Source organism: Pseudophryne corroboree, chromosome 4 (assembly GCF_028390025.1).
Source record: "Pseudophryne corroboree isolate aPseCor3 chromosome 4, aPseCor3.hap2, whole genome shotgun sequence".
NCBI classification, from domain to species: domain Eukaryota; kingdom Metazoa; phylum Chordata; class Amphibia; order Anura; family Myobatrachidae; genus Pseudophryne; species Pseudophryne corroboree.
This window is the reverse complement of record NC_086447.1, coordinates 613,462,009-614,615,441: the sequence shown is the minus strand read 5'-3', so window position 1 is coordinate 614,615,441 and position 1,153,433 is coordinate 613,462,009. Positions and strand designations below refer to the sequence as shown.

The following is a 1,153,433-nucleotide window of genomic DNA, read 5'->3' as shown; positions in this document are numbered from 1 at the left end:
CACAGGATTTGGTAGGGTGGGGGGCGTGTGTGTGTGTCATATATAAATAAAATGCCCCCGCACACACACTGGGACTGCAGACTGTACATACACACGCACACTGGGACTGCAGTCTGCCCCACCACACCATGACTGCAAATTACAAACACACACTGGGACCGCAGACTGTCCCCCCCCCCCACACACTCACAGACACTTAAACCATACTTGCCTACCTGACCCTCTCCATGAGGGAGAAAATGCTCTGTTCCTGGACTTTCCTGGTAATGTATGATTGCCATCACCTGTGGTGAAACACCTTTCTTATCAATTAACTAGCTCACCACAGGTGATGGCAATCATACATTACCAGGAAAGTTCAGGAACAGAGCATTTTCTCCCTCATGGAGAGGGTCAGGTAGGCAAGTATGACTTAAACTGCCGAATACATTACACACATGCTCATTCCCCCCCCTCCCACACACATACACAAAAGGACTGCAAATTACACACACACACATATGCTGGGACTGCAGATAGTACACACACACTCCCCCTTCTCCCTCCTTCCCCAGGGACAGCAGCAGCTCACATCTGACCTGTGTAAGTGTAATTATGGGAGGCACTGGCAGCTGTGGACTGGAGCCGAGGAAGACGGGAGTTCCTGCCGATGAGTAGTGCAGTGAGTGTCCCCTGCACTGCTTGGGAAATGAAAGGGCTGCACGGAGCTGTGCCGCGGCAGCACAGATCACAGTTCAAGCTTGAGGCTTCTCTCACAAATAAATAAACAATAATCGGTGCACTGCGATGGGTCTGCCTGGCAGTCCTCCTGCATCGCAGTGCAATGATTATTGTTTATTTATTTGTGAGAGAAGCCTCAAGCTTGAACTGTGAAATGTGCTGTCCACCGGCATCATAGAGATGGGGACAGCCGGTGGCACTGCACTTGAGGGAGGCGGCTATCCGGGGACTGCTAGACGCGGGAGAGAGGAGGGAGTACACCTCTGTCAGTGGGACGGAGGAGTAGCAGGGTGCGTCAGTAGGTCCCAGCTGTAGTGAGGTTTGACGTTGTCTGCAGCCGTCAGCCATTCCTGCGGACCGGCTGCTGATCAAAAGAAGAGGCCGCTCTTTGAATCTGATTATGGCGCCGATTGTGCACCAATCACGGCTAGCGGACCGCCAGCCAATGAGAAGGTGCCACGAGGCAGCTTCTCATTGGCTGGCGGTGCGCGAGCCATGATTGGCTCACATGCTCACCCACTTTTTTTAAAAAAAAAGCCTTGCTTTCTTTTTATTGGCAGCCGGTCCGCCCATGAGCCAGGATTGGCTGGCGGCTGCTGCAAGTTTCCAAGTACACTGATCAGACGCTAGTGGCCGGACGGAGGCGGAACTGGTTCCGCCTTCAATTTGAAGTGACGGAACGCAGTTCCGCCCCGTTCCGGCCCACTTTAAGCACTGGCTACAGGGGCGTGCTATGGGTTGAAAGCACGCCCCTGCCAGTCCCCTGTCAAAGCGGCACTTCCACTAAGTGCCGCTTCAGCTGCATTTTTGAATTGTCTTTTACAGCCCAATTCTTGGTGCCGCCTCCCCGCTTCCTGACCTCTGCACTGACAGCGGGAGGCACTGACAGCGGTGCCTCCTAAACTCAATTAAAAAGAATATTTACACACAAAGAAGCATTAAAATAATATAAAGCCTAATGCATATACTTATGACACAGAATATGTGTCATAAGTATTTTCTTTATATTATTTTAATGATTATGACAGGGGAGGCACTGCCTCCCCTGCCTCCCCTGACTGCACGTCCCTGCTGTACAGTACTGTATCTCTGGAATTCTCCAGGTCTAAAGTACTGTACAGTACTGTACAGTTATTAAACTTGCTTGTAAGACAGGCTCTCAATGCCCACTTCTTCATCACACCCAGCCATCTTTCATCCTACCCCTGTCTTCCATACTGATAGTCTATCCATTTCTGTCTTTCTGCTCATTGCAGTTAAATGCCGGCTGTTGGGTTAACAGTGACAATGCCGATAGGCGTAATCCCTACGCTACATATGTTCCCACTTGTGGGTGTCCACGACACCCATAGAGTGAGAATAGATCCTGTGTGGAGTTATGCTGCGTGGCGAGAGCAACAAGGCTGCAAGGAGACTTGGAGCACTCATCCCTCTGCTGGCGTTCTGGCAGGAGGGATGCAGCTGTTGGTACAGTATATACTGTAAACAGCCAGTATCCCGTCCGGTGGGATTGTGTATGTAATCCAAATGCACAGTGGGGGTGATTCAGACCTGATGGCTGCTGGGCATACCGCAATGCTCACACACGCCGCCAAACAACAATAGGCATTGGCGACAGTCTGGCTCAAAAATTACGATCGCACGGGCATATCCAAGGCGGTTGACAGGAAGAGGCCTTTTGTGGGTGAAAACTGACCATTTACTGGGAGTGTCTGGAAAAACGCATTTGGACACGAGTTATTAGGGAGGGTGTTTGATGTCAGCTCGGTCCCCACTCAGCCTGATCTCATCGCACAGTAGGAGAAAGCCCTGGGCTGTGCACAGACTGCACATACTGGATTTTCACAGCTCTGCATACACATGCATTTGCACGCTTGCAAGGGTGAATATGTGAATGCAGCAGTACAATCAGGTCTGAATTAGCTCCAATGTACTGTACTGTACTGTACAGTACTATAAGAACTTTTGAGCAGGGCCCTCCTATCTGTTGTGCTTTTCCATCTGTTACTTACAGTACAGTCTGAGCCTGCCCTAGGCATAGGCATACTTGGCAAATGCCTAGGGGCACAAGCAGCTTCTGCTGATGAACATGATATGCAGCATGCCTACAGTGCATTCTGTGTGTGACTGTGTTTCTATCTGCATGCAAAAAGCATTACTAATGTGCAGCATTATGTGTATAAGGGGTACTACAGTACTCTGTTACGTAACATATACTGTAGCAAGGGCACTACTGTGTGGTCTAATGTGAACAAAGAGCAATATGATGTGATGCAATGTGAATAAGTGGGAATACTTTAAGGAGTAATGTGGTACTATCATATGATGTAACGAGAATAAGAGACACTATTGCATGATATAATGTGAATAAAGTTGCAGTGCTGTGTGGCGTAATTTCAACTTGGGGAATTACTGTGTGGCCATGCCCCTTCCCAGCAAGAACAGGCACCGTTTTGGGATGCACACCGAATGTGCACACTGTTCCTATTTTAAACATACAGTAGGTTGTAGGAGCACCAAAATGAGGACTGATGGTTGAGGTGTGATGGGGCTGGGAAAGGGGTACAGGGTAAGAGGCGGAAATAGCGTCTGTGCAAGGGGGCACCATCCAAAAACTTGTCTATGGAATCATATTGGTTATGGCTGGCTCTGAGTACAGTCCACTATTATTGATAGTACTCCCTACAACACCACCTACAGTACTGTAACCCTCTTTTTTTGCCACACTGAAGCTGTCATGAAATGTCATGACTGCTAATGCATAAATGTCTACAGTATTTGTACTGTGGTGTTTTATTCCTTTGACAATTTGTTTATGACCTGTTGAAGCTAAACTCTTGTACAGTACTTTATATTTTGAATGCCAGCAAATGCAATACAGTATAATACTGTACCTACAGTATACAGTAATAATTGTATAGTATTGGAATGTAACTTTTTTTCCCTCTCCAATACAGAGCCAATGATTTATGGGGGCCCAAGACAGGGCCATGAAAGGTGGGCTGGCCCAGAAGCGGGCAGGCAGCAGCCCACTTATACAAGAGGTAAACTATAGCAATGCTTAAATTACCTCAACAGCATACAGTAGTGTTCTATTTACTAGAGATGAGCGGGTTCGGTTTCTCTGAATCCGAACCCGCCAGAACTTCATGTTTTTTTTCACGGGTCCGAGCGACTCGGATCTTCCCGCCTTGCTCGGTTAACCCGAGCGCGCCCGAACGTCATCATGACGCTGTCGGATTCTCGCGAGGCTCGGATTCTATCGCGAGACTCGGATTCTATATAAGGAGCCGCGCGTCGCCGCCATTTTCACACGTGCATTGAGATTGATAGGGAGAGGACGTGGCTGGCGTCCTCTCCATTTAGATTATAAGAGACTGAGAGAGATTTACTGGAGCTGACTAGGAGGAGTACTGTTACTGTAGAAGTGTAGAGACTGAGTGGAGAGAGTTTACTAGTGAGGACAGTGCAGTTTACTTTATAATCCGTTCTCTGCCTGAAAAAAGCGATACACAGCACACAGTGACTCAGTCACATACCATATCTGTGTGCACTGCTCAGGCTCAGGCCAGTGTGCTGCATCATCTATTATCTATATATAATATTATATATATCTGTCTGACTGCTCAGCTCACACAGCTTATAATTGAGGGGGAGACTGGGGAGCACTACTGCAGTGCCAGTTATAGGTTATAGCAGGAGCCAGGAGTACATAATATATTATATAGTGAGTGACCACCAGACACACAGTGCAGTTTATTTAATATATCCGTTCTCTGCCTGAAAAAAGCGATACACACAGTGACTCAGTCAGTCACATACCATATCTGTGTGCACTGCTCAGGCTCAGGCCAGTGTGCTGCATCATCTATTATCTATATATAATATTATATATATCTGTCTGACTGCTCAGCTCACACAGCTTATAATTGTGGGGGAGACTGGGGAGCACTACTGCAGTGCCAGTTATAGGTTATAGCAGGAGCCAGGAGTACATAATATATTATATAGTGAGTGACCACCAGACACACAGTGCAGTTTATTTAATATATCCGTTCTCTGCCTGAAAAAAGCGATACACACAGTGACTCAGTCAGTCACATACCATATCTGTGTGCACTGCTCAGGCTCAGGCCAGTGTGCTGCATCATCTATATATATTATATATCTGTCTGACTGCTCAGCTCACACAGCTTATAATTGTGGGGGAGACTGGGGAGCACTACTGCAGTGCCAGTTATAGGTTATAGCAGGAGCCAGGAGTACATATTATATTAAAATTAAACAGTGCACACTTTTGCTGCAGGAGTGCCACTGCCAGTGTGACTGACCAGTGACCTGACCACACTGACCACCAGTATAGTTAGTAGTATACTTATATTGTGATTGCCTGAAAAAGTTAAACACTCGTCGTGTGACTTCACTTGTGTGTTTTTTTTTTTTATTCTATAAAAATAAAACTCATTCTGCTGACAGACAGTGTCCAGCAGGTCCGTCATTATATAATATATAATATATACCTGTCCGGCTGCAGTAGTGATATATATATATTTTTTATATCATTTATCATCCAGTCGCAGCAGACACAGTACGGTAGTTCACGGCTGTGGCTACCTCTGTGTCTCTGCACTCGGCAGGCAGTCCGTCCATAATTGTAATACCACCTAACCGTGGATTTTTTTCATTCTTCTTTATACATACATAGTTACATAGACATCTTCTCTTTATCAACCAGTCTATATTAGCTGCAGACACAGTACAGTACGGTAGTTCACGGCTGTGGCTACCTCTGTGTCTGCACTCGGCAGGCAGTCCGTCCATAATTGTATACCACCTAACCGTGGTTTTTTTTCATTCTTCTTTATACATACATAGTTACATAGACATCTTCTCTTTATCAACCAGTCTATATTAGCTGCAGACACAGTACAGTACGGTAGTTCACGGCTGTGGCTACCTCTGTGTCTGCACTCGGCAGGCAGTCCGTCCATAATTGTATACCACCTAACCGTGGATTTTTTTCAGTCTTCTTTATACATACATAGTTACATAGACATCTTCTCTTAATCAACCAGTCTATATTAGCTGCAGACACAGTACAGTACGGTAGTTCACGGCTGTGGCTACCTCTGTGTCTGCAGTCGGCAGGCAGTCCATAATTGTATACTAGTATCCATCTCCATTGTTTACCTGAGGTGCCTTTTAGTTGTGCCTATTAAAATATGGAGAACAAAAATGTTGAGGTTCCAAAATTAGGGAAAGATCAAGATCCACTTCCACCTCGTGCTGAAGCTGCTGCCACTAGTCATGGCCGAGACGATGAAATGCCAGCAACGTCGTCTGCCAAGGCCGATGCCCAATGTCATAGTACAGAGCATGTCAAATCCAAAACACCAAATATCAGAAAAAAAAGGACTCCAAAACCTAAAATAAAATTGTCGGAGGAGAAGCGTAAACTTGCCAATATGCCATTTACCACACGGAGTGGCAAGGAACGGCTGAGGCCCTGGCCTATGTTCATGGCTAGTGGTTCAGCTTCACATGAGGATGGAAGCACTCAGCCTCTCGCTAGAAAAATGAAAAGACTCAAGCTGGCAAAAGCAGCACAGCAAAGAACTGTGCATTCTTCGAAATCCCAAATCCACAAGGAGAGTCCAATTGTGTCGGTTGCGATGCCTGACCTTCCCAACACTGGACGTGAAGAGCATGCGCCTTCCACCATTTGCACGCCCCCTGCAAGTGCTGGAAGGAGCACCCGCAGTCCAGTTCCTGATAGTCAGATTGAAGATGTCAGTGTTGAAGTACACCAGGATGAGGAGGATATGGGTGTTGCTGGCGCTGGGGAGGAAATTGACCAGGAGGATTCTGATGGTGAGGTGGTTTGTTTAAGTCAGGCACCCGGGGAGACACCTGTTGTCCGTGGGAGGAATATGGCCGTTGACATGCCAGGTGAAAATACCAAAAAAATCAGCTCTTCGGTGTGGAGGTATTTCACCAGAAATGCGGACAACAGGTGTCAAGCCGTGTGTTCCCTTTGTCAAGCTGTAATAAGTAGGGGTAAGGACGTTAACCACCTCGGAACATCCTCCCTTATACGTCACCTGCAGCGCATTCATAATAAGTCAGTGACAAGTTCAAAAACTTTGGGTGACAGCGGAAGCAGTCCACTGACCAGTAAATCCCTTCCTCTTGTAACCAAGCTCACGCAAACCACCCCACCAACTCCCTCAGTGACAATTTCCTCCTTCCCCAGGAATGCCAATAGTCCTGCAGGCCATGTCACTGGCAATTCTGACGAGTCCTCTCCTGCCTGGGATTCCTCCGATGCATCCTTGCGTGTAACGCCTACTGCTGCTGGCGCTGCTGTTGTTGCCGCTGGGAGTCGATGGTCATCCCAGAGGGGAAGTCGTAAGCCCACTTGTACTACTTCCAGTAAGCAATTGACTGTTCAACAGTCCTTTGCGAGGAAGATGAAATATCACAGCAGTCATCCTACTGCAAAGCGGATAACTGAGGCCTTGGCATCCTGGGTGGTGAGAAACGTGGTTCCGGTATCCATCATTACTGCAGAGCCAACTAGAGACTTGTTGGAGGTACTGTGTCCCCGGTACCAAATACCATCTAGGTTCCATTTCTCTAGGCAGGCGATACCGAAAATGTACACAGACCTCAGAAAAAGAGTCACCAGTGTCCTAAAAAATGCAGCTGTACCCAATGTCCACTTAACCACGGACATGTGGACAAGTGGAGCAGGGCAGGGTCAGGACTATATGACTGTGACAGCCCACTGGGTAGATGTATGGACTCCCGCCGCAAGAACAGCAGCGGCGGCACCAGTAGCAGCATCTCGCAAACGCCAACTCTTTCCTAGGCAGGCTACGCTTTGTATCACCGGTTTCCAGAATACGCACACAGCTGAAAACCTCTTACGGCAACTGAGGAAGATCATCGCGGAATGGCTTACCCCAATTGGACTCTCCTGTGGATTTGTGGCATCGGACAACGCCAGCAATATTGTGTGTGCATTAAATATGGGCAAATTCCAGCACGTCCCATGTTTTGCACATACCTTGAATTTGGTGGTGCAGAATTTTTTAAAAAACGACAGGGGCGTGCAAGAGATGCTGTCGGTGGCCAGAAAAATTGCGGGACACTTTCGGCGTACAGGCACCACGTACAGAAGACTGGAGCACCACCAAAAACTACTGAACCTGCCCTGCCATCATCTGAAGCAAGAAGTGGTAACGAGGTGGAATTCAACCCTCTATATGCTTCAGAGGTTGGAGGAGCAGCAAAAGGCCATTCAAGCCTATACAATTGAGCACGATATAGGAGGTGGAATGCACCTGTCTCAAGTGCAGTGGAGAATGATTTCAACGTTGTGCAAGGTTCTGATGCCCTTTGAACTTGCCACACGTGAAGTCAGTTCAGACACTGCCAGCCTGAGTCAGGTCATTCCCCTCATCAGGCTTTTGCAGAAGAAGCTGGAGACATTGAAGGAGGAGCTAACACGGAGCGATTCCGCTAGGCATGTGGGACTTGTGGATGCAGCCCTTAATTCGCTTAACAAGGATTCACGGGTGGTCAATCTGTTGAAATCAGAGCACTACATTTTGGCCACCGTGCTCGATCCTAGATTTAAAGCCTACCTTGGATCTCTCTTTCCGGCAGACACAAGTCTGCTGGGGTTGAAAGACCTGCTGGTGAGAAAATTGTCAAGTCAAGCGGAACGCGACCTGTCAACATCTCCTCCTTCACATTCTCCCGCAACTGGGGGTGCGAGGAAAAGGCTCAGAATTCCGAGCCCACCCGCTGGCGGTGATGCAGGGCAGTCTGGAGCGACTGCTGATGCTGACATCTGGTCCGGACTGAAGGACCTGACAACGATTACGGACATGTCGTCTACTGTCACTGCATATGATTCTCTCAACATTGATAGAATGGTGGAGGATTATATGAGTGACCGCATCCAAGTAGGCACGTCACACAGTCCGTACTTATACTGGCAGGAAAAAGAGGCAATTTGGAGGCCCTTGCACAAACTGGCTTTATTCTACCTAAGTTGCCCTCCCACAAGTGTGTACTCCGAAAGAGTGTTTAGTGCCGCCGCTCACCTTGTCAGCAATCGGCGTACGAGGTTACATCCAGAAAATGTGGAGAAGATGATGTTCATTAAAATGAATTATAATCAATTCCTCCGCGGAGACATTGACCAGCAGCAATTGCCTCCACAAAGTACACAGGGAGCTGAGATGGTGGATTCCAGTGGGGACGAATTGATAATCTGTGAGGAGGGGGATGTACACGGTGATATATCGGAGGGTGAAGATGAGGTGGACATCTTGCCTCTGTAGAGCCAGTTTGTGCAAGGAGAGATTAATTGCTTCTTTTTTGGGGGGGGGGGGTCCAAACCAACCCGTCATATCAGTCACAGTCGTGTGGCAGACCCTGTCACTGAAATGATGGGTTGGTTAAAGTGTGCATGTCCTGTTTTGTTTATACAACATAAGGGTGGGTGGGAGGGCCCAAGGACAATTCCATCTTGCACCTCTTTTTTCTTTTCTTTTTCTTTGCATCATGTGCTGATTGGGGAGGGTTTTTTGGAAGGGACATCCTGCGTGACACTGCAGTGCCACTCCTAGATGGGCCCGGTGTTTGTGTCGGCCACTAGGGTCGCTAATCTTACTCACACAGTCAGCTACCTCATTGCGCCTCTTTTTTTCTTTGCGTCATGTGCTGTTTGGGGAGGGTTTTTTGGAAGGGCCATCCTGCGTGACACTGCAGTGCCACTCCTAGATGGGCCCGGTGTTTGTGTCGGCCACTAGGGTCGCTAATCTTACTCACACAGCTACCTCATTGCGCCTCTTTTTTTCTTTGCGTCATGTGCTGTTTGGGGAGGGTTTTTTGGAAGGGACATCCTGCGTGACACTGCAGTGCCACTCCTAGATGGGCCCGGTGTTTGTGTCGGCCACTAGGGTCGCTTATCTTACTCACACAGCGACCTTGGTGCAAATTTTAGGACTAAAAATAATATTGTGAGGTGTGAGGTATTCAGAATAGACTGAAAATGAGTGTAAATTATGGTTTTTGAGGTTAATAATACTTTGGGATCAAAATGACCCCCAAATTCTATGATTTAAGCTGTTTTTTAGTGTTTTTTGAAAAAAACACCCGAATCCAAAAAACACCCGAATCCGACAAAAAAAATTCGGTGAGGTTTTGCCAAAACGCGTTCGAACCCAAAACACGGCCGCGGAACCGAACCCAAAACCAAAACACAAAACCCGAAAAATTTCAGGCGCTCATCTCTACTATTTACTGTACTGACAATACAGTACTGTACATTGTAAATAACAAGATTTTCTAATATAGAGTACAGTACTGTATTGCCATTACTACACTGTAAAGTATTCAGTATTTGTGTTGTAATACTATCCTTTTTCCCCACAGAACAGTTGCAGCGTGCCATCCAGCTCCTGCGGGTGGTGGTCCACCTGTTAGTGGATCACTTTTTTAATTTTTTATTAAGATCCCTTTAATTTTATTTTTGTTTAATAATTTTTTTTGTTATATTGTACTCCATTGTATAGTATCTTTTTCTAGTGTATAAGCTAGGCATACTGTACACCATACAATTATCTGGCAGATCATCTGCCAGATCTGGCTGTTTGGAATGAAATTCTGGTAATGGATGAGAGCAAATGACAATCATCCATTACCAGAATTTCATTCCAAACAGCCAATCAATCAATGTACAGGTAGCAGTTGATTGATACTGTATGCATATGCACACTTCTCTGTCTTCTCACTGTTTCATACTGTACATCTACCCCATGTGTGCTTTACATAGAATGCAGAAAGCTGCATCAAGGGACATGGCAGCAGTACAACGCAAGGGACTAGGACACTATCTCACAGTAGATTGAGCATAGTGTACATTGTAGCAATATCATACAGTAAGTGTGACATGTACAGTATAATACAGTGGGTGGCATGTACTGTATCACTGGGAAACTGATTAGGATCAACTGGTAATGTACAGTACCAATGGTGACCTACTGTACTGTACTGTATATACAAAGTTGTATGTACTTCAAAGTGCTAGTACAGTAACAGTATGACCCTGCCTGGATGAAGCCATCAGAAGCCATAGATTCATGCCCAGTAACAGGAGGATAAAATGGGGGACACTTCTACCATGCCCTGAAATGCCCAAGGATTCTGCCCCTCAGCAAGCTTGTACAGTGCATACAGTACAACCCCTTCTCTTGAGTCACAGTGCTCCCCAGGCCGCCACAGACACCAGTGAAACAAGATGCCTAACCAAGTTGTTTTACATACAGTATACCACTCTTAAATGAATTCCCATCATACAGTAGTACTAATTTATACAGTACAGTATATGAGGAAGTTGGGAATACAAAAATTGGAAACCACGTCATGTTTATTTTAAGAAACACTTTATTTATGGACAAAATCAGTAGGAACATGTAACCTCACACATATTGTAATAAGAAAGCCAACATCACACATACTGTACGGTACTTTAATCAAAAGGTAACAGCACAAATACAGTAACAATATCAACTTTAACATTTTTTTTATATTTTTTTGTGGTGGGGGGTGCGGGGTAATGGTGTTTGTACTTTTTTTTGTATTATTTTTAGGTTTTGCTTTTTTGTATTATTTTTAGTTTTTGTCTTTTGATTTTTAACACGGTCGCATACGGACACCAGAACGGAGAACGGAAACAGACAACAGCAGCCCCTGGATGGACACAGCACAATGGACTCAGACACTTGGGGATTGAAACACCTTATTTACAGCATGGACGTGGGACAAAATCAGTAGGAACATGTAACATCACACATATTGTAATAAGAAAGCCAACATCACACATACTGTACGGTACTTTAATCAAAAGATAATAGCACAAATACAGTAACAATATCAACTTTAACATTTTTTTATATTTATTTTGTGGTGGGGGGGGTGCGGGGTAATGGTTTTTGTACTTTTTTTGTATTATTTTTAGGTTTTGCTTTTTTGTATTATTTTTAGTTTTTGTCTTTTGATTTTTAACACGGTCGCATACGGACACCAGAACGGAGAACGGAAACAGACAACAGCAGCCCCTGGATGGACACAGCACAATGGACTCAGACGCTTGGGGATTGAAACACTTTATTTACAGCATGGACGTGGGACAAAATCAGTAGGAACATGTAACATCACACATATTGTAATAAGAAAGCCAACATCACACATACTGTACGGTACTTTAATCAAAAGGTAACAGCACAAATACAGTAACAATATCAACTTTAACATTTTGTATATATATTTTTTGTGGTAGGGGGGTGCGGGGTAATGGTTTTTGTACTTTATTTTTTTTGTATTATTTTTAGGTTTTGCTTTTTTGTATTATTTTCAGTTTTTGTCTTTTGATTTTTAACACGGTCGCATACGGACACCAGAACAGAGGACGGACAACAGCAGCCCCTGGATGAAAACACAGCACAAGGCCCCAGGTGGACACAGCACAATGGACTCGGCTGCTACTGGATAGATACAGCAGCACCAAAAAAATCAACTGGTGCCAGGGGAATAAAAGGGGCAACTTGTACCAGGCACTTACATTACCAGGGCCAGACACTCCCATCAGGAATGTTGTGAGCCAAGTTCATGCACTCCCCTTTGAGTAACCGTGCTGCTCCAAGTGGATTCAGCACAGTGCATGCAGCCCAGAAAATGTACAGGTCATACAGGTACAGTGCCACAATATTTTAGCTCCAGCTGTGTCAAGCTGATGTGCTGAAGCTAGGAGGATCGGTAGGTAATGATCTGGTTTCATCAAAGTTGATCTTCCAAGGCATTTTCCTCTTCATTCTCAGCACAGCGTTTATGGTATCCCTTATCTTCCTCTTTTCTGGAGCACCAATCCTCATGCGGCGTTCACACCTAGCCATGATGTCATTTACCAGATTTTAGGTCATCGGAATTTTGTCCTTGGCACCATCAAAGTTCACACGATTGGCCCACGTCAAGTATTTGTCGTATTTCACATGGTACTGGAACAGAGAATGTGCATATTTGTGAATATGTCCATTTGAAGCTCTGTACAGATGGTCGTCCAGGGCAGTGGAGATGACAGCCAGGGGAATAATGGTCAGAGAGCCTCCGAATGTATTGGCGAGTGGCCTGTGAGCAGGTGTGCTGGTCATCATTGGTGTTCCTGGCAACAGCACACTTGAATCCAGGCCGCTGCGGTCGTCTAGGCCTCTGCGGTCGTCCAGGCCTCTGCGGTCGTCCAGTCCTCTGCGGTCGTCCAGGCCTCTGCGGTCGTCCAGGCCGCTGCGGTCGTCCAGCCCTCTGCGGTCGTCCAGGCCTCTGCGGTCGTCCAGGCCGCTGCGGTCGTCCAGGCCTCTGCGGTCGTCCAGGCCGCTGACTTCATCCAGGCTGCTGACTTCGTCCAGGCCGCTGACTTGAACCGCTTGGTGGTGTGTTGTAATTATGGTACGGCCAACTCCAACTTGCCATTCTTCCCTTGTTTGTTCGATGACTTTCTTCATGGCTTCTACCATCTGTTCCTTTATGCCTTCTTTAAGGCCAGCCACATCTGTCTGCAGCTGATTGACCTGTCCCCCAAGGTTACTTACCTGACCACCAAGTTCTGCCTCCATATTGGTCACCTTGCTGAGTAGCTCCTTTACTAAAACAGCACAGGTACACTGGCAGTCCTGCACTTTGGTATTCACATCTGTGAAATCCAACCTTCTTCGTGGTGAATGTGCCATATCTTCTTGTCCAGGGGTGGCTACATGGTCCAAAAAGGAAGCTTCCTGATGCAGCGTGTTTGTCACGTCCTCTAGCACCGGTATTTCCAGATTCATTGGCTGAACACCGTGATCTGCAAGAGATGGAACAATGACATCATTTGGCAAACCACATATCAGCCCCAAACTATTATTCTTTGCCTTGGCATTTTTTCGTGCTTTCGCGACATTTTCTTTCTGAGCCGCCTTGCCAGTTTTCTTCTCCTTTTGTGGGACTAATGCAGTAAGTTTCTGTGCCACTGATGGGTGGGTTTTGGCACTCCCGTAAAATCTGGTAGTCTGCATTCTTAGTCTTTTGTCTAAAAAAATAAAAACCACAATAAGAAAACATGTAAAGCACAATATGATAAAAATAGCAAACAACTGTACATTTTCAAATAAAGTGCACAACAGTAAAGTGCAGATACAGTATTATACTTTTTTCCCTGTGCCTCCCAACATGATCCTCTCCAGGAGGGACAGAATGCTCTGTTACTGGACTTCAGTTTAAATGTACAGTATGATTGCCATCACCTGTGCGAACAACTATACTGTACAGTAGTTACTGTATTTGATAAGATAGGTGTTTCACCACAAGTGATAGCAATCATACAGTACTGCACATTGATATAAGGAGTGTCACAATCCCCTAGCTAAAATACACAGGGGCGATAGGGATAAACGAGGTCTATGCACATTACGTTACACCGAGCTCGATCACATAGCAAACTGACAAAATGGCCGCCGACCGTGAACCCCCACCACGTGGCAGCGCTCGGATATGGAGTAAGAGATGGCATAAGTTTTACAGGCCAAGGGGCAATGCTGAAGGTGCGTCACAATCCCCTAGCTAAAATACACAGGGATAAGCGAGGTCTATGCACATTACGTTACACCGAGCTCGATCGCTTAGCAAACTGACAAAATGGCCGCCGACCGTGAACCCCCACCACGTGGCAGCGCTCGGATATGGAGTAAGAGATGGCATAAGTTTTACAGGCCAAGGGGCAATGCTGAAGGAGCGTCACAATCCCCTAGCTAAAATACACAGGGATAAGCGAGGTCTATGCACATTACGTTACACCGAGCTCGATCGCTTAGCAAACTGACAAAATGGCAGCCGACCGTGAACTCCCACCACGTGGCAGTGCTCGGATATGGAGTGAGAGATGGCATACGTTTTACAGGCCAAGGGGCAATGCACAGGGACATTACAGTAAGGATATTCATGTAAGTATATAAATAATTGTAAACAGTAAATGAAAGAATTACCGATCAAATACTGTATGAAGAAACTGTGTCAATGAGCTGGAACACGTGAGGCTAGCAGAAGTTTTCAACTGCAGAAACAGAGAGCAATTTATCAGGAGATTTCTCAAAGGTCGGAGACGATCCACACAGCAAGTCTGATTACGAGGAAACAGCTTTGCAAAGTGGGTAGCGGGCAGTGACTGAGACGCTCTTTTATTCAGATTCAAACAAAGGGAATTCTTCCTGCTGAAAGCATGCTCTGTGATTGGTGTAAGGATGAATGCGCCTATACTGGCACCAATCACAGAGCATACTTTCAGTGGGAAGAATTCCCTTTGTTTAAATCTGAATAAAAGAGCGTCTCAGTCACTGCCCGCTACCCACTTTGCAAAGCTGTTTCCTCGTAATCAGATTTGCTGTGTGGAAAACTGTTTAATCATAACTAAATGCACCTAGTATAACATAATGTTGAATGAATTTTACCGCAAATTGGAATATGTAATGCATTCATTTAACCCCTTAGGGGACAAGACATTTAAACGGTGTATCCATCTCGCCTCTAAACGCAACAGCTTGATTGATCTATTGCCTCCCCGTATACAAGGTAAAACCGTATCAATCATACGGTATCTCAAGCTTGTCAATGAATGATGTTTCTCCGCAAAATGACGCGCTACAGGTTGTTCACTAGAGCCTGAAGCAATCGCTGCCCGGATTGCTGCTCTGTGATTACCCATGCGCTCCTTGAATTTAGATTCTGTCTTGCCAATATAGCTGAGACCACAAGGGCAGATAATTTGATAAATAACAAAGCTTGAATTGCATGTAAAGTGATATCGAATTTTATATGGTGTGCCAGTGTGGGGATGACAAAATACATCACTTGCCAATAAAAACTGGCAGGTTACGCAGGTGCATTTAAAGCAGCCATTCCTTTTATAACCAAAAATTCCTGGTCGACTGATTGAACCTGTCAGATCCGTTTTAACTAATATTTCTTTCAAGCTACGGCCTCGATTGTAACACGGCATCAATCTATGCTCCTGTAAGCCAAGACTGGAATCACTCTGTATGATCTGCCAGTTCTTCTTGGCTGATTTTTTAATTTTCTCAGAAGAAGTGTTAAACGTGCTAACCCAAGGTATACTTTTAGATTGAAGATTTTGTGTAGTGACTTTATTAAGCAAAGATGTCCTGTCCATTGCCAATACCCGTTGTTTATCTTTCAATAAAGATTTTTTGCTATAACCTCGTTGTAGGAATTTCTGTATTAACAGATCTATTTCTTGTTCTGCAACCTCATGAACACCATTGATCCTATAAATGCGGATCATCTGAAAATATGGCAAGCTGTTGATCATACCACGAGGATGACAACTCTGTGCTTTTAAAAAAGTGTTCCTGTCCGTTGGTTTTACATAAAGGCTCGTTTGAATGCAATTATCTATTAATGTTATTTTAACATCTAAGAAATTAACTGTACTTTGGGATATTGTATGTGTAAATTTAATCGGACTAGAAGATTGATTATGTGTCTCGATCAATGATAATAGAGTTGTTACATCCCCATGCCAAATGAGAAATTGATCATCTATAAATCTTGAATACTGTACAATATGCTGACTGATGCTACTGTCAGAAAAAAATAATGCATTCTCTACCATAAACATAACGATATTGGCATACGCTGGAGCCATCGAGCTACCCATAGCGCAGCCTTTAACCTGCAAATAAAATTCATTATTATATAAGAAAAAATTGTTATGCAAAATCAAATCAAACAATTGCAGAATAATCGTCACTTCACCAGCAGAAAAATCACTTTTGGCAGTCAAAAATTTACCAACTGCTTCTAACCCTAAAGAATGTGGTATTGATGTATACAGATTTACCACATCCAAACACACCAACCCATATTCAGTATCGTTAATTTCCACATTATTCAATTTATTCAAGAACCCTGTTGTATCCAATATAAAGGAATTCTCTCTTTGAATCAGTGGTTGTAAAAGTGCATCTAACAATGTAGCCACCGGTTGGAACAACGAGTCTTGTGCCGATACTATCGGACGTCCCGGGGGCGGGTTTAACCCCTTATGGACTTGCGTTTAGAGGCGAGATGGATACACCGTTTAAATGTCTTGTCCCCTAAGGGGTTAAATTAATGCATTACATATTCCAATTTGCGGTAAAATTCATTTAACATTATGTTATACTAGGTGCATTTAGTTATGATTAAACAGTTTTCTATGTGTGATAAGTGTTTTATTATTTTTCTGCCTTTAGTGTAGTTGGAAACACGGCTTACAACCAATGACCAAGTAAGGGTTAACTTGATGCTTCATGATTAGATACAATTGAGTAACAGTGGTTAAACCTCAGCTTCATGTTTAGTGCAACATATGCATAAGAAATAAGTTTCTCATATGTAACGATACTTTTGTGACAACTATAGCAAAGTATTGCATCTGATTGTTTCATTGTACTAGCCTTGTAATAGATGATATCCTGTGTTTATTGATTCATATCATTAATTACCTCTTCGATAAGTACGGCTTCCGACAGAGGTCCAGTATCCGCACATTTTGTTTTTAATGTGGTACTCGGTCGGTATGTTTTTATTGTTGTGGTTGTTTTATATTAACATTTTTGGTGATATGGATTTTTGTATGGTCACTATGACAACTATAATCACACTGAGGTCATGGAGATCGACGGCGGTCCATGTCTAATGACGTCAGTGAGATTCACACACCGGCAGTGGGGGTGATTTTTCCGCCTGACGGGTTCCTGATTCTTACATGGTATGTCTATATAAAGGTGTTTTATTTGTACATGTATTATTTCCTGATGACAATTTGATTAATAAATTGAAACGTCGAAGAAGACATTTGGACGGTTGTCCATTTCTTTATGAGACTAGCATGAGTGCCGCACCCTCGTATTGATATATATATATATATGCTAGAAACAAGACAAGGAGAGCGCACTGGTAAACGTAAAATCATTTACTTGGTATAAAAAAGAGTAATATCCACATACATAGCAGTAAGAGTATCCAAACTCAGCGAGGTCCACACGATCTCTGGAACAGCGCTCACCGAGCTGAAAACTGTCTCGTCGGCTCCGGACCCGGCGGGTGACGTCACAACGTCCTCAGCAGTTAGCCACGCCTAACTGCTGAGGACGTTGTGACGTCACCCGCCGGGTCCGGAGCCGACGAGACAGTTTTCAGCTCGGTGAGCGCTGTTCCAGAGATCGTGTGGACCTCGCTGAGTTTGGATACTCTTACTGCTATGTATGTGGATATTACTCTTTTTTATACCAAGTAAATGATTTTACGTTTACCAGTGCGCTCTCCTTGTCTTGTTTCTAGCACCAATACCTTTGCTCCCTGGCTGGGAGTGGGATTGAGCAGCACAGAATTAACGTTTAATAAAGACTCTGGATACATGGACTTGCAGCGCAGGAATTGAATCCTGTTTCCATATATATATATATATACATATATATAATCTATCCCAAAAGAGATACCTACTGTATAGGCACTCAGAGACAGCAATGAAGCATTGCTGGCTTATTGTGATAATTACATAGTGTATACTGTGTGTGTGTGTGTGTGTGTGTGTGTGTATGTATGTATGTGTGTATATATATATATATATATATATATATATATATAATACTCTGTATATACTGTAATGTATGTACAGTTTAATGTATACAGTAGGTATATAATACAGTATACTGCACATACAGTCTACTGTATATACAGTAATCTCTTTCATTACTGTATATGATTCATTATTGTTGGCTCTTCACAGGATATCTCCCGTGATAAGAGATGTGAATAAAGAAAAGAGAGTTGAACAGGCACGACGATGGATTGAGAGTGGTGAAACATTTCATGATGTCATTTTCACAGATGAATCGTCTGTTGCCCTTGAGCGGTTCTCCAGAATGTAATTCCGGAAACGTAACCATATCTCATTAAAACCACACCCAAAGCATCCATTGAAAGTCCATGTATGGGGAGGCATATCATGATTAGGAGCTGGTCCCCTATTATTTTTCGAAGGTACTATACTTTATTCTGTGCCTTTGTTCTGTAAAAATACATGCTGTACTCTAGAGTGCATGTAACTGCACAATTAAATGAGTTGCTTATTAATGAACAACATTTTTTTTATTTCTATAGGGATCATGGATAAGAAATGTTTCCAAGAAACAATAGTAGAGGGATGTATGGTGTCATTTGTGAATAAATATTACCCAACTCACCATAGGATATTCCAAGACAATGAACCTAAACTCTCCGCCTCAGCCAAATTTATGGAAGAGAAAGGTATGAATTGGGAACGCACACCACCAGAGTGAGTATTCTTTCAACAGTGTACAAGTGAAATTTTGGATAGCACTCTAGTAATGTAAATGTATTTTTTGGTTTAATAAACAGTACAATACCGCATGTTTAATTTTCTCTATTTAATGTCATTAATTGACTAACTTTTTTTTCTATACTCTTTTTTTTTTTTTTAGATCACCAGACATGAATCAATTGAATTAGTGTGGGCTCAATTGAAGAGGTACATTAGGAGTGTTGCGAAGCCAACAACAAAACAGCAGCTGTTGGATGGGATAAAGAAATTTTGGCTAGAAGTACTCCGGGTTGGACTGGCCCACAGGGGTACAGGGGAAACCACCGGTGGGCCCCACTGTCTGGGGGCCCCTTCCCCTCCACTATGGATCAGGTTCCAGACTGTGCACTTGAAGTGTACATTATACTTGTTACCTTATACTGCACAGGACTATGGTGTATTACTCTGGTACATTATCATGCATGTATTAGCAGTAATTACTATATATATATATATTTACCAAGGGGTCCAGATCATGCACTCTCTAATAGTTAGGAAAACCAATGTGGTGGCTGGCCACACCCCTTTAGGAGACTGGCCACACCTGTAAATATGGGCCCCTACCACTGCATTCCCCGGTGGGACCTTTATGCCTCAGTCCGACACTGGAAGTACTCACACCTGAACATTGTAATAATTATATAAATCACCTGTATAAAGTATTACCTGTTATAGTCGAAAGAAATGGTCAAGCCACAAATATGTAGTTCTGTACTGTATTTTCTGTTTAAAATGTTAAATTGGTGCATTATTAAAAATGTTTATAAAATTGCCTTTGTCTGATTATTGCATAAACTAAAGTAGAATATTATACAGTAGTAATGTTATTGATGTGTATGAACAGTTATTTTCTGTTTTATAAGTCCTGAATAAGAGTACTGTACATTTTGATCAGTACAGTACATGGAATTGGATGTTGTAATAAAAACTTTTTTTTACATTAATATGTAATATTAGACGCCACCGGTCTGAGTGTATTACAGATTAATCACTGCAGTGTATATCACTTCCAAACCTACTAAACAGTAATATTTCTGTTACTGCTTTCCTCCCCTTGAACACTGCAGAAACTGTTTTTCTTTCCCCCCCCTCCTTTTTTTCTTTTACACTTTGCATTATATTCCTATATGCATGCATCAGGTGAATTTTAATACACCACTTTTCTGATTAAAAATACGTTCTAATTCCCAAAAGAATACATTGTGTAGGTCATCATTTCAATTGTTATTTATACTAATAATTTATCATTGACAATATTCATGACAATTATTTGTGTACGCATTCATTAAGATAATTGACTCAGGCACGGTTGTATATCTCCATTTTGTATACTTCTAGAGGGTTGGGTTTTACCTCCTTCACAACCTTGCTGCCATAACAGATATCCAGACAAGCAGGGCGCTAGATACGAACCTTATCATTATACAGTATGGTACGGTACAGTACATGGGGGTAACTGTACAGTATGATGTGCCGTTATGGGGGAGAAATACTGTATCCACTAAATGTACAGTAAAAATTTTATTCTTATTACAAACACACAAATGGACCGCAAATGGAAATCTGCTATACACAGCAGACAGCTTATGGTGACAGAACTTACCTACTGTATCCCCACCCATAGTCGTGGTATATTTTAGATAGCCTAATGAGACACTCCTGCAGCATTGCCAATGATTCATGTAAAACCTGTGTGCAAACAGTATCTCTATTGAATGCAAAGTACAGTAAGATTACAGTATACAGTATTATCAGAGCCATAGCTGACCAACATGATGCCCTAGGCTAGATTTTGGCTGATGCCCTCTTGCACAGATGCTAGTTCCGCCTCTAACCCTGCACCCCTTTCCCAGCACAATCACCCATTTTGGCGCTCCTACCCCCTATATTTTAAATAGGAACAATGTGCACATTTAGTGCCAGCCCAAAACAGTGCATGTTCTTGCTGGGAAGGGGCATGGTAACACAATAATACCCCCAGATGAAATGACACAACACAGTACTGCAACTTTATTCACATTATATCATGCAATAGTGTCTCTTATTCTCGTTACATCATATGATAGTACCACATTACTCCTAACAGTATTGCCCCTTATTCACATTACACCCCACCACATTGATCTTTATTTACATTAGACCACAGGTTCTCAAACTCAGTCCTCAGGACCCCACACAGTGCATGTTTTGCAGGTATCACAGAATCACAAGTGAAATAATTAGCTCCACCTACTGTATGGACCTTTTAAAATGTGTCAGTGAGTAATTAATACACCTGTGCACTTGCTGGTTTACCTGCAAAACATGCACTGTGTGGGGTCCTGAGGACCGAGTTTGAGAACCACTGCATTAGACCATGCAGTAGTGCCCTTTCTTTATGTTACGCCAGAAAATATTGTAGTACACCTTATACACATAATGCCCGCACATTAGTAATGCATTTCATATTTAAATTTTCAGATTTCATTTCATAGAGCCGCAGTCACACACAGAATATAGGCATGTACTGTAGCATCTCATTTTATTCAGCAGAAGCTGATTATTCCCGTTTGGCTAGTTTGCCGCCTGAGTATATTACAATAGAAAAAAATAATAGTGTCAGTGAAAAAAACACCTCATGACAGATACTGTACACAAGCTCATGTCTAAATATACTGTAAGCGGTGATATTAAGCCTTAATGGCTAGGGGACTTGGTCGCTGACTTACTGTACTGTACCACATCCCTGACTTTAATGAACCACACTGTTGCTTAAACTCCTTGTTTTGGGTCTGTATACTGTACATTATACAGCATTTATTATTTGATCATTCTACGGGACCTCATTGCCTCTGTGTACTGTTATTTTAGCGAGGGGATTGTGACGCTCGTTCAGCATTGTCCTGTAGCCTTCAAAATGTCTGCTATCTCTCACTCCATCTCCGAGCGCTGCCTGACACGTGGTGGGGTTCAGGGGCGGTGGCCATTTTGCCAGTGTGCTATGCGATCGAGTCCGGTGTACCGTAATGTGCATATACCTCGCTTATCCCTATCACCCCTGTGTATTTTAGCTAGGGGATTGTGACGCTCCTTCAGCATTGCCCCGTAGCCTTCAAGACGTCTACTATCTCTCACTCCATCTCCGAGCGCTGCCTGCCACGTGGTGGGGGTTCAGGGGCGGCGGCCATTTTGCCAGTGTGCTATGCGATCGAGTCCTGTGTACCGTAATGTGCATAGACCTCGCTTATCCCTATCGCCCCTGTGTATTTTAGCTAGGGGATTGTGACGCTCCTTCAGCATTGCCCCTTGGCCTGTAAAACGTATGCCATCGGGGGGCATGGCTAAGCAGCCATTAGGACAGGACGTGCTTCTGGACAGCTCTGACCACAAAAGCCCTAATACACGTCCCTATAGTGCCTCTCCTTCTCATACCTCCTCCTAACATACTTCCCCGGCTCCTGAGCACCTTCCCTCCCACTACTAGACAGGTTTGCAGAGCCGGGAGGGGTCTCCTACCCCTCTAAAGGTTGCGGCCTATCTTGCCTTCCCAAGCCGGGGACTGGATTTTTTGGATGCCTCCAAGTGACTGGCGACACCCTCACCCACAACCCGATCTGAAGCCTCTTCCGCTGTGGATCCCCTGTGTGGCTACCCCAGCTCATTCTCTCACCTCTGGTCCACGGCGGTTGCTGCCCGGCCTGCCGCCTGACTGCTCCCGGCGCCCGCAGATTGACGCGTCCCCGGCCTGCGCGGCTACAGCCGCTGAGCTGGGCAGCTTCTGCGGCATCTGCACGGGCCGCGGCAGTCTCTGCTCCCGCCTTCCCGCTGCCCAGTGTTTGCCCCAAATGTTAAGATAGCGGAGGTGCCCGCTTGCTGCGGCCTCCCTCTCCCCTGTTACCTCAGTGCCGGCCATCACCTGTTGGAGCTGGGATCTGGGGAGCACACAGATTGCTGGGCAGAGGTGTTGTATTTTCTATCCCTTCTTGCTGTTGGCCCTCAGAGGTTGGAACCGGCTGGGAGATTGCTGGTGTCCTTGGGAGTCCTTTGCGAAGCTGTGGTCCCCCTCAAGATCTCAGTACAAGTACACAGTATAATATTCAAATTAATAATCTCCTTGATTTTACAATAGATTCTCACTGAGGAGCACTTAATGGGCTGGAGCTCCCCCTGGTGTCTCTTCTGCATACATAGGAGGATGGCTAGTCTCGTAGCCCTGTCAGCCCTGTCCATGCCAATGTAATACGAGTGTTATCTCCTACCCTTGTCATTATCTACGAGATGTCTTACTAGTCCTTGGGACAGTGGAGCCTTCAGATTTTTCTATCTGCTGTTTTCCTCTCTGCCTTATTATGCCTTCGCAACGCAGCAAATCTTCAAAACCTGTCTCGCAGCTTTAATTTTTCAAGTCATCTCCGCAAACGTCCCGTCCTAAAACCACTGGGACCTCCACTACGGACGCAGTTCTTCAGACTCCTCCCCCTATGGCGGCGCCCTCTTCTGCATCTACAGCCGCTTCGACTCTGGACAAAGTCGGGGATGGAGATGCCCTCACTGTGGGCACTATGAAGCTACTTTTGTCTCGTTTTAAGGAAGAGGTAGCAGCCGAATTCCGTACCACCTTAACGGCATGTCAACAATCTATAGATGACCTGGGTGGCCGCACTGATCATTTGGAAACTAAAATGGAGGAAGTCATCAGGTCACATAATGGCCTACTGGACTCTCTTGATGCGTTAGAGGTGGAGGTGAAACTTTTACGGGACAAGGTCACGGATTTAGAGGATAGATCGCGACGTGGCAACCTTAAACTGCGTGGTGTTCCAGAGTCTGTGTCACACAGCAGTTTACATGATTATGCAGTGGCCTTATTTAAAGCTCTATTGCCTCAGTCCCCCTCTGCGGATTTCCTTATTGATCGGATACATCGGTTGCCAAAGGCCAGAGCGGCTCCAGACGACGCCCCTAGAGATGTCCTAATGAAGATGCACTATTTCCACGTCAAAGAGGCCTTATTGAAAGCATCTAGACCGACGTCTGACACATCTTCTGCCCTTCGAGGACTTCAACTCTTTGGGGATTTGTCTGCAGCCACCCTCTATAAACGACGATCGTTTCATCCCATCACTGCTGCCCTCAGAAAGGCTAATATCCCTTATCGTTGGGGTTTTCCTACTAAGTTGTTGATTTCTCGAGACGGCTCCACTGTCTGTATTTCTACTGCTGATGATGGGGTGAAATTGCTTAAATCATGAAACATTGCGGGACCCTCTACGGACTCCTCCCCCGTCGACTTCAGCAGGACTGGTCCTCGGTGGAGTGAGAGTACCATCTCTGGGTTGTGCAGTATACATGGTTGCTGTATTTCTGTTGTTATGACTCCAGTGACTCTCCGGATATAGTTATTTTGCTGTTTCAATATTGTTTATGCCCTTCTCAGAATTTTTGGAGGTCGTGGTGTGTTTGGGGAGGCGCTGGATAGAATGTGCGGTTATGATGCTTATATAGTTTTGTTAAATTGTACTGTATGGTTTTACCCCTTTTATCAGCAATCTCCAGACTTATCCATGTTTCAGGTGTGATTTACTGTTTGCACAATTTGTTTTATTAATGGCTCTGTTTTTCAAAAGTTTTGCCTGACGCCTCCTCAGACATAGCAGTTTATTATTAATGTCGACCTGCTGGGAATTCTGATATGTAGTGACAGTCGCTGGGTTGATTTTAGTGTTTTGGTTACTATGTTGTGTTACCATGCTGGAGCGCTTTCTCCGCCTTATCTGCTCTCAATGTTTTGCTCAAATATCTGTGTGTTCATCTGTTTTCGTATTATTAAGATGTTCTCGTGTTCGCTATTTTAAAGTGCAAGTGTAGGGTGGCGGGTAGGAGATATGCCACTACCCCCCCCCTTTAGCCTACACAGCCGCCACACTATGGCGACTGGTTATGATCTCAAGAGAGATCAATTTAGTTTTGTCTCTTCTATTTTCCCTATGTTTTCCCACCTGTTTTTTTGTTGTGTTATCCCCTCCTTATCAGGTATGTCGGTTTATGCATGGAAGTTGGTCTGCAGAGTCGACAGCTCTACTTGTAGTAGAATATGGTGCACATAGGGGGTCATTCCGAGTTGTTCGCTGGTTGCCGATTTTCGCTATATTGCGATTAGTCGCTTACTGCGCATGCACAAGGTTCGCAGAGCGCATGCGCTTAGTTATTTTACACAAAAGTTAGGTATTTTACTCACGGCATAACAAGGATTTTTTATCGTTCCGGTGATCGTACTGTGATTGACAGGAAGTGGGTGTTTCTGGGCGGAAACTGGACGTTTTCTGGGAGTGTGTGAAAAAACGCTGGCGTTTCTGGGAAAAACGTGGGAGTGTCTGAAGAAACGGGGGAGTGTCTGGGCGAACGCTGGGTGTGTTTGTGACGTCAAACCAGGAACGAAACTGACTGAACTGATCGCAATGTAGGAGTAAGTCTGGAGCTACTCAGAAACTGACAAGAAATTTCTATTCGCAATTCTGCTAATCTTTCGTTCGCAATTCTGCTATGCTAAGATACACTCCCAGAGGGCGGCGGCTTAGCGTGTGCAATGCTGCTAAAAGCAGCTAGCGAGCGAACAACTCGGAATGAAGGCCATAGTCTCTATTAATGCTAAAGGGCTTAACTCCCCCCAAAAGCGGAGATTGGCCTTAAATTATTTTCATAAGCTTAGGGTGCATGTGGTCGCGGTGCAGGAAACACACTTTCAGAGTCATAATCCCCCCCTCTTTACTAATTCACGTTACCCTCATTGTTATACTGCTAATGGACCCGCCAAGAAAGCTGGCGTGGCTCTTCTTATAGCGCAGCACTGCCCGTTTGTTTTATCTTCTAAATATGAAGACCCTGACGGGAGATATTTAATTTTAGTAGGTCAGTTAGATAATGTAGAGACCACTCTGGTTTCTTGCTATGCCCCAAATACCAAACAAATCTAATTTTTTAGAACCTTTTGTAGGACTCTCCAGGATCATTCCAGAGGTGCGCTTTTGATTCTTGGAGACTTTAATATGGTGTTAGATCCTAATATTGACCGCTCCCGTCCAACCCGAAACCTTCGTAGGAGTCTAACCCAGGATCCCTCAGGCAAATTTGGTCAACTGCTAGCTGAGTATGCGTTGTATGATGTATGGAGGTCCAAGCATCCTACAGTACGAGACTACACTTTCTATTCCCATGTCCATATCTCGTACTCTAGAATAGACTTGGCATTGGTGGATAAGTGGACGTTAGCATCTATAAGTAAGGTTGATATATTACCAATGTCTTGGTCGAATCACTCGCCACTTGTCGTAGTTTGGGATATCAGTAAATGGGTAGTCCCCCATGGTCCCTGGAGACTGGTTTCACACCTTCTTGCTCGCCCGGAGGCTCACCAGGCCATCCTGCAATCTCTGGATCTATATCTTGCTACTAATCACCCCGAGGATACATCCGTTTTCACCCATTGGTGTTCTCTGAAAGCCGTGGTTAGAGGTTCTGCAATCCAAATAGCGGCTAGACTTAAACGTGATTATAGAGATAGATACGCTTCAGCTGAAAGAGAGGTCTTCCGACTGGAATCTGCACATAAAATTACCCCTGCTAACAAATCCCTCTCTAAGCAACTCCTTGCTGCCCGTGAAAAGGTAAACACGTTTGCCTTGGCAGAAGTTCACCGCAAACTGCAGCGGCTTAATCAAAAATATTATATTCTTGGTAATAGAGTGGGGCGTTTGCTGGCGCGTAAACTGAGGGGGCGTAGAGCTAAAGAACGTATACATGCTATCCATACATCTACTGGAGTTAAAGTTACGGACCCGGTTGAGATAGCTAATACATTTGCCGAATATTATTCGCGACTATATAACCTCAAAGATGACCCTGGTACCCCTCAGCCTACTCTGGCGGATATTAATGGGTTTTTGGATGGGTTATTATCTCTCCCCGCTATTGATCCTAAGACTTGTGAGTCCCTTAGCTCTTCCTGGTTACTCTGAGAAGTTGAGGCAGCGATAGATTCCTGTCCCATGGATAAGGCTCCTGGCCCTGATGGGTACCCCTCCAACTTTTATAAAACGTTTAAAATCGACCCTTGCCCCCCTTTTAACATCAGTCTTTAAAGAAGCCTCTGGCTCCACTTGTTTCCCGAAGGAGATGTTAGAGGCCCGGATAGTTACTATCCCTAAACCAGGCAAATCACCCACAGTAGTTCAGAATTACCTTCCAATAGCATTGCTGATAGTGATGAGCGGGTTCGGTTTCCGAGAAACCGAACCCACCCGAGCTTTACCTTTTTTTACACGGGTCCGAGCAGACTCGGATCCTCCCGCCTTGCTCGGCTAACCCGAGCGCGCCCGAACGTCATCATCCCGCTGTCGGATTCTCGCTAGATTCGGATTCTATATAAGCAGCCGCGCGTCGCCGCCATTTTCACACGTGCATTGAGATTGATAGGGAGAGGACGTGGCTGGCGTCCTCTCCGTTTATAATTGTAGAAGAGACAGTTGATTGCTTGTTTTATTACTAATTGTGGGGAGGATTGGGGAGCAGCTGTTAGGACTCGGAGTAGAGTGCAGAGTTTTGCTGATAGTGACCACCAGTTTTTTTTTATCCATTCTCTGCCTGAAAAAAACGCTCCATACCATATCTGTGCTCAGTGTGCTGCATGATATATCTGTGCTGAGTGCTCAAACTGCTTAATTGTGGGGACTGGGGAGCAGCTATAGCAGGAGTACAGTGCACAGTTTTGCTGACAGTGACCACCAGTATACGTTTGTCTGCCTGAAAAACACTCCTGTGGTGGCTTTTTTTTATACTAGTTTAACAGTCTGCTGACAGTGTCCACCAGGTCCATTATACTGTATATAGCAGTACGGTAGGCCACTGCTGTACCTACCTCTGTGTCATCAGTCACTCGTCATCCATTAATAATAATAAGTATACTATCCATCCATCTACATTGTATACCTGTGGTGGCTTTTTTTCTTTATACTAGTTTAGCAGTTTGCTGACAGTGTCCACCAGGTCCATTTATTATACTGTATATAGCAGTACGGTAGTGTCAAAGTCAGAAAAATATCTCTACACACACTGCCATATTTGCACCTCATACTGGTCCGCGCTGCGCATGCGTACGCTCTCCCATACGTGCACATACTCACAGTCGCGGGCACCCGCAGGCGCACGGTATGCGTATTTACGGTAGAGTTTATGTAATCGTAGCGTGCGACTCATTCGTTACATATTTTCACTAATAATGTATTTTGTAGATCATGGTCCCTTTGATAGATACTGAAAGTTTAGTTAACATAGCATGTTCCTGAACAGAGAGATCCCTCTTTGTATTGTACGAAGGGTCTAACAGGGGTCATACAGTAGTGTTTGGTACCCATCGGAAGAGTATTTAAATAGCAATATTCCGGTGTTGGTTTGGAGCGGATTAATCGCTCGTGCGAATAGTTATGGACATAAGAAGTTTATGTCCATTTACTATTATTTGTTCTTACTTAGTCATGCGGCGGGAAACCCAGTATCCCACCCACCTGGACAGTTGGAAACAGTCACAGCCCACCTGTATGAATCAACCTATGACCTTTTGTTATAATGCGAAGCCGAATTCCTGTGTCCAATGAACAATGAGATTGTAGGGACCATTGAATTGTATTGTGTGTGGGGCATAAATAGGCAGGCCGACCGTATCCAGCTCTCTCTCTTCAACGGTTCTCATTGCTGATCATCGGGAGCTGGATATCGAGGCGCATGCGATCGTTTCCCCTTGTGCGTAAGTGTTTCTCCGCAATCATATTGTCTTGATGTTATTGTGAGCCATTTCTCTCTCTCTCTCTCTCTCTCTCTCTCTTCTATTTCTCCCGTATTTTTCCCTTAATTGTATTGTATTGTATTTCCTGTGTAGTTATCTGGTTAGTTAGTCTATGTTATATTGTAGTGTATGCTTTGTACTGTGATTCTTTTGCAAGTATAATAGTCATAATACATATAATAGGTTTTGGACCCTAAGCCCAGGTATCTGTGTATTTCTTATAGTGTTAAGTATTCCCTGAGCGTCGGTGACGCTCAAGCAGCTTTGTAGTTAACCAGGTTACACCAGGTTGCACTTACACTCTGTCACCACACTAAGGTTTACTGTATATTTCGTTGTCAAAGGTATAGATATAAAGGTTTAACGTTATAAGCGTCTGCACCGCTGGTGATCTCCTCGTGGTCCCGAGCGTCCGCTACGCTATAGCGAATCATTACGTTAGTCGGCAGCCAATAGCGTGCCTGCCTGTGATCTCTGGGCCGTAAGCGAACGTGACGCTTGAGCGTCTCGACTACGGTTGAACGATCGTTACGCAACTTGCGTACCCTTACGGTACTTCTTACGTAGATAGCGTACAGTGTTCTTAGACCTCTTAAAGTGTTTTATATACGATAAATATTTAGCTTTATCAATTGCGGGCTCGTCCAGTCCTTCACATATCTGCACTAGGTAGATCAGCAGACATTATCCCTCAGCAAAGGGCGGGAGGTTGTATCCCTCGTAGTGCTGACGGGATAAGCGTCTGCTTCGCTTAGGTAAAGGGTGCTGAAGGAATCCGGGAACCGGAGGTAAGAGCAAAACGCTAGTGTCTTTTAAAACTGTTTATTTTTCTATCTTGCGTACACACGCACACATATATATCTGCATTCCTTTTTCATTTGTGTATTTTCGTATATCACTCTCCTGTCTGCCAGTTTTATAGTTGATAAAAGTGCTAAAAGAGATTTGCTGTTATTTCATAATTTAAGAATAGAGGTAATAAAGTTAAAATATAGACAAACACACAGTTTTGCCTGGGAGATAAGGCGAAGTCAGTGTGGTGTGTGGTAGATGATCAAGGATCATCTACATTGATAAAAGTATAAATTGTGTTACGGTGGATCTTTGCTTTGCGTGCACGTGTCCCTAACAAAGACTTGCGTACGCAATCCAAAGGCCGACGCACGCAGCGTATATTACGCAACGGAGCGTCCGGTTACGCCCACGTAGCTCAAGTCACGATAAGTTGATTTTTAACGCAAAGCGATAAATAACGCAAAGCGATAAATAACGCAAAGCGGTAAATAACGCGAGGCGAGAAATAACGCAAGTCTATTTTTGGGTGTCCGAAATTTAAATTAACAGATCCTGCTCCTAATTGGTAACACATCTGGTCTAAAGAAAAATTTCTGCGCAGAAATAGAAATAGAAACAAAAGTGTACATGTGATGAGTGAGTGTTTTTGTATTACATAAGTTTATATAACTTGGAGGTTGAACCAAAAGAAATCACCGAGTACTCGTGAGGAACATACGTGTAAGTGACATGCACGGTGGCTAGGGAGGCATCCTTAGTTAAACATACAATTTGAGCATTAGAGTATAGCGGACCAGGAGGTCGTATAAAACAAGACCAGGAGGTCAGACCAGGAGGTCGTATAGAACAAGACCAGGAGGTCATAGTAGACCAGCAGGTCCAGGTACAGTAAACAAGGAAGTCCGCTATACAGTCCACAGGCACAACACCGAAAAGGGTTGGTGCAACACCCATATAGGCCATACAAGCTCTCGCTGAAGGAATTCGCAGCCGCAATTTTCGATTCCATTGGTCTTTCCGTACATAAGCTTAGTTGCTTGTGTGCTGAACGATTGGACCGCACGTAATTGTGTACAGTAGTTAGTAATCTGACCTAGTACCATTAGAGTAAAGGGGTCACAAACGCTATTTGTACATTCTAACGTGATTTGTGTAATTTTTTATTTTTTCAAAAAGGGAAGTTCGCTGGTCACTCAGGAACTATCTGACAACCCCACCTTTACTGGAAAGGGTAGTGCTCTTCGGATCACACTCGCATTTTTCAAGTAAACAAAGGTTAATAGGTGCCCTGGGTCGAGTGCGCCAGCACCATATCGGTGTGATCAGGTCGCATTGGTCGGCATGGGCGAGCGAGTGGGGTGCTCGGTAAACTTCACCGTCTGCCTATCGTGAATATTTTGGTTTTCTGTAAGGGTTCGCTGAAGACCCTGATATAGAGATCAGAGGTAGAGCAAGCAACACCTGCAGATTATGGGGGCCAGTTGTTCAGGAAGGGGGCGATCAACCTCGGTTCGGGTTGACTCTGTAAACCGACCAGTAGGATCGGCCAGATACGTAATGTGTGAGAAATATGGAAGTCACACAGAGGTTTTATGTGATGAATGGGAGAGAATGACGGTACATGACGGGGAGAAATTCCCAAGAATAGGTAGCTTCAGCCCAGAAGTGTTACAAAATTTAAGGAGGAGGATATGTCTCATAAAATCAGCAAAGAGACGAATCAAGCATTATGATTATTTGCAGTTGTGGCAACAGGAAGGTGAGATACAGAGAGGTTTGGCTCAGGCGGCGGGATCTGGGTCGGTCAGGAAACTGATAGCCACGGCCCCGCTGCCACCATATATAGCGGGAGAGAAGTTGATTGCGGAGAAAGACGCACTAAGGTGTAACACACAATCACTTAGTAACCATGTAAATGTTAAAAATAATGTTGAACCATTAACCCATGCAAGTATTAACCCGTGCAAGTTGTACCCTGTTTTGAACTTTCCTCAGGAGTGTGATCAAGAAGACGATTCGGCAACAATTTCAGCGCTCTCTCTAGCAGCCACCATATCGGAAACCACAGTAGGAACTGCTCCACCCCCGAGATTAGTAACAAAGGCCCCTAGCGGAGGGATAGGTGAGGTCGTGTCAACGGGTAAGTACGGCACCATACATTATGCTGAAACAATTTCACCACAGGCTGTAGAATCTACACAGAATGAGGTTGTTAGAGTAAATCCTGTTAAGGTAATAGTAGTTCCCAATGGGAAAACAGACACGTCAGGAGCCACACCCGTTAGGAACATTGCCATGTATTGCCCGTTTACCCGAATGGAATTGAGGACCATAGTGTCTGAATTCCCTGACCCTAGAAAAGATTTAGTTGCTAGCCAAAAATACATCAGGGACCTAGGAAACACTTTAGAGCCCAATAATAAAGATTGGCAGATATTGCTAAGAGCTTGTTTACCCTCCAATGTCGACCCAGCTCAATTCTTAGTTGACTGTGGATTAGATCAGGATGTACCTCTTACAGATGTGTACAACAAAGATAACGTAAAAAGGATAAATTTACAGTTAAAGGAGTATTTCCCAGCCGTTGTTAAATGGAACAAAATATTCTCCATTAAACAAAAGGAGTCAGAAACGGCAGCAGAATATTTTCACCGGGCACTATTAGAAATGGCAAAGTACACTGGTATAGAGGACATTAAGACCAATGCAAACCATCAAGAAGTAGCAGTATCTGTACTAATGGATGGTTTAAAGGAAGCATTAAAGGCAAGGGTACAGACCACGCAACCATGTTGGCGAGGTCTGTCAGTGGCCACTTTGAGAGAGGCTGCTATTGATCACGACCGGAACATCACCAGACACAGGGAGTCACAAGGTGATAAGTTAATGTCAGTAAGTATACAGGCCCTGACCACAAAGCAGCCTGTGGTAATATCACCAAACCCTGTGGGTAAGTCAACTGTGGTAACATGTTATTTTTGTCACAAACAGGGACACTTTGCACGAGACTGTAGATCAAGAAATCGACAAAAGTCTTACCAACCCCCTAGACAACGACACGACACACGACATTGGGATCAGGGTCCACAGAGACGGAGTTATGAGCCACATACAGGGGAAACAAAAAGATATCCCCCGAACAGAGACTGGCATGCCTCTGGTAGTTCCCAGCTATCTCCCTCACAAGTAGTTGCTGCCAGCGGGATTCAGGGAGGTCACCATACCCAATAGGGGTGTGGCCATACCTGTAATCTGCAGCCAGTAAAATTGATTGCAAGCCTTGGAAGTGAACCCGAAATTGCAATTAATGTAGCTGGTAAATCATTAAACTTTCTTGTAGACACAGGGGCGGCCAAGTCAGTGATAAATTCGACAGTGGGCATGAGAACCACTGGTAGGACAATTCCAGCCATGGGAGTAACAGGAGTAGTCCAGCACTACCCTGTTAGCAAACCAGCCGAGATTACAATAGGGCCTTTGCATACCAAGCATTCCTTTTTGCTGGCTGCATCGGCACCAACTAATCTCCTGGGAAGAGACTTACTGTGTAAAATGGGGTGCGTCATTTATTGTACTCCTGAAGGTGTATTCTTGGACATACCTGAGAATCACGCTCAGGAAGTGCGAGACATGTTAGACTCCCCATCAAAATTAATGTCGCATACCATTATGACAAATAGGAATCCATCCCAAGTAGAAGAGATGACATCTCAGATACCAGTCACTTTGGACAAAAGACGGACAGGACACTGGATTAATGGCAAACGTAGCTCCAGTAGTTGTACAAGTAAAAGATGGTAGGATAGCTCCAAAAATCCCACAGTACCCTCTGAAGCCAGAGGTGGAGTTAGGAGTTTACCCAGTAATAGAGCGCTTGCTACAACAGGGCATTCTGGTAAGAACGTCCAGCACTGCCAATAGTCCCATCTTCCCTGTTAAAAAGAGTGGGGGGAGGGGTTACAGACTAGTGCAGGATCTAAGGGGGATTAACAAAATAGTTGAGAGTCAGTTCCCCGTAGTGCCAAATCCAGCTGTCATCCTAATGCGAATCCCTCCCACTGCCAAATTTTTCACTGTCATTGACCTCTGCTCCGCTTTCTTTTCGGTACCTCTGCACCCTGACAGCCAATATTTATTCGCATTCACATACAGAGGAGTCCAATACACGTGGACTCGATTACCCCAAGGTTTCATAGATAGTCCAAGTATATTTTCTCAGGCTTTGCATGATTGTTTACAGTCTTTCCAACCAGAGAGTGGATCAGTATTGATACAGTATGTGGACGATTTACTGCTGTGTTCAGATTCACTGGAAGCATCCCTGAAGGATACGAAACAGCTCCTGTTTCATCTTTCAGACACAGGACACAAGGTTTCCAAAGACAAGTTACAATTATGCCAAACTAAGGTAAAATATTTGGGACACTGTCTAACACAAGGACTGAGACACCTGACCGCTGATAGAATCCAAGCAATTAGAGACATGACTCTGCCACAAACCCAGCAACAGATCAGAACGTTTTTAGGAATGTGTGGGTATTGCCGTAATTGGATCCCAGGGTTTTCCATTTTAGCGTTACCTTTGCAGGAAATGGTCTCCTCAAACAAACCTGATAGGATTTCGCATACAGACGAGTCCGAAACAGCATTTGAGAGACTTAAACAGTGCCTAACGCAGGCACCAGCACTAGGTATGCCAGACTATGGGAAACCCTTTGAACTATACGGAACAGAAAGTGCTGGTTGCGCAGCAGGCGTACTAACCCAAAAGCACGGTGATGCCAGCAGGCCAGTTGCATACTACAGCGCTCAGCTAGACACGGTAGCGCGATCCCTCCCCACATGCTTGCGAAGCGTTGCTGCGATAGCATTGCTAGTGACAAAAAGCGAAGATGTCGTGCTAGGCCACAACCTCACAATCCATACGCCACATGCAGTGTCAGCCTTATTGAATTCTGCCCAAACCAGACACGTATCATCAGCGAGGTTTACAAGATGGGAATTGGCCCTAATGGCCCCCGTAAACATCACCATAAGGAGATGCAGTGCATTAAATCCTGCAACATATCTCCCAGGTGTGCCTGGTCAGGCACAAAGGGTGGAAGGTGAGAGTGATGGGGAAGGAGGATTTAATACAAAGGAAGATACACATGATTGTATGGAATATTTGACCCAAAATTTTACCGCAAGGCCTGACATCAGTGACAACCCACTGGAAGATGCAGAACTCACGTTCTACACGGACGGTAGTTGTCATAGACAGTCAGACTCGGGAGACTTGTGTACTGGATACGCAGTCGTAGATGACCAAGACACCATAGAAGCGGAACCGCTAGGCCCACCTCACTCAGCCCAGGTTGCTGAACTGGTCGCCCTAACCAGAGCATGTGAATTGGCTAAGGGTAAGTCAGCCAATATCTACACCGATTCTAGATACGCCTTCGGGGTAGTTCATGATTTCGGAGCCCTATGGCGCCTCAGAAATTTCATGACGGCAGCTGGTACACCGGTAGCGCATGCAGCTCACATAAAAAGGCTTCTAACAGCGATACAGGAACCCGACAGAGTGGCTGTTATCAAATGTAAAGCACATACATATAGCCAGGACCCAGTATCACTTGGTAACAGCCGAGCAGACGAAGCTGCTAAGTTAGCAGCTGCTACCCCCAGACAGACAGACACAACACAACTGATGGTATTTAATACCATCAACACACAAAAGTTGTGTGAAATGCAGAATTTGTGTTCCACACAGGAAAAGGCAGTCTGGAAGGCAAAGGGATATGACCAGGAGTCCTCAGGACTCTGGACGGATGGACATGGTAAACCAGTGGCCCCCAGAGCATATCTTCCATGTCTGGCTGAAGCAGCTCACGGGCTGACTCATCTAGGCAAGGAAGGGATGTGCAAATTGGTAAGAGCATATTGGTGCGCCCCAGGATTCTCCTCTCATGCGAGTAAAAGAGCAATGTCATGCCTTACCTGTTTGAGAAATAATATTGGAAAGGCAATACCTACAGAACCATCCCATATCCCACCTGCCGGCGGCCCTTTCCAGGTAATACAAATTGACTTTATACAATTACCCCCTTGTCGGAATTTGAAATATGTACTTGTCTGTATAGATGTTTTCTCAAATTGGGTCGAAGCATTTCCTGCGGCTACAAATACCGCTATGTTTACTGCTAAGAAAATTGTGCAGGAATTTGTATGTAGATATGGTATCCCTAGAATAATCGAAAGTGATAGGGGTACCCATTTTACAGGTGATGTCTTTCAAGGAATGTGTAAGTTGATGGGAATTGATAGCAAGCTGCACACTCCGTACCGTCCACAGGCGAGTGCGAAGGTCGAAAGAGTGAACAGCACTATTAAAAATAAATTGAGTAAAGTGATGGCAGAGACAGGATTGACATGGCCAGAAGCTTTACCCATTGTATTGTACAGTATCAGAACCACTCCCAGGTCCCCTCTTAATCTGTCCCCTTTTGAAATCTTGTTTGGTCGACAACCGCATGTCATGATTAACCCTCAGGATGATTTGAAATGTAACAATGAAGTGACTGTAAAGTACTTGATTAACATGAGTAAACAGTTAAGGAATCAAAATGATAATCTGAAGTTGGTGATTCCTGATTTACCAGATAGTAATTGTCATGACATTGAACCTGGGGATTATGTGATGATACGGAATTTTCTACGCTCAGGTTGCCTTATTGACAGATGGGAAGGACCATACCAGGTCTTATTGACTAGCACTACAGCATTGAAGGTTGCTGAGAGAGAGACTTGGGTTCATTCATCCCACTGCAAGAAGGTTGCTGATCCAGAGAAGTCCCGTGATAAGGAACAGACGGTAGAGGTTGTATCACTGGAGTGTCTGTTCCAGGAGGACTGAGGCGGCACCTGAGCCGTGAAAATCTCAAGACCAAGAGCTGTTGTCGACTCCCCACTCCCTTTTATTGTTTTTCTCCACTTCCCATCCCCTCTCCCTAAAATTTCTTTTTCCCCCTTCTCATTCTTCTCCGTTTCCTCCTATAAGATGGACTTGCCCCAAGAGACTGTGATCCGGATTTTCCTGTTAACCATGATGTTGACCAGAGCAGTCTGTTCCGGCGAGAGTACCATGGAGGTCGAGAGAGGTTCTGGAATGGGTTCTGATGATAAAGATGGAGGCGTAGTTTTCCAAGATCAACCTAACCAACAAGCAAAGGCGAGTATCAGAAAACGATCCGATAGCATTGACCATAGAAGAAATTGCGACGGATTGTTAGCTGAAGAAAACTGTATCTGTAGGCTCTGTAACAATGTCATTGAGGATGGGTGCATTAAGAAATGCCAATCCAGTTTTAATATCCATATGGACCGGCATCCATTGAGTGACTATCACTCCTTAGTGGGTAGTGTGTTAAATAAAACAGATTGTTGGGTATGCTCTCAAGTACCTCAGGGTCATAGCAAATCAGGGCTAGTACCATTTCCTTTAACGATAGGGGAGGTACTTGAGTTAAATGGTGGGAGACCGGTGGACCGGAGGTTTAATATCTCCAGTCCTCCTAGTTTAAAGCTCCACCAATACCACGTGGATAGGTCCCTATTATGTTTCAACATCTCCAATCCCCGAAAGCCAGGAAATTGGGAAGTGTCATGGAGCAACCAAACCATGACCTTTTCGCACAGAGCAGATAGAATGCCTACAGATACAGAGCTTGTACGCCACATAGCCAGTAGAGGAAAATCTTTCCGGTATAGGTATACCTTAGGAAATAGGATTACTAAAGTTGGAGAGGTATCACCAGGATACTGTGCACATATCGTACAACCTGATACGTGTACTAAACAGATGGAAGAATTAGGGTTAGGAGATTTCACATGGAAGGTGTGTAATATGGTTATGTCCTACTCCGTCCCATATGTTCTCCCCGATGATGCATATTTCATATGCGGGAGAAAGGCGTACAAGTGGCTTGCCCCAAACTCTGAAGGATTGTGTTATATTGGAAAAGTATTGCCTGAAGTAATGACTGTGTCACATGACAAAATGAAAGACATACACCGTGGTGCCCAAGCTCCTTATACTCACACCCATTACGAGCACGTTGTTAAAAGGCACCTGATAGAGAAGACAGAGCATCCGGCCTCTGATCTGATAAGTGAATCCACCGGGATTCAATTCTTAATCGCGTTAGATTTCACCCGCACCGCTAGAGGAGTGCTGAATTATAAATACATATCGGCGCTCGCAAATTTGTTAGATAATATCACTGAAATGTATGATGACACGTTTAGATATACTGGAAGGGAACTTCAAGCTTATAAAACAGAACTGGTGCAGCATAGAATGGTTCTTAATTACCTCACAGCAGTGACAGGCGGATATTGTGTTACATTGGCAACACAGTATGGCGTGAAGTGTTGCACGTATATCACGAATAGCACCGAGGATCCGGTCGAGGTCATAGACCAAAAGATGGACGATATTCTCCAATTGAAGTGGGAATTTCGCCGAAAACACAATCTCACTCTTGCTGCTGTAGGTAATGAGCTGACTGGTTGGGTGTCATGGTTGAACCCGCGAAATTGGTTCTCCGGTTTAGGAGACTGGGCTCAAGGAGTCATAATGGATGTTGGGAAGTTTCTCCTATGTATCTTAGGTGTTGTCATATCAATTGGCTTGATATTTAGATGCGGTCAGGCTTTAATGAAGTGCAAACAAAGTACAAGAGTAATGAGTTTGAGGAGTGAGGAAACTGTAATTAACCTGGATTTGATTTATGACCCAACAATAGAAACAATGATGTAATGAAAATGCGATTATACGGTCCGTTTCTTTCACCTGTTTTTCTGGTTTTTTTCTCCAAGATAAAAAGACCCACTTGGACAAGGAAGTTGACGAGACGCTATACAGACAACGGATTGACCAAAGAAGAAGTTTTGACCACTGTAGATACGGACATTTGATGAACTTTGCCATGGATCCCCAGTTTCCCTAGAATTCTTAAACTTACGCTAGCCCAACATTTTTTTTTGTAAATCTAATGGCATTGACAAAGTTTTTTGTTCGCACCTAATGGGCAAAACAGCGCAAAGAAGACGACTTTCAACTGATACCGAACAAAACTTCAACCGACAGATGTACATTAACCTGACATAGAATACCACTGCATTTTCCATAAGTGTTCTTTATCTTCATCTCTACAACCCTCAGGTAATAACACACATAGTCGATAGGGAATACAGGCACAGATATCAGCAACCACATACCTCCCCTATTTATGTATCATCAACTAAAATGTGCTTCCCCATTTTGTTACAACCAAAGCCGAAAAGAGCTCGGTAAAGTTTGACAGCCCATCCACAGACCCGTACCACGGGATAAGAAGGAATTCAAATGTATACTTCGCAATACCTCGAAGCTTGATTTACAACACGTACGGCACGATGATACATGACCCCCCAAACATGGACTCATACACACATGCTTCTGCTATCTCACTAGGTCATACCCTCTTCCCACCTACTCCTCCCTCCTCCCTTACCCAACCATGGAAATGAATTAACCCCTGACATATATTTTTCTCCTTTTGAAATGTTTTAGAAGGTGGCAGTTATTATTGACTGCCAAAGGGTGGACTGTCAAAGTCAGAAAAATATCTCTACACACACTGCCATATTTGCACCTCATACTGGTCCGCGCTGCGCATGCGTACGCTCTCCCGTACATGCACATACTCACAGTCGCGGGCACCCGCAGGCGCACGGTATGCATATTTACGGTAGAGTTTATGTAATCGTAGCGTGCGACTCATTCGTTACATATTTTCACTAATAATGTATTTTGTAGATCATGGTCCCTTTGATAGATACTGAAAGTTTAGTTAACATAGCATGTTCCTGAACAGAGAGATCCCTCTTTGTATTGTACGAAGGGTCTAACAGGGGTCATACAGTAGTGTTTGGTACCCATCGGAAGAGTATTTAAATAGCAATATTCCGGTGTTGGTTTGGAGCGGATTAATCGCTCGTGCGAATAGTTATGGACATAAGAAGTTTATGTCCATTTACTATTATTTGTTCTTACTTAGTCATGCGGCGGGAAACCCAGTATCCCACCCACCTGGACAGTTGGAAACAGTCACAGCCCACCTGTATGAATCAACCTATGACCTTTTGTTATAATGCGAAGCCGAATTCCTGTGTCCAATGAACAATGAGATTGTAGGGACCATTGAATTGTATTGTGTGTGGGGCATAAATAGGCAGGCCGACCGTATCCAGCTCTCTCTCTTCAACGGTTCTCATTGCTGATAATCGGGAGCTGGATATCGAGGCGCATGCGATCGTTTCCCCTTGTGCGTAAGTGTTTCTCCGCAATCATATTGTCTTGATGTTAATGTGAGCCATTTCTCTCTCTCTCTCTCTCTCTCTCTCTCTCTCTCTCTCTCTCTCCCGTATTTTTCCCTTAATTGTATTGTATTGTATTTCCTGTGTAGTTATCTGGTTAGTTAGTCTATGTTATATTGTAGTGTATGCTTTGTACTGTGATTCTTTTGCAAGTATAATAGTCATAATACATATAATAGGTTTTGGACCCTAAGCCCAGGTATCTGTGTATTTCTTATAGTGTTAAGTATTCCCTGAGCGTCGGTGACGCTCAAGCAGCTTTGTAGTTAACCAGGTTACACCAGGTTGCACTTACACTCTGTCACCACACTAAGGTTTACTGTATATTTCGTTGTCAAAGGTATAGATATAAAGGTTTAACGTTATAAGCGTCTGCACCGCTGGTGATCTCCTCGTGGTCCCGAGCGTCCGCTACGCTATAGCGAATCATTACGTTAGTCGGCAGCCAATAGCGTGCCTGCCTGTGATCTCTGGGCCGTAAGCGAACGTGACGCTTGAGCGTCTCGACTACGGTTGAGCGATCGTTACGCAACTTGCGTACCCTTACGGTACTTCTTACGTAGATAGCGTACAGTGTTCTTAGACCTCTTAAAGTGTTTTATATACGATAAATATTTAGCTTTATCAGTAGGTCACTGCTGTACCTACCTCTGTGTCGTCACTCGTCGTCCATAAGTATACTATCCATCCATCTACATTGTATACCTGTGGTGGCTTTTTTTTTATACTAGTAGTACTAGTTTTGCAGTCTGCTGACAGTGTCCACCAGGTCCATTATACTGTATATAGCAGTACGGTAGGCCACTGCTGTACCTACCTCTGTGTCGTCACTCGTCGTCCATAAGTATACTATCCATCCATCTACATTGTATACCTGTGGTGGCTTTTTTTCTTTATACTAGTAGTACTAGTTTAGCAGTCTGCTGACAGTGTCCACCAGGTCCATTATACTGTATATAGCAGTACGGTAGGCCACTGCTGTACCTACCTCTCTGTCGTCACTCGTCCATAAGTATACTATCCATCCATCTACATTGTATACCTGTGGTGGCTTTTTTTTATACTAGTAGTACTAGTTTAGCAGTCTGCTGACAGTGTCCACCAGGTCCATTATACTGTATATAGCAGTACGGTAGGCCACTGCTGTACCTACCTCTGTGTCGTCACTCGTCGTCGATAAGTATACTATCCATCCATCTACATTGTATACCTGTGGTGGCTTTTTTTTATACTAGTAGTACTAGTTTAGCAGTCTGCCGACAGTGTCCACCAGGTCCATTATACTGTATATAGCAGTACGGTAGGCCACTGCTGTACCTACCTCTGTGTCGTCACTCGTCGTCCATAAGTATACTATCCATCCATCTACATTGTATACCTGTGGTGGCTTTTTTTATACTAGTAGTACTAGTTTAGCAGTCTGCTGACAGTGTCCACCAGGTCCATTATACTGTATATAGCAGTACGGTAGGCCACTGCTGTACCTACCTCTGTGTCGTCAGTCACTCGTCATCCATTAATAATAATAAGTATACTATCCATTCATCTACATTGTATACCTGTGGTGGCTTTTTTTCTTTATACTAGTTTAGCAGTTTGCTGACAGTGTCCACCAGGTCCATTTATTATACTGTATATAGCAGTACGGTAGGCCACTGCTGTACCTACCTCTGTGTCGTCACTCGTCGTCCATAAGTATACTATCCATCCATCTACATTGTATACCTGTGGTGGCTTTTTTTCTTTATACTAGTTTAGCAGTTTGCTGACAGTATCCACCAGGTCCATTTATTATACTGTATATAGCAGTACGGTAGGCCACTGCTGTACCTACCTCTGTGTCGTCACTCGTCGTCCATAAGTATACTATCCATCCATCTACATTGTATACCTGTGGTGCCTTTTAGTTGTGCGCATTAAAATGTGGAGAACAAAAATGTGGAGGTTAAAAAAATAGGGAAAGATCAAGATCCACTTCCACCTCGTGCTGAAGCTGCTGCCACTAGTCATGGCCGAGACGATGAAATGCCATCAATGTCGTCTGCCAAGGCCGATGCCCAATGTCATAGTACAGAGCATGTAAAATCCAAAACACAAAAGATCAGTAAAATGACCCAAAAATCAAAATTAAAAGCGTCTGAGGAGAAGCGTAAACTTGCCAATATGCCATTTACGACACGGAGTGGCAAGGAACGGCTGAGGCCCTGGCCTATGTTCATGGCTAGTGGTTCAGCTTCACATGAGGATGGAAGCACTCATCCTCTCGCTAGAAAAAAGAAAAGACTTAAGCTGGCAAAAGCACAGCAAAGAACTGTGCGTTCTTCGAAATCACAAATCCCCAAGGAGAGTCCAATTGTGTCGGTTGCGATGCCTGACCTTCCTCTTTTTTCTTTCATTTTTCTTTGCATCATGTGCTGTTTGGGGAGTATTTTTTTGAAGGGCCATCCTGCGTGACACTGCAGTGCCACTCCTAGATGGGCCAGGTGTTTGTGTCGGCCACTAGGGTTGCTTAGCTTAGTCACACAGCTACCTCATTGCGCCTCTTTTTTTCTTTGCGTCATGTGCTGTTTGGGGAGTATTTTTTTGAAGGGCCATCCTGCGTGACACTGCAGTGCCACTCCTAGATGGGCCAGATGTTTGTGTCGGCCACTTGGGTCGCTTATCTTAGTCACACAGCTACCTCATTGCGCCTCTTTTTTTCTTTGCATCATGTGCTGTTTGGGGAGTATTTTTTTGAAGGGCCATCCTGCGTGACACTGCAGTGCCACTCCTAGATGGGCCAGGTGTTTGTGTCGGCCACTAGGGTCGCTTAGCTTAGTCACACAGCTACCTCATTGCGCCTCTTTTTTTCTTTGCGTCATGTGCTGTTTGGGGAGTATTTTTTTGAAGGGCCATCCTGCGTGACACTGCAGTGCCACTCCTAGATGGGCCAGATGTTTGTGTCGGCCACTTGGGTCGCTTTTCTTAGTCACACAGCTACCTCATTGCGCCTCTTTTTTTCTTTGCATCATGTGCTGTTTGGGGAGTATTTTTTTGAAGGGCCATCCTGCGTGACACTGCAGTGCCACTCTTAGATGGGCCAGGTGTTTGTGTCGGCCACTAGGGTCGCTTAGCTTAGTCACACAGCTACCTCATTGCGCCTCTTTTTTTCTTTGCGTCATGTGCTGTTTGGGGAGTATTTTTTTGAAGGGCCATCCTGCGTGACACTGCAGTGCCACTCCTAGATGGGCCAGATGTTTGTGTCGGCCACTTGGGTCGCTTATCTTAGTCACACAGCTACCTCATTGCGCCTCTTTTTTTCTTTGCATCATGTGCTGTTTGGGGACAATTTTTTTGAAGGGCCATCCTGTCTGACACTGCAGTGCCACTCCTAGATGGGCCAGGTGTTTGTGTCGGCCACTTGGGTCGCTTAGCTTAGCCATCCAGCGACCTCGGTGCAAATTTTAGGACTAAAAATAATATTGCGAGATGTGAGGTGTTCAGAATAGACTGAAAATTAGTGGAAATTATTTAAGCTGTTTTTTAGGGTTTTTTGAAAAAAACACCTGAATCCAAAACACACCCGAATCCGACAAAAAAATTTCGGTGAGGTTTTGCCAAAACGCGTCTGAACCCAAAACACGGCCGCGGAACCGAACCCAAAACCAAAACACAAAACCCGAAAAATTTCCGGTGCACATCACTAATTGCTGAACACTGACCTTAAATTGTTTGCTAAAATGGTTGCGAATAGGGTATCCCCTCTTTTGCCTAGTCTGATTAATCCTGACCAGGTGGGCTTTGTTCTGGGCAGGTAAGCGTCGGACAACACACGCAGGGTTATTAATTTGATTGAACACTGCCAGGTCCAGGGCGAACCTCTCTTAGTACTTTCTTTAGATGCAGAAAAAGCATTCGATAGACTTCATTGGGACTACTTATGGGCTACCCTACGCCGTTTTGGGTTTGCGGGCAGGATACTCGACTCAATTTTGGCTTTGTACTCCTCGCCGTCGGCTTCAGTTTTCACCAATGGTTGCAATTCCTCTACATTTAATATTACTAATGGTACTCGTCAGGGTTGTCCCTTATCACCTCTGATTTTTGTTTTGGCTGTTGAGCCTCTGGCTGAGCGGATTAGGATATTAGACTCAATTGTGGGCCCAGTTGTGGGGGGGATGCCGCATAAAGTCTGTCTTTTTGCTGACGACATTTTAGTATGCCTTAGAGAACCTGAATCGTCTCTACCACATTTGCATTCTCTCCTGGATTCCTATGCGGCAGTCTCCTACTATAAGCTGAATACTACTAAGACTGAGGCCCTCCCTCTGAATATTTCTGATAGCGCGCTTAGACGTCTAAAGAATGATTATAAATACGCGTGTCAACTTAGATCGCTTAAATATTTGGGTGTACATATATCCAGGGATAGGGATCTATTGGGGTGTAACTACGATCCACTCTTTCGGGCATTTGAACTGTTTATTAAAGATTGGATGATGCAAGAGGTCTCCTGGGTTGGGCGGGTGGCAGCTGCAAAAATGGTTCTCTTACCAAAATTGATGTACTTTTTCCGTACTATCCCCAGGCCCTTCCCTAAAGTTATTTGTAAGAAGTTTAATCGTTTATTATCTAAATATATATGGGGGGGTTCAAAGCCGAGGATAGCGAAATCCACTTTAATTGCTCCGAAGTGTGCAGGTGGAGTGGCGTATCCGGATTTGGAGAGGTACCATACTGCTTGTTTACTCGCTCAGACCAGGGATTGGCTCACCCAGAGTACTTTTAAACCATGGGTATACTTAGAACAGAATGCTGTATTTCCCTTTACTCTGCCGGACTTGCTCTGGTTGCCCACCATTTTAGTTCCTCCTAGAGTTGCTGATTGTTCTGCGGTCCAAGCAACATTGTCTGCATGGCGAACTGTGACTAGATCTCTCCCAGCTGGCGCTCTGCCCTCCCCTAAGTTGTCTCTCCATGCTATAGCCCTATTGATCCCTGATTTACACCTACATCATTGGCAGGACATAGGCCTCCCCACTCTACAAGATGTCCTCCAAGAATGTGTTTTAGTCCCCTTTTCCCTACTCCAGGAACAATTTCACATACCTAAACAAGATTTTTACAAGTATCTGCAACTGCGGCACTGGCTTCAATGTTGCCTTCCCAATCGAGTCCACCACACTGGTCTTCCTAAAGTATTGATGTCTCTTCTAGTGCCCAAAGGTAATAGAGGTGGCATCTCTAGATGGTACCAACATTTTGTAACTGAATCCCGCCATGGGGTATTCCCCTTACAGACTAAATGGGAAAAAGACCTCCCTAAGGTTTTCACCGAACGTATATGGAAAGATATATTTCAATCTTGTTTCAAAATTTCTAAATGTGTGAATCATTCTGAAATGTATAATAAATTGGTTCATAGAGTATATTTTACACCGGAGCGACTGCATAAGATTTGGTCTGATGTCTCCTCTAGCTGCTGGAGGCATTGTGGGATGGTAGGAGATATCCTTCATATTTTTTGGTTATGCCCGGCAATCCAGTCACTTTGGAGTGAGGTGTTTGGAGTGAGGTGGTTATTATAGCTGACCCCCTCTTGGCACTTTTCCATTATTACTCTGGTGAGTTGTCTAGTTGTGATAGATACCTTTTGGGCCATATTCTTATAGCCTCTAAGGCCGCTATTGCTCACAAGTGGAAGTCTGCGGTTGTCCCCAATATATTGATGATAGAAAATACAGTTCATCAACATTGTCTTTGAAACAGCCGAGGGTATTTGCTCCTCGAGGGCTTCCTCTATTAGTAAGAAATGGTATAAATGGTCCCTATATAAGGAGAGATCAGGCCAAGTTGGTGTATCTGGTGCCTCGGCTGACTTATCTGACCTATCTGTACTGCGATCTCCTGGCTCACACAAGACCTTAAATTGCTAAATGATGCAGACTTCCTTTCCTTCATTGTATTCTACTTCCATTGTTGTATTATGATTTTCCTGATATGTACCCTTCCTCCCCCTTGTCTTTATTAGTTCTGTTCTGTTATTGTCCTTTCTCTGACGTCCTAGTGGATGCTGGGACTCCGTAAGGACCATGGGGAATAGCGGCTCCGCAGGAGACAGGGCACAAGAATAAAAGCTTTAGGATCAGGTGGTGTGCACTGGCTCCTCCCCCTATGACCCTCCTCCAAGCCTCAGTTAGATTTTTGTGCCCGAACGAGAAGGGTGCAGGCTAGATGGCTCTCCTGAGCTGCTTAGAATAAAAGTATATTTTAGGTTTTTTATTTTCAGTGAGTCCTGCTGGCAACAGGCTCACTGCATCGTGGGACTAAGGGGAGAAGAAACGGACTCACCTGCGTGCAGAGTGGATCGGGTTTCTTAGGCTACTGGACATTAGCTCCAGAGGGACGATCACAGGTTCAGACTGGATGGGTCCCGGAGCCGCGCCGCCGGCCCCCTTACAGAGCCAGAAGAGCGAAGAGGTCCGGTGAAATCGGCGGCAGAAGACGATCCTGTCTTCAGACTAAGGTAGCGCACAGCACCGCAGCTGTGCGCCATTGCTCTCAGCACACTTCACACTCCGGTCACTGAGGGTGCAGGGCGCTGGGGGGGAGCGCCCTGAGACGCAATATAACATGATATACCTTAGATTGGCTAAAGAATACATCACATATAGCTCTGGGGCTATATGGATGTATTTTAACCCCTGCCATTTTTTACAGAAAAAGCGGGAGATAAGGACGTCGTGAAGGGGCGGAGCCTATCTCCTCAGCACACAAGCGCCATTTTCCTCACAGCTCCGCTGGAAGGACGGCTCCCTGACTCTCCCCTGCAGACTTGCTACTGAATCAGGGTAAAAAAGAGAAGGGGGGGGCACTATTGGCAGCTAAAAACTATATAAACAGCAGCTATAAGGGAATAACACTTATATAAGGTTATCCCTGTATATATATATAGCGCTTGGTGTGTGCTGGCAGACTCTCCCTCTGTCTCTCCAAAGGGCTTGTGGGGTCCTGTCCTCTATCAGAGCATTCCCAGTGTGTGTGCTGTGTGTCGGTACGTGTGTGTCGACATGTATGAGGAGGAAAATGATGTGGAGGCGGAGCAATTGCCTGAGTTAGTGATGTCACCCCCTAGGGAGTCGACACCTGACTGGATGATCGTATTTAAAGAATTAAGTGATAATGTCAGCACTTTGCAAGGAACGGTTGATGACATGAGACAGCCGGCAAATCAATTAGTGCCTGTCCAGGCGTCTCAGACACCGTCAGGGGCCCTAAAACGCCGTTACCTCAGTGGGTCGACACAGATCCAGACACAGATACTGAGTCTAGTGTCGACGGTGAGGAGACAAACGTAATGTCCAGTAGGGCCACACGTTACATGATCACGGCAATGAAGGAAGCATTGAACATTTCTGACACTACAAGTACCACAAAGAAGGGTATTATGTGGGGTGTGAAAAAACTACCAATAGTTTTCCCTGAGTCAGATGAGTTAAATGAGTTGTGTGATAAAGCGTGGGTTTCCCCCGACAAAAAACTGCTAATTTCTAAAAAAATATTGGCACTATATCCTTTCCCGTTAGAGGTTAGGACACGTTGGGAAACACCCCCTAGGGTAGATAAGGCGCTCACACGTTTATCTAAACAAGTAGCGTTACCGTCTCCTGATACGGCCACCCTCAAAGAACCAGCAGATAGAAGGCTGGAAAATATTCTTAAAAGTATATACACACATACTGGTGTTATACTGCGACCAGCAATCGCTTCAGCCTGGATGTGCAGTGCTGGCGTCGCGTGGTCGGATTCCCTGACTGAAAATATTGATACCCTGGATAGGGACAATATACTGTTAACTATAGAGCATTTGAAGGATGCATTACTATATATGCGTGATGCACAGAGGGATATTTGCACCCTGGCATCAAGAGTAAGTGCTATGTCCATTTCTGCCAGAAGAGCGTTATGGACGCGACAGTGGTCAGGCGATGCGGATTCCAAACAACATATGGAAGTAGTGCCGTATAAAGGGGAGGAGTTATTTGGGGCTGGTCTATCGGACCTGGTGGCCACGGCAAGTATCGCAGGGGTACAAACTGGAATTCGAGGCGTTTCCCCCTCGCCGGTTCCTGAAGTCTGCTCTACCGAAGTCTCCCTCCGACAGGGAAGCAGTTTTGGAAGCCATTCACAAGCTGTATTCCCAGCAGGTGATAATCAAGGTACCCCTCCTACAACAGGGAAAGGGGTATCATTCCACGCTGTTTGTGGTACCGAAGCCGGACGGCTCGGTGAGACCAATTTTAAATCTAAAATCCCTGAACACTTACATAAAGAGGTTCAAATTCAAGATGGAATCACTCAGAGCGGTGATAGCAAACCTGGAAGAAGGGGACTATATGGTGTCTCTGGACATCAAGGATGCTTATCTCCACGTCCCAATCTACCCGTCTCACCAAGGGTACCTCAGGTTTGTAGTACAGAACTGTCATTATCAGTTTCAGACGCTGCCGTTTGGGTTGTCCACGGCACCTCGGGTCTTTACCAAGGTAATGGCCGAAATGATGATTCTTCTTCGAAGAAAAGGCATCTTAATTATCCCTTACTTGGACGATCTCCTGATAAGGGCAAGGTCCAGGGAACAGTTAGAAGTCGGAGTAGCACTATCTCAGGTAGTGTTACGTCAGCACGGGTGGATCCTAAATATTCCAAAATCGCAGCTGATTCCAACGACACGTCTACTGTTCCTAGGAATGATTCTGGACACAGTCCAGAAAAAGGTGTTTCTCCCGGAGGAGAAGGCCAGGGAGTTATCCGAGCTAGTCAGGAACCTCCTAAAACCAGGCCAGGTGTCAGTGCATCAGTGCACGAGGGTCCTGGGAAAAATGGTGGCTTCTTACGAAGCGATTCCATTCGGAAGATTCCATGCAAGAACGTTTCAGTGGGATCTACTGGACAAATGGTCCGGATCGCATCTTCAGATGCATCAGCGGATAACCCTGTCGACAAGGACAAGGGTGTCTCTTCTGTGGTGGCTGCAGAGTGCTCATCTACTAGAGGGCCGCAGATTTGGCATTCAGGATTGGGTCCTGGTGACCACGGACGCCAGCCTGAGAGGCTGGGGGGCAGTCACACAGGGAAAAAATTTCCAGGGCTTGTGGTCAAGCATGGAAACATCTCTTCATATAAACATTCTGGAACTAAGGGCCATTTACAATGCCCTAAGTCAAGCGAAACCCCTGCTTCAGGGTCAGGCGGTATTGATCCAATCGGACAACATCACGTCAGTCGCCCACGTAAACAGACAGGGCGGCACGAGAAGCAGGAGGGCAATGGCAGAAGCTGCAAGGATTCTTCGCTGGGCGGAAAATCATGTGATAGCTCTGTCAGCAGTGTTCATTCCGGGAGTGGACAACTGGGAAGCAGACTTCCTCAGCAGACACGACCTTCACCCGGGAGAGTGGGGACTTCACCCAGAAGTCTTCCACCTGATTGTAAACCGTTGGGAAAAACCAAGGGTGGACATGATGGCGTCACGACTAAACAAAAAACTAGACAGATATTGCGCCAGGTCAAGGGACCCTCAGGCAATAGCGGTGGACGCTCTGGTGACACCGTGGGTGTACCAGTCAGTGTATGTGTTCCCTCCTCTGCCTCTCATACCAAAAGTACTGAGAATCATAAGAAGGAGAGGAGTAAGAACGATACTCGTGGTTCCGGATTGGCCAAGAAGGACTTGGTACCCGGAACTTCAAGAGATGCTCACGGAAGACCCGTGGCCTCTACCTCTAAGAAAGGACCTGCTCCAACAGGGGCCTTGTCTGTTCCAAGACTTACCGCGGCTGCGTTTGACAACATGGCGGTTGAACGCCGGATCCTGAAGGAAAAAGGCATTCCAGATGAAGTCATCCCTACCCTGGTCAAAGCCAGGAAGGATGTAACCGCAAAACATTATCACCGCATTTGGCGAAAATATGTTGCGTGGTGTGAGGCCAAGAAGGCCCCTACAGAGGAATTTCAACTGGGTCGTTTCCTCCATTTCCTGCAAACAGGACTGTCTATGGGCCTAAAATTAGGGTCCATTAAGGTTCAAATTTCGGCCCTGTCGATTTTCTTCCAGAAAGAACTGGCTTCAGTACCTGAAGTTCAGACATTTGTAAAAGGGGTACTGCATATACAACCTCCTTTTGTGCCTCCAGTGGCACCTTGGGATCTCAATGTTGTTTTGAGGTTCCTTAAGTCACATTGGTTTGAACCACTCACCACTGTGGACTTAAAATATCTCACATGGAAGGTGACGATGCTGTTAGCCCTGGCTTCAGCCAGGCGTGTGTCAGAATTGGCGGCTTTATCATATAAAAGCCCTTACTTAATTTTTCATTCTGACAGGGCAGAATTGAGGACTCGTCCTCAATTTCTTCCTAAGGTGGTTTCTGCTTTTCACATGAACCAACCTATTGTGGTGCCTGCGGCTACTAGGGACTTGGAGGACTCCAAGTTACTTGACGTTGTCAGGGCCCTGAAAATATATGTTTCCAGGACGGCGGGAGTCAGAAAGTCTGACTCGCTGTTTATCCTGTATGCACCCAACAAGCTGGGTGCTCCTGCTTCTAAGCAGACTATTGCTCGTTGGATTTGTAGTACAATTCAGCTTGCACATTCTGTGGCAGGCCTGCCACAGCCAAAATCTGTGAAAGCCCATTCCACAAGGAAAGTGGGCTCATCTTGGGCGGCTGCCCGAGGGGTCTCGGCTTTACAACTTTGCCGAGCAGCTACTTGGTCAGGGGCAAACACGTTTGCTAAATTCTACAAATTTGATACCCTGGCTGAGGAGGACCTGGAGTTCTCTCATTCGGTGCTGCAGAGTCATCCGCACTCTCCCGCCCGTTTGGGAGCTTTGGTATAATCCCCATGGTCCTTACGGAGTCCCAGCATCCACTAGGACGTCAGAGAAAATAAGATTTTACTTACCGATAAATCTATTTCTCGTAGTCCGTAGTGGATGCTGGGCGCCCATCCCAAGTGCGGATTGTCTGCAATACTTGTACATAGTTATTGTTAACTAAATCGGGTTATTGTTGTTGTGAGCCATCTTTTCAGAGGCTCCTTCGTTGTTATCATACTGTTAACTGGGTTCAGATCACAAGTTGTACGGTGTGATTGGTGTGGCTGGTATGAGTCTTACCCGGGATTCAATATCCTTCCTTATTATGTACGCTCGTCCGGGCACAGTATCCTAACTGAGGCTTGGAGGAGGGTCATAGGGGGAGGAGCCAGTGCACACCACCTGATCCTAAAGCTTTTATTCTTGTGCCCTGTCTCCTGCGGAGCCGCTATTCCCCATGGTCCTTACGGAGTCCCAGCATCCACTACGGACTACGAGAAATAGATTTATCGGTAAGTAAAATCTTATTTTTTTTTTATTCTCTATCTCAATATTTGTGTGTAACTAATAAAAATTTAATACAAATTTAATATAAAAAAACAAAAAAACATATGCCATCTCTTACTCCATATCCGAGCGCTGCCACGTGGTGGGGGTTCACGGTCGGCGGCCATTTTGTCAGTTTGCTATGCGATCGAGCTCGGTGTAACGTAATGTGCATAGACCTCACTTATCCCTATCGCCCCTGTGTGTTAGCGAGGGGATTGTGACGCACCTTCAGCACTGCCCCGTTGTCCGCAAAATCTATGTCGTCACTCGCTCCATAGCTGAGGGCCTCCATGGGGCAAGGAGTCACAGGCGGTAGCCATTTCGATTGAGTCTGCCCTGCTACAGAATTGTATGTGTACCGTATGGTGCATAGAACCTTAACAGTACATCCGCTCCTGCAGCTTTGCCCTGGTTTATGTGAATAAAAAAAATTGTCTGGAAGTGTCTGGAAAAAACTAACATGCATTCGTACTGTACAGTACTTTAGGAATCGAACACGGGACTCTGAGTATAGGAAGCGGAACACTTCACCACTTCGCCGCAGACAGATGAATAAATCCATTTGTTTTGATTATGCCATAATGGCTACGGGATTAGGATGCTAACATACTGTACAATATTCCTAATATCATTAGGCAATAATGAACTTCTAACACGTCCATTTGCGACAGTGTACACTACTGGTTTTATGTTGCTTTGTCTGCGGGACTTGGACGCTTACATATTCCTAAAGTACTGTAAATGGACCATATACTGTATGCTGTACTATTTGCGTCTGTACTGTATATACTGTATTAAATAATGCAGTGTAATGAGACGCTGTACATACTGTATGCAGTGTAACGAGACGCACTAGTAAAGTAGTCCTTACTATACAGTATATTTCAGTATTGTATTTTACGGGAAAGCACACGCATGCGCAGTGGTGATTGTAAAAAGCGACATCTGGTGGATGATCGCAGGTATTACACGTAAAGGTAACGCCAAACGCTCTGTCTGCCTCCGTGCGATTAGATACGCCTCTCTGTGACTAGGCGCGCCTCCCTATGCTCCAGTACGCTGTGTATGCTCGATCGGGACAAACGCCTCAGCCACTCAAGATAAAGGTGGCTACATCTGTAGATCTCCCTATTCAAGAACTCAGTTGCAGAAATACAAGTAGTTAAGCACAGCTCTGGACAAACATGTCTGATAAAACTTACTTGTGTCGCAATTGCTTCTTCAAGTGGGATAATAAACCAAGTAGGTAGAAGCTTTAAGAACTCAGAGAGCCGCTGTCTATGGGTCTGATTCAGAGTTGTACACAGGGCCGACCCAGCTTGTATGGTGCTGCCCAGCATTGCGATCACATTTACATTGCGATCGCATCACAGCAGCTCAAATAGAGGATGACGCTCTGCATATGCAGCAGACCGCATATGCAGGAGCAACAGCGCCATATTTCTGATAGCAGGAGATACCAGCTACATACTCAGTCTACCCCGAAAATGGCCATGACATGTCTGCGTTTCCTGCTCCACTCCCACCAATGCAGCATCGCTGCTCCCGAACAGTAACACCCGTCGCCTGTCAATCAAATTGCATTCGCATCCTTCCGGGAAGGCAGCGCATGCGCCGATGGACAAAATCGGCCTATTCTCCATCTCTAAATAAGGCCCAATAGAATTTTGCGACTGCATCTGAATTAAGCCCAGTGTGTGGTGTATAAACTGAGCGGTTTCTTAAAGGACAAACTTCAAAGGAAATCTGTGAATTTAAACCACTGGGGTTAACTCTCCATCCCAATTTGCATACATGGGAGATATAAAAACCATTCCCTGTATTGGGCAGTGATTTGCTGACCTACACGGCAACCAGGCATGAACTAGTGTAAAGAACGATGTGCCTCTAACAGGCCAAATAGTTCAATCCACATGAATTGTGGAGCCTGGACATCAAGTTGCAACCTTAAATATTTTGACCAAAATATAATGTATTGCCCCATGCGGTCATCTTGCTATAGTCACGCAGACCTGCACGGGTAAGGACAAGCACTGACTATTGTCTTCTGCCTCTCTGAATTGAAATAATGAAGAAAAAAATGTCCTTCCCTTCCACTTTCTATAAGCCCAGAGTTACTCGGCCTCAGGCAAAGTCAATTGAAAAAATGATGAGGCCAACGCACCTAGGATGACCTGCCCAGTGAGCAGCCTTATTTTTGTCCAGTCACTAAACTTATGCGAATAGCTTTTTCGGTGATATCGCCTACTGGTGGTGAGCTGTGTGTTTATTTATTTATTACCAGTTATTTGTATAGCGCACACATATTCTGCAGCGCTTTACAGAGAATCTTTGGCCATTCACATCAGTCCCTGCCCCAGTGGAGCTTACAATCTAGATTCCCTACAACATGTACCACGCACACACATTCACACCAGGGTTATTATTGTTTGGAGCCAATTAACCTAACAGTATATTTTTGGAGTATGGGAGCAAACACATGCAAGTACGGGGAGAATATACAAACTCCACACATTTAGGGCAATGGTGGGAATTGAACTCATGACCTCAGAACTTTGAGGCAGTATTGCTAACCATTACACCATCCGTACTGCCCCAGGGCTCCATTTGCCAGGGCTCTGCAGGACTATGAGACAGGGTAGCAGCAGCAAAGTCCTGGTATAGGCAGTTTTTACCATTATGACATCACAGCATGACCTCACAGGCAGAGCACACAGACAGACACACAAACAGACCAATGCATTTTCTATATGCAATTTTGTGGTTGGGGCCCTGGATTTTTTCACTTGATTCCGCACCAGTATCACATCTGCCCCATTATCATATAAATAATATGTGGCAGCATTCATGTCAATGACTATGGGGGTAATTCAGACCTGATCGTTTGCTAGCAGTTTTTTGCAGCACTGCGATCAGATAGTCGCCGCCTACAGGGGAGTGTATTTAGGTTTGCAAGTGTGCGAACACATGTGCAGCAGAGCGGTACAACTAAACTTTGTGCAGTTTCTGAGTCGCCCAGTACTTACTCAGCCACTGCGATCACTTCAGCCTGTCCTGGACCGGAATTGACGTCAGACACCCGCCCTGCAAACGCTTGGATATGCCTGTGTTTTTCCAAACACTCCCAGAAAATGGTTGGTTGCCACCCACAAACGCCTTTTTCCTGTCAATCCCTTTGCAATCGGCTGTGCGAATGGATTCTCCGTAAAACCCATCGCACAGCAACGATCTGCTTTGTACCTGTGCGACACATCTGCGCATTGCGGTGCATACACATGCGCAGTTCTGACCTGATCACAGCGCTTCAAAAAATGCTAGTGAGCGATCAGGTCTGAATTTCTCCCCTATATTCTGATGTATTACATGGCTGAAATAAAGACCTCATATAACTCAGTTCTGGTGCTAGGTTTTCAGGTAAAGTCCAATTTTGGACCGCCCTCTATTTCAATTGCTCTGCATGTAGCATCTATTTATCTGGATAGGAGAGAGCGCAGTGGGAGGAGCCTTCATTTGCTGTAAGGACACAGACAAATCAGCTTCCCAGGGATCACAGATTTATATAAATGAGGGGCCATAAAAAAAGATTTCAAGACAGTGTAAAATAGGAGAATCTTAAATTGATATTTCACTGTATTTAAGGATGAATATATATATTGTATCCATATAGTTTTTTTGTGTCTTATTCTGGAACTATGAAAATAAGAAGGTCTACCTGATTATGGGCCAAATATGATAACCACTGAGGTTTTGAAAGTGCAGATATTTTGAATATTTAGCCACAAGTTTTAAAGTGAGAATTTAATTTAACCAAGTTGGATTTGCCTTTAAAATACTGTAATTGCTACTTTAAATTTTGAAGCTGAATCATGAAACATTTGTCTCTTTCTGCCGGGCGGGATCTATTACATTTGGTATGATATAAAGATATGGTGAGATCGCAGCCAATCAGAATAAAGGATAAGTAACACCAGAGTGTGGAGATTGTGTACATACGGTTACAAGCGATGGTCTCAGAAATTCAAAAGTATGCACTTTCCAAGAGGTCACTGTCTCGCTGCTTAGCTAGGAGTGTGCATGCAGTCACAGTATCCTCAGCTATCATCCAGGAGGGCAAAGACTCCTTTATGACATCACAAGGCCATATGATGACATCAGAGCATTACGGTATAACGCAAGAGTAACTCATTATAAGTAATGGTTAATGCAGCTAACTAATTATATTGCTTTGGCACCGAAGGAGTGGTTTTATTTAGTTGAATCCCTGCCAGTATTTTCAGTTGGATAATGAAGGGTATGTGTAACTGTCAATAATTTCTATTTTCTTCTGACTCTCGGTAATTGCGCTCCAAGTCTGCCACTGCCACATTACACTAAGCTGCCCTTATATTTGGCCAGTCACTAACCTTATGTGTGAAGGTCGACACATGAAAAGGTCGATATGAGTTTTTTTACCTTTTTTGGTGTCGTTTTCTGCGTAAAGTGACGGGAACCCCAATTAGTACACCGTGTCCGCTCGCATGGCTCGCTTCACTCGCCATACTTCGGGCAAGATCGTAGTCCACGTGGATAGTAAAGAATGAAAAAGTTCCAAAAAAAGAAATAAAATGTTTAAAAACTCATGTCGACCTTTTCATGTGTTGACCTTTCATGGTTCGACCATTTTCATGTGTCGACCATTTGTCCTTGTTGACCATTTATATATATATATAAATGTATTCATACAGTTTTTTTTATATCTTATTCCGGAACTATGAAAATAAGAAGGTCTACCAGATGATGGGCCAAATATAATAGCCACTGAGGTTTTGAAAGTGCAGATATTTTGGATATTTAGCCACAAGGTTTAAAGTGACAATTAAATTTAAAGGCAAAACCAAGTTGGTTTTGCCTTTACAATAATTGCTACTTTACATTTCAAAGCTGAATCATGAAACGTGTCTCTTTCTGCTGGGCGAAGGCTATTACATTTGGCATGATATAAAGATATGGTGAGATCGCAGCCAATCAGAATAAAGATAAGTAGCATCAAAATGTGGAGATTGGGTACTTACAGTTACTTACAGTGATGGTCTCAGAAATTCAAAAGTATGCACCTTCCAAGAGGTCACTGTCTCGCTGCATAGCTAGGAGTGTGCGTGCAGTCACAGTATCCTCAGCTATCATCTAGGAGGGCAAAGACTCCTTTCTGACATCACAAGGCAATGACATGACATCACAGAATTATGCAGTTGAAGTAACTCATTAAAAGTAATGGTTAATGCAGCTCACTAATGAAATCTACATATCTAAAAATGATCATGTATTCTATACAGCACCATATAACTGAGCTAGTATGGGAGAGAAATTGTTACTGTTTGGCCAGTTGTTGAAGTCGCTGCAATTCTTCCAGTAAAATCACCATTTTCAATCATAACTCCTCAACAAAAACATAAGGAGCAACCACCTCAAATCCCCCAAAATAGAGGTGGTTGTGATAACTTATATTGGTGCAATGTTGCTTGTCATCCGGTAAAAATGAAAATAAAGAGAACCCTGCCCTGCACATCCTTTCTCAATGATCAATGGTTCTGGTCCTATGGGGGGAGAAGGTGGTGGGCCGGGGGCGCATACATTCATCCCTGCAAACTCAGGTATGTCTGCGGCCAATGCTAAGTAACATAAGGGTCTATGTATTTAGCTTTGGATAGAGACAAAGTGGACGTAGATAAAGTACCAACCAAACATCTCGTTACTGTCATTTTTCAAACACAGCCTGTAACATGGCTGTTAGGAGCTGGTTGGCTGGAACGTTATTTCTGTCCACTTTATCTTTCTATCCAAGTCATAGGGCCCGATTCAGCATGGAACACAGGTACGATTGCGTGCGCATGCTGAGGCCTCTGTAAATGCCTCTGCCTGATTGACAGGCAGAGGCATTCGCGGGGTGGGAGGGGGGTGTCGCAGGGGTGTTGAGGGGGTGCGGTCTGGACAATGCTAGGCTGCGTAGGCAGAGGGCTACCCTAAACATGCAAAAGCATTGCCTGATGGCTTTGCATGTGTACTGGGCGTCCCTCAGCATGTTAGTGTAATGGATTGTAGATGTGTGATTTTTCAGACATCTAGGATCCATGCTGAAGTGGGCCCTTAGTACAGAGACCCTTTTGTCCCACTCCTGGTATCCCCGACAGGCAGGTTTAAGGGTGACCCTATAGTTTAATAAACTAATGTATGCCCCATTACTATATTAATATACTGTATGTATATGTGCCTCCTCTCTTATACTAATTAATATATGTGTCTCTTCCTTATAATAATAAAATAGGATTTTGATAACCTACCGGTAAATCCTTTTCTCCTAGTCCGTAGAGGATGCTGGGGTCCACTTCATGACCATGGGGTATAGACGGGATCTGCATGAGACATGGGCACTCTAAAGACTTTTCCTTGGGTGTGAACTGGCTCCTCCCTCTATGCCCCTCCCCCAGACCTCAGTTGTAGGAACTGTGCCCAGGGAGACTGACATTTCGAGGAAAGGAATTACTTAACTAGTGGTGAGAATTCTTAATTACTTAACTAGTGGTGAGATATCTACCAACTCACACCCTCGACCATGCCGCACACATGGCATTCAACATTACACACGCCAACAGGCATGAACTAATTACAGCAACATGCTGAACCAAGATAACACAACTTGTGTAACTGTAATAACTAAACTGCAGGTAAAGTACGTACTGGGACGGGCGCCCAGCATCCTCTACGGACTAGGAGAAAAGGATTTACCGGTAGGTTATCAAAATCCTATTTTCTCATACGTCCTAGAGGATGCTGGGGTCCACTTCATGACCATGGGGTTTATACCAAAGCTCCAGTACGGACGGGAGAGTGCGAATGACTCTGCAGCACCGATTGACCGAACTTGAGGTCCTCATCGGCCAAGGTGTCAAACTTGTAGAATTTTGCAAATGTGTTTGACCCTGACCAAGTAGCTGCTCAGCAAAGTTGTAATGCCGAGACCCCCCCGGGCAGCCGCCCAGGAGGAGCCCACCTTCCTAATAGAATATGCCTTCCCCGACATCGGTAACGGCAATCCAATCGTAGAATGAACTTGCTGAATCGTACCTCTGATCCAGCGCGCAATAGTCTGCTTGGAAGCAGGACACCCAATCTTGTTGGGAGCATACAGGACAAACAAAACCTCTGTTTTCCGTATTCGAGCTGTTCTAGTGACATAAATCTTCAAAGCTCTAACCACATCTAGAGACTTTGACTCAGCGAACGTATCAGTAGCAACTGGCACCACAATAGGTTGGTTTATGTGGAAAGAGGAAACCACCTTTGGAAGAAAATGTTGACGAGTTCTCAACTCTGCCCTATCTTCATGGAAGATCAGGTAAGGGCTCTTGTGGGACAAGGCCCCCAATTCAGACACCCGCCTTGCGGATGCCAATGCCAAAACCATCACCACTTTCCAAGTGAGAAACTTCAACTCTATTTCTTGTAGAGGCTCAAACCAACCCGATTGAAGGAACTGCAACACCACATTAAGGTCCCATGGTGCCACTGGAGGCACAAATGGAGGCTGGATGTGCAGAACCCCTTTCACGAACGTCTGAACTTCTGAAAAGGAGGCCAATTGTTTTTGAAAGAAAACTTATAAGGCTGAAATCTGGACCTTGATTGACCCCAATCTAAGGCCCGCATCCACACCAGCCTGCAGAAAATGGAGAAAACGTCCCAACTCAAACTCTTCCGTAGGAGCCTTCTTGGATTCACACTAAGACACATATTTTCTCCAAATACGGTGGTAATGTTTAGACGTTACTCCTTTCCTGGCCTGAATAAGAGTGGGGATGACTTCCTTGGGAATACCCTTTTGGGCTAGGATCCGACGCTCAACAGCCAATGCCGTCAAACGTAGCCGCGGTAAGTCTTGATACACACATGGCCCCTGCTGTAGTAGGTCCTCTCGAGGAGGAAGAGGCCGATGATCTTCTATGAGCAACTCCTGAAGATCTGGATACCAAGCCCTCCTTGGCCAGTCTGGGGCAATGAAGATTGCTCAAACTCTTGTTCTTATTATTATTTTGAGAACTTTTGGAATCAGTGGAAGTGGAGGGAAAACATATACCGACCGAAACACCCACTGGGTCACCAGTGTATCCACTGCTATTGCTTGAGGGTCTCTCGACCAGGAACAATATCTCTGAAGCTTCTTGTTTAGACAAGATGCCATCATGTCTACTTGAGGAACTCCCCAAAGACTCGTCACCTCTGCGAAGACTTCTTGGTGGAGGCCCCACTCTCCTGGATGGAGATCGTGTCTGCTGAGGAAGTCTTCTTCCCAGTTGTCCACTCCCAGAATGAAAATTGCTGACAGAGCTCTAACATGTCTTTCTGCCCAGAGAAGAATCCTTGTCACCTCTGCCATTGCTGCTCTGCTTTTCGTTCCGCCTTGCATGTTTATGCACGCGACTGCTGTTGCATTGTCCGACTGGATCTGCACGGAAACTTGAAGAAGATGTACCGCTTGTAGAAGGCCGTTGTAAATGGCTCTCAATTCCAGAACGTTTATTTGAAGGCAGGCTTCCTGACTTGACCATTTTCCTTGGAAGCTTTCCCCCTGTGTGACAGCTCTCCAGCCTCGGAGACTTGCATCCGTGGTTATTAGGACCCAGTCGTGAATCCCAAACCTGCGTCCCTCTAGTAGGTGAGAACTGTGTAGCCACCACAGGAGCGAAATCCTGGCTTTGGGGGACAGGATTATTTTTCGGTGTATGTGTAGGTGGCATCTGGACCACTTGTCCAACAGGTCCCACTGGAATACTCTGGTATGAAATCAGCCAAACTGTATGGCCTCGTAGGCCGCTACCATTTTCCCCAACAATCAAATGCATTGATGGATCAACACGCTTGTTGGTTTCAATATTTGTTTGACCATTTTCTGGATTTCCAGAGCCTTTTCCACTGGAAGAAATACTCTCCGTACTTCTGTGTCCAGAATCATCCCTAAAAAGGACAATCTTGTCGTCGGTTCCAGCTGCGACTTTGGAAAATTCATGATCCAACCGTGTTGTTGGAGTATTGACAGGGAGAGTGCGATGTTCTGCATCAACTGTTCCCTGGATCTTGCTTTTATCTGGAGATCATCCAGATAAGGTATTATATTGACTCCTTTTTAACGAAGGAGGACCATCATCTCCGCCATCACCTTGGTGAATACCCTCGGTGCTGTGGAGAGTCCGAACGGCAACGTCTGAAACTGGTAATGGCAATCCTGTACTGCAAATCTCAGATAAGCTTGGTGAGGAGGATAAATGGGAACATGCAAGTAAGCATCTTTTTTGTCTACTGACACCATGAAGTCCCCCTCTTCCAGACTGGTTATCACTACCCTCAGGGATTCCATCTTGAACTTGAACCTTTTCAGGTAGAGATTCAGATTTTTCAGGTTTAGAATCGGTCTGACCTAGCCGTCCGGCTTCGGAACTATGAAGAGGCTTGAATAAAAAAAACCTTCTCCTTACTGTGCCAAGGGTATCAGGATAATGACCTGATCCTGACATAATTTTTGAAATGCCGTTGTTACTGACTCTCTTCCCGGAAGGTCGATTTGAAAAATCGGCATGTGGGACGTCTTGAAACTCTAGTTTGTACCAATGGGACGCTATTTGTAAGACCCATTGGTCCAGGCCAGATTATTATTATTACATTTTATTTATAAGGCGCCACATGTGTTTCGCAGCGCCGTACAAAGGACAGTACAGGGAGACAAAACATAGCATTACAGTAAATAAATAACAGAAATAGAGTACAGGTAACAGAGCACCACACGTTCTCAAGACATAATACAGCTAAGATGTAAGTATTGATGGAGTGATCATCGTACTACTAGAGGCTGGTGGCCATAGATGGAGATGAGCCTTTACTAGCAGGATAAAGATGGTCATTGACTAGGGGAGAGCTGCGAGTGAAATGTGTCGAGACGAGGACTTAGATAACAAGAGGAAAAAGGGCCCTGCTCTGAAGAGCTAACAATCTAGTGGGGAGGGGCGACAGATGACAAGAGGTGCAGGCAAGTGGGAGGTAGCCAGATGGCAGTATGCAAGCAAAGCTGAGGTGTTCACGGCATGAGGCAGGGGGGTGGACGCGCGGCTTCAGCACTGGGTTATGCATCAGGAGGGTATGCTTTGATGAATAGGTGGGTTTTTAGTGCCCGTTTGAAGCTTTGCTAGGTCGGGGAGAGTCTAATGGAGCGGGGGAGTGCATTCCACTGAAGGGGTGCAGCACGGGCAAAATCCTGAACTCGTGCATGGGAAGCAGTGACCAGGGCGGTGGAGAGGCGATGGTCATAAGTCGACCGTAGGGGGCGGGAGGGAGTATGAAGGGAAAGGAGGTTGGAGATGTAGGGAGCAGTGGAATTAGAGATGTGAGGGTGAGGAGTTTGAAGAGGATTCTGTAGGGGAATGGGAGCCAGTGTAGATTTTGTCGAAAGGGAGTGGCAGATGTGGTGCGGCGGGAGAGGAAGATAAGCCTAGCTGCGGAGTTCAGGACAGATTGTAGGGGAGCAAGATGGGAGCAAGCGAGGCCAGAGAGGAGAACATTGCAGTAGTCAAGTCGTGAGATGACCAGTGAGTGGATGATGAGTTTAGTTGCACTCTGGGAGAGATATGGCCTGATACGAGCAATTTTGCGTAGCTGGAAACGACAGGATTGTGCCAGAGCTTGGATGTGGGGTGCAAAGGAGAGGGAGGAGTCAAGAGTGACGCCCAAGCAGCGGAGTTGGGGAATGGGGCAGATGGTGGTGTTGTCAACAATGATGTAGATATTGGTCGGGGGTGTTGCTCTGGATGGGGGGAAGATGATGAGTTCAGTTTTGTCCATGTTGAGCTTTAGAGAGCGTTCAGACATCCAAGAGGAGATTGCGGAGAGGCAGCTGGAAACCTGACAGAGGACAGAGGAGGACAGATCAGGAGATGAGAGGTAGAGTTGTGTGTCATCGGCATAGAGGTGGTATTGAAGGCCAAATGAGTTAATGAGCGCACCCAGGGAAGAGGTGTACAGGGAGAACAGAAGGGGTCCAAGGACAGAACCCTGAGGGACACCAACAGGAAGGATGGAAGGGTGTGAGGTGGTGCTGGAGGCAGACACAGAGAAGGAGCGGTTAGTTAGGTAAGAAGAAAACCAGTCAAGGACAGTGCTAGAGAGGCCAGCGTTTTGGAGTGTGCGGAGGAGGAGAGGATGATCTACGGTGTCAAAGGCAGCAGAGAGGTCCAGAAGGATGAGCAGAGAGAAGTGGCCCCTGGATTTGGCTGAAAGCAGGTCATTGGTGACTTTCACCAAGGCAGTCTCAGTTGAGTGGAGTGGGCGAAAGCCAGATTGTAGTGGATCGAGGATGGAATTCTCAGAGAGGTAGCTTGTGAGACAGCTGTAGACTAGTCGTTCAAGTAATTTGGAGGCGAAAGGGAGAAGAGAGATGGGGCGGTAGTTAGTGGCTGATGAGGGGTCGAGGTTGGGTTTTTTGAGAATAGGTGAGACCAGAGCATGTTTGAATGGCGAGGGGAAGATGCCAGTAGAGAGGGACAGGTTAAAGAGGTGAGCAATGTGGGAGCAGGCAGTGGGGGAGAGGGAGCGGAGAAGACGGGAGGGAAGGGGGTCCAGGGGGCAGGTGGAGGGGGGGAGGATAAGATGAGGGAGTGGACTTCCTTTTCTGAAGTGGAAGTGGGACGGAAGGAGGACAGGTTGGGATTGATGGAGTGGAGGGATAAAGGGGGCAGGGGGGTAGCAGAGGGGTGACGGCGGGAGATGTCGTGTTGGATGTCCTCAATTTTGGAGATGAAGAAGGAGGCAAAGTCAATGGCAGTGAGGGAGGATGGGAGGGGAGGAGGAGGGGGCGAAAGAGAGTGTTGAAAGTTTCAAAGAGACGGCGTGGACAGGAGGACTGAGAAGAGATGAGTGCTTGGAAAAAGGATTGCTTGGCGAGGGAAAGAGCAGAGCTGTAGGAGGAGAGAATAAACTTGAAATGGAGGAAGTCCGGCAGAGAGTGAGATTTCCTCCAGGAGCTTGTATCCAGATTTGACTGAAAAGTTTCAGACGTGCTCCCACCCGAGCGGACTCCCGCACCGTTATGCTGCAGATTTGGCAGAAGCAGGGGTGGACTTCTGCTCCTGCGATCCGGGAGACGCTGCGGATTTCTTTCCTTTTCCCCTTCCCCTACCTGCAAAAAAAGGGGAGACCTTTGGCCTTTTTGTATTTGTTGGGCCGAAAGGACTGTATGTGAGAGTGATGTGTCTTTTTCGCCGGTGTAGGAGCATAAGGCAAGAATGTCGACTTACCTGCGGTAGCCGCCGAGACTAACGCATCCAGCCCATCACCAAACAAGGCCTCACCTTTATACGGGAGAGCCTCCATATTTTATTTTGGAATCTACATCAGCATTCCACTGGCGAATCCACAACGCCCTCCGAGCCGATACTGCCATGGTAGCGGTTCTTGATCCCAAGAAACCAATATATTTCATGGATTCTAGTACATACGCAGCAGCGTCTTTGATATGACCTAACGTTAGGAGTATCTCATCTCCATCTATTGTGTCAATGTCTAATGACAAGTTTTCTGACCACTTTTCAATAGCACTACTCACCCACTCACAGACAATGGTAGGCCTGAGTAGTGTCCCATTGGCCACATCAATAAATCACCTCACTCACTTGCGGTCTGTCAGCTCCTTAAGTGAAGCTATTCCTGGTGCAGGGAGAAACACCTTTTCTCTTTTATGACAGGGTCCTGTCTAAAATGCGGGGTGACTCACACCTTTTTTGGAAAAAGGTAAGGTGCCTGAATTCCTTCTAGGAATCTGAAATTTCTTTTCAGGTTAAATCAGACCTTAGGTGGAGGGAAAATTACATTACTTCTTTACTAAAGTAAACCCTCTCCTTGTGGTAAAAGAGGGGGCTTCGTAACTTCTAACACCTCCTTTATAGCTAACACATGTTTTGAATGCTTTTTTGCTAACTTAGAACCTATTCCCATGGAATCACTAGTGTCGACACAGGAATCAGAGTCCGTGTCAGTAACAGTTTGTACTACTTGTGCAAATTTGTATGTGACTCAGAAAGGTCCCTGTGAATGAAAGGCAGAACTATTAAAAATCACATCTTCAACAGATTATTTTCATTTTGTGTATGAGATTCAGTCCAACCTCTTACTGATATGATTCACACTATCATGTAACCTTTCACCCAGTCAGGCTCTTGGTGTCATATTACACCTCTGTGTCCCTAACATGTTTCCACAGAGTTCCCTGCCACAGACATGTCACACACGTGCAGAACCACACAACAGACACTCCGGGATTTATAGGGGACAGACCCAGAGTAAAATCTGTCAGAGGGACACAGTTGGGATTTGCCAGTTCACAACCCAGTGCCAGTAACACAATGTCTGTGAATGCAAAATGCCCACTGACATTCAGCGCTTTCATAATGTTAATCGCACAATTATATAGCACCAAATTCACTGTGGCCCCCCTGTCAGTAGTGGAGGAGGACCAGTGTTGTCTCTGCAGCCTTAGGAGAGAGAGAAAATGGCACTGAGCAGTGTGCTGGCTGACTGAGGAGGAAGCTCCACTCTTCAATGGTGTGTTTCTCCTCAGCTTTTATGAGGTAAATTTTTATACTGGCGGGGGTAGGACTGTGCCTCAGCAACTTATGCCCCTTATTTATGCCAGTTTCCATAGGTTTCATGCTGCCCAGGGCACCCACGCCCTGCACCCTGCAGTGCCTGTGTATGTGTGGGCAACATGGCACGCTGCGCTCCCGCCAGCCGCGCGGTACCTTTAGCTGTCACTTTCTTGATTGAAGAGCTGTCTTCTAACACTCACCTGTCTTCTGACTTCTGGCTCTGTGAGGGGGGTGACGGCGTGCTGTGGGAGTGAGCATCTAGGCATGGCTAGCATTCAGTTCCCTTCAGGAGCTAATGGTGTCCTGTCAGCCAGAAGCAGAGCCATGAAACTCTTTAGGAAGTTGGTTCCTACTTCTGCACCCTCAGTCCCACGAAGCAGGGAGTCTGATCCAGCAGATCTCCCTGAAAATAAAAAAACTAACATAAGTCTTTTCACAGAAACTCAGTAGAGCTCCTCAGAGTGCATCCAGTCAACCTGGGCACATTTCTACAACTGAGGTCTGGAGGAGGGGCATAGAGGGAGGAGCCAGTTCACACCCAATGAAAAGTCTTTAGAGTGCCCATGTCTCCTGCGGATCCCGTCTATACCCCATGGTCATGAAGTGGACCCCAGCATCCTCTAGGATGTATGAGAAATGTGCTTCTGTTAAAATAAGAAATTAACACTGTGCTCACTTTCTTATAATAAAGCTTTATGATCTCCTTTCAAAGAATAAATACTCTCTATTCCCTTTTATTTTTAAATACTTGGTTTTTTTTGTATTATATATAATACAGCACAGAGTGCCAGTCTTCAGTGGCAGAGGGCCCACAGCAGGGATGCGGCACTGAGAATAGGCATGTACTAGGTGCATGTGTACTCGTGTAGGAGACATGTCTGCTGTTGATATTTTACACATGGTTTAGGGGATTTTCTTTGCTGTTTGTTAACTACTGTACTACTATTACTTTTGAGCAATGATGGTCCACACACTATTTTTAGTAAATTTCTGTGTTGGATTTTTTTTTTTTGTGCCGCTGCTCTGTTGCTTAGTTTAGCCAGCCAGCCTTTGGCTTATGTTGGTGTACAATATATGCAAAAAAAACCCCCAAAACGCATGAAACCCCTAGCAATGCGTAGGTAAAATAAAATTAAAAACCTGCCCTGGGAGGTGTGACCAAATTCAAAAAAAGTCACCACTGAAGGGGTTAAAGCATCTGCCATATTCACATTCAAGTCATGTAACAGGTTATAAATAGAGATGTGCACCGGAAATTTTTCGGGTTTTGGTTTTGGATTCGGTTCCGCGGCCGTGTTTTGGATTCGGACGCGTTTTTGCAAAACCTCCCTGAAAATTTTTTGTCGGATTCGGGTGTGTTTTGGATTCGTTTTTTTTTTACAAAAAACCCTCAAAAACAGCTTAAATCATAAAATTTGGGGGTCATTTTGATCCCATAGTATTATTAACCTCAATAACCATAATTTCCACTCATTTTAAGTCTATTCTGAACACCTCACACCTCACAATATTATTTTTAGTCCTAAAATTTGCACCGAGGTCGCTGGATGGCTAAGCTAAGTGACACAAGTGGCCGACACAAACACCTGGCCCATCTAGGAGTGGCACTGCAGTGTCAGGCAGGATATCACTTCAAAAACATAGTCCCCAAACAGCACATGATGCAAAGAAAAAAAGAGGCGCACCAAGGTCGCTGTGTGACTAAGCTAAGCGACACAAGTGGCCGACACAAACACCTGGCACATCTAGGAGTGGCACTGCAGTGTCAGACAGGATGGCACTTAAAAAAATAGTCCCCAAACAGCACATGATGCAAAGAAAAATGAAAGAAAAAAGAGGTGCAAGATGGAATTGTCCTTGGGCCCTCCCACCCACCCTTATGTTGTATAAACAGGACATGCACACTTTAAAGAACCCATCATTTCAGCGACAGGGTCTGCCACACGACTGTGACTGAAATGACTGGTTGGTTTGGGCCCCCAACAAAAAAGAAGCAATCAATCTCTCCTTGCACAAACTGGCTCTACAGAGGCAAGATGTCCACCTCATCATCATCCTCCGATTCCTCACCCCTTTCACTGTGTACATCCCCCTCCTCACAGATTATTAATTCGTCCCCACTGGAATCCACCATCTCAGATCCCTGTGTACTTTCTGGAGGCAATTGCTGGTGAATGTCTCCACGGAGGAATTGATTATAATTCATTTTGATGAACATCATCTTCTCCACATTTTCTGGAAGTAACCTCGTACGTCGATTGCTGACAAGGTGAGCGGCTGCACTAAACACTCTTTCGGAGTACACACTGGAGGGAGGGCAACTTAGGTAGAATAAAGCCAGTTTGTGCAAGGGCTTCCAAATTGCCTCTTTTTCCTGCCAGTATACGTACGGACAGTCTGACGTGCCTACTTGGATGCGGTCACTCATATAATCCTCCACCATTCTTTCAATGGTGACAGAATCATATGCAGTGACAGTAGACGACATGTCAGTAATCGTTGGCAGGTCCTTCAGTCCGGACAAGATGTCAGCACTCGCTCCAGACTGCTCTGCATCACCGCGAGCGGGTGGGCTCGGAATTCTTAGCCTTTTCCTCGCACCCCCAGTTGCGGAAGAATGTGAAGGAGGAGCTGTTGACGGGTCACGTTCCGCTTGACCTGACAATTTTCTCACCAGCAGGTCTTTGAACCTCTGCAGACTTGTGTCTGCTGGAAAGAGAGATACAACGTAGGTTTTAAATCTCGGATCGAGCACGGTGGCCAAAATGTAGTGCTCTGATTTCAACAGATTGACAACCCGTGAATCCTGGTTAAGCGAACTAAGGGCTCCATCCACAAGTCCCACATGCCTAGCGGAATCGCTCTGTTTTAGCTCCTCCTTCAATGTCTCCAGCTTCTTCTGCAAAAGCCTGATGAGGGGAATGACCTGACTCAGGCTGGCAGTGTCTGAACTGACTTTGCGTGTGGCAAGTTCAAAGGGTTGCAGAACATTGCACAATGTTGAAATCATTCTCCACTGCGCTTGAGTCAGGTGCATTCCCCCTCCTTTGCCTATATCGTGGGCAGATGTATAGGCTTGAATGGCCTTTTGCTGCTCCTCCATCCTCTGAAGCATATAGAGGGTTGAATTCCACCTCGTTACCACCTCTTGCTTCAGATGATGGCAGGGCAGGTTCAGGACTGTTTGCTGGTGCTCCAGTCTTCGGCACGCAGTGGCTGAATGCCGAAAGTGGCCCGCAATTCTTCGGGCCACCGACAGCATCTCTTGCACGCCCCTGTCGTTTTTTAAATAATTCTGCACCACCAAATTCAATGTATGTGCAAAACATGGGACGATGTACCTACGTCTTTGTACACTGATGTTTGGATTCGATTGAGGTTCTGCTGGGTAGATGAAGCAGACACAAACAAATTGTGACAGTGACATATAAAATTTTCATGATCTACATATTCCTATCATTTTCTGAACATTGTTTCCATTTCTGGAACGTATGCTAGGTCTGTTTAATCATTGAACAAGGGTTATAAGTAGTGTCCTTCCTAAATAACATAAACCTTCGGAGTTCGGGGAGAGCCACTCATAAACCTTTCTTCCACATATATTAATGAGCTCTTTATCTGCAATGTGTGAATAGCCATTGTCTGATTGTTCCTGATTACCTCCGAACTCCATAACTACTAGAACTTTAAGTTTTCTCTGATTTTAACAAACTGATCGGCTAATCCTGGGATCCTATAAGGAAATCACTCCTTCCTCCAGAACCAGTTCCAGTCCCACACTCGACTCCTCATAAAAAAAACCTTGCAAAAATAGAATATCCTGAAAGAAAATGTTTGTCAGCGGGAAAGAGAGAAAAGAGAAATAGAACAAAACAACTCTTGTTCATAACAAATCAATTACAATGACTGGTCTTTCTGCAATCCTTTAGTACGCTCAGGTAGTGTTCAACAGTGCCGCCTCTCAGTCTTCACGGAACAGAGTCTCTAGTGATATGAGGTTCTCTTTGCCTTGCTCTTTGAACACACAGTTCACTTGGAACACACAGTTCACTTTGCTCTCCACCTTGCTCTTTGAACACACAGTTTACTTGGAACACACAGTTACCAAACTACACAAACTCGATGAATGTGAGCAATAAACTACTTTGTCACGAGTTCTCTCCGGGTCAGCGACCTTCTTGCAGTGGGACGAGTGGACCCAAGTCTCTCTTTCGGCGACCTTTAGTGCTGTCAACAAAACTTGGTATGGTCCTTCCCACCTGTCTCTTGGTTCACAATCAAGACAATTAGTATTTGGCATACCAGCAATCAACAGTTTCAAGTTCTTTTGTCAAGTTCTCAAATGCTGGCTCATCTCAATAAGGTACTGTACTGTCACCTCATTGGTGTATTTCTGATCATTGTGCGGATCAATCATGACATGAGGTTGTCTTCCAAAAACAACCCAAAAAGACACAAATAAAAAAACCCAAAACAAAAACAAATTTCGAAGAGGGTGATTCGTTGAGTGAAGATCTGGGAGTGGTTCCGAAGCTACATAATACTAGTGGCAGTATCTATGATCACAATAGTACAATTTCAAGCTTTGCTCCTACTTCTAGGGGTACCATTATCTACACACAAATTTCTGCGCAATTTTTCTTTGCGGTAAACAGTAATTATAAAAGCAACGTATATCGACCCCCTAGACCAGAACATGACTCACAGCATAACACACGTAATTGGGATCAGGGACCGCATAGGAGGAATTATGAGCCACATGCAGGGGAAACAAGGAGGTACCCACCTAGGAAGGACTGGCAGACCTCTGGAAATTCTCAGCTACCCCCCTCACATATTGTAGCTGCTAGCGCGCTGCGGGAGGGTCACAACATACAATAGGGGTTGGGCCACACCTGTAGTTTGCAGCCAGTGAAGTTGATTGCTAGCCTTGGAAATGAACCCGAGGTTACAGTTGACGTAGCTGGTAGATCACTACCTTTCCTTGTAGATACAGGGGCGGCCAAGTCAGTGTTAAATTCAACGGTAGGTATGAAAACAACGGGTAAAACAATTTCAGCAATGGGGGTAACAGGAGTAGTGCAACACTATCCTTTAAGTAGACCAGCAGAGATTACGATAGGGCCTTTGCAGACCAAGCACTCCTTTTTGCTAGCTGCATCGGCTCCGACTAATCTACTTGGGAGAGATTTATTGTGCAAAATGAGGTGTGTCATATATTGTACTCCTGAGGGTGTCTTCTTAGATATACCCGAGAATCACGTTCAGGAAGTGCAGGATATGTTAGACACCCCACAAAGGTTAATGTCACACTCTGCTGTTATAGACAGGTGTCCATCCAAGGTAGAGGAAATGATCTCCCAGATACCGGAATCCCTCTGGACCAAAGATGGAAAAGACACTGGATTGATGGCAAATGTAGCTCCTGTAGTGGTGCAAGTAAAAGATGGTAGGATAGCTCCAAAAATCCCACAGTATCCTCTGAAGCCAGAGGTGGAATTAGGAGTGTACCCAGTCATAGAGCGCTTGCTACAACAGGGCATCCTAGTTAGGACGTCCAGCGCTGCCAATAGTCCCATCTTCCCTGTGAAAAATAGTGGGGGGAGGGGTTACAGGCTAGTGCAGGATCTAAGGGGGATAAACAAGATAGTTGAGAGCCAATTCCCCGTAGTGCCAAATCCAGCTGTCATCCTCATGCAAATTCCCCCTACTGCGAAATTTTTCACTGTCATTGACCTCTGTTCCTCTTTCTTTTAGGTCCCTCTGCACCCTGACAGCCAATATTTGTTTGCATTTACATACAGGGGAGTACAGTACACCTGGACTCGCTTACCCCAAGGTTTCATTGACAGCCCAAGTATTTTCTCCCAGGCTTTGCATGACTGTTTACAATCCTTTCAACCTGAGAGCGGATCAGTATTAATACAGTATGTAGATGACTTACTGCTGTGTTCTGATTCACTCGAAGCATCCTTGAAAGACACGAGACAGCTTCTGTTTCACCTTTCTAATACGGGACACAAGGTTTCAAAGGATAAGTTACAGTTGTGCCAGACCAAGGTGAAATATTTGGGACATTGCTTGACACAAGGACTGAGACACCTCATAGCTGATAGAATACAGGCGATTCGCGACATGACTCTGCCACAAACCCAGCAGCAGATCCGCACTTTCCTTGGAATGTGTGGGTACTGCCGAAACTGGATCCCAGGGTTCTCCATACTGGCTTTACCTTTGCAGGAAATGGTCTCCTCGAACAAACCAGATCGGATCTCTCACACAAATGAGTTCGAACTGGCATTTGAGAGACTTAAACAATGCCTATCACAGGCACCTGCATTAGGCATGCCAGATTATGGGAAACCTTTTGAGTTGTACGATACGGAAAGTGCTGGGTGTGCGGCAGGTGTCCTAACCCAGAAACATGGTGATGCCAGCAGGCCGGTAGCTTACTACAGTGCACAGTTGGACACCATAGCACGATCTCTCCCCACATGCTTGCGAAGTGTTGCAGTGATAGCATTGCTAGTGAGTAAAAGTGAAGATGTAGTGTTGGGACACAACCTGACCATCCATACACCTCATGCAGTATCAGCCTTACTGAACTCTGCCCAAACCAGACATGTCTCATCTGCACGGTTTACAAGGTGGGAATTAGCACTAATGGCACCTGTAAACATCACCATAAAGAGATGCAGCACACTAAATCCTGCAAATTACCTCCCGGGTATGCCTGGACAGGCACAAAGGGTGGAGGATGAGAGTGATGGTGAAGGAGGATTTAGTACAGACACTGACACACATGATTGTATGGAATATCTGAACCAAACTTTCACTGCAAGACCCGACATTAGTAACAACCCACTGGAAGGCGTAGATTTTACTTTTTACACTGACGGTAGTTGCCACAGACAGACGGACTCAGGAGACTTGTGTACTGGATACGCAGTCGTAGATGACAGAGGTATCATAGAAGCTGAACCCCTGGGCCCACCGCACTCAGCACAAGTTGCTGAGCTGGTCGCCCTAACCAGAGTGTGTGAATTGGCTAAGGGTAAGTCAGCCAATATTTATACAGATTCTAGGTATGCCTTTGGAGTAGTGCATGATATCGGGCCCTATGGCGCCTCAGAAATTTCATGACGGCAGCTGGCACACCTGTAGCGCATGCATCCCATATAAAAAGGCTTCTAACAGCGATACAGGAACCTGACAGAGTGGCTGTTATCAAGACCCAGTGTCACTTGATAACAGCCGGGCAGACGAAGCTGCTAAATCAGCAGCCAGTACCCCCACACAGACAGATATCACACAACTGATGGTATTCAATACCGTCAACACACAAAAATTAAGTGAAATGCAAAATTTGTGTTCTCCACAGGAAAAGGCAGTCTGGAGGTCAAAAGGATATGGCCAGGAGTCCTCAGGACTCTGGACAGATGGACAGGGTAAGCCAGTAGCCCCCAGAGCATATCTTCAAAGCTTAGCTGAGGCGGCACATGGTCTGACTCATCTGGGCAAAGAGGGTATGTGTAAGCTGGTGAGAGCCTACTGGTGTGCGCCAGGATTCTCTTCTCATGCGGGTAAGAGAGCAATAACATGTCTTACCTGCTTGAGGAAGAATATTGGAAAGTCAATACCAACAGAACCATCCCATATCCCGCCAACAGACGGCCCTTTTCAGGTAATACAAATTGATTTCATACAGTTGCCACCCTGCAGAAATTTAAAGTATGTGTTAGTTTGTATTGACTTGTTTTCAAATTGGGTAGAAGCGTTCCCCGCTGCCACAAATACTGCTACATTCACTGCAAAGAAAATCGTGCAGGAATTTGTGTGCAGATATGGTATCCCTAGGATAATTGAAAGCGATAGGGGTACCCATTTTACAGGTGAAGTCTTTCAGGTTATGTGCAAACTAATGGGAATTAATAGTAAGCTGCATACTCCGTACCGCCTACAGGCGAGTGCGAAAGTGGAAAGAGTAAACAGCACTATTAAGAACAAGCTGAGCAAAGTGATGGCTGAAACTGGATTGTTATGGGCAGAAGCTTTGCCTCTTGTATTGTACAGCATCAGAACCACTCCCAGGTCCCCCCTTGCAATAATGAGGTGACTGTAAAATATACGGTTAAGATGAGCCAGCAGTTGAGGAATCAAAACAGAAATCTAAAGCTGGTGATTCCTGACCTACCAAACAGTAATTGTCATGACATTGAACCTGGGGATTATGTAATGATTCGAAATTTTCTACGCTCAGGTTGCCTTATTGACCGGTGGGAAGGACCGTACCAAGTCTTACTAACCAGCACGACAGCATTGATGGTTGCCGAGAGAGAGACTTGGGTCCACTCGTCCCACTGTAAGAAGGTCGCTGACCCAGAAAAAGCCCGTGACAAAGAGCAGAGTGTAGAGGAAATCGTATCACTGGAGTGCCCTTTGCGGGAAGGTTGAGAGGCAGGACTGTTGTCACGGCACCTGAGCACAGAGAACTACAAGACCAGAGGCGGTTGTCACACCAAATTTCTTTTTCCTTTTTATTCTCCATCTCCCATTACCCTCCTTTCCCCCCCTTCCTTGCTCCTTTTTCTCTTCCCTTAGCGAGATGGACTTACCCCAAGAGACTGCATTCCGGGTTTTCCTGTTGACCCTGTTGTTGACCAGAGCAGTCTATTTCGGTGAGAGTACCAGAGAGGTCGAGAAAGGATCTGGAATGGGTTCTGATGGCAAGGATGGATTTGTAGAATTCCAAGAGCAACACATCCATCGAGCAAAGCAAAAATACATCCATCCATAAAAGACTTTGATGAACACTCTAAAGACTTTGATTAACACTCACGGCAAAGATACACCCATCTGGACAAAACTTCAACCAACACCCAAGAACGATTGCACAAATGTTATGTGATTGTATTTGTGATACATGTCTTATCTTCATCTCTACAACCTTCAGGTAGTGACACACATAGTCGACAGGTGATATATATACATATATTAGCATTCACATGTGTTTCCCCCTCCATGTATCATCAACTAAATGTGCACCCCATTTGTTGGAACAAGAAGCCGAAGAGAGCTCGGTAGTGTTTGTTGGCCCACTTACAGACCCTTAATACGGGATGAGAAGGATTTAATGTATACTTCGCAATACCTCGAAGCTTATCTAGAACATGTACGGCACGATGATACATGCCCCTCAGACATGGATTTCATACATACATGCTTTTACTATCCCACTAGGTCATATATTTCCCACCTACTTCTCTCATCTTACCATCCAATTATTTTATAGATATTGTATTGTAGATTTTTCTGTTTAATGTTTAGATAGTGGCAGTTATTGTTGACTGCCAAAGGGTGGACTGTCAAAGTCGAACAATATTGTAATGCATATGCCTTGTACTAACCCCATGCACATGCCCGATGCGCGTGCACTCAGTCTGCCGTGCGTGCACATATCCGCAATTTGCGTAATGGAGCTTTTCACGGCCATGCGCCTTAGCGCGTGGTATGCGCATTTACGGTAGAGTTTGTGAACGCATAGAGGGTTATTAGAACATTACATATTTAACCCAAATAGTGTACATTTTAGATATAGTTCCCCTAGACCATGTCAGCGAGTATTAATAGTTTAAACAGTTCCTGGACAGAGAGATTTGCCTTTGCATGATAGGAAGGGTCAGATAAAGGTTGGAAGGTGATGTCTAGTATTTTGAGGGTAACATTCCGGTGTTAGTTAGAGGGTAACATTCCGGTGTTAGTTAGAGAAAGATCTCATGTTCCTGCATATAGTTATGTGCAAAAGTAGAATATGAACATTAACTGTATTTACAGTATATTATGTATGCAGCGGGAATCCAGAGGATACCACCCACAAGAGCAGTTGGGGAAAGACATCGCCCACCTATTCAAATCCACCTATGACCTCTTCTGTAATGTAAAGACACATCCCTGTGTCCAATGAACAATGAGATTACAGTGACCATTGTATTGTGTATGCATGTTGTGTATAAAAAGCCCATTGTTGCCTGGCCGGTCAGAAGACTCTGAACGCTATCTGTATGACCAGCGGATGATCGGCCGGGTTGCGCTTGCGAACATTCTCATGTATGTACATCTCTGTAGCCATTATTCTGTTTAGATTTACTTGTTAGCCTATAGTGTATGATTTGTATTGTTTTACCTTTTGGAATTAATCCACTGTGGCCTTAGAACCCTGTGGTTGCAACTACAAATCAGTGTTGTGTTTTCACTTTCCTGCATGGGCTTTATAGTGTATTAATCTGTATAAGGTGTATAAGCATTGATAAGGTGTACGCACTGCGGGTACTTTGTATCGCCAGCGCTACTTAAGGTTTAAAGGTATTACATCATTGCAGTACTTTGCTGTTAAGGGTTTAAAGTGTAAGTATATCATTACATTGTATCATTAACAAGGTTTAAAGGTTACCCATTGTGTGTGCGCACGCTGAGCGTACTCTGTACACTCAGCGCGGCGTGTGTACGCCAAGTACGTACCACGTGCGGGACTCTGTACGCAAATAGCGTACAAAGTGCGTAGCACGTGTATTCAGTCTAGCGGCCATAGCGGCTCCACGGTAATAGTGTATCTAGAGGTATAGCTTTGCGGTCTAAGGTAATATCGACATTATCAGAGTATTCACCAAAATAGGGTAGTGTTGGCATCTTATCTCTGTTAGCAGGAGATAAGTATTTTTATAAAAATCCATACCTCGACGACTTAATAATCCTGGCACATTCTCAGGAATTGTTCACTGTTATCTGTAACAGACAATAGCTGGTTACAGAGATATGGTTGGCTCATAAACTGGGCAAGGTCATTCTGGTTCTGTCACATCAGAGGACTCAATTGGGGGGTTGTGTTAGAATTGGGTACTCAGAGAGTAATCTACCTCTGAACAAAATATCCACAATTCATTTAAGGATTCAGGAGTTGCTACACATTCAAACGGTATCCATTTACACGGTAGTGCGTGTGATGGGTTTGACGGTGTAGACAATAGACATGATGGAATACAGATGGGACCACGGTTATCTTGACTTGTTTTCTGCGCCTAGGCACAACATGACTTATTAGCATAAACCCTTCATCTATTGTTCTCAACTGCAATACAATACAGAGAACAACACAGCAGGGGATTAAGCAGGGGATTAAGTCCGAATGGCCAGTCACAGTTAATCCTATTAAATGTCAAGATAAATGTGGACCCATCTGTATACTTAGTTCCATTAGATGCATCTGCAATGTCTGATCATTTCTTGGTAGAAAGGTTTTTCATCAGACAATAAAAGTGCAGATTATGGTCTTCCCCTGGAAGTTAGGAGATCAGTAGCTTGATGGTTATTGGACATCCTATCCTGGACAAAGGAAGGCTTCTTTGTGTATCAGATGGCAATTCTGACAATGGATGTCAGCCTGTGGGGCTGGGGTGAAGTGTCAGGAAGGAGTTGCTTCCAGGGGCAGTGGACAAAGGAAGAAATGTTGCCTGCCAACAAATATATTGGAACCTCGGGCCATGTACAGTATATGGCATTTATTCAGGCAAAGAATATCCTTTTGATGAATCCAGATCGAATCTGCACGGACATGCAATGGCAGTGGCGTACCTCAACCATCAGGGAGGATCTCGCAGCTAAAACATAATGAAGAAGGTAAGTCACACTTTAAGGTGGACAGAACTTCGTTATCCAGCCTTGTCCGCAGTACTCATTCTGGCAGTCTTAAACTGGGCAGCAGATTTTCTCAGTCAGCTCACCATTCAGGTAAATATATGGACTTTTACCCCTAGGTCTCAAAAACTCTGGTAGATAATGGGGGTTACCAGAGATACATCTCATGCTGTCCGGTCAGAACAACAAAGGTTTTGAATACGGGTCAAGAACAAATCCCACAGCGATCTTCTGGAGGACTTGTCAACTTTCATCTGATTCATGTGTTTCCATCAATCACCTGGTGATACAGGGTGATACGAAAGGTAAGACAAGGTAAGGGTGCTGTGATACTAACAGCTCCAGCGTGGTCCAGAAGACATTGATACACACATCTATAGAGGAGGTCAATGGATGCTTCAACGGCCAGATCTACCGTCTCAGGGTCATGGTTATCACAAACACCCGGATGGACTGTTTTTGACTCTCGAGACTTCCATCCTGAAGGCAAGAGGACTCTCACAACAGGTAATTCTAAATATGCTCAGAGCAAGGAAAATTCCTTAGTTTGCATTTATCAACAAATATGGCAAGACTATATTCAATGGTGTAGGGATCAAATATTTGACTCTTGGTTTTCAGAATTTCCAGAATCTTAGCATTCTTTCAGGTATGAATGCATAAAGGTTATGACCGACTTCCTTGAGAGTACAAGTGTCAGCATTGACTGTATGGTTCAAAAAGAAAATTGTTAACCTACAGGATGTGCGCATTTTTTTCCAAGGTATGCAACACATTAAACCTCCTTTTGTTCTTCCTACAGTGCCTTGGGATTTAAGTTAGTCCTAAAGGCCCTTTAAGCTGTCCTAATTGAACCACTTTAAATATTGGGTCTTAGATGATTGACAGCTAAAGTTCTTTTTCTACTGACCTTGCTTCAGCTAGAAGAATTTCAGATTTAGGGGCATTGTTATGTAATCCTCCATTTCTGAATTATTTATCCAGTTAGAGCAGTTCTTTGAACCAAATCTGGGTATCTTCCTAAGGTGGTATCTAAATTCTATCTTAACAAAGAAATTGTAGTCTCGGTCTTAAGGGCCGGACCTTACTGCGGGAGATGCATCGCTGGACGTAGTCCATGACGTGGATCATACCAGTGCCATCAGAAAGACAGATACTCTCTTCATTCTCTATGAATGTCACAAGAGAGGATGGCTTGCGGATAAGCAGACACTGGCAGGGTGGCTTTGGATGACGAGTTCAGCATATTCTCAAGCTGATCTCCCTGTTCTGGCTATTGTCTCTGTTCACTCTACTCATAAGGTATGTTCATCATGGGCAGCACAACGTGGTGCTTCAGCAGAACAGACATGTTCTTCCATTAACACATTCATTAGACATTATGCCATGGATACCTTTGCTTCTCATGACGCTGAATTCGGGCGAAGGATTCTCCTGTCCAATCAGGAGCGTCACCACCACTAAAATGCTTTGGGAAATCCCAATATTATCCTGTGGATAACCTGTGGACCCTGCCGGAGAAATATACATTATGGTAAGAACTTACCGTTGATAACGGTATTTCTCCTAAGTCCACAGGATCCACAGGGATCCCACCCTGATGCACCTGATTTGAGGATCCTTTTACTCACTGACCTCTTCCTTCTTGTACGGTGTGCATGTGTTTTCTTCTTGCCTGATTAGGGCTCTCTATGATGCTCCTGCCTTGAGCTTTGGGAATACAACTGATTTGCCTGAGCCAGGAGACGGGGTTATATGGACCGCCCCATTGCATGCTGGAAGGCCGAAAAGCTTTGACCGATTGGTGAAAATCCGCTGTCGCTTCATCATATCCCAATGTTATCCTGTGGATACTGTGGCCTTAGGAGAAATACCGTTATCAATGGTAAGTTCTTACCATAACGTATATTTTTTATTGTAGATTTACTAATTTGCTCATTTATATCATATAAACATTGACAACAAATCCAACTGGATCCAACTGGATCTCTCTATGGGCAGCTGTTTTGTGTGGCTCATTAACAAGTGGCTGACCCCAGGGCAGGGACTAGCCACCAGGAAGAAGGGCAGACCAATGACTGGGCCACCCTCTAACAGCATACTTGCCTGCTTTTGAAAAAAGCATTTCAGGAAGATTGTGAAAGTAACACCTATCAGCGCTGACATATACTTCTACATCTGAGTGGCGTGTCATAAAAATGACATGCAGTACATCAAAATGTAAAAGAGCCTTAAAGTTAGTAAGATCTACTTGTTGAAGAAAATACACTGATATTATGCAGGATTTTTTAGTATATTTTGTTTTACAAGAGGGTCCATATACTGTAAGTGGCCACGAGAAACCTTATTTAAAATGCATGTAGCCATAGGGATCACTGTGCTTTATAACCAATGAAGGGAAATGGCGCTGATGATCCCATTTCAGTGTATGTATCTCCGATTTCTTTTTCCCCCCAAGAATATAACAGCTACATAATGGGTATAAGTCGTAATCAAGGAGATGGCTACTATTTCAGGGAGTCTCCTGCAGAATGCGAGAGGGTAGGCAACTATGTCTAACAGGCCTATAGAACATATATTTAAAATACAAATATAAAACCTTAAGCAGTGCACTTTAAGCTGTCCTATCATGTTTTTGATGAGCAGCTATCCTTTCCCCCTAAGGTAGAGGAAGCAGCAGTCTGTGGCGGTGCCCAGGCTCCACCCTCCTCAAGTAGAGGGTGGGGCACTGAGTCAGTGGGGTCTGCCATTCATCAGAGATACCCCGGATTCCCATCTGGCCAGTCCAACCCTTCCTGGTACATGTGCGGTGCACATACTAGGAAACTACTACAATAGAATTTGTCTCATCATTGTTTTTCTCAATGTATTAGCTCAGCTTCATGTGGGCCACATCACTGCTGGATGTTTCAAAAAAAAGAATTACAGGACTTCTGGTTCTGGTGCTGCATGGAGTAACACAGCTGCTCTGTAACTCCGGTGCCTCCCGCCACTGAACCTTGCATATCGCCCGCTCTGGGTGTCCACTGAGCGGTCCACTCCCCCCCTCACCCTCTGTGTCCCAGAGGACAGGTTTCTGGCCCCCGCTATGCAGGGCAAAGCACCCCTGCACCAAGCCCGATGTTCCCCATGGCTCCACTTCCAAGATGGCCACTGCGGCTTCCCTGGACCCTGGAGCTCAAGCAGCAGATGCTTCAGCTGGCGGTCAGGCTCCTTTGCCTCCCATGTCTAATGCCTCTGCTGGATCTGGATCTACTGGTGGCTCACTGTCCTCTAACCCACCTGCTCACTCCTTATCCTATGGAGACATTGGTGGTCATTCCGAGTTGTTCGCTCATTGCCGTTTTTCACAACGGAGCGATTAGGTGGAAAATGTGCATGCGCATGGTACGCAGCACGCATGCGTTCACTAATTTAACACAAAACTTTGGTGATTTGCACAAGCTCGAGCAACGTTTTTTCATCACTCGAGTGATCATAGTGTGATTGACAAGAAGTGGGTGTTTCTGGGCGGAAACTGTCCGTTTTCAGGGAGTGTGCTAAAAAACGTGTTTGTGACGTCAAACCAGGAACTAAACGGACCGAGGTGATCGCAATCTAGGAGTAGGTCTGGAGCTACTCAGAAACTGCAAGGAATTATTTTGAAGCAGTTTTGCTAATCTTTCGTTCACTATTCTGCTAAGCTAAGATACACTCCCAGAGGGCGGCGGCCTAGCATTTGCAATGCTGCTAAAAGCAGCTAAAGAGCGAACAACTCGGAATGACCACCAATGTTAGGGCTGTGAAGGAAACTGTGCACCCTATGTTCCTGGAACAAGCACAGTTACATGCTGCAGCTCTGTAACAGGCTGTCCTGGATATCAAGAGTCAATATAAGCAGTTGGCTAAACATGTGTTACATGGTGAAAATTTTCAGAAAATCGCTGAACTTTCTGATATCTCTGCTAAACTGCAAGAATCTGAAAACATTGGTAATTCGAAGTTGATCGCAGCAGGAAATTTTTTAGCACTTGGGCAAAACCATGTGCATTACACGGGGGGCAGATATAACATTTGCAGAGAGAGTTAGATTTGGGTGGGTTATTTTGTTTCTGTGCAGGGTAAATACTGGCTGCTTTATTTTTACACTGCAATTTAAATTGCAGATTGAACTCACCACACCCAAATCTATCTCTCTCTGCACATGTTATATCTGCCTCCCCTGCAGTGCACATGGTTTTGCCCAACTGTTACCAAAATTCCTGCTGCGATCAACTCAGAATTACCCCCATGGTGTGGTCAAAGCTTGACGACCTAGAAAACAGATTGCGCCGCAACAACATTATGCTCATTGGGCTGCCAGAGTCAGTAAATAGACCGTCTCTCTATCACTTTCTCTGCCATATATTTCCTGATATCCTTGGAGTACAAGATGTTTCCTCAGACCTTGTGCTGGAATGTGCCCACAGAATGAGTCGCACCCGTCCCTCTTCAACATCTCCTCAACCATGAGCTGTGTTGTTTCGCTGTCTCAACTTCCTCCATAAAGAAACACTATGGTCTGCTTCTCGCTGCATATGGGATCTTGCTTGGGTAGATGCCAAGCTGTTACTATTTCAAGATTTCTCTCCGGAGCTCACCAGGCTCAGAAAGGCATTCTCCCCTGTCTGCTCCAAGTTGGCACACGAGGGCCGCAAGTTTGCACTGAATTACCCCAAACACTTGAGGATCTTTAACGGCTCATCTTTCAAAGATTTTACCACCCCTGAAGATGCCGCTGCTTTCATTTCGGAACTCACAGCTCCTGACCCTGTGTCGGACTGAATGTGCTACATGGCCTTCTTATTGGAACTGTCCTGATCCATTGTTGCTCTCTCCAGTTGCCATTTATAATACCTCTTTTTCTTACCCTCACCTCATGATCCGCAGGTCCCTACATTGGTTTATATGGACTCTTTCCTTACACTCCTACTGGTCCGCTGGGTGATGTATATCTATATCAGCTTATTACTTTTCCTTATGCTATAGTTATGTTTTCATATTTTCTATTCACTGCTGCTTCTCTGTAGATCTCGGTGATCTCCATGTATTTCCCCCCAGTGTGTTTAGACAGCGAATTTCATTGTTTTGGACGCTCCTCTATACCCCCCTCCCCCCTCATCTCCCCCCCTCCCTATGCCACTCGATATAGTGGTAGTTGGCTAGGGGATTGTACTCCTTACTGCGTATTGTTAATATTTCTTCTATTTTCCCGTGAAGTTAGTCTACAATTGTTATTGTGGGACCCCCCTGCGGGTCTCTTTTTCTTCTTGTTTTCTATATTTCCACTGTTTTTCTTCCTTCTCCCTTCCTCCCCTCCTCTTGTGTCTCACCCTGCCCTCAAGTATCTTTGGGTATGCAAGATGTTTTTACGTATAACTGTTCAGTGTATGTTGCCATATGTCTTTCATTAAAGTAGGTACATGGAATGTTGCGGGAATCCATTCCCCTGTTAAATTGAAGAAGCAGGGCTGGTGCAAGGTTTCTCGGCACCCTAGGCAAAACTTCTGCCTACTGCCCCTTCCCCCTACCCACCCTTCAGATGAAAGGCATGCTGCTCTCACCCCCTCCCCCTTACTCTGATAAATGTCTGCTGTTCTATCCCGCCCCACCATCTGTGTGCATGGTGCTGCTCATCCCCCTAGACCAGTGATTTTCAACCTTTTTTAACTTGTGGCACACCGAACAATATTTTAAAATTGCCAAGGCACACCATCAGTTCCCCACAGAAAAAAACAAAACACACTCATTGGCCCTCACAGTAAAAAAAAAAAAAAAAATCCACACATACATTGGCCTACACAGAAAAAGCAATCACATTGCTCCACACATAAATCAATCACATTTTTCTCCACATGAATTATTCACATTGTTCTCCCCATAAATCCATAAATTCTTATTCTCCCCACATAAATCCTATTGTTCCCCACAGGAGAAATAAAATAACAAATATTATTATCATCTGTCCTCCTTCCTGTCCCTTAGTGGCGGGTGTTGATCATAGTGGAGTTCTACGAATAATGGGGGTCATTCCGAGTTGTTCGCTCGTTATATTTTTCTCGCAACGGAGCGATTAGTCGCTAATGCACATGCACCAAGTAAATTTGCTATGCAGTTAGGTATTTTACTCACGGCATTACGAGGTTTTTTCTTCGTTCTGGTGATCGTAATGTGATTGACAGGAAGTGGGTGTTTCTGGGCGGAAACTGGCCGTTTTATGGGTGTGTGCGAAAAAACACTACCGTTTCTGGGAAAAACGCGGGAGTGGCTGGAGAAATGGAGGAGTGTCTGCCCGAACGCTGGGTGTGTTTGTGACGTCAAACCAGGAACGACAAGCACTGAACTGATCGCAGATGCCGAGTCAGTGTGGAGCTACTCAGAAACTGCTAAGAAATGTCTATTCGCAATTTTGCTAATCTTTCGTTCGCAATTTTGATAAGCTAAGATTCACTCCCAGTAGGCGGCGGGTTAGTGTGTGCAATGCTGCTAAAAGCAGCTTGCGAGCGAACAACTCGGAATGAGGGCCAATGAGCAGCGGACGGTCGGGCAGGTGTGGATGTGGGTGGGCAAGGAAAGCTGTGTATGCAGGCAGGAACTGGAAGATGTCCTCTAAGAAAAGCCTGGGCCAACAGTTCACTCTGAAGAAGCAGGAAGCTGCTCTGGCTCCACGGCACACCTTGCAACTGGTTGTGGCCATGGCACACTGGTTGAAAAAGCCTGCCCTAGACTGTGTGCATGTCTGCTCCTCATCCCCCCCCCCCCCCCCACACTGCTGCTCTCGCCCTCTTTCCTTATCAATGCAGAGAATGCACTGTGCAGCCACCATACCTGCATGCTGCAGTGCAGAGTTGGGACTGTGGGTGAAGTGATAAAGTGGAAGGTGATAAAGGACCGGCCATTCAGCTCCTAACTGTCATTTTTCAAACCAAGCCTGTGACATGGAAGTTAAAATCTGATTGGCTGGTCCTTTATCACCTTCCAGTTTATCACTTCACCGAGATTAATAAATCTTCCCCTGAGTAATCTGTGAAAGAGCCTGGAATGAAGAGCAGTGCTGCATGTCACCCCCAGCCAGGACTCCAGGAGCTGTCAAAGTTACTGCCTGTGTCGGGTGGAGGTGGAGCTGGAGGCTGCAATACGGGAGCTTAGCAGTCGCGGCTACTGTAAGATAAGAGTTCTGGGGGATTGCGGTTGGTGTGAGAGGTAGGACCGTGCAACCTTTTTCAGGCAGCTGTAGCAGGCCGCCCCCTCTGGTCCCGGCGCCCCTAGACAGCTGCCTAAAGCTGCCTAGTGGAAGCTCCGGCCCTGTGAAGAAGATCCTGCTTCATTTAAATAGATTGCATATGGACTTGGTGCTCTTACAGGAGACACACCTTCTCTCCCCAGAGGCCCAAAAGTTGGGTGCTCTGGGTTGGTAGGTGCTCTCTGATGCCCCCTATTCTTCTAAAGCTAGAGGTGTCCTAATCCTTGCTAAATGTAACTTGCATATCAAGGTTTTGACCTCCATATGTGACCCTGATGGTAGATTTCTTATTTTATGTACTGTATGCCCTGAACTCATATTCTAAGGTATTTTTTAACACTCTTCTAACCAAACTATGGTGGTCATTCCGAGTTGTTCGCTAGCTGTTTTCGGTCACTGCGCAGCGATTAGGCAAAAAAAATCGGCATTTCTGCACATGCGTATGCGGCGCAATGCGCATGCGCGACGTACTGTCACAACATCCGAAGTAGTTTCACACAAGGTCTAGCGACGCTTTTCAGTCGCACTGCTCGCCGCAGAGTGATTGACAGGAAGTGTGTGTGTCTGGGAGGTAACTGACCGTTTTCGGAGAGTGTGTGGAAAAACGCAGGCGTGTCAGATACAAATGCAGGCATGCCTGGGGAAACGCAGGCGTGGCTGGCCGAACGCAGGGCGTGTTTGTGACTTCAAAACAGGAACTAAACAGTCTGGAGTGATCCCAAGCTAGGAGTAGGTCTCGAGCTGCTCAGAAACTGCACAATTTTTTTTGTAGCAGCGCTGTGATCCTTTCATTCGCACTTCTGCTAAGCTAAGATACATTCCCAGAGGGCGGCGGCTTAGCGTTTGCACGGCTGCTAAAAGCAGCTAGCGAGCGAACAACTCGGAATGAGTGCCTATATCTGTTTGTCTTCTGCCCTATGATTGTGGGCGGGGACTTCAATGTTGTTGTCTCTGCTTATATGGACACAAACTCCTCTGCCCGTGCATGCTCCCCCCTGCCCTGTGTGTCCCCTTCTTGGCACAACAATTGCAATTAACTGATGTCTGGAGATTCTTCCACCCTACGGAAAGGGAGTACTCGTGTCTCTCGGCTGCTCATGGCACTTTATCTAGGATTGACTTCCTATTATTGTCAGATTGCTTAGTCCCCCAGACTACCGAGGCGCAACTGGAAACTATCTCTCTTTCAGACCATGCATTAGTATGGATGTCCCTTACTACTTCACTAGATTGTGGTTCCGTTAAATGCTGGCGTTTCCCAACTGCTTTTATCTCTTCCCTGCAGTTTCGGAATAAATTAGAGGTGTTCTGAGAAGAGTTCAGACTGGATAATGAAACTACTTCTGCTACTGATCCTTTAATGTTCTGGCAGGCCTCAAAAGTGGTCATCCATGGCAGACTCATATAATATGTCTCCTCAAGGAAGAAACGTTTCCATTTTGAGTTTCAAATTTCTTAACGTAGTTTAACTGAAGCCTATCAGTGTTTCAAACAGCACCCCTCTTCGAAAAAATTATACCTGGATTGTAAATCCCAGGTTAATGCTGTATTAGCGATGATGGGTGACCGTCATACTTTCCACAAAAATCATCGCTTTTATAGGTTTGGCAATAAGACGGACCACCTCCTTTCCAATCTTCAAAAGGGTTCTGTGCCTTCTTCAGTGATTCAGACACTTAAACGCGCTGATGGTTCATTAGCTACTAAATCTGTTGATATGGCACAGCTCCTCTCAGATTTTTACACTGACATATATTCCCATCCCCCTATTGATGAACAGGCTAAACATTATTTTCGGGAATCTGTTTCTCTGCCTCGGATACCGTTACCATTGGCTGATAGCCTATGTTCCCCCGATCACCGCACAAGAAGTGGAAAAAGCCTTAAACCATTAAAGGCCCCAGGGCCCGATGGATTCTCTGGAGAATTCTATAAGATGCTTTTGCCTAAATTGGTGGACCCTCTGACCTTGGTGTTTAATAAAATGTTGGCCTCTCACTCTCTCCCTTTATATTTAAATGATACTCTGGTCTGTCTTCTTCCCAAACCTATCTCCCTCCTCAATGTTGACTATAAATTATATACAAAAATCATTGCTGATAAATTAAAAGGTTTACTTCTTTCTATTATCCACCCTGATCAAACAAGCTTCATTTCAGGCCAACACTCCACTAATAACATTCGTAAAGTTATTGCGGCGGCTACTTGGTTGCACTCCAGCGGAGACCTTGACACACAATATGTGCTTTCTTTAGACGCTGAGAAGGCCTTTGACCTTGTTAGCTGGGACCACCTGTATACCACGCTGGATAAGTTCGGGTTTCCGCTGGATTTGATCAACATGCTACGCACTCTATATTTCCCCTCAGCATCTCGCATCATGTGTAATGGATACTTATCTAATTCCATTCCCCTTGACAGGGGTACTAGTCAGGGCTGACCCCTTTCCCCATTGCTATTTGCCTTTGCCATAGAACCCCATAACCATCAAATTGTGCCATCTCTATGGTTACTCTGGAGTGTTGGTCTGGGACCATGAGCTCTGTGTCAGCTTATTCGCGGATGACATGCTCCTTTTCATTTCGAATCCTGAGACCTCTGAGACCTTTCTAATTTTGGCTCTTTTGCGGGATATCGCATAAATCCTTCCAAGTCTGAACTCTTCCCACTCACTCTGACTGCTTGTGTACGTCCCTCCTCGCCCACCCTTACTCAATTCCAGCTACAGTAAATACCTCTAGACTAAAATACTTGGTAATTTATATGCCAGTTAATATTTCTGATTTATACTCGGTTAATTATGCACCTGTCTTTAACAAAGTATCCCAACTACTAACTACTTGGTACTCCCTCCCTGTATCCCTATTAGGGAGAGTAGCCATTTTAAAGAGTATTGTGTTTGCCAAAATCTCCTATCTTCTTCATATGTTACCTGTCCAACCCCCCTCAAAAAGATCTACTGTTCTGTGACCGAATGTTCTCTAGATTTTTGTGGAATAGCAAGAGATCTAGGATTTCCCTTCCTAAACTCAAACTCCCTCGTAAAGATGGTGGTTTGGCCGTCCTTGACCTCTTAGCATTTTTTAGAGCTGTGAACTTTCGATATATTTCGGATTGGTTATTGGGTACTTCTTCATATGTAAATCATGCTATTGAGCAGACCCTTATGCATCCTTATGATCTCAGGGCACTTCTTCACACCCCCAAAACCCTACTCCCACCTAAAATGCGTTCAAACATTCTTTTTTGGGATGCCTACCTCTCATGGTGGGTCATCAATAAAGCGTTACATAGAAACCCGGAATATTCCCCCCTTTATTCCCTTCTGTGGGAACCCTTGTTTTACCCCACTTTTTGACAATAACAAATTTCTCGTGTGGAAGTCTAAGGGTATTGACCATATTCGTGATGTGTTTGACCCTGTTGGGAATATGTTATCATTTGTGGACCTAGCTGAGAGACACGGTGTACTCCCATCTGATTAATATATGTTTCTTCAAGTTTGTCACTATGGTGGTCATTCCGAGTTGTTCGCTCTGTAATTTTCCTTGCATCGCAGCGATTTTCCGCTAATTGCGCATGCGTAATGTTCGCACTGCGATTGCGCCAAGTAAATTTGCTAAGAAGTTTGGTATTTTACTCACGGCATTACGAGGTTTTTTCTTCGTTCTGGTGATCATAATGTGATTGACAGGAAGTGGGTGTTTCTGGGCGGAAACTGGCCGTTTTATGGGAGTGTGTGAAAAAACGCTACCGTTTCTGGGAAAAACGCGGGAGTGGCTGGAGAAACGGAGGAGTGTCTGGGCGAACGCTGGGTGTGTTTGTGACGTCAAACCAGGAACGACAAGCACTGAACTGATCGCACTAGAAGAGTAAGTCTCAAGCTACTCAGAAACTGCACAGAGAAGTCTTTTCGCAATATTGATAAGCTAAGATTCACTCCCAGTAGGCGGCGGCTTAGCGTGTGCAATGCTGCTAAAAGCAGCTTGCGAGCGAACAACTCGGAATGACCACCTATGTGCAATCTCTCCCTATTCCTCCTATGCATGAGCGGAGGAGTGACTCTTTAGCTCCTCTGTTATTAACACTGCAAAACTTCTCTTATAAGGTCAGTTGGTTATACAGGTTGAGTATCCCTTATCCAAAATGCTTGGGACCAGAGCAATTTTGGATATCGGATTTTTCCGTATTTTGGAATAATTGCATACCATAATGAGATATCATGGTGATGGGACCTAAATCTAAGCACAGAATGCATTTATGTTACATATACACCTTATACACACAGCCTGAAGGTAATTTTAGCCAATATTTTTTATAACTTTGTGTATTAAACAAAGTGTGTGTACATTCACACAATTCATTTATGTTTCATATACACCTTATACATACAGCCTGAAGGTCATTTAATACAATATTTTTAATAACTTTGAGTATTAAACAAAGTTTGTGTACATTGAACCATCAAAAAACAAAGGTTTCACTATCTCAGTCTCACTCAAAAAAGTCCGTATTTCGGAATATTCCGTATTTCGGAATATTTGGATATGGGATACTCAACCTGTACCATGATTTGCTGTCTAGCAAGCCTGATGTTCTTTGGCCCCCTATGATTTCTAAATGGTCATGTGATTGGTTCTGGGCTCCACCTGTGGATTGCTTCCTTTCCCCCCTTTCTTCTATTCTGAAAGCCCTACACTCCGCCCAACTCCAGGAGATCCATTTTAAATTTCTCCACCCTGCTTATATTGCCCCCGGGCAGCGTAAACATATGGATGGTCATTCCGAGTTGTTCGCACGCTAGCTGTTTTTAGCAGCCGTGCAAACGCTATGCCGCCTCCCACTGGGAGTGTATTTTAGCTTAGCAGAAGTGCGAACAAAAGGATTGCAGAGCGGCTGTAACGTTTTTTTGTGCAGTTTTAGAGTAGCTCAATACCTACTCAGTGCTTGCGATGACTTCAGACTGCTCAGTTACTGTTTTGACGTCACAAACACGCCCTGCGTTCGTCCAGCCACGCCTGGGTTCCGAACACTCCCTGAAAATGGTCAGTTGACACCCAGAAAAGCCCACTTCATGTCAATCACTCTGCGGCCAGCAGTGCGACTGAAAAACTTTGCTAGACCCTGTGCGAAACGACATCGTTCGTTGTAATAGTACGTCGTGCGTGCGCATTGCACCGCATATGCATGTGCAGAAGTGCCGTTTTTTTGCCTCATCGCTGCACAGTGAACGAATGCAGCTAGCGATCAACTCGGAATGACCACCTTCAGAAACCGGACATTGTCCCAAATGGAAAGTGCCTAATGCTCTTTTTATGCACAACTTTTGGCAATGGGGGTAATTCTGAGTTGATCGCAGCAGGAACTTTGTTAGCAGTTGGGCAAAACCATGTGCCCAAATCTAACTCTCTCTGCACATGTTATATCTGCCTCCCCTGCAGTGCACATGGTTTTGCCCAATTGCTAACAAACTTGAGGCTGCGATCAACTCAGAATTACCCCCAATGTCCGAAAGTGAAACGATTTTGGCACAAAGTGTTGTGGTATTTAAAATCTACTTTTCAGATTTCTCTCCCTCTGGACCCAGCAGCAATCCTTGGCCTTAATGCTACCGCCTTTTTTATTGACTTTGGGGAAAATATTGATTTTAAATCACTGGATATTTCGAACCTCCCACTCCCTTGAAAACCTTAAGTCCATTCTCACTATTACATTATACCTTGAATGTCAGTCCACTCTTCCTGATCTTGACCATAACGCTCTACGTTTTTACAGGAAATGGAGCCCTTATATTGAATCTCTCCCTCCCTCACAACAACACCATATACTACAATTATTTGACTCCCTTAGTTGGGAATCCTACCGCAGACTCTGTATTCCCATTAATTGATCGTTTCTATTTACATTCTAGGTGTTACTCGTCTCCTTTAAATATATCAGTCGATATGGCCCTTCCATCATCTATGTAATTATGTATATGTTCTGGAGCTCCTACTTTTCTTGAGATGGTTCTTTTTTATGATATCTGTAGCCCCTTCCCCCATCCCATCCCTCTTACCTCATATCCTTGTCTTTGTCGTTCTTCTTTCTTTTCTCTCTATAATATTGTGATATACTTTCTTTGAATAATTGTGTACATTTTATTTTTTGTAATTATCCTGGGCTTGGCATTTGCAATATTATATACCGCTATTTTGAAATGTCCTGGAATCTTTCCCCCAAATGTACTGCTGGTACTGTTCTGTTGTTCTGCCTTACCCACTTTTGCTTATTTTGTACTTTATATACAATTACTCTGTATTGTATTGTTTTCTTTTTCTACTCTTATATATGAAAAATCAATAAAGATATTTAAAATAAATAAATAAAAGAATTACGGATGGAGCCACGCTAATCGTGTCCCCATGTGCGACTGAGTGTGCCTGGCAAGGCGGACTCCCAAACCCGGGCACCGCCACCAACTGCTACTTCCGCTACCTTAGGGGGAAAGGATAGCTGCTCATCAATAGCATGATAGGGCAGCTTAAAGTGCACTGCTTAAGATTTTATATTTGTTTTTTAAATATATGCTTTATAGGTTTGGGACTTGTTCTGGTCTGTTAGACATAGTTGCCTACCCTCTCGCATTCTGCAGGAGACTCCCTGAAATAGTAGCCATCTCCTTGATTACGACTTATACCCATTATGTAGCTGTTATATTCTTGGGGGGAAAAAGAAATCGAAGATACATACACTGAAATGGGATCATCAGCGCCATTTCCCTTCATTGGTTATAAAGCACAGTGATCCCTATGGCTACATGCATTTTAAATAAAGTTTCTCGTGGCCACTTACAGTACATGGAATGAGCGTGGCTCCATCTGTAGGGGCATATTTATCACATCCTGGATTTTAGATGCGGATGGAATGTGATAAATTTGTCCCTTCTGCACAGTGATAATTGAATACATAGCAGGGATATGTCAATTATCACATACAGGGACAGAGCTTGCAAGAAAGCTCTGTTCTTACAAATCAGTTTTTTTGTGAAATACCTTGAGTGTATGTCCGCGCATGCGCTGCCGCCAAGTATTACCGCAACACCCCCACATCCAGTTATGCTTATCAGCACCCAGGAACCACTAATCGTGATCCGGGAGGGTGGCTGGTCATCGGATCCTGTGTTCCTGTTGTGATTCCCGGTGCTGTAAAATGAGCTGCCGCTCTGCAGCATCACTTTACTGCACCGGGGGTCACAGCAGGAATCAGCCTGTGTGTCCTGTACTGTATTAGTCCGATGGACACACAGGCTGATCACAGTGTAAAAAAATATATAAAAATTATACTTACGAGCACCCAAGGACCGGCGATCCGGTGAGGTATCACCAGTCCTTGGGTGGTGGTAATTATAATTATTAATTACATTTTTTTTTTACACTGTGATCAGCGATGGACACACACAGCTGGCCACACTGGCTGGATCCAAGCACAGCTTTCTCTGCTACGGGCAGAGAAAGCCGTGCAATAGGCAGGGAACCTGTGATTATTCTGTCTCAAACAGTGTTATTATCACAAGGCCCCCTCCAGTGTTTTTTTTTTCCTTTTCTTTTTTTTAGTACATTCGACCAGATTGTATTTCCCATTCAAAGTATGGGATATGCGATCTGATTACTAAAACAATGTGAATTAAAGGGTTTGGACTAGTTTTTCACAAAAACTACTCCAAAAGCCCTTTAATACATTTCATTGAAATTAAAATAATGTGAAAAGGGTGTTTCTGCAATGTTACAGTCAATTATCAGGTTTACCAGAGAGTTACAACATGGGTCATTCTGATTTGATTGCTCGCTAGCTACTTTTTGCAGCTGTGCAAACGCATAGTCGCCGCCCACGGGGGAGTGTATTTTCACTTTGCAAGTGTGCGAACGCGTGTGCAGCCGAGCGGGACGAAAAAGTTTTCTGCAGTTTCTGAGTAGCTCTGGACTTACTCAGCCCTTGCTATCACTTCAGTCTTTTTGGTCCCGGAATAGACGTCAGACACCCGCCCTGCAAACGCCTGAACACGCCTGCGTTTTTCCAAACACACCCAGAAAATGGTCAGTTGCCACCCACAAACGCCCTCTTCCTGTCAATCTCCTTGCAATCGGCTGTGCGAATGGATTCTTGGTTAAATCCGACACCCAACTACAATCCGCTTTGTATCCGAACAATGCGCGTGTGCATTGTGGTGCATATGCATGCGCAGTAGTAACCTGACTGCTGCGATGCGAAAAATGGCAACTCGGAATGACCCCCATAGTTGGACACTGATTGTAGTCTTATACCCCTTTCACACCGCACAAATAGCCCAGTATTGACCCGGTATATATATGTGATATGGGTCAGTCCCAAATTCCCAGGTCGCCTATCCCAGTGCTTCAACCCGGGAATAAAGAAGGGTTATTTCCGAGTTATTACTGGGTCAGGTGCAGTGTGAACGGTTGCCGTGTCAATGCAAGCCAGGACCCGTTGACAGTATAGGCAGAGGTGGTGTGGAGATGATCTCATCTCCCAGCGCCTCCACACCCATCCCCGATTCCGCCTCCCCCCCCCCGATGGCAACCCGACCCGGCATATTGCCAGGTCGGGAAGCCAGTGTGAAAGGGTCCAATGCCGGGAAGGACCCGTTTCCAAATCCCAGGTGCGACCCGGCATTGCAATCTGAAAGCGGTCTTAGCTGCCTGTCAAGTTTTGCTATAGCATACCTCCCAACTGTCCCAATTTTCACGGGACAGTCCCTTTTGTTGGGATTGTCCCACCTGCGGGCCGCAGTGTCCTGCTGTGAGGGGGAGCAGTTGGGAGGCTCTGTCAGTCACTGCCCTGCTTAGCTACGCCACGCAGGAGTCCCTCTTTCTGTCTCCCAAAAGTTTGGAGGTATGCTATAGTTAACAGGAAAGTGTGAGGTGGCATTGATTACTTTGACTACTACAGTATCTTTTGAAACAAAATTAATACCTGCCAGTTGAAATCTTCAGCTCACAGGTAAGCAGAAGCAACTTACCTACTTGTTTAATGTTACAGTACACTGTTATTGCAAACCCACTGCATGTTATGAGAAAATAGTTCCCTTGTCCTGGCTGCTGAAGAACCTACAAATTATCTTTCTACACACACATACCTTAGTTTTACCGCATGCATTCCAATATCATCTGAGGAGATTCCCAACAGAATATGGCTTCCACATCCAAGGCATGGTGCGTGAGCTTTCAGCATGACTTATCTAAAGTTTATTTCACTTCCTGTTATAGAGAGTGTATGCATTAGACACTGTGGGAGATCAGTCTTTTGGATCAGGTTTTTCTCCTCTTCCCACTACTCTTTATACATATACCTTTGTTACTGTCTTGTTTTGTGATAGTTGAAGTTGAGGCTTGATCAAAAGGCGCCTGCAGAGACTGAGCTGGGATGTCATTATATTAATATGCCTGCTTCATTACTGGTGTTTTGAGAATTTAATATTCATGTAGTCATCAAAGAAACAATATAAGTGGCTGTGAAAACATGGGAGTTGAATAATAAAATGCAAAATTTCATGATGTCAAAAAGTCATTTCATTTCCATTTTTTCACACCAAGCCCAGAAATGTTATTCAGGAAAAAAGTACATTAGTTTTATGTAGAGATGTGCGTCGGGCACTTTTCGTGTTTTATGTTTTGGTTTTGGTTCTAATTCCCAGCTCGTGTTTTGGTTTTGGGTTGGTTTTGCCAAAACCACCCTTTCATGTTTTGGTTTTGGATCTGAATGATTTAAAAAAAAAAAACATAAAAGCAGCTAAAATCACAGAATTTGGGGGTCATTTTGATCCTACGGTATTATTAACATCAATAACATTCATTTCCACTCATTTCCAGTCTATTCTGAACACCTCACACCTCACAATATTGTTTTTAGGCCTAAAAGTTGCACCGAGGTAGCTGTATTACTAAGCGAAGCGAAACAAGTGTGTGGCACAAACACCTGGCCCATCTAGGAGTGGCACTGCAGCGGCAGACAGGATGGCAGATTTAAAAACTAGGCCCCAAACAGCACATGATGCAAAGAAGAAAAAGAGGTGCAATGAGGTAGCTGTATGACTAAGTTAAGTGACACAAGTGTGCGGCACAAACATCTGGCCCATCTAGGAGTGGCACTGCAGTTGCAGACAGGATGGCACTTAAAAAAACTAGTTCCCAAACAGCGCATCATGCAAAGAAGTAAAAGAGGTGCAATGAGGTAGCTGTATGGCTAAGCTAAGCTAAGCAACACAAGTGTGCAGAACAAACACCTGGCCCATCTAGGGGTGGCACTGTAGTGGCAGACAGGATGGCACTTAAAAAAACTAGTTCCCAAACAGCACATCATGCAAAGAAGTAAAAGAGGTGCAATGAGGTAGCTGTATGGCTAAGCTAAGCGACACAAGTGTGCAGAACAAACACCTGGCCCATCTAGGGGTGGCACTGCAGTGGCAGACAGGATGGCACTTAAAAAAACTAGGCCCCAAACAGCACATCATGCAAAGAAGAAAAAGAGGTGGCTGAGGTGGGATGTGCTGGAATTTGCCCAGATGTAATACACGCACAATATTGGTGGCACAGAAGAGCGTACCCCTAAACCAAACACACACGGCAAAGCCTGTAAAATTAATTTGGATAATAATAACAACCCTTTTATTTGGAGCTATTATAATAAAATGCAGCACAAGCTAGCGTACCCCTACACCACACAGGGCAAACCCTGTAAAAATGATTTGGATAATAATATAAGTAATGTATATAACCCTTTTATTTGGAGTAAATAATATACAGCACAGGACACCACCACTGGACTTATGGCAGCACAAGACACCACCACTGGACTGATGCAGCACAAGACAGCACCACTGGACTGGACTTATACAGAATTATATGGACTTATATGTAATTATACTGCAGGATCACTGGACTTATACACCAGTACCACTGTAATTATACAGCAGGATCATTTGATTTATACGGCAGGATCACTGTAATTATACGGCAGGATCACTGGAATTATACGGCAGGATCACTGGATTTATACGGAAGTACCGCTGGACATATACGGCAGTACAGCTGGACATATACGGCAGTATCAATGGACATTTATGGCAGGATCACTGGAATTATACGGCAGGATCACTAGATTTATACGCCAGTACCACTGGACATATACGGCAGTACCGCTGGACATATACGGCAGTGATATTTATCAGGGTCCCTGAGGAAGACCTAAGCAGTCGAAACGCGTTGGTGGAGTTTTTTATCTTTGGATACACCCAGGCCTTCACCCAGGATATCCGGCAGGAACGTTGTCACACTGATTTTATTTTGGATAGTGGCTGTCTTGAGTGGAGAGGAAAAGAAAACGCTATATGATTGCGTCCACTGGTTTCAAGTAAGCTTAAATGTAAGCCTAATGGAAATATCCACGTTTGGCTATTAGAAAATTTATGGTATTATTGTTATTATTTAACTATAACAGTAAATATCACTATCTTAACACATTTGTGGTGATCCCAAAGAAATTTATTCTCACACTGTGGGAGAGGGCATAGAAAATCTCACCCTCATGTGAAAATCTATAGAGAAGGACTGTCGACACATTGGTGTTTTTGTTATCTCTCTATTTCACCATTGAACATCCATGGATGGGAATATGTGAGAACGTTATTCCTGCTGTGTGGAAATGATAAAAGAAACTGCTACATGAATATATCTACTTGTAACAAGTAAGATACGTGTAAGCTGAAATTTCTATTGACCATTTAGGAGATACAGGTGTATCTGCTGTGAGAAGTAAAACTTAAAGAAAAAGATACCTTTATATGTATGAGAATATTTGCTTAATGTAAGCTTATAAAGTGAGCATCCTTTTCGATACACCATCACGTTGAATTGGGTGGTCCCCTAACATAGACCAAACACGGAGTGGGAATTTGTTTTTGAGGAACCTGTATTCCCCGAATTGATTCATACTTTTGACTGTGTGAGAAACTATATTACACATTGGACTTTCCCTGTTTATTTTTTCCTTTCCCCACGCTACCCACGGTATTCGTTTGGAGGGAACAACTGGGGTTTGCCAGCGGAAAGAAGTGATAAAGGAGATTTTTTCGGACTTACCATACGAGAGCACTCTCACATATAAGTATTTGTTGTATCCATCTAAATGTTGGGCGCATAAGATATCCATTTTTTCTTTGTCTTTGTGTTCCATTCCAGTCTTGATAACACTGGTAGATATCTATTTGCTGCCTACATTTTCCAGCGCAGGGGTTTACCCATTTGTTTGTTGATATACGGAAGGATCACTGGACTTATATGGCAGGATCACTGTAATTATATGGCAGGATCACTGGAATTATACAGCAGGATCACTGGACTTATATGGCAGGATCAACTGGATTTATACGGCAGTACTGCTGGACATATACGGCAGTACCGCTGGACGTATATGGCAGTATCAATGGACATATACGGCAGGATCACTGGAATTATACGGCAGGATCGCTGGATTTATACGGCAGTACCGCTGGACATATACGGCAGTACCACTGGACATATACAGCAGTATCAATGGACATATACGGCAGGATCACTGGAATTATACAGCAGGATCACTGGATTTATACTGCAGTACCGCTAGACATATACGGCAGTACTGCTGGACATATACGGCAGTATCAATGGACATATACGGCAGGATCACTGGACATATACGGCAGGATCACTGGAATTATACGGCAGGATCACTGGAATTATACGTCAGGATCACTGGAATTATACAGCATTACCACTGAACATATACGGCAGTATCAATGTACATATACGGCAGGATCACTGGACATATACGGCAGGATCACTGGACATATACGGCAGTACCACTGGACATATACGGCAGCACAGGGACACCACCACTGGACTGATGCAGGACAACACAGCACCACTGCAATGGACTGGACTTATACAGCAGCACTGGACATATGGCAGCAGAGGACACCACCACTGTGACAGGACTGATGCAGCACAATACACCACCACTGAATTGATGCAGCACAACACAGCACCACTGGACTGGACTTATACAGCAGCACTGGACATATGGCAGCTTAGGACACCACCACTGTGACTGGACTGATGCAGCACAACACACCACCACTGGACTGATGCAGCACAACACACCACCACTGGACTTATACAGCAGCACTGGACATATGGCAGCAGAGGACACAACCACTGTGATCGGACAGATGCAGCACAAGACACGGACACTGAGCACACTGAGACGACACGTCCTCTCTCTACACTCTCCAATGCCGGAGTGAAAATGGCGGCGACGCGCAGCTCCTTATATGGAGTCCAGACCCCGCGAGAATCCAGCAGCGGGATGATGACGTTTTTCGCCTCGTTCTGTCTGTAACCGACTTTTGTATCTTTTTTTTTATTTAACATACACAAGCACAGACTAGCACCACAAGTTTGGGTCGATAGCAAGAAATATTGGCTAGAGATTGGCACCAACCATTGAAGATTTTGCAACCATGGGCGGTCTATGACCGATGAGAAAGATTTTTCCATCATTGAGAAAACATCGGCAGGCCCAAACCGATGGCCGAGATCTCTACATGCGCAGCACTCAGTAATCAATGGCTACACCAGCAATAGTTCTCTACTGATTGTTTTTAACCATCGACCATCTATGTGCCTAATCGCACATCTACAATCCATTACACTGACATGTGGGGGAATGCCCAGCACAGGGCAAGTCCGTCCTGCATGCCGGTCCCTGCCCCCTGCAATCATGCGAAAGCATTGCACGACCGTGATGCTTTCGCATGTTAAGGGTTTCCCTCTGCCTACGCAGCCTAGCTGCTAAGGCAGACAGCAAGCCGTCATTTTGGGGGGCCTCGCCCCACAAATGGTCCAGACATGCCTGCGTTGTCCGGACCGCACCCCTGCTGCGACGCCCCTTAAACGCCACTGCTACACACCGTCTCGCCTCGCGAACACCTCTGCCTGTCAATCAGTCAGAGGCATTCGCACAAGTGAGATGTGGTCGCATTTCAGTGCGGCTTCTGCACCTGCGCACACTTCACAGGGCTTCAGCATGCGAACGCAATGGTACCTGTGTTCCATGCTGAATTGGGACCAATGTTACAGCATTTGATGGACATAACTAATATTGGCTGCTTATGACAGGTGGCCAGACTTCAGAGGATCTACACATCACATGTAGAATGCAGCTTTTGCTTAACTGGACAGTTTATTTAATGAGGCTCTAGAGCAGGGGTGGGAAATTATTTTAGTTGGGGTCGAGTTAACAAGTTTTAGTATGTTGTCAATGATCACACACAAAATATTTTGTATTTATAATAGCTATTAATAAGATTATAGTGGTATATATTGTACTGTAGGCTCTGTGTATTTTCCACACAAATGTACATGCTACTGTACAATAACTGATGTACACATATATACTGTACACTTACAGTAGTTTAGTATGCATTTGTTAAAAGATTTGCGGTCTCTTGCCATATTTGAGTGTGGCATTTCCAAGCTTTCTATGGACATAGCAACTGTGGGCCTGATTCAGAGATGTATGCAACGCCGATGATTACGCAGTTATTGGCTAATCACAATGCACGCACCAAGGTACTTTTTGCGATGTAAATTGTAGTGAGGATTTATACACAAAGTGATTGACAGTCAGAGACTGTTTTGGGGGCAGTTACGAGGAGTGGTAGCAAAAACACAAGGCGCGTCGCAGTCATATTTTGCCTGTGTCTCTGCATACAACTGCAATCCCATATGAAGAGAACATGGCGCCAACATCTCAGTTCCTGCGGCCATTCTGCATGACCATTGGGTTCTGAGATGGTCGATTATGCATGCAGTTGTTGGGATTTGCAAAGCCACCATTGGGTGTCTTAATACATTTTCAGGAAGCTACAGTATTAGCATATGTTTGCAGATCCACTACGTACAGGATCACAGCTGCAAATGTATTAGCATGCACCTATGTAACAGGTCCCTTGGCTGAACTAGACACAGCAATTACTCCTGCTGTTGTTGAAATAGAATAACAGCAAAAAACAACATTTTAAAAGTCGCACCTTGTAAATAGAACATTTTATGTAGAATTACACTTTAAATAACTCCTTCACTGTATTCTGCACCAAGCACTGGAGAAAAAAATCAGGATTTTGGTACTTACCGATAAATCCCTTTCGCCGATTCCACAGGGGCCACTGGAGCGTAGTTACAATGGGGAAATAGTAGCAGTAATTGGGAGCTGGCACTTTAAAATTCTAACACTGTGGCTAGCTCCTCCCCTACTATGTCCCCTCCAAGCCAGTCTACGTAAAACTGTGCCCGAGGAGAGCTGTAATAAACAAACCTTAAGGTAGAGGAGGTTAATGACGCCCTGTAAACCAGGATAACACAAACTAAACCTGGAACAGAACCTAACAAAAAGCAGGTTAACCTGAACTGAACAAGCAGGCACCTAGTGATCTGCAAACCTTTAAGCAAAAAACAAGGAGGAAACAGTGCTGGGCGGGCGTCCAGTGGCCCCTGTGGAATCGGAGAAAGGGATTTATCGGTAAGTACCAAAATCCTGATTTCTCCTTCATCCACTAGGGGCCACTGGAGCGTAGTTACAATGGGGACGTCCCAGAGCTCCCAAAACGGGTGGGAGAGCGCTGAGAGTCCTGTAAAACCGCTCGGCCAAACTGTGATGCAGAGGCCGCAAAAGTGTCAAACTTATAGAATTTGACAAACGTATGTCGGCCCCACCAAGTAGCGGTCCGACATAAAGTAGTCATGGAGACCCCACGGGCAGCCGCCCACGAAGGTCCCACAATGCGCGTAGAGTGCGCTGAAATGGAAAACGGAGGTTCCCGAGCAACCGCCAATAAGACTGTCTGATGGTCAGATGTATCCAACGGCCCAGCGTATGCTGGGACCCCGGCTATTTAGTATGGGAGCATCGTACAGAACCAAGAAGAAAACACTTCGTCGAATAGCCGAAGACCTCTGTAGAGAGAGTCAGCGAGCCCTGACAACATTCAGAGAGGACCGAAAACACCAGTGTCAGATTTATATGAAAAACGGACATCCCCCCTGGAAGAAACGACCGCTGAGTCTGAAGCTCAGCCGTAACCCCCGTCGAAAAGGGGGAGTTGCCAATAGAGTACTCCCTGAAAGAGAGCCCGAACTTACGGCCGCCAGGCTAATTTCTTTTGGAAGAAAATCGAAAAGGCAGAGACCTAAAATTCAGGTCAACATAGTTTGAAGCGCAGCCGAGCAAACCACCCAGAGAAAACCAAAGATTACGGCTGAATGGTAAATCAAAACGGGAAAAGCCCTGTTATCCACACTATGCCCCTTAAAGTTTCCCAAAGTGGCAAAAGCGAGAAGAGGTAACCGACTTCCGAAATCGGGGCCCAGTAGGCACAACCGAACTAGGGAACTTCTCCCTTCTGAGGTCTCGTGAACAGTCCCGCCGTAAAATGACACCAGTGTAAGAGTGAACAAAGAAAAAGGACCCTGTTGAAGTAGACAGTCCTGCAGAGGTAGGAGCCTAGGCTCCTCTACTGACAACAGGTGCAGACTGGATCTTTAAGTCATGCACGGCCAAACCGGATCCACCGGGAGGACTAGCGCGCATTCTCCCCTCCTGTGTTACCGAAAGTGAGGTAGAAATAGAAAAGGAGGCAATATAGACTAACCAGAAACTCCAAGGAGCCCTGATGGCATCCTCGGTTATTGCCGCCAGAGCTCACGTCCGAGAGTAGTAAAGGGTTTAAGAGTCAGTCAGAACGCCCTGAGGTCGATCCGGAATCTCCGTCAACAGCGGCCCAGCTGACAAAACTCCGGGGAATGTCCCCTCACCCGGGAGTCTGAACTGGCGGCTTGACCTGGAAAGAAGACTGTTGTCCTCCGCTCAGAGGGGAATGTAGGTGACCACTCATCGCATCTTGACTGAAGAAAGAGAGTACCTGGTCCAGAGGAAGGAAAAATCCTCTGACGGACCGAGTTGAGAACCCTCTACGAGGAGCATAAATTGGACCCGTGTCGAACCAGAAGCTCCTGGATCCTCTGGATATTCAGAAGCAACCTAATCTGCTGAGTGGGATTCCAGCAGTAGATTGTCCAATTAGGGAACAAACGTCACTCCCTGCCTTTGAAAAAGAGCTATTCTGTGATTTTCCTGAACCCTGTGGGAGCGGAAGAGAGACCGAATAGAAAGGACTGACCCTGAAAATGAGTATCCTGTAATGCGAATCTGAGAAAAAACCGATGTGGAAACCCAAAAGAGTTCAGTAAACAGGCATCCTTGAAGACAAGGGACGCGTAAAACCCCCTTTCTTCTTCAAACTATCAATCACAGACTGAAAGGATTCTAAGACCAGAATAGGCCTGGCCGAGCCCTCTGGCTTCGGCACGGGAAAAGAAAACAAAGGGCTGAGAAATGCCCCGATTCAAATGATATGCGAAAACAGGGATCAATACCCTTTGCGGTTAGAAGCATCTGGAGCTCTTGTCATCGTAAACCGGCCGACCCATGCCGAAGGACCCCTGAGACGGTTGGACTCCAAAATCGAGTTTGTAACCGCCCAAGCCTTCCCAGTCCTCCCAGTAGGACCACCGACAGGCGCCTACCCTGGGACCCCCCAGGTGGTAGGAAGGTCTGACCTGCGGTGGGTGTGTTGGATGACCTAAAATCAGACTGAACCGAGGATGCTTCAGCCTGCTACCATGAGATCCCTTGGCGACGGAGATACCGCCCCTGACTTGTAGTCGAAAACCTGAAAGGGCACGGAAAGATCTAAAGGAAAGACCGGTAAAGGTCCGTCTTGGAGCTGGGGCAGCCGTAGGGGAAAGAAAAGTGGACTTACCCCCAATGGTTTTGAGAAATCATGCAGGAAGTTCCTTCCCCTGAACCAGTTGCCCTTAGAAATCCATGTTCACCTGTCACTGTCGCAGCCCCAGAGGTCGTCGGGTTAAGACAGCCCAAGCGAAACTGCAGGTTCCGAGTATATAGACGTGGAGACCTCAAAAGAATATAAAGCAGCATCGTGATTCTGATCTGTCCCAAAGCATCAGTTGATCCTGATGCGAATTATCCTGTAAGCTAGAGGACAATTGTTCCACAACCTACCTGCTCCGGACAAGGTTGAACCCCTGCTGTCGGATATGTCTCTCAGATGGATCCCTCAGCAAGGTTGCCCCAGGAAAAACGACAGCCTGTTGGACCGGCGATACATTGAGGGGTATACCCTGGAGAGTCCTGATATCGTTTCCTGTTATCTGCGGGAAAAAGATAGGCAAACAAACATTGTTTGATACCTGAGATTGTGAATTCGGATGTTTCCCGGCCGCCTACCGGAGCATGCCCAGCTCATTCGAAACTGAACAAGTCGCTGTCATTTCTTCCTTGGCGTCAAAACCCCAAGGGACCTGAAGCGTCCATCCTCTTTACTTGCAGCATCAGACGAACTGCTGTACAATACACCTTAATATCCTGAGATACTGGTTCAGACTCCACCGAAACATAATCAGTATCTCGTGTAACATGGAGGTTAGCAAGATCCGTTTTGAATCCTGGGGAGAAGAAATGACGGACGGGGTCTCTGGTAACGGTGACCTTACCTGCATAAGCTGAGCTGTTCAAACAGGAACGTCCTGCAGCTGCATTGGGGGCTAATCAGATGGCTCCACCGCACAATCTACACATAACAGGGAATTCTCTGTCCTGGGTGTTACGTTTAGTTAAACGAAAAGAGAAAAGACAGGTTAAAGAAGTGTAACCCTCTATAAACTCTGCACTATAACGTGCAGTGACAGGGACATTTCCCTTAAAGTTGGTGTTTGATGGAATTCAATCTGTGTTCAGATGTCCCCGCTATAAGCGTACTGAGCCACAGGGGCTATTTGGCTGACACCACACACATTCCCCAAATTACACACAGTATTATTACCAAGTGAAACAAAGGAGTAATAATAAGATTTTACTCACCGGTAAATCCATTTCTCGCAGTCCGTAGTGGACGCTGGGGACTCCGCAAGGACCACGGGGAACAGACGTTAGAGAAAAAGGGGTGACATTATTATAATATATGTCGGTGGAGCTTGTAGTTCTATCTTATTATAAATATTCAGTGAGCCTAACTGTGCCCTGATATAGAGCATTAGTGAGCTGACTCCATATTCCCTAAACAGGGGACTCCGTGTTGAATTAACAGCCACAGGCCCCCTGACAAAGGGGCACTGACCTGAGAGTTAGGTTTAAGCCCCCTCACTATGGCGCCTAACTGTAAAATCCACGGCGCTAATTGATTATATATGCATATATAGATATAATACAATATAATATTATATATAAAAACAAACTATATAAAATATAATATACATATAACAAAATATGTATACATATATATATATATATATATATATATATATACATACACACCTCTACACACACAGTACAACAATATCCATTTATATATATATATATATATATATATATGTGTGTGCCACAGGAGGAACACATTGAGAAAAACTACTCACTGCAGTGATGAGAAGACCCTGTCAATCACAGCCAGCAGTGGAGTCCGGGTAGAGGTTTCCCCTTCAGAGAGGAAATGGCCGCCAGCACCAACCGAGCCACAAGTGGCCGCCGGGAGCCGAGGTCCAAGATGGGAGGAAGCCCCGCCCCCCTTTATGGCGCCCAAATGTAAAAACTTTTTCTCTTCTAGTACTAAGTCAGTGGGGAGCGTCCTGCCTCCCCGCCGATCACACAAGCCGCGGCCGGGGAAATGAGCCCGCCGAGCAGAGCAGGAGAAAGCTCCACCCCCTATGCTCCGTCCAAAGTACTAAGCTCCCGCGCAAACTTAGCGGGGAGCGCCCTGCATCCCCTGACAGCCCTGCGAGACGCGGCCGGGGAGCTGAGCCCGCCGAGCAGAGCGGGAGAAAGCTCCGCCCCCTATCCAAAGTACCAAGCTCCCGCGCAAACTTAGCGGGGAGCGTTCTGCATCCCCTGACGGCCCTGCGAGCCGCGTCCGGGGAGCGGGGGCGCTTAGCCTGCCGGGTCTAAATAGAAATCATCTAGGTGGCACTGGGCTTGAACCCAGGTCCCTCTATACCACAGATCTCTGCATTAGTCTGTTGAGCTCCACTGCGGGATTAAGCTCCGCCCCCAAGTAATGGCGCCTAATATAAAATCATAAAGGTGCCTCCAAAATAAAATTCTTCTTTTTTTTTTTTTTTTTTTTTTTTTTTAATGCAAACTGTTACACAGCCCATACTGTATGAGTGGAGGGGGGGGGGGGGAGAATTAGACCAGGGACCCTGAGCGTGGCCCCCATGTATGGGAGCAGGAAGCGGGGAGTGAGGTGTATGTCTGTACTCACCGCTGCTTGCAGGATCCTGATGGAGTGGTCCCGACACGCGCCGCACGCAGCGGTATCCGACCGCTTATACTCACCGCTGCCATGCTGCCGGAATCTTCTGCTGGATGGAGTGGCCCCGACACGCGCCGCACGCAGCGGTGTCCGGCCAACTCAGGAGAGCTCAGTGTCTCCCTCAGCCGGGGCCCATCCCGAGCCGCACGCAGCTGCGATGGGACCCCGCCGGCAGCTCCCGCGGTGCAGACTGGCAGTGGCAGAGCTGCCAGTCTGTGTGTGTAAGTAATAAAAATAAAAATAATAAAGTAAAAAGAAAAAATTCTTCAGCTAAACCCAAGTGAACCAGCTCCCTCGGGCACTAAACTAAGACTGGCTTGGAGGGGACATAGTAGGGGAGGAGCTAGCCACAGTGTTAGAATTTTAAAGTGCCAGCTCCCAATTACTGCCTACTATTTCCCCATTGTAACTATGCTCCAGTGGCCCCTAGTGGATGAAGGAGAAAAGTTGTTCATTTTGAGCTGCCGTCCTTGTCCCCGGTCTGTGTGGAAATACGCAGCACAAAGAATACTGCCAGTTAGCTGGTATTTGGCTCCATACTCTGCACATGTGCAGTGATCATATACATTGCTTCATCTAGTCACAAATGTCACAGACTTAACATAGGGATGGATGTCATCATCGATGGTATCATTGGTGGTTAACTTCAATGCATGAAACCAGCAACTGGGAAACATCAATGGTTTTGGTCACTAATGGTCATCTCTGCTCTATTACTCACCAGACAGTGGGCCAATCAGAGATGTTGCCTTGATGGGGCACATCAGGGGGCAGAGCTTGGCTACATGTACTGGCACCAGGGAGAAAGGAAAAAAACAAACATTGCAGGGCTGAAAACCATCAATGACTGAGAACCATTGGATCATCGCCATCGATGGCAAAACTATTCACCATCAGTGGTTAACCAACAATGGTTGATGGTCATCTTAATTTTACATCCTAGAGTAGACCCTTAAATCTGAGCTGTGCTGAGATGCAAGGAAGTTCGGAGCAGTGTAGCTGGGAGCAGGCTGTATGCAGCTTGTGAGGAGTGGGAAGAGGCAAGCTGGACGAACTGGTAGATGAAAATAATTTTTGCCCACACCTGTTCTAAGGGCTATCTTTGGAGTAGGAATTAATGTACCAGCACCAACATGTTTACCGTCTCAATTTTGATAATGCCGTTTTATATGCAGGAATGAAAAGCTATACCTTATACACACTTCAAATACACTTTACCATGAAGCCGCTGCGGCCGCTAAACTTAATACACACCCTACGTACATTGTACACTGTTTGCGTACAGAGTCCCGTACAGTGTACGGACTTTGCGTACACACGCCGCGCTGACGGTACAAAGTACATGCAGCGCGTACACACCCAGAGATACATTTTAAACCTTTTACAGCAATGCAATGCGATAGTAATACACTTTAAACCTGAGCAGGGAAAGGAAGACACGACACCAGTTTGTAGTTAAACCACTGGGTTCCGACACCACAGCGTATTATTGCTGAAAAGGGGTTACAATATAAACAATACAATACATCAGAATAATGGCTACAATCAATGGTACATACGTGAGTGGATTCGCTGCGCTACCCAGTCTGGTCCTCTGTCATCTGATAGATAACGTTGTGAGTCTTGTGTCTGACCAGGCCTGCAGCAGGCTCTCTTTATACAATTCATCCAAAACTTAACGCAATGGATACTGTAATCTCTTTGTCCATTGGACACAGGGATGGTCATTTACAGTACAGGAGAGGTCATAGGTCGGTTTGAATAGGTGGGCGATGTCTGTTCCAACTGCTCTTGTGGGTGGTCTCCTCTGGATTCCCGCCGCATACATAATGTACAGTAAATACAGTTTATATCTATATTCTGCTCCTGCACATAACTATCCGCAGGAACATGCGATCTTTCTCAAACCAACACCGGAATGTTACCCTTAAAATACCCTACAGCTGGATACCAAACACCACCTTATAACCTTGTTCTGTCCCCTCCTATCCTGCAAAGGTGAATCTCTTTGTTCTGTTACCATTTAAACTGCTGTTACTTTCTGATGTGGTGCAGGGAGACTATGTGTACATTGTGCACTATTTGGATTAAATATGTAATGTGTTTTGATAGCTTTCCATGCGTTCACAAGCTCTACCGTAAATACCCATATCACGCGCTAATGCGCAGGACCGCTGGAGCAACCATACGCAAATTGCGGATATGTGCACGCACGGCAGAACTAGTACACGCGTGGAGGCCATCTTTGTGTAGTTTGTACGTGATGTGTGTACTGCAATATTTTTTCGACTTTGGCAGTCACCAATAACTGCCACTATCTAATCACTAAACAGAAAAATATCTATACAATATCTACAGATGATCGGGGAGAGTTGTAGGTGGGAAATGTATGACCTAGTGGGATAGTAAAAAGCATGTATGTATGAATCCATGTTTGAGGGGCATGTATCATCGTGCCGTATATGTTCTAAATAAGCTTCGAGGTATTGCGAAGTATACATTAAATCCTTCTTATCCCGTATTAAGGGTCTGTAAATGGGCCAACAAACACTACCGAGCTCTTTTCGGCTTCTTGTTCTAACAAATGGGGTGCACATTTAGTTGATGATACATGGAGGGGGAAACATATGTGAGTGCTAGTATATGTGGATATCACCTGTCGACTATGTGTGTTATTAACTGGAGGTTGCAGAGATGAAGATAAGACACATATCTAAAATACATTCACATAAACATTTTGGGTAGGGCTGATGTCTTTTCCTGATGGATGTATCTGGGCAGAGGGGGAAACAAAAGAAAAACGGGTGAACGAAACAGGCCATGAAATTCATTTGCAATCCTTATCATATCACAGTCTCTATGGATGGGTCGTAAATTAAATCTGCTGCTGTAACAGTACCCTTGCTCCTTAGACTCATCAATTTTGTGCCGTGCTTGCGCCGCGTCAGAATTCGAACACACCTAAATATCAAACCAATAATTATGACAACTCCCAGGATACAAAGGAGAAACTTCCCTACACTCATGATGACATTTTGAGCCCACTCTCCTAAACCTGAGAACCAATTGCGTGGGTTCAACCATGAGACCCAGCCGGTCAGTTCATTACTCACAGTCGCCAAGGTAAGGTTGTGCTTCCTCCTGAACTCCCACTTCAACTGCAAGATATCGTCCATCTTTTGATCGATGATCTCCGTGGGGTCGTCAGTGCTGTTCATAATATACGTACAGCACTTCACACCATATTGAGTTGCCAGAGTAACACAGTACCCACCTATCACGGCTGTGATATAATTAAGGACCATCCTGTGCTGAATCAGTTCCTTCTTGTAGGCTTGTAACTCCCTCCCCGTATACCTGAAGGTGTCGTCATACATCTCAGTGATATTATCTATCAAGTTCGCTAGCGCATGGATATACCTATACTTTATAGTACCTCTGGCTGTACCGGTGATGTCTAATGCGAGAAGGAACTGAATCCCGGTGGATTCGTGGATTAAATCAGAGGCTGCATGCTCTGTCCTATCTATGAGGTGTCTCTTGATGATGTGTTCATAGTGAGTATGAGTATAAGGAGCCTGAGCACTGCAGTGAACGTCTTTCATCTTATCATGGGTTACGGTCAGTACTCTCCCAATATAACACAATCCCTCTGAGCTCGGGGCAAGCCACTTGTACGCCTTCCTCCCACATATGAAATAGGCATCATCTGGGAGAACATAGGGGACAAAATGTAACATCACCATATTACAAACTTTCCAAGTGAAGAAACCAATCCCTAGTTCTCCCATCTGCTCAGTACAAGTATTGGGCTGGATGATATGAGCACAATACCCTGGCAATACTTTTCCAACCCACATGGTCTTGCTTCCACGAGTATACCTATACTGAAAATACCTCCCACTGTTGGCTATTTGGCGTACAAGTTCAGAGTCTATGGGTATCCTATCAGCTCTGTGCGAAAAGGTCATTGTCTGGTTATTCCACGTCACCTCCCAATCTCCTGGTTTTCGGCAATTGGAAATATTAAAACACAATAAGGACCTGTCTACATGATACTGGTGGAGCTTCAAACTAGGGGGCCTAGAGATATTGAATTTCTTGTCCACCGGTCTCCCACCCCGTAATTCGAGTACCTCATCTATTGCTAAAGGGTATGGTACTAATCCTGACTTGCTCTGACCTTGAGGTACCTGTGAGCACACCCAGCATTCTGTCTGGTTTAAGACCTTACACACTAGTGAGTGTTAATCACTCAACGGATGACGGTCCATGTCGATATTAAGGTTGGACTGACATCTCTGGATGCCCCCGTCCTCGACTATATTCTCACAATTCCTACTAATACAATATTCATCAGACAATAACCCCTCACGGTGCCTCCGAGCTCCCTGACTACCAGAGCGCTTACTGATGCTAGCCTTTACTTGAGTGATGTGCCACTCCTGAGATTCTACAAATTCATACTCGTCATCAGAACCCATTCCAGATCCCTGCTCGACCTCTCTGGGACCCTCACCAAAACAAACTGTCTTGATCAAAACCAGAATTACTAATAGAACCCTAAACGCAGTCTCTTGTGGTCGATCCATTTCGTTTAGGGAAAGGATGAAAATAAGAAGGTGAAAAGACAGGAAAATGCAGGGGGAGGTGAAAAAAAAAGAATTATACTACAACAGTTCTAGATCTGTGCTCGGATGCCCTTCAACAGTCCTGCCTCTCAACCTACCCGGAACAGACACTCCAGTGATACGAGGTTCTCTACACTCTGCTCTTTGTCACGAGTTCTCTCCGGGTCAGCGACCTTTCTGTAGGGAACATAAATCTTGTATTTCAATATATGGCTCGTGACTCCTTACTATATGTCCCTTGATCCCGTCTATGTGTTTAATAACGTGGCTTGTTTTCTCTGTCTAGGGGTCTATATTGGCTATGTGCTCTACTACTTTTGCAATCTCTAGCAAAATGTCCTTTATTTTTTTACAAATGTAACAATTTCTCGTTCTTTTCTTACCACCAGGGTTTTGGGGTTTAGGCTGATGAGACTCTGGTGTAAGAGCCTGTATACTTTCAATCCTCAGCCTCTCCTCCTGCAGTTCTCTACGCCTAGCAATATTCTTATGGTGTTCAATTGTGCACTGTCTAAGACAAGCTACTGTGACCCCTCTCCAATTAGGCAAAGATGTTTGTACCCTGTCCCTTACTGTCTTATTGAGTCCGTCCAGAGCCGGCCATAGGCATAGGCAAACTAGGCAATTGCCTAGGGCATCTGATATGCCTAGGGGCATCAGCAGCTTCTGCTGATTAAAATGATATGCGGCATGCCTATATTCTGTGTGTAGCATTTCATATGCAGATACAGCCACAGTATCACACTGTATATAGGCATGCTGCATATAATTTTAATCAGCAGAAGCTGCTTGTGCATCCTAGCCACACAGCAATGCAAATAAGATGCATTTTCATAAAAAAAATGTACCTGACGTTAGCATTGAGGCAAGATTTATGAGGACACATCTGTATCCAAGCAGAGGCAGAGGTCACAGTGTTAGTGGCATGACTGTGTGCATGTGAGTGGGTTGGTTGTGCAGTAGTGTTCTGAATATGTGTAAGGAGCATTATGTGTGTCATGTAAAAATGCATTAATAATGTGCAACATATGTGTAAGGGGTACTGTGCGGCATATGTGTAACACAGGGTACTACTGTATGTGTGTCATTATGTGTATAGGGGACTAATAATGTGCAGCAAATGTGTAGGGGGCACTATGTGTGTCATTATGTGTATAAGGGCATTATGAATGTGCAGCATATGTGTAGGGGACATTATGTGTAAAAGGGCATTAATAAAGGTTGTCATAATGTGTAAGGCGCATTATGTTTATAAGGACATTAATAATGTGTCTCATATGTGTAAGGGGCATTACTGTGTGGCATTATGTGTATAAGGTGCTCTACTATGTGGCATTGCGTATAGAAAGGTCACTACTGTGTCGTCTAATGTGAATAAGGAGCAATAGGGTGTGGTATAATGTGAATAAGGAGCAATTCAGTGTGATGTAATGTGAATAAGGGGCTCTAATGTGAGGAGTAATGTTTATAAGGTAAAGTGATACTACTGTGGGATGTAATATAAATTATGGACACTATCGCATGATCAAATGTGAATAAAGTTGCAGTACTGTGTGGCATAATTGGAATTGGGGTTACTATTGTGTGGCCATGCCCCTTGCCAGCAAAAACACACCCCTTTTTGGGCTGTGCGCCAAATGTGCGAACTGTTCCTATTTAAAATATAGGGGGTACAAACACCAAAATAAGGACTGCTATGGATGAGGGGTGCTGGTGCTGGGAAAGAGGTGCAAGGTCAGAGGCGGAACCAGCAGTGGGGCTAGGGGGCACCAGCCAAAATCTTGCCTAGGGCATCGTATTGGTTAGGGCCGGCTCTGAGTCCGTCCATTATTATAGAAACAGCTACCTCCCTGTAATTCGCATCGTTCCCTGTATCTGATACCCCAATGTATCTATCCATTATTTGCAGGGCCCAATGGAAATATTCAGATGTCATTTCATTTTCCCTCTGTTTTATGGAGAAAATTCTTCTCCACTTAACAGTTGTGGGGAAATACAACTCTAGTTGCATGTTAATTTGCTCTAAGTTCTCCTGATTGTGTTTTGTCAGTCATAAGACTATCCGACTCTAATCGACAATCAGTGATACATTTTTGGGTGTCAATATTAGGAGGTAGGCACGCTTTAAAAATATCCACTAGTGTTTGTTTGTCGGTTCATACGCATTACCCAGATCTCTGAAAAATTTCTGACATCTGGCTAAATGCTTCAGAGGGTCGGGGAATTCTGAAATGATTGAACGCAGCTCATCTCTGGGCCACGGTCAATACATTGCATTATTCCTGGTGAGGATTATTCCCTGACTATCGGTTCCCCCATTGGGGGTTACTATTTCCAAGACAGGGTGTTCCATTCCGTTCCTAATCTGTTTACTGTGAGGTGTTGTTGTCTCTGTGCAATGAACTGTCTCACACTTACCGGTAGCTGTGACCTCACCCGTTCTTTCATTGGGGAATATTGTTACTGCTCTACCTGGTTGGACAGGCCCCACCTGAGTTTCCTGCAACAAGGTGACTGCTTGGAGGAGAGCTGCGATTAGGCTGGATATATTTGTTATTAAATAAAGATATATATTCAATATATATATATTCAATATATATATTACAAAGTACAGTATACCTATAGTTACAACTCATACAGTAAGCAGTTAAAACATACAGTTACATACAATTACAGTTACAGGCCAGCGATACAATTACCATTCCCTCCAATGCATCTTATGTGTCTCTCTCTCTCTCTGTGTAAATAAATACAGGAACTGATCTGCCAGCAAGTCCATCATCCTCTTGTGACCTACAACCTTGAAAATACTTCAAAAACAGGATACATCTTGCAAAAAATAATTAGGGTTAATACATTGTTTTTACATACTACTATATTTTACGGATATACCATTGACTGTAGCCATCTTCTCCCCCGCAATATACGGTGGTGGTGGTGGTGGTGGTGCGGTCGCCATTATTTTCCCGCTAGGTTTGGAACCTGCTGCGCGAGCTAATTCTCTTTGTATATCCCCCTCCTGTTGCCATAAATTTAAACAATCTGTATGTCTAATCCTTTGTTTTCTGGATTTAAGAAGACATATTTTACTGCCTACATTCTGCAGTGCCTCTGGTTCAAAGCTGCCCACTTTAGGGAATGGCACCCTATCTTTGCCAGTCATACATACCCATTCATTGCAAAAAGCCTCCGTGTGTGAACCATATTTCTCACACATAACAATCCTCGCTGACCCCCTGGGCCGCGGCTATTCAACCTGAACCCTGGTTACAAAACGTCCACCGCTTGTGCAATTGGATCCCATCGCTGACTTTTTGCCAATAAACGCAATCCCCAATGCACACCGAATAGACTGTGAAAGTTCTCAGAGCGCTTCCGCCCACTCACGCCCACGTTGGCCAGTACTACCATACACTGTTGATAGTGAAGGCAATGTACCCAACCTAGGGCCCTATAGCAACCTATATTTACTGGAAGATTTAGGAATAACTTGCCCTTTCCAGTAAAGTATCGGTTGTTGGAGATTTTCCTGAGAGAGACCAGCGAAAACTCCCTATGCACTTCATAATACACAAATCACGCTTGCGTATGCTCTATACAGCGCTAATGATACCGCGATTTTATGCAAAAGCTCGTAAAACGGATATCACGTTGCACTATGTATCGCACCCACAAACGCGCGGTCCAATCGCACAGCATATAGGTACTTGTTACTTATCTGCCATACGACCACGGGTCGTTGTACAAACTGGGATCCTCAGTCCGGAGCGTAATACCAAAAAAATCCTTTTTACTTCAATAATTCGCAATACAATACACTATCACGCTCCTCTACAAATCACCTCACGATTTGCGTATTTCAATCCATGTTAACGTGAACCAGCCACTTCACGCCACCAAGCCTCAGCTTACTTGGTGTACCAAACGACGGGATCCCGAATTCCGGGGTTCGAATTTCACTCACTCCTATGTTCGCTCACTCAAATATACTTTTGGTTTTTCTGTACAGAAAATTAAGATTCATTCAGATAAGCAGCTGGGTGTGGTATTGAAAGTCGACAGTAACTAGGTCGACAATGTCTAGGTCGACCACTATTGGTCGACAGTAACTAGGTCGACAGGGTGTCTAGGACGACAGGGTCTTTAGGTCGACATGTTCTAGGTCGACAAGTCAAAAGGTCGACATGAGTTTTTAATGTTATTTTGGTGTCGTTTTCTTCGTAGAGTGACCGGGAACCCCAATTAGTGCACCGCGTCCCCTCGCATGGCTCGCTTCGCTCGCCATGCTTCGGGCATGGTGCCTTCGCTCCGCTACCGCTTCGCTCGGCACAGATTACCGTTCCAATCGTAGTCCACGTGGATCGTTAAGTATGAAAAGGTTGAAAAAAACAAAAAAATTGTGAAAAACTCATGTCGACCTTTTGACCTGTCGACCTAGAACATGTCGACCTAAAGACCCTGTCGACCTAGACACCCTGTCGACCTAGTTACTGTCGACCAATAGTGGTCGACCTAGACATTGTCGACCTAGTTACTGTCGACTTTCAGTCCGGATCCCAAGCAGCTTTTCCCCCAGAGGCAATACAGTTTTATACTAATCTTTGGAAACCAAGCAGTTTTGTGCTATTGTAGCGTGGCTACTGTCCCACCTTTAAACTAAACAACACTATTGTGTAATTTGTACCTAGCGCCCGTATTCTTACGCACTTTGTGTAAACACGCGATCGTGCGTGTCTCTTACGCTGCGTGCGCAGTCCTGTACTTTGTCTGAAACACGTGTACAATACCGTACGTCCGCAATTAAACAAATCCCACAACTTCTATAAATGTGAGCAATACCAACTATAATTGCTCACTTAACACAACACACATTCTTTCTGTATAAATCCTATTACGACTGGGCCAGACCTGCATTTTGTGTCTTTTACATTTACATCCTTAAACAATTTTTTTTTGTCTTAACTATATAGCAACAAATGTATTCAGTTTCACACAGATCTATATGAATCTAGCAATGATCAATAATTTAAATGATATGATTCAGATTGGATAGCCATCTTGCAGAACATACATTGATATAAACACACACATAATTATAATATTATATATATGTACCATTCACTGGTCTCCGATGAGACTCATTTGCCCATTCAGTGCTTCTAATTTGCATATCAATGCTATGTGCTTTTGGCTGCCTGTAAAAGTGGTTTTTCACTGCTAAGAAAAAGCAGTTACACAGGTTAATTTGCATTTCAATGGCTATCTTATAGCAAGCAGAGTTAACTAAATCCTAGAGGTTAAAGAAAAAAAACTTTGTTTATATCTGTGTGTAATTCTTACATCAAGTATTCATCTCACTATTAACTTTCACTAGGCCCAATTGAAACTATTTGTAATTGACTATGGCATGGGTTAAATAAATGCATTGGTAACTCATAAATGGTGTTTCATGTTACCAAGGAAAGCTGATTATTCTGAGCAGACTGAAAATCAGCCATTTAGAAAAATGACCCTCCCAAAATGGCCACTGCTCCTCCCCCTTCCACATCCATGAGGATTACACAAAATGGTGGACAGGCCATGTGGCTAGTCCAAAATGGAGGACAGACCATGCGGCTTCCTTTGTCACAAAAAAATCACACATCATACAAGCACCAGAAGTTATTTCAGACCTGAGTTAATAAAAAAAACTATGGGGGTAATTCCAAGTTGATCGCAGCAGGACATTTTTTAGCAGTTGGGCAAAACCATGTGCACTGCAGGAGAGGCAGATATAACATGTGCAGAGAGAGTTAGATTTGGGTGGGTTATTTTGTTTCTGTGCAGGGTAAATACTGGCTGCTTTATTTTTACACTGCAATTTAGATTGCAGATTGAACACACCCCACCCAAATCTAACTCTCTCTGCACATGTTATATATGCCTCCCCTGCAGTGCACATGGTTTTGCCCAACTGCTAAAAAATTTCCTGCTGCGATCAACTTGGAATTACCCCCTATATCAAGGCTATGCAGCAACTTTTAAATATACTTAACAGATAAAAATACAATCTGAATCAAACACAATATGACTTATTTGAACCTTGTTTTGCAACAATAAAAATACATTTTAGCATCTTAAATATTATGAGAAACGCATTGTCCCTTGAATTTCATATCAGCGGCTTACTGATAACACAACAATACATTAACGTGGATGTTATTTTCATCAGCTTCTCAATGAGTCCATTGGAGCCGGTCAATTACAGCCGCGTTTGTAGTGTACAGTGCATCATTAAGAACGTGATATCCCGTGAGAGCCCCCAATTGATAATGCCATTTTATATGCAGGAATGAAAAGCTATACCATATACACACTTCAAATACACTTTACCATGAAGCCGCTGCGGCCGCTAAACTTAATACACACCCTACGTACATTGTACACTGTTTGCGTACAGAGTTCCGTACAGTGTACGGACTTTGCGTACACACGCCGCGCTGACGGTACAAAGTACACGCAGCGCGTACACACCCAGAGATACATTTTAAACCTTTTACAGCAATGCAATGCGATAGTAATACACTTTAAACCTTAGCAGGGAAAGGAAGACACGACACCAGTTTGTAGTTAAACCACTGGGTTCCGACACCACAGCGTATTATTGCTGAAAGGGGGTTACAATATAAACAATACAATACAACAGAATAATGGCTACAATCAATGGTACATACATGAGTGGATTCGCCGCGCTACCCAGTCTGGTCCTCCGTCATCTGATAGATAACGTTGTGAGTCTTGTGTCTGACCAGGCCTGCAGCATGCTCTCTTTATACAATTCATCCAAAACTTAACACAATGGATACTGTAATCTCTTTGTCCATTGGACACAGCGATGGTCATTTACAGTACAGGAGAGGTCATAGGTCGGTTTGAATAGGTGGGCGATGTCTGTTCCAACTGCTCTTGTGGGTGGTCTCCTCTGGATTCCCACCGCATACATAATGTACAGTAAATACAGTTTATATCTATATTCTGCTCCTGCACATAACTATCCGCAGGAACATGCGATCATTGTGCACTATTTGGATTAAATATGTAATGTGTTTTGATAGCTTTCCATGCGTTCACAAACTCTACCGTAAATACCCACACCACGCGCTAATGCGCAGGACCGCGGGAGCGACCATACGCAAATTGCGGATATGTGCACGCACGGCAGAACTAGTACACGCGCGGAGGCCATCTGTGTGTAGTTTGTACGTGATGTGTGTACTGCAATATTTTTTCGACTTTGACAGTTTATTAGCCCACTGAGCAATATAATGATTTATACATGTCAACAAACATCTTGTTGTAATTCCAAGATGCTAAACAGGAAAATTGACTGATAATTTGAAGGTTTAACACTACCCTACTTTAAAAAAAAGATGATGACTTGAACCATCACCAACATGCTTACTGCCTATAGAGTACCAGGTTAGTAGCCCACTGATGTTAGTATCTGTAGGCCACATTTAGAGCTTTACAATGAATTGATAGTCACGCAGACGTCAGGTAAGTGATAGCTGCAGCAGTTTGGGGGCATGGAGCTGGACCATTCCAGGAAACAAAGGCACCATGAGGGTTACACAGATGTCCAATGTTCACACAGGGTATCTGATGCTGATCTTCAGATGCAGCCATTGGATTACAGTGGGCTTTTTTTTTTTTTTTTTAAATAAGACCTATGGCCTATGCATATTTTCACACAACAGCAGTGGCAAAATGAATGTCCATCTCTGAATCAAGCCCTGAATCTGGATATGAGTACATTTAACAGCAAATTCATTGATATTTAAAGCATATATGATAGTAAGGGAACCTGTAGAAAATGAAGGATCCTTGACAGATGCAGTGCAGATCCACATGATGCTTATACAAGTGGGAGTCTTGCCATCATATCATCTAACATCCAGATTACTAAAATAAAGGAATGGGAACACTAACCATAAACCTAATGTTACAAAGTAAAGGGGATTTGAACTGAGTCTATATGTATCCTGGCCATAGAGCACAAGTTTATTTTAGCTAATTAATACAAAGAAGCTTTACACAAGCCTTTCCTCCATGTCACCAATCAATGTATAAACTGTAGATGGAATAGTCTCTTGCAAGTTGAAATGTAGCTGCATTCCGAGTACAAATGTGCACAATGCGGTCGATGTACAGTGAGTACTGTATTTACGACAGTTTGCGTAGTGTATCTGAAACTGCTCTGCGCTCCAAGAAGCACACACATATGTAACTAAGCGCATTTGCTGGATGAGAGACTGGGCGAGGAGGGAAGAATTCAAACATTGGCATGTTTGTGTAATTTCAATCATATGCTGAGTGGGACACAGGTGCTGACAAGTCGAAAAGCTGTGTTATTTGCACAGCAAGTGCGAATGCACTGATGATATAACTAAAATGCCTGCTATTGGCTGATTGTGAATGCACTGCTGCAGCTTATAGGTTCCTTTTCATTGCACTGACATGTATTATACTTTAATGTGTGTATTTCACATAAACAATTATTCATACACTGGAGCTGTATCTGCTGTATTACAGAGGTTTTTGAAGCTTTATTGATGCCCGATAGTGAATATGCACTTTTTATAGCAAAACATGTTAAAAATATGGGCAGAAGTGAACATCACATATGCCTGGTGGAAACCAGGTGCATATCCTACACAGTTACCATATTTTCACTGAACTCATTTTATGTCTGTATTAAGTGGTACAATTGTGGGCACCTCTGCATTACCCCCAATGAGTTGACCCAGGTTTTGTTCATAGGTTTCATTGGTTTATTCAGCAGAATCATTAAGGCATTACAAGGTATCAGGATGTCAGTCATTTGTTCAATGAAATCTAGTTTATTGGAAAGTGGAAATCCTTGGACACCTATCAGTAACATTCTAGAACACAAAGGTGTGAAGTCTAGGGCTGTTGCTGGTCCATAGCGCAACCCTGTGCTTGACTCACCCTCCGAACGTGTAACGTCATGATGTCACAATGAGGGGCCAGGGCTGCTGACACCATGAACAGAAGCTGGGCTCACAGAGTGTCTTGGTGCCAAGACTATGGGGGAAATGAGTTCACTTAGCACCTAAATGACACTCCGGTTGGTGTGTTTTAGGCTGCACCCTGCTTGACAAATGCCCTGCACCCTGGGTGATGGCACGGCTCGCCCGCCCCTAGTTATGGCCAGGGTGAAGTCCTCCTCTAAAATTATTTGTTGCCTTTTTATGCTTAACTAAAGCAATGTGAGCAAATCCATAAAACTATGTTATATTTTACTACTTGATTAACTGTTTACTTTCTGCAATGCAAACTGATTTCAAAACATTTAGAAATGTAGGAAATCTAATGTGGCATGAGAACAGCAGAGCCAAGCTTCTTTGTATATTAATGTTTATAATAATGGCATGTTCCTCTTACAATACCTCAGCAAGTTGTCTTATACTTCAGGGAAGTTTTGTTTTGCAATGTAGACTATGGGATAAAATGGTGTAACATTAAGACGTACTTGCTACATGAAAATAATTTTCTTTCTATTGCCTGATCTGGCGAAGAATGAAATGTGTTATATATCCAATCTGCTTCCTTGGAGTGCAATAAAATGTCAGTTCAATTTTAACCAGCAATATTACCTTCAGGTGACAGATGAGGTATAATCTCCTCTGACTAATCATCCATTTAATGCTGGTTCCACATTTATGTGTTTACATTTTTATATCGCCATTACTGCCTCCTTTCAGCTTTCTTTTAAAAACTCACAAAAACCCCTATAAATGACTTTCATTTCTGTAACTTTGTACATAAGGCAAAATCTTTCACAGTGCTTTCCAAAAAAAAGAATACAGACATTGATATTCAGTTATTTATAGTTCTTACTTGTGAATGATAAATTAAATATTTCTATGGGGCCTATTTATCATCAAATATTTGCGGGATATTCCCCGAAGTCTGCATTGAACAGCAATTTCATCCATTCACTACCAACTTGTAGGCACCTGCCAATAAAATGTACTAAATTTACCTCTTTTTCTTTTAGAATTACTTCAATATTTTGCACCATGGCTGTTACACCAAGAAAAGTGTTTAATGCTTTTATCATAATGTTAATTATGATGGATAAATAGAGCAACTAATTCTGACTTCATATTTTCTCTGGAGAGCTACTGTTGCTACATCTTATTTAAGGGAGCTTTACTAATAACATCTTAAATGGTTGTGGATGCATTTCCTAATAAGGGATTTTTCTAAATTTGATTTTCGTATACTCAATGGAATTTCAGATATTTTCATTTTTTAATATATTTTTCGACAAAAGTTATTTTAACTCAATATAACAGTATAAAGCGCTTGTTAAAGTTATATACAGAATGACTAACAAGGTTTAAGTTTTAATCCTAAACTCTTTGTGAAGCAGTTTATAGCCTATTTTGCCAGAAAAAAAGGGCCCTTTACTGCTTCAAGCCATTTATCAAAGGATTAACACTGGAGATATACAGTTTAGCACCACTTCCCATGTCCTAAGTCTTGATAAAATGGGGACCAGCATGCACATTTCCAATGAACCATTAGCCAGCAATGAAAGGAAGAGGAGACAGGCATTCAGGAAAACAGACCATTGCACATGGCTGGAGAGGTAAGAATTGATTAATACTGAAAGTACCAGAATATGTATTGCTGTAGGAGGCAGTAATACAAAATGGAAGGGACACTGGTTGTGGCCCACACTGATAAATATACCCTTATCAAGATATGGGGTCACTAGTAAATGTATGCCTTAGGTAGTCCTATAAATTTCCATAACTAGAGAATTAACATACACACATTTTGTATACAATACTATTTATTGTGTTGTAGTTACACTGTGAAAGGTTAAATAACAATAAAATAAGCACATGTAGTCACATTTTTTCATCCCCTCACATGAAATCTAATGTTGCATTTGACCACAGCAGGCTACAGGTTTATTTTGGTTTTAACCCACATTGAGCATAACTTGGATCTGCTTAGGTCCTCTCATCATAGGGATCATATTGCAGTCATCCCCATGATAAGGTATAATTCTATTACTGTTTTATTTTAATTTTATATGATTATATATAATGTACATTGTTCTATGAGTGAATGACTGAGTCATTTGTTCTTATTATTTACATGTTAGCATATCAGTCAAGAGTGGGGAATTATCCAAAAGAGAATAAACAATGTAAAATAGGCTTACAATAAACCAAATTTTGTATTACACTGAAAAAACCATACATCCAAAAGTTACAAATGTCAGGAAACTGTACTCCCTCCATTATAGCCAAGGGGACATCAATGCATTCATCATCTACTTTTAACAAACATTTATTAGCCCCACTTCTTTGTCCAAGAAGTGGGGCTAATAAATGTTTTTCCCCCCAAGGAGTGGGGAAAAGCTCTACTGCTATCAGCACAAGAATGGTTGTACCTACTGCAAGAGGGACATTTTTTTTGCATACCCTACTTCCCTAGGGATTTCAACACTGTGGTAAGCATCCTATAGTTGGTTTCCATTACGGCAATGGGACCCTACGCCGTATGTCCTTCTGCTGTAGTGGCAATAATCCTGACTGGTAAAACCTAGTGCTGGTTAGTGGGAAATTGGGGAATCCACAATCTTTGTCCCCCATTTTTTCCACAAATGTATAACATATAAATATTTTCTGTTTTTAACTTATAAACATGTAGAATGCTGTTAGGGATCCTGGGGATCCAGGCAGCGCATCTGCGATACTCCGCCATAGTGGTATCACCCAGAGAGATCCCATGTTAAAAGGCTGCAGAAGCGGAGAAGTTGCAGCTACTTAGGTGCTGCGGTTACAGTAAAGGCAGTGGTTGTCCGGAGGTAAAATAGAAGGTGGTGACCCTCCCCCCCGCCCCCAGTGGTTCCACCATGCACATGTACTGACATCTCAGCGACTTGCTGGTAGAATAAAGATTCCTTACTGCAGCTAATTGTGGTGATAAGGAATCTTTATTTTCAGGTGCTGGCTGCAAGGGATCATAAATAGAGCATTCAGAGGTTTTAGCAAAGCTCAGAGAGAGATAAAATTGTGAGAGATAAAGTACCGGGCAGTCAGTTTCGCCTTACATTTTACAGGCTGTGTTTGAAAAATGACAGGAGTGGATTGGTTGGTACTTTATCTCTCACAATTTTATCTCTCTCCAAGCTCTGAGAAATACCCCCCTCAAAAGTTTTATTATAATAGTTAGTGCATTTTCTTAAAACCACCTTCTACTTTCCTTTCTTTCCTCATATATTTGTACACACTTGTACATACTTGTACACACTTTGATCTGTTATCAGACACATTCCAGACTCTTTAGCTTAAGGGATCTTCGAAGGAGGTTTCTGAGCTTGGACAGCAGTCAGCAGTGACTGCAGCAAGTCACTATGAAATAAGTGGAGAGAGACATTTTCTAGTTTAGAAGCCCCCTCTGTTTTTTTTTCTTGGGGCCTCTCTGATAGCTGGAGCCCGAGGTAAATGTCTCAGTTGTCTCTGGGAGTTACACCACTGGCTCAAGTAAAAAAAAAAACTGTGCTCAGGGGTTGTATGCCCATGGTGGGAAGGAGAGGGCATGGAGGTGGCTGGATAAAATGAAATGGCAGCTGAGGTACCTGGCATGAGAGAAAGATCATGCTTCCTGCTCCCAGAGAGGCATTGCCATCACTCTAATAGGGGCAAGAGGAAGCTATATAGAGGCAGAGCTTGGAGAAAGATCAACATCTGTGTCCCATCCAGTCCCATCCAGTGTCCCATCCAGAGAGGTACAGAGGAAACTAGTACTGCGATAGTAATAGAACAGTCAGTGTGCTGCTAGCATAAGTCAGACAGTTCAAGCAGATTAATGAAGCCTGTGGAAACAACCTTTACTACTTAGTTGAGAATTGAAGAATGATAAACTGTGCAGTACTTCCCATGTGCCTCATATTAATTGATAATACAAAAATAGTAATTGAATATAACAGAATATCCATTTACTGGCCTGTTACCCTGTGAAGTACATTAAATACTTAATTATGATGTGTCTATTGTGTGGCAGCTGAACCACTTCCAATGTGAGAGTTATTGACCTTATTAAACAGCAATACAACCACCTAAAATCCAGTAATGGTTCGTCTTTATGCACCATGTCTGGTAAAAGGGCCCCAACTGTGCACACAGAGTTTCTGTAAAGTGAACTGAGTTGCCTACATTGAAGCATTCTGAAGAGGGTTCTAGATTTATACAGTGTCCACAACATTTTAATTAGATCATTTAAGTTAGGAAATTTAAGTTAGTATAGAAGTAGTATAATTTTTTAAATTGGCCTAAAAGTTATTTATTTAGAATGATAACAGTATTTTGCTTTTTAGTACTGTAAGTGTTATAGAAGTCTAGTTAGTTTACACAGTAACTACTGAGTAATGTGTATTATTACAATAATATTTGGAAATTGTATGTGATATTGTTGCATAACAAACTGAGGCTAACTCAGTTGCGGTCGCAAAGCAGGTATTGTATGTACATCGGCCAATGTTTTCTTACTGCACATGTGTCTGAGAGTGTCTGAGTCAAAGTGTGCATGCCTGCGAGTGAGTTGCAAAAGTGGTCACACTGATGAATGAGTCGCAAAGTGAATGACAGGAAGACAGAGCGTGGGGGTGGGAATGGGGAGTGGTAGGATAAATGCATGTGTCGTTGACATTCACATGCCGTTTTGTGGGCGTGTTTAAATTAGCAGTTGCGATCTTACTTGTTATTAGAGAGTCCTCTGCATCCCAGTAGAGCAGCTCGGCCTGACTCTCTGACATGATGGTACCAATGTATTAGCCAAAAAAGAAAAAAAGGCAACCTGGCGCTATACCAACAATAACCTGTCAAAGTCAGAAAAATATCACGGTGCACATTGCCATATATGAGCCTCATGCGTGTGCCCGCTGCACGTGCATGAGCCCTCCCGTGCGTGCATATACTCGCAGTCGCGTGCACTCGCAGGCGCACGGTATGTGCATTTACGGTAGAGTTTGTGTGCGTCTAGCGGGCGACTCAATCGTTACATATTTTAGTCATATAATGTATCTTGTAGATTATGGTCCCGTTGATAGAATCTGAAAGTTTAGTTAATGTAGCATGTTCAGAGACAAGGAGATCCCTCTTTGTTTGATACGAAGGGTCAGACAGGGGTTACACAGTGGTGTTTAGTATCCATCGGAAGGGTATATAATTAGCAATATTCCGGTGTTGGTTAGAAACGGATTAATCGCTCGTGCGTATAGTTATGACTATAAGAAGTTTATGGACATTTACTATATTTGCAGTTTATTACCCATGCGGCGGGAAACCTGAGTTTCCCTCCCACTTGAGCAGTTTGAAATAGTCACAGCCCACCTGTATGAACCAACCTATGACCTTTTGTTATAATGCGGAGACGGATTCCCGTGTCCAATGAACAATAAGAATGTAGGGACCATTGTACTGTACTGTGTGTAAGTGTATATAAAGACAAGCCGACCTGGGCCAGCTCCACTCTACTCTTCTCAACGGTTCTCATCACTGATAATCGGGAGCTGGATATCCAGGAAGGCGCTTGCGATTGTTTCCCCTTGTGCGTAAGTTCTCTGCAGCCATTTTACCTCCTATTAATGTTGTAAGCCCCTCTCTCTCTCTCTTTCCCCTTAAATGTAATTGTGTCACTATTGTATTTTAACGTGTAGTAATTCTGTTAGGTGTTTATGTTAGTTTGGTAGTGTATAAATTGTACTGTGTATTCTTTTGCAATTGAACGTTCATTCTCTCCCTTAAAAGGTGTTAGAACCTTAGACCGGTATTTGAGTGTTTATTATATTGCTAAGTGTTCTCAGAGCGTCACGGACGCTCATACAGCTTTTAAACTAACAAGGTTACACTGCGTTACATTTACACATTATCACTGCATAAAGGTTTACAGTATAAGTACATTACTTATGGTATAGTTATTAAGGTTTTATTCTGTGAGCGTCAGCGCCGCTTGTGATCTCCTCGTGGTCTCGAGCGTCCGCTACGCTGGTAGCGTATCATTACGGTAGTCGGCAGCCTATAGCGTGCTTGCCTCTACGCATTAAGCCGTGAGCGAACGTGCCGCTCGTGCGTCTCGTCCAAGGTTAAGCGTCCGCTACGCTAAGTGCGTACCCTTACGGTACCACATACTCCAATAGCGTACTGAGTCTCTTAACCTTTTAGAGTGTTTAATATAGGATAAATCGGTAGGCTTTATCAATTGGGGGCTCCTCCGCTCTTCACATATCTGCACTAGGTAACTTTAGCAGACATTATCGGTCAGCAAAGGGCGGGAAGGTGGTATCCCTCGCAGTGCTGACCAGATAAGCGTCTGCTTCGCTTAGTAAGGAGTGCTGAGGGAATCCGGAACCGGAAGGTAAGAACAGTACGTTATTGTCTTTTAAAACTGTTTAGTTTCTGTTTTGCGTACGTACGCATAAGCACACACACCTGTATTTCTTGTTTAGTAGTATTTGTCCGTATATCATTCTCCTGATTGCCACATACCAGTGATAACGTGCTGAGAGATTTGTTGTTATTAATAGTTAAAAGATAAAAAGTAATATTTAAGGGAATAATTGTAAAAGGCACGCACACAGTCTCGCCTAGAAATACAAGGGAGATTTGGGTGGTGTCCAGTGAATGATTACAGTTAAAGATCATTTACATTGATAAACGTGTAGTGTGTTACTGTGGACGTACTTGGTCTGTGTACACGTGTCCTTACAAGGGCAGGGCGTACGCAACGCAAGGGTCGACGCACGGAGCGTATATTACGCAACGGAGCGTACGGATACGCCCACATAATACAAACCGCACGATAGTATTGTTTTTAGTAGGCGATAAGGAAGTAACGCGATAATAACGCAAATCTATCTCAAATCCAAAAAAAGTTAAAGTTAAAAGAAAAACCTTCTCTGTTGCAATTCTTCTGGGTTAGGCTAATACCGAATGAAAGGAATTCTGTACAGAAATAAGAGTGTTCGAATGTAAGAGTGTGTATATATAAGATTTCTCTTTTTTTACGGACGTGGGAACCATAGGCCATTAGAAAGAGGTACACCAGCGAGAGTGATAGCGTGGGGTGGCTTGGGAGGCGTCCCTTGTTAGTCTCGACATATTATGAGCAGTAGAGTCTGCTGTACATAACAGACCAGGAGGTCTAGGACCAGGAGGTTCAGGTACAGCAGACTAGAAGTAGAGAGCACAACCGAAGAGGGTTGGTGCGAGACCCATATAGGCCAACAAAGCTCAATGCTGAAGGAATTCGCAGCCGAAATTTTCGATTCCACTGATCGTTCCGCACATAAGATTAGTTGCTTGTGTGCAGATACGATTGTACCGCATGTGATTGTGTGCATTAGCGTGTCTTGAATATTCATAAGAACGCTACTTGCACATTGTTAACGTGATTTGTGTAATTTTTTTATTTTAAGGGAAGTAGCCTGATCACTCAGGGACATTCCAACGACTGATACTTGCTGGGGAGGGTAACATACTCCCACACGCCCGAGCAAGTAGACGTTCATAGGTGCCCTAGGTTGGGTACGGAACCTCTGGGAACTTTGGTCACCGTATTGGCCAGCGTGGGCGGAGTTAAGTGGGCGGACCTCGAGGCAAAACCCCCACCGCAACCTTACCCCGGGCATCTTAATTTTTGTAAGGGTTGCCGAAGACCCTGATTTGAAGTCAGAGGTAGTGAAAGCAGCACCTGCAAAGATGGGGGCCAGTTGTTCAGGTAAGTGGCGATCAACCAAGGTTCAGGTTGATTTGGTAAACCGACCAATCGGGTCGGCAAGGTATATCATGTGTGAGAAATATGGTCATCACACAGAAATGTTGTGCAATGAATGGGAAAGGATGACTGTGCATGACGGGGAGAAGTTTCCCCGGGTAGGTACTTTTAACCCAGAAGTGTTACAGAATGTAAGGAGAAGAGTTTGCCTGATTAAATCTTCAAAAAGGCGTATTAGACATTATGACTATTTAAAATTGTGGCAACAGGAAAGTGAAATGCAAAGAAATTTAACTTACATATCTGACTCTCATCTTGGGAAGAGAGACATGGCAATGGAGAGGATTATGGCTGCAGAGAATGGCACGATGGTGTACGATAAAAATGCACTTAGTAACTGTATTAAAACTGAAAGTAACAAATGTAATAATGTTTATAAAAATGAAAGTGTCAAAATTACAAATGTTAACCTGTGCAAGTTGCACCCCATGTTAAACTCCCCTCAGGATTACCAGTGAGAAAGTGAAACCAGCACGATGTCGGCACCGTTTCCAGTAGCCATCCTACAAGACATCCAGGTGGACGCGACCAAATCGGTAAAGGCAATAATCAAACCCCCTAACGGAGGGTCAGGTGAGGTCGTGTCCACAGGTACGTACTGTGTTATATATCACGCACAAACAAATGTACCTCATAAAGAAGAACCAACACAAGATGATGTAATTGAACTTAGCCCTGTCAGGGTGATCACAGTCCCCAATGGGGAGACTGACGATCAGGGAGTCATTCCCGTCAAAGACAGTGCAATGCGCCGTCCCTGGTCCCGGACAGAATTGAGATCAATCATGTCTGAATTCCCTGATCCTAGGGAAGATCTAGCTTCATGTCAGAGATTTATTAAAGAACTAGGAAACTCCACAGAACCCACCAACAAAGATTGGCGGACAGTGCTGAGGGCATGTTTGCCCTCCAGTGTTGACTCTGCGAAATTTATTGCTGATTGTAAATTAGACACAGAGGTACCTTGTACGGAGGAACACAATCAGGAATGTATTAAGCAGATCAACCGACAGTTGGAAGTATATTTCCCATCCATTGTGGAATGGGAAGAAATCTTCTCCATAAGACAAAGAGAGGGGGAAATCACTTCTAATTACTTTCATCGGGCACTGCAGGAAATGGCTAGATACACTGGTATAGAAGATATTAAGACAAATGTACACTACAGGAAAGTAGCAGTTTATGTGTTAATAAATGGTTTAAAGAAAGTATTAAGAACGAATATACAAGCCTCTCTACCTAACTGGAGAGATATCTCAGTGGCCGATTTGAAAGAGTCCGCTATTAATCATGACCGGAACATCAAAAGCAAGCCACAAACCCCTGTGAATAGGTCAAAAGTAAGAAGGTGTTACAACTGCTTAAGGGAAGGTCATGTTACACGAGATTGTAGGTCTAAAAACACACACAAGGTATATACACCCCCTAGACAACGACATGACCATAATAGTCAAAGAACCAGGGAAGCACAGGGAGAGCGGTTGATGATGATGAGCATCCAAGCAGTAGAGGAGGCATCAAATCAACCAAAACCCCAGGCCGCTGGCACATGGAGGAAGCCAAGGGTTTGTTATCTTTGTAAAAGAGAAGGGCATTATGCCAACAACTGTAACAACCCACATAAAATCAGACCCCCTAGACAGAAACACGAACAGAGTAATGACACACCAAATTATAATCAGGGATCATATAGGAAGAATTTTGGGCCACACCCATGATATGTAGTCAGGAAAGGTGATCATTAGGACTGATGGTAAGCCTGAGGTTATTGTTAATAAATTGGGAGGTCATTCCTTGAAGACACAGGAATGACCGGGTAAAATTTGTAATGTATCTGTAAAATGTTTTTTTTCCCCATCTCTGACGGTCATCGGCAGGACTCAAACATTACATAGCTACTTGGTCTTTGCAGAAGTCTACCAAACCCCAGCATGACCTACCCGCATCAATGTATCCTGGCCAGATACAAAGGGTGGAGTATGGAAATGCTGGTGGGAGGGACTGCGCAAGGATACCATAGGACATGTAGATGTGACAGCCTGATGATGAACGGAAGATCTGACAATGTTTTTTTTTTCTCTCCTGAAAAATTTTTTTTTCCTGTTGTTGTTTATTGTTGATTTACGTGACGCATATATATATATATATATATATATATATATATATGAACGATTCTCTCTCTCTTGTTGTTTTTTTTTTCTCTCTCCCTTCTTTCTCATGTTCTCATAACGTTATAGATGGTATGTCACACATCAGTTGGATAAATGGTAATGCAAGATTTATTCTCCTTACAGAAAGAGCACTGAGCTAGAAGGAATATTGTATCACCAGAATGATTAGAAGACTGAGAGACAGCATCTTTGAGATGACAGCAGAACAAGAAGAACAACAAGACTAGAGAACTAATTATCGTAACAAGTTTCTCTCCCCCTCAAACTGTTTTTCTGTACCCCCATTACAAATTTCTCCTTTTCTCCTCCTGTAAGATGGACTTGCCCCAAGAGACTGTGATATGGATTTTCCTGTTGACCATGATGTTGACCAGAGCAGTCTGTTTCGGTGAGAGTACCAGTGAGGTCGAGAAAGGATCCAGAATGGGTTTCTGATGACTGAGACGGAGGTGTAAATTTCCAATAACAACACAATCACCGAGCAAAGGCGAGTACCGGAAAACGATCTAGCAGCCATGTTATTCGTAAACATTGTAAAGGATTGTTAGCTAAAGAGAATTGCATCTGTAGGCATTGTGATAACTTAGTGGAGGATGGGTGCATCAAGAAATGTCAGTCCAGTTTTAACATTAACATGGACCGGCATCCATTGGGTGACTATCACTCATTAGTGGGTAAGGTGTTAAACCAAACAGACTGCTGGGTATGCTCTCAAGTACCTCAAGGTCACAGCAAGTCAGGACTAGTACCATTTCCTTTAACGATAGGGGAGGTACTTGAGTTAAGTGGTGGGAGGCCGGTGGACAAGAGGTTTAACATCTCTAGTCTTCCTAGTTTGAAGCTCCACCAATACCATGTGGATAGGTCCTTAGTGTGTTTTAACATTTCCAATCCCCGAAAGCCGGGAAATTGGGAAGTGTCATGGAATAACAAAACCATGACATTCTCACATAGAGCCGACAGATTGCCCATAGACACAGAACTTATACGCCAGATAGCCGACCATAGTAAATTCTTTCGGTATAGGTACACCTTAGGAAGTAGGATCATGCGAGTTGGAGAAGTATCACCAGGATACTGTGCACAGATCGTACAAACTGATAAGTGTACTAAACAGATGGAAGAATTAGGGTTAGGAGAGTTCACATGGAAAATCTGTAATATGGTTATGTCACACTCCGTCCCATATGTTCTCCCCGATGATGCATACTTCATATGCGGGAGGAAGGCGTATAAGTGGCTTGCCCCAAACTCAGAAGGGTTATGTTATATTGGAAAAGTTCTGCCTGAGGTAATGACTGTATCCCACACTAAAATGAAAGATATTCACCGCAGTGCCCAAGCTCCTTATACTCACACTCATTACGAGCACATCGTTAAAAGGCACCTGATAGAAAGAACAGAGCATCCGGCCTCTGACCTGATCCATGAATCCACCGGGATTCAATTCCTAATCGCGTTAGATATCACTCGTACCGCCAGAGGAGTGATAAATTATAAATATATATCTGCGCTTGCAAATTTATTAGACAATATCACTGAAATGTATGATGACACATTCAGGTATACTGGGAGAGAGTTACAAGCCTACAAAACAGAACTGGTTCAGCATAGGATGATTCTCAATTATCTCACGGCTGTGACAGGTGGGTATTGTGTTACCCTAGCGACTCAGTATGGAATAAAGTGCTGCACGTATATCACAAACAGCACTGAGGACCCAGCCGAGGTCATAGACCAAAAGATGGATGACATTTTGCAATTAAAATGGGAGTTCCGAAGGAAACACAATCTCACCCTTACTGCTGTGGGTAATGAGCTGACCGGTTGGGTGTCATGGTTGAACCCACGAAATTGGTTCTCTAGTTTAGGAGAATGGGCTCAAGGAATTATAATGGATGTAGGTAAATTTCTTTTGTGTATTCTGGGTGTCATCATATTGGTCGGTCTGATATTTAGATGCGTTCGGGTTTTAACAAAGTGTAAACGTAGCGCCCGAGTGATGAGTTTAAGAAGTGAAGATACTGTAATAACAACGACTGATTTGATTTACGACCCAACCATTGAGACAATGTTGTGATGAAAATGTGATTCCACGGTCCGTTTCTTTCACCCGTTTCTCCTTTGTTTTCCTCCAAGGTAAAAAGACATCCGCTTGGAAGAAGAATTTGACAACCTTTTACACAGACCATTGATGGACAATGCCATAGACCCCCAATATCCCTAGCGATTTTAAAATTTTACGATAGCCCAACACTTTTGTAAGTCTATGGACATTGAGAAAGCTTTTTGCTCAAGCAATTTTAGCAAAAGCATCGGGAGACTACAGTCAACATGTACATCAAGACAAGACACCAGACAAGACACCAGACAAGACTTCAATCAACAAATGTATATTAAACTCACATAGTTTATGACTGCATTTACCATAATTGCTCCTTATCTTCATCTCTACAACCTTCAGGTAATGACACACATAGTCGATAGGGAATATAGGCACAGATATCAGCACTCACATATCCCCCCCATTCATGTATCATCAACTAAAATGTGCTCCCCCATTTTGTTGCAACCAAAAGCCGAAAAGAGCTCGGTAAAGTTTGACAGCCCATCCACAGACCCGTACCACGGGATAAGAAGGAATTCAAATGTATACTTCGCAATACCTCGAAGCTTGATTTAAAACACGTACGGCACGATGATACATGACCCCTCAAACATGGACTCATACATACATGCTTCTACTATCTCACTAGGTCATACCTTTTTCCCACCTTCTTCTCTTCTCCCTTACCCAATCATAGAAATGTATTATACATGACATATATTTTTCTCTTTTTGAACTGTTTTAGGAAGTGGCAGTTATTGGTGACTGCCAAAGGGTGGACTGTCAAAGTCAGAAAAATATCACGCTGCACATTGCCATATATGAGCCTCATGCGTGTGCCCGCTGCACGTGCATGAGCCCTCCCGTGCGTGCATATACTCACAGTCGCGTGCACTCGCAGGCGCACGGTATGTGCATTTACGGTAGAGTTTGTGTGCGTCTAGCGGGCGACTCAATCGTTACATATTTTAGTCATATAATGTATCTTGTAGATTATGGTCCCGTTGATAGAATCTGAAAGTTTAGTTAATGTAGCATGTTCAGAGACAAGGAGATCCCTCTTTGTTTGATACGAAGGGTCAGACAGGGGTTACACAGTGGTGTTTAGTATCCATCGGAAGGGTATATAATTAGCAATATTCCGGTGTTGGTTAGAAACGGATTAATCGCTCGTGCGTATAGTTATGACTATAAGAAGTTTATGGACATTTACTATATTTGCAGTTTATTATCCATGCGGCGGGAAACCTGAGTTTCCCTCCCACTTGAGCAGTTTGAAATAGTCACAGCCCACCTGTATGAACCAACCTATGACCTTTTGTTATAATGCGGAGACGGATTCCCGTGTCCAATGAACAATAAGAATTTAGGGACCATTGTACTGTACTGTGTGTAAGTGTATATAAAGACAAGCCGACCTGGGCCAGCTCCACTCTACTCTTCTCAACGGTTCTCATCACTGATAACCGGGAGCTGGATATCCAGGAAGGCGCTTGCGATTGTTTCCCCTTGTGCGTAAGTTCTCTGCAGCCATTTTACCTCCTATTAATGTTGTAAGCCACTCTCTCTCTCTTTCCCCTTAAATGTAATTGTGTCACTATTGTATTTTAACGTGTAGTAATTCTGTTAGGTGTTTATGTTAGTTTGGTAGTGTATAAATTGTACTGTGTATTCTTTTGCAATTGAACGTTCATTCTCTCCCTTAAAAGGTGTTAGAACCTTAGACCGGTATTTGAGTGTTTATTATATTGCTAAGTGTTCTCAGAGCATCACGGACGCTCATACAGCTTTTAAACTAACAAGGTTACACTGCGTTACATTTACACATTATCACTGCATAAAGGTTTACAGTATAAGTACATTACTTATGGTATAGTTATTAAGGTTTTATTCTGTGAGCGTCAGCGCTGCTTGTGATCTCCTCGTGGTCTCGAGCGTCCGCTACGCTGGTAGCGTATCATTACGGTAGTCGGCAGCCTATAGCGTGCTTGCCTCTACGCATTAAGCCGTGAGCGAACGTGCCGCTCGTGCGTCTCGTCCACGGCTAAGCGTCCGCTACGCTAAGTGCGTACCCTTACTTACTTAATTGGGAGCTGGCACTTTAAAAATTCTAACCCTGTGGCTAGCTTCTCCCCTACTATCTCCCCTTCAAGCCAGTCTTAGTTTAGTGCCCAAGGGAGCTGGTTCACTTGGGTTTAGCTGAAGACATTTTTTCTTTTTTCTTTATTATTTTATTTTTCTTCACACACACGCACAGACTGGCAGCTCTGCCACTGCCAGTCTGCACCGTGGGAGCTGCCGGCGGGGTCCCATTGCAGCTGCGTGCGGCTCAGGATGGCCCCCGGCCCCGGCTGAGGGAGACACTGAGCTCTCCTGAGTTGGCGGACACCGCTGCGTGCGGCGCGTGTCGGGACCACTCCATCCAGCAGAAGATTCCGGCAGCACGGCAGCGGTGAGTATCTGACGGCCGGACACCGCTGCGTGCGGCGTGTGTCGGGGCCACCCTCCACCACTGAAAGGTGTGTATATCCCCCCCACCCAGAGTGTTGGGATGAAGGGGTGACAGGGGGGTTCTGAAGAATTAATTTTATTATTGGTGACTACAGGGGGACAGTGACAGAACACCCCTACAGCACCCTAACAACCCCCCCCCTCGGATTATTATTAAACATTTTTATTTATTTAAAAAAAAAAGTAACAGCGCTGTGCCGCGCTCCCGCTCGCCCGCCCGCCAGCCGCCCGCTCTCCTCACTGCTCGGATCCCCGCCAGCGCGGCTCACAGAGCCGCTACAGGGATCCGACATAAGGACACAGTGCAGTTTTAAATTTGGCGCCGTCAAGGAGGGGGGCGGGGCTTAATCCTGCTCTGCGCGCCCGGAAGTAGCGCACGCTGGGGACCCGTTCTTTTCCTGTCAGCAGCAGCGCGGGACGGAGGCCACGCGACCACACAAGAGCAGTTACAGTGGGGAAGGGGGGCACTCGGGAGCACTACAGGTACACTATTTGTTTATTGCAGCCTGTCACTGCACACAGTATCGTGCAGGACAGATCGGCTGCTGTGGCTGCACTCTTTTCCCTGCTTCCCTCCCCTCCCTCCCATTCTCCCTATAGCTGTTTTCCTGTGGGGGAAGGGTATCAAGTTTAGGTGCTGCCATGACCACCAAAGGCTCCAAGGCAGCACAAAAGCAGGGTCAGGTTTTAGGTGAGGAGTCACAGCCATCAGCTCAGCCCTCCTCAGAACCCCAGAGCGCCCCGACATGGTCGACACAGCTCACAGAGGTGATGTCCCTGCTGACTGGGGAACTTAAAGCCTCTCGGGAAGATAGAGAGGCGGCCCGGTTCCGACAGCTGGTCCCGGTACCGGCGCCAGAACCTGCATGGGCAGTCTCATTGGCAAAGTCAGTGGAAGGGCTTTCCAGGGCTGTAATACCTTCCCAAGCCCCGTCCTTTAGCCCCCCCAACAGGCTGCAAAAAAGAGATTGCTAGCCTCTGTGTTACAGGACTTTGATGATGATATGCCTCAATTAGATGAGGCGGGGTTAGATGTACAGGATATACAGGATGTGGATATCTAGGATACTGACGATCAGGTATATGAGGACTCTGAACCAGTAGCTCAGGGTATAGAGGCTCTTATTACTGCTATTCGCTCAGTCTTACAGGTGGAGGAGACGGAAGACACCTTACGCCCTTCAAGGTTTGGCACCGACCAATACCTGCCGGTGACTTTTACAGTTTCGGAGGAGCTGGATGCGCTTATAACAACAGCCTGGAAGCATCCAGACGCGAAATTTCAGGTATCAAGAAAAATGTTGTCTTCCTATCCTTTTCCCGCAGGTAGCAGAACGCGCTATGAGACCTCTCCGATCGTGGATCCTTCGGTGTCTCATCTGTCCAAAAAGACGGTCCTGCCTGTTCCGGGGGCAACTTCACTTAAGGAGGCGTCAGATAGGAAGTTGGAGTCTACCTTAAAGAATATTTACTCTGCGGCAGGGGTTTTGCAGCGCCCAGCGCAGGTAGGTTGTTGGGTCAACAAGGCGATCGAAGCTTGGGCGGAACAATTGTCCTCTGGAATTCGTGACGAATTACCGGCGGATCAATTGATAGACTTGGCAGAACACATCCGTGAATCAGCCCTTTATCTTTGCGAAGCGTCCAAGGACATAGGTGTTCTCGGAGCTAGAATTTCCGCTTTAACAATTGCGGCCCGCAGAGCGCTATGGCTCCGGCATTGGCATGCGGATACGGAATCCAAAAGGGCGGCAGAGGCGTTACCCTTTACGGGGGAGTTTCTGTTTGGTAAGGATCTGGATGCCTGGATCTCTACGGCCACGGGGGGTAGGTCGGCTTATCTTCCTTCTGCTGCTCCAGCCGCTCGCAGACCATATAGGGGTCCCTCTTTTCGATCCTTTCGTGCCCCTTCCAGGTTTCGAGGACAGGCCAGGGGTGGAGCTTCTACCTTCCGTGGCCATAGAGGTAGAGGCGGCGGCAGGGGTAGAGGTTCCGCAGCCTCAGCCCAGTCAGACGTTAAGTCTTCTGGCACTGCCACCGCATGACGGGCCTCCCTCCCACCTGGGAGATCACAGGGTGGGAGCTCGTTTGTGGGATTTCAAGGAGGTCTGGATACAGTCCTGCCCAGATGCTTGGGTCCGGGATCTCATCAGCTCGTTTTTCAGGAACAACCACCCCAGCGGTTCTTTACCACGGGTTTGCCAGTTTCCGACAACCGGGGAGTTGCCTTACAAACCGCGGTCCAGAAGCTTCTGTCTGCAAGGGTTGTGATCCCTGTTCCCTCGCATCATCGAAAACAGGGCTATTACTCAAGCCTGTTTCTAGTACCGAAGCCGGACGGCTCAGTCAGACCAATCCTGAACTTGAAAGATCTCAATCCGTATTTGAAGGTGTTCAAGTTCAAGATGGAGTCCCTCCAGTCTGTTATTGCGGGGTTGGAAAAAGACGAGTTTCTGGCATCCTTAGACATCAAGGACGCATACTTACATGTTCCCATTTGGCCTCCTCACCAGGCTTTTCTCCGGTTCGCAATACAGGACGCTCATTTACAGTTCCAGGCCCTTCCTTTCGGTCTCTCTTCTGCTCCCAGAGTGTTCACAAAGATCATGGCGGTCATGATGGCCCTGCTTCGGAAGCAGGGTGTGACAATTGTTCCCTATCTGGACAATCTGCTAATAAAAGCAAGCTCAGCAGAACGGTTACTTCAGAATATCCGGATGACACAGGACCTTCTGATCCGACACGGGTGGGTCCTGAATTTTCCGAAGTCTCACTTATGCCCCTCACAACGGCTGTTGTTTCTGGGAATGATTCTCGACACAGTCCATCAGAGGGTTTTCCTTCCGCGGGACAAGATACTTTCTCTGCAGACACTGGTAAGATTGGTCCTTCAACACCGTCGGGTGTCAGTATATCTGTGCATTCGCCTGCTGGGAAAGATGGTAGCAGCGTTCGAGGCTCTTCCGTACGGTCGCTTCCACTCTCGACCGTTTCAGCATTGTCTTCTAAATCAATGGTCAGGATCTCATCTGTTCCTTCATCAGCGAGTGACGCTATCTCCAAAGGCACGGTCATCGCTGCTCTGGTGGCTCCAGTCGACCCATCTGTTGGAAGGAAGACGGTTCGGCATATGGGATTGGACTCTCCTCACCACGGACGCCAGTCTGCGAGGCTGGGGGGCAGTGACCCTGGGACATCAGTTTCAGGGGCGCTGGTCAATCCACGAATCCGCTCTCCCCATAAACATCCTCGAACTAAGGGCGGTGTACAACGCCCTGCTGCAGGCACATCACCTCCTGCGAGGTCGAGCGGTCAGAGTTCAGTCCGACAACGCCACGACGGTAGCATACATCAACCGTCAGGGCGGCACTCGCAGCCGTGCAGCGATGAGGGAAGTCACCAACATCCTTCTCTGGGCGGAGAAGTATGCTCTGTCCTTCTCGGCAATATTCATTCCGGGAGTGGACAATTGGGAAGCCGACTATCTAAGCCGGCAGGACATGCACCCAGGAGAATGGTCACTACATCCCCAGGTGTTTTGGCAACTGGTCCGCCGGTGGGGAAAACCACAGATCGACCTCATGGCGTCCCGCCTGAACCATCAGTTGCCTCTTTACTACTCTCGGACGAGGGACCCGGCGGCGGCGGGCGTGGATGCTCTCACGGCTCCTTGGAATTTCCAGTTCGTTTACCTCTTTCCTCCTTTCCCGCTGTTGCCGAAGGTTCTGCAACGCATCAAGAGAGAAGACGCTCTGGTTCTCCTAGTGGCTCCGGATTGGCCACGCAGGGTTTGGTACTCCACTCTACATCTGTTGTCGGTGGCCGAGCCTTGGACCCTACCACTACGAGACGACCTTCTACAACAGGGTCCTTTTTGTTATCCAGACTTACGCAGGCTACGTTTGACGGCGTGGCTGTTGAGAAAGCCATCTTGACAAGGAAGGGGATTCCTCGTACAGTTATACCTGCTATGCTTCGGGCTAGAAAGTCGGTTACATCTTCTCACTACTACCGCATTTGGAAGGCTTATGTAGCATGGTGTGAACGTCGAGAATTTTCTCCTTCCGTGTATAGCTTAGCCCGTCTTCTCCGTTTTTTGCAGGCGGGTTTTTCAGCAGGCCTAAGACTGGGCTCACTAAAAGTGCAGGTCTCTGCTCTTTCGGTTTACTTCCAGAAAAGGTTAGCCTTGCTGCCTGAGGTTCAGACCTTCTTTCAAGGGGTTCTTCGAATACAGCCTCCCTTCCGTCCTCCGACAGCGCCATGGGACCTCAGTCTTGTCCTGTCCTTTCTGCAGTCTTCATTGTTTGAGCCCCTGAAATCAGTAGAGATAAAATATCTCACCTGGAAGGTGGTTCTTCTCCTGGTGCTGGCTTCAGCTAGACGGGTGTCGGAACTGGGGGCTCTCTCTTGCAGGTCTCCTTACCTGGTGTTTCATGCGGATAGGGCCGAGCTTCGTACTCGTATGTCCTTTCTACCTAAAGTGGTGTCTGATTTTCACATCAATCAGCCGCTTGTCGTCCCGGCCCTCTCGGGGGACTCTCCAGATGCGAGATCATTGGACGTTGTAAGAGCGCTCAAGATCTATGTGGATAGGACTTCGGCTATTCGGAAGTCTGATTCCTTATTTGTGCTGTACGACGCTGCCCGCCGTGGTTGGCCGGCCGGCCGGCCTCTAAGCAGACCTTGTCTCGATGGATTCGACTGACCATCAGACAAGCTTATTTGGCGACTTCTCGGGAACCTCCATCTTCCATTTCAGCACACTCCACACGCTCTGTGGGACCTTCTTGGGCGGCTGCCCGGGGGGTCTCTATGACTACTTTATGTCGGGCGGCTACTTGGTCCGGCCGTCATACGTTTGTCAAATTCTACAAGTTTGACACTTTTGCGGCCTCTGCATCTCACTTTGGCCGAGCAGTTTTACAGGACTCTCAGCGCTCTCCCACCCGTTCTGGAAACTCTGGGACGTCCCCATTGTAACTACGCTCCAGTGGCCCCTAGTGGATGAAGGAGAAATTAGGATTTTGGTACTTACCGATAAATCCCTTTCTCCGATTCCACAGGGGCCACTGGACGCCCGCCCAGCGCTGTTCCTCCTTGTTGTTTTTTGCTTAACGGTTTGCGGTTCAATTAATGACCGCTTGTTGAGTTCAGGTTAACCTGTTTATTATTAGGTTCGATTCCAGGGTTAGTTTGGGTTATCCTGGTTGAGTAGACGTCAATAACCTCCTCTACCTTATGGTTTTCTTTATTACAGCTCTCCTTGGGCACAGTTTTACGTAGACTGACTTGGAGGGGAGATAGTAGGGGAGGAGCTAGCCACAGGGTTAGAATTTTTTAAAGTGCCAGCTCCCAATTACTGCCTACTATTCCCCATTGTAACTACGCTCCAGTGGCCCCTGTGGAATCAGAGAAAGGGATTTATCGGTAAGTACCAAAATCCTGATTGTAGCGCATGGGGATAGTTTTGTTCTAGTGTACCAATGTATTAGCAATTTTATACCATCAAAGACTCTTGGACTCGATCTACCCTAAAAGCTGAAAAGCTTTCATGATCTACCAAGTAGGCACTACAGCACACGCTTGAATAGGGGGAGGTCGCGTGCCAAAAGGGGCCATGACCTCACTTCAAGGGGCATGTGGACTGTCCTGCCGAAACCCTACAGAAAAGAAACAACCATATTATCCTCCACAAAACAAAAATGCATTAAATTGCCCCAGTATTCCACATAAAACTGACCTGAGCTCCACTAGCTCACTTCTCCACACTTTTCACTGTTTCATGAATAGACCACTTAGGTGGAAATTTACTAAGCTCCCGAATCCATTCTAGTTTGCTTTTTTTTCTAAGTGTCATCTCGGGAATTTACTAAACACAAATCTTGGCAGTGTTGGGGCTATTCGTATTGAGATACACAGCCGTCCACAAAAATACAAATTAATAGACCATCGGTCAAACACAGCTGTTATTTTATACAACATGGGAATTTACTAAGAATTTGTATTCTCAATTACTGCCGACAATAGCCAAACACTGCAGAGAAAGCATAGAATTCGTATAGAAATTGAGCTTTCAAATAGACCTGCTTCTGGCTGGCGTGTTTTGATAGATCAGTGAGATCCGGGCATGCTTCTCTGTGTAAAAGTGTCAGAAAGAGTTAAAAATAAAAATAAAAATTGTGTGGGGTCCCCCCCTTCTAAGCATAACCAGCCTCAGGCTCTTTGAGCCGGTCCTGGTGGTTTAACTACTGGGGAAAAATTGTGTAGGGTCCCACAGTATTTAGACAGCCAGCACCAGACTCTTGGGCTGGTCCTGGTTCCAAAAATATGGGCGACAAAAGACACATGGGTCCCCCGTATTTTTAAAACCAGCACTCCACTAGCCAGGGACAAAATGCCACAGCAGGGGGACACATTTATATAGGTCCCTGCGGCCGTGGTATTATCCCCCCAACTAATCACCCCTGGCCGGGGTTCCTTGGGGGAGTTGGGACCCCTTAAATCGAGGGGTCCCCCCTCCAGGCACCCAAATGCCAGGGGTGAAGCCCAAGGCTGTCCCCCCATCCCTGTTCGGTGGATGAGGGCTGATAGCCTTTAGAAATAAGTTAAAAAGAAGAATATTGTCTTTTGCTGTGAGAACCACAAGTACAAGCATGCAGGGAAATAATAGGCCTGCTGGTACCTGTAGTTCCACAACAAAAGAAATTCCCCCCAAAAAACACAAGACACAGTGAAAGTAAAAGTTTATTAAAAAACACTTACACACTCATACATACTTACCTACATCCCACGCCACCATTCATGTCCCCTTCTCCAGTAGAATCCAATAGGGTACCTGTAAAAAAAAATTTACTTACATAAAAACCAATGTCGGTCGGTTCTCTTCTTTCCCTATAGGCATCCCAGGGGTTAAAAACAAACAAACCAAACAAACAAACAAACCGAAACACCTGAACCAACGAACTAAAGGGGATCCATTTTTACACATGGATTCCCTTTCCCCGAATACCGGGACCCCCCGTGACTTCTGTTACTAGAGGACCCGGCAGCCAATCAGGAAGTGCCACGTCATAGCGCTCTCCTGATTGGCTGTGCGCTCCTGGCCTGTCAATCAGGCGGAGCGCACTGGCTATAATGGAGGATCGCGGTCCTCCATTATAGTCAATGGTGGGAAAATTGCGGTCTGCGGCTATCCGCAAGGTTAATTGAGGTCACTCTTGTGGTGACCTCAATTAACCCTAGCAGTTAGCTGCAGACCGCAATTTTCCCACAATTCAATATAATGGAGGACCGCGATCCTCCATTATAGCCAGTAAAGTTGACACATATGCCCTAACTATTATGTTATGAGTACAAAGTGCTTCGGTACACTAAGTACATTCATCTGTCACTTTGTACCTGTATGGCTTAAAGTCACAGCTTAACGTCTCTAGCTCACTTTGAGTTGTGCTTCGTTGCATCAGGCTCTAGCAGCTAACTTGGACCTCTCTACAGTGATGGGGGCCTGTGAAGATCAGTGTTCCCTAGTCCGTTATTATAACAGGGATGTGACAGCTGCAATGGATACTATCGCCCCTGAGTGATGGATGAGTACCTGAAACTCAGGGGAGTATGCGGCAACTGGGAAGTTCCAGTACTCACAGGTAAAGCTGCAGCTAGAAATGTCTGCAGCAACTCGTGCTCTACCCCTGACTCCGTTACCCCTCTTAGTGGTCGGATGGTGCCTGCGGTGCTAGTGTTCTTCTGCCCGTGGCAGCCGTGTTTGAATGGGCAAATTAGGTCTGCCCAAACTCCAATTCCCCCCGGTCTTATTAAGTGACAAGGCACCACTCGAGACTGCGAGTGAGTAAGGGGGAACCTAACTAACCCTGCAACACCAATGCAAGAGTGATAATGAGAACAACAATGGTCTTAGATGTTATAAGCAAATAAACAGTGAGAGCAACAATGCTCAGGGATGTTAAAGATATAAATATAAATAAAGAACTGTTAGCGTGGATACTCCACGAAAACCTGAATACCGGCTGGCAAGATCTGGTCAAGAATCGATCAGTCAAAGTCTCAGGTCACAGCACAACACAGGCAGGATCTCCAACGAGCTGACAGGTTCACACAGAAGTAAGAACTATCACCAGTGTCTTTGGAGTGACCAGGAAGAGAATATACTGTAAATGGTGCTGCACCAATCACAGAAGAAACTCCTTAATTGCAAATATCGTGCAGCTGTCCTGCTGCACGTCCTTGTACACAGCTGGGTACTTAGTTACCCAGCAATGGGGAATGCCATCTGCCTCCGACGTCCCCACTGCTAGGGATACGGTGGCTCACAGCGCCCGGTGTCTGCCTGTTGCTAGGCACTGGGCGGGGACCAAGAGACTTTGTGCCGGGCAGCTGCCTGTTGCCAGGCGTCGGGCGGGGACCATAAAACCTTGCACCCGGCATCTGCCTGTTGCTAGGCTCCGGGTGGGGGTCAGCAGGAGGTGTGGCGTCCCGGCTCCACGGCAACGGCCGGGACACGCGCCTCCCGGTGCTAACAGTTCCCCCCCCTTGAAGAGGGGTTAAGAAACCCCTAGATCCAGGCTTCTGGGGATATTTCTTGAAAAATCCTTTCTTTAATTCAGGAGCATGAAGGAACTTCCCAGGCACCCAAGTTCTCTCTTCTGGGTAATTGCAGATGAAAAGCAACAGGATTGATTTTCTGGATGATTTGAAATGGTCCAATGTAACTGTACCCAATTTTTGAGATTTCTGGCGGAGCTTGATGTTACGAGCAGATAACCATACCATGTCTCCTACTTTAAAAGAACAAGGTTTCCTAAATCTGTTAGCAAATCTCTTAGACCGGACTGCCGCATCCTCCAAGGCTTGATGTACTTTCCTCCAAATCCTCCAAAGGCGAGACACGCGAGAAAAAGAAGAAGAACTCGACAGTCGTGATGGAATGAAAGTATTGAATTTAAGAGGAATACCGGAAACACAGAAGAAAGGAAACATGGAAGTTGAAGAATGTTCAGAATTATTATATGCAACTCTGCAAAGGTGAGTCAACCTAATCGTCCTGGCATTTAGAGATGTAACATCATAGATATTGCTCCAAAAATTGATTAACCCGTTCTGTCTGGCCATTGGACTGTGGGTGATATCCTGACGAGAGACTGATATTGATTCCTAGTTCCGCACAGAAAGATCTCCAGAAACGGGCTATGAATTGTGAGCCTCTCTCCGAGACAATGTCTTGTGGTAGGCCATGAATACAGAATATGTGCTGAATGAATAAAAAAACAAGATCCTTAGCATTAGGCAATTTAGACAGAGGAATGAAATGAGCCATTTTACTGAAATGGTCAACCACCACCCAGATGACCGAACATTTGGAAGATATTGGTAAATCTTCAATAAAATCCATTGACAAATGGGTCCATGGCTTGGAGGGTACAGACAGAGGAAGTAATTGTCCAGAAGGAAGAACATGAGGAGACCTGATTTTGGCACAGACATGACAGGCCCTAACAATCTCTTGAATGTCTGCCTTAATAGTTGGCCACCATACAGAGCGTGAGAGAATATGTAAAGTCTTATTAACCCCTGGATGTCCTAAAGTCTTGTTGTCATGGAACTCAGATAACACAGCTAATCTGAGTTTCTCTGGAACAAACAGGAGTCCTGAAGGAGTCTCAGATGGGGCCTGCATCAGTGCTGACTGGACTTGAGAGACAAGATTCATGGTTAGGCCAGCAAGGATACACCCTGGGGAAAGAATCAGCTCCGGACACTTATAGACTTCATGACAAGACAGAAAACTTTGAGATAAAGCGTCAGCTTTGATGTTTTTAAAGCCGGACCTATAGGTAATAATTCAATTGAACCTGGCACAAAACAGTGCCCATCTGGCTTGTCGAGAATTTAATCTTTTAGCAGATTCAAGATAGACTAAATTTTTGTGGTCTGTGAAATCGGTTATTGTATGTCTTGCTCCCTCCAGCCAGTGTCTCCATTCTTCCAAAGCACAGTTGACTGCTAGAAGCTCTCGATTCCCTACGTCATAGTTGACTTCAGCAGGAGAACATTTTTGAGAGAAAAAGGCACAGGGATGGAGTTTATGACTGAGTAGATCCTCTTGCGAAAGGATAGCGCCAACGCCTACTTCGAAGGCATCCACTTCTACAATGAAAGGTAGATTTGGATCGGGATGCCGAAGAACAGGAGCAGAGATAAACGGTTTCTTGAGGTCCTAAAAAAACCTCTACCTCCTGTGGTGGCCAATGAGCAGGATCTGCACCTCTCTTGGTCAGGCTCACAATTGGAGAAACAATTGAGGAAAAAGAATCAATTAATCTTCACATTTGTGAGGGTGTGGTTTGGCAACTGTTCCAGACAGACGTGTGGAGTTGGGGCTCCTACCTTTAATGCCTCAATATCCCTCTCCTGTTGCCTCTATTTGGTCCTGGGGTGCTATACCTACCTATTGGGGTCTCTCTGCACTGGGTGGTGGGGTTTGCAGAGCCAGCAGATGCCTCCTGCGTCTGTGCGGGTTACGGCCTACTAGCCCAGGAGAAGCCGGGACCTCGATTTCCTCCTGGATGCGGCCTTCACTGATCGAGACCCGGACCCGCGGACATCCCTCCCTCCTTCCCCACATTGACACCGTTGCAGGAGTCTCCTACCCTGCTGCTGCTGGATGAGGTGAGTGCAGCTCACAATCCTGTCCCTCTGTGAGGCTCCCGCCGCTGATCGCGAGTCCCGCGGCTGTACCCCTGGGAGGAGAGACCCGCTGACAGCCTCCGCCGCTGACCGGCACCCGGGCGGGAGATCCCTCTGCAGCATCTCTCTGCGTGCCAAGACTTGCCTGTCAGTGTGGCTTGCGGGTCCCCGCGGCGCCTTGCACTTCCACTGGATCCGGGGCTCTCTATATCTGCTGCCAGGAGTGCATTGGCTCGTGGAGTGTGACAGCCCATATTATCTCTGTCCCTGGCTGTGCTTTGTTTAGTGCTGCCTCTAGGCTGGTTGGAGCCGGGCTGGCTGCCATCAGGGGAGTTAGGGGATATAGTACTGGACTGCCTGTAATCACTGTCAGGGATTCTTTATATTTTTAACCTGGGGTACGCATCCCACACACGTGATCTATTATAGCAGCGGTGGCCAACCCGCGGCTCTCGAGCCGCATGTGGCTCTTTCATCCTCCGCATGCGGCTCTATCCACACCTGGCCACCGCTGCCCGACACACACTGCCCAGCACAGCAGGTCTCCGGCGTGTGAGGGGAGGGGAGGGGAGGCGAGGAGAGCGCAGCGTGCGCGTCTCCTGCCCCTCTGACTCCAGCAGTGGTATTTTCAATTCGGCGCCGGCCCATGAGCCAATCAGAGCTCGTGGTCCGGCAGCTAAGGCTCCTGATTGGCTGCTGGACCACGAGCTCTGATTGGCTCACAGGCCGGCGCCGAATTGAAGATAAACACCGCCGTCGAGGTCAGCGGGGCAGGAGAGGCGTATGCTGCGATCTCCTCCCCTCCAGCAGAGCATAACGGTGAGCAGCACTTGGGGGGACATGTCTGGCACTGGGGCATATCTGACACTGGGGGCATGTCTGGCACTGGGGCATATCTGGCACTGGTGGCATTTCTGGCTTGGGGGCATGACTTGCACTGGGGGCATATCTGGGGCATGTGGGGCATGTCTGGCACTGGGGCATATCTGACACTGGGGGCATGTCTGGCACTGGGGCATATGTGGGGCATGTCTGACACTGGGGCATATCTGGCACTGGGGGCATGTCTGGCACTGGGGCATATCTGGCACTGGGGTCATGTCTGGCACTGGGGCATATGTGGGGCATGTCTGGCACTGGGGCATATCTGCCACTGGGGGCATGTCTGACTCTGGGGCATGTCTGGCACTGGGGGCATGTCTGGCACTGGGGCATATCTGGCACTGGGGGCATGTCTGGCACTGGGGGCATATGGGGGCATGTCTGGCACTGGGGCATATCTGACACTGGGGGCATGTCTGGCACTGGGGCATGTCTGGCACTGGGGGCATGTCTGGCGCTGAGGGCATGTCTGGCACTGGGGCATATGTGGGGCACATCTGACACTGGGGGCATATCTGGCACTGGGGCATGTCTTGCACTGGGGCATATCTGGCACTGGGGCATGTCTGGCACTGGGGGCATATCTGGCACTGGGGGCATATCGGGCACTGTGGGGACATGTGTATCTAACACTGGGGGCATATCTTGCACTGTGGGAACATGTGTATCTGGCACTGGGGGCATGTCTGGCACTGTGGGGGCATGTGTATCTGGCACTGGGGGCATGTCTGGCACTGTGGGGGCATGTGTATCTGGCACTGGGGCCATAGCTGGCATTGTGGGGACATGTGTATCTGGCACTGGGGGCATAGCTGGCACTGTGGGGACATGTGTATCTGGCACTGGAGGCATAGCTGGCACTGGGGGCATAACTGGCACAGTGGGGGCATGTGTATCTGGCACTGTAAGGACATGTGTATCTGGCACTGTGGGGCATATATGTATTTGGCACTGTAGGGCATATATGTATTTGGCACTGTGGGGGCATACATGTATTTGGCACTGTGCGGAATATATGTATTTGGCACTGTGGGGCATGTACCTGGCACTGTGGGAGCATGTATATCTGCTACTGTGGGGACATGTGTATCTGGCACTGGGGGCATATATTTATCTGGCACTGTGGGGACATATGTGTATCTGGCACTGTGGAGGCACCCATTTTTTGGCATTTTTATATGTATGTGGCACTGTACTGGGGCATTATATGTATGTGGCACTGTACAACATGACTAAAAACGGGGTTATGACACAAGGTCATACTCCTACAAATGTGATACCGAAAAGTGTGCGCACAAAAATGGGGTGTGGCTTTGTGACAACTAGGCCACGCCCCCATTTTTGCACGCGCGCCCACGGCGCGTGTATGATAGTAGCTCTTCACATTTACTGTGGATCTTTTCTGGCTCTTTGCCTCTGACTGGTTGGCCACCCCTGTATTATAGTATGCTCTGACCTGGCTCACATTATAATCCTGCTTGATCCCCTGCTCATACTGCTTGCTCCTGAAGGTAACTGTGGGGCACCCTTGTCACTGGCTGGTCCATGACCAGGGCCCACCACCTCCTGGCCCTTACTGGGTGATTCCTAGGGGTCCCTGATGCACTGTGCGATGGGGGGTGTCGTAAAGTAAACGCCACAGCTCCATCTCTGTATCATAGCTGCCTATAAATCCCCACTCCCTCTCGCCACTGTTGGATGACCCTCCACTTTAAGTTCCAGTGACCGAACCCTGGGAAGACGCCTTGGGCTGTGCTTTGAATACGCTGTTGTGGCTGCTCCTCTGATTGGCGGCGATACCTGTTTCACACAACTGCGATATATTCTCTTCGTCTTCACCACCTTCACGGTCTGGCCCTGGTGCTCCTCGTGGCCGCGATGGTATCTGGATGAATAACACCCCATGGCCGGCCTGACCGCCTCATAACTCACCTGTGTCAATTACCACTCTCTAACGCCCTATTCCCCTCCCCTTTAAATTGCATCTTTACCAGAGAAGATAGACCTCTCCCCTGCCTGCTTTCATTATGTCACAAAGGAGCAAGAAGGCTCCCACAAACTTTTTTTGCGGCAAGACTAAGGGTTCCCAGAGCCTGGCACACTCTCCGGAGCATCCTTCCTCCCTGTGATCTTCAGAGATGGGTATTGACCCTCAGATACAGGCAGTAATGTCTTGCCTCTTGGAGGGCGTGCAAACAGCCTTCAAATAGGAACTGTCCAAAGCGGTCCTGGATTTCAAATTAGACATTGCCTCGCTTGGAAATCGTACAGATGCTTTGGAGACTAAGACCGACGACTTATGTCGCTCGCAACTGCATCTAGACCACGAGCTCTCAAGGCTCCACGCTGAAGTTGAGACCCTGAAGGAGAGCCAAGAAGACCAAGATAACCGGTCCCGACGCAATAACTTGCGAATACGTAATGTGGCGGAGTCAGTCCAGAGCTCTACGCTGCCCTCCTTCTTGAAAGACCTTTTCCAGCATTTGGTCCTGGATTTGTCTGATGAAGATTGCCTCTTTGACAGGGCACACAGGGCCTTGCGAGCCAAACCGTCAACATCACAGCCTCCTTGGGACATTATAGCCCGTCTCCATTATTACCGCTCGAAGGAAAAAAGAATTGCTTTCGTCCGGGATTCCTCTGACATAGTCTTCCGAGGCATGCAATTGCAGATTTACCAGGACTTGGCGCCCTCGACCGTTCAGAAACGGCGGGACCTCCAACCGTTTACTAAGCTTCTACGCCAACACCAAATTCGATATCGCTGGGGATTCCCCTTCCAGTTGAAGCTCTCTTTTAAAGGCATCAATTATGCAATTAAAACCCTGACACAAGGGCAGGAACTGCTTCACAAGCTTGATCTTCTCCCAGAATCATCGTCCTCTTCTGTCGACCCATCTGCTTCTCCGAAATCACAACGACTCCGTCCGCCCCAGCCGGACTGGACGAGAGTGTCTCGTCATGGGGACGAAGATGGAGCTCTCCCTTGATCTCCTACCCTCTTTTCTCCCATCGTTTTCATTGTGCAGGAGGCTCCCCCTGGACTAGACTGTTCGTCCTTTGTTCTCCGGACCTCCTTCGTTTCTTTTTTTTATGTTGACTTGATACAATGCTGGTAATGTTATATATCTAATGACAATAGATTCTTTGAAGGCTGAGGGCCCTCCATGGAGCAGGTTGACCTGGTCCTTGCTCCATGGACCCCCTTGGTTTATTTCAGACACTCTGTATGATAGTTCTTCAGATGCTCCACCCATTACGTCTATCATTGTACAATTTGCCTTTATGTTTCTGGTCAAACGATGACTGGTCGTTTTGCTGTTTGGTCCTATGATACTTAACCTACTATACGGACCACATATTGTTGCTCCACTACTCCCTTTGATGTCCCTCTTCCCTCTGCTTCCTTCCCAACTCTCCCCCCCCCCCCTTTTTTCCCCTCTCCCACCCCCTACCTTCCCTTCGTGACACAAGTTTTGTTTCCGTGATGTATACTTTTTTGGCCTCGGCCATTTTGTTCCCGGTCAGGCCGCCAACCTGATATGTTGGTACGTGCCACTAACCCCATGCTCCCTTATTTGAATACTCTATTGATTGTATTTTTCCTTTGTTTGGCGGTCCTGTTACGGGCCCCATTGTTACAGGGTTTCTGCCCAAGTGGGCTTTTTCTCCTCTCTTCTTGTTCTTCCTTGCTTTCCTTCCCTCAATTCCTTTTTCTCCCATTGTCCTTGTGGTGGGTTCTGGGTATCCATTTTACTTGCCCTCAATCTTTTATGGGTAGTTTGGCCCCGGGAGGCCTTTATTTTTGTACCCTCTTTTTTATGATTTTTTTTATGAGATGTTGTTACTCAGGCCATCATGCCCCTAAAGATATTATCCGTTAATGTAAATGGCCTCGATTCCCCCAAAAAACGGACGGTGCTCCTGGGTGCCTGTAGACGTGAGAAAGCTGATGTAGTTTTTCTTCAAGAAACTCACCTTACGGGCACCCATACTCAACTCCGTGGTAAGCAATTTACACACGCTTTCTTCGCTTCAGCGGATTGTAAATGTGGGGTTGCAATTTTAATTAATCGTCACATTCCATTTAAACATAGCAAAACTGTGGTGGATCCAGACGGTCGATACTTGATGGTTATTGGTACACTCCGTTCTGAAATCCTGACACTTATCTCTGTATATGCTCCTAACCAAGATCAACCTCAGTTTTTCCATTCCCTTTTCCGTCACATTGGCAAAGTTGCACGAGCCACATTGTATTGGGTGGGGATTTTAACACCATTCTTGACCCCCTATTAGATAGGACTGGTCCCCCCCCCTTTGCCTCGAGACCTTCACGCACGCTCGCAGCCTCCCTCAAATTTCACGACCTACGGGACTCGTGGCGTCTCTGCCACTCTGTTGCCAGAGACTATACCCATTATTCAGCCCCGCATCAGCATTACACCCGGATTGATATGTTACACATCTCGTCCTCCATTGCCTCTAGAATTACTGATGCAGGAATAACCCCTTTCACTTGGACTGACCATTCCGGTGTTTATATTCTCATAGATCTATATCATTCCGCACACACTGTTCGCAAATGGCGATTTTATGAATCCCTTTTGCTTAACCCGTCAGTTTCTGCAGAAATACAACTGGCGATAGAACAATATTTTACTGAGAATATCACACCTGACATCTCTTCTGGTATTATTTGGGAGGCTCATAAGGCCACCTTGAGGGGTTTTCTTATGGCACGGACCTCCGCGCTTCACAAAAAAGCAATGCAGGAGATACACTTGCTAGAATCGCAAATTGCTACCCTAGCCACCCAACATAAACTTAATTCCTGCCCTGCTTTACTTGTGCAACTGACTAACTTACAAGGCCAACTGAACGCGCTTTTGTCTCGTCGTGCGGCTCTCATTCTCCGAAAATTAAATCAGAAGTTCTATGACAAAGCGGACAAATTAGATTCCCTACTGGTGAATAAACTGCGACGTAAGCAAGCGAGTGGTGCAATTGACAAATTGTATTCCCAAATCTTGGGTGACTTCACTTACGACCCTAAACAAATGTTCGAAGAGTTTAAGGACTACTATAGCTCTCTTTATAACTTGCCGACACCAACACATTCCCCTTCCCTCAACCCAGGGAGACTATGCTCCTACCTGTCCTCGACCCCTCTCCCAAGCATTTCCACAGCAAAATTAGACAAACTGAATCAGGATATCTCAGTAGAGGAGACGTTAACAGCCATGAAATCCATGCGGCCCTCAACTGCCCCCGGCCCTGACAGTTTCACGGCGCACTATTACAAACACTTTTCTAAAGTATTAGCCCCTCACCTTACAGCCCTCTTTAACCAGATCTTGGGGGGTGCATCCTTTGCTCTGGCAACTACTCAAGCTGATATTGTTGTGATCCCAAAACCTGACAGAGACCCCACCCAGTACGGCAATTATAGGCCTATCTCATTGCTCAATGTCGATTTGAAAATGTATGCAAAAATCCTAGCTTTGAGATCGGTCCCCCATCTTTCTGTACTGGTACATCCCGATCAGGTTGGATTTATTCCAGGCCGACAGGCCTCTGATAACACCAGAAGGGCCATTGATATTATCCACTCTATCCATCGGCAAAAGTCCTCTTCCCTGCTATTAGCCTTGGACGCATAGAAGGCGTTTGATCACAATTCGTGGCCTTTCGCCTTCTCTGTTCTTCAACGCATGGGCTTTTCTGGTAAGTTTTATGATGGTGTCTCGGCATTGTATCGCAACTCCTCAGCGCGGGTCTCTGTCAATGGGGTCACTTCTTCAAGTTTTGAGATATCTAATGGGACCAGGCAAGGTTGCCCGCTCTTGCCCTTGATTTTTGCCCTCATCATGGAGCCTTTAGCGGCCAGGGTTCGTCACAACCCGAATATCAAAGGGATTCAAATCGGCCATGCGGAACACAAAATTGCACTTTATGCTGACGATGTATTGGTTTCTCTTACAAACCCAACATCGTCACTCTCTCCTCTCCTCTCTGAGATAGACCCATATTCACAATTCCCATTTTCCTGGCATAACCGTAAAATCAAATACCTAGGAATTTACCTAACCCACAGACACCATCAACTTTTTCAAGCGTACTTCCCACGACTTTTGGACCAAATTAGTTCGGATCTCCAAACCTGGTCCTCCTATTTCATTTCATGGATTGGACGTGCCAATTCTGTAAAGATGAATGTTCTTCCTAGGATTATATACCTTTTCCAAACGCTCCCGATCTATATTCCCTCCTACGTTTTTAAATTCTTGCAACATCAAACTTCCCATTTTGTTTGGGCCAATAAACACCCTAGAATTAAACTCTCATTGTTACAATGGCCTTCTTGGTGCGGAGGCATACCCAATTTTAAATACTATTACTACACAGCTCAGATGGCTTCCTGTGTTCAGTGGTGCAGTTCTGGCGCGGACAAGGTTTGGATAACTATCGAAGCCGGTGAGATAGGACTCTCCACACTTTCTTCCCTCTTATGGCTTCCGAGATCTGCCCGTCTTTGTGCCACCTCATTTCACCCAGTGGTGGCCCGCTTTCTGTGTATTTGGGATCTTGTGCTGAGGAAACTACAATTAGCTCCTAACCCATCCCCCCTTATACCTCTGTTCCATAACCCTGCCTTCCCTCCAGGAATGGTTAAATCTGCTTTCTCACTCTGGAAACAGGGGAACGTTTACTTCCTCAATGACATCACCTCTAGTACACCTTTTCCTTTGTTTACCCAGATTCATACACAATACTCTCTCCCTCATAGTGAATATTTTCAATACCTCCAACTTAGACACTTTTACTCCAGGGTTCATACCAGTCTCTCTTCTAGGCCTCTCACCACTCTTGAAAATATATGTATGAGATGCTCTTCTATGAAAGGTCTAATCTCTGACCTCTATGCTTTGCTATTGCAGGGCTCTGCCGCTCCCAGAGGCAACAGAGAATTGGCCTGGGAGAGAGATCTGGGTGTCACTTTGGATGAGGAGGAATGGGGAGAAATATGGAGTAATGCGTCCTCCAGTTCTATCTTTGTTCGGATAAAGGAAAATGTGTATAAATTGTTATACCGTTGGTATTATGTACCTTCTCGTTTAAAGGCGATGTACCCCGATGTTACAGACAGCTGTTAAGGGGGTTGCGCTGCTGAAGGGACATACATGCATATTTGGTGGACTTGTCCGAAATTAGTATCTTTATGGAAAGACGTTGTTCGACTTCTTTCGCGCCTATTCACTATCCCAATCCCCCTGGACCCTAAATACTTCCTACTGCCTCTAGACCTCCCGACCTTAACTAAACATCAGAACAAGCTATTGTGTCATGTGGCCACTGCTACGACATGCCACATAGCAAAAGCCTGGAGATTGCCCTCTCCACCATCCCTGCAATCCGTCATCACTTACATTTGGTACGTTTATAAGATGGAATAAATGACCAGTATCATTAGGCAATCTGCTGGAGCATTTGATAAAGTCTGGACACCTTGGCTAGCTTCTCAAAATGCCCCCCTCCCCATTCTGTAGCTAAATAAGTTACCTACCCTTCTTTTCGTGTGGACTGCCCGGACCCCGCCACTCGGACCCCACCTCCTCTTCTCTCTATTTCTCTTTTTGTTCTCAACCTCATTCTTTTTTCTTCCTGCCTCTTTTCTTTCCGTTCTCTCATTCCCCTAGGCTGGTTGGCCACACCATAGACCTAGAGGACTCTCTCTTCTCTTGCACTATCTCTGTCATCTTACTTTAAAAAAAAAAAAAAAGATTTACTCACTTGTTTACTAGATTGTCTCTTTTTTGGGTATATATCGTACTGTAATTTTTACTGTTCTTGTACAACAATCCGATTTTGTGTATTACTGTATATCGACTAATAAAACTTTTTTAAAAAAAAGAATCAATTAATCTTCTGTAGTTTGCAAAACCAAGGAAACGTTGAGTAGCTTTTAGATTGGAAGGACGTACCCATTCCAGAATTGCCTGAAGTTTCTTAGGATCCATAGAAAACCCCTTGGAGGTGATGATGTATCCTAGGAAGGCTACCTTCTCAACCTCAAATTCACATTTTTCCAATTTTGCATACAGATTATTCTCCCTTAGTTTGGTGAGGACCGCTTTTACATAAGCTCGATGTTCTTTAAGTGAGGCAGAGTAGATCAGAATATCATCAAGATAGATGACCACAAATTTTCCAAGGAAATCCCGAAGAACATCATTTATGAGATCCTGGAAGACGGCAGGAGTGTTGGAGAGTCCAAAAGGCATAACCAATCATAAGGACAGTGAGGAGGCAGAGATTCAGATTGTTGTTTGGAGAAAACGTCCGTAAAAGATATGTACTGGGTTGGCAACCCTTCAGGGACAGGTAGTGCTGAGCGAACCAGCATGGTCAGGCATTTGATTGCACATTGCGTGCCCCAAGAAACCAGATCCCTAGTACTTCAGTTGAATACTGGATTATGAATCTTAAACCAAGGCAGGCCCAGAACAATTGGAGTTAGGGGACAATGTACCAGAAAAAAATATAACTTCACAATGGAACATTCCGACAAAAAACTGGAGGACTGGAGTCCAGGTACTGACCCGACCATTTTGGAGAGGACTACCATCCAATCCACAAAAGGAAATTGGGAATTCATCTGACAAGAGCAAATTCCAAGTCCATAAAATTTCCGTCAGCCCCGGAATCAACAAAAGCATTAACCTCACTAGGACCAGAAGGGGTTGTTATCCTAATGGGTAACAACAACAAATTATTTGGGGAGATTGAACAGAGACCCGAAAAGACTCTCCCAAAATTTCTCGGGTCTACTAGTTTTCCACCTTCTGTGGACAAATGTTCGCCAGATGTCCCTTGGTCCCACAATAGAGACACAGTCCAAGAGTGCGATGTATCGCCTTCTTTTGAGGCATTAAACGGAAAGCCCCGATTTGCATGGCCTCCCCCATATCCCCTACAACCTCTGGCACTGTTCAATGAGACATAGGTGAGGGGACCTCCTTCTCCATTCTTCGTTCCCGAATCCGCCTATCTACTTTGATGGCTAACTCCATGAGTGCATCCAGGGTGGCCAGAGAAGGATATTGGATGAGAAAATCTTTGATTTGTTCTGTTAATCCTAACCGGAACTGACTCCGAAGTGCTGGGTCATTCCAGCCACAATCATTGGCCCATCGGCGAAATTCGGTACCATACACCTCGGCAGAGTTTCTCCCTTGTTTAAGAGAACAAAGATGGGCCTCTGCGGACGCTGCCTGATCTGGATCATCATAGAGAACACCTAAGGCTTTAAAGAAGGAATCCACGGACAGCAGACTAGGGTAATCTGCTGAAAGGCCAAAGGCCCAAAACTGTGGGTCACCTTGTAACAGGGAAATTATGATCCCTACTCGCTGGGTCTCAGTGCCCAAAGAAAAAGGCCTGAGCTTGAAAAAAAGCTTGCTACTTTCCTGGAAGTTCACAAACTGTTTACGGTCTCCAGAAAACCTATCTGGGAGGTGTGGCTTAGGCTCCCTGGGAGCAGATAATGAGACAGTCTGGGTCCTACGAGTTTCCTCCTTAGTGTCCACTCGAAGAGTAAGATCCTGTAGCTGCTGGGTCAAATCCTGGATCTGGCCCGCCAGAATCTGAGCCGGATTTTGTGTTGGTTCCATCCGGAGACAAACGACCCACGGAGCTACGGTTTTTTGGCTGGTGATACTGTTATGGATAAGTACCTGGAACTCAGGGGAGTATGCGACAACTGGAAAGTTCCAGTACTCACAGGTAAAGCTGCAGCTAGAATTGATGTCTGCAGCAACTCGTGCTCTACCCCTGACTCCGTTACCCCTCTTAGAGGTCAGATGGTGCCTGCAGTGCTAGTGTTCTTCTGCCCATGACAGCCGCGTTTGAATGGGCGAATTAGGTCCGCCCAAACTCTGATGCCCCCCAAGACTACGAGTGAATAAGAGGGAACCTAACTAACCCTGCAACACCGATGCACGAGTGATAATGAGAACAACAATGGTCTTAGATGTTATAAGCAAATAAACAGTGAGAGCAACAATGCTCAGGGATGTTAAATATATAAATATAAACAAAGAACTGTTAGCGTGGATACTTCATGAAAACCTGAACACGCAAGATCTGGTAAAGAATCGATCAGTCAAAGTCTCCAGGTCACAGCACAACACAGGCAGGATCTCTAACGAGCTGACAGGTTCGCACAGAAGTAAGAACTATCACCAGCATCTTTGGAGTGACCAGGAAGAGAATATAAATGGTGCTGCACCAATCACAGAAGAAACTCCTTAATTGCAAATATCGTGCAGCTGCCTGCTGCACGTCCTTGTACACAGCTGGGTATTTAGTTACCCAGCAATGGGGAACGCCATCTGTCTCTGTTGCTAGGCGCCGGTCAGGGACCAGGAAACTTTGCACCTGGCGTCTGCCTGTTACTATGCGACAGGGGGGGGGGGGGGCAGAAAACCTTGCGCCCAGCATCTGCCTATTGCTAGGTGCCAGGTAGGGGTCAGCAAGAGGTGTGGCGTCCTGGCTCCACAGCAATGGCCGGGACACGCGCCTCACGGTGCTAGCACCCTGTGCGTATATGACCCTGCAAACTACTCCGTAAAGCACCTTGATTTTACAACAGTATTCGAGATCTTAATAAAAGGGGGCATAAACTTGAAAGACGAAGGAGGAAGACAAACCTAGTAGAGAATAAATTAAATCTAATCAAACACATTGGAAAATATCAATCATCAATCACCCGCAAGAAAACAGAGTTCCTTTCATATGAGATCATGGCAGCAAAAAATAGGCCAGTACAGCTTTTCCGTACAGTGGAGATGCTTTGCAAACCAGCATGCCTGCAGCCTGAAGAAGCCCTCTCCCAGTCAAGATGCAATGAGTTTGCAAAATTCTTTGCAGATAAAGTATCCACCATTGGGGCTGGAATCCCCACAGTGACACCAGCGGAGTACCAATCTAGCAAGCCTGCCAATGAAAGCCAACTGCCTGCATGGAACAGCTTTGACCTAGTATAAGTACGAAACATTGTTGAAATTACCCAAATGTTGCATCCCTCCACCTGTGATCTGGACCCTGCCTCAACCAAGCTTCTATTATGCCATTGGTGGGGGCGGTCCAGACAACGCAGGGATGTCTGGACCGTTGCGGGCGTGGGCCACATCGGCTGCATGATGTCACACACAGCCACTATGACTCAAAACACTGCGGGTAGGCTGCGCAGGCAGGGAACTACTCGGCTCGGTGCAAAAGCATCGCTGCCGTGCAATGCTTTGGCACCTGTGTGGGGAGGGGAGGGGGGGGGGGTTCTGCAGGGCCTGACATGTGGGGCAGACTAGCCCTGTGCTGAGCATCCCCCCGCAGTCTGAGAATCTGATCGTAGATGTGCTAAATTTAGCACATCTACGATCAGCTCTGAATTACCCCCATAGGTCTGAAACAGCCCTGGTATAAAGGCTAAATGATCTAATGACAAGCGACAGAGGTGACTGTTCAATCTTAATCCTTCTGGATCTCTCTGCTGCATTTGATACTGTGGACCATGGGATTCTTATTGAGCGCCTGAAGAATTCCTGTGGTCTGGATGGCATAATTCTTATAAAGTTCAAATCATTTTGCGCTGGTAGGTCAGAGTGTTTCATCTGGAGTATACTCTTCGCCACCAGTGCCATTGACTTGTGGTGTCCCACAGGGTTCTATACTATCTCCCATGCTTTTTACAGTATACATGCTACCACTCAGTGAATGGCTAAATGGCTGTCTAGCTGAGCTCCAGGACTGGATGAGTGCCAGTTGACTGAGACTGAACCCTGATAAAACAGAAGTCCTGATGATAGGTCAGAGGACAAGACTGCAGCATAGCCAACTGACAGGACTTATGCTTGGGGGATCAGAACTTCAAAACACTGAACATGTGAGGAATCTTGGTTTTGTCCTGGATAGTGGACTGACACTTAAGGGATACAGTCGTTAGGTCAACACAACATAGGTCGACAGTCATTAGGTCGACCACTGAAGGTCAACTTGCATTAGGTTGACATGGTCAAAAGGTCAATATAGTCATTAGGTCAACTGGTCAAAAGGTCGACATGAGTTTTTTTTATTTATTTTTTGGACTCTTTCATACTTTATGATCCACGTGGACTACAATTGGGAATGGTAACCTGTGCCGAGTGCAGCGAGGCACCTTGCCCGAAACATGGCGAGCAAAATAAGCCAAGTGAGGGGACACGATGCACTAATTGGGGTTCCCCGTCACTTTACGAAGAAAACGACACCAAAAAAGTCCAAAAACCCATGTCGAACTTTTGACCTGTCGACCTAGTACATGTCAACCTAATGGCCATGTTGACCTATTGCCCCTGTCGACCTAATGCATGTCGCCCTTCAGTGGTCAACCTAATGAGTGTCGACCTAAGTTTAGTCGACCCAACGACCCATACCCACACTTAAACATCAGGTGTCAGCCACAATCAAATCCTCATTCTTTCATCTGAGGAACATAGCCAGAATCAAGCATTTAATTTCCTCAGAAGATCTATCTAAAGTCATCCATGCATTTCTATCTTCACGCGTAGACTATTGCAATACCCTCTACCTTGGTCTCCCAGCAAAACAATTGCACCACTAGCAGATGGTACAAAATGAAGCTGCCAGACCAACCAGCCCTGTTCCAGCCACATAATACCCAATCACTCCCTACACTGGCTACCTGTAAAATGAAAAATGTAAAATGGGGAATCATTTTCAAGATTAGCTTGCTGACTTTCAAAGCCCTACATGACCAGGGCCCAATCTGTAGATGAAGGCAGGGGCGTAACTAGAACTTTCAGGCCCCTATAGCAAAATCATAAAAGGGGCCCCCTCCCCCATGCCATTGTCACTAGGGGGCAGGAGATAGAGAGTGAGGGGAGAGAGAGAGAGACAAAAAGGATGTCAGGGGGAGAGAGAGAGAGAGTGAAAGAAAGACGGGAGCAAGAAAGAGAGGGACAGAGAGGGGTCAGAGAGAGAGAGAGAGAGAGAGAGAGACAGAGAGAGAGAGAGAGAGAGAGAGAGAGAGAGAAAGGGGTGAGAGGAGGAGAAGAGAGAGTGAGGGCATCAGGTAGAAAGAGAGAGTGTCAGAGGGAGAGAGAGAGAGGAGCAAGAAAGAGACAGAGGGGTCAGGGAGAGAGAAAAAGGGATGAGAAGGGAAGAGAGAGAGGGCATTGGAGAGAGAGAGGGTGTCAGAGGGAGAGAGAGTGTCAGGGAGGGAGAGCAAATGATTAGGAAGGAAGAGACAGACAGGTCGAGACAGAACGAAAGAGACAGAGGAAGTGTCAGGGAGCGAGTCAGGGAGAGACACACACACTATCAGGGAGGGAGAGAGATGGTGCCAGGCTGAGAGAGAGGGAGGGAGAGACAGTGCCAGGGAGAGAGAGACAGTGCCAGGGAGAGAGAGATGGGTAGACAGTGTCAGTGGGAGAGAGAGAGACCGTGTCAGTGGTAGAGAGATAGTGTCAGAGAGAGTGGGAGAGAGTGTCAGTGGAGAGAGGGAGAGAGAAATAGTGCCAGGGAGAGAGACAGTGTAAGGGCATGAGCATAGCCGGCTCCAGGCCTACTAGCACCCTGAGTGAGAATTTTTAGGAGTGCCCCACCCCCCTCCACCACAATGACATGGGAAGAGGAGGGTGTTACTTGTGCGCTCACTACCTGGAAAAGTAGGCATTGCCTCGCAACAAGGTTGCAGCCTGAAAGGGAATGCGGTATCCATATGACAGGAAGAGTGATGTCTTGGAGAAGCCACCCTGCAAATGATACATTTGCACCCTCCCTTCTTTAAGTTAAAATAGGTCACAGGGAAAAGGTGTAACCACACAATAATGCCACCAAATGAAATTACACAGTAGCACAATCTTATTCACATTACACCGCATGTAGTGCCCCTGATTTATATTACACCACATGTTGTAGTAGTGTACCTTTTTCATGCTATGTTACACAGTACGTTACACAGTAGTGCTCCTTGGTCACGTTAGGCTACCCAGTTCGAACCCCAAGACAAACATTTTTTCCACTGTTTTGTATGCTGGTTTGTGTCTTTGAACTATGTTACATAGGGCCTAATTCAGACCTGATTGTAGCAGCAAATTTGTTAGCAGATGTGAAAAACCATGGCCCTCATTCTGAGTTTTTCGCAGCAGTTCATCGCATCGCAAACGGCGAAAAATCACAAACTGCGCATGCGTGAATACTGAAGTGCGCAAAGGGAGCGATACGACGCTTGTGCAAACTTACTAACTGAAAATCTGCTCGTACTACACCACCGAAAACAGGGAGTGACGGAGGCGTGACAGAGGCTCGGCTTCGCTATCTAACGAAATGGGCGTGAAAGTGGGCGGCTAGTGTGGGAGTATGCAACCAGCAGTAGGCGTGTTTTTAGCAGAAATGCGTATCCGATGGTAAAATGTACACAACAAATGTTCGCTATCTTGTCGCAGCCGAGGAGTAAGTCTGCAGCTACTCTGCACTTGCGAAGTACTGTTACAAGTGTGTCTGCCCTAATTAGCAATTAATTTGCAAATGAATTCACCTGTTGACCAATTACTTGGCAAACACTGCTCTGACAAAATACTACAAACAGCAATTGTCTGGCCACATATCATTTTTATTGTTAGCACCTATAAATGTGACACGCTACCAAATAATGCCTTTTTTTTTTTAAAATTCAAAATGTATTTATTTATTTATTTATTAACAGTTTCTTATATAGCGCAGCATATTCCGTTGCGCTTTACAATTAGAACAACAGTAATAGAACAAAACTGGGTAAAAACAGACAGACATAGAGGTAGGAAGGCGCTTCTGGACGCGTTGAAAGGGATATCCACACCCTTCTCCTGGCACACCATCTCCAGATCATCCTTGGACATTCCGCTGAACTCCGCCATCTTGTGCGTTCTCCTGCGCTGCAGTTACTCCTCCCCTGAGTAACTCGGCTTCTCCAATTGGGTGATGAAAAGCCGCCTGGGATTATCCCACCGCTATGCCACCAATTTCTGTGACAGGACGGTCCCGTACGAAAGCACTCGCCGCTTTCGCGTCCCGTCTCCTGCACACAGAATGGAGGGTCAGGTCACACGAGGCCTGACCACATAGGGGATTCCCGCTTACCGTCAGTAACCGCCTGTTACTGACTCCACCCACTGCGTTGTGGGCGGGTTTATGCTGCCACCACCAAACTCCTAACCTGCCGTGGCGTTTGGAACCACGGTTCTGCTCTGTATGTGCCGACGCACTGCCTTACCACACCTGTGTGGTGTTGACGAATCCCCACTAGCCTCTTGCTAGGCCTCTACTGGTAGCTGGCGGAAGGCGGAACTTGGAGATGCTAGGTGCTTTCCTGGACAGCCGGAGGACAGGGCTATGTTTGGAGTAACCCTGTAGGTCACAAGATAAAGCAATCTTCTTGAGGCAGATGTTTATTTGCTCAATAATAGCCTTAAAAAAGACTCATACACAAAAAGAAAACCAATAATAGCAGCGCTGATTTCAATTAATACTAAAAATTAAAAAATGAGATGGATTGAATGAAAACAGATTAAAAAATTTATTAATAACTCTGATTAATAACCAATTAAAAGTCAATGTGACCACCGGCAGAATAAGTGAACCAGAAATGTCCGTTCCTTTTAAATAACTGGACACCAGTTTAGGCAGAATATACAGGCTTAGGAGCTGATTGCACAGTCCCGAAAAGGGTTATTACCGCTTCTTAGGCCGCTGGAGGGAGAAATATCCCATGGATGATCCTTCAATTGGGAGTTGATAGCATATTCTCAATCCTCACCAGTATGCGGAGCTTGACTTGCGGGATGGTCCTAAGTACGCCTGTTAAAATCCACCAAATAGCAAACTCTGGGCATCCAGTATGGTCCGGGCACTGGTTCAGCAACAAAGCAACGGTGATCAGGGTGGCACCTGACGCGTTTCGCTGCAGGTCCTGCAGCTTTTTCAAAGAAGACTCATCCCTATTGCTAGGGGCAACAGCATACAGCAAGATGTTCCAGCAGAATGAAGATGGTACAATACAATACAATACAATACAATTTTTATGGGGCAACTGCGCTCCTTTAATCTTACTCCAATACACATTACCACAGGGGGTAAGCCTGCCCTGTGGTTTACAACCAATCAATGTTTACCCATGGGCTGTGCATGCCTTGGTCACATGCACAGCTACATTGTTCCCTATGGACAGTGGGGAGTGGTCGTTCTCCTTTGACTGTCCCATCCTGGAGGATCAGGATACACCCCGGTGCCGTTCAGTCTAGGCTAGGGGAAGTTTTCCCGCCTAAACTGACTTCCAGAAACCTGCCCGGGACCAAAATAAACTTTGATGTTAAATGCATATTGTAATTATTTATTTAATACTATCAAATGTAATCAAGTGTGAATAAACCAACTTCTAAACTACATCAGCTAAATCTTCTCGACATAGACATATTCCTTTGTACATACCAAATAACATGAACAACATAATGCAGCCTACACTTAATGTTACTTAATACAATTTTTTTTAAATTTGGTGGGAATATGTGTCCATATCTAATATTATGCCATGTTGCCCCTAGTAACCCAAGGTCCTATTTTTTTTATTTTTATTTATATACCCAGTTAAGTGTTGTGCAAGGCATACATGTTTTAAATTATAATATGCAATGTTTGTATGAATATTCTTATTGTTCCCTTGTTCCACAAATGTCTATATGCCATGTTAAAGTTTACAGGGCTCAGTTTTCCATAGTGCATAACCTTTAATAAAACACACAAACAATTTTGTAATCATTATTTTTTTACTTCAAAAAATATATTAAATCAGAAACACAACATGGCTACAGATGAGCATCACATACAAAGATGGACATAGCAACAAGCAGATGCCAGTGGCAAAATTCACATAGCAGAACCCAGTACTATGGTAACACCATCTTCTGACAAAATATGATGTTTAATATTTACTAAGTATATGTTGTGAACCCCCAGCCAGACGAAACTTTTAGGGGAACTGAGGTCGATTCTGGATCCAACACACAAACACAACCATACACAGCACGCTAGGAAGAGGAAGATGGCTCAGGTATAGACGAAAATAACTCACAGGCTACAATTTAAATAAACACAAATATACCCTTTCACTTTGAGGGAGTTGTACATTCTGGCCACACAAGCCAAAATAAAAAAAAACATTGAGGCAACATGTAAAACATGGGTGCTGCCCATCTGGAGAGACATCACTTTCTCTTCTTTTTACCCGCCTGATGTAGTATTTCACGGCTCGGTCTGCGAAGCGACCTTCGAGGGCCCTGCCCAGTGGGATGTTCTTCCTGGGCAGAGGGAGGGGAGGGAGCAGATGTGGCTGGCTCTCTGCCACTGTGGGTAAAGGAGACAGCGATGTCCTGGAGCCCTTGCAGACTGGAATTTGCAATTTGTTGGAAGGAGGAGGTGAGTTGCTCTTGGCCCTGCCTGATCACTGCCAGACCTTGGCAGAGTTGACCTACACCTTGCTCCACACTGGTTCTGTGCTCAGTGAGCCGGACAGGTATCTGGCTTACCTCCCGGATCATCCTGTCTTGAAAAGCATTCAGGCTCTCACCATACCTTGCAATTTCAGACAGGATGTCCAGGATAGCAGAGGGTTGGGTGGGGGGCTAGTTGGAATCTGGATGGATGGAATTTGTGGTCCCACAGTGCCAGAGAACTAGGTCCCCCCACCTCAGCCTCAGCCACATAACCCGCCTCTGACTCTACCTGCTCACCCACCTGTGCTGTGTTATGTTCAAATCAAATATAAGAATGAGTGGAAAAAGAGTAGAAAAAAACAACATGAGACTTTTTGAACCACTAAATTAGTTGTTTAGGAATATGTGTGTAAACTTACCTGGCAAGTCATGTGCATTCAGTATTTCAGGCAGGTCCGTGTCCATATGAGACACCCAAACCCCCTCCTCGTAACTCACACAGTCCATCGCCATCTCCTCAAGATCTGTGTACTCCACAGTGGCAGCTGGACCTCCCCCTGTTGCCCTCGAGGCATTCCACTCCGCAGACCTCTTGCCCTTCAGGCGGGATTTGAATTCGGCCCAACTACATATGTGATGAAAAATAGGGGCAAGGTACAGAAAAGTTATGAATACCTGCTTTAATTGATAGTACACATGTTATGTATTTGGTTGCTATAGCCAACATCACATCTAGCTAAGTTTTTAATAATACTTGGGTCAGAAAATGGTGTGTCAATATACACTTACCGTCTTCTAACTTCCTGTGATGTGCAGACTATTGAGCCGACTTCATTAACAGAATCAGTGATGTCCCTCCAGATTCGCTCTTTGGATGCAGCACCCATGTTTTTGGGGCCTCGATTAATTTTTTCCATGGCCTGTGTGACCAAAACACGTAACTCCCTCTTAGTGAAGGCGGGCTGTCTTTTTTTTTTTGTTGGGATGTAGCCTGTGAGCTATCGTCCTGGCCCTCCACACCATCTTCCTCTTCAGTAGCTGCTTGTGTACTTTGTGTTTGAGATGGTATTCCGGAATCTCCCTCAGTTTCCACAGTTTCTATGTCTGGCAGGGGATTCACTCCTAGCTCCTGGGTATCAGAAGATGGAGTTTGTACAGTACTGGGTCCTGCTATTTAAAAATCCGAATTTGCAGCTTCCAGCACCTGCCTTCACAGCGCTAGGCGCCTATGTGTCAAAGCGGACATCTGCTGCTGCACCTGGTCCATCTCTGCTGCCATCTGCTCACGAGTAGCCATGTTGCTGGTGGCATGTGTGTTTGCACAGGTGTCTAGCGATTTATAGCTGCGTGTGGTTTCCAGTGCGGGAATTCGCCCAGGTGTCAATTATGCTAATACTTCCATTAATTGTACAGCCTATTTAAAAGCCTGGAGTGTAGCCTGTGTGAGTGGGTGTATGATGCCAAATGCTGTTTGGACGTGTTTCATGCAAGGTGGTCATGTTTGCTCACACATTTCTGAGTGAGTTTTTTTTGCAGTATATTGCAGAAAAATGTGCGTTTGTTTGCTTGCAAATGTTTTACTGTTGTGTTGTGGAGTGCTTATTTTATGCTAATTTTTTGTTTTTAAAAATAAATAAATTTGGGTATTAACAAACCAAGTATGTATGGGTGTGCAATGGTCCTTTGTAGTGTTTTAAACAGGGTATTAGTAGTTTGGTGGTTAATGTTTTTGCCTATAAATTTAATATAATGTACTATCTAATACAGGCCAGGCCAACCTGTGGCTCTCCAGCTGTTGTAAAACTACAAGTCCCATCATGCTTTGCCACAGTTTTGCTATTACGGAAGGCTCAAACTGTGGCAGGGCATGCTGGGATGTGTAGTTTCACAACATCTGGAGAGCCACAGGTTGGCCAGGCCTGAAATAGTTTTGTTAACTGTAATTCACAGTGTGTCCGTTCTATTGTTGAGAGTGTATATTTGTTTTCTTATAGTCCATTTCTCTCTCTTGTAGGTGTCTCTTTTCTGCTTTTTTTTAGGAATTTATTTTGTGCCAAAGTAGGCCTCATTTGCTTTGTTTTTACTACAAAAGTTGATTGTTTATTTATTGAGCAGGTAAGTTGCCTGTCCCTGGGTGTCATGGTGTGTGTTTGTTGCAAGTGTGTATCTGATTTCTTATAGTCCATTTCTCTCTCAAGTATGGGTCTCTTTTCTGCTTTATTTTCAGAAATTTATTTTGTGCCAAAGTAGGCCTCATTTGCTTTGTTTTTACTACAAAAGTTGATTGTTTATTTATTGAGCAGGAAAGTTGCCTGTCCCTGGGTGTCATGGTGTGTGTTTGTTGCAAGTGTGTATCTGATTTCTTATAGTCCATTTCTCTCTCTTGTAGGTGTCTCTTTTCTGCTTTATTTTCAGAAATTTATTTTGTGTAAAAGTAGGCCTCATTTGCTTTGTTTTTACTACAAAAGTTGATTGTTTATTTATTGAGCAGGTAAGTTGCCTGTCCCTGTGTGTCATGGTGTGTGTTTGTTGCAAGTGTGTATCTGATTTCTTATAGTCCATTTCTCTCTCTTGTAGGGGTCTTTTCTGCTTTATTTTCAGAAATTTATTTTGTGCCAAAGTAGGCCTCATTTGCTTTGTTTTTACCACAAAAGTTGATTGTTTATTTATTGAGCAGATAAGTTGCCTGTCCCTGTGTGTCATGGTGTGTGTTTGTTGCAAGTGTGTATCTGATTTCTTATAGTCCATTTCTCTCTCTTGTATGGGTCTCTTTTCTGCTTTATTTTCAGAAATTTATTTTGTGCCAAAGTAGGCCTCATTTGCTTTGTTTTTACTACGAAAGTTGATTGTTTATTTATTGAGCAGGTAAGTTGCCTGTCCCTGGGTGTCATGGTGTGTGTTTGTTGCAAGTGTGTATCTGATTTCTTATAGTCCATTTCTCTCTCTTGTAGGTGTGTCTTTTCTGCTTTATATTCAGAAATTTATTTTGTGCCAAAGCAGGCCTCATTTGCTTTGTTTTTACTACAAAAGTTGATTGTTTATTTATTGAGCAGGTAAGTTGCCTGTCCCTGGGTGTCATGGTGTGTGTTTGTTGCAAGTGTGTATCTGATTTCTTATAGTCCATTTACTTTTGACAAAGTTGGCCAGATTTTTGCTCTATTTGATACAAAAGGAGCACCTTTCTTTTCGGATCTGTGTTTTTGTAGGATATTGTTGTTGTTGTTGTTTTTTGTTGGGTTTATTTTTTGATAAAATAATACATACTTAGTATTTTAAAAATTTATTGTTGCAGTAATTATATGGGTATTTTTTAAATCTCAAAAAGTTTGTGATTTGTGATGTTAACCTATGTTGGAGGTAATTAGCTAATTTTTTATTAATTGTTTAATTTCATTTATGTGTTTGGGACCTGTATTCTCATCTTGAAGAAATGGAGTACGCTCCTGCAGTAAGTGAACACCCATACACTTTGAATTTGATTTTGGTTGCCAATGTGTGTTGTTAATTGTTTGGGGTTTTTAATAATTATTACCTTCATTTTAAGTTGGTAATGTCCATTCATGTGGCAGCTGAAGCCCTCCCACCACAACCCACGGAACCACTCCCACCCCAACTGCCGCAAGCCCTCCAACCCCAACCGGCTCCTCATCCTCCAAGGCAACGTAGGCGTGCTAGGCCACCAATTTTCCGTACCCGTGTCCTCCTTTTTGGGATGCCTGATGATGTAGTGTTGCGCAGATACAGACTGCCACCTCATCTAATCCTAGACGCTCTCTCCATAATAGAGAGTGATCTAGAATAATCTATTAGGTATCCTACAGCAATACCAGCATTGACACAATTCCTTGCTGTGTTACATTTTGTGGCCACTGGTTCGTATCAGCATGTGGTAGGAGATCTGGTTGGCATGTCGCAGGGCCAGTTCAGTAAGGTCCTGCGGCGTGTCAGCCATGCTTTCATAAAGAGAGCCAAACAATTTATAGCAATACCTTTGGATGTTGGTGCCCTGGATGTGGTGAAGCGGCAATTTCAGGAAGGTGGTAGTCGCTTACCACACGTTATTGGGTTTGTGGATGGAACACATGTAGCTATTGTTGCCCAAGACATAATGAAGAAATTTATAGAAACAGGAAACTGTTTCATTCTCTGAATGTAATGGTTGTTTGTGGGCCATCCCTCCAGATCCTGTCCCTGAATGCTAAGTTCCCTGGGAACTCCCATGATGCACATGTCATTAGACAATCAGGGATATGGCAGAGATTAAGAATGATGGAAGGCCAAGACATGTGGTTATTTGGTGAGTTTCCTACTTTTTATGATTTGAACAGTCATATTTTTGGTATTATATTATGTTTTTTACAATTTAACTTTTGCTATTTTCATCTTATCAAACAGGAGACCGTGGATATCCTTGCACCCCCTGGCTCATGACTCCTTACAGTAAGCCCAGGCCAGGACCACAGACGGCATTTAACTCCGCGCTTACTGCTACTAGACAGCTGGTGGAGCGCACGATTGGTGTTCTTAAAGGGCTTTTTCGTGTGCTCCACCGCACTGGTGGCGACATCATGTATTCGCCGGAGATGGTAAGTAAAATTGTGTTCCTGTGCGCTATCCTACATAACATCACTGTAAGGAGTCGCGTAGAGCTTCCCCAAACGGAGGAATTGCCAGAGGAGGAGCCAGGGGTTGGCCGGACATTCGGTGGGGGGAGTGTGTCCCGGCGGGGGAATGAAGTAAGGGCAAGAATTGTCCGTGATTATTTCAGGTATTTTGTTTTTTCATTATTTATTTTCGTTTTCCCAATGTCTCTGTATTTGTATTGAAATTTTGTACTGATATCATTTAGGTATCTTGGTAAAGTTCATAGTGTGTTGGTTTTGTTTTGTGAGTCTATATTATTGTTTGTTTAATAAATTAATCTGTTTTGTTCTCCTTATCATGTATTTTGTTCGAATATTGTTGTTGTTAATGGGTTTTTTTTAAATTTAGAAATAATTATATTTTGGTTAATTGTGTTAATAACCATATTTCATTTTTTATTTTTTATTTTTTTGGCTTGTGCAACTGTTTACATTACAAATGACACAACATATGATCCTAAATGTCGATAACTTTGTGACTTTGTGCAGCTGATTGTTCATGCAAAATGTGGTGAGTACACAGATTCTAACAATTACTTTTCAATAAGTGTGTGTGTATGTGAGTGTGTGTGTGTGTGTGTGTGTGAGTGTGATTGTGAGTGAGTGTTTGTGTGTGTGTATATGTATGTGAGTGTGTGTGAGTGTAATTGTGAGTGAGTGTGATTGTGAGTGTTTGTGTGTGTATGTGAGTGTGTGTGTGATTGTGAGTGAGTGTGATTGTGAGTGAGTGTGTGTGTGTTTTTTATTATTTCTTCCGCGGGTGCGAATTTCCGCTAATGCGAACTGTACCCACTGTATTTCACATTAATGCACACATATCAATAAAGTTTATTTCAGATGACACCATCAATTTACAACCAATCAAATGGCACCACACACTATAAATATATACCCATGTATGGAAAACACCATTGGCACCATGCGCGCAGCTGCTTTCACACGACAGGAGCTGCGCGTGCTGGTCGCGGTAATGGACCGCCGCGTAGGCCGCGCAGGGCCCTTTATCCCAAATAGGGTAAAGCGCAAGGCCTACGCGGAGGTCCACCGCTTACTGCGAACACGCACCCGGAGCAGGAGGACCATCATACAGTTGGAGAGGCGCTGGAGCGACCGCCGCCGACGCACGCCGGACCTGTTGGCGGAATTGTGCCAACAAATCCGCGCAAGACGTATACGCAGTAAGTTTAACATATTACATTAAATATGTGTATTACACTGAGAATATTACCATACACTTTAAATGTAGACTGCACATTTTCACTAAGATGTTATATAGTGAGAAAATTAGCAGACTGTTAGACTATTGTAGAACAAACATGCCAAGTTTACACAGTTTGTGTGGTTATGGAAGCAGTACTGACTGCAGCAAAGTGCTTTGGAAATAGTTAATGTTGTTGTACTGAATTGCTACACAGGCTGTCGCCTGAACCCAATAACTTGCTCTGTGTCTTTAACATGGGACAGAACAATGTAATTTTAAAATCCTGATGTTTTTTTTTAAGCCACTACCTAATTATTACATATCTCATTCTAGGGCAAGCACAACGTCGAGCAGCGTCTGCAAGGCGGAGAATTACACACCCAGGCCCAGCACATTCTCCACACCCCTCCTCTTCTGTGGACCACTCCCCCTCCCCCTCTCTTTCCCAAGCCCCCTCTCTGGCCCACTCCCACTCTCCGGCCCACTCCCCCTCTCTTTCCCAATCCCCTTCTCCACCCCCCCTCCCCTTCTGTGGCCCAATCCCCCTCTCCGGCCCACTCCCCCTCTCTTTCCCAATCCCCTTCTCCGCCCCCCTCCCCTTCTGTGGCCCAATCCCCCTCTCCGGCCCACTCCCCTTCTCCGGCCCACTCTCCCTCTCCGGCCCACTCTCCCTCTCCGGCCACCTCCCCCTCTCCGGCCCACTCCCCCTCTCCTGCCCACTCCCCCTCTCCAGCACAATCCACCTCTCCGGCCACCTCCCCCTCTCCGGCCCACTCCTCCTCTCCGGCACAATCCACCTCTCCGGCCCACTCCCCCTCTCCGGCCCAATTCCACTCTATTTCCCAATTCCCCTCTCCAGCCCAATCCCCCTCTCTTTCCCAATCCCACTCTCTTTCCCAATTCCACTCTCTTTCCCTATCCCCCTCTCCGGCCCAATCCCACTCTCTTCCCCAATCCCCCTCTCCGGCCCAATCCCCCTCTCCAGCCCAATACCCCTCTCTTTCTCAATTCCCCTCTCTGCCCCCCCTCCCCCTCTATTTCCCAAACCACCTCTCCACCACCCTCACCCTATAAATCTCAACCACCCTCTGTAAGGTCCTCACCCTTCCATCCTCTTTCCCAAATCGACCCTCCTTCCCCCATCCTGCCTCCTTCCCCCATCCAGCCCCCCATCCCCCATACAGCCAACCTCACCAATCCAGTCTACATCCCCCAGCCAGCCACCTTCACCGCCATCCGAATGGGCAGCAGAGGCCCTGGAGCCACTTGAGGGAGGTGGGCAAGTGACAGAGGAGAGTAAGTTCACACACATTGTTTTTATTTTTTAAAAAGTATTTTACGACACATTCAAATAAATGCAGTGTTGTACTGTGGCCAATCTTTTGCCAAGGTTAAATGCTTGTCTTCTTCATCATGGTATGGATGATGCATTTACATTTGTGTGAGGAACATTATATGTACAGTGTCTACATCTGCAATGTTGAGGATGGCCACTCTGGGTCACCAATCACCAGTGACGTGCGGTGAGGTAAATGGCTGGGGAGGCACTGGCTTGTATCAGAGCCAGATTTACACACGCATATATGAGCCCAATAGAGGAGTACTGTACCCTAACCCTAAACCCTCTTCTGACGGCTAAACCTAACCCCCCTTTTCCCCCCTCCCACGTGATTGCATCCCGCTGAAAGAAGGATCAGGATTACGGGCATCGGTATTTAGATGCCGGGATCCCGAGTCCTGTCTGGATGTCAACGCCGGTGTTCTAGCTGCGGACGGGATTCCGTCGTCAGTTTTTCCAGTGCCGGGATCCCGTCAGTCGGTATCCTCACTGCATCCCTTTTACCAAGCATGTTGTGTATGTATTACAGTCAATGTAACATTTTGGAGGGTTAGTCTGTCACTTAACTTGCAAGCTGGTATCGCTGTATGGTCAGAACCGAAACCTCAGGATGATTTACAGAATTAAAAAGTCTGGCTAGCAATAAATATGTAAAGTCTGTCCTGCCTCTGACGTTTACTATAAATCATTACTGTATTTATCCGGTTACCAGTCTGACACACATACAACTTTTTCACATAAAATAACTGCAGCATACCTAAATGAACACACAAAACTAGAATGATGTGACCTTTTTGCAGGCTTTGTAAGAGAAGAGTATAGAGGAACCTACACACACTTTGGAATCTGGAGAAGTAATCATTAGACAGCAATATTAATGACCCCTGAAACACCCAGTGAGTGTACAGCCCATCAGCAGCTGATCATCTCACAGCCAGCATGCAGTGATACCTACGCTAATATAATACCAGACAGAAAATTAAATTACCGGATGAAGCAGTTCCACCCGGTAATTTCATGAAACACCAGGGTCCTTTTTCTGTCTGAAAGGGTCGACCCGTGTAGTAATTCCCGAGACTTCGACCCTGGAATCTACCAGGGTCGAAGACACTGGAATTTCGACACGGGTTGACCGTTTCACACAGACAAAATACCCGTGTTGATCTACAAATTACCGGGTCGAAATTCTCGAACCGGTAATTTGCACGTCTATGTGAAAGGGGGGTCAGGCAGGTCCCGGCAAAATGACCCGGCACTGAAGAGAGGAGGAGGGAAGAGGGAGCATACAAAGTAAAGTTACAGTACTTTTTATTCCAGTACTGCTGTGTGGATTAAAAAAAAAGTACATGTTGGCAATTATGTGATAAAACCACACACAAAACTAAAAATAATACCAAAAATTGCAGTTAATGTTATTCCAGTTTCAGAGGGCAACACTACAAAACAACAACTTAAAGTGTTCTATACACACATTAACTGCATTCTATATTAAATACACATACTGTAGCTAAAGGTCCCACCTGGGCAATTCAGATTGGTCACTGCCACTAATCACATACAGTATAAATGTGCAGAGTATGCTACATGTAGTACTGTATATACCAGATTACAGTCAGGGCAGCTCCTGATGTGCAGATTTTTATCAAAATAACAAGATGGGTGAGTATGATATTGCAGAGCCAAAGTCCTGTGGTTCCCCTGTGAAGAGCTCTCAGCCAGCAGCATCACACAGAGACTGCTGCATGCTGTGCACAGGGGTGGGCTGTCAGTGCCCATGAGCCTTGACCTCTGCACCAGTGTAGGGCAGCAGGCAGGCTCATGTCACAGAGGAGAGAATGATTGATCAGCTGTGTGCTAACAGTGCACAGCATACTCACTCACTTTGGGGAACTGTGAGTACACAGAGCTGAGGCACACAAAATGTGTTACAGGACCTTACCTAGCCAGGGCACAGGAGGCTTAGGAGCATGGTTGGTTCTATATCGGAGGGGCTGAAGGGACCTTGTGATGTATTGAGGGGAGGAGCTACGTCACCAGGGGGAGGAGCTACGGGCGAACAGGGTACCCGAAAAGTACCCTCGCGGGCTCGCTTCGCTCGCCACGCTTCGGGCACGGTGGCTCGCTCCGCTCTGCTTCGCTCACCACCTAATTACTAAAGGTAATAGTTGGTGGCGTGGATAGTAGAGGAACTATCCCGCTGACCTAGCTCCTCCCCCTTGCGTCGTAACTCCTCCCCCTTACGGAAAAGGTCCCTTAGCCCACTTGATTCTAGCATCTACCTTAGGAGCATCACCGCAGCAGCAGTGCTCTGTCTCTGAAGTGAGCTGTCTGAAGTCTGAACTTCCTGGTTACGTCCTGGACAGGTCACCTGATCATCATTGAGGCAGATGTAGTAGCTGCCTCTAGTGGTCCGTTTTCTCTGCGGGATTATTGGCTGCTGTGGAGCCCCGCCCCCCCTGCACCAGGCAGTTCTTATTATCACAGTGGAGGCTCCGCTGGATGTTGCCTCACGACTCTCTGTGTCTTCCTGGAGCAGTGCAGCATTTGTGAGTTTACACTATAAAAATGATTTGAAGACTACAAAGATTATATATGATTATATTTATAAGTTAGAAATAATTACTTTGTATTTTCCAGATTATTTTTATAATAAAAACTGTGTAGTATGACAGGTGAGGCACTGCCTCCCCTGCCTCCCCTGACTGCACGTCCCTGCCAATCACTATGTCGACAGGTTTGCCTGCACAACAGGGTTTGTATGTGAAACATTATATGGCAAACATTTAGACCTGAGTGGTACTTTTTGTGTGGTTTTACTTTTACAATTGTGCCTGGGTATTGCAATATTTGCACATTAAAGTCGCAGGAGTCACTTTGTTAGGCAGGCTAAGGACACAGTGATTTGTGTTGTAAAAGGTACACTCCTACTATTTAGGCATTTTACTTTTTGAAAGCTGTTAGACCTTATGTTGTAAGGCAGGCTTTCATGGAGGGTGGGCATGCTAGGATATGTGGTCCTTCTGAAGATGTGGATATGCAGTGTGATGATGCAGGACCAAAAACAACAAAGAAAAGACTGCTTCACTCCAGATGTGAATGAATCCCTGCATGAGGCTACATTTACTAAGATGGTATTACTATTTAAGTTGGGATGTTGCCCAAAGCAACCAAGCAGATAATACTTTTCATTTATTTTGCACCTTCTACAAGATAATATGTTGAATCTGATTGGTTGCTATGGGTAACGTCCCATCTAAAATGTAACTCCCATATTACTGTATGTACCCCATGGTGTCGTACATTTTGTTTAAATTAAAAAAAAAAGCTTGCTGAGCAGGCTTGTGTGTTGTTCTGCTAATGTTTTCTCATTAAAACATCCATGATGTAGTTACTTGGCCATTAAAGCAGGCCTGGCCAAACTGCGGCCCTCCAGCTGTTGAGAAACTACACATCCCAGCATGGCCAGACACAGCTTTTGCATTCTCGGACAGCAAAACTGGGTCAAGGCATGCTGGTATATGTATTTTCCAGACAGCTGGAGGGCCGCAGTTTGGACATGCCTGCATTAAAGTGTGCTTTGTGCCTTGTTTGTATAATAGGTAATGTGAGGAAGTTAGTAATGTTTATTTTGCATCTTAATTTCAGATGTTGCGGTTGGAGATCCCACAAGTTTGGCTGGAATTCTGGCAAACATGCGCCAGCAACTTATAAATTTGCTTGAAAGTGTGGATTTCCTGCAAAAATTTGTTTAAAAAAAATAGTTATATTATTAAAAAGGAAAAAAAAAATTGAGAAAAAATGTACTAATAAATATTTTTGTTTCACGTTAATAGGGTGTTGTGTTTATTTATGCAATAAAGGAACTGCAGATCGGCAAGCAGAAATTGGTTAGCTTAAACATTTCAGACATGTAACTTAAGAATGTGAATTTAAAATTAAAACCGAAAATAAAAAAACAAACTAGTTAGGAGCTTATTGATGAAAAAAACATGTTAACACATTTATTCACACACTACACCTCTACACAAAAAAAAAAAAAACATTTACCACATCTATATTTTAAATTACTTATTTTTAATGTGGATGGCCAATTATGCATACAAAGTGTTCTTCAGGTATTATTTGAAGACTTAATTGGTCATGACCATTAACAATCATTACACTAATTGGATTCGTAATTGAGGAAGGCTTGTGGAGCCTTATTTAACTTAAAAGAAAAAAAAAAACCATTGCTGTGCGGATTTTATCAAAAGCATGTGCAATTTTAAGAGGAATGTGTAAATCTACGAGAAGTTAGGATTTTTACGATGAGGTTTGTGGTAATGCGATGGGTTCGCATTAGTGCGATGTCATTTGGCATACGCCTACTTGGTGTACTACTGCGTACGAAATAGCAAAAATACGTTGGGGGCGGTAATTCGCTATTGTGCAACGTGTTCGCAATATTGCGAATATGTTGTGCGAACGAAAAAAATAGCGAACAACTCGGAATGACCCCCCATGTGCACTGCCTGGGGGTTGGGGGCAGATATAACATGTGCAGAGAGAGTTAGATTTGGGTGGGTTATAATGTTTCTGTGCAGGGTAAATATTGGCTGCTTTATTTTTACACTGCATTTTAGATTTCAGTTTGAACACACCCCACCCAAATCTAACTCTCTCTGCAAATGTTAATCTGCCCCTCCACCCTGCAGTGCACATGGGGGGTCATTCCGAGTTGATCGTAGCTGTGCAAAATTTTGCACAGCTACGATCAACTTTCCTGACATGCGGGGGGATGCTCAGCACGAGGCTAGACCGCCCCGCATGTCAGTCCGGCCCCCCCTCGCAGAAGTGCAAAGGCATCGCACGGCGGCGATGCCTTTGCACTTCAGGAGTAACTCCTGGCCAGCGCAGCTTTTGCAAGCTGGCCGGGAGCTACTCCTCACTCTCCGGCCCGCAGCGGCTGCGTGTGACGTCACGCAGCTGCTGCGGCCCGCCCCCCATTCGGTCCGGCCATGCCTGCGTTGGCCGGACCGCGCCTACAAAACGGCGGCTAAATGCCGCCATTTTGCCCCCTCCCGCCCATCGATCACCTCTGCATGTCAATTAGGCAGAGGCGATCGCTGTCCTGCCACGGCCGTCGGCCATGCCGCATGCGCAGGCGCACAAAGGCACCGGCTCATGCGCAGTAGGGACCCATTCGCTCTGCTGCATGAAAACGCAGCGAGCGAACGGGTCGGAATGACCCCCATGGTTTTGCCCATCTGCTAACTAATTTGCTGCTATGATCAGGACTGAATTAGGCCCATAGTTACATAGTTGTCGAGATAGAAAAAAGACAATTGTCCATCGAGTTCAGCCTATAGTGCTATATGTAATTTTAGATCTTTAACTATGCATACTGGATGGCTCAGATAGTAGAGTACATGTCATACACCATCAGCATAGGTCTGTCATGGGTTTGAACCCCAAAACAAGCATGGCTTTTTTTCACTACTCTGTACCGTGGGTTGAGTCTTTACACTATGTAATACATATGTCTTTTAAAAGTAGTAATCAAGTGTACAATGGACTTGTTAGTGAAATCCAAAGAACAGCTTCCTTTTCTTATTTCCTCACATATTTAATGCATACAGATGGAGCCTCCATTATCTTTGCTCCTTCTGTGAATAGGCGCACCTGCCTGGGCACACCTAGTCACTGTGAGCGTCTCTGTCTGGATGTACGTGCACTCGCGCCCAGACAGAGACACTTAAATGGGAGGCGGCTCTGTGCACTCCCGACATGACTAGGTGGACGGATTGCTCTTTAGAAGTACAGGATGGATGGCTCAGTTGGCAGAGTTCATGTCATATACCATCAGCATACTGTAGTTCTGTCATGGGTTTGAACCCCAGGACAAGCATGTTTTTCCCCCAGTACTCTGTATGTTGGTTTGTGGCTCTACACCAGTGATGGCTAACCTTGACACTCCAGCTGTTGTTGAACTACACATCCTAGCATGCCCTGCATCAGTTTTGTTATTTGGCCATGCTAAAACTGATGCAGGGCATGCTGGGATGTGTAGTTCAACAACAGCTGGAGTGTCAAGGTTAGCCATCACTGCTCTACACTATGTAATGCATATGTCTTTTTAGGTTTTTAAATGTGCAGACTGGATGGCTCAGTTGGCAGATTTTATATCTTAAAGCATCAGCATAGGTCTGTCATGGGTTTGAAACCCAAGACTAGCTTTTTTCCCCCCCACTACTCTGTATGGTGGTTTGTGTCTTTACAATATGTAATGCATATGTCTTTTAACAGTAGTAGTCAAGTGTACAATAGACTAAATAGTGAAAGTCAAAGAACAGCTTCCTTTTCTTATTTCTTTACATATTTAATCCATATGTCTTATAAAAAATAGTAGTCAACTATTGTAATCACTTGCTAGTGAAACCCCATGGAATATTTTCTCATCAGTACCCTGGACATTGTAGCTTAATTGTTTACATCTATGATAAAAAATGCTCTTTAAAAATGAATTGATGGCTCAGTTTGTAGATTTCATGTCATACACCATCAGCATATCTCTGTCATAGGCTTGAACCCCCAAGACAAACATGTCCTTTTTTTCACTACTCTGTATGGTCGTTTGTGTCTTTACACTTTTTTTTCCTCATATGAAATGTTATTGAATTTTAACAGATAATGTGGGAAAAGGGGGTGGGGGGGTACAGAAATAAAGAAGGGAAGGATTGGGGGGATTCGGAAGTACACTGAATAGTAGTAGACATGGTCACACAGTAGATAACAAATACCACGGTAAGGTTCAGATACACATAATTATATACCCACATTACAATAGTTTGTCAAGGTACCGGCTTGAGGTGGAGGGAAACAGGACAAAACTGTCACATCAGGTTATCATAGACAATGCTAGTAATCAGAATGAAGGGCCCCTATGGGTTCAAGACATCAGAGGGACATCAAACTGTTGTCACCTGGTATTTTAAGTACCTATAGTTGCTCCAGGGGAACCAACATAGCCATGGGCAGGATGCCAAGGAATTATATACAGCACCTGCTGTTTTGAATTCATAATGAGAGTGGACCATATTTTCAATGGCATCAATAGTTGGGAGCCCTGGTGTGAGCCACTGGCGGGCTAATAGAATTTTGGTTGAAATAAGTATATGACCCAGTATACAGCGGTCATTAGGTGAAAGGTCACCAAAATAAATGTGTAGAATAGCTAATCTTGGATGTGGATTCACAGAGAGACCAAGGACTCTTGAAATAAGTGCGAATACCGAAGTACAATATATTAGTAATAGAGGAACAGGATCAGAAAATGTGGATCAGTGTTCCCACATTGCCACAATTCCGTCAGCATAAATTAGATGTAGTGGGATTCATGACGTGCAAGTGAGTCGGTGTCAAACATAGATGGTGAAGGAGTTTGTAGAATAGCTCAGTATGGGATACACATCTGGGGAGGCGAAAACCGGATTGGAAAATAGCTCTCCATTCCTCTTCTGATAGCAAGCATTCCAAGTCAACTTCCCATTTGGCTTGGGACCTGAGTTTGAAGTGGGACTGGAATTCAATGACGAGGTTTTACCATTTCGTTATTCCTCCCCTGTTGTCTTTTTTAGAAATTAATTGAAATATGTATTTAGAGATTGGCGATATTCCACGGGGCGGCTGTGTAAATCCCTGCAGCAAGTGCCTTAATTGAAGGAATTTGTAAAATTTCTAATGAGACAGGGAAAATTGAGATTGAATGAGGTTAATTAGTAAGAGGGAGCCAGCCAACGTTTCTTCCCTAAGAGAGGTAATCCCACTTGACATCCAGGTACCAAACCGTATATCTGGGATAAGGGCAGACAAACCCTTCAGGGAGAGGTCAACCAAGGGGAGGGAAATATCACTTCGTTTGGACACTAGTTCCAACCAAGCTTTCCGTGTATGCACAAGATTTATTGACTGCCGGTGTCCCTTCACTTGGAGGAAGCCACAACACATCGATCAGGGGGAGAGGTGATACCAAACATTGTTCTAGTAGAACCCAAGTTCTAGTATCATCTTGAGTGAACCACACTCCTGCCTGGGCAAGGATACATGCTAATTGGTAAGAGTGCAAGTCGGGGAAGGCAAGAACTCCTTCTGCCTTTGGCATAGACATCGTTTTATGTGCTAGCCTCGGTATCTTGTCCCGCCAAACATATTTAATACAGACAGAATTACATTTGGTCAAAAGGTAGTTAGGAAGTAATAGAGGAACAGTTCTAAACAGATAAAGTAACTTGGGGAGAATTGACATTTGCAATGCTACAATATGCCCCAACCAAGATACATGATGCAACATCCAGTCTGAGGTTAGTTGTGATATGTTTCATAGTAGGGGTAGATAATTAGCCGCTATAAGATCATTTACTTTTGATGTTAACTGGACTTCTAAGTATTTGAGGCTCCTATTCTTCCAGGCGTAAATGTAACGGGATTTCAATAAATGCAGTAAATCAGGGGGAAAATTTACCAGAAGCGCCTCTATCTTAGAGTTATTTAATTTATAAAAGGAGACTCTGGAGTAATCTTCCAGAACATCATGCAAAACCATTAACGATTCGGTCAGCTCAATTAGTGTGAGGAGGACATCGTCTGCGAATAGACAAACCTTGTATTGTTTGCCAAAAAGAGCCGGGCCCTTAATAAATTCCGTAAATCTGATTTTTTTCCACCAAAGTTTCTATGGCGAGGGCAAAATCTAGGGGGGATAGGGGGCAACCTTGGTGAGTTCCATTAGTGATCCGAAAGGTTGAATATAACATCCCATTCACAAACACTCCAGCCGACAGATTAGAATAGAGAGTACAAATGGAAGAGAGAGCCCCTCCAGTGATTCCGAATTTCCGGAGGACTGCGTATAGGTAGTCCCAGTGTAGTCTATCGAATTCCTTCTCCACGTCTAGAGTGAACAATAAGAGTGTAGCGTCTGAAATGGAGAAGGCATCCAAGACATTGCTAACTCTCCTTGTGCTGACAGGGGATTGTTTTCCTGGCACAAAACCTACCTGGTCCTGATGGATAAGAGTAGGTAGGAACGGGTTAAGCCTATTCATGATGTTTTGCATAAATTTTAACATCCGTATTGAGTAATGCTATTGGGCGGTAGTTAGGCATGAGGGAGGGATTTTTCCCCAGCTTCGGGAAGGTGACTATTCGAACTTCCAGCACTTCTGCCAGAAAAGATCCTCAAGATGAGGCAATATCAAAATCCTCCGCCAGGGCTGGTATTATGGAATCTTTGTAGTATATATAGAATTTATTTGTAAATCCATCAGGACCAGGTGCTTTATCCAGAGGTAAAGCATCTATGACACCCTTAATTTCCTCATGAGACCAGGGACTTTCATGAGAACTAAGGGTTTCTGAGTTAATTGAGGGAATATTGATATCTTTCAGTGATTGCAGAAGGATAATAGATCTTAATACCTTGTGAGACAGAGATTGCCTTCACTGGTTCTCCAGCCAATTTAACTCTGAGTTTCCTTGCCAACATTCTCCCCGCTCTATCTCCATGAACCTTTTCAAGGCCAAGAGATTCCATTCATCCCGGACTTTAACTAAGTCACAATAGATTTTCTTGTTGGAGGGGGAGGCCTTGAGCCAGGTTTCTAAGGTGACAAGGCATTCCTCAATGTCCGCTTGATGCTTAAGAGATGCTCTACGTATCCGGGAAGCCGCTTGTATAACAACTGCTTTGAGGGCACACCAGTGAGTAAAATGAGAAGTGTCAGCCGGGACATTTGTATCCAAATACATAGAGAGTATTCATGATATGGTCTGCTGAGCCTCGAGATCAAATAGTAAGTGTTCTCCAAGAAGCCAGGGTCTAAGGGATATTATGTTGGACTGAATGTTCCAACGGAGCAAGAGAGCAGAGTGGTAAGACCTAGAAACTGGCAGGATAGAAGCCCCCTTCACATGTTGGAGAGACTATTTATCAGAGATCGCTAGATCAATTCTTGAAAATGAGCCATGGACTGGGGAGAAGAAGGTATAGTCCCTACTACTTGGGTTCTTGGCCCTCCAAATGTCATATAGATCATATTCATGAAGAATACGCCTGAAGGCCAGAAAGTTATTGTGAGATGGCAGTGCTCGGGAGGTGCGTTTGGATGAGGATCTATCAAGGCATGGGTCTAAAACCATATTGAAGTCTCCTAAGACCATAACCGAACCCGCACTGTACTTATGTAATACGTTACAAAACTTCCTAATAAAGGGAATTTGTTTAACATTAGGTGCATAGACCACCACCAGGGTGACAGGTTTATTGTCTAATTTACCAATTAATTTTAGGTACCTACCCTCCTGATCAGAGATCTGTTTATGAAATAAGAAGTTGCACGAGGCGGAAAAAACCAATGCAACACCAACTTTCTTACTAGTGCAGTTGGCCATGTAGCAAAGTGGAAACCTGCGATGGGATAAAGATGGCGGGGAGGTGGAGTGAAAGTGAGTCTCTTGAAGAGCAACTATGTCTACCTTGCACTTAGCAAAATGGGCCATAGCATGTCTCCTCTTGTTGGGTGAATTCAAGTCTTTCTCATTCAATGATAGTACCTTAACCCTTAGGGATTACTGGAAATAGAACATACCATAATGTGAGCCACGTGGTTTGGAATAAAGATATAACTGTAAATATGAGTACTTGGACAGAAAAAAAATTAATTGGAAAAAAAGCTGAACAATGGAAAAAGGAAAAGAATCAGAAAGAAGAAACAAACAGAAGAGGAGCAAACAGAGCACCACACGAGTGCCACTTTGGGCCACTGAAATGGGTGGCACATGGGGGTTGTGGCGGAGAAGAGCACCATTCAACATTCCTAAAAATAAAAATAAAATAACTTGTGGAAACCAATAAAGAATCTCTAAACATCTATATATTTCCTTCCCCAAATCTACGGGAGGCAACAGTGCTGACTGGAGTTCATGGGCTAAGAGAAAATGGTGAAAGTTAGAATAAACAACTAGTATATAATTGGGGTCACTACATAGGTATCGACAAGAGGACACGTCATCACCTTAGTGGGGGCTATTACTAACAGTAGGCGGTAGGGACTGATGGCCCAGTATTGGAACCAGGTATCTCCACCTTAGAAAATGAAAACGAAATACGTAAAAGGCCTCACAGAAACAGACCCCTCAACCACATCTACCAACTAGCAAAAGTCGGTGTATTATCAAAGGTCCACGGTCATCACATACTAGTACCAATATATGATGCCCCACTTAAAATTTTTCTCCCAATTATTAACTAACTGGAGAGAGAGGGTTCCATATGACAGTAGCAATACAAAGTATCACTTCCCACGTGCATGTTGTACAAATACAGAGGCAAAACCAATACTAAAAGGAGAAATCCAAAATTGCTGTGTCTAAGGTAAAACAGGTGAGAAGTGGGAAGGAGAAAAGAGGTAATAATACAACAAAATACAAGTGGGATAAGAGACATCTTGGGAAAAAACCATATACAGTAACAATATATATGACCTGTGGGCGACCATCGAACTTAGGTTGAGCCACTTGCAGAGGTCCAGTCATGCGTCAGTTTAAGATTATGAGGAATTTTTGCAGGTGTTCTCAAGGTCCCAGGAAACCAGGATCTTAACTACCACTTCAGGTGTAGTGACTACAGTCGTGGTGCCATTCCTACGGATGAGGATTTTTGTAGGGAAAGCCCAGCAGTAGGGTATATCAGCTTTGCGGAGTACTTTGGTGACTGGATAACTGCGTAATGTCAATGTTGCTGCAGATAGATCGTCAAACACTTGAAGATTTCCCAGGATGGAGGTAGAAATGTCCAAGGGCACAGTCGCACATAGGATCCTTTCCTTCACGTGAAAGTAATGTAGGCGCATTAAGGTGTCCCTTGGAGCATCCGTTGGGGCAGCCTTAGCCTTTGGGATATGATGAATGCTGTCTAGAAGAAAATTCGATATAGACATAGTGGGTAGTAACTTCATAAACAGATCCGTAACAAAATCTGCGAGCTCAGAATTGGAAACTGATTCCGGTATGCCACAGATCTTAATATTGTTACGTCATGACCTGTCCTCTAGGTCACAGGTTTTCCTCCTCAGTTCGGTGACCTCTGACTGAAGTTCCTCGTAGTAAGAAATCAAATCATTATGGGACTTCACCACTTCCTCCAGTTTATTTTCAAGGTGATCTGTACGCTGGCCTAGTGCATTAACCAATTATTGACAGGTATGCTGTCTTAAAGTCTGCTGAGATATCAGCCTTAAATGATGCCAGTAGTTGATTCATGGTACCCAAGGAAAGTGGGGCATCATCACCCGGATCAGATTTTGATGACAGAATCATGGATGCTGGTTCCTGGCGGGCATCACAGCCTTGCTGTTGTTTTGGCCGGGCATCAGACTTTGTAGGGGTATTTGAGAACTGAGGGGAGGGAGATTGTTTGTAAAAGTTCACAGGGGAGACCACCACTGGGTCTTTCTGATGTTTGGGTGGCATATCCACATAAAATAGGAGCCGTTATCGGAGGCCACAGAAAGAGTGTTCGGGTACAGGAAACAATGAGAGACTCTGTACTAGGTTTCCAATCAAAAGCTATAAGATCACAGCATATAGGAATGTTGGAAGGAGATGGGCAGTATTACAGGGGATGCATCACTGAGCCCAGTGGAGAAATTATTGCCCCTGGACTGCGGTACGGCAGGTGGAGCACTGGAACACAGGGGACCAGCATAAATTGGGAGTGGGGGAGAGTGTGGGAACACAGTGCATTCCACAGAGCACTTTGGGTGTTTCCGCTCTTTCTCAGGTTTACACTGCCACACTGTAATATGCTGTTCAACATTAATATTACAGAGACATTAGGGACTCTGGAGCAGGATGCTGGGCCAGACAGACAGGCGAAAGGTGAGCTCCCTGGAAATGCAAGTCCTGTGCTGCAAGAGAGGGGTCCAGGCAAGGTCCAGCCAGTGACCAAACCCTCCTCAGACAGCCAGGCATACAGCTCTGTTCAGACCCAGCACAGGGCAAGGGAAGTCAAGGTAACTGCTGCGGCTCCCAGCTTCTGTTCCCGCTGCTCACCCCCTCTTCTTAATACCTTCCAAGTCCACGCTGGGTGGTCTGAAGCAGCCCGCAGGTGGTGGGGACACGCAGGGTAAGTCCTGTGATCACGTATTTCCTGTTCAAAATCTGACGCGCTCCGGAGCTCCACGATCCCGGGTAAAGGAAACACTGGATGCCCTTGCTTTGGAAGCAGCATAAGCCGCAACCTGCAGGGATGGTCAGGGCCATCACCTGGCTCCGTGACACTCGGCTCCCGTCTTGGGGGGGCCACAGGAAGGGTAGAGGGGTCCCGGAGGTGAGCGCACTGTGGGGTTTGGTGAAATAAAAAGGAGTGTTTAGAAGTGTAGAAGCAGGAGGTCTTCTGATCGATGTCTACACTCCTCTCCAACTAGGCCACGCCCACACCAATACATATGTCTTTTATTAGTAGTAGTCATGTGTACAATGGACTTGTTAGTGAAAATCCAAAAACAGCTTCCTTTTCTTATTTCTTCACATATTTAATCCATATGCCTTATAAAAATAGTTGTCAAGTATTGTAATCACTTACTAGTGAAACCACATAGAATATTTTCTATTCAGTACCCTGGACATTGTAGCTTAATTGTTTAAATCTATGAAACATTTTGCTCTAAAAACGTGCAAACTGGATGGTTCAGTTGGTAGAGTTTAAGTCCCACAACATCATCATAGGTCTGTCATGGAATTGAATCCTAAGACACGCATGTTTTTTTTCACTACTCTGTATGGTGGTTTGTGTCTTTACAATAGTGTCTACATTACTAATATGCATTACATAGGTAATGCATATGTCTTTTAACAGCATTAGTGAAGTACACAGTGGACTTGTTAGTGAAATCCAAAGAACAGCTTCTTTTTCTTATTTCCTCACATATTTAATGAATATGTCTTTTAAAAATAGTAGTCAAGTATTGTAATCACTTACTCATTGTGAGAGCTTGCATTCTAATGTGAGAGCTTGGCTTTTTAAGTGAATTGTGAGTCTGAAACAGCACCAGGTGAGTTAAAATACAGATAAAGGTGAGTTTTATAGTACGCAAACAGGAACACACATATTTGCAATCCCATTAACATCTGATACAATGTTTGGGCTAGTGCAGCGCAATGGATGTAATGCATTTGTTTTGAAAGAGGAATTTTGGAGACTCAGCTGCTGTCCAATCTGTGAGCAATTTTATCTGCTGAAGGAGGAGATAGCTAAACTGCATGCTGAAATGGAGAGAGATAAAAGCTCCTCCCTAAGTTCCTGGATGACAAATCACCGTCCTTAGTATACATGTACAGTATGCTCTACTAGTGTACTAATTAGCACGAACAGCTTGTAACGTACAGTGGCAAGTTTAATCTTTCTATGTATAATGGAGAGAGATAATAACTCTTCCCTAAGTGGATGCCAAACCACCGTCCTTAATATCTCTGTACAGTATGTTCTATTAGGGTACTAATTAGCTGTTCATGCTAATTAGCTGTTCACTAAAAACCCTGATTTATGTGAAACCTGTGTGCACCCTTCCACTGAATGTTTTACAATGGATTACACAGAAAATGTTTTTAATAATGTGAATGTCAGGGGAAAAAAAATTATAGATTGGCACTTTGGGAATCAAACCCAGGACCCTCAGTGTGGGAGGTGGGAGACTTCACCACTAGCCTATGTCACTGCATGGAAGATATACACGTTCATGTGTAAAAGTAATGCAAGCAGCGATTCCTTCCCATTGGTGTTCATTTATGCCGTTAGGGGACTCAGACGCTCATTTAGTGCACTGTACATACTGTAAAGTCAATGAGCTACATTATTCCTTTCACACATTAGTTGCGTCTGCGTACACAAGTGTTCACACATTAGGTGCGTCTGCATACACAAGTGTTTTAACACATTCGTTTGCATCTGAATAAACAATTTTTTTTTTTACTCTCTCCGTCTGACCATTGGTCACCATCTGTGTGTACACTATGCAGTACAGGACTGTATATTAACATTACAGTCGTCACTGACCATTTGCCAGAGCTTGTACTGTAGATCAATCCGCCGCTATTCAAACTAAAGTACTGGATTAGTGGAGCATTAGACACCCAGTGGTGGAGATGTGTATTGCAGGCTGAGTATCTAGTCGAGCCTCAACGCGCCTGTCCGTGATTAAATTCAGCAACCTAAGTTATCACCTAGGCGTGACTAAACCTCCGACTAGGCGCAGAAACAGTCAAGATAAAGGAGGACCCATCTGTATTTCCCATTTTGAAAGTGCAGTTTAAGTGGCTCAGTTGGTAGAGTTTTTGTCATGCACCATCAGCATAGATCTGTCATGGGTTTGAATCCCCAGACAAGCATGTTTTTTTCAATACTCTGTATGGGGTTTTTTGTCTTTTCACTATGTAATGCATATGTCTTTTCCGTCTTTTAAACATGCAGACTGGATAGATCAGTTGGTAGAGTTCATGTGTTACACCATTCGCATAGGGCTTTCATGGGTTTGAAACCCAAGACGTACAATTTTTTTTTTCACTACTCTTTATGATGGTTTGTGTCTCTACACTGTGTAATAAGTATGTCTTTGTAGATCTTTAAAAGTGCAGACTGGATGGCTCAGTTGGTTGAGTTCATGTCTTACACCATTAGCATACATCTGTCATGGTTTTGAAACCCAGGACAAGCATGTTTTTTTTTCACTACTTTTTATGGTCGTATGTGCCTTGACACTATGTAATGCATATGTCTTTTAACAGTAGTAGTCTAGTGTAAAATGGACTTCTTAGTGAAATCCAAAGAACAGCTTCCTTTTCTTATTTCCTCATATATTTAATCCATATGTCTTTAAAAAATTGTAGTCAAGTATTGTAATCACTTGCTAGTGAAACCTCATGGAATATTTTCTATTAAGTACCCTGGACATTGTAGCTTAATTGTTTAAATCTATGATAAATTTTGGTATTTGAAAGTGCAGACTAGTTGGCTCAGTTGGTAGAGTTCATGTCACTCAGGTCTGTCATGGGCTTAAGCCCTAAGACAAGCATATGTCTTTTAACAGTAATAGTCAAGTGTACAATGGACTTCTAAGTGAAATCTAAACAGGCATGATTTTTTTTTAACTACTCTGTACGGGGGATTGTGTCTCTACACTATGTAATGCATATGTCTTTTTAAATTTTAAATGTGCAGACTGAATGGCTCAATTAGTGGAGTTCATGTCTTACACCATCAGCATAGGTCTGTTATTGGTTCGAAATTCAAGACAAGCATGTTTTTTTTCACTACTCTGTATGGTAGTTTGTGTCTTGACACTATGTAATGCATGTGTCTTTTAACAGTAGTAGTCATGTGCACAATGGACTTGTTAGTGAAATCCAAAGAACAGCTTCCTTTTCTTATTTCCTCACATATTTAATCTATTTGTCTTATAAAAATAGTAGTCAAGTATTGTAATCACTTGCTAGTGAAACCCCATGGAATATTTTCTATTAAGTACCCTTGACATTGTAGCTTAATTGTTTAAATCTATGATAAATTTTGCTCTATTATTGTGCAGACTGTATGGTTCGGTTAGAAAAGTTCATGTCCTACAACCTCAGCATAGTTCTAGCAATGGGTTTAAACCATAATACAAGCTTTTTTTTTCACTACTCTGTATGGTGGTTTGTATCTTCACACTATGTAATGCATATGTCTTTAACAGTACTAGTCAAGTGTAAAATGGACATGTTAGTGAAATCTAAAGAACTGCTTCCTTTTCTAATTTACTCACTTATTTAATCCATTTGGCTCATAAAATTAGTAGTCAAGTATTGTAATCACGTCCTAATGAAACCCCATAGAATATACTCTCTTAAGTACCATTGACATTAAAGCTTAATTGTGTAAATCTATGATAAAACTGCTCATAAGAAGTGCAGACTGGGTGGCTCAGTTGGTAAATTTCTTGTTGATAAACCACCGAGTAGGTCTGTAATGGGATTAAACCCTAAAACAAGCATGTTTTTTTTTTTTTTGCTACTCTGTATGGTGGTTTGTATCTTTACGCTATGTAATGCACATGTCTTTTAACAGTAGTAGTCATGTGTACAATGGACTTGTTAGTAAAATCCAAAGAACAGCTTCCTTTTCTTATTTTCTCACATATTTAATGCATATGTCTTATAAAAACAGTAGTCAAGTATTGTAATAACTTGCTAATGAAACCCCATGGAATATTTTCTTAATCAGTAACCGGGAAATTATAGCTTAATTGTTTAAATATATGATAAATTTGCTCTTTGAAAGTGTAGGCTGGATGGCTCAGTTGGTCGAGTTCATGTCTTACACCATCAGCATAGGTCTGTAATTGGTTAAAACTCCAAGACAAGCATGTTTTTTTTTCACTACTCTGTATAGTGTTTTTTTTAATCTTTACACTATGTAATGCACATGTCTTTTAACAGTAGTAGTCATGTGTACAATGGACTTGTTAGTGAAATACAAAGAACAGCTCCCTTTTCTTATTTCCTCACATATTTAATGCATATGTCTTTTAAAAATAGTAGTCAAGCATTGTAATCACTTGCTGGTGAAACCCATGCAATATTTCCTATTCAGTACCCTGGACATTGCGAATAAACAATAAACAGTTAAGGACTTGCGTCGCAGACTGTTATGACCCGGCGCTTTAAATATGCTTAATAAACAAACTGTGTTTGTTAGCTGCTGAGTAAAAACAGCTTGCTAGGCTGCAATAATAGTAAAGGACTAACAAAAGAAAGGTTACTCTGCACTCTAAACACTTTGTATAACAAAATGTGCGATCTGTCATGTAAAGTAATTGACTCAGTGGGACTTAATAAAAATAAAATATTTTACCAAAAATTCTAAACATCACATATAACATGTAAAAAGAGAAACAATTAATATCTGTTTGGAAATTTTTAAGCATAAGATGTTAATATGCAAATGATTGAAGAACATGCAATAAAAACGGATTAGTTTAAAACTCTCTCAGGTGGTTCAAATAATCATATCACTGGCGTCCCAGTGTGCAGATAAAAATGATTGTCCCGCAAGAAAAAGAGTACAAGCGGTCAGAGCTCACCATTCATCACGGAGACGTGCAGTGTCTCCCAGCGGGGCTGACAGCACTTGGTGTTACACAGGCTGCAACATTACAGCGCACTACCTACACTACATGTGATCTATTGATAAAGGGACCCTGACTGCAATTAACTCAGGAACCAGCACGTGGGTAATTATAACAGACTGCATGCCACTACTAATGCACTAACGTTACTGTGATCTTTTTCTTGTGGGACAATAATATTTACCATTACACTGGGATGCCAGTGATATGATTATATGAACCACCTGAGAGAGATTTAAACTAATCAGTTTTTATTGCATGTTCTTTAATCATTTGCATATGAACATCTTATGCTTAAAAAATTCCAAACAGATATCAATTGTTTCTCTTTTTACATGTTATATGTGATGTTTATAATTTTTATTAAGTCCCACTGAGTCAATTACTTTACATGACAGATCGCACATTTTGTTGTACAAAGTGTTTAGAGCGCAGAGTAACCTTTCTTTTATTAACCCTGGACATTTCAGTTTAATTGTTTAAATTTACGATAAATTTTCTTTTTAAAAGTGAATAATGGATGGCTCATTTGTGAGAGTTCATGTCTTACACCATCAGCATATGTCTGTCATGGGTTTGAACCCAAATACAAGCATGTTTGTTTCTTTCACTACGCCTTATGGTGGTTTGTGTCTTTACACTATGTAATACATATGTTTTTTTAACAGTAGTAGTCATGTTGTTAGTTAAATCACAATGAACATCTTCCTTTTCTTATTTCCTCACATATTTAATGCATATGTCTTATAAAAATAGTTGTCAAGTATTGTAATCACTTGCTAATGAAACGCAATGACATTTTTTTCTTATCAGTACAGTGGACATTGTTGGACATTGTTGCTTAATTGTTTAAATCTATAATACATTTCTCCTTTGAAACCGATGTATGAATGGCTCAGTTGGTAGAGTTCATGTCCTACGCCATCCGCATAGGACTGTCATGGGTTTGAACACCAAGACAAGCATGTTTTTTTACTATAATAATAATACTAATAATAATAATAATAATAATAATAATTTTATTTATATAGTGCTCTTTCTCCAATAGGACTCAACAGATAGGCTTAACAGATACATAGCATAATATAGTACAGAAAATAATGAAGTACAGAACAGCTTTTCATAAAATGCAGAAGCATGGAGATACTAAAGGTACAATTATGGGAATGCTTGAGTAAAAAGAAAAGTCTTGAGTCTACTTTTGAAGGATTCTATAGTTGGGGCCTCTCGCACTGTGCGGGGAAGTGAATTCCATAGAGTCGGAGCCGCTCGACCCCCAGATGATTTACGGGAGATTCTAGGTACTGCTAAAAGTCCTTCATCTACAGATCGCAGTAATCGAGTGGGGTAGTATGTGGTCAGTAGCTGCTTCAGGTACCTTGGGCCCTGGTCATGTAGTGCTTTGAAATTCAGTAAGCCAATCTTGAAGATGATTCGCCATCTTACAGGCAGCCAGTGAAGGGAGTAGAGTATGGGTGTTATGTGGCTAGAACGGGGCTGGTCGGTTAACAGCCTGGCAGCTGAGTTTTGCACCAGCTGTAAGCGGTGCAATTCTTTTGCTGGGAGACCAAGGTAGAGGGCATTACAGTAGTCTAATCGAGATGATACAAATGCATGGATGACTTTTGGCAGATCATCTGAGGGAATTAAGTGCTTGATTCTGGCTATGTTCCTCAGCTGAAAGAATGAGGATTTGATTGTGGCTGATATCTGATGTTTAAGTGTCAAGCCACCATCCAGGACAACGCCAAGATTCCGCACATGATCAGTGGTTTGTAATTCTGAATCCCCGAGTGTAAGTCCAGTTGGTTGGCTATGCTGCAGTCTTGCCCTTTTATGTTGCGGTCCTATCATAAGGACCTCTGTTTTACTCTGTATGGTGGTTTTTGTCTTTACACTATATAATGCATATGTCTTTTATCAGTAGTATTGACTTGTTAGTCCAATGGACTTGTTAGTGATATCCAAAGAACAGCTCCCTTTTTTTATTTCCTCACACATTTAATGCATATGTCTTTTAAAAATTGTAGTCAAGTATTGTAATCACTTGCTATTGAATTCCCATGCACTATTTTCTAATCAGTACCCTGGACATTGTAGCTTTATTTTTGAAATATATTATAAATTTGCCCTTTGCAGGTTGCAGAATGGATGGCACAGTTGGTAGAGGTAAGGCCATATACCATCAACATAGGTCTGTCATGAGTTCAAACCCTAAGATAAGTGTATTCTTTTCACTACTCTGTATGGTAGTTTGTGTCTCTACAATATGTAATACATATGTCTTTTTAGATATTTAAATGCGCAGACTGAATAGCTCAGTTGGTAGAGTTCATGTCTTACACTATCAGCATAGATATGTCATGTGTTTGAAACTTAACACAAGCATGTTTTTGTTTTACTACTCTGTATGGTGGTTTGTGTCTTTACACTATGTAATGCATATGTCTTTTAACAGCATTAGTGAAGTATACAGTGGACTTGTTAGTGAAATCCAAAGAACAGCTTCTTTTTCTTATTTTCTCACATATTTAATGAATATGTCTTTTAAAAATAGTAGTCAAGTATTGTAATCACTTGCTATTGAAACCCCATGGCATATTCTCTATTAAGTACCCTGGACATTGTAGCTTAATTGTTTAATTATATGATAAATTTGCGCTTTAAAAGTGTAGGTTGGATGGTTCAGTTGGTAGAATTCATGTCATATACAGTCAGTATAGGTCTATCATGGGTTCGAACCACAAAACAAGCATGTTTTTTTTCACTACTCTGTATAGTGGTTTTTGTCTTTACACTATGTAATGCAGATGTCTTTTATAAGCAGTATTCAAATGTACAATGGACTTGTTAGTCAAATCCATAGAACAGCTCCTATTTCTTATTTCCTCACATATTTAATGCATATGTCTTATTAAAATAGTAGTCGGGGGGGGCATGGTCTAGCTTGGGAAAAGTGAGGACGTATACTCTGTGTGCTCCGACTATCACCCTCCTTAATACCCCGAATCCGCTGCATACACCCCTCCAATTGCGGGCTCAGGGCTCTCCCTGCCTCCCTGGGACCTCCCGGAGCAGGCCGCTAACGGCCACGGAGCCGGGAGACAGTTTACTCTGTCCCTGCCGATTGTGGCCTAGGCGAGCAGGGGATCCGGGGCCTGGAGTTTCGTGCCAACCCGCGATTTGAGCTCCGTGGCGCGGGTACCCGGCGCTCGCACCGGACGGCATCACAGGACCCCTCCTGGCCTCCCCATTTGGTTTACCTGACCAGCCCAGAGCCTGCTGTCCTCTGAGGCTGCAGGGGGGAGCTCCACCACTGCTGTACAGAGGGCTGCCAGAGGGAAGAAGCAGCCCAGTGTGTAACACGGTGGCCATCTTGGATTTTAGGGACAAACACTGGAAAAGGCTGGCTACTTATGTGTGAAGCCCTGGATGTCCCACTATATACAAATATCTATTCCTGTGCAGCAAATAGCCTACTAATGGATGCCACACTGGGCCCAAACCTTCAAGGTAAGGTACTCCCTCTGCCCACATACACCAATTACAGAGCTCCACTGTGTCGTCCCTTACACCCACTATATAGCGGCGTCCCCCTGTCCCTTGGTTGGTCCGGGATCAGTGGTGACCTGCTTGACACTAAACTATTGTAGTCCTTTCTGAGGAGTGCCTTATACGGGGGACGTACATGTATGGGGCTCTGATCATCCGTTCGCAGCACCACTGGGGCATATGGAACGTCCTTATACATTTCATTTCATCTATGAGTTCTGCTTCTACAATAAAGTGGTGATAATGCCCATGTTCTCCCCATTGCTCTCTATACATCTTATAACACGCTGAGTTATTGTCTTATTATAACCGACTCGGTTACACTGTAACTTCATTTGTGACTGTAGAATATTGGGACCTGCCTACATTTCTCTCCCCACCATGCCTAAACCAAAGAAGGATAACCATGGGACCCCTAAAGTGAATTTCTTCAAGGCGAATCCCTCACCCACTTCAGCTTCATCCCCGTCGACGGGATCGGACCCGCCTTCTCAACTCTCGGCTCTGTCTAAACCATTCGATCCACTGCGATCTCCTCCGACTCAAAGTCTGACTCAAGGAGACGATGCCCCCCTGACGGTGGGCCTGATGAAACAGCTATTGTCGTCATTTAAAACTGACATTTCCACTGAATTTAATAATGCCTTGCAGACCTACCAACAAAGTATTGATGACATTGGTCAGAGGACTGACCATTTGGAAAATAAATTTGAGGAAATGATTCAGTCACATAACGATCTGATCACCTCACATGATGCAATGCAGGTCGAAGTGGACTTCCTGAAAGCTAAAGTCGGGGATCTTGGGATCGTTCCATACGTAACAATGTTAAATTTCATCTTTTTATTGAAGCACAAGCATCAATTACAGATATTACATATAATAGGTACAGTATTACACTTGTAACATTTTGATATAAGTATATTAATCTCAGAGACAATGTTGTTACTGTTACAAGCTGATCAGAAGTATGGTAAGAAAAAAGCTGAACAATGAAAAACAAAATCTACTTAAGAAATATATCAGATACCCAATATATTGGCATCGCCGGATGCTCAGCTTCACCACTACTATTTCTACATTTTCCAAACCAAACAAACTGGGAAGCAGCTGCTGGTCTGCAGTCTACTTCCCTGAAAAACAAATGGGAATTTAACCTAAACTTTGTGTTAAATACAGCCAGCCAATTGCTAACGCCTATGAATCAAACAGGAAGGAGGTCAGTACGGTGGTATACAAGAACCATGGAGCAAAGGCGGTGGAGCTTAAAAGAGCCCACCAGGCCCTTTCAAGCAGGCTATATTTCGCTGCAATGCAACCCAATAATGGAAAGACATAGAGTGTGTGTGTGTGTGTGTGTGTGTGTGTGTGTGTGTGTGTGTGTGTGTGTGTGTGTGGAGGGGAGGAGATACTAAACCAGCCTACGTGAACTGTATTACCTCGGAATTAAACAGGAATGGAAGGGACAGGGACGGGGAGGGTGAACTAATAAAAGACTAGCCGCACTAATCTAGACAAGTTCAAATGATTAGTTTGAGGGAAATCTATTATTGATCATAAATCAGTATATGTGACTCACAGAACCTAGTGGGTGCTCAAATGACTATAACAAAGATAGTTTGTACATGAAAGAATAACACCGTAATCAAGACACTAATGTTTTGCAGAGAAATACGAGCAAACGTGTCAATTGCTTAACAGTGTCCAGAGGTAATCATAACCATAAAAACATATATATTTATATAAAAGTAGAATAGTGTTCATGTTACAGGACCCACAAGGCCCTGGTATAGTGATAAGACATATAATGTAACACGGAACTGAGGCAGGAATATAGAAAACTGATGCAGGTAAACAATGAGGTAAATATGAAAAAATACAGTGTGAACCGTGTCACTAACAATACTAAATGGCTGGTGCAATCCAAATAAAGTAACTGCTGAAGACGATTGAGAGTCACAACTTAGGTATCAAGTATCATGGTCTATATCATATAAATGTGTCTGACTTTGGTAAAACAAAAGAGCAGAGAAAAATTAAGTGATTAATCATGTAACTGCCCCTGAGAGATCCTGAAGGAGAGGTAGAACATACACAATGGGGGGGAAACAAGTTGCCTGGAAAGCAATGGCTGTATTCCATAAACTGGGGAACCCAACCAAAAACTGCAGGGGACAAAATAATACTTGCAGATGGCAATCAATGATCTCGGCGTGAGATCAATATCACGGGTTGAGGAGTTTGTAACATGCATTGGGAAAGCCTCCAGCTCACTAGGTAAACCCTGTGCTGCAAAAAAGAGAATAGCAGGGCTAATCTGCAATACAGAAGCAGCAAAGTGGCTGGAAGATGTCGATGTGAAATTATCACTAGCCTCTCCAAAGGGAGGCATGGGCACGATGGCAACAGACAAAAAACTGGGACCAGACAGGGCTGAATCAGTATTCTCAAATTTGTTCTGTAGTTGGGTTAGTGCAGCTGGATAAGGGGCTTGGGTGTATACATAAACAGGATCTGTGTCAAAAAGGGACAGGAGGCGGTCAAACCTGTCGTCCAAGTATGGTATGAAAATCTTCGATAACTCTGCTGCCAGACGAGTGGCCATATCTGTGGCAATGGGTATTAAATCAAGAGCTTCCACAGGTGGAGTGGTAGGGAAAATAGGGGGCAAGGGGGAACACTATTCTGATGGGTAGGTCTCCTGGGTAGTCACAACAGGCTCCCAACATATAAACAAGGGATGCAATTCCAATTACATAAAACTTAAAGCCACTAGATGGTGATGTTGTGCTAGCTGTGAGCGTCAGCAGAACACATTCAACTAAATGCTAGCTATAGAACTTAGGGCCACTAGGTGGTAGTGCTAACAGCCCACAACCAGCCCAGCCGATTATTAAGCATGGAGGTTGGGGTCACTGAACAGCATCCCTGAGCTTGCTATGAGCATCCACACCTTACACAGTTATGACACCCATACACCTAAGACTCCTGTACTGAAGAAACGTGAATTCCAGCCAGTAAGAGCGGCGACAGTAGCGTATGTCTGTGACACAAAGCACAATATAAGCTTAAAGTCTCCTGCAATAAAACGAAACTATCGTATTGTGCCCACACGTGTATGTCAGGTGGATAGCAGCAGAACAGTGGCCAACAGTATTTGAGTGCAGGCTAGGGAAGATACCATCTGATGACAGAGCCTCCCAACAAATTAGAAAGGACAGTCTCCAAAAGTTTATGAGTCCCCTTAACAATGGTGGATTCAGTTGCTACCTGTATGGGGAAGGAGAGAAAGGGGCAAAGGAAGGGAAAGGAAAAGTGCGGGTTGGGGGGTGTAGGATCACACAAGAGGTAGAAAGGGAATGGATATTAGTGGGGGGATGACAAATACCGGGTTAGAGTGGAGAGATCTGTGATGCCTCTCAGGACGTGGTTCTCATCCAGAAGAAGGCTAGATGGGTGGCAATGAGTGGGGTCCGAACACCCCTTGCTTGTCTCTGCAGACACCGTCGACCCGGGTCCTCTATCGCCGGATCCCAGCAATGAAGCCAACACCTGCCCGATGCGCCATCCACCTCAGTCAGGATTGGCGATGTCTCATCAGGGCTCCCCCCTCCGCGCTTCAGACCGGGTGGCACGGCAGCGGTCCGCTCCGGAAAGCCTCCCAGGAGCTGTTAGTGAGGAGGGCCCGCCAGCCGTTCTATCAGTCCTGGGACAGCGAGATCAATCCCTCTGTGCCTTATTGCTGGTGCTACGGCAGGTCCGGGCCGAAGAGAGCAGCTCCTCCGTGTCCCGGCCATTTCTTTGCAGGAGAGGGGGGATTTCCTCAAGCCGCAGTGGGTCCGCGCGGAAGTGCGCCCACAACGAGCAGCACCACAATCACGATGGGGATCACAAGGGTCCGTAAGGTATCAGGGCTCCATGTCCGCCGCGGCAGTCTCCCGCCTCACCGCACAGCAAGATAGCGATGGGGAGCTCGGTGTCACTGGACACAGGCCGGGACTCCGTTTCTTCTGTCCCGCGAGCCCTCCTCTCCGCCTCTCTCACCGGGCTTTCACCAGATTTAGGTAAAGGTGCTAGGGTGGCCAGCGGGGATAACGCTGCTGATGCCTGATAATGACAGCTCGTCCGAGGCAGGGAGCCGACAAACAGACTCACAGTGAGTGCTCCCAGCGTCTCAGGCCGCCATGAGGGCCATCAGTGTCGGTGGCCGTACTCCGGTGGAATATAAGCGCTCCCTAACAAAAGTGACCTCAAAGTGTTCCTCTCAGTTTGATTTCTGCAGGTGGTCGATTATATTGTCGAATTAAGCAGGATTTAAGCAGGATGGGCACTTATTATGTAGGTCTTTGTAGGGAGCTCAGTTAAAATGCGGCCATGCTGGATGCCCCGCCCACCGGAAGTCCAGACGTAACAATGTTAAAATACGAGGGATACCGGAGTTCGTTGCTATCTCGGATCTGGAGGAACATGCCTTGAATATTTTTAAGAGTTTGGCCCCAGATATCCCTTCTACTGATTTGCTGCTTGATCAAATTCACCGCCTACCAAAACCCTGCACCGCCCCGGCAGATGCCCCTAGAGACACTATTATGCGTTTCCACTATTTTCATATTAAAGAGAAGATTTTACGCTTATCCAGATCCAAAGAGAAGGAACTGTCGGCCATGGGAAATCTCCAAATTTTTGGTGATTTGTCAGTTGCTACTATAGCCAAACGCCGAACTTTTCTTCCGGTAACCAAGGCGCTCCAGAAGGCGGACATACCATACCGATGGGGCTTCCCGACCAAACTCATCATCCGCCGCAACGGATCGACGATGGTTGTCTCCTCACCAGAGGATGGAGTTAAACTTTTGGTTAAATGGAACTTAGACACCATTTCTGTTCTGGGTCCCAGATGCTCCCCGGTATCTAGGGCTGGTTGAAGGCCTCATAAATGCCTGTATCCTTTATAGCTCACTGTTGATATATCATTTCTTGTTTACCACAGTTTTGAATTTTTAATTATATGTTCTGTTTCTATGTTTCAATTTGTCTGGAGAGGTGTCCGAGTCTCCATGTCTGTTGCGATTCCCAGTGACTTGATACCCTGGGGTCTAGACGGAGTTGGAGTTGCAGGACTACCCTGGTATAGTTTGAGGTATCACATGCTGCTTTGTTTTCTCACTTCTTGGTCACTGATGTTGGACATGTGCACCATTCTCCACCTGCCCATTCTCTTTTCTATTTGTGACGGGCTGACCACTTAGAGTTTACAATATGTCTACCTCTTTACTGTTACCGATAACCAGCTGTTTGCTCGCTATGTGGTTTGGTTCTTATAGAGAACGATGGGGGACATGTTCTGTCTCCACGCGTACCAATGTGTCACCTACAGAGGTGGCCTCAGGTTAGAGTGCCGTATAGCACTTACTACTTTTTTGTTTTTGTTTATCTTTGTTTTTTTCCCCCCGTTGTTCTGACCCGACCCCATCCATTTCCTTCCTCCACGAAAGTACATATCCTACCTGGCATCCATATGGCTATATGAGCCCGACTGCACTCAGAGTGCCATGCCTATACTCCTGATTGTCTCGGCCTACTCTTTGTATATTGCCTATCGTTATGCTCCCTTAGATAATGGTTAATGTGATCTCTGTTAATGTAAAGGGTCTCAATTCACCGAATACAAAGAAACTCGCATTGAGGCATTTTGCAAAGTTGAAAGCGCATGTCGTGGCAATTCAAGAGACACATTTCATGTCCTACTCCCCTCCCCAGTTCTCTGATTATAAATTCCCTTTATGTTACACCTCAAATGGCCCATAGAAGAAATCGGGAGTTGCCCTTCTGTTCTCCTCTACATGCCAGTTTACATTAGAGAAGAGGACATCTGACACAGAGGGTCGTTATTTGATTCTTAATGGTACATTAGACGATAAGCGAGTTACTCTAGCGGTGGTTTATGTACCTAACTCTAAACAAATCTCGTTCCTTCGTAAATTCTGCAATACCCTACAAACCGTATGTTCAGGAGCGTTATTGATTTTAGGCGATTTTAATTTAGTTTTGGATCCTCATATGGACAGATCCTCCGCCCCAGACGTAAACCTACCGCTAGGGATCAATCTTCTCAATTTAGGCTACTATTAGATGAATGTATGGAGTGCAAAAAATCATTTGAACAGGGATTATACCTTCTATTCCCCAGTGCATAGCTCACACTCTCGGATAGATTTGGCCCTGTCAGATAAATGGTCCCTACAATCGATACAGAGATCCAATATTATCCCCGTCTCTTGGTCAGACCATTCCGCCCTGTCCCTCCGCTGGTGCTTACGGGCACCCACTCCCTCCCATAGACAGTGGCGCCTTGGCAGATATCTTTTAAATTACACCTCTGTTAAGGAATCTGCATTACACGCGATACAATTGTATTTAGACACGAACGCTCCTGGTGAAACAAATGTTTTTAATTATTGGTGTGCCCTGAAAGCGGTTGTCAGGGGTTCCTTTATACAGGCTGCCGCTAGATGGCGAGCTACTCACGAGAAACGGTTGAAAACAGTAGAATCCCGCATAGTAGATTTAGAAGTCAAACTTAAATTGGCCCCCTCAGATAAAAAAATATATAAGGAATTGCTTAAAACCCGAGAGGAATGGCATACTTTGACGCTTCAAGACATCCATAAAACCATGTTCAGACTGAAACAAAAATTTTATATACAGGGGGACAGGGCCGGCCGGATGTTAGCCAGGAAGCTTAGTGGTAAAACGGCGCATGAACGCATTAAAGGGGTTGCGAATCTGAAGGGTACCAAAGTTACAGACCCTTCGGACATAGCAAATGCTTTTGCTTCATTCTACTCCTCCTTATACAATCTAGGTGACAACCCTATGACTCCCCAACCGACTCCAGAGGGAATTGAGTCCTTTTTAGAGAAGCTGTCCCTTCCCTTCATAGATGCGACCACGCTTCGCGACTTGGAGAAACCGTGGTCTACAGATCAGATCGCTCGGGTTATCCGAGAACTACCCTCGGCTAAAGCGCCAGGGCCAGACGAGTATTCTAACGATTTTTATAAATGCTTTAGTGCGCAACTGGTTGGACCTTTACAATTAATGTTTGAAGAGGCCTCCTCTAGGGGGACATTCCCGGCTGAGATGCTGGAAGCAAAAATAATAAGCTTTCCAAAACCAGGGAAGAAACCTGCGTTCTTGGCCAATTATCGCCCTATCGCCCTACTAAATTCTGATGTGAAAATGTATGACAAGCTTATCGCTAATAGATTGGCACCACTCCTCCCGGCCTTGATCCACCCAGATCAGGTAGGATTTATTAGCGGGCGACAAGCCCCGGACAACACTAGGAGGGTGATTGATGTGCTGGATGCCTTCTCTGCGTCCTCTGAACCGTTGATATTGCTTTCGTTGGATGCAAGGCATTTGACAGGCTGCACTGGGGCTATCTACGGGCGGTGTTATGTAAAGTCGGTATAACTGGCAGGGCCCTGTCCTCCATTACGGCTCTTTATTCCCGCCCGTCAGCTAGAGTCCTGGTTAATGGGCTGCTTTCTGCCTCCTTCCATATTACGAACGGTACTAGGCAGGGCTGCCCATTGTCCCCATTGGTGTTCGCTTTGGCAATCGAACTCTTAGCAGAAGCTATTAGAAGTGACCCCATGATAACTGGCCCGGATTTGTATGACGTCTTAGTGACCCTCACCAATCCACCTAAGTCCCTGCCTCAACTCCATGTGATTCTTCAAGAATATTCATCCATATCCTTCTACAAGCTGAACTGCTCCAAAATGGAGGCCCTGCCTATTTCTTTTACTCCCGCCCTTTTGACACATATGAAATGAACCTACTCATATGCATGGCAAACCACTAGTATTAAATACTTAGGCATAAAAGTACCTACCAATATGAGGGACATTGTTTCTTGCAACTACCCCCCGCTCTTAATTAAATTCACGCTACTAACACAAAATTGGATGATGCAACAGGTGTCATTGCTGGGACGCATTGCTGCTCTCAAGATGGTCTTGCTCCCCAAGCTACTTTACTTATTTAGGACGATTCCCATTTTAATCCCAGATGCTCTCCTGGCTAAATTTAATAAAATATTTGTGACTTATGATTGGAAGGGGAAAAGGCCGAGATTAGCACGAGCAACTATGGCTCTTCTTAAATCTGTAGGAGGATTAGCCTTCCCGGACCTCCATGCTTATCACCTTGCCTCCCTTCTATCCCTGTTGGGAGCTTGGAACATGGAGGTTGATCCAAAACCATGGGTGGTGTTGGAACGAGGCCTCTTGTCCCAATTCCCGCTTCCAGATCTACTCAGGTTGCCCCTGAAAGAGGGGAAACATCTATCTCTCCCATCCATCACCGTTTCCTCACTATGCAAGGCATGGCACCTGTTCATATCTAAAACTTCCATGCTAACTCTGCCTACCCTAGACTTATCACTGAAATGTTTAATGTACTTAATACCTAATCTGTCCTTCACCTCCTGGTCACTGAGGAACATCCATACACTACATGATATAACTGAAGCTGGTATACTGCTATCATTCTCTCAGATCCGAGCTCAATATTCTATATCTTGGAATGACTTCTATAAATACCTCCAACTGAGGCATTGGTTGCATGATGCCAACCCGACCCGACCACCCCTCCGACCATTTCCTAAACAGGTCCTAGCCCTTCTTAGTAAATCTAATAAAAAGGGAGCTATTCCTAGATGGTATTTTGCCTTTGTGACCCCTGACCGCAGCCCTCAATGTCCCTCCTTGTTGAAATGGGAAAAGGACTTAGGTTGTGCAATATCAGATGATGATTGGCATGGCATGTTCCGAACCTGTTTTGGAATGTCTAAATGTAATTCTCATATCGAGCAACACTTTAAGCTTATTCATAGATTATATATGACATCAGCCCTGCTTCATAAGATATGGCCAGATACTTCTAGAGCGTGTTGGCTCAATTGTCAAGGTATTGGGTCAATATACCATATATTTTGGACGTGTCCCATGATCACTGAGCTGTGGAAGTGTATATTCCATCTCATATCTGTCATTGTGCATGACGATATTCATCCACATCCAAAGTTGGCACTACTGCACATACTTCCAGAAAGTATTCCTACCCCCGAGGCCTATGTTGTCTGTCATATTCTATCCACCACTAAACGATGTTTGGCACGCAATTGGCGCACCACTTCAATCCCCCACTGGACCCAGGTGGTGCAGATAACTTAATCCAATTATGAATTTGAAATGGCAGAAACCCTCTTGGGCCCATCCTCCGCATCTCTCCCTGCTAAAGAATGGGCCCTATGGCTCAACTATAAATTCTCTCACTGATAGGGAGACGCCCCCCGTGGTCACCTGGAGCCGCTATGTTCTTTTTTTTTTTTTATTATCTCTCCACCTTCCTCTCTTTCTCTTATTGCCATTTTTTACTGAATTGATGTTAGGGGTAGCAGAGCACTGGTGTGTTTGATCAGACCCCTGGGTCAGAGACCAGGAGACATGGTAAAATTGTACTACTGGTTCGATTAACACTGTTTATGTACTTTCTAAATGTTTTTGTTTTTGTTTTTTGTTTGTACCCCTTCCTGTGTTTCCCTCCCCCTCCCTTTTTTGTTCTGTACCCATTCCCCTATTATTGCTAATACTTGTTCAAACTCAATAAAAATGTATTATGAAAAAAAAATAGTAGTCGAGTATTGTTATCACTTGCTAGTGAAACCCCATGGCATATTCTCTATAAAGTACCCTGGACATTGTAGCTTAATTGTTTAATTATATGATAAATTTGCGCTTTAAAAGTGTAGGTTGGATGGTTTAGTTGGTAGAATTCATGTCATATACAGTCAGTATAGGTCTATCATGGATTCGAACCACAAAACAAGCATGTTTTTTTTCACTACTCTGTTTAGTGGTTTTTGTCTTTACACTATGTAATGCAGATGTCTTTTATAAGTAGTATTCAAATGTACAATGGACTTTTTAGTCAAATCCATAGAACAGCTCCTATTTCTTATTTCCTCACATATTTAATGCATGTCTTTTAAAAATAGTAGTCAAGTATTGTAATCACTTGCGAGTGAAAACAAATGGAATATTTTCTATTCTGTACCATGGACATTGTAGCTTAATTGTTTAAATCTATGATCATTTCTATTCTTTAAAAGTGCAAAATGGATGGCTCAGTTGGTACAGTTTATGTCATACACCATCAGCATAGGTCTGTCATGGGTTTGACCTTCCGGACAAGCATGTTTTTTCACTAATCTGTATGGTGGTTTGTGTCTCCACACTGTGTAATGCATATATCCTTTTAGATCTTTGTACGTTAACAGAAATTTGGTTTGGTTCCGCACAGGAAAAATGTGGTAATGATGAACATAGATTAATACACAGATTGTAGAAAACTGTTCAGGGAATGACCAACGATACTAAGTTTAAATTTAAAGATTCTTAATGAAGACATCTAAATAATTATTTGAGTTGGTGGTGCTCCCAGAGTCAGTAATGGTTAAGCAAAGAGAATAAAAAAGAAGATCTTTGTACGTGCCAACTGGATGTCTTGGTGGGTAGTGTTCATGTTATACAACAGCAGCATAGGTCTGTAATGGGTTTGAACCCTAAGACAAGCAAGTGTTTTTTTTTAGTACTCTATGGTGGTTTGTTTCTTTATACTATGTAATGCATACTGATGGAGCCTCCCCCATATTTTTCCATTTCTCCACCTACGGAGCTTTAGTCACACTGAGGCGATAGCTTAGGTTGTTGAGTTTATTCATTGAGGCACGACTAAATGCGCAGCATGCAATAAACATCTTCACCCTCTCTTATATTCTATTAACTTGCAAGTGAAACCCCATTTAATATTTTCTAATCTGTACCCTGGACATTATAGCTTAATTGTTTAAATCTATGATACATTTTAGTCTTTAAAAGTGCAGACCGGGTGCCTCAGTTGGTAGAGTTCATGCCATACATTCCTCATCTTAAGTTTGTCATGGGTTTGACCATCAAGACAAGCATGTTTTTTTTCTCTACTCTGTATGGTGGTTTGTGTCTTTACACTATGTAATGCATGTGTCTTTTAACAGTAGGGGTGGAATTCAAATGTCTGAAAAGTCGGTTGGGTATCTGTATTTTCCTGTCTATTAGATAGGAAAAAACAGACCCCAACTGACTTTTCAAACATTTGAATCTCCACCCTGGAGTCAAGTGTACAATGGACTTGTTAGTGAAATCAAAAGAACAGCTTCCTTTTCTTATTTCCTCACATATTTAATCTATATGCCTTATAAAACTAGTAGTCAAGTATTGTAATCACTTGGTAGTGAAACCCATGGAAAGTTTTCTATTAAATACCTGGACATTGTAGCTTATTTTGTTTAAATCTATAATAAAATTCCTCTTTTGGAAGTGTGGACTGGATGGCTTAGAAGGTAATGCTTATGTCATACACCATCAGCATTGGTCTGTCATGGGTTTGAACACCAAGACTAGCATGTGTTTTTCACTATTCTGTATGGTTGTGTTTGTCTCTACATTATGCAATGCATATGTCTTTTTAGCTCTGTGCAGACTGGATGGTACAGTTGATAGAGTTCATGTCATACATTATCAGCATGGTTCTGTCATGGGTTTGAACCCCTAGACAAGTAAAAATGGAGCCTCCATTATCTTTGCTGGATGAGGCGTTTGTCGCGATTAGGCATATGCAGCATTCCTGGGTGCAAGGAGGCTTGCCTAGTTCTAGGGAGGCGTACAGAGTGTTTGGCGTTACCTTTGAGTTTAATACCTGAGATCATCCACCAGATGTCGCTTCTTCAACTCACCATTGCACATGCGTGTGGTCTACATTAAAATACATTACTGAACTACAGTGTAAGAACTACTTTACTGGTGCAACTCATTACGCTACAATATGCTACAGAATGTCATACAGTATATTACAGTATATAAAGTACAGACACAAAAAGTACAGTATACAGATGCAAATGAACATGATAATGCCACAGTATAGTGCATTGATATTAGGAATATGTGAGCATCCACGTCCCGCAGACAAATCAACAAATAAAAATAGTAGTGTATACAGATGCAAACAAAAGTTTTACAGGTATGGTCTATTGATGTTAGTGATATGTGAGCATCCAAATCCCATAGTATTAAGTATAATGGAGAGAGATAAAAGCTCCTCCCTACGTTACTGGATGCAAAATCACCATGCTTAAGATGTCTGTACAATATTTTTTATTTGAGTACTAAATAGCACGAACAGCTTGTAACGTACTCTGCTGTAAAGGCTACAGCAGCAAGTGTTATCTTTCTAAGTATAATGGGGAGAGATTAAAGCACCTCCCTAAATTCCTGGATGCCAAATCACCATGCTTAAAATCTCTGTACAATAGTTTTTATTTGAGTTCTAAATAGCACGAACAGCTTGTAACGTACTCTGCTGTAAAGGCTACAGTGGCAAGTGTTATCTTTCTAAGTATAATGGGGAGAGATAAAAGCTCCTCCCTAAATTCCTGGAGGCCAAATTACAGTGCTTATCATCTCTGTACAGTATTTTCTATCTAGCCAGAAACCCCGAAACCCTGTGTAAGCTGGGCGGACAACTGGAGGGGACCCGACACACGGTTGCTTGCCATTTTCCTTTGCGGTGTCACATAAACTAGTGGTTGGTCTGCCCCGAAAGCCAAGAGTCTCCTCTTTTGTATAGTACCAGTCTCGAGTCTCTGGGAGACCCAGAATCGGAGATATAGGGATGCAAAGAGGACCCATTTTCCCATAGACTATAATAGGCCCGTTAATTCAGACCCACCATGGGTTCCGATGCTTGCCGTTAGCCTTGTTTGGGTCACAGAAACATGGGGTAGGTATCCTCTGGTAGCTAATTGTCTCCCCTTTCATAACTACACAGTTCTGAGATGATTGGACCCCAGGACCAGATATATTTAGCTTTAAGCCCATTTTAATTGAATATAATAGCTCACATAAACCGAACGTCAATGGATCATTGCTTTAACACATTCATTTGTGTCTGTATACACTATTTTTATTTATTGATTTATTGGTTTCTTTTTTCGGGTCCTGACAGAGAATTAACATTTTTGACAGCGTCTCTGTACTCTGCTCGTTAGTCCCCACCTCCCCCCTCACCCTTCCCCCTCCCATGAGAGACTGATGTTTTCAGACAAAGAGGCTAGTTTACAGTCAATAAATTGCCAACACAGTACTATATGTAAATGAAAGGCTACTATGTAAATGAAAATACTAAAGTTGTTTGGTTGGGGGAAAGGACTAGAGAGGGCCATAGTGAATGTACATTAAACAGTACACTATGCTATGGATTTGCATGCCAGACACCCGGACAGTTAATTATGGAAACAGATATTTTCCTGTGTGCATAAATCTATTGAATGTAAGGTTCTTAAATATATGAATGTTATGAATGAAATATATGAATGCCATGATGGGACATGGATGCTCATATTGCAGAACACAGTATTTAGCCACCACCTCCCCCTATCCCACTTGCCCCCTGGGAGCCTGCTCATTTCATAGACAGGGAGGGAGGTCAGGTTACAATAAATGTACAACACAGTACTGTATGTTAATGAAGATCAGATAGAGAACTGCAGTCGCTTTGATAGAGACACGATCTATTGTGTAAATGGTAGCTGTGATCCCTTCTCATACAGTACAACACAGATTCTCTAATGTCGATGAACTACAGTGCAGTGCTGTGTTGCTCAAACAGCTAGTTGCGTCAGGATACACTATTTATATTTATTATGTCTACGGGACCTATTGCCACTGTGTAATTTAGCTAGGGTATTGAGACGCTCCTTCAGCATTGCAAAACTAATGCCATCACTGGCTCCATAGCTGCGGGCCTCCAAGAAGCGCAGTATCACGGGCGGCAGCCACTTTGCCAACTTGCTATGCGATTGAGTTTGGTTTATCATAATGTGCATAGAGCTCGCTTATCCCTTTTATTCCTGTGTAATATAACTAGGATATTAAGATGCTTCTTCAGTATTGCCCTGACTCTTGCAAAACTGATGCTGTCACTGGCTCCATACCTGAGGGCTTGCATAACAGAAAATTTATAAAGTGTCATGAAAAAGCAAACATGCACTCGCACTGTGGGAATCAAACCCAGGACTCCCAGCATGGGAACTGGCACACTTCACCACTCGGGCATGACTCATGTGCAAATGTAAGCTCATGTGTAAATGAACTGTAAGTAGGGATCCCTCCCCATTGGTGTTTGTGTATGCCATTACAGGACTTGGACACTCATATTGCAGAACACGTTACATACTTTTACGTCAATGAACTACATTATTGCTTTTACACATTATTTGCGTCTGTATACAATTGCTTTGTCTACGGGACTTAGATGCTCACACACAGTAACACAGCAATGGATAAGTGTTTTAACATGTTCGTTTGCATCTATATAAACTATTTTTTATTTTTTGACTCTCCATCTGGCCATTGGTCTGTGTGTACAGTATACAGTACATTAACATTACAGTCATCACTGACCATTTGCCAGAGCCTGTAGATCAATCCACTGCTATTCGCTCTAGCCAAACAGTGGTGGAGATGTGTATTGCATGCTGAGTATGTAGTAGTGCCTCAACGTGCCTGTCCATGCATAAACTCAGCAACCTAAGCTATCGCCTAAGTGCGACTAAACCTCTGTTTAGGCAGAGAACCACAAAGATAAGGGAGGCTCCATCTGTATGTCTTTTTTTCACTACTTTGTATGGTGGTTTGTGTCTTTACACTATGTAATGCATATGTCTTTTTATAGCAGTAGTCAAGTGTACAATGACTTGTTAGTGAAATCCAAAGAACTGCTTTTTTTCTTAATTCCACACAAATTTAATGCATATGTCTTTTAAAAATAGTAGGCAAGTATTGCAATCACTTGTTAGTGAAGGCCCATGAAATATTTTCTAATAAGTACCTTGGACTTTCTAGCCTAATTGTTTAATTCTATGATAAAAGCACTCTTTAAAAGTGTGGACTGGATGGCTCAGTATGTAAAATTCATGTTATACACCATCAGCATAGTTCAGTCATGGGTTTGAACACTAACACTAGCATGTTTTATTTCACTACTCTCTCTGTACGGTTGTTTTTGTCTCTACAGAATGTAATGCATATGTCTTTTTAGCACTTTAAATGTACAAACTGGATAGTTCAGTTGGTAGAGTTTATGTCATACATCATCAGCATCAGTCTGCCATGGGCTCAGACCCAAAGGGAAGCATGTTTTTTTCCATTACTCTGTATGGTGGTTTGTGTCTTTACACTATGTAACGCATGTGTCTGTTAACAGTAGTAGTCAAGTGTACAATGTACTAGTTAGTAAAATCCAAAGAACAGCTTCCATTTCTTATTTCCTCACACATTTAATGCATATGTCTTATAAAACTAGTAGTCAAGTATTCTAATCACTTGCGACTGAAACCCCATGGAATATATTCTATTAAGTACCCTTGACATTGTAGCGTAATTGCTTAAATCTATGATAAATTTTGCTTTTGGACAGTACATCCTGGATGGCTCTGTTGGTAGAGTTCATGTCATACCCTAACAGCCTAGGTCTGTCATGGGTTTGAATCTGAAGAGAAGCATTTTTTTCACTACTCTGTATCATACTTACCTACTTTCACCTGGGAGAAGCCATGAGAGGAGACTGAGAAGTTCAAATTATTTCTAATAAATATTTATAATGCCAGCGATAATATATGTTGCAGACGCAAGGCGCATCTTATTGCCATATATACGATAAAAGTGCGCTGTACGTCGCAAACACTACATCCCTTAAGAGAAAACAAGTACACGCACACATTGTCTGAGTTCCAACACTTATTGATGTATATATTTGATATTAAAAGGATATGTATACAATATATCACATGTACAGTATATACCATTCAGTTATAATGTTACAATTACACAAGAAGCAGATAGTTACAAAAGAATCCATTACAGTTACAACCAGCATACAATTACCATTTCCCTCAATGCACATTTTTCTCCATCTTTGGATCTGCCTCAACAACAGCTACACAGAACAGCAAAAAACAGTATCTCGAACAGCAACCAGCAAACAGAGCTTCTTGTGTGACTGCAATCACCTATATACTATATATTTTTGGGGGAGTACATGTCTTCTGTTATTGGTCCAGGGGAGGGAACTTTCTCATTCATGATGTGTCATTGGTCAGTTCATATGCAAGCCTTGAAGAAGACATCATAGGGGTTGGCCACTGGTTTCTGCCCACATATGCTTTCTTTGGAATGTTCTTTGTTCCAATAAGAGTGACTTCATATTCCTACATTTAATCATAACTACTCATTGCAATGTGCTACAATCTAACCACAGGTATCAAATTAATCCACACATTCCTCTGATTATTTTAACACCAAGCATGACATGTTTATCTTGTTCTGTTCCAATAATACATGTACATGATGTCATACTCCATTATATAATTTAAAGCATTATAATGTCTAGTGCTTGACATGTTTAATTTATGTGTGGTATGAAATATGTGTTGCATATATCTTTGTGGCGTGTTTGTGTGAGTGCGTATGCTACCATATATCGCTGTGCACGCTGCATATATCTGCACACACAGCGATTCATCCGTGTGGAGTTTGTATGTTTTCTGTATGTAATATTTTTGACTTCGACAGTCCACCCTTTAGCAGTAAACAATAACTGCCATAAATTATTAACAGAAGAAAAATATTTCAAACACATAATCGGTGAGCTAGACACACGTATGTTTTAATTTCGCAAATCAGACATTGACCATATTTGGGGAAGACAGGGAGGAGGACGAGACATCCTCTATATGCACTCGGTGGCCACGGGACCACTGATTGGGTGTGGGATGACATTCAACCTATAGAGTATGCTGGAACAGTGCTATGGCCTATGATGTCTGATTTGAACGAACGTTTCACACATACATGTACCTACGTCTTTGCACACTGATGTTCGGATTCGATAGAGGTTCTGCTGGGTAGAGGGAGAAAACACAAACAAATCGTGAAAGAGACATAAAATTTTCATGGTATATATTCCTATCACTCTCTGAACATTGTTTCCATTTCTGGCACGTATGCTAGGACTGTTTCATCATTGAACAAGGGTTATTAGTAGTGTCCTTCCTAGATAACATAAACCTTCGGAGTCCGGAGAGAGCCATTCATAAACCTTTCTTCCACATATATTAATGAGCTCTTTTATCTGCTATGTGTGAATAGCCATTATCTGATTGTTCCTGATTACCTCCCAATTTCCTGATTTCCTGAAATTGGTGAGATTTAAATATACCAGGGAGTTATCTATGGTACTGGTGGATCTTAAGACTAGGGGGTCTAGTTATATTATATTCCTTGTCCACCGATCCCCCCCTCCCCTCCGTGTAATTCAAGTAACTCAGCTAACTCTAAAGAATATGGCACTAATCCTGCATCATTTTGTCTGTGAGCACGTCCAACATTCCGTTTTGTTTAAGACCTTACCCACTAGTGAGTGGTAATCACTCAATGGATGTCTGCCAAATGCTGCCTTATTGCTAGACTGACATATCTGGATGCACTCATCTTCAATTATGGGGTCACAATAACTACAAAATACAGTATTCCTCAGACAATAGCCTATCATGTTACCTCCGAACTCCGTAACTACTAGACCTTTGATTTTCTCTGGCTTTAACACAGTGATAGGCTGATCCTGGGATCCTATAAAGACATCACTTCTTCCTCCAGAACCAGTTCCAGTCAAACACTCGACTCCTCATGAAAAACCTCACAAAAATAGAATGTCCTGAAAAAAAAAAATGTTTGTCAACGGGAAAAAAAGAAAGAAAGAACAAAACAAATCTTGTCCATAGCAAATCAATTACAACGACTGGTCTTTCTGTAATCCTTTAGTACACTCAGGTAGTGTTCAACAGTGCCGCTTCTCAGTCTTCACAGAACAGACTCTCGGGTGATACTTCTGCAATCTCACTCCATTTACGAGTTCCTTCCGGACTACCGACTTTCCTGCAATGGGAATCGTGGACCCAAGTCTTTCTCTCGGCTACTTTCACTGGGATCGTGCTGTCAACAAAACTTGGGGGGTAATTCCAAGTTGACCGCAGCAGGAATTCTGTTAGCAACTGGGCAAAACCATGTGCACTGCAGGGGAGGCAGATATAACATGTGCAGAGAGAGTTAGATTTGGGTGTGGTGTGTTCAATCTGCAATCTAATTTGCAGTGTAAAAATAAAGCAGCCAGTATTTACCCTGCACAGAAATAAAATAACCCACCCAAATCTAACTCTCTCTGCACATGTTATATCTGCCTCCCCTGCAATGCACATGGTTTTGCCCAACTGCTAAAAAAATCCTGCTGCGATCAACTTGGAATTACCCCCTTGGTACGGTCCTTCCCACCTGTCTATTAGGCAACCTGAGTGTAAGAACAATCACACAGTCTCTAGGTTCACAATCAAGACAGTTAGTAGTTGGCATATCAGGAATCAACAGTTTCAAGTTCTTTTGTCAAGTTCCCAAATGCTGGCTCATTTCGATAAGGTACTGTACTGTCACTTCACTGGTGAATTTCTGATCATGGTGCAAATCAATCATGACATGAGGTTGTCTTCCAAAAAAAACAAAAACAAAATTCAAAGAGGGTGATTTGTTAAGTGGTGATCTGGGAGTGGTTCCGATGCTACAAAACACTAGTGGCAGTGTCTATGACCACAATAGTCCAGTTTCAAGCTATCACTTTGCTCCTACTCCTAAGGATACCATATCTACACACAAATTTCTGCACAATTTTCTTTGCGGTAAACACAGCAGTATTTGTGGTGGCAGGAAATGCCTCTACCCAGTTTGAGAAAACATCAGTGCACACCAATACATTTTTAAGGGTGTTAACTGTACGAAGTCGATTTGTATTACCTGAAAAGGTCCGTCTACAGGAGGAGTATGGGATGGTTCTGTTGGTACTACCTTACCAAATGTTCTTCCTCATGCAAGTGACACAGGTCATTGCTTTCCTGCTTGCCTGAGAAGAGAACCCTGGTGCATGCCAGTAAGCTCTTACGAATTTGCACATACCTTCCTTACCCTAGGTGAGTCAGACCATGTGCCGCCTCAGCTAGGCTTGGGAGATACGTCCTGGGGGCCACTGGGTTACCTTGTCCATCTCTCCAGAGTCCTGAGGACTCCTGACCATACCCCTACCCTTCGCCTTCCAGACCTCCTTTTCCTGTAGGGAACACAAATTTGGATCTTAATTTACCTGTTGTGTGTTTGCAAATGTAGAGTACCATGAGCATCACTCAAAAAAAATACAATAAAAACATCTCTAGAGGAGAAAAAGGAAAAGGAAAATATCAGGTCTGCGTTCACCAACGGGCTGTCACTTATGTCTGGTTTCGTAGTAAAGGTCTGATTCAGATATTCTATACCATCATGCATATCAGTGTCTATACAAAATTTCCCTTCACCGGTATTCTCATCCTCCACCCTTTGTGCATGACAAGGCACACTGCAGTAATACTGGTGCCATTGTGCTGATGAGACATACCGGGTTCGGGCAGAACTTTGAAGGACCAATACGGCATGTGGTGTATGAACTGTCAAATCATGTACCAGTACTACGTCCCAGGTATTTGACCCTTGTCACAAAATAACTGTAGTTTATCCCTTGAGACCTGGTGTCCTGTTTGGAAGAGACGAAACAGAAACTGCTTTGTATCTGCCCGGGACGACTCAAATGAATCAGCGCACAACAACAAGTCATCAACATATTGCATCAGCACCGACCCATTCTCAGGCCGAAAGGACTGTAAACAGTCATATAGGGCTTGGGAGACAATACTCGGGCTGTCACTTGAAACCTTGGGAGAATCGGGTCCATGTATTGTACCCCCTTTGTGAATGCAAAGGTGAAGAGGAAACTGTGAAGAAACAGAATAGAGGATGGTGACAGACAAGTTTGTAGAGGTGGAGAGGAGTTTATTAAAATGACAACTGGATTGGGTACTACGGGGAATTGATTAACTACTTGGTCTACCCCCCTTAAAGCTTGTGCTTGCTGTGTCACTACTGGGACTACCTCAGCCATCAATCCAGTGTCATGTCCATCCAAAGTTCATAGGGAACCCGGTATCTGTGAGATAATTTCCTCTACCTGTGATGGACATGAATCTAAAACAGTGGAATGCAACATTAGTCTTTGAGAATATCTAACATACCTTGTACTTCCTGAGTGGGAGTACAATATATGTATTTCAAATTTCAATTTACATAACAAAATCGATTAAGTTAGTCAGGGGCCACTGCTGCTAGGAAAAAAAAAGAAAAGGGTTTAGCCTCATAGAGGCCCAATCATAACTTCAGCAGGTTTTGTCAAGGGTAATGTTGCACTTCTCTCGTTCCTCCCATTTGCCGAATTAGTGTTTACCAGTGATCTTATCCAGATGGAGAATTTTCTAGTACTGCAAAAAAAAAAAAAAAAAACAACAACAAGCTTCTAGGTCATGCAAAGTATTCATTCAATCCTTCTCATCCCGTATTAAGGGTCTGTACATGGTTCAACAAACATTTCCGAGCTTATCTAGACAAGGGCATTCCTAGAAATGAGTACTTCTTATGTGGTAACTAAAAGAAATACCTGGGGGTTACCCTATCTCTGTCCGCTTTCCTACTGGGAAATACTAATGTGCGGACAGGATATTCTCCATTTATGACGTTACTTTCTTGTTTTTTTATTTTATTTTTATTTTATTGTACTTGAATTACTCCATACTTACCAGTTCCACTGATCTCAGCCACTTCCCCTGCAGGCTACAGCTCCTCTTTTACCGGCTGGATACTCCTCTGAGTGCATGAGAAATGGCTGAAACCAGAGTTGGGTCACCATCTCCTCCTAAATAAAAATTCGACATTCATTAGTACATATATAGGTTACATTCATATTTTTCATATTTTTATTTTTTATTATTTTCTATGGTTTGTATGCTGGCTGTAACTGCTTCCACATCCACATATGGCGGTGTACCTGCTTTCTCTTTTTTGTACTTATTTATTGCTGCTACAAGATCAAACGGTTCTTATGTTTTCGTTCTTGTCTTATATGACTTGGGTTAAACATACTACCTGCAATACCTCAGAATCAAACCCACCAACTCTAGGAAATGATGCCCTATCATCCACTGTCATTTGCACCCATTCGTCACAAAAAGCCTCTCCGTGTGGACCATACTTTCGACACATTATCAACCGAGCGGACTCACTTGGCCTCAGCTCTCCAGCCTGAACCTTGGCTGCCGAACGTTTCTTGCTTGTGCATTTGGCTCCCATCGTGGGCTTTCTTTACATGATCCCCAAATGGACAATACGAGCAAATGGTGAAAGTCCTCCGAGTTCTCTCACTAACTCCTTCTCCGCTGGCAGTACCATGACTCACTCCAATAGTGATTCCCCGCGTACTCAGTGAGGATCCCTACCAGGCCCCTCTTCACTGTAAGTATTGACGTATTAACAGAAATAAATCAATACGCCACCTTTTTCAATGGAGGTTAAAAGTCTGTTGGAATGTTTTCCTATGAGAGAGTCAGCGAAAAATTCCTTTTCGGTATCTATCCGCTGGAATTTTTCTTGGGTGAGAAAAAACTTATCGATCTCCCTTTCCAGTGAATGTCCACCAGGGAGATCTCCTGAGGAACTCAGCGAAAAACCCCTTTATTTACACAAATCACATCTGCGTATGCTCTACACAGTGCGTATGATGACACAATTGCGCAAAATAACACAAATGGTATCACGTTGTGCCACGTATCACACACACAGACGTGCAGTCCAATCATACAGCTTATAGATACTTGTTATCTATATGCTCTACGATCACAGGAGTCTAATTTTACTAGCTGCACTCCACAGCTGGAGCGTAACACCAAAAACCTTAACTTCAATACTTCAATATTTCACAATCTATTACGCTCCTCTGCAAGTTTCCTCACTACTTGCATATTTCTCTATAACGTAAGGTCGCTAGCCTTCACGCCACCAAGCCTCTGCCAACTCAGTGTCTTCTACGGGAACCCGAATTGGTCATGGAGTGCAATGCATTCACGCTTACTTTCAACCCACACTAATACACAATGTTTTCTGTGCATAAAAATATCACTCCCTTTGATTGATAGCTTGCTCCAGAGGTAGTGCACTTTAAACAAAATATTATAGTAATCTGCTTTTAAAATCAGATAGTTACTTGCTATTGTATGACTATGTCTTCTATTCCGCCTTTACATTTATTTCTATTGTGTGGTTAAACTTGTGCTCGCTACTTCACGCAACCTTGTGCAAGCACGCAACCATGCGCGTTCCCATACGGTTACCTCACATACTTTTGTACACCGTGCGTTCGCACCTAAATATTCCACACTTATCACGATCAACGTAAGCAACATTCTACTGCTCACTACACAATACACTTTTGTTCCTCACACCCACTGGAAGTCGCCCACACGGGTAATCCTCCTTTGAGTGCTACCTAAAATTTTAGGCTGGAACTGCATTTTGTGTTTTATAATTTACCCACTTAAACAAATACACCAAATGTATGACAAATAAACGTATCCGATTCTATGCAGATCTATAAGGACTATTGACTATAATTTAAATGCTATGATTCCGATTGGATAGCTATCTTGCAGAACATACACTGATATAAATACCCATTTTATATAATAATATATATATATATATATATATATATATATATATATATATTCAAAACAAATACTCTCCTTCTGCGCTAGTTTGTTAAAACTATCACCCTAAAATGAAACGTATACTTTTTGGTACAGGCAGCCTATTCGACTAAGTCCCCTGTTAGAAGGGACTAAAGATAGAGAATATGCAACAATAGAAGAATTGGCATCAAGGAGTCACATCAACTCCCACTATTCCAACCCTAAATTGGTTGTCACTTTTTAACATAAAATAATAACATGTTCCATCATAAAACATTTATTAAAACATATTCAAATCAATACAGAGGAGATGTATCATTATTCCACACTTTAAGATGTATGACTCTTAGCGCTGAATACAAAATGTTGAAGGTTCACAACAATCTCCTCCTTCTCCTTACAGTTGGTTCGGAGATAGCTTCACAACACAGACAACCCAACGCGTTTCGTCTTATACAAAAGACTTAATCAGGGGTTTCTCTATAATTGTAAAAGATCTTATCAGAGCTAAACATAAACATTCCTTAATAGAGAAAACATAATACATTCCATTAAAACATATGAGGAACATATCATTACAGAGAAACAAGGATATATCCGAGCAGACAGGATGAAAGAGAAGAAAAGGATATTACAATTACATCTTAGGTCATACCTCAAGTGGCTGAGAAGTATAGTTGTTTATACAAAAAGTATAATGCGACAAAACTTGTTCATACACGCATGATGGAAACTCCTATATAACACCGAGGCTTTCTGATGAACAATCAGTGTAGCCTAATTGGAAAAATATTGATCTCATCATATATACTGAATGTTCAGTTGTCTGTGTTGTGAAGCTATCTCTGAACCAACTGTAAGGAGAAGGAGGAGATTGTTGTGAACCTTCAACATTTTGTATTCAGCGCTAAAAGTCATACATCTTAAAGTGTGGAATAATAATACATCTCCTCTGTATTGATTTGAAAATGTTTTTAATAAATGTTTTATGATGGAACATGTTATTATTTTATGTTAAAAAGTGACAACCAATTTAGGGTTGGAATAGTGGGAATTGATGAGACTCCTTGGCGCCAATTCTTCTATTGTTGCATATATATATATATATATATATATACATACACACACCATTTACTACACTTCTATGAAACCCTTCACCCATTCAGTGCCTCTAATTTGCATATCAACAGATTGTTTGCCTGCGTGTTCCAGTGGTTGAACAAGTTAATTAACATTTCAATGCCTATCTTGTAGCAAACAGTGAGTTAACACATCCTGGGAAAGAAGAAAAAAGCAAAAAACTTTTTATATCTGTGTGTAATTCAATCATCAAATATTCATCTCACTATTAATTCTCACAAGGCCCTATTGAAACTATTTGTAATTGACTATGGCATGGGTTAAATAAATTCATCGGTAGCTTTTAAATGGTGTTGGATTTGTGCATATATATTGTAACACTGTAGGGGTGCAAGGCGCCTTTTCCTGGGGAATATGGCCGCATGCAGCAGCTGAGGAACAACACAAGTCCAGTTTCTGGTACAACTGACCCCGGCCAGTTTTATTGAAACAGAAAATAAAACAAACCCCAAAATAAAAATACCTTGCCTGTCCGGCACTAACTAAACATAAGATATTCCTAACTGTCACTAAACAAAACACAGAGTTCTTCAGTACATACTGTATAGCTTACTTGCATCAGAAAACGTGTCTCTCACACACAGATCCTGCAGCCTTCCCAGGCAGTCTGCCTATACTAATCAGGTTAGAAGCACTATAACACTCTTACACAGCTGAAACCCTGATTAGCCCTCTGTGAGGCCAAAGACCCGAACTGGGCCCAATGTCTAGAACTCGCCTTATCTCTTGTAGCCCCCAAACAGAAGATGCGAGACAATGCATCTGCGTTGGCCAATTGTGTTCCCGGTCTATGTTCAACAGTAAACTTAAAATCCTGCAATGCTAGAAACCATCTAGTTACCCGAGCATTCTTGCCTCTATTTACATACATCCATTTTAAAGGGGCATGATCCGTCACTAGTCTGAATTGTCTACCCAAGAGGTAATATCTCAAGGTATCTAGTGCCCACTTAATGGCCAAAGCCTCCTTTTCCACAATGGCATACCTTTTTTCATGCTCATTGAGTTTCCTACTCAAATAAATGATAGGGTGTTCGTCCCCATCTCTGGTTTGGGACAGCACAGCACCTATCCCTACCTCTGAGGCATCTGTCTGTACCACAAATTCTTTTGAAAAATCTGGTGTTATCAACACCGGTTGTGAACACAAAGCCACTTTTAACGCTTGGAACGCCTTTTCTGCATCAGGGTTCCATTTCACCACATTTGACTGCTTCCCTTTGGTAAGGTCTGACAACGGCACCGCTGTGGTCGCAAAATTGGGAATAAACCGTCTATAGTACCCAGTAATTCCCAAAAAAGCCCTTACCTGTTTTTTATTCACTGGACGAGGCCAGTTTTGAATAGCATCAACTTTATTCAATTGGGGCCTAATCAGACCTCTGCCTATGGTGAAGCCCAAGTATTTGACCTCCTCCATTGCGAGGCAGCACTTCTTTGGGTTAGCAGTTAACCCTGCCTCTCTGATTGAGTCCAGTACTGCTTGTACTTTAACCAAATGGGACCCCCAGTCTTTACTGTGAATTACCACATCATCCAAATAGGCAGCTGCATATTTTCTATGGGGCCTCAAAATTTTATCCATCGCCCGTTGAAAGGTTGCTGGAGCCCCATGCAACCCAAAGGGTAACATTTTATACTGGTACAGCCCCTCCGGAACCGAAAAGGCTGTTTTTTCTTTGGCGCTATCAGATAAAGGTATTTGCCAGTAACCTTTGGTCAGGTCCAATGTGGTGAGAAACCTGGCTGTTCCCAGCCTTTCTACAAGCTCATCCACACGGGGCATGGGGTATGCGTCAAACTTGGACACCTCATTTAACTTACGAAAGTCATTACAGAAGCGTATGCTACCGTCGGGCTTCGGGATGAGCACTATGGGACTGGACCACTCACTGTTAGACTCCTCTATGACTCCAAGTTCTAACATGGTTTTAACTTCTTTAGAAATAGCTTCTCGCTGAGCTTCAGGAATCCTATATGGCTTTAAATGAACCCTGACCCCTGGTTCTGTGACAATGTCATGTTTTATTATGGTCGTTCGGCCAGGCAGCTCTGAAAATACCTCCCTATTTTGGATGAGAAATTCTTTAACCTGATTGTTCTGATCAGCTGATAATGTCTCTGACACCTTCACTGCGGGAAGCAACCGGGGTGAAGACACCGAAGGGCAAGGCTCCGCTGACAGAGACAACCTATCTTTCCAGGGTTTGATTAAGTTAACATGGTAGATCTGTTCGGGTTTTCTCTTTCCCGGCTGGTATACTTTGTAATTAACCTCATTCACTTTTTCCCTAATCTCAAATGGACCCTGCCATTTAGCTAGGAATTTGCTTTCCACAGTGGGTACCAAAACAAGAACTCTATCTCCAGGAGCAAATTCCCGTATCTTGGCACTCCGGTTATAGACCCTCTGTTGAGCACTTTGGGCCTGTTCCATGTGCTCTCTGACAACAGGTACCACGGCTGCAATCCTATCCTGCATTTGTGTTACATGCTCAATAACGCTTCTATAAGGAGTGGGCTGTCCTTCCCACGTCTCTTTGGCAATATCCAACAGCCCTCTGGGGTGTCTACCATACAACAAATCAAATGGAGAAAACCCCGTAGAGGACTGAGGAACTTCTCTGATGGCCATTAACAAGTAGGGCAACAAACAATCCCAGTTTTTCCCATCTCTCTCAACAACCTTTTTTAACATACTTTTTAATGTTTTATTAAACCTTTCCACCAACCCGTCAGTTTGGGGATGGTAGATGGACGTCCTGAGGTGAGTGACCTTAAATAACTTGCACAATTCTTTCATGATCCTTGACATAAATGGAGTACCTTGGTCAGTCAAAATTTCTTTTGGTATTCCCACTCTACTAAATACCTGCACCAGCTCCCTAGCTATCGCCTTGGTTGTGATAGTGCGTAAAGGGACAGCCTCAGGATATCGAGTGGCATAGTCCATAATTACCAGGATATACTGATGGCCCCGAGCAGACTTTAACAAGGGCCCCACGAGATCCATGGCTATTCTGTCAAACGGGACCTCTATAATAGGCATGGGAACTAGTGGGCTCCTGAAATGGGGTCTAGGGGCATGATACTGGCATTCAGGACAGGAAGAACAATATTCAGACACTTCTTTATAAACCCCTGGCCAAAAGAACCTTTGTAAAACTCTTTCAGTGGTTTTTTCTGCCCCTAAATGTCCTGCGGTAACGTGACTATGAGCTAAATCTAGTACCGTTCTCCGATAAGGCTGGGGAACTACCAACTGTTCCACCACATCCTCACCCCTTTTGACAATGTGGTACAAGAGCTCATTACAGATGGCCATGTGGGGATACGTAACCCTGTCACCTGGTACCACAGGTTCCCCATTAACAATCTTAACATTCTCTCTAGCCTTTATTAAGGTAGGATCCTTTAACTGTTCAGACGCAAACAGATCCTTCTTTACCTCCAGGTCAGGCACGCTTTCCGTTCTAACTACTATGTCTCTGTTCCCAGCAAGAGGGTCCTCACTGGACTCCCCATCTGTCACTTCCCCAGCCAAACTAGCAAAAGGCAAAGGGCCAGAAAGTTCCGAAGACCCACGTACATCCATAAAATCACCGGTATTATCAACTGGCTTTTTACTTCTCACATCTGTAGATAACCGTGATTCCCACAGTTTCCAAAAATGAGGAAAATCCCTCCCTATTATGGCCTCATGCACCAAGGTAGGGACCAGTCCCACTTTAACTATTGCTGACCCACAACAAGTTTCTATATTCACCTCAGCAGTGGCATAATGTTGGGTATCCCCATGTATGCAAGTTACCCCAATAGGTATTTGCTGGACCTTTAAGGGGTTCACTAACCCAGCTTTCACGAGGGTAACTAAACTTCCTGAATCTAGCAAGGCCTCTACCCGGTTACCCTCTAAGAACACATCACACATTTGTTTTTCCAGCTCAGGTGAAGGTACCACAGTACAGGCTAACCTAGCAAAGAAAGACATTCTGCGACATTCAAAGGCAGCATCACATTGCATGGGTTCTTGCGTGACTGGGCAATTGGCAATAACATGACCTGGCATACCACACCTAAAACATTTAATCACACGATTATCAACCCGTTTGGGCAGCATAGACAGTTCTAGCCCCATTGGCCTGTTTCCAGGGCCAGTGTTTACAGTCTCTCCAGCCTTGCGTTCTCTTAACCGCCCAGCAACGTTTTCCCACGGAACAGTCTTACCAGTCTTTACTGAAGGGCGCTGTCGAGGATCTATGGGTTGCTGGGTGGTCATCAGTAGTTCCTCTGCTGCCAAATACCTCTCTACCATGTCCACTAATTGGTCAGCAGTACCCGGGTTTCCATGGCTCACCCACTTGCGCAGGACCATGGGCAAAGATCTCAAGTAGCGGTCCATGACGACTCTTTCCACCATCTGGGGACCAGTTAATGTCTCTGGCTGTAGCCATTTTTTTGTTAGCTGAATAAGGTCGTGCATCTGGGAGCGCGGAGGCTTCTCCATGGCGTACAGCCAACGGTGCACCCGTTGTGCTCGTACTGACAGCGTGACTCCCAGGCGGGTCAGGATCTCAGTCTTTAGTTTATCATAGTCCCGAGCCTCAGCAGGGCTTAAATCAAAGTAAGCTTTTTGGGGCTCACCTGACAGGAAAGGTGCCAGCAGACTGGCCCACTGTGCTTTCGGCCAGTTCTCACGCTCGGCAGTCCTTTCAAACGTGGTCAGATAGGCCTCCACATCATCAGCCTCTGTCATTTTCTGCAGGAAGTGACTGGCCCGTATAGAACTAGAGCTGGTTGGAGCACTGACGGCCACATCTCCAACCCGAGCTGCAAGTCTCTGCACCACTTCTGCTAAGGCCTCTCTATCCTGACGCTGTTGCCTGTAAAGTTCATCAACAACTGCCTGCTGTTGTCTCTTATTTTCCTCCATTGCCACCTGCTGCTGTCTGTTGGCCTCCTGCTGTAGTCTCCAATTTTCCTCCATTGCCACCTGCTGTTGTCTCCTATTTTCCTCCATTGCCACCTGCTGTTGTCTCCTATTTTCCTCCATTGCCACCTGCTGCTGTCGGTTGGCCTCCTGCTGAGCCGCTGTAGCTTGCAGCAAGGCTTTAAGCAGATCCTCCATGTCGACAGATTTTTCAGGCGGCTTTGTAGCTGCTTTCACCCAGGACATATTTCAAACCCTCAGGGGTGAGTCTCAGTAACTTCACACTGGGCTGTATCTGCATAAACCACCGTTTTCTGCAGGCCTCACAAAGCTGCTGCTTTCACTTATGCGCAGAACGGTGTGCTCGCATTCTCCACCAAGTTGTAACACTGTAGGGGTGCAAGGCGCCTTTTCCTGGGGAATATGGCCGCATGCAGCAGCTGAGGAACAACACAAGTCCAGTTTCTGGTACAACTGACCCCGGCCAGTTTTATTGAAACAGAAAATAAAACAAACCCCAAAATAAAAATACCTTGCCTGTCCGGCACTAACTAAACATAAGATATTCCTAACTGTCACTAAACAAAACACAGAGTTCTTCAGTACATACTGTATAGCTTACTTGCATCAGAAAACGTGTCTCTCACACACAGATCCTGCAGCCTTCCCAGGCAGTCTGCCTATACTAATCAGGTTAGAAGCACTATAACACTCTTACACAGCTGAAACCCTGATTAGCCCTCTGTGAGGCCAAAGACCCGAACTGGGCCCAATGTCTAGAACTCGCCTTATCTCTCTCTCAGAGCCTTTACCCAGCTTTTACAGCAAACTGAAAAGGTTCAGACAAAACAAAAAGCATTTTTCCTAGAAGTTAACATTTTCTAAAACATGTAAGACAAGAACCTGGGACAAATATACCTGCCCTCAAACACTATCCCAGTGTTCTTGTCACAATATATTGTTTATTTGTGACAAAGGAAACTGATTGTTTTAAACACACTGAAAGTCAGCCATTAGCTAGGTGGATTGCAAGGAAAATTTATCAAGAAGATAAAAGATCGGGCGCTGATGGATAGTGACCTTCCTAAAATGGCCACTGCTCCTCCCCCTTATTCACAAGCCATGTGCTTGAACAAAATGGCGGACACCATATGGCTGGCTCTTTTGTCACAAATAAATCACAAATTTTACAAGCACCGGACGTTGTTACTTTTAGGCCTGCGTTAGCAGTATGCGAATTGGACGCAGCATGCTAACACAGCTATATCATACCTATGCACCAACTTTTAAATGCTCTTTAAATTTACTTAACAGATAAACAATCCAATCTGAATCTAACACAATATGTCTTATTTGAACTTTGTTTTGCAACAATAAAAATATGCTGTAGCATTTTAAATAGTGCATTTCTTTGTCATACTCACACAACAAAGAGATATATATTGTCCCTTGAATTTCATATCAGCGCCTTACTGATAACACAAAAAAAACAAGCGGCATGTGGTTCGGCAGCATGTCAATGCGTCCATCGTTAGCTGGTAGACCACAGCGGCGTCTTTACAGTGCATCATTAAGTACGTGATATCCCCGACCTAGACCCCAACTGAGAAGTTAAAACTATTTCTAATAACTATCTATAATGCCAGCGATAATATATGTTGCGGACGCAAGGCGCATCTTATTGCCATAAATGATAAAAGTGCGCTGTACATCGCAAACACTACAACCCTTAAGAGAAAACAAGTACACGCACACATTGTCTGAGTTCCAACGCTTATTGATGTATATATTTGATATTAAAAGGTTATTGATACAATTTATCACATGTACAGTATATATCATTCAGTTATAATGTTACAATTACACAAGAAGCAGATAGTTACAAAAGAATCCATTACAGTTACAATCAGCATACAATTACCATTTCCCTCAATGCACACTTTTCTCCATCTTTGGATCTGCCTCAACAACAGCTACACAGAACAGCAAAAAACTGTATCTCGAACAGCAACCAGCAAACAGAGCTTCTTGTGTGACTGCAATCACCTATATACTATATATTATTTGGGGAGTACATGTCTTCTGTTATTGGTCCAGGGAGGGAACTTTCTCATTCATGATGTGTCATTGGTCAGTTCATATGCAAGCCTTGAAGAAGACATCATAGGGGTTGGCCACTGGTTTCTGCCCACACATGCTTTCTTTGGAATGTTCTTTGTTCCAATAAGAGTGACTTCATATTCCTACATTTAATCATAACTACTCATTGCAATGTGCTAAAATCTAACCACAGGTATCAAATTAATAAACACATTCATCTGATTATTGTAACACCAAGCATGACATGTTTATCTTGTTCTGTTCCAATAATACATATGCATGATGTCATACTCCATTATATAATTTAAAGCATTATAATGTCTAGTGCTTAACATGTTTAATTTATGTGTGGTATGAAATATATGTTGAATATATCTTTGTGGCATGTCTTTTTGAGTGCGTATGCTACCATATATCGCTGTGCCCGCTGTGTATATTCGCACGCAGAGCGACTCATCCATGTGGAGTTTGTATGTTTTCTGTATGTAATATTTTTGACTTTGACAAGACGATGCAGGAGACTTGGGGGGCTGTGACATCATCAAGCCCCACCCCCACATTGGGAAAATGCTGCGATTTGCGGGTCCACGGGAAGGGGGCGAGGCTAAAATTATGCAATTCACGTCATTTGAACCCCTTTCCCTCCCCATGGACCTGCGATTATGGGAGAGTATGTCTCCATCCTGCCCGCATCACTAGGATGCGAGCAGGATGCGGGAGACCTGCCTACTCTTCTGGTGGTGCGGGGGGCTACCCCAAAAAATTAGAGCCTCTCACAACTTCCGGGAGAGTAGGCAAGTATGCTCTGTATGTTGGTTTGTGTCTTTACACTATGTAATGCTTTTCTCTTTTAACAGTAGTAGTAAAGTATACAATGGTCTTCTTTTTTTAGTTCCTTACATATTTAATACATATGTCTTGTAAAAATAGTAGTCAAGTACTGTTATCACTTGCTAGTGAAACACCATGGAATATTATCTAATCAGTACCCTGGACATTGTAGCTTAATTGTTTAAATCTATGATACATTTTGTACTTTAAAAGAGGAGACTGAATGGCTCAGAAGGTAAAGTTCATGACATACACCATCAGCATAGTTATGTGATATGTTTGAACACCAATAGTATTGTGTTTTTTTTTCCCACTACTCTGTATGGTTGTTTTTGTCTTTACACTATGTAATGCATATGTCTGTTTAGTTCTTTAAAGTGCATACTGGATTGCTCAGTTAGTAGAGTTCATGTCATACACTATCAGCATATGTCTGTCATGGGTTTAAACCCCTGAACAGCATGTTTTTTTCCCCAGTACTATGTATGGTGGTTTGTGTCTTTACACTATGTAATGCATATGTCTTTTAACAACAGTAGTCAAGTGTACAATAAAATAGTGAAATCCAAAGAACAGCTTCCTCTTTTTAGTTCCTCACATATTTAATGCATATTTTTTATAAAAATAGTAGTCAAGTATTCTAATGATTTGCTAGTGAAACACCATAGAATATTTTGAAATCAGTGCCCTGGACATTGTAGCTTAATTGTTTAAATCTGTGATAAATTTTGCTCTTTAAAAGTGCAGACTGGATGGTTCAGTTGGTAGAGTTAATGTCATACATCCTCATCTTAAGTCTGTCATTGGTTTGAACCCAAAGACGAGCATGTTTTATTTCCATTACTCTGTACGGTGGTTTGTGTCTTTACACTATGTAATGTATATGTCTTTTAACAGTAGTAGTCAAGTGTACAATGGACCTGTTAGTGAAATCCAAAGAACAGCTTCCTTTTTTTTATTTCCTTATATATTTAATGCATATGTCTTATAAAAATAGTAGTCAAGTATTGTAGTCACTTGCTAGTGATATCACATGGAATATTTTCTAATTAGTACCCTGGACATTGTAGCTTAATTATTTAAATCTATGATAAATATGCTCTTTGAAAGTGCAGCCTGTAATTGCTCAGTTCTTAGAGTTCATGTGATACATCATCAGCTTAAGTCTGTCTTGGTCTTCAAACCCTACACCAACATGTTTTTTTTCACTACTCTGTATGTTGGTTTGTGTCTTTACACTATGTAATTTGTGTGTCTTTTAACAGTAGTAGTAGTAGAGTGTACAATGGACTTGTTAGTGAAATCCAAAGAACAGCTTCCTTTTCTTATTTCCTTACATATTTAATGCATATGTCTTATAAAAATAGTAGTCAAGTATTGTAATCACTTGCTAGTGAAACCCCATGGAATAATTTATTTTACTGTAAGTACCCTGGACATTGTAGCTTAATTGTTTAAACCTATGATAAAATTTAGCTTTAGAAGTGTGGACTGGATGGCTCAGTAGGTAAAGTTCATGTCGTACACTGTCAGCATAGGTCTATCATGGGTTTGAACACCAAGACTAGCATGTTTTCTTTCAACTACTCTGTATGGTTGTTTTTGTCTCTACTCTATGTAATGCATATGTCTATTAACAGTAGTAGTCAAGTGTACAATGGACTTGTTAGTGTAATACAAAAAACAGATTCCTTTTTTATTTCCTCACATATTTAATACATTTTTTTAAATAAAAATAGTAGTCAAGAATTTTAATGACTTGCTAGTGAAACGCCATGGAATATTTTCTAATCAGTGCCCTGGACATTGTAGCTTAATTGTTTAAATCTATGAAAAATGTTGATCTTTAAAAGTGCAGACTGGATGCTCAGTTTGTAGAGTTCATGTCATACATCCTCATCTTAAGTTTGTCATGGGTTTGAACCTCAATACAAGAAAGTTTTTTTCCACTACTCTGTATGTTGGTTTGTGTCTTTACACCATGTAATGCATGTGTCTTTTAACAGTCATAATAGAGTGTACAATGGACTTGTAAGTTAAATCCAAAGAATAGCTTTCTTTTCTTATGTCCTCACATATTTAATCCATATGTCTTATTAAATCAGTAGTCAAGTACTGTAATAACTTGCTAGTGAAACCCCATGAAATATTTTCTATTAAGTACCCTGGACATTGTAGCTAACTTGTTTAAATCTATGATTAAAATGTTCTATAACAGTGTAAACTAGATTTCTCAGTCGGTAGCATTCAAGTCATACACCAAGAGCATTGGTCTGTTTTGGGTTCGAACCCCTAGACAAACATGTTTTTTTTCACTACTAGATAAGGTGATTTGTGTCTTTACACTATGTAATGCATGTGTCTTTTAACAGTAGTAGTCAAGTGTATGACGAACCTGTTAGCGAAATCCAAAGAACAGCTTACTTTTCTTATTTCCTCACGCATATATATGTATATATATATATATATATATATATGTGTATATATATACATATATAGTGGCAGGAGAGTTACTTTGCTACCTGGAAACAACCATAGGGAAGTGTGGATGGACCGGGTTCCCATCCATTGGGCCCAGACCAGGTCTTATAGGCAGTTAGTGTCCAGGTGATAGGTCTGCTAGGGACAGTGGGATCCAGAGGGCTGGGCCACTAGTGTCAGGATGCCGGTACCTGAAGGGTTCCTTATTAAGTAAGAGGGAGTGAGGCAGGGCCTAACCTCCCTGGTAGTTTATACTAAAGACAGTGATCTTTGGTTTATGTATAGCTTTGTTTTAGAGCTATCTGAATAAAAGGTATTTGTTGTTTTTGCACAAGCCTGGAGTCGGTCGCTGGAAGAATTTTTATAGCAGAGCACATTCTAGAAAGACTCCTGTTACAAATGGCGCCTAAACAGGGACCCTTCTGCTAGTCGTGTCACACGTGGCAGAGGACCCAACAGCCGCAAGGTAGCGGCACACATACCAGCGAACTCCAGGCCAAGCTGGGCTCATGGGCATCAGTACCAGACCAAGGCTGTTGTGAGTAATGGTTAAAACGAACCCCACGGGGTAAAAAATAATGATCTGTTTTATTTAAACTGAATGTGTTTGACTTTGGTGCAAAGGTTTGCATTGGCAGCAAAAAGGTTAAACAGAGTGCTTGGATTGTTCAGTCTTTCCTGATTCGCACCATTCATTGAAAGTAGCTGTGTTGATTTGCTCTAAGGGGTTGCAAGCATCTGATAATTTATGACTGAATTTCTTTTCAAAGCTTATTTTTACCTGTGCCTGCAAAATCTAGTAAAGGGAGTCTGGTGTCCCTGTTAATTAGCTCATTAAGACCAATCAAGCAAAGTTGAAACCTTTTATATAGGTGGATCTGTTTAAGTAGAGAAACTTTGTGGCACTATGTGTCCCAGCAATCCCTGAGTTCTAGTGTTTTAAGAGCCTGAAGGGTGAAGTTGTTTATTTGCACTACCAGTGTAAGGTATTGTGACCACTATGTACATGCTACCTTTCAGTGCTTTGCTAGAAGCTTAATCTGTGCTTAAAAAAAAGGAGTTTTTATTTTCCCTTTCACTTACAGTTTACAAAGGGAACAGGGTGAATAAAGATTTTCAGATATACAGCATATTCTGAAGTGTCTCTTCAAATGGGTAGCAAAAAGAGGATTCATGCTAAAAAAACAAAAGGGGTGACAGCTCTAACACCTCAGGTCAGGAATTTATGTGACCCTATTAAAGCCCCACAGTTGGAGAGTGAAGTGGAGAGCTTATTAGGGAGTAATCCAGATCTTGGGGAAGATTTTAGCATGGAACCTTTTTTTTGGTGTCTTATGATAAGTGACCTTGAAAGGAATGTACAATTAAAAGATTAGGAGCTTAAGGAAAAATGTGATTTTCTTCAAGAGCAGGTGAACACCTTAACGCAAAAGCTGGAGGAGAAGGAATCTCTTTTGTCTGACTCTCTGACCAAATTGGGAAGGAGTAGAGAAGAGATTGCCAAGCTCTCAGGCCAGGTGTCAGAGTTGCAGAAAACCTTGGCAAAGGCTAAACCCAGATCTGAAAAATTTGTATTACATATCCAAGGACTATTAGAGGAAATCTCCTGTGACCAGACACGATATGGGAGTTTGGTGCTGGCCAATAAGGCTCTGTCGCAAGACTTGGCAGGGCTTCAGGAGGAGGTTTCTAAGCTAAAGCTAAGCTAAAACCATTGGCTATGCCTAGTTTCAATTCAGAGACAGGCGTAGCTATACCAGTTGCTGAAGACGTTATGAGGAAGGTTGAGTCAGAGACATTATCAGCCGAAGTGGAGATGCCATCTTCGGGGGAAATGATGCCAACGGTGGTGCAGGCTGCGGAAGAATGGTACCATACTGTATTGGAACCAGGCTATACTGGATTCTCTGTTCCAGCCAGAAGGAACAGGAAAGTTGAGCCAGAGCTGCCAGTGCCTAAGGCCCGGAAGGTTCCCTGCTATGCCACTAGTAAGGCCATCTGCCTGGAAAGTGGAAAGGAGGGCCCTTCCTCAGAGGTAGAGTACTTACAGGCACTAATGTCCATTCAGTTGGTATTGCCATTCCAGAGCATGGAGGAAGCTGTAGCCATTATTGCGCAGCACACAGAAAATCCACTGGAATTTTTCAAGCAGCAAGAGAAAGCCACATCAGATGGCAGTGTTTTATTGTTAACCCCTGGGACGGCAGTGAGAAGTTCCTCCGAAGCACGACCACCTCATTCTCCGGAAAAAGAACGTCGTAGTAGCTTGGGTGAAGAGTGGAACAAAGCGCTGAGTTCAGAGGAACCTATTTAAGATGGAGCATTGCAGCCACAGGGGCTCACAGAAGATGTGTTTATGGAGACAAGAGATGAGGATGTGGGATTCCTGGCTGCTCCTCAGTTGTCAGGGAGTGAAGAGGAAGCAGTAATGGAGCTAGGAGAGGTTGACTTGATGTCAAGTGATCATCCACCTCCAAAACAAGAATCCTTTAATCTGCTGGATCTGTGGCAGAATGATGAACCCAAGGAATCTACCTGGATTTATGGCAATTTGATGACTACTCAAGAGCCCATCCTAGAACAGGAAGTCTTATCTGAGCTGGAGATTGCTTCTGTTGAGGTCTTGGAAACCAAGGATCCTTCTCCTGTTGACGCGATATACGTTCAGAAGTTAATCCCTGATGGGACATCTCAGGTTCAGAAGCCCCCACTTCTGGACATCCAGTACACATGTGAGACTTTCTCTGATGAATCACAGACAAAGACCGTACCTTTGGAGGTGTCTCACCTACGTGAGCTAGTCATGGCTAAGCTAGTTGCAATACAGGAGTCCACTTCCGAAGTCATCCAGAAACCCGTTTCTGAAGGTGTTTCCCTCGTGTATGACCCATGCATGATCCACCAGGAGAGGCTCAAGATCCAATTGCTGAACTGGGACAGTTCATAAAGGAGCAAGAGCCTGTCTCAGAGGAATCAGTGCAGAGTCCCATTTCTGAGGCTGCTCTACCCAGGGAGCATTTTCTATATGAGACACAAGAACTGGAAAATTTGAGGGGAGAGATCCAAAAGCTGGCCCTAAGTAATAGCCAGCTAAAAGAAACAGTGAAGAAGATTCCTAAACTATGGAGTCAAATAAGAAACCTGTACAAGAGACTCAAAATGGGTTATATGCCGGTCATAGAACAGCAGGAGACAGTGACTAGGGTCAAAGATAGGAGATCGGAGGATGAAGCAGTCACATTAATTAAGAAAAGGTTACCAAAGCTGGAAAGACTGAAGGAAGCACTGAAAGTTCAACAAATGAAAGGACTTTCTGAGACTCGGGACCAATGCCTCACTCTGAGGGAAAGGGTGGGGGCAAAGTTGGACCATGACCTCAGAACAATTAAAGTAAGGGCAGAGACTAGGTGTTACCAGTGCCAAGAGCTCCATAAAAGGTGGAATTGTCCATATAGGCCAAAACCAGTGAGGGCCGGGGTGACTACTAAACCCAGAGTGAACTTAAAAACCTTCCCCAGTCCAGAGTTGGTTAAGGTCAGGTGTCACAAACACCCAGACAAGAATGAAGCGACTTCCTCAGTAGCCAGTAAATCCGAGCCAGATAAGGGAAACATGCCTAAAGGTGAAGAGGAGGGGAAGTTTAGAGGGCAACAGCAAGTTGTCCATTAAAACGACCACTTCAGCCACTATGCCAAAGTGGAGGGAAAGGGAAGGTTGCAAAGTGGAGTCGGTGCCATCAACCTTTAATGGAAATAGATTCCAAGGCCAGTTAAAAGGGCCTCGGACGTGTACTTGGGAGAGGAACTTAGGACCCAGGTGTATGGGCCCAAGTTATGTCCCAAAGATTTGTCAGCCCAAAATATTTGGCAAATGTGAAACCTTGCCAATGTCACATGCCGTTTTTCTGAGCCAGGAAAAGCTGAGGGAAAGGGTATGTGGCAGGAGAGGTACTTTGCCACCTGGAAACAACCATAGGGAAGTGTGGATGGACCGGGTTCCCATCCATTGGGCCCAGACCAGGTCTTATAGGCTCCTTAGCCCAAGACGCTGCTTCATCAGCCAGCACCTGGCTGCTGGGTTTAAAGCAGAGTCTCTACCATTAGTTAGGGCTCCTGAAGGCAGTTAGTGTCCAGGTGATAGGTCTGCTAGGGACAGTGGGATCCGGAGGGCTGGGCCACTAGTGTCAGGATGCCGGGACCTGAAGGGTTCCTTATTAAGTAAGAGGGAGTGAGGCAGGGCCTAACCTCCCTGGTAGTTTATACTAAAGACAGTGATCTTTGTTTTATGTATATCTTTTTTTTTTAGCTACCTGAATAAAAGGTATTTGTTGTTTCTGAACAAGCCTGGAGTCGGTCGCTGGTGGAATTTTTGTAGCATAGCACATTCTAGAAAGACTCCTGTTACAATATATATATAGATAGATATTAGGGCCACCCTCCTACTGTGCCCAGGCTCATTGCTTTGATACCATCTCACAGGCCTGGTGCTTGGCTGCCCTGGTGGTCTAAGGAGGCTTTTACAAAGAGAAGGTGGTGGCCCAAGGCTGTCTACCCGTTCCGCTGGGAGAGGCTGCAGTGGGGAGCTTTGTCAGCTCTTTTACTCCCACATACTACAGCACTCTCTGGTCCTCAGCTTCTTTCTTGACCCACCAGACTCTGTCGCCTCTGCCTGTCCTTCTGCCACTGCTGGGTCGTCGTCCATTGCTGCTTGGCCTTCCACTGCTACTCTGTCTTCTGCCACTGTCGCCGCCGCACCTTTTCCTGTAAGGTCTTCTCTTCAGGAGCTCTTCTCTGCTCCCGAGTCCCTCTCAGTCAGCTGATTGAGCTCTCACGCTCTGCAGCGTCTAATATAAGACGCTGGGATGGGGCAGAACTATGACGCAAACCCTGATTGGCTCGCCACAGCCACTTCCCATTGGCTGCCGCTCTGGGAGCCATGATTGATTCATAGAGGGCACCAGATTTAAATAATTGCTTCCCAATTGGATGAGCTTGAATCCTTTCTGATGCTAGCTTACAAGCGTCGGCTTTACGATGCCGGTATGCTACCAAGATGACATCCCGCTCTGAGCCAGCAGACCCGGGATCCAGGTGAGGGTTCCTGTCTACTCTTCTCCAGCTGAGCACCCCCTCACAATGTGCCAACTATTTGCATTATTTCATTATCATTTCCATACAGATAGCTGCATGAAAGATGATTGTCTGGAATGGCACCCCACGGCCAGTAATTCATCTTCAGTGCTGCTCAGAGCATACAAAGGTGCCTATGCACTTCTATGGAATTTGAAATAACATCTATAATGTTGGTGGTTGCAAGGTACTGAAGAAAGGGTTGTAATGGTGACACTTTACAGCAGGGGAGCAAGTTCATGCCTGGCGTCTGGAGGCAAAATTGAAGGTGGTACCCTCCAGGTGGCTCCGGCTTGCACATGTGCTAATGTCTAAGCAACTTGCCAATGGTACACCTGGGAGAATAAAGATTCCTTATAGCAGCTGATTGGGGTGATAAGGAATCTTTATTTTTGGGTGCTGGCAGCAAATGATAATAAATAGAAATATCAAAACTTGGAGAGAGATAAAATTGCGAGAGATTAAGTACCAGCCAGTCTGCTTCTGACTTACATTTTACAGGCTTTGTTTGAAAAATGACAGTTAGGTGCAGATTGGTTGGTGCATTAACTCTCATAATTTATCTCTCTCCAAGCTTTGAATAACACCCCACTAAAAAGCTTTATTATAATAATTAGTGCATTTAAAAAAAAATAAAACTGCTTTCTTTTCTTTCAGCTGAGCAGTAGCTCATTAGGCCTAATTCAGAGTTGATTGCAGCAGCAAATTTCTTAGCAGTTGGGCAAAACTATGGTGGTCATTCCGAGTTGTTCGCTCGCTAGCAGTTTTTAGAAGCCGTGCAAACGCTATGCCGCCTTCCACTGGGAGTGTATTTTAGCTTAGCAGAAGTGCGAACGAAAGGATCGCAGAGCGGCTACAAAAAAAAATTGTGCAGTTTCAGAGTAGCTTCAGACCTACTCAGCGCTTGCGACCACTTCAGACTGTTCAGTTCCTGTTTTGACGTCATGAACACGCCCTGCGTTCGCCCAGGCACGCCTGCATTTTTCCTGGCATGCCTGCATTTTTTCGTACACTCCCTGAAAACGGTCAGTTGACACCCAGAAACCCCCTCTTCCTGTCAATCACTGCAGCCAGCAGTGCGACTGAAAAGCTTCGCTAGACCTTGTGTGAAACTACATCGTTCTTTGTAATAGTACAACGCGCGTGCGCATTGCGCCGCATACGCATGTGCAGAAGTGCTGTTTTTTCGCCTCATCGCTGCGCAGCGACCGAAAGCAGCTAGCGATCAACTCGGAATGACCCCCCATGTGCACTGCAGATGTGGCAGATATAACATTTGCAGAGAGAGTTAGATTTGGGTGGGTTATATTGTTTCTGTGCAGGGTAAATATTGACTGCTTTATTTTTACACTGCAATTTAGATTTCAGTTTGAACACACCCCACCCAAATCTAACTCTCTCTTAACATTTTATATACTTGCCCCTCTGCAGTGCACATGGTTTTGGCCAACTGCTAACAAATTTGCTGCTGCGATCAACTGAAGGGGTCTTCAAAGGGGTTCTCTGAGCATGGACAGCAGTGACTGCAACAAATCACTATATAAGGTAATGTTATACTACAAATCACATTTTGGATGCGGTACATCCCACCACTTACCACATGCATAGTAGCTTCATAACGCTGGTATATATGTACAAATGTGATTAAAATCACAAAGAAAAGCTCTTCCAAAAGAAATAATAATAATGATGGGCCAGATGTAATCGAGGGCCTGATTCAGACCTGATCGCTGTTGTGCAATTTCGCAAGGCTGCCAATTATCGATCGAATGCGAATGCGTACAAATTGTAATGTGCATGCGCGAGGCCAAACTGCATAAAAATCTAGCATCTTTTTTGATCGCTAGGCGAACACAAGTTGATTGACAGGAAGCCGGTGTTTGGGGGTGGTAACTGGTCGTTTTCTTGGAGTGTCAGAAAAACGCAGGTGTGCCCAAGCATTTTCAGCAAGGGTGTGTGACGTCAACTCCGGTCCCGATCAGCCTGTTTATATTGCAGTGTAGGAGTAGGTCCTGGGCTACTCACATACTGCACTGACTGGAAAAATCATTAGACGGTGAGTGAGTTGTGAACGGATTTGCTGCTGACTGCCGTTCGCAGAGATTTTCGCAAGGCATACTCAGACTTGCACGGGGCAAATTTCACTCAGTCTGGGCGTCGAATATCTGATCGCAAACCTCTGCAAATTCGCAAAGGTACGATCAGGTCTGAAGGTGCGGGTTCCGGCCACACTCTGAAGGTTCTTTTAATGCGGCATTCATGTACAATCAAAACCATGCCTTGTAAATGATGGACGCTTTTAAAAAAAGTCAGAGTTTGGCTGGGAATTCGCAACTTCGGCCAATTCAGACTTCATTACATCCGGCCCAATAATTTTATTTATATAGCACTCTTTAGCCAATATGACTAATTTATTATTTTTTAATTTACAGTTTTTTATATTGCACAGCATATTCTGTGGCGCTTTACAATTGGAAACAACAGTGATAAGAAAACTCGGTAACAATAAACAGCCATAGAGGTATGAAGGCCCTACTTGCTAGCTTACAATGTATAGGAAGGATACACTAGGAGCTATGACTGTCCGCTGTATGTCAGGCTTCTATTAGGCAATGCCATCTACAGATGGGATGCAGTCAGTTTACGACTGTCGGGATCCCGGTGTTCAGGAGACAGACGCCGGAATCTTGACACCCGCCGATAAACCGTCAGACGGCATCCTCATTCCCGCCCTTACTTCTAACTCGGTTGGTGGGTCCATGCCACCAACCTATTGGGAATAGATCCTGTGGCGAACAAAGCTTGCAATGAGCCTGTGAGGGGACTCACTGCCTCGCTGACGGTTTTCTGGCAAATGGGATGCCGCTGTTGGTATACTGACAGCCAGTATCCCATCTGCCAGGATATCATATGTGTTCCCTACAGATATATCTAGGCTGTGAAAGCACATACTGCAGACTCTATTGGCAATAACCCACCTGCGACTTTATGCAAATGGAGCTACAATCACCTTTGTGTACATCCATACAACTAAATGTGCAAGAACTGAGATGTCCATGCAATAAACTGAATGGTGCATCTTTAGTTGACACTATCAGTCACACCATCGAAACTTGAACCAGCCCTTTGTTAGGTGCAGTTTCTTTGTCTGACTATTGCCTCTTATGTCTAAGAGTGTGCGTCTATGTATTCAGCGGCTTTCATTGACATGCCATTTTTGTGTGCATTTTTAGCCACTTCCCAGTCACTGCCCAGAAATGTCCATTACTTTTCCACAAAATTACTAATACCATATGTCTCCTTTGCAATAGCGCCATTGTTGTGTATACAATGGGCCTTATTCAAATGCATTCACAACTTTGATGGTGACCCAATTAACAGATTTCTGCAGACTACATGTGCATTGAAGCCATAGTACGCATGCGCCAAAGTACCTTTCTGATGTCAATGGCAGTGAGGAATCAGTCACAGAGTGATTGACAGGAAGAGGCCATTTGGGGGAGGTAACGAGTACAACAAAATGGAGGCTGCGCTCAAGATGAGATAAAACAGTGATAACTAGTTTCCAAATATGTAAATTAAAAAGACAGTTTAATAAAAAGCCACAATGGTATACATTCAACAACATACAACATGAATTCATGTGATTTAAAAAGGAATATAGTACCCTGGATACTGGGACAGGATGTATATTTTAAATGCAGAAAAGGAGTCCGTTCCAAAGAATGCCCTTTGTTGCAAAAGGAATCCAGTGAGCAAGGTCTCTTGTGTATGTAGAGAGTCCAGTAGATAAAGACGTGCACCATTAGATGAGGTGGCAGTGAAAGTAGTTTGTTTTGTTGGTGGGTACCTCATGCAGTACGGTGTTTGGAGTATATGAAGCCTCTCTGAAACTCTTCTGGTTGGCTGGCAAATAGCAAGGGCTGGTTTGGATCCAAATAGAAAAGTCGTCCTGGTCCAATAGGTAACACCTGATGTGTTTCGCTGCACGTAGCTTGCAGCTTTTTCAAAGGTATGGTGTGTTGTCTATTTTTTGGGTTTATATACCCCAACAAAATGGTGGCTTAATTAGCACCTGGGTGTATGATTCCATTAATCAAATACAATATGAATAAAAACAATGAAAACATATATAGGAGACAGATCAATCCCTGCAGAGGGAAAACCTATGCGAACAGATTGATGTTTCATAGTTTTATTAATATTTTACTTATAAAGAGAATACAGTTCACCCAATCATTGATTTTGTTTATCCCAGTAGCCTGGGCAACAGTTCCTGGAACTCCACAATAGGCTAAGAGAAGGATCATGTGGTAATTCTGTATCTTGTGATAGCCGGTCCAGTATTTTAATTCAGCACATAGAGATCAAAGATAGAGACTACAATAAAGTGGGCATCCAAAGCAGAACAATGTGATAACACCCACATTTTCTGGTCAGACATTCTCTGCTGCGCAGCTATCACCCCGGCTGGTTGTCATGGTAATGCAGCACAGCGGTAATGCCCCCGGAGCCTCTGGCTATAGGGAGTGCTGTAGGTCCATGGGTGGGGCAGTTTGCGTCATCGCGCCCATGATGGGAACATCCCCATGACTAAGCGGTGACGTGGCTAATCTTTTAACAATGTAGACTCCGCCACATCTATCTGGAGCCAGTAACCACGGTAACTTGGTACATCGGCAGTGTTCTAGCTCCTGGGTACAACGTCAATCTAGGGGCGGGATAGCCAGAGCCGAAGTGTTCACCACAATTAGGTTGTCATGGCGACGCGGGCCATGTGTCTATTTCCATAGAGGGGTGCTTATAATAAAGCTGGTGTACACAGTGTCAGTTAACATTTCATTAACATAGTAGGCGTGAGAGGACTGTTGTCATGAAAATATTTGGACAAAAACACATGCTTTAATGTCAAACATAGATGGCTTGAGAGAGGAGGAATTAATAAAGATACACTTATATAATAAAAAATTATAAGTATATATTGACCAGAATTTGGTCATTAAATACAAACTCATTAGCAAAATAGTCAATAGTGAGGAATGAGGTATAGATTCAAATGAATTCTTCTTATAAGTAATTTATTCCTAGGCTTATACATAACATATTGGTCTAAGATAAGGACAAAGACTAAGAGAAGAATAGACAATGTATTGGGAAGGGGGAATTTTTTAAGGTACCAATAAAGTATAAAAGATCATGAGTACCACATACAAGTAGTGGAGCAACCAAGAGTGTAAGTATTTCTGTAGGTATACATGGGCGTGGAGGTTGTATTATGATCATATTTGATTCTAAATGTCAAATGATCATGTTTAACTCCACTGCTTCATTGAAGCCCTCTGGATAGATGGACCCCATTCTAAACATCCAATATACTTCTTGTTGGCATAGTCTTTTAAAACGATCACCCCTCTATTTGTAAGTGGGATATATTCTATCCCTACCAGTTTAAGACTGTTGGGATCACCATTATGAAAATCACTAAAGTGCTATGAAATACTATGTGAGGCCAGTCTTTCCAGAATATTCCTACTGTGTTCAAGGAATCTGGTTCTAAGCTTCCTCGTGGTGCGACCTACATATTTGAGTCCACAGCCACATGATAGGATGTGGACAGTTAATGTGACTTTTAATTTCATACTGTTTTTCTCCTCTATCAGTTTTAACATATTGTGTTTTATTATCTATATAATTGCAGGTAATTTGTTGCCCCCACATTTGAAAAACACTTTTATGGGCACAGGCCAAGAATCTCTATTGGTTATTTATTTTCAGGTCTCAAATAGCTGGGTGCAAGTGAATTCCTCAAGGATCGACCCTTTTGGAAAATAAACACCGGTTCTGCCGGGAGTGTGTAATTTAATAAATTGTCCTGTTTCAATATATTGTAATTTTTCCTAATGATATATTTTATTTTTGGCCAATAATCATTATATGTAGTGATAAATGCTAGTTGTTGTTCATTATGTATTTCCAGGTTCTTATACAGCTCCCTTTTTTGTGGACATTAACAAGTTTCTGTCTATCAGCTTGACTTCTTCAAATGCCTTCTGTAATAGAAGCATAGGATAGCCTCTCTGCTTGAAGGCATTTATCATCTCGTTAGCTTGCAATTCAAAAGATTGTAAATTGGAGCAATTTCTCCTGAGGTGTATTAATTGGCCCCTTGGAATGCTTTTTTTCCAAGGGGATACTGTGCGCTGGAGTAAAGAAGATAAGCATTTGAGCCCACCTATTTAACATAGTTTGTAGTGTGGATTCTCCCACTCTGTGCCTCTAAATTTAGATCCAGGAAGTTCATACTATGGGAGTGATGCGAGTGAGTGAATTTTAAATTAAACGTGTTGGAGTTCAATGAATCAACAAGTGATTGTGCTGAAAGTGAATCCCCATCCCAAATAATAAAAAGATCATCAATAGACCTGCCATAGAGGAACAGGCTCGCGCCATGTCTGCCACCCCAAATGAGTTGGTCCTCCACTTCCCGATGTAGAGGTGGTCGCAACTAGGCACAAACCTAGTCCCCATGGCAGTACCTAGAATTTGTAAATAATGTGAATCTAGAAACAATAATTGTGACGTAGAATGAATAAGATGGAGTCTAGGATAAATAGTTTGTGACTTTCCATAAGATCCCCATCCCAAGAGAGTCTGTTGGATATAGCCAATAAATCTTGTTGGTGGGGTATATTAGAGTATAAACTCTGTACATCTAGAGTGAGGAATGCGTATGTGTCCATCCATTTAACATCTCTAATAAGTGACAAAAAATGTGTGGTATCTTTAATATGAGACCGGAGACCCATGGCTGTAAATGTGAATCTACAAAAAAAAAAAAAAAACCTAAGAAAAAATAATGTTGAAGCAATGCCAATATGGGCCCTCATTCCGAGTTGATCGCAGCGGATCATCGCATCGCAAACGGCCAGAAAACGAGTAAACGCGCATGCGCAAAAGTGGAAATACGCATGTGCAAGTATAGCGATAAGACACTTGTGCAGAAATACTACAAAGAAAACTGCTCGTTACACAGAAACGAAAACGGGGAGTGCCGATGGAGTGACAGAGGCGCGGCTTCGCAATCTGACAACATGGGCGTGAAAGTGGGCGTCTAGTGTGGGAGTATGCAACTAGCAGTAGGCGTGTTTTTAGCAGAAATGCGTTTTCGATGTTAAACTTAACATAGCAAATCTTCGCAATCTTGACGCAGCATCCGAGTAGGTCTGCAGTTATCTGCATTTACGAAGTAGTGTTACAAGTGTGTGTGCAATAATTAGCAGTTAATTGGAGAGCCCATTCATCTGTTACCCAATTACTTCCTAAACACTGCTCTGCTGAAGTACTGCAAACAGCAATTCTGTGGACACATTACATGTTTATTGTAAGCACCTATAAATCTGTCACGCTGCCAAATAAGGTTTTTTTTGGGGGGCCAAGTTTTAAACTAAACATTGATGTAAAGTGCATGTTTTAATGTTTTAAATACTACCAAATGCAAACAAGTTGAATTAACTAAACTTAAAAACTACATCAGCAACATCTAAACTACATAAAATGTTCCCTTTGTATATCACAAATATCAGGACCAACATAATGCAGCATACACTTAATTTTTTCCATAAATAAATCTTTTAACTTTTGTTTGAATATCTGACAATGTTTAATATTATGTCATGTTGCCCATAGTAACCCAAAAACCTAGTTGTGAATACTATTTTAATATGGCCATTAAAGTGTTGTGCAAGGCATACCTGTTGCATTTTGAAAGATGCAATGCTTGTATGATTATTCGGGTTGTTCCCTTGTTCCCAAAGTGTCTATATGCCTTGCTAAACTTTACTGGGCTAAGATTAACATAATGTACTTTAAGTACAGAAACAAAAATTTTTTTTTTTTTTTATTACTGCAAAAAAATATTCATTGGTCCAAACAACATGGCTACAGGTGAGTATCACAGGCAAAGATGGACCAAGCAGCAAGCAGATGCCACTGACACAAATCACATAGCAGAACTCAGTACTAGGGAAACTCCATCTTCTGACAAAATAATAATTTTAATGTAAATAAATAATATGGTGTAAACACCCAGCCAGACATATATTTTTGGGGAACTGAGTTAGATTCAGGAGCCAGCACACAAACACAACAATACACAGCACGCTAGGAAGAGGAAGATGGCTCTGGTGTACAGGAAAAAAAGCTCACAGGCTACAATATATAAAAACTGAAATGTATATTTTCACTAAGAGGGAGTTAGCCATTCTGGCCACACAAGGCAACACAAAAAATACATAGAGCCAACATGAAAAACATGGGTGCTGCCCATCTGGAGAGACATCACTTTCTCTTTTTTCCCCCCGCCTGATGATGTTCTTCTTGGCTTGGTCTGCGGCGCAACCTTCGTGGGCCCTGCCCAGTGGGATGTTCTTCCTGGGCAAGGGGAGGGGAGGGAGCCGATGTGGCTGGCTCTCTGCCACTGTGGGCAAGGGAGACAGCGATGGCCTGGAGCCCTTGCAAGATGGAATTTGCAAGGTCTTTGAAGGAGGAGGCAAGTTGATCTTGTCCCTGCCTGATCTCTGCCAGACCTTGGCAGAGTTGAGCTACACCTTGCTCCACACTGGTTCTGTGCTCAGTGAGCCGGACAGCTATCTGGCTTACCTCCCGGAGCATCCTGTCCTGAAAAGCATTTAGGCTCTCACCATACCTAGCTATTTCAGTCAGGATTTCCGGGATAGCAGAGGGTTGGGTGGGGGGGCCAGTTGGAATCTGGATAGGTGGGATTTGTGGTCCCACACTACCAGACACACTAGGTCCCTCCACCTCAGCCTCAGCCACATAACCCTCCTGTGACTCTACCTGATCACCCCCCTGTGCTGTGTTATGTGCAAAGCAAATAGAAGAATGTGTGGAAAAAGAGTAGAAAAAAAAATATGAGACTTTTGTAACAAAAACAATCAAACAATACAAATATGTGTGTAAACTTACCTGGCAAGTCATGTGCCGTCAATATTTCAGGCAGGTCCGTGTCCATATAAGACACCCCTACCCCCTCCTCATAACTGACACAGTCCATCGCCATCTCCTCCAGATCTGTGTACTCCACAGTGGCAGCTGGTCCTCCCCCTGTAGCCCTTGAGGCATTCCACTCCGCAGACCTCTTGCCCTTCAGGCGGGATTTGAAGTCGGCCCAACTACATATGTTTGGAAAAATAGGGGCAAGGTATAGAAAATAAATAAATACCTGCTTTAATATCTAGGACACATGTTATGCATTTGGTTGCTAGAGGCTACATCACATCTAATATCTAGGACACATGTTATGCATTTGGTTGCTATAGGCAACATCACATCTAATATCTAGGACACATGTTATGCATTTGGTTTTTTAAGAATACTTTGCACAGATAATGGACTGCCAATATACACTTACCGTCTTCTAACTTCCTGTGATGTTCGGACTATAGAGCCGACTTCATTCACAGAGTGAGTGATGTCCCTCCAGATTCTATCTTTGGTAGCAGCACCCATGTTTTTTGGTCCTCTATGTATTTTTGACATGGCCTGTGTGACCAAAACACGCAACTCCCTCTTAGTGAATGCGGGCTGCCTTTTTTTTCTCCTTGAAGTAGCCTGTGAGCTTTGTTCCTGTTCCTCCTCACCATCTTCCTCTTCACTAGCTGCTTGTGTATTTTGTGTTTGTGCGGCTAATGCTGAATCTCCCTCAGTTACCCCAGTATGTCTGTCTGGCAGGGTATCCTCTCTTAACTGCTGGGTATCAGAAGCTGGAATGTCTCTAGTACTGAGTCCTGCTTCTTCAGAATCCGCGGAGGCGGATTGCAGCATCTGCCGACGCAATGCTATGCGTCTTTGTGTCAATGCGGACACCTGCTGCTGCACGCAGTCCAGCTCTGCTGCCAACTCCTCACGAGTAGCCATGTTACTAGTGGCATGTCTGTACGCACAGGTGTGTAGCTATTTATAGCTGCGTGCGTAGCGGAAATTTACACAGGTGTAAATTATGCTAATTATGTGACTGATTGTACTGCTTATTTAAGAGCCTGGATTGCAGCCTGTGTGAGTGGGTGTATGATGCATGAAGCTGCTTTGTGGTCTCATAGAAGGTGGTCGTCTTTGGAACAAATTTGCAGAGTGAGTTATTTTTGCATTGTCTTGCAGACAGATGGCCGTTTATTCGCTTTTAACATTTTGTGTTGCGTAGTGCGTTTTTTTGGCTAAGTTTCTTTTGTTAGTATTACTACATTAGTCAATTATCAAGCCAAGTATGTATGGTTGTGCAATGGAACTGGGTTTATGTATTTTGGAGGATATCTGTTTGATATATAAATGGTTTATTATGGCATATGTGGTTTTTTTTTATCTGTACTTTACAGTGTGTATGTTATATTGTTTACACAGATTATTTTTTTTATTAGACTCCTTCTCTGTCTCTTGTAGGTGTCTCTTTAAAATTTAATTTTGGAAGCCAAGTGTGCTATTTTTTTCCCTTTTCCTGTAGCCAATTGGCTTAATCTACATATTGAGCAGGTAAGTAGCCTATCTCAGTGTGTCCTGTTGTTTGTTGTAAGTGTCTATATGATCTCTTAGACTCCTTCTCTGTCTCTTGTAGGTGTCTCTTTATAATTTAATTTTGGAAGCCAAGTGTGCTATTTTTTTTACTTTTCCTGTAGCCAATTTGCTTAATCTACATATTGAGCAGGTAAGTAGCCTATCTCAGTGTGTCCTGCTGTTTGTTGTAAGTGTCTATATGATCTCTTAGACTCCTTCTCTGTCTCTTTTAGGTGTCTCTTTATAATTTAATTTTGGAAGCCAAGTGTGCTATTTTTTTTACTTTTCCTGTAGCCAATTGGCTTAATCTACATATTGAGCAGGTAAGTAGCCTATCTCAGTGTGTCCTGCTGTTTGTTGTAAGTGTCTATATGATCTCTTAGACTCCTTCTCTGTCTCTTGTAGGTGTCTCTTTAAAATTTAATTTGGGAAGCCAAGTCTCTTTTTTTTTTTTTCAAAGCTTTTTTTTTTACAAGGTATGTCTGATTTTTGATGTATTTGAAAATGAAGTCCGCCCGTTTTAATGTAGCATATGTGTTGTTGTTTTTTTTTTTTTTTTTTGATTTGTATTTGTTTTAACAAAAATACTCAGATTTTTTAAAAAAAAATCTAGATTGTTGCATTCATTAAATGGGTAGTGTTGTTTTGCATTTTTGTGTATTACTTTGTGATGTGAACCTATGTTGGGGAGAATTAGCTAATTTGAGTTTTTTAATTTGTTTTTCGATCCTATTGTTTTATTTTAGAAATGGAGTACGCACAAGCAGTAAGTTAACACCCATACACTTTTTTTTTAAACTATGGTTGACAATGTTTATGGTTTTATGAATATTATGGTGTCATGATTCTTACCTTCTTTTTAAGTTGGTGATGTCTATCCATATTGGGGCGGAAGTAATACCACCTCAACCCACAGAACCACTCCCACCCCAACCGCCGCAAGCCCTCCAACAACAACCGGCTCCTCATCATCCAAGGCAACGGAGGCGTGCTAGGCCTCCAATTTTCCGTACCCGTGTCCTTCTTTTTGGGATGCCTGATGATGTTGTTTTGCGCAGATACAGGCTGCCACCTCATCTAATCCTAGACACTCTCTCCATAATAGAGAGTGATCTAGAACAATCCATTAGGTATCCTACAGCAATACCAGCATTGACACAATTCCTTGCTGTGTTACATTTTGTTGCCACTGGTTCATACCAGCATGTGGTGGGCGATCTGGTTGGCATGTTGCAGGGCCAGTTCAGTAAGGTCCTGCGGCGTGTCAGCCAGGCTTTCATTAAGCGAGTTAAGCAATTTATTGCTATGCCTTTGGATGTTGGTGCCCTAGATGTGGTGAAGCGGCAATTTGAGGAAGGTGGTAGTCGCTTCCCACATGTTATTGTGGTTGTGGATGGCACACATGTAGCTATTGTACCACCAAGACATAATGAAGAAATTTATAGAAACAGGAAACTGTTTCATTCTCTGAATGTAATGGTTGTTTGTGGGCCATCCCTCCAGGTCCTGTCCCTGAATGCTAAGTTCCCGGGGAACTCCCATGATACCCATGTCATTAGACAATCAGGGATATGGCAGAGATTAAGATCGATGGAAGGACAAGACATGTGGTTATTGGGTGAGTGTTTTTTTTTTTTTTCTTACAATAATATTTAAAAATGTAATATTCTAATTAATTTATTTTCTTCTCATCAAACAGGAGACCGTGGATATCCTTGCACCCCCTGGCTCATGACTCCTTACAGTAAGCCCAGGCCAGGACCACAGACGGCATTTAACTCCGCGCTTACTGCCACTAGACAGCTGGTGGAGCGCACGATTGGTGTCCTTAAAGGCCGCTTTCGTGTGCTCCACCGCACTGGTGGCGACATCATGTATTCGCCGGAGATGGTAAGTAAAATTGTGGTCCTGTGCGCTATCCTCCATAACATCGCTGTAAGGAGTCGCGTGGAGCTTCCTCAAACAGAGGAATTGCCTGATCAGGAGCCAAGGGTTGGTTTGCGAGTAGGTGGGGGGAGTGTTTCCCGGAGGGGAAATCAAGTAAGGACACGCATTGTTCGTGATTCTTTCAGGTAAAGTATTTTTAATAATAATTAATAAATTTATAACAAAGTCACAGTATGTTTATGTTCAGTTTGCTCTGATGTCATTTAGGTAGCTATTGAAAGCTCATAGTGTAATTGTTTTGGTGTGTGTGAATATATTATTAGTTGTTTCTGTAAATATTCTAACATGTTAACCTTACAATGTATTTTAATACATTTTTTAAATTTATTAAAATATATTTACGTTGCTAAATTGGTGTAATTACTGTTTTTTTTTTCTTTTTTTCCTGTTTTCAAATCAAAATACACAACATATGATAATAAATGTTGTAAACTTTGTGACTGTGCAGCTGATTGTTCATGCCAAATGTGGTGAGTACACAGATTGTATCAAGTATTTTAATAAAAATGTGTGTGTGTGTGTGTGTGTGTGTGTGTGTGTGTGTGTGTGTGTGTGTGTGTGTGTGTGTGTGTGTGTGTGTTGAATTGTGAGGGTAGGAATTTTCTTTTTCATGTTCTTCCGCGACTGCGATTTCTGCTTTAGCGAACTAACCCCTCTGCCCTTCACAGCACTGCCGAAAGCAATAAAGTTTTTACAATGCACACATCAATAAAGTTTATTTAGATGACAGCATAGATTTTACACCAATCACATGCTAACACACACTATAAATATAAGCCCATATATGGAAAACGCCATTGCCATGATGCGCGCAGCAGCATTCACGCGCCGCGAGCTGCGCATCTTAGTGGCAGTTATGGACCGCCGCGTAGGCCGCGCAGGGCCCTTTGTCCCAAACAGGGTAAAGCGCGAGGCCTACGCGGAGGTCCACCGCTTATTAAGGACCCGCGTCCGCAGCCGGAGGTCCGTGATCCAGCTCGAAAGACGCTGGAGCGACCTGCGCAGGTGTACGCCGGACTTGTTGGCGGAGCTGCGACAACAAATCCGGACCCTACGTGGGTGCAGTAAGTAACATTTCATTACATGACGGATTTTAAGCGTAACCTTTGCATACTTTCACTAAGTGAGAGTGTGAAAATTAGCACACTTACAATAAACATGAGTGTGTGTGGGTAGGGCAAGCACTACTGCATACCTCCCAACATGACCCTCTCCAGGAGGGACAGAATACTCTGCTTCTGGACTTTTCACTTAATTTATGGAATAAAGGTGTTTCAGCACAGGTGATGGCAATCATAAATTAAGAGGGAAGTGCAGGAGCAGAGCATTCTGTCCCTCCTGGAGAGGGGCATGTTGGGAGGTATGGTACTGACTGTATGTTGTTGTACATAATTGCTACACAGGCTGACAACTGAACCCAATAACCTGCTCAGTGGGTTTTTAATTAAAATGTGGATGGTTTTGAGAACTGGTGATGTTGGCTATATCAAACATTCAGATTCTATATATTATCTGATAGAAGCTGCTTAAGAAAGTTTATGTATAATATGATTGGTTGCTATGGGCAACATCACCAGTATAAACATTTTACTAACTTAGTAATGTTACCCCTGTCTCTTTAACATGGTTCAGAACAGAGTAATAGGAATATGGTGATGTTATAAATGTATAATTATTACATATGTCATTCTAGGGCGAGCACAACGGCAAGGTGCTGCTGCTGGTGCTGGGAGGCCACAACAGGCCCTTTCTCAAGCCCCATCCCCTTCTGTCTCCCCCTCCCCCTCTCAAGCCCACTCCCCTTTCTCCAGCCCAATCCCCCTCTCAAGCCCAATCCCCCTCTCCAGCACAATCCCCCTCTCAAGCCCAATCCCCCTCTCCAGCCCAATCCCCCTCTCAAGCCCAATCCCCCTCTCCAGCCCAATCTCCCTCTCAAGCCCAATCCCCCTCTCCAGCCACCTCACCCTCTCCAGCCACCTCACCCTCTTTTGCCCACACCCCCTCTCCAGCCCAAACCCCCTCTCCAGCCACCTCACACTCTTTTTCCCACTCCCCCTCTCCAGCCCAATCCCACTCTCTTTCCCACACCCCCTCTCCAGCCCAATCCCACTCTCTTTCCCAATCCCCCTCTCCAGCCCACTCCCCCTCTCCAGCCCACTCCCCCTCTCCAGCCCAAACCCCCTCTCCAGCCCAATCCCACTCTCTTTCCCAATTCCCCTCTCTGCCCCCCTCCCCCTCTGTGTCCCAAAAAACCACTCCACCACCATCACCCTATCATTCCCAAACCCCCTCTGTAAGGACCTCCCCCTTCCATCCTCTCACAGATTTAGACCCTCCTTCCCCCATCCTGCCTCCTTCCCCCATCCAGCACCCATCCCCCATCCAGCCAACCTCGCCCATCCAGCCTCCATCCCCCAGCCAGACACCTTCGCCCCCAACAGAATGGGCAGCAGAGGCACCAGAGCAAGTTGAGGGAGGTGGCCAAGTGGCAGACGAGAGTAAGTTCACACACATTCATTATTTTTAAAAGTTAACAAACAAAAAAAACAGTCAAATAAATGCAGTGTTGTACTGTGGACAATCTTTTGTCAAGGTTAAATGCTTGTCTTCTTCATCATGGTATGGATGATGCCTTCACATTTGTGTGCGGAACATTATATGTACAGTGTCTACATCTGGTTGATAATCACTATGTCGACAGGTTTTGCTGCACAACAGGGTTTGTATGTGATACATTATATGCAAAACATTTACACCTGAGTGGTCATTTTTTGTGTGGTTTTACTTTTACAATTGTGCTTGGGTATTGCAATATTTTCACCAAAAAGTCGCAGGAGTCACTTTGTTAGCCAGCCTAACGACACAATGATTTGTGTTGTGAAAGTTACACTCACAAAATGCTTATTTGCTTTTTCAAAACCTGTTTGACCTTATTTAGTAAGGCAGGCTTTCAGGGAGTGTGGGCATGCTAGGATATGTTGTCCTTCTGAAGATGTTGATATGCAGTGTGATGATGCAGGGCCAAACAGCACAAAAGACAAGTCGGCTTCACTCCAGATGTGAATGAAGGCCAGTATGGGGTTACATGTACTAATTTGGGGGTGTGATTCAAGGTTGGATGTTGCCCATAGCAACCAAACACTAACAACTTTTCAGTTATTTACCACCTTCTAGAAGATAAGTTGAATGTGATTGGTTGCTATGGGCAACATCTCATCTTAAATACAACTCCCATCCTAGGAAATGTACATCATGGTGTGGTAGACTTTTACACATTGTAATTTAGCAATGACAAACATTGCTGAGTATGCTTGTGTGTTGGTATGCTACTGTTTTGACATTTATACATCCATGATGTATATCATTTTATATGAAAGTGTGCTTTGTGGAATTATGATGTAATAGGTAATGTGAGTTATGTTTTAAATTTCATTTTTACTCTGCATTTCAGATGGTGCCGTTGGAGATCCCACAAGCCTGGCAGGCATCGTTGGCCGGATGAAGGAGCATTTGGAGGCCATGTTGGCCGAACTTGACAATTTGTCAAATTTACTTTAAAAAAAAAAAATCAGTTTATAAAAAACTTAAAAACAAAAAAAAATGTTTACAAAATAAAATATTTTTTTGAACCGTTATGCGCTTGTGATGTTTTTACTGCTAAAAAATTAAAGCATATTGCAAAGCATAAATTGGTTACCTAACAAAAAAAACACAAACAAATTACGAGTATTAGTCTTATTTATTACATACAAATTAGGTTAGTTAGTAGCTTATTTTTAAAATAAACATGTAAACACATACATTCACACACTAAACATCCACTCAAAATTATGCTATTAACATTTATGTCAGGCACAGTTTACACATCTCTTGCACTTCTTTAAAAACAAACATGGTAATGTCCAATTATGCCTACAAAGTGTTCTTGAGGTATTCTTTGCAGACTTAATTGGTCATGCACACAATCAATCATTACACTAATTGGAATTTTAATTGAGGGACGCTTGCTGAGTTTGAATTGCAAGGTGTCATCTAAATTATGTGAAAAAAACCATTGCTGTGCGTTTGTTTGCAAAAACCTTAGCATATTTATGAAAAATGCGTAAATCTACGATGAGATCGTTTTTTTACGACGAGGTGTGTGCGTATGCGATGGATTCGCATTAATGCGTTGTGATTTGGCATACGCCTACTTTGTGTAGTACTGCGTACGAAATAGCAAATGTACGTTGGGGCGGATGTTCGCAATTTTACAACATAATCGCAACTTTGCGAATATGTTGTGCGAACGAAAAACATAGCGAACAACACGGAATGACCCCCATTATTAGGCCAAGGTGACAAATTGGCCTTGGAAATCTTAGAAGAATTGGATACCAACCTACCAGAAAGTATTCAATGTATCTATGTATCTAGGAGCAGCTTTAGACAGTGATCAGAATTCTTTCCAATAAAGGCTAAAGGCTCCAGTGTGAATATGTTTTACAAAACCACACTGGAAGACTTTAAGAAACTATGGGGCAGATGCATTAACCTGGAGAAGGCATAAGGCAGTGATAAACCAGTGATATGTGCAGTGATATGTGCAAGGTGATAAACACACCAGCCAATCAGCTCCAATATGTAAATTAACAGTTAGGAGCAGATTGGCTGGTGCATTTATCACCTTGCACATATCACTGGTTTATCACTTCCTTATGCCTTCTCCAGGTTAATACATCTGCCCCTATGTATGGAAGTAGGTTCCAATCCGCTAAAGAGCAAATCAAATCTAAGAACATAAATAAGAAACAAGCAAAGAATCAGCAAGTAACCATACATGTGGTGCAAGAGTCATGGCAAGTGAAAAGGCCAGGTGAGAGAAGGCAAGCCCCAACACAAGGAGAAGATATGACAGGCAAATGCTTTTGGTGCAAGACACCTGGCCATATGAAGAGAGATTGTCACAAGTATAAGAAATGGTAGAAGGATCAGCAAGGTGGACAGGCAGCATTTAAAGTACAGGAAGATAAACCCCATCAAGCATGAAAAACAGACTCCCTGCTGTCACCCCAGATAATGGCCACTTCTGTAGACATTCAGCTACATGGTAGTACATTGACTGTAATACTACCAAAGAAAAAAATTGATGCTACAGGACTTACAGGATGCTCAGTAACACTCTAGAAAAGCAAGAAAACTACATTGCAGATTCAAGATAAATGCACCCCAGTACCAGTGTAATTCCTGGTATTAGCAACTTGCCCTGTAAATTTATTGGGTGCTGACATCCTAAGCCTCATGCAAGCTTCAATCAAATATACACCTCAAGGTGTACTTTATTATAATAACCTCTCAGATCGGACGAGGGAGCAAATGTAAGCAGCTATTCAAGTCTATCATGTCCAGAAGGAAGAAAAAGCAGAAAATATACATTCCTTGCCTTCATGACTACATGTGGTACCTCAGAAGTTATGGTCCAAAGGGAAGACAGATGTGGGATTGCTTAAGGTACAACCAGTCCAGCTTGTGCTCAAACAAGGAACCATATCTGTCTCCATAAAACAGTATCCACTCACACCCTCGCAAAATGAAGCCATTACAAAAAACTTCAGGAGTATATCCACAAGGGAATAATCACAAGGTGTTGCTCGCCTTTTAACACTCCCTCGTTTCCTGTAAAGCAGAAGGAAGTTGGAAGTGATGGGATCCCTCAATATCGGCTTGTTCATCATCTAAGATGAATAAACGAGAGATTGGTGGTATATATACCCATTGTCCATAATCCCACACCTTGCTAAACCAAATACCACCTCAAGCCAAATGGTTTACAGTTATCGATCTAGCAAATGCATTTTTCTCTGTACCAATCACTAAAGACTCCCAGCAGATGCTGGCATTCACACATGCTGGTACACAATATTGTTGGATAAGACTACCACAAGGAGGAGCTACAAGCCCTTCAGAATTTACAGAAGCTATGTCTACCGTGTTACAAGCATGGGGACCAGTATATCCAGATGACACTCAACTTTTGCAGTATGTTGATGACCTACTCATTGCCACTATAGATAAAGACAAATGCAAAGATGAGACTGTTTCTCTACTTACATTTCTGGCTCAACAAGACTATAGGGTGTCTCCTACTAAAATACAGCTGGTACAAGAGAAGGTGATCTTCCTGGGACATTGTATATCACAGAGAACTAGACACCTCACAGACCAAAGGAAGAAGCTCATAGTCAAAGCTCCATTCCCAACTACTACAAAACAGATGAGATAATTTCTGGGACTTATAGGATACTGTAGAGAATGGATTCCTTCAGCTTCAGTGCACATGCAGACTTTATATGACAGCACAAAGAAGGAAGGACCTCATCCCACTCTACAAGAAACAACAGAAGCTGTAGAGAAGCTCAAACAAGCTATACTATCTGCACCAACATTGGGACTCCCAGATTACACCAAGCCCTTTAATCTCTTCTGCCATGAAGAAAAAGGCCATGCAACAGGAGTCCTTCATGGAACAAAGCAAAGACCAGTAGCATACTACTCTGCAAATTTGGATCCAATCATTAAAGGAGCTCCATCATGTGTCAGAGCAGTAGCAGCAGCTACCATTTTAAAAGACAAAAGCACAGACATTGTTTTGGACCATCAGCTTACTATACAAGGACCACATGCAGTAACAGAAATATTGCAACATTCAAGAACCAAACATCTGTCTGCAGCAAGACTTACCAAATATGAAATAGCATTTCTCAGTGCCTCCACTCTCATCATTAAAAGATGTACTACCCTCAAGATTCAAGAGGAGGGATAGTAACAAATAATGAAGAAGAAGATGAAGAAGAGGAGTTATATGAAGGAGAAACAGAAGAAGATAAAGAGAATGAAACCTGTTCTCAAAATTTTCATTATTGCCTCTCCCTTATGGAACAAGAGACTCAAGGTCTTCCAAATGTCACTGATGTCCCTTTGTCCGATCCAGCATCCACACTCTTTGTGGATGGTTCCAGATATTATGACAATGGAACTCCCTATACAGGGTATGCAGTCACTTCATCTACAGAAGTAATTGACTCTGGCTCCTTACCTTCCAGCTTATCAGCACAATCAGCAGAGCTAATAGCCCTTACAAAAGCTCTGTAACATGCAGAAGCACCACAGCCAACATCTACACAGATTCCCGCTATGCATGGGGAGTAACGCAAGATTTATGGAAAAGCAGAGACTTCAATACAGCAATTGGCAAAGAAGTACAACATACTTCACTAATCAGGCACCTGTTCATAGCTCTTCAAGGGCCACACAAAGTGGCAGTAATTAAGATCCAGACACACACAAGAAACAATACTCCTGAAACAAGAGGCAATAATCTGGCAGAAGTTTCAGAATCAAGCAGGAGAGAATAAGAAAGAAGCCTATAAAAAGAAAAGGGACAGAACAACAGGAAGATGAAGTATGGAGAAGTCAAGACAGACTTACCAAGACATGAAAAAACTCATACAGGAGAAGAACAAATGACTGCACTAGTTTCCAAGGTTTGGATAGCACCTGGATTTGGACAAAGAGCAGCAGAACATTGCAGGAACACTGTATGATTTGTTGAATACATAATCCAGACCAGAAGACACGTACAGCCTTGGGAACTAACCCAAGACCCCAATTCCCATTCCAGAGACTACAAATTGACTATATACACATGCCCAGGACCCGCCCCTATGAATATGTCCTTGTATGTACCAATCTTTTTAGCAAGTGATTTGAGGTGTGGCCAGTGGCCCAAGCAACTGCTAAAATCACAGCAAAGAAGCTAATAAGTGTAGTGGTATGTAGGTTTGGGTTACCCGAAGTTATAGAGTCAGATAGGGGTACATACTTCACAAGGGAAATAATGGGAAGCATCATGGCGGACTTGGGGCTTCAGCAGGCTTTCCGTGTGCCCTATAGAAGATTGCAGGCCTCAGGCAGGGTGGGACACTTAAATTATACCCTAAAACTTAAGATACAGAAGGTTATGGCAGAAACCAAGAAACCGTGGCCAGAATGTCTACTAATAGCTTTGTTCAGTATCAGGACCATGCCAGACAGATATACAGGCCTATCTCCATATGAAATACTTTTTGGAAGTATACCTAGGACAGTATGTTATTATCCACAACAACTTCAGCATAAAAATGAATATTTGGCAGGATATATTAAAGCTTTAACTGATCAGTTAAGTAATGTACATGTTTTCGTTTTCTCTCCCCTTCCAGAACCAGATTCTGAAGAGCGCTTGAACCTAGATTCATAAGGACCTTATCAGGTGTTACTAACCACACCCACATCAGTGAAGCTCCAAGGAAGAGACTCCTAGGTATACGCATCTCACTGCAAATAGACAAGTATGACTCTTGAAACACCCCCATCATGAAACTGTGTGTCCGTTTTGTTGTTGTAAGTGTGGTAACAAGTATATTGGCATGGTCTCCAGCAGTACATTTACAGTTGCTGGCAGAAAGGGGGACAGATTGCAGGTAGGGATGGAAGAATGACACTAAACCTCGCCAGAAAGGTCACCTCACTTGCCCCGCCCATCAGCCATGTGTAATAGTTAATTTTACCATTTCCGGGGGCGTTATTATAGAGATTTTAATATCCCCAGAAGGACCGCAAATATGATTATAATAAAATCTCCCAATGCCACACTCACATTCTCAGGTAGTGTGGCAAATATTAGTTGCTGTAAAGTCCTTAGAAATTATTCTGAAAATTGGAAGAACATTTAAAGGAAGTTAATTACTCCAATAATCAGGCTCTTATGCAGACTGTAGTGGAAGGTAATCAAATAATAAAGATAGCACACAAACTGATGGAGAACTTGGAACACCATTGGTGGGATATATTTACTGGATATTTTCCTTCAGTTAAAAAGTTTGTTTCATATATTCAACACCCGCTTTTGGGAATTATAGCTGTTATAGTAATACTTGTTTTTATAAATTGCTATATGTCCTGTCCCCTTAAAAATAAACTCACACGCTTGTGCAATGCATATCAAGGGTTTGCACAAGTGTATGAATGCATATGCATAGGGTAGGAAGGGTGGAATCTCAGCCATCATTGGTATTGAATGGTTAATGCCCTTGCTACTATGGGATTGTCTGGGTAGTTCAAAAGTAGGTACCATGGGGTGGTGAGGAAAACCCCCTCTCTATATCTGGCAACGTTGGTATATTTTTATATCATGAAAAGGAGGGAAATGTAAGGTTTAAATTGTCAAGTGCCAGAGGCGGCGTTCACCGCGCTTACCCATGCGTGCCTGCTGGTCGGTGTTGCGGCCTCCACCTTCGGTGGTCCACGAGCTCCGGCGTCTGGCTGGCGCGGCTCCCGGCGGTTCCCCGGGGCAAGGGCGCCGCCATGACACCCGGCATCACGTGGGCGGGGAACAGGTGACGTCATCAGACTGCTCCGCCAATCCTGCGGAGGCGGGAGATTCAAAGTCAGATGCCGGACAGAGCCTCGGCGCCTGAGTATCGTCTTTTCCCCTGAAGTGGATGCCAGTGCTCTCGTTCCCGGCGAAATCTCTCTGCAGTAATACCCCAGTGTCTCCGGCATTTCCAGGTGTCTGTTGCTGCACAGCTTCCAGCGTTCTCAGCTGCTGCTGGGTTCCTATGCGCTACAGTCACTAGTGCTTCTTGGAGTCAGCGTGGGCTGCAGGTTAAACGCCACTCTCAAGTGTTACAAGTTACCAGTGTCTTTAAACACCGCTCCCAAGTTATACCAATCCTCAGTGTCTGTAATCATCGCTCTCAAGTTATACAGATCCTCAGTGTCTGTAATCATCGCTCTCAAGTTATACCAATCCGCAGTGACTGTAATCATCACTCTCAAGTTATACAAATCCTCAGTGTCTGTAACCATCGCTCTCAAATTCTACAAATCGTCAGTGTCTTTAACCACCGCTCTCAAGTTCTTCAAATCATCAGTGTCTTTAACCACCGCTCTCTAGTTCTTCAAATCATCAGTGTCTTTGATCACCACTCTCAAGTTCTTCAAATCATCAGTGTCTTTAACCACCGCTCTCAAGTTCTTCAAATCATCAGTGTCTTTGATCACCGCTCTCAAGTTCTTCAAATCATCAGTGTCTTTAACCACTGCTCTCAAGTTCTTCAAATCATCAGTGTCTTTAACCACCGCTCTCAAGTTCTTCAAATCATCAGTGTCTTCAATCACCGCTCTCAAGTTCTTCAAATCACTAGTATCTTTTACTATCACTCACAAGCACTTCCTGGACATTTCCCCGTACGTTCCTTCTCTGTTATGTGACATTGTGTTGTCCTCTTCCCGCAATAAAGTTCTGCAATAATTTCATCAAACCTTACTGTCAGAGTCCTGTATGAGGAAGACCTATATCAGGCCATCCCTGTTCCGACCCAACTGTGGTTCCTCTTCCCTACCATCGGAAGAACCCCCGAGTTCACAACACCCCCAACCTAGGTCAGTGACAGTATACTCAGGCCTCATGGACCCGGGGGATCGGAGCCCAGAGGCAAGTACCATCCAGGACTTGGTTTCCTGAGATCAAAGTCAGGAAGCAGCACAGGGCCAGGTGATGCATTCTAAAAAGGAAAAAATAAATGAAGCGCCTGTGTCTATGACTGACCAATGAAATAAACTATAAAGTATCCATCAGAACCACGCTCGCTGTACTCAAGGGGCTGTATAGACCCCTAGATTATGCAAGAATAACGGAAAAAGGAGAGAGAAGCGCTCATGTGTTCAAAATGGATACTCAATTAATCTATACAGAGCCGGTATAATAATATAGAAATTTATTAAATAACAAGTACACCAATTATAATGTGATTGGTTAACATAATAAAATCGAATAAAATAAATAAAATGATATAGATATCGTGCTGGCCAGCAGTTTTCAGTTAGCACATATGATTCTAAAAAGTCCTTGTTACCGGACCTGAAAAGTGTCAGCGTATAATGAGCTGTGATAAATGTTCCTTAAGTATCAATAATTCCACTAGATATAATTGTCCTGGAGAGACATCAGCGTATTGTTACTTTGTAACAGTCAAACAGTATATGCAGTACGCTAGAATGATAAAGGTGAAATGGCAGAAAGCAGCATAAACAATTTGAGTCCGATTACCTCCCTGTTGGAAAAGGCGGTGTGGTCCTACCCCCGGTAACCGAGCGTCCTCGGTATAAGATGTTGCACGGGGGGTGCCTTTTTAGTGTCACCGACTATAGCTTCCTTCACACTTATAGGAGGAAATGGTACAACGGACTTCTGTGGCTGGAGCCTGCTTCGGCAATGGTGCTGCTGTTGCTGGTAGCTGACCACGGTTGAATCGTTTTGTGTTCCCGTGTCTGCTCTCGCTATAGTGAACAATTCACCTGTGGCTTAATGATGAACACTGCTGCAGCAGTGTTCATCATTAAGCCACAGGTGAATTGTTCACTATAGCGAGAGCAGACACGGGAACACAAAACGATTCAACCGTGGTCAGCTACCAGCAACAGCAGCACCATTGCCGAAGCAGGCTCCAGCCACAGAAGTCCGTTGTACCATTTCCTCCTATAAGTGTGAAGGAAGCTATAGTCGGTGACACTAAAAAGGCACCCCCCGTGCAACATCTTATACCGAGGACGCTCGGTTACCGGGGGTAGGACCACACCGCCTTTTCCAACAGGGAGGTAATCGGACTCAAATTGTTTATGCTGCTTTCTGCCATTTCACCTTTATCATTCTAGCGTACTGCATATACTGTTTGACTGTTACAAAGTAACAATACGCTGATGTCTCTCCAGGACAATTATATCTAGTGGAATTATTGATACTTAAGGAACATTTATCACAGCTCATTATACGCTGACACTTTTCAGGTCCGGTAACAAGGACTTTTAGAATCATATGTGCTAACTGAAAACTGCTGGCCAGCACGATATCTATATCATTTTATTTATTTTATTCGATTTTATTATGTTAACCAATCACATTATAATTGGTGTACTTGTTATTTAATAAATTTCTATATTATTATACCGGCTCTGTATAGATTAATTGAGTATCCATTTTGAACACATGAGCGCTTCTCTCTCCTTTTTCCAGGTGATGCATTATCTCCAGGTATTATCTGGCCGGCTGGATCAAATTCAGACTTCTCTGGCTTCAGTAGTGCCGGTCCCAGTTCCAGTACCCGCTCCAGTGGTTGGCGCTAGTAATGTTCCATCCCTCTCCGGAACCAGATCACGCCTTCCAGCTCCCCACTCCTTCTCGTTATAATGGGAATCCAAAGAGTTGCCGTGGTTTTCTCAATCAGTGCGAGGTACATTTTGAACTCCTTTCACATAACTTCCCTACGGATCGGTCCAAGGTGGCATACATTATTTCTTTGCTTGAGGGTTCAGCATTGGATTGGGTGACTCCGTTATAGGAGCAATCTGATCCACTGGTTTCCAGTTACACCAATTTTATTACGTCATTCCGGAGGATCTTTGATGAGCCCGGTAGGACGACCGCTGCCTCTGCAGATTTGCTCCGCGTCCGACAAGGCTCTCGGTCAGTGGGACAGTATGTGATTAACTTTCAGACCATAGCATCAGAACTGCGCTGGAATAATGATGCTCTCAGGGCTGCCTTTTGGAACGGACTTTCCGATCGTCTTAAGGACGAGTTGGTCACTAGAGATTTGCCTGATTCCCTAGAACAGTTGATCTCGCTCTGTGTAAAGGTGGATCTTCGCATGCAGGAATGAGGTGGCGAACGGTTATTCCGAGTCCAGACGAGCCCATGCAGATTAATCGATCTCGGCTGTCTCCAGAAGAACGTCAGCGTCGACGTGAGGGTAGACTCTGCCTCTACTGTGGTGCCGCGGATCATTTTCTCAAGTTTTGCAAGTCTCGCCCGGGAAATGGGCAGTCCTAGCTTGTTCTGGAGGAGTCGACCTAGGGGTTTCTTCTAAATCTTCTCCGCCAGTGGACTGTTTACTCTTCGTGTCTCTGTTTTCTGGGTCAATAGCCAAGCTCGTTAAGGCTCTGCTGGACTCAGGGGCTGCAGGGAATTTTATTTCCCTTTCTTGTGCCCAGGATCTGGGTTTTCAGTTACGGTCGGTCGAACGACCTATTACATTGACTGCTATTAATAGTACCCAAATTTCTAACGGTCTGATTTCAAGTTGTACAGTACCAATCAAGCTGCAAGTGGGGGCTCTGCATCAAGAACACCTGGAGTTCTTAGTGATTCGGGAGATGCCCCACGATCTAATTCTTGGCCTTCCTTGGCTTAAACTTCACAACCCTCATGTCGATTGGACTTCGACGCAAATAACATCTTGGAGTCCATTTTGTCATTCAAATTGTCTCACTCCTGTCTACCCGCTCCATGTATCTTCCAAGTCAGATGAAGAGCTCATTCCGGAGGCCTATCAGGAGTTTTCAGACGTATTCTTGTAACAGGTGGCTGACCAGTTACCACCGCATAGACCCTGGGACTGCCCCATTGAGCTCATTCCGGGGAAAATGCCACCTCGGGGTCGCACTTATCCTCTATCATTACCCGAGACCCAAGCTATGTCGGACTATATCAAGTCTAACCTGCAGAAAGGATTCATCCATCCCTCTACCTCCCCGGCGGGGGCAGGTTTCTTTTTTGTGAAGAAGAAGGTCGGAGGGCTGAGACCGTTTATTGACTATCGTGGTCTAAATGATGTCACCATTAAGAATAAGTATCCTTTGCCGCTCATCACGGAGCTTTTTGATAGAGTTCGAGGAGCCCGAGTTTTCACCAAGCTCGATCTAAGGGGAGCTTATAATTTGATACGTATCCGACAGGGGGACGAATGGAAGACGGCCTTCAATAACAGGGACGGGCATTACGAGTATCTGGTAATGCCGTTTGGCCTCAGCAAGGCCCCAGCCGTCTTCCAGGGATTCATCAATGAAGTCTTTCGGGATATGTTACACCTATGTGTAGTGGTATATTTGGATGACATTTTGATATTTTCTAAGAACCTCACAGAACACAGATTGCATGTCAAGGAGGTACTTCTTCGATTGCGAAAGAATCATCTTTATGGTAAGCTTTCCAAATGCACCTTTGAGGTCCCTTCCATTCCATTTCTTGGTTACATCATTTCGGGCACGGAACTTCGTATGGATCCAGAGAAACTCACTGCCATTCGGGACTGGACTCAGCCTCTTTCCTTGAAAGCGGTACAGCAATTTCTGGGTTTCGCAAACTACCGGAAGTTCATAAAGGGATTCTCTACCATTGTGGCACCTATCACTGCCCTAACCAAGAAGGGTTCTGACCCAAGTCATTGGTCCTCTGAAGCTGTAGCAGCGTTCGTTCAGTTGAAGGCAGCCTTTATGTCCGCTCCAGTACTTCAACAACCAAATTTTTCTAAACCATTCTTTTTGGAGGTTGATGCTTCCACGGTAGGCATAGGTGCCGTGCTTTCACAGTACGCTCCAGACGGGAAGTTACATCCATGTGGTTTCCATTCTCGCAAGTTCTCTCCTGCTGAACGGAATGACACCATTGGAGACAAGGAGCTTTTGGCAATAAAATCTGCCTTAGAGGAATGGAGATATCTTTTGGAAGGTGCTAAACATCTAATTACAATTTTTTCTGATCACAAGAATTTGCTGTACCTCAAGACGGCCCAGTGCTTGAATCCCCGTCAAGCTAGATGGGCGCTCTTCTTTACTCGGTTCTCGTTTGTTATTAAGTACCGGGCTGGGACTTTTAACACCAAGGCTGATGCTTTATCCCGTTACTTAACAGCTTCGGATGAGGAGAATTCCGTTGAGAAGGCTTTGATTCTCAATCCAGTTTCTATGCCAGCGGCTCCCACTGCTCTGGGCCCTCCTCCTGGGAGAATGTCTGTGCCAGCTAAATTTCGACCAAGGTTGTTGCAGTGGGCTCATATTTCCAAGTTTTCCGGTCACCCTGGAGTTCAAAAGATGTGGGAGTTTCTGCGAAGATCTTACTGGTGGGACACTATGAAGAAGGATATTCAGGATTATGTCAGCTCATGTCCTCAGTGTGCTCAGCACAAAATTCTTTGTCTGCCGCCTGCAGGGTTGTTGCATCCACTGTCCATTCCTAGGAGGCCTTGGACTCATATCTCTATGGACTTCGTCACCGAATTGCCTCTCTCCAAGGTTCATAATACTGTCTGGGTAATTATTGACCGTTTCTCTAAAATGGCGTATTTTGTACCTCTGACCGGGTTACTATCAGCTCCCAAGTTGGCCTTGTTATTTATCCGAGAACATTTCCACCTGCACGGGTTACCTCAGGAGATTGTCTCTGATCGGGGGGTACAATTCACTGCAAGGTTCTGGAGAGCTCTCTGTACAGGCTTACAAATAAAGCTCAAGTTTTCATCCGCTTACCATCCACAAACCAATGGGCAAACTGAACGCGTCAATCAAGATTTAGAGACTTTTCTCCGAGTTTATCTCTCTCCCTCGCGAGATGACTGGGTGGAACTGTTGCCATGGGCCGAGTTTGCCCATAATCATCTGTACCACTCTTCGACTGGTGAATTCCCATTTTTCATTAATTATGGATTCCATCCTCAAGTTCCAGAATTACCCATTTGTCCTCCGGAGGATGTTCCTGTTGCAGCCTCCACTCTCCGGCACTTCAATCAAATTTGGAGTCAAGTTCATGCTAACCTCAAGAGAGTCTCCAACCGCTATAAGTTCTTTGCGGATAGGAAGCGACGAGCAGCCCCCCAGTACAAGGTTGGTGACAGGGTATGGCTCTCTACCCGCAATCTTCGGATAAGAGTGCCTACTATGAAGTTTGCTCTGAGGTTTATTGGTCCTTACCCCGTGTTACAAGTCCTGAACCCGGTTGTCTGCAAATTGGGATTGCCTTCCCACCTCCGGATACCAAATTCCTTCCATGTCTCTCGCCTTCGCCCCCTTATTTTAAACCGGTTCCATTCAAAATCCCCGAGGCCAACCTCTGCAGAGACTGAAGCTGGAACAGACTTTGAAATTAAAGCTATTCTTGACTCTCATTACCTCCACAAGAATCTACAGTATTTGGTGGAGTGGAAAGGTTTTGGCCCCGAGGAAAGGAGCTGGGTTAAGGCTTCTGAAGTTATGGCTCCCCGACTGGTGTGGATTTTCCATTCCAGACATCCAACAAAACCTGGAAAGTGTCCGGGGGCCACTCCTGGAGGAGGGGGTACTGTCACGCGCCAGAGGCGGCGTTCACCGCGCTTACCCTTGCATGCCTGCTGGTCGGTGTTGCGGCCTCCACCTTCGGTGGTCCACGGGCTCCGGCGTCTGGCTGGCGCGGCTCCCGGCAGTTCCCCGGGGCAGTGGCGCCGCCATGACACCCGGCATCACGTGGGCGGGGAACAGGTGACATCATCAGACTGCTCCGCCAATCCTGCGGAGGCGGGAGATTCAAAGTCAGACGCCGGACAGAGCCTCGGCGCCTGAGTATCGTCTTTTCCCCTGAAGTGGATGCCAGTGCTCTCGTTCCCGGCGAAATCTCTCTGCAGTAATACCCCAGTGCCTCTGGCATTTCCAGGTGTCTGTTGCTGCACAGCTTCCAGCGTTCTCAGCTGCTGCTGGGTTCCTCTGCGCTCCGGTCACTAGTGCTTCTTGGAGTCAGCGTGGGCTGCAGGTTAAACGCCGCTCTCAAGTGTTACAAGTTACCAGTGTCTTTAAACACCGCTCCCAAGTTATACAAATCCTCAGTGTCTATAATCATCGCTCTCAAGTTATACCAATCCTCAGTGTCTGTAATCATCGCTCTCAAGTTATACAGATCCTCAGTGTCTGTAATCATCGCTCTAAAATTCTACAAATTGTCAGTGTCTTTAACCACCGCTCTCAAGTTCTTCAAATCATCAGTGTCTTTAACCACCGCTCTCAAGTTCTTCAAATCATCAGTGTCTTTGATCACCGCTCTCAAGTTCTTCAAATCATCAGTGTCTTTAACCACCGCTCTCAAGTTCTTCAAATCATCAGTGTCTTCAATCACCGCTCTCAAGTTCTTCAAATCACTAGTATCTTTTACTATCACTCACAAGCACTTCCTGGACATTTCCCCGTACGCTCCTTCTCTGTTATGTGACATTGTGTTGTCCTCTTCCCGCAATAAAGTTCTGCAATAATTTCATCAAACCTTACTGTCAGAGTCCTGTATGAGGAAGACCTATATCAGGCCATCCCTGTTCCGACCCAACTGTGGTTCCTCTTCCCTACCATCGGAAGAACCCCCGAGTTCACAACACCCCCAACCTAGGTCAGTGACATAAATTAGATGCTTGCGAATCAAATATAAGAAATATGTGTGTTTTGAACCTTAATCACCTTATAGCAGATATGGGGAAGATGAGTATCAATGCCAACAAGTTTTAGTAACTAGAAGGTGGGATGTTCCAGCCGCACAGCCTTGAAGAAACCTTGAAAGAACACTGATAACAACTACAAGGTAAAACTCTCTGGACTTGGAGACTCATGAGAACTCGCTGAAATGCAGAAATGTATAATGTTGCTAATATGTTCTGTAGAAATTTGTAGTTATTACCAAACTCCTTTGTGACGTATTCTTTATATATTCATTATGTGAAAACTTTGCCATAAAAACCCCTGGAAAGTAAAGGAGCGTAGCTCAGAATCAGTTTTGACATAGATACTGCGTTTGTGTCTTGATTACTGACTCCCAGCAGCTGGTACAAGAATCATCAGACAACTGAAGGATATTACAAAAACAAATAGAATATCCCTAACACCTCCATTTTGTTGTATTTTTCTGTTTTAGTGGGAGTGACTTCCCTCTAAATTTGGCTGCAGCTTAGCAAGGCATCTCATCTACTCAGCGCCCAAATACATCTGGGTATACCCTTTCTTTGCAGGTAACGAAGAGTGTCTGCAAAAAACACAGGGGTGTCGTGACCATTTTCGGGTGAATGTCTCGGTGCATGTCTGCGATCATAAAGCATGACACCAGCATCGTAGCTCCCGTGGCTATTCTGCACGGCCATGGAGGCTTTTGGGGAGTTGATGTTCTTCGCATTTGCATTGCAATTGCAACAGAGTACACAATTGCAGTGGCTTTGGGGGCATCTCTGTTCACTTGAGGGTGGCTGCTACACTTGCGATGCTTCGCAGCACCCTCACTAAAAAAAGATAGCTGCTGCATTGGCTTTGTGACCGCCAATAAATCAGACCAACTATGTGTAACGCATGTGCCGTAGTATGTGCAGTTACAAAAAATTGTATGTGCAGTTACAAAAAATCTCTCAACTATATGAACATCAGCATTGCCTGCAGTTTCCGTGCAGGTCTAAATCAGGACCTAAAAGTGAAAAGGGCTTTTAATCTAAACAAGTCGCATGTTAAACTCATAATCATTATATATATTTTTCAGTGCAAATATTTTTAATTAAAGTGCAAAAAATATGAGAGTAGAACAGAGTAAAACAATATTCATATACGACCACCCCTGCTGGTCCAACACGCTGTACTGTAGATTGTTGGCATAGTGTTGCGGGTGTTATATAGGGATGTTAGTCCACACAACAGCACTTAACCAGGATGATTGGTTTATTCATATAACAGAGATAATAGCTTGTAGGATATAGAAGATGTTTTTCAGCAGCAGGAAGTCACAGTATACATGTGAAACAGTACAGCGGTGACACAGCGATTTAGTACACACAGGGTGCGCTGCGGGGTAGACAAGGTCACACACTCAGGAGAGCAGAAGCTGCACATCAGTGCAGTTGTCTCTCCCAGGAAGAACTCTCTCGGACTGTGCACTAAGCTCCTCCTCCTGCACTGAGCTGACACTAGGAGGGAAAACACTAGAGAAGGGAAGCGGCCTGTAGTGCTGGGAACAGAGACAGACCACAGAGTGATCCGCTGTCTAACATAGTTCTTATTCCACGTCGCTTTATCCTAATCACACAGCTGAAGAAGCCTGAGATGAGCACTATTATTTCTCCAAGTTATTAGTTAATTTGAATGTTTTTCAGACAAACCCTTTAACTTGTAATGTCACTAGAGTGCCTTATATTATTCTATGCTTCCGACCTAAAATTGCTGTGAAAGTACAAATAGCAATGAGTCAGACTTTACTGTCACTATCTAACCTGCACTTGTTGTAAAACCTGATAAGGTGGTATGCGAAGCTGCACATAATGGGCCTGATTCTGAGTTGTACAGGTATGTATTGGCAGATCCTTCAGTAGTGGCTGGTGGCAATGGTGTGCGATGGAGGTCACGCCACATGGCAGATAACTTTAACCAGGGAATTATTAATCAGTAAAAACAGGTGCACAGTATGCAACAGGAACAGGATGAAATAATATCCAGTTGCAGCCAGGATAAGGGTATGTTGGTGCTTGTAGTGCCCCTAAGTTTACACAGTGCTGCCAATTTTTTTAAATCTGCGCGTTGGTCCTGATGGTTAACATTCTAAGGGGCATATTAAAATTGCACGCAGAGAGACATTCGTGGGAGGTAACTGTGTGTGTGTGTGTGTGTGTGTGTGTGTGTGTGTGTGTGTGTGTGTGTGTATGTATGTGTGTGGGGGGGCTACACAGATGTGGCTGTGTTGTGGTCAGCGACTTTGTTCAAAGTTGCAGTTACTGTTAAGATATGGCTCAGCCAAGTTCGGGATTGGCAGAGATCTATTAGGTTAATTTCATCTGGGGTATAGCAACTGGCAAGGCAAGGGTCGATTGCAGGCAGACTGGATGCAAGATGACTTGGCAAGACTGGGGTTAATTGTAAACTTTGTCTAGGTGATAATGGCAAGGCTGATGCAAGTGAAGACAGCAAGACTTGATTAAACCAGATAGCAAAGCTTGGGTTAATTGCAGGTCAGGTTAGCAGGATACTGGAATGGTTATTGCAGATTAGCTTGACAAGGTATGATAACTGGAAGCCACAGGATTGAATATGCACTGGTAACTGAACAATGGGAACTGAATGAATGAGGTGATAACTGCTGGGAGTAACTAGGTGAGTGTGTGCGTGAGTTGATTAAAAGCAAGTTCTGTCAGCTTGAGCAGAGAGACTTGCTTAATGAATAGTGACTCACTAGGCTGTAATAACACTCAGAGGCAGAGTTGTAGCTTTGAGTACTGATACAGATATTCAGAAATTGCTGCAGACCTGTGAATACAGGCACGGCTGGAGTGAATATGAATAAAGTTTGCTAGCGACAACCAAGGACACACAGGCTGGATGGTCACAAGACCTGAGGTGGCAGGATAAACTCATGAAGACTTGGCAGGAGTTAGGGTGTGTACACACGGTGAGATCCTTGCTATGTTCGATTTTTACTTGCGATTTCCCTTGAACTCCCCGGAGCCCAGATAGGACAGATTTTGACTAACTTTTCTTGAGATATGGACTATGTGTGCTTACGATTTTGGCTTATGTGAGATTTTGGCTTATGTGAGATGTCATTGACATGTGAGATGAACTAGATAGTACACCGATCTAGCAAGGATTGACTTGCCTGCACAGTCTATCTTTTCTTGCGATGCTGACCTGGCGGGGCCGCGCATCGGGATCGCAAGGTGACTTTCACCTTGCGATTTGCACTCACTTTTCTTGCGATTTTGACTATATAGTCAAAATCTCAAGAAAAAATCTCACCGTGTGTACACACCTTTAGACAAGTATCAGGACCATGCATGAGAATAACTGGAGGGCTATGGCTGGATGTTGACACGGAGCAGAAACAGACACAGGATGGCAGTTACTGGGCAGGATCCAATAAGGCATAGGTCTTAGGACTGACAAGGAACTAGGACTCAGGAATAACTGTGGGGTTCAGACAGACAAACCATGGTTACAAGAACTGGAAACTGCATAGTATGCAGTGAGGCAGGCTCACTAGGTGCAGAAACTTAGTAATATCACCGACTCCAGGATCAGGGAAGGGAAAGAGACCAATCACAGGAGGAGTCAGGTAACAAAAGCATTTCAAACAGGTGTGCTACATACGTAGCAGCCGTCTTCCAGGTTGTTAGGAGACAGTCAGAAGACAAATGAGTGATGTCACAGTGGTGGCTCATAACAGTTATATTGACTCAGATGGCCATCTTCTGACTGCAAAACTGCACCTGTCATAGGTCAGTCCGGCCGCTGTTGCAATGATGTTTCATCACAGTACATCTGGTGATGGAATACCACCTCTGCTAGTGGGAGTCTCAGTAGGCTGAGAATTGGACACTTGTGTAAAAAATGATGCAGTCGCTGCTGCAACTGTGTCCACCTCTGAATCACTTATATGCTGTGGTGTCAACACAATGTGTGTATGTGTATATATATATATATATATATATATATATATAGTATAGCAGTAGTGAAACAGTGGAGTTTGGAGTCTCTGCAGGGCCTCCATTAGTTGGAGTCACTCACGGGCACATACTATACACAGGAAGCCATGAGGTGTAAGACGTGCGAGGGCCGTACATGCACAGTAGTGCACTCGGCAAGTAGAAGGTCATCCCTTCGGGTCGGTTAGAGAGGAGGAAGTGTGCTGAGCATTTTCTGCCAACAGTATATAGCAGTGGTTCTCGAACTGTGTGCCGTGGCTCCCTGGGGTGCCTCAGGACACTTGCAGGGGTGCACTGGGTTGGTGGTCCAGGACCAATTCAAATTATTTATGGTCAATGTAATAAGCAAAACCAGTGCTGGTGGCTGCCAAACATAACATGTGGACAAACAGAAGCGAATCTTATCCCTCACCACATAACTGAACCTTAGGATGACCTATAAACACAATTTACTTAATTTAATATTTCTTTCTAAATTTCTCAATAAGAATCTTTTGGCCTACGGGTGCCATGAAAAAATTTCTGATAATCTATGACGCTGTGATTCAAAAAAGGTGTGCAGGTCCAAATGCTGCAGCATCTAGTGAGTGTTTAGCAAACTGCGCATGTGCTGTAGAGAATATAGGCATTTGCATATCTTTGAGCGATTGGACGTTTCTCTCCATACAGTAAATGTTCTCAGTGTCAGCTGGGTGTATGCATGGAAGAGAACCATCTTCCAGGAGTGTTGGTGGAGGGTTGCCAGAGTTGTGTGTATGCCAAGGGGATGCCTGTTTCAGTCATATCTTTTGCACCTAGCATACGTAATTGCCTATGATGATGATGATTATGGCTGCTCTCATGAGTAGAAAAAGTGGGGAGGTGCAATGCGTACGCAGTAAGTTGTACATTAAGATGTATGTATAGGCCAGGTCCGTGCAGGTAGGGGAGGCAGTGCCTCCCCTGTCATTAATGATTGAAATAATACAAAGAAGATACTTATGACACATATTCTGTGTCATAAGTATATGCTTTAGACTTTACATTATTTTAATCATTTTTTTCTTGTTAAAAAACTGTTTTAAATGTGTTTCAGAGGCACTGCACTCGGTGCCTCCCGCTGCCAATGTGAAAGGGCTGGAAGTGGGGGGCAGGGCAGAGCAGCAGACAGTAAAAGCCCAATAAAAAAGGTCTATAAGCGTCACCTAATAGAAGTACCTCTGTGAAAGGGGTGTGCTTTCAGTCCATATGAAAGAAAGCCCCTGTCACAGACAGATGCGATTGGGTAGTGGTGGATTCTGGGGGAGCACCGAGGCATGTGCCCCAACGTTGGCTAGGAATTTGTTTCAATTATTATTATTATTTACATACAGTATGTGGCCGCCTTACACCCCTTATTTTACTGAACAGGTACGGCGGCGATGGCTGCTATAAGCTGCGGCCTGGCCGTGACTGCAGAGCAGACATGTCACAGCCTGACATGTTTGCTCCAGCACAGCGAGTAGCAGCAGCAGTGCCCGATGCCTGCCTCTTTCCTGTCTGCATGGTGGCTGCTCCCTCCCCCAGGACCAGTCACCAATCTACTGAAGTTATATGTCCCTTCTCCTTCCCCTCCGGGGGCTTCACCCATTCCTGCTGTTGTTGGTAAGATCTGAAATGGGGGTTGAGGTATAATATTATCTACGGGTGTTGTATCAGTATCACCATCATGGGGTTGTATACAGGGAGGCCAATCCCGGGATCGGCGGGATCCCGGGATTCTGGCCCAAAAATGCCGGTATTTGAATCTCGGGATTGGAGCCTCCAATCCCGGGATTCACGGGATTGCATTGCGCATGTGCAGTGAGGGTGGGTTGGTGTAAGTAACACTTACTATTAGGCGGTCGGCAGGACTAGGCGGGCGGCAGCCATGAACACAGACCGCGGCGTTGGCATTTCAAATGTAGTGCCAGCCGCCAGCCTATCACAGCTGGTGGACCGGCGGCCAATCAGGGAAGCGGCCGCAGCGGCTCCTGATTGGCTGCCGGACTGCCCGTTCTGACTGGCTGACGGCCAGCGCTATAATTTGAAAGGCCTCCGGCGCGTTCAGCGTGTCTTGTCCGTGTCATGCCGCCGCCGCGGCCACCATACTAACCCCTCCGGGCGCGCTGGCTCTCCGTGCGGCCGTCCTCGCTGGCGGTTCCCGGCTCCCGGCGCTCCGTCCGGCCAGCATGAGTGTGGACGTCGCGGGTACGCCCGGCGTCCACGGAAGGTGCGGGTGACGTCATCAGTACTTCCCTCCAATCAGGCACTGGTGGGAAGTTCAAATTCAGACGCCGGGCAGAGCTCCGGCGCCTGAGTATCATCTATTCTCCCAAGAGTTGTGATCTCCAGTGCCCCCGTATCCCTGTAGTCTCCAGCCTTCTCAGCATCTCCAAGTGCCTCAGCGTCTCCGAGCACCTCAGTGCTTCCAAGCACCTCAGCGTCTCCGAGCACCTCAGTGCCTCCAAGCGCCTCAGCGCCTCCAAGCACCTCAGAGTCTCCAAGCGCCTCAGCGCTTCCAAGCGCCTCCAAGCACCTCAGCGCCTCCAAGCACCTCAGCGCCTCCAAGCGCCTCAGCGCCGCCAAGTATCTCAGTGCCTCCAAGCACCTCAGTGCCTCCAGCACCTCAGTATCGCTCTCAGTGAGCTTAGGGTACTCTTCACCAATTCATCAGCTCCTTTTCAAGTCTTGTCTTTCAGGAGACCTCCAGCGTCCACACGTGCCTCCTGCCTGCCGTCCAAATCCTGCATGAGGAAAACCTACATTCGGCCATCTCTGCTGCGACCCAGTTGCGGTTCCTCTTACGGGTCACCGGAAGAAACCCCGAGTCCACAACACTCCCAAACCAAGTCAGTGATAGTCCGCCTAATGGTAAGTGTAGTATTACTGACACCCACCCCCCCTCACTGCAGTGCTCACTGCAGCCTCCCTCCCACTCCGCTTCCTACACCCTCCAGTGCTGCTCCCTAGTCCCTACACTACACTACACCAGTGCTGCTCCCTACAATACACTCACTATCCAGCGCTGCTCCCTACACTACACCCACTATCCAGCGCTGCTCCCTACACTACACCCACTATTCAGCGCTGCTCCCTACACTACACTCACTATTCAGCGCTGCTCCCTACATTACACCCACTATCCAGCGCTGCTCCCTACACTACACTCACTATCCAGCGCTGCTCCCTACACTACACTCACTATCCAGTGTTGCTCCCTACACTACACCCACTATCCAGCGCTGCTCCCTACACTACACCCACCCTCCAGCGCTACTCCCTACAGCCTACCGGTAAATCCTTTTCTCCTAGTCCGTAGAGGATGCTGGGGTCCACTTTAGTACCATGGGGTATAGACGGTTCCGCAGGAGCCATGGGCACTTTAAGACTTTTCAAGGGTGTGAACTGGCTTCTCCCTCTATGCCCCTCCTCCAGACCTCAGTTATAGGAACTGTGCCCAGGGAGACGGACATTTCGAGGAAAGGACTCACTTTAATGGTGAGATTCATCCCAGCTCACACCTCAACCATGCCGCACACATGGCATTCAACATAACACATGCCAACGGGCATGAAGAATTGCAGCAACATGCTGAAAATAACCGTAACACAACATCTGTGTAACTACAAACGTAATAACTGCAGGAAAAGTACGCACTGGGTCGGGCGCCCAGCATCCTCTACAGACTAGGAGTAAAGGATTTACCGGTAGGTATTAAAAACCTGTTTTCTCATACGTCCTAGAGGATGCTGGGGTCCACTTTAGTACAATAAGGTTATACCAAAGCTCCAGTATGGGCGGGAGAGTGCGGATGACTCTGAAGCACCGATTGACCAAACTTGAGGTCCTCATTGGCCAAGGTGTCAAACTTGTAAAACTTTGGAAACGTGTTTGCCCCTGACCAAGTAGCTGCCCAAGTAGCTGCTCGTAGTTGTAATGCCGAGACCCCCCGGGCAGCCGCCCAGGATGCGCCCACCTTTCTAGTAGAATGGTCATTTACCGACTTCGGTATCGGCAATCCTGCCGTGGAATGAGCGTGCTGAATCGTCCCTCTGATCCAGCGTGCAATGGTCTGCTTAGAAGCAGGACACCCAATCTTGTTGGGAGCATACAGGACAAACAGAGCCTCTGTTTTCCGTACCCAAGCTGTTCTTGCGACATAAATTTTCAAAGCTCTAACTACATCAAGAGACTTTGATGCAGTGAAGGTGTCAGTAGCCACTGGCACCACAATAGGTTGGTTGATATGGAAAGACGAAACAACCTTTGGAAGAAATTGTTGGCGAGTTCTCAACTCTGCTCTATCTTCATGGAAGATCAGGTAAGGGCTCTTGTGGGACAAAGCCCCCAACTCAGACACCCGCCTTGCGGATGCCAAGGCCAATAACATGACCACTTTCCAAGTGAGAAACTTCAATTCTATCTACTTCAGTTGTTCAAACCAATCTGATTGCAGGAACTGCAAGACCACATTAAGGTCCCATGGAGCCACCGGGGGCACAAATGGAGGTAGGATGTGCAGCACTCCTTTCATGAACTTCTGAACTTCTGGAAGGGAGGCCAATTGTCTTTGAAAGAAAATTGATAAGGCCGAAATCTGGACCTTGATTGAACCCAATCGTAGGCCCGCATCCACACCAGACTGTAGAAAATGGAGAAAACGTCCTAACTGAAACGCTTCCGTTGAAGCCTTCTTGGATTCACACCAAGACACATATTTTCTCCAAATACGGTGGTAATGCTTAGACGTTACTCCTTTCCTGGCCTGAATAAGTGTGACTACTTTTGGAATACCCTTTCGGGCTAGGATCCGGCGCTCAAAAGCCATGGCGTCAAACGTAGCCGTGGTAAGTCTTGATATACGCATGGCCCCTGCTGCAGCAGGTCCTCGCGAGGAGGAAGAGGCCGAGGATCTTCCATGAGCAACTCCTGAAGATCTGGATACCAAGTCCTCCTTGGCCAGTCTGGGGCAATGAGGATCGCTCAAACCCTTGTTCTCCGTATGATTTTGAGAACGTTTGGTATTAGTGGAAGTGGAGGGAAGACATATACCGACTGAAACACCCACTGGGTCACCAGTGCATCCACTGCTATTGTTTGAGGGTCTCTCGACCTGGAACAATATCTCTGAAGCTTCTTGTTGAGACGAGATGCCATCATGTCTACTTGAGGAGCTCCCCAAAGACCTGTCACCTCTGCGAAGACTTCTTGGTGGAGGCCCCACTCTTCTGGATCGAGATCATGTCTGCTGAGGAAGTCTGCTTCCCAGTTGTCCACTCCAGGAATGAAAATTGCCGACAGAGCTCTTGCATGTCTTTCTGCCCAGAGGAGGATCTTTGTCACCTCTGCCATTGCTGCTCTGCTTTTCATTCCGCCCTGGCGGTTTATGTAGGCGACTGCTGTTACATTGTCCGACTGGATCTGCACGGGTTGATCTTGAAGAAGATGCACCGCTTGTAGAAGGCCGTTGTAAATGCCTCTCAATTCCAGCACGTTTATGTAAAGACAGGTTTCCTGACTTGAACATCTTCCTTTTCCCCTGTGTGACTGCTCCCCAGCCTCGGAGACTTGCCTCTGTGGTTACTAGGACCCAGTCCTGAATCCCGAACCTGCGTCCCTCTAATAGGTGAGAACTGTGTAGCCACCACAGGAGCGAAATCCTGGCTTTGGAGGACAGCATTATCTTCTGGTGCATGTGCAGGTGGGATCCGGACCACTTGTCCAACAGGTCCCACTGGAAAGCTCTGGCATGGATTCAGCCAAACTGTATGGCCTCGTAGGCCGCTACCATCTTTCCAAACAACCGAATACATTGATGGATCGACACTCTTGTTGGTTTCAAAATTTGCTTGACCAGTCTCTGGATTTCCAGAGCCTTTTCCACTGGAAGGAATACCCTCTGTACTTCTGTGTCCAGTATCATCCCCAGAAAGGACAATCTTGTCGTCGGTTCCAATTGTGACTTTGGAAAATTCATGATCCAATCGTGTCGTTGGAGTACTGACAGGGAGAGTGCAATGTTCTGCACCAACCGTTCCTTGGATCTCGCCTTTATCAGGAGATCGCCCAGGTAAGGAATTATATTGACTCCTTGTTGTTGAAGGTGGACCATCATCTCCGCCATCACCTTGGTGAATACCCTCGGTGCCGTGTAGAGTCCGAACGGCAACGTCTGGAACTGGTAATGGCAATCCTGTACTGCGAATCTCAGATAAGCTTGGTGAGGAGGATAAATGGGAACATGCAAATAAGCATCTTTTATGTCTACTGACACCATGAGATTCCATCTTGAACTTGAACCTTTTGAGGTAGAGATTCAGATATTTCAGGTTTAAAATTGGTCTGACCGAGCCATCTGGCTTCGGCACTACGAAAAGGCTTAAATAAAAACCTTCTCCTTGCTGTGACAAGAGTACCAGGACAATGACTTGATCCTGACATAATTTTTGAATTGCAGCTGTTACTACTTCTCTTTCTGGAAGAAAAGCTGGCAAGGTCGATTTGAAAAATCGGGATGGGGTGACGTGTTGAAACTCCAGTTTGTATCCATGGGACACTATTTGTACATGCTAGAAGGCATGAAAGATATTTGTAAGACCCAGGGGTCCAGGCCAGACTGAAGCCAGATCTGACTGAAAAGTTTCAGACGTGCTCCCACGCGAGCGGACTCCCGCAAGGGAGCCCCAGCGTCATGCTGCAGATTTGGCAGAAGCAGGGGTTGATTTCTGCTCCTGCGATCCTGGAGACGCTGCGGATTTTTTTCACTTTCCTCTTCCTCTACCTGCAAAGAAGGGGGAACCTTTGGCCTTTTTGTATTTGTTGGGCCGAAAGGACTGCATCTGAGAGTGATGTGTCTTTTACGCCGCTGCAGGAGCATAAGGCAAGAATGTAGACTTACCTGCGGTAGCCGCAGAGACTAATGCATCCAGCCCATCTCCAAACAAGGCCTCACCTTTATACGGCAGAGCATCCATATTTCTTTTGGAATCTGCATCAGCATTCCACTGGCGAATCCACAACGCCCTCCGAGCTGATACTGCCATGGTAGTGGTTTTTGAACCCAAGAGTCCAATATCTTTCATGCCTTCTAGCATGTATGCAGCAGCGTATTTGATATGATCTAACGTTAGGAGTATCTCGTCTCTATAGTGTCAATTTCCGATGACAGGTTATCTGACCATTTTTTGATAGCCCTACTCACCCATGCGCAAGCATGGTGGGCCTGAGCAATGCACCATTGGCCACATAAATAGATTTTAACGTAGTCTCCAACTTGCGGTCTGCCGGCTCCTTCAGTGAAGCCGTCCCAGGTGCAGGAAGAATCACCTTTTTAGTTAACCTTGACAGGGCACTGTCTAATACTAGGGTGACTCCCACCTTTTCCTGTCCTCTGCCAGGAAAGGATAAGCAACCTGAATCCTTTTGGGAACCTGAAATTTCTTTTCAGGGTTTACCCAAACTCCCTCAAATAAGGTATTTAGCTCATGAGAAGGAGGGAAAGTTACATTAATTTTCCTCTCTTTATAAAAATAAGCCTTCTCCTGAGGTACAGGAGGGGCTTCCGTAACTTCCTTTATAGCAACAATCATGTATTGAATGCTTTTTGCCAATTTAGGATCTATTCCCCTGGAATCACTATCGTCGACACAGGAATCAGAGTCCGTGTCGGTATCAGTATGTATTATTTGTGCAAATGGTCTCTTATGTGACCCAGAGGGGTCGCCTATGGATGAAAAAGCAGGACTATGAAAATTCACATCTTCCACTGATTTTCTCCAGCTTTCTGCATGAGACTCAGACTTATCCAATCTCTTACTATGATTCACACTATCACGTAATTCTTTCACCCATTCAGGCTCTTGGTGTGCCGGCAACGCCACCACATTACAACTCTGTGTCCCTAAAATTGCTCCCTCAGGGGAAGAGCTCCCTGCCTCAGACATGTCACACATGTGCACAACCACACCACAGACACTGGAGGATGACCAGCGTTCTTCTCTGCAGCCTGGAAGGAGAGAAAATGGCGTTGAGCAGTGTGCTGGCTGACTGAGGAGGAAGCCCCGCCCCCTCAATGGCGGGTTTCTTCTCAGCATTTATGAGGTAATTTTTTATACTGGACTGTGCCTCAGCAACTTATGCCCCTTATTTATGCCAGTTTCAATAGGTTTCATGCTGCCCAGGGTGCCCCCCGCGCCCTGCAGTGCCTGTGTATATGTGGGCAACATGGCGCGCTGCGCTCCCGCCAGTCGCGCGGTACCTTTAGCCGTCACTTTGATTGAAGTTCTTCTTCTAACACTCACCTGTCTTCTGACTTCTGGCTCTGCAAGGGGAGTGACGGCGTGCTGTGGAAGTGAGCACATAGCCGCAGCTAGCGTTCAGTACCCTTCAGGAGCTAATGGTGTCCTGTCAGCCAGAAGCAGAGCCATGAAACTCTTCAGGAAGTTGGTTCCTACTTCTGCCCCCTAAGTCCCACGAAGCAGGGAGACTGTTGCCAGCAGTTCTCCCTGAAAATAAAAAAACTAACATAAGTCTTTTCAGAGAAACTCAGTAGAGCTCCCCTGGAGTGCATCCAGTTTGCCTGGGCAGATTTTCTAAACTGAGGTCTGGAGGAGGGGCATAGAGGGAGGAGCCAGTTCACACCCTTGAAAAGTCTTAAAGTGCCCATGGCTCCTGCGGAACCGTCTATACCCCATGGTACTAAAGTGGACCCCAGCATCCTCTAGGACGTATGAGAAATTAAAAATACAAAACAAAACCCACAATTTTATTTTTCTGTGCCGACCTTTTGACTGACCCTGCTGACCTTTTGACCCTGCTGACCTTTTGACTGTCGACATTTTGACCCTGTCGACCTTTTGACTGTCGACCTTTTACTGTAGATCTAGTGACTGTCTATCTTCTGTATCAGAACCTCTGAAGAGCAGGATGTTCCACTTCCTGACTGTCCAAAAGCTCCCATGTGGCAGAGGTGTGCCAGTGAGGAGCAGGCTGAATCAATGTGTCGTGTGTGCATAAATAGCAAGGTAATGGCTTTTGGGCAGAGGGGCTGATATATGATTTCCTCTCTCTGTATCTTTCTTCTGTCTGACTGTCCCTTGCTTCTGTTTGTCTCTTCCCTCTGTCTCTTTCCTGTCCATCTATTTCTCTGTTACTCTCTAGCCCTTACATTCTGCATGTCTCTTTCCTCTGTGTGTCTCTTTCCACCATCCTCTCACATCCGTTGTTTGCCTGTCTCTTTTCTCTGTCCTCTCACACCCTCTGCTTGCTGGTCTGACTCTTTTATCTGTGTCTTTCTTCCCACCATCCATTCACAGCCTCTGTCTGTCTCTTCCCACCATCCTCTCACATGTCACATCCACTGTCTGTCTGTTTCTTTCCTCTTTGTGTCTGTTTCAACCATCCTCTTGTGACACCCAGGAGTTGGTATCACAGATGTTAACAATTTACATGTAGGTATTAGGAAGGTTGATCCCCTGATTAAATGTGTTACTTCTTTCTTCTGATATTCCTCACCTGGACCTTATGTCTGTAGCTCCTAACAGGAATATGTTTCGCCAGCAACTCACAATACAATTCCAAATATATTACATACAGACATTAATTACACAATATCTCTATATGAATTTTATTCAACTGAAGCATTTCTGTAAGCTTTTCTCTGCTGTAAGGACTTGAGGAGATTATAACATATAATGGCAATATGTATGTTATTCACATACCCTTTTCATGCAGAGAACAAAGCACAAGAAATAATATCAACATTTGACAATCACATTTAAAATACTCTTATAATTGGGGCCCCACATAGCCAGATTAAGAGGGGGATGCAGGGCATACTGTACCCCGGGCCCCCTTTGTCAGGGCCCCCCCGGCCAAAGCACACTGATATCACTAGCTTTCCCTCTTAATGTGAGAGCCAGAATGCAAGCAGGGCAGTATGCAGTGCAGGCAGAGACACAGGAATATTATGTTTTATGAGCTACCAACTGAGCTTTCTGACCAGAATAGAGATAGGAGGGTGGAGAGAGCTGTGACACAGGGATACTAGCTTCTCCTCCTCCCTGCCTGGGTGTCTGAGTACTGTGTAAACTTTTATTCAACTAAACCATTTGGGTCTAGAGATAGAGACACACACACAGAAAGTGCTCCTGGGTCCTGTCCCAGTGTGTAAGTAATACAGAGGCTGATGCTATTCTTGCATGTGACAAGATACATTTTATTTTTCTATGTGTATTTTAAGGTTGTTTAAGTTGTCTTTTTTTCTCTACAAAAACATTTGATAAAATAGTTGTCTTTCAATTAGGTGGAGCTACTCTATTAACAGTACCCAGGTATTATTAAACTATTGCTTTAAAACTAATATACACCATTGGTTTAAATGTAATATACACAATCTATACCTCCTACCATGACCCATTCCAGGAGGGACAAAATGCTTTCTACCTGTACTTCCTTCTTAATTTATGATTGCAAACACCTGCGTTGAAATACCTTTCTTAACAATTAAATAGTTAAACACAGGTTACATCAATCATATATTAAGTGGGAAGTCCAGGCAGAGAGCATTTTGTCCCTCCTGGAATGGGACATGTTGAGAGGTATGCACAATCTAATATACATCCCCTACCTTCCACCGGGGCCCCTCTGTCTTAAGTGCCCCGGGCACCCCCAAGGCTTAATCCGGCCCTGGGGCCCCATAAAACCTTTGTAATTTTGTAGCTAGCTACATTGAGTTTAGTGCACTTCTCTAAGAAAGTTATCTCCTGAGATCAGTTAAAAGTCTGGGATGAATGTAGCAATGGATAGATCACAGGGGGTAATTCTGAGTTGATCGCAGCAGCAAATATGTTAGCAAGTGGGCAAAACCATGGGGGTAATTCCAAGTTGATCGCAGCAGGATTTTTGATAGCAATTGGGCAAAACCATGGGGGTCATTCCGAGTTGTTCGCTCGTTATATTTTTCTCGCAACAGAGCGATTAGTCGCTAATGCGCATGCGCAATGTCCGCAGTGCGACTGCGCCAAGTAAATTTTCTATGCAGTTAGGTATTTTACTCACGGCATTACGAGGTTTTTTCTTCGTTCTGGTGATCGTAATGTGATTGACAGGAAGTGGGTGTTTCTGGGAGGAAACTGGCCGTTTTATGGGTGTGTGCGAAAAAACGCTGCCGTTTCTGGGAAAAACGCGGGAGTGGCTGGAGAAACGGAGGAGTGTCTGTCCGAACGCTGGGAGTGTTTGTGACGTCAAACCAGGAACGAAACTGACTGAACTGATCGCAGTTGCCGAGTAAGTGTGGAGCTACTCAGAAACTGCTAAGAAGTGTCTATTCGCAATTTTGCTAATCTTTCGTTCGCAATTTTGATAAGCTAAGATTCACTCCCAGTAGGCGGCGGCTTAGCGTGTGCAAAGCTGCTAAAATTAGCTTGCGAGCGAACAACTCGGAATGAGGGCCCATGTGCACTGCAGGGGAGGCAGATATAACATGTGCAGAAAGAGTTAGATTTGGGTGGGTTATTTTATTTCTGTGCAGGGTAAATACTGGCTGCTTTATTTTTACACTACTAATTAGATTGCAGACTGAACACACCACACCCAAATCTAACTCTCTCTGCACATGTTATATCTGCCTCCCCTGCTGTGCACATGGTTTTGCCCAATTGCTAACAAACTTGCTGCTGCGATCAACTTGGAATTACCCCCACAGTACATAAAGTATAGCTGGTCCTGTCCAACCAGGCGGTTTTGCAACTCTTTCCTGTCTGTAGGCAATTGCTTTCCACCGTAACAATCTCTCCTGTTGCAGTGCAGCACAATATCTTTTGGCAAATATGGGTCTATCTTGATAGTCTGTGAATAATCTTATTACCAGGCACTGTAACTGTAGCAATGTTTAGCTGGATGTTATACTAGGCAATTTTAGGTACTATTCCCATAATGGAAACTCCACGCTGCTGTGTCAGGCAATAACTGCTTACAACTGTGGCATTTGGTCCTGACTCATCATTAAACACAAAGGTGGTCATTCCGAGTTGATCGCTAGCTGCTTTTGTTCGCTGCGCAGCAATCAGGCAAAAAATCGGCACTTCTGCGTATGCGTATGCGGCGCAATGCGCACGCGCGTCGTACTATTACAACAAACGATGTCGTTTCACACAAGGTCTAGCGAAGCTTTTCAGTCGCACTGCTGGCCGCAGAGTGATTGACAGGAAGAGGGCGTTTCTGGGTGTCAATGACCGTTTTAAGGGAGTGTTCGGAAAAACGCAGGCATGCCAGGAAAAACGCAGGCGTGGCTGGGCGAACGCAGGGCGTGTTCGTGACGTCAAAACAGGAACTAAATAGTCTGAAGTGATCGCAAGCGCTGAGTAGATCTGAAGCTACTCTGAAACTGCACAAAATATTTTGTAGCCGCTCTGCGATCCTTTCGTTCACACTTCTGCTAAGCTAAAATACACTCCCAGTGGGAGGCGGCTTAGCGTTTGCACGGCTGCTAAAAACTGCTAGCGATCGAACAACTCGGAATGACCACCAATATACAGTAAGCAGCTAAGGTGCCTCTGTCCCTGTTATGAGCATTCTCTCTCTGTCAATCACTGGAAGGGCTTGTGATGTGTAGCTAGTGAAACAGGACTACTGACATGTGCTCCAAAAAGGTTGCTGTGCTCAATGGTTACATTTACTCTCTGACTGAGAGCAGTACAACATCCGTTGCAAGGCCCTGTGATATGGAGGCCTGAATCCTTTTAAGCTTTCTATGTATCTCTATTAGAGATGAGCGGGTTCGGTTTCTCTGAATCCGAACCCGCCAGAACTTCATGTTTTTTTTCACGGGTCCGAGCGACTCGGATCTTCCCGCCTTGCTCGGTTAACCCGAGCGCGCCCGAACGTCATCATGACGCTGTCGGATTCTCGCGAGGCTCGGATTCTATCGCGAGACTCGGATTCTATATAAGGAGCCGCGCGTCGCCGCCATTTTCACACGTGCATTGAGATTGATAGGGAGAGGACGTGGCTGGCGTCCTCTCCGTTTAGAATAGATTAGAGAGACACTTGATTTACTAATTTTGGGGAGCATTAGGAGTACTCAGTACAGTGCAGAGTTTTGCTGATAGTGACCAGTGACCACCAGTTTTATTTATAATCCGTTCTCTGCCTGAAAAAAGCGATACACAGCACACAGTGACTCAGTCACATACCATATCTGTGTGCACTGCTCAGGCTCAGGCCAGTGTGCTGCATCATCTATTATCTATATATAATATTATATATATCTGTCTGACTGCTCAGCTCACACAGCTTATAATTGTGGGGGAGACTGGGGAGCACTACTGCAGTGCCAGTTATAGGTTATAGCAGGAGCCAGGAGTACATAATATATTATATAGTGAGTGACCACCAGACACACAGTGCAGTTTATTTAATATATCCGTTCTCTGCCTGAAAAAAGCGATACACACAGTGACTCAGTCAGTCACATACCATATCTGTGTGCACTGCTCAGGCTCAGGCCAGTGTGCTGCATCATCTATATATATTATATATCTGTCTGACTGCTCAGCTCACACAGCTTATAATTGTGGGGGAGACTGGGGAGCACTACTGCAGTGCCAGTTATAGGTTATAGCAGGAGCCAGGAGTACATAATATTATATTAAAATTAAACAGTGCACACTTTTGCTGCAGGAGTGCCACTGCCAGTGTGACTAGTGACCAGTGACCTGACCACCAGTATATATAATATTAGTAGTATACTATCTCTTTATCAACCAGTCTATATTAGCAGCAGACACAGTACAGTGCGGTAGTTCACGGCTGTGGCTACCTCTGTGTCGGCACTCGGCAGCCCGTCCATAATTGTATATACCACCTAACCGTGGTTTTTTTTTCTTTCTTTATACATACATACTAGTTACGAGTATACTATCTCTTTATCAACCAGTCTATATATTAGCAGCAGACACAGTACAGTGCGGTAGTTCACGGCTGTGGCTACCTCTGTGTCGGCACTCGGCAGCCCGTCCATAATTGTATATACCACCTAACCGTGGTTTTTTTTTCTTTCTTTATACATACATACTAGTTACGAGTATACTATCTCTTTATCAACCAGTCTATATATTAGCAGCAGACACAGTACAGTGCGGTAGTTCACGGCTGTGGCTACCTCTGTGTCGGCACTCGGCAGCCCGTCCATAATTGTATATACCACCTAACCGTGGTTTTTTTTTCTTTCTTTATACATACATACTAGTTACGAGTATACTATCTCTTTATCAACCAGTCTATATATTAGCAGCAGACACAGTACAGTGCGGTAGTTCACGGCTGTGGCTACCTCTGTGTCGGCACTCGGCAGCCCGCCCATAATTGTATACTAGTATCCAATCCATCCATCTCCATTGTTTACCTGAGGTGCCTTTTAGTTGTGCCTATTAAAATATGGAGAACAAAAATGTTGAGGTTCCAAAATTAGGGAAAGATCAAGATCCACTTCCACCTCGTGCTGAAGCTGCTGCCACTAGTCATGGCCGAGACGATGAAATGCCAGCAACGTCGTCTGCCAAGGCCGATGCCCAATGTCATAGTACAGAGCATGTCAAATCCAAAACACCAAATATCAGTAAAAAAAGGACTCCAAAACCTAAAATAAAATTGTCGGAGGAGAAGCGTAAACTTGCCAATATGCCATTTACCACACGGAGTGGCAAGGAACGGCTGAGGCCCTGGCCTATGTTCATGGCTAGTGGTTCAGCTTCACATGAGGATGGAAGCACTCAGCCTCTCGCTAGAAAAATGAAAAGACTCAAGCTGGCAAAAGCAGCACAGCAAAGAACTGTGCATTTTTCGAAATCCCAAATCCACAAGGAGAGTCCAATTGTGTCGGTTGCGATGCCTGACCTTCCCAACACTGGACGTGAAGAGCATGCGCCTTCCACCATTTGCACGCCCCCTGCAAGTGCTGGAAGGAGCACCCGCAGTCCAGTTCCTGATAGTCAGATTGAAGATGTCAGTGTTGAAGTACACCAGGATGAGGAGGATATGGGTGTTGCTGGCGCTGGGGAGGAAATTGACCAGGAGGATTCTGATGGTGAGGTGGTTTGTTTAAGTCAGGCACCCGGGGAGACACCTGTTGTCCGTGGGAGGAATATGGCCGTTGACATGCCAGGTGAAAATACCAAAAAAATCAGCTCTTCGGTGTGGAGGTATTTCACCAGAAATGCGGACAACAGGTGTCAAGCCGTGTGTTCCCTTTGTCAAGCTGTAATAAGTAGGGGTAAGGACGTTAACCACCTCGGAACATCCTCCCTTATACGTCACCTGCAGCGCATTCATAATAAGTCAGTGACAAGTTCAAAAACTTTGGGTGACAGCGGAAGCAGTCCACTGACCAGTAAATCCCTTCCTCTTGTAACCAAGCTCACGCAAACCACCCCACCAACTCCCTCAGTGTCAATTTCCTCCTTCCCCAGGAATGCCAATAGTCCTGCAGGCCATGTCACTGGCAATTCTGACGAGTCCTCTCCTGCCTGGGATTCCTCTGATGCATCCTTGCGTGTAACGCCTACTGCTGCTGGCGCTGCTGTTGCTGCCGCTGGGAGTCGATGGTCATCCCAGAGGGGAAGTCGTAAGCCCACTTGTACTACTTCCAGTAAGCAATTGACTGTTCAACAGTCCTTTGCGAGGAAGATGAAATATCACAGCAGTCATCCTACTGCAAAGCGGATAACTGAGTCCTTGACAACTATGTTGGTGTTAGACGTGCGTCCGGTATCCGCCGTTAGTTCACAGGGAACTAGACAATTTATTGAGGCAGTGTGCCCCCGTTACCAAATACCATCTAGGTTCCACTTCTCTAGGCAGGCGATACCGAGAATGTACACGGACGTCAGAAAAAGACTCACCAGTGTCCTAAAAAATGCAGTTGTACCCAATGTCCACTTAACCACGGACATGTGGACAAGTGGAGCAGGGCAGGGTCAGGACTATATGACTGTGACAGCCCACTGGGTAGATGTATGGACTCCCGCCGCAAGAACAGCAGCGGCGGCACCAGTAGCAGCATCTCGCAAACGCCAACTCTTTCCTAGGCAGGCTACGCTTTGTATCACCGCTTTCCAGAATACGCACACAGCTGAAAACCTCTTACGGCAACTGAGGAAGATCATCGCGGAATGGCTTACCCCAATTGGACTCTCCTGTGGATTTGTGGCATCGGACAACGCCAGCAATATTGTGTGTGCATTAAATATGGGCAAATTCCAGCACGTCCCATGTTTTGCACATACCTTGAATTTGGTGGTGCAGAATTTTTTTAAAAACGACAGGGGCGTGCAAGAGATGCTGTCGGTGGCCAGAAAAATTGCGGGACACTTTCGGCGTACAGGCACCACGTACAGAAGACTGGAGCACCACCAAAAACTACTGAACCTGCCCTGCCATCATCTGAAGCAAGAAGTGGTAACGAGGTGGAATTCAACCCTCTATATGCTTCAGAGGTTGGAGGAGCAGCAAAAGGCCATTCAAGCCTATACAATTGAGCACGATATAGTAGGTGGAATGCACCTGTCTCAAGTGCAGTGGAGAATGATTTCAACGTTGTGCAAGGTTCTGATGCCCTTTGAACTTGCCACACGTGAAGTCAGTTCAGACACTGCTAGCCTGAGTCAGGTCATTCCCCTCATCAGGCTTTTGCAGAAGAAGCTGGAGGCATTGAAGAAGGAGCTAAAAGGGAGCGATTCCGCTAGGCATGTGGGACTTGTGGATGCAGCCCTTAATTCGCTTAACAAGGATTCACGGGTGGTCAATCTGTTGAAATCAGAGCACTACATTTTGGCCACCATGCTCGATCCTAGATTTAAAGCCTACCTTGGATCTCTCTTTCCGGCAGACACAGGTCTGCTGGGGTTGAAAGACCTGCTGGTGACAAAATTGTCAAGTCAAGCGGAACGCGACCTGTCAACATCTCCTCCTTCACATTCTCCCGCAACTGGGGGTGCGAGGAAAAGGCTCAGAATTCCGAGCCCACCCGCTGGCGGTGATGCAGGGCAGTCTGGAGCGACTGCTGATGCTGACATCTGGTCCGGACTGAAGGACCTGACAACGATTACGGACATGTCGTCTACTGTCACTGCATATGATTCTCTCAACATTGATAGAATGGTGGAGGATTATATGAGTGACCGCATCCAAGTAGGCACGTCACACAGTCCGTACTTATACTGGCAGGAAAAAGAGGCAATTTGGAGGCCCTTGCACAAACTGGCTTTATTCTACCTAAGTTGCCCTCCCACAAGTGTGTACTCCGAAAGAGTGTTTAGTGCCGCCGCTCACCTTGTCAGCAATCGGCGTACGAGGTTACATCCAGAAAATGTGGAGAAGATGATGTTCATTAAAATGAATTATAATCAATTCCTCCGCGGAGACATTGACCAGCAGCAATTGCCTCCACAAAGTACACAGGGAGCTGAGATGGTGGATTCCAGTGGGGACGAATTGATAATCTGTGAGGAGGGGGATGTACACGGTGATATATCGGAGGGTGAAGATGAGGTGGACATCTTGCCTCTGTAGAGCCAGTTTGTGCAAGGAGAGATTAATTGCTTCTTTTTTGGGGGGGGTCCAAACCAACCCGTCATATCAGTCACAGTCGTGTGGCAGACCCTGTCACTGAAATGATGGGTTGGTTAAAGTGTGCATGTCCTGTTTTGTTTATACAACATAAGGGTGGGTGGGAGGGCCCAAGGACAATTCCATCTTGCACCTCTTTTTTCTTTTCTTTTTCTTTGCATCATGTGCTGATTGGGGAGGGTTTTGGAAGGGACATCCTGCGTGACACTGCAGTGCCACTCCTAGATGGGCCCGGTGTTTGTGTCGGCCACTAGGGTCGCTAATCTTACTCACACAGTCAGCTACCTCATTGCGCCTCTTTTTTTCTTTGCGTCATGTGCTGTTTGGGGAGGGTTTTTTGGAAGGGACATCCTGCGTGACACTGCAGTGCCACTCCTAGATGGGCCCGGTGTTTGTGTCGGCCACTAGGGTCGCTAATCTTACTCACACAGTCAGCTACCTCATTGCGCCTCTTTTTTTCTTTGCGTCATGTGCTGTTTGGGGAGGGTTTTTTGGAAGGGACATCCTGCGTGACACTGCAGTGCCACTCCTAGATGGGCCCGGTGTTTGTGTCGGCCACTAGGGTCGCTAATCTTACTCACACAGCTACCTCATTGCGCCTCTTTTTTTCTTTGCGTCATGTGCTGTTTGGGGAGGGTTTTTTGGAAGGGCCATCCTGCGTGACACTGCAGTGCCACTCCTAGATGGGCCCGGTGTTTGTGTCGGCCACTAGGGTCGCTAATCTTACTCACACAGCTACCTCATTGCGCCTCTTTTTTTCTTTGCGTCATGTGCTGTTTGGGGAGGGTTTTTTGGAAGGGACATCCTGCGTGACACTGCAGTGCCACTCCTAGATGGGCCCGGTGTTTGTGTCGGCCACTAGGGTCGCTTATCTTACTCACACAGCGACCTCGGTGCAAATTTTAGGACTAAAAATAATATTGTGAGGTGTGAGGTATTCAGAGTAGACTGAAAATGAGTGTAAATTATGGTTTTTGAGGTTAATAATACTTTGGGATCAAAATGACCCCCAAATTCTATGATTTAAGCTGTTTTTTAGTGTTTTTTGAAAAAAACACCCGAATCCAAAACACACCCGAATCCGACAAAAAAAATTCGGTGAGGTTTTGCCAAAACGCGTTCGAACCCAAAACACGGCCGCGGAACCGAACCCAAAACCAAAACACAAAACCCGAAAAATTTCAGGCGCTCATCTCTAATCTCTATGACAGTATTGTTCGTTACTGCACTACAAAGTTCTGGCTGTGTGTTGAGAAAACTGCAGCACGTGATAGCGGACTGTCTGTTTCTGGACAGAGGTGCCTATTGCTAATTGACGTCTCCTAAAGGGTGCTTGATAACAGAATCTGGCCAAATTAATGTGTAAAACTGTGTTGTCTCATATACCCGGGTATTTCAGGAGAGAGTATGTGAGTCAACAGGATGATTCAACAATTACTGAGACTTCTACTATTTGACGTGTGAGAATGTATCGTCTGCAATGGGACTCCCCGATATCACTAGAAATGGCTGTTTTGCCTTAGGGCTGACGTAATCTGCTCACCGCTCCTTAGGCACTTTCTATCGGCTGCTGGACTCTGATAAGGTGCCTCCATTCCTCCTCATCGCTCACTGGCTGCCTTGCTAGAGAAGGGACCACCTTTATGCCTGTCAGATTAGGAGCCTCCTCCGGTCCCCGGGGACACCACCAAATCAGGTTAGGTGCACCTCAGCCCCTTCTGCTCCAAGGTGCTGTTTCACTTTCTCCATCCTCTAAGATGGCCGCCGCCCAACAGCCCCGGCACCCAGCTGTTACCTGTCACAGTGCATACCAGCTACAGCACAGAAAATGTTCTTAACCCTTTCCCTGCTGAAGTCTCAAAGTGCTTAGCCAGGCAGCATTTTTTTAGGGGGGAAAAAGGAGATATGAAAGTGTGACACCCCATCAGGGTTGCCACGGACATTTAACTTTTTTCTGTGCCTGTCTGTCTGCCTGACTCTTTCCTCTGTGTCTCTCTTTCCGACAGCCTCTCACATCCCCTGCCTGCCTTTCTGTCTCTTTCCTCTGTCCTCTCACACCATCTGCCTGTTGGTCTGTCTCTTTCCTCTGTGTCTCTCTTCCCACCATCATTTATATCCACTTTCTCTCTCTTCCCACCATCCTCACACATCCACTGTCTGTCTCTTTCCTCTGTGTGTCTCTTTTTCTGCCATCCTCTCACACTCTCTGCCTGCTGGTCTGTCTCTTTCCTCTGTGCCTCTCTTCCCACCATCTTCTTACACCCTCTGGGGTCTATTCATGAAGTAGTGAAAAGTGTGGAGAAGTGAGTCAGTGGAGAAGTGCCCATGGCAACAAATCAGCATTCAAGTAACATTTATAATTTGCATACTATACAATTTTACGGAACAGCTGATCGGTTGCCATGGGCAATTTCTCCACAGCCTCACGTCTCCACACTTTTCACTGCTTCATGAATAGACGCCTCTGTCTGTCTCTCTCTTCCCACCATCCTCTCATATCCTCTGTCTTTCTACCTGTCTGTCTCTTTCCTCAGTGTCTCTCTTTCAGCCATCCTTCTACAACATCTGTCTGCTGGTCTGTCGCTTTCCTCCATCCTCTCATATCCCCTGTCTGTCTGCCTGTCTGTCTCTTTCCTCTGTGTCTTTCTTCCCACCATCCTCTCACATCTTCTGTCTGCTGGTCTGTCTCTTTCCAAAGCTTTGACTGTTCCCAGAATGCACAGCGCCGCCTCCTCTTTAACCCCGCCTCCCAGCACAGGAGCTCAGTTTAGTTAACCAGCCCAATGCAGTAGCAGGAAAAGAGACGACAACGGTTAGTAGCCACATACACCACACTCTCACGACAAGAGAAGTGTCAGCGGCTAATGCCATATCAACCCAAAGAAGCTAAGTGCGTCAGGGTGGGCGCCTTGTGGAGCCCAGTGTACCTCGCAGAAAGAGTTTTAACAAGGGTAAGTTCTTACCATAAAACTCGTTTTCTGCTGCAGGGTACACTGGGCTTCACAAGTCTGGACAATGGGGATGTCCTAAAGCAGTTACTTATGGGAGGTGACGCACTGTAGCGGGCACAAGAACCCGGCGTCCAAAGGAAGCATCCTGGGAAGCGGCAGTATCGAAGGCATAGAACCTTATGAACATGTTCCCGAGGACCACGTAGCCACCTTGCACAATTGGTCAAGGGTCGCACCACGTTGGGGGCGCCCAAGAAGGTCCAACAGACCGAGTAGAATGGGCCATAATGTGAACAGGAGCTGACAGACCAGCCTTCACATAAGCATGCGCAATCACCATTCTAATCCACCTGGCTAGGGTCTGCTTGTGATTAGGCCAGCCACGTTTGTGAAATCCAAACAAAATAAAATAGAATATCAGACTTTCGAATAGAAGCAGTTCTCTTCACATAGATACGGAGAGCCCGTACCACATCCGAAGACCGCTCTTTGGGAGACAAATCAGTAGAGACAAAAGCTGGAACCACAATCTCCTGATTAAGGTGGAACGGAGAAACCACCTTAGGTAAATATCCGGGACGAGTCCTAAGAACCGCCCGGTCACGGTGAAAAATTAGATATGGGGAACTACAAGACAAGGCACCCAAATCCGACACTCTTCTAGCAGAGGCAATAGCCAGCAAGAACACCACCTTAAGGGAAAGCAACTTAAGGTCAGCTTGAACCAAGAGGTTCAAATGGAGGCTCCTGCAATGCCTCCAAAACCACCGACAAGTCCCAAGGAGCCACAGGCGGGACATAGGGAGGTTGGATACGCAACATACCCTGAGTGAAAGTATGAACATCAGGTAAAGTCGCAATTTTTCTTTAAAACCACACCGACAAGGCCGAAATATGAACCTTGAGGGAGGTCAGACGCAGGCCTAAATCTAGGCCCTGCTGCAGAAAAGCCAAAAGTTTGGCTGTACTAAACTTGGAAGCGTGATAATTATTAGATGCGCACCAAACAAAGTAGGAATGCCAGACTCTATAGTAAATCCGAGCAGAATCCGGTTTCCGGGCCCGCAACATAGTTTTAATGACCTCTTCAGAAAAACCCTTAGCTCTGAAGACGGAAGCTTCAAGTGCCACGCCGTCAAAGATAGCCGGGCTATGTCCTGGTAGACACAGGGGCCCTGAACGAGGAGGTCTGGGCGTTGTGAAAGTAGAAGTGGACGCTCTGACGATAGGCCTTGCAGGTCTGAGAACCAGTGCTGTCTGGGCCACGCCGGAGCTATGAGAAGCAGATTTCCTTTTTCTTGCTTGAACTTCCGAATTACCCTGGGCAGGAGTGACACCGGAGGGAACACGTACGGCAGCCGAAACCTCCACGGCACTGCCAGCGCATCCACGAATGCTGCTTGAGGATCCCTTGTCCTTGCTCCGATGACCGGAACCTTGTGATTGTGTCGAGACGCCATCAGATCCACATCTGGAAGACCCCACCTTTCCACGAGGAGTTGAAACACTTCTGAATGGAGGCCCCACTTGCCGGCATGCACGTCCTGACGACTGAGAAAGTCCGCTTCCCAATTCAAGACTCCCGGAATGAATATTGCCGATATTGCCGGTAGATGGCGTTCTGCCCAATGTAGAATCCGTGAGGCTTCCTTCATTGCCAAACGGCTTTGAGTGCCGCCTTGATGATTTATGTAAGCCACTGTGGTGGCGTTGTCCGACTGTACTTGAACAGGACGGTTCTGAATCAAATGCTGGGCTAGGTTCAACGCATTGAAGACCGCCCGCAATTCCAGAATGTTGATCGAGAGGAGAGATTCCTCCTTGGTCCACCGACCCTCCAAGGAATGCTGCTCCAGCACCGCGCCCCATCCTCTTAGACTGGCATCTGTCGTCAACAGGACCCAGTTGGATATCCAGAAGGGACGGCCTCTGCACAAGTGTCGGTCCAGGAGCCACCAGAGCAGCGACAGACGGACCTCCGGAGTCAAAGAGATCATGTGAGACCTGATCCGGTGAGGCAGGCCGTCCCACTTGGCTAGAATCAGCTTCTGGAGGGGGCGAGAATGGAATTGAGCATACTCCACCATGTCGAATGCTGACACCATGAGGCCCAGCACCTGCATTGCCGAATGTATCGACACTTGCGGACGAGAAAGGAAGCAACGAATCCTGTCCTGAAGCTTCAGGACTTTCTCCTGAGACAAGAACAACCTCTGGTTGTGAGTGTCCAACAGCGCTCCCAGATGCACCATGCTCTGAGCAGGGACCAGGGAGGATTTCTTCCAGTTGATGAGCCACCCGTGGGCTTGTAGAAACCGGACCGTCATATCCAGATGACGCAGGAGAAGATCTGGGGAATTTGCCAGGATTAACAAGTCGTCCAGATACGGCAGTATCCTGACCCCTTGACGGCGGAGTACCACCGTCATCACCGCCATAACTTTGGTGAAGATTTGCGGAGCCGTTGTTAAACCAAAAAGTAACGCCCGAAACTGGTAATGGAGGTTGCCAATAGCGAACCTCAGGTGTTGTTGATGTGACACTGCTATAGGAATATGCAGGTAAGCATCCTGTATGTCCAGGGAGACCATGTAGTCCCCAGGTTCCAAGGCCAGAACTATAGAGCGAAGGGTTTCCATACGGAACTTGGAAACCTTCACAAATTTGTTCAGTGCCTTGAGGTTGAGAATGGGCCGGGAGGACCCATTCGGTTTCGGGACTAGAAACAACGGAGAATAGTACCCCCGGCCCCTCTGAGCAAGAGGCACCTGTACTACGACTCCTGTATCCAGGAGGGTCTGTACCACCGAATGCAGAGTGTTTGCCTTTGTCTGGTCCGACGGGATGTCTGTCTGGCAAAATCGATGAGGGGGTCGGTTTTTGAAGGCTATGGCGTAACCTCGAGTGACGACTTCCCGTACCCAGGCATCTGAAGTGGTCTTCAACCATTCCTGGGTATACCCTAGAAGCCGGCCCCTAACCCTGGGATCCCCCAGGGGGAGGCCCGCCCCGTCATGTGGCAGGCTTATCGGTCTTGGCTGCTGGCTGATGGGCAGCCCAGGCTCTTTTGGGCTTCGGCTTACCAGGTTTGGAAGTGCGGGCCTGCTTATGGTACGCCTGACCTTTTGCTTTACCTGAAGGACAAAAGGGGCGAAAGGAAGTGCCTTTGGCCTTCGACACAGAAGGAGCTGTATTAGGCAGACAGGCAGTTTTGGCAGTAGCCAAGTCCGCCACTATCTTATTTAAGTCCTCCCCAAACAGAATATCCCCCTTGAAAGGGAGTACCTCCAGGGTTTTTCTAGAGTCCAGATCCACAGACCAGGATCTCAGCCACAATATCCTGCGAGCCAGGACTGACGTAGTAGAGGCCTTGGCTGCTAGGATACCGGCATCAGAAGCCGCCTCTTTAATATAGCGAGAAGCTGTGACAATATATGACAAGCATTGTCTAGCATGGTCAGAGGAGATTTCAGCCTCTAACTCCAAGGCCCATGCTTCAATAGCCTCTGCTGCCCATGTAGCTGCAATAGTGGGCCTTTGTGCAGCACCCGTGAGGGTGTAAATCGCTTTTAGACAACCCTCCACACGTTTATCCGTAGGCTCTTTTAGAGACGTGACGGTAGTGACAGGTAGAGCTGAGGAAACCACCATCCTAGCCACATGTGAGTCTACTGGAGGAGGCGTTTCCCAATTCTTAGACAGCTCTGGCACGAGGGAGTAGCGAGACAGCATCTTCTTTTGAGGCACAAACTTCGTACCCGGGCTTTGCCAGGGTTCCTGACGTATATCCACTAGGTGGTCAGAGTGAGGTAAAACTTGTTTAATCACTTTCTGACGCTTGAACCTATCTGGTTTCTTAGGAGGAACGGATGGCTCGGGATCATCCGTATTCTGTAGAATTAACTTAATAGCCTCCAAAAGATCAGGAACATCCACATGTGAACTACCCTCCCCATCAGCCGTATCTGAGTCAGAACCTGTGGGGTCAGTGTAAGTGCCGTCCTCATCAGACGAGGGGTCAGTGACAGCAGTGAATTGTGAGGAGACGAGCGCTCGCTTAGAGGACCTCTTGGACTTAGGCGAGCGTTGGTCAGACTTTTTAGTAGTCAGGGACTGGTTCAACTTCTTTAATTGAGCAGATAAATCGTCCGCCCATGGCGGGTTAGCTGCAGGGACCAAATACGGTTGTACCGGCATTGGGGGTCCCATAGGGGGTGTTAGTTTATGAACTAGCGTATGCAGAAGCGTGGAAAAAGCGGCCCATGGAGGGTCAGTATGTGCCTCCGTTGCCACAGTCCCACTGGGGGGCAAGGAGCCCCCAGAACCAGAGCCCACAGCTGCTATATTCTCCCCATATGTGCCTGTGGCTTCAGCAACACCAGCAGTGTGTTCCGCCCCAGAACCGTTACCCTCAGAAGCAGACATGATATAACTTGCAGTATGAGGTAACACAGTACAATTATTAGCAGCACTATATCCCTAAACACAAACCCCTGCGCAGTGTAGTCAGCACCAGCAGGGATAAAGGAGAGATATGGTGACTAAATCACAGAGAAAAATACGTAATACAGTATATCTTTGTGAAAATCCTATATTAAATAACACCTGACGCACCAAGCCGCCTCAGGTTATAGAATATAGGGATAGCAAGTTGAGTGAAAGACACGAGATGGACAACACTCAGCTATCAAATGCACACACAGAAGGTCACAGTTTGTACAATGCAGAGGTTATTACTGGCAATAAGACTGCACTGGACTAGCTTACACAGCTATATAACAATAGATATAACAGTACACAGTAAGAATTGGATGTATATCACAGGGTAATTGTACTATAAAACCCTGACTAAATGCACTCTTTCTTACTAACACTGACTAAAAAGGCAGGTAGAATACTTAAGTGTCATGTAAAGGCACAGCGCTGACAACCAGGCGGCTTTACATAGGAGGATTTGCCCAAGCAGTCCCAGGAACAGTGAACTGAGGAGTAATGGCGCCGCAGACACTGACAGGGAGTGAGGAAAGACAGAGATGCAGCTCCAGGGCGGGAACACTTGCTGGAAATGGCGCCCTGGGGCTGGGGGAGGGGCTTCAGGTCTAAGCCTTATCCCCCTTGCTGGCAAAACCGCCGGGTACTGTGGGCGATATTAAAATCGGTTTTAAGAGAAAACCTGACCTGCGCCCATGCCCTGGTGATCTAGTGGGATCGCCTGTATCCACAGTATCCACCGCCAGCGCGCGCGGCCCGCCTCCCACTGACCGCGCCGAATCGCAATAAAGACCGGGTCCCACGAGCGGGACCCACTTACCACCTCCCGAAGCGCGGCCATGCGATCCTGGAGAGGCCCAGCCGTGTGTGCCTAACGTGAAGTAAACAGGAGCCTCCGCTGTAGGTACCCGGCAACCAGGGCTCGGGAGTGTACAGCGCCGCTGGGGAGAGCTGGAGCTGCAGCAGAGAATGTCAGAAGACATTTACCCCTGCTGCTGCCCTTGAATTCTTCACTTTTTACCTCATAAAAAGCTTTTCTTAGGGCTGCTTGGAGCAGCCCCTGTTAAGTGCCTGCTTACTGCAGCACCAACTTACAAAACTGAGCTCCTGTGCTGGGAGGTGGGGTGATATAGGAGGCGGCGCTGTGCATTCTGGGAACAGTCAAAGCTTTGAGCATGTTGGTGCCTCGGATCAAGATCCTACTCTACACCCCATTGTCCAGACTTGTGGAGCCCAGTGTACCCCGCAGCAGAAAGAATTTCTGATACACTTTCTCGTGCTGTGGACAAAAGTGAAGGTTCTAAAAGTCTGATGGATGAAGAGATAGAAGCCTATGTTAATTTGATCGTAGCTTCTCTACCAGTGTCTCTTGCAAGACAAGAACAGATTAGGAAAGAAACTGAGACAGATGACACAATGAAAGTGTTGAAAGATATCATTCTGAAAGGTTGGCCAGCAGAAAAACATGCGTGCCCGCTGTCTATCCATGATTATTGGATGTACCGCAGTGACCTTACAGTTGTCGATGGTATAATTTACAAAGGCAATAGGTTTGTCATACCTGCACGACTAAGAAAAACTATGCTGTGCAAGATACATGAAGGCCACATAGGAGAACAAAAAATGTAAGCGGAGAGCGCGTAAAGTTATGTATTGGCCAAGAATGAACCAAGACATAGCACAGACTACAGCTACATGTGAATTATGTCTTACGTATAGACCGAAACAAGTCGAGCCACTGAGTCCTCACGCAGTGCCAGAGAGACCGTACCAGAAAGTTGGCACAGATTTGTTTGATTGTAATGGGAAAACGTACATTGTCATGACTGATTATTACTCTAACTACCCTGAAGTGAAGGTACTACATACAACTACTAGTAAAGCCGTAATCAATTGCATGAAGTCAATCTTTGCAAGGCATGGTGTTCCTATGGAAGTGTTCACTGACAATGGTCCTCAGTTTTCCAGTGCTGAATTTAGACAATTTGCTGATGAGTGGGAATTTGTCCATACTACGTCAAGTCCCTACTATCCACGCTCAAATGGGTTGGTGGAAAGTTCAGTAAAAACTGTAAAGAGTATCATGAAAAAAGCTCAAGAAGGTAAAGAAGATTTCTACAAAAGTCTTTTAATCTACCGCAGTACACCTTTACAGAATGGACTTTCTCCTGCATAAATGCTGATGGGAAGGAGGATTAGAGCAAATCTCCCAATACATGATGAACTGCTTAATACACATAACTCAGCATTGGTCAGACTGACTAAGGAACGTCAACAGGCGAAACAGAAACTGTTCCATGACAGGCGAGCAAAAAGCTTATCTGATCTAAAATCGGGTGACCAAGTCCGTCTCAGAGATAACGAGAAAGGTATTTGGGTGCAGAAAGGTTTTGTGCAAGCACAAGTAGCACCAAGATCTTTTACTATACGTACAGAGCATGGAACGGAAGAAGAAATCGGGTGGATTTAAGATCTCAACCTAACCATAATGAAGACAACATAACTGAAGAATACCCTTCATCTGACATGTATGATGATCCTCATAATGGTGAACAAACCACGATTCTAGCAGGGACGTGCAGTCAGGGGAGGCAGGGGAGGCAGTGCCTCCCCTGTCATTAATGATTAAGATAATACAAAGAAGATGCATATGACACATATGCTGTGATAAAGCTAAATATTTATCTTATTTAAAACCCTTTAAGAGGTCTAAGAACACTGTACGCTATTGACGTATAGAGTACCGTAAGGGTACGCACGTTGTGTAACAATCGCTTAGCCGTGGTCGAGACGCTCAAGCGTCACGTTCGCTCACGGCCAAGAGATCACAGGCAGGCACGCTATTGGCTGCCGACTAACGTAATGGTTCGCTATAGCGTAGCGGACGCTCGGGACCACGAGGAGATCACCAGCGGCGCAGACGCTCACAATGTTAAACCTTTATATCTAAACCATAAACAATGTAATATGCAGTAAAATCTTAGTGTAGAGATAGGGTGTAGATGCAACACAGTGTAACCTTATTAACTTAAAAGCTGTTCGAGCGTCACCGACGCTCTGAGAATACTTAACACTATAAGAAATACACAACTACCGGGCTTAGGGTCTAACGCCTTATATGAATGTTATACTTGCAAAAAGAATAATACAGTACAAGTCATACACTACAATATAACATAGACTAACTAACCAGATAACTACACAGGAAATACAATACAATACTATTACGTTTAAGGGAATACGAGAGAGAAAGAGGAGGAGAGAGAGAGAGAGAGAGAGAGAGAGATAGAGAGATATGGCTCAGAATAACAAGAAAAACAATATGATTGCGGAGAAAAACTTACGCACAAGGGGAACGATCGCATGCGCCTCGATATCCAGCTCCCGATTATCAGCAATGAGAACCGTTGAAGAGAGTGAGCTGGATATGATCGGCTTGTCTATTTATGCCCCCCACACAATACAGTTCAATGGTCCCTACAATCTCATTGTTCATTGGACACAGGAATTCGTCTTCGCATTATAACAAAAGGTCATAGGTTGATTCATACAGGTGGGCTGTGACAATTTCCAACTGCTCAGGTGGGTGGGAAACTAGGTTTCCCGCCGCATGGATAAGTAAGTGCAAATAATAGTAAATGGACATAAACTTCTTATGTCCATAACTATTCGCACGAGCGATTAATTCGCTTCAAACCAACACCGGAATATTGCTAATTAAATACTCTTCCGATGGATACTAAACACCACTGTATAATCCTTGTCTGACCCTTTGTATCAGACAAAGAGGGATCTCTCTGTCCATGAACATGCTACATTAACTAAACTTTCAGAATCTATCAAAGGGACCATGATCTACAAAATACATTATATGGTTAAAATATGTAACGATTGAGTCGCACGCTACGCACACATAAACTCTACCGTAAATGCACATCCCGTGCGCCTGCGGGTGCACGTAACAGCGGGTATGCGCACGCACGGGAGAGCGTACGCATGCGCAGAGCGGACATGTATGAGGTGCAAATATGGCAGTGTGCATCGTGATATTTTTCTGACTTTGACAGTCCACCCTTTGGCAGTCAACAATAACTGCCACTTCCTAAAACATTTCAAAACGAGAAAAATATATGTCAAGTGTAAATACATTTCCATGATTGGGTAAGGGAGGAGAGGAGAAGGTAGGAAAAAGGGTATGACCTAGTGAGATAGCAGAAGCATGTGTGTATGAATCCATGTTTGGGGGGTCATGTATCATCGTGCCGTACGTGTTTTAAATCAAGCTTCGAGGTATTGCGAAGTATACATTAGAATTCCTTCTTATCCCGTGGTACGGGTCTGTGGATGGGCTGTCAAACTTTACCGAGTTCTTTTCGGCTGTGGTTGTAACAAAATGGGGAAGCACATTTTAGTTGATGATACATGAATGGGGGAATATGTGATTGCTGATATCTGTGCCTGTATTCCCTATCGACTATGTGTGTCATTACCTGAAGGTTGTAGAGATGAAGATAAGACACAATTATGGTAAATGCAGTGGTATTCTATGTCAGGTTAATGAACATTTGTCGGTTGAAGTCTTGTTCGGTGTCTGTTGAATGCAGTCTTCTTTGGGCTTTTGCCAATAGGTGTGAGCAAAAGCTTTGTCAATGTCCATAGACTTACAAAAGTGTTGGGCTAGCGTAATTTTAAATTTTCTAGGGAAACTGGGGGTCTATGGCATAGTTCATCAAATATCTGTGTATAAGGTTGTCAAAACTTCTTCTTCTTTAATCCATCAGTTGTCTGTATACAGGATCATCAAATTCCTCGTCCTGGTGGGTCTTTTTACCTTGGAGAAAACGGAAAAACAGGTGAAAGAAACGGACCGTATAATCGCATTTTCATCACATCATTGTTTCTACCGTTGGGTCATAAATCAAATCCATTGGAATTATAATTTCCTCACTCCTTAGACTCATTACCCTGGTACGACGTTTGCACTTCATTAAAGCCTGACCGCATCTAAATACCAAGCCAATCGACATGACAACACCTAAGATACATAGGAGAAACTTCCCAACATCCATTATGACTCCTTGAGCCCATTCTCCTAAACCAGAGAACCAATTTCGCGGGTTCAACCATGACACCCAACCAGTCAGCTCATTACCCACAGCAGCAAGAGTGAGATTGTGTCTCCTGCGAAATTCCCACTTTAATTGGAGAATATCGTCCATCTTTTGGTCTATGACCTCGACCGGGTCCTCGGTACTATTCGTTATATATGTGCAGCATTTCACGCCGTACTGCGTTGCCAGTGTGACACAATATCCACCTGTCACTGCTGTGAGATAATTAAGAACCATTCTATGCTGAACCAGTTCTGTTTTGTAAGCTTGAAGTTCTCTTCCAGTATACCTAAACGTGTCATCATACATTTCTGTGATATTGTCTAACAAATTTGCGAGCGCAGATATGTATTTATAATTCAACACTCCTCTGGCGGTGCGAGTGATGTCTAACGCAAGTAGAAACTGAATCCCGGTGTATTCATGGATCATGTCAGAGGCCGGATGCTCTGTTCTTTCTATCAGGTGCCGTTTAACTACGTGCTCGTAATGAGTATGAGTATAAGGAGCTTGGGCAACACGGTGTATATCTTTCATTTTGGCATGTGATATAGTCATTACCTCAGGCAGTACTTTTCGAATATAACACAATCCTTCAGAGTTTGGGGCAAGCCACTTATACGCCTTCCTCCCGCATATGAAATATGCATCATCGGGGAGAACATATGGGACGGAGTAGGACATAACCATATTACACATCCTCCATGTGAAATCTCCTACCCCTAATTCTCCCATCTGTCTAGTACACGTATCAGTTTGTACGATATGTGCACAGTATCCTGGTGATACCTCTCCAACTCTCGTAATCCTACTTCCTAGGGTATACCTATATCGGAAAGATTTTTCTCTACTGGCTATGTGGCGTATAAGTTCTGTATCTGTAGGCATTCTATCTGCCCTATATGAAAAGGTCATGGTTTGGTTACTCCATGACACTTCCCAATTTCCCGGCTTTCGGGGATTGGAAATGTTAAAACATATTAGGGATCTATCCACATGATATTGGTGGAGCTTCAAACTAGGAGGACTGGAGATATTAAACCTCCTGTCCACCGGCCTCCCACCCTTTAGCTCAAGTACCTCCCCTACCGTTAAAGGAAATGGTACTAGTCCTGATTTGCTATGACCTTGAGGTACTTGAGAGCATACCCAACAATCTGTTTGATTTAACACACTACCCACTAAGGAGTGATAGTCACTCAATGGATGCCGGTCCATGTGGATATTAAAACTGGATTGGCATTTCTTAATGCACCCATCCTCAACTACGTTGTCACAGAGCCTACAGATACAGTTTTCTTCAGCTAACAATCCTTCACAATTCCTTCTATTGTCAATACTATCGGATCGTTTTCTGATACTCGCCTTTACTTGTTGATTAAGTTGTTCTTGGAAAACTACGCCTCCATCTTTGTCATCAGAACCCATTCCAGAACCTCTCTCGACCTCCATGGTACTCTCGCCGGAACAGACTGCTCTGGTCAACATCATGGTCAACAGGAAAATCCGGATCACAGTCTCTTGGGCCAAGTCCATCTTATAGGAGGAAACGGAGAAGAATGAGAAGGGGGAAAAAAATAGTTGAGGGAGAGGGGATGGGAAGTGGAGAAAAACAATAAAAGGGAACAGGAAATCGACAACTGCTTTTGATCTTGTGATCTTCAATGCTCAGGTGCCGCCTCAGTCCTCCTGGAACAGACACTCCAGTGATACAACTTCCTCTACCGTCTGTTCCTTATCACGGGACCTCTCTGGATCAGCAACCTTCTTACAGTGGGACGAATGAACCCAAGTCTCTCTCTCGGCAACCTTCAATGCTGTAGTGCTAGTCAATAAGACTTGGTATGGTCCTTCCCATCTGTCAATAAGGCAACCTGAGCGTAGAAAATTCCGTATCATTACATAATCCCCAGGTTCAATGTCATGACAATTACTATCTGGTAAATCAGGAATCACCAACTTCAAATTATCATTTTGATTCCTTAGCTGTTTACTCATGTTAACCAGGTACTTTACAGTCACTTCATTGTTACACTTCAAATCATCCTGAGGGTTAATCATAACATGCGGTTGTCGACCAAACAAAATTTCAAAGGGAGACAGATTAAGAGGGCACCTGGGAGTGGTTCTGATGCTGTATAATACAATGGGTAAAGCTTCTGGCCATGTCAATCCTGTTTCTGCCATAACTTTGCTCAGTTTATTTTTAATAGTGCTGTTCACTCTTTCCACCTTCGCACTCGCCTGTGGACGGTATGGAGTGTGCAGCTTGCTATCAATTCCCATCAACTTACACATTCCTTGAAAGACATCACCTGTAAAATGGGTACCCCTATCACTTTCGATTATTCTAGGGATACCATATCTACATACAAATTCCTGCACAATTTTCTTAGCAGTAAACATAGCGGTATTTGTGGCCGCCGGAAATGCTTCGACCCAATTTGAGAACACATCTATACAAACAAGTACATATTTCAAATTTCGACAAGGGGGTAATTGAATAAAGTCAATCTGTATTACCTGAAAAGGGCCGCCTGTAGGTGGGATATGAGATGGTTCTGTTGGTATTGCCTTTCCGATATTCTTTCTCAAACAGGTAAGGCATGACATTGCTCTCTTACTCGCATGAGATGAAAATCCTGGGGCGCACCAATATGCTCTTACCAACTTGCACATTCCCTCCTTGCCCAGATGAGTCAGCCCGTGTGCTGCCTCAGCTAAACATGGAAGATATGCTCTGGGGGCCACTGGTTTACCTTGTCCATCCGTCCAGAGTCCTGAGGACTCCTGGCCATATCCCTTTGCCTTCCAGACTGCCTTTTCCTGTGTGGAACACAAATTTTGCATTTCACACAGCTTCTGTGTGTTGATGGTATTAAATACCATCAATTGTGTGGTGTCTGTCTGTCTGGGGGTACCAGCTGCTAACTTAGCAGCTTCATCTGCTCGGCTGTTACCAAGTGATACTGGGTCCTGGCTATATGTGTGTGCTTTACACTTGATAACAGCCACTCTGTCGGGTTCCTGTATCGCTGTTAGAAGCCTTTTGATGTGAGCTGCATGCGCTACCGGTGTACCAGCTGCCGTCATGAAGTTTCTGAGGCGCCATAGGGCTCCGAAATCATGGACTACCCCGAATGCGTATCTAGAGTCGGTGTAGATATTGGCTGATTTGCCCTTAGCCAATTCACATGCTCTGGTTAGGGCGACCAGTTCAGCAACCTGGGCTGAGTGAGGTGGGCCTAGTGGTTCTGCTTCTATGGTGCCTTGGTCATCTACGACTGCGTATCCAGTACACAAGTCTCCCGAGTCTGACTGTCTGTGACAACTACCGTCCGTGTAGAAAGTTAGATCTACATCTTCCAGTGGGTTGTCACTGATGTCAGGCCTTGCGGTAAAATTTTGGGTCAAATATTCCATACAATCATGTGTGTCCTCCTTTGTATTAAATCCTCCTTCCCCACCACTCTCATCCTCCACCCTTTGTGCCTGTCCAGGCACACCTGGGAGATATGTTGCAGGATTTAATGCACTGCATCTCCTTATGGTGATGTTTACGGGGGCCATTAGTGCCAATTCCCATCTTGTAAACCGCGCTGATGAGACGTGCCTGGTTTGGGCAGAATTTAGCAAGGCTGACACTGCATGTGGTGTATGAATTGTGAGGTTGTGACCTAGCACTACATCTTCGCTTTTCGTTACTAGCAATGCTATCGCAGCAACGCTTCGCAAGCATGTGGGGAGGGATCGCGCTACCGTATCTAGCTGAGCGCTGTAGTATGCTACTGGCCTGCTGGCATCACCGTGCTTTTGGGGTAGGACGCCTGCCGCGCAACCAGCACTTTCTGTTCCGTACAGCTCAAAGGGTTTCCCATAGTCTGGCATACCTAATGCTGGAGCCTGCGTTAGGCACTGTTTAAGTCTCTCAAATGCCATCTTGGACTCGTCTGTGTGCGAAATCCGATCAGGTTTGTTTGAGGAGACCATCTCCTGCAAAGGTAATGCCAGAATGGAAAATCCTGGGATCCAGTTACGGCAATACCCACACATTCCTAAAAACGTTCTGATCTGTTGCTGGGTTTGAGGCAGAGTCATGTCTCTAATTGCTTGAATTCTATCAGCGGTCAGGTGTCTCAGTCCTTGTGTTAGACAGTGTCCCAAATATTTTACTTTAGTTTGGCATAATTGCAACTTGTCTTTGGAAACCTTGTGTCCTGTGTCTGAAAGATGAAACAGGAGCTGTTTCGTATCCCTAAGGGAGGCTTCCAATGAATCTGAACACAGTAGTAAATCATCCACGTACTGTATCAATACTGATCCACTCCCTGGTTGGAAAGACTGTAAACAATCATGCAAAGCCTGAGAAAATATACTTGGACTGTCTATGAAACCTTGTGGTAATCGAGTCCATGTGTATTGGACTCCTCTGTATGTAAATGCAAACAAATATTGGCTGTCAGGGTGCAGAGGTACCGAAAAGAAAGCGGAGCAGAGGTCATTAACAGTGCAAAATTTCGCAGTGGGAGGGATTTGCATAAGGATGACAGCTGGATTTGGCACTACGGGGAACTGACTCTCAACTATTTTGTTAATCCCCCTTAGATCCTGCACTAGCCGGTAACCCCTCCCCCCACTCTTTTTCACAGGGAAGATGGGACTATTGGCAGTGCTGGATGTTCTTACCAGAATGCCCTGTTGTAGCAAGCGCTCTATCACTGGGTAAACTCCTAACTCCACCTCTGGCTTCAGAGGGTACTGTGGGATTTTTGGAGCTATCCTACCATCTTTTACTTGTACGACTACCGGAGCTACGTTTGCCATTAATCCAGTGTCCTGTCCATCTTTAGTCCAAAGTGACTCTGGTATCTGGGATGTCATTTCTTCTATTTGGGATGGAATCTTATTTGTCATAATGGTATGTGTCATTAATTTTGATGGGGAGTCTAACATGTCTCGCACTTCCTGAGCGTGATTCTCAGGTATGTCCAAGAATACACCTTCAGGAGTACAATAAATGACGCACCCCATTTCACACAATAAGTCTCTTCCCAGGAGATTAGTCGGTGCCGATGCAGCCAGCAAAAAGGAATGCTTGGTATGTAAAGGCCCTATTGTAATCTCGGCTGGTTTGCTAACAGGGTAGTGCTGGACTACTCCCGTTACTCCTATGGCTGGAATTGTCTTACCAGTGGTTCTCATGCCCACTGTCGAATTTATCACTGATTTGGCCGCCCCCGTATCTACAAGAAAGTTTAATGATTTACCAGCTACATTAATTGCAATTTCAGGTTCACTTCCAAGACTTGCAATCAATTTTACTGGCTGCAGATTACAGGTATGGCCACACCCCTATTGGGTATGGTGACCTCCCTGAATCCCGCTGGCAGCAACTACTTGTGAAGGGGTTAAATGGGAACTACCAGAGGCTTGCCAGTCTCTGTTCGGGGGGTATCTTTTTGTTTCCCCTGCATGTGGCTCATAACTCCGTTTCTGCGGACCCTGCTCCCAATGTCGTGTGTCGTGTCGTTGTCTAGGGGGTTGATATGAGTTTTGTGAATATTTTTCACTCTACAATCTCGTGCCATGTGTCCCTGTCTATGACAAGAAAAACAAGTTACCACATTTGACTTACCCACTGGGTTTGGTGATTTATACAAAGGCTGCCTTGTGGTCAGGGCCTGTATACTTATGGCCATTAATTTATCACCTTGTGATTCCCTGTGTCTGGTGATATTCCGATCGTGATCAACAGCTGCCTCTCTCAAAGTAGCCACCGACAGACCTCGCCAACATGGTTGCGTGGTCTGCACCCTTGTCTTTAATGCCTCTTTTAAACCATCCATTAGTACAGATACTGCTACTTCTCGATGGTTTATGTTTGTTTTAATGTCCTCTATGCCTGTGTATTTTGCCATTTCTAGTAATGCCCTGTGAAAATATTCGGCAGCAGTTTCTGACTCCTTTTGTTTAATGGAGAAAATCTTGTTCCATTTAACTACAGCTGGAAAATACTCTTTTAACTGTAAACTTATCCTTTTTACATTATCTTTGTTGTACACATCTGTAAGAGGTACATCCTGATCCAATCCACAGTCAGCTAAAAATTGAGCTGCGTCGACATTGGAGGGTAAACATGCCCTCAGCAATATCTGCCAGTCTTTGTTATTTGGCTCTAAAGTGTTCCCTAGGTCTCTGATGTATTTCTGGCTAGCAACTAAGTCTTTCCTAGGGTCAGGGAATTCAGACACTATGGTTCTTAATTCCATTCGGGAAAATGGGCTATACATGGCAATGTTCCTAATGGGAGTGACTCCTGTGGTGTCTGTTTTCCCATTTGGAACAGCTATCACCCTAACAGGATTAAGTCTAGCAACATCATTCTGTGTATATTCTACAGCCTGTGGTGAAATGGTTTCAGCATAGTGTATGGTGCCGTACTTACCCGTAGATACGACCTCACCTGTCCCTCCGCTAGGGGCCTTTGTTACTAATCTTAAGGGTTGGGCCGTGCCTACTGTAGTTTCTGATATGGTGGCTGCTAGAGAGAGCGCTGATATTGTTGCCGATTCGTCCTCTTGATCACACTCCTGGGGAAAGTTCAAAACAGGGTACAACTTGCACGGGTTAATACTTGCATTGGTTAACTTTTTAACATTTACACAGTTGCTAAGTGTTTGTTTGTTACACCCTAGTGCGTCATTCTCCGCAACCAATTTCTCTCCTGATATGTATGGTGGCGGCGGGGCCGTGGCTATCAATTTCTTGATAGGATTAGATCCCGCCGCCAGAGCCAATCCTCTCTGTATTTCACCCTCCTGTTGCCATAACTGCAAATAATCATAATGTTGGATTCGTCTCTTTGTTGATTTAATGAGACATATCCTACTCCTTAAATTTTGTAACACTTCTGGGCTAAAGCTACCTACTCTTGGGAATTTCTCCCCGTCATGCACTGTCATTCTCTCCCATTCATCACATAAAACCTCTGTGTGTGAACCATATTTTTCACACATTACGTACCTTGCCGACCCGACTGGTCGGTTCACCGAATCAACCCGAACCGAGGTTGATCGCCCCCTTCCTGAACAATTGGCCCCCATAACTTGCAGGTGTTGCTTTCACCACCTCTGACCTTCAATCAGGGTCTTCAGCGAACCCTTACAAAAACCAAAATGTTCACGATAGGCTGACGGTGGCGGTTTACCGAGTACCCCACTCACTCGCCCACGCCGACCAATACGACCTACACACTGCCTTAGCGCTGGCGTACTCGACCCAGGGCCCCTATGAACCTTCGTTTACTGGAACATGTGAGTGTGATCCGCAGAGCATTAACCCTTTCCAGTAACTGTTGGTTGTTGGATAATTCCTGAGTGACCAGCGAACTTCCCTTCAGAAAATAAAAAATTACACAAATCACGTCAGAATGTACAAATAGTGTTTATGACCGGTTTCGTACACAAATGGTACTGGTCAGACTAACTAATGCACACAATTACGTGCGGTACAATCATTCAGCACATAAGCAACTAATCTTATGTGCAGAGCGACCAGTGGAATCGAAAATTTCGGCTGCGAATTCCTTCAGCCAGAGCTTTATTGGCCTATATGGGTTCTGCACCAACCCCCTGGGTTGTGCTACTTATCTCTATCTATAGCGGACTTCTTTGTCTGCTGTACCTGGACCTCCTGGTCTGTTCTGGACCTCCTGGTCTGTGCTACAGTATGACCTCCTGGTCTGCTATACTCTACTGCTCAAATTTTATATTTAACAAGGGATGCCTCCCTAGCCACCATGTACGACACTTACATGCATGTACCTCTGCGAGAACTCGACTTCTTGTGGTTCAACCTTGAAAATTGTATAAACTTATATATACAAAACACTCACTCATCACATGTACACTTTTGTTTCTATTTCTATTTCTGCGCAGAAATTTTCTTTAAACCAGATGTGTTGTAAATTTGGAGAAGGATCTGTTAGTCTAAATTTCGGACACTAAAATAAACTTGCGCTATTTATCGCGTTGCCACCTTTTCGCCTGCTAAAATATAACACTAGCGTGTGATTTGAGTTACGTGGGCGTACCCGGACGCTCCGTTGCGTAATTTACGCTGCGTGCGTCGGCCTTTGCGTACGCGAGTCTCAGCCCTTTGTTAGAGACACGTGTACACAAAGCCAATGTCCACCGTAACACAACTAACACGTTTATCAATGTAGATGATCCTCGATCATCTACCGAGCACCACACCAATCTCTCCTTGTACCTTTAGGTAGAGCTGCGTGTGTGCTTTACACTTTATCCCTTAATATATTACTTTTACACTTTAACTATGAAATAGCGACAAATCTCTCTTAGCACGTTTTATCAATTATAAAATGGCAAACAGGAGAGTGATATGAAAATACACGAATGAAAAAGAAATGCAGATATGTGCGTGCGTACGCAAGACAGAAATAAACAATTTTAAAAGACACTAGCGTGTTGTTCTTACCTCCCGGTTCCGGATTCCCTCAGCACCCTTTACTAAGCGAAGCAGACGCTTATCCAGACAGCACTACGAGGAATATGATCTCCCGCCCTTTGCTGATGGATAATGTCTGCTGAAATTACCTAGCAGAGATATGTGAAGGACGGACGAGCCGCCAATTGATAAAGCTAAATATTTATCTTATTTAAAACCCTTTAAGAGGTCTAAGAACACTGTACGCTATTGACGTATAGAGTACCGTAAGGGTACGCACGTTGCGTAACAATCGCTTAGCCGTGGTTGAGACGCTCAAGCGTCACGTTCGCTCACGGCCAAGAGATCACAGGCAGGCACGCTATTGGCTGCCGACTAACGTAATGGTTCGCTATAGCGTAGCGGACGCTCGGGACCACGAGGAGATCACCAGCGGCGCAGACGCTCACAATGTTAAACCTTTATATCTAAACCATAAACAATGTAATATGCAGTAAAATCTTAGTGTAGAGATAGGGTGTAGATGCAACACAGTGTAACCTTATTAACTTAAAAGCTGTTCGAGCGTCACCGACGCTCTGAGAATACTTAACACTATAAGAAATACACAACTACCGGGCTTAGGGTCTAACGCCTTATATGAATGTTATACTTGCAAAAAGAATAATACAGTACAAGTCATACACTACAATATAACATAGACTAACTAACCAGATAACTACACAGGAAATACAATACAATACTATTACGTTTAAGGGAATACGAGAGAGAAAGAGGAGGAGAGAGAGAGAGAGAGAGAGAGAGAGAGAGAGAGAGAGAGAGAGAGAGATAGAGAGATATGGCTCAGAATAACAAGAAAAACAATATGATTGCGGAGAAAAACTTACGCACAAGGGGAACGATCGCATGCGCCTCGATATCCAGCTCCCGATTATCAGCAATGAGAACCGTTGAAGAGAGTGAGCTGGATATGATCGGCTTGTCTATTTATGCCCCACACACAATACAGTTCAATGGTCCCTACAATCTCATTGTTCATTGGACACAGGAATTCGTCTTCGCATTATAACAAAAGGTCATAGGTTGATTCATACAGGTGGGTTTCCCGCCGCATGGATAAGTAAGTGCAAATAATAGTAAATGGACATAAACTTCTTATGTCCATAACTATTCGCACGAGCGATTAATTCGCTTCAAACCAACACCGGAATATTGCTAATTAAATACTCTTCCGATGGATACTAAACACCACTGTATAATCCTTGTCTGACCCTTTGTATCAGACAAAGAGGGATCTCTCTGTCCATGAACATGCTACATTAACTAAACTTTCAGAATCTATCAAAGGGACCATGATCTACAAAATACATTATATGGTTAAAATATGTAACGATTGAGTCGCACGCTACGCACACATAAACTCTACCGTAAATGCACATCCCGTGCGCCTGCGGGTGCACGTAACAGCGGGTATGCGCACGCACGGGAGAGCGTACGCATGCGCAGAGCGGACATGTATGAGGTGCAAATATGGCAGTGTGCATCGTGATATTTTTCTGACTTTGACAGCTGTGTCATATGTATCTTCTTAATGTTATTCTTTACATTGCTCCTCTCTTTATGTGCTTGGGAGGCACCGATCGTGGTGCCTCCCGTTGTCACTGGGGAAAGTATGGGGAGCGGGGGGCGGGCACGGGCGGGGACTAGCCATGGGCTGTAAAAGCCCATTGAAAATATATGGGAAAGCGGCACCTTTAGTGGTGCCGCTTTCCTACAGGGACGTGCTTTCAACCTATGAAAGCACGTCCCTGTCAGTGAGGCCACAGTGATTGGCCAGCGGATCCGTCACTGGATCCGCTGTCAATCACTGTGTGGGCGACGCTGGCGGAGGAGGTGCGGGCGGCTGGCTGCGGCGATGGTCCAGGCGGCGGGATGCGGCGGTGGTTCGGACGGCGGTGGAGCAGGCGGCGGGTTGCGGCGGCGGAAAATTACCTTGATCCTGCAGAGTTTGGCAGCGGAGCGGTTTCAGTTTCAAAAATGGCGCCTCAGCGTCATTTTTGAAATTCAAGATGGCCGCCGCGAGCCAATCACGGCTCGCCGCGTCATCGCCCCGCCCCCCGGCTGACTTATATAAGTCAGCGCGAGGTGGAGGAGAGTCAGTCCGACGGCGGAGGAGGAGCAGTGAAGAGCTCCTGAAGAAAGAAGACGGCCGGAAGTCCTGGCTGGGCGGCAGCTATGCAAAAGAGCTTAGCAGCCGCCGCCCACCAGGTGAAGACGCTGGAAGCCCTGGGGGGGTGGCGCCCCCCAGGTGAAGACGCCGGAAGCCCTGGGAAGGCGGCGGCCACGCAAAAGAGCTTAAAGGCCACCGCCCCCAGGTGAAGACCCAGATTAATAAAGCTTCTTTTCAAGACGTGTGGAGTTTTATTTTAATATTTTCTTTACAGGTGGACTACAGGTGCCAGCGGGCCCTTTATGTCCGGGCATGCTGGCACTTGTGGTTCTCCAAGTGCCAGCATGCTGGGGCAGGCTTGCTGGGACCTGTAGGCTACCTGTAAAGAACAATATTACTATTCTTTGCAGGTGGACTACAGGTGCCAGCAGGCCCTTTATGTCCGGGCATGCTGGCACTTGTGGTTCTCCAAGTGCCAGCATGCTGGGGCAGGCTTGCTGGGACCTGTAGGCCACCTGTAAAGAACAATATTAACACACAATGAACCCCGCACCCACCGCCACCAGGGGTGCGGGGCATAGCACTGGGCTATCAGCCCAGTGCTGGTTATTGCTCGGGAGGGGGGACCCCATTTTTATTTTTTTGGGTTCCCACTTTCCGAGGAATTCCAACCCTGGGCTGACTGGCTGGGGGGGCAGATTAATGTTATGGCAGGGGGACCCCATACTGAGTGTCTCCCCTGCTATGGCATTACTCCCCCTGGCTGGTTCTGCCTAGTGCTGGTTTTCCTGATGTGTTGGGGGACCACACTTTTTTTTTTTTCCGGGGGGGGGGGGGGGGGGGGGGCTTGTTAGCTGTCAGTGCCTCCCCAACCAGTGACCTCACCGCATGTCACTGGATTCTAGAAAGGTCCAACATGGTAGATGAAACACAGACTGTGTATGAAAGACCCAAAAGGGAGATACGCAGACCTGAGAGACTCATTGAAACGTGTTGGATGATGTTCTTAATATGATGTTGTTAATTGTTGTATTGAAGCGTACAGAGCTTATCTTTAAAGAAAAGAGGATGTGATGTTAGTGTATTAGAATGCTTAATATTTGTAGACACTCCCTTACTAATCTGTGTAAGCCTGAATCTTCAGTGATGGTCCCTGGGACCAGGGGGATGCTGGGAAGTGGGTGGTCCAGTGTGCAGTGTGTCTGGAGTTGGTGATGGAATAAACGGCACAGCAGTGAACTCACATGTCTCTGTGTCCTTATGACTGGATTTACAAACATATGAACAAAACATGCCCCTTGATGTGAGGCCACACCCTCATCCCAAGACCACACCCAATTTTCTGAAAGAATGTGGGTACAGTGGCAGTAGTGGGCATCGGCTCGGCAGCTGTAGGAGTCATGGGCGGGACGGTTCCGGTATGAAAGATAGATAGTGTCTAGTTAGACAGTCAATAGATAGACACCATATGTTAGATGGACATTAGGGACTTGGTGGATTATGGCTGCATTGCCTCACCAGCCACTGACCTCACCGCACACCACTGGTATCAGTGCATTAGCTTTCCATTTGCAATCCATTCACAGTCAATACGGCTGCATTTAGATCTGTGTCACACAAATCAGGCCCACAGTATGTTAATAAGCGTAATCCACAACAACTACAAAAAAAAAAAAAAAAAAAACCCCAAAGATTTTATTCTCTCTGTGCGTTTAACTATGCGCAAGTCATCGGAAAGGATTTCATTGATTTTATTCATTTTCTGCAGCACATCTGCCGAGCATCTTGTATAGGGAAAATAACTATGATTCTGTGCAGATTGCAGCCACACAATCACAGGCAATCCTGGTAGTGTATTAAGGGTGGCACAGCAGCCTTGTTATCATGTCTCCTCTATTCCAGTCACACACCACAAGGAGCGATGTGAGAGGAGGAGACACAGGGAAGTGACAGACATCAGCCTGGAGCAGAAGGAGGCAGGCAACTTGGGAAGCGGTCATGTGACAGCAGAGATCACGTGCTCTGGGAGATGGAGGAGGGGGCACGGCAGAGAGATAGGCCCTGCATAGAAGAGACAAGATAGGCAGCGGAGACTGGGGAGTTGGGTCTGCACAGAGGTGAGTTGCTGACATGTATGTGTATTGCTGTAAGTAATCTTTATCCGTGTCTTGTAACCCGCCATGTTTGTTTCGGTTATTCCGGTGCCTGTAACTGTGTGTTATTGCGTGCAGTAGTAATCTGCTGCTGCCAGTGGTGTCTAGCCATGCATTTGTGTGTGCGTGTATTGATGCAGTTATGTGTGGTATTCTTCCTGCCACTGCTTTGTGTTTCTGTAATGCAGTTTTGCAGGCATGATAGGTGAACTAGTTTCCCTTGGAGCAGTGCAGGCTATTGCTATACAGCAATGAGCAGGTAGTCCCTTGCAGTGTACATTTATCTTATTTCTGTATGATGAGCATCCATATACGTTTTTCTCTTAATGCAGTCAGATTTATTTCTGGCTTGGGTAGCTGTGTTGCTCAGTGCTATGCATAACATTTATGTGTACAGTCTATTTTTGGAGATCTGTGGTGGGAGCCCTTGGAAGATAACAGGGAATACAATATGTGATGCTGTCATGATAGGAGGCTTCTGTTACCTCTAATGCCCTAGTGGAACAGGTTACGGAAAACTGTCTGTCACATTTCACAGTATCAGACACAGAACCATATTTATTCTCCTGTATATACTGGGGGAATACGAAAGGGATGGCTAGGCTGGACGCTATGGTGTGTTTAGACTTTTGCATAGCTGGCTTTAAATAGAATATTGGTGAGATACACTCGCTGTAATTTGTGCCCTACCTATAGGTCCATTTATACTACAATTACCAGTATTATGTAGGTCACCTATTATGGTTATCAATTCAACCACTTTAGTTACCTGTTTATTATTCTTACGAGTACTTTTGTCACTACTACTATATTATTCCAGTATCTTTTCCCTCAATCTTAATGTAAAAACCCCCCAAAAACATGTTTCTAAAGATCACACTATTGTGATACTATTGTGTATGCTATATGTGAGAGTTGTTTCAGTTTAATACCCTATTGCAACTATTTGAGATATATTATATTATATATTGGGGGTATTTATCAAAGCTTATCAAGAGAAAAATTGTGAGATAAAGTACTGACCAATCAGCTTCAAACTGTCATGTTTCAAACACAGCCTCTAAAATGTAAATTAAAAGCTGGTTGGTTAGTATTTTATCTCTCACAATTTCTCCCTCCCCAAGCTTTGATAAATTCCCCTAAAGAGAAAAAAATGAAGTTGTTACTATTTGATTCTTAAACTACTGTCAGTAGTAATACATTCACTCTCTACTAAGATTGTAGTTTGAATCAGCTTATTTTTTAATGTTTTTATTTTTGTCTGCCACCGCCTTGTTGCTTTTAAGTAAATCCCTAACATGAAAAAGTGGATTTCCGCATAAGCTATACTCCCCAGCTATACTAGATTGTTAAAACCAGGTTTTTTTTTCTCAAGTAACCTACACCATACAAGTTCAAAATCCCTAGATTTAAGTGTTGTTATTATGTTCGGACTGGTTACTAATAATAATAGCAGGCGTTAGATAATACAGTATACTGCAAATGCATTCTTTCTTGTCTATTTGTTTTAACATTTATCTACAACAATGTGTTAATTTTTATCGTCATGTCCTGAATAATCCAGAATTATGTTATCTATTGTTTCTGCATCTTGTGTTAGAATGGAAAAGGAGTATTTAGTATAGAACATAGGAAGTCTATCACAGTTATGTGCTTGTCAGTGTCTAATTTGTTTGTGGAGTGTGGTTGGTTCAACTGTGTTTTTTTTTTTTTATATGGTGGGTGTCTGGGTTTTTTTTTTTTTCACATTACTGAATTGTGCTTGGGTTCATCACGTTGCATATTTTTATACAAATCAGGGAAATAAGGAGTCATCAGTGGAACATTAAAGCATTTCCTGGCTGTGCACTGTGATCTGTATCAAACAGGGCATGGAATTAAAAAAAACATTTTTTTTGGGTGACTTCCCAGTTATGTCCAGCAGGTTTACTTTTAAGCCTCCCAAACCTTTTTTGGGTCTGTCAAAATGTAAACTTTTATTTCTTCCATTGAATTGCAAGTCTTCTATGGTGTGTGATATGGGAGATGACATCACCTCCTACCTGCTGCTATTATATATTATATGAAGTAAGAATCCATGGGAAGGGGGTGGCATCAATTGCAGGACAAGACAACAACTGAGGACAGTATATTTATCTAGATATTCCTGGGAGACCCTAAAATGTGTGCCCCCCCCCCCCCCCCCCCCCAGCATTGTAAAATAAGAGCACTGCCGTAGGGTGGTTGAAGAACATACACCATTGTTTACTGTTGCTAAAAGCACTTACCTATCTGTAAGCATTGAAATCATCCATATTCTATCTAGTTAAGGTACAAATTACGGTTGCTTAAAGTTTACACTTGTTGTTTTTTATGCTATTATTTGTTTATTCTTTTGTTTAGCTTTGTATTGTAGTACTAAAGCTATTCGTGCATAAGAAGTGTCATATACTAGCCATAAATATGTAAAAAATTAAATTCCTACATTCTGTGCTTCCACCGTCTGAACCATCACGAATATATAGCCCTTGCTCACTTTTACTTCCTATTTGAATATTTTCCCCTGTCTCCTGTATCTCTCCATTTCAGTCCATCTTCAATTTTCTTTTCCCATTTCCACCTCCCTACACTGGCTACCCATTCCTTATATGAGTGGTTTGCAAACTAGGTGCTCTGGCACCCTGGGGTGCCTTGGGGGACTTGCAAGGATGCCCTGGGTTGTTGGTTCAGGACCAATTCAAATTATTTATGGTGAATTAAATAGCGCCGGGGAAGGATGTTTTGGTGCTATTCAATTCAGCGCGCTTTTTAGTGTGACTAGTGGATTTCTGCTCGTAGAACTCTGACAAAACTAGTGCCACCATCGGTTTTGTGCCCTAGCGTTGCACAAACAGCATCTCGGTGGTGCACTTATGTAGAAGAATGCCCGTTCTTGCGCCTAAACACCCTATGTAGGGTGCAAGTATGGGCAGTCTCCAACAAAGCAGAGCGTTGAATTGATTTGAAGGTTCAGTTGAATCGACCCCAATGTAATTGGCAAAACCAGTAATGCAGAGAACGGGTGTCGGGTCGCCTTGGCCCGGCTTACCCATTCACACTGCACGCATCCCAGGTTGATTCCAGCTTCAACCCAGGTTGCGACCTGGGACCAGAATATTGCTTTAGGACCTTTCAGACTAAATAAAATCCCGGGTTGATGCGTGTTCACGTGCAATAACCCGGGAAATATTTACTAGTCTGGAAGGGGTTTACTGAACCTAAGGATGTCCAATTATAAATACAATTTACTTAATTTAATATTTATTTTTGAATATCTAAATAGGAAACTTGTGGCCTAGGGGTGCCATGAAAATAATTCTGATACTCGAAGACAGTGTTTCCCAACCACGGTCCTCAAGGCACACTAACAGTCCTGGTTTTAGTGATATCCAGGCTTGAACACAGGTGACTTAATTAGTACCTCAGTTATTTTGATTTAACCATCTGTGCTGAAGCCTGGATATCACTAAAACCTGCACTGTTGGTGTGCCTTGAGGACCGCGGTTGGGAATGCCTGTTCTAAGATGCTGTGATTCAAAAAAGTTTGGGAACCACTGCCTTATATTGTCCAGTTCAAACTCTTTACTTTAGCCTAAAACCCATCAGACATATCTTCTGCTCCGCATCTGTAGTCTAATTTCACTTCACACACCCTCCTTCTACATTATGCCATTGACCGTCAGCTAGACTCCCCTTTTATTACCAAAATACACACTCGCCTCAAAGACTTCTCCCATGCTGCTCCTCAGCAATGGAATACATTTACATTCCCCATATGACTCTTTACCAGCCTGCAAAGATTATAACTGTTCCTAAACCCACTTCTTGATGAAAGCCTACTAGTTCATTGACTCCTTTTACATTTACTGGCCCAAACTGTTGCTGCCTACATTTTCATAGTGTATCATTCCTCCCCTGACACCCCCATAACCTCCATCCTAGTCTAGGTCTTGCAAATCTCCATCATCTCTCATGAGCAAGGCCTCTCTAACGTCTTATTGCTTTCGCCTTATCTGCCTTTGATTATGTTTCTTGCATGTTCTGTACTATGCTGTGATTGTTCTGTACCTTTCATGGGCTCATATTTTTTATCATTACATGATTTGTATTTGCTCGTTGAACCTCTTAATTCCATGCACCATGCTCTGTTTCCCTACTGTATGGTGCTGCTGTATTTTTAAACACCTTAAAAATGATGATGATAATGACTGTTTCAGTGCTTTTATGAGATTATCCTCTAGATTCCTTTGATGTGAAAGATGACTACATGTGGGTGTACAAATGAATAACCTTGGCAATAGGGAGAAGTTGGGTGTATTAAGGACATCCATACTGACTAGGTGCATAGGCACACCTAATTTTGTATTGAAGTCCAAATCTCTAGCATCCATAAGGGATATTGGGGATAGAATTAGTACAGTGGGGTGTAGACGGGTCTAAAGGAGCCAGTGCACTTTAAATTTCTCTGACGTCCTAGTGGATGCTGGGACTCCGTAAGGACCATGGGACTCCGTAAGGACCATGGGGAATAGCGGCTCCGCAGGAGACAGGGCACAAAATAAAAGCTTAAGGATCAGGTGGTGTGCACTGGCTCCTCTCCCTATGACCCTCCTCCAAGCCTCAGTTAGATTTTTGTGCCCGGCCGAGAAGGGTGCAATCTAGGTGGCTCTCCTGAGCTGCTTAGAATAAAAGTTTAGTTAGGTTTTTTTATTTTCAGTGAGTCCTGCTGGCAACAGGCTCACTGCATCGTGGGACTAAGGGGAGAAGAAACGGACTCACCTGAGTGCAGAGTGGATCGGGTTTCTTAGGCTACTGGACACTAGCTCCAGAGGGACGATCACAGGTTCAGCCTGGATGGGTCACCGGAGCCGCGCCGCCGTCCCCCTTACAGAGCCAGAAGAGACGAAGAGGTCCGGTGAAATCGGCGGCAGAAGACATCCTGTCTTCAGACTAAGGTAGCGCACAGCACCGCAGCTGTGCGCCATTGCTCTCAGCACACTTCACACTCCGGTCACTGAGGGTGCAGGGCGCTGGGGGGGAGCGCCCTGAGACGCAATATAACAGAATACCTTAGGTGGCAAAACAGAATACATCACATATAGCTCCTGGGCTATATGGATGTATTTTAATCCCCTGCCATTTTACACAAAAAAGCGGGAGATAAGGACGTCGTGAAGGGGCGGAGCCTATCTCCTCAGCACACAAGCGCCATTTTCCCTCACAGCTCCGCTGGAAGGACGGCTCCCTGACTCTCCCCTGCAGTCCTGCTTCAGAATCAGGGTAAAAAAGAGAAGGGGGGGCATTTTTGGTAGCAAATAACGATAATAACAGCAGCTATAAGGGAATAACACTTATATAAGGTTATCCCTGTATATATATATATATATATATATATATAGCGCTGGGTGTGTGCTGGCAGACTCTCCCTCTGTCTCTCCAAAGGGCTAAGTGGGGTCCTGTCCTCTATCAGAGCATTCCCGGTGTGTGTGCTGTGTGTCGGTACGCGTGTGTCGACATGTATGAGGAGGAAAATTATGTGGAGGCGGAGCAGTTGCCTGTGTTGGTGATGTCACCCCCTAGGGAGTCGACACCTGACTGGATGATTGTATTTAAACAATTAAGTGATAATGTCAGCAATTTGCAAAAAACTGTTGACGACATGAGACAGCCGGCAAATCAATTAGTGCCTGTCCAGGCGTCTCAGACACCGTCAGGGGCGCTAAAACGCCCGTTACCTCAGTGGGTCGACACAGACCCTGACACAGATACTGAGTCTAGTGTCGACGGTGACGAGACAAACGTAATGTCCAGTAGGGCCACACGTTACATGATCACGGCAATGAAAGAGGCATTGAACCTTTCTGACACTACAAGTACCACAAAGAAGGGTATTATGTGGGGTGAGAAAAAACTACCAATATTTTTTCCTGAGTCAGAGGAAATAAATGAGGTGTGTGAAAAAGCGTGGGTTTCCCCCGATAAAAAACAGCTAATTTCTAAAAAATTATTAGCATTATATCCTTTCCCGCCAGAGGTTAGGGCGCGTTGGGAAACACCCCCTAGGGTAGATAAGGCGCTCACACGTTTATCAAAACAAGTAGCGTTACCGTCTCCTGATACGGCTACCCTAAAAGAAACAGCTGATAGAAGGCTGGAAAATATCCTAAAAAGTATATACACACATACTGGTGTTATACTGCGACCAGCAATCGCCTCAGCCTGGATGTGCAGTGCTGGAGTCGCATGGTCGGAGTCCCTGACCGAGAATATTGATACCCTGGATAGGGACAATATTTTGTTAACTATAGAACATTTAAAGGATGCATTACTATATATGCGTGATGCACAGAGGGATATTTGCACCCTGGCATCAAGAGTAAGTGCTATGTCCATCTCTGCCAGAAGAGCGTTATGGACGCGACAGTGGTCAGGGGATGCGGATTCCAAACGGCACATGGAAGTATTGCCGTATAAAGGGGAGGAGTTATTTGGGGCTGGTCTATCGGACCTGGTGGCCACGGCAACGGCTGGAAAATCCACCTTTTTACCCCAGGTCACTCCACATCAGCAGAAAAAGACACCGTCTTTTCAAACTCAGTCCTTTCGTTCCCATAAGTACAAGCGAGCAAAAGGCCACTCTTTTCTGCCCCGGGGCAGAGGAAGAGGAAAAAGACTGCACCATGCAGCCGCTTCACAGGAGCAGAAGCCCTCCCCTGCTTCTGCCAAGTCTTCAGCATGACGCTGGGGCTTTACAAGCAGACTCCGATATGGTGGGGGCCCGTCTCAAGAATTTCAACGCGCAGTGGGCTCACTCGCAAGTGGATCCCTGGATTCTACAGGTAGTATCGCAGGGGTACAAACTGGAATTCGAGGCGTTTCCCCCTCGTCGTTTCCTGAAGTCTGCTTTACCAAAGTCTCCCTCCGACAGGGAGGCAGTTTTGGAAGCCATTCACAAGCTGTATTCCCAGCAGGTGATAATCAAGGTACCCCTCCTGCAACAAGGAAAGGGGTATTATTCCACGCTGTTTGTGGTACCGAAGCCGGACGGCTCGGTGAGACCAATTTTAAATCTGAAATCCTTGAACACTTACATAAAAAGGTTCAAATTCAAGATGGAGTCACTCAGAGCAGTGATAGCAAACCTGGAAGAAGGGGACTATATGGTGTCTCTGGACATCAAAGATGCTTATCTCCACGTCCCGATATACCCTTCTCACCAAGGGTACCTCAGGTTTGTAGTACAAAACTGTCATTATCAGTTTCAGACGCTGCCGTTTGGATTGTCCACGGCACATCGGGTCTTTACCAAGGTAATGGCCGAAATGATGATTCTTCTACGAAGAAAAGGCATTTTAATTATCCCTTACTTGGACGATCTCCTGATAAGGGCAAGATCCAGGGAACAGTTAGAAGTCGGAGTAGCACTATCTCAGGTAGTGTTACGTCAGCACGGGTGGATTCTAAATATTCCAAAATCGCAGCTGATTCCAACGACACGTCTACTGTTCCTAGGAATGATTCTGGACACAGTCCAGAAGAAGGTGTTTCTCCCGGAGGAGAAGGCCAGGGAGTTATCCGAGCTAGTCAGGAACCTCCAAAAACCAGGACAGGTCTCAGTGCATCAGTGCACGAGGGTCCTGGGGAAAATGGTGGCTTCTTACGAAGCGATTCCATTCGGAAGATTCCATGCAAGAACATTTCAGTGGGATCTACTGGACAAATGGTCCGGATCGCATCTGCAGATGCATCAGCGGATAACCCTGTCGCCAAGGACAAGGGTGTCTCTCCTGTGGTGGCTGCAGAGTGCTCATCTACTAGAGGGCCGCAGATTTGGCATTCAGGATTGGATCCTGGTAACCACGGATGCCAGCCTGAGAGGCTGGGGAGCAGTCACACAGGGAAGGAATTTCCAGGGCCTGTGGTCAAGCTTGGAAACGTCTCTTCATATAAACATTCTGGAACTAAGGGCCATTTACAATGCCCTAAGTCAAGCAAAACCTCTGCTTCAGGGTCAGGCGGTGTTGATCCAATCGGACAACATCACGTCAGTCGCCCATGTAAACAGACAGGGCGGCACGAGAAGCAGGAGGGCAATGGCAGAAGCTGCAAGGATTCTTCGCTGGGCGGAAAATCATGTGATAGCACTGTCAGCAGTATTCATTCCGGGAGTGGACAACTGGGAAGCAGACTTCCTCAGCAGACACGACCTTCACCCGGGAGAGTGGGGACTTCACCCAGAAGTCTTCCACCTGATTGTAAACCGTTGGGAAAAACCAAAGGTGGACATGATGGCGTCACGTCAAAACAAAAAACTGGACAGATATTGCGCCAGGTCAAGGGACCCTCAGGCAATAGCAGTGGACGCTCTGGTAAAGCCGTGGGTGTACCAGTCAGTGTATGTGTTCCCTCCTCTGCCTCTCATACCAAAAGTACTGAGAATCATAAGAAGGAGAGGAGTAAGAACTATACTCGTGGTTCCGGATTGGCCAAGACGGACTTGGTACCCGGAACTTCAAGAGATGCTCACGGACGAACCGTGGCCTCTACCTCTAAGAAAGGACCTGCTACTGCAGGGGCCTTGTCTGTTCCAGGACTTACCGCGGCTGCGTTTGACGGCATGGCGGTTGAACGCCGGATCCTGAGGGAAAAAGGCATTCCAGAAGAAGTCATCCCTACTCTGGTCAAAGCCAGGAAGGACGTAACCGCAAAACATTATCACCGCATTTGGCGTAAATATGTTGCGTGGTGTGAGGCCAAGAAGGCCCCTACAGAGGAATTTCAACTGGGTCGTTTCCTTCATTTCCTGCAAACAGGACTGTCTATGGGCCTAAAATTAGGGTCCATTAAGGTTCAAATTTCGGCCCTGTCGATTTTCTTCCAGAAAGAACTGGCTTCAGTACCTGAAGTTCAGACATTTGTAAAAGGGGTGCTGCACATACAGCCTCCTTTTGTGCCTCCAGTGGCACCTTGGGATCTCAATGTGGTGTTGAGTTTTCTAAAGTCACATTGGTTTGAACCACTTTCCACTGTGGACTTAAAATATCTCACATGGAAGGTGTCGATGCTGTTAGCCTTGGCTTCAGCCAGGCGTGTGTCAGAATTGGCGGCTTTATCATATAAAAGCCCTTACTTAATTTTTCATTCTGACAGGGCGGAATTGAGGACTCGTCCTCAATTTCTACCTAAGGTGGTTTCTGCATTTCACATGAACCAACCTATTGTGGTACCTGCGGCTACCAGGGACTTAGAGGACTCTAAGTTGCTTGACGTTGTCAGGGCCTTGAAAATATGTTTCCAGGACGGCTGGAGTCAGAAAATCTGACTCGCTGTTTATCCTGTATGCACCCAACAAGCTGGGTGCTCCTGTTTCTAAGCAGACGATTGCTCGTTGGATTTGTAGTACAATTCAGCTTGCACATTCTGTGGCAGGATTGCCACAGCCAAAATCAGTAAAAGCCCATTCCACAAGGAAAGTGGGCTCATCTTGGGCGGCTGCCCGAGGGGTCTCGGCTTTACAACTTTGCCGAGCAGCTACTTGGTCAGGGGCAAACACGTTTGCTAAATTCTACAAATTTGATACCCTGGCTGAGGAGGACCTGGAGTTCTCTCATTCGGTGCTGCAGAGTCATCCGCACTCTCCCGCCCGTTTGGGAGCTTTGGTATAATCCCCATGGTCCTTACGGAGTCCCAGCATCCACTAGGACGTCAGAGAAAATAAGATTTTACTTACCGATAAATCTATTTCTCGTAGTCCGTAGTGGATGCTGGGCGCCCATCCCTAGTGCGGATTGTCTGCAATACTTGTATATAGTTATTGTTACAAAGATTCGGGTTATTATTGTTGTGAGCCATCTTTTCAGAGGCTCCTTTGCGTTTATCATACTGTTAACTGGGTTCAGATCACAAGTTGTACGGTGTGATTGGTGTGGCTGGTATGAGTCTTACCCGGGATTCAATATCCTTCCTTATTATGTACGCTCGTCCGGGCACAGTATCCTAACTGAGGCTTGGAGGAGGGTCATAGGGGGAGGAGCCAGTGCACACCACCTGATCCTTAAGCTTTTATTTTGTGCCCTGTCTCCTGCGGAGCCGCTATTCCCCATGGTCCTTACGGAGTCCCATGGTCCTTACGGAGTCCCAGCATCCACTACGGACTACGAGAAATAGATTTATCGGTAAGTAAAATCTTATTTTCTTCAACTGGGTGTGCTGGTTCCTCCCCTCTATGCCCCCTCCTACAGGCAGTTTAGAAATAGTGCCCTCAGGAGAGAATGCACACTTTGCAGCTCCAGAGGTGTTTTTTTTTTTCTTTTCTTTTTTTTTCTCTTCGATTTCATTTAAAACTTTTGTTTTGTTTTGGTATGCTGTTTGGGCAACAGCATACCTGCGCCGTGGGAGTTAGGGAGGGAGACGGTCACCAGCCTCATGAGGTGCAGAGCCGATTCTCTGCTGCAGGACCTCCGTCCTGAGGGGCTGTTTGTTCAGCGGGGCACTGCGCCTTAGCTGTCGCAGCCGCAGCTTACTGCCCACCCCTAACAGAGCCTGAAGGTGATCGTCGCGGTAAGTACAAACCGGGGGCCCCGCTTGGGTGGCCCCCCCGGTTACTTGTGTGACAGATGCGTGGGTGAGGCGTACGGGTCCCTCCTGGGGGGGACACCGCAGGTGCCTCTGCGTGAGACTGGTGGGAGGTTTGTTGTACCAAGCATTTATGTAAGGCTACATAGCCTGTGGAGACATTGCCAGTATAAAAATCTTATAGTAGCTCCGCCGCCATAGCGGGGGACGGAGCAACATCAGAGCGGGCTCAGTGGCATTTTGGCGCCTTCCTCTGCATAAGCGAGCAGCAGCAGCCTCATACAGCTCCACAAAACGGTCACAGGAACGCTGGTACCCGGTATAGAGGGGGAGAGCAGCTATTAGTGCACAGTTTACAAATTATCTGTACAGCAGTATCACTCTTTTATTGTACTACATAAAACGCTGACAGTCTCACTGGGGCTGTGCAGCGTTGGGTGCGCTGGGGTCCTCTCTTCTGTGTCTCCTCTCACATGCAATAGGGCAGGCTTGTATTGTATTCAGTCTGTGTTGTATGTGTATATTGTCTGTATTTTATTTCCAGTCCAAGGTCATTGTTCCAGTACCCCTGCTACAGCGAGGACAAGGATACTACTCCAGTCTGTTTGTAGTGCCAAAACCAGACGGGTCTGTGAGAGCCATTTTGAATCTGAAGTCCTTGAATCCTTACCTGAAGGTTTTCAAATTCAAGATGGCATCTTTAAGAGCGGTGTTCGCGGGCCTGGAACAACAAGAATTCCTTGTGTCCCTGGATATCAAGGACGCCTACCTCCATATCCCGATTTGGCCTCCCCATCAGGCTTATCTACGGTTCACCCTACTAAACGATCACTACCAGTTTCAGGTGCAGCCCTTCGGCCTGTCTACAGCTCCGAGGGTGTTCACGAAGGTGGTGGCGGAAATGATGTTCCAGCTCAGAGTCCAGGGGGTCAACATTGTCCCTTACCTGGACGATCTCCTGATAAAAGCCAAGTTCCAGGGAGCGTCTACTGCTCCATATAGATCGCACTGTCCAACTTTTGTTTTACCACGGGTGTATCCTCAATCTACAGAAGTCTCAACTGTAACAGTCTCAAAGGCTCCTGTTTCTGAGGTATGATACTGTAGCTCAGATAGTGTTCTTCCCAGAGGACAAGGTGAGAACACTTCAAGAGATGGTTCGCATGGTTTTCCGACCTGCTCGAGTTTCCATTCGTTTTTGCATAGAATTGTTGGGGAAAATGGTGGCCTCATACGAGGCGATACAGTTCGGCAAGTTCCATGCCAGACCTTTCCAATTGGACGTCCTGAACAAGTGGTCCGGTTCACATCTTCAGATGCACCGAATAATTCAGCTGTCACCCCAGGCCAGGATTTCACTCCTGTGGTGGTTACAGCCTTCCAACCTGCTGGAAGGTCGACGTTTCGGGATTCAGTATTGGATCCTCCTCATGACGGATGCGAGCCTGAGAGGATCTGTCACCCAGGGGGCGCAGAACCAGGGCAGGTGGTCTGCTCAAGAGGCCCTACTTCTGATCAACATTCTGGAACTTTGGGCTATCTGCAATGCTCTGATTCAGGCCTCCCCTCTACTCAGGGATCAGGCGATCCAGGTTCAGTCGAACAACGCCATGGCAGTGGCATACATCAGTCAACATGGCGTCGCCTTGGCCTTACCAGCTGGTCTTCCTATTTCCTCCGATTCTGTTGACCCCAAGGGTGCCCCAACGGATCAGACATCAGAGTCCAAGCAATCCTGATTGCGCCGGATTGGCCCCGAAGGGCATGGTACGCAATTCCTATGGACATGTCCATAGAAGACCCTTGGCCTCTGCCGCTAAGAAAGGATCTTCTTCCGGTTCCGGCGCCCATGTGAGGAGAAGCTGATTGCTGCAGCTCTCCTGCACCCTCGGCAACCGGAGCACACAGCGCCTCCAATTCGCGGCTTTTCTCCGCGCCGGTCGCACAATACCAGTGGGAAGGTGTAGAGAACTGGATGGAGAGATTTCTGTCCTCCCCTATGCCCCCTAAAGTCCAAAGATCGAGGTCTGAAAAACGGCCGGGAGAATCCAAGATGGCCACCGCATCTAACTCACAAACGAGTCTGCAGGCTGCTGGCAGCACCAGACAGGCTTCTGCAAAACACACTTCTCCCTCAGGTGAGCCTGACTGTACCCCTGTCTCTCCAGTGACTTATGCTGATGTAGTAAGAGCTGTTAGGGATGCCATGGAGCCTATCATGGATGCACATGCTGTTAAAATGCAGCAGGCAGTAAAAGATCTAAAATCCCAAATCAAGCAGCTCACCAAGACTGTTCTTACAAATGAACAAAGGCTGGGGGAGACTTTTCAGGATGTTGGGGATCTTAAGCACAGATATGATGAGCTCCAGAAATCTCACTTTCAACTGCTGAACAAGGTTGACGATCTTGAAAATAGATCGAGGAGATCGAATCTTCGGGTACTGGGGCTCCCTGAATCACTGAAAGGTCCTGATTTGACTCTGTTTTTGCAAACGTCCCTCCTTGATTTACTGCATATCCAAGATGAATGCACCGGCTTAGTTATTGAGAGAGCCCACAGACTGGGTCCCCCACGTTCTGCACCTAATAGCAGACCACGTGTGGTCATATTTAAATGTCTGAACTTTCTCCATAAGGAGGCAATATGGTCGGCATCCAGGAAGCATAGAAATTTACAATGGGAGGGAGCTCGTTTGGCCATTTTCCAGGACTACTCCGCGGAGGTTTCCCGGGCCCGTCGAGAATTTACCCCCCTTTGCTCTCGTTTGGTAAAGGCGAATAAAAAATTTGCTCTGCTCTTCCCTGCAAGACTACGTCTGTTTGATGGAAATTCCTTTCGAGACTTTACAAATCTTGCAGATGCAGAGGCTTATGTTTCCGAGGCCTCCCAGGCAGATGACGACTCCTCTCAGGTGGACGACACCCTGGAGAGGGATGGCTGAGTATTGCTCCTGGACTTCTCTGTTTCTGGCGATGCCCGCCAATCTAATATAATTTAATTATTGCGGTAGAAGCTGCTGCAGGTGTTTTTCCCCACAAAAGAGCATTTGGTCTTATACAATAGGCCGAACCATTTTACTTTGTTTTATGTTTTAGATTTTTCTTATACATCTGCTGTTTTCTCCTGGAAATGCAATCTTTCTAGAATGTTTACATATGTTTAGAGGAGATATTTCCATCCTTTTATTTATGTGACAGGCTGCATTTTTCTTTTTCTGTAACATGCTCTGTGTGCTCTGATATTTTCTGGTTAATTTTCTTAGATATATTTTCATATAATATGTTGCCGAGGGTGGGTAAGGGCGCCCCCTCCCTCACTTTTTTTTCTCAGGTTATCAAATTCTGGCTGGCTCAGTGGTGGTCTATGACGGCCTCTGTGCTTGCTCGAACCGGTTGTTCTTGTTTTCTGAAGTTATGATCGTCCTTAGCAGGACTTTCTTTCACAATTTTAATGTTATATTCTGTGTGTTTTCTATGTTTTTGTTCTTCTTTTCTTCTCCCCCTCCCCTTCTTTTCCTTATGTGTCCACCCCGGTATGTATGGTATTTGTTTCTCGACGGCTGTAGATATTATGGTTACTGTGCATGTTTTCAGGTTCTCCCAGGTCATTTGATGCATGGCTAGTCTGAGTGTAGGCACGTGGAATGTGGGAGGGATCAACTCCCCAGCTAAACGCAGAAAGATTTTGCTCTATCTTCGGAAGGTGGGCATGGATGTTGTTTTCATTCAGGAATCTCACCTTATGCCAAATGAGGTGGTAAAACTGAACACTATGGGTTGGTCTGTGGTAGCCTCTTCCTCCTTCTCTTCTAAGGCTAGAGGAGTGATTATATTAGCACAACACACGGTCCCTATCTCTGTCCAAGCTATTATAGATGACACTCAGGGTAGGTATGTATTGGCAGATGTCACATTGTATGCATCCAGGTTCCTACTTTGTAATATTTATGCCCCTAATCAGTACTCTAGGCAATTCTATACGAACATGGTCACTAAGCTACTAAGTTACTCTGAAATTCCCATAATACTGGGTGGAAATTTTAATATATATTCTTCTTCAACCATGGATAAATCCCCTCCCCCCCGCACTCCCCCCTCGTTACTGCGTATTGGTATCCCCTATATTTGCTCGCAGCTGTCCTTAGTGGATGTGTGGCGCGCATGCTATCCATTAGAAAGGGAGTTTACATGTCTCTCAGCTGCGCACCACACGTTCTCGAGGATTGATTATCTGCTGTTATCTGAATCCCTTTTCTCAAAAGTGGCTGACTCAAAAATTGAGAATATCTGTATTTCAGATCATGCTCTATGCTGGATGAAATTGATGCTCCTCTCAGAAAAATCCCTATTCCGCTCCTGGCACTTCCCCGCTCATTTAAGTGGCTCTCTAAAATTCCGCTCCTCATTAGATGCAGCGTGGCTGGATTATCATATGCACAATGGAGAAACTCTGAGCGACGATCCTGCTCTTTTCTGGCAGGCGTCAAAATCAGTTATCCGGGGACACATTATTTCCTATAGTAAAAAAAGGGATTTAGATTTAAATTCACAATATTTGGAAGCCCAGGCGGCTCTCACTCTCGCTTTCCAGGAATTTAAGTCCTCCCCCTCCCCTTCTACTAGAGAACGGTACCTTACACAAAAAACACTGTTCGATACCCTCCTCTCTCAATTGGAAGCAAAATATTCATTTTCAAGAGACTGTAGCATTTACAGATATGGCAACAAGTCTGGCAAACTGTTATCACGTTTATTAAAGGGCAGACACCCTAAAGTGGTCATTCACTCTCTGCTCACCCAAGGTGGAGACAGAGTACGGACCTCGGCCGAGATTGCTGAGGTGCTACAGTCTTTTTATTCCACTCTGTATGCACGTCCTATTATCAACCAGACACACAAGTCTAGCGTTTGGTCTTCTACTGATCTGCCTCAAATGTCTGAGTCACATTGTACCTCTCTTCTTGCACCTATCACCACTGAGGAAGTTTCTCTAGCAATAGCTGGACTGAAGACTGGGAAGACTCCGGGTCCTGACGGGTTCGCCAATGACTACTATAAAATTCTATCTACTAGACTGAGCGAACCTCTTTCTGTCTTATTTAATTCTTTTATGCAGGGTGCTTCCTTGCCCCAATATTATTTTTTTTTTTTTTTTTAGTTTTTTATTAATTTCCAAGTACAGAGAAGAAAAATCAAATAAATGTTCACGATCAAAGGTCAGAAAATGAATACAGCTTTGAGCTAGTTACAGTAGGTACAATCATATAAACTAGCTCTGATTCCAGAGACTCAGTTCTCTAATCGTGTTCATTAATTCTCACAACTATCAATCGTAACTTTAACCTTAAGAATAATAGAATAGAGAGAGTAGTGGACAGGGGAAGACAGAACAAGACATCGACACATGGGGGTAAGTTAAAGGGAGGCGAGTATGTATGACAGGGGTGCACCTTACTCCAGTATTGTAACCTAGAGATAAGTGGATAGTTAGTTATTTAGCTAGCTAGGGGGGGGGCCTCTGCACCACTAGGCATCATCCGGTTGTGAAGGATGTAGTATTGCCGTATCCATGGGATCACTAAAAATTGTAGAGTGACCTTTTCTCTCCCGGAGTTCACCCCATTTAAACCATCTCATATAAATAGAAGAGGGGGAAGAAGAATATACACATCCCGCTGTTTCAAACAGAAAATGCTTATGGGTATTATTAATAACCGTCTGAATGTGGGGTATGGACTGTGATTTCCACAGTTGGCCTATTGCCGCTTTAGCTGATATTAAGACATGTCCTACGATATATCTGTCACTGCTGAGGAAGGTGTGAGAAGGGTAGTGAAATAGGGCCAACATTGGGTCCAATGGCACTGTAGCTCCCACTAGTTCCCCCAAGAGCGAGAATACTTCCGTCCACAAAGGCCTCAGGACTGGACAGTCCCAAAAAATATGTAGAATGGAGCCCTCTCCACCACATTTTCTCCAGCATAACTGGGAAGTCGAGGGCCATATTTGGTGAAGCCTCTGCGGGGTGAAGTACGCCCTATTGCATAATTTATAGAACATTTCTGAATGCTGGAGACATTTAGAAATTTTAAAGCATAGTGATGAAATTGTATCCCACTCTTCTTCTCGAAGTACCAAAGAGAGATCCCTCTCCCATTTCAACTGCGCAGGCAATTTCCCTTTTTTATTCAAAAGGACAATGTACTGGTACCATCTGGATATCCCACCCCTATGGCCAGGTGATGACAGTCTGGAGAGCATAATGGCTGGTAGGGGAAGTGGGTCTCTAATCTCGTTTACATACGATTGGAGCCAATGACGTACCTGTAGGTACTTAAAAAAATCATGTTTTGAAATCCCAAACCGTGACTGAAGCTGGGAGAACGGGATCAAGCTATTATTCAAAAAAAGGTCTTTCAGTCTCACAACTCCAGCGTCGATCCAGGTGTCCAAAATAAGATCAGGAACATTACATGCGACCGTTCTGATAGAGAGGTCTGCTGCAGGTAGTTTTATAGTTGGGTCAGATGCCACCACGGAGTGCCATATCTTCAGTGTATTTCTAATCGCGTCACCAGGGCCTAAACATTTCGGGACACTCTGTGTTGGTAATAGAAATAGGTCTGTTATATTAATCTGTCCTAAGAAGGCTTTTTCGATAACAACCCATGGTTTGGGGGAATGAACGACAAACCAATCTCGGGCTTGGCTGAGGAGGCATGCAGAGTGATATGCATCTAGGTTGGGGTAAGCTACCCCACCAAAGCTCTTGGGTAATGAAAGAACCTGCCTAGAGATCCTTGGTTTCGCTCCTTTCCAAATAAAGTGTGATAGCATTTTGTTAGCCTTAACACTAAGAGCTTTAGGGAAATGGCGGGGGATGGCCCGGAATAGGTAGAGGAGTTTCGGAAGTAGTACCATTTTGGTTGCAGAGACCCGCCCCAGCCAGGAGATTTCATGTAGGGACCATTCTTTAATCAATTTGTCGATGGCGCAAAATAAAGGTGTGTAGTTACAATCGTAAAGGTCCTTATCAAGCGATAGATGTATACCTAAGTATTTAATAGATCTCACCTGCCAAGCATATCTGTATCTATCCTTGAGTAAGGCCAGGATATGTGGCTGAATATGGAGTGGTAGGGCTTCCGTTTTGGAAGTATTCAATTTCTAAAATGACAATCTGGAGTACCTATCTAATATGGCATGGAGTCCTATAAGGGAGGATTCGGGGTTTGTCAAGCAAACTAGTATATCATCTGCGAACAGACTGATTTTATGACTCAGTCCCCCTATCTCAGGGCCCGAGACTTCTGTGTCAGTCCTAATAGTCTCAGCCAGGGGCTCAATAGCCAAAGCGAAAATTAGGGGGGATAAAGGGCACCCTTGTCTTGTGCCGTTAAGAATTTCGAAACCCCTGGAGAGACACCCATTAACATATACCTTGGCGGAGGGGGTAGAATATAATGCAAAGATGGAATCTAGAAACCTACCCTGAAATCCAAACTTACCCATAACTGATCTTAGGTACCCCCAGTGTAGCCTATCAAACGCCTTTTCTGCGTCTAATGATAGGACCAGGAGGGGCGTTCTATTAACATTACAGTATTCAATGACGTTATAAGCTCTCCGTGTATTATCCGGGGCCTGCCTGCCCGGGACGAAGCCCACCTGGTCAGCAGCTATAAGAGTAGGCAGTAAGGGGCACAGACGGTTAGCAATTAACTTAGCGAAAAGTTTGACGTCTGTATTCAACAAAGCTATCGGTCTGTAATTTTGAACGGATGTGGGAGATTTCCCCGGTTTAGGGATAGCCACTATCCTTGCTTCAAGCATCTCTTTCGGGAACCTCCCCGCTTCTGATGCCTCGTTAAAGACAGCCAATAACACTGGAGTCAAGTCTGCTTTGTAAGTTTTGTAGAAATTAGATGGAAAACCGTCTGGGCCCGGTGCCTTATCTCGTGGAAGACCATCAATAGCCGCCTCAAGTTCAGACATCGTCCAGGGGGAGCCAAGGGACAGGCAGGTCTCGGAGCTCAGTGTCGGCAGGGATAAATTTTTTAGGAATGACTGAATTTCAGCTTCAATGGGTTGGGTGGTATCAGGGTCTGACTGTAAGTTATAGAGTCGGGAGTAATACTCTGCAAACGTATCTGCTATTCTATATGGATCAGAGACCCTTGAACCCGTGGGAGAATAAACAAAGTGAATTCTGGCTTTAGCTCGCCTGCCTCTCAGTTTCCTCGCCAACAGACGCCCTGCCTTATTTCCAAATACATAGAATCTCTGATTTAGTCTAGCGAGGTTTCGTTGTACTTCCCGCAGAGAAAAAATGTTCACCCTTTCCCTAGCGGTCAGCAAAAGCTTAAAGGCAGATTTATTTAGTGGGTCAGCTTTATGTACTGTTTCTAGTTTGGCAACTTCGCTCTCGGCTTCAGCTCGTTCGGCAATTTGAGCACGTTTCAGTCGTGAAGCAGCCTGAATGGCAGCCCCCCGCATAACAGCCTTACAAGAGCACCAATTATTAAAGACTGAAGTGTCTTCAGGTTTGTTAGTTTCTAAGAATACCCTTAAGGTTTGTTGCAAGGCCAGTGAAGCTTCCAGATTGCCCAACAAGAAGTTTCCTAGTCTCCAAGGACTCGGGATAACTCTACGTGCCTCGAGCTTCCACACGACCTTAATCGGAGAGTGGTCCGACCATGTCATCGGTAGTATGTTAATTTTCATAATAGTCGGTAGTGACCCACTGTCTGTTAATACGAGATCAATTCTAGAGTATGAGGAGTGGACATGTGAATAAAAGGAGTAATCCCTAACCGTAGGGTGTTTAGTTCTCCACGCATCGTAAAGTTCGTATTCTCCTAGTAGTTGTCTAAGTCCAAGGGTATTAATTGGGGAAGTTCTGGATTTAGTTAAGGGACTTCTGGTGGGGAGAGATCTATCTACAGTGGGGTCTACCACTAGATTAAAGTCCCCCAATAACATGACTGCACCTTTAGCGTGCTTCTGTATCAGGGAGAATAGATTCCTACAGAAGGAGAGTTGACCAGAGTTGGGTGCATAGCAAGAGGCCAGGGTGACAACAGAATCTTCCAGCTTTCCGATTAATATTAAATACCTTCCCTCGGGGTCTACAATTTGGGATTCCAGAGTAAATTGGCAATTATTAGATATTAGTATAGCCACTCCAGCTTTTTTTACGGGGCCATTTGCCATGTAACAGGTAGGGAAGTGATTATCATAGAGTCTAGGGGGGTCTAATTTCCTAAAGTGGGTTTCCTGAATAGCAACCACATTCGCCTTCATTTTATAGAAGGAGGATAAGGCCAGTTTACGTTTCTGTGGGGAGTTCAATCCCTTAACGTTCAATGATACCAAGTTAACCATAATAAACTAACCAAGAGGCGGAGCATTCGCTGAAACAAAGAAATGTGATCAATAGGTACAATTCCCTGAACATATGTGTAAGGAGGAAAGAGTCCTGGGGGGGGAGGGGGGGGAGACACAAGAGGAGACATACTAAGGAGGACAAAAAGAGAAAGGAGAAAAATAAAGCACACAAAACAAGGATAGTCAACTTCGTGTAGAGACGAAGTCATAGCAAGGCGCCAAAACATACAGCGCCTCACCAATCAAATTTGGGAGGTTAGTGGCCAACCTACCCGCAATCAAGTAATCATAGTATTAGTAAATTGCAAATAGTAATTACACTCGCACATGGCATATAAACGGGGTATCATTAGGAATGGAATAATGGGTTAAATTAGTAATGAGTCCTAGGTTCCCGGGATTGGCCCAGAGCAACACTGTAAATACAACAATAATAATAATAATGATGAGGGCTCAGCAAAAAGTATACACCCCAGTCCGGGAGCCCGTGGACTCATCTCGCCCTTTGAGGAGAAACAAGAGAGAGGGGAAAAAAAGAAATCCCAACAACTCAACAACCCTGCCATATGTTATTCTAATGGATATAGAGCATGTAATAACCAGGCATGCAACCTGTAATAAGCTCTAAGGTCAGTACAATCATACTGAAACCACACTAGTCTAATAAATGGATATCAATGGCAGGGAAAACATTGCAGTGATAAGGGCCTACTTCCCAACCGTCGACCAGTCCGGCTGAAGTCGGCGTTCAGGAGAGTCGGGCCCCTGGTCTCCAGCTATATTCCATTTGTGGAGGAGTCTCATGCCGTCGTCGACCGAAGACACTATTATCGTGGATCCTTCTCTTGCAATCAATAGACGCGTGGGGAAACCCCACCTATATACGATTCCAGCTTTCCTAAGGGCCATGGTGACAGGCTGAAAGGATCGTCTCCTGGTGCGGGTGTAGTGTGATAAGTCTCCGAAAAGCTGAAGCCGGCCCATAGCACTCGCCGTATCTGAGGTAGGTCTGGCTGCTTTAAGTAGGGATTCCTTGATGTGAAAGAAGTGGACTCTCATCAGAACATCTCTTGACGCTCCTTCAGGAGCACTGCGGGCCTTCGGGACCCTGTGGATACGGTCCAATATCAAGTCTGCCGATGTAGCGGAGGGTAGCAGCTTCTTGAATATTTCTCTATCGTCCTAGTGGATGCTGGGGTTCCTGAAAGGACCATGGGGAATAGCGGCTCCGCAGGAGACAGGGCACAAAAAGTAAAGCTTTTCCAGATCAGGTGGTGTGCACTGGCTCCTCCCCCTATGACCCTCCTCCAGACTCCAGTTAGATTTTTGTGCCCGGCCGAGAAGGGTGCAATCTAGGTGGCTCTCCTAAAGAGCTGCTTAGAGAAAGTTTAGCTTAGGTTTTTTATTTTACAGTGAGTCCTGCTGGCAACAGGATCACTGCAACGAGGGACTGAGGGGAGAAGAAGTGAACTCACCTGCGTGCAGGATGGATTGGCTTCTTGGCTACTGGACATTAGCTCCAGAGGGACGATCACAGGTACAGCCTGGATGGTCACCGGAGCCGCGCCGCCGGCCCCCTTGCAGATGCTGAAGTTAGAAGAGGTCCAGAATCGGCGGCTGAAGACTCTGACAGTCTTCTAAAGGTAGCGCACAGCACTGCAGCTGTGCGCCATTTTCCTCTCAGCACACTTCACACGCTGTCACTGAGGGTGCAGGGCGCTGGGGGGGGGCGCCCTGGGAGGCAAATGTAAACCTATATACTGGCTAAAAATACCTCACATATAGCCCCCAGAGGCTATATGGAGATATTTAACCCCTGCCAAACTTCACTAAAGAGCGGGAGACGAGCCCGCCGTAAAAGGGGCGGGGCCTATCTCCTCAGCACACAGCGCCATTTTTTCTCTCACAGAAAGGCTGGAGAGAAGGCTCCCAGGCTCTCCCCTGCACTGCACTACAGAAACAGGGTTTAAACAGAGAGGGGGGGCACAAATTGGCGATATAAATATATATATAAAGATGCTATTAGGGAGAAACACTTATATAAGGTTGTCCCTATGTAATTATAGCATTTTTTGGTGTGTGCTGGCAAACTCTCCCTCTGTCTCTCCAAAGGGCTAGTGGGGTCCTGTCCTCTGTCAGAGCATTCCAGGTGTGTGTGCTGTGTGTCGGTACGTGTGTGTCGACATGTATGAGGACGATGCTGGAGGAGGCGGAGAAATTGCCTGTAATGGTGATGTCACTCTCTAGGGAGTCGACACCGGAATGGATGGCTTATTTAGGGAATTACGTGAGAATGTCAACACGCTGCAAGGTCGGTTGACGACATGAGACGACCGACAAACAATTAGTAACGGTCCAGGCGTCTCAGAAACACCGTCAGGGTTTTTTTATAAAAAACGCCCATTTACCTCAGTCGGTCGACACAGACACAGACACGGACACTGAATCCAGTGTCGACGGTGAATAAACAAACGTATTCCTCATTAGGGCCACACGTTAAGGGCAATGAAGGAGCTGTTACATATTTCTGATACTACAAGTACCACAGAAAAGGGTATTATGTGGAAGTGAAAAAACTACCTGTAGTTTTTCCTGAATCAGATAAAATAAAATGAAGTGTGTGATGATGCGTGGGTTTACCCCGATAGCAAATATTGGCGTTATACCTTTTCCCGCCAGAAGTTAGGGCGCGTTGGGAAGCACCCATTAGGGTGGATAAGGCGCTCACACACTTATCAAGTGGCGTTACCGTCTCCAAATACGGCCGCCCTCAAGGAGCCAGCTGATAGGCAGCTGGAAAAATATCCTAAAAAGTATATACACACAGACGGTGGTTATACTGCGACCAGCGATCGCCATCAGCCTGGAGATGCAGTGCTGGGTTGGCTTGGTCGAATTCCCTGACTAAAAATATTTTATTGATATAGAGCATTTAATAGGATGCATTCTATATATATGTATGCGAGATGCACAGAGGGATATTTGCACTCTGGCATCAAGATAAGTGCGTTGTCCATATCTCCCAGAAGATGTCATGGACACGACAGTGGTCAGGTGATACAGATCCCATACGGCACATGGAAGTATTGCCGTATAAAGGGAAGGAGTTATTTGGTGTCGGTCCGTCGGACCTGGGGGCCACGGCCACAGCTGGGAAATCCAACCTTTTTACCCCAAGTTACATCTCAGCAGAAAAAGACACTGTCTTTTCAGCCTCAATCCTTCCGTTCCCATGTGGGCAAGCGGGCAAAAGGCCAGTCATATCTGCCCAGACATAGAGGAAAGGGAAGTAGACTGCAGCAGGCAGCCCCTTCCCAGGAAAAGAAGCCCTCCACCAGTGGGGGGGTAGTCTCAAGAGTCTCAGCGCGCAGTGGGATCACTCGCAAGTTGACCCCTAGATCATACAAGTATTATCCCAGGGGTACAGATTGGAGAGTCGAGACATTTTTTCCTCGCAGGTTCCTGAAGCCTGCTTTACCAACGGCTCCCTCCGACAAGGAGGCAGTATTGGGGAAAAAATTCACAAGCTGTATTTCCAGCAGGTGATAATCAAAGTACCCCTCCTACAACAAGGAAAAGGGTATTAGTCCTCCACACTATATTGTGGTACTGAAGCCAGACGGCTTGGTGAGACATAGTCTAAATCTGAAATTTTTGAACACTTACATAAAAAGGTTCAAATCAAGATGGAGTCACTCAGAGCAGTGATAGAGAACCGGAAAAAAGGGGACTATATGGTGTCCCTGGACATCAAGGATTACCTCCATGTCCAAATTTGCCCTTCTCAACAAGGGTACCTCTGGTTCGTGATACAGAACTGTCAATATCAGTTTCAGACGCTGCCGTTGAATTATCCACGGCACCCCGGGCCTTTACCAAGGTAATGGCCGAAAAGATGATTCTTAAAAGAAGAAAGGCATCTAAATTATCCCTTACTTGGACGATATCCTGAAAGGGACAAGTTTCCAGAGAACAGTTGGAGGTCGGAAAAGAACTATCTAAAGTAGTTCTACGACAGCACGAGTGGATTCTAAATATTCCAAAAATCGCAGCTGTTTTCCGATGATACGTCTGCTGTTCCTAGGAATGATTCTGGGCATAGTCCAGAAAGAGGTATTTCTCCTGGAGGGGAAAGCCAGGGAGTTATCCGACCTAGTCAGAAACCTCCTAAATCAAGGCCAAGTATCAGTGCATCAATGCACAGGAGTCCTGGGAAAAATGGTGGCTTCTTACGAAGCGATTCCATTCGGCAGATCTCACGCAAAAACTTTTCAGGGGGATTTGCTGGACGAATGGTCCGGATCGCATTTTCAGATGCATCAGCGGATAACCCTGTCTCCAAGGACAAGGGTGTCTCTTCTGTGGGGGCTGCAGAGTGCTCATCTTCTAGAGGGCAGCACATTCAGCATTCAGGACTGTGTTCTGGTGACCACGGATGCCAGCCTGAGAGGCTGGGGAACAGTCACACAAGGAAGAAATTTCCAAGGAAGTGTGGTCAAGTCTGGAGATTTCTCTCCACATGAATATACTGGAGCTAAGGGCAATTTACGATGCTCTGAGCCTAGGAAGACCTCTGCTTCAAAGTCAACCGGTGCTGATCCAGTAGGACATCATCATGGCAGTCGCCCACGTAAACAGACGGGGCGGCACAAGAAGCAGGAGGGCAATGACAGCAAGGATTCTTCGCTGGGCGAAAGATCATGTGATAACACTGTCAGCAGTGTTCATTCCGGGAGTGGACAACTAGGAAGATTTCCTCAGCATAAATGAATTCCACCCGGAAAAGTGGGAACTTCATCTGGAAGTTTCCACATGTTTGTAAACCGTTGGGAAAGACCAAAGGTGGTTATGATGGCGTCCCACATGAAGCGCCAGGTCTAGAGACCCTCAGGCAATAGCTGGGACGCTCTGGTAACACCGTGGGTGTACCAGTCGGTGTATGTGTTCCCTCCTCGGCCTTTCATACCCAGTGTATGGAGAATGATAGGAAGGAGAGGAGTAAGAACTATACTCGGGGTTCCGGTTTGGGCCAAGAAGAACTTGGTACCCGGAACTTCAAGAGATACTAGAAAGGATCTTGATTCAGCAAGAATCATGTCTGTTCCATGACTTACCGCAGCTGCGTTGACGCCAGGGCGGGTGAACGCCGGATCCTAAGGGAAAAAGGCATTCCGGAAGAGGTCATCCCTACCCTGGTCAGAGCCAGGAAGGAGGTGACCGCACAACATTATCACCGCTTAGGTGAAAATATGTTCCATGGTGTGAGGCCAGGAAGGCTCCACGGAAGAATTTCAACTAGGTTAATTCCTACATTTCCTGCAAGCAGGAGTGTATATGGGTCTCAAATTGGGGTCCATTAAGGTTCAAATTTCGACCGGTCGATTTTCTTCCAGAAAGAAATTGGCTTCAGTTCCTGAAGTCCAGAAGTTGTTAAGGGAGTACTGCATATACAACCCCTTTTTGATGTCTCCGGTGGCACTGGGCGATCTCAACGTAGTTTGGGATTCCTAAAATCACATTGTTTTAAACAACTCAAATCTGTGGATTTGATATATCTCACATGGAAAGTGACCATGCTGTTGGTCCTGGCCTCGGCCAGGCGAGTGTCAGAATTGGCGGCTTTATCTCACAAAGCCATATCTGATTGTCCATTCGGACAGAGCAAAGCTGTGGACTCGTCCCCAGTTTCTCCCTAAGGTGGTGTCAGCGTTTCACCTGAACCAGCTTATTGTGGTGCCTGCGGCTACTAGGGACTTGGAGGACTCCAAGTTGCTGGATGTTGTCAGGACCCTGAAAATATAGTTTCCAGGTCGGCTGGAGTCAGGAAATCTGACTTGCTGTTTATCCTGTATGCACCCAACAAGCTGGGTGCTCCTGCTTCTAAGCAGACTATTGCTCGTTGGATTTGTAGTACAATTCAGCTTGCACATTCTGTGGCAGGCTTGCCACAGCAAAAAATATGTAAATGCCCATTCCACAAGGAAGGTGGGCTCATCTTGGGCGGCTGCCCGAGGGGTCTCGGCATTACAACTCTGCCGAGCAGCTACGTGGTCGGGGGAGAACACGTTTGTAAAATTTTACAAATTTGATACCCTGGCAAAAGAGGACCTGGAGTTCTCTCATTCGGTGCTGCAGAGTCATCCGCACTCTCCCGCCCGTTTGGGAGCTTTGGTATAATCCCCATGGTCCTTTCAGGAACCCCAGCATCCACTAGGACGATAGAGAAAATAAGAATTTACTTACCGATAATTCTATTTCTCGGAGTCCGTAGTGGATGCTGGGCGCCCATCCCAAGTGCGGATTATTCTGCAATACTTGTACATAGTTATTGTTACAAAAATCGGGTTATTGTTGTAGGAAGCCGTCTTTCAGAGGCTCCCTTTGTTATCATACTGTTAACTGGGTTTGGATCACAAGTTGTACGGTGTGATTGGTGTGGCTGGTATGAGTCTTACCCGGGATTCAAAATCCTCCCTTATTGTGTACGCTCGTCCGGGCACAGTACCTAACTGGAGTCTGGAGGAGGGTCATAGGGGGAGGAGCCAGTGCACACCACCTGATCTGGAAAAGCTTTACTTTTTGTGCCCTGTCTCCTGCGGAGCCGCTATTCCCCATGGTCCTTTCAGGAACCCCAGCATCCACTACGGACTCCGAGAAATAGAATTATCGGTAAGTAAATTCTTATTTTCGATTGTATAGTCATGTAGGCTGCTATTAGATACGGATTCTGGTACCCCTCGGAGCTTGAGATTATTTCTGCGGGAGCGGTCTTCCAGGTCCGCTACTTTGTCCCGCAGAGCCGCCACCTCCCCTTCAAGAGTATCATGGGAATCGATCAAGGTATTATGCGAGCCTACCACCTCCCCCATCTTAGTTTCCAAGTGTCCGGTCCTCTCACCCAGCTCCTCAACGGACCGCTGGCAAGACTGCAGCATAGCGCGAAATTCGGACGCCACCTCATCCTTAAACTGGTGTAGCAATAGCTTCATGGTGCCCACCGTTAAGGCTTCGCTATCTTCAAGGCGAGGAGAGGGAGGGGGATCTTGGGATGAGGATAGTGCCATCATGGGCGATGAAGTTGTGGGCGGGAGTTCCGACCCGGAGGCAGAAGATCCAGGACCCTGAGATTTATTTCGATATGGGGAAGGTTTGAAAAATGCTACTTGAGAGATTGGTTTGGAGGCTTTATTCTTTCTTGGAGCCATCGTGTATTACTTTGAGAGAATGGGAGGGCTCCAGCAGAAAGGAGAACTCCGTCTAAGGTCTAGGACGGCAGGTATCCTCTTACGCCCTGTACGAGATTACATCAGCTAAAATGACTGCGGGAGGTGACTATGAGGATTCATTTAAGAGGGATCTACATCCTGTATGTGCCGCAGCGTGCACCCCAACAACAACAGGGAGCCGACGACGTCTCCTTTTCGTCAGATAGTGCCCCTGTGCTTGAAAGTGAGGAAGGTGCTGTAACTGAGCGATATATGAGCCACCACCAGGGGGCCTCGGAGTACCGAGCCGTGGACTAGGGCCAGGCAGTGACTGGATATACTTGTAGGGTATGAGGTGTTAAGTGCACCATATGAGCTGACCCCCAGTGCACACACAGCACACAGAGCCCCCCAGGCTGCCACTGCACGGGGCTACTAAGAATCTGCTGGTAAGAATCTGCAGGGTCTCCACAGCCAGCTCTGGTCTTGCCTCCTCCAAGATGGCCGCCGCTCCTCAGCTCGAACGGGCCTCTCCCTCCTCCGCCGCCTCCCGTGGTCCGTCAGCCCGAATGGGGGTTCTATGTAGTTACCCCAGCCCTCGGTCAGGTGCCCAGGATGATGTGCCTGCCTTCAGCGGGGGTCGTCCGGGCGCTCTCAGCCCCTGCTGATCTCCTCCCGCCTCTCCCAAGATGGCCGCCGCCACCGGATCTTCCACGAGCAGGGCCGCAGCTCGTCTCAGTGGCCAGCTCGGAGCTCCTGGGGCTCGTTTTCCACCGCCGCTGCCACTGGTAAGGCTTCTCAGGCTGGGGGGACTTCCATGTAGTCAGCTGTGCAGCGGCCGTGTCGTCCGGGGCTCCCCGAAGTCCGTTCGGCTGGAGCTTAAAATTTAGGTCCCGGCTTCACCCCTGGTGGAGGCCGCAACCTGCAAGTGCAGGGGTAACCCGCACTCCGGCTCCGCAGCTCTCCTCCTTGCGGTGTAGGGGACTTGTGGGTGCACTGTGGGCCAAACCCTGGGTGCGTAGGCCCCTAAAAAAGGCTTAGATAGCTAATTCCCAGCAGGAGCTCATGCACTGTGCATCCACTCCAGAGTCTCGCTAGGCCACGCCCCCTTGCCCCAATATTTTAATTCAGCCGTCATAAAGGTTATCCCGAAGCCTGGCCGGGATCCTGAGTCTCCCAGCTCTTATCGTCCGATCTCCCTTTTAAACACGGATTATAAATTATTCACTAAAATCCTCTCAAATAGACTCAAATTCATAGTCCCTGACATAGTGCATACGGACCAGACTGGATTTGTCTGGGGTAGGCAATCAGTGAGCAATATCCGAAAGGTCTTGACTGTTATGCAGGCCTTTCAGCTTTCCAAACCCACGGATACTAATGTATTATTATCCATTGATGCCGAAAAGGCGTTCGACCTGGTCACCTGGGACCATCTGTATGAAACGCTCCATCGCTTTGGTGCACCTGAGGACTTTGTCTCTCTTATTTCCCGTCTATATGAATCTCCCTCCACTCAAGTTTTGGGGAATAGTATTCTCTCTTCCCCTTTCCTTATCCAGAGTGGCACACGACAGGGCTGCCCCTTGTCACCTTTACTATTTGCCTTAGCTTTAGAACCCTTAGCTGTTTCCCTGAGAAACTCTCCCGAATTTGCAGGTATAAAAATCTTGGACACCACGGTAAAATTATCACTGTATGCCGACGACATGCTGCTATTTATTTCCCATCCTGATATGTCCATCCCTGCGATTGTCTCCCTGATTGAACAATTTGGTTCTTTTGCGGGATACAAGATTAATATATCCAAATCCGAGCTCCTCCTCCTTTCAGGGGACTCCTCCCTCTTTCCATCACACCCGGTCCTGTCCCGATTCCCAATTACCCGAGATAGTCTTAAATATTTAGGAGTTCAGATCCCTACTTCTCTCCCGGATCTATATGCGATTAATTTTGGTCCTATTTTGTCCAAGGTGTCTAAAATACTTACTGACTGGGCGTCCCTGCCCTTATCTCTTATGGGTCGTGCAGAGGTTATTAAATCTGTGATATTTCCCAAGATTGCTTACTTCCTGCTTATGCTCACTATTGCCCTCATTGAGAAAGATGTCCTTTTTCTTAAGCAATGTTTCACTAGATTTCTATGGGCCGGAAAATGACCAAGAGTCCCCTACGCTAGATTGCAGCTATTACGTGAAGAGGGAGGTATGGGAATCCCGGATCCAGTCCTATTTAGTAGAGCAGCAATGTACAGGTATATCACAGACTGGCTTTGGGGCAGATCAGTATTTACGAACCTGACACTTGAACTGGCCGTATTTCACCCTTTCTCCCCTGCTGCACTCTTACACACCCCAAACTCCCGCCTCCCATCTGGGATAAAACAGAATATTTTGTTTTGGCATACATATCGAGCATGGCAGGTCACACACACTAAAGCACAGAGAAAACCTGACACCTCTCTTCACACTACGTTCTGGGGTAACCCATGTTTCCTTCCTGGCCTTGATAACACACATTTTTTGAGTTGGAGAGAAAAGGGGATTGCAGCTATTAGAGACGTATATGACCCAGGAGGCAACGCAGTGCTTTCTTTCTCTGACATCCAGTTAAAGTTTGGTATATGCCACCGGGAATTTTTTATGTACCTACAGGCTAGACACTTTGCTCAATCCCAGTCTCATCCTATGATTTCTGAGGCTACCACAGACCCGCTGCGCGCCCTAATGGTGCTCACTAAAGATTGTCCTTACCATCTCAATTATTTCAGAAACACCTTTAGGGTCTCATATAGAGACTGGCTCTGGGAACCCGCGCTGTCCTCATGGTCCAGAGATATCCCCAATATGGGATCGAGCGCTGAATTATTAGATAACATTTTACCCATTTTTAGGTCCTTTATATTCTGCCTCTTTGCAAGAGGTACACTTGAAAACTCTCCAAAGGGCATATATAGCACCTAATCAGAGGGCACACATGGTCCCAGACGACACTGGCTGTTGCATCAAATGTACTGCGCAGAATGCCACCTTGTACCACAATATGTGGTCTTGCCGGAAAATATCTAAGTTTTGGTATAAGGTGGTCGCTTATCTCAACACAGTATTTAACTTACAGTTAATAAAACGTCCTAAGGCTTGCTTGTTACTTGATTTTAGGGAATGGTCTCTTGGGCCTGAAGATAGAGATATTGTTCCGGTAATCTCTGTCATTTTGACAATTGCCAAGAAACAAATTCTTAATAATTGGATCAAACCGTCTACCCCTTCTTTGATGGCTGTAAAACACATGACCCTCCGAATTATTTATTTTGAGAGGCGTGCTACTCTTCCTGACATAGAAATGGGGGTCAGGCGGTTTGCCAAGAAGTGGGAGAGGTACATTGATACTCTAGATCAGGCCTGGCCAACCTGTGGCTCTCCAGCTGTTGTGAAACTACAAGTCCCATCATGCCTTGCCACAGTTTTGCTATTAGGGAATGCTAAAACTGTGGCAGGGCATGCTGGGATGTGTAGTTTCACTACATCTGGAGAGCCACAGGTTGGCCAGGCCTGCTCTAGATCCAGACATACAATCTTTCATCTATAAACTATTTGAGACCACAAAGTGGTACCTATATAGACAAATCGATAGGGCCTATTGATAACTTAGGCCTATGTACTGTTCCTTTGAGATCTCCTGTTCTTTTCCTAGGAAATGTAATCATACTAATCTTAATACCCCACGCTGTATGTTTAGTCCGAGGCCAATTAGATACTGAACCTTCTCTTTGGTTAGAATAGCTAACCATGCCGGAAATGCCTTTTCTCTAACGTCCTAGTGGATGCTGGGGACTCCGTCAGGACCATGGGGAATAGCGGCTCCGCAGGAGACAGGGCACAAAAGTAAAAGCTTTAGGATCAGGTGGTGTGCACTGGCTCCTCCCCCTATGACCCTCCTCCAAGCCTCAGTTAGATTTTTGTGCCCGGCCGAGAAGGGTGCAATCTAGGTGGCTCTCCTAAAGAGCTGCTTAGAGTAAAAGTTTGTTAGGTTTTTTATTTTCAGTGAGTCCTGCTGGCAACAGGCTCACTGCTACGAGGGACTTAGGGGAGAGAAGTGAACTCACCTGCGTGCAGGATGGATTGGCTTCTTAGGCTACTGGACACCATTAGCTCCAGAGGGAGTCGGAACACAGGTCTCACCCTGGGGTTCGTCCCGGAGCCGCGCCGCCGACCCCCCTTGCAGATGCCAAAAAGTGAAGGTCCAGAAACGGCGGCAGAAGACTCTTCAGTCTTCATAAGGTAGCGCACAGCACTGCAGCTGTGCGCCATTGTTGTCAGCACACTTCATAGCAGCGGTCACTGAGGGTGCAGGGCGCTGGGGGGGGCGCCCTGGGCAGCAATGATAGTACCTTATTCTGGCTAAAAATACATCACATATAGCCCCTGGGGGCTATATGGATGTATTTAACCCCTGCCAGGTCTCAGAAAAACGGGAGAAGAAGCCCGCCGAAAAGGGGGCGGGGCCTATTCTCCTCAGCACACAGCGCCATTTTCCCTCACAGAAATGCTGGTGGGAAGGCTCCCAGGCTCTCCCCTGCACTGCACTACAGAAACAGGGTTAAAACAGAGAGGGGGGGGGCACTTATTTGGCGATATGTATATATATATTAAAATGCTGTAAGGGAAAAACACTTATATAAAGGTTGTCCCTGTATAATTATAGCGTTTTTGGTGTGTGCTGGCAAACTCTCCCTCTGTCTCCCCAAAGGGCTAGTGGGGTCCTGTCCTCTATCAGAGCATTCCCTGTGTGTGTGCTGTGTGTCGGTACGTGTGTGTCGACATGTATGAGGACGATGTTGGTGAGGAGGCGGAGCAATTGCCTGAAATGGTGATGTCACTCTCTAGGGAGTCGACACCGGAATGGATGGCTTATTTAAGGAATTACGTGATAATGTCAACACGCTGCAAGGTCGGTTGACGACATGAGACGGCCGGCAAACAAATTAGTACCTGTCCAGGCGTCTCAAACACCGTCAGGGGCTGTAAAACGCCCATTTACCTCAGTCGGTCGACACAGACACGGACACTGACTCCAGTGTCGACGGTGAAGACACAAACGTATTTTCCTTTAGGGCCACACGTTACATGTTAAGGGCAATGAAGGAGGTGTTACATATTTCTGATACTACAAGTACCACAAGAAGGGTATTATGTGGGGTGAGAAAAAACTACCTGTAGTTTTTCCTGAATCAGATAAATTAAATGAAGTGTGTGATGATGCGTGGGTTTCCCCCGATAGAAAATTATTGGCGGTATACCCTTTCCCGCCAGAAGTTAGGGCGCGTTGGGAAACACCCTTTAGGGTGGATAAGGCGCTCACACGCTTATCAAAACAAGTGGCGGTACCGTCTCCAGATAGGGCCGCCCTCAAGGAGCCAGCTGAGAGGCTGAAAAATATCCTAAAAAGGTATATACACACATACTGGTGTTATACTGCGACCAGCGATCGCCTCAGCCTGGATGGGCAGCGCGAGGGTGGCTTGGTCGGATTCCCTGACTGAAAATATTGATACCCTTGACAGGGACAGTATTTTATTGACTATAGAGCATTTAAAGGATGCATTTCTATATATGCGAGATGCACAGAGGGATATTTGCACTCTGGCATCAAGAGTAAGTGCGATGTCCTTATCTGCCAGAAGATGTTTATGGACACGACAGTGGTCAGGTGATGCAGATTCCAAACGGCACAAAGATGTATTGCCGTATAAAGGGGAGGAGTTATTTGGGGGTCGGTCCATCGGACCTGGTGGCCACGGCAACTGCTGGGAAATCCACCGTTTTTACCCTAAGTCACATCTATGCAGAAAAAGACACCGTCTTTTCAGCCTCAGTCCTTTCGTCCCCATAAGCATATCTGCCCAGGGATAGAGGAAAGGGAAGAAGACTGCAGCAGGCAGCCCATTCCCAGGAACAGAAGCCTTCCACCGCTTCTGCCAAGTTCTCAGCATGACGCTGGGGCCGTACAGGACCCCTGGATCCTACAAGTAGTATCCCAGGGGTACAGATTGGAAAGTCGAGACGTTTCCCCTCACAGGTTCCTGAAGTCTGCTTTACCAACGTCTCCCTCCGACAGGGAGGCAGTATTGGAAACAATTCACAAGCTGTATTCCCAGCAGGTGATAATCAAAGTACCCCTCCTACAACAAGGAAAGGGGTATTATTCCACACTATATTGTGGTACTGAAACCAGAAGGCTCGGTGAGACCTATTCTAAATCTGAAATATTTGAACACTTACAAAGGTTCAAATCAAGATGGAGTCACTCAGAGCAGTGATAGCGAACCAGGAAGAAGGGGACTATATGGTGTCCCGGGACATCAGGGATGCTTACCTCCATGTCCCAATTTGCCCTTCTCACCAAGGGTATCTCAGGTTCGTGGTACAGAACTGTCACTATCAGTTTCAGACGCTGCCGTTTGGATTGTCCACGGCACTCCGGGTCTTTACCAAGGTAATGCCCGAAATGATGATTCTTCTTCGAAGAAAATGGACGACCTGCTGATAAGAGCAAGGTCCAGAGAACAGTTGGAGGTCGGAGTAGCACTATCTCAAGTAGTTCTACGACAGCACGGGTGGATTCTAAATATTCCAAAACCGCAGTTGTTTCCGACAACACGTCTACTGTTCCTAGGGACTGGACACAGTCCAGAAAAAGGTGTTTCTCCCGGAGGAGAAAGCCAGGGAGTTATCCGAGCTAGTCAGGAACCTCCTAAAACCAGGAAAAGTGTCAGTGCATCATTGCACAAGAGTCCTGGGAAAAATGGTGGCTTATTACGAAGCGATTCCATTCGGCAGATTCCACGCAAGAACTTTTCAGTGGGATCTGCTGGACAAATGGTCCGGATCGCATCTTCAGATGCATCAGCGGATAACCCTATCTCCAAGGACAAGGGTGTCTCTCCTGTGGTGGTTACAGAGTGCTCATTTTCTAGAGGGCCGCAGATTCGGCATTCAGGATTGGATGCTGGTGACCACGGAGGCCAGCCTGAGAGGCTGGGGAGCAGTCACACAGGGAAAAAATTTCCAGGGAGTGTGATTAAGTCTGGAGACTTTTCTCCACATAAATATACTGGAGCTAAGGGCAATTTATAATGCTCTAAGCTTAGCAAGACCTCTGCTTCAAGGTCAGCCGGTATTGATCCAGTGGGACAACATCACGGCAGTCGCCCACGTAAACAGACAGGGCGGCACAAGAAGCAGGAGGGCAATGGCAAAAACTGCAAGGATTCTTTGCTGGGCGGAAAATCATGTGATAGCACTGTCAGCAGTGTTCATTCCGGGAGTGGACAACTGGGAAGCAGACTTCCTCAGCAGGCACGACCTCCACCCGGGAGAGTGGGGACTTCATCGGGAAGTTTTCCACATGATTGTGAACCGTTGGGAAAGACCAAAGGTGTACATGATGGCGTCCCGCCTGAACAAAAAACTGGACAGGTATTGCGCCAGGTCAAGAGACTTTCAGGCAATAGCTGTGGACGTTCTGGTAACACCGTGGGCGTACCAGTCGGTGTATGTGTTCCCTCCTCTGCTTCTCATACCCAAGATATTGAGAATTATAAGACGTAGAGGAGTAAGAACTATACTCGTGGCTCCGGATTGGCCAAGAAGGACTTGGTACCCGGAACTTCAAGAGATACTCACAGAGGTCTCATGACCTCTGCCGCTAAGAAGGGACTTGCTTCAGCACGTACCATGTCTGTTCCAAGACTTACCGCGGCTGCGTTTGACGGCATGGCGGTTGAACGCCGGATCCTAAGGGAAAAAGGCATTCCGGAAGAGGTCATTCCTACCCTGGTCAAAGCCAGGAAGGACGTGACCGCACAACATTATCACCACATGTGGCGAAAATATGTTGCGTGGTGTGAGGCCAGGAAGGCTCCACGAAGAAATTTCAACTCGGTCGATTCCTGCATTTCCTGCAAACAGGAGTGTCTATGGGCCTCAGATTGGGGTCCATTAAGGTTCAAATTTCGGCCCTGTCGATTTTCTTCCAGAAAGAATTGGCTTCAGTTCCTGAAGTCCAGAAGTTTGTCAAGGGAGTACTGCATATACAACCCCCTTTTGTGCCTCCAGTGGCACTGTGGGATCTCAACGTAGTTCTGGGATTCCTCAAATCACATTGGTTTAAACCGCTCAAATCTGTGGATTTGAAATATCTCACATGGAAAGTGACCATGATGTTGGCCCTTGCCTCGGCCAGGCGAGTGGCAGAATTGGCGGCTTTGTCTCACAAAAGCCCATATCTGATTGTCCATTCGGACAGGGCAGAGCTGCGGACTCGTCCCCAGTTTCTCCCTAAGGTGGTGTCAGCGTTTCACCTGAACCAGCTTATTGTGGTACCTGCGGCTACTAGGGACTTGGAGGACTCCAAGTTGCTAGATGTTGTCAGGGCCCTGAAAATATCGGTTTCCAGGACGGCTGGAGTCAGGAAAACTGACTTGCTGTTATCCTGTATGCACCCAACAAACTGGGTGCTCTTGCTTCTAAGCAGACGATTGCTAGTTGGATGTGTAGTACAATTCAGCTTGCACATTCTGTGGCAGGCCTGCCACAGCCAAAATATGTAAATGCCCATTCCACAAGGAAGGTGGGCTCATCCTGGGCGGCTGCCCGAGGGGTCTCGGCATTACAACTCTGCCGAGCAGCTACGTGGTCGGGGGGAGAACACGTTTGTAAAATTCTACAAATTTGATACCCTGGCTAAAGAGGACCTGGAGTTCTCTCATTCGGTGCTGCAGAGTCATCCGCACTCTCCCGCCCGTTTGGGAGCTTTGGTATAATCCCCATGGTCCTGACGGAGTCCCCAGCATCCACTAGGACGTTAGAGAAAATAAGATTTTACTTACCGATAAATCTATTTCTCGTAGTCCGTAGTGGATGCTGGGCGCCCATCCCAAGTGCGGATTGTCTGCAATACTTGTACTTAGTTATTGGTACAAAAATCGGGTTATTATTGTTGTGAGCCATCTTTTCAGAGGCTCCTTCTGTTATCATGCTGTTAACTGGGTTCAGATCACAGGTTGTACAGTGTGATTGGTGTGGCTGGTATGAGTATTACCCGGGATTCAAAATCCTTCCTTATTGTGTACGCTCGTCTGGGCACAGTATCCTAACTGAGGCTTGGAGGAGGGTCATAGGGGGAGGAGCCAGTGCACACCAGCTGATCCTAAAGCTTTTACTTTTGTGCCCTGTCTCCTGCGGAGCCGCTATTCCCCATGGTCCTGACGGAGTCCCCCGCATCCACTACGGACTACGAGAAATAGATTTATCGGTAAGTAAAATCTTATTTTTATTATTCTTAATTAAGATGTCTTTGGCCGTTACTCAGTCAGGAACTGATCATACTTGTATTGTCTTCCCCATTTGTTCCCCCCCCCCCCCCCCTCCTCCTGTCTGTCTTCTGCATTGACCTCTCCGGTATATTGATGTTCTGTGAACTCTCAGGTAAAACTAGGTGCTTGACCTTGGGTATATGATGATTTCGTATGCTGAGACGCAAACGGATACTGTTTTCATCATTTCTTAGACCTCATGTAGATTAAGACTGTCCATCCTTTGCCTTTTACCCAAGCCCACAGCTACCGACCATATATGTATTTGTTGATTTTACTGATGTGATTTAAAAGCACTTTACGTTGGAACACTGTAACTATACCTGTTCCTCTCCGGTCTTTGGTTTGTCTGTACCATGAAGGTCTTCCCTGTTTTTTGTATTTCTATATAAAAATCTAATAAAAATTGTTTGAATTAAAAAAAAGAAAGAAAAAAAAAAAAGAAAGGATCTTCTCCAGCAAGGACCGTTCCTCTACCCGGACTTACGGCGGCTTTGTTTGACGAGATGGAAGTTGAGTGGAATATCCTAGCTCACAAAGGGATTTCCAGAAAGGTCATTGCCACTATGGTGCAAGACAGAAAACCTGTGACGTCAAAACATTATCATATCTGGAGGAGATATGTCTCTTGGTGTGAGGAATGCACGTATCCGCCTGCGGAGTTTCACTTGGGACGTTTCCTGCAGGCTGGTGTGGATAAAGGCTTCCGTCTGGGTTCCGTTAAGGTCCAGATTTCAGTGCTCTCAATTTTCTTTCAGAAGAAATTGGCTGTGTTGCCAGAAGTTTAGACCTTCTTACAAGGGGTGGTACTCCACATACAACCTCCCTTTGTGCCGCCTTTGGCACCCTGGGCTTTGGATGTAGTGTTGAAATTTCTACAGTCCTGGTTTGAGCCTCTGATGATGGTAGAAGACAAGTACCTCTCATGGAGTGATGTTATTGGCCCTGGCTTCTGCTAGATGCGTCTCAGAATTGGTGGCCTTATCGTGTAAAAGTTCTGACACTTCTGCTCCTCCGAAGTCTTTGGATGTTGTGCATGCCTTGGAAGATCTATGTCAGACGCACAGCTCCGGTCAGGAATATTATTTGTGCTTTATGATGCGCAGAAAAAGGGTTGTCCTGCTTCAAAGCAGACCATTGCTTGTTGGATTAGACTTACTATCTAACAGGCCTATGTATCGGCAGCCTTACCTGTTCCACAAGGTCAGTGGGCTCTTCCTGGGCGGCTGCCTGTGGAGTCTCGGCCTTGCAACTATGCCGAGTGGCTACCTGGTCGGGGAAGAACACTTGTGAAATTCTACAAATTTGATACTCTGGCCAAAGAGGATACCCAGTTTGGGCAGGCGGTGCTACAGCAGTCTCCACACATTCCCACCCGTTCTAGAAGCTTCGGGCCATCCCCATCGTACTGATTCTGTCTCCAATATCCCTTATGGATGCTAGAGAAAATAGGATTTTAAATACCCACCGGTAAATCCTTTTCTCGTAGTCCATAAGGGATATTGGGCGCCTGCCTCTGTGCGGTGACTTCTGCAGGTTATCTGTTCTGTGTTTCCTGCTCAGCTGTTGCTATTTTTCTGTTGCTGGGCAGTTTGTTATGTTGTGCTGGTGTGAAAATCTCACCACACTTCTTGTTGTCATGGTTCCTTCTCTCAAGTATGTCCTTTCTCATTCGGGCAGTGTTTTACCTATAACTGCCTGTAGGAGGGGGCAAAGAGGGGAGGAGCCAGCACACCCAGTTGAAGAAATGTAAAGTGCACTGGCTCCTTTGGACCCGTCTATACCCCATCGTACTAATTCTGTCCCCAATATCCCTTATGGACTACGAGAAAAGGATTTACCGGTAGGTATTTAAAATTCTATTTTCATTTTGTGGGCTGGATTATTTACATGATTCATAGTATTGCTCCCCCTCCTGATTCTTTCCATAGAAGGCCTTGCATTCACCACCACTGCTGAGGTCCTAGAAACTCTCATCTGTATAATTTCTACCTTATTTGACTATATGGTAAAATAGTGAAATGCACAGATCTGAGCAGATTTTGGGTAAAGGGAAAACATGTAATTGGATGAACGGGGTGGTCTTAAAGTTATCAGTTGGACTTTGATGTGGTGATTTTTAGTTTACAGCCTGTGCATTGTCCACACCATTTAACCACCCTATAAAACTAGGTGTAGATTGCTTTTTATTCCAAAGACATAAACTTAGATGCATGAGAAAAATAAACCAATGTATTTATTTAGATGTAACTTTATTAATTATCTGTAAGACTTTTTTTTTTTGTTGGGTTGACTCTTGAAAAGACCCAGGATTTCAAGGAATACTAGGTTTATAAAAAGTAAGAAATTATTCAATCCAGAATTGATATCTGAAAAATTAACTACTTTCATTTTCGGATTGAACCCTGTGGAGGTCCCTAGGCAGTCAAAATCTCAGGGGCCCCATTGCAAATTATCTCCTAATACCTTTTTAATTTTATCAACCAGCAGTCGAATTGGAAACTGCATGTGAATCTGATGTCTATGGTTTATGTACTTTGTTATTAAAGGGTATATTACATTTAATGCAGTATTTTCTCTAGAGAGTCTTTCAGGTATATTCAATTGATGTCTGATCCTTTCCGACGGAAAGGATCCAACACTACAATGCCAATCCGACTTTTTTAAAAGTCGGATTGACATTGTTGGAAACAGGACTAAAACCTGTCAGATTTGGCCACGATTCCGACAAAACACGTGGATCCGTGGCTATTCCTCCGATCAACGTACTTTCCGACAAGTCGGAATTGCCGACTTGTCGGAAAAACAGCAGCCGATTGAATAGGTCACAACAGTTTCCGACCTAAAAAAGTCGGAAACTGACATCTTTCCGACAAGACTGTAGTTCAGACTACAATTGAATACACCCCTTTAATGTAAAGTTTTTGTTTCTTTGAGTTGATTAATTTTTCTATCTTTTGTAAACCATTTAAAAAAGATTGATTTGTAATTTTCTCTCAAAATCAAATTAATATTAATTTGATCCGTTGTCATGGGGCCCATAGGCCAGTGCCTACTCCCCATATTTTGTAATCCAGCACTGATTACGTAATTATTATGCCGCCTAAAGCAGGGTCTCTCTTTCAGCCTCTAAATGAAGACTTTGTTGCAGGGTTGAAAAAAAAAAAAACAGTTGAAATAAAAAGAGAGAAAAAAAACACACACACAAAAAATCAAACGCTTTTCTCTTACGTCCTAGAGAATGCTGGGGTCCACATTAGTACCATGGGGTATAGACGGGTCCACTAGGAGCCATTGGCACTTTAAGAGTTTGAGAGTGTGGGCTGGCTTCTCCCTCTATGCCCCTCCTACCAGGCTCAGTTTAGAAAATGTGCCCGGAGGAGCCGGTCACAGCTAGGGGAGCTCTCCTGAGTTTTTCTAGTAAAATGTTGTTTGTTTTTACAGGGAGGCTGCTGGCAACAGCCTCCCTTTAGCGAGGGACTGAGGGGGGGAGCAGTGTCCGCCCTGCGGGGTCTGAGACACTGAGCTCCAGAGGTGTCTGATCGTTCTCTGCCACAGGGGACCGCTCGCCCCAGCAGCATGCCGCCACCCCCTTGCAGAGCTGAAGAATCAGTGGCGAGTGAGACACCGACCCCCCTAGCAAGTGGGGGGTCGTGTGAAGATGGTGGCAACAGTGTAGGAGCGCAGTATTAACTGCGCTCCGGGGATGGCTCAGCAGTACATAGTGCGGCGCTGTGAGGGGCGCCCTACCCTACACTGGTCCAGAAGCCTATCGGGGTCCCAGGATCTCAGCCAGCACTAAATCCTCAGGCCAGTATAAGCAGAAGAAGAGCGGGAAGACAGCGCCATTTTGGGGGTGGAGCTTCTCAGAGCAGACCCAGCAGCGTTTCAGTCCCATTTTCCTGCCTGCACAGCGCTGACCAGGAAAGAAGGTCCCTCCACAGCAATTCCAGCTATCTGTTAAAAGGCACCAGGAGGTTGTAGAAGGGGGGGGAGGCTGCAATACGACTGTGTTTCTTATTAAGGTGCACAGTCAGCACTGACAAGGGGTCTCCCTTTGGTAAAAGCGCTATATACCCCTAAAAACGTGCTCTTGTTCACATCACGCAAGATGACACTGATACCGATTCTGATACCACAGACGGTAATGGGGATGTGTTGTGGGGTCTGCCTCTCTTGCAAAGGGGGTGCAATTAATGATAGAGGCTATCAGGGATGTGTTAAATATAAATGATACCACACTTGAGCAGGTTGAGGAGGCTTTTTTTCACTGAAAATAAGAAAGCCTCGCTAACCTTCCCTGCGTCAAAGGAATTGAATGCTATATTTGAGAAAGCATGGGACAACCCGGAGGAAAAATTCCAGATCCCTAAAAGGGTCCAGGTGGTGTTTCCTTTCCCTGAGGAGGATAGGAAAAAAATGGGAAAAACCGCCTATTGTTGACGCATCTGTGTCCAGACTCTCAAAAAAGGTGGTTTTACCTGTTCCAGGATCTACCGCCTTAAAGGAGCCGGCTGATAGAAAAATTGATAATACACTTAAATCAATGTACACTGCTTCAGGGGCCATATTACGTCCCACTATTGCTAGTGCATGGATTGCAAGGGCTATAGTAAAGTGGTCGCTACCTTACTAGAGGATTTGGATATGATGGATAGAGGGGATGTTGAATTGTTTTTGCATAACATTCGCGATTCAGCAGGTGTTATGGTAGAATCCATGAAAGACCTGGGTTCCATGGCTGCGGGGAGCTCTTCCATGTCTGTTTCAGCTCTTCGGGGACTGTGGCTGCGCCAGTGGTCTGCCGATGCGGAATCCAGGAAAAGTGTGGAGTCCCTACCCTACACAGGTCAGGCTCTCTTTGGGGAAGCTTTGGATGCGTGGATATCCACGGCTACAGCGGGTAAGTCTCCGTTTCTTCCCTCAGCTGCTCCTGCTCCGAAGAAATACTTCTCTTCATCAGCATCTGTCCTTTCGGCCTAACAAGCCTAGAAAAGCCAAACCGTCCAATACCTTCTTTAGGAGAGGTCGAGTTAAATCCAAGAAACCTGCTGCTGCAGGTTCCCAGGAGCAAAAGCCTGCTTCAGGTACGCCAAAGTCCTCCGCATGACGCTGGACCGCGCGGCCTGGAGGTGGGGGCGAGATTCAGACAGTTCAGTCACGTCTGGGTATTATCCGGCCTGGATCCCTGGGTGATAGATATTGTGTCCCAGGGATACAGGCTGGAATTTCAAAATCTCCCTCCACCGATTTTTCAAATCGGGCTTGCCAGTTCTACTGGCAGACAGAACTGTATTACAGGAAGCTGTCCAGAAGTTGGTGGACGCACAGGTCATTGTACCATTTCATCCTCATTTACAAACCACAGGTTACTATTCGAACCTTTTCGTGGTACCGAAACCGGATGGTTCGGTCAGGCCCATTCTGAACCTAAAATCACTGAACTCCTTTCTAAAGGAGTTCAAGATCAAGATGATTTGATATCAGGTCTTGAAGAGGGGGAATTCCTGGTATCCCTGGATATCAGGGATGCGAACCTCCACATTCCGATTTGGCTGCCGCATCAGGCTTATCTCCGTTTCGCATTACTGGACTGTCATTTCCTGTTCCAGGCCCTGCCATTCGGCTTCTCAACAGCACCGAGGGTGTTCACGAAGGTGATGGCAGAGATGATGGCTCTCCTCCGCAAACAAGGGGTGAACATCATTCCATATCTGGACGATCTGCTGATAAAGGTTTCGTTCAAGGAGAAGCTGTTGCAGTCCATTGTTCTCACAACGCACCTACTCGGGGTCCACGGTTGGATTCTGAATCTCCCAAAGTCTTATTTGGAACCGACCCAGAGGTTGTCTTTTTTTTTTTTTTTTTTTTCTGGGGATGATCCTCGACATGAAAGTGCAGAGGGTGTTTCTTCTGCGGGAAAAGGCATTGGTGATACAAACAACGGTCCGGGATGTCCTGAAGTGAGCCCGGGTGTCAGTTCTTCACTGCATTCGCCTTTTGGGAAAGATGGTGGCCTCTTACAAGGCTCTCCAATACGGGAGGTTCCATGCTTGGTCGCTTGGTCCTTCCAACTGTATCTCCTGGACAAGTGGTCAGGATCTCGGCTCCACATGCACCAGAGTATTCGTCTGTCGCCAAAGGCCAGGATTTCACTCCACTGGTCGCTCCAATTGCCTCACCTTCTGGAGGGCCGCAGGTTCGGGATTCACAACTGGGTCCTTCTAACCACGGATGCGAGCCTTCGGGGCTGGGACGCAGTCACTCAGGGGGAAACATTCCAATGAAGGTGGTCAAGCCTGGAAGCCGGCCTGCCCATCAACATCCTGGAAGTAAGAGGCGTCTACAACGGTCTTCTTCTTCAGGCGGCCCATCTTCTAAGAAATCGGGCCATTCAAATGCAGTCGCACAATGTAATGACAGTGGCCTACATAAACCGACAGGACGGATTGAAGAGCAGAGCTGCAATGTCAGAGGTTACAAGAATCATCCTCTAGGCAGAAAGACACGCGTTGGCGCTGTCAGCAATCTTCATTCCGGGAGTAGACCACTGGGAAGCAGACTTCTTCAGCAGACACGATCTCCATCCAGGGGAATGGGGTCTCCATCCGGAGGTGTTCAAGGAAATTACAGAAATGACAAAAAGACATGATGGCCTCTCGTCTCTTCGACGCTTTTGTTCCAGGCCGAGGGACCCACAAGCAGTCGCAGTGGACGCCCTGGTGTCTCCGTGGGTGTTCCGGTTGGTGTATGTGTTTTCACCTCTTCCACTCATTCCAAGAGTTCTAAAGCTCGTAAGGAGATCAAGGGTTCAGGCAATCCTCATTGCTCCGGACTGGCCAAGGCGGGCTTGGTACGCGGACCTTCTGAATCTCTTGCAGGAAGTGCTGAGGGCTCTTCCTTTTTGGGAGGATCTCCTGCTGCAGGGACCGTTCGCCTATCAAGATACTGCGGCTACGTTTGACGGCATGGAGGTTGAACGCCTGATATTAGCTCGGAAGGGCATTCCGAAGAAGGTCATTCCTACCCTGATGCAGGCTAGGAAAGGGGTAACGTCTAAACATTACCATCGTATTTGGAAGAAATATGTTTCTTGGTGTGAATCCAAGAAGTTTCCTACGGTGGAATTTCAACTCTGATGGTTTCTACTCTTCCTGCAAGAAGGTGTGGATATGGGCCTGACCCCTGCGGGGTCGACACCTGAGTGGATGGTGCTGTGGAAGGAATTACGTGATAGTGTCGACTCCTTACATAAAAGGTTTGACGACATACCAAATGTGGGACAGCCGGCTTCTCAGCCTGTGCCTGCCCAGGCGTCTCAGAAACCATCAGGGGCTCTAAAACGCCCGCTACCTCAGATGGTTGACACAGATGTCGACACGGATACTGACTCCAGTGTCGACGACGAAGAGACTAATGTAACTTCCAGTAGGGCCACACGTTACATGATTGAGGCAATGAAAAACGTGTTGCACATTTCTGATGTTACCCCCGGTACCACAAAAAAGGGTATAATGTTTGGAGAGAAAAAACTACCAGTAGCTTTTCCTCCATCTGAAGAGTTAAATGAAGTGTGTGAAGAAGCGTGGGCTTCCCCTGATAAAAAGCTGGTAATTTCTAAGAGGTTACTAATGGCGTACCCTTTCCCGCCAGAGGATAGGTCACGCTGGGAAACATCCCCTAGGGTGGATAAAGCGCTCACACGCTTGTCAAAGAAGGTGGCACTACCGTCTCCGGATACGGCCGCCCTGAAGGAATCTGCTGATAGAAAGCAGGAGGCTATCCTGAAATCTATATATACACACACAGGTGTTATATTGAGACCGGCTATAGCTTCAGCCTGGATGTGCAGTGCTGCTGCTGCGTGGTCAGATTCCCTGTCAGAAAATATAGATACCCTAGACAGGGACACTATCTTGCTAAATGTAGAGCATATAAAAGACGCACTTTTATACATGAGGGATGCACAGAGGGATATTTGCCGGCTGGCATCCAAAATTAGTGCAATGTCCATTTCTGCCAGGAGAGGGTTATGGACTCGGCAGTGGACAGGTGATGCAGATTCCAAACAACACATGGAAGTTCTGCCTTATAAGGGTGAGGAATTGTTCGGGGATGGTCTCTCGGACCTCGTTTCCACAGCAACAGCTGGGAAGTCTACATTTTTACCCCATGTTCCCTCACAACCAAAGAAAGCACCGTATTATCAGGTACAGTCCTTTCGGCCCAATAGGGGCAAGCGGGTTAAAGGCGCGTCCTTTCTCCCCAGAGGCAGAGGTAGAGGGAAAAAGCTGCAGCATACAGCCAGTTCCCAGGAGCAAAAGTCCTCCCCCGCTTCCTCTAAGTCCACAGCATGACGCTGGGGCTTCACAGGCGGAGCCAGGTACGGTGGGGGCCCGTCTCAAAAATTTCAGCAATCAGTGGGCTCGCTCACGGGTGGATCCCTGGATCCTTCAAGTAGTATCTCAGGGGTACAAACTGGAATTCGAGACGTCTCCCCCCCCGCCGTTTCCTCAAATCTGCCTTGCCAACCACTCCCTCAGGCAGGGAGGCAGTGTTACAGGCAATTCAAAAGCTGTATTCACAACAAGTGATAGTAAAGGTGCCCCTACTTCAACAAGGAAGGGGTTACTATTCCACAATGTTTGTGGTACCGAAACCGGACGGTTCGGTGAGACCCATTTTACATTTGAAATCCTTGAACACATATATAAAAAAATTCAAGTTCAAGATGGAATCGCTCAGGGCGGTTATTGCAAGCCTGGACGAGGGAGATTACATGGTATCGCTGGACATCAAGGATGCTTACCTACATGTCCCCATTTACCATCCTCACCAGGAGTACCTCAGGTTTGTGGTACAAGATTGTCATTACCAATTCCAGACGTTGCCATTCGGTCTCTCCACGGCTCCGAGGGTCTTTACCAAGGTAATGGCGGAAATGATGATACTCCTTCGAAGGAAGGGAGTTTTAATTATCCCGTACTTGGACGATCTCCTGATAACGGCGAGGTCCAGAGAGCAGTTGTTGGTAGGGGTAGCACTATCTCGGGAAGTGCTACAACAGCACGGCTGGATTCTAAACATTCCAAAGTCACAGCTGGTCCCTACGACACGCCTGCTGTTCCTAGGGATGGTTCTGGACACAGAACAGAGAAAAGTGTTTCTCCCGGAGGAGAAGGCCAAGGAGCTGTCATCTCTAGTCAGAGGCCTCCTAAAACCAAAACAGGTGTCGGTGCATCACTGCACGCAGATCCTAGGAAAAATAGTAGCTTCCTACGAAGCGATTCCATTTGGCAGGTTTCATGCAAGAACCTTTCAGTGGGACCTGTTGGACAAGTGGTCCGGATCGCATCTTCAGATGCATCGTCTGATAACCCTGTCTCCAAGGACAAGGGTGTCTCTGCTGTGGTGGCTGCAGAGTGCTCATCTTCAAGAGGGCCGCATATTCGGCATACAGGACAGGGTCCTGGTGACCACGGATGCCAGCCTTCGAGGCTGGGGAGCAGTCACACAGGGAAGAAACTTCCAAGGACTATGGTCAAGTCAGGAGACTTCCCTGCACATAAATATTCTGGAACTAAGGGCCATTTACAATGCACTAAGTCAGGCAAAACCCCTGCTTCAAAACCAGCCGGTACTGATCCAGTCAGACAACATCACGGCGGTCGCCCATGTAAATCGACAGGGCTGCACGAGAAGCAGGACGGCGATGGCAGAAGCCACAAGGATTCTCCGATGGGCGGAAAATCACGTGTTAGCACTGTCAGCAGTGTTCATTCCGGGAGTGGACAACTGGGAAGCAGACTTCCTCAGCAGGCACGACCTCCACCCGGGAGAGTGGGGACTTCATCCAGAAGTCTTTCAAATGATTGTAAACCAGTGGGAAAGGCCACAGGTGGACATGATGGCGTCCCGCCTAAACAAAAAGCTAGAAAAATATTGCGCCAGGTCGAGAGACCCGCAGGCGATAGCTGTGGACGCTCTGGTAACACCGTGGGTGTACTGATCGGTTTATGTGTTCCCTCCTCTTCCTCTCATACCAAAGGTACTGAGGATAATAAGGAGAAGAGGAGTAAGAACTATACTCATTGTTCCGGATTGGCCAAGAAGAGCGTGGTACCCAGAACTTCAAGAAATGATGTCAGAGGACCCATGGCCTCTACCGCTCAGACAAGACCTGCTGCAGCAGGGGCCTTGTCTGTTCCAAGACTTACCGCGGCTGCGTTTGACGGCATGGCGGTTGAACACCGGATCCTGAAGGAAAAGGGCATTCCGGAGGAAGTAATTCCTATGCTGATTAAAGCTAGGAAAGAAGTAACCGCAAACCATTATCACCGCATATGGCGAAAATATGTTGCGTGGTGTGAGGCCAGGAAGGCCCCAACGGAAGAATTTCAGCTGGGCCGGTTCCTGCACTTCCTACAGTCAGGGGTGACTATGGGCCTAAAATTGGGTTCCATTAAGGTCCAGATTTCGGCTCTATCGATTTTCTTCCAGAGAGAATTGGCTTCACTACCTGAAGTTCAGACTTTTGTTAAGGGAGTGCTGCATATTCAGCCCCCTTTTGTGCCTCCAGTGGCACCTTGGGATCTCAACGTGGTGTTGGATTTCCTAAAGTCACATTGGTTTGAGCCACTGAAAACCGTGGATTTGAAATATCTCACGTGGAAAGTGGTCATGTTATTGGCTTTGGCCAGGCGTGTTTCAGAATTGGCGGCTTTGTCATGTAAAAGCCCTTATCTGATTTTCCATATGGATAGGGCAGAATTGAGGACTCGTCCCCAGTTTCTCCCCAAAGTGGTATCAGCTTTTCATCTGAACCAACCTATCGTGGTGCCTGCGGCTACAAATGACTTGGAGGCTTCCAAGTTGTTGGATGTAGTCAGGGCCCTAAAAATTTATGTTTCCAGGACAGCTGGAGTCAGAAAGACTGACTCGCTCTTTATCCTGTATGCGCCCAACAAGTTGGATGCACCTGCTTCAAAGCAGACTATTGCTCGCTGGATCTGTAGTATGATTCAGCTTGCACATTCTGCGGCTGGACTGCCGCATCCTAAATCAGTAAAAGCCCATTCCACGAGGAAGGTGGGCTATTCTTGGGCGGCTGCCCGAGGGGTCTCTACTCTTCAACTTTGCCGAGCTGCAACTTGGTCAGGGGCAAACACGTTTGCAAAATTCTACAAATTTGATACCCTGGCTGAGGAGGACCTTGAGTTCTCTCATTCGGTGCTGCAGAGTCATCCGCACTCTCCCGCCCGTTTGGGAGCTTTGGTATAATCCCCATGGTCCTTACGGAGTCCCCAGCATCCACTTAGGACGTTAGAGAAAATAAGAATTTACTCACCGGTAATTCTGTTTCTCATAGTCCGTAGTGGATGCTGGGCGCCCATCCCAAGTGCGGATTGTCTGCAATACTTGTATATAGTTATTGCTTAACTAAAGGGTTATTGTTGAGCTATCTGTTGAGAGGCTCAGTTGTTATCATGCTGTTAACTGGGTATTGTATCACGAGTTATACGGTGTGATTGGTGTGGCTGGTATGAGTCTTACCCGGGACTCAAAATCCTTCCTAATTGTGTCAGCTCTTCCGGGCACAGTATCCTAACTGAGGTCTGGAGGAGGGTCTTAGTGGGAGGAGCCAGTGCACACCAGTAGTCTAAAAGCTTTCTTTATAGTTGTGCCCAGTCTTCTGCGGAGCCGCTAATCCCCGTGGTCTTTACGGAGTCCCCAGCATCCACTACGGACTATGAGAAATAGAATTACCGGTGAGTAAATTCTTTTTTTTTTTTTTTTTCACCTCCGCCTCTGTAGTCTCGTCTTCCCTCTGGCTCAGTTTCTTTAACTGGTCTGGAGGGGGCATAGAGGGGGAGGAACCAGTCATATCTTTAAATTCTTAAAGTTCCGGCTCCATCTACCACCATCTATACCCCACGGTCTTAAGCCTCCAGTGTCCCCTGTGGAATCGGAAAAAGGGATTTACCAGTAAGTACCAAAATTATTTTTTCTTTATAAGGGTGCGATGTAAAAGGGGGTAAAAAGTTGTTTTTTAAATCTAAATGTTATACTATAGAATAAAAATGGGAGTCTGTTTAAACGGTGTGTGGGACTTTAGAGTTATTTGGGAAAGAGTAACAAAGGACCAAGGGAAAATAAATGAAGGTAAAATACTAATATTTTCCCAGGCAATGATATTGTTTGTGGCGATCGGATGCAGTGCCTGATTCCTAGTTGTATGCTAATGATGCCGAAGATTAGATTTTTGAATAGGAGGATGTGTGAAAATATGTTAATTAAACAGCTGCTGCGTTTTGTATAGCGGTGCCAACCGGAGCCTTCGCAGCTGCCTGCAACTGCGTACACATTTGCTGCATCAGTGACTCAAGTAAGGTTTATAGTCACTCAGAATGGCCACTGCAACTGAGACGCTGGAGATGTGATTTACGACCAGGATCTCAGTCAGCAGCTGATACACGGCCCGAAAATTGTCCTGACACGATTGCGTTTTTTACACCATGACCATTTCCGTCCATAAAACGGCTGCTTCCTGTAAGTCACTAGTGAATGAATCCTTACTGGGAGCGTAAACTCAAATCAATCACGTGTGCATTGTGGCATTAATGCATGCGCAGTTTACCGATAATCTCTCAATTGTGAAAACATTGACATAGCGTACAACTAAAAATCCAAAATAGCTCTGGCCCCTGGCATTTCTCGACCTGTACCTCCAATACTGTAGGAAGAATGGCAAAATCTTTGCACAATCACTTGCTGCCTAAGGAGGTGTCCATGTGAGACTGATATCTCTGAGTCTGTAGCAGTGCACAAGGGCCCTCATTCCGAGTTGTTCGCTCGGTATTTTTCATCGCATCGCAGTGAAAATCCGCTTAGTACGCATGCGCAATGTTCGCACTGCGACTGCGCCAAGTAACTTTACTATGAAGAAAGTAATTTTACTCACGGCTTTTTCTTCGCTCCGGCGATCGTAATGTGATTGACAGGAAATGGGTGTTACTGGGCGGAAACACGGCGTTTCAGGGGCGTGTGGCTGAAAACGCTACCGTTTCCGGAAAAAACGCAGGAGTGGCCGGGGAAACGGTGGGAGTGCCTGGGCGAACGCTGGGTGTGTTTGTGACGTCAACCAGGAACGACAAGCACTGAAATGATCGCACAGGCAGAGTAAGTCTGGAGCTACTCTGAAACTGCTAAGTAGTTAGTAATCGCAATATTGCGAATACATCGGTCGCAATTTTAAGAAGCTAAGATTCACTCCCAGTAGGCGGCGGCTTAGCGTGTGTAACTCTGCTAAATTCGCCTTGCGACCGATCAACTCGGAATGAGGGCCAAGGTTCCATTCTTGCAAGGAGGAAGTTGCTTATTGTAATCCCTATCTGTATGAATTTGAACAGTGGATTTACCCAACAGTCCTAGAGGTTGCAAGAAGCGGACCAAAACATTATTGGATTTAATTACGAAACATTGGGTTGTAAAACCCGACGCTACTATTTGTGGTTATGTCCCATATTTAAAAGGGCAAATCTTTTACAACTAGTGTCTAGATGTAGCGTTCATTCTAGCACCCTGCATCTGTCCCAACCCATGCAGTTCCTCTTTCCTGCCTGGGGTGTCTCTTTATGCTCTGGGGCTTCTAGCACACTGGTCTGTATTTAAGCATTGGTCTTACAGAGAATTAGAGATCTCTGTAAGACCACTTTTGAGGACTGTCCTGAGTCTTAGTGGTCTGTATACCAAATTTTCCAAGGGGTGATGAGACCTTCCTAGGTCTACCTAAGGTATGGAAGAGGGGTCAGCAACCAGACCTCTGTACCTAACACAGAATAAACATTAATATTTAGCCAACGAGAAATCGCTCTCTGCCCTGGTGATGGCCTTTGATAGAGTCAGCTGGACCCTGATGTGCCTGACTCTGCAGGCCTTCGGCTTTCAAGGGAATTTCGTTTGCGGTGTGTCATATCTATACTTTAATTCCTTGTTTTAGCTAATGGATTTTCCACCTCTGCGTTCAATATTCTAAACGTACCAGACAGGGCTGCCCCCTATTATCCGTTCTTTTTGCCTTCATTATGGAACCTCTAGCTGCTAGATTGCGCTGCAATCCTGACATCTGTGGTACCTGTGTTGGCCTGACTAACCACAAAGTAGCCTTATACGCAGATGATGATACGCTCACTAGTACCCAACCGATTTCTTCCCTTCCTGTAGTCTTTTAAGAGATTTATGCCTATGGTTAGCTCTCCAATTTTAAGATTAATTCAGATAAAATTGAGGTTTTCCCACTACATTTAGCACCTGAAACACTTCTTCAGTTGCAAAATACTTAGATTTCCTTTGGCATACCCGTTCCCTGAAATATTTGGGAGTGCAGCTCACTAACTGCTATTTGCTGCGACCTTTCCTCCCATATTGGAGGAATTTGTTGAGATCTGGGGGACTCGCTTCTGTTCTTGGATTGGCCGCATTAATGCCATTAAAATGAATGTCCCCCACAAATTCTCTATCTGTTCAAGACGTTACCAGTTAGACTTCTATCCCTCTTCATAATCACCCTCCAGCATTTAGTTTTCAGATTTATATGGGCAGGCAGGAGACCCAGGGTGAGATTCAGGATACTGTGTCGCCACTCTAGAGATGGTGACTTAGGTCTCCTGAACTTGCAGAAATATTATTTATGCAGCAGGGTACACTGTGTTCCACAGGGAATACATTGGGGTGTGGAGTTGGACCTTGGTCCGAGGCACCAACAGGCTAAAGCTTTGACTGTGCCCAGGATGCCGTGCACCGCCTCCTCTATAACCCCGCCTCCGGACACTGGAGCTCAGTTTGTAAGTTAGTGCCTGCAGATCAGGTCACCTAACGGGGGCTGCGCTAGGCAGCCCTGAAAAGAGCTTTTTTAGAAGACTTCAAGGGCTGCAGCACTTTCTATGTCATTTTGACATGCTGTGCTGCGGCTCCATCACCTCCCCTGCAGCGCTGTGTACTCCCGCAGCCGGTTCCCGGGTACTTGGAGCGGAGGCGCACTGGTTCATAGGCACACCGCTGCTGACGCTCTCCAGGATCGCGTGGCTGCACATCAGGGAGGAGGTAAGAGGGTCCCCCAGGCGGGACCCGCCGGTAAATCACATTCCGGTCGCGGTCCCAAGAGACTGACTGCGACGCTGGCATGGACACTGTACTGCACAGGGACCCCCCTATATCCACCAGGGCAAGGGCGCACAGGTCGCATTTTAAGAAATCCATATTACATAGGCTCCACAGTACCCAGTGGTGAAGCCCAGCAGAATGCATAAGGTGCTGACCTGTAGCCCCTGCCCCAGCTCCAGGTGCCATCTACTGCTGGTGTTCCTGCCCTGGAGCTGCTTATCATTCTCCCTCACTACCTGACTGAGATTTCGGCGCCATTTTCTCACATAGCTGCGTCTGGTCTCCGGGACTGCTGGGCTAAGTCTCCTCTGTAAATCCGCCTGCCTCATCAGCGCTGTGATTTTACAGTAACTTAAGTATTCTACATGTCATTTTAGACAGTGTTAGTTAAGAACATGTGTGCTTCTGCCTGAACATTTAGTACAAGTGTTCTGAGATATACATCCAGTATCTACTGTGCATTGTTATATCTGTTTATACATATATTTGTGATTTTACTAGTCCAGTGCAGTTTTAATGTTTGTCTGAATTAATTTCTGCATTGTAACTGTGACTGAGTGTGCCTGCAGTTGCTGTGTGGATTTTATTAGTGTAACCCACCTATTGCTATTACTGAATTCTGTACCCTGGGGGGCTAGGTGCGTCAGGGTCTCGTATATAGTGTTACACAGTATATACTATTTTTAGTGTGCTTTACTGTGTGTTTCAGTCACATCATACCGCTTTAATCCTCTGTTTGTGTCACATAACATAAGGGGGTTATTTGCATGTATGGTTTTTGTATGGCTATTTTGTACTGTTTAGCTCTGTGGCTACATCTACGATCATGTCTGCCACGCGGACGGAAAGTCCGCGGACGCTACTGCATCATGCAGGGCGTGCACTATGGATTTACCTGAAGGGGGAAGTTATAACTGATGGTTTGTGTTCTGGGTGCCATACATCTCCCAGTCATCATGCAGCTCCTGTAGTCACTCAGGAGCCACCTTGGCAAGCATTCTCCAGTATGTTGCATACGCTGGTGTCACGTCTTACGCCCCCTGTGGGACCTCCTGTACCATTGCAATCACATATTGTCCCTGTAGTTAATCCACTGTGGGCAGATGCTCTGTCTATCCAGATACAACACTTAAGTCAATCTTTGGTGGTACAAAAGCCTACCTCATGCCCCGCTGGGGTCAAGAGGTCATCTAAGCGGGCCGCTTCTTCCTCACAATCCACTAACATTTCAGATAATTCTTCTGATGAGGATGGGGAATATAGTGATCCGTCAGACACTGAATGAGTTGCTTCTGATGAGGAACCTACAACTCAGGTTGATGTTCCTGACCTAGTGGAGGCTATTAAGCTGATTCTACAAATTGATGATGAGGTAGATCCCACTACTGCGTCTAAGAAACCTGATAAGTTTAAACGTCAGAAGGTTGCTAAAGTAGTCTTACCGCATTCTGACCATTTAATTGACTTAGATCAGGAATCCTGGCCTTCTCCAGGAAAGAAATTATTCCTGTCTAAAAAGATTCTAGCTCGTTTTCCTATCCTTGCTGAGTTGAGTAAAAAATTGGAAAATCCACCGCCGGTAGACTCTCATGTCTCCCGTCTTGTGGTGTCATCTACTCTGCCTGTCACCACTGTCACCTAACTGAAGAAACCGACGGATAAGCGTGTGGAGGGATGCCTGAAGTCTATTTACTCCCTTACCGGTGCTGTACATAGACCCAATATAGCAGCCTCCTGGGCTGCCAAAGGAAATGAAGCATGGGTTCAGGCATTGGAGGAAGAGCTACCTCAGGATATATCTGACACTGCCAGAAAATATCTGTCTCATATTACCACAGCCTCCCACTATTTTCAGGAGGTGTCCTCGGAGGCAGGTGTTATGGCGGCCAAGGCGTCTACCACGTCTATACTGGCTCGCCGTATTCTGTGGTTGAGGTCCTGGAAGGTGGACCTGGACTCCAAAAAGACACTGAAGGTGCTCCCTTTTAAGGGAGACATCATCTTTGCGGAGGATCTGAACAAGATATTGACTGACTTGGCATCTGCCAAGACTGCGTATCTCCCAAGTACTAATCCTTCTACTCCGAAGGGTCAGACGTACCAGAGACAGGCTCGTACTTCCAAAGCCACTAAGACCAAACCTAAACAATCCTGGGCTGCCCGTCAGCCTGCTTCCAAACAGGACAAGCTCGCTGCATGACGGGGCGGGCCTCTTCCTGGGGAATCCCAGGGTGGGAGGCCGACTTCTACAATTTGTCCAGGTCTGGCTAAAGACCACTTCAGACGCATGGGTGCGAGAAGTTGTCTCTCACGAGTATACAGTCTCTCTCAAGTGTCGTCCCCCTTGCCAGTTCTTCACGATGGTTCTTCCTTCGGATCTGTGGGAAGCGCAGGCTCTACACCTGGTTGTACGATCCTTCCTGGACACAGGAGTTGTAGTACCGGTACCTCTGTCCCAGAGAGACAGAGGATACTATTCGACTCTGTTTAGTCTCGAAACCCAATGGGTCCTTCCGGCCTATACTCCATCTCAAATCTTTGAACAAATTTGTGAGAGTGTCCAAATTCCGTATGGAAACCCTGCGCTCTATTGTGCTGGCCATGGAACCCGAGGACTATATGGTATCCCTGGACATACAGGATGCTTACCTGCATATGCCTATTGCCATATCGCATCAGTAATATCTGCGGTTTGCTATTGGCAACCTACATTATCAATTCCAGGCTCTGCCATTCGGATTAGCAACGGCCCCTCGGATTTTCACTAAGGTTATGGCCGTGATGACGGCCATTCTCCGCCGTCATGGTATCAGGATCCTGCTGTACATGGGCGACTTGCTGATCCTGGCGAACGCTCAAGAGGTTCCTCCTCCATCATCTGGAACTGACAGTACAATTCCTGCAAGCCACGGGTGGCTCATCAACTGGGAGAAGTCCTTGTTGGTCCCTGCTCTGAGCATGGTGCACCTGGGGCACTGGTGAACACACACAGCTAAAGACTGTTTCTGTCTCCGGAGAAAGTCCTGAAACTTCAGGACAGGATCAGATGCTTCCTTTCTCACCCACGAGTGTCGATACATTGCCGAGTGTAAGTACTAGGCCTCATGGTGTCTGCTTTCGACATGGTAGAGTATGCTCAATTTCATTCCCGCCCTCCGCAGTGGGATCGCCTGCCTCATCGGATCAGGTCTCAAATGATTTCTTTGACTCTGGAGTTTCGTCTGTCACTGTGCTGGTGGCTACAGGACCGACAGTTGAGCAGGGGCCGTCCCTTCTGGATACCCACTGGGTCCTACTGACTACGGACACTTCCTGCGGGCTTGGGGCGTGGTGCTGGAGCTGCACTCCAATGTCGGTGGACCAAGGAGTAATCTCTCCTCTCGATAAACATTCTGGAATTGCGGGCAGTGTTCAATGCGTTGACTCTTGCCCTGCCTCTGATACAGAACAGGCCTGTTCAAGTACAAACAGACAACGCCAACACGGCATACAGAAATCATCAAGGCGGTACTCGAAGCCGCATGGCAATGATGAAAGTGTCAAAAATTCTTTGTTGGGCGTAACGCTATCTGCCAGCAATATCGGCAGTGTTCATTCCCGGAGTCCTGAACTGGGAAGCGGACTTCCTCAGTCGTCAGGACGTTCACGCTGGAGAGTGGAGTCTTCATCTGTAAGTCTTTCAACTCCTAGTGGACAAGTGGGGCCTACCAGATGTGGACCTGACGGCGTCTCAAAACAATCACATGGTTCCGGTCTTCGGATCAAGGACAAGGGATCCTCAAGCAGTGTTCGTGGATGCACTGGCAATTCCATGGAACTTTCGGCAGCCATACGTGTTCCTTCCAGTGTCACTCCTGTCCAGGGTACTACGTAAGTTCAAGCAAGAAGGATGAATACTACTACTACTAGTCGCTCCAGCGTGGCCCAGACGGCAGGGTCTATCGATAGAGCATCCTCTTCTACTTCCTCAACGCCTAGAGCTCCTTGTTCAGGGTCCTTGTGTCTACCTGGACCTGGCCAGGCTGGCTTTGACGGCATGGCTCTTGAAGCTTCACTCCTGAGGGCCAAAGGATTCTCAGAGGTGGTTATCCAAACTATGCTGAAGGCCAGCAAACCGGCTTCGGCATGGATTTATTATAGGGTCTGGAATTCTCACTTCACCTGGTGTGCTGCTAAGAATTACGATGCATACAAATTCAGAACTGCCAGACTTTTGGCTTTTCTGCAACGATGCCTAGACTTACGCCTTCATGTGGCATCCCTCAAGGTTCATGTATCTGCCTTGTTGGTGTGGTTTCAGAGAAAAATTGCGTCTATTCCTGACATTCATACTTTCACTCAGGGTGTTTTACAGATTCAGCTTCCCTATGTCCCTCCTGTGGCTCTATGGGATCTGTCTGTTGTCTTGAATGCCCTACAAGAGTCTCCATTTGAACTGCTTGAGTCTTTGGACCTTAAATATCTTACGCTTAAGGTCGTGTTTCTGCTAGGAGGGTGTCGGACTTAGGCGCTTTGTCCTGTCGTCCAACCTTTCTGATTTTTCACCGTGACCGGGCAGTTCTTAGAACTCGCCCCAGTTATTGGTCATCTTTCCATCTTAACCAAGAGATTGTGGTTCAGGCTTTTATCTCTTCTGGATTGTCCTCCAAAGAGCGATCTTTGGATGTGATACGGGCTCTCCGTATTTACGTGGAGAGGACTGCCTCTCTCAGATGGTCCGATACCCTTTTTGTACTTTTTAGTTTTCACAAAGGTGGCTGGCCTGCGAATAAGCAAACATTGGCCAGATGGATTAGAATGGTGATTGCACAAGCATATTCACAGGCTGGTCTTCCAGCTCCTGCTGCTATCAAAGCCCATTCTACTCTGTCTTGGGGGGCCTGCCGTGGCGCGTCCGCTGAACAATTGTGCAAGGTGGCTATGTAGTCCTCAGCGAAGACGTTCATTAGGTTTTATACCTTTGATACTTCTGCCTCCCAGGATGCTTATTTTGGTCGCTGGGTACTTGTGCCCGCTACAGTGCGTCCCCTCCCATGAGGAACTGCTTTAGGTTATGGAGTCACAGCACAGCATGTCAGAATGATATAGAAAATGCTGCTGCCCTTGAAGTCTTCTAAAAAAAGCTCTTTTCAGGGCTGCCTAGCGCAGCCCCCCTGTTAGGTGACCTGCTCTGCAGGCACCAACTTACAAACTGAGCTCCAGTGTCCGGAGGCGGGGTTATCGAGGAGGCGGTGCAAAGCATCCTGGGCACAGTCAAAGCTTTAGCCTGTTTGTGCCTAAGATCAAGATCCAGCTCTACACCCCGATGTATTCCCAGTGGAACACAGTGTACCCCGCTGCTGAAAATGATTTTTATGGTAGACTTACCATGGTTAAATCTCTTTCTGCAAGGTACGCTGGTTCCACAAGGCACCCACCCTGACGCACTTCGCTTCTTTGGGTTTGTATGCCATTAGCCGCTGATCCCTTCTCCTGTCGTGAGAATGTGGTTCTATGTGACTAACATCTGCCGTCTCTTTTACCTGCTATTGCATTGGACTGGTTAACGAAACTGAGCTCCAGTGTCCAGGCGGGTGCAAGGCATACTGGAAAGAGTCAAAGCTTTAGCCTGTTGGTGCCTTGGAATAAGATCCAACTCTACACCCCAATGTATTCCCTGTGGAAACCATTGTACGTTGCAGAAAGAGATTTAACCATGGTAAGTCTACCACAAATCTCCTTTTACCAGCCCACCTTATCAAAGCGGTTCTTGCACATGCTGAACTCCACTGTAGAGAGTGGATCTATCTGGAAGCTCATCTTGTCAGTTTTCTTAACCCTCCCTCCCCCCGCTCTCTTTTCTGGATGCAGCCCAGGGATAGACCCTCGTCTCAGACCGTACCTCCTACACTTCTCTTTTCTCTGATGGTCTGGTACTATTGTTGTAGGACTTCCTTGTTGGTTTACAACCCCACGGCGCATGACCCCTCTATGGATTATCAGCGAGTTCTTACCTGGTCTTGATCCTAAATCTTTTGCCTACTGGACTGACCACAATATATAATTTCTCAGAGACATTGATCCTCTGTGAGTATTCCCTAATTCTCGGACCTCCAATATAGACTACCTACCTAGTGCTATCACCAGTGTCTTCAAATTCGGCACCTCTAGTGCTTTCACCAGTGTCTTCAAATTCGGCACCTATTTACTGCACAATTAGGTTCTCTCTGCCTAATTTATACTCCATTAGTTATTTTGCCTTTTTCGCTCCAATTCAGAAGGCCTCTTGTCCACTCTGTATTGTCTTCTGATTGCCCTTAATCAACCCCCTAGAGCCCCACGAGCTGGCATTGGAGAGGGACCTTGGAGAGTCTCTGGAGCCAGAAGACTGGGCTGCGATTTGGGTATTTACTATTAAATCTTATATCTGCGTTAGATTTTGGGAGAAATTTATAAACATTTATACAGTTGGTATCTCGTACCCACTGCCTTCGATCTATATTTCCCCAGGCATCTGATAGATGTTGGAGGGACTGTTGTGAGGAAGGTACCTTTGCTCATATTTGGTGGTGCTTATCCTAAAATAAGGTGCTTTTAGGATATGGTTCATCAGTTAATTCTCTCTATCATTGGCATTTCAATTACACACTGTATTTCGTACTCTCCCCTGCCACGACCCATTCCCAACTGTGACAAAGCTACTCAGGTACTTATCAGACTCATTCTTAACGCAGCTAATTGTGCCATTGCGGCTTGTTGGACATAATAGACCCCTCTTTATAACTCAATTTAGCACACTTATCATTTAGCGCATACCACTAGTTATCTGCATGAAAACCTGCATACATTTACTGAAATCTGGTCTCCTTGGATTTCCTATCATTAGGCTCACAATCATGATCTGTAGTTACCCGCTGCATGCAGCTCCAGCCAACAATTTTCCAGTCTTCTCTTCTTTTTTCCCCCCTTACTAAGTTCCCCGTCTCCCTTTCCCCCTCCCACTTGCTCAGATTATTTGAACATCTCTTACAGTTTTCTTCCTGTATTGCAGAGTTTTTGTATTTTGTATTAATCTATGTTTGAAGAAATTGATGTTGATGCTCTCTTACGGTTGTTTGTTTATTTGCATTTGCTTTGCAATACTCCCAATAAAAATGTTTCTCATTAAAAAAATGGACAGCTGTAGTACACTTCATGATACATACTTTTTGTTTATCTTTGAACTCTGTCCCTGTTTTTCTGTGTGTGGTTTCAATGTTTTACTTGTATTTTGATTTAGACCAGGCATGTCAAACATTCGACTCGCGGGACGCATATGTCCCAAACGCACATTTTTTGCGGCCCAGCATCGTGGACCTGAAATGTACATCTAATGCGGCCAAGTCCTGCAGGTGTGGAGGTACGCTTCGGGTGCGGCGTACTGCTAAGAATCTGGCTGCTGGTATGTCATTCCCCCGGAGGTGCTACCGAGCAAGACCATGGTGTTCGGTGGCGGAGCTTCATAGAAATGGATTACAGCAGCTATTAGTAACCATTAGACTCCATTAGAGCACCATGGTCTTGCTCGGCAGCGCCTCCTTCTTTTCCAGGGCTGTTGGTTGCGTGGTGACATCCCGCTCCTGGGGCTGGCTCAAAGAGGAACCTGGTGACTGGGCGGCATGGGCGGCGGATGCCCTATCCTCAGCTTTTTCCTGCACCACGAAACAGTGATGGTGGTAGAGGCTGCTCATTACAAAGCAGCTACCCCAGGTTTGAATACTTTGTTATGCTACTATGTATGTATATGTATATATAGCGCTCGCCCTGCTGCCGGCATACTGGTGACCGGGATCTTGCTGTCTGGATCATTACAGCCGGGATCCTGGCCGCCGGTACCGGAATCGGTACATAGGATGCCGAATGTCAGTATATCGGCATCCCGGGTGCTAGAATGCCTGCAGGGGGGCAGATGCCATGAAGCTTCTTGCTCGCCACAGGTTCTATTCTCCCTGTATTGGTGTCGTGAACACTCGTAGAATGGGAATCACCTACCTCGCCAGTATTCTATCGTCGTCATAGTACCCCCGTCGGGATCCCGGCGTCGGTATTAAGATAACATACTGCCCGTTGGGATCTTGGCTAACAGCATACCCCGGTAACACGTATGTATTCCCCTTACACATTTACTGTATATATAATTACATCTCTGATTTGTGCTGCCACTATTCCTTGAAAATGCAGCATGCCCAGATGCTCTCCATCACAGGCAAGTACAAAGCAGCAAAAGCAGGGTCATGGGTCTTAATATACTGTGATCGGTGATGCACACACCCACGGGGGGCTTTCAAAATTGCATATAAGTCTTTTCATTTTCTTGCGGCCCGTACACTCTTAGACCTTGAATATTCGGCCTGGTTGGAATTTTGAGTTTGACATGCCTAATTTAGACAGTAATACCCCTTTCAAACTTGCGACCTGGAAAATTGCCAGGTTTAGCAAGCCGGCAGATTCCCAAGTCTCAGCCCGATCCTGGTAAAGAGCAGTTTTCTTTCAGACATACAAAAATCCCAGGTTGATGCGCTTTAATGTGTAATAACCCGGTATTTTTAGGTATGTGTGAAAGGGATATAAAGTTGTAGGATAAAACCCCAACTTGAGATTCCTGGGATGGATTTGCTGAATAACATTCATTTCTAAGTATTGTCATTCTCTAACATTTGGATTTCCACATAAAAATGAACTACTCAATGCAGCCAAGTCTCTTGTGTCTGAGTACTGTCTGACCTGGTCCACATGTGTATGGACTTCTCTGGCACTTAACAAGGAATAACCCCATCTGTGCCATGCACTAGTGAAGTATATATGTAATAGTTCATAAAAATGAAATGCAGATGGTAAATGAAATTAAAAGTTTCAAAGTATAATAAAATGTACGTATCTTTATAAGCTTCATCAAGTGTTGAGCCTGCAGCAACAACATTAGGTCCTGAAGTGTACTCATGGTTTTGATTTTTTCTCATGAGCCTACCTGAATGTGCTTTTTTTTTCCGCCCCCCCCCCCCCCCACACTCCCTTTTTCCCCCCCAGACTTTCCTTTCCTTCTCCCCTCCATATAGTTTGTAATATTTTCTGTGTTTTATTTTACCTGTTGCAACCAGTGCTCACCAGTAGTGTTATCTGGAATTTGCCAAATCTATCTGCCTCTCTAGGCTGATGCTGTTTTAGAATAATTTAAGTTCTGATTTATTATCCTGGCACGTTACTTATTCTGTCATTGAAAACCCAACATAAAGAATATATATTAGTGAAAACAAAATCACGTATCTGTTAAAATTTAATGTTAAAAGTCAAAGTAAAGGGTAAAGTCATGCTAGTTTGTGGCTCAAACTATTACTGTTAATTTATTTTCTGAAATACTCCATGGCAGCCGTCCTCTGAATAGTAACGGAGAAAAAAATACCGCCAGAAGGTATCCATTGTGACTCTTCCTTTCCCAAACTGACGTACAAAACATAAGCAAACCACACTGGAAGAATACAGCCATGGAATATTTCAAGGAAAATAAATTGTAACAATTTACTAATTCCTTTTGATACTTCGTGATAGCCATTATGAATTGGATGTACTCAAGCAATACATTGTAGGTTACTTGTAATCGGCAGTACATGTGCAAGTAATTCTGATAAAGCCTGAGCCCTGTATGGCCATGAAGTTGCCCCCACCTTTGTTAAATTTGCCTTTATTACTTCTGCCAACTTACATCCATTCCACTTGTAAGCTTGCACAATGATATCCTCCTGTGAGAGCTTGTTTTCAGGGATTTCCTGTATATATGCTAAATCAAGTTGTGTTTTAGAAATCACACTGAATTTGGTTTATCCAGGAGTTCGCTCCTTTGAAATGCATGCTGTCTTTATTTATATTATGTGAGATAGCATGATTGGGTAGAAATCTAGGATGATTTTACCCCCTCTGGCATTGTGTGTGTGTGTGTGTGTGTGTGTGTGTGTGTGTATGTATACAGGATAAAAAAAAAAAGAGTCTGTAGAGAGAGATCCCCTGAATTACCTGCGGGGAAAAAAAGTTTTTTCCTGCAGTCAGTTTGCTTGCTGAACAATCAATGGAAGTGTCTGCTTGGTTTTCTACTATTGTACTTTTATAATAGGAAATGTCTTTTTATTATTTATATACTGTTTTTATGTATTGTGATTGGAATTGTATAATGTTTATTTTTGTGAGTTTCTTGGCATGTAGTAAACCAGAGATAAATTCCAGGTATATAGAGGTATACTTGGCTGATGAAATTAATTCTGATTCTGCATAGGAGAATACTGCTGTAAACATCTTGTATACAATGTTAGCAATGGACCTAGTGTTTTTTAAGAATTTTTGAGTTATAAACCTCTTGCCTTACATTGAGTGCATCCATAGCCTGCGACTAACAGAATTGCGCAAAAAGCATCTCCATTTTCTAGTTGTCATGGAGTGAGCCCAGCGTCTCCAAGCTCTGCCCTCTGCCAGCTAGCATGCAGGGCTTGGACCAGGTGAGACTCAGCGATGCCAATAAGGAGACGTGTCGGCAGCGTGTCTACGCGTACACAGTAGCAAGCAGTATCGGGTGCAGTTGATAGGAGCTTGAGCAGAAACGCAGTTCTATGTGCCACGGTGAAGGAACCTGTTGGCAGCAAAATACACGCTCACTGCACAATGTGTGGAGTCAGTAACAAGTGGTTATCGATGGTAAGAGAGACTCCCCTATTGGCCCAGGTCCTGTGAGAGCCAAAATCAATCTGAGATCGCTTGACTCTGGCAGCGGGGTGCATCCGGCCACAAGGCGGAATTCAGTTATTCCCCCTCCCCTCCCTCTGGGCTGCAATTAGATGGTGCTTTACAGAGCAATTTAATTGTTGCTCCGTTCGGGTGCACATTCAGCGGGTGGACACATTTCAGCTTGCAGCTTCCAGAGGTGCGAGTTGAAATGTGCAGAAACTCTATGGTGTGGCCGCTCAAACAGGAGTTTTAGCCCCAGAAGTACTTTAGAATGGGTGCGCACATGCGTCATGGGTGCCCATGGGGAGAACAATTGAATTGCTTTAATGGGCACCCATTATGTGTGAGCACCCACAAAAAATTTAATTCCCCCCAGAGAATGTACAGTAGGGCCCCTTAGGTGTCAGTGAGGCACTGGGTTCTCTCACTGAATTTGACTGTTAACTCTGCAATAAGCAGCTGAGAAGTGGATGCAGATGCGATTGTGCCTTGGTGCTCGCCGTCTGTGACTTTGAGCAAATACCACTACAAATCCCTTTCCCTATTGTACATCCGTGTGTCCAAATGTGCTAGGTCTGAGACACTCGCTGTCAGTGCTGAAATACTGATTGGTGCGTCTGTAGACCATTGAAACATGGCAGGTGCAGCATCTCAGTCCATGTATGGCCTCTATGTGAGTGGTTGCGCATCTGTGTACGCAGTCACTTTCACCAACACGCCTGTATCACTCGCATAAAATGGACCGTCTCCATGCTTCTGAACCACGTTTTAACATTAACCCAAGTTGCCTTGTTAATGTTAATAAGCATTAAAACATGATTGATCAAGGTATGTAATAGGTAGCATTGTTTCACAGTATTAATATACTGTACTAAGCAGGCTTCTTTTTTTCCCCATGAAAACATTAATGCAAAAATAAAACAAAACCCCCAAAACAAAAAAACCAAGAACCACCAAAACCACTTGCCTGGCATAGTTGCATCAGATGCGAACACACCAGACTATGCTTTTCCTGACATGGTTGCATCTGATGCGACCAGTCAGAAAGCCCACTCTGCGGCTGCAGGAAGAGAAGCTTCCTTCAGTTGCCGCTCTGAGTGACCTCCAGATTATGCAAAGACGTGTGCTGCCTCAAAGACTGACTGGTTATTATAGTAATTATTACCTTTTTAGAACCTTACATATTGAGTTATAAGCATACTGACCTATATGACTCATTTGTGGAAGCATTGTAGCTACAGAATAGTCTGGAAGCTGTGGTTTTGGGATGTAGTTCAAATACCGGCTGTCGGGATCCCGGGGTTCAGGAGTCTGACGCCGCAATCCCGACAGCCAGTGAAATACAGACACCTGGAATCCTGACCAAATCGGTTTGTGGGTCCATGCCACTAACCGATTGGGAATATAACTTGTGGCAAGCAACCAGGCCCGAAACGTGGCCAGCCCACTAGGGGACTCCCTGCCTTGCTACTGGGATTCCGATAGACAGGATGCTGCTGTCTGTATACTGATAGCCGGCATCCCGTCTTTCGGTAAAATGTGTGTATTCCGTAGTTTTGAGTAGAGCTAGTACTGCGTAGATTGGATTAGAATTTTAAAGCAGATAAGAACCACTTTTTCCATCTAGTCTGCTCTAAACACATGTACATGCTAACAGACCTTAGGTGTTTTTTCTTTTTGGGAGACAATCAAACTACCAGTATATTTTTTTAATTGTGGGGGGGCCCTGGAGTACTCTGCATGCAAGCCTCTGGAGAATATATAAACTCAACACAGTTGGCGGTGGGAATCAAGCCAATGACCTCAGTGCTGTGAGGCAGTAATACCATTACACCATCCGTACTGCCCTTTTGTCTGCTTCTTTTTCTTATCTTTTGACTCAAAAATTAATTCAGTTTACTAATGCCCAATCATAAGGGTGATGCAGAGAAACTATGAGCCTCATCATGCTCTAATGTGAACCTCCCACTAATCCTCCTGTTACATTTATATATAATGTGGCTCTATTCCATGCAAATAAAATAAGTCCCTAGTCTTTACTAGGGGAGTAAGTTCAATAGCACTAATTTAATATCATCATTGAAACTGACAGTCTTTCATCTGATGTTACCCAGAGCAATGGGGGTAATTCAGATGCTGCAGCGATCACAGTCTGAATCCCTTTGTGCACATGTGTACTCTGGGAGCCCAGTGAGATGCTAACAGCATCTCTTGTCTGCGATCGCCTCTGCCTGATTGACAGGCAGAGGTGGTCGCGGGGCGGGAGGGGGCGTGCCAACGGCATTAGAATGCCGTTGGCGGGGCACGGTGTGGACAACGCAGGCATGTCCGGACCATTTTGGGAGCGGGCCGCTGTTTTCCGGGGCGTGGCAGGTAGCCCCATGCCAGTGCGCAGGAGCTGCGCAGGCAAGGAGCTGCTCGCCGGGTGCAAAAGCTTCGCCTCCGTGTTATGCTTTTGCACCCTTGCGGGGAGGGGAACCAGACATGCGGGGCAGACTAGCCCTGTGCTGGGCATCCCCCACATGTCTGAGTAAATGATCGTCTAAATTTAGCACATCTACGATCAGATCTGAATTATCCCCAATGTGTAGTGACTACCTTGCATTCTACTGATACACTCTCTACATCCAGGTTATTACTATAGTGTGAAATAGACACTGTGCTTGGCTACTTTCAAGTTAATTAAAAAAATTTAAAATGAATGTTTATAAAGCTGCTAAAAACTTTCTTTGTTTCATTTTAATGTATACATTGAGGACACATGAGGCCAATAAAATGGTTTCCCAGGGACCTTTTGTTCTCCTCCCAGAGCTTTCGTGTTCCTATTAGCGGGTTGTGATAAAAGGCTTTAAAATATAAAATCCTCTCTCTCTCTCTCTCTCTCTCTCTCTCTCTCTCTCTCTCTCTCTCTCTCTCTCTCTCTCTCTGTTTACCCATGCTGTCTGGATAGCTTTCCACAGCTCCCTGGTATTTGTAGGTGCAGAATCTTCTGTGCAAATGAACCTCTTCACCATGTCTCATTACATGCTCGACTGGGTTCATGTTGGTTGAACGTGGTGGGCACACCATTTGTCAGAACTCTCCAGAATGCTTCTCAAACCAATTCTGGACAACTTGGGACGGATGACACTGTGCATTATCCTGCTGGAATATTCCATTGTATATTAAGTCCATAAAGGGCTGCAAATGGTCATCAAGCAATGCAACATAGCAATTACTGGTCAGTGACTTGTTCAGGCAGATCAGCGGACCCAACTCATGCCATGTGAACACGTATCACACCATTATGGGCCCACCAACAGCTTGCACAGTGCCTTGTTGACAACTCGGGTCTATGGCCTCATTGAGTTTGTGTCGCACTCAAACACTACCATCAATTCAAAACAACTGGAACCGTGACTTATCGGACCACGCCACATGTTTTCAGTCCTCAAGGGTCCAATTAGTGACGTCACCGGTCCAGGTGGGGCGATGCGTTCGATGCTGTAGTGTTAACAGGGACACTCTGGTGGGCCTTCTGCTCCCTTATCCCATGGAAGCTAAAGAACGCTGTACTGACCTGCTGGATATGCTATATGCATCTGTTATCTCCTGCATTGAGCGTGGTTGTGATTTGAACCAGTGTCGCTTGTCTGTTACCACCGACCAGACGCTGCAAATCGCGATCATTGAGCACCTGTGGTCAGCCACTGTGGGTGGTAATTCCTTCCATAGAATGAGGAAAGTCAGTGCAACTTTGGAAATGGAATGTTCCATCCATCGGGCACCCACTTTCATGCGACAAGTTGGCGATGACTTTCAGCTGCTGATACACCCTGGTCTAATTGCAGTGAGGGGAAGCAGGGGTCTACCTAATCTGGCTTGGCATGAAATTAGAATGAAATAGAGACTGTTACACACGTGAGAGGTCATGTTACCTTACTTATTAAACCACTCTCACACATTGTTGTAATTTATTTACTTTTGTGAATGAAGAAAGATATGCCTCTGTGCACTTCCATGCACACGGTACAGTTAATGTGACTTGACCATAAGACAATGTGTTCTGTAAATGGATTGTTTACTAATTTATCTTCTCATTCTACTATGAAAATATTTGCAGAGCTTAGGGCAAATTTTGTGACTATAGATGTGCCAAAAATCTGTTTATATTATTTTCCTTCAAACCAGAAGAATTTCTAGGTCAAGATAAATTTGGAACTCTGTTTGCGTTTCTGGAATAGTTGATCTTCTGTGTGTGTCTGCAATGTCTTTGAAGCACATCTAATAGTCAAGGCTTTACATGATATGTTGCTAGGGTATATACTGCTTCCCTTTGAGTGTTAGTTAAGGGCTTGATTCAGAGATTTACGTAACTCTGATGTTCACATAAATCTCCAGTGGTTTTTGATCTACCCAGGAGCCGCACTGCGCATTTATAGTGGTGCTTGAAAGTTTTCAGAATTTTCTATATTTCTGCTGAAATTTAGCCTAAAACTACCTCAGATTTTTACACAAGTCCTATCATATTAAACCCATTGACCAATTGACCACCGGACTGGATGCTGGCGGTCACAATACAGACACCGGAATCTGCTTTGTGAAATCCAGACAGGGGCGGGGTTAGGGGATAGGAGTCACCCTCTACCCACTACTTTCTGCAGCCTAACCTCCGTCTGGTGATGCCTAAACCCCCCTTCTACACAGCGTAACCCAAACTTCCCCCCTTAGTGCCTAAACCTAACCTCCCCCGGTGGTGCCATACCCTGACCTTCCCTGCCCACAACCAATCCCTATCCCCCCCAGGTGGCGCCTAAACCTAACCTTGTCCTGGCCTTAACCCTATAACCGCTAAACTTAGTTGGGATTCTGGCATCTATCTCCTATCTCTTGACCCTGCGGTATTCCGCTGTCGGCATGTCGACTGCCCGGATCCTGACATGCGGTAGGTATCTTGAGAGATATATATATATATCTATATAATTTTTTACTGGGTTATTGCTCTCTGCTCTTGTGCGCTTCTGTCACACTCTGGTCTGTATCTCAGTGCTGACCTACAGACCATAGTGTGCTAGAAGCAACAGAGCAGTGAGGAACACCCCAGGCAAGAAAGAATAACTGCTTGGGTTGTGACAGGTGCAGGGTGCTAGTGTGAACACTAGTACTTCCCTATATATTCCATGTATAAACATTATAGTCTGATTCCTAATAGTTGTGACTATAGTCAAATTTAAATTTCTAAGCAGAGACCAAAAATATGATAAATGGAGAATATGTTGTTCTTTACTCTCAGGTGAAATATATACATTTAGATGTCCGTAAAATGACCAAATTCAGTTCTACTATCTCACTGAGACCAAATGGGTACAGGGAATCTATTGTGAACATTCAAAATATTTCTTGTTTACACAAACAGAGCTGTGGCAAGAGTGACATCCCGAAACCGTTTCGGCACCTGCTTGTATGTCATTTAAATTTAATTTCTAGACTTCCTGGACTCCATACTCGTGATAGAATGAATCTGGAGATGTTTCTGTGGAATGATTTAAAAACTATCCATGCATGTGTCTTTGTTATTTTCTGTAGTGATTTATATTTTGCCTTGTTTTATATTCTATGTTCTAGATTCTCTCTCCTTTCTCTCCACCATTTTATTGGCACTCTGTGCAATCCGAACAAACGGATACATTCATTACCTAATAATAAAAAACATGCCCTACATTCAATTTTATATGGCTGTCATATACATTAGGGGTTGCTGTTACATAGAGAAGAGTTTTCATGCCAGAGATCTCTAAATATCTTCTGTTAAAGGACTCTGTGTGAAACAAAACCTTATACCATTATACCATCTGCACTCGGGTAGTACAATTACATAAGCTTTCACTGTATTCTAACCCTTGTACAGTGGACGTCAGGAACCATTACTTCCACTTCTTGTTATAACTGGCTGTTTTACAGTGGCATTTCCTCGTCTGCTTCTGGATTCAGTTTGGGCTCCTGCATCTTATATTGAAGCACAAATGTGTGACCACAAGTCTGGTGTTCTCCTGTTAATGTCTGCAGATGCTCAAGTAGCCAGTATCTTTGCTACTTTATTGAAGCTAATATTACTAGCTGTCCACTTATTGTTGCCCTTCTGTGCTGTGTCTGTCTGTCTTGATAAACTGACTTTAATCCTCTCTTGTAACTCTAAACCTGTGCCCATCCTGAACTTTGGCCTGTCTCCGATTTTGCCTTGTCCTATGGTCTATTGGTCAGCTGCTTTTTAGTGGGTTTGCCTATGGTTTGTAAACAGTCTTGCAGTGGTGTCTGCTAGCTCGGAGGTTGACCCTACACACTACACATGACGCTTGTCATGCTGACTACAGTAGATCTTTACTTGTGATCTGCCACACTCCATTCATGATGTGGTACATTAAGTATTATTTCTCTAACGTCCTAAGTGGATGCTGGGACTCCGTAAGGACCATGGGGAATAGCGGCTCCGCAGGAGACTGGGCACAAAAGTAAAAGCTTGAACTAGCTGGTGTGCACTGGCTCCTCCCCCTATGACCCTCCTCCAAGCCTCAGTTAGATTCTTGTGCCCGAACGAGAAGGGTGCATGCTAGGTGGCTCTCCTGAGCTGCTTAGAGTAAAAGTTTATTTTAGGTTTTTTATTTTCAGTGAGTCCTGCTGGCAACAGGCTCACTGCATCGTGGGACTAAGGGGAGAAGAAGCGAACTCCCCTGCGTGCAGAGTGGATTGGGCTTCTTAGGCTACTGGACATTAGCTCCAGAGGGACGATCACAGGTTCAGCCTGGATGGGTCCCGGAGCCGCGCCGCCGGCCCCCTTACAGAGCCAGAAGAACGAAGAGGTCCGGTGAAATCGGCGGCAGAAGACGTTCCTGTCTTCAACTAAGGTAGCGCACACCACTGCAGCTGTGCGCCATTGCTCTCAGCACACTTCACACTCCGGTCACTGAGGGTGCAGGGCGCTGGGGGGGAGCGCCCTGAGACGCAATAAAAACTGAAATACCTTAGGATGGCAAAAGAAATACATCGCATATAGCTCCTGGGCTATATGGATGTAATTAACCCCTGCCAGTTTTCCAGAAAAAAGCAGGAGATAGGCTCCGCCCCTTCACGACGGCCTTATCTCCTCAGCACACAAGCGCCATTTTCCCTCACAGTTCCGCTGGAAGGACGGCTCCCTGACTCTCCCCTGCAGTCCCTACAGAATCAGGGTAAAAACGAGAGAGGGGGGGCACTATTGGCAGCTAAATTATAAACAGCAGCTATAAAAGGGAGTAACACTTATATAAGGTTATCCCTATATATATATATATATATATATATACACACAGAGTAAAAACCACAGCACTCACCGCACCAGAAGCGGGGCACAGCTATGCACTTACCACTCACAGGGTGGGGTGCATGTAACACTGCACTCTCCACCACAGAAGCGGGGTACACAGCTGTACTTACCACTCACAGGGCGGGGTGCATGAAGCCCATGACCACATCGCTCTAATAAATACAAACAGAGAACCCAGCACTCACCAAAGTAAACTCACTTATCCTCAACAATTCAATAAATAAATGATGGGGGTTTAGTTGGTGGATTGGCCAATGCACGGAAGCCTGTATACCGATTCAAGGTACCCCACCTTCATACAGGTCCTACACTATCACAGAGTCTTAAAACCGGACTACCACACTGCTGCATCATCTGCCTGCTAGATGTAATGTGTACCTGCCACAGACTTTATGGCTTTTAAAGGCACACTAGTCACCTATTGCACTGGCTCAAAGATGATTGCTAAAAAACAGCTGAGACAGGTTCAGGATAATAAAGTCCACACAGGGGTGCATGAGAAAGGATGGCAAAAGAAATACATCGCATATAGCTCCTGGGCTATATGGATGTAATTAACCCCTGCCAGTTTTCCAGAAAAAAGCAGGAGATAAGGCCGTCGTGAAGGGGCGGAGCCTATCTCCTCAGCACACAAGCGCCATTTTCCCTCACAGTTCCGCTGGAAGGACGGCTCCCTGACTCTCCCCTGCAGTCCCTACAGAATCAGGGTAAAAACGAGAGAGGGGGGGCACTATTGGCAGCTAAATTATAAACAGCAGCTATAAAAGGGAGTAACACTTATATAAGGTTATCCCTATATATATATATATATATATATATATATATATATATATATATAGCGCTCTGGTGTGTGCTGGCAAACTCTCCCTCTGTCTCCCCAAAGGGCTAGTGGGGTCCTGTCCTCTATCAGAGCATTCCCTGTGTGTGTGCTGGGTGTCGGTACGATTGTGTCGACATGTATGAGGAGGAAAATGATGTGGAAGCAGAGCAATTGCCTGTGTTAGTGATGTCACCCCCTAGGGAGTCGACACCTGACTGGATGGTTGTATTTAAAGAACTACGTGACAATGTCAGCACTTTACAAAAAACTGTTGACGACATGAGACAGCCAACAAATCAATTAGTGCCTGTCCAGGCGTCTCAGACACCGTCAGGGGCGATAAAACGCCCGTTACCTCAGTGGGTCGACACAGACCCAGACACAGATACTGAGTCCAGTGTCGACGGTGAGGAGACAAACGTAATGTCCAGTAGGGCCACACGTTACATGATCACGGCAATGAAGGAGGCATTGAACATTTCTGACACTACAAGTACCACAAAGAAGGGTATTATGTGGGGAGTAAAAAAACTACCAGTAGCTTTTCCTGAGTCAGATGAATTAAATGAGGTGTGTGATAAAGCGTGGGTTTCCCCCGAAAAAAAAGTGCTAATTTCTAATAAATTATTGGCACTATACCCTTTCCCGCCAGAGGTAAGGGCGCGTTGGGAAACACCCCCTAGAGTAGATAAAGCGCTCACACGTTTATCTAAACAAGTAGCGTTACCGTCTCCTGATACGGCCGCCCTCAAAGAACCAGCGGATAGAAGGCTGGAAAATATCCTGAAGGGTATATACACACATACTGGTGTTATACTGCGACCAGCAATCGCCTCAGCCTGGATGTGCAGTGCTGGAGTGGCGTGGTCGGATTCCCTGACTGAAAATATTGATACCCTGGATAGGGACAGTATATTACTAACTATAGAGCATTTGAAGGATGCATTACTATATATGCGTGATGCACAGAGGGATATTTGCACCCTGGCATCAAGAGTGAGTGCTATGTCCATTTCTGCCAGAAGAGCGTTATGGACGCGACAGTGGTCAAGGGATGCGGATTCCAACCGACATATGGAAGTATTGCCGTATTAAGGGGAGGAGTTATTTGGGGCCGGTCTATCGGACCTGGTGGCCACGGCAACGGCCGGAAAGTCCACCTTTTTACCCCAGGTCACCTCTCAGCAGAAAAAGACACCGTCTTTTCAAACTCAGTCCTTTCGTTCCCATAAGTACAAGCGGGCAAAAGGCCACTCATTTCTGCCCCGGGGCAGAGGAAGAGGAAAAAGACTGCACCAGGCAGCCTCTTCCCAGGAGCAGAAGCCCTCCTCTGCTTCTGCCAAGTCTTCAGCATGACGCTGGGGCTTTACAAGCGGACTTGGACACGGTGGGGGCCCGTCTCAAAAATTTCAACACGCAGTGGGCTCACTCGCAAGTGGACCCCTGGATTCTGCAGGTAGTATCACAGGGGTACAAACTGGAATTTGAGACGTCTCCCCCTCGCCGGTTCCTGAAGTCTGCTCTACCAAAGTCTCCCTCCGACAGGGAGGCAGTTTTGGAAGCCATTCACAAGCTGTATTCCCAGCAGGTGATAATCAAGGTACCTCTCCTACAACAGGGAAAGGGGTATTATTCCACGCTGTTTGTGGTACCGAAGCCGGATGGCTCGGTGAGACCAATTTTAAATCTAAAATCCTTGAACACTTACATAAAGAGGTTCAAATTCAAGATGGAGTCACTCAGAGCAGTGATAGCAAACCTGGAAGAAGGGGACTATATGGTGTCTCTGGACATCAAAGATGCTTATCTCCACGTCCCAATCTACCCTTCTCACCAAGGGTACCTCAGGTTTGTAGTACAAAACTGTCATTATCAGTTTCAGACGCTGCCGTTTGGGTTGTCCACGGCACCTCGGGTCTTTACCAAGGTAATGGCCGAAATGATGATTCTTCTTCGAAGAAAAGGCGTTTTAATTATCCCTTACTTGGACGATCTCCTGATAAGGGCAAGGTCCAGGGAACAGTTAGAAGTCGGAGTAGCACTATCTCAGTTAGTGTTACGTCAGCACGGGTGGATTCTAAATATTCCAAAATCGCAGCTGATTCCAACAACACGTCTCCTGTTCCTAGGAATGATTCTGGACACAGTCAAGAAAAAGGTGTTTCTCCCAGAGGAGAAGGCCAGGGAGTTATCCGAGCTAGTCAGGAATCTCCTAAAACCAGGCCAGGTGTCAGTGCATCAGTGCACGAGGGTCCTGGGAAAAATGGTGGCTTCTTACGAAGCGATTCCATTCGGAAGATTCCATGCAAGAACGTTTCAGTGGGATCTTCTGGACAAATGGTCCGGATCGCATCTTCAGATGCATCAGCGGATAACCCTGTCGCCAAGGACAAGGGTGTCTCTTCTGTGGTGGCTGCAGAGTGCTCATCTACTAGAGGGCCGCAGATTCGGCATTCAGGATTGGATCCTGGTGACCACGGATGCCAGCCTGAGAGGCTGGGGAGCAGTCACACAGGGACGAAATTTCCAGGGCTTGTGGTCAAGCATGGAAACATCTCTTCATATAAACATTCTGGAACTAAGGGCCATTTACAATGCCCTAAGTCAAGCAAAACCCCTGCTTCAGGGTCAGGCGGTATTGATCCAATCGGACAACATCACGTCAGTCGCCCACGTAAACAGACAGGGCGGCACGAGAAGCAGGAGGGCGATGGCAGAAGCTGCAAGGATTCTTCGCTGGGCGGAGAATCATGTGATAGCACTGTCAGCAGTGTTCATTCCGGGAGTGGACAACTGGGAAGCGGACTTCCTCAGCAGACACGACCTTCACCCGGGGGAGTGGGGACTTCATCCAGAAGTCTTCCAAGAGATGGTAAACCGTTGGGAAAAACCAAAGGTGGACATGATGGCGTCCCGTCTCAACAAAAAACTAGACAGATATTGCGCCAGGTCAAGGGACCCTCAGGCAATAGCGGTGGACGCTCTGGTAACACCATGGGTGTACCAGTCAGTGTATGTGTTCCCTCCTCTGCCTCTCATACCAAAAGTACTGAGAATCATAAAAAGGAGAGGAGTAAGAACTATACTCGTGGTTCCGGATTGGCCAAGAAGGACTTGGTACCCGGAACTTCAAGAGATGCTCACGGAGGAACCGTGGCCTCTACCTCTAAGAAAGGACCTGCTCCAGCAGGGGCCTTGTCTGTTCCAAGACTTACCGCGGCTGCGTTTGACGGCATGGCGGTTGAACGCCGGATCCTGAAGGAAAAAGGCATTCCAGAAGAAGTCATCCCTACCCTGATAAAGGCCAGGAAGGATGTAACTGCAAAACATTATCACCGCATTTGGCGAAAATATGTTGCGTGGTGTGAGGCCAAAGAGGCCCCTACAGAGGAATTTTAACTGGGTCGCTTCCTACATTTCCTGCAAACAGGACTGTCTATGGGCCTAAAATTAGGGTCCATTAAGGTTCAAATTTCGGCCCTGTCGATTTTCTTCCAAAAAGAACTGGCTTCAGTGCCTGAAGTCCAGACGTTTGTCAAAGGGGTACTGCATATACAGCCTCCTTTTGTGCCCCCGGTGGCACCTTGGGATCTCAATGTGGTTTTGGGGTTCCTAAAATCACATTGGTTTGAACCACTCTCCACTGTGGAATTAAAATATCTCACATGGAAGGTGGTAATGCTGTTAGCCCTGGCTTCAGCCAGGCGTGTCTCAGAATTGGCGGCTTTATCTTATAAAAGCCCTTACCTGATTTTTCACACGGATAGGACAGAATTGAGGACTCGTCCTCAATTTCTCCCAAAGGTGGTTTCAGCGTTTCACGTGAACCAGCCTATTGTGGTGCCTGCGGCTACTAGGGACTTGGAGGACTCCAAGTTACTGGACGTAGTCAGGGCCCTGAAAATATATATTTCCAGGACGGCTGGAGTCAGGAAATCTGACTCGCTGTTTATCCTGTATGCACCCAACAAGGTGGGTGCTCCTGCTTCTAAGCAGACGATTGCTCGTTGGATTTGTAGTACAATTCAGCTTGCACATTCTGTGGCAGGCCTGCCACAGCCAAAATCTGTAAAAGCCCATTCCACAAGGAAGGTGGGCTCATCTTGGGCGGCTGCCCGAGGGGTCTCGGCTTTACAACTTTGCCGAGCAGCTACTTGGTCAGGGGCAAACACGTTTGCTAAATTCTACAAATTTGATACCCTGGCTGAGGAGGACCTGGAGTTCTCTCATTCGGTGCTGCAGAGTCATCCGCACTCTCCCGCCCGTTTGGGAGCTTTGGTATAATCCCCATGGTCCTTACGGAGTCCCAGCATCCACTTATGACGTTAGAGAAAATAAGAATTTACTTACCGATAATTCTATTTCTCATAGTCCGTAGTGGATGCTGGGCGCCCATCCCAAGTGCGGATTGTCTGCAATACTTGTATATAGTTATTGTTACAAAATTCGGGTTATTATTGTTGTGAGCCATCTTTTCAGAGGCTCCTTCGTTTATCATACTGTTAACTGGGTTCAGATCACAGGTTGTACGGTGTGATTGGTGTGGCTGGTATGAGTCTTACCCGGGATTCAAGATCCTTCCTTATTATGTACGCTCGTCCGGGCACAGTATCCTAACTGAGGCTTGGAGGAGGGTCATAGGGGGAGGAGCCAGTGCACACCAGCTAGTTCAAGCTTTTACTTTTGTGCCCAGTCTCCTGCGGAGCCGCTATTCCCCATGGTCCTTACGGAGTCCGAGCATCCACTACGGACTATGAGAAATAGAATTATCGGTAAGTAAATTCTTATTTTCTGTACACTGCAAATATAGGACTGTAATTGGTTGCATGTTATTTGGATGGTGGCCCATTCTTGATAGACCGTGAAGCTGCAGTTCCAGGCATTTATACCAGTGTTGATTGCAAAGCCAAACTGAAGCGGATTTGAATCTTTGTCTTGCTGACTTTCTAAATTTGTTATGCAATCAAGCCATTATTTGCTAATATAATGATTGGGATTTGTTGTTAAACATTCAGTTACAATAAACAGGCAAGTGTAAATAATTACTAGCCCCTCGCTTTGCTGCTTGCAAGAAAAGTCCTGTACAGGAGTTTTGGTGGCAGAGCATCGTGCATGGCCGCTTCTTACACAGCTCCTGCGGATCGGAGAGAATCAACCTCCATCTAGCCTCTAATTTCACCCTTAAGTGCAGTTGTCCTGCTTCTATCTATTTATGGAGGCTCAGGGCAGCTGAGGAATATTGAATTTTGGATGGAGCCCTTTTATTCCCCAGAATCCAGCCTTGTTTCAGTGGCGCTGATGACAGCCAGATGTTTTGTCGCGAACGCTGGGCTTTGCTTCTCCTAGGAGCCTTAACAATTCTATGCTCTGTACTCACCTTTTTGTCCCGCTCTCGCCCTCCCTTGCAGCCTTTGCTGTGGTCCACTGACGATTGCTCCGGCTGCTCTCCGGGCTTTGTGGTCTGGTGGTGTCCAGCGCTGGTGGCCTTGCTGGGGGGCTGCCAGGCGCTGCGCCTCGCCTTGCTGTGGCTGGCCGGGCTGCAGTCCTCGGTTCGGCGGTGGCTCTCTCGCGTCTGGACTGTTGCCCTCTGCGGTCGTTTCCTTGCTGGCGGGGGCCGGGTGGTCACTGGAGGGGGGTGGCGGTGGGGCGGCTGCAGGGGTGTTAATGAAATCTAGTCTGCTGGCGGAGTGTGACTCCGGGACCCGGTCACTCTTTCTGACTGCGGGGACCTCGACTTTAAACTCTATTGCCTGCTCTGCAAGGATCTCTTGGTGACTAGTTTGCCTTGGTACATCAGCGGTATCTCCTGACCGAGACTTCACTGGTGCTTTCTTATTATCTCCTGTGCCAGAATTTGGAAATACTCACCTGCTTCTTGGTGGAATCTTTTGTTGGTGGATCCCGGAGGGGCTCTCCTGATTTCAACATGGCTGCTGCTCCTTGATGAAGCTGAATGGGATATCTGCCCTTTGACCAGCTGAATCTGCTACTGTCACCTGCCAGCATGTCGACTACTATCATTGGAGAGTGCATTTCCCCCTAAAACCCAGTATTTGTATCACATCCCTACTAAAATGTTATCTTTCCTTCCCTCCTTCTGTTTGTTCCCTATCCTCCTTCACTCCTCAGTCCTACCCAGTTCATTTTCCCTTCCCCCATTTTACCATTACTTAAGTATTTAAAGCTACCTGACTTGAATTGCTTTCTGCTCATAAAGACTGGTATCTGGTTCAAGAACTGTGATAAGTGACTTCTGCTGTACTATTATTGCAGGACAATTTTGCTGTTGAAAACACGCTTTATTACCTGAAGTATATGTAGGCTTAATACTATTTGTTATTCATATTGTGTATTCAACCTAGAGAACTTCAATACCTCTTTTATATCTGATAACATATTGGTGGTCATTCCGAGTTGTTCGCTCGCTAGCTGTTTTTAGCAGCTGTGCAAACGCTATGCCGCCTCCCACTGGGAGTGTATTTTAGCTTAGCAGAATTGCGAACGAAAGGATCGCAGAGCGGTGGCAACGTTTTTTGTGTGTAGTTTTAGAGTAGCTCAATACCTGCTCAGCACTTACGATGACTTCAGACTGTTCAGTTCCTGTTTTGACGTCACGAACACGCCCTGCGTTCGCCCAGCCACGCCTGCGTTTTTCCGAACACTCCCTGAAAACGGTCAGTTGCCACCCAGAAACGCCCACTTCATGTCAATCACTCTGCAGTCAGTAGTGCGACTGAAAAGCTTTGCTAGACCCTGTGTGAAACTACATTGGCTGTTGTAATAGTACATTGCGCCGTTTTTTTGCCTCATCGCAGCACAGCAAACGAATGCAGCTAGCGATCAACTCGGAATGACCACCATTGTTCAGTCTGAACCGTATTGTGACATTGCATTTGTTATCACAATTATTTTAGCAGTAGCACCATAAACTCTATTCTGGAATTTCTTACTCAACCCTCTCTGGATCACTTTTACGGCATCTGGTGACACGTCGTGACTAATAGCTGCAGTGTCTCTGTTGAACAGGAAACTAGATGACATCTTGATGTCTTTGCAGGCTGTACTGTCACGCCTTGATGTCTCACCTCTTTCTAGTTTCCAACATGCTCCTAATGATAGTGTTAATGTACCATTTCCAATGTTGAATGATACTCCTAAAACTTCTCAAGAAACTACTTTTCTGCTGTGGGGTACACTGGGCTCCACAAGGATTGGACAATGGTGTAGAATAGGATCTTGATCCGAGGCACCAACAGGCTCAAAGCTTTGACTGTTCCCAGAATGCACAGCGCCGCCTCCTATATCATCCCGCCTCCCAGCACAGGAGCTCAGTTTTGTAAGTTGGTGCTGCAGTAAGCAGGCACTTAACAGGGGCTGCTCCAAGGAGCCCTAAGAAAAGCTTTATATGAGGTAAAAAGTGAAGAATTCAAGGGCAGCAGCAGGGTTAAATGTCTTCTGACATTCTCTGCTGCAGCTCCAGCTCTCTCCAGCGGCGCTGTACACTCCCGAGCCCTGGTTGCCGGGTACCTACAGCGTAGGCTCCTGTTTACTTCACGTTAGGCACACACGGCTGGGGCTCTCCAGGATCGCGTGGCCACGCTTCGGGAGGTGGTAAGTGTGTCCCGCTTGCGGGACCCGGTCTTTATCGCGATCTGGCGTGGTCAGTGGGAGGTGGGCCGCGCGCGCTGGTGGTGGACACTGTGGCAGTACAGGCGATCCCACTAGATCACCAGGGCATGGGCGCAGGTCAGGTTTTCTCTCTCAACCAATTCTTATATCGCCCACAGTACCCGGTGGTTTTGCCAGCAGAGGGGATAAAGCTTAGACCTGAAGCCCCTCCCCCAGCCCCAGGGCGCCATTTTTAGCAAGTGTTCCCGCCCTGGAGCTGCATATCTGTCTTTTCCTCACTCCCTGTCAGTGTCTGCGGCACCATTGTCCCTCAGCTCACTGTTCCTGGGACTGCTTGGGCAAATCCTCCTATGTAAAGCCGCCTGGTTGTCAGCGCCGTGCCTTTACATGACACTTAAGTATTCTACCTGCCTTTTTAGACAGTGTTAGTAAGAAAGAGTGCATTTAGTCAGAGTTTTATAGTACAATTACCCTGTGATATACATCCAGTTCTTACTGTGTACTGTTATATCTATTGTTATATAGCTGTGTAAGCTAGTCCAGTGTAGTATTATTGTCAGTAATAACCTCTGCATTGTACAAACTGTGACTTTCTGTGTGTGCATTTGATAGCTGAGTGTTGTCCATTTCGTGTCTTTCACTCATCTTGCTATCCCTATATTCCATAACCTGAGGGGGCTTGGTGCGTCAGGTGTTATCTAATAGGATTTTCACAAAGATATACTGTATTACGTATTTTTCTCTGTGATTTAGTCACCATATCTCTCCTTTATCTCTGCTAGTGCTGACTACACGGCGCAGGGGTTTGGGTTTAGAGGTATAGTGCTGCTGATAATTGTACTGTGTTACCTCATACTGCAAGTTATATCATGTCTGCTTCTGAAGGTAATGGTTCTGGGACGGAACACACTGCTGGTGTTGCTGAAGCCACAGACAAATATGAGGAGAATATAGCAGCTGTGGGCTCTGGTTCTGGGGGCTCCTTGCCCCCCAATGGGACTGTGGCAGTGGAGGCACATACTGACCCACCATGGGCCGCTTTTTCCACACTTCTGCATACGCTAGTTCATAAACTAACACCCCCTATGGGACCCCCAATGCCGGTACAACCGTATTTGGTCCCTGCAGCTAACCCGCCGTGGGCGGACGATTTATCTGCTCAATTAAAGAAGTTGAACCAGTCCTTGACTACTAAAAAGTCTGACCAACGCTCGCCTAAGTCCAAGAGGTCCTCTAAGCGAGCGCTTGTCTCCTCACAATCCACTGCCGTCACTGACACCTCGTCTGATGAAGACGGCATATATACTGACCCCACAGGTTCTGACTCTGATACGGCTGCTGGGGAGGGTAGTTCACATGTGGATGTTCCTGATCTTTTGGAGGCTATTAAGTTAATTCTGCAGATTAAGGATGATCCCGAGCCATCCGTCCCTCCTAAGAAACCAGATAGGTTCAAGCGTCAGAAGGTGGTTAAACAAGTTTTACCTCACTCTGATCACCTAGTGGATATACGTCAGAAACCCTGGCAAAGCCCGGGTACGAAGTTTGTGCCTCAAAAGAAGATGCTGGCTCGCTATCCCCTCGCGCCAGAGCTGTCTAAGAATTGGGAAACGCCTCCTCCAGTGGACTCACATGTGGCTAGGATGGTGGTTTCCTCAGCTCTACCTGTCACTACCGTCACGTCTCTAAAAGAGCCTACGGATAAACGTGTGGAGGGTTGTCTGAAAGCGATTTACACCCTCATGGGTGCTGCACAAAGGCCCACTATTGCAGCTACAACCGATAAGCCTGCCACATGACTGGGCGGGCCTCCCCCTGGGGGATCCTAGGGTGGGGGGCCGGCTTCTAGGGTATACCCAGGAATGGTTGAAGACCACTTCAGATGCCTGGGTACGGGAAGTCGTCACTCGAGGTTACGCCATAGCCTTCAAAAACCGACCCCCTCATCGATTTTGCCAGACAGACGTCCCTTTGGACCAGACAAAGGCAAAAACTCTACACTCAGTGGTACAGACCCTCCTGGATACAGGAGTCGTAGTACAAGTGCCTCTTGCTCAGAGGGGCCAGTGGTACAATTCTCCGCTGTTTCTAGTCCCGAAACCGAATGGGTCCTCCCGGCCCATTCTCAACCTCAAGGCATTGAACAGGTTTGTGAAGATTTCCAAGTTCCGTATGGAAACTCTTCGCTCTATAATTCAGGCCTTGGAACCTGGGGACTACATGGTCTCCCTGGACATACAGGATGCTTACCTGCATATTCCTATAGCAGTGTCACATCAACAATACCTGAGGTTTGCTATTGGCAACATCCATTACCAGTTTCGGGCATTTCCTTATGGTTTAACAACGGCTCCGCGAGTCTTCACCAAAGTTATGGCGGTGATGACGGTGGTACTCCGCCGTCAAGGGGTCAGGATACTGCCGTATCTGGACGACTTTTTAATCCTGGCAAATTCCCCTGATCTTCTCCTGCATCATCTGGATAAGACTGTCCGGTTTCTACAAGCCCACGGGTGGCTCATCAACTGGAAGAAATCCTCCCTGGTCTCTGCTCAGAGCATGGTGCACCTGGGAGCGCTGTTGGACACTCACGACCAGAGGTGGTTCTTGTCTCAGGAGAAAGTCCTGAAGCTTCAGGACAGGATTCGTTGCTTCCTTTCTCGTCCGCAAGTGTCGATACATTCGGCAATGCAGGTGCTGGGCCTCATGGTATCAGCATTCGACATGGTGGAGTATGCTCAATTCCACTCTCGCCCCCTCGAGAGGCTTATTCTAGCCAAGTTGGACGGCCTGCCTCACCGGATCAGATCTCAAATGATCTTATTGACTCCGGAGGTCCGTCTGTCGCTGCTTTGGTGGCTCCGGGACCAACAATTGTGCAGGGGTCGTCCCTTCTGGATATCCAACTGGGTCCTGTTGATGACAGATGCCAGTCTAAGAGGTTGGGGCACGGTGCTGGAGCAGCACTCCCTTCAGGGTCGGTGGACCAAGGAGGAATCTCCTCTCGATCAACATTCTGGAATTGCGGGCGGTCTTCAATGCGTTGAACCTGGCCCAGCATTTAATTCAGAACCATCCTGTTCAAGTACAGTCGGACAACGCCACCACAGTGGCTTACATAAATCATCAAGGCGGCACTCGAAGCCGTTTGGCAATGAAGGAAGTCTCAAGGATTCTACGTTGGGCGGAACGCCATCTACCGGCCATATCGGCAATATTCATTCCGGGGGTCCTGAATTGGGAAGCGGACTTTCTCAGTCGTCAGGACGTACATGCCGGCTAGTGGGGCCTCCATCCAGAAGTGTTTCAACTCTTAGTGGAAAAGTGGGGTCTTCCAGATGTAGATCTGATGGCGTCTCGATACAATCACAATGTTCCGGTCTTCGGAGCAAGGACAAGGGATCCTCAAGCAGCATTCGTGGATGCGCTGGCGGTGCCGTGGAGGTTTCAGCTGCCGTACGTGTTCCCTCCGGTGTCACTCCTGCCCAGGGTAATTCGGGAGTTCAAGCAAGAAAGAGGAAATCTGCTTCTCATAGCTCCGGCGTGGCCCAGACGGCACTGGTTCTCAGACCTGCAAGGCCTATCTTCTGACCGTCCTGATAATGTCGATATTATCTTAGACCGAAAAGCTATACCTCTAGATACACTATTACCGTGGAGCCGCGATGGCCGCTAAACTGAATACACGTGCTACGCACCTTGTACGCTATTTGCGTACAGAGTCCCGCACGTGGTACGTACTTGGCATACACACGCCGCGCTGAGAGTACAGAGTACGCTCAGCGTGCGCACACACAATGGGTAACCTTTAAACCTTGTTAATGATACAATGTAATGATATGCTTACACTTTAAACCCTTAACAGCAAAGTACTGCAATGATGTAATACCTTTAAACCTTAAGTAGCGCTGGCGGTACAAAGTACCCGCAGTGCGTACACCTTATCAATGCTTATACACCTTATACAGATTAATACACTATAAAGCCCATGCAGGAAAGTGAAAAAACAACACTGATTTGTAGTTGCAACCACAGGGTTCTAAGGCCACAGTGGATTAATTCCAAAAGGTAAAACAATACAAATCATACACTACAGGCTAGCAAGTAAATCTAAACAGAATAATGGCTACAGAGAATGTACATACGTGGGAATGTTTGCAAGCGCAACCCGGCCGGTCCTCCGCTGGTCATACAGATAGCGTTCAGAGTCTTCTGACCGGCCAGGCAACAATGGGCTTTTTATACACAACATGCATACACAATACAATGGTCACTGTAATCTTATTGTCCATTGGACACAGGGATGTGTCTTTACATTACAGAAGAGGTCATAGGTGGATTTGAATAGGTGGGCGATGTCTTTCCCCAACTGCTCTTGTGGGTGGCGTCCTCTGGATTCCCGCCGCATACATAAAATACAGTAAATACAGTTAATGTTCATATTCTACTTTTGCACATAACTATACGCAGGAACATGCGATCTTTCTCTAACTAACACCGGAATGTTACCCTCAAAATACCCTACAGCTGGATACTAGACATCACCTTCCAACCTTTATCTGACCCTTCCTATCATGCAAAGGCGAATCTCTGCCCAGGAACTGTTTAAACTATTAATACTCGCTGATGCGGTCTAGGGGAGCTATATCTACAATGTACACTATTTGGGTTAAATATGTAATGTTCTAATAACCCGCTACGCGCTCACAAACTCCGCCGTAAATACCCATATCACGCGCATGATCGCCGGAGCGATCCTACGCAAATTGCGGATATGTGCACGCACGGAGGACTGAGTGCACGAGCAGCGGGCATGTGCATGGGGTTAGTACAAGGCATATGCATTACAATATTTTTTTACTTTGACAGTCCACTTCTTCTTCCACAACGCCCAGATCTCCTCGTGCAGGGCCCCTGTGTCTACCAGGACCTAGCCTGGCTATCTTTGACGGCGTGGCTCTTGAAGCTTCCGTCTTGAGGGCTAAGGGTTTTTCTGAAGAGGTCATTAAAACTATGTTGCGGGCCCGGAAACCGGCTTCTGCTCGGATTTATCATAGGGTCTGGCATTCCTACTTTGGTGCGCATCTAACAATTATGACGCTTCCAAGTTTAGTACAGCCAAACTTTTGGCTTTTCTGCAGCAAGGCCTGGAATTAGGCCTGCGTCTGGCCTCCCTCAAGGTTCATATTTCTGCCTTGTCGGTGTGGTTTCAGAGAAAAATTGCGACTTTACCTGATGTTCATACTTTCACTCAGGGTGTGTTGCGTATCCAACCTCCCTATGTCCCGCCTGTGGCTCCTTGGGACTTGGTGGTTTTGGAGGCGTTGCAGGAGCCTCCATTTGAACCCCTTGGTTCAGCTGACCTTAAGTGGCTTTCCCTTAAGGTGGTGTTCTTGCTGGCTATTGCCTCTGCTAGAAGAGTGTCGGATCTGGGTGCCTTGTCTTGTAGTTCCCCATATCTGATTTTTCCCCGTGACCGGGCGGTTCTTAGGACTCGTCCCGGATATTTACCTAAGGTGGTTTCTTCGTTCCACCTTAATCGGGAGATTGTGGTTCCGGCCTTTGTCTCAACTGATTTGTCTCCCAAAGAGCGGTCTTTGAATGTGGTACGGGCTCTCCGTATCTATGTGAAGAGAACTGCTTCTATTCGAAAATCTGATTCTCTCTTTGTTTTGTTTGGATTTCACAAACGTGGCTGGCCTGCTCACAAGCAGACCCTGGCCAGATGGATTAGAATGGTGATTGCACATGCTTAGGTGAGGGCTGGTCTGTCTGCTCCTGCTCACATTACGGCCCATTCTACTCGGTCTGTTGGACCTTCTTGGGCGGCCCAGCGTGATGCGACCCTTGATCAATTGTGCAAGGCGGCTACGTGGTCCTCAGGGAACACGTTCATAAGGTTCAATGCCTTCGATACTGCCGCATCCCAGGATGCTTCCTTTGGACGCCGGGTTCTTGTACCCTCTACAGTGCGTCCCCTCCCATAAGGAACTGCTTTAGGACATCCCCATTGTCCAATCCTTGTGGAGCCCAGTGTACCCCGCAGCAGAAAATTAGTTTTATGGTAAGAACTTACCTTTGTTAAAACTCTTTTTCTGCGAGGTACACTGGGCTCCACAAGGCGCCCACCCTGACGCACTTAGCTTCTTTGGGTTGGTATGGCATTAGCCGCTGACACTTCTCCTGTCGTGAGAGTGTGGTGTATGTGGCTACTAACCGTTGTCGTCTCTTTTCCTGCTACTGCATTGGGCTGGTTAACTAAAAACTGAGCTCCTGTGCTGGGAGGTTGGGTGATATAGGAAGCGGCGCTGTGCATTCTGGGAACAGTCAAAGCTTTGAGCCTGTTGGTGCCTCGGATCAAGATCCTATTCTACACCATTGTCCAATCCTTGTGGAGCCCAGTGTACCTCGCAGAAAGCTCTTTAACAAAGGTAAGTTCTTACCATAAAACTTGTTTTTATACCCACTGTTTTGACCAATTTGATTAATTTGTCCTAAAGCTACTCCATTTTTTGATGTACATGAGAGATCTGTAGATTTTAATTTGACCAAATTGTCTTCTTTGGGTCATGTGCCTGTGTTTACAAAAGTACCTTTCACCAATTTGGTTACTCCTGATCTCTGTCTTGGCACAGCTAAGATGATTGCAGAACTTCAGTGGCCTACTTGGGTTTTTGGGAACCTCTTGAGACTGTTTTTTCTAAATTGTCCCTTTGTCATTCCTAAACAGGGAGAGGGTTAATGTCTAAAGTGAATTATCTACATATCCGTATTTGGCTGGCTTGTTTCCTCTCACCAAATCTATGTGATTTTCCTCAGACCACTTTTCTCATCCATGATTGACACTAATCTCTAATCTTTCTGGGCACAAATATTGCTTTTGGCTCAGATCTATCTCTTCCATACCTCACGCTATTAAGTTTTCATATGTAACTGTGTCTAACCTGGTTACCTAAATTATATGGTATACTGTTCCTTTTATATTTTATTGCATAGAATGTTATGTAAATGCTAATTTGTAATTTCTACTGTGCTTGTTTTCTCATTATGACACACTAAGCAAAAATATACATACTGGTCTGGATGATATTTGTAACAAAGCACAATGGTACAGTATATTTTACTTTTTATGTTGATTCATCAACCTTTTTTGTAATTGTACTGGTATAAGTATATCTCAAGTTCTGATGTTTGAAAGAAAAAGCAAAGGACACATGTTATTCAGAGACAATGTAAGTTTATCTTTGTTTTCTCCCTTTGGGAGATTGGTTATTATTTTTCAACTATAATTTTTTTTTTTTTTTTTTAAGACGCCTATTTTATTAGTAACAGAATTTTGTCTTGATATTCTGTACTATCATATACCTATTTGATATTACAATTGTATTGTCTATGGTTATTGTAATTAAAACGTTAAAACTCCAAAAAAACATCTTGAAAAAAAAAAAAAAGAAGGAAAACCTGTACACACTAGTACCCGTTTCACATCGCACAGGTCCGTGTGCGATGTGAAAGGGCCATGTCCAAATTCCCGGGTCGCTTGACCTGGTAATTCAACCCAGGTAATAAGAATGGTTATTCCCGGGTTGAATACCGGGTCAGGCGCAGCGTGAATGGGTTGCCGGGTTGATGCGACTCGGTACCTACTCACAGCATAGGGAGAGGCAGCGCAGAGAGGAGCTCATCTCCCAGCGCCGCCTCCACCCCCGCTGCCGGCTCCGCCACCCGCCGCCATGGCAACCGACCCAGCAAATTGCCGTGTCGGACAGCCAGCACTAGTCTCCAATGCTGTATCCCACCCGGGAAGGACCCGTTTCCAATTCCCGGGTGGGATCCGGCATTGGAGATGTGAAAGCGGTATGTGTGATATATTAAGCGATATCGCTCATTTTTGCACTCCTGAGCGATATTGCTTACTATATTGCCCAGTGTGTGTGCTGCTGACGACCGATGCGCGGCCCCGTGGGTCGTTAACAACCCTCGATGTCTGCCGTGCATGCAGCTGAATCTGGACTCATCGTCCAAAGCTCTATGCCCACGCGCGGCATGACGTCACTGTGCGATGTCGCTCATGGAGCACATCGCTTAATTTTTACCCACCTAAACTCTATTTGAAATTCTATATAAAATATTCTTTACAAACTTTAGTTGTTTTATATACATTTTTTTCTACTTGTTCACATACTATTTCATTGAGGCTGATTCAGAGTTGTGAGGTGTTGCTACCCAAATGGAAGGCACAATTTACGTACTGTAAAACAGCAAGCAGCATATGTCCTTGGCTGACACCAGGCTTGTTAAATGTAGTACCATTTTCTTTATGTCCAGGTCTGGAGCTGTTCGGATTTGTGCTAACACAAAGCTGAAGCACGGTTTCTTTGTGCACTAGGCAAAGCTTCTGCATACTTTACCTCCTTGTCCAGCAATCACTTTCCCACCTTGTTTAAAGGCACTAGGAAACTATTTTTCTCTAACGTCCTAGTGGATGCTGGGGACTCCGTAAGGACCATGAGGATAGACGGGCTCCGCAGGAGACATGGGCACTTTGAGAAAGAATTTAGGTTCTGGTGTGCACTCTATGCCCCTCCTCCAGACCTCAGTTTGATACTGTGCCCAGACGAGCTGGGTGCTGTTTAGTGAGCTCTCCTGAGCTTGCTATAAGAAAGTATTTTGTTAGGTTTTTTTTATTTTCAGGGAGCTCTGCTGGCAACAGACTCCCTGCATCGTGGGACTGAGGGGAGAGAAGCAGCCCTACTCTCTGAAGCTAGGTCCTGCTTCTTAGGCTACTGGACACCATTAGCTCCAGAGGGATCGTACGCAGGATCTCACCCTCGCCGTCCGATCCCAGAGCCGCGCCGCCGCCCCCCTCGCAGAGCTGGAAGACAGAAGCCGGGTGAGTATGAGAAGCAAAGAAGACTTCACAGGCGGCAGAAGACTCCGTTCTTCACTGAGGTAACGCACAGCACTGCAGCTGTGCGCCATTGCTCCAACACACCTCACATACTCCGGTCACTGTAAGGGTGCAGGGCGCAGGGGGGGGGGGGGGGTGCGCCCCGGGCAGCATTTGGGACCTCTTTTGGCAAAAGTTAAACATATATACAGCTGGGCACTGTATATATGTATGAGCCCCCGCCAAAAATGGCATATTTAAGCGGGACAGAAGCCCGCCGCCGAGGGGGCGGAGCTTCTTCCTCAGCACTCACCAGCGCCATTTTTTTCTCCACAGCTCAGCTGAGAGGAAGCTCCCCAGGCTCTCCCCTGCAGATACACGGTAGAAGAGGGTAAAAAGAGAGGGGGGGCACATAATTAGGTGCAAAAAAACAATATATAAACAGCAGCTACTGGGTTAACATTAAGTTACTGTGTTATTCCTGGGTTGATAGCGCTGGGGTGTGTGCTGGCATACTCTCTCTCTGTCTCTCCTAAGGGCCTTGTGGGGGAACTGTCTTCAAAAAGGGCATCTCCAGATAAAAAAACTGCAGATTTCCAAAAGGATTCTTATGGCGTATCCTTTCCCGCCAACGGACAGGTTACGCTGGGAATCCTCCCCTAAGGTGGACAAAGCTTTAACACGCTTATCCAAGAAGGTAGCCCTGCCGTCACAGGATACAGCTACCCTCAAAGATGCTGCGGATCGCAAACAGGAGGTTACCCTGAAGTCCATTTATACACATTCAGGTACCTTACTGAGGCCCTGCGATCGCGTCGGCCTGGGTGTGTAGTGCTGTAGCAGCATGGACGGATACAGTGTCTGAGGAAATTGATACCTTAGACAAGGATACTATATTGTTGACCTTGGGGCATATTAAAGACGCTGTCCTATATATGAGAGATGCTCAAAGAGACATTAGTCTACTGGGTTCTAGAATAAATGCTATGTCAATTTCTGCCAGAAGGGTCCTGTGGACTCGGCAATGGACAGGTGATGCGACTCAAAAAGGCATATGGAGGTTTTACCTTACACGGGTGAGGAATTGTTTGGGGAGGGTCTCTCGGACCTTGTCTCCACAGCTACTGCTGGAAAGTCAAATTTTTTGCCATATGTTTCCTCACAGCCTAAGAGAGCACCGTATTATCAAATGCAGTCCTTTCGATCACAGAAAAACAAGAAAGTCCGAGGTGCTTCCTTTCTTGCCAGAGGCAGGGGCAGAGGAAAGAAGCTGCACAACTCAGCTAGTTCCCAGGAACAGAAGTCCTCCCCGGCCTCTACAAAATCCACCGCATGACGCTGGGGCTCCACAAGCGGAGCTAGGCCCGGTGGGGGCACGTCTTCGAAATTTCAGCCACAAGTGGGTTCACTCCCAGTTGGATCCCTGGGCAATAGAGATTGTGTCTCAGGGATACAAGCTGGAATTCGAGGAGATGCCCCCTCACCGATACCTCAAATCGGCCCTGCCAGCTTCCCCCCACGAGAGGGAAATAGTGTTAACTGCAATTCACAAATAGTATCTTCAACAGGTGGTGGTCAAGGTTCCCCTCCTTCAACAAGGAAGGGGTTATTATTCGACCATGTTTGTAGTCCCGAAACCGGACGGTTCGGTCAGACCCATATTGAATTTAAAATACCTGAACATATACCTGAAAAGGTTCAAGTTCAAGATGGAATCGCTGAGAGCGGTCATCGCAAGCCTGGAAGGGGGGGATTTTATGGTGTCTCTGGACATAAAGGATGCATACCTTCATGTCCCCATTTATCCACCTCATCAGGCGTACCTCAGATTTGTGGTACAGGATTGTCATTACCAATTTCAGACGTTGCCGTTTGGTCTCTCCACGGCACTGAGAATATTTACCAAGGTAATGGCGGAAATGATGGTACTCCTGCGGAAGCAAGGAGTCACAATTATCCCATACTTGGACGATCTCCTCATAAAAGCGAGATCAAGAGAGCAGTTGCTGATCAGCGTAGCATTTTCTCTGGAAGTGCTACGGCAACACGGCTGGATTCTAAATATTCCAAAGTCGCAGTTGGTTCCTACGACTCGTCTGCCTTTCCTGGGCATGATTCTAGACACAGACCAGAAAAGGGTTTATCTCCCGATGGAGAAAGCTCAGGAGCTCATGACACTGGTCAGGAACCTATTAAAACCAAAACAGGTGTCAGTGCATCACTGCACTGGTTGGTGTCCTGGGAAAGATGGTGGCATCAGACGAGGCCATTCCCTTCGGCAGGTTCCATGCGAGGACTTTTCAATGGGACTTACTGGACAAGTGGTCCGGATCACATCTTCAGATACATCGGTTAATCACCCTATCCCCCAGGGCCAGGGTGTCGCTCCTGTGGTGGCTACAGAGCGCTCACCTTGTCGAGGGCCACAGATTCGGCATTCAGGACTGGGTCCTGGTAACCACGGACGCAAGCCTCCGAGGTTGGGGTGCAGTCACACAGGGAAGAAATTTCCAAGGTCTGTGGTCAAGTCAAGAGACTTGCCTTCACATCAACATCCTGGAACTAAGGGCCATATACAACGCCCTACGTCAAGCGGAGACCCTGCTTCGCGACCAACCGGTTCTGATCCAGTCAGACAACATCACCGCAGTGGCTCATGTAAACCGCCAAGGCCGCACAAGGAGCAGAGTGGCGATGGCGGAAGCCACCAGAATTCCTCGCTGGGCGGAGAATCGCGTAAGCGCACTGTCAGCAGTGTTCATCCCGGGAGTGGACAACTGGGAAGCAGACTTCCTCAGCAGACACGACCTCCACCCGGGAGAGTGGGGACTTCATCAGGAAGTCTTCGCACAGATTACAAGTCGGTGGGAACTGCCACAGGTGGACATGATGGCATCTCGCCTCAACAAAAAGCTACAGAGGTATTGCGCCAGGTCAAGAGACCCTCAGGCGATAGCTGTAGACGCCCTGGTGACATCGTGGGTGTTCCAGTCGGTCTATGTATTTCCTCCTCTTCCTCTCATACCCAAGGTGCTGAGGATAATAAGAAAAAGAGGAGTGAGAACAATCCTCATTGTTCCAGATTGGCCACAAAGGACTTGGTATCCAGATCTGCAAGAAATGCTCACAGAGGACCCGTGGCCTCTTCCTCTAAGACAGGACTTGATGCAACAGGGGCCCTGTCTGTTCCAAGACTTACCGCGGCTGCGTTTGACGGCATGGCGGTTGAACGCCGGATCCTAGCAGAGAAAGGCATTCCGGATGAGGTCATTCCTACGCTGATAAAGGCTAGGAAGGACGTGACAGCTCACCATTATCATCGTATATGGCGAAAATATGTTTCTTGGTGTGAGGCCAGGAATGCTCCTACGGAGGAATTCCAGCTGGGCTGTTTCCTTCACTTCCTACAGTCCGGAGTGAGTTTGGGCCTAAAATTGGGTTCCATTAAGGTCCAGATTTCGGCCCTATCCATTTTCTTTCAAAAGGAGTTGGCTTCTCTACCTGAAGTTCAGACGTTTGTAAAGGGAGTGCTGCATATTCAGCCTCCTTTTGTGCCTCCAGTGGCACCTTGGGATCTTAACGTGGTGTTGAGTTTCCTGAAATCCCACTGGTTTGAACCACTCAAAATGGTGGAGTTGAAATATCTCACGTGTAAGGTGGTCATGCTATTAGCCTTGGCTTCGGCTAGGCGTGTGTCAGAGTTGGCGGCTTTGTCACATAAAAGCCCCTATCTGGTTTTCCATGCAGATAGAGCAGAAATGCGGACCCGTCCACAATTTCTGCCGAAAGTTGTTTCATCCTTTCATATAAACCAACCTATTGTGGTGCCTGTGGCTACTACTGACTTGGAGGATTCCGAGTTACTAGATGTGGTCAGGGCTTTGAAGGTTTATGTAGCCAGAACGGCTAGGGTCAGGAAAACAGAGTCTTTGTTTATCCTGTATGCTTCCAACAAGCTTGGTGCTCCTGCTTCAAAGCAAACTATTGCTCGCTGGATCTGTAACACGATTCAGCAGGCTCATTCTGCGGCTGGATTGCCGCTGCCAAAATCAGTTAAGGCCCATTCCACTAGGAAGGTGGGCTCTTCTTGGGCGGCTGCCCGAGGGGTCTCGGCATTACAGCTTTGCCGAGCGGCTACTTGGTCGGTTCAAACACTTTTGCAAAGTTCTACAAGTTTGATACCCTGGCTGAGGAGGACCTTGTGTTTGCTCAATCGGTGCTGCAGAGTCATCCGCACTCTCCCGCCCGTTTGGGAGCTTTGGTATAATCCCCATGGTCCTTACGGAGTCCCCAGCATCCACTAGGACGTTAGAGAAAATAAGATTTTACTTACCGGTAAATCTATTTATCGTAGTCCGTAGTGGATGCTGGGCGCCCGTCCCAAGTGCGGACTTCTTCTGCAATACTTGTATATAGTTATTGCTTGCATAAGGGTTATAGTGCATCAGGGTTGATCTGATGCTCCGTTGTTGTTCATACTGTTCACTGGTTGTTATCACATGTTGTTATACGGTGTGATTGGTGTGGCTGGTATGAATCTTGCCCTGGGTTACCAAAATCCTTTCCTTGTACTGTCAGCTCTTCTGGGCACAGTTTCTTTAACTGAGGTCTGGAGGAGGGGCATAGAGGGAGGAGCCAGTGCACACCAGAACCTAAATTCTTTCTTAAAGTGCCCATGTCTCCTGCGGAGCCCGTCTATCCCCATGGTCCTTACGGAGTCCCCAGCATCCACTACGGACTACGAGAAATAGATATACCGGTAAGTAAAATCTTATTTAAATCCTTGAACCTTTTTTTTTTTTTTTTTTTTTTGACTCAATGAGGCAGGATTCAATAGTTATTAAATTGAAGAAGTTATTAAATTGTTTTGCAGATCATGTGCGGCTACTGCTGGTACCTATTATTTGAAATGTGCAAAACGTTGTGCTTATTGGTACCCAAACTGCAGTTTCTGCAGTGCTCCTAATTGTTTAGTTGGGTTTAGTCACTGTACGTGGCTAAACCTGTTGCACTTGGCCACGACAGGCACGTTAATTAATGACCGCCTGCGACACTCGATTGAATAGCTCCATCAGGCTCCCAAATGGGATACAGTTAATTTGCTGGCTGTCGTGATTCCAGCGGTCATAATACTGACGCCAGAATCCCGACAGCTGACAATGCCAACAGCCGGAATCCCAGCACACAGGGGCTATTCCCATTCTTGGGTGTCCACGACACCCACAGAGTGGGAATAGAACCTGTGATGAGTGCAGTGAGCCACTGTGCCCGCATGGGGATTCTTTGCGCTCACCTAGCTTCCGGCATTCTGGCGGCAGATTGCCGCTGCCGGGATACTGACAGTCTGCATCCCGTCCGCTGGGAATAAGTATGTTTCTGCAGCGGGGTACACTGGGGTTCCACAGGGATAACATCGAGGTGTAGAGTTGGATCTTGATCCGAGGCACCAACAGGCTAAAAGCTTTGACTATTCCCAGGATGCTTAGCGCCGCCTCCTCTATATCCCCGCCTCCAGGCACTGGAGCTCAGTTTGTAAGTTGGTGCCTGCAGCCATGAAAAGAGCTTTTCAGAAGATAGAAGACTTCAAGGGCCGCAGCATAGGCATTTACAAGTGCTATATGTCATTCTGACATATCATGCTGCGGCTCCCTCACCTCCCGCAGCGGCGCTATATACTCCCGTGCCCTGGTTGCCGGGTACTTACAGCAGAGGGCTCCGGTTTCCATTAGGGCACACACACTTGCCGCTGCTCTCCGGGATCGCGTGGCCACATCAAGGGAGGAGTTAAGAGGATCCCCCAAGCTGACCCACTGGAAATCGCTCTTTGGCGTGGTCTTTAGGAGATGGACCGCGAGCGCTGGTGTGGACACTGTGGCCGTACAGGGACCCCACTAGACCACCAGGGCAAGGGCACAGGTCGGATTACCTCATAATCCGTTTTGCTAAGGCCCGCAGTACCCGGTGGTGAAGTCCAGCAAGGTTATAAGGCTCTGACCTGTAGCCCCTCCCCCAGCCCCAGGTGCCATTTACTGCTAACATTCCCGCCCTGGAGCTGCATCTCTCTGTCTCCCTCATTCCCTGTCAGCGTTTGGGCGCCATTACACACATGCTGAGCTGACTTTGGGACTGCTGGGCAATGTCTCCTCTGTAAAGCTGCCTGCATCATCAGCGCTGAGCATTTACAGGACATTTAAGTATTCTACATGTCTAATAGACAGTGTTTGTTAAGAACAAGTGCATACATTCAGGGCTATTTAGTACAAGTACCCTGGGATATACATCAAGTCTTTACTGTGCATTGTTATGTCTATATACATATATAGCATTACCTTTTAGTGCAGTTACTTAGTATTGCTAGTCCAGTGCAGTTTTATTGTTGTTTGTAATAATTTCTGCACTGTACATGTGACTGTGTGTGTGCTAGTAGCTGCAGTGTGATTTCCATTCTGTGTATCTCACATATACTGCTATCCCTATATTCTGTACCCTGAATCAGTGGCGCACCCAGGGGGGGTTCCGAGCACCCAGAAACTCCCCTCCACTGCATGAGTATTAGTAATGGGTGTCTAGCGTCCTCTGCAGCCTGCTGTCTTCCTGGTGGCACTTATATATATATATGTGTAGAGAGAGATATATATATATAGGTGTATATACGGTATATATATGTGTAGAGAGATATATATATATATATATATATATATATATATATATATATATATATATATGTGTATGTATACACTAGTTTTACGGACCCAGCATATACTGGGTCACCTCAGTCCCCACCCCTCGTGATTGGCTCCACCCAGTTCTGGAAACCCCCCCCCATGCAAATCCTGCGTTTGCCACTGTGAATGGGGCTAAGTGCATCAGGGTTCTCATATAATATAGTGTTTCACAGGATATACTCTTGTGGTATTTTTCTCTGTGTATTACAGTCACCATATACCTCTTAAATCCTCCGTGTGTGCTCTGCTTGCAGTCACACTATACAGGCTGATTTCTGCCAGGTACTTTGTCTGCTTATATTGTACTATTTTGCCTTACGGTTACGCTTTCATATAATGTCCGCTAAACTGGGTGATAATTCTATGGCTGATCCTGCAACATGCAGTGCTACTGCAATGGATGTCTCTGAGGAGAAATTTGCAGCTGAGGGTTCAGGTACTGGCGGTTTTATACCCCTCAGTCAGTCTACCGCAACGGGGGCGAATCATGACCCTCCGTGGGCTATATTTTCTAATTTACTGATTACGCTGGTAACTAGAGTTGCGCCCCCTATTGGACCTCGTGTGCCATTACAGCCACATATTGTCCCTGCAGTTAATCCGCCATGGGCAGATACTCTGTCCTCTCAGTTACAGCAATTAAATCAGTCTTTGGCTAAGCAAAATCCTAACCCTCGCCCGCCTAGGATGAATGGGTCATCTAAGTAGGCTATTACTTCCTCACAAACCACACATGTTTCAGATACTTCATCTAATGAAGATGGCGCATATACTGACCCATCAGACACTGATGCAGATGCTTCTGATGGGGAATCTATGACACAAGTGGATGTTCCTGATCTCTTGGAGGCTATCAGGCTGATTCTTCAAATTGATGATGACGAAGATCCTTCAGCTGCCTCTAAGATACCAGATAAGTTCAAGCGTCAGAAGGTTAATAAATTTAGTTTTGCCCCACTCTGACCACTTAGTTGACATACGACAGGAATCCTGGGAGTCTCCAGAAAAGAAATTTGCCTGTCTAAAAAGATGCTAGCTCGTTATCCCCTCATTGCAGAGTTAAGTAAAAATTGGGAAACACTGCCGCCGGTAGACTCGCAAGTCGCGCGTCTGGTGGTGTCCTCGCGTGTCTGGTGGTGTCACTACAGTCACCTCTCTGAAGGAACCGAAGGATAAGCGTGTGGCGGGTTGCTTGAAGTCTATTTACACTCTTGCTGGAGCTGTGCACAGGCCTACTATTGCGTCCTCTTGGGCTGCTAAAGCTATTGAGGCCTGGGTTCAGGAAGTTGAAGCGGAACTACCGTTTAAATTTCCTGATAATGCTAGACAGTGTCTTTCATACATTATTACAGCCTCTCATTATATTCAGGAGGTGGCATCTGATGCAGGTATCCTGGCGGTCAAAGCGTCTACTATGTCTAATCTGGCTCGCTGGATCCTCTGGTTGCGGTCCTGGGGAAGACCTCAATAAGATTGTTGCTGACTTAGCATCTGCTAAGACTGCATGTCTACCTAGTACTACACCTTCAGGCCCCGAAGGCTAAGAGTACTTCCTTTCGTTCCTTTCGACCTCCAGGTAAAGCAAAGGGATAGGCGTACCCGAAACAGGCTCGCAATTCCAAACCCACTAAGCCCAAACCTAAACGTGCCTCCAAAACAGACACGCCTGCTGCATGACGGGGTGGGGATCCCAGGGTGGGAGGCCGACTTCTACGGTTTGCTCAGGTATGGTCACAGACCACTCCGGACACCTGGGTAAGGGAAGTTGTCGCTCATGGATACGCCATCTCTTTCAAGAAACATCCCCCCCCAACAGTTTTGCTTGACAAACGTCCCTACGGATCCGGTGAAAGCAAAAACTCTCCATCTGGTGGTGCAATCCCTCCTGGACATGGGAGTGATGGTGCCTCTGACTCTGAGAGGCAGGGGGTACTATTCAACGCTGTTCCTACTTCCGAAGCCGAATGGTTCTTCTCGGCCCATTCTCAACCTCAAGTCTTTGAACAAGTTTGTGAAAGCTTCCAAATTCCGTATGGAAATTCTTCGCTCTATTGTTCTGGCTTTGGAGCCCAAGGACTACATGGTATCCCTGGACATACAGGATGCTTACCTGCATATACCTATTGCAGTGTCGCATCAGCAATACCTGCGGTTTGCTATTGGCAACCTCCATTTTCAATTCCAGGCCTTGCCGTTTGGTCTGACCGCAGCTCCTCGACGTCACGATCCAGGTAATTCCTTATCAGTATTTACCTTCCAAATGCCTCTTGAGACTGTCCCAGCGTTCCAAGCCTGGATTCCATCTGCACTGTCTGCATTCAGCACGCTGCATCTCATTGTTTCAAGTCTTTTCACTGTGATTCTGCTACTGCGGCCTTCACCGCCATTGTTACACATTCCTATAGTAGTTAATTCCCATTCTGTGTGTGTTCATGGGCGCAGCCATGTTGGACTTCAGTCACATGACATTGTTCCTCCTATCCGCAGTACTGACAGTGCTGGAGCCCAATTGCCCACCAATCCCTGCTAATCTGTGGGTATAAATATCCTGTATCCACACCCATAAGATTGTCAGTGCTTCAATTGTCTTCAGTGATTCCAGTGTGCAGTTCTCCCATGGACTTTCTCTGCAGTACAGCCTGACTCCCTGGTGTTTACACTCTGCAGTGTAACCCGACTCTCCAGTGATTAACCCTCTACAGTCTACCCTGATTCACCGGTGTCTGAACTTTGGCTTTCCAGCAGCCATTCTCCAGCTTCTTCCACAGTCTCCAGCGATCCCCAGCATCACTTCATGCTTCACCTGTGCTTCTAAGTACAATAGTGCATTTCTATCTGCGAACCCCAGCTTCACTCAAAGCTTAACAACGATCCCCAGCATCACTGTATGCTTCACCTGTGCTTCTAAGTACAATAGTGCATACCACTTATACTTCATATTACTGGTCACAACCAGTAATATTTCAGAGACTCACTTGTTACTGTTTTGTTTGGTTGCACATTGTCTGACTTTTCATTTAATAAAACACTTAAAGATATTCCTGTTGTCGTGGTCACGCCTTCGGGCATTTGGTATACAGCTTCTACGTATGTCCAGAAGTCCTCTCGCACCTCCTACATTCCGGTGCCCATCAGCCCCTGCAACTGAGGCTCCCAGTCACGGTCATCAGCCCTCAGTTGTGACACTCGAGTTTTCACCAAGGTCATAGCGGTCATGACGGCTCTACTCCGCCGTCAAGGTATCAGGATCCTGCCGTGTCTGGACGACTTGTTGATCCTGGCAAACTCTCCAGAGGTTCTCCTCTGTCATCTGGAACTGACGGTCCAATTCCTGCAAGCCCATGGGTGGCTCATCAACTGGAAGAAATCTTCCCTGGTCCCCGCTCAGAGTATGGTTCACCTGGGAGCACTATTGGACACCCACAATCAGTGGTTGTTTTTGTCTCTGGAGAAGGTCCTGAAACTTCAGGACAAGATATGATGCTTTCTCTCTCGCCCATGTGGGTCGATACACTCGGCGATGCAAGTACTAGGTCTCATGGTGTCGGCTTTCGACATGGTAGAGTATGCTCAATTTCATTCCTGCCCTCTGCAGAAGTTGATACTCTCCGAGTGGGTTGGTCTGCCTCACCGGATCAGGACTCACATGGTCTCCTTGACTCCGGAGGTCTGCCTGTCACTGAGCTGGTGGCTACTGGACCAGCAATTGAGCAGGGGTCGTCCCTTCTGGATCTCCAACTGGGTCCTTCTGACAAAGGATGCCAGTCTGCGGGGCTGAGGCGCAGTGTTGGAGCAACACTCTCTTCAGGGTTGGTGTACCAGGAAAGAATCTCTCCTCCCGATAAACATTCTAGAATTGCGGGCAGTGTTCAATGCGTAGACTCTAATTCTAGCTCTGGTACAGAACAGGCCTGTTCAAGTACAGCCAGACGATGCCACCACGGTGGCTTACATAAATCATGATGGAAGTATCAAAAATTCTTTGTTGGGCGGAACACCATCTGCTAGCCATATCGGCAGTGTTCATTCCGGGAGTCCTCAACTGAGAAGCGGACTTCCTCAGTCGTCAGGACGTACACGCCGGAGAGTGGAGTCTTCATCCGGAAGTCTTTCAACTCCTTGTGAACAAGTGGGGCCTACCAGATGTAGACCTAATGGCGTCTTGACACAATCACAAGGTTCCAGTCTTCGGAGCAAGGACAAGGGATCCTGAAGCAGTGTTTGTGGACGCGCTGGCAATTCCATGGAACTTTCGGCTGTCGTACGTGTTCCCTCCTGTGTCACTTCTGCCCAGGGTGATTAGGAAGTTCAAGCAAGAAGGATAAATACTACTTCTAATCGCTCCGGCGTGGCCCAGACGGCATTGGTTCTCAGACCTGCAGGGTCTCTCGATAGAGCGTCCTCTTCTACTTCCGCGACGCCCAGATCTCCTCGTTCAGGGCCCTTGTGTCTACCAAGATTTGGCCCGGCTGGCTATGACAGCGTGGCTCTTGAAGATTCCGTACTGAGGGCCAGAGGATTTTCCGAGGTAGTCATTCAAACTATGTTAAAGGCTCTTAAACTGGCGTCTGCTCGGATTTATCATAGGGTCTGGAATTCTTACTTCGCCTGTTTTGCGACTAACCATTATGTTATATACAAGTTCAGTACTTCCAAACTTTTGGCTTTACCTGGAACAGGGCCTGGACTTAGGCCTTCGTCTGGCCTCCCTCAAGGTTCATATTTCTGCCTTTATCGATATGGTTTCAGAGAAAAATTGCGACTCTGCCTGATGTTCATACATTCACTCAGGGTATTTTACGGATTCAACCTCTCTATGTCCCGCCTGTGGCTCCTTGGGATTTGTCGGTTGTTCTGGATGCCTTACAAGAGTCTCTGTTTGAACCTCTTGAGTCTGTGGACCTTAAGTGGCTTACTCTTAAGATCTTGTTCTTGCTGGCTATTGCCTCTGCTAGATGGGTTTCAGACTTGGGTGCTTTGTCCTGTCGGTCACCCTTTCTGATTTTTCACTGTGACCGTGCAGTTCTTAGAACTCGCCCTGGTTATTTGCCTAAGGTGGTGTCGTCTTCCCACCTTAACCAGGAGATTGTGATTCCGGCATTTACATCTCCAGGTTTGTCCTCCAAAGAGCGGTCTCTCCGTATTTATGTGAAGAGAACACCTTCTCTTAGGAGATCTGATTCCCTCTTTGTCCTTTTTGGTTTTCAAAAACGTGACTGGCCTGTTAATAAGCAGACCGTGGCCAGATGGATTAGAATAGTGATTGCATATGCTTATGTACAGGCTGGCCTTCCAGCTCCTGCTACCATAAAAGCCCGTTCTGCTCGGTCTGTTGGACCTTCTTGGGCGGCCCGCCACGGTGCGACCCTTGAACAATTGTGCACAGCGGCTACGTGGTCCTCTAGTGAACACGTTCATAAGGTTCTATGCCTTCGATACTTCCGCCTCCCAGGATGCCTCCTTTGGACGTCTGGTTCTTGTTCCCGCTACAGTGCGTCCCCTCCCATGAGGAACTGTTTTAGGACAACTTCGATGTTATCCATGTGGAACCCCAGTGTACCCCGCTGCAGAGAAGGAGATTTATTGTAAGAACTTACCTTTGTTAAATTTCTTTCTGTGAGGTACACTGGGTTCCACAAGGCGCCCACCCTGACGCACTTAGCTTCTTTGGGTTTGTATGGCATTAGCCGCTGGTACCTTCTCCTGTCGTGAGAATGTAGTGTATGTGGCTACTAACTGTTGTCGTCTCTGTTACCTGCTACTGCATTGGACTGGTTAACAAAACTGAGCTCCAGTGCCTGGAGGCGGGGATATAGAGGAGGCGGCGCTAAGCATCCTGGGAACAGTCAACGCTTTTAGCTTGTTGGTGCCTCGGATCAAGATATAACTCTACACCCCGATGTTATCCCTGTGGAATCCCAGTGTACCTCACAGAAAGAGATTTAACAAAGGTAAGTTCTTACCACAAATCTCCTTATTCCGCCCAAATATTGGTTAGTGGTTCAAGCAGTAAATGATGGGGAAAAAGAAGCCATGTGAACAAAGTTTCAAAAAACACAAAAGATTTGGCATCTATTTTAACAAAGCAGTTTTCATGATAGTTTCATAGTGTTAGATGGAGCAGAATTTTTAGTAGCATTATGTGGCCTAACCTTTTTTTCTCTTACGTCCTAGAGGATGCTGGGGACTCCGTAAGGACCATGGAGATAGACGGGCTCCGCAGGAGACATGGGCACTTTAAGAAAGACTTTTAGGATTTGGGTGTGCACTGGCTCCTCCCTCTATGCCCCTCCTCCAGACCTCAGTTGATTATTGTGCCCAGGGGAGACTGGGTGCTTTTCAGAGGCTCTCCTGAGTTTCTGACAGAAAGTATTTTGTTAGGTTTTTTATTTTCAGGGAGCCTGCTGACAACAGACTCCCTGCATCGTGGGACTGAGGGGAGAGAAGCAGACCTACTTCTGTGAGTTGAAAGGCTCTGCTTCTTAGGCTACTGGACACCATTAGCTCCAGAGGGATCGGTACGCAGGTCTCATCCTCGCCGTCCGTCCCGGAGCCGCGCCGCCGTCCTCCTCACAGAGCCTGAAGGTAGAAGCCACGTGAGTATGAGAAGTTAGAAGACATCAGAGGCGGCAGAAGACTTCACTGTTCTTCACTGAGGTAACGCACAGCACTGCAGCTGTGCGCCATTGTTCCCATTCACCTCACATACTATGTCACTGTAAGGGTGCAGGGCGGGGGGGCGCCCTGGGCAGCAAATAAACCTCTCCTGGCAAAAGATGGGTATATACAGCCGGCCACTGTATATATCTACGAGCCCCCGCCAAAGTTTTGTATTTTAGAGCGGGACAGAAGCCCGCCGCTGAGGGGGCGGGGCTTCTCCCTCAGCACTCACCAGCGCCATTTTTTCTCCACAGCACCGCTGAGAGGAAGCTCCCCGGACTCTCCCCTGCTTAGATCACGGTGACAAGAGGGTTTTAAAGTAGAGAGGGGGCACATAATTGGCGAATTGAGTATAAAAGCGCTATCTGGGTAAACATAAATATTGTGTTTTTGTCCTGGGTTATTATAGCGCTGGGTGTGTGCTGGCATACTCTCTCTCTGTCTCTCCTAAGGGCCTTGTGGGGAAACTGTCCTCAGATAAGAGGGTTCCCTGAGTGTGTGGTGTGTCGGTACGTGTGTGTCGACATGTCTGAGGTAAAAGGCTTTTCGAGGGAGGAGGAGAAGCAAATGAATGTGGTGTCGCCGACACCTGACTGGATGGATATGTGGAATGTTTTAAGTGCCAATGTAAATTTATTGCACAAAAGATTGGATAAAGCTGAACCTAGGGAACAGTCAGGGAGTCAACCCATGCCTGTACCTATGTCTCAGGGACCTTCGGGGTCCCAAAGCGCCCACTATCCCAAATAGTTGACACTGATACCGACACGGATTCTGACTCCAGTGTCGAATATGATGATGCAAAATTACAGCCAAAGGTGGCTAAATGTATTCGATATATGATTATTGCAATCAAAGATGTTTTGCATATCACAGAGGAACACTGTCCCTGACACGCGGGTACACATGTATAAGGGAAAGAAAACTGAGATAAATTTTCCCCCCTTACATGAGCTGAACGAGTTGTGTGAAAAAGCTTGGGAATCTCCAGACAAGAAACTGCAGATTCCCAAAAGGATTCTTATGGCGTATCCTTTCCCGCCAACGGACAGGATACGGTGGGAATCATCCCCTAGGGTGGACAAAGCTTTGACACGCTTATCCAAAAAGGTAGCGCTGCCTTCCCAAGATACGGCTACCCTCAGGGATTCTGCTGATCGCAAGCAGGAGGTTACCCTGAAGTCCATTTATACACATTCAGGTACCTTACTCAGACCGGCTATTGCGTCGGCATGGGTGTGTAGTGCTGTAGCAGCATGGACAGATACCTTATCAGCGGAATTTGATACCCTGGATAAGGATACCATCCTATTGACCCTAGGACATATAAAAGATGCTGTCTTATATATGAGAGATGCACAAAGAGACATTGGTCTATTGGGTTCGAGAATCAACGCTATGTCGATCTCGGCTAGAAGAGTCCTTTGGACCCCGACAATGGACAGGTGATGCCGACTCAAAAAGGCATATAGAGGTTTTACCTTTCAAGGGTGAGGAATTGTTTGGGGAAGGTCTCTCTGACCTTGTCTCCATTGCTACGGCAGGCAAATCTAATTTTTTACCTTGTATTACCTCACAACCTAAAAAAGCACCGCGTTATCAAATGCAGTCCTTTCGATCAAATAGAAACAAGAAAGGCCGTGGATCGTCCTTTCTTGCCATAGGTAAGGGCAGAGGGAAAAAGCTGCACAACACAGCTAGTTCCCAGGAACAGAAGTCCTCCCCGGCCTCTGCAAAATCCACCGCATGACGCTGGGGCTCCACTAAGGGAGTCCGCCCCAGTGGGGGCACGTTTTAGAATTTTCAGCCACATCTGGGCCCACTCACAGGTGGATCCCTGGGCAATAGAAATTGTTTCCCTAGGTTACAAACTGGAATTCGAAGAGGTGCCTCCTCGCCGGTTTTTCAAATCGGCTCTGCCAACGTCTCCTCAAGAGCGTGAGATAGTGTTAAATGCAATCGACAAATTGTATCTTCAACAGGTGGTGGTCAAGGTTCCCCCGCTTCAACAGGGCAGGGGATATTACTCAACCCTGTTTGTGGTCCCGAAACCGGACGGTTCGGTCAGACCCATTTTAAATTTAAAATCCCTGAACCTATACTTGAAAAGGTTCAAATTCAAGATGGAATCGCTCAGAGCGGTCATCGCCAGCCTGGAAGGGGGAGATTTTATGGTATCTCTGGACATAAAGGATGCATACCTTCATGTTCCCATATATCCACCTCATCAGGCGTACCTGAGATTTGTGGTACAGGATTGTCATTACCAATTTCAGACGTTGCCGTTTGGGCTTTCCACGGCCCCGAGAATTTTCACCAAGGTAATGGCGGAAATGATGGTGCTCCTGCGCAAGCAAGGTGTCACAATTATCCCGTACTTGGACGATCTCCTCATAAAAGCGAGATCAAGAGAACAATTACTGAACAGCGTGTCACTTTCACTGAAGGTGTTACAGCAACACGGCTGGATTCTCAATATCCCGAAGTCGCAGCTGGTTCCTACGACTCGTCTACCCTTCTTGGGCAAGAGTCTGGATACGGTCCAGAAAAGGGTGCATCTGCCGATCGAAAAGGCTCAAGAACTCGTGACTTTGGTCAGGAACCTATTGAAACCAAAACAGGTGTCAGTGCATCACTGCACGCGAGTCCTGGGAAAGATGGTGGCATCTTACGAGGCCATTCCATTCGGCAGGTTCCATGCACGGACCTTCCAATGGGACCTACTGGACAAATGGTCCGGGTCGCATCTTCGAATGCATCGGTTGATCACCCTGTCCCCCAGGGCCAGGGTGTCTCTCCTGTGGTGGCTGCAGAGTGCTCACCTTCTAGAGGGCCGCAGATTCGGCATTCAGGATTGGGTCCTGGTGACCACGGACGCGAGCCTCCGAGGTTGGGGTGCAGTCACACAAGGAAGGAACTTCCAGGGTCTTTGGTCAAGTCAGGAGACTTGTCTTCACATCAACGTCCTGGAGCTAAGGGCCATATTCAACGCCCTTCGTCAAGCGGCGACTTTGCTTCGCGACTTACCAGTTCTGATCCAGTCAGACAACATCACCGCAGTAGCTCATGTAAACCGCCATGGCGGCACAAAGAGCAGAGTGGCAATGGCGTAAGCCACAAAGATTCTACGCTGGGCGGAAAACCATGTAAGCACCCTATCAGAAGTGTTCATTACGGGAGTGGACAACTGGGAAGCAGACTTCCTCAGCAGGCACGACCTGCATCCGGGAGAGTGGGGACTACATCAGGAAGTCTTCACACAGATTACAAGCCAGTGGGATCTGCCCCAGATAGACATGATGGCGTCCCGCCTAAACAAAAAACTGCAAAGGTATTGCGCCAGGTCAAGAGACCCTCAGGCGGTAGCGGTGGACGCACTAGTGACACCGTGGGTGTTCCACTCAGTATATGTTTCTCTAACGTCCTAGTGGATGCTGGGGACTCCGTAAGGACCATGGGGAATAGACGGGCTCCGCAGGAGACAGGGCACTCTAAGAAAGAATTAGGACTACTGGTGTGCACTGGCTCCTCCCTCTATGTCCCTCCTCCAGACCTCAGTTAGAATTTGTGCCCGGACAGAGCTGGGTGCACTTTAGTGAGCTCTCCTGAGCTTGCTAATAAAGTATTTTGTTAGGATTTTTATTTTCTATTTTCAGAGAGATCTGCTGGCAACAGACTCTCTGCTACATGGGACTGAGGGGAGAGAAGCAGACCTACTAACTGCGGATAGGTCATGCTTCTTAGGCTACTGGACACCATTAGCTCCAGAGGGATCGAACACAGGAACGCACCCTTGGTCGTCTGATCCCGGAGCCGCGCTGCCGTCCCCCTCGCAGAGCCAGAAGACAGAAGCGGCGAGAGAAGCAAGAAGACTTCAAAATCGGCGGCAGAAGACTCCTGTCTTCATATGAGGTAGCGCACAGCACTGCAGCTGTGCACCATTGCTCCCACATTAAACCCGCACACTCCGGTCACTGTAGGGTGCAGGGCGCAGGGGGGGGGCGCCCTGGGCAGCAATTGAGTACCTCTTGGCATAAAAGAGCATATATACAGTTGGGCACTGTATATATGCATGAGCCCCCGCCATTATTTTGCACAAAATCGCGGGACAGAAGCCTGCCGCTGAGGGGGCGGGGCTTCTTCCTCAGCACTCACCAGCGCCATTTTCTGTCCACAGCTCCGCTGAGAGGAAGCTCCCCAGGCTCTCCCCTGCAGAATCACTGTAGAAAGAGGGTAAAAAGAGAGGGGGGGGGACATAAATTTAGCGCAAAATCACTAATACAGCAGCTACTGGGTAAACACTAAGTTACTGTGTAATTCCTGGGTTATATAGCGCTGGGGTGTGTGCTGGCATACTCTCTCTCTGTCTCTCCAAAAGGCCTTGTGGGGGTTCTGTCCTCAAATAGAGCATCCCCTGTGTGTGTGGTGTGTCGGTACGCTTGTGTCGACATGTTTGACGAGGAAGGCTATGTGGAAGCAGAGCAGGTGCAGATGAATGTGGTGTCTCCGCCGACACCTGATTGGATGGATATGTGGAAGGTGTTAAATGATAATGTTAATTCCTTGCATAAAAGGTTGGATAAAGCTGAAGCCTTGGGACAGTCAGGGTCTCAACCCATGCCTGATCCTACAGCGCAGAGGCCGTCAGGGTCTCAGAAGCGCCCACTATCCCAGATTGTTGACACAGATATCGACACGGATTCTGACTCCGATGGCGATGATGCAAAGTTGCAGCCTAAAATGGCTAAAGCCATCCGCTATATGATTATAGCAATGAAGGATGTATTGCACATTTCAGAGGAAAACCCTGTCCCTGACGAGGGTTTATATGTTTGGGAAAAAAGGCAAGAAGTGACTTTTCCCCCTTCACATGAGTTAAATGAGTTATGTGAAAAAGCTTGGGATTCTCCTGACAGGAAAGTGCAAATTTCCAAACGGTTACTTATGGCGTATCCTTTCCCGCCAACGGATAGGTTACGCTGGGAATCCTCCCCTAGGGTAGACAAAGCTTTGACACGCTTATCTAAGAAGGTGGCCCTGCCGTCACAGGATACGCCCATGCTAAAAGATCCTGCTGATAGGAAGCAGGAAGGTATCCTGAAGTCCGTTTATACACATACAGGTACCCTACTGAGGCCGGCAATTGCGTCGGCCTGGATGTGTAGTGCTGTAGCAGCACGGACAGATACTCTGTCTGAGGAACTTGATACCTTGGATAAGGATACTATATTACTGACCCTGGGGCATATAAAATATGCTGTCCTATATATGAGGGATGCCCAGAGAGACATTTGCCTACTGGGCTCTAGAATAAATGCAATGTCAATTTTTGCCAGAAGGGTCCTGTGGACTCGGCAATGGACAGGTGATGCCGATTCAAAAAGCACATGGAGGTTTTTACCTTATAAGGGTGAGGAATTGTTTGGGGACGGTCTCTCGGACCTAGTTTCCACAGCTACGGCTGGGAAGTCACAACCTAAGAAAGCACCGTATTACCAAATGCAGTCCTTTCGATCGCAAAGAGGCAAGAAGGTCCGAGGTGCGTCTTTTCTTGCCAGAGGCAGGGGTAGAGGAAAGAAGCTGCACAATACAGCTAGTTCCCAGGAACAGAAGTCCTCCCCGGCTTCCACTAAATCCACCGCATGACGCTGGGGCTCCACAGGTGGAGCCAGGAGCGGTGGGGGCGCGTCTCCGAAATTTTAGCCACCAGTGGGTTTGCTCACAGGTGGATCCCTGGGCTATACAGATTGTGTCTCAGGGATACAAGCTGGAATTCGAAGTGATGCCCCCTCACCGTTACCTCAAATCGGCCCTGCCAGCTTCCCCCATAGAAAGGGAAGTAGTGTTAGCGGCAATTCACAAATTATATTTCCAGCAGGTGGTGGTACAGGTTCCCCTCCCTCAACAGGGAAGGGGTTACTATTCCACAATGTTTGTGGTTCCGAAACCGGACGGTTCGGTCAGACCCATATTGAATTTAAAATCCCTGAACATTTACCTGAAAAGGTTCAAGTTCAAGATGGAATCGCTCAGGGCGGTCATTGCGAGCCTGGAAGAGGGGGATTTTATGGTGTCTCTGGACATAAAGGATGCTTACCTGCATGTCCCCATTTATCCGCCTCATCAGGAGTACCTCAGGACTGTCATTACCAATTCCAGACGTTGCCGTTTGGTCTGTCCACGGCACCGAGAATATTTACCAAGGTAATGGCAGAAATGATGGTGCTTCTGCGAAAGCAAGGAGTTACAATTATCCCATACTTGGACGATCTCCTCATAAAGGCGAGGTCCAGAGAGCAGTTGCTGATCAGCGTAGCACACTCTCGGGAGGTGTTACAACAGCACGGCTGGATTCTGAATATTCCAAAGTCGCAGCTGATTCCTACGACGAGACTGCCCTACCTGGGCATGATTCTGGACACAGACCAGAAGAAGGTGTTTCTCCCGGAGGAGAAGGCCCAGGAGCTCGTGACTCTGGTCAGAGACCTCTTAAAACCAAAACAGGTGTCTGTGCATCAATGCACGCGAGTCCTGGGAAAGATGGTGGCGTCATACGAAGCCATTCCCTTTCGGCAGGTTCCATGCGAGGACCTTTCAGTGGGATCTGTTGGACAAGTGGTCCGGATCGCATCTTCTGATGCATCGGCTGATCACCCTATCCCCCAGGGCCAGAGTGTCTCTTCTGTGGTGGCTGCAGAGTGCTCAACTTCTCGAGGGCCGCAGGTTCGGCATACACGACTGGGTCCTGGTGACCACGGATGCAAGCCTCCGAGGGTGGGGGGCAGTCACTCAGGGAAGAAACTTCCAGGGGCTGTGGTCAAGTCAGGAGACTTGTCTGCACATCAATATCCTGGAACTAAGGGTCATATATAACTCCCTGAGTCAAGCGGAGCCTCTGCTTCGCAACCAACCGGTGCTGATTCAGTCAGACAACATCACCGCAGTGGCTCATGTAAACCGCCAGGGCGGCGATGGCAGAAGCCACCAGAATTCTTCGCTGGGCGGAGAATCACGTGCAAGCACTGTCAGCAGTGTTCATTCCTGGAGTGGACAACTGGGAAGCAGACTTCCTCAGCAGGCACGACCTCCACCCGGGAGAGTGGGGACTTCATCAAGAAGTTTTAACACAGATTACAAATCGATGGGAACTGCCACAGGTGGACATGATGGCATCCCGCCTCAACAAAAAGCTACAAAGGTATTGCGCCAGGTCAAGAGACCCTCAGGCAATAGCTGTGGACGCACTAGTGACACCGTGGGTGTTCCAGTCGGTTTATGTGTTTCCTCCTCTTCCTCTCATACCCAAGGTGCTGAGAATCGTAAGAAAAAGAGGAGTGAGAACAATGCTCATTGTTCCGGATTGGCCAAGAAGGACTTGGTATCCGGAACTGCAAGAAATGCTCACAGAGGACCCATGGCCTCTGCCTCTCAGACAGGATTTGTTGCAACAGGGGCCCTGTCTGTTCCAAGACTTACCGCGGCTGCGTTTGACGGCATGGCGGTTGAATGCCGGATCCTAGCGGAGAAAGGCATTCCGGATGAAGTTATTCCTACGCTGATAAAGGCTAGGAAGGACGTGACAGCAAAACATTATCACCGTATATGGCGAAAATATGTTGCTTGGTGTGAGGCCAGGAAGGGCCCTACAGAGGAATTCCAGCTGGGCCGTTTCCTTCGCTTCCTACAGTCGGGAGTGACTATGGGCTTAAAATTAGGGTCCATAAAGGTCCAGATTTCGGCCCTATCCATTTTCTTTCAAAAGGAACTGGCTTCTCTTCCTGAGGTTCAGACGTTTGTAAAGGGAGTGCTGCATATTCAGCCCCCTTTTGTGCCTCCAGTGGCACCTTGGGATCTTAACGTGGTGTTGAGTTTCCTGAAATCTCACTGGTTTGAGCCACTTAAGACCGTGGAGTTAAAATATCTCACGTGGAAAGTGGTCATGCTATTGGCCTTAGCTTCGGCTAGGCGTGTGTCAGAATTGGAGACTTTGTCATGTAAACGCCCCTATCTGGTTTTCCATATGGACAGGGCAGAATTACGGACTCGTCCGCAATTTCTGCCGAAGGTGGTGTCATCTTTTCATTTGAACCAACCTATTGTGGTGCCTGCGGCTACTCGTGACTTGGAGGATTCCAAGTTACTAGATGTAGTCAGGACTTTGAAGATTTATGTTGCCAGAACGGCTGGAGTCAGGAAAACTGACTCGCTGTTTATCCTGTATGCATCCAACAAGCTGGGTGCTCCTGCTTCAAAGCAAACTATTGCTCGCTGGATCTGTAACATGATTCAGCAGGCTCATTCTGCGGCTGGATTGCCGCATCCAAAATCAGTAAAAGCCCATTCCACAAGGAAGGTGGGCTCTTCTTGGGCGGCTGCCCGAGGGGTCTCGGCATTACAGCTTTGCCGAGCAGCTACTTGGTCGGGTTCAAACACGTTTGCAAAACTCTACAAGCTTGATACCCTGGCTGAGGAGGACCTTGTGTTTGCTCATTCGGTGCTGCAGAGTCATCCGCACTCTCCCGCCCGTTTGGGAGCTTTGGTATAATCCCCATGGTCCTTACGGAGTCCCCAGCATCCACTAGGACGTTAGAGAAAATAAGATTTTACTCACCGGTAAATCTATTTCTCGTAGTCCGTAGTGGATGCTGGGCGCCCGTCCCAAGTGCGGACTTCTTCTGCAATACTTGTATATAGTTATTGCTTAAATAAGGGTTATGTTATGTTTGCATCAGGTTGTCTGATGCTCTCTTGTTGTTCATACTGTTAACTGGGTAAGTTATCACAAGTTATACGGTGTGATTGGTGTGGCTGGTATGAGTCTTACCCTGGATTCCAAAATCCTTTCCTTGTACTGTCAGCTCTTCCGGGCACAGTTTCCTTAATTGAGGTCTGGAGGAGGGACATAGAGGGAGGAGCCAGTGCACACCAGTAGTCCTAATTCTTTCTTAGAGTGCCCTGTCTCCTGCGGAGCCCGTCTATTCCCCATGGTCCTTACGGAGTCCCCAGCATCCACTACGGACTACGAGAAATAGATTTACCGGTGAGTAAAATCTTATTTTTTCCTCCTCTTCCTCTCATCCCAAAGGTGTTGAGAATAATAAGAAAAGGAGGAGTTCCGACAATTCTCATTGATCCAGATTGGCCACGAAGGGCCTGGTACCCGGAATTGTGGGAGATTCTCACAGAAGATCCGTGGCCTCCTCCTCTAAGACAGGACCTGTTGCAATGGGGGCCCTGTCTGTTCCAAGACTTACCGCGGATGCGTTTGACGGCATGGCGGTTGAACGCCGGATCCTAGCGGAAAAGGGCATTCCGGATGAGGTCATTCCTACTCTGATAAAGTCTAGAAAGGATGTGACAGCTAAACATTATCACCGTATATGGCGTAAATATGTTGCTTGGTGTGAGGCCAGGAATGCTCCTACGGAAGAATTCCATCTGGGCCGTTTCCTTCACTTTCTACAAACGAGTGAATTTGGGCCTAAAATTAGGCTCCATTAAGGTTCAGATTTCGGCATTATACATTTTCTTTCAAAAAGAATTGGCTTCACTTCCAGAAATACAAACTTTTGTAAAGGGAGTGCTTCATATTCAGCCTCCTTTTGTAGCTCCGGTGGCGCCTGGGACCTTAACATGGTTTTGAGTTTCCTTAAGTTGCACTGGTTTGAACCACTTCAGACAGTAGCGTTATCTCACTTGGAAGGTGGTCATGTTGTTGGCCTTGGCTTCGGCTAGGCGAGTGTCAGAATTGGCGGCTTTGTCTCACAAAAGCCCCTATCTAGTTTTCCATATGGATAGGGCGGAATTGCGGACCCGTCCTCAATTCTTGCCTAAGGTGGTGTCATCCTTTCATATGAACCAACCTATTGTGGTGCCGGTGGCTACACGAGACTTGGAGGATTCCGAGTATCTGGATGTAGTCAGGGCTTTGAAAATTTACGTGGCCAGGACGGCCAAAGTCAGAAAAACTGAAGCGCAGTTTATCCTGTATGCAGCCAACAAGGTTGGCGCTCCTGCTTCAAAGCAGACTATTGCTCGCTGGATCTGTACCACGATTCAGCAGGCGCATACGACAGCTAGATTGCCGTTACCTAAATCGGTCAAGGCCCATTCCACTAGGAAAGTGGGCTCTTCTTGGGCGGCTGCCCGAGGGGTCTCGGCACTACAGCTGTGCCGAGCGGCTACTTGATCAGGGGCAAACACGTTTGCGAAATTCTACTAATTTGATACCCTGGCTGAGGAGGACCTCCTGTTTGCTCAATCGGTGCTGCAGAGTCATCCACACTCTCCTGCCCGTTTGGAAGCTTTGGTATAATCCCCATGGTCCTTACGGAGTCCCCAGCATCCTCTAGGACGTGAGAGAAAATAAGATTTTAAACCTACCGGTAAATCTTTTTCTCGTAGTCCGTAGAGGATGCTGGGCGCCCGTCCCAAGTGCGGACTACTTCTGCAAGACTTGTATATAGTTTTGCTTACATAAGGGTTATGTTATGGTTTCTTTCAGTTTCCGACTGAAGCTATGTTGAATTTCATACTGTTAACTGGTTAGTTTATCACAAGTTATACGGTGTGGATGGTGTGGGCTGGTTTGAATCTTGCCCTTGGTTTAACAAAAATCCTTTCCTTGTACTGTCCGTCTCCTCTGGGCACAGTTTCTCTAACTGAGGTCTGGAGGAGGGGCATAGAGGGAGGAGCCAGTGCACACCCAAATCCTGAAAGTCTTTCTTAAAGTGCCCATGTCTCCTGCGGAGCCCGTCTATCTCCATGGTCCTTACGGAGTCCCCAGCATCCTCTACGGACTACGAGAAAAAGATTTACCGGTAGGTTTAAAATCTTTTTTTTCTTCTTTTTTTTTCCTTTTGTCTGGAAAGTTTACATATCACTATATTTGTTTTTTTTTTTTCTTTAAAGCCACATGCAAATATTGGCACAGAGCTTTTCGGCTCATTTCAAAAGCCCATTTGCTTCACTGGGTTTTCCAGCATTTGCACTTCATGCAGAAACCAAATTGAAGTGAACAACCATTACTAAATAGGTAGAATTGGCCTGTATTTCACCCCTCCTCTCACCAGAAGCATATGCTCGAGCATTAGCAGTATTTGACTTTGTGGTCTGGTTCTCACTTTTAACATTGAATCTGGGGTCAAACCAACCAGGGCTAGAATGTCTATGGGACGCTGCATGTAAAAACACATCTGCAGACTACTCATGTATGCTGAAAATGCTGAGCTTCTTCTGGTAACACTGAGTGTGGAATCTGAGTTACTGAGGCATATTGATATACCTAAAGTGACTATGTATTCTCCTTTCAGATTCGCAGAGCCAGGTCGCACCTGGGAATTTGTAATGAGTGCTTCCCGGATGCGACCTGGCTTGAGACCTCATTTTCCAAGCGCCGCCGCCTCCTATGCAGAGAATGGGCGCCTTGACCCGGATTACTGTTCACAAGTCCATTCCGGCTTCAACCCAGGTCGCGACCTGGGATGAAATGCCGGGATGCTCGACCCGGGATATTCTTTGTGGACCCTTTCAGACTAAAGGATCCGACAGGTCAGTATTCAGTGTCGCGGCCAAACCTGTACCCGACACTGCCACTTTTTTTTTGTCGGATTGACATTGTCGGAAACAGGGCTGAAACCTTTCTGGTTTGGCTGCGCTTCTGACAATACACGCGACGCGGTGGCTGAAGTCACCGATCCGCATGTTTTCTGACAGGCTTCCGACAAGTCGGATTTACCGCCTTGTCGGAAAAAACTGGGCCCTTATGAATAGGTCGGTACCCCTTCCGACCTAAATCTGTCGTAAGCTGCCATCTTTCCGACAAGACGGCAGCTTCCGACACTTGTTGAAATACAGCCCTAAGCGTGTTCACGTGCAATAACCAGGGAAATTTATGCTAGTCTGAAAGGTGTATAAGCCACATTCTAGTATAATGGTAAGGGAGCCATCAAATTCTAGTTCATTTTATACTTGATTGGTGACTTTTTGATTGAAGAAAAACCCCTAAAACCATTGTATACAAATGTATTGATTACATAATGAATAATTCTTAAATTCCAAGGATCTCTTATTCATAATTCATAATTCTCTGTGGATGATATATAATTAAGCTTCTCTTCTCCTTTTTGCTCTCCCACTCAAAGCATAGGTATGTCAAACGGGGTGATTATCAAACAATCTAAAGAGGACAGGGAGCAAAGTTACCCATAGCAACCAATTCTCATTTTTTAAGAGTGTGCTAGATGCATGAATATGATATTTTTACACTGCAATTTAGATTTCAGTTTGAACACACCTCACCTAAATCTAAATCTCTATGTACATGTTACATCGGGATGTAGTTATGTAACCGGCGCCCACAATACAGATGCCGGGATTCTGCCCCCCACAATCCCGACAGTCGGCATGTCGACTAACTGACTATTCCTGCTTGCGGGTGTCCACGATACTCATAGAGTCGGAATAGAACCGCTTGCTGCCGAGCCCGCAAGGGGCTTCGTTGTGCTCGCCCCCCCCCTTCCCCTCCTTGCCGGGCATCTAAAAGCCGGGATCCCGGTGTTGGTATGGTGAGACCGCCGGTCAAGCAAACCCAACTCGTTACATCTGCCCCACCTGCAGTACAGCATGGTTTTGCTCAGTTGTGTGCTTTTTTTGCTTTGCTAACAAACCTGAGTAAGGCCCAGGGAAGCAGCCGGCAAACACTAGTATATATCTAAAATGGAAGTATGTCTGTAGGATGATGACTGATGTGCATCTAACCAGAGTAAATGTGATTTGCAAGCAGGGTGGTATTTTTTTCCATTATTGATAAGGGTCATTCCATACCAGTTCACCCAGGCATGACACCCACCGACTTAGATTTTCATGAAACTTTGTACACTTGATACTACCACAGAGCTACTAAACCATGTAATTTTTTTTCTGCTCTAGGCCTCATAGTTTTTGAGATATAGGGGGTCAAAGTTTATAAAATTTGCAGGGAAATGCTACTCCTGATGCTCTGTTTTATCTGAGGTGTATCTGGAAAAAAATTCACATCTCAGTGCCTGATCCACATCTCACTTTTTACATTTTGCCCCTTTGTCAATTGAAATATGGAGATTCTGGGAAAAAAATATTTTAGAAATATTGCTTAACTCCGAGAGTTCATTTATACATTCCTTTGTCATACTTAATATATTTTCTCTAACGTACTAGTGGATACTGGGGAATAGCAAATTACCATGGGGTAATGATCGGGACCACTGGAGCCTGGCACTTTAAGAAATCAATAGTGTGTGCTGGCTCCTCCCCTCTATGCCCCGCCTAGCAGACTCGGTTTAGAAAATGTGCCCAAGGAGCCGGGTGCATTCTGTTGCTCTCTGAAGAGTTTTCTTCAGAAACTTCTTTTAGTTTGTTATTTTCAGACAGCATTGGCTGGCAACCGGTCTGCCTGCGTCATGGGACTCAGGGAGGGAGAGGGGGGAAACCGAACCAACTTCTTTAGAGTTAATGGTTCTTGTCCCCGCTGATCGGACACTGAGCTCCTGAGGTGATGTTTCTCATACCACTCGGGTGTGCGCCCACGCCGGCAGCATGCCGCCACCCCGAAGTGATGGCGAATAGACGCGGTGCGGTGAATGTTACACCAGGGTCCCCATTAGCGGGTTCCCAGGTGCAAATGGCGGTATGAAGGGACAGTGATCATCTGGCTACGGGCCGCGGTGCCCACTGAGTACCCACACTGGCAGCATGGTAAAAGGGGGTTGCGCGCTCTTTTTACAAAAATAACGGAGTAAGCCAGTATAAATAAACTGCAGGGACCGCGCGTCATTGTGTTGGCGAGGGTTCTCGGAGAGTGGGACCAGAGGCTAAACACCGCCATTTCTTGCTGCTGCTGGTCTGACAGGCTGCAGGCGGAGACTGCTTCTCTACAGGACCCACTGAATCACCACTGTAACTGTTACCAGGCTGTTATAGTGAAGGGGTGAGCACATAGGCAGCGCTGCTCGGTTTGTGGTGTCGTGTGCTGGTCCCAATCCTCTCTGTGTCACTCCATTCAGGGTGGTCTGTGATAGGTGTGCTATCTCACTAATAGTGCACTATGTTTCATACTAATCTGTGTGTTTTCTGCTCAAGCATGTCTGCAAATAAGTCTGTGTGTACTTTATGCAAGGCTAGGTTTACACCTTCCTCACATGGGTCCCTAATGTATACCCAATGCTCAATACCTTCACAGGTTAGTAATGTGCAGGATCCTGAGTGGATGGAATAATTTTAAACTATGATTACCAGTATTAATTCAGAGTTAGCTACGGCAAAACAAGAAAGACAGACCCTGAAACAAACTAAGGACACGTTCATGTTAGCTGCTGCTGATCACAGGCAGGCTCCTCAGCCCCCCCTGTTGGTCTCTCATAAACACACTCTCCCACAATTATTACAATCTGACTCTGATTCTGAACTACCAGAGTTTGATAAAGGAGGTGCTGAGGTGGACGAGGATAATTCCCTGTCCCCATGTTTTGTGGCCCTCATTAATGCTATTAGGAAGGTGCTCAATATCCCAGATAAGGAGGAAGAGCAGACAGAGGAATTGTTTTTTAATGTGAAACCAAAGTCCTCTGCAACCTTCCCTGTTCCTAAAGAATTAGATTCCCTGGCTAAGGCAGCGTGGATAAATCCTGACAAGAAACTTATTACGGGTGCTAAATAAATTTCCTTTCCCTGCAGAGGATAGAAAAATCTGGGAAATCCTACCGACAGTGGATACCTCTGTGTCCAGGCCGTCACGTATGATTGTTTTACCTGTATCTGGGGCTGTTTCTCTTAAAGACCCAGCTGATCTCAAGATTGAAACCACTCTTAAATCAATTTACACTGCAGCAGGTGTAGGCCAACGCCATATTCGGCTGGATTTCTAGAGCCATGGTAAAATGGTCTGATAAGATTCTGGGGTTGCTTACACTACCTCAGGAAGAGATGGTTACATTACTACAACACATCTAAGATGCTGCAAACTTTATGAGCGATGCTGTTAAAGAACTTAGTAACGGCCATACCACTGCTATTTCAGTATCGGCTTGTAGAGCTCTGTGGCTGCGACAATGGTCAGCAGATGCTGATTGTAAAAAAGGGGTTGAGAACCTTCCTTTTACAGGTGATGCCTAGTTTGGAGAAGAACTGAACAAGTGGATATCTCAGGCAACTGCAGGTAAATCTACATATCTGCCGTCTGCCCCGTCACCTGCTAGACGTCCCTATCCTGTGCCCTCCCTGCAGTCCTTTCGGGTGGCCAGATTCAGAGGCAAAGCCAGAGGTGCCTCCACTGCTGCTAGAGGATCTCGCGGTAAGTCCCGTAAACCAGCGACTGCTGGACCTGCGGACCAGACCTCTGGATCCTCTTCCACGAAGCCCTCCGCGTGACGGTTGGCCCCAGCAGCAAGGCGACTTTCAGGTAGGTACTCGCCTTCAACACTTCGCCCACATATGGGCAGAGTCCTGCCGGGATCCTTGGGTGAGCGACCTCATATCCCAAGGATACCAGCTGGAATTCTAGGAAATCCCTCCTCTCAGATTCTTCAGGTCAGGCTTACCAGCTTCACCGGTAGCAAGAGTTTCCTTACAGGAGGCAGTACAAAAGCTGCTTTCTATGGGAGTTACTGTTCCAGTACCTCCTCAGCTGCACACAAAGGGGTTTTACTTCAGTTTCTTTGTTCCAAAGCAGGACGGCTCTTGAACCTCAGATCCCTGAACCCTTATCTTTGAGTGTTCAAATTCCAGATGGAGTCTCTAAGAGCAGTAATAGCGAATCTGGCGGAGGGGGAGTTTCTGATGTCTCTAGAAATCACGGACGCATACCTGCATATCCAGATTTCACCAAGCGTTTCTCAGGTTTGCGATACTGGACCAGCATTTCCAGTTTCAGGCCTTACCCTTTGGTCTCTCCACAGCTCCAAGGGTATTCACAAAGGTCATGGCGGAAATGATGCTACAGTTGCGCTTGATGCCCATACCTGGATGATCCCCTGATAAAGGCGGTGTCCAGGGAACAGCTGCTGCACAGTATTGACCAGACTACTCATTTGCTTACAGATCAAGGATGGATACTCAATTTCCAGAAATCTCACTTGGAACCATCTCAGAGAATTCAGTTCCTGGGGATGATCCTGGATACGATACGGTGTCTCAGAAGGTTTATCTTCCAATGGACAAGGCTTTGACTATTCAGTCTATGGTCTGGATGGTGCTGAAACCTCGCCTGGTCTCAATTCATCTTTGCATTCGCTTGCTAGGCATGATCATGGCCTCCTACGAGGCGATCTAGTACGGCAGGTTCCATGCGCGACCATTTCAACTGGATTTGTTAACCAAATGGTCGGCATATCACCTACACATGCATCAGTATATAACCCTGTCAACAAAAGCACGGATATCCCAGCTATGGTGACTACAAGTCTCCCATCTGGTGGTGGGTCGGAGTTTCAACACCCAGTTGTGGACGCTGTTGACAACGGATGCCAGCCTCCGGGGTTGGGGGGCTGTGACTCAAGAGGCGCAGTTCCAGGGGACATGGTCGTTTCAGGAATCTGTTCTTCCAATCAGCATCCTGGAACTCAGAGCAATTTACAATGCTCTAATACATGCCTCAAACCTCCTTCGGAATCAGGCCATTCGGGTGCAGTCTGACAACGCCACAGCAGTAGCGTACATCAACCGTCAGGGAGGAACAAGAAGCAGGGCCGCAATGCGAGATATGTCAAGAATACTCCTCTGGGTGGAAGCCAACACAAGGGCCATCTCAGCTGTTTATATTCCAGGAGTGGACAATAGGGAAGTGGACTTCCTAACCAGACACAACCTCCATCCGGGGAAATGGGACCTTCACCCTCAGGTGTTTCAACAACTTGTTCACCAGAGGGGTTGTCCACAGATAGACCTGATGGCTTCTCGTCTCAACAAGAAGCTCCGTTGTTACTGCTCCAGAACGAGGGACCCGCAGGTGGTTGCGGTAGATCAGGCATTCCCAACCACGGTCCTCAAGGCACACCAACAGTGCAGGTTTTAGTGATATCCAGGCTTAAGCACAGATGGTTAAATCAAAATAACTGAGGTGCTAATTAAGTCACCTGTGTTCAAGCCTGGATATCACTAAAACCAGGACTGTTAGTGTGCCTTGAGGACCGAGGTTGGGAAACACTGCGGTAGATGCTCTGACGATTCCATGGATGCCAGTTCGTTTACCTGTTTCCTCCAATTTCTGAAGAAAACTCTTCGGAGAGCAACAGAATGCACCCGGCTCCTTGGGCACATTTTCTAAACTGAGTCTGCTAGGAGGGGCATAGAGGGGAGGAGCCAGCACACACTATTGATTTCTTAAAGTGCCAGGCTCCAGTGGACCCGATCTTTACCCCATGGTAATCTGCTATTCCCTAGTATCCACTAGGACATTAGTGAAAATAGGAATTTAATACCTACCGGTAATTCCTTTTCTCGTAGTCCGTAGTGGATATCGGGCGCCCGCCTCAGTGCTTCATGTCCTGCTTACCGGGTTGTATGTGTACTTTGTTGGGTTTGCTGTTGCTTTCCCTGTTCCTTGTTTGGTTAGCGTTGCTATCCTTCTAGAGTTAGCCTTGCTTTCCTCTGTTATGGTTAGCTCTGCTATCTTTGTTGCTATTGTGTGTTGGTTTGTTACCTCACCGCTTTGTGTGTTATATCCTTCTTTCAAAGTATGTCCGTCTCCTCTGGCACAGTTTCCTTGACTGAGTCTGCTAGGAGGGGCATAGAGGAGAGGAGCTAGCAGGCACTATTGATTTCTTAAAGTGCTAGGCTCCAGTGGACCCGATCTATACCCCATGGTAATCTGCTATTCCACAGTATCCACTACGGACTATGAGAAAAGGAATTACCGGTAGGTATTAAATTCCTATTTTCAGACGCAATATTCTCATTAAATTAGGGATACATAAAAATGGGTATAAGTATATATTTGGGTCATTTTAGGAGACTTGGAAAAATAAAAATTGGAAAAAGACTGACTACTCCCAACTGCAAGCCTAAAAACATTTGTCCCACTCGTAAATCACCCCAATTTGCTCATACTTTGAACCCCAAATTCCGTCACATTGCACATTTTACAACTAAAATAACATTATTGTGCAGTTAAAAATACTTCAAAGTGCCGTCATAATCATAGGGGGTGGGGGGTTTGTGTACTAGGGCTTCTGATCCAAATTATCGATGATAAATTATTGCAGCTAATTGAATAGGGGTCTTTCGCGATTTGCAGTAAAATTATTTTTTTGTGCAAAATTATACCCAATATATTTTAATGATCAATTTAAACAAAAAAGGGACATAACTCCTCTGCCTAAGGTTGATGATGCTAATTGAAACCACTTTTTTTGCACCAAAAAAATCAAGTTCGACATAAGGTAATGTATAATGAACTCTCGGAGTTAAGCAAAATTGTTAAAACATTTTTTTCCAGAATCTCCATATTTCAATTGACAAAGGGTAAAAATTTCAAAGTGATACGTGGATCAGGCACTGAGATGTGAATTTTTTTCCAGATACACCTCAGGAAAAAATGGAGCACCAGGAGTGGTATTTCCCTACAATTTTTTCAAAACTTTATATATCTCAAAAACTATGAGGCCTAGAGCAGAAAAATTTGACATGGTTTAGTAGCTCTGCTGTAGTATCAAGTGTAGAAAGTTTCATGAAAATCTAAGTCGGTGGGTGTCATGCCTGGGTAATCCGGCATGGAATGACCCATAATCTTGTTAATACACAGCTGCCAGTCCTTGAAGATTTGTCAGTAGGCAGCAGCTTCATTTCAGTTGATTATGGATCAAAGGATCAACAGCCAGAAGGTCGACATGGAAATTGTCAACATATGAAAAAGTCGACAACCGCTTTCAATGGTTTTTTGGTGTCAAAATTTCTCTTCCAGCATGCGGACCCCCAATTGGTACATCATGTTCGCTTGCAACGAGAGGTGAAGGATATATAAATTATGAATGGGCATTAGCAACTATATCTGGAATTAATTTGATGTTGACGCAAGAAGACTATATTGAGTCTGAAACATTTTTGAATGATCGTTACAGCCAGTCAGTAACAATTCAGGGAACACAACAGTATCATGCTTTTTGTACCTGTTGATTCAAGTACATCAAAAATCTCTATAAAAACCTTTTCTGAGGCTACAGCTTCACCTACAGTATTTGTTCTAAAATCTCTAGAAAAATTCCAGTTGAAACAAATTAATGTCTGTGTATCTGTTGTATATAACAAGAAATGGTGGCTTGCTTGGGATGCGGTGAGTATGCCGGCTGTCGGGATCCCGACAGCTGAAATACCGACGCCGGAATCCTGACACCCATTGGAATCCCGCCGTCGCCACTCCGAAAGGGGCAGAAGACCGGTGCCGGCATCCTGACCATTACACCACCTGGCGGGTTAGGTTTAGGGACGGGAAGGTGGGGGTTAGGTTTAGGTTACAACCTGGGTATTAGGGTTAGGCTGCCGAGGGAGGGGGAAGGTTGAGGTTAGGCTGCGGGGGGAGGGTTAGGTTTAGGCAGTGGGGAAGGGAGGGTTAGGTGTAGGCAGCGGGGGAGGGAGGGTTAGGTTTAGGCACGTCTGGGGGGGGGGGTTTAGGTTTAGGAACTATAGGGTGGGAAGTTAGGTTTAGGCTACTCGACCAAATGGTTTGGAGAGCGGGAGAAATAGCCTCTACTCACCCGTGTCGGGATTTTGAACATCGGTATCCTGGCGTCTGTATTATGAATGCCTGGATGCCGTACAGCGGTCATTCATTCCGCTTGCTTATGTGATGGACAAGAATGAAGATGAAGACGAATAAAAATGACCTTCTTTCATCCAGCTAGACCTTCACCATCACTCTTCTATCCAAGGAAACCTGATGTACTATGGATACTTCTAATAGAAGTCTTATGCAAAGTCGACCCTGTAACTTTAACTGGAAGAATTTATCATGTCTCCTGATGACACTTTAAAAACCACTGAGGCATTGTTAAACTATCTTCTGCTAACATTGTTGACTAACTAATACAATGTCAAGTATTTCTATTCAACTTGATTTATATATGAAGCCATCAAATCTGTTATTACCTATTACTACTTGTAATACACCCGGCTTCTTTGAATAAACTACCTTGGTTTAAAATTATTTTCTCTAACGTCCTAGTGGATGCTGGGGACTCCGTAAGGACCATGGGGAATAGACGGGCTCCGCAGGAGACAGGGCACTTTAAGAAAGAATTTGGATACTGGTGTGCTCTGGCTCCTCCCTCTATGTCCCTTCTCCAGACCTCAGTTTGAATCTGTGCCCGGACGAGCTGGGTGCTGTTTAGTGAGCTCTCCTGAGCTTGCTATAAGAAAGTATTTTGTTAGGTTTTTTTTATTTTCAGGGAGATCTGCTGGCAACAGACTCCCTGCAGCGTGGGACTGAGGGGAGAGAAGCAGCCCTACTCTCTGAAGATAGGTCCTGCTTCTTAGGCTACTGGACACCATTAGCTCCAGAGGGATCGTACACAGGATCTCACCCTTTGTCGCCCGATCCCGGAGCCGCGCCGCCGTTCCCCTCGCAGAGCCGGAAGACAGTAGCCGGGTGAAAGAAGCAAGAAGACTTCGAAATCGGCGGCTGAAGACTCCAGTCTTCAAACTGAGGTAGCGCACAGCATTGCAGCTGTGCGCCATTGCTCCCACACTAAACCCACATACTCCGGTCACTGTAGGGTGCAGGGCGCAGCGGGGGGGGGGGGGGGGGGCAGCCTGGGCAGCAATTGGGACCTCTTGGCAAAAGTTGGGCATATATACAGTTGGGCACTGTATATATGCATGAGCCCCCGCCATAATTTTACACAGAAGCGCGGGACAGATGCCCGCCGCTGAGGGGGCGGGGCTTCTTCCTCAGCACTCACCAGCGCCATTTTCTCTCCACAGCTCCGCTGAGAGGAAGCTCCCCAGGCTCTTCCCTGCAGATTCACGGTAGAAGAGGGTAAAAAGAGAGGGGGGGCACATAAATTTAGCGCAAAAACATTATATACAGCAGCTACTGGGTTAATACTAAGTTACTGTGTGATTCCTGGGACATATAGCGCTGGGGTGAGTGCTGGCATCTGTCTCTCCAAAGGGCCTTGTGGGGGAACTGTCTTCAAAAAGAGCATCCCCTGTGTGTGTGTGGTGTGTCGGTACGCTTGTGTCGACATGTTTGACGAGGAAGGCTATGTGGAAGCAGAGCGGGAGCAAATGAATGAGGTGTCTCCCCCGACAGCGCCGACACCTGATTGGATGGATATGTGGAAGGTTTTAAATGATAATGTTAATTCCTTGCATAAAAGGTTGGATAAAGCTGAAACCTTAGGACAGTCGGGGTCTCAGCCCATGCCTGATCCTATGTCGCAGAGGCCGTCAGGGTCTCGGAAGCGCCCACTATCCCAAATTGTTGACACAGCTACCGACACGGATTCTGACTCCAGTGTCGACTATGATGATGCAAAGTTACAGCCTAAATTGGCTAAAGCTATACGTTATATGATTATAGCAATGAAGGAGGTGTTGCACATCACAGAGGAAACCCCAGTCCCTGACAAGAGGGTTCATATGTATGGGGAAAAAAGGCAGGTGGTGACCTTTCCCCCTTCACATGAGCTAAATGAGTTATGTGAAAAAGCTTGGGAATCTCCAGATAAAAAACTGCAGATTTCCAAACGGATGCTTATGGCGTATCCTTTCCCGCCAACGGACAGGCTACGCTGGGAATCCTCCCCTAGGGTGGACAAAGCTCTAACACGCTTATCCAAGAGGGTAGCCCTGCCGTCACAGGATACGGCCACCCTAAAAGATGCTGCGGATAGAAAGCAAGAGGGTACCCTGAAGTCCATTTATACACATTCAGGTACCTTACTAAGGCCGGCAATTGCGTCGGCCTGGGTGTGTAGTGCTGTAGCAGCATGGACGGATACCTTATCTGAGGATCTGGATACTTTGGACAAGGATACTATATTTATGACTCTGGGGCATATAAAAGACGCTGTCCTGTATATGAGAGATGCTCAAAGAGACATTAGCCTACTGGGCGCTAGAATAAATGCAATGTCGATTTCTGCCAGAAGGGTCCTGTGGACTCGGCAATGGACAGGCGATGCCGACTGAAAAAGGCACATGGAGGTTTTACCTTTACAAGGGTGAGGAATTGTTTGGAGAGGGTCTCTCGCACCTGGTCTCCACAGCTACTGCTGGAAAGTCACATTTTTTGCCATATGTTCCCTCACAACCTAAGAAAGCACCGTATTACTAAATGCAGTCCTTTCGTTCACAAAAAGGCAAGAAAGTCCGAGGTGCGTCCTTTCTTGGCAGGGGCGGAGGAAAGAAGCTGCACAACACAGCTAGTTCCCAGGAACAGAAGTCCTCCCCGGCTTCCACTAAATCCACCGCATGACGCTGGGGCTCCACAGGCAGAGCTAGGCCCGGTTGGGGCACGTCTCCGAAATTTCAGCCACAAGTGGGTTCACTCCCAGGTGGATCCCTGGGCGATAGAGATTGTGTCTCAGGGATACAAGCTGGAATTCGAGGAGATGCCCCCTCACCGATACCTCAAATCGGCCCTGCCAGCTTCCCCCTTAGAGAGGGAAATAGTGTTAGCTGCAATTCACAAATTGTATCTTCAGCAGGTGGTGGTCAAGGTTCCCCTCCTTCAACAAGGAAAGGGTTATTATTCGACCATGTCTGTGGTACCGAAACCGGACGGTTCGGTCAGACCCATATTGAATTTAAAATCCCTGAACATATACCTGAAAAGGTTCAAGTTCAAGATGGAATCGCTCAGAGTGGTCATCGCAAGCCTGGAAGGGGGGGATTTTATGGTGTCTCTGGACATAAAGGATGCATACCTTCATGTCCCCATTTATCCACCTCATCAGGCGTACCTCAGATTTGTGGTACAGGATTGTCATTACCAATTCCAGACGTTGCCGTTTGGTCTCTCCACGGCACCGAGAATATTTACCAAGGTAATGGCGGAAATGATGGTGCTCCTGCGAAAGCAGGGGGTCACAATTATCCCGTACTTGGACGATCTCCTCATAAAGGCGAGGTCCAGAGAGCAGTTGCTGATCAGCGTAGCATGCTCTCTGGAAGTGTTACAACAGCACGGCTGGATTCTAAATATTCCGACGTCGCAGTTGATCCCTACGACTCGTCTGCCCTTCCTGGGCATGATTCTGGACACAGACCAGAAGAGGGTTTATCTCCCAATGGAGAAGGCTCAAGAGCTCATGACACTGGTCAGAGACCTATTAAAACCAAAACAGATGTCGGTGCATCACTGCACGCGAGTCCTGGGAAAGATGGTGGCATCATACGAGGCCATTTCCTTCGGCAGGTTCCATGCGAGGACCTTTCAATGGGATCTGTTGGACAAGTGGTCCGGATCACATCTTCAGATGCACCGGCTGATCACCCTATCCCCCAGGGCCAGGGTGTGTCTCCTGTGGTGGCTGCAGAGTGCTCACCTTCTCGAGGGCCGCAGATTTGGCATTCAGGACTAGGTCCTGGTGACCACGGATGCAAGCCTCCGAGGGTGGGGGGCAGTCGCACAGTGAAGAAATTTCCAAGGTCTGTGGTCAAGTCAGGAGACTTGCCTTCACATCAATATCCTGGAACTAAGGGCCATATACAACGCCCTACGTCAAGCGGAGACCATGCTTCGCGACCAATCCGTTCTGATTCAGTCAGACAACATCACCGCAGTGGCTCATGTAAACCGCCAAGGCGGCACAAGGAGCAGGGTGGCGATGGCGGAAGCCACCAGAATTCTTCGCTGGGTGGAGAATCACGTAAGCGCACTGTCAGCAGTGTTCATTCCGGGAGTGGACAACTGGAAAGCAGACTTCCTCAGCAGGCACAACCTCCACCCGGGAGAGTGGGGACTTCATCAAGAAGTCTTCACGCAGATTGCAAGTCGGTGGGAACTGCCACAGGTGGACATGATGGCATCCCGCCTCAACAAAAAGCTACAGAGGTATTGCGCCAGGTCAAGAGACCCTCAGGCGATAGCTGTAGACGCACTAGTGACACCGTGGGTGTTCCAGTCTGTTTATGTATTTCCTCCTCTTCCTCTCATACCCAAGGTGCTGAGAATCATAAGAAGAAGAGGAGTGAGAACAATACTCATTGTTCCGGATTGGCCAAGAAGGACTTGGTATCCAGATCTGCAAGAAATGCTCACAGAGAACCCATGGCCTCTGCCTCTAAGACAGGACTTGTTGCAACAGGGGCCCTGTCTGTTCCAAGACTTACCACGGCTGTGTTTGACGGCATGGCGGTTAAACGCCGGATCCTAGCAGAAAAAGGCACTCCGGATGAAGTTATTCCTACGCTGATAAAGGCTAGGAAGGACGTGACGGCTAAACATTATCACCGTATATGGCGAAAATATGTTGCTTGGTGTGAGGCCAGGAGTGCCCCCACGGAGGAATTCCAGCTGGGCCGTTTCCTTCACTTCCTGCAGGCGGGAGTGACTTTGGGCCTAAAATTGGGTTCCATTAAGGTCCAGATTTCGGCCCTATCTATTTTCTTTCAAAAAGAACTGGCTTCTCTGCCTGAAGTGCAGACGTTTGTAAAGGGAGTGCTGCATATTCAGCCCCCTTTTGTGCCTCCAGTGGCACCTTGGGATCTGAACGTGGTGTTGAGTTTCCTGAAATCACACTGGTTTGAACCACTTAAAACCGTGGATTTAAAATATCTCACGTGGAAGGTGGTCATGCTATTAACCTTGGCTTCGGCTAGGCGTGTGTCAGAATTAGCGGCTTTATCACATAAAAGCCCCTATCTGGTTTTGCATATGGACAGAGCAGAATTGAGGACCCGTCCACAATTTCTGCTTAAGGTGGTGTCATCTTTTCATATGAACCAACCTATTGTGGTGCCTGTGGCTACTCGTGACTTGGAGGATTCCGAGTTACTAGATGTGTTCAGGGCTTTGAAGGTTTATGTAGCCAGAACGGCTAGAGTCAGGAAAACTGAGTCGCTGTTAATCCTGTATGCATCCAACAAGCTGGGTGCTCCTGCTTCAAAGCAGAGTTTTGCTCGCTGGATCTGTAACACGATTCAGCAGGCTCATTCTGCGGCTGGATTGCCGCTGCCAAAATCAGTTAAAGCCCACTCCACAAGGAAGGTGGGCTCTTCTTGGGCGGCTGCCCGAGGTGTCTCGGCATTACAGCTTTGCCGAGCAGCTACTTGGTCAGATTCAAACACTTTTGCAAAGTTCTACAAGTTTGATACCCTGGCTGAGGAGGACCTTGTGTTTGCTCATTCGGTGCTGCAGAGTCATCCGCACTCTCCCGCCCGTTTGGGAGCTTTGGTATAATCCCCATGGTCCTTACGGAGTCCCCAGCATCCACTAGGACGTTAGAGAAAATAAGATTTTACTTACCGTTAAATCTATTTCTCGTAGTCCGTAGTGGATGCTGGGCGCCCGTCCCAAGTGCGGACTTCTTCTGCAATACTTGTATATAGTTATTGCTTGCATAAGGGTTATAGTGCATCAGGGTTGATCTGATGCTCTGTTATTGTTCATACTGTTAACTGGGTAAGTTTATCACAAGTTATACGGTGTGATTGGTGTGGCTGGTATGAGTCTTGCCCTAGATTCCAAAATCCTTTCCTTGTACTGTCAGCTCTTCCGGGCACAGTTTCTCTAACTGAGGTCTGGAGGAGGGACATAGAGGGAGGAGCCAGAGCACACCAGTATCCAAATTCTTTCTTAAAGTGCCCTGTCTCCTGCGGAGCCCGTCTATTCCCCATGGTCCTTACGGAGTCCCCAGCATCCACTACGGACTACGAGAAATAGATTTACCGGTAAGTAAAATCTTATTTTTAACTATGAACCCATTATCCTCCCACTTTTACATTTTGACAAACCTTTAACATTAGTATAGGCTATTTCCTGATTTGTTTATTTTTTTAGCTTTTTTCAACACATTTTTTGACATAATCAGGATTATAAATTTTGAGTTTGAATTTAGAAAAAGATTTTAGGAGAGCTGCTATGGCGATTTGAAAATATGCTGTTTACTCCAGGTTATACGGTCTGGATGGTGTGGGCTGGTATGAATCTTGCCCTTAGATTAACAAAAATCCTTTCCTCGTACTGTCAGTCTCCTCTGGGCACAGTTCTCTAACTGAGGTCTGGAGGAGGGGCATAGAGGGAGGAGCCAGTGCACACCCATCTAAAGTTCTTTATAGTGCCCATGTCTCCTGTGGAGTCCGTCTATACCCCATGGTCCTTACGGAGTCCCCAGCATCCTCTACGGACTAGGAGAAAAAGATTTACCGGTAGGTTTAAAATCTTTTTTTGTTGTTGACGCCTTGCAGGCTGTCCTGACATGGGCAGCTTATTTCTGATAGCTCATGGATTGGTTTTTAGATTTTCCAGTAAATCTGTATGATTCCCATTCATTGCATCAGATCTGTAACATGCTAAGAGGAGTGGTCTAATCGACCATTAGTGAAGGAATAAACTCATGTTTAAAACGCATCCTTTTGTCATAGGCTGTGCAGTCTCTCAAAGGGCAGGCCTGATCTAAGCAAGTGTGTAGAGACATGGGTTCTCATTAGGAGATCAATGACCATCTCCAAGGGTGGTAGGCTGTTAGACTGAACCATTGTCCGGGACTCTAGTCCAAGAGTTTTAAAATCACTCTACATTGAATAAACCCAGTCTCGCTGAGCTTAGAGGATATGCATGGTTGTGCCTGTTGATTGCTTGGATGGTAGTCCACCTAGTGAAACCATATGCTACAGGTGGTAGCCTACTAACCATTCAATGTGCTAGAACTAAGAGAGGTTCTGGAAACATTGAAGAAAGCGCAATCTCCTATTCAGGCAATAATTTGGCAGCTTGCAGACATATCATACATTAGAAAAGCATAAAGGGGTCATTCAGACCCGAATGCAGCTAGGCGTCTGTATGCTGCAGTTGCATTCAGGTGGTCTGTGCATGTGACCTAACACATTGCGGCCGCAGTGTGATTGACAGTGGCGGGCGTCCACAGTGGGGGTGGGGGGGGCACGAACGGGTGCAAGGCTGCTCTGCCAAGGGTCAACCTTAGTTTGATACATTTGCAATTTAATTGCAGACGCATCGTAAGGCAGCCCTACACATGCTGGATGGCCTTGCCCTTTGCTGGGAAGCCCCCAGCATGTGAGGAGATGGATGCAGATCTGCATCCATCTCTGAATCAGGTACAAAGTCCCTGGGGGATGAGTAATTCTGTGCAGATAATTCCAGAATCAAATGTTTATGGGACTGCTCAGTCGCCCCAACAGGAATAGAGTTTAGGAAGAAAAGAATGTTTATTCTTCCAGAGAAATTGTTTATGCATCCAGAAGTTTAGCAGAGATTGTTTTAGTGACCATTTTAACCAGGAAAACACTGTAGCATAGCATTTTGTATGCAAATTCAGTCAGTCTTACACACAGAATATAGACATGCTGCATATCATTTTAATCTGCTTGTGCGTCATATTGCATTACATTGCATCTAAGCATTCATTTTCACAGAAAAAAATCACAAAAAAAGATGCTCGACGTGTCTTTTAGGATGATTCCAGTTAGTCAGTCAGTCACCCAAAATAAAACTGAAGTTACGTGTTATTCTGAATAGTCGCCCAAATTTTCCAGTTATTGTTCACTGATCAAATGGCAGAACTGTTTATGACCATTTGATATTTGTAATCATACTGGAGCTGGCAGAAATATTGAGTGGAATATTTGATGATTTAGAGTTTTATGTTTGGCTCACAACTTTATTTAATTGTGAGATTCTACAGGCAAAAATAAAGGGTAAATGAAAGAATAGCTTTTTTTTTTAACAGAAATTATTTTAAAATTACCTTGGTTCTCTCTGACACAGCAAAGTAGTTGAAAGAATGGTCTAGTTAAACTTTTCCTTCACCATGCTTTACTTGAATGATCATGAACAGTTGTTTCCTAGGTCCCAGAAGATTTACACATAACTGAGATAGAAACTATTGTGACGAGATCCTTTTTGCCTAGCGGCTAAGAATAAACAGTGTTCTTTGCTTGTTATCTAAAGTGACATTTTATTAGGGTATTTCATTGCAAATGGAGGCTGAGAGTTTTCCTATTATTATTTGCTTCTATAAAACCTATTGTGCAAGAATTAGTATCACTTCTACTGTAGAATTTTGTTATTCTGCGTTATCACAGAGTTCTTTTACTTCACTCTGGTGATCTGTGGGTTTGGGGAATGGTAAAAAATAAAAATATTAACGTCTGAGCATTGTGTGGTAATTAAGGAGCAGGGTCCTTTTTTTCACTTGTACCCCTTTCATACAGAAAATGAAATTACCGGTAATTTCATGAAACACACGGGTCCTTTTTCTGTGTGAAAGGGTCAACCCGGGTTGTAATTCCCGGGACTTCGACCCTGGAATTTACCAGGGTCGGAGACACGGGAATTACGACACGGGTTGACCCTTTCACACATGCAAAATACCCATGTTGATCTGTAAATTACCGGGTCGAAGTTGTCGACCCAGTAATTTGCATGTCTGTGTGAAAGAGGGGGTCAGGCAGGTCCTCGAAAAACTACCCGTCACTGAAATGCAGGGTAATTGCCGGGACTTTCAGACATTTCTGTCTGAAAGGGGTATCGCAGAACGTCCCAATTGATGAGCATTACATATAGAAAGTGGTCAGTGCCAAGTGTGACGCTTGGGTGACTGAAACAATGACAGACTCCATGACCCTCATTGGTCAATCAGATGAAACCACCCCCTCCCTTTTCTCTTACGTCCTAGAGGATGCTGGGGTCCACATTAGTACCATGGGGTATATAGTGTTCCCCCTAGGAATTTTTGAGGGCAGGGCGCCGGTCTGTGGGGACACCTGTGCACGCATCTGACGGCATCACTTAAGGGGGCGTGGGCAGGCGGCGACGTCACTTAAGGGGGCATGGGCGGCTGGCGACATCACTAAAGGGGGTGTGGGCGGCTGGTGGCGTCACTAAAGGGGGCGTGAGCAGCTGGCGGTGTCACTAAAGGGGGCGTGGGCGGCCGGCAGCGTCACTAAAGGGGGCGTGCCTAGCACCTACGGAGGTGCTGGGCTTCCCCCAAGCGCTCTCCCGTAGCGTGAATGGATGCTGTGTGCATGCACACGGCATCTATACACGCTGGGAAGAGCAGGAAGCGGGCAGGCTGTTTAGCAGGGCGCCGAAGAAAGGGCAGGGTGGGTTTTGCCTTAATAAAATCGGGCAGGGCGCGGCGCCCTGCTAAAACAGCCTAGCGTGAACACTATTATAGACTGGTCCACCAGGAACCATTGGCACTTTAAGAGTTTGAGAGTGTGGGCTGGCTCCTCCCTCTATGCCCCTCCTACCAGACTCAGTTTGGAAAATGTGCCCGGAGGAGCCGGTCACAGCTAGGGGAGCTCTCCAGAGTTTCTCTAGTAAAGTTTATTTTAGAGTTTATTATTTTACAGGGAGGCTGCTGGCAACAGCCTCCCTGCTTCGTGGGACTAAGGGGGGAGTAGTGTTCGCGGGGCCTGAGCCACTGTCTCCGCTGACAGGACACTGTGCTCCTGAGGGGACTGATCGTTCCCCGCCACAGGGGATCGCTCACCCCATCAGCATGCTGCCGCCCCCTTACAGAGCTGAAGATCAGTGGCGAGTGAGTCACCGACCCCCCTAGCAAGCAGGGGGCCGGTGTGAAGTTGGCGGCATCAGGGTAGGAGCGCAGTATTAACTGCACTCCGGAGGCTCAGCGGTACATAGTGCGGCGCTGTGAGGGGCGCCCTAAGCCAGCGCCTAAAACCTACACTGGTCACACAGCCTGTCGGAGTCCCAGGATCTCAGCCAGCATAAATCCTCAGGCCAGTATAATCCTATGAAGAGCAGGAAGACAGCGCCATTTTGGGGCGGAGCTTCTCAAAGCGGACCCAGCAGCGTTCAGTGCCATTTTCCTGCCTGCACAGCGCTGCCCAGGAAGAGCAAGTCCCTCCACAGCAACTCCAGCTATCTCACGGTACCAGGGGGTTGTAGAAGGGGGGGAAGAAGGCTGCAAAACGACTGTGTAACCTATTAAGGTGCACAATCAGCATAGTGATAGTGGGTCTCCCTTTTATATTAAAAGCGCTGTGTGTGGGTTGGCTCCAATCTCTGTGTCTCTCTTGCCATTCTTGGGGGTGAAACTCTGTCTGTCCTCCCCTGTGTGTGTGTGGAGTGTCTGTGGTCTCCATTAAGCAATGTCCAGGGACTCTGTGTCATATGCTGCAGAGGAAATGTCCTCTCAGGATGATCCCATTCCATGTAATCAGGATTGCACTGGTATAGCACAGATTCCAGCCAGGAAGCCTGAGTGATTATCCTCTATCAAATCTATGATTTCTCAGATTTCAAATAGGGTTGCACAAAATTAATCTGCAACTCAGGCTTTACAGAACTCTATGGTAGTCTGGCCCAATTCTGGTACATCAGGGCTCCCTGCTGTATATTCACATAAACGTGCCCTTGCACAGATCATGCAGGATGATACCGATTCTGATACTGGTGACGGGGATGTGTTGCGGGGGGGCAGCATCTCTTGCAAAAGGGGTGCAGTTGATGATAGAGACTATTACAGATGTGTTGAATATTGCTGATACAACACCGGAGCAGGTTGAGGAGGCTTACTTCACTGAAAATAAGAAAGCCTTGCTAACCTTCCCTGCGTCAAAGGAATTAAATATTATTTTTGAAAAGGCTTGGGAAAATCCGGATAAAAAATTCCAGATACCTAAAAAGGGTTCTGGTAGTTTTTCCTTTCCTGGTAGAGCAGGGGTGGGGAACCTTTTTTCTACCGAGGGCCATTTGGATATTTATAAAATCCTTCGGGGGCCATACAAAAATTCTCAACTTAAAAAATTACCCTGCCCCCCAGTAGGTCTGCTCCTTAGAGGTACTGTGTGCGCGCGCCGGAGGCGCGCACGCGCCAAAAATATGGGTGTGGCCAGTTAAAATGGGACGTGATACACATATGCCCCCAATAGTGCGGTGCCAGATCCACAATTGTCCCCACAGTGCCAGGTATACAAATGCCCCCACAGTGCCAGGTATACAGATGCCCCCACAGTGCCAGATATACAAATGCCCCTCACAGTGCCAGGTATACAGATGTCCCCACAGTGCCAGGTATACAGATGCCCCCACAGTGCCAGGTATGCAGATGCCCCCCCGCGGGCCGGAGGTTCCCCACCCCTGTGGTAGAGGATAGGAAAAAATGGGAAAACCCGCCTATTGTTGACGCGTCAGTATCCAGACTCTCCAAAAAGGTGGTTTTACCTGTTCCAGGATCTACTGCCTTGAAAGAGTCGGCTGATTGTAAAATTTATAATACGCTCAAATCCATGTACACGGCTTCTGAGGCAATACTGCGTCCCACTTTTACCAGTGCTTGGATTGCCAAAGATATAGTAAAGTGGTCAGGCGCATTACTTGAGGACTTGGATACTATGGAGAAATGTGATGTTGAATTGTTTTTACGTAACATTCAGGATTCGGCAGGATTTCTGGTAGAATCCATGAAAGACCTGGGTTCCATGGCTGCGGGAATTTCTTCCATTTCAGTATCAGCTCGTCGAGGACTGTGGTTGTGCCAGTGGTCTGCCGACGCGGAATCCAGGACAAGTGTGGAGACCCTACCGTACACAGGTCAGGCTCTCTTTGGGGAAGCGTTAGATGCGTGGATCTCCATGGCTATGGCTGGTAAGTCACCTTTTCTTCCCTCAGCTACACTTGCTCCGAAGAAACCCTTTTCTTCAGTTACATCACAGCCCTTTCAGTCTACCAGTCTACCAAGCCCAGAAAGGCCAAGCCGTCCAACACCTTCTTTCGGGGATGTCGGCCCAAGTCCAAGAAACCTGCAGCTGCAGGTTCCCAGGAACAGAAACCTGCTTCAGGTACACCAAAGTCCTCCGCATGACGGTGGACTGCACGCCCCGGAGGTGGGGCCGGTGGGAGCGAGACTCAGACATTTCAGTCTTGTCTGGGTGTCCTCTGGCCTGGACCCCTGGGTGCAAGATATTGTGTCCCAGGGGTACAGGCTGGAATTTTAAAATCTCCCTCCTCACCGATTTTTCAGATCACGCTTGCCAGCTCTGCTGGCAGATAGGACTTTCCTGCAAGAAGCCGTCCAGAAGTTAGTGGAGGGACAGTACCACCTCATATGCAATACAGAGGTTACTATTCGAACCTTTTCTTGGTACCGAAACCGGATGGTTCGGTCAGGCCCCTTCTGAACTTAAAATCACTAAACCTTTTTCTGAGGGAGTTCAAGTTCACCGGATGGTTCGGTTAGGCCCCTTCTGAACTTAAAATCACTGAACATCCTTTCTGAGGGAGTGCAAGTTCAAAATGGAGTCTCTAAGGGCAGTGATATCAGGTCTGGAGGAGGGGGAATTCCTGGTATCCCTGGATATCAAGGATGCGTACCTCCACATTCCAATTTGGCTGCCGCATCAAGCTTATCTTTGATTCGCACTGCTGGACTGTCATTTTCTGTTCCAGGCCCTACCATTCGGCCTCTCCACAGCACCAAGGGTATTCACCAAGGTGATGGCGAAAATGATGGTTCTCCTCCGTAGACAGGGGGTGAACATAATTCCATATCTGGAAAACAAAGGGAGTTTTTTGGGATGTTTGAAATGTGCGCAGGGCAGCTTTAACAAAGTATAAATTATCTAATGGGATGCCACCACATCCCACAAGAAAACAGAAATTCAATACAAAAGGAAGACAATTTTCTCAGTATAAGCGCCCAATGTAAATATAAGAAAAAATGCAAATATATACGTCCCTTGAAGATATTCTCAATGGAAGTCCTCAGTGGTTCAGCAGAAGTTCTCAGTAGATATAATTGATGTCCGGTTATTGTTACATGAAAAAAGAACAAAACATACAATGTGTACTATTGTTTTTTTGTAATCTTCACGTTAATATGAGTTTAGGTATGCTTATCTACGCATACTTTCTGGTGGAAGATACACGGAAAGGGTGAAGAGTCCTAAAAGAAACCTTTATGTGCACATATCTGTTCTTTCCAGTGTGAGTTGGGGTACGCACTCTACATAGACCCCCCTAGACTTTTTTCACCGCTTTCCTGCTCTGTGGATAGGATAAAAGGACTTTCTGTGAATACCATTACAAAAAAACAATAGTACACATTGTATGTTTTGTTCTTTTTTCATGTAACAATAACTGGACATCAATTATATCTACTGAGAACTTCTGCTGAACCACTGAGGACTTCCATTGAGAATATCTTCAAGGGACGTATATATTTGCATTTTTTCTTATATTTACATTGGGCGCTTATACTGGGAAAATTGTCTTCCTTTTGTATATAATTCCATATCTGGACGATCTGCTGATAAAGGCATCGTCCAAGGAGAAGCTGTTACGGTCCAAAGCTCTCACGACACAGCTTCTCAGGGAACATGGTTGGATCCTGAATCGTCTAAAATCACATTTGGAACCAACCCGGAGGTTGTCCTTCCTGGGAATGATCCTCAACACGAAAGTGCAGAGGGTGTTACTTCCAGAGGACAAAGCATTGGTGATACAATGGTCCAGGATGTACTGAGGCCAACCCGGGTTTCGGTTCATCAGTGCATTCACCTTCTGGGGAAGATGGTGGCCTCTTACGAGGCTCTGCAGTACGGGAGGTTTCACGCTCTGTCCTTCCAACTGGATCTCCTGGACAAGTGGTCGGGATCCCATCTACACATGCACCAGAGAATACGTCTGTCACCAAAGGCCAGGATTTCACTACTCTGGTGGCTGCAATTACCTCACCTTCTGGAGGGCCGCAGGTTCGGGATTCAGGACTGGATCCTTCTAACCACGGATGCAAGTCTCCAGGGCTGGGGCGCAGTCACTCAAGGGGTAACCTTCCAAGGAAGGTGGTCAAGTCTGGAAGCCGGCCTGCCGATAAACATTCCGGAACTAAAAGTCGTCTACAACGGTCTTCTCCAAGCGGCCCATCTTCTGAGAAATCGGGCCATTCAAGTGCAGTCGGACAATGTGAGAACAGTGGCTTACATAAACCGACAGGGCGGAACGAAGAGCAGAGCTGCAATGGCAAAGGTAACAATCATCCTCTGGGCAGAAAAGCACGCGTTGGCGCTGTCCGCAATCTTCATTCCGGGAGTAGACAACTGGGAAGCGGACTTCCTCAGAAGACACGATCTCCATCCAGGGGAGTGAGGTCTCCATCCGGAGGTTTTAAAGGAGGTAACAGATCTTTGGGGCGTACCCCAGATCGACATGATGGCCTCTCGTCTCAACAAGAAGCTTCAGCGGTTTTGTTCCAGGTCAAGGGACCCGCAAGCAGTGGCTGTGGACACCCTAGTGACTCCGTGGATGTTCCAGTCGGTGTACGTGTTTCCTCCACTTCCTCTCATCCCAAGAGTTCTAAAACTCATAAGGAGAACAAGGGTTCAAGCGATCCTTATTACTCCAGACTGGCCGAGAAGTGCTTGGTACACGTCTTCTGGAGCTACTGCAAGAAGAACCAAGGCCTCTTCCTCTTCGGGAGGACCTGCTGCAGCAGGGGCCGTTCGCCTATCAAGACGTGGCTACGTTTGACGGCTTGGAGGTTGAACGCCTGATACTAGCTCGAAAGGGCATCCTGAACAAGGTTGTTCCTACCCTGATACAGGCTAGGAAAGGAGTAACGTCTAAACATTACCATCGAATTTGGAAAAAATATGTATCTTGGAGCGAGTCCAAGAAATTTCCTGCGGTGTAGTTTCAACTGGGACGGTTTCTCCTCTTCCTCCAAGCCGGTGTGGATATGGGCCTGAAGTTGGGATCTGTGAAGGTCCAGATTTCGTCCCTATCCATTTTCTTCCACAAACGGCTGCCCTCCGTGAGGTTCAGACCTTTTTGAAAGGAGTTCTGCACATCCAACCTTCCTTTGTACTGCCTTCGGCGCCTTGGAACCTTAACGTGGTGTTGCAGTTCCTCCAATTGGACTGGTTCGAGCCTCTACAGGAGGTTGAGGTCAAATTTCTTATGTTGAATGCTGTCATGTTGTTGGCCTTAAGCTTCTGCTAGACGTGTGTTGGAGTTGGGGTCTTTGTCCTGTAAAAGCCCATACTTGATCTTCCACGAAGATAGGGCTGAACTCCGGACACGTCAGCAGTTTATTCCGAAGGTTGTGTTGACATTTCATATCAACCAACCTATTGTGGTGCCAGTGGCTACTGACTCCTCAATTTCATCAAATTCCTTGGATTTTGTAAGGGCTCTGAAAATTTATTTGAGGAGGACTGCTCGTCACAGAAAATCGGACTCTGTTTGTCCTGTATGATGCCAAGAAAATTGGATGTCCTGCTTCTAAGCAGACGATCTCTCGCTGGATCAGGTTCACTATCCAGCATGCATATTCTACGGCAGGCTTGCCGTGTCCTACGTCTGTCAAGGCCCACTCTACTCGTAAGGTGGGGTCTTCCTGGGCGGCTGTCCGGGGTGTCTCGGCGTTACAACTTTGCCGAGCTGCAACTTGGTCGGGGTCGAACACATTTGCAAAGTTCTACAAGTTCGATACTTTGGCCTCTGATGATCTGAAGTTCAGTCAATCAGTTCTGCAGGAGCCTCTGCGCTCTCCCTTCCGTTCTGGGAGCTTTGGTACATCCCCATGGTACTAATGTGGACCCCAGCATCCTCTAGGACGTAAGAGAAAATAGGATTTTGGTTACCTACCGGTAAATCCTTTTCTCGTAGTGCGTAGAGGATGCTGGGCGCCCGCCCAGCGCTTCGTTTTTCTGCTTTCATCATTTGGTTTAGTACAACTTCATTTTAGTTGAGTACTGCATTGTTACTTGGCAAGTAATGTTTCAGCGGTTGCTGAGTTTTCAAGCTAAGTTAGCTTGATGTGCCTTGTATGTGTGAGCTGGTGTGAATCTCGCCACTATCTGTGTTAAATCCTTCTCTCGAAGATGTCCGTCTCCTCGGGCACAGTTTCTAGACTGAGTCTGGTAGGAGGGGAATAGAGGGAGGAGCCAGCCCACACTCTCAAACTCTTAAAGTGCCAATTGCTCCTGGTGGACCCATCTATACCCCATGGTACTAATGTGGACCCCAGCATCCTCTACGGACTACGAGAAAAGGATTTACCGGTAGGTAACCAAAATCCTATTTTTGTGTTTATAATGCTAGAATATTTTAAATAAAACACTACCTCTTGCAATTAGGCAAAAGTGTGTATATGTGTAGGTTTTTTGGGGGGCTTTTTTTTAAAGAATGTGAGCGCACTGCATGAAATAAATGAATCAAATTTATGTACCTTTTACATGGTGGTGTGGGTGGAGACCCAGCACACATGATAAACTTGTGGCACAATCACCATCTTTTAATGGCACTAGGTGCCATGTTATATGAATGTATATTTTGTAATGTGTTTTACCATGTTATATTTAAAGCGTTGTGCACAGTTATGAAATTGGGGAAACACGTTTGAGTGTATGGACATTTTGGTATCTTTCTAATGGGTCCTGTATGGCAGTGTTATGTTTCCGGGTTGCACATGGCGGCTCCCTGGAGAAAGTGTGTAGACATGTGCAGCCGACTAATTCAAATCCCAGGTCCTTTATCCTTACAGAACACAGGAGTAGCACCTCGGCGGAAAGTAAATGTGCCATATATATAATGTATATTGCGGTGTCTCACACGCACTTGTGTGTTCATCTGTATGTGTTGTGGGTCACTCTCATCTATGCGTATATTTGTGTGCTATATATTACTGTGTCTCACCTAATCTGTGTTTATCAGTATATATTAATGTGTCACTGTCATGTTTGCGTATTTATGTACGCTGTATATTGCTGTGTCTCACACTCGCCTATGTGTGTTTATCAGTATATATTATTGTGACATTTCACCTATGCATATCTATTTCTTCTATATGTTGCTGTGTCTTACTCTCACTTAAGTTTATTTAGCATTGTTTATTGCTGGTCACTCTTGCCTTTGTGGGGTAAATTTACTAAGATGGGAGTTTTATTTAATATGGGATGTGGCCAATTGCAACCAATCAGTTTCTACTTCTCATTTATCTAGCACCTTCTAGAACATAATACCTGGAATCTGATTGGTTGCTATGGGCAACATCCGATCTTGACAGTGCACTGTATTCCTGTAGTTCACGCTCGGCTATGGTTGTTTATCAGTTTGTTTCACTGTGTCACGTTCACATGTGTGTGTATCTATGCATAGAGAGGCTAACTTGGAGGATTTCTGTGAACTGTCAGGTACCCCCCAGTCATGGTCAAGATGCTGAGTCAGCCATAGTACAACCTAGAGGGGCTCAGGCTCTAGGCAAGTTGCTGTCCCACCTATTAAAATAGTACTGTGGTTCTTCTATCTAGCTCTGGATAGTTTTGGTTGTTTCCTCCATTCAAGCGCAGTATTCCCTCTCTTGTTATCAGTACGCCATACTTTAGCTCCATCTCATCGAGTGTGCGACTTGGGTGGTATAACAGTGTTTTCCCTGGTTTGGTATGGGTTTTATGGGCTTTATCCAACCTTTATTTACTCGCCTCCCCATTGGGTGGTTTACCCTATGACAACTTGGGCGAACTTGTCGCAGGTCTCCAGTCATTTGTTAGGGATTGCCTGCTCCACATGGCTAAACAGCTTGACTGTGCAGCTGATAATGGAAGTGTGGCTGTGCACTTTAGGTCTTCACACACATGTCATATTGACCAGATTATCCCATCTAACAGTCCTTGCACTTGTTTCAACGCTAAAACAAGATCTGAAGTTTTACTCCACCTTGTTAATTGTTGGAGGCTACATGGCTTCTTCCAACCGATATGGCATTTTTGCGCTTAGAGAATCGAATTGTGCTGGGATCATTTTTGCTTACTGGGGCTCAATCTCTTGCATTGGATGCCAGTAAAGTGTGTCTTGCCGTTCTGTCTAACAGTCAGCTCTGATCTCGGTCTAGCTGTCGACTCTGAGATGGATCCTGAATTTTGAAAAGTCACACCTCGTTCCTTCAGTTTTTGGGTGTGTCTTTGACACTTCTCTCAAAAAAGGTTTTCTTCCTGGAGTCCAAACCACGGAACCTACAGAACTTGGTCACATCAGTACCTCGTCTGTTGATCATTTTGTGCATGAAGCTGTTGATCCACCTATGAGACCATTCAGTATTGGACAATATGCTTAGCATCCCCCTCGTCTGTTTCTCTTTCTGTCAGACAGCACTCGTCAGTCTCTAAATTGGTGGCTGGATTCCGATTATCTCAAGGGTCTGTCCTCGATCACTCTGGATTGTGTCATTGTGACTATAGAAAAGAGTCTCCTCGGATGGAGGGCCGTAGCGTTACATCTTTGGCTTCCGGGCCTTTGGTCATTGTCTAAGACATCTTTGCTGATCAGTGTGCTCGAGCTTCCAACCATCTTTCTGGCTCTCTTGAAAGCTTAGTCTGTCCTGGTTTTATGGCAAGTTCGTATTTAGTCGGACGTATGTAAATCATCCAAGAGGCACAAATAGCATGGCAGAGGCTGCCCATTACTTTCCTGGGCGGAGACCTTTTTCCGATTTTATATACAGCGTTCAGCCCAGCTGTGGAAAATTGGGAAGCAGACTTCCTCAGCAGAATGTTTCACCTGGAGGACTGGTCTCTGTGTGGCCTTTGACAAGTGGATCTCATAGCCTGTCGACACATCTTCAGTGTTCCACAGTTTTGTGCGAGATCCAGGGACACTCTGGCTTTCGCAGTAGAAGGTTCATTCATGTGCGGTTGTTCTTGCTGCTGCCATTGCTATCTTTTGCCGTACGCAATTGCCATTTTATGCTAATATGGTCAGAAGCTAACCTGAGCATAGGGACAACCACTGCTATTCTCAAATCAGAGCATGTCTGAGTGCCTCTGAAGACTAGCAGGCTGAGGTGCTCTTCCGGGATGCTGAGGACTCTCCAGTAGCCAGTAAGATCACAACTGCTAATTTTAGCATGCCCAGAAAACGCTGTTTGAATGTTTTGACGACTGTGTTTGTATGACCACTCTCCGTTAACCCCCTTAACCTCTTTTTTCCTGTCACTCTCTCTGCTATTAATTCCTCGTTGCGCCCACTATAGTAATTCAATCATTGCACATGCGTGCTGCGGTTCAGACGTACGTGCAGTAAGAAAGTATCAACCAATGTGCGTAGAATAGCCGATTTGTGTCCGCGCCCCTAGGAGTCAATAGATGCCATGACTGTTCCATGGGATTTTCATCTAGTGTATCTGTTTACTCTGACACCAATGTTGCCATGGGTACTTAAGTGCATAAAGGATCAACGGGTGATGGTAATCCTAGTGGGTCCGAGCTGGCCTCACAGGTTGTGGTTCGACAGAACTTCTTTAAAATGTCAACATGTCCTGGATAGCGTCTTCCACTTCATCCAGACCTGCTACACCAAGGTCCGTTTCTAAAAAGAGTACCTTCCTCATTAGCTTTCAAAAGCCAGGTCATTAAAGTAAAAGAGGTTTTCTCCCTCAGTGGTCTGTACATCTTCAAGATTGGCTTACCGAGTTTCAAAGCATTACATGATCAGGGCCCAAGGTACCTGAAACAGCTTCTGATCCCATACTGCCCCACTCGATTACTGCGATCTGTAGATAAAGGACTTTTAGCAGTACCTAGAATCTACCGTAATTCATCTGGGGGTCGAGCTTTTAGTCATGCGGCTCCGACTCTATGGAACTCACTTCCCCGCACAGTGCGAGAGGCCCCAACTATAGAATCCTTCAAAAGTAGACTCAAGACTTTCCTATTTACTCAATCATTTCCATAGTGTCCCTTTTAGTATCTTCATGCTTCTGTATTTTATGAAAATGTACTTCATTATTTTCTGTACTATATTATTATGCTATGTATCTGTTAAGCGCCTTGAGTCCTAATGGAGAAAGAGCGCTATATAAATAAAATTCTTATTCTTATTCTTATTATTACTATGCTGGGAGCCCTAAAACTGGTTTCATTGCACATTTACCACAGAGTATGGAAGACCTTGTGATGTGAACAGAGAAGGGTTCATTCATCTAAGTTTCACACCTCATTTGGAAGCTGGTTTAAAGCTTTGTTATTTGAAAATAAAGATTTTGACGCTGTCCGTTTATTTCCAGTGGCGTTTGGCCCTTCTGCCAGAGATCCGTCCGTTTTACAGGGAATGGTGCGTATTCAACCTCCAATTAATTTTCTGGTAGCTCCGTGGAATCTGGTCCTATCTGCTCTTAAACAAGCTTCTTTTTGAGCCTTTACATTCAGCGGATCTTTAGTTCATTACTTGAAAGATGGCCTTCCTTATGCCTATTGCCTCAGCACGGCGTGTTTCCGAGTTAGGCTTTGTCTTGCAAGAGATTGGAGGAGTCAAAATGTTAAATATTTGGCTTTAACAGAAGACAGTTTGTTCGCCGAAGGGCTGGAGTACGGTGCAATAATAAGTATCTGCAGACACAGTGAAGCATGGTGGAGGTTCCAGGTTTGGGGCTATATTTCAGCAAATGGAGTTGGGGATTTGATCAGGATTAATGATGTCCTCAATGCTAGAAATGCAGTCAGTTACTTATCCATTATGTAATACCATTAGGGTGGTATCTGATTGGCTCCAAATTTATTCTGCAGCAGGACAACGACCTCAAGCATACAGCCAATGTCATTAAGAACTATCTTTAGCCTAAAGAAGAACAAGGAGTCCTGGAAGTGATGGTATGGCCCCCACAGAGCCCTGATCTCAACATCACTGAGTCTGTCTGGGATTACATGAAGAGACAGAAGGATTTGAGCAAGCCCTCCACAGAAGATCTGTGGTTAGTTCTCCAAGATGTTTGGAACAACCTCCCTGCCGAGTTTCTTCTAAAAAATGTGTGCAAGTGTACCTAGAGGAATTGATGCTGTTTTGAAGGCAAAGGGTGGTCACACCAAATATTGATTTGGTTTAGATTTCTCTTTTGTTCATTCACTTTGCATTTTGTTAATAGATAAAAATAACTTTCTCTATCGTCCTAGTGGATGCTGGGGTTCCTGAAAGGACCATGGGGAATAGCGGCTCCGCAGGAGACAGGGCACAAAAGTAAAGCTTTCCGATCAGGTGGTGTGCACTGGCTCCTCCCCCTATGACCCTCCTCCAAGCCAGTTAGATTTTTGTGCCCGGCCGAGAAGGGTGCAATCTAGGTGGCTCTCCTAAAGAGCTGCTTAGAAAAGTTTAGCTTAGGTTTTTTATTTTACAGTGAGTCCTGCTGGCAACAGGATCACTGCAACGAGGGACTTAGGGGAGAAGAAGTGAACTCACCTGCGTGCAGGATGGATTGGCTTCTTGGCTACTGGACACCAGCTCCAGAGGGACGATCACAGGTACAGCCTGGATGGTCACCGGAGCCTTGCCGCCGGCCCCCTTGCAGATGCTGAAGTAAGAAGAGGTCCAGAATCGGCGGCAGAAGACTCCTCAGTCTTCTAAAGGTAGCGCACAGCACTGCAGCTGTGCGCCATTTTCCTCTCAGCACACTTCACACGGCAGTCACTGAGGGTGCAGGGCGCTGGGAGGGGGGCGCCCTGGGAGGCAAATGAATACCTATTTTGGCTAAAAATACCTCACATATAGCCTCCGGAGGCTATATGGAGATATTTAACCCCTGCCAGAATCCGTTAAGAGCGGGAGACGAGGCCGCCGAAAAAGGGGCGGGGCCTATCTCCTCAGCACACAGCGCCATTTTCCCTCACAGAAAGGCTGGAGGGAAGGCTCCCAGGCTCTCCCCTGCACTGCACTACAGAAACAGGGTTAAAACAGAGAGGGGGGGCACTAATTTGGCGTTAGAAATATATAAAAAAGATGCTATAAGGGAAAACACTTATATAAGGTTGTCCCTATATAATTATAGCGTTTTTGGTGTGTGCTGGTAAACTCTCCCTCTGTCTCTCCAAAGGGCTAGTGGGTCCTGTCCTCTATCAGACCATTCCCTGTGTGTGTGCTGTGTGTCGGTACGTGTGTGTCGACATGTATGAGGACGATGTTGGTGAGGAGGCGGAGCAATTGCCTGTAATGGTGATGTCACTCTCTAGGGAGTCGACACCGGAATGGATGGCTTATTTAGGGAATTACGTGATAATGTCAACACGCTGCAAGGTCGGTTGACGACATGAGACGGCCGACAAACAATTAGTACCGGTCCAGACGTCTCAAAAACACCGTCAGGGGTTTTAAACCGCCCGTTTACTTTAGTCGGTCGACACAGACACAGACAGGGACACTGAATCCAGTGTCGACGGTGAATAAACAAACGTATTCCTTATTAGGGCCACACGTTAAAGGCAATGAAGGAGGTGTTTCATATTTCTGATACTACAAGTACCACAAAAGAGGGTATTATGTGGGATGTGAAAAAACTACCGTAGTTTTTCCTGAATCAGATAAATTAAATAAAGTGTGTGATGATGCGTGGGTTCCCCCCGATAGAAAATTATGGGCGGTATACCCTTTCCCGCCAGAAGTTAGGGCGCGTTGGGAAACACCCCTTAGGGTGGATAAGGCGCTCACACGCTTATCAAAACAAGTGGCGGTACCGTCTATAGATAGGGCCGTCCTCAAGGACCAGCTGACAGGAGGCTGGAAAATATCATAAAAAGTATATACACACATACTGGTGTTATACTGCGACCAGCGATCGCCTCAGCCTGGATGTGCAGAGCTGGGGTGGCTTGGTCGGATTCCCTGACTAAAAATATTGATACCCTTGACAGGGACAGTATTTTATTGACTATAGAGCATTTAAAGGATGCATTTCTATATATGCGAGATGCACAGAGGGATATTTGCACTCTGGCATCAAGAGTAAATGCGATGTCCATATCTGCCAGAAGATGTTATGGACACGACAGTGGTCAGGTGATGCAGATTCCAAACGGCACAAAGGTGTATTGCCGTATAAAGGAAGAGGAGTTATTTGGGGTCGGTCCATCGGACCTGGTGGCCACGGCAACTGCTGGAAAATCCGCCGTTTTTACCCTAAGTCACATCTCTGCAGAAAAAGACACCGTCTTTTCAGCCTCAGTCCTTTCGTCCCTATAAGATCATATCTGCCCAGGGATAGAGGAAAGGGAAGAAGACTGCAGCAGGCAGCCCATTCCCAGGAACAGAAGCGTTCCACCGCTTCTGACAAGTTCTCAGCATGGCGCTGAGACCGTACAGGACCCCTGGATCCTACAAGTAGTATCCCAGGGGTACAGATTGGAATGTCGAGACGTTTCCCCTTCGCAGGCTCCTGAAGTCTGCTTTACCAAGGTCTCCCTCCGACAAGGAGGCAGTATGGGAAAAAATTCACAAGCTGTATTCCCAGCAGGTGATAATTAAATTACCCCTCCTACTACAAGAAAAGGGGTATTATTCCACACTATATTGTGGTACTGAAGCCAGAAGGCTAGGTGAGACTTATTCTAAAAAATTTTTTGAACACTTACAAAGGTTCAAATCAAGATGGAGTCACTCAGAGCAGTGATAACGAACCAGGAAGAAGGGGACTATATAGTGTCCCGGGACATCAGGGATGCTTACCTCTATGTCCCAAATTTGCCCTTCTCACTAAGGGTACCTCAGGTTCGTGGTGCAGAACTGTCACTATCAGTTTCAGACGCTGCCGTTTGGATTGTCCACGGCACCCCGGGTCTTTACCAAGGTAATGGCCGAAATGATGATTCTTCTTCGAAGAAAAGGCGTCTTAATTATCCCTTACTTGGACGATCTCCTGATAAGGGCATAGTCCAGGGAACAGTTGGAGGTCGGAGTAGCACTATCTCGGATACTGCTACAACAGCACGGGTGGATTCTAAATATTCCAAAATCGCAGCTGATCCCGACGACACGTCTGCTGTGCCTAGGGATGATTCTGGACACAGTCCAGAAAAAGGTGTTTCTCCCGGAAGAGAAAGCCAGGGAGTTATCCGAGCTAGTCAGGAACCTCCTAAAAACAGTGCATCATTGCACAAGGGTCCTGGTAAAAATGGTGGCTTCCTACGAAGCAATTCCATTCGGCAGATTTCACGCAAGAACTTTTCAGTGGGATCTGCTGGACAAATGGTCCGGATCGCATCTTCAGATGCATCAGCGGATAACCCTATATCCAAGGACAAGGGTGTCTCTCCTGTGGTGGTTATAGAGTGCTCATCTTCTAGAGGGCCGCAGATTCGGCATTCAGGATTGGATGCTGGTGACCACGGAGCCCAGCCCGAGAGGCTGGGGAGCAGTCACACAAGGAAAAAATTTCCAGGGAGTGTGATCAAGTCTGGAGACTTTTCTCCACATAAATATACTGGAGCTAAGGGTAAATTTATAATGCTCTAAGCTTAGCAAGACCTCTGCTTCAAGGTCAGCCGGTATTGATCCAGTGGGAAAAACATCACGGCAGTCGCCCACGTAAACAGACAGGGCGACACAAGAAGCAGGAGGGCAATGGCAAAAACTGCAAGGACTTTTCGCTGGGCGGAAAATCATGTGATAGCACTGTCAGCAGTGTTTCATCCCGGGAATGGAAACTGGGAAGCAGACTTCCTCAGCAGGCACGACCTCCACCCGGGAGAGTGGAAGTTTTTTCCACATGATTGTAAACCGTTGGGAAATACCAAAGGTGGACATGATGGCGTCCCGTCTGAACAAAAAACGGGACAGGTATTGCGCCAGGTCAAGAGACCCTCAGGCAATAGCTGTGGACGTTCTGGTAACACCGTGGGTGTACCAGTCGGTGTATGTGTTCCCTCCTCTGCTTCTCATACCTAAGGTGCTGAGAATTATAAGACGTAGAGGAGTAAGAACTATACTCATGGCTCCGGATTGGCCAAGAAGGACTTGGTACCCGGAACTTCAAGAGATGCTTACAGAGGTCTTATGGCCTCTGCCGCTAAGAAGGGACTTGCTTCAGCAAGTACCATGTCTGTTCCAAGACTTACCGCAGCTGCGTTTGTCGGCATGGCGGTGGAAAGCCGGATCCTAAGGGAAAAAGGCATTCCGGAAGAGGTCATTCCTACCCTGGTCAAAGCCAGAAAGGAGGTGACCGCACAACATTATCACCACATGTGGCGAAAATATGTTGCGTGGTGTGAGGCCAGGAAGGCCCCACAAAGAAATTTCAACTCGGTCGTTTCCTGCATTTCCTGCAAACAGGAGTGTCTATGGGCCTCAAATTGGGGTCCATTAAGGTTCAAATTTCGGCCCTGTCGATTTTCTTCCAGAAAGAATTGGCTTCAGTTCCTGAAGTCCAGAAGTTTGTCAAGGGAGTATTGCATATACAACCCCCTTTTGTGCCTCCAGTGGCACTGTGGGATCTCAACGTAGTTCTGGGATTCCTCAAATCACATTGGTTTAAAACCAGTCAAATCTGTGGATTTGAAGCATCTCACATGAAAAGTGACCATGCTCTTGGCCCTGGCCTGGACCAGGCGAGTGTCTTAAATTGGTGTTTTTTTCTCAAAAAAGCCCATATCTGTTTGTCCATTCGGACAGGGCAGAGCTGCGGACTCGTCCCCAGTTCTCTCCCTAAGGTGGTGTCAGTGTTTCACCTGAACCAGCTTATTGTGGTGCCTTGCACCTACTAGGGACTTGGAGGACTCCAAGTTGCTAGATGTTGTCAGGGCCCTGAAAATATGTTCCAGGACGGCTGGAGTCAGGAAAACTGACTTGCTGTTATCCTGTATGCACCCAACAAACTGGGTGCTCTTGCTTCTAAGCAGACTATTGCTAGTTGGATGTGTAATACAATTCAGCTTGCACATTCTGTGGCAGGCCTGCCACAGCCAAAATATGTAAATGCCCATTCCACAAGGAAGGTGGGCTCATCTTGGGCGGCTGCCCGAGGGGTCTCGGCTTTACAACTTTGCCGAGCAGCTACTTGGTCAGGGGCAAACATGTTTGCTAAATTCTACAAATTTGATACCCTGGCTAAGGAGGACCTGGAGTTCTCTCATTCGGTGCTGCAGAGTCATCCGCACTCTCCCGCCCGTTTGGGAGCTTTGGTATAATCCCCATGGTCCTTTCAGGAACCCCAGCATCCACTAGGACGATAGAGAAAATAAGAATTTACTTACCGATAATTCTATTTCTCGGAGTCCGTAGTGGATGCTGGGCGCCCATCCCAAGTGCGGATTATCTGCAATACTTGTACATAGTTACAAAAATCGGGTTATTATTGTTGTGAGCCATCTTTTCAGAGGCTCCGCTGTTATCATACTGTTAACTGGGTTTAGATCACAAGTTGTACGGTGTGATTGGTGTGGCTGGTATGAGTCTTACCCGGGATTCAAAATTCCTCCCTTTATTGTGTACGCTCGTCCGGGCACAGTACCTAACTGGCTTGGAGGAGGGTCATAGGGGGAGGAGCCAGTGCACACCACCTGATCGGAAAGCTTTACTTTTGTGCCCTGTCTCCTGCGGAGCCGCTATTCCCCATGGTCCTTTCAGGAACCCCAGCATCCACTACGGACTCCGAGAAATAGAATTATCGGTAAGTAAATTCTTATTTTTTAAAGCATTTTCTCTGACGTCCTAGTGGATGCTGGGACTCCGTAAGGACCATGGGGAATAGCGGCTCCGCAGGAGACAGGGCACAAGAATAAAAGCTTTAGGATCAGGTGGTGTGCACTGGCTCCTCCCCCTATGACCCTCCTCCAAGCCTCAGTTAGATTTTTGTGCCCGAACGAGAAGGGTGCAGGCTAGGTGGCTCTCCTGAGCTGCTTAGAATAAAAGTATATTTTAGGTTTTTTATTTTCAGTGAGTCCTGCTGGCAACAGGCTTACTGCATCGTGGGACTAAGGGGAGAAGAAACGGACTCACCTGCGTGCAGAGTGGATCGGGTTTCTTAGGCTACTGGACATTAGCTCCAGAGGGACGATCACAGGTTCAGCCTGGATGGGTCCCGGAGCCGCGCCGCCGGCCCCCTTACAGAGCCAGAAGAGCGAAGAGGTCCGGTGAAATCGGCGGCAGAAGACGATCCTGTCTTCAGACTAAGGTAGCGCACAGCACCGCAGCTGTGCGCCATTGCTCTCAGCACACTTCACACTCCGGTCACTGAGGGTGCAGGGCGCTGGGGGGGAGCGCCCTGAGACGCAATATAACAGATAATACCTTAGGTTGGCTAAAGAATACATCACATATAGCTCTTGGGCTATATGGATGTATTTTAACCCCTGCCATTTTTACAGAAAAAGCGGGAGATAAGGACGTCGTGAAGGGGCGGAGCCTATCTCCTCAGCACACAAGCGCCATTTTCCCTCACAGCTCCGCTGGAAGGACGGCTCCCTGACTCTCCCCTGCAGACTTGCTACTGAATCAGGGTAAAAAAGAGAAGGGGGGGCACTATTGGCAGCTAAAAACTATATAAACAGCAGCTATAAGGGAATAACACTTATATAAGGTTATCCCTGTATATATATATATAGCGCTTGGTGTGTGCTGGCAGACTCTCCCTCTGTCTCTCCAAAGGGCTTGTGGGGTCCTGTCCTCTATCAGAGCATTCCCGGTGTGTGTGCTGTGTGTCGGTACGTGTGTGTCGACATGTATGAGGAGGAAAATGATGTGGAGGCGGAGCAATTGCCTGGGTTAGTGATGTCACTTCCTAGGGAGTCGACACCTGACTGGATGATCGTATTTAAAGAATTAAGTGATAATGTCAGCACTTTGCAAAGAACGGTTGATGACATGAGACAGCCGGCAAATCAATTAGTGCCTGTCCAGGCGTCTCAGACACCGTCAGGGGCCCTAAAACGCCCGTTACCTCAGTGGGTCGACACAGACCCAGACACAGATACTGAGTCTAGTGTCGACGGTGAGGAGACAAACGTAATGTCCAGTAGGGCCACACGTTACATGATCACGGCAATGAAGGAAGCATTGAACATTTCTGACACTACAAGTACCACAAAGAAGGGTATTATGTGGGGTGTGAAAAAACTACCAATAGTTTTCCCTGAGTCAGATGAGTTAAATGAGGTGTGTGATAAAGCGTGGGTTTCCCCCGACAAAAAACTGCTAATTTCTAAAAAATTATTGGCACTATATCCTTTCCCGTTAGAGGTTAGGACACGTTGGGAAACACCCCCTAGGGTAGATAAGGCGCTCACACGTTTATCTAAACAAGTAGCGTTACCGTCTCCTGATACGGCCACCCTCAAAGAACCAGCAGATAGAAGGCTGGAAAATATTCTTAAAAGTATATACACACATACTGGTGTTATACTGCGACCAGCAATCGCTTCAGCCTGGATGTGCAGTGCTGGCGTCGCGTGGTCGGATTCCCTGACTGAAAATATTGATACCCTGGATAGGGACAATATACTGTTAACTATAGAGCATTTGAAGGATGCATTACTATATATGCGTGATGCACAGAGGGATATTTGCACCCTGGCATCAAGAGTAAGTGCTATTTCCATTTCTGCCAGAAGAGCGTTATGGACGCGACAGTGGTCAGGCGATGCGGATTCCAAACGACATATGGAAGTATTGCCGTATAAAGGGGAGGAGTTATTTGGGGCTGGTCTATCGGACCTGGTCGCCACGGCAACGGCTGGAAAATCCACCTTTTTACCCCAGGTCACTTCACATCAGCAGAAAAAGACACCGTCTTTTCAAACTCAGTCCTTTCGTTCCCATAAGTACAAGCGAGCTAAAGGCCATTCCTTCCTGCCCCGGGGCAGAGGAAGGGGAAAAAGACTGCACCATGCAGCCGCTTCCCAGGAGCAGAAGCCCTCCCCTGCTTCTGCCAAGTCTTCAGCATGACGCTGGGGCTTTACAAGCAGACTCAGACATGGTGGGGGCCCGTCTCAAGAATTTCAACGCGCAGTGGGCTCACTCGCAAGTGGACCCCTGGATTCTACAGGTGGTATCGCAGGGGTACAAACTGGAATTCGAGGCGTTTCCCCCTCGCCGGTTCCTGAAGTCTGCTCTACCAAAGTCTCCCTCCGACAGGGAGGCAGTTTTGGAAGCCATTCACAAGCTGTATTCCCAGCAGGTGATAATCAAGGTACCCCTCCTACAACAGGGAAAGGGGTATTATTCCACGCTGTTTGTGGTACCGAAGCCGGACGGCTCGGTGAGACCAATTTTAAATCTGAAATCCCTGAACACTTACATAAAGAGGTTCAAATTCAAGATGGAATCACTCAGAGCGGTGATGGCAAACCTGGAAGAAGGGGACTATATGGTGTCTCTGGACATCAAGGATGCTTATCTCCACGTCCCAATCTACCCGTCTCACCAAGGGTACCTAAGGTTTGTAGTACAAAACTGTCATTATCAGTTTCAGACGCTGCCGTTTGGGTTGTCCACGGCACCTCGGGTCTTTACCAAGGTAATGGCCGAAATGATGATTCTTCTTCGAAGAAAAGGCGTCTTAATTATCCCTTACTTGGACGATCTCCTGATAAGGGCAAGGTCCAGGGAACAGTTAGAAGTCGGAGTAGCACTATCTCAGGTAGTGTTACGTCAGCACGGGTGGATCCTAAATATTCCAAAATCGCAGCTGATTCCAACGACACGTCTACTGTTCCTAGGAATGATTCTGGACACAGTCCAGAAAAAGGCGTTTCTCCCGGAGGAGAAGGCCAGGGAGTTATCCGAGCTAGTCAGGAACCTCCTAAAACCAGGCCAGGTGTCAGTGCATCAGTGCACGAGGGTCCTGGGAAAAATGGTGGCTTCTTACGAAGCAATTCCATTCGGAAGATTCCATGCAAGAACGTTTCAGTGGGATCTACTGGACAAATGGTCCGGATCGCATCTTCAGATGCATCAGCGGATAACCCTGTCGACAAGGACAAGGGTGTCTCTTCTGTGGTGGCTGCAGAGTGCTCATCTACTAGAGGGCCGCAGATTTGGCATTCAGGATTGGGTCCTGGTGACCACGGACGCCAGCCTGAGAGGCTGGGGGGCAGTCACACAGGGAAAAAATTTCCAGGGCTTGTGGTCAAGCATGGAAACATCTCTTCATATAAACATTCTGGAACTAAGGGCCATTTACAATGCCCTAAGTCAAGCGAAACCCCTGCTTCAGGGTCAGGCGGTATTGATCCAATCGGACAACATCACGTCAGTCGCCCACGTAAACAGACAGGGCGGCACGAGAAGCAGGAGGGCAATGGCAGAAGCTGCAAGGATTCTTCGCTGGGCGGAAAATCATGTGATAGCTCTGTCAGCAGTGTTCATTCCGGGAGTGGACAACTGGGAAGCAGACTTCCTCAGCAGACACGACCTTCACCCGGGAGAGTGGGGACTTCACCCAGAAGTCTTCCACCTGATTGTAAACCGTTGGGAAAAACCAAAGGTGGACATGATGGCGTCACGTCTAAACAAAAAACTAGACAGATATTGCCAGGTCAAGGGACCCTCAGGCAATAGCGGTGGACGCTCTGGTGACACCGTGGGTGTACCAGTCAGTGTATGTGTTCCCTCCTCTGCCTCTCATACCAAAAGTACTGAGAATCATAAGAAGGAGAGGAGTAAGAACGATACTCGTGGTTCCGGATTGGCCAAGAAGGACTTGGTACCCGGAACTTCAAGAGATGCTCACGGAAGACCCGTGGCCTCTACCTCTAAGAAAGGACCTGCTCCAGCAGGGGCCTTGTCTGTTCCAAGACTTACCGCGGCTGCGTTTGACGGCATGGCGGTTGAACGCCGGATCCTGAAGGAAAAAGGCATTCCAGATGAAGTCATCCCTACCCTGGTCAAAGCCAGGAAGGATGTAACCGCAAAACATTATCACCGCATTTGGCGAAAATATGTTGCGTGGTGTGAGGCCAAGAAGGCCCCTACAGAGGAATTTCAACTGGGTCGTTTCCTCCATTTCCTGCAAACAGGACTGTCTATGGGCCTAAAATTAGGGTCCATTAAGGTTCAAATTTCGGCCCTGTCGATTTTCTTCCAGAAAGAACTGGCTTCAGTACCTGAAGTTCAGACATTTGTAAAATGGGTACTGCATATACAACCTCCTTTTGTGCCTCCAGTGGCACCTTGGGATCTCAATGTTGTTTTGAGGTTCCTTAAGTCACATTGGTTTGAACCACTCACCACTGTGGACTTAAAATATCTCACATGGAAGGTGACGATGCTGTTAGCCCTGGCTTCAGCCAGGCGTGTGTCAGAATTGGCGGCTTTATCATATAAAAGCCCTTACTTAATTTTTCATTCTGACAGGGCAGAATTGAGGACTCGTCCTCAATTTCTCCCTAAGGTGGTTTCTGCTTTTCACATGAACCAACCTATTGTGGTGCCTGCGGCTACTAGGGACTTGGAGGACTCCAAGTTACTTGACGTTGTCAGGGCCCTGAAAATATATGTTTCCAGGACGGCTGGAGTCAGAAAGTCTGACTCGCTGTTTATCCTGTATGCACCCAACAAGCTGGGTGCTCCTGCTTCTAAGCAGACTATTGCTCGTTGGATTTGTAGTACAATTCAGCTTGCACATTCTGTGGCAGGCCTGCCACAGCCAAAATCTGTAAAAGCCCATTCCACAAGGAAAGTGGGCTCATCTTGGGCGGCTGCCCGAGGGGTCTCGGCTTTACAACTTTGCCGAGCAGCTACTTGGTCAGGGGCAAACACGTTTGCTAAATTCTACAAATTTGATACCCTGGCTGAGGAGGACCTGGAGTTCTCTCATTCGGTGCTGCAGAGTCATCCGCACTCTCCCGCCCGTTTGGGAGCTTTGGTATAATCCCCATGGTCCTTACGGAGTCCCAGCATCCACTAGGACGTCAGAGAAAATAAGATTTTACTTACCGATAAATCTATTTCTCGTAGTCCGTAGTGGATGCTGGGCGCCCATCCCAAGTGCGGATTGTCTGCAATACTTGTACATAGTTATTGTTAACTAAATCGGGTTATTGTTGTTGTGAGCCATCTTTTCAGAGGCTCCTTCGTTGTTATCAGACTGTTAACTGGGTTCAGATCACAAGTTGTACGGTGTGATTGGTGTGGCTGGTATGAGTCTTACCCGGGATTCAATATCCTTCCTGATTATGTACGCTCGTCCGGGCACAGTATCCTAACTGAGGCTTGGAGGAGGGTCATAGGGGGAGGAGCCAGTGCACACCACCTGATCCTAAAGCTTTTATTCTTGTGCCCTGTCTCCTGCGGAGCCGCTATTCCCCATGGTCCTTACGGAGTCCCAGCATCCACTACGGACTACGAGAAATAGATTTATCGGTAAGTAAAATCTTATTTTTTTTCCACACCTTCCTAAAACTTTTGACCATACATACGGTCACATTATTATGATCCCCAGCTAATAGCCAGAGTAACCGCCGTGTGCAGCATGGTCAGCAGCTAGAAGGGCTGAACTGTCGGTTTAGTCTGGTAGCCCCCAGGTTAATTTTGATGGTGAGCTGCTCCATTCTAGCGTGCTGGTCGACCCTCACGCAACTTTTGTAGCAGACGTTCACCTCTCACATCAATGGCACATGATGCTCTGCAGTTTCCATGTGGGTTATTCGCAATGGTTGCATTTATCCAGTCACGATACACCTTCACCACAGAAGCACGCAATCAGTTCACACACTGCGCTGTTTCAGAAATACTGCCACCCTTGGTCCAAGAGCTGATAATCATCCCTTTTTTGTAACTCTGTTAAATCACCACTTTTTTACCCATGACAGCAACGAGTGATATGTGAGCAGACGGCCTATCCCACACCTTATATACCCACAAAGCCACTGCATGACACGTGACGTACTTCATGGGCTATATGCTGCTGACTTCAAATGTAGAAGGTGGTTATAATAATTTGACTCAACCGTGTATAAAGAATCCCCACAAGTGCGACCCTCACTTTTTAAATGAATGAGGTAGAACAATGCAGAAATTACTCAGTTTTAATGCCTTTATTCTATGTCATTGTCAGCAGGGAACATACAATAACAAGCAACAGCTCACCTTTAGAAAGACCTTCCCCCAGATTCCAGCACCCGTCCAGCTGCGTCATCTTGTGATTTCATTATGCAGCGTTCGTCATCTTTGTTGTCTGGTGATATCACATCCCCATAGTAATGGAGTGACACAATGCACGGCTCCATTACTACCAGTTATACGTTAAAATATAGTTGTATATGCAAAAATCAATATTAATAGGCTTTTTCAATACACTATACGTAAACTGCAAGGAACTAGTAATTTCTCTGACGTCCTAGTGGATGCTGGGTACTCCGTAAGGACCATGGGGAATAGACGGGCTCCGCAGGAGACTGGGCACTCTAAAAGAAAGATTAGGTACCATCTGGTGTGCACTGGCTCCTCCCTCTATGCCCCTCCTCCAGACCTCAGTTAGAATCTGTGCCCGGCTCGAGCTGGTTGCACACTAGGGGCTCTCCTGAGCTTCTAGTAAAGAAAGTATTTGTTAGGTTTTTTATTTTCAGTGAGATCTGCTGGCAACAGACTCACTGCTACGAGGGACTTAGGGGAGAGAAGCGAACCTACCTGCTTGCAGCTAGCTTGGGCTTCTAGGCTACTGGACACCATTAGCTCCAGAGGGATCGAACACAGGCCCAGCCTCGGTCGTCCGGTCCCGGAGCCGCGCCGCCGTCCCCCTTGCAGAGCCAGAAGCAAGAAGAACGTCCTGGAAATCGGCGGCTGAAGACTCCGGTCTTCATTAAGGTAGCGCACAGCACTGCAGCTGTGCGCCATTGCTCCCTATGCACACCACATACTCCGGTCACTGATGGGTGCAGGGCGCTGGGGGGGGCGCCCTGGGCTGCAATTAGAGTACCTTAAATTGGCAAAACAACACATAATATAGTCTAATAAACTATATATGTGCAAAAATCCCCTGCCATAATATTAAGATAAGAGCGGGAGAAGTCCGCCGTGAAGGGGGCGGGGCTATCTCCCTCAGCACACTGGCGCCATTTTCTCTTCACAGTTCCGCTGGAAGACAGCTCCCCAGGCTCTCCCCTGCAGTTTCCAGGCTCAAAGGGTTAAAAAGAGAGGGGGGGCACTAAATTTAGGCGCAAACTATACATGTAAAGCAGCTATAGGGAAAAATCATTTTCTGTAATAGTGTAAATCCCTAATTATATAGCGCTGTGGTGTGTGCTGGCATACTCTCTCTCTGTCTCCCCAAAGGACTTTGTGGGGTCCTGTCCTCAGTCAGAGCATTCCCTGTGTGTGTGCGGTGTGTCGGTACGGCTGTGTCGACATGTTTGATGAGGAGGCTTATGTGGAGGCGGAGCAGGTGCCGATAAATGTGATGTCACCCCCTGCGGGGTCGACACCAGAGTAGATGGATATGTGGAAGGTATTAACCGACAGTGTCAACTCCTTACATAAAAGGCTGGATGACGTAACAGCCGTGGGACAGCCGGCTTCTCAGCCCGTGCCTGCCCAGGCGTCTCAAAGACCATCAGGGGCTCACAAACGCCCGCTACCTCAGATGGCAGATACAGATGTCGACACGGAGTCTGACTCCAGTGTCGACGAGGATGAGACATATACACAATCCACAAGGGGCATCCGTTGCATGATTACGGCAATGAAAAATGTGTTACACATTTCTGACATTAACCCAGGTACCACTAAAAAGGGTATTATGTTTGGGGAGAAAAAGCAGCCAGTGGTTTTTCCCCCATCAGATGAGCTGAATGAAGTGTGTGAAGAAGCGTGGGGTTCCCCCGATAAGAAACTGGTAATTTCTAAAAAATTACTGATGGCGTACCCTTTCCCGCCAGAGGATAGGTCACGTTGGGAGATATCTCCTAGGGTGGATAAGGCGCTCACATGCTTGTCAAAAAAGGTGGCACTGCCGTCTCAGGATACGGCCGCCTTGAAGGAGCCTGCTGATAGAAAGCAGGAAGCTATACTGAAGTCTGTATATACACAGCATGGATGTGTAGTGCTGCTGCAGCGTGGTCTGATACCCTGTCAGATAATATTGATACCCTCGACAGGGATACTATTTTGCTAACCATAGAGCATATTAAAGATGTCGTCTTATATATGAGGGATGCACAGAGGGATATTTGCCGGCTAGCATCTAGAATTAATGCAATGTCCATTTCTGCCAGGAGGGTATTATGGACCCGGCAGTGGACAGGTGATGCTGATTCTAAAAGGCACATGGAGGTTTTGCCTTATAAGGGTGAGGAATTGTTTGGGGATGGTCTCTCGGACCTCGTATCCACAGCAACAGCTGGGAAATCGACATTTTTACCTCAGGCTCCCTCACAACCTACGAAAGCACCGTACTATCAGGTACAGTCCTTTCGGCCTCAGAAAGGCAAGCGGATCAAAGGTGCTTCCTTTCTGCCCAGAGGCAGGGGGAGAGGGAATAAGCTGCACCAGACAGCCAGTTCCCAGGAACAAAAATCCTCCCCTGCTTCTACTGAGTCCACCGCATGATGCTGGGGCTCCACAGACGGAGCCAGGTGCGGTGGGGGCGCGTCTCCGGAACTTCAGCGACCAGTGGGTTCGCTCACAGGTGGATCTCTGGGTTCTACAAGTGGTATCGCAGGGATACAAGCTGGAATTCGAGGCGTCTCCCCCTCGCCGTTACCTCAAATCAGCCTTGCCAACTACTCCCCAGGACAGGGAGGTAGTACTGGCGGCAATTCACAAGCTGTACCTCCAGCAGGTGATAATAAAAGTTCCCCTCCTTCAAAAGGGACGGGGTTACTATTCCACAATGTTTGTGGTACCGAAACCAGACGGTTCGGTGAGACCCATTCTAAATTTGAAATCCTTGAACACTTATATAAGGAAGTTCGAGTTCAAAATGGAATCGCTCAGGGCGGTTATTGCAAGCCTGGAAGAGGGGGATTACATGGTATCACTGGACATCATGGATGCTTACCTACATGTCCCCATTTACCCACCTCACCAGGAGTACCTCAAGGTTGTGGTACAGAACTGCCATTACCAATTCCAGACGTTGCCGTTTGGTCTGTCCACGGCACCGAGGGTATTTACCAAGGTAATGGCCGAAATGATGATACTCCTTCGAAAGAAGGGAGTTATAATTATCCCGTACTTGGACGATCTCCTTATAAAGGCGAGGTCCAAGGAGCAGTCGTTGATCGGAGTAGCACTATCTCAGGAAGTGCTACAACAGCACGGCTGGATTCTGAATATCCCAAAGTCGCAGCTGGTTCCTACGACGCGTCTGCTGATATTGGGCATGTTTCTGGACACAGAACAGAAGAAGGTGTTTCTCCCGGAGGAGAAGGCCAAGGAGTTGTCATCTCGGGTCAGAGACCTCCTCAAACCAAAACAGGTGTAGGTGCATCATTGCACGCGAGTCCTGGAAAAGGTGGTAGCTTCTTACGAAGCAATTCCCTTCGGCAGGTTCCATGCAAGGATTTTTCAGTGGGACCTGTTAGACAAGTGAGGATCGCATCTTCAGATGCATCAGCTGATCACCCTGTCCCCGGGGCCACGGTGTCTTTGCTGTGGTGGCTGCAGAGTGCTCATCTTCTCGAGGGCCGCAGATTCGACATTCAGGACTGGGTCCTGGTGACCGCGGATGCAAGCCTCCGAGGGTGGGGAGCAGTCACTCAGGGAAGAAATTTCCCAGGACAATGGTCGAGTCAGGAGACTTCCCTACACATAAATATTCTGGACCTAAGGGCCAGTTACAATGCCCTAAGGCAAGCAGAACCCCTGCTACAAAACCAGCCGGTGCTGATTCAGTCAGACAACACCACGGCTGTCGCCCATGTAAACCGACAAGGCGGCACAAGAAGCAGGATGGCGTTGACAGAAGCCACAAGGATTCTCCGATGGGCGGAGTATCACGTGCTAACACTGTCAGCAGTGTTTATTCCGGGTGTGGAAAACTAGGAAGCAGACTTCCTCAGCAGGCACGACCTCCACCCGGGAGAGTGGGGACTTCATCCAGAAGTCTTCACGCAGATTGTGAACCGTTAGGAACGGCCACAGGTGGACATGATGGCGTCCCGCCTCAACAAAAAGCTACAAAAGTATTGCGCCAGGTCAAGAGACCCTCAGGCGATAGCTGTGGACGCACTAGTGACACCGTGGGTGTACCAGTAGGTTTATGTGTTCCCTCCTCTTCCTCTCATACCCAAGGTACTGAGGATAGTAAGTAAGAGAGGAGTAAGAACTATACTCGTAGTTCCGGATTGGCCAAGAAGAACTTGGTACCCAGAACTACAAGAAATGATCGCGGAGGACCCATGGCCTCTGTGTCTCAGACGGACCTGTTACTGCAGGGGCCCTGTCTGTTCCAAGACTTACCGCGGCTGCGTTTGAAGGCTTGGCGGTTGAACGCAGGATCCTAACGGAAAAGGGCGTTCCAGATGAAGTGATTCCTACGCTGTTAAAGGCTAGGAAAGACGCTGCCTGAAGTTCAGACGTTGTTAAGGGAGTGCTGCATATTCAGCCCCCTTTTGTGCCTCCAGTGGCACCTTGGGATCTCAACGTAGTGTTGGTTTTCCTAAAATCACATTGTTTTGAGCCACTTCAGAACGTGGAGTTGAAGTATCTCACGTGGAACGTGGTCATATATATAATTGGCCTTGGCTTCGGCTAGGCGTGTGTCAGAATTGGCGGCTTTGTCATGTGCCCTTATCTGATCTTCCATAGGGACAGGGCAGAATTAAGGATTCGTCCCCAATTTCTCCCTAAGGTGGTATCAGCGTTTCATTTGAACCAACCTATTATGGTGCCTGCGGCTACTCGGGACTTGGAGGCCTCCAAGTTGCTGGATGTAGTCCGGGCCCTGAAAATTTATGTTTCCAGGACGGCTAGAGTCAAAAATACTGACTCGCTGTTATCCTGCATGCACCCAACAAGCTGGGTGCTCCTGCTTCTAAGCAGACTATTGCTCGCTGGATCTGTGGCGCGATTCAACTTGCACATTCTGTGGCTGGACTGCCGCATCCTAAATCAGTAAAAGCCCATTCCACGAGGAAGGGGGCTCTTCTTGGGCGCCTGCCCAAGGGTTCTCGGCATTACAACTTTGCCGAGCTGCTACCTGGTCGGGGTCAAACACGTTTGCAAAATTATACAAGTTTGATACCCTGGCTGAGGAGGACCTTGAGTTTGCTCATGCGGTGCTGCAGAGTCATCCGCACTCTCCCGCCCGTTTGGGAGCTTTGGTATAATCCCCATGGTCCTTACGGAGTACCCAGCATCCACTAGGACGTCAGAGAAAATAAGAATTTACTCACCGGTAATTCTATTTCTCGTAGTCCGTAGTGGATGCTGGGAGCCCGTCCCAAGTGCGGACTCTCTGCAATACGTGTATATAGTTATTGCTTAACTAAAGGGTTTTGTTATGAGCCATCTGTTAATGAGGCTCATTTGTTGTTCATACTGTTAACTGGGTAAAGTTATCACAAGTTGTACGGTGTGGCTGGTATGAGTCTTACCCGGGATTCCAAATCCTTTCCTTGTAGTGTCAGCTCTTCCGGGCACAGTTTCCCTAACTGAGGTCTGGAGGAGGGGCATAGAGGGAGGAGCCAGTGCACACCAGATAGTACCTAATCTTTCTTTTAGAGTGCCCAGTCTCCTGCGGAGCCCGTCTATTCTCCATGGTCCTTACGGAGTACCCAGCATCCACTACGGACTACGAGAAATAGAATTACCGGTGAGTAAATTCTTATTTTTTCAATTCAGAGCATATTATTCAAAAATCTTATTGCAGGTTTTTCCTGCAGGTGCAAGAGTTTTGGTTTTCAATTGGGTGCAAGTATTTTTTTTTTTTTTTTTCATGCAGCATTATTATTATTATTATTATTATTATTTTTTTTTTTTTTAATTATTATTATTATAATTTTTTTTTTTTTTTGAGCATCACCAGAGCAAGTTACATTTTGTCGTCTCTTTTTGGCGTTGCAAACAGCAAAGTCTTCCATGGACCTGGCACAGGTACTACCTCTCACCCTGCACCCCCTACCTGTACACACTACACAACACAGCACTATCCTTAACCCTGCATCTCCTCCCTTGCACACACTGCGCTACTGCTAACTCTGTACCTCCTCCTGGCACACATTGCACTACATTACATTACTGCTCACCCTACACCCCCTCGCAGCACACACTGCACTACAGTACACTACTGCTCACCCTGCCCGCAAACAGCATTGCTGCATGCTGATTTTATTTTAATTTTTAAGTCCCCTTCTGCGGAATTTCACCCACAAAAAATTCCCATGTAAATTATATTTTTTATACCTATGTTTTAGTGATATCTGATAAATTTACCAAATCTGCATAAAACTTTTTTATCCTTCTATTAATTTGAATACTTTTTTTCATGTGTTAATTGTTCTTCATTTCATTTACTCAATATAGAAAAAAAGTAGGTGAGCACACGAAAAATGAAGTATGTTGAAAAATGACCCACAGGGCATGATTAGAAATGGAATGTACTTCTTCACAGCCTTGTGTGCTTGGGGGAATAATCTGGTGAATTCAGTATTAAAATGTAATAGTAATTTCTGCTTGTTGGTTTTTCCTCATGTTATACAACAAATCTTAGTGTTGGTTACTGGTGGGTACTTGTAAAGGATACAGTATTGCTTTAAGTCTGATTTTTAATAGGATGAAGATGACACTGTATTCCTAGACATGGGACTGTATTTGTAATCATTATTATTATTATTATTTTTTTTTTGCAGGCAGCCACGAGATTTCTCCTGGATTAACACACCTCCTCACAACTCACTACAGCACAGCACTGCCAAAGCCAACTTGATTGCATTGCCCTATGCTGACAATGTGCAGGCCGCTATGCACACTATGAACTTCATACATCTACTAGCACTAGCACTCCCAACCAGAGAAGAGAAGCCAGACTGGTGTGGTGTTTCAGCATCTGTTTAAGTAACCAAGAAACCTATGTTCAATTGGACTGTTCTTTAGACAACAAACCATTTACAAAATGCCTAGACGTTTGTTTTCGGCACATTGAGAGAAGAAAAATATAAATTCCACCAAGAACTATAATTAAGGGCAAGGAAATGTGTTTTTCTGCAGAACATCAGAGACCAGTAAATAGCAGTGTCTAATGTGTGGTGATAGTGTGAAAGAAAGCACGTTAGATTAAAGCGAGCCAAGTCTGGGCATTCAGCTGACAAATAGACTTCACTGTGCACTGTGTGAACTGGGTCGTGAAATTAATTTACTTTTTCCCTCCATTTCTTTTACTCGCTCTCCTCTTACTTCCTGAAATGGCCTAAATGCCATTTAAATCATAAATTGGCGGTTGACTGGTTCTTGAAAGGAGAAAGGCATGCCTACTTTCTCTGTTTCTTAAAAATTATCGGTGGCTTGAAATAAGAGGCCTGCTGCACCAATAACAGTAAGAGCCTGAAGCGTAAAGGGATAAAAAAGGCACTGTAGATACTAAAGTGAACTTGTAGAAACACTTTTTCTTTTACCCACCTTACACCCCTTATCTGGAACATTTTGAACCATAAGGTGTGAGTTATATGAATGTTGCTGGTTGTAATGGTTTGCACTTGAGATTTGTAGTGAAGTTTGCTGAGAGCTGAATATAGACTAGAATACCTTATTGGAAATGTAATTAATTATGATTGCATTGTTGTTTTATCAGTGTTTTACAAGGAAATGTTTCACTTGCAGTAACATCAGCTACTCATAATGAACATGGCAGATATTCCTATACACCTATGTCTTGTTGGATCTAGTGAGGATTGTCCACGTTTTTGATCATACGTCTTGAAGGAACAGTGGTTTGTTTGTTTTTCTCACGTGGTCAGCTCAATAACCAAAATGGGGTTAGCAATAGCTGTACTCTAAGGAACGTAGTAGTTTAAAAAAAAAAAAAAATCTCCTTTGCACAACTGGATTTTATTTAAAGCTGTCAAAAAAAGGTGACCTGGAAATAATTTTTGCACAGTTTGTGTGCCTTTTCCTTCTGCTTTTTATGCAAATATGTGTTGGGTGCAAGAACCTGCCAGAGCGTGACCCTGTGTCCAAAAATAATACGAGTTAAAGCAGTTGTATTGTGCATTTAGAGGAAAATGATGCATGTACTTTTAAGCCTTAAATTACTTGAAACCTTTTCAATCCTCTCATTTAAGGAATCATGTTTGTGATGTTATTGAAGAGCTCTGTTCTGATGCTGAAACTGGAATCTCAGGCTGCATACACTTTTGCATAGTAGCTTACTGGTTAAACACATTAGGGGAAAAACACAAAGCGGGACCAGTAATCATGAATGTCCAAAAGGAAATCAACCACACAACCTTCATGACAAGAATCCAGACTGCTGGTTAATTTTTTTAAGCCAAATGTCCATCGTTGTTTTGTACGTGGATATCTGTTACTATGCATTAAGAGGATGTTCATCAGCGCTGACTATTTAACACGCTCAAGGTCTGCTTTGATGCTTTGAAAACTTGGTCTAACTTAAATGAACCTAACTTTGGGAACTTGACTTATTTACTTTATTTTTATTTATTTTTACATCTGGGTGGTTTAGCTAAAACTTTACGAAAGCATGTATGCATCTGTGGAACATGGGCCCGTTCTTTGCAGCGATTCCAACATCTTATGCCTTTCTTGGAAAGGAAGGGTGCCAAAAAGTGAGAAGGAAAAACCAGTATGTCGAAGGCGCTACTATGAGGAAGGGTGGTTGGCAACAGGCAATGGAAGAGGGGTTGTAGGAGTCACTTTTACTTTGAGCCATTGCCGGAGAGACCGAAACACTCCTCAGAGGACCAACTTCAATCTACGAGGTCACAATAGTGAGGTGAGCTTTTTACTTTAAAAACATTGGTTATAGTTCTTTTTAAATCATTATTCATTTTAACATTTCATTAAATATAATGTTCATATATGTAAATTTGTGTGTGTATAAATATACACACACAGTACTTTTCAAGACTGTGTGGATACCCGAATATCGCATCCATATGTTCTTTTTCAGCATTTCATTCAAAAACAATGTCCATAGTTGGTACATCTTTTGCTCCTAGAACAGCATCCACTTTTCTGGGAAGCATTGCCATTAGATTCTGGAATATTGCTGTGGGGATTCACATCAGCAACAAGGGCAACAGTGAGGTTAGGCACTGATAATGCGCAGTAAGGCCTGGCTCACAGTTTGGGTACCAATTTATCCAAAAGGTGTTTGAGGTTAGGACTTTCTTCTTACACCAAACTTGACAATATTTGTTATGTACTTTGCTTTGTGTTTCAAAACAGATTTCATGTTTAGATAAGTGGGAATTTGACCATTTATATTTTAAGTACTGATGCTACCTTTAACAGTCCTATATTGCTTGGCTGCCATTTATGGAGAGTAAGGGACTAGATTTATATCGCAGAAGTGTCACATTGAAGATCTATCTCAGTGCCGAAAATACTGTTGCCTTCAACTCTATTTCTTTTGGGTTAAGTTGGTAAACAACTGTTTCTTCTTAGAGATTGGGTACCCATTGGAGCCGCCCTTACATTCATGTTTCCATATTACACTACCCCAGCCCACTTTATCATTCTGCATGGTGATCTGAGGCTTGTGCGAGGCTGCTCGGCCAGGGTTATTGCTAGATGTGCCCACTGCACAGTAACTGCAGTTAACAGGGGCAGCACTAACAGGGCATACATGTGATTAACTACTTTGTAGGAAAGCACTGCACTATGATCATGCCATATTTCGAAAGTCAGTGGATTCTTCATTATGGTCCATTCTGCAGCTAATGTGTGACATTGGAAATGGCATATCTGTATACTATACAGTACTTAATTTATGGACCAAGAATGGGTGTGGCTAACAGGAAGGTGTTCACATACTATTGGCCATGTGCTGTGTTTGTATATTATTTATCAAGGTAATTATTATATTTCCCCTGTATGTAAATAAAATGTTGCAATATACATGTCAAATTCCTGCTGAAACGAAATCATGTATGCTCAAATCCTCTCTAGTCTGATTGCCAGATAAATAAATATCTAAATATTGGAACATCTTAGAATTTGTTTTAATAGTCTCTAAAGAGTCGCACGCGTTGCCAGAGGCACTTTTGTTACACGTCTGAGTTCAGTCATATTTACATCAGTAATAAATACATACATACATACATACATACATACATACATACATACATGACACATACATACATACATACATACATGACACGCCTTATACTTATACGTGATCTACCACATGTAATGCAGTACAGTTTTATTTATTATATAGATAAAAATGTAAATAAATTCTTTGTCACAATGCAATGAAACTAAGATGCACGAGGAGTCTATGCTGATTAATTTGTGATGTGACACTTGTATATTGTGTGATCTTGTATTGTGAAAAAAAGCTGCAGCTGCTACATTGTAGCACTTCATATACAGATTCACAGGCTGTGATGTCGGCTCCCGCAGCAAGTGTGCCAACCACCCGTACACACAGCATGATACACCAATATATCTGCTTATATAGTGGCCAGCGGCTCTGCTGCAGGGCCTACGCAATATGTCTGTGAATGATGTGTTCATACATATCGCTTGTACTTACCCGTCGACGAGGGTACAAGTGTCCTGTATCAAATTAATCAGCACAGACTCTTTGTGCGTCCTAGTCGCATTGCATTATGACTTTAGAGCATTTTTGGAAAAAAGATGCACAACGCTAGAAGAGTCTCACACGAACTGCCGTGCCATGTAGGGGCTATTTGGCGCGACTGCAGAAAATATGTATGAGGACATATCTGTATGTCTGTGTAATACACACATTGTATTTTTTATCACTGTTTGTTGATATGATGCATACTGTACTTATCTGAGGTGTTGTATTACTTTTACAATTCAGGTTATTTTCTGTCCACCAACATGTATTATGGTCTTGAAGATAGATTCCCTTAATACTTTAATATTTTTTTTATCTAAAGCTTGCTTTTGATCAAGACACCACTTGTTTTTACCGTGGTGTGAATGAACATGTATTTTAGAGCTTCCAGTGAATTATTGCATACATGTAGGAGGGTGAGGGAAGAAAGAAAAACAAAATCCACATCTATTTATGACTTGTACTCCTGAGGGGATTGAATTACTGTGAAGGGGGATGCCTTTGTATTTCAACCTGCTTGATGTGAAAGATTAATAAGCATATAACATGTGAAATAGCAGTTTAGCCATTCATTCTGGTTTAGAAGAATAAGCACTCCGAAGATAGTAAGCACTGTGAAAAAAATAATAATTTAATATGTATTATATTAAATTAAATATTAAATGTGCAGCAAAAAACAAACTTAACCTTCTCAACATTTGAATTAGATTTTGTAACATTGATCAGTCATTATTGTATAATTTTATTTTGAAAAAGTTAAGGAAGTATGGGGCAATAAAAGGTTGTAATGGTTGGGTAGACTCGGTGTGATAAAGATGAATGTTCGCATCCCCAAATCGTGGTTCCGAGACTTACATAATTCTGTGAGGGACTTTGTGTGGGGTAATAAAAGACTGCGTTTCCAACATAACATCCTTTTCCGCCGCAGACACATGGGAGGGCTACAGCTACCTAATTTCTCACTGTATTACGATGCCCTCATTCTAAATAGGATTATGGAATAGTGTAGGAAGACAGACATCAAACAATGGGTCCTTATTGAAAATGAAACCCTGCCGATACAAATAGACCTATACCCCTGGTGTTCTAAGGTCCTGGTCATTTTCTACCCCACCACTGGGCACATTGGCTCGCTGGAATAGATTGCGGATTCTTCCGTACGTGTCCTCAAAATTTCCCCCCCTAACTCCACAGTTTGGCTATTCTGACTTTCCGTCGGGTATATCAGGGGGTGGTTTTGCTTTATGGAAATCAGGTGGGGTGACTCGTGTTGGCCAGCTGGTGGAGGGTGGAGAACTTCTCCCATTCCCTACGGTGCAGTCTAAATCGTATCTACTGCCCTCAGAGATTTGGAGGTACAGGTTGAGTATCCCATATCCAAATATTCCGAAATACGGAATATTCCGAAATACGGACTTTTTTGAGTGAGAGTGAGATAGTGAAATCTTTGTTTTCTGTGGCTCAATGTACACAAACTTTGTTTAATACACAAAGTTATTAAAAATATTGTATTAAATGACCTTCAGGCTGTGTGTATAAGGTATATATAAAACATAAATGAATTGTGTGAATGTAGACACACTTTGTTTAATGCACAAAGTTATTAAAAATATTGGCTAAAATTACCTTCAGGCTGTGAGTATAAGGTGTATATGTAACATAAATGCATTCTGTGCTTAGATTTAGGTCCCATCACCATGATATCTCATTATGGTATGCAATTATTCCAAAATACGGAAAAATCCGATATCCAAAATACCTCTGGTCCCAAGCATTTTGGATAAGGGATACTCAACCTGTATCTGCAATTGAAACACTTTGTATCTGGGTGTAGAATAAGATTGGCTGCTGCTTGACCCCTGACCAGTTTTGAGTCTGTGTGCCTGGGCTCTGTCCGTCTGCCGCATTTTTTTTCATGATGCTACAGGCATCTGATTAAACATCAGTTTCCAAACCTACCCAAATTCACGGGACAATGAGAGCAAGACTTGCAGCCTAACGGAGACAGATTGGAAAAGGAGTTTATATGATGCTTTTGCTAGTTCAAACAGCTACTCTGTGATTGAGACTCAATTTAAAGTCTTATACCGTTGGTACAGGTGTCCCCTCACATTGGCCAATATGTTCACTGGGGTTCCGGATACTTGCTGGCACTGCAGTACTGGTACGGGCTCCCCATTGCAAATTTGGTGGGACTGTTCCTCCCTTCGCCCCTTTTGGACTAAGAATATATCCATCTCTAGGATGATTCTGGGCTCAGACGTTTCGTTTGACCCTGTGTTTTGGCTTCTCAATGTTTTTTTTCTGGCTCCTTGACAAGTTATAAGAAGTCCCTCTTAACGTTTTTTAACAGCGTGGCCAAAGCAGTTATCCCAGTTCGGTGGCTGTCTATTACTCCACCTACTATGAAGGAGTGGTTTAATAGACTTGATATGTATATGTCAATGGAAAAACTGAGAGTGACACCGGAGAGGATCCAGTCATTTGCAGCTACGTGGTATCCATGGCTCGACTTTAAATCTTCCCCAGCGTATTTATTGAATATGATCTAGGTTCTAATTCTACATTTCTCTGTGTCAGGCAGGTATCACATATACATTCTTCGCATTGAGGAGTCCTGCCCCCCTAATGGTTTGTAGAGCATTTAGAGGTTCAACACACCCCCTACCTATTCTCTTTTGTCCTCCTTTCTCTTACATCCTAGAGGATACTGGGGTCGACATTAGTACCATGGGGCATAGACGAATCCACTAGGAGCCATGGGCACTTTAAGAAATCAATAGTGTTGGCTGGCTCCTCCCGCCCCTCCTACCAGACTCTGTTTAGAAAATGTGCCCGGAGGAGCCGGTCACGCTTTGGAGAGCTCCTGAATAGTTTTCTTCTTTTATTTTAAATGTTTGTTATTTTTAGTCCGGGCTGTTTGGCAACATCCTGACTGCTTCGTGGTACTTGGGGGGGGGGGGGGGGGGAAGGAGGAGAACGGCCCAACTTCCTTAGAGTTAATGGTCCTGTTTCTCTGCTGACAGGACACTGAGCTCCTGAGGGAGCCATTCGCAAGCGACACCACAGCGCAGTGTACACTCCCGCAGCACGCCGCCACCCCCTAACAGAGCCAGAAGATGAAGAGTGGTGAGTACAACGCAGGCATCCTGGTTAGCGGGGTGCCAGCGGAAATGGTGGCACAAGGGCTGCAGTGCAGCTCTGACTGCAGGCTGCGCTTCAGGGGGCTCAGACAGACGCACGCTGGTGGTGTGTCCCGCTGTGAGGGGCGCACTGAGCCTCTGTTCATCCCCACATTGGCCACAACGTACTAACAGGGGTTCTAACTCTGTTAGACATTTTTTTACCTCGGGGCCAAAAAATGCGGGAAGCCGTGCGTCATTACAGGGGGCGGAGCTTCACTCAGATCGGATACTACAGCTCTCCAGCACCATTTCTCTCTGTAGCTCATACAGGCAGCATTCTCAGAGACGTGCAGCTCCTCCACAAGGACTCCAAGTCTTCTCAGTGGTACCAGATCTTAGTAAAGGGGAGGAGCAAGTTTAAGATTATAACCACTACTAAGGTGCTTATATCTGTGCGACGCAGCTAGGTTTTACCTTGCTAGAAAGGGCACTGTGTGGCTGGCTCTGATTTCTGTGTCTCTCTGAGGATCCTGCCTACATATACTGAGTTTTCACTAGTGTCTGTGTGTGTGTGTATAGGTGCCCCTTTACAGTTATGTCCAGGGACTGTGTGTCTTGTACAGCGGAATGTCTGTTATCCCCTGGGGACTCACTACCCTGTACTCAAGATAGTGTTCTCTCCCAGTCCAGTGGGGCTGAACCCCCATGGTTGGCCTCCATTAAAGGGATGATTTCAAATATTTCTACTAAGCTGTCTCCTACTGAGAATGAGACAAAATTCTTACGGCAGTCTATGGATGACCTGGTAAATAGAGATTCAGATCCCATGCCTGCGCCCCACACTCTCACCATTTGGCCAAAAAAGCGTACTCTGGCTCAAATCATGCAGGGTGATACTGATCCTGACACGTCGGATCCAGAGGAGGGTGAAGTGGATGTGAGTGGGGGGGATGCTGTCCTGTCACAGGATATAGAGGCCCTCATTGAGGCTATCAGATCTGTCCACATATTCCTGACAAGACTGAAGATGTAGAATAGGAATCTTATTTTAACACTAAAAAGCAATCCTCGGCTACTTTTCCCGCTTCAAAGGAATTAAATGCCCTGTTTGAAGAGATGTGGGTGAACCCTGACAAAAAGTTTCAGATCCCTAAAAGGCTGATTTCTTCCTTTCCCTTTCCTGCGGAGGATAGGAAGAAATGGGAAAACCAGCTGATTGTGGACGCATCAGTGTCCAGGTTGTCGCGTAAGATAGTCTTATCGGTTCCTGGGGCAACGTCCTTAAAGGACGCAGCTGACTGCAAGATTGAGACCACTCCCAAATCTTTATACACTGCAGCTGGGGTGGCCCAGAGACCCACTATTTCTAGTGCATGGATCACTATGGCCATTGCTAAGTGGTTAGGTAACCTGATTGACTGCTTAGATTACTTACCCCGGGGGGGGGGGGGGGGGGGGGAGAGATTATGTTACTCCTACAGCATATTCAGGATACTGCTAACTTTATGGTGGAGGCCTTAAAGGAAATTGATTTGCTCAACGCACGCACCACTGCCATGGCAGTGTCAGCACGCAGAGGCTTGTGGCTACGCCAGTGGACTGCGGATGCGAATTCCAGGAAAGGCGTGGAAAGCCTACCATTAACGGGTGAGGCTCTTTTTGGAGATGAACTGGATACGTGGATATCCAAAGCTACGGCGGGTAAGTCTACATACCTTCCGCAGCAACCCCAGCCGGGAAAACCTACTCTGCTCCAACTCTGCAGTCCTTTCGGGCTGCAAAATTTAAAGGAAAATCCAAGGGTTCTTCTACAACTTCTTGAGGCGGTAAAAGTAAACCCAGAAAACCCGTGGCTGCAGGTTCTCAGGAACAGACCTCCGTATCTGCTTCCTCAAAGCCTTCAGCATGACAGTAGACCGCACTGCCTGAAAGACAGGCATGTGGGAGCCTGGTTACGTTATTTCAGTCACATATGGGCGACATCATGTCAAGATCCCTGGGTCAAAGAACTTATCGTGCAGGGATACAGACTAGAATTTCAGGAACTCCTACCTCCCAGATTCTTCAAATCCAGTTTACCAGCTTCTCCAGAAGCAGGTTTGACTTTGTAGGCAGCGATTCAAAAACTGGTACAGACTCAGGTCATTGTTCCAGTTCCACTACACCTACAAAACAAGGGTTATTATTCCAACCTGTTTGTAGTACCGAAATCGGACGGTTCGGTAAGGCCCATTTTAAACCTCAAGTCACTGAACCCGTACTTACGGGTTTTCAAATTCAAGATGGAGTCTCTGAGAGCAGTGATCTCAGGTCTGGAGGGGGGGTAATTCCTGGTGTCTCTCGACATCAAGGATGCGTACCTTCACATTCCGATTTGGCCGCCTCATCAGACATATCTAAGGTTTGTCCTGCAGGACTGTCACTACCAGTTTCAGGCCCTGCCATTTGGCCTCTCCACGGCACCAAGGGTTTTCATCAAGGTGATGGCAGAGATGATGGTTCTCCTCCGCAAACAAGGAGTGAACATCATACCATACCTGGACGACCTGCTGATAAAAGCGCCTTCCAGGGAGAGGTTGTTGGACAGCATTGCCCTCTCAACCAGACTTCTCCAGGATCACGGATGGGTTCTGAACCTACCAAAATCCAACCTGGAACCAACACGGAAGCTTACGTTCCTAGGAATGATCCTGGATACGGAGGAACAAAAGGTGTTAATTCCCTTAGAAAAGGCATTGGTAATCCAGTCAATGGTGCGGGATGTCCTAAAACCAACCCAGATATCGGTGCATCTGTGCATTCACCTTCTGGGGAAGATGGTAGCCTCTTACGAGTGTCTGCAGTACGGAAGGTTTCATGCCAGCCCATTCCAGCTGGATCTGTTTGACAATTGGTTCTCTTCACTTGCACCAGATGATACGTCTGTCTCCAAAAGCCAGGATTTCTCTTCTGTGGTGGCTCCAGACTACTCACCTGACCGAGGGTTGACAGGTCGGGTTTCAAAATTGGATTCTGCTAACTACGTACACAAGCCTCAGAGGTTGGGGAGCAGTCACCCAAGGGGAACAGTTCCAAGGAAAATGGTCAAGTCAGGAAGCCATTCTTCCGATCAACATTCTGGGTTTAAGGGCCAAGGGACCCACAAGCAGTGGCGGTGTACACACTGGTGACTCCATGGGTTTACCAGATGGTTCACGTGTTCCCACCTCTTCCACTGATCCCAAGAATTCTCAAAAGAATAAAAAGGGAAAAGGTTCAAGCGATACTCAATGCTCCAGATTGGCCGAAAAGGGCCTGATACGTGGATCTACTGGAGTTGTTCCTTTAGAAACTGTGGCCTCTACCTCTGCGAGAGGATCTTCTGCAACAGGGGCAGTTTGTCTATCAAGACTTACCGCGGCTACGTTTGACGGCATGGAAGTTGAACGTCCGATTTTAGCCCGGAAAGGCATTCCGAACAAGTTTATTCCAACCCTGATACAAGCTAGGAGAGTGGTAACGTCTAAACATTACCACCGTATCTGGTAAAAATATGTCTCGTGGTGTGAAAACAGGAAATTTCCTGCAATGGAATTTCAACTGGGACGTTTTCTCCTTTTTCTACAGTCAGATGTGGATATTGGCCTACGTTTGGGCTCCTTGAAAGTCCAGATTTCGGCCTTGTCCATTTTCTTCCAGAAACAATTGGCTTCCCTTCCTGAGGTTCAGACGTTCTTGAAGGGGGTTCTGCACATCCAACTGCACTTTGTGCCTCCCTCTGCACCTTGAGATCTTAACGTGGTCTTGCGGTTTCTGCAATCGGACTGGTTTGAACCTTTACAGGAGGTGGGCGTTAAGTCTCTTACGTGAAAGACTGTTACACTGTTGGCCTTGGCTTACAAAAGGCGTGTGTCCGAACTGGGGACGTTGTCTTACAAAAGCCCCTATTTGGTTTTTCATGAGGATAGAGCTGAACTCAGAACTCGTCAGCAATTTCTTCCTAAGGTGGTGTCTGCGTTTCATATCAACCAACCTGTTGTGGTTCTGGTGCTGTCAAAGTCAGAAAAATATCACGACGCACACTGCCATATTTGCACCCCATATGTGTCCCCGCTGCGCATGCGTGCGCTCTCCCGTGAGTGCGCATACTCGCTGTTGCGGGCACCCGCAGGCGCACGGTATGCGCATTTACGGTAGAGTTTGTGTGCGTCTAGCGGGCGACTCGTTCATAACATATTTTAACTATATAATGTATTTTGTAGATTATGGTCCCTTTGATAGATTCTGAAAGTTTAGTTAATGTAGCATGTTCCTGGACAAAGAGATCCCTCATTGTTTGATACGAAGGGTCAGACAGGAGTAATACAGTGGTGTTTAGTATCCATCGGAAGAGTATTTAATTAGCAATATTCCGGTGTTGGTTTGAAGCAGATTAATCGCTCGTGCGAATAGTTATGGACATAAGAAGTTTATGTCCATTTACTATTATTTGCACTTACTTATCCATGCGGCGGGAAACCTAGTTTCCCACCCACCTGAGCAGTTGGAAATTGTCACAGCCCACCTGTATGAATCAACCTATAACCTTTTGTTATAATGCGAAGAGGAATTCCTGTGTCCAATGAACAATAAGAATGTAGGGACCATTGAATTGTATTGTGTGTGGGGCATAAATAGACAAGCCGATCACATCCAGCTCTCACTCTTCAACGGTTCTCATTGCTGATAATCGGGAGCTGGATGTCCAGAGGCGCATGCGATCGTTCCCTTTGTGTGTAAGTTTTCTCCGCAATCATATTGTCTTTCTTGTTATTATGGGCCATATCTCTCTCTCTCTCTCTTCTCCTTTTTCTCTCATTTTCCCTTAAACGTAATTGTATTGTATTTACTGTGTAGTTATCTGGTTAGTTAGTCTATGTTATATTGTTGTGTATGACTTGTAATTGTATTATTCTTTTTGACAAATAGAACATTCACATAAGGTGTTAGAACCTCAGCAGGGTGTCTGTGTCTCTCTAGCTGGTACAAAGGGTTTCTAAATTCTAAATCGCTCTAACAGCATTTACATTAACAAGGTTAAGCAGCGTTATATCGCTGCAGTATTTCAGCAGCAAGGTTTTACAATACAAACTCAATCATAGTGTGTTGCACAGTGTAAGCATAATCTGTGTTTAAAGTTTACAAAGGTAACTGTCTGTGTGTATGCTCACTGTGGGTATTCCGTACACCCAGCACAGCGTGTGTACTTTATTTGCGTACCACGTGCGAGGTCTTCATACGCAAATAGCGTACGGAGTGCGTAGCATGTGCACATGGTTTAGCAGCCATTACGGCTACACAGTATTAATATATAGCTAATGTTAAAAGGTAGTTATTTGACTCTAGCAAGTGGGGGCAAGTCCGGTCCATCTCATATCCGCAGTCAGGTGAAAAAGGCGCAGACTTTATCGATCAGCAAGGGCGGGAAGGCAGTAGTGCTGATCAGATGAGAGTCTGCGTCTGATTCTTTTGGTCTGTAGGGATGCTGGTGGAATCCGGAACCAGAGGTAGGAACATTAAGCTATTGTCTTTGTAAATCTGGTTTTTATTTCTATTTGGTGCCAACTGCACACGCAGATTGGATGGTTTGTCTGTTTAAATAGGTTTAAAATTATTTTTAATCACTCTGCATAGTGTGATAACTAAAAGGGGCTGGCATGATGATTTTTCTTTGTGACAAAAGGTCTGTCCCCCATTTTGTGTAAACCTCATGGATGGGGGAGGAGCAGCGGCCATTTTGGGAAGGTCAAAAAAATTTTTTTTTTTTTTGAACGGCTGATTTTCAGTTGACTCGGGAAATAATCAGCCATCCACTGTCAAAAAGAAATCATCATTTAATGAGTTTTTTTTTTATGCATTTGTTTAGTCCATATCATAGTCAATCATAAGTAGTTCAGATAGAGTTTAATAACAGTTAATAATAAATTAAATATTTGATTTAAGAAATACACAAGTAGTTTTTTTTTTTTTTTTGTAACTGTCTCTCTTCAAGAACCTGTTTTAACGCTGCTATTTGTAGGATGGCCATTGAAATGCAAATGACCTGTGTGACTGGTTTGTTGTTTTTTTTTTTTTTCTCTCTCCCAGCAGTGAAAGAAATTGCACATTCATATGCAAAGTAGAAGCACTAATAGGGTCTCATATATGTAATATCTATATGCGTGTGCTTACATCAATATATGTTATTAGATTAATTTAGAATTGCATGTTCATTTGTGTAATCTTCACATCTCACTTTCCTGTTTGCCATTTTATAATTGATAAACGTGCTAAGAGAGATTTGTCGCTATTTCATAGTTAAAAGTGTAAAAGTAATACATTAAAGTGTAAAGTGAAAAACACACAGCTCTACCTAAAGGTAAAAGGAGAGATTGGTGTGGTGTGTGGTAGATGATCGAGGATCATCTACATTGATAAACGTGTACATTGTGTTACGGTGGATATTTGCTTTGCGTGCTCGTGTCTCTAACAAAGGGCTGAGACTCGCGTACGCAACTCAAAGGCCGACGCACGCAGCGTATATTACGCAACGGAGCGTCCGGGTACGCCCACGTAACTCAAATCACACGATAGTGTTATTGCAACAGGCAGAAAGGTGGCAACGTGGTAAGTAGCGCAAGTCTATTTTAGTGTCCGAAATTTAGATTAACAGATCCTTCTCCAAATTCACAACACATCTGGTCTAAAGAAAATTTCTGCGCAGAAATAGAAATAGAAACAAAAGTGTACATGTGGTGAGTGAGTGTTTGCAATTATACAATTTTGAGGTTGAACCACAAGAAAAGTATCGAGTTCTCGTGAAGGTACATACATGTAAGTGACGTGCATGGTGGCTAGGGAGGCATCCCTGGTTAAACATAAAATTTGAGCATTAGAGTGTAGCAGACCAGGAGGTCATACTGTAACAGACCAGGAGGTCAGACCAGGAGGTCGCATAACAGACCAGGAGGTCCAGGTACAGCAGACAAGGAAGTCCGCTATAGAGACAAGTAGCACAACACCAAGAAGGGTTGGTGCGGAACCCATATAGGCCATTAAGCTCTGGCTGAAGGAATTCGCAGCCGAAATTTTCGATTCCACTGGTTGCCCCGCACATAAGATTAGTTGCTTATGTGCTGAACGATTGTACCGCACGTAATTGTGTGCATTAGTAAACCTGTCCGGTACTATTTGTGTACGAAGGTCATAAACGCTATTTGTACATTTTAACGTGATTTGTGAATTTTTTTTTATTTTAAGGGAAGTTCGCTGGTCACTCAGGAACTATCCAACAACCGATACTTGCTGGGGAACGCGCCCCAGTAAATAAAGGTTCACAGGGGCCCTAGGTTGGGTACAACAGCTCTGGATACAGTGATTGTGTTACTGGCCAACGTGGGCGAGAAGTGAGTGGAGTACTCGGTAAACTTCACCGCCAGCCTGCCCCGGACATCTTGGTTTTTGTAAGGGTTCGCTGAAGAAAAGCAACACCTGCAAATTATGGGGGCCAGTTGTTCAGGTAGGGGGCGATCAACCTCGGTTCGGGTTGATTTAGTAAACCGACCAATCGGGTCGGCAAGGTATGTAATGTGTGAAAAATATGGTTCACACACAGAGGTTTTATGTGATGAATGGGAAAGAATGACGGTACATGACGGGGAGAAATTCCCAAGAGTAGGCAGCTTTAGCCCAAATGTGTTACTGAATCTAAGGAGAAGGATAGGTCTTATTAAATCAGTAAAGAGACGGACCAAACATTATGATTGTTTAAAATTGTGGCAACAGGAAAGTGAATTGCAAAGAGAGTTAACTGACTCTCATCTTGGGAGGAGAGACATGGCAATGGAGAGGATTATGGTTGCGGAGAAAGGCACAATGTTGAACAATAAAAACGCACTTAGCAACTGTAGTATAGATGATAAGAATAAGTGTAATAAACATAACAATGATAATTGTAATGCTGTTAAATGTACAACTATTAACCCGTGCAAGTTGCACCCCATGTCAAACTTCCCTCAGGAATACGAGCTAGAAAGTGAACCCAACACGATGTCGGCACCTCTTCCAGCAGCCATCACACAAGACATCCAGGTGGACGCGACCAAATCGGTAAAGGCAATAATCAAACCCCCTAACGGAGGGTCAGGTGAGGTCGTGTCCACAGGTACGTACAATGTTTTATATCACGCACAAACAAATGTACCCCATATTGTAAGACCAAAACAAGGTGATGTAATTGAGTTTAGTCCTGTCAGGGTGATCACAGTCCCCGATGGGAAGACTGACGATCAGGGAATCCTTCCCGTCAAGGACAGTGCAATGCGCTGTCCCTGGTCCCGAAGGAATTGAGATCAATTATGTCTGAATTTCCTGATCCCAGGAAAAATCTAGTAGCATGTCAAAGGTTTGTTAAAGAACTAGGAAACTCCACAGAACCCACCAACAAAGAGTGGCGGACAGTGCTGAGGGCATGTTTGCCCTCCAGTGTTGACCCTGCGAAATTTATTACTGATTGCCAATTAGACACAGAAGTACCTCAAACGGAGGAACACAATCAGGAATGTATTAAGCAGATCAACCGACAGTTGGAAGTATATTTCCCTGCCGTTGTCAAGTGGAATGAAATTTTCTCCATAAGACAAAACGAAGGGGAAAGTATTTCTAATTATTTCAATCGAGCACTGCAAGTAATGGCTAGGAACACTGGGATCACAGACATCAAAACATGCGCACAGCATAGAGAAATAGCGGTTAAGGTATTAATGAATGGTTTAAAGGAGGTATTGAGAACAAGGGTACAGACCACCAACCCAAACTGGAGAAATATCTCGGTGGCCGCATTAAGAGAGGCCGCTATTGATATTGATCGAAATATCACCAGATACAGAGAGTCACAAAGTGATAAATTAATGGCCGCAAGTATACAGGCCCTAACCACAAGACCACTCCAGCATAAGCCCCAAACCCCTGCGAGAAATTTAAATGTGGAAGTCTGTTACAATTGTCATAAAAAGGGACACTTTGCGAGAGATTGTAGATCAAGAGAAATACAAAAGTCCTATCAATCCCCTAGACAACAACATAACCATGATATCCAAGGAAGCAGGGAAGCACAGGGAAAGCGGTTGATGGTGATGAGCATCCGAGCGTTTGAGGAGGCATCAAATCAACCAAAACCTCAGGTCACTGACACTTGGAAGAAGCCCCGGGTTTGTTATCTTTGTAAAAGCGAAGGGCATTATGCCAGCAACTGTAATAGCACACATAAAGTCAGACCCCCTAGACAGAGGAATGAGCAAAATTATGACACACCAAATTATAATCAGGGATCATATAGGAAGAATTTTGGTCCACACTCATGATATGTAGTCAAGAAAGGTGATCACTAGGACGGATGGTAAGCCTGAGGTAACAGTTAATAAATTGGGAGGTCATTCCCTGAAGACACAGGAATGACCGGGTGAAACGTTGTAAATGTATCTGTGAAATGTTTCTTTTTCTCTCTCCCCATCTCTGACGATTATTGGTAGGACTCAAACATTGCATATCTACTTGGTCTTTGCAGAAGTCTACCAAACCCCAGCATGACCTATCCGCATCAATGTATTCTGGCCAGATACAGAGGGTGGAGTATGGAGGTGCTGGTGGGAGGGACTGCGCAAGGAAACCATTGGACATGTAGATATGACAGCCTGATGATCTGACAATGTTTTAAAATGTTTGAAAAATGTTTTTTTCCCTGTTGTTTATTGTTGGTTTGTGTAATATATATTTTTATGAATTGTTCTCTCTCTCTCTTTTGTTTTTTTTGTTTTCTCTCTCTTCTCACTCATGTTTTCATGTTTTAAAGATGGTATGTCACACATCAGCTAGACAAATGGTAATGCAAGATTTTTGCTCCTTACAGAAAGATCGCTGGTTTGGAAGAAATATTGCATCACCGGAATGTTCGTTTGAAAGACTGAGAGACAGCACCTTTGAGATGACAGCAGAACAAGAAGAACAACAAGACGAGAGAACTAATTATCGTAACAAGTTTCTCTCCCCCTCAAACTGATTTTCTGTACCCCATTACAAATTTCTTCTTTTCTCCTCCTGTAAGATGGACTTGCCCCAAGAGACTGTGATATGGATTTTTCCTGTTGACCATGATGTTGACCAGAGCAGTCTGTTTCGGTGAGAGTACCAGTGAGGTCGAGAAAGAAGTTTTGACACCAGAAAGGTTCCAATGACTAAGACGGAGGTGTAAATTTCCAATAGCAACACAAGCACCGAACAAAGGCGAGTACCGGAAACAATCTAACAGCCATGTTATTTGTAAACATTTTTTGGGATTGTTAGCTGAAGAAAACTGTATCTGTAGGCTCCGTGACAATGTAGTTGAGGATGGGTGCATTAAGAAATGCCAATCCAGTTTTAATATCCATATGGACCGGCATCCATTGAGTGACTATCACTCCTTAGTGGGTAGTGTGTTAAATCAAACAGATTGTTGGGTATGCTCTCAAGTACCTCAAGGTCATAGCAAATCAGGACTAGTACCATTTCCTTTAACGATAGGGGAGGTACTTGAGCTAAGTGGTGGGAGGCCGGTGGACAGGAGGTTTAATATCTCCAGTCCTCCTAGTTTGAAGCTCCACCAATATCATGTGGATAGATCCCTCATAGGTTTTAACATTTCCAATCCCCGAAAGCCGGGAAATTGGGAAGTGTCATGGAGTAACCAAACCATGACCTTTTCATATAGAGCAGATAGAATGCCGACAGATACAGAGCTTATACGCCACATAGCCAGTAGAGGAAAATCTTTCCGATATAGGTATACCCTAGGAAATAGGATTACGAGAGTTGGAGAGGTATCACCAGGATACTGTGCACATATCGTACAAGCTGATACGTGTACTAGACAGATGGGAGAATTAGGGTTAGGAGATTTCACATGGAAGATGTGTAATATGGTTATGTCCTACTCCGTCCCATATGTTCTCCCCGATGATACATATTTCATATGCGGGAGGAAGGCGTATAAGTGACTTGCCCCAAACTCTGAAGGATTGTGTTATATTGGAAAAGTACTGCCTGAAGTAATGACTGTATCACATGCCAAAATGAAAGATATACACCGTGTTGCCCAAGCTCCTTATACTCACACCCACTACGAGCACGTAGTTAAACGGCACCTGATAGAAAGAACAGAGCATCCGGCCTCTGACATGATCCATGAATCCACCGGGATTCAGTTTCTAATCGCGTTAGACATCACTCGCACCGCCAGAGGAGTGTTGAATTATAAATACATATCTGCGCTCGCAAATTTGTTAGACAATATCACAGAAATGTATGATGACACGTTTAGGTATACTGGAAGAGAACTTCAAGCTTATAAACCAGAACTAGTTCAGCATAGAATGATTCTCAATTATCTCACAGCAGTAACAGGTGGATATTGTGTCACACTGGCAACGCAGTACGGCGTGAAATGCTGCACATATATATCGAATAGTACCGAGGACCCGGTCGAGGTCATAGACCAAAAGATGGACGATATTCTCCAACTGAAGTGGGAATTTCGCAGGAGACACAATCTCACCCTTGCTGCTGTGAGTAATGAGCTGACTGGTTGGGTGTCATGGTTGAACCCGCGAAATTGGTTCTCCGGTTTAGGAGAATGGGCTCAAGGAGTCATAATAGATGTAGGGAAGTTTCACCTATGTATCTTAGGTGTTATCATAACGATTGGCTTGATATTTAGATGCGGTCAGGCTTTAATGAAGTGCAAACGTAGTACCAGAGTAATGAGTCTAAGGAGTGAGGAAATTGTAATTCCAATGGATTTGATTTATGACCCAACTGTAGAAACAATGATGTGATGAAAATGCGATTATACGGTCCGTTTCTTTCACCTGTTTTTCCGGTTTCTCCTAGGTAAAAAGACCCACTTTTTGACGAGGAATTTGATGACCACGTATACAGACAACTGATGGATTAAAGAAGAAGTTTTGACAACCTTATACACAGAGATTTGATGAACTTTGCCATAGACCCCCAGTTTCCCTAGAAATTTTAAAATTACGCTAGCCCAACACTTTTGTAAGTCTATGGACATTGACAAAGCTTTTTGCCCACGCCTTTTGGCAAAAGCACAAAGAAGACTGCATTCAACAGACACCGAACAAGACCTCAATCGACGAATGTTCATTAACCTGACATAGAATACCACTGCATTTACCGTAATTATGTCTTATCTTCATCTCTACAACCTTCAGGTAATTACACACATAGTATAGGGAATACAGGCACAGATATCAGCGATCACATATTCCCCCATTCATGTATCATCAACTAAAATGTGCTCCCCCATTTTGTTACAACCACAGCCGAAAAGAGCTCGGTAAAGTTTGACAGCCCATCCACAGACCCGTACCACGGGATAAGAAGGAATTCAAATGTATACTTCGCAATACCTCGAAGCTTGATTTAAAACACGTACGGCGCGATGATACATGACCCCCAAACACGGATTCATACACACATGCTTCAGCTATCTCACTAGGTCATACCCTTTTCCTACCTTCTCCTCTCCTCCCTTACCCAACCATAGAAATGTATTTACACTTGACATATATTTTTCTCTTTTTGAAATGTTTTAGGAAGTGGCAGTTATTGTTGACTGCCAAAGGGTGGACTGTCAAAGTCAGAAAAATATCACGACGCACACTGCCATATTTGCACCCCATATGTGTCCCCGCTGCGCATGCGTGCGCTCTCCCGTGAGTGCGCATACTCGCTGTTGCGGGCACCCGCAGGCGCACAGTATGCGCATTTACGGTAGAGTTTGTGTGCGTCTAGCGGGCGACTCGTTCATAACATATTTTAACTATATAATGTATTTTGTAGATTATGGTCCCTTTGATAGATTCTGAAAGTTTAGTTAATGTAGCATGTTCCTAGACAAAGAGATCCCTCATTGTTTGATACGAAGGGTCAGACAGGAGTAATACAGTGGTGTTTAGTATCCATCGGAAGAGTATTTAATTAGCAATATTCCGGTGTTGGTTTGAAGCAGATTAATCGCTCGTGCGAATAGTTATGGACATAAGAAGTTTATGTCCATTTACTATTATTTTCACTTATCCATGCGGCGGGAAACCTAGTTTCCCACCCACCTGAGCAGTTGGAAATTGTCACAGCCCACCTGTATGAATCAACCTATGACCTTTTGTTATAATGCGAAGAGGAATTCCTGTGTCCAATGAACAATAAGAATGTAGGGACCATTGAATTGTATTGTGTGTGGGGCATAAATAGACAAGCCGATCACATCCAGCTCTCACTCTTCAACGGTTCTCATTGCTGATAATCGGGAGCTGGATGTCCAGAGGCGCATGCGATCGTTCCCTTTGTGCGTAAGTTTTCTCCGCAATCATATTGTCTTTCTTGTTATTATGGGCCATATCTCTCTCTCTCTCTCTCCTCCTTTTTCTCTCATTTTCCCTTAAACGTAATTGTATTGTATTTACTGTGTAGTTATCTGGTTAGTTAGTCTATGTTATATTGTTGTGTATGACTTGTAATTGTATTATTCTTTTTGACAAATAGAACATTCACATAAGGTGTTAGAACCTCAGCAGGGTGTCTGTGTCTCTCTAGCTGGTACAAAGGGTTTCTAAATTCTAAATCGCTCTAACAGCATTTACATTAACAAGGTTAAGCAGCGTTATATCGCTGCAGTATTTCAGCAGCAAGGTTTTACAATACAAACTCAATCATAGTGTGTTGCACAGTGTAAGCATAATCTGTGTTTAAAGTTTACAAAGGTTACTGTCTGTGTGTATGCTCACTGTGGGTATTCCGTACACCCAGCACAGCGTGTGTACTTTATTTGCGTACCACGTGCGAGGTCTTCATACGCAAATAGCGTACGGAGTGCGTAGCATGTGCACATGGTTTAGCAGCCATTACGGCTACACGGTATTAATATATAGCTAATGTTAAAAGGTAGTTATTTGACTCTAGCAGTGCTTACTGACACCTCTGCTACCTCAAAGTCCCTGGATGTTGTGAGGGTTTTGAGGATCGTCACAGAAAAACTGACTCGCTGTTTGTTCTCTCTGATCCCTAAAGATTGGATGTCCTGCTTCAAAGCAGTCTATTGCTCACTGGATCAGGCTTACTATCCAGCAAGCTTATTCATCGGCATGATTGCCGGTTCCGAAAGTACAGGCCCACTCTACTAGGTCAGTGGGTTCTTCCTGGGCAGCTGCCCGGGGTGTCTCGGCTTTACAGCTCTGCCGAGCAGCTACTTGGTCAGGTTCGAACACGTTTGCTAAGTTCTACAAGTTCGATACTTTGGCCTCTGAGAACCTTCAGTTTGGTCAGTCAGTTCTGCAGGAACCTCAGCACTCTCCCACCTGGTTTGGGAGCTTTGGTACATACCCATGGTACTAATGTGGACCCCAGTATCCTCTAGGACGTAAGAGAAAATAGGATTTTAATTACCTACCGGTAAATCCTTTTCTCGTAGTCCGTAGAGGATACTGGGCGTCCGCCCAGTGCTTTGTGTTTCCTGCACTGTTACTTAGTTAAGTAATGTTTTTAGTTCAGCTGTTGCTGTTCCTGTTCAGTTTGGTTAGCATGGCTTTCCTCTTGTTTGTGTGTGCTGGTTCGAATCTCACCACTGTTCAGTTAAATTCTTCTCTCGAAGTATGTCCGTCTCCTCGGGCACAGTTTCGAGTCTGGTAGGAGGGGCATAGAGGGAGGAGCCAGCCCACCCTATTGATTTCTTAAAGTGCCCATGGATCCTAGTGGACCCGTCTATACCCCATGGTACTAATGTGGACCCCAGTACCCTCTACGGACTACGAGAAAAGGATTTACCTGTAGGTAATTAAAATCCTATTTTTCTTCCTTTCTCTTCTCTTCCTTGTCATGGATTTTCTCTTCCTCTTGTAAGTACGTTTATATTTACTGTTGTATTGATTATAACCGATGTTCGAATGGTGTTCCATCTGAGCTATTTGAGATTATTAGCTGTGCTGAGCTTATAATGACATGCTTTGTATGTCTCTGCTGACTGACGAACAAAAGTTTGGTATTGTGTTATTCAATACTGCCTGTCTGGCTTATTTGTCTTGATATGGAAAAACAAACATTTATTGGGAAAAAAGATTTTCAAGGAATTAAAGGCATATTTAAATAATATAAATATATATAAATATATATATATATATATATATATATATATAAACAAGTATTGTTACTGCGCCACATGCGACCTGTACCTACCTCACTCTAAGATGAGGAAAAATTCTATATTTTTTAAGTGCATATATTCATTTAAGTGCTTTTAGCTCAGTTGTGTGTATATTGTTGTCCCCATTTTTTTATGAGTTTCTTTTATGTTCGTTTTACTAAATACTTCTTAATATTTTAACTGGCAACCTATTTTATTGACACCTTGGTCGCTATTTATCCCTTATCCCTCATCCCCTCCTTTTTCATATATATATATATAAGAATTTACTCACCGGTAATTCTATTTCTCGTAGTCCGTAGTGGATGCTGGGTACTCCGTAAGGACCATGGGGTATAGACGGGCTCCGCAGGAGACTGGGCACTGTTAAAAGAAAGATTAGGTACTATATCTGGTGTGCACTGGCTCCTCCCTCTATGCCCCTCCTCCAGACCTCAGTTAGGGAAACTGTGCCCGGAAGAGCTGACATTACTAGGAAAGGATTTGGAATCCAGGGTAAGACTCATACCAGCCACACCAATCACACTGTACAACTCGTAATAACTATACCCAGTTAACAGGATGAACAATAACTGAGCCTCTCTCAACAGATGGCTCATACAATAACCCTTTAGTTACGCAATAACTATATACATGTATTGCAGAGAGTCCGCACTTGGGACGGGCTCCCAGCATCCACTACGGACTACGAGAAATAGAATTACCGGTGAGTAAATTCTTATTTTCTCTGACGTCCTAGTGGATGCTGGGTACTCCGTAAGGACCATGGGGATTATACCAAAGCTCCCAAACGGGCGGGAGAGTGCGGATGACTCTGCAGCACCGAATGAGCAAACTCAAGGTCCTCCTCAGCCAGGGTATCAAACTTCTAGAATTTTGCAAAAGTGTTTGAACCCGACCAAGTAGCAGCTCGGCAAAGTTGTAAAGCCGAGACCCCTCGGGCAGCCGCCCAAGAAGAGCCCACCTTCCTCGTGGAATGGGCTTTTACTGATTTAGGATGCGGCAGTCCAGCCGCAGAATGTGCAAGCTGAATGGTGCTACAGATCCAGCGAGCAATAGTCTGCTTTGAAGCAGGAGCACCCAGCTTGTTGGGTGCATGCAGGATAAATAGCGAGTCAGTGTTTCTGACTCTAGCCGTCCTGGAAACATAAAGTTTCAGGGCCCGGACTACGTCCAGCAACTTGGAATCCTCCAAGTCCCTAGTAGCCGCAGGCACCACAATAGGTTGGTTCAAATGAAACGATGATACCACCTTAGGGAGAAATTGGGGACGAGTCCTCCATTCTGCCCTTTCCATATGGAAGATCAGATATGGGCTTTTACATGACAAAGCCTAGTCCAAGCTAAGGCCAAAAGCATGACCACTTTCCACGTGAGATATTTTAGCTCCACGGTCTTAAGTGGCTCAAACCAGTGGGATTTTAGGAATCCAACACACGTTAAGATCCCAAGGTGCCACTGGAGGCACAAAAGGGGCTGAATATGCAGCACCCCTGTAACAACGTCCGAACTTCAGGCAGTGAAGCCAGTTCTTTTTGAGAAAAAAAGGGATAGGGCCGAAATCTTGGCCTTTATGTATCCTAATTTTAGGCCCATAGTCACTCCTGACTGTAGGAAGTGCAGGAATCGACCCTCCTGGAATTCCTCTGTAGGGCCTTCCCGGCCACACACCAAGCAACCTATTTTCGCCATATACAATGAAAAAGTCTTGCTATCACGTCTTTCCTAGCCTTTATCAGCGTAGGAATAACTGCACCCGGAATGCCCTTTTCCGCTAGGATCCGGCGTTCAACCGCCATGCCGTCCAACGCAGCCGCGGTAAGTCTTGGATCAGACAGGGTCCCTGTTGCAACATGTCCTGACTGAGAGGCAGAGGCCATGGGTCCTCTGAGAGCATTTCTTGCAGTTCCGGGTACCGAGTCCTTCTTGGCCAATCCGGAGCAAAGAATATTGTTCACACTCCTCCGTTTATTACAATTCTCAGCCCTTGGGTCTGAGAGGAAGAGGAGGGAATATATAGACCGACTGGAACACCCACAGTGTTACTAGTGCGACCACAGCTATCGCCTGAGAGTCCCTTGACCCAGCGTAAAACCTTTTTTATCTTTTTATTGAGGTGGGACGCCATGTAGTCCACCTGAGGCAGTTTTTCATCAATTTGCAAAACCGCGTGAAGACTTCCTGATGAAGTCACCACTTTCCCGGGTGGAGGTCGTGTCCACTCCCGGAATGAACACTGCTGACAGTGCCCTTACTTGATTCTCCGCCCAGCGAAGAATTCTGGTGGCTTCTACCCTCGCCACCCTGCTCCTTGTGCCGCCCTGGCGGTTTACATGAGCCCCTGCGGTCTGACTGGATCAGAACCGGTTGGTCGCGAAGCAGGAACTCCGCTTGACTTTGGGCGTTGTATATGGCCTTTAGTTCCAGGATATTGATGTGAAGGCAAGTCTGTTGGCTTGACCACAAACCTTGGAATTTTCTTCCCTGTGTAACTGCCCCCCACCCTCGGAGGCTTGCATCCGTGGTCATCAGGACCCAGTCCTGAATGCCGAATCTGCGGCCCTCGAGAAGGTGAGCACTCCGCAGCCACCACAGGAGAGACACCCTGGCCCTGGGGGATAGGGTGATTAACCGATGCATCTGAAGATGTGATCCGGACCACTTGTCCAGTAAGTTCCATTGTCCTTGCATGGAACCAGCCGAAGGGGATGGACTCGTATGATGCCATCATCCTTCCCAGGACTCGAGTGCAGTGATGCACTGACACCTGTTTTGGTTTTCAATGGATTCCTGACCAGTGTCATGAGCTCCTGAGCTCTCTCTATCGGGAGATAAACCCTCTTCTGGTCTGTGTCTAGGATCATGCCTAGGCGAGGCAGATGAGCTGTAGGAACCAACTGCGACTTTGGAATATATAGAATCCAGTCGTGTTGCCGTTTCACTTCCAGAGAAGGTGATACGCTGTCCAGCAACTGCTCTCTTGATCTCGCTTTTATGAGGAGATCATCCAAGTATGTGATAATAGTGATACCTTGCTTCCGCAGGAGCACCATCATATCCGCCATTACCTTGGTGAAATTGGTAATGACAATCCCGTACCGCAATTCTGAGGTACGCCTGATGAGGTGGATAAATGGGGACACGAAGGTATGCATCCCTTATGTCCCGATTCATTTCAGGCATGCAATGACCGCTCTTAGCGATTCCATCTTGAACCTGAACCTTTTCAGGTATATGTTCAGGGATTTTAATTCAATATGGGTCTAACCGAACCGTCTGGTTTCGGGATTATAACATGGTCGAATAATAACACCCTCTTGTTGAAGGAGGGGACCCTTGACCACCACCTGTTGAAGATACAATTTACGAATTGCAGTTAACACTGGCTCCCTCTCTTGGGGGGAATCCCGCCGGGTCCTCGGTGAGGGGCCATCTTCTCACAGTCCAGCCTGTATCCCTGCGATACAAGTTCTATTGCCCAGGGATCTAACAGGGAGTGAACCCACTTGTGGCTGAACTTACGAAGGCGTGTCCCCACCGGGCCTAGCTCCGCCTGTGGAGCCCCAGCGACATGCGGTGGATTTTTGTAGAGGCCGGGGAGGACTTCTGTTCCTGGGGACTAGCTGTGTTGTACAGCTTCTTTCCTCTGCCCCCGGCTCTGACAAGAAAGGACGTACCTCAGACTTTCTTGTTTTCTTTATTTGAAAAGCTGCATTTAATAATGTTGTGCTTTCCTAGACTGTGCAGGAATATAAGGCAAAATATCAGAATTACCAGCTATAACTGTGGAGACCAGGCTCGAGAACCTTTCTCCACACAATCCTCAGCCTTCCATATGCCTCTTAAGTCGGCATCATCTTTCCAATGTATATTCTACAGGACACGTCAAGCAGAAATCGACATAGCTTTTGTCTCTAGGACCCAGTATACTCATGTCCCTTTGGGCATGCTTTATAATTATATATCTATCACTTAAGACAGCATCTTAAAATATTTATATGCATACTAGGGTCTCAATCTCTGCTGATAAGGTACCTGTCCACGCTGCCACAGCGCTATAAACCCATGCCGACACAATCGCTGGTCTGGGTAGTATACTAGAATGTGCACGCTATCTGCAGGATCCCTGAGAATAGCTAGTGCAAACAGGACACCCAAGGGGAAGATTCTCAACACATCCTGGCCCTAGTGGGGAAAGGATACAGCCTGAGAATTCTCTTGTGGGAAGCTGCCGTCTCTTGTCTGGAGATTCCCGCTCTTTTTCCTCATGAGAGGAGGGAAATTTACCTCAGCATTCTTCCCCTTAACATGTGTACTCTCGTGTCAGGGACAGATGAGTCATCAGTGATATGCAAATCATCTTTTATTCCAATAATCATATATTGAATATCTTTTAGCCCTCTTGGCTGTAACTTTGCATTATCGTAGTCGACAGTGGAGTTAAACTCTGTGTCGATACTTTGTTATTTTGGATAGTGAACATAGAGAGACTCTGAAGGACTCTGTGACATAGGGACAGACCAGGGTAGATTTCCTTTCTGTTCCCTAACCTTTTGTGCAATAATGTTACCTCATCACTTACACATATCCAAACAGGTGTCGGCGTTGTTGACGGAGACACCCTCCCACACACTTATCCGCTCTATCACCTCCTTAGAGGAGCCTTTTACCTCAGACATGTCGACACACGCGTACCGACACACCACACACACAGGGGATGCTCTATTTGAAGACCGTTCCCCCACCAGGCCCTTTGGAGAGACGGAGAGAGAGTATGCCAGCACACACCACAGCGCTATATAATACAGGGATGTACACTATACTGAGTGATTTTTCCCCTATAGCAGCTTATATACACAGTTTTGCGCCTAAATTTATGTGCCCCCCCTCTCTTTTTTACCCTTTGTGTACCAGGATACTGCAGGGGAGAGCCTGGGGAGCTTCCTTCCAGCTGAGCTGTGAAGAGAAAATGGCGCCGGTGTGCTGAGGAAGAAGGCCCGGCCCCCTCAGCGGCGGGCTTCTGTCCTTTTATGTACTTTAATGGCGGGGGTTAATGCACATATACAGTTTATCAGACTGTATTATGTGCTTTTTGCCAAGTAAGGTAATCTAATTGCTGCCCAGGGCGCCCCCCCCCCCCAGCGCCCTGCACCCATCAGTGACCGGAGTGTGTGGTGTGCTAAGGGAGCAATGGCGCACAGCTGCAGTGCTGTGCGCTACCTTAAGGAAGACCGGAGTCTTCAGCCGCCGATTTTCAACTTCTCTTCGTTCTTCTGGCTCTGCAAGGGGGACGGCGGCGCGGCTCCGGGACCGGACGACCGAGCACTGGGCCTGTGTTCGATCCCTCTGGAGCTAATGGTGTCCAGTAGCCTTAGAAGCCCAAGCTAGCTGCAAGCAGGTAGGTTCGCTTCTCTCCCCTCAGTCCCACGTAGCAGTGAGTCTGTTGCCAGCAGATCTCACTGAAAATAAAAAACCTAACAAATACTTTCTTTTCTAGGAAGCTCAGGAGAGCCCCTAGGGTGCATCCAGCTCTGGCCGGGCACAGATACTAACTGAGGTCTGGAGGAGGGGCATAGAGGGAAGAGCCAGTGCACACCAGATATAGTACCTAATCTTTCTTTTAAGAGTGCCCAGTCTCCTGCGGAGCCCGTCTATACCCCATGGTCCTTACGGAGTACCCAGCATCCACTAGGACGTCAGAGAAATATATATATATATATATATATATATATACATATATATATACATACATACATACATACATACATACACACATACACACATACACACATACACACATACACACATACACACACACATACACACATACATACACACATACACACACACACACACAGTGGGGCAAAAAAGTATTTGGACAGCCACCGATTGTGCAAGTTGACCCACTTGAAAAGATGAGAGAGGTTCATAGGTACACTTCAACTGTGAGAGACAGACTCTGAAAAAAAAACCAGGAAATCAACATTGTATAATTCATTTTTAAACAATTTACTTGTATATTCTTGTGGAAAATAAATATTTGGACACCTACCAAGCAACAAGATTTCTGGCTTTCACAGAACTGTTACTTAATCTTTAAGAATCTCTTCTATCCTCCACTCGTTACCTGTATTAATGGCACCTGTTTGAACTGGTTATCTGTAATAAAGACACCTGTCCACACCCTCGACAGTCAGACTGCTACCTCTCCACCATGGCCAAGACCAGAGAGCTGTCTAAGGACATCAGGGACAAAATTGTAGAGCTGCACAAGGCTGGGATGAGCTTCTTGACAATAGGCAAGCAGCTTGGTGAGAAGAGATCAACTGTTGGCGCAGTTATTAAAAAATGGAAGAAATACAAGATCACTGACAATCTCCCTCGACCTGGGGCTCCATGCAAGATCTCACCTTGTGGGGTATCAATAATATTGAGAACGGTGAGGAATCAGCCCAGAACTACACGGGGGGACCTGGTCAATAACCTCAAGAGAGCTGGGACCACAGTCACAAAGGTTACCATTAGTAACACACTACGTCGTCATGGATTGAAATCCTGCAGCGCCCGAAAGGTCCCCATGCTTAAGCCAGCACATGTTCAGGCCCATCTAAAGTTTGCCAGTGACCATCTGGATGATCCAGAGGAGGATTGGGAGAATGTAATGCGGTTAGATGAGAGCAAAATCAAACTTTTTGGTATAAACTCTACTCGCCTTGTTTGGAGAGAGAAGAATGGTGAATGGCATCCCAAGATACACCATACCCACTGTGAAGCATGGGGGTGGAATCATCATGCTTTGGGGCTGCTTTTCTGCAAAGGGGACCGGACGACTGATCCGTAATAAGGAGAGGATGAATGGGGCCATGTATCGTGAGATTTTGCGCAAAAACCTCCTTCCCTCAGTAAGAGCATTGAAGATGGAACGTGGCTGGGTCTTCCAGCATGACATTTACCCAAAACACCCTGCCCGGGCAACTAAGGAGTGGCTCCGTAAGAAGCATTTCAAGGTCCTGGAGTGGCCTAGCCAGTCTCCAGACCTCAACCCAATAGAAAATCTGTGGAGGAAGTTGAAAGTCCGTGTTGCCCGGCGACATCCCCAAAACATGACAGATCTAGAGAAGATCTGCATGGAAGAGTGGGCGAAAATACCTGCTACAGTGTGTGCAAACCTGGTCAAGAACTACAGGAAACGTTTGACCTCTGTAAGTGCCAACCGAGGTTATTTTACAAAGTATTGAGTTACATTTTTTGATTGTCCAAATATTTATTTTCCGCAAGAATATACAAATAAATTGTTTAAAAATCATACAATGTGATTTCCTGTGTTTTTTTTTTTAGATTCTGTCTCTCGCAGTTGAAGTGTACCCATGATGGAAATTACAGACCTCTCTCATCTTTTTAAGTGGGTCAACTTGCACAATCGGTGGCTGTCCAAATACTTTTTTGCCCCACTGTATATATATATAATATTATAATATAGATCTGTTATTTTGCTGCAATGATTCAGGGCAAACATAAAGACAGGTCTGGCTTTTCTTTTTCTTATGTGATGGGTAGTATCGGGCACATTCTTTTTTTTTCGATAATACATTTTATAACTGCCAAATTTCTTTCATACCCATCCAAGGTTTATGTTTAGCTAGTAAAATGATGTGAATCTTCGTTGCTGTGCCCTACAGCATCCCAGAGTCTCTTGACCATGGTTTGTGTGCCACTGTGGTTACTGTATGGGAGCCCCTGCATAGTAACACAATATGGATTGACGTGGTTGCTATTGCAGACACTGGCGTGAATTGAATGACTGGACATACCATAGGCAGGTTACTGTATATTCACAACATCATCTGTCTATCAGCCATGCCGAGCTTGCAGTAGGAGAGACGAGCCTGGGATGCTGTATGCAGAGAAGGCAAGCACAAATATGATTTTACTTTTCGACTTGAGTTGAGGATACATTTTATGAAATCTTAATTTTACTTTTATTATAATAATTATTATTACTATAATAATAATAATGATAATAATAATAATAAAGCGCTCTTTTTCCAGTACTATTCAAGGCGCTTAATATAATTAACATAATACAGTACAGAAAAAATGAAGTACAGAAAAGCTTTTCATAAAATACAGAGAGCATGGAGTTATATAACGGACAATTATGGAAATGCTTGAGTAAACAGGAAAGCCTTTAGTCTGTTTTTTAAGGATTCTAAATTGGGAGCCTCTGAAACTATACGGGGAAGTGAGTTCCATAGAATTGGAGCCGCATGCCTAAAAGCTCGACCCCTAGATGAAACACATTAGATTCTAGGTACAGCTAATAGTCCTTCATCTACAGATCGAAGTAATCGAGCGTGGCAGTATGGAATCGGGAGCTGCTTCAGGTACCTTGGGCGCTGGTCATGTAAGGCGGATTATAATGGAGTCGGTTCATCCAACGTGCGGGATGCTGGCCGGTAAATGACCACCCCTTTAAAAAAAAAAAAGTCCACGTTCGGCCAGCATCCCACACGTCCAGCAAACTCTGACTCTATTACATCCCACCATAGTGCTTTGAAAGTCAGTAAGCCAATCATGGGTGTTGATTCAATTCAACGTGCATTGCATAGCGCCGGGAAGGAGGTCCTGGAGCTTTTCAATTCAGAACACTGCTGCGTCAGAGAATAGCCGTTCTCACGCCTTAAAAAAGGGTGTTTAGTCACGAGAACGGGCATTCTCCGACTTAAGTGCCCCGCCGCGATGCTGTTTGCGTCAGGCTAGAGCACAAAACAGTATTACAGACCTAGTTTTGTCGGATTTCTCCACGCACCCCAGGAGGGGTGTGGGCAGAAATCCACTAGTCAGTCTTAGCAGCACGCTACATTGAAAAGCTTTGCAACCTTCTTCCCGGCGTAGAATTGTGTTGACCCCTTAAAGACTATTCGCCATCTTACAGATAGTCATTGGATGGAGTATAGAATGGGTGTTATGTGACTGGACTGGAGCTTGTTGGTTAACAGCCTGGCAGCTGCATTTTGTACCAACTGTAAGCGGTGCAATTCTTTTGCTGGGAAACCAAGGTAGAGGACATTGCAGTAGTCTAATCGAGATGATCCAAGTGCATGTATGACTTTTGTCAAATCTTTAGAGGGCATTAAGCATGGGGGATAGTATAGAATCTTGTGGGACACCACATAGCATTGGCATTGGTGACAATGAGTGGACTTCAGATGAAACACCCTATTAGGAGCTTGGTTGAGGCCGAGTCCAGATCACAGGTATCATTTCCAATTTTTTTTACTTCCATTCACGTCTCCTTCGTTACTCTTCTATCTTCTGCAAGGTATATAAAGTGTACATTTCAATTGTAGAGTCCCTTAGCTTTAAATGGTATACTAATATTTATTTGCGTACCCATCCCCTTTAATTTTAGATATGTATATTTCTGCAGCGGGATACAATGGGATTCCACAGGGAATACATCAGGGTGTAGAGTTGGATCTTGATCCGAGGCACCAACAGGCTAAAGCTTTGACTGTTCCAAGGATGCACCGCACCGCCTGATCTATAACCCCGCCTCCAGGCACTGGTCCTCAGTTTGTAAGTTGGTACCTACAGAGCAGGTCACTAACAGGTGGGGCTGCGCTAGGCAGCCTTGAAAAGAGCTTTTTAAGAAGACTTCAAGGGCCGCAGCACTGTTTGTCATTCTAACATTCTGTGCTGTGGCTCCATCACCTCCCCAGCAGCGCTGCATATTACCGCGGCCGGGTTCCCGGCTACTTGCAGTGAAGGTGCATCGGTCTTCAGGCACACCACCACTGACGCTCTCCTGGATCGCGTGGCTGCACATCAGGGAGGAGGTAAGAGGGTCCCCCAGGCGGGACGCGCCGGTAAGTCGCGGTCCCAGGAGACATACCGTGCCGCTGGCGTGGACACTGTACTGTACTGTACCCCACTATATCCAGCAGGGCAGGGAGCACAGGTCGGATTTACTAAAATCCGTTTTACATAGGCTCCACAGTACCTGGTGGTGAGGACCAGCATAGGGGATAAGGCGCTGACCTGTAGCCCCTCCCACAGCTCCGGGTGCCATCTACTGCTGGTTTTCCCGCCCTGGAGCTGCATTTCACTCTCCCTCACTCCCTGACTGAGATTTTGGCATCATCTTTACACAAGTAGCTGGGCTGATCTCCGGGACTGCAGGGCACTGTCTCCTCTGTAAAGCCGCCTGTCTCATCAGCGCTGTGCATTTAAAGGCACTTAAGTATTCTACATGTAATTTTAGACAGCGTTATTTAAGAACAAGTGTACTGCTTCCTGAATATTTAGTACACGTATTCTATGATATACATGCAGTATCTACTGTGCATTGTTATATCTATATACATACATATCCATATGAAGTTTTACTAGTCCAGTGCAGTTTTATTGTTTATCTGTAATAACTTCTGCATTGTACCTGTGACTGAGTGTGCCTGTAGCTGCTGTGTGGATTTCAATCTAGTGTATCACACGTCTTGCTATCGCTATACTCTGTACCCTGGGGGGCTAGGTGCTTCGGGGTCTCATATATATGTACAGTACAGTATATATATATATATATATATATATATATATATATAGCAGACACAGGGTGGTTCGGCACTCCAATGATTCACGAAGGCAGAGGTATTTGAAATACAACGTTTCAATGCCCGTTTATTAGAATGGCATTTTCGTCAGGTATAATACAAAAAAGCAAAACAGCTTACCTTAAATAGACAGTATCACCCATCGTGGCGCGAATGCCGCAGCGGGACTGCACACCCGGTGGCCGCGCGGATAAATGACGTCATGCCGCTCTGAAACAGAAGCGTGCGGCGTCATGTGACTAAACCCATCACCATAGATACAGAATGTAAACATACAATATACGGCTGACCGGAACGCCAATCCAGTGTAAAGACTTAACTATTAACACATGTAAAACAATGTACCAAGACCAGATGAAGCAGCTAAAGAGGGCTATTAGCATAAAAAATATATACAACTATTAAATACTGCTAGCCAACACACTGATACCAGAATATTCATTAAGGCCCTTAGGTGAAAGAGTCCCCAAGCGGAAAATCCACTTAGCCTCACACTGTAATAGCTTGAGACCACGATTGCCACCACGTAGGGAATGGGGAATGTGGTCAATCATCCTATACTTTAATGAAGCGAGGCACTTTTGGTTTAGCTTATGTCTTTACCTAGGTTTACTGTAGATATCACCATGTTTATCATCGATGTGGTTAGTTTATATACCGTTATACCTCATGACCTAGGATTGTTGGCTGTAGAACGCTTTCTGCATGGCCAGAGCTCTTACGTTGGTCCTGATATTTCATTTCTTTTGGATTTGCTTCGTTTTATATTGACTAAAAATTTTTTTCTTTATGATGGTTCTTTTTATTTACAACTGGTTGGTTGTGCGATGGGGGCGGCGGTAGCCCCCTCATACGCAAACATTTTTATGTTTGATGTGGAGCATTCAATATTTTTTTCTGATCCCATTTTTGCAAATAGGATTTTATTTTTTTGTCGCTACATCGACGATTTACTGATTTTTTGGCAGGGAGATGGTAATGATTTGGTACATCACCTGGAGTCACACAATTCTAGTGATAGCCCTGTCAAGCTCACTTTTTCATTCAGTTCCACTGAGATACATTATTTGGATGTCGCGATTTCCATTAAGGACGGCTGCATTTCAACTAATTTGTATTCGAAACCGACAGATCGCAATAATCTTTTGTTATCTTCCAGTTGCCATCCGAGATCATTGATTCAGGGCCTGCCGTACTCACAATTCATTAGAGCCAGACGTATTACGTCTGATATTAAATTAGCGGAATCACAGATTGATTCCTTATTACAAAAGTTTCTGTCACGTGGTTATGATTACACCGAGCTTCAAAAAACTAAAGCTAGAGCTTTGAGTATTGATAGAGCAACTTTGTTAAAATCTAAACCAAGAAATTCAAAGTCCAAGTTACCTTGGGTCACACAGTACACACCGATTAGTCCCAAGATCAATAAAATAGCCAAGAATCTTTGGCCCATCATAAGGTCTGATCCAGACTGCAATCTGTCTGACACAGAGCTTATGCCTAGTTATAAACGCGGACGGAATATCCGTGATATTCTTGTTAAATCTGATATTACGCAACCTGCCCCTAATATTTATAGGGGTAAACTAGGATGTATACGTTGCACTTGTGTGACTTGTAAATATTTAATCCCTGGAGATTTATTCTATCATCCTCTTACTGGTAAAGCCCTAAAAAATCTACCATAGACTTACCTGTAATTCTGTCTATACCGTTTATCAGATAATTTGCCCCTGTGGTCTTTCCTATATTGGAAAGACTGAATGTCCATTTAAAGAACGTATGGCAGCCCATCGTTCTTCCATTAAAGCTGCCTTGGTCTCTGGTAAGCGATCAGCCAGTCGCAAGGCATTTTGCGCTGGCTGCGCATAGCCTCGCTTCATTAAAGTATAGGATGATTGACCACATTCCCCATTCCCTACGTGGTGGCAATCGTGGTCTCAAGCTATTACAGTGTGAGGCTAAGTGGATTTTCCGCTTGGGGACTCTTTCACCTAAGGGCCTTAATGAATATTCTGGTATCAGTGTGTTGGCTAGCAGTATTTAATAGTTGTATATATTTTTTATGCTAATAGCCCTCTTTAGCTGCTTCATCTGGTCTTGGTACATTGGCCCTCATTCCGAGTTGTTCGCTCGGTATTTTTCATCGCATCGCAGTGAAAATCCGCTTAGTACGCATGCGCAAAGTTCGCACTGCGACTGCGCCAAGTAACTTTACTATGAAGAAAGTATTTTTACTCACGGCTTTTTCTTCGCTCCGGCGAACGTAATGTGATTGACAGGAAATGGGTGTTACTGGGCGGAAACACGGCGTTTCAGGGGCGTGTGGCTGAAAACGCTACCGTTTCCGGAAAAAACGCAGGAGTGGCCGGAGAAACGGTGGGAGTGCCTGGGCGAACGCTGGGTGTGTTTGTGACGTCAACCAGGAACGACAAGCACTGAACTGATCGCACAGGCAGAGTAAGTCTGAAGCTACTCTGAAACTGCTAAGTAGTTAGTAATCGCAATATTGCGCATACATCGGTCGCAATTTTAAGAAGCTAAGATTCACTCCCAGTAGGCGGCGGCTTAGCGTGTGTAACTCTGCTAAATTCGCCTTGCGACCGATCAACTCGGAATGAGGGCCATTGTTTTACATGTGTTAATAGTTAAGTCTTTACACTGGATTGGCGTTCCGGTCAGCCGTATATTGTATGTTTACATTCTGTATCTATGGTGATGGGTTTAGTCACATGACGCCGCACGCTTCTGTTTCAGAGCGGCATGACGTCATTTATCCGCGCGGCCACCGGGTGTGCAGTCCCGCAGCGGCATTCGCGCCACGATGGGTGATACTGTCTATTTAAGGTAAGCTTTTTTGTATTATACCTGACGAAAATGCCATTCTAATAAACGGGCATTGAAACGTTGTATTTCAAATACCTCTGCCTTTGTGAATCATTGGAGTGCCGCACCACGCTGTGTCTGCTATCTGCCTTTTTGTGAGGGCACCCGATGTACTAGTTTCTACAAGTGGCTGTGCCGGACCCACCTTGTTCTCTCTCTCTCTCTCTCTCTCTCTCTCTCTCTCTATCTATCTATCTATATATATATATATATATATATATATATATATATATATATATATATATTTAGTGCTACACAGTGTATACTGTTTGGTGTTTTTTACTGTGTATTTCAGTCACCTCCTACCGCTTTAATCCCCTGTTTCTGCCCTGTATTTACTGTCACATAAATCAGGGGATTATTTGCAGGTATTTTGTTTGTCTGGCTATATTGTACCGTTACGCTCTAAGGCTACATTCCCTAAAATGTCTGCCACACAGGGCGGGAAATCCGCGGACGCTTCTGCATCATGCAGTGCTGGCACCAAGGATTTACCTGAGGGGGAAGTTTTAGCTGATGGTTCAGGCACTGGGTGCCATACATCTCCCAGTCAACGTGTGGCCAGTCAGGAACCACCTTGGGCAGCGTTCTCAAATATGCTGAGTACGCTTGTGACACGTGTTATGCCCCCTGTGGGACCTCCTGTGCCATTTCAGCCACATATTGTCCCTGTAGTTATTCCGCGGACACTCTGTCTACCTTGTTAAAACAATTAAATACATCTTTGGTTAGACAAGTCTACCCCACGCCCCTCTGGGGTCAAGGGGTCATCTAAGTGTGACATTTCTTCCTCACAATCCACTAATATTTTGGATAGTTCTTCTGATGAGGATGGGGGAAACATACTGATTCGTCAGACACTGATACAGTCGCTTCTGATGAGGAATCTACAACCCAGGTTGATGTTCCTGACCTTTGTGTAGGCTAAGAAGCTGATTCTCCAAATTGATGATGAGATCGATCCCACTACTGCGTCTAAGAAACCTGATAAGTTCAAACGTCAGAAGGTTGCTAAAGTAGTCTCACCACATTCTGAACATTAATTGACATGCGTCAATTCCTGGTCGTCTCCAGGAAAGAAATTTTCCCTGTCTAAAGAGATGCTAGCTCGTTATCCTATCCCTGTGGAATTGAGTAACAAGTAAGAAACTCCACCGCCGGTGGACTCTCATGTCGCCTGTCTAGTGGTGTCATCTACTCTGCCTGTCACCACTGTCACCTCACTGAAGGAACCGACGGATAAGCATGTGGAGGGATGCCTGAAGTCTATTTGCTCTCTTACCGGTGCTGTACATAGACTCACTATAGCAGCCTCCTGGGTAGCGAAAGGTATTGAAGCATGAGTTCAGGCAATTGAGGATTAGCTGCCTCAGGATATTTCTGACACTGCCAGACAATATCTGTCTCATATTACCACAGCCTCCCACTTTATTCAGGAGGCGTCCTCTGAGGCAGGTGTAATGGCACTGAATTCTGTGGTTGAGGTCTTGGAAGGTGGACCTGGACTCCAAAAAGACCTTGGAGGTGCTCCCTTTTAAGGGAGACATCCTTTTTGGGGAGGATCTGATTAAGATTGTGACCGACTTGGCAACTGCTAAGACTGTGTTTCTCCCAAGTACTAATCCTTCTGCACCGAAGGCAAAGAGTACCACTTTGCCTTCCCTGTAGGTCGAAAGGAACGAAAAGGGTCAAGCGTACCCGAGACAGGCTCGTACTTCCAAATCCACTAAGCCCAAACCTAAACAATCCTGGGCTGCCTGTCAGCCTGCTTCCAAACAAGACAAGCCTGCTGCATGATGGGGCGGGCCTCCCCCTGGGTGATCCCAGGGTGGGAGGCCGACTTCTGCAGTTCGCTCAGGCCTGGTTAAAGACCACTTCGGATGCCTGGGTGCGGGAAGTTGTCTCTCTCGTGGGTACGCAATCTCTTTCAAGAGACGTACCCCTCGCCAGTTCTGCTCGACTGTTATCTCTTCGGATCCATTGAAAGCGCAAGTTCTGCACTTGGTTGTGCAATCCCTCCTGGACACAGGAGTGGTAGTGCCGGTACCTCTGTCCCTTCCAGCCTATACTCAACCTTAAAGCATTGAACAAATTTGTGAGAGTGTCCAAATTCCGTATGGAAACTCTGCACTCTATTGTACTGACCATGGAACCCGAAGACGTTATGGTATCCCTGGACATACTGGATGCTTACCTGCATATACCTATTGCCGTCTCGGATCAACAATATCCGCGTTTTGCTATTGGCAACCTCCATTATCAGTTCCAGGTTCTGCCATTTGGACTGGCCACGGCCCCTCGGATTTTCACCAAGGTCATGGACGGCCATTCTCCGCTGTTAGTGTATCAGGATCCTGCCGTATCTGGACGACTTGCTGATCATGGCAAACTCCCAAGAGGTTCTCCTCCGTCATCTGGAACTGACGGTCCAATTCCTACAGGCCCACGGGTGGCTCATCAACTGGAGAAAGTCCTCGCTGGTCCCTGCTTGGAGCATGGTGCACCAGGGGGCACTGCTGGATACACACAGCTGGATACACACAGCCAGAGATTGTTCCTGTCTCCAGAGAAAGTCCTGAAGCTTCAGAACAGGATCAGATACTTCCTCTCTCGCACAAGAGTGTCGAAACACTTGGCGATGCAAGTACTAGGCCTCATGGTGTCGGCTTTCGACATGGCAGAGTACGCTCAATTTCATTCCCACCCCCTGCAGAGGTTAATCCTTTCCAAGTGGGATGGCCTGCCCCATCGGATCAGGTCTTAAATGATCTCCTTGACTCTGGTGGTTCGTCTGTCACTGAGCTGGTGGCTACAGGACCAACAGTTGAGCAAGGGCCGTCCCTTCTGGATCTCCAACTTTGTCCTCCTGACAACGGACGCCAGCCTGCGGTGTTGGAGCAACACTTTCTCCGGGTTTGGACCAGCGAGGAATCTCTTCTCCCGATAAACATTCTGGAATTGCGTTGACGCTTGCCCTTCCTCTGGTACAGAACAGGCCTGTTCAAGTACAATCAGACAACGCCACCATGGTTGCATACATAAATCAAGGCAGCACTCGAAGCCATAGGGCAGAGTTGAAAGTGTAAAAAATCCTCTGTTGGGCGAAACGCCATCTGCCAGCAATATCTGCAGTGTTCATTTCCGGAGTCCTCATCTGGGAAGCGGATTTCCTGAGTCGTCAGGACGTTCACGCCGGAGAGTGAAGTCTTCATCCGGAAGTCTTTCAACTCCTAGTGGACAAGTGGGGCCTACCAGATGTAGACCTAATGGCGTCTCAACATAATCACAAGATTCTAGTCTTCGCATCACGGACAAGGGATCTATTCCTGATGTTCATACGTTTACTCAGGGTGTTTTATGGATTCAGCCTCCCTATGTCCCACCTGTGGCTCCATGGGATCTGTGTGTTTCTCAAATGCCCTACAAGAGTCTCCATTTGACACTCTTGAGTCTGTGGACCTTAAATGCCTTACGCTTAAGGTTGTGTTTCTACTGGCTATTGCCTCTGCTAGGAGGGTGTCAGACTTAGGCGCTTTGTCCTGCCGTCTACCCTTTTTGATTTTTCACCGTGACCGTGTAGTTCTTCGAACTCGCCGCGGTTATATACCTAAAGTGGTATCTTCTTTCCATCTTAACCAAGAGATTGTGGTTCCGGCTTTTATCTCTTCTGGTTTGTCTTCCAAAGAGCGATCTTTGGATGTGTTACGGGCTCTCCGTATCTACGTGGAGAGGTCTGCCTCTATATGGAGGTCAGATACACTTTTTGTTCTTTTTGGCTTTCACAAACGTTGCTGGCCTGCGAATAAGCAGACCTTGGCCAGATGGATTAGAATGGTGAATGCACATGTTCATGCGCAGGCTGGACTCCCTGCTCCTGATGCTATCAAAGCCCATTCTACTCGGTCTGTTGGACCTTCTTGGGCGGCCCACCATGGCGCGTCTTCTGAACAATTGTGCAAGGCGGCTACGTGGTCTTCAATGAACACGTTCATTAGGTTCTATGCCTTTGATACTCCTGCCTCCCAGGATGCTTCCTTTGGACGCCGGGTTCTTGTGCTTGCTACATTGCGTCCCCTCCCATGATGAACTGCTTTAGGACATCCCTGATGTATTCCCTGTGGAATCCCAATGTACCCTGCTGCAGAAAAGGAGATTTATGGTAGACTTACCATGGTTGAATCTCTTTCTGCGAGGTACACTGGATTCCACAGGACGCCCACCCTGACACACTTAGCTTCATTGGGTTTGTATGGCGTTAGCCGCTGGTCCCTTCTCCTGTCGTGAGAATGTGGTTCTATGTGACTAACATCTGCCATCTCTTTTACCTGCTACTGCATTGGACTGGTTAACGAAACTGAGCTCCAGTGCCTGGAGGTGGTGTTATAGAGGAGGCGGTGTGGTGCATCCTGTGAACAGTCGAAGCTTTAGCCTGTTGGTGCCTCGGATCAAGATCCAACTCTACACCCCGATGTATTCCCTGTGTAATCTAGGGTACCTCGCAGAAAGAGATTTGCCATAAATCTCCTTATTTCATATATTTAATTTCACTTTATTAAGGTGGTAAAAAATATTCAAAGTTCCAAAGAATATCCGAAACATGAGAAACGGTAATATGGAACAATAAGCGACAAAAGCATAATATGTTTGATATATTTAAAATGTGCTTCCAAAAGACAGTGGCAGTCTTCTTTTTTTAGTAACCTTTTCTGAGATCCCGCGACTAAGCTCAGAACACCTCTATGGAACCTGTATGAATGATAGGATCACAAACCACTCAACTATATACAATTGTGGCATAAATTCCCCAGTCACTAATTTAACGAGGTAGACTGTAGAATGTGTACTGTATTTGTCATGGTTTTTGTACATTCTAGGATACTGCAAATGATGGTAGTTGTTGGCATGAAAATTATCTTCTGTTTATTGATTTTGAACATGTCAAACCCAATAGGCTCATTCTCGGGTAGTCTGTAAATGGGCAAAATATGCCCTGGTCACATGAACTGGCCCCAATACCATCAAACTGGATAATTCTCACACTCTGCAACAAAATCTGCCTGTGTGCATGTGAGCTAGCTCTGTGGTTGCTTGAGCACACGCATTAATTGTGATGTTGCTGCAACTAACACACTAAATACACTAACTGTACTCATACACTATTGGTGCAGTTGCGCCAAATATAAATAAAATTATTATTATTATTATTATTAAACAATCCTTCTCGTCATGCCATGTCCTTTTGTGTCTTAGTTGCCCAAATTTAAACATTCGCCAATACTGCTTAACAAGACTGCACTGATAATTTGATACTGTATGCAACACTTGTACATCTGTGTGCAAGTGAGTCCAAATCTGTTTACAAAATACTATAATGCCGAAGCATTTTTTTCACGCTGTGCTTAATCTGCGACTCTGTGCATATTTACAGTCTGGTGTCTCTGGTACAGATGAAGTTGTGGTTCACTGCTACTGCGGTGCGAATAAGATGTATATTTAATGAAACCGTTCTTACCCTACACACCACTTGCTCTGACATCTCACACTATTGAGGTTTGGTGTATGATAACACATCTCCATGCATAACATTTTTTTTGTAATTTCAGAGGAGAGTAGGGTGAGCAACCCCAATCATTTCAAAAGTTGGCTCCTTTGCCTTTATCTGATCAGCTTGAAAAATAAATTGTTCAGTAATTGATACCTATTCGTAAATGTCTTTGTCATAAATAGTACATGACTTTAAACTTTTCATAACTTCTGTTTGAAGCTACTGTACATGCCTAAAGAATATAAAAAAAAAAAAGAAACATTTCCTGATGTACTGACGAACCTCAATTTCCTGAGGTTAATTTATTCCACAAAATGAATCTATTTGTGAGACTTTTTTTCAAGTTTTATTATGTGCATATATATTACCCCCTTGATTATTCCATGGCATCCATTACAATGGGATATGCCCCTTCTAAGGTAAGTAGAGAAAGGTATAGGCGGTTCCTTCTCTACCATTGTCCATTTTCCAGTCTGTAAGCATAGGTAGGTCAGATACAGTAGCAGTTATTTTCTGTTGTGTTATCTCCTCATCTGTTCCAGCATACACAATCTGTTGCTGCAAGCAGAGGACATGCTAACTAACCTGGATTCACCAGTGTGCTGCTTCCGGAAACATATTGGTTGGGAAATTTTCAATTGGTATTCTTAAAAATTGAAGACTAGCAGCATATAGGAAGCAATGGGCAAGACTAAGCAGTCTCTGTCTCTGCAGTCCTGCAGTTCTTTATACAGACATGAATAAAACAACATCAAGGACAGCTGGAGGTTTTCTGCTTGAAGTATTCCCCTCTAAATTTACAAGTATTTTCATATATGCCCTAAAACCGCAAAGATTTGTGGCCATTGCTATCCTTCAACTCAGTAAGTTCTACGAGGGTCCTGAAAGAAACAAAAGCCACAACAAAATAACATCTGTGCAGATTATGGTAGTTCTCATAAATTAAGTAGTATATTGGAACATGTACAATTCCCAGACTGGTTAAAAAAGCAGCATCTGGAATAATTGTAGGAATTTATTGCATGTATGAAGGAAGCCTTTATCACCAAAGAAGATCTTTATGTTAGACACAGTATGAACAGAATATCTTTTACAAGTGTGGATGTAGAAGATAGTCTCATTTAAACATGGATTCCTCAGGGATAGTGGAATGTCACTCTAGAACTGAAATTGAAATACCTAGAAAATGTAATATAGATAATGTTATCTGTGCTGAGCAACATATATGAATACATGGAGATGACTATAGCAGCTTCCATATGAGCACAAAGATCTCTCTTTGCAGAGTGTAGCTGCAAAAGCATCATATCAGCACAGCACATCCTAAAGGGCCCCATACACTAGAACGATTTTGCTCAATTTCAGCTCAATTTGGTCACTCGGGACTATATATTGGGTGAAATAATGCATTTTTGCTGTGTATCCAATCTGATCCAATCCGATGCGCGGCCCCGTGAGCGTCGGGTCGACTCCTCCAGGTTGTTGCTGCTGCACTCGTTATTTATCGTGATCAAGTGGAATTGTATGGAATTGAACGGTGGTTTTTGTGCTCGTGATATTTCGCTTGTGATCTATAGTAGGAAGTTTGAAGCACCCTAATCCAGCCCATCAGATGTATCTGATGGTACCTGTGAATGCATGCTATACATCCCATGCGATATGTAGGCGCTTGACATATGTGATGTATAGCATGCTCCAGAAAGTCACATTGTACCAAATCGTTTGGAATCGTATGTAAACACTCCCGGGAAGCTCCCGGGAGAGTTCAAGGGAAATCGGCTTCAGCCTCTAGACATATCGTTCTAGTGTATGGGGCCCTTAAGGGTAAAGAATTGAATCCATAAGGAATGGTGAATAAGTGGTAAAAGGTCAGTCTAATGCTAAGAGACTAGAACACCTATGTCTATTTGATGACAGAGATACTAAAGTGGAGTCATGTTCTTAAGGTCGGATGAAGCCATCACTAATCTTATTCTTGAAGGTGAGCGGTCTCTTAGTGACCCGATAGTAAAGAAAATACTTTGAAGAAGAAAAAAGAATCCTGATGAACCAAGAGATCAAGTGTCACCATATCCTTAGTAGATAGATCTCTGAGATAATTTGGATGTGTGGGTGAGATATACTCCACTGATATTGAGGATAAAACCTCTTGTGAATTGTGGGATTATGCAAAAGGGATAATTATTCAAAGGGATGGAATTCTGTGTGAAGTTTCTTTAGACGTTATTGCTTCTTACTTAAAAGCATCGCTTGGCTTATCTTTCTTATGGTCCCTACACACTTCCCGATGTATGTGGGCGAAATGAATTATCTCGCTCAGTGTGTATGCAGCAATGATGAATGATGCGCGTCCCTGTGGTCATTCATCGATGGATTTCCCTCGTTCTGTATAGCAAGCCAATTTGGACGATGGTCGTTAATCGTTGAAATCGACCATAGTCCAAATCAGAAACATCGGCAAGTGTGTAGAGCCCATTAGAAAGAACTTTACTATTTGGAGAGCAACCTGATCCCATGATACTGAAATCCTCTTTGGGAAAATCTAAGGGAGTGAAGTTACATAAATGTTTGACTTTCCACATCCACTTAACAATTCAGAAACATAAAGTGATTGATTTACATTGTGGCTTTATGCTCACCCCCATAGCAGTGCACACAGAAATCCGATATTCTTCAGCAATGCCAGGGTTACTGTTTATGTCAAATATATGCATATCCTTGTATTACCGGCATCGCACCTTCCATTTGAATTGACCTCAAGTAGTTATAAACTAGGAAGGCAATACAATAGACAGAATGTTCTTTCTGTGTCTAGACAACTGTTTTGTGCCTTCAAGATTAAAATGAATAGCATAATCAATGTCTGTCTAGATCAGTCTCATCTAATGCCAGAAGGGACATATTTCTGCAGTATGCAGACATATGGATACATTTTATCAATGTCCAATGGGTTGTAGACATCAGTAGAAGTGGATACCAGATTGAGCCTGCATACCAGTGGATACTAGAGTGTACAAAGAAAGGTCTTCATAGCCTATTGACCTTAATGAAAGAAGGAGCAATTACTGTATTTTTTTTTATCAGACGGTCAAAGGTTTTTGTTACAGATTAAACAAAAAAAAAATTAACAAACAAAGCAGTGCTTATAGGCACCAGAAAAACAAATACCAAAGGACAGTGGATGTAATAATGTATTTTTTTTCTGTCTAAACAATGAAACCTAATAAAAGGTAGAATAACTCACATAGATTTGTTATAACCGTGCTTAGGGTATAACACAACGTAGCTGTAATTTATTCATCTTGAATAGATTGTTGGATGTTTGCTTTATGGACATTTTTTGTTATTTTGGTGCTTCACTATCAATGATCAAATTTTCAGTGGCTCAAAAAAATAAAAAAATAAATATATAGATAGATAGATAGATAGATAGATATATAGTAGAAGTCCAGCACTCTCATCTAAAAGTCCATCAGTGGGGTGCACTACACAGGATAATCCCCAGCAGTTCCAGCATACAAACACTATCCAATAAATAGGCACTCTCCAAGACACTTAAGTATGCTTCAAAACGTAAAGCGCTGCAGAATTTGTGCGCTATATAAATATCTGGTAATAATAATAATTTTATATTATACTCACAGTACATACAAATGCAAGGCTTCTCATGAATTGCATAAAGGCAGAAATTGCAACGTTTCGATCACATCAGACCTTTGTCAAGCTTGTCATCTTAGCAAGCCATCAACATAACTATTCAGCAGAGCCCTCACTGCGGAAGTGACATACCTGCTCCCCAGGTGCCTTTAAATGCCTCCTCCATGGTGAATCTAGGGTGATACTTGTGGTAATGGATACTTTAAGTTTATTAGACTGGTACGTGCATTCCACAGCGGTAATTGAACCGCATAATGAACATTACTGGATGTTTGAAGTGTCATGTACTTACGTGATTGTGTCCTGGAGACGGTGGAATGCATCTGCGTTCCACAGCGGTAGTTGAGCCACATAGTGCACTAGTAAGGATGCGGAAGTGACGCACACTTCCGGGATCATGCTAAAATAGCGTGGAACGCACGCCGGGTTCGCGCCAGAACGGTGTGGAATGCACGCCGGAGATCATGCTGTACCCACGTGGAGGAGGCATTTAAAAGGTATTTGTGGAGCAGGTATGTCACTTCTGCTGTGAGGGCTCTGCTGAATATTTATTTATTTATTATCCTTTTATTTATATGGAGCCACAAGGGTTCCGCAGCGCCCAATTACAGAGTACATAAACAAATAATCAAACCGGAAAACAGCAACTTACAGTTGATGACAGTATAGGACAAGTACAGGGTAAATAAACATAGTTACATCAGCAGATGACACTGGAATAAGTATCAGGTGGCAGAAGACTGCTGGATTTGGTGCAGTTGAAGAATAAGAAAGGATAAGCACATGAGGGAAGAGGGCCCTGCTCGTGAGAGCTTACATAGTTATGTTGATGACTTGCTAAGATGATACAATTGACGAAGGTCTGATGTGATCGAAACGTTGCAGTTTCTGCCTTTATGCAATTCATGAGAAGTATGTACTGTGAGTATACTGTAATATAAAAATGTCTTGAAGCATACTTACAGTAAGTGTCTTGGAGAGTGCCTATTTATTGGTGTATGTGTATATATATATATATATATATATATATATATATATATATATATATAATGTGTGTGTGTATGTATGTATATGTGTGTATGTATGTGTATATATATATATATATATATATATATGTGTGTGTGTATGTAAAACCAAAGAAATCACGTGGCACTCGCAGACTTGTAGCTTGTAGTGAAAACAACCTTCACTCCGTAAAGAAATTTATTGTGAAACAGGTAACGTTTCGGGGACGTATCCCCTTCCTCAGACAACTCAACAATGCAAAATACAGTGTCTAAATACCATAAAATGACCCCACTTACCCCCACCATCACGACTCCCAGCTGCGTGGACCACGGCGTGTCTCGGCGTCTCCCGGCCCGCACTTCCGGCTTCGACGTCACCGCCAGACCGGAAGTGACGCGTTCAGGCTTCGCCGGTCACCATGGCGACGCGCTGGGAGCCCTGTGGATACAGACAAAACATGGCACAGATTATAGCTACTAAGCATATGTAAACAAATGACACATTACTCAACGGCGCTCACTTGGAGCTCGAGTGTCAATAAAAACATGCATCACATACATAAACATCACACAAAAAGACATAGACATATGAAATCGTGCGTAATTGTTTAAAACCTACTTAATGAAACCAGTCTGGTGCAGATAACCCTGGTATGTAAACTGTGCTCACATGTGACAAATGTCACTGGATAAAACATGACATGGATGGCTCAAGTGTAATAACTGTGCAACGACCATATGATAAACCTGTGCAAGACATGCTCACTCTAAGGCATTATTCATTGGCAGGGACTGATTTCTTGTAAAGAACGTTTTACTAAAGAAATGTATACATTAGTAGGTGGACTCACATGGATCTTAAATGACCTAGAGGAAATTAATTAGTCCTAAGGACTCATTCAGACCTCTAGGGGCTAGACAATCCAGGCGAAAGATCCACCTGGATTCTAGTTGTAGCAATTTTTTCCCCCGGTCGCCACCCCTTATAGACGCTGGAACGTGATCTATGGCCCTGTATCTTACACTTGCCAACGTGTGGTGTTGTGTGGCAAAATGCCTGGCCACAGGTTGGTCGCTGGTCCCTGATGCTAGGGCTGCCCGTATAGCGGACCTATGTTGGGTAAGTCTGACCTTCAGTTGGCATTCCGTTTTACCCACATAATAGAGCCCGCAAGGGCACACTATTATGTAGATCACGAATCGGGAAGTACAGGTGAGTGGCCATCTAATTTTCAATCGTTGGCCCGTATGGGGATGAGGAAAGGTTTCGCCCACTAGAAAAAATTAACACGTCGTGCACCCCAAACATTTAAAACATCCGTTTTTCTTACTTAAAAAATGCTTGGGTGCACTCTTGGCGTCAAAGCCCGTGATGTCGGTCTTGACAACCAAGTCCTTCAAATTTTTCCCCCTCGCAAAGCTCGCCATGAGTCTGCTGTTTTGAAAACATTTTAAATCAGGGTCTGTGGTGACCATTTGCCACATGCCCCTGACTTGCTTAACCAGAGCGGGACTGTTGGCGTTATACGGCGGGACTGTTGGCGTTATACTCAGTCACCCATGGAATGGTCTCCCTGGGCAGTGTTTTATAGCGCTGTTTGGTGCGTTTCTGAAAATTATTCAGAGCTCTATCTCGTGCTTTTTTGAGTTCTGATAATGCATATCCTCTCTCACTGAATTTCATAATCATATCTTCTAGCTGCACCTCACGTATGGTGGAATTAGTATTATTTCTGCAGACCCTCAGGAGTTGCGAATAGGGCAAACTGCGGATCATTGCTTTGGGGTGAGAGCTCTCTGCCCGGAGAACGGTGTTACGATTCGTGGGTTTTTTATAGAGGGCTGTCTCAACTCGCCCCTCTACCAGCTGGATCCGAACATCCAGATAACAAATATCCGTTTTGCTCAGTGTCCAGGTCAATTTAATAGGACCATTGGTGTTATGTTTCAAAATGATTGATATTAATTTTTGTATGTCATCATTCCACAGGATCAGGAGGTCGTCAATGTAGCGGAAATACAGTAAAATTTTACTTGAAATATTCACGTCTACAAAGAACAAATCCCGCTCCACCTCCCACATAAAACAATTGGCAAACGATGGGGCCACCGGGGACCCCATCGAGCAGCCCGTTAGTTGTCTGTAAAACTTCCCATTAAATAGAAAGAAATTATGCGTCAATGTGAAAGTGAGCAGCTCAATAAACAAATCAATATCAGGACCCACATAAAGGCCATTGCCCGTGATCAGCCGTCTAACCGCCTCCAACCCAGCCTCATGTGGGATACATGTATAGAGGCTGGTCACGTCCAATGTTACCATGGTGGTTTCACTGGGAACCAGTCCTAACCCGGCTAGTCTCTCTAACAACATATTCGTATCCTTTAAATAGGAAAAAGTGGCCTGAATACATGGCTGCAAGAATGTGTCAAGAAACACAGCCACTGGCTCGCACAGAGACCCCCGAGCAGAGATGATGGGTCTCCCCGGAGGTCTCTGTGCGTCCTTGTGAATCTTAGGCAAGGTATAAAATAATGGCACCACCGGCCATTTGGTGGATAACTTGTCACAAATTACCTGTGATATTAACCCCTCATCAACCGCTCTTTTCAATAACAAATCAAGCTTCTGTTTGAAAACCGGTGTGGGGTCATGATCAAGCTGACAATAAGTCTTGCTATCACTAAGCAACCTATCACATTCTGCCACATATGAGGACGTGTCCTGAATGACTACTGAGCCGCCTTTATCAGCAGCCCTGATAATGATGTCAGTCCTCTGTTGTAGATTTTTCAGTGCTTGTCGTTCATCACTGGACAAATTATGCTTCACCACTGGTGTTCTAATTCCCGTGGCGCCATCCATTAACCTATGAAAGGTTTTCAGGGTGTGTCACAACTGAGGGCCTGAGCTGACGGGAGGCAGCCTCAGTTGTAGGGGCTGAGATGTACCGGAACCTGGGAGGTTGTATCAGACCCCTGGACATGTAAGTAACATGAAGAAGAACCGCCCGAAGGTGTGACCACGACAACTTGAATAAAAGTCAATGATGTTTATTTATGACAAACTCCATGCATCACAGTAGCAGTAAAAGAAACATAAAATCAGCAGAGAAATAATACAGTTCCTGGGTACTACAGGGTGGCAGGGGCCACAGAGCTCTGGTAGTATGAGACAGTTCTTATTATCTGCGAGTTGGAAAGTCCTTACCAGGCCTGACTGTAGCAATGAAGAAAGCCCAGGATCGTACCAGCTGGTGTTCCAGGGAAAGCTGGACTGCTGTAAATAAAATAGCTGCTGTGGGTTCTGGTTGGAACCAGACAGATGTTGGCACGGAGTGGATACTGGCTGGAACCAGTTAAATAATAAATGAAGCTTGAGAGCGATGCAATATGAATGAAATGTAGAGTTTGAGAGCGAAGAAATGATAATACCGGTGGAGAGTGGTAAACTGTAGAAAGGACACCGGCCCTTTAAGAGAAGCTGTACTCTGCTGGAAGCTGGGCTGGAAGCAGGTAATGTTGTAGCTGGAAACAGATGAATCCACAATGGATCGGAGAGTCAGGCTACACCGCAGGTGGAATGCTGGTGCGGATCTCTATGATGGAAGTCTTGAGACAGGAGCTGGAACCTGGAAGACAATCACAGGAGAGAGACAAACAGGAACTAGGTTTGACAACCAAAGCACTGACGCCTTCCTTGCTCAGGCACAGTGTATTTATACCTGCAGCAAGGAAGGGATTGGCTAGGCAATTATGCAGATTATCAATACTGAGAACAGATTGGTGGAAATGATCAGCTGACAGAATCCAAGATGGCTGCGCCCATGCAGACACTTGGAGGGAAGTTTGGTTTGTAATCCATGTGGTAATGAAAACAGTAATGGCGGCGCCGGCCACCGGAGACAGGAGGCGCCAAGCTGACAGGTGCACATCCAACCACGCGGACACAGCGGAGGCCGCGGCTGACGTAATCGCCACTCAGACACTCTGCATGCAGAAGCTCAGGGACGGCGGCGGAGGCCGCGGGAGACGCCATGCCAGGTGTAATATGGCGTTTACTGTGACAGCGTCTCAGAGTGACAGGAGAGGATACAGGAATGTAAACATCAGGGTAACAGATGGGATCCGGTCCTGGAGCGCTGAGCCAGCCTTAGGAGGCATCTGATGGGTAAGAAATGGCGTCCAGATACCCGGATCGTGACAGCACCCCCCCCCTTTAGGAGTGGCCCCAGGACACTTCTTTGGCTTTTGAGGAAACTTGGAATGGAATCTCCGGACCAAGGCAGGAGCATGGACATCAGAAGCATTGGTCCATGAACGTTCCTCAGGGCCATAACCCTTCCAGTCAATAAGATATTGTAGTTGACCATAACGGTGACGCGAGTCCAGGATCTTGGCTACTTCATACTCAACGCCTCGTTGAGTTTGGACTTTCGGAGTTGGAGGAAGTGAGGAATGAAACCGATTCAAGATCAGCGGTTTCAACAGGGAAACATGGAATGTCCTGGGTATTTTTAAGAAGGGAGGCAACTGAAGTCTGTAAGCAACAGGATTGATGACTTGTTCAATCTTGAAAGGACCGATATAGCGAGGTGCAAACTTCATACTGGGAACTCTTAACCTCAAATTCTTCGTGGATAACCATACCCGATCACCCACCTTGAGAGCAGGAACTGCTCGACGCTTCTTATCCGCAAACTTCTTGTACCTGAACGATGCCTTGAGCAGAGCTGATCGTACGCTCTTCCAGATATTGGCAAACTGATGCAAGGTGATATCCACTGCGGGAACAGAAGTTGCTGGAAGCGGTTGGAACTCAGGGACTTTAGGGTGGAATCCAAAGTTAGTGAAGAATGGTGTTGAAGCAGATGAAGAATGATACTGGTTGTTATGACAGAACTCGGCCCAGGGAAGTAATTGAACCCAGTCATCTTGAGAGGAGGACACATAGATGCGGAGGAAGGCCTCCAAGTCCTGATTCACCCTCTCGGTTTGACCATTGGTCTGAGGATGGTAAGCCGTGGAAAACTTTAGCTTGACTTGGAGGACTTGACTAAACTTCGCCAGAATTTGGCTGTGAATTGAACCCCTCGATCTGAGATTTCTTCAGGAAGACCGTGGAGTCGGAAGATCTCTTGTATGAATACTTGAGCCAACTTGGAAGCTGACGGAAGACCGGTGAGAGGAATGAAGTGTGCCATCTTGGTGAACCGGTCAACTACCACCCAGATGGTATTGAACTTGTTGCACATGGGTAAATCTGTAATAAAATCCATCAACAAATGGGTCCAAGGTCGACGGGGAACAGATAGTGGAACCAGTTGCCCCGCAGGCGACTGGCGGGATACCTTATGTTGAGCACACTTTGGGCAAGATGCAATAAACTCCAAGACGTCCTTTTTCAGAGTTGGCCACCAATAGGACCTAGAGATAAACTCCAGGGTTTTTTGGATACCTGTATGTCCGGCAAAACGGGAAGCATGGGCCCAATGCATGAGCTTCTTCCTTAGCATCGGTTTCACAAAACTTTTCCCTGATGGGGGCGTAGAGTCCATCCCTACCGTGGAGAATGCCAACGGATTTATAATAGGATGCTTGTCTGAAGACTCTGACTCATTTTCTTGCTCCCATGAGCGGGAAAGGGCATCGGCCTTGCGATTCTGAGAGCCCGGACAGAACTGGAGTTTAAAGTCGAACCTGGAAAAGAAAAGTGCCCATCTGGCCTGACGAGGGTTGAGACATTGTGCGCCTTTCAGATATAAAAGGTTCTTGTGGTCTGTAAGTATGGTGATTGAATGAGAAGCTCCCTCCAACAGATACCTCCACTCTTCTAGAGCGAGCTTGATGGCTAGCAACTCCTGGTCGCCAATGGCATAGTTGCGCTCAGCTGGGGAGAACTTCCGGGAGAAGAAACTGCAAGGGTGTAAATGGCCATCTTTAGCCCTCTGAGATAACACCGCTCCTACTCCAACGGAGGAGGCATCCACCTCTAAGATGAAAGGAGAGTCGATGTCAGGCTGTTTCAGAACAGGCGCAGAGATGAACCTTTGTTTCTCTATCGTCCTAAGTGGATGCTGGGGTTCCTGAAAGGACCATGGGGAATAGCGGCTCCGCAGGAGACAGGGCACAAAAAAGCAAAGCTTTTACCAGATCAGGTGGTGTGCACTGGCTCCTCCCCCTATGACCCTCCTCCAGACTCCAGTTAGATTTTGTGCCCGAACGAGAAGGGTGCAATCTAGGTGGCTCTCCTAAAGAGCTGCTTAGAGAAAGTTTAGCTTAGGTTTTTTACTTTACAGTGAGTCCTGCTGGCAACAGGATCACTGCAACGAGGGACTTAGGGGAGAAGTAGTGAACTCACCTGCGTGCAGAGTGGATTTGCTGCTTGGCTACTGGACACTAGCTCCAGAGGGACGATCACAGGTACAGCCTGGATGGTCACCGGAGCCGCGCCGCCGGCCCCCTTGCAGACGCTGAAGAGAGAAGAGGTCCAAAATCGGCGGCTGAAGACTCCTGAGTCTTCATAAAGGTAGCGCACAGCACTGCAGCTGTGCGCCATGTTCCTCTCAGCACACTTCACACAACAGTCACTGAGGGTGCAGAGCGCTGGGGGGGGCGCTCTGAGAGGCAAATAAAAACCTTATTAGAGGCAAAAAATACCTCACATATAGCCCACAGAGGCTATATGGAGATATTTAACCCCTGCCTAACTTCAAAAATAGCGGGAGACGAGCCCGCCGTAAAAGGGGCGGGGCCTATCTCCTCAGCACACAGCGCCATTTTCTCTCACAGAAAAGCTGGAGAGAAGGCTCCCAGGCTCTCCCCTGCACTGCACTACAGAAACAGGGTTAAAACAGAGAGGGGGGGCACTGATTTTGGCGATATTGTATATATATAAAAGATGCTATAAGGGAGAAACACTTATATAAGGTTGTCCCTATATAATTATAGCGTTTTTGGTGTGTGCTGGCAGACTCTCCCTCTGTCTCCCCAAAGGGCTAGTGGGTCCTGTCCCCTGTCAGAGCATTCCCGGTGTGTGTGCTGTGTGTCGGCACGTGTGTGTCGACATGTATGAGGACGATGTTGGTGAGGAGGCGGAGAAATTGCCTGTAATGGTGATGTCACTCTCTAGGGAGTCGACACCGGAATGGATGGCTTATTTAGAGAATTACGTGAGAATGTCAACACGCTGCAAGGTCGGTTGACGACATGAGACGGCCGACAATCTATTAGGACCGGTCCAGGCGTCTCAGAAACACCGTCAGGGGTTTTAAAAACGCCCATTTACCTCAGTCGGTCGACACAGACACAGACACGGACACTGAATACAGTGTCGACGGTGAATAAACAAACGTATTTCTCATTAGGGCCACACGTTAAGGGCAATGAAGGAGGTGTTACGTGTTTCTGATACTACAAGTACCACAAGAAAGGGTATTATGTGGGAGTGGAAAAAACTACCTGTAGTTTTTCCTGAATCAGATAAAATAAAATGAAGTGTGTGATGATGCGTAGGGTTACCCCGATAGCAAATATTGGCGTTATACCCTTTCCCGCCAGAAATTAGGGTACGTTGGGAAACACCCCTTAGGGTGATAAGGCGCTCACACGCTTATCAAGTGGCGTTACCGTCTCCAGATACGGCCGCCCTCAAGGAGCCAGCTGATAGGAAGCTGGAAAAATATCCTAAAAAGTATATACACACATACGGTGGTTATACTGCGACCAGCGATCGCCATCAGCCTGGAGATGCAGTGCTGGGTTGGCTTGGTCGGATTCCCTGACTGAAAATATTTTATTCATGTAGAGCATTTAATAGGATGCATTCTATATATATGTATGTGAGATGCACAGAGGGATATTTGCTCTCTGGCATCAAGATAAGTGCGTGGTCCATATCTCCCAGAAGATGTCAGGGACACGACAGTGGTCAGGTGATACAGATCCCATACGGCAGATGGAAGTATTGCTGTATAAAGGGAAGGAGTTATTTGGGGGTCGGTCCATCGGACCTGGGGACCACAGCAACAGCTGGGAAATCCAACCTTTTTTACCCCAAGTTACATCTCAGCTAAAAAAGACACCGTCTTTTCAGCCTCAATCTTTCCTTTCCCATGAGGGCATGCAGGCAAAAGGCCAGTCATATCTGCCCAGACATAGAGGTAAGGGAAGTAGACTGCAGCAGGCAGCCCTTTCCCAGGAAAAGAAGCCCTCCACCGCGTCTGCCAAGTCCTCAGCATGACGCTGGGGCCGTGCAAGCGGACTCAAGGTGGGGGGGTAGTCTCAAGAGTCTCAGGGCGCAGTGGGATCACTCGCAAGTTGACCCCTAGATCGTACGAGTATTATCCCAGGGGTAAAGATTGGAGAGTCGAGACATCTTCTCCTCGCAGGTTCCTGAAGTCTGCTTTACCAACGGCTCCCTCCGACAGGGAGGCAGCATTGGAAACAATTCACAAGCTGTATATCCAGCAGGTGATAATCAAAGTACCCCTCCTACGACAAGGAAAAGGGTATTATTTTTCCACACTATATTGTGGTACTGAAGCCAGACGGCTTGGTGACACATAGTCTAAATCTAAAATGTTTTGAACACTTACATAAAAGGTTCAAATCGAGATAAAGTCACTCAGAGCAGTGATAGCGAACCGGAAAAAAGGGGACTATATGGTGTCCCTGGACATCAAGGATTACCTCCATGTCCAAATTTTGTCCTTCTCATCAAGGGTACCTCTGGTTCGTGGTACAGAACTGTCAATATCCGTTTCAGACGATGCCGTTTGAATTATCCACGGCACCCCGGGCCTTTTTACCAAGGTAATGGCCGAAAAGATGTTTCTTCAAAGAAAAAAGGCATCTAAATTATCCCTTACTTGCACGACCTAAAAAGGGCAAGTTCCAGAGAACAGTTGGAGGTCGGAAGAGCACTATCTAAAGTAGTTCTTCGACGGCACGACTGGATTCTAAATATTCCAAGAATCGCAGCTGTTTTCCGACGATACGTCTGCTGTTCCTAGGGATGATTCTGGACACGGTTCAGAAAAAGGTTTTTCTTCCCGAGGAAAAAGCCAAGGAGTTATCCGACCTGTCAGGAACCTCCTAAAACCAGGAAAGGTGTCTGTACATCAATGCACAAGAGTCCTGGGAAAAATGGTGGCTTTTTACGAAGCAATTCCATTCGGCAGATTCCATGCAAGAATTTTCCAAAGGGATCTGTTGGACAAATGGTCAGGGTCGCATCCTCAGATGCACCTGCGAATAACCCTGTCGCCAAGGACAAGGGTATATCTTCTGTGGTGGTTGCAAAAGGCTCATCTATTGGAGGGCCGCAGATTCGGCATACAGGATTTGATCCTGGTGACCACGGACGCCAGCCTGAGAGGTTGGGGAGCAGTCACACAAGGAAGAAACTTCCAGGGGGTATGGACGAACCTGGAAAAGTCTCTTCACATAAACATTCTGGTACTAAGAGCAATCTAAAATGCTCTAAGCCAGGCGGAACCACTCCTGCAAGGAAAACCGGTGTTGATTCAGTCGGACAACATCACGGCGGTCGCCCATGTAAACAGACAGGGCGGCACAAGAAGCAGGAGTGCAATGGCAGAAGCTGCCAAGATTCTTCGCTGGGCGGAGAATCACGTAATAGCACTGTCAGCAGTGTTCTTCCCGGGCGTGGACAACTGGGAAGCAGACTTCCTCAGCAGACACGATATTCACCCGGGAGAGGGGGGTCTTCATCCAGAAGTCTTCCACATGCTAATAAACTGTTGGGAAAGACCAATGGTAGACATGATGGCGTCTCGCCTCAACAAGAAACTGGACAAGTATTGCGCCAGGTCAAGAGATCCACAGGCAATAGCTGTGGACGCACTGGTAACACCTTGGGTGTACAAATCAGTATATGTGTTTCCTCCTCTGCCTCTCATACCAAAGGTATTGAAGATTATACGGTGAGGAGGAGTAAGAACAATACTAGTGGCTCCGGATTGGCCAAGAAGGACTTGGTACCCGGAACTTCAAGAGTTGGTCACGGACGACCCGTGCCCTCTACTTCTGAGAAGGGACCTGCTACAACAGGGTCCCTGTCTCTTTCAAGACTTACCGCGGCTGCGTTTGACGGCATGGCGGTTGAACGCCAGATCCTAAAAGGGAAAGGCATTCCAGAAGAAGTCATTCCTACCTTGATTAAGGCAAGGAAGGAAGTCACCGCGAAACATTATCACCGCATTTGGCGAAAATATGTCGCGTGGTGCGAGGATCGGAGTGTTCCGACGGAGGAATTTCAACTGGGTCGTTTCCTACATTTCCTACAATCAGGATTGTCTATGGGTCTCAAATTGAGATCTATTAAGGTTCAAATTTCGGCCCTGTCAATATTCTTCCAAAAAGAATTGGCCTCAGTTCCTGAGGTACAGACTTTTGTTAAAGGAGTACTGCATATACAGCCTCCTGTGGTGCCTCCGGTGGCACCGTGGGATCTAAATGTAGTTTTAGATTTCCTCAAATCCCATTGGTTTGAACCATTGAAAAAGGTGGATTTTAAATATCTCACATGGAAAGTGACTATGTTACTGGCCCTGGCTTCCGCCAGGAGAGTATCTAAATTGGCGGCTTTATCTTATAAAAGCCCTTATCTAATCTTCCATTCGGATAGGGCAGAACTGAGGACTCGTCCGCATTTTCTCCCTAAGGTGGTATCAGCGTTTCACCTGAACCAACCTATTGTGGTGCCTGCGGCCACTGGCGACTTGGAGGACTCCAAGTTGTTGGACGTTGTCAGAGCCTTAAAAATATACATTTCAAGGACGGCTGAAGTCAGAAAATCTGACTCGCTGTTGATACTATATGCACCCAACAAGTTGGGTGCCCCTGCTTCTAAGCAGACGATTGCTCGTTGGATTTGTAACACAATTCAACTTGCTCATTCTGTGGCAGGCCTGCCACAGCCTAAATCTGTTAAGGCCCATTCCACAAGGAAGGTGGGCTCATCTTGGGCGGCTGCCCGAGGGGTCTCGGCATTACAATTCTGTCGAGCAGCTACGTGGTCGGGGGAAAACACGTTTGTAAAATTCTACAAATTTGATACCCTGGCAAAAGAGGACTTGGAATTCTCTCATTCGGTGCTGCAGAGTCATCCGCACTCTCCCGCCCGTTTGGGAGCTTTGGTATAATCCCCATGGTCCTTTCAGGAACCCCAGCATCCACTTAGGACGATAGAGAAAATAAGAATTTACTTACCGATAATTCTATTTCTCGGAGTCCGTAGTGGATGCTGGGCGCCCATCCCAAGTGCGGATTATCTGCAATACTGTACATAGTTATTGTTAACAAATTCGGGTTATATTGTTAAGGAGCCATCTTTAAGAGGCTCTTTCTGTTATCATACTGTTAACTGGGTTTAGATCACAAGTTGTACGGTGTGATTGGTGTGGCTGGTATGAGTCTTACCCGGGATTCAAATTGCCTCCCTTATTGTGTACGCTCGTCCGGGCACAGTACCTAACTGGAGTCTGGAGGAGGGTCATAGGGGGAGGAGCCAGTGCACACCACCTGATCTGGTAAAAGCTTTGCTTTTTTGTGCCCTGTCTCCTGCGGAGCCGCTATTCCCCATGGTCCTTTCAGGAACCCCAGCATCCACTACGGACTCCGAGAAATAGAATTATCGGTAAGTAAATTCTTATTTTTAAAAGATGAAATGCTTGCATGGCTTCTTCAGACCACTTGGACGGGTTAGCACCCTTCTTAGTGAAAGCAGTAATAGGCGCCACAATGGTGGAAAAGTCTCGTATAAACTTTCGGTAATAGTTGGCGAACCCTAAGAACCTCTGGACCCCTTTGAGGGTTAAGGGTACCGGCCAATTTTGGATTGCTTGTAGTTTCTCAGGATCCATCTCTAGTCCGGAACCGGACACAATGTACCCTAGAAACGGAATGGACTTGACTTCAAAGACGCATTTCTCTAATTTGCAATAGAGATGATTGACACGGAGACGGGACAGAACCTCTTTAACCCAAAAACGATGTTCCTCTAAATCGTTGGCAAAAATGAGGATATAGTCTAGATAGACCACGACATGACGGTATAGAATGTCTCTGAAGATCTCATTGACAAAATGCTGGAAGACAGCTGGAGCATTGCTCAATCCGAAGGGCATGACGAGGTATTCATAATGTCCGTCACGGGTGTTAAAGGCGGTCTTCCACTCGTCACCCTCACGGATCCGGATGAGATTGTATGCACCTCTCAAGTCCAGCTTTGTAAAGATGGTAGTTCCGCTAACTCTGTCAAAGAGCTCAGTAATCAGGGGTAAAGGATAACGGTTCTTGATGGTAATGTCGTTCAAACCTCTGTAGTCGATGCACGGCCGCAGACCACCATCTTTCTTTTTTACAAAAAAGAAGCCTGCGCCGGCTGGGGAAGAAGAAGGTCGAATGAACCCCTTTGCTAGGTTCTCTTTAATGTATTCCTCCATAGAATGCGTCTCAGGCAGAGACAACGGATAAGTTCGGCCTCGAGGTGGAACCTTCCCTGGAACGAGATCAATCGGGCAGTCCCATTCTCTATGAGGAGGACGGATATCAGCAGAAGCTTTACTGAACACATCCGTGAAATCTTGATATGGAGGAGGTGGAACATCAGACGAGCTGGGGGAGGAAGAACAGACAGGCAATACTTTAAACAAACATGTCTCAGCACAGGAGGAACCCCATGCCAGGATTTGCGTAGTCGTCCAATCAATTGTAGGATTGTGAAGACGGAGCCATGGAAGGCCCAGGACCACAGGATGTGTGGCTCTTGGAATCACTAAAAAAGAAATAAGTTCGGAATGAAGAACTCCCACTCTCAGACGAACTGGTAGAGTCCTTAAAGAAATAACTGCATCAAAAATTTTGCTGCCATCCACGGCAGTTAAAGAAATGGACGAAGGAAGTCTCTCGGTGGGTAGGGACCACCGTTTAACATAGGCTTCGGTAATAAAGTTCCCAGCTGCTCCGGAATCAAGGAGGGCAATGACGTTCCGATAACGTTGAGCAACTTGAAGCGAGACTGGGAGATTACAATCTTGAGGAGATGGAGAGGAGATCATTACTCCTAGCCGGCCCTCTCCTTGGCGAGCTAGGATTTGGAGTTTCCCGGACGTTTGGGACAGGCATTAATGGTGTGAGACGGAGCTGCACAATAAAGACAGAGAGACTCGGAGAGACGTCTTCGGCGCTCAGCAGGAGTTAAACGGGAACGGCCAATTTGCATGGACTCATCTTTAGTTGGTGACAGTTGGCGAGGAGGAGGAGCAGAAGATTTTGGAGCAGATGATCTTCCACGCTCAGTTGCTCTCTCTCTGAAACGTAAATCAACTTTCGTGCAGAGTGAGATTAGCTCATCTAACTTAGAGGGTAAGTCTCTGGTAGCTAACTCATCTTTAATATGCTCAGATAAGCCATGCCAGAATGCAGCATACAGGGCCTCGTCGTTCCATGCCAGTTCGGATGCCAGGATCTGGAACTGTATCAGATATTGTCCTACAGTACGTGACACCTGGCGTAAACGGAGAATCTCGGATGAAGCTGAGGTTACCCGGCCTGGCTCGTCGAAGATGCGCCTGAATGTTGTCACGAATGCAGTGTAAGAAGATAGCAGGGTGTCGGACCTCTCCCATAACGGTGATGCCCAATCAAGGGCTGAGCCACTGAGAAGAGAAATAATGTAGGCAATTTTTGTACGGTCACTGGGAAAATTGCCAGGTTGTAGCTCAAACTGAATCTCACACTGGTTGAGAAATCCCCTGCAGAATCTTGGAGATCCGTCAAATTTTGCTGGCGTTGGAAGATGAAGACGTGGAGCAGAAATGGGTAAGGTGGGTGGGGTTATAGCTGGAGTCACTGTGGTTGACGCACCAGACGCGCCTGATCCACGGAGAGTTGTCTGAATCCCATCCAGCCGAGTAGAGAGATCCTGGAGACAGCGGATGATGTGGCCCTGTGCAGCCTCCTGATGTTCTAGTCGGGCTGCCAGTTCTTGCATCGGCCTGGCCGCTTGATCCTGGTCTCCGGCTGGATTCATTAGGTCAGTGCTTACTGTCACAACTGAGGGCCTGAGCTGACGGGAGGCAGCCTCAGTTGTAGGGGCTGAGATGTACCGGAACCTGGGAGGTTGTATCAGACCCCTGGACATGTAAGTAACATGAAGAAGAACCGCCCGAAGGCGTGACCACGACAACTTGAATAAAAGTCAATGATGTTTATTTATGACAAACTCCATGCATCACAGTAGCAGTAAAAGAAACATAAAATCAGCAGAGAAATAATACAGTTCCTGGGTACTACAGGGTGGCAGGGGCCACAGAGCTCTGGTAGTATGAGACAGTTCTTATTATCTGCGAGTTGGAAAGTCCTTACCAGGCCTGACTGTAGCAATGAAGAAAGCCCAGGATCGTACCAGCTGGTGTTCCAGGGAAAGCTGGACTGCTGTAAATAAAATAGCTGCTGTGGGTTCTGGTTGGAACCAGACAGATGTTGGCACGGAGTGGATACTGGCTGGAACCAGTTAAATAATAAATGAAGCTTGAGAGCGATGCAATATGAATGAAATGTAGAGTTTGAGAGCGGAGAAATGATAATACCGGTGGAGAGTGGTAAACTGTAGAAAGGACACCGGCCCTTTAAGAGAAGCTGTACTCTGCTGGAAGCTGGGCTGGAAGCAGGTAATGTTGTAGCTGGAAACAGATGAATCCACAATGGATCGGAGAGTCAGGCTACACCGCAGGTGGAATGCTGGTGCGGATCTCTATGATGGAAGTCTTGAGACAGGAGCTGGAACCTGGAAGACAATCACAGGAGAGAGACAAACAGGAACTAGGTTTGACAACCAAAGCACTGACGCCTTCCTTGCTCAGGCACAGTGTATTTATACCTGCAGCAAGGAAGGGATTGGCTAGGCAATTATGCAGATTATCAATACTGAGAACAGATTGGTGGAAATGATCAGCTGACAGAATCCAAGATGGCTGCGCCCATGCAGACACTTGGAGGGAAGTTTGGTTTGTAATCCATGTGGTAATGAAAACAGTAATGGCGGCGCCGGCCACCGGAGACAGGAGGCGCCAAGCTGACAGGTGCACATCCAACCACGCGGACACAGCGGAGGCCGCGGCTGACGTAATCGCCACTCAGACACTCTGCATGCAGAAGCTCAGGGACGGCGGCGGAGGCCGCGGGAGACGCCATGCCAGGTGTAATATGGCGTTTACTGTGACAGCGTCTCAGAGTGACATGAGAGGATACAGGAATGTAAACATCAGGATAACAGATGGGATCCGGTCCTGGAGCGCTGAGCCAGCCTTAGGAGGCATCGGATGGGTAAGAAATGGCGTCCAGATACCCGGATCGTGACAGGGTGGCGTTGTTGGACTGTGGGTCGAATCTGGAGCGATTTCCCAGTTTGGAGATGCGGCTAGGTAGTGCTGGTTCAGTGTTCACCATGGGATGTTTAAAGAAATGTTCTTTAATTTTTAGTGAGCGTGCCAATTTAAATGATTCCACCTTCCATTTAAATGGATCCATGTAGTTGGTGGGAATGAAAGTAAGTCCCTTGCTGAGCAGTCGTTGTTCAGAGTCCTGAAGAATATATGAGGACAGGTTAAAAATTAAGTGGCTCTGTTCTTGGGTGGTCTTCCCACTGTTCTGCCTCCTCGTTTGGCCTCCCCGTCTTGTTTTGGTCTTCCCCGGGTAGAGGCCACAGCCCGGGTGCTTGCCACTAAAGGGGTCATGGTTTGTCTGGCTCCAATACCCGTGGCTCCCATTTCATCATTATCGCTTGCAGAGGTGCTCGAAAAGCGGACCCGTTGTGGTCTTCTCAAGTTGCCGGCCCCCCGGCCACGTCCACGGGTCTGATTGCTCTGCCCAAGCCAGGTGTAAACTCTGTGTTGAGCGTAGTCTGTGACCACCTTCCTGTGTTTTTCTTTTTTGTATTTCACCAAGTTATTTTTATATTCGTCCAGTTGGGTCTGTAATTTGGATACCCAATCTGTGGACTTATCGGATGTCATGGTGGTCAGATGTTCCTTTTCAAATGCGCTGATCTTCTCTGTTGTTGATCTTAGCTCCCTCGTGGATTCCTCAATGACCAGCAACATGAGGTCCATGGAGCATTTATTGAGAATTGATATCCAGCGCTTGCAAAAGATGGTATTGTATCGGCCAATAGTTGGTATATTATGAACCCTGAACCCCGGGGTATTTGTTTTGCCCGGTAGTAATCAGATAAGGTGCGACTGTGGTAGAGAAAGTCCATTTCTCTTTTTTTCATTTTAAATAATTCACGGTACACGTCAGCACAGGAATCCACATAATCTTCAGACAAAGCCCTGTCTTTGTGTAAAATTTTCTCAGCGTCTATGTCTGAGAAACTGAGAGTCTCATAATTGTCGCATTCTAGTAGGAATGATGTGAAGTCTCCTTCACCTTCTGAAGTGGCCATCCTTTGTCTCTGTGACCAGCAAGGTGCTGCGCCGGACCAAGTGTATAGATGTCACCAGCGTGCAAAAATCGTGCAAATAAAGTGCTTCAAGTGAATGAATAAAATCAGTTTAAAACTCAGAGGGAGGAGGTCTTGTGGGAGGGTGCCATGGGCTGGTTCAACGAACTTATCCACCACAGCAGAGCGTGGAACTAAATATTTCCAAGAATTGCCCTGTCACTCCTCCAAAGCAGCTGGCTGTGGTGCCCTTCCTTGTGGACCGGCAGGCCCACCAATGTAAAACCAAAGAAATCAGGTGGCACTCGCAGACTTGTAGCTTGTAGTGAAAACAACCTTCACTCCGTGAAGAAATTTATTGTGAAACAGGTAACGTTTCGGGGACGTATCCCCTTCCTCAGACAACTCAACAATGCAAAATACAGTGTATAAATACCATAAAATGACCCCACTTACCCCCACCATCACGACTCCCAGCTGCGTGGACCACAGCGTGTCTCGGCGTCTCCCGGCCCGCACTTCCGGCTTCGACGTCACCGCCCGCAAGAATATTCTGCAAGAATATACAAATAAATTGTTTAAAAATCATACAATGTGATTTCCTGTGTGTTTTTCCCCAGATTCTGTCTCTCACAGTTGAAATGTACCTATGATGGAAATTACAGACCTCTCTCATCTTTTTAAGTGGGTCAACTTGCACAATTGGTGGCTGTCCAAATACTTTTTTGCCCCACTGTATATTATATGTAGCCCAGGACTTAGCTGGAGGCTGGTATGCTGGTTCTTTCTCTCTGTATAAACTGAAAAGCATGCTTGTTTCCCATGTATTTCCCCCTATATATACTAATCTGAGTAAAAACTAGTTCAGACTGGTTTTCCTCTATGTGTGGTGTGGTTCTCAGCAGCCATCATCCACACCCTAATGTGGATACAACGTTGCCTACAGGCAGAGGAGGGGGATGATTACATAGACAACAGTGTGCCTGTGTCTTTGAACTATGGAGGTCATTCCGACCTGATCGCACGCTAGCTATTATTTACAGCGCTGCGATCAGATAGTCGCCGCCTATAGGGGAGTGTATTTTTGCTGTGCAAGTGTGCGAACGCATGTGCAGCCGAGCAGTACAAAAAAATTTGTGCAGTTTGAGTAGCCCAGAACTTAGCCACTGCGATCACTTCAGCCTGTCCGGGACCGGTATTGACGTCAGGAACCCCTACCAGCGAACACATGAACACGCCTGCGTTTTTCCAAACACTCCCAGAAAACGGTCAGTTGCCACCCATAAACGCCCTCTTCCTGTCAATCGCCTTGCGATCGGCTGTGCGAATGGATACTAAGTTAAATCCATTGCACAGCAACGATCCGCTTTGTACCCATACGACGCACCTGCGCATTGCGGAGCATACGCATGCGCAGTACTGACCTGATCGCAGCGCAGCAAAAAAACCTAGCGTGCAATCAGGTCGAAATGACCCCTTATGTCTCAAGGGTTAACTTGCTAGCTGCTGCCAAAACTTAAGATAGTACTTCTTAACAGGTTATAGAAATTCTCTACCTTAGGAGTTGAGCAATTATTATGCTATAAGATCTGTGTAAATATACCAGATATTCATGTACACAGAAAACTCTCCATTAAGGAGTTAACTGGTTACTCATTCAGGGGACCATGGAGTCTGCCTAATACGATAATTCATGTGACTAAGAAATTCATATTCAGCCTTACCTTCCCTCCAGAGGATAGAAAGGTCTGGAAAAACCCCTAAAGTAGATAACTCAATAAAAAAAAATAAACCGGAATACCTATTCAACGGGAGTTGTCTATCAGAGATTGGCATTGCTGCCTCACATCCCTGGGGTCGGGGGGTTCTGTGCCCATCACGATCTGGCTGTGTGGAGTTTGTATGTTCTCCCCGTGCCATACCTCCCGACTTATATCTCTAGCATGGAGGGACACCCGCGCCCCTCCCCCCGTCTGAAAAGGGGGTATGACCTATGGGAAAGGGGGCGTGGCTTTAGTTAAACATACAGGAAGAGAGAAGCGCTCATGGGTTCATAATAGACACCTAATAAGTGTATTCAGAGCCGGTAAATGGATTAAAAATGTATTTAATAAAAATGACACCAGTAAATATATCGAAAACAATTAATTAATTGCACCCAATATAATATGATAATTCCTAGCTGGCCAGCAGTTTGCATTGGCAATAATTACTATTAAAACTTCCCTCAATAAGGAATCAGTGCACTGAAAGAACTGTGCTGTTGTACTCTCAGCGTGTGGTAACTTTGTATCAGTCAATGATGGTAACTGTTGCACGCTGAGATTATAAAGGTGTAACGGCTAATGGCAGCGTTTACAAAGTGTCCGATTACCTCCCTTGTAGATATAGCGGTGTGGTCCTGCCCCAGTAACCGAGCGTCCTCGGATGTTTAGAATTGTCCACGGGGGTTGCCTTTCATATCACCGGCTGTGACTACAGGTTGCTTCACGGGAGGAGAATATTAAGCGGACTTGAAGTGCTGACGCTTGTTTAAGCGGGATACTTCTGCTCGTGGCGGGATGGACAGATGGCAATGTCTCGTAGCGGCTCCCGCTCTGCTATGCCGTGCACCTCTGTGTTAGCCAGGAATACTGCTGCAGCTGCACAAAGTGGGCGGAGACTGACGCGTTTGCTGAATGAGCCGCGCCTCCGTTTTAGTCACTGAGGGGGCATGCCCAGCGCTCTCTGAGCTGCTGGCATGCCACCTCTCCTTCTGTCTCCACTGAATAGATGCTGTTCGCATGCGCACAACATCTATTCACCACTGCTCTGCTAAGCAGAGCAGCAAGTGCAGGAGCCTCCCAACTGCCCCCCCACCGCGGGACACTGCAGCCCGTGGGTGGGACAGCACCAAAAAAAGATGGGACTGTCCCGCAAAAATTGGGATAGTTGGGAGGTATGCTGTGCTTTCCCACAAAATGGAAAACTGATGTCTACTACATAACCACAAGGTTAGAGACCCATCTCTGTAGGCTGCTGGATTACGCAGGCCGGTAACCTTTACCAGGGTTAAAACGAGAAAGCATCGCCAGCTGGCTTTATGATGCTTATGCGGCATATGCAGGAGTTTAAAAGCTTCCTAAGCAAGGCGGTTAAAATACATAATAAAAAAAAATAGGCAGTATAAATGCCTGTGCATCGCCTATTGTCTTTCTGGCCAATGTCAAGGGTATTATCTGTTCTTATTAGTTTCATGTCTGATACGCCCCCAATCTGGGAGCCATATATTATATGAAAATTTAGAACAGGGAGATGGGTAAAGAGCTTGCTTTGCCCACTCCGCGTATTAACCGAGTACTGCAGTACTACTATGACATTCTCTGCTCGCAGAGCTTATGATTACGTCAGTGGTTAGTGAATGCTGGGTTCAGGGATCTTACGGATCACTATCGGTGGGTCCATCTACCTACCATCACGGCTACGCCCACCAGATGTGTTTACCCGAGATCATCATCTTAGGGTTGCAAGTATTGTGGGCAGTGCCAGTGGTGCCTCAATGCAACAGAGGCACCAGAGGAGTAACAGACCTATTTTACAGGATCACAAAAACAGAGCACCAAGTCTATTCCATAAACACTTCGGAATGAAGGTGGTCCTCCACTTCTAAGGGATTCCAGGGTAGGGGCCCGTCTAAAATATTTCAGCATATTTAGAAAAAGCTTCTGTCAGGATCCCTGGGTAAAAAATCTTTGTATCCTGGCATAAAGAGTGTGTTTAAATTCACTCCACTTCACATTTCGAAGAATCGCGGGAGATATTACCAGAGGCTGTACTAAGACTGGGTCAGACCCAAGCTATAGTTCCAGTTCCGCCTCATATAGAAAACAGGGGATACTAATCCAACCTGTTGTTGTACTGACTCCGGACGGTTCGGTAAGGCCCAATTTTAATCTAAAGTACTTGAACCCTTACCTAAATGTCTTTAAGTTCAAGATAGAATCCCTGCGAGCAGTGATTGCGGGTCTGGAAGAACAGGACTTCATGGTTTCACTGAATATAAAGGATGCTTATCACCATATCCCGATTTGGCCACCCCACCAGGCTTACCTGCGGTTTGCCCTGTTGAACGACCACTACCAGTTCCAGGCTCTGCCCTTCGGCTTGTCCTCTGCTCCGAGGGTCTTCATGAAGGTGATGGCGGAAATGATGTTCCAGCTCCGAGTCCAAGGGGTCAACATCATTCCTTACCTGGATGATCTCTTGATAAAGGCTTGATCCAGGAAGCTTCTATTGCTCAATATCAACCGCACTATTCAACTTCTGTCACATCATTGGTGGATTCTAAATTTACAGAAGTTTCACCTGGAGCCAACTCAGCGGCTCCTGTTCCTGGGAATGTTTCTGGATAAAGTGGCTGAGAAGGTATTCCTCCCAGAGGACAAGGCAAGGACACTCCAGGAGATGGTCCGAGCAGTTCTAAGGCCTAATCGGATATCCATCCTTGCATACGGTTGTTGGGAAAGATGGTAGCCTCTTATGAGGCATCCAGTACGGAAGGTTCCATGCCAGATCGTTTCAATTGGATCTCCTGAGCAAGTGGTCCGGATCACATATTCAGATGCATCGGATCATACGCCTCTCACCTCAGGCCAGGATTTCCCTCCTATGGTGGCTACAGTCCTCAAACCTGCTGGAAGGTCGAAGTTTCAGGATTGGATCCTCCTCACAATGGATGCGAGTCTGCGGGGATGGGGAGCTGTCACCCAAGGGGCACAGTTCCAGGGCAGGTGGTCCTTCCACGAAGCCCTACTTCTGAACAACATTCTGGAACTTCTTATGATCTATGCAGTGGCATACATCAAGCGGCAGGGAGTAACAAAGAGCAGAGCCTGCATGCGAGAAGTGTCAAGGATACGCCTCTGTGCTGAAATAAATGCAAGAGCAATGTCAACCATCTTTATTCTGGGGGTGGACAACTGGGAAGCGGAATTCCTGAGTCGTCACGACCTCCACCCGGGAGAGTGGGGCCTCCTCCCACAGGTGTTTCGGCAGATCACCAACCTGTGGGGCTGCCCGCAGATCGACCTGATGGCGTCTCGGCTCAACAAGAAGCTTCGCCGGTATTGTTCAAGAACCAGGGACCCTCAGGCGATAGCAGGGGATGCACTGGCGACGCCGTGGCCTTACTGGTTGGTTTACCTGTTTCCGCCGATTCCGTTGCTCCCAAGGGTGCTAAAGAGAATCAGGCATCAAAGAGTCCAGGCAATTCTAATTGCCCCAGACTGGACTCGGAGGGCATGGTACGCAGATCTTCTGGACATGTCCGTCGAAGACCCTTGGCCTCTGCCACTGAGAAGAGATCTTCAACAAGGACCGTTCGTCTACCCGGACTTACGGCGGCTTCGTTTGACGACATGGCAGTTGAGCGGAACATCCTAGCTCGCAAAGGCCTTTCCAAAACGGTTATTGCAACCATGGTTCAGGCCTGGAAGCCTGTAACGTCAAAGAATTCCCATCATATTTGGAGGAGATATGTCTCTTGGTGTGAGGAGCGCACGTATCCTTCTGCGGATTTACACTTGGGACGCTTCTTGCGTTTCCTACAGGCTGGAGTGGATATGGGCCTACGTCTGGGCTCCCTCAAGGTCCAGATTTCGTCCCTCTCTATTTTCTGCCAGAAGTTGGAAATGTTGCCAGAAGTTCAGACTTTCTTGCAAGGGGTACTTTACATACAACCTCCCTTTGTGCTGCCAACGGCACCCTGGGATTTGAATGTGGTCTTGGAGTTTCTACAGTACTCCTGGTTTGAACATTTGACGGCGGTAGAATACAAGTATCTTACGTGGAAGATGGTATTGTTGCTGGCCCTGGCTTCTGCTTTGCGTGTCATAGAATTGGGGGCCTTATCATGTTAAAGTCCATACTTTGGTCTTTTACGAAGACAGAGCAGAGCTCAGGACTAGGCAGCAGTTCCTGCCGAAAGTTTTGTCTGCATTTCACTTGAACCAACCTATTGTGGCCTTGTCTAGTTCTGGCTCTTCTGCTCCTCTGGAGGCATTGGATGCTGTGCGAGCCTTGAAGATCTATGTCAAGAGGACGGCTCGGATCAGAAAGACGGATTCCCTTTTTGTGCTCTATGATGTGCAGGAAAAGGGTTGCCCTACTTCTAAACAATCCATTGCTCGTTGGCTTAGGCTTACTATCCAACAGGCCTACTGTATGTGTCGGCAGCCTTACCTGTTCCTCAGTCTCTGAAAGCCCACTCTCCAAGATCCTGGGCAGCTGCCGTGGAGTCTTGGTCTTGCATCTATGCCGAGCTGCTACCTGGTCGGGGAAGAACACCTTTGTGAAGTTCTACAGGTTTGATGCACTGGCCAAAGAGAATCCCCAGTTTGGGCAGGCGGTGCTGGGGATGTCTCCGCATATTCCCGCCCGTTCTGGAAGCTTTGGGGCATCCCCTTTGTTCTAAGTGACCCCAGTGTCCCTTATGGATGCTAGAGAAAATAGGATTTTCCTGCCGGTAAATCCTTTTCTCGTAGTCCATAAGGGATACTGGGCACCTGCCTTAGTGCGTTGACTTTTCTGCAGGTTTTTCTTCTGTAAAAGTTTATCTATTCAGCTGTCGATATTTTGTTACCAGCCGTTGCTGGTCGGTTTATGTTGTGGTGTGCTGGTGTGTGAATCTCACCACTCGTTATGTTCCTTCTCTCAAGTATGTCCATTCTCCTTCAGGCACAGTTTTACCTAGACTGGCTGTAGGAAGGGGCATAGAGGGGAGGAGCCAGCACAACCAGCTGAAGAAATTTAAAGTGCACCGGCTCCATTGGACCACATCTATACCCCATCGTACTAAGTGACCCCAGTATCCCTATGTACGACGAGAAAAGAATTTACCGGTAGGTAACCAAAATCCTATTTTAAATTCCCTCTAATGTATTTAAGGTGATAACGTACAAATTTTACCTCATAAGTTGAGTAAAAAATGTTTTTATCAAATTGTTAAAAAAACAAAAACAAATTGTTTCCTGCATGCCTTACTACTGATGGGGAATAAAGAGGAATAACGCACTGGCTATATATGTGTCATAACAAGTTACATAATAAAATAAAATAAAGCAAAAGCACAATATCTATTTCAGTACTCATTTTGTCCTCCTAACTACTTCAATTGAGTTTGTTCAAAGCTGACCTCATTACAATACAATACATTCAGAGCTCTCTAAATCAGTGTTTACTTTTCTTCCCAGTACCCATTACTAATCTCTGAGCATGCTCCCTGGAGTTCTCCATTCTTGCTTTCGATAAGTCATTAGGGTCTGCAAAGTAACTACAGAGCTGTTAAGAGAAGGAACCATTATGTGGTTTGCACAAAAGAACAGTCTGCTAAGCACTTTTTTAATGTACAGTATTTTCAATATTTGCCTTCAAATTACATTTGAAAACTTCACCTAGGTAAGAGAAAGAAGGGTAAATGATACTCTTCCACCTAGACAGCGTCCTAACTTTAAATGGCAGTGTGGAAGGGGTCCAAAAACAAGGCGCAAGGAGCAGCATAGTCAGATATTTTACTAGTTGGCAGAGCAGCTTTACATTTAACAGCCTACTGGTCTTTGTCTTAAAATTAAGTCTATGTCTTAATAGCATTGGGGAAGAATGGAATTCATCTAGTACTTGTGCTTTATTGTACACAATAGAGACCATATTAAAGCAGGAACTTACAGTAGGAAGTGAAGTATGCAGAGACCAATAATAACAACAAAGTCAAGCGCCCTACCTTCACTTTCCCACAAGTACGTTGGGACATATTAACAAGCTTGTTTACAATACAGCATTGTGCACTTGTGAGTTTTTAACATTGCAAATGGCCAATTCCACTGATAACAGAATCACCTGTTTACGGTGATATACTCTATTCCAGTGGTAGCCAACCCTGGTCCTCGAGAGCTACCAACAGTTCACATTTTCCAGCTCACCTGGCAGGTGCACATGTGCAGTTATTACTAACTGTCACATTTTAAAAGAGGAGACCTGGAAAACGTGCACTGTTGGTAGCTTTCAAGGACCAGGGTTGGCTACCACTGCTTTATTCATTGTACATTTGCACCACTAATGTGAACATTTGCTCTGTATCCCATCTTTCAATAAAAATTATTACAAGACATCAGCAAAATACCGCAGAATAGCAGCCACACATGCTTTGTAAGCAGACCATGCACCCACTTAAGCACTGCGGAGGCGCAAAACAGATGTGAAGTGACCACTAAAGCAATCACTCCATTTCTTAAGCATCACAAGGACAAGCTCCTTTCGGAGACCCAGTTCTTGCATGTGTTTTTTAATACAGTCATGTGAATGTTAAGTTTATACTCCCTGTCAATGCTTTGGGGATGGCAAACCTTGTTGACATTTTGACCAATTTTAGATAACCGCTGGGATGCATGCTCCCAATAACGGCCATATCCAATTAATAAATAAAGATTTTAGAAAAAAATCAGACTTGCTCTGGAGGTTCATGAAAATAGACACAGTGATTCCTTTAGAAATCACTGCATCTCATTTCCTGTCCTCTAATTGAATAGGAAAAACCCTTTCCTGCTTTTAATTGAATCCTTCCCTTTATGTTCTCTGGTTCCCGCTCCACATCCCAGTCCGCACAAAGTCCCCCCCCCCTCATTCTTCTCTGCATCCCCCTCCACATTGATCATCATTCCACATTTTGTGCTCTCCAGCCACCATCCCTCTCCTGGCTGCCGCGACAACTTAAAAACAACACCAGTTGCCTTCTTTTCTGTTTCAGTGACAGTCTCAATTGATGCTACAGGGCAGGACTGGAGAGGCTGAGCAGTGAACGCTGAGGTGGGAGCGGGGTTGCTACTGGGATGGACAGGAGAGTCCGAGCACTGGTGTCAGGGCAGGGCTTGCTGCATGGTTACTCCTCTGCAGTGGCGTAAGTTTGTCCCAGTTGCCCTGAGGCAAGAAAAATATTGGTGTCCCCCCCCCTATGTACATCATTTGCTCCTGCATAGTAAGCCCGCAGATTCTGACTATATGAAGCCACTACAAAACTATTGCAACTAGGCAGATCTATGTAGGGGTCCAGCCACACACTACATAGATCTGCTCAGTCACTCACAATGCTGTTTATTTCTCTGACAATTAATTTGCAAGTGTCATATCCACGATTAGAACCCACAACCTATTACACTGAAGCATGCACCTTACTGATGGAGATATCTGCTGTTGCATAGGAAGTATGAGAATTCTAACTATATGAAGTTACTTGTAATTGTCAGAGAAATAACTTCATATAGTTAGAATTCTCATGCTTCCTTTATAGGAGCAAATAGCTTCATCAGTAAGGTGTCTGCTTCCAGTGTATCTATAATTAAAAAAAAAGGGTGTGATTTGTAAGGTGTAGTGGCTAGTGGGGAAGTCTGCTACGGAAGAGTTACTGGCTGTTGTTAATTAACTTAATTGATTAATGTTGCTGAACACACAGAACAGGAGGAGAGGTGCCCCCCTTCAAAGCAGGAGCCCGGAGGCAGCTGACTCTGTTGCCTCACAGAGTTCTGCCTCTGCTCCTCTGATCTCTCAGTTAGTGATCCGAGGAGTAATGCCAGTGCCGACAGTGATGGGGGGAGTTGGGACCATTCGGCAGCATGGCTCTCACTGGCGATATCACCAGTCGAACTTGCATGTCTGACAGAGGATGTCGGTGACGACATGCAGAAGTGCGCATAGTCACCGACAGTGCGTACACACTTGAATGATTTTAACAGTGTATCATTCCGATCTATCTGAATCGACCACATAGTTAACAATGTCGTCTAGTGTGTACCCGGCATAACAGACAGTTGAACTGATATCAGACTCCACTGATCGCTGGTTGAAGTCGCCTGAGCCCATTTCGACTTATGACCCCAAGCTGAGATGGGCGCGACCCACAGATTGAAATCCTCTGTTCTTACCAAACAGTCCACGATAAACACAATAAAATACTATGAAAATAGCTTTAGTGCTATTTCTGCTGCGGGGTACACTGGGCTCCACAAGGATTAACATCGGGGTGTAGAGTAGGATCTTGATCCGAGGCACCAACAGGCTCAAAGCTTTGACTGTTCCAGAGATGCACAGCGCCGCCTCCTCTATAACCCCGCCTCCGTGCACAGATCAGCTTGTAAGTTGGTGCCATGGAGTAAGCAGGCAATCAACAGGGGGGCTGCTCTTGCAGCCTATATTATAGCTTAATTTCAGAAGACAGAAAAAATTTGAAGACTTCAAGGGCTGCAGCTTTCCTGAATGTCAGATAGACATCCTCTGCTGCAGCTCCATCACTCCCGCACCCTGGTTGCTGGGTCACTACAGCGGAGGCTCCGATGTCTTTCCTGTCGGTCACACACACTCGCCGCTGTCCTCCCAGATCGCGTGGCCGCAGGTACATGGGGAGGGAAGGGGTCTCTTTGGCCCGCTTTTACGGCTCTCCGGCGCGGCCGTGGACACTGTAAAGGGCAGCCACTCCACTAGTCACCAGGGCACAGGTAGGGGTTTCTCTCCTATAAAAACCTGTTTTTGACAGCCCGCAGTGCCCGGTGGGGATGCCAGCAGGGGGATAAGGCCTAACCTATAGCCCCCCCCCCCCCCGCCCAGCCCTAGGGCGCCATTTGGGTAAATGTTCCCGCCCTGGAGCTGCATATCTCTCCCTCACTCCCTGTCAACTTCATCACACGGAGCTACGCTGTTCCTGGGACTGCTGGGGCAAATCCTCCTCTGTAATGCCGCCTGCTCGCCAGCGCTGTGCATTTTACAGGACACTTCAGTATTCTACCTGTCAACGTACAGTGTTAGTTAAGAAAGAGTGCATATATTCAGGGTTGTGTGGTACACATACCCTGTGACATACATCCAGAATCTACTGTGTTTTTGTTATATCTACTGTTTACATATATAGCTATACTGAGTATCACTTTGTATTGCTAGTCCAGTGCAGTTTTATGGTGTATAATTTCTGCATGGTACGCTTGTGATTATATATGTGTGTGTGCATGTAGCTTCTGCGTGGCTGCCATATCGGTTATTTCACTCAGCTTGCTACTCCTATATATTGTTACCTGAGGGGGCTAAGTGCGTCAGGTTTATAAACTGATATAGGCATTTCACAAGATATACTTGCTGTGTATTTTTCTTTGTGATTTATAGTCACCATATATCTCTTGGATTCCCGGTTTGTGCTGACAGAAGTCACACTCCTCTGGGAGTTCTTGCTAAGGTATATCGCTGCTAAGATTGTACTAGGTTGCCTGATATTGTGCTTATCATTATGTCAGTTACACGAGGCAACGGAACTGGGGCTTCTCCCACATTGTGTGGTGGTGATGCTGCAGTCACTTTTAAGGATAACATGGCAGCAGAGTTCAGGTTCAGGGGGTTCCTTACCCCCCAGTGGGTCTGTAGCACCAGGGGCAACTAATGACGCACTTTGGGCTACCTTCTCCACATTTTTGAATACACTGGTAACTAAACTTACGCCCCCTGTGGGACCTCCTATGCCACTGCAGCAATTTATGATCCCTGCTGTCAATCCGCCGTGGGCGGATCAAATCTCAACACAGTTCCAGCACTTGAACCGATCACTGACTAAACATAAGTTTCACTCTCGCCCACATTAGACTAAGTCGTCTTCTAAACGGGCCGCTACATCCTCACAATCCACCGCTGTCCCGGACACATCCTCTGAGGAGGATGGTGCATATACTGACCCCACAGACACGGACTCTTATGTTTCTGATGGGGAGGGCAAGTCACTGGTGGATGTCCCTGATTGGATTGAGGCTATCAGGCTCATTCTTCAGTTCTCTGATGATCCTGTGCCTGCGGCTGTCTCTAAAAATCCGGACAGATTTAAACGTAGGAAAGTGGTTAAACAAGTTTTACCTCATTCTCAACACCTGACTGACATACGTCAGGAATCCTGGGAAAATCTAGGTACGAAATTCACACCGCATTAGAGACTGTTGGCTCACTATCCTCTCTCTGCGGAGCTATGTAAAAATTGGGAAACTCCTCCGCCTGTAGATTCTCATGTGGCTCGCATGGTAGTTTTCTCAGCTCTGCTAGTAACTACCGTCACCTGTCTGAAGGAACCGACGGATAGACGTGTGGAGGGTTGTCTAAAAGCGATTTATACTCTTAACGGGTGCTGTGCATAGGCCAACCATTGCAGCAATTTGGGCTGCTGAAGCTATTGAAGCATGGGCTCAGGAGCTGGAGGTGGAGCTGCCTTCCGACATTTCTGATCATGCTAGACAATGTCTCCTATATTGCCACGGCTTCTCTGTACCTTAAGGAGGCGGCCTCCGATGCCGGGGTGCTGGCGGCCAAGGCTGCCACTACGTCCATCTTGGCTCGCCGTATCCTGTGGTTGAGATCCTGGTCGTGCTTCCTTTTAAAGGAGACATTCTTTTTGGTGAAGACCTGAATAAGATTGTGGCTGATCTGGATACTGCTAAAACAGCTTGCCTACCTAGTACGGCTCCTTCCGCACAGAAGGCTAAAAGTACTTTCCCTCTGCCTTTTCGTCCTCCGGGTACAGGCGTACCCAAAGCAGACTCGTGCTTCCAAACCTGCCAAGCCCAGACCGAAGCGGGCTTGGGCTGCCCATCAGCCTGCTTCCAAAACTGACAAGCCTGCCGCATGACGGGGTGGGCCTCCCTCTGGGGGCTCCCAGGGTGGGGGGCCGACTTCTAGGTTTTGCCCAGGAATGGTTGAAGACCACTTCGGATACCTGGGTAAGGGAAGTCGTCACTCGAGGTTACGCCGTACCCTTCAAGAACCATCCCCCTCATCGATTTTGCCTGACAGATGTCCCTTTGGATCCGATGAAGGCAAACACTCTCCATTCGGTGGTACAATCCCTCCTGACAACAGGAGTGGTGGTACGTGTGCCTCTGGCTCAGCGAGGCAAAGGGTTCTATTCGCTGCTGTTTCTAGTCCCGAAACCGAACGGGTCCTCACGGCCCATTCTCAATCTCAAGTCCTTGAACAAGCACGTAAGGATTTCCAAGTTTCCTATGGAAACTCTTCCCTCTATTGTTCTGTCCTTAGAGCCTGGGGACTATATGGTCTCCCTGCACATACAGGATGCCTACCTGCATATTCCTATTGCAGTGTCCCATCAGCATTACCTGAGGTTTGCGGTGGGCAACCTTCATTACCAATTTCGGGCGTTACCCTGTGGTTTGACAAAGGCTCCGCGAGTTTTAACCAAAGTAATGGCGGTCATGACGGCAACACTCCGCCGTCAAGGGGTCAGGATCCTTCCGTACCTGGGCGATTTGTTGATCCTGGCAAATTCCCCAGAAATTCTCCTGTGTCATCTAGATCTGACTGTCCAGGTCATGACAGCCCACGGGTGTCTTGTCAACTGGAAGAAAACGTCCCTAATTTCCTGCTCGGAGCATGGTACACCTGGGAGCGTTATTGGACACCCACAACAAGCGGGTGTTCTTATCTCAGGAGAAGGTCCTGAAACTTCAGGACAGGATTCAATGCTTCCTATCTCGTCCACAAGTGTCGATTCATTTGGCAATGCAAGTGCTAGGTCTCATGGTGTCGGCTTTCGACATGGTGGAGTATGCTCAATTCCATTCTCGCCCTCTGCAGATGTTAATTCTGACCAAGTGGGATGGCCTGCCTCACCGGATCAGATCTCACATGATCTCCTTGTCTCCGGAGGTCCGCCTGTCACTGAGCTGGTGGCTTCTGGACCATCGATTGAGCAGGGGCCGTTCCTTCTGGATATCCAACTGGGTCCTGCTGACAACGGATGCCAGTCTGAGAGGTTGGGGCGCGGTGTTGGAACAACACTCTCTTCAGGGTCAGTGGACCGAGGAGGAGTCTCTACTCCCGATAAATATTCTGGAACTGCGGCCAGTGTTCAATTCATTGACAATGGCCCAGCATCTGATACAGAACAGACCTGTTCAAGTACAATCGGACAACGCCACCACGGTGGCATACATCAATCACCAGGGCGGCACTCGATGCCGCATGGCAATGAGGGAAGTATCACGGATTCTTCAGTGGACAGAACGCCATCTGCCGGCCATATCCGCAGTGTTATTTACGGGGGTCCTAAAATGGGAAGCGGACTTTCTCAGTCGTCAGGACGTACACGCCGGAGAATGGAGCCTCCATCCAGAGGTGTTTCAACTTCTCGTGGACCAGTGGGGCCTCCCAGATGTGGACCTGATGGCGACTCGACACAATCACAAGGTTCCGGTCTTCAGAGCAAGGACAAGGGATCCCCGAGCAGCGTTCGTGGATGCTGTGGCAATTCCATGGAACTTTCGGCTGCCGTATGTGTTCCCTCCGGTGTCACTCCTGCCCAGAGTAATACGGAAGTTCAAGCAAAAAGGACGAAACCTACTTCTGGTTGCTCCAGCGTGGCCCAGGCGGCACTGGTTCTCCGATCTACAGGGCCTCTCGTTGGATCGTCCCCTTCTACTTCCACAACAACCAGACCTCCTTGTTCAGGGCCCTTGTGTTTACCAGGACTTGGCCCTTCTGGCTTTGACGGCGCGGCTCTCGAGGCTTCCGTCCTGAGGGCGGTCGTTCAAACTATGTTGAAGGCCCGTAAGCCGGCTTATGCTCGGATCTACCATAGGGTCTGGAATGCTTACTTTACTTGGTGTGCGTCTCATAATCATGACGTTTTCAAGTTTAGTACGGCCAAACTACTGGCCTTCCTACAACCGGGCCTGGACTTAGCCCTTTTTTGTCTGGCCTCCCTCAAGGTTCACATCTCTGCCTTGTCAGTTTGGTTTCAGAGAAAGATTGCTGCCCTACCTGATGTTCATACCTTCACTCAGGGCGTGATGCGGATTCAACCCCTTATGTTCCACCTGTGGCCCCTTGGTATCTGTCGGTGGTTCTGGAGGCCTTGCAAGAGTCTACGTTTGAACCTCTTGCGTCTGCGGACCTTAAGTGGCTCTCCCTTAAGGTTTTTGTTTTTGCTGGCTATCGCGTCAGATAGAAGGGTGTCGGACTTGGGTGCCTTATCCTGTAAGTCCCCCTATCTGATTTTACTCCGTGACCGGGTGGTTCTTAGAACGCGTCCGGGTTATTTGCCCAAGGTGGTGTCTTCCTTCCATCTTAATCAGGAAATTGTGGTTTTGGCCTTTAATTCTCCTGAGGCGTCATCTAAAGAGCGGTCTTTGGATGTGGTACGGGCTCTCCGTTTCTATGTGAAGAGAACTTCCTCTTCAGAAATCTGATTCTCTTTTTGTACTGTTTGGTTTTCACAAATGTGGCTGGCCTGCTAACAAGCAGACCTTGGCCAGGTGGATTAGAATGGTGATTGCACATGCTTATGTACAGGCTGGTCTGCCAGCTCCTGCTACCATCAAAGCCCATTCTACTCGGTCTGTAGGACCTTCTTGGGCGGCCCGCCGTGGTGTGACCCTTGATCAATTGTGCAAGGCGGCTACGTGGTCCTCAGTGAACACGGTCATAAGGTTCTATGCATTCGTTACTTCCACCTCCCAGGATGCTTTCTTTGGACGCCGGGTTCTTGTGCCCGCTACAGTGCGTCCCCTCCCGTAAGGAACTGCTTTAGGACATCCCTGATGTTAATCCTTGTGGAGCTCAGTGTACCCCGCAGCAGAAAACGAGATTTATGGTAAGAACTTACCGTTGTTGAATCTCTTTTTGCGAGGTACACTGGGCTCCACAAGGCACCCACCCTGACGCACTTTGCTTCTTCGGGTTGATATGGCATTAGCCGCTGACACCCTCCCCGGTGGTGGTGAGTGAGTGGTCTATGTGGCTGTTTATGATTGTCGTCTCTAGTACCTGCTACTGCATTGGGCTGGTTAATGAAACTGAGCTCCTATGCACGGAGGCGGGGTTATAGAGGAGGCGGCACTGTGCATTTTGGGAACAGTCAAAGCTTTGAACCTGTTGGTGCCTCGGATCAAGATCCTACTCTACACCCCGATGTTATTCCTTGTGGAGCCCAGTGTACCTCGCAGAAAGAGATTTAACAATGGTAAGTTCTTACCATAAATCTCGTTTTTGTGTAGTTATCCTTAACAAATCAGCACTTTCAAAGTTATGAACTGGATCACCATTTATGAGACCTGTTACTATATGGGTGTTCATAAAATTGATAAATTCATCTTCCATAATGAACTCTAGATTTTCATAATTTTTTATTGCAAGTTGGGAACATTCTGGTGATACTTCTACTTAAGTTTGGTAAAAGTATTACAGTTTGCGTAACCTGGGCAATTTTGTAATAAAGAAATGGAATCACTGTGTTGTGGTAACGGAGTCATCAAGTTGGTAATGAGCATGTTAAACTTTAATACAAAACTGAATTTGAAAGTAATATCTGAATAAACAGTTTGCCTTTTTTGGTAACGGAATCCACTTATTTGTTGTTTGTCTTAATTTAACCATATCATGAATAGAGAATTATTTATGGATGTAAAATTGCCTTACTTCCATTATATTAACCCTGATGTTGAGATATTGGGGGTCATTCCGACCCGATCGCTCGCTGCAGTTTATCGCAGCGCAGCGATCGGGTCGGAATGGCGCATGCGGACGATCGTCTCTGCCTGATAGGCTTTTAAAGGCACACTAGTCACCTATTGCACTGGCTCAAAGATGATTGTTAAGGAACAGCTGAGACAGGTTCAGGATAATAAAGTCCACACAGGGGTGGATGAGAAAGCTAGTGGCCACGGTTAATAAGAGCTAACCATAGATTAACCCCATCGTATACACACAGAGAAAAAACCACAGCACTCACCACACCAGAAGCAGGGCACAGCTATGCACTTACCACTCAAAGTCTGTGGCAGGTACACATTAAATCTAGCAGGCAGATGATATGTGTAACAGCAGTGAAGTGGTCAGGTTTTAAGACTCTGTGATAGTGTAGGACCTGCATGAAGGTGGGGTACCTTGAAAATCGGTATGCAGGCTTCGGTGCATTGGCCAATCCACCAACTAAACCCCCATCATTTATTTATTGAATTGTTGAGGATAAGTGAGTTTACTTTGGTGAGTGCTGGGTTCTTTGTTTATATATATATATATATATATATATATATATATATATATAAAAATGAATAAATATATAATTCCTAACAAATTGTAATAGCAGGAGTATGTGTGTACGTGTGTGTGTGTGTGTGTGTATATATATATATATATATATATATATATATATATGTGAATATGTGGATATATGTATATCTTGAAGATTGAAATAGATACTCATATCATGTGTGGGATCATATTGTTCAGAGTCACGTAAACATTAATCTGGTGGGAATAAGAACATTATTAAATCTTACCTCATTAAGTTATTAATAATACCAGATTTATGATTAATGTGATGGGTTTAACTGATCAAGGGGCGGGAACTCAGATGTAAACAACAGAAACCACATCTCAAGTCCTAGCCATCGCCCACTTCTTGAACTGACCAATGGTCCCCGGTGCACAAGACATGTCCCACCCCCTAACCAATGGAAGAAGAGCACACAGTGTCTATTGTATTATGTCTTGATCTACTGAATAAAGAGCGAGCTGCAGGCCAGGTCACTATCACAGACTCTTAACGCTTTCAACCTGATTAGCGGAGGACCGGATACGGGAAGCGCTTGCGAATATTCACACATATGTACATTGACTGTAGCCATTATTCTGTTTAGATTTATCTTGTTAGCCTGTAGTGTATAATTTGTACTGTTTTACCTTTTTTTTTTTTTAAATAATCCACGGTGGCCTTAGAACTCTGTGGTTTCAACTACAGAACGGTGTTGTGTCCTCACTTTCCTGCAAGGGTTTAAAGCGTATTTAACTGTATAAGGTTTATAAGTATTGATAAGGTGTACGCACTGCGGGTACTTTATACCGTCAGCGCTACTTAAGGTTTAAGGTGTAACATCATTGCAGTGCTTTGCTGCATAAGGTTTAAGGTGTAACATCATTGCAGAGCTTTGCTGCATAAGGTTTAAAGTGTAATCATATCATTGCATTGTATAACTGTACAAGGTTTTAAGGTGTATTAATTGGGTGCGAACGCACTGCGTGTACTTTGTACCCGCAGTGCGGCGTTTGTACGCTAAGTCCGTACACGGTACGGGACTCTGTGCGCAAATAGCGTACGAAGTACGTAGCGTGAGCTAGCGACCGCAGCAGCTCCATGGTAAAGGTGTGTTTAAAGGTATAGCTTTGTGTTGAAAGGTAATATTGACATTATCAGATACAATGAATGATGAGGTGAGGGTTGTTACTATCTAAGATGATGCAATAAAGGAAATCATGAGATTTATTTCATACTGAACCGTGTTAGTCGCAGGAGGAAAATGAATCTGAATCTCCCAGAGGTGACAGCGAAAGGTCAAAGAAATAGGACACACACCACGATGGTTCACAGAAGATATTGGTGACAATGCATATAAAGCACCAACACACTTATGATGTAAGAAATTAAGAAGTGGGCATAAAAAGAGATGGTTTGCAAAGCATAAAGGAGAGAAAAGCTACTGCTGAGAAATTACATTGGTAGTGCTATGCTTTTTTTTTTTTTTTTTTACAGATTTCCCAGAGTACTTTTGGAATTTTCATGTCAGCACCTCAATTCTTTTCCTCTTCATTGGTTCTCTTTCTTATTTAGGGAGCTACTGGGGTCAGCGCTTACAAAACCAGTGTTTTTTTTTGCTTGTTTTTTAAATCAATCTGTTGACCGGGTTACTGGTCAAAGGACATCATTTGCTCATTACATTCTTATATAGTACAGATTCTTTGTTGGATTTGTGGTTAATTTTGCTGCCGAATATTCTTTGTCTTATACCAATGACTTAACCAGTAGTACTTATTGTTCGTAAAATACGCGCTATAGCGCGTTTTTATGCGGTACAGGGAGCAAGGGTCTTGCTTTTTTAAAAATGACCAGGTCGTGCTGAGAGTCAGTCCTGTGTGCGCCTCAGCTAATACTGAAATGTTATTGGCTGAGGCACACACAGGACGAGTGTCCTGTAGGACCCAATCATTCCTCAGTGCCCCTCCCCTCTCCAATGGCTCCTGTGTCCTGCCCTCCTTAAGCTGGTCTCCAACATGGCTTAGGTTGGTGCTGTGGCTCCAGGGCCCTCTGTGGTTGCCCTGGCAGTGGCCCCAGTCCACTGGGAGCATGGCCACGCTTCTACGTGGTGTGTTCCTTGGTGCTGCAGTACTGGGCCTTCCTGAGCTGACGTTCCCGCAGCTGGTAGAGGCGCGGAGCAGGTGAGGAAGGGGGAGTGAGCAGCGGGGCCAGTACGGCTTGTTATGTGGATGAGGAGGAGAGGGAGATATTCTGTTAGGGGAGGGGGACATCTGTACACTTGACCCCATAGTGACTCCCCTATATACACCCATCCCTAACCATGCCTCCCACTGACCCTTCAATGAGGGTTAAATCTGTTTAGGATTAAAACACTGAAATACTGTCACAGTGTAGGTGACATTTTATTTTGCCACACCTCCAGTGGTCTGTATGCATATGCCTGTGAGGGCACCAGGCTGTGAAACGCGCAAATGGAACACTGGGCCTAATTCAGACCTGATCGGTCCTGTGCGTTTTCGCACAGCAGCCGATCAGGTCTGAACTGTGCATGTGCTGGCGCCGCAGTGCGCCGGCGCATGCCAGACAGCCGACATTCCTATCAACCCATATTCTGAAAATGCAAAAAGATTTAATATGTTTCACAAAACATCCAGCCATCGAGTCTTAATAATTATTGCAGCATAATACTCATCATTTCAGAGGTACAAGAACAAGGTACATAAAGCTGCGTCTGGACATCCTGACGGCCCGTTTTGGATCACTCCATCAAGGGTGTGGCTGACCTTGATGAAGGAGTGATCAGAAACAGGATGTGCGGTGAGGTAAATGGCTCAGCAGTCACTGGCTAGTACCAGAGCCAGATTTACCTGCAATATAAGAGCCCAAGGGTTCATGAGGGCATTATACACAGGTGCAGCAATATATATTGCTGGAAATTTGGTGAGTTCTGATCAGAGAGGTGCAGAAAAGATAGGCAGGGAAGGCGCTGCCTCACTTACCATATGCTTTTTACTCCACAGAGTTTTGAATTATTACAATAATACAAAGCAGATCTTTCTAATATATTCTTTGTATGTTTCACATGCTTTATATAGTCCAAACTCTGGTGTATACATTAGTATGACAGAGAAGACTCTGCCTCACCTACCTCACCGCACATCACTGATAGGTCCAGGCAATAGGATCTCTGTAGTGACATTATGTGTGTGTGTGTATATGTACAGGATGTAGCTGTAGGTACTGTACTGTATTGTCTTGAGAAAATCGTTTGATGTTACTTGAATACATGTAAAGGTCTGCACCTTATATCGTCTCTGAGTGCCATCTCATTTTGCAGTGGTTGTCTAGAACGCTGGATGGGCACCTGAGCATGTGGGTAATTTTGTATATATATATATATATATATATATATATATATGTATTATATATATATATGTGTGTGTATATATATATATATATATATATATATATGTGTGTGTACATATATATATATATATATGTGTGTGTGTATGTGTACATATATATATATATATATATCAAGAAATAGTATATCTCTGTGGAGCGCACTTAATGACTGAAATAAATATATTTATGTATAATACAATTTAATCTGGTTATATTGGTTTCTGACAAAAAGAGGATGACATCACACAAACACCCTTTAAACTTTAAAACATCTATTGCTTTTTATTGCTAAAATTATTAAATTTCAATACTGATAAAAAATTATGTACACTTTTACAATGTGTTATTGTTCATTACAGCCAAAAAATTGAATAACAACTTTTCCAAACAATAAAAGATTTTTACACTCAACGCGTTTCGTCGTATGTCGACTTCTTCAGGAGTGTTTTTTATGAAAAGGCAATTAATTAGTTTGAAACAGCTGTATTTTCTCAAAATTATAATCCATATTTTACTAAGAATTATTATGTATAATTAACTTCCATAGTTTTGTAGTATTTAATGAATCTTCCTATTTGCGACCATCTGATGGTTAATATTAATCTTCCAAAGGCTTGTAATTAATTTGTCCAAATTTTTATTTAATTTACCTATAATACTTTCATATGTCCAAAAAATATATATGAGGATCCGGCAATGGGATAAATAATATTAAGCTTCTTTTATTTCCCAGCAGCTCTCCTTGTGTGTCCTCATACACAGAGATCCAAAAGTGGCATTCCACTTTTGGATCTCTGTGTATGAGGACACACAAGGAGAGCTGCTGGGAAATAAAAGAAGCTTAATATTATTTATCCCATTGCCGGATCCTCATATATATTTTTTGGACATATGAAAGTATTATAGGTAAATTAAATAAAAATTTGGACAAATTAATTACAAGCCTTTGGAAGATTAATATTAACCATCAGATGGTCGCAAATAGGAAGATTCATTAAATACTACAAAACTATGGAAGTTAATTATACATAATAATTCTTAGTAAAATATGGATTATAATTTTGTGAAAATACAGCTGTTTCAAACTAATTGCCTTTTCATAAAAAACACTCCTGAAGAAGTCGACATACGACGAAACGCGTTGAGTGTAAAAATCTTTTATTGTTTGGAAAAGTTGTTATTCAATTTTTTTGGCTGTAATGAACAATAACACATTGTAAAAGTGTACATCATTTTTTATCAGTATTGAAATTTAATTATTTTAGCAATAAAAAGCAATAGATGTTTTAAAGTTTAAAGGGTGTTTGTGTGATGTCATCCTCTTTTTGTCAGAAACCAATATAACCATATTAAATTGTATTATACATAAATATATTTATTTCAGTCATTAAGTGCGCTCCACAGAGATATACTATTTCTTGATTTCTATTTTTGGTCTTGTTCGACAGGGGACCATCTCTGTGTAGAAGCTTGCCCCTTAATAAAATTATTGAGTACAATCAAAGGTATAGGTCCAATTTTAGAGCGCAAAAAGGATCTCTTATTATATATATATATATATATATATATATACAGGTTGAGTATCCCATATCCAAATATTCCGAAATACGGACTTTTTTGAGTGAGTGAGATAGTGAAACCTTTGTTTTCTGTGGCTCAATGTACACAAACTTTGTTTAATACACAAAGTTATTCAAAATATTGTATTAAATGACCTTCAGGCTGTGTATATAAGGTGTATATGAAACATAAATGAATTGTGTGAATGTACACACACTTTGTTTAATGCACAAAGTTATTAAAAATATTGGCTAAAATTACTTTCAGGCTGTGTGTATAAGGTGTATATGAAACATAAATGCATTCTGTGCTTAAACTAGCGTCCCATCACCATGATATCTCATTATGGTATGCAATTATTCTAAAATACGGAAATATCCGATATCCAAAATACTGCTGGTCCCAAGCATTTTGGATAAGGGATACTCAACCTGTATATATATATATATATGTGCAAATCGGCGGCACTCCTGGGGAACTTCTATATAAGGAATAATGACAGAGACTGCGCCCTGAATAGACGGTAACGTTTCAGCTATATTTAGCTTTCGTCAGACCAAGTGAACACAATACAAAGTACAAACATTTATACCCCACTCCTCACCTCGTGTCAATTGCTCCAGGTACCAATGCACCGGCGGGGGTGTATGACGTAATCCCAGTTATGCTCTGTATCAGACTCCAAACCCCCGTCCTGCTCCGGTCACCTGACACCTCACCCTCTGTCATTCTCGGCCCGGATCGCAGGCGGGGGTGAATCCCGTCATCACGTACCCAACGTGAGATACGCTCCTCGTCACTGCCGTGCCTCGGTCACCTAGGAGACCAAAACAAAAACATAAACATAACAATAAAATGACATACCCCCTCAAACTAAATGAATCAAAACCAAAACTATGTATCCTGTTCATGTGGTTTCAAGTAATCATCCTGATATCCTCATTACCCAATCCATAAATGGAATATAATCAGACAGTATAACTACCCCACTTACAGTACATAATTAATATGAGCATCACAGGAATGTTAAAACCCTTCAGGTCCGACATTTTAAAACATCCATTGTAATCTGACCTCATAATCTGACTGCCTCAACTGATAGTCTTCATTTACGATGGTTCAATATTCCCTATTTACAAGAAGCAATTTAATGATAGCTGTTCATTTAGACCCTCTGGAGCCTGGGTGTTTAAGAAGTGGATCCACCTCGCCTCTCGTTGCAATAATAGCTTGTCTCTATTGCCTCCTCTAATAGATTCCGGTTGTTGATCAATGATCTTATACTTTAAACTCGCTAAATTATGCTTATATTTGGCAAAATGTTTTGCCTCAGGTTGTGACTGACTTTCTCTTCCTAAAGCAGCCCTGATGGCCGACCTGTGCATTGCCATTCTCTCCCGAAATTGTCTTATTGTTTTCCCTACGTAAAACAAACCGCAGGGACAACGAATAAAATATATTACATGGGTGTTCGTACAGGTCAGAGTTTTATTAATCTTAATGAACCTCCCTGTATGTGGATGTGAGAAGCCTGGTCCCACCTCCATGTAGCTGCAAGTTGTGCAGCCCATGCACCTGTAGCATCCAGGCTTCTTACTAAGAAAGGTTTTTGGGGGGGGGGCATTCTTATAGCCAGAAATATCGTTATGCACCACCAGATCTTTTAAGTTCTTATTCCTAGTATAACTAGATAATAGAGATTTCTGTTTTAAAACAGACAAATCTCTATCGGGGGTTACTACTGGCCAGCAATCTTTTACATGCCTTTTCACCTCCCTGCTTACCGTTGACCATCTTTGTACAAATGGAATCTTATTCTGCATTGTGGTGGTTTGTGTAACCTTTTCTTCTAATAATTGTTTCCTATCCATACTCAATACCTTAGTTTTGGTCTGCATTAAGTCCGACCAATCGTATCCCCTAGATTTAAATCTGAGGGCCATCTCATGGATTTCTTTCTCAGTGTTGTCTAAATTATCTGAAATTCTGTGGACCCTTAAAAATTGGGAATACGGCAGACTATATTTAGTAGAGGGCGGATGGAAACTTGAGGCGTGTAACAGTGTGTTTCTATCTGTAGATTTTTTAAACAAATTAGTGTGGATCTGTCCCTCACTCATAGATATTGTTACATCCAAATAATTAACCTGTTGTGTGCTGCTACAGGCTGTGAACTTGATGTTCTCATCCATCTGGTTAATTTTAGATAATGCAGTTTCAAATTCATTTTGCGTTCCTGACCAAATCAAAAATTGATCATCTATAAAGCGAACAAAAAATAATATCTTGTTCGCAATATCTGGATCAGAAAAAAATAAACCTTTCTCAATTGCAAACATAAAACAGTTCGCAAAGGCCGGGGAGGCACAACTGCCCATGGCACATCCTTGTCTCTGTTCGAACCATTTCCCATCAAATAAAAAATAATTTCGGATGAGCGTAAGTTTAAGTAACTCAAGAAAAAACGTCAAATCCGGACCTGTATATAGTGTGCTTGTGGACAACAGATCTTTGGCAGCCTCTACACCCCTACCATGAGGGATATTGGTATAGAGGCTTACCACGTCCAGAGTGCACAACACACTATTTGAGGGTAACTCAGGTAAATTTTCCAATTTGGTAATTAAAGATGTTGTATCTTTTAGATACGTAGATTGAGCTTGAATGACCGGCTGAAAGTAATGATCTATATACTTGGAGACTCTGTAATATACAGAGTCCCTGGCCAAAATGATCGGACGTCCCGGTGGCACCATTGCATTCTTATGCACCTTAGGGATGGTGTAAAAAACCGGTGCCACCGGGTGGTCCTGCCACAAGGCATCTGCTACAACTTTAGTGATAATGCCATTTCTGACTGCTTGTGATAACAACTGATGTAATTCATCATTATATTTGCTAGTGGGATCCTTCCCTAACTGATTATAGACTGTACTATCCAGTAATTGTCTATATGCTTCTGCTCTATGTTGTTGTATATCCTAAGGGACTGTCGTTCATCCCAGTGTCCACCTTTGAAGATTTCCAGTGGAAGGTTGATTCGTATAAAGTGAATAGAAGATTACGTTTACAAGAACATTTTGCATATAATTTGAACCCCACGGTGGGGAGTGATCTCCCTACTAGTCTTAGACCTGTTTCTCAGTTTGACCCCCAGAGTAGTAATGCGTCTCTCAAATGTTTCGCTCGTGTATTGGACTCTAAAGTTAGTGAGTCTGTTAAAACACAGAAACATCATTTTGATAATCTCACTAAAGGCGAGAGGGAGGCATTACATACTCTGAGTAAGGATCAACAAATTGTAATCCGCCCTGCGGATAAGGGTGGGGGGATTATTATTCAGGATATACAACAATATAGAGCAGAAGCATATAGACAATTACTGGATAGTACAGTCTATAATCAGTTAGGGAAGGATCCCACTAGCAAATATAATGATGAATTACATCAGTTGTTATCACAAGCAGTCAGAAATGGCATTATCACTAAAGTTGTAGCAGATGCCTTATGGCAGGACCACCCGGTGGCACCGGTTTTTTACACCATCCCTAAGGTGCATAAGAATGCAACGGTGCCACCGGGACGTCCGATCATTTCGGCCAGGGACTCTGTATATTACAGAGTCTCCAAGTATATAGATCATTACTTTCAGCCGGTCATTCAAGCTCAATCTACGTATCTAAAAGATACAACATCTTTAATTACCAAATTGGAAAATTTACCTGAGTTACCCTCAAATAGTGTGTTGTGCACTCTGGACGTGGTAAGCCTCTATACCAATATCCCTCATGGTAGGGGTGTAGAGGCTGCCAAAGATCTGTTGTCCACAAGCACACTATATACAGGTCCGGATTTGACGTTTTTTCTTGAGTTACTTAAACTTACGCTCATCCGAAATTATTTTTTATTTGATGGGAAATGGTTCGAACAGAGACAAGGATGTGCCATGGGCAGTTGTGCCTCCCCGGCCTTTGCGAACTGTTTTATGTTTGCAATTGAGAAAGGTTTATTTTTTTCTGATCCAGATATTGCGAACAAGATATTATTTTTTGTTCGCTTTATAGATGATCTATTTTTGATTTGGTCAGGAACGCAAAATGAATTTGAAACTGCATTATCTAAAATTAACCAGATGGATGAGAACATCAAGTTCACAGCCTGTAGCAGCACACAACAGGATAATTATTTGGATGTAACAATATCTATGAGTGAGGGACAGATCCACACTAATTTGTTTAAAAAATCTACAGATAGAAACACACTGTTACACGCCTCAAGTTTCCATCCACCCTCTACTAAATATAGTCTGCCGTATTCCCAATTTTTAAGGGTCCACAGAATTTCAGATAATTTAGACAGCACTGAGAAAGAAATCCATGAGATGGCCCTCAGATTTAAATCTAGGGGATACGATTGGTCGGACTTAATGCAGACCAAAACTAAGGTATTGAGTATGGATAGGAAACAATTATTAGAAGAAAAGGTTACACAAACCACCACAATGCAGAATAAGATTCCATTTGTACAAAGATGGTCAACGGTAAGCAGGGAGGTGAAAAGGCATGTAAAAGATTGCTGGCCAGTAGTAACCCCCGATAGAGATTTGTCTGTTTTAAAACAGAAATCTCTATTATCTAGTTATACTAGGAATAAGAACTTAAAAGATCTGGTGGTGCATAACGATATTTCTGGCTATAAGAATGCCCCCCCCCCAAAACCTTTCTTAGTAAGAAGCCTGGATGCTACAGGTGCATGGGCTGCACAACTTGCAGCTACATGGAGGTGGGACCAGGCTTCTCACATCCACATACAGGGAGGTTCATTAAGATTAATAAAACTCTGACCTGTACGAACACCCATGTAATATATGTTATTCGTTGTCCCTGCGGTTTGTTTTACGTAGGGAAAACAATAAGACAATTTCGGGAGAGAATGGCAATGCACAGGTCGGCCATCAGGGCTGCTTTAGGAGGAGAAAGTCAGTCACAACCTGAGGCAAAACATTTTGCCAAATATAAGCGTAATTTAGCGAGTTTAAAGTATAAGATCATTGATCAACAACCGGAATCTATTAGAGGAGGCAATAGAGACAAGCTATTATTGCAACGAGAGGCGAGGTGGATCCACTTCTTAAACACCCAGGCTCCAGCGGGTCTAAATGAACAGCTATCATTAAATTGCTTCTTGTAAATAGGGAATATTGAACCATCGTAGATGAAGACTATCAGTTGAGGCAGTCAGATTATGAGGTCAGATTGCAATGGATGTTTTAAAATGTCGGACCCGAAGGGTTTTAACATTCCTGTGATGCTCATATTAACTATGTACTGTAAGTGGGGTAGTTATACTGTCTGATTATATTCAATTTATGGATTGGGTAATGAGGATATCAGGATGATTACTTGAAACCACATGAACAGGATACATAGTTTTGGTTTTGATTCATTTAGTTTGAGGGGGTATGTCATTTTATTGTTATGTTTATGTTTTTGTTTTGGTCTCCTAGGTGACCGAGGCACGGCAGTGACGAGAAGCGTATCTCACGTTGGGTACGTGATGACTGGATTCACCCCCGCCTGCGATCCGGGCCGAGAATGACAGAGGGTGAGGTGTCAGGTGACCGGAGCAGGACGGGGGTTTGGAGTCTGATACAGAGCGTAACTGGGATTACGTCATACACCCCCGCCGGTGCATTGGTACCTGGAGCAATTGACACGAGGTGAGCAGTGGGGTATAAATGTTTGTACTTTGTATTGTGTTCACTTGGTCTGACGAAAGCTAAATATAGCTGAAACGTTACCGTCTATTCAGGGCGCAGTCTCTATCATTATTCCTTATATAGAAGTTCCCCAGGAGTGCCGCCGATTTGCACATATATTTTCGGTTTACATCCACGGAAGGCACCGGGGCGGTTGTACTCTCAAGCTGAGTGCCGGTCATATGGTGGTTTATATATATATATATATATATATATATATACACACACAAAATTACCCACATGCTCAGGTGTCCATCCAGCGTCCTAGACATCCACTCCAAAAGAGATAGCACTGCCCCAACTGCTATATGCCCTTACCACCTCCATACCCCCAGCACTGCTTGCTCCTAACCCCCTCCATTTCCTCTGTATTGCCCCAAATGCCATCCACCCTTACCCTCCATGTCCTTCATGCCCTCAGTACTGCCCCAATTGTTATCTACCCTTACCCTCTCCCTAGCTACAGCACCCGTCAAACCCCCAGCACTACCTGCCTCTAACCCTCTCTGTCCAACTGCTGTCTGACCTCACCCTTTATAATATGTGATGGGACCCAGAAATAATGGAGTAGGTCCCCAAATCTTTAAAGTGAGGGGTCCTTGGGACCCACAAAATGTTTCGTTAAGCACAAACACTTGTTCCGAAATTAAAAGAAATAGGAGTTTTTAAAAGCTTGCTTTAGACAACTGAAGCAGATTCTGAAATGCACTGTGGCTGATTCATAAGTGGACGCTATTTCGATTCATAATTGGCCAATGTTTTTGGATCTGCTCAGGAGCCGCACTGTACATATGCAGATCTGAGGATGGGATATCACTAGCAGTGCCCCAAATGCTGCATAATGATTGATATGCTGCTGGTGCTTGAGGACAATAAACGTCTAGTGTGTCTACCCTATTTTCTGCGCATGCAGACCCTAATTGAATACTTTCCTATATCATTTGTCTGGGAGTTCAAAGGAAATTGCCTCTAAGTTTAAACATTGCAGTTGTTTCAGATATTCTGTTGTTAAAAGCATTAATACATTAGATCACTTGCTGACTTGCACATGAATATTTACTGAACTTATCTGTATATTAGCAAGGTAGATAAACATGTCCTGCCACCAGCTTCAGTCTGGATCTAGTGTTCATGCTAGGTTGATTTAGCCTTTCTTCTCTCCGCACGAGCCATTTTAGGATTGGAGGCAGCTTGTACCACTCCGCCTCCTATACTCTGAAGGGGATGCGGTTATGTGACTGTCATTCACTATACCGACGCCGGGATCCCGAACGGTGAACAGACTGACGGTCAGCATGCCGACCAACAAGGACTATTCCCACTCGTGGGTGTCCACGACACCCATAGAGTGAGAATAGACCTTTGCTGAGCGCAGCAAGCAACCAAACGCAGTGTCTGCCATCTAAAAGCCAGGATCCCGCCGTCTGTATGAAGGCCGGCGGTCTCCCAACTGCCGGTCAAACAAACACAACTCCTCTGAAAAGATACTAGGAGTTGTATCTCTTCCTCCGGCTATCTGTTTCCCTCCACTTGTGGGCATATCTGAATCTCTGTGCCACAGCCATTATGACTTTTCAGCCTCTGCTTAAACTCTTCAGCAATCTGGTCTGAGATACACGTGTATTTACGTGTATTATGGTATATTTCATGAATTGGGGGCACTGCTGGGTCACATGAATTGGGGTACTGCTCTTTGGCATATTAGGAAGTGGGTGTATTGTGGTATGTCCTATTAGGAACTGTGTGGCATATTAGGAATTGGGAGTACTGCTGTGTGGCCTATTATCTGTTGGGGGCACTGCTGTGATGTATTAATGAATTGAGTTAAGCATTATATAATTGGCTGGAGGTCATTTTCATACATTGGGACCTTTCCGTTCAAACTTAATTTGTGATGAAATGGTCATATTTTTGAAATAATACATTAACATTTCTATATTTTAAGAAGTAATGCAGTTTGAATAAACTAATTTATTTGGAATATATTATTTCCACCTGCTGCCTTTTAAATAGACTTTGAAGTCTATTTATTTAAACTGAAAAGCCCCCAAAAGGCTGTATTAGTCATGTGGTGACTATTGCAGAGTTATCCTCTCTTGTGATAGTTTCTCCATGAAAATCAAGATCAGCGTTTAGACACCAGCAGTTTACCAAGGATACTGGCAGTACAAATTCTGCCATTGTTCTCTGAACATGATTGCTTTTGCAAGAGGGCAATAGGGAGGAGTGTTGGAAAAACATTTATTACTATAATAAAGCAGTTATTTAATTAATAAATGGCTGACTTAAAATATATAAATGATAGCTATATCTTTCTATCTATAATATTATATTATATTATATAAATCAAATCTGCACTGGAAGCCCAAGTTAATGCTTCTAGAGCATGTGCGTCTTTGCATTGCTGGGTTACACAAGTTGAGTAAGGATCCAAACTAGCCAGTAGGTAAGCTAAGCAAAAATACGTCTTTTGGTCATTCCACATCAAATCAACACCGTTTTTTGACAAAATTCTACCGTGCAATCTCTATTTTCAATTACATTTGGTATCAATGCTGCTATGGGAGTAAAGAAAACCCCAAAATATTAGGCTGATAAATACACTGGGTTTGAAGTTATACGCCTTTAAAGCTGCAATTTTTTATTGAAAGATTAGCAATTATTAATGTTTTTTTAAACTGCATTTGCAGCTCACCTAATTGAGTTATAGAGTTGGCCATGGTCTCATTTTAAACTGCTTTATGGGCTTTCATATGATATGACATAGCAGTATGTTTCAATAAAAATTAAACATTTTTCAAAATCTAAATTTTGATTTTCTCATAATGCAATATTTTTGTATTTTTGGACTGTTTGTTAAAATAATGAAAATGAGAACTATCTAGGCCTATTCTTTGCTTTTAATTTATCTTCTTAAACAATTGCTTTAATGTATATTATGTACAATGACACAGTATGTTAATACTAAAATATTTAAAACTTTAGCTATAATTTGATATCTGATATTTTAAGAAAACTTATCATTGGGCGCTACTGCTCTGGATGGATGGTGCTACTTCATGGGTTGGAACTGGCTGAAGGCTTCATTTGTTTTTAGTATTTCCATTTCAGAACAGGTGTACATTCGACCTGTTGGAGTTAACGGATTCACTTTACACAGAACATGTTCCATAGAAATCCATAAAAACATCTGGCTTCCTTGTATATGAAAAAGATGGTAATGTACCAACAGGATGGAGGAATGTCCCTTTCACTTCATCGATGTTATCATCTTTCTCCAGAATCAATGCTAGCCACCATTTTTTGTCATAGATAGCAGTTACATACTGCACCCTCTGATGTCAGCATACAGTATGTGAGCTTTTCTGGGCTGTTGTCATTCTGTTTCAGTGAATTTTGTGAGAAGCATAGCGTTTCACTGCCGGCCCCCTTTTGGCTTGTTATGTGACTTTTATCTTTTCTTTATTTACAGTAAGTGGCTTCATTTCTAATATTGTAAATCTTTTAATGAGCTTTAATCCTCTGTTTATATAGGCCTATAGAGTTCCTACAGGAATAATTCATTTGATATAGTGTATGTTATGAACACTGGTATAATTAAATGTTCAGTGTGCATATTTATATATTTCCTGGCTAGTGTAATTTTAATAATTATTATAATGTAGTAAGAAATATTGAGAATTTAATTAGAAACAAGCTTATCTTTTGTTATATTATATTTTAAAATTTCACAAATGATCTGTCAGTATTACTTATATTAATGTGTACATTATAGTTTCAATAGCGGTTCAGTTATTAAAATGTTCTCAGTATTGGTAATCAAATTATCTATTAATGTTTAATTCCTAGTTCAGCTTTTTTTGTTTTTTATCAACTGTATGTCAGGGACCTCACTCCTGTCCTTGACTTTTTCAGAGGGACCCTGCACTCTAACTATTGGTCAGGATGCAGTAATTCAACACACCACCTGTCATAACATATTAAAAAGGGGTTAACACTTTTAGTGCCCAGTGCTTACTAATATGCACATCCACACAGTCTGAGATGACGCTCCATTTATAGCAGTGTATTATTAATATCCCCAATTGCACAGGCTTGCAACCTAGTAATCATGCAGTATTGTTGAGTGCCTAATGTTTCAGCAATTAATAACAATTGTTACTCCTGTCCCCTCCGAAAAAATCAGGGACAGAAGTGAGGTCCCTCACATAGATAAATATTGTAGCATTCTCACAATCTCTTCAAAGGATTGGGTTCTGGGAGCATATATGAATGAACTTAACAAAGAAAAGCTTTATTTGCATAAAGGTATAATGCTTTATCTAGAAAAGAATGTTAACAAGGAATGCTTACAAAGTTCGTACAGGCATGCAATTAAAATAAAAATAGAACAAACAGATTAACACGCAGGAAGTCTGCCCGGGGATCATAAATGCAGGGTAAATGTAGGTTTAAGTTCCAATGCGTCATTGATCTCCCAGTATGAACACAGAACAATAGGTGATCACCTTTTTATACAAGTCCCTGCTGATTGGCTGGACAGATAATGGAGGCTGTGGATCCTCCCTGACTTGCTCATATAGCTAATAACTCAAATTCACATAATTAGGCATAACTTCCCCTTCAATATGATGATCTAGAATATGGGGTACCCATATTACTCTCTGCAATTTTAGCAACAAAATAACACTAAAATTGATACATTGGTTGGTGGAATTGGTTTAGATACTGAATATCTTCTTGGAAACTGTGCTTCTTAGAGATATGCGACTTTCACCCCACATATTGTGGAAAAGTGCATAAGACTATTGTAGAAGATTTGACAAGCCCTGGGAAAGCTCTCATTGAGATGTTGAGCTTATTATAGAGGAGTTAGTATCTCCAAACTTTTCCGTATTTATGTGATTTATTCTTGAGAGATTCTCTTTCTCCATGGTTGCTACATGCCAGAACTTGTTTAAGAACTGCCGGCATTTGGCTTAATCTAGGATTTTCCAATGTCCAGCAACTAAGCTCCTTGCTGCATTAGGAGTTACTGTGTATGGATAGTTCATCAGCATGTTTGTCTTATTCACCCAACGGGCAAGAAAATGGTCTAGAAACTGCAGAGCTGTGTACTCTTACGATAGGGCCACCAGATGTGGGCACGGATCTCACATTATCACAGCCTATCCAATGTTGATCTCAAGGTGTCATGGTATGGACTAGACACCAGCAGTAACTAACATTATTTGTGTTCTCTATGACAAGATTGGAGAGAGGATTATCCTTTCTTGGACAGTGCGCTAAGGGATGACAGATTATGTTGTGCACTTTTTGGACAGTTCAGATAACCTGATTCTTCTTGCACCTCTATAGGCCAGCAGCATAATCAGCCTTCCATGGCAAAATGCATGAAGCCATTGGAAGCTGTTCCAGCAGATTCTGCAGCCAATTGAACCTTGTGTCAAAAGTGTCATCCGGTGGCCTCCCCAAATCTTTCTAGTGATATGCTGACTGGAGATGGAATTTGCATAGTGTTTCAGTTGTAGATGTGTGTAGTAGTCGGGAGTATCTCTTGGTTACTATTGAAATTATATCCAAAGTTGCTTTGTTTTGCTTTTGTTTATGCATGGTTATAAAGGTAACTATAATATATGTTGCTAACTTTATCATTAAAATTTAAACCTTCCCCTCCACCACTCACTACAATCTTCACAGAAAATATTTACATCTTTAAATAAAACATTTTCCTTTTCATTCTACTTTCTGTTAATGGAATGTTCCCCTATAAAGAAGTTCCATCTATACTATATTTTTGCTTTAATTAATGTGCATATTTCTCTTTATTCTTCCAAGCACTACATTTTTTTTACAGTCATTTTGGTGGAATAGATAATAGTTAAGAGGAACAGCTGTGAATACTTTTTTGTATATAGAGATCCATCAGTAGCAATCACTTATGAATGAAACTGCAGTCAGAACGGGCTTGAGTCACAATACAGAGAAGACTGCAGATCTACTTTACAGTCCGAGCTGAAATGGCAGGCAGCCATTTTGCTGATTGCATTTCCATCAACATGACCTCTTGAATTTAAAAAGAAATGTTGCTATTGAGCTATCAGCCATTTCTGTAATGTTTATGTCATTATGGAACAATAAGTATTTTAGTTAGTTTTCTCTAATATCTTATTCTATCTTATGTGTACACTCTGATTTTTTTTTTGGTGTGCTTAATGTACATACAGTATTATATGACCAGTCTGTACCATGTTTTTATGCAAGTATTGTGTTTTTACAATCGAACCTGGTTAAGTGGGATCTCAAGGGACGGCACGCTTAGTCACAAATTGGTATCTCACTTATCTGATTTCTCATTTATCCAGGATCAAGAAGTGTTTGTCTCATTTATAGAGGTTCTCACTTATGCAGGTTCAAAAAGGATATCCCTGTAAGTCCAGGTACAGGGTACTTTAGTGGGGTATCACATAGAGACTTGTAAAAACCTGTACTAATCCCAGCTACAGAGCTTCTGATTTATAGAGGTTAATACACTGAAATAATCTCACTTAAAGAGGTCCTAACAGCAAATGTCTCAGTTATACTTTAGGGGATTATTCCTAATAATCGAGAAAAATCATTTGCCGTTAAAGAGGTTTGACAGTCTTCCCAACAGAAGTTTTTTTTTTTGTTGCAAAAATGCCAGGACCTCACAATTAGTCCTAGTAATAGATGTTTCCCACTTATCTAGGTTCATCTGTATCAGACCCTCCAACATGACCCGCCCCACTAGGTACAAAATGCTCTGTTCCTGGACTTCCCTCTTAATTTATGATTTCCATCACCTGTGGTGAACTAGTTAAATGATAAGAAAGCTGTTTCTTCACAGGTGATGGCAATAATAATTAAGAGGGAAGTCCAGAAACAGAGCATTTTGTACCTAGTGGGGCGGGTCATGTTGGAGGGTATGCTGTATCAGCAAGTGCAAAGAGCTCTAATACATAACAGTGTATACCAGGGGATAGAAGTTGTGATTTGAAAACATTGTTCTGATTGCAAATGCTGTATATATGGTATCCAGTGTCGTTTGTCTAATGCATACTTGCCTACCTGACCCTCTCCATGAGGGAGAAAATGCTCTGTTCCTGGACTTTCCTGGTGATGTATGATTGCCATCACCTGTGGTGAAACACCTTTCTTTTCCATTAACTAGCTCACCACAGGTGATGGCAATCATACATTACCAGGAAAGTCCAGGAACAGAGCATTTTCTCCCTCATGGAGAGGGTCAGGTAGGCAAGTATGGTCTAATGCACTTGATTTTATAAATAGTTTCCTAGGTAAATTGGTAGAATTGTGAAAACTAGTAAGACTACAGTGGGACGTTCTAAAGGGGTATGATTCTTCGCTTATTGGTCTCTTTGGCATACTGATAAACTTAAATCCTAAAATTGACCTCCTAGCTTTATGGTTACTAACCTTGTCCTCCCAGCTACTCTGTTAATCATGTACCGATGTGTCCTCATACACTATTGTCGCAGTTGTGCCAAACAGTCCTTCTCTGCACACAAGGTCCCGTGCGACTGGGTTGAGAGTTTTTTTTGCTGAAATGTGCTCACAGTGCAATGCAACAAAATCGATTCACAAGACTGCACGGATTAATTTGCTACTTGTACATCTGTGTGTTAATGAGTCTGAATCTGTGAGGAGTTCTACAATGCAGCGGGCGCAGGTTTTTTTTTTCATGCCAAGTTCTGTTGTGCTTCAACTGAGACTTTATACATATTTACTCGAGCATTTCCATAATGTCCCTTTAGTATCTACATGCTTCTGTATTTTATGAAAAGCTGTTCTGTACTTCATTGTATGTATGTATGTATGTATGTATCTATCTATCTATCTGTTAAGCGCCTTGAGTCCTATTGGAGAAAGAGCGCTATATAAAGAAAATTACTCATACGTCCTAGAGGATGCTGGGGACTCCAAAAGGACCATGGGGTATAGACGGATCCGCAGGAGCTTGGGCACACTATAAAGACTTAAACTGGGTGTGAACTGGCTCCTCCCTCTATGCCCCTCCTCCAGACCTCAGTTAGACTTTGTGCCCAGGAGTGATGGGTCACACACTAGGGGAGCTCTCCTGAGTTTCTCTAAAAGACTTTGTTAGGTTTTTTATTTTCAGGCAGACCTGCTGGCTACAGGCTCCCTACATCGTGGGAGTGAGGGGAGAGAAGCAGACCTACTTCTTCTTAGTTTAAAGGCTCTGCTTCTTGGCTACTGGACACCATTAGCTCCAGAGGGTTTGATCACTTGGTGCGCCTAGCTGCTTGTTCCCGGAGCCACGCCGTCACCCCCCTCACAGAAGCTAGAAGAAAGAAGCCGGGTGAGTATTGGAAGAAAAGAAGACTTCAGTAACGGAGGTAACAGCAGCGGTAGCGCTGCGCTCCATGCTCCCACACACCAACGTCTCTGGCAGGGTGCAGGGCGCTGGGAGGGAGCGCCCTGGGGGCATGTTGCTGTGGTTTCACGTACTGGCGGGGGGACATATTTAGGTGCCCGGGCAGCGGGTATGGTCACCCCGCCAGTGTGCCGCGAAACGGAGGGAGCAGCAGCGGTAGCGCTGCGCTCCCTGCTCCCGCTCACCATCGCCTCTTGCAGGGTGCAGGGCGCTGGGGGGGGAGCGCCCTGGGCGGCATATACAGTGTAGATCACTGGCGGGGGGACATATTTAGTTGCCCGCCCAGCCAGTGTACCGCGAACGGGAGGGAGCAGCAGCGGTAGCGCTGCGCTCCCTGCTCCCGCTCACCATCGCCTTTTGCAGGGTGCAGGGCGCTGGGGGGGAGCGCCCTGGGCGGCATATACAATATAGATCTCTGGCGGGGGGACATATTTAGGTGGCCGAGCACCGGGTATGTTCACCCCGCCAGTGTGCCGCGAAGAGGAAGGAGCAGCAGCGGTAGCGCTGCGCTTCCTCCTCCCGCACTCCATCGGCTTGCAGGGGGCAGGGCGCTGGGGGGGAGCGCCCTGGGCAGCATATTCTGAGAGATCGCTGGCGGGTGAACATATTTAGTTACCCCGACACCGGGTAGCTTCACCCCGTCAGTGTACTGCAGAGTACGTGCTGCGCTCCATTGCTCCACACACCACCGGCTTCCGAGGGTGCAGGGTGCAGAGGGGGCGCCCTGGGCAGCGTTTTATATATAGGGGTATATACAGGGGGTTACCCACTGTATATAGGTCCTCCCAGCTCAATTTAGGTATTTCTATATATATATTGGTTGAGCGGGCTTAAGAGCGCCGGGAAGGGGCGGAGCTTAGCCCTCACGGGGGGGTCAGCGCCATTTTCCTCAGGTCCCCGCCAAGTTTTGCTGTATAGTAAGAAGGAGGGGGGGCACAGTGTTTTTAATGCTATATGGGTTATATAGCATTATGTTTGATAATGGGCGCATGATCCTTGTTGTGTAACTACATTCACTGTTTCCCTGTTAGTGGGTAAACAATCGGTTAGTCGACATACGTCGACAGGTATGAGGACTTTGTCACAAGCTGCTGTGGGGATAACTGTCGGCTTCGCCGGCGCATGGCGGTACTTGATTTGGAAAATTAAGTATTAGCAGAGGGGTGTTTGTGTGCTTAACAAAGTAAACACGCTAGGGGAGGCACAGTGGTTTGTGGATGCCCTTTCGGCATCAACATATTTTCTGGGTAAAAAAATTAGCAGGCGGTTATTGCCTGGTACCTGTATATATATTTATAGGTATATGTGGGGGGAGTGGTATTAAAATTGTATATGTATGCTTCCCTCAGACCCCTCGGGGTTCCAGGATTATTATTTTTTGCCTGCTTACTATTCCTTACTGTCGACATTTACTAAGTTTCTGTCGACCATATCGTTCCTGGTAGATCCACATCTGGGGCACGTCAGTACATGGTCATACACATTCACAACACATTACTGTCACTAGGGACCTGACAGGTCTGGACAATCCACTTGCGTATAGGTTATATCTATATGTGTATATATATGTAGATATAGGTTTATATATGCATGGTTGGGATATGTGTGTTTTATTGTGTATTACATTATGTATATCCATGTATGCTGAAATAATTATATTCTTATCATGTGCTGGTCGCTCTGTTGATTAAGCTCTAGATTGACCGTGACGAGTTGGTGTTCGATCCTCTCAAGGAGTCCGAATATTATTCTCTTCTCGATGCGGAGAGAACATTCTGGCAGTCAACTCCTGGTCGACGCAGAACCCGGTCGCAAAGGATCATATACAGGGAGCTAAGTGATATTTTATTTCTGTACGTTGACCTTATCTGCATTGTATGCACATGAGGGAGTGTTATATTCGGGTAGGCATCCGATAGTATTATCCTACCCAGAGTGGGTAAGCTTGCTTAGGATGATTCTACTTTATAACATGGCAGCAGGCTGCCACGTGACACCAGGAGGTGTGGCCGGTAAAATGCTGAGGATGTCTCCGTGAGATACTGGAGGGAGGTATTCAACTGTTTGGAGAGGCCTCTGTTCAGTCAATCTCGGCGAATACCACTGGTAAGTCTAACTTCGTGGGTTAGCCTCCACAACGGTTGGTGACGCATTCTTTTGTTGGATGCGGTCGTTTTAACTGGTTCGTTACCGTTCCTTTTTTCTTTTCTGTGCAGACAGTGGAAGGTGAATAAGGTAAGAGTTCTGCAGAATTGTTAGGTTCGCAGAAGTGGATGTCGTTTTCTGCACCACATCCACCACTTGTCGCTGAGTCTATCGGGCTGGTCCCCACTCCGGTGAGCACTTGTCTACTAATTTTCAGTTAGTCCAGGAATAGATTAGGACCTGTTCGTTATTTATATAATCCAAAGGGGAACATTCTGAGTTACGGTTGTTTCCCCTTAGTGTTTTTTCTAATAGATCTTGCCGTTCCACTCCTGAAGGGGAGGTAGTACGCGATGCCATACAGAGGTGCGTCAGGTTCAGGACATTGTCCGGTTGTCCCTGTATAAAGGTGCAAATCGTTGTTTCTCTCTGACTGTTCTTCGACACAGGGATTGGCTGTTGTTCCCAACGACACAGATGTCGGAGGTGGGTTTCAGAGTAGATACTGACCGGTTAAGGTTCGGTATTTTTCCTGTGGAAAGAGGTCTGAGGATCCAGAGTTGGATCAGTTTGCTGTGACAATTTAGCAAGATGTTCAGTTACTAAAACAGTTGGGTGCGGCCTAAGAGGCCTTTTTTATGGTGAGCAGGTCTAATGCCAGAGTGTTTTTCAAGGGACCAGTTGGAAATGTGGTCCGGATATCACCGGCACATGCACCAGGATATAATCCTAACGGTCAGGACATCACTCATGGGGTGTCTGCTCGGTTCTCTCCTTCTAGAGGAATGAAGGTTCGGGGTCCAGGTTTAGATCCTGGTGTCCGTGCATACAGATCTCCGAGGCTGGGGAGCAGTCCTTGCAAGGGATGTATTCCCAGGGGATAAGGTCAAGTTGGAAAGCTTGTCTGCAATAAGCTTTCTTTAATTAAGAGCTATTTTTGACGAACGTGTGCTTCGTGTTCTGCCCGTGTTAATTCTGCCAGACGACTAGTCAGCAGTGGCGTAAGTAAGCTGCTATGGCGGAACAAGGAGCAAAGCGGCATTGGCAGAAGATGCAAAGTTTTGCCGTTGGGTGGAAAATCTGGTTAACGCTCTATTAGCAGTCTTCGTTCTGGAGGTAAACGACGGAGAAGTAGATTTCCTCTGCTGACGCGATCTCCATCTGGGAGAAATTCAGTCATCATCGAGAAGTTTCACAGACGTGACAAGTCTTTGAGGAGTGTAGCAATTGGACATGTTGGCGTCTCGCCTCAACGAGGGGCCTCGGGGATGTTGTTCCAGGTCAAGGGACACTCAAGCTATAGCAGTGGATACCCTTGTGACACCGTGGGTGTTTTAGGTCGGTCTATGTGGCCTCTCCGCTTTCATTTTTTCTGACGGTGATAAACGTAAGATGAACTAAGGTTCAGGTGCTCCTCTTGGATCCGGTCTAGCCAAGGAGGGTTTGCTAGCCAGTTTTTCATGATTTACTCATAGAAGATTCCTGCCCTCTTCCTCTACGTGAGGAACTGTTACAACTAGATAAGGGCGTATATCAAGACTTACCGCGGCTGCGTCTGACGACGTGGCGGTTGAATGCCATATCCTAAGCCGAAAGGGTGTTCCCAGTGAAGTAATTTCCTAATTTTTCAGGCTGGGGAAGAAGTAACAGCGAGGCCTTACCACTCGAGTTGGCGTAACTCTGTGTCTAGGTGGGTATCCAGGAAGGCTCCTGCGGAAGACTTTCAGCTAGGTCGTTCTTATCCATACTTTACAAGCCGGTGTGGATGCAAGCCTACAGTTAGGCTCCATTTCTATGCAGTATGGCCTTATAACTTTATTTAAAAGAAACATTTTCTCTCTTGGAAAGTGGTCATGCTCTTGGCTTTGATGTCTGCAAGGCAGGTGTCGGAAGTGGTGGTTCTGTATCACAAGAGCCGTGTTTGATCTTTTATGTGGATAGAGAGGACTGGAGAACTCGATTAGTAGTTCTGCCGAGAGTGGTTTCTGGGTTCCGCAGAAATTGTCCCGTTTTGATGCCGGGGGTTACTTAAGCGTTAGCTGATTCAAATTCTCTCGATGTCGCCAGGGAGTTGAATATTTAGGTCGCCAATTTGGCGCAGTTTGGAGAAACAGAGGCTCTGTTTGTCCGGTATGTTCCCAGCATGATTTGGGTGACTGCGTTATGCAGTCTGTTACACGCTGGATCTGTGTTGCGATTTGGCATGTTAGTTCTACGGCTGGATTGCCGTCACCGAATTCGGTGGAGGCCCACTCTACTGGGAAGATGGGCTCTTCTTGGGCGGATGCCCGAGGAGTCTCGGCGGTTCAACTTTGCCGAGAGGATACTTGATCGGGTTCAAACGCTTTTCCTATGCTCTGCAAGTTTGATACCCGGGCTGATGGGGACCTTTAGTTTGCTCAATCGGTGCTGCAGAGTCGTACGCACTCTCCCGCCCGTTCTGGAGCTTTGGTATAAACCCCATGGTCCTTTTGGAGTCCCCAGCATCCTCTAGGACGTATGAGAAAATAGGATTTTGGTACCTACCGGTAAATCCTTTTCTCTTAGTCCGTAGAGGATGCTGGGTGCCCGTCCCAGTGCGTTCTGTGTCTGCAGTTATGGCTTTTGGTTGCACTCTGGTGGTGTTTATTCTCTGTCAGGCTGTTGCTGCCGTTGTTCATGCCCTGGCATGCGATGTCTTATTAATTGGTTGTGTTGGCACACGCGTTGTGTTACATATTCTCTCAGCATGTGGCTGTGTATTGTTCATGCCGTTGGCTGGCTTTCTATTGAATGCCACGTTCTGCGGTATGTTCGTGGTGTGAGCTGGTATGACACTCACCGTGTTTATAAATTCTTTCCTCGAAATGTCCATCTCTCCTGGGCACAGTTTCTGACTGGGGTCTGGAGGGGGGCATGGAGGGAGGAGCCAGTTCACACCCAGTTTAAGTCTTTATAGTGTGCCCAGGCTCCTGCGGATCCGTCTATACCCCATGGTCCTTTTGGAGTCCCCAGCATCCTCTACGGACTAAGAGAAAAGGATTTACCGGTAGGTACCAAAATCCTATTTCTCTTACGTCCTAGAGGATGCTGGGGACTCCGTAAGGACCATGGGTATAGACGGGCTCCGGCAGGAGATAGGGCACCTAAAAAGAACTTTGACTATGGGTGTGCACTGGCTCCTCCCTCTATGCCCCTCCTCCAGACCTCAGTTAGATCTTGTGCCCAGAGGAGAATGGGTGCACTGCAGAGAGCTCTCCAGAGTTTTCTGTGGAAAAAGAATTTTGTTTGTTAGTTTTTTTATTTTCAGGGAGTCCTGTTGGCAACAGGCTCCCTGCATCGTGGGACCGAGGAGAGAGAAGCAGAGCTGGCTTGTAAAGTTGGGCACTGCTTCTAGGCTACTGGACACCATTAGCTCCAGAGGGAGTCGGAACACAGGTCTCACCTGGGGTTCGTCCCGGAGCCGCGCCGCCACCGTCCTCCTCACAGATGCCGAAGATAGAAGCCGGGTGAGTATTGAGGAAAAGACTTCAGGCGGCAGAAGACATCAGATCTTCATGAGGTAAGCGTGCAGCGGTAAGCTGCGCACCATTGCTCCCAGTCACACACACAAAGCAGGCACTGAAGGGTGCAGGGCGCAGGGGTGGGGCGCCCTGGGCAGCAATAAACCTCGATTTGGCCATAAATAAGGTGGATTAGGCTGGGGGACAGTTAATCCGCGGACCCCCGCCATTTTATTAATATATGATGAAGGGACCGAAGCCCGCCGTTGGGTGGGCGGGGCTTGATCATCAGCACTAACCAGCGCCATTTTCTCCACAGAGGCTGCATGAGAAAACGCTGGCTCCCTGTTCTCTCCCCTGCTGAGCTTCACAGGTTGGAAAAAGGAGGAGGGGGGCACTTTGGCGACGCAGTGAGTGGAGATTACGATTATAAACATATAAAAGCGCTATCTGGTTGTATATTCCAGTGTTTTTAAGCGCTGGGTGTGTGCTGGCATACTCTATCTCTCTGTCTCTCCTAAGGGCCTGGTTGGGGTTTTGTCCCCTTATAGGTAAATCCCTGTGTGTGTGGGGTGTCGGTACGTGTGTGTCGACATGTCTGAGGCGGAAGGCTTCTCCAAGGAGAAGGTGGAGCAAATGAGTGGTGTGTCCCCGTCGGTTGTGCCGACTCCTGATTGGATGGACAAGTGGCATACGTTGCATGCAAGTGTGGCATCTTTACATAAAAGGCTTGATAAGGCTGGTTTAGGGGGGACATCTGGCGGTCAATCCTCAGATTGGACCGACTCACAGGGCCCGTCGGGGTCTCAAAAGCGTCCCTTAACGCAAGACACTACTACCGACACGGATTCTGATTCCAGTGTCGACTATGACGGAGTAAAATTGCACCCTAGGGTGACTAAAACTATTCAGTGTATGATTGTGGCAATAAGGGATGTGTTGCATATTGTGGATGAACCCTCAGTCCCCGACACAAGGGTACACATGTTTAAGGAAAAGAAACAGATTATTAATTTTCCCACATCTCATGAATTAAATGAGTTCTTTGGAAAAGCTTGGGAGACTCCGGATAAGAGACCGCAGATCCCCAAAAGAATTTTTATGGCATACCCTTTCCCTAAGCAGGACAGGGAGATTTGGGAATTACCCCACACTGTGGACAAGGCCCTGACGCGCTAGTCCAAGAAAGTGGCGCTACTGTCACCTGACACAGCGGCCCTTAAAGACCCAGCAGATCGCAGGCAAGAAACTACCTTATTTATTCTCATACGGGTGCTGTGCTAAGACCGACGATTGCGTCGGCATGGGTGTGTAGCGCAATTACAGCTTGGACAGATGAGCTGACAGATCAAATTGATACTATGAATAAGGACACTATATTCCTAACTCTAGCCCATATAAAAGACGCAGTCTTATTTATGAGGGATGCTCAAAGGGACATTGGATTGCTAGCTTCTAGGGCCAATGCCATGGCTATCTCAGCGAGAAGATCCTTATGGACTCGCCAATGGACGGGTGATGCGGATTCCAAGAAACATATGGAAGTACTACCCTATAAGGGGGATGTATTGTTTGGGGATGGGCTGACGGACATGGTTTCCACAGCTACAGCAGGTAAATCAAATTTTTTACCATATATTCCCCAACAGCAAAAGAAAGTAACACCCTATCAGATGCAGTCCTTTCGGTCGCACAAGTCCAAAAGAGGTCGGGGATTCTCTTTCCTCGCCAGAGGTAAGGGCAGATGCAAGAGAGCACCTGCTGCGGCAGGTGCCCAGGAACAAAAGTCCTCCCCGGCTGCTCCAAAACCCACAGCATGACGCTGGGGCTCCCCTGAGGGAGTCCGCACCGGTGGGGGCACGTCTTCGACTTTTCAGTCAGGCCTGGGTCAGTTCGGACCTGAATCCCTGGATGTTGGAAATAGTTTCCCAGGGTTACAAACTGGAATTCGAGGAGGTGCCCCCGCGCCGATTTTTCAAATCGGCCCTACCAGCTTCCACATCGGAAAGGGATGTAGTGTTAGCTGCAATTCAAACGCTGTGTATACAGCAAGTGATAATCAAGGTTCCCCTGCACAAGCAGGGAAGAGGTTACTACTCAACCCTATTTGTGGTCCCGAAACCGGACGGTTCGGTCAGACCGATTTTGAATCTGAAATCCCTAAACCTGTACATAAAAAGATTCAAATTCAAAATGGAATCACTCAGAGCGATAATAGCCAACATGGAGGAGGGGGAGTTTATGGTGTCTCTGGACATAAAGGATGTCCCCATATATGCCCCCCATCAGGAATACCTGAGATTCGCTGTACAGGATTGTCATTACCAATTTCAGACGTTGCCGTTTGGACTTTCCACGGCCCCGAGGATTTTCACCAAGATAATGGCGGAAATGATGGTGGTCCTGCGCAAGCATGGTGTCACAATTATCCCATACTTGGACGATCTCCTGATAAAAGCGAGATCAAGAGAGAAATTGCTGAGCAGTGTGGCGCTCTCTCTGAGTGTGCTCCAGCAACATGGTTGGATTCTAAATCTACCAAAGTCACAGTTGATTCCGACAACTCGACTGCCGTTCCTAGGTATGATACTGGATACGGAACAAATGAAGGTCTTCCTCCCAATAGAGAAAGCCCAAGACATCCAGAACATGGTCAGAGAACTGCTAAAACCGAAAAGGGTGTCAGTTCACCAATGCATTCGAGTTCTGGGGAAAATGGTGGCGGCCTACGAGGCCATTCCCTTCGGAAGGTTCCATGCAAGGACTTTTCAATGGGACCTTCTGGACAAGTGGTCCGGGTCCCATCTGCATTTACATCGGAAAATAACTCTGTCCCCAGGAACCAGAGTGTCCCTCCTGTGGTGGTTGCAAAGTGCTCACCTGCTGAAGGGTCGCAGGTTCGGGATTCAGGACTGGATCCTGGTTACCACGGACGCGAGCCTCCGAGGATGGGGAGCGGTCACACAGGGAAGGACTTTTCAGGGTCTTTGGTCAGACCAGGAGTCCTGTCTACACATCAATGTGTTGGAACTCAGGGCCATTTACAACGGCCTTCGACAAGCGGAGAGTTTTCTTCGAAACCTACTGGTTCTGATTCAATCCGACAATGTCACAGCAGTGGCTCATGTGAACCTCCAAGGCGGGACAAGAAGCAGAGTCGCGATGGCGGAAGCCACAAGGATCCTTCGCTGGGCGGAAAATCATGTAAGCGCTCTGTCGGCTGTCTTCATTCCGGGAGTAGACAACTGGGAAGCAGACTTCCTCAGCAGACACGATCTCCATCCAGGAGAGTGGGGACGTCATCAAGAAGTCTTTGCAGACGTAACACGTCTTTGGGGAACTTCTCAAAGAGACATGATGGCGTCACGCCTCAACAAAAAACTTCGGAGGTATTGCGCCAGGTCTCGGGACCCTCAGGCAGTAGCAGTAGACGCACTAGTAACACCGTGGGTGTTCGAGTCTGTCTATGTGTTTCCTCCTCTTCCTCTCGTCACGAAAGTGTTGAGGATCATAAGACGAAGAAGAGTACAGACGAAACTTGTTGTCCCAGACTGGCCTCGAAGGGCCTGGTACTCGGATCTACAAGAGATGCTCACAGGAGACCCCTGGCCTCTTCCTCTGAGGGAAGACCTGTTTCAGCAGGGGCCCTGTGTATTTCAAGACTTACCGCGGTTACGTTTGACGGCATAGCGGTTGAACGCCGAATCCTAGCAAAAAAGGGGATTCCGGAAGAGGTCATCCTACTTTAATAAAGGCTAGGAAGGAGGTGACGATAAAACATTATCACCGTATCTGGCGAATGTATGTGTCTCGGTGTGAGACCAAGAATGCACCTACGGAAGATTTTCATTTGGGTCGTCTTCTCCACTTCCTACAGACAGGAGTGGATATGGGCCTGAAATTAGGCTCGGTTAAGGTACAGATTTCGGCCCTCTCGATTTTCTTTCAGAAGGAATTGGCTTCTCTTCCAGAAGTCCAGACGTTTGTAAAGGGAGTGCTGCACATCCAGCCCCCTTTTGTGCTTCCAGTGGCACCATGGGACCTGAACGTGGTGTTGCAGTTCCTAAAATCACACTAGTTTGAACCGCTTAACAAGGTTGAGTTGAAATTTCTTACCTGGAAGGTGGTCATGTTGTTGGCCTTAGCATCAGCAAGGCGAGTGTCAGAATTGGCAGCTCTTTCACACAAGAGCCCCTACTTGATTTTTCATGTGGATCGAGCTGAATTGAGGACACGTCCGCAATTTTTGCCTAAAGTGGTTTCGTCGTTCCATATGAATCAACCTATTGTGGTGCCTGTGGCTACCGGTGACCTGGAGGATTCCAGATCCCTGGACGTAGTCAGGGCCTTAAAGATTTATGTAGCCAGGACGGCTAGAATTAGGAAAACAGAGGCTCTGTTTTTCCTGTATGCGGCCAGTAAGATTGGCGCTCCTGCTTCGAAGCAGACTATTGCTCGCTGGATCTGTGAAACGATTCAGCAGGCTCACTCTACGGCTGGATTGCCGGTACCAAATTCGGTTAAGGCCCATTCCACTAGGAAGGTGGGCTCTTCTTGGGCGGCTGCCCAAGGCGTCTCGGCTTTACAACTTTGCAGAGCGGCGACTTGGTCGGGGTCAAACACTTTTGCTAAATTCTACAAGTTTGATACCCTGGCTGATGAGGACCTAGCGTTTGCTCAGTCGGTGCTGCAGAGTCATACGCACTCTCCCGCCCGATTGGATGCTTTGGTATAAACCCCATGGTCCTTACGGAGTCCCCAGCATCCTCTAGGACGTAAGAGAAAATAAGATTTTAAACCTACTGGTAAATCTATTTCTCCTAGTCCGTAAAGGATGCTGGGCGCCCGTCCCAGTGCGGAAACTCTGCAAGACTTGTCTATAGTTGTTGCTTACATAAGGGTTATGTTACAGTTGACATCGGTCTTGGACCGTTACTGTTGTTGTTGTTGTTCATACTGTTAACTGGTTATGTATGTTCCAGGTTACATGGTATGATTGGTGTGGGCTGGTATGAATCTTAAAAGTTCTTTTTCCCAACAAATGGAAAAAAGAGTTGAGGCGCCGATATGAAAATATAGTAAACAAACAAACCATGTAACAGTGTATAAGTAATGATTTATTTAAGCTATAAAACTATTTGTATATATAAAGTACCGGCCGGTAGATATAAACAGATTAATACAATCCTTAAAATGGAACAGTTTAAAACAAGTGCATTCCTGTATCTGAGAGGCTACACTCCAAGATATCCTTTGTAGTAAACATGTATCAAAATGCTCACAAAAAATATATATATGTATAAACGTCCAACTTCGTGATTAAAGATACACTTCCCGTCCGCTGGTGGCAGTTCCTTTATATGCGGACATATCTGGAAGTCCGTGAAGTAATTTTTAGTACAAGGTTGGTTTATGTGATACTCAGGGTGGAATATTAATTTGCTCAATGACTTGTACTGTGGAGCAGTCTCTTAATTATTGTAACCCAGAATGGGCACGCTATAAGCAGTCTTTGTATCGCTGTACAACAAGAGGGGCACTCTTATCCTTCGTGCAGATATTGGTTAACTGGGTGATGGGAAAACTAGACGGCAAGGATTTTTATTAACGAGAGGTGTATAATCATGTGCTCACCTCATCCTCCACACTGGTCAGACCGCCGCTTCCAAATTAGGCTGCCAGCGTTATTGCAAATGCTCGTCTTTCCCACCTCTGTTACACAAACCTCTCCCTCTGCGACGTGACGCTAGACACTGTGCTGCGCCCGGGCTAGCCGGCAGATATTGCTTCTCGTGCCGCCCGCCTCCACACCAGGTCACCAATGCTGCTGGGACACTCGTCTCTCCTGCAGCCGTCTCCTCGTCAGTCACCTTTTTGCCTGCAATGTCAGGCTCCACACTGCCGTTTGGCAGTGTGGAGCCTGAAGAAGCTGCCGAAGTGTATTAAAGGCAGAGAAACGCGTAAACATTCTGACGAGTGTACCCCAAGCCGGTATTGCTATTTACTGGTCATTTGCTCTGCAATTGAGTTGATACCTGAGGAGGAGTGAGACGGAGAACAACTACTGCCAAACGGCAGTGTGGAGCCTGACATTGCAGGCAAAAAGGTGACTGACGAGGAGACGGCTGCAGGAGAGACGAGTGTCCCAGCAGCATTGGTGACCTGGTGTGGAGGCGGGCGGCACGAGAAGCAATATCTGCCGGCTAGCCCGGGCGCAGCACAGTGTCTAGCGTCACGTCGCAGAGGGAGAAGTTTGTGTAACAGAGGTGGGAAAGACGAGCGTTTGCAATAACGCTGGCAGCCTAATTTGGAAGCGGCGGTCTGACCAGTGTGGAGGATGAGGTGAGCACATGATTATACACCTCTCGTTAATAAAAATCCTTGCCGTCTAGTTTTCCCATCACCCAGTTAACCAATATCTGCACGAAGGATAAGAGTGCCCCTCTTGTTGTACAGCGATACAAAGACTGCTTATAGCGTGCCCATTCTGGGTTACAATAATTAAGAGACTGCTCAACAGTACAAGTCATTGAGCAAATTAATATTCCACCCTGAGTATCACATAAACCAACCTTGTACTAAAAATTACTTCACGGACTTCCAGATATGTCCGCATATAAAGGAACTGCCACCAGCGGACGGGAAGTGTATCTTTAATCACGAAGTTGGACGTTTATACATATATATATTTTTTGTGAGCATTTTGATACATGTTTACTACAAAGGATATCTTGGAGTGTAGCCTCTCAGATACAGGAATGCACTTGTTTTAAACTGTTCCATTTTAAGGATTGTATTAATCTGTTTATATCTACCGGCCGGTACTTTATATATACAAATAGTTTTATAGCTTAAATAAATCATTACTTATACACTGTTACATGGTTTGTTTGTTTACTATATTTTCATATCGGCGCCTCAACTCTTTTTTCCATTTGTTGGGAAAAAGAACTTTTTAGATTTCTTTTTCTTTTTAGTGGGACGAGCACACCCACTTATAGAGGCTGCAGATATCAAAATACTATCAACTTGCGCTGGGTTATTTTTCTGTAAACATTTTTCTGGTATGAATCTTGCCCTTGGATTGCTAAATCCTGCCTTGTATTGTCCATCTCCTCTGGGCACAGTTCTCTAACTGAGGTCTGGAGGGAGGAGCCAGTGCACACCCATAGTCAAAGTTCTTTTTAGGTGCCCTATCTCCTGCCGGTGCCCATCTATACCCCATGGTCCTTACGGAGTCCCCAGCATCCTCTACGGACTAGGAGAAATAGATTTACCGGTAGGTTTAAAATCTTATTTTATTACAGGTTGAGTATCCCATATCCAAATATTCTGAAATACGGAATATTCCGAAATACAGATTTTTTGGAGTGAGATAGTGAAACCTTTTGTTTTCTGATGGCTCAGTGTACACAAACTTTGTTTAATACACAGAGTTATTAAAAATATTGTATTAAATAACCTTCAGGCTGTGTGTATAAGGTGTATATGAAACATAAATGCATTCTTTGCTTAGACTTAGGTCCCATCGCCATGATATCTCATTATGGTATGCAATTATTCTAAAATACGGAAAAATCCGATATCCAAAATATTTCTGGTCCCAAGCATTTTGGATAAAGGATACTCAACCTGTATTATTATTTAAAGCTAATTCCTGTTCAGTTAAAGTTGCAGAATGATTTCACTGCTACAGATTGAGCAGTGTTTGGCTGTGGTTGTGGTACGAATATGACACAAATTTAAATTAAAAGTTGCTATGCTACACCTTTTGGAGTGTCTCGCTCGTACCAGCCGCCTTTCCGCATTGTGTATTAAGGCTAGGTGTAGGAGGACTTATCTGTAGGGACTGTGTTTTATTATTTAATCCATTAAGAAAACAGCTTTTGTATATTTATGTTTAAGTTCAGTGCCAGAGTAGCCATCTTTGTATTGTTTCAAGCAACAGCTTATGATATTGGCATATTAAAATACAGTATGCCCCTTTCACACCAAGAACCTGGGTCCGACCAGGGTTATTGAACATGGTTTCAAGCCCTGTCACAGCTGCTTGAAACTGTGGTCACACTGCAGGGTTGGCCCTGGTTATTGCAGAGTCTTCCCCCTGCCGGCACTTGGAGATGACATCATCTCCAAGCACCAGTGATTCGGCTTTCTATATACTTTTAGTGTGACCCAGGTCACACTGTAGGCTACCTCGGTCGGTGCCAGGTTCGACCCTGGTAGTGATCAGAGACGGATTCCCAGGTAACACAACCACATCAAGGGGGAATTCAATTAGGCCCGATATTTTTTGTTCTTTTCTAGGCTATTCAGTTAGCCCCTTTTTTTTGCGCTTGAACAATAGATAAGTTCACGGACCTATGTGTTTTTGCTGCCACCATCACAAAAACAGGATTATTATCTGGCAGCCTGCTGAGATTCCTGGATAAGTGCTGGTGGGGTCCACTCTTTGGGGCTAATTTAATAGGCCTGGGCGGTCAATAAGCCTGTGGTAAATTACCACAGTTGATTGAATTGTTTTAAAAAAAATCCTGTAATATTTAATTGAGATAAAAGTAAGTTTAGTATAACATTTATGTATTCTAAATATGTAAGAACTTGCACAAGAACAAATACAGTAGGTTAAGCTCCCTGACGCCGTAACCCGTTGACGGCACTGAATGCGAACCGCCAAACCAAGTCCTGTGGGTTAGAACTGTGTATAAATCAGGGGTAGTAGCATAGCGTACCCGTTTATCCGCAGTAAAAACTTGGAAGTTGCATCTGTGAGTTTTTATCCAGGATTGCCTATGATTGATTGTTACAAAAACCATTTTTATCTGCACTCAGTTCAGTCATATCGATAATAAGGGTATTAACCCTATGTTTACGGCAACTGCTTGTGGTTTAATATTGCTATTCTGAAAGCATTTGTTATTTTTAAGAAATTATTTTTCTGCAGCGTGGTACACTGGTATTCCACAGGGAATAACATCGGGGTATAGAGTTGGATCTTGATCCGAGGCATCAACAGGGTAAAGCTTTGGCTGTTCCCAGGATGCATTGCACCGCCTCCTCTATAACCCTGTTTCCAGGCACTGGAGCTCAGTTTGTAAGTTGGTGCCTGCAGTGCAGGCAGCTAACAGGTTGGGGCTACGCTAGGCAGCCCTGAAAAGAGCTGTTTTGAAGACTTCAAGGGCCGCAGCACTTTTATGTCAGTCTGACATTTATGTCAGTCTGACATTCTATGCTCCGGCTCCATCACCTACCCAGCAGTGCTGCATACTCCTGTGGCCTGGTTCCCGGGTACTTGCGGCGGAGGCGTACTGGACTTCAGGCACACACCGCTGACGCTCTCCTGGATCGCGTTGCTGCACATCAGGGAGGAGGTAAGAGGGTCCCCCAGGTGGGACCACTGGTAAATCGCGATCCGATTAAGGTCCCAGGAGCTGGACCGCGCCGCTGGCGTGGACACTGTACTGCACAGGGACCCCACTATATCCACCAGGGCAAGGGAGCACAGGTCAGATTTACTAAAATCGGCTTGTTATAGGCTCCACAGTACCCGGTGTGGAGGACCAGCATAGGGGATAAGGCGCTGACCTGTAGCCCCTCCCACAGCTCCGGGTGCCATCTACTGCTGGTGTTCCCGCCCTGGAGCTGCATTTCACTCTCCCTCACTCCCTGACTGAGATTTTGGCACCATCTTCACTACTAGCTGGGCTGATCTCCGGGACTGCATGGCTCTATCTCCTCTGTAAAGCCGCCTGTCTCATCAGCGCTGTGCTTTTACAGACACTTAAGTATTCTACATGTCATTTTAGACAGTGTTAGTTAAGAACAAGTGTACTGCTTCCTGAATACTTGGTACAAGTACTCTGTGATATACATCCAGTATCTACTGTGCATTGTTATATCTATACTCATACATATTTATATGTAAATGTACTAGTCCAGTGCAGTTTTATTGTTTATATGTAATAACTTCTGCATTGTACATGTGACTGAGTGTGCCTGTAACTGTTGTGTGGGATTCCATTCTCCTGTTTCACATATTGCTATCACTATATTCTGTACCCTCAGTATACGATTTGGTATTTTTCCTGTGTTTTTCAGTCATCTCGTACCGCTTAAATCCTCTGTTCTGTGTCCTGTATTTACTGTCACATTACATAGGGGGTTATTTGCAGGTATTGTGTTTGTCTTGCTATATTGTACTGTTACGCCCTAGGGCTACATTCCTTATAATGTCTGCCACACAGGTCGAGAAATCCGCTGTGACACGTCTTACGCCCCCTGTAGGACCTCCTGTGCCATTGAGCCACATATTGTCCCTGTAGTTAATCCGCCCTGGGCAGATACTTTGTCTACCCAATTACAACAATTAAATCAGTCTTTGGTTAGACAAAAGTCTACCCCACGCCCCTCTGGGGCCAAGGGGTCATCTAAACGGGCCATTTCTTCCTCACAATCCACTAATATTTTGGATGATTCTTCCGATGAGGATGGGGAATATACTGATCCGTCAGACATTGATACAGTTGCTTCTGATGAGGAATCTACAACCCAGGTTGATGTTCCTGACCTAGTGGAGGCCATTAAGCTAATTCTTCAAATAGATGATGACATTGAGCCTACTACTGCGTCTAAGAAACCTGATAAGTTCAAACGTCAGAAGGTTGCTAAAGTAGTCTTGCCACATTCTGAACATTAATTGACATACGTCAGGAATCCTGGTCGTCTCCAGGAAAGAAATTTTCCCTGTCTAAAAAGATGCTAGCTCGTTATCCTATCCCTGCGGAGTTAAGTAACAAGTGGGAAACTCCATCGCCGGTGGACTCTCATGTCGCCCGTCTTGTGGTGTCATCTACTTTGCCTGTCACCACTGTCACCTCCCTGAAGGAACCGACTGATAAGCATGTGGAGGGATGCCTGAAGTCTATTTACTCACAGGTGCTGTACATAGACCCACTATGGCAGCCACCTGGCTGCAAAAGGAATTGAAGCATGGGTTCAGGAAATTGAGAACGAGCTGCCTCAGGTTTTTCCGACACTGGCAGACAATATTTGTCTTATATTACCACAGTCTCCCACTATATTCAGGAGGCGGCGTCTGAGGCAGGTGTAATGGCGGCCAAGGCATTTACTTCGTCTATCCTGGCTCGTCGAATTCTGTGGTTGAGGTCCTGGAAGATGGACCTGGACTCCAAAAAGACCTTGGAGGTGCTCCCTTTTAAAGGAGACATCCTATTTGGGGAGGATCTGAACAAGATTGTAACTGACTTGGCTACTGCCAAGACTGCATGTCTCCAAAATACTAATCCTTTTGCTCCAAAGGCTAAGAGTACCACCTTTCGTTCCTTTCGACCTACAGGGAAGGCAAAGGGTCAAGTGTCAGGCTCGTACTTCCAAAACCAATAAGCCTAAATATAAACAATCCTGGCTCGCCCTTCAGCCTACTTCCAAACAAGACAAGTCTGCTTCATGACGGGGCAGACCTCCCCCCTGGAGCACCCCAGGGTGGGAGGCCGACTTCTGCAATTCGCCCAAGTATGGTTACAGACCACTTTGGACGCCTGGGTGCGGGAAGTTGTCTCTCACGGGTACGCAATCTCTTTCAAGAGACGTCCCCCTCGCCAGTTTTGCACAACTGTTATCCCTGCGGATCTGTTAAAAGCGCTAGCTCTGCACTTGGTTGTACAATCCCTCCTGGATATGGGAGTGGTAGTGCCGGTCAGTGCCGAAACTAGGTATTTTAGCGCTGTGTGCAAGAAACGGCATTTGCGCACAGGTAGTTAAGGCGCTGGTGCCGGTACTTCTGTCTCAGAGAGGCAGGGGATACTATTCAACCTTCTTTCTAGTTTCGAAGCCAAATGGGTCCTTCTGGCCTATAAACCTCAAATCATTGAACAAATTTGTGAGAGGGTCCAAATTCCGTATGGAAACTCTGCGCTCTATTGTACTGGCCATGGAACCCGAAGACTATATGGTATCCCTGGACTTACAGGATGCTTTCCTGCATGGTCCTATTGCCATGTCGCATCAGCAGTATCTGCGGTTTGTTATTGGCAACCTACATTATTAATTCCAGGCCCTGCCATTTGGATTGAACACGGCCCCTCAGATTTTCACCAAAGTAATGGCCATGATGACGGCTCATCTCCGTCGTCAGTGAATCAGGATCCTGCCATATCTGGATGACTTGCTGATCCTGTCAAACTCCCAAGAGGTTCTCCTCAGTCATCTGGAACTGACTGTCCAATTCCTACAAGCCCACGGGTGGCTTATCAACTGGAAAAAGTCCTCGCTGGTCCCTGCTCAGAGCATGGTGCACCTGGGAGCACTGCTGGACACAAACAGCCAAAGACTGTTTGTGTCTCCAGAGAAAGTCCTAAAACTTCATGACAGGATCAGATATTTCCTCTCTCGCCCAAGGGTGTCGATACACTCGGCAATGCAAGTACTAGGCCTCATGGTGTCGGCTTTCGACATGATAGAGTCTGCTCAATTTCACTTTCGCCCTCTGCAGAGGTTAATCCTTTCAAAGTGGGACGGCCTACCTCATCGGATCAGGTCTCAAATGATCTCCTTGACTCCGAAGGTTCGTCGGTCACTGAGCTGGTGGCTACAGGACCAACAGTCGAGCAGGGGCCATCCCTTCTGGATCTCCAATTGGGTCCTCCTGACAACGGATGCCAGTCTGTGGGGTTGGAGCCCAGTGTTGTAGCAACACTCTCCAGGGTCGGTGGACCAGGGAGGAATCTTTCCTCCCAATAAACATTCTAGAATTGCGGGCAGTGTTCAATGCGTTGACACTGGCCCTGCCTCTAGTACAGAACAGGCCTGTTCAAGTACAATCAGACAACGCCACCATGGTGGCGTACATAAATCATCAAGGCGGCACACAAAGCCGCATGGCAATGCTGGAAGTATCAAAAATCCTACGTTGGACGAAACGCCATCTGCCAGCAATATCGGCAGTATTCATTCCCGGAGTCCTCAACTGGGAAGCGGATTTCCTCAGTTGTCGGGACGTTCACCTCGGAGAGTGGAGTCTTCATCCAAAAGTCTTTCAACTCCTAGTGGACAAGTGGGGCCTACCAGATGTAGACCTGATGGCGCCTCGACACAATCACAAGGTTCCGGTCTTCGGATCACGGACAAGGGATCCTCAAGCAGTGTTTGTGGACGCACTGACAATTCCATGGAACTTTCGGCTGCCCTACATGTTCCCTCCAGTGTCACTGCTACCCAAGGTTCTATGGAAGTTCAAGCAAGAAAGGAATACTATTTCTAGTTGCTCCAGCGTGGCCTTGACGGCATTGGTTCTCAGGGTCTATTGATAGAGCGTTCCTCTTCTACTTCCTCAATGCCCAGACCTCCTTGTTCAGGGCCCTTGTGTCTATCTGGACCTGGCTTGACTGGCTTTGAGGGCGTGGCTCTTGAAGCTTCACTCCAAGGGATTCTCCGAGGCGGTTATTCAAACTATGTTGAAGGCCCGCAAACCGTCTTCTGCATGGATTTATTACAGGGTCTGGAACTCTTACTTCACATGGTTTGCTGCTAAGAATTATGATGCCTTTTCGTTCAGTACTTCTAGGCTTTTGGCTTTTCTGCAACAAGGCCTAGATTTAGGCCTTCATCTGGCCTCCCACAAGTTTCATATATCTACCTTGTCGGTGTGGTTTCAGAGAAAAATTACGTCTATTCCTGACATTCATACTTTCACTCAGGGTGTTTTACAGATTCAACCTCCCTATGCGCCTCCTGTGGCTCCATGGGATTTGTCTGTTGTCTTAAATGCCCTACAAGAGTCTCCATTTGAGCCTCTTGAGTCCGTGGATCTTAATTGTCTTACACTTAAGGTCGTGTTTTTACTGGCTATTGCCTCTGCTAGGAGGGTGTCGGACTTAGGCGCCTTGTCCTGTCGTCCACCCTTTCTGATTTTTCACTCTGGCTGGGCAGTTCTTCGAACTCGCCCTGGTTATCTACCTAAGGTGGTATCATCTTTTCATCTTAACCAAGAGATTGTGGTTTACGGTCTTTATCTCTTCTGGTTTGTCCTCCAAAGAGCGGTCTTTGGATGTGGTATAGTCTCTCCGTATTTACGTAGAGAGTACTGCCTCTATCAGGAGGTTAGATACCCCTTTTTGTACTTTTTAGTTTTCAGAAACGTGGCTGGCCTGCGAATAAGCAAACCTTGGCCAGATGGATTAGAATGGTGATTGCACAAGCTTATGCGTAGTCTGGTTTACCAGCTCCTGCTGCTATCAAGGCCCATTCTATTCGGTCTGTTGGACCTTCTTGGGCGGCTCGCCATGGCGCGTCCACTGAACAATCGTGCAAGGCAGCTACATGGTCCTCAGTGAACAAGTTCATCAGGTTCTATGCCTTTGATACTTCCGCCTCCCAGGATGCTTCCTTTGGACGCCGGGTTCTTGTACCCACTACAGTGCGTCCCCTCCCATGAGGAACTGCTTTAGGACATCCCTGATGTTATTCCCTGTGGAATACCAGTGTACCCCACTGCAGAATAGGAGATTTATGGTAGACTTACCATTGTTAAATCTCTTTCTGCGAGGTACACTGGATTCCACAGGGCGTCCACCGTGACGTACTTAGCTTCTTTGGGTTTGTATGGCATTAGCCGCTAGTCCCTTCTCCTGTCGTAAGAATGTGGATGCATGTGACTAACATCTACCATCTCTTTTGCCTGCTACTGCATTGGACTGGTTAATAAAACTGAGCTCCAGTGCTTGGAGGCAGGGTTATAGAGGAGGCGGTGCAATGCATCCTGGGAACAGTCAAAGCTTTAGCCTGTTGGTGCCTCGGATCAAGATCCAACTCTACACCCCGATGTTATTCCCTGTGCAATCCACTGTACCTTGCAGAAAGAGATTTAACAATGGTAAGTCTACCATAAATCTCCTTTTAATGTTATTAAATGTTATTCTATTTTTAATCTAGAGTGCTCCTTGTTATTACTTACTTTATTTATCTATGTATTTATTTATTTATTTATTAAGTAACACAAAATTTCCTTTGATCACTTTACTGATTTCCAGATAATCACATAGGAGCTGCTAATATATCTTATCTAAAAAAGACAATTGTGAATATATAGTTAATTGCACCCGATTCTGTCTAGCTTTAAGATTAGACAGTCCGGATAAGTTAAATACAGTAGGTGTCTTTTCATTATACATTGTGTTCCACATCCCATCTAATGTTATTTTTATCTCTGCACCTTCCACTTCCTATCAACATTGTGAAATAGCATTTTTAATTTACATGAATCAAAATGTCAATTTATTTTGTTAATGAAGGTGAAAATACATTTTTGCTAAAAATTATGTTGCCTACTACTAACTGTAATGAAAAATAATGCTGTATTTTTTTTATACCCTAATAGTATAAGAGCATGAATTAAAGATGATTGCATTTAAGATGCTTGTAATTAAAGTAGAAATAGGCCATAAGAAATTTTAAAGCGTCAAACTTATATAGGTTTTTAATTTCTTCAAACTGCAAAAATTAATATTTTTTAACCGTCTGGTCTTCTACAAATCGTTCTCATTATTTCAAACTCTCACTGTAAGGCTGCAAGTATTGCTGCCAGTCACATTTAGACTCGGCATGTCATGTAATGGCAGAGGAAGATTTTATAGTGCAGACGGGGCTCAGCGGATCGTACTGTCGCTATACCATGTGACTAGAATGTTATGATAGTCACATACTATTAGCCATGTAAAAATACTAATGTTGTATCGTAAAAATATGACTTTATACATAGCCATCTATCTAGTATATAAACAAACCAGTATGCTGGCACGCCACAAATAAACAAACAAATATATATATATATATATATATATATATATATATATATATAGTATAGCTGGGTCCGGCACTCCACCTATATACCTGGGATACTTTGCCTGGGTGCCTTCTATGAGAGGACAGCACCTCTCCAGCATACACACCAACAGTAGTGGCACTCCAGGACAACCAATAGATTTCAAAATATCGTTTTATTGCATATCATCAACGTTTCGGGGTGTTACCCCCGTCTTCAGGATAATATAACACATTAAACAAGTGAAATTTATACCTTACCGTCCTCGGTCCTGCCCGCTGCGACTCCCGCCCGTCATCCAGGCCGTCATCTGACGCACTTCCGGTCACGTCACCCGCCGGACCCGGAAGTAGCGTCGTTTGTAACCCGTGGCGACAGGAAGTCCAGGGGAGACTCGTAGGGTGGTTTCCATGCCAACATAAACAACTGTGTGCAAAACATAAACAATAAGATATGTACATTGAAAAACAGATCCGTTGATCAAGACATCATATTAGTGCCAAACAAACCAAAGCAAACAAAATATGCTTATGTGTAGCCATTTAGACTGTGCCTACATGTCCCTCCTATCTTAGTGTTGCTCTGTGCAATATAAAACATTTTTTCATGCTTAATTATAATATGTGAATCAATAAAATATCAACATTATGAAGGTGGATACAGTACTTTGCTTTACTATTTACCAGGTTATACCTAAACTAAAATTATATACAGTATTTTATTACCATTTTAAAAAACAATTATTATCTAATCTTAGTTTTAATTTTTACATCCTTCTCCTGTACCTTCATCTCTTTATACTGTATATAATTTTAGTTTAGGTATAACCTGGTAAATAGTAAAGCAAAGTACTGTATCCACTTTCATAATGTTGATATTTTATTGATTCACATATTATTATAATTAAGCATGAAAAAATGTTTTATATTGCACAGAGCAACACTAAGATAGGAGGGACATGTAGGCACGGTCTAAATGGCTACACATAAGCATATTTTGTTTGCTTTGGTATGTTTGGCACTAATATGATGTCTTGATCAACGGTTAATGTATCTGTTTTTTAATGTACATCTCTTATTGTTTATGTTTTGCACACAGTTGTTTATGATGGCATGGAAACCGCCCTACGAGTCTCCCCTGGACTTCCTGTCGCCACAGGTTACGAACGGCGCTACTTCCGGGTCCGGCAGGTGACGTGACCGGAAGTGCGTCAGATTACGGCCTGGATGACGGGCGGGAGTCGCAGCGGGCAGGACCGAGGACGGTAAGGTATAAATTTCACTTGTTTAATGTGTTATATTATCCTGAAGACGGGGGTAACACCCCGAAACGTTGATGATATGCAATAAAACGACACAGATATTTTGAAATCTATTGGCTGTCCTGGAGTGCCACTACTGTTGGTGTGTGTGTGTATATATATATAATATATATATAGGGATCGGTATGAAATACCTACAATCAAAATCCCGACGTTCAAAATCCCGACACCAATTGACCGATGGTCAAAATCCCGACATGGACAAAATACCGACATTTAAAATACCGACAAGGTCAAAATACCGACATGTAAAATGCAGACAGGTCAAAATACCGACATGCAATTTTTTGTTGTTTTTTTGTGTGAATGTCGACATAAGTCAACATGGACACCATATAAAGTGTACCGCTGCGTTCGCCATGCTTCGGGCACGGTGCCTCGCTGCGCTCGGCACACTATTATATTCCCCCTCCTGGTCCACTGGGATGGTAAAGTATGAACAAGTCGGTTTCAATTAAAAAAATCATGAAAAACTCATGTCGGTATTTTGACCTGTCGCCATTTTACATGTCGGTATTTTGACCTTGTCGGTATTTTAAATGTCTGTATTTTATCCATGTCGGGATTTTGACCTTGTCAGGATTTTGACCATCGGTCAATTGGTGTCGGGATTTTGATTGGAGGTAAACTGACTGCATCCCATATAAAATACCCTCCTTTTGCGCTAATTAGATTGTATGATAAATGAAATAGTGTGATTATGGGCTGCAACTGTCAATTGGTACCCTGTTGGTCAGAACCTGGGTAAGAACAATAACAAACAATAGTGAGTGTGCTCCCCAAGTTTGTAAAATTTCTAAGGTCAACCTTTGATCTATCCAACCACTAAAATCTCTGACAGATGGGATGGCAACTGTCAGTATGCCGACAGGGACATACCGTCAGCCGTAATCCGGACTGCGAGGCAGCGAGCCCTTTGCGGGCTCGCTGTGCTCTCCACACTTTAGGCCCGGTGCTTGCCACAGGTATATTCACACTCGGGTTGTTATGTGGACCCACCACCCGAGTGGGAATACGCGCTGTCCACAGGATTGCGAAGGCCGGCATTTCATCAGCTGCTGGGATTCCAGCGTCGGTATACTGAACGCCAGGATCCCGACAGCCGGTATATTAACTGCATCCCCTTAATATACATAGGACAGTTACTGAGTAAGCAATGCTCACTGTATGTTAGAAAGTGCCGTAAAAAAAAAAAAAAAAAACATTTTAAAAAAGGGCCTTCAGCATATATTACAATGAATGGAGGCTCTTCTGTATTTCTGTATTGGTATACAACTTGAGCCCCTTCAGTGGCATGCCCGGAAAATTTCCGGGGCCAGCTGCACTGTGCAGACTGGCAACCGCGGAAATTATCCGGGGCATACTACTGCTCCCTCTCCCTCCTCCTTGCACTCCATTCGGCGGTGGACTTTTGTAGAATGATGCGATCGCGTCATTCTGCAATAGTCCACCAGCCGAACAGAGTGCAAGGGAGGATGGGGGAAGAGAATTTTAGTGCTGGCGGGCTAGTGCCCGCCAGCAAATGCTACCCCTAGGGCAGGCATGTCCAAACTACAGCCCTCCAGCTGTTCTGAAACTACATATCCCAGCATGCCCTGACACAGTTTTGCTGTCAGAGAATGCTAAAGCGGTGTCAGGGCATGCTGGGATATGTAGTTTCTCAACAGCTGAAGGGAAGCAGTTTGGACATGCCTGCCCTAGGGATTTCCATTGGTGGGTTATCCATCGATGGTCACCATCGATGGATAACCATCTGGAATGGATCAATCGATTGTTTTACCCATCAACGGTCATCCCTGCATTACTGTACAAATGTGGGTTAACCAGGGGACGTGGCTTAGTGGGTGTCAGGTGGCGGAGTTAAGCTCTGTGCCCTGGCACTTTGAGAAAAAAAAAACTATTTGGTATCACTAAACCATCAATGGCGGGAAACCATCTGGTTCTCCCCCATCGATGGTAAAAGTATTCAACATCGGTCATAGACCATTTATGATTTTTAATCATCGATGGTCTATGGCCATCCCTAGCTACCCCTAGGCAACGAGCATTCCCCGTGGCAACGAGCATGGATCCCAGAGCATAAAACCCCTGGCAAAAAGCATGACACAACCCATGAAACCCTTAGCAACGTGCAGGTAAAAAAAATTAAAAACCTGCCCTCGGAGCAGTGACCAAATTCCAAAAAGTCACCACTGAAGGGGTTAATCTTTCCCATATTCATAAAAGCTTTGTGCAATCTATATAATGTTGTATGTCTTAAGAAGGGACTATAATATTATGATCTACTTTTCCTATTACAAGTTAAGTCTCCCATATCAAAAATGCTTGGAAACAGAAGTCTTTTTTTGGATATTAAATTTTTCCGTATTTTTGAATAATGGCATACCACAATGAGATCTTGGGGATGAGACCCCAAGTCTAAACACAAAATGCATTTATGTTTCATATACACGTAGCCTTATGGTAATTGTAGACAATATTTTTAATAATTTTGTGCATTAAACAAAGTTTGTGTACAGTAAGCAAAGGTCTCGTTATCACAGTTGCGATCAAGAAGATTCCTTGTTTTGTAAATTTTTGGCTGGGGGAGACTCAACCTGTATTTGGATGGTGGCATGGGCAGCTGTTTTAAATCAAAGACATTCATTTGAAGTAGAAGACAACGAACAAGATTTAGTTTTTCGTGAGCTGCCAGCCCACTCTGCACGTATAATTGGCACTTACGGTAAGCTGATTTGTCCACACTCCTACAGATGTGTCCTCCTTTTTTGCATCTTACTTGCAATAGGAGACTGTTAATGACTAATTTTATATGCAACACTTGTATATTTGTGTGTGACTGAGTCGCTGAATCTGCATACAAAATGCTACAAATTAATCAGCAGTTTCCTGGTGCGTCCTAGTCGCATCAGGTTGCAACTAAGATGCAATTTTGGCAAAAAAATACACTTGATGCTAACGAAGTTGCACGAGACCGGTCTGCTCATTTGCATGGGGGGGGGAGGGGGTGGCGCCAAAGAAAATTTACACCTTGGGCTCCACTTGGTCTAGGACCAGTCATGTCTCTAAGGAGTGTAGATCATTTTTATTTCTATTACAATTAGCTTTCCGCAGTTGCACAGACAGAGCGTTGACAAGGCAACATACAATGTAGGCCTTCTTGTTTCTGCGTGTGCCTGCTTTATCTTCTCATTTATCTTCTCATTTGAATGAGTCAATTTCCACAATGTTTTTTTAGATTCTGAAAAAAAAATTTTTTTATTATAAATGTAAACGCATCAATTCTCAAATTAATATGTTGATAAAATATTTGATATTATATGACATAATAATAAATCTCTCCATGTAGCATATTCCAAACAGCAGTAGGGGAGAGTGTGTTAAGATGAGCCAGTAGGTAAGTTGACCAACCCCCTCTATCTAGGCATCAGTACAGTTGTGTTGTCATGTGACCACAAATTTAGGAAGCACTCTTCATTTCTCTGACGTCCTAGTGGATGCTGGGGACTCCGTATGGACCATGGGGAATAGACGGCTCCGCAGGAGACTGGGCACATCTAAGAAAGATTTAGGACTATCTGGTGTGCACTGGCTCCTCCCCCTATGACCCTCCTCCAAGCCTCAGTTAGATTTCTGTGCACGGCTGAGTTGGATGCACACTAGGGGCTCTCCTGAGCTCCTAGAAGAAAGTATAGTTTAGGTTTTTTATTTTCAGTGAGACCTGCTGGCAACAGGCTCACTGCAACGAGGGACTAAGGGGAGAAGAAGCGAACCTACCTAAGTGGTGGTAGCTTGGGCTTCTTAGGCTACTGGACACCATTAGCTCCAGAGGGATCGAACACAGGACCCGACCTCGTCGTCCGTTCCCGGAGCCGCGCCGCCGTCCCCCTTACAGAGCCAGAAACAAGAAGGTGATCCGGAAAATCGGCGGCTGAAGACTTCTGTCTTCTCCAAGGTAGCGCACCGCACTGCAGCTGTGCGCCATTGCTCCTCATGCAAACCACACACTGCGGTCACTGATGGGTGCAGGGCGCTGGGGGGGGGCGCCCTGAGCAGCAATAATAACACCTTGGCTGGCAAAACTAACACCATATATAGCCCCAGAGGCTATATAGGTGTATATTGACCCCTGCCAGAAACGATAAAATAGCGGGAGAAAGCCCGCCAAAAAAGGGGCGGAGCCAACTCCCTCAGCACACTGGCGCCATTATTCCCTCACAGCTTCGCTGGAAGGAAGCTCCCTGGCTCTCCCCTGCAGTCCTGCACTACAGAAAGGGTAAAAAAGAGAGGGGGGGCACAATTTAGGCGCAGTATATATATATTATAGGCAGCTATAGGGGAAAACACTCTGTATAGTGATATCCCTGTGTTATATAGCGCCCTGGTGTGTGCTGGCATACTCTCCCTCTGTCTCCCCAAAGGGCTTTGTGGGGTCCTGTCCTCTGTAAGAGCATTCCCTGTGTGTCTGCTGTGTGTCGGTACTGCTGTGTCGACATGTATGATGAGGATAATGATGTGGAGGCGGAGCAAATGCCTGTGAATGTGATGTCACCCCCTGCGGGGTCGACACCAGTGTGGATGGACTTATGGAAGGAATTACGTGACAGTGTCAGCTCCTTACATAAAAGGTTTGACGACATAGGACAGCCGGCTACTCAGCTTGTGCCTGTCCAAGCGTCTCAAATGTCATCAGGGGCTATAAAACGCCCGCTACCTCAGATGACAGATACAGATGTCGACACGGATACCGACTCCAGTGTCGACGATGATGAGACGAGTGTACCCTCCAATAGATCCACCCGTTATATGATTGAGGCTATGAAAAATGTTTTACACATTTCTGATGATACCCCAGGTACCACAAAAAAGGGTATTATGTTTGGTGAGAAAAAACTACCAGTAGTTTTTCCTGCATCTGACGAATTAAATGAGGTGTGTGAGGAAGCGTGGACTTCCCCAGATAAGAAATTGATCATTTCTAAACGGTTAATGGCTGCGTACCCTTTCCCGCCAGAGGATAGGTCACGCTGGGAAACACCCCCTAGGGTAGATAAAGCATTGACACGCTTATCAAAGAAGGTGGCACTACCGTCTCCGGATACGGCCGCCCTAAAAGAACCTGCTGATAGAAAGCTGGAAAGTACCCTAAAAGCTATATACACACACACTGGCATTATATTGAGACCCGCTATTGCATCAGCTTGGATGTGCAGTGCTGCTGCTGTGTGGTCAGACTCCCTGTCGGAAAACATTGATACCATGGATAGGGACAATATTTTGCTAACGATTGACCATATAAAAGACGCGGTCTTATACATGCGTGATGCACAGAGGGATATTTGCCGGCTGGCATCAAAAATAAGCGCTATGTCCATTGCCGCCAGACGGGGGTTATGGACTAGGCCAGTGATTTTCAACCTTTTTTTACTCGCGGCACACGGAACAATATTTTAAAATTGCCAAGGCACACCATCAGTTCCCCACAGAAAAAAACAGAAAACACACATTGGCCCTCACAGTAAAAAAAAAAATCCACACATACATTGTTTTTTTTTCTGTGTAGGCCAATCACATTGCTCCCCACATAAATCATGTTGCTCCCTACATAAATCCTATTGATCCCCACATAAATCAATCCCATTGCTCCCCACATAAATCATGTTGCTCACACATAAATCAATCACATTTCTCCCCACATAAATCCTATTGCTCCCCACAGAAGAAATAAAATAACAAATATTAGCCCCTACCGGTCAGCTGTCCTTCTCCCTTTCCCTCAGTGGCGGAGGTTGTTCATAGTAGAGTGCTGCGAATACTGAGCAGGGGGCAGTCAGGCAGGTGTGTATGTGGGTGGGCAAGAAAATCTGTGGATGCAGGCGGGAACTGGAAGATGTGTATGCAGGCGGGTGGGCTGGCTGGTGAGACACTGTTGCCGTGACCTATGATATCACACCGCCGCATCTTCAAGGCATAGGTCATGGCCGGAGCACAACTGATCCTCTAAGAAAAGCCCGGACCAACAGTTCACTCTGAAGGTGCAGGAAACGGCTCTGGCTTTGCGGCACACCTTGCAACTGGTCGCGGCACACTAGTGTGCCACGGCACACTGGTTGAAAAAGCCTGGACTAGGCAATGGTCAGGTGATGCCGACTCCAAGCGGCACATGGAAGTTTTACCCTATAAAGGGGCGGAACTTTTTGGGAAAGGTCTTTCAGACCTCGTTTCCACAGCTACTGCTGGGAAATCGACTTTTTTGCCACAGGCTACCCCACAGCAAAAGAAAGCACCGTATTATCAGGTACAGTCCTTTCGGCCCCAGAAAAATAAGCGGGCTAGAGGCTCATCCTTTCTGCCGAGGGGCAGAGGAAGGGGGAAAAAGCTGCAGCACACAGCTAATTCCCAGGAGCAGAAGTCCTCCCCTGCGTCCGGTAAGTCCACAGCATGACGCTGGGGCTGCTCAGGCGGAACCGGGAACGGTGGGGGCACGTCTCAGGTTTTTCAGCACACAGTGGGCTCTCTCACAAGTCGATCCCTGGGTCCTTCAAGTAGTATCTCAGGGGTACAGGCTGGAATTCGAGACGTCTCCCCCCCGCCGTTTCCTAAAATCTGCCTTGCCGGCAACTCCCTCTGCCAGGGAGGCAGTGTTGGTGGCTATTCAAAAACTGTATTCACAGAAAGTGATTGTCAAGGTACCCCTCCTTCAGCAAGGAAAGGGTTACTACTCCACAATGTTTGTGGTACCGAAACCGGACGGTTCGGTGAGACCCATCTTAAATTTAAAAACCTTGAACACTTATATCAAAAGGTTCAAGTTCAAGATGGAATCGCTCAGGGCGGTTATTGCGAGCCTGGAGGAGGGGGATTACATGGTATCCCTGGACATCAAGGATGCGTACCTGCATGTCCCCATTTACCCTCCGCACCAGGAGTACCTCAGATTTGTGGTACAGGACTGTCACTATCAGTTCCAGACGCTGCCGTTCGGGTTATCCACGGCACCGAGGGTCTTTACCAAGGTAATGGCCGAAATGATGATACTCGTTCGCAAGAAGGGAGTTTTAATTATCCCGTACTTGGACGATCTCCTGATAAAGGCGAGGTCCAAAGAACAGTTGATAGTGGGGGTGGCACTTTCTCAAGAAGTGCTACAACAGCACGGCTGGATTCTAAACATTCCAAAGTCACAGCTGGTCCCGACGACACGTCTTCTGTTCCTGGGAATGATTCTGGACACAGACCAGAAAAGAGTGTTTCTTCCACTGGAAAAAGCCGAGGAATTGTCATCTCTGGTCAGAGACATTCTAAAACCAGGAAAAGTGTCGGTACATCAATGCACACGAGTCCTGGGAAAAATGGTAGCTTCGTACGAAGCAATTCCATTCGGAAGGTTCCACGCAAGGACGTTCCAGTGGGACCTGTTGGACAAATGGTCCGGGTCCCATCTCCAGATGCAACAGCGGATAACCCTATCGGCCAGAACCAGGGTGTCGCTGCTGTGGTGGCTGCAGAGGGCTCATCTACTAGAGGGCCGCAGATTCGGAATACAGGACTGGGTCCTGGTGACCACGGATGCCAGCCTTCGGGGCTGGGGGGCAGTCACAAAGGGAAGAAATTTCCAAGGACTGTGGTCAAATCAGGAGATTTCTCTTCACATAAATATCCTGGAGCTAAGGGCCATTTACAATGCCCTAAGCCAGGCAAGACCCCTGCTTCAAAACCAGCCGGTACTGATTCAGTCAGACAACATCACGGCGGTCGCCCATGTAAACAGACAGGGCGGCACGAGAAGCAGGATGGCGATGGCAGAAGCCACAAGGATTCTCAGATGGGCAGAGAATCATGTGTTAGCACTGACGGCAGTGTTCATTCCGGGAGTGGACAACTGGGAAGCAGACTTCCTCAGCAGGCACGACCTCCACCCGGGAGAATGGGGACTTCATCCAGAAGTCTTCCAAATGCTGGTCAACCGGTGGGAAAAACCACAGGTAGACATGATGGCGTCCCGCCTCAACAAGAAGTTGAAAAGATATTGCGCCCTGTCAAGAGACCCTCAGGCGATAGCGGTGGACGCTCTAGTGACACCATGGGTGTACCAGTCGGTTTATGTGTTTTCTCCTCTACCTCTCATTCCCAAGGTACTGAGAATAATAAGAAGGCGAGGAGTGAAAACCATACTCGTGGTTCCGGATTGGCCAAGAAGAGCTTGGTACCCGGAACTTCAAGAGATGCTTACAGAGGACCCTTGGCCTCTGCCGCTCAGACAAGACCTGCTGCAGCAGGGACCCTGTCTGTTCCAAGACTTACCGCGGCTGCGTTTGACGGCATGGCGGTTGAACACCGGATCCTGAAGGAAAAGGGTATTCCGGAGGAAGTCATCCCTACCCTGATCAAAGCCAGGAAGGATGTCACCGCAAGACATTATCACCGCATTTGGCAAAAATATGTTGCTTGGTGTGAGTCCATGAAGGCCCCGACGGAGGAATTTCAACTGGGTCGATTCCTGCACTTCCTGCAAGCAGGGGTGACGTTGGGCCTCAAATTGGGGTCCATAAAGGTCCAGATTTCGGCTCTGTCGATTTTCTTCCAAAAAGAACTGGCTTCACTGCCCGAAGTTCAGACTTTTGTCAAAGGAGTACTGCATATTCAGCCTCCTTTTGTGCCCCCAGTGGCACCTTGGGATCTCAATGTGGTTTTGGCATTCCTGAAATCACATTGGTTCGAACCACTTAAGACTGTGGTTTTAAAATATCTCACGTGGAAAGTGGTCATGCTGTTGGCCTTGGCGTCGGCCAGGCGGGTTTCAGAATTGGCGGCTTTGTCTTGTAAAAGCCCTTATCTGAATTTCCATATGGATAGGGCAGAATTGAGGACTCGTCCCCAGTTTCTCCCAAAGGTGGTCTCAGCTTTTCACTTGAACCAACCTATTGTGGTGCCTGCGGCTACTAGGGACTTGGAGGATTCCAAGTTGCTGGACGTAGTCAGGGCCCTAAAAATTTATATTTCCAGGATGGCTGGAGTCAGAAAGACTGACTCGCTGTTTATCCTGTATGCACCCACCAAGCTTGGTGCTCCTGCTTCTAAGCAGTCTATTGCGCGCTGGATTTGTAGCACTATTCAGCGGGCGCATTCTGCGGTAGGCTTACTGCAGCCTAAATCTGTAAAAGCCCATTCCACACGGAAGGTGGGCTCATCTTGGGCGGCTGCCCGAGGGGTCTCGGCTTTACAACTTTGCCGAGCAGCTACTTGGTCGGGGGCAAACACGTTTGCAAAATTCTACAAATTTGATACCCTGGCTGAGGAGGACCTGGAATTCTCTCATTCGGTGCTGCAGAGTCATCCGCACTCTCCCGCCCGTTTGGGAGCTTTGGTATAATCCCCATGGTCCTTACGGAGTCCCCAGCATCCACTAGGACGTCAGAGAAAATAAGATTTTACTCACCGGTAAATCTATTTCTCGTAGTCCGTAGTGGATGCTGGGCGCCCATCCCAAGTGCGGATTGTCTGCAATACCTGTACATAGTTATTGTTACAAAAATCGGGTTTTGTTGTGAGCCATCTCTTCAGAGGCTCCATTTTGTTATCATACTGTTAACCGGGGTTCCTATCACGTGTTATATGGTGTGATTGGTGTGGCTGGTATGAGTCTTACCCGGGATTCAAAAATCCTTCCTTATTGTGTCAGCTCTTCCGGGCACAGTTCCTAACTGAGGCTTGGAGGAGGGTCATAGGGGGAGGAGCCAGTGCACCCCAGATAGTCCTAAATCTTTCTTAGATGTGCCCAGTCTCCTGCAGAGCCGTCTATTCCCCATGGTCCTTACGGAGTCCCCAGCATCCACTACGGACTACGAGAAATAGATTTACCGGTGAGTAAAATCTTATTTTCTATCTGGCTGTGAAGGAGACAAGCACATGGAAAAGTGGTGTGTTTTTTTCACAAGAAACATTTTTTTACTTGTCAAAGTAAATTTACCTCATGTCAGATGTAATGACTGTCATGTCAAAGCAAATGTATCCAGGTCTAAAAACATATACATATATATATTAGTGATTTGCCAATGTACAGTATAAATCCATGTGAATCATTTAGCTAAATATTAGCCTGAATTACTGAACTGGGCAGTTTTTTTCCCAAAATGGTGGCTTGATTTCCCCAAACAATTCGGGGGAATACTGGCAAAGTTTAAACCCACTTTTGCATTCAAGGAAAATGATGTGGCATTTTTCCCACAACGGGGGATATTTGTGAAAGCTTGGAGGTAGATGAAGTACAAACTAATCATCTCCTTTCTGTCATTTTTTTCAAACACAACCTGTACAATAACAGAAGCTGATTAGTACTATCTCTCTCCAAGTTTTGATAAATCTTCCCCAAAATAGAAGAAGCTACCTCAAAGGCATGGAGGAACAGCAAGGAGGGATCAACACTTTGTTTTCCTGCTGCAATGATAGGTGGAGTGTTGAATAGTCGTTGCAATGCTGAACAGATGATTTGTGAAAATTGATTCTTTATTTAATAATAATCTTTATTTGGCTGGTTTTAATTGTTTAAAGTAACCTTTAAGAAAATAAAGAAGACTATCTGGAAAAGCAAAATCATTCGTAAATATGCTCCGAATTAAACTTGGAAAAGTCAGTTGGTCAGTTTACACCCAGATGACTCAATTTACCCACGGACTCGGATAATCTTTCCCCTAATGTGGGTCAATATTTGCTCATCTTACACCACTCTCCCCTACTTCTAAATAAAAAGGAATCGGAATCATCTTACACAAGCAACCAATCAGGGACAATTTGGCTTCTCAGTAAATTAATAGATCTAAGTACTATAGTATATATAGTACAGTATAGTAATAGGCTATTATGGAGGAAAAAGTGTCTCATTTGCAGTCTTTCTTCCATATGTCTGTGTATTTTGTTTTCTTCTTTCAGTGTTTTCGCTTGCCATTATTTTTCTAGTTCTTTTCCTCAGCAAAAGGGCCCTGTGTATGTGCCTTTTGTAACCATGGAGACAGTACACTGTGGCCATGTGAAAGAGACATTGTTACTATGGTGCTAGCCAGTGTTTATCATCATGTAGAGATGATACCACTGCTTGCTGCTGTATATAGGTTATATTACATCTGCTCTGGAACAGTTGGTGAGAACTCGTAGGTCTCGCTATTTATTTTATTAATTGTTTAATCCATTAAAAAACACAACGCTTCATTTTATTTCTGTCTGTGCAGACTTGATTTAAAAAATAAAATAAAAATATCGTACCCTTGAAATTAATTTAAAACTGCAATACATAGGTTATGCTCTTGTTTAAATGTATTCCCTTTGCTATTGCATTACATTTCCTATAAATACATTGATGGAAAGATTGTTTGTTGTCTATATTTTTAATTGGGTAAGCAATTTCTTGTGAGAGCAACTACACCGAAGTAACACAGATTTTGATGGTTCAGGTGTCATTTGATAGGGTGTGTGATGTAGATGTGCAGTAAGGTCACATCAGTGGTCAGGTTGTTAAGTAATAACGCATCCAAGTCGTGATTTTTTTCCATAGAAAAAGCATCGAGTGGGGGGCGTGTGCTTATTTTTGCTATATTTCAAGCGATGGTTGACTGGTCAGTTCTTATCCTGCTATGTTTTGCTGCATGATGGTGTATTAGTTATGATAAGTAAACACCTGGACATCAATCTGACAGATCCATCCAATTAGCCGTGAATGGTGCAATGTGCTGTTGCTTCGGCATTTCAATGCCTGCAATGGCACCCTATGTTGCACCATATCACATGTTGAAATCAGCCCCAATTCGCACAAAATTGCTCATACCTCTAAGGGGTGATGAGCACTTTTGTGAAATTCGGGCTGCCATAAAGTTTTCCCGCAATGTCTCGCATTTGTAAGAACATCGCGGATAATTGGATTGATCCATAAATGTCTAATCTGAAATGAGAACTGTTGTCACACCATAATTTTGGTGGGTTGTGCCTAACATTACGTTGTTTAAAAAGCTTTGTAACCATTTGGCTAACATCACATGTAGTTAAAGTTCTTACCTGAGATGACAGAGCTGACTTCATTAATGCCAGAAGGCCAGTTGCTGGAAGCCTGATATACCAGTGCTCTTGGCAGATGTGCTTGGAGGGGTGTCTGACCACATTCAATGGAGAGTCAGGAAACCAGTAGTAGACTGAGCAAGGCAAAAGAGCAAACCCTCAAGAGTGTCCTCCTCCTCCTCCTCCTCCTCCTCATACACTATTGTTGCAGTCACACCAAACATCCCACCTCAAAGCAGGCCCCATGCAACTCTGGTTGTGCCAAGCATCTTTTTTTGGGTCACAAGACTGCACTGATTAATTTGATATGAGACACTTATACATCTGTGTGCGACTGAGTCTGAATCTGCATATGAAGTGCTATGATGCTTCAGCTTTTTTTCACGCAAAGTTCTGTTGTGCATCATACAGATTCAGAAATAGTCACACACAGATATACAAGTGTTGCATTTCAAATTATTTAGTGCAGTATTGTGAAGAGGTTTTATGACTTCTGATAGCGACTAAAACACACTTCTGAGTGAAAAAGACTCGAAGATGCTAGACCACTTGGCACAGCTTACTCCACGTGGCGTATTGAGATTAGGTGTATAGTCTTTGCCACAACATGAGTATATGTTAGGTTGCTAATGCTCTAGCACTGGGGTTCCTGAACATATCTTGATCCACAACACACAATGTGGCTAGGAGTTTTTTTTTTCTTTTCTTCAGAATGTATGTCTCATTTCCAACTCAAATGGAGTTGTAGAAACTAGCAAACACTGATGGCATGTGAAGAGATTAGCAAATACAGTGGAATAGGTGAACAAACAAGGTGTTGAGTAGCACTAATAGCTGGTATTAAAAATTCTGACTGGTCACCCGGCTTCCAAAGATGTGATAATCTTAATAGACCTCCACAATGTTCCCTCTAAAAAGTGTTTCTTATGAAATTTCTTTAACCATACAATTGTTTGATAACGTTTTTTTACATTTTGGTGTTTTCAAAAATAAATGAATTTAGCTCTGGGCTCCATGCAAACTCTCTGCAATAGATTTGCCTGGGCAGATGGTAAACCTCAGATTCTTATATATATTTTAGCAAGGCTATTTTCTGACTGAGGCCTGGATTTTCAGATACTTTGATCTTACTTTCAGGTGGCACACCTGAATCATATCGTCTCCTGACATTCCAATCCAGCCCATAAACGTTAGGTTGACCATTCATGCTATGCGCCAAACTGGAAGGGTTGATGGAATTCTCTGGTTGCCTATATTACTCTGACCAGTCTCAGCCTATACAATACATCCAGTGCATTTTAAACTATTAATATTTGGGTGGCAGGCAGTATATCCTTGCACACAGATTTTATGTTTACGTGATAAGGATAGTTCAGCTGGCACATATGAGGATACCTAATCTCAGTGGCTATGAATAATCAGCGCTAAGTTGCTATTGCTAAATGGTGGTAATGTTGGTGCAATATGCAATGGACTGACCAAATAAGTTGTGTTTAAACAGTTTACTGAAATCTTCAGTCACAGTTTTGTTCACTACACAATTATCGCATTTGCATAATGAAATGTGTAACAGAGAGTTCATATATACATGTTAAGGTGGTATCCTATGCAGTTGCAGTGTTTTCGCTAGGATGCAGGCAGGGCACTGAAATATGGGGTAGGCGCCACGTGGGACCGGCCAAGGGGACCTATTGGTGTCACTCTTGGCAGTGTGCCAAGCACTTCCAGAGGTGCTGGGCTTCCCCTAAGCTCTCCCCTCACTGTGGATAGATGCCATGCACTGAATTGCCGGAGTTAGCATCTCCACATAGGCTTCCTACAGCAGGTAAGCAGGTCGCTGCCACTAGGTCTGTATCACTATATGCTCACTGCAACACGGAATACCAGACAATACGATATCCAACTCTTATTGGTCACTGGATTTTTGCACTTCTTCCTGCACTGGACAGTGCAGGTACATTTTGTCTACTGCATATTGACAAATGTGTGTAATACCACTGTTCAGCCTCTCACTAAGCTACAGTACTTGAAGCAAATTCGAAGCCTACAGTATAACTTTCTTTTACTTTTCAATAATCCTTTCAGAAGCGATGTCTGAAGAACGGTGTTTATTATTTAGGAAAAGGAATCGTAAAAGTAAGTGAAATGATGAGGTGATGTAATACAATTGTGATGAAAGTGGTAAGACTGTGAATAAATCAATATGCATGTGAAAAGAGCACTCAAGCATATACAGTACATGTGACATGAATATACAAACCTAACTGGTATTACATGTACAAACATAAATTGCAGTGCTACCAATATAACTAACATGTCTGTCTGACTAGACAAGCCTATGTTGACACCGTTAAAGTCATTAGCTCACCACCTAGTACGTTTGCCAGCTAGAGGATGGGTTTAGCAATGTGACACAGAAACAAATGGATTTAAACAAACTATGCTGGGAGGCATGACAACCACCTTAATATGTATACTGTATATGTATTCTTTGTTACAGTTTTCATTATGCAAGTGTGATAACTATGTACTGAACAGCACTGTGACTTGAAGATTTCAGTAAATTGTTTAAACACAACTTATTTATTTAGTCAGCCCATTATTATTATTTTATTTTATTTAGAAGCCACCACAAATGTTTTGCAGCGCTGTACATATACGGCAGACTTAAGAAGAATACAGGGTACACAGAACTTAACATTACAGTAACTGAAAGTCTAAAACAGAGAACAGACACCACAATTCTCAGTACACAATACAGCTGAGATGTGAGCAATGTTACATATTGCACTTGTCACGACTGGCCGGCTGATTCTCCAGATACCTCAATCCTGAAAATCTCCACAGGTGATTTATGGTTACCCCAGCACGTGCAGTTAATCAAACATGGTAACTGCCACCAGCAAAGGAAAGAACCAATTTATTAACGCCAGGTAATCCTTTGTGGCTACCTGCATATCGAATTATTATTTGCTCACTCACTTACATTTAAGTACCTAGCTTTGACCTCACAGGCTTGCAAGTTCACCAGAAGACACAGAGCATAGGCTAGATTAAGTTTTTTTTAATTAAAAAACTATTTCCACATTTTTATTACAAAAATGATAAAATTACAAATAGGTACAACAGGTTATACAGCAAGCAATCTCAGAAATGTAAAAATAATGTCATAATGGAGTCAGAACATCACATAACAAAACAATGGAGTCATAACGTCACTTAATGTAGAGCACTCTGTCGTGAAGGAGCCACTGGAAGCACATTACCATTTGTTGCAATTCTCCTTAAGCGAATGCACTCAACACTCGGAAGATCCTAATTATTCCTTTCCATCTACATAGCCCCTACCTTCTTGTTTTAACTGTTTTGTTGCTGAGCACTGGACACATCGGTCACTCATACCCCTTTCACACCGCCTGAGGCGGGTCGCACCCGGGAGCCTGACACATGAGTTCCCAGGGTGCGACCCGCCTCAGGCGCCTTTCACACCACAGTCAGCAGCCCGGCATGATGCCAGGTTGCTGATGCCAGCGGTGACGTGGCGGGGTCACTGCTTGGAGATCACATGATCTCCAAACGCCGCCCGTACATAGAGAGTGAACGGGAAACTGGTCGCATCGACCCGGCTCCTGTTCACACCGGCTCCTGTTCACACCGTACAGTGAGCCGAGTTGAACACGAGTTCTATCTGTCTTTTTTCAACCTCAACAACTATGTAACTATGGGGGTCATTCCGAGTTGATCGCTAGCTGCCGTTGTTCGCAGTGCAGCGGTCAGGCTAAAAATAAGCAGTTCTGCGCATGCGGCGCACTGCGCACACGCGTCGTACTTTCACAAAAGCCAATGTAGTTTTACACAAGCTCTAGCGACGCTTTTCAGTCGCACTGCTGATCGTTCAGTGATTGACAGGAAGTGGGTGTTTCTGGGTGGTAACTGTCCGTTTTCGGGGAGTGTGTGTAAAAACGCAAGCGTGCCAGATAAAAACGTAGGCGTGGCTGGGGAAACGGGGGAGTGGCTGGCCGAACGCAGGGCGTGTTTGTGACGTCAAAACAGGAACTAAACAGTCTGAAGTGATCGCTAGCTAGGAGTAAGTCTCGAGCTACTCTGAAACTGCACAATCTTTTTTTGTCGCAATGCTGCTATCCTTTCGGTCGCACTTCTGCTAAGCTAAGATACACTCCCAGAGGGCGGCGGCTTAGCGTTTACACTGCTGCTAAAAGTAACTAGTGAGCGAACAACTCAGAATGACCCCCTATGTATCTTGTGCCATCTAAATTGCAAAAGATGTTTCCTGCGATATCGATTGCCTGCTGGAGACAATGTGGAGAGATGGGTACATTTCTACACATTTGGTGATCTTGTCCTATTATACTACTGGAACATCACAAGGTACCAACATACCTAAGTGCACTGAAAAACATCTGGACAAACTGGTGGCCCATATTTGTAACTCAAATCTCAAAGTAAGTCAAATCTTTAATAACTAGAAGTCTCCCATTGCACCTTCATTAGCTGGCCGTCGGGCCCAAATTAATTTTGTGGCTCGCATGCTTGCAAAACATCTCCCTGGCCACTTTTCACAAGGTCTTGTACCCATGGTATATTTTCAGATTGCCACCTCTTCCTGGTCTCTGCTTACTTCCCAAATCCACCCGCCGTACCCTTTGTATTATTTTTTTCTTCTCTCCTCGTTATCTCCTCTCTTTATATTTGAATATGTTTTTGTTAAAAAAAAATAAAAAAATACTTAAGTAACTAAATGTGGATTCTCTGAATATTGTAATTAGCTATACCCAGCGATTTCAAGTAGGATTGATTTTTCTATGTATTTATTAGTTAGTTAGCTATATATAGCTTCTGCATATTATGTTGTACTATACAATTGAGAATAGAAGACTAATAAAACAATACTGGGTAATAGCAGACAGGTTAGAGGGCCTCACTAGCAAGTTATTGGGAAATATAGTAGGAGTTTGATATGTGAGGCTAGTGCTACATACAGTAGATTTTTTGTTTGACTTGAGTAGAGGTAGATAGGTAACTGGGTAGAATTTTTTTTTGTAGAGATTTGGGTTAATGGAGCTGCAGTGTGTAAAGTGGTTGCCTCCTGCGCATAGCTGGCAGGTGTTATTTTAATGTATAAAACACCCATGTATGAGAAAAAGCTTCCATTTTCTACTTTTTTTTATTTTTAAACAAAACATGAGGAATGTGGCATTTAACTAGATAATGATAGCATGCTTCACTGCCTTTGGATGCTTGTCATCTTTTAGTGCCTGTAGGGGAATAATTTCAGTGAATGTTCTTCGGGTGTAGATCTGGCTTCAAAATTACAATTTCTCTGACGTCCTAGTGGATGCTGGGGACTCCGTAAGGACCATGGGGAATAGCGGCTCCGCAGGAGACTGGGCACAACTAAGAAAGATTTACGACTACCTGGTGTGCACTGGCTCCTCCCTCTATGCCCCTCCTCCAGACCTCAGTTAGAATTTTGTGCCCGGCCGAGCTGGTTGCACACTAGGGGCTCTCCTGAGCTCTTAGAAAAGAAAGTATATTTAGGTTTTTTATTTTCAGTGAGATCTGCTGGCAACAGACTCACTGCTACGAGGGACTGAGGGGAGAAGAAGCGAACCTACCTGCTTGCAGCTAGCTTGGGCTTCTTAGGCTACTGGACACCATTAGCTCCAGAGGGATCGAACACAGGCCCAGCCTCGGTCGTCCGGTCCCGGAGCCGCGCCGCCGTCCCCCTTGCAGAGCCAGAAGCAAGAAGAACGTCCAGGAAATCGGCGGCTGAAGACTCCGGTCTTCATTAAGGTAGCGCACAGCACTGCAGCTGTGCGCCATTGCTCCCCATGCACACCACACACTCCGGTCACTGATGGGTGCAGGGCGCTGGGGGGGGGGGGCGCCCTGGGCTGCAATAAGAGTACCTTAGCTTGGCAAAAAAACACATAATATAGTCAGTAAGACTATATATGTGTAAAATCCCCTACCAAAAATATCCTGAAAAAAGCGGGAGAAGTCCGCCGAGAAGGGGGCGGGGCTATCTCCCTCAGCACACTGGCGCCATTTCCTCTCACAGCTCCGCTGGAAGGACGCTCCCAAGGCTCTCCCCTGCAGTTTCCAGGCTCAATAGGGTAAAAAGAGAGGGGGGGCACTAAATTTAGGCGCAAACTGTGTATTATAGCAGCTATAGGGGAAAAATCACTGTGTGTAGTGTGTATCCCTGCATTATATAGCGCTCTGGTGTGTGCTGGCATACTCTCTCTCTGTCTCCCCAAAGGACTTTGTGGGGTCCTGTCCTCAGTCAGAGCATTCCCTGTGTGTGTGCGGTGTGTCGGTACTGCTGTGTCGACATGTTTGATGAGGAGGCTTATGTGGAGGCGGAGCAGGTGCCGATAAATGTGATGTCACCCCCTGCGGGGTCGACACCTGAATGGATGGACATGTGGAAGGAATTACGCGACAGTGTCAACTCCTTACATAAAAGGTTTGACGACATAGCAGATGTGGGACAGCCGGCTTCTCAGCCCGTGCCTGCCCAGGCGTCTCAAAAGCCATCAGGGGCTCTAAAACGCCCACTACCTCAGATGGCAGACACAGTTGTCGACACGGATACTGACTCCAGTGTCGACGACGATGAGACTAGTGTACATTCCAATAGAGCCACTCGTTATATGATTACGGCAATAAAAAATGTGTTGCACATTTCTGATATTACCCCAGGTACCACAAAAAAGGGTATTATGTTTGGGGAGAAAAAGCTACCAGTGGTTTTTCCCCCATCTGATGAATTAAATGAAGTGTGTAAAGAAGAGTGGGCTTCTAATTTCTAAAAAGTTACTAATGGCGTACCCTTTCCCGCCAGAGGACAGGTCACGTTGGGAGACATCCCCTAGGGTGGATAAAGCGCTCACACGTCTGTCAAAAAAGGTGGCACTACCGTCTCCGGACACGGCCGCCCTAAAGGAGCCTGCGGATAGAAAGCAGGAGGCTATCCTGAAGTCTGTATATACACACTCAGGAATTATACTGAGACCGGCTATTGCTTCAGCATGGATGTGCAGTGCTGCAGCTGCGTGGTCAGATTCCCTGTCGGAAAACATTGATACCCTAGACAGGGACACTATATTGCTAACCGTAGAGCATATTAAAGACGCTGTCTTATACATGAGAGATGCACAGAGGGATATTTGCCGGCTGGCATCTAAAATAAACGCAATGTCCATTTCTGCCAGGAGAGGATTGTGGACTCGGCAGTGGACAGGAGATACAGATTCTAAAAGGCACATGGAAGTTTTGCCTTACAAGGGTGAGGAGTTGTTTGGGGATGGTCTCTCGGACCTCGTTTCCACAGCGACAGCTGGGAAGTCAGCGTTTTTACCCCATGTTCCCTCACAGCCAAAGAAAGCACCGTATTATCAGGTACAGTCCTTTCGGCCCCAGAAAGGCAAGCGGGTTAGAGGCGCGTCCTTTCTGCCCAGAGGCAGAGGTAGAGGGAAAAAGCTGCAACATACAGCCAGTTCCCAGGAACAAAAGTCCTCCCCCGCTTCCTCTAAGTCCACCGCATGACGCTGGGGCTCCACAGGCGGAGCCAGGTACGGTGGGGGCCCGTCTCAAGAACTTCAGCGACCAGTGGGCTCGCTCACGGGTGGATCCCTGGATTCTACAAGTAGTATCTCAGGGGTACAAGCTGGAATTCGAGACGTCTCCCCCTCGCCGTTTCCTCAAATCTGCCTTGCCGACCGCTCCCCCGGACAGGGAGGCAGCGCTGGAGGCGATTCACAAGCTGTATTCTCAGCAGGTGATAATCAAGGTACCCCTCCTTCAACAAGGACGGGGTTACTATTCCACAATGTTTGTGGTACCGAAACCGGACGGTTCGGTGAGACCCATTTTAAATTTAAAATCCTTGAACACTTATATAAGAAGGTTCAAGATGGAATCGCTCAGGGCGGTGATTGCAAGCCTGGACGAGGGGGATTACATGGTATCACTGGACATCAAGGATGCTTACCTGCATGTCCCCATTTACCCTCCTCACCAGGAGTACCTCAGATTTGTGGTACAGGACTGTCATTACCAATTCCAGACGTTGCCGTTTGGTCTGTCCACGGCACCGAGGGTATTTACCAAGGTAATGGCCGAAATGATGATACTCCTTCAGAAAAAGGGAGTTTTAATTATCCCGTACTTGGACGATCTCCTTATAAAGGCGAGGTCCAGGGAACAGTTGTTGATCGGAGTAGCACTAGCTCGGGAAGTGCTACAACAGCACGGCTGGATCCTGAATATTCCAAAGTTGCAGCTGGTTCCTACAACGCGTCTACTGTTCCTGGGGATGGTTCTGGACACAGAACAGAAAAAAGTGTTTCTCCCGGAGGAGAAGGCCAAGGAGTTGTCATCTCTAGTCAGAGACCTCCTTAAACCAAAACAGGTGTCGGTGCACCACTGCACGCGAGTCCTGGGAAAGATGGTGGCTTCTTACGAAGCAATTCCATTCGGAAGGTTCCATGCAAGGATCTTTCAGTGGGATCTGTTGGACAAGTGGTCCGGATCGCATCTTCAGATGCATCGGCTGATAACCCTGTCTCCAAGGGCCAGGGTGTAGCTGCTGTGGTGGCTGCAGAGTGCTCATCTTCTAGAGGGCTGCAGATTCGGCATACAGGACTGGATCCTGGTGACCACGGATGCCAGCCTTCGAGGTTGGGGGGCAGTCACACAGGGAAGAAACTTCCAGGGACAATGGTCGAGTCAGGAGACTTCCCTACACAGGCAAGACCCCTGCTTCAACACCAGCCGGTGCTGATCCAGTCAGACAACATCACGGCGGTCGCCCATGTAAACCGACAGGGCGGCACAAGAAGCAGGATGGCGATGGCAGAAGCCACAAGGATTCTCTGATGGGCGGAAAATCATGTGTTAGCACTGTCAGCAGTGTTCATTCCCGGAGTGGACAACTGGGAAGCAGACTTTCTCAGCAGACACGACCTCCACCCGGGAGAGTGGGTACTTCATCCAGAAGTCTTCCAAATGGTTGTACACCGGTGGGAAAGGCCACAGGTGAACATGATGGCGTCCCGCCTCAACAAAAAGCTAAAAAGATATTGCGCCAGGTCAAGGGACCCTCAGGCGATAGCTGTGGACGCTTTAGTGACACCGTGGGTGTACCAGTCGGTTTATGTGTTCCCTCCTCTTCCTCTCATACCCAAGGTACTGAGGATAATAAGAAGGAGAAGAGTAAGAACTATAATCATTGTTCCGGATTGGCCAAGAAGAGCTTGGTACCCAGAACTTTAAGAAATGATATCAGAGGAACCATGGCCTCTGCCGCTCAGACAGCACCTGCTGCAGCAGGGACCCTGTCTGTTCCATGACTTACCGCTTCTGCGTTTGACGGCATGGCGGTTGAACGCCGGATCCTGAAGGAAAAGGGCATTCCGGAGGAAGTCATCCCTACGCTGATTAAAGCTAGGAAGGAAGTGACCGCAAACCATTATCACCGCATATGGCGAAAATATGTTGCGTGGTGTGAGGCCAGAAGGACCCCAACGGAGGAATTTCAGCTGGGTCGATTTCTGCACTTCCTACAGTCAGGGGTGACTATGGGCCTCAAATTAGGTTCCATTAAGGTCCAGATTTCGGCTCTGTCGATTTTCTTCCAAAAAGAACTGGCTTCACTGCCTGAAGTTCAGACGTTTGTTAAAGGAGTGCTGCATATTCAGCCCCCTTTTGTGCCTCCAGTGGCACCTTGGGATCTCAACGTGGGGTTGGATTTCCTTAAGTCACATTGGTTTGAGCCACTTAAAACCGTGGAACTAAAATATCTCACGTGGAAAGTGGTCATGCTGTTGGCCTTGGCTTCGGCCAGGCGTGTGTCAGAATTGGCGCCTTTGTCATGTAAAAGCCCTTATCTGATTTTCCATTTGGATAGGGCGGAATTGAGGACTCGTCCCCAATTTCTTCCTAAGGTGGTATCAGCTTTTCATTTGAACCAACCTATTGTGGTGCTTGCGGCTACTAAGGACTTGGAGGATTCCAAGTTGCTGGACGTAGTCAGGGCCCTGAATATCTGTTTCCAGGACGGCTGGAGTCAGGAAAACTGACTCGCTATTTATCCTGTATGCGCCCAACAAGCTGGGTGCTCCTGCTTCAAAGCAGTCTATTGCTCGCTGGATCTGTAGTACGATTCAACTTGCACATTCTGCGGCTGGACTGCCGCATCCTAAATCTGTAAAAGCCCATTCCACGAGGAAAGTGGGCTCTTCTTGGGCGGCTGCCCGAGGGGTCTCGGCTTTACAACTTTGCCGAGCTGCTACTTGGTCGGGTTCAAACACATTTGCTAAATTCTACAAGTTTGATACCCTGGCTGAGGAGCACCTTGAGTTTGCTCATTCGGTGCTGCAGAGTCATCCGCACTCTCCCGCCCGTTTGGGAGCTTTGGTATAATCCCCATGGTCCTTACGGAGTCCCCAGCATCCACTAGGACGTCAGAGAAAATAAGAATTTACTCACCAGTAATTCTATTTCTCGTAGTCCGTAGTGGATGCTGGGCGCCCATCCCAAGTGCGGATTGTCTGCAATACTTGTATATAGTTATTGCCTAACTAAAGGGTTATTGTTTGGAGCCATCTGTTTGAGAGGCTCAGTTGTTATTCATACTGTTCACTGGGTATAGTATCACGAGTTGTACGGTGTGATTGGTGTGGCTGGTATGAGTCTTACCCGGGATTCCAAATCCCTTCCTTATTGTGTCAGCTCTTCCGGGCACAGTTTCCTAACTGAGGTCTGGAGGATGGGCATAGAGGGAGGAGCCAGTGCACACCAGGTAGTCCTAAATCTTTCTTAGTTGTGCCCAGTCTCCTGCGGAGCCGCTATTCCCCATGGTCCTTACGGAGTCCCCAGCATCCACTACGGACTACGAGAAATAGAATTACCGGTGAGTAAATTCTTATTATTTTAAATAATCTGATGTTACCCCCATCTCTGTTGGACACATGCACAAACCATTAAGTTAATTGCTACAGCCACCAAACGTGCCCATGACCACAATTTTATATGTATGTATTTTTTGTTGTGTGATTTTTATCATGTAAACCCATTTCTTGTGTAGACATTTGTCTTCTTTGAGAAACCGGAGTGGGCTAAAGGGGGCTGAACACTAGGTGGTTTCAGCCTAAAAAATAAACGATAATGACATAAATGTCGTTCTCGTTTGTTTAGGCAGAAATCGTCCAGTGTGTATGGGGGTAATATTGTTGACCAATGAACGATGCGCGCTTCCGCACGCCGTTCAGTGATCATCATGCCGAGTGCTCTGTGAGTTGTTAGCATGTCCCCTGTCCCTCACTCCCCCTTTATTTTTATTTTATGTGGGGGGTCGCCTGTCCCTTAGACCCCTGGATACATCTCTGGTTTCAGGCCCTGAAATACAACATGAAATTGATCTATTTTTAATATCAATTTTTAGTAAATATACGCCTATGTTTGTCCTATGTTACTGTATGCTTGTACTTTACTGTCAGCTACTAAGGGGTCTTTTTAGCAATACGAGACAGTGAGGCTGATGATTTTGTACTGCCACAGTTTCTCAATAAAATATCTCTGGGCAACTAGAATGATGTTCAGCTCCTTCAGCTATAGTGACCAAAAGTATCAGTGATAGTGATCAAAAGAGATGTGAACTTAGCACTCCACTGGGCCAGTGTGAGGGATATGCACAAGCATGCCTATCTAGTTGTTTCGGACATGTGCAGTGGAACAAGTCCCAAAAAAGTATTTTTCATTCATTTTAGTTTGGTATCCCCATCCTGATATGCCATGTACAGTCATAGTGCTTGTTGAATTGCATGCATATGCAAGAGTAACTACAGTGAGTCTTATGTATGCTATTCCTGGCGGTTACAACTTGATACAGGTTGAGTATCCCTTATTCAAAATGCTTGGGACCAGAAATATTTTGGAAATCGGATTTTTCCGTATTTTGGAATAATTGCATACCATAATGAGATATCATGGCGATGGGACCTAAGTCTAAGCACAGAATGCATTTATGTCTCTCATACACCTTATACACACAGCATAAAGGTAATTTTAGCTAATATTTTTAATAACTTTTTGCATTAAACAGTGTGTGTACATTCACACAATTCATTTGTTTCATATACACCTTATACACACAGGGTTATATGCAATTGCGGTCGAATTGCCGCAAATGTCGAAAAACGGGGCATTTTCGACACACAAAAAATTATTCGACAATGCAATACATTACTTTTCAACAAAAAACCTGCCGTTTCAGATTCGACTTTTTGCAATTCGACATTTACTCAAATTTGACATGTCTGCAATGGTAAAAATGCGGCTTTTCGACAAAAGTATATTCAATTGAAGAATGTCGATTCGACAACAGTGCTTTTCGACAGTCATTTCGTCAGTTTCAGTCCGCCTCATTTTGCTGGCGGGATCTAATAAAATTTTTTAAAAACATGTTTTTTTTTTGTGTTTTTTTTATTGCTAATCGCATATCTATTTATATTAGAAGGGATTATGTACTTGGTTTGTCTATTAGGAGCCACAAGTATTATTTACATATATTTTTAAAGAATATTTTTTTATTTACTGACTAAAATAATATGGAGAGATCAGAGCATGTTTTTCAGTGGGAAGGGGTGGGAATGGGTTAAAAATCGTGAAAAAAAATGCGTGGGGTCCCCCCTCCTAAGCATAACCAGCCTCGGGCTCTTTGAGCCGATCCTGGTTGTAAAAATACGGGGGGAAAAATGACAGGGGATCCCCCGTATTTTCACAACCAGCACCGGGCTCTGCGTCCGGTCCTGGTGCAAAAAATACGGGGGACAAAAGACGTAGGGGTCCCCCGTATTTTTCACACCAGCACCGGGCTCCACTAGCTGGAGAGATAATGCCACAGCCTGGGGACACTTTTATACCGCTCCTTGCGGCCGTGGCATTAAATCCCCAATTAGTCACCCCTGGCCGGGGTAACCTGGGGGAGTGGGGACCCCTTAAATCAAGGGGTCCTCCCCCTCCAGCCACCCAAGGGCCAGGGGTGAAGCCCGAGGCTGTCCCCCCCTCATCCAAGGGCTGCGGATGGGAGGCTGATAGCCAAGTGACAAAATAAAGAGTATTGGAACTTTGCAGTCAGCGGTGAGGTTACTCGCGGTCAACCACTGACCGCAAAGTTCCCACCATTGAATATAATGGAGCGGCATAGTGCTATGCTCCGTCTGACAGCTCAGACGCGCACAGCCAATCAGGAGAGTGCCACGACGTGGCGCTCCCTGATTGGCTGAAGGGACCCTCTGTGACAGGACTCACAGGGGGTCCTGGCATTCAGGGAAAGGGGTCTCATGTGTAAACATGGGACCCCTTTCAGTGCGTGGTCCGGGTTTTGCATTTTATTTTTTTGCCAAGTACGTGGATTACAAAAAAGAAGAGGACAGATCTACACTGGATTTTGGTGAGTATAATTTTATTTTCAGGTACCCCGTGGATTCTACTTGGAGAAGAGGACCGAGTTGGCGTGTGAACATAGGTAAGTATGTGTGTGTCAGCGTGCATGTATGTAATAAAATTTTACTATCATGGTGTGCGTGTACTGTTTCTATTTGGGTATTTTTTTGCAGTAGAACTATAGGTACCAGCGTGCCCGTCCCCCCCCCACATGCTGGTACTTGTTGTTCTCCAAGTACCAGCTTGCAGGGGAGGCTTGCTGGCACTTGTAGTTCTGCTACAAAAAACAATACTTTTTATCTTGTCACTTGGCTATCAGCCTCCCATCCACAGCCCTTGGATGAGGGGGACAGCCTCGGGCTTCACCCCTGGCCCTTGGGTGGCTGGAAGGGGGGGACCCCTTGATTTAAGGGGTCCCCAGTCCTCCAGGGTACCCCGTCCAGGGGTGACTAGTTGGGGATTTAATGCCATGGCCGCAGGGACCGGTATAAAAGTGTCCCCCGGCTGTGTCATTATCTCTCCAGCTAGTGGAGCCCGGTGCTGGTGTGAAAAATACGGGGGACCCCTACGTCTTTTGTCCCCCGTATTTTTTGCACCAGGACCGGACGCAGAGCCCGGTGCTGGTTGTTAAAATACGGGGGATCCCCTGTCATTCCCCCCCCATATTTTTACGGGTGTAGTATGGTATGCCGGCGGTCGGCATACCGACACCGTGGCGAGTGCACGGTGGCGCGCTATGCGTGCCACACTATTTTATTCTTCCTCCAGGTGGGTCGTGGCGGTGCCGGTATGCCGGGTGTCGGGATTCCGGCGCTGGTATACTGTGCGCCGGGATCCCGACACTCGGCAAACTGAAGACCACCCATTTTTACAACCAGGACCGGCTCAAAGAGCCCGAGGTTGGTTATGCTTAGGAGGGGGGACCCCACGCATTTTTTTTTCACGATTTTCTACACACTTTTGTGCCGTCCATGAAGTCGAATCCAGGACGCCCACTATCGTCAATTGGTCCGTTTTTCGACAGCGGGACTGTCGAATCCGTTTTTTATTGAATATGTCGAATTCGGGTCCCGGCGGGAGGGTGTCTGACTGTCGAATTGTGTTGAATTTAAAAACGGCGCAATTGCATATACCCCACAGCCTGAAGGTCTTATAATACAATATTTTTTAATAACTGTGTATTAAACAAAGTTTGTATACATTGAGCCATCAGAAAACAAAGGTTTCACTATCTCACTCACTCAAAAAAAAAAAAATCTGTATTTCGGAATATTACGTATTTCGGAATATTTGGATATGGGATACTCAACCTGTATACAGAGTAAAAACACCCAGTTAACAATTATTGTAATTGCACATTGTATGTATGCATGATGCATAAGGACCTGACTGTATTTCTCAGCATTGAAGCACAAAGAAACAGTCAACGTTGAGGACCGTAGACGCAGTGGTCGGCAAAGGAAACTTATTGCATCAAATGAAAGACACATCGGGGGGAATTCAAATGTTTGAAAAGTCAGTTGGGTGTCTGTGTTTTCCTAATAGACAGGGAAAAACAGACACCCAACCGACTTTTCAAACATTTGAATTCCCCTAACCATGCTTACTTCCCTTCAAAATTTAAAAGATATCCAGAAGTTTCATCAACTCAGAACTGTCAGAAACCAGTGGGACCCAGGTACACATCTTCTGTTCAGAGAAGTTTGTCTAGAAGTAGTCTTCATGTAAGAATTGCGGCCAAAAAGCCATATCTTCGATGTGGAAACAAGGCCAGGTGACTCAACTATGCACGAAAACCTAGGAACTGGGGTGTAGAAAAATGGCAGCAGGTGCTCTGGACTGATGAGTCAAAATTTTAAATATCTGGCTGTAACAGAAGGCAGTTTTTTCGCCTGATGGCTGGAGAGGAGTAAAATGATTGTCTGCGGGCAACAGTGAAGCATGGTGGAGGTTCCTTGCAATTTTGGTTCTGCAGTTCAGCAAATGGAGTTGGTGATTTGGTCAGGATTAATGGTGTCCTCAGTGCTGAGAAATATAGTGTTCACTCTAGCCTTCTTTCACGGGGCGCTGCGCCCTGCCCCTTTTCTGAGTGGCAGAATGCGCCCTGCCCGTTTGTGCCCGCCCTGCTGATTACTAAAGGACTGCCTACTCACCGCCGCGCCGGGTGCGCTGTCACTGCCTCCTGCTCCTCCCCACCGCTCTGTCACATCACGCTGTCACTGCCCTCTGCTCCTCCCCGCCGCTCTGTCACATCGCGCTGTCACTGCCCCCTGCTCCTCCCCGCCGCTCTGTCCCGCCGCGCTGTCACTGCCCCCTGCTCCTCCCCACCGCTCTGTCACATCACGCTGTCACTGCCCTCTGCTCCTCCCCGCCGCTCTGTCACATAGCGCTGTCACTGCCCCCTGCTCCTCCCCGCCGCTCTGTCCCGCCGCGCTGTCACTGCCCCCTGCAGCTGCCTTAGGCTTGTCGCGCTGATGCGCTGGCTGAAGGGAATCTGGTAAGCTAAGGAGGGCTGGGTTTGCTTCTCCCGCCGAGGCAAACCCAGCCCTCCCTCCTCTGTGTGCATGGATCAATGTGGTGGCCATTTTTAACCAGCTCCGCGGTGTGTGAGGGGGGACCAGCGCAATCAACTCCCGCAGCATCAGCCCTCAGTAAGTAAAATTGGCACAAAAAAAGCAGAGATCAAAAATGTACCCTACCTGGTGCAGTGTGTCTCAGTGCTCTCTACCTGGTGCAGTGTGTCTCAGTGCTCTCTACCTGGTGCAGTGTGTCTCAGTGCTCTCTACCTGGTGCAGTGTCTCAGTGCTCTCTACCTGGTGCAATGTTTCTCAGTGCTCTCTACCTGGTGCAGTGTGTCTCAGTGCTCTCTACCTGGTGCAATGTTTCTAAGTGCGCTCTACCTGGTGCAATGTGTATAACGTGCTCTCTACCTGGTGCAATGTGTATAACGTGCTCTCTACCTGGTGCAATGCGTATAATGTGCTCTCTACCTTGTGCAATGTTAATCAGTGCTTTCTACCTGGTGCAATGTGTATAACGTGCTCTCTACCTGGTGCAATGTTTTTCAGTGCTCTCTACCTGGTGCAATGTGTATAACGTGCTCTCTACCTGGTGCAATGTTTTTCAGTGCTCTCTACCTGGTGCAATGTGTATAACGTGCTCTCTACCTGGTGCAATGTTTTTCAGTGCTCTCTACCTGGTGCAATGTGTATAACGTGCTCTCTACCTGGTGCAATGTGTATAACGTGCTCTCTACCTGGTGCAATGTGTATAACGTGCTCTCTACCTGGTGCAATGTGTATAACGTGCTCTCTACCTGGTGCAATGCGTATAATGTGCTCTCTACCTTGTGCAATGTTAATCAGTGCTTTCTACCTGGTGCAATGTGTATAACGTGCTCTCTACCTGGTGCTATGTTTTTCAGTGCTCTCTACCTGGTGCAATGTGTATAATGTGCTCTCTACCTGGTGCAATGTGTATAACGTGCTCTCTACCTGGTGCAATGCGTATAATGTGCTCTCTACCTTGTGCAATGTTAATCAGTGCTTTCTACCTGGTGCAATGTGTATAACGTGCTCTCTACCTGGTGCAATGTTTTTCAGTGCTCTCTACCTGGTGCAATGTGTATAACGTGCTCTCTACCTGGTGCAATGTTTCTCAGTGCTCTCTACGTGGTGTAATGTTTCTTAGTGCTCTGTATCTGGTGCATTGTGTATAACGTGCTCTGCCTGGCGCAAAGTGTAGAATTTGCTCTATCTGGCGCAATATGTATAACGTGATCTACCTGTCGCAGTGTGTATAGGAGGTTCTACCTGGTGCAGTGAGTATTAGCTGCACTACTCTGTGGTGTAATGTGAATTGCCACTATTATGTGGCCGTGCTCCTTCCCCATGAAAAACAGCGCTCCTAAATTTTTCGCCGGGCACTGTCCATTCTTTGGCCTTTCAGAATGGGAGGACCAAGCATTATAGTATGTACCTAATTTTGCCCTTCTAAATGAAAAATGTGCCCTCCCGAATGAAAAATGTGCCCTCCCGAATTAAAAATGTGCCCTCCCCGTGATCAGCACCCTGCCCTAAAAAAATCCTAGAGTGAACACTAGAAATACAGGTAGATACTTATCCTTCATGCAATACCATCGGGGAGGGGCGTCTGATTGGCTCCATATTTATTCTGCAGCAGGGCAATGACTCTAAACATACAACCAATGTCATTAAGAATTATCTTCATCATAAAGAAGAACAAGAAGTCCTGCTAGGGATGATATGGCCCCCATAGAGCCTTACTCTCAACATCTTCGCGTGTGTCTGGGATTACATGAAGAGACAGAAGGATTTGAGCAAGCCTACATCCACATAAGATCTGTGGTTAGTTCTCCCAAGATCTTTGGAACAACCTGCCAAGTTCCTTCAAAAACTGTGTGCAAGTGTTCCTAGAAGAATTGATACTGTTTTGAAGACAAAAGGTGGTCACACCAAATATTGATTTGATATAGATTTCTCTTCTGTTCATTCACTTTGCATTTTGTTTATTTTTTATGAACTATTAACACTCAAATTTTTATTTCTGCAGCGGGGTGCACTGTGTTCCACTGGGAATACATCTGGGTGTAATGTTGAATCTTGATCCAGAGGCACCAACAGTATAAAGCTTTGACTATTCCCAGGATGCATTGCATGGCCTCCTCTATAACCCCGCCTCCAGACACTGGAGCTCAGTTTGCAAGTTGGTGCCTGCAGAGCAGGTCACTCAACAGGGGTTGTTGCGCTAGGCATCCCTGAAAAGAGCTTTTGTTAAGAAGATTCTTCAAGGGCTGCAGCACTTTTATGTCCTAGTGACATACTGTGTTGCGGCTCCAACACCTCCCCAGCAGCCCCGGATACTCCCGTTGGCCGAGTTCCCGGGTACTTGCGACAGAGGCGCTCCGATTTCCAGGCAAACGCCGCTGGCGCTCTCCAGGATCGCGTGGCTGCTTCTTTGGGAGGAGGTGAGAGGGTCCCCCAGGTGGGACCTGCTGAAATCGCGTTCCGGTCGCGGTCTTAGGAGACTGAATGCGCCGCTGGCTTGGACACTGTGGCCGTACAGGGACCCCACTATATCCACCAGGCCAGGGAGCACAGGTCGGATTTCACAAAAATCCTTTTAACAAGGCTCCACAGTACCTGGTGGTGAGGATCAGCATAGGGGATAAGGCGCTTGACCTGTAGCCCCTCCCCCAGCTCCGGGCGCCATCTACTGCTGGTGTTCCCACCCTGGAGCTGCTTCTCACTCTCCCTCACTCCCTGACAGAGATTTGGGTGCCATTTTTACACAAGTAGCTGCGGCTGATCTCCGGGACTGCAGAGCTATGTCTCCTCTGTAAATCCGCCTGCCTCATCAGCGCTATGCGTTTACAGTCACTTAAATCTTCTACATGTCATTTTAGAGAGTGTTGGTTAAGGACAAGTGTACTTCTACCTGAATATTTAGTGCAAGTATTCTGAGATATACATCCAGTATCTACTGTGCATTGTTATATCTATATATGCATAGTCCAGTGCAGTTTTATTGTTTGTCTGAAATGATTTCTGCATTGTACCTGTGACTGAGTGTGCTGTAGCTGCTGTGTGGATTTCATTCTCGTGTATCACACTTATTGCTATCACTGTATTCTGTACCCTGGGGGGCTAGGTGCGTCAGGGTCTTATACAGAGTGCTACACAGTATATACTGTTTTGTGTGTTTTACTGTGTATTTCAGTCACCTCATACTGCTTTAATTCTCTATTTGTGTCCTGTATTTACTGTCCCATAAATCAGGGAGTTATTTGCAGGTATTGTATTTGTCTGGCTATATTGTACTGTTACGCTGTACGGCTACATTCCCTATAATGTCTGCCACACAGGGCGGGAAATCCGCGGACGCTTTTACATCATGCAGTGCTTGCACCAAGGATTTACCCAAGGGGCAAGCTTAACTGATTGTTTGTGTACTGGGTGCAATACATCTCCCAGTCAGCCCGCAGTCCCTGTGGCCAATCAGGAACCACCTTGGGCAGCATTTTCAAGTATGCTGAATACGCTTGTGACACGTCTTACGCCCCCTGTGGGTCCTCCTGTGCCATTGCAGCCACATATTGTCCCTGTAGTTAATCCACCCTGGGAAGACACACTGTCTACCCAGATACAACAATTACATCAATCTTTGGTGGTACAAAAGTCTACCCCACGTTCCTCTGGGGTCAAAGGGTCATCTAAGCGGGCCGCTTCCTCCTCACAATCCACTAATTTTTCAGATAATGCTTCTGATGAGGATGGGGAATATACTGATCTGTCAGACACCGATACAGTTGCTTCTGACGAGGAACCTACAACTCAAGTTGATGTTCCTGACCTAGTGGAGGCTATTAAGCTGATTCTACAAATTGGTGATGAGGTAGATCCCACTACTGCGTCTATGAAACCTGATAAGTTCAAACACCAGAAGGTTACTGAAGTAGTATTACCACATTCTGACCATTTAATCGACATACGTCAGTAATCCTGGTCTTCTCCAGGAAATAAATTCTCACTGTCTAAAAAGATGCTAGCTCGCTATCCTATCCCTGCAGAGATTAGTAACAGGTGGGAAAATCCACTGCTGATGGATTCTCATGTCTCCTGTCTTGTGGTGTCATCTACTCTGACTGTCGTCACTGAATGAAACCGACGGATAAACGTGTGGAGGGATGCCTGAAGTCTATTTACTCCCTTACCGGTGCTGTACATAGGCCCACTGTAGCAGCCTCCTGGGCTGCAAAAGGAATTGATGCATGGGTTCAGGCATTAGAGGAAGAGCTACCTCAGGATATTTCTGACACTGTCAGACAATATCTGTCTCATATTACCACCGCCTCCCACTATATTCAGGAGGCGTCCTCTGAGGCAGGTGTAATGGCAGCCAAGGTGTCTACTACGTCTATACTGGCTCGCCGAATTCTGTGGTTGAGTTCCTGGAAGGTGGACCTGGACTCCAAAAAGACCTTGGAGGTGCTCCCTTTTAAAGGAGACATCGTATTTGGGGAGGATCTGAACAAGATTGTGATTGACTTGACGACTGCTAAGACTGCGTTTCTCCCAAGTACTAATCCTTCTGCATTGAAGGCTAAGAGTACCACTTTTCGTTCCTTTTGACCTCCAGGGAAAGCATAGGGTCAGGCGTACCCGAGACAGGTTCGTGCTTCCAAAGCCAGTAAGCCTAAACCTAAACAATCCTGGGCTGCCCGTCAGCCTGCTTCCAAACAAGACAAGCCTGCTGCATGATGGGCCGAGCCTCCCCCTGGGGGATCCCAGGGTGGGAGGCCAACTTCTGCAGTACGCCCAGGTCTGGTTAAAGACCACTTCGGACGCCTGGGTTTGGGAAGTTGTTTCTAACAGGTACACTGTCTCTTTCAAGAGATGTCCCCCTTGCCAGTTCTGCACAATGGTTATTCCTTTAGATCCATTGAAAGCGCAAGCTCTACACCTGTTTGTGCGATCCCTCCTGGACACAGGAGTGGTAGTGCCGGTACCTCTGTCCCAGAGAGGCAGGGGATATTATTTGACCCTGTTTCTAGTCCCGAAACCCAATGGGTCCTTCCGGCCTATTTTCAACCTCAAATAATTGAATAAATTTGTGAGAGTGTCCAAATTCCGTATGGAAACTCTGCGCTCTATTGTACTGGCCATGGAACCCGAAGACTGTATGGTATCCCTGGACATACAGGATGCTTACCTGCATAAACCTATTGCCATATCGCATCATCAGTATCTGCGGTTTGCTATTGGCAACCTACATTATCAATTTCAGGCTCTGCCTTTTGGAATGGCAATAGCCCCTCGGATCTTCACAAAGGTCATGGCCGTGATGACGGCCCTTCTCCGCCGTCAGGGAATCAGGATCCTGCCGTATTTGGACAACTTGCTGATCCTGGCGAACTCCCAAGATGTTCTCCACAGTCATCTGGAACTGACGGTCCAATTCCTACAAGCCCACGGGTGGCTCATCAACTGGAAAAAGTCCTTGCTGGTCCCTGCTCGGAGCATGGTGCACCAGGGAGCACTGCTGGACACACACAGCCAAAGACTGTTTGTGTCTCCAGAGAAAGTCCTAAAACTTCAGGACAGGATCAGATACTTCCTTTCTCGCCCAAGAGTGTCGATACACGGCGATGCAAGTACTAGGCCTCATGGTGTCGGCTTTCGACATAGAGTACCCTCATTGTCATTCCCGCCCTCTGCAGTGGTTAATCCTTGCCAAGTGGGACGGCCTGTCCCATCGGATCAGTTCTCAAATAATCTCCTTGACTCCGGAGGTTCGTCTGTCACTGACCTGGTGGCTACAGGACCAACGGTTGAGCAGGGGCCGTCCCTTCTGGATCTTTAACTGGCTCCTACTGAGAACGGACGCCAGTCTGCGGTGTTGGAGCGTGGTGTTAGAGCAACACTCTCTCCAGGGTCGGTGAACCAAGGAGGAATCTCTCCTCCCGATAAACATTCTAGAATTTTGCGCAGTGTTCAATGCGTTGACGCTTGCCCTGCCTCTGATACGGAGCAGGCCTGTTAAAGTACAATCAGACAACACCACCACGGTGGCATACATAAATCATCAAGGCGGCCCTCAAAGCCTCATGGCAATGACGGAAGTATCAAAAATCCTTCGTTAGGCGGAACGCCATCTGCCAGCAATATTGGCGGTGTTCATTCCCGGAGTCCTCAACTGGGAAGCGAATTTCCTCAGTCATCAGGACGTACATGCCAGAGAGTGGAGTATTCATCTGGAAGTCTTTCAACTCCTAATGTACAAGTGAGGCCTATCAGATGTAGACCTGATGGCATCTCGACACAATAACAAGGTTCCGGTCTTCAGGTCAAGGACAAGGGATCCTCAAGCAGCATTCGTGGATGCCCTAGCAATTCCATGGAACTTTTGGCTGCCATACGTGTTTCCTCCAGTGTCACTCCTGCCCAGGGTACTACGGAAGTTCAAGCAAGAAGGAGGATTCCTACTTCTAATCGCTCCAGCGTGGCCCCGACGACATTGGGTTTATCGAACGTCCTCTTCTACTTCCTCGTCACCCAGACCTCCTCGATCAGGGCCCTTGTGTCTACCCGGACTTGGCTAGACTGGCTTTGACGGCATGGCTCTAGAAGCTTCACTTCTGAGGGCCAAAGGATCCTCTGAGACGGTTATCCAAACTATGTTGAAGGCCCGCAAACCGTCTTCTGCATGGGTTTATTACAGGGTCTGGAATTCTTACTTCACCTGGTGTGCTGCTAAGAATTACGATGCATACACTTTCAGAACTTCCAGACTTTTGACTTTTCTGCAACAAGGCCTAGACTTAGGCCTTCATCTGGCCTCCCTCAAGGTTCATATTTCTGCCTTGTCGGTGTGGTTTCAGAAGAAGATTGCATCTATTCCTGACGTTCATACTTTCACTCAAGGCGTTTTACGGATTCAGCATCCCTATGTCACTCCTGTGGCTCCATGGGATCTGTCTGTTGTCTTGAATGCCCTCCCAAGAGTCTCCATTTGAACCTCTTGAGTCTGTGGACCTTAAATATCTTACGCTTAAGGTCGTGTTTCTGCTGGCTATTGCCTCTGCTAGGAGGGTGTCGGACTTAGGAGCTTTGTCCTGTCGTCCACCCTTTCTGATCTTTCACCGTGACCGGGCAGTTCTTCAAACTCGCCCCGGTTATTTTCCTAAGGTGATGTCATCTTTTCTCTTTTTTCTCTTCTGGTGTGCCCTCCAAAGAGCGGCCTTTGGATGTGGTACGGGCTCTCCATATTTACGTGGAGAGGACTGCGTCTCCCAGGAAGTCCGATACCCTTTTTGTACTTTTTGGTTTTCACAAATGTGGCTGGCCTGCGAATAATCAAACCTTGTCCAGATGGATTGGAATGGTGATTGCACAAGCTTATGCACAGGCTTGTCTTCCAGCTCCTGCTGCTTTCAATGCCCATTCTACTCAGTCTGTTGGACCTTCTTGGGCAGCCCGCCGAGCCACGTCCGCTGAACAGTTGTGCAAGGCGGCTACGTGGTCCTTGGTGAACACGCTCTTTAGGTTTTATGCCTTTGATACTTCCGCCTCCCAGGATGCTTCCTTTGGACGCCGGGTTCTTGTACCCACTACGGTGCGTCCCCTCCCATAAGGAACTGCTTTAGGACATCCCCGTTATATTCTGTACACTGGGTTCCACAGGCCGCCCACCCTGACGCACTTAGCTTCTTTGGGTTTGTATGGCATTCGCTGATGGTCCCTTCTCCTGTCGTGAGAATGTGGTTCTATGTGACTAACATCTGCCTTCTCTTTTACCTGCTACTGCATTGGACTGGTTAATGAAACTGAGCTCCAGTGTCCAGAGGTGGGGTTATAGAGGAGGCCATGCAATGCATCCTGGGAACAGTCAAAGCTTTAGCCTGTTGTTGCCTCTGGATCAAGATCCAACTCTACACCCCGATGTATTCCCTGTGGAACCCAGTGTACCTCGCTGAAAGAGATTTAACTATGGTAAGTCTACCACAAATCTCCTTTTTTATACTCCTGTGCAAATATAAAAATTTGAGTGTTAATATTTTATTTTTTAAACTATCCTCCTTGGCGGTCGAGCCACATGACCGACACTGGCATCCCGACAATTAGAATGCTGACAGAGGACAGGGTAAATGTTTTACCCCTCTCCTGACTCCTACCCTAGGGGTGGCGGATAGGGCTAAGATTGTGTGTGTGTGGTGGCTAGGGCTAAGACTCGGGGAGGGGTAGTGGTGGCTTCGGCTACCCACCCCCGCCCCTCAAGTGCCTAACCATAACCTCCCCCCGCCCCCTGGTCCTAAGCCTAACAATGTTCTTGATACTTACCTATGTCGATGTTTGGTGTTCCAGTGCCGGAATGCTAACCACATTCTCTCTCTCTCTCTCTCTCTCTCTCTCTCTCTCTCTCTCTCTCTCTCTCTCTCTCTCTCTCTCTCTCTCTCTCTCTATATATATATATATATATATATATATATATATATTCTTACACGTCCTAGAGGATGCTGGGGGCGCTTCAAGAACCATGGGGTATAGACGGGATACGCAGGAGACATGGGCACTTTAAGACTGTGAATGGGTGTGAACTGGCTCCTCCCTCTATGCCCCTCCTCCAGACTTCAGTTAGATTCTGTGCCCAGTGAGACTGGATGCACTCTGAGGAGCTCTCCTGAGTTTCTCTGAAAAAGACTTTTGTTAGGTTTTTTACTTTCAGGGAGCACTGCTGGTCTCCCTGCTTCGTGGGACTTAGGGAAGAGAAGCAGACCTACTTCTGTGAGTTTCAAGGCTCTGCTTCTTAGGCTACATGACACCATTAGCTCCTGAGGGTCTGATCGCGCCATGCTCCCACACACACAGTGGCACTACAGGGTGCAGGGCGCGTTGGTTGGTGGGGGGTGGGCGCGCCCTGGGCGGCATAAATCCTCATTTAAGTGACTGGCAAAAGTGGTATATAGTGCCTGGGCACTGACTGAACCCCCGCCAAGATATAAATATTTGAAAAATAGCGGGGCTGAAGCGCGCCATTAAGGGGGCGTGGCTTAGCCCTCACAGCTCTCATCAGCGCCATTTTTTCTCACAGAGCTGCAGAGACGCTGGTCCTGTCCTCCTACACTGCTGTACTAGTAGCAGGGTGCAAAACGGGGGACAGTAAATTTGGTGCTGTTTTAATAATAATAAAAGCGATAACAGGTCTGAGGCATTGTATAAAATGTTTCTGTACCGGGATAGGCGCTGGGTTGTGAGCTGGCAAACTCCCTCTGTGTTTCTCTGACAGGCTTTACTGTGGGTCTGTCCCCTATAGCCCCAGTTTTGTGGTTCTATTAAATAAGAGATTGGATAAATCTGAGTCTCAGAACCAGGCATGGAAAAACTCCATGGAGGATGTGTTGTCACAGGTCCAGACCCCCTCGAGGTCACAGAAGCGTTCATTCACCCAGATAACAGATACCGACACGGACTCTGACTCCAGTGTCGACTATAGTGATGCCAGATTGAATCCTAAACTGGCTAAGAACATTCAGTACATGATTGTGGCGATAAAAGACGTGTTACATATCTCGGAAGACCCTGCTGTTCCTAATACAAGGGTCTGTATGTTTAAAGGAAAGAAACCTGAGGTAACGTTTCCTCCCTCTCATGAGCTGAACACGCTTTTGAGCAGGTCTGGGAAAATCCTGACAAGAAGTTTGATTCCCAAGAGAATTCCGGTGGCATATCCGTTCCCTTCTGGGGATAGGGATAAGTGGGAGTCACCCCCAACTGTAGACAAAGCTCTATCACGGCTGTCCAAAAAGGTGGCGCTTCCGTCTCCTGACACGGCGGCCCTAAAGGATCCTGCGGATCGGAAGCAGGAAAATACATTGAAATCCATTTATGTCACTACAGGTACGCTGCTTAGACCTGCTGTTGCGTCTGCATGGGTGAGTAGCGCTATTGAAAAGTGGGCAGATAACTTGTCATCTGAGATAGATACCCTGGATAAGGATAGCATTCTTTTGACTCTGGGTTTATCTAAAGGAAGCTGCAAGGGACATTGGCCTTTTGGGATCAAGGGCCAATGCCATGGCAGTCTCAGCCAGGAGAGCATTGTAGATTCATCAATGGAATGCTGATGCTGACTCTAAGAAGGCTATGGAGTCTCTGCCGTATAAAGGTGGTGTCTTGTTTGGTGACGGCCTCGCTGACCTGGTATCTACGGCTGTCGCGGGTAAGTCATCATTTTTACCTTATGTTCCTGCACAACAAAAGAAAACGCCCCACTATCAGATGCAGTCCTTTCGGCCCAATAAATACAAAAAAGGACGAGGGTCTTCCTTCCTTGCTGCTAGAGGAAGAGGAAGGGAAAAAAGGTCACCAGCTGTGGCAGGTTCCCAGGAGCAGAAGTCCTCTCCTTCTTCTGCCAAATCCACCGCATGACGCTGGGACTCCTCTGCGGGAGTCCGCACCGGTGGGGGCACGTCTCCAACTCTTCAGTCAGGTCTGGGTTCGTTCGGGCCTGGATCCTTGGGTATTAGAAATATTGTCCCAAGGGTACAAACTGGAGTTTCAAGACGTTCCCCCTCACCGATTTTTCAAATCGGCCATACCAGCTTCTCTTCCGGACAGGGAGGTAGTATGCGATGCGATACAAAAGCTGTGTCAAAATCAAGTCATTGTCCAGGTGCCCCCGTCACAACAGGGAGGAAGCTTTTATTCGAGCCTGTTTGTGGTCCAGAAGCCGGACGGCTTGGTCAGACCACTTCTGAACCTAAAATCCCTCAATTTCTATTTGAGAAAATTCAAATTCAAGATGGAATCTCTCCGAGCAGTGATCTCCAGTCTGGAGGAGGGGGATGTTATGGTGTCGGACGACATAAAGGATGCCTACTTACACGTCCCCATATATCCTCTGCATCAAGCTTACCTGAGGTTTGCTATTCAGGATTGTCATTACCAATTTCAGACGTTGCCGTTTGGTCTGTCCACGGCTCCGAGAGTTTTCACCAAGGTTATGGCGGAAATGATGGTACTCCTGCGCAAACAAGGAGTCACAATTATCCCGTACTTGGACGATCTCCTGATAAAGGCGAGATCCAGGGGCCGATTACTGCAGAACATTACGATTTCCCTGACAGTTCTGCAACAACATGGTTGGCTCCTAAACTTGCCAAAGTCACAGTTGTGTCCGACAAAATGACTGTCGTTTTTGGGAATGATTCTGGACACAGAAGTACAGAGAGTTTTTCTTCCAGAAGAAGAAACAAATTCTGAAGCCAGCGAGAGTGTCAATCCATAAATGCACTCGAGTGCTGGGGAAAATGGTGGCGGCCTACGGGGCCATTCCATTTGGCAGGTTCCATGCCAGAGTGTTTCAGTGGGATCTGTTGGACAAGTGGTCCGGATCTCATCTGCACATGCACCGGAAAATAATCCTGTCATCCAAGACCAGAATCTCACTCATGTGGTGGCTGCACAGCTCTCACCTCCTAGAGGGGCGCAGGTTTGGGATTCAGGATTGGGTCCTAGTGACCACGGATACGAGTCTCCGAGGCTGGGGAGCAGTCACACAGGGGGAAACGTTCCAGAGAAGATGGTCAAGCCAGGAAGTTTCTATACACATAAACGTGTTGGAGTTAAGGGCCGTTTACAACGGCCTTCTTCAAGCGGAACGTCTTCTTCGCAACCTGCCCGTCCTGATCCAGTCGGACAATGTGACAGCAGTGGCGCACATAAACCGCCAGGGCAGAACAAAGAGCAGAGCGGCAATGGCAGAGGCCACAAAAATTCTCCGCTGGGCGGAAAGACATACAAGCGCTCTGTCGGCAATATCCATTCCAGGAGTGGACAACTGGGAAACAGACTTCCTCAGCAGAAACGATCTCCATCCCGAAGAGTGGGATCTTCATCAAGAGGTCTTCGCAGAAGTGACAAGTCTTTGGGGAATTATTCAAATAGACATGATGGCGTCTCGCCTCAACAAGAAACTTCAGAGATATTGTTCCAGGTCGAGAGACCCTCAAGCAATAGCAGTGGACGCCCTAGTGACGCCATGGGTGTTTCAGTCGGTGTACGTGTTCCCTCCGCTTCCACTCATTCCAAAGGTGCTGAAGATCATAAGAAGGACAAAGGTTCAGGCAATCCTCATTGTTCCGGACTGCCCAAGAAGGGCTTGGTATACAGATCTTCAGGAATTACTCATGGGAGATCCCTGGCCTCTTCCTCTATGAGAGGATCTGTTACATCAGGGGACGTGCTTATTCCAAGACTTACCGTTTGGCGGTTGAACGTCACATCCTAGCCCAAAAGGGTATTCCCAGTGAAGTCATTCCCACACTTCTTCAGGCTACAAAAGAAGTGACGGCGAAACATTATCACCGTATTTGGAGGAAATATGTGTCTTGGTGTGAGTCCAAGAAGGCTCCTACGGAAGAGTTTCAGCTAGGTCGATTTCTCCATTTTCTGCAAGCAGGTGTGGATGCGGGTCTAAAGTTGGGCTCAATTAAAGTGCAAATTTCGGCCTTATCAATTTTCTTTCAAAAAGAATTGGCCTCCCTTCCGGAAGTTCAGACTTTCGTGAAAGTCCAATCCAACCTCTGTTTGTGCCCCCAGTGGCACCATGGGATCTTAACGTGGTGTTACAGTTCCTTCAATCACATTGGTTTGAACCTTTGCAGAAGATAGAGTTGAAATTTCTCACGTGGAAAGTGGTCATGCTGTTGGCCTTGGCATCCGCAAGGCGGGTGTCTGAGTTAGCGGCCTTGTCTCACAAGAGCCCTTATTTTATCTTCCATTAAGATAGAGCGGAGTTGAGGACTCGTCAACCGTTTCTACCGAAGGTGGTATCAGAGTTCCACATGAACCAACCTATTGTGGTGCCTGTGGCTACGGCCGCCTTTGCTGGGTCAAAATCCCTTGATGTGGTTAGGGCTTTGAAGATTTATGTCGCTAGGACGACTCAACTTAGGAAAACAGACGCTCTGTTTGTCCTGTATGATCCGAACAAGATTGGGGCTCCTGCTTCCAAGCAGACTATTGCACGCTGGATCTGTACTACGATTCAGAATGCTCACTCTACGGCTGAATTGCCGTTACCGAAATCAGTGAAGGCCCACTCTACCAGGAAGGTGGGCTCATCTTGGGCGGTGGCCCGGATGGTCTCGGCGTTACAGCTTTGCCGAGCAGCTACTTGGTCGGGTTCAAACACTTTTGCGAAATTCTACAAGTTTGATACCCTGGCTGATGAGGACCTCATGTTTGGTCAATCAGTGCTGCAGAGTCGTTCGCACTCTCCCGCCCGTTCTGGAGCTTTGGTATAAACCCCATGGTTCTTGAAGTGTCCCCAGCATCCTCTAGGACGTATGAGAAAATAGGATTTTAATACCTACCGGTAAATCCTTTTCTCTTATGCGGTTTTCACATCGCAAAACCTGCTTTTGAAACGGTTCTTTAAACGGTTCTTAAAACGGGTCTGGCCAGTTAAACCCCCTTCACATCGCATGTTGTAACCAGTATATTACCATTTCATTACCGTTTTGGTACCTTTTACACTGAACCCGTTTCACCCATACAAAACAGTGGTTGTCATTTTAAATGTTTATTTCCTGCTTCTGCCTGGTGAGATCACACATGGAGACAGCCTATCACCTTCTGGGGCTTGCAAATACCGTTTCAAACCCTTTCACACTGCACAATTAAACTGGTCTGAAACGGGTAGGACCCTGCTTTTTTACCGTTTCAAAATACCGGTATTTTGTAAACGGTAAATTGAAGGTGACCCTTTCACATCGCAGCTCGAACCGTTTAGGAAGCCAGTAAAAACTGCAAATTACCGGGTACAAGCTGCGGTGTGAAAGGGGTATTAGTCCATAGAGGATGCTGGGCGCCCGTCCCAGTGCGGACTCTATCTACAGAACTTGCTTAATAGTTATTGGTTGTGTTACACACAGATTGTGTTTCTGTTATGGTTAGCCTGTTGCTGCCATTGTTCATGCTGTTGACTGGACTTATGTTAAATGCCATGTTGTACGGTGTGTTGTGGTGTGAGCTGGTATGTATATCACCCTTAGTTTAACAATAAATCCTTTTCCTCGAATAGTCCGTCTCCCTGGGCACAGTTCCTATGACTGGAGTCTGGAGGAGGAGCATAGAGGGAGGAGTCAGTTCACACCCATTTAAAGTCTTAAAGTGCCCATGTCTCCTGCGTATCCCGTCTATACCCCATGGTTCTTGAAGCGTCCCCAGCATCCTCTACGGACTAAGAGAAAAGGATTTACCTGTAGGTATTAAAATCCTATATTATATATATATATATATATATATATATATATATATATATATATATACATACATACTTACATACATACTGGCTGACTTCCTGTGCTTCACTACAGTATTAAAAATAAGAATTTACTTACCGATAATTCTATTTCTCGGAGTCCGTAGTGGATGCTGGGGTTCCTGAAAGGACCATGGGGAATAGCGGCTCCGCAGGAGACAGGGCACAAAAAGTAAAGCTTTAGGATCAGGTGGTGTGCACTGGCTCCTCCCCCTATGACCCTCCTCCAAGCCTCAGTTAGGTACTGTGCCCGGACGAGCGTACACAATAAGGAAGGATTTATGAATCCCGGGTAAGACTCATACCAGCCACACCAATCACACTGTACAACCTGTGATCTGAACCCAGTTAACAGTATGATAACAGCGGAGCCTCTGAAAGGATGGCTCACAACAATAATAACCCGATTTTTGTAACTATGTACAAGTAATGCAGATAATCCGCACTTGGGATGGGCGCCCAGCATCCACTACGGACTCCGAGAAATAGAATTATCGGTAAGTAAATTCTTATTTTCTCTATCGTCCTAGTGGATGCTGGGGTTCCTGAAAGGACCATGGGGATTATACCAAAGCTCCCAAACGGGCGGGAGAGTGCGGATGACTCTGCAGCACCGAATGAGAGAACTCCAGGTCCTCCTTAGCCAGGGTATCAAATTTGTAGGATTTTACAAACGTGTTTGCCCCTGACTAAATAGCCGCTCGGCAAAGTTGTAAAGCCGAGACCCCTCGGGCAGCCGCCCAAGATGAGCCCACCTTCCTTGTGGAATGGGCATTTACATATTTTGGCTGTGGCAGGCCTGCCACAGAATGTGCAAGCTGAATTGTATTACACATCCAACTAGCAAAAGTCTGCTTAAAAGCAAGAGCACCCAGTTTGTTGGGTGCATACAGGATAACAGCAAGTCAGTTTTCCTGACTCCAGCCGTCCTGGAACCTATATTTTGAGGGCCCTGACCACATCTAGCAACTTGGAGTCCTCCAAGTCCCTAGTAGGCGCAAGACACCCCAATAAGCTGGTTCAGGTGAAACACTGACACCACATTAGGGAGAGAACTGGGGACGAGTCCGCAGCTCTGCCCTGTCCGAATGGACAAACAGATATGGGCTTTTTTGAGAAAAAAACCACCAATTTGACACTCGCCTGGTCCAGGCCAGGTCCAAGAGCATGTTCACTTTTCATGTGAGATGCTTCAAATCCACAGATTTGACTGGTTTTAAACCAATGTGTTTTGAGGAATCCCAGAACTACGTTGAGATCCCACAGTGCCACTGGAGGCACAAAAGGGGGTTGTATATGCAATACTCCCTTGACAAACTTCTGGACTTCAGGAACTGAAGCCAATTCTTTCTGGAAGAAAAATCGACAGGGCCGAAATTTGAACCTTAATGGACCCCAATTTGAGGCCCATAGACACTCCTGTTTGCAAGAAATGCAGGAATCGACCGAGTTGAAATTTCTTCGTGGGGCCTTCCTGGCCTCACACCACGCAACATATTTTCGCCACATGTGGTGATAATGTTGTGCGGTCACCTCCTTTCTGGCTTTGACCAGGGTAGGAATGACCTCTTCCTGAATGCCTTTTCCCTTAGGATCCGGCGTTCCACCGCCATGCCGTCAAACGCAGCTGCGGTAAGTCTTGGAACAGACATGGTACTTGCTGAAACAAGTCCCTTCTTAGCGGCAGAGGCCATAAGTCCTCTGTGAGCATCTCTTGAAGTTCCGGGTACCAAGTCCTTCTTGGCCAATCCGGAGCCATGAGTATAGTTCTTACTCCTCTACGTCTTATAATTCTCAGTACCTTAGGTATGAAAAGCAGAGGATGGAACACATACACCGACTGGTACACCCACGGTGTTACCAGAACGTCCACAGCTATTGCCTGAGGGTCTCTTAACCTGGCGCAATACCTGTCCCGTTTTTTGTTCAGACGGGACGCCATCATGTCCACCTTTGGTAATTCCCAACGGTTTACAATTATGTGGAAAACTTCCCCATGAAGTTCCCACTCTGCCGGGTGGAGGTCGTGCCTACTGAGGAAGTCTGCTTCCCAGTTTCCATTCCCGGAATGAAACACTGCTGACAGTGCTATCACATGATTTTCCGCCCAGCGAAAAGTCCTTGCAGTTTTTGCCACTGCCCTCCTGCTTCTTGTGCCGCCCTGTCTATTTACGTGGGCGACTGCCGTGATGTTTTATCCCACTGGATCAATACCGGCTGACCTTGAAGCAGAGGTCTTGCTAAGCTTAGAGCATTATAATTTTACCCTTAGCTATATTTATGTGGAGAAAAATCTCCAGACTTGATCACACTCCCTGGAAATTTTTTCCTTGTGTGACTGCTCCCCAGCCTCTCGGGCTGGCCTCCGTGGTCACCAACATCCAAAACTGAATGCCGAATCTGCGGCCCTCTAGAAGATGAGCACTCTGTAACCACCACAGGAGAGACACCCTTGTCCTTGGATATAGGGTTATCCGCTGATGCATCTGAAGATGCGATCCGGACCATTTGTCCAGCAGATCCCACTGAAAAGTTCTTGCATGAAATCTGCCGACTGGAATTGCTTCGAAGGAAGTCACCATTTTTTTACCATGGCCCTTGTGCAATGATGCACTGATTTTAGGAGGTTCCTGACTAGCTCGGATAACTCCCTGGCTTTCTCTTCCGGGAGAAACACCTTTTTCTGGACTGTGTCCAGAATCATCCCTAAGCACAGGAGACTTGTTGTCGGGATCAGCTGCGATTTTGGAATATTTAGAATCCACCCCTGCTGTTGTAACAGTATCCGAGATAGTGCTACTCCGACCTCCAACTGTTCCCTGGACTTTGCCCTTATCAGGAGATCGTCCAAGTAAGGGATAATTAAGACGCCTTTTCTTCGAAGAAGAACCATCATTTCGGCCATTACCTTGGTAAAGACCCGGGGTGCCGTAGACAATCCAAACGGCAGCGTCTGAAACTGATAGTGACAGTTCTGTACCACGAACCTGAGGTACCCTTAGTGATAAGAGCAAATTTGGGACATGGAGGTAAGCATCCCTGATGTCTCGGGACACCAGATAGTCCCCTTCTTCCCGGTTCGTTATCACTGCTCTGAGTGACTCCATCTTGATTTGAACCTTTGTAAGTGTTCAAATTTTTTTAGATTTAGAATAGGTCTCACCTAGCCTTCTGGCTTCAGTACCACAATATAGTGTGGAATAATACCCCTTTTCTTGTTGTAGGAGGGGTAATTTAATTATCACCTGCTGGGAATACAGCTCGTGAATTTTTTCCCATACTGCCTCCTTGTCGGAGGGAGACCTTGGTAAAGCAGACTTCAGGAGCCTGCGCAGGGGAAACGTCTCGACATTCCAAACTGTACCCCTGGGATACTACTTGTAGGATCCAGGGGTCCTGTACGGTCTCAGCGTCATGCTGAGAGCTTGTCAGAAGCGGTGGAACGCTTCTGTTCCTGGGAATGGGCTGCCTGCTGCAGTCTTCTTCCCTTTCCTCTATCCCTGGGCAGATATGATTCTTATAGGGACGAAAGGACTGAGGCTGAAAAGACGGTGTCTTTTTCTGCAGAGATGTGACTTAGGGTAAAAACGGTGGATTTTCCAGCAGTTGCCGTGGCCACCAGGTCCGATGGACCGACCCCAAATAACTCCTCTTCCTTTATACGGCAATACACCTTTGTGCCGTTTGGAATCTGCATCACCTGACCACTGTCGTGTCCATAAACATCTTCTGGCAGATATGGACATCGCACTTACTCTTGATGCCAGAGTGCAAATATCCCTCTGTGCATCTCGCATATATAGAAATACATCCTTTAAATGCTCTATAGTCAATAAAATACTGTCCCTGTCAAGGGTATCAATATTTTTAGTCAGGGAATCCGACCAAGCCACCCCAGCTCTGCACATCCAGGCTGAGGCGATCGCTGGTCGCAGTATAACACCAGTATGTGTGTATATACTTTTTATGATATTTTTCCAGCCTCCTGTCAGCTGGCTCCTTGAGGACGGCCCTATCTATAGACGGTACCGCCACTTGTTCTGATAAGCGTGTGAGCGCCTTATCCACCCTAAGGGGTGTTTCCCAACGCGCCCTAACTTCTGGCGGGAAAGGGTATACCGCCCATATTTTCTATCGGGGGGAACCCACGCATCATCACACACTTCATTTAATTTATCTGATTCAGGAAAAACTACGGTAGTTTTTTCACATCCCACATAATACCCTCTTTTGTGGTACTTGTAGTATCAGAAATATGTAACACCTCCTTCATTGCCCTTAACGTGTGGCCCTAATAAGGAATACGTTTGTTTATTCACCGTCGACACTGGATTCAGTGTCCCTGTCTGTGTCTGTGTCGACCGACTAAAGTAAACGGGCGTTTTAAAACCCCTGACGGTGTTTTTGAGACGTCTGGACCGGTACTAATTGTTTGTCGGCCGTCTCATGTCGTCAACCGACCTTGGCGCGTGTTGACATTATCACGTAATTCCCTAAATAAGCCATCCATTCCGGTGTCGACTCCCTAGAGAGTGACATCACCATTACAGGCAATTGCTCCGCCTCCTCACCAACCTCGTCCTCATACATGTCGACACACACGTACCGACACACAGCACACACACAGGGAATGCTCTGATAGAGGACAGGACCTACTAGCCCTTTGGAGAGACAGAGGGAGAGTTTGCCAGCACACACCAAAAACGCTATAATTATATAGGGACAACCTTATATAAGTGTTTTCCCTTATAGCATCTTTTTTATATATTTCTAACGCCAAATTAGTGCCCCCCCTCTCTGTTTTAACCCTGTTTCTGTAGTGCAGTGCAGGGGAGAGCCTGGGAGCCTTCCCTCCAGCCTTTCTGTGAGGGAAAATGGCGCTGTGTGCTGAGGAGATAGGCCCCGCCCCTTTTTCGGCGGCCTCGTCTCCCGCTCTTAACGGATTCTGGCAGGGGTTAAATATCTCCATATAGCCCCGGAGGCTATATGTGAGGTATTTTTAGCCAAAAAAGGTTTTCATTTGCCTCCCAGGGCGCCCCCCTCCCAGCGCCCTGCACCCTCAGTGACTGCCGTGTGAAGTGTGCTGAGAGGAAAATGGCGCACAGCTGCAGTGCTGTGCGCTACCTTTAGAAGACTGAGGAGTCTTCTGCCGCCGATTCTGGACCTCTTCTCGTTTCAGCATCTGTAAGGGGGCCGGCGGCGAGGCTCCGGTGACCATCCAGGCTGTACCTGTGATCGTCCCTCTGGAGCTAGTGTCCAGTAGCCAAGAAGCCAATCCATCCTGCACGCAGGTGAGTTCACTTCTTCTCCCCTAAGTCCCTCGTTGCAGTGATCCTGTTGCCAGCAGGACTCACTGTAAAATAAAAAACCTAAGCTAAACTTTTCTAAGCAGCTCTTTAGGAGAGCCACCTAGATTGCACCCTTCTCGGCCGGGCACAAAAATCTAACTGAGGCTTGGAGGAGGGTCATAGGGGGAGGAGCCAGTGCACACCACCTGATCCTAAAGCTTTACTTTTTGTGCCCTGTCTCCTGCGGAGCCGCTATTCCCCATGGTCCTTTCAGGAACCCCAGCATCCACTAGGACGATAGAGAAAGGATAATGCCAATCTTTGTCAGGCAGCACCTCTGGGCTTCCTAGGATTGATGCTGTCAAAATGCTGGCGCTGAGAAGAATAATCCGCCTCCTTCTCTGCCCCGTCCCGCCTCTGATGCTGCCCTGCTCAGTGCTGTAAATGCTGGGATGACAGGCCGAGCTCCGTCTACTGCATGTTAAATATGTAAGACTTGCAGGATGACCCTATTTCAAAGGGACCTAGGTCTGCTTGCTTAGCTTCTCGCTCTCCTTAGGGCTCCTACTTTGAGGTAAAAAGGTAAAGATTTTTGCACAACACTGAAGGTCACTGGGAAAGCTTTTGGTACCGTTTACACTACAGATCAGCAGTTGCTGACTATGAAGCTAATGTCCAAATGTCCTTATGGTTCAGGAGATTTTGTGATGAGTCAGTGGTATTTTTTATATATATATATATATATATATATATATATATACACAGTGTGTGTGTATGTATATATATATATATATATATATATATATATACACACACACATACAATACTACCTCTTTGCCCGCGTGGAAATCCTAACGCAATAAGACTATTTTCATTGCGCCCATCTTCAGGTTTAACTTCACTACCCCTACTGACTCCTGATGGGGGCTGAAATTGGACTGGAATGGCATCGGGCGTGTCACTATTCTCCACGACCCTAAAACTATGGATTTTTACATGTCACCCCCTCCCACCCCCACCCCTAGGATTTTTTGCCAGATTGTAAGTCATATGTGTACCAAGTTTGGTTTAAATTGCTCCAGGCATTTCAGAGATATGCTGGAATACACACACATACACACACACTCTCACACACACACACACACACACACACACACATCTGTGTATATATATATATTTGTTTATATTGTATAAGTTGTAAATATTTATTTAATGATAGTTTTTTTATAAAGTGCACACATTCATTAGCGTTTTACAAACTATAATATATATTGTTTTATAACTGTGGGTCGAATTCAGTTAGGCTCGAAACTTACCGCATGGTAAATTCTCGGCTTATGAGCATTATTCCATAGATTCCGGAATAAGTGCTGGAACTATGAGTTAATGCATTTGCGGTGGCACGATAAGGGCAGAACACCTTTCTGTACGAACCTCCTTAGGCTCAAAAAGCAATCCGTGTTAAGTGCAGCATGCGGGCTGCAATTGAATTGCAGAGGTTACTGCTTACAAGCCCATGGTAAGTACCAAGCTTATTAAATCCTAATGTGTGTGCATAAAATACCCATTTGGAATGTGATCCTAACGACCTCTTTTTATAGCCATATTTTATTATTATTTATGCTTAATAAATAGTATTGTTCACTCTTGGCTGTTTTAGCAGGACGCCGTGCCCTGCCCGATTTTTTTAAGGGCAAAACCCGCCCTGCCCCTTCTGCGGCGCCCTGCTAAAACAGCCGCCCGCTTTCTGCTCTCCCAGCGTGTAAAGATGCCGTGCGCATGTGCGCTGCATCCATTCACGCTGTGGGAGAGCTTGGGGGAAGCCCAGCACCTCCATAGGTGCTGGGCACGACCCCAAGAGTGACGCCGCTGAACCGCCCACTTGTAGGACGTAGTTTGACCACGCCCCCTATTTGCATGGCCATGCCCCCTTTTGGCGCACGCATGGCTTCGCCGCGCGCGCACTTCTGCCCCTCACACTCCAGCGCCCTGCCCCGCCCCACTGCTAGAGTGAACACTAAATAGTATATATAAGTACATGTTAATATGAACATGCCTTTAAAAAAAAAAAAGGATATATAAAATTGTTCAATAATATAATCCAAGACCAGCAAAATAGCAACACAAGAATAACATTTATGTCAAGTAATCTAGTGAAATTTAATAAAATGAGACTGTTTTGGGGGGGGGGGGGGGGGGGTATTGGATTAGGTCCGTTTTTTTGCCCAGGCAAATGGGACTTGTTTTACAGGCGCATGGGGATTTGCCCTATTCAATAGCAGGGCCGTTTTTTCACCTAGGTAAAAAATTCAGCAGGAGCAAAACATGTATCACCGAAAGCTCTCTCACCTGCGCCGGCGAAAACGGACCACGTTTTCGCCGGCACAGGTGAGAGAGCATTCAGTGATACACATGTTTTGCTCCTGCTGATTTTTTTAGGCATGTTTTGCCAATGCCTTTTTGTAACAAAAATAAATAAATGAAAAGGCATTGATATTACGGTGTGTGTGTGTGTGTGTATCTGCAAGTCTACACTGATAATGTCGATATTATCTTAAACCATAAAGCTATACCTCTAGATACACTTTTACCTGAATACACGCGCTATGCACTTTGTACGCTATTTGCGTACAGAGTCCCGTACGTGGTACGTACTTGGCGTACACACGCCGCGCTGAGTGTACAGAGTACGCACAGCGCGCGCACACACAATTGATAACCTTTAAACCTTATTAGTAATACAATGTAATAATATGGTTACACTTTAAACCTTTATGCAGCAAAGCACTGCAATGATGTTATACCTTAAACCTTAAGTAGCGCTGACGGTATAAAGTACCCGCAGTGCGTACACCTTATCAATACTTATAAACCTTATACAGTTAAATACGCTTTAAACCCTAGCAGGGAAATGAGGACACAACACCGATATTGTCACGATCCAGGTAATTCCTTATTAGTATTTACCTTCCAAATGCCTCCTGAGACTGTCCCAGTGTCCTATCACTGACCTGGTTTGGGAGTGTTGTGGACTCGGGGCTTCTTCCGATGACCGGGAAGAGGAACCGCCACTGGGTCGTAGTAGAGATGGCCGGATGTAGGTCTTCCTCATGCAGAACTAAGACGGCAGGCGGGAGGCCCAGAGGAATTCTTGTAGGTCTCCTGTAAGACAAGACTTGTAGAAATAATGAAGGCTGGGGTACTGAGATATTGGAGACACTGTGGTATTGAAGGCACTGAGGTACTGGGAGTACAGGGAGTGCTGGGAGACCCTTGGAGGCACGGAGGTGTTTGGAGGCACGGAGGTGCTTGGAGGCACGGAGGTGTTTGGAGACACCGAGGTGTTTGGAGGGACGAGGTGCTTGGAGGCACGAGGTGCTTGGAGACACGGAGGTAACTGGAGGCACGGAGGTGCTTTGAGGCGCGGAGGTGCTTGGAGGCACGGGGTGCTTGGAGGCACGAGGTGCTTGGAGGCACGGAGGTGCTTGGAGGCACGGAGGTAACTGGAGGCACGGAGGTAACTGGAGGCACGGAGGTAACTGGAGGCACGGAGGTGCTTGAGGCGCGGAGGTGCTTGGAGGCACGAGGTGCTTGGAGGCACGAGGTGCTTGGAGGCACGGAGGTGCTTGGAGGCACGGAGGTGCCTGGAGGCACGGGATGCTTGGAAGCACAGGTTGCTTGTAGGCACAGGATGCTTGGAAGCACAGGTTGCTTGTAGGCACAGGATGCTTGGAAGCACAGGATGCTTGCAGGGACAGGATGCTTGGAAGCACAGGATGCTTGCAGGGACAGGATGCTTGGAAGCACAGGATGCTTGCAGGGACAGGATGCTTGGAAGCACAGGATGCTTGCAGGGACAGGATGCTTGGAAGCACAGGATGCTTGCAGGGACAGGATGCTTGGAAGCACAGGATGCTTGCAGGGACGAGGGAGCTCTGGATCATAGCTTCCACAGGAGAAACGAAGATACTCAGGCATCGGATCTCTGCCTGGTATCTGATTTTAAATTCCCCGCCCTAGCCTGATTGGCGGAGCAGGCAGGTGACGTCAGACCTGCTCCGCCTCCTTGCCCTTGCTTGTGATGGCGGCGCCCTTGCTTCCGGGAAGCCGCCGGAGAGCAGCGCCGACCCGCCGCTGAAGCCGGAGACTGACAGGGGAAGAGAGGCGCCGGGCAGACCAGGCCACCCGCAGGGACAAGCGCGGTCGCCGCTGCCCGAGGTTCGTGACAGTACCCCCTCCTCCAGGAGTGGCCCCTGGACACTTCCCGGGCTTAGTCGGATGTCTGGAGTGGAAGATCCGAATCAGACGAGGAGCCGTTACTTCAGTAGCCCCAATCCAACTTCTCTCCTCAGGTCCATAACCCTTCCAGTCCACCAAGTACTGTAATTTTTTATGAAGATAACGAGAGTCCAGAATAGCTTTGATTTCAAACTCCGCTCCAGCTTCTGCCACTACGGACGTTGGCCTTGGGAGTGCTGAGTGGAATCGATTCAGTATGAGGGGACGGAGTAGAGAAACATGGAAGGCGTTAGGTATGCGAAGATGGGCAGGCAAACCCAGTTTACAGACCACAGGATTTAAGACTTGTAGCACAGGGTAAGGACCGATGAACCTTGGAGCGAATTTCATGGTGGGCACCTTCAACCGGAGATTCCGTGTGGACAGCCATACCCTGTCCCCAACTTTATATTGAGGTGCGGCTTGCCGTTTCTTATCTGCAAAGAACTTGTACCGAACAGAAACCTGCTTAAGATTAGCATGAACCTTTCTCCAAATTTGTCCAAAGTGTCGTAGAGTGGACGCTACAGCAGGAACCTCTATTATCGGAAGGCTTGGAAATTCCGGAACACGGGGATGGAACCCGTAGTTGACGAAAAATGGTGATTCCCCAGTGGAAGAATGAAACAAATGGTTATGGGCAAACTCCGCCCAAGGCAACAACTCCACCCAGTTGTCCTGTGAAGGAGAGAGATACAACCGAAGAAAAGTCTCTAGATCTTGATTGACTCGTTCCGTTTGTCCATTTGTTTGGGGATGATAAGCCGACGAAAACTTAAGTTTAATGTGTAGAGTTGAACAAAGGGCTTTCCAAAACCTGGCGGTGAACTGTACTCCACGGTCAGAAACAATCTCTTGTGGCAACCCATGCAAACGAAAATGTTCTCGGATAAACAATAGAGCCAGTTTCGGTGCTGTCGGAAGACCAGTCAAGGGCACAAAGTGTGCCATCTTCGAAAAACGGTCAACGATAACCCAAACGGTGTTGCAACCCTTGGAACAGGGCAAGTCAGTGATGAAGTCCATGGAAATGTGAGTCCAGGGTCTCACAGGGATAGGCAGAGGACGAAGTAACCCTGCAGGAGGCAGACGAGGAGATTTATGTTGTGTACATTGGGGACATGAATTAACGCAATCTTGTACATCCTTCCTCATGGTGTTCCACCAGTAAGACCTTTGCAGAAACTTGTACATCTTCTGAGCGCCGGGATGACCGGAAAACTTGGAGTTATGGACCCACCGTAGTATTCCTGGGCGGAATCTAGCTGGTACGGACATTCTTCCAGGAGGAGGAGCTGGAGTAGTTAAAGCAGCAGAGACAGAAACTGGATTCAGAATTAAACCCCGCTCCGGAGGTTCATCCTCGTCTGTGGGAACCTGTGAACGGGAAAGCGCATCTGCTTTAATATTGAGAGTCCCGGCACGGTACTTGATAATGAACGAGAATCGGGAAAAGAAAAGTGCCCATCTCGCCTGGCGAGGATTCAAACATTGTGCGGATTTGATGTACAGTAAATTCTTGTGATCCGTGTAGATGGTAAACACATGTTTAGCCCCTTCTAGAAGATATCTCCATTCTTCCAAGGCAGATTTGATTGCCAAGAGTTCCTGGTCTCCAATAGAGTAATTTCGTTCGGCTGGAGAGAATTTACGAGAGTGGAAGCCACACGGATGTAATTTCTTATCAGAGGAATGCTGGGAGAGGACAGCCCCCACCCCGACTGAAGATGCATCAACTTCTAAGAAGAAGGGTTCCTCGAAATTTGGTTGTTGGAGAACTGGAGCCGTCGTGAAAGCTAACTTTAAGCGAGAAAAAGCTACAATGGCTTCCGGAGGCCACAAACTAGGATTAGAACCCTTTCTCGTCAGGGCAGTAATGGGTGCAACAATGGTGGAGAAACCTTTAATGAATTTCCTGTAGTAGTTCGCAAAGCCCAGGAACCTTTGTATTGCTTTCAGGGAAAGAGGCTGAGTCCAATCACGAATGGCCGACAACTTTTCCGGATCCATGCGAAGCTCCGTCCCCGAGATGACATAACCGAGGAACGGAATAGATGTTACTTCAAAGGTACATTTGGAAAGCTTGGCGTAGAGATGATTCTCTTGTAAACGGTGTAGCACCTCTTTGACTTGAGTCCTGTGTTCGACAAGATTCTTGGAAAAAATCAGTATGTCGTCCAGATATACCACAACGCTCTGATACAGCATATCACGAAAGATTTCGTTGACGAATCCCTGGAAAACCGCGGGAGCATTACTAAGACCAAACGGCATCACCAAGTATTCGTAATGCCCATCTCGGGTATTAAAGGCAGTCTTCCATTCATCCCCCTCTCGGATGCGTATGAGATTATAAGCTCCTCTCAAGTCGAGTTTTGAAAAAATGCGGGCACCACGAACCCTATCAAATAACTCTGTGATTAGTGGCAAGGGGTATTTATTCTTAATAGTAATGTCGTTTAGGCCGCGGTAGTCGATGCATGGTCTCAACCCCCCGTCCTTTTTCTTCACGAAAAAGAAGCCTGCACCAGCAGGGGAGGAAGAGGGGCGAATGAATCCCTTGAGCATATTGGACTTAATATACTCCGACATGGCTTGAGTCTCGGGAAGAGACAGAGGATATGTGCGACCACGAGGTGGCGTCTTCCCTGGGACAAGGTCAATAGGGCAGTCCCAAGGCCTGTGAGGTGGTAACAGGTCAGCAGCTTGTTCCGAAAATACGTCCTTGTACCCTTGATATGCCTCCGGAATGTGCTCTTCATCCGTTTTGGAGGTAACACGGAGCGGACAAACAGGAGTAAGACAATTAGTGTGACAAAAGGAACTCCAGGACAGAATTTGTGACGACTTCCAATCGATGTGGGGGTTATGACTTTTCAGCCAAGGCATTCCAAGAACCAGATCATGGGGCATTTCTGGGATTACCAAGAGTTCCAAATCTTCCTGATGTAGAGCCCCGACCCGCAGCTTAACTGGCCCCGTGCGCCACATTATGAGACCTTTGGAAATTCTAGTCCCGTTGATAGCCGTCAGTGAAATTGGCCGCTCGATAGGCCGTAACTTTAAACCCAAACTTTGGGCACAGAAGGAAGAAACGAAGTTCCCTGCAGCTCCGGAATCCAATAGGGCTTCACAAGACCTGGAGACTGAATTGGAGACTAGAGTTACTGGAAGCAAGCAGTCCGAAGTTGGAGAAGCTTTTGTCGTAACTCCCAGCTTGACTCCTCCGGAACAAGCTAGGTCTGCCCGTTTCCCGGACGGACTTTACAAGATTTAAGAAAATGATCTGCGGCTCCACAGTAAAGGCAGAGTTTACCCTCACGACGACGCTGTCGTTCTTCCGGAGACAGTCGGGAGCGGTTAATTTGCATGGGCTCATCTGAGCTAGGTGAGGCCACCGGCCTAGGAGTAGGATTCCGGAACCTGGAACGATCCGAACGGTTACGTTCTCTTCCACGCTCCTGCATCCGAAGATCCACCTTGACGCAAAGGGAAATCAAATCTTCTAATGGATCCGGCAGATCTCTAGTAACCAGCTCGTCTTTCAGCCGGTCGGAAAGACCGTTCCAGAAGGCAGCTCTCAGGGCATCATTATTCCAGCGTAGTTCGGAAGCAATGGTCTGGAAATGAACCACGTACTGGCCCACGGAACGGGCGCCCTGCCGAACACGGAGCAAATCGGAAGAAGCAGTGGTCATTCTGCCGGGCTCGTCGAAAATCCTTCGAAAGGACGAGATGAAGTTGGTGTAGTTGGAAACCATGGGATCAGATCGTTCCCATAATGGAGACACCCAATCCAAAGCAGAACCTTCCAACAGAGAAATAATATATGCTACCTTGGACCGGTCTGTAGGAAAGTTGTGTGCAAGTAGCTCGAAATGTACCTCGCACTGGTTCAAGAAACCACGACAATTTTTGGGATTCCCATTATAGCGGGACGGAGTAGGCAACTGAAGGCGTGGAGTGACACCGGCCGATGGTTGAACATTGCTGGCAACGGCAACTGGTGCGACTGCTGGAACAGGAGCCGGAATTACTGAGGCCAGAGACGCCTGAATCTGATCCAGACGCCCGGACAACTGCTGGAGGTACTGCATCACCTGACCTTGTGCTGCTTCCTGACTTTGCACTCGAGAAGCCAGGTTCTGGATGGCACTAGAGTCCGTGTTCCGATCCCCCGAGTCCATGAGGCCTGAGTATACTATCACTGACCTGGTTTGGGAGTGTTGTGGACTCGGGGCTTCTTCCGATGACCGGGAAGAGGAACCGCCACTGGGTCGTAGTAGAGATGGCCGGATGTAGGTCTTCCTCATGCAGAACTAAGACGGCAGGCGGGAGGCCCAGAGGAATTCTTGTAGGTCTCCTGTAAGACAAGACTTGTAGAAATAATGAAGGCTGGGGTACTGAGATATTGGAGACACTGTGGTATTGAAGGCACTGAGGTACTGGGAGTACAGGGAGTGCTGGGAGACCCTTGGAGGCACGGAGGTGTTTGGAGGCACGGAGGTGCTTGGAGGCACGGAGGTGTTTGGAGACACCGAGGTGTTTGGAGGGACGAGGTGCTTGGAGGCACGAGGTGCTTGGAGACACGGAGGTAACTGGAGGCACGGAGGTGCTTTGAGGCGCGGAGGTGCTTGGAGGCACGGGGTGCTTGGAGGCACGAGGTGCTTGGAGGCACGGAGGTGCTTGGAGGCACGGAGGTAACTGGAGGCACGGAGGTAACTGGAGGCACGGAGGTAACTGGAGGCACGGAGGTGCTTGAGGCGCGGAGGTGCTTGGAGGCACGAGGTGCTTGGAGGCACGAGGTGCTTGGAGGCACGGAGGTGCTTGGAGGCACGGAGGTGCCTGGAGGCACGGGATGCTTGGAAGCACAGGTTGCTTGTAGGCACAGGATGCTTGGAAGCACAGGTTGCTTGTAGGCACAGGATGCTTGGAAGCACAGGATGCTTGCAGGGACAGGATGCTTGGAAGCACAGGATGCTTGCAGGGACAGGATGCTTGGAAGCACAGGATGCTTGCAGGGACAGGATGCTTGGAAGCACAGGATGCTTGCAGGGACAGGATGCTTGGAAGCACAGGATGCTTGCAGGGACAGGATGCTTGGAAGCACAGGATGCTTGCAGGGACGAGGGAGCTCTGGATCATAGCTTCCACAGGAGAAACGAAGATACTCAGGCATCGGATCTCTGCCTGGTATCTGATTTTAAATTCCCCGCCCTAGCCTGATTGGCGGAGCAGGCAGGTGACGTCAGACCTGCTCCGCCTCCTTGCCCTTGCTTGTGATGGCGGCGCCCTTGCTTCCGGGAAGCCGCCGGAGAGCAGCGCCGACCCGCCGCTGAAGCCGGAGACTGACAGGGGAAGAGAGGCGCCGGGCAGACCAGGCCACCCGCAGGGACAAGCGCGGTCGCCGCTGCCCGAGGTTCGTGACATGTCCCAAGCCTGGATTCCATCTGCGCTGTCTGTGTGCAGCATGCTGCATCTCATTGTCTCAAATCTCTTTACTGTGATTCTGGCAGCTTCATGGTTAAAACTCACATGCAAGTTACAAACAGTCTTTCCCTCCAAGTTCAAACATGGGCGCAGCCATGTTTGTTTTCATCACATGTTACTTTTCAGCCAATCAGCTGCACTCTGCTCCCAGCCTGATTACACAGCAGCTGCACTCTGGTCTCTGGTTAATTGCCCACCAATCCCTGCTAACCTGTGGGTTTAAATAGCCTGTCCCAGCATTGAAGGATGTCAGTGCTTCAATGGTCTTCAGTGTTTCCAGTGAGCAGTTCTTCCATGGACTTTCTCTGCAGTGCTTCATTTGTCTCCAGTGGTTCCTGTGTGCAGTCCTCTACAGATTCTCCAGTGAACTCTCCTGCATTCAAGCCTGACTCCTCTGTGTTACACTCTGTGGTGTAACACGACACCTCTGTGATTAACCCTCTACAACATCACCTTACTCACCTGTGTCTGTATTCCGGCTTTCCAGCAGCCACTCTTCAACAACCACAGTTTTCCAGCGAACCCTAGTTCATTTACAGTTTACAGAACTTTTCTCTACATTCCAGGTTACTGGTATTAACCAGTTGCACGCCTAAATTTCCACTTGTGACTTTCTATTGTTTTTGCAAGTTTTATGACTTTTCATTTAATAAAATCACTGAAAGATATTTCCAGTTGTCGTGGTCACGCCTTCGGGCATCCTTGCTACTGTCTTTACGCATGTCCAGGAGTCACATGGCTCCTCCTAAGTTCAAGTACCCGTCAACCCCTACAACTGAGGCTCCCAGTCACGGTCATCAGCCCTCAGTTGTGACAGTAAGCACTGACCTAATGGATCTAGCCGGAGACCAGGCCCAAGCGCTTAGGCTGTTTCAAGAATTGGCAACCCACCTTGAACGTCAGGAGGCTGCTGTAGGCCATGTTGGTCGCTGTCTCCAGGACCTCTCCTCCCGGCTGGATGAAATCCAAGCGGCTCTCCGTGGATCAGGGGCATCCAGTGTCCTGACTCTCAGTCAACTGTTGGTTCAGTTACAAGACCTTCTTTCTAGTATCGTTCCAGTTATTTCAAAGTGTCTCTGTGATACTCCTATTATCTCTGCTCCCGTCTCCATGAAAGCCTTCCCACAGTCTGCTGAGAACACAGATGCAACAGCTGCCAATCTCTCTATGTCCAAGTCGTTTCCCCTTGCTCCAAGTAAAGATAAGTTCCGGAGTAAGCCACGGTCTAGACTTTCTGAAGAGGAACGCAAGCGTCGCATGCAGTTTCAACTCTGCTTCTACTGTGGGGGTTCTGATCACTTTATTAAAGACTGTTCTCTCCGTAAACCAAGGAAGTGGGATAGATCTCCACATCACAGCATTCATAGTTACAAACCTTCCTATGTGGAATCTTCAGCTCCTTCTGAGCCGGTCAAGAAAAATATAAAAGTTGATCAAAGAAAAACCCAATTCTACAATTGGGGTCCTGTGTCCAGGAGCCCCATTTCCAATTCCGGGAAACAAAAGAGATTTAATGAGACTTTCTTCACCAAAGGAAAATCTAATTCTGCAACCCAAGACGGGGCGTCTGTTTCTACAGCTCCAGGAAAGGTATCCAATGTTCAAGCTCTACTAGGGGCATATGAGTCTTCTCAAAAAGGAGTTTCTGATCTGTCAACCCCAGGAGGGGTGCTGGAGAAAACAACCCTGAGAGAGGTGTCTGATTCGTCAACCCCAGGAGGGGTCACCGAAATTTCAGCCCCAAGGGAAGTATCCAGAGCCGAGTTCCCAGATGGAAATTTTTGTGCTACAGATGCAGTTATGAACTCCTGTTTGCCGTTTTCAGAGAGCACCACCCTGTTGGCATCCAGCATGGACCTGGTCCAGGATGGTCTAACTGAACACTTGGATACCTCTCATTCCGGTTCCAACCGGATTCACACTCCTTCGGTTCCAGCCGATTCCAGTAAGCCTCCTTCAGTTCCAGCCGATTCCAGCACCTTCGAATCTAATCAAGTCCTATCCGTCAGTCCAAAGACTCCTCTGGTTCCAGCCAGTTCAAGTTCATCAGGATTCAATTCAGGTTCCGAAGGTGAATTTGTTGATGACTCAAGCTACATTATGGGAGGTCCTGCTCTTTCCTGTTACGCTTTCACGCATGAAGAGGATCCAGAATTACCAAAAAGCTCTACAGGTCTCTGTATGAAAAGTCCTCGTTCTAGAACAAGATTTAATTTAAGACTTATTGGAGTGCTAGCTTCAAAAGCACGATTTTCTCGTACTTCTAATCCAGGAAAGGGACCTTCTACATGTTATTCCTCAGTCCTTTCAGATGAAGAAGATTGGGAGGACTTCTAGCAATCCAGTTGCTTCAGGCTTTCCACGCCAGATTTCCTCCTCAAGCCTAAGAAGTGTCCTGGGGCCACTCCTAAAGGGGAGGGTACTGTCACGATCCAGGTAATTCCTTATTAGTATTTACCTTCCAAATGCCTCCTGAGACTGTCCCAGTGTCCCAAGCCTGGATTCCATCTGCGCTGTCTGTGTGCAGCATGCTGCATCTCATTGTCTCAAATCTCTTTACTGTGATTCTGGCAGCTTCATGGTTAAAACTCACATGCAAGTTACAAACAGTCTTTCCCTCCAAGTTCAAACATGGGCGCAGCCATGTTTGTTTTCATCACATGTTACTTTTCAGCCAATCAGCTGCACTCTGCTCCCAGCCTGATTACACAGCAGCTGCACTCTGGTCTCTGGTTAATTGCCCACCAATCCCTGCTAACCTGTGGGTTTAAATAGCCTGTCCCAGCATTGAAGGATGTCAGTGCTTCAATGGTCTTCAGTGTTTCCAGTGAGCAGTTCTTCCATGGACTTTCTCTGCAGTGCTTCATTTGTCTCCAGTGGTTCCTGTGTGCAGTCCTCTACAGATTCTCCAGTGAACTCTCCTGCATTCAAGCCTGACTCCTCTGTGTTACACTCTGTGGTGTAACACGACACCTCTGTGATTAACCCTCTACAACATCACCTTACTCACCTGTGTCTGTATTCCGGCTTTCCAGCAGCCACTCTTCAACAACTACAGTTTTCCAGCGAACCCTAGTTCATTTACAGTTTACAGAACTTTTCTCTACATTCCAGGTTACTGGTATTAACCAGTTGCACGCCTAAATTTCCACTTGTGACTTTCTATTGTTTTTGCAAGTTTTATGACTTTTCATTTAATAAAATCACTGAAAGATATTTCCAGTTGTCGTGGTCACGCCTTCGGGCATCCTTGCTACTGTCTTTACGCATGTCCAGGAGTCACATGGCTCCTCCTAAGTTCAAGTACCCGTCAACCCCTACAACTGAGGCTCCCAGTCACGGTCATCAGCCCTCAGTTGTGACAGATATGTAGTTGAACCACAGGGTTCTAAGGCCACAGTGGATTATTTCAAAAGGTAAAACAGTACAAATTATACACTACAGGCTAACAAGATAAATCTACAACAGAATAATGGCTACAGTCAATGTACATACGTGAGAATGTTCGCAAAAGCGCAACCCAGCCGGTCCTCCGCTTGTCAGGTAGAAAGCGTTCAGAGTCTTTGATAGTGACCTGGCCTGCAGCTCGCTCTTTATTCAGTAGATCAAAACATAATACAATAGACACTGTGTGCTCTTCTTCCATTGGTTCGGGGGTGGGACATATCCTGTGCACCGGGGACCATTGGTCAGTTCAAGAAGTGGGCGATGGCTAGGACTTGAGATGTGGTTTCTGTTGTTTACATCTGAGTTCCCGCCCCATGATTGTTAGGTGCCACGGTCCACGGCGCCGCTCGGTTTGCTTCCGAGCGACGCTCACGGCCGCCGCACCTCCCTCCCTGCCCGCCCGGCGCCTAGCAACGCCAGGACGCCGTGCGTACTGTAGCCGCCGGGTCCCTGGCAACGCTAGGACGCCGGGCGTCCTCAGCCGATGGGTCCATAGCAACGGGGACGCCATTGGCGGACCGCGTTCCCCGTTGCCAGATAGGATTGATTAGTTGCTCGTGCAGCAGGGCAGCTGCACGGCAACGGTAATTATACAGTGGGTGCCCTACATTCGGAGAAAATCGAATTTTACCTTACCCATTGTCCGGCTGTCCCCGTAGTTTTGGGTCACCCCTGGCTTGCCTTTCATAATCCCACCATAGATTGGCGGTCTGGGGAGATTTACCGATGCGGTCCCTTTTGTACTAAGGAATGTATTTCCCGTCCAGTCCGGGTTGCGGCAGTCACCCCAGAACTTATTCCTTTGGAATATCAGGACTTTGCCGATGTTTTCTCCAAGGGTAATGCGGATATTCTGTCTCCTCATCGGTCCTATGACTGCGCTATTGACTTAGTTCCCGGTGCCTCTTTGCCTAAAGGGAGGCTATATGCCCTGTCTGGGCCGGAAACTACGGCAATGAATGATTATGTACAGGAGAGCCTAAAAAAAGGCTTCATTAGGCCCTCGAAATCTCCATTGAGTGCAGGGTTCTTTTTGTTGAGAAAAAAGATGGGTCGCTCAGACCATGTATTGATTATCGGGCTCTGAATAAAATTTCTGTTAAAAACACCTACCCCTTGCCACTGATTTCAGTACTATTTGATCAGCTCCGGACTGCCGTTATCTTTTCCAAGATCGATCTTAGAGGGGCTTACAATCTCATCCGAATAAAATCTGGGGATGAGTGGAAGTCGGCTTTCAGCACACAGTCGGGACATTATGAATACCTGGTGATGCCGTATGGGCTGTCTAATGCTCCTGCTGTATTTCAAGATCTCTTTAACGACGTCCTTCGCGACTTTCTAGGAAAGTTCGTAGTCGTTTATTTAGACGACATTTTGATTTACTCTGAGTCTTTTGAACAACATATTACCCATGTGCGACTGGTCCTTCAGAAGTTACGGGAAAATCATTTATACGCCAAACTGGAGAAATGGGATTTCCACATCACAGAAGTGTCCTTCCTGGGGTATATTATTTCTCCTAAGGGGTTTTTCATGGAACCAAAAAAACTCCAGGCCATCCTAAATTGGGCACAACCCACGAACTTAAAAGCAATTCAGCGCTTTTTAGGGTTTGCAAATTTCTATAGGCGTTTTATTCATACCTTCTCAGATTTGGTTGCTCCTATTGTGGCATTGACTAAAAAAGGAGCGGATCCTTCCAATTGGTTGCCTGAAGCCAAGACTGCCTTCCTTGCCTTAAAGCAGGCCTTTGTCTCAGCTCCAGTACTCAGACACCCTAACCCGGATCTCCCCTTTATTGTCGAGGTAGATGCCTCAGAGGTTGGAGTGGGGGCTATCCTTTCTCAGGAAGACCCGGAGTCTCAGGAATTACACCCATGTGCCTTCATGTCCAGAAAATTCTCCTCCGCAGAATCCAACTATGATGTTGGTAATCGAGAATTGTTGGCAGGTAAATGGGCTTTCGAGGAGTGGAGGCACTGGCTGGAAGGAGCAAGGCATACCATTACGGTGTTTACTGACCACAAGAACCTGCAGTATATTGAGTCAGCTAAACGGCTTAATGCTCGACAGGCACGTTGGGCGCTGTTTTTTACTCGTTTCAGGTTGATTATCACCTTCAGGCCCGGTTCCAAGAATACAAAAGCCGATGCCCTGTCACGTTGTTTTCTTCTGGTTCACAATAACCACCCGGCTACTACCCCCATAGTCCCATCGTCTGTCATCCGGGCTGGCCTCACACAGGATTTATTTACACAGCTAGTCCAGCTTCAGCAGCAGGCTCCCAAAGTCACTCCTGCAGATCGTCTCTTCGTCCCTGAATTTCTGAGAGGCACTGTTCTAGCTGAGTTTCATGATAATAAGGATTCTGGTCATCCGGGTATCACTAAGACCTTGGAGTTAATCTCTCGCTCAGTGTGGTGGCCTAATCTTTCTAAAGATGTAAGGGAATTTGTCCGTTCCTGTCAGGTGTGTGCTCAGTACAAGGTATCTCGATCGTTGCCGGTCGGGCAACTCATGCCTCTAGCCGTTCCTCTCAGCCATGGTCACATATATCCATGGATTTCGTGGTGGACCTTCCTCTTTCAGCTGGATTTCGAGTCATCTGGGTGGTAGTAGACCGTTTTAGTAAGATGGCCCACTTCATTGCTCTCCCCCGATTACCCTCTGCTCAAGGGTTGGCAGTTTTGTTTCTCCGCCATGTGTTCAGGCTCCATGGTTTACCCAGGGATATTGTCTCTGATTGGGGACCGCAATTCATCACCTGTTTCTGGAAACTTTTTTGTGCCTCATTAAATATGAAGCTCTCTTTAACATCTGGGTACCATCCACAGTCTAACGGACAAACTGAACGTGTTAATCAGTCGTTAAAACAGTATTTACGGCTATATTCGGCCAAACTTCAGAATGATTGGTCTGAATTTCTTCCTTTGGCCGAGTTTGCCTATAATAACTCTTGTCATTCTTCCACCAAGGAGTCCCCATTCTTTTCGGTCTTGGGCTTTCATCCTAGAGCCAATTCTTTTTATCCTCATTTTCCAGTCTCCTCGTTGACCTTAACTTCCCGTCTCAGAATGATTTGGAAAAAGGTGCACCTTGCCCTTAAGAAGGCTGCCTTCCGAGTAAAAAAAATTTCTGATAGGTTCCGACGCCCATGCACTTTTAAGGTTGGAGATAAGGTGTGGTTGTCAACCCGCAACATCAAGCTCCGACAACCCTCGGCTAGATTGGAACCCAAATTTATTGTACCGTTCCTTATCGTTAAGAAGGTCAACCCAGTTGCTTTTCGGCTACACTTGCCTAAATCACTCAAAATTGGCAATACTTTTCACTGTTCCCTTCTGAAGCAGTATTTTTCTTCCAGGAGATTCCCTCGGAAGACTTCCCAGGGTAGACCTCCGGTGGATGTTCAGGGGCAACAAGAGTTCTTGGTGGAGAAGGTTTTAGATTCCAAAGTTTCTTGGGGCTGGCTTTATTTTTTGGTTCACTGGAAAGGCTATGGCCCGGAAGAAAGGTCTTGGGTCCTGGATAACAATTTACATGCCCCTAAACTTAAGAGATTATTCTTTCAGGAATTTCCTCAGAAACCCGGCTTTAGGGGTTCTTTAACCCCTCCTCAAGGGGGGGGGTACTGTTAGGTGCCACGGTCCGCAGCGCCGCTCGGTCTGCTTCTGAGCGACGCTCACGGCCGCCGCACCTCCCTCCCTGCCCGGCGCCAAGCAACGCCAGGACGCCGTGCGTACTGTAGCCGTCGGGTCCCTGGCAACGCTAGGATGCCGGGCGTCCTCAGCCGCTGGGTCCATAGCAACGGGGACGCCATTGGCGGACCGCGTTCCCCGTTGCCAGATAGGATTGATTAGTTGCTCGTGCAGCAGGGCAGCTGCACGGCAACTAGTAATTAGGGTCTGGGGGGCTGGTCTTGCTGGCCCTCCTGTCATTGGCCAGCAGGGTCTTTTTATGGGAGCCAGCACACTGCAGCCTCGCCAGTGATAGCTTCCTGTATGCTGTTTCCGCCTTGCAACGTCTGTTCCTGGTCAGCTGTATCTGGTCGATCCTGCTCCCTGTGCTCCTGAGTCCTGGAGTTCTGAAGCCGGTCCTGGGAATCCTTCCTGTCCAAGTGAACCTGTTGCAGTCATCTGGGGGTTCTCGCTTGTTGGGATTCTCTCCCGGTTTCATGAGTAGTGGCTTCTGCCGCTTGTTGCGGCCTAGGCCGCTTGGTCCTTGTGTTTATTTTGCATTGGTGGTTTTTGCGGAGGTTTCCGCTTTTCACTGTCCTCCCCGGAACTCGGCGGTGCCGTGTGGGGGAGTGGACAGTGGTATCTTTTGTTGTTCTTTTCCTTTGGCGGCGTGCCGCACATATATTTAGTTTTAGGGTAGTTAGTAGCCCCTAGCTTTCTGTTGCTTTAGTTAGATGTCCCCTTGTTATTATCCTGTCTCGGTTCACGCCTTGTCTCACTCTAAGACCTGGGGGCATCAGAGTTGGGCAGACCTAATCCGCCCTTCAAACGCGGCTGCCGTGGGCTCAAGAAACTGAAAGTCACTCACGCGTGAACTGACCACACGGGTAAAACAATGGAGGTAGGGTGCTAGGGGCTGTTCCCGTACCATCCCTTATTTCAGCGTCACGTCCTGGTGCTCTGGACTCACTACGCAACATCTCTCTAGTTCTGAGCATCAGGAACGTAATATTATCACCAGCCACAAAAAAAAAAAAGAATAATATAAAGAGTTATTTGTTTTTGGTGGGCCTTGACATACGGCCTCATGAATCCGGCAGTATTAGGACCGAATCCCAGCCAGCTTTTGGCCAACCAGATTCAGAAACTAACTCAGATGGTTCAGGATCTTACTCTTCGGGTGAGATCGCAGGAAGATCTTTTGCGAGCCTCCCCGAGTATGATTCCAGAACCAAAGATGCACCATCCTGACCGTTTTTTCAGGTAACCGAAAGGATTTTTTTAATTTCAAGGAAGCTTGTAAGCTTTATTTTCGTTTAAGGCCCCGATCCTCTGGTACTGAGTCTCAACGGGTCGGGATTGTGATGTCTTTGCTACAAGGCGACCTGCAAACCTGGGCTTTTGGGCTAAAAGCCGATGATGTTGCCTTGCTTTCTGTAGATGCCTTTTTTAAGTCTCTAGGCCTCCTGTACGATGACCCTGATAGAGAAGCGTCGGCTGAGAGCCACCTGCGTGCACTTAAGCAAGGGAAAAATCCAGCAGAGGCGTATTGTACCGAGTTTCGCCGTTGGTCGAACGACTGTGGCTGGAATGGCCCGGCCCTGCGCAGTCAGTTTCGCCTCGGTTTGTCTGAAGTTATTAAAGACAGTTTCCTTCAGTACCCCGCTCCAGAGACTTTAGACAAACTCATGGAGCTTGCTATTAAAATTGATCGTCGTCTCCGGGAGCGGAGGGCTGAAAGAGGAGCTAGTTTCAGGCCTAGTCCATGTGTGTATACTTTCCCTGAGGACATCAAGGAGCCCATGCAAATGGGTCTCTCCCGGCTGTCCCCAGAGGAAAGATCCAGAAGACTAAATTCTGGTCTTTGCTTGTATTGTGGTGGCAAGGGACATATCGCACGTAATTGCCCGAATAAGCAGGGAAACGCTCTGACCAAGTGAATTGTGAGGTGGTTCACTTGGGTCTGCAATTGATCTCCTCTACTGATTCCTTATTAGTTCCTGTAAAAATTTCCTTTGGTAGTCTCAGTTCGTTGGTGTCGGCCTTCGTCGACAGTGGAGCTGCGGGAAATTTCATGGATCTTGGTTGGGCTCAGGCTTTGGGCGTTCCACAGATACCTTTGGATAAACGTATCACCATGCACGGCTTGGATGGTGGTCCGCTTTCTAATGGGGTAATCACTCACCGCACACCTCCAGTACAACTGACAGTGGGGGCCCTACATTCGGAGAAAATCGAATTTTACCTTACCCATTGTCCGGCTGTCCCCGTAGTTTTGGGTCACCCCTGGCTTGCCTTTCATAATCCCACCATAGATTGGCGGTCTGGGGAGATTTCCCGATGGGGTCCCTTTTGTACTAAGGAATGTATTTCCCGTCCAGTCCGGGTTGCGGCAGTCACCCCAGAACTTATTCCTTTGGAATATCAGGACTTTGCCGATGTTTTCTCCAAGGGTAATGCGGATATTCTGCCTCCTCATCGGTCCTATGACTGCGCTATTAACTTAGTTCCCGGTGCCTCTTTGCCTAAAGGGAGGCTATATGCCCTGTCTGGGCCGGAAACTACAGCAATGAATGATTATGTACAGGAGAGCCTAAAAAAAGGCTTCATTATGCCCTCGAAATCTCCATTGAGTGCAGGGTTCTTTTTTGTTGAGAAAAAAGATGGGTCGCTCAGACCATGTATTGATTATCGGGCTCTGAATAAAATTTCTGTTAAAAACACCTACCCCTTGCCACTGATTTCAGTACTATTTGATCAGCTCCGGACTGCCGTTATCTTTTCCAAGATCGATCTTAGAGGGGCTTACAATCTCATCCGAATAAAATCTGGGGATGAGTGGAAGTCGGCTTTCAGCACACAGTCGGGACATTATGAATACCTGGTGATGCCGTATGGACTGTCTAATGCTCCTGCTGTATTTCAAGATCTCTTTAACGACGTCCTTCGCGACTTTCTAGGAAAGTTCGTAGTCATTTATTTAGACAACATTTTGATTTACTCTGAGTCTTTTGAACAACATATTACCCATGTGCGACTGGTCCTTCAGAAGTTACGGGAAAATTTATTTATACGCCAAACTGGAGAAATGTGATTTCCACATCACAGAAGTGTCCTTCCTGGGGTATATTATTTCTCCTAAGGGGTTTTTCATGGAACCAAAAAAACTCCAGGCCATCCTAAATTGGGCACAACCCACGAACTTAAAAGCAATTCAGCGCTTTTTAGGGTTTGCAAATTACTATAGGCGTTTTATTCATACCTTCTCAGATTTGGTTGCTCCTATTGTGGCATTGACTAAAAAAGGAGCGGATCCTTCCAATTGGTCGCCTGAAGCCAAGACTGCCTTCCTTGCCTTAAAGCAGGCCTTTGTCTCAGCTCCAGTACTCAGACACCCTAACCCGGATCTCCCCTTTATTGTCGAGGTAGATGCCTCAGAGGTTGGAGTGGGGGCTATCCTTTCTCAGGAAGACCCGGAGTCTCAGGAATTACACCCATGTGCCTTCATGTCCAGAAAATTCTCCTCCGCAGAATCCAACTATGATGTTGGTAATCGAGAATTGTTGGCAGGTAAATGGGCTTTCGAGGAGTGGAGGCACTGGCTGGAAGGAGCAAGGCATACCATTACGGTGTTTACTGACCACAAGAACCTGCAGTATATTGAGTCAGCTAAACGGCTTAATGCTCGACAGGCACGTTGGGCGCTGTTTTTTACTCGTTTCAGGTTTATTATCACCTTCAGGCCCGGTTCCAAGAATACAAAAGCCGATGCCCTGTCACGTTGTTTTCTTCCGGTTCACAATAACCACCCGGCTACTACCCCCATAGTCCCATCGTCTGTCATCCGGGCTGGCCTCACACAGGATTTATTTACACAGCTAGTCCAGCTTCAGCAGCAGGCTCCCAAAGTCACTCCTGCAGATCGTCTCTTCGTCCCTGAATTTCTGAGAGGCACTGTTCTAGCTGAGTTTCATGATAATAAGGTTTCTGGTCATCCGGGTATCACTAAGACCTTGGAGTTAATCTCTCGCTCAGTGTGGTGGCCTAATCTTTCTAAAGATGTAAGGGAATTTGTCCGTTCCTGTCAGGTTTGTGCTCAGTACAAGGTATCTCGATCGTTGCCGGTCGGGCAACTCATGCCTCTAGCCGTTCCTCTCAGCCATGGTCACATATATCCATGGATTTCGTGGTGGACCTTCCTCTTTCAGCTGGATTTCAAGTCATCTGGGTGGTAGTAGACCGTTTTAGTAAGATGGCCCACTTCATTGCTCTCCCCCGATTACCCTCTGCTCAAGGGTTGGCAGTTTTGTTTCTCCGCCATGTGTTCAGGCTCCATGGTTTACTCCATGGTTTACCCAGGGATATTGTCTCTGATTGGGGACCGCAATTCATCGCCCGTTTCTGGAAACGTTTTTGTGCCTCATTAAATATGAAACTCTCTTTAACATCTGGGTACCATCCACAGTCTAACGGACAAACTGAACGTGTTAATCAGTCGTTAAAACAGTATTTACAGCTATATTCGGCCAAACTTCAGAATGATTGGTCTGAATTTCTTCCTTTGGCCGAGTTTGCCTACAATAACTCTTGTCATTCTTCCACCAAGGAGTCCTCATTCTTTTTGGTCTTGGGCTTTCATCCTAGAGCCAATTCTTTTTATCCTCATTTTCCAGTCTCCTCGTTGACCTTAACTTCCCGTCTCAGAATGATTTGGAAAAAGGTGCACTTTGCCCTTAAGAAGGCTGCCTTCCGAGAAAAAAAATTTTCTGATAGGTTCCGACGCCCATGCACTTTTAAGGTGGGAGATAAGGTGTGATTGTCAACCCGCAACATCAAGCTCCGACAACCCTCGGCTAGATTGGAACCCAAATTTATTGGACCGTTCCTTATCGTTTAAGAAGGTCAACCCAGTTGCTTTTCGGCTACGCTTGCCTAAATCACTCAAAATTGGCAATACTTTTCACTGTTCCCTTCTGAAGCAGTATTTTTCTTCCAGGAGATTCCCTCGGAAGACTTCCCAGGGTAGACCTCCGGTGGATGTTCAGGGGCAACAAGAGTTCTTGGTGGAGAAGGTTTTAGATTCCAAAGTTTCTTGGGGCTGGCTTTATTTTTTGGTTCACTGGAAAGGCTATGGCCCGGAAGAAAGGTCTTGGGTCCTGGATAACAATTTACATGCCCCTAAACTTAAGAGATTATTCTTTCAGGAATTTCCTCAGAAACCCGGCTTTAGGGGTTCTTTAACCCCTCCTCAAGGGGGGGGGGGGGGTTACTGTTGGGTGCCACGGTCTGCTTCCGAGCGACGCTCACGGCCGCCGCACCTCCCTCCCTGCCCGCCCGGCGCCTAGCAACACCAGGACGCCGTGCGTACTGTAGCCGCCGGGTCCCTGGCAACGCTAGGACGCCGGGCGTCCTCAGCCGCTGGGTCCATAGCAACGGGGACGCCATTGGCGGACCGCGTTCCCCGTTGCCAGATAGGATTGATTAGTTGCTCGTGCAGCAGGGCAGCTGCACGGCAACTAGTAATTAGGGTCTGGGGGGCTGGTCTTGCTGGCCTTCCTGTCATTGGCCAGCAGGGTCTTTTTATGGGAGCCAGCACACTGTAGCCTCGCCGGTGATAGCTTCCTGTATGCTGTTTCCGCCTTGCAACGTCTGTTCCTGGTCAGCTGTATCTGGTCGATCCTGCTCCCTGTGCTACTGAGTCCTGGAGTTCTGAAGCCGGTCCTGGGAATCCTTCCTGTCCAAGTGAACCTGTTGCAGTCATCTGGGGGTTCTCGCTTGTTGGGATTCTCTCCCGGTTTCGTGAGTAGCGGCTTCTGCCGCGTGTTGCGGCCTAGGCCGCTTGGTCCTTGTGTTTATTTTGCATTGGTGGTTTTTGCGGAGGTTTCCGCTTTTCACTGTCCTCCCCGGAACTCGGCGGTGCAGTGTGGGGGAGTGGACAGTGGTATCTTTTGTTGTTCTTTTCCTTTGGCGGTGTGCCGCACATATATTTAATTTTAGGGTAGTTAGTAGCCCCTAGCTTTCTGTTGCTTTAGTTAGAGGTCCCCTTGTTATTATCCTGTCTCGGTTCACGCCTTGTCTCACTCTAAGACCTGGGGGCATCGGAGTTGGGCAGACCTAATCCGCCCTTCAAACGCGGCTGCCGTGGGCCCAAGAAACCATAGTCACTCAGGCGTGAACTGACCACACGGGTAAAATAATGGAGGTAGGGTGCTAGGGGCTATTCCCGTACCATCCCTTATTTCAGCGTCACGTCCTGGTGCTCTGGACTCACTACGCAACATCTCTCTAGTTCTGAGCATCAGGAACGTAACAATGATCAGTTAAACCCATCACATTAATCATAAATCTGGTATTATTAATAACTTAATGAGGTAATATTTAATAATGTTCTTATTCCCACCAGATTAATGTTTACGTGACTCTGAACAATATGATCCCACACATGATATGATTATCTATTTCAATCTTCAAGATATACATTATCCACATATTCATATATACAGTATATATATATATATATATATATATATAATTTATATATTTATATATATATACACACGTACACACATACTCCTGCTATTACAATTTGTTAGATATTATATATTTATTCATTTATATATATATATATATATATATAACATATATATTATATATATATGAATACATACATTTCCATGGGTTTTAGACTAGGAATGTTAATATCTTAAATTTCTATCTGTCTGGTCTTGTGTTGTGGTTAGCTATTGTTTCTGATTTTCTAAACAGCTTCGGTTCCTGGGTATTGTCACTTCGTTTGTTTTTGCTTTCAGGTGAGACAATGACAATTCAGTACTCATTGTTTTAAATAGAAACTTGGCTATTTTAGTAAACAAAGGTGTTTGCCTTCTTCATAGAATTTCAAAGCTTAGTGTAAAGGCCATTGTATTTTAGTCTCTGGGAGTTTTAATTTATGTGTGACTGATTTTCATGCTATTTAAAGGTTAAAGCAGACAGTGTGGGATTTATACAATATATATATATATATATATATATTAGATTTATGATATGTCTTTGTGGCTTTTCCATGAGAGTACAAACTCCACTGTAATTACTCATACCACGCTCAAACCGCGCAGGACCGCAGGTGCGACCATACGCAATTTGCGGATATGTGCACGCATGGCCGACGTGTGTGTGGTTTGTACGTGATGTGTGTACTGCAATATTTTTCGACTTTGACAGTCTACCCTTTGGCAGTCAACAATAACTGCCACTATCTAATCACTAAACAGAAAAATATCAATACAATATCTACAGAAGTTTGGGTAATCGGGAGAGAGGGGTAGGTAGGAAATGTATGACCTAGTGGGATAGTAAAAAGCATGTATGTATGAATCCATGTCTGAGGGGCATGTATCATCGTGCCGTATATGTTCTAGATAAGCTTCGAGGTATTGCGAAGTATACATTAAATCCTTCTCATCCTGTATTAAGGGTCTGTAAGTGGGCCAACAAACACTACCGAGCTCTTTTCGGCTTCTTGTTCCAACAAATGCGGTGCACATTTAGATGATGATACATGGAGGGGGAACATATGTGAGTGCTAATATATGTGGATATCACCTGTCGACTATGTGTGTCACTAACTGAAGGTTATAGAGATGAAGATGAGACACATATGTACAATACATTTACATAACATTTGCGTAATCATTCTTGGGTGTTGATCGAAGTCTCTTCCGGATGGGTGTATTTTTGCTGAGGGAGAAACACAGGAAAAACGGGTGAAAGAAACGGGCCGTGGAATTCATTTGTAATCCTAATCACAACATCATTTCTATAGATGTATCATAAATTAAATCTGCTGCTGCACCAATGACCCCGCTCCTTAAACTCATCAATTTTGTACTGCGCTTGCGCCGCGTTAAAATTCGAACACATCTAAATATCAAGCCAATAATTATGACGACTCCCAGGATACAAAGGAGAAACTTTCCTACACTCATAATAACATTTTGAGCCCATTCTCCTAAACCTGAGAACCAATTGCGTGGGTTCAACCATGAGACCCAGCCGGTCAGTTCATTACTCACAGCAGTCAGGGTAAGGTTGTGTCTCTGTCGGAACTCCCACTTCAACTGCAAGATATCGTCCATCTTTTGAGCAATGATCTCAGGTGGGTCGTCAGTGCTGTTTGTAATATACGTGCAGCACTTCACACCATATTGAGTTGCCAATGTGACACAGTACCCTCCCGTCACGGCTGTGATATAATTGAGGACCATCCTGTGTTGGATCAGTTCCGTTTTGTAAGCTTGCAACTCCCTTCCTGTATACCTGAAGGTGTCGTCATACATCTCAGTGATATTATCTATCAGGTTCGCTAGCGCATGGATGTACCTATAATTTATAATTCCTCTGGCAGTACGGGTGATATCTAATGCGAGAAGGAATTGAATCCCGGTGGATTCGTGTATCAAATCAGAGGCTACGTGCTCTGTTCTATCTATGAGGTGTCTCTTAACGATGTGTTCATAATGGGTATGAGTATAAGGAGCTTGAGCACTGCGGTGAACGTCTTTCATCTTATCATGGGTTATGGTCATGACCTCTGGCAACACTCTTCCAATGTAACACAATCCCTCTGAGTTTGGGGCAAGCCACTTATAAGCCTTTCTTCCTCATATGAAATAAGCATCATCGGGGAGAACATATGGGACAGAATATGACCTTACCATATTGCAAACTTTCCAAGTGAAAAATCCTGTCCCTATCTCTCTCATCTGTTCAGTACACGTATCAGGCTGTATGATGTGCGCACAGTACCCTGGTGATACTTCTCCAACCCGCATGGTCTTACTTCCTTGAGTATACCTGTATCGAAAATACCTTCCACTGTTGGCTATTTGGTGTATAAGTTCAGAATCTACGGGTGTCCTATCAGCTCTGTGCGAGAATGCCATGGTTTGGTTATTCCATGTCACCTCCCAATTTCCCGGCTTTCGGGAATTGGAAATGTTGAAACACACTAAGGATCTATCCACATGGTACTGGTGGAGCTTCAAACTAGGGGGCCTAGAAATATTAAATTTCTTGTCCACCGGTCTCCCACCCCGTAATTCGAGTACCTCATCTATCGTTAACGGGTACGGTACTAATCCTGACTTGCTCTGACCTTGAGGTACTTGTGAGCACACCCAGCATTCTGTCTGGTTTAAGACCTTACCCACTAGTGAGTGGTAATCACTCAATAGATGACGGTCCATGTTGATATTAAGGCTGGACTGACATCTCTGGATGCACCCATCCTCAACTATGTTTTCACAATTCCTACAAATGCATTCTTCCTCAGCCAATAACCCTTCACAGTGCCTCCTAGTTTCTAGACTACCAGATCGTTTTCTGATACTCGCCTTTTACTCGATGGATGTAATGCTCTTGGAATTCTACAAATCCGTCCTTGCCATCCGAACCCATTCCAGATCCTTTCTCGACCTCTCTGGTACTCTCACCAAACAGACTGTTCTCGTCAACAACAGGATTAACAGGAAAACCCGGAACGCAGTCTCTTGGGATAAGTCCATCTTGTTTAAGGGGAGAGAAAGGGAACAAGAAGGGGGAGGAAAGGAGGGTAATGGGAGATGGAGTAAATAATAAAGAGGAAAAAGAAAAACTGGTGCGATAACCGCCTCTAGTCTTGTTGTACTCCATGCTCAGGTGCCGTCTCAACAGTGCTGCCTCTCAGCCTTCCTGGTACAGACACTCCAGTGATACGATAGTCTCTCCGAGTCAGCGACCTTTCTGTAGGGAACATAAATCTTGCATTACAATGTGTTTCACTATTGTGTATTATCGGTTTTGTGAAGTAAACCATCCATGGAAAATGAAAAAGAGAGAGGGAGAGAATAATAAATAGAAAATTTGTCAGATTTGCGTTCACCATCAGGCTGTCATACCATTATGTCTATCGGTATCTATGCACAGTCTCCCTTCACCAGTATTTCCATTCTCCACCCTTTGTGCATGGCCAGGCACAGTGATGCTGGTGAGATATACTGGTTTTGGGTAGACCTCTGAATAGACGGAGTATACATGTGACGTTTGAGCTGTAATTCTGTCGGTGAACGTCAGAGATGAAGAGGAAACTTTGAAGACAAATCACAGAGTTTAGTAACAAAGAAGATTTTACAAAGTTTGACATCTGGATTGGGCACTACGGGGAATGATTCCCTAATCAGGCTGTTCCCTTAAAAAAATTCTATGTGTGTTATATCTCTACTGGGACTATCCCAGCCATCAATCCAGTGTCTTGTCCATTCTAAGTTCATAGGGAACCCGGTATCTTTGAGATAATTTCCTCTACCTGTGATGGACATGCTTTTAAAACAGTGAAATGCAATATTAGTCTTCGTGGGTATTTTAACATATTTTGTGCTTCCTGGGTGGGAGCACTCTATATGTATACCATCTCTAACAAAACTCCTGTTAAATTACTTAGAGGTCACTTCTGCTTGAGGGAGAGAAGCAGAAGTTTAGAAGCCTCCTCCTAATCTCCGTAAATTCTGTCAAAAGGGTAAAGTTGCATTTATTCTGTTCTTCCCATTAACCGAATCTCTGTTTTTCTATACTGCTCGTGATTCCTTACTATATGTCCCTTGATCCCGTCTATGTGTTTACTAACGTGGCTTATTTATTCTGTCTAGGGGTCTTTATTGGCTATGTGCTCTACTACTCCTACAATTTCTAGCAAAATGTCCTTCATTTTTACAAATGTAACATATTATCGGTCTTTTGTTACTACTAGGGTTTTGGGGTTTGGGCTTATGAGACTTTGGTGTAAGAGCCTGCATACTTTCAATCCTCAGCCTCTCCTCTTGCAGTTTTCTACGCCTAGCAATATTCCTATGGTGTTCAATTGCGCACTCTCTAAGGCAAGCTACTGTGACCCCTCTCCAACCAGGCAAAGAGGTTTGTACTCTGTCCCTCACTGTCTGATCGAGTCCGTCCATTAGCACAGACACAGCCACTTCTCTGTATTTTTCATCGTTCCCTGCATCTAATACCCCCATGTATCTGTCCATTTCCTCCAGTGCTCGGTGGAAATAGTCAGATGCCATTTCATTTTCCCTCTGTTTTATGGAGAAAATTCTTCTCCACTCAGTGGGAAAACACAACTCTAATTGCCTATTAATTCGTTTTATATTTTCCTGATTGTTTCTGTCAGTCATAGGAATATCTGACTCTAATCTACAATCAGTGATACATTTTTGGGTGTCAATATTAGGGGGCAGGCATGCTTTCAAAAATGTCCGCCAATGTTGGTTTGTTGGTTCATACACATTACCCAGATCTCTGATAAATTTCTGACATCTGGCTAAATGCTTCCGAGGGTTGGGGAATTCTGAAATGATCGATCGCAGCTCATCTCTGGGCCACGGGCAATACATTGCATTATTCTCGGTGAGGACTACTCCCTGACTATCAGTTCCCCCATTGGGAGTTACTATTTCCAAGACAGGGTGTAATCTTACCATTCCGTTCCTAATCTGTTTACTGTGTGGTGTTGTTTCTGTGCAATGAACTGTCTCATACTTACCAGTAGCTGTGACCTCACCAGTTCTTTCATTGGGGAATACTGTTACTGCACTACCTGGTTGGACAGGTCCCACCGGAGTTTCCTGCAACATGACTGCTTGGAGGAGAGCTGCGATTTGGCTGACTCCTTCATCTTCCTGTGACCTAAAACCTTGGAGAGACTTCAAAACAGGATACATTTTGCAAAAGTTAGGGTTAATACATTGCTCTTTCATATTACTATCATTTACGGATGTATCATTGACTGTAGCCTTCTGTTCCCCTTCGACCTGTGTCGACAATGGTGTGTTTGTGTTCTCATTCCCGCTAGGTTTGGAACCGATTGCATATGTTAATTTCTCTTGCATATCGCCCTCTTGCTGCCTTAAATTTAAACAGTTTGTGTGTCTGACCCTTTTCTTTTGGGACTTTTTCAGACATATCCTAACCCTTAAATTCTGCAACACCTCTGGTTCAAAACTGCCTACCTTAGGGAATGGTTCCCTATCTTCCGCAGTCATACGTTCCCATTCATTGCATAAAACCTCTGTGTGTGATCCGTACTTCTCGCACATTATGTACCTCGCTGACCCTCTGGGCCGCGGAACATCAACCTGAACCCTGGTTGAACGTCCCTTACTTGAGCAACTGGCCCACATATTTTGCAGGTATTGCCTTCTCAGCTAATTCCTACAAAAAAACAAAATACTCAATATAAGGCAACGGTGAAAGTTCAACGAGTGCTCTCACCCACTCACGCCCACGTTGGCCAATACACCTAAACACTGTCGTCAGCGCCGGTACGTACCCAACCTAGGGCCCCTGTGTAACTTCTATTCACTGGAAGTATATGGGAGTAACTTACCCTTCCCAGTAAATATTGGTCGTTGGAGATTTCCTGAGTGACCAGTGAAACTCCCTTAAAACAACATTTTTTTTACACAAATCACGCTTCGTATGCTACACCCAGAGCTAATGATCCCGCGATTTTACGCAAAGCTCGTAAAAAGGGGATCACGTTGCGCTAAGTATTGCACTCACGAACGTGCGGTACAATCGCACAGCGTATAAGTAACTGTTACTTATCCGCCGTACGACCAATGGAATCGTTTTTCAGGCTGCGAAACCTCAGCCGGAGCGTATCAATCAAATGGCCTATATGGGTTTCTTCGCTAACCCCTTGTGGTTGCGGCACCTAAACAAAACCTCGCTGACCTTTTGGTCTGCGGTACTCTAAACCTTCGCTGACCTTCTGGTCTGCGGTATCTGCTACCTTGCTCTATTTTACCTTAATCAATGTTAACGTGAGCAAGCCAGTCTCACGCCACCAAGTGTCCACTCACCTAGTGTGGTCTCCTACGGGATCCCGAATTCCCTGGGTCCACAAAACCTTTGTTTGCACACTCACGCTCGTTCACTCATATACTCTTTGGTTTTTCTGTACAGAAAATTTACTTTCATTCAGGTGAACAGCCTTAGTACCAGAGGTAATGCAGTAAAAAAGGTTTTATTTAAACTAAATCTTGGACACTGATCAATTTGTGCTATTACCGCGTGGCTACCGTTTCGCGCCTAAACTAAACAATGCTATTGTGTAATTTGTACTTATCGGCCGTATCCTTGCGCACGTTGCGTAAACACGCAATCGTGCGTACGTCTTTACTTTGCGTACGCAGTCCCGTACTTTATCCGAGACACGTGTACAAAGACCGTAAGTCCGCAATAGTACAAATCCCACACTTCTATAAATGTAAGCGATATTACCTATAATCGTTTACATAACACAACACCGTATCTTTCTGTATAAACCTGTTTAACTAGGCCAGACTGTATTTGTGTTTTTACGTTTTACTCCCTTAATATCTAGTCTATGTTTTAACTAAATAACAACAAATTTCTCAGCACAGGTCAAAATGAATCTAATAATCATCAATAATTCAAATGGTATGATTCAGATTGCATAGCTATCTTGCAGAACATACACTGATATAAATATACACACAATTATAATATTATTATATATATTATATATTTATATAATATAAATAACTTGACTCTCATAGAACCCCCACACAGTACACACCTACTGAAATGAATGCATTTCCTTTAAAGTCTCTAGTTTGCATATCAATGCTGTGTACTTTTTGACTGCCTGTTCAAGAGGGTTGTTCACTGCTAAGAAAAAGCAGTTACACAGGTTCATTTGCATTTCAATGGCTATCTTATAGCAAGCAGAGTTAACTGAATCTTAGAGAGCAAAAAACTTTTTTTTTTATATCTGTGTGTACTTCTTACATCAAATATTCATCTTACTATTAACTTTTCACTAGGCACAGCTGAAACTATTTGTAATTGACTATGGCATGGGTTAAATAAATGCATTGGTAACTCATAAATGGTGATTTTCTTTTTGACCAAGGAGGGCTGATTATTCCGGGCAGTGAAAATCAGCCATTTAGAAAAAATGACCTTCCCAACATGGCCGCTGCTCCTCCCCCTTCCACATCCATGAGGGTTACACAAAATGGTGGACAAGCCATGTGGTTAGTCCAAAATGGAGGACAGACCATGCGGCTTCCTTTGTCACAAAGAAATCACACACCATGCAAGCCCCTGAAGTTATTTTAGGCCTGAGTAAAAAAAAAACAACACTATATCAAGGCTTTTGCAGCAACTTTTAAATGTACTTTTACCCTACTTAACAGATAAGCAATCCAATCTGAATCAAACACAATATGACTCATTTGAACCTTGTTTTGCAACAATATGATCAGATATGCAGAGTACAGGTGTATGCTTGTATTGTGTGCGCATTTGGCGCCAAACAAATTCACAGACTTTAAAAATAGCTTTGTATATTTACCTTACGGATCCCACCAGCATCCCTACAAACCATGCAGAGCAGACGCTTATCTTATCAGCACTTGAGAAAGAGTTTACCAGAGTATCCACCATCCAGGAGAAGGCTTACGTGGATACCTGTCCGCCCTTTACTGATAGATAAAGTCTGCTAGTACCCTGCTAGGCTGTGGGTATGAGGAAAAACAGGACGATGCCCCCAATTGATAATGTCGATATTATCTTAAACCATAAAGCTATACCTCTAGATACACTTTTACCTGAATACACGCGCTACGCACTTTGTACGCTATTTGCGTACAGAGTCCCGTACGTGGTACGTACTTGGCGTACACACGCCACGCTGAGTGTACAGAGTACGCACAGCGCGCGCACACACAATTGATAACCTTTAAACCTTATTAGTAATACAATGTAGTAATATGGTTACACTTTAAACCTTTATGCAGCAAAGCACTGCAATGATGTTATACCTTAAACCTTAAGTAACGCTGACGGTATAAAGTACCCGCAGTGCGTACACCTTATCAATACTTATAAACCTTATACAGTTAAATACGCTTTAAACCCTAGCAGGGAAATGAGGACACAACACCGATATGTAGTTGAACCACAGGGTTCTAAGGCCACAGTGGATTATTTCAAAAGGTAAAACAGTACAAATTATACACTACAGGCTAACAAGATAAATCTACAACAGAATAATGGCTACAGTCAATGTACATACGTGAGAATGTTCGCAAAGGCGCAACCCGGCCGGTCCTCCGCTTGTCAGGTAGAAAGCGTTCAGAGTCTTTGATAGTGACCTGGCCTGCAGCTCGCCCTTTATTCAGTAGATCAAAACATAATACAATAGACACTGTGTGCTCTTCTTCCATTGGTTCGGGGGTGGGACATATCCTGTGCACCGGGGACCATTGGTCAGTTCAAGAAGTGGGCGATGGCTAAGACTTGAGATGTGGTTTCTGTTGTTTACATCTGAGTTCCCGCCCCATGATCAGTTAAACCCAACACATTAATCATAAATCTGGTATTATTAATAACTTAATGAGGTAATATTTAATAATGTTCTTATTCCCACCAGATTAATGTTTACGTGACTCTGAACAATATGATCCCACACATGATATGATTATCTATTTCAATCTTCAAGATATACATATATCCACATATTCATATATATATATATATATATATATATATATATATATATACACATGTACACACATATTCCTGCTATTACAATTTGTTAGGAATTATATATTTATTCATATATATATATATATATATATATATACATACATACATACATGAACACCTACATTTCCATGGGTTTTAGACTAGGAATGTTAATATCTTAAATTTCTATCTGTCTGGTCTTGTGTTGTGGTTAGCTATTGTTTCTGATTTTCTAAACAGCTTCGGTTCCTGGGTATTGTCACTTCGTTTGTTTTTGCTTTCAGGTGAGACAATGACAATTCAGTACTCATTGTTTTAAATAGAAACTTGGCTATTTTAGTAAACAAAGGTGTTTGCCTTCTTCATAGAATTTCAAAGCTTAGTGTAAATAATAAGAATTTACTTACCGATAATTCTATTTCTCATAGTCCGTAGTGGATGCTGGGCACTCCGTAAGGACCATGGGGAATAGCGGCTCCGCAGGAGACTGGGCACATCTAAAGAAAGCTTTAGGACTATCTGGTGTGCACTGGCTCCTCCCCCTATGACCCTCCTCCAAGCCTCAGTTAGGATACTGTGCCCGGACGAGCGTACACAATAAGGAAGGTTTTTGAATCCCGGGTAAGACTCATACCAGCCACACCAATCACACCGTATAACCTGTGATCTGAACCCAGTTAACAGCATGATAACAGAGGAGCCTCTGAAAGATGGCTCACAACAATAATAACCCGATTTTTGTAACAATAACTATGTACAAGTATTGCAGACAATCCGCACTTGGGATGGGCGCCCAGCATCCACTACGGACTATGAGAAATAGAATTATCGGTAAGTAAATTCTTATTTTCTCTAACGTCCTAAGTGGATGCTGGGGACTCCGTAAGGACCATGGGGATTATACCAAAGCTCCCAAACGGGCGGGAGAGTGCGGATGACTCTGCAGCACCAAATGAGAGAACTCCAGGTCCTCCTCAGCCAGGATATCAATTTTGTAGAATTTTACAAACGTATTTGCTCCTGACCAAGTAGCTGCTCGGCAAAGTTGTAAAGCCGAGACCCCTCGGGCAGCCGCCCAAGATGAGCCCACCTTCCTTGTGGAGTGGGCATTTACAGATTTTTGGCTGTGGCAGGCCTGCCACAGAATGTGCAAGCTGAATTGTACTACAAATCCAACGAGCAATAGTCTGCTTAGAAGCAGGAGCACCCAGCTTGTTGGGTGCACACAGGATAAACAGCGAGTCAGATTTCCTGACTCCAGCCGTCCTGGAAACATATATTTTCAGGGCACTGACATCGTCTAGCAACTTGGAGGCCTCCAAGTCCCTAGTAGCCGCAGGCACCACCAATAGGTTGGTTCAGGTGAGACGCTGAAACCACCTTGGGGAGAAACTGAGGACGAGTCCTCAATTCCGCCCTGTCCGAATGGAAAATCAGATAAGGGCTTTTTCAGGATAAAGCCGCCAATTCTGACACGCGCCTGGCCCAGGCCAGGGCCAACAGCATGACCACTTTCCATGTGAGATATTTTAACTCCACAGATTTAAGTGGTTCAAACCAATGTGACTTTTGGAACCCAAAACTACATTGAGATCCCAAAGTGCCACTGGAGGCACAAAAGGAGGCTGTATATGCAGTACCCCTTTTACAAACGTCTGAACTTCAGGGACTGAAGCTAGTTCTTTTTGGAAGAAAATTGACAGGGCCGAAATTTGAACCTTAATGGACCCCAATTTCAGGCCCATAGACACTCCTGTTTGCAGGAAATGTAGGAATCGACCCAGTTGAATTTCCTCCGTCGGGCCTTACTGGCCTCGCACCACGCAACATATTTTCGCCAATTGCGGTGATAATGTTTTTGCGGTTACATCCTTCCTGGCTTTGATCAGGATAGGGATGACTTCATCCGGAATGCCTTTTTTCCTTCAGGATCCGGCGTTCAACCGCCATGCCGTCAAACGCAGCCGCGGTAAGTCTTGGAACAGACAGGGTCCTTGCTGGAGCAGGTCCCTTCTTAGAGGTAGAGGCCACGGATCCTCCGTGAGCATCTCTTGAAGTTCTGGTTACCAAGTCCTTCTTGGCCAATCCGGAACCACGAATATAGTGCTTACTCCTCTCCATCTTATCAATCTCAGTACCTTGGGTATGAGAGGCAGAGGAGGGAACACATACCCTGACTGGTACACCCACGGTGTTACCAGAGCGTCTACAGCTTATTGCCTGAGGGTCCCTGGACCTGGCGCAATACCTCTCGAGTTTTTAATCATGTGGAAGACTTCTGGGTGAAGTCCCCACTCTCCCGGGTGGAGGTCGTGCTGAGGAAGTCTGCTTCCCAGTTGTCCACTCCCGGAATGAATACTGCTGACAGTGCTATCACATGATTTTCCGCCCAGCGAAGAATCCTTGCAGCTTCTGCCATTGCCCTCCTGCTTCTTGTGCCACCCTGTTTACGTGGGTGACTGCCGTGATGTTGTCCGACTGGATCAACACCGGCTGACCTTGAAGCAGAGGTCTTGCTAAGCTTAGAGCATTGTAAATGTCCCTTAGCTTCAGGATATTTATGTGAAGTGATGTCTCCAGGCTTGACCATAAGCCCTGGATATTCCTTCCCTGTGTGACTGCTCCCCAGCCTCGCAGGCTGGCATCCGTGGTCACCAGGACCCAGTCCTGAATGCCTAATCTGCGGCCCTCTAGAAGATGAGCACTCTGCAACCACCACAGGAGGGACACCCTTGTCCATGGTGACAGGGTTATCCGCTGATGCATCTGAAGATGCGATCCGGACCATTTGTCCAGCAGGTCCCACTGGAAAGTTCTTGCGTGGAATCTGCCGAATGGGATTGCTTCGTAGGAAGCCACCATTTTACCCAGAACCCTTGTGCATTGATGCACTGAGACTTGGCTCGGTTTTAGGAGGTTCCTGACTAGCTCGGATAACTCCCTGGCTTTCTCCTCCGGGAGAAACACCTTTTTCTGGACTGTGTCCAGGATCATACCTAGGAACAGAAGACACGTCGTCGGAACCAGGTGCGATTTTGGAATATTGAGAATCCAATCGTGCTGCCGCAACACTACCTGAGATAGTGCTACACCGACCTCCAACTGTTCCCTGGATCTTACCCTTATCAGGGAATTGTCCAAGGAAGGGATAACTAAAATTAACTTCCTTCGAAGGAATATCATCATTTCGGCCATTACCTTGGTAAAGACCCGGGGTGCCGTGTACCATCCATACGGCAGCGTCTGAACTGATAGTGACAGTTCTGTACCATAAACCTGAGGTACCCTTGGTGAGAAGGGTAAATTTTGACATGAAGGTAAGCATCCTTGATGTCCCGAGACATCATGTAGTCCCCTTCTTCCAGGTTCGCAATCACTGCTCTGAGTGACTCAATCTTGAATTTGAACCTCTGTACGTAAGTGTTCAAAGATTTTAAATTTAGAATCGGTCTCACCGAGCCGTCTGGCTTCGGTACCACAACAGTGTGGAATAATACCCCGTTCCCTGTTGCAGGAGGGGTATCTTGATTATCACCTGCTGGGAATACAGCTTGTGAATGGCTTCCAAAACTGTCTCCCTGTCAGAAGGAGACATCGGTAAAGCCGACTTTAGGAAACGGCGAGGGGGAGACGTCTCGAATTCTAATTTGTACCCCTGAGATATCACCTGAAGGATCCAGGGGTCTACTTGCGAGTGAGCCCACTGCGCGCTGAAATTCATTGAGACGGGCCCCCCACCGTGCCTGATTCTGCTTGTAAAGCCCCCGCGTATACTGAGGGCTTGGCAGAGGCGGGAGAGGGTTTCTGTTCCTGGGAACTGGCTGATTTCTGCAGCCTTTTTCCTCTCCCTCTGTCACGGGGCAGAAATGAGGAACCTTTTGCCCGCTTGTCCACGAAAAGACTGCGCCTGATAATACGGCGTCTTCTCATGTTGAGAGGCGACCTGGGGTACAAACGTGGAATTCCCAGCTGTTGCCGTGGCCACCAGGTCTGAAAGACCGACCCCAAATAACTCCTCCCTTAATAAAGCAATACTTCCAAATGCCGTTTGGAATACGCATCACCTGACCACTGACGTGTCCATAACCCTCTACTGGTAGAAATGGACAACGCGCTTAGACTTGATGCCAGTCGGCAAATATTCCGCTGTGCATCACGCATATATAAAAATGCATCTTTTAAATGCTCTATAGGCAAAAATATACTGTCCCTATCCAGGGTATCAATATTTTCAGTCAGGGAATCCGACCACGCCAACCCAGCACTGCACATCCAGGCTGAGGCGATTGCTGGTCGCAGTATAACACCAGTATGTGTGTAAATACCTTTCTCTATCGTCCTAGTGGATGCTGGGGTTCCTGAAAGGACCATGGGGAATAGCGGCTCCGCAGGAGACAGGGCACAAAAAGTAAAGCTTTAGGATCAGGTGGTGTGCACTGGCTCCTCCCCCTATGACCCTCCTCCAAGCCAGTTAGATTTTTGTGCCCGGCCGAGAAGGGTGCAATCTAGGTGGCTCTCCTAAAGAGCTGCTTAGGAAAGTTTAGCTTAGGTTTTTTATTTTACAGTGAGTCCTGCTGGCAACAGGATCACTGCAACGAGGGACTTAGGGGAGAAGAAGTGAACTCACCTGCGTGCAGGATGGATTGGCTTCTTGGCTACTGGACATCAGCTCCAGAGGGACGATCACAGGTACAGCCTGGATGGTCACCGGAGCCTTGCCGCCGGCCCCCTTGCAGATGCTGAAGTAAGAAGAGGTCCAGAATCGGCGGCAGAAGACTCCTCAGTCTTCTAAAGGTAGCGCACAGCACTGCAGCTGTGCGCCATTTTCCTCTCAGCACACTTCACACGGCAGTCACTGAGGGTGCAGGGCGCTGGGAGGGGGGCGCCCTGGGAGGCAAATGAATACCTATTTTGGCTAAAAATACCTCACATATAGCCTCCGGAGGCTATATGGAGATATTTAACCCCTGCCAGAATCCGTTAAGAGCGGGAGACGAGGCCGCCGAAAAAGGGGCGGGGCCTATCTCCTCAGCACACAGCGCCATTTTCCCTCACAGAAAGGCTGGAGGGAAGGCTCCCAGGCTCTCCCCTGCACTGCACTACAGAAACAGGGTTAAAACAGAGAGGGGGGGCACTAATTTGGCGATATGCTTATATATATATTAAGATGCTATAAGGGAAAACACTTATATAAGGTTGTCCCTATATAATTATAGCGTTTTTGGTGTGTGCTGGCAAACTCTCCCTCTGTCTCTCCAAAGGGCTAGTGGGTCCTGTCCTCTATCAGAGCATTCCCTGTGTGTGTGCTGTGTGTCGGTACGTGTGTGTCGACAGGTAGGAGGACGATGTTGGTGAGGAGGCGGAGCAATTGCCTGTAATGGTGATGTCACTCTCTAGGGAGTCGACACCGGAATGGATGGCTTATTTAGGAAATTACGTGATAATGTCAACACGCTGCAAGGTCGGTTGACGACATGAGACGGCCGACAAACAATTAGTACGGTCCAGACGTCTCAAAAACACCGTCAAGGGTTTTAAAACGCCCGTTTACTTTAGTCGGTCGACACAGACACAGACAGGGACACTGAATCCAGTGTCGACGGTGAATAAACAAACGTATTCCTTATTAGGGCCACACGTTAAAGGCAATGAAGGAGGTGTTACGTATTTCTGATACTACAAGTACCACAAAAGAGGGTATTATGTGGGATGTGAAAAAACTACCATAGTTTTTCCTGAATCAGATAAATTAAATAAAGTGTGTGATGATGCGTGGGTTCCCCCCGATAGAAAATTATGGGCGGTATACCCTTTCCCGCCAGAAGTTAGGGCGCGTTGGGAAACACCCTTTAAGGTGGATAAGGCGCTCACACGCTTATCAAAACAAGTGGCGGTACCGTCTATAGATAGGGCCGTCCTCAAGGACCAGCTGACAAGGCTGGAAAATATAATAAAAAGTATATACACACATACTGGTGTTATACTGCGGCCAGCGATCGCCTCAGCCTGGATGTGCAGAGCTAGGGTGGCTTGGTCGGATTCCCTGACTAAAAATATTGATACCCTTGACAGGGACAGTATTTTATTGACTATAGAGCATTTCTATATATGCGAGATGCACAGAGGGATATTTGCACTCTGGCATCATGAATAAACGCGATGTCCATAACTGCCAGAAGATGTTATGGACACGACAGTGGTCAGGTGATGCAGATTCCAAACGGCACAGTATGGCCGTATACAGGAAGAGGACTTGTTTGGGGTCGGTCCATCGGACCTGGTGGTCACGGCAACTGCTGGAAAATCCACCGTTTTTTACCCTAAGTCACATCTCTGCAGAAAAAGACACCGTCTTTTCAGCCTCAGTCCTCTCGTCCCTATAAGATCATATCTGCCCAGGGATAGAGGAAAGGGAAGAAGACTGCAGCAGGCAGCCCATTCCCAGGAACAGAAGCGTTCCACCGCGTCTGACAAGTTCTCAGCATGGCGCTGAGACCGTACAGGACCCCTGGATCCTACAAGTAGTATCCCGGGGGTACAGATGGGAATGTCGAGACGTTTCCCCTTCGCAGGCTCCTGAAGTCTGCTTTACCAAGTCTCCCTCCGACAAGGAGGTAGTATGGGAAAAAATTCACAAGCTGTATTCCCAGCAGGTGATAATTAAATTACCCCTCCTACTACAGAAAAGGGGTATTATTCCACACTATATTGTGGTACTGAAGCCAGAAGGCTAGGTGAGACTTATTATAAAAAAAAAAATTTTTTTTGAACACTTACAAAGGTTCAAATTAAGATGAAGTCACTCAGAGCAGTGATAACGAACCAGGAATAAGGGGACTATATAGTGTCCCGGGACATCAGGGATGCTTACCTCTATGTCCCAAATTTGCCCTTCTCACTAAGGGTACCTCAGGTTCGTGGTGCAGAACTGTCACTATCAGTTTCAGACGCTGCCGTTTGGATTGTCCACGGCACCCTGGGGTCTTTACCAAGGTAATGGCCGAATTGATGATTCTTCTTCGAAGAAAAGGCGTCTTAATTATCCCTTACTTGGACGATCTCCTGATAGGGGCATAGTCCAGGGAACAGTTGGAGGTCGGAGTAGCACTATCTCGGATACTGCTACAATCAGCACGGGTGGATTCTAAATATTCCAAAATCGCAGCTGATCCCGACGACACGTCTGCTGTGCCTAGGGATGATTCTGGACACAGTCCAGAAAAAGGTGTTTCTCCCGGAAGAGAAAGCCAGGGAGTTATCCGAGCAAGTCAGGAACCTCCTAAAAACAGTGCATCATTGCACAAGGGTCCTGGTAAAAATGGTGGCTTCCTACGAAGCAATTCCATTCGGCAGATTTCACGTAAGAACTTTTCAGTGGGATCTGCTGGACAAATGGTCCGGATCGCATCTTCAGATGCATCAGCGGATAACCCAATATCCAAGGACAAGGGTGTCTCTCCTGTGGTGGTTATAGAGTGCTCATCTTCTAGAGGGCAGCAGATTCGGCATTCAGGATTGGATGCTGGTAACCACGGAGCCCAGCCTGAGAGGCTGGGGAGCAGTCACACAAGGAAAAAATTTCCAGGGAGTGTGATCAAGTATGGAGACTTTTTTCCACATAAATATACTGGAGCTAAGGGTAAATTTATAATGCTCTAAGCTTAGCAAGACCTCTACTTCAAGGTCAGCCGGTATTGATCCAGTGGGAAAAACATCACGGCAGTCGCCCACGTAAACAGACAGGGCGACACAAGAAGCAGGAGGGCAATGGCAGAAACTGCAAGGACTTTTCGCTGGGCGGAAAATCATGTGATAACACTGTCAGCAGTTTTTCATCCCGGGAATGGAAACTGGGAAGCAGACTTCCTCAGCACGACCTCCACCCGGGAGAGTGGAAACTTCATTGAGAAGTTTTTTCCACATGATTGTAAACCGTTGGGAAATACCAAAGGTGGACATGATGGCGTCCCGTCTGAACAAAAAACGGGACAGGTATTGCGCCAGGTCAAGAGACCCTCAGGCAATAGATGTGGACGTTCTGGTAACACCGTGGGTGTACCAGTCGGTGTATGTGTTCCCTCCTCTGCTTCTCATACCTAAGGTGCTGAGAATTATAAGACGTAGAGGAGTAAGAACTATACTCATGGCTCCGGATTGGCCAAGAAGGACTTGGTACCCGGAACTTCAAGAGATGCTTACAGAGGTCTTCTGGCCTCTGCCGCTAAGAAGGGACTTGCTTCAGCAAGTACCATGTCTGTTCCAAGACTTACCGCAGCTGCGTTTGTCGGCATGGCGATGGAAAGCCGGATCCTAAGGGAAAAAAGGCATTCCGGAAGAGGTCATTCCTACCCTGGTCAAAGCCAGAAAGGAGGTGACCGCACAACATTATCACCACGTGTGGCGAAAATATGTTGCGTGGTGTGAGGCCAGGAAGGCCCCACAAAGAAATTTCAACTCGGTCGTTTCCTGCATTTCCTGCAAACAGGAGTGTCTATGGGCCTCAAATTGGGGTCCATTAAGGTTCAAATTCGGCCCTGTAAATTTTCTTCCAGAAAGAATTGGCTTCAGTTCCTGAAGTCCAGAAGTTTGTCAAGGGAGTATTGCATATACAAACCCCTTTTTTGTGCCTCCAGTGGCACTGTGGGATCTCAACGTAGTTCTGGGATTCCTCAAATTACATTGGTTTAAAACCAGTCAAATATGTGGATTTGAAGCATCTCACATAAAAAGTGACCATGCTCTTGGCCCTGGCCTGGACCAGGCGAGTGTCAAATTGGTGGTTTTTTCTCAAAAAAGCCCATATCTGTTTGTCCATTCGGACAGGGCAGAGCTGCGGACTCGTCCCCAGTTCTCTCCCTAAGGTGGTGTCAGTGTTTCACCTGAACCAGCTTATTGTGGTGCCTTGCACCTACTAGGGACTTGGAGGACTCCAAGTTGCTAGGAGTTGTCAGGGCCCTGAAAATATGTTCCAGGACAGCTGGAGTCAGAAAATCTGACTCGCTGTTTATACTGTATGCACCCAACAAGTTGGGTGCGCCTGCTTCTAAGCAGGCGATTGCTCGTTGGATTTGTAACACAATTCAACTTGCACATTCTGAGGCAGGCCTGCCACAGTCTAAATCGGTTAAGGCCCATTCCACAAGGAAGGTGGGCTCATCTTGGGCGGCTGCCCGAGAGGTCTCGGCATTACAACTCTGCCGAGCAGCTACGTGGTCAGGGGAGAACACGTTTGTAAAATTCTACAAATTTGGTATCCTGGCAAAAGAGGACCTGGAGTTCTCTCATTCGGTGCTGCAGAGTCATCCGCACTCTCCCGCCCGTTTGGGAGCTTTGGTATAATCCCCATGGTCCTTTCAGGAACCCCAGCATCCACTAGGACGATAGAGAAAATAAGAATTTACTTACCGATAATTCTATTTCTCGGAGTCCGTAGTGGATGCTGGGCGCCCATCCCAAGTGCGGATTATCTGCAATACTTGTACATAGTTACAAAAATCGGGTTATTATTGTTGTGAGCCATCTTTTCAGAGGCTCCGCTGTTATCATACTGTTAACTGGGTTTAGATCACAAGTTGTACGGTGTGATTGGTGTGGCTGGTATGAGTCTTACCCGGGATTCAAAATTCCTCCCTTATTGTGTACGCTCGTCCGGGCACAGTACCTAACTGGCTTGGAGGAGGGTCATAGGGGGAGGAGCCAGTGCACACCACCTGATCCTAAAGCTTTACTTTTTGTGCCCTGTCTCCTGCGGAGCCGCTATTCCCCATGGTCCTTTCAGGAACCCCAGCATCCACTACGGACTCCGAGAAATAGAATTATCGGTAAGTAAATTCTTATTTTTAGGATACCCTCCTGCTTTCTATCAGCAGGATCCTTAAGGGCGGCCATCTCAGGCGAAGGTAGAGCCCTTACAAGCGTGTGAGCGCTTTATCCCCCCTAGGGGGTGTTTCCCAACGCACCCTAACCTCTGGCGGGAAAGGATATAATGCCAATAACATTTTAGAAATTATCCGTTGTTATCGGGGGAAACCCACGCATCATCACACACCTCATTTAATTTCTCAGATTCAGGAAAACTACAGGTAGTTTTTCCTCACCGAACATAATACCCCTTTTTTGGTGGTACTCGTATTATCAGAAATGTGTAAAACAGTTTTCATTGCCTCAATCATGTAACGTGTGGCCCTACTGGAAGTCACATTCGTCTCTTCACCGTCGACACTGGAGTCAGTATCCGTGTCGGCGTCTATATCTGCCATCTGAGGTAACGGGCGCTTTAGAGCCCCTGACGGCCTATGAGACGTCTGGACAGGCACAAGCTGAGTAGCCGGCTGTCTCATGTCAACCACTGTCTTTTATACAGAGCTGACACTGTCACCTAATTCCTTCCAACAGTTCATCCACTCAGGTGTCGACCCCCTAGGGGGTGGCATCACTATTACAGGCAATCTGCTCCGTCTCCACATCATTTTTCTCCTCATACATGTCGACACAAAAGTACCGACATACAGCACACACACAGGGAATGCTCTGATAGAGGACAGGACCCCACTAGCCCTTTGGGGAGACAGAGGGAGAGTTTGCCAGCACACACCAGAGCGCTATATATATATACAGGGATAACCTTATATAAGTGTTTTTCCCCTTATAGCTGCTGTATAGTTAATACTGCGCCTAATTAGTGCCCCCCTCTCTTTTTTTAACCCTTTCTGTAGTGTAGTGACTGCAGGGGAGAGACAGGGAGCTTCCCTCCAACGGAGCTGTGAGGGAAAATGGCGCCAGTGTGCTGAGGAGATAGGCTCTGCCCCTTTTTCGCGGACTTTTCTCCTGCTTTTTTATGGATTCTGGCAGGGGTTAAATGCATCCATATAGCCCAGGAGCTATATGTGATGCATTTTTTTTGCCATCCAAGGTGTTTTTATTGCGTCTCAGGGCGCCCCCCCCAGCGCCCTGCACCCTCAGTGACCGAAGTGTGAAGTGTGCTGAGAGCAATGGCGCACAGCTGCAGTGCTGTGCGCTACCTTGTTGAAGACAGGACGTCTTCTGCCGCCGATTTTCCGGACCTCTTCTGGCTCTGTAAGGGGGCCGGCGGCGCGGCTCTGGGACCCATCCAAGCTGGGCCTGTGATCGTCCCTCTGGAGCTAATGTCCAGTAGCCTAAGAAGCCCAATCCACTCTGCACGCAGGTGAGTTCGCTTCTTCTCCCCTTAGTCCCTCGATGCAGTGAGCCTGTTGCCAGCAGGTCTCACTGAAAATAAAAAAACCTAATCTAAAACTTTCACTAAGAAGCTCAGGAGAGCCCCTAGTGTGCACCCTTCTCGTTCGGGCACAGAGATCTAACTGAGGCTTGGAGGAGGGTCATAGGGGGAGGAGCCAGTGCACACCAGATAGTCCTAAAGCTTTCTTTAGATGTGCCCAGTCTCCTGCGGAGCCGCTATTCCCCATGGTCCTTACGAAGTCCCCAGCATCCACTTAGGACGTTGGAGAAAAGGGAGTTTTAATTTATGTGTGACTGATTTTCATGCTATTTAAAGGTTAAAGCAGACAGTGTGGGATTTATACAACATATATATATTAGATTTATGATATGTCTTTGTGGCTTTTCCATGAGAGTACAAACTCCACTGTAATTACTCATACCACGCTCAAACCGCGCAGGACCGCGGGTGCGACCATACGCAATTTGCGGATATGTGCACGCATGGCGGACATGTGTGTGTGGTTTGTACGTGATGTGTGTACTGCAATATTTTTCGACTTTAATAACACCAATACTATTCTCTAATATTACACATCTCAAGGTAAAATTTACAATACTGAAATTTTAACTTGTGTATTTCGGTGTTCTCAAACTCATAATCTCAGATGAATGCAGAAAATCAAAACTTCAGAACACTGCAGTTTTCTATAACTCAATCCAGCAAAATTCTTGAAATAAAAAAATTGAGGCACAGGCTTCGTCTTTTGAGTACAGTGTTGCTCCCAGTCTTCTGTGTCTTTCCCTCCCAGCACCCATTCTCTAAGTTTCTGTTCCCTCCTGCTCCCAGCACACATTCTCCCAGTCTGATACTCTTCTGTAATTAAACGCACTCCGCTTTTTGAAATGTGACACAAATGGGCCAGGGACAGGTTAGGTTTGGGTGGGCTTTACTTAGTGACCAATGGTCTTTTCTTCACTATTTAAAGCCCATCCAAACTTATCCTGTCCCTCGACCTCTTGTAGTGATCCAGGGAAATGTGAAAGGTGGGTCTATTTAACACATATTTTTACACATGGAGTATTGCAAATGCAATTTTAAAAATGTTAATTGCACATTTTTTGAGAAAAAAAATTGGAGCTTTAAAGGCATATAACTTCAAATGTTTAACATATCAGCCTAAGAATTTGGGGGGGTTTCCTTACACCCATAGCAGCATTTATTACACCAATTTTCATTACAATCTGAAATGGTCAGTCCGAAACCTGTGTGGAATAACCCTAATGCAGAATTTACACTAAAGTCGCACATTTACACTTATAACTGACGATATGGAAATGGGTTGTAATGTTTGTTGTCATGTTGGCAAAGTTATTATTTATTACAAGTTATTTATATAGGCCCTCATTCCGAGTTGATCACTAGCTGCCGTTGTTCGCAGCGCAGCGATCAGGCTAAAAATCGGCACTTCTGCATATGAGGCGCAATGTACTTTCACAAAAGCCGATGCAGTTTTACACAAGCTCTAGCGACGCTTTTCAGTCGCACTGCTGATCGCTGAGTGATTGACAGGAAGTGGGTGTGTCTGGGAGGTAACTGACCGTTTTCGGGGAGTGTGTGAAAAAACACAGGAGTGGCTGGAAAAACGTAGGCGTGGTTGGCCGAACGCAGGGCGTGTTTGTGACGTCAAAACAGGAACTAAATAGTCTTAAGTGTTCGCAGGTAGGAGTAGGTCTGCAGCTACTCTGAAACTGCACATTTTTTTTTAGTAGCAGCGCTGCGATCCTTTGATCCGCACTTCTGCTAAGATACACTCCCAGAGGGAGGCGGCTTAGCGTTTGCACTGCTGCTAATAGCAGCTAGCGAGCGAACAACTCGGAATGAGGGCCATAGTGCACACACATTCCACAGCGGTTTACAGAGAATATTTGTCCATTCACATCAGTTCACCATGACTCTCCTCCACCCTGACACAGATTCTTGCAGTGCTGCAGGTGATATATTCACTGCCCACAATCCTTCCTCTTCATCTTTGGAGCCTACATCTTCCTCTGTCTTCAGAGTCCAGTATGAAAATATTCCAAAATATGTAAAAATGTGAATTGCTTCTGGTACCAAGCATTTTGAATATGGGAGCTCCAACCTGTAGTAGCAAATTAAGGATGCACGCTGGTGGGGGGGGTTGCAAAATGCATTCAACTCCATATGGGCAAATGTTTGAATTTTGTCAATATCGTCTGGCCAATTTATTTTCAACTCTGTATCAGGCCCTCTATGTACACCCAGATTATGCTTTGGCTGTAGTTTCTGTCACTGTGGCTAAGAATCGGGGGATAATTTGGGTTGACGGACAGATTCCCTATTTCTCTATGCCAGCAACCAGCCGTACCCAGCATCCGTTCATGGAGAATATTTTATACATAACTTGATTATTAGTGTCTCCTGCACTGAGATGAACTTGATGGCCAGCTCACTGCTGTAATAACAAAGAACCAATCTGGTGGTCATATCTATTGTCATGGGAGGTGTTACAAGCTTATAGGGCAGATTGTACACAAAAGATTTAGTGACAGTTGTGAGTTGCACATCAAAAACTAACGAAAATGTGGAAAAGATGTAGAAAATTGTTCAAATTGACATCCGAATAATAGCAGAAATGGTAAACATCAATAAAGACACGCGGGTAATTCAAACCTGATCGTAGCAGCAAATTTGTTAGCAGTTGGGCAAAACCATGTGCAGTGCAGGGGGGGGGGGGGGGGTGGTGTTAGATATAACATGTGCAGAGAGAGTTAGATTTGAGTGGGGTGTGTTCAAACTGATATCTAAATTGCAGTGTAAAAATAAGGCAGACAGTATTTACTCTGCACAGAAACAAAATAACCCTCCCAAATCTAACTCTCTCTGAAAATGTTATATAACTCACCTGCAGTGCACATGGTTTTGCCCAACTGCTAACAAATTTGCTGCTACAATCAAGTTTGAGCTAAGATGGTCCCAAGGATTCTCACTGCCGAGCAGAAAGAAAATCGAATTTGTACAGGCATTTTGAAACAAATTTAAGCGGATTCACATCTTTTAGATAAAGTTATCACCTAAGATGAAAAATGGATCTTCCAGTACGTTCCTGAGACAAAACGCCAGTCCATGCACTGGAAAAACACCATCATCACCAAGAGTGAAGAAATCATGTCAAAGCAAATCCAAATTCAAAGCCATTTTAATTGATTTTTTTGATATCAAGGGTATTATTTTGGCAGACTGAGTATCAGGAAGCGCAACAGTGAATCGATATTAGTACAAAATGTTATAGAAACCTTGTGGGAAAGAATAAAAGGAGAAAGGCCAAAGCTGTGGAATAATGGTTTCATCCTCCATTAGGATAACACACTAGCCCATGCAACTCTCTCTGCCAAGCAGTTTTTGGCTGAGAAACAGATTACAGTGCTAGAACACCCTCCTTACTCTCCAGACCAAGCATCATGTACCTACTTTATTTTCCCCAAAATCAAATCTGTACCCTAAGATACCCATTCTTCAGCAGTTTCTGAGGTAAAGAAGAGATTGATGGAACTGTTGAGACAGCTAACAGATAATGAGCCACGGCATGGCCTTGGCCAATAAAAATAAGAATGCAGCAGTGTGTGGATGCAGTGGGTGAGTACATAGAAGGAGTTAAAGTGTACTTGCTATAATTAAATGGAAATTATAGCATCAATCTCGTTATTTAGTATATAATATGCACCTAGAGTAGTGTCCATTATTCACATTTATGCTTTGTTCATGCAGTGTTCATTTTGATTCTGTGATATTCAAGAGACTCATGATTTATATAAGATATACTGGCTATTTATGAGTATACTAGGCATCACATCCAGTTGTGAAACCTTCCCCCTTTTAGCTTATGCGCTGCCATTCAAATTGACTGAAACCTGATCTTTTTTTTAAATATAAGAACAAGGCATATGTATTCATTTTACGTGGAACTTACTATATTTGTGGGGTTATGGCCCATATTTCTGCATTCTCCTGCCACAGAGATGAGTAGTTGATCAAGACAATGAACTAAAATGCTAAATAGCGTGGTTATTTATAATTGCTGCATGACTAATACTGGCTATTTGTCTAACTATAACAGATAAAAGCACTACATGACCATACAGGGTATCTAACTTATGGTGTGTACAAATGGTGAGATTTTTTTCTTAAGATTTGACTATATAGTCAAAATCGTAAAAAAAAGTTAGTGCAGATTGCAAGGTGAAAGTCACCTTGCGATCCCGATTCGATGCCGATGCGCGGTCGGCATCGCAAGAATAGATAGACTGTGCAGGCAAGTCATATATAGAAAAGATAGTCAAAATCGCACATAGTGAGTATCGCAAGCACAAAATGATTTTGCTTATTACATTGAATTATTCTCTCACCACTGACAGACAATTGTCAGAGGTAATTAATCATATCCCATGGGATTTATCGTAGTCACAAATCATAACTCCAGTTCAGGCTCTTTTTGGTGCATTGTTCCATACAGTTAAAATGTTGACACTGAATAAATAAATGTCGATAGTCAAAATATCATCTGTTTAAATGTCGATGGGGTAAAAATGTAAACAAGGTTTAACTGTTCACAGACATAGGGGTATATGCAATTAGCCGTCGAATTCCGGCAAGTGGGTGCCGAAATTCAACATATTCAATAAAAAACGGATTCGACAGTCCCGCTGTCGAAAAACGGCCGATTTGACGGATTTTGATCCGATTTTTTAAAAACGGGAAAAAACGGTAAAAAACCCGAAAAAAAAATGCGTGGGGTCCCCCCTCCAAAGCATAACCAGCCTCGGGCTCTTCGAGCCGGTCCTGGTTCTAAAAATCCGGGGGAAAAACTGACAGGGGATCCCCCGTATTTTTAAAACCAGCACCGGGCTCTGCGCCTGGTGCTGGTGCAAAAAATGCGGGGGACAAAAAGAGTAGGGGTCCCCCGTATTTTTTACACCAGCATCGGGCTCCACTAGCTGGACAGATAATGCCACAGCCGGGGGTCACTTTTATACAGCGCCCTGCGGCCGTGGCATTAAATATCCAACTAGTCACCCCTGGCCGGGGTACCCTGGGGGAGTGGGGACCCCTTCAATCAAGGGGTCCCCCCCCAGCCACCCAAGGGCCAGGGGTGAAGCCCGAGGCTGTCCCCTCCGGATGGGGGGCTGATAGCCTTGAGAAAAGTGTAAGAATATTGTTTTTTCCAGTAGTACCAGCAAGCCTTCCCCGCAAGCTGGTACTTGGAGAACCACAAGTACCAGCATGCGGCAGAAAAACGGGCCCGCTGGTACCTGTAGTTCTACTGGAAAAAAAATACCCAAATAAAAACAGGGCACGCATGGGACCCCTTTCCACGAATGCCGGGACCCCACGTGACTGCTGTCACAGAAGGTCCCTTCAGCCAATCAGGAAGCGCTACTTCGTGGTACTCACCTGATTGACTGTATGCGCGTCTGCTGTCAGACAGCGCATCGCACAGCTCCCTCCATTAGTTTCAATGGTGGGAACTTTGCCGTCAGCGGTGGGGTTACCCGCGGTCAGCCGCTGACCGCAGGTGACCTCACCGCTGACGCAAAGTTCCCACCATTGAATATAATGGACAGGCTTTGCGATGCGCTGTCTGACAGCTCAGACGCGCATAGCCAATCAGCAGAGTGCCAGGATGTTGCGCTCGCTGATTGGCTGAAGAGACCTTTCTGTGACAGCAGTCACGGGGGGGTCTCTGCATTCGGGGAAAGGGGTCCCATGTGTAAACATGGGACCCCTTTCAGTCCGTGTGGTTCGGGTGTTCGTTTTTTTTTTTGCCAAGTACGTGGATTATAATCTGGACACTGGATCAGGTGAGTATAATTTTATTCACAGGTACACGTGGATTCTACTTGGACAAGTGGACAGAGGTCGGCGTGTGAACATAGGTAATTATGTATGTGTCGACGTGTGTAATAAAGTTTTACTATCACGGTGTGCGTGTCCTGTTTTTATTTGGGTATTTTTTCCCCAGTAGAACTACAGGTACCAGCGGGCCCGTTTTTCTCCCGCATGCTGGTACTTGTGGTTCTCCAAGTACCAGCTTGCGGGGGAGGCTTGCTGGGACTTGTAGTACTACTGGAAAAAACAATATTCTTACACTTTTCTCAAGGCTATCAGCCCCCCATCCGCAGCCCTTGGATGGGTGGGGACAGCCTCGGGCTTCACCCCTGGCCCTTGGGTGGCTGGGGGGGGGACCCCTTGATTGAAGGGGTCCCCTCTCCCCCAGGGTACCCCGGCCAGGGGTGACTAGTTGGATATTTAATGCCACGGCCGTAGGGCGCTGTATAAAAGTGACCCCCGGCTGTGGCATTATCTGTCCAGCTAGTGGAGCCCGATGCTGGTGTAAAAAATACAGGGGACCCCTACTCTTTTTGTCCCCCGTATTTTTTGCACCAGCACCAGGCGCAGAGCCCGGTGCTGGTTTTAAAAATACGGGGGATTCCCTGTCAGTTTCCCCCCCGGATTTTTAGAACCAGGACCGGCTCGAAGAGCCCGAGGCTGGTTATGCTTAGGAGGGGGGACCCCACGCCATTTTTTTTCGGGTTTTTACCATTCCATTTAAAAAAATATATATATATTTTTAAAAATATATAAATAATACTTGTGCCTCCAAAATAGACAAACCAAGTACCTAATCCCTTCATATATAAATAGATATGCTATTACCAATAAAAAAAAACACCAAAAAAAACATGTTTTAAAAATTTTTAATTAGATTCCGCCACCAAAGTGTGGCGGATTGAAAATGACGAATTTACTGCCTAAAAGCACTGTTGTCGAATTTCCAAACTTCAATTGAATATACTATTGGCGAATTGCCGCATTTGTACCATTGCAGAAATGTCGAATTTGACAAATGTCGAATTTCAAAAAGTCGAATTTTAAAAGTCAGTTTTTTTGATGGAAAGTACTGAATTGCATTGTCGAATTTTTTTTTTGGCGAAAAAGTCCCGTTTTTCGACAATTTCGGGAATTCGACCGCAATTGCATATACCCCATAATGTCGATAACCAAAATGTAACCACCGTTAAAATATTGAAATCATACTGTTGATTGCCATAATAAAATTACAGACGTTCTGGTGGACAGAGGCGCAGGGCCACTTAAAGACAGCATCCTAGACTCCTTTGAGAGATGGATGTTTAGACACTGCAGTGTAGGAGCAGTAAAATAGTAAAAAATGCATGAAGTCATCCACCTAATTGGACCTCTGAGCCATTGTAGAATAGGAGGGGGAAAACAGCATCTACAATTAAGTCACCATTCTGACAGCACATAGCAAACTGCGCTTGTAATTGAATCATCTGTTTCATAGTTATGAAAAGAGAATAAAACCTGTTATCTTCCACCACCTAAAGAGAACATTGTAGCTTTCTTGTGGCCAGTGTATGGGAATAAATATTGCACCATGTGAAAACTTCCTTATTTTAAAAATAAAATGCTTAGGTGTCTGTCTGCGTGTGCATTTAATTCTAAGAAACCAGCAACATATTTTTTTTAAACTTTTTTATTTATTTACCATAGTTTAATTTTAGAAGCATTTACATGCTGACTTAATAGATTACCATAGTAAACTGCATAGTGCTACAAATTAATCAAAAGTAAAAATGACCTACTCTGTTACTGAATTTAAACAAGCATCAGCATAGGAGTATAAACCTCCTTGCTAATTGCTAGGGCAAAAACAAAGCGGTATTACCTGAATAACTGCAGGTTTGGGGGGGGGGGGGGGAAACTTTTTTTTTTGGTTTAAACAATTTTTTTTTTTTGCACTAATGTTTTAATGAAAAATAAATTGAATGTATTCAAAAGCTTGATCAACCATGTTTTAATGATTTTTAACATTATCAATGTTATTAGGCTTTGTTTTGATTTATTTTACATCTTTCAATAAAACCAAATTACTTTTGTTTTTCAGTTGTTTTATATTTTGACTCAATTTGTACCTTGAAATCCATTCCATCTGCCACTCAGTCTGACTGCTTACCATATGCTTTTCCTTCTCTTACTTAGACCATCTTCTACACCATCCTCCTTACAACGGCACCTAGCCTTCAGCCACCCTGATTCTTATATCAGTGTCATGTGCATTGATGCAGAAATGTTTATTGACCTTGTATTTGACCTATATTGTCTTGTACTGTAAGTCACTGCTCTTGTTTTGTTCATTTGTTTATGTACTTTGTTAGGCGCCTGCGGAACTCTTATGGCTCCATATAAATAAAGGATAATACATATAAAGTACACTTAGATTAAATTGAAAACAAGAATACAACAAGTTAAGGTTAAGCATAATACTTATTACTTATTATAATTAAATAAATCTGAATAGTAATACAAAATTTAAAATGGAAAAGCACTTTTCAGAGAAAAAAAAAACATACAGATATATACACACACACACACACACACACACACACACACACACACACACACACACACACACACACACACACACACACACAGAGATAAGCATTGACATTAAACATTTTGAATAAAAACACTGTTTATTTTTAGTATAATAGGCTTTTTTTTAATAAGTGACGGCGTCGTGCCAGTAGTCACAGCATAATAAAAAAAAGAGTTGTTTTTATAAAAAAATAAAATAATTAAAGTAATAAAAGATATGCAGATTTGGACTACATAAATAAGTCAAAAGAAAAATGTAGTGTGCTACAACAAAACAATCTGCTCGCCTTAAATGTCTCTTATATACCTGCATGTTTTGGTGGATGTCTAATAATCTCCAACTAATGAAAAAGACCAAACACTCGCACCTAATTGATCGTCTCTGACTTTTACTACAATATTGGGATGCTTGTTACTACAGTGGCTGTCTCGACTCTGAGACGTGGCATGCAACCAACAGTACAGATGCTACTGGTGTTCACTTGAATGAATGGAAAATCAAATTTATTTTACAACCAGAGATCCCTCCCTCTCCTTTCTCTTTAAAGACTTGGACAGTCACAGGAAAAAGAAGATACCGGTTGAGTATCCTTTATCCAAAATTCAAAATCCCAAATTTGTGGGTCCCCTACTGAGATAATAACATAAAATAAGAATTTACTCACCGGTAATTCTGTTTCTCGTAGTCCGTAGTGGATGCTGGGAACTCCGTAAGGACCATGGGGAATAGCGGGCTCCGAAGGAGGCTGGGCACTCTAGAAAGATCTTAGACTACCTGGTGTGCACTGGCTCCTCCCACTATGACCCTTCTCCAAGCCTCAGTTAGGTACTGTGCCCGGACGAGCGTACACAATAAGGAAGGATTTTGAATCCCGGGTAAGACTCATACCAGCCACACCAATCACACCGAACAACTCGTGATATGAAACACAGTTAACAGTATGAAACGATAGAGCCTCTCAACAGATGGCTCAACAATAACCCGATTTAGTTAACAATAACTATGTACAAGTATTGCAGATAGACCGCACTTGGGATGGGCGCCCAGCATCCACTACGGACTACGAGAAACAGAATTACCGGTGAGTAAATTCTTATTTTCTCTAACGTCCTAGTGGATGCTGGGAACTCCGTAAGGACCATGGGGATTATACCAAAGCTCCCAAACGGGCGGGAGAGTGCGGATGACTCTGCAGCACCGAATGAGAGAACTCCAGGTCCTCCTCAGCCAGGGTATCAAATTTGTAGAATTTTGCAAACGTGTTTGCCCCTGACCAAGTAGCTGCTCGGCAAAGTTGTAAAGCCGAGACCCCTCGGGCAGCCGCCCAAGATGAGCCCACCTTCCTTGTGGAATGGGCATTGACAGATTTAGGCTGTGGCAGGCCTGCCACAGTATGTGCAAGCTGAATTGTACTACAAATCCAACGAGCAATAGTCTGCTTAGAAGCAGGAGCACCCAGCTTGTTGGGTGCATATAGGATAAACAGCGAGTCAGATTTTCTGACTCCAGCCGTCCTGGAAACATATATTTTCAGGGCCCTGACAACGTCTAGCAACTTGGAGTCCTCCAAATCCTTAGTAGCCGCAGGCACCACGATAGGCTGGTTCAGGTGAAACGCTGACACCACCTTAGGGAGAAACTGGGGACGAGTCCTCAATTCTGCCCTATCCATATGAAAAATCAGATAAGGGCTTTTACATGATAAAGCCGCCAATTCTGACACTCGCCTGGCTGATGCCAGGGCCAATAACATGACCACTTTCCACGTGAGATATTTCAGATCCACGGTTTTTAGTGGCTCAAACCAATGTGATTTCAAGAAATTCAACATCACGTTGAGATCCCACGGTGCCACAGGAGGCACAAATGGGGGCTGAATATGCAACACTCCCTTCACAAATGTCTGAACTTCAGGTACTGAAGCTAGTTCCTTTTGAAAGAAAATCGACAGAGCCGAGATCTGTACTTTAATGGAGCCTAGTTTTAGGCCCATATTCACTCCTGCTTGCAGGAAATGCAGAAATCGACCCAGTTGAAATTCCTCTGTTGGGGCCTTTTTGGCCTCGCACCATGCAACATATTTCCGCCATATGTGGTGATAATGTTTTGCCGTAACATCTTTCCTGGCTTTAATAAGCGTAGGAATGACTTCCTCCGGAATGCCCTTTTCCTTCAGGATCCGGCGTTAAACCGCCATGCCGTCAAACGCAGCCGCGGTAAGTCTTGGAACAGACAGGGGCCCTGCTGTAGCAGGTCCTGTCTGAGCGGCAGGGACCAAGGGTCCTCTGAGATCATCTCTTGAAGTTCCGGGTACCACGCTCTTCTTGGCCAATCCGGAACCACGAGAATTGTGTTTACTCCTCGCTTTCTTATTATTCTCAGTACCTTTGGTATGAGAGGTAGAGGAGGGAACACATACACGGACCGGTACACCCACGGTGTCACTAGGGCGTCCACCGCTATCGCCTGAGGGTCTCTTGACCTGGCGCAATACTTCTCTAGTTTTTTGTTTATGCGGGACGCCATCATGTCCACCTGTTGACGACCCCATTGATTTACAATCATTTGGAAGACTTCTGGATGAAGTCCCCACTCTCCTGGGTGGAGGTCGTGCCTGCTGAGAAAGTCTGCTTCCCAGTTGTCCACTCCCGGGATGAACACTGCTGACAGTGCTAGTACATGATTCTCCGCCCATCGGAGAATTTTTGTGGCTTCTGCCATCGCCGTCCTGCTTCTTGTGCCGCCCTGTCGATTCACATGGGCGACTGCCGTGATGTTGTCTGACTGGATCAGCACCGGCTGGTGTAGGAGCAGGGATTTTGCTTGACTTAGGGCATTGTAAATGGCCCTTAGTTCCAGAATATTTATGTGAAGGGCAGTCTCCTGACTTGACCATAGTCCCTGGAAATTTCTTCCCTTTGTGACTGCCCCCCAGCCTCGTAGGCTGGCATCCGTGGTCACCAGGACCCAGTCCTGTATGCCGAATCTGCGGCCCTCCAGAAGATGAGCACTGTTCAGCCACCACAGAAGAGACACCCTGGTTCGTGGAGACAGGGTTATTAAACGATGCATCTGAAGATGCGATCCGGACCACTTGTCCAACAGGTTCCACTGAAAGATTCTGGCATGGAACCTGCCGAATGGAATTGCTTCGTAAGAAGCTACCATCTTTCCCAGGACCCGCGTGCAGTGATGCACCGATACCTGTTTTGGTTTTAGGAGGTCTCTGACTAGAGAAGACAACTCCCTGGCTTTCTCCTCCGGGAGAAACACTTTTTTCTGGGCCGTGTCCAGAATCATTCCCAGGAACATTAGACGTGTCGTGGGGACCAGCTGTGACTTTGGGATATTCAGAATCCAACCGTGCTGGCTCAGCACTTCCTGAGATAGTGCTACTCCCACTAACAACTGTTCCTTGGATCGTGCCTTTATTAGGAGATCGTCCAAGTATGGGATAATTAAAACTCCCTTTTTTCGAAGGAGTATCATCATTTCCGCCATAACCTTGGTAAATACCCTCGGTGCCGTGGAGAGTCCAAACGGCAGCGTCTGGAATTGGTAATGGCAATCCTGTACCACAAATCTGAGGTACTCCTGGTGAGAATTGTAAATGGGGACATGCAGGTAAGCATCCTTGATGTCCAGGGATACCATGTAATCCCCCTCGTCCAGGCTTGCAATAACCGCCCTGAGCGATTCCATCTTGAACTTGAATTTTTTTATGTATGTGTTCAAGGACTTCAAATTTAGAATGGGTCTCACCGAACCGTCCGGTTTCGGTACCACAAATAGTGTGGAATAGTAACCCCGGCCTTGTTGAAGTAGGGGTACCTTGATTATCACCTGCTGGGAATACAGCTTGTGAATTGCCGCTAGCACTGCCTCCCTGTCTGAGGGAGCAATCGGCAAGGCGGATTTTAGGAAACGGCGGGGTGGAATCGCCTCGAATTCCAGCCTGTATCCCTGAGATACTATTTGAAGGATCCAGGGATCCACCTGTGAGCGAACCCACTGATCGCTGAAATTCCTGAGGCGGGCCCCCACCGTACCTGGCTCCGCTTGTGAAGCCCCACCGTCATGCGGCGGACTTGGAAGAGGAAGCGGGGGAGGACTTTTGTTCCTGGGACCCTGCTGTTTGCTGCAGCCTTTTTCCCCTGCCTCTGCCTCTTGACAGAAAAGACCCTCCTTTTCCCCGCTTGTTTTTCTGGGATCGAAAGGACTGAACCTGATAAAATGGCGCCTTCTTAGGCTGTGAGGGGACATGGGGTAAAAATGCTGACTTCCCAGACGTTGCTGTGGAAACTAGGTCGGAGAGACCATCCCCAAATAATTCCTCCCCTTTATAAGGCAAAACTTCCATGTGCCTTTTGGAATCTGCATCTCCAGTCCACTGGCGAGTCCATAAGCATCTCCTAGCAGAGATAGATAGTGCACTTACTTTAGATGCCAGCCGGCAGATTTCCCTCTGTGCATCTCTCATGTATAAGACTGAGTCTTTTATATGGTCAATTGTTAACAGGATCGTGTCTCTGTCTAGTGTGTCAATATTTTCTGACAGGTTATCTGACCATGCAGCGGCAGCACTGCACATCCAAGCTGACGCAATTGCTGGTCTGAGTATAATGCCTGAGTGTGTATATACAGACTTCAGGATCGCCTCCTGCCTTCTATCAGCAGGTTCCTTAAGGGCGGCCGCATCCTGGGACGGTAGTGCCACCTTTTTTGACAAACGTGTGAGCGCTTTATCCACCCTCGGGGGTGTTTCCCAGCGTAACCTATCCTCTGGCGGGAAAGGGAACGCCATTAGTAATTTCTTAGGAATCACCAATTTCTTATCAGGGGAAGCCCACGCTTCTTCACATACTTCATTTAATTCATCTGACGGGGGAAAAACTACAGGTTGTTTTTTCTCCCCAAACATAATACCCTTTTTTGTGGTACCTGGATGTAAATCAGAAATATTTAACACCTCTTTCATTGCCTCAATCATGCAGCGAATGGCCTTAACGGGCATTAAATTTGACTCATCGTCGTCGACACTGGCGTCAGTATCCGTGTCGACATCTACTTGTGCCACCTGAGATAACGGGCGTTTTAGAGCCCCTGATGACTTTTGAGACCCTTGGACAGGCACGAGCTGAAGACTCGGCTGTCCCACAGTCGGCATGTCGTCAAATTTTTTATGTAAGGAGTCTATACGTGCACTCATTTCTTGCCATAATACCATCCACTCAGGTGTCTGCCCCGCAGGGGGTGACATCTCTGCTAAAGGCATCTGCTCCCCCTCCACATCATTATCCTCCTCAAACATGTCGACACAGCCGTACCGACACACTCCACACACACAGGGAATGCTCAAATAGAGGACAGGACCCACAAAAGCCCTTTGGGGGGACAGAGTAAGAGTATGCCAGCACACACCAGAGCGCTATATATATACAGGGACTAACTGAGTTATGTCCCTAATAGCTGCTTATACTGTATACAGTGCCAATTTAGTGCCCCCCCTCTCTTTTCCCTCTTACTGTACTGTAGAAATGCAGGGAAGAGCCAGGGAGCTTCCTTCCAGCCGAGCTGTGAGGGAAAAATGGCGCCAGTGTGCTGAGGAGATAGGCTCCGCCCCTTTTTCGCGGCCTATTCTCCCGCTTTTTTTGGGATTCTGGCAGGGGTATTTACCTCATATATAGCCCCAGGGGCTATATATTGAGGTATTTTAGCCAGCCAAGGTGTTTTTATTGCTGCCTCAGGGCGCCCCCCCCCAGCGCCCTGCACCCTCAGTGACCGGAGTGTGAAGTGTGTATGAGGAGCAATGGCGCACAGCTGCAGTGCTGTGCGCTACCTTGGTGAAGACAGGATGTCTTCATGCCGCCGATTTTCCGGACCATCTTCCTGCTTCTGGCTCTGTAAGGGGGACGGCGGCGCGGCTCCGGGACCGAACATCAAGGCTGGGCCTGCGGTCGATCCCTCTGGAGCTAATGGTGTCCAGTAGCCTAAGAAGCCCAATCCGGCTGCAAGCAGGCGAGTTCGCTTCTTCTCCCCTTAGTCCCTCGCTGCAGTGAGCCTGTTGCCAGCAGGTCTCACTGAAAAAAACAAATTCTAAGACTATAACTTTCTAAGAGCTCAGGAGAGCCCCTAGTGTGCATCCAACCTCGGCCGGGCACGAAATCTAACTGAGGCTTGGAGGAGGGTCATAGTGGGAGGAGCCAGTGCACACCAGGTAGTCTAAGATCTTTCTAGAGTGCCCAGCCTCCTTCGGAGCCCGCTATTCCCCATGGTCCTTACGGAGTTCCCAGCATCCACTAGGACGTTAGAGAAATTTTATATATATATTTATAAATATATATCTTTATAGATAATGTATGTAAGACATATGTCATTATCTCAGTAGGGGACCCAAAAATGTGGGATTTTGGATAATGGATACTCAACCTGTATATAATATAAATGATAGCTGTAGATAAATCAACCAGTTGCAGTTATTGTAGCAAGTATTGTTCAAGTTCCAGGGGTATACATCCTGAAGAGCTTTGTACTGTATGTGCACATTGTAAATTAGTTGTGACTTTGGATCTGTAAGCTGTAATCTATTTTAATACTGTTCTCTGACCTGAGGCCAGAATGGTAGTGCATTCATTTTTCTGCATTGTCACATCACAGTTCTGTATAGGGCCGTGTTACTGCTTTGCAGAAGCAGTACTTTTGGCCCCTGCTGCTGAAGATTTTCAGACCTACATTTTGTGTTGCATTAGACAGGGCAAGATCCAATGCTATTAATCAGTGCGTGTTGTTCCCTCATGGTGCATGGATAATTAGGATGCTGTTCAAAGTGAAGAATCGAGAATTGTGCGCACGTGAGAGATGTTATGATAAAGTCACCAGGTATTCATGAAACAGGAAGGATAATTGTCTGAGCAAATAGAGAAAGGTAGCACATTATAGTAAAGGGTGCATTGCACATGCATAATGGTGTTTTCGTTTCTGTCAGAGTTCTTCCAAGAGTATGCGCTTCCTGAGAAAATCAATTTGTCTCACGTGCTAAAATAATTGCAGTAGATGTGAAAGTCACTGAACCATAATTAGCTGTTCCTGTTCTGTATAATTAAGACCCATATGTCAGCCCCTTTCTATGTTTTTATTGCATCACAAATTACTTAGACAATTACAAACTTTGACCGTATGTTGTTGTTTTTTTTTCTCCCAAAGTTCTTTCCTTGGTTATAAAATGAGCTTCTTTTTATGCATAACTTTGGGTATGAAATAATTCAACTATTTTTAATTTGAAACAAAGGAATATGAAAGTATAGTTTCTCTGAGGTCCTAGAGGATGCTGGGGTCCATATTAGTACCATGGGGTATAGATGGGTCCACTAGGAGCCATTGGCACTTTAAGAGTTTAACAGTGTGGGCTGGCTCCTCTCTCTATGCCCCTCCTACTAGACTCAGTTTTGAAAATGTGCCCGGAGGAGCCGGTCACAGCTAGGGCAGCTCTACAGAGCTTCTTTAGTAAAAGTTTTTTTTTAGAGTTTTTTATTTTACAGGGAGGCTGCTGGCAACAGCCTCCCTGCAACAAGGGACTGAGGGGGGGAGCACTGTCCGCCCTGCGGGGTCTGAGCTGCTGTCTCCGCTGACTGGACACTGAGCTCCAAAGGGGATAGTTTGCTCCCCGCCACAGGGGAATGCTCACCCCGGCAGCATGCCGACACCCCCTTGCAGAGCTGAAGTGTGGCGAGTGAGTCATCGTCTCCCTGGCAAGCGGGGAACCGATGTGAAGATGGCGGCTACAGGGTAGGGGGCGCAGTACTGACTGCGCTCCGGGGGCTCAGCGGTACATGGTGCGGCGCTGTGAGGGGCGCCTTGAGCCGGCGCCTCTATCCTACACTGACCAGAAAGCCTGTCGGGGTCCTCTGATCTCGGCCAGCAGAAAATCCTCAGTCCAGTATAATCTTGGAAGAGCGGGAAGACAGCGACATTAAGGGGGCGGAGCTTCTCAGAGCGGACCCAGCAGCGTTCAGCGCCATTTTCCTGCCTGCAGACATGCTGCCTGTGAAGAGCAGTCCCTCCAGAGCAACTCCAGCTATCTGTACGGTACCAGGGGGTTGTAGAAGGCAGGGGAGGCTGTGTATAGACTGTGTCACCTATTAAGGGACATAGTCAGCGCTGGTTAAGGGTCTCCCTATACCTGTATAGTGCTGTGTGTGGGTTGGCTCCAATCTCTGTGTCTCTCTGCCATTCTTGGGGAAACTCTGTCTGCCCTGTACCCTGTGTGTGTGGGGTGTGCAAGCAACCATGTCTAGAGACTCTGTCTCATATGCTGCAGAGGATTTATTTTCTTAGGAAGATCCTATCCCATGTGATCAGGGCTGCACTGTTGTAACGCAGTTCCCGGCTAGGGAACCGGAGTGGTTAGCCTCTCTTATGGGGGCTATTTCTCAGATTTCTGAAAGGGTTGCAAGGACTGAGCATGCAACTCAGGTATTGCAGTCCTCTATGGCAGTATAGTCTGATACTGCTCCCCCAGGGCCCCCTGCGGTACATTCTCACAAACGTGCTCTTGCCCAAATTACGCAGGATGATACGGATACCTATTCTAACACAGCAGACGGTGATGGGGATGTGTCAAGGGGGACGGCATCACTTGCTAAGGGGGTGCAGTTGATCATTGAGGCCATGCGGGATGTGTTAAATATTTCTGACACACCTCCTGAGCAGGTTGCGGAGGCTTTTTTCACAGACCGTAAGAAAGCCCCTCTCACCTTCCCTGCTTCTAAGGAATTAAATGCCATTTTTGAAAAGGCCTGGGAATACCCGGAGAAAAAATTCCAGATCCCTAAAAGGGTTCTGGTTGCTTTTTCCTACCCGGAGGACGATAGAAAAAAATGGGAGTCCCCGCCTATAATTGACGCCTCTGTTTCCAGGCTGTCAGAACAAGTGGTTTTGCTTGTCCCGGGATCTACCGCGTTGAAAGACCTGGCGGATCGCAAGGTGGATGCTACGCTCAAATCCATATACACGGCTTCAGGGGCGATACTGCGGCCTACTATTGCCTGTGCATGGATTTCAAAAGCAGTAGCAAAGTGGTCAATCACTCTGCAGGAGGACTTGACTAAGATGGATAAAGGTGACGTTGATTTGTTTTAACGTAACTTACAGGATTCTGCAGGGTTTCTGGTGGAATCCATGAAGGATCTGGGTTCCATGGCTGCGGGGATCTCCTCCATGTCCGTCTCGGCTCGCAGGGTTCTCTGGCTGCACCAATGGTCTGCAGATGTGGAATCCAGGAAAAGTGTGGAGAGCCTACCCTATACAGGACAGGCTCTCTTTGGGGAGGCGCTGGATGCGTAGATTGCCACAGCGGGTAAGTCTCCTTTTCTCCCCTCAGCTGCACCGGCTACGAACAAGCCTTTTTCTCCCAACAGGTCACAGTCCTTTCGGCCCACTAGGACTAGAAAGAACAAGCCCTCTCACACCTTCTTTAGAGGTGGTCGTGCCAAATCCAAAAAGCCTGCTCCTGCAGGTTCCCAGGACCAAAAGCCTGCTTCTGGTGCCTCAAAGTCCTCAGCATGACGGTGGACCGCACAGCCTGGAAGTAGGTCAGGTGGGAGCAAGACTCCGGCATTTCAGCCACGTGTGGGTGTCGTCCGGCCTGGATACAGGATATTGTGTCCCGGGGGTACAGGCTGTGGTTTCAAACTCTCCCATCTCACCGATTCTTGAAATCAGGCTTGCCGGCTTTGCCGGCAGACAGAGCTATTTTATTGGACGCTATCCGAAAATTGGTATTATCGGAGGTCATTTTTCCAATTCCACCTCATCAGTTGAACAAAGGTTACATTTCGAACCTTTTTGTGGTACCGAAGCCGGATGGTTTGGTCAGGCCAATTCTGAACTTGAAATCATTGAACCCTTATCTCAGGGACTTCAAATTAAAAATGGAGTCTCTGCGATCGGTTATCTCAGGACTGACGGAGGGGGAGTTCCTGCTGTCCCTGGACATCAAGGATGCGTACCTCCACATCCCCATTTGGTCGCCGCTTCAGGCTTATCTCAGGTTTGCACTGTTAGACGATCACTATCAGTTTCAGGCACTGCCATTCGGTCTCTCCAGCACCGAGGATCTTCACCAAGGTGATGGCAGAGATGATGGTTCTCCTCCGCAAGCAAGAGGTGGACATAATTCCATATCTGGACTACCTGCTGATCAATGCATTGTCCAGGGAGAAGTTGTTAAGATCCATCCTTCCAAAGTCTCATCTGGAGCCGACAAGGAGGCTGTATTTCCTGGGTATGATTCTCGACACGGAGGTGCAGAGGGTGTTTCTACCGGTGGAGAAAGCGTTGGTGATTCAAACAATGGTCCGGGATGTCTTGATGCTGGCCCGGGTATCGGTTCATCAGTGCATCCGCCTTCTGGTGAAGTTGGTTGCCTCCTACGAGGCTCTGCAGTACAGAAGGTTTCATGCTCTGTCCTTTCAACTGGATCTCTTGGACCAGTGGTCGGGATCTCACCTACATATGCACCAGAGGATACGTCTGTCGCAGAAAGCAGGGATTTCACTCCTCTGGTGGCTGCAACTACCTCACCTTCTGGAGGGCCGAAGGTTCGGGGTTCAGGACTGGATCCTTCTAACCACGGATGAAAGTCTAAGAGGTTGGGGAGCAGTCACTCAAGGGGAAACCTTCCAAGGAAGGTGGTCAAGTCAGGAATCCCTTCTTCCGATAAACATCCTGGAGCTAAGAGCAGTATACAATGGCCTTCAAGCGGCACACCTTCTACAGGATCGGGCTATTCAGGTGCAGTCGGACAACGTGACCACAGTGGCCTACATAAACTGACAAGGCGGAACAAAGAGCAGGGCTGCAATGTCAGAGGTGACAAGGATCCTCCTCTGGGCAGAAAGGCACGCTGTAGCGATGTCAGCAATCTTCATTCTGGGAGTAGACAACTGGGAAGCGGACATCCTCAGCAGACACAATATCCATACAGGAGAGTGGGGCCTCCACCCGGAGGTGTTTGAGGAGGTAACCGGTTGGTGGGGGGTTCCTCACATAGACATGATGGCCTCCCCCCTCAACAAGAAGCTGAGGAGGTACTGTTCCAGGTCGAGAGACCCACAGGCAGTGGCGGTGGGCGCACTGGTAACGCCGTGGGTGTTCACATCAGTGTATGTGTTCCCTCCACTTCCTCTTATCCCAAGAGTTCTACAACTTGTAAAAAGAACAAGAGTTCTGGCAATCATCATTGCTCCAGACTGGCCAAGGAGGGCTTGGTACACGGATCTGCTGGATCTACTGCTGGAAGACCCAAGGCCTCTGCCTCTTCGGGAGGATCTTCTACTACAGGGACCGTTCGCTTATCAAGCTTTACCACGGCAACGCTTGACGGCATGGCGGTTGAGTGCCAGATCTTGGCTCGGAAGGGTATTCCGTGCGAGGTTATTCCTACCCTGATACAGGCTAAGAAGAGGGTAACGTCTAAACATTACCATCGAATTTGGAAAAAGTATGCGTCTTGGTGTGAATCCAAGAAGTTTCCTGCGGTGGAGTTTCAACTTAGACGGTTTCTCCTTTTCCTGCAAGCAGGTGTGGATTTAGGCCTGAGATTGGGCTCCATCAAGGTCCAGATTTCGGCCTTATCCATTTTCTTCCAGAAACAATTGTCTGTCCTCCCTGAGAATCAGACCTTTTTGAAAGGGGTTCTGCACATCCAGCCCCCTTTTGTGGCACCAACAGCACCATGGGATCTTGATGTGGTGTTGCAGTTCCTAGTTCCAAGTTTCTCACATGGAAGGCAGTAACTTTGTTGGCCTTGGCTTCTGCTCGACGTGTGTCGGAATTGGGGGTTTGTCCTGTAAAAGTCCCTATCTGGTCTTCCATGAAGATAGGGCGGTACTCAGGACTCGTCCACAGTTCCTTCCTAAGGTTGTGTCGGCTTTTCATATCAACCAACCTATTGTGGTGCCAGTGGCTACTGACTCCTCAAATTCTTCAAAGGCCTTGGATGTTGAGAGGATTTTGAAGATTTATGTGAAGAGGACTGCTCGTCTCAGGAAATCTGACTCTCTGTTTGTCCTATATAATCCCAAGAAAATTGTGTGTCCATCTAAGCAGTCGATTTTTTGCTGGATCAGGTTCACCATCCAGCATGCCTATTCTACGGCAGTATTGCCATGTCCAAAATCGGTTAAGGCCCACTCTACTTGTAAGGTGGGTACTTCCTGGGCGGCTGCCCGGTGTGTCTCGGCCTTACAGCTTTGCCGAGCAGCTACTTGGTCTAGTTCGAACACGTTTGCTAAGTTTTACAAGTTCGATACTTTGGCCTCTGATGACCTCAAATTTGGTCAAGCAGTTCTGCAGGAGCCTGCGCGCTCTCCCTCCCATTCTTGGAGCTTTGGTACATCCCCATGGTACTAATATGGACCACAGCATCCTCTAGGACATGAGAGAAAATAGGATTTTAATTACCTACTGGTAAATTCTTTTCTCGTAGTCCGTAGAGGATGCTGGGCGCTCGCCCAGCGCTTCTTTATCCTGCAGTGGTTATTTGGTTCAGTACTACCCGGCTCCTAGGTAAGTTCTATGTTCGTTCCTGTTTCAGTACTGTTTCATCTGTTGCTGAGTTCTCCGGCCTGTTGGCCGGATTTGCCTTGTTGTGTGAGCTGGTATGAATCTCGATACTATCTGTGTATTTCCTTCTCTAAAAGTATGTCGTCTCCTCGGGCACAGTTTCTAGACTGAGTCTGGTAGGAGGGGCATAGGGGAAGGAGCCAGCCCACGCTGTTAAACTCTTAAAGTGCCAATGGCTCCTGGTGGACCCGTCTATACCCCATGGTACTAATATGGACCCCATCATCCTCTACGGACTACGAGAAAAGGATTTACCGGTAGGTAATTTAAATCCTATTTTTCCTATAGCACCCCCAGCATTTTTTTTTGGCAAGATGCTTGAAATCTTTCATAATAAAAAAATCATATCAGCGGCACAATCCTTGAGACAACAGAAGTATTCACCTGAGGATGCCAGCAGGGGAGAGCCCTGGGTGGGGTGGAGGAGTTCTATACTATGCTAAGGAGTTTAAGTTCTGCCATTGCAACATATACTTTTTGCATTCCACTTTTCCTAGAATTTAAAATATCACATCCCTGTCAGTACGAACCATTATGTATGAGCATATTGATTTAATTTACAGTACTTACTATTAGAAGGCATGTGTCTGATATCCTGCATGTATGAGTCCAAGCGTGAAACTTTAGAAGCGTATCCCTTTTTTTTTTTTTTTGCCTTTCCAACAGCGAGTGATGTTCAAGAACCCTGGAAGTCTAACTACTCTATTGGGCCATTTTTACTATAATATAGCAATAACACAGTTTTCTTTTTCTTTAGTTTTTATAACTGCAGGCAGGGGTGGATTGAGCATTAATGTCATCAGGAAGTTTCCAGTGAGGCTGGTCAGACTGCAGAGCGGAATCCAGCCGCACGTCACTCACCATGACCATGACTGAGGAGCTATGAGCTTCTAAACTTGCAAGAGGAAGCTGTTCTCTCATGAGACAAAGCTTCAACAGTCACCACTTTGGTGCGTCTCCATCTCGGCTCCCTCTATTCTCCTCCTGATCTGTGCAACTGTTTCCTCCCTCACCAGCAGCAAAGTCCTGGCAGTCTGAGCAATAGCATCCCCCATCTCCCCATGTCGCTAAAGTCAATATATAGTAATGCAGCAAGTAGGGAAAGAGTGGAAAAGTGTGTGTGTGTGTGTGGGGGGGGTGATACTTACGAATGAGAAGTTGCACACAGATGCACCCCCCCCATTTCTTCCACCCCTGTAACTGCCACCCCTGCACAGTGTAACTGTCCCCTCTGCAACTGAAGCCCTCACACCCTGTAACTGCACCCTGTATCTTCCCCACTACACATTGTAACCACTCCCTTCAACTGCCACCTCTGTGACTGCTCCCCATGCAAGTGACACCCTGCACCCTGTAACTGTACTCCCCTAGAATGGGTTCAGTATGGTATACCGATGGACGGAATGCCTGCTGCCTGTGTACCGACAATGGCATCTCGTCCATCATAATCCCGACAGCCCCCAAACCCTCAGCTTTTCCCTGCCCTAACCCTCCCTTGTGGGTGCCTAACCCTCCCCGCTAGGTGCCTAACCCTTCCTTCCCCGCTGCCTAAACCCCGCTAACCCTAACCTTCCCTGCTAGGTGCCTAACCCTAACTTCCCCAGTGCATAACCCTAACGTTCCCGTGCCAGCACCCTAAGCCTAACCTCCCTTCTGCTACCTAAACCTAACTCCCCCCTCCCTGCAGCAGGACGGCAGTGCGTCCCGCTTTCAGGACGTTCGTGATGCCAGTTCTCTGTATTTTGGCGGCGGCATTCCGTTTTGGCGTCTGTATATTGATGCCGAGATTGTGTCCTCCCTCGGGATCCCGGTGTTGGTATCTAGCTGCTTCCCCCTACAACTGCATCCTTTAATGACCATCATTGCAGTCATATCCAACTTTGACTAAATAAATCAGTCACACGCTTCTTCACTTGATGCAGAGTGATTGTGACTGCATGCCAACATAAGTGTTCTGAGTTTGCGTTGTGTGAATGGTTCACAGTCGACAGGCACCATGTCGACATTCTCAACTGAAATGTTGCCATATGTAATATCAGCATATTCAGGAAGTTGATGGTTAGGGATAGGCGTGACCACAGGAGGGTTGGGGTTAAGCTGCAGGAAGGTCAGGGTTAGGCTCAGGGAAGGGGGGTGGGGGAGTGTTTTGTACTAGTAGGCGTGCTAGGTATGGGAATAATGGGAGATATACTCACCTGAATGCTGCAGCATCAGAGGGTTGCTCCTGAAGTGACTGTCATTTGGCAGCTGGGACCTGAAAGAAGATGCTTAAGCTGCTGCTGGCGGGAGAAGGTGAGAAGACGCTAGACCACCAGGGACAGGTTGTCATCAGTTCATCATGTCAACATATTTAGGTAGATATGAATGCATTTTCATGATGACCTAATGAATGTCAACCTGATTACTGTTGACAAGGCACAACCACAACCATTAAGTGGTGAGCATATGCACAGACCTGTCTGATTTTGGGTGGATCTTTTGCACCAAGGATAGTTCTGATGCAAGACTACACTGACAATGATGATGGCTACTTTCACAAGTCTATGGGTAGGAGCGTTGAGGCTTTATACTGTATGAGCGTGGTTTAAAAAAAAAGTAACAAGACCTCTTATTGCATATACGTATTGTTGATGGCCTTGGTACAGATTATTTTTCCACATGGTTCCCATACTTGTTTAAGCATTTGTCCAACAGTACACCAAGGCATCTATCTCAGCATAGAAGAAATCAGTGTCAAGTTCCTGAACCCAGGATGACTGACTGGTGAACTTCACTTTGAGATGTTCAGTTCGTCAGCAATATCACTAACTCAGATGCGTCTGTCCTCCTGAATCAGACCTTCAATGCGACACAAATTGTCATCTGTGATGGACGTTCTTGGCCGGCCAGATCGATGCTCATCATGAACGTCTATCCTGCCTTTATCAAAGACAAAGTGCATCATACCCATTACCATCATACCCATACTGTTTCCATAACATGACGTTATCACCGCAGACCTCGACAAGTTAGCGATGAATTTCAGCTGCTGATGTGCCCTTTAGAAGCAGAAATCTGATCACACTATACACCTTAATATTTGACCATGTTTCCGCATGCCCCGCCATCTCACAACTGATGTTGGGACAGTATGACTTATAGTAGGTGCAGTCTAATAGTTGTGGGGGAAGCAGTGGTCTACCTGCTCTGGCCTGGCGGCAAATCCGACTGAAATACATATTGGCAAATTTCTGTATCTCTTTATTAATGTATTGCAATTAAACTTATTAGAACACTATTTTGGGGGACCCTTATAAGTATGGGTAGGAACTTCTTGTAATTTAAATAGAGATGGTCTCTACCATTATGTTTTTGGTAAATGGTAGGGTGATATTCCAAGATTTGGGACTTGCTGTAAAGATGCCAGTGAAGTTTTGTTCTTGACTGGTCCACTTTAAAGTATGTGTTAGGGGTTTCTTCCTTTTTCAGTAATATTAATGTATGTATAGATGCGTTCTCGTACATCTAGCCATCAATGCGCCATGCAGCGGGAGATGCCTGGCATTAGTAACCCACCAGGTCCTGTGCAACTCTGTTAATGTCGGTTGTCTTTCTTATTGCAGAAAATGCATCTAGGACGCATGAGTAGACTGTACTAATTAATTGGGTATATAACACTTTTGTATATTGTGTATGACTGAGTCTATATACGGAGCAGAACAAACTTGTAATGGAAAAAAGCTGTGGCTGCTACTTTGTAAACTCTTTGTATACAGATTCAGAGTTTTTGTCACACACAATATACAAGTGTCATATATCAGATTAATCAGCACAGTCTCCCTGTGCGCCCTAGACACATTGGGGTATATTTACTAAGGTCCCGATTTTGACCGAGATGACGTTTTTTCTTCAAAGTGTCATTTCGGGAATTTGCTAAGCAAAAATCTCGGCAGTGATGAGGGCATTCGTAATATTTTGGAAGTCCTAGGAAAAAATTACGAATCAATACACCATCGGTCAAATACGCCTGCAATTTGGTAGAAATCGGTCATTTACTAAAAAGTGCAAATCACAAACACTGCCGACAATAGCCAAACACTGCCATGCTGAAATACAATTCGTGGAAAAGTGCTAAAAAAAAACAGACCTGCTTTTTTCCCCCGTGTTTGGATAGGCATGCACGGATTCATGAGATCCATGCATGTTTATCAGTGGGATGGGGATGGAAAAGTGATATTTAAAAAAAAAAAAAATGCGTGGGGTCCCCCCTCCTAAGCAAAACCAGCCTCGGGCTCTTTGAGCCGGCCCTGGTTGAAAAAATATGGGGGGGAAAATGATAGGGGTTCCCCCATATTTAAACAACCAGCACCGGGCTCTGCGCCTGGTCCTGGTTCCAAAAATACGGGGTACAAAAAGCGTAGGGGTCCCCCGTATTTCTAAAACCAGCACCGGGCTCCACTAGCCAGATACATAATGCCACAGCCGGGGGACACTTTTATATAGGTCCCGGCGGCCCTGGCATTACATAACCAACTAGTCACCCCTGGCCGGGTTACCCTGGAGGAGTGGGGACCCCTTCAATCAAGGGGTCCCTCCCCTCCAGCCACCCAAGGACCAGGGGTGAAGCCCGAGGCTGTCCCCCCCCCCATCCAAGGGTTGCGGATGGGAGGCTGATAGCCTTTTTGACAAAAAATGAATATTGTTTTTAGTAGCAGTACTACAAGTCCCAGCAAGCCTCCCCCGCAAGCTGGTACTTGGAGAACCACAAGTACCAGCATGCGGAGGAAAACCGGGCCCGCTGGTACCTGTAGTACGACTACTAAAAAAATACCCCAATCAAAACATAAGACACACACCTTGATAGTAAAACTTTAATGCATACATCCACACCTCCATATACACATACTTACCTATGTTCACACGAGGGTCGGTCCTCTTCTCCATGTAGAATCCATGGTGTACCTGTTGAAAAAATTATACTCACAAAATCCAGTGTAGAAGGCTCCTCTTTTAAATCCATTTGTAATCCAGGTACTTGGCAAAAAAACAAAACGGATACCCGACCTCGCACTGAAAGGGGCCCCATGTTTTCGCATGGGACCCCTTTCCCTGAATGCCAGAAACCCCCTCTGACTTTTGTCTAAGAGGGTTCCATCAGCCAATCAGGGAGCGCCACATTGTGGCACCCTCCTGATTGGCTGTGTGCTCCTGTACTGTATGACAGGCAGCACCCGGCAGTGTTACAATGTAGCGCCTATGCGCTCCATTGTAACCAATGGTGGGAACTTTGTGGTCAGCGGTTGACCGAAAGTAACCTCACCGCTGACCGCAAAGTTTCCACCAGAAGAGGACCGACCCTCGTGTGAACAGAGGTAAGTATGTGTATATGGAGGTGTGGATGTATGCATTAAAGTTTTACTATCAAGGTGTGTGTCTTATGTTTTGATTGGGGTATTTTTTTAGTAGTAGTACTACAGGTACCAGCGGGCCCGGTTTTCCTCTGCATGCTGGTACGTGTGGTTCTCCAAGTACCAGCTTGCGGGGGAGGCTTGCTGGGACTTGTAGTACTGCTACTAAAAGCAATATTCATTTTTTGTCAAAAAGGCTATCATGGGGATAGGGGGGGACAGCCTCGGGCTTCACCCCTGGCCCTTGGGTGGCTGGAGGGGGGAGACCCCTTGATTGAAGGGGTCCCCACTCCTCCAGGGTACCCCGGCCAGGGGTGACTAGTTGGTTATGTAATGCCAGGGCCGCCGGGACCTATATAAAAGTGTCCCCCGGCTGTGGCATTATGTATCTGGCTAGTGGAGCCCGGTGCTGGTTTCAGAAATACGGGGGACCCCTACGCTTTGTCCCCCGTATTTTTGGAACCAGGACCAGGCGCAGAGCCCGGTGCTGGTTGTTTAAATATGGGGGAACCCCTGACATTTTTCCCCCCATATTTTTGCAACCAGGACCGGCTCAAAGAGCCCGAGGCTGGTTTGGCTTAGGAGGGGGGACCCCACGCAATTTTTTATTTTATTTTAACATCGATTACATTTTTTTTAAAGGTGCACAATGAAGCCCAGCACGGATCTCTCAGATCCGGCCAAGATTCATTGTATTAAAGTCGGCAGTGTTTTACCAGTCACTCACGTAAAACACTGCCAAAAAAAAACGAATGACATCGACATCGGTAAATCCGAAAATGCAGAATACGACAGCTTAGTAAATTAGTCGTACTAAATTCAAAAAGTTGCAACTTTACACTTTCGATGTCATTCGTGATTGAACTTTGACCTCAAACGGGAAAATACGAATTTTAGTAAATATACCCCATTTTCTGCAAAAAAGGACACCTAAGCTAAAAGATTCTCACTCGACCTGTCATGCCAGGCGGGGGTGTTTGGAGCGACTGCAGCAAGGCAAAACATTTCTGTAAACAAAACAAGGGTTACCTCCCAGCGCTAATTTAATCAAGTGTGATGTTGACTCACACCACCCAATGTATTTAAATATCTATTAGTAATAGTACAAATACAGACCAGATAAAAGTTAAATTTTTATATTTTTATTTGTTTAAGAAAAAAGATGATCATCTATTCAATGAACATTCAAACGAATAAAACTCAATAGTGATTCCTAATACCGGTATACTATAACATGGACATAACATACATACATATAACATATATAGGCTAGTGATACACCTGTTGGCGATTTACTCACTTTCTTAGCCGTGATATTTCTATTCCAAATTCAGTATGGTGTCAGATATACCACTCCAGTACTATACTCAGTTGCTGGAAAAATCTGCACTCAAGAGTCTCCTTATTATGTCTTTCGTTCTCTTATATAGTGCTAAAACTCAGTCTTCATAATGGGCTTATTACAATGGAGTCAAAGAAATACATCCTCTGTTAATTCCCAAAGCTTTGTATCCAAAAGACTTACTGTACTTTCTTGTGGCTAGAAGCATAAACATCAGGTGTCTGCTGGCAGACGTTTGCTGGTGCCTCTGCGACATACTTGCCTACTTTTGAAAACTAGTATCAGGGAGATTGTAGGTGTAAGCAGAATGCTTCGTGTCATGCTCGACCCAAAGGGTGCATCTAACTCTTGTCACTCTGAAACTTTTGTCACTCTGAAAGAGTGAAATATATGCGCGCGCGAAGCGTGCGCCCATAAAAGGGGTGTGGCCTGTTAAAATGGGCGTGTCTTTGTGGGAGGGCCCGTGAATGTGATCCACACCCCGTTTTCATCACTCGGGGCATGCCCAGCGATCTGTGCGCTGCTGGCATGCCCCCTCTCCTATCTCCAGTGAATAGACGCTGTGCGAAGGAGACAAGCGCCCAGCCAAAGGTGGTGCCGCCTCAACATATTGCTGAACTAGTTACTCCTGCAGTCCCTATGTGGATATAAGTACTGGGAGGTGGTCTGTAAAATCCTGCACACCAGAGCCACCGGAGAATCTGTGCGACGGAGACGAGCACCCAGCCAAGGGCGCGGCCGCCAATTACATATTGCTGAATCAGCTACTCCTGTAGTCATCCCTAGTGCAGTGAAGCCGGGGAGTGCACAAAGTATTGGACCGCACGCCAGCCGATAGCCTCCGACGGGAACGCCGTCCGTACCATCAATTGGAACTGGACCTGCCTCTCCAAAGCAGGAGAGCTATTCATTCGGTAAGCGTATCCAAGTTTCAAGAATATTATCCCAAAGATTGGGGCATATCAATATTGCTATCCTCTGGAATTGTTTGGAACTGTCATTTAAAATGTAATATTCATTAGTCACAGAAGACCGCAGAATTATCCCAACGCATGTTGTGGAGAATTGTATTGGTGTGGATACATTCAGTTTAAATAATTGCAACATAGTATGCTGATATTGCAAGTGTATCCACCCCGTACAGCTGAAATTGTTACATGAAGTGCTATTATTGTCTTGTATGATCTCTGAGAGTGTTAAGTAAAAGAAATAATGAGTATATGTGGTTTTAAATGTGATTTTATGGTTGATCTTAATTGCTTAATAAATACTCTGTTATTGGACAGCGCTTTCATAATTTATTCACTATCCCTATAACACTGACACTATACTATACTATAACGCTGACCCTATCCCTGTAACGCTGACCCTATCCCTATATCGCTGACCCTATCCTATACTATAATGCTGACCCTGGCCCTATAACGCTGTCCCTATCCCTGTAACGCTGACCCTATCCCTGTAACGCTGACCCTATCCCTGTAACGCTGACCCTATCCCTGTAACGCTGACCCTATCCCTGTATCGCTGACCCTATCCCTATATCGCTGACACTATACTATACTATAATGCTGACCCTGGCCCTATAACGCTGTCCCTATCCCTGTAACACTGACCCTGTCCCTGCAACTCTGGCCCTATAACGCTGACCCTGGCCCTATAATGCTGTCCCTGACCCTATAACACTGACCCTATACTATAACACTGACCCTCCCCCTATAACTCTGACCCTATAATGCTGACCCTATCCCTGTAACACTGACCCTATGCTATAACACCTACCGTCCCCCTGTAACTCTGACCCAGTTCCTATAACGCTGACCCTATACTTATAACGCTGACCCTGTACTATAACACTGACCCTCCCCCTGTAACTCTGACACTATGCCTATAACGCTGACCCTATACTTATAACGCTGACCCTGTACTATAACACTGACCCTCCCCCTGTAACTCTGACCTAGTCCCTATAACGCTGACCCTATACTATAATGCTGACACTGTCCCTGTAACTCTGACACTATCCCTGTAACACTGTCCCTGTTCCTATAATACTGTCAGCGCTCCCCCTAGGATGAGTGATAGTCAGCTTGGGCAGCAATAACATGTAATCACTCAGCACCCATCACTCAGTACCCACTTTGTTAATTTTCTTCAGCCCTGTCCTGCTCTCCCCACCCCAGCCACATGGACCCCATCCAAGACGCAGGCTGGCATTTTTGGATTACATTCTGTGCTGCTGCCGCCACTGGTGATGAGGTCTCTGCAGTCGCCATTGATGGAGTTTCCGCTGCCGCTGCTGCTGGGGTCTCCGCTGCCTTCACTGCTGGGGACTCTTCTGCTGCTGCCGCGCACACAGCCTCCCTGCCAGCTGCGCACGATAACCCCACGGTGGCCAGCAATAAAGCAATATCCAGGCCCGGCCCACGGTACTTCCCAACTGGCGCATGCGCAGTCCGCATAGTCTCAATAAAATAGTTTAAAAAACGGGAGAACCGGGCAGATTTGCGGGGCAGCGAGAGGTTGAGGTCAAAACCGGGAGCTTCCCGCTGAATGCGGGATGGTAGGCAAGTCTGAGTAGCACTCTACGCTATACACAGCCCCTCCATCTTACACCCAGCAGCACATTACACTACATTTTACACAGCCCCCTCCCCCCATATTACACCCAGTAACACTATACACAGCCCCCCCATATTACACCCAGCAGCACATTACACTACATTTTACACAGCCCCCTCCCCCATATATTACACCCAGTAGCACTATACACAGTCCCCCCATATTACACCCAGCAGCACATTACACTACATTTTACACAGCCCCCTCCCCCCATATTACACCCAGTAGCACTATACACAGCCCCCCCCCCATATTACACCCAGCAGCACATTACACTACATTTTACACAGCCCCCTCCCCCGCATATTACACCCAGCAGCACTATACACAGCCCCCCCCCCATATTACACCCTGCAGCACATTACACTACATTTTACACAGCCCCCTCCCCCCATATTACACCCAGTAGCACTATACACAGCCCCCCATCTTACACCCAGCAGCACATTACACTACATTTTACACAGCCCCCTCCCCCCCCATATTACACCCAGTAGCACTATACACAGCCCCCCATATTACACTCAGCAGCACATTACACTACATTTTACACAGCCCCCTCCCCCCATATTACACCCAGTAGCACTATACACAGCCCCCCCATCTTACACCCAGCAGCACATTACACTACATTTTACACAGCCCCCTCCCCCCATATTACACCCAGTAGCACTATACACAGCCCCCTCCCCCCATATTACACCCAGTAGCACTATACACAGTCCCCCATATTACACCCAGCAGCACATTACACTACATTTTACACAGCCCCCTCCCCCCCATATTACACCCAGTAGCACTATACACAGCCCCCCATATTACACTCAGCAGCACATTACACTACATTTTATACAGCCCCCTCCCCCCCCATATTACACCCAGTAGTACTATACACAGCCACCCCCCATATTACACCCAGCAGCACATTACACTACATTTTACACAGCCCCCTCCCCCCATATTACACCCAGTAGCACTATACACAGCCCCCCATATTACACCCAGCAGCACATTACACTACATTTTACACAGCCCCCTCCCCCCCATATTACACCCAGGAGCACTATACACAGCCCCCCCCATATTACACCCAGCAGCACATTACACTACATTTTACACAGCCCCCTCCCCCCATATTACACCCAGTAGCACTATACACAGCCCCTCCATCTTACACCCAGCAGCACATTACACTACATTTTACACAGCCCCCTCCCCCATATTACACCCAGTAGCACTATACACAGCCCCTCCATCTTACACCCAGCAGCACATTACACTACATTTTACACAGCCCCCTCCCCCCCATATTACACCCAGTAGCACTATACACAGCCCCCCCATATTACACCCAGCAGCACATTACACTACATTTTACACAGCCCCCTCCCCCCCATATTACACCCAGTAGCACTATACACAGCCCCCCCATATTACACCCAGCAGCACATTACACTACATTTTACACAGCCCCCTCCCCCCCATATTACACCCAGTAGCACTATACACAGCCCCCCCATATTACACCCAGCAGCACATTACACTACATTTTACACTGCCCCCTCCCCCCATATTACACCCAGTAGCACTATACACAGCCCCCTCCCCCCATATTACACCCAGTAGCACTATACACAGCCCCCCCATATTACACCCAGCAGCACATTACACTACATTTTACACAGCCCCCTCCCCCCATATTACACCCAGTAGCACTCTACACAATACACAGCCCCCCACCCCCATATGACCCCCAGTACAGACAGCACCCACCTGGCTTTTGTTGCTGTCTCCTGTGAAGAGCAGGGATCCGGCCCATGGACAGTGAGGTGAGGGGAGGTAGATCAAGGCAGGCACATGCAGGAACCAGGAAGAGGAAAGCTGGCCTGTTACATGCAGTGGGTGAGTGTGATGGGCGAGTCCAGCCACAGTGATGCAGAGCCCTGGCTGCCAGGCTACAGTATGAGCTTCACAGGAAGCTGCTCTGCTCTCATTAGTTCCCCGACACTGCTCCTGCCGCTCAGACTGCCCGGCTCCATACTGCACAAGACGGGCACCGCTACCCACAAACACGCGGTGAGGTGGCCGGCCATGACCTTTCCCTTGCAGCCCACCCTGCATTGCGGATTTTCAAGTAGGAGCTCGTAAAAACCGGGAGGGCTGGCAATGTGTGCGGGGCAGCGGGAGGCTCATTGAAATATCGGGAGCCTCCCGCTGAATGCGGGAGGGTAGACAAGCCTGCTCTGCGATCTACTAGTTTCGCCTGTCTAAGCAGGCTTCATCAGGATGAAGCCTGCTTAGACAGGCGAGGACGAAAGACATAATAAGGAGACTCTTAAGTGCAATTTTTTCCAGCAACTGAGTATAGTACTGGAGTGGTATATCTGACACCATACTGAATTTAGAATAGAAATATTACGGCTAAGAAAGTGAGTAAATCGCCAACAGGCGTATCACTAGCCTATATATGTTATATGTATGTATGTTGGGTGGTAGGCATGTGACCGCCGGTCGGCTGACCGACAGTCACATGACCTCCTCCGTGAGCCCGACGGCTCACTATCCCGATGGTCGGCATGCCGACCAACAGGGACTATTTCCACTCGTGGGTGTCCACGACACCATAGAGTGGGAATAGAACCTGTGGCGACCGCAGGTCGCCACCGAGCCCGCAGCGTGGCGAGCGCAGCGAGCCCGCAAGGGGCTTGCTGCACTCGCCCCTCCCCGCCGGGATCCCGGCGTCGGTATGCTGCCGGGATCCCGGCGTCGGTAAGGTGACCGGCGGTCAGGAGACCGCCGGTCACCCGTACTACACCCTGTATGTTATGTCCATGTATACCGGTATTAGGAATCACTATTGAGTTTTATTCGTTTGAATGTTCATTGAATAGATGATCATCTTTTTTCTTAAACAAATAAAAATATAAAAATTGAACTTTTATCTGGTCTGTATTTGTACTATTACTAATAGATATTTAAATACATTGGGTGGTGTGAGTCAACATCACACTTGATTAAATTAGCGCTGGGAGGTAACCCTTTGTATTATTTATCTGTATATACTGAGAGGAACGTGGAATCCTCTTATTCCTCCACAAGCAGCTTATTATATCAAGTAAAGCAAGAAGCGCAGTCCTCGATTTTGTGTTTTTTTGTGTAAAACATTTCTGTAAGCCAAAAAAACCATTATATGTATGTATGCTCCAAGTTTTAAGAATTTGCACATATTTCATTTAAAAAAGGGGAATGTAGTTGTTTTTGTGTGCTACAGCTCAAACCTTCGTATTTGATCAATTGTTCTTGTGCCTGACTAATTTCTATCTTCAGAGTACCTTTAGAGCACTCTCTAAAGACTTCTCCATGCAGTGATAAATGGTTGACAGTTCTAACTTCAAGAGATAAATTAGAAGTTAATGAGTCATAACAAGGAAAGATGCATTAAGCTCATGCACAGAGCCATTGGAAATGTTGATTGATCTTGTTTGTGTTGTTTTTCAGGTGGTGTTAGTGAGATGGAACGAACCTTTCCAAAAGTTGGCAACCTGCGATGCAGATGGAGGAATATTTGTGTGGATCCAGTATGAAGGCAGATGGTCGGTGGAATTGGTCAATGATCGGGGAGCACAGGTGGGCAGTAAATCTAGTATTTCATCTATGCGCATGGTATATGGAAATTAATTTTACTTGATGCGAGTAAACATTTACTTTATTATATGTATAATAGTAAAACACATTTTTGTGTAGTAATGTTTTTTTTTTTTTTTTTAAACCTGTGACTACATCTGTGTAGAAATAATGACCATGCATCCATCTAAAATATAATATGCATATAGTGTAAATTGCTACTGTATGGTATATACAGTATACTGGCTCTTTAGCTGCTGCTCATTCACTGTGTTAACAGAGATAAAGGTAGTTAGGAAATTAAGATGGATGCCAGACCAATGAAACTTGATTTATTGATTAGTTAGTAATGTAAAATTGTCTATGTTTCATTGCTGCTTCCGTCGTTAAACCTTGCCTATTTTGCTCTTGCGTTCAATAAGAAATAATTGTTTCTAGCATGGATATGCTGCTTCTGATTCTCATATTCATTGTTACCAGAGTTCATTGTTGATTACAGCAGGTAATAAGTAATTGATTACTTTTTATTGAAAGAGCAGAAATAAACCCTTTAGGGTAAGGTTAAATTGATGACTTTCTCTGCGAGACATTTACCTAGCTACAAATTTCCATTCTTTGATTACAATCCCATCTTATCTGCATGAGGTGACTTTTCAACACATAATCGTCTTGTACATTCAGATACAATCTTTTATAATGTATTCAAATTATTATATTATTTGTAATTAGAGGTCTGATAGAGTTGCAACTTAAGTAGATTTCACACGGAAGGGAACCAAAATGTTCTGGTAAACTACCTAAAGGTGGATTTGTTTTTGATTTCTTAAAACATTACTGGTGTATGTCATATTAGTTTTTTTTACGAAAACCAAGGTGTCTATTATTGGCTGGATAAATCAAATACTTACTGCAGGTTTTAGTGTTTTAAACCATTTGTAAAATGCCTGTCAGACCAACAGTTATTTTATCTGGTAGGCTGCAACTCAGCAGATATTGTGGACATAAAGTACACTGTGAGATCTCACTGTTTACTGCACCCGATATCTGCGCTCCTCCCCTGGGAAGGAGACATTACCCTGTTCCTTTCCATGTGACGGAACAAGGGAAATGTCCATCGGTTGGCCACGGCAGGGGATACACTGGCCAATGTGACATGATGTTTTTGGCTCGATCGTGCACATACAGTGAACAATTATCTGGGCAAGCCACAGATATCGGGCAGATCGTCCAGATGATGAGGCGTGATTGTCCATCTTTAAGCTTAACTCTTCAGTATAGGCATATGACATTTAGGGTGAGAGGTATTTACCTTTTACCTATATGAAAAAGACCAAGCGGTAAGAGTGTGGCATGATACAGTTTGCTATCAAGAGCACTAGCAAATCTATCAAATGCACCTGCAATTCTTTTATTTTTTTATATTTTTTTCTGTCTGTAACTTTATCTTAGATTATTTTCTCTCCCTCACATCATGTCTTGACGACAGGGGTCTCGGACAATCTCAGAGCCTAGTACCCATTTTCAGTCAAGGGGGGACTAAAAGTAATAGTGGGCACATCCTTTATCTCCGTTAATAACAAGCTGATGGTCATTCTTCACTAACTATAAATTGCAATTTCTCTAACGTCCTAGTGGATGCTGGGGACTCCGTAAGGACTATGGGGAATAGACGGGCTCCGCAGGAGACAGGGCACTTTAAGAAAGAATTAGGAATACTGGTGTGCACTGGCTCCTCCCTCTATGTCCCTCCTCCAGACCTCAGTTTGAATCTGTGCCCGGACGAGCTGGGTGCACTTTAGTGAGCTCTCCTGAGCTTGCTGAATAGAAAGTATTTTGTTAGGATTTTTTATTTTCAGAGAGATTTGCTGGCAACAGACTCTCTGCTACGTGGGACTGAGGGGAGAGAAGCAAACCTACTAACTGCGGATAGGTCATGCTTCTTAGGCTACTGGACACCATTAGCTCCAGAGGGATCGAACACAGGAACGCACCCTTGGTCGTCCGATCCCGGAGCCGCGCCGCCGCCCTCCTCGCAGAGCCAGAAGCCGGCGTGAGAAGCAAGAAGACTTCAAAAGCGGCGGCAGAAGACTCCTGTCTTCATATGAGGTAGCGCACAGCACTGCAGCTGTGCGCCATTGCTCCCACATTAAACCCACACACTCCGGTCACTGTAGGGTGCAGGGCGCAGGGGAGGGCGCCCTGGGCAGCAATTACAGACCTCTTGGCAAAGTGGGCATATATACAGTTGGGCACTGTATATATGCATGAGCCCCCGCCATTATTTTACACAAAATCGCGGGACAGAAGCCTGCTGCTGAGGGGGCGGGGCTTCTTCCTCAGCACTCACAGCGCCATTTTCTCTCCACAGCTCCGCTGAGAGGAAGCTCCCCAGGCTCTCACCTGCAGATTCACGGTAGAAAGAGGGTAAAAAAAGAGGGGGGCACATAAATTTAGCGCAAAATCAGTATATACAGCAGCTACTGGGTAAACACTAAGTTACTGTGTAATTCCTGGGTCATATAGCGCTGGGGTTGTGTGCTGGCATACTCTCTCTCTGTCTCTCCAAAAGGCCTTGTGGGGGTGGTCTGTCGGTACACTTGTGTCGGCATGTTTGACGAGGAAGGCTATGTGGAAGCAGAGCAGGTACAAATGAATGTGGGATCGCCGCCGACGCCCGATTGGATGGATATGTGGAAGGTTTTAAATGATAATGTTAATTCCTTGCATAAAAGGTTGGATAAACCTGAAGCCTTGGGACAGTCAGGGTCTCAACCCATGCCTGCTCCTACAGCGCAGAGGCCGTCAGGGTCTCAGAAGCGCCCACTATCCCAAATTGTTGACACAGATATCGACACGGATTCTGACTCCAGTGTCGATGGCGATGATGCAAAGTTGCAGCCTAAAATGGCTAAAGCCATCCGCTACATGATTATAGCAATGAAGGATGTATTGCACATCTCAGAGGAAAACCCAGTCCCTGACCAGAGGGTTTATATGTTTGGGGAAAAAAGGCATGAAGTGACCTTTCCCCCTTCACATGAGTTAACTGAGTTATGTGAAAAAGCTTGGGAATCTCCAGATAGAAAAATGCAGATTTCCAAACGGTTGCTTATGGCGTATCCTTTCCCGCCAACGGACAGGCTACGCTGGGAATCCTCCCCTAGGGTAGACAAAGCTTTGACACGCTTATCTAAGAAGGTAGCCTTGCCGTCACAGGATACGGCCACCCTAAAAGATCCTGCGGATAGAAAGCAGGAAGGTATCCTGAAGTCCATTTATACACATTCAGGTACCCTACTAAGGCCGGCAATTGCGTCGGCCTGGATGTGTAGTGCTGTAGCAGCATGGACAGATACTTTATCTGAGGAACTTGATACCTTGGACAAGGATACTATATTACTGACCCTGGGGCATATAAAAGACGCTGTCCTATATATGAGAGATGCCCAGAGAGACATTAGCCTACTGGGCTCTAGAATAAATGCAATGTCAATTTCTGCCAGAAGGGTCCTGTGGACTCGGCAATGGACAGGTGATGCCGACTCAAAAAAGCACATGGAGGTTTCACCTTACAAGGGTGAGGAATTGTTTGGGGACGGTCTCTCGGACCTAGTTTCCACAGCTACGGCTGGGAAGTCAAATTTTTTGCCATATATTCCCTCACAACCTAAGAAAGCACCATATTACCAAATGCAGTCCTTTCGATCACAAAGAGGCAAGAGAGTCCGAGGTGCGTCTTTTCTTGCCAGAGGCAGGGGTAGAGGAAAGAAGCTGCACAATACAGCTAGTTCCCAGGAACAGAAGTTCTCCCCGGCTTCCACTAAATCCACCGCATGATGCTGGGGCTCCACAGGTGGAGCCAGGATCGGTGGGGGCGCGTCTCCGAAATTTCAGCCACCAGTGGGTTCGCTCACGGGTGGATCCCTGGGCTATACAGATTGTATCTCAGGGATACAAGCTGGAATTCGAAGTGATGCCCCCTCACCGTTACCTCAAATCGGCCCTGCCAGCTTCCCCCATAGAGAGGGAAATAGTGTTAGCGGCAATTCACAAATTATATCTCCAGCAGGTGGTGGTAAAGGTTCCCCTCCTTCAACAAGGAAGGGGTTACTATTCGACAATGTTTGTGGTCCTAAACCGGACGGTTCGGTCAGACCCATGTTGAATTTAAAATCCCTGAACAGTTACCTGAAAAGGTTCAAGTTCAAGATGGAATCGCTCAGAGCGGTCATTGCAAGCCTGGAAGAGGGGGATTTTATGGTGTCTCTGGACACAAAGGATGCTTACCTGCATGTCCCCATTTATCCACCTCATCAGGAGTACCTCAGATTTGTGGTACAGGACTGTCATTACCAATTCCAGACGTTGCCGTTTGGTCTGTCCACGGCACCGAGAATATTTACCAAGGTAATGGCAGAAATGATGGTGCTTCTGCGAAAGCAAGGAGTCACAATTATCCCATACTTGGACGATCTCCTCATAAAGGCGAGGTCCAGAGAGCAGTTGCTGATCAGCGTTGCACACTCTCGGGAAGTGTTGCAACAGCACGGCTGGATTCTGAATATTCCAAAGTCGCAGCTGATTCCTACGATGCGTCTGCCCTTCCTGGGCATGATTCTGGACACAGACCAGAAGAAGGTTTTTCTCCCGATGGAGAAGGCATAGGAGCTCGTGACTCTGGTCAGAGACCTCTTAAAACCAAAACAGGTGTCGGTGCATCACTGCACGCGAGTCCTGGGAAGGATGGTGGCGTCATACGAGGCCATTCCCTTCGGCAGGTTCCATGCGAGGACCTTTCAGTGGGATCTGTTGGACAAGTGGTCCGGATCGCATCTTCAGATGCATCGGCTGATCACCCTATCCCCCAGGGCCAGGGTGTCTCTTCTGTGGTGGCTGCAGAGTGCTCACCTTCTCGAGGGTCGCAGGTTCGGCATTCAGGACTGGGTCCTGGTGACCACGGATGCAAGCCTCCGAGGGTGGGGGGCAGTCACACAGGGAAGAAATTTCCAGGGTCTGTGGTCAAGTCAGGAGACTTGTCTGCACATCAATATCCTGGAACTAAGGGCCATATACAACGCCCTAAGTCAAGCGGAACCTCTGCGTCGCAACCATCCGGTGCTGATTCCGTCAGACAACATCACCGCAGTGGCTCATGTAAACCGCCAAGGTGGCACAAGGAGCAGGGTGGCGATGGCGGAAGCCACCAGAATTCTTCGCTGGGCGGAGAATCACGTAAAAGCACTGTCAGCAGTGTTCATTCCGGGAGTGGACAATTGGGAAGCAGACTTCCTCAGTAGGCACGACCTCCACCCGGGAGAGTGGGGACTTCATCAAGAAGTCTTCACACAGATTACAAGTCGATGGGAACTGCCACAGGTGGACATGATGGCATCCCGCCTCAACAAAAAGCTACAAATGTATTGCGCCAGGTCAAGAGACCCTCAGGCGATAGCTGTGGACGCACTAGTGACACCGTGGGTGTTCCAGTCGGTCTATGTATTTCCTCCTCTTCCTCTCATACCCAAGGTGCTGAGAATCATGAGAAAAAGAGGAGTGAGACAATACTCGTTGTTCCGGATTGGCCAAGAAGGACTTGGTATCCGGAACTGCAAGAAATGCTCACAGAGGACCCATGGCCTCTGCCTCTCAGATAGGATCTGCTGCAACAGGGGCCCTGTCTGTTCCAAGACTTACCGCGGCTGCGTCTGACGGCATGGCGGTTGAACGCCGGATCCTAGCAGAAAAAGGCATTCCGGATGAGGTTATTCCTACGCTAATAAAGGCTAGGAAGGACGTGACGGCTAAACATTATCACCGTATATGGCGAAAATAGGTTGCTTGGTGTGAGGCCAGGAATGCCCCTACAGAGGAATTCCAGCTGGGCTGTTTCCTTCACTTCCTACATTCGGGAGTGTCTTTGGGCTTAAAATTGGGGTCCATTAAGATCCAGATTTCAGCCCTATCCATTTTCTTTCAAAAGGAACTGGCTTCTCTTCCTGAAGTTCAGTCGTTTGTAAAGGGAGTGCTGCATATTCAGCCCCCTTTTTGTGCCACCAGTGGCACCTTGGGATCTTAACGTGGTGTTGAGTTTCCTGAAATCACACTGGTTTGAGCCACTTAAAACCGTAGAGTTAAAATATCTCACGTGGAAGGTGGTCATGCTATTAGCCTTAGCTTCGGCTAGGCGTGTGTCAGAATTGGCGGCTTTGTCACATAAAAGCCCCTATCTGGTTTTCCATATGGACAGGGCAGAATTACGGACTCGTCCGCAATTTCTGCCAAAAGTGGTGTCCTCTTTTCATTTGAACCAACCTATTGTGGTGCCTGCGGCTACTCGTGACTTGGAGGATTCCAAGTTACTAGATGTAGTCAGGGCTTTGAAGGTTTATGTAGCCAGAACGGATGGAGTCAGGAAAACTGAGTCGCTGTTTATCCTGTATGCATCCAACAAGCTGGGTGCTCCTGCTTCAAAGCAAACTATTGCTCGCTGGATCTGTAACACGATTCAGCAGGCTCATTCTGCGGCAGGGTTGCCGCTGCCTAAATCAGTTAAGGCCCATTCCACAAGGAAGGTGGGCTCTTCTTGGGTGGCTGCCCGAGGGGTCTCGGCATTACAGCTTTGCCGAGCGGCTACTTGGTCAGGTTCAAACACCTTTGCAAAGTTCTACAAGTTTGATACCCTGGCTGAGGAGGACCTTGTGTTTGCTCATTCGGTGCTGCAGAGTCATCCGCACTCTCCCGCCCGTTTTGGGAGCTTTGGTATAATCCCCATGGTCCTTACGGAGTCCCCAGCATCCACTAGGACGTTAGAGAAAATAAGATTTTACTTACCGGTAAATCTATTTCTCGTAGTCCGTAGTGGATGCCGGGCGCCCGTCCCAAGTGCGGACTTCTTCTGCAATATTTGTATATAGTTATTGCTTAAATAAGGGCTATGTTATGGTTGCATCAGGTTTATCTGGTGCTCTGTAGTTGTTCATACTGTTAACTGGGTAAGTTTATCACAAGCTATACGGTGTGATTGGTGTGGCTGGTATGAGTCTTACCCTGGATTCCAAAATCCTTTCCTTGTACTGTCAGCTCTTCCGGGCACAGTTTCCATAACTGAGGTCTGGAGGAGGGACATAGAGGGAGGAGCCAGAGCACACCAGTAGTCCTAATTCTTTCTTAGAGTGCCCTGTCTCCTGCGGAGCCCGTCTATTCCCCATGGTCCTTACGGAGTCCCCAGCATCCACTACGGACTACGAGAAATAGATTTACCGGTAAGTAAAATCTTATTTATTCTGTTTATATTTGGAGATTTGAGTGTTGGTGGTTATTAACATCTGTATAGCATCAGCGTAATCTGTTGCTCTTTACAATTAGAAGCAAACACATTAATAAGACACATCTGCATACTAATAGAAAAATAGGTGAGAGTACCATGCTAGCAAAGTTAAAAAATACAGTATAAACTCTCATTAATAAATTGGATGCCTAGCAATAAACCTAAAATATTAGCACAAATATTAGCACTCAGTAATTTTTGCATTTGATGACAAAAAATATTTATATCCTTGTGATTTACTATAATAAAGCTTAGCACCCCAACGTGAGCAATAATCATCTAGTTATTGGATATTTTACATGAGGGTTTCCATCTAAGTTAGCCAGACTGTATCAAGTATCTATATTCTTTCTATATATGGAATTGCTTTCCTTTTTTGTAATATATTTAATTTGATTTTCATGCAAAGCACAAGGTGAGAGTGAAAGGACCGTTAGTATAGAGGTTTAGAAGCATACTCCTGGAGGATGAAATGGACATTTGCAGTCACCTATCATTAATCGTTAAATGCAATTTTGCTACTGTGCTTGTTTTTTTTTGTTTTTTTTCTCACAAATTCATCATAAGATTATGATCTATATACACAAATAACTGATTTCTCTAAAATTGCTTTAAGGATCTTTATTCATCATTTGTGACTCATCTCCCTGGTTTTCAGTGGTGAGTGCAAAGTCACAAAGGCTAATGATTTAGCTACCCTCTTGTGAACAGAGACGCCCACTGCCGTCGTCTCACATCTGCTTACGTACAATAGCGGATATATTGCACACACCATCGCTCCTCTGAGCAGGCATATGCTGTCCAAGAATGAGACCTCATCTAAGGCGCTGGGGCATATACATATGCAGTGGCTGATTAGGACATGCCCAGAAAACGGTCCAGATATGTGTTTTTCTAGCCACCCTCCTTTACCTCCCCCAAACACCGACTACCTGTCACCTGTGAATAAAGTCTCTTTGCGTCCTACAATCGCTAATCAATAACTGCTCTGCGCAGTACAGGTATAGTGCTTGCGAGTGGCGAAAATCACTGTACTGCATCCTAAATTGACATTGCTTGCGCCTCTGAATCAGGTCCTAAATCTATAGAACTGTAAATGTGAAGAAAATGAAAGATTTTGTTGTAATGTCATTACCTAAAGGCATTGTTAAATGCTTTTACTGCATTGCAAGATTTGGTAGAGTTTTACACATTTCCATATTGTCCCTATTTTGGCTGCAAATGTAGAAGCATTTTTAGGTATTAATCATTGATTAACCTAGCATTGCTCAGACAGTATATAATTATTGCTATTTGTGATCCAAAAGCTGTAAAACACTGGAGCTGTTGTGTCTTCTGCAACTGTATGAAACTTAAAGCACACCTTTGCAGGGCCACCAATAACATTCGAAAGATGCCATGTGTACAGTATGTATTAATATAATATGAAATGTTAATTAAACCCATTACGGACGTATGGTCAACATCGGATCGTCAACCTTTATTTTTCGGATGTGGACTTATGCAGTAGATCACAAATTCAGGACCCCACAATTTTCACGTTTTGCAGGTCACCTAGCAAGAGCACAGATGTATTCATTACTCACTGAGTAGAGCTAATTATTCACTTGTGATTCTGTGAGAAGACCTGCAACACATGCACTGCGTGGGGTCTTAAGGACCCATCTTGAGGACCCATACTATGATAGGATTATCAGGAATAGAAGTCTAAATTTGGTCATACACTATACAATTATCTGGCAGATAATCTGCCAGATCTGTCAGGTTGGAATGAAAATCTGGTAATGATTGAGAGCAATTGACAGTTAACAGTTTGCTTCCAAACACTGGAAAATGGACAAAACCTGTCCATTATTTGTATGAATGACAGTTGTCCGTTTTCCAGTGATTGTGAGCTAATGGTCAATTGTCATTTGCTCACATCGATTACCAGATTTTATTCCAACCAGTCAATTCTGGCATATTATCTGCCAGCTAATTGTATATCCTTCTTAAGTTTTTTTCTGCAAAAGTAGAAAAATTCATTTTACTGTAAGGGAAATCGCTTGCCCATATTTATTTATTTGATTTATTAACAGTTTCTTATATAGCGCAGCATATTTTGTTGCACTTTACAATTTAAACAACAGTAATAGAACAAAAACAGACAGACATAGAGGTAGGAAGGCCCTGCTTGCAAGCTTACAATCTCTAGGGAAATAGTCATTGATACACAAGGATAGATGCTACCTATTGCATAATTGGTCCACCAGATTGCAAAGGTTCTTAATGGGCTACATGATATGGTCACCCAGCAATGTTGGCCAAGGGTCAGGAGGGAGTGAAAGTGAAGAAAGACAAAATGTGTGAGGTTATGTGTGGACGGTACAGAGGGCATGTACTTAGGTAGGGATGCATTAAAGATTATGTGGGTGGGTCCGGAATTTAATAAGCTTGCCTCAACAGGTGAGTTTTCAGGGAACATTTGGAGACTAGAGGTGAGTCTTATTGTACATGGGAGGGCATTCCACAGAGTGGGTGCAGCCCGAATAAAGTCCTGTAATTTTTAATGGGGGCAATAATGCGTGTGGGTGAGAGACGCAGATCTTGTGCAGAGCGGAGAGGTCAGGTAGGGAAATATTTTGAGATGAGTGAAGAGGTGTATGTTGGTGCAATTTGGTTAATTGTCTTGTATGTAAGTAAAAGTATTTTATATTGAATATGGTAGAATACTGGTAACCAATGGAGGGACTGACAGGGTGGATCTGCAGACGATGAACGTCTAGCAAGGAAAATCAGCCTTGCAGCTGCATTCAGAATGGATTGTAGTGGTGAGAACCTTTTTTTGGGAAGACCAGTCAGAAGACTATTGCAATAATCAATGCAGGAAATAATGAGTGCATGGATTAGAGATTTACTGTGTAAGATATGGTAACATTTTGGATATGTTTCTTAGATGTACATAACATGATTTTGAGACAGATTGAATGTAGGTAACAAAGGACAGTACAGAGTCAAGAATGACACCTAGGCAGCGAGCTTGTGGTGTAGGGTCGATTGTTGAGTTATCAACAGTGATAAAGATATCAGGTTGTTAACTATTATTGGCTGGTAGAAAAATATTATTAATTCTGTTTTGGAAATATTAAGTTTGAGGTGGTGAGATGTTATCCAAGATGAAATTACAAATAGACATTCAGTGACACAGCCCAATACAGATGGTGACAAATTTGGGGAGGATAGGTAGATTTGAGTATATTCCGCATACAGATGATACTGAAATCTGAAAGAACTGATTAGTTTGCCAAGAGATGTGGTTTAGATTGAGAAAAGCAGAGGACTTAAGACTGAGCCTTGCGGTACTCTTACCGATAGAGGTAGCAAAGAGGCGATGGATTGAGAGAAATTAACACTGAAAGAGCGATTAGATAGGTAGGTTGAAAACTAAGAAAGGCCTGTGCCCTGGAGACTTAGGGATTGTAGTGTTTGTATGAAAAGAGAGCGGTCAACAGTGTCAAAAGCAGACGAGAGTTCAAGGTTAATAAGAAGTGAGTAATGGCCATTAGATTTAGCAGTGACCAGATCATTCACTACCTTAGTAAGTGCTGTCTCTGCGGAGTGTTGTGAACAAAAGACTGACTGAAGTGGGTCCAATAAGTTGTGTGAGTTAAGAAGTGTGTGAGGCAAGTATAGGCAAGTTTCTCAAGTAGCTTAAAGGGGCATGGTAGCTGACAAATGGGACAATTTGAGAGAGAGTTAGGGTCAGAATTTAGTTTTTTTTTCAGAATTGGAGTAATCACTGCATGTTTAAACAGGGATTGAAAGGTAACAGACAGAGAGAGATTACAGATTTTAGTTAAAGTTGGGATGAGCGCAGGAGACAGATCTTTACTTATTTGTGAGGGTATAGTATCAAGGGGAGAGGTAGTACAGTAGGCAGATGAGAAGATTGCAGATATTTCATCTTTATTTGTGGGATCAAATGAAGAGAAGCTGTGTAGAGGGTTCAGGAAGGGAATTGAGCAGGTTGTTTGCTGTGAATCAATCTTTTCCTTGAAACGGGAAGCAAGATATTGTGCCCTGGTAGTAACTGGTGCGATTGGTGAGGGAGGGATAAGAATTGATTTAAATGTATTAAAACGTCGCTTGGGGTTAGAGGTTTGAGCAAAGATATGAGAGGTTGGGAGTATATTTGTTTGGCAGTGTCCAGAGCATTACAGTAAGAGTGGTAAATAATCTTATGTGAGGAAGTCACTTGAACCACGAGATTTACGCTGCTGACGTTCTACTTTCCATTAATGTTTTTGTAAGTGTCTTGTGAAATTAGAGTGCAACTCTGAAAATTGATATTGTTAATATTTCTATGGGTTTGATGAGGTTTGGTAGACTTAAGTGACATTGAGTTTGAAGTTATGGAGGAAAGCATAAGGTTGTGATCTGAGAGAGGGAAAGGAGTGTTAGTGAATTCAGAAACAGCATAGTCTGGTGAATACAAGATCAATGCAGTGGCCCTCCTGATAAGTAGAGGAGTCAGTCCATTGGGAGAGGCTGAGAGAGGAGGTTAGAGAGCGTAGTTTGGAGGCACGAGGAGATTGTGGACTGTCAATAGTGATATTGAAATTGCCCATAATAATGATGGAGATGTCAGAGGATAAGAAGTGAGAGAGCCAGGCAGAAAAATCTTTCAGAAACTTTTTGGGTTGCCCAGGTTAACAATACATAGCAGCAACACGCAGAAAGAAAGGGGTGAAAATCCTAATAGAATATATTTCAAATGACTTACTTGTGAGTGATGGAACCAATGGTAGAATTGTGTATGTGAAAAATTTTGACAATAGTATTCCAACCCCACCTCCTTTACTATTACCAGGCCTGGAGTTGTGTGTGAAGTAGAGCCCACCATGTGACAGTGCTGCAGTGCTGTGTCTGATTGTGTGAGCCATGTTTCCGTTGTAGCTAGTGTATTGAGTTGTTGCTTTTTTAAATTAAAAGGTCATGGATAGATATTAATTTGTTACAAACAGAGCATGCATTCCATAAGGCACATTTTAGTGACTTGGAGGGAGATGGGAGACCAGGTTTGTTGGATTTACATTCCATTGTGAATCAGCTGAATGTGAGTATAGTATGTTAATGGGACCTGGATTTGTCACCAGCTAGTAGAAGCAGAAGGATTGAGAGGTAAGTATATTTGTAGGAGGTGTGTAATAGTTTTTTTTTCTTGTGACAGGTTGAGGAGGATATAGTCGGTGTATATAGAGATGTTAAAAGCTCCTGATTGTTAATAAGAGGGTAGTGGATTAATGAGGCTGCAATGTGCAAGGGGAGATGAGTTGCAGTGCTATTGAAGGATGTTGCCGCTTTTGAGAGGATTCCATGAAGTGATATTATGAAACAGTTTGTGGTGCATGGTATTTTTAGAATTAAAGTATAGATAATTAGGTTAGTGCATAAGGAATATGCAAGTTGTGCTGGTCTCCAGTGTTTAGTTTAACTGTTATTTTAAAGATTTTCACACTTTGTAATTTCCATGCTTCATATATTTCAGCCACAGACAACTGCCCTCTCAGACAACTGCCCCCATAATTTAATCCATAGTGTATGGAGTTATACAATTTTGAGAAGCAACAGGCACGGTTATTAATTAAATTGCAAAAATACATGATTTTAACATACGGTATGTTTGTAGCTTAAAATGTTGTTTCTTTTTTGTTTTTTAATACAGTTTTTATTTAAAGATTTTATCTTACGTCCTAGAGGATGCTGGGGTCCATATTAGTACCATTGGGGTATAGACTATAAACGGGTCCACCAGGAGCCATTGGCACTTTAAGAGTTTAATAGTGTGGGCTGGCTCCACCCTCTATGCCCCTCCTACCAGACCCAGTTTAGAAAATGTGCCCGAGAAGCCGGTCACAGCTAAGGGAGCTCCATAGGAATTCTTTTAGTTTTATTATTTTTTAATAGAGTTTAGGCACAGGGAGGCTGCTGGCAACAGCCTCTAGCTTCGTGGGACTAATGATCGCCGCCACAGGGGATCGCTCACCCCAGCAGCATGCCGCCACCCCCTTAAAGAGCCAGAAGATCGTTGCGAGTTAGTCACCGGCCCCCCTGACAAGCGGGGAGCCGGTGTGAAGATGGCGGCTACAGGGTAGGGAGCGCGGTATTAACCGCGCCCCGGAGCTCAGAGGCACACTGTGCGGTGCTGTGAGGAGCGCCCTGAGCCAGCGCCTACACCCTGCACTGGTCAGCAAGCCTGTCTGAGTCCCTGGATCTCAGCCAGCATATACCTCAGGCCAGTATAATCCTTGTGAAGAGCGGGAAGACGCGCCATCTTCAGGGGGTGGAGCTTCTCAGAGCGGACCCTGCAGTGTACAGCGCCATTTTGTCAGCGTGAAGTGGGGATTCCCCTGTTCCTCAGAAGCGCTGTGTGTGGGTTGGCTCCAATCTCTGTGTCTCTCTGCCATTCTTGGGGGGGGGGGGGGAGGGGGGGGGGGGAACTCTGTCTGCCATTACCCTGTGAGTATGTGGAGTGTGTGGGGATTGCAAGCAGCCATGTCTAGAGACTCTGTATCATATGCTGCAGAGGATATATCTTCTCAGGAAGATTCCATTCCATGTAATCAGGATTGCACTATTGTAGTGCATATCCCGGCTAGGGAACCGGAGTGGTTAGCCTCTCTTAAGGAGATTATTTCTCACATTACTGAGAGGGTTGCACAGACTGGGAATGTTACTCAGGCTTTACAGTCCACTATAGCAGTATGGTCCGGTTCTGTTCCCTCGGGCCCCTCTGCGGTACACCCTCAAAAACGTGCTCTTGCCCAAATTACGCAGGTTGACACGGATACCGATTCTGACACAGCAGACATGATGGGGATGTGTTGAGGGGGGCGGCATCACTTGCTAAGGGGGTGCAGTTGATGATTGAGGCCATGAGAGATGTGTTGAATATTGCTGATGCAACTCCTGAGCAGGTTGAGGAGGCTTACTTCACTGATACTAAGAAAGCCTCGCTAACCTTCCCTGCATCTAAAGAATTAAATGCTATTTCTCTATCGTCCTAGTGGATGCTGGGGTTCCTGAAAGGACCATGGGGAATAGCGGCTCCGCAGGAGACAGGGCACAAAAAGTAAAGCTTTTCCAGATCAGGTGGTGTGCACTGGCTCCTCCCCCTATGACCCTCCTCCAGACTCCAGTTAGATTTTTGTGCCCGGCCGAGAAGGGTGCAATTCTAGGTGGCTCTCATAAAGAGCTGCTTAGAGAGTTTAGCTTAGGTTTTTTATTTTACAGTGATTCCTGCTGGCAACAGGATCACTGCAACGAGGGACAGAGGGGAGAAGAAGTGAACTCACCTGCGTGCAGGATGGATTGGCTTCTTGGCTACTGGACATGAAGCTCCAGAGGGACGATCACAGGTACAGCCTGGATGGTCACCGGAGCCACGCCGCCGGCCCCCTCACAGATGCTGAAGCAAGAAGAGGTCCAGAATCGGCGGCTGAAGACTCCTGCAGTCTTCTTAAGGTAGCGCACAGCACTGCAGCTGTGCGCCATTTTCCTCTCAGCACACTTCACACGGCAGTCACTGAGGGTGCAGGGCGCTGGGGGGGGGGCGCCCTGGGAGGCAAATGAAAACCTTTAAAAAGGCTAAAAATACCTCACATATAGCCCCAGAGGCTATATGGAGATATTTACCCCTGCCTAAATGTACTAAATAGCGGGAGACGAGCCCGCCGAAAAAGGGGCGGGGCCTATCTCCTCAGCACACGGCGCCATTTTCTGTCACAGCTCCGCTGGTCAGGAAGGCTCCCAGGTCTCTCCCCTGCACTACAGAAACAGGGTATAACAGAGAGGGGGGGCAAAATAAATGGCAATATATTAATATAAAAGCAGCTATAAGGGAGCACTTAATCATAAGGCTATCCCTGTCATATATAGCGCTTTTTGGTGTGTGCTGGCAGACTCTCCCTCTGTCTCCCCAAAGGGCTAGTGGGTCCTGTCTTCGTATAGAGCATTCCCTGTGTGTCTGCTGTGTGTCGGTACGTGTGTGTCGACATGTATGAGGACGTTATTGGTGTGGAGGCGGAGCAATTGCCAAATATGAGGATGTCACCTCCTAGGGGGTCGACACCAGAATGGATGCCTTTATTTGTGGAATTACGGGATAGCGTCAACTCGCTTAAGCAGTCGTTTGCCGACATGAGGCGGCCGGACACTCAATTAGTGCCTGTCCAGGCGCCTCAAACACCGTCAGGGGCTGTAAAACGCCCCTTGCCTCAGTCGGTCGACACAGACCCAGACACAGGCACTGATTCCGGTGGTGAAGGTGACGAATCAACCGTATTTTCCAGTAGGGCCACACGTTATATGATTTTGGCAATAAAGGAGATGTTACATTTAGCTGATACTACAGGTACCACTAAACAGGGTATTATGTGGGGTGTGAAAAAACTACCAGTAGTTTTTACCGAATCAGAAGAATTAAATGACGTGTGTGATGAAGCGTGGGGTGCCCCGATAAATAACTGCTAATTTCAAAGAAGTTATTGGCTTTATACCCTTTCCCGCCAGAGGTTAGGGAGCGCTGGGAAACACCTCCTAGGGTGGACAAAGCGCTAACACGCTTATCAAAACAAGTGGCGTTACCCTCTCCTGAGACGGCCGCACTTAAAGATCCATCAGATAGGAGGATGGAAAATATCCAAAAAGGTATATACACACATGCAGGTGTTATACTACGACCAGCTATTGCGACTGCCTGGATGTGCAGTGCTGGGGTAGTTTGGTCAGAGTCCCTGATCGAAAATATTGATACCCTGGACAGGGACAATATTTTACTGTCGTTAGAACAAATAAAGGATGCATTTCTTTATATGCGTGATGCACAGAGAGATATCTGCACACTGGCATCACGGGTAAGTGCTATGTCCATTTCGGCCAGAAGAGCTTTATGGACACGACAGTGGACAGGCGATGCGTAGAGGAGTTATTTGGGGTCGGTCTATCGGATTTGGTGGCCACGGCTACGGCCGGGAAATCCACCTTTCTACCTCAAGTCACTCCCCAACAGAAAAAGGCACCGACCTTTCAACCGCAGCCCTTTCGTTCCTTTAAAAATAAGAGAGCAAAGGGCTATTCATATCTGCCACGAGGCAGAGGACGAGGGAAGAGACAGCAACAGGCAGCTCCTTCCCAGGAACAGAAGCCCTCCCCGGCTTCTACAAAAGCCTCAGCATGACGCTGGGGCTTCGCAAGCGGACTCGGGGGCGGTAGGCGGTCGTCTCAAGAATTACAGCGCGCAGTGGGCTCACTCGCAGGTAAATCCCTGGATCCTGCAGATAATATCTCAGGGGTACAGGTTGAAATTAGAGACAGAGCCACCTCGCCGTTTCCTGAAGTCTGCTTTACCAACGTCCCCCTCAGAAAGGGAGACGGTTTTGGAAGCCATTCACAAGCTGTATTCTCAGCAGGTGATAGTCAAGGTACCTCTTCTACAACAAGGGAAGGGGTATTATTCCACTCTTTTTGTGGTACGGAAGCCGGATGGCTCGGTAAGGCCTATTCTAAATCTGAAGTCCTTGAACCTGTACATAAAGAAGTTCAAGTTCAAGATGGAGTCACTCAGAGCAGTGATAGCGAACCTGGAAGAAGGGGACTTTATGGTATCCTTGGACATCAAGGATGCGTATCTCCACGTTCCAATTACCCCTCACACCAGGGGTACCTCAGGTTCGTTGTACAAAACTGTCACTATCAGTTTCAGACGCTGCCGTTTGGTTTGTCCACGGCACCTCGGGTCTTTACAAAGGTAATGGCCGAGATAATATTTCTTCTTCGAAGAAATGGCGTATTAATTATCCCATACTTGGACGATCTCCTAATAAGGGCAAGGTCCAGAGAACAGCTAGAGATGGGTTTAGCACTATCTCAAGAGGTGCTAAAGCAGCACGGATGGATTCTGAATATTCCAAAATCCCAATTAATGCCGACAACTCGTCTGCTGTTCCTGGGGATGATTCTGGACACAGTTCAGAAAAAGGTTTTTCTTCCCGAAGAAAAAGCCAAGGAGTTATCTGACCTGGTCAGGAACCTCCTAAAACCAGGAAAGGTGTCTGTACATCAATGCACAAGAGTCCTGGGAAAAAATGGTAGCTTCTTACGAAGCAATCCCTTTCGGCAGATTCCATGCAAAGGGATCTGTTGGACAAATGGTCAGGGTCGCATCTTCAGATGCACCTGCGGATAACCCTGTCTCCAAGGACAAGGGTATCTCTTCTGTGGTGGTTGCAGAGGGCTCATCTATTGGAGGGCCGCAGATTCGGCATACAGGATTGGATCCTGGTGACCACGGACGCCAGCCTGAGAGGCTGGGGAGCAGTCACACAAGGAAGAAACTTCCAGGGAGTGTGGTCGAGCCTGGAAAAGTCTCTTCACATAAACATTCTGGAACTAAGAGCAATCTACAATGCTCTAAGCCAGGCGGAACCTCTGCTTCAAGGAAGACCGGTGTTGATCCAGTCGGACAACATCACGGCAGTCGCCCATGTAAACAGACAGGGCGGCACAAGAAGCAGGAGTGCAATGGCAGAAGCTGCCAGGATCCTTCGCTGGGCGGAGAATCACGTGATAGCACTGTCAGCAGTGTTCATCCCGGGAGTGGACAACTGGGAAGCAGACTTCCTCAGCAGACACGATCTTCACCCGGGAGAGTGGGGACTTCATCCAGAAGTTTTCCACATGCTAATAAACCGTTGGGAAAGACCAATGGTGGACATGATGGCGTCTCGCCTCAACAAAAAACTGGACAGGTATTGCGCCAGGTCAAGAGATCCGCAGGCAATAGCTGTGGACGCGCTGGTAACACCTTGGGTGTACCAGTCGGTGTATGTGTTTCCTCCTCTGCCTCTCATACCAAAGGTATTGAGAATCATACGGCAAAGCGGAGTAAGAACGATACTAGTGGCTCCGGATTGGCCAAGAAGGTCTTGGTACCCGGAACTTCAAGAGATGGTCACGGACGATCCGTGGCCTCTACCTCTAAGACAGGACCTGCTTCAGCAGGGACCGTGTCTATTCCAAGACTTACCGCGGCTGCGTTTGACGGCATGGCGGTTGAACGCCAGATCCTAAAAGGAAAAGGCATTCCAGAAGAAGTCATTCCTACCTTGATTAAGGCAAGAAAGGAAGTCACCGCGAAGCATTATCACCGCATTTGGCGGAAATATGTTGCGTGGTGCGAGGATCGGAGTGCTCCGACGGAGGAATTTCAACTGGGTCGTTTCCTACATTTCCTGCAATCAGGATTGTCTATGGGTCTCAAATTGGGATCTATTAAGGTTCAAATTTCGGCCCTGTCAATATTCTTCCAAAAAGAATTGGCCTCAGTTCCTGAGGTCCAGACTTTTGTCAAAGGAGTACTGCATATACAGCCTCCTGTGGTGCCTCCGGTGGCACCGTGGGATCTAAATGTAGTTTTAGATTTCCTCAAATCCCATTGGTTTGAACCACTAAAAAATGTGGATTTGAAATATCTCACATGGAAAGTGACTATGTTACTGGCCCTGGCGTCCGCCAGGAGAGTATCTGAACTGGCGGCTTTATCTTATAAAAGCCCTTATTTAATTTTCCATTCGGATAGGGCAGAGCTGCGGACGCGTCCGCATTTTCTCCCTAAGGTGGTATCAGCGTTTCACCTGAACCAGCCTATTGTAGTGCCTGCGGCTACAAGCGACTTGGAGGACTCCAAGTTGTTGGACGTTGTCAGAGCTTTAAAAATATACATTTCAAGGACGGCTGGAGTCAGAAAATCTGACTCGCTGTTTATACTGTATGCACCCAACAAGTTGGGTGCGCCTGCTTCTAAGCAGTCGATTGCTCGTTGGATTTGTAACACAATTCAACTTGCACATTCTGTGGCAGGCCTGCCACAGCCTAAATCTGTTAAGGCCCATTCCACAAGGAAGGTGGGCTCATCTTGGGCGGCTGCCCGAGGGGTCTCGGCATTACAACTCTGCCGAGCAGCTACGTGGTCAGGGGAGAACACGTTTGTAAAATTCTACAAATTTGATACCCTGGCAAAGGAGGACCTGGAGTTCTCTCATTCGGTGCTGCAGAGTCATCCGCACTCTCCCGCCCGTTTGGGAGCTTTGGTATAATCCCCATGGTCCTTTCAGGAACCCCAGCATCCACTAGGACGATAGAGAAAATAAGAATTTACTTACCGATAATTCTATTTCTCGGAGTCCGTAGTGGATGCTGGGCGCCCATCCCAAGTGCGGATTATCTGCAATACTTGTACATAGTTATTGTTAACTAATTCGGGTTATTGTTTAGGGAGCCATCTTTCAGAGGCTCTTCTGTTATCATACTGTTAACTGGGTTTAGATCACAAGTTGTACGGTGTGATTGGTGTGGCTGGTATGAGTCTTACCCAGGATTCAAAATCCTCCCTTATTGTGTACGCTCGTCCGGGCACGGTACCTAACTGGAGTCTGGAGGAGGGTCATAGGGGGAGGAGCCAGTGCACACCACCTGATCTGGAAAAGCTTTACTTTTTGTGCCCTGTCTCCTGCGGAGCCGCTATTCCCCATGGTCCTTTCAGGAACCCCAGCATCCACTACGGACTCCGAGAAATAGAATTATCGGTAAGTAAATTCTTATTTTTTGAAAAATCCTGGGTAATCCCGGAGAAAAAATTCCAGATACCAAAAAGGGTTCTGGTTGCTTTTCCCTTCCCTGAGGAAGATAGGAAAAAATGGGAATCCCCGCCTATAGTTGATGCATCAGTCTCCAGACGGTCAAAGAAGGTGGTCTTACCTGTCCCAGGATCTACCGCATTGAAGGAACCGGCAGAGCGCAAGGTTGACACTATGCTCAAGTCCATATACACGGCTTCAGGGGCGATACTGCGGCCTACTATTGCCTATGCATGGATTTCTAAAGCTATAGCAAAGTGGTCAGGCACACTACTGGAAGACTTGGCTACGATGGATAAGGGTGACGTTGAATTGTTTTTACGTAACATACAGGATTCTGCGGGATTTATGGTAGAATCCATGAAGGACTTGGGTTCCATGGCTGCAGGGATCTCCTCCATGTCAGTCTCGGCTCATAGGGATCTCTGGCTGCGCCAATGGTCTGCGGACGCGGAATCCAGGAGAAGTGTGGAGAGCCTACCCTACACAGGTCAGGCTCTATTTGGGTAGGCGCTGGATGCGTAGATTTCCACGGCAACCGCGGGTAAATCTCCTTTTCTTCCCTTAGCTGCACCAGCTACAAAGAAACCTTTTTCTCCCAATACGACACAGTACTTTCGGCACGCTAGGACTAGTAAGAACAAGCCCTCTAACACCTTCTTTAGAGGAGGTAGGGCTAAATCCAAAAAAACGTGCACCTGCAGTTTCCCAGGACCAGAAGTCTACTTCTGGTGCCTCAAAATCCTCAGCATGATGGTGGACCGCACAGCCTGGAGGTCGGTCAGGTGGGAGCAAGACTCCGGCATTTCAGCCACGTCTGGGTGTCGTCCAGTCTGGATCCCTGGGTGCAGGATATTGTGTCCCGGGGATACATGCTGGAGTTTCAAACTCTTCCACCTCACCGATTCTTCATTCAGGCTTGCCAGCTTTGCTGGCAGACAGAGCTATTCTACAGGAAGCTGTCCAAAAATTGGAACTGTCGGAAGTCATTGTTCCAGTCCCACCTCATCAACAAAACAAGGGTTACTATTCGAACCTTTTTGTGGTACTGAAGCCGGATGATTCAGTCAGGCCAATTTTGAACTTGAAATCGTTAAACCCTTATCTAAGGGAGTTCAATTTCAAAATGGAATCTCTGAGGGCGGTGATCTCAGATCTGGAGGAGTTTCTGGTGTCCCTGGACATCAAGGATGCGTACCTCCACATTCCCATTTGGTTGCTGCATCAGGCTTATCTCACGTTTGCACTGTTAGACGATCACTATCAGTTTCAAGCACTACCATTCGGTCTCTCCACAGCACCAAGGATCTTCACCAAGGTGATGGCGGAGATGATGGTTCTCCGCAAGCAGGGGGGTTAACATAATTCCAAATCTGGACGACCTGCTGATCATGGCATCGTCCAGGGAGAAGTTGTTACAGTCCATTGCTCTCACGACACATCTGCTCAGGGAGCACGGTTGGATCCTGAACCTTCCAAAGTCTCATCTGGAGCCGACAAGAAGGCTGTCTTTCCTGGGGATGATCCTCGACACGGAGTTGCAGAGGGTGTTTCTCCCGGTGGAGAAAGCGTTGGTGATACAGCCAATGGTCCGGGATGTCATAAAGCATGCCCGGGTATCGGTTCATCAGTGCATCCGCCTTTTGGGGAAGATGGTTGCCTCCTACGAAGCTCTGCAGTACGGAAGGTTTCATGCTCTGTCCTTTTAGCTGGATCTTCTGGACCAGTGGTCGGGATCTCACACATGCATCAGAGGATAAGTCTATCACCAAAAGCAAGGATTTCACTCCTCTGGTGGCTACAACTCCTACACCTTCTGGAGGCCCGCAGGTTTGGGGTTCAGGACTGGATCCTTCTAACCACGGATGCAAGTCTCAGCGGTTGGGGAGCAGTCACTCGAGGGGAAACCTTCCAAGGAAGGTGGTCAAGTCCGGAATCCCTTCTTCCTATAAACATCCTGGAGCTAAGAGCTGTGTACAACGGTCTTCTTCAAGCAGCACACCTTCTACAGGGTCAGGCTGTTCAGGTGCAGTCGGACAACGTGACCACGGTGGCCTAAATAAACCGAAAAGGCGGAACGAAGAGCAGAGCTGCAATGTCAGAGGTGGCAAGAATCCTCCTCTGGGCGGAAAGGCACGCAGTGGCGATGTCAGAAATCTTCATTCCGGAAGTAGACATCTGGGAAATGGACTTCCTCAGCAGACACGATCTCCATCCAGGAGAGTGGGGCCTCCACCCGAACGTGTTTGAGGGGGTAACCGGTTGGTGGGGTGTACCTCACATAGACATGATGGCCTCCCGCCTCAACAAGAAGCTGCGGAGGTTCTGTTCCAGGTCGAGAGACCAACAAGCAGTGGCAGTGGACGCACTGGTGACACCGTGGGTGTTCCAGTCAGTGTATGTGTTCCCTACACTTCCTCTTATTCCAAGCGTTCTACAGCTTGTAAAAAGAACAAGGGTTCAGGCAATCCTCATTGCCCAAGACTGACCAAGGAGGGCTTGGTACGCGGATTTGCTGGATCTACTACTGGAAGAACCACGGCCTCTACCTCTTCGGGAGGATCTTCTACAACAGGGGCCGTTCGCTCATCCAGACTTACCACGGCTACGTTTGACGGCATGGCGGTTGAGTGCCAGATCTTAGCTTGGAAGGGTATTCCAAGCTCTGTTATTCCTACCTTGATACAGGCTAGGAAGGGAGTAATGTCTAAACATTACCATCGAATTTGGAAAAAATGTGTCTTCGTGTGAATCCAAGAAATTTCCTGCGGTGGAGTTTCAACTTGGACGGTTTCTCCTGTTCCTGCAAGCAGGTGTGAATATGGACCTGAGATTGGGGTCACTAAAGGTCAAAATTTTGGCGTTATCCATTTTCTTCCAGAAACAATTGGCTGCCCTCCCTGAGGTTCAGACCTTTTTGTGGCACCGACGGCTTCCTGGGACCTTGACTTGGTGTTGCATTTCCAGCAATCGGATTGGTTTGAGCCTCTACAGGAGGCTGAGATCAAGTTTCTCACGTGGAAGGCTGTCACTTTGTTGGCCTTGGCTTCTGCACGACGTGTGTCGGAATTGGGGGCTTTGTCCTGTAAAAGTCCCTATTTGGTCTTCCATGAAGATAGGGCGGAACTCAGGACGCATCAACCGTTCCTTCCAAAGGTTGTGTCGGCTTTTCACATCAACCAACCTATTGTGGTGCCAGTGGCTACTGACTCCTCGATTACTACAAACACCTTGGATGTTGTGAGGGCTTTGAAGATCTATGTGAAGAGGACTGCTCGTCACAGAAAATCTGACTCTCTGTTTGTCCTTTAGGATCGGAAGAAAATTGTATGTCCTGCTTCTAAGCAGACGATTTCTCGCTGGATCAGGTTCACTATCCAGCATTTCAGACATGGCAGGATTGCCATGTCTGAAATCGGTTAAGACCCACTCTACTTGTAAGGTAGGTTCTTCCTGGGCAGCTGCCAGGGGTGTCTCGGCTTTACAGCTATGCCGAACGGCTACTTGATCTGGGTCGAACACGTTCGCTAAGTTTTACAAGTTCGATACTTTGGCCTTTGAGGACCTCAAGTTTGGTCAAGCAGTTCTGCAGGAGGCTCCGCGTTCTCCCTCCCGTTCTGGGAGCTTTGGTACATCCCCATGGTACTAATATGGACCCCAGCATCCTCTAGGACGCAAGAGAAAATAGGATTTTAATTACCTACCGGTAAATCCTTTTCTCATAGTCCGTAGAGGATGCTGGGTGCACGCCCAGCGCTTCGTTTTCCTGCTGTGGTTATTTGGTCAGTACTGCTTTGTTCTTAGTTAAGTACTGTGTTATTACTTGGTTCAGTAATGTTATTCAGCTGTTGCTGAGTTTTCCGGCTTGGTTGCCGGGTTTGCCTTGTTTGTGTGAGCTGGTATGAATCTCGCCACTATCTGTGTAATTCCTTCTCTCGAAGTATGTCGTCTCCTCGGGCACAGTTTCTAGATTTGGTCTGGTAGGAGGGGCATAGAGGGAGGAGCCAGCCCACACTCTTAATCCCTTAAAGTGCCAATGGCTCCTGGTGGACCCGTCTATACCCCATGGTACTAATATGGATCCCAGCATCCTCTACGGACTACGAGAAAAGGATTTACCGGTAGGTAATTAAAATCCTATTTTAATAACATTATAGTCACATCACATAACAGATAACATCAATGCAATAAATAGTATTATGAAATAAGATAACAGATATTACAACTGAAATTACTGAGCTTGTGGACTAAATGTAAAAAAAAAAAAAGGGAAGGGGACGAAAGGAAAGAAAATTAGAAAAAACGGAGAGTAAGAAAAGTGGGGAACATATTAGGAGGTGTTCCATATTTGTGAAGTTATGAGAGCCAAAAACAAGATCAGAGTGGGAAATGAGTGAGTACAGAGCACCTGCAGTGAAATTAAGGCACAGTTCATAGGTAAACATGGGCCGGATGTACTGACGCCCAAGTTCGCTGGAGGTGTGAGATGCCGGCCGATCTCTGCCTTGTTTTTTTGTTTTTTGTTTTTTCCTAAAGCGGCAATCACAAGGCATGGTTTTGCCTTGTAAGTGATTGCCCCTTTAAAAAAAAATGTCCGATTAGGGCCAGCATCTTGCACCTCCGGCCCCGTTAAGGGGTAAGGAGGGAGGCATACAGTAGATGCTGGAATCTTTAAAGTTGAGCCAACTAAGCCAAGTGGACAGAAACTCAGCATGCTTATCCAGTAATGACAACATAATATCGTCCATAGACATATAAAAGTCCATCCTCTGGCACCATTGCCAGAGGGATTAAAATTATTTTTTAAGTCGCATTCCCCTCATTCACTGTCCAGCTATCAGAAACTTCTGGGATCCACAGCAAATTTTTTCTTGTTTCTGCATTGACAACAGTGGATACTTTAAAATGGTCTGTAATTTAGACACGGCTTCAGCATGCCAGGGTTTTATTTCCCGTCAGGATGGACTAGTTTGGGCATTGGTTATTGCCCCCATCAGTAACACCACCTTGGCTAATTATTATCTATACTAGATGTCCCATCTATACTAATATGCCTAAAATGTAACAAGTAAAATCCTGTTAAATCTAAACAAAATGGAGCTAGAATTTATCGGGAGATGAATATATTTGTTCTATATTGTCCAGCCAGGGTTCATCTGCTTTGGAAAGTAGGAAATAACACACACAGATACACACTGCATTCTAAGGGATTGCATTAACACTAAGAAATAAAGCAAAACACATGACATTTAAAAATATAAAAAGAAGCCCTAAAGAGCTACATAATAATAATAATAATAATAATAATAATACATTTATTGTGATCAATCACACATGAAATAAAAACATTCATGGCATTTTACTACAAATGGCAGTGATTAAACAATTGATAATCAAAAATAATATATATTAATAGTCTAGTACACAGGTTCTCAAACTCGGTCCTCAGGACCCCACACAGTGCATGTTTTGCAGGTCTCCTGACAGATCGCAAGTGAAATAATTAGCTCCACCTGTGGATCTTTTAAAATGTGTCTGTGAGAGTAATTAATACACCTGTGCACTTGCTGGGTTACCTGCAAAACATGCACTGTGTGGGGTCCTGAGGACCGAGTTTGAGAACCACTGGTCTAGTACACAGGTTCTCAAACTCTGTCCTCAGGACCCCACACAGTGCATGTTTTGCAGGTCTCCTCACAGAATCACAAGTGAAATAATTAGCTCCACCTGCGGACCTTTTAAAATGTGTCAGTGAGTAATTAATGCACCTGTGCACCTGCTGGGTTATCTGCAAAGCATGCACTGTGTGGGGTCCTGAGGGCCGAGTTTGAGAACCTGTGGTCTAGTATGAAAAGCTATTCCTTCATATAAACATGGTGTAACCAATCATTTATATTTGATAAAAAAATATTTGCTGCAATTCAGTATATTGACAAAGTTAGTCAACAAGAATTATAATGCTAAATGGTTCCTAAATGTGTAAGACTTTTAGCATAGCCAGTCTTTTGGGGGTATCCAATTAGCTACAGCCAGTTACAGCAGCTAATTGTCTCGCCAGGGGCTATCCTATATACTTTTCTAGTAAAAATATATAATAATGAATTTAAAAGTAAAAAAAAAAAAAGTCTCTGAACCAATAAAATACATGTATCAATACTGAATCAACAACCTAAAAATAACAGGCAATTTAAAAACACATAATTTACCATAAAATAAAAAATAAAATAAAATATGCATTTCTCACTTAAAGGGCGCTTGCAACATGTTTTCTGGTACAGCTGACCACTTCCTCATTGCCTGATGATTTCTCTATTTGATATGAAAATGAGTAGTTAGTGGATTTTAATCTAATTTTAAACATTGTCTTGTACAATTACTCTGAAATTTAGAGCCCGCAGTTATGTATGTTGAAGCATTTGAGTGCTGATGGTACCCCCAATGCCCTACCTGTAAAGAGTGGTATATGTTAATTGAAAAAATATATTTTTAAGCTGAATTTTTTTATTTCTAATCTGTCTATGTGCAACAACCAGTGACCTCTGGCAGCTTTGCTGTCTCCTTTCAAGAATGGAAATAATAATAATTATTATTTTTTCTATGTCTTTTCCTATACTTTAAATTAAGTTATCTACCTTCATTCTCCCATTTCTTTGAGGATATAATTAAAGTTCCACTGTAAATACAATAGTCACATCAGCAGCTACATTTGATTGTAAGCAGTTGCAAGACCACAAAGCTCTAAGTACCATAATAAATCAAAAGGTGATTACAATTGTATTGAATACATGAGGTATGACAAGAAGCTATTAAAGGTATGTATCCATCCAAAGCAATATAATAGACAGAGAAAAAAGGAATCAAATGGAAAATTTGATAATGTGTGGCACTAAAGTATACAAGTATATATTGTAGGTTACCAGAGCTGAGGAAATCAAAACAGTAATTTCTTTTGTTGCCGTAATTGATTTAAACACCTTTTTATTACATTCAGTGACCTATCCAGGAATACAAACAAATCCAACCCAGTAGTGATGCACAAACGGTCACTGACCTAGGTTGGGGGTGTTGTGAACTCGGGGGTTCTCCCGATGGTAGGGGAGAGGAACCACAGTTGGGTCGGAACAGGGATGGCTTGATATAGGTCTTCATCATACAGGACTCTGACAGTAAAGCTTGGTGAAAATATTAAAGGACTTTATTGCAGGAAGAGAGCAACACAATGTCACATAACAGAGAAGGAGCGTATGGAGAAATGTCCAGGAAGTACTTGTGAGTGATGGTAAAAGATACTGGTGACTGAAGAACTTGAGAGCGGTGGTTAAAAGACACTGATGATATGAAGAACTTGAGAGCGGTGGTTTAAGACACTGATGATTTGAAGAACTTGAGAGCGGTGGTTAAAGACACTGATGATTTGAAGAACTTGAGAGCGGTGGTTAAAGACACTGATGATTTGAAGAACTTGAGAGCGGTGATTAAAGACACTGAGGACTTGTATAACTGGAGAGCGAGGGTTAAAGACACTGAGGACTTGTATAACTTGAGAGCGAGGGTTAAAGACACTGAGGACTTGTATAACTTGAGAGCGAGGGTTAAAGACACTGAGGACTTGTATAACTTGAGAGCGAGGGTTAAAGACACTGAGGACTTGTATAACTTGAGAGCGACGTTTAACCTGCAGCCCACACTGACTCCAAGAAGCACTGGTGACTAGAGCGCAGTGGAACCCAGCAGCTGCTGGGAACGCTGGAAGCTGTGCAACAACTGACACCTGGAAATGCCGGAGACACTGGGGTATGCTGTAGAGAGATCCGCCGAGAACAGAAGCACTGGCATCCACTTCAGGGGAAAAGACGATACTCAGGCGCCGAGGCGCTGCCCGATGTCTGCCTTTGAATCTCCCGCCTCCGCTGGATTGGCGGAACAGTCTGATGACGTCACCTGCTCCCCGCCCACGTGATGCCGGGTGTGATGGCGGCGCCGGAGCCCGTGGACCAACGAAGGCGGAGGCCGCAACACAGACCAGCAGGCACGCAGGGGTAAGCGCGGTGTGACACAAACATTTACTCACCAGCTCCTCCTCCCACTCATTGGATCTATGGTCCGGCACGTTCTCTCACTAGCAGTGGGCCATGGACTGCGTGCTTCAGGAGGGGTCTTCAGCGTTTATGGCTCCATCTATGAGTTACACAGCCCGTGGGTTACTTTCATTGGATGTCCTCCCCTTTGATTGGGCAGGCTTCCTCTAGTGGTGACATGCTGAATTATAAAAACTATGATCAGTTGACCACTGGCACCAGACATGCCTGCATATTGCAAATTGCCTTTCCTATATAAAGCTGGTTTGGGCCTTTCCTCATTGTCAGATCTTTATCTTGTGCTGCTCACAGTCACTCTTTGGCTTACTGGGATCCTCATGTTTCTGTTTTGGAATACTGTTCGTTTCACATCCTGGTGCTACACTGCAGTCAGTTGTACAATCTTCAGACCTCCTGGTGCCCTGCTTCATTACACTCCGCTTTACTATAATCAAGCATCTTTGTTCCTCGTGCCCCATTACTCTAAGCTACAGTATATTATCTACGGATGTCCTGGCAGAGCCACGTGGAGCGTGGATCCACGGCACCCAGAGTAGGCTCATGTCACAGTAAACCCCCTGCCCATACACACACACACACACACACACACACACACACACACACACACACATCATGTTGTTGCATAATACCTTACAGGCTAACAGCGGTAACCAGTGGTTATGCAGGGGTTACACATAGCGGTATCTAACCAATAGTCACACTGTATCTCACAAGCAGTAATGCAGTGACAGCCTGGCGCATGCAGGGGTTGTAGTGTGCCTAGTGCAGTTTGCACCAGCATGCTCTATCCTTGCTGTGGGGCTAGCGGGGTACTTTTACATGTAAGTGGTTGTGGTACAGTACTGATTGGCAGTCCTTTTGGCTGGTAGCAGGGCCCAGTACACTGGGCTGTGTCCATGCAAACAGGATACTGGAGGGGAAGAGAGCCCTTGCATGCATTACAACGCATTCCACAGGATGAACCTGCTCTAAGAGCCACGGCAGGTACTAGTGCCCAGCTGCTTTATTCAGAATACTGCTGATTTCCTTTTACCATGTGGCCCCTTATGTCCACTTCAGCACCTGGAGCTCACACCTCACTCACAATGCACCTACATCCTGGTGTCTCATGCTTTATTGCAATTTCCTGATGCCTCAAACCTTTCTACAGTGAACGGTTTCCCAGATCTCCAGGCCACTCCTTCATCTTCTAACATCCCATCCCTGACACGACTCAATCCAGTTTGCTATAGTATGCTCAACTGCTCAAGACTCTATCCATGTACCTTGTGATTCACTTCAGCTATTCTTTTCTCCTCCTTGTCAAATTCTTATGGGGTCTATACTACATTAAATTAAGAAGGGTTGGTGGCTCATCCACGCCCTTATAATTTTTCACCTACAGTAGATTACTGTAACCTACCTTTACACAGAGTATTGGAGTCTACCCTCAACTCGTCTGCCAAACTCCTCTTCCTTTTTCATCACACCCTCTGCTGTCCTCCTTTTGCCAGTCGCTCTAGTGACATGACACCCTGTCCTATACAGTATCCAATTCAAACTCCCCTCCCTCACTTACAGAGCCCTTAATCACTCCTCTCCATCCTACATCTCCAGCCTTATAACCATAAGAAAACAATAGCTGGGTGCAAAGCAAATATGCCTGAACTGTAGCTGCTATAAGGGATAGCTAACCTTCCAAGGCAAAAAAAAACAATGAAAGCAGCACTAGAGTGGGCAAGAGCTTATAAATGTATGGTGGTCAACTTGAGTTAAGATATTTACAGATTTATTTTACATATAATATGCATACAATTAAAAAAAAAAAAAAAAAGTATATAAATATGACTAGTACCAGACTATACTTGTCTGCTTTGAAAAAGCATTTCAGGGAGATTGTGAAAGTAACACCTGCCAGTGCGGACATGTACTGCTACATCTGAGAGGCGTGTCATAAAAATGACGTACAGCCAAATGTAAGGGAGCCCAAAAGTCTACTTGTTGAAGAAAAGACACTAATATTTTTCAGGATTTGTTAGTGTATTGTGTTTTACAAGTGTATTGTGTTTTCCGTATACTGTAAGTGGCCACGAGAAGTCTTATTTAAAATGCATGTAGCTATAGGGATCATTTACATGATACATAATTATGTAAGTATGAATTTGTGTGTAGCAGTCTTATGGTGCATACACACTGTGTGTTACCCTCCAGGAACAATATTGCATAGTGTTTCCCATCTCCTCCCGGGCCGCCGACATAGTGCGTACACACTGTATGATATTGCAAGCTGCATGCACAATTGACAGCATGGGACAATAACAGTGCGAGGGGCCGTGCATCCTTCATCGTCCATAGCATACACACTGGGCAATATCACACGCTACTGCTCAGAAGGGTGAAAATGAGCGATATCGTGTGAGATATCACAAAGTGTGTGTGCACCTTTAGTTGTATGTTCTATCTCCTTTGTATGATGCTACATAACCCTTGCTATGCTTTATAAATAAAATGTATTAAGCCCCAGAGAAAAGAGCTACATGGAGTTAGCTATACATACATTTTCTGCTCCGTATTTTAGGGTCCTATTTAACAATCCTAAATTGTGCCCCTTCTTAATAATCTTGCCATACTAACTGATTTTTATATTGTCTCAAATAGGTGAGTGACTTTACCTGGAGTCATGATGGCACTCAAGCTCTGATATCATACCGAGATGGATTTGTGCTTGTGGGTTCAGTGAGTGGTCAACGACACTGGTCATCTGAGATAAACCTGGAGAGTCAGATCACTTGTGGTATCTGGACCCCAGATGATCAACAGGTATTGGAGAGTTCACATGTTATTTAATGATTTATACAGGCACGTGACAAAATGGTTCAAGTTAATTTAATAATTATGAAAAGTGTTGCTCAGGACTGCTGCAGAAATGTGCTTGAAAACTATAGTGACATATGTGTTATGAGATTTATAGCTCACTGTTTCCATAAGAAGCCAGTTAGGTGCTCTGTAATGTCAAGTAAAACAACAGGCAATCATTTAAGGATAAAAGGGTTTTATTCAAGCCTTTTGTTCCATATGGGACATTCATTGAGAACCTACAAATAAAATCATAAGCCAGGACACATTTTATGTAAGGTATTCTCATAATGCAAATTCAGGAACATGTTAATTAGATGACCTCATGCAAAACAATTATCTAAACAGTGTGAACCTGCCGCCATGTGTCATGGTGTTGGGCATTCCTGAGGTCACTGCACTCAGGAACAGAGCGGGGTTGCATCTGAACATCCGCATGTTGCTTTAATCTGAGGTTGAGGTTTTTTCAATAATTAACACACAAAGTCCAATCCAAATTCTTGGGACTATGGCCCACATGTATTAAGCCTTAACAAGAAATAAAGTGGAGATGGATAAAAAGTGATAAATGACCAGCCAATCAGCTCTTAACTGTCATTTTTCAGACACAGCCTGTGACATGGTAGCTAGGAAGCTGATTGGCTGGTCATTTATCACCCTTTATCGGTCTCCACTTTATCACTTGTTAAGGCTTAATACATTTGGGCCTATAAGTGATGAGAGAAAATCTATGTTGTAGATGCGTGTACAGTATTTATACAGTGACATCATTATTATATGGCTGTAATGATGTGTCTTGTCAGGATTGGCTCTTACTGTCCCCAGTCAGACAACATCAAAGGTGTTAGATGGCAGAGTAACCTCATTTATATCATAACTTGTATTTTGGGAAGTGGTCCAATGTTTAGAATCAAGCACACTAATGTTTTCCACATACTTCAAGTAGTACCCTTAATGAGCACCCCTCTGTTGATCAGTTAACTGTCACTTTTAAAACAACTCAGTTCAAGAAGTATATTTAAACATATGGGGCAGGATATAATGGAGTCCGAGTTTGCCAGGCAGGCATGCGGGGTGCCAGTCGTCCTCGTACATTATTTTATATTGGTAATAATGTACAAGGCATGGTTTTGTAAGTGACTGCCCCTTTAAAAAAAAAAAAAAAAACATTCAGCATAAATTAGTAAGCTTCCTGGAGATCGTTTGTAGTCATCATATCACAGATACGACCCCATACATTCTCAGTACGCCATGCAGGGTGAGATGCCTGGCATGAGTGAGCCACCAGATCCTGTGCAACTCTGCTAATGTTGGGCGCTTTTTTTTTTGCTAAAAAATGCATATTAGTCACAATTTAATACAACTAGGATGCACAAGGAGACTGTGGTAATTCATTTGATATATAACACTTGTATATTGTGTATAAAATTAATCAGAATATTCTCATTATGAGTCCTAGTCGCATTCAGGGCCGTCTTTTTGTATGGGCTCACTGGGCACTTATCCAGGGTCCCCAGGAGTCTAAGGGTCCTAGGCTGATAGCTGAGGGTCCGCTCTTTCCAGGGGTGCCAGATTTTTGAAATTCACCCCAAGGTAACCTGAGATATCCGACTTCTAAGCAGTGGTCCCCCATCCGAGCCAGTTAATTACTCTTCCCAGCCTGATATCTCTGGTTCTGTCTGACTTGGAAATTTTGCTGAGGGTATACTATAAAAGCTGGGTCTCTCCCTTTTCGGCGGACACTGGCAGCTTGCCTGCACTATGCCCAAAACCAGAGATTTCAGTCTTCCAGCAGCTGGTCCCTGCTCCAGCTCCACACGCCTGGTATTTTGTTTGCATTTTCTTTGGTGGATTGCTCAGGCTCCTGAACTCTGATCCCCAAGTTCCCAGTACCTCCTGAAAGGTGGGATTCTCTAGTGTTTTACCCCATTGAAAGCTAAGAAATCTATTTCCAGGAACTGGAGATAGCTACAGCAGGCCTGGCCAACCTGTGGTTCTCCAGATGTTGTGAAACTACACATCCCAGCATGCCCTGCCAGAGTTTTAGCATTCCCTAATAGAAAAACTGTGGCAAAGCATGATGGGACCTGTAGTTTTACAACAGCTGGAGAGCCACAGGTTGACCAGGTCTGATCTACAGTCAAGCAAGCTGCCCTCCCACCAGAAAATGATGAATATTAAGCCCACTCCACTATCCACCCCTTTCCCTGTGTAGTAAACCCTGCCCTACCACCCCATAAGTCATGTACCGGGGCCCCTTCATTCAGCCCAATGCCCCTTCTACAGTTTAGTGTTCTCCCTCCCACCCCATCTCCTAACATCTGTGCAGTAAAAGAGCAATACTCTTACTGAGTAATACTCAGCACACTTACTGTCTGGAATCTGGCATCGGCATCCTGACCGACATGATCTCGAATGTTGGCATGCTGACTACATCCCATAGATACAGTGTGTGTGTATGTCTATATATACACATATATATATATATATATATATATATATACACAAAAACTCTCCTGCGCTAATTGAAATGGAAAATTATTCTTACGTCTGGAAAAATTAGTCTGGCTGCCCTAACTCATTAAGTTCTCTGTTAGGAAGGACCAAGTACAATAAAGAATATATAGCAATAATGAGATTGATGCTCCTGGGTTAAGGTCAACTCCCAGCAGTTAATCACACCCATTAAGTCAGGCATGTCCAAACTGTGGCCATCCAGCTGTTGAGAAACTACACTTCCCAGCATGCCCTGACACAGCTTTAGCATTCTCTGACAGCAAAACTGTGCTAGGGCATGCTGGGATATGTAGTTTCACAACAGCTGGAGGGCCGCAGTTTGGACATGCCTGCACTATGTGATTTAATACAATAATTATAAAAAGTCTTAATGAGGAGATTGATACAGAAATAGGGTATTTCTGTTTCATTCTGATGTGACCTCCATCTTTAATTCTAATAAGAGGAAATGGTTGCAAAGAAACATCTGTATATTGAGCTTGATCTCCAAACGGTGTCAACTTTGGAAGGACTTTACCTCAAAAACCACTGTATGATTATGGACATTGATCTTGTCTTTTATGTATTTTAATAAACTACTATAGAGGAACAAAACGATGGTTATTAGCCTCCTCATTAAAACTTTTTATCATTATTGTATTAAATCACCTAGTGGGTGTGAGTAACTGGTGGGAGTTTACCTTAGCCCAGGGGCACCAATCTCATTATTGAGCTACATATAGATAGAGATATATAGAGATATATATTGTAACACTGTAAGGGAACAAGGTGCCGTTTCCTGGGGTAAATGGCAGCAAGCAGCAGCTGAGGAATCATACAAGTCCAGTTTGTGGTGCAACTGGCCGCAACCAGTTTTATTAAACAGAAAATAAAACAAACATCAAAAGAAAATACCTTGCCTGTCCGGCACTAACTAAACACAAGACGTTCCTTACTGTCTCTAAACAAAAATACAAAGTTTTCCAGTCAATACTGTATGGCTCACTTGTATAAGGAAGCGTGTTTCTCTCGCAGAGATTGTACAGTCTCCTCAGGCAGTCTGCACACACTAATCAGGCTAGCAGCCCTATAAGGCTCTTGCACAGCTGAAAGCCCTGATTAGCCCTCTGTGAGGCCAAAGATCCGAACTTGGCCCAATGTCTGGAACTAGCCCTATCTCTCTCTCTCTCTCTCAGGGCCCTTATCCAGCTTTTCCAGCAAACTGAAAAGGTTCTAACAAAACAAAAACATTTTCCTAGAAGTTTTCATTTTCTAAAACATGCAAGACAAGAACCTGGGACAAACATACCTGCCCTCAAACACTATTCCAGTGTTCTTGTCACATATCCCCCTCCCCTGTTTCGACCTAGGGGCAGGAACACTTGTAGCCCCCAAACAGAAGATGCGGGACAGTGCATCTGCGTTGGCCAATTGTGTACCCGGTCTATGTTCGACAGTAAACTTAAAATCTTGCAACGCTAGAAACCATCTAGTTACACAAGCATTCTGGCCTCTATTTACATCCAACCATTTTAAAGGGGCGTGATCTGTCACTAGTCTGAACTGTCTACCCAAGAGGTAATATCTCAAGGTATCTAATGCCCACTTAATGGACAAAGCCTCCTTTTCCACAATGGCATACCTTTTTTCATGCTCATTCAGTTTCCTACTCAAATAAATTATAGGGTGTTCATCCCCATCTCTGGTTTGGGACAACACAGCCCCTATCCCTATCTCTGAGGCATCTGTCTGTACAGCAATTTCCTTTGAAAAATCTGGTGTTATCAATACAGGTTGTGAACACAAAGCCACTTTTAACGCTTGGAATGCTTTTTCTGCATCAGGGTTCCATTTCACCATATTTGACTGCTTCCCTTTGGTAAGGTCTGACAATGGCACTGCTGTGGTCGCAAAATTGGGAATAAACAGTCTATAGTACCCAGTTATTCCCAAAAAAGCCCTTACCTGTTTTTTATTCACTGGATGAGGCCAGTTTTGAATAGCATCAATTTTATTCAATTGGGGCCTAATCAGACCTCTGCCTATGGTGAAGCCCAAGTATTTAACTGCCTCCATTGCGAGGCAGCACTTCTTTGGGTTAGCAGTTAACCCTGCTTCTCTGATTGAGTCCAGTACGACTTGTACTTTAATCAAATGGGACCCCCAGTCCGTACTATGAATGACCACATCATCCAAATAGGCAGCTGCATATTTTCTATGGGGCCTCAAAAGTTTATCCATTGCCCGTTGAAAGGTTGCTGGAGTCTCATGCAACCCAATGGGTAACATCTTATACTGGTATAACCCCTCCGGAACCAAAAAGGCTGTTTTTTCTTTTGCGCTATCAGATAAAGGTATTTGCCAGTAACCTTTGGTCAGGTCCAACGTGGTGAGAAACCTGGCTGTTCCCAGCCTTTCTATAACCTCATCCACACGGGGCATGGGGTATGCATCAAATTTGGACATCTCATTTAACTTACGAAAGTCATTACAGAAGCGTATGCTACCGTCTGGCTTCGGGATGAGAACTATGGGACTGGACCACTCACTGTTAGATTCCTCTATGACTCCAAGTTCTAACATGTTTTTAACTTCTTTAGAAACAGCATCTCGCTGAGCTTCAGGAATCCTATATGGCTTTAAATGGACCGTGACCCCTGGTTCTGTGACAATGTCATGTTTTATTATGGTCGTTCGGCCAGGCAGTTCTGAAAATATCTCCCTATTTTGGATGAGAAATTCTTTAACCTGATTGTTCTGATCAGCTGATAATGTCTCTGACACCTTTACTGCGGGAAGCAACCGAGCTGAAGACACCGAAGGGCAAGGCTCCGCTGACAGAGACAACCTATCTTTCCATGGTATGATTAAGTTAACATGGTAGATTTGTTCGGGTTTTCTCTTTCCCGGTTGGTATACTTTGTAATTAACCTCATTCACTTTTTCCCTAATCTCAAATGGACCCTGCCATTTAGCTAGGAACTTGCTTTCCACAGTGGGTACCAAAACATGAACTCTATCTCCAGGAGCAAATTCCCGTATCTTGGCACTCCAGTTATATACCCTCTATTGAGCACTTTGGGCCTGTTCCATGTGCTCTCTGACAATAGGTACCACGGCTGCAATCCTATCCTGCATTTGTGTTACATGTTCAATAACACTTCTATAAGGAGTGGGCTGTCCTTCCCACGTCTCTTTGGCAATGTCCAACAGCCCTCTGGGGTGTCTACCATACAACAAATCAAATGGAAAAAACCCTGTAGAGGACTGAAGAACTTCTCTGATGGCCATTAACAAGTAGGGCAACAAACAATCCCAGTTTTTCACATCTCTATCAACAACCTTTTTTAACATACTTTTTAATGTTTTATTAAACCTTTCCACCAACCCATCAGTTTGGGAATGTTAGATGGACGTCCTGAGGTGAGAGACCTTAAATAATTTGCACAATTCTTTCATGATCCTTGACATAAATGGATAACCTTGGTCAGTCAAAATTTCTTTTGGTATTCCCACTCTACTAAACACCTGCACCAGCTCCCTAGCTATTGCCTTGGTTGGGATAGTGCGTAAAGGGACAGCCTCAGGATATCGAGTGGCATAGTCCATTATTACCAGGATATAATGATGGCCCCGAGCGGACTTTAACAGGGGCCCCACGAGATCGATGGGTATTCTGTCAAACGGGACCTCTATAATAGGCATGGGAACTAGTGGGCTCCTGAAATGGGGTCTAGGGGCATGATACTGGCATTCAGGACAGAAAGAACAATATTCAGACACTTCTTTATAAACCCCTGGCCAAAAGAACCTTTGTAAAACTCTTTCAGTGGTTTTTTCTGCCCCTAAATGTCCTGCTGTAACATGACTATGAGCTAACTCTAGTACCGTTCTCCTATAAGGCTGGGGAACTACCAGCTGTTCCACCACATCCTCACCCCTTTTGACAATGTGGTAAAGAGCTCATTACAGATGGCCATGTGGGGATACGTAACCCTGTCACCTGGTACCACAGGTTCCCCATTAACCATCTTAACATTCTCTCTAGCCTTTATTAAGGTAGTATCCTTTAACTCAGGCATTCCCAACCGCGGTCCTCAATGCACACCAACAGTGCAGGTTTTAGTGATATCCAGGCTTCAGCACAGATGGTTAAATCAAAATAACTGAGGTACTAATTAAGTCACCTGTGTTAAAGCCTGGATATCACTAAAACTTGCACTGTTAGTGTGCCTTGAGGACTGAGGTTGGGAAACACTGCTTTAACTGTTCAGACGCAAACAGATCCTTCTTTACCTCCAGGTAAGGCACACTTTCAGTTCTAACTACTATGTCTCTGTTTCCAGCAAGAGGGCCCTCACTGGACTCCCCATCTGTCACTTACCCAGCCAAACTAGCAAAAGACAAAGGGTCAGAAAGTTCCGAAGACGCACGTACATCCATAAAATCACCGTGATTATCAACTGGCTCTTTACTTCTCACATCTGTTGATAAACGTGATTCCCACAGTTTCCAAAAATGAGGAAAATCCCTCCCTATTATGGCCTCATGCACCAAGATGGGGACCAGTCCTACTTTAACAATTGCTGACCCACAACAAGTTTCTATATTCACTTCAGCAGTGACATAATGTTGGGTATCCCCATGTATGCAAGTTACCCCAATAGGTATTTGCTGGACCTTTAAGGGGTTCACTAACCCAGCTTTCACGAGGGTAACTAAACTTCCTGAATCTAGCAATGCCTCTACCCGGTTACCCTCTAAGGACACGTCACACATTTGTTTTTCCAGCTCAGGTGAAGGTACCACAGTGCAGGCTAACTTAGCAAAGAATGACATTCTGCGACATTCAAATGCAGCATCACATTGCATGGGTTCTTGCGTAACTGGGCAATTGGCAATAGCATGACCTGGCATACCACACCTAAAACATTTAACCACACGATTATCAACCCGTTTGGGCAGCATAGACCTTTCTAGCCCCATTGGCCTGTCTCCAGGGCCAGTGTTTACAGTCTCTCCATCCTTGCGTTCCCACAGAACAGTCATACCAGTCTTTACTGAAGGGCGCTGTCGAGGATCTATGGGTTGCTGGGTGGTCAGCAGTAGTTCCTCTGCCGCCAGATACCTCTCTACCATGTCCACTAACTGGTCAGCTGTATCCGGATTTCCATGGCTCACCCACTTGCGCAGGACCACGGGCAAACATTTCAAATAGCGGTCCATGACAACTCTTTCAACCATCTGGGGACCAGTTAATGTCTCTGGCTGTAACCATTTTTTTGTTAGCTTAATAAGGTCGTGCATCTGGAAGCGAGGAAGCTTCTCCATGGCATACACCCAACGGTGCACCCGTTGTGCTCGTACTGACAGCGTGACTCCCAGGCGGGTCAGGATCTCAGTCTTTAATTTATCATAATCCCGAGCCTCGGCAGGGCTTAAATCAAAGTACACTTTTTGGGGCTCACCTGACAAAAAAGGTGCCAGCAGACTGGCCCACTGTGCTTTCTGCCAGTTCTCACGCTCGGCAGTCCTTTCAAACGTGGTCAGGTAGGCCTCCACATCATCAGCCTCTGTCATTTTCTGCAGGAAGTGACTGGCCCGTATAGAACTAGAGCTGGTCGGAGCACTGACGGCCACATCTTCAATCCGGGCTGCAAGGCTCTGCACCACTTCTGCTAAGGCCTCTCTATCCTGGTGCTGTTGCCTGTAAAGTTCGTCAATAGCCACATGCTGCTGTCTGTTGGCCTCCTGCTGAGCTGCTGTAGCTTGCAGCAAGGCTTTAAGCAGTTCCTCCATGTCGACAGATTTTTTGGGCGGCTTTTTAGCTGCTTTCACCCAGGACATCTATCGAATACTCAGGGGTGAATCTCAGCACCTTCACACTGAGCTGTATCTGCATAAACCACAGTTTTCCGCAGGCCTCATAAAGCTGCTGCTTTCACTAATGCGCAGAACGGACTGCTCACATTCTCCACCAAGTTGTAACACTGTAAGGGAACAAGGTGCCGTTTCCTGGGGTAAATGGAAGCAAGCAGCAGCTGGGGAATCATACAAGTCCAGTTTGTGGTGCAACTGGCCGCAACCAGTTTTATTAAACAGAAAATAAAACAAACATCAAAAGAAAATACCTTGCCTGTCTGGCACTAACTAAACACAAGACGTTCCTAACTGTCTCTAAACAAAAACACAAAGTTTTCCAGTCAATACTGTATGGCTCACTTGTAAAAGGAAGCGTGTTTCTCTCACAGAGATTCTCCTGTCTCCTCAGGCAGTCTGCACACACTAATCAGGCTAGCAGCCCTATAAGGCTCTTGCACAGCTGAAAGCCCTGATTAGCCCTCTGTGAGGCCAAAGATCCGAACTGGGCCCAATGTCTGGAACTCGCCCTATCTCTCTCTCTCTCTCTCTTTCTCAGGGCCCTTATCCAGCTTTTCCAGCAAACTGAAAAGGTTCTAACAAAACAAAAACATTTTCCTAGAAGTTTTCATTTTCTAAAGACAAGAACCTGGGACAAACATACCTGCCCTCAAACACTATTCCAGTGTTACTGTCACTATATATATATATATATATATCAATAATGATAATATAATAATATACATATCTCCTATATAATTGCCCGGATCTGTGACTGTGTGGCTAACGCTGGGCGTGGCTAGGAGCTCTCATTGGGTTAGCAGCAGGTCTATCACACCCAGTCCATAGCTGATTGGGCGAGAAACGCCCTCCCACACAGGTTACTTTCAATGGGAGGCTCTGTCCTTTGGCTGCTGTGTGTTCCCAGAGCAGGATTAACAATGGGGCTGATGGAGCTGCAGCTCCAGCGCCACACCTCAAAATAGGCCCACTGCATCTGCAGCATCACACCCTCCAACAATTTACACACAAAAATCGCTACAAACTCGAAAAGGGGGCATGACCACGGTAACAGTGTCGTGACCACGCCCCTTTTCCTATACTTTCAATGGAAGTTTGGAGAGCCAAAAAATGGTACAGACCATAAAAAAGGTCCTGTACCTGCCAAAAAGGTACAGCTGGAGGGTATGCCACTGCATCTGTAGCAAGTCTCTTTGCTGTAGATAGGGGGGGGGGGGGGGGGGGAGAAACTTTTACTGCAGCGTCCTATGGGGGTCATTCTGACCTGATCGCTCGCTGCAGTTCATCGCAGTGCAGCGATCGGGCAATAGCTGCACATGCACCAGCACATGGCTGACAGCCGACGGCTGTCGTTGCCTAGCGATCACCTCTGCCTGATTGACAGGCGCAGGCGGTCGCTGGGCGGGAGGGGGCGGCACAGTGGCATGGCCGGACTGTGAGGTGGGCGGCCCGCAGCGGCTGTGTGACGTCACACGCAGCCGCTGCGACCCGGCCAGCGACGAGTAACTCCCGGCCAGCGACGAGTAACTCCCGGCCAGCTGCAGGAGCTGCACTGACTGGGAGTTACTCTTCAAGTAAAAAAGCATCGCCGCTGTGCGATGCTTTTGTACTTGTGCGGGGGGCGGCGGCCTGACATGCTTGGCGTCCCCCCTCATGTCGGTGTAAGTGATCGTAGCTGTGCTAAATTTAGCACAGCTAAGATCAGGTCGGAATGTCCCCGTATGTCCTGCTGCCAGTCCGCCAGCCCCTTCCGGCATCAACAATCCCCACTCCCTAGCAGCGGCGCACGTGGAACAAAAGCTGCTGCGGCCACCGGCATAGATGTGTATGAAAGTGGCGCAGCTGAAGGCTTTCATAGTCCTCCCAGCGCTGCATACTCTGAGCCTCCTCTGCGCGTGATGTCACAGAAGTGCCTCCGCGCCACATCCACGCACATATCCCCAGAGGCCCTGAATTCGCAACACGGCACCTGGCCAGCCGGCCTGGAAGCCCCGAGATAGCTATTGTAATGGTTAGAGTGGGTGATATCGCGGAGGGTAATGTCTTGGCGCTGACACTGCACAGCAGTCAGATCTGCCAGCCAATCACTATTGTTAGCGCCGGTTTCCCAACGCGCCGCATTACAGGGAAGTATACACACTAAATAAACTACAGCTCCCAGCAACCCTTAGCGCCAAAGCATTCAGGCGCTAAGGACTGTTGGGAGCTGTAGTTTATGGACTGCATCTTCTTCCCTGTAATGCGGTGCGTTGGGACACCGATGCTAACAATAGTGATTGGCTGCTGTGCGAGTCTCCGGGAGAGCCACTGCCAAAGGGAGGACAGCAGTCTACCTGCTTCCAGGAGGAGAAACAGGAGAAGCATTACTTGCCCCTCCCCCACTTACAGTACCTCTGGGCCCCATCTTCTGAACCCGCAAACCCCCCCCCCCCCTCCACCACCCACGGTGGCTCAGGAATCCCCTCCCCCACACGCAGCACCCCTGCACCTGCCCCTCCCCCACCTGCGGCACCCGCGGTGGCTCTGGACCCCCACCTGCGGCACCTGCCCCACCACCGCACCAGCCCCTCCCCCACCCGCACCACCCCAGCAACCACACCTCCCCCACCCGCGGCACCCCAGGCCCTCCTCCCCCATCCCCGTCTCCCCCTGACCCGCCACTCCCCCAACCCCAGCACCAACTAGGTGATTCATCAGGTCCTGCGTGCACTGTTCACGCCGTTGCAAGGGGCTACGACCCCTTAACCATCGCACGCCCTTTGTCTGTGCAATATTTAACCACTCTCACAATTATGATTGGAGGTAATACTCCATATAATGCAACTATTGCACGCCAGAAGAGCGTGCAAGGGTTTAGGGGGCATAGCCCTCAAGACGGTGTGAAGAGCGCCCGTAGGGCGCGATGAATCACCTAGTATATATGTATATGTATGTATGTGTGTATATATATATATTTATATGTGTATATACATACACGTATGACCGGCACTCCAACAGCACAGCATAAATACCTGGGTGCCCTCCCGTGGCACTACAGAGCCCAGCAGACAGCACAGATTGGTGGGCGGCACTCCAAGGATTTGCAAGAGAAATTACACAGCTTCACAAGCTTTTTCAATCAACGTTTCAGACGCCTTTATTTGCGCCTTTCGTCAGGATTGTATATATGTGTGTGTGTGTGTGTATATATATATATATGTTGATGAACCTGGCGCAGAGTAATTTTTCCTCAATGTAATGTGGTATTAAAAAAGGGTCTATAAATTAGGCAATCCCCAATTTTCTAGGTGGCAGCCTGGTGACCATAAAGTGCAGTGGTAAATTACACAAAGTAAAGATAATAACAGTAAAGTGACCTGCGCCTATAAAGAGTCAAATACAATTGTAAATACAGGTTGAGTATCCCTTATCCAAAATTCAAAATCACACATTTTTGTTTCCCCAATTGAGATAATGACACGTACATATATAATGACATGTATCTATATATGTATATAGAAACATAGAATGTGACGGCAGATAAGAACCACTTAGCCCATCTAGTCTGCCCCTTTTATTTATCCTTTAGGTAATCTCAACCCTTTTCGAACCTTAATTCTTTGTAAGGATATTCATATGCCTATCCCCATAAACTCTGTAAAGGAGAGGACTAGGCAGCCCTGAGTGAGTTCTGCGGAGCTGATCTATAGGTCCAATACTTTCTGGTAATAGGAATCAGCACCATGGTAATAAGCAGTGGTGTTACGTCTCCCCATAAAGTGACAGGACTAGGCCGAGTCATGACGGATAACAGAGACCCAATGGGAACGCTGTGCTGACTCGTCGCAGGTGATCTGCTGTTATATATAGCCACACCTAGAAGACCATTAAAGCATTCCAGGCATATTGCAGAACAGAGTTGTGCAAGTATTTCCATGCGGAGCTGTGTTTCTATCAGAACTGTGTGTTCCAGGGAAGCATGCTGATCAAAAACCGTATTATCCATCATGTTCTGAGACTTCTTCATGAAAGCCTGGCAGCGCCAAGAAGCTTACAGGGGTCGCATCCGGGCAGAAGGTTCTAGAGCAGCACTTTCAGGCAGTATTTAAAGCAAAGGAAATGTGGGGTGCGGATGGTACAGCCGCAATATACTATGCATCGTACGTGTACACTGCGTGGCTGTTACAGCGGGAGAGAACAGTAGTATATGTGCCTGGGTTAAGGCAGGAGAGAACAGTAATGTATGCGCCTGGGTTCCACCAGGAGAGAACAGTAGTATATGCGCCTGGGTTACACCAGGAGAGAACAGTAGTATATGTGCCTGGGTTAAACCAGGAGAGAGCAGAAGTATATGTGCCTGGGTTACACCAGGAGAGAGCAGTAGTATATGTGCCTGGGTTACACCAGGAAAGAGCAGAAGTATATGTGCCTGGGTTACAACGGGAGAGAGCAGTAGTATATGTGCCTGGGTTACACCGGGAGAGAGCAGTAGTATATGTGCCTGGGTTACACCGGGAGAGAGCAGTAGTATATGTGCCTGGGTTACACCGGGAGAGAGCAGAAGTATATGTGCCTCGGCTACACCAGGAGAGAGCAGTAGTATATGTGCCTGGGTTACACCAGGAGAGAGCAGTAGTATATTTGCCTGGGTTACACCGGGAGAGAGCAGTAGTATATGCACCTGTTGTGTGTGTAGTACATTATGTCAACACTCATTAAGTTAACATGAGAATGTCAACTTGATTGTAATTTATGGCATTGAGTTCACAATGTCAACATTCAGCATGTCAACACTGCTGTATTGTCAACGCTGTTGACAATGGGGGTAATTCCAAGTTGATCGCAACAGGAATTCCGCTAGTAATTGGGCAAAACCATGCGCACCGCAGGGGAGGCAGACACAACACGCGCAGAGATATGTATATATATATATATATAGCAAAGAGAAACAGGTGGCACTCACAGACTTGAAAGAAATGTTGAACAAAACTCCACTCCGTGAAGCGTTTAATGGAAACAACAGGTGACGTTTCGGGGACACATCCCCTTCCTCAGACGTCCCCGTCCCCGAAACGTCACCTGTTGTTTCCATTAAATGCTTCACGGAGTGGAGTTTTGTTCAACATTCCTTTCAAGTCTGTGAGTGCCACCTGTTTCTCTTTGCTGCATGTTGGTGGACTAGCATGTCCACAAGGTAGGGCACCTCAGCCAGTTACCAGGAGGAGTGCCGGGGCAAATTTTATATATATATATATATATATATATATATATATACCTATATATATATATATATACCTATATATATATATATATATATATATATATATAATGTCATTATCTCAGTAGGGGACCCAAAAAAGTGGGATTTCTAATTTTGGATAGGGAATACTCAGCCTGTATAGGAACATGAAAAAAACAAGCTTATCTTTTAGGGGTCTATTCATGAAGCAGTGAAAAGTGTGGAGAATTGAGCCATTGGAGAAGTTACCCAAGGCAGCCAATCAGCTGCTCTGTTTGGTTTTTTTTTAGTGTGCAAATTATAAATGTTACTTCAATGCTGAGTGGTTGCCATGGGCAACTTCTCCACTGGCTCACTTCTCCACACTTTTCACTGCTTCATGAATAGACACTTTTTTTTTTTTAAATCAAGTACTTTTTTATTTGTTTTTTTGACATTTATACATAACTCAAAACAAACATCAGCATTCTATTAACTGTAACAATTGCCATCAATAAAATTATATATGTTAAAATTCAACATGTAGTGTGTGCGTCAATTATATTCACTTAAGGTTTCTTATCAAACGATATCTGTGTAAAGAAGGACTAGGTGTCCAGTATCGGTCTGCCCAGCCTTGTGCTGCACCAGCGGTCCCACTTCTCTGTAAATTGAGAGGAGGAACCCCTTATCTTATACATATATCTCTCGTGTCGTATTACTGAATTTACTAACGCCCTCCATTGCTCCACCCTAGGCATGTCAGCTGAGATCCAAACCCTGGCAATGACAACCCTCGCCAGCGTAGTGAGACACAGGACATATTTGTACAGTACCACAGAGTGTGTTTCCTCAAGATCTAATCCAAACAGGCATAGGCCGGGGTCTAATACGGGGAGGGATGGGGCAGTCATGGTTATATCACCCCATACCTTACACCAGAAAAGGGAAATTGCAGGGCAGTCCCATAACAAATGCCAGAATCCGGCATCGGTCTCCCGGCATCTGGGGCAGCAAGAGTTATCCCTAAGACCAGCCCTCTGCATAGTGACAGGAGTCCGATACACCCTGTGCAGAATGTAAAAAAAGACTTGTTTATATCGTATACATGGCGTAGTATATTTAATGGAGCCCAGGATCTGGATCCACTGCTCCTGGGATAGAGGTCCCAAATCAGTCTCCCATTTGATGCGAAGTGTATTCAAATGATCATGACCATATTTATTATTCAAAGCAGTATATATGACAGATATTTTTCCCCTTCGACTAAGAGAAGTGAGCAACGACTTAACGGGTGAATCTGCAATTGGAGGTGGGCCATGAGGAAACTGGGTCTGCACAGCATGTCTAAGTTGAAAGTACCGAAACAAGGCAGTGTTAGGTATATCAAATTCGAGTTTCAATTGCTGAAAAGACTTGAGCACTCCATCTTGGTAGAGTTGTTTTAGAGATATTACACCCTTAGTTATCCAAATATTATCTGGAGATATCTTGTACAACTCTGAATACGTACTATTAAACCATAGCGGAGTACTGGCATCTTGCCCCTCCCAATCATATAGAGTATGTGCATAGCGCCAGATTAGCAAGGCTTGGCGTAACAAGGGAGGCAAACCAGAAGCCGCACGGCCAGAAAGAAGGAGCTGAAGAGGAGAAAAGGAGAAAGCAGGAGAGCACCTCGCCCGCTCAGCCAGAAGACCCCCCATTGTTGGATCCAAGGAATCTCCAGTCCACTCACCAAGATGGGACATTTGTGCTGCTACGTAATATAGTCTCAAATTGGGAAGACTCGCACCCCCCGAGAGTTGTGACCTACTCAGCGTTTTAATAGAGACTCTTGCTGGTTTATTACCCCATATAAATGAGGACATAACGCCCTCAATTACAGTGAAGACTTTTTTCGGGAGGTAGACCGGAGAGTTATGTAGGGCATATAGGAACTTTGGCTGAATTATCATTTTGAATAAATTAACCCGACCCAGGATAGACAGTGGTAGCTTTTTCCAGCTATGAGCCCTTTCTTTAAATGACATCGTAATGGGGTCGATATTTTGGGCCACATAACTACGTGCCATAGGGGTGATCCAGATACCCAAGTATTTAAACCGCAGCGTCCACTGCAAGGGGTACACCCCCCGGGTATTTTCAGGGAGAAAACCAGACAAGGGAAAAATATGCGATTTATCCCAGTTGATTAGTAAACCAGAAAAAACTCCAAATTCCTCCACTACCCGCAGCATAGCCTGCAAGGAGCCCTCAGAGTCCTGCAAGAAAAGGAGCATATCGTCTGCATACAGGGCCACAACATCCACATGACCCCCAACCTTAATACCCCTAATCTCGTCATTAGATCGCAGCAAGGCGGCCAACGGCTCCACGGCAATTGCGAACAGCGCAGGGGATAGGGGGCAACCCTGTCGAGTGCCCCTCTCCAACGCAAACATCTCTGACGTGAAACCATTGGCCGTCACACGGGCCACAGGCAAAAAATACAATAACTGGAGAAATTTAATAAAACGAGGGCCAAAAGCAAACTTCTCCAGTACCCCCCACAAATATGTCCACTCCACTGAGTCGAATGCTTTGGCTGCATCTAGAGACACCACCACCGCATCCAACTCCCCCAGATCACGCCTCTGCAGATGACAAAACAGTCTACGTAAATTTTGGGCAGTTGATTTACCTGGCATAAATCCCGTCTGGTCCGGGTGAATGATTGTTGTAATAACTAAGTTCAATCTAGATGCCAAGATCTTTGCCAGTATCTTGACATCCGTATTGAGGAGGGAAATAGGTCTGTAAGATTCGGGGCGTAGGGGGTCTTTCCCCGGTTTCAGCAAGACAATTATATTTGCCTCGGCCATAGAGCGAGGGAGAGTCCCGCCCTCCAACAATAGGTCAAATAATTGTAAAAGATAGGGGGCAAAAAAGCTGCTAAATTTCTTATAGACTTCACTCGGAAGTCCATCACAACCCGGTGCCTTAGACGCTGGAAGGGACAGGATCGCAGCGTTCACCTCCTCCAGAGTAATTGGTGCATCTAAAGCCCCAGAGTCTTCCCGGGACAGACAGGGAAAATCCAACCGAGCCAAATAGTCCCTCAATTGATCATTGGAGTAAGTGGCTCGGGATGTATATAGCGAGGAATAGTAACTACGAAATGTCTCAGACACCGCCGAGCCAGAGTAACACATTTGGTCGTCAGAGTTCCCCACACATTGAATCATTGTTCTAGTAGATTCAGACCGAGCCAGAAAAGCTAAGTAACTGCCATTCATCTCCGCCTGAAAATAGTGTGCATGTCCCGCAAAAAGGAGTCTACGCCTGGACTTCTCAAATAAGCAATCGGACCACTCTCCCTGCGCGTCTCGCCACAACAGTTCATCAGAACGTAAATGGGTAGCTATATATTGGGATTCCAATTGCTGACATATGGCCTCCAGTCTTATTTCCTCCTTTTTACTAGATAATTTAACCTCAGATATTCGTTTTATAAAGGAGCCCCGCTGGAACGCTTTGAAAGCGTCATGTTTGACCGCCAGTTCGGTGCAAGACAGATTACAAACCTGGAACCCCTCCCAGGCATCAACCAAATCCGCACCCTCCCCTAATAAGGTTAACCAGAAGGGATTAAGTTTCCACATTTTTGCACCGCGCTCCCAACCAACACTAACTGTAAGTGATACAGGAGAGTGATCCGATATACCCCTAGGAAGATAGTCCACCGCCAACACATCAGGGGACAAGTCAGGAGAAATCAAGATCAAATCAATGCGAGAGAAGGCATGATAGGTAGCGGAGTGGCAGGAGAACTGATTAGCCATGGGATTGCGACCCCTCCATACATCCACCAACCCCAGCTCCCCCACCAGTCGTGCAAATGGAGTAGGGGATACAGAAGGGGAGGGAGAAGCAACCGACTCTCTCCATCTGTCCAGGGCATGATCCATCACATTGTTAAAATCCCCCAAGCATATCACTGGGGTAGCAGGGGATTGGGCTAGAAATCGGGCAGCATGACGCAGAACCTCATTGTTATATGGCGGGGGGACATAGACAGCTAAAATGTGGAATAGTCTACGATTAATATGTGCGCGCAAAAAGACGTATCTGCCATATTGATCTGTTTCACAGACGTCTAGGTGAAATTGTATAGATTTTCTAATTAGTACAGAGACACCCCTAGCGCTACCTGAGAAAGTGGAGTGGTAAACATGACTAATCCAGGGTTTCTTGAGTGCCAACACCCTACTTCCAAACAAATGGGTTTCAGAAAGACAAATTATGTCTGCCTGGTATTTTTTAACCTGAGTCAAGATCAACGATCTCTTAATCTTTTCGTTCAAACCCCTGACGTTCCAGCTGAGCAGACGAAGCCCCCTAGAAACAGCAGACATAGAAAGTAGGCGAGAAAAGGGTGGCAGGATATAAAAGAGAGACAAATATCAGAGCCCGGCCGTTCCGGGTCGCAGAGCAGTGTAGGCTGTGAATAGGGACACCCAGTCCCCCCATGCCCCTGGAAACAGAGGAAATCAAAGCAATATCGTTCGCAAACATCGCAGCATAACAGAGCGCACACATAAGCAAAAATTGATGGCATGAAAAAAAACAAACTAACCCCCCCCACACCCACCCTGTATCACCTTGGAAACTTAAGGTATACCTGGATCCCATAACTCCCACCAAATTAACTAAACTAAGGGATAGGGGCCTAACCAAGAACCCAAAGAAAAGCCCCTACACTATCTTCGGCATAGGCTCTCCACAGAATACCGATAGAAGTAGTGCCCTAACCCTGAAAAAACATATCTGGCAGCGTACCCCAACATTAAAAAAAAAAAAAAAGGGGAAAACACGAGAACCAACATCGATATTAGGTTGCCCGACCTTGCCCCATCAAAGCATTGCATATGCACCCACAGTGTGACTAGCATAATAAGAATATGAGACAATTAGGCTTAGCATTAAGAGAGCAATAAATCAACAATTGTGCAGTAACACGTCATCAAGGAGGGTGAGGCTGTCGTTCCAGCCATGCAGCAGCATCTTGAGGAGTTGAAAAAAAGTGAGTGGTGTTAGCGAACACCACTCGCAGCCTGGCCGGAAACAGCATAGAGTACTGTATATTACGATCACGGAGTTGACGTTTGATATGCAGAAACTGTGATCTACTCTTTTGCACCTCCAGGGCAAAATCAGGGAAAACGGATATATTATGTCCATCCAGTTGGAGAGGGCCCTGCGTCCGGGCCAGACGGAGTATAGCGTCACGGTCCTTAAAATGTAGGAAACGGGCAATAAATGTTCTAGACGGAGCCCCGGGTGGCGGCATTCTAGGCGGGAGTCTGTGTGCTCTTTCCACTGCAAATTGAGAGGTAAATGCTTCCCTGCCCAATAAACTAATAAGCCAGGTTTCCAGAAATAATTCCGGGGAGGTGCCCTCCGCTCTTTCAGGGAACCCAACAAAACGAATGTTGTTGCGCCGCAGTCTCCCCTCTATATCGGAAATTTTAGCCTGCATAAATACCATTTGGGTAGACAAGTCGGCCACTTTCGTCTGTAGGGGTGACGTATTATCTTCCAGAGTCGATATCCGATGTTCAGTTTCACCCACTCTTTCCCGGATTTTCTGTAGATCTTGTCTAAGCAGAGAGACGTCCGCCTGCACCTGCCCAATCCTGTCTGTGACCCTCTGTTCAGACGCAGAAATGGCCTGTAGTATTTGCTGGGTAGAGTGAACTTGCTCAGCGGGATCAGAGGCAGCAACCTCTGTCGCAGGCGAGGATGGGTCAGTGTCACCCTGCTTTGTCGAATGAGAGGGCTGCTGCGACCTAGCATATTTCTCTAGTTTCGCAGCGGCGTTAGCCGCGTTATGACCTCCTTTCACCATTGCAGCACTGGGCGCGGAGTCAGGGCCCCGAGGATATTACAGCAAAAAAGTCTCCAATCAGTATGGGGTCAGCACAGGGGGACGCCTGGGTCAGGCAGATATGATAAACAATAATATAGCAGAGCAGAGCAGGCTTATGGGCACACTGCAGAGTATTCTGTGTACAAGGAGTATTTCTGCACGGAAGCTGATTTATGGGCACAAGTGTGGCTATTGCAGAGATGCAGGAAGCGTTCACAGAGAGTATTCTCCCTTTCTCCTTCTTCACCCCTCCCCTCTCTGTAGCTATATATATTTCTTAATATATGTGGGGAGGAACCACGTACAGGGAACCTCTCTGTAAATGTTTATTAAGCCCAGGAGGGAGAGAGAGGGGCAGCCCCAGCCGTAGCTCACTCCGCCGTACGGCACCGCAGGACGGAGAGGATATCAGGTGCAGGGAGAAATATGCGAGCCTGCAAGATGGCGGCTTTCGCGGGCTTTCCTGCCCGCACTCACCCGTCCGCAGCACCTCCGCGGGATTCCAGGCAAGTGCAGCCGCGATATGCCCGCCAGTCAGAGCCTCCCCCGTCTCGGTCCCCCGGCCGGAGGATCACGGCAAGTCCGCCGCTACAAGCGCCGTCACGCGCCGTCTCAGACAGAGAAGCAGGGAGGGAGCCGGGGCGGCACGCCGGAGGTGTCAGATGCAGGGAGCCACGCCGCACACCGGACCAGTGCGGGTATGTACAGGGGCAGTACACCTTCCTGTGCCAGCTGGCAGGTCACAGGAGCCACGGGCTAGGGGAGAAACGGATAGATAAACAGGATTTTCATGGAGAGCCAAATCTTCCCACAGCTACTCCATGCCTGTCCAAGCCACGCCCCCATGAATAGACACTTTAGAGCTTTTTCTTTAGACCATTTTTGGGTCCAATATCATATGAGGTATCTAGATAGCAGGATAAAGAAAAAAGAAAAAGCAATTAATGGATCATTGTGCATATTTCTTAAAAACCAGGTACTTTGCTTATATATAAAGAAAAGATGTTATAATTGGGGGATTTATCCCCAATATAGCATTAGCACCAAAAAGCACAGATACTTTAGGTTTTAAAATGTAAAAAAAATATTTGAATGCACTGGTAGAAATTTTTAAAAAAAAGTTAAGATCAGCAGGCAAATAGTAGGTATCAAACGTAAAACGTAATATCCCTTCCTTATTTATACTTCTATAACCATTATAGAAGTATAAATACGGAAGGGATATTAATATGCTGCTTAAGTATTAACTTGTAATTGCTAGTTGGGGGTATTAATTTGCTTAACTAGGGATATTAGAATTACTATCCGGCACCATCTCCTTGTGTTCTTAAATTAATTTTATAATTGTAACATGAAGTTTTTTACCTTTGTAATTAATTGATTTTTGTGTTATATTTGTGAAGTGAGTTATTTGAACATATGGGTGTAATTATGCCGCATCAGTGTTGTACGGTTTGCACTATAAATAAACTGCACACGGGAGTTAGCCACACTCCTTGACGAAGTCCAATGATGAAACACATTGGGTGTGGCCAGCAGAACTTGTGATGTATCGACTAGCTGACGGTCTAGCGTCTGTGGTTTGGTCCGTGTCCGTGCTTCTGTGCGATACTCCAGGGGCATCTGGTACTGTACAGCGACGGTAATTGCCGGGATTTCTGGAGGCTACACACAGCATAACACCTTCTACTGAAATGTTTGCGAGTTGCTACTTCTTAGTAAAACATTGAATACTTTTGTACTCACCTGCGCGACCTAGGTTTCTTTTATTTTTCATACCTGAGGAGCTATGGGTTAGCTTTCAAAGGAGGAAGCTGCATGCTGCATGATTTGGACTAATCTGGATTACTAACCCCTGCAAAGGAACTGTAAGACCTCATGTTTGAATGCGCAGCTTTATCTACTAATTCATATATATATATGTAATATATATTTGTAAAGCAACAAATCAAGCTGGCACTCTTAGAGGCTTAAAATACACGCAGACACAGTTTAGTTGTCAACGTTTCAGAGCTTCTACCCTTTTATCAGGAGGGCAGAAGCCTCTTGGTCTTCATAAAAGGGCAGAAGCCCTGAAACGTTGACAACTAAACTGTGTCTGCGTGTATTTTAAGCCTCTAGGAGTGCCAGCTTCATTTGTTGCTTTACATTCATTTGTATGAGCAGGGCACCGGAGCATACTTTTCATTAACCCATGGCGTGCTGGACTTTAAGCTTACTAATATATATATATATATATATATATATACACTGCTCAAAAAAATAAAGGGAACACTTAAACAACACAATGTAACTCCAAGTCAATCACACTTCTGTGAAATCAAACTGTCCACTTAGGAAGCAACACTGACTGACAATCAATTTCACATGCTGTTGTGCAAATTGAATAGACAACAGGTGGAAATCATAGGCAATTAGCAAGACACCCCCAATAAAGGAGTTGTTCTGCAGGTGGTGACCACAGACCATTTCTCAGCTCCTGGCTGACGTTTAGGTCACTTTTGAAAGCTGGCGGTGCTTTCACTCTAGTGGTAGCATAAGTCTACAACCCACACAAGTGGCTCAGGTAGTGCAGCTCATCCAGGATGGCACATCAATGCGAGCTGTGGCAAGAAGGTTTGCTGTGTCTGTCAGCGTAGTGTCCAGAGCATGGAGGCGCTACCAGGAGACAGGCCAGTACATCAGGAGACGTGTAGGAGGCCGTAGGAGGGCAACAACCCAGCAGCAGGACCGCTACCTCCGCCTTTGTGCAAGGAGAAACAGGAGGAGCACTGCCAGAGCCCCGCAAAATGACCTCCAGCAAGCCACAAATGTGCATGTGTCTACTCAAACGATCAGAAACAGACTCCATGAGGGTGGTATGAGGGCCCGACGTCCACAGGTGGGGTTTGTGCTTACAGCCCAACACCGTGCAGGATGTTTGGCATTTGCCAGAGAACACCAAGATTGGCAAATTTGCCACTGGCACCCTGTGCTCTTCACAGATGAAAGCAGTTTCTCACTGAGCACATGTGACAGAGTCTGGAGACGCCAAGGAGAACGTTCTGCTGCCTGCAACTTCCTCCAGCATGACCGGTTTGGCAGTGGGTCAGTAATGGTGTGGGGTGGCATTTCTTTGGGGGGCCGCACAGACCTCCATGTGGTCGCCAGAGGTAGCCTGACTGCCATTAGGTACCGAGATGAGATCCTCAGACCCCTTGTGAGACCATATGCTGGTGCGGTTGGCCCTGGGTTCCTCCTAATGCAAGACAATGCTAGACCTCATGTGGCTGGAGTGTGTCAGCAATTCCTGCAAGACGAAAGCATTGATTCTATGGACTGGCCCGCCCATTCCCCAGACCTGAATCCAATTGAGCACATCTGGGACATCATGTCTTGCACCATCCACCAACGCCACGTTGCACCACAGACTGTCCAGGAGTTGGCAGATGCTTTAGTCCAGGTCTGGGAGGTGATCCCTCAGGAGACCATCTGCCACCTCATCAGGAGCATGCCCAGGCATTGTAGGGAGGTCATACAGGCACGTGGAGGCCACACACACTACTGAGCCTCATTTTGACTTGTTTTAAGGACATTACATCAAAGTTGGATCAGCCTGTAGTGTGTCTTTCCACTTTCATTTTGAGTGTGACTCCAAATCCAGACCTCCATGGGTTAATAAATTTGATTTCCATTGATAATTTTTGTGTAATTTTGTTGTCAGCACATGTAAAGAACAAAGTATTTAATAAGAATATTTCATTCATTCAGATCTCGGATGTGTTATTTTAGTGTTCCCTTTTATTTTTTTGAGCAGTGTATGTGTGTGTGTGTGTGTGTGTATATATATATATATACACACACACACACACACACACACACACACACACTACCACTACTGTGAAAAGGTTTAGGCAGGTGTGTAAAAATTGCTTTGACTTAACATTTCTGTTTTTGAAAGCATTCTTACTTTGCAGAATTTCTTTAAAAACTTTTGCACAGTACTGTATATAAAACCATCTCGGGGTAACGTTATGACATGATCCCACAGTAGACAGTCACCGGTCCACCATGTCTTCCATAGTGCTAGCTGCACCCCATAGCACAGATGACACCCAATGTGCAGACCACCACCACACAGCATTGGACATGCCCCCTATGTAATATAATAATAATGTATGTTTATTTTAATAGCCACAATAGCCTATTTTCATTATTGTTTTGTTGGACATTAATGGTTTAGTACTGTATATCCATTTGAACACAGCATTGAATCATTAAGCCTCAACAGATGCACAAAGTGTGGTGAAAAAAAACGAAAAAAACAGTAAATGATCTATTTCTGGAACCAGCCATATGCTGGAAACCGGTATCTGAAGAGCATTCATTAACCTAAATTTGCTCCCTGACGCTAATTGTCAGAACATCATTAAATCCTGCCAGTCATCAGCTGTCTAAATTATCTTTGTATACACTCATTTAGCTTAATTTCCTTAAGGAGGAAAAGGAGCATATTTATGTATTCAAACCATGAAAATATGATATTTGTAACTGCGTGTCTGAAGAAGTTTCTGTGCATATATGCTGCATGTATTTTGCTTACATACATTGGTGCTGATGCAGAGTTGTTTGCAGAGAATATCTTGTGTGTGTTCTCACTGTTCACGCCCAAATGCTGGGCATACACAAGTATGGGCAAGGTAGAGTCCTACACAGTCCAGTTGCTTCTCTATAAAGAGGCATACGTGGGCTGTTATGTGGCATTCTCATGTAGGCAATATACAGTAATGGTGTGTCAGAGCACCTGCAGGCTGTGCAGACAAGGATGTAAGCAGGAATACAGATGTGTCTACTGCAGCAAGTGTAGACTGTTGCAAGTGCACTTTAATAAGTAGCACACCAAGTATACTATTTTGGGAGAGCACACTCGGCAAGATGCATACAACCCTGCATATGGGTGCATGTAAGCATTAATTACATGCATGCAATGCAGAAACATCTGCCTGATTTCTGTTTAACTTTGCATAACCACAACAGAGGAAAGCAATGATATTACAACAAGGATAGCAATGCTAACCAAATGTGGAACAGGGACAGCAACAGCAGTTCCAATCCAAACACTTATAACCTTGTATATAAATAGGAATTTAATACCCACCCGTAATTCCTTTTCTCGTAGTCCGTAGTGGATACTGGGGAAAGGTACTTAGTACTGTGGGGTATAGATCGAGTCCATTGGAGCCATGGCACTTTAATAAATGAATGGTATGTGCTGGTTCCTCCCCTCTATGCCCCTCCCCAGAATCAGTCTAGGAAACTGTGCCTTAGGAGACGGACTGATAATGTCGATATTATCTTAAACCATAAAGCTATACCTTTAAACACACTTTTACCATTGAGCCGCTGTGGCCGCTATACTTAATATACACGCTACGCACTTTGTACGCTATTTGCGTACAGAGTCCCGTACGTTGTACGGACTTAGCGTACACACGCCGCGCTGGGGGTACAAAGTACGCACAGCGCGCGCACACTCTTGATAATCTTTAAACCTTATTAGTAATGCAATGCAGTGATGTTATACCTTAAACCTTACGCAGCGCTGACGGTATAGAGTACCCGCAGTGCGTACACACCTTATCAATACACTCTTAAACCTTATACAGTGAAATACACTTTAAACCCTAGCAGGGAAAAGAGGACACAACACCGATTTGTAGTTAAACACTGGGTTCTAACGCCACAGTGGATTATTTGAAAGGGGATAACAATACAAATTATACACTACAAGGCTAACAAGATAAATCTACAACAGAATAATGGCTACAGTCAATGTACATACGTGAGAATATTCGCTTGCGCAACCTGGACCAGTCCTCCGCTCATCAGGTAGATAGCGTTCAGAGTCTTCTGACCGGCCAGGCAGAAACAGGCTTTTTATACACAACTTCCATAAACAATACAATGGTTACTGTAATCCCTTTGTTCATTGGACACAGAGATGCATCTTTACATTACAGGAGAGGTCATAGGTTGATTTGAAAAGGTGGGCGATGTCTTTCCCAACTGCTCTTTTGGGTGGTCTCCTCTGGATTCCCGCCGCATACATAATATACAGTAAATACAGTTTCTATCTATATTCTACTTCTGCACATAACTATACGCAGGAACATGCAATCTTCCTCTAACCAACACCGGAATGTTACCCTTAAAATTCCCTACAGCTGGATACTAGACATCACCTTCTAACCTTAGTCTGTCCCTTCCTATCATGCAAAAGCGAATCCCTTAGTCCTGGAATCATTTAAACTGTTGATACTTGCTGATGTGGTGCAGGGGGGGCTATGTGTACAATGTGCACTATTTGGGTTAAATATGTAATGTTCTGATAACCCTCTATGCGCTCACAAACTGCCGTAAATACCCATACCACGCGCAGGATCGCGGGAGCGATCATACGCAAATTGTGGATATGTGCACGCACGGCGGAACAAGTGCACGCGCAGCGGGCATGTGTGTGTGGTTAGTACGTGCTGTGTGTATTACAATATTTTTCGACTTTGACAGTCCACCCTTTGGCAGTCAACAATAACTGCCACTATCTAAACATTAAACAGAAAAATATACAATACAATATCTACAGATGATTGGATGGTAGGAGGAGAGGTGTAGGTGGGAAATGTATGACCTAGTGGGATAGTAAAAGCATGTATGTATGAATCCATGTCTGAGGGGCATGTATCATCGTGCCGTATATGTTCTAGATAAGCTTTGAGGTATTGCGAAGTATACATTAAATCCTTCTTATCCCATATTAAGGGTCTGTAAGTGGGCCAACAAACACTACCGAGCTCTTTTAGGCTTCTTGTTCCAACAAATGGGGTGCACATTTAGATGATGATACATGGAGGGGGAACATATGTGAGTGCTAATATATGTGTATATCACCTGTCGACTATGTGTGTCACTAACTGAAGGTTGTAGAGATGAAGATAAGACACATATCAAAAAATACATTCACATAACATTTTCGTAGTCATTCTTGGGTGTAGTTGATGTCTTTTCCGGATCGATGTATCTGGGCAAAGGGGGAGACAAAGAAAAAACGGGTGAAAGAAACGGTCCATGGAATTCATTTGCAATCATGTCTTATCATAACATTGTCTCTATGGATGGGTCAGAAATTAAATCTGCTGCTGCAACAATGCCCCCGCTCCTTAAACTCATTAATTTTGTGCCGTGCTTGCGCCGCGTTAGAATTCGAACACACCTAAATATCATACCAAAAATTATGACGACTCCCAGGATACAAAGGAGAAACTTTCCTACACTCATAATAACATTTTGAGCCCATTCTCCTAAACCTGAGAACCAGTTTCGTGGGTTCAACCATGAAACCCAGCCGGTCAGTTCATTACTCACAGCAGTCAGGGTAAGGTTGTGTCTCCTTCGGAACTCCCACTTCAACTGCAAGATATCGTCCATCTCTTGATCGATGATCTCCGTGGGGTCGTCAGTGCTGTTTGTAATATACGTGCAGCACTTCACACCATATTGAGTTGCCAAAGTGACACAGTACCCACCCGTCACGGCTGTGATATAATTGAGGACCATCCTGTGCTGGATCAGTTTCGTTTTGTAAGCTTGCAACTCCCTACCCGTATACCTAAAGGTTTCGTCATACATCTCAGTGATATTATTTATCAAGTTCGCTAGCACATGGATATACCTATAATTTATAATTCCTCTGGCAGTACGGGTGATGTCTAATGCGAGAAGGAATTGAATCCCGGTGGATTTGTGGATCAAATCAGAGGCTACGTGCTCTGTCCTATCTATGAGGTGTCTCTTAACGATGTATTCATAGTGAGTATGAGTATAAGGAGCTTGACTACTACGGTGAACGTCTTTCATCTTATCATGGGTTATGGTCATGACCTCTGGCAACACTCTTCCAATGTAACACAATCCCTCTGAGTTTGGGGCAAGCCACTTATACGCCTTCCTCCCACATATGAAATAAGCATCATCGGGGAGAACATATGGGACAGAATATGACATTACCATATTGCAAACTTTCCAAGTGAAAAACCCAATCCCTAGTTCTCTCATCTGTTCAGTACAAGTATCAGGCTGTATGATATGCGCACAGTACCCTGGTGATACTTCTCCAACCCGCATGGTCTTGCTTCCTTGAGTATACCTATACCGAAAATACCTTCCACTGTTAGCTATTTGGCGTATAAGTTCAGAGTCTACGGGTATCCTATCAGCTCTGTGCGAAAATGCCATGGTTTGATTATTCCATGTCACCTCCCAATTTCCTGGTTTTCGGGAATTGGAAATGTTGAAACACACTAAGGATCTATCTGCATGATACTGGTGGAGCTTCAAACTAGGGGGCCTAGAAATATTAAATTTCTTGTCCACCGGTCTCCCACCCCGTAATTCGAGTACCTCATCTATTGCTAAAGGGTACGGTACTAATCCTGACTTGCTCTGACCTTGAGGTACTTGTGAGCACACCCAGCATTCTGTCTGGTTTAAGACCTTACCCACTAGTGAGTGGTAATCACTCAATGGATGACGGTCCATGTTGATATTAAGGCTGGACTGACATCTCTGGATGCACCCATCCTCAACTATGTTCTCACAGTTTTTACAAATGCAATTTTCTTCTGCCAATAACCCTTCACAGTGCCTCCTAATTCCCTGACTACCAGATCGTTTTCTGATACTCGCCTTTGCTCGAGTGATGTGTTGCTCTTGGAATTCTACAAATCCGTCCTCGCCATCAGAACCCATTCCAGATCCTTTCTCGACCTCTCTGATACTCTCACCGAAACAGACTGTTCTGGTCAACAACAGGGTTAACAGGAAAACCCGGAACGCAGTCTCTTGGGGTAAGTCCATCTTGTTAAGGGAAGAGAAAGGAAACAAGAAGGGGGAGGAAAAGAGGGTAGTGGGAGATGGAAAAAATAATAAAAAGGGAAAAAGAAAACTGGTGCGACAACCGCCTCTGGTCTTGTTGTTCTCCGCGCTCAGGTGTCGTGACAACAGTCCTGCCTCTCAGCCTTCCCGAAACAGACACTCCAGTGATACGAAGTTCTCTACACTCTGCTCTTTGTCACGTGTTCTCTCTGGGTCAGCGACCTTCTTACAGTGGGACGAGATGGACCCAAGTCTCTCTTTCGGCAACCTTTAATGCTGTCGTGCTAGTTAGTAAGACTTGGTACGGTCCTTCCCACCTGTCAATGAAGCAACCTTGGCGTAGAAAATTTTGAATCATTACATAATCCCCAGGTTCAATGTCATGACAATTACTGTTTGGTAGGTCAGGAATCACCAGCCTTAGATTTCTGTTTTGATTCCTCAGTTGCTTGCTCATCTTAACCAAATATTTTACAGTCACTTCGTTATTGCATTTCAAATCATCCTGGGGGTCAATCATTACATGGGGTTGTCGACCAAAAAGAATCTCAAAGGGTGATAGGTTAAGTGGGGACCTGGGAGTGGTTCTGATGCTGTACAATACAAGTGGCAAAGCTTCTGGCCACAACAATCCAGTTTCAGCCATCACTTTGCTCAGCTTGTTCTTAATAGTGCTGTTTACTCTCTCCACCTTCGCACTCGCCTGTGGGCGGTACGGAGTATGCAGCTTGCTATTAATTCCCATCAGTTTGCACATAACCTGAAAGACTTCAACTGTAAAATGGGTACCCCTATCACTTTCAATTATCCTAGGGATACCATATCTACACACAAATTCCTGCACAATTTTCTTTGCAGTGAACGTAGCAGTATTTGTGGCAGCAGGGAACGCTTCTACCCAATTGGAAAACACATCAATACAGACTAACACATATTTTAAATTTCTGCAGGGTGGTAACTGTATGAAATCAATCTGTATTACCTGTAAAGGGCCGTCTGTCGGCGGGATATGGGATGGTTCTGTTGGTATTGACTTTCCAATATTCTTCCTCAAGCAAATAAGACATGTCATTGCTCTCTTACCCGCATGAGAAGAGAATCCTGGCGCACACCAGTAGGCTCTCACCAGCTTACACATACCCTCTTTACCCAGATGAGTCAGACCGTGTGCCGCCTCAGCTAAGCTTGGAAGATATGCTCTGGGGGCCACTGGCTTACCCTGTCCACCTGTTCAGAGTCCTGAGGACTCCTGGCCATATCCCTTTGACCTCCAGACCGCCTTTTCCTGTGGAGAACACAAATTTTGCATTTCACTTAATTTTTGTGTGTTGACGGTGTTGAATATCATCAGTGATGTGATATTTGTTTGTATGGGGGTGCTGGCTGCTGATTTAGCAGCTTCGTCTGCCCGGCTGTTACCAAGTGACACTGGGTCTTGACTGTAAGTGTGGGCTTTGCACTTGATAACAGCCACTCTGTCTGGTACTTGTATCGCTGTTAGAAGCCTTTTTATGTGGGATGCATGCGCTACAGGTGTGCCAGCTGCCGTCATGAAATTTCTAAGGCGCCATAGGGCCCCGAAATCATGCACTACTCCAAAGGCATACCTAGAATCTGTATATATATTGGCTGACTTACCCTTGGCCAATTCACACGCTCTGGTAAGGGCGACCAGCTCAGCAACTTGTGCTTAGTGCGGTGGGCCCAGGGGCTCAGCTTCTATGATACCTCTGTCATCTACGACTGCGTATCCAGTACACAAGTCTACCGAGTCCGTCTGTCTGTGGCAACTACCGTCAGTGTAAAAAGTAAAATCTACGCCTTCCAGTGGGTTGTCACTAATGTCGGGTCTTGCAGTGAAAATCTGGTTCAGATATTCCATACAATCATGTGTGTCAGTGTCTGTACTAAATCCTCCTTCACCATCATTCTCATCCTCCACCCTTTGTGCCTATCCAGGCACACCTGGCAGATAATTTGCAGGATTTAGTGCGCTGCATCTCTTTATGGTGATGTTTACAGGGGCCATTAGTGCTAATTCCCATCTTGTAAACCCTGCAGATGAGACATGTCTGGTTTGGGCAGAGTTCAGTAAGGCTGACACTGCATGAGGTGTATGGATGGTCAGGTAGTGTCCTAACACTACGTCTTCGCTTTTAGTTACTAGCAAGGCTATTGCTGCAACACTTCGCAAGCATGTGGGGAGAGACCGCGCTACGGTGTCCAACTGTGCACTGTAGTAAGCTACCGGCCTGCTGGCATCACCATGTCTCTGGGTTAGGACACCTGCCGCACACCCAGCACTTTCCGTACCGTACAATTCAAAGGGTTTCCCATAATCTGGCATGCCTAATGCAGGTGCCTGTGATAGGCACTGTTTAAGTCTCTCAAATGCCAGTTCGGACTCATCTGTGTGAGAGATCCGATCTGGTTTGTTCGAGGAGACCATTTCTTGCAAAGGTAAAGCCAGTATGAAGAAGCCTGGGATCCAGTTTCGGCAGTACCCACACATTCCAAGAAAAGTGCGGATCTGTTGCTGGGTTTGTGGCAGAGTCATGTCGCGAATCGCCTGTATTCTATCAGCGGTGAGGTGTCTAAGGCCTTGCGTCAAGCAATGTCCCAAATATTTTACCTTGGTCTGGCACAACTGCAACTTATCCTTTGAAACCTTGTGTCCCGTATTAGAAAGATGAAACAGAAGCTGTTTCGTGTCTTTCAAGGATGATTCGAGTGAATCAGAACACAGCAGTAAGTCATCTACATACTGTATTAATACTGATCCGCTCTCAGGTTGAAAGGATTGTAAACAGTCATGCAAAGCCTGGGAGAAAATACTTGGGCTGTCAATGAAACCTTGGGGTAGGCGAGTCCAGGTGTACTGTACTCCCCTGTATGTGAATGTAAACAGGTATTGGCTGTCAGGGTGCAGAGGGACCGAAAAGAAAGCAGAACAGAGGTCAATGACAGTGAAAAATTTTGCAGTAGGGGGAATTTGCATGAGAATGACAGCTGGATTTGGCACTACAGGAAATTGGCTCTCAACTATCTTGTTTATCCCCCTTAGATCCTGCACTAGTCTGTAACCCCTCCCCCCACTCTTTTTCACAGGGAAGATGGGACTATTGGCAGTGCTGGACGTCGTAACTAGGATGCCCTGTTGTAGCAAGCGCTCTATGACTGGGTACACTCCTAATTCCACCTCTGGCTTCAGAGGATACTGTGGGATTTTTGGAGCTATCCTACCATCTTTTACTTGCACTACTACAGGAGCTACATTCGCCATCAATCCAGTGTCTTGTCCATCTTTGGTCCAGAGGGATTCCGGTATCTGGGAGATCATTGCCTCTACCTTGGATGGACACTTGTCTATAACAGCAGAGTGTGACATTACCCTTATCCTGCACTTATCCTGCACTTCCTGAAAGTGATTCTCGGGTATATCCAAGAAGACACCCTCAGGAGTACAATATATGACACACCTCACCTTACACAATAAATCTCTCCCAAGTAGATTAGTAGGAGCTGATGCAGCCAGCAGAAAAGAATGCTTGGTCTGCAAAGGCCCTATCGTAATCTCCGCTGGTCTACTTAAAGGGTAGTGTTGCACTATTCCTGTTACTCCCATTGCTGAAATTGTTTTACCCGTGGTTTTCATACCTACCGTCGAATTTAACACTGACCTGGCCGCCCCTGTATCTACAAGAAAAGGTAATGATCTACCAGCTACATCAACTGTGACCTCGGGTTCACTACCAAGGCTAGCAATCAACTTTACTGGCTGCAGACTACAGGTGTGGCCTAACCCCTATTGTATATTGTGACCCTCCTGCAGCGTGCTGGCAGCTACAATATGTGAGGGGGGTAACTGAGAATTTTCGGAGGCCTACCAGTTCCTCCTAGGTGGATACCTCCTTGTTTCACCTGCGTGTGGCTCATAATTTTTCCTATGTGATCCCTGATCCCAATTACGTGTATCATAATGTGGTTCATATCCTGGTCTAGGGGGTCGGTATACCTTATGTGTGTCCTTATACCTACAATTCCGTGCATAATGTCCTTCCTTCTTACAGTTATAGAGTCACAACTGAGGGTTTAGGCTGACGGGAGGAAGCCTAAGTTGTAGGGGCTGGATTGAAGTTAAACTTAGATGGTTTAATCAGACCCCTGGACATGTAAGTGTGGAAGGAAACCCGAAGGTGTGACCATGACAAGCAGATTAAAAGTCAAATGAAAGTTTATTAAACATACTCCGTATAATCACAACAGCGTTCACAGTCAGTATTAGCAGTGGCAGATAATACAGTTCCTGGATCACTAAACCATAAAAGGTATAACAGGGCACTGGTAGGTTGCAGAACGGATGTTATAGTCCTTGGGTAGAATAACCTTACCAGGCCAAGCTGTAGTAGTGGAGACAACCGAGGAACACGCCAGTAGGTGTATGAGATGATGCTGGTAACTGGAATGCACTGTAGGAGTCACTGGACGGAACCAGCCAGATGGTGGAGACACGGAGTTAAAACTGAAAGATGCTAGGGTGCGTGGAAACAGATGAAATGAAGAGTGGTTACCGGTGGTAGTGGATACTGCTGGTAAGTAGAAATCCGCTGGGAGAACACCGGCTCTTTAAGGAGGCTGAATTCTGTTGGAAGCAGGTTGCTGGAAACAGATGGGTTAATAGCTGCAAGCTTGGAAGCTGGAAGCAAACGAGGTAATAGCTGAAAGCTGGATCAGTCACAGAGGATTGCAAAGTCAGGCTGCACCGCAGGATGGAAAGCAGGTGCGGGTCTCTTTGTGGATGCTGGAGACAGGAGCTGGAACCTGGAGAAACAAGCCACAGGAGAGAGAGACTGGAACAAGGTATGACATTCAAAGCACTGACATCTATCTGGCCTAGACACAGGATACTTATACCTGCTGCTATGCAGGCATTGGCTAGGCAATTATGCAGATTCCAGAGATGGTGGATTGGAGGAATTGGAGCATGTGATCAAATCCAACATGGCTGCGCCCATGCTGGAACCCGGAGGGAAAACCTGGTTTGGAATGATATGTGCAAACATAGTGATAATGGCGGCGGAGGGCAGGAGACGCTATATAACAGTTACATGCTGGGACACATGAAGGACAGCGGAGACTGCGGGAGGCATGATAAATTACTCTGAGAACCCGCAGCAATAACACAGTAACGGCGGCGGAGGCCGCGGAGGACGGGAGACGCCATGTTGGATTCAAACATGGCGCCACTGTGGTAGTGTCTCAGAATGACAGGAGGGATGTGCAGAGTGTTGACACAGATGAAATCCGGATTTGGAACGCTGGGCCAGTCTCAGAAGACACCTAAACGGCAGGTAATGGCGTCCAGATACCCGGATCGTGACAGCACCCCCCCCCCCCTTTAGGAGTGGCCCCAGGACACTTCTTAGGCTTTAAAGGAAACTTTGAGTGGAAATTTCGGACCAAGGCAGGAGCATGGACGTCTGAGGCATTGGTCCAAGAGCGTTCTTCAGGACCATAGCCCTTCCAGTCAATGAGATACTGTAGCTGACCGTAACGAAAACGTGAGTCCAAAATCTTGGCCACCTCGTACTCGACTCCCCGTTGAGTCTGAACTTTGGGAGCTGGAGGAAGTGCGGAATGAAACCGATTTAGGATCAGCGGTTTCAACAAGGAAACATGAAATGTCCTGGGTATTTTCAAGAAGGGTGGTAACTGTAATCTGTAGGCAACGGGATTGATAACTTGTTCAATCTTGAAGGGACCGATGTAGCGAGGTGCAAATTTCATGCTGGGAACTCTCAACCTCAAATTCTTCGTGGACAACCACACACGATCACCCACCTTGAGAGCAGAAACCGCTCTACGCTTCCTATCGGCAAACTTCTTATACCTGGATGAGGCTTTAAGCAGGGCTGCGCGGACGTTCCTCCAGTTATTTGAAAACTGACGCAAGGTGACATCCACTGCTGGAACAGAAGTTGCGGGAAGCGGTTGGAATTCTGGGACTTTAGGGTGGAATCCATAATTAATGAAGAATGGTGTCGAAGAAGATGAGGAATGGTATTGATTGTTGTGGCTGAACTCGGCCCAAGGAAGGAGTTGAACCCAGTCATCTTGAGAGGAAGACACATATATACGGAGGAAGGCCTCCAAGTCCTGATTCACCCTCTCGGTTTGACCATTGGTCTGAGGATGGTAAGCCGTGGAAAACTTTAACTTGACTTGGAGGGCTTGACACAAACTTCGCCAAAATTTGGCTACAAATTGTACTCCACGATCCGAGATGATCTCTTCAGGAAGACCGTGAAGTCGGAAGATCTCTTGTATAAATACTTGAGCCAACTTGGAAGCTGACGGAAGACCGGTGAGAGGGATGAAATGTGCCATCTTGGTGAACCGGTCAACTACCACCCAGATGGTATTAAACTTGTTGCAGATAGGTAGATCGGAAACAAAGTCCATCGACAAATGGGTCCAAGGTCGACGGGGAACAGATAATGGAACCAGTTGCCCCGCAGGCGACTGGCGGGAGACTTTGTGTTGGGCACACTTTGGGCAGGAGGCAATAAATTCCATAACGTCCTTCTTCAGAGTTGGCCACCAGTAGGACCTAGAAATAAATTCAAGGGTTTTCTGAATGCCTGTATGTCCAGCAAAATGGGAAGCATGGGCCCAATGCATGAGCTTCTTCCTTAGAACTGGCTTAACAAAACTTTTCCCTGGTGGAGGCGTAGAGTCCATCCCTACCGTGGAGAATGCCAACGGATTAATAATAGGATGCTTGTCTGCAGACTCGGACTCATTTTCTTGCTCCCATGAGCGGGAAAGGGCATCGGCCTTACGATTCTGAGAACCCGGACAGAACTGGAGTTTAAAGTCAAACCTAGAGAAGAAAAGTGCCCATCTGGCCTGACGAGGATTCAGACATTGTGCGCCTTTGAGATATAAAAGATTTTTGTGGTCGGTAAGTATGGTGATTGAGTGGGAAGCTCCCTCCAACAGGTATCTCCACTCCTCCAGAGCGAGCTTGATGGCCAGCAACTCCTGATCGCCAATGGCATAGTTGCGCTCAGCTGGGGAGAACTTCCGGGAGAAGAAACTGCAAGGATGTAGATGTCCATCTTTGGCCCTCTGGGATAACACTGCTCCTACTCCAACGGAGGAGGCATCTACCTCTAAGATAAAAGGAGAGTCGGTGTCGGGCTGTTTCAGAACTGGTGCAGAGATGAACCGTTGCTTCAGAAGGTGAAAGGCCTGCGTAGCTTCCTCGGACCACTTGGACGGATTAGCACCTTTGTTGGTTAATGCAGTGATAGGCGCCACAATGGTGGAAAAGTCTTGTATAAATTTTCTATAATAATTGGCGAACCCTAAGAACCTCTGGACCCCTTTGAGGGTTAAGGGTATAGGCCAATTCTGGATTGCTTGGAGTTTCTCAGGATCCATCTCTAGTCCGGAACCAGACACAATGTAACCTAGAAACGGAATGGTTTTAACTTCAAACACACACTTCTCCAATTTACAATAGAGGTGATTGACACGGAGATGGGAAAGAACCTCTTTTACCCAGAAACAATGATCTTCGAGATTATTAGCAAAGATGAGGATGTCATCTAGATAAACCACGACATGGCGGTATAAGATGTCCCTGAAGATCTCATTCACGAAGTGCTGGAAGACTGCTGGAGCGTTGCTCAATCCGAAGGGCATGACGAGGTACTCATAATGTCCGTCACGGGTGTTAAAGGCGGTCTTCCACTCGTCAAGTCCAGCTTTGTGAAAATGGTTGCACCACTAACTCTATCAAAGAGCTCGGTAATCAGGGGTAAAGGGTATCGGTTCTTGACGGTAATGTCGTTCAGACCTCTGTAGTCGATGCACGGACGCAGACCACCGTCTTTCTTCTTAACGAAGAAGAAGCCTGCGCCGGCTGGAGAGGAAGATGGTCGGATGAAACCCTTCGCCAGGTTCTCTTTGATGTACTCTTCCATGGAGTGTGTCTCAGGCAGAGACAACGGATAAGTTCGGCCTCGCGGTGGAACCTTCCCTGGAATGAGGTCGATTGGGCAGTCCCATTCTCTATGAGGAGGAAGGATATCAGCAGAGGCTATACTGAACACGTCCGTGAAGTCTTGATATGGAGGAGGCGGAACATCAGATGACCTGGGGAAGGAAGAACAAACAGGAAGAACTTTGGCTAAACAAGTCTCAGCACAGGAGGGACCCCATGCCAGTATTTGCGTAGTCGTCCAGTCAATCGATGGGTTGTGGAGACGGAGCCATGGAAGGCCTAAAACCACTGGATGTGTGGCTCTTGGAATCACTAGAAAAGAAATATACTCAGAATGAAGAACTCCCACTCTCAGACGAACTGGAAGAGTCCTTAAGGAAATGACTGCGTCAAAAATCTTGCTGCCATCCACGGCAGTCAAAGAGATGGACGAGGACAGTCTCTCGGTGGGTAGGGACCACCGTTTAACATAAGCTTCGGTTATGAAATTCCCAGCTGCTCCGGAATCAAGGAGGGCAATGACGTTCCTGTAACGTTGAGCAATTTGGAGCGACACTGGGAGGTTACAATCATGAGGAGATGGAGAGGAGATCATTACTCCTAGCCGGCCCTCTCCTTGGCGAGCTAGGATCTGGAGTTTCCCGAACGTTTGGGACAGGCGTTGATAGTGTGCGACGGAGCTGCACAGTAAAGACATAGAGACTCGGAGAGGCGTCTTCGGCGCTCAGCGGGAGATAGACGGGAACGACCAATTTGCATAGGCTCATCCTTGGATGGAGATGGTTGACGAGGAGGAGGAGCAGAAGATTTAGGAACGGATGATCTTCCTCGCTCGGTTGCTCTCTCTCTGAACCGTAGATCAACCTTCGTGCATAGTGAAATTAGCTCATCCAACTTAGAAGGCAAGTCTCTGGTAGCTAACTCATCTTTAATGCGTTCTGACAAGCCATGCCAGAATGCAGCATACAGGGCCTCGTCGTACCAGGCCAGTTCAGATGCCAGGATTTTAAACTGTATAAGATACTGTCCCACAGTACGTGTTCCCTGGCGTAGATGGAGAATCTCAGATGAAGCAGAGGAAACCCGGCCCGTCGAAGATGCGCCTGAAAGATGCTACAAAGTCAGTATAGGAGGACAGCAGGGGATCAGACTTCTCCCATAACGGTGATGCCCAATCAAGGGCTGAGCCACTGAGGAGAGAAATAATATAAGCAACTTTGGTACGGTCACTGGGGAAGTTGCCAGATTGAAGCTCAAAATGGATTTCGCATTGGTTGAGAAATCCCCTGCAGAACCTTGGAGATCCGTCAAATTTTGCTGGCGTTGGAAGATGAAGACGTGGTATGGAAATGGGCAAGGTGGGTGGGGTTACAGCTGGAGTCACTGTGGTGGACGCACCAGACGTGCCAGGTCCACGGAGGGTCGTCTGAATCCCATCCAGCCGAGTAGAGAGATCCTGGAGACAGCGGATGATGTGACCTTGTGCAGCCTCCTGATGTTCGAGTCTGGCTGCCAGTTCTTGCATAGGTCTAGCCGCTTGATCCTGGTCTCCGGCTGGATTCATATGGTCAGTGCTTACTGTCACAACTGAGGGTTTAGGCTGACGGGAGGAAGCCTCAGTTGTAGGGGCTGGATTGAAGTTAAACTTAGATGGTTTAATCAGACCCCTGGACATGTAAGTGTGGAAGGAAACCCGAAGGTGTGACCATGACAAGCAGATTAAAAGTCAAATGAAAGTTTATTAAACATACTCCGTATAATCACAACAGCGTTCACAGTCAGTATTAGCAGTGGCAGATAATACAGTTCCTGGATCACTAAACCATAAAAGGTATAACAGGGCACTGGTAGGTTGCAGAACGGATGTTATAGTCCTTGGGTAGAATAACCTTACCAGGCCAAGCTGTAGTAGTGGAGACAACCGAGGAACACGCCAGTAGGTGTATGAGATGATGCTGGTAACTGGAATGCACTGTAGGAGTCACTGGACGGAACCAGCCAGATGGTGGAGACACGGAGTTAAAACTGAAAGATGCTAGGGTGCGTGGAAACAGATGAAATGAAGAGTGGTTACCGGTGGTAGTGGATACTGCTGGTAAGTAGAAATCCGCTGGGAGAACACCGGCTCTTTAAGGAGGCTGAATTCTGTTGGAAGCAGGTTGCTGGAAACAGATGGGTTAATAGCTGCAAGCTTGGAAGCTGGAAGCAAACGAGGTAATAGCTGAAAGCTGGATCAGTCACAGAGGATTGCAAAGTCAGGCTGCACCGCAGGATGGAAAGCAGGTGCGGGTCTCTTTGTGGATGCTGGAGACAGGAGCTGGAACCTGGAGAAACAAGCCACAGGAGAGAGAGACTGGAACAAGGTATGACATTCAAAGCACTGATATCTATCTGGCCTAGACACAGGATACTTATACCTGCTGCTATGCAGGCATTGGCTAGGCAATTATGCAGATTCCAGAGATGGTGGATTGGAGGAATTGGAGCATGTGATCAAATCCAACATGGCTGCGCCCATGCTGGAACCCGGAGGGAAAACCTGGTTTGGAATGATATGTGCAAACATAGTGATAATGGCGGCGCCGGCCGCGGAGGGCAGGAGACGCTATATAACAGTTACATGCTGGGACACATGAAGGACAGCGGAGACTGCGGGAGGCATGATAAATTACTCTGAGAACCCGCAGCAATAACACAGTAACGGCGGCGGAGGCCGCGGAGGACGGGAGACGCCATGTTGGATTCAAACATGGCGCCGCTGTGGTAGTGTCTCAGAATGACAGGAGGGATGTGCAGAGTGTTGACACAGATGAAATCCGGATTTGGAACGCTGGGCCAGTCTCAGAAGACACCTAAACGGCAGGTAATGGCGTCCAGATACCCGGATCGTGACATATACCATACCACTACACGTAACTTACCATCAGGGGTCTGGGGTTTTGGCTGATGCGGCTTCGTTGTAAGGGCCTTTATACTTACTGTCATCAGCTTATCCCCCTGTGACTCCCTGTGCTTAATAGTTAGGTAGAGAGGTTTGTACCCTTGTTCTCAACGTTTCTTTTAACCCGTCCATTGATACTGACACAGCTACCTCCCTGTGATGTACATTTTCCTTAATGTCCTCAACCCAAGTGTATCTAGCCATTTCCTGCAGTGCTCGGTGGAAATATTCAGATGCCGTTTCACCTTCTTTTTGTCTTATGGAAAAGATTTTATTCCATTTGACAACAGTAGGGAAATATACTCCTAATTGCAGATTGATCTGTCGTACATTCTCCTGAGTGTATTCATCAGTGAGAGGTACTTCTACGTCTAATTTACAATCAGTAATGAATTTCGCGGGGTCAATATTGGAGGGTAAACATGCCCGTAGCACAGTTCGCCAATCTTTGTTTGTGGGTTCGGTGGCATTACCTAATTCTTTAATAAACCTCTGGCATGTGACTAGATCCTTTCTGGGATCAGGAAATTCAGACATAATTGTCCTCAATTCTGTCCGGGACCAAGGACAATGCATAGCAATGTTCCTGATGGGAGTGACTCCCTGAGCGTCAGTCTTCCCATTGGGGACTGCGATCACCCTGACAGGATTTAGTTCAATTACATCATTTTGAGTTGACTCTACAATCTGAGGTGCTATTGTCTCTGCATAATGTACGGTACCGTACTTACCTGTGGACACGACCTCACCTATCCCTCCGTTAGGGGCCTTTACTACTGCTCTTACTGGTTGGGCTGTGCCCACCTGGGTGTCTTGTATGGTGGCTGCTAGAGAGAGTGCCGATATCGTGCTGGGTTCATCCTCTTGCTCGCAGTCCTGAGAAAAGTTTAAAATGGGATACAACTTGCACGGGTTAGCATTAGTACATTTATCAACTATACTCTTATCAGATACCAGTATGCCATTGTCTGTAGCCACTTTCTCCCCTACAATATACGGTGGTGGTGGTGCGGTTGCCATCATTTTCCTGCTCGGTTTGGAACCTGCTGCGTGAGCTAGTTCCCTCTGCATATCGCCCTCTTGCTGCCATAAATTTAAACAGTTTGTGTGTCTGACCCTTTGCTTTCGGGATTTTATCAGACATATCCTAACCCTTAAATTCTGCAGTACCTCTGGTTCAAAACTGCCTACCTTAGGGAATGGTTCCCTATCTTCCGCAGTCATACTTTCCCATTCATTGCACAAAATTTCTGCGTGTGGTCCATGCTTCTCACACATTATGAACCTCGCTGACCCCCTGGGCCGCGGAATGTCATCCTGAACCCTGGTTGAACTGAACGTCCCTTACTTGAGCAACTGGCCCCCATTTTTTGCATGTATTGCCGTCCCGGCTAATCCTACAAAAAAACAAAATACTCAATATAAGGCAACGGTGAAAGTTCTAAGAGTGCTTTCACCCACTCACAGCCCACGTTGGCCAATACTACCAAACACTGTCGTTAGCGCAGGTACGTACCCAACCTAGGGCCCCTATGTAACCTCTATTTACTGGAAGTATATGGGAGTGACTTACCCTTTCCAGTAAATATTGGTTGTTGGAGATTTCCTGAGTGACCAGTGAAACTCCCTTAAAACAAAAAATTTTTTACACAAATCACGCTTGCGTATGATATATCCAGCGCTAATAATCCCGCGATTTTACGCAAATCTCGTAAAAAGGGTATCCTGTTGCGCTAAGTATTGCACCCACGAACGCGTGGTCCAATCGCACAGCGTATAGGTAACTGTTACTTATCCGCCGTACGACCAATGGAATCGATTTTTCAGGCTGCGAAATCTCAGCCGGAGCGTATCAATCAAAAGGCCTATATGGGTATCTTCGCTAACCCCCTGGGCTGCGGTATCTAAACAAAAACTTCGCTGACCTTTGGTTTGCGGTACTCTAAACCTTCGCTGACCTGGCCTGCGGTAACTGCTACCTTGCTCCTGTGTACTTCAATTTATATTTAACGTGAGCCAGCTAATTCTCACGCCACCAAGTCTCCACTCACCTGGTTTACCACCTCTACGGGATCCCGAATTCACTGGATCCACAAAACCTTTATTATGTTTGCACACTCACGTTCGTTCACTCAAATACACTTTGGTTTTTCTGTACAGAAAATTAACTTTCATTCAGATAAACAGCCTTAGTACCAGAGGTAATACAGTAAAAAAGGTTTTATTTAAACTAAATCTTGGAAACTGAGCAATTTGTGCTATTGTCGCGTGGCTACCGTTCCCGCACCTAGACTAAACAACGCTATTGTGTAATTTGTACTTAGCGGCCGTACCCTTACGCATGTTGCGTAAACATGCGACCGTGCGTATGTCTTTACGTTGCGTGCGCAGTCGCGTACTCTGTCCGAGACACGTGTACCAAGACCGTACGTCCGCAATAGTACAAATCCCACACTTCTACAAATGTAAGCGATATTACCTATAATCGTTTACTTAACACAACACAGTATCTTTCTGTATAAACCTGTTTAACTAGGCCAGGCTGTATTTGTGTTTTACGTTTACAACCTTAATATCTAGTCTTATGTTTTAACTAAATAGCAACAAATTTCTCAGTACATGTCAAAATAAATCTAATAATCAGTACTTATGGCAACAATGCGAGCAGGTATACAAAGTACAAAATACAGGTGTATGCGCGTGTTGTGTGCGCATTTGGCGCCAAACAGAAATTCACAGACTTTTAAAATAGCTTTGCGTATTTACCTTACGGATCCCACCAGCATCCCTACAAACCATGCAGAGCAGACGCCATCTTATCAGCAATTAAGATAGGGTTTACCAGTGTATTCTACGGCCAGGAAAAGGCTTACGTAGGATACCTGTCCGCCCTTTGCTGATAGATAAAGTCTGCTTTAACCTGCTAGGTTGTGGGTATGAGGAAAAACCGGACGATTCCCCCAATTGATAATGTCGATATTATCTTAAACCATAAAGCTATACCTTTAAACACACTTTTACCATGGAGCCGCTGCGGCCGCTATACCTAATATACACGCTACACACTTTGTACGCTATTTGCGTACAGAGTCCCGTACGTTGTACGGACTTAGCGTACACACGCCGCGCTGGGGGTACAAAGTACGCACAGCGCGCGCACACACTCTTGATAAACTTTAAACCTTATTAGTAATGCAATGCAGTGATGTTATACCTTAAACCTTACGCAGCACTGACGGTATAGAGTACCCGCAGTGCGTACACACCTTATCAATACACTCTTAAACCTTATACAGTGAAATACACTTTAAACCCTAGCAGGGAAAAGAGGACACAACACCGATTTGTAGTTACACTGGGTTCTAACGCCACAGTGGATTATTTGAAAGGGGATAACAATACAAATTATACACTACAAGGCTAACAAGATAAATCTACAACAGAATAATGGCTACAGTCAATGTACATACGTGAGAATATTCGCTTGCGCAACCTGAACCAGTCCTCCGCTCATCAGGTAGATAGCGTTCAGAGTCTTCTGACCGGCCAGGCAGCAACAGGCTTTTTATACACAACGTCCATAAACAATACAATGGTTACTGTAATCCCTTTGTTCATTGGACACAGAGATGCATCTTTACATTACAGGAGAGGTCATAGGTTGATTTGAAAAGGTGGGCGATGTCTTTCCCAACTGCTCTTGTGGGTGGTCTCCTCTGGATTCCCGCCGCATACATAATATACAGTAAATACAGTTTCTATCTGTATTCTACTTCTGCACATAACTATACGCAGGAACATGCAATCTTCCTCTAACCAACACCGGAATGTTACCCTTAAAATACCCTACAGCTGGATACTAGACATCACCTTCTAACCTTAGTCTGTCCCTTCCTATCATGCAAAAGCGAATCCCTTAGTCCTGGAATCATTTAAACTGTTGATACTTGCTGATGTGGTGCAGGGGGGCTATGTGTACAATGTGCACTGTTTGGGTTAAATATGTAATGTTCTGATAACCCTCTATGCGCTCACAAACTCCGCCGTAAATACCCATACCACGCGCAGGATCGCGGGAGCGATCATACTCAAATTGCGGACATGTGCACGCACGGCGGAACAAGTGCACGCGCAGCGGGCATGTGTGTGTGGTTAGTACGTGCTGTGTGTATTACAATATTTTTCGACTTTGACAGGACATACGTTGAGAGAAGGATATACAAAAGAAGCTGTGAGGTAACAAACCAACGCACAACAATAATAGAAACAGCAGAGCTAACCACAACAGAGGAAAGCAATGATATTACAACAAGGATAGCAATGCTAACCAAATGTGGAACAGGGACAGCAACAGCAGTTCCAATCCAAACACTTATAACCATTAAACAGGAACGAAGCATTGAGGCAGCCACCCAGTATCCACTACGGACTATGAGAAAAGGAATTACTGGTAGGTATTAAATTCCTATTTTCTCTAACGTCCTAGTGGATACTGGGGAAAGGTACTTAGTACTGTGGGGAAGTCCCAAAGCTTCCAGAACAGGTGGGAGAGTGCTGAGACTCCTGCAAAACCACGTGGCCAAACTTTAGGTCATCCCTGGCCAAGGTATCGATCCGATAAAATTTCACAAATGTGTTCGAACCAGGCCAAGTAGCCGCTCGACACAACTGTAAGGCCGAGACACCCCGAGCAGCCACCCAGGAAGAGCCCACCGACCTTGTAGAGTGGGCCCGAATAGAAGTCGGCAGCTGCAGTGCTGCCGAAGTATAGGCTTACGGGATAGTCAACCTGAGCTAACGAGCAATGGACTGCTTAGAAGCAGGCCGACCGATCTAGGTTGCATCATTAAGGACAAAAAGCGAGTCAGATTTCCTATGACGAGCAGTCCTCTTGACGTAAATTCTCAAAGCACTCACCACATCCAGGGACTTGGGAGCATCAGAAGTGTCGGTCAACACTGGAACCACTATTGGCCCTCATTCCGAGTTGTTCGCTCGCAAGCTGCTTTTAGCAGCATTGCACACGCTAAGCCGCCGCCTACTGGGAGTGAATCTTAGCTTAGCAAAATTGCGAACGAAAAATTCGCAAAATTGCAAATAGAAATTTCTAAGCAGTTTCTGAGTAGCTCGACACTTACTCTGCCACTGCGATCAGTTCAGTCAGTTTCGTTCCTAGTTTGACGTCACAAACACACCCAGCGTTCGCCCAGACACTCCCCCGTTTCTCCAGCCACTCCCGCGTTTTTCCCAGAAACGGCAGCGTTTTTTCACACACTCCCATAAAACGGCCAGTTTCCGCCCAGAAACACCCACTTCCTGTCAATCACACAACGATCACCAGAACGAAGAAAAAACCTTGTAATGCCGTGAGTAAAATACCAAACTTCTTAGCAAATTTACTTGGCGCAGTCGCAGTGTGAACATTGCGCATGCGCAGTTTGCGGAAAATCGCTGCGATGCGAAGAAAAAGAACGAGCGAACAACTCGGAATGAGGGCCATTGGTGGATTCACATGGAAAGTCGACACCACGTTTGGCAGAAACTGCGGGCGAGTTCTAAGCTCTGCTCTGTCCTCAGGAAAAATCAAATATGGGCTCTTACCTAAGGCCCCCAATTCTGATACACGTCTGGCAGATGCTAAAGCCAGCAACATTATGGTCTTCCACGTCAGATATTTCAAGTCCACCTTATTGAAGGGTTCAAACCAGTCCGACTGGAGAAAAGCCAAAACCACGTTGAGATCCCACGTAGCTGTGGGAGGGACAAACGGTGGCTGTATGTGTTGAACTCCCTTCAAGAAGGTCTGTACTTCCAGCAGGCCCGCCAATTGCTTCTGGAAGAAAATCGAAAGAGATGAAATCTGAACCTTGGAGGAGGCCAAACGTAAACCCAAATCCACTCCTGCTTGCAGGAAGAGCAGAAACTGGCCAAGGCGAAACTCCGTAGGAGGATAACTTCTACCCTCACACCACTAAACATTTCTCTTACGTCCTAGAGGATGCTGGGGACTCCGTAAGGACCATGGGGTATAGACGGGCTCCGCAGGAGACATGGGCACTTTAAGACCTTTTAATGGGCGAGAGCTGGCTCTTCCCTCTATGCCACTCCTCCAGACCTCGGTTAGATCCTGTGCCCAGAGGAGACTGGTTGCACACTAGGGGAGCTCTACTGAGTTTCTCTAGAAAAGACTTTTGTTAGGTTTTTTATTTTCAGGGAGCACTGTTGGCAACAGGCTCCCTGCTTCGGGGGACTGAGGAGAGAGAAGCAGACCCACTTTCCTGGACTGATGGGCTCTGCTTCTTAGGCTACTGGACACCATTAGCTCCAGGGGGTCGGAACACAGGTGTCGTCCTTGCAGTTCGTCCCGGAGCCGCGCCACCGTAAGTATAGGAAACAAGAAGGCTTCAAAGGCGGCAGAAGACTTCAGATCTTCATGAGGTACGATCCGGGTATCTGGACGCCATTTCTTACCCATCAGATGCCTCCTAAGGCTGGCTCAGCGCTTCAGGACCGGATCCCATCTGTTATCCTGATGTGTACATTCCTGTATCCTCTCCTGTCACTCTGGGACGCTGTCACAGTAAACGCCATATTACACCTGGCATGACGTCTCCCGCGGCCTCCGCCGCCGTCCCTGAACTTCTGCATGCAGAGTGTCTGAGTGGCGATTACGTCAGCCGCGGCCTCCGCTGTGTCCGCGTGGTTGGATGTGCATCTGTCAGCCTGGCGCCTCCTGTCTCCGGTGGCCGGCGCCGCCATTACTGTTTTCATTACCACATGGATTACAAACCAAACTTCCCTCCAAGTGTCTGCATGGGCGCAGCCATCTTGGATTCTGTCAGCTGATCATTTCCACCAATCTGTTCTCAGTATTGATAATCTGCATAATTGCCTAGCCAATCCCTTCCTTGCTGCAGGTATAAATACACTGTGCCTGAGCAAGGAAGGCGTCAGTGCTTTGGTTGTCAAACCTAGTTCCTGTTTGTCTCTCTCCTGTGATTGTCTTCCAGGTTCCAGCTCCTGTCTCAAGACTTCCACCATAGAGACCCGCACCAGCATTCCACCTGCGGTGTAGCCTGACTCTCCAATCCATTGTGGATTCATCTGTTTCCAGCTACAACATTACCTGCTTCCAGCTCAGCTTCCAGCAGAGTACAGCTTCCCTTAAAGGGCCGGTGTCCTTTCTACACTTTACCACTCTCCACCGGTATTATTATTTCTCCGCTCTCAAGTTCTACATTTCAGTTCATATTTCATCGCTCCCAAGTTCATTTATTATTTAACTGGTTCCAGCCAGTATCCACTCCGTGCTAACAACAGTCTGGTTCCAGCCAGTATCCACAGCAGCTGTTTTATCTTCAGCAACCCAGCTTTTCCTGGAACACCAGCTGGCACAATCCTGGGTTATCTCCATTGCTACAGTCGGGCCTGGTAAGGACTTTCCATCTAGAAGATCATAAGAACTATCTCACACTACCAGTGCCCTGTGGCTCCTGCCATCCTGTAGTACCCAGGAACTGTATTTATTCTTTGCTGACTTTTACGTTTTCTTTTACTGCTGCTGTGTTGCGGAGTTGTCATAATAAACATCATTGACTTTTATCCAAGTTGTCGTGGTCACGCCTTCGGGCAGTTATTATTCATGTTACTTACATGTCCAGGGGTCTGATACAACCTCCCAGGTTCCGGTACATCTCAGCCCCTACAACTGAGGCTGCCTCCCGTCAGCTCAGGCCCTCAGTTGTGACAGTAAGCACTGACCTAATGAATCCAGCCGGAGACCAGTATCAAGCGGCCAGGCCGATGCAAGAACTGGCAGCCCGACTAGAACATCAGGAGGCTGCACAGGGCCACATCATCCGCTGTCTCCAGGATCTCTCTACTCGGCTGGATGGGATTCAGACAACTCTCCGTGGATCAGGCGCGTCTGGTGCGTCAACCACAGTGACTCCAGCTATAACCCCACCCACCTTACCCATTTCTGCTCCACGTCTTCATCTTCCAACGCCAGCAAAATTTGACGGATCTCCAAGATTCTGCAGGGGATTTCTCAACCAGTGTGAGATTCAGTTTGAGCTACAACCTGGCAATTTTCCCAGTGACCGTACAAAAATTGCCTACATTTTTTTCTCTTCTCAGTGGCTCAGCCCTTGATTGGGCATCACCGTTATGGGAGAGGTCCGACACCCTGCTATCTTCCTACACTGCCTTCGTGTCAACATTCAGGCGCATCTTCGACGAGCCAGGCCGGGTAACCTCAGCTTCATCCGAGATTCTCCGTTTACGCCAGGGGTCACGTACTGTAGGACAATATCTGATACAGTTCCAGATCCTTGCATCCGAACTGGCATGGAACGACGAGGCCCTGTATGCTGCATTCTGGCATGGCTTATCTGAGCGTATTAAAGATGAGTTAGCTACCAGAGACTTACCTTCTAAGTTAGATGAGCTAATCTCACTCTGCACGAAAGTTGATTTACGTTTCAGAGAGAGAGCAACTGAGCGTGGAAGATCATCTGCTCCAAAATCTTCTGCTCCTCCTCCTCGTCAACTGTCACCATCTAAAGATGAGCCCATGCAACTTGGCTGTTCCCGTTTAACTCCTGCTGAGCGCCGAAGATGTCTCTCCGAGTTTCTCTGTCTCTATTGTGCAGCTCCGTCTCACACCATTAATGCCTGTCCCAAACGTCCGGGAAACTCCAAATCCTAGCTCGCCAAGGAGAGGGCCGGCTAGGAGTAATGATCTCCTCTCCATCTCCTCAAGATTGTAATCTCCCAGTCTCGCTTCAAGTTGCTCAACGTTATCGGAACGTCATTGCCCTCCTTGATTCCGGAGCAGCTGGGAACTTTATTACCGAAGCCTATGTTAAACGGTGGTCCCTACCCACCGAGAGACTTCCTTCGTCCATTTCTTTAACTGCCGTGGATGGCAGCAAAATTTTTGATGCAGTTATTTCTTTAAGGACTCTACCAGTTCGTCTGAGAGTGGGAGTTCTTCATTCCGAACTTATTTCTTTTTTAGTGATTCCAAGAGCCACACATCCTGTGGTCCTGGGCCTTCCATGGCTCCGTCTTCACAATCCTACAATTGATTGGACGACTACGCAAATCCTGGCATGGGGTTCCTCCTGTGCTGAGACATGTTTGTTTAAAGTATTGCCTGTCTGTTCTTCCTCCCCCAGGTCGTCTGATGTTCCACCTCCTCCATATCAAGATTTCACGGATGTGTTCAGTAAAGCTTCTGCTGATATCCTTCCTCCTCATAGAGAATGGGACTGTCCGATTGATCTCGTTCCAGGGAAGGTTCCACCTCGAGGCCGAACTTATCCGTTGTCTCTGCCTGAGACGCATTCTATGGAGGAATATATTAAAGAGAACCTAGCAAAGGGGTTCATTCGACCTTCTTCTCCAGCCGGCGCAGGCTTCTTTTTTGTAAAAAAGAAAGATGGTGGTCTGCGGCCGTGCATCGACTACAGAGGTTTGAACGACATTACCATCAAGAACCGTTATCCTTTACCCCTGATTACTGAGCTCTTTGACAGAGTTAGCGGAGCTACCATCTTTACAAAGCTGGACTTGCGAGGTGCATACAATCTCATCCGGATCCGTGAGGGTGACGAGTGGAAGACCGCCTTTAACACCCGTGACGGACATTATGAGTACCTCGTCATGCCCTTCGGATTGAGCAATGCTCCAGCTGTCTTCCAGCATTTTGTCAATGAGATCTTCAGAGACATTCTATACCGTCATGTCGTGGTCTATCTAGACGATATCCTCATTTTTGCCAACGATTTAGAGGAACATCGTTTTTGGGTTAAAGAGGTTCTGTCCCGTCTCCGTGTCAATCATCTCTATTGCAAATTAGAAAAATGCGTCTTTGAAGTCAAGTCCATTCCGTTTCTAGGGTACATTGTGTCCGGTTCCGGACTAGAGATGGATCCTGAGAAACTACAAGCAATCCAAAATTGGCCGGTACCCTTAACCCTCAAAGGGGTCCAGAGGTTCTTAGGGTTCGCCAACTATTACCGAAAGTTTATACGAGACTTTTCCACCATTGTGGCGCCTATTACTGCTTTCACTAAGAAGGGTGCTAACCCGTCCAAGTGGTCTGAAGAAGCCATGCAAGCATTTCATCTTTTAAAACAAAGGTTCATCTCTGCGCCTGTTCTGAAACAGCCTGACATCGACTCTCCTTTCATCTTAGAGGTGGATGCCTCCTCCGTTGGAGTAGGAGCGGTGTTATCTCAGAGGGCTAAAGATGGCCATTTACACCCTTGCAGTTTCTTCTCCCGGAAGTTCTCCCCAGCTGAGCGCAACTATGCCATTGGCGACCAGGAGTTGCTAGCCATCAAGCTCGCTCTAGAAGAGTGGAGGTATCTGTTGGAGGGAGCTTCTCATTCAATCACCATACTTACAGACCACAAGAACCTTTTATACCTGAAGGGCGCACAATGTCTCAACCCTCGTTAGGCCAGATGGGCACTTTTCTTTTCCAGGTTCGACTTTAAACTCCAGTTCTGTCCGGGCTCTCAGAATCGCAAGGCCGATGCCCTTTCCCGCTCATGGGAGCAAGAAAATGAGTCAGAGTCTTCAGACAAGCATCCTATTATAAATCCGTTGGCATTCTCCACGGTAGGGATGGACTCTACGCCCCCATCAGGGAAAAGTTTTGTGAAGCCGATGCTAAGGAAGAAGCTCATGCATTGGGCCCATGCTTCCCGTTTTGCCGGACATACAGGTATCCAAAAAACCCTGGAGTTTATCTCTAGGTCCTATTGGTGGCCAACTCTGAAAAAGGACGTCTTGGAGTTTATTGCATCTTGCCCAAAGTGTGCCCAACATAAAGTATCCCGCCAGTCGCCTGCGGGGCAACTGGTTCCACTATCCGTTCCCCGTCGACCATGGACCCACTTGTCGATGGATTTCATTACAGACTTACCCATGTGCAACAAGTTCAATACCATCTGGGTGGTAGTTGACCGGTTCACCAAGATGGCACACTTCATTCCTCTCACCGGTCTTCTGTCAGCTTCCAAGTTGGCTCAAGTATTCATACAAGAGATCTTCCGACTCCACGGTCTTCCTGAAGAAATTATCTCAGATCGAGGAGTTCAATTCACAGCCAAATTCTGGCGAAGTTTATGTCAAGTCCTCCAAGTCAAGCTAAAGTTTTCCACGGCTTACCATCCTCAGACCAATGGTCAAACCGAGAGGGTGAATCAGGACTTGGAGGCCTTCCTCCGCATCTATGTGTCCTCCTCTCAAGATGACTGGGTTCAATTACTTCCCTGGGCCGAGTTCTGTCATAACAACCAGTATCATTCTTCATCTGCTTCAACACCATTCTTCACTAACTTTGGATTCCACCCTAAAGTCCCTGAGTTCCAACCGCTTCCAGCAACTTCTGTTCCCGCAGTGGATATCACCTTGCATCAGTTTGCCAATATCTGGAAGAGCGTACGATCAGCTCTGCTCAAGGCATCGTTCAGGTACAAGAAGTTTGCGGATAAGAAGCGTCGAGCAGTTCCTGCTCTCAAGGTGGGTGATCGGGTATGGTTATCCACGAAGAATTTGAGGTTAAGAGTTCCCAGTATGAAGTTTGCACCTCGCTATATCGGTCCTTTCAAGATTGAACAAGTCATCAATCCTGTTGCTTACAGACTCCAGTTGCCTCCCTTCTTAAAAATACCCAGGACATTCCATGTTTCCCTGTTGAAACCGCTGATCTTGAATCGGTTTCATTCCTCACTTCCTCCAACTCCGAAAGTCCAAACTCAACGAGGCGTTGAGTATGAAGTGGCCAAGATCCTGGACTCACGTCACCGTTACGGTCAACTACAATATCTTATTGACTGGAAGGGTTATGGTCCTGAGGAACGTTCATGGACCAATGCTTCTGATGTCCATGCTCCTGCCTTGGTCCGGAGATTCCATTCCAAGTTTCCTCAAAAGCCAAAGAAGTGTCCTGGGGCCACTCCTAAAGGGGGGGGGGTGCTGTTACGATCCGGGTATCTGGACGCCATTTCTTACCCATCAGATGCCTCCTAAGGCTGGCTCAGCGCTCCAGGACCGGATCCCATCTGTTATCCTGATGTGTACATTCCTGTATCCTCTCCTGTCACTCTGGGACGCTGTCACAGTAAACGCCATATTACACCTGGCATGGCGTCTCCCGCGGCCTCCGCCGCCGTCCCTGAACTTCTGCATGCAGAGTGTCTGAGTGGCGATTACGTCAGCCGCGGCCTCCGCTGTGTCCGCGTGGTTGGATGTGCATCTGTCAGCCTGGCGCCTCCTGTCTCCGGTGGCCGGCGCCGCCATTACTGTTTTCATTACCACATGGATTACAAACCAAACTTCCCTCCAAGTGTCTGCATGGGCGCAGCCATCTTGGATTCTGTCAGCTGATCATTTCCACCAATCTGTTCTCAGTATTGATAATCTGCATAATTGCCTAGCCAATCCCTTCCTTGCTGCAGGTATAAATACACTGTGCCTGAGCAAGGAAGGCGTCAGTGCTTTGGTTGTCAAACCTAGTTCCTGTTTGTCTCTCTCCTGTGATTGTCTTCCAGGTTCCAGCTCCTGTCTCAAGACTTCCACCATAGAGACCCGCACCAGCATTCCACCTGCGGTGTAGCCTGACTCTCCAATCCATTGTGGATTCATCTGTTTCCAGCTACAACATTACCTGCTTCCAGCTCAGCTTCCAGCAGAGTACAGCTTCCCTTAAAGGGCCGGTGTCCTTTCTACACTTTACCACTCTCCACCGGTATTATTATTTCTCCGCTCTCAAGTTCTACATTTCAGTTCATATTTCATCGCTCCCAAGTTCATTTATTATTTAACTGGTTCCAGCCAGTATCCACTCCGTGCTAACAACAGTCTGGTTCCAGCCAGTATCCACAGCAGCTGTTTTATCTTCAGCAACCCAGCTTTTCCTGGAACACCAGCTGGCACAATCCTGGGTTATCTCCATTGCTACAGTCGGGCCTGGTAAGGACTTTCCATCTAGAAGATCATAAGAACTATCTCACACTACCAGTGCCCTGTGGCTCCTGCCATCCTGTAGTACCCAGGAACTGTATTTATTCTTTGCTGACTTTTACGTTTTCTTTTACTGCTGCTGTGTTGCGGAGTTGTCATAATAAACATCATTGACTTTTATCCAAGTTGTCGTGGTCACGCCTTCGGGCAGTTATTATTCATGTTACTTACATGTCCAGGGGTCTGATACAACCTCCCAGGTTCCGGTACATCTCAGCCCCTACAACTGAGGCTGCCTCCCGTCAGCTCAGGCCCTCAGTTGTGACACAAGAAACATTAATGATCCAGCCACCTATTGTGGTACCTGTGGCTACGGATGCCTTGGAGGATTCCAAGTCCCTTGATGTAGTCAGGGCTTTGAAAATTTATATAGCCAGAACGGCTTGGGTTAGGAAAACAGAGGCACTGTTTGTCCTGTATGCAGCCAACAAGGTTGGCGCTCCTGCTTCTAAGCAGACTATTGCACGCTGGATCTGTAACACGATTCAGCAGGCTCAATGTATGGCTGGATTGCCGTTACCAAAATCAGTAAAGGCCCATTCCACTAGGAAGGTGGGCTCTTCTTGGGAAGCTGCCCGAGGCGTCTCGGCATTGCAGCTTTGCCAAGCACCTACGTGGTAAGGTTCAAACACTTTTGCAAAATATTACAAGTTTGATACCCTGGCTGATGAGGACCTCATGTTTGCTCAATCGGTGCTGCAGTCATCTGCACTCTCCCGCCCGGTCTGGAGCTTTGGTATAAACCCCATGGTCCTTACGGAGTCCCCAGCATCCTCTAGGACGTAAGAGAAAATAAGATTTTAAACCTACCGGTTAATCTTTTTCTCCTAGTCCGTAGAGGATGCTGGGCGCCCGTCCCAGTGCGGACTAAATCTGCAAGGCTTGTTTATAGTTGTTGCTTACATAAGGGTTATGTTACAGTTGAGATCAGTCTCTGGCCGATACTGTTTGTTCATACTGTTAACTAGTTTAGTATATACCATGTTGTACGGTGTGTTTGGTGTGGGCTGGTATGTATCTCGCCCTTAGATTAACAAAATTCCTTTCCTCGTACTGTCCGACTCCTCTGGGCACAGTTCTATAACTGAGGTCTGGAGGAGGGGCATAGAGGGAGGAGCCAGCTCACGCCCATTAAAAGGTCTTAAAGTGCCCATGTCTCCTGCGGAGCCCGTCTATACCCCATGGTCCTTACGGAGTCCCCAGCATCCTCTACGGACTAGGAGAAAAAGATTTACCGGTAGGTTTAAAATCTTATTATATCTTCCAGATACGGTGGTAATGTTTAGATGTGACCCCCTTACGAGCCTGAATCATGGTGGACACAACCGTGGAAGGGAGACCCTTTTTCGTCAAAATCTCCCTCTCAACCTCCACGTCAGTCAAACATAGCCGTTCTAAGTATGTATAGATGAACGGTCCTTGTTGAAGAAGATCCTCGATCAACGGTAGCGGCCATGGATCCTCCAGAGACATTGCCAGGAGGTCCGCATACTAGGCCCTTCGAGGCCAATTTGGGGCAATTAGAATTGCCTGAACTCTTACCTTTTTGAGTCTTTTTAGAACTCTTGGAATGAGAGGAATCGGAGGGAACAGATACACAAATTATTAAGACCAATGAGCTGTCAGGCCATCCACCGCCGTCGCCAGTGGGTCCCTCGTTTTTGAACAGTAACAATTGAGTTTCTGCTGCGGAGTAAACTGGGCTCCACGGTGAATGACATTGGGGTGTAGAGTAGGATCTTGATCCGAGGCACCAACAGGCTAAAAGCTTTGACTGTTCCCAGAATGCATAGCGCCGCCTCCTCTATAACCCCGCCTCCGTGCACAGGAGCTCAGTTTTGTAGTTGGTGCCATGCAGTGCAGGCATACAACAGGTGGGCTGCTCCAGCCGCCCTCAGAAGAGCTTTTTTAAGTGAAAAATGAAGACTTCAAGGGCTGCAGCAGAGACACTGTGAGTATTAGATGTCAGTCAGACATCTCCTGCTGCAGCTTCATCACCTCCCCCAGCGATGCTGTATACTCCCGCACCCTGAATGCCGGGCACTTACAGTGGAGGCTCCGGTTTTCATCTGTCAGTCACACACCGCAGCTCTACGAGTGTCCCCCTGGCGGGACCTGCTGGAAATCTTGATCCGGCGCGGCCGGTGGGAGGCGGGCCGCACGCGCTGGCGTGGACGCTGTGGCAGTACAGGGACCTTACTAAACCACCAGGGCAATGGCACAGGTTGGTTTTACTAAAAACCGTTTGCTATAAAGCCCGCAGTACCTGGTGTTGATAAGACTTTGACCTGTAGCCCCTCCCCCAGCCCCAGGGCGCCATTTAGAGTAAATGTTCCCGCCTTGGAGCTGCTTATCTCTCTCTCCCTCACTCCCTGTCAGCATTTGGGCGCCATTAGGACAAGCTGAGCTGATCCTGGGACTGTTTGGGTAAATCCTCCTCTGTAAAGCAGCCTGCATGTCAGCGCTGTGCATTTTACAGGACACTTAAGTGTTCTACATGTCTGCTGACAGTGTTGGTTAAGAAACTGTGCATTTAGTCGGGGTTATTTAGTACAAGTACCCTGTGATATACATCCAGTCTTTACTGTGCATTGATAAATCTATTAAGTGTATAGCTATACTTAGTATTACTATGTATTGCTAGTCCAGTGCAGTTTTATTGCATGTCATAATTTCTGCATTGTACAATGTGACTGTGTGTGTGCATATAGCTGCTGTGTGACCTCCATTTCGTGTATCTCACTCAGATTGCTATCCCTATATTCTGTAACCTGAGGGGGCTAAGTACGTCAGGGTTATTATTAATATAGGTGTTTCACAAGATATACTTATTGTGTATTTTTCCCTGTGATTTTTAGTCACCATATACCTCTGGAACTCTCTGTTTGTGTTGATACACTACTCAGAAGGTTCTTGTCAGGTGTTGTGCTGCTGATATTGTACAGGGTTACCTTGAATTGAGCTTTCAGATATGTCCGCTACAAGGGGCGACGGAGCTGGGGCTGATCCCACAGTGCGAGGTGGTGACGCTGCAGACACATTTGAGGAGAGTATAGCAGCTGAGGGTTCAGATTCTGGGGGTTCCCTACCCCCCAGTGAGACCGTAGCAATGGGGGTTTAAAATTACCCACCTTGGGCTACTTTCGCCACGTTATTGAATACGCTGGTAACTAGACTTACGGGGCTGTACCGGTAAAACCGCTTATGGTCCCTGCGGTTAATCCGCCGTGGGCAGATCAACTGTCCACTCAGTTACAGCAATTGAACCAATCACTGACTAAAAAGTCTAACCCTCGCCCGCCTAAGACCAAGGGGTCCTCTAAGCAGGCTATTACTGCCTCACAATCCACTAACGTCCCAGACACCTCGTCTGATGAGGATGGCCCCGCAGACACTGATTCTAATGCTTCTGATGGGGAATCTGTTTCACAGGTCGATGTTCCTGACTTGTTGGAGGCTATCAGGTTAATTCTTCAAATTACTGATGACCCAGATCCTGATGCTGCCCCTAACAAACCGGACAGATTTAAACGTCAGAAAGTGTTTAAACAAGTTTTACCTCACTTTGACCATTTAATTGACATACGTCAGGAATCCTGGGAAAATCCAGGAAAGAAATTCACGCCTCACAAGAAGATGCTGGCTCGCTATCCCCTGGCGGCAGAGCTAAGTAAAAATTGGGAGACACCCCCGACAGTGGATTCGCAGGTGGAGCGGCTGGTGGTATCCTCAGCTCTGCCTGTAACTACCGTCACGTCTCTGAAAGAACCGACAGATAAGCGTGTGGAGGGTTGTTTAAAGGCGATTTACACCTTAGCTGGTGCTGCGCATAGGCCCACCATTGCAGCGACTTGGGTTGCAGAGGCTATTGAAGCGTGGGCTCAGCAGTTGGAAGCTGAGCTGCCTTCCAACGCTTCTGATCATGCTAGACAATGTCTGTCGTATATTGTCACAGCTTCTCATTACATTAAATAGGCGGCTTCTGATGCCAGTATTCTGGCGGCCAAGGCTTCTAGTACGTCCATTTTGGCTCGCCGAATTCTCTGGTTGCGGTCATGGTCTGTGGATCTAGACTCTAAGAAAACCCTGGGGGTGCTCCCTTTTAAGGGAGACATTCTTTTCCGAGAAGACCTCAACAAGATAGTGGCTAACTTAGCTTCTGCTAAAACAGCATGTCTACCTAGTACTGCTCCTTCCGTACCGAAGGCTAAGAGTATTTCCTTTCGCTCCTTTCGTCCTTCAGGGAAAGCAAAAGATCAGGCGTACCTAAAACAGGCTCGCACTTCCAAACCCAATAAGCCCAAACCTAAATGGGCCTGGGCTGCCCGTCAGCCTTCTTCCAAAACTAACAAGCCTGCGCAATGACTGGGCGGGCCTCCCTCTGGGGTATCCCAGGGTGGGGGGCCGACTTTTAGGGTTTACCCAGGAATGGTTGAAGACCACTTCAGATGCCTGGGTACGGGAAGTCGTCACTCGAGGGTACGCTGTATCCTTCAAAAAATGTCACCCTCATCGATTTTGGCTGACAGACGTCTCTTCGGATCCGGTGAAGGCAAAAACTCTTCATTCTGTGGTACAGTCCCTCCTGGACACAGGAGTAATAGTACAGGTGCCTCTGGCTCAGAGGGGCAGGGGGTACTATTCACAGCTGTTCCTAGTCTTGAAACCTAATGGGTCTTCTAGGCCCATTCTCAACCTCAAGTCCTTAAACAAATTTGTGAGAGTCTCCAAGTTTCGGATAGAAACTCTTTGCTCTATTGTTCTGTTCTTGGAACCTGGGGATCATATGGTCTCCCTGGATATTCAGGATGCTTACCTGCATATTCCCATTGCAATGTCGCATCAGCAGTACCTGAGGTTTGTGGTTGGCAACCTCCATTACCAATTTCGGGCGTTACCTTTTGGTTTGACCACGGCTCCACGAGTCTTCACCAAGGTCATGGCGGTAATGATGGCTGTACTCCGCCGTCAAGGGGTCAGGATCCTGCCATATCTGGACAACTTGTTGATCCTGGCAAATTCCCCAGAAATTCTCCTACTCCATCTGGATCTGACTACCTGGTTTCTGCATGCCCACGGGTGGCTCATCAACTGGAAGAAATCTTCCCTGGACCCTGCTCAGAGCATGGTGCACCTGGGGGCGTTGTTGGACACTCACAGCCAGCGGTTGTTCTTGTCTCGGGAGAAAGTCCTGAAGCTTCAGGACAGGATTCGATGCTTCCTATCTCGTCCACAAATGTCGATATATTCGGCAATGCAAGTGCTCGGTCTCATGGTGTCGGCTTTCGACATGGTGGAGTACGCTCAATTCCATTCCCGCCCTCTGCAGAAACTGATTCTTGCCAAGTGGGACGGCCTGCCTCACCGGATCATGACGCAAATGATCTCCTTGTCTCCGGAGGTCCGTCTGTCTCTACACTGGTGGCTGCAGGACCATCGATTGAGCAGGGGTCGTCCCTTCTCGATCTCCAACTGGGTCCTTCTGACGACGGATGCCAGTCTGAGAGGTTGGGGCGCGGTGTTGGAGCAACACTCCCTTCAGGGTCGGTGTACCAGGGAGGAGTCTCTCCTCCCAATAAACATTCTGGAATTGCAGGCGGTGTTCATCTTGCTGTACTTGGCCCAGCATTTAATACAGAACAGACCTGTTCAGGTACAGTCGGACAACGCCATCACGGTGGCGTATATTAATCATCAAGGCGGTACTCTAAGCCGCATGGCAATGAGGGAAGTATCCAGGATTCTTCAGTGGGCGAAACGCCATCTGCCAGCCATATTGGCAGTATTCATTCCGGGGGTCCTGAACTGGGAAGCGGACTTCCTCAGTCATCAGGATGTACACGCCGGAGAGTGGAGCCTTCATCCAGAAGTGTTTCAACTCCTCGTGGACACGTGGGGCCTCCCAGATGTGGACATGATGGCGTCTCGACACAATCACAAGGTTACGGTCTTCAGAGCAAGGACAAGGGATCCTCAAGCAGCGTTCGTGGATGCACTGGCAATTCCATGGAACTTTCAGCTGCCATACGTGTTCCCTCCGGTGTCACTCCTGCCCAGAGTAATAAGGAAGTTCAAGCAAGAAGGAGGAATCCTACTTCTGATCGCTCCCGTGTGGCCCAGACGGCATTGGTTCTCAGACCTTCAGGGTCTCTCGATAGAGCGTCCCCTTCTACTTCCGCAGCGCCCAGATCTCCTCGTTCAGGGCCCCTGTGCATATCAGGATTTAGCCTGGTTGGCTTTGACGGCGTGGCTCTTGAAGCTTCCGTCTTGAGGGCCAAGGGATTTTCTGAGGCGGTCATTCAAACGATGTTGAAGGCCCGGAAACCAGATTCTGCTCGGATTTATCTTAGGGTCTGGAATTCTTACTTTGCTTGGTGCGCCGCTAATAATCATGACGCTTACAAGATTAGTACGGCCAAACTTTTGGCATTTCTACAACAAGGCCTGGACTTGGGCCTTCGTCTGGCCTCCATCAAGGTTCATATTTCTGCCTTGTCGGTTTGGTTTCAGAGAAAAATTGCAACTTTACCTGATGCTCATACGTTCACTCATGGTGTGTTGCGGATTCAACCTCCTTATGTCCCGCCTGTGGCTCCTTGGGACTTGTCGGTGGTTCTGGAGGCGTTGGAATGGTCTCCATTTGAGCCTCTTGAATCGGCAGACCTTAAGTGTCTTTCTCTTAAGGTATTGTTTCTGCTGGCTATTGCCTCTGCTAGACGGGTGTCGGGTCTGGGTGCCTTGTCTTGTAGGTCCCCATATCTGATTTTTCACCGTGACCGGGCGGTTCTTAGAACACGTCCCAGGTACTTACCTAAGGTGGTGTCTTCTTTCCACCTTAATCAGGAGATCGTGGCTCCGGCCTTTGCCTCTCCTGACTTGTCTACCAAAGAGCGGTCTTTGGATGTGGTACGGGCTCTCTGTATCTATGTGAAGAGAACTGCATCCCTTTGTAAGTCTGATTCTCTCTTTTTACTGTTTGGTTCTCACAAACGTGGCTGGCCTGCTCACAAGCAGACCCTGGCCCTGACGGATTAGAATGGTGATTGTACATGCTTATGTACAGGCTGGCCTTCCAGCTCCTGCTACCATCAAGACCCATTCTACTCGGTCTGTTGGACCTTCTTGGGCGGCCCGCCGTGGTGCGACCCTTGAACAATTGTGCAAGGCGGCTACGTGGTCCTCAGTGAACATGTTTATAAGGTTCTAGGTCTTCGATACTTCCGCCTCCCAGGATGCCTCCTTTGGACGTCGGGTACTTGTGTCCGCTACAGTGTGTCCCCTCCCATGAGGAACTGCTTTAGGACATCCCCAATGTCATTCCCTGTGGAACCCAGTGTACCCCGCAGCAGAAAATTAGATTTATGGTAAGAACTTACCGTTGTTAAATCTCTTTCTGCGAGGTACACTGGGCTCCACAGGGCACCCACCCTGATGCACTTAGCTTCTTTGGGTTTGTATGGCATTAGCCGCTGACACTTTCTCCTGTCGTGAGAGTGTGGTGTATGTGGCTAGTAACGGTTGTCGTCTCTTTTACCTGCTACTGCATTGGACTGGTTAACAAAAACTGAGCTCCTGTGCACGGAGGCGGGGTTATAGAGGAGGCGGTGCTATGCATCCTGGGAACAGTCAAAGCTTTTAGCCTGTTGGTACCTCGGATCAAGATCCTACTCTACACCCCAATGTCATTCCCTGTGGAGCCCAGTGTACCTCGCAGAAAGAGATTTAACAACGGTAAGTTCTTACCATAAATCTCGTTTTCCTGTTGAGACGAGACGCCATCAGGTCTATCTGGGAACAACCCTACCGGTGAACCAGTTGTCGAAACACCTGAGAGTGAAGGCCCCATTCCCCCGGATGGAGGTCGTGCCTGCTCAGAAAGTCCGCTTCCCAATTGTCCACCCATGGAATGAATATGGCCGAGATGGCTTTTGCTTTGGCTTCTGCCCAGAGGAATATCCTTGACACCTCTCTCATTGCAGCCCTGCTTCTTGTTCCTACTTGTCGGTTTATGTACGCCAATGCCGTGGCGTTGTCCGACTGTACCTGGATGGCCTGATTCTGAAGAAGAAGGGAGGCCTGGAGAAGAGCATTGTAAATTGCCCTGAGTTTTAGGATGTTGCTTCCTAGCTCACCACTGCCCCTGGAACTGGGCCCCTTGGGTCACAGTCACAGTCCCCCAACCCCGAAGGCTGGCATCCGTCATCAGTAGATTCCAAGACTGTGTATTGAAACTCTGACCCTCCACCAGATGGGAAATCTGAAGTCACAACAGCAGGGAGATCCTTGCTCTCGGCAATAGTGTTATACACTGGTGCATGTGTAGAGGAGAACCTGACCACTTGTCGAACAGATCCATCTGGAACGGCCTTGCATGAAACCTGCCGTACTGAATCGCCTTGTATGAGGTCACCATCTTGCCCAGCAATCGAATGCAAAGATGGATCGACACTTTGCGTGGTCTTAGCACCGAGCGGACCATAGTCCGAATAGTTAAGGCCTTGTCCATCGGAAGGTATACCATCTGCGATACCGTATCCAGGATCATTCCCAGAAATTGATTTCTCTGAGACTGCTCCAGGTGAGATTTCTGTAAATTTAGGATCCAACCGTGATCCGTAAGCAGATGAGTCGTTAAATCGATCCTGTGCAACAGCTGTTTACTGGACACCGCCTTTATCAGGAGATCGTCCAGATATGGAACTATGTTGACTCCCATAATAAGCAATAGAAGCATCATCTCTTCCATGACTTTCGTAAACTCCAGTACCGCAAAGCGCAGGTACGCTTGATGAGGAGGCCATGGGGGTCATTCAGATCTGATCGCTCTTTAGTTTTTTTTTTGCAGCACTGCGATCAGATAGTCGCCGCCTATAGGTGAGTGTATTTTAGCTTTGCAAGTGTGTAATCGCATGTGCAGCCAAGCACTACAAAAAAGTTTTGTGCAGTCTCTGAGTAGCATCAAACTTACTCAGCCTCTGCGATCACTTCAGCCTGTTCTGGCCCAGAAATAGACATCAGACACCCGCCCTGCAAACGCTTGGACACGCCTGCATTTTTCCAACCACTCCCAGAAAACGGTCAGTTGACACCCTCAAACGCCCTCTTCCTGTCAATCCCCTTGCAATCGGCTGTGCGAATGGATTCTTAATTAAATCCATCGCTCAGCATCGATCCACGTTGCACCCGTACGACGCGCCTGTGCATTGCCGTACATACGCATGCGCAGTTCGCACCTGATTGCATCGCAGTGAAAAAACCTAGCGTGCTATCATGTCTGAATGACCACCCATATCGGGATATGCATGTACGCATCCTTGATATCCAGGGAGACTGGAAACTCCCCCTCCTCCAGACCTGATATCCATCTTGAATTTGAACACTCGCAGATAAGGGTTCAAAGACTTGAGGTTCAATATCGGTCGAACCGAACCGTCCAGTTTTGGAACTACAAAGAGACTTGAGTAAAATCCCTTTGTGTAGCGGAGGAGACACTGGAACTCCCACTGAAAGAAGTTTTTGAATGGCCTCTTGCAATATAACTCTTGCTACGGGTGAAGCTGTAACACCTGAGAGAGTGCGTTTCTGAGGGACCTCCAGATGGGGCTGAAGAGCCTGGTCAGCCTTTGAAGCAAACATGAAAGTATCTATAGACTGTCTCAATATCTGTCTTTCCTGTTTAGCAGTGGCTAACTCAGAATTCATATTCCCAATTAATGCTTTAAATGACTCCACCCACTCAGGTTCTTTATTGCAAACCTGTGAAGGTAGAGAGCATTGGGTACACCTTAGAGAATACTGTGATGAAGGTGTAAAAGTAACCTTACATGAAGTACACACAGATTTGTTTTCAGACATATTAGTGCAAATACACCACAATAATAATAATAGTAATACACATCGTCCCTATGTAACAGTGACCCAGACCTCGAATGGGGAGACACAGCGAGGAATCGAGACCAGCACACCACCTCAGAGCCGCGCTCCGCTGGGTATATGACAATAAATATAATGTACCTCACAGCAGTGAACTGCTGTTTATATGCTCCCCCTTCACTAAAAACCCCCTGTACCAGTACTATTAGTAACTGGGACCCCGGTGTCTGTACTCACCGCACCATGGTCTTCGGCATCTGTTTAGGGGTGGCAGCATGCTGCCGGCACGGGCTCACACCCTGGGGGTATGAGATCAGGAGCTCAGTGTCCTGTCAGCGGGGATACGAACCATCAACTCTTTAGGAAATACTTACAGGACGTCCTTCTACTTCTATTTAGCCTACTCCACATCTACAAAATCAATCAACCCAGCCCTGAACAGTCCATAGGCTGGATTTTGTGATTGTCAGCATCCTATGTGGTGGGTTAGCTACTAAATTCATGGTTTCAACCTAGGGTGGTTAATACAGGGTCTGCTGTTTAATAATGGGATCTTAGGGATATGGGAGCCCACTATTGCCATTTCAGTCCTGTGTAATTAGTACAGAGTGACATGATGAAAATGATTTCCCATTGGTGGGTAAATGTGATATGGCCATAGATATCTATAAAGACATGCTGAAGAACACAATTTTCACAGCAGTTTACATAAAATTAGTCTGAGAAAAAATTGCGCTAATCCACAAATGTAGGAGAGTTGCTACCGATCTCATAAAGTATAACATAAGCAGGATGTACTTAAAAAGTAGTTAAGCCAGGCCTCAATAGTTATAAAACAAAGTTTCTTTAGATTGTGTATTGTGATATATCAAAGGACATACTGAAATCTATATTAGTCATGAGAAGTGGCACATGCCTTTGCTGCTGGTGATTTTCTACTGTAAGGTACCATGGACAAATAAATTATTTTATTCGTTTTACGTTTTCTTCACCTTATTTGCTGTTATTGGTTTGACATTTTCTTCATCTTGTTGTCCATGCTTTTCCTAGAATACCTTTTCTTTTATTCAGGGTGTTTTTTTTTTAAGACAACATCATTTCGTTTAGCATTAAAGTGAATAGACATAGACCAGAACAAAATCGACACTTCATACATAAAGGACCTTACTTTATAATCATTTATACTCTATGGGGGGGAGGGGGGGTATTCTAGGTGAAAAAACATCACTTTCCACAATTTTTTTGGGCCTAGGCAAAAAATTAGTCCAGAGTAAAAACATGTGGATCGGCGAATCCACGTGTTTTCGCACTTGCACCGCCGAAAATGCTGTCCGTTTTTGCTAATTTTGAGGCATTTTTCGCCAATGTTTTTTCGTAACAAAAAAAGTGAAAAGGCATTGGCGAAAGTGTGTGAATTCAATAGCTCCGAAATTATCGGAGTCAATTAATTATTCCCTAAAGTAAAAGAGGGATCAAAACAGATATAAGGTGGGGTATGTGCAAGGCAGAGCAGTGTAGTTAGTGATAGCTGAAAAAGTCTTTGAGGATAGGGAATGAAGAGTATAGTACTCGTAAGACTTTTAGTTACAGGTTTAGAAATTGGAGGTGAGACTGCAGAAGTAAGGGGCCCTACACACTCGGCGATGCGCCGCCGAGGTGCCCGACGGCCGATACGGCCGACGAGCAACCCGGCGGCGGGGGGGCAGTGACGGGGGGAGTGAAGTTTCTTCACTCCCCCCGTCACCCGGCTGCATTGAAGTGCAGGCAAATATGGACGAGATCGTCCATATTGGCCTGCATGCACAGCCGACGGGAGACCAGCGATGAACGAGCGCGGGGCCGCGCATCGTTCATCGCTGGAGTCTCCACACTGAAAGATATGAACGAGTTCTCGTTCATTTATGAACGAGATCGTTCATATCTTTCAGAATATCGGCATGTGTGTAGGGCCTATAAGGCATAACTTTACAAATACTGTAATTGGTGCATTTCTGGAGACGTTCTGCAACTGTGACTAGGAAAAGGTTATAGAAGACTTAGTAACAGATCCTGAATCTATGGTAATGTACAATTGCAAGAATGCAGGGAGAATTAAATTAAATATACCTTGTAAGTCAGAATTGAGTTGGGTTTTATATGTTGATAGATTTCTGTAGTTGTTGATACGAGATACCAGTGTAAATGTACACTAAAGAACACTTTGGGGCAGATTCAGAGGTGGATGGTAATTAGGTTTTTCCCAGTGGCCAGATGATTTTGGATCTGCACTGCGTATATGTGCAGGTCTAGGGATATGACGTTGGTCGCAGTCCCCCAAATGCCGCAGCATGATTAACAGGGCAATATGGAGCATTTCAGAAAACAGATGCAGCTTCGCTGGCCCCAGCAGCATGATTTGTCTGGACATTGTGACCAGAGAAGCTGACAGTGGCTGTCTTTTTACTTAAGACCACTCCTATGGCTTTAGCATAATTTCGTACGGCCATTGCGTACAAAAACACCCATCTCTGAATCAGCCTCTGTGTTCTTTGTGACAATAGAGCTAATTATCAGCCAGTTACTCTGCATTATTGTCTTCTATAATAAAGGTGTACATTATAGATGATTCAATGAACCTTTAATAGTTTCCTGTCCAAAGCATGAAGCGCAATATACCTCAGTCTCGCTGGATGCTTTTTTTTAGTATTTTACATCTATTTGGAAATTTGGTATAAGAATTACCTTTTCCATAACCTCTGTTATAGCATGAATCATCCTGAAATAAGGGTGGGCATGTGCGAGTTGTTTATCCCTTTGACTGGTGTCTTAGTTGATTTAGTATACATAAAGCAGGGTAGGTTGTACTGTACAAAGGGTAAACTGCTGTTGTATTGTATGCAGTTACTTTAACCACATATCTGCATAAGTTGCTTTCTGGCTTTTTTTCCTGTTACAGCTTTGTTTTTATACCTTAAGGGGCCTACACGCGGTGAGATTCTTCCTATGCAGCCGATTTGTACTATGCGATTTCCCTTTAACTCCCTGGAGCCAAAAACCACAGATATTGACTATACACATGGTGCGATTTTGGCTATATACGATTTTGACTATGGACAATTTTGACTGTAGTATGTACTAGGTTGTACACTTTCTAGTCAAAATTGGCCTGCCTGCACAGTCTATTTTTCTTTTTCGTCCACTAGTGGGCACAGGATCACTACGCTGGGTATAGGATGGATGTGGAGGCGTCCAGGCACCACTGGGTTACAGTTTCTTTCCCAGCAGCCCTCAGGCCTCCTGTCCCCTATACCGCCCACCCTCGCCAGAGCCCACCAGTTTTGCTATTGGTGCTGACAGGAGCATGAGCAGTGGGGCTAGGAAACAGTCCCAGGGTTATGAATGAGCAGCGGTACTGGCATCCACGGGAGGTGCTCCTTCACCCGGTACTGGAGGCGGTAGCACCAGTGAGCGAGCTGGTGACTTCTGCAGCGGGTCTTACAAGGAGGACACACACTGCTTCCGGAGCCCGCAGCCGCAGTCTAGGACCAGAGAGTAAGTGAATGGCTTTCCCAGTTAGACTGGGAGAGGCACTGCAGCGGCGAGCCACCCCTTTCAATAGCGGGGTGTGGCTTAGAGACTGGTGTAGGAAGGAGGGGTTTGTGTTCTTGGAACACTGGGTGGACTTCTCAGTCAGGCGCCATCTTTTTTGTCGTGATGGATTGCACCTGAATGAGGAGGGGGCTGCGGTGCTGGGGGGTAGGATGGTTAGAAGGTTGGAGGAGCTTTTAAACTAGGAGCCTGGGGGGAGGATTTAGCTAGTATCTACGGGACAAAGAGGGAGAACAGTAAAGATCGGGGTAAGGAACAATTTGGGGGAGGAGAAGGGGGGAGCGAAGGATCAGCAGGCAAGGGTATCTGCATGGGTATTGACACCGGATTTATGCACACTGGTATTGTCCGAGATATTCCATAATTATTACCTACGGATGAGTATTCCACAACAATGCAGAATATAGAAAAGGATGTCCAAAGCATAAGGGAAGATACTAACATCAGGGGGCAGGACATAGAAAGACTTATTACGTCAAATAATGCTAGTACTGAGGAAGGAGGTATTAAACATTATGGGGTGGTAATGGGGGGAGGAGATTAACAATAGGTAAGAGTAATTCCAGAAAGACACTTGTAAATACAGATAAGATACCATTAAAACAAACCGTCAAGGGAAACGCTATGCTAAAATGTATGCTTGCGAATGCAAGAAGCCTATCGGGTAAAACGGGAGAATTGGAATGTCTTGCATCAAAATTCCAATACGATGTTATAGGTATTACGGAAACATGGTGGGACGACTCCCACGACTGGGTTGCGTTTTTGGAGGGTTGTTCTCTTTTTAGGAGGGATAGGGCTACCAAAAGGGGAGGAGGGATATGTCTCTCTTAAACCATGCATAATAGATACCATCTGCAAGGGGATTGGAGATAACGTGGAGTCGCTATGGGTTGAGATCACAAGTGAGGGAACTGAGGCAAAGAAACTAGTCACTGGCATGTGTTACAACAACCGGATATCAGCATACATGAGGAGGAACAACTCCTACAGCAAATAGAAAAAGCAGCAGGAATGGGGGACATCCTAGTGTTAGGAGACTTTAACTATCCTGATATAAATTGGAGGAACGATTCATGTTTAAAAACTATGAGCAACAGGTTTTTAAATACATTGAAGGATCAATTCCTGACTCAATTAGTCAAGGACCCAACTAGAGGTAAAACTATTCTGGACCTAGTTATTACCAATAACGTGGACATTATATCAAACATTAAAGTTGGGGAGACCTTGGGAAACAGCGATCATTATATGATCACTTTTGACATCAGTTTCAAGAAAAATAGCTATAAGGGAGCAACCAAAACATTCAACTTTAGAAAAGCTAGCTTTAATATACTGAGACAGGCACTAAACAGCATTGACTGGGATGAGTTGTTTCATGGCAAGGACACTTCGGAAATGTGGGATACTTTAAAAGGGTTGCTCGAAAGCAATATTCATAAATTCATTCCATTGATCAGTAAACGCAGGAGTATTAAGCACAAACCAATGTGGCTTAATAAGGAGGTCAAAGAAGCAATGGCTAATAAGAGGCGTGCTTTTAAAATATTTAACTCTAATGGAGGGGAGGAGTCATTCCGGTTTTACAAGGAATGCAATAAAAGATGCAAAAAAGTAATAAGAGCAGCTAAAATTGCTAACGAAATGCAAATCGCTATTGAGAGTAAAACCAATCCTAAAAAGTTTTATAAATATATAAACAGTAAAAGGTTGAAGAAGGAGAACGTGGGCCCATTAGAGGATGAATTGGGATCCTTGACAAATGAAGACAAATGAAAAGCTGAAATATTGAACAATTTTTTTTCGGCAGTATTCACCAGGGAGAATGCACAGGTGACAGTATTGCTTAACGACAGTGAATGTAATGACTCTTGGCTAGATACCTGTTTAAGTGAGGAAGTAGTCCTGGAGAGAATAAGCAAAATAAAGATTAATAAATCACCAGGCCCAGACGGTTTTCATCCGAGTGTTATTATGGAGCTTAGGACACAGCTAGCTAAGCCCCTATACCTGATTTTCAATAGTTCGATTAGACCAGGCATGGTACCAAAGGATTGGCGCATAGCTGAGGTAGTGCCTTTATTTAAAAAGGGAACTAAAAAATAAGAATTTACTTACCGATAATTCTATTTCTCGGAGTCCGTAGTGGATGCTGGGGTTCCTGAAAGGACCATGGGGAATAGCGGCTCCGCAGGAGACAGGGCACAAAAAAGTAAAGCTTTTACCAGATCAGGTGGTGTGCACTGGCTCCTCCCCCTATGACCCTCCTCCAGACTCCAGTTAGGTACTGTGCCCGGACGAGCGTACACAATAAGGGAAGCAATTTGAATCCCGGGTAAGACTCATACCAGCCACACCAATCACACCGTACAACTTGTGATCTAAACCCAGTTAACAGTATGATAACAGAAAGAGCCTCTTAAAGATGGCTCCTTAACAATATAACCCGAATTTGTTAACAATAACTATGTACAGTATTGCAGATAATCCGCACTTGGGATGGGCGCCCAGCATCCACTACGGACTCCGAGAAATAGAATTATCGGTAAGTAAATTCTTATTTTCTCTATCGTCCTAAGTGGATGCTGGGGTTCCTGAAAGGACCATGGGGATTATACCAAAGCTCCCAAACGGGCGGGAGAGTGCGGATGACTCTGCAGCACCGAATGAGAGAATTCCAAGTCCTCTTTTGCCAGGGTATCAAATTTGTAGAATTTTACAAACGTGTTTTCCCCCGACCACGTAGCTGCTCGGCAGAATTGTAATGCCGAGACCCCTCGGGCAGCCGCCCAAGATGAGCCCACCTTCCTTGTGGAATGGGCCTTAACAGATTTAGGCTGTGGCAGGCCTGCCACAGAATGAGCAAGTTGAATTGTGTTACAAATCCAACGAGCAATCGTCTGCTTAGAAGCAGGGGCACCCAACTTGTTGGGTGCATATAGTATCAACAGCGAGTCAGATTTTCTGACTTCAGCCGTCCTTGAAATGTATATTTTTAAGGCTCTGACAACGTCCAACAACTTGGAGTCCTCCAAGTCGCCAGTGGCCGCAGGCACCACAATAGGTTGGTTCAGGTGAAACGCTGATACCACCTTAGGGAGAAAATGCGGACGAGTCCTCAGTTCTGCCCTATCCGAATGGAAGATTAGATAAGGGCTTTTATAAGATAAAGCCGCCAATTCAGATACTCTCCTGGCGGAAGCCAGGGCCAGTAACATAGTCACTTTCCATGTGAGATATTTAAAATCCACCTTTTTCAATGGTTCAAACCAATGGGATTTGAGGAAATCTAAAACTACATTTAGATCCCACGGTGCCACCGGAGGCACCACAGGAGGCTGTATATGCAGTACTCCTTTAACAAAAGTCTGTACCTCAGGAACTGAGGCCAATTCTTTTTGGAAGAATATTGACAGGGCCGAAATTTGAACCTTAATAGATCTCAATTTGAGACCCATAGACAATCCTGATTGTAGGAAATGTAGGAAACGACCCAGTTGAAATTCCTCCGTCGGAACACTCCGATCCTCGCACCACGCGACATATTTTCGCCAAATGCGGTGATAATGTTTCGCGGTGACTTCCTTCCTTGCCTTAATCAAGGTAGGAATGACTTCTTCTGGAATGCCTTTCCCTTTTAGGATCTGGCGTTCAACCGCCATGCCGTCAAACGCAGCCGCGGTAAGTCTTGAAAGAGACAGGGACCCTGTTGTAGCAGGTCCCTTCTCAGAAGTAGAGGGCACGGGTCGTCCGTGACCAACTCTTGAAGTTCCGGGTACCAAGTCCTTCTTGGCCAATCCGGAGCCACTAGTATTGTTCTTACTCCTCCTCACCGTATAATCTTCAATACCTTTTGTATGAGAGGCAGAGGAGGAAACACATATACTGATTTGTACACCCAAGGTGTTACCAGTGCGTCCACAGCTATTGCCTGTGGATCTCTTGACCTGGCGCAATACTTGTCCAGTTTCTTGTTGAGGCGAGACGCCATCATGTCTACCATTGGTCTTTCCCAACAGTTTATTAGCATGTGGAAGACTTCTGGATGAAGACCCCCCTCTCCCGGGTGAATATCGTGTCTGCTGAGGAAGTCTGCTTCCCAGTTGTCCACGCCCGGGAAGAACACTGCTGACAGTGCTATTACGTGATTCTCCGCCCAGCGAAGAATCTTGGCAGCTTCTGCCATTGCACTCCTGCTTCTTGTGCCGCCCTGTCTGTTTACATGGGCGACCGCCGTGATGTTGTCCGACTGAATCAACACCGGTTTTCCTTGCAGGAGTGGTTCCGCCTGGCTTAGAGCATTTTAGATTGCTCTTAGTACCAGAATGTTTATGTGAAGAGACTTTTCCAGGTTCGTCCATACCCCCTGGAAGTTTCTTCCTTGTGTGACTGCTCCCCAACCTCTCAGGCTGGCGTCCGTGGTCACCAGGATCAAATCCTGTATGCCGAATCTGCGGCCCTCCAATAGATGAGCCTTTTGCAACCACCACAGAAGATATACCCTTGTCCTTGGCGACAGGGTTATTCGCAGGTGCATCTGAGGATGCGACCCTGACCATTTGTCCAACAGATCCCTTTGGAAAATTCTTGCATGGAATCTGCCGAATGGAATTGCTTCGTAAAAAGCCACCATTTTTCCCAGGACTCTTGTGCATTGATGTACAGACACCTTTCCTGGTTTTAGGAGGTTCCTGACAGGTCGGATAACTCCTTGGCTTTTTCCTCGGGAAGAAAAACCTTTTTCTGAACCGTGTCCAGAATCATCCCTAGGAACAGCAGACGTATCGTCGGAAAACAGCTGCGATTCTTGGAATATTTAGAATCCAGTCGTGCCGTCGAAGAACTACTTTAGATAGTGCTCTTCCGACCTCCAACTGTTCTCTGGAACTTGCCCTTTTTAGGTCGTGCAAGTAAGGGATAATTTAGATGCCTTTTTTCTTTGAAGAAACATCTTTTCGGCCATTACCTTGGTAAAAAGGCCCGGGGTGCCGTGGATAATTCAAACGGCATCGTCTGAAACTGATATTGACAGTTCTGTACCACGAACCAGAGGTACCCTTGATGAGAAGGACAAAATTTGGACATGGAGGTAATCCTTGATGTCCAGGGACACCATATAGTCCCCTTTTTTCCGGTTCGCTATCACTGCTCTGAGTGACTTTATCTCGATTTGAACCTTTTATGTAAGTGTTCAAAACATTTTAGATTTAGACTATGTGTCACCAAGCCGTCTGGCTTCAGTACCACAATATAGTGTGGAAAAATAATACCCTTTTCCTTGTCGTAGGAGGGGTACTTTGATTATCACCTGCTGGATATACAGCTTGTGAATTGTTTCCAATGCTGCCTCCCTGTCGGAGGGAGCCGTTGGTAAAGCAGACTTCAGGAACCTGCGAGGAGAAGATGTCTCGACTCTCCAATCTTTACCCCTGGGATAATACTCGTACGATCTAGGGGTCAACTTGCGAGTGATCCCACTGCGCCCTGAGACTCTTGAGACTACCCCCCCACCTTGAGTCCGCTTGCACGGCCCCAGCGTCATGCTGAGGACTTGGCAGACGCGGTGGAGGGCTTCTTTTCCTGGGAAAGGGCTGCCTGCTGCAGTCTACTTCCCTTACCTCTATGTCTGGGCAGATATGACTGGCCTTTTGCCTGCATGCCCTCATGGGAAAGGAAAGATTGAGGCTGAAAAGACGGTGTCTTTTTTAGCTGAGATGTAACTTGGGGTAAAAAAGGTTGGATTTCCCAGCTGTTGCTGTGGTCCCCAGGTCCGATGGACCGACCCCCAAATAACTCCTTCCCTTTATACAGTAATACTTCCATCTGCCGTATGGGATCTGTATCACCTGACCACTGTCGTGTCCCTGACATCTTCTGGGAGATATGGACAACGCACTTATCTTGATGCCAGAGAGCAAATATCCCTCTGTGCATCTCACATACATATATATAGAATGCATCCTATTAAATGCTCTACATGAATAAAATATTTTCAGTCAGGGAATCCGACCAAGCCAACCCAGCACTGCATCTCCAGGCTGATGGCGATCGCTGGTCGCAGTATAACCACCTTATGTGTGTATATACTTTTTAGGATATTTTTCCAGCTTCCTATCAGCTGGCTCCTTGAGGGCGGCCGTATCTGGAGACGGTAACGCCACTTGATAAGCGTGTGAGCGCCTTATCACCCTAAGGGGTGTTTCCCAACGTACCCTAATTTCTGGCGGGAAAGGGTATAACGCCAATATTTGCTATCGGGGTAACCCTACGCATCATCACACACTTCATTTTATTTTATCTGATTCAGGAAAAACTACAGGTAGTCTTTTCACTCCCACATAATACCCTTTCTTGTGGTACTTGTAGTATCAGAAACACGTAACACCTCCTTCATTGCCCTTAACGTGTGGCCCTAATGAGAAATACGTTTGTTTATTCACCGTCGACACTGTATTCAGTGTCCGTGTCTGTGTCTGTGTCGACCGACTGAGGTAAATGGGCGTTTTTAAAACCCCTGACGGTGTTTCTGAGACGCCTGGACCGGTCCTAATAGATTGTCGGCCGTCTCATGTCGTCAACCGACCTTGCAGCGTGTTGACATTCTCACGTAATTCTCTAAATAAGCCATCCATTCCGGTGTCGACTCCCTAGAGAGTGACATCACCATTACAGGCAATTTCTCCGCCTCCTCACCAACATCGTCCTCATACATGTCGACACACACGTACCGACACACAGCACACACACCGGGAATGCTCTGACAGAGGACAGGACCCACTAGCCCTTTGGGGAGACAGAGGGAGAGTCTGCCAGCACACACCAAAAACGCTATAATTATATAGGGACAACCTTATATAAGTGTTTCTCCCTTATAGCATCTTTTATATATATACAATATCGCCAAAATCAGTGCCCCCCCTCTCTGTTTTAACCCTGTTTCTGTAGTGCAGTGCAGGGGAGAGCCTGGGAGCCTTCTCTCCAGCTTTTCTGTGAGAGAAAATGGCGCTGTGTGCTGAGGAGATAGGCCCCGCCCCTTTTTCGGCGGGCTCGTCTCCCGCTATTTTTGAAGTTAGGCAGGGGTTAAATATCTCCATATAGCCTCTGTGGGCTATATGTGAGGTATTTTTTGCCTCTAATAAGGTTTTTATTTGCCTCTCAGAGCGCCCCCCCCAGCGCTCTGCACCCTCAGTGACTGTTGTGTGAAGTGTGCTGAGAGGAAAATGGCGCACAGCTGCAGTGCTGTGCGCTACCTTTATGAAGACTCAGGAGTCTTCAGCCGCCGATTTTGGACCTCTTCTCTCTTCAGCGTCTGCAAGGGGGCCGGCGGCGCGGCTCCGGTGACCATCCAGGCTGTACCTGTGATCGTCCCTCTGGAGCTAGTGTCCAGTAGCCAAGCAGCAAATCCACTCTGCACGCAGGTGAGTTCACTACTTCTCCCCTAAGTCCCTCGTTGCAGTGATCCTGTTGCCAGCAGGACTCACTGTAAAGTAAAAAACCTAAGCTAAACTTTCTCTAAGCAGCTCTTTAGGAGAGCCACCTAGATTGCACCCTTCTCGTTCGGGCACAAAATCTAACTGGAGTCTGGAGGAGGGTCATAGGGGGAGGAGCCAGTGCACACCACCTGATCTGGTAAAAGCTTTACTTTTTTGTGCCCTGTCTCCTGCGGAGCCGCTATTCCCCATGGTCCTTTCAGGAACCCCAGCATCCACTTAGGACGATAGAGAAATAATCCTGGAAACTATAGACCAGTTAGTTTAACCTCTATAGTGGGTAAAATATTAGAAGGCATTTTGAGGGATAGCATAGAGGAGCACCTACATGCAACTAGGTTTATTACTAAAAGTCAACATGGGTTTGTAAGGAACAGATCATGTCAAACCAACTTAATTAGCTTCTATGAGGAAGTGAGCAAGAATCTTGACCATGGAAAAGCAGTGGACGTGGTTTACTTAGATTTTGCAAAAGCCTTCGATACAGTGCCACATAGGAGACTGGTCCACAAATTAAGGGAACTTGTCCTAGGAAATACTATTTGTACTTGGATAGGTAATTGGTTGGATAACTGGGAACAACGAGTAGTGGTAAATGGGATGTTCTCCAGCTGGGCACCAGTAGTCAGTGGAATACCACAAGGGTCTGTTCTTGGCCCACTGCTATTCATTATATTTATCAATGATCTAGGAATAGGCCTGGAAAGCACAGTGTCAATCTTTGCAGACGACACGAAACTGTGTAAGGTAATTACCTCAGAAACCGATGTGGAGTTTCTACAGAATGACTTAGTTAAACTGGAATTCTGGGCGTCTAAATGGAAAATGAGGTTCAACATAGAAAAATGCAAAGTTATGCATTTTGGGACAAAAAACACACTTGCATCCTACACTCTAGATGGAGAAAATCTAGGGGTAACTATGGTGGAAAAAGATTTGGGGGTGCTCATAGATAATAGGCTTAGTAACAGTACACAATGCCAAACTGCAGCAAAAAAGGCAAGTAAAGTGCTTGCATGCATTAAACGGGGCATTGAGACCAAGGATGAGGATGTAATCCTGCCTCATTGGTACGCCCACACCTGGAATATTGCGTTCAGTTTTGGGCCCCATATTACAAAAAGGACATCGCGGAACTAGAAAGAGTTCAAAGACGAGCTACTAAATTGATTAAAGGTTTAGAGACACTGGAATATGAGGAGAGGCTTACTAAATTAAATATGTATTAACTAGAAAAGAGGAGACTAAGAGGAGACATTATTAATTTCTCTGACATCCTAAGTGGATGCTGGGACTCCGTAAGGACCATGGGGAATAGCGGCTCCGCAGGAGACTGGGCACAACTAAAGAAAGCTTTAGGACTACCTGGTGTGCACTGGCTCCTCCCACTATGACCCTCCTCCAGACCTCAGTTAGAATCTAGTGCCCGGCTGAGCTGGATGCCCACTAGGGGCTCTCCTGAGCTCCTAGAAAAGAAAGTATATTTTAGGTTTTTTATTTTCAGTGAGATCTGCTGGCAACAGACTCACTGCTATGAGGGACTAAGGGGAGAAGAAGCGAACCTACCTGACTGGAGATAGTTTGGGCTTCTTAGGCTACTGGACACCATTAGCTCCAGAGGGATCGAACACAGGACCCGACCTCGATCGTTCGGTCCCGGAGCCGTGCCGCCGTCCCCCTTACAGAGCCAGAAGCAAGAAGCGGTCCTGGAAATCGGCGGCAGAAGACTTCGGTCTTCACCAAGGTAGCGACAGCACTGCAGCTGTGCTCCATTGCTCCTCATGCACACCTCACACTCCGGTCACTGACGGGTGCAGGGCGCTGGGGGGGGGGGCGCCCTGAGCAGCAATATTAAACACCTTGGCTGGCAAATCTACACAATATATAGTCATATAGGCTATATATGTGTAAAATACCCCTGCCAGAATCCATAAAAAAAGCGGGAGAAAAGTCAGCCGAAAAAGGGGCGGGGCTATCTCCCTCAGCACACTGGCGCCATTTTTTCTTCACAGTGCAGCTGGAAGAAAGCTCCCCAGGCTCTCCCCTGTAGTTTTCAGGCTCAAAGGGTTAAAAAGAGAGGGGGGGCACTAAATTTAGGCGCAATATTGTGTATACAAGCAGCTATTGGGAAAAATCACAGTTATAGTGTTAATCCCTGCATTATATAGCGCTCTGGTGTGTGCTGGCATACTCTCTCTCTGTCTCCCCAAAAGACTTTGTGGGGTCCTGTCCTCAGTCAGAGCATTCCCTGTGTGTGTGCGGTGTGTCGGTACGGCTGTGTCGACATGTTTGAGGAGGATATGTGGAGGCGGAGCAGAGGCCTATAAATGTGATGTCGCCCCCTGTGGGGCCGACACCAGAGTGGATGGATAAGTGGAAGGTATTAACCGACAGTGTCTACTCCTTATGTAAAAGGCTGGATGACGTAACAGCTATGGGACAGCCGGCTTCTCAGCCCGCGCCTGCCCAGGCGTCTCAAAGGCCACCAGGGGCTCAAAAACGCCCGCTACCTCAGATGGCAGATACAGATGTCGACACGGAGTCTGACTCCAGTGTCGACGAGGTTGAGACATATACACAATCCACTAGGAACATCCGTTGCATCATCTCGGCAATGAAAAATGTGTTACACTTTTCTGACATTAACCCATAGTACCACACAAAAGGGGTTTTATGTTTGGGGAGAAAAATCAGGTAGTGTTTTGTTCCCCCATCAGATGAGTGAATGAAGCGTGGGTTCCCCCGATAAGAAACTGGTAATTTCTAAAATGTTACTGATGACGTACCCTTTCCCGCCAGAGGATAGGTCACGTGGGGAGATATCCCCTAGGGTGGATAAGGCGCTCGCACGTTTGTCAAAAAAGGTGGCACTGCCGTCTTAGGATACGGCCACTTTGAAGGAGCCTGCTGATAAAAAGCAGGAGGCTATCCTGAAGTCTGTATATACACACTCAGGTACTATACTGAGACCTGCAATTGCCTCAGCATGGAGAGTGCTGCTGCAGCGCGGTCTGATACCCTGTCAGATAATATTGATACCCTAGACAGGGATACTATTTTGCTAACCATAGAGCATATTAAAGACGTTGTCTTATATATGAGGGATGCACAGAGGGATATTTGCCGGCTGGCATCCAAAATTAATGCAATGTCCATTCTGCCAGGAGGGTATTAGGGACCCGGCAGTGGACAGGTGATGCTGGCTTTAAAAGGCACATGGAGATTCTGCCTTATGAAGGTGAGGAATTGTTTGAGGATGGTCTCTGGGACCTCGTATCCACAGCAACAGCTGGGAAGGAAAAAATATTACCTCAGGTTTCCTCACAGCCTAAGAAAGCACCGTATTATCAGGTACAGTCCTTTCGCCTTCAGAAAAGCGAGCGGGTCAAAGGCGCTTCCTTTCTGCACAGAGACAAGGGAAGAGGGAAAAAGCTGCACCAGACAGCCAGTTCCCAGGATCAAAAATCTTCCCCCGCTTCATCTGAGTCCACCGCATGACGCTGGGGCTCCACAGGTGGAGCCAGGTGCGGTGGGGGCGCATCTCGGGAACTTCAGCGAACAGTGGGCTCGCTCACAGGTGGATCCCTGGGTTCTGCAGGTAGTATCACAGGGATACAAGCTGGAGTTCGAGGCGACTCCCCCTCGCCGTTACCTCAAATCAGCCGTGCCTGCTGCCCTCGGAGAAAGGGGAGGTAGTACTGGCGGCAATTCACAAGCTGTACTTCCAGCAGGTGATAATCAAGGTACCCCTCCTTCAACAAGGCCGGGGTTACTATTCCACAATGTTTGTGGTACCGAAACCAGACGGTTCGGTGAGACCCATTCTAAAATTTAAATCTGTGAACACTTATATACGAAGGTTCAAGTTCAAAATGGAATCGCTCAGGGCGGTTATTGCAAGCCTGGATGAAGGGGATTACATGGTATCACTGGACATCAAGGATGCTTTCTTGCATGTCCCCATTTACCCTCCTCACCAGGAGTACCTCAAAATTGTGGTACAGGTCTGTCATTACCAATTCCAGACGTTGACGTTGGTCTGTCCCCGGTACCGAGGGTATTTACCAAGGTAATGGCCGAAATGATGATACTCCTTCGAAAAAAGGGAGTTATAATTATCCCTTACTTGGACGATCTCCTTTTAAAGGCGAGGTCCAGGGAGCAGTTGTTGGTCGGAGTAGCGCTATCTCGGGAAATGCTACAACAGCACGGCTGGATTCTGAATATTCCAAAGTCGCAGCTGGTTCCTACGACGCGTCTACTGTTCCTGGGTATGGTTCTGGACACAGAACAGGAAAAAGGGTTTCTCCCGGAGGAGAAGGCCAAGGAGTTGTCATCTCTTGTCAGAGACCTCCTAAAACAAATACAGGTGTCTGTGCATCAATGCACGCGAGTCCTGTGAAAGATGGTAGCTTCTTACGAAGAAAATCCATTCGGCAGGTTCCATGCAAGGATCTTCCAGTGGGATCTGTTGGACAAGTGGTCCGGGTCGCATCTTCAGATGCATCGGCTGATAACCCTGTCTCCAAGGGCCAGGGTGTCGCTGTTGTGGTGGCTGCAGAGTGCTCATCTTCTAGAGGGCCGCAGATTCGGCATACAGGACTGGGTCCTGGTGACCACGGATGCCAGCCTTCAAGGCTGGGGGGGCAGTCACACAAGGAAGAAACTTCCAAGGACTATGGTAGAGTCAGGAGACTTCCCTACACATAAATATTCTGGAACTAAGGGCCATTTACAATGCCCTAAGTCAGGCTAGACCCCTGCTTCAACACCAGCCGGTGCTGATCCAGTCAGACAACATCACGGCGGTCGCCCATGTAAACCAACAGGGCGGCACAAGAAGCAGGATGGCGATGGCAGATTTTCCGAGGGGCGGAAAATCATGTGTTAGCACTGTCAGCAGTGTTCATTCCCGGAGTGGACAACTGGGAAACAGACTTTCTCAGTAGGCACGACCTCCACCCGGGAGAGTGGGGACTTAATCCGGAAGTTTTCCAAATGATTGTACACCATTGGGAAAGGCCACAGGTGGACATGTCGGCGTCCCGCCTCAACAAAAAGCTAAAAATATATTGCGCCGGGTCAAGGGACCCTCAGGCGATAGCTGTGGACGCTCTGGTAACACCGTGGTTGTACCAGTCGGTGTATGTGTTCCCTCCTCTGCCTCTCATACCCAAGGTACTGAGAATAATAAGAAGGAGAGGAGTAAGAACTATACTCATGGTTCCGGATTGGCCAAGAAGAGCTTGGTACCCAGAACTTCAAGAAATGATCTCAGAGGACCCATGGCCTCTGCCGCTCAGACAGGACCTGCTGCAGCAGGGTCCCTGGCTGTTCTAAGACTTACCGCGGCTGCGTTTGACGGCATGGCGGTTGAACACCGGATCCTAAAGGAAAAAGGCATTCCGGAGGAAGTCATTCCTACGCTGATTAAGGCTAGGAAAGATGTGATCGCAAAACATTATCACCGCATATGGCAAAAATATGTTGCTTGGTGTGAGGCCAGGAAGGCCCCAACGGAGGAATTTCAACTGGGTCGATTTCTGCACTTCCTACAGTCAGGAGTGACTATGGGCCTAAAATTAGGTTCCATTAAGGTCCAGATTTCGGCTCTGTACATTTTCTTCCAAAAAAGAACTGGCTTCACTGCCTGCAGTTCAGACTTTTGTTAAGGAAGTGCTGCATATTCAGCCCCCGTTTGTGCCTCCAGTGGCACCGTGGGATCTCAACGTGGTGTTGGATTTCCTGAAGTCGCATTGGGTTGAGCCACTTAAATCCGTGGAGCTAAAATACCTCACGTGGAAAGTGGTCATGCTGTTGGCCTTGGCGTCGGCCAGGCGTGTATCAGAATTGGCGGCTTTGTCATGAAAGAGCCCTTATCTGATTTTTTTTATATGGATAGGGCGGAATTGAGGACTCGTTCCCAATGCCTTCCTAAGGTGGTATCAGTTTTACATGTGAACCAACCTATTGTGGTGCCTGCGGCTACTTGGGACTTGGAGGATTCCAAGTTACTGGACGTAGTCAGGGCCCTGAAAAATATGTTTCCAGGATGGCTGGAGTCCGGAAAACTGACTCGCTATTTATCCTGCATGCACCCAACAAGCTGGGTGCTCCTGCTTCTAAGCAGACTATTGCTCGCTGGATCTGTAGCACGATTCAACTTGCACATTCTGCGGCTGGACTGCCGCACCCTAAATCTGTAAAAGCCCATTCCACGAGGAAAGTGGGCTCTTCTTGGGCGGCTGCCCGAGGGGTCTCGGCTTTACAAATTTGCCGAGCTATTACTTGGTCGGGTTCAAACACTTTTGCAAGAGTCTACAAGTTTGATACCCTGGCTGAGGAGGACCTAGAGTTTGCTCATTCGGTGCTGCAGAGTCATCCGCACTCTCCCGCCCGTTTGGGAGCTTTGGTATAATCCCCATGGTCCTTACGGAGTCCCAGCATCCATTTAGGACGTCAGAGAAAATAAGATTTTACTCACCGGTAAATCTATTTTTCGTAGTCCGTAGTGGATGCTGGGCGCCCATCTCAAGTGCGGATTGTCTGCATTACTTGTATATAGTTATTGCCTAACTAGAGGGTTATTGTTGAGCCATCTGTTGAGAGGCTCAGTTATATTTCATACTGTTAACTGGGTATAGTATCACGAGTTATACGGTGTGATTGGTGTGGCTGGTAGGAGTCTTACCCGGGATTCAAAATCCTTCCTTATTGTGTCAGCTCTTCCTGGCACAGTATCCTAACTGAGGTCTGGAGGAGGGTCATAGTGGGAGGAGCCAGTGCACACCAGGTAGTCCTAAAGCTTTCTTTAGTTGTGCCCAGTCTCCTGCGGAGCCGCTATTCCCCATGGTCCTTACGGAGTCCCAGCATCCACTACGGACTACGAGAAATAGATTTACCGGTGAGTAAAATCTTATTATCTTCAAATATGTATAGGGGCATTACATGGAGCTAGCAACTGATTTGTTTATTAAAAGAACTCTGTATAGGACGCGTGGGCACTCACTGAGGCTAGAAGAGAGAAAATTCCGTACGCAACGTAGGAAAGGGTTCTCCTCTTTAAGGGGAATAAAGATTTGGAACTCACTGCCGGAGGAAGTAGTAATGGTAGACTCTATAAATGCATTTAAAAACGTATTGGACAAATTTCTAACAGGAAAACGTATCAAGGGCTTTAGCATTTAGCATATTGACATTAAAATTATCTGGGAGTGATAGGAATCATTGCTGTAAATCGGTACTAAACCATTACTTCAGCATGCACATTATAAAATAAACAGATTAATGCAGAATACAGGTTGAACCCGATGGGCATTTTGCCTCTTTTCAACCTCACTGACTGTAACTATGTAACATTCAGGACACCTGTGTTTACCACTAGACCACCAGGGAAAATAATTGCAGACATAGTTCAGTCCCTGGAGGTCAGGCACCCAAGGAGGAGGTAGGTGTAGTCTGCGGCCCCTCCCCCACCCCTGAGCTGGCTTGGGACTCTTAACTGCCTGACTCATGTGATTACTCCTCCCTCTACTCCTCCCATAAAACGCTGGGTGGCCATTTTCAAAATAGCATTACTGCTCTAGCTGAGGCACATACAGGGAGGATTGGGCCCTGTCTTCCCTATACCTTGCTCTTAGTCCTGGATTATTTCTCTTGCTTGATATCATACAGGACAGTTGAGTATTGCTGCCCACTTCTCTCTGAGAGTAGTGTGTGTGTGTGTGTGTGTGTGTGTGTGTGTGTGTGTGTGGTTTGTGTCGTGTATATTGTATCATAACCACTTTGGCAACCATAGGAACAAGTGCCTGTTTGTGTCAGTGCAACACATATGTATGACACTGGTCAACAACAACACATTTTTTTTATTTTTTTATTTGAGTCTTAATTTCAATGACTATTTTCTGATTCTCTATATCAAAAAATAACCAAAACCTTTGTTTATTTTTGAAAAACTTTGTTTTTGTCCCTTTTACAATGATCAATAAATATTAAAGTTTTTGAATGACCATATAAGAAGAAGCGTGTTTTAGTAAGTAAGGGAGAGGACGAGTGGTGGGAAAGCAAGTGGTATTCTGACCCTCATTACACGTAAGCAGTGTGTAACTATTCAGATAGCTAAACCATGTCCATCTCTCAATGCACAGACATTGAGATATCTGGAACTGTAAACCTTTTATTAATACAGACTGGAATGATTGTCCATATAATATAGTTGTAGTTTTGCAGAATAGATCACTGTACATGTAACAAATAAGATAATAAACAGTGCACGGAAATAAGAGATAAGTCTCTGGGGAAGAGGAGACTTAACACAGCCTGTCAGCAACTCATGCACAGATCACAGAGTAGTAACAAAAAATAAGAATTTACTTACCGATAATTCTATTTCTCGTAGTCCGTAGTGGATGCTGGGAACTCCGTAAGGACCATGGGGAATAGCGGCTCCGCAGGAGACTGGGCACAAAAGTAAAAGCTTTAGGACTACCTGGTGTGCACTGGCTCCTCCCCCTATGACCCTCCTCCAAGCCTCAGTTAGGATACTGTGCCCGGACGAGCGTACACAATAAGGAAGGATTTTGAATCCCGGGTAAGACTCATACCAGCCACACCAATCACACCGTACAACCTGTGATCTGAACCCAGTTAACAGCATGATAACAGAGGAGCCTCTGAAAAGATGGCTCACAACAATAATAACCCGATTTTTTTGTAACAATAACTATGTACAAGTATTGCAGACAATCCGCACTTGGGATGGGCGCCCAGCATCCACTTTGGACTACGAGAAATAGAATTATCGGTAAGTAAATTCTTATTTTCTCTGACGTCCTAGTGGATGCTGGGAACTCCGTAAGGACCATGGGGATTATACCAAAGCTCCCAAACGGGCGGGAGAGTGCGGATGACTCTGCAGCACCGAATGAGAGAACTCCAGGTCCTCCTCAGCCAGGGTATCAAATTTGTAGAATTTAGCAAACGTGTTTGACCAAGCAGCTGCTCGGCAAAGTTGTAAAGCCGAGACCCCTCGGGCAGCCGCCCAAGATGAGCCCACCTTCCTTGTGGAATGGGCTTTTACAGATTTTGGCTGTGGCAGGCCTGCCACAGAATGTGCAAGCTGAATTGTACTACAAATCCAACGAGCAATAGTCTGCTTAGAAGCAGGAGCACCCAGCTTGTTGGGTGCATACAGGATAAACAGCGAGTCAGATTTTCTGACTCCAGCCGTCCTGGAAACATATATTTTCAGGGCCCTGACTACGTCCAGCAACTTGGAGTCCTCCAAGTCCCTAGTAGCCGCAGGTACCACAATAGGCTGGTTCAAGTGAAACGCTGAAACCACCTTAGGGAGAAATTGAGGACGAGTCCTCAATTCCACCCTGTCTGAATGGAAGATCAGATAAGGGCTTTTACAGGATAAAGCCCGCCAATTCTGACACGCGCCTGGCCGAGGCCAGGGCCAACAACATGACCACTTTCCATGTGAGATATTTTAACTCCACAGATTCAAGTGGTTCAAACCAACGTGACTTTAGGAACCCCAAAACTACATTGAGATCCCAAGGTGCCACTGGAGGCACAAAAGGAGGCTGTATATGCAGTACCCCTTTTACAAACGTCTGAACTTCAGGAACTGAAGCTAGTTCTTTCTGGAAGAAAATTGACAGGGCCGAAATTTGAACCTTAATGGACCCCAATTTTAGGCCAATAGACACTCCTGTTTACAGGAAATGCAGGAATCGACCTAGTTGAAAATTCCTCCATCGGGGCCTTATTGGCCTCGCACCCCGCAACATATTTTCGCCAAATGCGGTGATAATGCTTTGCGGTTACATCCTTCCTGGCTTGATCAGGATAGGGATGACTTCATCCGGAATGCCTTTTTCTTCAGGATCCGGCGTTCAACCGCCCTGCCGTCAAACGCAGCCGCGGTAAGTCTTGGAATAGACAGGGTCCTTGCTGGAGCAGGTCCCTTCTTAGAGGTAGAGGCCACGGGTCCTCCGTGAGCATCTCTTGAAGTTCCGGGTACCAAGTCCTTCTTGGCCAATCCGGAGCCACGAGTGTAGTTCTTACTCCCCTCCGTCTTATAATTCTCAGTACTTTTGGTATGAGAGGAAGAGGAGGGAACACATACACTGACTGGTACACCCATGGTGTTAACAGAGCGTCCACAGCTATTGCCTGAGGGTCCCTTGACCTGGCGCAATACCTGTCCAATTTTTTGTTTAGGCGGGACGCCATCATGTCCACCTTTGGTTTTTCCCAATGGTTTACAATCATGTGGAAGACTTCTGGGTGAAGTCCCCACTCTCCCAGGTGGAGGTCGTGTCTGCTGAGGAAGTCTGCTTCCCAGTTGTCCACTCCCGGAATGAACACTGCTGACAGTGCTATCACATGATTTTCCGCCCAGCGAAAAATCCTTGCAGCTTCTGCCATTGCCCTCCTGCTTCTTGTGCCGCCCTGTCTGTTTACGTAGGCGACTGCCGTGATGTTGTCCGACTGGATCAGCACCGGCTGACCTTGAAGCAGAGGTCTTGCTTGGCTTAGGGCATTGTAAATGGCCCTTAGCTCCAAAATATTTATGTGAAGTGATGTCTCCAGGCTTGACCACAAGTCCTGGAAATTTCTTCCCTGTGTGACTGCTCTCCAGCCTCGCAGGCTGGCATCCGTGGTCACCAGGACCCAGTCCTGAATGCCGAATCTGCGGCCCTCTAGAAGATGAGCACTCTGCAACCACCACAGGAGAGACACCCTTGTCTTTGGTGACAGGGTTATCCGCTGATGCATCTGAAGATGCGATCCGGACCACTTGTCCAGCAGGTCCCACTGGAAAGTTCTTGCGTGGAATCTGCCGAATGGAATTGCTTCGTAGGAAGCCACCATTTTTCCCAGGACCCTTGTGCACTGATGCACTGACACTTGGCCTGGTTTTAGGAGGTTTCTGACTAGTTCGGATAACTCCCTGGCTTTCTCCTCCGGGAGAAAACACCTTTTTCTGGACTGTGTCCAGCATCATCCCTAGGAATAGAAGGCGTGTCGTCAGGATCAGCTGCGATTTTGGAATATTGAGAATCCAACCGTGCTACCGCAGCACTATCTGAGATAGTGCTACCCCGACTTCCAACTGTTCCCTGGATCTTGCCCTTATCAGGAGATCGTCCAAGTAAGGGATAACTAAAACTCCCTTCTTTCGAAGGAGTATCATCATTTCGGCCATTACCTTGGTAAAGACCCGTGGTGCCGTGGACAATCCAAACGGCAGCGTCTGAAACTGATAGTGACAGTTCTGTACCACAAACCTGAGGTACCCTTGGAGAAGGGTAAATTGGGACATGTAGGTAAGCATCTTTGATGTCCAGAGAGACCATATAGTCCCCTTCTTCCAGGTTTGCAATCACTGCTCTGAGTGACTCCATCTTGAATTTGAACCTTTGTATGTAAGTGTTCAAGGATTTTAGATTTAAAATTAGTCTCACCGAGCCGTCCGGCTTCGGTACCACCAATAGTGTGGAATAGTACCCCTTTCCCTGTTGCAGGAGGGGTACCTTGATTATCACCTGCTGGGAATACAGCCTGTGAATGGCTTGCAATACTGTCTCCCTATCTGAGGGAGACGTCAGTAAAGCAGACTTTATGAAACGGCGAGGGGAAGACGTCTCGAATTTCTTGAGACGGGCCCCCACCGTGCCTGAGACCGCTTGTAAAGCCCCAGCGTCATGCTGAGGACTTTGCGGAGGCGGGAGAGGGCTTTTGTGGGAATTGGCTGTTTGCTGCAGCCTTTTTCCTCTCCCTCTGCCACGGGGCAGAAATGAGGCGCCTTTTGCCCGCTTTATGGGGCCGAAAGGACTGCGCCTGATAATACGGCGTCTTCTTAGGTTGAAAAGCTACCTGGGGTAAAAATGTGGATTTTCCAGCCGTTGCCGTGGCCACCAGGTCTGTTAGACCTACCCCAAATAACTCTTCCCTTTTATAAGGCGATACTTCCATATGCCTTTTGGGATCAGCATCACCTGACCACTGTCTTGTCCATAACCTTCTTCTGGCAGAAATGGACAGCGCACTTACTCTTGATGCCAGTCGGCAAATATCCCTCTGTGCATCACGCATATATAGAAATGCATCTTTTAAATTCTCTATAGTTAGTAATATACTGTCCCTATCTAGGGTATCAATATTGTCAGTCAGGGAATCCGACCAAGCCACCCCAGCACTGCACATCCAGGCTGAGGCGATTGCTGGTCGCAGTATCACACCCGTGTGAGTGTATATACATTTTAGGATATTTTACGGCTTTCTGTCAGTAGGTTCCTTAAGGGCGGCCGTATCCGGGGACGGTAGTGCCACCTGTTTAGACAAGCGTGTGAGCGCTTTATTCACCCTAAAGGGTGTTTCCCAACGTGCCCTATCCTCTGGCGGGAAGGGGTATGATGCCAATAACTTTTTTATCGGGGGAAACCCACGCATCATCACACACTTCATTTAATTCCTCAGATGCAGGAAAAACTACAGGCAGTTTTTTCTCACCCAACATAATACCCTTTTTAGTGGTACTGGTATTATCAGAAATGTGTAAAAACATTTTCCATAGCCTCAATCATGTAACGTGTGGCCCTACTGGAAGTCACATTCGTCTCTTAATCGTCGACACTGGAGTCAGTATCCGTGTCGGCGTCTGTATCTGCCATCTGCGGTAACGGGCGTTTTAGAGCCCCAGATGGCTTTTGAGACACCTGGACAGGCCCAGACTGAGTCGCCGGCCGTCTCATGTCATCAATCTTTTGTAAAGAGCTGACACTGTCACATAATTCCTTCCATAAGCTCATCCACTCAGGTGTCGACTCCCTAGGGGGTGACATCTCTGTTACAGGCAATTGCTCCGCCTCCACCTCATTTTCCTCCTCATACATGTCGACACAACGTACCGACACACAGCACACACACAGGGAATGCTCTGATAGAGGACAGGACCCCACTAGCCCTTTGGGGAGACAGAGGGAGAGTATGCCAGCACACACCAGAGCGCTATATATATATATATATATATATACAGGGATAACCTTATATAAGTGTTTTTCCCCTTATAGCTCTGCTGTATTGTTATACTGCGCCTAATTAGTGCCCCCCTCTCTTTTTTAACCCCTTTCTGTAGTGTAGTAACTGCAGGGGAGAGCCAGGGAGCTTCCCTGCAACGGAGCTGTGAGAGAAAATGGCGCCAGTGTGCTGAGGAGATAGGCTCCGCCCCCTTCTCGGCGGCCTTTTCTCCCGTTTTTCTGTGGAATCTGGCAGGGGTTAAAATACACCCATATAGCCCTGGGGGTTATATGTGGTGTATTTATGCCAGCCAAGGTGTTTTACATTGCTGCTCAGGGCGCCCCCCCTAGCGCCCTGCACCCTCAGTGACCGGAGTGTGAAGTGTGCCTGAGTAACAATGGCGCACAGCTGCAGTGCTGTGCGCTACCTTGTTGAAGACTGATGTCTTCTGCCGCCGATTTTTTCCGGACCTTTTCTTGCTTCTGGCTCTGTAAGGGGGCCGGCGGCGCGGCTCCGGGACCGAGCTCCGAGGCTGGGCCTGTGTTCGGTCCCTCTGGAGCTAATGGTGTCCAGTAGCCTAAGAAGCCCAATCCACTCTGCACGCAGGTGAGTTCGCTTCTTCTCCCCTTAGTCCCTCGATGCAGTGAGCCTGGTGCCAGCAGGTCTCACTGAAAATAAAAAACCTAAAACTAAACTTTTCACTAAGAAGCTCAGGAGAGCCCCTAGTGTGCACCCTTCTCGGCCGGGCACAAAAATCTAACTGAGGCTTGGAGGAGGGTCATAGGGGGAGGAGCCAGTGCACACCAGGTAGTCCTAAAGCTTTTACTTTTGTGCCCAGTCTCCTGCGGAGCCGCTATTCCCCATGGTCCTTAAGGAGTTCCCAGCATCCACTAGGACGTCAGAGAAATGGAGGATCTAACCCAGGCATGTCCAAACTGCGGCCCTCCAGCTGTTGTGAAACTACACATCCCAGCATGCCCTGACACAGCTTTAGCATTCTCTGACAGCAAAACTGTGTCAGAGCATGCTGGGATATGTAGTTTCACAACAGCTGGAGGGCCGCAGTTTGGACATGCCTGATCTAACCCTTTGACCTGTCACATGGCAAAAGGCAGCTAAGCACAGACAAACCAATGCAGAAAAGATAACATGGGTGCCTATTGGGAAGAGCAAGGTAAATGTTTTCATCAAGATGTGATGGACTTTGAACATAGTTATCAGGGGCAATATAATGAGAGTGTGATGGGGGATTATATTTGGGGTCTAATACGAGAAAGTCCATACAATCATAGAAAAAATATGAAACATATCAATTTCTAAACTTTTTTTTATATATTCTGTTGCAGTAGTTTGTTGTAAAAAAAAAAATTGGGAAATAAAAGTAATTCAAATTCATAACAAAAGTTTGTTTTATTTTTATATACAATAAAGTTATGGAAATAGGGAAATTTTCTTAAAATCCGTAATTTCATTCTGATAGCTACAAAAGCAAACTTTTTCGGGTAAAACTATTTTTTCTTTAATTTGTAATGTGGAAGAAATAAAAATCAGATATGCAGAACCCAGACTCAAAATTTGTGTTGACCGGTGTTATAGGTTATTTACATTTTTTATAGTTGGATACCTATTGCTCTCTCTGTTCTTCCCTTGGTACAGTGTGGGATTATCTTTTGCTATGTCTTCTAAAAATAAGGCTAGCAAGGGGACACTTGCTCCAGTGCCCCTCACTTGCAGGATTTGTGTCAATATCCTTTCTCCACAGAATCCGGATAATGATGTATTGTATGTCCCCTGTTTTTCGGCTCCACCAAGAGCACTGCCGGCAACGCAGGCGACTCTTCAGGAACCAGCTTGGGCTTCTACACTGGCACAGGTAATGTCTCAGCTAGTGGAACCCTGCTCCAGTGGTTGCTGCGCCTGTGCATTAACCTACGTGGGTGCTGTCTTTTTCTCAGTCTGTGCATTGCTGAGCACAGGCTTCTACTTCAGTTCAGCATCTGCTAGACTGGGAAAGGACCTCCCCCTAGTGCGGGAGAGCTCCTATCCAGTCTCGGGGATGAATCGGAGCCGGGACTCCTCATGGACCAGGATGATAGTGAATCTGTTACATCCGAGGCGGGGTCAGCTTTGGGCCAGGATGATTATTTGTCACTGACTGACATAGAGGCGTTGGTCAGGTCAGTTAGGGAGGTGTTGCAGATTTAGGAGGCACCATTCACTAGAGACAGGGTACCTATTTTCAAAAGAGAGAAAAAGGAAGCAACATTGTTTCCTCCCTCAGCGCAGCTAGAGGACCTGTTAGAGGTTGCATGGACTCAGCCTTCTAAGAGGCTTCAGTTACCCAAGCAAAGTTCTCCTCTAGTGGATGCACATGTGGCTAGATTGGTAAGGTACTCTGTGCTCTCTCTTCCTGATGCAGCATCTCTCAAGGACCCCACGGATAGGAAGATGGAGAATTTTTAAAAACTGCTTTTGCTCATGCGGGGGCCATAGCACGCCCTGCCTTGGCATCAGCTTAGGTAGTCAAAGCCATTGAAGCATGGGCAGAGATATTGAAAAATGGTCTCTTTGCTAAGACAAGTAGGATCTTCTTGCGAATGTATTGGAGATTCAGAGGACAAGTGCCTACTTAGGTGAAGCTGCTATGGATACAGAGGTATTGACATCTAAGGTGTCTGCGGCTACGATTGCAGCTATAAGGTCTCTATGGCTTTGCACTTGGAGAGCAGACGCAAATTCAAAGAAGGCCTTAGAGCAGGCGTTCCCAACCACGGTCCTCAAGGCACACTAACAGTGCAGGTTTTAGTGATATCCAGGCTTCAGCACAGGTGACTTAATTAGTAGCTCAGTTATTTTGATTTAACCATGTGTGCTGCAGCCTGGATATCACTAAAACCTACACTGTTGGTGTGCCTTGAGGACTGTGTTTGGGAATGCCTGCCTTAGAGGCACTTCCTTTTGCAGGAGATACATTGTTTGAAAGCGAGCTGAATAAAATTGTGGACACATTAGCTGCTTCCAAGATGGCTTTTCTCCCTTCCGCGGCTTCTAAGAAGACTAGGACCACATTTCGTTCCTTTCGTCCACAATGAAGAGCCAGAGGTCAGCCTGGTCTACTCGACGTCCAGCCCCCAAGCAGGCTGACAAGCCTGCTGTCTTGACGGGGCGGGCCTCCCCCGGAGGGATCCCAGGGTAGGATGCCGACTTCTGTCTTTTTCCCAGCAATGGAGAGAGACCACAAGAGATGCTTGGGTAAGAGACATAATTTCCCTGGGTTATGCTCTGGCATTTTGGAAGCCTCCACCCTAGCGGTTCTTCACCACAGTTCTTCCTGGGGACCCTCAGAAGTCAGAAGCCCTGAGGAGGGCGATACACTCCCTCCTAGCCTCCAATGTAAGTATTCCTGTGCCTCCAGGACAAAGTGGACAGGGTTTTTATACCACTCTTTTTCTGGTACAGAAGCCGGACAGTTCTTATGGTCCGATACTAACCTTAAGTCTCTCAACAGATATCTCAGGATTCCCAGGTTCCGCATGGAATCTTTGAGATCGATCATACTAGCACTGGAGCCGGAGGACTTCATGGCATCTCTCGACATTCAGGATGCTTATCTGCATATACTTATTCGTCCCATCCACCAGTGATTCCTCAGGTTTGAGGTCCAGGCAGACCATTATCAGTTTCAGACATTACCTTTTGGGGTTGTCGACAGCGCCTTCAGTTTTCACCAAGGTCATGGCAGTCATGACAGCGCATCTCAGATGCAGGGGGGTCAGAATACTACCCTATTTGGACTACCTTCTCCTCATGGCCCAGGTGACAGTCAACCTTTTACAATATCACAGTTGGAAGATAAATTGGCGCAAATCATCACTTCAGCCTTCGGAGGATATGCTTCATTTGGGGGCGCACCTGTACTCACATTTGCAGAAGGTTTATCTGCCACGGAGCAAGATTCTTGATTTGCAAACCAGGATTCAAGCCTTCTTAAAGCATCGCAGGGTATCCATAAATGCTTGCATGAGGATCCTGGGTTGCATGGTAGCCACGTTCGATATGGTAGAGAACACCCAGTTTCACTCACATCCTTTATATTGGCAGGTTCTTGCACAGTGGGACGGGTCATACCCTCACCTCAGAACACAAACGATTATTCTTTCCAGGGAGGTCCACCACTCTCTCATGTGGTGGGTGTTCCAGAACAATCTCTTATGAGGGCGTCCCTTTTTGGTGTCAGATTGGACTCTAGTCTCAACGGATGCCAGCCTAAAAGGGTGGGGAGCAGTTTGCAGCAATTAGACTTTTCAGGGACGTTTGTTGCCACAGGAAAGCAAGCTCCCAATCAATGTCCTAAAACTAAAAGCTATATTCAGAGCGCTGATATCGGCCAGGTCTCTCTTGCAGGGTCGGCTAGTCAAGATTCAGACTGACAACGCAACAGCGGTCTCGTACATAAACCGACAGGACGGCAGTCGCGGGGACCATGGCAGGGGTAAGACGCATCCTGCAGTGGGCAGAGGATTATTATTCCCGCCATCTCGGCAGTGTTCATTCCCAGGATTCTCAGTTGGGAAGCAGATTTCCTGAGCCGACAGGAGGTGCTGTCAAAAGAATGAGCTCTCCATCCCAGAGGTGTTTTGGCTGTTGGTCAACAAATGGGGACTTCCAGACAAAGACATGATGGCATCTCGTCACAATTGTCAGATACCAACATTCTGCTCAAGGATACGGGACCCGGAAGCCAGTCTGGTGGACGCTCTGAAATCTCAGTGGAAGTTTCAACTAATTTACATGTTTCCTCCAATCCAGTTGTTGCAGAGAGTTCTCCATAAGTTCAAAAAGGAAGGAGGCATGTTAATCCAGAATGGCCACGGCGGGTGCAGTGTGCGGTTCTACAGGTATTGTCAATAGATGTCCCGCTGCCACTTCCACAATGACGGATCTTATACTTCAGGACCCCTGCCTTCATCCGAATTCAGACCATCTCGCTTTGAGGGGGTGGCTATTGAAACATCCATCCTAAGAAAAAAAAGTTTTTCAGGAAAGGTGGTTAATACCATGCTCAGAGCCAAAAACCTTCCTCAGCAAGAGTCTTATCACAGAGTTTGGAGGACCTTTTTTCAGTGGTGCCCAGATAGAGGCTTCAGGCCACGATTGTTTCAGCTTTCACGTCTACTGGCTTTTTTGCAATCAGGTCTGGACCTAGGGCTCAGATTGTCCTCCCTAAAGGTACAGGTCTTGGTTCTGTCTGTCCTATTTCAGAACCAGTTAGCCCAGATACCAGAGGTTTGTACATTTCTTCCGGGGGTTTTACATGTGCAACCTCCTTTTGTACCTCCTTCGGCTCCCTGGGACTTATCTATAGTCCTGGGGGCATTGAAGAAGCCTCCCTATGAGCCTTTGGAATTGGTGGATTTACGCTGGCTCGCCTGGAAAACATGTTTTCTGTTGGCTGGGCTTGAAGAGATTTTACTTTCATTTTCATGTCTTATTGTACATTTGACTGAATAAATTAACAGTCGTCACAATGGGAAGTATATTGTAGTATATTGTTTACAGTTGAACTGCCAGTGTATGTGTAAAATGCTGTACTGTAAGTAGCATTTTACACTTGTCAACCTTATGGTGCCGGCAGGGCCGTTTCTAGACAATTTGGCTCCCAGTGCGAGATTTCAAAATGCGCCCCCCCCCCCCCCCCCTATTGCTCTAAAAAAAAAAAAAAAAAAAGTGTGCCCCCCCATATAGCCATAAAAAGAAAAAGCATGCGCGCGCCGTAGGCGCGCGCGCTCCCGACAAGGGTGTGTGGCCTGATTAAAATGGGTGTGGTCTCATTAAAGTGGGCATGGCCTCATCTGATATCATCACACCCACCACAGTACGGAAAAAATAAAAATGTCCCCTTTTTACACATTACAGCAGGCAAGTGTCCCCATATTACACAGCGCGGCAGGCAGGTGTCCCCATTTTACACAGCGCGGCAGGCAGGTGTCCCCATTTTACACAGCACGGAAGGCTGGTATCCCCATTTTACACAGTACGCAGGCAGGTGCCCCCATTTTGCACAGTACGCAGGCAGGTATCCCCATTTTACAAAGTGCAGCAGGCAGGTATCCCCATTTTACACAGCGCGGCAGGCAGATATCCCCATTTTACACAGCACGGCAGGCAGATATCCCCATTTTACACAGCACGGCAGGCAGATATCCCCATTTTACACAGCACGGCAGGCAGATATCCCCATTTTACACAGTACGCAGGCAGGTGCCCCCATATTACACAGTACGCAGGCAGATGCCCCCATATTACACAGTACGCAGGCAGATGCCCCCATATTACACAGTACGCAGGCAGATGCCCCCATATTACACAGTACGCAGGTAGGTGCCCCCATATTACACAGTACGCAGGCAGATGCCCCCATATTACACAGTACGCAGGCAGATGCCCCCATATTACACAGTACGCAGGCAGGTTCCCCCATATTACACAGTACGCAGGCAGATGCCCCCATATTACACAGTACGCAGGCAGGTGCCCCCATATTACACAGTACGCAGGCAGGTGCCCCCATATTACACAGTACGCAGGCAGATGCCCCCATATTACACAGTACGCAGGCAGATGTCCCCATATTACACAGTACGCAGGCAGGTGCCCCCATATTACACAGTACGCAGGCAGATGCCCCCATATTACACAGTACGCAGGCAGATGCCCCCATATTACACAGTACGCAGGCAGGTGCCCCCATATTACACAGTACGCAGGCAGGTGCCCCCATATTACACAGTACGCAGGCAGGTGCCCCCATATTACACAGTACGCAGGCAGGTGCCCCCATATTACACAGTACGCAGGCAGGTGCCCCCATATTACACAGTACGCAGGCAGGTGCCCAGATATTACACAGTACGCAGGCAGGTGCCCCCATATTACACAGTACGCAGGCAGGTGCCCCCATATTACACAGTACGCAGGTAGGTGCCCCCATATTACACAGTACGCAGGCAGGTGCCCCCATATTACACAGTACGCAGGCAGGTGCCCCCATATTACACAGTACGCAGGCAGGTGCCCCCATATTACACAGTACGCAGGCAGGTGCCCCCATATTACACAGTACGCAGGCAGGTGCCCCCATATTACACAGTACGCAGGCAGGTGCCCCCATATTACACAGTACGCAGGCAGGTGCCCCCATATTACACAGTACGCAGGCAGGTGCCCCCATATTACACAGTGTGGCAGGCAGGTATCCCCATAGGCAGGTGCCCCCATATTACACAGTGTGGCAGGCAGGTATCCCCATAGGCAGGTGCCCCCATATTACACAGTGTGGCAGGCAGGTATCCCCATAGGCAGGTGCCCCCATATTACACAGTGTGGCAGGCAGGTATCCCCATAGGCAGGTGCCCCCATTTTACACAGTGCGGCAGGCAGGTTTCAAGCTGAGGAGAAGGAAGGGGGAGAGGGGGGGAGAGAGAGAGAATACTTACGTCTTCCCGCTCTTCGGTCCCGCCGCCTCACGTCCCGCGCCGGCCGCCTCCTCCTTCTTGCTTCTCCTTCTCGCCTCTCCCGAGCGCTCCTGCTCGGGGGGCGGAGTTTCGCGGAATGACGCGTTTGCGTCGTGACGTCACGACGCAACGCGTCATTCCGCGAAACTCCGCCCCCCGAGCAGGAGCGCTCGGGAGAGGCAAGAAGGAGTAACTAAGTGCCGCGGCGGGCGCCCCGTGCAGTTGCACGGCTCGCCCGCCCCTAGAAACGGCACTGGGTGCCGGTGTTCCCAGGTACACATACGTCTTGTCAACATGGTTATTGTGGACAAGCAGACTACTTCGTGTCACAGCTGTATTCATTATCTACAAATTCTGTATACATTTACAAATACAGGGACTGATTCAGAGCTGCACACAGAGTATCTGTATCTGTGATTTTTCACACTGTGCATTCTTCTGAGGCCACCTGGGTGAACTTTCGTATGTTTTCACATCTTTGGGGCTATTCTCACTGAAGTTAGGCTAAACGGTTGTAACTTGACTGCAGCAGGGCGTTCACAATTAACTTAAGCTTGCCATGAGCGTATGGACAGAATTGTGGGCTATTCCAAGGTGAGCGTTTATGAAGATTCAGCAATTTATGACAAATCTGTTGCACTAAGGATTGCAGGTTTCTGCTGATAATGATGATGGCAGCTCTCACAGGCGGATGTATAGTGGTGCATCTACATAGATGCAGTCGGAAGTCCACAGGTACAGACATTTTGCGTGTCGGGCCCACAGTGCAGATGACAAAGGAAAGGTTCCAAATAACAAAAAGAGTGTCCTCTCAAGCTGGTTCCGCGAGTATAACAATGTACTCAAATGGCTTACACAGTTATTAGATCTTGTTTTTTAATCTTGAAAATTTGCAGCCCTTAACCGTAGCATTACAGCAGTATTGTTAGATACGCGATAAGGTTAAGATTAGTTGTGTTTTATATTTTCCGTCTATTACATTGTGATTCTTTACACCAGATCTGTTGATATTTGAGCGACACCCTGCTGCACCCAATATGCCACTGCATATGTAGTTTGAGTATTGTCTACTACAAAACATTTAGATAATTAGGTTGCAGCAGAAAAGGTAATTTAAAGAATGCATTGCTAAGGGTTAAATAGATTCTATCACATTAATCAGTGTAAATATTTAACTGTAAATGGCTTAGGGAGCCTACAGAGTATCAGTGAGACCATGAGAATGCAGTGCCCCCCCTCCTCCCCCAGCTACAGTATAGTGAAAACTAGAAATGGCTGGTCAGCAGTCAGGTTGTGCCCCCCAATAGGAAATGGAGTACAAATCTTAGTGACTTCTGTGACTACCAGCCCTAGGCTGAAAAGCACTGATCCTCTTCCAAAATACCCTGGGCGGTTGGTGTTGTGGTATTTAACAAGAATAGGACCCCTGGAATAGCAACTTATTATATGAAAAATCTTATCTTTCTCTTTCTTGATCTGTCATAGTCCAAGTAACTGTAAAAATGCTTACTACCAATCACAGACAGGGTCCAGGGGCGCCCACATCCAGTGGCGCCGAGAGAGGGGGCGGGTACTAATTACCCGGGCTGCTGGAGGAACACGGCATGGGCCCAGGTCCGCTGACCCCTCTTCCCCTGGAGCGTACCTGTGATGGCACCATCTTCCTAGTGATATTGTCGGGAGGAGGGCGCCGCACATTGAAAGCAAAGACTCACTGTGCCAGAGTCTTTGTTCTTTAGTGGCCAACGTCATCTTCACTGTGAAGATGGTTTTGGCTGGGGAGCAGGGACCCGCTTCCGGATCAAGAAAGGTAGGAAGCACGTGCCCCTCTATCCCCAACTGCCCCCTGTGCTAAAATGGCACCCTTCCTGTAGAGCGCACTGATTTCATTTTTTTTAACATCAATTTTAAATTAATGGGTGTCATGCCCAGTTTTTTGAGCCACTTTTTTCCACCTTATTTGGACCCAGGGTGGCTCTCTATGCCCCTGCCCACACCGCACATCCTGCACCCATTTAGTATACTTACCTCTCCCGAATCCTGCGTCAGTGCTGCATAAATCATCATGAGAATGGTACAGGTGTAATTTTCCTGGAAATTTGCGCATGTGCATTACAAAAATCTGTGGGATCAAGTCAGAGAGACAGCATTTTTAACATGTCTCTTATAGTATAGAAACTACCAAAGGTTGTCATAACAAAAGAACTTTTATGTAGTGTGGTGGGGACCAGTTCTGATCTGTTATAGGGGGCAATTCAATTGTTTTAAAGTGACCGCAGCTGCACTCATGTTTTTAAATTTTTGCTGCTGATGTGCGCGAATGCCATGGACACTTAAACTTTTTCTTTTATTTTGACAGGTGCAGTTTTTTGTTTAATTTCTTCTGAGTCCTTATAGTCTACACTCTTTCACAGGGGTAGATTTATTGAAGCTTCTGAAATAGATAAGTAGTGGTATTGCCTACAGCAACATTCTATAAAATTTCTAGAACTGTTTGAAAAGCTTTAGTAAATCTGCTGCACAGATCCTTCTTCCAAGCGTGTCCACGGGGATCACTGGGCTATTTACAGTGCATCCGGAAAGTATTCACAGTGCTTCACTTTTTCCACGTTTTGTTATGTATTCCAAAATGGAATAAATTCATTTTTCCCTCCAAATTCTACACACAATACCCCATAATGACAATGTGAAAAAAGTTTTTTTGAGATTTTTGCAAATTTATCAGGCCTGTATGGTAGAGTGGCCAGACAGAAGCCACTCGTTAGTAAAAAGCACATGGTAGCCCATCTGGAGTTTGCCAAAACACACCTGAAGGAATCTCATGTTTATCAGCGGCAGGAACTGGGAGACTAGTCAGGATAGAGGAAAGGATGAATGCAGCAATGTACAGAGACATCCTGGATGAAAACCTGCTCCAGGGCGCTCCTGACCTCAGACTGGGGCGTTGGTTCATCTTTCAGCAGGACAACGACCCTAAGCACACAGCCAAGATATCAAAGGAGTGGCTTCAGGACAACTCTGTGAATATCCTTGAGTGGTACAGCCAAAGCCCAGACTTGAATCCGATTGAATATCTCTGGAGAGATCTGAAAATGGCTATGCACCAACGCTTCCCATCCAACCTGATGGAGGTTGAGAGGTGCTGCAAAGAGGAATGGGCGAAACTGCCCAAAGATAGGTGTGCCAAGCTTGTGGCATCATATTCAAAAAGACTTGAGGCTGTAATTGCTGCCAAAGGTGCATCAACAAAGTATTGAGCATGTGAATACTTATATACATGTGATTTCTTAGATTTTAATTTTTTATAAATTTTTCACGTTGTCATTATGGGATATTGGCCCTCATTCCGAGTTGATCGCTCGCAAGGCGAATGTAGCAGAGTTACACACGCTAAGCCGCCGCCTACTGGGAGTGAATCTTAGCTTCTTAAATGTGCGACCGATGTATGCGCAATATTGCGATTACAAACGAGTTAGCAGTTTTTGAGTAGCTTCAGACTTACTCTGCCTGTGCGATCAGTTCAGTGCTTTTCGGTCCTGGCTGACGTCATAAACACACCCAGCGTTCGCCCAGGCACACCCACCGTTTCCCCGGCCACTCCTGCGTTTTCTCCGGAAACGGTAGCGTTTCCAGCCACACGCCCCTAAAACGCCGTGCATCCGCCCAGTAACACCCATTTCCTGTCAATCACAATGCGAACGTCGGAGCGATGAAAAAGCCGTGAGTAAACTTACTTTCTTCATAGTAAAGTTACTTGGCGCAGTCGCAGTGCGAACATTGCGCATGCGCACTAAGAGAATTCTCACTGCGATGCGATGAAAATCTCCGAGCGAACAACTCGGAATGAGGGCCATTGTGTGTAGAATTTGAGGAAAAAAATAAATGTACTCCAGTTTGGAATAAGGCTGTAACATAACAAAATTTGGAAAAAGTGAAGATCTATGAATACTTTTCGGATGCACTGTATATTACAGTAAGTGCAAAATGTATTTTTAAATCGGACAACGTTAGATCCAAATCTTTTCTTTTGGATTGAACAAAGTGTGTCTTTCTATCTGTAAGTTGTGTAGTTAAGAATAAATCTGTATATTTTAAAAAATGTCTGTTTGGTATAGTAAACTTTTATTTGCAAAATAAAACCTAAACATATAGTAAGTAGCATAAATCGGTGTGGAGAGGATGATTCCCAGTCACCATAGGCATAGATTTGGCCCAATTGTAGAGAGACATGCAATTTGAGGGTAGTGGTGGCGGGTGGGGCTGGGGCATTGTACATGAGCCCTAACGTAAGACTCATTCGTACACTTTTGTGTCATAAGTAGTGATATGAGATTTTATTAATGTTCAGACTTTGCATTCGAATCCTTGTAAGTTCATTTTTTTTTATATTTCTTTTATTCATCATTACAATAACATACAGTATCAGAAAGCACTATATAGCAACAAAGTAGGCAAAAAGTGACATAAAAGCCTATTTTAAAAGAAATATCCTGTCTTGAGAATGCTTTTTTCTTTTTTAAGTATTATTTTTCCTAACACATACAGTAACACATACAAGCAAAAGAAGTAGTAAAATCCTGTTCTAAGCCTTTTTTATATGAATACATGGATTTGGTTAGTCCTAGTTTTATTGCTTTCCGATGTCTTGCTAACACAATTCTGGTAGTTCTTTCTTGTCTTGTTCTTAAGCATTTTAATTTCTTTTTCATCCACTAGGGGTCACTGGAGTACTCTTGGGATATGGACGGCTTCAGCAAGAACAGGGCACTGAATATTTAAATTTAGAACTCTCCTCCCCTCCATATTCCAGAGTACCTCAGTGTTTTTTCTGTGCTCATAGTAGCAACAGGGTTTGTGTGGTTCTCCACACTACTTTTGAATATTTTTATTTTTGCTTTTTCTTTTTTTAACTACATTTTCCACATCCCTTCCCCCCTTCCAATAGGCGTGGGTCCGGGATCGTGGAAGCTGCTACGAGCAGCTTTGGCGTGTCGGGCCTCTCTGAAAAGAGCTCCCTCACTGCCAGGTGCAGGACTACCTGCAGGAAAGGCTGGACGGAGTTTACAGAAGAAGCCCCGTCATAGCCCCTCACCACAGGCGTCCAGGTATGTTGGGGATGGGGCGGTCATCTCACGCTGCCGCCCCGCTGTGTGGGGACACTACTGGGAAGCGCCGCCCACCGCTATGTGAGCCGCCCGCCGCCGCTGCAAGGACACCGCCGCTATGTGCGCCGCCGCTACCAGAGCAGCGCCGGCCGCACTTGCCACACATAGCCGCCGCTCCACGGCGTTGTTTTCAATGCCGGTGTCATCCCCGGACCCTCCATAAGCAGCTGTCATGGCTGGATTGCAATCGAAATTGGCCGCCGCTCGACAAGAGCGGGAAGCGGCAAGATCTGAGTCTAGGGTGAGACCGCTAGAACTACCGGTGGGGTCTCAGCTTTGCCAAAGGTCCAAGTCCACCTTGGGTGGAAGGGATAAATTTCATATGATTTACTTGTTTCTGCGATGTTGCATTCTGACTGTTCTATGCCGGTCCTCATTGCGCAAGATGAGGGTGAGGAGGGCGAAGTAGACCAGCAGTCAAGTAGTGAGGTTTTTAACAGCGCAGGCGTTGATAATCTCATCCGAGTGGTGCGTCAGTCTCTGACCTTTACAGAAACTGAGGAGCCTCTGACATATGATGTAGTCGTCTTTCCTAAAAGACCGAGAACGCCAATGTGTTTTCCTGTTTCAGAATCTCTTAATAAGATGTTACTGGAAACACGAAAGAATCCTGATAGACGGTTTTCTATACCTTGCAGATTTAAGTCTCGTTACCCGTTTCCAGCGTCTGTGACAGCTACATGGGAGAATCCGCCATTGGTGGACTCGTCTGTGTCTAAACTTACAAAGATAACCATACCAGTACCAACTGCTACTACGCTTAAAGACCCTTCAGACCGTAAAATAGTAGCTATGCTAAAGTCCATGTATATAGCAGCAGGAGTGTTGCTTAGACCTGGGTTGGTTGGCATTTGGGTCACTAAGGCGCTAATGATATGGATAACAGGACTCAAGTCTGCCTTATACTTCTCGCTGATCATATCTGGGAAGCTGCTGATTATCTATGTACAGCTTCTACTGACGTCTGTCAGCTCACTTCTGGCCTTTCATCGTCGCTAGTTACAGCACAACGAGCACTCTGGCTGCGTTCTTCGCAAGCGGAGGCAGAGGTCAAAAGAGGTATAGAGGCGTTGCCTTACGGTGGCGAGAAGTTGTTTGGTCCTGAATTGGACAAATGGATTTCTGAGGCCACGGGAGGAAAGTCTGTTTTCCTACCATTGCCTCCACCGGTACCTAGACGGAAATACTCTGGCCTGGCGTTCAAATCCTTTAGACCTCAGCCCTTTCGAGGCCGTGGTAGTGGAACAGCCACGCCTGGTAGACGCGGTCGAGGACGTGGTTTCCAACAAACCAACACCAGTCATCAGGATGCTAAGGTCACCGACAAGCCAGTGGCATGGCGGGCTCCCAGCCCATCTCGGATCTCCAATTGTGGGAGCACGCCTTCAGACGTTCCATTTGGCGTGGTTCCAGACATCCACAGATGGGTGGATCCACAATTTAGTGTTAAAAGGTTTCAATATAGAGTTCGACTGTCTCCCGCTGCGGTTTTTCAAGACAGGACTGTCTCTGTCGGACGACAAGAGGGTGGTTCTGCAAATTGCATTCCGTCCCTGCTGGATTCAGCAGTTTTGATTCCGGTCCCTGTACACCAACATTCCGATTTGGCCACCTCATCAGAGGTTCTTGCGTTTCGCGATACGGCAGAACCATTACCAGTTTCAGGCTCTACCGTTTGGCCTCTCGTCAGCGCCTCGGGTATTTACCAAGGTGATGTCTGTGATGATAGCTCATCTCAGATCCCTGGGAGTGATGATAGGTCCGTACTTGGACGATCTGCTCATCAAAGCTCCGTCTCAACAGATGCTCCTCCAACATGCGTTGCTAACGTACAATGTACTAGTTCAGCACGGTTGGATTGTCAGCTTCAAGAAATCACATCTAATTCCGTCTCAACGACTTCAATTCCTAGGTATGATTCTCGATACGGTAAATCAAAGAATTTACCTGCCACAACAGAAAGTACAGATTATTCGTCATCTGGTACAATTAGTGCTCAAGCCACGCACAGTATCGGTACATTTGTGCATTCGCCTCTTTGGCACAATGGTGGCGGCTTTCGAAGCGCTTCAGTTCGGAAGATTTCACTCGCGTCCTTTTCAACTGGATTTGCTCGCACAGTGGTCGGGCTCGCATCTGCAGATTCACCACAGGGTGAGGTTGTCGCCACGGGCCGGGGTATCTCTACTCTGGTGGCTCAAAGTACACAATCAAACCGCAGGGAAACGGTTCGGTGCCTGGAATTGGATAATTCTAACGACGGACGCGAGTCTCAGAGGTTGGGGAGCTGTAGTTCAAACATGTCAGATCCAGGGTCTCTGGGCGGATCACAAAATATTGCTGTCTATAAATGTCCTGGAACTCCGGTTAATTTACAATGCGCTACGACGAGCAGTGCACATGCTTCGGTCTCAGATTGTCCAGGTGCAGTCAGACAACGCGACGGCGGTCGCATAAATCAACAAACAAGGAGGAACGAGAAGCCGCATGGCAATGCGGGAAGTAGCTCGAATCCTCACTTGTGCCGAGCATCACCAAGTGATTTTGTCAGCAATGTTCATTCCGGGAGTGGACAACTGGGAGGCGGATTATCTCAGCCGTCGGGATTTTCATCCAGAAGAATGGCCATTAAATCCAGAAGTGTTTCACATGTTGGTCCAGAGGTGGGGTTACCCTCAAGTGGACCTGATGGCATCTCGCCACAATCACCAAACGGCCCAGTATGTGTCCAGAACGCGAGATCCAAAGGGCAGTGGTGGTGGATGCTCTCACAATCGCGTGGCTGTACGGCCTCGTGTATCTGTGTCCGCTGCTCCCTCTGTTGCTAAAACGGATCAAAAGAGAGTCCGCCACAGTCATACTAGTGGCGCCTCATTGGCCTCGGGGAGCTTGGTTCTCGGATCTCCGCGGACTACTCGCAGACTATCCTTGGCCGCTCCCACTATGTCCGGACCTGTTGCAACAGGGTCCGTTCCTTTACCCCGATTTAGCGCGGCTGCGTTTGACGGGCTGGCTGTTGAGACCGCCCTCTTACGAGGAGAGGGCGTTCCGGAATCGGCTATACCAACCATGTTACGAGCTTGGGAAGCCTGTTACGGCAGCTCATTATTACAGAATTTGGCGTTCCTATATAGGTTGGTGTGAAGCTCGGAAGTTTCCGACTTCATCTTTCAAGTTATCCCGTCTTTTGTTATTTCTACAGACAGGGTTAGATGGAGGTCTGCGTTTATCTATACTTAAGGTGCAGGGATCTGCTTTGTCAAATTACTTTCAAAGATGTTTGGCTCTATTTCCGTCTGTACACACTTTTCTACAAGGTGTCCTCAGCGTACAGCCTCCATTTATTCCACCTACAGCGCCATGGGACTTGAATCTGATTTTATATTTCTTACAGTCTTCACATTTTGAACCCTTACAACAAGTTTATATTAAGTTTCTCACTTGGAAAACAATTTTTCTACTAGCCTTAGCTTCGGCAAGGCGTGTTTCAGATTTGGGTGCCTTGTCATGCAAGCCATCGTATTTGGAGTTTCATGATGACAGAGCGGAACTTCGGACGAATCCCGCTTTCCTACCAAAGGTAGTATCTTTTCACATCAATCAACCAATAGTAGTTCCTGTGTTAACAGAAGATTCTGGAACTTTGGATGTGGTACGCGCACTACGCGTTTATGTATCCCTGACGTCTACAGTTCGTAAGACGGATACGTTGTTTGTTCTCTATGATGCTGCCAAGATGGGATGGCCAGCTTCTAAGCAGACCTTATCCAGATGGATTAAACTGACCATACGTCAGGCTTACCTTCATGCTAGGTTACAGCCACCTACATCAGTAACAGCTCATTCCACACGTTCTGTGGGAACTACATGGGCAGCTGGTCGTGGGGCTTCTACGACGCAGCTTTGCCGTGCGGCATCAGTGCACACGTTTGTGCGCTTTTACAAGTTTGCTACGTTTGCGGCATCAGCATCTAGCTTTGGCCGCCTAGTGTTACAGGTGCCAAACAGCTCTCCCGCCCACGGGGGAAGCTTTGGTACGTCCCAAGAGTAGTCCAGTGACCCCTAGTGGATGAAAAAGAAAATAGGATTTTGGTACTTACCAGGTAAATACTTTTCTTTGAATCCATAGGGGGCACTGGACGCCGACCCAGAGCAGTTTTACCTGGTTTGTGGTAAGTTCAGGGGATCTTATGGTAACACACTCTCACCGACTGGTTCAAATTTTCAAGTTCTATCGGTTATGGTGTCAACTGTTTAGTTGTCAGTAACGTTATGTGTCAACTTTATTGTTGTCCGTTATGTTATATGTAATTCTCCATTGTCAACCTCTCTATAGCTCCTGTTAAGCTCAGTAAAAAACACTGAGGTACTCTGGGATATGGAGGGGAGGAGATTTCTAAATTTAAATATTCAGTGCCCTGTTCTTGCTGAAGCCGTCCATATCCCAAGAGTACTCCAGTGCCCCCTATGGATTCAAAGAAAATGATTTACCTGGTAAGTACCAAAATCCTATTTTTGTAGTCCTCTCAAGATCTATTTGCATTGTTATGCAGAACTTTAAATTTGAAATACCACCTGTGGAAAAAATTTTACTAGTGTACTCCTATCCCTAGCAAGAGCTTCTGGGTTTACCAATTGCAAGTTATTATCTAGAATCTAGAGCAGCTTATGATTGGTTTTCCTCCTCAAACACTCCAACCACCTGCGGACCCACCACACGGTGCAGCTCTGGGAGACTAGAATGCTCTTCCTGGCGACTGGGTGCGCCACCCAAAATTGAGAAACATCTTGGCCATTCCAGGAGAGTAGACAAGTGTGATATAGAGAGGGATTTATATGTCAAATAATTTTCAATTGAAAAAAGCTGCTTTGTGTACTTTGATCTAACGTAGCATGGTTTCCATTTTCTCTTGACTGATCTAAGATCACTTTTGTAAATGGTCTATAATGCATTTCAGAGTAAAATTATGGCTATTAAGTAATACACATTTTTGCAGCATGGTACATTGTGTTTGTTCCACAGGGAAACTTCAAGGTGTAGAGTGGATCTTGATCCAGAGGCACCTACAGGCTTAAGCTTTAGGATGTCCCAGGATACATTGGGGTCTCCTCTATAACCCCGTCTCCAGGCACTGTGAGCTCTGTTTCGAGTTGGTGCCTGCAGAAGCAGGTCACTTAACAGGGGGGCTGCGCTGGGCAGCCCTGAAAAGCTTTCTAAGAAGACTTCAAGGGCCGCAGTGCTAATATGTCAGCGTGGCATTCAGTGCTGCATCTCCATCACCTCCCAAGCTGCGTTGCATACTCCCGCGACCTGTTCCCAGGTACTTGCGGTGGAGACGCTCCGGCTTTAGGCACACGGTCGCAGACACTCTCCTGGTTCGCGTGGCTGCTACTGGGAGGAGGTAAGAGGGTCCCGCAGGCGGGACCCACCATTAAATCGCGTTCCTGTCACGGTCTAGGGAGACGGACCGCGACGCTGGCATGGACACCGTCACCAAGCAGGGTCCCCACTAGACCACCGGGGTGTATTGAGTACAGGTCGGGTGTACTAACCTCCATTTAATAAGACTCACAGTACCCGGGGTGGAAGTCCAGCACAGGGGTGGTGACGCTTGACCTGCAGCCCCTCTCCCGGCTCAGAGTACCATCTACTGCAGATTTTCCCACCCTGGAGCTGCCTCACACTCTCCCTCACTCACTGACTGAGACACTGGGCACCATTTGCTAAGCATAGTTGCGGCTGGTCTCTGGGACTGCAGGGCAAGGCCTCCCTTGTAAAGCCACCTGTATACAGCGCTGTGACTCTACAAACACTTGAGTAGTCTACATGTCTTTATACAGACAGCGTTAGTTAAGAAAGAGTGTACATATTACAGGCTATATTGTACGAGTATTCTGATATATACCTCCGGTCTAGGACCGCGCTGTGTGTGAGATATCTATATATATATATATATATATATATATATATATATACACACAGAGTAAAAACCACAGCACTCACCGCACCAGAAGCGGGGCACAGCTATGCACTTACCACTCACAGGGTGGGGTGCATGTAACACTGCACTCTCCACCACAGAAGCGGGGTACACAGCTGTACTTACCACTCACAGGGCGGGGTGCATGTAGCCCATGACCACATCGCTCTAATAAATACAAACAGAGAACCCAGCACTCACCAAAGTAAACTCACTTATCCTCAACAATTCAATAAATAAATGATGGGGGTTTAGTTGGTGGATTGGCCAATGCACGGAAGCCTGTATACCGATTCAAGGTACCCCACCTTCATACAGGTCCTACACTATCACAGAGTGTGGTAGTCAGGTTTTAAGACTCTGTGATAGTGTAGGACCTGTATGAAGGTGGGGTACCTTGAATCGGTATACAGGCTTCCGTGCATTGGCCAATCCACCAACTAAACCCCCATCATTTATTTATTGAATTGTTGAGGATAAGTGAGTTTACTTTGGTGAGTGCTGGGTTCTCTGTTTGTATATATATATATATATATATATATATATATATATAAATAATCTGTACATAAACTAGTTCAGTGCAGTTTCATTGTCCTAATAATAATCTGCATTGCCTGTGACTGTGTGTGCCTGTATCTGCTGTGTGGTTTCACTTTCAGTTTTTCCTAGATATATTTATCACTACGTATATTCTGTACCCTAAGGGACTAGGTACCTTGGGGTCATATACATAGTGTGTCACAATATTTACCCATTACATGTATTCTACTGTGTATTCAGTAGTGATGTGCACCGGACATTTTTCGGGTTTTGTGTTTTGGATTCGGTTCCGCGGCCGTGTTTTGGATTCGGACGCGTTTTGCCAAAACCTCACCAAATTTTTTTTGTCGGATTCGGGTGTGTTTTGGATTCTGGTGTTTTTTTTAAAAAAAACCTAAAAAAGTGCTTAAATCATAGAATTTGGGGGTCATTGTGATCCCATAGTATTATTAACCTCAATAACCATAATTTCCACTCATTTCCAGTCTATTCTGAACACCTCACACCTCACAATATTATTTTTAGTCCTAAAATTTGCACCGAGGTCGCTGGATGGCTAAGCTAAGCGACACAAGTGTCCGACACAAACACCTGGCCCATCTAGGAGTGGCACTGCAGTGTCAGGCAGGATGGCACTTCAAAAAAATTGTCCCCAAACAGCACATGATGCAAAGAAAAAAAGAGGCGCACCAAGGTCGCTGTGTGACTAAGCTAAGCGACACAAGTGGCCGATACAAACACCTGGCCCATCTAGGAGTGGCACTGCAGTGTCAGGCAGGATGGCACTTCAAAAAAATTGTCCCCAAACAGCACATGATGCAAAGAAAAAGAGGCGCACCAAGGTCGCTGTGTGACTAAGCTAAGCGACACAAGTGGCCGACACAAACACCTGGCCCATCTAGGAGTGGCACTGCAGTGTCAGGCAGGATGGCACTTCAAAAAAATTGTCCCCAAACAGCATATGATGCAAAGAAAAAAAGAGGCGCACCAAGGTCGCTGTGTGACTAAGCTAAGCGACACAAGTGGCCGACACAAACACCTGGCCCATCTAGGAGTGGCACTGCAGTGTCAGGCAGGATGGCACTTCAAAAAAATTGTCCCCAAACAGCACATGATGCAAAGAAAAAAGAAGCGCACCAAGGTCGCTGTGTGACTAAGCTAGTTATCTTGACGACACAGAGGTAGGTAGAGCAGTGGCCTTCCGTACCGTACTGCTATATATAGTATACTGGTGGTCACTGTGTCAGCAAACTGCAAAACTAAAATGCACCACAGGTATAGAATGTAGATGGATAGTATACTTAATGACGACACAGAGGTAGGTACAGCAGTGGCCTTCCGTACCGTACTGCTATATATACTGGTGGTCACTGTGTCAGCAAACTGCAAAACTAAAATGCACCACAGGTATTGGATGTAGATGGATAGTATACTTAATGACGACACCGAGGTAGGTACAGCAGTGGCCTTCTGTACCGTACTGCTGTATATAGTATACTGGTGGTCACTGTGTCCGCAAACTGCAAAACTAAAATGCACCACAGGTATAGAATGTAGATGGATAGTATACTTAATGACGACACGGAGGTAGGTACAGCAGTGGCCTACTGTACCGTAATGCTATATATTATATTATATACTGGTGGTCACTGGTCAGCAAAACTCTGCACTGTACTCCTCCTATATAATATTAATTATACTGGTGGTCCCCAGTCCCCACAATAAAGCAGCACACTGAGCACAGATATGAAGTGTTTTTCAGGCAGGCAACGTATACTGGTGGTCACTGTCAGCAAAACTCTGCACTGTACTCCTGCTATATAATACAGCTGCTCCCCAGTCCCCACAATTAAGCAGTGTGAGCACAGATATATGCAGCACACTGAGCACAGATATGGAGCGTTTTTTTCAGGCAGAGAACGGATAAAACTGGTGGTCACTGATCAGCAAAACTCTGCACTGTACTCCTCGTATATTATACAGCTGCTCCCCAGTCCTACCCACAATTAAGCAATAATGCACAATCAAGTTCAACAATAACGGAGAGGACGCCAGCCACGTCCTCTCCCTAGCATTTCCAATGCACGAGTGAAAATGGCGGCGACGCGCGGCTGCTTATATAGAATCCGAATCTCGCGAGAATCCGACAGCGGGATCATGACGTTCGGGCGCGCTCGGGTTAACCGAGCCATACGGGAGAATCCGAGTATGCCTCGGACCCGTGTAAAGTGGGTGAAGTTCGGGGGGGTTCGGTTTCCGAGAAGCCGAACCCGCTCATCACTAGTATTCAGTCACATAATACCGGATTTATTCACAGGTGTTGTGTACTATGTATTCAGTCACATACAAATGGATTTATTTGCAGTTATGGTACTCTGGCTTTATCATACTAAATCGCTCTGTTGCATTTGTGTACAATGTCTAACAAGAAGGGCAGTAAGTCTGTGGACGCCCCTGCATCATGCAATGCATGCGCCAAAGATTTTCCAGAGAGTGATTTTCCACAGTATGATGGTCTGTGTACTGTGTGTCATACATCTCCCAGTCAGTCCACAGCTCCTGTAACCAATCAGGAGCCACGCTGGGCTGCGTTCACAAACCTACTATGTACTCTGGTAAAACGCCTTACGCCCCCTATGGGACCACATGTGCCACTACAGCCACAAATTGTCCCTATGGTTTCCGCCTTGGGTGGAAAATTTGTCTAACCAGTTGCAACAATTAAATCAATCCTTGGTCAGACAAAAATCTACTCCAGGTCACTCCCGTGTCGCTGGGTCATCTAAGTGGGCTGCTTCCTCGTCACAATTCACGTATGTCTCAGATGTTTCATCTGAAGAGGTGGGGGAGCATACTGTCCTGTCAGACACTGAATCAGGTGTTTCTGACGAGGATTCTCCATTGCAAATTGATGTCCCTGCCCTAGTGGGTGCTATTACGCAGATCCTACAAATCACTGATGATGATGATTCCACTACTGTGGCTAAGAAAACTGATATGTGTAAATGGAAGGGGCTTGTTAATCTATTACCCCATTCTGACCATTTAGTGGACATCAGGCAGGAGCCCTGGCCTAATCCAGGGAAGAAATTCCGTCTGTCTAAACGGGCCTTGGCTCACTATCCTTTCCCTGCAGAGTTACTGTATGTAACAAGGAAAATTCACCGCCAGTGGATTCTCATGTTACCCGCCTAGTGGTGTCATCCACTCTGCCTGTCACCAATGTCACTTCACTGAAGGAACCGACAGATAAGAGTGTGGAGGGATCCCTGAAATCTATTTACTCCCTTACAGGTGCTGTACACTATTACAGCCTCTTGGGCTGCAAAAGGTATTGAGGCATGTGTTCAGGCATTAGAGGAAGAGCTGCCCGAGGATATATCTGGCAATGCCAGACAATATCTGTCTCACAATACCACCGCCGCCTATTACATTCAGGTGGGTCCTGGCGTCTGTCCTGGCTTGCCATATTCTGTGGTTGAGGTCATGGATGGTGGACATAGACTCCAAAAAGTCCTTAGAGGTGCTCCCCTTTAAGGGGGAAATTTTGTTTGGGCAAGACCTAAATAAAATAGTGTCTGAATTGGGGGCTGCTGACTGTCTTTCTCCCAAATACTAATCCTTTTGCACAGAAGGCAAAAGGTACCAGTTTTCGTTAATTTCGGCCTCAAGGGAAAGCAAAAGGTCAGGCATTCCCGAGACAATCTCGTGCTTCCAAAACCACTAAGCACAAGGCAAAGCAGTCCTGGGCGGCTCGCTAGCCTGCTTCTAAGCAAGACAAGCCTGCCACATGACGGGGCAGGCCTCCCCTGGGGGACCCCAGGGTGGGAGGCCGACTTCTGCATTTCACCTTGGTCAGGTTAAAGACCACTTCAGACGCATGGGTGCGGGAAGTTGTCTCTCACGGGTATGCAGTCTCTTTCAAGAGACGTCTTCCTCGCCAGTTATCCTTTCGGATCCGTTAAAGGTGCAAGCTATGCAAAATGTTGAGAGTCCCCTCCTGAATACAGGAGTGGTAGTGCCGGTACCTCTGTCCTTCAACCCTGTTTCTAGTTCCGAAACCCAATGGGTCTTTCCAGCCTATACTCAACCTCAAATCACTGAACAAGCTTGTGAGAGTGTCCAAGTTCCGTACGGAAACACTGCTCTCAATTGTACTGGCTATGGAACCCCGAGACTATATGGTATCCCTGGCTATTCAGGATGCGTATCTACATATACCTATTGCCAAGCGCATCAGCAGTATCTGCGGTTTGTTAATGGCGACCTCCACTATCAGTTCCAGGCTCTGCCATTTGGACTGGCTACCGCTCCTCGGATCTTCACCAAGGTCATGGCTATAATGACGGCCCAACTCTGTTGCCAGGGAGTCAGGATCCTGCCGTATCTGGACGACTTGCTGATTCTGGCAACCTCCCATGTCATGTCTTCCTTGGTCATCTGCAACTGACTGTAAGCTTCCTACAAGCCCACGGGTGGTTCGTCAATTGGAAGAAATCCTCGCTGGTCCCAGCTCAGAGCATGGTGCACCTGGGGACACTCCTGGACACACGCAGTCAGCGACTGTTTCTGTCTCCAGAGAAAGTTCTGAAGCTTCAAGACAAGATAAGATGCTTCCTTTGTCACCCCAGAGTGTTGATACACTTAGCGATGCAAGTGCTTGGCCTGATGGTGTCGGTATCTGACATGGTAGAGTACGCTCAATTTCATTCTCGCCCTCTGCAGAGGTTAATTCTTTCCAAGTGGGATGTCCTACCTCATCGGATCAGATCTCACATGATCACTTTGACTCATGTGAGAGTTCGTCTGTCGCTGACCTGGTGGCTACAGGACCAGCAATTGAGCAGATGCCATCCCTTCTGGATCCCCGACTTGGTCCTGCTGACAACGGACGCCAGTCTGAGGGTATGGGGTGCAGTGTTGGAGCAACACTCTTTTCAGGGTCGATGCACCAACATTCTGGAGTTGCGGGCGGTGTTTAATGCACTGACACTTGCTCTGCCTCTGCTACAGAACAGGCCGGTTCAAGTACAGTCAGACAATGCCACCATGGTGGCATACATAAACCATCAAGGCGACACTCGAAACCGCATGGCTATGATGGAAGTGTCAAAAATTCTTTGCTGGGTGGAATGCCATCTACCAGTTTTAGCGGCAGTGTTCATTCCAGGCGTCCTAAACTGGGAAGCGGACTTCCTCAGTCGCCAGAATGTACACGCCGGAGAGTGGAGTCTTTATCCGGAAGTCTTTCAACTCCTAATGGACACGTGGGGCCTACCAGATGTAGACCTGATGGCGTCTGAACACAATCACAAGGTTCCGGTCTTCGGATCAAGGACCAGGAATCCTCGAGCAGCATTCGTGGACGCACTGGCAATTCCATTGAACTTTCGGCTGCCTTACGTGTTCCCTCCAGTGTCAGTTCTGCCCAGGGTCCTGCAGAGCTTCAAGGCTCGCGGCCAAGGTTTTGTTTTTACTTGCTATTGCATCTGCTAGAAGGGTGTCTGACTTATGCCCTTTCTAATATTTCATCGTGACCAAACAGTTCATAGAACTCGCCCAGGTTATTTACCTATGGTGGTGTCATCTTTTCACTTTAACCAAGAGCGGTCTTTGGATGTGGTAAGGGTCAGTGGCGTGCGGTGAGGTCAGTGGCTGGTGAGGCACTGCAGCCATAATGTCCTTCAAGTACCGCTGATGACTCCTACAGCCCCCGAGCCAATGCCCGCTACTGCTGCCGCCCACGCCAATGACCACAGCCTGTCTGCTCATCAAACTTGTGATGAGCAAGAGGCTAATATATTATCAATTTTTATAAATTTATGGAAAAGAAAGAGGAGGAATATGGGAAGATGGAAGAGAGAGGAGAAGTATGGAGACGTGAGGAACAGGGGGAGACAGGAGAAAGAGGATGAATAGGGAGAGACAGCAGATAGAGAGAGGAATAGGGGGAGACAACGCAAAGTGAGAGAGGAGGATTAAGGGAGAGGGCAGTCAGAGAGAGAAGAAATAGGGGGAGAAGGAAGAAAGAGGAGGAATAGGGGGAAACGGCAGACAGAGAGTGAGGAATAGGGGGAAACAACGCAAAGGGAGAGAGGAGGAATGGTGGAGAGGGCAGATAGAGCGAGAGAGGAATCGGGGGAGAAGGAAGAGAGGAGGAATAGGGGGAGGAGGAATAGGGGGAGAAGGAAGAGAGAGGAGGAAAAGGGGGAGAAGGAAGAGAGAAGGAATAGAGGAGATGGCAGAGAGAGAGGAGGAAAAGACTTATACGGGAAAGAGGAGATGTAGCGGGGAAAAAGGAGAGAGGAGAAATAGGGGGGAGATGGGAGTGAGAGAGAGAGGAATAGAGGGAGATGTCAGAGAGAGAGGAGGAATGGGGGAGAAATTATGCTTACTTGTACTTACCTGCCATCCTCCTGTTTCTCCATGTCGCTTCTGACTCCTTGCCAGCAGGACTCCATCGCCTTCAGCAGAAGATGGGGAGGAAGCACTGGTGTATCTATAATGGTTGCAGTGTGTGCGGTGCACACGGGCCCCTGGGTCCAGGGGGGCCCACCACACACACCCTGCACCCATTTTTTCTATACTTACCTTTCCGGCGTCCATCGGTGACCGTGTGGGCCCCCTCCTCTCCCGTAGCCAGCAGCGCCGCTGCTAGTGCACTGACCACTAGAGACTCTGGCACAGTGCCAGAGTCTACAGTTCATGCGCTATTTTTTCGGAGTCCTGCGCATGCCGGCTACGAGAGAGGAGGGGGCGCACACATGGAGTCTGCACACGTGTCCCCTCCTCTCTTGAGATGCCTCTGGAAGGAAGGTAAGTAGCATAGAGTGTGGAAGTGGAAGAAAATGGGTGTGAGGAGAAAGTGCAAGGCAAGAGAAATAGTGGTTTCGGGAGGACACAAGGGAAAGGTGGGTGGTGGGAGTAAATGTTAAAAGGTGGGGGGACAGATATAAAAGGAGTAATAGGTATAGAAGAAAAAAGGATAAGAGACACATATGGGCCTGGGGGTGACATTGATACATCTCCTATATAATAGCCCTATTCTGTGACCTTGTGATTCATTTGCTAATGCTGGGCGGAGTCACAACAGTGGGCGGAGTTAGTAAAATGAGTCACAGAGATCTGGCCAAATCTACAGGAGACTAGGAGCAGAAGCAGATAGCATGGGCATTGGGCATGTCACAGGCAGGGGTGCATACCTCCCAGCTTTCTGCAGGAGCTTTCTCCAGGCAGAAGGAGGGAAACACACTCGGTGAAAAGGGGGCGTGGCTTCACGGGAGGGCCCCCGTTTTCGTCAGTGAGGGGGCTTGCCCAGCGCTCTGTGAGCTGCTGGCATGCCCCCAGGGCTGATTATGAGTCCGGGGGGCACAGGGCACTTGAGACAGGGGAGCCCTATCTCATTGCTGTGCCTGCTGTGGGTTGGGGGCGTGGCCTAATCGCGGCCCGCGCGGCCACGCCCCCTTATGCAAATTCCGATTTTTATTTTTTTTATGGGATTTTGGCCCCTCAGCTAGGGCTAAATCCAGAGGAGGTGGTCGCTCCCCCTACACACCCGCACAGGGAGAAGAAAGCAGGGAGACTGCTGCCTCCCTGCAACACCACAGACCTGCCAATATGCAGCAGCGTGTGCTGACTGTAGCACAATGCTGCCGCTCTTGCTGGCAGGACGGGGGGAGCTTCTGAGCTGGGACAGAGCTACTCCAGCCGGGGGGCCCCCTAAAACTGTGGGGCCAACGGTACGTATCCCCTGGCCACCCCCCCCCCCCTTAATCCGGCACTGCTGCTGGAACCCCCCCCCCCCCGTAGTCCGTACCCCCTGATGCCCCCTCTCCCTCTGTCTCCACTATTCACCGCTGCTCTGCTAAGCAGAGCAGCAAGTACAGGAGCTTTCCAACTGCCCCCCCCCACCACCGGACACTGCGACCCGCGGGTGGGACAGCGGGACAGACCCCAAAAAATGGGACTGTCCCGCGAAAATCGGGACATTTGGGAGGTATGGGGGTGTGTGAGGGGTATGTCATACAGACAGACGGGCAACGGCTCACTGTGTGCTTGACCCCCCACATCGGCATACTCAGCAGGGTCTCTCTGATGCGGAGGAGCGTCACTTTCTGACACACTCCACGCTTCTTAGCTGCAGTTTAGTGGGGCACCTGCCGCTGTGCAGGTTCCATACTGCCTCTGTTATCTCCAGCCCCGGCAACCCCACCGCTAGCTGCAGCGCTGCCACCCGCAGTGGAGTGCGCCCAGCTCATTCACACAGTTTAGCTGGCGGGTAGCGCTGCAGAAATCCGAGCTGCTTGCAGGCTCTGACCCACTCCTCCCTCCAGCCGCAGCGTCTCCTGGGAGCTAACCAGTCACTCCCAGTCTCCCCTTACCACAGTGCCCGGAAGCCGTGAGGTCCGCGCCACGTGCATGCTATGACCCCCTCCTCCCTCCAGCCGCAGCATCTCCTGGGGGCTAACCAGTCATTTCCAGTCTCACCTTACCACAGTGCCCGGCAGCTGTGCGAGGTCAGCGGTGTGTGACTGAGGAGGGGGGGAGGGATGCGGACTGGCAGAGAAAGCAGGACTCCAGCCTGAGAGAGTCAGCCATGCCAAGTCTCCAGCAGCAGCAGATCCCAACAGGTTGGAATGGAACAGCAGCAGCCAGCAGCAGTGACTCCGGTAAGACACATCTGTCTGTCACCACTGTTTTGTCCCTAATACCAATCTCTCCCATGCCCTGTGTTCTGTCATGTCCCTGTCACCCCTGGCCTTGCCCTGCCACCCTTATTCTGGCCCTTTCACCCTTATCCTGGCCCTTTCACCCTTATCCTGGCCCTGTCACCCTTATGCTGGCCCTGTTACCCCTATCCTGGCCCTGTCACCCCTGTGCTTGCCCTGTCAACCCTATACTGGCCCCGTCACCCCTGTCCTGGTCCTGCCGCCCCTACCCTGGCCCTGTCACCCCTATCCTGTCCCTATCATTTCTGTCCTGGCCCCGTCACCCCTGTCCTGGCCCCGTCACCCCTGTCCTGGCCCCGTCACCCCTGTCCTGGCCCCGTCACCCCTGTCCTGGCCCCGTCAACCCTGTACTGACCCTGTCACCCCTGTCCTGGCCCTGTTACTGCATACCCTCCAACTACCTTTTATGGCATGTACAGTACCCGCAGCGCCTCCAGACCTCTCCCCAATGCACTACACCTCCGCACCTTCCCCTCCACCACATGCGGCACTCCACCCCTCCCCCACATGCTGTGCCTCCAGACCCCCTACACCACCCGTGGCTCCCACTCCTCCACCCCTTCACCACCCACAGCACCTCCAGGCCCCTTCCACCATTCACCCCCCTTATACGTCTCCCCCCACACCTGCCCCCCTCCACCCGCAGCATCTGCAGACACCCTCCTCCATCAGCGGTCCCCCCCTCACCCACCCCTCCCCCACCAATGGCACCCCCGCACCTGCCCCTCCACCACCTGCAGCACCTCCGGACCTCCTTTCCCATCCGCCGCAACACCCGTACCTGCCCCTACCCTACCCATGGTGCCTGCGGTCCCCTACCCAACCCCCGGCACACCCATCCCACAGCACCTCCGGAACCCTTCACCCATCCACAACATCCCCACACCTGCCCCTCTCCCACCCGTGGCACCCCTGCCCCTCCCCCACCTGCAGTGCCTCCGGACCCCTCCCCCATCTGCATCCCCCACTCCTCTGCCCCTCCCCCACGCGCAGCACCTCCCGAACCTTCCCCATCCGGGCCCCACCCCCACTTCTGCCTCCCCTCCACCCGCAGCATCTACAGACACCATCCGCAGTCCCCCCCCGCACCCGCTACATTCTGTACATCGTGCCCTGCAGGTGCTGTTCACGCCGTCGCAAGGGGCTGCGCCTCCTTCACCATCGCACGCCCTTTCATTGTGCAATATTTAACCACTAACAAAGGAATGCAGGTAATACTCCATATAATACAAATATTAAACCCCAGAAAGGCATGCAAGGGTTAAGAGGGCGTAGCCCCTTGCGACGGTGTGAAGAGCGCCCGTAGGGCGCGATGAAGCACCTAGTATAAACATAAACACTTGAGCTTTCTGGAGGTGAACATTGTGACACACACACACGGTCCTGAGGAGTGACGTGGTAATACATGCTGAGGCCTGGGGATGACATGGAGAAAAACACACTGGGGCCTTGGGGGGGGGGGGTGACGTAGGAATGCATGGTGACACACATACATGGGAACGGGGGGAGGACATGGTAGCACAAACACACACACTGGGTTTTGGAGAGGGAGACATGCTGACACACTGGAGGGAGGGGGACTTGACAAACATACAGGAGCTTGGGGGAGAGGGACACAGTGACAAACACAATTTTTGGGGGAGGACATGGTGACACAATGACCTTTAACACTGACTGCAGAAGTAGTTTATGACAGGGAGTGCAGCATGTGTAGAGGAGGAGCTGCGCCCCCTATGGAAATGAGCACGAGGGTCACCATATTTGTGGGTCCTGAGTAGGTGTGCTTCCATTGCCCATCCCCCGCTCATTCTGCAGCTGCATTTGCATATTTGGGGTGCGGGCGGACAGAGCAATCTGTCATCGTCGGCGCCAACATCCGTTGTCACTTGTAGTTGCTGCTCCGCCCGCATGCAGGCACCGATCACCAAGTTATGCATGCAAACTGGGTGATGGGGCCACATCACAGATCGTTGTCCCTGGCTGCGGTGCACACTTTTAAGAAACACTGCCCTGAGCAGTGAGTTAGCACTGCTGGCGCCTATGCGGCAGCCCTGCTCTCTCCCTGCATATGATGTGGCCACCGCAGCTGTAACCTCCAGGGGTGAGGAGAGGGGCATTATCGGCTGGTAGAGGGAGGGAGGGCGTCTAATGCTCGCCGCGTCAGCCAGCCCCGGGATTGTGACGGATAGCCAGTTCGAACCTGCCCAATCAGATCAGCCTTAGTGACAGGGGCGTGAAGAGGCACTTTTATAGGTGCCACTTAACAAGGCTTTTTTTAATGGGCTTTCTCTGCCCGAAGCTTGGCCCCGCCCCCCGCTTCCGGCCCTTCTATATTGACAGCGGGAGGCACCGAGAGCGGTGCCTCCGACCACATTTAAAACATCATTTAAAACTTTTCTTTTTACATGATAATAATGATTTAAATAATATAAAGGCTAAAGCAGATACTATGACACAGAATATGTGTCATAAGTATCTTCTTTGTATGATTTTAATCATTAAGGACAGGGGAGGCGCTGCCTCCCCTGACTGCACGTCCCTGGTAAGGGTGTGTATATTATATACATATATATATATATATATATATATATATATATATATATATATATATGGAGAGGACTGCCTCTGTCAGGAGGTCAGATACTCTTTTTGTCCTGTTTGGTTTCCACAAACGTGGCTGGCCTGCGAATAAGCAAACCTTGGCCAGATGGATAAGAATGGTGATTGCACAAGTTTATGCGCAGGATTGAATTGCAGCTCCTACTGCTATTAAAGCCCATTCTACTCGGTCTGTTAGACCTTCGCAGAACAATTTTGCAAGGCGGCTACGTGGTCCTCAGTGAATACGTTCATTAAGTTCTATGCCTTTGATACTTCTGCCTCCCTTGAGGAACTGCTTTAGGACATCCTCAATGTTTCCCTGTGGAACACAATGTACCCTGCTGCAGAAAAGTAGAGTTATGGTAGACTTCCCATGGTTAACTCTTTCTGCGAGGTACATGGGGTTCCACAGGGCGCCCATTCTGACGCACTTAGCTTCTATGGGTTTGTTTGGCATTAGCCGCTGGTCCCTTCTCCTGTCGTTAGAATGTGGTTCTATGTAACTAACATTTGCCTTCTCTCTTGCCTGCTCCTGCATTGGACTGGTTAACGAATCTGAGCTCACAGTGCCTGGAGGCTGGGTTATAGAGGAGGCCCCAATGCATCCTGGATCAGCCTAAAGTTTTAGCCTGTTTGTGCCTCTGGATCTAGATCCACTCCACACCCCAATGATTCCCTGTGGAACCCAATGTACCTTGCAGAAAGAGTTAACCATGGTAAGTCTACCATAACTCTCCTTTTTCCAGTAGCTAATTGAACTAATGTAATACTGAATCATTACTCATCTCAGAATTAAGGAACTGTTCCACCGGATTCCTCAGCTGACTTGTTGTTCTGTCTTGGAATGATGCTTATTGAAGTTCCCAGTGTCTAATTATTATGCGCGACAGTAGAGACCGATATGAGTCTTCACCTGTGTGCTCCTGTTTTCTTTGGCAGGTCTTGTTTGGCACTGCAGATGGTCAGGTTATCGTTATGGACTGCCATGGCAGAATGTTGGCGCATGTTCTCTTACATGAGATGGATGGCATTGTGAGCATGTCTTGGAATTATCCCAGCTTCCTGGTAGAAGATAGCAGTGAAAGCGACACAGACTCCGATGACTATTCTCCACCACAAGGTAATAACTGTAACTAGACATTTAAGTATTGGTTTGTATCTTTATGCAAAAATGCAACCATAGTGGGTAACAGCGCTATTAGGCTTGCTAACTTGAACATTTAATTTAAACTTGTTTACTCTTTCAAAATGTCATAATATGAAATGTTAATTTCTTTTTTTCCCTTTGCCATATCTCTGCTATATGTGTACAAGTGATGATGGCTACCTTATGATATCAGGTATAGTCTGTACCTGGGGTCCAGTGGCATGTTAAATTGTAATGCAAAGCCTCAGCAGCAAGGCCATGTCTAATGTGATTTCTTCAGTGTTACAGACACCTGCCTAGATAATAAGCTATAGAAATTCAACCGTTCTCTGTTCTTTTTAATAACATATTTTATATCACTGAAGTCTTTTATAAGCTTGTTCTGATAAAATCTTCAAGTATTTTTTCATTCCGTTTATCTGGTACTGGAAAAAAAAAATCATGATTTAAGAGTATTAGTATTACTTGAACTGTAATTGGAGTATCGTTTTGTTGCTAAAACACAACTACTCTATAAGTGATAGATATTTAAACAGAGTTTTCTACTTCTCACAGTCCCTCTCATTTCCTGGGCTAGCTTTTCAGCAAGGGTCCCTCATTTGCAGTGCTAGTAGTGAGAAGTGACTCTTTGGAACTTTTGCATTCTCTCTTCCACTTCATGCTCTTTGCAAAGTGCAGAATTACTGTCTGCGCTTAATTAGATAGATTACATTGGATGTCCACTGGGATGCAGTCTTTCATCTTGTAACGTCTAAATGACATTTACTTCGGCTCCAGGCTGTACTGATAGAAGAATTACCCATAAGAAGCGGCCTGAGAAATACATTTTAAACTTATTGCAAATTATCTGGACACCTGACGTAACTTATTATTAGTTTCTTGAACTCATGTCTCTTTACAGTATAGTTAAAAAAGTATACAGTAATCAAACTGAATGCATCATTAACGTCATACATCGATAATAGTTATGTCACTTCTGAAAAAGTAAATCCTCAAAAAAGGTTGCAGTGACTTTAAATGCTAAAGTCTGGAGCAAAATAGGAACCGTTTGCTCCTGGAACATATGATATTGGTGGAAATGTATTTGTTTGTCTTGCATGCAGTGAAATATACTGCCCACTTATGTACGTACAGTACAAATACTTGGCAGCTTTGTTTATACACTTAAATTTAGAATTAACCTAGGGGCAATTCCACAGGTAACTGTGGGGAAGATTTATTAAACTCGGTGAAGTGATAAAGTGGAAGGTGATAAAGGACCAGCCAGTCAGCTCGTAACTGTCATTTTTCAAACCCAGCCTGTGACATGGCAGTAAGGATCTGATTGGCTGGTCCTTTATCACCTTCCACTTTATCACATCACCGAGCTTAATAAATCTGCCCCTGAATCACCTATTCACAGTAATAAACTTTATTCATCATACATCTGACACCGCTAATGTGAACAAATCATCATAACACAGTAGCCCACAATCAAGCCCATATAAAATACTATCAAAATATCTCAAGCAGAAAAGACCAAAATGAATGTCTGCTGAAACTTTACAAATTGCCACAAAAAGCAAACTGCTAAAGCTTCGGGTGACAAAGATGCAGTTAAGGTACTTAATCAAAATTTCCAACGTGCTGCAAAGTAAGACAAAGGAAAGGACTACAGTCAGGGGCGGATTGGTCCGCCAGGACACCATGTGACATCCTGCTAGGCTGGTCCCGTACCCCATCTGCCAGGCCGGTATATATAGTACCTGCTGGGCCAAATTGCGGCTGCCGAAGTGCTGTGAGCGGTAGCTCAGGGCAGCCTTCAGAGAGGGATGTCCAACCAACCCTTCTGACCAGCAGAGACAGGCTTCCAGCGCCAGCGGAGGTCTGCCTCCTAATGTGTGTCTGGATGGCTAGGCGGCCGGGGGGATGGGGAGGGGGGGGGGGGGTGGCGGGACGTCAAGATAGGCATACCTGCTGCAGCACAGCCCGGACCAGCCAGCGGAGATCTGCCTCCTGAATAAGGAAAAGGCTGGCTGCAGGGTGACAGCCAAGAACACACTCCACGGCCGTTTTGAGCCCATAGGAGTGGTGGGGAAGGAGCCATCTGAAACCACAGGTGAAAAAGGGACAAAATAAAATCGGTAAGAGTGCTGTCCCTCATATGTAGTTTGTATACTGTGTGTGTATATAACAGGTGATCTCTAACATGGGTGTCCCCTGCCATGTGTGTATTAGTCTAGTCACAGAGAATACTTCCTACTCTTATGTCACCAGCTGTATTGCTCGTCCTCTGCTCTGTTCGAGGAAGCCCGTATACCTGTACTGATGCCCCTCCTGGGACAAATGTCCCTTCCTGCTGCTGGTGGCACCCCCTTTGGAGAACATGGAACTATGCATAGTATCTCTTTCACTATTTTTTTGGAGGGGTTAGGGGATGGGATGTGACCACACCTCACGATTTGGCCACGCGCCCCAGTGCCTGGGCACCGAACCAGATTCAGTTTTGCTGGTCTGGTCGACCCGCTCAGTGGCCTGCCATCACCCCCTTGCTGGTCGGGTGCCGCGATCGGAACTCCGCTCTGATAGCGGCAGCGTTTACTAAAATGTAGATGAAAAATGTCCGCCGGCGGAGCTGCTGTGCGCGTGCAGCCGCATCAGCCCCCCTTTGCAGGACAGGGCCGTAAGTCACAACTGACTGTTCTGCCCTTGGGCCCAGCTCCATGTCCGCCTCCAGTCCCCAGCCACAGCAGCCAAGGCAGATGCAGGAGCCAGCAGCCGCCAATTTTGACTGTGATAGTCAGTAAGTAAATGTCCCAAAGATATACTGTAGTAGTGTGTGTGGCTGATATATAGTATATAGTAGTAGTGCTGTTTACAATGCACTGTAGTGTGTGTGTGTGTGTGTGTGTGTGTGTGTGTGTGTGTGTGTGTGTGTGTGTGTGTGTGTATGTGTTTAAATATGCTCTGCTGCAGTTTTATATATATATATATATATATATATATAGATACACTGCTCAAAAAAATAAAGGGAACACTAAACTAACACGTCCTAGATCTGAATGAATGAAATATTCTTATTAAATACTTTGTTCTTTACATAGTTGAATGTGCTGACAACAAAATCACACAAGTTATCAATGGAAATCAAATTTATTAACCCATGGAGGTCTGGATTTGGAGTCACACTCAAAATTAAAGTGGAAAAACACACTACAGGCTGATCCAACTTTGATGTATGTTAGGTTCCTGGTGCTCAGAACAAGGGAGATGTTGCGTAGTGAGTCCTGAGCACCAGAACGTGAGGCTGAAATAAGGTGTGGTGTGGAAATAGCCCCTAGCACCCTACCTCCGTTGTCTTACCCGTGTGGTCAATTCACGCCTGAGTGACTATGGTTTCTTGGGCCCACGGCAGCCGCGTTTGAAGGGTGGATTAGGTCTGCCCAACTCCGATGCCCCCAGGTCTTAAAGTGAGACAAAGCGTGAACCGAGACATGATAATAACAAGGGGATCTCTAACTAAACAAACAGAAGGCTAGGGGGCTACTAACAACAATAAAACTAAATATATGTGCGGCACGCCGCCAAAGGAAAAGAACAACCAAGGAAATGCTGTCCACTCGCCGACACAATACTGTTGTGTACCGGCGGTGACAGCATAAGCAGAACCCTCTGCAAAATACCAGTAACCAAATATAACCAAAGAATACTGCGGCCTAGGCTGACGGACGCGGCAAAGCCGCTACTCACGGAACCGGTACAAATACTGGTAAACGGACAGGAACCCCCAATGCAGCCGACACAGACTCTCAGAACCGGAGGACAGGCAGAATCCCAAACGACAGACCGGTGGACACCAAGAAGCCAGACACTCGCCCAGGCACAGACAAAGTCACAGGACTCCTGGACAGGAACGCTTCACGGCAGGACACAGGATCAGAAACTGGAACCGACACTGGAAGCAGCTAGACAGATACTGCTAGACAGGAGCTCAGGAACTGGCAGAGACTAGCTCAGAACTCAAGAACTCTGGAACTCGGGAAATATCACCAGCGTCTGTGAATTGCACTGAGCCAGAATATAACAGAGAGTCTTAATTAATTATGTCGTGCAGCTGCCCTGCTGCACAACTGAGAGGTGCAATCAACAGACAGGTGAGGCTGAACACATGGGAACAAGCTGCAATTACACAGACTCACCACCGGCAGCAAACAAGAGTATTCTTAAACCAGAGCAACGGGAAATCCTGGCCTGCAAGACAGTATAAACATAAAATAGGAATGAACCACTACCTGTGGTTCATAACAGTACCCTCTCCTTAAGGGTGAGCTCCGAACACCCCATGACACCCACGGGGAACATAAACAGAAGTATAACATAAAATACATAACCAAAATGCAAAACAGGAATGAGCCACAGCCGTGGCTCATAACAATGTAATGTCCTTAAAACAAGTCAAAATGAGGCTCAGTAGTGTGTGTGGCCTCCACGTGCCTGTATGCCCGCCTGGGCATGCTCCTGATAAGGTGGCGGATGGTCTCCTGAGGGATCTCCTCCCAGACCTGGACTAAAGCATCCGCCAACTCCTGGACAGTCTGTGTGCAATGTGGCGTTGGTGGATGGAGCGAGACATGATGTCCCAGATGTGCTCAATTGGATTCAGGTCTGGGGTACGAGCGGACAAGTCCATAGCATCAATGCCTTCATCTTGCAGGAACTGCTGACACACTTCAGCCGCATGAGGTCTAGCATTGTCTTGCATTAGGAGGAACCCAGGGCCAACCGCACCAGCATATGGTCTCACAAGGGGTCTGAGGATCTCATCTCGGTACCTAATGGCAGTCAGGCTTCCTCTGGCGAGCCCATGGAGGGCTGTGCGGCCCCCCCCAAAAAAAATGCCAGCCCACACCATTACTGACCCACTGCCAAACTGGTCATGCTGGAGGATGTTGCAGGCAGCAGAACGTTCTCCTTGGTGTCTCCAGACTCTGTCACGTCTGTCACATGTGCTCAGTGAGAACCTGCTTTCATCTGTGAAGAGCACAGGGCGCCAGTGGCGAATTTGCCAATCTTGGTGTTCTCTGGCAAATGCCAAACGTCCTGCACGGTGTTTGGCTGTCAGCACAAACCCCACCTGTGGACGTCGGGCCCTCATACCACCCTCATGGAGTCTGTTTCTGATCGTTTGAGTAGACACATGCACATTTGTGGCTTGCTGGCAGTGCTCCTCCTTTTCCTCCTTGCACAAAGGCGGAGGAAGCTTTCCTGCTGCTGGGTTGTTGCCCTCCTACGGCCTTCTCCACATCTCCTGGTGTACTGGCCTGTCTCCTGGTAGCGCCTCCATGCTCTGGACACTACGCTGACAGACACAGCAAACCTCCTTGCGACAGCTCGCATTGATGTGCCATCCTGGATGAGCTGCACTACCTGAGCCACTTGTGTGGGTTGTAGGGAGGTCATACAGGCACGTGGAGGCCACACACACTACTGAGCCTCATTTTGACTTGTTTTAAGGACATTACATCAAAGTTGGATCTGCCTGTAGTGTGTTTTTCCACTTTAATTTTGAGTGTGACTCCAAATCCAGACCTCCATGGGTTAATAAATTTGATTTCCATTGATAATTTTTGTGTGATTTTGTTGTCCGCACATTCAACTATGTAAAGAACAAAGTATTTAATAAGCATATTTCATTCATTCAGATCTAGGATGTGTTATTTTAGTGTTCCCTTTATTTGGAGCAGTGTGTATATATATATATATATATATATATATATATATATGTTTAAGTGTATAACGTGCTCTACCAGGCGCATAGTGTATAAAGTGCTGTACCTGGTGCAAAGTGTATAACATGCTCTGCCTGGTGCAATATGTATAATGTGCTTTACCTGGTGCAATGTGTATAATGTGCTCTGCCTGGTGCAAAGTGTATAATGTGTTTTACCTGGTGCAATGTGTATAATGTGCTTTACCTGGTGCAGTGTGTATAATGTGCTTTACCTGGCGCAAAGTGTATACCGTGCTCTGCCTGGTGCAATGTGTATAATGGGCTTTACAAGGTGCAGTGTGTATTATGTGCTCTGCCTGACGCAAAGTGTATAATGTGCTTTACCTGGTGCAATGTGTATAATGTGCTCTGCCTGGCGCAAAGTGTGTAATGTGCTTTACCTGGTGCAATTGTATAATGTGCTTTACCTGGTGCAATGTGTATAATGTGCTCTGCCTGGCGCAAAGTGTATACCGTGCCCTATCTGACGCAATATGTATAACATGCGATACCTGGCACAGGAGGTTCTACCTGGTGCAATGTGTATAAGCGGCACTACTGTTTGGTGTAATGTGAATTGGCACTATTATGTGGCCATGCCTCTTCCCCACAAAGCCACGCCCCTAAAAATTTTGCGGCACTTTCCATACCTGCATGTGATCAGGCCTTTTGAGCAGTAATCCCACTCACTTGACAGACTCCACCCCCTCAACAGACTCCCTTCTTGTTAGAACTGCTTCCATAAATTTCCCAGGCTGGTTTTCAATCCCAATCCGCCCCTGACTACAGTGATGCATGCAAGGTGGTAGAATCAGAAAATATTAAAGGAAGAACAAGATCAGCCTTCAAAAGGTAAGAGAGCTAAAGAGCAGGTTCCAACCTCGAAAAGGGCTCCTTAAAAGATTCTTGAGGATCCATATTGAATGACCCAGAGAAGATCAAGAGCAGATGGTAAGAATATATGGAGTCCGTGTACTGCAAAGATCAAGCTGTGCAACAGCCTTTACAACATATACAATATGATTAGGAACTATCAGTAGTGAGGGAAGAAGTAGAAGTGGCATTAAAAGGTTAATCAAAGAACAAAGCACCAGGCACTGACATTATTCTCATTGAACTACTACAGAACTCTAAATCTGCTATCACAGCACTTACAAAACTTTGACAGCAAATTTGGAAAACCTCATCATGGCCTATGGACTGGAAAAAAATCTGTGTTCATACAAATACTGAAGAAGGGTGATCCGACTGACTGGAAATGATCGAACAATTGCACGTATTCCACATGCTAGTAAGGTCCTGCTCAAGATCATCCAGTGGAGACTACAATTGGATATGGAGCATGAAACCACTACTAATTAAGCTCAAAGAATGTAGTCTTAAAATGGGTTTACATGTTAATGTGAAGAAGAAGACAAAGATTTTAACAACTGACAACCTTAGTTACAGTAAGTAACATTTAAATAGTTGATAGTTTTAAGTAATTGATAGTTTTAACCTACTGGTATCACTAATCAACACTATAGCAGCAAGCAGTATAGAAATCCTCCAAAGACGACTAGCACTTGATAAAACAGCCATGAGGAATCTTGATAAGATATTCAAGTGCAAAAAATGTGTCTTTGCATACAAAGATACGACTTGATCAAGCTATGGTTTTTCCAGTAACATTGTATTGGTGTGAAAGCTGGACAGTCAATAAGCAATATAGGAAGATCATTGACTCTTTTGAATTATGGTGCTGGAGACGAATATTACGTATACCGTGGACTGTCCGAAGAACAAATCAATCAGTATTAGATTAGATCAAAAATAAGTTCTCCCTAGAAGCACCAATGACGAGACTGATCCTTTCTTACTTTAGACACATCATGCAAAGAAAGGAACCCTAGAGAAAGACATTATGCTTGGAGCAGTTAAAGGCAAACGAAAAAGGGTAAGACCATGCGAGATGGCTTGATACAATCACAACAACTATGAATACTACACTATCAACTTGAGCCAGACAGAAGATCAAATTTTGATCAGGACAGCTATCCATAGTTTCGCCATAAGTCAGCAGAGACTTAACAGCACTTAACAACCACAACTTTCAAAGTCGGTAACAGAATCAAAATTCATAAGACATGTTACTTTGTGTGTGTACACAAAATTGATAAATTCAGCTTCCAGAATTAGCTCTAGATTTTCAAAATTTTATTGTAAGATGGGCACATCCTGAGGATACATTTACATAATTTGGTAAAAGTATGACAGTTTGTGTAACCTGGGTACATTTTTTTAATAAAGTAACGGACTCACCAAGTGGGTAATGAGCATGGTAAAGTGTACTGATTACAATATGTTTGCTACCAACTATACAACTACTACTTATGTTTCCTAGTATGTTTTACTAAATATTTAAGGAAAAAATGACACAATTCGGAACGTATCAACATGGATCAATACTTGTGAATAAAAGATGACAAGCATTCAAACATAGATTTAGATACATAGAAGAAGAACAGATCAAAAATAACTACAAATAGGTACATTCAAAACAAAATCAAGAATAATCAAGTAGTACATTCATGAAATGCAGACTTTACTGCAACTCTGGAACTCACCAGAAATGGACAATAATATAAAATAATCTTGTTTGGGATTATTTAAAAAATTACTCTGTACATGGTTCATTGCAGCCTGTGTAATCATTGACTGAGACCAGCTGTATTAATGGTGGCACTTCCTCTTTAGATCTGCTTCCTGATCAAAAGCGCAACCTACAGATGTGTCCTCGTACATTATTGATGCAGTCATGCCAGATCCCATGTGACTCTTCTAGCGCCATGTATTTTTTAATATTCGTTTTTACACAGAAAATCCGTCTTCCTCCTGTAAAGAGGTGAAGCAGGAAGAGCTAGAACAGCTCAATCCTGTGCTGATTAATTTGATAGATATAAGTGTCATATCAGGTAAATCAGCAGAGTCTCTTCGTGCATCCCATTGTGTTGCTACCAAGATGCATTTTCAGCAAAAAAAGATGCCTGACACTGGAAGATTTTCACACGATCTAGCGTGCCAAGAGGGGTATGACTGCAGCAAAGATGTACAAGGACATACTGTATCTGTACATTAGTAGTAGATTTTGACCATCAATTAAATCTTTAAAGTTTTTATAGCAATTTTATAGGTTTTGGTGTGCTTAGATTTGAAATGAAGGCAAGCCGTTACACCCCTGATTTCTCTCAGAATTTTGTCTTTCACTGATAAACGGTTTGTTTTTGTAGGGGTAGATGCTACAATAGGTTCTGGGAATAAATTAACTAAGCAGCTCTTTTCAAAGCTGCTGCCTCTGGCAGTTTAGTTGTGAATTCTGTTTAATATTATTGCACCTTTGAAGCCAAAGATGTGGCAGCTTTAAAAAGCGCTGCTTATAAATCCGGACCAATCCAAATTTTAAAGGAATTAGAGTGGGCGATGAGGAACACAAACTTGTATTATACCTAGTTGACGCACTACTTACTAGTTAGCTCATCCGCCAAACCCAGATTTGCCCATCTGACCGGCAAACAGAGAAGCGTGATTCGTCACTCTAAAGAACACGTTTTCACTGCTCCACAGTCCATTGTTGGTGTGCTTTACATCACTCCATCTGATGCTTGGCATTGGACTTGCTGATGTGAGGCTTGCATGCAGCTGCTCTTCCATGGAAATCAATTCCATTAAGCTCCCGCTGCACGGTTTTTGTACTTACATTAATGCCAGTGGTAGTTCGGAACTCTTCCGCTATGGACTATGGTGTTGGCGACTTTTACACACTTTTTGACCTCACTCTGTAATTTTACTCCGTCTTCCACTTCATGGCTAAGTTCTGGTGTTCCTAAACTCTCCCACTTTCTAATAATATCACTTACAGTTGACCATGGAATATAGACCTGGGATGACATTTCACGAACCATTATATTGAAAAGGTGGCATCCTATCACAGTACTACGCTCATTTTGTATCACAAATGTTTGCAAATGGAAACTGCATGGCGAGGTGCTTGATTTTATACACCTGTGGCAAGGGGTTTGATTGAAACACCTGAATTCAATAATTAAAAGGTGTGGCCAAATACTTTAGTCCATATATTCTTCGACTCAGGAGTGTAGTGGTGAATCCAAGTTTTCGTTCACGAATCAACAAAAATCCTGCAAATTGCGCTTAAACATCGCCAAACACTGTGTTGAGACGGGCTTTCGCATGTGTTTTTTATTGAGAGTCAGCAATTGCAACACCCATTGTGCACATAGCTTTTTCATGTTTCATTTTTAATGCAGAATGTTATGCATTCGTTCCGTCAAGATGCCTACGGCCTCAGCAATCTCACGCACCTTCACAGAACAATCTTCCATAACAATATCATTAACTTTTGCCGTCATATCCAACATGGTGATCTCAACTGGGCATCCAGAGTGTGCTTCGTCTTCAGTGCAGCTTCGGCCATGTTTAAATTTGTTAATCCAGAAATATACTGTTCTCAACGCAGGATCAGAATTCCCATGAACTTCGTCTAACTCTGCTTTGATTTACGCTGCTGCCCTTTTCTTTGAATAAGTGTTTATCATTGCACAGAATTCGTTTTTGCTCCTTTTTGTGGGAACTGCTAAACCATTCACTTCCAAAGACTACCGCAAGTGAACAATGTTTCACTTCTGGCTGCACTTTCGCCTGGGGGGGTCAGAAGATTGGAACTTTCCAGGCGTATCGTCACCAGTAGAGCCATCTCATAGAAATTTACCACACTTATCATAGAAATTTAAAACACTTAAGGGTAGGGTATAAAAGCGCCCGTAGGTGTCTCAATTTCTATAAAATTATGACTGACATATTAGATAAAAAGTATAAGATGAATTTATTTAGACAGATATAGCAAATAAAAGTATACAAAACATTGCTAAAATTGCACAGAATAAATGAATTGCACTAAAAATGGATATTCTTAGGCAAACAATCAATAAACGGTGACACTGTTAGTTAATTAAAAGTCAATTTAAATTGTAATGGCAAAAAAGGAGGAAAAGAATAATTAAAAAAAAAGAGAGAAACTTGGTTGTTAAAGGAAAAAATTATTTTTTTTAAAAAAAATTATTTTTAAAGTGGATGATGCTTATATTTTTAGGGGGGTGCAGTCTGGGAAGACCTAAGCATTTTCCACTTTAAAAAAAAAAAAAAAAAAGTTTTCCTCTTGGAGACAGCACATCTGGCAGGCTATGGTGTGAGGTCCCAAACACAGGACAGCGGTATCCGGTTAATGCGATTGGAGCTTGTCGTTATATCATGTGGTAAGCAGCCCACATGGTGAGATTTATGGTACGAGTCTCATTTTATCGATTGGCTGTTCTTATACCTTCTTTACAAATAAAAAGTGATCTGCACTATGAGCATTCGACCTGTCTTTGTATTTAGAATATCACTCACTCCAGGAGCCTGGAGTATACCTTGGGAGAGGTGCAGCGTTTTTCAAATTTAAGGATTTCAGTGCTACATCCCGGAGTCCTGACCCGTTGGGTTTGGTTTTTCATCTGTTTCATGTGAAACCTTTGTGTTTACCAGCGCACCAGTACATCATTGTCCTGATTGTGTGTGTATGTATGTATATATATATATATATATATATATCATACAGTGTGTGTATATATATATAGCGACCCCTTGATGAAGTCCACACAGGACTAAACGCGTTGATTCAACCTCAATCACTAAGTTAAGATACTTTACTCCTCTCTCTCTTAAATATTTTTTACTTTTTTATTCCTGTATATTTTATGTTCTATGTACCTTTTTTATGTTTTATAGTTTTTTATGTGCTTTTACCCACCCTTTGTGCATGTTATTGTACCATATCAATATTTACCTTTTAATACTCTGTTTTGTTTAGTGCTTTACAATATAATAAATCTTGTATATTTTTTATATAACTGCCTAGCGCTGTAACTATTTGGCACCAGTGGTCGCTTTTTATTACCTAATTTTTTGTTACACACCTTTATTCTAGGCACTTATACCAGTGCCTAACTCTACCTGAGGCAACAAGCTGACGCCCTGATAAACTGCAGGGAGTGTCTACTAGGCAGATCTTTTTAGCTATCTTAATATACGGTTCCGGTACTAGTGGTGATATTTGGGATACTGCATCTGTGGCGCTGCTAGCTTTTCTGGTACATATATATATATATATATATATATATTCACATTACTCTGTTAAAGTAATTTGCGCCAGTACCATTCTCAGTTACCGATTCCTGGAATGATACCGGAAGCCATATATAAGGTAGCATATAGTCATCACTCAGATTACTGGCAAAAAATCACTCTGAACCCCTGCTGTACATATCAGCGTTTCAGAACGCTTTTCTTAGGTTCTTTCGTCAGGTTATAAGGACATATAAAAACACACCTATATAGACTTTCACATAATGAGCAGGCGCCAGGGATCCTGCCAACACTGGGATTAGTCTGATTTCATCATAAAGTGCTGAAACCCATCACACCACCAATTAAGAAATTACAAAGTCAAGATACAAGATCGTGTTCCAACTTTATTGAAATCCGCATCTCAGATGTGGTGCCTAAATCCACCATGCGATATTTGAACAGTTTGATGTATCATATACTGCGTATAGGGACAAAACTTGCAAGAAAGCTCTGTCCCTGTGAATCTCGCCCCCGCGCTTCTCATCGGGATAGTATACAAATGTGGTGGGAATTGAACCCAAGACCTCAGTACTGTAAAATCGAATTTCTCTGACGTCCTAGTGGATGCTGGGGACTCCGTAAGGACCATGGGGAATAGCGGCTCCGCAGGAGACTGGGCACAAAAGTAAAGCTTTAGAACTACCTGGTGTGCACTGGCTCCTCCCCCCATGACCCTCCTCCAAGCCTCAGTTAGATTTTTGTGCCCGAACGAGAAGGGTGCACACTAGGTGGTTCTCCTGAGCTGCTTAGTGAAAAGTTTAGTTTTAGGTTTTTTATGTTCAGTGAGACCTGCTGGCAACAGGCTCACTGCATCGAGGGACTAAGGGGAGAAGAAGCGTACTCACCTGCGTGCAGAGTGGATTGGGCTTCTTAGGCTACTGGACATTAGCTCCAGAGGGACCGATCACAGGCCCAGCCATGGATAGGTCCCAGAGCCGCGCCGCCGGCCCCCTTACAGAGCCAGAAGACAGAAGAGGTCCGGAAAATCGGCGGCAGAAGACGTCCTGTCTTCAACAAGGTAGCGCATAGCACTGCAGCTGTGCGCCATTGCTCTCAGCACACTTCACACTCCGGTCACTGAGGGTGCAGGGCGCTGGGGGGGGGCGCCCTGAGACGCAATAAAAACACCTTGGATGGCAAAAAATGCATCACATATAGCTCCTGGGCTATATGGATGAATTTAACCCCTGCCAGAATACACAGAAAAACGGGAGATAAGGCCGCCGAAAAGGGGGCGGAGCCTATCTCCTCAGCACACTGGCGCCATTTTCCCTCACAGCTCCGTTGGAGGGAAGCTCCCTGGCTCTCCCCTGCAGTCACTACACTACAGAAAGGGTTAAAAAAGAGAGGGGGGCACTAATTACGCGCAGTATTAAAAATACAGCAGCTATAAGGGGAAAAACACTTATATAAGGTTATCCCTGTATATATATAGCGCTCTGGTGTGTGCTGGCAAACTCTCCCTCTGTCTCCCCAAAGGGCTAGTGGGGTCTTGTCCTCTATCAGAGCATTCCCTGTGTGTGTGCTGTGTGTCGGTACGTTTGTGTCGACATGTATGAGGAGAAAAATGATGTGGAGACGGAGCAGATTGCCTGTAATAGTGATGTCACCCCCTAGGGGGTCGACACCTGAGTGGATGAACTGTTGGAAGGAATTACGTGACAGTGTCAGCTCTGTATAAAAGACAGTGGTTGACATGAGACAGCCGGCTACTCAGCTTGTGCCTGTCCAGACGTCTCATAGGCCGTCAGGGGCTCTAAAGCGCCCGTTTCCTCAGATGGCAGATATAGACGCCGACACGGATACTGACTCCAGTGTCGACGGTGAAGAGACAAATGTGACTTCCAGTAGGGCCACACGTTACATGATTGAGGCAATGAAAAATGTTTTACACATTTCTGATAATACGAGTACCACCAAAAAGGGGTATTATGTTCGGTGAGGAAAAACTACCTGTAGTTTTCCTGAATCTGAGAAATTAAATGAGGTGTGTGATGATGCGTGGGTTTCCCCCGATAACAACTGATAATTTCTAAAATGTTATTGGCATTATATCCTTTCCCGCCAGAGGTTAGGGTGCGTTGGGAAACACCCCCTAGGGTGGATAAAGCGCTCACACGCTTGTAAGAACAAGGGCTCTACCCTCTCCTGAGATGGCCGCCCTTAAGGATCCAGCTGATAGAAAGCAGGAGGGTATCCTAAAATGTATTTACACACATACTGGTGTTATACTGCGACCAGCAATCGCCTCAGCCTGGATGTGCAGTGCTGGGTTGGCGTGGTCGGATTCCCTGACTGAAAATATTGATACCCTAGATAGGGACAGTATATTATTGCCTATAGAGCATTTAAAAGATGCATTTCTATATATGCGTGATGCACAGCGGAATATTTGCCGACTGGCATCAAGTCTAAGTGCGTTGTCCATTTCTGCCAGTAGAGGGTTATGGACACGACAGTGGTCAGGTGATGCGGATTCCAAACGGCATTTGGAAGTATTGCCTTATTAAGGGGAGGAGTTATTTGGGGTCGGTCTTTCAGAACTGGTGGCCGCGGCAACAGCTGGGAAATCCACGTTTGTACCCCAGGTTGCCTCTCAACATAAGAAGACGCCGTATTATCAGGCGCAGTCCTTTCGTGGGCAAGCGGGCAAAAGGTTCCTCATTTCTGCCCCGTGACAGAGGGAGAGGAAGAAGGCTGCAGAAATCAGCCAGTTCCCAGGAACAGAAGCCCTCTCCCGCCTCTGCCAAGCCCTCAGTATGACGCTGGGGCTTTACAAGCAGAATCAGGCACGGTGGGGGCCCGTCTCAATGAATTTCAGCGCGCAGTGGGCTCACTCGCAATTAGACCCCTGGATCCTTCAGGTGATATCTCAGGGGTACAAATTGGAATTCGAGACGTCTCCCCCTCGCCGTTTCCTAAAGTCGGCTTTACCGATGTCTCCCTCTGACAGGGAGGCAGTTTTGGAAGCCATTCACAAGCTGTATTCCCAGCAGGTGATAATCAAGGTACCCCTCCTGCAACAGGGAACGGGGTATTATTCCACACTGTTGTGGTACGGAAGCCGGACGGCTCGGTGAGACCGATTCTAAATCTAAAATCTTGAACACTTACATACGGAGGTTCAAATTCAAGATTGAGTCACTCAGAGCAGTGATTGCGAACCTGGAAGAAGGGGACTACATGATGTCTCGGGACATCAAGGATGCTTACCTTCATGTCCCAATTTACCCTTCTCACCAAGGGTACCTCAGGTTTGTGGTACAGAACTGTCACTATCAGTTTCAGACGCTGCCGTATGGATGGTCCACGGCACCCCGGGTCTTTACCAAGGTAATGGCCGAAATGATGATACTCTTTCGAAGGAAGGGAATTTTAGTTATCCCTTACTTGGACGATTCCCTGATAAGGGTAAGATCCAGGGAACAGTTGGAGGTCGGTGTAGCACTATCTCAGGTAGTGTTGCGGCAGCACGATTGGATTCTCAATATTCCAAAAACGCAGCTGATTCCGACGACTCGTCTTCTGTTCCTAGGGATGATCCTGGACACAGTCCAGAAAAAGGTGTTTCTCCCAGAGGAGAAAGTCAGGGAGTTATCCGAGCTAGTCGGGAACCTCCTATAACCGAGCCAAGTCTCAGTACATCAATGAAAGGGTTCTGGGAAAAATGGTGGCTTCCTACGAAGCAATCCCATTCGGCAGATTCCACGCAAGAACTTTCCAGTGGGACCTGCTGGACAAATGGTCCGGGTCGCATCTTCAGATGCATCAGCGGATAACCCTGTCACCAAGCACAAGGGTGTCTCTCCTGTGGTGGTTGCAGAGTGCTCATCTTCTAGAGGGCCGCAGATTCGACATTCAGGACTGGGTCCTGGTGACCACGGATGCCAGCCTGCGAGGCTGGGGAGCAGTCACACAGGGAAGGAATTTCCAGAGCTTATGGTCAAGCCTGGAGACATCACTTCACATAAATATCCTGAAGCTAAGGGCCATTTACAATGCTCTAAGCTCAGCAAGACCTCTGCTTCAAGGTCACCCGGAGTTGATCCATTCGGACAACATCACGGCAGTCACCCACGTAAACAGACAGGGTGACACAAGAAGCAGGAGGGCAAGGCAGAAGCTGCAAGGATTCTTCGCTGGGCGGAAAATCATGTGATAGCACTGTCAGCAGTATTCATTCCGGGAGTGGACAACTGGGAAGCAGACTTCCTCAGCAGACACGACCCCCACCCAGGAGAGTGGGGACTTCACCCAGAAGTCTTCCACATGTTTATAAAACTCGACAAGTATTGCGCCAGGTCAAGGGACCCTCAGGCAATAGCTGTAGACGCTCTGGTAACACAGTGGGTGTACCAGTCAGTGTATGTGTTCCCTCCTCTGCCTCTCATACCCAAGGTACTGAGAATTATAAGATGAAGAGGAGTAAGCACTATATTCGTGGCTCCGGATTGGCCAAGAAGGACTTGGTAACCGGAACTTCAAGAGATGCTCACGGAGGATCCGTAGCCTCTACCTCTAAGAAGGGACCTGCTCCAGCAGGGACCCTGTCTGTTCCAAGACTTACCGCGGCTGCGTTTGACGGCATGGCGGTTGAACGCCGGATCCTGAAGGAGAAAGGCATTCCGGATGAAGTCATTCCTATCCTGATCAAAGCCAGGAAAGATATAACCGCAAAACATTATCACCGCATTTGGCGAAAATATGTTGCGTGGTGTGAGGCCTGTAAGGCCCCGACGGAGGAATTTTCAACTAGGTCGATTCCTACATTTCCTGCAAACAGGAGTGTCTATGGGCCTGAAATGGGGGTCCATTAAGGTTCAAATTTCGGCCCTGTCAATTTTCTTCCAAAAAGAACTAGCTTCAGTCCCTGAAGTTCAGACGTTTGTGAAAGGGGTACTGTATATACAGCCTCCTTTTGTGCCTCCAGTGGCACCTTGGGATCTAAATGTAGTTTTTGGGTTCCAAAAGTCACATTGGTTTGAACCACTTAAATATGTGGAGTTAAAATATCTCACATGGAAAGTGGTCATGCTGTTGGCCCTGGCCTGGGCCAGGTGCGTGTCAGAATTGGCGGCTTTATCCTGTAAAAGCCCTCATCTGATTTTCCATTCGGACAGGGCGGAATTGAGGACTTGTCCTCAGTTTCTCCCTAAGGTGGTTTTCAGCGTTTCACCTGAATCAACCTATTGTGGTGCCTGCGGCTACTAGGGACTTGGAGGACTCCAAGTTGCTAGACGTTGTCAGGGCCCTGGAAATATAGGTTTCCAGGACGGCTGGAGTCAGAAAATCTGACTCGTTGTTTATTCTGTATGCACCCAACAAGCTGGGTGCTCCTGCTTCTAAGCAGACTATTGCTCGTTGGATTTGTAGTACAATTCAGCTTGCACATTCTGTGGCAGGCCTGCCACAGCCAAAATCTGTAAAAGCCCATTCCACAAGGAAGGTGGGCTCATCTTGGGCGGCTGCCCGAGGGGTCTCGGCTTTACAACTTTGCCGAGCAGCTACTTGGTCAAGAGCAAATACGTTTGTAAAATTCTACAAATTTGATACCCTGGCTGAGGAGGACCTGGAGTTCTCTCATTTGGTGCTGCAGAGTCATCCGCACTCTCCCGCCCGTTTGGGAGCTTTGGTATAATCCCCATGGTCCTTACGGAGTCCCCAGCATCCACTAGGACGTCAGAGAAAATAAGAATTTACTTACCGATAATTCTATTTCTCGTAGTCCGTAGTGGATGCTGGGCGCCCATCCCAAGTGCGGATTGTCTGCAATACTGGTACATAGTTATTGTTACCAAAAAATCGGGTTATTGCTGTAGTGAGCCATCTTTTCTAGAGGCTCCTCTGTTATCATGCTGTTTAACTGGGTTTAGATCACAAGTTATATGGTGTGATTGGTGTGGCTGGTATGAGTCTTACCCGGGATTCAAAATCCTTCCTTATTGTGTACGCTCGTCCGGGCACAGTATCCTAACTGAGGCTTGGAGGAGGGTCATGGGGGAGGAGCCAGTGCACACCAGGTAGTTCTAAAGCTTTACTTTTGTGCCCAGTCTCCTGCGGAGCCGCTATTCCCCATGGTCCTTACGGAGTCCCCAGCATCCACTACGGACTACGAGAAATAGAATTATCGGTAAGTAAATTCTTATTTATGTTAATTAGTTATAGTGTAGGTTATAATTTGGTTCTCCTTCCTGATATGTTCGTCTTCTGATTTAGATAGTGTTTTATAGCTAGCCCCAACAAAGGGCTGCAGTTGTTTCTTATGTTTACCCACAGTGTGATCGGAATGACTGTTTGATACAGAAAAGGTTAAATACATTTATTTTTTCTATAAAGTATAAGTGACTTCTCCGCATCTTAGAAAACAGAGAAGTCATTTTGTGAAAATGACAAGACAAATAGACAGGAAAGAAGGATATTATTAAATGTGCCTATTCTGGCAGTGACGGAGATTGAATGCATCATCAAATCTGTGGCCTCCAGGTAAATTAGATTTAATGTGAAGATGGATCGCGCTAGATGATCTTTCCATGATATTAAAACCATAATTTCCCTAAAAAAAATAGTAATTGAAATTATTAATTGAAATGATTATTTGGAAAATGAATGTATTTTGATTCTGATTAATCGTAGGATGGGTATAGATAAGCTTCTCTAAACTAGAAGGAAAACTATTAAGTTGGTGCTTTTCTTATAATATTATATAAATGCATGCCTCCCAACTTTCCTGATTTGTGTATGAAAATGGGTGGTGTTGGGCTGATTGGGGAGAGCTTTGGTGACCAGGAACATGGCATGCATTGGTTTTAGCCTGTATAATGTTAGGATGGTATGCTTAAATGGTCTGCAAGCTCTATGATTTTCTCTACTTACAGGGAAAACTACCTACAGTCGGGCGGATTGGCATGCCGGGACGACAGAACCGGATTCCGTTTGTCCGGTCCGGTCGTCCCCTAAGTAGCCGCCCATTACCCCCATGCTGGCCGGCTGCCGCGATCGGAACTCGGGTCCGATCGCTGCAGCGTTAACTCAAACCTTCTAAAGAACCTAAAAAATTGCAGCTGGCGGAGTTGCTGCGCATGTGCAGCCGCAGCAGCCCCCCCCATAAGCCTTTGCCGAGCCGTCATTCATCACTGACGGCTCGCCTCCGTGGCCTCCTCCAGCCCTGTGTCCGCCTCCAACCCCAGGTTCTAAGACAGAAGCCAGCTGTCACGATCCGGGTATCTGGACGCCATTTCTTACCTATCAGATGCCTCCTAAGGCTGGCTCAGCGCTCCAGGACCGGATCCCATCTGTTATCCTGATGTGCACATTCCCGCATCCTCTCCTGTCTCTCTGGACGCAGTCACAGTAACGCCTTATACATCTGGCATGGCGTCTCCCGCGGCCTCCGCCGCCGTCCCTGAGCTTCTGCATTTAGAGTGGCGATTACGTCAGCCGCGGCCTCCGCTGTGTCCGCGTGGTCGGATGTGCATCTGTCAGTCTGGCGTCTCCTGTCTCCGGTGGCCGGCGCCGCCATTACTGTTTTCCAGACCACATGGATTACAATCCAAACTTCCCTCCAAGTGTCTGCATGGGCGCAGCCATCTTGGATTCTGTCAGCTGATCATTCCTACCAATCCGTTGTCAGTATTATTAATTTGCATAATTGCCTAGCCAATGCCTTCCTTGCTGCAGGTATAAATAGGTTGTGCCTGAGCAAGGAAGGCGTCAGTGCTTTGGTTGTCAAACCTAGTTCCAGTTTGTCTCTCTTCTGTAAATGTCTTCCAGGTTCCAGCTCCTGTCTCCAGACTTCTGCTATAGAGACCCGCACCAGCATTCCATCTGCGGTGTAGCCTGACTCTCCGATCCATTCTGGACTCACCTGTTTCCAGCTACAACATCACCTGCTTCCAGCTTAGCTTCCAGCAGTGTACAGCTTCTCTTAAAGGGCCGGTGTCCTTTCTGCAGTTTACCACTCTCCACCGGTATTATTATTTCTCCGCTCTCAAATTCTACATTTCATCTACATTGCATCGCTCTCAAGCTTTATTTATTATTTAACTGGTTCCAGCCAGTATCCACTCCGTGCCAACACCTGTCTGGTTCTAACCAGTACCCACAGCAGCATTTTATCTACAGCAGTCCAGCTTTCCCTGGAACACCAGCTGGTACGACCCTGGGCTTTCCTCATTGCTACAGTTGAGCCTGGTAAGGACTTTCCAACTTGCAGATAATAAGAACTGTCTCATACCACCAGAGCTCTGTGGCCCCTGCCACCCTGTAGTACCCAGGAACTGTATTATTATTTCTCTGCTGATTTTTATGTTACTTTTTACTGCTACTGTGATGCATGGAGTTTGTCATAAATAAATATCATTGACTTTTACTCAAGTTGTCGTGGTCACGCCTTCGGGCGGTTTCTCTTCATGTTACTTACATGTCCAGGGGTCTGATACAACCTCCCAGGTTCCGGTACATCTCAGCCCCTACAACTGAGGCTGCCTTCCGTCAGCTCAGGCCCTCAGTTGTGACAGTAAGCACTGACCTAATGAATCCAGCCGGAGACCAGGATCAAGCGGCCAGGCCGATGCAAGAACTGGCAGCCCGACTAGAACATCAGGAGGCTGCACCAGGGCCACATCATCCGCTGTCTCCAGGATCTCTCTACTCGGCTGGATGAGATTCAGACAACTCTCCGTGGATCAGGCGCTTCTGGTGCGTCAACCACAGTGACTCCAGTTATAACCCCACCCACCTTACCCATTTCTGCTCCACGTCTTCATCTTCCAACGCCAGCAAAATTTGACGGATCTCCAAGATTCTGCAGGGGATTTCTCAACCAGTGTGAGATTCAGTTTGAGCTACAACCTGGCAATTTTCCCAGTGACCGTACAAAAATTGCCTACATCATCTCACTTCTCAGTGGCTCAGCCCTTGACTGGGCATCACCGTTATGGGAGAGGTCTGACACCCTGCTATCTTCTTACACTGCATTCGTGTCAACATTCAGGCGCATCTTCGACGAGCCAGGCCGGGTAACTTCAGCTTCGTCTGAGATTCTCCGTTTACGCCAGGGATCACATACTGTAGGACAATATCTTATACAGTTCCAGATCCTGGCATCTGAACTGGCATGGAACGACGAGGCCCTGTATGCTGCATTCTGGCATGGTTTATCCGAGCGTATTAAAGATGAGTTAGCTACCAGAGACTTACCCTCCAAGTTAGATGAGCTAATCTCACTTTGTACAAAAGTTGACTTACGTTTCAGAGAGAGAGCAACTGAGCGTGGAAGATCATCTGCTCCAAAATCTTCTGCTCCTCCTCCTCGCCAACTGTCACCAACTAAAGATGAACCCATGCAAATTGGCCGTTCCCGTTTAACTCCTGCTGAGCGCCGAAGACGTCTCTCCGAGTCTCTCTGTCTTTATTGTGCAGCTCCGTCTCACACCATTAATGCCTGTCCCAAACGTCCGGGACTCCAAGTCCTAGCTCGTCAAGGAGAGGGCCGGCTAGGAGTAATGATCTCCTCTCCATCTCCTCAAGATTGTAATCTCCCAGTCTCGCTTCAAGTTGCTCAACGTTATCAGAACGTCATTGCCCTCCTGGATTCCGGAGCAGCTGGGAACTTTATTACCGAAGCCTATGTTAAACGGTGGTCCCTACCCACCGAGAGACTTCCTTCCTCCTTTTCCTTAACTGCCGTGGATGGCAGTACAATTTTTGATACAGTTATTGCTCTAAGGACTCTACCAGTTCGTCTGAGAGTGGGAGTTCTTCATTCCGAACTTATTTCACTTTTAGTGATTTCAAGAGCCACACATCCTGTGGTCCTGGGCCTTCCATGGCTCCGTCTTCACAATCCTACAATTGATTGGACGACTACGCAAATCCTGGCATGGGGTCCCTCCTGTGCTGAGACATGTTTGTTTAAAGTGTTGCCTGTCTGTTCTTCCTCCCCCAGGTCGTCTGATGTTCCACCTCCTCCATATCAAGATTTCACGGATGTGTTCAGTAAAGCTTCTGCTGATATTCTTCCTCCTCATAGAGAATGGGACTGCCCGATTGATCTCGTTCCAGGGAAGGTTCCACCTCGAGGCCGAACTTATCCGTTGTCTCTGCCCGAGACGCATTCTTTGGAGGAATACATTAAAGAGAACCTAGCAAAGGGGTTCATTCGACCTTCTTCTTCTCCAGCCGGCGCAGGCTTCTTTTTTGTAAAAAAGAAAGATGGTGGTCTGCGGCCGTGCATCGACTACAGAGGTTTGAACGACATTACCATTAAGAACCGCTATCCTTTACCCCTGATTACTGAGCTCTTTGACAGAGTTAGCGGAGCTACCATCTTTACAAAGCTGGACTTGAGAGGTGCATACAATCTCATCCGGATCCGTGAGGGTGACGAGTGGAAGACCGCATTTAACACCCGTGACGGTCATTATGAGTACCTCGTCATGCCCTTCGGATTGAGCAATGCTCCAGCTGTCTTCCAGCATTTCGTCAATGAGGTCTTCAGAGACATTCTATACCGTCATGTCGTGGTCTATCTAGACCAGGCATGTCCAAACTGTGGCCCTCCAGCTGTTGAGAAACTACACATCCCAGCATGCCCTGACACAGCTTTAGCATTCTCTGACAGCAAAACTGTGTCAGGGCATGCTGGGATATGTAGTTTCACAACAGCTGGAGGGCCGCAGTTTGGACATGCTTGATCTAGACGATATCCTCATTTTTGCCAACAATTTAGAGGAACATCGTTTTTGGGTAAAGGAGGTTCTGTCCCGTCTCCGTGTCAATCATCTCTATTGCAAATTAGAGAAATGCGTCTTTGAAGTCAAGTCCATTCCGTTTCTAGGGTACATTGTGTCCGGTTCCGGACTAGAGATGGATCCTGAGAAACTACAAGCAATCCAGAATTGGCCGGTACCCTTAACCCTCAAAGGGGTCCAGAGGTTCTTAGGGTTCGCCAATTATTACCGAAAGTTTATACGAGACTTTTCCACCATTGTGGCGCCTATTACTGCTTTCACCAAGAAGGGTGCTAACCCGTCCAAGTGGTCTGAAGAAGCCATGCAAGCTTTTCATCTTTTAAAACAGAGGTTCATCTCTGCGCCTGTCCTGAAACAGCCTGACATCGACTCTCCTTTCATCCTAGAGGTGGATGCCTCCTCCGTTGGAGTAGGAGCGGTGTTATCTCAGAGGGCTAAAGATGGCCATTTACATCCTTGCAGTTTCTTCTCACGGAAGTTCTCCCCAGCGGAGCGCAACTATGCCATTGGCGACCAGGAGTTGCTAGCCATCAAGCTCGCTCTAGAGGAGTGGAGATATCTGTTGGAGGGAGCTTCTCATTCAATCACCATCCTTACAGACCACAAGAACCTTCTATATCTGAAAGGCGCACAATGTCTCAACCCTCGTCAGGCCAGATGGGCACTTTTCTTTTCCAGGTTCGACTTTAAACTCCAGTTCTGTCCGGGCTCTCAGAATCGCAAGGCCGATGCCCTTTCCCGCTCATGGGAGCAAGAAAATGAGTCAGAGTCTTCAGACAAGCATCCTATTATAAATCCGTTGGCATTCTCCACGGTAGGGATGGACTCTACGCCCCCATCAGGGAAAAGTTTTGTGAAGCCGACACTAAGGAAGAAGCTCATGCATTGGGCTCATGCTTCCCGCTTTGCCGGACATACAGGTATCCAAAAAACCCTGGAGTTTATCTCTAGGTCTTATTGGTGGCCAACTCTGAAAAAGGACGTTTTGAAGTTTATTGCATCTTGCCCAAAGTGTGCTCAACATAAAGTATCCCGCCAGTCGCCTGCGGGGCAACTGGTTCCACTATCTGTTCCCCGTCGACCATGGACCCATTTGTCGATGGATTTTATTACAGATTTGCCCATGTGCAACAAGTTTAATACTATCTGGGTGGTAGTTGACCGGTTCACCAAGATGGCACACTTCATTCCTCTCACCGGTCTTCCGTCAGCTTCCAAGTTGGCTCAAGTATTCATACAAGAGATCTTTCGACTCCACGGTCTTCCAGAAGAAATTATCTCCGATCGAGGAGTTCAATTCACAGCCAAATTCTGGCGAAGTTTATGTCAAGCCCTCCAAGTCAAGCTAAAGTTTTCCACGGCTTACCATCCTCAGACCAATGGTCAAACTGAGAGGGTGAATCAGGACTTGGAGTCCTTCCTCCGCATCTATGTGTCCTCCTCTCAAGATGACTGGGTTCAATTACTTCCCTGGGCCGAGTTCTGTCATAACAACCAGTATCATTCTTCATCTTCTTCAACACCATTCTTCACCAACTTTGGATTCCACCCTAAAGTCCCTGAGTTCCAACCGCTTCCAGCAACTTCTGTTCCCGCAGTGGATATCACCTTGCATCAGTTTGCCAATATCTGGAAGAGCGTACGATCAGCTCTGCTCAAGGCATCGTTCAGGTACAAGAAGTTTGCAGATAAGAAGCGTCGAGCAGTTCCTGCTCTCAAGGTGGGTGATCGGGTATGGTTATCCACGAAGAATTTGAGGTTAAGAGTTCCCAGTATGAAGTTTGCACCTCGCTACATCGGTCCTTTTAAAATTGATCAAGTCATCAATCCTGTTGCTTACAGACTCCAGTTGCCTCCCTTCTTAAAGATACCCAGGACATTCCATGTTTCCCTGTTGAAACCGCTAATCTTGAATCGGTTTCATTCCTCACTTCCTCCAACTCCGAAAGTCCAAACTCAACGAGGCGTTGAGTATGAAGTAGCCAAGATCCTGGACTCACGTCACCGTTACGGTCAACTTCAGTATCTTATTGACTGGAAGGGTTATGGCCCTGAGGAACGTTCATGGACCAATGCTTCTGATGTCCATGCTCCTGCCTTGGTCCGGAGATTCCATTCCAAGTTTCCTCAAAAGCCAAAGAAGTGTCCTGGGGCCACTCCTAAAGGGGGGGGGGGGGTGCTGTCACGATCCGGGTATCTGGACGCCATTTCTTACCTATCAGATGCCTCCTAAGGCTGGCTCAGCGCTCCAGGACCGGATCCCATCTGTTATCCTGATGTGCACATTCCCGCATCCTCTCCTGTCTCTCTGGACGCAGTCACAGTAACGCCTTATACATCTGGCATGGCGTCTCCCGCGGCCTCCGCCGCCGTCCCTGAGCTTCTGCATTTAGAGTGGCGATTACGTCAGCCGCGGCCTCCGCTGTGTCCGCGTGGTCGGATGTGCATCTGTCAGTCTGGCGTCTCCTGTCTCCGGTGGCCGGCGCCGCCATTACTGTTTTCCAGACCACATGGATTACAATCCAAACTTCCCTCCAAGTGTCTGCATGGGCGCAGCCATCTTGGATTCTGTCAGCTGATCATTCCTACCAATCCGTTGTCAGTATTATTAATTTGCATAATTGCCTAGCCAATGCCTTCCTTGCTGCAGGTATAAATAGGTTGTGCCTGAGCAAGGAAGGCGTCAGTGCTTTGGTTGTCAAACCTAGTTCCAGTTTGTCTCTCTTCTGTAAATGTCTTCCAGGTTCCAGCTCCTGTCTCCAGACTTCTGCTATAGAGACCCGCACCAGCATTCCATCTGCGGTGTAGCCTGACTCTCCGATCCATTCTGGACTCACCTGTTTCCAGCTACAACATCACCTGCTTCCAGCTTAGCTTCCAGCAGTGTACAGCTTCTCTTAAAGGGCCGGTGTCCTTTCTGCAGTTTACCACTCTCCACCGGTATTATTATTTCTCCGCTCTCAAATTCTACATTTCATCTACATTGCATCGCTCTCAAGCTTTATTTATTATTTAACTGGTTCCAGCCAGTATCCACTCCGTGCCAACACCTGTCTGGTTCTAACCAGTACCCACAGCAGCATTTTATCTACAGCAGTCCAGCTTTCCCTGGAACACCAGCTGGTACGACCCTGGGCTTTCCTCATTGCTACAGTTGAGCCTGGTAAGGACTTTCCAACTTGCAGATAATAAGAACTGTCTCATACCACCAGAGCTCTGTGGCCCCTGCCACCCTGTAGTACCCAGGAACTGTATTATTATTTCTCTGCTGATTTTTATGTTACTTTTTACTGCTACTGTGATGCATGGAGTTTGTCATAAATAAATATCATTGACTTTTACTCAAGTTGTCGTGGTCACGCCTTCGGGCGGTTTCTCTTCATGTTACTTACATGTCCAGGGGTCTGATACAACCTCCCAGGTTCCGGTACATCTCAGCCCCTACAACTGAGGCTGCCTTCCGTCAGCTCAGGCCCTCAGTTGTGACACCAGCAGCCAGCCAGTTCTGATAGCGTCACACACGAGTTGTGTGACCCTCATTATGTAAATATCATAACTTTAGTAGCAGAAATAGCTGTGTGTGTGTATACATATATATATATACAGGTTGAGTCTCCCTTATCCAAAATGCTTGGGACCAGAGGTATTTTGGATATGGGATTTTTCCGTATTTTGGAATAATTGCATACCATAATGAGATATCATGGTGATGGGACCTAAATCTAAGCACAGAATGCATTTATGTTACATATACACCTTATACACACAGCCTGAAGGTAAATTTAGCCAATATTTTTTATAACTTTGTGCATTAAACAAAGTGTGTCTACATTCACACAATTCATTTATGTTTCATATACACCTTATACACACAGCCTGAAGGTCATTTAATACAATATTTTTAATAACTTTGTGTATTAAACAAAGTTTGTATACATTGAGCCATCAAAAAACAAAGGTTTCACTATCTCACTCTCCCTCAAAAAAGTCAGTATTTCGGAATATTCCGTATTTCGGAATATTTGGATATGGGATACTCAACCTGTATATATATATCCACAAAAGTAAAGGCACTCGCTACTATTTTCATATTCCAACAACATACAAATTTTATTCAATCTTCAGGCACAGCTGTATCAATTCACTGTTTTAATAAAGCATGTTCTTAAGCTCAGAGTCATAAGGTGAAACTTATCACATACATCGCTTCTTCAAAATGTATTGCAGTAATTATCAGGAAAAAGAACTTCCACTTAATGCATATTCCATTCTGTGACTCCAAATATTATGCCAACATGCTCTTCCATTTTAGGATACATCATGTTTCTCTAATATGTCTGTCGACTTCGGCCGCTTTAGACTCACATCTATAATAAACAAAACAAACCATTACATAAAGATTCGTTATAGGTGCATCCATCAGTAGTACTCACTCAGAAGTTCCCATCAACTACCTGTCGTGGCCGGATCCCCGGCATGCGTTCCAAACCAACTGCGCATGTCCACACACTTCCTCCATGTCCGGGCTTTAAACACCCCCTCTCCGGTCACGTGTCACGCTAGACTCATGTCTATTGCAATGCGCGCATCACGTCCGGCTCCATTCTATGACTCACTGATGACATGGTATATCTCGCGCCCTGTTATGATGCTTTTGCGGTTAACATGCGTTTCACCCATTCATAACTATTTACTTCCTCGATTCTCATGGAATCGATCTCTACCTTTCTATTTATTTCCATATACTGAATTAACTCATGGGAGCAACTAGTGATGCATGCACCTTCACAATCAGACTAAACAAACACCCCATCCATGTTAAAATCATTGATCATATACCATTGTACACGACCCCCTTAAAAACACATACAGGTTGAGTATCCCTTATCCAAAATGCTTGGGACCAGAGGAATTTTGGATATCGGATTTTTCTGTATTTTGGAATAATTGCATACCATAACGAGATATTATGGTGATGGGACCTAAATCTAAGCACAGAATGCATTTATGTTTCATATACACCTTATACACACAGCCTGAAGATCATTTTAGCCAATATTTTTTATAACTTTGTGCATTAAATAAAGTGTGTGTACATTCACAGAATTCATTTATGTTTCATATACACCTTATACACACAGTCTGAAGTTCATTTAATACAATATTTTTAATAACTTTGAGTATTAAACAAAGTTTGTGTACACTGAGCCATCAAAAAACAAAGGTTTCACTATCTCAGTCTCACTCAAAAAAGTCTGTATTTCGGAATATTCCGTATTTCGGAATATTTGGATATGGGATACTCAACCCGTATTAACCCCTTGATTATCGAATGTGATCATCTTCTCTTCTTATATTCCCTACTGTATTCCAAAATCCCACTTGTTACTTCAGCACCATCTACTATTGTCCCAAAAAACATTTGAAATGTATGTTTTCATTCATCCCCCTTGGGGCAATGGTGTCCAAATCATAGATCCATCTCACCTCCTTTCTCAACAACATCTGTTCCCTATCCCCCCCTCTTTCTAGGGGTTTGACATGATCTATCAACATACATCTCAAGGATGCCACTGAATGTGATTTCTGTAAAAAATGTCTCGCCACAGGTTTATCACTCCTACCTTCCTCTATGGCCTCTCTAATTGACCTTTTATGATTGGCCTTTCTCTCTCTAAAGTTCCTAGAGGTCTTACCCACGTAGACAAGACTACATGGGCACTTCAATATATAAATTACAAATTTTGATGTACATGTCAACCAATGTTTAATTCGTATTTGTACCCCTGTATGAGGGTGTGAAAAAGTTTTCCCTGCTACCATCCCACTGCATGTCGTACATCCCGTACACTTATAACACCCAAAATTCTTTGTACCTAATCATGATCTCGTTGGCTTCTGCAAAAAAAAATTTGTTGGTTTCATCAATAGCTGTTTCAAATTTGGGCCTCTCTTAAATGCCACTAGTGGGTTTCCTACTGCTCCCTTCAAAGATCTGTTTTAATTATCGGCCAATGTTTTCTTACTGCTCTAGCAAATGTTGTTGCCCTAGTAGGGACAGGTACAACCTCACAGGATCACAACTACCTGTGAGGTTGTACCTGTCCCTATGAAAAAGGAATATTACACCATCTAACTTCAACCTAATTGTTATTTTTTGTTACGATGAAGCCTATTTAGATACCATATCAATTGAACCGAATGTGTGATTGGATGTAACATTGAGAATTTTAACCAGTGGTAATCCATTCTTTTACTATTCTATATATATATATATATATATGTATGTATGTGTATATATATATATATATAAAAACGTCCGGCTCTCTACATTAGTAATACTTGGGTGCCTGCACGAGGGAGATAACAGATAACATAAACATGGGTGGCGCGGCACTCCAAGTGGTGGAGGAATCAGAGACAATACACAGTCATATGAAGGACAACGTTTCAATGCCGTTTAATCTGGCATTTTCATCAAGTCACAAAAAGATAATACAACACACTTACCTATTTCACAAGTGTATAACCCCGTTCACCGGCGCTTCCGGAAGTAGGATCTCTCGCCCGATTCCTTAGGCGCATACCCATGACGTCAGTGCAAGTGGCGTCATCCACCTGTGTCCATCACCAAGGGAACCTACACATAAACGCTGCAATGCATAGTCAAAAGGATACAAAATGTTTAAACAAGCCAATTTAAGACACTAATAAACATGTACAATATAGACCAGTACCCTAAAGATAGATGTTATGACAAATAACCATAGAAGTACATACGCTGTAAAACAAACAGCGGCCTCTTTTTCAAGGCACCAAAACTAATTAGACAATTGACTCAAATGCTGTTTCATGGACACTTCTGGGCTATTCCTTTGTTATTTCTTCATAATTTAGGCAGGAGATGATTTCAAGTGTGGCATTTGCATTTGGAAGCTGTTGCTATGAACCCACAACATGCAGTCAAAGGAGCTCTAAATACAAGTTAAAAGGCCATCCGTAGGCTGCAAAACAAACAAAAAATCCATCTGTGAGCTAGCGGGATCCTTATCAAATCAACCATTTCTGAGAGAGAAAAAAAACATACTGGTGAGCTCGCCAACCCAAAAAGGCCAGGACATCCATGTAAAACAACCGTGTCATAACCGTTTCCTAACGTCCAGACAAGTGAAGAACACTCTCCCAGGAGCAGGGTTGTAGGGCTCTTGGGGGAGGGGGGGGCTGGGGGTAGGCTTGCAGAGGGGGCAGATTAGATTTTCCCAACCCAGTTCTGCAACAGCATTCTTTGTATAGATGACACGAAGATCAACCATAATGATGGGAAGAAAAGAGTATGGAGAAGGCTTGGCATGGCCGTCAACCGAAGTATACCACATCATCTGTTAAACACGCTGGAGGCAGTGTGATAGCATGGGCATGCATGGCTTACAATGTCACTGGCTCACTGGCGTTTGTTAGTGATGTAACAGAACACAAAGCAGCCAGATGAATTTTGAAATGATAATCCGTCTGCGGATACTTGCAGCCTGGCATGCCATGCAGCAAGCCGTGTTGCAGCATGCTTCATCGCAGCAAAGATGAGCAGGGTTACATCTGTACCTCACCCCTCTAAATTAACTTTATTAGAGCTAACCATATTTTCGTCCTTACGACCCAGACTAATACACCCTCATAATTGTCAGAATCTCCACGTTCAATGTCACTTTCATCTGTGCATTCTTTCATTTAGGATGTAAGCTGTCTCAGGAGTCCTCCCTACCTTTTTTATGGCTGCATGTACTGTATTTTATCTATCTTATGTGTCCATGTATTGTGTATTGCCTAGGGCAGTGGTTCCTATACTCAGTCCTCAAAGTACCCTAACAGTCCATGTTTTAAGTATATCCATGGTTGAGCACAGATTATTAAATTAAATTGACATACTAAGTAAGTCACCTGTGCACAATCATGCATTAAAAATCATGCATTAAAACCTACAGTTCATTCACTTCAATACACCAACCAAATTGTAAATTTTTTGGAAAGTTATGAACAAAATAAGCTATGTTGTGAAGAATATATATTTTCTCTAACGTCCTAAGTGGATGCTGGGAACTCCGTAAGGACCATGGGGAATAGCGGCTCCGCAGGAGACTGGGCACAACTAAAGAAAGCTTTAGGACTACCTGGTGTGCACTGGCTCCTCCCTCTATGACCCTCCTCCAGACCTCAGTTAGAATTTTGTGCCCGGCCGAGCTGGATGCACACTAGGGGCTCTCCTGAGCTCTTAGAAAGAAAGTAATATTTAGGTTTTTTATTTTCAGTGAGATCTGCTGGCAACAGACTCACTGCTACGAGGGACCTAGGGGAGAGAAGCGAACCTACCTGCTTGCAGCTAGCTTGGGCTTCTAGGCTACTGGACACCATTAGCTCCAGAGGGATCGAACACAGGCCCAGCCTCGGTCGTCCGGTCCCGGAGCCGCGCCGCCGTCTCCCTAGCAGAGCCTGAAGCAAGAAGACGTTCCTGGAAATCGGCGGCAGAAGACTTCGGTCTTCATTAAGGTAGCGCACAGCACTGCAGCTGTGCGCCATTGCTCCCCAGGCACACCACATACTCCGGTCACTGATGGGTGCAGGGCGCTGGGGGGGGGCGCCCTGGGCTGCAATATAAGTACCTTACTTGGCAAATTAACACATAATATAGCCTTTAAGACTATATATGTGTAAAATCCCCTGCCATAACTGTATAAAAAAAGCGGGAGAAGCCCGCCGGAAAAGGGGCGGGGCTATCTCCCTCAGCACACTGGCGCCATTTTCCCTCACAGCTCCGCTGGAAGGATCGCTCCCCAGGCTCTCCCCTGCAGTTCCAGATTACATAGGGTAAAAAAGAGAGGGGGGGCACTAAATTTAGGCGCGATCTGTGATATATAAGCAGCTATAAGGGGTAAAATCACTGTGTAGTGTGTATCCCTGTTTTATATAGCGCTCTGGTGTGTGCTGGCATACTCTCTCTCTGTCTCCCCAAAGGGCTTTGTGGGGTCCTGTCCTCAGTCAGAGCATTCCCTGTGTGTGTGCGGTGTCTCGGTACGGCTGTGTCGACATGTTTGATGAGGAGGCTTATGTGGAGGCGGAGCAGGTGACGATAAATGTGATGTCACCCCCTGCGGGGTCAACACCTGAGTGGATGGATATGTGGAAGGAATTACGCGACAGTGTCAACTCCTTACATAAACGGTTTGACGTCATATCAGATGTGGGACAGCCGGCTTCTCAGCCCGTGCCTGCCCAGACGTCTCAAAAGCCATCAGGGGCTCTAAAACGCCCGCTACCTCAGATGGCAGACACAGATGTCGACACAGATACTGACTCCAGTGTCGACGATGATGAGACTAGTGTACATTCCAATAGAGCCACACGTTACATGATTACGGCAATGAAAAATGTGTTGCACATTTCTGATATTACCCCAGGTACCACAAAAAAGGGTATTATGTTTGGGGAGAAAAAACTACCAGTGGTTTTTCCCCCTTCTGATGAATTAAATGAAGTGTGTGAAGAAGCGTGGGCTTCCCCCTGATAAGAAACTAGTAATTTCTAAAAAGTTACTAATGGCGCACCCTTTCCCGCCAGAGGATAGGTCACGTTGGGAGACATCCCCTAGGGTAGATAAAGCGCTCACACGCCTGTCAAAGAAGGTGGCACTACCGTCTCCGGACACGGCCGCCCTAAAGGAGCCTGCTGATAGGAAGCAGGAGGCTATCCTGAAGTCTGTTTATACACACTCAGGTATTATACTGAGACCAGCTATTGCTTCAGCATGGATGTGCAGTGCTGCAGCTGCGTGGTCAGATTCCCTGTCAGAAAATATTGATACCTTAGACAGGGACACTATATTGCTAACCATAGAGCATATTAAAGACGCAGTCTTATACATGAGAGATACACAGAGGGATATTTGCCGGCTGGCATCTAAAATAAGTGCAATGTCCACTTCTGCCAGGAGGGGTTTATGGACTCGGCAGTGGACAGGGGATGCAGATTCTAAAAGGCACATGGAAGTTTTGCCTTACAAGGGTGAGGAGTTGTTTGGGGATGGTCTCTCGGACCTCGTTTCCACAGCGACAGCTGGGAAGTCAGCATTTTTACCCCATGTTCCCTCACAGCCAAAGAAAGCACCGTATTATCAGGTACAGTCCTTTCGGCCCCAGAAAGGCAAGCGGGTTAAAGGCGCGTCCTTTCTGCCCAGAGGCAGAGGTAGAGGGGAAAAGCTGCAGCATACAGCCAGTTCCCAGGAACAAAAGCCCTCCCCCGCTTCCTCTAAGTCAACCGCATGACGCTGGGGCTCCACAGGCGGAGCCAGGTACGGTGGGGGCCCGTCTCAAGAACTTCAGCGACCAGTGGGCTCGCTCACGGGTGGATCCCTGGATTCTACAAGTAGTATCTCAGGGGTACAAGCTGGAATTCGAGACGTCTCCCCCTCGCCGTTTCCTCAAATCTGCCTTGCCAACAGCTCCCCCGGACAGGGAGGCAGTGCTGGAGGCAATTCACAAGCTGTATTCGCAGCAGGTGATAGTCAAGGTACCCCTCCTTCAACAAGGAAGGGGTTACTGTTCCGCAATGTTTGTGGTACCGAAACCGGACGGTTCGGTGAGACCCATTTTAAATTTGAAATCCTTGAACACCTATATAAAAAGGTTCAAGTTCAAGATGGAATCGCTCAGGGCGGTTATTTCAAGCCTGGAGGAAGGGGATTACATGGTATCACTGGACATCAAGGATGCTTACCTACATGTCCCCATTTACCTTCCTCACCAGGAGTACCTCAGATTTGTGGTACAGGACTGTCATTACCAATTCCAGACGTTGCCGTTTGGTCTGTCCACGGCACCGAGGGTATTTACCAAGGTAATGGCCGAAATGATGATACTCCTTCGAAAAAAGGGAGTTTTAATTATCCCATACTTGGACGATCTCCTTATAAAGGCGAGGTCCAGGGAGCAGTTGTTGGTCGGGGTAGCACTATCTCAGGACGTGCTACAACAGCACGGTTGGATTCTGAATATTCCAAAGTCACAGCTGGTTCCTACGACACGTCTACTTTTTTTGGGGATGGTTCTGGACACAGACCAGAAAAGGGTGTTTCTCCCGGAGGAGAAAGCCAAGGAGTTGTCGTCTCTAGTCAGAGATCTCCTGAAACCAAAACAGGTCTCGGTGCATCACTGCACGCGAGTCCTGGGAAAAATGGTAGCTTCCTACGAAGCAATTCCATTCGGCAGGTTCCATGCAAGAATCTTTCAGTGGGATCTGTTGGACAAGTGGTCCGGATCCCATCTTCAGATGCATCGGCTGATAACCCTGTCTCCAAGGACCAGGGTGTCTCTGCTGTGGTGGCTGCAGAGTGCTCATCTTCTTGAGGGCCGCAGATTCGGCATACAGGACTGGGTCCTGGTGACCACGGATGCCAGCCTTCGAGGCTGGGGGGCAGTCACACAGGGAAGAAACTTCCAAGGGCTATGGTCAAGCCAGGAGATTTCCCTACACATAAATATTCTGGAACTAAGGGCCATCTACAATGCCCTAAGTCAGGCAAGACCCCTGCTTCAAAACCAGCCGGTACTGATCCAGTCAGACAACATCACGGCGGTCGCCCATGTAAACCGACAGGGCGGCACGAGAAGCAGGACGGCGATGGCAGAAGCCACAAGGATTCTCCGATGGTCGGAAAATCACGTGTTAGCACTGTCAGCAGTGTTCATTCTGGGAGTGGACAACTGGGAAGCAGACTTCCTCAGCAGGCACGACCTCCACCTGGGAGAGTGGGGACTTCATCCAGAAGTCTTTCAGCTGATTGTAAATCGCTGGGAACGGCCACAGGTGGACATGATGGCGTCCCGCCTCAACAAAAAGCTAGAAAGATATTGCGCCAGGTCGAGAGACCCTCAGGCAATAGCTGTGGACGCTCTAGTGACACCGTGGGTGTACCAGTCTGTTTGTGTTCCCTCCTCTTCCTCTTATACCCAAGGTACTGAGGATAATAAGACGAAGAGGAGTAAGAACTATACTCATTGTTCCGGATTGGCCAAGAAGAGCTTGGTACCCAGAACTTCAAGAGGTGATCTCAGAGGACCCATGACCTCTGCCGCTCAGGCAGGACCTGCTGCAGCAGGGGCCCTGTCTGTTCCAAGACTTACCGCGGCTGCGTTTGACGGTATGGCGGTTGAACGCCGGATCCTGAAGGAAAAGGGCATTCCGGAGGAAGTCATCCCTACGCTGATTAAAGCTAGGAAAGAAGTGACCGCAAACCATTATCACCGCATATGGCGAAAATATGTTGCGTGGTGTGAGGCCAGGAAGGCCCCAACGGAGGAATTTCAGCTGGGCCGTTTTCTGCACTTCCTACAGTCAGGGGTGACTATGGGCCTAAAATTGGGTTCCATTAAGGTCCAGATTTCGGCTCTATCGATTTTCTTCCAGAAAGAACTGGCTTCACTACCTGAAGTTCAGACATTTGTTAAGGGAGTGCTGCATATTCAGCCCCCTTTTGTGCCCCTAGTGGCACCTTGGGATTTCAACGTGGTGTTGAATTTCCTAAAGTCACATTGCTTTGAACCACTTAAAACCGTGGATTTAAAATATCTCACGTGGAAAGTGGTCATGCTGTTGGCCTTGGCTTCGGCCAGGCGTGTGTCAGAATTGGCGGCTTTATCATGTAAAAGCCCTAATCTGATTTTCCATATGGATAGGGCGGAATTGAGGACTCGTCCCCAATTTCTCCCAAAGGTGGTTTCAGCTTTTCATTTGAACCAGCCTATTGTGGTGCCTGCGGCTACTCGTGACTTGGAGGATTCCAAGTTGCTGGACGTAGTCCGGGCCCTAAAAATCTATGTTTCCAGGACAGTTGGAGTTAGAAAGACTGACTCGCTATTTATCCTGCATGCACCCAACAAGTTGGGTGCGCCTGCTTCAAAGCAGACTATTGCTCGCTGGATCTGTAGCACGATTCAACTTGCACATTCTGCGGCTGGACTGCCGCATCCTAAATCTGTAAAAGCCCATTCCACGAGGAAGGTGGGCTCTTCTTGGGCGGCTGCCTGAGGGGTCTCGGCTTTACAACTTTGCCGAGCAGCTACTTGGTCGGGGTCAAACACATTTGCTAAATTCTACAAGTTTGATACCCTGGCTGAGGAGGACCTAGAGTTCGCTCATTCGGTGCTGCAGAGTCATCCGCACTCTCCCGCCCGTTTGGGAGCTTTGGTATAATCCCCATGGTCCTTACGGAGTTCCCAGCATCCACTTAGGACGTTAGAGAAAATAAGATTTTACTCACCGGTAAATCTATTTCTCGTAGTCCGTAGTGGATGCTGGGCGCCCGTCCCAAGTGCGGATTGTCTGCAATACTTGTATATAGTTATTGGTTAACTAAAGGGTTATTGTTGAGCCATCTGTTGAGAGGCTCAGTTATATTTCATACTGTTAACTGGGTATAGTATCACGAGTTATACGGTGTGATTGGTGTGGCTGGTATGAGTCTTACCCGGGATTCCAAATCCTTTCCTTATTGTGTCAGCTCTTCCGGGCACAGTATCCTAACTGAGGTCTGGAGGAGGGTCATAGAGGGAGGAGCCAGTGCACACCAGGTAGTCCTAAAGCTTTCTTTAGTTGTGCCCAGTCTCCTGCGGAGCCGCTATTCCCCATGGTCCTTACGGAGTTCCCAGCATCCACTACGGACTACAAGAAATAGATTTACCGGTGAGTAAAATCTTATTTATTTTGGCAAATAAACATGTTTTGTACTCATACATATTGTTTACAAATACATTGAGTTTTGATTTCCTTAAATTTTTCTCTTAGCGGTGATCACAGCAGTGCAGACGTGGGGCATTCTGTTAACTGTTCTAAAGTTTCAGCTCTGATAGCAGCTCACTTGTCTTGCAGCAACTCCTGAGGTGATTTTGGCTCATTACTTGCATATCTTGAACACACCCCTATCCGGATGATCCCAAAGGCATTAAATTGGATGTGCAGTCAGGACTCTGGGGTGATCAAACCATGCTCTTCAGCAGCTGTCATCATTGTTTTGATTGATCATACTTTTTTTGCAATGCCTGGAGGTATGTTTTTAGTTGTTATCTTGCTGCAGTGTGGAACCACGACCAATAAGGTGGTTGTCGCAAGAGATGACATGGCGTACCTAGATGTTGTAGTAGCATTTGGAATAGATGATTTCTCCAGTTTTTATGAAGCCACCAACCGCACCACCACCAAAGCATTTCAAGACCATAATGCAAGCAGGAAGCATTTGCTCGTCTGTCACACAATAAATGAGCTTGTGCCTCTTGGACCCAAACACTTCAAGCTTTGATATGTGCAGAGAAGCATCTTCCACTGACCTAGTGATCCAGCTCCTGTACTTTTTAGCCCACAATAGCCGCCACTTTTTATTTTTGGGCCTAAGTAATGGTTTTTGGGTAGCAACACATCCCTTCAGGTTACCGGCTACAAGACCGCTTTTGACTGTCGCGATTGACGCGCTTTTCTTCCTTGTTTTAATCAGAGCATCGTGGAATTGACGAGCCATTTGGAAATCTGTGCCATTGCGAACACACTTTGTTAAAATTGGCCTTCTATTTTGTTGTCACTCGAGGTTGTTCAGGTCGTGGGCTATCACGTACACTGTTGTTTACGGCGCATCTTTTGAGGGTACACTGCACGCCGCCAAGAGAAACCTTCTTCTAGTTAGGAATTTCACACGAACTATGGCCTGCATTTCTCAAAGCGACTTTGTCAGATTGTTTTTTGTTTTAGATCTCCTTCCTGGGAGCCACTTACGAGACCACTTTGCAAGTTTTCACAATTCTGTGTGTAGATGAATCTGTTTCAAAACAGCATTGGGCATTTATCTGATATCAGCACGAGCACCTTGTTTCCTTGTAGGAATAGTTTGTTTATTTTCAGGGATCAGGCATTATCTGGTTGTTAGTATACCTCAGGAAGAAGGACCTTTGTGCATGGCGCAGTCACATGGCTAAAATTAGGGGATGTGGCTTTGTAGGGAATGCCTCATTTCTGTGCTAAACACACATACAGTATCTAAGTTCATCCTTTACAGAGAAATCAACAAAACTGGGGGGGTGTTTAAATTAATGAGCTGTAGTGTAGACTGTTAGAGCGCCTTGAGAACTGAGTTTAGGAACATGTGACCTAGGAGCACAGTAATAAAACATATTAGTAAGGGTGCCCCAAACATAGACAATTTGAGAACCCCTGGTCTGGGCTAGTAATAGTCACCAGTTACTGTATATTTCCCAAAACATGCAGGAAGAATGTAACTTTTTTTATTTATTTTTTGCTTAATGAGCTAATTATTGCTATCATCCAGTGAGCATTCCATTTTTTGGAATTTTTTATTTTTTTTTGAACTGTGAATCTCTGGCACTTGCAGAATTTGAAAGTGTCCAAAATTATTTTAAGGGGGTCATTCAATTTGTCCTGAGGGTGCCGGGCGATAAGTATCGGCGCCGGGGGCTATTTAATTGGCCCTGATAAGCCGGCACGTGCAGCGGCTTATCGGGGGGTTTTGCTTCGCCTGCCTTTGTTTACGGATGAAAAAGCAGGTTTTACCGTCCGAGCAAATTAAATAGCCCGTCCGCAGCACCCGAAGAAACATCGGTAGTTTTAATTCCCGATGTCTCTTCGGGCCAAATTGAATATCCCCCTAAGTCTCTTTAAGGGGTATATTTACTAAAGTGCAGGTTTTTAGAAGTGGAGATTGTTGCCACTTAGCAACCAATCAGATTCTACTTATAATTTATCGAGTATCTTCTAGGAGATAATAGCTAGAATCTGATTGGGTGCTATGGGCAACATCTCCACTTCTAAAAATCCGCACTTTAGTAAATATACACCACAGTGTGAGCAAATACAGTATGTGGATCGGACAGCCACCTTTTGCTTACTATCTATAACATTTTTGGATCTCACTCCTTCAAGTACTACTTCCAATAACACCTTTATAAGAATCTCAGGACAAGTTTTCTGATTGATGAGATGTACTTATTCCATCATAGAATCTATTTAAAGTCCATGAATGCAAATGTTTTTAATTCTAAGAAAATAAGTAGGCAATTGGCAAGGCAATAGCAACTCTTGGATTCATACTATTTCACTAGGTATGGAATTCAGTCATATGTTATGGGTCTGCTGTTAAAATTATTATTGAACATAATTCATAGTTTATAGGTTTTATGGTTTATCAAATCTAATGACGATCCTTAAATTAGGGTGGGTGTATTGTGTGAGTATGGTTTCACACTTTCCCTGATAACGAAAGCTTGTTGGTAATGTGAATCGGTAAATGGTTGATAGGTCTGTGAGTCACTTTGAGACGTGGGTGGCAAATAACATCTAAATATACTTTAATGTATTCTTGCTCAGGAGTAAAAATGAAAGTCTTCGTTTTAGCTAGAAGTTGTCTGATTTACATATTACATTATATGTATCCTAGCAAAAACATTCTTTAAATACATACGCATTTTTTTCTGATAGACATTTTCTGTGTAACCGTTTCTATTATCCTGAAATGATACTGGGGTTTTAAGGATTTTGGGGAGTTTTTTTTCTATCATCAGTAACTGGCAATTACTGACCTTTCCTATCGATGCCATTTGTCCACCACATACTCACGGACTGGAAGTGTCAACTGTGCGTGAAAAGGGTTTCTACCAGTGGAAAGATTCTGATATATGTGTATCTGTATCACATTTTACATGGTGATGTTCTGTACTTACATTGAAATCATAAGCTGGGTACACACTAGACAATATTTTGAACAATTTGCTCGATTCTGACGGATCGCAACTTCAAATCGTTCAAATCATCCAGTGTGTACACACTATGCGCACTCCTACAGCGTTGTCCATCGCATCTTCAGGTCGTCCCTACATGCTGCTCACTTTGAAGATTGTGGCTGACTATCCCATACTTTCACACGCAACGGGGAAACAACCGCTAACTAGTGTGTACAGACAACACAATGTATCGTTCCATCGCATCTGCAGTTGGTTGGGTACAAAGGTTGTGTAATGTGTACCCAGCTATACTGACAGGTTGCCCCTGCTTCCTTACCTCTGCGCTGGACTCCTTTGCTGCAGCTCAGGACCCGGCGCTCCCGCATTTACCTGATATCTCCTGCAGCCAATTGCAGCACAGGCATGATGATAAAAGGACTTCTGGAATCACTGTCAAACCCCTAGTGCAACATCGCTCCCTAACTACGTACCTCGGCTCCTGATCGTCTTGGTCAGTATCTGTTTCTGCTCTGCAGCACTGCTGGTCCCAGCCAGCTACTAAAGTCCAGTTCCAGCTAGGACTCTACAGCAATACTGATTCCAGACAGTAAACCCAGCTGGTCCCAGACTGGCACACAGTATAATCTGTCCCAGCCCGATAACCCACTTAGCCAGTTCCAGCCTGGTACTCTCCAGTTGGTCTCAGTCCAGGACGCAGCCTGGTGACCAGCTTACCCAGTTCCAACCCAATGCCGGAGCGTACATAGCCGGTCCCAGCCTGGCATCTAGAGCAGGGGTGTCCAACTCGTGTGTCATATGCGGCCCCTACTGCATGCTTTTGCGGTCTGCGGGCAGGGGTCCTTTTGCGGCCTGTTAATTTTGTCTGGAACGGTGGAACTGCATCCTTGTTGTTCCGCTCAGTCCGCCCATGGTGATATTTCCCTGCTGCCTGCACTGCCCCCCGGTGCCCATGCAGCAGTGTGAAACAGCCAGCAGGGAACCCCTAACAGATAGCCACAGCTTGACCACCAGAGCCCTTAAATCCGCAGCCCTGATACCCTGACCCCTGAAACAGCATGCCCACAACGTAGCATCCTGCTTATGTAAATCTCTGCGGTGCAATGGTGGTGGCATTAGGTGCATCAGGCACTATACTTGGGGACATTATGTGTAACTGGCACTATACTTGAGGACATTATGTGTATCTGTTACTATACTGGGGACATTATGTGTAACTGGAAATATACTGGGAGACGTGTAACTGGCACTATACTGGGAGACATTATGTGTAACTGGCACTATACTTGAGGACATTATGTGTATCTGTTACTATACTGGGGACATTATGTGTAACTGGCCCTATAGGCCAGTGGTGTCATAAAAATAAAAATTTCTGCAGTGGGATACATTGATTTCCACAGGAAAACATTGGCGTGTAGAGTGGATCTTGATCCAGAGGCACCAACAGGCTAGAGCTTTAGATTGTCCCAGGATGCTTTGGGGCCTGCTCTATAAACCCCGCCTCCAGGCACTGCAGCTCAGTTTTCGAGTTGGTGCCTGCAGCAGCAGGTCACCTAACAGGAGGGCTCCACTGGGCAACCCTTAAAAAGCTTCTAAGAAGATTTCTTCTCTGGGCTGTCAGCGCTGTATGTCAGGGTGACATTTCAATGCTGCCATCACCTCCCAAGCGGCGTTGCATACTTCCGTGGCTCAGTTTACGGGTACTTGCGGTGGAGACGCTCCAGCTTAGGCACACGGTCGCATACGCTCCCTTGGTTCGCATGGCTTCTATGGGGAGGAGCTATTGTACGAGGGATCCCTCCAGTTGGGACCCGCCATTAAATCGCATTCTGTTCTTGACCTAGGGAGACGGGTTGCAGCGGTGGCATGGACACTGTCACAGAGCAGGGATCCACTAGACCACCGGGGCGTCTGATTACAGGTCGGGTGTAGTAACACCCCATTTAATCATTCTCACAGTACCCGGGGTGGAAGTCCAGCATAGGGGAGTTGGCGCTTGACCTGTAGCCACTCTGCTGACCCAGTGCGCCATCTCTGAGCAGATTTTCCCATGCTGGTGCTGCCTCACACTATCCCTCACTCCCTGACTGAGAACTTGGGCGCCATCTTCTGAGCATAGCTGTGGCTTGTTTCCGGGACTGCAGGGCAAGGTCTCCTTTGTAAAACCGCCTGTATACAGCGCTATGACTTTACAAACACTTTAGTATTCTACATGTCTGTATACAGACAGCGTTAGTTAAGAAAAAGTGTACCTGTTATAGAATATATTGTACAAGTATCCTAATATACTCCTCCGGTCTAGGACCGCGCTGTGTTTCTCATATATATATATATATATATATATATATATAGCGGTGATGGCGGCACTCCACAGACTTTGGACAGAGTTAAACAGCTTTTCCATTATTACGTCCTACGCAGTTTCGGGTAACAACCCGTCGTCAGGGACAAGCATACACAAAATGACAAACAGATACATGCAATATATACCTCACCAAACAATCAGTGCATCACCTCAGCTCACCTGTCCTACGGCGCTGCTAAAGCCCAGCCGTTGTGTCTGTATTGAAGACGCCGGGTAAGGACGTCAGTGATCAGAGCCGGGATCAGGTGAACCAGTTAAGGAGGTGCCGGGATCTTTGGTATGCGTAATATATATATAGCATGGAAATGAGCTGGCACTCTTGGAGACTTTTTAAGTATGCAAACGACACAGTTTGATGTCAACGTTTCAGGGTGTTACCCCTTTTATCAAGACAACCATGTAATCACAACATACAAACATTTATACATTACCAAACACTGCGTGTGCAGTCCGTCCACGGCGCCCGCAGAGACCCAATGACGTCATTGGCGCTGGCCAGCGCCGGCGACCCAGCGTCAGAGGGGGGCGTGGACGTGATGTAAACAGTGACCCATCACCATGGAAACAAAATCAGCTATGGGAGAATGCAAGAGATGTCTAATTAATTGCATAAAAGTTGCAGTGCAATCATCTTATAGTGTATGGGAAGGACAAATACCCGCTGAATATCGGGAACTACACACTTTATAATTTAACCTTTTGTAGCCCTGATGGCATGCATACATAGTGATCGATAGGAGCACCAGCAGTGCCAAAAAGGGGCCATAAGTCCGATAATCGTGTATGTAAACTATTTAGCGAGGGCATAACTATCTCGACTACACAAAAACAAATGGTAAGCCGAAATAGGTAATGGTGTATCATAATCTAAAATGACTACTGAGCCATATCCACACTAGACCATAAACATCCGACCCTACTGTCTCCCCCAAATATATAATGGATATATCTGTCAATTTAGATTAAAGAAAGCAGGTGTAAGATAATAATTCATTGAGTCCCAGAGGTTTCACAGTCTGTAGAGTATGGATCCACCATGCCTCCTTTTGCAGTAGGGTACGGCCTCGGTTGCCACCTCTTGAAGATTCTGGCACCCCATCTATAATTTTGTATCGAATAGAGGATATGCTGTGGTTGAATTCCTTAAAATGTCGGGCCACCGGCTGATCCCCCCACGCCCTTCTACGGCTGCCCGTATACTGGATCGGTGCAGGGCAATTCTTTCTTTGAATTGTCGGATGGTCTTTCCGATGTATAGGAGACCACAAGGGCACTTGATTTAGTAAATCACATACCGACTAGAGCATGTGAATGATTTTTTGATCCTAAATTCTTTGCCTGCACCGGTCCAGTATACGGGCAGCCGTAGAAGGGCGTGGGGGGGATCAGCCGGTGGCCCGACATTTTAAGGAATTCAACCACAGCATATCCTCTCTTCGATACAAAATTATAGATGGGGTGCCAGAATCTTCAAGAGGTGGCAACCGAGGCCGTACCCTACTGCAAAAGGAGGCATGGTGGATCCATACTCTACAGACTGTGAAACCTCTGGGACTCAATTAATTATTATCTTACACCTGCTTTCTTTAATCTAAATTGACAGATATATCCATTATATATTTGGGGGAGACAGTAGGGTCGGATGTTTATGGTCTAGTGTGGATATGGCTCAGTAGTCGTTTTAGATTATGATACACCATTACCTATTTTGGCTTACCATTTGTTTTTGTGTAGTCGAGATAGTTATGCCCTCGCTAAATAGTTTACATACATGATTATCGGACTCATGGCCCCTTTTTGGCACTGCTGGTGCTCCTATCGATCACTATGTATGCATGCCATCAGGGCTACAAAAGGTTAAATTATAAAGTGTGTAGTTCCCGATATTCAGCGGGTATTTGTCCTTCCCATACACTGTAAGATGATTGCCCTGCAACTTTTATGCAACTAATTAGACATCTCTTGCATTCTCCCATAGCTGATTTTGTTTCCATGGTGATGGGTCACTGTTTACATCACGACCACGCCCCCCTCTGACGCTGGGTCGCCAGCGCTGGCCAGCGCCAATGACATCATCGGGTCTTTGCGGGCGCCGTGGACGGATTGCACACGCAGTGTTTGGTAATGTATAAATGTTTGTATGTTGTGATTACATGGTTGTCTTGATAAAAGGGTAACACCCTGAAACGTTGACATCAAACTGTGTCGTTTGCATACTTAAAAAGTCTCCAAGAGTGCCAGCTCATTTCCATGCTGTATACTGTTTCCAGAGAGCAGGGCACCGGAGCACATTAACGTCTATAACAATTTTAGAGTGCCGGACTTCTCCACTGTATATATATATATATATATATATATATATATATATATATATATATATATATATATATATAATCTCCTATATATTTGCCTTAATCCGTGACTCTGTGCTCGTAACGCTGGGCGGAGTCACAGAGCTGGGCGGAGTCAACTGCATCTGCTGCAGGGAGCTACCCCATACCCAGTGCCAGCAGCAGTCAGGTGCAAGACCCTACCTTACAGTATAGGAGGTGAGGATGGCCACTAGCTGCCGGCTGCTGTGCCTGTCCTTCCCCCCGGCTGCTGTGCCTGTCCTCCCCCCCACCCTACCCCAATTCACCTGTGACAGCGGGCTGTGTGCTGTGCAGAGCGGGTCCCGAAAAGGGGGCGGAGCTACGGCGTCACGAGGGGGCGGAGCTACACGGAATAGAGGGGCGGAGCTACACGGGACCAGACAGCTGAACAGTGGTGGAATCAGCATTGCAGTGACGGCCAGCCAGACTTGGTAAGTGGAGGGTGAGAGAGAAATGTGTGTGTGTGTGTGTGTATAGTGTGTGTGTGTGTGTGTGTGTGTGTGTGCGTGTGTGTATATAGTGTGTGTGTGTGTGTGTATAGTGTGTGTGTGTGTGTGTGTGTGTCTGTGTGTGTGTGTGTGTGTGTGTGTGTATATATGGTGGGGTGTGTGTGTTTGTATATATGTGTGCATTGTGTGTGTGTGAGGTATGTCTGTGTGTGCGCACTTTATGGACACCACTGCTGGGGGGGCCATTACATGCAAGGACGCTACTAATATAGGGGGGGCATTACGTATAAGGACGCTACTACTATAGGGGGGGCATTACGTATAAGGACGCTACTACTATAGGGGGGCATTACGTATAAGGACGCTACTACTATAGGGGGGGCATTACGTATAAGGACGCTACTACTATAGGAGGGCATTACGTATAAGGACGCTACTACTATGGGGGGCATTACGTATAAGGACGCTACTACTATAGGGGGGGCATTACGTATAAGGATGCTACTACTATAGGGGGGCATTACGTATAAGGACGCTACTACTATGGGGGGGCATTACGTATAAGGACGCTACTACTATAGGGGGGGCATTACGTATAAGGACGCTACTACTATAGGGGGGCATTACGTATAAGGAGGCTACTAATACTGGGGGGCATTACATATAAGGACGCTACTACTGGGGGGGCATTATGTATAAGGACTCTATTACTTCTGGGGGGCATTATGTATAAGGACGGTGCTACTACTACTTGGACGGCATTACATGTAAGGATGCTACTACTACTGGGGGGGGCATTATGTACAAGGACGGTACTACTACTGGGGGCACATTACGTATAAGGATGCTACTACTACTGGGGGGGCATTATGTATATGGACGGTACTACTACTGGGGGCACATTATGTATAAGGATGCTACTACTACAGGGGTGGCATTACGTATAAGGACGCTACTATTACTGTTGGGGGGCATTACATATAACTACTACTACTACTGGGGGGCATTACGTATAAGGACGCTACTACTACGGGTGGGGCATTACGTATAAGGTTGCTACTATTACTGCTGTGGGGCATTACATATAACTGCTACTACTACTGGGGGGGCATTATGTATAAGGACACTACTACTATTGGGGGGGCATTATGTATAAGGACGCTACTACTACTGGGGGGGCATTATGTATAAGGACGCTACTATTACTGTTGGGGAGCATTACATATAACTGCTACTACTACTGGGGGGGCATTATGTATAAGGACACTACTACTATAGGGGGGGCATTACGTATATGGACGCTACTACTACGGGTGGGGCATTACGTATAAGGACGCTACTACTACGGGTAGGGCATTACGTATAAGATGAATAAGATTGTGCTACATTGTGGCGTAATTTTAAATGGGGGTACTATTGTGTGGCCCATGCCCCTTAGTTGTGAGACCACACCACTTTTCCCGATGCACAACAAAGGAATATGGGAGGGCGCAAAATTCATAGTTTGCAGGGGGGCGCCGAACACCCTAGCACCGGCCCTGGCCAGCAGTAGCAAAAGTACACCACGGCCACTGACACTATCTGCAGGGAGGGGAACAGCGCTGATATGGAGGGTACTTGCAGGCAGCGAGTCGCCGCCCACAGCTCCTCTCCCACCTACACACCATACCTGCCGCCTGACACCCACACCCCAGGGAGAGGGCGCTAGCTCAGGCACCGCTAGATCAGCATCTGCAGCATACACACAAGGGCTGCCATGCTCAGCGGCAAGCGGTGCGGAGCATGTGCAGCGGGACAGCGCCAGGACGGGACACGCACTAATCAACATTGCTGCTGGGCCGGAGCTCCCTCCGTCTGCAGCCTAAGGACGCGCGCCGCACCTCTCCAGGGAAACACCATGCCTGCCCGCCCACAGGGCTCCGGACGCTTACCTATGCTCCGCGATCACAGCAGCTGACGCTGCCATGCAGGATGGAGGAATGACGCCCGTCAGACGGGGCGGACAGTGTGCGGCGGAACGGGGCCAGGAAGGAATGCTGACCACGACCCATTGCTGCTGGGTCTGAGCTCCCTACCTCTGCAGTCACCATCTCACAGCAGCAGCCAGGAGGTTAGTGGCCACCGCGACCCGCACATCCTTACCTTACACATACCTCACATACCTCACACATGAGAGCAAAGGTACACACACTGTGACATCACACCTGTAGCCCACCCCTATATCTGCTAAGTACTCCCCGTCACTATGCCCTGTCACCCTCATCCTGCTCTCTAACTGCCTGTCTGTGTACTGGCCTTCACCCCTCTCACACCATCACCAACCCTCACTAACTACCACAGAGACTATGTGCACTGATATCTGCCCCTCCACCACCTGCAGCGGCCCAGGACCCCTCCCCATCCCCCACAAACCCCCTCACCTGCCCCTCCACCACCCGTGGCACCCCCACCCACTGCGCCTTCGGACCCCCTACCCCACCCGCAGTGTCTTCCAAACCCCTCCCCCATCTGCAGCAGCCCCTCCCCCATCCGCTGCACCCCCGGACCCATCCCCTGCACCCCCACCCCTCCAGCAACCGCAACACTTTCGGTCCTACTACCCCACCCACAGCACTCACCCCACCACCAACCACTCCACCTGCGGACCCCCTACACCACCTGCTCCTCCACCACCTACAGCCCCTCCCGATCCACCGCACCCTTACCCCCCTCCCTCCCTTCCCCACCCGCAGCGCCTCCAGGCCCCCTACCTCACCCGCAACACCTGCACCCTTCTCCACCAGCAGCGCCTCCGGAACCCCTCCCACATCCGCAACAGCCCCTCCCCCGCCTCCCCCACCCACAGCACCCCCACCCCTCCCGCATCCCCTGACCCCCTCCCCATCCGATGAACCCCCGCACTCACCCCTCCCCCATCCGCTGCACCCACTGACCCATCCCCTACACCCCCACCTCTCCAGCAACCGCAACACCTTCGGACCCACTACCCCACCCTCAGCACCCACCCCTCCACCACCCACTGCACCTCCGGACCTCCTACACCACCCGCTGCTCCACCACCTGCAGCCCCTCCCCATCCACCGCACCCCCACCCGCAGCGCCTCCAGGCCCCCTACCTCACCCACAACACCTGCACCCTTCCACCCTGCAGCGCCTCCGGAACCCCTCCCCCATCCGCATCAGCCCTCCCCCACCCACAGCACCCCCACCCCTCCCGCATCCCCTGACCCCCTCCCCATCCGCTGAACCCCCGCACCCACCCCTCCCCCATCCGCTGCACCCACTGACCCATCCCCTACACCCCCACCTCTCTAGCAATCGCAACACCTTCGGACCCACTACCCCACCCTCAGCACCCACTCCTCCACCACCCACTGCACCTCCGCACCTCATCCACCACCCGCTCCTCCACCACCTGCAGCCCCTCCCCATCCACCGCACCCCCATCCGCGACACCTGCCCTCCAGGCCCCCTACCTCACCCGCGACACCTGCACCCTTCCACCCTGCAGCGCCTCCGGAACCCCTCCCTCATCCGCAACAGCCCCTCACCCGCCTCTCCCCCACCCACAGCACCTCACCTCTCCCACACTCCCGGACCACCTCCACCATCCGCTGCACCCCCGCACCCACCCCCTACACCACCCGCTCCTCCACCACCTGCAGCCCCTCCCCATCCACCGCACCCCCACCCGCAGCGCCTCCAGGCCCCCTACCTCACCCGCAACACCTGCACCCTTCCACCCTGCAGCGCCTCCGGAACCCCTCCCTCATCCGCAACAGCCCCTCACCCGCCTCTCCCCCACCCACAGCACCTCACCTCTCCCACACTCCCGGACCACCTCCACCATCCGCTGCACCCCTACACCCACCCCCTATCCCACCCGCGCACACACCCCTCCACCACCTGCAGCACCTCCAGACCCCCTCCCCCATCCACCGCAAATCCACACACCTGTCCCTCCACCACCCGTGGCACCCCCACCCACAGCGCCTACGGACCCCACACCTCAACACACACGGACCCTCCCTCCTCCGGACCCCTAACCCCATTCACTGCACCCCACCCTCTCCCACCCGCAACGCCTCCACACCTCCTACCCACCCGCCACACCCTTCCCCACCCGCAGTATCTCTGGAACCCCTCCCCCATCCAGCCCAGCATCTGCCCCTCCCCCACCTGCCCCTCCCCCACACACAACACCCCCCTGGCCCCCTCCCCCGGTACCCACCCGCGGCGCCTCCAGACCCCCTATGCCACCCGCCCCTCCCCCACCTACATCACCTCCGGACCCCCTCCCCCATCCGCCACACCCGCATCTGGCTCTCCCCCGCCCGCTGCACCTTTGGATCCCCTACCACACCCACGCAGCAGGCCCTTCCCAATCCGCATCGCCTACACCATTCGCAACAGCACCGCACCCGCCACTCCCCCACCCACGTTACCCCCGCATCCACCCCTCCCCCACCCACCGCGCCCCCTGGACACCTCCCCCATCCACTGCACACCCGCACCCACCCCTTCCCCATCTGCACCGCCTTCGGAACCCCTCCATCCGCAACAGCCCTGCAGCTGCCATCCCCCACCTGCGACACCCCTGCTCCTACCCCACCCACAGCGCCTTCATACCCCCTCCCCCATCCGCGGTCCCCACTCCCCAAACCCCTTCCTGTTGCAAGGGACTACGCCCCCTTCACCATCGGACGCCCTTTCATTGTGCAATATTCAAACACTAACAAAACTAGGAATGCAGGTAATACTCCATATATTGAACCCCAGAAAGGCGTGCAGGGGTTAAGGGGGCGTAGCCCCTTCCGCCTCCATACCCCCTCCCCCATCCGCGGTCCCCACTCCCCAAACCCCTTCCTGTTGCAAGGGACTACGCCCCCTTCACCATCGGAAGGCCTTTCATTGTGCAATATTCAAACACTAACAAAACTAGGAATGCAGGTAATACTCCATATATTGAACCCCAGAAAGGCGTGCAGGGGTTAAGGGGGGCGTAGCCCCTTCCGACGGTGTGAAGAGCGCCCGTAGGGCGCGATGAAGCACCTAGTATATATATATATATATATATATATATATTCAAGTCCAATGCAGCTTTCTTGTTTAATAATTTCGGCATTGCCTGTGTGTGTGACTGTATCTGCTGCGTGGTTTCACTTTCAGTGTTTCCCAGATATAGCTGTCACTATATTCTGTACCCTAAGAGGCTAGGTGCGTCTGGGTCCGCTAATATAGTGCATCACAGTATTTATTCAATACGCATATTCTACTGTGTACTCAGTTCGCACGCAGTGGTTTGTCGCTGCGGTGCGAACGGGTCCGGAATGCGCATGCGCGGTGGCCGCACTGCGCGTGCGCAACGTTACCCGGTGACAGGGGTCGCCGGGTTACGTCGCGTCCTACGTAGAAAGCGGTCGCACAGCCGACCGCAAGAAGATTGACAGAAAGAAGGCGTACCTGGGCGGATCCGGACCGTTGAAGACCGTCTTCGGGGAGTGGAGAAGAAAACGCAGGCGTGTCCAGCAGAACGGAGGGCGGATGTCTGACATCAAAGCCGGCCCCGGCATCGAAGAGATCGTCGCACAGGGTAAGTATGTCCAGGCCTAGTCTTCTTTTGCTTTAAATTTTTTTAGCTTAGCAGGGCTGCAAAAGTGTTCGCAGCCCTGTTAAGCTAAAATACACTTCCCTATAGGTGTGGACTAGTTGCTGGCTGCGATCAACTCGGAATGACCACCTAAGTCACTCTGTTGTTGCATTTTTACATAATGTCTTTCAGAAAGGGCAGTAAATCAGTGGAAGCTCTTGCATCATGCAGAGGATGCTCCAGGGATTTACCAGAAGGGGAAGTTTTGTATGATGGTCTATGTGCTATATGTCCTACACCTCCTAGTCAGTCCGCAGCTCCTGGGTCTACTCAGGAGCCACCCTGGGCTGCGTTCACTAACCTACTGGGTACTCTATTAGAACACCTTACGCCCCCTATGGGACCACCTGTGCCACTACAGCCACATATTGTTCCTATGGTTAATCCGCCTTAATCGGAAAATGTATCTAACCAGCTGCAACAATTAAATCAGTCCTTGGTTAGACCGTAATCCACCCCATGTCACTACCGTGCCTCTGGGTCATCTAAGCGGGCTACTTCCACACTGTCCACATACCTCTCTGATGTTTCATCTGAAGTGGAGGGGTCCTGTCAGACACTGAATCTGGTGTTACTGATGAGTATTCTCCCCTTGCAGATTGATGTCCCTGGCTTAGTGGTTGCTATTAAACAAATCTTACAAATCTCTGATGATGAGGATTCCACTACTGTGGCTAAGAAAACTGATATGTTTAAATGACAGAAGGTGGTTAAAACTCTGTTAACCCTTTCTGACCATTTAGAGGACACCGGACAGGAACCCTGGTCTACTCAAGGGAAGAAATTCCCTCTACCTAAACGGGCCTTGACTCACTATCCTTTCCCTGCAGAGTTATGTAGCAAGTGGGAAAATTCACCGCCGGTGGATTCTCACGTCACCCGCCTTGTGGTGTCGTCCACTCTGCCTGTCACCACGGTCACCTCACTGAAGGAACTGACAGATAAGCGTGTGGAGGGATGCCTGGAGTCTATTTACTGCCTTACAGGAGTTGTGCATAGGCCCACTATTGCTGTCTTCTGGGGTGCAAAAGGTATTGAAGCATGGGTTCAGGCATTAGAGGAAGAGCTGTCCGAGGATATTTCTGACAATGCCAGACAATACCTGTCTCACATTACCACCGCCGCCTATTACATTCAGGAGGCATCCTCTGAGGCGGGTGTGTTGGCGGCCAAGGCGTCGACTAAGTCTGTCCTGGCTCACTGTATTCTGTGGTTGAGGTCATGGAAAGTGGACCTAGACTCCAAAAAGACCTTGGAGGTACTCCCCTTTAATGGGGATATTTTGTTTGGGGAAGACCTGAATAAAGTTGTGTCTGAGTTAGCAGCTGCTGAGACTGCTTTCCTCCCAAATACTAATCCTTCTGCACAGAAGGCAAAAGGTACCACTATTCGTTCCTTTCGGCCTCAAGGGAAAGCAAAAGGTCATGCATACCCGAGACAGTCTTGTGCTCCCAAAACCACAAAGCTCAAGGCCAAACAATCCTGGGCAGCCTGTCCGCCTGCTTCTAAACAAGACAAGCCTGTATGATGGGGCGGGCCTCCCCCTGGGGACCCCAGGGTGGGAGGCCGACTTCTGCAGGCGCCTGGGTGCTGCAAGTTGTCTCTCATGGGTACGCTGTTGCCTTTCAAGAGACGTCCACCTCGCCAGTTTTTCACCACGGTTATCTCTTCGGATCCGTTAAAGGCACAACCTTTGCAAACAGTTGTCAGTTCTCTCCTGAGTACAGGAGTGGTTGCGCCAGTACCTCAGTCCCAGAGAGGCAGAGGTTATTACTCTACCCTGTTTCTAATCCTGAAACCAAATGGGTCATTACGGCCTATTCTCTCAACCTCAAATCCCTGAAAAAGTTTGTGAGTGTCCAGGTTTTGTATGGAAATACTGCGCTCAATTGTACTGGCTATGGAACCCAGAGACTATATTGTATGCCTGAATATACAGGATGCATACCTGCATATACCTATTGCCATGTATCACCAGCAATTTCTACGGTTTGCTATTGCTATTTTCAATTCCAGGCTCTACCATTTGGACTGACCACGACTGCTCGGATCTTCACCAAGGTCATGGCCGTGATGATGGCCCATCTCCATCGCCAGGGGATCAGAATTCTGCCATATCTGGACGACATGCTGATTCTGGCAAATTCCCACAATGTCCTCCTCAGTCATCTGCAACTGACTGTAACCTTCCTGCAAACCCACAGGTGGCTTATCAATTCAAAAAAGTCCTCACTGGTCCCAGCTCAGAGCATGGTGCACCTGGGGGCACTTCTGGAAGCACACAGTCAACGGCTGTTTCTGTCTCCGGAAAAGGTCTTGAAGCTTCAAGATAAGATGCTTCCTTTGTCGCCCCAGAGTGTCGATACACTCGGTGATGCAAGTACTTTACTTGATGGTGTCAGCATTCGACATGGTAGAGTATGCTCAATTTCATTCCCGCCCACTACGAGGTTAATCCTTTCCAAATGGGAGGGCCAACCTCATTGAATCAGATCTCAGATGATCACTTTAACTCCAGAGGTTCGTCTGTCGCTGACCTGGTGGCTACAGGACCAGCGATTAAACAGGGACCGTCCCTTCTGATCGTTTTAGGGTCTCTGGACCAAGGAGGAATCACTCCTCCCAATAAACATTCTGAAGTTTATAGCGGTGTTCAATGCATTATCTCCCACCCTGACTCTGGTACAGAGCAGGCTTGTTCAAGTATGATCAGACAACCCAAAAATGGTGGCATACATAAACCATCAAGGCAGCACTCATGGCAATGTTGGAAGTGTCAAAAATCCTTTGTTTGGCAGAACGCCATCTGCCAGCCATATCGGCAGTGTTCATTCCGGGTGCCCTAAACTGGGATGAGAAAAGGTAGATGTTGGTCACATAGAACCACATTCTCACAACAGGAGAAGGTACTGAGGAAGTGCATGGCGACTGAGGAAGTGGCATGGCGACTGAGGAAGTCCGCGGACTTCCTCAGTCGCCAGGACGTGCATGCCAGAGAGTGGAGTCCTCATCCGGAAGTCTTTCAACTCCTGGTGGACAGATGGGGCCTACCGGACGTAGAAGAGAGAAAAAAAGAAAAGAGAAAAAAGAGAGTGCGCTGTCAATGGCAGCCTGTATAGGGAGGTCAATTCCCTTTTAAATATATAAAAATAGAGTGGAAAAATACTGGCACCGGCTGTTATTTCAAACCATAATGGACAATTAGACCAATACTTTAAAGAAAACACACAAATGATTTATTACACATTCATAAAAAAGAAGTTTGTTCTACTCCTATTTTGATGAATGGATAGTTTACCAGACTTGTTCCAGAGAAATCCCCTAGGTATGAAATAGCAAACAGGAATGGGTCCGGGTCTGTGAAGAAACTTGTGTTGGAATTTTTATCTGATGGAAGCAAAAGAGTCCATAGACGACGTCAGAGATGTGGATGAAGGGATGCCGCATTTGTTGTCCTACAGGATATAGCTCAACGCGTTTCGCTGGTCTAATGGCTGCCAGCTTCCTCAGGAGCATAAGTCCAGTATTCAGCTACCAAGCTATATATACCCTTATAATTAGGGGGCAAGAAGGAACATCTGTTGTTCCAGCTATAACAAGTCATGTCACATTTTACAAAATTACTGTCTAGTAATACCAGAAGGCAATCTCTTTTAAGTATCACCTAAGGAATATATTTAGTTACAAAAACGAGGCTTATAAGTAATAAACAATTGTATAATATAATTAAAACGCTTGTCCTGTGATCATCTCCGATCATATGATAGTTATTATCCAATAGAAATAACGTCCCCGGGATTTGTATCCTCCCGCCCGCAGTCATGTGGCTGTCTCTGACCACGTGATACTGCTGATGCGTCATCCCGCATCCGCAACAAGTCCCATACCAGGAAGTAGCGTTGCGCTCCGTGGAGTGCAGCGCTTCATACCAGGAAACAGACGCCGTGCTCCACAATTTGTGGAATGCAGCGCTGATAGCCGGCATAGGGAGAGGTGGATATCCAATTCATCATTTCTAAAATAGATAAGAGATGGAGAATAAATATTGCCTCTAAATATGGACATGACTTCTGAGTGGGCCTTTTTACTTATAACAGTACATAAACAGGATAATGCACCCCCCATTAATTCACGGGTGGTATTCATGTGACCGGCGGTCTGCTGACCGACAGTCACATGACCTCCTCCACCATCCCGCCGGCTCAGTTTCCCGATGGTCGGCATGCCGACCAACAGGGACTATTTCCACTCGTTGGTGTCCACGACACCCATAGAGTGGGAATAGAACCCGTGGCGACCGCAGGTTGCCACCGAGCCCGCAGCGTGGCGAGCGCAGCGTGCCCACAAGGGGCTTGCTGCACTCGCCCCTCCCCGTCGGGATCCCGGCGTCGGTATGCTGCCGGGATCCCTGCGTCGGTAAGCTGACCGGCGGTCAGCCATACTACACCCTAATTCACAAGTGGGGTTTCTGATCAATTTGAATAATTTAAGCAGACTTAAAAAACATAGGCCTGCACTGTCTTCCCTGCACATGACATCACAGATGGGACACCGCACACCCACGTGATTCTCATATTAAAAAACAGCGTAACATTCAATGGAGCGCAGCACTCATTAAATTATAGCCAACGCTACGTTCCACATAGTAGGGGAAATTCAGTTTCTCATTTCTAAATTCGATAGTAACAAGGTCTTAGAAGAGGGAAATTTACTTCTGAATAGAGAGTATATTAAGATTAAAGATATATATATATATATATACACACATTTAAGTTAACACAATATATTCCCACACTAGTGCAAACTCCAATAGCTCACACATGATGTTATCTAATCTGTTGGATGAATTCATAGATGTTTGATTTCGAAAGGAGGAGGTATACATGAAAGAGGGGGGGGGGGAGAAGATGGGAGGGCACTATTCTTGAAAAAGAAAGGACCTTCAGAATTCATGTATATATATATATATATATATATATATATATACACATAATGTTTAAAGAGATGATCAATCGTTGGTAAAAGCTGATCCTAAATTTATCTTTATACATGAAACAAGATATACATCATAAATATCTCAAGCTCTTATTGAATTGTATTCAGTTCAATGCTCTCATTTAGACTGGCTTTGACGGCGTGGCTCTTGAAGCATCACTCCTGAGGGCGAAAGGTTTTTCCGAGGCAGTTATCCAGACTACTGTATGTTGAAAGTCCGCAAACCAGCATCTGCTCGGATTTATTATAGGGTCTGGAATTCTTACTTCACCTTGGTTGCTGATAAAAATTAAGATGCATATCGATTCAGAATGTCCAGAATCCTGGCTTTTCTGCAACGAGGCCTTGACCTAGGTCTTCGTCTGGCCACCTTCAAGATTCATATATCTGACTTGTCGGTATGGTTTCAGAGGAAAACTGCATTTATACCCGACGTTCATACTTTCGCTCTGGCTGTCCTTTGGTTTCAGTCTTCCTATGTCCCTCCGATGACTCCATGGTATCTGGCTGTTACTGAATGCCCTGCAAGAGTCTCCATTTGAACCTCTTGAGTCAGTGAAACTGAAATGGCTTACGGCCAAGGTCCTGTTCTTGCTGGCTATTGCCTCTGCAAGAAGGGTGTCAGATCTCGTCGCTTTGTCCTGTCGGCCACCCTTTCTGATATTTCACTGTGAGCGGGAAGTTCTAAGAACTCGACCGGGTAATTTACCTAAGCTGATGTCATCTTTCCACCTTAACCAAGAGATTGTGGTTTCAGCCTTTATCTCTTCTGGTTTGTCCTCCAAAGAGCGGTCTTTGGATGTGGTAAGGGCTCTCCATGTATATGTGGAGAGGACTGCCTCTATCAGAAGGTCAGATACCCTTTTTGTCTTGTTTGGTTTCCACAAACGTGGCTGGCCTGCAATTAAGCAAACCTTGGCCAGATGGATTAGAATGGTGATTGCACAAGCTTATGCGCAGGCTGGTCTCCCTGCTCCTGCTGCTATTAAAGCCCATTCTACGCTCTGTTGGACCTTCTTGGGCGGCCCGCCGTGGTGCGTCCGCAGAACAATTGTGCAAGCTGGCTACATGGTCCTCACTGAACATGTTTATTAGGTTTTATGCCTTTGATACTTCCGCCTCCCAGGATGCTTCCTTTGAATGCCTGGTTCTCATACCCGCTAAGGCACGTCCCCTCCCTTAAGGAACTGCTTTAGGATATCTCTGATGTTTTCCTGTGGAAACCAATGTATCCTGCTGCAGAAAGGAGTGTTATGGTATACTTACCATGGTTAACACTCTTTCTGCGAGATACATTGGTTCCACATAGCACCCACCCTGACGCACCTGGTTTCTATGGGTTTGTATGGCGTTAGCCGCTGATATCTTCTCCTGTTGTGAGAATGTGGTTGTATGTGACTAACATCTACCTTCTCTCTTGCCTGTTCCTGCATTTGACTGGTTAACGGAACTGAGCTCCAGTGCCTGGAGGCAGGGTTTATAGAGGAGACCCCAATGTATCCTGGGACAGCCAAAAGCTTTAATTGCCTCTAATTTTCAATTGGGGTTTTACTACACCTCTGCCAATGACATTCCCTAAGTAATTGGCTTCTGACAGACCAGTATGGCATTTTGCAGGATTGGCAGCAAAGCCGTATTGCCTGACTGTATTTAGCACCTTTTGTAGTTTATCTAGATGTCTCTCCCAGTCGGTACTGTAAATGACAATATCGTCGAGATATGCAACGGCATACCCCACATGGGGTCTCAGAAGGTGGTCCATAGCCCGCTCAAACGTTGCTGGCGCTCTATGTAGTCCAAATGGCAGTACCAGGTACTGGTAGAGACCCTCAGGTGTAGAGAAGGCAGTTTTCTATTTTTCTGCTTTACTTAAGGGTATCTGTCCGTATCCTTTAGTTAGGTCTAGTGTTGTGAGATACTTGCTACCGGCTAGGTTTTCCACCAATTCATCCACTCTGGGAAGCGTGTAGGCATCAAACCTAGGGACTTGATTAAAGCGTCTGAAGTCATTGCAGAACGTCAGTGTCCCATTGGGTTTGAGTACTAGGACTATCGGACTAGACCAGTCACTTTTCGATCCCTTAATTATACCCAACATCAACATTTCTTGCACTTCAGCTTTTACTGTCTGTCTCTGAGCCTCTGGGATGCGGTAGATCCTTTTGCTTTACTACTACCCCTTCAGAGTTGTGAATTTCATGTTGCACTAAGGTGGTCCGCCCAGGAATGGCTGAGAAGACATCTGGATTCTTTCGGACTAGGGCTTCAGCCTCCTGCCTCTGAGTAGGCAACAAGGTCTTGGCTAATGGGACATCAGAACTCCCTAATACACTGGCAATTTAGGGTTGGAGTAGGTTCCTTCTGCAGATTAACATGATATATCTTTTCAGCTGTGACGTCTCCTTGGTTGTCTGACTCGATAGCACACTGGGCCTGCAGCCTCCATGACTTCATACGGTCCTCTCCAGTGAGCAAACGGCTCACTCTCCTGAGTGGGGACAAGGACTAATACTTTGTCCCCTGGTTGGAATTCTCAAACTTCCGCTGTGGCATCATAGCTTTTGTCTGGCTTGAGCAGTTATGAGTTTTTCGCCGACATTTGGGCCAACTTGGTGAAGTCGCTGGTAAAGTTTTATTTACAAACTCCACAGTTGGATTCCTTCAGACTACTGTTGTTCCCAGCCCTCTTTTAGTATATCCAGAACTCCACGAGGTTGTCTCTCATACAACAGCTCAAAGGGGCTGAAGACAGTTGACAACTGGGGGACCTCTGAAATGGTCGTAAGACCGCTGCATACCAGTATAGCCGTTTCGACTTTCTCTTAGTTAGCAGCTTCATTATCTGGCAAGTCTGCATATGCTTTCTGTGACCCCCCAGTAAGGTAAGTTGCTAGTTTGTCTGCCCAGCAGCTTGCGGCCATTTTAAATGTTGTGCCACACGTTCAGAAATAAGGAGATACGTCTCTGGGTCATCACCGGCAGACATTTTTTTTAACTGACCTGAGGTAGATTCCTCGTTTTTGGACTTGAGGAAGTTTACCAATTGCTCCTGTGTGGTCTGGTGTGCAGTCAACAAGGTTAGTGTCCGTAATATGTCCTCCATCTTGTTCTTAGAGGAGGTGTATTGTAATGTGGCCGGTTTAATATATGCACAATGATAAGCCAGTATTTACAACCATCCTATGCTGCATGCACAATATCAACACAACTTTTGCGGTACTGTCACTTAAAAAAAAAAAAGCACAAATTTTCTCTGGCCTATCGGCCTACTCACAGTTACCATTGTATATAACCTGCCACCACGATGTCCCCACCACGCCATCGGCGTCTGGTGTAGTTCAAGCAGCAAAGTCCCCGTACGGCAGCCACCACATTGTACCAAGGTTGCCCTCAAAGTCAGGACACAGCAGGCAGTATACAGAGTTTGTACGAGTATTTAATGGCATACCAGCAGCAAACAAAAGAAATACATTGTCCAATCCGCTGACCATATGCTGCGGGCACTGATGGTCCAAGTCCCTAGCACTAGTGGAAAATTTCCATACTCGCTGGCCGCTAATCAGCACCATTGTCCTGAGCAGTAGACTTAGCAGAGTTTAAATGGCAGTACAATTAGACCACAGGTTCTCAAACTCAGTCCTCAGGACCCCACACAGTGCATGTTTTGCAGGTAACCCAGCAGGTGTACAGGTGTATTAATTACTCACTGACAAATGTTATAAGGTGCACAGGTGGAACTAATTATTTTACTTGTGATTCTGTGATGAGACCTGCAAAACATGCACTGTGTGGGGTCCTGATGACCGAGTGTGAGAACATGTGAATTAGACCAATTCCCAGCTGTGGCTGGGAAGGTTTGGTTCAGAGCCGTGTGGTTGAGAGCCCACCCTTCTCTCCCCCAACCACACCTCAGAGTCCCTCTCCGGGCTTTGCACTGAACCAGGTTATTTTACCTGGCTGCAAAGCACTCTCTCTGGGGCTGGACAGCTTGTCTTTAACCTGCTACAGGGAAGTTGTGACCAGGGAAATGGGAAATACTGCATTTCCTGGTGAAACTAATCCTGTCCCACCACAATATAAATAAAGAAATAAAAATTATTTTTTTATATATTTTTATATATATATATATATGTACATATAATGTATATTTAACAAAACATATTACAAGACATATTTTACGAAGTAGCATCAGGCAGGCAGGCACACCTGTGCAACCAGGACACACCTCTTTTCAGTTATTTTTTTTATCTTTTAAATACTCTGTGCGTCCCAGCTCCTCTCTCCAAGCCTCCTCTCCTCTCTAGCAGCGTCTCCACCCATCTGACGACATACGCATGACTCGGGACTCAGGAGCTCAGAGGGAGGAAACAGCTCAGGCGGCTGTTACTGATTGAACAGCTGCGAGCTGCAGGAGGCAAGGCGGCCGGACAGCTGGTGCCAGCGGAGTTGGACTGCGCCTTGTAATATTTTTGGTGTGCCTGAGCTCCACTGGAGCCACCCTCCCTACGCCCCTGATTCCTTTTTTGACTAGTTTTAAATGTGTATATACAATATATGGCATAAGTCTGCAAACTCGGTCCTCCCTACCCCACACAGTGCATGTTTTGCAGGTCTCCTCCTGCGGATCTTTTAAAATGTGTCTGTGAGTAATTAATACACCTGTGCAATGCTGGGTTACCTGCATAACATGCACTGTGTGGGGTAATGAGGACCGAGTTTGCAGACCTATGGTATATGGTCCTGTTTTCTCTTAATAGAGATGGCGGCTCTCTCAAACAACACAGCTGCTTCATGACGATCTGCCTCAGATTTTTCTGTTTTTCTACAATACAATGTTAGATGTATGTGTGTATATATAGACACGCGAATGACAAATATAATCACTTGCGTGTACCCATGCACACAGACACCAAATCTCAGTCGCAAAAAAAAAGAAATCACTTTATATTAAACGAAACACTTCATTAGCTGATGTGCTGATCATTATATTACTGTACATACACTGCAGCTCCCGTATAGTAGTCTGAAAAACTCTACAATAGCAGAAACGGGTATATATAAGAGAGAGCGCATAACAATTAAAGATATTTATTCTCCAGTAATAACAATGGTAAAACGTTGTATTAACACTTAGAAAGCACCCCTATTATTGAATTATCATCCACTTTACTAAGTTTTAATCTGTTAGCCCAGAGCTTCTGTGGTGTTCTTAGGCACAGAGGCGGAACTACCGGCAGTGCACTGCACTGGGGCCCGCCTCTGTCCAGGGGCCCAAGCATGTAATGAGTCAAACTGACTCATTACATGCCGCTGTGCGCTGCGGGCAACCGCTGCCCGCAGCGCACAGCCGCCCGGCGAAGAGAGGAGAGGAGAGGAGCAGCGGTACTACAGACGGGGGAAGGAGGAGGAGGGAGGCTGAGAAGGGAGCCGCAGCAGCGCTTTGTTACTGGTGGAGGCGCTGCTGCTGCTGCCCCTCTGCTTCCCTATAGGCTGTCTTCCGAGAACAGCCTATAGGGAAGCAGAGGGGCAGCAGCAGCAGCGCCTCCACCAGTAACACAGCGCTGCTGCGGCTCCCTTCTCAGCCTCCCTCCTCCTCCTTCTCTCCAGCCCGGGAATCGTCTCTGACGCTGCACCGAGGAGCCTGAGCCAGCGGAGAGGGTAAGTATAATTCTTCTTTCTTTCTTTCTTTCTTTCTTTCTTTCCTTCTTTCCTTCTTTCCTTCTTTCCTTCTTTCTTTCCTTCTTTCCTTCTTTCTTGTGCCTGCCTGCCGCAATGTGTAAAAATGGGGGACTACCTGCCGCACTGTGTAAAAATGGGGGACTACCTGCTGCACTGTGTAAAAAGGGGGGACTACCTGCCGCAATGTGTAAAAAGGGGGGCATACCTGCCGCAATGTGTAAAAAGGGGGGACTGCCTGCAGCAATGTGTAAAAAGGGGGGACTGCCTGCAGCAATGTGTAAAAAGGGGGGATTGCCTGCCGCAATGTGTAAAAAGGGGGGACTGCCTGCCGCAATGTGTAAAAAGGGGGGACTGCCTGCCGCAATGTGTAAAAAGGGGGAATCAGCCTGCCGCAATGTGTAAAAATGGGGGACTGCCTGCCGCTATGTGTAAAAAGGGGTAATCTGCCCGACGCAATGTGTAAAAAGGGGAATCTGCCTGCCGTAATGTGTAAAAAAGGGGGACTGCCTGACGCTATGTGTAAAACAGGGGGACTGCCTGACGCTATGTGTAAAAATGGGGAATCTGCCTGCTGCTATGTGTAAAAATGGGGAATCTGCCTGCCGTAATGTGTAAAAATGGGGACGCTGTCTGCCGTAATGTGTAACAAGGGCACGCTGTCTGCCGTAATGTGTAACAAGGGCACGCGGTCTGCCGTAATGTGTAACAAGGGCACGCTGTCTGCCGTAATGTGTAAAAAGGGCACGCTGTCTGCCGCTATGTGTAACAAGGGCACGCTGTCTGCTGTAATGTGTAAAAAGAGGAATCTGTTCGCTGTAAGGTGTAAAAGGGTCTCTACCTGGTGTAGTGGTGCTACTGTGCGGCGTAATTTGAATAATGGAGACTACTGTGTTGGTATTATTTTGTGGCCACACCCCTTCCCCACGAAGCCACGCCACTATGTATTTTTGCGCGCGCCTACGGCGCGCACTGCCCCTGGGGTGGACTTGGATGGGGGGGGGTGGGGGGCAAAGCATTTTGTCGCACCTGGGCCCACCGCTTGCTTGTTCCGCCACTGCTTAGGCACACTAAAAAGTCACTATCGCTCTGAACCTCCGTATTGCTCTTACCTACCGTGGGACTTGCAGGGCAGCGCCGCGCTTGACCTTCCCCAGAAGCACGCCGCTAAAGTTATTATAGAGTTCCGTTCACTTTTTGGATCAGATATTGCATCCAACGGCACCATACAGATTAGTCCATGCACAGACTCTTGGTGCGAAGGAGAATTTGCAACGGGGTCCACATTGCTGATTACTGAGTACTTGTATAAGCAACCACCGGACACGATATGGACATACCAGAGTGACACCAATAATGTCCACGGCGGGGAGGGAGTGCCCTGCCATAAGTGGGGAGCAGTTGTTCCAAAGCCTGGTGTACAAAAGATTCCGAGCACAGGTGCAGATGTCCCTTAATGCATTTCTCCATATTCTCTGTGTAATGGTTTCACCAGAAGGATTTGATGTACATAGCACAAGGTCTGTATATTCATCTAGAGCAGTGGTCGCCAACCTTAATTGGGGTGTGAGCTACTTTCGGAAAATAAAACCTCTGAAGGAGCTACCCCTCCCCTCAATGCACGTGCATTCCTGTGAAAGTGGCTGTGGCCTCACAAAAGTGGGTGTGGCCTCACAACTACAAGTAATGCCCCCCGCGTAGTGCCAGATACACAAATAATGCCCCTCAGCAGTGCCAGATACACAAATAATGCCCCTCAGCAGTGCCAGATATTTAAATAATGCTTAAGAGCAGGGCCAGATACACAAATAATGCGGCCCAGCAGTGCCAGATACAGTGCCCCCACCAGTGCTAGATACAATTCCCCCCGCAGTGCCAGTTAAAATGCCCCCCGCAGCGCCAAATAAAATGTTCCCCCTCAGTGTCCGATACAGTTCCCCACACAGAGCTAACCCTTGCTGGCTTCTTCTACTGCCTCCGGTGCTGCTGCTCCTGTATGAGGGACGGAAGGGGAGGTGAGCGCAGCGCGCGCCTCTCCTGTGAATTCCGGAGAGCGGCTGCGATGAGGGTGACAGAGTCTCCGGCGGCGGGCGGGCATTTAAAATATGGTGCTGGTAAGTGAGCCAATCAAAACTCGCAGTCAGGCAGCTAATCAGGTGCCGCCACTGCCGGTCCACGAGCTCTGATTGGCTGACGGCCGGCACCATATTTAAAATGAAGGGAGGAGGAGTGCTAGTGACTGCCCAAGCTCGTGTGCTCTGTGAGCTACCGAAAATACTACGGCGAACTACCGGTAGCTCACGAGCTACGGGTTGGAGATCACTGATCTAGAGTTTCCTACAATCAGCTCAGTACTCTCATTATGGGAAACATGTGTTACAGTACTCAGGTGCATTTTATGCTACAAGCAGCAGATATTTCTGTAGCGTCCATAAGGGATTTTGGGGAGACTTAGGGCCTAATTCAGAGTTGATTGCAGCAGCAAATTTGTTAGCAGTTGGGCAAAACCATGGCCCTCATTCCGAGTTGTTCGCTCGCAAGCTGCTTTTAGCAGCATTGCACACGCTAAGCCGCCGCCTACTGGGAGTGAATCTTAGCTTAGCAAAATTGCGAACAAAAGATTCTCAAAATTGCGAATAGAAATTTTGCAGTTTCTGAGTAGCTCGATACTTACTCTGCCACTGCAATCAGTTCAGTCAGTTTCGTTCCTGGTTTGACGTCACAAACACACCCAGCGTTCGCCCAGACACTCCCCCGTTTCTCCAGCCACTCCCGCGTTTTTCCCAGAAACTGTAGCGTTTTTTCACACACACCCATAAAACGGACAGTTTCCGCCCAGAAACACCCACTTCCTGTCAATCACACTACAATCACCAGAACGAAGAAAAAACCTTGTAATGCCGTGAGTAAAATACCTAACTGCATAGCAAATTTACTTGGTGCAGTCGCAGTGCGGACATTGCGCATGCGCAATTAGTGGAAAGTCGCTGCGATACGAAGAAAATTACCGAGCGAACAACTCGGAATGAGGGCCCATGTGCACTGCAGGGGGGCAGATATAACATGTTCAGAGAGAGTTAGAGTTGGGTGGGGTGTGTTCAAACTGAAATCTAAATTGCAGTGTAAAAATAAAGCCGCCAGTATTTACCCTGCATAAAAACAAAATAACTCACCCAAATCTAACTCTCTGCAAATGTTATATCTGCCCCACCTGCAGTGTACATGATTTTGCCCAACTGCTAACACATTTGCTGCTGCAATCAATTCTGAATTACCCCCATAGTATGATGGGTATAGACGGGGTGTGCTGGCTCCTCCCCTCTATGCCCCCTCCCACAGGCAGTTTAGATAAAAGAGCCCTCAGGAGAGGATGCACATCTCTGCAGCTCCAGAGAGTTTACTTCAATTTCTTTTAAATGTTTCTTATTTTCGGTATGCTGTTTGGGCAACAGCATACCTGCACCATGGGAGTTGGGGGGGGGGGGGGGGGGGGGGGCGGTCACCGGCCTTGCGAGGTTCAGAGCCGCTTCCCCGCTGCAGGGGTTGTAGTTCAACGGGGCACTGCGCCTTGGCTGTCACAACCGCAGCACACCGCACACCCTTGACATATGCCTGAAGGTGATGACTGTGGTGAGTACAAACCGGGGGTCCCCTGGTTGAAAGTGTGGCTAAAGCGGGTGCAGCATATGGGACCCTCCTGGGGGGGACCCGCTAGAGCCCCCCTTGTAGACTGGCTATAAACAGCTTGAACTAGCAGTTGTGTGATGTTTTTAAGCAAATAGGAGACATTGACAGTATAAAAAAATCACTGTAGCTCCGGCGCCATTGGGGGAGGCGGAGCTACCTCAGAGCGGGACCAGAGGCATTTTGGTACCTTCCTCTGCTTAATGCAGCCACAGACAGCACACACAGCGCTTCCTGCCTCACAAGACACGCTGGGAGACTGGTACAGGGTGTAGCAAAGGGGGAGAGCCGCTATTGTAAACTATCTGGGTCCTCTACATGACAGCAATTATTAATGTTACTGTGATCTACAGCAATTAGCTATCAGCCTCATTGGGACTGTGCAGCTAGGGGTGTGCTGGTGTCTCTCTCTATGTTTGTCTCCTCTCACAATACAGTAAGGGCAAGCTTGAATTATTACTGTCTGTGTGTATGTGTATGTTCTTGTGCTTAGTGTGAAACATGGGTATACACAAGCTGTGCAGTGTATGTCACACTAGATTCTCTCCAGTATCATCTGATTCTGTTTCTTCTGAACAATGCAGCCAATCTTCACAAATCAGCGAAGGGGCTGGGGGAGAGGGTCCAGAGCCCTCCTGGCTAGGGTCTCTTAAAACTATGATGTCTGATATGTCATCCCAGCTCACTGCAAATGTACAGAAAACTCTGCTACTACAACAGGCTGCTAGGGCAGATTTTACACAGCCCCCTCCCCCCCCCCCCCCCCCCCCAATCCTCTCATGCAGCACCGCAGAAGCGTGGTTTGCCTATTTCTCTATCGTCCTAGTGGATGCTGGGGTTCCTGAAAGGACCATGGGGGAATAGCGGCTCCGCAGGAGACAGGGCACAAAAAGTAAAGCTTTAGGATCAGGTGGTGTGCACTGGCTCCTCCCCCTATGACCCTCCTCCAAGCCAGTTAGATTTTTGTGCCCGGCCGAGAAGGGTGCAATCTAGGTGGCTCTCCTAAAGAGCTGCTTAGGAAAGTTTAGCTTAGGTTTTTTATTTTACAGTGAGTCCTGCTGGCAACAGGATCACTGCAACGAGGGACTTAGGGGAGAAGAAGTGAACTCACCTGCGTGCAGGATGGATTGGCTTCTTGGCTACTGGACATCAGCTCCAGAGGGACGATCACAGGTACAGCCTGGATGGTCACCGGAGCCTTGCCGCCGGCCCCCTTGCAGATGCTGAAGTAAGAAGAGGTCCAGAATCGGCGGCAGAAGACTCCTCAGTCTTCTAAAGGTAGCGCACAGCACTGCAGCTGTGCGCCATTTTCCTCTCAGCACACTTCACACGGCAGTCACTGAGGGTGCAGGGCGCTGGGAGGGGGGCGCCCTGGGAGGCAAATGAATACCTATTTTGGCTAAAAATACCTCACATATAGCCTCCGGAGGCTATATGGAGATATTTAACCCCTGCCAGAATCCGTTAAGAGCGGGAGACGAGGCCGCCGAAAAAGGGGCGGGGCCTATCTCCTCAGCACACAGCGCCATTTTCCCTCACAGAAAGGCTGGAGGGAAGGCTCCCAGGCTCTCCCCTGCACTGCACTACAGAAACAGGGTTAAAACAGAGAGGGGGGGCACTAATTTGGCGATATGCTTATATATATATTAAGATGCTATAAGGGAAAACACTTATATAAGGTTGTCCCTATATAATTATAGCGTTTTTGGTGTGTGCTGGCAAACTCTCCCTCTGTCTCTCCAAAGGGCTAGTGGGTCCTGTCCTCTATCAGAGCATTCCCTGTGTGTGTGCTGTGTGTCGGTACGTGTGTGTCGACAGGTAGGAGGACGATGTTGGTGAGGAGGCGGAGCAATTGCCTGTAATGGTGATGTCACTCTCTAGGGAGTCGACACCGGAATGGATGGCTTATTTAGGAAATTACGTGATAATGTCAACACGCTGCAAGGTCGGTTGACGACATGAGACGGCCGACAAACAATTAGTACGGTCCAGACGTCTCAAAAACACCGTCAAGGGTTTTAAAACGCCCGTTTACTTTAGTCGGTCGACACAGACACAGACAGGGACACTGAATCCAGTGTCGACGGTGAATAAACAAACGTATTCCTTATTAGGGCCACACGTTAAAGGCAATGAAGGAGGTGTTACGTATTTCTGATACTACAAGTACCACAAAAGAGGGTATTATGTGGGATGTGAAAAAACTACCATAGTTTTTCCTGAATCAGATAAATTAAATAAAGTGTGTGATGATGCGTGGGTTCCCCCCGATAGAAAATTATGGGCGGTATACCCTTTCCCGCCAGAAGTTAGGGCGCGTTGGGAAACACCCTTTAAGGTGGATAAGGCGCTCACACGCTTATCAAAACAAGTGGCGGTACCGTCTATAGATAGGGCCGTCCTCAAGGACCAGCTGACAAGGCTGGAAAATATAATAAAAAGTATATACACACATACTGGTGTTATACTGCGGCCAGCGATCGCCTCAGCCTGGATGTGCAGAGCTAGGGTGGCTTGGTCGGATTCCCTGACTAAAAATATTGATACCCTTGACAGGGACAGTATTTTATTGACTATAGAGCATTTCTATATATGCGAGATGCACAGAGGGATATTTGCACTCTGGCATCATGAATAAACGCGATGTCCATAACTGCCAGAAGATGTTATGGACACGACAGTGGTCAGGTGATGCAGATTCCAAACGGCACAGTATGGCCGTATACAGGAAGAGGACTTGTTTGGGGTCGGTCCATCGGACCTGGTGGTCACGGCAACTGCTGGAAAATCCACCGTTTTTTACCCTAAGTCACATCTCTGCAGAAAAAGACACCGTCTTTTCAGCCTCAGTCCTCTCGTCCCTATAAGATCATATCTGCCCAGGGATAGAGGAAAGGGAAGAAGACTGCAGCAGGCAGCCCATTCCCAGGAACAGAAGCGTTCCACCGCGTCTGACAAGTTCTCAGCATGGCGCTGAGACCGTACAGGACCCCTGGATCCTACAAGTAGTATCCCGGGGGTACAGATGGGAATGTCGAGACGTTTCCCCTTCGCAGGCTCCTGAAGTCTGCTTTACCAAGTCTCCCTCCGACAAGGAGGTAGTATGGGAAAAAATTCACAAGCTGTATTCCCAGCAGGTGATAATTAAATTACCCCTCCTACTACAGAAAAGGGGTATTATTCCACACTATATTGTGGTACTGAAGCCAGAAGGCTAGGTGAGACTTATTCTAAAAATTTGTTTTTGAACACTTACAAAGGTTCAAATTAAGATGAAGTCACTCAGAGCAGTGATAACGAACCAGGAATAAGGGGACTATATAGTGTCCCGGGACATCAGGGATGCTTACCTCTATGTCCCAAATTTGCCCTTCTCACTAAGGGTACCTCAGGTTCGTGGTGCAGAACTGTCACTATCAGTTTCAGACGCTGCCGTTTGGATTGTCCACGGCACCCTGGGGTCTTTACCAAGGTAATGGCCGAATTGATGATTCTTCTTCGAAGAAAAGGCGTCTTAATTATCCCTTACTTGGACGATCTCCTGATAGGGGCATAGTCCAGGGAACAGTTGGAGGTCGGAGTAGCACTATCTCGGATACTGCTACAATCAGCACGGGTGGATTCTAAATATTCCAAAATCGCAGCTGATCCCGACGACACGTCTGCTGTGCCTAGGGATGATTCTGGACACAGTCCAGAAAAAGGTGTTTCTCCCGGAAGAGAAAGCCAGGGAGTTATCCGAGCAAGTCAGGAACCTCCTAAAAACAGTGCATCATTGCACAAGGGTCCTGGTAAAAATGGTGGCTTCCTACGAAGCAATTCCATTCGGCAGATTTCACGTAAGAACTTTTCAGTGGGATCTGCTGGACAAATGGTCCGGATCGCATCTTCAGATGCATCAGCGGATAACCCAATATCCAAGGACAAGGGTGTCTCTCCTGTGGTGGTTATAGAGTGCTCATCTTCTAGAGGGCAGCAGATTCGGCATTCAGGATTGGATGCTGGTAACCACGGAGCCCAGCCTGAGAGGCTGGGGAGCAGTCACACAAGGAAAAAATTTCCAGGGAGTGTGATCAAGTATGGAGACTTTTCTCCACATAAATATACTGGAGCTAAGGGTAAATTTATAATGCTCTAAGCTTAGCAAGACCTCTGCTTCAAGGTCAGCCGGTATTGATCCAGTGGGAAAAACATCACGGCAGTCGCCCACGTAAACAGACAGGGCAACACAAGAAGCAGGAGGGCAATGGCAGAAACTGCAAGGACTTTTCGCTGGGCGGAAAATCATGTGATAACACTGTCAGCAGTTTTTCATCCCGGGAATGGAAACTGGGAAGCAGACTTCCTCAGCACGACCTCCACCCGGGAGAGTGGAAACTTCATTGAGAAGTTTTTTTCCACATGATTGTAAACCGTTGGGAAATACCAAAGGTGGACATGATGGCGTCCCGTCTGAACAAAAAACGGGACAGGTATTGCGCCAGGTCAAGAGACCCTCAGGCAATAGATGTGGACGTTCTGGTAACACCGTGGGTGTACCAGTCGGTGTATGTGTTCCCTCCTCTGCTTCTCATACCTAAGGTGCTGAGAATTATAAGACGTAGAGGAGTAAGAACTATACTCATGGCTCCGGATTGGCCAAGAAGGACTTGGTACCCGGAACTTCAAGAGATGCTTACAGAGGTCTTATGGCCTCTGCCGCTAAGAAGGGACTTGCTTCAGCAAGTACCATGTCTGTTCCAAGACTTACCGCAGCTGCGTTTGTCGGCATGGCGATGGAAAGCCGGATCCTAAGGGAAAAAAGGCATTCCGGAAGAGGTCATTCCTACCCTGGTCAAAGCCAGAAAGGAGGTGACCGCACAACATTATCACCACGTGTGGCGAAAATATGTTGCGTGGTGTGAGGCCAGGAAGGCCCCACAAAGAAATTTCAACTCGGTCGTTTCCTGCATTTCCTGCAAACAGGAGTGTCTATGGGCCTCAAATTGGGGTCCATTAAGGTTCAAATTCGGCCCTGTAAATTTTCTTCCAGAAAGAATTGGCTTCAGTTCCTGAAGTCCAGAAGTTTGTCAAGGGAGTATGGCATATACAAACCCCTTTTTTGTGCCTCCAGTGGCACTGTGGGATCTCAACGTAGTTCTGGGATTCCTCAAATCACATTGGTTTAAAACCAGTCAAATATGTGGATTTGAAGCATCTCACATAAAAAGTGACCATGCTCTTGGCCCTGGCCTGGACCAGGCGAGTGTCAAATTGGTGGTTTTTTCTCAAAAAAGCCCATATCTGTTTGTCCATTCGGACAGGGCAGAGCTGCGGACTCGTCCCCAGTTCTCTCCCTAAGGTGGTGTCAGTGTTTCACCTGAACCAGCTTATTGTGGTGCCTTGCACCTACTAGGGACTTGGAGGACTCCAAGTTCCTAGGAGTTGTCAGGGCCCTGAAAATATGTTCCAGGACAGCTGGAGTCAGAAAATCTGACTCGCTGTTTATACTGTATGCACCCAACAAGTTGGGTGCGCCTGCTTCTAAGCAGGCGATTGCTCGTTGGATTTGTAACACAATTCAACTTGCACATTCTGAGGCAGGCCTGCCACAGTCTAAATCGGTTAAGGCCCATTCCACAAGGAAGGTGGGCTCATCTTGGGCGGCTGCCCGAGAGGTCTCGGCATTACAACTCTGCCGAGCAGCTACGTGGTCAGGGGAGAACACGTTTGTAAAATTCTACAAATTTGATATCCTGGCAAAAGAGGACCTGGAGTTCTCTCATTCGGTGCTGCAGAGTCATCCGCACTCTCCCGCCCGTTTGGGAGCTTTGGTATAATCCCCATGGTCCTTTCAGGAACCCCAGCATCCACTAGGACGATAGAGAAAATAAGAATTTACTTACCGATAATTCTATTTCTCGGAGTCCGTAGTGGATGCTGGGCGCCCATCCCAAGTGCGGATTATCTGCAATACTTGTACATAGTTACAAAAATCGGGTTATTATTGTTGTGAGCCATCTTTTCAGAGGCTCCGCTGTTATCATACTGTTAACTGGGTTTAGATCACAAGTTGTACGGTGTGATTGGTGTGGCTGGTATGAGTCTTACCCGGGATTCATAATTCCTCCCTTATTGTGTACGCTCGTCCGGGCACAGTACCTAACTGGCTTGGAGGAGGGTCATAGGGGGAGGAGCCAGTGCACACCACCTGATCCTAAAGCTTTACTTTTTGTGCCCTGTCTCCTGCGGAGCCGCTATTCCCCCATGGTCCTTTCAGGAACCCCAGCATCCACTACGGACTCCGAGAAATAGAATTATCGGTAAGTAAATTCTTATTTTTACTCTCTGATTCAGATGAGGAAATACAGGAGGATGGGGCGGACTTTGATACCGTTAGTGGGGATTCCGATTCTGCTCTGGGTATTGAACCCCTCATACTGGCTATACGGGTCGTGTTAAAGCTCCCTCTAGAGGATGCTGCGTCACAGCAGTCGTTTTTCTTCACACAAAACAAGCCTAATGTCACTTTCCCTGATTTCTACAGAGTTAGTTGACTTGTTCAAAATAGCCTGGAAAAATCCAGACAAAAAATTCCAAGTGTCAAAAAAGTTTTTGCGCACTTTTCCATCTGCTCCTGAAGGAAGGAAATTTTGGGAAGAACACCCGGGGGTTGATGTATCGGGGTCTCAACTGTCCAGCCCCGGGCTTCTTTACTATAAAAGATGCTGGGGACAAAAAAATAGAGGCTGCATTCAAATCTATTTACAAGGCAGCAGGTGTATCGCAAAGGACGGTCATAGTGGGTTGCTGGATGACCCATGCTATTCATTCATGGGCCACTCAAATTCAGGAGGGCCTCTCTGCGGCTATGCCTCTGGTCACTACAGTTACCCTCCTAAGGCACATTCAGGACACTTCACGCGTCCTGTGGGATTCGCTCAATGAGATGGGGAATATTAATGCTAAAACTTTTGACATGGTAGTGGATATTTGGGGTTCAGTTGGATACGTGGATTTCTGAAGTCACGGCTGGGAAATCCACGTTTCTCCCCTCTGGGGCCCCGCCGGCTAGGCGTTCCTATCCGTGGCCGTCTGTACAGTCCTGTCGGTCTAAGAGATTTCATTCTAGGGCCAGAGGTGCCTCTTATGCAAATAGAGGCACCAGAGGTAAGTCAAAAAGACCTGTAACCACCGGTTCTCAGGAACAGAGCACCAGTTCTGCTTCCACTAAGTTCTCAGCATGATGGTACCCACCCCGAGGAGATCTCGAGGTGTGAGCCTGACTGCGTCCCTTTAGCCGTACCTGGATACCTGAGTAAGGAATCTCATTTCTCAGGGCTACAAGCTGGAGTTCGATGGCGCTCCTCCCCAATGATTTTTCAAATCAAGCTTACAAGCTTTGGAGGATATGCGGGTTATGTTGCAACAGGCTATCCAAAAGTTGGTCCAGTCCCATGTCATTGTCCCAGTACCAATACCACAACGAGGCAGGGGTTATTACTCCAACCTGTTTGTGGTTCCAAAGCCGGAGGGTTCGGTACGGCCCATTTTGCACCTAAAGTCCTTGAATCCTTACCTAAAGGTTTTCAAGTTCAAAATGGAATCCCTGAGGGCAGTGATTGCAGGTCTGGAAGAACAGGAGTTCCTGGTTTCCCTGGATATCAAGGACGCCTACCTTCATATTCCAATTTGGGCCACCTCATCAGGCTTTTCTGAGGTTTGCCCTACTGGACGATCACTACCAGTTCCAGGCACTATCCTTTGGCCTGTCCACGGCTCCGAGGGTATTCACGAAGGTGATGGCGGAGATGATGTTCCGGGTCCAGGGAGTCAATGTTATCCCTTACCTGGACGATCTTGTGATAAAAGCAAGATCCAAGGTGCTTTCATTGCTCCATATCGACCACACTATCCAACTTCTGTCACACCATGGGTGGATTCTTAATCTACAGAAGTACCACCTAGAACCGGCTCAGTGGCTCCTGTTCTTGGGGATGTGACTGGATGCGGTGGCCCAGAAAGTGTTCCTCCCAGAGGACAAGGCGAGAACACTTCAGGATATGGTCTGCATGGGGCTCCGACCTGCTCGTGTATCCATCCATATTTGCATCAGATTGTTGGGAAAGATGGTCGCCTCCTACAAGGCGATCCAATATGGGAGGATCCATGCCAGAACATTTCAATTGGATCTCCTGAGCAAGTGGTCCGGATCACATCTACAGATGCACTAGATGATTCGGCTGTCACCTCAGGCCAGGATTTCCCTCTTGTGGTGGCTGCAGTCCTCCAATCTCCTGGAAGGCCGGCGTTTCAGGATTCAGGATTGGACCCTCCTCATGAAGGATGCGAGTCTGCAAGGATGGGGTGCTGTCACCCAGGGGGCAGGTGGTCAGCCCATGAAGCCCTCCTTCCAATCAACATTCTGGAACTTCGGGCGATCTACAATGCTCTGCTTTATGACTCTCCTCTGCTCGTGAATCGCGCAATCCAAGTTCGGTCGGACAACGCCACAACAGTGGCGTACATCGACAAGGAGGGACAAAAAGCAGAGCCTGCATGCGAGAGGTGTCAAAGATACTCCTCTGGGTGGAAAGAAATGCAAGAGCAATGTCAGCAATCTTCATTCCAGGAGTGGACAACTGGGCAGCGGACTTCCTGAGTTGTCACGACCTCCACCCATGGGAGTTGGGACTCCACCCTCAGGTGTTTCAGCAGATCACCCACCGGTAAGGCTGCCCACAGATAGACTTGATGGCTTCTCATCTCAACAAGATACTTCGCTGGTATTGCTCTCGAACCAGGGACCCTCTGGCGAGGGCAGTGTACACACTGACGTCGCCTTAGCCTTACTGACTGGTCTACCTGTTTCCTCCGATTCCATTGCTCCAAAGGGTGCTCAAGCAAATCAGAAATCAGGGAGTCCAGGCAATTCTGATTGCCCCCGATTGTCCTCGGAGGGCGTGGTACGCGGATTTTCTGGACAAGTCCGTTGAAGACCCTTTGCCTCTACCACTAAGAAGCGATTTTCCACTTGGGATGTTTCTTTCGTTTCCTGCAGGCTGGTGTGGATAAGGGTCTGGGTTCCATTAAGGTCCAGATTTCAGCTCTCCCCAATTTCTTCCAGAAGAAATTGGCAGTGTTGCCAGAAGTTCAGACCTTCTTGCAAGCGGTACTCCATATACAACCTCCTTTTGTGCCGCCTGCGGAGCCCTTTGGATTTGAATGTGGTGGTGGCATTTCTACAGTCCTCCTGGTTTGAGCCTCTGATGACGGTAAAAGACAAGTACCTCACATGGAAGACAGTGATGTTACTGGCCCTGGCTTCTGCTAGTTGTGTCTCAGAATTGGTGGCCTTATCGTGTAAAAGTCCGTACTTGGTCTTTTACGAGGACAGAGCGGAGCTCAGGACTAGGCAGCAGTTCCTGCCGAAGGTTGTCTCTGCGTTTCACCTGAATCAACCTATTGTGGTTCCTTCCAGTTCTGACACTTCTGCTTCTCTGGAGACATTGGACGTGGTGCGAGCCTTGAAGATCTATGTCAAGTGGACAGCTCGGATCAGAAAGACAGATTCCTTGTTCATGCTTAATGATGCGTAGAAGAAGGTATGTCTTGCTTTGAAGCAGTCCATTGCTTTCCAACAGGCCTAAGTGTCAACAGCCTTACCTGTTCCTAAGTCTCTGAAAGCCCACGCTACAAGATCTGTGGGCTCTTCCTGGGCGGCTGCCTGAGGTGTCTTGGCCTTGCAACTATGCCAAGCTGCTACCTGGTCGGGGAAGAACACCTTTTTGAAGTTCTACAGGTTTGATAACCTGGGCAAAGAGGATACCCAGTTTGGGAAGGCGCTGCTGCATTAGTCTCCGCACTTTCCCGCCCGTTCTGGAAGCTTTGGGATGTCCCCATTGTACTAAGTCTCCCCAATATCCCTTATGGATGCTAGAGAAAATAGGATTTTAATTACCTACCGCTAAATCCTTTTCTCGTAGTCCATAAGGGATATTGGACATCGCTTATGTGGTTACCTGTTCAGCTGCTGTTGTTACCAGCCGTTGCTGGTTGTATGTTAGAGGTGTGCTGGTGTTAAATCTCAGCACTCTTTGTTGTCATGTTCCTTCTCTCATATATGTCCTTTCTCTTTCGGGTAGTGTTTTACCTATAACTGCCTGTGGGAGGGAACATAGAGGGAAGGACACACACCCAGTGAAGAAATTTAAAGTGCTTCGGCTCCTTTGGACCCTGTCTATACCCATCGTACTAAGTCTCCCCAATATCCCTTATGGATTACGAGAAAAGGATTTACCGGTAGGTAATTAAAATCCTATTTTTTGTAAGCCTATCTGAGCTAGTTGTTTTACTTCGATGTTTACTAATCATTCTTACTTGTGAAATGTTGTGCACTTCACGATGTTAAATATTAAAATTCTATTCCTATAGATTTAACCTTACAAAAGATTCCTGTAACCAAGGGGCGTAGCTGCCATAGGTGCAAGGAGTGTAGCTGCTATGGGTCCCAGAGCTGACAGGGGTCCATCTTCCTTGTCAAAGTTACATGTGTTATATACAGTTTTCACTATTAGGTGATATCATTATAATGTTACATAATATGAACTGGAGCAATGTAATGTTGCACAATATGAAGTGGAGGCACTATAGTGGGGCATAATATGACAGGGGCACTGTATACTGGCTGGCCTACAATGTGACTTAACGTGAACTACTGTAGGGCACTACCGTGGTTCAGAAAATTAACTAGAGCACTATTATGGGGCATAAAATTAACAACTATTGTGGAGAGGTGTCTCTCTGGAAACATTGGGACAATGGCTCCTTCAAAATGTTGCTATGGGCTCCTCAAAGCTCTTGTTATGCCCCTGCCTGTAACTATATTATATCAGAGTGTTTATAACAAGATGAAAAATACAATAGGCTTGGATTTAATAGTCTATGCAAATTTTAGACTAGCAGCTAAATGGTGAAATAAGCAGCATACAGTAATAATATGAGACGCTTATAAAACTGTTGCAAGAAAATAGTGGCGCAAAGTACATTTATATACAGTCTGAAGGTTTACACATCCAACTTGTTTATATTGGTAATAAACACATTCAATTGACTTTTGAGTACATTTCTACATATTAAGTTACCGTATAAGGCTCCTTTATGTCATTGTTATTAACTATAATGTGAGTATCATTTCCTTATATATTCTCTGTCATTAATGAAATCCTATCTGATGGCCTGATTCTGGTTTGTTAGCAAAGCAAAAAAGTGCACAACTGAGCAAAACCATGGGGGTAATTCAGATCTGATCGCTGGCCTGTGTTTTTTGCTGCCCTGCGATCAGATAGTCGCCGCCTACAGGGGGAGGGGAAAAGCCTGTGCAAGTGTGTGATTGCTTCGTTAGCAGAGCTGCACAAAAATCAGTTTGTGCAGTCTCTGTGCAGCCCAGGAGTTACTCAACCGCTGCAATTGAATTCTCCTGATCAGGCCGGAGCTGACGTCAGACACCCTTCCCCAAAATGCCCGAGCCAGCCTGCGTTTTTCCGGACATGGCACAGTAGCGATCAGATCTGAATCATCCCCCATGTTGCACTGCAGGTGGAGTGGATGTAACGTGCAGAGAGACTTAGATTTGGGTGGGGTGTGTTCAAACTGAAATCTAAATTGCAGTGTAAAAATAAATACAGAGATCTGGAGCTGCAGTGAGACTTAAAGTTTGCATAATGACGCAAGTCCTGAAATGGCATGTTATTTTATACAAAAGACTATTAAGGGGATTCAATTAGTGCCATTTTTTCGACCAGTCGAATAAACTGCACTTTTCGCCCATTCTTAGGTTGAATTTGCATTCGACCTATTCAGTGCCCATGCCATTTTTTCGACTGGTTTAAAAATCTGGCATGGCTGAAAACCATGTGGATCGCAGCCGCCGATCCACGTGTTTTGTCGAATTTGCGGGTGTTTTAGACAGCTTTTGGGTACATTTATACCCATGCCGATTTAACAAGAAATAAATGAAAAGGCATTGACGAAAATGGATTCAAAAACATGCGAAAACCCCGCTATTGAATACACTGAGGTTGAATTAGTTCCGATTTTCCGACTGTTGGAAAATTCGGCACTAATTGAATATACCCTAAAACTTTTCAGAACTTGCGAAATTGCCATAATATATCTGTGGCAGTTGAAAATGTACACAGTATTTTAATCTGCTTTTTTACTAGATTCAAAATAGAAAGTAGGTGAGTCGGACAATGGCGCCCTTCTAAATCCACATACAAGTGAATAAAATCTCAAAAAATAAATAGATCAGCAGTATACATTCCTGTAAGCAACTTGTATCATCAGCATGTAATAGATCGGTCTCCCCGTATTCCACACAGTATTCCTCCTTTTGTTCCGTTTCCTCTCCGGATACCCATAAAACAGAGGGAATGGGCAGAAAATAGTGCAACACCGTTTTTATTTTTGACAAACAGAACAAATAACTTCACTCCAAAGATAAAAATTGACACACAGATGACAAGGGGAATCCCAGAAGAAAGTGGTAGTATAATTACCGGATAGTAAGAGAACCTAAACAAGTTCTCAGACTCGCATAGAAGTTACAGCAATCTTCGGCAGCCACCCGGGTAAACAGCTCCCTGGAACCGGTAATTACTTTTACCCACAAACGTCTGGGTAATCCCTCACACAGCACCGACGCATTTCAGGTCTATTCCAGACCCTTTTTCAAGGTAAGTGTGTCAGCATAAAATAACCTGCCTTTTATGTGGACATCCCCCAATCAAAGATTACATACAGATTGCTAAAAGGTAACACCTGGTGATAAAAATGGCAACTTCCATAAGGTTTGTTCTTGTAACCCTGGTAACCATCTCTATCCGCCTATCATATGCCACATCTCTAATCACATGACTGGTGTGTCATGTGACCTCCATAGAAACATAGAAACACATTGTCCTGACATTAATCTCTGTCGGGTGGGCATTTCCGCCCTCAACCGACGTCACATCCGCCCCCTTAAAAATCCAAAACAACCATCAATCATACATGCTGTTTTAGAGACACTGTATCTGTTAAATGCTTCCCCTTTAATATATATTTAGAGGAAAAACAGAAATTGGCTGAATTCCATTCCAAATAACCAATTTAAACGAGTTAAACGGAATTGTTCCGATGAGGTTGTCTGTAGTGAGCAATTGAATCAGTTAGAAGAGAGGTTCAAAAGAAGTGGATATGAAGCAGCCACACTAAAAGACGCCAAGGATAATGTCACCCATTTGGAAAGGAAAACTCTCCTTAAAGATAAAGATTAAATAGAAACGTCCAATAAGTTTGAATATGCTTTTATTACACAGTACAGCGTTCAACATAAAATTTTAGAAAAATCTTTTAGAAAACACTGGGGGGTACTTAAGAAAGACTCTATTTTGAAGGGAGTTCTACCAGAACAACCTCTGTTTATCTATAAAAAAAGCCCCTAATTTGAGGAATACCTTGGTGAGGAGTGACTTGCCACCAATTAAAAAGGAAGGTATGAGAAGCACCAAAGGATTCCACAGGTGTGGATCCCTGTGTGGGATGCGGAGAAATTACCACAGATAGCGGGGAAAAATTGGAGAACCTTAACATCAATGGGGCAATCCATGAAATACGAGACTTCATTACATGTAATGTGAAGAATGTGGTTTATGCCATTGAGTGTTCATGCCATCTATTTTATATCGGAAGAACCTCGAGACAGGTCAAGATATGGATAGGAGAGCACCTCAGGAATACCAGAAGGGGGCTGGACACTCATGCATTGTCTAGCCACTTTAAAAAGTGTCATACCTGTGACCCTAAACAAATCATTAGATTTGTGGGCATTAAAAGGGTAGAGAGTGGACGTCGACACAAAGATCTCTCTAAGTGTCTGGCTAAAACCGAGATGGAATTAATTTATAAATATAACACACTTATACCCCATGGTTTAAACTCGGACTTCGAGTTGAAGTGGTTTCTGTAGAGGGGCTTATACTATCCCACATTTTTTAGGTTTTTCTGTGCATTTCTATCTTACCATGATTTATTTTGTACCCCCCTTTTAAAAGTTTTAAAAGTTTTTAAAAATCTTTAAAAGTTTTCTCTATAATCCTTTCATATTATATCTAAACATTTATTAATTTTAGTATGTGATTTAGGGAGTTCTGTTATATTTGTGTTACTATTAGAGTGTGACTTTGTGGAATTTTCATATATTATTTCTAAGGGATCCTATTTCTAATTTTTAGTTACCATCAAGGAATGAGGAATCCCAACAATGGGGATTTTTGATGAATTTCTTGAGATGCTGTGGGAGACACTATGCTGTTTATAAAGGACTACCTAAATAGATATGGATGCTGCCTCGACACAGCCTGTTATTATTAAAAAAAAACAGGATGTTTTCAGCTATCAACTAGGGGCGGATATGACACTTCCATTGGGACCTAATGAGGGCGGAAGTACTAATCCGCCGCTATCACGCAACCAGAAGATGACTGCGGGCGGATATGATGTATTCACCACAACCAAGTAAGGGCGGAAGTGCCAGGCCGCTGCCTGTATGATGAAGATCTATAACAGGGGAGGGCTGTGGGCGGATATGACGTAAGCGCCGCAACGGAACAAGGGCGGAAGTGCCAGCCCGCTGTCATTACATGGACAGAATCGCATTTAGAAGTATACAAGTCTGACAGTTACTCAGTTCTTGCTCTAAATATATATTAAAGGGGAAGCAGTTAACAGATACAGTGTCTCTAAAACAGCATGTATGATTGATGGTTGTTTTGGATTTTTAAGGGGGCGGATGTGACGTCGGTTGAGGGCGGAAATGCCCACCCGACAGAGATTAATGTCAGGACAATGTGTTTCTATGGGTATATGGAGGTCACATGACACACCAGTCATGTGATTAGATATGTGGCATCATATGATAGGCGGATAGAGATGGTTACCAGGGTTACAAGAACAAACCTTATGGAAGTTGCCATTTTTATCACCAGGTGTTACCTTTTAGCAATCTGTATGTAATCTTTGATTGGGGGATGTCCATATAAAAGGCAGGTTATTTTATGCTGACACACTTACCTTGAAAAAGGGTCTGGAATAGACCTGAAACGCGTCGGTGCTGTGTGAGGGATTACCCAGACGATTGTGGGTAAAAGTGATTTCCGGTTCCAGTGAGCTGTTTACCCGGGTGGCTGCCGGAGATTGCTGTAACTTCTATGCGAGTCTGAGAACTTTTTTAGGTTCTCTTACTATCCGGTAATTATACTACCTCTTTCTTCTGGGATCCCCCTTGTCATCTGTGTGTCAATTTTTATCTTTGGAGTGAAGTTATTTGTTCTGTTTGTCAAAAATAAAAACGGTGTTACACTATTTTCTGCCTATTCCCTCTGTTTTACGGGTATCCGGAGAGGAAACGGAACAAAAGGAGGAATACTGTGTGGAATACGGGGAGACCGATCTATTACATGCTGATGATACAAGTTGCTTACAGGAATGTATACTGCTGATCTATTTATTTTTTGAGATTTTATTCACTTGTATGTGGATTTAGAAGGGCGCCATTGTCCGACTCACCTACTTTCTATTTTGAGACATTTCTTTGGGGGTGAAGGGAACACCCCTATTGTGATTTTGGATATAGGCTGCTCCTTGATTTTCTTGCGCACTTTTGTGACATCAGGCTTTTTGCCTAGTTTTTTACTAGATTGCCTTTTGTTACATTTTGAAATTTAAAAAGAAAAAAAAAAAAGACGGGCAAAAACATTGCCCCCTGTTCCTGGAATTTCCCAAATATTATTATTATTTTTTTATATATAAAGGACATTTAGTCATTTTTCTATTGTCCACAGGACTGAAGGGCAAAAAAAAAGGTTGATTATTTACTCAGAAATTGTCACAGAAAAGTAATCGAGTAAAGTGACAAGGTGTAGGCCCTGAGTAGTCTGCCTCCTTCTTTAATATATATTAACCCCTTATTTGTTTATACCTTATTTGTTTAATCAATATCTGATTTTAGATTGTATATATTAGTGAATTAATGCTGTAGCCTTGTTAATCTCATTTACTGTCCTCTGCAAATGTAGAAACTTTTCTTTTAAAGCCCTATGAAAGTTTAACAGGGACCAATTTTACTCCTTGCTTGTGTCTCATGATCAATTTCAGCACTATCTGAATATGTTCCATTTTTAGGGATATATTCAATCAGGGTTGGATCCATTCCGTAATGCATTTGTCGGAATGGATCCAACAACCCCTATTCAATCCTATCTCAATTCGACTTTAAAAAAAGTTGAATTTAGATGAGACCTGTGAGCGGAGGAGAGGGGGAGAGACCAGCGGGGAGAGCCGTGGGGGCAGACGGAGGAGAGCAGTGCTACAGCAGCGCTGCAGAAGGATGTCTCATAGCCGCCAGACTTCACAGCAGTGTCCACCTGGCTCCAGCAAGCGTGACCTCACTTGCTGGAGCCGGGTGGACGCTGCTGTGGGCGGCGCAGCTGTGACACATCTTCCTGCAGCGCTGTGCTGTAGCGCTGCTCTCCCCTGTTTGCCCGCGGCTCTCCCCCATCTCCCCGCGGCTCTCCCCTCTCTCCTCCTCTAAGGTCCCTCATCTCAGTCTGACATTTTTTTATGTCGGACTGAGATGGTCGGAAACGTGGCCAAATCCTATCAAATTTGGCCCAGTTTCCCTCAAAAGTACGTGAATCGGCAGCTATACCGCCGATTCACGTACTATTCCACAAGTCGAATTCCCCGACATGTCGAATAAAAATAGCGGGGACTGAATAGGTCGAATCTTGATTCGACCTTAAAAAGTCGAAAACTGACGTTTTTTCGACATACGGCAGCTTTCGACCCTAATTGAATGTACCCCAAAGTATCAATATCCTTTTCAGCCTGTGCACAGTACCCTATTAGCCAGGAAAATTTCTCGTACGTCCGTCCTAGAGGATGCTGGGGACAACATCAAGACCATGGGGTATAGACTGGATCCGCAGGAGACATTGCCACACTAAAGACTTTTCATTGGGTGTGAACTGGCTCCTCCCTCTATGCCCCTCCTCCAGACCTCAGTTTTAGAAATGTGCCCAGGTCGACTGGATGCACTCTGAGGAGCTCTACTGAATTTCTCTGAAACGACTTATGTTAGGTTTCTTCTTTTCAGGGAGATCTGCTGGCATCAGACTCCCTGCTTCGTGGGACTGAGGGGGCAGAAGCAGAACCAACTTCCTCAGAGTTTCATGGCTCTGCTTCTGGCTGACAGGACACCATTAGCTCCTGAAGGGAACTGAACGCTAGCCGTGTCTAGATGCTCACTCCCACAGCACGCCGTCACCCCCCTCACAGAGCCAGAAGTCAGAAGACAGGTGAGTATGAGAAGAATGATCTTCAATCAAGTAAGTGATGGCTGAGGTGCGGCGCGGCTGGCGGGAGCGCAGCGTACCATTGCTTCCCACACACAGGCACTGCAGGGTGCGGGGGGGGGGGCGCCCTGGGCAGCAAGAAAAATACCTCAAACTGGCTAAAAGGGGGCATAAGATGCCGCTGGCACAGCCCTACCCCCGCCAGTATAAATAATAAGTCAATATACTGAGTGTAAGGACGCGCCATTGTGGGGGCGGAGCTTCTTCCTCAGGCAGCCAGCACACTACTCAGCGCCATTTTCTCTCCTCAGGCTGCAGAGAACACGCTGGTCCTCTCCTCCACTTCTGACAAGTACATGGTGCTATAAAGGGGGGGCACAAAGCAATTGTGGTGCATAGTGTATATAACTATTTAAAAGCGCTTTTGGGCTGTGGACATACTGTGTTCACAGGCAATACTGGCGCTGGGTTTGTGAACTGGCTGCTCCTATCCTGTGTCCCTCTGACAGATTTTACAGTGGGTCTGTCCCCAAAATAAGTCCCAGTGTGTCTGTGAGTGTGGTGTACACGTGTGACGCATGTCTGAGGCAGGGAGTTCCTCCCCGGAGGAAGCCATTTTAGGGACACAGAGTTGTAATGTTGTGGCGCTACCGGCACACCAAGAGCCTGCATGGGTGAAAGAGCTACAGTACGTGACAGTATGCATCTGATTAACCGTAGATTGGATAAGTCTGAATCTAAGGCTGCATGCTGGAGAAAATCTGTGGAAGATGTGGTTTTTCAGGATGCTGTTATTCCTTATGCGGGTGGCCCCTCTGGGTCACATAAGAGACCATTTGCAAATGTTGTAAACACTGATACCGACACGGATTCTGATTCTTGTGTCGACAATAGTGAATCCAGAGAGAGAGATCATAAATTGGCAAAAAGTATACAATATATGTTTGTGGCTATAAGGGACGTGTTGGAGGTTACAGAAAGCACTCCTGTACCTCAGGACAAAGCTTATTTACGTAAGGAAAAGAAATCCAAAGTCACGTTCCCTCCTTCACGCGAACTAAATGCTCTGTTTGAAGGGATGTGGGTGAATCCTGATAAAAAAAAATTGTATTCCCAAAAGGATTCACATAGCTTATCCTTTCCCGGTTGAAGACAGGAAAAAATGGGAGTCTCCCCCTGTGGTAGACAGTGCACTTTCCAGGTTGACAAAGAATGTAAATCTCCCTGCTCCTGGCACGGCTTCTCTTAAAGAGCTGGCAGACCGCAAAATGGAAACGACATTTAAATCCATTTATGTTACCAATGGTACACTGCTCAGGCCCACTTTTGCCTGTGCATGGGTGAGTCGCGCTATTGAAAAATGGTCAGAAAGCGTGTCACCAGAAATTGACACGATTGATTAAGATGAGAAACTCCTTAAGTTAGGGAATATCAAGGATGCTGCCGCCTACATGCTGGAAGCAATGAAGGATATTGGACTCTTGAGTTCACAAGCCGCTACCATGGCAGTATCGGCTAGGCGGGCGTTAGGGATTCGCCAGTGGAACGCGGATGCAGATTCCAAAAGAAACATGGAGGCTCTCCCATATAAAGGTGAGGCCTTATTGGCGATAGCCTGGATGCATTAGTCTCGGCGGCTACAGCAGGTAAGTCAACATTTTTGCCCTCTGCGCCTTCACCGGCAAAAAAGACCTATCACCCGCAAATGCAGTCCTTTCGGCCCAATAAATACAAAAATAAATACAAAAAGGTGAGAGGTTCCCCCTTCTTTGCAGGTAGGGGAAGGGGAAAGAAGCCCACAACGGCTCCAGGTTCCCAAGAGCAGAAGTCTACCCCTAATTCTGCCAAATCCCCAGCATGATGCTGGAACTCCCTTGCGGGAGGCCGCTCGGGTGGGGGCACGTCTCAAACTCTTCAGCCAGGATTGGATTCTGTCTGGCCTGGATCCCTGGGTGTTGCGAATAGTATCCCAGGGATACAAACTAGAGTTTCAAGACGTTCCCCCATGCCAATTTTTCAAATCGACCTTGTCAGCTTCTCCGCCAGAGAGAAAAGCAGTAACAGCGGCAATCCAAAAATTATGTCAAGACCTGGTTATAGTCCTGGTACCGTTGTCACAACAAGGGCGGGATTTTTATTCAAGCCTCTTTGTTGTTCCGAAGCCGGACGGCTCGGTCAGACCGATCCTATATCTAAAAGATCTGAATTTCTTCCTAAAAAGGTTCAAGTTCAAGATGGAATCACTTTGGGCGGTGATTGCCAGTCTGGAGGAGGGGGACTACTTAGTGTCGGTGGACATAAAGGATGCTTACCTGCATGTTCCCATTTATCCTCCTCACCGGGCTTATATGAGATTTGCGATTCAGGATTGCCATTACCAATTCCAGACGTTACCTTTCGGTCTCTCCACGGTGCCGAGGGTATTCACCAAGGTGATGGCGGAGATGATGGTCCTCCATCAGAAAGGAGTCAATATAATCCCTTATCTGGACGGCCTCCTGATAAAGGCGAGATCCAGGGAGCAGTTGTTACAAAACATATCCCTCTCCCTGTCAATACTCCAACAACACGGGTGGATCATAAATTACCCAAAGTCACAGTTGGAACCGACGACAAGGTTGTCTTTCCTCGGGATGATTCTGGACACAGAAGTTCAGAGAGTATTTCTTCCGCTGGAAAAGGCTCTGGAAATCCAGAAAATGGTAAAACAGATATTGAAACCATCAATTGTGTCGATCCATCAGTGCATTCGGTTGTTGGGGAAGACGGTGGCGGCCTACGAGGCCATACAGTTTGGCAGGTTCCATGCCAGAGTATTCCAGTGGGACCTGTTGGACAAGTGGTCGGGGGTCACACCTACACATGCACAGAAAGATAATCCTGTCGTCAAAAACCAGGTTTTCGCTCCTGTGGTGGTTGCAGAGCTCTCACCTGCTAGAGGGACGCAGGTTCGGGATTCAGGACTGGGTCCTAGTAACCACGGAAGCAAGTCTCCGAGGCTGGGGAGCAGTCTCTCAGGGAGAAAACTTCCAGGGACGTTGGTCACAACAGGAAGTCTGCCTTCACAAACGTTCTGGAGCTAAGAGCCATTTCAACAACGGCCTTCAACAAGCGGTACATCTTCTTCAAGACCGTCCCGTGCAGATCCAGGCGGACAGTGTAACAGCAGTCGCATACATAAACAGGCAGGGTGGAACGAAAAGCAGAGCGGCAATGGCAGAGGCGACAAAAATCCTCCGCTGGGCAGAAAAACATCTACAAGCTCTGTCGGCAATATTCATTCCGAGAGTAGACATCTGGGAAGCAGACTTCCTCAGCAGACACGATCTCCATCCAGGAGAGTGGAGCCTCCACCAAGAAGTCTTCACAGAGGTGACAAGTCTTTGGGGAGTTCCTCAAATAGACATGATGGCGTCTCGTCTCAACAAGAAGCTTCAGAGATACTGTTCCAGGTCGAGAGACCCTCAAGCAGTAGCAGTGGATGCACTGGTGACCCAGTGGGTGTTTCCGTCAGTGTATGTTTTCCCTCCACTTCTGCTGATCCCAAAAGTACTCAGGATCATAAGAATTACAAGGTTTCGAGCAATCGTCATTGCCTCAGACTGGCCAAGAAGGGCTTGGTACCCAGATCTTCAGCAGTTACTCATAGGAGATCCTCGGCCTCTTCCTCCTCGGGAGGACCTGCTGCAGCAGGGGCCGTGTGTGTACCAAGACTTACCGCGGCTACGTTTGATGGCTGTTGAGTGCCGTATCCTAGCCAGGAAGGGTATTCCTAAGGAGGTCATCCGCACCCTTATTCAGGCCAGAAAGGGAGTAACGTCAAAACATTACCACCGTATTTGGAGAAAATATGTGTCTTGGTGTGAATCCAAGAAAGCTCCTACGGAAGAGTTTCACTTAGGACGTTTTCTCCATTTTTTGCAGGATGGTGTGGAGACGGGCCTACTATTGGGATCAATCAAGGTCCAGATTTTGGCTTTGTCAGTGTTTTTCCAAAAACAATTGGCCTCTCTTCCAGACGGTTCAGACCTTCGTGAAAGGGGTTCTGCACATCCAGCCTCCATTCGTGCCTCCAGTGTCACTATGGGACCTTAATGTGGTATTGCAGTTCCTTCAATCGGATTGGTTTGAACCTCTACAAAAGATAGAGTTGAAGTTTCTCACTTGGAAAGTGGTGATGCTTTTGGCATTGGTATCCGCACGGCGGGTGTCTGAATTGGGGGCCTTGTCTCACAAGAGCCCTTACCTGATTTTCCATGAAGATAGGGCAGAGTTGTGAACTTGCCAACATTTTCTTCCAAAGGTGGTTTCTGCTTTTCACATAAACCAACCTATTGTGGTGCCAGTAGTTACTGACACATTCACTGATTCAAAGTCTCTAGATCTGGTTAGAGCTTTGAAAATCTATGTTGCTAGAACAGCTCGTATACGGAAAACAGAGGCTCTGTTTGTCCTGTATGATCACAACAAAATTGTCTGTCCTGCTTCCAAGTAGACTATTGCACGTTGGATTAGAAATACGATTCAGCAAGCTCATACTACGGCTGGATTGCCGTTACCAACGTCGGTAAAGGCCCACTCCACTAGGAAGGTGGGCTCATCCTGGGCGGCTGCCCGGGGGGTCTTGGCATTACAACTTTGCTGAGCAGCTACTTGGTCAGGGTCAAACACATTTGCTAAGTTTGACACCTTGGCCGATGAGGACCTAAAGTTTGGTCAATCGGTGCTGCAGGGTCATCCGCACTCTCTCGCCCGTACTGGAGCTTTGGTATAGACCCCATGGTCTTGATGTCATCCCCAGCATCCTCTAGGACGTATGAGAAAATAGGATTTTGTTAACCTACCGGTAAATCCTTTTCTCCTAGTCTGTAGAGGATGCTGGGTGCCCGTCCCAGTGCGTACTTTACCTGCAGTTTAGTTATTACAGTTACACAAGTTGTGTTATCTTGGTTTCAGCATGTTGCTGCAATTAGTTCATGCCTGTTGGCATATGTTATGTTGAATGCCATGTGTGCGGCATGGTTGAGGGTGTGAGTTGGTAGTTATCTCACCACTAGTTAAGTAATTCCTTTCCTCGAAATGTCAGTCTCCCTGGGCACAGTTCCTACAACTGAGGTCTGGAGGAGGGGCATAGAGGGAGGAGCCAGTTCACACCCAATGAAAAGTCTTAAACTGCCCATGTCTCCTGTGGATCCCGTCTATACCCATGGTCTTGATGTCGTCCCCAGCATCCTCTACGAACTAGGAGAAAAGGATTTACCGGTAGGTTAACAAAATCCTATTTTTTCATGTGAAAAAAATAGCTTTTCTCATGATTTTTGAATGATGATCATTTTCAAGCTATCCTAGTAGTTCCCTTTTTTGGTGTAAGATATGTCCCATTTTCACTCAGAAACGCACAAAAGCCAGGATAAGTACCCCGACCCATGTGTGTTCGCGAATGCGAAAACAAGTAATTTCTTAGGGATTTTTTTCTTCTGCCTCTGTAATACCCCTTTCACATCGCACAAATAACCCGGTATCGACACGGCATATTGCCGTGTCGACACGGGTCAGTGTGCGATGTGAAAGCACTTTCGGCGAATTAGCAGGTCCCCAGACCCGGTAATTCAACCCTGTATAAAAGAAGGATTATGCCCGGGTTGAATACCGGGTCAGGCGCAATGTGAATGGGAGCCGCGTCGATGCGACACGGTTCCCATTCACAGCATAGGGAGAGGCGGCGCAGGAGATGAGCTCATCTCCCATGGCCGCCTCCACCCCGCCCCTGCTGCTGCTGCGCCCCCCCCCCCCCCCCGCTGCTATGGCAACCGACCCGGTATATTGTCGGGTCGGAAAGCCATCAAAGGAGACCAAATGCCGGATCCCACCCGGTAAGGACACGTTTCTCTTAGCGGGTGGGATCCGGCATTTGCAATGTGAAAGCTGTATTAATTACCGTTGCTAATACAGTACCAGTCTTCATTTGTTTATTTTTTCTTAGTAGATATTTATTTTATGTACCAATCTGTTATGTGGAACAGTACTAAACGGTTTTGAGAACTTCAAATAGATCACCTCAACTGCATTGTCAACATGCAGTTTAAAACTTACCTGCTCATAAAGAAGTGCATTCATTGTATGTGTTGGGAGTAGGATATCCTTCTTAAACCAATGTTTTCCATACATTCTAATGTCAGCCTGATATGTTACTATTGTAAATAGTGAAATAAGAACCCCAAGATTATACCAGAAGTGTGGAGGGAATTTTAAGTGAAGATATTATCTTGTTCTTGCATGTTATTTACTTGACTAAAAGTGCTCTTGAGCTCTACTGAATAAAGTCTTAGCACTACACCAGATTTGACCTAATTTTCAAAAGGAATGCATACAGCATATTTAATAGCAACATTCTTTTTTACCCTTGATGAATATGGTGTTATTCAGCATTCTATAAATAAAGAGGACAGTCTGTATCTATACTAGTTTAAGTCTGATGCACCTGCTAATTTGTCCCTCCGCTAATACACATAATTTAAGATGATGAGAACTTGGTGTCAAAAATGAATACAACATTATTAGATTCTGTTCCTCAACTCAAATAAAATATATGCTCTTATGCAATTTTTTTTTTTTATTGTTTGTAATGTTAAATTATGGCAGTGAAGGGCAACCTGATATACTGTACTTTTAAGGTCTGCATGTAAGCCACTCCTGTCTTCAAAAGTGTCATGTTACCCTTTATTTCAAGTATGAAAAAACTGACTTAAAATGACCTCTGGATACAATAAAGCAGAGAATGAGCAGATCAGGAGCGGCCCCTCATGGTTGCAGCAGTAAAAGACTCCCCAGGCCATGCGTTTGCTACCACTGAATTATGAGCTATAACTTTGTTTGTTTTTGCCTTTTATTTTTAAGCTCTGTATACTAATAAGTTTTTATTTATATTATGTAGCAATTGATTTTTCCAGGGATACTTTTTTATAGAGAAACAGTTGTGCTTAACTGAATGGAAACTACTATTTGTTTTCCCAGAGACGCACAAAATCAATGCAGTATTGGTTCAGGCCCAGTATTTTTTGTAAGTTTTTTTACTTTATTGTGTTTAGGACAATGGGGGACATTCCGACCCGTTCACACGCAGCGGTTTATCGCTGCGGTGTAAACAGGTGCGGAATGCGCGGACGCAGTGCGCGACTTTGCCCGGTGACAGGGGTCGCCGGGTTACGTCGCGGCTTAAGAAAGCGGTCACAGGATGGACCGCAAAGAAGATTGACAGGAAGAGGGCGGTGCAGGGCGGATCCGGACCGTTTGGAGCCGTTTTCGGGGGGGTGGTGAGTAAAACGCAGGCGTGTCCAGGAGAACGGAGGGCGGAGGAGTGACGTCAAAGCTGAGCCCATCATCGCTGGATCCAACGCACAGGGTAAGTAGGTATAGGCCTAGTCTTGTTTTGTGTGAAATTTTTTTAGTTTAGCAGGGCTGCACAAGCGATAAAATACACTCCCCCATAGTCTTGGGCTAGTTGATCGCAGCAGCAGCAAAAAGTTGCTGGCTGCGATCAACTCGGAATGACCACCAATGAGCATAGGATGCACCAAAACAACAAGGGAAATAAAACACTATTGATAGGAAATGGTCATATTCATTATTGGTGTGTAGAAATTGGATTTTCAATTATTAACAACTGTCACAACTGAGGGCCTGAGCTGACGGGAGGCAGCCTCAGTTGTAGGGGCTGAGATGTAACGGAACCTGGGAGGTTGTATCAGACCCCTAGACATGTAAGTAACATGTAGAATAACTGCCCGAAGGCGTGACCACGACAACCAGGATAAAAGTCAATGATGTTTATTATGACAAACTCCGTAACACAGCAGCAGTAAAAGGAAACATAAAAGTCAACAGAGGATAAATACAATTCCTGGGTACTACAGGGTGGCAAGGGCCACAGGCACTGGTAGTGTGAGACAGTTCTTATAATCTTCTAGTTGGAAAGTCCTTACCAGGCCTGACTGTAGCAATGGAGAGAACCCAGGATCGTACCAGCTGATGTTCCAGGAAAGGCTGGGCTGCTGAAGGTAAAACGGCTGCTGTGGATACTGGCTGGAACCAGACTGTTGTTGGTACGGAGTGGATACTGGCTGGAACCAGTTAAATAATAAACGAACTTGAGAGCGATGAAATAATAATGAAGTTTGGAGTTTGAGAGCGGTGAAATAATAATAAAGTTTGGAGTTTGAGAGCGGTGAAATAATAATACCGGTGGAGAGTGGTAAACTGCAGAAAAGGACACCGGCCCTTTAAGAGAAGCTGTACACTGCTGGAAGCTGGGCTGGAAGCAGGTGATTGTTTGAGAGCGGTGAAATAATAATACCGGTGGAGAGTGGTAAACTGCAGAAAGGACACCGGCCCTTTAAGAGAAGCTGTACACTGCTGGAAGCTGGGCTGGAAGCAGGTGATTGTTGTAGCTGGAAACAGGTGAGTCCAGAATGGATCGGAGAGTCAGGCTACACCGCAGATGGAATGCTGGTGCGGGTCTCTATAGCAGAAGTCTGGAGACAGGAGCTGGAACCTGGAAGACAACCACAGGAGAGAGACAAACTGGAACTAGGTTAGACAACCAAAGCACTGACGCCTTCCTTGCTCAGGCACAGCATACTTATACCTGCAGCAAGGAAGGGGTTGGCTAGGCAATTATGCAAATCAACAATACAGACAGCAGATTGGTGGAAATAATCAGATGACAAAATCCAAGATGGCTGCGCCCATGCAGACACTTGGAGGGAAGTTTGGTTTGTAATCCATGTGAGAATTGAAACAGTAATGGCGACGCCGGCCACAGGAGACGCCAGACTGACAAGCGCACATTTAACCACGCGGGCACAGCGGAGGCCGCGGCTGATGAAATCACCACTCTGACATTCTGCATGTGGAAACTCAGGAACAGCGGGATCCGGTCCTGGAACGCAGAGCCAGCCTTAGGAGGCATCTGAAGGGTAAGTAATGGCGTCCAGATACCCGGATCGTGACAGCACCCCCCCCCTTTAGGAGTGGCCCCAGGACACTTCTTAGGCTTTAAAGGAAACTTTGTGTGGAAATTTCGGACCAAGGCAGGAGCATGGACGTCTGAGGCATTGGTCCAAGAGCGTTCTTCAGGACCATAGCCCTTCCAGTCAATGAGGTATTGTAACTGACCGTAACGGAAACGTGAGTCCAAAATCTTGGCCACCTCGTACTCGACTCCCCGTTGAGTCTGAACTTTGGGAGCTGGAGGAAGTGCGGAATGAAACCGATTCAGGATCAGCGGTTTCAACAAAGAAACATGAAATGTCCTGGGTATTTTCAAGAAGGATGGTAACTGTAACCTGTAGGCAACAGGATTGATGACTTGTTCAATCTTGAAGGGTCCGATGTAGCGAGGTGCAAATTTCATGCTGGGAACTCTCAACCTCAAATTCTTCGTGGACAGCCACACACGATCACCCACCTTGAGAGCAGGAACCGCTCTACGCTTCCTATCGGCAAACTTCTTATACCTGAATGAGGCTTTAAGCAGGGCTGCGCGGACGTTCCTCCAGTTATTTGAAAACTGACGCAAGGTGACATCCACTGCTGGAACAGAAGTTGCGGGAAGCGGTTGGAATTCTGGGACTTTAGGGTGGAATCCATAATTAATGAAGAATGGTGTAGAAGAAGATGAGGAATGGTATTGATTGTTGTGGCTGAACTCGGCCCAAGGAAGGAGTTGAACCCAGTCATCTTGAGAGGAAGACACATATATACGGAGGAAGGCCTCCAAGTCCTGATTCACCCTCTCGGTTTGACCATTGGTCTGAGGATGGTAAGCCGTGGAAAACTTTAACTTGACTTGGAGGGCTTGACACAAACTTCGCCAAAATTTGGCTACAAATTGTACTCCACGATCCGAGATGATCTCTTCAGGAAGACCGTGAAGTCGGAAGATCTCTTGTATAAACACTTGAGCCAACTTGGAAGCTGACGGAAGACCGGTGAGAGGGATGAAATGTGCCATCTTGGTGAACCGGTCAACTACCACCCAGATGGTATTAAACTTGTTGCAGATAGGTAGATCGGAAACAAAGTCCATCGACAAATGGGTCCAAGGTCGACGGGGAACAGATAATGGAACCAGTTGCCCCGCAGGCGACTGGCGGGAGACTTTGTGTTGGGCACACTTTGGGCAGGAGGCAATAAATTCCATAACGTCCTTCTTCAGAGTTGGCCACCAGTAGGACCTAGAAATAAATTCAAGGGTTTTCTGAATGCCTGTATGTCCAGCAAAACGGGAAGCATGGGCCCAATGCATGAGCTTCTTCCTTAGAACTGGCTTAACAAAACTTTTCCCTGGTGGAGGCGTAGAGTCCATCCCTACCGTGGAGAATGCCAACGGATTAATAATAGGATGCTTGTCTGCAGACTCGGACTCATTTTCTTGCTCCCATGAGCGGGAAAGGGCATCGGCCTTACGATTCTGAGAACCCGGACAGAACTGGAGTTTAAAGTCAAACCTAGAGAAGAAAAGTGCCCATCTGGCCTGACGAGGATTCAGACATTGTGCGCCTTTGAGATATAAAAGATTTTTGTGGTCGGTAAGTATGGTGATTGAGTGGGAAGCTCCCTCCAACAGGTATCTCCACTCCTCCAGAGCGAGCTTGATGGCTAGCAACTCCTGATCGCCAATGGCATAGTTGCGCTCAGCTGGGGAGAACTTCCGGGAGAAGAAACTGCAAGGATGTAGATGTCCATCTTTGGCCCTCTGGGATAACACTGCTCCTACTCCAACGGAGGAGGCATCTACCTCTAAGATAAAAGGAGAGTCGGTGTCGGGCTGTTTCAGAACTGGTGCAGAGATGAACCGTTGCTTCAGAAGGTGAAAGGCCTGTGTAGCTTCCTCGGACCACTTGGACGGATTAACACCTTTCTTGGTTAATGCAGTGATAGGCGCCACGATGGTGGAAAAGTCTCGTATAAATTTTCTATAATAATTGGCGAACCCTAAGAACCTCTGAACCCCTTTGAGGCTTAAGGGTATAGGCCAATTCTGGATTGCTTGGAGTTTCTCAGGATCCATCTCTAGTCCGGAACCGGACACAATGTAACCTAGAAACAGAATGGTTTTAACTTCAAACACACACTTCTCCAATTTACAATAGAGGTGATTGACACGGAGACGGGAAAGAACCTCTTTTACCCAGAAACGATGATCTTCGAGATTATTAGCAAAGATGAGGATGTCGTCTAGATAAACCACGACATGGCGGTACAAGATGTCCCTGAAGATCTCATTCACGAAGTGCTGGAAGACTGCTGGAGCGTTGCTCAATCCGAAGGGCATGACGAGGTACTCATAATGTCCGTCACGGGTGTTAAAGGCGGTCTTCCACTCGTCACCCTCACGGATTCGGATGAGATTGTAGGCACCCCTCAAGTCCAGCTTTGTGAAAATAGTTGCACCACTAACTCTATCAAAGAGCTCGGTAATCAGGGGTAAAGGGTATCGGTTCTTGATGGTAATGTCGTTCAGACCTCTGTAGTCGATGCACGGACGCAGACCACCGTCTTTCTTCTTAACGAAGAAGAAGCCTGCGCCGGCTGGAGAAGAAGATGGTCGGATGAAACCCTTTGCCAGGTTCTCTTTGATGTACTCTTCCATGGAGTGTGTCTCAGGCAGAGACAACGGATAAGTTCGGCCTCGTGGTGGAACCTTCCCTGGAATGAGGTCGATTGGGCAGTCGCATTCTCTATGAGGAGGAAGGATATCAGCAGAGGCTTTACTGAACACGTCCGTGAAGTCTTGATATGGAGGAGGCGGAACATCAGATGACCTGGGGAAGGAAGAACAAACAGGAAGAACTTTGGCTAAACAAGTCTCAGCACAGGAGGGACCCCATGCCAGTATTTGCGTAGTCGTCCAGTCAATTGATGGGTTGTGGAGACGGAGCCATGGAAGGCCTAAAACCACTGGATGTGTGGCTCTTGGAATCACTAAAAAAGAAATATACTCAGAATGAAGAACTCCCACTCTCAGACGAACTGGAAGAGTCCTTAAGGAAATGACTGCGTCAAAAATCTTGCTGCCATCCACGGCAGTCAAAGAGATGGACGAGGACAGTCTCTCGGTGGGTAGGGACCACCGTTTAACATAAGCTTCGGTTATGAAATTCCCAGCTGCTCCGGAATCAAGGAGGGCAATGACGTTCCTGTAACGTTGAGCAATTTGGAGCGACACTGGGAGGTTACAGTCATGAGGAGATGGAGAGGAGATCATTACTCCTAGCCGGCCCTCTCCTTGGCGAGCTAGGATCTGGAGTTTCCCGGACGTTTGGGACAGGCATTGATAGTGTGCGACGGAGCTGCACAGTAGAGACAGAGAGACTCAGAGAGACGTCTTCGGCGCTCAGCGGGAGATAGACGGGAACGACTAATTTGCATAGGCTCATCCTTGGATGGAGATGGTTGACGAGGAGGAGGAGCAGAAGATTTAGGAGTAGATGATCTTCCTCGCTCGGTTGCTCTCTCTCTGAAACGTAGATCAACCTTCGTGCAAAGAGAAATTAGCTCATCCAACTTAGAGGGCAAGTCTCTGGTAGCTAACTCATCCTTGATGCGTTCTGATAAGCCATGCCAGAATGCAGCATACAGGGCCTCGTCGTTCCATGCCAGTTCGGATGCCAGGATTTTAAACTGTATAAGATACTGTCCCACAGTACGTGTTCCCTGGCGTAAACGGAGAATCTCAGATGAAGCAGATGTTATCCGGCCTGGCTCGTCGAAGATGCGCCTGAATGTAGCTACAAAGTCAGTATAGGAGGATAGCAGGGTATCCGACTTCTCCCATAAAGGTGATGCCCTGTCAAGGGCTGAGCCACTGAGAAGGGAGATGATATAGGCAATTTTGGTACGGTCACTGAAGAAATTGCCAGGTAGAAGCTCAAAGTGGATTTCACATTGATTGAGAAATCCCCTGCAGAACCTTGGAGATCCATCAAATTTTGCTGGCGTTGGAAGATGAAGATGTGGACTGGAAATGGGTAAGGTGGGTGGGGTTACAGCTGGTGTTACTGTAGTGGACGCACCGGACGTGCCAGGTCCACGGAGGGTCGTTTGAATCCCATCCAGCCGTGTAGAGAGATCCTGGAGACAGCGGATGATGTGGCCCTGTGCAGCCTCCTGATGTTCAAGTCGGGCTGCCAGTTCTTGCATCGGCCTGGCCGCTTGATCCTGGTCTCCGGCTGGATTCATTAGGTCAGTGCTTACTGTCACAACTGAGGGCCTGAGCTGACGGGAGGCAGCCTCAGTTGTAGGGGCTGAGATGTAACGGAACCTGGGAGGTTGTATCAGACCCCTAGACATGTAAGTAACATGTAGAATAACTGCCCGAAGGCGTGACCACGACAACCAGGATAAAAGTCAATGATGTTTATTATGACAAACTCCGTAACACAGCAGCAGTAAAAGGAAACATAAAAGTCAACAGAGGATAAATACAATTCCTGGGTACTACAGGGTGGCAAGGGCCACAGGCACTGGTAGTGTGAGACAGTTCTTATAATCTTCTAGTTGGAAAGTCCTTACCAGGCCTGACTGTAGCAATGGAGAGAACCCAGGATCGTACCAGCTGATGTTCCAGGAAAGGCTGGGCTGCTGAAGGTAAAACGGCTGCTGTGGATACTGGCTGGAACCAGACTGTTGTTGGTACGGAGTGGATACTGGCTGGAACCAGTTAAATAATAAACGAACTTGAGAGCGATGAAATAATAATGAAGTTTGGAGTTTGAGAGCGGTGAAATAATAATAAAGTTTGGAGTTTGAGAGCGGTGAAATAATAATACCGGTGGAGAGTGGTAAACTGCAGAAAAGGACACCGGCCCTTTAAGAGAAGCTGTACACTGCTGGAAGCTGGGCTGGAAGCAGGTGATTGTTTGAGAGCGGTGAAATAATAATACCGGTGGAGAGTGGTAAACTGCAGAAAGGACACCGGCCCTTTAAGAGAAGCTGTACACTGCTGGAAGCTGGGCTGGAAGCAGGTGATTGTTGTAGCTGGAAACAGGTGAGTCCAGAATGGATCGGAGAGTCAGGCTACACCGCAGATGGAATGCTGGTGCGGGTCTCTATAGCAGAAGTCTGGAGACAGGAGCTGGAACCTGGAAGACAACCACAGGAGAGAGACAAACTGGAACTAGGTTAGACAACCAAAGCACTGACGCCTTCCTTGCTCAGGCACAGCATACTTATACCTGCAGCAAGGAAGGGGTTGGCTAGGCAATTATGCAAATCAACAATACAGACAGCAGATTGGTGGAAATAATCAGATGACAAAATCCAAGATGGCTGCGCCCATGCAGACACTTGGAGGGAAGTTTGGTTTGTAATCCATGTGAGAATTGAAACAGTAATGGCGACGCCGGCCACAGGAGACAGGAGACGCCAGACTGACAAGCGCACATTTAACCACGCGGGCACAGCGGAGGCCGCGGCTGATGAAATCACCACTCTGACATTCTGCATGTGGAAACTCAGGAACAGCGGGATCCGGTCCTGGAACGCAGAGCCAGCCTTAGGAGGCATCTGAAGGGTAAGTAATGGCGTCCAGATACCCGGATCGTGACAACAACTATGGGTGTACAGATACCAAATACAATATAGTAGAATAAATACTTAAATAAAACCATCATAATTTTGCAGTCAGGTAGAATTTCATTGTATTTATCTCATATTCAATAATCATGTATAATATAAAAAATCAGAACATAAATTATATTGAATTTAGGCAATTTTAAATATCTAGTTTAGAGTAGAATTATTATTTCTGAAACTACTGGTCACCTGACGCAGTGGGGACAGACATTTTTTTTTAAAGCCTGTCAAATCGTCAAGAACCAGTTTCATCACTATATATATATATATATATATATATATATATATATATATGTATATAGGAACGCATATGGCTGGCACTCCTGTTAAATATAAAGCAACTGCCCCGGTGCCATCCAAAAAAATTGATAATGAGCACTAATGGTTCCTAGGGAGGATATGGCACTCTCCCAATGGCAGAAAGAACCAGGCGGCACTCAGAGGACTTGTGCAAAAAGGCAAATTTTAGTGAGAAATCACAAAAGTGTATGGCATAGCTTTGCCAACGTTTCAGCGCCGCGCAGGGCGCTTTTGTCAAGGCTGTATGCTAAAACAAGGAACAAGACAACACAGTGTAAGTGATCTTACCTTTATAGGTCCCCTCATCAGTAAGTCCGTGACAGCGTGCAGCGGGAGCTGGCGTGCGGCCGGGTTTCCGGTGAGTCCCAGCGTGTGGTATCCAGGAAGTGACGTCTTCTGGTATCCACGGCAACCTCGGGCGTCCCGGCCGACGATGGTGATCCGCTGTAGCTGGCGGTCTGTATGATGAGGAGATAGATTGTGATGTGCAAAAAGAACTAACAGATTGCTAGCGTGTGTGACAAGTGGTTGCTAGCAGTAACTGGAAAAGCACAGAAATGCTCCAAAAGAAGCCCTAATGTAAAGTGATAGTACCAGTGAGCAAAAGAGTGTTTCTCAGAAATATAAAAGGTTAAAAACATGAGTGCAACACTGCCTGTCATCAAGACATGGATACATGCAAATGAATATATATAATATCAATGAGATCATGCAAACAATGAACAGGTTGAGACAAGCAGTGAGAACAAGGGAGAATCAAAGGCCCCGTTTGCATAGATCAATAGTGAGAGGGAAGCTGGATAAGTACATGTATAGCTGTAGATACCACAAAGAGCCCAGTGAGTAGTATGACCGCAAGAACATGAGCTAAATATAATAAATATAATCATAGAAACACACTCCAAGCAATGTGTTCATTGAGTCCGTCTGGTGCTAAAGCAGATAAACGGTGAATCCATTCGATCTCTCTTTGTGCTAATAATTTAGACCGATCACCTCCTCGTATATGACGGGGAATATGGTCAATAATCATGTATCGAAGTTGCTGTAGTTTATGGGATGCATTTTTAAAGTGCCGGGCGACCGGCTGGTCATTCGGCTTGCCCTCCAATGCAGCCTTAATGGCTGATCTGTGCAGGGCCATCCTTTCACGGAAAGTTCGTATGGTCTGTCCCACGTAGATCAACCCACATGGGCACGAAATGACATAAATGATGAACTGGGATGTACAGGTGACGTGATGTTTAATCTTGAAGACTTGTTCGGTTTTGGGATGTTTAAAAACTGAACCAGTGTCCATAAATTTGCAAGTTGTGCAAGAGAGGCATCTTTGGCATCCTGGTTTGGGCAACTGTTTCCTGCTCTGTGTAATGTCAGTTTTGACGAGAATGTCCCGTAAATTACGTCCCCTCTTGTAGCAGGGCATGATGGACGTCTGTTGAAAACAGGGTAAAGATGGATCAGTGCTAACAATAGGCCACAAAGCCTTAGTAGCACGGGTTATCACGGAACTCGCTGTCGTATATTCTGTTACAAGAGGAACCTTGTTCTTATTATTTTTGGTTGTCTGTACAAAGAGTGTTTCCCGCGGGATGTGTAGAACTTCTTGTTTAATGGATTCCAATGTGCGTTTGTCATATCCCCTCTGGATGAATTGTGCCACAACATAATCGAGTGCTGGTGCAAGCTGTGTCGGGTCGCTTGTAATTCTGGCAATCCTGAGCATCTGGGATCGGGGAAGACCCTTCTTGAGTGCCGGGGGATGGAAACTGTTGTGCATCAATAAAGTGTTACGATCCGTGGGTTTGTAATAGACGGATGTATGAATGCTGTTATTGATGATGCTGATTTGTACATCCAGAAAGTGTATAGATGACGGGCTGGATTCAAAGTTAAACTTGATTGGAGAGTCCCTATTATTGATATTGGCACATAAGTTGGCTAGTGCAAAAGCGCCCCGGTCCAAAAGAGCAACAAATCGTCTATATACCGTGTGTACAGTAAAATATCGGCTTGCAGTGTGTCTGAGCCAAAGAGTGCCCGTTCTTGGGAGAACATGTATACATTGGCGTAACTAGGCGCCACGTTCGATCCCATGGCGCAACCGGTGAGTTGGACATAGAAGTCGCCATTGTGTAAGAAATAATTATGCGTAAGTGTGTACTCCAAAAGTTGCAGAAAAAGTGGGATATGTAACCCCTGGAAATTTTCAGACTGTAAGAATTCCTTCATGGCTAATAGTCCGTCCGCGTGGGGAATGACGGTGTACAAACTGTGTACGTCCATGGTGCACATGATCGTGGGTTACATATCCCACTTTTTCTGCAACTTTTGGAGTACACACTTACGCATAATTATTTCTTCACAATGGCGACTTCTATGTCCAACTCACCGGTTGCGCCATGGGATCGAACGTGGCGCCTAGTTACGCCAATGTATACATGTTCTCCCAAGAACGGGCACTCTTTGGCTCAGACACACTACAAGCCGATATTTTACTGTACAAACGGTATATAGACTATTTGTTGCTCTTTTGGACCGGGGGCGCTTTTGCACTAGCCAACTTATGTGCCAATATCAATAATAGGGACTCTCCAATCAAGTTTAACTTTGAATCCAGACCGTCATCTATACACTTTCTGGATGTACAAATCAGCATCATCAATAACAGCATTCATACATCCGTCTATTACAAACCCACGGATCGTAACACTTTATTGATGCACAACAGTTTCCATCCCCCGGCACTCAAGAAGGGTCTTCCCCGATCCCAGATGCTCAGGATTGCCAGAATTACAAGCGACCCGACACAGCTTGCACCAGCACTCGATTATGTTGTGGCACAATTCATCCAGAGGGGATATGACAAACGCACATTGGAATCCATTAAACAAGAAGTTCTACACATCCCGCGGGAAACACTCTTTGTACAGACAACCAAAAATAATAAGAACAAGGTTCCTCTTGTAACAGAATATACGACAGCGAGTTCCGTGATAACCCGTGCTACTAAGGCTTTGTGGCCTATTGTTAGCACTGATCCATCTTTACCCTGTTTTCAACAGACGTCCATCATGCCCTGCTACAAGAGGGGACGTAATTTACGGGACATTCTCGTCAAAACTGACATTACACAGAGCAGGAAACAGTTGCCCAAACCAGGATGCCAAAGATGCCTCTCTTGCACAACTTGCAAATTTATGGACACTGGTTCAGTTTTTAAACATCCCAAAACCGAACAAGTCTTCAAGATTAAACATCACGTCACCTGTACATCCCAGTTCATCATTTATGTCATTTCGTGCCCATGTGGGTTGATCTACGTGGGACAGACCATACGAACTTTCCGTGAAAGGATGGCCCTGCACAGATCAGCCATTAAGGCTGCATTGGAGGGCAAGCCGAATGACCAGCCGGTCGCCCGGCACTTTAAAAATGCATCCCATAAACTACAGCAACTTCGATACATGATTATTGACCATATTCCCCGTCATATACGAGGAGGTGATCGGTCTAAATTATTAGCACAAAGAGAGATCGAATGGATTCACCGTTTATCTGCTTTAGCACCAGACGGACTCAATGAACACATTGCTTGGAGTGTGTTTCTATGATTATATTTATTATATTTAGCTCATGTTCTTGCGGTCATACTACTCACTGGGCTCTTTGTGGTATCTACAGCTATACATGTACTTATCCAGCTTCCCTCTCACTATTGATCTATGCAAACGGGGCCTTTGATTCTCCCTTGTTCTCACTGCTTGTCTCAACCTGTTCATTGTTTGCATGATCTCATTGATATTATATATATTCATTTGCATGTATCCATGTCTTGATGACAGGCAGTGTTGCACTCATGTTTTTAACCTTTTATATTTCTGAGAAACACTCTTTTGCTCACTGGTACTATCACTTTACATTAGGGCTTCTTTTGGAGCATTTCTGTGCTTTTCCAGTTACTGCTAGCAACCACTTGTCACACACGCTAGCAATCTGTTAGTTCTTTTTGCACATCACAATCTATCTCCTCATCATACAGACCGCCAGCTACAGCGGATCACCATCGTCGGCCGGGACGCCCGAGGTTGCCGTGGATACCAGAAGACGTCACTTCCTGGATACCACACGCTGGGACTCACCGGAAACCCGGCCGCACGCCAGCTCCCGCTGCACGCTGTCACGGACTTACTGATGAGGGGACCTATAAAGGTAAGATCACTTACACTGTGTTGTCTTGTTCCTTGTTCTAGCATACAGCCTTGACAAAAGCGCCCTGCGCGGCGCTGAAACGTTGGCAAAGCTATGCCATACACTTTTGTGATTTCTCACTAAAATTTGCCTTTTTGCACAAGTCCTCTGAGTGCCGCCTGGCTCTTTCTGCCATTGGGAGAGTGCCATATCCTCCCTAGGAACCATTAGTGCTCATTATATATATATATATTGTCACGATCCGGGTATCTGGACGCCATTACCTGCCGTTTAGGTGTCTTCTGAGACTGGCCCAGCGTTCCAAATCCGGATCTCATCTGTGTCAACACTCTGCACATCCCTCCTGTCATTCTGAGACACTACCACAGCGGCGCCATGTTTGAATCCAACATGGCATCTCCCGGCCTCCGCGGCCTCCGCCGCCGTTACTGTGTTATTGCTGCAGGTTCTCAGAATCATGTATCATGCCTGCCGCGGCCTCTGCTGCCCTCCAAGTGTCTCAGCATATAACTGTCATCTGGCGTCTCCTGTCCTCCGCGGCCGGCGCCGCCATTATCATTATGTTTGCACATTTCATTTCAAACCAGTTTTCCCTCCAGGTTCCAGCATGGGCGCAGCCATGTTGGATTTGATCACATGCTCCAAATCCTCCAATCCACCGTCCCTGGAATCTGCATAATTGCCCAGCCAATGCCTGCATAGCAGCAGGTATAAGTATCCTGTGTCTGGGCCAGATAGATGTCAGTGCTTTGAATGTCATACCTTGTTCCAGTCTCTCTCTCCTGTGGCTTGTTTTTCCAGGTTCCAGTTCCTGTCTCCAGCATCCACAAAGAGACCCGCACCTGCTTTCCATCTTGCAGTGCAGCCTGACTCTACAGCCTTCCGTGGCTGTCCAGTTTCCAGCTATCTACTATCTGCTTCCAAGCAGCCAGCTTTCAACTGATTCCAGCTTCTACCAAACACCGGTGCTGATCCAGCGGATCCTATCTTACCAGCAGTATCCACTACCACCGGTAATCATCTTTCAGCTATTCTGTTTCTACGCTCCCTAGCATCTCACATCATTCACTCTGTGTGTTATCACCTGGCTGGTTCCATCCAGCATCCACTCCGTGACTTTAGTACCTGGCTGATTCCATTCAGCATCCACTCTGCATTTCATCACCTGGCTGATTCCACTCAGCATCCACTCCGTGTCTTACCACCTGGCTGGTTCCATCCAGCTGATACAGCAGCATACTCAAGTTACAGATTCACCTGCTACAACTACTGGCATGTTCCTCGGCTATTTCTACAACTACAACCAGGCCTGGTAAGGTGATTCCATCAAAGGACTTTTACATCTGTTCTAAACCTACCAGTGCTCTGAGAAACCTTCTATGGTTATGTATTCCAGGAACTGTGTTATTTGCCACTGTCTTTGCTAAACTTGAATACTGCTTGATATCACACGGAGTCTGTTAATAAACTTTTATTTTGAATTTTAAACTGGTTGTCATGGTCACACCTTCGGGTAATCATTCTGCACTTACATGTCCAGGGGTCTGATTAAACCTCCCAGGTTTAATTTCATCTCAGCCCCTACAACTGAGGCTTCCTCTCGTCAGCCTAAACCCTCAGTTGTGACAGTAAGCACTGACCATATGATTCCAGCCGGAGACCAGGATCAAGCGGCTAGACCTATGCAAGAACTGGCAGCCAGACTCGAACATCAGGAGGCTGCACAAGGTCACATCATCCGCTGTCTCCAGGATTTCTCTACTCGGCTGGATGGGATTCAGACGACCCTCCGTGGACCTGACACGTCTGATGCGTCCACCACAGTGACTCCAGCTGTAACCCCACCCACCTTACCCATTTCCATACCACGTCTTCATCTTCCAACGCCAGAAAAATTTGACGGATCTCCAAAGTTCTGCAGGGGCTTTCTCAACCAATGCGGAATCCATTTTGAGCTTCAACCTGGCAACTTCCCCAGTGACCATACCAAAGTTGCTTATATTATTTCTCTCCTCAGTGGCTCAGCCCTTGATTGGGCATCACCGTTATGGGAGAAGTCTGATCCCCTGCTGTCCTCCTATACTGACTTTATAGCATCCTTCAGGCGCATCTTCGACGAGCCGGGCCGGGTTTCCTCTGCTTCATCTGAGATTCTCCGTCTACGCCAGGGAACACGTACTGTGGGACAGTATCTTATACAGTTCAAAATCCTGGCATCTGAACTGGCCTGGAACGACGAGGCCCTGTATGCTGCATTCTGGCATGGCTTGTCAGAACGCATTAAAGATGAGTTAGCTACCAGAGACTTGCCTTCTAAGTTGGATGAGCTAATTTAACTATGCACGAAGGTTGATCTACGGTTCAGAGAGAGAGCAACCGAGCGAGGAAGATCATCCGTTCCTAAATCTTCTGCTCCTCCTCCTCGTCAACCATCTCCATCCAAGGATGAGCCTATGCAAATTGGTCGTTCCCGTCTATCTCCCGCTGAGCGCCGAAGACGCCTCTCCGAGTCTCTATGTCTCTACTGTGCAGTTCCGTCGCACACTATCAACGCCTGTCCCAAACGTTCGGGACTCCAGATCCTAGCTCGCCAAGGAGAGGGCCGGCTAGGAGTAATGATCTCCTCTCCATCTCCTCATGATTGTAACCTCCCAGTGTCGCTCCAAATTGCTCAACGTTACAGGAACGTCATTGCCCTCCTTGATTCCGGAGCAGCTGGGAATTTCATAACCGAAGCTTATGTTAAACGGTGGTCCCTACCCACCGAGAGACTGTCCTCGTCCATCTCTTTGACTGCCGTGGATGGCAGCAAGATTTTTGACGGTCAATTCCTTAAGAACTCTTCCAGTTCGTCTGAGAGTGGGAGTTCTTCATTCTGAGTATATTTCTTTTCTAGTGATTCCAAGAGCCACACATCCAGTGGTTTTAGGCCTTCCATGGCTCCGTCTCCACAACCCATCGATTGACTGGACGACTACGCAAATACTGGCATGGGGTCCCTCCTGTGCTGAGACTTGTTTAGCCAAAGTTCTTCCTGTTTGTTCTTCCTTCCCCAGGTCATCTGATGTTCCACCTCCTCCATATCAAGACTTCACGGACGTGTTCAGTAAAGCCTCTGCTGATATCCTTCCTCCTCATAGAGAATGGGACTGCCCAATCGACCTCATTCCAGGGAAGGTTCCACCGCGAGGTCGAACTTATCCGTTGTCTCTGCCTGAGACACACTCCATGGAAGAGTACATCAAAGAGAACCTGGCGAAGGGTTTCATCCGACCATCTTCTTCTCCAGCCGGCGCAGGCTTCTTCTTCGTTAAGAAGAAAGACGGTGGTCTGCGTCCGTGCATCGACTACAGAGGTCTGAACGACATTACTGTCAAGAACCGATACCCTTTACCCCTGATTACAGAGCTCTTTGATAGAGTTAGTGGTGCAACCATTTTCACAAAGCTGGACTTGAGGGGTGCCTACAATCTCATCCGAATCCGTGAGGGTGACGAGTGGAAGACCGCCTTTAACACCCGTGACGGACATTATGAGTACCTCGTCATGCCCTTCGGATTGAGCAACGCTCCAGCAGTCTTCCAGCACTTCGTGAATGAGATCTTCAGGGACATCTTATACCGCCATGTCGTGGTTTATCTAGATGACATCCTCATCTTTGCTAATAATCTAGAAGATCATCGTTTCTGGGTAAAGGAGGTCCTTTCCCGTCTCCGTGTCAACCACCTCTATTGTAAATTGGAGAAGTGTATGTTTGAAGTTAATACCATTCCGTTTCTAGGTTACATTGTGTCCGGTTCCGGACTAGAGATGGATCCTGAGAAACTCCAAGCAATCCAGAATTGGCCTATACCCTTAACCCTCAAAGGGGTCCAGAGGTTCTTAGGGTTCGCCAATTATTATAGAAAGTTTATACGAGACTTTTCCACCATTGTGGCGCCTATCACTGCATTTACCAAGAAAGGTGCTAATCCGTCCAAGTGGTCCGAAGAAGCTACGCAGGCCTTTCACCTTCTGAAGGAACGGTTCATCTCTGCACCAGTTCTGAAACAGCCCGACACCGACTCTCCTTTTATCTTAGAGGTAGATGCCTCCTCCGTTGGAGTAGGAGCGGTGTTATCCCAGAGGGCCAAAGATGGACATCTACATCCTTGCAGTTTCTTCTCCCGGAAGTTCTCCCCAGCTGAGCGCAACTATGCCATTGGCGATCAGGAGTTGCTAGCCATCAAGCTCGCTCTGGAGGAGTGGAGATACCTGTTGGAGGGAGCTTCTCATTCAATCACCATACTTACCGACCACAAAAATCTTTTATATCTCAAAGGCGCACAATGTCTGAACCCTCGTCAGGCCAGATGGGCACTTTTCTTCTCTAGGTTTGACTTTAAACTCCAGTTCTGTCCGGGTTCTCAGAATCGAAAGGCCGATGCCCTTTCCCGCTCATGGGAGCAAGAAAATGAGTCCGAGTCTGCAGACAAGCATCCTATTATTAATCCGTTGGCATTCTCCACGGTAGGGATGGACTCTACGCCCCCGCCAGGGAAAAGTTTTGTTAAGCCAGTTCTAAGGAAGAAGCTCATGCATTGGGCCCACGCTTCCCGCTTTGCTGGACATACAGGCATTCAGAAAACCCTGGAGTTTATCTCTAGGTCCTACTGGTGGCCAACTCTGAAGAAGGACGTTATGGAATTTATTGCCTCCTGCCCAAAGTGTGCCCAACACAAAGTCTCCCGCCAGTCGCCTGCGGGGCAACTGGTTCCATTATCTGTTCCCCGTCGACCATGGACCCATTTGTCGATGGACTTTGTTTCCGATCTACCTATCTGCAACAAGTTTAATACCATCTGGGTGGTAGTTGACCGGTTCACCAAGATGGCACATTTCATCCCTCTCACCGGTCTTCCGTCAGCTTCCAAGCTGGCTCAAGTGTTTATACAAGAGATCTTCCGACTTCACGGTCTTCCTGAAGAGATCATCTCGGATCGTGGAGTACAATTTGTAGCCAAATTTTGGCGAAGTTTGTGTCAAGCCCTCCAAGTCAAGTTAAAGTTTTCCACAGCTTACCATCCTCAGACCAATGGTCAAACCGAGAGGGTGAATCAGGACTTGGAGGCCTTCCTCCGTATATATGTGTCTTCCTCTCAAGATGACTGGGTTCAACTCCTTCCTTGGGCCGAGTTCAGCCACAACAATCGATACCATTCCTCATCTTCTTCGACACCATTCTCCATTAATTATGGATTCCACCCTAAAGTCCCAGAATTCCAACCGCTTCCCGCAACTTCTGTTCCAGCAGTGGATGTCACCTTGCGTCAGTTTTCAAATAACTGGAAGAACGTCCGCGCAGCCCTGCTTAAAGCCTCATCCAGGTATAAGAAGTTTGCCGATAGGAAGCGTAGAGCGGTTCCTGCTCTCAAGGTGGGTGATCGTGTGTGGTTGTCCACGAAGAATTTGAGGTTGAGAGTTCCCAGCATGAAATTTGCACCTCGCTACATCGGTCCCTTCAAGATTGAACAAGTCATCAATCCTGTTGCCTACAGATTACAGTTACCACCCTTCTTGAAAATACCCAGGACATTTCATGTTTCCTTGTTGAAACCGCTGATCCTGAATCGGTTTCATTCCGCACTTCCTCCAGCTCCCAAAGTTCAGACTCAACGGGCAGTCGAGTACGAGGTGGCCAAGATTTTGGACTCACGTTTCCGTTACAGTCAGTTACAGTATCTCATTGGAAGGGCTATGGTCCTGAAGAACGCTCTTGGACCAATGCCTCAGACGTCCATGCTCCTGCCTTGGTCCGAAATTTCCACTCAAAGTTTCCTTTAAAGCCTAAGAAGTGTCCTGGGGCCACTCCTAAAGGGGGGGGGGGTGCTGTCACGATCCGGGTATCTGGACGCCATTACCTGCCGTTTAGGTGTCTTCTGAGACTGGCCCAGCGTTCCAAATCCGGATCTCATCTGTGTCAACACTCTGCACATCCCTCCTGTCATTCTGAGACACTACCACAGCGGCGCCATGTTTGAATCCAACATGGCGTCTCGCGGCCTCCGCCGCCGTTACTGTGTTATTGCTGCAGGTTCTCAGAATCATGTATCATGCCTGCCGCGGCCTCTGCTGCCCTCCAAGTGTCTCAGCATATAACTGTCATCTGGCGTCTCCTGTCCTCCGCGGCCGGCGCCGCCATTATCATTATGTTTGCACATTTCATTTCAAACCAGTTTTCCCTCCAGGTTCCAGCATGGGCGCAGCCATGTTGGATTTGATCACATGCTCCAAATCCTCCAATCCACCGTCCCTGGAATCTGCATAATTGCCCAGCCAATGCCTGCATAGCAGCAGGTATAAGTATCCTGTGTCTGGGCCAGATAGATGTCAGTGCTTTGAATGTCATACCTTGTTCCAGTCTCTCTCTCCTGTGGCTTGTTTTTCCAGGTTCCAGTTCCTGTCTCCAGCATCCACAAAGAGACCCGCACCTGCTTTCCATCTTGCAGTGCAGCCTGACTCTACAGCCTTCCGTGGCTGTCCAGTTTCCAGCTATCTACTATCTGCTTCCAAGCAGCCAGCTTTCAACTGATACCAGCTTCTACCATACACCGGTGCTGATCCAGCGGATCCTATCTTACCAGCAGTATCCACTACCACCGGTAATCATCTTTCAGCTATTCTGTTTCTACGCTCCCTAGCATCTCACATCATTCACTCTGTGTTTTATCACCTGGCTGGTTCCATCCAGCATCCACTCCGTGACTTTAGTACCTGGCTGATTCCATTCAGCATCCACTCTGCATTTCATCACCTGGCTGATTCCACTCAGCATCCACTCCGTGTCTTACCACCTGGCTGGTTCCATCCAGCTGATACAGCAGCATACTCAAGTTACAGATTCACCTGCTACAACTACTGGCATGTTCCTCGGCTATTTCTACAACCACAACCAGGCCTGGTAAGGTGATTCCATCAAAGGACTTTTACATCTGTTCTAAACCTACCAGTGCTCTGAGAAACCTTCTATGGTTATGTATTCCAGGAACTGTGTTATTTGCCACTGTCTTTGCTAAACTTGAATACTGCTTGTTATCACACGGAGTCTGTTAATAAACTTTTATTTTGAATTTTAAACTGGTTGTCATGGTCACACCTTCGGGTAATCATTCTGCACTTACATGTCCAGGGGTCTGATTAAACCTCCCAGGTTTAATTTCATCTCAGCCCCTACAACTGAGGCTTCCTCTCGTCAGCCTAAACCCTCAGTTGTGACATATATATATATATATATATATATATATGTAGTCATGTAGAAGAGGACGCACTCACCAGACTTCTTAATAGTGAAGATAATTTTGATGACAACATGTTCAGGGTCAACGTTCTGGTCCCCCACAGGACCTTTATCAAGACCAATGTAACAGCAGGCAAAGACACAACCAAACTGCCTGTCCCTGTGTAAATACATATACCAGCACAGCCATGCCCCATGATCAATCAATCACTAGATTAGTATCACAAACAAGGCATACCCAGTGTGGACAAAGTATTCACTACTATCAGGCATGGTCACCACTACATAATCGGCATGTTATAATAAACTACCTCACAAGTACTTACATCTAAGTTGCCGAATACATTACTGTGATACACAAGTGGAACGCACGCCGCTGCAGCTGGAACGCACCCACTTCCGCCGGTGCGCATCATTTCCTATCAGCTGGCCCCGCTGTGAAACGCACAAGGCGGAAGTGGTGTTAACGTGACCCGAACAATGCGGACATGATAGTCATGCAGAACGGGGCAAATATACCAACACAGCAGTATTTCTGTTTAAACCCACACTGGAAAATATACTCAAATATATTACATAATGTACAACATTAAATAGTTAATAGTTGTATGCTTGTACATTTATATGTTGTATTTGTCTTGTTCACTAATATGTATGTTTTCATGGACAGTTTATACCTTATGTTGAAATGGCAGTTTGGAGCTACTTATACCGAGTCAGCTTTCGCAGCATGATATACTATATGTAACGTTTTTTCAAGTGAAATAAGTGCATCATATGGTCTTTATTTAATATATTTGAGTATATTTTCCAGTGTGGGTTTACAGAGAAATACTGCTGTTTTGGTATATTTGCCCCGTTCTGCATTACTATCATGTCCGCATTGTGCGTTAACACCACTTGTGCGTTTCACAGCGGGACCAGCTGATAGGAAATGAAGCGCACCGGCGGAAGTGGGTGCATGCCACTTGTGGATCACAGCCGCTTGTTAATGTATTCGGCAACTTAGATGTAAGTACTTGTGAGGTAGTTTATTGTAATTTGTAACATGCCGATTATGTAGTGGTGACCATGCCTGATAGTAGTGAATACTTTGTCCATACTGGGTATGCCTTGTTTGTGATACTAATCTTGTGATTGATTGATTGATTTGATTGATTGATTCATTGATTGATCATGGGGCGTGGCTGGGCTGGTATATGTAGTTCCACAGGGACAGACCGTTTGGTTGTGACTTTGCCTGCTGTTACATTGGTCTTGACAAAGGTCCTGTGAGGGACCGAAATGTTGACCCTGAACATGCTGTCATCATTGCTATGAGATTGGATTAAAATTATCTTCATTATTAAGAAGTCTGGTGAGTGCATCCTCTTCTACATGACTATATTTGGGGACTCTGCTGACACAGATTACCCTCTGGATTTGACACCCCAGCTGTTGTGGATTTTTGCCTGCTTGTGAGTGCAACTTCTACACTGGACTGAACTATGTAGGGGTATCAGATATTACCTTGGAAATTATCACCGTAAATATTTGATGAAGAGACGGCTCGAAATTTATACTGTGTCTTACATTCAAATTATAGGTTATGCAGATGTTTTCAGAAAATGCATAAAATATTATTTACATAGTTCTTGCTTTACACAGGAAACAGACAAAAAATGATTGTGTATAGAATCTTACAAACAGTGGTCCACGTATGCTCACTCTGACTTGTCGGAAATAGAATGATGACGGTGACGATGTTAACAGACAATAACGTCAATACACAAGGGCTGATACCCACTTTTGTTAATCTGATATATAAAACATGCACAATAATGTATTTTTAAATCTTGTACCTTATCAATTTATTTTCCTATGGATATACTAGTAACTATTCTTAAAGATGTTCCACATTTTGAGTGATGACAAGCAAGCATAGCTGACCACATCCGTGGTGTGTCGGTTGTACAGTTACTATTTTTAACCTAATATGTGACTGCTTAAATTCTTTGATGTTCTGGTCCTGTGTGTGAGATGATGTATGCTTTATATGTACAACTTGCACAGTAAAAGTAATATAATAAGTAACAATGTGTACACTTCACTAATGCTTACAGTTGTTATGGGCTTCTAGCAAGCATACTGTAGGTCTCTCCTTCATCTGCATCAAATGCTACAAAAGGTGTATTCTAAATCAGGTATTGGGAGCCACAACATGGCTCATTGTAACATGGGTTTAGATTTCTAATCAAGTATATTTAAAAAAAAAGATTTTCAAATTACATAAGAACAAAAAAGAAAAACAGAAATAGGCACACTATATTACGAGCTACAAGCAACATAGAAAAATGCTTAATTGTGAAAAAACTACTTGACGGCAAAGATAGAATTTTTTTTTTTTAAATATGGCATAATTCCAGTGGGGGGGTTGACTTTAGAAGACAGCTCTCCTTTATGACCACGTAGTGATAAAATGCAGCGAGGTGGCAAGTACACGCACAAGTACAGTACACACTGAAAAGCATTACGAGCGGAGGATACCAGGTCTAGGATATACCTCATGGAACACCAAAGAGACAATTGTCTATTAAACGTTAAGGAGCATTTTGTGCTTAGTGTACTGTACATAATCACTCATAGGCCACTGTAGAATTGACTAACCACATCCAGGAAGAGAGAGTTGTGGCCTGAGGAGCTATCCAGGTCCTGGCAATGCACACTTTAAGGTGAGAAGAATTGTAACATAAGTTTGTAGGGAGTGGCTTAGTGTATCGGCAAGATCCAATCCAGAAATTCCTGATTTTGTAAAGGTTAATGATTGTTGCATCACAGAATCAGTTATACAACCCAGTATACTGGTCCAGAAGGAGGAGACCATAGGGAAAAACCAAAGTAGAAACCAGCATCCCAGTCACCACACAGAAGGTAGAAGCCAATCTTCCAAATTTCCCCAGGCGCACTGGCATCCCATATATAGTTTGAAGGCTATAGTCCTAAATTTGTTGGAATCTGGCATACAGCGTGGCCACCCAAAGGAAGCCACAAACAAGACGCCAATACTCATCAGACAGGTGTACCCAGAACACTCTCCCACTTGGCTCTGAGCACTTGCCTCTGAGCACTTGCAACCCCTAGAATGAAAACAAGAAATACAAGACCTGAAATATTCTTCCCAAGGTGAAGAATATGACTCAAAGCACTTACAGACAATTAGGTTAAGACAGTAGTCTTGCTCCCCCACCCCACTTTGTACCACTGCATGTCGGAGCGGTAAGAACCAGTAGAACATAGTCTTAAGGATATTAAACACAAAACTAAGTTGAGCAATTGGCATAAGACACACTCCCTTTAAGTTGATCCAACATGGACACACCATAAAACAACCATAAAGAAGTATCATCCAAGGAATGTAGTTCTGAAAAAGCAGCATTACCCCAAAGCGGAGAGCAATCCATTCATCAGCACCCAAAAGCTTTTAAACCACCAACCAAACCTTGCATGCCTGTACAAGAATTAGTGGACAACCCACAAAAAAGGAATCGGCAAGTAGAAACTGCAGAGGAGTAAAACTTAGACCAGCTGGCTGAAGTAGGGCCGAATAAGCATCCCCACAGCTGGTCATGCAAAGGTGGGTTCCCCCAGTGGTCTCACCCGGTCTCCAAATACCACTTGCTAGACGCGTTTCAGACAAAAGTCCTTCATCACAAGCATGGCTTAACGTAAAAAAGTCGGGGCCAGTTTGGGTTTAAATTTAGTTATTTTGCAGTATCTGGACAGCTATATTTGCGATCATAGTTAAAATAGGACACCTTATTGTCAAAGCACAACACAAATGATTATAGTAATTTACAGTCACAAGTACCCGTGGGTCTATGCAAAACACATACTATTATAATTTACAACCCTATCTAGAAAGAACCATAGTCACAGTTTACTGACTACTATCCTGGCTGCTGAGCCACAATCTCCTCCTCTACTTTATTTGAAGAGACCTAGTACAATGTCATCCCTCTTTTGCCAAATCCGCAATTCCCTAATTGTCCAGATCCACTGGTCAGTCTGGCAAGAATTGTAAACCCTAGTCAGAATTGTCCACGCATGACACACGAGTGAGGGGGCGATGCCCTGTTTTATGCCCGTTTTGGTTAACATGACGATTTGGCTACATCAAGGCAGTTCTTTGATAAGTCTCCTGCTCTGGATTGGTGCCTGCTTATTGTAGTGGCTGTCGCCCTATCCCCTCCCCAGTCCAAATGTGATTGCAGGCACCATGCAGTTTGCAGCTCCAAACAGTTTAGCTGGACAGGAAGATGAGAAAAAGCCACCTCCTCAACCATTGTAGGAGCAAAAATCACATTAACACCATGGGCCCTCTGTGTGTAACCTAATGTACTGTAGTCTTTTCCTGTAATCTTTTGTTTTCAGTCATGTATTAAAACTCTATGCATATTTGTATCAGTGGGGATAGATGATTTAAGACCAGGCAAAGTGAATGTCTTTATTGATTGTCTTTATTTAGCTATATTTCCAGCATTGTTTACTTTATTGAAGTAATTGTATTTATATTTTTACTGGTTTCTTGTTTACCTTGACTACATTGTTAATCTTTGCAGATGGCCCTGCTGCATATCCTATCCCAATGGACAATATCAAACCGCTGCTAACCGTAGGATTTACTTCGGGAGATATCAGTTTGATGAATAACTATGACGACCTGTCATCAACCATCATTCGCTCAGGGCTGAAAGGTAAGGAATGTTACTTATTTTACGGGGGTTTTTTTTTTCATTCATTAGTCTCCTGCACAGTATATAACATTGCCAGAACACTTAGTATTGCCTTTGGTGACACCTGCTGACAGAAATTTCCTGTAGCAGGTATTTGCAGTTCTCAAAATAACACTGGTTGTTAGGACTTACACGCTATTGCTTATTGAGATTTTAACTTTATGGGAAAGATTAATGGCTTCAGTAATATAGTATAGTGAATTACTTCTCACAGATACAATGTGTTCTTCTGTGCCTATGTCTTTTTGGTACATAGAGTAATACAACATTATTGAGTTGCTAAATATGTGACACCCAGGTAAGAATGGATGAAGACGTGTCGTGAGGTAAGTTGGTAACTTATAGGGTTTCTGCTTTCCTTTGCCTGGTAGTCCAGATCACCGTCCTAAGTACAGGTTTTGTGAAAACTCGCTTCAGAGAGGCAAGGAGTATGTTTCCAAGCTAATAATTTTGTTAGTAACTTATCAAAGGAGAGCTGGTTCATAAGTGGAATGTTTCCCAACAGGACGCTTGCAAAATAATGAGCAACTCAACTTTTAAACAATTGGTGCGTTCTCAATAAATCGTACAATAAGACAATAAATAATTTTATTGTTCTTGAAATGCTGTGTCTTGTAGTCTTCTTCAGACAGATCCATTAGGGATTTACCTGGATCAGTGATACTGATCACCCTCAAACACATAATTCAACTGTATAGCATGTCCTTGGTTATCATCAAAGTAGCAGTACAATAAGGCAGCAGTATTATGCATCACAACTTTAGTCAACCTTACTAAACAAACAAACAAGACCACCTATTCCTATAAAGGTTGGTAAACTCTGATTTCTCCTGCAGGGTCCACAGGTTATCCACAGGATAAACATTGGGTTATGAGGTAGCGACAGCAGATTGGCACCAACGATCAAAGCTTTCGGCCTCCCAGAATGCAATGGGCCCGTCCCCTATATCCCCGCCTCCTGACTCACGCAAATCAGTTTATTTGTTTGGTGTGGTAGGAGCCGGACCATGGTCAGTGGGCTGCTGGTTTTTAGCAGCCATAAGCTTTTTATTTTATTTTTTATAGTCTTACTCTTTTCTTTTTTTGAGCGTTCTTTCTAAAAAGCGTCTTAAACGTACCTTAGAGAGAGTCGCTCCAACAACTCCCCGCCGGGTCGCGACAACGTTTACCCATGTGTACAGTGCTGTTTTGGCGGGCGTCCGTGTAGGATGTACTAGCAAGTCCAGCAGACGTTACCAGGCTGTGGCCGGTGCACGAGGAGAAGGTAAGGCATCGGTTCCGCTTAGAGGGGAAACGCAAGACTCAGCAGCACTGTTTTGGGATGGAGACTACTAAACAGTCGCTGATGCGGCTGCCACCTCAGGTGCACCAGCGCTAGGCGTTGGGGATCATAGGCTCCAGGGGTAGTATGAGGCCGCGATCCCTGGGGTTGATGTCAGCAGTGGGGAGTGAAACGCTCCCCTGGTCGCCCCTCCCCCCGGTTCATGACCAGTTTCCTGCCATGAACTGATTTCCCGCTTCTGTCCGAAATGCTGTGTATCTAAAAGGACCCGGTCGCAGCATAAGCGGCTGTATGACTGGTGCGTCAGTGTTCTCTTGGGCATCTGTGTTCACTGTAGGTTAACGGGGCGGTTGTGTACACTAATAGCGTCTGGATCCACTCAGCGTTCACTAAAGTATTGATCAATCCAGGAAGCTTGGTGAAGTCTCCCTGTATTCCACTCTCCTGAGCCGGGTGATACAGCACTAAGTCTCCATCTACCATTGAGTATGAATAGTTAGATAAGTGCCTGATGCATATGCGTCTGTAAACTATTGCTGCTGTTTATTTCGCTGTGCGACTGAATACGTTTAAAGTCCTATATATGTAATGCAGTAATATGTTTCTCCTACATATTTGAAATGTATTTGTAGTTGAATATGTGCTCATATTGCTTATTATACTAATGTATAACCTGTGACTGATTGCTAGTGTGATTGCTGACGTTACTATTTTTTGTCAGTACAGTATCTGTATATTCTGATCCTCATTGCTGATGAAAGGCAGGGAGGGATCAGATTGTATGTCACTTTAACAAGTTTTAAAGTGATTTCAGTCACAAATTGTGTAGTTAAAACTGTACAGGTGTGTGATTTCTTTGTCATGTCTAAGAAAGGCAAGGGTGAGGAGGATACACTATCCACAGCAGCACCAACACTCATTTCATGTTTGTCTTGCAAAGCTGGGTTAACCTCTCAGGATCTGGTTCAAACTGTTTTAGTTTTCACCAAAGCCTCATGAATAATCTAAGGCAGGCACAGGTTCTAATGGAACCCCCATGGGCTTCGTTTGCACAGATAATATCCAGTATAGCTGAGCGGATAATGCTAGCTCCTGTAGCAGAGATAGGTTACCCTATTAACCCTTAAATGCAACATTCCACCTGGGGTTTATCAAATCCAAACAGGAATCTGCAGCCTTTAAACAAAAACAGTCTGAAAGGCCGATGGTGAAACAACATCTTCACAGTCTACACGTGTTTCAGATGGGGACTCGTCGAAGGATGAGGACTCATCGCACTCTGGGTCTGTATACAGAGATGAGGATGAAGGTCTAAGCTCAGTGGACATACCTGAGCTAATTAGAGCTATGAAAGCCATTCTATCCTTATAGGCAGCAGCAAAGCCAAGATTAAAATCTAAGGCATCTGTGATTAAATGTCCAAAAACAGTTAGGACTGAATTTCCTGGGTCAGTACAGCTGACTGAAATTATGCAAGAGGCTTGGGTGACACCCAGTAAGAAGTTAAGATTTCCAAATAAATGGAATTCCCATTATTCTCTTCCGACTGGGGACTGTTTAAAAAGGGAGGTGGCTCCCAAAGTAGATATGCATGTCATTCGATTGTTGCGGAAATCTACATTACCTCTGCCTTCAACATCACTGAATGATGTCATGGATAGTAAAAGAGATGGTTTTCTAAAAACCATTTTCTCTTTGTCTGGGGCAATCATAAGACCAGCCGTGGCTTCAGCTTGGATGACAAAAGCAATGGCAACCTGGGCTGATGCATGTCTTTCTTTGGCATCTAGAGAGCAAAAATCCCATATTGCACATATCAAACAGGCAGCTATTTTTATGGAAGAAGCAGCTATGGATATGGGTACAATTGCCTCTCAGGCATCAGCCTCAGCAGTAGCAGCTCGCAGAGTGGTTTGGCTGCGTACATGGAAAGCTGACTCAGAATCCAGGAAGGTTCTGGAGTAATTGCCTTTTACTGGAGATATTGTTTTTGGTAAAGAATTAACCCGTATTTTGGAGTCCGAAGCAGACTCCAAGAAAGTGAAGTTTCCTTCCACACACAAATCCAAGCCTAGATTTCCAGCTTTTCGGCCCTTTTGGACTCAATAAAAAGCAAAAGGAAAGGGTTATGGCAAACAGTCTCAACCTGACAAGTCTGGTAAGACTAAAAAGCATTGGGCTACCAGAGGGCCGGCTTCCAAGATAAGCCATCAGCCTGATGGTGCGGGCCTCCACCTGGGGGACCCCAGGTTGGGAGGCCAACTTCTTCAGTATGCATAAGTCTGGCAGCAGTCTTGCACCCAGGCATAGTCTACCGCATATGCCTGGGTGCAAGAAGCGGTATCTCATAGTTATGCATTAGCTTTCAAGAAATACCCTCCACAAAGGTTTTTTTTGTACCAGCCCATCTTCAGTGGAAACGAAGGCCAGGACTTTGCAAGAGGCAGTACAGAAGTTGCTTCAGTCAGGAGGGATAATTCCAGTTCCTCCTGGACAAGGTTTTTATTCCAACCTGTTTCTAGTCCAGAAGCCAAATGGGTAAATTCCGGCCCATACTCAATCTCAAAGGGTTGAACAAGTACATTTGAGTGCCTCGGTTTCATATGGAGACTTAACGTTCCATTATTTTGGCCATGGAGTCGTATGATTTTATGGTATCCTTGGATATCCAGGATGCTTTTCTACATGTTCCTATAGCACTGTCCCATCAGTGCTATCTCAGGTTTGGTATCCTCCAGCAACATTTTCAGTTTCAAGCCCTACCATTTGGACTGGCCACAGCTCCCAGAGTATACACCAAAATTATTGTGGTAATGGCAGCTTATCTCCTTCAGCAGGCCATAAGGATTTTTCCATACCTCGACGATTTATTAATCCTGGCACAATCTCAGGAATTGCTTCAGTGTTATCGGCAACAGACAATAGCTTGTTTGCAGAGACATGGTTGGCTCATAAATTGGGCAAAGTCGTCCCTGGTTCTGTTACAACGGATGACTCACTTAGGGGCTGTGTGGATTCGGGTCTTCAGAGATTGATTTTGCCTCTGAACAAAATATCCAAAATTCAATCAAGGATTCAGGAGCTGCTACACAGTCAGATGATATTCATTCACGCAACAATGCACGTGATGGGATTGATGGTGTCGACATTCGACACGGTGGAGTGTGCTCCGTTCCACTTGAGGCCTCTACAACATCTGATCCTTTCTAAATGGATTGGTTTTCATCAGACAATAAAAACGCCGACTATGGTTCTTCCTATGGAAGTAAGGAGGTCATTAGCCTTCTGGCTACAGACATCTCATCTGGACAAAGGGAGACCCTTTTGGATATCAGATTGGGAAATTTTGACAACGGAAGCGAGTCTTCAGGGCTGGAGAGCAGTGTCAGGAAGAATTTTCTTCCAAAGACAGTGGACTAAGGAAGAAAGTTGCCTGCCAATAAATATATTGGAACTTCGGGCCATTTATATGGCACTCATTCAGGCAAGGGACATTTTTTCAGGAGAAACCAGTTCAAATTCGCTCAGACAATGCTACGGAAGTAGCGTACCTCAATCATCAAGGAGGAACTTGCAGCCAAAATGCAATGACAGAGGTAAGCCGCACATTAAGGTAAGCAGAACTTCATCATCCAGCCTTGTCCACAGTGTTTATTCCGGGAGTCCGAAATTGTGAAGTGGATTTTCTCAGTCGACACGCCATTCATGCAAACGAATTACACCCAGAGGTCTTCCAGACTCTGGTAGACAAGTGTGGGTTACCGGAGATAGATCTCATGGCGTCCCGTCAGAACAACAAAGTTCCCGCGTATGGGTCAAGAACAAGGGATCCCAGAGCGACCTTTGTGGATGCCCTTTCAGTGAGATGGGAGTTTTATCTGGCCTATGTGTTTCCAATGATCACCCTGTTGCCCAGGGTGATGCGAAAGGTAAATCAGGGAAAGGGTGCCGTGATAGTAATTGCTCTGGCCTGGCCCAGAAGACATTGGTACACAGATCTGCAGAGGCTGTCGATGGATGCTCCATTTCTACTCCCTCAACGTCCAGATCTGCTGTCACAGGGTCCTTGCTATTACAAGCACCTGGATCGACTGTCTTTGACGGCATGGCTCTTGAGACTTTCATTCTGAAAGCAAGAAGATTCTCACAACTGGTAATTCAAACAATGCTCAGAGCAAGGAAACCATCCTCAGCTCGCATTTTATCACCGAATAGGGCAAGCCTGCGTATATTCACTGGTGCAGTGACCGGAAATTTGACCCTAGGTCTTTCAGAGTTTCCAGAGTCCATGCATTCCTTCAGGCAGGAATGGACAAAGGTCTATGGGTGGCTTCTTTGAGAGTGCAGGTGTCAGCATTGACTGTATGGTTCCAAAAGAAAATTGCTAACTTACAGGATGTTTGGGCTTTCTTTCAGGGAATGCTTCACATCCAACCTCCCTTTGTTCCTCCTGCAGTGCCTTGGGATTTAAGTTTATTCCTAAAGGCACTTAAAGTTGCTCCATGTGAACCACTAAAGCAAGTGGATCTTAAATGATTGACCGCTAAATCTCTCTTTCTACTGGCTACTGCTTCAGCTAGAAGAGTTTCAGATTTAGGGGCTGTGTTATGTCGCGCTTCTTTTCTGATTTCTCATAAAGATACTGTAGAGCGGTTCTTAGAACCAAATCTAGTTATCTTCCTATGGTGGTATCTAAATTCCACCTTAATGAAGAAATTGTTGTCCCGGCCTTCCAAGGGCCGGACCTTTCTGCAGGAGATGCATCATTGGACGTAGTCCGTGCTTTAAGGATCTACGTGGATCGCACCACTGCCATCAAAAAGACAGACACTCTCTTTGGATTTCACAAGAGAGGATGGCCTGCTGACAAGCAGACACTGGCGAGGTAGCTTCAGATGACTATTTCAGAAGCATATTCTCAAGCTGATCTCCCTATTCTGGCTAATGTGTCTGCTCACTCTGCTCGTAAGGTAGGTCCGTCATGGGCAGCACAACATGGTACTTCAATTGAACAGAGATGTAAGGCAGCCACATGGTCTTCCATTAACACATTCATTAGACATTATGCCTTTGATACATTTGCCTCTCAGGACGCTGAATTCAGGTGAAGGATTCTCCTTTCCAATCCCCACCACTAAATTTGCTTTGGGACACCCTAATGTTTATTCTGTGGACCCTGCAGGAGAAATATTCGTTATGGTAGACTTACCGTTGATAACTCTTTCTCCAAAGTCCACAGTATCCACAGGAATCCCACTCTGACGCACCTGATTTGAGGATCCTTTCACCTACTAACCTCTTTCTTCTTGTATGGAAGGGTGTGCATGCGTGTTCCTCTCACCTGATTAGGGCTCTCTGTGATGCTCCTGAGTTGAGCTTTGGAAAATAACTGAATTGCCTGAGCCAGGAGGCGGGGATATCGGGGACTGGGCCGTTGCATTCTGGGAGGCAGAAAGCTTTGATCGTTGGTGCCAATCCGCTGTTGCTACCTCATATCCCAATGTTTATCCTGTGGATACTGTGGACTTAAGAGAAATAATTATCAACGGTAAATCTACCATAACTATTATATTGCAAGATATGTACTGTTCACAAAAGTATCTTATACCCTTGGGGTAACTTAGTTCAATCAAAGTTTATAAAATAGTGCACTTAGTAGCAGAGTACTCCTTGGTTTGTCAGATATAAATAGAGCTATTAACAGTGGACTGTAACTGGCCTCCTGTGCAGGTAAGAATTCCCTTTCCTGACAATTTAAGTTATTTGGCTCCTTTCTACTGGAACGTCTATAGCTTCCCTGCTGTACTCTAGCATCTAATGAGCAGTGGTGTTTCCTGAGATGATGCAGTAGGTAGTCACTATTCCCTGCAATTGTTGTGAGATTTGGTTTCCTGCCTCCGTTTACTATTGGTCCTTTTCCGTGCAGGGATAATTACTTTAATAGAACCTTAAGTGCTAGGTTGAATAACTTTCCACTGTCAAGTTGGAGAGGAACTTCTCTCCAGAAGGGTGTCCCCTGCTAAAATCTGGTTGTTAATTCTTCCCTAGGAGAGAGTCTATACATGCAAACTTAGGTATAAGTGAAATGTTGTAGTGTGGTTGTTGTTCATATACACCTGCACAGTATCTGTTGCTGGGATTAAATGTTTAATCACTCCCTAGCCTACAATATGTGTGGCTACTGGTTCAAGCCCATAATGCTGGGTTATACCACCTACCTCCTGTAATAAGCTTATGAGATGTCTAGAGAACAGTCTATTAGTGCTGTGGTTCTCTAACTAGGAGGTATTCTCTGGTGAATTTAATGTCCTGCTTATCAGACTGCTGCACACTTGTACGGTGTGAGGTATTATTGGGCAATGAACAACCTGAGGCACTGGATTGTCTGTGTGCGCAAGCTGTTATGAATTCTCTTCTACTGGCCGTATCATGTCCCTAGGCTGTCAGAGTCTGTTAGAGCAGAGTCTCTATCCTGGAGCTAGCTGTTCCCTTCCACAGGGTTCTCTCTGCAGCAGCCGCCTCCTCTTTTGCATTATATGAAATGGAGCTGCCTCCTGACTGTCCTGTTCTGGGAAAGCCCCTCTCACTGATCGTCTGTCACGGGGAGTGCTTCTCTCTCACTGCCGGAGTTCACAGCTCCTGACTGCCACTTCCCCACTCTGTCCTCAGCAGCCGCCGAGGTCTTGCCGGAGACGGGTAATAGAGGAGTGTACACTGTTCTTCAATAGGCAGCATCACAGCTTTTAATGGAGCCGGTCAGTGCTGCTGTTATGTCAATTTATTGTTAAGCCAGGAAAGCTGCCAAATTTATTTACCTAATACAAAAAATGGACAGTGAGACCCCCATCATCTGATAGGAAAGCAGTTTATTGTCTGTATACAAAGATATATTATTCTCACGCTGTATACTTGTATAACAATTGGTTTTAATACTGTCTTTAAGAACGCACGAAAGGAGTTCACTAGCCATTAGAAACAAAGCAGGCAATAGCTAGCACCCTTCTTCTGTTCTCCTACTGATCTTAAATTGCTTTGTTAATGCAAATCCTTGTTGCAGGGCTAAATTAGAGGGCCTTATTAAAAACATTTCCCAAAAATTAGATCCATAAGACATATCTACCGAATTTTGACCCTTCGTCCATCAGTGTTATGCTGGGCATACACAGGCAGATAAAATACCTGTCAGACCGACAGGCATCTAATCTGCCACTTCCAATATCTGATACATACACCATCAGATCTCTCACAGTGTATGTCACCTGATATCAGCGCTCCGCCTCCCGGGAGGAGACAATTCCCTGTTCCATCCCATGTGAAGGAACAGGGAAAATGTCTTCAGTCGGCCAAAGCAGGGTATACACGGCTGACTGGACACTTAAAAAAATTGCATCGGAAGGACCTGCCGTATGATCCAACAATCCCAACCGATTAATAATTTCAGATTGGTCAGCCTCATACACACTGCGGTGATCTGGTTGATCCACTAGATTATCTGGATCGGCCAGATAATTGTAGCATGTATGTTCAGCATTAGCCAGATAGGATTAAGTTTGAACGTATTGCACAAGAGAGAGAACCCCTCTACATTTATACTCCCTCCTCCCTAACTGCAAGTTTAATGCTATGTCAATCCTAGAAAGGGTATGATACTAAGCGGAGATGGATTGCGATATATACCACCTTTATTGGCGTCTAGGATCATTTTATTATAGTTAAACCTACTCAGTACATCAGTGCAACATATTAAACACATACTTTCAAATCAAAATACCCCTAGAGCTGGCAGTGTAAGTGGCATGATTGGCCCACACCATTTATTGATTTATTATTTATTTATTACCTGCTATTTATGTAGCACGCACACATTCCACAGCGCACTATACTCATGACTTGAAGTATTAAGTGGGTGGAGTTTCCTTCTCATCAACTGTGCCTGCATCAAACAGAAAACATCCGGAAGTAGATTTGTGTGTGTATATATATATATATATATATAATGCATCCGGAAAGTATTCACAGCACTTCACTTTTTCCACATTTTGTTATGTTACAGCCTTATTCCACACTGAAATATATTCATTTTTTCCCCTCAAAATTCTACACACAATACCCCATAATGACAATGTGAAAAAGTTTTTTTGAGATTTTTGCAAATTTATTAAAAATAAAAAACTAACAAATCACATGTACATAAGTATTCACAGCCTTTGCCATGAAGCTCAAAATTGAGCTCAGGTGCATCCTGTTTCCACTGATCATCCTTGAGATGTTCCTACAGCTTAATTGGAGACCACCTGTGGTAAATTCAGTTGATTGGACATGATTTGGAATGGCACACACCTGTCTATATAAAGATCCCACACTTGACAGTGCATGTCTGAGCACAAACCAAGCATGAAGTCAAAGAAATTGTCTGTAGACCTACGAGACAGGATTGTCACGAAGCACATATCTGGGTAAGGGTAAAGAAAAATATCTGCTGCATTGAAGGTCCCGATGAGCACAGCGGCCTCCATCATCTGTCAATGGAAGTTCGGAACCCCCAGGATTCTTCCTGGAGCTGGCCAGCTGTCTAAACTAAGCAATCGGGGGAGAAGGGCCCTAGTCACGAAGGTGACCAAGGACCTGATGATCACTCTATCAGAGCTACAGCATGTGGAGAGTAGAGAACCTTCCAGAAGGGCAACCATCTCTGCAGCAATCAGGCCTGAATGGTAGAGTGGCTAGACGGAAACCACTCTTTAGTAAAAAGCACATGGCAGCCCGCCTGGAGTTTGTCAAAATGCACCTGAAGGACTCTCAGACCAGGAGAAAAAAAATTCTCTGGTCTGATGAGACAAAGATTGAACTCTTTGGCGTGAATGTCAGGTGTCATGTTTGGAGAAAAACAGTCACCGTTTATCACCAGGCCAATACCATCCCTACAGTGAATTATGATGAAAACCTGCTCCAGAGTGCTCTTGACCTCAGACTGGGGCGACGGTTCATCTTTCAGCAGGACAATGACCCTAACTAAGCACACAGCCAAAATATCAAAGGAGTGGCTTCAGGACAACTCTGTGAATGTCACTGAGTTGCCCAGCCAGAACCCAGACTTGAATCCGATTGAACATCTCTGGAGAGATCTGAAAATGGCTATGCACCGACACTTCCCATCCAACCTGATGGAGCTTGAGAGGTGCTGCAAAGAGAAATGGGTGAAACTGCCCAAAGATAGGTGCCAAGCTTGTGGCATCATATTCAAAAAGACCTCAGGCTGTAATTGCTGCCAAAGGTGCATCAACAAAGTATTGAGCACGGGCTGTGAATACGTATGTACATGTGATTTCTTAGTTTTTTAGTTTTAATTATCAAAAATCTCAAAAACAGTTTTTTCACTTTGACATTATGGGGTTTTGTGTGGAGAATTTTGAGGGGAAAAATAATTTATTCAAGTTTGGAATAAGGCTGTAACATAACAAAAAGTGGAAAAGTGCAGCGCTGTAAATACTTTCCAGATGCACTGTGTATGTATGTGTATATATATATATATATATATAAAACAGATTGAGGCAGCACTCCCAATAATGGTATAGGTGTCCCGGTGCCCTCCTTAGGTAACCTGGCTTGGTATACTATATAACAGCACTTCCAATTCGACAGGTTTTTTTTGTCGAAAATGCCCCGTTTTTCGACATTTGCGGCAATTCGACCGCAATTGCATATACCCCTTAGTAATGTTACCGCTGGCAACATTGTAATGATTGACCCATTGTAGAAAATTACTCTTAGTCCTCCTATCCTTCCTATTGAGCAATTGCTCTCTAGATAAATTCATATCCTTCTCCTTTACTTTTTTAAGTGAATCCAGGTTATAGCCACGTAACACAAACTCCTGAATCATATTATCTATATGAACATTCGCAGTTTCCTTTCTGCTACAAATGCGTATAGCCCGAATGAACTGCGAATATGGCAATCCAAATTTCATTTTATCACGGTGAAAACTTCGGGCATGGAGCACTGTGTTCCTATCTGTAGATTTTTTTATACAACTCAGTGTAAATAGAGCCATTCATTAAAGTGACTTTCACATCCAGATAGTTTACTGTCTGGGCATCCATGTTATACGTAAATTTAACCGGATGATCAGAAGCGTTATGATATTGCATGAGGGACACAAAAGACTGTTCTGTACCTGTCCAGATGACAAATAAATCATCTATATATTTGTCACATTGTCTTCTATCCGAGTGCCGCCTTCATGGAATTGCTATATATATATATGTGTGTGTGTGTGTGTGTGTGTGTGTGTGTGTGTGTGTGTGTGTGTGTGTGTATATATATATATATATGTATATATACAAGCTCCAGATGGTTGGCACTCCCTTTATCAAACAGCTTGCCAAGGTGCCAGTCAAAAGGGCATTTATATATATATATATATATATATATATATATATGTATAGGTGTCCACAAAGGTGGCGGGCGCACTCTCACTGATACACAAATTCTTCAATGAATATCAATTGTTCTTTATTGTAGCCTCATACAATCGACGTTTCGATCCTTCCACAGGATCTTTTTCAAGAAAGGCAATACGAAATCATTTATTCTCGGTATATACAATCATTAGATAATGCTCATGGGCTCAGGGGCAGCAGTATCAACATCCTGCGGACTACCAACAACATATGTGGTCCCATAGCAACTATAAGGATCACAATCCCAGTGTGCTGTATCCTGGGTTCACTGTTGTTCCTATAGGCTAATCAGTCCAACCAGGAGTCAGAATCAGCCATGTGTTCCCAGGAGACATACCGAGAATAAATTATTTCGTATTGCCTTTCTTGAAAAAGAAACGTCGATTGTATGAGGCTACAATAAAGAACAATTGATATTCATTGAAGAATTTGTGTATCAGTGAGAGTGCGCCCGCCACCTTTGTGGACACCTATATATTTAGCGGACTTCGTTCTGTTGGGATAGCACCCACCCTTGAATAATTGATGCGAGTACAGGACCTTTTGTTATATATATATATGTATATATGTAATATTTATTTTATTATTGATTTTAGGGCCTGATTCAGAGTTTGACTCGGGTTCTGCGCTGCACACAGATTCCAAATTATCAGGAAGTTCTGTTCTGTGCATTTTCCGAACAGGCCTTGTGATCTCACCCGCACTTCCCCTCAAACAATAAGCAAAGCAGTGGTAAAGCATTGCAATAACATTAGGAATGTTGAGGAGATCAGATTCTGATTTACAGAAAACAGGAAGTTTTAAGGTAACCTGAGGTATGAGATTATAACTAGAAAAAAAATACGAGAGGTCCTCAATGAACCTAACAGCTCTACCTTCTCCCTATCGGCTTTGATGGGAGAAGGTAGAGCCTCTGAGAAGCAAAGAAAAAGAAGGGAGAAGCACAAGCAGAAAGCGGTGTTGGCTTGAGGTAAAGGGAGGGGGACATCACTGCATCTGGGTGTATAGTGTCAGAGTTGGGTAATTGTTGGTTTGTAAGGGAGTCTCAGCCTCAAAGTGATTGGTCCATGGCGACTAGATTTTAATAAAGTGGCCGGGTATGCTGTGGAGTGTATCCGTAATGTGTTCCATGCGGTATAGTGACCAGATTGCATTGATGATATCAGTCAGAGAAGGTCGAGTAGGGTCTTTCCAGTGAGAAGCGATTTGACATTTAGTGGCTTAGAAAATGTGCTTGATAAGTTTCAAGAGGGAGTATTTTGTAATGTACTTCAATAACAATGACTAATTTAACTTATTATTTAGACAAAGGGAGATATCCAATTATCCCCGTTAAAACATCAGGTCCGAAAAACGGCCGTTCTCTCCGATGTTTCACCGATTTATTTTTTTACAGGCTATCCAGATGGATCGCCTGTAAAAAAAAAAAAAAAAACCTTTCTCCCGAAAACACACAGGATCAGTGAAACCTGTGTGTTTTCGTGTGTAACGTCCCCGTTTTCGGACAAAAACGGGGCTGTTTCCGGGGATTCTGCTTCGCCTGCCGGAGGCAGGTGAAACAAAATCCCAGATAAGCTGTGGCACGCGACGGCTTATTGGGGCCAATTAGATATCCCCCGGCGGGACAATTAGCCCTGGTAAATTACCGGGTCGAATTGGATATCCCCCAAAATGTTCCATGCTAAAAGGAAAAGGTTTTTCTGAGCAGTTTTATCTTGTGTCATGGGATTTATCTTTCACAGAGTAACCAAAATAAACATCACCAGCTCACCCCAAACACCCACCCCCAGCTCGATCAAATATTATCAAACATTGATATGCATTGCCAGTAGTATTTTTGATCAAGAAACCTAAATATACAGTACATCTTCTGCTCTCTTTTTGAAGGAAGCTTCTTATACATTTTCTATGATAATATGTACTCTCTGTTATAAAATGACTTTTACTGCACTTTTATACCACAAATAATAGATTATTCATGATTCTTTCTCCTGTGCACTTTTCATATGCACTGCCTGGCAGCATATGCTATCCAAGTTTGTACTGTATTGTAGCGAGAAAAAGGAGACTCAAATCTTCACTAGAACAAAGCAAGATGTTTTTATGCAATACAAAAGCCTGGAGAATGTACAATTATGCTTTTTTGGACATATCTGTGTAATATTACTGTTCTCTCTGCTAAATATTCTAATAATGTATGGTAGCTAAATCAAGGGAGAGATGCATGTTTCAGTGTTGATATGTTTGATTTTAGATGTAGTGGTTCAGTGGTGCACACAAGGAGATTTGCTGGCTGTTGCAGGGATGGAGAAACAGAATATTTTACCTGAGCTTGCCAGTGGTCAGTCTCTGAAAAGCGCCCTCATCAAGTTCTACAATGTCCGTGGAGAACATATCTATACTCTGGAGACCCCAGTGCAGGTATGAAAAAAGTACAGAATAAAAACTGAATTTGAAGCACATTCACCAGAGAAACATACAGCTGGGAGGAAAAAAAGAATTAATGACAGATTTAGTGAACTTGTTTATAATAATAAATTAGGGTAATTCACAACTATGTTGGCATTGTGTAGGTTTTGCAATTATTGTGTACATTTTGCCTTTTTTTTTTTAAAATACTTTATGGCAGCCAACATAGTTTTTTCCTTTATCAGCTGAGTAGAGAGGAGAGACAACCCCTGAAGGTTCTGTTCTGAGGATGATTGGTTAATCATACACCTGACTATAATCCCTGACTTTGTACAAGTTTATCTAGAAGAATTAATTTTTCTTCTGTTCATTCTCTTTGCATTTTGTTAATTGCTAAAAATAAACTATTAACACTTCTATGTTTGAAAGCATTCTTACTTAGTTTGCAGCTTTTTTCATTTTTTCTGCACCTGGCTAAAACCTTTGCACAATACAGTATACAGAGAGATATATAAGATATATATAGAAAGCTATCATATTAGATAATACTTTATACTGAAATCAGTTCAAAAGACTTGAGCAGACATGGGGGGATGTAATAGGGTGTGAGAATCAGGAAATGAGAGATTTTGTGAGTTCTCCTGTTTTTTTTTGTTTTTTTTAAAGTGGTAATCTTTTACATGGAAAAATCAACCTGGCTTTGTCATGGAAATTATTGCCACTTAAAAAAAAACAACCAGTAGAACACCCACAAAATCGCTTACACCCTGTTACATTTTCCCCCAGTACATTAAATCACTGAAAGATGGACCTTATTTAAAAACACCGTTACACATTCCTTTGATTCTACTGATTGTATTTTCAGTTACTTTTCTGTTGTGAATACTGTCTCTCTCCACTCACACATTCTTTTGATTTATTTATTTCGATTGTATTTCCAATTACTGTACTGTACTGTTGTTGTACATTGTTTCTCTCCACAGTTTTTCTAAAGGTAATATAGGGAGTTAGGCTTTACAAACAAAATGAGTGGGGCTGTGATTGAGAATCTCACTCACTGCATGCCATATAAGATGTATGCGCACCTGGAGCAACCGTCCCAGTGTGAATACATCTCTGTTTGCGAACGGTTGCCCTGGAAGCCCAGGTAACTGATCTAGAGCAAACCGTCACGCGTCTGAGGGAAATTTACAATCTCAAGCAAGGCTTAGATAGAACAGTGGAGGAGTTGCAGGAGGGGTCACCGGTATATGAGGATGACCAGGTAGCCAGCTGGGTCACAGTTAGGAGGAAGAAAAAGAGGGGGAGGCACGACATCTCTGAACTACCAAACCCCAACAAGTTCTCCCGATTGGACGTAGATTTGGTGGATGGTAGTGAGGAAATGACGGTGCCGGAGAAGACTGTTCCCTCTAGCAACCAGAGGAGCGGTCCCTCTGGCACAGTTGAGATAAAAGATAGTGAGGTATCGAGTCAGATTGTGGTGGTAGGGGATTCTATTATCAGGAAGACAGATAGGGCAATCTGCTACCGGGACCGTGATTGCCGTACAGTCTGTTGTCTCTCGGGTGTGGCACATTGCGGACCAGGTAGATAGATTGTTGGGAGGGGCTGGGAATGACCCGGCAGTCTTGGTGCTTGTTGGCACCAATGACTAAGTTAGTGGGAGGTGGGATGTCCTTAAGAAAGATTATAGGGACTTAGGCAAGAAACTTAAGGCAAGGACATCTAAGGTAATATTCTCTGAAATATTACCGTGCCATGCGCTAGCCCAGGGAGGCAGAGGGAGATTAGGGAGGTAAATGTGTGGCTTAGAGACTGGTGTAGGAAAGAGGGGTTTGTGTTCCTGGAACACTGGGCGGACTTTTCAGTCAGGCACCATCTTTTTTGTCGTGATGGATTGTACCTGAACGAGGAGGGGGCAGCGGTGCTGGGGGGAAGGATGGTTAGAAGGTTGGAGGAGGTTTTAAACTAGGTGCCTGTGGGGAGGGTTTGGTTAGAAACTACTGGTCAAGCAGAGAGAACTGTAAAGATGGTGGTAGTGAACCAAATGGGGGTGAAGAAGGGGGGAGGGAAAGAGCAGACTTCAAAGCCATTAATGTGGGTACTAATAAGGGTATTGCCAAATCACTGACTAGTGACGTTTATGGGTCACCAATATTGCATACAGAAAATTATGTCCCTAGCGCAAGGAGAAATATTTATCTTAATTGTATGTAAATGCTAGAAGCCTAACAGGTAAAAAAGGGGAACTAGAAATCCTTGCCGCAAGCAACCAGCACGCTATTATAGGCATTATTGAAACCTGTTGGGACGAATCTCATGACTAGTCAGTTAATATGGAGGGTTACAAGTTGTTCAGGAGAGGCAGATCAAACAAACGGGGTGGAGGGGTTTGTCTTTACGCAAAGCCGTTTTTAAAACCTGATGTACGGGAGGATATTCATGAAGAAACTGTAAACACTGTTGAGACGTTATGGGTTGAAATTACATGCGGGGGAAAGGGAAAGAATAAGATAGTAGTGGGGCTATGCTACAAGCCTCCTGGCATTAATATAACCGATGAGGAAATGTTGCTGAAGCAAATTGATAAAGCGGCAGGAGTAGGCGGCGTAATAGTGATGAAAGATTTTAACTATCCGGCGATAAATTGGACAAACAAATCATGCGATACTGCTAGGAGTAATATGTTTTTAAACACACTAAATGATAACTACTTACTTCAACTAATCAAGGAACCAACTACGCACAGCGCAATCTTAGACCTGTTATTGACAAACAATGGGGACTTGATATCAAATATTATAGTAAGGGAGCCCATAGGAAACCGACCACAATATGGTCACATTCAATATCAATTTTCATAAGCAGTCCTATACTGGCTCAACTAGGACTCTGAACTTCAGCAAAGCCAACTTTAACATGATGAGAGAAGCTTTAAGAGACACTGAAACACTACGGAGAAATGGGAGGTGTTAAAATCGCTGCTCGGTGAGATTACTCGTAAATTTATTCCCATGGGCAGCAAACAAAGGACTAAAAACTCCAAACCAATGTGGCTAAATAAAAGTATTAAGGAATTAATGGGCAGAAAAAGGCGAGCATTCAGAAAATCAGACGGGAAGGCGGAGTCATTCCAGTACTATTAGGTTTGCAACAAATTATACAAAAAAGGAATAAGAACAGCTAAAGTAGAAACGGAAAAGCTAGTAGCAAAGGAAAGTAAATCAAACCCCCAATTTTTTTTCAAATATATCAACAGCGAAATATTAAAGAATGAGAGTATAGGCCCCTTAATGGACAAACTAGGAGGCTTAATAAAAATGATAACGACATAGTGGATACATTAAATAAGTTTTTCTCTTCGGTACTTACAATAGAGGACCAGATGCATGAACTAACACCCAACCCCAATAAGGATAATGTCCCACTGCTTAGTGCTTATTTAAGTGAAGAGGAAGTCTGTGACCGATTGAAAAAATTAAGATTAATAAGTCACCTGGTCCAGACTGTAATCATCCAAGAGTTCTCATGGAGCTACACTCCGAATTAGCAAGACCCCTATTTTTAATTTTCAATGATTCACTTACATCAGACATAGTTCCCAAAGACTGGCGTATAGCAGAAGTAGTGGCAATCTTCAAAAAGGGAAGTAAAGCTGAACCAGGCAATTATAGACCAGTTAGTCTAACTATAGTGGGGAAAGTCCTAGAAAGCATTCTGAGGGATAGTGTACAGAAGATCCTTGAGGCCAAAAAGTTTATTATTCGGAACCAACACGGATTTGTGAAGGATAGAGCATGTCAAACAAAATTACTAGGTTTTTATGAAACAGTTCGTACAAACCTTGATCAGGGTAAGGCGGTGGATGTAATCTTTTTAGATTTTGCTAAAGCCTTTGATACAGTGCCACACATAAAACTCATCTATAAGTTAGATAAACTAGGGTAGCGCGTTGTGGTAAATGGAACTTTTTCCAAATTGGTCTAAAGTTCTAAGTGATGTGCCACAAGGGTCTGTTCTCGGACCGCTATTGTTCAACATTTTCATTAGCGATCTAGCAGAAGGTCTAGAGAACTTGGTGTCAATTTTTGCAGACGATACCAAACTATGTAAGGTTATAAAGTCGGAGGGAGACGCTGAGTCTCTCCAGAATGATTTATTTAAACTGGAATCATGAGCAGCAAAATGGAGAATGAGGTTTAATACAGACAAGTGTAAGGTAATGCACTTTGGTAGCAAGAACAAAAATAACACCCACGTACTTAATGGGGTGTTTTTAGGGGACTCCATACTGGAAAAAGATTTAGGTGTTTATATAGATAACAAACTTAGCAGCAGCACTCAATGTAGGATAGCGTCAAAAAAGGCAAACAAGGTACTAGCTTGCCTAAAGAGAAGTATTGATGCAAGGGATGAGTGTGTTATACTCCCATCATATTGTTATGCACACCAGTGCCAGCAGGAATGTACTGGTGTCTGAACGGAGAGGGATGCAAAACAAATGAACTCACAGACAGACTGGGGAATATGACATTACATACATAGAAGGTGATATGGTAACAAAATAAACACAAAGTGAACAGAGAAGCCCAAAGGCTAAGAAACTGGGTGTCTCCCTAGTATTAGGAATGCTCAGATGGAAAGAAGCGAGATGTTGTGATTTAATACGTAGAGAACCCGAAATGCTGTTGCTAAGGGCAACAGCAAAACCCTAAAGGGTTACCAACGGGTGTGGCAGTAAACTCCTTGGTCAGAGATGGAATAATAGACACAAGGAGAGTCTCCACAATCCTAGTCCTCACTTGCAGTGCACTGGTTCAGCTTACTGCCACTAAACTGACACCTGAACACCTTGCACAGTGAGAGGATTTTGGCAGGCAAGTCTGAGAATACAGCCGCAAACCTGCTAGGTTCACAGAGTAGCAAAAGAACCCCAGCAGGTTAAACGACTGACTCCAGTCTTACTGCTAGGTCTGGATTGGCAGAGTGTAATACCAAAACCCAAGGCCTATTTGCAGTAAGCAACAAACAAATACAAAGTTTACACAGTACTAGCTAGCTTTCAGGAACTGACTAACCAACAAAGATTCAGCAGCATCTGCCTAACCTGAGAAGAGGGTTTATATAGCAGGTGCTGTCCACGCCCCACTCAGACCTCACAGACTGTGAGCACAAAAACCAGCACCGGATCCCCTGCCGTGCACAGAGCCTGTAACCACTGCACAGCAAAAGACCCTAACCGGAGTATCAGCTACGTTCAGGTTACTCCGCTAGCACTTGTCTCCCGGTTGCCATGACGACGTGGCAGCACAGAGCAGGAGACCCTAACAGTACCCCCCCTCTGACGAGGGGTCAAAGAACCCCTACCACCGGGTTTATCTGGGAACTGCGAGAAGAAAGAGCGTAACAGTCTGGGGGCATGAAGATCACAACTGCGCACCCACGACCGCTCCTCCGGGCCATACCCCTTCCAGTGCACCAAAAATGACAGCCGACCCCGAACCATCTTGGAGTCAAGAATCCTTTCAACAACAAACTCCCTCTGGCCACGTATCAGAAGAGGGGAAGGTCTTCCACTGGAAGAAGGATTACAAATCGCCCGTTTTAAAAGGGAACAATGAAATGTTTTATTGATACCCAAAGAACGGGGTAGATCTAACTGAAATGCCACCGGATTGATAACCCTCGTGATCTTATAAGGACCGATGAACCGGGGGCCTAACTTATGAGATGGCTGTCTCAACTTCAAATTCTTGGTAGACAACCAGACGAAGTCTCCTAATTTGAAGCTGCAGGGTCTTTTCCGCTTATCAAAAACCCTTTTGGTCACTAATGACACAGACACAAGGGCTTTCTTCACTTTCCTCCAAATACCTCTAAGGACCGAAACCACAGAGGAACCACCAGGCGTGGAGTCCTGGGGGTCAAAAGAATTGGCCTTAGGATGATGCCCATACACACAAAGGAAGGGAGAGATCCCTGTAGCAGAGTGAGCTATAGGCAAACTCCGCCATGGACAGATGAGCAACCCAGTCAGTCTGACACTTGGAGACATAACACCTGAGGAACTGCTCCAAGGACTGGTTCACCCTTTCAGTCTGCCCATTAGACTGCGGATGGTAGCCTGACGACAAGCTGACAGAAATCTGGAGATCGGAACAAAATGCCCTCCAGAATTTGGCCACAAACTGGGATCCGCGGTCAGAGACCACATCAAGTGGCAACCCGTGGAGGCGCACAACATGCAGCATAAATAATTCAGACAGGCGCCTGGCCGATGGCAGCCCAACCAATGGAACGAAGTGCGCCATCTTCGAAAACATGTCAACGACAACCCAGATGGCTGTCATCCCCGAGGATTTGGGCAAGTCCACCACAAAATCCATTGAAATGTGGGTCCATGGCTTAGATGGAATAGAGAGTGGATGTAATGGGCCAACAGGAACCCCTCTAGGAGTCTTATTTCGGGCACAGATGTCACATGCCCGAACCCACTGATCCACATCCCTAGCCACCGAGGGCCACCACACCGCCCTAGATAGCAACTCCCGAGTTCTGGCAATACCCGGGTGACCTGCCGACTTCTTGGCATGGAATTCCAGGAACACTCGCTGTCTTAACCTAGGAGGCACAAACAAAAGACCTACTGGAAGGTCTGGAGGAGCCTGCTCCTGTGCTCTAAGGACTAATGACAAGAGGTCCTGGGTAATGCCCACTTTAATACATGATGGGGACACAATGGGCAATGGCTCCTCGGTGGTCTCCTGGATTGGAGCAAAACTCCGCGAGAGCGCATCAGCCTTGATGTTTTTTGACCCAGGGCGATATGTTATCAAAAAATTAAAGCGAGCAAAAAACAAAGCCCATCGTGCCTGCCTGGCATTGAGGCGCTTCGCTGACTCTAAATATGCCAAATTCTTATGGTTGGTGAGAATTGAGACCACAAACTTAGCCCCCTCAAGCCAGTGTCTCCACTCCTCGAGTGCATCCTTAATAGCCAACAATTCCCGGTTACCCACGTCATAATTCATCTCGGCAGGCGAAAATTTAGGGGAAAAGTAAGCACAGGGATGAAGGCGATTATCAGACACCCCCATCTAAGAGAGCACTGCCCCAATACCCATCTCAGAGGCATCCACCTCCACCACAAAAGGACGCTCCGGATCTGGGTGTCGCAGCACCTTGGCCGAGACAAATGCCCTTTTGAGACGGGCAAAAGCCGCTTTGGCCTCACAAGACCAGTGAGCAACATCCGCCCCTTTCTTAGTGAGTGCCACCAAGGGCGCCACTATAGACGAAAATCCAGCGATAAATCGTCTATAAAAATTTGCACAGCCCAGAAAACGCTGAAGCGCCTTCAAACTAGTGGGCTGCACCCAATCCAGGACTGCCTGTACCTTGGAACCCTCCATTTGGAAACCTTCTGGGGAGATAATATATCCTAGAAATGCGATTTGCTGAACTTCAAATTCGCATTTCTCCAGCTTCGCCCCAAGCCGGTGGTCTCTGAGTTTCTGGAGGACTAAGCGTACATGCTTCCGATGTTCCTCCAGGGAATGGGAGAAGATTAGGATGTCATCTAAGTATACAACTAAGAATCTATCCAAATATTCCCTGAGCACATCGTTCATGAAGTCCTGGAAGACTGCCGGGGCATTACAGAGCCCAAAAGGCATCACCAAATATTCATAATGCCCTGAGTGGGTATTAAAGGCAGTCTTCCATTCATCCCCCTCTCTTATTCGGATTAGATTGTACGCACCGCATAGGTCAATCTTAGAAAAAATGGTGGCAGTACGAAGCTGGTCAAACAAGACCGAAATGAGAGGCAGTGGGTATGAGTTTTTAATCGTGATACGGTTCAATTCCCTGAAGTCGATGCAGGGTTGCAACGAACCGTCCTTTTTACCCACGAAGAAGAACCCCGACCCAACTGGAGACTGTGAAGGTCTGATAAATCCCTTAGCCAAGTTTTCCTGAATGTACTCTGCCATAGCCTGAGTCTCAGGACGTGACAGGGAGTACAACCTGCTCTTGGGAAGCTTAGCATTCGGCAACAAATCAATGGCACAGTCATAGGGGCGATGGGGAGGTAGTACCTCTGCAACTCTTTTGGAGAACACGTCCGCAAAATCTGCATAACATCCTGGCAATCCTGGCAAATTTAGCTGCGAAAGCCTGACTGGAAGGCTCAAGCAACTCCTGAAACAATCAGTACCCCAACTAAGAATCTCCCCAGAGACCCAGTCAAATTGAGGATTGTGGGCCCTTAACCAGGGTAACCCCAACACCAATGGGGCAAAAGTACAGACAGTCACATAAAAGGACAATTTTTCAGAGTGTGTGGCTCCAATAAACAAAGAAATCTGGCTAGTGCAAGAGGTAATTTTACCCTGGGATAATGGTTCCCCGTTTAACCCACAAATCTCAATCTCCGATGCCAAGGGTACTAAGGGAACAGAGTGTTTCAGGGCGAATTGGCGGTCCATAAAAACCCCGTCGGCCCCACTGTCCACAAAGGCCTCAGTCTTGACAGTTTGACCGAGGATCTTCAAGGTCACCGGAATGATAAAAGTCTTCTTGGGAAATTCTGACTTCTGGCCTGACAGGATATTTCCCATCACCCTCAGGCCCTGAAGTTTTCCGGCTTTTCTGGGCATGATACTACCACATGACCTTTATTCCCACAGTACAAACATAACCCCTGCTGTCTCCTCCGCGTCTTCTCACGCGAGGAGAGGCGGGTAGCCCCAATCTGCATAGGCTCCTCGGAAAATTCCTCAGAGTCTGAGGTTCCCTTGGGAAAGAAGGAAACCTCATCTCCCTTTCAAGCCTGCGCTCTCTCAGCCGTCTATCTACCCGAATGGATAACTGCATGAGCTGATCCAAGCTATCAGGCAAGGGATATTGTACCAGTTGGTCTTTTAACTGGTTAGAAAGACCTCTTCGGTACTGGTGTCTCAGGGCTGGGTCATTCCACTGGGTATCATGGGCCAACCTCCGAAACTCCGTACAATAAACCTCAACTGGCCTTCGCCCTTGCTTAAGGATCGAAATCTGAGCCTCGGCTGAGGCCGTCTTGTCAGGGTCATCATACAACATGCCCAGTGCCGTAAAAAAAGCATCAACACTTTTAAGCGACGGACAGTCAGGCTGCAACCCATATGCCCAGACCTGTGGGTCTCCTTGTAGCAAGGAAATCACTATGCCCACCCGCTGAATCTCCGACCCAGAAGACTGAGGCCTAAGCTGGAAATATAGCTTGCAGCTCTCCTTGAAACAAAAGAACTGCGAGCGATCTCCAGTAAAACGATCCGGGAGATTTACTTTCGGCTCCTTAACCCCTGAAGGCACTCCTGCTGCGGGAGCTCCGCCAGCGGCCTGCGAGGTGTGCATTTTAATGGACAAATCATTAAATTGTCGAGTCAGGACCTGCACCTGATCGACCACCTGTTGCAAAGTATTTTGAGGGGTATGCTCCATATTCCCACAAAATTTCAACAGGAGTATTAGGCTGCTGAATATGTTATGCACACCAGTGCCAGCAGGAATGTACTGGTGTCTGAATGGAGAGGGATGCAAAACAAATGAACTCACAGACAGACTGGGGAATATGACATTACATACATAGAAGGTGATAGGGTAACAAAATAAACACAAAGTGAACAGAGAAGCCCAAAGGCTAAGAAACTGGGTGTCTCCCTAGTATTAGGAATGCTCAGATGGAAAGAAGCGAGATGTTGTGATTTAATACGTAGAGAACCCGAAATGCTGTTGCTAAGGGCAACAGCAAAACCCTAAAGGGTTACCAACGGGTGTGGCAGTAAACTCCTTGGTCAGAGATGGAATAATAGACACAAGGAGAGTCTCCACAATCCTAGTCCTCACTTGCAGTGCACTGGTTCAGCTTACTGCCACTAAACTGACACCTGAACACCTTGCACAGTGAGAAAGGATTTTGGCAGGCAAGTCTGAGAATACAGCCGCAAACCTGTTAGGTTCACAGAGTAGCAAAAGAACCCCAGCAGGTTAAACGACTGACTCCAGTCTTACTGCTAGGTCTGGATTGGCAGAGTGTAATACCAAAACCCAAGGCCTATTTGCAGTAAGCAACAAACAAATACAAAGTTTACACAGTACTAGCTAGCTTTCAGGGGGTTCACTACGGCTGGCCGGCGGTCGGGCTCCCGGCGACCAGCATACCGGCGCCGGGAGCCCGACCGCCGGCTTACCGACAGTGTGGCGAGCGCAAATGAGCCCCTTGCGGGCTCGCTGCGCTCGCCACGCTACGGGCACGGTGGCGCGCTACGCGCGCCACACTATTTTATTCTCCCTCTATGGGGGTCGTGGACCCCCACGAGGGAAAATAAGTGTCGGTATGCCGGCGGTCGGGCTCCCGGCGCCGGTATACTGAGCGCCGGGAGCCCGACCGCCGGCATACAGAAGACCACCCCTTTCAGGAACTGACTAACCAACAAAGATTCAGCAGCATCTGCCTAACCTGAGAAGAGGGTTTATATAGCAGGTGCTGTCCACGCCCCACTCAGACCTCACAGACTGTGAGCACAAAAACCAGCACCGGATCCCCTGCCGTGCACAGAGCCTGTAACCACTGCACAGCAAAAGACCCGAACCGGAGTATCAGCTACGCTCAGGTTACTCCGCTAGCACTTGTCTCCCGGTTGCCATGACGACGTGGCAGCACAGAGCAGGAGACCCTAACACATATAAAGCCCTAGTGAGGCCCCATCTAGAATACTGCGCACAATTTTGGGCACGCTACTACAAAAAGGATATCCTGGAACTAGAAAAGGTTCAGAGGCGGGCGACCAAACTAATTAAGGGGATGGAGACGTTGGAATACCAGGGAAGACTTTCAAGGCTTGACATGTTCACACTAGAAAAGAGGAGATTAAGAGGGGACATGATCAACAGTTATAAATATTTAAGGGGACAATACACAGCTTTCGGGGATCTGTTTTTGTTAAGACCAGCACAGAAAACACGCGGACACCCACTTAGGTTAGAGGAGGGGAGATTCCGCACACAGAGGCAGAAAGTTTTTTTTCACAGTAAGGACAATACGAGTTTGGAATTCCCAGCCTAAGAAAGCAGTAATGGCAGACTCGGTCAATACTTCTATGAATGGCTTAGATAATTTCTTAAGGGATAAGGATATACAGGGTTATGGAGGATAGATCACGTACCATAGTTATAATAAAACTGAGGAAATACAACACAATGGCCGACTTCATCAACAGATAAAATTACTCCTGAAAATAATACAGAGTAGTAGAACTCAAATAGGTTGAACTCGACGGACGGATTGTCTTTTTTCCAACCTCACAAACTATGTAACTATCTAACTATGTAATGTAAATAGAAGATGGCAGACAAAAAAAGTGCTGGGCATGTTCTTTTTTAAAGACAAAAATAAGTAAAATAGTTGAACTATTCAGGAATAAGCAGAATGTATAAGGCAAAATAATTGATTATGATTGGTAAAAACTAAATATAAACAATTCAACAGTTACTTTTACTCTGCAGGGGATACTATTACATCCAAATGTATTATGTATTTTGGTCTTGTACAGCTCAGTATCCATTTGTTACTTAACAGACTAACTTGTGTGTAACTTGGTTTATCCTGCAGCGTCCAATCACTTCCATTTGCTGGGGCCACAGAGATTCACGCCTCTTCCTGGCTTCAGGTCCTGCTCTCTATGTTGTCCGTGTGGAACACAGAGTTGCGAGTTTGCAGCTTCTCTGTCAGCAAGCAATTGCTAGCTCCCTCCATGATGACAAGGACATAAGCAAACTGATCCTGCCTCCCCGGCTCTGCTCTTACCTCACCACAGCCTTTATACCTACCATTAAGGTAACCATTAACACTTACCTCTTGTATAATAAGTGACCATAGTATTGTATTTGCATCAACAAATTAATTAAATTGTTATTGAATTTATTTTGCTAGTGTCATGAGCTATTAATCACGGGGTTGTTGTGGGTTTTTTTTTCTCGATTATTGTATTTTTTTTTAATTTAGGATTAAATGTTAACATTTTAAAGGATGGAATTTAAATAATAGGTAATATAAGAGTCAGAAAGGTAACAATCTAAGACGTGTCTGCAGCCATGGATGTATAGAGCTTTCAGGCACACACACTGCAGCTTAGCACCCAGAAACTCGGCTGCTCAGAAAGTCTTGTAATATATTAATAAACACAGAACTAATGTGCCGTTAATCATACACTTATGGTAAAAATGGTTGTACTATGGTATGCCGGCGGCCAGCATACTGGCGCCGGAATCCAGACCGCCGGCATACCAAAAGCTGGGCGAGCGCAAATGAGCCCCTAGCGGGCTCGCTGCGCTCGCCACGCAGCAGACACGGTGGCGCACTGCTCGCGCTATGCTATCTATTTTCCCCCCAGGGGGGTCGTGGACCCCCGAGAGGGAGAAAAGGTATCGGTATCCTGGGTGTTCGGATTCCGGCGCCGGGATCCCAATAGCCGACAAACTGAAGACCACCCGTAAACGTAGCTGATGTGTATAAGGAATACTTATGTTTTACCGGTGGCCAGGACCCTGGCTGTCATGATACTGACAGCGGGATCCCAGTCACCAGTATGCCGGCGAGCTCTAGAAAGCCCCTTGCGGGCTTGCTACGCAGCGAGCATGGTGGCTCGCTGTGCTCACCACAGGTTCTATTCTCCCTCTTTGGGTCTCGTGGACATCCACAAAAGGAGAAAAGCCTGTGTCGCCGGTATTCCGCAAGCGAGATTTCTCCACCTGTCGGGATTTTGGCGTCTGCTTTGTCACCGCCGGTCTCGTGAATGCCTCCCGTATATACAAATGGTGTTATGATAAAGTGCAGTGATGGTGAATGTATGTGGTGTTTTGTTTTGGTCTGAACCAATATTTAGCCCTAGATATAGAAAATTACCTCCACAGAGCACTTTATAAAGCTGGACAAGATACTGTATGATGAAAGACTATTTCATTGTGGAATAGGCAGGACAATATTAATTTGCATTGTGTGTTTTACTACAAAGCATTATTAAGTGACGTGTATAATGGTTTATGTCCCATCTAGCCTCCTATACCTGACCCCAATAACATGCGAGATTTTGTCAGTTACCCGACATCAGGAAATGAGAGGTTGCACTGCACTATGAAGAGGACAGAGGATGACCCAGAGGTTGGGGGTCCATGCTACACTCTTTACTTGGAGTACTTGGGAGGTCTAGTGCCTGTTCTCAAAGGGCGTAGAATTAGCAAGTTGCGTCCTGAGTTTGTTATTATGGACCCCAAGACAGACGGAAAAACAGGTATTTATTTTGTTTTATTTCTTAGTACGTGTTACATTAATTATTACACACACATACTCTCATTGGGCACACTTTTAATAGCACTCTGCCCCCAAAACAACTTTAGTTATTTGTGCCATATATTTAACAAAGTGCTGTAAATATTCAGTTTGGTCCATGGTGATATGATAGCATTACAAAGTTACTGCAGATCTGTCGGTTGCACATTCATGCTGCAAATCTCCTGCTCCACCACATTCCAGCTGAGTTCTATTTGGTTGAAATCTGGTAACAGTAGAGGTCATTGTAGTACCGTATACTGGCGTGTTAATATGGCGTGTTATCCTGATGGAAATATACATTGGAAGATGGTTATATTGTAGCTGTATGATTAGCTACAATGCTCAGGTAGACCGTTTCTTTAACCACTTACTGTAACTGACTATTTTTTTCCCCTTAAAAATCACTTAAAAATTGTAATTTTTTATATGAGTGAGATAGGTGAAGAACATGAATTTAACCATATCCAAAATGATTTTAGTTAAAAAAAAAAAAAAGAAAAGAAAAGAAAAAGAAATAATAGTTATGTTAGACTTACCGTTGATAACTCTAAGTCCACAGTATCCACAGGATAAACATTGGGATATGAGGTAGCGACAGCGGATTGGCCTTAACTATCAAAGCTTTCGGACTCCCAGAATGGGCCAGTCTCCTATAACCCCGCCTCTTGGCTCAGGCAATTCAGTTATTTTCCAAAGCTCAAGGCTGAATGGGCTGGTTGAAGTTCTGCCCACCATAACGTGCAGCTTACCTCCTTCATTGCTTTTTGGCTGCGAGTTCCTCCTTGGAATGATTGAGGTACGCTACTGCTGTTGCAATGTCTGAGCGAATTTGAACTGGTTTCTCCTGAAGAATGTCCTTTGCCTGAATGAGTGCCATATAAATGGCCCGAAGTTCCAACATATTTATTGGCAGGCAACGTTCTTCCTTGGTCCACTGTCCTTGGAAGTAACTTATTCCTGACACTGCTTCCCAAACCTGAAGACTGGCATCCATTGTCAGAATTTCCCAATCTGATATCCAAAAGGGTCTCCCTTTGTCCAGATGGGATGTCTGTAGCCACCAGGCTAATGACCTCCTTACTTCCATAGGAAGTACCATAGTCTGCGTTTTTATTGTCTGACGAAAACCATTCCATTTGGAAAGGATCAGATGTTGCAGAGGCCTCGAGTGGAACGGAGCATACTTTACCATGTCAAATGTCGACACCATCAATCCCATCACGCATTGCTGCGTGACTGGATACCCTCTGACTGTGTAGAATCTCGTGAATACTTGATTGAATTTTGGATATTTTGTTCAGAGATAAAATTACTCTCTGAAGACCCAAATCCAACACATCCCCCAACTGAGTCATCAGTTATGATGGAATCAGGGACGACTTTTCCCAATTTATGAGCCAACCGTGTCTCTGCAAACAAGCTATTGTCTGTTGCAGATGACACTGAAGCAATTCCTGAGACTGTGCAAGGATTAATAAGTCGTCGAGGTATACAAAGTCCTTATGCCCTGCTGACGGAGATAAGCTGCCATTACCACAATAATTTTGGTGTATACTCTGGGAGCTGTGGCCAGTCCAAATGGTAAGGCCTGAAAATGTTGCTGGAGGATACCAAACCTGAGATAGCGCTGATGGGACAGTGCTATAGTAACATGAAGGTAAGCATCCTGGATATCCAAGGATACCATGAAATCCTCCGGCTCCATGGCCAAAATAATGGAATGTAAAGTCTCCATATGAAACTGAGGCACCCAAATGTACTTGTTCAGCACTTTGAGATTGAGTATGGGCTGGAATGACCCATTTGGCTTCTGGACTAGAAACAGGTTGGAATAAAAACCTTGTCCTCGTTGTGCAGGAGGATCTGGAATTATCACTCCTGACTGAAGCAACTTCTGAACTGCATCTTGCAAAGCCCTGACTTTCGTTTCCACTGAAGATGGGCTGGTACAAAAAAATCTTTGAGGAGGGTATTTCTTGAAAGCAAACATATAACTGTGAAATACTGCTTCTTGCACCCAGGCATCTGTGGTAGACTGCTGCCAGATATGTGCAAAATGAAGATGTCGGCCTCCAACCCTGGGGTCTCCCAGGTGAAGGTCCGCACCATCAGTCTTATGGCTTACCTTCTGACTTGGAAGCCGACCCTCTGGTAGCCCAATGCTTTAGTCTTACCAGATTTGTCAGATTGAGACTGTTTGCCATAACCCTTTCCTTTTGCTTTTCCTACAGTCCGAAAGGGCCGAATAAGCTGGAAATCTAGGCTTGGATTTGTGTGTGGAAAGAAATTTCACTTTCTTGGAGTCCTTCTTCTGACTTCAAAATACGGTTTAATTCTTTACCAAAAAGAATATCTCCAGTAAAAGGCAAAGACTTCAGAACCTTCTTGGATTCTGAGTCAGCTTTCAATGAACGTAGCCAAACCGGTCTGCGAGCTGCTACTGCTAAGGCTGATGCCTGAGAGGCAATTGTACCCATATCCAAGGCTGCTTCTTCCATACAAATAGCCTCCTGTTTGATATGTGCAGTATGGGATTTTTACTCTCTAGATTCTCATGGAAGATCATCCTCCAATACATCAGCCCAGGCGGCAACTGCTTTTGCCATCCATGCTGAAGCCACGGCTGGTCTTACAATTGCCCCAGACAAGAAGAAAATGGTTTTTAGAAAACTATCTATTTTCCTATCCGTGTCATAATTTAATGACGTTGAAGGCAGAGGTAATGTAGATTTTCGCACCAATCAAATGACATGTGTATCTACTTTAGGAGCCACCTCAATTTTTAAACAGTCCCCAGCCAGAAGAAGATAATGGGAATTCCATTTCTTTGGAATTCTAAACTTCTTACTGGGTGTTACCCAAGCTTCTTGCATAATTTCCGTCAGCTGTTCTGACCCAGGAAATTCAGTCCTAACTGTTTTTGGAACGTTTAAACAAAGGTGCCTTAGATTTTAACAAAGGCTCTGCTGCTTCCTCAACTGAGCTAAGACCTTCATTCTCATCTCTGTATACAGACCCAGTGCAATGAGTCCTCATCCTTCGACGAGTCCCCATCTGAAACGCCTAGACTGTGAAGATGTTGTTTCATGTCTACGTGATTTACTTTCCATCGGCCTTTTCGACTGTTTTTGTTGAAAGGCTGCAGATTCCTGGATGTGATAAATCCCAGGTGTAGAGTAACCTATCCCTGGTACAGGAGCTGGCATTATCCACTCAGCTATACTGGATAATGTCTGTGCAAACGTAGCCCATGGGGTTTCCATTTGAACCTGTGCCTGCCTTGGATTATTCTGGAGGCTTAGGTGAAAACTAAAACAGTTTGCACATAATCCATTTTGAACCAGATCCTGAGAGGTTAACCCAGCTTTGCAATACATGAAATGAGTGTTGCTGCTGTTGTGGAGAGTGTATCCTCACTCTTTCCTCTCTTAGACATGATAAATCACACACCTGTACAGTGTTAACTACACAATTTGTGACTGAAATCACTTTAAAACTTGTTAAAGTGACATACAAACCGATCCCTCCCTGCTTTGCACCAGCATTGAGGATTGGAATACATAGATACTGTACTGACAAAAAATAGTAACGTCAGCAATCACACTAGCAATCAGTCACAGGTTATACATTAGTATAATAAGCAGTATGAGCACATATTCAACTACAGATACATTTCAAGTATGTAGGAGAAACATATTAGTGCATTACCTTATATAGGAATTTAAACGTATTCAGTCGCACAGCGAAATAAAGAGCAGCAATAGTTTACAGACTCGTATGCATCAGGCACTTATCCAACTATTCATACTCAATGGTAGATAGAGACTTATTGCTGTATCACCTGGCTCAGGAGAGTGGGATACAGGGAGACTTCACCCCGCTTCCTGGATCGATCAAAACGTTAGTGAACGCTGAGTGGATCCAGACGCTATTAGTGTACACAACTGCCCCATGAACCTACAGTGAACACAGACGCCCAAGTGAACACCGACGCACCAGTCATTCAGCCGCCTATGCTGTGACTGGGTCCTTTTAGATACACAGCGTCTCAGACGGAAGCGGGAAATCAGTTCATGGCAGGAAACTCAGAGGAAACTGGCCATGAACCGGGGGGAGGGGCGACCAGGGGAGCATCTTACTCCCCACTTCTGACATCAACCCCAGGGATCGCGGCCTCATACTACCCCTGGAGCCTATGATCCCATAGGCCTAGCGCTGGTGCACCCGAGGTGGCAGCTGCGTCAGCAACTGTTCGGTAGTCTCCATCCTGAAACAGTGCGGCTGTGTCTCGCGTTTCCCCTACTAAGTGGAACCGGTGCCTTACCTTCTCCCCGTGCTAGTACATCCTACACAGACGCCCGCTGAAACAGCACTGTACTCGTGGGTAAGCGTTGTCACAGCCTGGCGGGGAGTTGTTGGAGCGAATCTTTCTAAAGTACGTATAAGACGCTTTTTAGAAAGATTGCTCAAAAAAAGAGAAAGACTATAAAAATAGCATATGGCTGCTAAAACCCAGCAGCCCATTGACCATGGTCCAGCTCCTGCCGAACCAATCAAAAAACTGAATTGCCTGAGCCAGGAGGGGGGTATATAGGGGACTGGCCCATTGCGTTCTGGGAGGCCGAAAGCTTTGATCGTTGGTGCCAATCCGCTGTTGCTACCTCATATCCCAATGGTTATCCTGTATATAACCTGTAGACCCTGCAGGAGAAAAGTTCCCCCTGTCCCCGTCCCCCCTCAAACATCGGAACATCGATCGGGAACATAGTGACCCTCGTAACATCGCAACTTTCGTTTTTAGAGCCCGGATAGCTGCCAGGAATACAGTGGGGGGGGGGGGGTTCCTGGGGGCGATATATTACACTTACCAGTGGCTGCTATTGTCGGTGGGGGATCCTGTCATGCTGACCGATCAGCATTGATCGGCAGCACAGCAACACTGAGTGCTGGATGCTGGAAGGCAGAGGGACCTTCCGGTCCCTCTAACAGCAGCAGCGGAGGGAAGTTTCCCTTCCCTGCCGCTGCTAACACAGTTAATACGACTGGTCGCATCCTGTGCGACCAGGTCAGATAAACCACTTGCAGGCATGGTCGCATCTGATGTGACCATGCAAGGCAAGTGGTTAAAGGCCCTAATGTCCCAAAATTAATAATTGCCACAACCACCACCAACTAGAACCAGTGCTACAAGCATAGATAGACCCATGGTTTCATGTTGCATGAGACAAATTCTGACCCTATCCTACTCATGTTGCAGCAGAAATAGAGTCGTCAAGCCAGGCAAGGTTTTTCTAATCTTTAACTGTCCAGTTTTATTGAACCTGCTGTAGCCTCAGTGTATGTAGCAGTATCACCCATATTAACTGAATTGTTTAGTGTGTCTGGGCACTGTGCAGCAGGACATAACACATTCACATAAGTTATAGCTATGTTTTGGATAGAGTTTCCTTTTAAAACTAGATCCAGTGTGATTAATGAGCAGGAACCAGAGATGTTAAACATTAAAAAAAATATATCTACATTATTTGGCCCCCACAATTGTATCAAGTCTGTAATAGAATACATATATAACACTACCAGGGCTGACACACACTGTAAGATTTAATTTGTTGCAAGCAGCAAAATGTATCACCCACATGCAGGGCAAACCGCTACCAGGCTTAAGTGCAGACAAACTTTTTTTCCTAGTTAAATAATTTCATAAATAATGTCAACAATTAAGGGCCCTACAGACCTGTACGGCAGACGGGCGACCCGGCTGCGGGGGTGGGGGGTGAAGACTCTTCACTCCCCCCGTCACCCGGGGCCATAGCAATGTATGCTAATATGGACAATCTCGTCCATATTGGCCTGCATGCATAAGCGACGGGGCGCCAACAATGAACGAGCGCGGGGCCGCGCATCGTTCAACGTTGGTGCCTACACACTGCATGATATGAACGAGTTCTCATTCATTAATGAACGAGAACGTTCATATCGTGCAGTGTTATCTGCCAGTGTGTAGGAGCCCTTTAGAGTTAATGTTAGGAAAAGTTTGTTTTTTCATTAAATCCAATCACTTTAAATTACGACCAACGTCATCTTGCCTGGTTTAATTAGATTGCAAACTTTTAGACAACTGCTCCCTGTATTTCTGCTTACTTCATTTATTCTCTGTAGAAAGCTAGTGGTTGCAGGTCATATGTAAATGGACAACTTGAGAACGTAATCTCACACAGTTGCACAGTTACACCAATCAGCCACTGACAAGTGAAGTGAATAACACTGATTATCTCATTACAGTGGCACTTGTTAAGGGGTGGGCTACATTAGGCAGCAAGTCAACACTCTATTCTTGACGTTGATGTGTTGGATGCAGGAGAAATGGGCAAGCATAAAGTTCTGAGCAACTTTGACAAGGGCCAAACATTAAAATCCCCTGCCTAATATCATGCCATCGAAACAGCTCTAACTTGTTGAGGCATTGACTTCTCAAGACCTCTGAAAGTGTATCTGGCACCAAGATGTTAGCGGCAGGCCCTTGGCTTGGCTCGGACTTGTTTTTCCAGGACATCCCACAGATACTCGATCGAATTGAGATTTGGGGAATTTGGAGGCAAAGTCAACCAACACCTTAACCTCAGTCATATTCCTCAAATCATTTCTGAACATTTTTTTTCAGTCAGGGCACATTATCCTGTTTAAAAAAAAAAAGAGGCCACATCAGGGAATACTGTTGCCATGAAGGGATTGATTACTCGGTCTGCGACAGTGTTTAGGTAGGTGTTACTTGTCAAAATAACAACCACATGAGTGCTAGGAGGCAAGGTTTCTAAGAGAACATTGCCCAAAGCAATCAGAATGCCTCCGCCGGCTTGCCTTCTTCCCATAGTGTATCCTGGTGCCATCTCTTCTCCAGGTAAACAAAGGACATGGGGCCTAATTCAGACCCGATCGCTAGTACAATAGCGATCACAGCCTAAAGCCCATGCTGTGTGTGCGCACCCAGTGAGATGCGACAGCATCTCAGGGCTTCGATCGCATCTGCCTGATTGACAGGTAGAAGTGGTTGCTGCCGGGAGGGGGCATTACAACGCCGCTGGTGGGTCGCGATCCGGACAACAGAAGCGTATCCCGCCCGTTGTGGGGGCAGCCCGCGGCAGCTACCTGACATCACATGCAGCCACAGCGACCCGGAAAGCGGCGGGTAGCCACCTTCCAGCGCTTTTCGCACCCGTGCAAGGGAGGGGGGGTAGGGCCTGACATGCGGGGTGGATTAGCCCTTTGCTGAGCGTCCTCCTCTGTGTCAGTGAAGCTGATCGGAGATGTGCTAAATTTAGCACATCTACGATCAGGTCTGAATCACCCCCATGATGTAAAAGATAACATGAATTATCAGATCAGGCCACCTTCCTCCACTGCTCCATAGTCCAGTTCTAAAGCTCGTACTCATTGTAGGTGCTTTCGGCGGTGGGCAGGGATCAACATGAGCACTCTGTCCGGTCTTGTGACTATCCAGCCCCATACTATGCAAGCTGCGATTCACTGTGTGTTCTGACACTTTCCTATCATACAGAAAAAAAGAAAATGCAGATACACACACAATCTAATGTAGTGAACATTTGAGGCCCACCAACTGCGACCAAGGTAACCTCATTTGGCAGGTCCCTAACACGAAAGTTGAAGTCCAGGGCATGGGACCCTTCAAGTCAGCACAGGCCAACTGCCTTAAGGCACCACACTAGTGAGAAGTTAGTGTTAATAAGTATTACATATGTAAGAAGCAGAAGCTATTTGTTATTAGTGAGAAGTAATAATTAGAATGTTTAAAGGTGTTATATAGGTAGAAAAATAATTATGTGCTAAAAGTGCTAGATTAAGCATTACAGTGTGATGCCCCAAAGCATCTAGGCCACACCAACCCAGTGAGACTTGGGCGCCCATGACCCTATTGCCATTTCACCAGTTGTCCTTCCTTAGACCACTTTTGGTAGGTAGTAACCACTTCATACCGTAATGAAGTAATCAGTGTTATGTGTCATCAGTTCCAAGCATTGTCTTAAAGCCCAGTGTAATCCTATGTAGTGAGCCTAAAACTGCTGCCTCACCTAGATCCATCGTGGTTAGGATGAATAAACCACACCTTTTGTATTATCTCCATGGGCTCAGAAATTCATGCAAAGCTAAACCTTATTATGTCCATAGTTTCTGTACTGTATTACAGGTTGAGTATCCCTTATCCAAAATGCTTGGGACCAGCAGTATTTTGGATATCGGATTTTTCCGTATTTTGGAATAATTGCATACCATAATGAGATATCATGGTGATGGGACCTAAGTCTAAGCACAGAATACATTTATGTTTCATATACACCTTATACACACAGCCTGAAGGTCATTTTAGCCAATATTTTTAATAACTTTGTGCATTAAACAAAGTGTGTGTACATTCACACAATTCATTTATGTTTCATATACACCTTATACACACAGCCTGAAGGTCATTTAATACAATTTTTTTAATAACTTTGTGTATTAAACAAAGTTTGTTTACATTGTGCCATCAGAAAACAAAGATTTCACTATCTTACTCTCACTCAAAAAATTCCGTATTTCGGAATATTTGGATATGGGATACTCAACCTGTATATTCATACTATCTGTAATGCACCTTGAGTATTGTTTGAGAAAGAGCGCTATATAAATAAAATAATACTTATTCACAACACCTGTCAGTTGTTTCATGTTATTGTTGATAGGTGTGTGTGTGTATACCACTGGCGTTTCTATAATGGCTGCAGTGTGTGTGTGTGTGTTGCACATGGGCCCCTGAGTCCAGAGGGGGCCCCCACCGCACACGCTGCACCCATTTTTAAAATACTCACCCCTCCGGAGTCCAGCGACGACATTCGCAGCGTTGTTGAAACACTGTGAAAATGGCTCAGCGGCCATTTTCACGAAGTTCTGCGCATGCGCATTAGAGAAATCTTAGGGGAAATGGCCCCCGCCCATTTTCCAGGAGATCTGCGCATGCGCAGTATAGTCTGAGCCCTAGGGGGCCTGTACGGAGGAGGCTGAACAGGGGCCGCCTCCTCTCTTAAAGCGCCCCTGGTGTATACACACACACATCTATACATACATAGTTGTTGTTTTTTAAATATTTAATACATTTTTTTACTGTTTCATGTGCTTAACTTTATATACTTTCCACACTTTTTTCTTAGTAATTCTTTATGTATTATCACTGCACACAGATGTCAAGCTCGTTTTTGAAGTGTAGAATCTATTTGCTGTAAGCCTTTATGTAGAATTAGATTCAGTGCACAGTATCTTCCTCTTGTGTCTTTTCAACCTACAACACTCCAAATTTGGCACCCCTATACTATATGTGAATTTGTCATCCTAGTGCTAAATGTCAGGGACTCACAGCATGACCTTGGAATCTAATGTGATGTGGAAAGTGATAGGTGTATAACTGCCCTTATTAAGTATGCTGCATATAGCATACTGGGAATGATTAAATGATGGGGAGTTAAGGTGGGAAGTAAATACTGGTTATTGTTTATGGAAATGAATTGGAAAATACAGGATTAAGGTGAGATGCAAGGTAAATAAATAAAAATAAAAGTGAAGAGACCTATATCATCATCTTAATCAACCACAGTTAAGACATACATGAATTCAATATTCCAGGAAAATACAAATATAGCCATGGTGGCACACAGAATATAGACATGCCACATATTTTAATCAAATAAGCTGCTTGTGCATCCTATTCGCATTTAATGGAAAAAGTCACACAAAAAGACGCTCGTCGGCGCTACCACGTCATGCCATGGCATGGCGTGTCTAGGTGGGCTGTTTAATGTACAGGGAGGCTAGATGTAAGTGGACACATCTGTATAAAATAGATGTTGGAAGGGGTGGTGGCCATAGCAGGGGGAAAGTGGTAAACTCAGATTTATTTAGTTACTTACATAGCGCACACTTATTCCACAGTGCTTTACTCAGATTTAGGGTGGTCATTCCGAGTTGTTCGCTCGCTAGCAGTTTTTAGCTGCCGTGCAAACGCTATGCCGCCGCCCACTGGGAGTGTATTTTAGCTTAGCAGAAGTGCGAACGAAAGGATCGCAGAGCGGCTACAAATTATTTTTGTGTAGTTTCAGACCATTTGGTTCCGGATTTGACGTCACACACACGCCCAGCGTTCAGCCAGCCACGCCTGCGTTTCCCCTGCCACGCCTACGTTTTTATCTGGCACGCCTGCGTTTTTCCACACACTCCCTGAAAACGGTCAGTTACCACCCAGAAACGCCCACTTCATGTCAATCACTCTGCGGCAGCCAGTGCGACTGAAAAGCATTGCTAGATCCTGTGTAAATCTACATAGTTCGTTGTAATAGTACGTTGCACATGCGCATTGCACCGCGTACGCATGCGCATTGCGCATTGCGCCACGTACGCATGCGCAGAAGTGCCGTTTTTTAGCCTCATCGCTGCACAGCGAACGAATGCAGCTAGCGAACAACTCGGAATGACCCCCTAGGTATGTTAGGTTTGAGGAACTGTTGGGTCATTTAAGTGAGAGATTAAGGGGAACATTTGTCAAAGCTTGGAGAGAGATAAAGTAGAGAAAGTACCAACCAATCCGCTCCTGTCAGTATACAGTCTGTGTCTGAAAAATGACAGGAGCTGATTGGTTGGTACTTTATCTCTCTCTCTAAGCGTTGATACATATAACCCTAAAGGAGTTAGAATAATATATCTAATAATTACCAGGAAGATAGTAAACAATTCACTTTATGTTTTAGATTACGGAGAATAACCTATTACATATTCATTCTGTAGAATACAGCTATAAGTTTATCCTTTCATCTTTTATTTTCCAGATGAAATCTACGGCAATGGATTGATTTCCACAGTTATAGACAGCTGCAATTGCTCAGATTCCAGTGATATTGAATTGAGTGATGACTGGGCCGCTAAGAAATCTCCAAAGATTACAAGAGCTAGTAAATCTCCCAAATTACCTAGGTCTGTCTGAAGTAATTATTTCTGTTTGTTTGTTTGTTTGTTTGTTTGTTTGTTTGTAAATTACTTACAATAACAGTAGGCCTTGCTGTGGGAAGCACCTCACTGACAGTACATCTGAGAAGATGGTTAATCTTGCCAGGAGCTTTGCTGCTAGACTGGCAGTCCTAAAGGCCCCCATCCACTAGTCCGATTTGGGCACTTTTCTTCAGATTTCAATGCATCTGACCGCTCATCCAGTCCGATGTGCAGTCCTGTGTCGGATATGTCTGAACTACAGATCTTTGTAGCTGCCCAACTATTTATCTGAATCAGAAGAAATCAGGTGCACATCGGAGTATTTTTTTATTTTTTTTCTTCAAATGTATCTGATCAGATTCATCTGAAGCATCACTTGACTGGCATCTCCGTGGTCACTCCCACCCACCACAGGACGCGGCGGCGGCAGCAGCATCAGATCAATCACATGTAGCATATGTGCATCAGATATATCTGATGCGATCTTGCATATGATAGATCGCATCAGATTTATCTGAAGTGAATGTAGTAAAAATTAAAGCCAGGGCCTGATCCGATTCCCGGGTTGCTCCCGAGAGAGTACAAGAGAAATCTGATGGGATTTTCAGCTCAGACAAGTCTGAGTAGTGGATGGTCACCGTTTGAATGTTAAATAAATTTGGTTCAGTGTCTGTGAACGATCACGATGCGTGGTCCTGCTGGTCGTTGGTCAGAGCTTCTGATCTTTCCTGCTGCAGGGAAGATCTGAAGCTATCGTCAACGACAGCATGCTCCTGGATGTAGCCACTCCCAGATCTTAAGATATATCTTATGTGTATTGTACTATATCATTTGCCCAGGACTGCCGGAGAGCTGCTGTGGGAGTTCAAGGGAAATCGTTAATGAGAATGCATTGTTTACAGGTCGTCTAGTGTATGGGCACCTTTAGAGTGAGTCATCAATGCATCCACTTATAGACACTGATGCACATATGCTTTTTTTTAAAGTGGAACTAGGATTCAAAATATATATTGGAAAATTATATACGCAGATGTGTTCTCATACATCTTTGCTGCAGTCATGCCAAACCTCTTGACACTAGAAACCTCTTGACATTAGGGCACTTTAAGAATTTGATAGTGTGTGCTGGCTCCTCCCTCTATGCCCCTCCTACCAGACTCAGTTTAGAAAATGTGCCCGGAGGAGCCGGTCATGCTGATGGAAGCTCCTGAAGAGTTTTCTGCATTTATTTTATGTGTTTATTTTCAGGCAGGGCTGGTTGACACCAGCCTGCCTGCTTCGTGGGGCTTAGCAGGGGGGGGGGGGTACGGCCCAACCTCTTGAAGGGTTAATGGTTCCATTCCCCGCCGACAGGACACTGAGCTCCTGAGGGAACTATTTACAAGCCCCACCATGGCGAGTGTACGTTCCCGCAGCACGCCGCCACCCCTAACAGAGCCAGAAGAGTGGTGAGTACTGAGCCGGCGTCCTGGCTAGCGGGGCGCCGGCCATTATGGCGACAAGAGGGTACGGAGACGCACGGCTTCTATACGGGGTGGAATGCGTCTCCGGACACAGTACACAACTGCATCACCGTACACTGTACACAGTACCCACACTGGCACAACAGCCTTAAAACGGTTTTCTCCATTTTAAGTACCAGATTTCTCAGCCAGTATGAAAAAAGCGGGAAGACCGCGCGCCATTGAAGGGGCGAGGCTTCACTATGAGAGGATCTAGCAGCTCACCAGCGCCATTTTCCCTCTGCAGTGGACATAGACGCTGACAGGACAGGGACGCGCAGCTCCTCTGGTGTGACTCCAGATTATCTCAGCGGTACCAGGGGGGGAGCGACTGTTAGTGTACTAAGTCCCCTATCGGGGTACTTAGTCTGCTACCCGGCTAAGCTTGTCATTAACGGTAAGGGCGCAGTGGGGGCTGGCTCCTAACAACTCTGTGTCTCTCTGAAGGGCTCTTTGTGGGTTAATTGTGCTTAACCTTTCCTGTGTGTGTGCTGTCACATTTACATTGTCAGGCAAAGAGTGTGTTTCGTGTACCACAGTGTGTTCCTCTTCACCAGGGAGCTCACTACTGGGTACTCGGGGTTCACCGGCTAGCAGGGCTGAACCAGAATGGATTAATTCTCTTAAGGGAATGATCTCAACTCTTTCTACAAAATTGTCCCACAATGAGAAAGAGACACAATACTTAAACTGTGGATGAACAGAGACTCAGTCCTCAAGACAGCGTCTCAATCCCCTCCCATTTGTCAGCAAAAGCGATCTCTGGCCCAAATCCTGCAGTCTGATTCTAACACAGACAGGTCAGACATGGAGGAGTGGGAAGCGGACTCAGGGGGGGGGGGGGGGGGGTGCAGCTCTGTCACAGGCAATAGAGGCTCTTATAGAGACTATCAGAGAGGTTCTGCATATTCCTGATAAGGTGTAAGAGGAGTGTGAGGAATCTTATTTTAATGTACAAAAGAAGTCCTCAGTCACTTTTCCTGCGTCAAAGGAATTGAATACCCTGTTTGAAGAACCATGAGTTAATCCTGATAAGAAGTTTCAGATCCCTAAAAGGTTGCTCTCGGCTTTTGGTTTTCCTCTGGAGGATAGGAAAAAATGGGAAAATCCACCGATAGTGGACACATCAGTCTCTAGGCTGTCACGTAAAATTGTATTGTCTGTTCCTGGTGCAGCCTCCCTGAAAGACACGGCTGATCGTAAACTTGAGACTACACTCAAATTATTGTACACAGCTGCTGGGGTGGCCCAAAGACCCACTATTGCACATGCGTGGATCACAAAAGCCATTGCAAAATGGTCAGGTAACCTAATTGAGGGGTTTGATTCCTCATATAGGGGGGATGTTGTCTTACTCCTGCAGCATGTACAGGACTCTGCAAACTTTTTGGTGGAAGCCATAAAGGAAATTGGCGTGCTTAACGCATGCACCACCGTTATGGCAGAGTCGGCAAACAGTGGCTTGCGACTACGCCAGTGGACTGCTGACGCGGATTCCAGGAAAGGCGTGGAAGGCCTACCATTCACAGGAGAGGCCTTGTTCGGAGATGAATTAGACAAATGGATCTCCACAGCTACTGCGGGTAAGTCTCCGTATCTTCCTTCCACAGCACCCCCAACCAAGAAGACTTATTCAGCTTCTAAGTTACAGTCCTTTCTCAGACGGCCAAGATAAAGGGCAAATCCAGAGGTGCTTCTACGACCTCCAACACCGCAAGAGGTAAACCACGCAAACCAGCAACAGCAGGTTCTCGGGAACAGAGCTCAGGCTCTGCTTCCTCAAAGACTTCAGCATGACGGTGGACCGCAATGCCTGGAAGGCTGTCAGGTGGGAGCATGCCTACAGTTCTTCAGTCAAATCTGGTCAAATTCGTGCCAGGATCTCTGGGTCATAAATCTTATTTCCCAGGGCTACAGACTGGAGTTCCAAGAGCTCCCACCTTATAGATTCTTCAAATCAGGCTTGCCAGTTTCACAAGAGGCAAGTATAACTTTACTACATGCCATCCAAAAACTGGTACAGACTCTCGTCATTGTTCCAGTTCCACCTCATCAGCTAAACAAGGGGTACTATTCCAACTTGTTTGTAGTACCGAAACCGGACGGTTCGGTAAGACCAATTTTGACCCTCAAGTCGTTGAACCCATACTTGTGAGTGTTCAAATTCAAGATGGAGTCTCTGAGAGCGGTGATCTCAGGTCTGGAGGAGGGGGAATTCCTAGTGTCTCTGGATGTCAAGGATGCGTACCTTCACATTCCGATCTGGCCGCCTCATCAGGCTTATCTACGGTTTGCACTTCAGGACTGTCACTACCAGTTCCAGGCCCTGCCATTTGGCCTCTCCACGGCGCCGAGGGTGTTCACCAAGGTGATGGCAGAGATGATGCTTTTACTCTGCAAACAGGGAGTAAACATAATTCCGTACCTGGACAATCTCCTGATAAAAGCACCATCCAGGGAAAGGTTTCTGGACAGCATTGCTTTCTCAAACAAACTTCTCCTAGATCATGGGTGGATTCTGAGCCTTCCGAAATCTCACCTAGAGCCAACACTGAGGGTCCCATTCCTGGGAATGATACTGGATACGGAGTCGCAGAAGGTGTTCCTTCCATTGAAAAAGGCATTGGTAATCCAGTCGATGGTTCGTGATGTCCTGAAGCCAACCCGGATACCAGTGCATCTATGCATTCGCCTTCTGGGGAAAGTGGTGGCCTCTTACGAGGCTCTTCAGTACGGAATGTTTCACGAAAGACCCTTCTAGCTCGATCTGTTGGACAAATGGTCCGGATCGTATCTTCACATGCACCAGAGAATCCGTCTGTCGCCAAAAGCCAGGATCTCCCTTCTGTGCTGGCTACAGACTTCTCACCTCGTCGAGGGTCAGAGGTTCGGAATTCAGAACTGGATTCTGCTAACCACAGATGCAAGCCTCAGAGGTTGTGGAGCAGTCACTCAGGGGGTGCAGTTTCAAGGAAGATGGTCCAGTCAGGAAGTTGTCCTTCCAATCAACATTCTGGAACTCAGGGCCATATACAATGCTCTTCTGCAGGCCTCACATCTTCAAGATTGGGCCATTCAGGTCCAGTTGGACAATGTGACGGCAGTAACGTACATAAACCGACAGGGCGGAACGAAAAGCAGGGCAGCAATGTTAGAGGTGTCAAGAATTCTCCTCTGGGCAGAAAAACACGCTGTGGCGTTTTCAGCGGTCTTCATTCTGGGAGTAGACAACTGGGAAGCAGAATTCCTCAGCAGACATGACCTGCACCCGGGGGAGTGGGGCCTTCACCCAGAAGTGTTCAGGTGCTTGACAAGTCGATGGGGATATCCACAGATTGACATGATGGCCTCTCGTCTCAACAAGAAGCTCAGGTGGTATTGTTCCAGGTCGAGAAACCCACAGGCAGTGGCGGTAGACGCCCTGACGACTCCATGGGTCTATCAGATGATGTACGTGTTTCTGCCACTTCCTCTGATCCCAAGAATTCTAAAGAGAATAAAAAGGGAAAAGGTTCAAGCAATTTTAATTGCTCCGGATTGGCCAAGAAGGGCCTGATACACGGACCTTCTGGAGATGCTCCTCGAAAATCCGTGGCCTCTACCTCTTCGCGAGGATCTTCTGCAACAGGGCCTGTTCATCTATCGGGACTTACCGCGGCTACGTTTCATGGCATGGAAATTGAATGACTGATTCTAGCCAGGAGAGGGATCCCTAGCAAGGTTATCCCGACTGTTATCCAAGCCAGGAAGGGGGTAACGTCTAAGCATTACCATCGTATTTGGAAGAAATACGTCTCTTGGAGTGAGAGCAGAAAATTTTCTACGGTGGAATTCCATCTAGAACAGTTCCAGCTTTTTCTACAAGCAGGAGTGGATGTGGGCCTACGTCTGGGCTCCATAAAAATCCAGATTTCGGCCTTGTCCGTTTTCTTTCAGAAACAATTGGCTTCTCTCCCTGAGGTCCAGACGTTCTTAAAAGGTGTTCTGCGCATCCAACCTCCCTTTGTGCCCCCCACGGCACCTTGGGATCTCGATGTGGTGCTGCATTTCCTCCAATTGGACTGGTTTGAGCTGTTACAGGAGGTTGACGTAAAATATCTTACGTGGAAGACCGTTACACTGTTGGCCTTTGTTTCCGCACGACATGTGTCAGAGCTGGGGGCTTTATCTCACAAAGGTCCCTATTTAATTTTCCATGAGGGCAAAGCTGAACTCAGAACTCGTCAGCAATTTCTTCCTAAGGTGGTGTCTGCGTTTCACATCAACCAACCTATTGTGTTCTCGGTTGTCACCGACACCTCTGCTACTTCAAAGTCTTTGGATGTTGTGAGGGCTTTGAAGGTGTATGTGAAAAGAACAGCTCGTCACAGAAAGACAGTCGCTGTTTGTTCTTTATGATCCCAATAATATTGGGTGTCCTGCTTCAAAGCAGACTATTGCACACTGGATCAGACTTACTATCCAGCATGCTTATTCCACGGCAAGTTTGCCATGTCCAAAATCTGTACTGGCCCACTCTAGTAGGTCGCTGGGTTCTTCCGGCTGCCCGGGATGTCTCGGCTTTACAGCTCTGCTGAGCAGCTACTTGGTCAGGTTCGAACACGTTTGCTAAGTCCTACAAGTTCGATACGTTGGCCTCTGAGGACCTTCAGTTTGGTCAATCAGTTCTGCAGGAACCTCAGCACTCTCCCACCTGGTCTGGGAGCTTTGGTACACAGGGACGGACTGGCCCACAGGGGTACCAGGGAAACCACCGGTAGGCCCCACTGCCTGAGGGCCCACTCCTTCCTCTAGGGATCAGGTTCCAGAATGTGCACTTGTATTTATACATGGTAGATATGTTACATTACACTGCACTAAACTATTGTGTATTTCTGTAAAGGCTGGCCACACCCCCTTTGTAGGCTGACCACACCCCTACGTATGGGCCCCTATCACTGCATTCCCCCGGTGGGCCCTTCATGCCCCAGTCCGACACTGTTGGTACATCCCCATGGTACTAAATGGACCCCAGTATCCTCTAGTACGTAAGAGAAAATAAGATTTTTAATTACCTACCGGTAAATCCTTTTCTCGTAGCCCGTAGAGGATACTGGGAGCCCGCCCAGCGCTTCGTTCGTCCTGCACTGTTACTTGGTTAAGTAATGTTGGTTCAGCCGTTGCTATTCCTGTTTCCAGTGTGGTTAGCTTGGCTTTCCTCTTGTTGTGTGTGCTGGTTCGGAATCTCACCACTATCCTTATCTATCTTTTCCTCGAAGTATGTCCGTCTCCTATGACACAGTTTCCTAGACTAGAGTCTGGTAGGAGAGTCATAGAGGGAGGAGCCAGCCCACACTATCAAATTCTTAGGGGTATATGCAATTGTGGTCGAATTGCCGGCAAAGTCGAAAAACGGGGCATTTTCGACAAAAAAAAAACATGTCTAATTGGATTCGACAATGCAATACAGTACTTTTCGACAAAAAAACGGCCGTTTCAGATTCGACTTTTTCAAATTCGACAGTTGTCAAATTCGACATGTCTGCACTGTTAAAAATGCGGCTTTTCGACAAAAGTATATTCAATTGAAGAATGTCGATTCGACAACAGTGCTTTTCAACAGTAATTTCGTCAATTTCATTCTGCCTCACTTTGCTGGCGGAATCTAATTAAAAAAAATGTAAAAGATTTTTTTTGTGTGTTTTTTTATTGCTAATAGCATATCTATTTATATTAGAAGGGATTATGTACTTGTTTTGTCTATTAGGAGACAAGTATTATTTATAGATTTTTTAAAAGAATATTTTTTTTTTTAACTGACTAAAATAGAGAGAGCATGGTTTTCAGTGGGAAGGGGTGGGAATGGGTTAAAATCACGAAAAAAATTGTGTGGGGTCCCCCCTCCTAAGCATAACCAGCCTCGGGCTCTTTGAGCCGGTCCTGGTTGTAAAAATACGGGGGGGGGGGAATGGACAGGGGATCCCCCGTATTTTTAGAACCAGCACCGGGCTCTGCGTCCGGTCCTGGTGCAAAAAATGCGGGGGACAAAAAGCGCAGGGATCCCCCGTATTTTTTGAACCAGCACCGGGCTCCACTAGCTGGAGAGATAATGCCACAGCCGGGGGGCACTTTTATACCGGTCCCTGTGGCCGTGTCATTAAATACCCAACTAGTCACCCCTGGCCGGGGTACCCTGGAGGAGTGGGGACCCCTTAGTTCAAGGGGTCCCCCCCTCCAGCCACCCAAGGGCCAGGGGTGAAGCCCGAGGCTGTCCCCCCATCCATGAGCTGCGGATGGGGGGCTGATAGCCTTGTGTAAAATCGAAGAATATTGTTTTTTGCAGAAGAACTACAAGTCCCCGCAAGCTGGTACTTGGAGAACCACAAGTACCAGCATGCGGGGGTAAAACGGGCCCGCTGGTACCTGTAGTTCTGCAAAAAAAAAAAATGCCCAAATAAAAACAGGACACGCACACCGTGAAAGTAAATCTTTATTACATACATGCCAACACACACATACTTACCTATGTTCACACGCCGATTGTGTCCACGTCTCCAAGTCTGTCGACGTCTCCAAGAATCCGGGGTACCTGAAAATAAAATTATACTCACCTAAATCCAGTGTCCTGTTATTATTTGTAATCCACGTACTTGGCAAAAAAACAAACCGCATACCCGGACCACGGACTGAAAGGGGTCCCACCTTTCCCCGAATGCAGAGAACCCCCGTGACTCCTGTCACAGAGGGTCCCTTTAGGCAGTCAGGGAGCGCCACGTTGTGGCACTCTCCTGATTGGCTTTGCGCGTCTGAGCTGACAGACAGCGCATCGCACAGCCGCACCATTATCTTCAATGGTGGGAACTTTGCGGTCAGCGGTGAGGTTACCCGCGGTCAGCTGCTGACCGCGGTTGACCTCACCGCTGACCGCAAAGTTCCCACTATTGAAGATAATGGAGGGGCTGTGCAATGCGCGTCTGACAGCTCAGACGCGCACAGGCAATCAGGAGAGTGCCACGACGTGGCGCTCCCTTATTGGCTGAAGAGACCCTCTGTGACAGGAGTCACGGGGGGTCTCAGCATTCGGGGAAAGGGGTCCCATGTGTAAACATGGGACCCCTTTCAGTCCGTGGTCCAGGTATGTGGTTTGTTTTTTTGCCAAGTACGTGGATTACAAATAATAACAGGACACTGGATTTAGGTGAGTATAATTTTATTTTCAGGTACCCCGGATTCTTGGAGACGTCGACAGACTTGGAGAAGTGAACATAGGTAAGTATGTGTGTGTCGGCATGTATGTAATAAAGTTTTACTTTCACGATGTGCGTGTCCTGTTTTTATTTGGTTTTTTTTTGCAGAAGAACTACAGGTACCAGCGGGCCCATTTTACCCCCGCATGCTGGTACTTGTGGTTCTCCAAGTACCAGCTTGCGGGGGGGAGGCTTGCTGGGACTTGTAGTACTTCTGCAAAAACAATATTCTTCGATTTTACACAAGGCTATCAGCCCCCCATCCACAGCCCATGGATGGGGGGGACAGCCTCGGGCTTCACCCCTGGCCCTTGGGTGGCTGGAGGGGGAGACCCCTTGATTTAAGGGGTCCCCACTCCTCCAGGGTACCCCGGCCAGGGGTGACTAGTTGGGTATTTAATGCCACGGCCGCAGGGACCGGTATAAAAGTGTCCCCCGGCTGTGGCATTATCTCTTCAGCTAGTGGAGCCCAGTGCTGGTTCAAAAAATACGGGGGACCCCTACGCTTTTTGTCCCCCGTATTTTTTGCACCAGGACCGGACGCAGAGCCCGGTGCTGGTTCTAAAAATATGGGGGATCCCCTGTCCACTTTTTCCCCGTATTTTTACAACCAGGACCGGCTCAAAGAGCCCGAGGCTGGTTATGCTTAGGAGGGGGGACCCCACGCAATTTTTTTCTGTGTTTTTTAACCATTTTTGGGCCATCGGAAAAGTCGAATCCAGGACGCACTTATCCATCAATTGCTCCGTTTTTCGACAGCGGTACTGTCGAATCCGTTTTTTATTGAATATGTCGAATTCCAGCACCCGCCGGCCGGAATTCGACGGTCGAATTGTGTCGAATTTAAAAACGGGCGAAAAAAAGCCGCAATTCACCCGGAATTGCATATAACCCTTAAAGTGCCCATGGCTCCTAGTGGACCCGTTTATACCCTATGGTACTAAATGGACCCCAGTATCCTCTACGGAAAAAAAAGGTGCCCGACATTAGCATTGAGGCAAGATTTATGAGGACACATCTGTATCCAAGCAGAGGCAGAAGTCACAGTGTTAGTGGCAGTGTGAGTGCTGTGTGCATGTGAGTGGGTTGGTTGGGCAGCAGTGTTCGGAATATGTGTAAGGAGCATTATGTGAGTCATGTAAAAATGCATTAATAATGTGCAACATATGTGTAAGGGGTACTATGTGTGTCATTATGTGTATAAGGGCATTTAGTAATGTGTGGCATATGTGTAACAGCGTACTACTCTATGTGTGTCATTATGTGTATAGGGGCACTAATAATGTGCAGCAAATGTGTAGGGGGCACTATGTGTGTCATTATGTGTATAAGGGCATTAATAATGTGAGGCATATGTGTAAAAGGGCATTAATAAAGGTTGTCATAATGTGTAAGGCGCATTATGTTTATAAGGACATTAATAATGTGTCTCATATGTGTAAGGGGCATTGCTCTGTGGCATTATGTGTATAAGGTGCTCTATTATGTGGCGTTGCGTATAGAGAGGGCACTACTGTGTCGTCTAATGTGAATAAAGAGCAATAGGGTGTGGTGTAATGTGAATAAGGAGCAATTCAGTGTGATGTAATGTGAATAAGGGGCACTACTGTGAGGAGTAACGTTTATAAGGTAAAGTGATACTACTGTGGGATGTAATATGAATTATGGACACTATCGCATTATCAAATGTGAATAAAGTTGCAGTACTGTGTGGTGTAATTGGAATTGGGGTTACTATTGTGTGGCCATGCCACTTAGCAGCAAAAACACACCCCTTTTTGGGCTGAGCACCAAATGTGCGAACTGTTCCTATTTAAGATATAGGGGGTACAAACACCAAAATAAGGTCTGCTATGGGTGAGGGGTGATGGTGCTGGGAAAGAGGTGCAAGGTTAGAGGCGGAACCAGTGGTGGTGGTAGGGGGCACCAGCCAAAATTTTGCCTTGGGCATCATATTGGTTAGGGCCGGCTCTGCTTGCAGCGTAGCTTATTGAGGCTGGATGTATGATGGCACATCTGTAATGGAGAAATGACCTGCAGTATTTTCATATTTTTGAACATCTCTTAAAACCAGAGGTTGTTCGAGTTTATCCATTCCCTCAATACTGTAGCTAAACTTCATTGTTTGCAGTACCATGGCAACTCCCCAGCAACATATTATGATATTGTAGAACTAATTTAAGTTAGTGTATGCCACCTGCTCATCATTTTCTCATATATAAATACATTTCTGTTATGTGGATTTGTGAGGTCTTGTTTAGGAGTTCTCCAAACAAGAAAGGTATATTAAAGGTTCACTGGGATTAATTAAATTTGGGTTTTTTTGGCCACCTAGAAGAACAATTTAGTTATTGCTCTGATCGGGTGCCCATTACTTTTTAAGCGCCCAAATAGACTGGGTTTAGCCGCAAATAGCTGCATTCAATCTAAAGTAGTCCCTGCAATGTGAAAAGTTCTGTTTGGATGGGACACTTTTGCACATTTTTTTCTTGCCACCTCAGGAGGCTGCGAGCAGAAATAGTGCCGGTGGTGATCGTATCCGAAAGGAAGAACAATTGAATTGCTGCTGTGGGGCACTACACCCTGCCTAGTGGCCAGCACCTGACAAACAATTGAATTGCCCCCACTGTGTCTTGGGTTAAACAGTAGGCCAGTGTGAATTCTACTAGAGGTAATATCATAATAGGCGATTAGGTTTATGGAAGTAGAAAGAGAAAAGAGGTAAATAAGAGTTACAACAGAGAAAAAGGTTAAAGTAATAATTTGTGTTATTAGGCATCATATACCCTCTCATCTCATTTAGCATTTACTTTAAATGTCAGCACTGAAACATAAAAAGTTTACTTTAACTTTTACAACTCATCTTCCTAGAGAAATACCTTCTGCCAGAATATAACAGAACTCCTGATACAGCCTGAACCCAATAATGTGTATAAATGTATGGCTAGGTGTACACTATGGGGGTTATTTAGAGCTGAACGTAGATGGCTGCATACACAGCCAGCTCTGCCTTCATCTCTGCAAATGTTGGGCGCTGACCAGCACAGGACAAGTCCGCCCAGCATGTGTGAGCAATCTGCGATGCCGGCCGAATCAGCAGCCAGGTCTGAATGACCCTCTATGTATTACAGTGGCGTAACTAGAAGTTTTTCTCCCCCAAGCCAAAAATTTCTTCGGCGCCCCCCCCCCCCATAATCCCCCATCCCCCATAATTGGCACTATGAAAGGGACAAACATGCGCGCGCCGCCAAAAAGGGGGCGTGGCTTCGTTGGAATGGGCGTGGCTTTGCATAAAGGGGCGTGGTATTGCAGGAAAAGACTTCCTTATACCCCAGTTTTGCAACCTGCACGCCCAGACGTTAGCCACCACTGGAAAGAAAAATAATCCTGATTCATGCCCCTTACATTATTTGTCATTTTTCCTCCTTATAGTAATGCCCAGTATACATTATTCCACATACTGCAATGGCCTTAGCCATTATGCCACACACAAGAATGCACATGACACAATATGCACACCCTGTAATGCCCCCGACACATTATGCCACACACCGTAATGCCTGTGACACATTATGCCACACACCGTAATGCCTGTGACACATGACGACAGGAATCGCAATGCCCGTTATACATTATGCTACACACTGCTATGCCCCTGATAGATTATAGCACATACAATGCCTGTGACACATTATGACACACACTGCAATGACCCTGAGACATTATACCACATACCACAATGCCCGTGATATAGTATACAACACACAGTAATGCCTGACACATTATGACACATACCGCAATGTCCGTGATACATTATGCCACACACTGCAATGACCCTGAGACATTATACCACATATCACAATGCCCGTGATATAGTATACCATACACCATAATACCTGTGACACATTATGACACACACCGCAATGTCCGTGATACATTATGCCACACCGTAATGCCCATTACACATTAAGTCCTACAGTAAGGCTTCTAATTACTTTTAAATTACCTGCTCGTTGCCAGGGGTTTCATGCTCTTGGTTCCATGCACGGTGCCAGGGGTTTTCATGCTCAGCGTGTCATGCTCGTTGCCAGGGGTTTCATGCACTGGGTGTCATGCTCGTTGCCAGGGGTTTCATGCACTGGGTGTCATGCTCGTTGCTAGGGGATAGTGCTTGTTGCTAGGGCTGTGCTCCCAGTGCCACATATGTCCCCAGTGCCAGATATTCCCCCACGGTGCCAGGTACTCACATGCCCCCAGTGCCAAATATAGCCCCCCCCCCCAGTGCCACATATGCCCCCAGTGCCAGATATTCCCCCACAGTGCCAGGTGCTCACGTGCCCCCAGTGCCAAATATAGCTCCCCCCCCATGTGCCAGGTACACATGCAGTGCCATATATCCCCCTCAGTACCCCCCCAGTGCCATATATGCCCCCTCAGTGCCATATATGCTGCCACACTCCCCCCCCCAGTGCCATATATACCCCCTCAGTGCCCCCCCAGTGCCATATAAGCCCCCTCTCAGTGTCCCCCCCCCCCCCCCTCCCCCGCTGCTGTGAAGGAGGGACAAGGAGGGCACAGCGCGCGCCTCTCTCATGTCCCTCCTGCATCTCCGTCTCTCTGGTCTAATAAAGGAAGTGCCGGTTCGTGGGCACTTCCTTTATTAGACCAGACGGATGGAGACGCAGGATGGACACGGGAGAGGGCGCGCGCGGCGCGCTGCTCCCTCCGTGTCCCTCCTTACAGCATGGAGGGAGAGGAGACCGCAATCTGCTCTAAATCAGTGGCGGCGCCCCCGCAGGCCCTTGCCCCCAAGCCACCGCGAGGGCTGCGGGGGCAGTAGTTACGCCACTGATGTATTAGCATGCTCGGTCTGATTTGTTGCACAGTATATGTATACATTAACCAGGGCTGATTATTGTTTAAAATGTGTTGGATCTGCTCATATGATCTGGCCTGGGTGGGGATTATTAGCTCTACAGTACACTAAAAAGGTTTACAGTCAGTAGGTCGACCACTAATGGTATTTAGGCGACAGGGTCAAAAGGTCGACATAAAATAAGTAGACAGTAGAAAAAAGGTCGACACAAAAAAGGTAGACATGATTTTTGTTTAGTTTTTCAGGGTGTATGTGTCACTTTTTTGCCACAAACAAGCCCCATTAGTGTACTGCACTCCCTCGCATAAAGGTGCCTCTCTCCACTGCTGCAACGATCTGCCCAGGTTACTATTCCCAATCATAGTCCACAGGGATGTTAAAAAAAGGGGAGGGAAATTAAACTTTTGTCGACCATTGTCATGTCGACCTTTTGACCCTGTCCACCTAATGCATATCAACATTAGTGGTAGACCTATTGACTGTAGACCAGAGGTTCTCAAACTCGGTCCTCGGGGGCCCACACAGTGCATGTTTTGCAGGTCTCACAGAATCACAAGTGAAATAATTAGCTCCACCTGTGGACCTTTTAAAATGTGTCAGTGAGTAATTAATACACCTGTGCACCTGCTGGGTTACCTGCAAAACATGCACTGTGTGGGGTAATGAGGACCGAGTTTGAGAACCTCTGCTGTAGACCTTTTTAGTGTAGATCTATAGTCTGGATACCATCTAGTCTACTGCACAGCTTTGTCTCATTGAGCAAGTATCATGCACATTTTGCAGCTTTTCCAACATAGTTCATTTGAAAATGCTGCTTTTTATGATCTTTAGGACACACAATCATTTAAATAGGAACACATAAATCACTAGTGTGTACACTGGAAATATGATTTTATCAAGAGCGTTTCATCTCTCAAACTTGTGGATTGTGAGTAAAATCAGTCAGGTGTGTTAGACCTAGGGCTTACATCACAACTTTCCTGTCCATTTTTTTAGACCCATACAGTATTTTCTTAGTATTTGTTGGTATTTCTTGGTGATATGAGAGGCAGCTGAAGAGCCTTGAATGTCTGTTACTTAGGCGAACTTATACTGAAGAATATATTAGTGCTTATGAACTTTATATTTACTTACAGAATGCATCATTCTCCGTCTTCTCAATCTTGACCCATGTACTTTTCCTATTTCCTTTGTTATCTTTGTGTTTTGGTCTCTGGTCCCCTCCACATTTGTATGCCTGTGGTGATTGTAGATTGGGCGAGTGTGACTATTGTTGCGCCACAAATCCCTTTATATTTAGAAATGTCTATACTGGTAAATGTAAATATTTCCATATGCTAGGCACAGTGTATGTTTATGAACCTTTATGTGTATGTTGGGAGCGAATGCCCTTTTAGTATTATCTGTAGTATTGTATAAGCCCACACTGTGTCTGCAAGCCTCTGGCCAGTGCAGTTTGTTGGGAAGGTAAAGACTTATCATGATAATCGCCATCAGTACAATCATTCATTGCGCATCCACCGAATGTCTTCTGAAATATTTACATTTTCCTATTTTTTTTTTCTATTTTTTTTCTTTTACTAATAAATACTCTACCTATAGAATTAACATAGAAGCAAGAAAATCCCCAAAGCTGTCTCGAACTGCACAAGAGATTACAAGGTCCCCTCGATTACCCATAAGAAAGCCTTCAATTGGGTCTCCAAGTTTAACTCGCAGAGAATTTCCCTTAGAAGACATAACCCAGGTGAGAGTCTCTAAGTGCAATGTCTGCGTGTAAAGTGTGGATATGGGAGACGGAAATTAGTGAGGCTAATAGATGCATTTGCTTTGGCCATTGGAGAGCACAGTTTGGTAGTTAAAAACACAGCTGATATAGGAAGCTTCTGGTAAGTAGTACTCTATATAATTTACAAGGTATTCTGTAGATTGACAGAACTGAGCAAGAGACACAACAAGTGTAATCTATAGGTTAGGAAAGACCTCTAAGTAGGACCCTAAATTTAATATATATGTTGTAGTTTGTCCCTTGATCTGCTTGCGAGTGGGTATCAGACTTGCAGAGGAATTCAGTTAGCCACTGTAATGACCGCGGGTTAATTGATTCCCTGCATCTATTCAGTGAGCCCCGAAGGCAGCCTGCAGGCTGCAGTTAACAGGGTTTTTTATTTAGGTCTGAGACCAAAAGAAATCCCAGATAAATTGCCCGTTTTCGGGTGTCGCGGCTGTGTTAACACAAAGTCCGGGAACTTATTTTGGATTCAATGGGGTATATTCAATTGAATTCGAAAGCTGCCATCTGTCGAAAAGTCGTCAGTTTTCGACTTTTTTAGGTCGCAAAGGGGTTCCGGCATATTCAATCTAACCCCCAATAATTCGACAAGTCGAAAAGCACGTGGATCGGCGGAATAGCTGCCGATCCGCGTGCTTGTGTCGCTTTTCTACCATCTCAATTCGACTTTAAGTCGAAGTGAGATGCGGGAGTAGAGAAGGGGAGAGCAGCGCCGGAGGATATATCACAGCCACCGCTCACAGCAGCGTCCACCCGGATCCAGCAAGCGGTGGACGCTGCCGTGAGCGGGGAGGGGGGGAGAGGCAAAGACGGGGGTGGGGGGGAGGAGCTACAGCAGCTCTGACAAATGAATGTCGGAGTGGATTGAATATACCCCTATGTGTTTAACGCCCTATAACAGTTAATGTACGGGGTGAGAAAAAGGGTCTTTCTCTAATGTCCTGGGGGATCCTAGGGGATACTGGGAAACGTAGTTACCATGGGGTTAAGGATCGGGTCCATTGGAGTCTAGCACTTTAAGAAATCAATAGCCGGGTTAATTTCTCTGGCGCTCCAGAGAGTTTTCTTCAGAAATGTATGTTACTTTTTTTTCTCAGGCAGCACTGGCTGGCACCAGTCTGCCTGCATCGTGGGACTTAGGGGGGAGGGGGACCGAACCAACCTCCTATTGGGTTAATGGTTCGTATCCCTGCTGACAGGACAATAAGCTCCTGAGGCGCTGTTTCACATGCCCCCAGGGTGTGCGCACATGCAGGTAGCATGCCGCCACCCCTAACAGATGCCGAAGATGTGGTGCGGTGAGTACAGACACCGGGGTAGCGGGTCCCTGGTGAAAATGGCGGCAAACAGGGCAGCGGGCACCTAGTTGCGGGCTTAGGTGCCCGCTGAGACACCCACACTGGCGCTGACATAAAGGGTTTTTTAAACTCCTTTTTACACTGATTAAAGCCAGTATAAACGCAGATGGACCGCGCACCAGAGAGGGGGCAGGGCTTCCTGGAGAGCGGGACCAGCGGCTGAACGGCGCCATTTCCTGCTGCTGCTGACTGCCAGGCTGCATGCAAGCGCTGCTCCTCCACAAAACCTACTGAATCACCAATTGTACTTGTACCAGAGGGTTTTATGGGGGGGCCATTTAGGCTATTTTACAAATTCTGCCTTACTAAGGCTCTGGAATTGTACCCAGCAGAGCACTGCTTTGGCACTCCATTCAGGTTGTCTGGGGTTTTCAGTGTTATTTCACTCACCTGTGTTTTCACTGTACTGTGTTATTTCACTGAACTCTGTGTGTTTCTGCTAAATCAGAATGTCTGGGAAGAAGGCTGTGTGTCCCTCATGCAATGCTAAGGTTTCTCCTTAACCAGGGGGATCTCTCCTGTGTACCCAGTGTTTTCTACCTTCACCAGAGTGGCTAGAATCATTTAAAGAAATGATTAATAATATAAATACAGAGTTGGCTACTGCCAGACAGGAAAGGCAGACCCTTAAAAAATCTGTGGATGATTGTTTGATCAAGGCTGCTGACCACAGGCAGGCTACTCAGCCCCCCCTGCTGGTCTCTCATAAACGCACACTTCCACGTGGTCTCCAATCAGACTCTGATAACGACATGCAAAAGAAGGTAATAGGTAATACCCAAGGGTATTCGGGCGCTGTGAGGCGAGGTGCTCAGCTAAGCGGCGCCAATGTTAAGAAGGAAGTCACTCCCAATATGTTTACACTGGTAAAAGAAAAGGAGGGGGCTGCGCTTCAAGAGGAAAGGAACAATAATCCACTAAGTGTGTACAGTTTTATGACAATTTATTAAAAACACTAGCTCATTAAAAAACAGCAGTATTCTGTACAGTTATATTGTGCCATGTGCATACATGAAAAGAATAAAGTTTACCCAAGGTATTGGTTCAGGACATGTGTCACATAAGCTCTGTAGGATCCGTTCCAGATATTGCCCTTAAGTAATATATGTCCAGTTGTAATCCACTATAGAGAGTCCCTTTTAGATCATGTTTAGAGAGTCCTTTACAGATTCCATATGCCGCTAGAGGATTAAAGATGGAATAAAATGTCCCGTAAACAGTGGGTACCTCATGCAGTGCGGTGATTGGATGGTGCCTCTCTAGGACTCCTCTGGGTAGCTGGAAAGTGGTGAGGGCTGGTTCGAATCCAATTGAAAAAAGTCCTGCTCCAAGGGGTAAAAAGCTGACGCGTTTCGCTGCATATGCCTTGCAGCTTTTTCAAAAGACTCTGATAATGACATGGCAGACATGGATGAAGTAGAGGTGGATATGGAGGGTGATAATACTCTGTCTCAGGGTATCGAGGCTCTAATCTATTATATTAGGGAAGTCCTCAACATACCGGATAAGGAGACAGAACCTGAGGAAGAATTGTGTTTTAATATAAAACCAAAATCTTCTGCCACCTTCCCTATATCCAAGGAATTAAACTCACTCTTTAAAGAGGCATGGGTCAATCCTGACAAAAAAATTCAAACACCTAAACAGTTGCTAAATTCTTTTCCTTTCCCACCTAACGGATAGGAAAGTATGCCTGTACCTGGGGCTATCTCTCTCAAAGACCCGGCTGAATGTAAAATTGAGACTACACTCAAATCAATTTATACAGCAGTGGGTGTAGAACAGAGGCCGCTATTGCTTTGCGGTTGGATTACAAGGGCCATGGTGAAATGGTCTGATAATATAATAGAGGGGTTTGACACTCTACCTCAGGATGAGATCCTGACTCTACTGCATCATATCCAGGATGCTGCAAATTTTATGAGTGACTCGATCAAAGAAATAGGCCTCATCAATGCCCGTGCCACAGTAATGGCGGTCTCGGCTTGCACTGCTCTGTGGCTGCGACAATGGTCAGCGGATGCTGATTCCAAGAAAGGCGTGGAAAAATAAGATTTTAAACCTACCGGTAAATCTTTTTCTCCTAGTCCGTAGAGGATGCTGGGGACTCCGTAATGACCATGGGGTATAGACGGGCTCTGCAGGAGACATGGGCACCTATAAAGAACTTTTAGTATGGGTGTGCACTGGCTCCTCCCTCTATGCCCCTCCTCCAGACCTCAGTTAGAGAAATGTGCCCAGAGGAGATGGACAATACGAGTAAAGGATTTTGTTACTCTAAGGGCAAGATTCATACCAGCCCACACCAATCATACCATATAACCTGGAATACCCAAAACCAGTTAACAGTATGAACAAACAACAGCATCGGTCCAAGACCGATTCCAACTGTAACATAACCCTTATGATAACAATAACTTTATACAAGTCTTGCAGATTTTCCGCACTGGGACGGGCGCCCAGCATCCTCTACGGACTAGGAGAAAAAGATTTACTGGTAGGTTTAAAATCTTATTTTCTCTGACGTCCTAGTGGATGCTGGGACTCCGTCAGGACCATGGGGAATAGCGGCTCCGCAGGAGACAGGGCACAAAATTTAAAAGTTTGACCACTAGGTGGTGTGTACTGGCTCCTCCCCCTATGACCCTCCTCCAAGCCTCAGTTAGGTTTTTGTGCCCGTCCGAGCAGGGTGCAATCTAGGTGGCTCTCATAAAGAGCTGCTTAGAGTAAAAGTTTTGATGGGTTTCTTATTTTCAGTGAGTCCTGCTGGCAACAGGCTCACTGCAACGAGGGACCTAGGGGAGAAGGAGTGAACTTACCTGCGTGCAGGATGGATTTGCTTCTTAGGCTACTGGACACTAGCTCCAGAGGGACGATCACAGGTACAGCCTGGATGGGTCACCGGAGCCGCGCCGCCGACCCCCTTGCAGATGCCGAAGTAAGAAGAGGTCCAGAAACCGGCGGCTGAAGGCTTTTCAGTCTTCATGAGGTAGCGCACAGCACTGCAGCTGTGCGCCATTGCGCTCAGGCACACTTCACACCAGCGGTCACTGAGGGTGCAGGGCGCTGGGGGGGGCGCCCTGGGCAGCAATGAGATTACCTTTCTGGCTAAAAAGAATACATCACATATAGTCCCTGAGGCTATATGGATGTATTTCACCCCTGCCAGGTCTCAGAAAAACCGGGAGAAGAGCCCGCCGGAATAGGGGGCGGGGCCTATCTCCTCAGCACACAGCGCCATTTTCCTACACAGCTCCGCTGCTAGGAAGGCTCCCAGGCTCTCCCCTGCACTGCACTACAGAAACAGGGTAAAAAACAGAGAGGGGGGGCATTTTTTGGCGATATTATATATATTTAAGCAGCTATAAGGAAACAACACTTATATAAGGTTGTTCCTATATAATTATAGCGCTTTGGTGTGTGCTGGCAAACTCTCCCTCTGTCTCCCCAAAGGGCTAGTGGGGTCCTGTCTTCTATCAGAGCATTCCCTGTGTGTCTGCTGTGTGTCGGTACGTGTGTGTCGACATGTATGAGGACGATGTTGGTGTGGAGGCGGAGCAATTGCCGGTAATGGTGATGTCACCCCCTAGGGAGTCGACACCGGAATGGATGGCTTTGTTTATGGAATTACGTGATAATGTCAGCACGCTGCAAAAGTCGGTTGACGACATGAGACGGCCGACAAACCAATTAGCACCTGTACAGGCGTCTCAAACACCGTCAGGGGCTGTAAAACGCCCTTTGCCTCAGTCGGTCGACACAGACCCAGACACGGACACCGAATCTAGTGTCGACGGTGAAGAAACGAACGTATTTTCCAGTAGGGCCACACGTTATATGATCACGGCAATGAAGGAGGCTTTGCATATCTCTGATACTGCAAGTACCACAAAAAGGGGTATTATGTGGGGTCTGAAAAAACTACCTGTAGTTTTTCCTGAATCAGAGGAATTGAATGACGTGGGTGATGAAGCGTGGGTTACCCCTGATAAAAAACTGCTAATTTCAAAGAAGTTATTGGCATTATACCCTTTCCCGCCAGAGGTTAGGGCGCGCTGGGAAACACCCCCTAGGGTGGACAAGGCGCTCACACGTTTATCCAAACAAGTGGCGTTACCGTCTCCTGATACGGCCGCCCTCAAGGATCCAGCTGATAGGAGGCTGGAAAATACTCTAAAAAGTATATACACACATACTGGTGTTATACTGCGACCAGCAATCGCCTCAGCCTGGATGTGCAGTGCTGGGGTGGCTTGGTCGGAGTCCCTGACTGAAAATATTGATACCCTGGATAGGGACAGTATTTTATTGACTATAGAGCAATTAAAGGATGCATTCCTTTATATGCGAGATGCACAGAGAGATATCTGCACTCTGGCATCAAGAGTAAGTGCGATGTCCATATCTGCCAGAAGAAGTCTATGGACACGACAGTGGTCAGGCGATGCGGATTCCAAACGGCATATGGAAGTATTACCGTATAAAGGGGAGGAATTATTTGGGGTCGGTCTATCGGATTTGGTAGCCACGGCAACAGCCGGGAAGTCCACCTTTTTACCTCAAGTCCCCTCCCAACAGAAAAAGACGCAGTCTTTTCAGCCGCAGTCCTTTCGTTCCTATAAGAACAAGCGAGCAAAAGGACATTCATATTTGCCCCGAGGCAAAGGAAAGGGTAAGAGACTGCACCAAGCAGCCCCTTCCCAGGAGCAGAAGTCCTCCCCGGCTTCTGCAAAGGCCTCAGCATGACGCTGGGACCTTACAAGCGGACTCAGGGGCGGTGGGGGGTCGCCTCAAGAATTTCAGCGCACAGTGGGCTCACTCGCAGGTGGACCCCTGGATCCTGCAGGTAGTATCTCAGGGTTACAGGTTGGAATTCGAGAAGTCTCCCCCTCGCCGGTTCCTAAAGTCTGCTTTGCCAACGTCTCCCTCCGACAGGGCGACGGTATTGGAAGCCATTCACAAGCTGTATTCTCAGCAGGTGATAGTCAAGGTACCCCTTCTACAACAGGGAAAGGGGTATTACTCCACGCTATTTGTGGTACCGAAGCCGGACGGCTCGGTAAGACCTATTTTAAATCTGAAATCTCTGAACCTGTACATACAAAAATTCAAGTTCAAGATGGAGTCACTCAGAGCAGTGATAGCGAATCTGGAAGAAGGGGATTTTATGGTGTCCTTGGACATCAAGGATGCTTACCTTCATGTCCCAATATGCCCTTCACACCAAGGGTTCCTCAGGTTCGTGGTACAAAACTGTCATTATCAGTTTCAGACGCTGCCGTTTGGATTGTCCACGGCACCCAGGGTCTTTACCAAGGTGATGGCCGAAATGATGATCCTTCTTCGAAGAGAAGGCGTATTAATTATCCCTTACTTGGACGATCTCCTGATAAGGGCAAGATCCAGAGAACAGCTGGAGGTCGGAGTAGCACTAACTCAAGTAGTGCTCCAACAGCACGGGTGGATTCTGAATTTTCCAAAATCCCAACTGATCCCGACGACACGTCTGCTGTTCCTAGGGATGATTCTGGACACTGTTCAGAAAAAGGTATTTCTTCCAGAGGAGAAAGCCAGGGAGTTATCCGAACTAGTCAGGAATCTCCTAAAACCAGGGACAGTGTCTGTGCATCAATGCACGAGAGTCCTGGGAAAAATGGTGGCTTCTTACGAAGCGATTCCATTCGGCAGATTCCATGCACAAATTTTTCAGTGGGATCTGCTAGACAAATGGTCCGGATCGCATCTGCAGATGCATCAGCGGATAAAATTGTCGACAAGGACAAGGGTCTCTCTGCTATGGTGGTTGCAGAGTGCTCATCTGTTGGAGGGCCGCAGATTCGGCATACAGAACTGGGTCCTAGTGACCACGGATGCCAGCCTGAGAGGCTGGGGAGCGGTCACACAAGGAAGAAACTTCCAGGGCGTGTGGTCAAGCCTGGAAACGTCTCTTCACATAAATATACTGGAACTAAGAGCAATCTACAATGCTCTAAGCCTGGCAAAACCTCTGCTTCAGGGTCAGCCGGTGTTGATCCAGTCGGACAACATCACGGCAGTCGCCCACGTAAACAGACAGGGCGGCACAAGAAGCAGGAGGGCAATGGCAGAAGCTGCAAGGATTCTTCGCTGGGCGGAAAATCATGTGATAGCACTGTCGGCAGTGTTCATTCCGGGAGTGGACAACTGGGAAGCAGACTTCCTCAGCAGACACGATCTTCACCCGGGAGAGTGGGGACTTCATCCAGAAGTCTTCCACATGATTGTGGTCCATTGGGAAAGACCAATGGTGGACATGATGGCATCCCGCCTCAACAAAAAACTGGACAGGTATTGCGCCAGGTCAAGAGATCCTCAGGCAATAGCTGTGGACGCTCTGGTAACACCATGGGTGTACCAGTCAGTGTATGTGTTCCCTCCTCTGCCTCTCATACCCAAGGTACTGAGAATTATACGGCAAAGGGGAGTAAGAACGATACTAGTGGCTCCGGACTGGCCAAGAAGGACTTGGTACCCGGAACTTCGGGAGATGCTCACGGAAGATCCGTGGCCTCTACCTCTAAGAAGGGATCTGCTTCAGCAGGGACCGTGTCTATTCCAAGACTTACCGCGGCTGCGTTTGACGGCATGGCGGTTGAACGCCGGATCCTAAAGGAAAAAGGCATTCCGGAAGAGGTCATCCCTACCCTGGTCAAAGCCAGGAAGGAGGTGACTGCACAACATTATCACCGCATTTGGAGAAAATATGTTGCATGGTGTGAGGCCAGGAAGGCCCCGACAGAGGAATTTCAACTGGGTCGATTCCTACATTTCCTGCAAACAGAATTATCTATGGGCCTCAAATTAGGGTCCATTAAGGTTCAAATTTCGGCCCTGTCGATTTTCTTCCAGAAATAATTGGCTTCAGTTCCTGAAGTCCAGACTTTTGTAAAAGGAGTACTACATATACAGCCCCCGGTTGTGCCCCCAGTGGCACCGTGGGATCTCAATGTAGTTTTGGATTTTCTCAAATCCCATTGGTTTGAGCCACTCAAATCGGTAGATTTGAAATATCTTACATGGAAAGTAACCATGCTACTGGCTCTGGCTTCAGCAAGGAGAGTGTCAGAATTGGCGGCTTTGTCGTATAAAAGCCCATATCTGATTTTCCATTCGGACAGGGCAGTATTGAGGACGCGTCCTCATTTTCTGCCTAAGGTGGTATCAGCGTTTCACCTGAACCAGCCTATTGTGGTGCCTGCGGCTACTAGCGATTTGGAGGATTCCAAGTTGCTGGACGTTGTCAGAGCATTGAAAATATATATTTCAAGGACGGCTGGAGTCAGAAAATCTGACTCGCTGTTTATACTATATGCACCCAACAAGATGGGTGCTCCTGCTTCTAAGCAGACGATTGCTCGTTGGATTTGTAGCACAATTCAACTGGCACATTCTGTGGCAGGCCTGCCACAGCCTAAATCTGTCAATGCCCACTCCACAAGGAAGGTGGGCTCATCTTGGGCGGCTGCCCGAGGGGTCTCGGCATTACAACTCTGCCGAGCAGCTACGTGGTCAGGGGAGAACACGTTTGTAAAATTCTACAAATTTGATACCCTGGCTAAGGAGGACCTGGAGTTCTCTCATTCGGTGCTGCAGAGTCATCCGCACTCTCCCGCCCGTTTGGGAGCTTTGGTATAATCCCCATGGTCCTGACGGAGTCCCAGCATCCACTAGGACGTCAGAGAAAATAAGATTTTACTTACCGATAAATCTATTTCTCATAGTCCGTAGTGGATGCTGGGCGCCCATCCCAAGTGCGGATTGTCTGCAATACTTGTACATAGTTATTGTTACAAAAAAATCGGGTTGTTTATTGTTGTGAGCCATCTTTTCAGAGGCTCCTACGTTATCATACTGTTAACTGGGTTCAGATCACAAGTTGTACGGTGTGATTGGTGTGGCTGGTATGAGTCTTACCCGGGATTCAAAATCCTTCCTTATTGTGTACGCTCGTCCGGGCACAGTATCCTAACTGAGGCTTGGAGGAGGGTCATAGGGGGAGGAGCCAGTACACACCACCTAGTGGTCAAACTTTTAAATTTTGTGCCCTGTCTCCTGCGGAGCCGCTATTCCCCATGGTCCTGACGGAGTCCCAGCATCCACTACGGACTATGAGAAATAGATTTATCGGTAAGTAAAATCTTATTTTCTCTTACGTCCTAGAGGATGCTGGGGACTCCGTAACGACCAAGGGGTTTATACCAAAGCTCCCAATCGGGCGGGAGAGTGCGGATGACTCTGTAGCACCGACTGAGCAAATGCTAGGTCCTCATCAGCCAGGGTATCAAACTTGTAGAATTTAGCAAAAGTGTTTGAACCCGACCAAGTCGCCGCTCGGCAAAGCTGTAATGCCGAGACGCCTCGGGCAGCCGCCCAAGAAGAGCCCACCTTCCTAGTGGAATGGGCCTTTACAGAATGCGGTAACGGCAATCCAGCCGTAACATAAGCCTGCTGAGTCGTGTTACAGATCCAGCGAGCAATAGTCTGCTTTGAAGCAGGCGCGCCAATCTTGTTGGCTGCATACATGACAAACAGAGCCTCTGTTTTCCTAATTCTAGCCGTCCTGGCTACATAAATCTTTAAGGCCCTGACTACATCCAGGGACATGGAATCCTCCAAGTCACTCGTAGCCACAGTCACCACGATAGGTTGGTTCATATGAAATGAAGACACCACCTTAGGTAAAAATTTAGGACGAGTCCTCAATTCTGCTCTATCCACATGAAAAATCAAGTAGGGGCTCTTGTGAGACAATGCCGCCAATTCAGACACCCGCCTTGCCGAAGCTAAGGCCAATAACATGACCACCTTCCAGGTGAGAAATTTAAACTCAACTGTTTTAAGGGGTTCAAACCAGTGTGACTTAAGGAACTGTAACACCACGTTCAGATCCCATGGCGCCACTGGGGCCACAAAAGGAGGCTGGATGTGTAGCACTCCCTTCACAAAAGTCTGGACTTCTGGAAGAGAAGCCAATTCCTTCTGAAAGAATATCGATAATGCCGAAATCTGTACCTTAACAGAGCCTAACTCCAGGCCCATATCCACTCCTGTCTGTAGAAAGTGGAGAAAACGGCACAGGTGGAAATCTTCCGTAGGAGCATTCCTGGCTTCACACCAAGATACATACTTCCTCCAGATACGGTGATAATGTTTCGCCGTCACCTCCTTCCTAGCCTTTATTAGATTAGGTATGACCTCCGGAATACCCTTTTCAGCTAGGATCGGGCGTTCAACCGCCATGCCGTCAAACGTAACCGCGGTAAAGCTTGGAACGTGCAGGGTCCCTGCTGTAACAGGTCCTCCCTTAGTGGAAGAGGCCAAGGATCTTCTGCGAGCATCTCCTGAAGATCTGAGTACCAGGCCCTTCGAGGCTAGTCTGGAATAATGAGTATTGTCTGTACTCTTGTCCGTCTTATGATCCTCAACACCTTTGTGATGAGAGGCAGAGGAGGAAACACATAGACCGACTGGAACACCCATGGCGTTACCAGAGCATCTACTGCTATTGCCTGAGGGTCCCGGGACCTGGCACAGCACCTCCGAAGCTTCTTGTTGAGGCGTGACGCTATCATGTCTATTTGAGGAACTCCCCAGAGACCCGTTATCTCTGCAAAGACTTCTTGATGAAGTCCCCACTCTCCTGGATGATGGTCGTGTCTGCTGAGGAAGTCTGCTTCCCAGTTGTCCACTCCCGGAATGAAGACAGCTGACAGAAAGCTTACGTGATTTTCCGCCCAGCGAAGAATCCTGGTGGCTTCCGCCATCGCGACTCTGCTCCTTGTCCCGCCTTGGCGGTTCACATGAGCCACGGCTGTGACATTGTCCGATTGAATCAGAACCGGTAGGTTGCGAAGAAGACCCTCCGCATGCCAAAGGCCGTTGTATATGGCCCTTAATTCCAGCACGTTGATGTGCAGACAGGACTCCTGGCTTGACCATAGTCCTTGAAAGTTTCTTCCTTGGGTGACTGCTCCCCATCCTCGGAGGCTCGCGTCCGTGGTTACCAGAACCCAGTCCTGAATGCCGAACCTGCGACCCTCTAGAAGGTGAGCACTTTGCAGCCACCATAGGAGAGACACCCTGGCCCTGGGGGACAGTGTTATTTTCTGATGTATTTGTAGATGGGGCCCGGACCACTTGTCCAGAAGGTCCCATTGAAACGTCCTCGCATGGAACCTGCCGAAGGGAATGGCCTCGTAGGCTGCCACCATTTTCCCCAGAACTCGAGTGCATTGATGAACTGACACTCTTTTTGACTTTTGCAGGTCTCTGACCATGTTCTGGAGGTCCTGGGCTTTTTCCAACGGGAGAAAAACCTTCTTTCGTTCCGTGTCTAGTATAATGCCTAGGAACGATAGTTGAGTTGTTGGAACCAACTGTGACTTTGGCGGATTGAGAATCCAACCGTGTTGCTGGAGCACTCTCAGAGAGAGTGACACGTTCTTCAGTAATTGATCCTTTGATCTTGCCTTTATCAGGAGATCGTCCAAGTATGGGATAATTGTGACTCCTTGCCTGCGCAGGATCACCATCATTTCTGCCATTATCTTGGTGAAAAGCCAAAACGGCAACGTCTAAAACTGGAAATGACAATCCTGTACTGCAAATCTCAGGTACTCCTGATGAGCGGGATATATGGGGACATGAAGGTAAGCATCCTTTATGTCCAGTGACACCATAAAATCCCCCCCTGCCAGGCTGGCTATTACAGCTCGGAGCGATTTCGTCTTGAATTTGAAACGTTTCAAGTACAGATTTAGGGATTTTAGATTTAAAATGGGCCTGACCGAACCATCCTGCTTCGGGACCACAAAGAGGGTCGAATAGTACCCTTTTCCCTGTTGGCTCAGGGGAACCCCGATAATCACTTGCTGTTGACACAGCGTTTGAATTGCAGCTAACACTACTTCCCGCTCTGGGGTAGAAGCTGGTAAGGCCAACTTGAAAAATCGGCGTGGGGGCACCTCTTCGAATTCCAGCTTGTAGCCTTGGGAAACTATCTCCATTGCCCAAGAATCTACGTCTGACCGAACCCAGACCTGGCTGAAAAGTCGAAGGCGTGCCCCCACCGGTGCGGACTCCCGCAGGGGAGCCCCAGCATCATGCGGTGGATTTTGTAGAAGCCGGGGAGGACTTCTGTTCCTGGGAACCCGCCGCTGCAGGTGCTCTTTTCCCTTTACCCTTACCTCTGGCATGGAAGGAGGAGCCCCGACCTCTTCTGGGCTTTTGCGACCGAAAGGACTGCATCTGATAATGTGGAGTTTTCTTTTGCTGTTGGGGAACAAAAGGTAAAAAGGTAGATTTACCTGCGGTAGCTGTGGAAAACCAGGTCCGCGAGCCCATCCCCAAACAACACATCACCCTTATAGGGTAAAACCTCCATATGCTTTTTCGAATCCGCATCACCCGTCCATTGGCGGGTCCATAAGGATCATCTCGCTGAAATCGCCATGGCATTGGCTCTGGAACCCAACAATCCAATGTCTCTTTGAGCGTCTCTCATATATAAGACTGCGTCTTTAATATGTGCTAAAGTTAGCAAAATAGTATCCCTATCTAGGGTATCAAGGTCAGCTGACAGGGTATCTGTCCAAGCTGCAACTGCACTACATACCCATGCCGACGCAATTGGCGGTCTAAGTAAAGTACCAGTATGTGTATAAATAGACTTTAATGTAGTCTCCTGCCTGCGGTCTGCAGGGTCCTTGAGGGCCGCTGTATCTGGAGACGGCAGCGCCACCTTCTTGGACAGGCGTGTTAGAGCCTTGTCCACTATGGGAGAGGATTCCCAGCGTGCCCTGTCCTGTGTGGGGAAAGGGTACGCCATAAGAACCCGTTTGGTTCTGCAGTCTCTTATCTGGAGATTTCCAAGCTTTTTCAAATAACTCGTTAAGTTCATGAGATGGAGGAAAGTTTACCACAGGTTTCTTTTCCTTATACATGCACACCCTCGTGTCGGGAACAGAGGGGTCGTCTGTGATATGCAAAACATCTTTTATTGCAATAATCATATACTGGATAGTTTTTGCCACCCTAGGGTGCAATCTAGCATCATCATAGTTGACACTGGAATCAGAGTCCGTGTCGGTATATGTGTCCACAATTTGTGACAAGGGACGCTTTTGAGACCCTGACGGGCCCTGTGAGTCGGTCCAATCCGTGGATGACCCCCTGCTGTCACCCTGGATTCTGCTTTGTCTAGCCTCTTATGCAATGATGCCACACTTGCATTTAACATATGCCACATATCCATCCATTCCTGAGTCGGCACTACCGACTGGGACACACCACTCATCTCTTCCACCTCCTCCTTTGATAATGCAAAAAATTATATATCAAGTATATAATGAACAGGCGCCAAAATGAGTGGTTTTTCCTAGCCGCTATAAATGGAGAAAGTCAATCTCCGGAACAAAAGAAAACAATAAAAGTGAATTACAGCGCTAATACAACTGATGCTAATGATATATAAATTTATTCATTAAAACAGACTGATAATCAAATGTATATAAAATTATAAAAATTGCTCATAGACCAATTTATGGACATATATTAGACTCCTCAGCAATGACCTTATCTAGGCAAAAGTCCATATGATAATGTTTGGACAGCAGGTCTAATTTTCACCAAGACCAGTTTGATTAGTTACCCATCAGGTGTTCCAATGCATGGATCCGGATCAAGGTCTTTATCTGTAGAATGGATTCTGGTTCACAGTTCGTTTTTATTTGACACTTTAATGTCCAGCACACTGTGTTCCGTTTGTAAATGAATCCTGGAAAATTTTCCTTACTTAGACCAAGTTGGATTCGGGATCCTGGTTCACAAATAGCATGAAGATGGGTGGTCCTGGGTTTAGAGCCTGATGGAGCTGTCTTGAGTCACGTCCAATGGTCAGGAGCAGTGTTCCCTTACGCGTTTCGCCGCTCCAGGCAGCTTTCTCAAAGGGTAATGTGATGGTCAGAATTTACCCCTTTTTATAGGGGAAATGATGTCATCAGTCAATTAGCATAGATAATTAAGATCAGGCATCAGAATTTTAAATTCTCAAGAATACAGAAACAGCAGAGACTACTAGATGAGAACACATATTTGTTAATATTTATAAAACTAATAACGGATCTCTTGGAAAAGAATAATTTATAAATTCCCAATTGTAAGTCATGTGATCGTATCACCGATCACATGACGCTACTTGTGACAACTTCCTGTAATGCTGTCCACTCATAGGGGCAGCCATCTGTCAATCCGCATATCCCGCCCCGTTTAAAAATCACATGAGTCTGCAACCTAGGAAGTGTGCCGCTCCCCATGACTACGGAGCCGTCACTTCCTGAATAGCTCGTTGCTAGGTGACCGCAATGAAACAGGAAACATAATTATCGGAGAGGACGCTTCGGCAACTAGCGCGTTTACCGGAAGTGACCTGTTTCTATGGTAACAGGCCAAACGCATCCTGTTGTACTTAGCTAATAGCCGTTTATCTCTTATATTCGAAGTGACCCGTTTTCTCTAACTACGGAATAGTCACCCATAACATATATTTCTACTAATTCACACAACATATCAGAGGACTACATTAAAACCTAATTATAATTAAAGAAGTATTTATCAATTATAAATACGATCACCGGAAGTGATGGTTTCCATAACAACAAAACTATCTCAACCCGGTATATATTATTACTAGACACCCGTATGGATGAAGGGGACGACATATCAATTACCAAAATTGATGGCTATTAATTCCACATTATAGCCAAAGTCAGGGAGGCACATACAAAATGCATATACGTCTTTCCCAACTATAAATTTAGAATTTGGAAAAACAATAATTTAGGAATACATGGAACTTCTCATTAATGGACATCGATTTTATCAATGATCAGAGGAAATGTAAATGTAATAACAGAGTCAATCAAGTATTGTATTAAGTTCTAAAGCCTCGTTCAGACCTTGTGGATGTAATGTGTTTAATTGGAAAGTACAATAAATATCTTGCTTACACAACCTAGCAAATCTATCCCCTCCTCTTTTTGTTATTGGAATATATTCTAGTCCAATAATTCTCAGGGATGCTGGATTACTATCATGATGTTTATTGAAGTGCCTGGGTACACTGTGATTAGTAATTCTATTAATTACATTCCTTCTGTGCTCCATGAATCTTACTTTAAGTGGCCGAGTGGTTCTTCCCACATATTTCAAATTACAACCACATATCAGTACATAGATGACCCAGCTGGAGTCACAATTAATAAAGCTTGTAATAGCATAGTCCTTTTGTATCCAATCTCGAGGCAAAATTAATGTTTTATTTATTGTATGTTGACAGGTGGTACATCTCGTTTTACCACACTTGAAAAATCCTTTCTGTTTAGTTAACAGCCAAGATTGGCATCCATTTTTCACCTCTTGTTCTTTTATGGGTTTCATATAACTAGGGGCAAGTAGGGTTTTCAGGGATTTATTTTTCTTAAACGTGAATTTCGGATCAATGGGAATACAATCTTTCAAAATCATATCGTATCTCAAAATGTTATAATTTCTCTTAATAATGCGTTTAATCTCCCCCGATTGGTTGTTAAAAGTGGAAATAAACGATATCTCTCTCTCACTGTTTTTAGATTCTTGTTTTGGTTTAGGTACCAACAGCTCACGTCGATCCATTAATAAGACTTCGTTATATGCTTTCTTTAATAATGATTCGGGGTAACCTCGAGTTCTGAAAGTTTCCCACATGACTTTTGCTTGTGACTCAAATAAACTGACCGACGAACAGTTGCGTCTAATACGCATGAACTGTCCTTTGGGGATGTTCAATTTCCAAGGCATATAGTGGGAACTGTTAAAATGCAAATAGGTCCCACTTCCTACCTCCTTAATATGGTTGGAGGTTTGGATGGAATCTCCATTTACTTTTAGGGTCACATCAAGGAAGGTAATTTCGGATGAATGATAAGTGTGAGTGAACTGCAAATTAAACGTGTTAGTGTTAGTGTTGAGAAAAGAAACAAACCTCTGAGCAGTGTTAAAGTCCCCATCCCAAATAAAAAACAGATCGTCAATGTAACGGCCATAGAGGACCAGGTTCCCCGAGAACTCCCCCCCCCCACACGAGCCGTTCTTCGACCATGCCCATGTAGAAACGCGTAAGGGAACACTGCTCCTGACCATTGGACGTGACTCAAGACAGCTCCATCAGGCTCTCAACCCAGGACCACCCATCTTCATGCTATTTGTGAACCAGGATCCCGAATCCAACTTGGTCTAAGTAAGGAAAATTTTCCAGGATTCATTTACAAACGGAACACAGTGTGCTGGACATTAAAGTGTCAAATAAAAACGAACTGTGAACCAGAATCCATTCTACAGATAAAGACCTTGATCCGGATCCATGCATTGGAACACCTGATGGGTAACTAATCAAACTGGTCTTGGTGAAAATTAGACCTGCTGTCCAAACATTATCATATGGACTTTTGCCTAGATAAGGTCATTGCTGAGGAGTCTAATATATGTCCATAAATTGGTCTATGAGCAATTTTTATAATTTTATATACATTTGATTATCAGTCTGTTTTAATGAATAAATTTATATATCATTAGCATCAGTTGTATTAGCGCTGTAATTCACTTTTATTGTCCTCCTTTGATAAGCCTTTCCGCTTCAGACATGCCGACACGCACGTACCGACCCCCCACATACACAGGGATATAACTATATGGGGACAATTCCCCAACCAGGCCCTTTGGAGAGACAGAGAGAGAGTATGCCAGCACACCCCCAGCGCCAAACTGACACTGGAAAACCCAGATAGCGCTTTTATATATAATGCCAATGCTATTCCCACTCACTGCGTTTGAAATGTGCCCCCTCTTTTTTTTTTTCAGCCCTCTGATGCGTTCAGCAGGGGAGAGTCCGGGGAGCCAGCGTTCTCTGCAGCTTCTGTGGAGAAAATGGCGCTGGTTAGTGCTGAGGGATCAAGCTCCGCCCCCTCCAACGGCGGGCTTCGGTCCCGCTTCAATTTCATAAAAATGGCGGGGGATCGTCTATTTGCTGCCTCTGCAGCCTAATATATATATTTGTGCCAAAAACGAGGTTTATTGCTGCCCCCCCCCCCTGCGCCCTGCACCCATCTGTGCCTGTGTGTGTTGTGTGGGAGCAATGGCTCATGAAGATCTGAAGTCTTCTGCCGCCTTGAAGTCTTCTCTTCTTCTCACACTCACCCGGCTTCTATCTTCCGGCTCTGCGAGGAGGACGGCGGCGTGGCTCCGGGACGAACCCCAGGGTGAGACCTGTGTTCCGACTCCCTCTGGAGCTAATGGTGTCCAGTAGCCTAAGAAGCAGATCCTATCATTTAAGTAGGTCTGCTTCTCTCTCCTCAGTCCCACGATGCAGGGAGTCTGTTGCCAGCAGTGCTCCCTGAAAATAAAAAAACCTAACAAAATTCTTTTACACAGAAAACTCAGGAGAGCTCCCTGTAATGCACCCTATCTCCTCTGGGCACAAGATCTAACTGGGGTCTGGAGGAGGGAGGAGCCAGTGCACACCCATACTAAAAGTTCTTTATAGGTGCCCATGTCTCCTGCAGAGCCCGTCTATACCCCATGGTCCTTACGGAGTCCCCAGCATCCTCTAGGACGTAAGAGAAATCATCCTTTTACAGGGTGTGCATTGTTCGGGGAAGAACTGAACAAGTGGATTTCTCAAGCGAAGCGGGAAGTCTAACTATCTGCCGTCGGCTGCGCCTCCTGCTAGACGTCCCTATCCTGGGCCCTCTTTGCAGTCCTTTCGTGTGGCCAGATTTAGAGGCAGAGCCAGAGGTGTCTCAAATGCAGTTAGGGGAAATCGAGTACCGCAAACCAGCGGCTGCTGGATCTCTGGACCAGACATCCGGATCCTTGTCCACTAAGCCCTCCGCATGACGGTTGACCCCAGCTGCAGGGAGACTTTCAGGTGGGTGCTCATCTTCAACACTTCGCCCACGTGTGGTCTAACTCCTGCCGGGTCCCTTGGGTGAGAGACATCATATCCCAGGGGTACCGATTGGAATTTCAGACACTACCTCCTCCCAGATTCTTTAAGTACAGCTTACCAGCTTCACCTGTAGCAAGAGTTACCTTGCAAGACGCCATTCAAAAACTACTACAAACAAAGGTTATTGTTCCAGTGCCTCCTCTGTTGCACAACAGGGGATTTTATTCCAGTCTATTTGTGGTACCAAAGCCGGACGGTTTGGTTCGGCCAATCTTGAACCTCAAATCTCTGAACCCGTAGGTAGTGGAAGTGGTGGTCCAGTACAGCGAATCTTAGATAAGCTCGATGAGGGGGCCATAGTGGAATGTGTAGATACGCATCCTTGACACCAGGAACACCAAAAATTCCCCTTCCTCCAGGCCAGAGACCACCCCCCTTAGGGATTCCATCATGAACTTAGACCCGTACCTGGTCTCTGGCCTGGAGGAAGGGGAATTCTTGGTGTCCCTGGATGTCAAGGATGTGTATCTACACATCCCGATATGGCCACCCCCATCAAGCTTATCTAAGATTCGTTGTACTGTACCACCACTTCCAGTTTCAGGCATTACCCTTTGGTCTCTCCACAGCCCCAAGGGTATTCACAAAAGTTATAGCGGAGATGATGATGCAACTCTGCATGTTGGGAGTCAACAGTTCCTTACTTGGACGATCTCCTGATAAAGGCGGTGTCCAGGGAGAGTCTGCTGAACAGCATCAACTTGGCTACTTGCCTTCTTACGGATCATGGTTGGATCCTAAATTTCCAGAAATATCACCTGGAACCGTCACAAAGGATTCAGTTCCTGGGAATGATACTGGACACGGTGACTCAGAAGGTGTTCTGTTCCTCCCCATAGACAAGGCTTTGACAATCCAGGCTATAGTCCGCTCGGTGCTCAGACCTCGCATGGTCTCTGTTCACCTTTGCATCCGCCTACTGGGAAAGATGGTGGCCTCCTACGAGGCAATCCAGTACGGCAGGTTCCATGCCTGTCCATTCCAGCTAGATCTGCTGGACAAGTGGTCAGGGTCTCACCTACACATGCACCAGAGTATAGCTCTGTCACCAAGAGCACGGATCTCCCTATTATGGTGGCTACAAGTCTCTCACATTGTGGAGGGTCAGAGTTTCAGTATCAAAACTTGGACTCTACTGACATTGGATGCTAGCCTCTGAGGTTGGGGGGGGGGGGGGGGGGGCAGTGACCCCGGGGGCTCAGTTCCAGGAAAAGTGGTCGAGTCAGGAATCTGCACTCCTGATAAATGTTCTGGAATTTACAATTTACAGTGCTTTTCTGCAGGCCTCCTATCTTCTCCAAAACCAGGCCATTCAGGTACAGTCGGACAATTCCACGGTGGTGGCATGCATAAACCGACACTGAGGAACAAATAGCAAGACCGCAATGTGAGAGGTGTCACGGATACTCCTCTGGGCAGAAGCCAACGCAAGGGCCATCTCAGCCATATTCATTCCAGGCGTGGACAATTAGGAAGCGGACTTCCTCAGCAGGCACGAAACTCCATCCGGGGGAATGGGGCCTTCACCCTCAGGTGTTTCAACAGCTAGTTCAACAGTGGGCTGTCCACAAATTGACCTGATGGCTTCTTGTCTCAACAAGAAACTCCATTGTTACTGTTCCAGAACGAGGGATCCGCAGGCTGCAGCGGTGGACACTCTGACAACACCATGGACTTTCCAGTTCGTGTACCTGTTTCCTCCAATACCTCTCATTCCCAGAGTTCTAAAAAGACTCAAAAGGGAAAACGTTCACGCAATTCTGATTGGCCTCGACGGGCCTGGTATGCAGAGCTTCTGGCCAAGTCTCTGGAGGAGGCCTGGCCTCTGCCATTTCTCAAGGATCTTCTTTGACGAGGGCCGTTCGTCTATCCAGACTTACTGCGGCTACATTTGATGGTTTGGAAGTTGAGAGGGAGATTCTTGCCAGGAAAGGTCTTCCCTCAAGGGTTATTTCAACTATGGTCCAAGTCCATAAGGTGGTCACATCTAAACATTACCACCGTATCTGGAAGAAATATGTTTCTCGGTGTGAGGGCAGAAAATATTCTACTGTGGATTTTCATCTTGGCCGTTTTCTGCTCTTCCTGCAAGCAGGCGTGGATATGGGACAAATCTTGGGTTCCATCATGGTTCAGATCTCGGCTCTCTCCATCTTCTTGAAGAAACAGCTGGCTGTACTTCCAGAAGTATTAACATTCCTGAAGGGTGTTCTTCGCATCCAACCGCCGTTTGTCCCGCCCACGACTCCGTGGGATCTCAATGTGGTTCTGACCTTTCTCCAGTCGGACTGGTTTGAACCATTACACAGGGTGCACTTAAAATATCTTACTTGGCAGACTGTCATGTTATTGGCCTCGGCGAGGCACGCATCAGAATTGGGGGCCTTATCCTGTAAGAGCCCTTATTTGATTTTTCACGAGGATAGGGCGGAGCTTAGGACTCGCCCACAGTTTTTGCCGAAAGTGGTTTAGACTTTTCACATTAATCAACCGATAGTGGTTCCGGTACTGTCTGACACATAGGTTGCTCCAAATTTCTTGGACGTGGTTAGGGCTTTGAGGATTTATATCAAGAGGACAGCTCGACACAGGAAGTCTGACTTGCTTTTTGTCCTTTATGACGCTACCAAAATTGGATGTCCTGCTTCTAAGCAGTCCATTGCTCGATGGCTCAGGTTGATGATTCAACAGGCCTATTCTGCGGCATTGCCTTTGCCGACTTCTATTCAGGCCCACTCCACAAGGTCGTGGGTTATTCCTGGGCGGCTGCCCGGGGCGTTTCAGCCTTATAGTTGTGCCGACCTGCTATTTGGTCTGGTTCGACGCGTTTGTGAAGTTCTATAGGTTCGATACCTTGGCCAGTGATGACCTTCGGTTTGGTAAGGCGGTTTTGCAGGGGTCTCAGCACTCTCCCACCCGTTCTGGGAGCTTTGGGACCTCCCCATGGTAACTACATTTCCCAGTATCCCTTAGGACGTTAGAGAAAATTGGAATTTAATACCTACTGGTAATTCCTTTTCTCCTAGTCCGTAGGGGATACTGGGTGCCCGACTCAGTGCTTCGTTTTCTTACTTACCTGTTTGAAGTTTCTTGGTTGGGTCTGCTGTCCCTGTTCCTTGTTCTGGTTGGCGCTGCTATCCTTCGGTTTGGGTAGCACAGCTACCTCTTTGTTGTTGTGTGTTGGTTTGTTGCCTCACTGCAGTTTATGTATGTATCCTTCTCTCAAAGTATGTCCATCCCCTCGGGCAGAGTTTTCCTAGACTAAGTCTGCAGTAGGGGCATAGAGGGGAGGAGCCAGCACACACTGTTGATTTCTTAAAGTGCCAGGCTCCACAGGACCCGATCTATACCCCCATTGTAACTATGTTTCCCAGTATTCCAGACTACGAGAAAAGGAATTACCTTTTAATTGAATATCTCCGTACGTCAAAGTCTGAGGCTACCACCCTTTTTCACCCACAGTAAGTTAACAGGACTAGTCATTTTAAAGCTAGCTGTTAATTGGTCATAACATATCCTTTTATTGTTTTCAAGTTCAGCGAAGGGTCTTGACATTGAAACTAAATGATTAGATGTTTTTGAAATGAATCACTATTTCTATACAGATATTAATTTTTTTAAAATAAAGCCATGAACTTTCACCCATTATTTTATGCATTCAAAACAAATAGATACACTCATTAATAAAACTATATGCTCGTTACCCTGTAAGATACTTGCTACATTTACAGTTTTCTTATGTCTTTACAGCATAACTATCTTGCTCAGGTCACATCCAATATATGGGGAACCAAATTTAAAATTGTCGGATTAGCGGCATTCTTACCAGCTAACCTTGGAGCGGGTAAGTTCTCATTAAACACTTAAAAGGCCTTCTTATTAATCTTCATTTGTTTAAAGATAAAATGATGGTCATTTGCTTATAAAAATATTAGATGTCTGACATGGCACAAGAATACAAGACACACATATATCAGTATAATAAAAAATTTACTTATTTATTCTAAAATGTCCATCCCAAAATGCCCGCCGCCTCAGAGGAGATGTGCTAAAGGTCCAGTAGGAACTCTCGTAATAGGGAAATGGCACAGGAGTGAACAGCGGTACCCAGGAGTGCCAGGACTGCTGACACTCCGGGAGAAGGGGGGGAAATGCTGCAGCTTGCAGTGAATCCAGGCTGACCGTGGGCACTGACAACGAGCATGTCCATAATTTATAAGTGTCATTACTGTGTGGGGCATATTATGGTGTCAGGGGCATAACTGTGTGCCATAATTTGTAAGGGGCACTATTGTCTGGGGCATAGTATGGTGTCGGGCATAATCTGTAATGGCCATTACGGTGTGGGGCATAATTTGTAAGGGGCTTTACTGTGTGGGGTATAATACGGTGTCAGGGGCATAACTGAGAGGCTTAATATGGTGTCTGGCAAAACTGTGGGGCATAATTTGTAAGGTGCAATACTGTGTGTGGCATAATATGGTGTCAGGGCACAACAGGAAAATTTCTGCAAGGCCACGCCCCTATACTGATTTATGTGTCTTGTATTTTTCTGCCATGTCAATCCTGTAATATTTTTATGAGCATGTGACCTTATTTTTATCTTTTATGTAGTTTTTTTCCAAATATGGAAAATTGAATGTGCTCCCACAGGGGCCTGAATAATTCCAGAGATTATCTTCATTTCTTGCATTATTTATATTTATTATTTTCTCTTATTTATAAAGAGCCAACATATTTTTTAACACAATATATGGAGGGGGTATTGCTACTAACAATTAACATTCAATGACCTTAAACAGAAGGCTGGTCCTGCACAAAGGAGCTTAGTCTAAGGCCCATACACACTTGACGATAAAATGAGCAACGTCGTTCATTTCAGCCCTCATCAACGACGTTGCTCATTATATCGTCAAGTGTGTATGCATCCGACGACCACCGATGCGCGGCCCCGCGGGACGTTAACGACCCTCGCTTATCTGTGGAGCATGTATGCTCAATTTCCACTATGGTCGTTACCGACCAGAGACGTCGTTGAATGTGTATGGTGTGAACGACCAACGATCAAGCCACTGTTCACCAGCCCTGTTCCCAGCTCATTATTTTAATAAACTGTTCAGCTTGGATACTTCAACGATGAATGGTCTTTGGTCGTCGGTAGTGTGTATGCTCATGTCGTTTGCTCAGCTGTTCAAGGGAAGTTCAAGGGAAGTCATGTTCAAGGGAAGTCATTAACGACGGTCGTTAGCGACGTGTGCATCGTCAAGTGTGTATGGGCCTTAAGAGGTGTTGGGTACAGTTAATAAATAAGGTTGCTTAATATAGGTTGTAGTTGTTGTTCGGCGATACAGCTTCATAGATCGAAACATAGAATTTGATGGCAGATAAGAAACACTTGGCCCATCTAGTCTGCCCCCTTTTTTTATCCTTTAGGCAATATCAACCCTTTTTGAACCTTCTTTGTAAGGATATTCATATGCCTATCCCATGCATGTTTAAATTGCTCTACAGTCTTAGCCTCTACCACCTCTGATGGGAGGCTATTCCACTTATCCACTACACTTTCTGTGAAGTAATTTTTCCTTAAATTTCCCCTGAACCTCCCCCCCTCCAGTCTCAGTGTATGTCCTCGAGTTCTAATACTTCTCTTCCTTTGAAGAATGTTTCCCTCCTGAACTTTAAGACCCTTGATATATTTGAAAGTTTCTATCATGTCCCTCCTTTTCCTTCTCTCCTCCAAACTATACATGTTAAGATCTTTTAGCCTTTCCGGGTAAGTTTTGGGATGTAGGCCATGCACCATTTTAGTTGCATTTCTTTGTACACTCTCTAATGTATTTATATCCTTCTGGAGATATGGTCTCCAGAACTGGACACAGTATTCCAGATGGGCCGCACCAATGACCTAAACAGTGGCATTATCACTTCTTTTTTCCTGCTACTGATTCCTCTCCCTATGCAACCAAGCATCTGACTTGCCTTTCTCATTGCTTTGTTGCATTGCTTTCCTGCCTTCAAGTCACTTGAAATAGTGACTCCTAAATCCCTTTCCTCCTCAGTAGTTTCCATTATAGTACCCTTGATACTATATTTAGCCTTTGGGTTTTTGAGACCCAAGTGCATGATTTTGCATTTTTTAGCATTAAACTGTAGTTGCCACGTTCTTGACCATTTCTTAAGCCTACCTAGGTCATCAATCATTTGTTTTACTCCTCCCGGTGTGTCTACCCTGTTGCATATCTTTGTATCATCTGCAAAAAGGCATACCTTCCCTTCAGTACTATCTGCAATGTCACCAACAAAGATATTAAAGAGAACTGGACCAAGTACAGATCCCTGGGGTACTCCACTGGTAACATTTCCCTCCATAGATTGCACTCCATTAACTACAACTGTCTGTTTCCTATCCTGCAGCCAGGTTCTTATCCATTTAACTGTTTTATAATCCACCCCCACGCTTTCAAGTTTATTTAGCAGTCTGCGATGTGGGACAGTATCAAATGCCTTAATAAATTCTAGATATGCTACATCTACAGCTCCCCCTTGATCTATTATTTTCGTCACAGAGTCAAAAAAGTCAGTAAGATTGTTTGGCATGATCTCCCACCAGTAAATCCATGCTGTTTTGGATCCTGTAAATTGTTTGATTTAAGATATTCCACAACTCTTTCTTTTAATAGTTTTTCCATTACTTTCCCTACAACTGATGTAAGGCTTACTGGTCTGTAGTTACTTGCTTCTTCCCTGCTTCCACTTTTGTGCAGTGGAACTACATCTGCTCTTTTCCAGTCCTCTGGAATAGCACCTGTATTTAGTGACTGGTTAAATAATTCTGTTAAAGGTGTAACCAGCACATCTTTTAGCTCTTTGAGTATCCTTGGGTGTATCCCATCTGGTCCCATTGATTTATCCACTTTTAATTTTGAAAGTTCTGTTAGGACCTTCTCCTCTGTTAATGTACTTTCATCTACCTTATTTTTATGAATGTCCTTGCAACTTAACTGTGGCCCCATCCCTCCTTCTGTAGTAAATACTGAGCAAAAATAATTATACGGGCATTACGCTTGTTCCTGGTTCTACTCATATTTGTGGAATGCAGAGGCTAAAGGGTCTGAAAAAGGGGTGATACGCTTGAGTGAAGATATGAGTTTAATTGGCACGTTTGAAGTCTGGGAGACTGGGTGCATGTATTATTACGCATTCCAGAGGTTGTAGTGAAGTGATCATCAGAGTGGTGTACAGGCAGAAGTCATTGGCAGTGACCATGAAGGACTGTGAAACATATACATCAACGCATGGAGAGAGAATAAACTACCAACTAATCAGCTCCTAACTGTTGTTTTTCAAACATGGGTCAATCCAATTAGCCGCGAGTGTGAGTCATTGCAGCAGCAGGCGCACTTTGCGGAAGCCCGAATTCGCATAAAAGTGCTCGCTGCCCCATAGGACTCCAAGCAATTTTGTACGAATTCAGGCTGAAACCAGCCCGCGAAGGGTACGAGATTGGGTGACATTGCCAGCTTTAAGACGCCGCAGTAACAGCACATCGCACCCTTTGTGGCTAATGGGATTGACCCCACAGCCTGTAAACTGACAGTTAGGAGTTGATTGGTTGGTGCTTTATTATCGCCAAGCATTGGTGCATATCCCCTGTATGTGAAAATGAGGTTAGAGATGCAGGAAAGAGAAGATTGGTTGAAGGCTAGGTAGTCAAGTGAGAGAAGTTTGAACTTGAAGGTCTATGTTCTAAGCCTTGGAGAAAGATAACGTGAATGAAGATAAAGTACCAGCCAGTTAGCTGTTACAGGCTGTGGGGCAGATGTAATATTCCTTGGAGTGTGAAAAAGTGGAGAGAGGTAAAGTATCAGCCAGTCAGCTTCTAACTACTATGTTACAGGCTGTGTTTTGAAAAATGACAGGAGCTGACTGGCTGGTACTTTTTCTCTCTCTTTACTTTATCACTCTCCAAGGCTTAGTGCATCTGTCCTTGTGTTTGAAAAATGACAGGAGCTGGTTGGTTGGTTGGTTGGTGCTTTATCTCGGTCCACTTTATCTCTCTCCAAGGTTTAGTACAGAGACCCCTTTTATTGTGAAGAAAAAGAGGTAGAAAGTTCTGTTGAGAGTAGACAAAAGAGGGGCACTTAGTGTGGTAGGCTGGTTTACAGAATAAATACAGCTCAGACATTTGTACTTGGCAACAGAACCTTTTCTAAATTGTAGCTTACAGCTGTGTCCACATACATTGCATCCGGAAAGAATTCACAGCGCTTCACTTTTTACACATTTTGTTATGTTACAGCCTTATTCCAAACTGGAATAAATTATTTTTTTTCCCTCACACACAATACCCCATAATGACAATGTGAAAAAAGTTTTTTTGAGATTTTTGCAAATTTATTACAAATAAAAAGCTAAGAAATCACATGTACATAAAGGGCCCCATACACTAGACCGATAATGCCCGATTTCAGCCCAGTTCGGGCATTCTACCCGATATATTTGGTGTGCTTTTCCCCCGATCCGATCCGCGTTCCCGTGTGCATCGGATCGGAACCCCCTAGATCTGACATATCACAAGTGCTGCACTCGTTATATGTCGGATCCTGCAGTAAATTGATGGGAAAGTAAAAGATACATTCTATGCAAAAAAAACTGCATATGATATATCTGATACTATCCTGCCAACGGGGAGGCTGCCGGGAGGTTGGAGGAAATTTTATATGACATGACGGGCCGTCATGTCGTATAAGTGTATGGGGCCCTTAAGTATTCACAGCCTTGTCCATGAAGCTCAGAATTGAGCTCAGGTGAATCCCATTTCCACTGATCATCCTTGCGATATTCCTACAGCTTAATTGGAGTCCACCTGTGGTAAATTTAGTTGACTGGACATGATTTGGAAGGAAAAAAAGTGGGAGCGCTGAGAGAGTCTATTGTTAATGAGTTTTTATTAAAACAATCAAATATAAAATGCCATAATGATAAACCTTAGATGGTAAGTGGCCTGGATATAAGAGACACAATGATTGGGAAATGCTTGGTGTGAGTGAGCGGACAGATCCCGTGCTACTCCATTACCGTCTGGCTTTTTTTTTTTTTACAAAAATGCATCTTATTCACATCGCTATGCAAATAAGATGCACAAGCAGACGCTAGGAAAACATGGTAGTGTAGCATTTCGTATGCAGATACATCCGTAGTCACTTACGGAATATAGTCATGCTGCATATCAGTTTGATCAGCAAAAGTTGTTTAAGTGTTCTGTTTGCATCCTTTTGCAAATAAGACACATTTTAATGGAAAAAGTTTCACTAGAAGATGTTTGGCGCTACCAGGAACCGTAACGTGACTAGAAGGGCTGTTTAACATGCAGGGAGGCTAGATGTAAGTCACACATCTGTACAGAATATATAAGCTGATTGAGTGAGGACTAAGGTCAAACCCCAGAACATTTATAAAACATATGTCAAATGGTAATAGTTCCTACAGGTGAAATCAAATACATATTTTTTATAGAACTTTACCTTGGGGGAGGAAGGGGGGGGGGGGGGTGTAACTGTAGAAGGAAACGGATTGTTTTATTGTTTATTATGGGTGTTTATTTTCTATACCATTTTACCTGTGTAACCATTTTCACAAATATCCCTCACTATTTTAATTTATTCCCAAAATGTATTTTTTATTAATGTCTTTGGTGCAGTTATTTATAAGACGAGTTTGCTGCACCTCCAGCCAAGACAGATGACTATCTACCTTCCAGAAGTGCGAAAAATTTCCATGGATTATATTAATTTGCCAGTATTTAATACAAATGTTTTTAGTGAAGATGAAGATGATTTACCAGGTGAGAGCCTTATTGTGTGTGGTTTATGAAAGTGAAGTGTTGCTTCCAAAATTTTACACAAATTTTATTCCTCACAAGGAATCGCACAAGAAATCATAGTCTCATTGGCACATACTAAAAGGTATAAATCTATGTGAATAAATAAAATGATATCCTTGAAATATTTGTGACCAAATAGACTTGGATTGGCAGTACTAACATGCTACTGGTAATTGAAGTTTATACATTTTTTATTATTATTATTATTATTATTATTATTCTTTCATTTGATTGTTCTATGTATGTAATTGAGGTTTATACATTTATTATTATTATTATTATTATTATTATTATTCTTTCATTTGATTGTTCTATGTATGAGGTACAGTATAAGGTAATCTTTTTAAATAGTATACAATTCTCTAAAATACAGTGTTTTCTTAACATATTGTAATTAGTGGATTATTTGGCATATTAAGCAACTATAAGACCGTAAAAGTAATACATTTTGCTTCTCCTTTTGTAGTAACTGGAACATCGGGGGCACCTGAAAATAACCCACCTTGCACTGTGAATATCCCCATTGCACCTATTCATAGTTCTGCCCAAGCCATGTCACCAACTCAAAGCATAGGCTTGGTTCAGTCATTGCTAGCCAATCAGAATGTCCAGCTGGATGTCCTGGCCAATCAGATGGTAGCTCCTGCTCCGCCAGATCATTCAGTAGAAAATGCTGTTCAGTTTCCAGCAACAAATCGTTACTCCAATCCAGGGCAAGTAATATTTGGTGGAGTTGAAATGGGGCGCTTGTTGCAGCCACAGCAGCCCCCTTTGACATACCCACCCCAGGGTTCAGTACAGATGTCTGTTGACCACAGTGGCAGAGACCATGAACATTCTCAGAAGCCAAAACCTTTGCGTCCAATCCCTCAATTTGCAGAAGGAGATGCTGTTGTTTTCACAACTGTTCAAGAAATGCAGATGAACAAGCTTAATCCTCCCCCTCCATACCCAGGAACAATCCCAGCTCCTCCAACTTCAGCAGCACCTCCACCGCCAATCCCACAGCCACCTGTGGATCTCTGCCTAAAAAAAGGAGACTTTTCCCTGTTTACCAGTGGCCATTATCAGACTCCCCTCGGATATGAGCGGATCACAACATTTGACAGTAGTGGCAATGTTGAGGAAGTTTGCAGGCCACGAACCCGAATGCTCTGCACTCAAAACACATACACCCTTCCAGGTCCAGGAAGCTCAGCAACATTAAGAGTTTCTGCAACAGAAAAGAAAATTAAGCAACCTTGCACCAGTGCCACGCTAAATAGGCTCACTATTCCTCGATATTCCATACCTCCAGGAGATCCACCACCATACCCCGAGATCGCAGCACAGCTTGCTCAAGGAAGGAGCGCAGCTCAGAGAATAGACAGTAGTCTTATCCATGCTACTCTAAGGAGGAATAGTCGTGAAGCTGCTCTTAAAATGGCTCAGATGATGGATAATCAGAGAGCAACTCTACAACCACCACCCAAGTCAAAGAGCAATGTTGTGACTGGACAGTACCAACAAAGGACACCAACAGCATTGTACACTTGTAGCCAATGCAGTAGTAGCACTGGAGTTATGAGCAGTAGCATCAGTAATCATAGTGGCAATATGAGCACTAACACCATAAGTGCTGTAAATATGCGCCCGGATTTAACCACCGCTTGTGGTCCACAGCAGAGTACTGTTATAGTACACTCTGCCAGCACTACTCCTTTAGCATCCCAATCCTCATATAATTTATTAAGTCCTTCTGAAAGTTGCAGAGACAGAACAGATTATATAAATTCCGCCTTTACAGAAGATGAATCTGTTTCCATTCATTGTCAGGTAGAAAAACCAGTCAGACATATAAATCATACAGATGCAGGACTTACAATAAAACGTCCCCCACCATATCAGTGGGACCCAATGGTAAGTGAAGATGTATGGGTTCCACAAGAAAGAACAGCTCATAATACATTGCCAATTCCCCGCAGGCCTCCACCCCTTATCCTTGGGCAGGGCCAACATTTAGATATGTCACGTGTTCCATTTTTGTCTCCGAAGTCACCTACCAGCCCAATTTCTACATTCCAAACAAACTTTGGAGTTGGCATACCTTATAATGGTGGTTATAATGTCCCACCTCCTCTCCAGCAAGTACAAAAACCTTGCTCCCCAAAGGAAACTTTATCTCCACCACAGTTTTTGCAACAGGACCCCACCATAGTAGTACAATCGGCATATCCACCAAACCTGCCTTGTTGCCCCTTGCCGCCTATGTATCCTGGAAGCAGTAACTGCAATGGTTTGCAGCTTCCTGCAATAGCGCTGCACCCTTGGAACACATACAATGCATGCCCACCAGTGCAGAACTCACATTCTACCCTTCCACCAAAACCTCATTTGTTGCCAGAAAAAATGGTCATCTCACCCCCTCAGACAGAACTCCAAAGTAATGTGGGCACAGAAGTCATGGTAGAAACTGCTGATAATTTGCAGGAGGTCCTATCCTTAACAGAGAGTCCTGTGCCTCAAAGAACTGACAAAATTGCTAAGAAAAATCGTAAGCGTTTAGACAGCCGAGCAGAAGAAGGAAATGTTCAGGCTATCACTGAGGGCAAGGTGAAAAAGGAAGCAAGAACTTTGGGTGACTTTAATTCCCTGATTGCGAGCCCCCGGTTGGGAAGAGAAAAGAAGAAGGTAAAGAGTCCAAAAGATCCTTTAAAGTCTAAGAAGCTAAATAAGACAAATGAGTTTCAGGATAGTTCAGAGAGCGAACCTGAGCTCTTCATCAGCGGTGATGAACTAATGAATCAGAGTCAGAGCAATAAAAAGGGATGGAAAACCAAGAGGAATCTTAGAACAGCTAGTGACTTAGATGAGTTTAAGTGTCGAAAAGCAAATGATAAAGATGATGGCAGGTTGGGAAGCCAAGGATTTGTCTATGTTATGGCCAACAAGCAGCCTCTATGGAATGAGGCAACACAGGTCTACCAGTTGGACTTTGGAGGTCGGGTGACTCAGGAATCCGCCAAAAATTTCCAAATAGAACTGGAAGGTAGACAGGTATGAGCAAAAGTTTTTTAATTCTTTCTGTCTATAAGTTATTTCTAATTTAGTGCTGATTTTCAGTATAGATGTTCTAATGTATTTATCGGATACAAGGTACAGTTTAAGAATTAATATAGTACAATAATTTGGTATTTGTTACCAAAGTTGTTAGAACCTTAAGTAATTCTAGTACCAATTATTTGTTACTCTGGAAAATGTGGTTACAAAAAGCTTGATTTTTTTCCCCCCTATCTGTTTTATCTGTCATAGTTGACTGGGAAAGCAAAAAAAAAAAAAAAATTACATTTAAAAGCCCCATTATAAAAGTCCCACATGCTTATTAACCACTTAACTGCCATTTATTTTTAACTACAAAAAACACTCAGAATTTTTTGTTTTGTGTTTGAATTAGGGCCCTCATTCCGAGTTGATCGGTCGCAAGGCGAATTTAGCAGAGTTACACACGCTAAGCTGCCGCCTACTGGGAGTGAATCTTAGCTTCTTAAAATTGCGACCGATGTATTCGCAATATTGCGATTACTAACTACTTAGCAGTTTCAGAGTAGCTCCAGACTTACTCTGCCTGTGCGATCAGTTCAGTGCTTGTCGTTCCTGGTTGACGTCACAAACACACCCAGCGTTCGCCCAGGCACTCCCACCGTTTCTCCGGCCACTCCTGCGTTTTTTCCGGAAACGGTAGCGTTTTCAGCCACACGCCCCTGAAACGCCGTGTTTCCGCCCAGTAACACCCATTTCCTGTCAATCACATTACGATCGCCGGAGCGAAGAAAAAGCCGTGAGTAAAAATACTTTCTTCATAGTAAAGATACTTGGCGCAGTCGCAGTGCGAACTTTGCGCATGCGTACTAAGCGGATTTTCACTGCGATGCGATGAAAAAGAACGAGCGAACAACTCGGAATGAGGGCCTAGGTGAAGAACATGTATTTAAACTTATCCAAAACTATTTTATTAAAAAACAAACAAAAAATTATTTTAAAATAAAAAAATAAAAAAAAGTTGTTGTTTTTTCTTCAAACATCGGATCATCACCATCAGAACATTGGTAACATTGCGATTTTGATTTTCCCAGCAGCCACCAGGTACACGCTAGGGGGAAGGTTAACTGACATTTTCCCAGTGGCTGCTAATGTCAGCAGACGCTGGGTGTGGGGTCCTGCTGTGCTGACCAATCAGCAGTGATTTGCAGCACAGCAGACATTCGGGGAAGGAGCTGGGAAGAAGAGAGATTGGGAGGTCTTTCTGAGAGAGGCAGTTGCGGGAAGTTTCTCTTCCCGCAGCCACCCATGCTGTGTATCTGGCAAGCAGTTAAGAAAGACCAACACAAATGAACAAAGCTGCAACTAATGTGAACTCTGCTTCACGGCAATTTTCCCATGTTGACCTGCATGTGGCTGGTGGTTTAGGGGAGCACTGGAATGTCAGCTTTTGATTGTTGTTTTATTTTTTGGTGGGGGAGTTTGTTACTAATTTGATGAATCAAAAATATATTGGTAAACACAGTTTTGGGGAGGTTTTTTATTTGAAAATGGTGTGTGTGGGTAGGTTATTTTTGTTTTATTTTTTTATGCTCGTGGACAAGGATCTAAAGGCCTTATTCTACTGAAACCACTGGGGAACAAATCCATTGATGCCAATCACCCCATTCCAAAGACGTCAGTCTTCTCTTGTGCCCCTGGCACTTAGTGCCAAGATGGATTTTGATGAGCCCCAATGCTTTTTGGCATGGGAGCCTCTGAGTGGGCAGGCTGTTTTTTTGTTGTTTGTTTTTTTGGAGGGGTGGTTAAAGCCTTCTTCCCCATAGAAACACCAGCCCTGAACTGACCAGCTTGTGGTTGGTGTGTGCTACAGTGGAGTGCCTAATGATGATAATATTTACATTATAGAGAAAACCAGCTCAGGCTGTCTTCTAGTGCTGGAGCTGGTTGAATATCTATAGTGCATTGTATCTAGGAATGCATATTTTTCTTAATAAAAGTAAGGGTTACAGATGGAGCCTCCCTCATTGTTGCATGTTTTGCCTAAACAGAGTATTTGTCGTGCCTTAGCTTAAACTCATTTTGTTGAGGTATTGCATGGAGAGACTCATTTAGGTGCGACAACATGTACAGCATGCAATACACATATTCACCACTGGGTGGCTAATGCTCCACTAATCCAGTGCTGCAGAGCCAATAGCGGCAGATGGATATACAGTATAGTAATCGTACTGTAATAGTGAACTCTTAGCAAGCTCTGGCAAATGGCCAGTGACAACTGTAATGTTATACACACAGACCAACGGTCAGACAGAGAGAGTCAATCAGGAACTTGAAGTGTATAGTGTACTGTAAATAAAGGGACGCTGTAGAAAATATTAATTCTCTGTCCGGACCCCAAAAATTCATAAATAAAAAAATAGTGTATACACACGCAAACTTACGTGTTAAATTGATGGTCCATTGCTCTGTTTCATAAAGATAAAACTCCCATAATTTGAAAAGTCACACTTGTGTATTTGTGTAATAAGTAGCACCTACAGGTTTTGTTTTTGTTGTTGTTGTTTTTTTACTGTATATCTGTGTGCATGTCTGAGACTGTATACAAAGTTTGACAGGACTTGTTTTGGCAAAATTAGAAAAAACTTTGACACAGATATACAATCAAGGGGGTAATTCCAAGTTGATCGCAGCAGGAAATTTTTTAGCAGTTGAGCAAAACCATGTGCACTGCAGGGGAGGCAGATATAACATTTGCAGAGAGAGTTAGATTTGGGAGGGTATTTTGTTTCTGTGCAGGGTAAATACTGGCTGCTTTATTTTTACACTGCAATTTAGATTGCAGATTGAACTCACCACACCCAAATCTATCTCTCTCTGCACATGTTATATCTGCCCCCCCCTGCAGTACACATGGTTTTGCCCAACTGCTAAAAAATATCCTGCTGCGATCAACTTGGAATTACCCCCCACGTGTGTCTTTTGCGGGAATCAAACCCTAGCTCATGAGCGTGGCAAAAATCGTGATACCACTATGCCAAGCTGTGTAGAACTCTGAACTGTGCTTTTCTTTGTGTGTACTGGAGGTGCTGAGCCAATCTACAGATGTGTCCTCTTACATCCTTGCTGCATTCACTCTAAACAGCCTTTGAAGTCACACCATGCCGCGCAGGACTCAGTAGTGCCAATCGCCTTTGTTTGCATGTTTCCTGTGAAAATCCGTAATAGGACGAATTAGCAGCTTCTGCTGATTAAAATGATATGCAGCATGCCTATATTCTGTGTGTGACTGTATTTGCATACAAATTGCTCTGCATTTCATTTTGGATGCAGATAGAGCCGCTATTATAGACAAAATGGTGAAGTGCATGGTAACCATCTGCAATACCACTAGGCCAACATAGCCATAGATCTGTGCAGTAAAGTAGTTCTTACGCTATAGTGTATTTTTATTGAGACCTCACTTATGCGCAATGGTAGATCTTACACTATAGTATTTTATTGGACACCTCAAACATGCACAATGGTGATTTTCGGAAGTGACATCTGGTGGATGATCACTGGTATTACACTCACTGGTAAAGCCATACACCACACTAAGCTCTATGCACCACCCTGCGACCAGGCACACTGCGACTCCGTGACCAGGACAAATGCCATAGACTGTATAGATGAGCGAGGCTCCATCTGTAGATGTGATCTGTGGCAGCCATACAACAGGGAAGTGCAACTGGCCATGCACTCCTGAAACGGCTCCCTCCCTGCCCCTTCATATCATTACATTACTTTTGGTCTGCACAGTTACCTGTTTTGCACTGCTTTGTAAAATAAGGCAATGTTCCTCATTAAGTAAATCTTCACCTTTCATCTGCCTGTGCAAACTTTTGTTCGGGCTTGGTGGTGAGCTGTGCTTGCCACAGATTCTATTCCCACTCTATGGGTGCCGTGGAATGAATATTGCCCCGACTGTCGGTCTTTTGACTGTTTGGGATGCAGGGGGAGTTATTGTGACCGTCTGTCTCCTGACAAATGATATAGGGCCCAATTTAGACCTGACCACTGTTGTCCGTTTTCGCAGGGCAGCCGACTGTGCATGCGTATGGATCGTAATGCGCACGCTCAAGCCCAAACTGGCAAAAAATCCAGCGTCTTTTTTGATCACTAGGCCATTTTCTGGGAGTGTCAGGAAAAACTCAGGCATTCCCAAGCGTTTTCAGGGATGGTGTGACATCAGCTCCAGCCCCGAACAGCCTGTTGCTGTTGCACTGTAGGAGTAAGTCCTGGCCTACGCACAAACTGGAAAAATCATTAGATGGGGAGTGAATTGCGAACGGACTTGCAGCTGAACAGTTTACACAAAGCTTTACACAGACTTGCACGGGGTGGGTATTCACTCTGGGTGGCGACTAAGTGATCGCAAACTTCTGCAAATTTGCAGAGGAGGGATCAGGTCTGAATCAGGTCCATAGTGCAAAACAGAAAAAATAGATTTTGAAGATCTTGCAAAAGATCTAGGAGTGGATACATCCAAGAGCATGCTGTTGTTAACGATAGCTTCAGATCTTCCCTGCAATGGGGAAGATCTAAAGATACGACAAACAACCAGCAGGACCACGCATCGATCGTTGTCATTAGTGAAAAGTACACGATTTGCACTTTTACTAACGACATATCAACTCGATGTGTCGAAATTGTGCGTTCGTCCCTAGAATCGTCTTGGTGCGTACCCAGCATAATTTCTTAATTTTGTTAAATATCATATCCCACCCAGACTTCGTGGGACAGAAAGAAGCTTAGTGTTTGTCAGTGCAGGACAGTCTCTGAGAGTGATGTAGGGCACACTATTTTTATCTTATTTTTGACAAGTTTACATTTAATATTTTATATTTTTATGGAGTTTTCCACTCTATTTCTTTAATTTGGAATCCATGGGTGTTCTTGTCTTCTGACCTTGTAATAACTGTGGGGCTAATTTAGACCTTATCGTAGCCTGCATGGCTACGATCAGCCACCCTGACATGCGGGTCGAGGCCCAGCACATGACGCCCCACATGTCAGGCCCTCCCCCCGCCGCACAGGTACAAAAGCATTGCACGGCGGCGATGCTTTTGTACCTGAAGAATAACTCCCTACCAGTGCAGCTCCTGCACGCTTGCAGGGAGCTACCCATTGTTCTCAGGGTCACACAGCCGCCGCGGCCTGCCCCTCCGCATGGTCCGGTCATGCCTGCGTTGCCTGGACTGCATCCCTAAAATGGCGGCCCAATGCCGCCAGCACGCCCCCTCCCGCCCAGCGAACGCCTCTGCCTGCCAATCAGGCAGAGGCGATCGCTGGGCAAAGATGCCGATCGCATCTCTGGCATGCGCAGGCACACTGCGACGCTTGCGCATGCGCAGTTCAGACCTGATCGCCCGCTGCGCGAAAACACACAGCAGCGATCAGGTCTGAATTAGGCCCTGTGTGCAGCAATATTTGTTGGTTGTGTATATATATATATATATATATATATAAGCTAATCTACCTATTGCACTGAGAAAATGGACTATCCATTGAGGCAGGCCTGGCCAACCTGTGGCTCTCCAGATGTTGTAAAACTACACATCCCAGCATGCCCTGCCATGGTTTTAGCATTCCTTAATAGCAAAACTGTGGCAAAGCATGATGGGACTTGTAGTTTTACAACAGCTGGAGAGCCACAGGTTGGCCAGGCCTGCATTGAGGGACAAAAACAACAGAACCGTCTTCAGCCATGGCCGTGAATAGTCGGTCTTTAATGTTAAATATTATCTATATGATATAAATCACTGCTGTATCATTATCTTATTTTCTACCAACAGGTAATGCAGTTTGGAAGGATTGATGGCAATGCCTACATTTTGGACTTTCAGTATCCCTTTTCGGCCGTCCAAGCCTTTGCAGTTGCTTTGGCTAATGTGACTCAGCGCCTCAAGTGAGCTCAGCACGGGACACAAACATTTAAACTACATTTGGAATATGGGATAACGCAGCAACATTTTAATAGTATAGATAGCGCAAATGGATAAAAAAAAAACATTGAAGCATTTCAACTGGAAACAAACACTACTGCCTGTGTGAAGGCACTGTGTGTTTTTTTTTCTATTATTAGTTTTTTTTTTTATTGCAATATTGCTGATGGTTGAACCAGGAGCCATTTCATGTTATGGGTGGGACTGTGGCTTTTGACTTGTATTGATGGATCTGTTCTGTCGTGTTTGGTGCAATAGATGTTAGAATATTACATGGGAAAAACTGCCTTATTTATAATAATATTATTTTTTTGAAAACTGTAAACTATGTGGTTCATTGACCTGTTTCCCTTCCCCCCCCCAGTTTGTAGAATCACAAACTAAAAAAATGCAACTAAACAATATTTTTAATACTTGAATGCATTAAAAAAATTGTGTGGGTACTGAAAGTTGTATATATATCTTTACTGAGGGGTTCTACGTTGAATTATTTCTAAAAACTTTGTGTTTTGTTAGCATTTTCAGGAACAACCGTGTTTTTTGGTTTGGATTGAAGAGCATCTCTATACCAAATTGCAAAGCTATTTTGTGGGTTTCCTTCTAAGAAGATGAGAGGGCAATGTTAATTATATAGTGTGGTTAAATGAACTATATGATGGAAACCTCTTTTATAACCTGCCACTTCTAGCCCAAAGTTATTGCACTCCAAGACTTCCGCATGAACATTTTTAAATCAATGATAATGAGAACATTATTGCATTGACCCGTACTGTATTTATTCAATCAGTAGTAGTAGACTTGATCCAGGGGACCCATGCTACTCAAATGAAACCACAGAACAGAAGGGGCACGCATTTTACAGTTGAGATGATTATTATTATTTTTTTAATTTTTTTTTAGGTTTTGTAAAGTGAAACGAAATGTATTGCAATCTGTGTAGACATTGTTTACATCTGTACCTAAAAACTACACCTTTTTAGATTTAATGAGTCATTTGTTTGCCAATGTATTTAGTTTGTATGTGGCTCTCCCTCTGTTAGCCGATTATGCACTTTTTCAGCTCATAACAGATCATCAGTGTTGGAGCATGATTTTTATTTTATTTTCCCCCCTCTAGTAATGTTTCAGGCAGCATGAATATGCGGTTTGTTTTTATTTTGTGTTACTGTGCTACACAAATTTACCAGTGTGTTTAACTACAAGTAAAGAGTACCTGCTTGATGTTAAGCCAGCACTGTCGTGCTATGCATCATCTCTATGGGGCAGATTCACTTTGCGGGTAAAGCTCCTAGTTTAACGCCCTCAATTTTTCTGCATGCACCCCAGGTGGAACACTTGCTGGTAACATGCTGTAACCCATATATTCTGCATTATGTAGAAATCTATGTGTTTTTCCCCCAGGGGGTGCATTTACCGCTGATGTTTTCTTGAGGTTGTGGGGATAAATCTGCATTGAGTGCACCTTCTGGGGCTTAACGCGGGAAGATGCAACTTCTGATTGAATTGCTCAATACAAAGAAAGAAGCCACTAATTGAATCTGCCTCTGTGTATTGCAGGCTTCACGGCAGATAGGTGGATAACGGAAGGGTATATACAGTAAATGGTAAATGTGGAGCTATACACAACTATACATACTGGGAATAATTCAACTGAATAAGTATAATCTTACCATGCAAGTTGCAGTTGTACATTATATTTGACTTCCCCTGGAAATGTGATGGAAAATATAGGAAAATAAATATGTCAGAGAATATTACACCCCAGCAGATAACATGGGGAAATGTGCTAATTAAGTACAATACATAAAAGGTTTAAAGGCTGTCTAACTCATGGGGAGAGGGTCTACAAAGATAAATATATTGGCATACTCTACAGTGCAGCTCCTTTTCCTGAGTAGTTGAACCTGCCAAAATGTAAACATAGTATTTCAGATTTTAGCAGCAGCAGGCGGCAGTAAAAGATGTGGCAAACAGACTGAGCAACTCTGCCTTTGGCCACCGTTTCCAAGCATTCCCCCCCTGAATATTACATTTCCTGCATTTTAGGACGTCATCAGATGCACTGAAGTCTGGTTGTTTCTTATCATTTTAAATTAAACCTGGTACTTGACACTTGACTCTGTTCTTGTTTGCATCAACCTGTGTTTTTGTAAATGTCATCCAACAACACCTAACTCATGATAAATAGCAGATTAATCAACAACACTGCCAAATTGTGGTGAATCAGGTGTCGGTACTGTACTTCTGTCTGTGTAAGATGAATACACTTGTTGCCCTTGGTTAAGTGTGATGGGTAGTGCTTGGTGAGTTATCTCTTATTCTGGCTACATTGAGGTCCATTGGATTCAGGTAATGGTTCCAGCACTTGATTTTCTCCTTATCAGTAGGCAGCAAAAGTACAACACAATATTTTATTTTTCAGTTAACACCAGAGTGGCCACTGGCTGATCTATTATCACATCTCAGTGTAAAGCTGGGCATACTGTGTACTATACGATTATCTGGCAGACCATCTGTCCAATCTGGATGGTTGAAATCTGGTAATGTATGGGAACAAATGACAATCGATCATTTGCTCCCAAACACTGGAAAATGGACAGAAATGGTTATTCAGACAAACTGATTAAACCAATTTGTCTGAAGAACATTTTTTGTCATTTTTCAAGTATTTGGGAGCAAATGGTCGATTGTCATTTGCTCCCATACATTACCAGATTTTCATTCCTACCAGCCAGATTGGACAGATGGTCTGCCAGATAATTGCATACTGTGTGCCAGCTTTAGTTATAGCAATCTTATTAGCAATTGGTGTACTACTTCTTATATGTACTCTATTAGGGCTATACAATAGATTTTGCTCTGAATACATTTGGGGCTGATGCATAGCTGAAGGCAAATACATTTGCAATGCAGAGGTGTACACAAATCTGCATCCAGACCACCCCTTTTTGTACCTTTTGGTTTTACAGCAGTCATCTTCATCTCTGCACTCTTGCACCATCCCTGTCCGTCCGACAACAAGGCATAAATCCCCACACCACAACTCTGCATAACCTGCAGTTTCATTGATGCACCCCCTCTGATCTTTGCCAAAGTGAAAGTGCCCAGTTGCCACTCCGTTATTCCCATCCCCCTTCAGCTGCAAGTAAAATGGAATAATGGACTTGCGTTGCGACAATACATTGCCCATTGCTTACATAAGCTTGGCCCTGGAGCACGGTCAGTGCAGAAATACATAAGATACATTAATGTATGATATCCATTTGCATTAAAATCTGCATCAGCCCTACTGTGTTGCTGCTCTCTGTTTTTTTTCCTAGGACCTTGATACTAACAGAGATTGGCTGTTGCTGCTTGTCCTTACCTAACTAATCCAACTTTAGATGTGGATTTCCACTTGTACTAGAGCCACACTGTATTTCTTTTCACATTATGTACTTTGTATTTCTTTTACTGTTGCTACTGTTACTATTTTAGGCTAATGCTAGGTCATGCACACATCTTATTACTGCAATCCCTTCATTCGAACTGTAACATTATGGTAGGAAACCTGATGGCTTCCGGCTGTTAGTCATGCCTGGTCAGTGTACGGCAGTGGTTCTCAAACTGTGTGCCAAGGCACCCTGGGGTGCCCCGGGACACTTGCAGGGGTGCCCTGGGTTGGTGGTCAGGAACCAGTTTAAATTATTTATGGTCAATGTAATAGGCAAAACCACTGCTGGTGACTGCCAATCATATAATATGTGGACAAACAGAAGCAAATCTTGTCCCTCACCACACAATTGAACCTAAGGATTACAAATAAATGCAATTTACTTAATTTAATATTGCTTTCTAAAAATTCTAATACTCTAGGGGGCCGTGATTCAAAAAAGTTTGGGAACCACTGGGCTAAGGGATGGAACTGCAAAGACACTGGTTGTAAAATACAAATAACTTTTTGTCATCTTTTATATGGTGCCACAAGTGTTGCATAGGACATGTCACATAAGGGACAGCATACGCCAAAAAGAGGCAAGTAAATTAGACCGTTATAGGTTACTTTACAAATTGACAAATTAAAATAATTATATAACACAAACCCGCCAGTTACAGAATCTGAAATTTTGAAATTCTTTTTAATCACTGTAGAATAGTGTTGCTCAAACTCCGTTCTCAGAATCCCTAATAGCTCATGTTTTCTAGGTCAGTTAGGTATGAAGGCACCCGATGTGTTTGTTAGTAATGATTACACCTGTGTGACCTGGAAAATGTGAACGATTAGGGCTCCTGTGGACTGAGTTTTAGTAACACTGCTTTAGTGATAAAACATATTTTTTAAGTTTCTTATAATAATATACTTCTAGCTATGGACTTTGATGTAGCAAACAATGGTCCTATAGTCAATATTTAGTATCTGCAGTATTTACATTTACTGTATCAGTGACAATTATACAGTTGCTGAATGAAATGGTCGCCTACAGTATGGGAAATTTTGAATTGAGCAAAAAATAATCGATTTAGGTTTCATAAGTATTTTCATAAATATTTTTCAGATTTTTTACTTTTGTGTTAACACTGTATGTTAATAACATAGCCCTATGTTCTCAGTGTGAAATTATTATTATTAGAGGCAAAATTAAATGGCTGCTGGGAGGGACACAATAGAATGTTTTTACAATGTAAGCATTCCATCAACATACAGGTAGAGATGCATCTCATACATCTTGCCTGAATACTCCTCGCAATTGGGGATGCCTACCATGAGTGAGCTGAAATGTTCTGTGCAATTCTGTTAGGGCCGGGCATCTTTTTTTTTTTTTTTTTAATTCTAATTATTCGAAGACACACAAGCAGATTGAGCTGATTAAAATGATATCAGGTATGCCTATATTCTATGTGCGACAGCGCCTGTATCTGCATACGAAATGCTACATTACAGTTTTCCTGGAAAACCCTGCTTATTAATCTTATTTGCATTTTGTGAATAACACGCATTTTAATTGAATTCGTCACACTAGTTCTTCTAGTGACTAAAAGAACTGTTTAATGTGCAAGGAGGCTAGATGTGAGTACACACATCTTTCTGCAGCAGGGTATAATGGTATTCCACAGGGAATAACATCGGGGTGTAGAGTTGGATCTTGATCCGAGGCACCAACAGGCTAAAGCTTTGACTGTTCCCAGGATGCAGTGCACCGCCTCCTCTATAGCCCCGCCTCCAGGCACTGGAGCCCAGTTTGTAAGTTGGTGCCTGCAGTGCAGGCAGCTAACAGGTGGGGCTGCGCTAGGCAGCCCTAATAAGAGCTTTTTAAAAAGAAAGAAGACTTCAAGGGCCGCATCACAGGCATTAGATGCTGTGTATGTCATGCTGACATTCTGTGCTGCGGCTCCATCACCTCACCCAGTGGCGCTGCATACTCCCGTGTCCTGGTTGCCGGGTACTTGCAGCGGAGGCGCTCAGGTCATCAGGCACGCATCACTGCTGCTACTCTCCTGGATCGCGTGGCCGCACTTCAGGGAGGAGGTAAGAGGGTCCCCCAGGTGGGACCCGCCAAAATCGCGATCCAATTACGGTCCCAGGAGACGGACCGAGCCGCTGGTGTGGACACTGTGGCCATGCAGGGACCACACTATATCCACCAGGCAGGGAGCACAGGTCGGATTTACTAAAATCCGTTTATTATAGGCTCCATAGAACCTGGTGGTGAAGTCCAGCAGAGGGGATAAGGCGCTGACCTGTAGCCCCTCCTCCAGCTCCAGGCGCCATCTACAGCAGGTGTTCCCACCCTGGAGCTGCATCTCCCTCACTCCATGTCAGCATTTGGGCGCCATTTCACAGAGCTGCGCTGATCCTGAGACTTCTTGGCACTGTCTGCTCTGTAAAGCCGCCTGTCTCATCAGCACTGTGCATTTACAAGACACTTAAGTATTCTACATGTCGTTTAGACAGCATTAGTTAAGAACAAATGTACTGCTATATGAATATTTAGTACAGGTATTCTGTGATATACTGTACATCCAGTGTTTACTGTGCATTGTTATATCTGTATACATACATTTCTATATGTAGTTTTTACTAGTCCAGTGTAGTTTTATTTTTTATATGTAATAATTTCTGTATTGTACCTGTGACTGTGTGTGCCTATAGCTGCTGTGTGGATTCTATTCTGTGTATCACATATTGCTATCACTATATTCTGTGCCTTGGGGGCCTAAGTGCGTCAGGGTCTCATACCATATAGTGTTCCACAGGATATACTGTTTTGTATTTCACACATGCAGCGCAGCTGCAGGGGGGGGGGGGGGAGATAATGCCCACAGCAGCAGTATACAGGCTGTTAAGCCTATATTATAAGAAGGCTGCTGTATATTACAAAAAGCTGCTTTATATTAAGAAGGGCTGCTTTATATTGAGAAAGGCAGCATTATATTAAACAAAGGCTGCTTTATGTGATCCTGTCACTGTTAAGGGCATGGTTTTAAGGGCACGTTTTGATAATCTGGTTTTGCTATGTTATTCATAAAAATAAAATGGAGCTCTTGAGCCCATGATGTGCTTCCCTGGGGCACATAAAAAACACTGAGGTTCTTGGGAGTATGGAGGAGGGAAGAGGAGGTTACACATTTAAATGTGCCTTCCCTGCTAATGCACCGTCCATATCCCAAGAGTACTCCAGTGCCCCCTATGGATTCAAAGAAAAGGATTTATCTGGTAAGTACCAAAATCCTATTTTTTCACTGTGTTTCAGTCACCTCATACCACTTAAATCCTCTTTTTGTGCTCTGCAATTGCGGTCACATATCTCAGGGTTTTTTTGTCAGGTATTGTGTTTGTCTGGCTATATTGTACTGATACGCCCTAAGGCTATATTCCCAATAATGTCTGCTACACAGGGCGGGAAGTCCGCAGACGCTCCTGCATCATGCAGTGCTGGCGCCACAGATTTACCTGAGGAAATGATTTCTGCTGAGGGTTCAGGTACTGGGTGTTCTGCGCCTCTAGTCAGCCCGAAGCACCTGTGGCAGATCCACCTTGGGCTGCATTTTCAAATATGCTGACTACGCTTGTAACAAGATGTACGCCCCCTGTGGGACCCCCTCTGCCAATTACAGCCACATATTGTCCCTGTAGCTAATCCACCATGGGCGGATCCTCTGTCAACCCAGTTACAGCAATTAAATCAGTCCTTGGTTAAACTAAAACCTAACCCTCGCCCTATTGGGATCAAAGGGTCATCTAAGCGGGCTATTTCTTCCTCACAATCCACTAATATTTCGGGTGATTCTTCCGAATTGGATGGGGAATATACTGATCCATCAGATGCTGATACCACTGCTGATGAAGATTCTACAACACACGTTGATGTTCCTGACCTAGTGGAGGCTATCAAGGTGATTCTTCAGATTGATGTTGAGATTGACCCTCCTGATACGTCTAAGAAACCTGATAAGTTCAAACGTCAGAAGGCTACTAAATAAGTCTTACCACATTCTGACCATTTAATTGACAGGAATCCTGGTCTTCTCTGGGAAATACATTTTTCCTGTCTAAAAAGACCCTAGCTCGTTATCCTATCTCTGCGGAGTTGAGTAACAAGTGGGAAACCCCGCCACCAGTGGACTCACATGTAGCCCGTCTTGTGGTGTCATCTACTTTGCCTGTCGCCACCGTCACCTCTTTGAAGGAACCGACGGATAAGCATGTGGAGGGTTGCTTAAAGTCTATTTACACTCTTACAGGTGCTGTACATAGATCCACTATGGCAGCCTCTTGGGCAGCAAAAGGCATTGAATCATGGGTTCAAGCAATTGAGGAAGAGCTACCTCTGAATTTTTCTGACACTGCCAGACAATATCTGTCCTATATTACCACAGCCTCCCACTATATTCAGGAGGCGGCCTCTGATGCAGACATTATGGCGGCCAAGGCATCTACTACGTCTGTCCTGGCTCACTGGATTCTGTGGTTACGGTCCTGGTCGGTGGACCTGAACTAAGACCTTGGAGGTACTCCCTTTCAAGGGAGATATACTATTTGGAGATGATCTGAACAAGAATGTGACCGATTTGGCGTCGGCCAAGATTGCGTTTCTCCCAAGTACTAATCCTTCGGTTCCGAAGGCTAACAGTACTACTTTTCGTTGCTTTCGACCTCCAGGTAAAGCAAAGGGTCAGGCGTACCCGAGACATGCTCGCACTTCCAAGTCCTCTAAGCCCAAACCTAAACATTCTTGGGCCGCCCGTCAGCCTGCTTCCGAACCAGACAAGCCTGCTGCATGATGGGGCGGGCCTCCCTCTGGGGGACCCCAGGGTGGGAGGCCAACTTCTGCGGTTCACTCAGGTATGGTTAAAGACCACTTCGGACGCCTGGGTGCAGGAAGTGGTCTCTCACGATCTCTTTCAAGAGACGACCCCCTCGCCAGTTTTGCTCAACGGTTATCCCTTCGGATCCGTTAAAATCACTAACTCTACATTTGGTTGTCCAATCCCTCCTTAATACAGGAGTGATAGTGCCGGTGCCTCTGTCTTAGAGAGGCAATGGATACTATTCGACACTGTTTCTAGTTCCGAAGCCGAATGGATCCTCCCGACCTATACTCAACCTCAAATCTTTGAACAAATTTGTGAGGGTGTACAAACTCCGTATGGAAACTCTGCGCTCTATTGTACTGGCTTTGGAACCCAAGGACTATATGGTATCTCTGAATGTACAGGATGCTTACCTACACATACCTATTGCCATGTCGCATCAGCAATATGTACGGTTTGCTATTGGCAACCTTCCTTATCAGTTCCAAGCCTTGCCTTTCGGACTGACCACGGCTCCTCAGATCTTCACCAAGGTCATGGCAGTCATGACAGCCCTTCTCTGCTGTCAGGGTATCAGGATCCTGCCGTATCTGGACAACTGATTGATACTGGCGAACTCAGAGGTTCTCCTCCGTCATCTGGAACTGACGGTCCAATTCCTACAAGCCCACGGGTGGCTCATCAACTGGAAGAAATCCTCACTGGTCCCTGCTCATAACATGGTACACCTGGGGGCATTACTGGAACACACAACCAACATTTGTTCTTGTCTCCAGAGAAGGTCCTGAAACTTCAGGACAGAATCAGATGCTTCCTCTCTCGCCAAAGAGTGTCGATACACTCGGCGATGCAAGTACTAGGCCTCGTGTCAACTTTTGACATGGTAGAGTACGCTCAATTTCATTCCCGCCCTCTGCAGAGGTTAATCCTTTCCAAGTGGGACGGCCTGCCTCACCGGATCAGGTCTCAAATTATCTCTTTGACTCCGGAGGTTCGTCTGTCACTGAGTTGGTGGCTACAGGACCAACAAATGAGCAGGGGTCGTCTCTTCTGGATCTCCAACTGGGTCCTCCTAAAGACGGATGCTAGTCTACGGGGTTGGGGCGCGGTGTTGGAGCAACACTCTCTCCAGGGTCGGAGGACCAAGGAGGAATCTCTCCTCCCGATAAACATTCTGGAATTGCAGGCAGTGTTCAATGCATTGACGCTGGCCCTGCCTTTCGTACAGAACAGGCCTGTTCAAGTACAATCAGACATCGCCACCACGGTGGCGTACATAAATCGTCAAGGCGGCACTCAAAGCCGCATGGCAATGATGGAAGTGTCAAAAATTCTTCGATGGCCGATATCGGCAGTATTTATTCCGGGGGTCCTCAACTGGGAAGCGGACTTCCTCAGTCATCAGGACGTACACACCGGAGAGTGGAGTCTTCACCCAGAGGTTTTCCAACTCCTTGTGGACAAGTGAGGTCTACCAGATGTAGACCTGATGGCGTCTCGACACAATCACAAGGTTCCGGTCTTCGAAGCAAGGACAAGGGATCCTCAAGCAGCATTCGTGGATGCACTGGCAATTCAATGGAACTTTTGGCTGCCATACGTGTTCCCTCCAGTGTCACTCCTGCCCAGGGTACTACGGAAGTTCAAGCAAGAAGGAGGAATACTGCTTCTAGTCACTCCAGCGTGGCCCAAACGGCATTGGTTCTCAAACCTGCAGGGTCTCTCGATCGAGCATCCTCTTCTACTTCCTCAATGCTCAGTCCTCCTCATTCAGGGTCCTTGTGTTTACCAGGACCTGGCAAGACTGGCTTTGATGGCGTGGCTCTTGAAGCTTCACTCCTGAGGGCCAAAGGATTTTCTCAGGCGGTTATTCAAACTATGTTGAAGGCCCGCAAACCGGCTTCTGCACGGATTTATTATAGGGTCTGGAATTCTTACTTCACCTGGTGTGCTGCTAAGAATTACGATGCATACAAGTTTAGTACTTCCAGACTTCTGGCTTTTTGCAACAAGGCCTGGATTTAGGACTTCGCCTGGCCTCCCTCAAGGTTCACATTTCTGCCTTGTTGGTGTGGTTTCAGCGAAAAATTGTATCTATTCCTGATGTTCATACATTCACTCAGGGCGTACTACGGATTCAGCCTCCCTATGTCCCTCCTGTTGCTCCATGGGATCTGTCTGTTATCCTTAATGCCCTTCAAGAGTCTCTGTTTGAACCTCTTGAGTCTGTGTACCTTAAATGCCTTACACTTAAGGTTATTTTTCTGTTGGCTATTGCCTCTGCTAGGAGGTTGTCTGACTTAGGCGCTTTGTCCACCCTTTCTGATTTTTCACCGTGACCGGGGCAGTTCTTAGAACTTGCCCTGGTTATCTACCTAAGGTGGTGTCATCTTTCCACCTTAAATAAGAGATTGTGGTTCCAGCCTTTATCTCTCCTGGTTTGTCCTCCAAAGAGCGGTCTTAGGATGTGGTACGGGCTCTCCGTATATATGTAGAAAGGACTGCCTCTGTCAGGAGATCAGATTCTCTTTTTGTACTTTCTGGGTTTCACAAATGTGGCTGGCCTGCGAATAAGCAGACCTTGGCCAGATGGATTACAATTGTGATTGCACAAGCTTATGCGCAGGCTGGACTCCCAGTTCCTGCTGCTATCAAGGGCCATTCTACTCGGTCTATTGGACCTTCTTGTGCGGCCCGCCGTTGCGCGTCTGCTGAACAGTTGTGCAAGGCGGCTGCGTGTTCCTCAGTGAACACCTTCATCAGGTTCTATACCTTTGATACTTCCGCCTCCCAGAATGCTTCCTTTGGAAGCCGGGTTCTTGTGCCCACTACAGTGCGTCCCCTCCCATGAGGAACTGCTTTAGGGCATCCCTGATGTTATTCCTTGTGGAATACCAGTGTACCCCACTGCATAAAAGGAGATTTAAGGTAAGACTTACCATTGTTAAATCTCTTTCTGCGAGGTACACTGGTTTCCACGGGGTGCCCACCCTGACACACTTAGCTTCTTTGGGTTTGTGTGGAATTAGCCGCTCTAGTCCCTTCTCGTGGGAATGTGGGTCTATGTGACTAACAGCTACCGTCTCTCTTACCTGCTACTGGATTGGACTGGTTAACAAAACTGAGCTCCAGTGCCTGGAGGCGGGGCTATAGAGGAGGCGGTGCAGTGCATCCTGGGAACAGTCAAAGCTTTAGCCTGTTGGTGCCTTGGATCAAGATCCAACTCTACACCCCAATGTTATTCCCTGTGGAAACCAGTGTACCTTGCAGAAAGAGACTTAACAATGGTAAGTCTTACCATAAATCTCCATTTAGTGTTACACCCCTTTTAGACATACAGATGTGTTATCATATGCCACACAGATGTAGACAGATGGTCTGAGTGACCTGACAGGTCCTGTGCAACTTCCCTAGTGTCGGGCATCTTTATATGCTGCAAATGCATCAAAGTTGCAACATGTGAGTAGGATGCTCTGGGAGACTACTGATTAATTTGATATGCGATCTGTGTGCGACTGAGTCTGTACACGTAGCACAATGGAACTTGAGATGGAAAAAAGCCACGGCCGCTGCATGGTAGCATTTCATATGCAGATTCAGAGACTCAGTTGCACACATGTATACAAGTTTCGCATATCAAATCAATTAGCACAGTCTGGTAAGTCCTGTTCGCATCGCATTACATCTAAAGCTGGGCATACACTACACAATTATCTGGCAAATCATCTGGCATATCTGGCTGGTTCGAATGAAAATCTGGTAATGGAGGAGAAAAATGACAATTGACTATTTCCTCCCAAACACTGGAAAATTGACAAAACCTGTTATTCAGATAAATTGGTTAAATCTGTGATTTAACCAATTTGTATGAATTACAGTTTTTGTCCATTTGTCAGTGTTTGGGAGCAAATGGTCAATTGTCATTTGCTCTCATCCCTTACCAGATTTTCATTTTAACCAGCCAGATCTGGCAGATGATATGCCAGATAATTGTATAATGTATGCCCAATTTAAGATACATTTCCAGCAGAAAAGATGCCTGATGCTAACAGAGTCTCACGGGACCTGGTGTTCCAAGAGGGCCTGTTTGGCTCAACTTCAGCAAAGACGTATGAGGACACATCTTGTAAGCCAAAACCCCAAGATTTTTGCCGTGCATGCACATCGACCCGGGTATGGCTTATGTCTGAAAGGGTCTGACCCTGGTTGACAGTCCCGATTCCTTGCCCCTTCAATCGACCAAGGTTATTCCCGGGACTTGCAACTGGGGTGAGTGCACCAGCTTATGTGTGAAAAGTATGACCTGTGTTATGCCTAAAAGAAATTCATTGGTGAGGGATAGTAGCGCTTGGAGGTGACATAATCTCCAAGTGCCCACTGTAATCAGGAAGATCTGGGTCCAGTGTGAAGGGCGACGACTTGGGATAAGCCGGGTCGTCTCCCATGGGTAAATGGGGGTAGGTACAGAAAACCCCAGCTTAAACTGTGTGCAGTGTCCCGGGTCTGAGCCAGGTTAAAGCCGCGGTTCAAGTCTGAAAGGGACATATGCTGCCCTTATAATTCCTATACATGAAGAACCTACTCGTTTTTGGCTAAAAATGTATGGTAATTTCTTATATTAAACTGGTTGGTGTGATTACATGCTTTTAAAATTAATCGGTATGCAATCTGAACATCCCTGTATATCAATACTTAGATCACTTTGTTTTTGAAAATATTGTCAATCAAGAAATGTGATTCTTTCTGAATATTTTGGTTAAAACAAAATTCTCTTTTGTTCCAATAACACTTAAAATATTTTGATTTTAATAAGAAAGCTTGAAAACAAAAACAATTTTCTTTATCATGGACAATAACTGTATGTTATTTGTCTGCTGTATACTGTACTTTCCCAAGACAACCTTTCTCTGTTCTAGCAAATCAACTCTGATTACTGGATACATAAGAGATCCATCAAAATTAGATATACTTTGAAAATGTGCTTTAAATTGCCCTTCTACTAAATCATCTCCCTTCACAATTATAGTACAGGTTCTCTGCCCTGAGACACAGCCTTATATATAACCTTCACCTTCGTTGGTCACTTTTTGGCTGCTTGCCTTCCTTTCTACGAGAGAAGGATGCCCACCAAAGTACTGCCATTAGCAAGCCAGGGTTTACTTAAAATGGAAACCTCCTTTTAAGTGGTGCAGCTATATACACTGTATATATAATATATCCAGGGTCCGGCACTCCCAAATCAATACTGCGCCGGTACCTTCACTGAAAACAACGAACAAGAGGTGCGGCGCTCAGGTTTTCAGTCAATAATACACCACAGCCCAAGTTAGGCTGTACAGTGGAGATTGAAAGTTTGGGCACCCCAGGCAAAAAATCATTTTAATGTGCAAAAAGAAGCCAAGGAAAGATGGAAAAATCTCCAAAAGGCATCAAATTACAGATTACACATTCTTATAACATGTCAGAAAAAGTTTGATTTTATTTCCATCATTTACACTTTCAAAAGAACAGAAAACAAAAAATGGCGTCTGCACCCTGCAGAGTTAATACCTCGTACTGCCCCCTTTGGCAAGTATCACAGCTTGTAAACGCTTTTTGTAGCCAGCTAAGAGTCTTTCAATTCTTGTTTGAGGTATCTTCGCCCATTCTTCCTTACAAAAGTCTTCCAGTTCTTTGAGATTCCTGGGCTGTCTGTGACGCACTGCTCTTTTAAGGTCTATCCATAGATTTTCAATTATGTTGAGGTCAGGAGATTGTGAAGGCCATGGCAAAACCTTCAGTTTACGCCTCTTGATGTAATCCACCGTGGATTTTGAGGTGTGTTTAGGATCATTATCCATTTGTAGAAGCCAGCCTCTATTTAACTTCAGCTTTTTCACAGATGGCATCAAGTTAGCATCCAAAATTTGCTGGAATCTTATTGAATCCATTTTTCCTTCTACTCGTGAAATGTTCCCTGTGCCACTGGCTGCAATACAACCCCAAAGCATGATTGATCCACCCCCATGCTTAACAGTTGGACAGAGTTTCTTTTCATTAAATTCTGTGCCCTTCCTTCTCCAAACGTACCTTTGCTCATTCCGGCCAAAAAGTTCTATTTTAACCTCATCGTTCACAGAACTTTATTCCAAAATGCATCAGGCTTGTCTATATGTTCATTTGCAAACTTCAAACGCTGATTTTTGTGGTGAGGACATAGAAGAGGTTTTCTTCTGATGACTCTTCCATGAAGACCATATTTGTACAAGTATCTCTTTATAGTGGAATAGTGTACCACAACTCCAGTGTCTGCCAGATCTTCCTGGAGGGATCGTGCAGTCAAATGTGGATTTTGACTTGCTTTTCTCACAATCCTGCGAGCTGTTCTGTCTGATATTTTTCTTGGTCTTCCAGATCTTGCTTTAACTTCCACTGTTCCTGATGACTGCCATTTCTTAATTACATTCCGAACAGAGGATATGGGCATCTGATAACGCTTTGCTATCTTCTTATAGCCTTCTCCTGCTTTGTGAGCGTCAACTATTTTCAGTTTCAGTGTTCTACACAACTGCTTAGAGGAACCCATGGTGCTGATTGTTGGAGCAAGGTCAGATGAGTCTGGTCTTTTAAAACCTTTGAGATTGACATCACCTGGTCTTTCAAGACGATGATTGTGAACAATCCATGACACTGCCAGGTCTCAGCTGTCCAAAGGGGGCAGTACGAGGTATTAACTCTGCAGGGTGCCCAAACTTTTGCAGATGCCATTTTTTGTTTTCTGTTCTTTTGAAAGTGTAAATGATGGAAATGAAATCAAACTTTTTTTGACATGTTATAAGAATGTGTAATCTGTAATTTGATGCCTTTTGGAGATTTTTCCATCTTTCCTTGGCTTCTTTTTGCACATTAAAATGAATTTTTGCCTGGGGTGCCCAAACTTTCAATCCCCACTGTATATATATAGAGTTCTGCATTTGTTGGTCTGTAGATTTTCTACCTCTGTTTCAATTCTTTGTCACTTTTTAGACTGCTGAAAACCAATACGTACGAGTGTCTACGTTATCACTTGGTAGTTGATGGTGTTGTTGACTTAGAGAGCCTTTAGTAGGCTCAATAATTGAAAGTAGCAAGATATATAACGATGCAGACCCTGGCATCTCACCCTTACCTATACTCCAGTCTATGTTTTCTTAATTTTATTAAAGCATCATTTATTAAAACATAATGTAAAAAAATAAATTACCAACTGTTTGCCTTGGCCTCAAGTCAAACCCAATGGCTTGTGTGTCTGATAGAGCTTGCGTACCGCTTGCTACCATGTAATCTCTGCTGTATTACATTATGAGCAAAGTGCTTAAGTCACTAAAAGCTGACTGGTAGTGGAATGAGACTGCATACATGTGACCATTTTTTAATTTCATGCACCTGGTCTACTAACTTCCCCACCACTATCACAATGCCATTTGACACTAGGAACGAATTTCAGTTGATGGTATGAATGCTCCCGAATATACACAGTTCAGGCTGAATCTTGACTGTGTATTTACAGAGGTCCCACATTGGTAGCAGACAATAAAGCAGTTTAGGTGATGTCAGACCCACTTTCATTTATTTTTGCTAGGAGTATTTGCATTTATCAGATAAAGTGAAGTAACACGCAAAGTACAATGAACCCTAACACAGCAGGTGCTTGTCCATCTTATTATTTATGTTTTTATTAAAAGCCTATACTCTCCTAATTGTCAGGTTCACTGTGGTACTAGTTCAAATTTTATTGTCTCACCAATGGAGATTCTGGTGGAAATGTAATGCAGAGCAGAGATGTGCGGTGAGCTACAGTAAATGGCTGAGGAGACACCAGAGCCAAATATACACACAATATATGAGCCAAAGGGTTCATGTCGGCATACTCCTGGAAATTTGGTGTGTTTTGATCAGAGATGCGTGGAAAAGGTATGCAGGGGAGGCACTGTACAATAGAAGAGATGGGCTTATTATCCTATTCACTGTAGAAATTAAAATAACAATAACCGAGTAAGATTTTTACATTCGTCCCTTACAGTCACTGTTGGGAATCCACTCTGGACCAGAAGAAGACCTCCTCCTTCATATCTTTAGTTAGTTAGGTATGTATCCTCACGAAAAAGAGACACGTGCAGAAGTTTTTCTGCTTTTTTATTTTTATTTTTTTTCTTAAATAGCACCCTCTGTGTTGGTTGGAAGGGAGTCTATATGAAGATGCGGGCGTACCCCGACTCACACTATGATATAGTGACATGTACGTAAAGGTTTCTTTTCCATCAGTGCACAATTAAGTGAGGTATTAGAGTATCAACTATGATAGTTTATGCGTACCCCAACTCAGGAGTCAGGAGATAACAGACACATAATGGTATTTTTGTATCATAAAATGTGTTTGAAGGGCAAGGGCATACCCTACTCACAGCAGATAAGGATAATTTGAAGCATATCTGGGGGTGTTTTTAGACTTTGGCAGATATAATCCCACACGTCTCGGACCTCTTATTCCAGAAATTGCCACCAAAAAGAGTTACATTTCCAAAAAACTTTAATTTTTATTAAAAAAATCAACAAATAGGATATGTAGAAAACCATATAAAAAAACTAAAGACACAGTGAAGCTCCAAAGTTGTACAAACAACAGTTCAACAATACAAAAAGACAAAGGATAAAAACAAAAATGTGACCCAAAGGTATTTTTCCAGATATTCTGATGGAATCAAAAAGTCATAGTGAGGAGATTTGGAAAAAACTGCTGTGCATGCTCCTTAATCTGTCAACGCTGTATCTTGATAAAGGCCGGCCGAAATGCGTTGACAGCTCAAGAGTGGATTCCCAATAGTGATAGAGGGGCGTATAAACAAATATTACTCTGTGATTATTATCTTTAATTCTATAGCGCCTAAGATGATAAGCCCTACTCTTCTATTGTATGTTGAAACTTGTGAGGTTTCTTAGGACAGGTTTGTCCTGGGCTGCTTATAGGGTGCCTGTTACCTAGGGGTTTTTCCTTTATTTCTGCCAGAGACGACATTTTACTCCACAGTCTTGACTATAAAAATTATTAGAATAATACAAAGAAGATATTTCTAATATATTCTTTGTATTTCTCTTATACTTTATATAGTCAAAACTCTACCGTATATGTTAGACCTCCCCGGACGTCACTGATGCAGAGCAATTTTGACAGCATGTTGAAAACTTGCATCTGTACAAATGCAGTTTGCATTGGGCTTTAATCCCATTATCATCAGTGGTTTTTAGTGAAACAGCTATTCAGGGGAAGGGGCAATATCTATTTGGGCCGCTGCACCTACGGATGGACAGGGCCATTTGTTCATACCATTTGCCCCATCCTGGTAGCCCTTGGCAGCAGGTACCAGAGGTAAAAATAAAAGCTTAATAAACTTATTTTCTGTGCCCATATGTTAAAAACTAATGTGAACTGGTCACCTTATCCTAAAAAAAATAAAAATTATTGTGCCCAAAGTATAAATAATAAAAAAATAAAAATAAGTGACTCCTTATAATTTTTCTATACTATTTTTGCTTCCGTAATAATAAATATTTTTTTGTTCTGTTATATTAAAAAATGAATCCCCCTTCCCGATTTTCTGTAATGTACCTTATCCAATATTTCATAGAATAAGAAAACACAGACCCTAATAAAGTGACTGGACTACTTCACAGAGATTCCTTGACACAAATGAGTTAAGATTGGCAAGCCTGCCTACTTCATAAAAAGGGCAGCCAATTGGGAGTGAATAATGAAAGTCTGCTACTGATTGGCTGCACTTCTATTAAGTAGATTGTGTTCGGGGTTTTATCCCACTCTTCCCAGTTGTTACATTTCCCTACCAGCTGCTTCCCTTTCATGAAACTCCCTGAAATGCATACTGAGGCATGGTTTTCCAGGGCTACTTCATTCCTGTAGTCTAGCACCCCCAAAACTCACATTTAGATGGGTATGAGTGAGGACTAATTTACATTTAGATTGGTGTGAGTGAGGACGAATAGAATACAGGTTGAGTCTCCCTTATCCAAAATGCTTGGGACCAGAGGTATTTTGGATATCGGATTTTTCCGTATTTTGGAATAATTGCATACCATAATGAGATATCATGGTGATGGGACCTAAGTCTAAGCACAGAATGCATTTATGTTACATATACACCTTATACACACAGCCTGAAGGTCATTTTAGCCAATATTTTTTATAACTTTGTGCATTAATCAAAGTGTATCTACATTCACACAATTCATTTATGTTTCATATACACCTTATACACACAGCCTGAAGGTCATTTAATACAATATTTTTAATAACTTTGTGTATTAAACAAAGTTTGTGTACATTGAGACATCAAAAAACAAAGGTTTCACTATCTCACTCTCACTCAAAAAAGTCCGTATTTCGGAATATTCCGTATTTCGGAATATATGGATATGGGATACTCAACCTGTATTGATATATTCCTGATTACAGCTAAATAGTCCGCACAATCACACACCCTCAGCACTATCGCACAGCGTAGAAGTGTAGGTGATTGACTAGTAAGTAGGGTGATTTTATTTAGTGGTGCTTGCTTAATTGATTTTATAGCTTAAATTGGCAGGTGGATTGAAACTCTCAGATCATTTTTCCATATGTACATCCACCAATGTGCCACTTACTGTATGATCCCAAATAAACACAACATTTTAGCATAATTAAAATCTTGCCTCTAAAATGTTGCACTCTGAATAAGCAACCTTCTTTTCTTAATATACAGTAATAATTTACATTGCCATTTACTTCTGTATAAAAGCACACTATGATTTACTAACCTGTTCCAAATTTGCAGTAACCCAGAGCAACCAATCAGGCTTTTTTTTTTTCATAAGTCTAATGCAGTGATGGGCAACTGGCGGCCCTCTGAGACTTCAGCTGTATCCTTTTACTCCTTTTATATTGTTATATTTGTTACAGCTTGTTGCACATGATTAAATACCCATTGATATGTTACTACAGATAGGTATCTTTGTTTTGTCAAATGTGGTGTTTTAAATATATTATTGAAATTTAGGTGATGAAGGGCCCTTTTGAAGGATACAGAGCTGCCTAATGTTGCCCCTGAAATGTATTAGGCTGCCTATCACTTTTCTAACATATTATAATTTAAGATGTTGGTTGGGTGCTAAGGTACTACACTATTGTAATTTTACCACATCTTAGTAATTCCCCACAGTGTATTTGTATAAAAGTGATAAGGAGTATTGTGTGTGTGTGTGTGTGTGTGTGTGTGTGTGTGTGTGTGTGTGTGTGTGTGTGTGTGTGTGTGTGTGTGTGTGTATATATATTAGGCAGGTGTGGAAAAAATGCTGCAAAGTAAGAATGCTTTCAAAATAAAAGTGTTAATAGTAAAAGCTAAATCAAATCAATATTTGGTGTGACTACCCTTTACCTTCAAAACAGCATCAATTCTTCTAGGTACACAGTTTTTGAAGGAACTCGGCAGGGAGGTTGTTCCAAACATCTTGAAGAACTAACCACATATCTTCTGTGGATGTCGGCTTGCTCACATCCTTCTGTCTCTTCATGTAATCCCAGACGGACTTGATGATGTTGAGATCAGGGCTGTGTGGGGGCCATATAATCACTTGCAGGACTCCCTGTTCCACTTTACACTGAAGATAGTTCTTAACCACTTGCCTGGCATGGTCGCGTCAGATGCGACCACACCAGCAAGTGTCTTATTTGACCTGGTTGCACAGGATGTGACTAGTCAGATAAGCAGTGTTAGCAGGGAAGGGAAACTTTCCCTCCGCTGTTGCTCTCAGAGGGACCGGAAGGTCCCTCTGCCTCGCTGCATCCTCCCGTCAGTGTTGCCATGCTGTCGATCACTGCTGATCTGTCAGCACGGCAGGACCCCCCACCCAGCAGCTGCAGACAATGGCAGTCGCTGGGAAAGTGTAAAAAAAAACAGACCCCCCCCCCCCCCCCAGACCCCCCCTGTGTGACCCTGCCTGTGTACCTGGCAGCTTTCTTGGGGGTAAAAAGTAACATAGCCATGGTCGTGATGTTCCAGATCTTCCCGACCGATGTTCCGATGTTTGAGAGAAAAAATGTAAACAAATTACTTTTTTTTTTTTTTTTACTAAACTCATTTTGGATAAGGTTAAATTCATGTTCTTAACCTAATTTACTTATAAAAAAAAACCTGACGATTTCGGAGCGGTTTATTGGGGGGGGGGGGGTATTGTCAGTTAAGTTGTTAATGACATTGGCTGTAAATTTGGGGTAGTTGTCGTGCTTCCGAATAAATTTGGAGCCAACCAGATGCCTCCCTGGTAGTATTGCATGATGGATAAGTACCTGCCTGTATTTCTTACCTTGCAACATTTTTTCCACACCTACCTAGAACTTTTGCACAGTGCTATATATATATGTATGTATGTGTGTATATATATATATATATATCCTTCCAGTGTGTGCCGGCACTCAAATCTCACCGTCAGCTTGCTCCGGTGCCCGTTAAAGCAGAGAAATAGCGGTCCAATGGAAAAACGGCACTCAGAGATCATAAATCGTAGAGAGAAGTTTTAATTCATAACATTAACGTTTCGGGGCGGCAAGCCCCGTCCTCAGAATGAACAGGAAAAAAAAATTCTGTTCATTCTGAGGACGGGGCTTGCCACCCTGAAACGTTAATGTTATGAATGAAAACTTCTCTCTACGATTTATGATCTCTGAGTGCCGTTTTCCATTGGACTGCTATATATATATATATATATATAACATTTTAATTTGTTTGCTTTGTTGCAGTGTTCTGTCAAAAGTGAATGATATAAAAAAAAATAGTGCAAGTGGGAGATCACACCTACAGTATACTATAGCCACCTTGCATAACCGACAAATGCTACAACCATCTCAGCCTAATTTTACCTGTACATATATTTTATTGACAAAAAAAGCATGTATTTGGCTTAAAATGAAAGACTGATGATTTTTTATTCCTCTATTTAAGAAAAAAAACACTTTGATGCTGTATCTTGAGACATTTCTACTCATATTGCATCTATTTCTGTTTTATATTTATACTTCAATATGATTAGAGTGTGCACTAAAACTACCCTAGACAGACTGGCTATGCAGCTACCTGTGGCTGTATTGGCATGTGTTGTACTATAACCCATATAACCTTTTTACTACTTTGTGTATTTTTTTTTTTATAAGATGCATTTATGACTCATTGCTGATTTGCATTGTAAAAAGAAGAAAACTGACATTTCTCCATCTTTTTTTAATGTGTGTTATGTACTGTATTAAAACTGTGCTGCAGGCACTTGGAAAGTGTACCGTGGTTTGTTTGGTCGCGTAGATGTAGATAGTTTATGGTCCTAAGGAATTGATTGCCCTGTTTATTCCATAATGACTTGGATTTGTAATGGTTATATAGCTATTGCTTAATAAAAAGAAAAAGAAAAAAAGCTGGCAACTGGAAAAATGTGTACATTTTGTATAGTTTTAAAGTCAACACAATGTACAGTCATTGAACTTCATATGGAGAACGGTCAGGTGATATTGGTTAAATAAAAAATGTAAAGTTTAATACTGCGCTTATGTAATGCCCCAAACACATTTTATATATGTATAGTAATAAAATAATCTGTAACCTGGTATAAAATTCTTGTTAGCTGCTGCCTTTTGGACTAATTGCATAGCCCACTGAATTCAATTAGCCTGAAGTAATTTACTGCTACTAATTGAATTCCCCCCTTTACCTTTTAATAAACACTTTTTTAAAGCTACAAAGTTTTGGGAAGCTATCTTCTTTCAACATGAGCTTTCTTATATGATAAATAGACCTTGATCAGGCAGTGTTAAAGATTTGTGCCCTAATGATTCTCCATTAGTACCCCCCAAAAAGGATGTGTCCATAGATCCAGTGTAAGACTGGGGCATGAAGGGCTAACTGGAGGAATGCTGTGGTAGGGGCACATGGTTAGGGGTGTGGTCAGTCTCCAGAGAGGGTGTGGCAAGCCACCAGATTGGTTTGACTAACTATTAGAGTGTGCATGGGCTGGGCCCCTTGACAAATATATACAGTAAATATAGCTAGTGCATGCATAATAATGTACTAGAGTAATAACAGCAATGTACTGTAGAATATACACCATAGTCCTGTGCAATGTAAGGTAACACGTATAATGTACAGTATAATTCAAGTGCACAGTCTGGAAACTGATAGAGAAGGAGGTGGGCCACCAGGTAGTACGGCCCTCCGGGGATTTCCCCTTTGCCCCTGTAGGCCAGTTCAGCCCTGTATAGAGCCCCTTAAATAGTTCACACCTGCTGCCAAAAAGTAAGTAAACAATTGTAATAATTATAAAGCATAATAATAATGTGGAGCTCATATGTGCTTTCACGTATACAAGTATATCCTCAAATAAAATTGTTTGCATATAATACTATTGTAAGACTTCTTTTACCCATGATAAACTTTGTTGCACCTTCATATACGTGATTATTTTATCTCTTTAAGGAATTACAAGTGAGATATGTGCAGTATGTAAGCACTAACACTGATATCCATTATCCCACATGTTCATAGCTATCCTTATTCAGGCCCATTGTTCATACCCCAATAACGCTCTTATTCATCATCCAATGCACGTGCAAATGATAAAAAGCAAAAGGGACAATCTATCCTAATACATACCCTGTCTATACCTACTGTTCTACAGAAAATGACAAAAATGCATTTGTGACTTTCTCAGCCATCATCCACTGTTATCAGCAAATGGTAGAAAGCAGAAGTCATTGTGCACAATCTCTGAACTTCCTTTATCTTCTTATGTAGTGTTTCTTGACTCTCTCATCATCTGTTCTTTGTCCTTGAGACAAACGGGACAGCAGAAGTAACCCCACTCCCTTTCATATTTCCATACAATTTTCTTCTCACCACTCTCGTTGATTTCAACCAGCTCTTCTCTCGCACTTACCCTGTATTAATTGTCAGGTATCTGGATACTTGCTTTCCAACTTGTTGACTATTCAATAACAAATTATCTATACTAAGTCTGTGGTGCAACCAATTTTATTAAGTGTAGTTGTTCACTGCTAAGCATTTGTTTTTTTAGTTTAATATTTTGCTACCTTTTTTTCACTACAGCTCTAGTGGGGAATTCAGTTAGACCAAGTAATTAACTAGGCGTGAAAAAAGGTGGTAGCCTCGAGTTTAACACCTGGGGCTATTCAATTACAGCCCTTTTTTCTTGACCAATAAATTAGCCTGTTATCGGGTGTTAACACATAGAATCCGGTATACGTTCCTGTATCTATGTGTTAACAGGTGCGCGGCACCTGATAACAGGCTATTTATCTATTTGCTTCTGCTCAGACATGAAAAGAAATCCCTGTTAACTGCAGCCTGCGGTACATAGTCTGGCTTGGGATCAGCTTAATACTGTCAACGAAAGTATTCTGGTTGATAAATATGTTATGTCATTAAAAAAAATTTTTTTTACCAAAACTTAAATTGTCTAATGAAACCTCTAAGAAGACTTTTGGTACCATGATAGTATTAGTACTTACAGTATGAAGTGGCAAAACCTGTACTTGCTATTTACATACACTAAAAATGGTAATTCAATGGGCCACTTCTGTCCTTCTTTCCTTTTTACTTATACCGATTATTTATTTCCACCCTAAAGTGTATTTTAAGTAGAAAAGCACTTCACAAACAGATCACTCATATAAATCCCTGTACAGCATCTTCTTACCTGCATTAATAGGGAAAAAACCCAATTCACTACTTTCATGATAAGTAAAAAAAAAAAAAAAAAGACCAAGGAATGATACGCAATTTTTATTCCCCATCACAAACACAAACTGAATGAGAAGAGCAAGAAGTCCTGTGTCCCATCAGAACTATACAGTGAAATGTCAATAATAAGCAATAAGACATAGCAGACAAAGGCATATCTACCTTGATCAAATTCTGATGTTTACAAAAATATGATTGCATGCAAATAAAAGCCCACCTTCATATATGCAGTAGTGATCAACTATTCTGTGGGTCCTCTGCTCCTGATAGGACTTAAATTGCAAAATGGGATCTCAAAAAATGCTTAATTTATCAACCTTGGCAATGAAGAAATCTTTTCTCCAATATATATTGCATTTTGTGTCTATACTAGCTTTAAGGGTCTATTCAATTACTGTCGGAAAACACGTGGATCGACGGACTAGTCGGAGATCCATGTGTTTTGTCAGATTTGTGGGCGATTCCAACAGTTTTTTGGCCCATTTTCAACAATGTTAATCCGACTTTATAAAAAGTCGGATCAGCATTGTTGAAAACCTGTCTGAATACTTTTGAATACTGAACTGCAAATTGAATACTGAACTGTCGGATTCTCTCCGTCGGAGAGGATCCGACAGGCATTGAATAGACCCATTAGACTACTCCCAGAAGGTTTATCCTTGGCAAATTGAGACCTGCAGTGTTGTATTCTGAGTTTCGTACAAGTGGCCACTGATCAGAGAAATTCATTAAACTACAGGTAACCTGTTCTTGAGGTTGGCTAGTTTCAGTGCTACTTTATATCTAGCGGTTGCATTACATTTTTTGTTAATCCTATCTGTTCAAAACATCAGTATGTGAGTTGCTAGATAGTATGATAATTTGTAATAAATGACTAACAGAATCTTTGAACATAAATTACAAAGGACTGGGGCAAAGAAGCTGGATAAAAAAAGGATGAAGAGAAAAGATGTTCATTTTGTAAATGAGGCACCAGAGTATCTAAAGACTGCGGCTAAGGAGATAAACAAGCTTCCCACGTGGCTGCAATATAATATAAAAGCATAACCTTAAAATCTAGCAAAATAAAGCTATTTCTCTGACGTCCTAGTGGATGCTGGGAACTCCGTAAGGACTATGGGGAATAGCGGCTCCGCAGGAGACTGGGCACAACTAAAGAAAGCTTTAGGACTACCTGGTGTGCACTGGCTCCTCCCTCTATGACCCTCCTCCAGACCTCAGTTAGAATCTTGTGCCCGGCTGAGCTGGATGCACACTAGGGGCTCTCCTGAGCTCCTAGAAAAAGAAAGTTTATTTTAGGTTTTTTATTTTCAGTGAGATCTGCCGGCAACAGACTCACTGCTACGAGGGACTAAGGGGAGAAGAAGCGAACCTACCTGCTTGCAGCTAGCTTAAGCTTCTTAGGCTACTGGACACCATTAGCTCCAGAGGGATCGAACACAGGGCCCGACCTCGATTGTCCGGTCCCGGAGCCGCGCCGCCGTCCCCCTTACAGAGCCAGAAGCAAGAAAACGGTCCTGGAAATCGGCGACAGAAGACTCCGGTCTTCATTAAGGTAGCGCACAGCGCTGCAGCTGTGCGCCATTGCTCCCTGTGCACACCACATACTCCGGTCACTGATAGGTGGAGGGCGCTGGGGCGGGCGCCCTGGGCAGCAATTAGAGTACCTTAAAAGTGGCAAATCACACATAATATAGCCTAATAAGCTATATATGTGTAAAATACCCCTGCCACATCATGATTATAAGAGCGGGAGAAGTCCGCCGAAAAAGGGGCGGGGCTATCTCCCTCAGCACACTGGCGCCATTTTCTCTGCACAGTGCAGCTGGAAGACAGCTCCCCAGGCTCTCCCCTGTAGTTTTCAGGCTCAAAGGGTTAAAAAGAGAGGGGGGGCACTAAATTTAGGCGCAAATCTGTGTATTATAGCAGCTATAAGGGAAAAATCACTGTGGGTAGTGTGAATCCCTGCATTATATAGCGCTCTGGTGTGTGCTGGCATACTCTCTCTCTGTCTCCCCAAAGGACTTTGTGGGGTCCTGTCCTCAGTCAGAGCATTCCCGGTGTGTCGGTACGGCTGTGTCGACATGGTTGATGAGGCTTATGTGGAGGCGGAGCAGATGCCGATAAATGTGATGTCGCCCCCTGTGGGGCCGACACCAGAGTGGATGGATAGGTGGAAGGTATTAACCGACAGTGTCAACTCCTTACATAAAAGGCTGGATGACGTAACAGCTGTGGGACAGCCGGCTTCTCAGCCCGCGCCTGCCCAGGCGTCTCAAAGGCCATCAGGGGCTCAAAAACGCCCGCTACCTCAGATGGCAGACACAGATGTCGACACGGAGTCTGACTCCAGTGTCGACGAGGTTGAGTCATATACACAATCCACTAGGAACATCCGTTGCATGATCTCGGCAATGAAAAATGTGTTAAACATTTCTGACATTAACCCAGGTACCACAAAAAAGGGGTTTTATGTTTGGGGAGAAAAAGCAGCCAGTGTTTTGTTCCCCCATCAGAGTTACTGATGGCGTACCCTTTCCCGCCAGAGGATAGGTCACGTTGGGAGATATCCCCCTAGGGTGGATAAGGCGCTCACACGTTTGTCAAAAAAGGTGGCACTGCCGTCTTAGGATACGGCCACTTTGAAGGAGCCTGCTGATAAAAAGCAGGAGGCTATCCTGAAGTCTGTATATACACACTCAGGTACTATACTGAGACCTGCAATTGCCTCAGCATGGATAGTGCTGCTGCAGCGTGGTCTATTACCCTGTCAGGACAGGGATACTGTTTTGCTAACCATAGAGCATATTAAAGACGTTGTCTTATATATGAGGGATGCACAGAGGGATATTTGCCGGCTGGCATCCAGAATTAATGCAATGTCCATTCTGCCAGGAGGGTATTAGGGACCCGGCAGTGGACAGGCGATGCTGACTTTAGAAGGCACAGGAAGATTCTGCCTTATAAGGGTGAGGAATTGTTTGGGGATGGTCTCTGGGACCTCGTATCCACAGCAACAGCTGGGAAGGAAAAAATGTACCTCAAGTTTTCTCACAGCCTAAGAAAGCACCGTATTATAAGGTACAGTCCTTTCGGCTTCAGAAAAGCAAGCGGGTCAAAGGCGCTTCCTTTCTGCACAGAGACAAGGGAAGAGGGAAAAAGCTGCACCAGACAGCCAGTTCCCAGGATCAAAAATCTTCCCCCGCTTCCTCTGAGTCCACCGCATGACGCTGGGGCTCCACAGGTGGAGCCAGGTGCGGTGGGGGCGCATCTCTGGAACTTCAGCGACCAGTGGGCTCGCTCACAGGTGGATCCCTGGGTTCTGCAAGTAGTATCACAGGGATACAAGCTGGAGTTCGAGGCGACTCCCCCTCGCCGTTACCTCAAATCAGCCTTGCCTGCTGCCCTCGAGGGGAGGTAGTACTGGCGGCAATTCACAAGCTGTACTTCCAGCAGGTGATAATCAAGGTACCCCTCCTTCAACAAGGCCGGGGTTACTATTCCATAATGTTTGTGGTACCGAAACCAGACGGTTCGGTGAGACCATTCTAAAATTGAAATCCTTGAACACTTATATACGAAGGTTCAAGTTCAAAATGGAATCGCTCAGGGCGGTTATTGCAAGCCTGGACGCAGGGGATTACATGGTATCACTGGACATCAAGGATGCTTACCTGCATGTCCCCATTTACCCTCCTCACCAGGAGTACCTCAAAATTGTGGTACAGGACTGTCATTACCAATTCCAGACGTTGCCGTTGGTCTGTCCCCGGCACCGAGGGTATTTACCAAGGTAATGGCCGAAATGATGATACTCCTTCGAACAAAGGGAGTTATAATTATCCCGTACTTGGACGATCTCCTTATAAAGGCGAGGTCCAGGGAGCAGTTGTTCGTCGGAGTAGCACTATCTCGGGAAGTGCTACAACAGCACGGCTGGATTCTGAATCGCAGCTGGTTCCTACGACGCGTCTACTGTTCCTGGGTATGGTTCTGGACACAGAACAGGAAAAAGGGTTTCTCCCAGAGGAGAAGGCCAAGGAGTTGTCATCTCTAGTCAGAGACCTCCTAATACAAATACAGGTGTCGGTGCATCAATGCACGCGAGTCCTGGGAAAGATGGTAGCTTCTTACGAAGAAATTCCATTTGGCAGGTTCCATGCAAGGATCTTCCAGTGGGATCTGTTGGACAAGTGGTCCGGGTCGCATCTTCAGATGCATCGGCTGATAACCCTGTCTCCAAGGGCCAGGGTGTCGCTGTTGTGGTGGCTGCACAGTGCTCATCTTCTAGAGGGCCGCAGATTCGGCATACAGGACTGGGTCCTGGTGACCACGGATGCCAGCCTTCGAGGCTGGGGGGCAGTCACACAGGGAAGAAACTTCCAAGGACTATGGTCAAGTCAGGAGACTTCCCTACACATAAATATTCTGGGACTAAGGGCCATTCACAATGCCCTAAGTCAGGCTAGACCCCTGCTTCAACACCAGCCGGTGCTGATCCAGTCAGACAACATCACGGCGGTCGCCCATGTAAACCAGCAGGGCGGCACAAGAAGCAGGATGGCGATGGCAGAAGCCACAAGGATTTTCCGATGGGCGGAAAATCATGTGTTAGCACTGTCAGCAGTGTTCATTCCCGGAGTGGACAACTGGGAAGCAGACTTTCTCAGCAGGCACGACCTCCACCCGGGAGAGTGGGGACTTCATCCAGAAGTCTTCGAAATGATTGTTCACCATTGGGAAAGGCCACAGGTGGACATGATGGCGTCCCGCCTCAACAAAAAGCTAAAAAGATATTGCGCCAGGTCAAGGGACCCTGAGGCGATAGCTGTGGACGCTCTGGTAACACCGTGGGTGTACCAGTCGGTGTATGTGTTCCCTCCTCTGCTTCTCATACCCAAGGTACTGAGAATAATAAGAAGGAGAGGAGTAAGAACTATACTCGTGGTTCCGGATTGGCCAAGAAGAGCTTGGTACCCAGAACTTCAAGAAATGATCTCAGAGGACCCATGGCCTCTGCCGCTCAGACAGGACCTGCTGCAGCAGGGGCCCTGCCTGTTCCAAGACTTACCACGGCTGTGTTTGACGGCATGGTGGTTGAACACCGGATCCTAAAGGAAAAAGGCATTCCGGAGGAAGTCATTCCTACGCTGATTAAGGCTAGGAAAGATGTGATCGCAAAATATTATCACCGCATATGGCGAAAATATGTTGCTTGGTGTGAGGCCAGGAAGGCCCCAACGGAGGAATTTCAACTGGGTCGATTTCTGCACTTCCTACAGTCAGGAGTGACTATGGGCCTAACATTGGGTTCCATTAAGGTCCAGATTTCGGCTCTGTACATTTTCTTCCAAAAAGAACTGGCTTCACTGCCTGCAGTTCAGGCTTTTGTTAAGGGAGTGCTGCATATTCAGCCCCCGTTTGTGCCTCTAGTGGCACCGTGGGATCTCAACGTGGTGTTGGATTTCCTGAAGTCGCATTGGGTTGAGCCACTTAAATCCGTAGAGCTAAAATACCTCACGTGGAAAGTGGTCATGCTGTTGGCCTTGGCGTCGGCCAGGCGTGTATCAGAATTGGCGGTTTTGTCATGCAAAAGCCCTTATCTGATTTTCATATGGATAGGGCGGAATTGAGGACTCGTTCCCAATTCCTTCCTAAGGTGGTATCAGCTTTTCATGTGAACCAACCTATTGTGGTGCCTGCCGCTACGTGGGACTTGGAGGACCCCAAGTTACTGGACGTCGTCAGGGCCCTGAAAATATATGGTTCCAGGACGGCTGGAGTGAGGAAAACTGACTCGCTATTTATCCTGTATGCACCCAACAAGCTGGGTGCTCCTGCTTCTAAGCAGACTATTGCTCGCTGGATCTGTAGCACGATTCAACTTGCACATTCTGCGGCTGGACTGCCGCACCCTAAATCTGTAAAAGCCCATTCCACGAGGAAAGTGGGCTCTTCTTGGGCGGCTGCCCGAGGGGTCTCGGCTTTACAACTTTGCCGAGCTGTTACTTGGTCGGGTTCAAACATTTTTGCAAGAGTCTACAAGTTTGATACCCTGGCTGAGGAGGACCTTGAGTTTGCTCATTCGGTGCTGCAGAGTCAGCCGCACTCTCCCGCCCGTTTGGGAGCTTTGGTATAATCCCCATGGTCCTTACGGAGTTTCCAGCATCCACTAGGACGTCAGAGAAAATAAGATTTTACTCACCGGTAAATCTATTTCTCGTAGTCCGTAGTGGATGCTGGGCGCCCATCCCAAGTGCGGATTGTCTGCAATACTTGTATATAGTTATTGCCTAACTAAAGGGTTATTGTTATGAGCCATCTGTTAGTGAGGCTCAGTTATATTTCATACTGTTAACTGGGTATAATATCCCGAGTTATACGGTGTGATTGGTGTGGCTGGTATGAGTCTTACCCGGGATTCCAAATCCTTTCCTTATTGTGTCAGCTCTTCCGGGCACAGTATCCTAACTGAGGTCTGGAGGAGGGTCATAGAGGGAGGAGCCAGTGCACACCAGGTAGTCCTAAAGCTTTCTTTAGTTGTGCCCAGTCTCCTGCGGAGCCGCTATTCCCCATGGTCCTTATGGAGTTCCCAGCATCCACTACGGACTACGAGAAATAGATTTACCGGTGAGTAAAATCTTATTTTTTTGTGGCATAGTTGTCGAGGTTGAAAAAAGACAATTTGTCCGTCGAGTTCAACCTATATTTTGGTCTACTGTTAAGCACTGAATTTTCTTTCAGTGACCCAGATACTGCCTTACATTAATATTACAGATTATATCCTTGGATGCCTTTTTCGGCTAGAAATTTGTCTAACCCTTTCTTAAGCACATCAATTGAGTCAGACATCACAACCTTCTATTCCAGCAAATTACATATCCTCACTGCCCGCACTGTGAAGAAACCCTTCCTTCGCTTGGTGTGTAACTTCCTGTCCTCTAACCTTAGAGGGTGACCGCGTGACCTGTGTACAGATCTCTCAATAAGCAAATCACCGTTCCATGTACTGACCCTTATTGTATTTGTAAACAATAATCATGTCAACACGCCTTTTTTCTAGTGTAAACATATCTAGCCTAGTCTTTCCTCATAATCCAATTACTCTAAGCCTTTAATCAATTTTGTAGCTCTTCTCTAATTTTTTTCAAGTTCTATGATGTCTTTTTTATAGTGTGGAGCCCAGAACTGTACACAGTATTCTAGATGCGTCCGAACCAATGATTTATACAATGGTAGGATTACACTTTCATCCCTTGTCTCTATTCCCCATTTTATGCATGCTAATACCTTATTGGCCTTTACTGCTGCATCCTGACATTGGGCACTACTGCTAAGTCTACTGTCAATGAGCACCCCCAAGTCTTTCTCCATTACAATGAGCACCCCCATGTCCTTCTACCCTAAATTTACCCATTTTATTATATAGATTTCATGTTTGTTTTTGGTCCCAAAATGCATAACTTTACATAAAACCTCATACTCCATACTCCACTTAGCAGGCCATACCTCCAGTTTAGTTAAATTGTTCTGAAGAGAGTCAACATCCTGATCTGAATTAATTATCTTACACTATTTAGTGTCATCTGCAAAAATGGACACTTTTCTCTCAAGACCCTCTCCTATGTAATTTATAAATATATTAAACAGAAGAGGCCCTATTACAGATCCTTGAGGTACATCACTTAATACTTTAGCCCAGCTCGAAAATGTTCCGTTGACCACCACTCGCTGTTCCCTATTTTCCAACCAATTTTTGACCCAAGTACAAATGCTGCTACCTAGAGTAAGCTCTCTTAACTTAAGAATCATCCTCATGTGAGCTACTGTGTCAAAGGCTTTTGAAAAATCTAAAAACACCATATCCACAGCATTCCCTAGGTCTAAGTTCACTCACTTCTTCATAGAAGCTATTATTATTACCAGTTATTTATATAGCACACACATATTCCGTAGTGCTTTACAGAGAATATTTGGCCATTCACATCGGTCCCTGTCCCAGTGGAGCTTACAATCTATATTTCCTACCACATGTACATGTGCACACATTTATAATAGGGTTAATTTTTGTGTTGGGATCCTATTGACCTACCAGTATATTTTTGGATTGTGGGAGGAAACCCACACAGGTACGGGGAGAATATACAAACTCTGCACAGGTAGAGCCATGGTTGGAATCGAACCCATGACCTCAGTGCTGTGAGGCAGTAATGCTAACCATTACACCATCTGTACTGCCCAAAAAGTTAATTAAGTTAGTTTGACATGACCTACCCCTCACAAACTGTCACGATCCGGGTATCTGGACGCCATTACTTGCCTCTTAGATGCCTTCTGAAGCTTGCTCAGCGTTCCAGGGCCGGATCTCATCTGTGTTCCTGATGTCCACACCCTGCATATCCCTCCTGTCACTCTGAGACGCTGTCACAGCGGCGCCATGTTTGAACCTAGTGTGGCGTCTCGCGGCCTCCGCCGCCGCTCCTGTGTTTCAGTATGCAGATTGTCAGAGTGGTGCCCCATGCCTGCCGCGGCCTCCGCTGTCATCCATGTGTCTCAGTATGCAGTTGTCAGTTTGGCGTCTCCTGTCCTCCGCGGCCGGCGCCGCCATTGCTGCTATGTTTCCACATGGTTTTCCAAACCAACTTTCCCTCCAAGTACTAACATGGGCGCAGCCATGTTTGTTCCAGTCACATGTTCAATCTCCACCAATCCGCTGCACTATGAATCTGCATGATTGGCCAGCCAATGCCTGCCTTGCAGCAGGTATAAGTATCCTGTGCCTGAACCAGGAAATGGTTAGTGCTTTGAATGTCAAACCTTGTTCCAGTCTCTCTCTCCTGTGGTTGTTTCTTCAGGTTCCAGCTCCTGTCTCCAGCAGCCACTACGAGACCCGCACCTGTCTTCCATCGTGCAGTGCAGCCTGACTCTGCAGCCCTCCGTGGCTATTCCAGCTTCCAGCTATTAACCCATCTGCTTCCAGCGGTCAGCTTCCAGCAGTATCCAGTTTCCTTATAGTGCCGGTGTTATTCCAGCGGATCCCTACTTCCCAGCAGTATCCACTACCACCGGTAACCTCTTGTCAACTCTTCTGTTTCTACGCTCCCTAGCATCTTACAGTATCCACTCCGTGTCTTCATCACCTGGCTGGTTCCATCCAGCATCCACTCCGTGTCTTCATCACCTGGCTGGTTCCACCCAGCATCCACTCCGTGTCTTCATCACCTGGCTGATTCCATTGAGCATCTACTCCGTGTCTTGACCACCTGGCTGGTTCCATCCAGTATCTACAACAGTCTGTTCAAGTTACCAACTACATCTATACTTCTACTGGCGTGTTCCTCGGCTATCTTCACTACTACAGCCAGGCCTGGTAAGGGTATTCCATCAAAGGACTTTAACATCTATTCCTCCACCTACCAGTGCTCTGTGATACCTCTCATGGTTATAAGTGATCCAGGAACTGTATTATTTGCCATTTGCTTTTATCAACTGTGAATACTGTTGTTTCTACACGGAGTCTGTTAATAAAACTTTTATTAACTTTTAACCTGGTTGTCATGGTCACACCTTCGGGTAATCCTTCTACACTTACATGTCCAGGGGTCTGATTAAACCTCCCAAGTTTAATTTCATTTCAGCCCCTACAACTGAGGCTTCCTCCTGTCAGCCTAAACCCTCAGTTGTGACAGTAAGCACTGACCATATGAATCCAGTCGGAGACCAGGATCAAGCGGCCAGGCCGATGCAAGAACTGGCAGCCAGACTCGAACATCAGGAGGCTGCACAAGGCCACATCATCCGCTGTCTCCAGGATCTCTCTACCCGACTGGATGGGATTCAAACGACCCTCCGTGGACCTGGCATGTCCGGTGCATCCACCACAGTGACACCAGCTGTAACCCCACCCACCTAACCCATTTCTACTCCACGTCTTCATCTTCCAACGCCAGCGAAATTTGACGGATCTCCAAGATTCTGCAGGGGATTTCTCAACCAATGTGAAATCCATTTTGAGCTGCAACCTGGCAATTTCCCCAGTGACCGTACTAAAATTGCCTATATTATTTCTCTTCTCAGTGGCTCAGCCCTTGACTGGGCATCACCTTTATGGGAGAAGTCTGATACCCTGTTATCTTCCTATACTGATTTTATAGCTACATTCAGGCGCATCTTCGACGAGCCAGGCCGGGTAACCTCTGCTTCATCTGAGATTCTCCGTTTACGCCAGGGAACACGTACTGTGGGACAGTATCTTATACAGTTCAAAATCCTGGCATCCGAACTGGCATGGAACGACGAGGCCCTGTATGCTGCATTCTGGCATGGCTTATCAGAACGCATCAAGGATGAATTAGCTACCAGAGACTTGCCTTCTAAGTTGGATGAGCTAATTTCACTATGCACAAAGGTTGATCTACGTTTCAGAGAAAGAGCAACTGAGCGAGGAAGATCATCTATTCCAAAATCTTCTGCTCCTCCTCCTCGTCAACCGTCTCCATCCAAAGATGAGCCCATGCAAATTGGCCGTTCCCGTCTATCTCCCGCTGAGCGCCGAAGACGTCTCTCTGAGTCTCTCTGTCTCTACTGTGCAGCTCCGTCTCACGCTATCAATGCCTGTCCCAAACGTCCGGGAAACTCCAAATCCTAGCTCGCCAAGGAGAGGGCCGGCTAGGAGTAATGATCTCCTCTCCATCTCCTCATGATTGTAATCTCCCAGTCTCGCTTCAAATTGCTCAACGTTATAGGAACGTCCTTGCCCTCCTTGATTCTGGAGCAGCTGGGAATTTTATAACCGAAGCTTATGTTAAACGGTGGTCCCTACCCACCGAGAGACTTCCTACGTCTATTTCCTTGACTGCCGTGGATGGCAGTAAGATTTTTGACGCAGTTATTTCTTTAAGGACTCTACCAGTTCGTCTGAGAGTAGGAGTTCTTCATTCAGAATTTATTTCCTTTTTAGTGATTCCAAGTGCCACACATCCAGTGGTTTTGGGTCTTCCATGGCTCCGTCTTCACAATCCATCGATTGACTGGACGACTACGCAGATACTAGCATGGGGTCCCTCCTATGCTGAGACCTGTTTGTCCAAAGTGCTTCCTGTTTGTTCTTTCTCCCCCAGGTCGTCTGATGTTCCACCTCCTCCATATCAAGACTACACAGATGTGTTCAGTAAAGCCTCCGCTGATATTCTTCCTCCTCATAGAGAATGGGACTGTCCAATTGATCTCATCCCAGGGAAAGTTCCACCACGAGGCCGAACTTATCCGTTGTCCCTTCCAGAGACGCATTCCATGGAGGAGTACATTAAGGAGAACCTGGTGAAGGGTTTTATTCAACCTTCCTCTTCTCCAGCTGGCGCAGGCTTCTTTTTCGTTAAGAAGAAGGACGGTGGCCTGCGGCCGTGCATCGACTACAGAGGTTTGAACGACATTACCGTTAAGAACCGTTATCCTTTACCCTTGATTACAGAGCTCTTCGATAGAGTTAGTGGAGCAACCATCTTTACAAAGTTGGATTTGAGGGGTGCCTACAATCTCATCCGGATTCGTGAGGGTGACGAGTGGAAGACCGCCTTTAACACCCGGGATGGACATTATGAGTACCTCGTCATACCCTTCGGATTGAGCAACGCTCCAGCTGTTTTCCAGCATTTCGTAAATGATATCTTCAGAGACATCCTGTACCGCCATGTCGTGGTTTATCTAGATGATATCCTTATCTTTGCCAATAATCTAGAGGAACATCGCTTCTGGGTAAAGGAGGTTCTGTCCCGTCTCCGTGTCAATCATCTCTATTGCAAATTAGAGAAATGTGTTTTTGAAGTCAAATCCATTCCGTTTCTAGGTTACATTGTGTCCAGTTCCGGACTAGAGATGGATCCTGAGAAACTACAAGCAATCCAGAATTGGCCGATACCCCTAACCCTCAAAGGGGTCCAGAGGTTCTTAGGGTTCGCTAATTACTACAGAAAGTTTATACGAGACTTTTCCACCATTGTGGCGCCTATCACTGCTTTTACCAAGAAGGGTGCTAACCCGTCCAAGTGGTCTGAAGAAGCTACGCAAGCTTTTCATCTATTAAAGCAACGGTTCATCTCTGCACCAGTTCTGAAACAGCCCGACATCGACTCTCCTTTCATCCTTGAGGTGGATGCCTCCTCCGTTGGAGTAGGAGCGGTGTTATCCCAGAGGGCTAAAGATGGTCATCTGCATCCTTGCAGTTTCTTCTCCCGGAGTTCTCCCCAGCTGAGCGCAACTATGCCATTGGCGACCAGGAGTTGCTAGCCATCAAGCTCGCTCTGGAAGAGTGGAGATATATGTTGGAGGGAGCTTCCCATTCAGTCACTATACTTACCGACCTCAAGAATCTTTTATATCTGAAAAGCGCACAATGTCTTAACCCTCGTCAAGCCAGATGGGCACTTTTCTTTTCCAGGTTCGACTTTAAACTCTAGTTCTGTCCGGGTTCTCAGAATCGCAAGGCCGATGCCCTTTCCCGCTCATGGGAGCAAAAAATGAGTCAGAGTCTTCAGACAAGCATCCTATTATTAATCCGTTGGCATTCTCCACGGTAGGAATGGACTCTACGCCCCCACCAGGGAAAAGTTTTGTGAAGCCGGTGTTAAGGAAGAAGCTCATGCATTGGGCCCATGCTTCCCGTTTTGCCGGACATACAGGCATCCAGAAAACCCTTGAGTTTATCTCTAGGTCCTATTGGTGGCCAACTCTGAAGAAGGACGTCATGGAGTTTATTGCCTCTTGCCCAAAGTGTGCCCAACACAAAGTCTCCCGCCAGTCGCCTGCTGGGCAATTGGTTCCATTATCTGTTCCCCGTCGACCGTGGACCCATTTGTCGATGGACTTCGTTACAGACCTGCCTATGTGCAACAAGTTTAATACCATCTGGGTGCTAGTTGACCAGTTCACCAAGATGGCACATTTCATACCTCTCACCGGTCTTCCGTCAGCTTCCAAGCTGGCTCAAGTGTTTATTCAAGAGATCTTCCAACTTCACGGTCTTCCTGAAGAGATCATCTCTGATCGTGGTGTACAATTTGTAGCCAAGTTTTGGCGAAGTTTATGTCAAGCCCTCCAAGTCAAGTTAAAGTTTTCTACAGCTTATCATCCTCAGACCAATGGTCAAATCGAGAGGGTGAATCAGGACTTGGAGGCCTTCCTCCGCATTTATGTGTCTTCCTCTCAAGATGACTGGGTTCAACTCCTTCCTTGGGCCGAGTTCAGCCACAACAATCAATACCATTCCTCATCTTCTTCAACACCATTCTTCATCAACTATGGATTCCACCCTAAAGTTCCAGAATTCCAACCACTTCCAGCGACTTCTGTTCCAGCAGTGGATATCACCTTGCGTCAGTTTTCTAACAACTGGAAGAGTGTGCGAGCGGCCCTGCTCAAAGCCTCGTTCAGGTATAAGAAGTTTGCTGATAGAAAGCGTAGAGTGGGTGATCGTGTGTGGTTGTCCACGAAGAATTTGAGGTTGAGGGTTCCCAGCATGAAGTTTGCACCTCGTTACATCGGTCCTTTCAAAGTTGAACAAGTCATCAATCCTGTTGCCTACAAACTCCAGTTACCTCCCTTCCTGAAGATACCCAGGACATTCCATGTTTCCCTGTTGAAACCGCTGATCCTGAATCGGTTTCATTCTGCACTTCCTCCAGCTCCGAAAGTCCAAACTCAACGGGGAGTTGAGTATGAAGTGGCCAAGATTCTGGATTCACGTTTCCGTTACAGTCAATTGCAGTATCTTATTGACTGGAAGGGCTATGGTCCTGAAGAACGCTCTTGGACCAATGCTTCAGATGTCCATGCTCCTGCCTTGGTCCGGAATTTCCACTCTAAGTTTCCTCAAAAGCCGAAGAAGTGTCCTGGGGCCACTCCTAAAGGGGGGGGGGGGGTGCTGTCACGATCCGGGTATCTGGACGCCATTACTTGCCTTTTAGATGCCATCTGAAGCTGGCTCAGTGTTCCAGGGCCGTATCTCATCTGTGTTCCTGATGTCCACACTCTGCATATCCCTCCTGTCACTCTGAGACGCTGTCACAGCGGCGCCATGTTTGAACCTAGTGTGGCGTCTCCCGTCCTCCGCGGCCTCCGCCGCCGCTCCTGTGTTCCAGTATGTGTTATGATTCCCGTACTCCAGACCAGAGGAGATCTTATGGCAGAGGTCTGGGTACTGGAAAGATATGCTGGTTACGGGAGCAGGAAAGCCTAGTAACCCCTGGTGCCCTAACTCCGTTGTCTCGCCCGTGTTGTCAGAAATCCCCTGCGAGACTATGGTTGCTTGAGCCCATGGCAGCCGCGTTCGAAGGGCGGATTATGTCTGCCCAACCCCGATGCCCCCTCAGGTCTTAATGGGAGACAAAGGGAAATCCGAGACAGGGTGATAACAAGGGGCCCTCTGACTAAGCAACCAGGCCAGGGGTTACAAGCTATCTAACTTAACCCAAAAGTATGTGCGGACAAACCGCCAGGGAAAAGGACAACCAAAAGATCCCCTGATCCGTTACTCCTATCCAGCACCGCTGGATACCAGAGTGGATCTGTGGGAGCGGAATCCTCCGCAAAAACTCCGGAACACAAAGAAACTAAATAATAAATAGTAAGCGGTCAGGCCGCAACACACGGCTACGCCGCGACTCACGAACACCACAGGATGTTAAAGGTGCTCGGTCGGACTCCAGGAATAGATGACAAATTCCGAGTACTGGATCACTGAGGACAGGAACAACCGGATAGAGCAGGACTGGAAACTCTCTGTAACAGACTCAGCAAACAGGAAGCTATCACCGGCGTCTGTAAGAAGTCCTGAGAGTGCCTTTATTTGGGAACCCTCCAATCAGGATCCAGACAGGATAATAAACATCATGCCGTGCAGCTGCATGCTGCACGGCCAGGATACAAATGAACTCATTATCTAGACCTAGCAACGGGGAACGCGGTCCGACAGTGGCGTCCCCGTTGCTATGGTCTGAGCGGCTCCGTGCGCCCGGCGTCTAGCGTTGCTAGGGAGCCGGCGGCTGTGTGCCTGCGGCGTCCCTAGTTGCTAGGCGCCGGGCCGCACTGACGGGCGGACCCTCGGCGCCTAACAGTACCCCCCCCTTGAGGAGGGGTCAAGGAACCCCTAAAGCCAGGTTTCTGAGGAAATTCTCGAAAAAATGCCTTTTTAAGCCTTAGAGCATGGAGATCCTCATCCAGGACCCAAGACCTTTCTTCTGGACCATAACCTCTCCAATGCACCAAAAAATAAAGCCGACCCCGGGACAACTTGGAATCGAGAACCTTCTCCACCAAGAACTCCTGCTGACCCTGTACATCTATTGGTGATTTCCCCTGAGGGATCTTGCGAGGAAATCTACTGGACGAAACATATGGTTTTAACAAGGAGCAATGGAAGGTATTCCCGATCCGTAAAGTTTTTGGTAAACGTAACCGGAAAGCAACTGGGTTGACTTTTTTGATAATATGAAATGGTCCAATAAATTTAGGACCCAATCTGGCTGAGGTTTGTCGAAGTTTAATGTTGCGAGTCGACAACCATACCCTATCTCCAACTTTAAAAGTGCACGGCCGCCGGAGCCTGTCAGAAAATTTTTTCTCCCGAAATGCCGCTTTTCTGAGAGCCAGGTGCACTTTTCTCCAAATGAGTGTCACAACTGAGGGCCTGAGCTGACGGGAGGCAGCCTCAGTTGTAGGGGCTGAGATGTACCGGAACCTGGGAGGTTGTATCAGACCCCTGGACATGTAAGTAACATGAATAATAACTGCCCGAAGGCGTGACCACGACAACTTAGATAAAAGTCAATGATGTTTATTATGACAACTCCGCAACACAGCAGCAGTAAAAGAAAACGTAAAAGTCAGCAAAGAATAAATACAGTTCCTGGGTACTACAGGATGGCAGGAGCCACAGGGCACTGGTAGTGTGAGATAGTTCTTATGATCTTCTAGATGGAAAGTCCTTACCAGGCCCGACTGTAGCAATGGAGATAACCCAGGATTGTGCCAGCTGGTGTTCCAGGAAAAGCTGGGTTGCTGAAGGTAAAACAGCTGCTGTGGATACTGGCTGGAACCAGACTGTTGTTAGCACGGAGTGGATACTGGCTGGAACCAGTTAAATAATAAATGAACTTGGGAGCGATGAAATATGAACTGAAATGTAGAACTTGAGAGCGGAGAAATAATAATACCGGTGGAGAGTGGTAAAGTGTAGAAAGGACACCGGCCCTTTAAGGGAAGCTGTACTCTGCTGGAAGCTGAGCTGGAAGCAGGTAATGTTGTAGCTGGAAACAGATGAGTCCACAATGGATTGGAGAGTCAGGCTACACCGCAGGTGGAATGCTGGTGCGGGTCTCTATGGTGGAAGTCTTGAGACGGGAGCTGGAACCTGGAAGACAATCACAGGAGAGAGACAAACAGGAACTAGGTTTGACAACCAAAGCACTGACGCCTTCCTTGCTCAGGCACAGTGTATTTATACCTGCAGCAAGGAAGGGATTGGCTAGGCAATTATGCAGATTAACAATACTGACAACAGATTGGAGGAAATGATCAGCTGACAGAATCCAAGATGGCTGCGCCCATGCAGACACTTGGAGGGAAGTTTGGTTTGTAATCCATGTGGTAATGAAAACAGTAATGGCGGCGCCGGCCACTGGAGACAGGAGACGCCAGGCTGACAAGTGCACATCCAACCACGCGGACACAGCGGAGGCCGCGGCTGACGTAATCGCCGCTCTGACACTCTGCATGCAGAAGCTCAGGGAAGGCGGCGGAGGCCGCGGGAGACGCCATGCCAGATGTAATAAGGCGTTACTGTGACAGCGTCTCAGAGAGACAGGAGAGGATGCAGGAATGTGAACATTAGGATAACAGATGGGATCCGGTCCTGGAGCGCTGAGCCAGCCTTAGGAGGCATCTGATGGGTAAGAAATGGCGTCCAGATACCCGGATCGTGACAGCACCCCCCCTTTAGGAGTGGCCCCAGGACACTTCTTTGGCTTTTGAGGAAACTTGGAATGGAATCTCCGGACCAAGGCAGGAGCATGGACATCAGAAGCATTGGTCCATGAACGTTCCTCAGGACCATAACCCTTCCAGTCAATAAGATATTGTAGTTGACCGTAACGGTGACGTGAGTCCAGGATCTTGGCCACTTCATACTCAACGCCTCGTTGAGTTTGGACTTTCGGAGTTGGAGGAAGTGAGGAATGAAACCGATTCAAGATCAGCGGTTTCAACAGGGAAACATGGAATGTCCTGGGTATTTTTAAGAAGGGAGGCAACTGGAGTCTGTAAGCAACAGGATTGATGACTTGTTCAATCTTGAAAGGACCGATATAGCGAGGTGCAAACTTCATACTGGGAACTCTTAACCTCAAATTCTTCGTGGATAACCATACCCGATCACCCACCTTGAGAGCAGGAACTGCTCGACGCTTCTTATCCGCAAACTTCTTGTACCTGAACGATGCCTTGAGCAGAGCTGATCGTACGCTCTTCCAGATATTGGCAAACTGATGCAAGGTGATATCCACTGCGGGAACAGAAGTTGCTGGAAGCGGTTGGAACTCAGGAACTTTAGGGTGGAATCCAAAGTTAGTGAAGAATGGTGTTGAAGCAGATGAAGAATGATACTGGTTGTTATGACAGAACTCGGCCCAGGGAAGTAATTGAACCCAGTCATCTTGAGAGGAGGACATATAGATGCGGAGGAAGGCCTCCAAGTCCTGATTCACCCTCTCGGTTTGACCATTGGTCTGAGGATGGTAAGCCGTGGAAAACTTTAGCTTGACTTGGAGGACTTGACATAAACTTCGCCAGAATTTGGCTGTGAATTGAACTCCTCGATCTGAGATAATTTCTTCAGGAAGACCGTGGAGTCGGAAGATCTCTTGTATGAATACTTGAGCCAACTTGGAAGCTGACGGAAGACCGGTGAGAGGAATGAAGTGTGCCATCTTGGTGAACCGGTCAACTACCACCCAGATGGTATTGAACTTGTTGCACATGGGTAAGTCTGTAATGAAATCCATCGACAAGTGGGTCCATGGTCGACGGGGAACGGATAGTGGAACCAGTTGCCCCGCAGGCGACTGGCGGGATACTTTATGTTGGGCACACTTTGGGCAAGATGCAATAAACTCCAAGACGTCCTTTTTCAGAGTTGGCCACCAATAGGACCTAGAGATAAACTCCAGGGTTTTTTGGATACCTGTATGTCCGGCAAAACGGGAAGCATGGGCCCAATGCATGAGCTTCTTCCTTAGCATCGGCTTCACAAAACTTTTCCCTGATGGGGGCGTAGAGTCCATCCCTACCGTGGAGAATGCCAACGGATTTATAATAGGATGCTTGTCTGAAGACTCTGACTCATTTTCTTGCTCCCATGAGCGGGAAAGGGCATCGGCCTTGCGATTCTGAGAGCCCGGACAGAACTGGAGTTTAAAGTCGAACCTGGAAAAGAAAAGTGCCCATCTGGCCTGACGAGGGTTGAGACATTGTGCGCCCTTCAGGTATAAAAGGTTCTTGTGGTCTGTAAGTATGGTGATTAAATGAGAAGCTCCCTCCAACAGATACCTCCACTCTTCTAGAGCGAGCTTGATGGCTAGCAACTCCTGGTCGCCAATGGCATAGTTGCGCTCAGCTGGGGAGAACTTCCGGGAGAAGAAACTGCAAGGATGTAAATGGCCATCTTTAGCCCTCTGAGATAACACCGCTCCTACTCCAACGGAGGAGGCATCCACCTCTAGGATGAAAGGAGAGTCGATGTCAGGCTGTTTCAGGACAGGCGCAGAGATGAACCTCTGTTTTAAAAGATGAAAAGCTTGCATGGCTTCTTCAGACCACTTGGACGGGTTAGCACCCTTCTTGGTGAAAGCAGTAATAGGCGCCACAATGGTGGAAAAGTCTCGTATAAACTTTCGGTAATAATTGGCGAACCCTAAGAACCTCTGGACCCCTTTGAGGGTTAAGGGTACCGGCCAATTCTGAATTGCTTGTAGTTTCTCAGGATCCATCTCTAGTCCGGAACCGGACACAATGGGGTACATTTACTAACATTCGTAATTTCCGAAAATAGGTCAAAGTTCAATCACGAATGACATCGACAGTGTAAAACTGCAACTTTTTGAATTTATTACGATGGATTTACTAAGCTGTCGTATTCGTGTTTTTCTTTTCTTCCGATGTCGATGTCATTCGTTTTTTTTTACCTAATTTTACGGCAGTGATTAGCAAAACACTGCCGTTTTTTTTTACAATCAATCTCGGCCGGATCTGTGTGATCCGTGCTGGGGTTCTTTTTATTTTTTATTTTTAATTAAACAATGTAAAATCCCCAAAAAAAATGCGTGGGGTCCCCCCTCCTAAGCATAACCAGCCTCGGGCTCTTTGAGCCGATCCTGGTTGCAGAAATATGGGAAAAAAAATGACAGGGGTTCCCCCATATTTAAGCAACCAGCATCGGGCTCTGCGCCTGGTCCTGGTCCCAAAAATACGGGGGACAAAAAGAGTAGGGGTCCCCCGTATTTTTAAAACCAGCACCGGGCTCCACTAGCTGGACAGATAATGCCACAGCCGGGGGTCACTTTTATATAGTGCCCTGCGGCCGTGGCATCAAAAATCCAACTAGTCACCCCTGGCCGGGGTACCCTGGGGGAGTGGGAACCCCTTCAATCAAGGGGTCCCCCCCCCCCAGCCACCCAAGGGCCAGGGGTGAAGCCCGAGGCTGTCCCCCCCCATCCAATGGGCTGCGGATGGGAGGGCTGATAGCCTTTGTTGTAAAATAAAAGATATTGTTTTTAGTAGCAGTACTACAAGTCCCAGCAAGCCTCCCCCGCATGCTGGTACTTGGAGAACCACAAGTACCAGCATGCGGCGGAAAAACGGGCCCGCTGGTACCTGTAGTACTACCACTAAAAAAATACCCAAAAAAACACAAGACACACACACCGTGAAAGTATAATTTTATTACATACATACACACATACATACATACTTACCTTATGTTCCCACGCAGGTCGGTCCTCTTCTCCAGTAGAATCCAAGGGGTACCTGTTGAAGAAATTCTACTCACCAGATCCAGTGGTCCAGGCTCCTCGGCAAATCCAGGGTTAATCCACGTACTTGAATAAAACAAAAAAACGGTTGCCCGACCACGAACTGAAAGGTGACCCATGTTTGCACATGGGTCACCTTCCCACGAATGCCAGAAACCCACTTTGACTTCTGGCTAAGTGGGTTTCTTCAGCCAATCAGGGAGTGCCACGTTGTAGCACTCTCCTGATCAGCTGTGTGGTCCTGTCCTCACTGACAGGCAGCACGCGGCAGTGTTACAATGTAGCGCCTATGCGCTACATTGTAACCAATGCTGGGAACTTTCTGCTCAGCGGTGACGTCACTTTAGGTCAACCGCAGGGCACAAAGTTCCCATCATTGGTTACAATGTAGCGCATAGGCGCTACATTGTAACACTGCCGCGTGCTGCCTGTCAGTGAGGACAGCAGCACACAGCTGATCAGGAGAGTGCTACAACGTGGCACTCCCTGATTGGCTGAAGAAACCCACTTAGCCAGAAGTCAAAGTGGGTTTCTGGCATTCGTGGGAAGGTGACCCATGTGCAAACATGGGTCACCTTTCAGTTCGTGGTCGGGCAACCGTTTTTTTGTTTTATTCAAGTACGTGGATTATCCCTGGATTTGCCGAGGAGCCTGGACCACTGGATCTGGTGAGTAGAATTTCTTCAACAGGTACCCCTTGGATTCTACTGGAGAAGAGGACCGACCTGCGTGGGAACATAAGGTAAGTATGTATGTATGTGTGTATGTATGTAATAAAATTATACTTTCACGGTGTGTGTGTCTTGTGTTTTTTTGGGTATTTTTTTAGTGGTAGTACTACAGGTACCAGCGGGCCCGTTTTTCCGCCGCATGCTGGTACTTGTGGTTCTCCAAGTACCAGCATGCGGGGGAGGCTTGCTGGGACTTGTAGTACTGCTACTAAAAACAATATCTTTTATTTTACAACAAAGGCTATCAGCCCTCCCATCCGCAGCCCATTGGATGGGGGGGGACAGCCTCGGGCTTCACCCCTGGCCCTTGGGTGGCTGGGGGGGGGGGGACCCCTTGATTGAAGGGGTTCCCACTCCCCCAGGGTACCCCGGCCAGGGGTGACTAGTTGGATTTTTGATGCCACGGCCGCAGGGCGCTGTATAAAAGTGACCCCCGGCTGTGGCATTATCTGTCCAGCTAGTGGAGCCCGGTGCTGGTTTTAAAAATACGGGGGACCCCTACTCTTTTTGTCCCCCGTATTTTTGGGACCAGGACCAGGCGCAGAGCCCGATGCTGGTTGCTTAAATATGGGGGAACCCCTGTCATTTTTTTCACCATATTTCTGCAACCAGGATCGGCTCAAAGAGCCCGAGGCTGGTTATGCTTAGGAGGGGGGACCCCACGCAATTTTTTAAAAAAAAATAAGCACTTTCCCACCCCTTCCCACTGATATACATGCACGGATCTCATGGATCCGTGCATGCCTATCCAATCACGAATAAAAAAAAAAGTTCTGTTTTTTTTTAGCACTTTTTTACGAGTTGAAATTTTTCACGGCAGTGTTTGTTCTTTTTTGGCTTTGCACTTCTTAGTAAATGACCGAGATTCATACTTAAACAGCCGCGTTTTGACCGATGGTGTATTCATTCGTAATTTTTTACCTGAACTTGCAAAAAATTACGAATGCCCTCATCACTGCCGTGATTAGTGTTTAGTAAATGACCGAGATTAACCGAGATGACACTTTGAAGAAAAAACGGCATCTCGGTCAAAATCGGGAGCTTAGTAAATATACCCCAATGTACCCTAGAAACGGAATGGACTTGACTTCAAAGACGCATTTTTCTAATTTGCAATAGAGATGATTGACACGGAGACGGGACAGAACCTCTTTAACCCAAAAACGATGTTCCTCTAAATCGTTGGCAAAAATGAGGATATCGTCTAGATAGACCACGACATGACGGTATAGAATGTCTCTGAAAATCTCATTGACAAAATGCTGGAAGACAGCTGGAGCATTGCTCAATCCGAAGGGCATGACGAGGTACTCATAATGTCCGTCACGGGTGTTAAAGGCGGTCTTCCACTCGTCACCCTCACGGATCCGGATGAGATTGTATGCACCTCGCAAGTCCAGCTTTGTAAAGATGGTAGCTCCGCTAACTCTGTCAAAGAGCTCAGTAATCAGGGGTAAAGGATAACGGTTCTTGATGGTAATGTCGTTCAAACCTCTGTAGTCGATGCACGGCCGCAGACCACCATCTTTCTTTTTTACAAAAAAGAAGCCTGCGCCGGCTGGGGAAGAAGAAGGTCGAATGAACCCCTTTGCTAGGTTCTCTTTAATGTATTCCTCCATAGAATGCGTCTCAGGCAGAGACAACGGATAAGTTCGGCCTCGAGGTGGAACCTTCCCTGGAACGAGATCAATCGGGCAGTCCCATTCTCTATGAGGAGGAAGGATATCAGCAGAAGCTTTACTGAACACATCCGTGAAATCTTGATATGGAGGAGGTGGAACATCAGACGACCTGGGGGAGGAAGAACAGACAGGCAATACTTTAAACAAACATGTCTCTGCACAGGAGGAACCCCATGCCAGGATTTGCGTAGTCGTCCAATCAATTGTAGGATTGTGAAGACGGAGCCATGGAAGGCCCAGGACCACAGGATGTGTGGCTCTTGGAATCACTAAAAGTGAAATAAGTTCGGAATGAAGAACTCCCACTCTCAGACGAACTGGTAGAGTCCTTAGAGCAATAACAGTATCAAAAATTTTACTGCCATCCACGGCAGTTAAGGAAAAGGAGGAAGGAAGTCTCTCGGTGGGTAGGGACCACCGTTTAACATAGGCTTCAGTAATAAAGTTCCCAGCTGCTCCGGAATCAAGGAGAGCAATGACGTTCCGATAACGTTGAGCAACTTGAAGCGAGACTGGGAGATTACAATCATGAGGAGATGGAGAGGAGATCATTACTCCTAGCCGGCCCTCTCCTGGGCGAGCTAGGGTTTGGAGTTTTCCCGGACGTTCGGTACAGGCATTGATGGTGCGAGACGGAGCTGCACAGTAAAGACAAAGAGACTCAGAGAGACGTCTTCGGCGCTCAGCAGGAGTTAAACGGGAACGGCCAATTTGCATGGGCTCATCTTTAGATGGTGACAGTTGACGAGGAGGAGGAGCAGAAGATTTTGGAGCAGATGATCTTCCACGCTCAGTTGCTCTCTCTCTGAAACGTAAATCAACTTTCGTGCAGAGTGAGATTAGCTCATCTAACTTAGAAGGTAAGTCTCTGGTAGCTAACTCATCTTTAATAAGCTCAGATAAGCCATGCCAGAATGCAGCATACAGGGCCTCGTCGTTCCATGCCAGTTCGGATGCCAGGATCTGGAACTGTATCAGATATTGTCCTACAGTACGTGACCCCTGGCGTAAACGGAGAATCTCGGATGAAGCTGAGGTTACCCGGCCTGGCTCGTCGAAGATGCGCCTGAATGTTGACACGAATGCAGTGTAAGAAGATAGCAGGGTGTCGGACCTCTCCCATAACGGTGATGCCCAGTCAAGGGCGGGGCCACTGAGAAGAGAGATGATGTAGGCAATTTTTGTACGGTCACTGGGAAAATTGCCAGGTTGTAGCTCAAACTGAATCTCACACTGGTTGAGAAATCCCCTGCAGAATCTTGGAGATCCGTCAAATTTTGCTGGCGTTGGAAGATGAAGACGTGGAGCAGAAATGGGTAAGGTGGGTGGGGTTATAGCTGGAGTCACTGTGGTTGACGCACCAGATGCGCCTGATCCACGGAGAGTTGTCTGAATCCCATCCAGCCGAGTAGAGAGATCCTGGAGACAGCGGATGATGTGGCCCTGTGCAGCCTCCTGATGTTCTAGTCGGGCTGCCAGTACTTGCATCGGCCTGGCCGCTTGATCCTGGTCTCCGGCTGGATTCATTAGGTCAGTGCTTACTGTCACAACTGAGGGCCTGAGCTGACGGGAGGCAGCCTCAGTTGTAGGGGCTGAGATGTACCGGAACCTGGGAGGTTGTATCAGACCCCTGGACATGTAAGTAACATGAATAATAACTGCCCGAAGGCGTGACCACGACAACTTAGATAAAAGTCAATGATGTTTATTATGACAACTCCGCAACACAGCAGCAGTAAAAGAAAACGTAAAAGTCAGCAAAGAATAAATACAGTTCCTGGGTACTACAGGATGGCAGGAGCCACAGGGCACTGGTAGTGTGAGATAGTTCTTATGATCTTCTAGATGGAAAGTCCTTACCAGGCCCGACTGTAGCAATGGAGATAACCCAGGATTGTGCCAGCTGGTGTTCCAGGAAAAGCTGGGTTGCTGAAGGTAAAACAGCTGCTGTGGATACTGGCTGGAACCAGACTGTTGTTAGCACGGAGTGGATACTGGCTGGAACCAGTTAAATAATAAATGAACTTGGGAGCGATGAAATATGAACTGAAATGTAGAACTTGAGAGCGGAGAAATAATAATACCGGTGGAGAGTGGTAAAGTGTAGAAAGGACACCGGCCCTTTAAGGGAAGCTGTACTCTGCTGGAAGCTGAGCTGGAAGCAGGTAATGTTGTAGCTGGAAACAGATGAGTCCACAATGGATTGGAGAGTCAGGCTACACCGCAGGTGGAATGCTGGTGCGGGTCTCTATGGTGGAAGTCTTGAGACGGGAGCTGGAACCTGGAAGACAATCACAGGAGAGAGACAAACAGGAACTAGGTTTGACAACCAAAGCACTGACGCCTTCCTTGCTCAGGCACAGTGTATTTATACCTGCAGCAAGGAAGGGATTGGCTAGGCAATTATGCAGATTAACAATACTGACAACAGATTGGAGGAAATGATCAGTTGACAGAATCCAAGATGGCTGCGCCCATGCAGACACTTGGAGGGAAGTTTGGTTTGTAATCCATGTGGTAATGAAAACAGTAATGGCGGCGCCGGCCACTGGAGACAGGAGACGCCAGGCTGACAAGTGCACATCCAACCACGCGGACACAGCGGAGGCCGCGGCTGACGTAATCGCCACTCTGACACTCTGCATGCAGAAGCTCAGGGACGGCGGCGGAGGCCGCGGGAGACGCCATGCCAGATGTAATAAGGCGTTACTGTGACAGCGTCTCAGAGAGACAGGAGAGGATGCAGGAATGTGAACATTAGGATAACAGATGGGATCCGGTCCTGGAGCGCTGAGCCAGCCTTAGGAGGCATCTGATGGGTAAGAAATGGCGTCCAGATACCCGGATCGTGACAATGAGTTTGAGATGAGAGGTCAAGGTCAGTGAGGAGACAGAGGAATGTTGAAAAAAGGAATTAGCTCTGGGGTGAAAACCAAAAACTGTAAAAAATGGAGATACATTGGTGGAGGAATGACAGGCATTGTTGTAAGCAAACTCTGCTAACGGAAGAAACTCAGACCAGTCATTTTGGAGTTTGGCCGAGTACAAACGCAAATATTGTTTCAATGACTGATTAACTCGCTCAGTCTGCCCGTTGGATTGGGGATGGTAGCCAGACGTTAAAGATAATTTCATCTTTAATGAGGCACAAAAAGACTTCCAAAATTGTGCAATGAATTGTGGACCCCGATCAGAAACAATATCAGTGGGTAACCCATGGAGTCTGAAAACATGGCGGAGGAACAAAACTGCCAATCCCTGGGCAGATGGCAATCGGGGAAGAGCAATGAAATGGGCCATTTTGCTAAAACGGTCCACTACCACCCATATGACTCGGCATCCGGCTGACAGAGGGAGGTCCACCACAAAATCCATGGAAATATGAGACCATGGCCTAAGAGGAACATTCAAGGGCATAAGTTGACCGATAGGCAAGGAACGGGGAACCTTATGCTGTGCACAGACCTGACAAGAAAAAACAAACTCCTTAACGTCTTTGGAAAGACCAGGCCACCATACCGAGCGGGAAACTAATTCAAAGGTTTTAGCGATCCCCGGATGCCCGGCAACTTTGCTATCGTGAAACTCCGTCAAAACTGTTGCTCTCAAAAACTCGGGGACATAAAGACGACCAGCAGGAGTATTTCCAGGAGCTTGATGTTGAAGCTGCTTTAACTGGGTAAATAAATCTTGTGTGAGGCCTGCCCGAATGACTGAAGACGGAAGTATGGGAGTAACAGGACTGTTGTCTTGAACTGGAAGAAAACTGCGTGACAGGGCATCTGCCTTGGTATTCTTGGAACCTGGCCTGAAGGTGATAATGAACTTGAAACGAGTAAAAAATAAAGCCCAACGAGCTTGCCGGGCATTCAGCCGTTTAGCTGATTCAATGTATTGAAGATTTTTGTGATCAGTCAAAACTGAAATGGTATGAGTGGCTCCTTCAAGCCAATGCCTCCACTCCTCGAAAGCCCATTTAATAGCCAGTAATTCCCGGTTACCAACATCGTAGTTGGATTCAGCAGACGAGAATTTCCTGGACATAAAGGCACAGGGATGTAATTCTAGGGAATCCGGATCCTTCTGAGATAGGATGGCCCCTACTCCAACCTCCGAGGCATCAACCTCAACAATGAAAGGCAAATCTGGGTTGGGATGTCTGAGGACAGGGGCTGAGACAAAGGCTTGTTTCAAGGCCTGAAAAGATAACTCCGCTTCATGTGACCAGTTGGTAGGATCTGCTCCCTTCTTAGTCAGTGCCACAATGGGAGCAACTAGGTCAGAGAAAGAGTGAATAAATCTTCTATAGTAATTCGCAAACCCTAAAAAGCGCTGAATTGCTTTTAAATTGGTGGGTTGCGCCCAACTAAGGATGGCTTGGAGCTTCTTTGGTTCCATACAGAATCCCCGAGGGGAAATAATGTACCCTAAAAAGGATACCTCCGTGACATGAAATTCACACTTCTCCAGCTTGGCATATAGGTGATTTTCACGTAATTTCTTTAGAACCTGACGCACCTGGGTAACATGTTGTTCTATAGAGTCAGAATATATCAAAATATCGTCTAAGTAGACTACAACGAATTTTCCAAGAAATTCACGGAGCACATCGTTAATGAGATCCTGGAAAACTGCCGGAGCGTTGGACAGGCCGAATGGCATAACCAGATACTCATAGTGGCCTGACTGAGTACTGAATGCCGTTTTCCACTCATCCCCTGACTTGATTCTGATAAGGTTATATGCTCCTCTCAGGTCAATCTTAGAAAAAATCACAGCCGAACGTAGCTGATCAAAGAGGACAGAAATCAGCGGCAAAGGGTAAGTATTCTTATTCTTATTCAAGGCTCTAAAGTCAATGCAAGGTCTGAGTGATCCATCCTTCTTCTCCACGAAGAAGAAGCCTGCACTTAAAGGGGATTTAGATGGCCTGATAAATCCTTTCCCTAGACTTTCTTTAACATACTCATTCATGGCCACAGTTTCAGGTCCGGACAATGCATATAACCTTCCCTTAGGAAAAGTGGCACCAGGAATTAACTCAATAGCACAATCATAAGGCCTATGGGGAGGCAGAATATCCGCATTGCCCTTGGAAAATACATCAACAAAATCCTGGTATTCCACAGGAATGGGTGCGGGAATGACAGCAGCTATTCTGATGGGAAGCGTAATACATTCCTTATTACAGATGGTACCCCATTGTAAGATCTCCCCCGACTGCCAATCAATGATGGGATTATGAAAGGCCAGCCAAGGGTGACCCAGAACCACAGGAACTGCTGGACAATGGGTAAGGAAAAACTCAATCTTTTCAGAATGCAGAGCTCCTACCGAAAGTAGAACAGGAGGTGTACAGAAAGAAATAACCCCATTGGACAAGGGACTCCCATCTAAACCATGCATGGTGATACACCTACCCAAGGCTAACTGAGGAATACCTAAGGCCTTGGCCCATGTTAAATCCATAAAGTTCCCTGCAGCTCCACTGTCCACAAAAGCCGAGACCGAGGAACAGAGGCTGCCAATGGAAACCTTAGCTGGAACCAACAGTGAATTATTTGAGGAGATAAGCTGCAGACCAAAGTGAACCCCCTCACAACTCACTTGGTCGAGGCGTTTCCCGACTTGTTCGGACAACTACGGGCAAAATGTCCCTTACCCCCACAGTATAAACAAAGACCAGAATTTTGCCTTCTGGTTCTTTCTTCAGGAGACAGTTTGGAGAGGCCTATCTGCATGGGCTCCTCTATGTCCACAGGAATGGAAAAAACACAAGGAGTAGACCCGACAGATGCTCCTTTTTCAGCCCTCCGCTCTCTGAGACGACGATCAATCTTAATAGAGAGCTCCATGAGTTTATCGAGCGTCTCAGGAGCGGGATACTGAAGGAGACTGTCTTTTATAGACTCGGATAAGCCGAGGCGAAACTGACTGCGCAGGGCTGGGTCATTCCATCCACAGTCGTTCGACCAACGGCGAAACTCCGTACAATAAATCTCTGCGGGATTCCTACCCTGTCTGAGAGCACGCAACTGACTCTCGGCGGATGCCTCTCTATCAGGGTCGTCATACAATAGCCCTAAAGACCCCAGAAAGGCGTCTACAGACAATAAAGCCGGATCGTCTGCCTTTAAACCAAAAGACCAGGTCTGAGGATCCCCCTGTAGCAAAGAAATAATAATTCCTACCCGCTGAGATTCAGTACCTGAGGAGACTGGTCTTAAACGAAAATACAGTTTACAAGACTCTTTAAAATTAAAAAACTGCTTTCTATCCCCAGAAAAACGGTCAGGCAGATGCATTTTTGGTTCAGGAATGACCCTCGGGGAAGTCCGTAACAGATCTTCCTGTGACCTCACCCGAAGGGACAGATCCTGAACCATCTGAGTAAGCTCTTGAATCTGGCTAACTAAAAGCTGGCCAGGATTTGGCCCAACACCGGTGGGATTCATGAGGCTGACAAATCTCCCAACAGAATAAAGGAAAAAATTAACTCCTGTTTAATTTTAAATGTTAGTCTGGCCGGTGATAATGTTATGATTCCCGTACTCCAGACCAGAGGAGATCTTATGGCAGAGGTCTGGGTACTGGAAAGATATGCTGGTTACGGGAGCAGGAAAGCCTAGTAACCCCTGGCGCCCTAACTCCGTTGTCTCGCCCGTGTTGTCAGAAATCCCCTGCGAGACTATGGTTGCTTGAGCCCATGGCAGCCGCGTTCGAAGGGCGGATTATGTCTGCCCAACCCCGATGCCCCCTCAGGTCTTAATGGGAGACAAAGGGAAATCCGAGACAGGGTGATAACAAGGGGCCCTCTGACTAAGCAACCAGGCCAGGGGTTACAAGCTATCTAACTTAACCCAAAAGTATGTGCGGACAAACCGCCAGGGAAAAGGACAACCAAAAGATCCCCTGATCCGTTACTCCTATCCAGCACCGCTGGATACCAGAGTGGATCTGTGGGAGCGGAATCCTCCGCAAAAACTCCGGAACACAAAGAAACTAAATAATAAATAGTAAGCGGTCAGGCCGCAACACACGGCTACGCCGCGACTCACGAACACCACAGGATGTTAAAGGTGCTCGGTCGGACTCCAGGAATAGATGACAAATTCCGAGTACTGGATCACTGAGGACAGGAACAACCGGATAGAGCAGGACTGGAAACTCTCTGTAACAGACTCAGCAAACAGGAAGCTATCACCGGCGTCTGTAAGAAGTCCTGAGAGTGCCTTTATTTGGGAACCCTCCAATCAGGATCCAGACAGGATAATAAACATCATGCCGTGCAGCTGCATGCTGCACGGCCAGGATACAAATGAACTCATTATCTAGACCTAGCAACGGGGAACGCGGTCCGACAGTGGCGTCCCCGTTGCTATGGTCTGAGCGGCTCCGTGCGCCCGGCGTCTAGCGTTGCTAGGGAGCCGGCGGCTGTGTGCCTGCGGCGTCCCTAGTTGCTAGGCGCCGGGCCGCACTGACGGGCGGACCCTCGGCGCCTAACAGTATGCAGGTTGTCAGAGTGGTGACCCATGCCTGCCGCGGCCTCCGCTGTCATCCATGTGTCTCAGTATGCAGTTGTCAGTTTGGCGTCTCCTGTCCTCCGCGGCCGGCGCCGCCATTGCTGCTATGTTTCCACATGGTTTTCCAAACCAACTTTCCCTCCAAGTACTAACATGGGCGCAGCCATGTTTGTTCCAGTCACATGTTCAATCTCCACCAATCCGCTGCACTATGAATCTGCATGATTGGCCAGCCAATACCTGCCTTGCAGCAGGTATAAGTATCCTGTGCCTGAACCAGGAAATGGTCACTGCTTTGAATGTCAAACCTTGTTCCAGTCTCTCTCTCCTGTGGTTGTTTCTCCAGGTTCCAGCTCCTGTCTCCAGCAGCCACTACGAGACCCGCACCTGTCTTCCATCCTGACATTGCAGCCCTCCGTGGCTATTCCAGCTTCCAGCTATTAACCCATCTGCTTCCAGCGGTCAGCTTCCAGCAGTATCCAGTTTCCTTATAGTGCCGTTGTTATTCCAGCGGATCCCTACTTCCCAGCAGTATCCACTACCACCGTAACCTCTTGTCAACTCTTCTGTTTCTACGCTCCCTAGCATCTTACAGTATCCACTCCGTGTCTTCATCACCTGGCTGGTTCCATCCAGCATCCACTCCGTGTCTTCATCACCTGGCTGGTTCCATCCAGCATCCACTCCGTGTCTTCATCACCTGGCTGGTTCCACCCAGCATCCACTCCGTGTCTTCATCACCTGGCTGATTCCATTGAGCATCTACTCCGTGTCTCTACCACCTGGCTGGTTCCATCCAGTATCTACAACAGTCTGTTCAAGTTACCAACTACATCTATACTTCTACTGGCGTGTACCTCGGCTATCTTCACTACTACAGCCAGGCCTGGTAAGGTTATTCCATCAAAGGACTTTAACATCTATTTCTCCACCTAACAGTGCTCTGTGATACCTCTCATGGTTATAAGTGATCCAGGAACTGTATTATTTGCCATTTGCTTTTATCAACTGTGAATACTGTTGTTTCTACACGGAGTCTGTTAATAAAACTTTTATTAACTTTTAACCTGGTTGTCATAGTCACACCTTCGGGTAATCCTTCTACACTTACATGTCCAGGGGTCTGATTAAACCTCCCAAGTTTAATTTCATTTCAGCCCCTACAACTGAGGCTTCCTCCTGTCAGCCTAAACCCTCAGTTGTGACACAAACCCATTGATCTTGAAGCACCCCAAATACTCCTGAATGCTATCCCTTAATATACCTTCCAATATTTTCCCCACTATTGATGTCAGGCTTACTGGTCTGTAATTTCCAGTATAAGACTTATCCCCTTCAATGTTACAATGCTGTTAATGAGCTAATTTTATGATTAGTACCAATGAGACACAATATCAATCATACAGTATACCTTGTGACAGTACTGCAATTTGGCCTTGGATTTGCCATTATCTTTTTATTTTATCCTATCTTTGTTCTTGATGTTTGTTTTGTTGTAAAAGGTTCAATTCTTTAGTTTAAAAAAAAAAACTAAAACACTGCTTATCCAGTAACATTAAACTGGCATAAGCATAAAAGATGGCTTTTAGGAAACATGAGCAGACACAAAATAAAGAAGACAGAGATTTATCTTGTTAGACAGAAGGAAGATAAGAAGGTAATCAGATGTGCAAAGGCACAAGCTGAGGAGAAAATAGCCCAGTTAGTCAGTGGGTTAAGGAGGCAAAACTTTTTTTTTAGGTATATAAGCGAAAGGAGAAAAACAAAAGACTGAATAATAAGACTAAAGACAGAGACTGGGGGTAAATTTACTAAGATGGGAGTTCTATTTAAGATGGGATGTTGCCCATAGCAACCAATCAGATTTCAGGTATTATCTTCTATATGGTGCTAGATAAATGAGAAGTAGAAGCTGATTGGTTGCTATGGGCAACATCCCATCTGAAATAGAACTCCCATCTTAGTAAATTTACCCCTGGGAGTCTTGTTGAGGGAGACAATGTAATAGCAGATCATCTTAATTATGTTTGCTCTGTATTCACTACTAAAAGAGAGGAAAAGGGGCCACAGTTAAGTTGCAGGGATATTCAGAAAAATTAAACAAGTTCATTTACAGAGAAGAAGGTCTTAACCGAACTCTTAAAGCTGAAAGTGGATAAGTCAGTGGGGACAGATGGGATACATCCAAGGATACTAAAAGGGCTTAAGCACCATTAGGGCTGGTAGCACCATTAGCATGATTATTCAACTAGTCGCTAGCAACAGGAGTAATTCCAGAGGACTGGAAAAGAGCAAAGTTAGTTCCACTGCACAAAAGTGGAAGCAAGGAAGAGGCAAGCAACTACCTGACCAGTGATATTTATATTAGTAGTAGGGAAATTGATGGAAACACTCTTATAAGAAAGAGTAGTACATTATCTCAAATGCAGCAATTTACAGGATCCCAAACAGCATGGATTCACTGGGGGGGAGATCATGTCAAACAAACCTTATTGACTTTTATGACTGTGTGATTAAACTAATATATAAAGGTGGAGCCATAGATATAGCTTATCTAGACTTTAGTAAGGCTTTTGACACTGTCCCACATCGCAGACTGCTTAATAAACTTGAAAGCTTGTTATTGGACACTAAGATGGTTGAATGGATAAGATCTTGGTTGCAGGATAGAAAACAGTTGTAGTAAATGGAGTGCATTCACAGGAGGGAAATGTTACCAGTGGAGTACCCAAGGGATCTGTACTTGGACCAGCGCTTTTTAATATCTGTGGGCCTTATTCAGACCTGATCGTAGAAGCAAATTGTTAACAGATGGGCAAAACTATGTGCACTGCAGGGGTGGTGGGGGGCAGAAATAACATGTGCAGAGAGAGTTAGATTTGGGTGGGTTATGTTGTTTCTGTGCAGGGTAAATACTGGCTGCTTTATTTTTACACTGCAATTTAGATTTCAGTTTGAACACACCCCACCCAAATCTAACTCTCTCTGCACATGTTATATGTGCCCACCCTGCAGTGCACATGGTTTTGCCCATCTGCTAACAAATTTACTGCTACGATCAGGTCTGAAATAGGCCCATTATTGGTGATATTGCAAATGGCATTAATCGGGAAAGTATGCCTTTTTGCAGGTGACACATTGGTATGTAACGGTAGACACACCAGGAGGGGTAAAACAAATCATTAAGGATCCAGGTAGACTAGAGGAAAGGTCAAGCGCATGGCAATTACAGTTTAATGCAAAAAAAAAATGCAAACTCATGCACTTGGGTCTCATCCAAAAGCTAAATTTAGTATTAATGGCAATACTGGAAACTACTGCGGAGGAAAGGGATCTAGGAGTCACTATTTCAGGTGACTTAAAGGCAGGTAAGCAATGTAATAAAGCAATGAGGAAGGCTAGTCAGATGCTTGGCTGCATTGGGAGAGGAATCGGCAACAGAAAGAAAGAAGTAATAATGCCACTGTATAGGTCATTAGTACGGCCTCATCTAGAATGCTGTGTTCAATTCTGGAGGCCAGATCTTCAGAAGGATATTAATACAATAAAGGGTATACAAAGAAGGGCAACTAAAATGGTGCATGCATACTGTATATAGTGGTAGATGCTCAATTAGCTTAGTGATATCACTCAGGTGCTGTTACATTCCTGATGCTCAGAACTAGAAAGATGTTGTGAAGTGAGTCCAGAGCACCAGGACGTGACGCTGAAATAGGGAGGGAACGGGAATAGCCCCTAGCACCCTACCTCCGTTGTTTTACCCGTGTGGTCAGTTCACGCCTGAGTGACTATGGTTTTTTGGGCCCACGGCAGCCGCGTTTGAAGGGCGGATTAGGTCTGCCCAACTCCGATGCCCCCAGGTCTTAGCGTGAGACAAAGCGTGAACCGAGACAGGATAATAACAAGGGGACCTCTAACTAAAGCAAACAGAAGCTAGGGGCTACTAACTACCCTAAAACTAAATTTATGTGCGGCAGGCCGCCAAAGGAAAAGAACAACAAAAGATATCACTGTCCACTCCCCCACACGGCACCGCCGAGTTCCGGGGAGGACAGTGAAAAGCAGAAACCTCCGCAAAAACCACCAATACAAAAAGTACCAAAATGACTAAGCGGCCTAGGCCGCAACATGCGGCAGAAGCCGCTACTCACGAAACCGGGAGAGAACCCCAACAAACGAGAACCCCCAGATGACTGCAACAGGTTCACTTGAACAGGAAGGATTCCCAGGACCGGCTTCAGAACTCCAGGACTCAGGAGCACAGGGAGCAGGATCGACCAGATACAGCTGACCAGGAACAGACGTTACAAGGCAGGAACAGCATACAGGAAGCTATCACCGGCGTCTGTGCCAGGTAGTGAGGGAGAATATAACAGGGAGCCCTCCAATAGCTGCAGCGAAGCTTAATTAGTAATGTCGTGCAGCTGCCCTGCTGCACAATCAGAGCTAACAGGTGTATTAATTGATAGGAAGCAACGGGGAACGCGGATCGTCTGTGGCGTCCCCGTTGCTAAGGGTCCGGCGGCTATGCGCGCACGGCGTCCCAGCGTTGCCAGGGACCCGGCGGCTCAGCGCGCACGGCGTCCTGGCGTTGCCAGGGACCCGGCGGCTCAGTGCGCACGGCGTCCTGGCGTTGCTAGGCGCCAGGCGGGCAGGAAGGGAGGTGCAGCGGCCGTGAGCGTCGCTCTGAAGCAGACCGAGCGATGCCGCGGACCGCGGCACCTAACAGTACCCCCCTCCTTGAGGAGGGGTTAAAGAACCCCTGAAGCCGGGTTTCTGAGGAAATTCCTGAAAGAATAATCTCTTAAGTTTAGGGGCATGTAGATACTTATCCAGGACCCAAGACCTTTCTTCCGGGCCATAGCCTTTCCAGTGAACCAAAAAATAAAGCCGGCCCCGAGAAACTTTGGAATCTAAAACCTTCTTCACCAAGAACTCTTGTTGCCCCTGAACATCCACCGGAGGTCTACCCTGGGAAGTCTTCCGAGGGAATCTCCTGGAAGAAAAATACTGCTTCAGAAGGGAACAGTGAAAAGTATTGCCAATTTTGAGTGATTTAGGCAAGCGTAGCCGAAAAGCAACTGGGTTGACCTTCTTAATGATAAGGAACGGTCCAATAAATTTGGGTCCCAATCTAGCCGAGGGTTGTCGGAGCTTGATGTTGCGGGTTGACAACCACACCTTATCTCCCACCTTAAAAGTGCATGGGCGTCGGAACCTATCAGAATTTTTTTTTTCTCGGAAGGCAGCCTTCTTAAGGGCAAGGTGCACCTTTTTCCAAATCATTCTGAGACGGGAAGTTAAGGTCAACGAGGAGACTGGAAAATGAGGGTAAAAAGAATTGGCTCTAGGATGAAAGCCCAAGACCGAAAAGAATGGGGACTCCTTGGTGGAAGAATGACAAGAGTTATTATAGGCAAACTCGGCCAAAGGAAGAAATTCAGACCAATCATTCTGTAGTTTGGCCGAATATAGCCGTAAATACTGTTTTAACAACTGATTAACACGTTCAGTTTGTCCGTTAGACTGTGGATGGTACCCAGATGTTAAAGAGAGTTTCATATTTAATGAGGAACAAAAACGTTTCCAGAAACGGGCAATGAATTGCGGTCCCTGATCAGAGACAATATCCCTGGGTAAACCATGGAGCCTGAACACATGGCGGAGAAATAAAACTGCCAACCCTTGAGCAGAGGGTAATCGGGGGAGAGCAATGAAGTGGGCCATCTTACTAAAACGGTCGCTACCACCCAAATGACTCGAAATCCAGCTGAAAGAGGAAGGTCCACCACGAAATCCATGGATATATGTGACCATGGCCTGAGAGGAATGGCTAAAGGTATGAGTTGCCCGACCGGCAACGATCGAGATACCTTGTACTGAGCACAAACCTGACAGGAACGGACAAATTCCCTTACATCTTTAGAAAGATTAGGCCACCACACTGAGTGAGAGATTAACTCCAAGGTCTTAGTGATACCTGGATGACCAGAAACCTTATTATCATGAAACTCAGCTAGAAAAGTGCCTCTCAGAAATTCAGGGACGAAGAGACGATCTGCAGGAGTGACTTTGGGAGCCTGCTGCTGAAGCTGGACTAGCTGTGTAAATAAATCCTGTGTGAGGCCAGCCCGGATGACAGATGATGGAACTATGGGGGTAGTAGCCGGGTGGTTGTTGTGAACCGGAAGAAAACAACGTGACAGGGCATCGGCTTTTGTATTCTTGGAACCGGGCCTGAAGGTGATAATAAACCTGAAACGAGTAAAAAACAACGCCCAACATGCCTGTCGAGCATTAAGCCGTTTAGCTGACTCAATATACTGCAGGTTCTTGTGGTCAGTAAACACCATAATGGTATGCCTAGCTCCTTCCAGCCAATGCCTCCACTCCTCGAAAGCCCATTTAACTGCCAACAATTCTCGATTACCAACATCATAGTTGGATTCTGCGGAGGAGAATTTCCTGGACATGAAGGCACATGGGTGTAATTCCTGAGACTCCGGATCTTCCTGAGAAAGGATAGCCCCCACTCCAACCTCTGAGGCATCTACCTCGACAATAAAGGGGAGCTCCGGGTTAGGGTGTCTGAGCACTGGAGCTGAGACAAAAGCCTTCTTTAAGGCCAGAAAGGCAGACTAGGCTTCAGGCGACCAATTGGAAGGGTCCGCTCCTTTTTTAGTCAATGCCACAATAGGAGCAACCAAATCAGAGAAGGTATGAATAAAACGCCTATAGTAATTTGCAAACCCTAAAAAGCACTGAATTGCTTTTAAGTTCGTGGGTTGTGCCCAATTTAGGATGGCCTGGAGTTTTTTTGGTTCCATGAAAAACCCCTTAGGAGAAATAATATACCCCAGGAAGGACACTTCTGTGATGTGGAAATCACATTTCTCCAGTTTGGCGTATAAATGATTTTCCCGTAACTTCTGAAGGACCAGTCGCACATGGGTAATATGTTGTTCTAAAGACTCGGAGTAAATCAAAATGTCGTCTAAATAAACGACCACGAACTTTCCTAGAAAGTCGCGAAGGACGTCGTTAATGAGATCTTGAAATACAGCAGGAGCATTTGACAGCCCAAACGGCATCACCAGGTATTCATAATGTCCCGACTGTGTGCTGAAAGCCGTCTTCCACTCATCCCCAGATTTAATTTGGATGAGATTGTAAGCCCCTCTAAGATCGATCTTGGAAAAGATAACGGCAGTCCGGAGCTGATCAAATAGTACTGAAATCAGTGGCAAGGGGTAGGTGTTTTTAACAGAGATTTTATTCAAAGCCCGAAAATCAATACATGGTCTGAGCGACCCATCTTTTTTCTCAACAAAAAAGAACCCTGCACTCAATGGAGATTTTGAGGGCCTAATGAAGCCTTTTTTTAGGCTCTCCTGTATATAATCATTCATTGCCGTAGTTTCCGGCCCAGACAGGGCATATAGTCTCCCCTTAGGTAAAGAGGCACCAGGAACTAAGTCAATAGCGCAGTCATAGGACCGATGAGGAGGCAGAATATCCGCATTACCCTTGGAGAAAACGTCGGCAAAATCCTGATATTCCAAAGGAATAAGTTCTGGGGTGACTGCCGCAACCCGGACTGGACGGGAAATACATTCCTTAACACAAAAGGGACCCCATCGGGAAATCTCCCCAGACTGCCAATCTATCGTGGGATTATGAAAGGCAAGCCAGGGGTGACCCAGAACTACAGGGACAGCCGGACAATGGGTAAGGTAAAATTCGATTTTCTCTGAATGTAGGGCCCCCACTGCCAGTTGTACTGGAGGTGTGCGGTGAGTGATTACCCCGTTAGAAAGCGGACCACCATCCAAGCCGTGCATGGTGATACGTTTATCCATAGGTATCTGTGGAACGCCCAAAGCCTGAGCCCAACCAAGATCCATGAAATTTCCCGCAGCTCCACTGTCGACGAAGGCCGACACCAACGAACTGAGGCTACCAAAGGAAATTTTTACAGGAACTAATAAGGAATCATTAGAGGAGATTAACTGCAGACCCAAGTGAACCCCCTCACTATTCACTTGGTCAGAGCGTTTCCCTGCTTATTCGGGCAATTACGTGCGATATGTCCCTTGCCACCACAATACAAGCAAAGACCAGAATTTAGCCTTCTGGTTCTGTCCTCTGGGGACAGCCGGGAGAGACCCATTTGCATGGGCTCCTCGACGTCCTCAGGGAAAGTATACACACATGGACTAGGCCTGAAACTAGCTCCTCTTTCAGCCCTCCGCTCCCGGAGACGACTATCAATTTTAATAGCAAGCTCCATGAGTTTGTCTAGAGTCTCTGGAGCGGGGTACTGAAGGAGACTGTCTTTAATAACTTCAGACAAACCGAGGCGAAACTGACTGCGCAGGGCCGGATCATTCCAGCCACAGTCGTTCGACCAACGGCGAAACTCGGTACAATACGCCTCTGCTGGATTTTTCCCTTGCTTAAGTGCACGCAGGTGGCTCTCAGCCGACGCTTCTCTATCAGGGTCATCATACAAAAGGCCTAAGGACTTAAAAAAGGCATCTACAAATAGCAAGGCAACATCATCAGCTTTTAGCCCAAAAGCCCAGGTTTGTGGATCGCCTTGTAGTAATGACATCACAATCCCGACCCGTTGAGACTCAGTACCAGAGGATCGGGGCCTTAAACGAAAATAAAGCTTACAAGCTTCCTTGAAATTAAAAAAATCCTTTCGGTTACCCGAAAAACGGTCAGGTAGATGCATCTTTGGTTCTGGAATCATACTCGGGGAGGCTCGCAAAAGATCTACCTGCGATCTCACCCGAAGAGTAAGCTCCTGAACCATCTGAGTTAGTTCCTGAATCTGGTTGGCCAAAAGCTGGCTGGGATTCGGTCCTAATACTGCCGGATTCATGAGCCGAATTTCAAAGCCCACCAAATACAAATAACTTTTTTTTTGTGTGTTTTTGGCCCGGTGATAATGTTACGTTCCTGATGCTCAGAACTAGAAAGATGTTGTGAAGTGAGTCCAGAGCACCAGGACATGACGCTGAAATAAGGAGGGAATGGGAATAGCCCCTATCACCCTACCTCCGTTGTTTTACCCGTGTGGTCAGTAAACGCCTGAGTGACTATGGTTTCTTGGGCCCACGGCAGCCGCGTTTGAAGGGCGGATTAGGTCTGCCCAACTCCGATGCCCCCAGGTCTTAGCGTGAGACAAAGCGTGAACCGAGACAGGATAATAACAAGGGGACCTCTAACTAAAGCAAACAGAAGCTAGGGGCTACTAACTACCCTAAAACTAAATTTATGTGCGGCACGCCACCAAAGGAAAAGAACAACAAAAGATATCACTGTCCACTCCCCCACACGGCACCGCCGAGTTCCGGGGAGGACAGTGAAAAGCGGAAACCTCCGCAAAAACCACCAATACAAAAAGTACCAAAAGGACTAAGCGGCCTAGGCCGCAACACACGGCAGAAGCCGCTACTCACGAAACAGGGAGAGAACCCCAACAAACGAGAACCCCCAGATGAATGCAACAGGTTCACTTGAACAGGAAGGATTCCCAGGACCGGCTTCAGAACTCCAGGACTCAGGAGCACAGGGAGCAGGATCGACCAGATACAGCTGACCAGGAACAGACGTTACAAGGCAGGAACAGCATACAGGAAGCTATCACCGGCGTCTGTGCCAGGTAGTGAGGGAGAATATAACAGGGAGCCCTCCAATAGCTGCAGCGAAGCTTAATTAGTAATGTCGTGCAGCTGCCCTGCTGCACGATCAGAGATAACAGGTGTATTGATTGATAGGAAGCAACGGGGAACGCGGTTCGTCTGTGGCGTCCCCGTTGCTAAGGGTCCGGCGGCTACGCGCGCACGGCGTCCCAGCGTTGCCAGGGACCCGGCGGCTCAGCGCGCACGGCGTCCTGGCGTTGCCAGGGACCCGGAGGCTCAGCGCGCACGGCGTCCTGGCGTTGCTAGGCGCCGGGCGGGCAGGAAGGGAGGTGCGGCGGCCGTGAGCGTCGCTCGGAAGCAGACCGAGCGGCGCCATGGACCGCGGCACCTAACAGGTGCTTGCAGGGGAGGGGTATTTCTAAGCAAGAAAAAAAGCAGTAACTGATGTCATTCAGGGTGCTGGGGGAAACAAAATGCTTTTTTTCTTGCTTAAAATGGTGCATGGCCTACATCACAAAACATACACAGAAAGACTAAAAAAAATCTCAATATGTATAGTTTGGAGAATATAAATTAAAGGGGGAACATGATAGAAACTTTCAAATATATCAAGGGTTTTAACAAAGTCCAGGAGGGAAACATTCTTTAAATGAGAAGTATTAGAACACGAGGACATGCACTGAAACTGGAGGGGGGTAGTCTCAGGTGAAATTTGAGGAAAAATTACTTCACAGATAGAGTAGTGGACAAGTGGAATAGCCTCCCATCAGAGGTGACAGAGACTAAGACAGTAGAGCAATTTAAATTTGCATGGTATAGACCACAGGGTCTAAAACTCGGTCCTCAGGACCCCACACAGTGCATGTTTTCCAGGTCTCCTCACAGAATCACAAGTGAAATAATTAGCTCCACCTGTGGACCTTTTAAAATGTGTCGATGAGTAATTAATACACCTGTGCACCTGCTGGGTTACCTGCAAAACATGCACTGTGTGGGGTCCTGAGGACCGAGTTTGAGAACCACTGGTATAGACGTAAGGATATCCTTACAAGAACATAGGGATCAAATAAGGTTTGAAATAAAAATATGGTAAAAAAGACTAGATGGGTCAGGTGTTCTTATCTGATGTCACATTCTATGTTATTTTTCTATGTTCCCCATTATAATTAAATTCCTCATTAGTTAATTCCACAGCCAAATACAGCAGACTATTTCAGCAGACTGTGAAATTCCATTATTTTAAATAAACATTTACATACCAGTGTTATCATATACTGCGGACGCAAATTGCGTCTTATTACCATATACGATAGTGCACTAAATGTCGCAGCACTATGTCCCTTAAGAGAAAGCAAGTAGTCGCACACATGGTTTACTGAGGTCCAACGCTCAGAGATATGTATATATATATATATATATATATATATATATATAAGGGAGCGCTAAAAAGACACTGGCATATCCTCAAGATGGATAAGGTCCTGAATCCCATCCTACCAGATCGACCTAGAACCATATATAGGAAAGCAAGGAACTTGAAGGACATTTTAGCACCTAGCTTGTTAAGACCTGCTCTCGCGGAACCGACAGACTCATGGCTGAAATCGAAGGGATTCTTTAAGTGCAACCATTGTTGCATTTGTAAATATGCACATGAAGATGGAAAGGAATTCAACTCTTCTAATTTTTCTGAAACATACAGTGTCAAAGATCTGATAAATTGTTCTACGAACTATGTAATTTATTGCCTGGAATGCTCATGTGGACTAAAGTATATAGGCAAGACGAAAAGAGTCCTCCGCCTTAGGATTCAGGAACATGTAAGAGCTGTTAAAAATAAAATGGATAACCACTAAGTCCCCAAACATTTTAACAAAATCCATAATTCAAATCCGGATCAAATTACTTTTAAAGCCATTGAACATGTACTATTAGGAGCTCGGGGTGGTGACAGAGATAAGAAATTAGCCCAAAGAGAAATGTTCTGGATTCAAACTCTCGGAACCCTAATGCCAGATGGTCTGAATGAACACTATGAACTTGCTCCTTTTTTATAATTTGCCATTTTTTTTATGACTTTCCTTTTTATTATCTTTCGTTTGTATGATCTCCCCTCTGTTTTATTACATTGTAACTCCCCAGGTTCCCTTCCCCTTTTTTAGAAAATTATAAGCATACTTTTCAATATCTTATTGATGCATATATTGTTCCCTGTTCCACATTCTCATTTCCACCTGTAATGCGCACTCTGCTCCAATACCACATTATGTAGCCGCAGAGCCGGCCATAGGCATAGGGAAACCAGGCAATTGCCTAGGGCATTTGATATGCCTAGGGGCATCAGCAGCTTCTGCTGATTAAAATGATATGCGGCATGCCTATATTCTGTATGTAGCATTTCATATGCAGATACAGCCACAGTCTCACATAGTATATAGGCATGCTGCATATCAGTTTAATCAGCAGAAGCTGCTTGTGCATGCTAGCCACATAGCAATGCAAATAAGATGCATTTTCATAAAAAAAAGTGCCCGACGTTAGCATTGATGCAAGATTTGTGAGGACACATCTGTATCCAAGCAGAGGCAGAGGTCACAGTGTTAGTGGAAGTGTGAGTGCTGTGTGCATGTGAGTGGGTTGGTTGTGCAGTAGTGTTCGGAATATGTGTAAGGAGCATTATGTGTGTCATGTAAAAATGCATTAATAATGTGCAACATATGTGTAAAGGGCCACTATGTGTGTCATTATGTGTATAAGGGCATTAATAATGTGCGGCATATGTGTAACAGGGTACTACTGTATGTGTGTCATTATGTGTATAGGGGCACTAATAATGTGCAGCAAATGTGTAGGGGGCACTATGTGTGTCATTATGTGTATAAGGGCATTAATAATGTGCTGCATATGTGTAAGGGACATTATGTGTAAAAGGACATTAATAAAGGTTGTCATAATGTGTAAGGTGCATTATGTTTATAAGGACATTGTGTCTCATATGTGTAAGGGGCATTACTGTGTGGAATTGTGTATAAATCCATAACTAATGTGTGGCATTATGTGTATAAGGTGCTCTACTATGTGGCGTTGCATATAGAAAGGGCACTACTGTGTCGTCTAATATGAATAAAGAGCAATAAGGTGTGGTGTAATGTGAATAAGGAGCAATTCAGTGTGATGTAATGTGAATAAGGGGCTCTACTGTGAGGAGTAACGTTTATAAGGTAAAGTGATACTACTGTGGGATGTAATATGAATTATGGACACTATCGCAAGATAAAATGTGAATAAAGTTGCAGTACTGTGTGGCGTAATTGGAATTGGGGATACTATTGTGTGGCCATGCCCCTTCCAAGCAAGAAGATGCCCCTTTTTGGGCTGTGCGTCAAATGTGCGAACTGTTCCTATTTAAAATATAGGGGGTACAAGGACTGCTATGGGTGAGGGGTGATAGTGCTGGGAAAGAGGTGCAAGGTCAGAGGCAGAACCAGCGGTGGTGCTAGGGGGCACCAGCCAAAATCTTGCCTAGGGCATCATATTGGTTAGGGCCGGCTCGTGTGGATCTAACTGTTGGAGCATCAGTGCACATATCAATAAGCAATTTTTACAATTTGCTATAACCATCCAGATTAATCAATTATATTCATTTTCTGAAGTACGAATATTTCTGAGATTTGTTCTTACTCTGCATTATAAACTGCACTACCTCGCATTTGCTATGTAATTTACACCTGAATCTACATCCTTATTTATAAGGATGGCTCTGATACATAATTATCCTATTTAATAGATATTGTAGCTACTATTAGATATTATGAATGCATAGCCAATTGCTGTCCTTTTATTATGGTCCTGTTTCCCTGTGAAGTGTGACGATCCCTGCACTGCACCATCACTGAAATTCAATGAGAACATCGTATGTTCTGTCTATTGTGAGCCCACTGCCTAATAGCTACTAGAGAGGAACAGAAACTGAACACACTGTCAATGCGCGATCCATCTGTAAGGACGCGCATGCGCAGTCATACTTTCTCTGTGTAGTTCAGTGGACTCCAAATCCCCGCGCATGCGTGTATACTACTTCCGCGTCGCGAATGGGCACACGGTTCCCTTTTGGGTACACCACTAGTAAATAAAAGTTCTGGGGGTGCAGGGCACGCTACACTTGACTCCTGAGGAAGTCCCAGCTTGCAAAAATGGACGTAACGTGTTGGGCATTTACTGACACTCCGCTCTCCAATGAGAACTTGCAGATAAGCATTTGTGATATTTTAAATTGTACGAGTCCATCTATATGTTTTGTCATCTTTGTAAATTTTGTTATTAAATATTTTTAATGGTGTTACACTATTAGAGGCTCTCCTTCCCATCTGGGAGCATTTTTTAATTTTAAGGCACTCCAAATTGAGGATTGAATGACAAGAACATTACTCAATACAGTGCAGTGTCAAACGTGAGTGCTTTATATCCAGATATCTTTTCTTTAACACTGATAAATTGGTGTTGCACCCTTAATAAATGGTAATTAAAGCACATTACCTATATGGGTTAAACACATTAATTCATTTAATCATTAAGCACTCTAGCACTTTATTGCACACATTCACTTTTCGATTGCAAGAATTGCACAAGTCAGCACTATGTCACTTTTAAGAGCTAACTACTGACACATTGCTTTGCATATTGCATGTACATACTCCCCATATACATCCGGACGGATATAAGAGGAGAAGAAGTACGCACAAGGGGAATCCTGATGCAAAGACACCCTGTAATAAGCAGCTGATCCATGTTTGTCTGGTACGCACATTTGATTGTTACTTGAGGATTTCTGAGTGAACTTTCTTTCACTGAAGGCACGACTGAATAACCACTAGAACATTTTTAGAATTAGTCCTTACTGGAATTGGACTGCCTTGAATTCTGGTCGCGACACCGAATTAGTTGGGAGTGTTTTTATATATTTATACATTTATTTATTTGTCTATTGCTATATTTGGTTTAGTCACTGTGTTCTTGGTACACTGAGATACCTAGCACAGAGCCTCCATTCCGGAGGTATTCCGTTGCATGGTATCAGGTTGTAGCGCTATTTGCACTTCTCTTACACACACACACACACACACACACACACACACACACACACACACACACACACACACATATATATATATATGTGTGTGTGTACAACAAAATTCCAAGTGCGCACAACCATATTAATTGACAATCAGTCATTTTTATTTTTAAAAAGTCTGTTGTGCGCACTTGGAATTTTGTTGTACATGTTTATTGTGAACCCTTAACTGGCAAAAGGGTTATTCTAAAAGTGCAGCCCCCTGGTAGCGCAGATTTGGGTACATTTGTGTGTAATATATATATATATATATATATATATATATGTATTTGATATTAAAAGGTATGCATACAAAATAACATATGTACAGTATATCATTCAGTATAACATATATAAGCTTAAGTAAAGTGGTACAGAGTTACAGTTACATAAGAAATAGTTATAGTCACATAAGAAAATAATTACAGCCACATAAGAAAATAGTTACAGCCAGTATACATCACCCTTAGCTCAGAGGACAGTCGTCACCATTTAGAATCAGCAACTCTGAGCTTCCTTGGTAAGGGAAAGTACTTATATACTGTGTACTGGAGAAGGTACACGTCTGGGGCTGGGTCTTCTGCTATTGGTCCAGGAGAGGGAGGTTTCTCATTTATTGTGTGTTATTGTCAGTTTGAACACTGGGAGATACCTAATCATTTGATGTGATTACAGTTGTTTACCTTCTGGGCTCCCACCTAAAGACCAGTTCAAACCGACCACAGTATCATACGGGAATATACATGAATCCGGTATCGCTAATAACTTGTTGCCGCAATAAGTGACAATATCCTTGCAACCACCGAATTATTACTTATGTAACCCTGAACAATTTGATCCCACACACGGTGTCCGTGATATTTAATGGAACAATACCTATATATATATATATATATATATATAGTTAACCAGATGTGTAAAGGCTATGTATAATTCATTGTGTAGGGGACAGGTTAGTGCTGTGTAAACCATAAGGCCATAATACATATGACATATCACTATAAGTATAACTTCATGGTCATCTGGAATCTGCGTGTCCTTATGCTATTTTATCGTATCTGACTACTTGTTTGTTAGAGACAATGGCAACACTTGAGGTAAACAATGGTATTTACACATTCAATCAGTCAAAGGTCCATCTTCCATGGACACAATGCCTGCTTGAACAAGACAATCTGATTTGTTTAAGACACTGATTTGTATTCCTAGATGTCCCACATTTGAGTGTCTGTAAGAAATATTTGCTATTTTGAGTACAGTATGATATCTATTAACAAATGCATCCTCTGATAGCATGTGTATTTGACGCCTTCATCGTAGATGCATCCATTAATAAATGCCATAGCGCATTCCAAATATCAAAATATGTAATTTGACTTCGACAAGACACAGATTGGTCTGCTGAAAAATTGAACAAATGTGTAGTGACGATTGGTTATAGAATCTGTGAGCAGGTCTGCAGAAGGATTGTATAAACGGTCTGATCTGCAAATGACTGGATAAGTGTATACCCTGCTTTGCACTGCAAACATTTGTCTACAACATTCAACACCAGCTTGTCTCCGTAACTAGGTGTGGGCGGATGGTGCTTAGCCATACGTACCTACTCTCCCGGATTCTGCAGAAGACACCCAGTTTCTTGGGTATTCCCCCACATCCCCGGAAGAGTGGGCACCCCTCCTGCAGTCTGAAGTGGGCAGAATGGGTAGCTAAATAGGGCAAAATCGCTGACCTGGTGGAGGGGGTGGGGCTTAGTGATGTGATTATATGCAAATCATGTCATTGAAGTTCCACCCCATATGCAAATACTGACCAATCGCTGCATTTTCTCATGCAGTGGGTGGGGCCTATTGATGCCATTGGCTCGGTCCCGCCCCCATCGCCGCCCACCTGCTTCTCTCTGGGTATCTCCCAGAGAGGAGAAAAGAAATGTGGGTAAGTATGTGCTTAGCACAAATCGCATTGGCTCTGTGGGCGCACCATCCGCATCCACACTGGCCACCACCAGCTGCAGCGCTGCCCGCTGTAGTGTACAGTATATTAGTAGCGTTGCACCCAGCTCCTTCCCTGCCGGAGGCAATGCTGCTAATATACATTACAAGCACAGCAGGTAGCACTGGGCAGTCTGTGAGTCTCTCTCCCCCACTCCTCCTCCTGCTCTCCTGCACTGTGCACACTGACTTCCAGGTACTGGAGAGGAAACAACTTCTGAGGAAGCTGGACGACCTAGTCCAGGGAAACGCGTTAAGGCCTATGCTGAGGAACTTTTGCACTTTCTACCATCTAATATCGATCTGGATAAGGACTTTTCCCTTCTCATTGGAATACAAAAAAAAACGCAGATACTCCCTGTGTTGAGCACTTCCAGCAATCTATGGAAACCCCTTCAATCACCTACACAGACGAATATTGAGAGTCATCTTTTTCGTGGAACTGTGGATGAGGTATATCTAGGGTATTACCAGCTGACTGTGCTTTTTACTGCTATTTGAGGAGGAGCGGATATCCACTTAAGTCCGGGATCTTTTAAATTGATGGTACTGTTCCTATCAGCAAAACCTAATATTTTGATTACTTCAGAGCCATACAGTATTAACTAATGTTTCCTCATTTTTTATTTATATGCTGTTATTGACTATTTAGTCTTTATTACGGTTTTTAGTAATGTTTTAATAATATTATTTTATACCCAATAAGTAAAATAAAGATACTGATTAACTGATCCAACTGTTTCCTATCAATACTTTGGTTAAAACAACCCTGAGCGCTGCTATTTTTTTGCTTTATTTATTTACCTTCTGGAGGTCTGACAAACCCCTTCCAGCAGCTGTGACTTTTCAGTGGGTCTATATACATTTTATTTTTTTCATCACTTTGGTCAAAGCTGGTATAAGTAAGAGATCTGGTAGTCACGGAGCTCGGAGGCAATGTGAAGGGTTATTGTCTGACGAATACTGCATATGTAAGTACTGCGATAACATAGTCAAAGATGAGGGCATCCAGAGATGTCAGTCAAACAATAACATCAATATTGACAAACATCCTTTGAGTGACTATCACTCAGTGGGTACGGTCTTAAACCAAACAGAATGCTGGGTGTGCTCACAAGTACCTCAAGGACAAAGTATATCGGGATTAGTGCCATACCCATTAACAGTAAATGAGGTACCCTAAAGCTCCACCAGTACCACGTAGATAGGTCACTACTATGTTTCAACAGAACCAATTTCCGGAGACAAGAAAATTGGGAAGTGACTTGGAACAATCAGACAATGACCTCACACAGAGCTGACAAAGAACCCATCAACTCTGAACTAGTACGTGGGATAGCCGCAAGTGGGAGATACTTCCGATACAAGTATACACATGGGATCAAAACCATGTGGGCTGGAAAAGTGTCACAGGGATATTGTGCGCATATCATCCAGCCAGATACTTGTGTCAAACAGATGGGAAAACTGGGGACAGGTTTCTTTGTCAGGATTATCTGTGACATGATACTGATGCATTTTGTCCCCTATGTTCTCCCAGATGACGCTTATTTCATATGTGGAAGGAAGGCGTACAAGCGGCTTACTCCGAGCCTTGAAGGGTTGTGTTACATAGGCAGAGTAATACGAGAAGTCATGACCATTGCACATGACAAAATGAAAGACATTCACCGCAACGCTCCGCCTCCTTATACTCACACCCACTACGAACACATTTTCAAGATACACCTCATAGACAGGAGAGAGCTCGCAGCCTCTAATGTGATTCATGAATCCACCGGGATTCAGATTCTTCTTGCATTAGATATCACCCGTACTGCCAGGGGAATCATAATGTCACAATCCTGACTGTAGTTTTCAGATTTGGTGACTTACCTCTGCCATCTCTGTCTTGGATCCTGTATCTTTCTGCTCACTGGGATAAACAGCTTGCCAATACCATGAGTTTCCTGAGTTCTCTGCCTGGAAGGTAATAGTTAACGAGCTCCACCTGTGGTGATCTCCTGTGTGAGTCTGAATTCAGCAATCTGAAGTTTAGGCCTAAAAGCCAGCATCCTATGTTTTGCAGAAGTTCAGGCTTCAGTGTTCTCTCGGCCTGCTAGGCCTCACTCCACATCACAGCCTAGTCTAGAGTACTCACATGACAGTGACTGTTCACCTGACCCAGAGCTGTCCAATCCTCTGCCAGCCTGAGACTCTCTGCATCACCTGACACTGCTCACCAATCACCAAGGACCAGGAAGTATAAGTCGGGAGACTGAGTTGGAAACTGGGCCAGTTCCTCGTGTCACACACAGCTCTGTGTGAGCTTTGAAGCTGAGCTCCCTAAAGGTAACCCTTGTACTTTGGTTCCTGTAAAAACTCTGTTTCTTTGTTACCCAGTTTGGATTACATTTGTGTTGCCATTGATATCCAGTACAGTATTCCACCATCTCCACCTAAAGGCACAGTTGCAGTGTTTCATCTTAAAGGCACAGTACAGTATTCCACCATCTCCACTTAAAGGCACAGTTGCAGTGTTTCATCTTAAAAGCACAGTACAGTATTCCACCATCTCCACTTAAAGGCACAGTTGGAGTGTTTCATCTTAAAGGTACAGTGTTCCGCAGTCTCCACTTAAATGCACAGTTGCAGTGTTTCATCTTAAAGGCACGGCACGGTGCAGTGTTCCACAGTCTCAACTGAAAACCACAGCTGCAGTGTTCTACCGTCACAGCTGCAGGGTTCTTCAGCCTCGTATTAGAGTTATAGCCACAGTCATCGTCCTACTTTCAGTTGCGTTTCCAATTATATCCGGTACCAGCACGCATTACAGTTGCATCCCAGTCTCACCAGTACCCAGTCCGTCTTACCATCTTGCCAGTAACCTCGAGTACATAAGCACCTACTCCTGTGACACTATATCCAGTACAGTCTCACCTATACATTCATCCTGCTATCAAAGTCCCTGGTGATCCAGTGGTCAGGATACGGCTTCCTCTGCCGAGGCCCGGGTTCGATCCCCGGTCAGGGATTGCTCCTTCTTCTCACTGATTCCTACAGACCAGCCTAATATTCACATAGTTCCCCAGTTGCCCGCACAGACTGCACTAACACCGGGTTCACAAAATCACAGTCATGACAGTAGGAACTGGCCCCATGGACCAGGCCGAAAGTGTTTGTCTGACGCAGGACCTCCTAAGCAATATTGCGGGACGATTGGAGGGTTTGGAGTCGACTCAGCATCAATTGGCACAGTGTCTGCTGCGGAATTCGTTCTCCAGAGATTCTCTGACCTTTTGCACTAAGACTCCTGACCAACTGCAGATTCTCTACCAGATGTTATTACAGTTACAAGAACTTTTGTCTAGTATTCTTTCTGTGATGCCTGATCTCTTCAGGAATACTACCAACGTTGTTGATCCTGTTTTGTACCATCCAGTTAATAGAGTCTCTTCCTCTGTGCAAGGAAAAGTTGTTCATCAGAGCTATCCACGGCCCAAGCTCTCTGAAGCTGAACGTCAGCGGCGTAGGGAGCTACACCTCTGTCTTTACTGTGGAAATTCCGGTCATTTTGTTAAAGACTGCATTCTTCGCAAGCCAGGGAATGGTGACAAATCTCAGTATCATAGTGCTCATGTCTACAAGTCATCCACAATAGCCGATCCTGCTACTGCTGACGGGGGTATCAAGAAGGCTACTCTGAAAAAGACTCAAATTTATGACTGGGGTCCGGTGATTAAAAGACCTTATCCCAAATTGGGTGTCCAGAGAAGAATGTTCAAGCCATTTAGAGTCACAGAGGAGTCCGTGTCTACAGCCCAAGGAGGGGCGTCCGTGTCTACAGCCCAAGGAGGGGTGTCCGTGTCTACAGCCCAAGGAGGGGCGTCCGTGTCTACAGCCCAAGGAGGGGCGTCCGTGTCTACAGCCCAAGGAGGGGCGTCCATGTAGAGGGGCGTCCGTGTCTACAGCCCAAGGAGGGGCGTCCGTGTCTTCAGCCCCAGGGCGGGGTTCAGAGCGTCCAGACCCAGTGAGGGGTTCAGAGGGTCCAGCCCCAGAGAGTCTACAGAGTGCTGCCCAGCCAGAGAGTCTACAGAGTGCTGCCCAGCCAGAGAGTCTACAGAGTGCTGCCCAGCCCCGTGAAGTGGGGGCTCTTGCCTCAGCCCAGCCCCGTGAAGTGGGGGCTCTTGCCTCAGCCCAGCCCTGTGAAGTGGGGGCTCTTGCCTCAGCCCAGCCCTGTGAAGTGGGGGCTCTTGCCTCAGCCCAGCCCCGTGAAGTGGGGGCTCTTGCCTCAGCCCAGCCCCGTGAAGTGGGGGCTCTTGCCTCAGCCCAGCCCCGTGAAGTGGGGGCTCTTGCCTCAGCCCAGCCCCGTGAAGTGGGGGCTCTTGCCTCAGCCCAGCCCCGTGAAGAGGGGGCTCTTGCCTCAGCCCAGCCCCGTGAAGAGGGGGCTCTTGCCTCAGCCCAGCCCCGTGAAGAGGGGGCTCTTGCCTCAGCCCAGCCCCGTGAAGAGGGGGCTCCTGCCTCAGTTCAGCCCCGTGAAGAGGGGGCTCCTGCTTCAGTTCAGCCCCGTGAAGAAAGGGCTCCTGCCGGTCCAGCAATACTCCAGGCTCAGCCTGGTCAGCCCGTCCTGACTCCTGACAGTCCAGCAATACTCCAGGCCCAGCCTGGTCAGTCCGTCCCGGTTCCAGCCGGTCCAGCAATACTCCAGGCCCTGCCTGGTCAGTCCGTCCCGGTTCCAGCCGGTCCAGCGATACTCCAGGGCCAGCCTGGTCAGTCCGTCCAAGTTCTATCCGGTCCAGCGATACTCCAGGACCAGCCTGGTCAGTCTCCTTTGGCTCCAGCCAATTCAAGTATCCTCGGATCCAATCCAGTCCTCCTCGTCCAGCCAAAGATTTCTCCAGTTTCAGTCTGTTCAAGCTAATCTGGACTCAAACCAATTCCAAGCATTGGTCCGAGTAAAGGACTTTCACCATCTAGTTCTAAAATTAGACTACAGTCTGTCTCTGATTCTGTTTCCTCGTCTTCCAGCATTGAGTCCACAGCTTCTGCAGGGAAATCTAATACCTCTTCTCATCAATGTCGGAATAATTCTGCTGTAGCCGCCAAAGTCAAGAAAAATCCCAAGGCTACTCACTTAAAGTCTGAACGTGCTACAGAGCTGGATACCGATCTGAGTACAGTTTTCTCAGCTTTGTCCCTAAGCTTGTCTGAGCAACCTAATGTTCCATCTGCTGATTCGGATAAAGGACTTCAGACTAATATTGCTGAGAAGGATACTGATGTTGCTTCCTCAATCCAGTCATCAGAGTCATTTGCCTCAGTCGCAGACGTGAGTGTCGCAGCTTCAGGGAAAATTACTAGCATCTCCATCCAGAAGGAGATTAAGTGATTTCTCAGTCTTATTTGAGGATTTCAGCCAGACTACTTCAGAAGGGATAGTTTCTCATCAGCCTGAAGTTCCACAAACTAACTCCAATCTAGCTTCTGAGAGTGCATCATTGGTTTCAGCCTCTAAGCTTTCGTCTGATGGTTTACCACCTATTTACTTTGATGGAGATTTATTGCAATATGCCGCACTGGTTGATCAATTTCTCTCTCTGATGGAGTCTGATCCTTCGGGTGCAGTAACTCCTTCCAACGTTACTCAATATCTGTTCCTGGCATTCAGAGGAAGAGCTTTGGAGTGGGCCAACACGCTTTTTGAGAGTAATGATCCTGTGTTCCATGATTTACAGACTTTTATTAATGCTGTGGTTAAAGAATTTAGTCCTAAACCTTTGGAATCTGACTCGGTAAAAGAATCATGCTCTAAAGGGAATGCAGAAGGAAGTTTGTGCTGTCCTCCCAGGGATAATCTAAGTATCTCCTTTGGTAAGAATCCGACCATTAAAATTGCTCATGTAGGAGTCTCTCCTAGCCCAGAGAATTTAAAACTCCAATGCACTTCCTTTTCATCTGCAAACTGTATCTAAGGGAGATTCATATCTTCCATCAGACTTGGACTCAGACTCTGAATTTGATCCAGTTCATGATGCTACTCCTTTCATGGGAGGTCCCATGTTTTCTAAGGAAGTTTTTTCTTTACAGGAGATTCCGCTCTCCCTGGTCAAAACCAAATGTTCCCATAAGAAGAAGAGGCATCGACGAAGGTCCTAAGTTCTTCTGTATGAATTTTTCAAGTTCCTCTAAGATTCAAGATGGGTGTCCGGAGTCCACCCTTGAAGAGGGGGGTACTGTCACAATCCTGACTGTAGTTTTCATATTTGGTGACTTACCTCTGCCATCTCTGTCTTGGATCCTGCATCTTTCTGCTCACTGGGATAAACAGCTTGCCAATACCATGAGTTTCCTGAGTTCTCTGCCTGGAAGGTAATAGTTAACGAGCTCCACCTGTGGTAATCTCCTGTGTGAGTCTGAATTCAGCAATCTGAAGTTTAGGCCTAAAAGCCAGCATCCTATGTTTTGCAGAAGTTCCGGCTTCAGTGTTCTCTCGGCCTGCTAGGACTCACTCCACATCACAGCCTATGCTAGAGTACTCACATGACAGTGACTGTTCACCTGACCCAGAGCTGTCCAATCCTCTGCCAGCCTGAGACTCTCTGCATCACCTGACACTGCTCATCAATCACCAAGGACCAGGAAGTATAAGTCGGGAGACTGAGTTGGAAATTGGGCCAATTCCTCGTGTCACACACAGCTCTGTGTGAGCTTTGAAGCTGAGCTTCCTAAAGGTAACTCTTGTACTTTGGTTCCTGTAAAAAACTCTGTTTCTTTGTTACCCAGTGTGGATTACATTTGTGTTGCCATTGATATCCAGTACAGTATTCCACCATCTCCACTTAAAGGCACAGTTGCAGTGTTTCATCTTAAAGGCACAGTACAGTATTCCACCATCTCCACTTAAAGGCACAGTTGGAGTGTTTCATCTTAAAGGCACAGTACAGTGTTCCGCAGTCTCCACTTAAATGCACAGTTGCAGTGTTTCATCTTAAAGGCACGGTGCAGTGTTCCACAGTCTCAACTGGAAACCACAGCTGCAGTGTTCTACCGTCACAGCCGCAGGGTTCTTCAGCCTCGTATTAGAGTTATAGCCACAGTCATCGTCCTACTTTCAGTTGCGTTTCCAATTATATCCGGTACCAGCACGCATTACAGTTGCATCCCAGTCTCACCAGTAACCAGTCCGTCCTACCATCTTGCCAGTAACCTTGAGTACATAAGCACCTACTCCTGTGACACTATATCCAGTACAGTCTCACCTATACATTCATCCTGCTATCAAAGTCCCTGGTGATCCAGTGGTCAGGATACGGCTTCCTCTGCCGAGGCCCGGGTTCGATCCCCGGTCAGGGATTGCTCCTTCTTCTCACTGATTCCTACAGACCAGCCTAATATTCACATAGTTCCCCAGTTGCCCGCACAGACTGCACTAACACCGGGTTCACAAAATCACAGTCATGACACATAAATTATAGGTATATCCATGCGCTAGTGAACTTGATAGATAATATCACTGAGATGTATGACGACGCCTTCAGGTATACGGGTAGGGAACTACAGGCCTACAAGAAGGAACTGGTCCAACACAGAAAGGTCTTGAATTATGTCACGGCCGTGACGGGTGGGTATTGTGTTATCTTAGCAACTCAATATGGTGTGAAGTGCTGCACGTATATTACGAACAGTACTGAGGACCCAACAGAGATCATTGATCAAAAGATGGATGAGATCTTGCAGTTGAAATGGGAGTTTAGAAGGAAACACAATCTCACTTTAGCGGCTGTGGGTAATGAATTGACTGGATGGGCCTCATGGGTGAACCCACTGAAGTGGTTCTCTGGGATAGGAGAGTGGGCACAAGGAATGGTTGCAAATGTGGGGAAGTTTCTCCTCTGTATCCTCGGTGTTGTCATAATTATCGGCCTGATATTTAAATGTGTTCGGATTTTGACACGGCGAAAAGGCATAATACAAATTTGATGAGTCTAATGAGCGAGTGCAGATCTGGTATACGAGCCGACGATAGAGACAGTACTGTGATAGGAATGTAAATTAATTTCATGGCCTGTTTCTTTCATCTTTTTGTGTTTTTTTTTTTTTCTTTGCCTCTACCCAGCAAAACTTCTACAGAATCCGGACATCAGTGTGCAAAGACATAGGTACATGTATGTATACAACGTTCTTTCAAATCAGACATCTTAGGCTATAGCACTGTCCCAGCATACTCTATAGGTTGAATGTCGTCCCATACCCAACCAGTGGTCCTGTGACCGCCGAGTGCATATAGAGGATGTCTCGTCCTTTTTCCCTGTCTTCCCCAACCATAGTCAATGTCTGATTTGCAAAATAAATGCATACGTGTGTCTAGGTCACCAGTTATGTGTTTGAAATATTTTTTATTATGTTTAGTATGACAGTTATGACAGTTATTGTCTACTGTCAGAGGGTGGACTGTCTGCGTCAAAAATATTACATACACACCACATGCAAACACCAAACAGAGTGGCCTCTGCGTGCACGAAGGCGCTGTGCGTACGCATACACGCACGCTACGTACGGTATCCGTTCAGATGGTCGACCATGTTATGGTTGACAGTCATCAGGTCGACCACTATTGGTCGACATTGACATGGACACATGGTCGACACATGAAAATGGTCGACACATGAAAGGTCAACACATGAAAAGGTCGACATGAGTTTTTTTACTTTTTTTTCTTGGGGAACTTTTCCATACTTAACGATCCACGTGGACTACGATTGGAACGGTAATCTGTGCCGAGCGCAGCGAAGGCACCATGCCCGAAGCATGGCGAGCGGACGCGGTGCACTAATTGGGGTTCCCGGTCACTTTACGCAAAAAACTATACCAAAAAAAAGTTAAACTCATGTCGACCTTTTCAAGTGTCGACCATTTTCATGTGTCGACCATGTGTCCATGTCGGCCATGTCAATGTCGACCAATAGTGGTCGACCTTATGACTGTCGACCATAACATGGTCGACCATTCATACCGTAACCGCTACGTACACTGGCTCAAGAGCCTTGTGGATTGGCGCGTGGTATGAGTATATACGGTAGCATATGCATTCGCACAGAAAAGCCACAAAGACATATTCAATATTCTATTCATATAGTGCATAATTTACACATGGTCTCCATGCACATTGCCAGCAATTTACATACACTTAAAAGGTAGAACAATAGAGTTATTCAGCTTTAGGGGATGTGAGGGGACAGAGCAAGGTTAGGACTTAGTGTTTGGTATCCAGATGTGCAGTATTTTGTGATCTACATTCCGGTTGCTATTTGCAGTTGACTGCATGTAGCTATAGCTATGTTATGATACTGTACTCAGGATATTCGGCGGGAACCCAGTGGCGAACACCTGCAAGCACACCTGGACCAAGCATCGCCCATTCATTCAAACCAACCTATAGCCCCTCATGTACTGTAAATGACCTGCCCCTTAACCTATGGAAGAAGAGCTTACATTTCCCATTGTAATGTATTTGGACTCATTGTATAAAAGAGAGGTCTCCTGATCCAGGCTTCAGTCCCTTTTTCTCTGAGGTCATCTTGCCAAGACTGACTGAGACCTGGATCCGGGAGCGCTCGCTAACAAACGTATGTACTATTGGTTGTAGCTCTTCTCTGTAATATTGTATCTTTTATCTGTATCTTCTGAGTAAATATTGTTGATGCGTTGGACCACAACATAACATTTAACTACTGGTGTCGCATTCCATTCTTGTTTGGGGAATAAGGTGTATTCAGCCACACATGTCGCTGCATTGTGTGCACAGCGTGTCGGCGTGTATACACAACGTGCATACATATCTTAGCGGTTATTTGCTTATGTTTAGCGGCTGCAGCGGCCCGAACCACAGTGTGATACGGTATTGTTTTTTTTCCTTGTAAATTAATCAAACTTTACAGGGGAATACTTATTTTCTCTGACGTCCTAGTGGATGCTGGGGACTCCGTAAGGACCATGGGGAATAGACGCGCTCCGCAGGAGACTGGGCACTCTAAAGAAAGATTAGGTACTATCTGGTGTGCACTGGCTCCTCCCTCTATGCCCCTCCTCCAGACCTCAGTTAGAATCTGTGCCCGGCCAGAGCTGGGTGCTCCTAGTGGGCTCTCCTGAGCCTGCTAGTAAAAGAAAGTATTTGTTAGGTTTTTTATTTTCAGTGAGCTTCTGCTGGCAACAGACTCACTGCTACGTGGGACTGAGGGGAGAGAAGCAAACCTACCTATCTGCAGCTAGGTTGCGCTTCTTAGGCTACTGGACACCATTAGCTCCAGAGGGATCGAACACAGGCACCTGTCCTCGATCGTCCGTTCCCGGAGCCGCGCCGCCGTCCCCCTCGCAGAGCCAGAAGAACAGAAGCTTGAAGACTGCGAAATTGGCGGCAGAAGACTCCTGTCTTCATTTAAGGTAGCGCACAGCACCGCAGCTGTGCGCCATTGCTCCCAGCACACTTTCACACTCCGGTCACTGTAGGGTGCAGGGCGCTGGGGGGGAGCTCCCTGGGCAGCAATTGCAGTACCTTTTTGGCATAAAATACATATATACAGTCAGGCACTATATATATGTAAAAAACCCCGCCATTTTTTCACACAGAAAGCGGGACAGAAGCCCGCCGCTGAGGGGGTGGGGCCTTCTTCCTCAGCACACCAGCGCCATTTTCTATTCACAGCTCCGCTGGAAAGAAGCTCCCCAGGCTCTCCCCTGCAGTATCCAGATACACAAAGGGTGAAAAGAGGGGGGGGGGGCACATAAATTTAGGCGCAAATTTGTATATACAGCAGCTACTGGGTAAACACTGAGTTGTAGTGTAATCCCTGGGTTATATAGCGCTGGGGTGTGTGCTGGCATACTCTCTCTCTGTCTCTCCAAAGGGCCTTGTGGGGGAACTGTCTTCAAATAGAGCATCCCCTGTGTGTGTGGTGTGTCGGTACGCGTGTGTCGACATGTCTGAGGTAAAATGCTCCCCTAAGGAGGAGATAGAGAAAATATGTGTGTGAGAGGGTGTCTCCGTCTACAACGCCGACACCTGTTTGGATATGTGTAAGTGCTGAGGTGAATTTATTGCACAAAAGATTAGAGAACAGACAGGAAATCTACCCATGTCTGTCCCTATGTCACAGAGACCTTCAGAGTCTCACAATGCTCACTATCCAAAATAATAAATGATAAACTGATATCGACACGGAGTTTGACTCCAGTGTCGACTACGATAATGCAAAGTTACAGCCAAAATGACTGAAAGGTATTCAATATATGATTATTGTAATAAAAGATGATTTGCATATCACTGATGACTCATTTGTCCCTGACACAAGGGTACACATGTTAAGGGGAAGAAAGCTGAGGTAAATTTTCCTCCTCTCATGAGGAAAAAGGGCGGGAATCTCCAGACAAGAAACTGCAGCTTCCCACAAGGAATTCTCAGGCAGTATCCTTTCCCCACTAGGGCCAGGATGTGATGGGAATCTTCCCCTAGAGGGTGTCACGTTTGCCCAGACGGTAGCACTAGCTGTTCTCAGGGATCCTGCAGATAGCGTGCACATTCTAGTACACTACTCAGACCGGCGATTGTGTCGGCATGGGTTTATAGCGCTGTGGCAGCGTGGACAGGTACCTTATCAGCAGAGATTGAGACCCTAGTATGCATATAGATATATATATATGTATATATATAGATATATACATATTGAAGATGCTGTCTTAAGAGATAGATAGATATATAAAACATGCCCAAAGAGACATGAGTATACTGGGTCCTGGAGTCAAAGCTATGTCGATTTCTGCTTGACGTGTCCTGTAGAATATGCAATGGACAGATGATGCCGACTTAAGAGGCATATGGAAGGCTGAGGATTGTGTGGAGAAGGGTTCTCGGACCTGGTCTCCGCAGCTTTAGCTGGTAAATTCTAATATTTTGCCTTATATTCCTGCACAGCCTAGGAAAGCACGACATTGAGGGTCGTTCCGAGTTGTTCGCTCGTTATTTTTTTTCCGCAACGGATCGATTAGTCGCTAATGCGCATGCGCAATGTCCGCAGTGCGACTGCGCCAAGTAAATTTGCTATGCAGTTAGGTTTTTTACTCACGGCATTACGAGGTTTTTTCTTCGTTCTGGTGATCGTAATGTGATTGACAGGAAGTGGGTGTTTCTGGGCGGAAACTGGCCGTTTTATGGGTGTGTGTGAAAAAACGCTACAGTTTCTGGGAAAAACGCGGGAGTGGCTGGAGAAACGGAGGAGTGTCTGGGCGAACGCTGAGTGTGTTTGTGACGTCAAACTAGGAACGACAAGCACTGAACAGATCGCACTGGCAGAGTAAGTCTCGAGCTACTCAGAAACTGCACAGAGAAGTCTTTTCGCAATATTGCGAATCTTTCGTTCGCAATTTTGATAAGCTAAGATTCACTCCCAGTAGGCAGCGGCTTAGCGTGTGCAAAGCTGCTAAAAGCAGCTTGCGAGCGAACAACTCGGAATGACCCCCATTATCAAATGCAGCCTTTCGAATAAAGAAACAAGAAAGTCTGAGGTGCGTCCTTTCTTGCCAGAGGCGGCGGCAGAGGAAAGAAGCTGCACAACACAGCTAGTTCCCAGGAACAGAAGTCCTCCCCGGCCTCTACAAAAATCCACCGCATGTCGCTGGGGCTCCACAGGCGGAGCTAGGCCCGGTGGGGGCACGCCTTCGTAAGTTCAGCCACAAGTGGGTTCACTCCCTGTTAGATCCCTGGGCGATCGATATTGTGTCTCAGGAATATAAGCTGGACTTTGAGAAGATGCCCCCTCACCGACGGCCCTGCCGGCTTCCCCCCACGAGAGGGAAACAGTGTTAACTGCAATTCACAAATTGTATCTTCAACAGGCGGTGGTCAAGGTTCCCCTCCTTCAACAAGGAAGGGGTTATTATTCGACCATGTTGTAGTCCCGTAACCTGACTGTTCAGTTGGACCCATATTGAATTTAAAATCCCTGAATAGGTTCAAGTTCAAGTTGGAATCGCTAAGAGCGGTTATTGCAAGCCTGAAAGGTGACTCCGGACATAAAGGATGCATACCTTCAGGTCCCCATTTATCCAACTCATCAGGCGTACCTCAGAATTACGGTACGGGATTGTCATTACCAATTTCAGAGGTTGCCGTTTGGTCTCTCCACGGCCTTGAGAATGTTCACCAAGGTAATGGTGGAAATGATGGTGCTCCTGCGGAAGCAAGGTGTCACTATTATCACGTACTTGGACGATCTCCTCATAAAAGCGAGTTCAAGAGAGCAGTTGCTGAACAGCGTATCACTTTCTCTGGAAGTGTAACGGCAACACGGCTGGATTCTATATATTCCAAAGTCGCAGTGGGTTCTTACAGCTCATCTGCTTCTCCTAGGCATGATCCTAGACACAGACCAGAAAAGGGTTATCTCCCGATAGAGAGAGCTCAGGAGCTCGTGACACTGGTCAGGAATCTATTAAAACCAAAACAGGGGTCAGTGCATCACTGCACTCGAGTCCTGGGAAGGAGGGTGGTCTCATACGAGGCCATTCCCTTCGGCAGGTTCCATACGAGGACCTTCCAATGGGACTTACTGGACAAATGGTCCGGATCACATCTTCAGATGCATCGGTTAATCACCCTATCCCCCAGGGCCAGGGTGTCTCTCCTGTGGTGGCGGCAGAGTGCTCACCTTCTCGAAGGTCGCAGATTCGGTATTCAGGACTGGGTCCTGGTGACCACGGATGCAAGCCTCCGAGGGTGGGGGGCAGTCACACAGGGAAGAAATTTCCAGGGGCTGTGGTCAAGTCAGGTGGCTTGCCTTCACATCAACTAAGGGCCATATACAACGCCCTAAGTCAAGCGGAGATCCTGCTTCGCGACCAACCGGTTCTGATCCAGTCAGACCGCAGTGGCTCATGTAAACCGCCAAGGCGGCACAAGGAGCAGGGTGGCGATGGTAGAAGCCACCAGAATTCTTCGCTGGGCAGAGAATCACATAAGCGCACTGTCAGCAGTGTTCATTCCGGGAGTGGATAACTGGGAAGCGGACTTCCTCAGCAGGCACGACCTCCACCCGGGAGAGTGGGGACTTCATCAGGAGATCTTCACGCAGATTGCAAATTGGTGGGAACTGCCACAGGTGGACATGATGGCGTCCCGCCTCAACAAAAAGCTAAAAAGGTATTACGCCAGGTCAAGGGACCCTCAGGCGATAGCTGTGGACGCACTAGTAACACCGTGGGTGTTCCAGTCGGTCTATGTTTTTCCTCCTCTTCCTCTCATACCAAAGGTGCTGAGAATTGTAAGAAAAAGAGGAGTGAGAATAATATTCATTGCTCCGGATTGGCCAAGAAGGACTTGGTACCCGGAACTGCAAGAAATGCTCATAGAGGACCCATGGCCTCTGCCTCTCAGACAGGACCTGTTACAACAGGGGCCCTGTCTGTTCCAAGACTTACCGCGGCTGTGTTTAACGGCATGGCGGTTGAACGCCGGATCCTAGCGGAAAAAGGCATTCCGGATGCAGTTATTCCTACGCTGATAAAGGCTAGGAAGGGCATGACAGCGAAGCATTATCACCGTATATGGCGAAAATATGTTGATTGCTGTGAGGCCAGGAAGGCCCCTACAGAGGAATTCCAGCTGGGTCGATTCCTACACTTCCTACAGTC

At 45.9% G+C, this 1,153,433-nt stretch overlaps 1 protein-coding gene and 1 non-coding gene across 4 annotated transcripts; both read left to right on the top strand.

Annotated features, from left to right (window-relative positions):
* The first annotated feature begins 262,948 nt into the window (after positions 1–262,948).
* TULP4 (TUB like protein 4) lies at positions 262,949–1,070,013 on the top strand. Of its 3 annotated transcripts, XM_063917647.1 has the most exons (16): positions 262,949–262,965; positions 307,013–307,227; positions 467,441–469,539; positions 714,242–714,370; positions 745,105–745,266; positions 863,145–863,325; positions 976,451–976,585; positions 990,624–990,790; positions 1,002,435–1,002,659; positions 1,003,878–1,004,112; positions 1,015,022–1,015,166; positions 1,030,388–1,030,532; positions 1,052,766–1,052,859; positions 1,058,716–1,058,859; positions 1,059,365–1,061,934; positions 1,067,754–1,070,013. In XM_063917647.1, exons 3-16 carry the CDS (start codon positions 469,288–469,290, stop codon positions 1,067,868–1,067,870), a joined length of 4,701 nt encoding a protein of 1,566 aa, XP_063773717.1. In that variant the 5' UTR covers positions 262,949–262,965; positions 307,013–307,227; positions 467,441–469,287; the 3' UTR covers positions 1,067,871–1,070,013. The 3 variants fall into 3 exon arrangements, with proteins under 3 accessions (XP_063773717.1, XP_063773718.1, XP_063773719.1); XM_063917648.1 differs by lacking the exons at positions 262,949–262,965; positions 307,013–307,227 and adding an exon at positions 448,487–448,647; XM_063917649.1 differs by lacking the exons at positions 262,949–262,965; positions 307,013–307,227; positions 467,441–469,539; positions 714,242–714,370; positions 745,105–745,266 and adding an exon at positions 839,471–839,783.
* On the top strand, positions 533,091–533,279 carry LOC134913223 (U2 spliceosomal RNA). The gene has a single exon (XR_010177036.1). It is a non-coding gene; the product is annotated as a U2 spliceosomal RNA (small nuclear RNA).
* Positions 1,070,014–1,153,433: the final 83,420 nt, after the last annotated feature.

Coding starts and splice junctions, on each gene's coding strand:
- TULP4 (XM_063917647.1), top strand. CDS start 469,288: ATGTATGCATCTGTGGAACATGGGCCCGTTCTTTGCAGCGATTCCAAC. Junction 745,267..863,144: donor GGACCCCAGATGATCAACAG/GTATTGGAGAGT, acceptor TTTCTTTGGCAG/GTCTTGTTTGGCACTGCAGA. Junction 1,030,533..1,052,765: donor CCTTAGAAGACATAACCCAG/GTGAGAGTCTCT, acceptor ATGTCTTTACAG/CATAACTATCTTGCTCAGGT.